Source organism: Colletes gigas, unplaced genomic scaffold, assembly GCF_013123115.1.
Source record: "Colletes gigas isolate AHSC1104 unplaced genomic scaffold, ASM1312311v1 Colletes_gigas_Sc00008, whole genome shotgun sequence".
NCBI lineage: Eukaryota > Metazoa > Arthropoda > Insecta > Hymenoptera > Colletidae > Colletes > Colletes gigas.
Genome location: NW_025106637.1, coordinates 9,079,083 through 10,171,106, shown reverse-complemented (window position 1 = coordinate 10,171,106; position 1,092,024 = coordinate 9,079,083). Strand labels below are relative to the sequence as shown.

Below are 1,092,024 nucleotides of genomic sequence, written 5' to 3'. Positions count from 1 at the left end.
TAGAAAATGCGCAGGATTTCGAGGGTATGTCTATTCACAAAAAATTATTGTAATCGACCCCCGGAACTGAAAATAATTTTTTCAGTACGATTCGAAATTTTTTAATTTTCTCGAAAAATTTCAGCATCTTCTCGAATTTTTTTCTAGAAAATGCGCAGAATTTCGAGGGTATGTCTATTCACCAAAAATTATTGTAATCGACCCTCGGAACTGAAAATAATATTTTCAGAACGATTCGAAATTTTTTTCTCCCGTCGAAACATTTCACACATTCTCAAATTTTTTTCGCGAAAGTGGATAGGATTTTGAGGGTATGTCTAATGAAAAAAAATGATAGTAATTGACTCCTGCAACTAAAAATAATTTTTCCACGACGATTTGAAATTTTTTAATTATCGCGAAAAATTTCAGCATCTGCTCGAATTTTTTTCTAGAAAATGCGCAGGATTTCGAGGGTATGTCTATTCACCAAAAATTATTGTAATCGACCCTCGGAACTGAAAATAATATTTTCAGAACGATTCGAAATTTTTTTCTCCCGTCGAAACATTTCACACATTCTCAAATTTTTTTCGCGAAAGTGGATAGGATTTTGAGGGTATGTCTAATGAAAAAAATGATAGTAATTGACTCCTGCAACTAAAAATAATTTTTCACGACGATTTGAAATTTTTTAATTTTCTCGAAAAATTTCAGCATCTTCTCGAATTTTTTTCTAGAAAATGCGCAGAATTTCGAGGGTATGTCTATTCACCAAAAATTATGTAATCGACCCTCGGAACTGAAAATAATATTTTCAGAACGATTCGAAATTTTTTTCTCCCGTCGAAACATTTCACACATTCTCAAATTTTTTCGCGAAAGTGGATAGGATTTTGAGGGTATGTCTAATGAAAAAAATGATAGTAATTGACTCCTGCAACTAAAAATAATTTTTCCACGACGATTTGAAATTTTTTAATTATCGCGAAAAATTTCAGCATCTGCTCGAATTTTTTTCTAGAAAATGCGCAGGATTTCGAGGGTATGTCTATTCACCAAAAATTATTGTAATCGACCCTCGGAACTGAAAATAATATTTTCAGAACGATTCGAAATTTTTTTCTCCCGTCGAAACATTTCACACATTCTCAAATTTTTTTCGCGAAAGTGGATAGGATTTTGAGGGTATGTCTAATGAAAAAAATGATAGTAATTGACTCCTGCAACTAAAAATAATTTTTCCACGACGATTTGAAATTTTTTAATTATCGCGAAAAATTTCAGCATCTTCTCGAATTTTTTTCTAGAAAATGCGCAGAATTTCGAGGGTATGTCTATTCACCAAAAATTATTGTAATCGACCCTCGGAACTGAAAATAATATTTTCAGAACGATTCGAAATTTTTTTCTCCCGTCGAAACATTTCACACATTCTCAAATTTTTTTCGCGAAAGTGGATAGGATTTTGAGGGTATGTCTAATGAAAAAAATGATAGTAATTGACTCCTGCAACTAAAAATAATTTTTCCACGACGATTTGAAATTTTTTAATTATCGCGAAAAATTTCAGCATCTTCTCGAATTTTTTTCTAGAAAATGCGCAGAATTTCGAGGGTATGTCTATTCACCAAAAATTATTGTAATCGACCCTCGGAACTGAAAATAATATTTTCAGAACGATTCGAAATTTTTTTCTCCCGTCGAAACATTTCACACATTCTCAAATTTTTTTCGCGAAAGTGGATAGGATTTTGAGGGTATGTCTAATGAAAAAAATGATAGTAATTGACTCCTGCAACTAAAAATAATTTTTCCACGACGATTTGAAATTTTTTAATTATCGCGAAAAATTTCAGCATCTGCTCGAATTTTTTTCTAGAAAATGCGCAGAATTTCGAGGGTATGTCTATTCACCAAAAATTATTGTAATCGACCCTCGGAACTGAAAATAATATTTTCAGAACGATTCGAAATTTTTTTCTCCCGTCGAAACATTTCACACATTCTCAAATTTTTTTCGCGAAAGTGGATAGGATTTTGAGGGTATGTCTAATGATAAAAAATGATAGTAATTGACTCCTGCAACTAAAAATAATTTTTCCACGACGATTTGAAATTTTTTAATTATCGCGAAAAATTTCAGCATCTGCTCGAATTTTTTTCTAGAAAATGCGCAGGATTTCGAGGGTATGTCTATTCACAAAAAATTATTGTAATCGACCCTCGGAACTGAAAATAATTTTTTCAGAACGATTCGAAATTTTTTAATTTTCTCGAAAAATTTCAGCATCTTCTCGAATTTTTTTCTAGAAAATGCGCAGAATTTCGAGGGTATGTCTATTCACCAAAAATTATTGTAATCGACCCTCGGAACTGAAAATAATATTTTCAGAACGATTCGAAATTTTTTTCTCCCGTCGAAACATTTCACACATTCTCAAATTTTTTTCGCGAAAGTGGATAGGATTTTGAGGGTATGTCTAATGAAAAAAAATGATAGTAATTGACTCCTGCAACTAAAAATAATTTTTCCACGACGATTTGAAATTTTTTAATTATCGCGAAAAATTTCAGCATCTGCTCGAATTTTTTTCTAGAAAATGCGCAGGATTTCGAGGGTATGTCTATTCACCAAAAATTATTGTAATCGACCCCCGGAACTGAAAATAATTTTTTCAGTACGATTCGAAATTTTTAATTTTCTCGAAAAATTTCAGCATCTTCTCGAATTTTTTTCTAGAAAATGCGCAGAATTTCGAGGGTATGTCTATTCACCAAAAATTATTGTAATCGACCCTCGGAACTGAAAATAATATTTTCAGAACGATTCGAAATTTTTTTCTCCCGTCGAAACATTTCACACATTCTCAAATTTTTTTCGCGAAAGTGGATAGGATTTTGAGGGTATGTCTAATGAAAAAAAATGATAGTAATTGACTCCTGCAACTAAAAATAATTTTTCCACGACGATTTGAAATTTTTTAATTATCGCGAAAAATTTCAGCATCTGCTCGAATTTTTTTCTAGAAAATGCGCAGGATTTCGAGGGTATGTCTATTCACCAAAAATTATTGTAATCGACCCTCGGAACTGAAAATAATTTTTTCAGAACGATTCGAAATTTTTTAATTTTCTCGAAAAATTTCAGCATCTTCTCGAATTTTTTTCTAGAAAATGCGCAGAATTTCGAGGGTATGTCTATTCACCAAAAATTATTGTAATCGACCCTCGGAACTGAAAATAATATTTTCAGAACGATTCGAAATTTTTTTCTCCCGTCGAAACATTTCACACATTCTCAAATTTTTTTCGCGAAAGTGGATAGGATTTTGAGGGTATGTCTAATGAAAAAAAATGATAGTAATTGACTCCTGCAACTAAAAATAATTTTTCCACGACGATTTGAAATTTTTTAATTATCGCGAAAAATTTCAGCATCTGCTCGAATTTTTTTCTAGAAAATGCGCAGGATTTCGAGGGTATGTCTATTCACCAAAAATGATGTAATCGACCCTCGGAACTGAAAATAATATTTTCAGAACGATTCGAAATTTGTTTAATTTTCTCGAAAAATTTCAGCATCTTCTCGAATTTTTTTCTAGAAAATGCGCAGAATTTCGAGGGTATGTCTATTCACCAAAAATTATTGTAATCGACCCTCGGAACTGAAAATAATATTTTCAGAACGATTCGAAATTTTTTTCTCCCGTCGAAACATTTCACACATTCTCAAATTTTTTTCGCGAAAGTGGATAGGATTTTGAGGGTATGTCTAATGAAAAAAAATGATAGTAATTGACTCCTGCAACTAAAAATAATTTTTCCACGACGATTTGAAATTTTTTAATTATCGCGAAAAATTTCAGCATCTGCTCGAATTTTTTTCTAGAAAATGCGCAGGATTTCGAGGGTATGTCTATTCACCAAAAATTATTGTAATCGACCCTCGGAACTGAAAATAATTTTTTCAGAACGATTCGAAATTTTTTAATTTTCTCGAAAAATTTCAGCATCTTCTCGAATTTTTTTCTAGAAAATGCGCAGGATTTCGAGGGTATGTCTATTCACCAAAAATTATAGTAATCGACCCTCGGAACTGAAAATAATATTTTCAGAACGATTCGAAATTTTTTTCTCCCGTCGAAACATTTCACACATTCTCGAATTTTTTTCTAGAAAATGCGCAGGATTTCGATGGTATGTCTATTAACAAAAAATTATTGTAATTGACCCTGGAACTGAAAATAATTTTTCACGACGATTTGAAATTTTTTAATTTTCTCGAAAAATTTCAGCATCTTCTCGAATTTTTTTCTAGAAAATGCGCAGAATTTCGAGGGTATGTCTATTCACCAAAAATTATAGTAATCGACCCTCGGAACTGAAAATAATATTTTCAGAACGATTCGAAATTTTTTTCTCCCGTCGAAACATTTCACACATTCTCAAATTTTTTTCGCGAAAGTGGATAGGATTTTGAGGGTATGTCTAATGAAAAAAATGATAGTAATTGACTCCTGCAACTAAAAATAATTTTTCCACGACGATTTGAAATTTTTTAATTATCGCGAAAAATTTCAGCATCTGCTCGAATTTTTTTCTAGAAAATGCGCAGGATTTCGAGGGTATGTCTATTCACCAAAAATTATTGTAATCGACCCTCGGAACTGAAAATAATTTTTTCAGAACGATTCGAAATTTTTTTCTCCCGTCGAAACATTTCACACATTCTCGAATTTTTTTCGCGAAAGTGGATAGGATTTTCGAGGGTATGTCTACTGATAAAAAATGATAGTAAGTGACTCCTGCAACTAAAAATAATTTTTTCGGAACGATTTGAAATTTTTTATTTTCTCGAAAAATTTCAGCATTCTCGAATTTTTTTCTAGAAATGCGCAGGATTTCGAGGGTATGTCTATTCACAAAAATTATAGTAATCGACCCTCGGAACTGAAAATAATATTTTCAGAACGATTCGAAATTTTTTTCTCCCGTCGAAACATTTCACACATTCTCGAATTTTTTTCTAGAAAATGCGCAGGATTTCGATGGTATGTCTATTAACAAAAAATTATTGTAATCGACCCTCGGAACTGAAAATAATTTTTTCAGAACGATTCGAAATTTTTTAATTTTCTCGAAAAATTTCAGCATCTTCTCGAATTTTTTTCTAGAAAATGCGCAGAATTTCGAGGGTATGTCTATTCACCAAAAATTATTGTAATCGACCCTCGGAACTGAAAATAATATTTTCAGAACGATTCGAAATTTTTTTCTCCCGTCGAAACATTTCACACATTCTCAAATTTTTTTCGCGAAAGTGGATAGGATTTTGAGGGTATGTCTAATGAAAAAAAATGATAGTAATTGACTCCTGCAACTAAAAATAATTTTTCCACGACGATTTGAAATTTTTTAATTATCGCGAAAAATTTCAGCATCTGCTCGAATTTTTTTCTAGAAAATGCGCAGGATTTCGAGGGTATGTCTATTCACCAAAAATTATTGTAATCGACCCTCGGAACTGAAAATAATTTTTTCAGAACGATTCGAAATTTTTTAATTTTCTCGAAAAATTTCAGCATCTTCTCGAATTTTTTTCTAGAAAATGCGCAGAATTTCGAGGGTATGTCTATTCACCAAAAATTATTGTAATCGACCCTCGGAACTGAAAATAATATTTTCAGAACGATTCGAAATTTTTTTCTCCCGTCGAAACATTTCACACATTCTCAAATTTTTTTCGCGAAAGTGGATAGGATTTTGAGGGTATGTCTAATGAAAAAAATGATAGTAATTGACTCCTGCAACTAAAAATAATTTTTCCACGACGATTTGAAATTTTTTAATTTTCTCATAAAATTTCAGCATCTTCTCGAATTTTTTTCTAGAAAATGCGCAGAATTTCGAGGGTATGTCTATTCACCAAAAATTATAGTAATCGACCCTCGGAACTGAAAATAATATTTTCAGAACGATTCGAAATTTTTTTCTCCCGTCGAAACATTTCACACATTCTCAAATTTTTTTCGCGAAAGTGGATAGGATTTTGAGGGTATGTCTAATGAAAAAAAATGATAGTAATTGACTCCTGCAACTAAAAATAATTTTTCCACGACGATTTGAAATTTTTTAATTATCGCGAAAAATTTCAGCATCTGCTCGAATTTTTTTCTAGAAAATGCGCAGGATTTCGAGGGTATGTCTATTCACCAAAAATTATTGTAATCGACCCTCGGAATTGGAAATAATTTTTTCAGAACGATTCGAAATTTTTTAATTTTCTCGAAAAATTTCAGCATCTTCTCGAATTTTTTTCTAGAAAATGCGCAGAATTTCGAGGGTATGTCTATTCACCAAAAATTATTGTAATCGACCCTCGGAACTGAAAATAATATTTTCAGAACGATTCGAAATTTTTTTCTCCCGTCGAAACATTTCACACATTCTCAAATTTTTTTCGCGAAAGTGGATAGGATTTTGAGGGTATGTCTAATGAAAAAAATGATAGTAATTGACTCCTGCAACTAAAAATAATTTTTCCACGACGATTTGAAATTTTTTAATTTATCTCGAAAAATTTCAGCATCTTCTCGAATTTTTTTCTAGAAAATGCGCAGAATTTCGAGGGTATGTCTATTCACCAAAAATTATTGTAATCGACCCTCGGAACTGAAAATAATATTTTCAGAACGATTCGAAATTTTTTTCTCCCGTCGAAACATTTCACACATTCTCAAATTTTTTTCGCGAAAGTGGATAGGATTTTGAGGGTATGTCTAATGAAAAAAAATGATAGTAATTGACTCCTGCAACTAAAAATAATTTTTCCACGACGATTTGAAATTTTTTAATTATCGCGAAAAATTTCAGCATCTGCTCGAATTTTTTTCTAGAAAATGCGCAGGATTTCGAGGGTATGTCTATTCACAAAAAATTATTGTAATCGACCCTCGGAATTGGAAATAATTTTTTCAGAACGATTCGAAATTTTTTAATTTTCTCGAAAAATTTCAGCATCTTCTCGAATTTTTTTCTAGAAAATGCGCAGGATTTCGAGGGTATGTCTATTCACCAAAAAATTATTGTAATCGACCCTCGGAACTGAAAATAATTTTTTCGGAACGATTTGAAATTTTTAATTTTCTCGAAAAATTTCAGCATCTTCTCGAATTTTTTTCTAGAAAATGCGCAGAATTTCGAGGGTATGTCTATTCACCAAAAATTATTGTAATCGACCCTCGGAACTGAAAATAATATTTTCAGAACGATTCGAAATTTTTTTCTCCCGTCGAAACATTTCACACATTCTCAAATTTTTTTCGCGAAAGTGGATAGGATTTTGAGGGTATGTCTAATGAAAAAAATGATAGTAATTGACTCCTGCAACTAAAAATAATTTTTCCACGACGATTTGAAATTTTTTAATTATCGCGAAAAATTTCAGCATCTGCTCGAATTTTTTTCTAGAAAATGCGCAGGATTTCGAGGGTATGTCTATTCACCAAAAATTATTGTAATCGACCCCCGGAACTGAAAATAATTTTTTCAGTACGATTCGAAATTTTTTAATTTTCTCGAAAAATTTCAGCATCTTCTCGAATTTTTTTCTAGAAAATGCGCAGAATTTCGAGGGTATGTCTATTCACCAAAAATGATTGTAATTGACCCTGCAACTGAAAATAATTTTTTCAGAACGATTTGAAATTTTTTATTTTCGCGAAAAATTTCAGCACATTCTCGAATTTTTTTCTAGAAAATGCGCAGGATTTCGAGGGTATGTCTATTCACCAAAAATGACTGTAATTGACCCTGCAACTAAAAATAATTTTTCCACGACGATTTGAAATTTTTTAATTATCGCGAAAAATTTCAGCATCTGCTCGAATTTTTTTCTAGAAAATGCGCAGGATTTCGAGGGTATGTCTATTCACCAAAAATTATTGTAATCGACCCCCGGAACTGAAAATAATTTTTTCAGTACGATTCGAAATTTTTTAATTTTCTCGAAAAATTTCAGCATCTTCTCGAATTTTTTTCTAGAAAATGCGCAGAATTTCGAGGGTATGTCTATTCACCAAAAATTATTGTAATCGACCCTCGGAACTGAAAATAATATTTTCAGAACGATTCGAAATTTTTTTCTCCCGTCGAAACATTTCACACATTCTCAAATTTTTTCGCGAAAGTGGATAGGATTTTGAGGGTATGTCTAATGAAAAAAAATGATAGTAATTGACTCCTGCAACTAAAAATAATTTTTCCACGACGATTTGAAATTTTTTAATTATCGCGAAAAATTTCAGCATCTGCTCGAATTTTTTTCTAGAAAATGCGCAGGATTTCGAGGGTATGTCTATTCACAAAAATTATTGTAATCGACCCTCGGAATTGGAAATAATTTTTTCAGAACGATTCGAAATTTTTTAATTTTCTCGAAAAATTTCAGCATCTTCTCGAATTTTTTTCTAGAAAATGCGCAGAATTTCGAGGGTATGTCTATTCACCAAAAATTATTGTAATCGACCCTCGGAACTGAAAATAATATTTTCAGAACGATTCGAAATTTTTTTCTCCCGTCGAAACATTTCACACATTCTCAAATTTTTTTCGCGAAAGTGGATAGGATTTTGAGGGTATGTCTAATGAAAAAAAATGATAGTAATTGACTCCTGCAACTAAAAATAATTTTTCCACGACGATTTGAAATTTTTTAATTATCGCGAAAAATTTCAGCATCTGCTCGAATTTTTTTCTAGAAAATGCGCAGGATTTCGAGGGTATGTCTATTCACCAAAAATTATTGTAATCGACCCCCGGAACTGAAAATAATTTTTTCAGTACGATTCGAAATTTTTTAATTTTCTCGAAAAATTTCAGCATTTCTCGAATTTTTTTCTAGAAAATGCGCAGAATTTCGAGGGTATGTCTATTCACCAAAAATTATTGTAATCGACCCTCGGAACTGAAAATAATATTTTCAGAACGATTCGAAATTTTTTTCTCCCGTCGAAACATTTCACACATTCTCAAATTTTTTTCGCGAAAGTGGATAGGATTTTGAGGGTATGTCTAATGATAAAAAATGATAGTAATTGACTCCTGCAACTAAAAATAATTTTTCCGGAACGATTTGAAATTTTTTAATTTTCTCGAAAAATTTCAGCATTTCTCGAATTTTTTTCTAGAAAATGCGCAGGATTTCGAGGGTATCTCTATTCACCAAAAATGACTGTAATTGACCCCTGCAAGCAAAAATAATTGTTTTAGAACGATTTGAAGTTTTTAATTTCGCCGAAAAACTTCAGTACCTACTTGAATTCTTCTATCACAAGTGCGTGGGATTTCGTGGGTATCTCTATTCACCAAAAATGACTGTAACTGACCACTGCAACCGAAAATAATTTTTCCGGAACAATTTGAAATTTTTTAATTTTCTCGTAAAATTTCAGCATCTTCTCGAATTTTTTTCTAGAAAATGCGCAGAATTTCGAGGGTATGTCTATTCACCAAAAATTATAGTAATCGACCCTCGGAACTGAAAATAATATTTTCAGAACGATTCGAAATTTTTTTCTCCCGTCGAAACATTTCACACATTCTCAAATTTTTTTCGCGAAAGTGGATAGGATTTTGAGGGTATGTCTAATGAAAAAAAATGATAGTAATTGACTCCTGCAACTAAAAATAATTTTTCCACGACGATTTGAAATTTTTTAATTATCGCGAAAAATTTCAGCATCTGCTCGAATTTTTTTCTAGAAAATGCGCAGGATTTCGAGGGTATGTCTATTCACCAAAAATTATTGTAATCGACCCCCGGAACTGAAAATAATTTTTTCAGTACGATTCGAAATTTTTTAATTTTCTCGAAAAATTTCAGCATCTTCTCGAATTTTTTTCTAGAAAATGCGCAGAATTTCGAGGGTATGTCTATTCACCAAAAATTATTGTAATCGACCCTCGGAACTGAAAATAATATTTTCAGAACGATTCGAAATTTTTTTCTCCCGTCGAAACATTTCACACATTCTCAAATTTTTTTCGCGAAAGTGGATAGGATTTTTGTGAAGGAATTCATATTCGCGCGCTTCAATAAGCACACAACCGAGTGGCCGCATGGTCCGCGTGAGTCGCGTCGTTTTTTGTTCGTTACTTTTTTGTTCGTTACTCTGTTGTTTCATGTGAAACTATGTGATATCTAATAAATAATTAAAGTGGTTGTGTTCAACATTTAAATATATAGTTATTTAATCAGTTTAGAATATTCCTTATATTTTCTACAGACCGTTCACCGATTAGTTAGGACCATATTCCTTATATTTTCTACAATTTTGAGGGTATGTCTAATGATAAAAAATGATAGTAATTGACTCCTGCAACATTCCCTTTAATAGATAACTATATTCTGTGGTTTTAAACATTTCCATGTTGAGTAAAACAGTGTATACAAGAAGAAAAGCAAAAATAAGTCAAGAAAAAAAACGTGCTATGCGCGTTGTATTCAGAAGTATCAGCATTATTTCCAAGAGCTGCGATGGTGCAGTGAGTAAGATGCTTGGCTGCGAGACTGCTGCAAACTTTTTGACGCGCGTTCGCGCCCTGCTACGGTACATTTTTTTTTATTATATTAATTTTTTTTTTTTCAATTTCTAACTAAACGACAATGAAAAACTATTAGTTTATTAATATTTAAAAAATATTTTTACCTAAAATATACGCAAAAACAATTATGGAGCAGTTCCTATTCCATCATTTCTCTAGTCGTATATTTGCTTAAATACCCTACTGTTTCATTTTTTCTACGTTAAATGAATATACGTACTTAGTTTTAAAATCGCATACCTTTAATAACTTTGAATAGTGGAAGAAGATTTCCTCAATAAAAAGAACATTAGCAGTCTTTGCATATAGTTACGGATATCATGATGACAAGATTTATGATGTGCAAGGTTTATGAATGTTTACGTCTATTGGCAGTCTAAATTACTTATTTTAGACGAGAAATTGTTCTCTTATTATCCATTTCCGTTACACATGTCCACATTTCAACAAAGTGAGCATAATGCTACCCGTCAAGAATCAGTGGCTGGCTCATTGCTTATTCGCATATATATCTGAGGATTTAGCAATAATGACAGTTTCTTTATATTTTTCGATACTGAAAATATATGGACTTTGTTTTGTAGTAATATCTATTCAAACGAGTTTGGTGAACTGCTTATAAAAATCGTGTTGGTGTCCTTAGCTTTCATCGTTCATCTCTCTTAGTACCCCTATTAATAATACAATTTTTTATATTATTTGACACTTAATACATATATGAATTTTGTTGTAATAATACTCATCTGCATGATCATTAGGTAACTGAATAAAGTCATATCTTATGTTTTTAATCGTCATCGCTGTCTTCATTAATAACAGGTGCCATTGCTCCTCGTTAAACATTCTACTAAGTATCTCTGCAGGCCTTATAATTGTCGACAAGAATCGAGCATGTGACAAATAATAAATAATAGCTGCAATATGGGAACAACACCCGATAGTGCGATTACCATTCGCGCATTCGCAACAGTACCGTTTCACTCCGGAATAGCCAATTGAATTTGGTATATATTCTATGTAACATCGATACATTTTACTATAATATGGCGTGATTTTACTTGGAATTTAATTATATTGTTATTTTCTTTTAAAGAATGTATATGAATATTGTTGTCTTCGTCCATTATTCTGCTAAATATGAAACTGCTTGTGATAATTGATACGATCCGGTAAATAGAATTTTGAGGTCTCTCTCTGTCATTTCTGGGAAATCAAGAAGATCCGTCGCAGATATCATATTAAATGGTATTTTTTTTCTGTTCCAGTGGTTTGTCTCTACTTCTATTGCCAATGTATTTTCTATATGTTGTTGATTTGACATTCTATTTACTATTTCATCACGGAGTCCAACGTCTGAATTTAATCGTTTTCCAAATGTATTATTTAAAAAACATGCTATTCTGCAATATAACCCGACTGTGGGGAGTAACTTATTGTCCATTTGGTGGTGCAGTAATTTATATTTCTGTCCAATGATGCCGTGAATCGCTTCCACAACCCAGCGAACTTTCGTTACTTGGCGTGAAGCATTGGATTCTGCAGTTGTCAATTGATTGCGTTTTCCTTTTAAAGCAGGCATGAGCACTTTATACCCAGATTCTTCTAAATATGATCGTACATCACGGAAACCTCGATCAACTATACAGATATCTCCTCGTTTTATTAATCTCTGTAAGCCATTCAGATCTTGAAGTGCAATTTTCATTATTTCTGCATCATTTTGATTTGCATAGAAAGGTCCGAGCATATCAATAATGTAACCGTTTGTCGTGCAAACAGTAAAAGGTTTGCAGAGTGGTACTTTTTTTTGGCCAGAGTATGATTTCCGTTGGTATTCGTTGTTAGAACTTTTTTGGTGGCGAATATATGTACCGTCAAAAATAAGTGCTAGCTGGTCTGTTATATTATATAACTGTTTAGCAATAATGGACGTTTCATTTTCTATTAAATGTTGACGAGAAAAAGCCGCGACTCCGAAATGATATGGTAAAATATCTTTTTCAAACGAGTTCCTAACTGCTTTACAAAAATCGGATACCTGTTGTTCGCGCTCTAACCCAAAAATTGAAGCTATCATACTATTCGAATTTCCAGTACGCAATTTAAATAAAAAGACAACAATAGCCTGTGTCACAGCTCGTTTTTCCGTATTTCTCATGGACTTCATCATTTCTCTAAGTTGAATTAGATTTTCCCAAGTTAATCCCGTGAATATTTTAAGACGTTCTTCTGATCTTTAATACTAGAATCACTACTAACTGCAAGGTATTCGAAATAATCTCTAAGTTCGTTAACATCGATAAAACTGGTATTTGAATGTACGCGTAAGTTCAATATAACGTCTTCGAACAACCGTTTTTTTAATAAATGTATAGAGCAGCACCTATTTCCTTGGGGAACATATAATCTCCGCCTAATAAATACCTGCTTCCTTGTCTCAGGTGGTACATTAATTATATTCGTTTTGGACCCACAGACGAAACAATATCCATGAGTGGCAATGATCCTTGAAAATGGCATTTCGATGCATGTAATATTTGATTCTGGATGATCACTTGTATCTAACGTAAACGACGGATCTCCCATTGAAGAAGTTGATGGATTTGACTCAAAAGATGATTTGTCGCTTGGTTCTTCGGGTGAAGGTGGTTTCTGTGCACATGCGTCAGATGAACATTCTCCAGTTGCAGATGTTCCAGGTACAATCGTTTCGTCCAAAAAGATCCCGGCTGCGGAAGTTTCGATAGAGGGTGTTCTGATTGAAGATGTTTCATGCGAAGATTCCTCACGTTGTGAAAATTGGTCAACTGGTGTTTCGAAATTCACCTCGCGCACACGTTTTGTATTTTTGTATACAAAAATACGACACGTATTGCACAACACATCACCAGCAGTAACCACTTTGCTTAGAATTCTTGAAAACATCGTGGAATCAGCCTCTGTATTAATCCTCTTTTTCTGTCCACATGATTTGCGTATCAATTTATTACAATTAATACATCTAACGCGGACAGTTTTCCTGTCAATAAATTCAAAGCCTCTACTTGACATGTTGAGAACACGACGAATATAGGCAAACAAAAAATAGTAAAATAGTAGCTAGCTGATTGCTTTCCGTGCTGTTTGGAATTTCGTCCAAGACTGATTCATTTCTACGTCCCTTTCCTTGGAAGAAGTCATTTCACAACCGGGGGAGAGTTTGGGGTATTTCAAAAATGTAAACTGCTATTCGTGGATGGAATATTGTCCTGTTTTTATTGGTTGATTGAAAAGGTCGAGTTCAGTTGTATGATCGCCCTCGAAAGACCACGCTTTAGCAGGTAGTCACCGACCGTACAAATAATTACCTAGGGACTGCATCGACGCTAAACATAAGTAATAAAATAAATGGTCATTAGCCGACCTCTGCCGCGAAGACTGCTTAGTCTTAAGCACACTCATCCAACGTAGCACACAATCACTGGATTTTAAAAACTGGGTTTATGATACGGTCGCCAGGTATGCTCTATTTTTGCTCTGATCACCTTACTTGTACGAGTGTCTGTGAAATTAGCACGGCCTTCTATTAATAAATAAAAAATAATTGCAGTTCTGATAGCACTTTTAAGAGTTCTAGAGTTCCTGATACAAATTAGAAATAGTTCTAATTAGAAATAGTAGAACTTTTTTTCTCTAAAGTACCAATATTTATTAAAAAATTCAATGTTTTTTGGGAGTTCCCGACAGTTCTTGATTAATAATGGGACAATATAAATTTTCAAGTCGATATCTTAAAAAATACCCTGTTTTTAAACAATTTCTCTTCGTCGGCCAGCACGGATCTTTCTCCTCTAAAGTACCAATATTTATTAAAACATTCAATGTTTTTTGGGAGTTCCCGACAGTTCTTGATTAATAATGGGACAATATAAATTTTCAAGTCGATATCTTAAAAAATACCCTGTTTTTAAACAATTTCTCTTCGTCGGCCAGCACATTTTTCTCGTTGACATTACATAGTCATCTGACCTGCTGAGGTGCCAAATATTTTTCGAAAAATAAAAAAGTGTGCATTATTGGTTGCATATTTGATCTTAATTCGAGTACTTTAATCTTACCTTTATCATATTTATAAATTAAATGTTTTTAATAATAAACATGCAGAAATATTTGCAAAAGAATCTTTTGTCTTTAAATTTTTTTAGTTTTGAAATGTTTGCCACTACTGACAAAATCAGTAGAATGCTACTATTTTATTATTCGAAGTATGTAGCTGGCGGTGCCGAGAAGCAATTGTTTTACAATTGCAACAACCAATTGATTGGACCAATTGGTGCTCTCGACGCCTGATAAGCTTTCACTTATCATTGATTCTTGTTTGTTTGTTTCTTTCGTGTTTGTCTACCTGTGTTTTTGGATTATTTTGTCCAAAATGTAATTAAAATACATTAGGTTCATATAGAAATCTTTAATATCTTACGAAACATTTACATATTGTACTAAATGTGGCGTTATTTTTGTTTTATTACTTGCAATAATTCTCTTATGTTTTAAATCGTCATATTCATACCATTTGTCCTTTGTACGTGCGAAAGGTAACATAATGACCGGTTTGGGCAGTACCAAATGAAATATAATTTACTATACCTGCCAAAATGAACATTTTTGTACCAATATTTATAGTCGTGGCTATAGTATCAAGTGTATTTACGATTCTTGTTTCTACTTTATATCTACTATCAGTAATAACAGAGGTGTCTAAAAATAGATGTTCCCAGTATTCAATCTCTGGTGAAATCACTTTTTTACATTTTCGACACGTTATCGTGGAAAATATCGTGTCGTTAATTGCTTCTTGCACATATCCCAGCCCTTTTTTTAAAATTATATCTACATTTAAACATAATTCTATAACATTTCTTCTTTGTATTTTTCCGCATGAACAATTTGATGTAATTGTATAGCTAGGTAGGTCTGTAAGTAAATAATTGCATAAATGTCCTACATTGCAATTAACATCCAATTTTGATATAGTACGCGTTAATGTATGTATTTCTCCACTGAACAATGATAAACTCATCAATATTTTGGCTCTCTCAATATAATGGTTAACATTAATTTTTCCGCTGTCCAATATCGACATTATAAGGGTAATCATGGTATTATTACTACCTTTATTTCGCATTGCTTTTTCATATTTTTCCATACACGTAATGGAATTTGCTATCAAATGCACTATTGCGTCAAAAGCGCAAGTTTGGGAAATTTTTACAATTTTCCCATCAATCTTAACCGCATCGCAATTATTGCCATTTCGCATAACAGGTATATTCTGATCTTTTGTTAATTTCATGTAATCCCATTCAGGGCAATTATCCAAATAGGAAGGTCTACGTCGAGGTTTTGAAGGAAAACTTATTTCTTTAGGAGATTTACGAACGAGGCCTCGCCAGTTTTCACTCGTGTTGTAATCTTGTTCTTGAACGTTTACAACTTCTCTATTGGACATATCTTCTTCTTTACTAGTTTACTATAGTTTCTATTGAACATTCTATAGATCTATCTGCATCTGTCTGTATCGAACTTGCAGAAGAAATGTCATGTATTATATTTTCTACATGTGCACTTTCAATGTCTTTTGGACAAGATGCTAATTTTAGTCTGCCATTAATATATTCTAAGTGCTCATAAACAAATTTGTCGGCTTTCATTGGTAGTTGGCCTTTGAATACACGATTTTTTATTTCTGCAAACTCTGTTTCAACATAGGTAGAAGTAGCAACTTCTGTGTTTATGTTGAAGAAGGTTTGCATAATGCCACTCCAGATGGCCACATACGGCATAAGTCTTGTTTTTATAATTGCCGCAGCATTTGGATTAAAACATGCATTTATTGTAATACCTTCATTACTCATCTTTGCATTTTCTTGGGCACAGTGATATATTTTATTAGTCCATTCTGTCCAGTTACCGATATCTTGTTCGCTCATTTCCTCCGTTTGCTGCATTTCACTACATTCATCGTGTATTTCATTAGTATCACAAATTTCAGGTGGTGGTACTCCTTTTATTATTTTATTTAAGTACCGCAATTGGGATTCAGATGGAAGCACATCTCCATTTTCATCATAACCGATGAATTCGCTTAATGCTATAGTTAATATAGCTTCAAAGAATACCTGTAATTCTTCTAATGAACGCATCTTATATGCCTGGCATAATGCACGCAGGTAAAACTTTTTGACAGGCGATTTATCTTGTTTAAAGCATTTCCACCTTGAGATCATTTTTACAAAGTGGCTTACATCTAATCTGATGTAACAATGCGGACTTAAAATATTATCTGGTCCATTTAATATGTTAAAACATGTGTTTAAGTAATGTTTTAAATCAATGCATCTAGAAAATACTTGGGCAACAGCAATTAAAATCGCCCAACTAAAATCGCTAACCACCATACGTGGAGGTAAATTTCCCATTGAAATTATTTTTTGTAAAAAATATGCAATGTGCATAGATTTATGGTCCGCGGAGATCATTTGAAATACGGGAATGCCACCTTCAGGCGTTGCATACACACATTGATATAAAAATATTGGAGCTCCGCAATTGGAATCTTTTTTTATTATTCCTCCAGTAGCATCAACGGTCATGTATCCATTACATTCCCTATGTCTACTTTTATACAGTAGTTGCTGCTCACTGGCCCAATATATACAATAAAATGGAACTAATCCAACATTATGAATTGCTCCGTGGAATTTTCCTTGTTTTGAAACAGGGTATTTTTTAAGATATCGACTTGAAAATTATATTGTCCCATTATTAATCAAGAACTGTCGGGAACTCCCAAAAAACATTGAATTTTTAATAAATATTGGTACTTTAGAGAAAAAAAGTCCGTGCTGGAACGTGAAGTTAGCACGGACTTTTTTCTTATTTAAAACTTCTACTATTTCTAATTACAACTATTTCTAATTTGTATCAGGAACTCTAGAACTCTTAAAAGTGCTATCAGAACTGCAATTATTTTTTATTTATTAATAGAAGGCCGTGTTAATTTCACAGACACCTTGTACGAGGGATTAAAGCGTTAAAAATTGCTTTCCTGCAATATATATTTTCGCTTTCTCGACCAGATACGCGTTTAGTGTCTTACTACCTCAATATACATAGGAATTTCCTTTCCATTCGACAAAGGCTGCTTATATTCTTTTTATTGAAGAAATCTTCTTCCACTATTCAAAGTTATTAAAGGTATGCGATTTTAAAACTAAGTACGTATATTCATTTAACGTAGAAAAAATGAAACAGTAGGGTATTTAAGCAAATATACGACTAGAGAAATGATGGAATAGAAACTGCTCCATAATTGTTTTTGCGTATATTTTAGGTAAAACTATTTTTTAAATATTAATAAACTAATAGTTTTTCATTGTCGTTTAGTTAGAAATTGAAAAAAAAATGTACCGTAGCAGGGCGCGAACGCGCGTCAAAAAGTTTGCAGCACTCTCGCAGCCAAGCATCTTACTCACTGCACCATCGCAGCTCTTGGAAATAATGCTGATACTTCCGAATACAACGCGCATAGCAAGTTTTTTTTCTTGACTTATTTTTGCTTTTCTTTTTGTATACACTGTTTTACTCAACATGGAAATGTTTAAAACCACAGAATATAGTTATCTATTAAAGGGAATACAAAAATTCAAAGTATAAGTTGCTTTTTCACGCGAAAAACGCCGAAAAAATCGGTTTTTCATTTTTGCTACTACGGCGCACCCTGCCAAAAAATCTGAAAAAATTCAGGGACATAACCAATGACAATATGCATTTACAGTAATTATATAAATCTAGTGTCTCGAAAGCTTCAATACGAAATCGGTATTTTTCTGCGTTTTTTTTCGTTTTTAATTTTTCACACCTAGGATTTGAAATCGAAAAATCGGAAAAAATTCTCAAACACGTATCTCAATAGTCGCAATGCACCAGATTTTTTTCATAATTTTCATACTCGATTAAATAGGGGAAATAGGCACAAATTCGCTAATCCGAATTTTCCCAATAACTACCCTTCCGAACATGATAGAGGGTTCAAATTTGGTACAGAATGTTTTTTTCTGATGCTCTATCGATGGATCCATCGTATGTCAAATTTGGTTCAAGGGCACATTTGACCTCCTTATTCGGCTATACCCTTTAAACATTAGAGATAAACAGTATTAATAAAAGATAATACTAATACTATTGTGACACTCTTACTTGATTATAATATTAATAGAGATACTTTGATTATTAATTTATTAAGACATAAAGTTAATAAAGTCCCAGTAGATCATAAACATTTTGTTGAGCGTCGTTCGGGTGACGGGTTGTAAGGCCGTCGACACTCTGTAGCGAATCCGCAATCGTGCTCGCAGACGCGCTATCTCCACGAACAAATTAATGTTGTGGAGTCGCGTGGAAAAATATATGGGATTATATGCGAGTGGTTGTTACTTGTAATTGAAAGAATGTTTATTCTTGATGTGACGCTATGTTACGTTAACAGAGAAAATTGAGGTCGAAGTGCGTTAGTCGAAGGCGTCGGAGTAACTGCCTTTCGGCAAGCGCAGGGATGCGCTCGTGTGGGGGTCGTGGAAAATTCCACTGCGAAAACTCACTGACTATGCCCAAATATGGGCACAACGCCGTTTTATGGCCTTGCCTGGGCCAACGCAGGACCCAGCCTTGTGCCCCTCGACGAACTTTGCTGCGTTACGAAAATGGCGTGTTTTCGACTTGGGACGCAACATGCCGCCCCCCTTGAACGGTCGTGTTCAAAGTAAAGGATAACGGAAAACTGGAACTGTTGTAGTGCTATTAGCTGAACGCGATAAGGTCGAGTGCCTAATCCTTAAATCTTAAAATTAATCGTGGTGTTCACTACGCTACATTATATAGTACATTATTTACAAGAGCTTAGATCGAACATGAGTTGGTATATGACGTGCGCTTAAATGAGAATATCTTTACATAAATGGGGAGATTGACGAATCTCAATTAGATCTAGGAATTTGTTTTTTTTTCTTTTTGTTTGTACGGTGCTAGAATTACAAATACTTATACTAATTGTGCACCTATTTAGCAATTGCACTATGAAGGTGATTTACGCTTAACTCGTAATTAGTGGTTAGTTGTTTTTAAAAACTAGAGTTGCTAGTAGCATAATTAGTCTAATATTCACCTTTGTATTGTGTTTAGGAAGACGTGTATTTACATTTTGTGATTTTAATAGTGACTTATATTAAGTGTCTATAGGTAATGGCGCTATTCGCTTTATACTACGTTTATATACACCGTCTAAGGTCTTAACCGTCACTACACGGATGACTCCATCGTCGCCCGGATGCACCCCTGTGATTCTTCCTAGGGGCCAGGTCATAGGCGGACGATTGTCCTCTCGCACTATGACTAGCGTATCTATCGCAATATTTTGTGACACCCGTGTGCCATTTTTTGCGAACTGTATGTTCGTGCAAGTATTCCTTTTGCCACCGATTCCAAAAGTGTCTTTTCATTTTTTGAACGTGTTCCCATGAGGAAAGTCGAGAAGGTGGCACGCTCGTAAAATCGTAGTCCGGAATACCTGTTAGTGTGTCGCCAATAAGGAAGTGGGCGGGGGTTAACGCGGTCAAATCGTTGGGATCGGAGGACAGTGGAGTGATCGGTCGGGAGTTTAAAATTGCCTCTATTTGGTTAACATACGTCAGCAGAGCTTCATAAGAGAGCAACGTTTCGCCTATCACGCGAACTAGGTGATGTTTAGTAGCTCGAACTGCAGCTTCCCAGATCCCACCAAAATGTGGTGAACGTGGTGGAATTAAGTGCCACTTAATGTTTTCATTTGCCAGGACTGTTTTTATTGTGTTGTTCATCTCATCGGAATTCAAGAAATTAAAGAGGTCTGTTAACTCCTTTTTAGTGCCGATAAAGTTCGTCGCGTTGTCTGAAAAGATATCAGAACATCGACCCCTTCGCGCAAAGAATCGACGCAGCGTTGCTAGGAACGACTCGGTTGTCAGGTCACCTACGATTTCTAGGTGCACGGCCTTAGTGGTGAAGCAGACAAATATCGCAAGATAAACCTTAATTTTGTTTCGATTTCTGTGTGTTTTTTCCTTAATCCAGATCGGGCCACAAAAATCTACCCCAGACTGCAAGAAAGGTCTGGAGTACGTAACGCGAGTGGTTGGTAGGTCGCTCATTTTATACTGCATAATTGGGGGGTTTCGCGCGGGTAGCAGGTAATGCATTTGTGTATTATATTTCGTATCAGAATTTTCCCGTTCGGAATCCAAAATTTCTGCCGAACCGCGTTTAACGTTGCCTGGGGTGCCAGTGTGAAAATTTTTCATATGGTAGTAGCGTATGATTAATTTTGTTACCGTATGTCGTTTCGGTAAAAGCATCGAATGTTTTGCATTGTATGGTAATTTGGAACGGGATAATCTTCCGCCTACCCTTAATATTCCGTCCTCATCTATGAATGGATTAATGGCATAAGGTCCCCTTTGAGTTGACCTGCCGTTTTTAACGTGTGTAGTTCATTTTTGAATGCCTCAAGTTGAATTGTTCGTACTATGCTGTGTTCTGCTTTATTCAGCTCATCCGTGGATAATGCTCCTTTATGATTTTCTTTATGTAAACTGTTAGATTTAAACCGTAGTATGTAGGCTATGACGCGTTTTAGTCTATTGAATGAGGAAAACCTTTCAAAGATAGTTGAATCTGTTGTAACTGTGGTTAATATAACGAGAGGTCGCATTTCCGGTACTTCAACTGGTTGTAGATAATCGGCAGGCCACTCAGTTTCGTGCTTTTTTAACCAAGATGGACCATGCTGCCACCGTTGGCTGCGTATAAATTCTTTTGTATTCATGCCCCGTGATACTAGATCCGCAGGATTGTCTCCGGAGCTTACGTGTCGCCATTCGCAATTGGCTGTTACGGATTGTATGTCTGCGATTCGATGAGCAACGAAAGTTTTTAGGAGATGTGGAGAGGTCTGGATCCAATGCAAAACAATCGTCGAATCCGACCAAAACACCATTCGATCGAACGTTAATCTTCGTAACGCGTGAATAATGCTTTTGTACAATTTGGTTAATAAATGTGCAGCGCAGAGTTCTAGCCGAGGCAATGAGATGATTTTTAATGGGACAACTCGAGATTTTGACGATACCAAATGTGTGGAGACATTACCTTCCTGCCCAATTGACCGCAAATAAATGCAAGCTCCGTAGGCTTGCTCACTCGCATCGCAAAAGCCATGCATTTGCACGGTCACGTATGTCCTTGCTGTTATTTGCCTAGGAATGTTTAAGTTGTCCAGTAACCTTAAGTCTTGACAATATGTGCGCCAGTTAGTATGAATATCTGCAGGAACTGATTCGTCCCAATCTAATTGTAGTTTCCACAATTGTTGCATGAGGATTTTGGCCGTTACTATGATTGGACCAAGCAATCCGAGAGGGTCGAATAATGTGGCGATTTGAGATAAAATTCCTCTTTTCGTTATACGATCTGTTTGCGTTAATTCTTGTATTGTATATGTAATTGTGTCTTGTCTCGCGTTCCAATGGATGCCGAGTGTCTTTATCGTATCGTCTAAGTCTAGTCGTAAGTGATTGTCGTTTGTTTTGTCATCGAGTATGTTTATTAGTGTCTTGTCGTTCGCGGCCCACTGTCGCAGTTTGAACCCTCCCTTCTTGCAGAGTTCAATCAATTCGTCGCGAATACTGATGGCCTCGTCGTACGTTTTCGTCCCTGTCAACAGATCGTCCACATAAAAATCCTCACGCAGTACAACTGCTGCTCGTGGGAATAGTTTTCCCTCGTCTTCGGCTAACTGCTGAAGTGTGCGAGTGGCCAAGAAGGGAGCCGCGGATGTGCCATATGTTACGGTATTTAGAGTATAAGTTTCGATTGGCCTTTGACTATCTGCGCGCCATAATATTTTTTGATAAACTCGATCGTGGGGGTGGATTTGAATCTGCCGATACATTTTCTCTATATCGGCTGTGATTACGTACGAATGTGATCGAAAACGGACCAATAAAGAGTACAATTCGTCTTGAATGGTTGGACCTGCTAGCAATGCTTCATTTAGTGATATTCCGCTGGACGTTTTTGCAGATGCGTCAAATACCACGCGCAACTTGGTGGACAAACTCGCCTGTTTTAATACCGCGTGATGTGGCAAGTAACAGCCTTCATTTGTGGAGGGAGCTTCGACCTTGGACATGTGTCCTAAATCGCGATATTCTTCTAGAAACCTTGCGTATTGTAGTTTTAACTCCGGGTTCTTTAGAAATTTCCGTTCTAGGGATTGGAATCTTTTAAATGCGATGGAATATGACTCACCTAAATGCGGAGCGTTTTGTTTGAACGGAAGTCTAGTAACATATCTATCGGTTTGTGAATCACGTGTTGTGTTTTCCTGATAATGGTTCTCGCACTCGCGCTCTTCTCTCGATATGATTTTCTCGTTTGACAGTTCTTCTATTTCCCAAAATTTCGCGATTTGTCCTTGCAATGATCCTACCGCAATATTGCATTGAGTTTTTGTTGTTGTGTTTTTGCAAGGTGCGGTTCCCGAAATAACCCAACCGAGCTTAGTTTTTTGAAGCGTGATTTGAGTATCGGCAATAGAAACCTGCCCGACTCATAATAAACGTGCAAATAACTCTGCACATATTAGACCGTCGATTTCGGAAGGTTTGTTGAACCCTGGATCGGCTAACGGTAAATTTTTTGGGATCGTGATTTCCGCTTTCGAAATTGGACGCGACGGTAACCTTTCAGTGATGTATGGTATGACCAGGAAGGTAATGTCAGATTCGAATCTGTTGATGCGCGATTGAATTCGTGTTTTAATTGAATTATTAATGTTTGTTGTGCCCTGATTGATCCCGACTACGGGAACTCGTACCTGCTGGCGCGGGAGCCCTAACCTAGCCGCCGTCCGTTCGGTAATGAAATGTGATTGAGACCCGGTGTCTAATAAAACGCGGCACGGCTGTAGTTGTCCGGAAGAATCGAGAATATTAACAACCGCTGTATACAATAGTACCTCAGCGCCTACGTTCACACTCAGGGTCGAAAGATTAGCCTTTATTTGCGGTGCTAAGTAGAGTCTACCGAATCTTGCACATCTTCATCCATTTTCTGCTTTTTGGCCGATGGTTTCATGAAAAACCTGTCCAAAGTCGTTTGTTTTTCTCTTTTCTTCAACATCTGCCGGAAATAACGGACAAGAGTATCGGAGTAAAGATCGTTGATCCTGTTTGCTTCAGCTGAATCCGGATAGTGGGCATTGGTAAACTCCTGAACTGCTTTCCATTTGACCAGGATGTTCTTGATGTCAGCAGTTGGGATTGGTTGATTGTTTGATTGTTGATCCTCGTTATCAGATGACGCTTCCCTTTGAGCATTGTCCTGTTGCAGGACCAGAAGTGCTTGGAGCTCTTCAGTTGTCAGCTCTTCTTCGTGTTCCTCAATAAGCTCCTATACATCCTCTTCCTCTACCTCTAATTCCAGCCTTTGGGCCACTGTGATGATGTCCTTCACCACTTCTGTGTCATCAACAACTGCTTCTTCCTGGGTCCACGAAGGCACAAGCATCTTCCAAGCAGAAATGAGGGTCCTTTGTGACACTTCTTCCCAGGCCTTCTGTATAAATCGTATTGCCATAAGGATATCAAATTTCTTCTTCCAAAACTTTCGGACAGTCATATTGTCTCCACCAAACTCGCATTCTTCAAACACCTTATTAAAGAGGGCTCTAGTGTAGAGTTTTTTAAAGTTCGCAATAACTTGCTGATCCATTGGCTGAAGAATGGATGTGGTGTTTGGTGGCAAATACTGCACCCTGATAAATGGATAATTTTCCTGCAATATTTCCTCTAGGTCTTTTGGGTGAGAAGGGGGCATTGTCAAGTATCAGAAGGGCGTTGAGCGGCAGTTCTTTTTCCAGCAAGAATTTCTTCACGGCAGGAGCAAAGGTTTCCAGAATCCATTCGTTGAAGATAACTTGGGTCACCCAGGCTTTTTGATTGGACTTCCAATGGACGGGCAGTTTGGACTTAATAACGTTATTTTGCTTAAAAATTCTTGGATTTTTAGAGTGATAAACCAATAGAGGTTTGATCTTGAGGTCTCCGCTGGCATTAGACGAAAACATAAGGGTAAGTCTGTCCTTCATGGCTTTGTGTCCTGGCAATTTCTTCTCCTCTTTTGTAATGAAGGTTCTGCTCGGCATTCTTTTCCAGAAAAGACCCGTTTCATCGGCATTGAACACTTGTTGTGGGCAGTATCCTTCATCCTTAATACATTTTTGAAAGTTAATAGAGAACTTTTCTGCTTCTTTCTTGTCAGCACTGCCAGCCTCACCATGCATAGTAACGCTGTGGATTCCACACCTTTTCTTAAATCTAAAAAACCACCCCCTGCTGGCTTTAAATTCTTCTTCATTATCTTGATTGCTGCTACTTCCAGGGACGTTTTTCTTTAGATCGTCATAAATTATCTTGGCTTTGTGACAGATAATATCTTGGGTTGTTACGTCACCTTTCACCTGCCTGTCCTTAATCCAAATCGCTAATAGCTTCTCCAATTCCTCGTGGATTGAAGACCTATGTTTTTCATTAAATAGTTTTGATACTCCTTGGGCTACTTTGGCTGATTTGATTGCATCCTTATTTGTCAAAATGGTGAAAATGGTGGTCTTGCTTAGGCCAAACTCTTTGACGAGGTCACACTGTTTTACTCCACATTCACTCTTTCTAATTATTTCCTGTTTCATTTCAACAGAAATCACCTTCCTGCTTTTTTTAGAACCCATGATATAAAAAAAATATTGAGTTTAACTTAAAAGGACGACTGCCGTGATACGTGCGTAAGTTAAGCGCAGTGACTAACGACTGCAGTGCCTGCGCGGGAGGATGCAATACATCGGCAGCGATCATGGAAGCTCGGGCGACTTCGTTGTGTGAAGCGAAGTTCGTTGTATGAATCATGAAATGAACGAATAGGAAGTTCGCTGTGTGCAGCGTTCGCTGTGCGAGGCGTTCTTTATGCGAGGCACCACTGTACATTGTTTGCACGTGCCGGCGTTGCAGTCTTTAGCCACGTGACGTGGTCCTAAACAATTTGTGCATAACTTCGCGTTTTTAACGATTTCTATTCTCTGCTCGATGTTACAGTCGGCCAGTTTTGAGCAATACTGAGTAAAATGTTTTCCCTTGCACACCTGGCACGATGATTGGATCGCAGTATAGGTAAAAGACGTGTTATTCGATTTCTGGGCCGGGGCGCGTGGTTTAAAATCTGAACGGACTCCGGACGCGATTGGTATATGTACTGATTTTTCCGGTGCTCCTGTTTCTAAGATTTTGCGTCTACTATGTAAGAATTCGAGTAATTCTTCCATCGTGGGCAGAACGGTTCTCTGTGTTTTCTCTCTCCAACGAAGTCGAGATTCATCGTCTAATTTTGAGGTAATCGCGTATATGGGAAATGCTTCTAAAACTGGCTTATTTAATGCCTGAAGGGCGCGATAATGCCTTGTAGCTTTGTCTGCCAGTTCCCCTAAGGACCTTGGATTGTTTTTTGTGCATTGAGGTAACTGGAACATTGCCTTGATTCTATTATTTATTATAATCGAAGGGTCATCATACGAATTTTGTAGAATATTCCAAGCAACTGAATAGTTGGCAGCTGTCGTTTCAAGTGATTCGATTTTTTCAGCTGCTTGCCCTACTAAACATGATCGTAAATATGTAAGTTTTAAGGTGTCGCGAATTTGTGTGTTATCGTGTACTGCTGATCGGAATGTATCTGCGAAGCCCGGCCAAGCTTCGTAAGACCCAGAAAATTTTGCTAAATGCATCGTCGGTAATTGAACGTGCGTTTCAGCCGCTTGTGTTTTTGTTACATTCTTTATAACTGACTCGCTAAATATTGACGTTTGACCTTCCACAGCTGTTACGCTGGGTTGTGTAAGTGGATTGTCGTGTACCTGAGGTTCTGGACTCGGCCGAGTTGTTACCTGATCCATTGTTTCGTGTTCACTTAGTAACGCTTGCGCCCTATCCATTGTATCGTAATACGATTCCTCAAAAACGTTACCTTCCGAAATACGCGTTTCGACCATTTCTTCGGAAGCAATAGACACTAAATTTTCTTGAATTCCTTCGAATTCTATGAGATGCTGTTCTAATTTTGCCATTCGCGATTTTAACTGGTGAACGCGACATGTCCCAGATTCCTCACACGACTCAATGAATTTGATGAACATTGTTAGTTTGGATTTTATTACTGCTCGTTTTCTAATATACCGTGATTCGCGATTGTTGCTCTCAGCTGACCCTGCTTCAGTACTGTAATTTGCCTTTTCAGAAGCCATCGTAATGTATGTTTATTTAACGACAAGGGGTTATAAAGGATAGCGACTAACAAGTATTTCGACTTACGATTTCGTAGTTACACCGATGATACGCCTTGTCCAGCGATGATTCGCTGAAGGAAGCTCCGCTGTAGATGTAGACTCCGATGACCAATTGCAGCTTCTTTGATGGCCTGGATGTAGCGCTTCCGACGCTATCGAATCCGCTCGTGCCTTGGATGTAGCGCTCACGACGCTATCGAATCCGCTCGTGCCTTGGATGTAGCGCTCACGACGCTATCGAATCCGCTCGTGATGTGTTTTCAACAGGGATGCTGCACTCTCGATGCCGTCGAATCCCTTGCCGATTGCAGATGTTGCACCTTTTGCTAGTAACGATTCTGCTTTTCTGTCACAGTTACTCCACTTGCACCGTTTCACCACCAATACTAGTCCGTGATTTTTTATACGTCACGAGTCCTCACCGACGTATGCTTGTTGAGATTTCCTTGCAGGACGCCGTATTTCACGTGCAGGCGAATCCTTAGCAGTTGATTGATTGCACTGAACTCTTGGTATCAATAGATCCGGCTCGAAGGACCAAAATGTTGAGCGTCGTTCGGGTGACGGGTTGTAAGGCCGTCGACACTCTGTAGCGAATCCGCAATCGTGCTCGCAGACGCGCTATCTCCACGAACAAATTAATGTTGTGGAGTCGCGTGGAAAAATATATGGGATTATATGCGAGTGGTTGTTACTTGTAATTGAAAGAATGTTTATTCTTGATGTGACGCTATGTTACGTTAACAGAGAAAATTGAGGTCGAAGTGCGTTAGTCGAAGGCGTCGGAGTAACTGCCTTTCGGCAAGCGCAGGGATGCGCTCGTGTGGGGGTCGTGGAAAATTCCACTGCGAAAACTCACTGACTATGCCCAAATATGGGCACAACGCCGTTTTATGGCCTTGCCTGGGCCAACGCAGGACCCAGCCTTGTGCCCCTCGACGAACTTTGCTGCGTTACGAAAATGGCGTGTTTTCGACTTGGGACGCAACACATTTTAAAGAGCATACAACTTCGTAAAATATTTTATTAGTGGTAGAAGTAATTTGAGTAATCTGAACGTTATAGCTACAACTATATCTTTAGTTAAGGAATCACAGATTCAATTTACGAGTAGTCCGACTAATAATATTAAGTTCTATGTTAAGACATTTGTTAATAAATATAAACATAATGTTGACGATTTACTCAGATTTGTTAAAGTAAGTAGGCCAAATGGGGAAAAAATTAAGATATTTAAGAATATGAAGATACTGGTAAAAATATTCTTTTTATCTTTATATACAGTGCCGAACAAGAGTATTGGCACAGACCGTATTTTCAAATAAAATGTTATGTAGCTGTGAATAAAGCACAATGTCTTCTACATTTTTGGTATAAAATATAAGTTTGAGGTTTGAACTTTAAGTATCTCGCGAAACAAAGCGGTTAAGTAGACTTGTAATAATGAAAAATAGTAACAAATACACAGAGGACAGTTTTCGACGAAACAAAAGTATTGGCACACTTGTAAATTTAATATTTCTATGAAACACTTGTGTAAATATTTATAATATTGGCACGACTGTTGTATCCAGGGAAGTCCCGAGATTCAATTTGATATTCATTTGTTATTTCTTACCAAGTTTGCCTGTAATAAAGTGAATAACACAACGATGTATTGAAAAGCACGAGAAACAACAATTTCAGAGAGAAAAATTATATTAAAATTATCAAAAGAGGGAAATTCATATTCTACGATAGCTAAAATAGTAAATAGAAGTCGTTTCACCGTAAGAAATATCGTTAAACGGTTTCCTGACGAACAAAATGTAAAAAATCTTCCGCGAAGTGGTCGTCCACAGAAATGATCAGAACGAGATAAACGAAAAATTACCAAGATTGTAGAAAAAAATCCTAAAGTTGCCTCTAGAGAAATAGCGGCACAAATGAAAAGTGAAAATAAGGTAGATGTACATCCTATAACTACCCGGAGAGTTCTTAAAAGTGCACAATTCAAGAGTGGCTAGAAGAAAACCATTGATCAGCAAAATTAATCGAAAAAACTAGATTAGAGTTTGCAGAGATGTATGTACACAAAAATTTAGAATTTTGGGATAGAATACTCTTCTCTGACGAAAGTAAATTTAATATTTTTAAATCTGATGGTCAAATAAGAATATGGCGAAAGCGTAATACCGAGTTAGTTAGGGATTCGCATAACATAGTCTCAACTGTTAAACACGGGGTGGTAGTGTATTAGTATGGGGTTGTACGAGTTCCACCGGACTTGGAGAACTAGTTTTTATAGACGGTATTATGGATAAATTTGTATATTTAAATATTTTGAAACAAAACTTAAAAAATAGTGTGGAAAAATTAAATCTTGGGGAAAACTACTATTTCCAACAAGATCATGATCCCAAGCATACTGCTTATATTGTCCGCCAATGGATCGTTTTTAATACACCCCATACATTGCCAACCCCTCCTCAATCGCCGGATTTAAATCCGATTGAACACATATGGAATGAGTTAGAAAGAAGGCTCCGAAAACACCTTATTCGGACAAAGGAGCAATTAAAAGATGCACTTATGAAGGAATGGAACGAAATAGGTTTAGAAGTAACACAAAATTTAGTACATTCGATGCCTAATCGGTTACAAAGTGTAATAAGACAAAAAGGATTACAAACAAAATATTAATTTGAATATTCTATTATTGTTCAGGAATTAAACAGGTTGACCCCGTGTACCACGGGCACTAACTCGAAATGGCCCGTCCCTGGTCAGACGCGGCCCACGCCCGGCTAGGTACGGGCCTGAATTATTTCACCATGCGTGATTAACACGCACGCGCGCTTGCGCGCGCCGCGGTACGCGACGTCACAACGTCAAAACCCGCTTTTTTTGAGACTCGGCGATCATACAAATACCGGCGTACGACCGGTAAAACGCTCTCGCTGTTCGCTTATCATTGAGTTTGACTAAAAAGAGATACATTGAACTTGTGATCCGTTTCGCCATTCTTGATCGTCGCCGAGTCTTTTCCAGTGCCACGTGTAAAAACTTAAGGGTTCGTCCTAGATTTCGCTATTCTGACTATCGCCGATTCTTTCCCGTGACAAGTGAAAGTTAAATTTTCGTGTACTCTACTTCGCCACTTCACTGTGTCACCCGTTCAACAACGTAGTCGGTTACAAGGCGAAACCGTGAGCCTCTTAAATGCATATCGCGAATGTGTGAATAAACTTGTGCTGATCTAACTGTACTTGACTGTTCAATTTCCTGTCAGATCACTCCGCACCTTGAAAAAGGGTAAAACTTGCGCCCCGTGGCATTCCTGTTCCAATATCCAATAACGCCACGAAACAATTATAAAATGTAAGTGTGCCAATACTTTTGTTTCGTCCAAAACTGCCCTGTATGTGTTCGTTACTATTTTTTATTATTACAGGTCTACTTAACCGCTTTGTTTCGCGAGATAAAAGTTCAAACCTATAACATATTTCATACCAAAAATAAGGAAGATATTATGCTTTGTTCACAGTTACATAACATTTTATTTGAAAATACGGTCTGTGGCAATACTTTTGTTCGGCACTGTATGTATACATATAGAAAAAGACATTTTTGTTCCATACAACGCACGTGTTTGTTGTACACATGTAAAAAAAGATAGTTTTTTAATTCCAGAGGATTTCACTACATATGATACAAGGGTAACGTTATCTGTCGAGGAAGTTCTTGCAGTTTTTAAGACTTTTAAAAATCTAGTGTTAGAAGAAAGGAATAAAAAGATGGAAGTGAGTGAGAGTGAGTTTTACAAAAATGGCAGAGGAACAGCTACTATATGAAACAGGATTAAATCATTCACAGTTTTCTGACATTCTAAATTCTGTTCAAGATGTATTACGAAACAGTGAATTTGCAGTTGGAATATATCTATCGCGGTTACATCACGATTACACATTTGAAGAAATAGCAAAACGTTATCTTATTACACGACAAACAACAAGTAATTACTGTGAAAATGTAAGACAGCATGTTCGAGAATTAACTCATTCTCTGGCCACCACGACGCTCATTAGCAGCACTCTCGGGCACGCTTTGTGCACAAGTAGGATAGCTGCACCAGCTAACAGCGCCATGCGCCCAAAACCGATTTTGGGCATTTGCACATAATTGATATGCGCGCGCATCGATCCTTCTGCCGACTGGTCGAAACCTCGTAGTGGCCAAGAGCGCGGCCATTGCCCAGTCTTGTTCTGACCGCCCAAGTGCTAACTTTGTTCAAGTGTGCTTTCAAGTTCTTTGTTCTTGTTCCTTGCTCTCAACGCTCATTGTTCTTGTTTTATGTAAGTTCCTCACTCATTCACGCAAGGCTCAAACTCATAAACCCTTTCCAATTATATTAATTGCAAAGGTATTGTGTGTTGAATAACTTATAATCAGGGTCGTTTCTCAAAACCCATCTCTGCTGGAAATGGCGATCAATAATATCGTCATTTTCTAAAGATCTCACGCGCTCAATTCTCAGTAAAATATTGACTGTCTTGTAACCACGACATTATGATTTTCAATAAATGATTAACGTTTAACTTGTTTAACGTTTTACACCATATTGTAACACTACATAATAATTTTAGTATAGAAATAAGAACGACGACGCGGCTTTCGCCGAAACGAAGCAATACCGCGCCCTTAGATTTACGTGGGATAGAAACGTCCAAGTAGCGTTCACCGAAAAGCCAGGTCAACGCTAAGAATAGATGGGTCCTAGCCAATCAGCGACGGCCAGGCCCGCGCTAGCACGGGCCTCCGAGTATAAATACGGGCCCTTCGACCCATGCTAGGCAGTCACTTCCCGACTACGCAAGAGTAAACCTCCTCAGTGCCGGCTCCTACGCGGGAATGCCAAGCTGCAGGAACCCTCTAGCAACAGTCGGGTAGACTCACCAGGGACTTTGACTCCCCACCCCGTTGAAGCAGTCCTAAAAGGTACGGTAACGCGGCACCTACGCGGAGCGTCGCCACCTGCCCTTAGTGTCTCGTTCACGGTCAGTCGACCTTGGGGAGCTCTCCGACTCCGGACCTCCCGGCGATTGCATTGTACGTCTGGGTAACTCTCAATAAACAATCAGTCCTTCTTAGGACTCGACTCCAGAGCCAAAGCCGCTGCACCCTTTAAAAACCCTCACCCTCGCACCCATCCCACCTCGGTACTACGGAACCCCGTTTCCTCAGTACAGTGAAAACTCGATAAATGTCCTCAAGGCTGTTCCATAAATGATACATTTTTATCCCCACCACTAGGGGGATCCCCCTTGAACCAGTGAGGCGAAGTGTAACCGGAGACGTACGGCTTTCTTTAAAAATCTTTATTGCCTTCGTCACCTTAGTTTAAATGCCCCTGTCAGTGTGACCACACTACTGTACAAGAAGAAAGTTTTTTATTTTTTACTTTTTTTAATAAAAATTTTACTATCATGTGGGGAAGATTTTTCTAATTAAAATGAGACTAAACGCGATATAAATCGGCCAATATTTGTTACCATAATATTGAATTAAATATTGTGTACTCGTATCTTCGCAAGGTCAGTGGATTGGTACATTTATCGAACAGTGGTAGCTAACGAAACCCCCTATTTCATAAGTGTTGCAGTTTTTGATCACTTACGAAACGGTGGAACCGTTCCGTTTGAAAATAGGTACCTCCCGTTCGATAAATGTAGCCAGCACCTCGATGCGTCGTTCTTTGATATTTCCGAACATAGAAAAGGACATCACAAGAAGGATAAATAAAGAGAGAAAGACTCGCAAGTACAATATTTAATTCAATATTATGGTAACAAATATTGGCCGGAACAATTGAACGTTAGGAGTGACGTTTGACATTCGGTGACGCGAGAAACTCGTTTAACCTCAATATTCGTGAGTTTATTAAGAGAATAAATAACGAAAAGTTCGATTGGAACCGTGATACTGAGCGGATGTATTTGTCAACACCGAGCGTGCTGTGAACGCGAGTGCCAAGTACAGTGCCAATCAAATCTTATAGGTATTCATGATAGTCTGTGTTACTGTGAATTAGTGAATATTACTAAATTGTTATAAACCAACTTCTTAACCCATTTCTACGCCATTCTCGGTGCAACCTATTCACCGAAATGGCTTCTGACCACGGAAATTTGGTACCCCAAACTGTTAATAATGATTCTAACGCACCACGACAAAGCTACAATAAGGTAGTACGAAGTGATTGCTTCCCCAAAAAAGATCAAGCGATCATAATCGAAGCCAAAGATGGAATTCAACTAAGAGATTACGCTCATGCATTAGGCAGAATTACCAATCCAGCGAATATTAGATTTATGTCAAGAGTATCCAACGGTAGAATTTGTGTCTTTTTGGCGAGTAAGAAAATCGCGGACGACCTCACCGATAAATATAAACACATTAAAGTTAACGGTATCGATGTAACCGTAAGGCTGTTAATCAGCAAAGCTCAACGTATAATACTTTCAAACGTTTGCCCAACAATCCCTCACTCAATAATTGAAGGAATACTTGATGAAATTGGAGTAAAAAGAGAATCAGCTGTATCATTCCTAAGAGTTGGCATGGCAGAAGAGGGTTTTACGCACATCCTCAGTTTTCGTCGCCAATTATATGTCCATCCAGATGACACACACAAAATCCCAGACTCAATCAAAATTGAATATGAACAAACCACATACTGGATTTATCCTTCCACAGATACATTAAAATGCTTCATATGTAATAAAGAGGGTCACGTCGCAAAAAACTGCAAAACCGAAAAAAACCAACCCTTGCTATCTGAATCTCCACAAACAAGTGTCTTTATAAAACCTCAAGACCCCAAAATAGCGCCAATAGTATCAAATATTGATAGTACAAACATGGCAAAAGAATCAGAAAACCCTAGGGACAATACGGCAACAGAAACCATGGACATAGATCCATTGATCAGAACCTCAAAACGCACAAGATCCGAAATGACCGACGATTCAAGCCTCACCACAGAAGGAACCAACGATTCAAACCATGCCACAGAAAAATCAATCAGTCTTCAACAAATCCTGGAAACTGAATCGAAATGCAAGCAGCCAAAGAAAAAACCAAATGTTGCAACAAAGAGCGATAAAAGCATAGATGACATGTTGCAACCAGTTAAACACGTACTAGAAGAACCTGGTAAAATGTTAAACTTCTACCAACTTAAAAGCTTTATTGAAAACACACTTGGATCTCCCAACACTAGAGAGATTGCAACAGAATACACAGACGACGTAGAAGCTCTAGCGAATTTTATGAAAGAGATATACCCTTACCTCACAGACCGTTGCATCAAAAACAGATTCACAAGAATCACGAGAAAGCTAGTTAAATCTACCAAGGCTGATCACTCAATGAGCTCTCCTACTCCTTCGGATTGCTCAGATACTCCTCAGTGCTCCGAAGACGAACACACCAATTAAATATCAAACAAAAAAATACCGTTCAATAAGTATAAATGCTAAGGAAGATTATACAATGGAATCTTAATAGTTTCAAAGCACGTTTTGAATTCTTACAAAAATTGCTCCAGGATCATCGGCCATGTGTATTATGCCTGCAGGAAACCAATTTCAAAGCAAATGAAACTATCAGTATTAAAGGTTTTAAAGTAGTCCAAAAAAATAGAAGGAATGCCTTGATCGCGAGCGGCGGAGTAGCAATCTACATGAAACAAAGCCTAAATTACACAGAAATACCGCTAAACACTAATATTGAAGCAATTGCGGTCTCAATCATTCTATATCAAAAAGAAATATGTATATGCAACGTCTATATTCCAAATAACCACCAATTTCAAGAAGCCGAATTAATCAACATTATAAAGCAACTCCCCAAACCTTTCTTATTAATGGGAGATTTCAACAGCCATAATACAATGTGGGGATCTGCAAACACAGACACTAGAGGAAAACTAATTGGAAATATAATACTCAAATCAGATATCATCTTGTTGAATAATTCCGAACCCACTCATTTCAACATGTCAAATGGCTCTTACAGCTCAATAGACCTAACCTTTTGCAGCCCCAACATTTTCAACAGCACTAAATACGAAATTTCAACCGAGTTATATAACAGCGACCACTTTCCCATTATCATTGAACTAATAGACAATAATGCTGATAACCATATAATACAACCTAGATGGAAATTCAAAAAAGCCGACTGGCCGCTATACCGCCACGAAATAAATCAAAACCTTCCATCATTACAAACGCCTGATGCCTCAAACTGTTCGGAAATAAACCAAATATTAAAAGAGTTTGAAGAATTAATCATCCATGCTGCCACAAAATCCATACCTAAAACATCAAATAATACAGAGAAAAAAAATATCCCTTGGTGGAATGATGAATGCTGCAATGTAATTAAAGAAAAGAAACATGCCTTCAACGTATACAAAAAACATAAAACCGATTCAATTTAATAGAGTTCAAGCGGGCAAGGGCCAAAGCAAGAAAAGTCCTTAAACAAGCAAAAAAGAATTCGTGGATAAATTACATCGCATCCTTAACAAAGACCACTCCATGTGAACAAATATGGAATAAACTGAAGAAAATTAATGGCCAGAAAGTAAGTTCCCAAATTACTGCAATCAAGAGTTCTGAAAACTCAATTACCATAGACGCTAAAGAAATTGCCAACCTTCTAGCTACTACTTTTGCAAATAATTCGAGTAATAAAAATTTCGACCCAAACTTTCTCAAAATTAAAGCTAGAGTTGAAGAGAATTCAAGACACGAGCATATCATCTCTCAGACGAGCAACCACCCCCTTAACATGAAAATTCTGCCTACAGAATTAAAATCGGCGCTAAAATCTGTTAAAAATTCCAGTCCAGGACCCGACAACATTCCAAATATTTTTATACAACAACTACCAAAAGCAGGAATAAATTATTTATTAGATATCTACAACTGCATATGGCTGAATGGTGTCTTCCCTACCAAGTGGCAAGAAGCAATAGTAGTGCCCATTCTAAAACCTGGAAAAAACAAGCTTCGAATCGACAGCTACAGACCTATCGCCCTGACATGTTGCCTATGCAAACTGCTAGAGAAAGTAATCTGCAAAAGACTGCGATGGTATTTGGAGACCAATAACCTACTAGGAAAAAATCAAAATGGGTTTAGACAGTATCGTTCGACGATGGACAACCTTGCAATGTTAGATATAAACATTTGCGAAGCCTTCCTTAGAAAACAACATCTAATAGCAATATGCTTAGACATTGAGAAGGCTTACGACATGCTTTGGAGACACCGAATAATACAACAACTTATAAAGTGGAACATAAGTGGAAGCATGATACAATTTATATACAATTTCCTAAAAAGCAGATCTATATATGTCCGTGTCAACGGCAATTTATCCAAGAAAGTTGAAATCTTAAATGGGGTACCGCAGGGATCTGTACTAAGCGTAATTTTATTCTTGATTGCAATAAACGATATCGCTGAAGTCTTCTCTAAACCAGTTAAATACACCATATTCGCTGACGACTGTACCTTCTTTATAACCGGGAAAAGTCTAAGCACCAGTCAGCAAATCCTTCAAGACAATTTAGATAGACTCCAAAAATACGCCCTACAAACTGGATTTAAATTCTCAAAAAACAAAACCACCGTTACAGTTTTTTCAAAACAAAGAACAACACAAAACCACCAACTACAGCTACACTTAGGCCAGCACCAACTCTTGATAACAAGCACTCCAAAAATCCTCGGTCTAATTTTTGATAACAAATACACTTGGACGCCATTCCTTAAAAAGCTCAAAGAAGAATGTGTCAAGAGATTAAATATATTGAAGGTCATCGCTTCGAAAAACTGGGGGGCTGAATTCCAAATTCTAAGTAATACATATAAGGCCTTAGTTCTGTCTAAACTAGATTATGGATCAATCGTCTACGATTCTGCAAAACCACGCGTTCTAAAATTATTAGCACCTATACATAATGCCGGAGCTAGAATAGTCACTGGAGCTTTCCGAACGAGTCCGGTAAATGCAATTCTATGTGAAGCTGGTCTAATACCACTGGAAACTCGAAGAAAACAACTGAGCTTATCGTATGCAGCAACCAGATTATCAACGCCTTCAAATCCTATCTACGAGAAATTAACTAACATCGCCCATTTCAATGAATTTAAGGAAAAACCCAAACTTCCGGAACCGTTAAATAGTAGAGTCAAAACATACTGGCAAGAACTAAATATGGATACACCAAAAATCATATCAAGAATACAGTATCAAATTCCACCATGGACGATAGATCCTCCTTGCATACTCGATAAAATTCTGAAAGCAGGCAAACAAATTAACCCAAACGTTCTCAAAAGTCTATATACTGAATTATCGAATGAATACCCGTACCATACGCAAATTTTCACTGATGCTTCAAAATCAGGACAGGGGACTGGATGTGCGGTATGCACTCCCGAACATGAGATCCTATTCAGGCTCCCGGAAACATTCACAATATTCACTAGTGAAGCGTTAGCTGTTCTACAAGCCTTGAAGTACATAGAAGAAACAACACACAATAAATCCATCATTCTAACTGATTCTAAAAGCGTCCTACTCGCCCTACAAAATTTGGAAACAAACAACACTGTAATCCAAAACATTATTGAATTAAATGAAACACTTAAGCGAGACAAAAGAGAAGTGTTATATTCCTGGATTCCCTCCCATATTGGTATTGAAGGTAATGAAAAGGCTGATACAGCAGCAAAACTGGCTAGCTCCAGTACAGCTATAACGAAATGTGAACAGGCAACTCATCAAGACATCCAAAAGCATTGCACCAAGGCGCAAACGGAAGTGTGGAATGAAGAATGGAGAAATAGCAGACCAACTAAGCTACATAAAGTTCGAAATAATATACATGACTTCAATCCGGCGCTACTACTAAATAGAAAAGACCAAGTGAAAATAACCCGACTAAGAATAGGACACTCGAACTGGACACACTCATACCTTATCACAAAAACCGAACCAAATTCCTGCGACACCTGTAACGTACGAAATAGTATTGAACACATCTTGACAATCTGCCCTAAATACAATATGAAGAGGATCCAACACAAGTTACAAAACTCACTAACGATCTTACGAGAAACAGATTCCTGCAGAAAAGTTTTAAACTTCTTAAAAGACATCAATGTATACCAATTGCTCTAAATATGATTAGCCCCACTAAGTAACCAACTGTGGTCACTAATAACCTAAAAGGGCATGTGACCTAAAACGCTCAATAAAAAAAAAAAAAAAAAAAAATATTGGCCGATTTATATCGTGTTTAGTCTCATTTTAATTAGAAAAATCTTCCCCACATGGTAGTAAAATTTTTATTAAAAAAAAGTAAAAAATAAAAAACTTTCTTCTTGTACAGTAGTGTGGTCACACTGACAGGGACATTTAAACTAAGGTGACGAAGGCAATAAAGATTTTTAAAGAAAGCCGTACGTCTCCGGTTACACTTCGCCTCACTGGTTCAAGGGGGATCCCCCTAGTGGTGGGGATAAAAATGTATCATTTATGGAACAGCTCTTGAGGACATTTATCGAGTTTTCACTGTACATTGTTGTGATATTGTGACAAGTTAAAGTTAACTAACAAATAGTGCGACTATAATTGGTGAGTATTATTTATGTGGGGTGAGTGGTCCGGTGTGCGTGCGTGCGAGCGACTGAGTGTTGCGACAGACCGGCGTCGGTATGTTTGTGAAACTCGAGTTACTGAAGGCGGCGTGAATGAAGAGTGTTTAGACCTGAGCGATAGGAAAGTATAAATGTCTGTATGAGTGTAAAGCCGTGCCGCTTTATGCCGCCTTTTGCCGCCTTTTGCCGCCTTGTGCCGCCTTGTGCCGAACGCTGTGCCGATCGGCAAATGCCGACCCGTGCCGACGCAGCGGAGACGCAGCTTAACCCATGGATTCGAGAGACAGAGTGCAAGCGAGACGAATGCAAAGGATGGACGGATATTAAAAAGCGTGAATGTTCGGCGGGCGAGTCAGTTGCGGCATGCGAGCAGAGTGACGTAGAGTTCTTGGGTTCAAAAGTAATCCTACATTTATTTATTTTGTAATAATTATATGCGCTTTACAATTAATAATATCATGTTTATTTATTTCGTTAGTATTTATTTTAGTTTGTTTTTTACTAAAATATTTCAAAAAATTACAAAAAAAAATATTAATCAAAAATACCTCCAAAAAAATTTTATTTTTTTCTACAGATAATAATGGCTCAACCAAAAAAAAATGTAGACAATATAATATCGAATATTTGAAATATGGCTTTATTGAGTCGCCTGTAAACAATACATTACCAATGTGCCTGATTTGCCAGAAAGTTTTATCAAACGAAGCTATGAAGCCTTCCAGACTACAAGAACATTTGACTAAAATTCATGGTGATAAAAAAGATAAGGATTTATCTTATTTTCGAACACTAAAAGAAAAATTTATGAAACTAACATTGGCAAAACTCTTTTCAACCGCAACCACACAAGATGACGATGGCTTGCTTGCTTCTTACAATATTTCGTTAATGATTGCCAAATCGGGAAAACCTCATACTATTGGTGAAGAACTAATTATACCGGCTATAAGTGAAGTAATACGTACTGTGCTACACAAGCCAGCATCTGATATTATCAAGAAAATTTCGTTGAGCAATAATACAGTGCAAAGAAGAATTGATGAAATGGCTCAAGATGTTGAAGATTCATTGTGTGGCTATTTAAAAACATCTCGGTTTTCTATTCAACTTGATGAGTCAACTTTGTTAGGAAATGAAGCTTTATGTTTAGCATACGTGCGGTTCACAAAGGAAGAACAAATTTGCCAAGAATTATTATTTGCTAAATATTTGCAAACTGATACTAAAGGAGAATCAATATTTCATGCATTGGATGAGTTTTTTAAAGAAAAAGAAATACCTCTGTGTTTAAATATGTTAAATATATTTAAAATCGCGTTCGTACGGGAAAAGAATAAATCTCGACTGTGATTCCCGTATCCGTTTGTGTACGTGACACTGCGGAAGGTTACGCGGTCGCCGAGTTCGTTCGGCGTACCGACAGTTTAAAACCGCGACCGTTTACGTGTTTTCGTACGCCGACCTCACGCGAAGATTCGCTTCGAACGCCATTTAAACGGCTTAGTGACGTCAGCGTCGAGAGAGAGAACCATACCATTTATTGAAACGAGATCGACGGTCGGACTCGACAGCGCCACGTCGCGGCGGGCTGCCGGGCGGTCCTTTCGATAGGAACCGTTATCGAGGTAGCTGCGTGGACAGGCCGCAGGTCGCTCCTGAGGAGCCGCCGACGAGGTACCCGTACCTGGACGAGACGTCCTCTTGCGTGGGTGGCGTTCGAACGTCACCCGCACGGTGAGCGTGCTCGCGGGATATAGCCATTTGGAGCCTTACAACCTCCATTTGGTTTCCCGTCCGTGGCATTGCGAAGCGAACCCGGTAGATCAGAGGAAAACCTCGTCTACCCGGTTGTGCGCGTCGGTGATATCGTAAAAAACGACTATCACCGACCAAAGCAAAATAATACAGTCCACTAGCTATTGCGCTGAATTGCCAGTTAGCTCTCCCCTCCAAGCACACCAGACTGTCGCTGGAGCGCGAGACAAGCAGCTGACGAGCGCGTAATCGTTGACTTGTCCGCAAAATATTTATATTTGCCGGAATTTCTGTTACAGAAAACCTCCGACGCAGTAAGAAGGACGGAGAAAGAGGCGGACCAGGCCGAAAACAGGAGCCTGGGTCCATTTTCCTTTAGTTTTCCGTTTTTTTCTATTTTTTGTTATTTTTGTACGAATAATAAATCTATAGTTTTGTAATAAAAAAGTTATTTAAAAACTTGTAAGAATTTCTCTACCCTATCTTCTCCCTCGTCCGGAACCACACAGTTAGAGCCGCTGAGTGCTCTAACAAGATATAAAGTATTACATAATGTACATTCTGACACTGATATATGTCTTATTGAAAAACATCTTGAGAAGTCTCTAGAAGAACTCAATAAGGCATATATTATTGCAGAATCAATTGATTTCGCTTATACCAAAAATCTTGAAATAGTAACCGATCAAGTAAGAAAAATAAGAAATAAAAACAATAGATATAGGTCATGCACCATTATTATGGCCTTCTCATTATATGTATAGCCAATCGTCGGCTGCATACAATTTATTAAGAAATTTTTTTATTTTACCTCATAAACGGTATTTACAATATCTTTCAGCCAATATGACCATTACACCAGATAATGATATAACAAATGAACATTATCTTATTAATATATCATCCAATTTAACATCTAGAGAAAAAGTAGTGATTTTATTAATTGATGAAATTGATATTAGTTCAAAATTACAGTACAAATCAAACAGACTTGCGGGTTTCGCTTCAAATTCTAACGAATTGGCAAAAACCATTTTAGCTTTTATGATATGTTCAGCTTTTGGAAATTTTTCTGAAATTATTAAATTATTACCAGTTTTCAATATTACCGGGGCTGAAATGACACCCATTATTTATAAAATTATAGAATTTGTCCAAAAATGTGGTTTCGAAATAATATGCATTGTAGCAGATAATCATAGAATCAATAGAAATATGTTTGTTTAAATAACGCGTTAATTCGTTATTAAGAAACGGCGGTTAAATTCTCGCGTGATCTATGGAAAAAAGGGGACATTTCTTATACGGTGTTGTCCTCAGTGTTCGCGACATTCCAGAGCCTTCTCTGCGTCGTAACCTGCTTCGGGAGCAATACCGTGTAGAAAACATCCAAATTTACCTTCAATCATAGTCACGCGATCGGCCCAGTAACGGTTCCATGAGAACAGGTGTTACTACGCCGAAATAACAGAGAGGATACAAGATTAATACGAGACAGACAATCTCCCCTCTCGCGAACGCGCACAAGAGGGTCTGTCTCTACTTGCTATCTGGTTCTCGACGAGTTCGCTTCTTCCAAGCCGACCTCGTCCAACACCGCGATCACGATATACGCGCAATTAAATCCGTTTAATTGTATAGTTACACCACAGAACCGAAACGGAACGAGATTAAGACTGTGGTAAATTCGAAAGAATTAACCTAGTCGGATTTCGTACCTCACGGTTTCGTGAGTTTAGTGATCGTTGTGTGAACAGAACCGTTCTGGAATCAAACGCAGCATTGAAACAATTTACAGTGAACAACCGGTGGCTGATCATAATCGTGTGTGCACTTCAATAGTGTTCGATTATCGCCACCGTTGCGTCAATTGTTTCATAGCATAAGCGATTTCCCACATTAACAACCAGTGGCTGATAACAATCATCGTAACACTTAAATAGTGTTCGATTGTCGCCACCGTTGTGTGGAAGGCACGTACCGCTGTAATCAGCTGTCGTGCAACGAGAACCGAGAAAAACTTCTCGGTTTTCCTTGAATTTTTGTGCGATTCAAACACTCTGATAGGGGCCTTTTGGCGTATACCCTGAGTGGGATTGTCGTTTCCGAGGGTCGAAATTTCAGTTTGAGTACCACCCCCATAGGGGCCTTATTTGGCGCATTCCCTGGGTGCTCTCGGCTGAATTCGATTAGCTCGAACGTCGGTCACTCATCACCAGTGTGTACGGACACTCGGTGTAGAGCGACGTTCAAAAGGGCGCCGTGGTGTAAGCACCTTAACGTTCAGACGCTTCTAGCGCAGTTAAGGGCTTGCATCACACCGGTCCCGTACGGACCAGGAAACGACGCTGAATCACGGAGTGGACAATTGTTGGAGCCTTACAACCTCCAACTGTTGTCACCTCCAGCCAAAATTCAAGCCAGCAGCAGTGGGAAGATCGAGGCTCAAATCTTGTCTTCCCCATCTGCTATTAAAAGTTTCCAGAACTGCAGTCGAACGTTTCTCGATCACACGAGAAACGTTTAAGAATACAGTCCACTAACACAGTTGCGTATCGCTGTGAAGGAATCCCGCTCCTGTTTATCATAAACAGAGACAGGAGCGTGTGGATTGAAGCGAGTCAGACAACGCGACGAGCGTTGTCAAGTATTTACAGCCGAATTTCGGTCTCTGTTTGTTGCAGACGACCGAGACGCGAGCCGTAGTGGCCAGAGACCACGGCCAGGTTTTTTACGAGCCCGCTAACGGGCTCGGTTTTTCCTGGCGATTTTAAAATTATAAATTTCTTCCTTTTTTTGTTTTATTTAATCTTGTTTTTTTTATTAAATTTCAAACATTTTAAATAAACGGCCTAGTCGATTGACTAGGCGAAAGAAATTTACAGTGTACCGATTCACTTTCCCACACATTCCCACTCCCTCGTAATTCGGACTCAACGTTAAAGGGTGAGAGGGATAACAACTCGCACCTATTTTAACAATGTTTAATAAATTATCTAATAATGGTATAAGTTTTCCTAATCCTTCGCAATCTAATAAAACCATTTTTCTTTCTTTCGACTTTGTTCATATAATGAAAAATATTAGAAATAATTGGTTAAATTTAAAAAATGTAGATAAAACTTTCGTTTTCCCCGACATTTATACAAACGAACTAAGATTAGCTAAGTTTAATGATTTACGTACGGTTTACGATTTCGGAAAACATTTAATTGCTAAGAAAGCTTATAAATTAAACTATAAGTCACTGTATCCAAATAATTTTGACCGACAAAACGTTTTCCTAGTTGATAATATATTCCATCAGTCTACAATAGCAGCTATGAAAGATTTCAATTATACCGCTACTGCTCATTTTTTAGAAATATTTCACAATTGGTGGGACATTGTGAACAATACAAGTAGTATAAAAGGTAACAGGAAAAGAAACGAATTTTGTAAACCGATTTTGAATGTTAATGATTTTAGATGTGAATTTTTAAAGAAATTTCTAATATGGTTAAATTCTTGGCAAAATTTGCAGACAAATGGCCATTTAACAGTAGATACTTTCAAAGCTCTGCACCAAAGTACTACAGTTCTTTTACTACTTACAGAGTACTGTTTTCAAAATTTTGATATATCATATCTTTTGGCTGGAAAATTTACAACCGAAAAATTAGAAAAACGATTTGGAAATTATAGACTTTTATCTGGTTGTAATTATCATGTGTCATATAACGAAATAATTCATGCAGAAAAAAAAATTAGATTAAAACATATATTTACAAAATCGGCAAATTCGTTTTCTCTTACTGAAATCAAAATTAAATTTCGAATTTGTGATGACAATAATAACGATCTTCATGATCTTCCCACTGATGTGACTTGTTTCTCAGGAATCTTCGATACCGAATACTTGTCCGATTGTGTTGTAGATGATTCCATTAAAATTTATATTTCTGGTTATGGGTCCCATTCTGTTGCTAAAAAATTAAATTGCAATATATGTCGTTTATTAGTTGTGGAGGATAAAGGTAAAACTGTAGGCGATGTATATTTTGATCACTTACAATGAGGGGGCCTTTCTGTCCCCACTGAAGAAGTGATAGCCTCATTTATTCATATTTATGCAATAATGGAAGCCATAATAAATGATGGCAATTTAGAATCTCAATTTTTGCAATCTGGAAATCATAAACATATTTTATGTAAATTAACATATATTAGCATTCAATCAGACATACATTATTTAGCATTTTCAGATACATGCGTTTGTGGTCGAGCTTACCAAAGTATTTGGTTTAAATTATTATCAATTTTTTCAAATATTTTATTAAACGATTATGTGAAAACTGTAAATAATAGTCAGTTGGAAACACGTACAGACATCACTTCTAAAAATCGTAAATTAAAAACTTTTAATAGGAACTAGATTTTCAATCATTTTTTTTAATTTCATCTTTCTTAAAACATTAATTTTTATATATATTTAACTTATATATTTTTAATGCATTAATAGAGTTTTATTTACTTGCTTAGTATATTTTTATTATGAACACTATTTCACAAGATTCAAAGTTTTATTAGTTGTATTTCAAGAGAATTTCAAAGTATGTTTTGATATGTTTTCAAAATTATTTATTATTATTTCAAAATGTAATACTTTATTTCTTTAAGAATACAAAAGTTATGTTTTTGTTATGTTCTATTTAAAAATATTAATTTTATTTTAGAAAATGGGATGATATGGCTATTGGCGAACCACCCATTATAATAAAAAAAAAAGGTAACGCGCCATGGTAAATACCCCTAGGGTGGTGAGGAAATTTTTTACAATTATCATACTGTCCTCTAACACGATTTTATAATTAACTCCATAATTGTTCCTTTCAATAGCTAATTATGCTAACCTCTTTTCCACGGGCACTTAACCTGTTTGGCTTCGTACCAATAATTTTGCCTATTTCAGGTCTCTATTAACTTATACATACCTTTATCAATTTTTAAATCCTTCAGTTTGGTTCAAAGATGGTTTTAACTTGTTTCACACTTCTATTTTCTTGAAATCTCTGTAAATATTTCAAATATAATGCATCACAACACCAAACTATTCCGACAGTCCACAAAATATATACCACATTTATAAATATTAATATACTTCTGTATTACTTCTACTTACTATAGTTGTGATATTCATATATTCCTTATACATAATTAATAAAAAATACTGTATATTAGTATAATTTTATATCGCAAAATAACGTTAATTATAATCCTGAACATAAAACTCCACTATTGAAAATAGGACTCCCGATCCGCACATGAGCGGTGTTGCCACGTTTCATAGCACGGCTAGTACCCTAGAGTCGGCTGTGACGAGGTATATGAATAGACCTTTCACTTTATGGACTTTCGCGGCCGAATCTGACTGCCATACCGACCTGAAAATTCGGAGGTGATTTTAGCGGCCTCTTCTCATGGATGGCGGTCAGTTGAAAAACTAGGCACTGAATTAGTATTGATGGGCAGCCAGCTGTAGTGTGTACGTAAATACATGTGAGTTGACTATGGGGGGAATTGAAAAAGACAGTGCAGTATTATCAGATGGCAGACCCGTGCCCAAAGGGAGCTGCCCCACCACTTACACACACTAATGCCAACCTCCTTGTATATGAGTTCTGGCGTTTCGTAGAGCTTCGTGGATTCGAGAAAGGCGGCGAATGTCAGTCTATCCTTCTTGCTCTTAACACAGCCGAAATTCTCGACTGCCCAGGCATTTTTGACTTTCCGACCTATGTAGGCGTATACAATGTATAAGCAAAATACCATAATGAAACAAAAATTTTTTTTACGGAAATACACGTTTTAGGACCCCTTGATCATATTTTAACTATTAAAAAAAAGACATTTTTTTACTATGCTAATGGACGTGCTTTCATATATTTATACTATTAATACGATTGAGTCTGAACAACCAAATGAATTTTAATATAATTTAAAATTTTTAAATCTGAAAAAATTTGAGAATACTGTCCTATTTGTCCTCTTTGTTTAGCAATTTAAAAAAACGCTGACTCATTGAAATCAATCATATGAAAATTAGTGGAAGTTGACACCGCCCCTACTGAAAATGAAAGACTGGAAAATTTTTCTTCTTTCAATGAAGGAAACTCTTTTGCTTAATCTTTTTCGAAGGCGAAGGCAAAAAAGTCGATTTCGCCACGGCAATAATGGTTGGACGCGACGCGTGGACATTCCCCCGAAATAGGGGATCGGCTTTTGTTTTCCAGAAACGCTAGCGACAATGTATTTTCCAAGAGAGTCGAATCTCGAATGTAAGGACCACTGAAGGACGCTCAGTCTACGATACATTTATGACAGAGTTTTGGGGTGCATGTGGCCTAAAGAGCGAATGAGACTAAACAGGCCTGGCAACGGGTGACGCGATAGCGGACGACCGCGTTGGGTCTCCAGGTAGCACGTGTCGAGGCATTGATTGTTTATGAATAGAGAGAGAGTAGTTAAAAGAGGCAGACGACCTGACGTCGTACTGCTGGAAAAAATGAAGACTTTGTCCTGAAGGATCTGGCCACGGAGTGGGGAAGGCATGGGACCTTCCGGTAAGAGCACTGTGAGGAACGGCACAGGACTTACCCCAGAACCGTCAAAGGCAAAATTTCTAACATACAGGCATGTCTCTATAAATTTCAAATCCATTAATCAATATGAATTTGTGATATCATGTCAGCCAATTTCGAAAATATGGTTTCGAGAAAAACTCATTTAAAATTTCTTGTATGATTATTAACCGTTGGGTACTCTTCCTTCTAAATGGCTATAACTTTGTTATTTTTACGAATTTTTATGAGTCTACGTTTATTATAATTGCTAAATGAAGAGGACGTGTTCCGAGTCAAAAATCAGTTGCGGGGTTTTAAAAAAGGACAGATTTGTAGGTTTGTTCTCATTAATGTTTGCAGCGTGTTTGCGAGGGATGTGTCCGATATATACGTATGTATATAATCAATTCTTGTTAGTTTTCTACTTAGCTTTAAGCCATTTACAAGAATCAATCTTACTTCCTTGATACACGGAGATGCCGTTTCTCCTTCATCTGTTTATATGAGAAAGGAGATAACGCACCCCTCTTAAATGAGATCATCGGTGCCTCATGTCACAGGCTCTGCGTGCCTAGAAGAGTTAGTCTTTTCGAGCCATTCAAAACGAGAAGATCACTTCCGATGCGTGTTAAATAAAATATTCACATATATATAGAATGCAAAGAGTGTTCAATAAAACCCATTTCCCAATAATTCTTTTTCCTTCAATAATTCTCCATTGCAAAAATTCTACAATATTCTTACATTTTTTTATATTTTTAAATTTTCCCATGTTATTAGAAAGTAGATATACGACGAAAGTTATACAATTTATAGTTCCTAGCATGTATAACATGTATATGTATATAACGCATGGTCGCTTCGTATGGAAAGTCAATGAATCTTCAGAAAGCGCCCAGGTCCGATTTCGAGAAATGTAAGGTCTGTCAGTCACGATGGCTTTTGTCGTTTACTGACGATTCGAACGGTTGGCGATGCCAGGCTTGCTTTCGAGAAATGTAAACGACGTCAGCGATGCAAGAGCGAGAAGGAAAGCGAGTATCAGCCTGTTCTTCTCGGCTCTTCCGAAACTCAACGAGCTCACGTACACGCAATTGAGCATAGTGTGCGAAAGCGAGGAATGAGGAGTTTCCGGGGCCCCGATGCACAGTCTGATTAAACTGATTTCGAGTCGCAAATACGTTTCTGGCGAGTTATTTTTTTAATAAATGATGTATTACAATTTAAAATAAAAAATAGAGAATTTGCGGTGTACGTATCAATGAAATACATCCTTATGAATTTTAATAATCTTGAAATTTTTAAATACTCTTAATCGATTGATTTCTCCAATGAAATTAATCGATTACTGTCCAATGATGGACCCTACAGCTTTAATTCCGTTAAAAAATAATAAAATTTATGTAATTTTATTTTCTGTCTCACTTCCTCTTGTGTTAATTTCTGAATCTGTTGATAACGTAGCGAGTGACACGAAAATGGTAATGGGGTCCCGGGACCCCAGAAACTCCGGCCGAAAAATTACATTACGTGAAACGTCTATTCATATATCTCGTCTGTGGTATTACATTGGCATATCGAAAAGGATAGTGTCGAATTTTTACCGACTAAAACCACACAATGACTAACCTCGACGCGGTCTTCGGGGATCATGGATGTCACTCCCAGTGCCCCATACTTAATGTTATTCTTCGTCAACAGAGGTCTCTACCAGGACTACGTGGACAAGTACGCTATCTACTGGAGTTTTTTATAATTAGTAGACCTTCTATCTCTGTTTACTGAGAATCAGTACATGATTCTACTGTTAAACGCTTTTGGTTATAGTCCCGAAACGTGTCTATCAAGACCACGGATTACTGGAACTATCACTGTTTTTACGATAAGTAACTCAAAATGTCGGAAATTTCCATGTCAGAAGCGCCACACTTGCAACAAATTGATCTGACAACTTTAAATCTGCAACAACTTACGGTATTGAAGCAGCAATTGGATCAAGAGCTAGGTGTCTTTCAGGACTCGTTGCAAACTTTGAAAGTTGCTCAAAATAAATTTCAAGAATCAGGATCGTGTCTCGAGAAGATTTCACCGGCTGCGACGGGTAGGTATCTAGTACTATAATTCGCGTAGTACATAGTTGATACGTTTTTTGAGGTTAGGGTCTGTAGTACGATTTATGCATTGTAATCGAGTAAAAATGACTTTATTATAGGTAACGAAATCCTGGTACCATTAACTGGATCAATGTATGTTGCTGGAAAGCTTGCAGACACGAGTCATGTGCTAGTTGACATTGGAACTGGTTATTATGCCGAGAAGAATATTGCAGATGCAAAGGATTACTTTGATAGAAGAGTGGCTTATGTTACAGAGCAAATGGAAAAAATTCAGCAACTGGGTCTTGACAAAAGCAAAGCCAGAGAGGCAACGGTGGACGTTATAGAAATGAAACTTCAAAGTCAAATGCAGAAGCAATGTCCAGGCATGCCAGAAGTGTAAATCTCATTAAATTAACTGATTTTATTCTCAGTCATTCTTTGTTTCCATAAATTCGTATTTACATCATTATTGAATTGCATCATTTCATATTTTGTTGTAAACTTCAATAATAATTACTTTGCATGTTATGACAAAATTATTAAAATTTAATAATAGCGACAACATGTACTGTGTGATATTGTCTGGTTTACATCATGTGAGGGAATATTACATATTTACATATTGATACAATAGTTTGTTTTGTACAGAAATGTAAATTTCAATAAATTATAAAAGAAGTTTATCTCCTCGTATGATTATTGCAACAAAGAATATTAGGTATATGTTTAATTATACGCAGTAAAGGAATACTAAATAAGGATATTCTCTCGAATGGTATGCGCGGTCGATCGACACGAAATTTAAAGCAGGGAGGGGGAATGAATACCAAATATAACATTTTAGCTTTGGGATATAAATAGTTTTGAAGATATTGATAAAGAAGTGTTGGAAATTGTACAGGGTGGTCCACGTAACTTGTGCAGTTCGATAACTTGCAAAATATCCGGTGCACGAAAAAATTTTACATATAAAAGTTGCATAGTTTAAAGGGGTACATTTTGTAGTGCATTTATTTTTTGTATAGGTGGAGGCGTTTCAGAGATTTGAAGGTCAACTTCGTTTTTTTAAATAGAATGCTATATTTTTTATATGAATATATGGAAGAATATCGAATTCTGAGTAAAAAAGTATTAATCTTTATTAGTCCAAAACCTAATAGTTAACAAGTAATGACGTGTTTTTCGTTAATAATTCAAAAACAAAGCCCCATCCGACATTTTTGCAAAGGAAATTGTTGTTCAGAATCGTCTCAGCTACCCCACATTTCCGGCTCTTACACTATTTACGGGACACCCTGTATACGTACATAAATATCTTGGTTGTGTAGGTGCTTTTGCACTGTCGTCAATTAGATTCCCGATAGAGACTCAAATTTTAATTTTGTTGGCCGTAAAATGTTAGTTTGCAATATACTATTTTAATCCAATCTAAATACGTATCGTGTCGCGAAATAAAATATAGTCATGCCTAATCTAGTGTCTCGGAAACTAATAGAATTTCGAAGTTAAAATATTATACTTGGTATGCATTCCCCCTTCCCTTAAACTGCTCCAAATTTCATGTCGATCGAACGTGAATGCCGTTCAAAAGGACAGGCCTGAATAGTTATAATTTAAAGCTATTTATTTAGGAACAAAGGAGTCAGGCGTATGGTTTGTAGAATAAGAAACACCGAAGTAACGAAGGTGAATTATTTATTTGTTTCTCACTCAAATAAAATTTCATTTATAAATAATAACAGCTTTTACGTCGAAACGTCGTGAGATACATTTCGTTAGCTATAATATTACAGAAGAGGTATCAAAATCATTGTCAGAGGATAGAAAACACTGTTAATATCATTCAAATAAGTTCCCGAATATTTGACGCGACATACCTTCAATCTAATACATAATATTGGTGACATGTTATTCAGATTATAAATTCATCTTGCTGCAACGAGGCAGCGTAGATCGCAATTACACGTAGATAATTCGCTAAATTTTTATCCTATTTACACGAATAACATACGGTCGATATTTATGTTAACGAAAGATTATCTCCCTTCCTTCGTTGCACTTAATAATTTCAAAATTTTACAAACAATTTGCCCTCTCCATTCTGATACAATCATATCCGTAAAATGTCAATGGCGAGGTCATTGATGTTATCTCAAATTGCACAGCAACAGCGTGACTGCAACATTAAAGTAGAACCATCCTTCCATGTGTTTTGTTGCGCTTCCTAAAATTAAGAAAAAATACTACGTAAATGTTAACGTCACCCAATGAGACATAGTAGTACCAGAGATGGAAGAAATTCTTATTTAGATACAAGTTTCTTTAAAAACCTAAACAATCATTTCTTCGTTACCCATTAAATAATAATTAATATTCACAAAAGCTGCTCAAAACATTTAAACTGCTTAATTCCGATTAAATTTTACCCATCTCTGAGTAATATAATAATCCAACTATATTCTTTCAAAACAATAAATATAGAATTGACAGTGATACTGAACAATACACATTTTTGTTTCTGAATGTAGCTGTGTTTGCCCAAGTAAGAAGTATAATCCCTAAGAGTGGCGACTTAGAATCGAGTCACATTTCCGGTCCGTTCCCGATCATTTAAACCAGAGGTGACTGTTGGGACCTTTTCCCTTACTTTCCCGATGCGCACAAGCGTAGAAGAACTACCCTTCCTATGCCTACTCTGCAGAGTTAGGATGAAGACTCGCTGGTCACCTAATTACAGTAGTGTAGAACCTGGCAAGTTGTCTGATGATCGAAGAATCGGTTGGCTGGTAGTGGGGCTCTTGCGGCTCTCGACGGAGAAGAAGATCGTCACCCCTGATTTAAACTGTACGTATTTACATTATATATGCATAAATATCACATACATGTGACTGTGGATCGTTCCAAGTATCGGTTCGATTCGATCCCGATTGTGTAAATGTGTGAAACAAGTTTTACCGGAGCAATTTTCGCGAACCGAAAATGAAATCAAGCCCAAATGAGAGTGGATCGATAGTCTGAATGGATCCTTATAATTCAAAGAACATAATCCATTTTTTGATAAATTAAAAATTACAATGTTGGGCGAGTCCATAAATCCATACGTACGTATCAAATAGATTAAATTTTGATTCTTTAGAAGTAAATGTCATTTTTGCAATCTTCATCCGATGTCAATATTCTTCAGTAAACTTTTATCGTGTCATCTTTTTCATTTTGCCATTCAAACATAAAATCCAACATCACGTAATGGACGTGTCACTGTATAGCTACTAACATTCGCAAGACGTTCTTCTCTTAGTTCACTTGCAATATCCGTAGCTGTCTTTTTTTGGGTCTGTAATCGATTTCCGCTTAATGACGCAATCGATTCTTTCCATCGTTTCTCAGGGCCGTCCACTTTATAAACGACCTTTTGTACCATGTACTACGCCATATTTCATATTTTTATCATTTACTGTGCATTTTTCGATCGACGATATGACAGGAAATTCGAGAGAAGATTTTCAGTAAAATTTCATTTTCGATAAAGCAAGATCTTCACGAGTACGTCCAGTCGTTGATTGATCGTGATGCTCGTTGTATCGAAGCAGGAAGATTGTGTTTCGAGTAAAATTGAATTATTTTGAACGTAACCATAGTAGATTTTACAAAATTAAATCAGTTTTAAACTTGTTGTTTATAAACATATCCAGATATTTTACCATTTCTTTTTGTGTGATTGAGTAGTGTTCAGAGATGACTAAATATATTATATAAGAATACGTATGAATTTATGGATCAACTCGATCATTAAAATACTTGTCATCTTTACGTCATACAAGAAATAGTAGAAAGTAATTCCAACTTTTAAGTTATAATTATAAATATCCCACTGCGGATGGTTTCTTAAAAAAATGTCTCGGAGGGTTCTTTCAGAATAACAATGAGAGTTTAAACGCAATGATCCGACAATTCCCTTCGAAACGTACGCATTGTAGCTCCAGAATAATTTAAATTGTGACTTTTTTGACTTCCTGCCTCTTTTATGAAGGTTTTGAATCAATTTTACAAATAATTATGGCCATAGGGATAATGATTGGCAAGGAAAGATATAATTATGCTTAACATCGTGACGAACGCCGACTATACGCCGTAAGACGTAGCTATATAATCATTTAAAAAAAAGGCATAAATGGCTATGACTCTGGAGAAACAGACTGAGAATGAATTGTTGGAAACTGCAGAAAGGGTAGTGTATAGGCCATCGTTGATCAATCATAAGATAAAATTAAATCCAACAAAAGGGTCCTTTCTCTTTCTAAATTTTTAAAAGCGTTTTTCTCGACACAACACTTTTTGAGATGGCGTGCATGATATTTTAAAAGTTACTTGACCGATCGTCTTAAGCATCGTATACGTTACAAAACGTTTATTTAAGCTATTTGACGGTTTTTGTCATTCGAAAGCGGGAATTATTATAATTAAACGTACCAATATAAGAAGATTCCCGAGTTCCTAGGACAGATGCCAAACGTGGACGTTCCTCGTTCAAAACAACATCGGCCTGTTCTTTATACAAATGAAAGACGTTAGCATGACAAATCACATGCAATTTGCCGTAACTGAAACTATCTGGTATAATTTCGAAATCCAGTCCTGCGATAGTCATTAGCTGTTGATTGTCACCAAGCTTGTCCGTCACATTTATCATGTAACTAGCGTTCACCTGTAACATGACATTTTGATAAATTTAATTATAAATGGACACTGAAACCAAAGTAAGAATTATAAAATTAAGTACATGTACACGTACTGTACAGGATACAATCGAGGATAATTCGTGGTGTTCCTCTTTTCTGCATAGAAGTAGGACACTTGAAGGTATAACAAGATTTAGGTGATGTAGTTATAATATACTAGTTCGAAACAAAACGGAATAACGGCAGAAAGGAAATATATAATTTACGTAATGATCAAATCAGATAGATCGCTGGTCGTTAATTCATCAAAAGTCTATAGATTACGGTTATCCTTTCATATTTTTGATTGTTATAGTTACTGACGGATAAAAGAAGAAAATGAACGGTGCAAAGTAGACTCTTAGCGCTTCCTACATCTCGTTTATGGAGCAACGCTTCGTTTTTAAACCGCAAATGATTTGCGGTATATTCAGCCATAACTATTATGTTTATCGGATTGTTAGGGTAGCCATAAACCGTTTCAGATTGCTAGCTTACGTTGTACTTGGAGTTCCGGATTAAACGAAATCGGTTGGAGTTAGAAAAGTGAAGGGAGTCCGTACGCTATTTATAATTTTCTGAGTAACTCTACAACCATAACGGAACCACATTGATGCATTATACAGGGCGCGTCACGCTATTCAAACGGATTGTATCTCGAATTTGATAAGAGATAGAGGAAAGAGTTGAATACTATAGTAGTAGTAATTGTAACGATGCACGCGCAGAATGCGAATGCACTTTTTATTTTTAAAGGAATCGCATCATTTTTTTGTTTTATAAATACGTTTTAGTATTCATTTTAGGTGCTGTATTTTAAATACTATTATTAATCCATATACTACCTGATTTTATTCATACTCTTTTCTCTTAAATGCGATTAATTTTGAGGTATTATCAACAATATGACGTACCAGCACACAATGCACGTGTTGTAATCAATTACCTTCGATGAACTTATTCTAACAGATTGTTTGGAACACGTAGTACAATACCGTGGCCATCACGTTCTCCGGAACTAATTCTTCATATGTATAATTGAACTTAAAACATATTTTGACATAATAATATTACATGAGTTTCACATACATACACTGATGCTTTGTTTAGATCAGAGTTTCTCAACTTTGTTTAAATAACGCTACATCTTGAGACCTCAAACATTTTGACGATATAAAATGATATTAAATGATATAAAGTTGCCCCACGTTAATTTACTGATTTAGATTTATCGTTGTAGCTTTGTCAATATTTGCTCCAATAATACAATAATAATTGTTTATGTATAAATAACGTAACTTAATATTAACATATCATATTTACATCAGCGACACTGGCAGTAGTTATAACTTCCTAACGAATAAGTTTAGGGCATAAGTATGTTAGTACTTTTATGTTGAGCATAAGAAACTACATTGGCTGGTGTAATCAAAAACGTAGGTTTCCATTTAAAAAGAAGGTGCAGTTGCATTTTTCTGATGCACCAATGCACAAAAGTGTATAAAATTAGTTGTATATTACGCATCGTCTGATACTATTTAACTTTGACTTATAACATATTTTTCTATTCCCAACTGTTTGGGAGGTATAGCCTGTTTCAGTTGCGTGGGACACCCTGTCTACATATTCATGACAAAGTTAATATTTGATTGCTCTGTCTTTTTGATCGATAACATTATTATTCCATGGAATCTAAAATATACTACACAATTTTATCCACGCAAACACTTAGTTGTCGAACAATAACACACGTGAAACTATAAAACAATCCCCCTTTTTATCGGAGTGTCCAACATTCTGTGCTTCAATCTAAAATAACGAATATTGAATAAAAAGTAACTAGAATTTATCTATCCTGAACCTAATAATTAACGAAATATCCACAAAAATGTTTTCAATTTTCGTTGGTTGACACCTGTACAGCAGCACAGACAGTTAATTAACGAAATGTCAATATGGTTCATTATTTTTTAATGAAATGCAGCACGCGTTGCAACATATTTTTATTCCATGTACGTCGCTATCGTTGACAGTTTATAATAAAGTATGTATATCGTTTAACGCGCCTTACAAAATCCAGTAGCGTCAATTCTAGGAAACGTGGTTGCCACAGAAATTCTCTGCCACGACCAATCCAACGATTATAGAAGTGTCTTAATGCTTCTCGTGATGCTTCCCTTGATTGCCGTGCATAATGTGCACGACGACCATCATGTTGGTACCACATCACTACACGAGTACTTAGTGGTACATTCTGTAGTAAAACTGGCAATGTCTCTCTTAAGAAAATTGAGTACTTCCGGCTTGTTAAATGACCATACAAAAAATACAGTCTAATTATTCGACTACTGAGTCATACGTGGACCCTCTATTGCCATTAGTACTTCATTTCTCGAAACTTATGCGGTGCTCGGTAATGTTTCGCAAATTAACTTGTTTGCGGCTAGTAAACATCGTGTGCGTAATGAGAATTAAATATTACTATGAGATGTTATTATGAAAATTGAAATCGCATTTAATATATACAGCAGTGAAAATTTCAATGTAGAGTTTAGAGAACCGACAAATTTTATGCAGTAAACATCGTCGGAGCTTTAAAGTTCAAAGTGCAGGCGATTGTCATTTGATAATTCTCTAAATTGCACTATAATCGCGTCATTTATATAAAAGAACAAGCAAAAGATTTAACGTGCCGACAACTATCAAACGATAATTTTCACGATTGTGTTGCATTCGTGAAGTTCAGGAAAGGCAGCGGCTTAACTATAATATCACGAAATAGCGAATTCACTGCACGATTCCCCAATTATGAATTCTTAAGCTTCTCATACACATATCACACATTCATACCACGCATTATACGCGGAAATATCACGTACATTATTAGAATATCTTTTATTTCAAAATCAATACCGGGATTTAAGCATCCAATTACTCCTCCTCTGCGTAATCATAAACGATTGAAACTTGTATCTACAATTACCCGTTCCATTTGGTTGAAAAGTTCATTTACCTTTGCACACCACTGGAAGTTTTCTCGATATTGCAATATTTTGTTGTGTAGTGATGTATATCTATGGATAAATCTATTTTGTATTTTTTAATTGACAATAATAATCGTTACTGCAGAAGAGCGAGCGGTCATTCGATGAGTAAAAATGGTTTCGTTATTCTTATCGATTCTTCTTGATTATTCTGGGCGACACTAATATTAGTTTTGTCCGTGCTGAATACATAAAGAACAGTTTGACAACTCGGAATGATGCTATTATTGTTTGAGTATTATGATCAGGATATAGAGTTTATCGAATGCTGGTATAAAAATCCGTGATAATTGTGTACGTTAGTCGATAATAAACAAATTCAGAATAATTTAATATTCAAATAAAGTAAGATAGAATCATTTTTTAAGAAATTGTAGTCATTTAAAAAATCAGTTCTATTAATATCATTATCACAATAAAATTCCGATTATCCGGCATACTCGGGATTACTGGGGCATTATTGGAAAATCAAATATGCCGGATAATTGGACTATACCTACATATAAAAACGAGGAATATAATCACAGACGAGGTATACGAACAGACTTTACATCCAATGCATTTTTTCAGCCTATTTTTCTGGGAATCGAGTGGCCCTTTACCACATTCTCGTTTCTCGCAACAGCAGGTTAGAAACATAAACACAAGGGGAAGTGAGATAGAAAATGAAATTACAGAAACATTTCTAGCCCCCACATTAGATTTTCGGTAAAGAATTTTTTTCTCGAAACTGAATAGGATTTCGGGGATATGTCTGTAGACTAAAAATGATTGTAATTGACCCCTGTAACTAAAAATGATTTTTCCTGAACGATTAGAAATTTTTTTTTTCACCGAAAAATTCTAGCACCTAATCGAATTTTTTCTCGAAAGTGGATAGGATTTCTGGGGTATGTCTATTGACCAAAAATAATTGTAATTGGCTCTTGCAACTAAAAATAATTTTTCCAGAACGATTTGAAATTTTTTTTTTTGCCGAACAGCAACTACCTGTCGATTTTTCTTAAAAATTCGTTTTTCATTTTTAATAATTTTGTTTGACGCTTCACAGAAAAGTTGTCTAACACCTTTTTGTAGGTATTCATAGACTCTACTTCAGAAAAAAATTTCAATGAAATGTATTCACTATTGTAGGTGTTATGGACGTTTAAAAATTCAACCATTTTTATGGGGTTTTTCTCACTTTATCGGGTTAAGGAATAACTTTTCGAATATTTTTGGAATTTCTACATACGCTCCACCAAAATAGGCGTCGTTTGCCTTTTGAAACATTAAAATCCTTCAATCCGTTCAAAAGTTATGATACTTTAAAGATATGAATGAAATTTCGAGGAACCATTTCTGGCCTCACATTATATTTTCAGTAATGAATTTTTTTCTCGAAACTAAGTAGGATTTCGGGGGTATATCTATTGACCAAAAATGATTATAATTGACCTCTTCAACTGAAAATAATGTTTTTGGAACAACTTGAAATTTTTCAATTTCTCCGAAAAATTTTTGCCGCTATTTCCTATCAATTTTATATTTAAAATTCTTTTGTACATATACATTGGATCTACTATTTCTTTGAAAAGATATATAGCGTCTCGATAAGCATTATAATGCAGATGACGCGACAAGCCATTACAGGCAAAGGAGCTAACATATTGATCGTTACTGTAATGACAGCTTATCGAGACCGCCAGGCTGAAATTCCCCGAAAGTTTCTGCATCTATCAACCTACCGGTACTCCATTGACAGTCCACGTCACATTTGCTGGCGGATTCCCCGAAGGAACAGTGCAGTTTGCACGCACAGTGTCACCGACCGCGTAACGTGTCTTCTCGACTTTTACTTTGGGAACATCCTTTGGAAGACCTGAAATTCATTGAATCTTTTAATAGGAGAAAGAAGCAAAACATTGGAAAAGGCAACTTCTGTTTTTGTTTCGAAGTTGAATAGCTGTTACGGTTTTTCGTAGGCCTTTGTCGCCTTCGTCGCCTTTGTTTCGCCATATCGAAAGCGCCAGTAAAAACGTTTTAACACCGACGAGGTATTATTGCATGTTCAAGATTGTTCAATAACGCTGAAGAGCATTATTTCAGTTTCTTGCGTTAATTAGCGGTATCGATAATCAAGGGCCAGGAACGTACGAAGATATTTTCAAAGATAAGATATTATTCTCGCGTTTTTCAACGCGTATCGAATCGCAGTTAGGATGGCTCCAGGCAATACATCAATTTCAACTCTCGTGAAACACGATAATAACAAAGAAGTTCCAAGTTTAATAAATGAGTTTTACATTACAAAGTTCTTATGTTACACGGACGTGCGAAGTGTTAGACTCGAGCTGTAAAAAAAAAATGAGCAACAAGAATTTTTCTGTAAATGACGTTTTACTTAAATTTTTCTGATCAAGTTTTCTCTTTAAGGTGGCATTCCATTAAAGATATTTTTCTAGGCGATAAGTCCTTCGCCTTTCTCATAAATTCAATTTCATACAGTTAAACCGAAATCGATAACGACGATCCTTAATTAAAATGGAATGGGGATTATTTGTTGACGTTTAAACGTTTGTGAAAACGAAAGGAACATGTAACAGGAAATGTACGAGATAATAGACATCTTCCAAATTGGAATGTTCGACACTACTCTTTATAAAAATGGCTGATCATAGATGGTCAGCATCGTTTCACCCAAAAACCGTTTGTTCCATTCATATTCTTTCCTCGCTAGTTAGGTATTGTTGGTTAGTTTTCGTAGGAATTGTATTCTAGATTCTCAATTATGCTCCGATCGAATATAAAAAGGTTCCCCGCAGCTGGTGTATTGGCTATAAGCTATACTGAAGGATTTTTCGAACGACATTTATTCTTAAGGGGCCATTCTACCTTGTAGGCATGAAAAATACGTGTTTCTTTGTGATTTTTTTTTGCGGGTTATTAAAGAGCGATTAATTCCGGATTTTGTAGATACATTTATTATATATTTAGCTATATTTACGAATTTTTGCAACGCATAATATCTATTGATTACGCTGTTTTTGTTGATCATCAAACAACAGTTTTTACGAACGGCACCCGACTGCGTACGTGATATCTTGCGAACAAGTTATTCGAAATCCTAAAACCAACGATATTCTTAATATAGATGAGTGTGGTTATAGCATGAACTGGGATCTTTTCAAAAAAACAAAAAATGGCAAAATGGCAGCTATTTTACGAAAAAATACTGAATATTTTCATATATTTGGTTGCTTTTTTGTTAATAAAAGAAAAAGTATTGCATATATGTCAATTATCCCAGTTCATGCTATAGGGAGACCAGTTCTGAAGATACTGTATAAATTTGATGTTGATATCTTGAATAGTTTTTTAGTTATCACGCACGCAGTGCCGAAAGATGTAGTTTCGAGAAAAACAACTTTAAAGTTTCACGTCTAGTTGTTATACCTACGCGCGGTACATTTCAGCAGGCTATAACTTCGTTAGGTTTCCGAATTTCAATTTAATATTTGGTAGACATATTTTCGAGACTACATACTAAAGGAAAATGCAAAAAAAAAAATATCGATTTTTTTAATCCCACAAGGTAGAAAGGCCCCTTAATCGGGCAGCGAATGCCAATCGGAGTAGTCGTTGGTGTCGCGTTCGTTTCCGGTTCCGTCTATGATTGTTCTTATGAATTGCAGAATCTTGGAAACTCGCGGCGCGCCATTGTTGTATAAGGGGCTGAAGCTTTTCGCTGGGACTGCCCCGGCGGCGAAGTATTCTGTATACATAACACGTCATGTATATCTTGAGGGATCATTATACCATCCACAGAAGGCAGTCAATTTCCCTTTAGCGGCAGTTGAACTGTCAAAGAATTGTCCGACTTCGGCTGAATGACTTCCGCCTAGCAGGCAGTGGTCCGTCCTGATGCAGCCCTCAAGGACACGGCCACTGGAGATTATCATTTTAAACGTGTCTCGTAATGTTGTGGATGCGGGCGATCATCCTGTCTGGTGAGAATGGAGAACAGGAAGAAAACGTGGGGAGGGATAGGGAGTCTGAGGGATACAAAGCATGATTCGAAGGCTCGATTCACTATCGAGCTTTTACGAGCGATCCGTGATCGGAAAGGAGAGGCAATCGCCTCGTTCCCTCAAAGAAGAATCGCTACCGCGGTTGTGTAGCGTCGTTAAGTTGACGCTCGACTAGGAGCACGAGACGGTGGGAACAAAACCTGACGCTCTATCCTTTGCCTCCAATTTCTCCTCCCTTTTCTCTATCCCTGCCGTTCGTTTCGTTACCCTGTCCTGCCGTTTCAATTAACCGCGATTACGGCGACAATGCCTGTTACCGTGTAGAATAATCAGGAACGATAATGAACGATGTTGGCAAGCGCTGAAGATGCCAATGTAAGTTCACGAAACTGTAACGGGTCACGAATAGGGGTGCACGATTCATCGCGGATATCCGTGCCTCGTATCCGACTCATTCAACGTCTATATTGAAAATTAACAGTGCATACTAGAGGATCGGCGCGGCAAGAACCAGGTGAAGCGATTCTGAAAGGGACTAGGGTTACGTATCGCTGAAACGAAGTCGGTAATTAACAGAATCTCGGTTAAGAGAGTCGTGAAAAATGAAAGACGCGTATTCGGTTGTTTAATGAGATTAAGCGATGAGAATCTTTCGCTTGCTCCAACGTTTTGTTTCCACCGGTACGCCGATTTCATTAAATATGGGGCTATTTCCAAAGTCGTGTTCTTTGTTCAAAGTTATTTGTCCGAAGAAAAATACAGGAAGAAGCAATATCTTTATCTCGTATCTTTAGATCGTATGCTTCAACGGTTTAACCGAGAATCGATCGAACAGGAATATTATTTTAAGCAACACTTACGTAGTCACACGTTACTATCATAAAAAATATAGCATATAAAAAGATATGTATGTTAAACGAACAGGATGTAATTAATAATCTAACTACACTGATTTTAAATCTTTGCAAGCGATGGATTATGTACATAATTCATATTTCAAGGAGAACCTCGTTTCATATATTTTTCTGGGATATTAATAGAGTGTTAATATTTCACTGTTATACAAATTCTTAATATTCTCGCGAACAGATTGTTTCTGTCGCTTGCATTATTTATAACACCAGTTGAAAATTAAACACGTGTAGATTGAGAACGATTAATCTTGTTACGAGCTGAATATAAATATATTTTTATATGCAAAATGACTTAATATTTGCAAGTTTACATAGTAATAAGGGGTGATAATACTGAAAATCGCAAAAGTGAAAACTTCTACCTACATAAAATAATTAGTTTGTTTCCTTACTACTACGCTTTACTAAGGTGTTTTAAAATTTAATTTTTTGTCCACTTATTTGTTTATTAAACGTATGTAAATCTTTCTTCTTCGTTACGAAACGTAATTACTAAGCTTAATATTAGTCCCAATATTAATGAAAAGTAAAGTTGGAATACTTACTGGCCACGTGCATGTAACCAGAAACTCTTACAGTATTAAACGAAGGCAAATCACCGGAGACCTCGCAACGGTATTTGCCGCTATAATTTGGCTGTACATCCTTTATAACTACGTGGTGGGCATCGCTTTGATTTTTCTGCAACGTGATTAAACATAGCATTAGTAGAGAAGATTAGAAAATAGTTTATGCACATGACACAGGAGTAATAATAAGAAATCTACAATTTGTATTTTATGGAAAGATGAAACAAATTCAATAATAATAACTGCAATTGATAAGTAACTGAAGGCAATAAATTAAAATTAACAAAAATACTCGGTTGTACGATGGTAAATCTAAAAAGGGTTGGGCTAATTAAAATTACAAAATTAATTCTTAGAGATCGTTAACCAGAATACACTTATATTAATTCACAGATTTGTATTATGTAATTGTAGTCCAGTCGGTGAAATTTGTAGACGCAGTTCGGGTTTTAATGTTAAACACGACAGGGCAGACCAAATTCATATTTTTCTCGTAACATCACGGTAACTGTGTTGGAAGGTTGGACATGATTGAATAGAAATTGGAAAAAAGGGTGTAATACGAAGCACCTGTTTCATACTGTTCTAACTGGACGCTGTTCGAGTCAATTTAGCATCGATGATTACAGGATGGGAACGATACGAACGACGTGTGTGCCATTTATTGTAAATCGATCGCACTTATGCAGCCGCTTTGACATTCTTGCGCATTCACCCGTTCGCAACAAACAATACTTCATAACAACAATTAATTACATGTTGCCGATGGTGGCGTATAAATCACACAATTAATTTTCGTACAGCTCGCCCAGAGCCCCTGGTACTGACACTCTAATAATCTAAATTGCTTATTCAATCAAGTTTTCAACATTTTTCAATTTCGAATGAAACGACGCGACCAGCGTTTCGAACGCACGAGATTACCGTATCGCGGCATTTTGTTTTCAATTTCAAACTAGCACGCTGCATGATGACACATTTGCAATCGCTGATGTAATTTTACGTTATTTTATATCTATAGGGGAACAGATGATTTTATGATTTGTATCCATAGCAGTTAGCTAGCAATAAATTGATTTTAAGTTTATCACAGCGGGCGTTTGAACGAATTTTAAATAATTTCGATTCGAAAATCGAATCAATTTGTTTACGTGTCTTTCTGGCGTGAAACAAGAGAAGCTTAAAATAAATGTGTTGCCCCGCTTTAAATCTAAAAATATACCACTGCTTTGACGCGTTATTTTTGTTACAAGTATATTTAACGAATTTGGAAAGCTCATCAGAATATAAGTAAATATATTTTACAAATATTAGAATTGGTAACTAGACAAACTCAATAGCTGCGAAATTTGAAAACACTTTACTTCGGTGTTTTAAAATAGAAGACCGTTTTAAAAATATTTTCGAATACATGGACTGAAAATAGAAAGAAGTAAGAATTCAATTACTTCGAAGGTGGTTGTATCTATCTTATCATTCGAACGGAAAGCGATATTAATCTTTCGCAAGAGAACGGTGTATTATTCTAATTTTTAAAAATATCAAGGAACGGAAGAAAGCAATTTTCTGTAGAAATAGCAAGTTTCGCCTCGTTCGAATGTGTTAGCATGGGCACCAAACAGATGTGTAATTTTGTAGCTCTACGGTGGAAAGTATACCAGTGCAAAACAATGTACGTGTATTCGACGGATTACACGTAGAGGGAGGAAAACGAACTGTGTAAAATTACGGATAGAATGTTCATCTGGGAAACAAGTAGAGTGAGTCGAATATGTGCGATCGACAAGCAGTTACGTATCGATACAGCCAAGCACACCGTTTCACCCCGTGGCTCTCCGGTTATCTCGACCTACTGATTATTGTAATAATTATCGTTTACGGAATACGAAATAGCAATGTATGGTACTTTTCACTCCGTTCCTTCGACTCCTCGTGTTATTTTACAAATCGCCTTATTTCTTATCGTGTTTAAACACACGTTTCATAAATGCTCTTGTTCGAACAGCCGAGTCTGGATTTATTCGATTAGCTCAAACTTAACTTAGAACCATTTTTGTAGCTATTATAAATATTTTCGCCAGAATAGTTAGGAATTCCACCGAAACATATTCAGTAAAGTAGACATTTATGAAAGCACTTGTAACATGCATGGTTACGTACTTTAATTTGTGATTTAATTTTCTTTCTGGCCATTTAGTTAAAATTTTTTGTGCACGTAAGAAAATTATATTTCAGGTCTTCTTCAGCACAATTTAGATATAATATTTCCACGTATAAATGGTAAGAGAAATGTTCCCGAGTCCCAATAAACTATAAAACTGCTTTCTCGATTTCAGGGATAGAAATTTGTTAAAAAGTCTAGAGAATTCCCGCGCGCGGGATGATTAGCCTCGAACCATACAATCCGCGATGGGAAAAATTTGGGTCCCCTAACAACGAAAATAACAGAGTCGGATAAGTTACGTGGTTCACCTTGTATTCATAGTTCGGGTTGGATTCTAGGAGTATAGTGCTGCTTCGTTTCCTGTTGCACCTTCCAACGTTCTGATCTTGTTAATTCCAGCCTTCTCACCGGGAACGCATAAATCCTTGTCGAAATAATTTTCATTGCTAATTCTTCGAACGTTTAAACCCTCGATTATTTTAATTACGGACGTTCTTGAAATATAGTTTTTTAAAGTAGTATTATCTTTGTTCGTAAATTGTTGCCCTTTCATTCTGTACGTAACACAATGGACGCGATACAAAAGCCGTTAAATCGAGTTTACGGCGTGTACGTTAAACTCCACAGATGCTATTTGCTCGTAAACAAATCTGGGTAGAAAAAGTAATGATTCCACATTTCTCACTGGTTTCTGAATGACGAATTACCTCGTTTCCGGTCGTACTATAATTTTTGTTGCGTCTTGTATTTCTTCCACGCCAGTGGTAGGCGTCAGGCGCGATTTATCGGTTCGAGGGCTGTTCGTACTTTCCGTCGGTAAAATCTAATTGGAAAAGTATTGCGTGCATGGGAGCGTCTCGGTGGTTGGCTGTTCGATCGGCTGTACTCGTTCGTGTACCTGGATTTCGTGCAGCCGCGTGAAGGTTTTAAGAGATTTTTAACTTGCGTCGAAACGTTGATTTTGTGGCACCTGCTCTTCTCTTTTTTCTAATGCGCATTCCAGACTGCACGCAAACAGCATGTGCACTGCTTCGTATCTGTTCGTGTGCACATCGCACGAACTTTTATCAAGTAGTGTCAGCCTACCTCTATACACAAGAAACATTGATATATTGGCTCTAACTTACCACTTCTTTCAAACTCTTTTTACAAAAACGAATTCCTGTTTGATCAGAGTACTATACTTTCCATTAAATACGGGCCCTCGGTGTGTGCAAAAATATTTAAATATCGAACGATTTTAGATAGTAAAAAATAATAATTTTTCGTTAGTATTAGATGAGTAACATCTTTGCAACGCCATACTGAATTAAATACAAAAGGTATTCTATAAATGAAGGTAGGCGTGATTCGGTTTGTACGTTATTTAATTGACCTTAAAGTATTTTGAGTCACTGAAATAACTTTATCGAAGTAATTCACATTTATTAGTCTATTTTGTTTATTGTTTTCAAGTACATAATAATTTGTAGTATCAATAGGGACATACAGGTGATTATCACCGGCAAGGTTCCATCAGATTAATCAGGACTTCTTCCAGAACACACAAGCGAAGCAGCGTACATTTTGCTTGGTCAGGGATGTTTGTGCACGCTTTTAGCAAATTAGAATGCATACGCTGAACAGAAACTTTAACGTTCCACTGCATATCGATTGAATTCATATGTCAGCATGAGATCAGTTTTTTCAGTTTGCTTGAAAATATTGTTCTTGCATTGGCCACTTCTTCTTAATCCGGGTCAACATTAAATATGATTCGTGTTATCGATACTTTTATTCTAGTCACTTGATTTATATTAAAATTTTTCTAAAAATTGTACATCACGTATGTAAATATTCTCTTCCAACTGTGCGTTTTCCGTCTACGCGAAACAAAATATATTTTGCACTTGAAGATCAATTTTCGTCCAAAGAAAATTCATTTAAAATATGATCGAGTTTATGTGAATAATTTTTAATAATTTCCAAATAAATTGCATATAGTTTTGAAATGAAAAATGAACATATTCACAATGGAGGTTAAAATTATGGAGGGTATCATTAATTAGTTAAAAGACACGATGCATACGTCTGCATATAGTTTGTCAGTTACAGTTATATAATAAAGTAGAGCATGAATGGTACTAGCAAACTTCTGTGCCCGGTGAAACTTGGAGAAATATAATTCTGGAGACTTGCTTCTGTTCTCCCGGTTCTCAACAGTTTCGCGTCAGGTGCGAATGTAAAACGTGATTCGTAAAGGATCGCCTCTCAAACTTTTATTAAGTAGAGATTTCTGAAGGCGTTTCTGACTCGAAATAAACTGGTGACGATTCCTTGAAAGGTCTTCAGTGTATTATTGTTACGGAATCTCGAAAATGCAGCAAATTATTCGACAACGAAACGGGACTTGTAAAACGAGAAATGTAAGAGCTACGAATTAAAAATAAGAAAGTAACGATAAATCGAGAAGGGAGACAAATTAATCTAACGTTGGTCTAAAATTATTCTATTCGTACGATAAGTTCGATTGGAATTTCAATATAAAACTATCGGAATAGTGTACTTACAACAACTTTGGCACCCAAATCTCCGAAAACAGTAATCGATGGCATTTCTTTGGGAATGTATCGAAAAAATTCAGAGCCCTTGTACCATTTCACTGTGTACAAAGTGTCTGATTGTAGATCGTATCTGCAGCTCATATTGACGGTCGTGCCAGCTGCTACAGCCAATGGAATATCGATGGATACATTGCTAAGTCCACGAACGCCTGAAAATAAAACGGCGTGATTTTTCTGGCAATCCTTGCATCAACACATGTATTACATTTATTTCGTTTATGTTATTAGATGAAAGTTCCATCATAAAAACCACACCACGATATTATGTCATTTTATTAAAATTATATTACTGAAAACTAATTCTTTTATAATTTGTCATATTAAGTACATTTTTATTTTAGTCGAATTGCTAGTTCGTTTTTCTATAAACTAAGAGTAAGTTTGCTAATATTCTGCAGCATCTATCAATCTCTGCATGAACGTCGATATCGTTCAGTCATAATCAGTGTCAGTCTAAATTATTCGCAGTTACGGTTGCATTTTCTCGATCACATATAGTGATAGGAAAAAACGAAAAATCTTTATTCATAGTCCACACTGTTCCTTTGTAATTTATTCGCAACTTGAGAAATAAGCATACGCAGAAGTACGATACTCGTACTTGACAGACGTTTCAGATCGTCGAAAAATGAAGTTTCTTTGAATGGGAATCGTATACTTCGCTTCTTACGAAAGAGTTAAGAGGCAACCACTTATCCTGCGATAACTTAAACGGACAAGTGCTTAAGAAACTTCTGCGTAAGCTTGGCAACGTCAGCGTTAACGTTAGCCGTCTTGGGGATTATGTTGGCAGGAAGAGAATCGCGAAGAGTGACAGGAAAAGTTCCGGCATTGGCGTCACCTTTTAAATATCTCGTCAGGGAATTGCATACTTTACTTTTTTCCGTAAACAGGATGTCGGTATGCGTACCACTAATTGCAGTGCAACCCAGAAATAGTCCATTCTTCAAAAGTAAATCGAGAACGCTTAATGAATCTTCCTTGAACGATATTAAAGGGAATACGTAGCTTCATTTTCGATAATATCACGTATTAATAAAAGCAAAGATATAACAACCTTTTATAAATCTAAAAGCCTCGCAAATTAAAATAATATGTTACGTGCTTCTGGAAATTTTAATTTCGTTTTGAGTTCCATACCACGAAGGCACCTAATTGGACGTACATTTGCTAGCTGAATGCTTTACAGATCCATGTGCTTGACGTGTTTACAACTCGTGAGACCCTCTGTGACGGACATGTGAAATGTTCGCGCGCGATGGTGTCCATTAGATGGTCCGTTTGATCTAACCAAATGAATTTGCTTTGGTCAATTAAATTCAGAATAGTGACGGTTACCATTTTCAAACCGAAAACATTTTCAAATTAATTGGATCGCATATTCCATTAAAGCAGAACCCTTGTTCTCGGATGTAGAACTGTCCTTCAAGTTGTCGGATAATTATTACCACCACTTCGTGGAACAGCTCGTTTAGTTTCCTTACTCGCCTAAGTTCGTCATCTCGAGCCGAGAGTCCACATTGTGTACATAAATCATCTGCATTTGGACCAGCAGACTGATTGCAAATTTTTCATCATCAATAGAACACTCATTTGCATTTAAACCAAGTTATTGTAAATTGAGGACGTCGTTCTTGCGTGTATTTAACTACCGGGTGAACTCGTTTGATATTCACCATTCCGTCACATAGTACCTATTAAGTTGGCGTGTGATGGGAAGAAAATTGAACCTTTCTTCAATATGCACGCGCAACATTGTACAAGTAAATTGCAGATCGGAAGAATGTACCAGTATTCATATTCTCCTCGAAGGCATACATTAATAATTAATGATCGCGATATAATATTCATAAGTGTTAGGTGCCTAAGGTGTTAGTTTTGCTTCGCTTCAATAAACTGTTTTTATCTACTTTGCTAAACAGGAATGTTATAAATTGGAATTCCTGAATACCTATGCACGAACATAGGTTACAGAACGTTAAATTAAAATTATAAAGTACATGCAAAGATACCTCAAATCACAGTTATTAGAAAGACTTGTATGAAATTTATATGTTAATGAAACTATGGCGTTGCGACCTAGATTTCCTAAGGGATTCATCAATCAGGCAAATTGCAGATATTCCAATAAACTTTAAATTATCTATCTATCTATCTAAATTACTAATCAGGAAAAATTAACTCGCCAATTAAAACACATTCGAGTATCATACGGAGCACTGAAAAGAACAATTAGATTTCAGGAGCACGGAGCACGTTCGCACAGCACGAACAATACATTTATTTTATCTAATAATTTATTTAACGTCTTCATTATGCAAATGTGATGACACAAATACATGATATAGGAACGAACAAAACAGGAAGCATATGTATATGTAAGAATATCAAAAGGTACAGCTGTTCCTCTGGAACTTAATTTCATTTAATTAATGCAACAATTTGTTACTTGCATAACATATCTTTTGTTTCTCGTCATTCCTTTTTTATTTATAATACTTCCAAGATTATTTTCATGCAATTATTTTCCTTTCTTACATTTCGGTAATTGCTACATTTTTGCTTAGGCAATAGGATCTAATGTATTGGGTGAAGGTAATCACCGAATATATTGTTATCTAATTCGTTTCAAATCATGTCTTCCACCAAGTTTACTGCCATGTTGCTTTATCTTAGACCAAATTTATTTGACGTAATACTTTGCTTGGCTAATTTCAAATAATTGGTATAATTAAAAACGTTTAGTTCGGCGTGTTCAAGGCGCTCAACTTCGGTTGAAACGTCCAAATGAATGTTCTAATTTTTGTTCAGTCTTACTTTGAAGACCAAGAAGGAGTATAATTATTTTTAGCCGTACCAATTATTTGAAACTAACCGAGCAAAGTAGTACGTCAAATAAATTTGGTTTAAAACAAAATTAGATGTGGTAATAAATGTAAAAGAAGACGTGATTTGAAACGTGTTACGTAGCAACATTCGCCGAAACAAAAACTAGCCACTCTTTTTATCAAACCTAGTTTGGGGTATCCCCACGTTGCGTCCACCGTGTTTTCACAGAAATAGATATCGCCTATTTTTAGATAATGTTCCATTGAATGCCAACAGCATTCAACAAAATAATAACACGTGATGCAGACACTGACTGCTTTTTTGGTTTCTTCTTTTCTCGATTCATTCATAATTCATTTTAATCTAAATACCGATACTGGTATGGCCAAAGGCACAACATTCTGATGTTGCACCCTGTACATATTTGTTGGACTCGCAGCAGAATGGAACGTCAACGCCCATGGCGATGTTTGTGTACTTGCGATAGGAGAACGCGGCGAATACCTAGAGTTCAGTTATCGCCAACAGGCCGACAAGTTTGTCCGTCCCGTCGACGTTTCGGCTTATCAGTCGCAACTTGAACGTCTAAGTCGCGGATTTGCGAGATCACCGTGCAACGTATGTGAATGGCGTTCGCTATGCCGTACTAACGCTCCAGCTTCATCTTTAATTAGCCGTTTTTCACGGAAACGCGCACCCTTTTATAATTATTTATGAGACAACGCACGGGTAGCTTTTTCATCTATAACGCAATTAATTGTTAATTAATTAAGACGTAATTATATGCCACGTTCGAAAGCAAGATATATATTTTTCGTTTCTTTATGCCTCGATCTTACGTCGAATTACTGTACTTGCAGCGTATTCTAGCTGAACAGTAAACGGTTTAAATATACATAGTATAGTACTAGTATATAGTACTTTGCTGGCAATGAAAATATAAAGGAAAGGGCAGAATAAATAATCGAAATCGATTCGTGATACAACAGTAAATAAACGCTAATTCAATTAATAACTGTAATTATCATTTTATTGAGTTAAAACTAATTTCTGCCGAGACAGCTGCTTTCGTTAACTGCCTGTCGTATCGATCTGACCTTATAAGCGATTATTTTCTAATTATGTTCTGATTATGAGCAAGTGCAAGTATTCGTTTAATTAAAAATCCCTTGTGCGTCGAAGTTGATTACTTTCAATTTATTTCTACGATCGAGAACTGTGCCATCGGTGTTAGAAAGGTACGATGTATCTGTAAGATGTATAATGCATCGGTATTAATTCTATCGTCAATTACCGTCATTTACACTGTTTCTCCGTGTATCGTCCACGCCCGAATCCATTAGTAAACGTATCAGTAGTATATTCATACGAGAAAGTGAACTTTGGAGCGAGATAGTTGGGACATCTACTCCGTAGAATTTTAATATTCAGATACGTATAATCAGTTATTCGATCGAAGATCCAATATGTCTGCATATTAGCACAAGAAGGTTTAAATGCCATGAATAATCCAGTTTAGTTTGCATTTCCATGCTGGAGTATTGATACCATTCGTACGATGAATTAATAGAATACCGATAATTTCATAGAGACAAATGGACAGCAACGTTATGAATCAATAAATATTGTTACAATGTTGTTCTATTTAACATCAAGTACTAAATTGATTTTCGAGAAATAGACATTTCGGTGTGCCCTTTTTATCGTACGTTATAATTTTAAACAAAATTAACGAGAATCTGATATTCGAACTTCATTGTATAAAATTACATTTTACCAAATTGGTTAACCAAACACGCTTAATATCCTGCAGTTTGTTTGTGTTCTTGAATTGTTTGTATAATCGACCAACTGCAGCTACACTACATTAACTGTGTACAAATTTGCACAAAATGCTTAATAATTTCTGCTATGCTCGGCTTTAGTTTTAAAATTTTTGTTGAACCACCAATTCATATATTCTTTTAAACAAATTTATTTTCCCTTGAGTATTTCCTTCTTGAACTCCATGATCTATTAAAATTGCTTAATTAGAACAAGCAACTAGTGCATACGTCGTGAAGTCAAACATAGATTTTCAGCGAGCGCAATTAATTGTTTTACTGAGGAATCAGTGGTACGCATACGTTCATTCGCCAGATCGTTCTAGTGAGATTTAAATACCGGGCGCTTGCTAATCACCTCGCTAATCCTTAATTACTGCCCTGGCGCGATTGTTATTCGCAGAGTGGTTGGCGCTACACGCATCTTCCGTTTTTGGAAGGCGAAACCTTCCCATAAATAACAGTAGCCAGAGACAATGGCGTTGCACAAACTCGCTAGCTATATATCAACTTCTTGCCCTTAAATTATCGTTGGAATAATAGGGCAAGCGTAGCTGAATCTCGAAATCATTTTTCTTCGCTACCACTTTGCCGTGTTCTTCGTCAAATTTCACAACTAAACGCTAAATACAGATCATTAGGATTAGGTACATCGTGTTTTGTTGTTAGAGTTTCGAGAGTCCTTTAAAGGGTCTATAATTACCAGAGGTTTCTATAATTACGAGTAAATTCCATGGTTTAATTTTCCCATTGTGATCCCTTTACGGAAAAATAAACAGTCGAGCAATTTTACATATTCGATATTAAAATACCATTAATATATTTATATAGGAAATTTTAATGCCGAGTAAATTGAATTGAGTAGTACTGAAATTTTTAATTTTCATGATTATCCAGAACATACTGCAGTTTGTAATATTGATCCGGAGGATACAAATATGTTTAATTCAATTTCCCATACATTTCACCGTCATCCTTTCCCAGTATACAAATACCCGAATAATTGATTGAATTTCATCCTTGGAACTTGAACCACGGTGATCTCCGTCACGGTTGGTTTATCTTGTTCATTTCCAGTGTATTCCATTTGTCTTATTGAATGGCACAGTGTTCCATCTCAGGTGGCTACAAAGTTATCCCCACCACCTCTCATTAGATCGTACTCTCATTCTCCGTTTACATGTCATTCTGAATATGGTAGTTCCAGTAATAGTATGGCGGTTACGTTAATTCCATAACTTCACTTGTCTCGACAATATACATTAATAAGATAATTATCGGAACATATTCTCTAATGATTAGTCCTCTTCACTAAATTTATTTCGTTTCCAGAACTAAATTAAATTCACACCATATCTGGAATTTACCGATGGCAATTATTCCGATGTTATTTCCATTCGCTATTAAATGCAGCTGTTGTAGGCTTTCATTACGAGTAAAATAAATCGTTTTAAAAATGTCCACTCGTTCGGAAAACCATTCTGCGTGACTTTAAGTGCACCGTATCCGCAGAATCTTAATCAGGCGTTAATTACTTATATATTTCCAGAGTTCTATAGCGGGGCCCTTCTAAAAAGTCTTTCGAGTATTATGCATATCCTTGGCAAGATCCCCCACGGCCGCAAAAACGGAAAAGCCAAAGGCGTAAAGAGCTTGTACTTTGAAATGAGATCCCTTTCTTTCTTCAGAACTCAACTAAATGAAACCTCATCCCTGATGCACCGTCGGTTGTGGAGCCTTTTATTGTTTCGTGAAAGATGAGAGAAAAAGAGCGAGTGGAAGTAGTCTTTGAAAATATTTGTTGCGAAGAAAAGGGAAAACACTGTGCAGTCTATGGTTTGTTTGAGGATCAGAAGAACGATAGAGTCACCAACTATTACATTTTATTAAGCGTACTCTTTGAAACGATGTCTTGTGCTTCTATGTTTTCCAATCTGAAGCCCGTTTTGAATTAGCCTAGCATAGTGACATACTTATAAAGATCTCGATCTTCAGTCGTTACTAATATACGTGGCACGTGTACTTTTCTTTCCGGTGCTAATTAGATCACATCTTCGGAATAGTTTTTCTTTTAATTAGGGAAATTCTCAGGTTTCAGTGTTCGATTCAAACGTGTTAAATTCACAGGGTTTTATGATTATTATAATGTATACATCGTGTACTGAGTTTCTAATTATTGCAAAATTAATACAAGTACTCATGACAGACGAAGAATAAAATATATTTTGTTACGTCAAACTAATCGTTTTAGATTTATCATTAAACGTTAGAAATGTAACCAGATCTTGTTGCGAGTAACGCATCTCAATGATATGCTCACCATAATGTTCGGGAACTAGCCTGAAGTAACTCGGAAACTCAGTAAGTAACGCAAAGAGCGTCCAATAATATATAATCCATGGAAAGCTAAATATTAAATCTAACGATTGAAATCGATTTGCTTGGCAAAGTTAGTAAGTAGCTATAAGGTGGAACGCGATCCCTTAATCCATCAGATGGAAGTGTTACGATCGACTGGTATCGCTACGTACCCGGCACGATTCCTAGCCATATTTAATCTCCAATGGAAATGGAGAATCCACGAGCCGAAGCGAACTGGCTCGGTTAATATTGCAAGATTCAGCAGCGCTTGTTGAATTTTTAAAGTTTCGAGTCCGTGGCGGACGACGACCAGTAATCGGAGGCAGAAAAAGGAACCACGGAACCTAAAGCGATAGGAACCCACCAAATGGTCTTGAACTTTTATACGATACTCGTAAAAAGTTTTATAATAAAATGTACATCGGTACGAGGTATTCTACGTAAGTGCCTGATGTCTAGCCACCCATGAGGTTCCCCGGTTCGTGCCTATTTCCTCGATCGTTTCGTGGTTCGATATAATATTTACACTTTGATCGATGCCAATTTTCGGTCCAGGCCCAAAAATTCTTTTATCTAGACTTGCCCCTTATGATTATCAAATATTCATTGACCTTGTTTGAATAGATTTGAAAAATATAGATTAAAACAGTATTTGATGATTAAGAACTGCTTACTTCTTAATTAATGATAGAACATTTTCAAACATCAGGAGAATCAGTGGTACTATTTTAATACAATGAAACGAAGCGAACTTCCAGTAGCTTCACAGCGTGTCTGTTTTCTCGATTGTCTTGGAATTTAACAATAACATTTTCACTTTCGTTCAGTACTTTCCCTTTTTAGCTAATAGATTCCTTACATTCTTCTATTCCTATTGGATATAAACGCTGCAGACAATCAGAAGATTATCAACACTAGTTAATGTTCTAGACTTAGTCAAAGTTAGTTTGAAAAGTAATTTGATTTTTAAATGATAAAATAAAATTCATACAGTAAAGGATTGACACTTCCTTTGAAGAAGGTATGATTTTTATAAAAAATGGTTTTTGTCTCATAAATTTTCAGATCTAGGTGAGCCAGCGATTAAAACCAACAGACAGCCGAATAAACCTATTATTCTTGGAACAGTGTAACCTAACAGCAGCGTACGTTTGCCGCGTGGCAATATTTTCTTTTTCAATAGAATTTTCTTCTAACGAACGACATGTTATTTTACTAGATATTTTACTATATTTCTTCTGTTCCTAATACGGGAATAATTCTTCAGAACTATCCATAGAAATGATTCGTTAGTTATTCTGAATGTATTTCGTACTTTCTTCGTGCAGAATTCTCGTTAACTAACATGTTTTAATTATGATAACTAAACATGAATTTTGCTCCGGAAATGGTATTCTCGAGCGAGTATCATAGCTATTCTTACCCAGACGTTGTATGCGCTAATTGTACAGATTTATTTTCACGTTGTGGATACACGCCTGCAAGCAGTAATTTCATCTGTATCACGCCATTGTTCTTCTATCTCTGCAGGTATTTTGCTGGTTCAAAGTACAAGTTACATTAATTGTTTCAAATACTAGCTTTCTATATATAACGCTAACTCAGTTTTACATACGAAATACTGCCTCACTACGATTAGTTAGACCATAACGTAACGGTTAAAATAATTTAAAGGATAATATACAAAAATTCGTTTGCTTTTATATTACCTCGTAAATTTTACATATTTATCTCTCTTTCAATTCTCGTTAGTCTAATTTTTCTAAATACCATTTCAATTATTTTTAAAATTTACAAATGTATATAAATGTAATCCACGTATGTAGTTGTCCATATTCAATTACGTTTCTCTTAGTTTTTGATATTTCTTTAATGGCACAGAAGCACTGAATAGCGAAATACTTCGGGAAAAATTGTCTCGTACAAGCATGTAAATGCAAATAAGGAATTCAACGGTATGTCTGGTTGCTCCATCGAAGCATTCGACTCGCAAAAATCCACGAAGCCAGTGCAGGTCAACACCCTCGATCCAAACACGACCAATGAGATCTATTTCAAAGGTGGATAGAGGTGGCTTTGCTACAGAGTCGGGAATAAATCAACTACGTGGAAAAACGGGCATGTATTACATTGCATAGTCCGGATTGCTTCCTTGCAAGGGAAACAGAAACTCGTTTCGAGAAAATCAACGAGAAAACTTCTTTGATAACCTCGTGAGACGTTGCTTTTTCTGTCCTTTATCCGTCCTCTCTATTATTTTCTTGCGTAATATCGTTATCTGCCCGGGAAAAATGTGATAGGTCAAAGTGCACTGGTATATACACGGTTTGTATGCTTTAGGCCATCGACAATAGTCACGGAATTATTTTCATTTTGAAATCGTCTTCGTCTTCTGAAACGAAACTGTACGAGACAACTCTAACTTTATTACCTGAAATACTTTCTGTACTCTCGGTATGTCAAACAACGCTCTTCGAGCAAGTTGTGTGACGTTGTTGAGACTTGTAATCGAATTGCGCGTCCAAAGTAAATTTCTTGAAAACAAAGTTCGAATGACGAAAACGTTTCACGTCAACGATTTATTTTTCTATTTATTCCAGAACGCTCTATAGAGAAAGGGTTGTAAAATGATGGGCCACAAGGTAAAATTAATTTGAAACTAATTTCATGGTAGAACCATCCCTTCGCTGGAAAACTTTGCCAATCCATGTCGTGCAAGTTTGAATATTATTTAATTAACGATTGGTTTCACTGAAATCTTGCTCGTAGTTTTCAATGTGTTCGCGTATTCCAAGTCACTGGTTCGATCCGGAGGAAAGTCACGAATTCCTTGTTTTCCAAATCGAACAACTTCTGTGTACCTTCGATATGCTAAGAAACCGCTAAGAGCAAACTGAACGTACCGTAGAAGGAAAACGTGATACAATAGAGTCTCCAATTCTTTGTCTTCTGGCGTATCAAACTACCACGTACCCATCATTCTTTGCCGAGATTCAGCTGAAACCTGATTCCGAGCTGGCTTAACTTCGAAAGTATGTGCGGCATGTCTGTGTACGGTTATGATTTACTCGCTTCTGCGGGTATATACTTTTCATGACTGCCTTCTGCGAAAACGTGAAGGAGTGGAAATGCCAAGAAGAAGGCGGCAGGTGAAATTTGTCGGTTTTCAGTCGCTAGTGTGGGGGATGAATTCGTCGATATATCGGTGGTAGTATCGTGAATCGCTCTCGAAGCTTTCCGTAACACGTTTGCCTTGCGGCATCGTAATCCTCGGGGAAGTTCATGCTGGTCACATAGAGCTGATACGGTTCGGATTCCAAACTAGAGAGATTTCGAAAATCGTGGTCTCTGACGCTTTGTGATTTAACGAAATCAACGATCGTTCGAATCTGTGTTAATTCTTTCTCCATTTAAAATCCCTGTAATAAATTAAATACGAAAATACATAGTACAATTTCCTGTTCGAACCTAGGAAACTTGGAATATTCTTTTTTGCGTCTCACATCGTGCCCGTTATGGTAATTTTGAAAGAAAATATAATTCTTTCCGAGCCAGTCACCAATTCGCTTTCATATCGCGGTAAACTATTTCTTTTAAATATATATAGAATGAAATTCTTTTTGTTCGAGCCTGGGATTATTTAAACGAGGGAAGGAAAAAGTGGTAAATGAAAAACCGAGTCGCGAACGACCTACAATTTTTTCTATATACTAAAGCCTTAAAGAGGTACATTATTTCAATACATTGTACCTTCTTCCTTTTCATTTCTCAGAGACACAAGTCTGGTTCAACAACCACGAAGGTGGGAAGAATCGTAGAAAACATGAGAATATGAGTTCATTGTTGACTACGGAGACGGTAGACGTGTAAGGGGATTGCACCTTATCCCCACCACTCTGTCAGTATAATGTACAGCTATTGTTGCTGCACTCGCTTCCTCATAACGTCTTGTGTACGTGCATCACCGAGGTTGCGCATACTTCTTTTTGTTGCATTCCTAATATGTGCTCTTTCGCAAAAACGGCGCGTCGGACCTTTAATGCCTCATAGGTATTTTGAATGACATTCAATTGCATTTCATTTGACAAAAGCAGTGAACTCGAGATGTGTTAATATATCAGTAAAACCACGCGAAATAGAAGCTACGACACGTTTAGGAATTCTATTAGAAATTTTCAATCCTCCTTTATAATGTGCAGCGTAAGAATTATTAACAATTAAATATACCCATAGAAGCGTATAAGAATTTTTAATTATTTTTAATTTGATTCTGGAAATACAATCTCGAACCTTTTGTCCGATAAAATTCGGTCGCCTTTCGCTTCCTCTTTCTTCGAAACGAGCTATCAAGATTTTCGCACGGAACCTATTGTTCTCAAGATTATCCAGACGTTTGTTAAAGGATCTTGTTTGCGAATTCTTTCGTTAATTGAAGATTTCATTCTCCTTTTTACTCTTACTTTAATTTTATTTATTCCGTTTCTTCATGTTATGTCTATATTTACATTGAATTTCAGTCGCAATCGATTTCTATTTTTAACTTTTCCCTCGGACTGTTTCTGTTTTTTTTTATCGTCGATTATTTTTAATTTCAGTATAATGATGGTTACACTGCGCCCCGCCTTTACGTTTCCCTTTGTGTCGGTGTAATTCAGTGCGGCGCAATAAACATGTTGCTAATTAAGCAATGAATCCGGTTCATTCAGGAGTTAAAAACATCGAGGTCCTTGATCAGCGTCCATGTACACACAATTCACAGAGCTTTGCATACAACAAGCGCTACATTTGCAACAATTCCGCAATTAACGAAATACATAAATTTTATCGTTACAGGATAAACAGGGTGTATCGCACTGCACCGCGATTCTGTTTACGCTGACAAGCATTTACAAATTTATGTCATGCAGTTTAGATTTTGTTGAACATCACATTTGACAAACAAAAAAATAATTTCACTTAGGCTTATTTTTATACACTTCTATCAAAAGACAAAATCCACGTGTTAGAAAATACTTAAATGGTTTCATACAAGTTTGGGAAACTTTAATCTGGATTATTTAATAAAGAATTCTTTCGTACCTGTTACTCGACAAACCTGGTTCACTTTATTGTACGTACAGACACAACGATAGATTTCGTTTCCTACGTTATCAGAAAAAGTTGTAAGTAATGCGGCAGGCTGAAATACTTTCGTCGTCTGGTCTTTCTCTCGAACATTGTCACGATATAGGTGATTTTACGAGCGAACGGATCGTTCGATCGCTGTAAAGCTGATTACCAATAGCGGATGCGGAAATAGAAGCGCCGCCAGTATCACACGTCGCTCGTACTTCGCGTTGAAACGAATGTTTCCTTCCGCGAAGACGGCGTGTGTAAATGTTCTTCGTGTTCGACATTGGATGCCACACAATAACACACGTCGGTCGTAAGATAAGCTGGCTGAATTTGATGTTTCCTACGTAATCTAGAATACGTACAATGGACGCGTTACAGCGGTGTCGCAATGTAAAACCGCGTGACGAGATGTGACGTTTATCGAACTGCAATAACATTTACATGCCACAGTGCTGATTCTCTTCTTCCAATAAAATTGAGATCGCCAGATTTTCCGTGGTTGGACTTCACATGGATTTTTCAAGCACGATTTCGATAATGTTGTTCTTGCAATTAGCTCGGCAGCTATACACACTCGGGAAATCAATTTACTGCTTGTAAAAGACTCTGTTCCTCGGGACAATTACCACGATATTTTCGAAAGCCTTGCAAAATTAATTAAGTATTCCTACACTTTCCATCGCGTTTCCTAATTTACTGCTCTTTGTATTCCCATTTTGATTGAAGTTACGAACGTACGTAGATTCGAAATTCATAGAACGTTCGATCCAATTTTAATTTTCCAATGTCAGTGTGATAGAATAAAATAAGTATATAATATTTTTTTTTTCTTATCCAACGGAGAGTCTAAGCACACACCAATATATTGTTCTCGAACAAAGGTTCGGTCTATGTTTTTCTCAAGTCTAACAACGAGCATTAGCGGAAAAATTACGGCAGTCTTACTCGCTGGCGCGACGATGAATGGAACTTCTTTTGATCGCAGCCGAGTCTTAATGATTTTGTTCCACGTTCCATCGGGAGTTGTCCACGTTTGTTGCAGTGCTATTCTGTGTACCGATGCGCAGCCCAGCGTCGCGTTCGAGTACGCCTCTTCCTGTTGTTACGTCTCTTTGCACCTCTTATTTATCGCTTCACGTAGCTTAAGCACTTACGGTTTTGCTTGAGAATTTTCCGGGGTTGCTGTAATGAGTCGGCAAATCACGATCGTCGCCGTGTTCTTTCGGATTCCGGTGCCCACGGTTCTTCGCGCGGTCACGTCGCCATCGAAACCGCATCCATTTTTCAGTAAGGTCGTTCTCCCACGTGAGCGTCGCGTCGGCGAACCGATTAAAACACTGAATATCTAGGAAGACGATGCACAGATAGACTCTAACATTTCTATGCACATAAATATAGATCATCAACCGATAACTTTCGTAAACAAATCCGAAATCTTGACTCGACAGACTCCAAGAAAACCGTTTCTACAGAATCTCAACCCGATACTTCCGGCTAAGAGGGTAGTTACTCTCAGAGTCTAAGCTCAATATCTTTCATTTTACCCAGCAAAATTTATAAAAAAAAGTTGAGGACACTCTACTCTACTGAATAAAGGCTTGTAAATTTTTTCAGAATTTTCGACTGCTCATTGATTTGTAATAAATTATCTCGAACCAATAAGGGGCACAATGTTCGAATTTTGTTAAAATTCAATTGAACAGAAATTTTTTAGAGAAAATGTAGTAATTTTCGTTATTTTTCCTTCTCGTTCTCTATTGTTTCTCATACATTGATTACAGGTGTGGTCGAATTAATACAATTACGTGCGAAATGTTCAGTTTGCGGATCAATATTTTATTAATTATTACACGAATATAGGACGAATAGAATGTGTGGCTGGTTATAATTTCAAATATAATCCGTGGTTAATAACTGTATAAATAGAAATCGAGACGAGGGGATGTGTTAAAAATCGGTCGCGATAACTGTGCGGAATTAGCATTTTCGTTGACATTAAGTAAAATGCTTTGCTCGTAAGAAATTGATTGTCCTATGAGAGCCAGCATACGGTATAAACTAGGCAATGCAATGCAAACACGATACGACGCGAATTCTGCAAAAGCAATTTGAATTTGCCGAGAGAGAATTTAAATTGCTTTTGAACAGTCTGAATTACAAGGTAGCTTCAAATTGTCTTCTAGCAATTCATATTCGGTTTGCATGATAAAATTCATTACTAGCGCATACAATATTAAAACAGAGAACTTAATTACGATACTAATAATTCGAGCAGATTATTACATATTTTTGGAGAATTTTGAAATGTTCCTTTTTAGAACGCTAGAAACCGACGTATTCGGAATTTCTATATCTTATCGATTGATTCTAGAATTACTTCGCTTCTCAATTTACGAGATTTATTTTGGAAATGTAATTGTCAGAATCGGACGATAACAATCCATGCGATAATTTCGTCGAGTTTTCTTGCAAAATTATTCTTAGATCGTATTCGACGCGTTCAAAAATAATTTTAAGGAAGGTAATAATTGAAAAAAATCTCGAAAAGAGTCAATTCTAAAAAGACCACCTATCTTCTTGTGATCAGATTTCCAATAGCAGATTTAATTAAATTCCGTATCAATGAGTTTCAATTTCGATTATTGTGCTCGCGGCTGTGTTCAAACGCGAGGCTGTGAACCAATTTCCAGTTCGATTGTCAATGTAAGGTAAAAAAATGAAAACACCGTTTCAGCAATAATAATTACACTGGCTGTTCGTTTCCTTGATACAAACGTTGTGCACGGTACCTGGAAAAATGAATTTTCAAAATGGTTAAACTTTCCTGTATTGTGTCATAAAAAGAATCCTTTGTCAACGGTTCCACGATATTTACTAATACAAATAAATTCTGCATTACTGTGATTCGAGAGTTTAGCCACATTTTATTATTAAATGATAACATTAACTTTATTTTAAATAACAGAAAGTACTATTCTAATTAACGATGATAAGCCATTCACCTCGAATATTCGATAAATATATTTTGTTTATATTCACCAGGTACAAATGGAGTTTATCTTAGGAAAAACGATGTTTCTAGTTTTATCAAATTTTTTAAATATACACTGTAAAGGAAATTATATTTCCATTCTTGAAGGGTTAATTGAAACGTTCGATATTTGATTTCATTTCGCGCTGTATGTTCGAATCTACAAGCGATTGTGGCGAGTAGGGAAAAAGGAAAGGACAACAATACATCGCGCTGTCTGACTGAGCAATTTTCTCTACTCGCGGTCGACGAATAACGTTTAATTGCCACGCGCGAAATTGGGACAACGTTGGTTGTCAACTACGTCTCCTAACGCGATTGCTTTCGTTTCTCATTCCTCTTTATTTTATCCTCTCCGTCTGGCCACTGTGATTTTCAATTAAACGTGACTTCTGTGACGCTGGTCGAAAGATAATTTCGTGTGAAAATATAGAGAACGCCACGAGGAAATCGCGTGATACGATTCTATATGTTATTTTAACGTTCGACCTCTGTATCTTTTCATATTACCCTGTTATAGAGATTAAATATGAGAGATGGGTAGTTTTAAATATTATATTTTTACAAAAATCAGAACTACGTACTGTCTAAACGTTACGAACACAGTTAATTGGAATCATATTATTTCTTAAAATTTTGAACTGGTATTTATAACAGATTTACAATTATCTATTCTATTCTAAGATATCAGTTATTATTCCATTTTTCGGAAATATAAAAATGCCAATCAGCCTTTTGCTCGAATGATTGTATAACAGTAAGTTCAAAAGTCTGTTGAAGCATCGCAGACATACAATGCAAGGTTTATAGCTGACTTCGAAGCGGAACATTTGTAAGCCACGTTCCAACAACGATGAAGAATAAACTCCGGTGGTCGCAAATGCTGCCATTTTTCAAAAGAATCGAATTTTAAATATCTCAATGGAGCCATTCGAAGTTGGAGAATCTTGGGTAGTAACGACAAAAGTTGAGCTGAATCTTCGCGGAACGCTTTGGCTTCATCCGGGAATCGTGAGTTGTAATTGAAGTACTATGCATAAAAATATTTCATCCGTGATTAATTCTCCGCGAAAGTTTGGCTCGTGATACATTCTCGAAAGCGTATCAAATGTAAACTAGCGAACGTCGTCGACGACCCGTGCTAATATAAGGTAACAACATTCTAAACGTTTTTACTTTCCACCGAGTTCCCGCCCTTGGAAAATTGGAACGTCTGGGGAATGCGATTTCCAGCCAGATTGGAAATGCATTCAGATGGCGCACGGTGAAGTCACTGGAATTCGTTTCACTTCAAATAGCCCGGGAAACTTTCGAGGAAGGCGTTGCGAGTTGGAATGTACAGAATCGGCGATGGTTCATTATAAAGAGGGTTGTTTGCTTTCTCGATTTTCCGTGGATATTAAAAAGAAGAGGCACGAAAGGTTTTGCAAAGTTTCCCTGCGAAACGACAACTTTCCGTTGAAAATAGAGACGTAGAACATCTGCATGGAACGCTTTCCACTCGATTGCTGAATATAACGGATAATGCGCTCGATAACGCTGCGATGTTTACTTTAAATTGAAAGCGTTGCACGCCACGATAGAAAGTGATACTTTGCGAAAACCTATAAATCGCGAGAACATAAAAGATAACGCCTCCAGCGAATATATTCGGATCTCTGACGTTCTTGTATATTTACTCTTATTTTAAAGAAATTTACCACGAGATTATTTTCACTGGGGGGAAAAGAAATCTATTTTTTGTTCAAAGACTCTCGCAATTTCTTGTTCAAGATACTTTAATATCCAAAAAGTTCTCTTGCTTGCGTTTAGTAAAAAAGCTATTTTCATGGATTCCTTTCGTTATTAAACTAGAGTTTTCTTTCAATTTTACGAGGGTATTTACTTTGTTGTAGCTGTAATAAAGTTAAATTATATGTGCGTTACTTAAATTTAAAAATTTGTATTATATTATAGCTTTATAGTATATAGGATGTACAGCACAGGTGTATTTGATAGAGAACTCCCTCATTCGATTAAAGCTCTGTAGCCTGCTTTATAACTATAATTTTCGCACATAGAGTAGCATAGTTTGTAATATAATAATAATTATAGCTAATATATCGACAAATAACGTAGCCTACACCTTCTGTTGGGACTATAAAGAACAACTAAACAAAATTTCATCTGCATTGGACAGAAATTGAAGTTACAGGAAAATAATAAATTTTCAAATTTTGAATTTTATGCTAACAATAACTATTATAATAATTATCCTAATCAATTTATCATGAGTCGCGTAAAATTTATCGTAAGTCACTTGAAATTCATATTGGATCACTCGAAACTTATCGTGGGTCACTTGAAACTTATCATGTATTGGTGGGAATTTATCTTGGGGCACTCGAAATTTATCGTGGGCCACTCGAAACTTGCGAACCACTTATCGTGGGTTACAGTCGATTAAATTAGACTTAATTGTAGTCGACGATGTAAACAAAACTACCTTAATGAAACTTTTAACTATATGAATTATTTCAATGATTTTGGTTGCAACAGATTCAGTATATTTTCGACACCGAAATACAAGTGTTTCTATATTATTATTATAAAGATCTGAATTTCTGGGTGTAATAAGTTTTTTTTGGGGATTTTTAACTGCTGCCTCATTACCAAATGTTTTCTTTGCAAAAAAGAGGTCTAGGTGCCCGAAGAAGTGGAATCCAGTTGGTTGCCAAGTCCGGTGATTACGCTAGATGAGAAAGAATCTGGTATTCTAAATGGCGTAGTTTTTGGGCCGTTTTCAGAGTACGATGTGTCGCCAAACGTTGTTACGTCGTTAAACATAGAACGTCTATTGACATACAGTGGCGGCCAGCTACTTAAGACCGCTGGTTAGTTAAAGAAATAAACAGTGCTAATATTTTATTCATTGTATTTTTCGTATACTAAACTCATATGAAATATATTTTGAAGTATTTTAAACCATAATATCGCAATAATTTTATTTACAACCCAATAAACTGCAAATATTTTTAATATTTTCTCAGGTTAAGTCGTTATAACAGCGGACAACTACTTAAGACCGATTCGTGTTTTTCATTTTTTGCTTATTTTCACATTACATAGTTGCATCAGATTCTTAGTTACCATCACTGTTGACATGGTTGCGATGGATCACTGCATTCAAAATCGCAAACAATTGCTAATCAGTCAACAATCATGAGTCGAGAGAAAAACATTACTCCTGAACTAAGAATTTAAATTAAATTGAGAGATGAGGGATACTCATTTTCAGCAATTGTTACAAAATTAAATATTTCCAAAACGGCGTGTATACAGGCAATGCAATTCATATCTAAGACAGGATCAGTTTGTAACTTGTTGCGTAAAAGAAGGCCTCGTAATACAACGGCACGAGAAGATCGCATTCTTCACCGTATCTCTGAAGCGGATCGTTACAAAAAAGCCGAACAAGTTCTCAATGAATCTGGTGTCGAAATTATCAGGAAAATTAGTGTTCGAGCAGTGCGAAGAAGATTAAACGAATTTAATCTTATGGGTCGCATCGCTCGCAAGAAGCCACTCATTTCCAAACGAAACCGAAAGCTTCGTTTACAGTTCGCTAAGAATCATCGCAACTGGACAATAGTAAACTGGTCAAAAGTTGTTTTTACCAATGAGTTCAAGTTTAATAGAATAGGGTCAGATGGCAAATTGTATGTTCGACATCGTGTCAACGAGGAATTTTCACCAAAATGGATAAAATCAACCGTGAAAGGTGGAGGAGGATCAGTGAACGTTTTGGGAGCGTTTACGTTACAAGGTGTTGACCCAATTCATAGAATTGAAGGAATAATGGATCAATACAAATACATTGATATATTAAATGAGGTGTTGCTCCCATTTACAAGAAATCAAATGCCAGATAACTGGATTTTGTAAGCTGACAATGACCTGAAACACACAGCCCGTAGGGTTAAACAATTTTTATGTCAGTAAAATGTAAACATTTTACCATGGCCCTCTCAATCTCCAGACCTCAATCCTATTGAAATGCTATGGATTGATGTGGAGAAACATGTAAAATATAAAAAGCCCAAACATTTAAATGAATTGTACACTGTTATTCAAGAAGGGGTGGGATAATATTCCAGTCGAGCGTTGTCGCCATTTAATTGAGTCTATGCCAAGACGTTGTGGAGAAGTGATACGACAAAAAGGGAGTACAACGCGTTACTAACTATTTGCTAAGTTTTATTTTTCCGCAATTAACAAGTTTCATTAATTTTACCTGTATTTATAGTATTAGCCTGATTTGGTCTTAAGCAGTTGTTCGCTGTCATAACGACCTAACCTGCGAAAATGTTAAAAATATTTGCAGTTTATTGTGTTGTAAATAAAATTATTGCGATATTATGGATTAAAATACTTCAAAATATATTTCATATGAGTTTAGTATACGAAAAATACAATAAATAAAATATTAGCACTGGTTATTTCCTTAACTAACCAGCGGTCTTAAGTAGCTGGCCGCCACTGTATCTAATGTAGAAAAAGATCGTTAAAATCGAAGTAGTATCCTCCCTTATAAATAATATTGTTGTCCATTGAATCTGAAAGATGACGTTGCCTCCCAATTCGTTAACTGTGAATCGCAATTGCAGTATGAACATTCTGTACGATTAAAAAACACACGAAATTGGAATGTTGTGCTGATATTTTGGTATGAATGCACGGCTCAACGAATATTATCGGAGCTAACACCCTGTACGCGCGATGATTACCACGCCCCGGTCACGCCAAATGTAAAAATTCGTAATCGTGCGTCATGCATTACAACGAACGAGATTAGTGTAACGTTTGGAGCCTCGAATCCAGTTTCTGCGGATTATCCTGACGGAATTGCCGGAGCCACGCTTTCAGCTGAGCCCGGAATCGCTTGAAACGGAAACGAGGATTTACGTGAGCGTATTCGATCGAATTTGTCCAGCGTCTTCGTCTACGGTTCCGTGAGGAAACGTTATTTAACAGGTATCAGTTTCTTGAAACTTAGCCCACCATCTCGCTACTTGCTTCCTTCCCCAGTTATCCCTGGGATCAGGCTGTGCGACTTTTAGCGAGGCAGGCGGTATCGATCCCTCCGTCTCGAAGCGAAGTTTGACACTGTAAACCGGTTTAACGAAAAATAGCTTAACTTTGAGCAGCTTTGGCCCATAACGCTTTCTCCAAGATCATTACACCACGCTCGCTAAAACTGATTGTGATTTACCGCGACGGGGGCGTGCGCTGTTTGATCCTATAATTGAGTCGCCACCCCCCGCTGTTATCTGAAAAGGGAGAATGTCCGGTATTGTATTTCAAGGCAGAGAACAACAAGAACCAGGAAGCTCGTTGGCGCTTAACGACGGTAATTTTTCAACGGTGCTGGCGCTCCTGCTGTATACGACGTGGAAATCTCTTCTAAGACGATGTCCATAAGATAAATACAATGGATCTAGTCACGTTTTCTGTGCACTGACGAGCCACTGCAATTGGTACACGCGATCGGTAATTTTACACAATTTCTCCGTAATACAGTAGCTACGAACTTGGAATACACGACTCAGCGGTAGAACCGCATGATCGACAATCACAGATCACGTTCAAATTAAAAGCAGAATGCCTCGAATAGTAATCGAGGGGCGCTTCCTACATCTACGTCAATTTTTATTCGTCGTATCGTTCGGTAACTCTTGCAGTTTAGCGGCCATCCCTGTGCAATAAAAGTACAGCATTATAATGGTAAAAGAATATTTGCAAGCTTTTATTTACGAAGTATACCGCGCTACGCATTTCGTTCTATCGTTATTATCTGACTTGTTTATTGTGAAGATACTCACAAAGAGTTGAAAGTAGTAAATCATACATGGCTTGTTGCGACTGTACCAAAGATTAATCGGTTTACGCGACAAGCTTTGTACCAAATAATTTTGATATCGTTTGAAGCTTTCTGGTGCAAACGATGTCCTTTTGAAAGTGTGTTCTGACGTTTTGCCAGTATTGCACCTAGCTTTATGAGAGATCAGATAACCAACTGACACTGGTGCTTGCCTTGTGGTTATCATCTATTTTAAGCATCCATGCTCGTATCACTTTGACCAACCAGTTGATTCTCTGGGTGTTCGTGGTCGTTCAAAAACAGGTTATTACAGGAAATTGTGCTTTGATAGATTTTTAATGCGGTGGATTGTCAGACTTATCTGAATAGCTTTTTTCAGAGCTGCTCGGCAACAATATAAGCGTAATAAGTGGAAAAATATAGTATTTTTAGTTTTTTTTACGAGAAACGAATTTATAAGAATATTATACGTCTTTTATTCAAGTAATAAATTTTATAAATTGAATTGTTTTAACAATAGAACGGTCGAAAGTCTAGTCCAATGTAACAAAAATTAAAATGGAATGGCAGGTTTAAAAAGTGTATTAAATTGCAAGAAACATACTCTTTGGTACCATTGCATGGAAAACAAAGCCAACTTATCTTTCTGTCGAGATGTTTCCAGCAACTTTTTTCTATTCTTCTGCGAACGTAAATGCAGGTGGAAAAACAGAATCCCTGTAGAATAACAGAATTATTTCGCACAAGTGAATCAGAATTTTAGTGTGCTTTTCAATTCTTTGAAATTTTTTGTATTTTTCCATAATGCCAGCAGATTCCATGTTCTTTTCACAAAACGGTTGAATCAAATTTCGCTTTAGAAACTCTTGGTTTAACATATTGTTTCCTTTTTCGTCCATCCTGCGCTCAAATTTAATTTCTTTTTTTTTTGTTTTCATCTTCTGTTTCGTTCGCTAAATCCTTTATTCGGTGCAGCGATGTTACGGATAATAGAAACGGAATAATACGTTTAACTGCACGAAACTTCATTAATAACCAAGCTAACAGAGTCGAAAACGTTTGGGTTGTACTCGTTATATTTTATGTCACAGGCGAGGTCAAATGATTTTTGAATATTATATACGATTTCTTTATAAGCGAAGAAACATGTTGAATAATCTGTTGAAGAACCTGATTTATTAATTCATCGTTTGTTAAATGGCAAATTCAAAATAATGCAATAAATGCAAGGTGATTTTGACGATCGCCAACTCAAGGGAATTTTCATTAAAATTTCCTATTCGTTATAGAAGCAAAAATATTATATTAAATACGAATTATGAATTCCTTTCGTTTCTAATACTTGAATCCCTCTAATTGCTTGGAATAGTATATTTCTGGCTGCGGAGCAAAGTTCTCGAAAGCCTAACGATGATATCTTTCACCTGAACGAGGATCCCCGTGAATCTTTCACGAATATTACCGCCGAAGGGTAGAATCATCGAGACGAAACTCTGAATATCGATTTGTAATTTGGCACACTGGTCTCAGTGACAGGTGGATATTTCATCGACATCTGGGAGAAAGATATTAGCTCTGATCATAGCTGATTGTCGTGAACCGTGAATTTATACGGTATCTTGGTATCTACGATTGTACTGGATTTACTGAAATTCGGATCTCGAAAGTTTCTCTATGAAGTCTACGGGACACCGATGTCGGTCTTCGTCGAATTATCGTCATACTTTTTCCCGACCAGGTAAATCGATCAGCGTTCGCTCCATTGACTTCATTCACTGGTCGTGTATGAAAAAGGTAAAAAAGGAATGCACGTCCGCAATAAATATTGTAGGTCCCAAATTTATCATCTCGCTCAATTGACTTTTACGAGGTAAGAAATTCCGGATGGCTATCAAGATTAAGTGTTACAATTAATTAATTCTAAGCGGTTAGAGAGGATCGCAGATAACTCGAAGAATCGGAAGACAAATGTAGTCGACGATGTCACAATTTACTCGAGCGAATTAATTGCAACGATTAAACAAAATATCCAGCTTTATATTCTAAAAATGCGATTACTGAATATAGTATCGATTCGATCGAATTATATTTTATCATCTTCATGCGTCATTGATACGTGAGCACCTTGAGTGCTGATACAAACGACGTTAGCGTTTCTGACAGTGAATATAACGATGTGCATCAGCGAGTTTCAGCTACTGTCACGCAAACATCGCATCGCACAATAGTGTTGGTTCTGGGTCTGGCTGACGGTTAATGAATATTAATTTTCATTGTGTTACTTACTTGTCTGCGTTCATTTTTACGGTTAATTATTCGAAACGGACTTGACTGTTTTGACTCGAAGCTAACTCCTATAGTTGAAACGTTGCAACCACATTCACAGGAACAAAAAAAATAACGTTTATTTTTCATAGGAGTTAATCGCAGTTCTCTTTATATAATAAATCATTAAAAGTGCTTTCGTATTAGTAATATGTGCATCGAAGTCTAGAAGTTGCGTAGTTTGTAAAATTTATTGGGGGAATACGTGCCATATGCGCAAATTCAATTAAACCGTTAGATTAATGGCTTGATATCTTAGCGACATTTTCAATTAGTTTATGGTTATTAATGAGCAGTTAATAATTTATAGATTACCGATAGTGGAAGTTTATTCTCAGGATAGCCTCCGAGGGAATATTTCGCGTAGCGCCATACATTTTGATACCTTCATTAGTAACTACGACCAAACATTTATAATAGCACATAATAGAAACTCTAATTACATCTAATTTTCTTGATCTGCTTGCTAAACAGTGGACTCGGATTTTTAATTTTCAAGAATAGTTAAAAGTATTGTTACTCTTTATTGATTATCAGATAACAGAGAATTAAACAAACATTTTAATTTTTCTTTCACTCTGCTTTTCGATTTGGTTTCTCGCGAAAATAGATTTAAACGTTCGACTCCGTTATTTCTTCGCGTTTTCAGTTCTCCGTGATTCCTTGCCAAAGAAATAAGTATATGCGGTCGTGAATCGGGCTGTATGAGAGCGGAGTCACTTAATTTACATTCTAATATAAAATGGGAAATCCTATTTTTACGAAGATACTGTATGCACTCTCCGGTTTTCTACCGCGCCGCGTTCACTGAAAAATATATTTTGCAGGGGTTGTAAAGATAGGAGTCGCGGGGGTATCAGGCGCAGTTGGAGCCGTAATCTTCTAGTGTCGAGACGTCGCGACGCCAAGTCAATATTGAATATAACTTAAAGATCATTCTGTACCCGGCGGCTATAGCGACAGTGGTCAAGTATATTACCAAGTATGGAATTCGACGTATCGATTTGCAATTTGGTAAATCGATAGCTGTGGCAGATGGATAGCCTATTGGCTCGATACAATGGCACGTGTTCCGGCTGCAGAGATAATGTGGCACTTCGTCTGGTTGGAATGAATAGAGGATTCGAATTTCATTGTAACCCCAGCATCGATCATTTTGCCCACAAGTACAACTTTGCAGTTTCGTTACTATTATAAATAATTTTCAGTCTCATTGTTCTCTGACACTATCAAATATACACGCTTAAGTTTTAAACCAATAAGGTACACTAAAATTTGTACGATATTTCAAACACAAATTGTATGTTTTATTAATGTCGAATAAATTACTTCCTCGCGTGTTAAAAAAGAATGGTCTCTTTTTCTTTGTCGTGTACTTCTATTCAGTTCATGGGTCACGAACAATGTATATAAGGTGTTCGGCCACCCCAGGCAAAAATTTTAATGGGAGATTCTAGAGGCCCAAATAAGACGAAAATCAAGAATCTCAATTTGTTGATTGAGACTTTGTTAAACAGTTATTAAAAAATTAAATTAAAATATTCAAATCATTCACGGAAAAATTATTTTCGGTTGTGGGGGTCAATTACAACCATTTTTAGTCAATAGACATACCCCCGAAATCCTACACACTTTCAAGAAAAAAATTCGAGTAGGTGTAAAATTTTTCGGTGAAAAAAAATTTCACATTGTTTTGAAAAAATTATTTTCAATTACAGGGGTCAATTTCAATCATTTTTGGTGAATGTACATATCTCCGAAATCCTTCGCACTTTCGAGAAAAAAATTCAGGAAGGTAGACAAAGTCGACAAAATTAAAAAATTTCAAATCATTCTGAGAAAATTATTTTCGATTGTAGGGGTCAATTACAAGCAGTTTTGGTCATTAGACATACCCCCGAATTCTTACGACCTTTCGAGAAAAAAAATCATTACCGAAAATATACGGTGTGGACGGAAATGTTTCTATAAATATTTAACGAAGCCTTAATTAACAAATTAGTATCCTTGATTTTCGTCTTATTTTGGCCTCTAGAATCTCTCATTAAAATTTTACACCGTGTATATTTTTCTTGTGTGATCATCGATTAACGTGACACATTCTTCTACGTAATTAAACAGAGTATCGGATATACGCCATGCAGTTTCTAATGTAATTGTCGCATTTCGAATATTATCTGTGTATTTATGAATTTAATTCGCCGCGCTCTCCTGTAATTCCGATATATTAATTCCATTGTTTGTTTACTTTCCAACATAGGGGCATAATTCTTGGCGCATTCATTCATATTTCCGTGGAATTCAAAATAAAACTTTAAACTGTTCGTATCAGTTGTTTCCATGACAGCGAATGCAATAATTTATAAACCGCACATAATGTACGTCGCGTTATTTACTCTCCAAGAAGGAAATTAATTTTGACTGCAATTTATATGAGAATTTATGCTAGCGCGAAGATATTCTGATTATTTGATACTTACACTTTTTTCACAGTAACGGTCATGTAACTATTAATAGTAACTATTATAATAACTTCAAGATAAGACGAATTCTCTGTTATTCGAATTAATTATAGAACACGTTTTAGAATACGATATTATTCTCCTAAAGCAATTAAAATTTAATAAGTTCCTTGGCCTTCTACATCAGTTTTTCTATTACTCTCGACTGCTAATTCACAAATTTCATTCAGTACGATTATGATCGTAAGTATTTCGTTCCCATCCTTGTTTAATTTATTTCTGATATTTTAATTGCGGCATTTTAATTACCTACCGTGGTAATGATGCCCCTCTTATACTGGATCATAAATTACTCTATTTAGAACGTGATGAATTAATAATGTATTAATAAATTTAAAAAGAATATTTGATTTATATATTTTTTAAAAATTTTACCTATATACTTTCTTCGATACTAATTATTAAAAGTATTTCGTTTCGTTTTGATGGATATTCTAGGATTTCCAATAAAATAGTTTTACGCGAATTAATGAAAAACTCGTACGAGAAAGAATTATCATGGATAATTAACAGGTTATTCATGATAAAGGAAGGTATACGAGCTAACAGATTGAACTATTCGATTGGAAATCTCACCAGCAGTGAGGACTTCGATAGCTACAGCCAATTATCGTTCCACAGAAAAAGTCCCGCCAAGCTTACAAAGAATTTGCACGACAATTTATGTCCTATAATCGATTTTAATGGAAGTAACATCGCCGCAAAGACATTTATCCGAGAAATTACGAGCCACGGGGATATGTTAGTCGATCTACTAAAAGAACAGTTCGTGCAATTAATCATCGCCAAGAAGATTGTAGGAGGAGCCTGTCTCGCGATCGATGGATTAGTTTATCAAGCTTGCAACGAACACTTTTGAGCTCTTCGACGTACCTCCAGGAAAGTTAAGAACTACGTGCTAACTTCACTCGAAACAGATATCGAGGCTCCGATATTGCCAGCAATTATAACCGTATATTCATATGTATCCATTAAGATGCCTGCTAGACAATTACCAATTTTCAAGATTAATAGCATCGATATTATCTTCTAACGTGAGAACAACGTAACTGAAACTCAATACACGCGCAGTCTATTATACAGAAATAAGGTCACAAGTTAAAAGTATAATTAACACAATGTCAGACCGATGAGATTGAAAATGAATTATAACTGAGTTACTAAGTCTGCCCTAGCTGCGAAGGCTAACGTTACGTGCCCAAGATCGTTCGATAATCTTCGTTTCAATCATCCGGGGTGGAATTGTTTCAGTTACACGGGGAGTACTTCGTCTCTTTATAATCTTGGATTTTTGGACCCGGAAAAGAGAAATTGAAAACGTTAGAATATTGAATTGACTCGGTGAATACTGAAAACTTGAACAACTTTTATTGCAATATGCAACGCTCGATGATTTATCGTGAATTATTAAAACCATTCTTTTCGTACCTTGGGGTGATAAAGTCTCGTTCCGTTTTACTGTAAAATACTGTACTTCAGATCGAGCAATATTCTTGAAGAAAGTGCAGTAATTCCAGCTTTCGCGTGATAAAATCGAAACCGCCGGCTCATTTGGAAGTGGGATAGACGGTGATTTTTATCGCGAGTTGATGTCTTACTTCGCGTGTACAGTCCAGCGAGGAAAGTGAGTGGGAAACACCAAGTGCAAACGAGATACAACATAGTGAGTGTGTCTCGCGTTACACGTACGCGGTGGTTGAAATGTTTCCGTATGGATATGTCAACTAACTAGCAAACTGCAAATTTCATACAGTTTTTAATACACAAACATGCTTAAATACAATCTCGGTGTATTTAACTTTCAGCTTATACCAGTACTTGAATAACCGAACGAAAATAGTGTTAAGAGTTCTGATAAAATGTTGCCATAGACAACATAAGGTAGAGATCTTGATAGTGGTCGCTGTACTACTTTTTTACAGTAGTCTACAAATGTTGGTTCTGCTGAAAATCAACCAGAAGACCTTTGTTTGCCAGTCTGCTTACACAGTAAGAAGTGGTATCGCTATTTGGAAGAAGGATTTCAGTCAAATATAACGATAATCTGAAAGTTTACCTTTCAAATGCAAGCCAAGTCCTGTGAGAATCAGCAAGGGATTATCGATGTTATTGCAGGCAGTGTTCCTGTTATTTTCCCCCTCTCTCTCTCTCATACATACACATTTTCTTTATTATGTGAATTGTGAATTGGTTCCCTACCCACCTCTGCATTTCTTTGAAGCAACTATGCCGGGTTATTTCACTTGCTGCTATTACCGTCTCAACCTCTTGTCGGTTCTAAAGCGTCGCTTTTATATTTATTTATAAACTCAGCATTTTCATGATCTTCGATACTATCGCGAAGCTCATGCCCCGGATAGAAATAACATTGATAGAGTTCTATGCTAATAGTTGCAAAAGTACTTTCATTGTCAAACGACTACATTTCTACATCGACTACAATTTTATTAAGAACACGCGTATAAAATATTGTTTTTAAGAGTCCAATCAATTTTTAAACGACAGTATAGGTAAACAAAATTTATGATTCTTTCTAGCATAAAGTTGGAATATCCTCCAAACCATAACCTGGGTTCGATTAAAAAATAAATGAAACTCGTCATCTTTCAACTCGTGGTTTCTGGTTCCTCGAGACGCGTTAGTTTCAATTTCTATTGTTCCAATTATTTTCATTTTTCCTCGAGTTTCCACGTTCCGCGGCACACGTCGAAAAGTTTCCCACGGCCAGACGATAGAATTTATGATGTAAAAACAACATCGCCGTACTTCTTAACGATTCGTTTGCGCCCCTGGAGGATTCACTTTGACGCGACGAATCACTTGTCTCAGTTCCGAGAGTAGCACCGCGAGGCATTTTATCAAAAGTTTAATACAAACGGTAACTTTCTTCGTTATTCTCTTCCTTCCGTCAACATTATTCTCGTATAATGAGGACCGGGGGAGTATAATTTTACGGCGGCATGCTCTTATCGCTCGGACTCGAGGCAAACGCAAACATCGCGTCGCGTTATCTGGGCGAGCCACATAACTCGATCACTTTGATTGCTACCGGTGTTTGTGAACTTATTTGGATTTTTGTCTCGAAGAAAAAGCTAGAGTACATTTTAATGCATTCTTCGAAAATCCTTTTGCAATTATATAATTTTTCCATTCGCCTCTTAAATCCTCTCAGAGATCAATTTAACGAGTACAGTGAAAACTCGATAAATGTCCTCAAGAGCTGTTCCATAAATGATACATTTTTATCCCCACCACTAGGGGGATCCCCCTTGAACCAATGAGGCGAAGTGTAACCGGAGACGTAGCGGCTTTCTTTAAAAATCTTTATTGCCTTCGTCATCTTAGTTTAAATGTCCCTGTCAGTGTGACCACACTACTGTACAAGAAGAAAGTTTTTTATTTTTTACTTTTTTTTAATAAAAATTTTACTATCATGTGGGGAAGATTTTTCTAATTAAAATGAGACTAAACACGATATAAATCGGCCAATATTTGTTACCATAATATTGAATTAAATATTGTGTACTCGTATCTTCGCAAGGTCAGTGGATTGGTACATTTATCGAACAGTGGTAGCTAACGAAACCCCCTATTTCATAAGTGTTGCAGTTTTTGATCACTTATGAAACGGTGGAACCGTTCCGTTTGAAAATAGCTACCTCCCGTTCGATAAATGTAGCCAGCACCTCGATGCGTCGTTCTTTGATACTTCCGAGCATAGAAAAGGACAGCACAAGAAGGATAAATAAAGAGAGAAAGACTCGCAAGTACAACATTTAATTCAATATTATGCTACCAAATATTGACCGATTTATATCGTGTTTAGCCTCATTTTAATCAGAGAAATCTACCCAACATGATAGTGAAATTTTTATTAACAAAAAGTAAAAAATAAAAAACTTTCTTCTGTGCAGTAGTGTGGTCACACTGACGCGGATATTTAAACTGGGGCGATAAATCCGAGTTTCAGTCCCTCTTTCTTCTTTAGCTACTGACTCTTTCTACGTTCGAAGCGTCGGCAAACTACAATCAAATTCGAAAGACGATTCTCCTATTCCGTAAGTGTTGCTGACCGGACCCGGAGTAGCGACATTTATCGAGTTTTCACTGTATAACAAAATACATATTTCTGAGTGATTAATAGAGTTGCTACTGAATCTATCTCTGCTTAAGAAGAATTGATACTACGTTGTTAACAAATTATTTAGAAGTTTGACTTGTACACCGATTTCGATGATTTTCAGATTTTTGGAGCAGGTGTGGCGCACTGGTGGCTTGCGATCCAGTTACGGCTCCTTCCCCTACTTTTCTGTCCTGCTCGTGCGCAGAAAATCTTCCCCTTCCGTGTCTACGACGCAGAGCTAGGACGAAGGCTCGCTGGGCACCTAACTAGTGTTGAACTTGACGGGCTGTCTGATGGTGGGAGAATCGGTTGGCTGGTAGTGGGGACCATCCTTATTATAGAGAACAAGGTTAGGAACAACTTTTTCCTCTGCATGTATGTATATAACGATCAGACTTCCAAGATATTTGCAAAATTTTCTATTATGTGCCACTACTACTTTTTCCAAATCTTGTCCTCCATAATATACCCAAAAATCATCGAAATCGACAGGTGGGTAAAACTTTTAAACAATTACCAAGAAGTCGTACCATAAGATAATGGAGGTTACTATATCAAATGAAATACTCCTCTACAATTTTGATTTATCTTCTTTCATTTTATTTGAGTTTATTTTGGATAGAAAAAGAAATCTGTAAAGTAAAGTGAAACCAAAGACGAATACTTAAGAGTATCATAAGATATTCCGTAGGTAGTGAGATAGGATAAAGCGAGGAAGTGATTTTGTAGGAGCTAGGAGAGACGTAAGTGCAGGGTAAAATATACATGCTTGTCATGCACCATTTTTCATTTTATAGTTAGGAGACAAAACTATCAAGAACCACTACTTTTTTTTAATCCAAAAATAAGATGCTCCATTATCTAAAAGTTTCCTCATTCGAATAATTATCTATATCCTCGCTTAAAAAATTAAAAAAATTCCATTTATAACTACAGCACAGTTTAACTATTTACAAAATTCCAAGATTTCGTTCTGATTCCTGCGCAGATATAGTTTATTCCTCGATGTAAAAATCTTACTGTTTATGTACCCCTTGATGAGAACTTGAAGGACAGGTACACGTTCCAAGAATTCATCACTGTTGTCCATCTCTAGATCGTCCGTGAGCACATCAGGGGCGAAAATGAGAAACAGTGAAAGCGAATGAGAAACAATGAAAGAGGGTGAGGCACAATTATACGAACAGGGAAACCTAAGCGACAGAAAAGCAGAAACTGCACTAGTTCGAAGCACCAGTATATTAATCATTATTAATATCTAACGTTCGATCTTTCGTATAATGTTTTCAGGTATCTCTTTTGTACAACGAAACAATCATCATTGTTTGTAAATAACTTTCAGAGGAGGGACTTGGCACGTCATATCACATCGCGTAAGGTCTTTGAATATTTTCCCGAATGTTGGATCGGTTACGGCAATGCCATAAATTGCCCAGCTCGTTTTTCAGCTCTTAATCTCTTGAACTTTTTTTTTATGCGATACCTGGCAAGATAAAGCGTGTAGAAATGTTCCAGCGACGTCGGAATATGTATGGTAACGAATTGTGGATGCTTCCGCAATAAAAAGCCTTGATGTTAATTACCAGGCGTTCGTTCGTTTGTCGTCCACAGAAGTGCATTGAAGCTGACGGACGACATTTTCATGCGAAAGATCACGCGTCAGATATCAACGGTGATTAATATTAATCGTTTAACATGGCTAGCAAGTGTTCATGATTGCAGTCTTCCCCTTTAATATCCTCTTCTACTTTATCTTTAGTTCTGATTTGCTAAATTTCTTTAGCGCCTGCTTAGGAAGATAAACGAACGAAAGTTGTGGAGTTTTATTTAACCCTAATCGTATTGGAACGTGACTTGGATCACGCATCGAGTTTGAGTAACTATAGGGCGCGTTAGTAAATTTATACTGTAATGACATTTAATATTATAATGAAATTACACAAACTGAAAGTGATCTTGGAAACTTCAGGGAAAGACTACTTAATTTTTATTTAATTTTTTGAGGAAGACTACAATAGGTTTGAGAAACGAATTTAACATTCAAGAGTGTTAGGTACTCTTAATTCAAGATAAAATATTATCGTTAAAGTCGAGGGAAGAGAATAAATTGTGACTTAAAATCGGTCTGAATACCGATATTGCAGTATGAAGACACATCGTTAAGCGAATTACATAATTAGGTTAATGGAATTTCCTCGAATTACCTGCAAAGGTAGACTTTATACAGACAAGTAGTTTTTGAACGCTACTTTCGCGCTTCAGCGAGCTGCCAGTTCCGTCGAACAAAAGTCCAACTTTCTCCAAATGCAGGTGAATCAGTTGCAAGCGTGGGAGTTCACCCAGCGACTACTTTAAAATGTTGCGTCCCTATCGAAACTCCGAGGCCTCGCCAACTGGTCATTAAACACTGTTATAGCGTTTGGAAAATAGACTGAATTATGGCGTACGCTTTGCACGCGAAATAAAGTCCTTTAACACTCTTCGAAGACTCGCGCACATTATTAGAGAGGTAACAAAAATAAAGATTATAATGGATCCCAGGCATCACCACCCCCTTAGGGCAATCAACTTCTATTCGACAAGGTTAAGTCGCGATATTTATTAACTCATTCCGTACTTTAACGAGTCTGATTCGTGATGAAAATTTTGGCCCAAACATCAATATCATGAGCCAGACTCGCGAACGGAAAGTCGACCTAAACGTAAACATCACTAGCCAGTGAGTTTTAGTTCCTATCAGTGCGCCACAAGAGTCGGTCACAATTCTTATAATCTCTGTTGCAAAGCAGTTTAGTATCAGTCCGGTCTGTTTACCGCGCGTTGACGCCTATAGTTTGGGCCTGGATTTCGTCGAGGTAAATGGCACGGGAAGGGGTTAATAATCAGACCGAAGGCTCGATACGCACGGCGATGGAATCTAAATAGATTCAACGCGTGCGAACTTGGCGGTTCTTTTCTAATCTTTTTCTGCCTATCTCGTTTCGTTCTTCCGCGGACTCTTTGCGTCCAGGTCGCCTTGCACTTTTGCGATGTCTTAATAACGCCTGTGCTCTTACTCACGCTCGCTCGGCGCGGCGACTTTAGGTCGGAAGACTCAGCTTGCGCGTGGAACTCGGATCTCCGGTAGTAAAATACGCGGCTTAATTGCTTAATTTCTCACAACTAAGCCCTCGCTCGGCGTCGAAGAACAAAGGCGCGCGCCCGTTACTTTGGCCTTCTTACTTTTACGCGGTATCAACGTTACTCGCCGCGTGACACTTTAATTATGCCGCGCCGCGTGGATCCAACAAAAGCCAACACCGACGTTGAAAACTCGATCTGATTGGCGATTAACCTCTTCGGTACGGTCGTCGACTTTACTCGACAGTCGTCAAACGCATTCGTACGGCCGTCAGTTGACCTTTGTCGACCGTTCGTTTTCGTTTCTTTGGTCCGAGTAATTTATGGTAGATTAACTCTCGTGCCTCTTGTCAAATACGAAAACCGCTTTCGTTTTACCGACATACAGTTTTCAGATTTGTGCAATAATGACGGGATTAACACCTTCGGTGTCACGCGTCATTGTGTGGTCGATTTTTATAATAAATCAACGTCGCGTATGCATGACTATGTCAATTTTATATCCCCATAAAGGAACAAAAAAAGTATTAACTGTCGATCACTGGAATAATATAGCCTATTAAATATATTATATTTGAACACGATTTACACAGTATTGATATGTTGAATATAATTGCTATAAACATGACCTGTGGCTTTCCAACTAGTGGTAGCGAACGTTTTAAGTAAATCTATTGGTATTATGTTGTAGCTGTGAAAAACGAAAGGCGTAGTTCTCGATGTTACTGTAAACATTATAATGTCGATATGTCGGGAAATATTTTAATGCGAGATTCTAGAAGCCAGAATAAGACGAAAATCAAGAATATCAATTTGTTGATTGTGGGTTCGTTAAAAAATTATTAAAAAATTGAATTCCAAAATTTCAAATCATTCACGGAAAAATTATTTTTGGTTACTGGATCCAATTACAATCATTTTTGGTCAATAGACATACCCTCGAAATCCTAACCATTTTCGATAAAAAAATTCCTCGCCGATAATATAATTTCAGGCCAGAAATGTCACTCCAAAATTTCGTGCGTATGTTTAAAACGTGATAACTTCTGAACGGATTGAAGGATTTTAATGTTTAAAAAGGCAAATAACGCGTATTTTAGTGTAGAATATGTAGACATTCCAAAAATATTCGAAAAGTTGATCCTTGACTCCGCAAAATGAGAAAAACCACATAATAATGGTCCAATTTTCAAACAGCCCTAACTCCTACAATAGTGAATATATTTCAGTGAAACTTTTTTCTGAGGTAGAGCTCATGGGTACCTACAAAAAAGTATTAGACAACTTTTCCATAGAGCGTATAAAAAAATGACTAAAAATGAAAAACGAATATTTATAAAAATTGACAGGGGTAGGTGGAGAAATTTTTCGGCGAGAAAGAAAAATTTCAAATCGTTCTGGAAAAATTACTTTCGGTTGCGGGGGTCAATTACAATAATTTTTGGTGAATACACATATCTTCGAACTCCTTCGTACTTTCGAGAAAAAAATTCAGGAAGGTAGACAAAGTCGGCAAAATTAAAAAATTTCAAATCGTTCTGGGAAAATTATTTTCGATTGCAGGGGTCAATTACAAGCATTTTTGGTAAATAGACATACACCCGAAATCCTACGTACTTTCGAGAATAAAATTCATTACCGAAAATATACTGTGTGGTCGGAAATGTTTAATGTTTAAACAAATTAGTATCCTTGATTTTCGCCTTATTTTGGCCTCTAGAATCTCCCATTAAAATTTTTCCCAGGGGTGGCCGAACACCCTGTATATATTTTGTACCTTGAATATTATTTCTTTCATTTACTGAAATTGTACACGTTCATAATACATTATTAAAAGACACGCGTTGATGAGATAAAGCACCTTTGTTAGAAGAATGGAACAGTTAAACAATATTTTGTTGAGTATTTTCCTCAGCAGTTTGTACGCGCAATTTTGGAAGCTTTTCAGTTTTACGAATATTGTATTTGAGGCGAATCAATATTGGCCGGGAACCAATAATATTTGTCGATTTATAAAACGAGGATACGGAAATTTAACAGAAGTACTCCCACTGTGTCAAAATAAGCAAAAATGACTTATAGATTTGAAAAAAACAGGTTTATATGAGCTTTGCGTATTTCAGCAGAGTTTTCTTCAATTGGCAAACACCCATCGTCAATCAAATTTTTGATTTACAATATTTATTTCGGTTCCAGCACACACCGTACTTTTATTGAATAAGGATTTGTTTGAAATTTTTGTTTCTGGTGGAACGGGGGCGAAACATTTATTCTGAAGACAAACGATGTCTTTTTCGCAGGCTATATTTCAGCGGATCTTGCAAACAGACGGAATTCGTGTCTTAAATATTAGAAAATGTCAGTGCATAGGACACATGCTGCACAATCTTATATTAGAATCTGAAATTATTCGTGGTTATATTTTTCTTGTTAAAAATCCCTAATAACACCTTCTTTTTCTGTTTGCCAATGAGAACATCCCCTTAAGGCAGACGCGTCAACGGGTGAAGCACTTTGCACGGCTCATTTCCCTTTTATATATACTGCTCTCGAGAAACAGAGAAATCAACAAAGACACGCATTCTTCCTTTTGATAGACATTTCGTTCGGAAAACAAAAGACGATAGCGTATATTCCACTATGAAAGATCAGAAGAAATATTTTTTCCGTCAAAAATCTCACGTGACAAAATATTACAGGCAAATAAATCACGACAAATTATCACAGGTAACAATATCACTCATCACTGGAATGTGGAGCGGTTAATGAGTCAAGCGTAAATATATTACGAAGCCCACCCCCTCCCATCCTTTCACTTTGAATTACGTACACACATATAAGTACATATTGCTATAATAAACAACATTCACTAACGGCGAACAGTGAAAGTGGAATCACCAAGGAATGAGAACTGGAAACATTACAGTACACATACACCAGTTAAATTAGTAATTACGGAAATTTGCAATGTCGTGTAGATACTCAAGAAAATTGAGATGGATTATAATTTATCGTGTGACAATATTGATTGTAATATTTTGTCACACGTTATTTATATTTGCAATATTTTATTTTTTTTTAAATGGTGATTTTATATATTTAATCATCTATAATTCCACTTAAAATCCACTGTTAATTATATCGTGATTTTGCTACTTGTCAAAACAGTTAGTTCGTAGCAAAATATGAGAAATGTTACTTTGATAACACTATTTCATGTCATTTTTATAGAGTAAACGTTACACACGATTGTTGACTCCAAGGGGACGATTCATGATGCTCTTGGCAATGTACGAGTGTCCTCGTAAAATCAAACGAATAAAAATAGGCCATTCTGCATCGAATCGATCGTTAGTACTTTGAGAATAAGGATTTTGTTGATATCAAAATATGTTGTAGTCCACATAAAATTAATGAGAAAGAAGGGAAGGTTAAAATCCATAAGTTTTTGTGGCATATAAATAGGTTTGAAGTAAATTGCAAAATTATTTCCAGTTGTATTTTTCAAGAAATTATTTTCAAACGTTTAGAGACTTCTAGAAGAAATTTGTCTCAATTTTTAGAACTTTATAAAGCATTATACATTATAATGATGCCCATATGAATTAATTCCTATGTCTATGTAACTAGTTCTCTCGCTTATAAGCGTTGGAACAATGTATGGTAACATCATTAAGTGATCTGGATTTGAATATTCAATGGTTAGCAGAAGATGAAAGTAGCGCTCGTTATATTTTAAATTGCCTAAACGAGTGTGGAATAACAATAGAAGCACTAACCAGACTAGATGTAAATTTATTAATGACAGAATATGTAATTGGAATTTTTATTCAAGACTCTTTGAAAATATAATTCTGAAATTAGTAATAATTTATTAAATACATGGATGACACGTTTAGGAAGACGCGAGTATTTCGCTGCTTTCATTGTTCGAACTTTTACTTTATTTTCAAAGAAGATTCTCGAATTTGAAAGATGAAAATACCTTGGGAAAATGTAGTCATTAATTCCCGTGCACATCCGAATGCAAAATATCAGGTTCTGAAAGATTGTTTTGGCATGCGCGAAGATTTATGTCTCATGATTATCGTTTTTCGTTGACATATTGACCATTATTTTTTATGGCCATCTAGATCTTGGCCAGCACGTAGATCCCGCTCGCCAACAAATTTCAGTTATTTCGAGCCAAAAGGCCCATTCGATGCTAATTCCAAACGAACAGTATCATTAAACTCCATAAATTATAAAAGAACAACGATTAGAATGAATGGCAATCGGTAGACGCAGGCGTGGCACAAGTTAATAATTGGCATTATTTAAAATGTTATAGCGTTGTTTTAATCGTATATAATTGAACGCTATCGTGACGCAGATACGGAGGTATAGGTTTGATTTCTGATTCAGTGCGATGACTCTTTCCGTTAAACTAATGCTTAGTCGGTCAAATTGTCGGTTATACGTATCTGTTATTAGCGTAGTTTCGCTGTTTTTATAATACATCTAAAAATCAGTTATCGTGCTCGTGTTCCATCATGTGTGGTGTAATATTTTTCTTGCGTGGGACTTCAGCATCGAATACCGTGCAGATTCCATATCTCGTGTTTCTCATTATCATTTAAAGTTCAGCACTGTTACAAAAAAAATACATTTTTCATCGGATGCACTGTAGTCTGCGGAAGGATAACTGTACAGTTGATATTTCAATGAAGCACAAACGCTCATGTTTCTAATACAGTTCGCCACAGACAGTTTATGAGAAATCCACTTTCCAAGTCTAGATACTTTTCCAATCTTTGCTGAGTGTTCATGCACGACGGTACTGCTAGTGGAATTAAGTCTTTTCACTGTTCTTCCGGCTATTCAAGTGGTATGGCATCGACCGCAGCATTTAAAGCTTTGTTATCGAACTGTACTACGGAGTGTTCCTAAAATAATTTGTTAAACTTGACACACATTTGTGTTAAAAAAAGATGTCATATAAATATATTATCTTGCAAGTTTGATTCACGGTTTAATTACTATTGATTGAATTATATTCCTCTTTGAGACAATTCTGTTAAAAATTAGTCACACATTTTGGTGAAAAAAATGACGTACGATGTTCACTTCACTGAATAGTAAATCACTTTTTTTTTTAAATGGGTCAAAATTTTTTAGATTTGAACACTTGATCCTTCTACTGTTTTCAATGTTTTATACAGATAGCGACAGAATTTAAACAGATTATTGAAAAATATCACCCCTTTTTTTATAGCTCCTTTGCACACAATATCCTTTATTTGTCGATGAAATTTTTTTATTTCTTTTTTTCTATCACCGTCAATCGCGAGTATTATACTTTAATTCACATCACCAATCCACATGAATACGGTAGAAACTCACTTCAATCAAGAATCGATCGAATAATATATCTAAATTATAAACTTTCCTCGTTTCGCACTGCACTAATTCTGTCCATATTTTCACACTTTTTATTCCCCTTTATTGCATTATTTCATTCCAGTGTGACCCTTTACAATATATTTTCAGTTTGGCAAACTTTATTAAATTTTCACCAATCTCCTCCATTCTGTTAAATTTTTCCATAAAATTTTTAAAAAGAAATTAAAATTCTATTACTCCCTTGCGTCAAGAATTACTTTTTGATTTTAAATATTCACGAAACATCTTCCTCATTCACTTTAACCACTTCCCTGCCGAGTTGTCATGTTTAACTTGTAAAATATTTAATCACTGTTACGAAAATATGTTTAAAAATTCCTATTTTAACCGATATATCCCTCCTTTTATTTTATTCTTTATTATTTTAATCACTAAGCATGTTTTCACTTGTTTATTCGACGAGCGTGTTCCCGGAATTAACTCAGGTACAGCCGTTGTATGGTTGAAGACGTCGAAAACGTTAGAAAACTTGTGAAGGCAGTGTCTGGTAAATGTTATAAATATATCCATAGTCTTCCAATTGAAGTCTCGTAATTTTTGCAGAATTTCTATTCGTGCGTGGAACCTTTCGTTATCCTAATGGGCCAAAGCACCAAACTGTTGTTCTTCTAATGACAGCATCAAACGTTCCAATTGCTCACAACAAAACTCCTTGGTTATTGTTTGTTTTCGAGGGAACAGTTCATAATGGACAACTTCCGCCATATCACGCCGTACAGACAATAAAGACTTCTCTGGGTGTGGTTCTGATCTCTGTAGTGGTACTAGGATTTAGCCACGGCTAACCTATTTCCTTTGACATTTAACATTACTATGTAACATCTAGTCTACGCGACTAAAAGGCGATCCATTGTTTAGCGTGGAAACAAGATCTGGACGCAAACTCCTCCTTTGTTGACGGTTTACTCCTGCCAATTACGTTATTCGCTGATCATATTTTCCAAACTCTCCGGTATTCTTCTTCAAACTGAAACAAGTAGTTTCTGAATTTGTCCTCCAAACGTCATCATTGGATTTTCATAACGATATTGAAACGTTTTCATTCGTTCTGCATTCGGTTTTCATGTTGTAGAAGATTGATCTTCGAAGTTTTAGCTTTTTAAATTAAATATTATACACAATTTCAACACTAATTTTCAGTAATTGCGTCGTTTCCATGCATCTAATAATTGTTTTTACTCGTTGCATTAATTTCCATCTCACGTTGTGCGGTATAGCACGTCGAGAATATTGTACCGTCACTTCCATTTCAAATTCTAGGAACGTACAAAATAATTCATCTACATTCGTTTGTAGCGTGCCTTCTTTAATTTACGTATTCTCACTTTCAAACACTGTGCTACTCGTCATCACAAACACTGATTCGTCGTCATGTTTTCCAAGGAATGTCTAAAACCGTTAGTCATCCATTCTCTTCTGTGATTTCCATAGTCTGTTGCAATTTCTAAGTTTAGACGTTATTTAATTATACTATATTGAAATTCAATATTGAACACTTATGACGTAATAAACTCTAGCAAATCAATTAATTTCTATATCGATGATGACTCAATCCCTTTAAATTATAGTAGACAACCAGTCAGTTCATTTCCATATTATCATTCAAATCTTAACAGAATGCTATTTCATATTCAAACATCTAAACTCTAGCATTCTATCAACACGTTTCTAAATCGTCGTTGAAACTCTAGCAGAGCACCGATTAACTTCTGTATCAAACTCTAGCCGAGTATCTAAATTTTTAATTCGATATACATGCTCCAAAAGCTTACGAGCTTGTTTCTGTATCGTAATTCAGGCTCTAGCGTATTTCAATTTAGACATTCAAACTTCAGCGGTGTACAACACATTTCTATATCGATGTTCAAACTCTAGCAAAGTGCCAGTTCCTACTTCTACGTCGACATTCGAACTCTAGCAGAGTGTCATTTCATTTCTATGTCGACATTTGCACTCTAGGTCAGTGACATTTCATTACTATATCTACGTTGAAACTTTCAGACAATACCTCTATATCGGCATCCTAATTCTAAGGGAGCAGCAATTCATTTGTCGACTGAAACTTTACGATAGCACTGGTTCGAAAAATATTCGAATTTTACGTGGACTACATCATATTCCAATTTAAAATTCCTGATATCGAGAATAATTATAATTTAGAGTGAAGTTTTCGATTTCTATGTCGTCTGGAATAGATGGAAGAAAGAAAGACAAGCTCTGTAAGGGATATAGAATTATATAGGGTCGGACATTCTAGTTACTCTTTGGAAGGTTTGCAGCCAACAAATAACATCATCCAATTAACAATTTCCGATTTTAATGAAGCTTGACACACGGATCGACAAATATTACACCAGTATTTTTTAATGAGCTCATATTTATACTCGAGGGATGAAAATTACCATCAAAGTTCGTAAGCAGCAATTTGTTATTTCTACAGCTGGTACTCGTAAACAAAATATATTCGATACAGTTTCGTAAAAATCTACCCCAAGTATTTGGTTTCTTGCAATCCCATACACTGCCCTTAAACTCGAATATAATATTAAAATGGACGTACAACCTTTCCAATTTTGCTTAGACATTTTAAACTTTAACTTTCGAATTTTATAATCGGTTATTATTTCGGTAACAGTTTCATCATTCCCCCGTTTATCTATCATTTTTCGCTTTGCTTCCATTATTCAAGCAGTGCACTTGCATTCCATTAACGTTTTGGTAGGATACGCTGAATTCGGTGGGAAACGTAAATTTGACATGTGCGTACGGTGTTGGTTTTTCTTGTTATTTTGATTGCACTATTTGCATAATTCTACGTTTGGTTAATTTTGCTAATAAGATTCTTAGTTTCCTGTATATGTGTGAATAATTAGAGAGTCGAACAGAGAATTATACAGCAGCGTAACTGAAAAACTTTGTTGGCGAAAGGAAAGTAATATGATAAATGGGTAGATATAAAAATAATAGATGACACTTCGTTAGTTTTCTAATAAAAATACGGTAACGCTCGTTCGAACAATAGGAGTTTTACGACGTGGTGAAGTGGTCTTTATTAATTAAGTTACGATACTGGGGCATCGGCGTTGACAGCAAATATTTCAAGATGCTTTGTGTCTGACGTTCTCTTCGTCGTCGTAACGGTTAACGAGCGTCTGAATTTCCGTACGAGGAAACACGTAATTGTTTCAATATATAATGCATTTAGTCAGACCAGACAGCTGTTAGCCTGATATGCATCTGCATGTATTAAAGTATATGAGGTAATTGATGTAACCCGCGATATATGTATAGTATTCGCTTTGATACCACGCAGTCCTCGCGCTATAGCAATCCTGTGGAGGTGTATTAGTTTGTTCGATGTACTTATTGTAACGTTGTTATCGACGTTGTATAGTGTGTGGAGCTTTGATTATGTTACCATAAAGCTTCATATTAAATCTAGTTTGAGTGTGTATAGGATAATGAACGGCTTTCTCGTGAAGAATGCTTTGCAAGCTAATATCAGAGGTAGATCATTCCCGTCAGCTAAAAGTTTTGTGCAGAACAATAGCTCATAACTTGTGCCATTAACCTTAGGATGACTTCCGAGTTTGACTTCCCAGGTCATTCGAGACTCCTCTAGAATTTACATCGGGTTTAGATTAAACGCAGTTTTAGTATTTATGGAGGAACGATAACGTTGCTTATATAAAAGTCACTATATTATAATCGAAGTTACAACGGAAAAGCAAATAAACAGAGAAACCAGTGAAGTAAACTTGGCGTCAGAAATTTTATCGAGACCTTCGCTCAAAATGTGTCATAGTTCACTTTCTCAAAAATTAATCCATGAAGCTTTATAAAAATCGTAATAAAGTCTGAGCAGGTTGTAAAATCGGTTGAGCAGCAGAAACGTAAAATCTCCGCCTCGAGAAGTTACCCATTTAAATACTTTCCTCGGAGGATTAAGATTAGACTTACGGTATAGTGTTCGTTGAACGAAACACGATTCGAACGAGCAGATCTTTTAACTCGATTTCCAATAATGGATACCCTAGTCTACTTAAGCCGGTAAATCAAAGTAATTTCCGCCTATTTCATGTGTTTCTCTATCCATACCATTAATTTGTAGCCAAGGAACAATACTTCGGTAAGAAGTCATTTGAATTCAAAGTTACGAGCCAACGAATTTAAAAAAAATTGTATTTCGCTTTTTTTGAAAAGAATTAAAAATGTTTGTTGGCGAAGCAAATGTTCTTAGCTTCTGTGACGGATTTGTAGGTGAGAGTAAGTAGAAGAAATTTAAATTAACACACGGATTGAGAAAATTGTCCAATCCGTAAAGGAAATGAATCTGCTAACTAATTTAATAAGATTCTTAATCAGATCTCGTCTCGATTGTGAATTGGTTCGAGGGTAATAGACAGATTTGCTTGTACACTTTGGCCGAGGAAAGTAATTTCATCCGCGCGACCTATTCCGGTTTCTCGCTTAATTGTATTAATAGGACGTAAAAGTCTGCGGAAATAAATTAAAAGTAGCCGTAAGACTTCCGCTCGCGGAGTAGCCGACGAGATCGTAAAGATTGCGAGTAAGAAATTGTGTAAGTTTCCAGAGGATCGTTTCTTTTTTGTCATTTAACAGTTTCTAACCGACTGTCACACTCGAGAGAAATGTTCCTTTAGTTTGACTAATGTTTTCTACATGAAAGGATTACGCGGCTTTTAAACGGTTCCTCGTTTGCAATTTAAGTTTCGAGTTTTTTCACGTTTCGCGGATGTCATCTATTAATTTTTCCTCGGCTTCCAATTTAATTTCTTGATATACTTGGCTACTTGCACTCGTTTAGCCACTTCCACGAAGAGAATGTTAATAAACGAAATGTCCTCGTCGAGATAAATTCTTATTACCAGCGGCATTAACGAATTAATAAGATGTCCTTCTCATTAATATTTCAGAAGCATTGGTATTCCGCATAATCACGAATAATATTAAATTTTAATTAGTCTTATACAACCGTTTAAACAAATATAGAACACGCTTAACGATCATAGCGAACCGTAATATGGAATCTAATCTTTCTCGAAATTAATAAAACGTCTTATAAAGTAATTTATCCGATTGAACGTTTGTACGATCAATCGACCGTTCATTCGGAAGCTTTACAAAAAGTTGAAAAAACTTTGTTCTCTTCTTTTCGTTCGTACGATTATAAGAGATAAATTTGACGAGGCAATCGTATATCATTTGCTATTAGCGAACAAAGGAATTATTAACACGAACGCTCAACCACGAGTTTATTCGATGCTCTGGTGTATCGTTCGGCAAATGTGTCAAACGATTCAGGTAAATTACAATTAATAATATAATTTTTTTGCTAATTATCAGATGTATAGTTCCACGAATTATTCTTGTTAATGGTTGTGTAGCATGAAGAGGGCTTCAAAAGCTCACGGTCGAAACGTTACTTTGTAATAAGCTCTCTGTTTTGTACGACAAATCCGCGCCACAGATTACGCACGATTGGATACTCGATAAAGCAATTATTCAACGCGCAAAACGTTTTGAAGTTACAAACGACCGCTCTTCGGACATTACCCCGATGATATCAAACCATTTATGCATTAAGGAACCGAGCGTGTGTGGCGCGTACGTGATTCGTTTCGACTGCGCCCCCGCGATCACTATTTTCGTCTCGCGATCGTCGGGTGGAAAAATCTGTTCCGCGGCGGGTTTTGTCCAGCACAAACGGGGTGAAATCGTGTCGTCTTGGTGAACCCGCCGTATAGAAAGTTTTTCATCCGCCCGCAATCGTCGCCCCGGAGGAGATCCACGGAAGGTACATTTAACGGGGATCGTTGAAAAGTTCCCAGAGTGCAGCGGCTCTTGCGAAATCGAATAACGCGAGGCGGTATTTCTACTTTGTTCGTCTCTTTCCCTCCCACGACACTTTGTCCGCGAAAGTTACGCTCGAGTCAAAACACGGCTCAGCGCCGTTCGATTTCCAACTGCGATTTCTCAACTCTCGGGGATCGAGTGTCGAGCGCATTCGCGAAGACGAACGACGTGTCGCTGAGGAAAGGTCCGTCGGTTTCCAAAGAACTTCCAAAAGGGAACGGGAATGGAGATTTCGAGACCCAGGGTTTCCAATTCTGGCTGTTAATTAGACTTTTCTCTTAATTTTTCGAGCCATATTACTGCGATTGTTCGCCACTGATCCAGAGTTTTCACACTTCGGGACGCTTTAATCTTTTATCGGACACACCACGAACCACATCAGAGTCTCCGTTAAATCGAACGAAATATAAGAATTCTTAACAAGAATTAATGTTTTTACCAAATTTAAAAATTTTATACTTTTCACAGAGAAATTTTGAATTTCGCTCGACGCGTTAAACGATCTCCAGCCCTAAAATCGAACTCGCTTCGAAGACACGTTGGGGATTAAACAAAGCCCGAGGAAGTACATCCTTTCCTCGATCAGTGACAATGTAAAATTAAAATCACTGGTAGATTCTACTTCTGTGGGGATTTAAAACCCTCGATATACTTTCTTTCAATTTTTGTTAAAAGTTCTCTGAATAAAAAAAAAAAGAATGAAATGTATTTTGTAGACATTTGAGGAAGAAGAGATCGCGTAGATCCAGTGCGCGTCCCTGCGGCTGTTCCTTACCGGTCACGAAAACGGCGAACACGATGAAAAGCGACACGGCGATGGTAGGACGCGCTTCTCGATGTCTTGCGACACTTCTCATGATGTCTCCGTGTTCTGTTTCAGCGATTACACACTCATACGCGTCCGTTCACGGATCACAGCTCCGTGTTCATCTCAGGACATCCGGTTCCTTCGATCGTCACACCTACCCGTCGATCCATTCACCAAAAACACTTCACTGAATTTTTTTTTTTTTAAATTCGTCGTCCGTTTGGTGGAAAATCCTCTGGCAAACTGGGCCCTATAGAAATAAAATCCTGGCCCGATAGAAACTGTTCGCCGCGTGGAGCGCGTGGCTGGGGAAATCACCGCGAAACGAGACGTTTAGCGTGGCATAAACGATTCGACGATCTCTCGTCGGCGATGGCGCGCCGCGCGTCTCAGGATGACGTGACGACAAAGAGCTCTTCCGGTCGACGTACAAGCGGCTACTGAGGCTCCCGCCGCAAGCACGGAGAGCTTCCAGTGCGTCGACTCGGTCGTGCAACCCGAAAGCTCGTTTCTCTCCCCTCCGCCCTCCCTCACACCCCTTACACACCCCCCTGTCGCCTCGTTCTCTTCTTCACCCCTCTTCTGCGCCCCCCTTCGTTTCGCCCCCTCGGCCATTTTAGCGTCGTCGTCGCGATCAGCCGCCCCAGTGCGGGCTGCGCGCGCGAGAGAGCTTTTGCGTCCTAAAGCTGGATAGCTCGGGGAAGGGGTGATTGATTGGCGCTGAAACTTCGCGACTGATTGAATCTTTTTTACGTTTCAATATCGGTATCCTCGAGTGGGATGTATGCCACGCTGAAACAGAGTGGCTGGGATTCGCGTGTACAGGGATATTAAGTTCCGCGAAGATGGGGCCTCGATTCGAAGGGTAAATTTCGTGGTCGTCCCTTTACCGATCGGCCGACGGAATCACGGCCGGGTTCAACGACCAAGACGATACGCGATCGTTCTGATTTTCTCCCTTTTTTCTTTATTTTACAACTTAGGGGAGGATACGTTTACAACCATCGTGTCATGCATGGCGATTTCACGCGGAATCGATGTTTCGTATTAATTTTTTTGGTTATTAGTGATTTCTATCGATATTACACCTAAATTATTTATGTCATTTTGAAGGGAATTTCTATTGGCTATTTATTATGCAAGTAAACTATACTTGTAGGTAATTTGGAGCTATAGTGGTACTATCGATCGGTTAGCCAAACATAAAACGTAGCACAAATAGTTTAAAATTGAACCCATCAACATTGAAAAACGAGACCATGTACTCTATGCGCTGCACTCAACCATATACTCAACACTCTTTGTACTGCGTTTCAAAGAATTTGGGTAGCTAGGTTGCGAGTCACCCTTACACGTAGCCGGGACGACATAAGAGTGGATCTATTAGGCCAAGTTCCCATACGTGTAACGTGTGGTGCAAGGGACGATTAAAAGAAGACACCTCTTGAGCTCGTGGTACCTTTTAAAAGCGACCCTCTTTAAGCGTTTCAAGTGGTTTTGCGCCATCCGTTGTACATATGGGAACGCAGCCTTAGAGTAAATTAATGACGTGCAACCCCTTCAGTCGTGAAGATCGATTAGTGACACGTTCCGTATAATAAGCGAATATTGCTACATTATAAAAAGCTGACGGAACTTTGATAAATTAGAATTTACGAATGGGAGAAGTGGAATTGCCTGTTCTAGTCAGACGAAGGAGAATACGGTGAAATTTTCATTAACTAGTTTGATTAAAAAATGGTTATTAAAGAATTTTCAAATAGTGAAATATTCACTTTTTTTAAGATTGAACAAAATAATCGAAATAAAAAATTCTGTAAAAACTCTGTCTTTCTATCGTGGCTCTGTTTTAAATAATAATTTATGGCACAATGGCTGCCACTCAAATTTACAGGTTCCAAATATGACACAGAATTTCTTTATTTTTTTTTACATCAAATAAAAATAACTGAAAAATAAAAAAGTACCTCTAGTGTTTCAAAAAATCTTGACAACAAATTTAAAAAACTTGAGATTTTGGTATTTTTCTAAATTTCAAAATAAAGCTTTACAAATTTATTGTAAGCTTTTTAACAATGCAGAATCGGATTTTAGTTATTTCTTGATTTTGCACCGTGGTTATTTTCTACTAATCGTAAAAGGAAATGCTAGATCACGCTTTCTTTGCGATCTCTTGAGGTGATTGAGATTTGGATACGATAATAGAAAGGCCAATCAAAGATCGGTACATGTTTCATTCGCTGTGGTACGTTTGGTGGTCAGGTTAACGATTCGAGGACATGCACTTAGAAAAGGCAATTCTGAAGAAACGACCCCAACTTTGCGAGGATCCGTTAAGACCTCTATTAAACGTTTGTCTAGCTCCGAGTTTATGGTACCGGAATTGTTATTGAGAGTCTCAGAGTAAACTTTGGTCTCGGGGCTTGGAATGTACAATAATTAAACGTTCTTCAGAGACCTTGATTCAGAAATTAGTTCTGTGAAATGTTACAACCGAACGGTACGCTTTATAAATGCCAGTCCATCAAAAAAGTTTTTCATTTTCCGTAACTCCAACGATGAAGGTCAGATATAAATCATTTTTACGTTACCATATTTAAAAACATAATATTCGTTATCAGTGAAAAGAACAAAAATTCTTACATTCTTGTTCTGTCAAACGTCTATTTTTTGGAATAATAATTGTCTTTGCAAAATTGAAATGAACCGCAGACTTTTTTTCTCGATAGGGTGGTGATTTTTTCTATGCGGTACGATGAAATGCATCCCTGAACCATAACACCTTGCTCCGCTGATTTTAATGTCGGTTTGGCACACTTGTTCGACAAAGATTCGCTCTTTTTCTCCAGACATATGTACATACATTCTACCGTGGCTGTGCTTCATGCGAATCATCGATTTGTCGGTTCGAAGCACCTTTTCCCAGCATTCTGGTGGTTTTAATCATTTTAACACATGCCCTTCATAAAATCGAACACGTTTCTTTTCATATTTATCCTACTCGTGTAATTTAATTTTCTTGCAACGTGACCATGTTGTGTTCGTTTGTACAGGCGATGGAGTATCTGTGTTTTCTATTTTTAATTTTGCCCTATATTTTAAGAGTTGATAAATGGGACATCGAACGTGGATATATAGGAAATATTTTAAACAGCTGCTGGTATTTTATTATAATATTTAGTGAAATAATTATTTAAGAAAGAATGTTTGACATGGCAACGTTTACACGCGTCTTATTACTAGCTCTCGGAACTTCGGGAGAGTGTTTTATGAATGACAAGTTTTGGAATACTCGACAGGCGATAATGGAGTAGTCTTAGATCTTAGGATCCAAATTGCTCGCTTGGAGACTAAGCAATTGGCCCTACACATCCTATCCATTTCCTGAAGTGTGTTAGAGTATCATCGTGCAGTAATCAGATACAACATTTAGTAACAATGATAATTTAACCTGTAACTATATGTATAGTGATCTAGTAAAGCATTGCAATATGATGCCTCTAACATTGAACACGTTTCTTTTTATATTTGTCCTACTAGTGTAATTTAATTTTCTTGCAACGTGGCCATGTTGTGTTCGTTTGTATAGGTGATGGAGCATCTTTAGTATCATAGGGAGAATAGAAAAATTGACTGCTGAGCAAATTATTTAAATAAGCTGCAGTTCATTTCTAAGAGAAAATACTTAATATTTTCCTGTACGAATTTCTTGTATCTTAGAAAAAAGCTCTCGTCCCACTATTTAATATACAAAAATGCATTTTAATTTTGACGTTAATCGTTCTTCTTCTTCGTTCAGACATGATATAAATGACTTACTAGTACCATGTCAGAAGGAATCTAGCGATCACGATCATCTATACGGAAACAACTGGATATCACGAACAGTTACATTAATTAGGGCCGGATGGATGAGTCGTATACGAGTGAGTGGACTCTACTCAGGATACAATACTACGTGGCTAGAAATGATTGAAGCAAAACACAAGAATGATATTTCGTACAACTGTCTGCATTTTTCTTAAAGCGTTTTAATTACAGCATAAATACTGTTTTTTCAATGTCAATTAGTGATCAGTACTTGTGTGTAAAAAAATTATACTTAAAGTTGGAATTATTTTAAAGAATACCACGAATAATATGAATTCCAATCTAGTGTCGTTCTTGCATTCGATTCTACAGATTTCGATGTTGATATTATTTAACAAACAAATGAATTTCAAATCGGTTAAGCCTTTATTTAAATGAGATCAACGATATATGTATATACAGTTCATCATTAATTATCGCTTAACATGGTCGTGCACGTTCACGAATTACCGATTCAAAAAGATTTTCATTGTGATTGCCTGACAATATGTATTTGGTTAAACGATCGATAATTATACGTTTATTTATTGCGTATTAAACGAAGTTAGGTTGCGTCTGGCTTTGGATTTTAACGAAACTGTGACGTATTGTTGCATTCGAGTATTTCATATCTTTTAATCATTTTATGAATAGAACACGTTTGAAACCACTGTTAAGAATAAAAATGAGACGAAATTTATTCTGGCTAAATATTCGTCGTAGGCATTGCCAAAATATTTCTAGTAGAGAAATCAAAATAAATAGTGTAGTCAGCCAGAATATTAATATTTACTGCACTACAAAGTTTTAAATAGAATAAATGATCGTGTTCATATTTCTCTTTCATTTTTACCAGAATTAGTTAAATTCAAAAGCCTCAAAAACATGGCCTTCTAACCCTCGTACTTCTGTAGTGCGTCTTAAAAAAAACAATACCAAATCAAATGACGCGCATACCACCCACACCGAAGTTTGTTTTTGTTTCCATTTCCACGTGGATAAATAAACGTAAAAAATTTGTTTCGCGTAAAAATGTTCTTTGACAAAGGATATATCATGATTTTACAAACACACGGTACAAAGAATGAAGTATTTCGGAGAATCACTGCGCAGCTACAACGTTGACAATTTTCTTCGAGAACTTTTTCCCCCTAAATTCTCGCAGGAAGTCTTTTCCTAGAATACCCAGAGGCACGTTCAGTCAAAATATCGGCCAGAGCAGTTTGTATTTCCATACGACAGAACACGAAAGCATTCGCGATCTCGCAGAAGCTGATTCTGCATCAGCGGACAAATATCACGCTTAAAGTGAGTCTAGCACTTGCTTGATGACTGACGTTTCCGCCATGCTTCCCGGTAATATTCGCAGTCTTTTGCTGCAGGTGAAGAAGCCTACCTGAATCTCACGGAAGCGCGTTAAAGTGCAAGTTAATTTGTCATTCTGCTTTTATGCAACAAAAAAAACTCTCCTCTTTTTCGACTGTCTAATATCTCAATCGTTGCGTCAGCGTGTAAAAAGATCGGGAATTAGAGACGACTTTCACGATTCGTAATAACGAGTACCTTTTAGAATAGTTTTTAGAAAATTAAGATAAGCAATGTATCGAGTATTCTAAATGTCAATATTTTTAGTTTTGCCACCTGATTGTTTTAAGCATTTTACTTCTATAGAACACCACATTTTCGTTGTATTAAACTATTTTTACAGAATGTGTATATCAAACAAAACTTAATTAATCCAGTGCATTCTATAATATTTATTTTAAAAGTAACGTGAATGACACTTTCATGATTCACGGTATGCAGCAACTAACGAGGCAGGAACTGCCAGAGCTGGAAGGGCAACTGGCCTGGGCGGTCGTTTGAATTCGATTTGGGCATATTGCTATAACTATAATCGAATCAACTTCATTAGTCGCTTAAAGCCACTTCTCCAATTGTGGGTGACGTCATAAGCTGTTATATCGTTTACGATATCGCTTCGAGCTTCAGAATCGTTTAGATGCACAAACGGACTCGTTTGAACCCGTACGAGTGTATCAATGTCGCGCAACCTTGACTTGTCCTCATACTGTCAATCAAATCTATTTGTACTCCACTTTCACACTTATAGAAGATGGACCGGAACTGTAAGTAAGGTCTCAACTGGTTAATGGAGCTCTTAAAATTTTTTCCGCTTCCAACACGATGGCTGCTTTCAGCCCTTCGATATAAATCTGTTTTACAAGTCTGTTAGCTTTCATTAAAGTTACAGACATCGTTAATAAATGTGTTTAAAATAAATGTTGAAACAATACCACATATTAATGTTGTCTACAATATTGAACGTTTCAAATGTCAATTATTAAAATTCTGTTTCTTTATTTGTGAATTCCATTGGCCAGTTAACACTTCACGAATAATTCTGGTAAATCCTGTTCACGCTATTTGACTCCCCACCCCAAATAGGAGTTCGATTCGTTTCGTTCCCGAATGCTCGTCATCAAATGTCCCCGTCGGTTTCTTGCGGCGTTTAAGTCTTTTTGAGCGTCGTTAACCTAACCGCATCTTCTTTCTTACGAGGCTTAAAACAAACAATGACGCGGAGCGAACACAGCGCATACATGGAACGAATAACCGGGAGATAGAATGGCATAGTACCTAAAGACTCTTTAGTAAAGAGTATGGTGGGATTTATTACTGAATGGTCTTGGGCGGCCAATTAAGTTTGCGTCGACCGTAGCAAAGGAGATATAGTGGTAGAGTCAGTGCCCTTATCGAAACAGCTGACAGGGATTTCTGCAGATTCCCACAACGGCGGTCATTATCCACTGATTTCCTTCCCTGTTTCCGGGATTCCCTCCCTTTTTCGTCCAGTGCGATATGAGAAGATATAACTCTGCCTTTCAGGTGAGGTTCCATACATCGCCAACAGACAATGCATACATAACTTAAAAGTTAAGGGTGGGGAGAGTCAGGGTATTGGATTAATCATTCCGTTCGAGTCGGTAGGTTCAGTCTGTATTTCTTCGAGCTCTTCAATCGAACTCCACAGCAGACCACGAGCCTACCGACTCTCGATCTTCCAAACATCCTAACTTCTGCGTTTGGCCAGTCCGAATTCGCCATCCGGGACAGCGAATGACCGCTATCGCCGTGTCCCAGCTGTTATCCTCGTAAAGCTAATCCACTTAGCAGTAACAGAAGGAGAAGATTTCAGGAGGTTCAACTATCCAGGTCTAGATTTAACGTAAAATAACCCCTTGGATCGGAACTAGAGAAAGACTTATCAGAGATTTACCCCGATCAAATCTAACTAAACTTAATCTGAACGCAGCTAAAAGCTGACTTACAAGTATGATCTTCGATATTGGTGCAACTTTGCACGTACGTAAACTATTGAACGATATAAGACTTAATTTCCTGAATTTTTTCTAAAATTTTTAATTCTACTTCGTTAAATCTCCAAACTAGACTCTGCGCACAATACAGTTCATATTCCACCGCGTAAAATAATATTGCAGACCATTAGTTTGCGTAATTATTTCCCTTCGCCGTTACTCTATCTGCAAGTTTCGATTTACTGTTTAATATCACGTGTTCGTGCATCAAACATTATTAATAGTTTCGTACGATTTGCCTGTATGATTTGCCACAATGATATTAAATACTTTTATTAAAGCGATTTCATTGTGAACTTCAGCCATGGACCATATTTTTTTCAGAATATTGGAATTGATTATAACTTGTAAACGCAAGCTAGACACAACGTAGTATATGTATAGTATATTTAGAAAACTTAACGATGAAGTTTTACAGAATTTTTTAAAATTTAGTCAACGACTTTATTCCCCGAATAAAAAAGAAAATAATATAATGTGCATACAAGCTGTGTACCGCATTAAAGGGTGAAAAGGCGAGGTTCAGCAAACAAAGTTGTTTTACAACGTAACCCAGCTTAACGCGTAACGTGTAATCTAATATAAACACAAGATGAACGAAAAGACGCTGCTACGTACACGAAAAAGAAAATGTAGCATTATGAGATATAGGGTAGAATAAAACGAGTTTTAACACTTTAACTGCCAGACCAAACCCCTCAAATTGTCCAGGAAAATGAGGCTTTGTTTTTAGATAATTGGGAACTAGTCAATCTCGTTAAAATTCGTATTGAAAATTTGTTTAGCTCCTCTAAAATATTGTCACTCATACGTGGGTGACGTGTCAGTCAATGTGTTGAAGGGTCGTAGGAATCTGAATCGTATACTGACTGGGAGAGAGTTTTAATAGTAGATAGATGCATAAAAAAGGAAAGATTTGAGCAGTACCTGATGATTGGAATATTATCGACATGCGAGGATAGATTGGAGGGTAGTAAATTACGAAGCAGAGACGAAGAAGCCACGTTGAACTTGATGTGCAACGAAGACACGAATCTCGTATGAATAAGTAAAGTCGAGAAGGAAGACAAGGATTATTACCCACGTCGCGATGATCAAACAAGAAAATCACTAAGGTTTGAGAGCGTGCGAGCATAGTGTGGGTTGTCAAAGAACGACAAGAAAGATTTAACGGCCTCCATATCTTACGAACGCGTCGCGTTAATGATAAAATGCGTTTCCCTTGAACTTGATGCTTTACGATCGACCACAGATTTTTAATGGTATTATGCAACTGAAACGGCCAACCCCCCGCAATTATGTGATTTTTCATATCTCGTTCAGTGCAGGCACCATACGAGTATCTTTATCTTTCCGAAGCATTCCATGCGTTTCTACATTGGTCGGACTAATGATCAATAGATCTCGGATGTCACCTGTGGTGCAATTTTATTATCTTTCTTACAGTCAAATTGTTAGCGAACGCGCATAAAATGCATAGCTAACGCATGCTGAAACGGCCCTAAACACGCACTTTTATTGTGTATTTAATAGCTCGTTAGTGCATCAACTGATATATACATATTCGTTATTTGCAACAATTTGAAAAAATGTTAGGAAAGATAAATATACGTTTTCTCTCTTTTCTCTCGCGTAGAAGATTTTAAGTAATATGTTGTAATGATCGTTCGGAGTATTACGTCACGTTTGTTAATTTTACTTTTAAGGTCGTCGACACCTTGGTAAGATGGCGGCCAGAGCCAAGTGCTCTTTCCGCGTCTCCCTCGTCAACGACCCCCTACGTGTACGTGTTCGGATCATCATTCTTTTCCGCATTCCGCGTTTCGTACTTTGTAAACATAGTCGGCGCGGCTCTTGCGTGACAAACTGTACGTACACATCGGGCGAGGGAAAAATTTTGGTGGCCCCAGATGCGACCGTCAGATCGAACTTTAACGTCGTTTGCAAGCGGCTTCCCTGGCCGCTTCGCCGCATTCTCACGTTCCATTGCGAACTGTCGAAACTGTCGAATCGCGGACAAAGGGCGTATAATGCGAAAGTTAGAAACAGAGAGACGCGGACTGTGCATGCGCAGGAGGATGTGCATCGCTCGCGCGATACGACACAACGGAAGTTCTTCGACCGTATAATATTCCACGTGCGAGTTGTCACTTCGCGACCGCATTTCAGTGACTAATGAGCGCTTTTGAAAGCACATTAGGTACTGTCAGATACACGCTCCGCTATATGTAGCCCCTGCTAGGGGATCCTGATACATGTACGTGCACGCCGACGAATAGGCGACTCCCTATGTGACGACTTATTATCTTTGTGTACGGATACGCGTGTATATCAAGAAAACGACCACCGACATCGAGAATCGCGAACCATTCGGATCAATCAAAAGTAAGGAATCGGGGTAAAAAACGAGAAGTTGGTCTTGCATTTTGAACTCCTACAATGACGAATTTAATTAAATGAAACATGGATCTTCTTGTTTTTACTTTGGAAGCTTTTTTACATGCTGCATTGTCCACTTGTTTATTTTGTATTTTTTTTTATCGTGTATGTTTTTTTTTAAATAGTGTTTATCCCCGAGGGGGACTATAAATCGATCGAATTGTCGCGTTTAGCTTGGAAGTCTGTAATTTTGAAATCAAATGCAGTAAATTTACAACCGAGATGCAATCACGTTTACAATCAACTGTTCACTTATTTCGAACGATGTCTACACCGGTATTGCTGTACTCAATTACAGTTCCAAACAAACGATGTGTTATAGATTTGTGTAACCCCATATCGAAGTCATACACGGTCATGTAAATCGTATTACAAACATTCCATATATTGTACAAACCAAATATTATTAGACAACAGCCATTTAACCGTTTAATCAATCATTCCTAATAACATATGCACGGATGTAACAATATTTGTTATTGACTGAATACAGGTTATTGTTCATACAGTGTTAACAATCGAGCAGTGTATAGCTTCTTAGCATACTTTTCACTAACGGAAATGGACTTAAAACGTTTAAGAGAAAGTCAAATAATTGCGATATCAAAGAACTCTTAAGCTACATCGAAAGAAACTTTATTCAGAAGATTTTCATAAAATTGAAAGAAAACCGGATGAATAAGTACAGAGATTTCGTTACGAGCAGGTTAAAGAACATTTTAATTTTTTAGATAACATTTTCCTCCGATGAAATAGGATTTTGTAAAGTTTACCTTCAGTCAGTTATTCCGGATTCATGCAGTAATCCTGCTGCTTGAAGTTTTCAGAAATTGTATCTATTTGTTTCAATATTTGAATGCACCATTTGCATCTTTAACAAGATATCGTAAATCGATTGTATTTCTCCCACGGAACGTCGTTTCTGCAGTTGTTGTAATAAAGGAATCGAAGCTTTTGTTAGAATTTTGTGTGAATCCACCTTCACATCTTTTTAAAAGCTCGTTCGAGCCGTGGTCCTTATAAATCGGACGAATCGTATCTTCGACAGCTTGAGAGAGAGGTTTTTTGTGGACATAGTTCGACTTTGCTCGCTGCCAAGAACACTGCAAGACACGATACGTCTCTTTACTCGTCGCTGTACCTAAATGATTGAATTTTGGTATATTGATTTGACACAATATTCTCTACAGTCTAAGAAAATTTGAAATAAATGAAAATTTAAGATCATTAGCATGCCTCCATTAAAAATTGCACACCAAACAATCGCAGTCGATTCTGTTTGTTCGTATATCCTCTTACGTCAAAATGAGTTTCACCGTTCATGATTAAAATTTCAAATTTTCATAAAATATTTTGATTACTAACACACACTGTTGAAGTGTCAAACTCTTCTTAATGAATCGTCACTGTCAAAGCAACACAGTAGTCACCAAACAATTGATAACGAACGCGAGAAGAATTGCGACGAAACAAACAGGTGTATGTACTCATAATTAAAAATAAAAGAGAGAAAAGAAAATTTTGGTTTATATGACATGGTTGATATGATATGGTTGTAATATGACACTATAATGACCAATGTTGGTATAATTGTAAAATAGTCTATACAATATTTGTATTTACTGTAAAATAATTGTATTCGCGATCTGTAGTATGGCAGCAAAGTGCAAATTAGTCCTCGAGCAAAAGTGAGTTTGACATGCTTGCTGTAAAAGGTACTGGTTCGATTTGCCAAGCAGAGTGAATCACGGATCAGAATATTTATGTCGATATCATGAACACACATTAGCTTTAATTCGCTACCAATAATTTGCCGGAAGATTGGATTTCTCAAGCAGATAATGATACGAAATACACTTCGCGTAACGCAAATCAGTTTTTAAACGAGAATCTCGTTAAGGTAATGACATGGTTGGCTCAATCCCCCAACCTCAATCCTATGGAACAGAGATGGGCAAAATTCTTGGCTTGATAAAAACTTCGAATAACGAATAAAAGATAGGCAACGGTTTATCCGTTCCTCGTAAAATACTTCAGAATAAAATACTTCACAATAAGGAAATAAAAAATTTAACTGTGCGATGGAATAAATTGTTATACGTTATCTATGATTCGTATAACATTTTGTTTCATAGAAAAATTGAAATTATTACGTTTTACGTTTGAAGGATGAGCTGTTAAAATTTTAACAACAATGGCGAACGCGTTAGAAAGTTATTGACATTTCGGTGGTAGTACTTTGTTGGACCTTGTCACGAAAACACGCTGGATCAAAGAGGAAATATTAAAGAACCCCGCACTAATTACATGGGAAATTTAATCCCGGTTAATCTCGTTCATTTTCACATATGTTGTAGCTTATGACCTGGTGAACAAAAAATGTAGTAGGCAAAAACGTCTGTGATGGATAATTATTGAGATACAGCTAATCAAACGGCAAATAGAAAAGTTACGGTAGGCTTGCGCTACGCCTCACTTTGACTTTGACCAGCGGTCTCTCTCCGCTTTACTCTCCTCGCTAGTAGTTCCCCCTCCACCGCACCGTCGATCTGTCAGAAGTGGTGAGGGACTACGCTGCATGAGGGATCTCGCGTTTAGCTAGCCAGCCGAAAGCTATGAAATCGTTGCCGATGCTGGAGGACGAAATCGACGCTAACACTGTTGTTAACTCCGTACTTGTTCGAGGAGTTAGATTATGTAGTAGATCAATTTATTTGATTCACGATCACAATAACTTCTTAAAATTAATAACAAGAAATATGGTCTAGCAAAGTCCGAGTTCTGGTCAGGCGTCCAAATGCCTTCAGAGACTAAGATGTTCCCGTTGGCGTCCAAGTGCCTTCAGAAACCAAGATTGGTCTGGTTGGCGTCCAAATGCCGTCCTCGAGGAAGACGTCATGTCTCCCTCTTAGTGCCTCCTTGGAGGCGTCGATGTTCGGATTGGGCCTTGTCCTGCCCAATCCGGAATTTGTTTAGGTTTTGGATTGTGCAACGCCCACAGCCTGGTTTGTTCATCTTGCAAATCAAGGTCTGCAGGACGTTGCACAATCCCTGGGTTAATTTATTACCCTACTTTGTCCTAGTGGCTGTCCTGGTCCTGATGGCAAGCACGTGAGGGTCTGCGATACATCAATTGCCGTTGAGGGTGGTCTAACTGGGGACCGTTTCCAGAGAAATCTGAAACCGGCATCCGGCCAGACCTAGTCCTTTGGAAATTGCATGCTGTCCGTGAAAAATTGTGACTTCCTCAAAAACGGCACTGTTTATTGTCGAGTGCAGCGGAAACCCTTCACGTGGCGGCAACAACTGTAGTAATACATTCCGCTGTCCGATTGCTTAGCGCAGCACGCGCGCTCTATTTTTAAACTGTTACATTATGGCATATAGAAATCGAACTTGCTGCTATGTTTGCAGTCGTAGTTTTCGTAATCGACAAATGTCGCGAATAAATGGCGAAGAAAATGTTATCAAAAAGGAAATTGCAATTCTTAGACGCCGCCGATTAGGTTCTGAACCCATTGATATAGGGGCTGAAAGTCGGCTATATTTTAATTATAATTTATCTATTGAGGATGAAATAAAGCAAATAAATCGCGATCCAGCTTCTTTAAGACTGAACATTGTTACTCAAACCCGAAATAGTTCATGTATATTTTGCAATTCCTCTGCAAATGTCCATCGGCTTTCTCTAGAATGCAGGGTAAATGTTTTCGTTATGAAAAATACTTATATCCCTGAATATGTTAATTGCTGTAATCGACATTTAGATAACAATGGTCATATTTTACAACCATTACTTTCCGCCTTGCGTTACATAAATAGACCATTTGTAATAAAAGGGCAGCAGTTGCAAGCTTTTCTACAGGCACTTCGAGATGTAGCGAACAGTAAAAGTTGCTACGACAATGAAAACTGTTTTACAGATGATGATTTTAAGACTGTAGCACCTATTACAAAAGAACAGTTTCAGGATCTGTATACATACTGCGATCGAGTGCCTCAAGAACACGGTTTCCGAAACATTAGTAAAAAAGACCTTTTGACTTTTTTATGTAAGTTACGGCAAGGATTATCTGACGAATTTCTTAAAGTCATTTTTTGATATTCCTCTAGACAGTCGGTAAGTTTAGCTATTACCAAAGTTCGACAGTCTTTATTAAAAAGATTTGTCCCGATGAATATTGGTTTTCAAGCAATAACTCGAGATGAATATATAACGAATCATGTTACGTCTTTTGCAAATGAGTTATACAATTCTGAACCGAGTATTTCAAAAGTAATTGCTTATATTGATGGGACTTATTCGTATATTAACAAAAGTAGTAACTTTCGTGTTTTACGACAAACGTATTCCGTACATAAAGGTCGACATTTGGTAAAACCAGCGTTAATAGTTGCTCCAGATGCATATATACTGGCTATTCAAGGACCATACTTTTCTGACTCGCGAAATAATGATGCTCGAATGTTAAATAGCGAATTTGAACGCGACGTGAATGATATGAGACAATGGTTCCAAGATGGCGATATTTTCGTATTAGATCGTGGGTATCGAGATGCCCAACCGTTACTACGTGAATTAGGCATTCATTACAGGATGCCAGCCTTACTTGAATGCCATCAGAAACAACTATCTACTGAAGAGGCAAATGAGTCTCGATTGGTGACGAAAACAAGATGGATAGTTGAAACTAGAAATGGGCATATTAAGTCTATTTTTAAGTTTTTTAACCACATAATTAATATGCACCATATTCATCATCTTGGTGAATTTTATAATATTGCAGGGGCTATAATTAACAAATATCACCCGCTAATTTCAATGGAAGGCGCTAATACAGAATTGGCACAAGAACTTCTTCATAAGTCCAAAGAAGTTAATGTTGTGCACGCACGAGTTGAAATTGAAAGGCTGTGCTATAGAAATGCAATGTGGATACATTTAAATGACGAGCATTTACATAATTTTCCGCACCTGACCTTAGAATATTTACGAGATTTGACGATTGGAACATTCCAGGTTCGTCTGGCACGATCTTACGTTCAGGATAAAATGCAGCGTGACGACACAGAAGAGTTTCAATTAGATTCGCTCCTTGACGAACCTGGTCTCATAAGGGTACGAGTGTTTTCACGGTTTAGAAATGCTACAAAACATCAAATATTTATAGCATACAACATTCTTGAATCAGATGGTGTAGACGATGATACCGAGCCAATTTTAGGTTATTATTGTACCTGTAAATCTGGTGAAAGGACCCTTGGTACATGTTCACATGTGGCAAGTGTGCTGTGGTACCTAGGGTATGTGTTAAGGATTCTAAAGGAACCTTAACATCGCGAGGTTTATGATACGGACGTGACTTCTCCGCTATTTTTGAGGATTAGGCCTTCAAGACATTTTTACTTGATAAATTAGGATACGGCCATTGAGGAACCTCCAAACTCCACACGGGACTTGGAATCCTTGGAGCTCTTTCTTGCCTCAATAGCGATTGACGTATCGTAAACCCGCGTTGGCACACAGCTGCGGACCACCGGGGTCTCGCGGTCATTGGGTATTCCCAATGTTAATAATAATGCAGCGTTCTCGCTCACTCCTGCATGGTCTACCTGGACACTGGACAGCAGGGTGGGCGGGAATGTTGCAAAATGCAGGAAACGCCCTGCCAAGGTGACAACTTTGAGGATTGGCTTGACCAATCCTCCCACCGGTTCGCGCTGCGCGTTTTCGTCACCTTGGCAGGGGAAACCGAGCTTAGGTTAAGGGTAGTTTTACTTCTTAGCATTAGATTCGTTTTTTGATCGAGCCTTACAACCTCGAGCAGAGTCTCCGCGAGAATACCAAAATTCACGCGTCATCAAAAGAGCAACGGGCTCTTCCTTGAAGCAACGGGCTTCAAGGTTACCGGTATTTTCCCAAAGTATTTTGGGTGGTCCTTCGAGCCTACGGCGGAAAGGGAACACAGTACGGAGCTGTGTAATACGCACGGTCCGCGCACTACAGAGCACGAGGGCATAGTAGCTTCGCGGCCGAAACAGTATGCAAGGTATCAAGACAATGTTCGTTATCCGTCTTCGTTATTGTTAGAAACACTATTAGATGCTGCTCACAGACCACCGCAACAACATCCAAACGAGAACTTCAATATTGCTAATTCTGACTGAGTTGTCCTTAGTAAAGTTCGAGGAAAGCAGCTTTCTGAACGATTCGGATCATTTTTAAATATGTTGAAGTCATCAACATATGGAATAACCTTTTACTATACATATACGTATGTTTCGGTTGGCCACAGTTTTCGAATTATGCGAAAATATGTTTTAATGTTAGGTGAACCTGTAGAAGGACCATTCCCTGATAGTTTTGGATACAATGTTTTTTAATACCTCTGTATATATAAAAAAAACTATATATAATATCAATATAAATATAAAATATAATATAAAACTGTAGATATATAAAAACAGGAACCATGGCAAAAAAAGCAGTTGCTTGCGAAAATACTGTATAACGTTATGTCAACGTTCTGTACGATTCGTAACGATTGTACTGCACTAGTATGTAATTTTACCCAGGAGAGAATCCTTTTCAATGTATGTATACAGATGAGGCGGTAGCTTTTCTAGAATTGCACCCTATCTTTGCTTACCCGCTTCTAGAAAAAACAAGGAATAAGGAGAGTTGCGTCCTGCCGATGCGAGACAGCGCGAGCCTACCGTAACTTTTCGTTTTGCCGTTTGATTAGCTGTATCTCAGTAACTATCCATCACAGACGTTTTTGCCTATTACATTTTTTGTTCACCGGGTCATAAGCTACAACATATGTGAAAATGAACGAGATTAACCGGGATTAAATTTCCCATGTAATTAGCGCGGGGTTCTTTCTGTTTTAAACACGGGAACATGGCCACTCAAACGTTTGAAATGTTAAAGGCAGTTCATGGCGATAATAGTGTGTTACAAATATTTGAAAATTTTGTATATTTTCATTAGGACACCAAATACTTTATATTGAATTTGCAAATAAAGAAGTGCTGGATACTGTTACGACGAAATTAAAATAACAGGAAAACCGCGAAAAGTAATTTAGCTTGGAAAAAAATGTCACGTTACTTGCGCGAACGGGCTCTATGCATTCCTACAGTTTCATAATTTGTAAAGGACAACCGCTGGTTAGAAAATACGAGGAGAGAACGCCGATTGCAGATGGCTTATTCAGGATGTCGGTTGTTTATTTTGAAAAGCAAAGAAAAGAGGAACAAAGGATAATGTATAGCGGGGTTTGTCGCTTTGGTATGCAAAAGCCTTTCGCTTCATGGTAAATAAAGGTTTCCTCGAAATAGAGGCGCTGTATTTGGAACTTTTAAGAGAAACGGTGCAGCGTTCTTAGATCTTTGCTACTTGTTCAGAAAAGTCTTCAAATAATAGCTTGTTTCGCGATGGTTTTTCGTTAGACCGCGACAAGAAAATCTTTCTCGCTCAATAACAATATCAAAACTAAAGGTAGACTAAATGAAAAACTTTTGAAAACGTACGTAAGGGCAGAAAATAAGGGCAGTTATTTATAACTTTTTATCCCAGAAGGCTTATATTTTATTTTTATTATGGCAAATTAGACAGTTCGTAAGTTAATGTTCGAATAAATAACGTAAGGAGATTAGTTTCCCCGAATGAGAATTCAGAAAGACTCTTAAATATTGTAGCAGTATCTGTTGTGCAGAATAATTGGATGCAGCAGAAATTAACCTCAATTGAAATTCTCAAGAATAGCAACAAAGGAATCTTACCAAGATTTTTGCTTTCTAAAGAAAAAGTGGGTGGATCGTTAATCTTATTTTCGTTTCAATAAAATTGTGCAGTTATACAGGGTGTTTGAGCACCCCTGGGAAAAATTTTAAAGGGAGATTCTAGAGACCAAAATAAGACGAAAATCAAGGAATTTGAGGCTTCATTAAAAAGTTATTAAAAAATTAATTTAAGAAGTTTCAAAACCCTCGAATTCCTAACCATTTTCGAGAAAAAAATTCCTTGCCGATAATATAATTTCAGGCCAAAAATTTCGTGCGTATTTTTAAAACGTCATAACTTTTGAACGGATTAAAGGATTTTAATGTTTAAAAAAGCAAATATCGTGTATTTTAGTGAAGAATATGTAGGAATTCGAACAATATTGAAAAAGTTGTTCCTTGACCCCGCAAAGTTAGATAAACCCCATAAAAATGGTCCAATTTTCAAACAGCCGTAACTCCTACAATAGTGAATATATTTTAATGAAACTGTTTTCTCAAATAGAGCTCATGGGTACCTACAAATAAGTATTAGACAACATTTCCATAGGGCGTTAAATAAAATTACTAAAAATCAAAAACGAATATTTAAGAAAAATTGACAGGGTGTGACTGCCTAAATTTTTCAGCGAAAAAAAAATTTCAAATTCTTCTAAAAAAATTATTTTCAGTTGCAGCGGTCAATTACAATCATTTTTTGTGAATACACGTATCCCCGAAATCCTACGTACTTTCGAAACAAAAATTCTTTACAAAAAATATACTGTGTGACCGGAAATTTCCAAACACAAATTCTTATTTTAAAACGAGAATTACTGTACTTGGAACAGTGAAGTACTTACCTTCTTTGAAGTACGTCGAAAATATAGTATGTTTTATTTAACAAATAATTATTCGTGTTTACACAGAGAATGGAATCGATTAAAAAACGTACTGCATTTGAAAAAATATAAGAAGGAAACATTTAATATATATTTACATGTGCGAACAGTGTATACAATGTTCCTGTTGAAATTAACATAAGGTATGGATAAAAACATTTCTGATCGCATCGTGAACACGATAGAAATAGAATTATGTATTAAATTGGACGCAAACAATATGCTTTCGAAAGCTGATTCGGTATTAAATTACATGTAAGATATAAACAGTAATTAATTATCCATAGATTAAACGTTGAATAAGAAGAATAAACGGAACAAATGGTAATCTTAATTGTACGTTAGTTTAGACTTTTAAGATCGTGTAGACAGTTAAACGAAAAAAAAAAAAAAGAAAATGTTGAATTATACACAACATCTTCGTTTATTTAAATAAATTGATAAAAACTACAAAAAATTATGTCGAGCATGGTTTTAAATCGAGCATAGTTATAACTTATAGCTTACAGAAACTTATATGCTAGAAATGATGTTATCGATTATGATGCGTTTCTTCTTGTACGACAAAGAAATATTAATTGTAATGATTCAATTCACTTAAACCGTTACCATAAGTAGCTTATAACTTATCATCTGCACATGTTTTCCTCTCGGCATCGACGTAGCTTACAAATAAATGAAGAGCAAAGGACTCTAGAAACTGAAACTTTGAAATCTGTTAGGATACGAGTCGATGACGTTAAATTTAACGAGTAAAGAAAGTTGTTAGCAGGATAATGATGTGTATACCAGTGTTGTGTGTGCTTGCAGTGTACCCGAATTAACAAAAATACGTATCAAAAATATGAGAAGCTATACAAATTGGCATTCCGCGTTTTAATGGCAGTTGTTGCCACGAATTTCTGTACTTACGCTTAGAGCCCTTCGATCTCAGCTCTATACTTATAAAAAGTATTCACTTGTAATTATTGTGCTGTACGACGAGAAACTGTTTCCAGTTGAGTGTGCAAATTAATAAAGCACGAGTAATGTAAAAGGTACGTTTAAAAGAGTATTCATCGTTGAACAGTAACCACGAAAAGCAACGCAACAACTCTCAAATTCGCAGGATTCATTGATAATCTCGAGTAAATAATGCGTACAAAATTTCACATAAAAGTCATAATATTGTAGCTTCTTCTACCTACGATTGTTTATTGAACAAAATATCAATTTTTGGAAGAAATCGTCAGAGTTTTAAAAAAAGTCCTGAATTTAAAAATATTCGCTCCATAGTCACCCTCTCTATGTGTATCGAAATAGATTCAGTGACGTATTGAAATAGGCTTTTGGGACAATTGGAAGCGAAGATAAACAAACCATGAGGAAAAGCTGAAAGAATTGCCCATGGTTGACTGAACACTACAAATGTTTCTATTGCGTTTACCCAATTTCGTTGTCTATTATCTTGATAACTTTTGCAAGAACTCCTATTGCAGAAGAAACATAGAAACTTCGAGAGTAAAAGGAGGAGGGAGATCAATTTTAATCGAGGGGTGATAAATTTTTAGGGCTAGACAGACATACGTGGCAGTAACTCAGCTTGCAAATCTTATTTTCCGCTCCCTGGAAACGTCTATTTGCTCGATAAAGGATGAAAGAGGAAGATTACTATTTTTTTCGAAACGACCCAAAAGTCAGAAAGTTTAATCATCAATATTATTACCATTTAGCCTTCAATTATTATGATTGTATTAGCACCGATCACGAAATGTAATAACATTGCGACAGCTTATTTCGTCCAGCCAGGCTGTAATTTTGTACGAATTATTTATCGAACGTTATTAATAAATGCTGCTAGTCTGACAAATACTAGAAATTGTCCGATGTGAAATGGCTCGTACACGACGGCCAAATATTTAATTCCACCGCAACAAAAACTATGTTCGGCACAATGTAACACGTTACTCGGTATCGTTGATTAATTAAATCTTGTACAATGCAGTTTACTCGGTATCGATATTAAAATTTTTCGTTTAAGAAGTACATCCTCTTTCCATTCTATATCAGACTTACGACGAACAAGTAGACTCGATATCACGGCTGCTTCAACAATTAACTTGTACTTTGGCTTTTCTTGTACCCATGTTTTTAAAGTCACAAGTACTTGGCGTACGAAAAACACTGGATGCGACCTGGGATTCATAATCAATGTACTGTGCGTCCGCGAGAAGTTGGCTAGCGAAAGGAATGCGGATCCGATTGGTTCCCCACTCTAATTAAGAGTTTGGCAAGCCCACGGTCACAGTCACAGATATTGTCGCTATTGGTCGAAACGACGATGGGTCGTACGACGAAAGTGAGGGGTAGGCGGAGATTCCACTTGCCAACTTCTCGAGAACGCGCAATAAGATAAGCCACGGACGAGTAAAAATTTCGTTCAACGAGCGAGGGTGAATTCTATCGACAGATGTTTTCGTATAACGGCCCGAAAAGATAAAAGAAGCAAATGGAAAATAGCGCGTACGTTTATTATGTTGCTTGTAACGCGGACGATCGAGTCTATCGGTACAGAGGATTGAAACGCGGAAACAGTCTCTTACAATTAGAGGGGGCGTATCTAGTGAATTTCAAAAAGAGTAACTACGGTAATTTGTTCAATTTGTCGTGGAAAGACGCGGTCGTGGCGCGCAAGCGTGTTCGTATCCTAGAAAATGAAGGAAATCTTTACAACCTTGGAGCAACAATCAGTGGAGTTTTTATGTACAACAGTCTTCCACCGTGATCGGATTTCGTTGTCGCGGTGATTTTGCTTGGTGCGGCCTCGAAATAGTATCTTGTACATCCTCCGCGTCCCGACCGTCCACTGATTTTCATTATCCTGCATAATCCTTTGTGATACCACTGTGGCGCGTAAACTTCCATCTGCATTTTTCAGTCCCGTAAACATCCGCCTCGGCACAAAAGAACGTGTTGACCTTCGTGCGTGAAACAATCGTCTGTTTCGGGATCATTCGTCCTCTCAAACATGGTCGCCCCAGATTGTTACCGTTTTTGCTCGGTCCACTGACGCGAGGTAGGTGCCCTGTGTGTGCCAAGAAACCGCTGTCACCACGGCTCTGCAAGAAACAGTGTGACAAATTAATTGGATTACCCGAATCAGCGTTATTGATGTCGATCGACGTCAGTACCGAGCACGGAACAAAGTGAATCGTCGAAACATTTTGAACGCTCGAGAACTATAGTTGATAATAGAGACAAATACGAGGTCGTTTCATAAATTATTGCCTGCTTCGCTGCGCGAACTTTTGATACAATGTCAGCGCAGATCATCGTTTCTTTGGACGTTCAAAGTTTCACCTGTCTTTGACGCAATGCTTAAACAAATGTTCGACATTTTTGTGTCGAAACTTAACACGAGGAAAATTCGTATTACATTTAGTTTTTACTTAGAATTTGTTCTAAACCTATTCACACCTACTCATCCGAAACGTGATATTTTTTCATAGGATCCTCGTCAAGTGTGTACGAATTAAATGGTCGCTAAGGAAAGGGAAAAATAAACTCATACGGAATGTTTGCAAACAGCACAGATAGTGTGAAAATTACCCCACAACTTTCATAGATAAATACATCAGCATGAGAATCAAATTCTATATCATCAAGAATAATAGTGCCATAAATGCACTTCACACTTCCGCGTCCATTAATGACAGTCAACTTTTTTCTAGTAAAATGACTGTCTGAATAATTTTGATGTAGTTATAGTCCATTGACCATGTAACAAACTCAAGAACTTAATAAGATTAGGAGTAAGATTATAAAGAATTATAACTTTTATAATAAAATAATAACTTTAAATAAGTAAATATAACAAAATAAGATTCTTCGTCCAAGGTTTCGTTGTCGAGAAGGAGGTATGAATTCGTTGAAAACGAGTGAGATTCAGTATGGCTTGATCGACGGTCTGTCTATTACTGACTGTTTCTACTTGAACCTGTGTCTCCAAAGGTATCATTTATCTTATCTAAATTCCCGCTAGTTGGAAGATAGTAAGGTCAATGAAAAACAGATTATATCATACTTTTGTAACATCATTCTCATAAATAAATTTTAGGGTACATTTCAATTTGGTACAATGTGAATATTGTATAAGATATAACTCAAGGAGAGACGCGAATATATTGTTTAAAAATAAGTACCTCATTATCGGATGCCACTTTACGACAAGAATGATGCAAATACGAAGAACCGAGAACTGACGAACATTTAAAGGCACGAATAAAAGAGCTTCTCATCCCCGTATTATATTGTTGTAACGCTTTTTTACATATTCAGAAGTATGCATTCAGCCATTAAATGAGACGTTTGAATTGCAAAATATTCCACTTGTTGTGGAATTTAATTTATCTGTTATTTATTATCGATGGTTAATAATATTTAAAGAATATTCAACATTTAATAAATTCATAAATTCATACATACACGTGAAAATATTGAAATATATTGTAAAAATATCGTGGTAATTACGTTAATTTTTAATATAACGTTGCTGTTCATCAAATTTTAATGTACTGCCACTGATTGTTTGTATATTCTGATGTAACTCATTCATTTAATAAGATAATAACCCAAATAACATTATCATAATTTCAATGCTGCAAAATATACGATTACGAAGGATAAGCATACCTGCTTATGAAATATTTGATGCGCTGATTTCATGCAAAGATTGTCGTTCACTCTAACTAATCGCTAATTGCAAACAATTGTTGATAGGCAGAGCCAATAATTATTTCGTGGCAAACGTAAATTAATTTATTCGAAGATCGAATATTATACTTAAGTTGTATCTAATACAGTAAATTCGTATCACGCAATTTTGGGCAATTTAATAAAACAAGGCATCAAACTGTACTTCTATGTATAAGAATTACTACAAGTTGCTTATGTTTTCTGAAAATCTTCTATCGCACGTCTTGCACCTCCTGGCAAGATTTACCTGCAGACACACGAGCCAAGGTGGGAGGATTTGAGAAACCTATCAAGTTGTAAAATGACATGGTTGGAGCGGTTTATCGAATATTGAAATCTCCCTGTCCACCTTATTGTATGGGGCGTCCAGGTAGCCTTTGCAGGCGCGATGCATGGCCACTGTAATTCAGGGAATCCGACCCAAGTTTCCACGGGTCTACTAGGGTTTCCTTCCATACTCGAACGTGAGTTTACGATACGTCAATCGCTACTGAGAGCCAGGAAGAGGCTCTAGAAATTGCAAATACTCGCTAGAATTTACACATCTTCGATCTAGAAGTGAACACGAATGGGAATAGTGCGGTAATTGGGTCTAGGTATCCTTAATTTCGAAAATCACGCTTATAACAATTGATTACAAACAAATTTCTTTGTTAACGTCATATAATTCGAGACAATTTTTAAAGTAATCAACAGGAAACGGTAGAAATATGTTTATCGAGTCAACCGGATTTAATAATACTACGAAAGAGCTTCAGTCGTTGAAGAGATATGGCACATAATATTTATGAAACAAATTATGTTTACCTTTAGCAGTTACATTTCGTAATTTCTTTGATAAGAAGAGCACACGGGGAGATGCAGCACGCAATACTTATAAAGCAAATTACGTTTGCTTGCAGTTACATCTCATGGTTCACTCGATAAAAAGAACACACGGAACAGCGGAATATTACAGTGTATAAATTCTATAATTAAAGTGAATAAAAAACCGGACAAAATTTGGTGTCAACTTTGGTTAGCTTTTGATGCAAGTAGGAAATTTATAGCAAAGACGAAAAGAAAGAATCTTCAGTTTCCATTGTCTTAGAACAGTCTAGCAACGCGTATTAAAAATAATAAAAGTTTGAACACGTGTAGTTAGGAAGTTACTAACGTTTTCTCCAAAATTGAGCCACTGTTAGAAACGGCAAGGCCTCCCCTTTAAAGTCGTTTTTGATTTATGTCGATCGGACTTTCTGTTTTCGAAATATCATCGTGTAAAGAAAAGCGTAATTTTTCAAATTCCACTATGTCACGTTCTCCGCCTTACGAAACCCTATTAACGCGTATTAAAAATACTAAAACTTTAGACGCGTGCAGTTCCGAAACTACTAGGGTTTTATTAATAATCGAGTCACTGTTGGAAGCGGCAAAGTCTTCCCTTCGAAATGGCTTTTGGTTTATGTTGATCCGACTTTCCGTTTTCGAGATATCGTAATTTATGTATATAGGCAATTTTTAGAAAATTCTCTTATGAGGCTTTCCGTGCTACGGCAGACTACTAACACGCATTGAAATTACTAAAACTTTAGTTACGTGTAGTTTCGAAATTATTAGTATTTTCTCCATGATTGAGCAATCGTCAGCAGCGGTAAACCTTCCTCTTTGAAATGGATTTTGGTTTTTGTCGATCCGACTTTCCGTTTCGGAAATATCGTAATTTATGTAAATGGTAATTTTTTATCTCTGTCTTCGTCTAGCGGAGTCGGACCTCTTTGTCTTACGTGCGTGGTGCTGATCTACCCCGCGTACGTGACTGTCGTGACCTAGTTTCGGCGTAGTATTTCCAAGAATTTACTACGCACTGTTTACTATTGACGCGAGCGCAACGAAACGTAAACAAAACCTATCTCCGAAACTAAAATCGCTATATCTCCGGAACTAATTAAGCTATCGGCTCGTACAAAAGCTCATTTTAAAGGGCATTTCATCCCCTATCCGATGACCACATCAACTGTTATTTTTTATGCTGTCTTCTATGTTTATTTTGACATTTACTTTGACTCTACATACCCAAATACATTTTGGTAACTCCTATTGATTATGCGACTGGTGTGCGATAAAACTGGATCTAAAATTGTTAGGTATACCAAGAACTAGCAACAAGGTCAAGAACGGAGAGAGAAGTATCTCGTCTTTGGCTTCTGAGTTGGGGTAAATCGTGAATTGTATTTTGAAATTGTAATTCGCTGATGAAATTGCAGTGACCACTGTCTAACTGTCGCGAAAGACTACGGGCTCCGTATGATTACATAGTGTATATCGGTAGGGAAACCGCGTCGCAGCCGGTGGAAACGACACAGTGAACTCCTCGAGACGTACTCGAGTGGTACGAATTTTGAAACCGTTGTCTCGGCTGGTGAACACAGTAGCTGATGCCACTTAACACAAAGAAAGAGAAGGAAAGGTACCCCAGACTGTTTCATTGTTCTTCCTCTTTTTGCCGGTTCTGTCCACTTACGCGTGCCCCTCCTTGCGCCTCGCTTAATTTACGACTTCGCTATACCTCCTGCGCCGATTATACACGCTTGCTCGTCGTGGATTCGCGTTTGAGACGACACGCAAGTGTGTCCGATGTGGTTGATTTGAATTGGCCACGGCATCCTTTGCGGTCGGTCATACCGTTTTCTCGTTTCTGTCGCATCTCCGTTGTGATGAGCAGCTAACACGCGTTAGAGTTGTCGTAGCACTGTTACTCCGACTGCGCGAATCGACGTAATGCGACAAGGGACGTGCTCTTAATTAACACCGCTTAATATTCCGTTCGTGTCTTGACAAACGGGAGAATATGGGAAAAGGTTAGTTTAATGGCTCGACTTCTACGGCCAGGTTTGATTGATGTGTATTCCAATGCGGGGGAGTAAGAAAACAGCCAGGTATGCCCACAAAAAGTTAATTAATCGGAAACGCTGACCCAGTTTCTTCTTCTTTCATACTCTGACTTCTTTTCAGTAGTATCAGGTAACACCCGATAACTAGGCAATAAGTTTGAGCGACGTTATAGCCTTATCGTTCAGCCGCATCTTCTTCAAGGAATCTTATTAAACTTTTTGAGCTGCACGAAAAACAATACTAAGTCTTAGAAGCCATTTTAATCTGACGTTTATTAAAAGCTCGATGAAGAGGAACGATAACTGGGTGGAAATAATATGCAACAGTCAGACCAATATTACACTCTCGGTAACATAATGAATATTCTGTAAATTATGCATCGAGTCTGAGAACTGCTCTTGATGACATTTTTCCCAAACGGCGGATAGGACGCTAGGGACCAATTTCCGTGGTCAGTTCGTTAGTCGATTTTTTCCTTTGGGGACCGTTAAAGTATATTGTGCACAAAAGGATACCAAGAAACCAACGCAGTTAGTATTACTAATTACGATTCGAAAAATCAGGTTAGGAAAAGAATTCATTATTAAATTGTCAAAAGTAGTTCCATTTCTATCGTGTCGCGAAAATTTTGAGAAACGTATTTCTTTATGCCGTCTTAAGATTAAAGACGTAAAAGTGGCAATAGTTGTTGGACCACCCGGTATATGAACATCTGCGACGGCTCAAATCGCTTTCGCTAAAGATTCCATTTGAATGTGGAAACACTACACAGTGGCACGTAATTTTCTGGTCCAAGAGGCTTCGCTTGTGTAGCAAAAGGTCTATAAAACCTGAATTCCCAAGGGTGATTCACAGGGTTCCTTGGAATCGTAAAAGGGTGTTTCTATGCGAGGACAAACGTGCTGAAATGACATACCTTTTGCGTCTCGAGTAAAACTGCGCGGGGATCGCGCGCTGGGAAACGGGCGTAAAACAGCTGTATATTTTGGAATACTATAAGGGTCAAGTACAACCGGCGTGAACGATGTGCTAAAAAAAAAAATTAGACTCGTAAAAATATGATTAAAAAGTTTATGCGACAATACTTCTACATCCCTCGCGAGGGATCAGCTATTCAGTGTTCTCTAAAATCCGTTTCTTAAATTGATATAATATTTCAGAATTCCAAATACGCGAATAACGTTTCGGTAAAATTTAACACGATTTAACTCTGAAAAGGTGAATGTCTAACGTGGGGAACGAAGGAAAGTAGCTCTTTAATTTGATATTATTTAATGGACAATTTGTTAGATTAATTATGCCAGCAGTATGTTCCCTGGTTAATTTTAGTAATAGATATTTACTCGTGTAAATTAAATAAAGTGTTGTTCGAAAAATATAAAATAATAATTTGATATACTCTTTCGGAGAAATTAAAATAAAATAAAATAAATCTCCTGTCGATCATATATCCAGTTTACGATTATTTTTCGCAATTGCTTCAATTTATGTAATTGGCAACAATTACGATGAACGTGAAATTCTGAAAAATGTTGCTAAAGTTTCCAATACAATTTAAATTTCCTCTTTTTCATTAACTTTATGCAACGAATTTTCTCACAAATCACTTCTACGTTATAAATCAAAAGAAAGAAGAATACACACATACATATAGAATTTTGTAACCAGTTTTCTATTATTTTAACACGGGGGAATTTTCGCCCACAGCAATATTCTCTCCTTATTAAATTTAACTTGTTTTTGAAATCTCCCAGTCGTAGAACGTTCAAGATTCTATTAAATATTAAAGAATAAGGTTCCCAGTAGAATAATGTACCCGATATACGGCCAGTATCCAATCGATCTCACACATATTTGCCGTAACTGGAGGGACAAATAAAACGTAACTGATCGAACGAGAAATCGGAAGGGGCTAATAAACGCAACTCTGCAAAAAGGTCCCCGAGAGGAACGCGTACGCGCACGCGCTGGTAAACTGCGGATAATTGGAAGAGCAGAGTTGCCAGAAATAAGGATAAATGTTTACCAATCTCCAATTGAAAGCACAAAGCAAACGATTCAAGCGATAAATGAGGGGTGAAAAAACGGGAACGGCAAAGGCCGCGTTTGTGCATAGACGATTGACCGACATGCCTACGAATATGCAAACTTTGTTTCTGACAAAAAGCCGGGTTTATATAGGACGGAACAACAACAGGGGAGAGAAAAAGTGTTCGCCAGAAACGTGCGTCGCGACGACCACCCGTCGAGACCGGCGACCGCTATCGCAGCCGCAGACATTGCTACCAACCATGACAACGACCATATTTTTCATAGTGTCCCGTTCCGTATCCGAGATACCTTTGCGAACAACCACCTACGTGGTGTATATTGCGAGCGTGATAAAAGAGACCTATCTGTTTTTGCCGAAGGAGCGTGGAAATAAGCTTTTTCGAACGGTATTCCCAGCCGTTACTTTTCCTGCCCCCTCCTTGTTTCTCTTTCCCTTTCGTTGCATTGCATTTCGTCGGGTCGTTCTTGTTTTTATTCTGCGGTGTGAATGCATCGGGATTTCACGAGAAAAAAGATGCCAAGTGAAAAGACAAAGAAATTCCCCCGGGGAGAACACCAGACCCCTTCTGGGGATTAACCACTGCTTCGTCATATAATTTTAACCCATTCAGACCACGATTTTAAATTCTCTTTTTCGACCATTCATCGTTTCAAAGATTACTGTATGGTTTTATAGGTATATAGAGCAAATGGCTCATTTACTTAAAATGTGAAATAAATCTCACGATGTTATACGATAAAAAAGATTTACATTGGGAGACTAAATTTGCCATTTAAGAATAACATTCTTAAACAAAGAATTTAAAAGTTTCACAAAATTCAGCTGATCGTAATTACTGTTAGGTGATGTTTGTCAATTGTTCACGATGTTTTTGGGAAGAAGTCCAAACTGTGGGGTGAAACGTTAAATGTTTAAGGTTGCTTGAAAGATTGTAATTGTCTATCGTTTTTATAAGTTGCAAGGCCAGTGGATAAACGCCAATCTAAAGCCATACTTTGTCAAGATCAGTAGCAAACGGTTAGAGGGAAGCGAGAAAGGTACCGAGGGAAACCCAAGGAGGAGGGCTGCAAGTGGATTTGGAATTTCACCTCGGGGCGATGGATTATGCGAAGCATAAGGATTCTAACAAAAAGGATATTGTCGGAGGAAGATCACTCAAGGAAAGGAGAACGCTCTGGCGAAGGCAGCGTCGGCTATTATGTCGTGTAAGTGCATCTTGTTTATCTGCCTGTGCGGGAGGTAATTAAAACAATTCTTCTTCATCGCGGCGGCACTGTGTCGGATGAAACTGATAATACGGAACAAAGCTCGCGATAATGATGTCTGCAGGGGGTTGCTTGGCTATCGTGCGAAACTTTAGGTTTAAAAAAATTTGCACGATCGTATTCGGAAAAAAATAATTATTAATAAAAATATGAAGAACAAAGAACATGTCACTGAAATTCCTATTCTTATTATTTCGAATGGAATATTACCCTTTTTGGTCACACAGTTGTTCAAATACTTTAACTACTCGAGAATGAAGAAAAAAAAAATGCTCCGTGGCGTAATCTTGTAAATCTCGAACGATTTTTTCCCCAGTCATTCATCGTTTTTTATGCCCGCCGAATAGTTACTAATTTATAGGCAGTTATTCTCTAAAATTTGCACGATAAATGGACAATTACATGGTGAATATGTTTCTGTAATATTTGATAGGCTTCGTATCATGGACCTCAATTTGCGTAAACGATGTAACAAGCTGTAATAACTTGCTGTTGATAACATCGAGCATCTTCCTACGCGTTCCCGGACTCATAAATATTTTCGATTTTCATATTATGGAAAATGTGAGTTATTACCCGCCGATCAACGCGATACATACACGCGGACGCTAATTATTAACCCTGATGATTTACGCGCAATAGTCAAGACGCATATTAAATCTGGAGATTGAAAAATACGAGATTTACCGCGTCGCGGTATTATCGGAACAGTGTTTAATAGGCATTTTGTGGGCTGGTTTAACGGACAGCGACTGATCAATTTACTCTTTGGCAATGTATATTTTTTTGTATCGTACTTAGCAGCTGCTTCGTAATGTGTCAGTGTAAAATGATGAGCACCACCTGTTGACACAAACGACGTTAGCGATACCTTAACGCGATAAATTTGCAAGAGCGCTAAAACGAGGATTTTAACGTAACTAACCGCAAGATGTAATCATTCATTGTGTGAGAACACGCTGACACGTTTATAGAGACGCGCTCTGCGGATTTATGGGAAAAGCTATACAATATAATTGGCGTAAATGTTATACTCTTGACGTTGCCTTAAATTCCGTTTTACTACGCAGGGATCAAGTCTAAAAATTAAAAATTTCCACCATTCCTTAACCTTGCATTCTTAGGATAATTATTTAAAAATTAAACTGTTCGTTGTTTGATGAATTCTTTGCCAAAAGTTCTTTAAAATGTGTTAAAAAATTGTCGATTGATTTATAATTTGGAAAGCTTTTCTGTGTGTCGAAAACAAAACGTGAAAACAGTTGTCCTATATTCTTTTTGAATTTCAATATTTTTAATAGTTAACTAGTAACGACAGCTGACGAACGATTTGAAGCAGTTAATCCAGGGTTTTATTAGAGTACCAGGATCTCCTGGTAATCGCAACCCTAACTGCATTTGGCAAGCTAGGTCTACAGTTGGACGAAACTCAATTGTATGCTGAAGACCATTTCCCTAAATGCGAATCACGCCAGTCGTTACTATTTTTGCGCCATAGCAGTTTTCTTCGCTGTTTGAGGGACAGACAGAATATGCCTGTAAGCTTACGCGAAGAGATAAGAGATAGGGGAACGAGGTATTCACACAAAATGGTGAAGATAATCTCTGAGTGGTCTTGAGCAACCAGTTGATTTCGACCCGTTTATAGTGTCCGGTACTTCGCGTTCAGGATAGAGCAAATCATATGGTTGTAGAGTGAGGCAAGGATGGACTTCCGTGTATCTTCCTTATCTATTTACTGTGTCCCAGACCCTGCATATAGGGCAGGTAATCCGCCACGGTTCTCTACTGTCGTCATCTAGCCCACTATGTCTTCCTGTACAATTTCTGAACAGATAATCTATAACGAATTTTTCGTTTACAAATTTTCAACTTCATGTTTAACGTTTCGCTCGCTGCGCTAGAATATACTCGAGCACAGCTAGTAACATTATTTTAGACGTTCAAGTCGGACGAAACATCATATAAAGTCTTCTGCGAACAATAAAAATAACAATCCAAAATACAATTAATCGCGTAGATCTTTTTTTAAATAAAATTCATACACGTGCATTTCATTCTGTACGTTTAAATTCAGGTTTTTAAAGACGATGTTTAACCGGATTTCCAAAATTTATGTTATAGGAAAGAATAAGAATGCCTGTGCTGATCGACTTTCGACTTGTTTCCACTCACACTGATTTGTTAGTGAACGAGAAAATGAGTATAGTATCAAATACATAATTGTTTGCCGTATTTGCAGCAACAGGTAAGCTCATAATTACGGAACAAGCCGTACCATGCAAATTCCTCAGGCCAACTTTCATGGCGCGCTATTGAAATCCCAAGCGGCCGAGCACGTGTCAGCATATATACGGTCACACAATGGAAACGCGTGTATATGGTCATTTACATACATTGTAATAGACGATATAATACATTTTTAGAGCTTTTAATAGGTATTTTCACTACATCTGCACCATATTTCATGCTTATATTGCAGTCGCACAAAATTCATTTTCAGTCACTTTTTAAAAATATAAATATCATTTTAGATAAAAGAAAAGAAATTACATCGTTGAAAGATAGTCTCAACCAGGGAGGGATTAAATTATATACCAGTATGTTTCCAAAATGTTACGCCACGAAATAGCCTCGAACGTTTACATTGCTTACTCTTGACTTCGGTTTATCCATGACAAACAATACCGTAAATTGTGTGTACAGTTAGACATCACCAAACACGCGCGACAGAGAGCACATACCAGCGGCGGACGTATCCCCAAGCTTGTAACGTTTTTCACGTGTAAACGTACATGGAAAGCGTCTTAGTCAAAACTCAATCTATTCTCGAACCACTCCCATGGCACTAAATTATCGGAAATGAAAAACGTGTACGCCACGAGATAAGACGTAAGCCGGGTCTTATACGCGATTGTGTACCCAATCAAGCGAACCGCGCAGGGAAGCCAGCGAGAAAGGCCGCCCGTCGTATTGAACTAAATAAATGAACACCTTCGTGAACACCGTCGCATAACTCGCAATGGCGCTACGGCGATTACTTTCTCCCGTGTATTTAGCGACGAGTCACGGAAGTGAACGATCGCGGGGAGTTATTCATAGACGCGTAGGAGTTGCAACAATTCCGTAAGGAATTGCGCCGGTTATCGAGACAATCGTGGGTCCCTGTCATCAATCCACGTGGCCGCCAGCGACACGTATTTGAATGCTTGGTCGACCACGAACAGTGGCGCCTAATGGCGCGCTCATTGACGTACAGCCGCGGTGACTCCACGAGTTTCAGGGAGGAGAATGACAATACGTACAATGATTAGATTGGCGTCGTTCTCGCGGCAAATGACGCGAAACGTCGCCGCAATCGCTGTCACCGTAAAGAAGCGACGCTCGCGACACGTCATTACGCTCGTCGCCGCCATTTAGAAGCCTCCCCATTGCTTGTATCGCAAATCGTTCATAATATAGGAACGATCGTTAATAGAGACGCGCAGGATACGTTCCAGCACTCGTTTCGATGATCGATCGCAGGCGTAAAATCAATAGACACGATTCGGCTAGCGCATCTATCTAACGTTCGCTGTTTCTATTTGTACTCGTGTTCGAACTCTGCGACTGAGTTACAGCCACGCTTATCGTAACGTTTCTTAATCGCAAACGTAGTTGGATCTATTAAATTATTTATATAGGAAGTTCGACGACCCCTTGTTTTCTCGAACGACTTAATTTGTCGGCTCTCTGATCGCTGCATCGATCGTACGTCAATTTCTTGAGAAATCAATTGCACGAATTATTGGAAGAACTTCCGGTAGATGTTATACGTCCCGTATGATTCATGCGCGACGGTGCACTGTCCCATTTCAGCCGAGTAGTCAGACAGTTTATCAACAGACGATTTTGTACCGGATGGATAGGTCCTGCAGGACCTATTGCCTGCTCGTTCGCAAGATTTTTATTTTTGGGCTAGCTCCGGAATATTTGTTTATTTAGCACCAGTTGCACTTTAAATGCATGTGTTTTATAAGCTATGTTGAATTTTTATCTCTTTTATAACCTTGAATAAAATATATGAATGTTTAAGAGAAAAGTATGATTTTAATTAGGGATTACAGTTTTATCAGTTGGCTCAGAGAATTATGCTCCATCTCTCATGTTCTATATTTTGACAAATCTACTCTTGGAGATGAAGGAGTATTAAATCGATGCAATTTCCATTATCGATCCACTGAAAATCCTTCTTAATAAGGATTAGTAACGTCCATAAACATTAGCTGTTTGGGCAATATTCCTTCCAAGAAACAATAACTAAAAACGGGTACCGGAATTTCCTCGAAAATTTGTTAAGTTACTTAAAAATATTGTTATATAACAGCAACTATCACTATAGTCCACCGACTCGTAATAATGGTAGAATACGAAGTTATTTTTGACACATTTTTTTCGTCGTTGAATCGATCGTGGGAACTTTATGACTCAGCTACTCAGATTTTTAGATCTCTTTTAATTTCCAGCCAGGAAGTGTAGGAAGACGCGAAAAAAAGATTTACGGTTTAAAAGCGCCGCCTTTGAGTTTCTTATGGCCGTTAAAGGTAACTTGAAGGAACACAGAAAAATATATTGATATTCAAAGCAGTGTATTTCAACATTCGCATGAATAGTAAGTAATCAGCGAGACGTTAACAATAGGCCATCAAGAGGTATTCATACTAGTCTTCAACGAAGTTCTGCTGTATTTGCAAATTGTTCAACAAAACTGTACAACATATGATACGGTTGAGCTTGTATCGTTACGATCTATCAATCAGCCAAGAAACATATACTTTATCTAAAAAAATGTTAAGTAACTTTAAAAATTCTTGACAGCGATCGTTCTTGATATAAGATAAGCCACCTTTCAGGACTTTTAATCCCTCAAAAGTAGTTTTTAAACATTCAACGTAGTTTATTAAAGAATTTATTGAATCAAAAATCTGAGTTGTAAAGTTGCAAAACGTTTTGTGTTTTACGTTGGCATTGAAGTATGTAATCTACGATGTCGGTCAGGATTATTTTCTTTTCGCGTGTTCAATGACAATATCTTGCGTAAGATTGCGTGTTCCTTCATGAATCGTCATTAATTATTTTATCGTTTTATCTCCCTCGTGATAATTTTCCAACTAGCGTGGAAATTCGTTTAATATTCGAGTCAAATTCTTCGATCGTAATGCGAACGAAATGTAAATTAAGAATGTAATTATACCCTATAGAATACATTTAACTACAGCAGAACGTTCTTGATTCGAATTTCACTGGAATGCTCTATCGTCGAAACACGCTACTAATTCAATGTTGCATTACCTAAACATAGCATGTCCTTTTAGAATATTCCTCCGTGTATTGAAATACTCTATTATAACGGATAAAGCTAATTCTGGTCGTCATAATTTGGCGTGAAACTGACAAAGCATATCTTTGTACCTCAGAGTAGCATCGGAGCAGAATCCTGTACAGCTAACTATGGAAACAAAACACAAAGTGATTTATAAATTGACACTGTGGCTGAAAATAATTTTTTAACCGAATCGTTGCTCGAAGCAAAAATAAATTTTTACTCCGTTAATTGCGTGGTCCATTCTTTTAGAAAATAAACTGTTTCGAGCTAAAGGAATAAATAAGACCCAGCGCTCGAGGAGTTTTTAGCCCGGAGAACTTTCAGTTTCCAACAGACACGTACAGTGCAATTTTTAACAGAAAAGTGTATTATATTCCATAGGAACTATAAAATACAAGAAGTTTTAAAAGTGTTACGAGTCGTTCAACGTTGGTTGAAAAGCCGAATGATTTTTAATAAGCATCTTTCGTCGCTAAATACTACCAAAGACGATAGGAATCGCAGATAAATCTATCAGTTAATCAAATTTGCAGGATAATTATTATGCGCAACGATGCGCATCAAAAGGAGAGATTTATGCTAATCTGATAGGAACGTAATACGAGGATATTGTATTGAATATGATAGAAATTAGCCGCGGCTCCATAATAAAGATAAGGATGCAACAGAGCACTATCTTTTTCTTTCGAGCGGACCGAAATTAAGGCAAATTACAAAGCGAAAAGGAGCCCGTTGGCGTCACTTCAGGTGCAGAAGCTACGTAACTCTTATCGATTTATAGCGGTCTAGAGCCTCTTCAAGGTAAAGGATAAGAGAATACACGTACACGCCACGTACATGCAGATGAATGTACGGTGTCTATTAAGTATTAATATAGGTAAGTTTCCTCCGGATTATATGGAACGTGCCAAACAAAACACCAAGTTGTCTACGCTGGAAAGTTCTAACACCGACGCTTATACTTGCGCCAAGATTGTCCGGATTTCATCAGGATTATAACAATTATTTGCTATACGAATACAAAGCACCATTGTGCTAATATCAGATTAACTACCGTCAGGAAGGTCTGATTCAATATTTCATCTGCTTGGGCAATTTACCTTGTTTGATTATTGAAATGTCAAACGATGTGTTCCAAAAATACCCTCAACTCTGATGCATTCTACAGGGATTTTTGACATCAATTTATTTCCAATTCCCATGACACGTTAAAATTCAAATGTGCAAGCTAATATTCCAGAAAAACAATTTTTCCTTTTTTTTTATACGTTCAGAGACACGAGACGAGAACAATTTAAATATTTTAAATAATTTGATACCACGTTGAATCAAATCTATTTATTCTTTGAACGCTTTAACGAATTAAAAAATTCATTTGTAACTCAATGCTAATGAATGGTGAGTTGTTACGAGGAAGCATAAGAGGTATAATTATTTTATAACGGGACCAAGTAAAAATCAAGCAGTCGAAGACTTCGAAAACATTCACGCTTCAAGGTTCAAGTTTATTGCTTATGTAACCTGGGATTCTTGGACAACTGTACAGAGCATGTGCTGGGATTCTAACAATAGAACGGTTCATCTATTGTTTTCCAGATTAATTTTCAGGAATCCCAGGACATGACTTCCTTAGTAGAAAGGAAACTGTCGTTTATACATAACACCGACACATGCTATCCGAACCGTTGCATCTATTATATCAGGGATCAATCGTGTACAATTATAGTCACCACCACTGTTAAAAAACGAATTACCAATTCTATCGATCAGAGTAAAGTAGACAGTGGGAATAATACCGTGAAACAATACAGTTAGACACTATACAGGGTGTTCGGCCACCTCTAGCAAAAATTTTAATGAGCGATAGTAGAGGCCAAAATAAGACGAAAATCAAGAATACTAATTTGTTGGTGGAAGCTTCGTTAAAAAGTTATTAACGTTTAAAGTGCCGCTCTTACTGAATTTTTTTCTCGAAAATGCGCAAGATTTCGGGGGTATGTCTATTCACCAAAAATGACTGTAATTGAACCCTACAACCGAAAATAATTTTTCCACAACGATTTGCAATTTTTTAATTTTCTCGAATAATTTCACACCTTCTCTATTTTTTTTCTCGAAAGTGGGCAGGATTTCGTGGGTATGTCCAATGACAAAAACTGATTGTAATTGACCCCCGCAACCGAAAATAATTTTTCCACAACGATTTGCAATTTTTGTTCTCCGTTGAAAAATTTAGGCACCTAATTGGATTTTCAGTAAGGAATTTTTTTCTCGAAAGTGCGTACGATTTCGGAGGTATGTGTAATGATAAAAAATGATTGTAATTGATCCCCGCAACCGAAAATAATTTTTTTAAAACGATTTGAAAAATTTTTTTTCGCCGAAAAATTTCACCACCTACTCGATTTTTTTTCTCGAAAGTAGATAGGATTTCGGAGGTATGTATACTCACCAAAAATGATTGTAGTTGACCCCCGCAACCGAAAATAATTTTTCCAGAACGATTTGAAATTTTTGAATTTAATTGTTAATAACTTTTTAACGAAGCTTCCATCAACAAATTGGTATTCTTGATTTTCGTCTTATTTTGGCCTCTACTATCGCTCATTAAAATTTTTGCTAGAGGTGGCCGAACACCCTGTATACAACTGATTCTAGTCTCACTTTATCTGTGTACAATCCATCAATTTCAAATAGCTCCAATGTATTAATCTATCGTGGAATTATGTTATTATATTTTGATACTGTCATTAAATTTTATATAAAAATTTTAAAACGGTTTTTCTAATGGCAATTCCGGGAACGCGTTAAATACGACCGCCATTTTCATTCGTGCCCATTTTACCGACGCAAAATGGATTTTTCTCGGCAAAGGTTTCACTTTCGGGAACGGAAAGAAATCGCACGAAGCTAAATCTGGCAAGTAAAACGGATGCTTAAGCCCCGTGATGCTTTTATCGGTTAAAATCTGCTTAACGGATTGATCGCCGTGGCTCATTGTCCCGATGGAGAATCTGACCATTCTTTCGCGAAAGCTGTCTCCTTTGTTCAACACATTCTCCCAACATAATCAGAACTTTATAATATTCGCAAGCCAGCAGATCCTGGAAAGGAACAATGAGAGCTACCCATCGTCCCTCTTCCAGCAGTTAAATCTTAAAAAAATATATTTATTATTCACTTTATATTAAATTCTATGGAATTATCAGAACTAGATTATTTCGACTACTGTCGGATCAATGGATTATTAAATTATAGACAATTTTCAAAAATTAAGTTGACAAGTTTTCCTTTAAATGTTAAAGTCGTGTAAGAATAATATGTGTTTGAAAAATAGTCCCAATTGTCCTAGGATACATAAATAAGAAACTCTGCAAAAGAGTGAGACGCGCCTTTTTGGCTTAGAACGGCAATATATGGCACCTCCCAAGGGTCACGCTATATTTCTTGGAGGCCACGAGTGAAAGGTGTAAAAAAATGAAAAGCTACAACTTCCGAGTGAGATACAAAAAATATTAATAAAGTATTCTAATTATACCATACATGAATAAAATTACAACACTATGTTACAAGAATGTTTCTTTGAATCAAGGAATAATTTCAGAGCTCAAGCTAAATTGACTTTATTAATATTAAACGTTTCTACTATATTTAAACGTATTTCGACAATGAATTAAATATTCATTCTCTAATTAAATCCGTCGCTTTCATTATTATTTCTATTATTCCGGTAATTATCATTACAAAGCCTGACTTATTGTGTAAATTAAACGATATCTAAACGCTTTTCTCCCAATAAATTAGGAAGGCAAACTAAAATTCTGTTATACACTGTTCTTTTGATGTAAATTAAACCTCAATAAACCAGAAGTGTAATTTCTGTGAGTGGAAACCATTGGTTTGGAATGTATACAGTAAACAGGACAGTATTAATAAACACGATTTTGTTTGTTCCGCAAGTTTGAACAGTACGCATACCATATGATCCTAAAGCCCACCACCGAATATCATGTTTAGCACTCAATATCAAACATTTCATAACAAATCGTTACAATAATGTGGAAACCATAGATATACTATATGAGATATTTAGAGAGGTTTATCGACGTCTAATGTAAACCATAAAATTCTGTCACATGCTCAAATTGAATTTATTTCAATGCAAACGATGATTTAAAAAAGAAATTCAATACTTTTCAATTGCGAAATCTGCGTACCAGATTTCATAGAAATCGAAGATTGTCAATTGGACGATACTTCTTATCAATTCAAATGGATTCTTAAAATCTTTTCATAGTCTCGAGTCTGTTAAACAACACTCAATATCTATATCCCTTAGGGCCGAAGGTATACTCTTGGGTTATCATCAGCTACCGTTTGCATACCTGTCAGACAATATTAAATTCGTTTTTTCGACGACAGTCGGTAATGGAACAGTTTATGCACCATTAAGAAAGTTTAGCGCCAAAGAATGTTTAGATTCGACGATTGAAAAACGTTGGAAAAAGTTTCAAGTGCCATCGAACGGGAAACCCCGTCATAAATCATCGTGCACGAAATTATGTTGTAGTTATAACTCGATCGATTAAGGTTTCGAGATGCACAATATTTTCTAGGACAGCCTAATAGTAGTCACTGGGGGAAAATTCACACGTTCGGTTCGATGGAAAGGTTTCATCGAAAAGCGTTCGGCAATAGCGAGACGCGCCGACCAACAGCTGAAGAGGGTTGTCGAGATGCAGTGGAGGGGGGGGGGAGAGAGAATCAGGGAGGAAGAAGGGCGCAGAAAAAGACTCGAGGTCGAGCTGACATGTATATCCGTACCAACCACCAGCTACTGGCAGTCCTGGCACGGGAGGAACAGGAATGGGAAAAACAGATAAAGAGCTCCGCATCGCTCGACTACCGAAGACACGACGAAGATAAATGACATAATATCGTGCCGGACCGGCCGATCATTGCCGTAGAAACGAAATCGAGTTAGGCGAAAGGAGTGCCACGGGGCAATTGATCTCCGACGATGCTTCGTTACGCCTGGAGACAATGAAATCGGTCTGATACTCATCAGGGGATGCCAAGAAGATTGGTTTCTTGGCTCGAATGGGGCCAGAATCTGTATACTTGTACGTACATTTCCGCCCAAAAGTCTTGAAACGCTTGCAAATTTTTACGAAGCTCTAATATTCAGCGTGCATCATCAATTTTCGACTATTTTCAAAGAAAGAAATAAACAGATTATAGAAAAGAATTAATCGAATGCCAAGTTTAGTAGAGGTTATAGAGGGATAAATTGATGAAAAAATTTGTTGGTAAATATTCCAACAAATCGAAACAGTAGTTCCAAACGAGAGAGGTGGTGCAATTAAAATCATACGAGAAAAATATGTACATTGAAACGGGTGTTACATTTCGACGATTAACGTATTAATCGTACAATTCAAATACGCGCGTAATGTATCGATATGATAATATAATAATTCATTTAACATTTTCATTGGAGACGCTGCAATATTTTCGTAACCGTACACCTCCATCGCCACACGAAACGTGGAACAGAATAAAATTAATTTAAATGTTTCAGCTGCTGATAATTTCGTTTGCGATTGCTTGAATTTTAAAAATTGTTCGAAAACTTTTGAACGGCATTGTACACGTACCGACTCATGCCTGTCGATATAATCTTTTACACCTGACGTGTTTACGTCCTTCTTTTCATTCTTCGCTCAGGAAGCACACTGAATTTCCATTAAACCTCTAACCGTCGAATCGGGGAAATTAACAACTACATCTAAAACCGTCAAGGCGATGTTATTGATTTCCATTGGGTTCTTTCGAATATATTCAGTCGGCCGATAAGTCCATAATATGTATATGTTACCGTGAATGACCGAAATTGGAGAATGTCAACTTTCACCGGTGAATGTCAACAGATACCAAATACGTCGGTGAAAGATCGAATATTTCATTACATTGTTGTACATTCGGACCCTCTCCGGTGTGTGTCGACAATCACAGATATGCTCTGGTGGAGGTCCAAAACAGAAGAGTCAAAAAACAAGCGACTGGCTCTCTCCCGCCAAATCCTTTGTTCTGCTCGGAGTCAATCAGCTTTGTCAGTCTTATGCAAGCTTTGATAACGCGAGCAACGTTTTCTTAATTTTTTTTCCGATACCCTAATTTATACTAAATGGATACTGCAGTAAATCGTGATCTTTTTCTAACCCAGACCTAACCCAGACCTAACCCAGACCTAACCCAGACTTAATTCAGACTTATTCCAGACCTAACCCAGACCTAACCCAGACCTAACCCAGACCTAACCCAGACCTAACCCAGACCTAACCCAGACCTAACCCAGATCTAATCCAGATCTAATCCAGATCTAATCCAGACCTAACCCAGACCTAACCCAGACCTAACCCAGACCCTAGATCTGGGTTAGGTCTGGGTTAGGTCTGGATTAGATCTGAGTTAGATCTGAGTTAGGTCTGGGTTAGGTCTGGGTTAGGTCTGGGTTAGGTCTGGGTTAGATCCTTTCAGAAAGAGAGGCTAAAAAGTTACGTCACCCTTGTGACGTTTTATGGCGACTGAATTACGGAGAAGAAAATATAAATCTCCAACATGTTCAACACTCACCATTAGTGCATGGTGAATGTCAACATTTACCGGTGTAAGTCAGAAATAAGGGTGTTTAGCAAATATTTCGGACATACACTAAGCGACTATGTGAATGTTGACATTCACCGGTGAAAGTCGACATTCTCCAGATTTCGGTGTTTCACTGTAACATATATAAGTATAGAAGTCCACGGATTTTTTAACGAAAAACGGAAACAAAATTCTTCGATGACATTCGCGCATTTTATCAAATAATCTTTCGCCGCCTACTAGACAAATTCATGATTGAATTTTCCTACATTTCTTTATATTTTTTTCTATTATTTATTTGGATACTCAACTCCAACAGTTTTTTCTAAGCCATAAAAAATTCGTGCGACTTCATATTGTGGTGACAAATACATATTTTCTGTTGTCTAATTCTAGGTGCTTTCCTTGGCTTATAGTCTTCGCTCGGTCCAATTGGGAACAATATTCCTCTAAATTAATGGTCTAATTGTGTGACAGAGGCTGATAATAAATAATACCTTTCCAATCCTACTATACACATAACAAGACCTTCCTCGAATGTAAGCCCGCTTTTAGGGGGTGGTTAACGGAGCTTCGCCTTGCTAAGCCCAGTGTCATTTTCGTTAAATATTGTTATACAGGGTGATTCTAGAAACCAGCCCACGCTGTAGCATTTGTCCAATCGAAAATTTTGTTATTTGATGGAAGCACAACGTACATAATATAATTAAGTCTTAAACGACAAATTCACATTTATCGACCAACTCAAAACATTGGATATGGCTAAATATGTAATTCGAGGACACGAGTTAGCCAAATTTACGGAACACACGAGCGCCTGAGTCGCTAAGTACCGTCGACGTACTTGGGTGACGATGATTAGGACACGGTTGTATTTCATTGACGGACGTTATAATGATCCAAAATGTTTATGAATGCATCACCTAATTGGTGTTGTTGTGTTTACGAGGTCTGTAAATATTTACTTGGCGTGGTCATAAAGTATCGCCATAAATCGTTGCCCCGTCCCGCTGCTGACCATTTTACCATCATCGGCAACTCCCTTATTAGAGGCCCAGCAGATTTAACAAGAGAGCAACGAATGCTAAGACGATTTCCATATTTAGCTCACAGTAGTACGTCATGTTCGTACAATTAGGGACACCCAGTAATTCCGGCACGAGTCGGTACACACGATTAATACGTACCCCAATATTAACTGTTGGTCACGAGCCCTACTTGCCAATTAGGAGGTTAACCAGAAGGTGGACGAGCGTAGAATCGACCAACCGGAATTTCGACTTTGTTTTACTTACGTAATTCTATAATCGGTTAGTTTTGTCTTTATTTGCTCGTGTCTTTTTTTACATTGATTTTTAGCATGAAATTGCTTCCCATAAATACTTTCACGCCTCCTTCAAACGAACTCTGGGTAATTATGTACGCACATGCTTCTCGATTCGCGAAACTTCAAAGAACATTCAGTCCATTCGAGTAATCTTTAACTGTAAACTGATAAAACGGTAGTAGTTCTATTTTATACGTATTATCCATTCGAGTGTATTCTTGTTGAATTATAGTCGCTTTTAGTCGAGCATTTTCCCGTCTACGTAGTCATTTCTAGTCAAGTTTTTCCGCGAATGCTTGTCGTGAAGTCCGCCTCTCGGTTTCAAAGCGTTCGTACAGAGCTATTTTGTGCCTCGCTTCAACCACTTGACATCTATTTCAACGTACCTGTTCACATCCTTAAGTTTTGAGAAGATTTGTGTTCCTAACTGTTTTCTATATGCATCGTTTCTACGATGGTCTTCTCAAAATGTTTTCGACAATTCTGCATATTTATAACCTTATTTTGCGTGCTTATATTATAAAGAAATGCAATTCCGCAGCAAAATCTTAAATGTATCATAAAAATGTGCATTTTACGACTATTATAAACGCACATCGATCCCATATTATGACAATAATAATTATTGTTCTTGTGGTTGCTGGGAATCGCAATGTCTATAAATACGACTGTCGGTATTTGCGATATTACGAGTCACTCGATCCGCTTATTACAAGGCATGAGTTTTGTTATAATTAACTTCCTCGTTTGTTATAAGTAACGAGGTTATAGCCGGGGATTACTTCGGATATGACGTTTACTACTTGGTTTTATTACAATATATGTGGTTCCTTACGGATAACTTGTGAGTTAATGAAAGCGATCTCATCTCAATTTCCAGCGAGGAACTTCCTGGCTGCTGGCGCAGTCTTCAGCTGTTCTCCGCGATAGTAAATACGTATCTGACGTTCGTTTTTATCCTATTTGCACAAACCTATCTTGTTTGTATTAAAACACTTCCAACAGCTTACGTCTGATTTCGATGCAACAAAATCTGCTACAATAAATTAAACGGTCCATAAGATCGCGACTCTCGTTATTTATTCTTCCCTCTGGAATAATAAGTTTCTTCGTTTATCGTTTCACCTAATACCACTTATATATTGAGATAAGTGTCCAGGAAACTCATTTGCGACTTTACGTTCCTGTGTAAGTTTAAAGCGTGGAATAACGATGCGATTGCTGTTAAGAAGAATTGTAAAGTATACGGAAATGTTTGGAACGTGAGAAAGTCTCGAAGCTGGCTTCTGAAATCCTTGTAACGGTAATTTCAATCCGACAGACGTACCGAGATCTTGGCGACCAATAGACTTTTACAACGGGCCACATTGTTGAAGGCGGAGAAGAAATCTTACGCGTTGTTGTCGGTCGTCGTCGGTTACAAGAAATTTGGGGAAACGCCCAAACTTGGCAAACGCATACGTACGAATCCGTCCCAAGCAAGTTGTATTCCGCGAATGCAAATTTGTGCCGCGCAAACAGAAAATCAAATTAATCTACCATTTGTAAATCATAATGTAGCTGGGAATGAAAACCAGGCTGCATAAACAATCCAGAAGAAAAGACAATGGGTTACTCGCGGAGAGGCGCCGTTGCTCTATTCAAGATCTGGCTTTCATCTGATAAAGATATTACGGTTTGTTTCGCGAAACGCGAAACGGATGTTCGCTTTAAACATCGAATTTCCCGAACAAAATTAAACTGTAATGACGGAAAGTTGAGATCATCAGCGTTTTGTCAAATTCACAGCCACAGTGAGATGTGAAAAGAAATTTGCAATTGAGAAAGACGCGGATAACTTTTAATTCTATTGATACACTGATCATAATTTAACAACTGTCAAAGTATTCAGGTTGTTCGGCCACCCATGAGAAAAATTTTAATGGGAGATTCTGATGGTCAAAATAAGACGAAAATCAGGAATACTAATTGGTTGATTGAGGCTTCGTTAAAAAGTTATAGAAACATTTCCGGCCACACAGTATATTTTCGGTAAAGAATTTTTGTCTCGAAAGTACGTAGGATTTCGGGGGTATGTGTATTCACCAAAAGTGATTGTAATTGACCTCTGCAACTGAAAATAATTTTTTTAGAAGGATTTGAAATTTTTTTTTCGCCGAAAAATTTAGGCACCCCAATCGATTTTTCTTAAATATTCGTTTTTGATTTTTAGTAATTTTGTTTGTCGTCCTATAGAAAAGTTGTCTAATACTTTTTTGTAGGTTCCCCTGAGCTCTACTTCAGAAATAAGTTTCATTGAAATATATTCACTATTGTAGGAGTTATGGCTGTTTGAAAATTGGACCATTTTTATGGGGTTTTTCTCATTTTACGGGGACAAGGAACAACTTTTTTAACACTACATTGCCCAAGGAAGTCATATTGACTGCTTTTTAATTTCAATTAGAAAAACAATTATGTATATAATGACACAATTTCTTAGAATTTTGTGACTTTTTGTACAACATATAAATGCGTTTATTAATAATTGTAGTTACCTCCTCCCTCCTTCATTTCCGGTATATAATATGTGGTATACCTATATTGCCCAAAAGCAGTCATTTTGACTGCTTGGAAAATTTTAAATAATCAAATGACTCTTATTATTGAATTGAGTAAATTTCTTATATGACCAGTTCGGCTCTGTATTGAAATAACAATTTTCATTTTTTTTCGATTACCGACACATTATAACATACAAGTACATGATAAATTGTCGATTTGGGCGTATACTTGGTAAGTTGCAGTTTCTCAATAAGCTAAAGTAGTACTTGTTATTCGAATTTTTATGCGGTGATACTTGTTCTAACAAGTTGTTTATTTTATTTCTTTTGCGCCCTAAATTCATAATATTAAAACCTAATATTAAAAATTAATTTTAAACAAATTTCTTTACACATTAGTTATTCTTTCACAATGCAGTCATTTTGACTGCTTTTGGGCAATATAGGTATATACTAAGTTTCAGTCTTTCTAGTGTTAATATTGTTAGAATTTCTACATATTCTCCACTAAAATACGCATTATTTGCTTTTTTAAACATTAAAATCCTTCAATCGGTTCAGAAGTTATGACGTTTTAAAGATACGCAAGAAATTTTGGAGTGAAATTCTGGCTTGAAATTATATTTTCAGGAATTTTTTTCTCGAAAATGGTTAGGAATTCGAGGGTATGTCTATTGACCAAAAATGATTGTAATTGGCCCCTGCAATCGAATATAATTTTTCCAGAACGATTCGAAATTTTTTAATTTAATTTCTTAATAACATTTTAAGATATTTCTTTTTTGTGTATTTAACGAAATATTAGACGAAAGATGTATTTTCTATCATTGTGTTTCTATATCAAACTTTGCACGAGGTATCTAACAAATTACTAGAAGTATTATTTCAAAATCATTGAGCTAACCCACTATATTGACACATTAGGCCTTGATCTCGAGATGCATGCGACGTATCATTAGGTTATCAAGACTCATCAATCGTCGATTAGAGAATGCATTGGCTCCATAAACAAGCATTCCGTTCACACCTGAAAAGGCCTAACCGCCTCTCGAATGCTTCGATGCGAACGTACGTGGCTGACGATCGCGCTAGAGCAGCGAAGAAAGCGCGAAATATTAGCGAAAAGCCATGAAATATACTAATCGAACTACTTCCTTAGGGCTCCAGTTATACCCCCTAACCATCGTTGAGTCTTCCTCTCGTAAAGTACAAGACAAAACTGCCATAAATGCGTGCGTGACTGAAATATGGCGCAGTAATATTTATGAGATGCTGTTACTTGTCAGTTACCGCTGAAAAGAATAATAACCTACGCTATTACCACGCCTCGGTACGCACTTATTTATTAATAACAAGTTACACAAATCAAGGTATCGCGGCTCCGCGGCGGAATGATAGCTTTTATTTTGCTCTCCTACGTTCACGTGGGAAAACCTTTGTACCACGAACACTTCTTCCTCTTTTCCGCATTCTGGTTGCCCGACATAACGACGCCACGAGTCGTTTTCCTTATCTGTTAACGCAGCCAACGTCCTTGCTTGCTATTCACGATTGATCGGACTTTTATTTTTATCGTGTTAACCATCGTCTACGCCGGAAACGAATTAACAACGACGAAGCGGGCTAGTTTAAGGCGCGAGAAACGCGATCGTGAATTTTATGCCATTAATTAATGTTCCATGCAAATGCAGTTTTACTTAAGTATTCAATAATATTCATGAATATCTGGGACTGTTTCTTTTAATCGAGAACGAGTTTATTCCCATTCATTTACTGACATTTATATGTTGTCACACTAGCAATCTTCACTTCGAACCTATAGAAAATGTATTTACTAAAATTACGAAGCAACTAAATAATATTGTGAATGTAAACTGTGTTGAGATTACTTTTATTTTTTAAAATATATTTTCTATTTTCAGTATAAAGATGTTAAAGATTAACAAATAGTCAAGGAATAATAATTCGCTTGTATTTTTATCTGGCAAATAGGTGGCCAATCCAGTTACACATTCGATTCGGAGCACGTTTGACAGTTAATGGGATTACTGATTCAAGAATTTTATCGAAGCAAAAGGGGGAAGTCTAAAATATTCGTTTATAGTTCCAGTTGCACAAACTGCGCGAATTTACGGTTTCACACACGGTAGTAGCAATTAGCTACATTGGCTCTACAGTTTCAGGTTTAACAGACATTCATGGCAACGTACAACGCACTCAACCGATTGTTATCTAAGCGAAGATTCAGATGTTTAGTCGCTGTCAAGGTTTAAGTACCGATGTTTAGTATTCTACATTCGATATTGGAATCAATTAAAATTCAGCATAATTTCGATTAAACTAGTCCCCATTGGAACGAGGAAATGTTTATTTGGCTTACAATTGGTTCCATTGGACACACGAGCAAAAAGATTCGAACTTGAACACGTACGTTTCATATGCAAAGAAACGAGAATGATAGGTTACGTGGGGCGTTGAAAACTACAATTTCCAAGCACTCTGCGTGACTTAATAACCAAATGGAGATGATCTATTTTTTGTACGGAACGTTACATTGCGTTTATTATAGAAAGGTTAAAGAACAACGAAGACACTAGTTTTGCATCAAATATAATAGGGTTTTGTAATCGAATAATAACCATAACTAGGTAATTCGTAACTATCACCCTAGCAAGAATAATTAAAAATCCATCCTTCACCAATGAGTACAAATATTCTACCAAAAAGAAAATGATTCCTGGCATCTTAAGGGGGTATTCTACTGTAAACCGCAAAAAAATTCGATTATTTTTTTTTTGCATTTTCTTAGGATATAGTCTTAGAAATATGTGTGCAAGAGCATATCACTGAACTATTAAAATTAACGAAGGCATACGTATTGCTCGGTCGAGCTATACCTGTGTGATCGGTCTGATTCTTCGGTTTAGATACGTTTTTCTCAAAACTATCTTTTCTGAATTGGCTTCCATGATATCTCAAGATCTACACGACCGATCTCGTTCAAATTTGGCGTGTACCTTCAGTACATGTATCTAGAATTAAGTTAAGATCATCATTCTTTCTATTTTTTTTTAGCCTGCTAAAGTTAAAAATAAGAAAAAAATCGATATTTCAACTTCAAAATGCTGCCATTTTTTTCTGTCCTTTTAGTATTGGCTATAGAAAAATGTCTCCTAATTAAGAATCTTTTTTTTCAGTTTTTTGACTTAAACAAATAGAATGGCTGGAATCATGGAAGCCATTAGAACACTCTGTACTGCCACTAATTTTTACTATTTTTCGTTGTAAAAATTTATGAATATTACTGAAAGAGTAATAAATATATGTGAGAAACGCTGATGCAAGAACTTGCATAGTTTCTTTATAAAAAAATACCAAAGAGAACATAAAAAAACGCGTTTTACAGGAGAAGACCCTCTTAAGGGGGTATTGCTGTCTAGACTGTTATTTCTTCGGCCTCTTTTGTGATTTTTTTTTAACGATAGGTAGACTGTTTTGTACTGAGATTTTGCAGATATATTCACTCATCTTGTAAGTACGTACAGTTTTTTTGTTCATCGAAAACTATTACAAATTGTGGGTGTTATAACTTCATGTTCAGATGCTTTTTTTTTTTAACTAACTTCCATGATATTTCAAGATCTAGCAGGCCGATTTACTTCAAATTTGGAGAGAATATTCAGTAGGCACGCCTTTATCGCTGGAAGTAGAGATTTTTAAAAATATTGAGTTTTACTATTTTTGTTAATATGCTAAAGACAATTTGTGAATGTTACTGAAAGAGTAGTAAATATATATGCGAAAAGTCGATTACTTGCATAGAATCTCTATAAAAAATACCAACCAGAAGACAAAAAGACGCATTTTACAATAGACGACCCCCTTAAAATGCAACTTTGAACGAGAAGCAGAAGCGGCTGCCAAATAAGAAGAAGATCATGCACGGTAATCCGTTAACGCCGGTTCAAACCCGGCGTTACGCATTCATTCCATCAGTTTGCATTATAGGATTTCGCGAAACGACCGAATCTCACGCTTTATCCGTGATAGATGTAGCTACGTGTATCAGGCTTTCGAGAGCGCGCATTAAATACGAAATCGCGGCGGCTCGTTCCGTCTTGCTTCCTCTGGGCGGGAGGCCGCGATGCGGTGGAAAAAGAGGGCGAAAGGGCGAGGCGCTTGTTAAAGTTAGTCCCGGGGATTCCTGAGTGCGCGCGTACACGCCGCAACGTACGAATTACACGATCCAACTCGTGCTGGAACGATCACGGTGGAAGTCGAAGGGAACGACAGAGAACGAAGGCGATGAGGACGACTAGGGGAAGAGATGACGACGAAAGATGACGCTGACCACGGGCACCGCTCCAGCCACGGTGAAAGTAATAACAGTGAAACGTGCGCATACACGAGAGAAATCACACACGCAGCCCAACTCACCGGACCAGCTTTTACGTGACTGGTGCTTAAGCTATTTTTCGATACGACCGGTACTTAGGTGTACGCCGGACTACAACCGCCCGCTGGGCTCTCCCATAGAAACCACCACCGAAGATCCTGCGTCCTTGGGAAACTCGAGGAGGCCGAGGACGCGGTGTATCAAGCGTCTAGGAAAGGGGAGGAACGGGGATGGATAATTGTGGAACGGATCCCCGCCATGTGCACACCGTGAGACGCGAATGAGAATGATCGGGGCCCGGTGCGATGACTGGAAAATAAGACCAACCGTGGATTCGGGTTTTTCTACTCCCTCGATTCCCTCTTCCTGATCGCCCTTTTTATCCCCTCTCAGAAATTGAAACATCTAGTTTAGATAATTCGCGCTCGCGCGTGAGTTAAAGGCGCGTAAGTTACACCGTCGCTAATGCCCGGTGCCCGTTCGGGAATATTATTCCCGAGTATAGGAGTTCTTTCTTACGAGGAAACCGGAAGAACCTTCGCGATGGAAGTTGCCTCGTCATTCGTAAGGTCGACGTCTGTGTGAAAGTACCCTTACTCTCGTTGCTGTGTCTAATAGAGACTCTTACTCTTCGTGGCTACTCTTTAGAGCTAAACTCTCGAGTGGACACCAGACACGAGGTTGTTGCCCCTATTTCGGAATATAAAAATTGTGTTTGGTGGGTCGTATAAAGGTTTACGAGCTGTTAAAATTATCAGGAGTAGCGAAAAAATGTTTGCTTCTGCCGTGTAGGGTTCTTGGAGGCATTTTGCGTGACGTATGTGGCACCATAACTGAACGCATCGGGGGCCTGGATGATGTTACTCCTCACTTTTCTTAATGAAGCGGCGTATAAATCATTGAATTGCTCGATGGCTCACTTAACCCTCCGTTGCAGAGTGCTTGTACCTTTGCAACACCTACTGGTAAAAGTTGTCTTTTTAATGAAACAAATCATTTATTCTTCGAGCGTTAAAAAATTAAAGTTTAGGTCAATGTACTAGTTATTTAATAATCCAAGTAGTTTTCAATTACTTTTGTTCCCTTCAATTTTGATTAATTATGTTTGACGGTCTGAATATTTGCGTCTGACAGTTTATGTTTGACATACGGGTGTGTAGTAAACAAACGTTTCAAGTGAATTTAAGAATAAGAATCTAGGAGATTCGGATGTGGGTGACCAGCAAACTAGGAATGAATCCTCTACGATCTATCCATCTGTTAGAAACTTGTTCGTTCATGAATTGTCCGGCTACTTTATTGAAAGAGGATGGTGCACCGTCATGCATGAATCACGTGTGACATGTAATGTTTAATGGTACTTCCAGTAATTCGCATAATTAACTACTTAAGAAATTGATATAAGATTAACTCGTTAATCTACTTTACAATGATTTGTCGACCTACTGTTAAAGGAAAGACAAATTAACAAAGTCATCGAATATTGTATACAAGTTTAGTAAAATAAATTTTACTAGCATAGTATCGAAGTACAAAATATAATAATTAGGCACCTACTTGAATTTTTGTCTCGAAACTGCATAGGAATTCGGATGTATGTCTATTCACCAAAAATGATTGTAATTGATTCCCGCAACAGGAAATAATTTCTTCAGAACGATTTGAAATTTTTTTTTCGCCGAAAAATTTGTTCCCATTAAAATTTTTCCCAAGGGTGGACAGACACCCTCTATACAACTTTAAATATAAATAATTAAAGATCGATACTTCCATTTAACAAATATGAGCAATTTTTTATTTATCAGCTCTTTCTACGTGCGAGCAAGGAACACGATTTCTCAAAATTATGATCCCTTAATTGCGACCTAATTTTTGTACAAATTAACCCAACCGCGAGAAGAGGTCTCTCGGTTTTTACTACAAGGAGCTATGAAGAATGCCCCTGAGTTCACGACGCGAGAGAAAACCGTCTTTTGCCTCATAAATTGCGTTTTAATGATAGTAATGCAATCGGTCATTAGTTTATGCGACGCAAAATCCTGGTCAATAGTGAAATAACCATCAATTTTCATTGCTAATTCTATTGTAAATTCCATCACCTTAACGCTTCACTATACACGCGTTGATTGACTATTTAATTTTCTCCTTCTACCTTCTACTACCACTTCTATTGGCATGCGAAAGCAATTTCGGTTTAGTTCAATTTATACAGCTTCTAGTTCGATTAGTATTTGCCATATCGACAAATTTACAGTGGTTTCTATATATCGAATTTGACATTTACAGACGCATATTTAGTCACAGTCAGCTATATATCAAACAAATATTAACTTTGGTCAATACGAAGAAAACAGTATTTATCATTTACATAAGTTACAAAGACTTTCATTTCCATCGATGATACGAAAATTAAAATTAAAATAAATTGCTCAGATTTTTCGTAACTTAAAACCGCAACGAAAAAGTATCGCGACTTATTCCGTTAACTCAGCTTGTTCTTAACTTTTGCTGGTCGACCAAACATGATGTCTCTTGTACTAGACTTCGGTGCCGTCCTCCAACGTCATCGTTTTGCAAAAATCAAGGAGGCGGTACGCGTGACAATGCTTAACCTGTTTTTGCAATACACAAGGCAGTAAAAAGAAGGAATAAAATTGGGGCTCTCTGTCACGCGCGTAGCTTCTAAACGAAAGGCACTCGTTCACCCGAGGTGACAGTTTGAGTTGCGGGAACCGACGCGGCAGCCTGGAGGAGGCATCCAGGTTATCGTATAAACTTGCGATATCGCGATGTATCGTACGTGTATACATAATGTGTACACATGAAAATATTATGTGTATACGTTCCGTGGCGGATGGTGGTAGATATACGGTTCCGCGAGTCGGACGAGGAAATCGGGTCACGCCGAAATATTTTTCTGGACCCTTCCGGCATGCACCCTGGAAGGATAACCAGAGGGCGCATGCGTTTGGCGTAGCGACGGACCAAAGGACGCCTCGCTGAAATTTTCGTGTCAGCCGGGTATGCAAAGCACTCGAAGATGCCTACTAGAATTACGAACGCTTTGGTGCCTCTGCGTACGGGGTTCAGCGAGCATCCGAGTCAAGAAGATCGGGCTACACCATGAGAAAAACGAAAGGGAAAATTAGAGACGGTTGAAAGGAAGCTGCACGCTTTAATAGCGCCGCGATAGAGTGGTCGACTTAAAATGACTTTTAATTTGACGTTAACGCGCTTTTAATGTCCTCTTATTTAGCCACCGTGCCGCGGTTCCCAAGCGCGGATACGCGTTATAGGAAATTCAAGCAGAGGCGGGCAAAAACCTAGGCGATTTATAAACTGGTCTAGCGAGATCGATCGATGGTTACTTTACAGCACATATTGTAACTGGATGGATTATCGACAGCATGCCATTGAATTAAATCGTTTTTAGCCGCGTTAAATAACAGGCACGATTTCACGTTCCTGGATTCAGAATGCAATATTTTCATACGAGTGTACGTTTATGGCGAGTTCGCGGCAAAAAGATGAAGAAACGTGCGCGATACGGTAGAACCTCGATTACTGCGTGAAAGCATCGTTCGTTGGTGTTGAGAAATGGTTGGTACGGTCGCTAAGTAGCAAATAAGCTTGGGGTTGTAGAGGGGATAGACTGTGGGGTTGTCTCGATTATTGCAGGAATTCTGGGACCCGGTTTTTTGCAACAACCGAGGTCTTATTGTATTTGATTATATAGAATCTCCACAAAAATCGATATAAAATGTAACTTTTTTTAGTAAAATCTATGTTCGTCTGTTCACTCGTCAATATATTCCGTCATATAATTCATATATCTTCTCCTCTTTAATGTAAATTATTTTACATTAATAGCTTCGATGTAATCGCGAACAGCCGACCGAATGCGTCGATCACAAATAATAATTCGCTTTGTACGACTGATTCGTTATTATTGAATTATTAAACATCAGCGGGGATATCTAAAGCCAAAGGAAGATTGAAGTATAAAGAGCAAATGGAATAAATTGTACAGCTTCGATTGTGATTATAAAAACTAACGGTTATGAAGAACTTTGCATGCGGATAACTGAGATAAGAATTTTATACTTTAATAAGTTTTACCGTTATTGGGAGGGGAACCCATAAAATGTCATACTGACTTTAACATAGTTTTTTTTCTATATATTGAATTCATAGCCGTCCAAGGTTTAATATCGTTATTGCACATTCCAATCGATATCGATTTAATATCAAAACAGAGACTGCGATTTTTCCGCCCGCGGCACTAAAAACTGACATTTGATCTCGGAAATAACGCTAAAGTCTCGCGTCTGTATTGAATTTACTTTGCAAACGCAACTCTCTTGTTGTTTTCGTGGCTTAGAATTTCCTGGGTATCTTTTATACATTTTTGTTTTTTAATTCAGTCGCCCGTGGCTAGAAAATCTTTAACATTTTAAGTTCAACTTGGAAGGTTTGCAGTTTCTTTCTGCCTCTAGACACTGTTGAACAAAACGTAATCCGATTACGTTTGCCAAGATTACTTCTACGGAGCACTTACATTTTAAGTACACTGTTATTACGATTACAATTACAAGGAAAATAAATACCCTATAAATACAATATGATTGTAATGCAATTAGTAGAAAAAATGATGGCAAATTTAACCACAGAAATATCTTAAATGAGAAGATCAAATTATGCAAGATTAGAACTAGTTTATAGCAATTCTAAATATCTAAAATTGTGCAACCTTGCAAATGTAAGTAAATTCTTCGAGACATTGTGAAATATTTTCTAGGGAAGGTGGTACAAGAAGGGAACGAAATATTCTCAGGTATTGATGTATAATTGAATGTAAACTTGAAGGGAATTATTTATGTTGCATAAGCTCCCAATTCAACACCGTAACACCGTTAGTCTATACAGACACACTACTTTCGCTCATGCATTGTTTACGTTGTTTGAACTTCCTCTTCTTTAGTCTTCTGCTTTTTATTCTCGTTCACTCGCTAATTCTTACACTTTGCTCTCTGATCCTAACCATGACAGTTAGTTTCCGACATTTTAACTCTAATTGTTATCTTCAACGTCTCGTTGGCTCACCACATAATCAAATCAACATATACGCGTACACTTGTAAGGAATATCTCACGCGACTGCAGCCAGTTCTACCGTTCAAAAAATTAAAATTAAAATATAATAATATTGAATGCTTCGAATTTAAGAAGTTCTTTTCGATAGAACGAATAGCGAAAAATTTATTCGAGAATAAATTAATATGTTTTCGAGAATATTTGTTTATGAAATAAAAAAGAATGTTACACGAAGTCTAGCTAATTGATGGAATGTATTGAAAAAATACTAGAAACGAGTAAAGTTACTATTGTTGATAGATGATGATACGGAAAAGTTACTTACGAGTGGTTTTTCAACACCGATTCTATCATATTGGTGACGACAGACCAAATGAAAACGGATCCGTTCGAAGAACCGACTGCTATGTATTGGCCATCTGGACTGAAAGTTGCTCGTGTCCAATCGAAGCCGACTTTAAAACCGTCAGCACTGAAAACCAATGAAAATCACGTTTGCAATTAATTTCGATATAATTTCTAAAATTATTTTAACCCAAACCATTAATTAAATCGAAATTTCTCGCCCAATCGCCGATAGAGATCAAATTTACATTACTACATTTAGCAGATTTGTTTTATTAATTAACAAACGGTACACGTAATTGCGCATAAAACATTCAATAGCATTTGTAACCGTTTATTAATAAAATTAAAGCTCCTAATTGGTTAATAATAAACATTATGGTTAAATACATTAATTGTATACGAAATTCTATTTTATTACAGAAATAATTACATATATAATTGAATGAACAATAAAAAGGTCAAAGGAAGAAATAGATTTGGAGTCTGTCTGTCCAAGACAGGTTATTTCTACTTGTGTCCGAGTAGCAAAATATTGGGCATACATTGTGCAAATAACAGTCATTATTTACTCGAGTTATGCAAAACTCCACAAGTTGTAAGAAATGTAGATTCAATTTTCCATGAAAAAGTCTCAAGAAAATAATTCTACGATCAAAAACGCTTGGTTGAAATTAGAATAAGAATATCTTTTCTAAGACATTTTTCTTACCTAAACGATCCAATGATTTTCTTCATCCGCAGGTCTATAAGTTTCAGCGTGTCGTCTCTGACGCAACTCAAAAGGTAATTTGCATCTGAAAACAAGCAGGTGTTGCTCCTTGAATTTACATGTGTCGTCGATGTTGAAGTTAAATTGGATGTGCTAATACGGTTAGCCATGCAACTCGTGTACGAGCCAGTCCGCGTTAAATCGTTGGAAATTTGACACCATAGTCATGGATTCTTTTCAAACTAACAACGTTTGCGGATAGCTTCCAGCGCGTAAAGTTTTAGTTTTCTCGGTGGAACCGGTTTTCAGAGTATTAAGTGATAAAGCTTTAAAACTATCCGCCAATTTTAGTCGATAGTCCATCATTTCATATTTGCCATGTTTGTGCATGTTTTTGAACAGTGACAAAATATTTTGGATATTTAATTTCTAGTAACATACAAATGGCTTTTATTGTCGCAGATGAAATCATACTTCAAACACAAAGGTATGCAAACACTTGACTTAAGACATGCTTATATATTTTATCTACTGAGACTCAGTTATCTGTTAGATTCAGTTAGTCAAACATTATATTTCACATCATGTACGCCTAAACAAACACACTCAAATATACTCGGACGCACCACACGCGACACTTGCAGTTCGATCTGTGAAGTCTTGGTAATTTGAACGTTACGTTTAACACCTCCCACGTTCATAGTACCACATTAAAAGACGGTAAAAAGATTTGTGCACGTGTGTTTGTAATTTAAATAACTCAAGCACAAGCGTTTTCTATCCATAGTAATATTATTAATTACAAACTGAACCGGTATAATTGATTCTACTAAACTGTTAGTACGCAATAGAAGTTCCATTGCATGTCGAACGTTGTGTGTGATTTCTGCATGAGTGCACTGCCCCATTTCAACCGAGTAGCCAAACAGTTTTTGTACGAATGATTTTTTTCACAGATGGATAGATGCAGGATCTATTTGGCGGCGTGCTCGTTTCCTGGATATTTATGAAAAAGTTACCAACGAATCCGAGAAAACACTTGCAATATTTGAAACATTAAAAAGCTCAATGCAGGACGTCTTTACGTTTACATTTGTACCGAAGATAGCCATTTTGAGCACTTCCTGCGAAGCTAACCAGCTGCGCATTCCAGAAGTACAAAAATGGCTGCAACTCGGGAACAAGGTCAAATAGGGCACGCGATTAAATGAAATTTTCTCATTGTTTTTATGTGGATCTCTCGTTAGGATATAATTGTTAAAAATTTTGTCCCCAACAAAATATATGCATCCTACAGACAACTGAGTCTCATTTACAAATTACTAGAAATTAAATATTCAAAATATTTTGTCATTGTTCAAAAATATGCACAAATATTTCAAGATTAATTCCTTATACATAAGGTAGTATAATTAGGGACAGAAAATATAAAACACAGTACTCAGTAAAATTTTAAAACCGATTTTCTTGAGAACAGATTCTCGTACGAAAAAGTTTTATTCCATAATTTTTACTTGTGTTTTCTCGTAGAATCGTCCTCAATTGTTATATAATATTAAACGTTTTGAGAAACTGCTCCATAGATGGAGCTAAAAGTGCAGTGGTATTTGACGACTATCAACAAACGCTGCGAATTGGAAACGCGCCCGTGACTATGGTGTCGAATCTTGATCGGTTTGACGTGGAATGTCTCGTACGTGCCGGTAAAAGGATGATAAGCAATCGTTGATTAGGTTCTGATTCCATTCCGATCACGTTGCGAGGAAGTTTTCCGCGAGTTTCCGTTATTTGAGCAACGACAGTGGGGAAAGGCTTGGTACGCCTTGAAATGCAACGAGACGAATCCGTTAAGTAAGTAATTCCTTTTTGGGGCGAATAAATCTTATGGGGAGGCGTTCGAGAAAGGTATTCTGAATCTAGCGAACACGTTACCCGAGGAATGGTATATTATACTTTAATGGAAGTATACATAATGTATTACGGCCAATGATAAAGGAAAAGCATTAGAGCGGGCACGATGTAATCGAGCAGAATTTTTCAGTCGCTGCAATATCGTCTCATTCGAGTTCTATCCTCGCATTATCCAGATTAATGAAATGCGCCGGATCAATGTGTGTCTTTTGAAAGTATCCTTCAATTAGTGCGGCGAATTTGCAAGTGAAATAAACGCTTTGAGATACTGACGGAATATCGACTATCGTTATAATATTCCGACATAGTACGGATGTCCTACAAAATATTAAATCTTCCATGGAAAGTACTTTTAAACGTCGAATTTTCTTCGGTCTATCGATGAATTATGTAGTGCGTGTTCGAATCAAACGTGTTTGATATAGGTACGTCTACGGACGTAAATATTACATCAAAGTTAATGCGTTCGATGGAAAATCTTCTCAGAATCATAAAAGGTGAATCGTGTTTATAAGGTTATAGTTAATTCTTGAATTGGTAGTGTTTTTGATTAATATTAAATGCATCGTTCGAATACTTTAGCGACTGGCCATAACAGAACCATGTGCAATTCAATAAACTTTAAAATTTAAAGCATTGCTGAACCGAACAATAATTCACATTCATGAATCAAGTTTAGAGTATATCACCATTGCTTTTTAAAGTTATCTTTGCTGTAAAAGGTGAAAGTTAGCGCATTCGTGGTTCTGGCAGAAGAGGAACGATATAATATATCATCGAATTATTTTTTGTTAAATATTTATTGTAACTGAATGTGTAAAACTTACCACGAGACAGATCTAACGATGTCACTTTCCCCTCTAGTAGAATGTCATTTGAGCTGAATTCGGCTCTGGTGTCCCAGAATCTGATTCTTTGATCGAAATGACCGCTAATTATCGTAGATCCCTCTCCATCGGAAATGACGAGATCGTTGCAACTAGAACCGGCGAATTTAGTTTCTATACCTGCAACAAAACATTCGGCTGGAATCAGATAACGTTCGAAAATGTTTATCGGGAACTTTCAATATTTATGAATAATGTTTTATTCACGGTTGTTACTTGGCGTGGTCTGTGACTTCGTTGTCATACGGCCTGCCTATTTCTGTTTCAAATCATAAATATTAATTTGTAAGTTTTCTTCGAAAAGCTTCTTTAAGATTAATGGACTCAAGATGGATAAGTTTATCTGGATTCGTTGTTTTCCTTCAACAGTTTGGAAATTCTCATTGAATAATCTCGAACTTACTGTTTACCGAGCATTTTGAGAGCGAGCTTACGCAAACGATTTGGAATCACATTTCTCTCGAACGGTGCTTCAGATATCAAGGGAGAATTTGTGGTACACTATTAGTATTTCCAGGGTCTTTAAAGTATCCAGGTTTACGTTCAAGCTTAATCCTAATTGTTTACAAAGAATACATCGCCATAAATTTAAAAAAAATTAATTTTCTTAAGAACTTTCGAGAAACAAAAATAGAGTTCCCATTTCTCGAGGTATCAGAGAACACTACTGTTAAATGTTTTCAGAATTATTACGTTCACGTCAGGCAAATCGATTCGGACCACGTTCGTTGCAAAAAGAATCGAAGAAACAGTCTCGTTCCTCGGTCTGAAAATTCAATCGAAATGCGTCTCTCCACATTCACATAAAATCTGCTTACGTCGGTACACCTAAGTCGACGGGTATGATGCATCGCCACGAAGTAATAGGACACAGTAATTCCATCCTCATAGGAAGCACAGAGCCTCAAGCGATATCAATAACCGACGTATCGTTGCGGTAAATTCGACAGGCTAATTGATTGGCCGGTAAATCATGTTTGATTTAACGTAGACCAGTAGCAACAAACTAACACGATCGGTCGCAAACAAAATTCGCAAATGTACAAAGGGAGAGATCAGTCAGAAAGAGTCAACTATCGTTATTTATAGTTGCTTCATTGCGGTGGTCATCCACTGTATCGTCAAACAGTTGACGACAAAGCTCCCTCGTCATAGGAAAACAAGCTAGAGAGAGCTTTACGATAGTGGACGAGGCAGCAATTCGATAAAAATTTTATCAGCGTTGTTTAGTCATGACCGTCAAATGGAATTTCCACGTTAGTTACAGTATCGAGAGAGCAACTAGGAAAATTCTAAATAAACTTCCTGGTAGATAGAACATGACAATATAACCACAAGATTGACGAACGTTGTGGGTTAGTATCGGTTCAAATTTTTTTTCATATAAGTCTTTTAAATCGTGAGCAGACTAAATATTTTGTCTTTGTGCAAATTTTGCTACGAGCAGTAGGAATTCGTGATTTAAAAAATCGATAAGTAGAATCAGAAGCATCTGGACGCACATAATCCAGGTTTGGAAACTTCGAAACATGGAGTACGGTCGTGTTATGCTTTCGATTGAACCGAATAATGCTGTTCAAATGGAGAAGAAATTCAGTGTATTCAGAAATGTCGATATCAGTTTTGTCACTGTCAGGTTCAGTGCTGAAAGTATACAAAAGTATGTCATATGCTGCAAGGAAGTAGGTATGAAAGGCAGAGTAAAGATCAAGAAACCGCTGCTCATGAACGGATACAAGACGTTACACACGATTTCCAAAACGATGTGTTCGGTTTGTTACACGGTACAGAGGAAGTCTGTCGACGCAAAATAGATTGACTTGGAACCGATAGAAAAAAAATCTACGCGAAGGGGACGAAATGGAAAATCACAGAAACGACTCGTCGCTCCATCGACGAAATTTTTAGCGGGAATTTTGTGTAATAACCTTAATATTTGCAACGCGTGTGTTGATACTACGCGGATATAATATTTTATAAATGACACAGAATCTTATTTAGTCGAACAAATCGTAACACACACTGCTGGGGCAATCGAGTCTTTCGAACGATCGAACAATCATTTTATTTTTTAGTATGGAAATTCGAAAACAAATATAGCTTTGAAATTTGAATTTTCTTTCAATTTATCATTGCACGTGCATAGCCCTTTCTCAAAAGTTCTTTGTTACGTCTCTTTTGACAAAACCATTCGGCTCCAGTCGCGCCCAAATATTTATTACCCGTATATTTCATAGTCTTTTGAAATTTTTCGCTGAACCTTTACAATATTTTGTATTTATGATATATTGTATAATAGTTGTTTTTTACCAAATGTTAGCTACTGGATAATAAAAAAAACTCATACAAAGTATAGTCGGTATTAAAATTAAAAAGAACTTTTTCTTTTCTTTAATAGAGTTTCGTAAAGTGTTTTTAGTTATAGCTTGCTGGTTAAATTTCTAAGCGTGATTGCCATCCCTCTGGTATCTCTAATTTCGTGTAACGATATTTAGGGCGATATTCGGGCTTTTTTAGGAATACGAAGACGAAGACATGGGTACTGGAGCGTTAGGGGAAATTTTTCGCTGAACTTTTGCCATGAGTCTTTCATTTTGCTTCTCTGTCCTCTGATTCCATGGACGCTTGTTTTACTAATATTTTGTATTTGTGATATACTGTATTATAGTTTTTTTTTACCAAATTTTAGCTTCTGAATAATAATAAAAAAAACTCATACAAAGTATAGTCGGTATTAATATTAAAAAGTACTTTTTCTCTTCTTTAATAGAGTTTCGTAAAGTGTTTTTAGTTATAGCTTGCTGGTTAAATTTCTAAGCGTGATTGCCATCCCTCTGATTTCTCTAATTTCGTGTAACGATATTTAGGGCGATATTCGGGCTTTTTGAGGAAAACGAAGACGAAGACATGGGTGCTGGAGCGTTAGGGGAAGATCTGCAGTTTATGCGGTCCGTGGTTTCGATGTCAGAGCATATTCGCGTTGCATCAGCGTTCCTCAACGGCGCTGCGGAAACCAGTTGACGCGAACGTTATTTCCCGGCGTAAATTAAGTTTGAAATCCAGCTTATTGCGCCGTGGAAATCTATGGAAACAACTGGTCCGGGAACTACAATGGCAAAAGGGGAAACCAACCTCGACTTGTAACGTACTTTTAATAACAGCGTTAACTGGCGTGGCGCAACACTGCCTACCGTACGCTTTACTCGTATTTCAAAGCTCGATGAAATTGCACGATCCGGTTTCTTTGTTACTTTCCTTCGACACGGTTATATCGACGTTTTTGGAGCGCCACCGTTGCGAGGGCGTTGTTATACAATGAATAAATACGTAACAGGATGGTTTACTTTTCTTCGATAGCGCGACGGTGGTCTATGATTGCACGCCACAGGTTCTTTTTTGTTTTCACGTTTAAAAGGACACCATTTTCCTGTTTAGTCAATCTACAGGATGGATTTTAGAGACTGGGACAGACCTTCTCCGAATGAAGATACAACGAATTAATACACGAGGAAGTTGAATTCTCCGTGCGGGGACATGTTCTTAAGATATCAATTTTTTGTTTTGGTGCAATCATACGAGTATATTGAATGGAGGGGGAAAAAGATTCTACAGCGGTACGTACAGGGTGATTCTTGAAACTGGGGATTCCTTTTCTAAGCGAAGATACAACGGATTTGTGGATAATTTATTTTTAAAAAATAAATAAAAAATGTAAGACGTGTAATAAAATGTTCAAACGTTTATAGTGCGAAATGATCGGAAGTCGCATTTTCAATTTAAAAAATAAACGCGTGTCGCAGTTGCACCTTTGTGTCGCGTATCACCAAACGAAATAAAATTTCATTGATCGATTCTCGATACGAATTTTTTTATATCTTCCCTTGGAAAAGAACTACGAATTGCCGCAGTTTCTAAAATCACCCTGTATATACCATTCAACGCGAGACCGCAGCCTGTAGAATTTTTTTTGCTTTCAATATACAGGTTTTCCAATCAGTGGCGGGTTGTTCTATATGCAAAAGAATTGGCTGCCTATTGCTGCTATCAAAGGGACTCCCGAAAACAATGTTTCAGAACACCCAGTCGTTAGTCGTATATGAAATATCTCTTAAGGGGGGAATTTTATATAACGTAATAATATTACAATCCTAGAAAACCATGAATTATTCTTCATTTTCAAATACTAATAATTATAAGTAAAAAGATAACTGACGTTAAGTAAAACCAGAAAAACTCTTAACTTTCCAGGAAACACGCGGTCGTGTATGTGCACAAATAAAAAAAATTATCGTTGCATTGTTAAATTGATTTTTGATATTCGTGCTATTTTGCTGAAATATTTATACGATCAAAAATTGTAAAAATAACGATAAAAGAAAAATCTTGTTTACACGGAACGATATAATTGCGTAATGCTGCGTGCGCATCGAGATTTACCATTTCCGTGTGCCAATTTCCTGAAAACTGTTTTGCAAATAGATGCAAGATAAGCGAGTGGGCAACGAAATTTCCTTCGAAGTATGCCAGCGCGTAGCAGGGAACTTGTCAATCCATTTTCTACCTCCGTGGCACCATACGGACACGAAACTTGATTTATAATCGCACGTTAGATGACTTGCTTGCACGCTAAAAATAGAATAACTACTAAGTACCATGCACGGTGAATCCTTTTAACGACAAACTGTATACGAAATTTCCTCGCAACGAGGTAATGAATAAATATTCCTAATTCACCGAGCTTATTTGCGAACGTTAACGATGATTACGCGGTTGAATCCTAATGATAATGCTGGTAGAGTACGAACATTACCACAACAAGCAACCGCTTGGGAAGAGCTAACGTACCAGAGAAAAGCCAAATGAATTCAGCCACCAACACTTATTGTTAGTTGTAGTTCCTGGTATTTAACCCTTTGACACAACAGAGGAATTACTTAAGACTAGTTTCAGGGCTATCAATCTTAAACAGATTTTCTTTATCCGTAACATAATCAGAGTTCTCTTGTTCTCACGGCAGGTGTTGTTTATTATTTTCTTCGCCCGTTTTTTCGATAGATTAGTCTAATAATATTACATTATTATACGGACTACTTCGTACATATTTATTATTTTCTCTGCCTGCTGTTCGATAAATTGTTTGAACAATATGTAAATAATCTTATTATTGTACGGGTTACTTCGTAAACCTTCTTTTTTGAAAAATAAGCAAACCCATATTACATACTATATTATTAACTTTATTCGTAGTTAATTATGAAAGCACAAAATTAATCCATTTATTAAATTCATATTATTAATGTTATTGCTCATAATTTTAAAAGCCTCGGTTGAAGGTAACATAATGGAATTATACACATTATAACTTTTAATATAGATCCGGAAAACGTAAAAAGATATTAAAACGTTAAAGGCTATAGTAATAATAAAATGTCTCGTTTAACTAAGATTTTAATTAATACAGGACCTTATAATATCAAAGATTTAATTATTCATGAATCGATAATTTATGGATACTGCGGAACGGTAATATTAACATAATTTGATGTTTAATGTTTAAGTTTTCCAAAAATAGGCTTGACACGTATGGAAAAGAATTAATTGCAAAATTTATTGGAATACTGATTTTCATTGTATGCAGTTATGCAAATGACAACTAACATGAAATAACGCGTTTAATTAAAGCAATTTAATAAATAAAAATTGTTAAAGCGTTTAATATATTTCATTAGCTATTGTGAAATAATATAAGCCTTTTCCAGATTATATAATAAAGCGATATAATTCCATGCACTTTACAGTCGAAATGAGTACTAGTTTAAATATAGACTATCGTTAATACCAATATCCTATTCGAGTTTGATGAGAGCATGTTATTTAATTCCGCGCACTTTGCATATTTCAGGAATTTAAAATGAAAGAGAGTATGCAGGATGACTCTAAAAACTGGGGCAGGGCATGTCCGGTTTATGATTGTAGGATGAAAAAAAATACGTAGGAAAAAAGGGAATGGTCTTGAAACGACTAACGTTAACATTAATTTACACTTATTTTTTAAGTATTAAGCAACGTTGGAAACAATCTGATATTGTAATGAAAGTAACAATAATGATAATGTAAATCGAAATACAAACGCATTCGATTAAAAATATTAAATATAAATTGCATCAATTTTATTTTAATTAAAAGAGGGATGAATGTGAAAACATTTGTAAAGAAATTAACATTATAGACATATATTGTAACACTTTTTTTGTTGATTACAAAAACGGAAGAGAAATACAGTGCTTCCATACTCTGTGCCACATACGATGTCTTCAGATTCCATAATTAAATTCTGGGCATCTAATATCACACGTCGAAGAAACGAAATAGGAAATAATAAATAAATGGATTAAGAGTTGAATAAGAAATTGATAAAACGAGAGACATTAAAGACTTTGTTGGAAGTTCATCGAGGAAAAAATTCCCAAAGACTACGAACCGTGCAGATAATAAAAAGAAACGAAAGATCGAAAGGAAGTTCTAAATTTAAAGCTATATCTGCGAGAAAACAAAGTTACTCAATCTGAAAAATTCGATCACCTAAACGGTATGTGTCCCGATTTGGTCGGATAATCAAGATTCTACCTTGAGTTCTCACGCAGAGATTTTACGACGTTCGTAAAACCTCCCATCTCTAATAATCGAGTCTCCATGTTTGTACAGACCAGTCCACTTCCACATGTTTCTTACGGATACTGTTTGTTTTCTTCTAAAATTGTTGCACGTTAACAACTATGTTTTAATTAAAGAATCTGATTACTTCTTCCGGGAGAAGGGAATTAAATTTGCAAACTTTTCGACGAAGAATGTTATCGTTTTCCAATTGCTTTCCAGTGTTTTCTAAAGATTTTAAGAACTCTCGAATTTTGTCAGGCGCGGTTACACTATCACCGAAGATCCTTAAAATATTAAGGAATAAATTACGGATACCAAGACCCTGTACCCACGAAACATTGCAAATAACTAACGACGTTTTGATAAACCTGACCAGCTGACGCGCCAACAGGATGATAGAATAGACGCCTCAATAAGGGGGATAATACTTTGGCGGCGCGATAGAAAACAGGTGATCCACTTTAAGCTTCCTTTTTGTCTTAAAACGTCCTAGATAAACAATAATTCACGCTTAAACGCGCTTTCAGCGGTGGCGGTCCCCATTGTCCGTTCCTTGCGTAGCGAGATTTATTTGCGCAAAACTTTTGTATACCGACGTCCGCCTTTCTCTGATAGCAGCGAGCTTGGTTTTCACTATTTTGCTGCGGGACCGCGTTCACAACAAAAGCGTAAAAGCCTCTAACCGAAATGGATGTCCGGGTTGGGTCTTTGTGTATCAACCTTGGCTGGTCCTGGTAACTCGATGTGCGTGAAATTAACTCGGACTTGACTCGTAAAAAGCGTACAAATTTCGGGGGTTCGTTCAAGTGTGCGTCGGATTCGGCAACCCGGGTTTATATCCGTACGCGTGAAAAGTGGAAAACCCGACGACGGCAAAGAACCGTTTGTTTGCCGCTAGCTGGAAAAAGAAAACACGACGTTTTGCCTTTCCACATCTAGTTTCGTTAAGTGCCCCTATTCGCTCGGGGACAAATTAGCGAAGGGTCTCTAACCTTTACGTTTAACGAGGTGCAATTGCCAAATCATTAAACAAAATTCCGTTTGCCAGCGTTATATCGAATGTTCTTTAAAATATTTCCATATGAAATTTTTTCAAGAGCAATATACGGGCATGCAGGCAGAATATTGAGCACAGGGACAGCCAATAAAGAAAATATTCATAACAACAAATTTGTACAGTGCAGAAAGAAACATCCAAGCGTACAGGTATGTAACATGTAAAAATGTAAATTTGTGTTTGGTGCAAAATTGGGGTTCGACCCGTTGAGTATGGAAATGATAAAAGAGATAAATCATTGTTATTGCCTCTGGCGCGATCATTTATCTCTTTTAATCTGTTGTTAAACTTCGCCAGTGTTTTAAAATTAATGCTAGCTGTGCGTCATCAAGCAAGGCAACCTACAGTCGTGAATCCTCCTCTGTCAATAGAATTCCACCCACGGTGGGACATACTTCGGTACTCTATAGCGCTGTTGACCAGCGTGTAAATCGATATCTAGAACGATCCTTCGAAGGATATGGTTTCACGAGATTAGTCGGCGGTCCATAGGAATCGAATGTAAATCCTGCATAAATTTGCAAATTATAGAGACCTTTCGTCGACGCGGTCCATAGCAGCTGGACGTTGCCCTGTGCGTTCAATTTACTTTTCGAGACCCATAAAACTAACCTTCCCGACGAAAAAGGCGCACGTTGTCTTCGCCTCGACCAGAGAATAGGTACTTACGTCTATAAGTTATCACTTTTTTAAAGCACTGCTTATCTCGTGACTCGAGAATGAGCAAAAACTACCCCACTTCACCGACCTATATTTCACTTTAAGAGTGTAAGCTTCTGGAAGATTATAAATTATCAGCTTATCCTTCTCTTTCAAGTTTAAATTCGATATTATAGTATAGGTTATTGCACTTAACTTTGTTCGAGCTACAGTTACTCAAAGAATTGCTCGATCGAAAAGTTGATTACAAGTTAAAAAATAAAAAATAAATAGTTTTCCAATTCCTCCAGTTTCCGAAAATGAACGATCGATGTTTGACGATTCCAAGTTGGGAGGGAGAACGATGAATGGGAGATGTGTGTTTCGTCCTAGTCTGCTAACAGTAGGTGTGTAAATAAGGGCACGTAGTAGACCTTACCTCAGACACGGAAGCATTAGATGGTTGGTCGAAGGTTGTGTACCTAGGAATTGGTGCCAAAGCGAGAACAAGCGGAAGCAGCATCGGTTGAATGGCCCTCTAGTGACCAGAGTGGAAGGCACCAGACAAACATATCATAAACTTAAAGTCCGACATGCAATCGACGTCCTTAACAGGATTGTGCAAATTTGAGAACGGTCTACCCCATTCATTTAATACCTTACATTGTTCCAAGGATCACCAGATCCTTTCATCTAAGAGAGTAGGGGTGAGTACCAAATTCTGGGGGACAAAAACTCGTATCTTGACCTTTGAATAACATCGAAATGCCCTCTGGAATTTAAACTCCGTCAAAAGATCAAAATAAATTAATGTGGAACGATTAAAGGTATTTTAATAAAAATAGCAAAATTTACAGTTATTTTACACAATTTATCTCCATTATACAACCGTACGAAATTCGTGTTAATCGCTGGAGCAAAATATTCTCTTTCCTGACTTTTGATGGAAACAATTTCGATCGTAGCTTGTTTAATACTTTTACAGAGGACGTTAGTCGGATGTACTCGATGCATTTAAGGAAAATGTTTGATTTACGAGTCAAGGCGTTTAATTCGAACCATGTTTCACGCTCGCGGTAATAAAGTTGACGCAAATGTATGCTGCAAAGAAAGAATAATGTTACAATCAGTCTTAATACGTTTTGTGGCCGCGAGGTTTATTAAGCAGAAAGTAGTATAAATCATGCATTTAAAAAATCTAAGAACATAACTTGAGATTTTTTAAATAACGATATTTTTCTTTAAAACACATATTTATTTTTGCCGCGATAGAAATTAGAGAACGTGCAAGAAAGTAGTTGGTTCGGCTGTTTAGGATTTAAACGTTACTTAAATAATTGCATACATATTGAAATTTGAAGTCACCATATTACACGCACAAAGTCAAGCGCAGATTTATTGTAGGAAAAACCTGTAGATGTTTATGTGCCCAGACCGTTTACATGCATGGTTTATGCCATTTTCTGTTGAATATACATCGCAGATACTATGCAAAACATGTTAAGACTGATTGTAACATTATTCTTATTTCATAACATGCATTCGCGTCTGCTTCATTACCGAGAGCGTGAAATGTGGTTCGAATTAAACGCTATAACTCGCAAACCAAACATTTCCCCAACATCCAATTCATGCCATATGAGAGAGCATTGAACTATATAACTGATGACATTTGTGGTAAAAATTAGAAGAGAATATATTTTCAGAATAACACAATTTTTTAATACTAAACCTAACACAACCGGTCTACCAATATAACCGGTTGAACGATTTATATTTTTTTGTAAAAAATCGGACAAAATTTGATACCAAATTCTGGTTAACTTTCGATGTAAATAGGAAATACAAAGCAAAGATGAAAGGAGAGAATTTTTGGGTTTCACTGTTTTGGAACAGTCTAACAACGCGTATTAAAAATAGTTAATATTTACACACGTGCAGTTCCGAAACTACTAATGCTTTATCCATAAATGAGACATCGTTGGAAGCAGCAAAGTGACCGGTTGAATGATTTATATTTTTTTTTTTTTTAAACTGGACAGGTATCAAATTCTGGTTAGCTTTCGATGTAAATAAGAAATATATGTATAGCAAAGACGAACAGAGGGAATCTTCAGTTTCCACTGTCTTAGAACAGTCTAACAAGGCGTATTAATAATAGTTAAACTTTAGACGCGCGCAGTTCCGAAGCTACTAGTGTTTTCTCCGTAACTGAACCTTTGTTGGAAGCGGTAAACCTCCCCCTTTAAAATGGCGTTTGGTTTTCGTTGATCCGACTTTCTGTTTTCGAGATATCGTAATTTATGTAAAGGGTTAATTATTCAGTTTCCACTATCTCTCTGTCCGTCGATGTACAATACCCTATTAACGCGTATCAAAAATACTAAAACTTTAGACGCGTGCAGTTTCGAAACTACTAGTGCTTTATCGATAAATGAGACATCGTTGGGAGTGGTAAACCTTCCCCTTTAAAATGGCTTTTGGTTTTTGACGATCGGACTTTTCGTTTTCGAGATATCGTAATTTATGTAAAAGGTAATTTTTTAAATTTGAACTATCTCTGTCTCCGTCTGACGCGTCGCGGCGGACCTCTTTCGCGCGCGTGAGTCGAGACAGTCACGTGACTAGGAAGTCGTAGTATTTCCAAGAATTTACTACGCACTGTTTACTATTTTCACGCGCGCGAGATCAATGAACTCGCGAGCGCAACAGTGAAACGTAAACAAACCCTATCTCCGAAACTAGCCACCGCATCGACTTGAAACTAAAATCCTCATATCTCCGGAACTAATAACGCTATCACCTTGAACAAACGCTCATTTTAAAGGGCGTTTCATCCTCTATCCAATGACTGTACCAACTACTATAATTTTTGCTGTCTTCTATGTTTATTTTCACATTTACTTTGACGCTACATACCCAAAATAGTTTCAGTAATTCCTATTGATTATACGAGTGGTGTGCGATGAAACTGTATTATAAATTGTTTATTTAATTAAAAATGATTATTCATGAAGTGTCGATAGGTTTAGTGTTAAGAACGTTATATTAATCTTTATAAAGTATTTATAGTAATAATTGTCATCGTTCTCTAACTATGTATAAACAATCTATGTTCATATATCATATGCTAACCTGAAATTTTTAAATATAATACCGGTTCGATCCAATATAAATTCGCAGATTTGAAAATCTAAATGTCAATAATATTTCATTTGATAACTTTAAAAATATAGCCATATGCACGCAATTAACATGAATTTCTTCCGATCCGATAAAATGGAAAAATGAATATAAATCGTGTAAAATAATGGTAACCCGTCGAAACTATATATTATTTGAAAGCGTTGACTTTTTGCTACTTTTTCGTGCATGTGTCATTAAAATATATTCAATCGTTCGCGAGTCATTAATTTATTTCATTTTTCGTCCGACGGCACTTTCACTCCACCCCGTGCCCTACCCCCTATAAATTTGGAGCACAATTACCAACGCGAATTAATAACTACCGCACAGGTCGACGAATGTACAAGTGTTGAAGCAAACTTGCGGGGAGGGGATTTCATCGATTTGGAATAAGGTCCTTTCGCTTTCTAGTAGCAAACCCTCGACAAGAATATTTGTTTCTCACGCAGTTCAGTCGAATCACGCCAGCGAAAGGTGACGCTTCTAAGTGACTATACCAAAGTTTACAAATAAAACTGCCACGAATACGTTCGACGTTCTCAGCCTGGAATCCAACAACTCAAAGACGAAGCAAGTCAATAACTTCGAGCCAGCAGTAACCAACGCAGTGAGTAGGTTTTGATAAAAAATGAGCAAAATTTCCATCTAGATAAAAACTTCGAGTTTTTACAAAATTTGTATCATATACAGGGTGTTCGGCCACCTCTAGCAAAAATTTTAATGAGCGATAGTAGAGGCCAAAATAAGACGAAAATCAAGAATACTAATTTGTTGGTGGAAGCTTCGTTAAAAAGTTATTAACGTTTAAAGTGCCGCTCTTACTGAATTTTTTTCTCGAAAATGTGCAAGATTTCGGGGGTATGTCTATTCACCAAAAATGACTGTAATTGAACCCTACAACCGAAAATAATTTTTCCACAACGATTTGCAATTTTTTAATTTTCTCGAATAATTTCACACCTTCTCTATTTTTTTTCTCGAAAGTGGGCAGGATTTCGTGGGTATGTCTAATGACAAAAACTGATTGTAATTGACCCCCGCAACCGAAAATAATTTTTCCACAACGATTTGCAATTTTTTTTCTCCGTTGAAAAATTTAGGCACCTAATTGGATTTTCAGTAAGGAATTTTTTTCTCGAAAGTGCGTACGATTTCGGAGGTATGTGTAATGATAAAAAATGATTGTAATTGATCCCCGCAACCGAAAATAATTTTTTTAAAACGATTTGAAAAATTTTTTTTCGCCGAAAAATTTCAGCACTTACTCGATTTTTTTTCTCGAAAGTAGATAGGATTTCGGAGGTATGTGTACTCACCAAAAATGATTGTAGTTGACCCCCGCAACCGAAAATAATTTTTCCAGAACGATTTGAAATTTTTGAATTTAATTGTTAATAACTTTTTAACGAAGCTTCCATCAACAAATTAGTATTCTTGATTTTCGTCTTATTTTGGCCTCTACTATCGCTCATTAAAATTTTTGCTAGAGGTGGCCGAACACCCTGTATATAAATATATATTCTATCCTCGGTTGAATAAGATTAAGTATTTGAAACTCGTAGTTCTGAAAACGACTCGAACGTAGAATCGAAACATTAATAAAAATCTGTGGAAGACCGAAATTTCCTTTTCGCTTAATTTATTCGCGAGCCACTCTTTCAATTTGAAAAAAACAATGTCTTTTCATTCCATATCGCGAAAGTATTGTACTTGAATCTAGATCATTGCGAGGGGTTTAAGCATTGCTTCCTGAAGGACTTGTTTTTCAAGATGTTCCATGCGCGTAGATGTTGGCGATGACTAGTAAAATGGACGAACCTGCTTACCCTGGTACTTGGTCGTAATAGTCGACTTGGAATAGATAATAGATGTAAAGCAGAGATGTACAAACGGTACGAGATCGTCCGGTAGTTGGACGCGGATTACTTCTGTGTTGTATTTGATCGGTATGTTCGAATTACAATTCGATATAGAATCTTATCGCGGTTATCTTCCGGTTCTAAATGGATGTTCTTTACTTTCGTGCACGAAGTGGTTGTTTAGTATCGTATAACAGATGCTATTATTACTTGATCCTTAGATCCCTAATGAAGCTAGCTGCTACATTAACGAAGCATTTGAAATGCTCTATTGAAAGATCGAAATCTACGAAGTTGTTAAAAGTTTTGTTCACGCAGTATTAAAGCTGTATAAAGTAATAAAGTAACTTCTATATATTTGCTGTCGGAGCAGACACATTCGAATTCACCGACTATTTTTACCAAAGACCATCGTTCGTTAGGGGATTCAATGGCTACAAACCAAAGGTCTTTTCGCGAGGAAAAAAACTGCAGATTGAAGCAAGTTAGGAAAGATTCCACTAACTCGTGATAGAAGCCTTATCGGCTTAATTAATCCTGCAAAGTGACGACGCGACGGAGGATCAGTTTTATTAGATCTTCCTCCTTAAGGTGCCGCTAACCTTTCTGAGACGCATGAATTAGCGTCAAATCGATGCCATGTTTACAGAAACACTTATATCAGTGTATCTTAGAATGCTGTCGATAGAGCTCGAAGAAGAAATGAAAGATATGTTAAACGATATATCTGAAACAAAAGTCTTGCACGTGTGTCAATAGTAACAGATCGTACAACCTTATCCATTTCTCGAGGCACGAAGTATGAAAGCTTTCAGAGGATGTACACATAATAATCAGAATAATTATTATTATCGAATGCCATTATTTCTATAACAAACTTCTCAAAATTATTGACTTGTATCGCATTATTCACCATAAATTCGAGACCACCTCTTGTAATATTTTCGTATACAGCAAGAGACAATAGTATCTTATATCTATGTGCGAAAGTATGTTTTTGTAATCGTTTTATGGCACTATTATACATTTTATTCCGTAGATTATATAATATTACCATAATATGGTGATTCAGGAAAGATAGCTCTTCCTTCCTTGTTGATATGTGAGAACAGAAAATTATTTCGCGGAAACCTTGCAGCAATGCATCACTTAAGCTCAGACACTTTTAAGAAATAATGAGTCAAAACGTACTAATGGTACTAATGTTTATATGTATGTACAATTAGCTAATTTCTGGGATATTTCCACACTTGATATTTACATATTTCCTTAATTTAATTTCCTTGAATAATAAATGAGCTTATGTACGCCTTTACACACTTCACACTTTCAAGTTCTCTTTCGTTTTCACAATTTAATTTCCCGTCTTATCTTTTCGTTCCCACAAAATCATTATACTCTGTTACGTCTCTATACTTTTCCTCCTTTCTTAAGAGGGTCTAATGTTCCTTTAAAAACACATGAACAACAGTTACAATTCTACCGTAAACTGAAGCTCGATTCGATATCCTTAACAAATTATACACACAAGCTATTAAATTTCTACAAAACATGCCTTCTCCTTATTACCAAGGGGGTGGCCTCAAACTTATGGTCTGTAATACGTGTACGCAGGGTCAGCAACGCACATTCGTCGTTCGTTTTATTGTTCCCAGACGCCTTCAAGTATATATTAGCATTGCCCATGATTAATAGGGATAATGAAGAACGTGATTACTGCTAATGCTATGCATTACTTTCTGTCTATATTGCAATAGCGTTCGCGTCATGAGCACGAGTAAACGCGCGCTGATAGGCTAAACGTATCCGTTTGCTTGATGCTGCTTACTTACATGCTTTGCTACGCAGGTCCCAAATTTTTAGGGTACGATCGTAACTGCCAGTAACTACTTTTGACGGCTCGCCAAGAAACTTCGCCGCCATCACCTTCGCGCAGTGGCCCGTTAAGGTGTGCTGAAGCAGAAATGAGAATGTCGTTTTAGAACATTTACCAACACATTTTGCGTAATAATAGGATACTCCGTACAATACATGACGTACTAAAAAGGATAATAATATTTGGTGGCCGGATTCTATTTGCAAGCATATTGTTGCGAATATGGAACCGCAAGAACGAGTAACGCTGCTGAAAATATTGATTTGCTCGTATAGAATAATTTTAAATCATTATTACATTAGTACACTTTCTGCATTTCCAATATCCAAGAAAAGAGGCAGGTTTTATAAAATTATTTAGAAGAACACGAGTAATTCGTCAGGCTGTCGTCCCTGTAATAAAAATGTCAGCAGCTAAAAGTAGTGTAACGTGAAAACGTCCATCGACACTTCCGTACGATGACAGTGAATCCATTTAATAGTAAAGAATTCAAGCGTAACGTCGACAAGGGAGGCACGAACAACTCGAGGGCTCTTTTCCGTAAAAGGGGCGCCATGAAAAAGAAGACCTCGCCAATTTTAACGTACACGGTCGTCGGGAGCTCTTGAAAAATGTCCTAATGTAAATTAATGGTGCGGAAGTTTAGCCAGAAGGGCTCTAACGCGAAAGAAACACAGGTAGGAGCATACAACATCCACCAGCGTTATACGAGCTGGGGAGGAACTTTTTCCGCTTCCATAAAAGAGGAAGATAGCGAACCGAACTATACGATAATCTAACATCTCAAGAAGTTGGTCGAAAGTGCAGAGACGAGTCCTCGTTTCTTACGAGGAACATTAAACAATCCAGCGGATACTCTTTCTCGATCGCCTTTCGCCCAAGAGGGCTCGAATTTACGTATACATTGTTTATAATTACAATATTCGATGCTTTAAAAATTTATCCGAATGGCGAAAAAGAGCTTTTAATTTCCACCGTTTAACGATGGAATTTATTTCGTGCCATTGATCTAGATTCGACGTCATTCTGATTTCGAAAGTAGATTAGACTTCTACTTAAGAGTAAATAAACCGTAACAGAAGAGATAAAAAGAAACGACGTGATCTATGTACAGTAAACTTTAGTCGTCTCCCCCCATGTATCACTTTTATCTTTTAATGAAATGCATCTTGCAAAGAATAGTCCGGTAACTATTAGCATCCAAATAATTTCTGTAACTATAGAGTTTCCTGCGTTCATTAAATTACATAAGAGATATGTAAAAGATATGATGCGAAAAAAGATAAAAGTGATACGCGAAAGCCAGTGAGAATGTTGCATGAAATGCACAGAGCCTCGATAAACGACAATGTTGTGTCAATTATAATCTCATCAAACTAATGAAACCACCAAGCTAGTTAATACTAGCAAGGACAGTTAATCACTGACAACTTTGCCATTACTCTATGCTCGAAGAACTCTGTGAAAATCCAGTTTCTTAAAAGTGCAGCCCATTTAATCAAATATGAGGTCCTTCGGGGTAATATACCAACATTATACATCGAGAATATATGAGCACATCTTGGTCTTCTGCTTTCAATCGTAGTACCGTTGATTTTCTCATCAAACGACCAATTGCTAAGGAAACGTTCACCAACTGTTGAAGTCTTCCAAAACTCATCATAGGCACCCTTGCCTTCCTATACCGTGCACTACCAGAGAATCTGTCAAAGTTAGCATCTCTTGATCTTCTGGTAGGATTCGACGGAGAACCCTGAGGAAAACCTCCTTCTTCAACAGCCTGTCGGTCAACTAGCAACGAAGTAAAGAAGATAGAAGTAGCAAGGGAACTCGCATCAGCAGAATCAATTGAAGAAGCAAAAAGTTCACTTGACTAACCAAACGAGCAATTTCTGAAAGAAACCGAAGAGGAAGGTAGCAAGAAGATTACCGAGTGATAAAGATTGTCGGTGCCCCGACTGTGATGGAAAGTTCAATGATGACCGGAACGGTGAGAACTGGCCACTGACAATCTTTATCACTGAGCAATCTTCTTGCTACCTTCACTTTTGGTTTTCCCCAGCAATTGCTTTCGACTAATAGATTGTTACATCCGGAAACAATAATAGTAATGAGTATTCCACGTTACGTTCTTAACGAAGAACAGGAATCCCTCTGTTATCCACTGCAATAGGAGTGGTCAGAAAATAGGGGGATGTTCGATGGAAAATCGCCTCTCAACTGTGTCCATATTGTTGCAACTAATTTAAGAGAAGCTTCAACTAAACTTCCATCATTTAATGGAATCGGTTCGATTGAAAATCTTCTTCTAAATAAAGCAGTAGAGAAGGTTAGACAACATCGTGGGCGTAGGATCGGACGTTCTGGATTTCGTTTCGAGTTCCTCGAGCGTTCCCTGCGCCAGGCACGAAGCGTAAACGCACCCTTATGCATCGTTCTCGGAAAGCGGAGGCCAAGATTCACAAAATACAACTGATATAGTCTTTTTTTACGACGAGCGGGAACGCAAGGCGTGCACCAGATGCGTACTCGGAATAAAGACATAAACTCTTTCGTAGAGATCAATCGTGGCTGAACTGCCAGCGGAATTCGAAGCAGAAAGAGGAACAGGGCGAAAGATGAATAGGTGGATCCTCCGAGCCGTACGAACGTTCAATTAAACTCGATAGAAGTACCGAAGAAGAAGCTGGTAACTTTCCTGGAAACAACTACCGACCCCAGTTTTACAACCAGTGCGTTCGTTTCGTTTTTAAAGCGCATAAGAGCGTACTGTACTCGCGTTTCGCTACTGGAAACACACCTATAACCGGCGTTAGTTACAGAGCCGAACGCTCTGATTTCGTGATATAATCTCGGAAAATATTCAAACGAAACACTATATCTCCCTGCCCGAATCAAATTGATTCCCTCGCAAATAACAGCTTTTTGTGTCCAATAAATTAAGAATACTGTCCGTGTATACTTAAAATCCAACATGTTGCGTAAGGAAGAAGTTTGCGATCGCGTTACGATAACTGAATCAATCTTCTGCTCGAATGGTGATCCTATTCGACTTAATGTGTGAAATTGTGATCTCTGATAGTAATAATAATACGTTCTTATTGCACCCAGAGTTACATAAAACACGGATCGAGAGATTAAATTATAATCCGTGGAAGCAGAGATAAATACATATTCGCGCCGCAGAGATTAGGTACAGTTATACGCTGTTATTAACATAATCTGGAGTACCACGTATTGAGAGAAAGAGAAGAATGAAAATTCATGTGATATAAGAATAAACGTTATAGGAAATGTATGGATTCTAAGAAAGATGTGTCTGATAATTTAAAAATTTTCAGTACTTTTAAACGATTTACTGCAACGAAGTTGTTTGGTTGCTTTAAAAATTAAAAAAAAAGGAAATACAAGAATTCTATTTTAGAAAATGAATGAACGTAAATTCGATGTACGGTGTTTGCCTCTGTACCGCAACACTATTCCCACGAATACGTGATTTTGATTACGTGAGAAGTACGAGTATTACGTATGAATGGAATCGGTTTCATTCACTTTTCATGAACTTCGAAAAACATCTTTATTCATTTTGATCGTTTTCATTGAACGTATTGCATGCAAGATTAATTGGGCTTACAGTAAGAAGGTGATTCACGAGGCGAGCGGAAAATCGTAGAAAATGTTTGAGTCCTGAACACCCTAAAGTTGCAGGACTTGGTAAATTGTATTTACTTAAAAGTAAGAGCGTAAGGTAAAAATCTCATTTAAAATTTTGAATGTGATTATTTTATAGATATCTATTTTTATTAAAGGTCTAAACTATTCGGCTATTCAGGGACCACATAACGAGCCTTTAGTTATCTCAAAAAATTCATCTCCTTCTTGGCCTCACGACGAACAGTTGCCTTCTTTGAAACGTTCGAGTAACGCTAAAGCGTCTTTGATCTTTATATCGTGCAAAATTTATTGCCTCTGGCCCGATAACAACTTCCAATACTTCAAGAACTTTTAAAGAAGAAATATAGCAAGTTCCATCGTTTCTAAGCTAATAAGTGTTTACAATTAAAACTAGCGCTTCCATAAAAAGGTTAACTAGGTAATTCTCTAGACAGACTTTTGAAATACAGATTGATGTTAAGTTGAGTTTTATTATGTTTCTGTGTAAAACACTGCCTTTTTGTTTGTTTACAAGCATGTAAACGTTATTAATAGCGTATTTCTACATACTTTTACTTTCAGTAATGGGTACGAATGTCTGTGTTATTACTCTAGTATGCCACTAATTCAATTTTAACGGCTATATTTTAACGGCTAAGTCACAGTGTTATACAATTTATTTTCAAAAACTTCTATGTTAAAACATTCTCCAACCGTGGGTCTCGCAAACAATGTACATGTATCAAAATGCGGCATCGAATCTTTCGTTACTGCTTCGTGTGCGCCCTACCACAGACTTTTCAATAAATCATGTTTCGATAAGTCATCGTAAATCGACTTTAAGATCTTCTTGCGCAGCTTTATAGAGGGAGGGCTGGTGATTAAAATTTTCAAGCCGATCTTCCGCTTCGGCGCGACGCTGTGAACACGGAACTCGAAAGTCCTGGGGAGCGTTACCGATGCTGGGTGATCCTCGTCGGTGGGAATTTTCTAAAAGAGCGTACTCTAAATTGCTTTCCTCGTTTCTTTTCTAGATTCCAAGTTTCTCCCGATGGTTATACCGTAATAAGCCGTTGGATCGGCGTTAAGTTTGTCCCGTTAGTTTTCCGAGCTTCCTATAAAGATCGGTACGAGACGAGTCGATAAATAACGCAGGATTTGACGTCGCAACAATCACGACCGCACTCGTTCGGCTTCGGAATGTCGGTAAAAGTATCATACAACAATCTCGGGAATACAGAGGAGAGACGTCAAATGTTTTAGAATCATCGCTTAACCGTTACATTCTGATCGCCACGCATGCGTCAAACCTAAGCACGCGTATCGAAACACGTCGACCATCGCACGACCGATCATTTTTTACATTTCGACGAGATGTTTCGGGAAATTTTTCTGAGACTTCGTACCAACTGAAAATGCAATACTTTTTCCGTAAGATCGCGTGCAGTTTTACGTGGATTCGATCAAACTCTTTAACCGTTCGTCATCGATGACGACTGCTGGTCGACCACGTACCTCATTATCGAGATTTATATTGGCAGAACGAAATTCTGGCAAACCATCGACGTGTTGTTCATTCATTAACCGTGCTTCCGCCAAATGCTGCATTCAAGTTTTGAGCTCCCCCCTCCCCCCTCCCGGCTGTAGCGTGTCGAAGTTTAAACTCATATAGGAAAATTACACGAATTTCGCGTGTATTTGTTGTTCGCGTTAATCGACAAATAAACCACGTGTAAATAACCTTATAAACAATCGAATAACGCTCGACAGGGAGCACGTTTTAAACTAATTTATAACAAGTGCCATTTGCCAGCACAATTACGTAACAATAATGGCGATAATTACCGGGGATCGAAAAATCACATAGAATTTAATAATTACTGTTGCATTACATCAATAAATTTCGCATATTAAACTCATACGCGTAGAATTTAGAATTTCAAAGAGTCCAAATTATCGAATCCCAGAATTATTAATTACCGAACGTTGACTTATAATGCCCTCTTCGCTCGCGTTTCTATTAAATCTATTTCTCGTTACTCGTACGTCATCCTGTTCCGTAACAGAGATTTCTCGGTTCCCGGGCGTACGACTCGAATTCTGTGGGAGTCAACAGCTCGAAAGATGAACTCGAATCGCGATCGTTTGAAGACGCGGCATCAAAGAAGAGGCGCACCGTAACTTATTTCGCGTGACACAGACGGAACGAGGAAATGAACTTGAGCCAGTAACCCAAAGAAGTAACTGCGACTGGTAAGGCATGCCAGTTCCCCGCGAGGTAGAAGAATCCGTCGGAGGAAAAGGGTACGCGACACCGTGTCTGAATATACGCAAATCTGGAATCGTTACCTGAAAAGCAAACATCAGCTACTTTCGCGGAAAACATCTCTCATGTTAGAACACGACGAGTGTGTGTGCCCAGCGTTAAGCAAAGTTTACACATAGTAGAATACTTGCACGCGAGCCAGCGACGGTTCTATAGGGTTTCTCATCGTTTTTCACTGCCACTTCGTTAGTACAGCACCGGTACGGCGTGTTTCCGCGAAGCAGAATTCCGCCGTCTAACGTCCTGCCATAATTACATCCACCCCGGCGATGTTTTCGTTTTGATTGGCGAAGGTTGTAGCTCGATACTTGATGAGAAGACCCGGTGAATCGTACCGCTAGCGAGCGCAAAAAGGATGAGTTACACGTGACTCAGCGACATCGTGCGAGCCTGCAGGCCTTCCGACGATATTGCCGTTTTATTGGTTTTCCTCGAAGGTTACGGCATGTTATCTATTATGGGGTTTCGCGCGGCGAGAATATGATTACAGAGTGACACGACGTAACGCGACAACCGAATGATATACATACCACAGGGTGAAATTAGAATTCAACTCGATTCTATCCTTGTACTATGCAAAGTAAACACAACCTCGGTAGTCGTTACAACCATTTTTCTCGATTCGTTGCGCAATTTATAGCGCGACCGTATTATATTACATTTAACATTTTCCATCCAACATGCGTGGACCGTGTAGAACAGCCGCGTCAAACTTGTTTCAACTCGCGGGCCAATTTGCAACCGGCAATCAACGCGCGATTTTAGCGAGTAAAGGTGTTTACCATTTTAAAGAAAATAATAAATTCATGAGAAAAAATTCAAGAATTCTATAGTATAATAGAATCGCCATTTTTATCTACAACGATTTCTCTACAAAGTGAATAGTTTGCATTCGAAATTGCTATGCTATGATATCTGGCCAATTTGCGATTTGCTACGACACGATCGGCAATCAACGCGCGATTTTAGCGACCAAACGTGTCTATCACTTTAAAGAAAACAATGAATTTGCGAGAATAATTCAAGAATTCTATAGTATAATAGAATCGCCATTTTTATCTAGAACGATTCCGCCACAAAGTGAATAGTTTGCATTCGAAATTGTCGTGCTATGATATCTGGCTGGCCGTGTCGATGCATATGAAATAGCTGTATAAAAAAGAATAGTGTGGCTCGTAGGGAGCATGAGTCATAGTACACGGGTACTCCGAGGCTTTTATCGAAGAATACTTGGGCGTGACCCAAGTACTCAACAGCTCGACTGCTTCAACCCCTCTAGTCAGAGCCTAGTCAACCTATACTTTCGAGACAGCAATACTAGAAAGGCGGAAAAAGCTATTTCCCTTTCTTCCTCTTCCCTAACCGTTTCCATTTATATTTTTGTCGACCGGATACCCACGCATTTTCGAGCGTAGTTATGAACAGGTGTACGAAAAATACGAGCAGGATGACCAAACGGCAATAAATTACAGCTGACGGGTAAACATTACCGTTTAATTAATCCCATTAGTGGGCCGCCCCATTTACCGAAATTGAGACATCCCGTTCGTCCCAATTGGATTACCATAACGGAACTTTAATAAAGACATTACTGTTATAATTACTTCGTTGGAACGGTAATTCTTGTGCCCCGGTATCGATTATAACTGGCTAAACAAAGAAGGGGCGGCGAAAAAGGGGGTTGTTTTTTTAAGGTAACGCGAACCTGTTTATCGGTTCATCGTATCAGCAGTCAAAGATAACAGCTGAATATTCATACGCTTCTGTTGAGCTGAAGCCTGATGTTCCAGGTTGACTGTAAACCTAAATCAACATTGCATTATTCCATGCCAAGCGAGAGTAATTTATCCCGCGGGATGCGCGGATGGTACGTTCTGAACTTACTTTGTACGATTAAATCTTCAGTTACGCAACGACTGTAATTATATCCAAGTAATTCTGTGCGGTCGTACCCAATGCACCGAGATAAAATGGCTCCCTGATCTTCGTAATGACACAAATGGTTATGAACCGCTGCCCAAGGCGCCAGACGCTAACAAGATTGTAAATAGATGTTACTGCTGGTATTTTCTTCCTTTATTAATTGAATTGCGTATCAAGTGTCCGAGTGCGTATTCCTGTACGCATAACTAGAGGCTAGCTGAACTAATGAACCGAGAAATCTCGTCGTACTTTCGTCGTCCCTGTAATGGCTACCATATTTCGAACTTTATCCCGACTATATCATTCTCGTGACAGAAATTGAGCTGAAAAATATAAATAACCGTGTTCCTAATATTCTAAAACCTACTTTCAAAATAAAAATGACGAAAACTCTTTACCGAAAGTTCAGGATAACATAAATTTATAAGGCCAGTAGAAAAATTCGTGTCTTAGTTTTGAAAATGAATCAACATTGCAGTAAAATTAACTCGATGGAAATTTCCATTACGCGAGGGCGAAACCTTGGATGGACATTTATTATACTTAAAGCATATCATTTGGAGATTAATTTCAGACTGTAACTAAATTGCATCGGATGAAACGAAGATTATCCTATATTTCAATCTGTTCCCTCGAACTTTCCTCTATCGCTTTTACTCTCACTCTCTTTTGTTCTCCCCGGCAGTCATTACAGCTCTTTCTTCGCCCAAAGCAATTACAATAGCTGCAGGATAGACATGACCAAGTGTGGAACTGACTCACCGTCTAAAAGGAACAACACGGCTGACAGAAATTATGGGACATAATGGGGCTCGTCCGTCCACTACGGGAACCGTCCATAGGTATTCAGCAAATGTGACAATTGCGGAAAAGGTTTATAGTAACAGCCTACACATATTGTTAAAACAGGTAGCTATACGTGTGGTTGTTAAATGCTCTATGCGATAAAACCTAGTCGCCTATCGTGTTCGAAAGGGCACTGCTGCGGATTGACACGTGCACGGACATATCGGTTGAAAGGAGAGGAGACTAGTCGCTGAAAGACAACTCTGTTAGCTAGATAAAAGGCGGAAACCCTGCATCAGAGCCTTTCTGACTCGCTTCTATGCTCTTCTCAGTTAAAAAAGTGACCGTAGCAAGTTTTAGTTAGCTTGGCTCGGCCCTAAACGCACCCCTGGATCTCTACAAATATAACTTAATAAAATGAATAACATCTCTAAGAAGATGTCGCCCTTGTCATTGTTTTTCTGGTATTTGGAAGTCTGAGTAAATGAGCATTGAAGTTACGCGGTTACTGGGACACCCTGTATGCTAGAGTGTTCAGTGAAAGAAGAACGACTTCGAAGGAGAAAGTACGAACAGTGACGAGCAATTATTTCGATGTTAGGACGAAGATATCGCGGGACTCGCGATAAGAATGAAAAAGATGACTCCCTACAATCTTTCAAATTGCTACCGACTGATTCTCCCTAGTAAATAAACTTCACACGCTTCGTGTAGCATCGTTGATGCTATTCCAGTCTCTGGTATGCTCGTCAAGTTTTCCAGAAACTAAAGGACATCGCGATGAGCAAGATTTGATACTCGAGCTCTAGCGTAGCTAGCGAAACAAACTGTTTTAAGCTCGGCCCTGATAACATCATATGGCAAGGAGTATTTGTTGTTTGCACGATACGACCACGGTAGACAAGCCCGAAACCCAAATCAGATTCACCGTATAATCATGACGTTCCCAACGTGCTGCGAACGATCTTCGACGCCCATTCTGTTTGTGTGTGTGTGTGTGTGTGTGCGTTCAGCCTCAGAGTACATCGGCACTGGCATCTTGCCGTAGGTGTTGCGTTAGAGGTGGTCGCTTATTGCAGTATCACGTAGTTCTGCCGTCGATATTCCTCCTAATTATCGAAGACACGGACCCCAGTACTGAGCTGTTATCGGAAAAGCTAGCAGGCGACCGTGAACATGACAAAGAAAATGAGAAGGTGGAGGTTGCTAGGTAAATCTAGCCACTTGTTATTTAGTAGGAGCCTCCTGTTTCATAGCGCTGGTACTCCAGAAGCACGCTGGAGAGAAAGAAGAGTCCAACTCGACGAAGAAGGTGGTGAAGGTGGCGGATAAGAGGTAGAAGAAGAAGAAAAGGGAGTCGCGGAAAGAGGGCGAGAAGGAAGAACACTAGGAGGAAGCACTGCGAGGCACTTTACTAGGCGCACGTATACAGGGTGTTCCTTAATATGTGGGAACGACTCCAACGTTGGATTTCCGATCCCAAAATAATTATGTTTATATGCATGGGACGGTATACTTGCTCGTAGAACGTACTTTATACCCTACGATGGTTACAATGATGCACGGAGTCACGCAAATACCCGCAAAAATGTTCCACTACCTGTCCACACAAGGCGCTGTAACGACTATCCGGTTCTGGATGTACGAAGAAGAGTCAGCTGATCGGGTTTCGTACTTTTGCTTTTCGAGCTACGAGCTCTCCGGGGCGTTGTTAGGCCCACGATTGGAGGTATATAATTAAGTCTCGTATTTTTTTATTTTTTAACCTTGACTTTCGGTCCGGGAGAATATTTAAATCGAGAAACGAGGAGTACTTGGAGAACGCGAGTAGAAAGTGAACGTTCGTCGGTTTATTATTATTTTTCTGACGGTAGTCAGAATGTAAAATATGAAACTCAGCGCTGATTATAATGACCATTTCTTGCGTCTGGAAATAACTACCTCTGAAATGACACCGACTCTGAAGTCGTTGAATCGAAAGCAACGAAGGGAATTTATTTATTAAAAAGTTGCATTGTTTAACTCAATTAACAGAATAATGGTTTGAAAGAGTGCATAGATTAATCTATCGAAAATTGTCAAACGTTTTTAAGAGAAGATACTTGTCTTAAACCTGGAAGTCTGATGTTTTAGATTATCTTGGATCGCGTATCTGACACTGATCGGTTCGCGAGGCTCCCATGCGTAGTTACGCCTACCAAGTTTTCGCAGAACAAACGGGTAAATGAAAGGAATTCTTTACAGTTTTATTTCGGTGTTACACAACTGGCTGGCACATAACGTAAGAGTTGAAACACCATCGTGACGTTCCTTGTGTGCTTCCCACATGTTGAAAAACACCCAGTACATTACGGGCGCCTAGGCAGCGAGAGCAACGTCGACTGAATGGTAGTTCGCTGCCTCCTATATGTACTTACGTACGTACGTACGTACGTAGATACGTCTCTACGTTGGTAACATAGCTAACGTAGGTACATACGCGCGGCCTGTGTTCAGCACCGAAGAAGGTTCGTTGACCGCGGTGAGACTTCTTCTCTCTTCCTCCGTCCCTCCTTCCGTTTCTCTCTCTCCCTTTATCGCTCTATCTGTCACTCCGTCTCACTCTGTCGCTGTCTATCCGCCTTCCTTCCGTCTTCCTTTCTCCGTCGAGAGTCTACTACGACCTTGGCGATTCAATGCCCGCACCAGATAAATCCCCTTTCCAGATAATAGATTATTTCATACGTGTAACTGGTCGTTGGTAGCGGCCTCTTCCTTCGCCTCCTCTCTTCTTCAGGGTCTTCGACTACCCTCTTTCGCTTTCTCCTTTCCCCTCCTCTACTCTGTTCTTCCTGATAACTCGCTCGGCGAAGAAGCGCGCGCGAACTGGCGAGTGATGCGCGAGCATGAGCGTACCCTGCCCTTGACAGTTATACAGAGTGGGTCGACAATTGTGTTAGGAGCTCCAGCACCATGATTCTTTGGGGAACAATAAATCGAAACCGAGGGGTTAATGTTTCGCCAGCCGCCTCCATTTTCGCGCGGTGCGGCTTTAATGATCGAAGGTCGGATCAACGATTTTGAAATTTAATGCAGACGATGCGTACCATTGAACGTGTGAAAGGTACTCCATTTTGACCGATTTTTCAATAACAATTTGTAATATTTAATTTCACTTAGCCCCTTTATTTAGTGTATCCTTATCTACACAATCTTTTTTGTCTTTATTGTTAGAATTTCCTCCATTTTGGTCGCTTTTTTTAATAAGAATTTGCAATATTTAATTTCACTTAGACCCTTTATTCAGTGTATCCTTATTTACACAATCTTTTTTGTCTTCATTGTTAGAACTTTGGACTTATCTTTTCGTTAAGCCAAAGAAAGAGTGTTTTATTTTAATCGTATAGTTTTTGTTCCCTTCATTTACTTTGCGTTAGTCTCTTTTTACAGTGGCCTTTTTAGAAATTTTACCTGATTCCGACAGCATCCAATTTACCTTAGATTTTGAATTTATCTTCAATTTAAAATTAAAAAATTGTTACTACTGTGACTTCCAACTCACTCAGTATATTCCTACCCGGAATGATCCTCTTATCGATTGCATTCATACGTAGCTGAGCATATACATGGTGTCCCAGGTTTTAATGGTCAAACATTGTCAGTATATTCTAACTGACAAAAAATATTATACAAATATAGATCCTTGAAAGCTTTATTAAACAGTTATGACAAAAATACGAGAACAGTATCGAACTCATGATTATGCAAGTTATGTTTACTATTTGATATCTTCAAACGTAGTACTTTTTTTAACACTCCCAGGGAATAATTAAAACTGCATTCCAAAATTTACATACCTGATAATACGAGAATAGCATAAAATTGTATTTCAATTTTAACGATTAATAATTCAACTAGTTTCGTTTCCAAAAATTATCCGCAATTGTTATCGTCTAACGTGGGTAGAAGATCGGCCCAAGAAGGAAATCTTCAATAATGCCAGCCCACGCGTTACACGAAAATTAATGCTGATGGTAAGATTGAGTAACAGTACGCGGATTTTCGTACGTCCATTCTTGCTTGGTATGAAAATTTACTATCTCATTCCGCATAAATTTTCCTTTGTCTCTGGGAAGTATCGATATTGGAAAATTTAGATTTACAGTGCGCTGTTGGAAGTTTTACTGACCAAAGATAGCCCGTGATTGATAATCTGTTGATAACAGAACTTGAACGTTTCGTGTTCGATGGAGATACAGAAGATTTTATTCCAGAATCATTTGCGAAGTTTGTTTGGAAAGCATGCTTTGACACAGTTGTTTTATTCAATACCCACAGGTTCGAAATCGTTGATAAAAATACTTGGAAAATTTGAAAGATTAAATTCATTTTAGTCACTTTCTCTAACAGTAAACTGTACATTACTATAGCACAAAAATAGCTGTATCTGGAAAACAACATCGAATAGAGCTCATATTGATATGAATTTTCACAACTGCTTTTATGTTTACTGTTTACCACTCAAGTAGATATCACGTGTTATGAAACACACTCTACAATAAAAAAACCATGTAGTTGTGCGACTAAAATGTGCTGGAGCTTAATCAGGTACAGACTATATTTGATTGCATGTCTCCAGTGAAGTGTCTTCTAATAACGTATGGAGCTCTCTTAATTATTGCCATTAAGTAGAGGTGGTAGAAAAACTGGCCCAATAAGGAAATCTTCAATAACACTAGTCTATATATTGCACGGATCCACTAGTACCGAGATTATGTTATGAAAATTTATTATAACGTCTCGTGTAAATTTTACGATGTGCGCTGATTCGAATGTAAGTTCCGATCCAATCAAATCAAAAGTATGGCTCGACAAGTTTAATAAGATCCCTGAGGGAGTATCAAGTGGTCTAAAACCATGTAATATTTTATGTAAAATGTACTTTAGTTTATTATCGCTCATCAGAAATCGAATATAAAGTCTCGTGCGTGTACGATCCGGTTTCATCTACAAAATAATTAGCAATTTCGTAGTATTTGGTCTTTTAAATATTGATCGATTGCACGGTAATTTTTCAGTGGTTTTTAATGGAGCTAAAGTGACAATTTGTAGTAAGCGTAATAGTCCAGTCGCGCATAATCTGTTATTAGCGGAATAAATGTATTATGCGCGGAATCAGGTTTGGTTTGTAACCAACCGTATCGTGTGCATTAATTTCGTTGCCGGGTATTACGCTATTAAGTATTCGATTGGTTTAGGTTTTTCCAATTCGAACGAGTTTCGCGATACTTTCCCACATATTGTCAGCCACCGCGATTAAGAGCTCGAATGGGCGGCGAGTTCGAACTGAGGATTTTTGCCAGGAACGAAACAAGGGGTCCTTGATTTGTTGGAATAGGAAAACTTGGACGTTTTAGCTGCTCGAGTGAGAAAACGAGTGCTGCGGAAGAATGGAACGCTTCTGAATTTCCAAGTACTTTTCGACCCGGAGTTTAAAGACTGTAACAATGGAGAAACGTAATCTACAGGATATGGCAATCTATAGAGCAACGGAGTGGAAACGTAAAATGCATATTGAAAATATGAGATTTTTAATATAAAACACTTCGAGTAGAAATTGTTTTATAAATTCTATAATAGCACAAATATAAGATTCACCATTATTTTCTTTTATTCAAAGAATTTCTTTATCCATGGATGCTCATTACATATTTCAAGAGAGTAAGAACCAATTCATATTACATTGCCTTCGAGTTTCTTGCGCAAAGAGGTGAATTCAGATCGTCAGTTTTGTTTACCCCGCGCGATGAATTATTCTGTGTTTGTGTTCAACGTCGGTCTGGTTAGAAATAGCCACGAAATATCTTCCATCGACGAATACGTTCGGATATATTACGTGACTAAAGTAGGTTGGAATAAGGTATCTTACGTCGATTTTATTCAGTTCTATTCGATTCGTGCCATTTACATAATACGAATGGATTGCGTTACGCGGATGTGAGTTTTCCCTACGATTTTTTTTACCCCCGTAGGTGATCGTTCTTTCCCGATGCAAGTAAGCCGCGATAAATCGCGCGATATCGCGTTCACTTCCGTCAAAATCGCTCGAAAACGCGAGTGACAGTTGTTACCATTCACGAGTAAAACGTGTTTTTAGTCGCGAAGGAACATCGTGGCCACGATACAGTTGTCGCGAATCCTCGAAATCGTTTTGCAATCAATTTCTGGCCACGAGTAATACGTTGTGGTCAGACTTCGGTGAACTATTGAAACCCACGTGTAACTGGATTATCGAATAATTACTTTATACTTCAAGTAACAGTACACGCTGCCCGTCGAACGTGACCGTTACTACTTTTTCTTGATCAAACGTTCAAAGTATCCGTTTCCTCGATTTTATATTACATTTGCTTAACTCCTCGAAGCGCGAGTTAATTATAATTTATCAAGTGTACACTGTTCAGTTTAAATTTCTTCAAAGACGCTCACGAAAAAAAAAACAGATTTATGAATATGTGAAAATGTGTTGATTTTAGTACGTATAAAATTGTAGCATTTATATTTCTAAAATTAATTTTGCACAAGTTGGCTGATATTTGCATACAGACTTTTCATAGTCAATATATTTTTTATCCTTTAGACTATTGTTCTTGAAAAATTATAAATCGTTTCCTAGGTCCTATTATTCCACTGATTACAAAAGTATAGTAATTTTAACGTTATTCGTTAGAAGCAAAATCCATGTTTATAATTGAAAGATAATCGGTTCCTGCTTGGATAAATAATCAGCGTTCTATTGTATCTTATGTGTTAGGCCAACTTTACAGCAATGTGTATAACTGTAAATCGTCTTCGTACTATACTTATCATTAAGGTCCGTTTCTTCTGTGATTTATTTTATTGGTTTGCTTTTGGATGCCATGCATTAACTCGCCCGATGCATAATGCGATTTTCCAAGGATCGTGCAATAAAACAATCAAGCTGGAAATACTGTATATCTCACCGATTAATCCGAGTGTTGGTACAAATTAAAACTTTCTTTTAATGTCGTATAAAACTTTCATGAGCGCGGATAAAACATTCTATCAGTTAATAAATTTAAAATTAAACTCGGTACAGTTGTTCTCTCACATATTGTTTACGATGAAAAGGTATACGAATCAATTAGAATTTATTGGCCATGGAAGCAATATGTACGTTTAACTGTACATTCCATTTATTAAGATAATATTATATTTTAATATAATATAAATGTAAACAGTAGCAAAGATGATCAGAGAAGCATACACTTGTATATAAGCCTTGGTAGAATGTAGATATAACTCAAATGAAACCGTTTTAAAATTTATAAAATTCTGCAATGTGTGTACAGTGTTTCTATCTAGGTTGAGAATAAAATAGAAGTTAAAGAAACGAAAGTTTTTGTAGCAGTATATTGAAAGATTAAAGAGGAAAGTTATAAAAATCTTCAAAGCACGGTATGTTATGTGAATTGAAACGTTTTAAGTTTGCAAAGAGTGCATATGAACAACGTGATGTCAGTGTCTACTAATTATAAATCTCTGTCACTGATTCGTAAAATGAATTTTTGCATATGCAACCAGAAAAAATTGTTACGTTTTATTTGTTTGTTTATTTAACGTCTGTATTCACCGTAATGAGGCGAGAAAATAGAAATGGAAGCGCATGAAAACGTGAGATGTAGTAGTGCAAGAAGTAAAGTGAAAGGACAAGGTTCAACAAATTGCCAGTTTGCAAACTAGCCTTAATGAACATAGGTCGTACGTACCGTAGTTTCTGATAAAAGATTAACACTTAGACGGGCGCACGTTTCGCGCAGACTGCTTGCAGCCGGCGATTTTCACAAGAGTGACACTATAACGAAAACTTTCAAACTGTTTATCGATCCGACATTTTTTTTTTTTACTTAACGTTCCATGAATATTGAAAGTTCTCTAATGAAACAAAGTAAAATTAATATCTATTGCATCTATTCGCAAAGTTCGTTGGTACTAAAATACCAGCAAATTTGTATGTGTCAACTGAAAACTAAAAATGATAGACTCTTTTTGGTTTTATTTTACTGAAAAGCGTTACAGTTTTTAGTCGTTTGAAATATATACATGAAGGGAGGTTATGTTTCGATCGGTGGACGCATCGGTCGAATGATCGATGTGTTCGACATTTTTCGGGCGGCTTCGCGAGGTGTCGGTAGCGTTGTGTTTTGTTGGATGCAAGCGGTGTACGAGATCTTTTGTTTTTTTCATATTGTATCAGTCTTCTTGAACTTTTCCAGTCTTATATTCCAAAATACATTCTGTTTGTTATTTTCTCACGCGTCTTATTCGTTCGACACCCTCGATCGTTCCAAATCCTGCATACATTTAATCAAGAATAATATGGTTTACAACAATGTGCAACGATCGATGAAATCTGCGATTAATTAAGCGATCTGCACGCTCCGCTACAGGTGTTTATCTGCGAAATCTAAGCCGACAGGTATCGCCCAAACGCAAAAACTTTTATTTCAATTTGTTACGGATTTCATTCAACCTGAAACTTTCATTTTCAAGAACTTTTATTTATCCGTTCTCGCTGGAATGTATAACGTGGGAACATTTATTATAAAAGTTCCATTTCAACCGTTTCTCCGATACCTTTACGAAAAGTTTCACAACTGTTTCGACCCTTGGATAAAATATCGCGATAAACAGATTTAATCCGATTAGACACGAGGAACATTTTTAAATCGTACCTAAGCGACAACAGAAAATTGTCACAGCTAATTTTCACGTTGCAGCGAGTCTTTCGCGCCTTGAATTTGGACACCAGCACAAGTAGAAATAACAAGCGACGAACAGACGAGCCAAACAAATCGTATTCGATCGCAGGCGGATCCAGCGAATTTTCAAATTCAATTACTTTGGAAATGAAGCTACAATTTTCGATTTACTTTTTCACATAGAATCGCCGCCTTCCGTTCCGCGTGGATTGATTTCTGCCCATACACATTGATCGTATAGATTCATTATTCCCTCTCTGATAAATCCTGCTCGATCTGCGAACGAAATAAAAACTGAGAATGCAGAATTCAAAGCATTGTTCCTCGAGGAATCGCTTGGCTCGAGCACTTGCACTCGGTCCAGATGATAAGGACGAAAGAGATGTTTATGGCAGATACGTCACAAAATATTCTCCTTGTTGCGCAGAATTTCTGGTAGATTTATTAAGAACCGTGTCTTCTTTCTCAGCCAGTCAAACGTACCGAATACTCAGTTTCTTGATACTCGACTTATGCAGTTAATATGTTCTGCACAGCTTCCTGTTTAATTCGAGTTGTACGCGTTCGATGTAAATTTCAAAGCGAACTACAATTAAATCCTCGCGTAAACGTTTATGAAAAGTGTTGAATTTTCTAACCGTCTCATGGTGTTACAAAAATCATCTCCAGTGACGACTGTATACGTCTAAAGTTTCTTTCTTCTTTTGACAAATCTTATCTAAGAGTGCGTTGCTAGGGTGAACTGCTCTTCACTCTCGCCTTAGAAACCTTCGAGATAAGAATAAAGACTAAATATTCTACAGTGAAATATTGTTGTTTAATTAAATCATGCAACCCATGGCGTTACAATTCCAATAAAAAGAAAGATTGGAAACGTAATATTTGGAAATAAAAAGATCGTGAGCATCGAATCGGGTCCACGACGTAACGTGTATCGAACTGTATTATATTTTTCATGGTATTGGCATACATTTACGAGCCACCCTATAGACTAACGGGAGACAAAGTGGAGGAAGCTCCGTAAGCTTCGAAGCTTACCGAGAGCAGCACTGCTCTAAAGTGTCCTGTCCACTGTTGGGGCCCCTTATGCGGTTTCGCTTCACTTTACACGCCGTGTTATGTTTGTATTGTGTTTATATCGGACACGCGCATATAATGCGGCATCAACTATAGCGTTCGTGTACTGTGATAACGGAGACAGAGTAGCTGCTTCGCCGGCGGGTACAACCCTGGGATATTTCAAACTTTTAAGACTTGAAAACTCGGATCCGCTGAACCCAAAGTCGTGCGATGCATGTGAATTCGCGATATCAAAAATTTAGTACTTTGTTGCAACTTGTATCGTTTTTTATGTCATTTTCACGCGACTCGTCAAACCAAATAAATTCCCTTCGTTCGTACCGATGATTATTAATCGTTGGTGTACTGTCTTAAAATTTCAGTTTTGCACGAGGATGTCCAGAAACGCTCATCCTGCCAAGCGATTGGCGCCAGCTATTCTTAGCAGCGAGGCAACGAGTCCCACGTCTTTCCGCATTATTTACCATGCAAGAAATGATGTATTAACAATAGACGAAGACGAGCAGCAACGAACTCCGTGAGTACTCATAGGCATCATTCATAATTCATGACCAGGACAATGTAGAATCTTTAAGATTGCAAGATACAAGGCACTTTGCCATGCCTGTGGTTGGCCAACAATTAAACAGTTACAGGTTCATAAGAAATTCGTATGGTTATCCTGTTGCGAGCTTGAATAAAACAACCAAGAATCACCGTTTAACGCAAGGACATTTTTTCAAATACTAAACCGAGTCTAAATTGGGTATATACAAAAATATGAAGTTATTCCGGCGGAAGACCCTTCGCGAAACAGTATGGAAGGTACGGTATTGATCGAAGGTCCGATTCGAAGAATCTCCGGAGGTCCGTCGTGGTGCAAAATAATGGTACACGCTCCTTGGAAAAATATTCGGAACGAGAAAGGTAAATTCCCCGGGTCGCGCGTCCGGCTATTTCCATTTAACGAGTTTAATTTTCGTGGATATCGAAAATTCTCGAGAGGGACAATCGGGATATTTTTAGACCCGTTTCTTCGGTTTTCGCGTAATCGACGTGGCGGGCGTCGGCGGTCCTGCGGAAACCGCACACCACAGCCGTGATCGCCCGCGGGGAAAACGTGGCAACGCGGAAAAGCATCGTACAAGGCAAGGAACTCGTGTGCACCGACCTTAATGCAAATTCACTGGCGGCGGTCTTTCTGTCTCCTTCGTTCTCCTTCTTTTTGCCTCGCATCCTCTAGTTAACCAACAGCACGACGAAACTGATCGCGCAGCAGGAACGAGTCTACGCGAGGATGAGAACGCAATTGAACGTCCGGAGTCACGGAGCTTCTTTCGACTCCTTTCGTCTCTTCCTCCTTCCGGCTTGCATGCTCCTTGCGAACATCCACGCGCGCCCGTGGAATTCCTGCCTTAGCCCCTGGACGGAGCAGGGATTTCGAATACAGGTCGACCAATATTAGGACCGAGGGCACTTTGGAAACTCTCGGCGGTGGCAGAAAATATCTGGACGAGTATGATACAAAAATTTGAGAAAAGAAACTCGAGTATCTCATCGCGCGGGAGGTATACACAGGCTGAATCGTGAATCGGTCGACGCCATATTTGAACTGGGTCGGTCCACGAAAATAGTAATAGAATGATAAAACCGTAGCCGTGCGAGGCATGAAAATAATATTCCTTTACTTGTTTGAGTTTCTTAATATCAAAAATAAGAGTCGACAGTGGTGATCATAATTACTTTTTCTTTTAACCCTTTGCATTCCTATGTCGAGTGTGATTCGACATCAATTTTTATCTCAGGAGCACCTTCGTCAAATCCCACTCGACATTTTTTCAAGTCCAAATCAAAGAGATATCGTACACTTGAAAATTACAAAATACAACGACAGCGTAAATAAAACAGATATTTTAACAGGAAAATTTCAAATAAAACGCTTAAAGGCGTTGGGAGCTGCTGGTAACAAAATTGAAATATAATTCGGAGTGCAAAGGGTTAAACATGCCTGTATACAAGGTGTTCAGGCACCCCTGGGAAAAATTTTAATGGGAGATTCTAGAGGCGAAAATAAGACGAAAATCAAGGATACTAATTTGTTGATTGAGGCTTCGTTAAAAAATTATAAAAACATTTCCGGCCACACAGTATATTTTCGGTAAAAAATTCTTTTCTCGAAACTGAGTAAGAATTCGGAGATATGTCTGTTGACCAAAAATGATTGTAATCGACCCCCACAACTAAATATCATTTTTTTTAACGATTAGAAAGTTTGAATTTTGTCGAAAAATTTATTCACCTTCCGGAATTTTTTTCGCAAAAGTGCGTAGGATTTCGGGAGTATGTCTGTTGACTAAACATGATTGTATTTGACCCTCGCAAACGAAAATAATTTTTCCACAACGATTTGAAATTTTTCTTTTTCGCCGAAGGCACTGTCAATTTTTCTTAAAAATTCGTTTTTCATTTTTAATAAATTTATCTGACGCTCTACAGAAAAGTTATCTAATGCTTTTTTGTAGGTACACATGAGCTCTGCTTCAGAAAAAAGTTTCATTAAAATATATTCACTATTGTAAGAGTTATGGCTCTTTGAAAATTGGACGATTTTTATGGGGTTTTTCTCATTTTGCGGGGTCAAGGATCAACTTTTCGAATATTTTTGGAATTTCTACATATTCTTCACTAAAATACGCGTCGTTTGCATTTTGAAACATTAAAATCGTCCAATCCGTTCAGGAGTTATGATATTTTAAAGATTTGCATGAGATTTCGAGCAAACATTTTGGCCAGAAAATATATTTTCGATGAGGAATTTTTTTCTCGAAAGTACGTAGGAATTCGGGGGTATGTCTAATGACCAAAAATGATGGAAATTGACCCCTGTAATTGAAAATAATTTTTTCAGAACCATTTGAAATTTTTTTTTGCCGAAAAATTTGAACACCTACTCGAATTTTTTTCTCGTAAGTGGGTAGAATTTCAAGGGTATGTCTAATGACCAAAAATGATTGCAATTAACCCCCGCAAACGAAAATAATTTTTTTGTGAATAATTTGAAATTTTTTAATTCAATTTTTTAATAACTTTTTAACAAAGCCTCAATCAAGAAATTGATATTTTTGATTTTCGTCTTATTTTGGCCTCTAGAATCTCCCATTAAAATTTTCCCCAGGAGTGGTCGAACACGCTGTATAGTAGAATGTTCAAGGTATTAATTTCCAGTTTCTTCATAGCAGTACAGATTTCCTAACTTCACAATGGAATCGTATAGATTTTTAAAAGATATGAAAACTGGTTGATGGGATATGGTTCCACGAAAAAAATAATAGAATGATAAAACCGTAGTCGTGTGAGCCATGAAAATAATATTCCCTTTTTAGCTGAAGTTTCTTAATATGAAAAACAGATATCGACAATGATGATCGTAATTATTTTTTGTTTCAAGCATGCATGTATACATGGAATGTTCACGCTGTTAGTTTTCAGTTTCTTTATACCAGTATAGATTTTTTAAATTTACAAATTTAATCGTATAGTTCTTTTAGGAGAAATTTGAATGTTAATATCGTGGATGGTGGCATCAGTAGTTGTAGTTATGCGATGCGTGACAGAAAGAGCACTACCTCCGTCTATTTCTGTCCTCCAGTATGTGCTTTATGGCACCCTGAAGAACGTGCAATCTATCCATATATACGTCTATGGTTTGAACATATCAAAAGTCAAATTGACAGACCTATATACGGTCACGATCAGAAGGAACTTCAGGTGCAAACGTTTGAACATATCAAAATTTAAATTAACTGACCTATATTCGGTCACGATACATGTAACTCACACGTAACAGGTCGTAGGAGTCGTAAAATGAAGACGTCAATAAAGAGTCTTCGTAAGATTGAAACGTAGAAGCCCTTACTTAATCTAAAAGAAAATCTTCGAAATTATCCTTCTAATAAATGTAATGAATCCATTTTGTGTTTCGTGAATATCGATCATTTATTTCATTCTTTTTTGCCAGGCTATTGGAATCAACTCAATTATCTTGACGATCGATTTACGACCCAGTATGTATACGGGGTTACATTTTACTCTGAAGCGTTTAATAAATAAATACGTGTATAATGATAATAGTCAGGAGTTAAACATATTGGCATTATGTATGTCAGGAAGTTCGACATTGTTATCGACATTAATATGGTTTTACGTCATTTCATATTAAATTATGGCTTCATGCATTATTTTATTCATCGTGCGGTTTGCAAATTAATGGAATAAAGTAACGGTTGTAGTAATACATGTATGCTGCCGTATTATGATTAACGGCATTGATTAGTTGTAACGAGTTTCATCTTTCTACCTCTAATTAAAATTGCAGGATCTTCGAATTGAATAATATTTTCTTCATCTAAAAAGAAACATAGAACGCTTATATGAATTATGTGTACGAAGAGTGGTTATAGATTGACGAAGATAAATTGAAAAACATAGAATTTTTATTTGGTACTGTTCATAATTTTAGAAATATTTCACTGGAAAGAAAACTACATTTTCTTAACAGAGAGCTAACGAATATATTATTTTGCTTGCACATATTTAATTATACCTTCTTTATAAAATAAGTATTTTGTAGCTACAGTCATCAATAATCAATTTAAAAGACTTTTCAATGAAAGGTGTATAATTAATCGTTCATAAAATTGAAGTCAATGCAGATTTTTCTCTCTCGCAGAATATCTCCAGAACGATGATGAATGGTAGAACGAATAACGTTTTATTGTTCTACCGAATGGCAAATCAATTTTCAAAACGTTCGATACCGCACGCATAGTTCACAGGTTACGTAGATTAGATTTTTTTTATTATTCGTTCCGACCGATTGATTAAGTTATTGCAATTAATTGGAGGATGGCGAATAAATAATACTCGTAATTAATTATGCATCGAATCGACGAGTACACCTTCGCGCGTGTATGCAAATTATTCAACAAATCGTGCAGCGAACGAACAAATACTTGTTCAGGCGGGGCTGTCCGACTAGAAATTGACTCGAACCAGTTTTAATGATGAGAGCAGGCCGTGTTCTGTTGGCAATTTTGTATTCATAGGGTGGGAGTACGAGGATTGCTCGTTCCGGAAACTTTCGGATTTTCATAAAAAAAAAAAAAAACGAAAGAAGTGTTTTCACGCAGGCTGATGCCAGACAATTCAACTAGATTATAAAAACAATTTTCTATTAACGGGGGCCACGATATTTCCACGTTGGCGGATTTAACGACGCGTATTTGCTGATCAACGATATACAATCGATCACTTGGTAACATACGATTAATACAGTAATAGCGAATTCACTGGCTGAACCTGCTTGAACTCTTGAAAATTAGAAAATAAGTAAGATGCATAGGTACATCTGTTTAATGTCTCGTCAGATTCCAAGTGAAATATTACTACTAACGAGATGAAGACAGAATAACATTCGTTTCTTCATTCGTAATAGATTACTGCTCCTTGTGCCTAAGCAGGTAATACAATAACAATGGGAAGAGCGAATGTTGACTTCCCAATGCTTTAAATTTCACTTTCACCTCTATTGTACTATTCACTGCTGGACAGACTGTATACTGTATACCATCGAGCAAACCTTTAGAGATTATACCAACATACGTTCCGAACAGTTTCTGTGTATGTATAACAATCGTATTATTTATTGTACGGTTTTATTCAGCGGCGTTTAGATTCCGCGACGCGATACCAGAAACGTGCCAATAACTGTTGTCAAATAGTTTGCCCATTTGGAAACGGCTACGAATAACTGTTCTGCATTTTAGAATGCTTGCAACTTTTATGACCGAGGGCTGTTCGCTATGGTATGTGAGTCTCCCCTCGATCGTGCAAGAAACTGCTCGTATAACAATTCGGGAGCCCATCGAATAGGGGTCAATGGCGTAGCCATGACTCGACACGTGCCGTTAGGCTGGCTTCTTACGTCATTGGCTACCGCCATCGTCCACCGAAACCATTTGCCATCTTTAAAAGAGACTCGGTCCTGGCATCTGTGATTAATGGCAACGCGAGACACATTCCAAGATATTCGATTTTTTCCATCGATTCTGTGCGGATACTTCAAACTAACTGCTATATACGACAGTCAAGAAACGACTCTGGTAGCTGGACGATCTCTGTTATGGTTCAGGGGTTACACAGTTTAAGTCTCAGACCCGGTAGCAAGATACTGTGTTTCGAGTGTAATTAACGAATAACAGAATCTTTGATATACATTTATAAGTTTGCCAACGCAACTGTATAACAAAGTAAAACCGCTGGAGTTTTTACTATTATAACACGTTTATTACGGTAGTAAAAGAAAGCGTACATATTATAACAAAAGGTTGTTGAACAATGCATAAAAGAAAAGTGTGCTCTAGGCTATTTCCGGAACCCGACCTCATACTTTTCAAGCAGTTTTTTAAACTTTCCAGCGCGCGGTCGTTGATGTTAAAGATCCTTGCAATTTTTATTTATGATAAGGTGATTTATCTACGAAACATTAATTTATATTATATTACGCTATCATAACATTTAAGTAGAATCTTTCTGGAATATTTACAATGGTCACTTGAGAAAGAAATTTAAAAATAAAGTTTCGTGCGGTGCGTTTCACAGAGGAAGATCTGATAAACGAAATACGTTTCCATAAACACAATGGTAGAGAAATGCGTTTAAACAAAAGGATGATCCCTGTTGACCTTTTTCTTCCCACCGACTTCCGAATTTTGTCATTCTCGTTAAATCCAAACCAATTTATGAAAGCTCTGTTCTCGGAACGAAGCGCTTCCTTTCTCGATCGTGCACGCATTTATCTCGGTAATCGGCCATTCAGGATGTCGTGCGTAGCCTTTAATTATATCTCCTAAAATCTCCGCAGAACATTTACTCGCTGCGAATCGCTGGCACTTGACACCGCGTTCGGCGAAGTCTCACGAAGCGAAACAGAAGCCGAAGTTCGTGGGACGGGAACAGGGCGAAAATATCAAATTTGCATTCAATGTTGGCATGAGGTAATCATATTCAACGGCCTGCAACATGAGCAGAAAAATCACTGTGGCGCGACTACCCGCTCGTCCTGCTTTTAACAAAGACGTAATCTGATACAGAACTTTCAAAAAATCAATTCTTTTTCTTTGCATTTATTTTTTAGTTTAAGCATGGATCGTCGAAATTAAAAAAATTGAAGATATTTTTCAAATATTCAGGACATCTCAAAATGTAAGAACAGATTCGCTCGAAACTTTGCACAATGAAGGGGTAAAATTCTGTCAAAAGTCGTACTCTTTTTTAAAGAATATTATTTGCCAGTAAATTAATAAGAAACGTACACTTTTCTTCTGTTATTTGTACGATGCTAGTTTGATATTATAAGAACCAACAACGAAAAAGCGTAAACACGAGAAGGTTTTCTCGAAGGATGTAGAGCTGTAGTGCAGCTACAAGTGGATACTCGAACTAAACTTCTGAAACTCCTTGCACACCTTGCATACTGCTTTCGCAACTTCGCAACATCAGACGTTGACCACGCAAACAGAAATATAGCCACTCGTACAAGTCTTGCAGAAGCGAAGTTGCGGTTCTTACATTTTGTTCGAACTATATTAGAAAAAATATTCTTTGGATATCGTCATAATTAATTAACAAAATATACGAATGGTTCGCATCACTGGACTCATGTTCTTGGCAATTTTCTTGTTAATAATAGAAAAATATCTCGGAGAAACAACTTCATCAGTCATTACTCTTGGGCTACTTTTATCAGGTCCTGTCGGGCGACCAAGTCTTTCTTTCGTTATTAAACATACTATTAACAAGAAAAAATATTCAACAAAAACGGATGAGTCCTTTGCAGGAATCCTTTCCATCCGGAAACCCTTTTTGTTTTCCTCTTTTCTTTTCGTACATTTCTTTTTTTAAACGTTCCGGTATCCAGACAACCAACTCGACTACTTTCAAAGGCCACATCCAAACGTCAACGTCAAACAGACGCACGTTTGCGTTTTCGATGGCATTCTTCGCATGGATTAAATTTAGGTATCGATCAGGACCAACATAGTCTTATTTATTCAACGTGAAGTAACATGAATTTCGATAATAAAAACTTTCTAATGGATTACGACATACATAAATAATTTCGATATCGTTCCTGGTCAAGTTTCGAAGAGAGTGGACGATGCCAGGGGCTTAAGTAACGTAACAACACGTTCGACTGGCTTTATCGAATACTCAGTGAAGGCCATTTTGTCCAGCTGGCATTGATGTAGTGCCCCTATCGATGAAAAACGAAACAGCCCACCTACGGTACCGCGTGTAACGAGCCACGGGATCCTGATGAAGTCGCAACGAATAAATCCAACCGGACTAACTGAAACGATCCTCTGGTTAGCCAGCTGTGCCGCGACTTTGAATACCTAACGTCCGAGGCTGTGGACTTCCGCCAGGCTGCAAAAAGAAGGTACGTGAACTTGGACTAGGCGCAGGCCGTACGCGTGGGAGCGTAATTTGTTTTGACAGGTGTGGGCCTGAGAAAAAGAGGCGGACGGGAGAAGGCAGAAAATTGCGTGGGCGATCTCGAAACGGGGCCTCGAAGCGTCACGGAGCGTACGGAGGCGAGCATCGACTGCCCCTCGGAGGCTGCTGTTCCCGCGAGCGCTGTCGCGTCGAAGGTTGCGAGACCCCTTGCTCCTGGCCAGCCAGGAAATGCTCGCGGAGAAATTGATTCGTCATTACTCAGCTTGTAAAGCGGTGCTATCGCATATTGCTGATGTCACGGGTTGCATTCACGGCTTCCATCGATATACACGGCTAAAATGCTCGGGGATTTTTGAGAATCGCGTCCTCATCGACCCGTGTATCGACCACATTTATATCGTCCCCCTCTATATGCGTTGATCGTGGCCCTGTCTCCGTTCCTCTCTGTGTCTTCCCCCGTCTAGCAACGCGAGGGCCAAGTAATAGTTCGTTTACGAAGCACGTGATAAATCGAAGCCATTGAAGCTTGATGCGGGAACGGAATAAGAATGTACCACGAGGTTCAGATTATCCGCGAGATTCCTTTCACGAGGAGGCAGGGCTCCTCTTATTCGCTTCCCCGGGAAACGCAGTTCGGGAAGCGAAGTTTTACCAGGATTATCGCGCGTCAGGTTCATTATACTCAGACACGCTTACTACTTTGCCCGCGCGTAACTATACGAAGCCTCAGCCGCGAAACTTTATTCCAGGCCTCGCATTCATCGCGTGCATGTCACCCGACCGAACGCGACGATCTGTAAGAATTTATTGTCGCCGCTTCTTGGGGCAGACTTTGACGATACACGGGGGAGCCCGAAGGAGACGACGAGTTTTTAATTCGAGAAAGTGTCGCACAACCGAGATCACGATGCGTGCGCGATGCCAACTTAATCCTTCGGCACTCCGGTTCTGGAAACTGTGACACGGTTGCTCGAAAGATCCGGCTAAATACAAGAGACTCCTTTTGTACGATAGAAATTTGTGACCCATATTGTTGGGAGTAACGAGACAAAACATGATGGGAAATCTCACTATAGGTAATCGACTGCCACCTGCTGGGTGATCCATTGATTATAGTTCAGTAATGTAATGTTACACACTTCGTATAGTTAATTAGTTTTCACATTACTTGAAACATCTATACAGGATGAGTCATTTAACTCCTTCATCTTAATTTTTTTTGTAAACAACAATGTTTCGACGAAAGTCGTTTGGTATAAGGAGGAGCATACACGGCGACAATTAATTTTTTACTGTTTTTCTTTTTTATCGAAATATGGAGGACACCTTAAGTTTTTTAATCATGCCATTCGAAAGTCTATTGAGTATAGAATAAAAAATTATTAAGATTCGTGGGGACAGAAATGAATAGTTACAGAGATATTCTCCAGTGAAGGGTGGTGAAACTTGTGTATGATAATTCCACATAACGCTTGTCTCAGTATTAATGTTTACAAACATGTAGAGTCTTCTAAAAACATACTGTGGTAAATCATTAGCAGACGCAAACGTGACAAATATCGCTGTCATAATGAAATTTAATAATATTGAAAAGCGGGGTATGATCCTTGCTTATGGTGCCTATCAGGGAAACTCTCTCAGAGCAAAAATTTGATAGAAAGAGCAAAAAATCAATTATTGTCGTGTATGTCCCTTTCTATACCAAATAACTTTCGTTCGAAACATGTTTTTATACAACATGTAGTTTGCAAGAAAAATTAAGGTGAAAGAGTTAAATAACTCACTCTGTATAATTATAAAAATACATTGTGCAGTAGAACCTCAACACGTATGTGCCTTTTAAATCTTAAAATTATTTGAAGCCAAGAAGGTGTCACTTAAAAAAGAAAGTTCTGCGAGGATCGAATAACACACTGGTATCGTGTGGTTTGAATCTGTTTGAAAGACTGGGAGAAGTGTGTTTCAGAGGCTTAACCGATTGTTGGAGTGTTTCACTGCTCCCAACAAATATTTTCATACTTTACAAAATAGGAGGGCTGAAACAGGCTAGAGACACCAATGGATGTAGGCTACCATTTAAACCTCCTACGGAGCACGCATCTCCCTCGTTTAAACAATTGAAATAGCTCTGATTGATGACCAGTGACCCACGACATAAACCCGGTAAGCAATGATTTATGGTATAAGTACCACCTTAAACAGACTTAAATCACATGGTACATAACAAATATTAATGCCTCAGTCGAACCCCATAGAAGATGCAATGGCGAAACGTCGGAACACATTCCTCAAACGATACGGGTCACACCTGAAAGCCTCACAATTTGAACGTATGTTAAAAATATCGATCAAAAGAACTCTTCTCTCTTGTCAACGAGATAAAATAAATAAAATTTAAAAAATAGCGCGATTAATTTGTAATAACACGCCGGGGAATATACGTCAATGAGGTTCGATCGAACGACGCGTGTGTTAAAGGGAAAAAAGGAGATAAGTCCTCGATGGAATCGCGAGTAGGTTCGGGCGTTTTGGTCAAACTTCGTAAGACCTGCGATTAAGTAGAATTTATTCGACGTTATCTACGTTCTCTTTACTCGTCCTGCCACATTCCCCTTAACCCAGGTCTCGATCTTTTGCGAATGACTGGAACCGATTAGATTCACCTGAGTCTTCAAAAGACGTTATCGTTGGAAAATTATCTGTCGATTAGAAAAAATAAATATGTACTCCATATATCGGCGATAAATGTACAATATTTTTATATAGCATATTCGATAATATTGAAATTCTATGTTTGAAACCTAAAAGTCGTGAATCTGGGTTTATCCAATAGTTCAGTTTTATCAACGTAATATACAATTTATCGACATAATATCATATTAACGAGAACGTAAAATATTTTAGTTTCTCCAATGTTAATATTTGCTTTATTTTAATATTGTTTTCCGCACCTATCCATCAAGTTTGTTGGTTCTTTCGCGTACACGCTGTCCTTGTTTACAGACAATTTCAAAAGACGGATAACACACTCGTTATTGTATGCTCCACGAATTTTTGTGAAAATCATCGAAGAATCTCTACTCTTTGAATCATCAGACGAGAACTCTTTATAATTATTTTCTGAGAATTTTTGAATCAGTACTGGGATTAATAAAAATACAAAAGCATATTTACCAACCACACATACATACAAAAATATTTCTCCCCAATAAAATTATTTAATTCTATCTTTGATATTAGTTACAGTTTCACGGGTACCAAAATATTAAACTTAGAAAATCCTGAACCAGTTATCTTAAATTGAAGAATGGTGTCTTTTATTCTTCCTCGTGTATAATTTCATACAAAAAACAAATGGGTCAGATATCACAAAGGCCCGCATTCGAAATGGTCTAGAAAACTAGTAAAAGCATAGAAATAAATTGTTTGAGGCAGCTTGATCCAGGAAGGTTGAATCAGACGGTTTCAGTGTTATTCCTCCTCGTGTATAATTTCGTATAAATAATAAGAGAAAAACCAAACGAGTGAGAAGCTTATCGGAGAGGCCCGTGCTCGAAATGCTCTAGAAAACTAGTAAAAGCATAGAAATAAATTGTTTGAGGTAGCTGGATCCAGGGAGGTTGAATCAGGCGGCTCGAGTGTTTTTGGAGGCAGAACGGCGAAACCGGATCGACGATTCGGTAATTGAACGGTGAAGGTATCCTCTGGCAAACTCGATAGAGGTTCGGTCGTCGCGTGAATAAGGAAACGAGCTTCTCCGGCGGCTTCGTAACGGAACAACGTTAGTCATCGCGAATTCACTGCCCGAGCCCACGCATACCCGAACGAGGCTACAAATTCTTCAAAGTGGCGGCGCACTTTAAGATGACGATAAGGTCGTTTAAAAATATTCTGCATAGCTTCGTAACGAACAGTCACCGCCGACAAGCGCGCGAAACTCATCGCGAAAAATTCGCGGCTACGCGTATATCCTTTGCGTGCGCGTTAATAGGCAGATACTGATTTTTTAACTTCCACGGGTGTACAGGTTTCGAGGTGTAACGTACTCGCTGTGCGTTCTTGATGTTCAGATAAATCTGGCGACACACAGATAAGATCTCGAGGGAATAGACGGACAGAGAAGGGAGTTATGTGGATTTTTCCTAGGTAGAGCTTGAATGTCCGCTTTCCTTTGCTTCTATCTCGGTGGGCTTATCAGAAAGACACCGTGTTTGCTGGCACCAGAACTGATGAGGTCTTTAGCTGCCGCTCTCATCTGATGGATAGAGGGGTTTACACTGCGCCTGTAAACATTCCCTTTCATAAAGATCCATAAGCAGGATTACAAACAGACTCAATTAGGCCGCAACGGTCCGCGAGACACAACGAAGGCGCGAGAAAGCACCCGCCGGCGATTATGTTCTTTATGGATTCGTTTACGTACTCTCTTTTCTTAGGCGTCGAGTTCTTTATTTCGTTCGGGGCGTGAATCGGCTTTGCCAGAACGTCCCTGTCGGTTGTTGTATACTCCTTAGCGAGGGAATCGACCCGTCGACCGCCCCCGGTAGCTGGGTGGAACGAAACGAGGGAAGGAAAGTCCGTCGAAAATAGAGGATTGCTGGCTGGATTTATAAGCTACGACGTAATATAGTCATTAATCGCTTTTCACCTGTCGTAAAGTTAGACTAACCGGCAGGGCAATTTATCGAGAACGAGAGTGAACGCGCAATCGCTCATAAACAGTAGCTCCGCCGACGTGTTTCGTCGAGATTCCCTCTTTGGTTCCTTCGTTCGCCGAAAACTCGAAAACGCGAAAGCGTTTGTGCGAATAACCGGATCGATAGTAACTGGCAAGCAACTACGCAAATGCAGGTGGACATATACTATAGCTAATTCGCGTTGGTTAACTATCGGCATTTATATCGCCAGCACCTGTGCTCTCTTTTTCGTACGCGACAGTCAGTGAAATTTGGGAAACGAATATTCCAAACGTACGAACCCGATCCCTTGGAAAATAACAAATACGGGGAAATCGGACTATCATTCTGTTACACGTTGAATTCGTACGATAATAATAATTAAACAATTTGGACTTCCACAATTTGAAGAATCGACACGAACGTTGCGTAAAAAAGATAGTAGCGAACGTTTTGTTTTTTGTATAAGTTTGCAAACCCTTTTGCGCGCGCGTGTGGAAACGTAGCGCGCGTTCTTGATTCAGGGAAAGCGGTCGATAAATTCCGAGTACGTTTACGATACGTCAATTGCCACAGGGAACGTTATGATTGATATACTTCGCGGAGAAACTAAGTTGACGTTTTCCAACCATACCCAGGCTCTTGGAGAGTGGTATGCTAATCAGAGATGCAAGACGGATGATTTCAGGAATGGCAATGTCTCTTACGTTTGCTACATAAATCATATATCTTTGACACGTTGACTGCCAAGCTAATTTCACAAAAGATTCCTTGTGCAACGATGTAAGTTTCTTCGTAAATTATGCTTTATATCTTCCACAACATAAATTATATTTGGCATCTGGGATCGAAACTCGCGATAGGATCGTTGATAAACAGTCATAATGAGATATAAAGTGAAATTTTAATAAACAGAACGTACCGACTACATCATTTCTGGTGTGATAAACTGTAATTTACAGCTACTATAAATAGATAATTTGCTGGTTATACTGTTGCTTCGATCGATACATAGTAATAATAGTATTAAATTAGGCTTTGCAACTGTAGATAATGGGTATGCAATTTTAGAGGTATACGGGGTTATGGAGAGTTAATTCGATACTTCTAGTTTGATTAAAAGTTTCTGTAGAAGACACGCTTTCGAACATTCGTTGGATTTTTACATAGAGTGGTCGTTCGAATGTCGTGCCTTAAAGTGTGAGGCTGTGACATTAAATAGTATCGTACGAATATGAATGGCCCGGTCAACGACACCGTGAAAAAATAATTGATGGAAAGTAATCTGTATTGAAATAGAGTACAGCAGAACCTCGACAAATGCAAATTGACGACTGCACGGGAACCTCGTTCGTTGCACTGTGCAAACAATTGGAAGGGATGGTCACTTAGTAAGGAATGAAATTGGAGGTAGAAATAGAGATATACTGTTGAAGTGGGTCTCCTTATTGGATTGGTTATCCCGATCAGTATGTGGACCTTGATACTTAACAGAAATTTTCAGTCTACTTACCTTTATTTCGTTAATCATTGAGATCCTATTCTACCACAAATATCGAACGAGAAATAAATATTTCAGTCTTCGAGTTCAAACGTAATCGACAGAAGGTTCTCTATTTAATTTGATAAAAAAGATTCCACTATTAATAAAAATAATTCTTGCATATAGTATTCGTGAATAACTTGAAAGTTGTTTTCTATTTTTTCTCTTGAGTATACGAAATAAAGATCGTGAAATTATGTATTGTTTAGTTTTATTTACCGTGGAAAAAAAAACAAAAATAATTTATGTAAAAAACATCCGTCTAACTTCAATAGTTTTGACGATAGCGTGGATGAAACTTTCGAGAGTAGTTTCATCCCTCAAACTTAAGCTACTGATGCTAGGAAAAATAAGTATCCGTTATTTTTCCAAAATCGAAGAGAGTATATTCCTTATAGAATCATTCAAAAATCATCTTATCGTAGCTATTAAACATTCCTCAAAATCCTGAAATACTACGCGATCAAACATAATTTTGTTTAAAAAAATCATGTATGTAGAGCAATTTACGCATGAATATGGAATTAACGAATTAATGAAATTCAACGCTTCAAACAGTGTAAATATTACCAGGCTATGTAATGTATCTGTTTTCCAATTACGATGAAATGTACACACAGTGTACAATTCCCAATCAGTATAGAATACGACTCTAATCAATCACATAGAAGTTTGCGTTTACTTTTTTAACTACCGACATAATTGAATGGATTCATTACCAAAGGATATAAAACAATATAATTGTTAAAAAAAAATTGTGAATGTAACGATCCAGAGGAATCGAGTAACGAGACTAAAAAACACATTGAGACTTTTGTATCTCTTGTTGATTTATTCAAATCTGCTACAAATTATCATATGCCTACAAATATTAATTAAACCATATTCTTATTGATATTACAAATAATCATAATAATTTTCAAAACAAACATTCAACAAGTTCAATAAGATCTGTGTATATTCAAAGATTAAACTTTCACTCGGTAGCTGTTACAAATAAATATTAATAAATACCAAAAGATAATTTTAATATTTATTGCATCTTTGGTTATCGCCGATAATCTGTCACTAGATGAGTATTTATTGGACCATATAAAGCAGCCTATTAAGCTGCTCTGTATGGGCCAATAAATACTCATCTAATAATAATAATTTTCTAATCATCAATAAAAGTCTACACTAAAGGGTCCAACAGAATGCTCCTGGAATTGTGTGATTTTAGAAATTTCTAAAAAAGGTTATCTCACTATTGAACAAGATTGCGTATCGTACGAAGCAATGATTAATAGCAATACTATAAAAAAAATGGATTTTATGAGAGAAAAGAATATCTCTCATATCGCGAACGTCATTCAGGAACATTCTTCATAGCTCCTTGCAGTAAAAACCGAGAGACCTCTTCCCGCGGTCGGGTTAACTTGTACAAAAATTAGGTCGCAATTAAGGAATCATAGTCTCGGAAAATTATGTTTTTTGCGCGCTTATTTTTTAGAAACAGCCGGAAAATAAAATCTTATAATACGTTCTTTAAATAGAAGCTTCCTTATTGACTCAAATATATTATTTTATAATCTGATAAACACACCTCATATTCGATATAAAAATTTAAAGGATAAGCTCTATTGAACTGGTATAAAAATCATCAACTAATTTGATAAGAAATGAATGAAGTATTTTCAAGTTTAATTTACGATCTGATAGTACGTTCTTTAAATAGAAGCTTTCTTATTAACTTAAATATATTATTTTATAACCTGATAAATACTTGATATTCGATATAAAAATTTAAAGGATAAATTCTGTTAAACTGGTATAAAAGTCATCAACTAATTTGATAATAAATGAATGAAGTATTTTCGAGTTTAGTTTTCGATCTTATAGTACGTTCTTTAAATAGAAGCTTTCTTATTGAGTTAAATATATTGTTTTATAACCTGATAAATACTTGATATTCGATATAAAAATTTAAAAGGTAAGCTCTGTTGAATTGTCATAGAAATCATCAACTAATTTGATAATAAATGAATGGATGAAGTATTTTGAAGTTTAGTTTTCGATCAATTTGGCTCGACGCGTTTATTTAACAGTCATTCTTAGCCGATAGATTGAATGGGACCGATTGTTAAATTGGCGACATCACGGACGTGGAAATTTACCTGATGCGCAATCAATGAATATTAGCAGACATCAACGCTGGATAAACTATTACATCGGATACCGGGCACTGTTTGTTGTGTTATAGTGGTGGATTGTATCGGACAGGCACTATGTACATATATGTACATATAGCTGAGTTTGACAGCATCAAAAACGCACATGTCCGTGCGAAAACGAACACCGTTCGTAGTGTCCAACAAATCAATACTACACTCGAACAGCACAATAGAATGGACAGGTACATACCGAGTACGTACCGTGTGCTAACAGACTAATGAAAACAGGGAGACCGGCTATTGTACAAAAGTTAATGATTTTATAAACACCGGCGCGCTGTTAGTACTCGTTAGCTATTGTTACTCTTTTATTTCTTGCACGTTCGATCGAACAAATTTGTCGGTGTGCGCGCGTGTGCGTATGTGTGTGTACGCGTGCGTAAATGTTTTCACAGCCGTCGTTGGAGAAAGGAATTTGATGTGCAATCCCATGTGTAAGCCGGACCAAGGAAATTCTATCGTCTTTCCACTTGTTTGCCAAACGGAAGGGCGTATGCGAAAACTATTGTGCCCCGTCGAATGGTCACACTCGAGCATCGAAAAATAAAGCTGGATTCACACTATCCTGGCAAAACATTCTTCAAAGGGATCGCCACACAAAACGGCGACGAGCAGTTTGAATACCTACGTGTAAAACCATCGAAGAATGTTTCAGCGGATACCGTGAATCCAGTTTAAAGAGGATTTGAAAATAGAGTAAGCAGTCTCGGTGTATTTACAAACATTGTTCGGCGCAAACACGAAAACTGAAGCTGTTTGCCTCTCTCTGGACTGATATGTTTATTTTCAAACAGACCACGTGGCGCTGACGCTTTCAAAGGGAAGCGATACATTTATTTCCTTTTTTCTCGGACGAAAGAGGATCGATTTCGAACCTTTTAAACCGGTATTTAAGGAGATATGTGGTTCGATCAGCTATTTAATTTATAGTCGTTTGTTTATGCCTCGTTTCATGGCGATGCACGTAGTTTTAATGACTCGAAACAAAATTAATAGGATCGTGGATTTTCACACGGAGAGGAATGTTGGTAAATGATTTTTATATAGTAACAGGTGCTATTAGATTCACGAAAAAAGAAAAATCAATTTCAGCTTAACGTTAGCTTATATTTATTCCATGGTAGGCCTGACTAAAACGTTTATCTAATACGATAGACAATTATTTCCATAGATCAACTTGTCAGCCATCCACCGTGACTGTCACAGTTCTGTCCATCTAACTGATGAGCAGTTGCCCCCACCACTTTTAACTGTCGCGGTTTAGACTCTGCGACAATTAGAGGAATACTATTCGCTAAATCGTTACGTATTTATAAATTTAATTACAAAAGATTGAATTTCTTGTTGTTCAAATCAATCGAGAACTTTAATAATAAATTTTAAAACTTTACAAATCCTATATAACAAAGATTGGTGATGAAGAACTTTAAGTTTCGTAAATTCAAAGACTTATTAACAACACTGGTAAAGTTGATGCTGCAGGAATAAAATGGCCAATAAATAAAGAAGCAGTTTACATCACTGTGCCACCATTAACGTTCCAGCGTAGACCCCGTACAGTTGTAATTTTTCTTTCCAAGATGAAAATGTTCGAATCTTTAACTACAACGTATTAATACTAAAATAGAGTTTCCTAGACCGAGACTCGTGAATGGAATAGTCGGTATTAACGTTTGCTGGTTAGTGTTGTTCAGTAGCCCACCTGGTATTACATTTATTACCACGAAAGACGTACGTTTACGAGACACATACATCCTGTTAAAGCGCAATAATGCACTGCATCGCTGCTTCATATTACAACACACCGTTTTAATAAAAGCATTCCTCCGTGTAATTTCGTATTTTTTTAACGCATTGATGTTTTTGGTAACGGGACATTACCAGATAATATTAAAATCGCAACTAACCTCTCGGAACGAAAGAGTCACGAAATCGTTCGACCGATTTTAAACACGAAACGAACGCGAAATAAAACAGAAACGAATGATAAAGTATCCGCGCCATAAAAACGATATTACCACTAAATCGTTACTTCCGTGCAGATCATTAAGCATTCGTACACATTTTTCTCCTCCATTCATCCCTCGCGATACAACGCCTAATTTGCAAATTTTTTTTCACCGATACGAAATTAATAAGACTGCCCGGGTAACGATTGCTCGTTACACGACGCTTCGTACGCTGACTGGCTAGTAAACTAAGTATGTACATACTGATTAGTACGTACTGCATGAATGCTTCGACCATGCACGGACTCGCTGTTGTCTAAGACCGTCTGAACTCTGAATCGTGCGAAGCTTGATTGCTTTCTAGCAGAAGCGGCTTCTTACGATCGAAGCTTCAATAGCATGAACAGTCGAGTGAATGACTTCTGTGCTCTTTTCCTTTTCGTCTACCCTCAGCCCATTCTTTTTCATCCTGAATGAGACGTACCGAGTTGTCACTGACTCTTGAAGGGCTGATTACAGGGACTCTCTCGTTGGTAATATCATAGCGTGTCAACTTTTTGCGCGAAACGCACCAGCCACGTAACAACCCACGGCATTTATCTGTGAAAGATTGTGTTACAAATTGCGCAACATCCTTACCGGTCGGTTTCAGAGTGAGTCCCATGGTCGTTAAACCGTGCGTACATTTGTTATGTGTGCCCTTAACAACACGCGCATGCATTGTACGTTGTAGTCCAGGTTTGGTTTATGGGACCATGGTCGCCGATGTTCGTTGCGCGGGGCGTCGATTGGCGAATGGCTCGGGTTGAGTTTACGCGCGATATATGCTATCAAGTGTTATTGCACGATTGCATATCCATAGCTATTTAGTACCGTACTGTGAATATGACAAGCAATCCGATCGAAACGGTTTTTCGCTTAATGTGTTTATCCGGTGTACGTATACGGGAACGAACATATTTTCCCCGTGAATTTATTACGATGTTCTATTTATTAACATTTTTTGGACGATTGGTTGCCGTACGAGTCAATAAAGCAAACGTTAAAATGGTTGATATACACCGTCATTATTTATAAGTATTTTTTTTAAGTTTATTGATTCTGAAATCATTCAACATTTTTATTCGAACGTATTAATCGAAGCAGTGCGGACAAGTTAAATTTGGTCCGAGTATAACAATACGTTGTTAAATGTGGTAAAGAATGGTTGGTGGTTAATGTACCAAAGTAATTACAAGCCACCGCCCCATTTGTCGAATGAAACAGGAAGGAGAAAAAGCACACGCGACGTTACACACAAAGAACGGTTAAAAAATTATTGCCTGAATTTTTCTTAAATAAACTGATTTTCTTTGGGGTATAAGTTGCGATAAATTCGTTACTGTCAAACGATAACGATCGGAACGCAAATATTACGAGATCAAAGGATAATTAAATAATTACAACACGAAAAAGTAAAGGATCACTGGCAATGGTACGTCCAGCAGATGCTTACCGTCGATCATGGAACAATGCATCTAATTATCGGTAGACGTAATGTAGTTGAAAGGAAACCAATAAACGTGGCGTACAATACTATGTGTTTCACGACGGCACAATAATGCGAAGTTTCAGCTCGTGACGCGGAGAAAATAATTAATACGGTAAGAATAATAAACGTTTCGTGAACAAAATAGCCTTAGCTACTGAATATAGTCTTCGTTTCCCGGGGCTTGAAATAAAATCACAGAAACGCTGATGGACATGTCATATTATAATATTTATTTAGATTGTCTACGCATACGAAGACGTCGGTGCACCGCGATACAATTACTACTTGCATTATACGGTTGCAACATTGCAGGAATAAGCAATCTACGGTCCACGACCTCGGGGATTCTCCCGACGAATATATTAATCTCATCGAGAAATAAGCTTGTTCGGTACCCAATGTCTCTTAAAAGCAACGAGGCTCTATAAAGACATTATTTACAACGGGGAGCCCTTTTTAAACAATTTAACTTTCATAATAAATTCATAAGAAATTACGAGTATTTTTCAACGACAATCATAAACGACAGAAGCAAACGCTGCTCCTAGTGTTCCATAATTAAGTTCGGTTTCTACGAGCCAAGCTTTGATCAAACATAGACTTTTATCCTATTTTAGCGAATATAGTTAAGCCCATTCGTTCCTTCCTCGAGTTAATGGACTTCGCTTATTTGTCACGAGGTTGCAGTAAACTCGTAAAATTGACGGACGTAGCAATTCCCTTGTTCGTTAGCTGACTTTATAGCAGGCATCCATTACGATAACATCCTCATTAGGTTATCGTAATAGATAATTCTCTGCAACTGGTACATCAGCCTCCGCGGAATGGGATCGGTTTTATAACTTCGTTTCTTACATTAGAAGTTTCGAAGGGAAGTACGCATTAATATTTGAAATCGATAGATCCCAGATAAGTGCCTTGCTAAGATAATCTAGAATCGAATGGTAATTACTGTCGTTCGATTGATACGTTTTAGTTGACTATCCGAGTATCTATTGATTACGTCTGGTCAGCCGATATTCAATTAACGCTTCTTAAATAGCCGTACATTATACCAATACGGCTCTATCAGAAAATTATCAGTATAATTAAATTAGTATACAGAACGTTTCTAGAACAGTGTTACGAAATGTACACCTGGAATCTTAGAAAATATTCTAATGAATTCGGTTGAAAAATGAACGTGACGTAATTGTACAAGTAATTGCGAGAGGCGTTTAAAATCACCACCATAATCACGGAGGTAATTATACATCGCGATACTGGACGTCTTGCATGTTCGAAAATATTTGGCGTGTTTGTAATCATATAGCACGTGTATTCGTGATATTTTAACATTTCCCACTGGAATATATTATTTCGAATGACCCCATAAAGAAAATCGAGACGATTTAAATAAGGTTATCAAGCCGTTGGTCCGTCATAACTCAATAATTTTTAATGTGAGCATGGTAAAATTAAATTTGTCTATATCTTCGATAACCATGAGAAATAATAAATGATTACAAGTAATTTTGAAATCAGAATTTTTCGTTAGATTATCACTAAATGTAGTCCTAATGCGGATTACTATTTTTCGCTCTGAAATGCTCGTCGATTTGTGAAAGTTGTTCAAACCAGCAAAGTTCGTAAGTATTGTAATGGATTACCGAATCTTTTTTCTTATTATAGATTTCGGGTTGCGAAATTAGACTGTAAATTTTGTGACACGCGCGACACCGCTTTGAAGCCCGGCCAGCCAAGTTTTAATTCCATGAGCTCCAATTAAGGTAACGCGGGGAATCACGATCTACGTTTTATCGAAGTGGAATTTTACGTTTTATCGAAGCGTTGCTGCATAAATAGAACTTAGTTTCGTCCATTCATTTGTTACCGTAACACGGGGAAAACTACTGGACGGATCACGGTGCAATTTACAACGCACCCCCAAAGTACTTCGATTAAAAATATTAGCTACATAAAATCGCAAAATTCCTGCGGGGTGGAGAAGAAGGCTAAAATCTACAATATCTTATGTTTGGGTTGGTAGTAAAAACGCGACGTGATTTGTTGGAAAATAAATTTAAACAAAACTGGTGTTTAAAAAATTTCAAATCGTTCTAAAAAAATTATTTTTAGTTGCGGGGATCCATTATAATCATTTTCGGTGAGTAGACATACCTCAGAAATCCTACGCACTTTCGAGAAAAAAATTCTTTACCGAAAATACACTGTCTGATCAGGAACATTCTACTGACACTTTTCGTCGAAAAAAAATTTTTTCAAAACGTTCTGGAAAAATTATTTTCGATTGCGGGGGTCAATTACGATTATTTTTGGTCATTAGACATATCCTCGAATTCCTATTCAGTTTCGAGGAAAAAATTCAAGTATGTGCCGACATTTTTCGGAGAATATAAAAAATTTCAAATCGTTTTAAAATAATTATTTTTAATTGCAGGGGTCAATTACAATCATTTATGGTCAATAGACATATGCCCGAAATCCTAACCATTTTCAAGAAAAAAATTCGAGTAGGTGGAGAAATTTTTCGGCAAAAAAATTTTTTCAAATCGTACTGGAAAAATTATTTTTGGCTGCGGGGGCTAATTACAACCATTTTTGGCGAATAGACAACCCCCGAAATTCTACGCACTTTTGAGAGAAAAATTCTTTAGCAGAAATATAATGTGTGGCCAGAAATGTTTCTGCAATTTTATTTTCCGTCTCATTTCCTCTTGTGTTCACTTCTGCAACCTGTTGGAAAAATGGGCCAAAAAATACAAATACTTCGTCTGCGATTACATTCCTCGTTTTTATCACTTCATATGTAGGTATAGTATCCAATTATCCAGAATTTTACTGTAATTTGAGAAACACAGAGAAGATTTATGGACGTGAAAAATTGTGACAATCGACGTATCGAGAATGCAACAAATAATTCCTTTCGAAATTCTGAAAAATGCATAATCGGTTATTCGTACAATTTGAAAACGAATGTAACGTATGGAGAACGAATCGAACGATCTCGGTATTATGCGCAGACGATGACCTCTGTACCCAATTCCCGCGGACTTCATTGTGTAAAATTCATGGCGCGCTAACTAATTCAGGCAATATTTAAATTTTCCGTCTGCTCAGTCACCGACGGTAACCCCGAAGGAATTAATCGTCATCTCCGGAGCAGAGGCACGCCACTAATAGAAATGCCCGTTAGAATGTTGGCTACGACGTGAAGCGTAACCAGCGGGCAACGCTGGAACGGAATCGGGCAAACCGACTCGCGAGAGCAAACTATTACTCGGACGGCGTGTCTTGATGGTCCCCAGCTACTTAACGCACGGCTGTATCTCAAAACGATGACGCGAATCTCATTGCTCCACTTATTCGTCGAGCTTGTCCTGCGATGACAGTTTCCCAGGGCTATTAAGTCGCCGAGCGAGCCGCGGACGCTAAAAGCATCACGATTCAAGAGAAACGCCGCCCGGTTTCATGACAATTCCATGACGGGCGTGAGTCACGTTCGCGGTAGCAATTTCAGCCGCATGAAAATCTTTCGAACCGCTCGGACAAAGTCCACTCGAACGTTTTCCTGAACGCGTAACGCGGCGCCGCGTAGCGCGAAGTAGCCCGAAGATTTATGGCATCCGCTTTACTACATTTTAATGCGGCACATTCGCCCGGTTTAAAGAACGGGATCACGTTCCCTGGCAATCATTTACGATATTATTTCGACCGATGATAATGTCGGACACCGGCACGAGGTGTGCTGCGTGGGCTGGGTCAATCAGAAATGCGAGCAATTATTAGGATCCTGGAACGGAAACGTTCGAAATTAACTTCGCGCAAATGGATCGGTGAAATTTGTCGGAATAGTCGCGAATGAGAAATAAATCGAACGAAGGGAACAATAATAGTTTTCGTTGTTATACGTTACGCTTATTGCGATGAATTTAATTTTTTTGAACGCGATTTTACTTTTAATCGAAATCAAATTGCGTATCGTGTTTTAGAAAAAAGATGCCTGAAGTAATAATAATTTTGAAAGAGCAAACGAGTCACTAGATTTGATTCGTGTTGGAGAACAGTATTTCAATATTGTTTTCTGATAAAAATCGGCGAATAAGCGTGAAGAGGATTCCTCTATTTTTAGCCAATTACTGCAATAAATTGTAACTGGACAAATTAAAATTCTTAAGGGACTGGTCTGAGCACGGAGGAGATGAGACCACGCGATGAATATAGAGTCGCGTGGCTTTCCAGTGTCATTTAGCATTATTTAAAGCGAGTATTATTATACAGGGTGTTCCAGAATTGATGGCCTCTATAGCGATTCAGTGACATAATTAAGTGCTCGAAGAATATTCACCGTCGTTTATCTCAAAAGCGAAGCTTCAAACGATAAAAATTTATTCTATATTCCTGGTTTATTTTTTCATGTAGAATAACAACCTCGGTTGTACCATAAATACTGGGACACCTTGTATATAAAAGGTTGACAAGGGTGGATGATATATTGCTAAAGAACCAGCGTTCGTCCACGTATCTTCGGTTCAATGCTCTGATCGCGTGAATGCGATCCTCTTCGGAACACAAAAATTCTTGAAAGTAAATAACAGTAAAAGTACTTGTATAATAAAAAGGAAGGCAATTTTGTAGTCTTAAATAAACTTTCGTTTATGTTACAATCTTCTTCGAGTATGTAATTATACAGGGTGTTCGGCTACCCCTAGGAAAAATTTTAATGGGGGATTCTAGAGGCCAAAATAAGACGAAAATCAAGAATACCAATTTTTTGATAGAGGCTTCGTTCAAAAGTTATTAACAATTAAATTCAAAAATTTCCAATCGTTCTGGAAAAATTACTTTCGGTTGCGAGGGTCAATTATAATCATTTTTCGTGAATAGACATACCCCCGAAATCCTACCCACTTTCTAGAAAAATATTCGAGGTGTGAAATTTTTCGACGGAAGAAAAAAATTTCAAATCGTTCTGGAAAAATTATTTTCGGTTGCGGGGGTCACTTACAATTATTTTTGGTGATTAGACATATCCCCGAAATCCTATCCACTTTCAAGAAAAAAATTCAAGGCGTGAAATTTTTCGCCGGGAGAAAAAAATTTCAAATCGTTCTGGAAAAATTATTTCTAGCTGTGGGGGTCAATTACAATAATTTTTGGTGATTAGACATACCCCCGAAATCCTGCGCATTTTCGAGAAAAAAATTCAGTAGGGGCGGAACTTTAAACGTTAATAACTATTTAATAAAGCCTCCATCAACAAATTGGAATTCTTGATTTTCATCTTATTTTGGCCTCTAGAATCCCCCACTAAAATTTTTCCCAGGGGTGGCCGGACACCCTGTACAATAATAACAACAGAAGATGGAAAATTTGTAGAAGCTTGTTTACAAAATTGTCTGCCTCCTTGAAAATAAAAAAAATTCTTCAAAATGAAAATACAGAAACAACGTAACTGCTGACAAATAAATAACAGGCAAACGATGCAAGCAATCATTTCATTAATAATTTAATCTACTCAACTTTTTCTATTATAATTTACGATACAGCTCTATCAGCTTGGTTTTTTCTTGAGAGCCACATTCACACGGTTCAGTTCGAAACGTTGAACTGAATTAAACGGGCACTTAATACACGTTATTGCTCTAATTACTCAAAACAAAAGCATTCTTCCTGACACAAATAAATAGAATACTGTTACCATAATTAAAGAATTGTTTCAGCAACATCAATCTTATTACGCAGTCCATCCTCGCATGAAGCATTTGCGGAGATTTTATGACGCAAGAAATGCACAGTGCGATACGCGTGAAGTTCATTTTCAGGAAGTAGTAAGCTCGCGCGGTAGTCATTGTTTTAAAATGGAAAACGAACTGTTTTAAATTGGAATGAAAATTAGCGTCAGAAAACGTTTAAGTATTTTGCGAAATTATTGATAGCAAATTGTTATACCACGATCAAACCGTCTGCGAATATTGTCGGTAGAAGCAACTGGGACCACTTGAGGTCGTCGATAGAGGAAAACTGGACAAACTTCGTTCAAGAATGGCAAAGGTTTACTTCCTCTAAGCGAGCCAAAACCGCATGTCACAAACAATACATTGCAGAAACAGAAACTGTTTGATTGGACAATAATAAAGTTTTCGTCGTGTACTCTAGATATCTACTACGCTGTTGTCTACAGGAAATTCTTGATAAATGTCACGAACAATCCGTTCGAAGCGTTATTTTTCTTATTTGTATTGAACAAACTTTTAGGCATGAAACGTTTAAACATTGAGTTTATGCCTACAAATTTCTGAAGTATAACAAGAAAATCTAGAACAAATATTCCCATGCTTGTAGTACTAGAAATGGGTGGATATATTTTCTACAAGATATTAAAATTTCATATCGGAAACTCATATCGTAAGTTTGGAAACTGTAGTTTTGAGAAAAACGACTTTAAAGTTTCGGGTCTCCACTTTTTACTGCTTCCACGAACTCTCATAACTTTGTCAATTCTTCGATTTTCGGTCCAAAATTTCACTGGTACATTCGTAGACTATGAACTGTAAGGGAATGCCTGAAAATCGATCGTTTAGTCGAATAAAACATGAAACTTCCATTAAGGGCTGTTACAAGAATATTTAGATCGGTGGTTTCCAAACTTTTTTGTAAATGTTTCTTTACAAAAAAAAAGAACTACAAATACGTCACAATACTTTCCTATGTATCACGTTAATACATGACTATATATATTTCAAGTAATTAACTTGAAAGCAATGAAATTTCTATACTTTTTGTAATTACCATTATTACCATTATTTAAGAATTTTTAACCTTCGGATGGTCAGTCGTATACAATGTACGTGTAACTGTACAACAACCACACTTTAAGGAGAAAATCTTCAGACTAAAATAACTAAGAAATGTCACGCGAACATATGTCCTACATACCTTAATTTCTCAGTTATGATTGATTAAAGAAAACGTAGGAAATGTCCGCCTCGTACCTTAACACACGCTACCGTGCGCCTAATTATAATAACATTTATACACAGTTGAAGCGCGACTTGATCATATCCAAAGCTTACAAACAATATTAATGGATATAAATCGAGCAGCATCTCGGGCAGTCGCGTTTCTACCCGTAAAAGCGGCAGAATGGTTATGCACACTTATGCTGAAATGGCCAACATGCATTTGATGTATGAAGGTGGCAATGGTAATGAAAGTGAAGCACGCCGGACCCAGCGCCATGACCACCACGTTCTCCTGATCTAAATTCATCAGGTTTTCATTTTTTGTGGTCATTTAAAATCTACCGAGTATCGAACGCGAACGAACAACGAGCCATTTGACATGACAAATTGTGTCATTTTATTTTCTGAATTTTAGCTACAATAAATTACTGAACTTAGAATATGAGAACTTTTCGAGTTGTTTGAGAAATTAGTCGAACACAAATTTATTTGAATGAGAAATTAATCATTATTTTATTTGGGAGCCAAACAAGGGAAGAATATAGAGAAAAATCGTTTGGCTGGTCAGCTAAACTGATGCAGGATTATTTTAAATAACGTTGACTGCTATGGTGATCACTGATGGCCAGCGGGTTGCAATATTGAACCTTACTACTTGTAAAATGATAAATAAGGCTACTTTAATTAAGAAGGTTGTAAAATAACAGGTACACCATTGAATCATCGAATATTTCCATGTTCCATGTTATAATTCTAATAAATGTCGGACATTTTTGGGCATTGAAAACTGGTGTGGCAGTCAACGCGTTGATATTTTAAATGCATTATTTAAACAATGCGTGGTACAAGCAACGATACGAAAATATGTTCCAATTAAAAGAAAAACAACGGGTTGCGATAAGAATACGCGGAACGAGCGTGTAGCGTTAAAACTGAATCGCGGTGTCGCAGGGTTAAAACGGTACCGCGCGATCGTTGGCCGTCCAAAGACCTTAATAGCGGGAGCAAGGTCAAAAATCCGGAAGGTTCATTCCGCGAAACCGCGGAAGCGCAGAGCCGGTGAACGTACTTGAAATCACACGTTGAGTCGTCCGAATCGCGGGGACCTTCCTCCCTTGGTATCCCCACCATTGGTACCGGCATCTTCTCCCCCCTCTACCGACAGCAAACACACCACCATCTCCTCTTCTCCTTCTCCCTTCCCAGAACGTCCCGTCGCACTAATAATTCGTGAGTACGTTGCGGTGATGTTGAGCATTCCACCTGCCAACAGCAACCGGGCACATCCCCCCACCTGGTGGTACCGGCAGGAAAAGTGGCCGCACGCCTTGCAATCCCAGCATTTCTGTGTTGGTTGTGGCCGTGAACGGGGCTCAAGTCCAAGGTTACGCGAGAGAGGGAAAGAGAGAAAGAGAGAGCGAGCGAGAGAGAACGAGAGAGAGAGAGAGAGAGAGAGAGAGAAAGAACGAAAGAGAGAAAGATAGAGAGAGCAAGAGAGAGAGAGAGAGAGAGAGAGAAAGAAAGCTTCGAGTGCTACGACAGTCTATCCTGCGTGCGAGATATCAACCACGTCCTGTCGTCGATCAACCCTGGTCTCATCGGCGAAACCAGCCAACGTCACACTCCGTCCAGGTACGTGATTTCTCATGAATGACAGAAACCGTCCATCGGGGATCGTACTGGCAAGTTTACCTACCCACGTCTTATCTTATCACCTCCCGTAACTCGATCGTCGCGTTCGAGTAAACCGCGGCTATATGTTTTAACGTACACGCGACCGGCGACACCAGGATACCCACGTTCGCTGACAAGGCCACAGAGCCACGCCGGTCGACCTTTTAATTTCGTTTGATACGGCCTGGCAGGAAGAACAGGTCTGGCGAGGCGGATCTAGTTTCGAATACAGTGCGAATAAAAATGGTGATTTATCGCGTCCTCGAAGCTCAAAGGCGCGCGGATTGGAAATTCCTCCCCGCTAGAGTGGCGGCGGTCTGTCGCGTGCTGAGGACCTCCTCATGGACCGTCGCGTCGCGAGAACGCCTTCGCCAACGATCCCCGAAGACCCCCGGTTACCGTGAATGGAGAGCGCCCAGGAGATATCGAACGCGAGGAAAAATTCCAAATCAGATTCCCTCGAGAGCCTCGTTCCTGGCGTCCTATTTTTCCAATTAAACGCGAAAATTCTGCCGCGCTCACGGGCACCGGGGGCCTGAAATTTTTTCCATTTCGCGTTTTCACGTCTCGTCGGCTGCTGGACGAGGTGTGTATCCCCCGATCGTATTCCGACGATGCGCGTTGTATTCTCCATGAAATCGATAAAGTCCCATCCGCGACGGTAATAGCCAGCCACTCTACGTATCGCGGATAGCGGCAAAACAATTTTCCATCTCGGCGATTTCGCCCACTCGAGAGAAATTTCGATCTTTCGGACCTTCGCGCCGGTCAGGAATAAATGAGTGCTATGGAGAATCAAAGCGCTCGGTCGTTGCAAGGCGATACCCCGAGACAACTTTGTCCGTTTAGTTATGCTTGAACGGAGAAACACGCACCTTCGTGTCCACCCGACGACGACTTTGTTTCTTCTGACACGCTCCAACGATATTCTGTTAGGTCGACAGAGGTGTCCTAGTTGCTCGGGGTTCCGGACATTCGAGGCGGCGAAATTTAGACGAACTTTCGGTGAAACTGGCAAGTCGATTGAAAATTTGTAAATTCGATTCTAGAGGAGTTAGATGTCAATCGGTTTCGATACTAATATTGACAAAATTCAACAGACAGTGAATTGTTCGTTCGTCTCAAGAAAATTTGTAATTCAACACCTGAGAAAGACTTAGATTGGTTAGAAATATATTTAAACAGTGCTGAAATGACATTTGTGAAAAAAGGGCGAGAAGTTGTTCAATAAAATTTGTAAATTCGATTCTGGAGGAGTTAAATGTTTCCAGTGCTTAGAAATCAGTGGTTAGGATATTAATATTGACAGTGGCAAGGAATTGTCCATTCGTCTTCAACAATTGAGAAAGATTGATTGGGAATGTATTTTGAACCGTTCAAAAGTCCTCTTCAGAATATCAATCGATTCACACGTCAGTGCTGAAATGATATTTGTGAAAAAATGGCGGGAAATTGTGTAATTGTTTCGAACGACAGTACTGACTCAGAGCTGTCACGTGACAAATTTCACAGATTTTAAATAAGAGTCTTTTAACTAAGTTCTTTAAGAACAAACATAGTAAAAATACTCGCATTTAGAACTTCTCTTGGGAAAAACGATACCCAAGTGACAGCTTTGTTTCTACCGTAACGTCTTCGAATACATTCTGTTAGAATGCCCCAGTTTTCGTTGCCTAGAAATCGGTCGCTCCAGGCGTAAATAGTGAAACAAAATTTGAGGGAAAATGGCGAGAATTTGTTGATTCATCTCACGGAAGATTTGTCATCCAACTCTCAAGTAGAATCTAGATGGAGGAACTAAATTTTAAACTGCTTTTAAGAAGAACGATACCCATGAGACAGCTTTCCGTCCTCTGTTATGGTCGAACGTAGAATCACGTTTCTTGGTATATTCCGTTAGGATGACAGAACAGTCTCCGTTGCTCAGGAATCAGACGTCTCAGGCATCAATAACGAAATAGACTTTGAGACAAAGTCCCACAGAGTTGTTGATTCGTCGGGAGAAAATTCGAGATATTTATTACGTTTTATTTTCGTTCGTGTTTCAAACTACCATCCATTTGTTTCCTCTATAATTCTTTGAGTGGACGGAAAGTGCGCGTTGCTTTGGAATCGTTTGTTTTACGCGTTAATAACGAAACAAAAGTTTAAGAGAGACTCGCAGGAATTTTGTTGATTCGTCTCGGTGAGAAGAATTTTTAAATTACTTTTGAGAAACAGGAGGCAACGCACGAGGGATTGCTTCGTCTCTTCTGTTATGATTAAACGTAGAGTCGCGTATGTTTGTGCAGATGGCCTGTTTGGACGATTGTCTCCGAAAGTCCCCGTTGCGTAGAAATCAGTCATCTTAAGCGTCGGTAGTGAAACAAGATCTACGAAAAGGTGACTAGAAGTTGTTGATTCATCTCGAGAAAATTTGTACCGCGACTACTGACAGAGACCTAGATAGTACATAGTTAAAAGAACCATATTTTAAACTGCATTCGCGAAGAACAAGGCAATATTCCTCAACCGATGTGGTCGATGTGACAGCTCGGCTTTTTCTGTTATGGATCGTCTAAGAAGCATTTATCTTTGCTCGTACAATCTGTTGAAATGAAAGAAAAATTCGTGTTGCTTAGGAGTCGTGTAAATAGTGAAATAAAATTTAAGAGAAACTGGCAAAAAGTTGTCGATTCATCTTCAGAATATTTGTCACGAAAACCTCGAGTAAAACCTACTTAGTCTATAGTTAGACCTACATTTTAAACCGCTTTTAGGAAGAATTATTATACTCGCTATAATCGAATAATGTACGAAATTATTTTCTACGCGTACATGATCGAAAATAGATAAAATAGCTACGCTTAATCGATAAATTAATTTAATGACAGGAACAAATCATTCGAGAAGAAGGAGGCAACCGCGTGGATGATTAATATCTGCCTCGCATCGGTGTACATTTATCTCGAATAAAATTTATTCGCATAAAATAATAAGATACACGAAACGAACTTGATATATTACAAAGTGTTTGTTCAAAACCTGCTGCAGTCCCGTGCCCCCAATACACAAGTATTCAATTCCTACTTGCTCCAAGATATTTGCGAGTAAATCGGTTCCTGTAATTACCTTAATGAATCGCAACAAAGGCAAGAGCCTTATACCAAGCGATATTATGTTCTCTGTGCAATGTTCTTCCCAGCGTAGTCGCTCTTTCTCCTTGTTCGTTTTTGGTCCATCTTCAGACCTCTCGGCACTAAGACCGTTTCCTTCGCCATTACATTGTGGCGAACTGTTCGACTAACTTTGAAATAATTAGTCTGGATAATGAAGTTCAGCTGCACAATGGCCTTAGCTGCGGAGGGTAATGAGATTCACCCTCCTCTGTCCCGTCGTTTTCGTACGATATTGATTACTTAAAGCCCTTCAATAGTTTTACAAGAGGCTTAAGAGATAGGCGAATCAATCTTATCATCCTTGACTGGACGCATCGTTTCGCACCTCCGTGCGCGACGCGTCTCTGCTAATTTGATCGTTAATTGAATACGAGGAAAAAACTGGTCGTTGAGCGTCGCTTTTACGTACTTTTATCGCAGAAATTACGTTTTAAACGCGATACAGATTGTTCCTTCGTCTCGAGTTCGCGGAAATCCGTGAATACCTGTCTGCGATTCCGCGTTGTTTCGATAATTGACTTCTCTATTCTAAATTATTCGATAGAGCCATTGATAAAAATAAATTAAAAGGTAAATTTTAATAAACACAAAAAGTCTAAATATTGTACCCGAATGATGTATACAATTTAAAGGAAATCAGTCTCTTCGTCCATAAATTGTGTTTGCATTATAGTAATGATATCAGTGAGTACTTTATGTGACGTGAAATTGCAATCCGTAGTGAAATGAACTTCTTCGTAGAATTCTGATTACTGAATCTGAATTCCATCCGGATGCATACCAGCGTTGCTTTGGTAGTTATAACATAAACTTTGTGTTTTAGAAAAGTACACGCATCATAAACCATGTTGAATACATTATTTCATGCTAATCCTAGTGCAACATCGCCCTCGGGATCGCTAATTAAAGTGATTCGATATTTGAATAACGAGATCGCGTATGATGCAACAAGAAGTATTCCGGTTCGGATTATAATTTTGCACTTTACATTACGTAAATAACGTTGCTTCTCCAATTTACTTTGGAATTTACAAATTTACTGTTACAAACTACGGGGAAACCAATTGTGAGACATTTTTAGAATTTTACATTTACATATATCTTGTTAAGCTGCATATACCTATTTCGTCGTGCAAAAATGCAGAACAAAATTGGAGAGTACGGAGGATGAATAATCATAGTCCAAATCGAAATTGAGATTTCAGCATCATGCGTTACAGCTTAGTGAAAGATACCCAACCTGTGGTATAATAAATGAAGGGCCAATGAATTCTAAGTTCGTGGAAGATCAATCAACGTCAGATTTCTGTAATGGAAGAATAAGCAAAGATCAACTAGATGATTTCCGGGGGATACAATCTAACCACGACTAGTAGAAGAGGAACATTCTGAACTAACGCTACAATAACAAATTTCCTTTTTTTTAAATGAGTGTCGATATATACTTATTTCTCGCGTTCCAAGATGCAAAATTTTTAATATTTTGTCAAGTATATGCTATATTTGACACCCACGCTGTAAGACGCTCTCAGCTTCCGTACTTGAAAAAATTCTGATGAAATCTGTGAGGAAATTTGAGCGACTCGAAGAGTTTTTTCCCATCAGGAACATTCTAAACTAATGCTAAAATAGTAAATTGCTTCTTTTTTTAACGAGTGTCGATATACACTTATTTCTCGCGTTCCACGATGCAAAATTTTTAATATTTTGTCAAGTATACGCTATATTTGACACCCACGTTGTAAGACGCTCTCAGCTTTCGTGCTTGAAAAAATTCTGATGAAATCTGCGAGGAAATTTGAGCGGCTCGAAGCAATTAAGAACGACAAAAGATCGAGTTATCAGAGGTGTTAGAATACCCCCTTAATAGGTGAAAAAATCCAATCGATACTCGGGGAGGGTGAGAAAAAATTACGGTTCATTCCGGAGAGATACTCGTGTTCGAATTCCATGGCTGATCGAGGAAGGGCGGAAACGTAAATTAAGCGAACGCGGCCCGTGCAGCATCTCGAGATAACAGGTTATCGATGAAGCTCGTCGTTACCAAACGATGCCGTACCTCCTTAGCGATTAACAGTCCGTGTAAATCGTTAACGAAACGATCGTATACTATAAGGAAGAAATTCAGTTGATTTCGCTCGCGGAATTTTAGAAACGATCGAACGACGGGCCAATCTTATCACGATTGAACGGATTAGAGGAAAATCTTGGTGTTTGCCCATGCTCTGATTCCGCCGTTAGTCGTGCAACGCGTACAGAGTGGTATTTCAGTACACCGTTTCGCGATAATGCGTCAGCTCCGCGAGCGATACGTATCCAAGCGTGTCTCCATAAAACGAGCATTCTCGTGCTTCGACTTCTGCATCAAGGACACTCAAGGTCGAACAAATTAACAGTCTCGCGTAGAGCTTTCCGTGGCCGATCGAGCGAGAAGGAGAACGCAAACTCGAGCATTGTGCTCTTATCGGGACGAAGGCACGCGAGTTATCGATAAAGCGCCGTTACGCGTTGTTCGAGGATCGCGGGATACGTTAGGAAATTTTGATGGAATTCGACTACAACGAAGAGAGAAATCGTTTTAATTAAAGGTCGTCTCGATTCCACGGATAAACGACGGAATCGCGGACAGAATGGTCGAGTCGTATCGCGTCGAGATAACGGACTATCGATAAAGTTTGTCGTCGGACGAATGTTCGTTGAAACAAGAAACAATCGATGCAAGTTGCTCAAACGACGTTCCATGCACGACGAGATACATTCTTTATTTCCACGAATCGCGGGGAGAGCTCAGAGATAGGCAGATTGCAGAACCCGTAAACGGACAGATAGATCTTCGTCGTGAAAATTCCGAATAATATGCTGTTCGAGGGAGACATCGATAAAGTATTAACGAGTGCTTCGATATTAGTTTCTCGAGAGACTGAAAAAGTAGCGCGTCCAGAATGAAACTCGACGTCACGTAACATTAGCGCCTAAGGCTAACAAGGCCGTGTAAATTGCAAACAAGTCCAGTTTCCTTCAATGGGCTCGCAGAACTCTTAAAGACTGGTGAAATCAACTCTATCGTTCTTGACCGTATGTAAACCTGCTGTGACCCGAGAGACGCGCAACCGTAATGGAAGGGTAACGTAATTGGAAATGATAAGAAGCTCGTCCTTTATTTATTTGATGTCGTTAACCCTGGGAGGACTCTACAAGTCACGCCGGGATCGCAACCATTTTTAAAACGACGCGTGTACAGGCATTAGCTAGAGGAAACGTTAATTTTTGATTTTTCAACCTTTCCTCCGACGTTCTGAGATATGGAGCTCGTTGAATATATCGTGGACATTATTCTGCTCATAGAATTTTTCAGGCCTTGAAGGTGTAAACGTGTTTTTAATATCATTGAGGAGGAAATGTGGTTTCCGGTGGTGCATGCGTTTGTGTCACGAATTTTTGTATGTTGTTCAAATTCATCACAGGGGGTTGGAATTAACATGGTTAAATACAAATATAACTATATGATTATATGTAGACAAAAGTGTACGAATTATTTTACGTTTCTACTATGTGATTATTTCTTAACAATTCATCATAGGGGGTTGGAATTAACATGGTTAATTACAAATATAACTGTGTGATTATAGACAAAAGTGTATGAATTATTTTACGTTTCTATTACGTGATCATTTCTTAATAAATGTTAGCAGAATATTGTTCGTAAAATACGTATAACATAATGAAAACTAAAGGTTCTTTAAAAGGTTGTGCTTGATAAATTGTTCACCGTTTTGACAAATCTAATTAAAAGAAGTAACTTCCGTTTGAAAATGTTTCCTCTGTATTCCACAGTTTGCTAGCTCCAAAATGAAATAAAAAGTAGTTGTATTTTCAGGGGTGAATTTCGTCCCCTTACAGTGAATTTAACCAGGAAAAAAAATTTGCATATTACACACCAACATATGCCTTATATATCTCCAAAGTTTCGTAATTTTCTGAATTTCCATGGTGGACATTTTTCCTTGCTAGTTTAATTATAATTATACACCGGTTGTTGTATTATACTAGAAATTAGGTAAATATGAAATAAAAGCCTTTTCTTAAATTATATTATCGAAACGTTTAAGATGGAACAATTTAACTACATTTGCGAGTATCAGTTTAACAATCCAAAAATACAATTTGTTTCTTATTGAAGAGGAAGTTTCGTCGATGATTGCGAGTAAGAGCTTGACGAATAAATAGTATTCCAACCACTCTCGACACGCAGAAAATCACTAGGAGCAAAAAGCATCCAACTTTTCGAACGTGCACTCCATTAACGCGCATGGAATTATAGTAATCTCTGCGCCGCGGAGCACTATGCAAATTACAGCGCGACTTGCGAATGCTTCGGAATCAAACGTATGAGTTTCCGAGAGCATTTCGTTGGATTTTCTCCGGGCGTAAAACAGTCCGGGTCGAGGTGGCGAGGAACGAACGACAGACGCTTCCTATCAGTGTCCTTGGTGGTCTACCGGTAAAGTTTTGTCACTGTTTGAGGATACCGGGGGGAAACTTAGCCGGCGAAATTATCTGCAACCAGTTCGCAGATATCCTCTTTCGGCAGTTTTGAATAATTGAACTAGTTTCCGGAGATAAGACATTTGCCTGCGAGCGTGACGAGTTGCTGGCAAACGAGGACAATGAAAGGCTACCGACGTTTTTCAGAAAACTTGGCCACGTGCAACGTGTACTTGATCGAACGATATCGTAGCTAAAAACATTTATGTTAAAATTCTTAACTCGGTATTTATATTGCTCCATAAAACGAGCCTTCAAAGAATAACGTATTATTAAATGTCATATTTATAAATAAATCACACGAAGACATGTTGATAAAATCCTTGTCAACTTTTTCTCTTTTAAATTGATCAGTATTTTTAGAGATAGCTGTATTACTCGCTTTAATATCTTGGCGTAAAATAATATTGATCCATGGTACAGGATCGACGACATATTATCACGGGTAATAGTGTCTGAATATATTAAGAACCCCACAATTGCATTCATCAAAGGCCTTCGTCAGGTGTAATTTATTAGGCGTTCGCGAATGTTATCTTTGACGATATTAAACGTCCCGTTCGAGGTGTTCTTGTCGCGCCTTGAAACGGAGACGGTGCTAAACTGGTTGCCATATTTTACGAAACACCCTGTATATCGACGTTTATGCGATCCTTCGGTTACATCCCTTAGGCTAGTCTGTGTCAGCGGAACTAATTAGACGCTGCCGTACACTACGGAGTTTCTTTTGCTGGTCTGCTGTGCGGATTTTTATTATATATCGCAATTAAGGTTACGATCTACGGCTGGGAAATTAACGTGTCAATTAAAGCTCGAACGATATATGCTTGTCAACCTGGCTGCGATGCTTCGACCTTCATGAAATATACGGTGTAGTAAATTACTGCGCTGCACGTGGTCGAAGACACGCGATCGCTTCACCGTGTTTTACGCTTGATAGATCAAAATTTACTGGTTAGTTGGGTAAACCGGGACTAAAAGGCTCGCTTTCGATCGAAAATTGGAAACCAATACTCGAAGTCGCGAATACTCCTTTTATTATCGTCCGCTCTATACTGCGTTGGAATATTTTCGATACAGAATATCGATGTAAACGCGTTTACCGAATTATTAACGAAAATAATTTTCAACGATCTACTTGTAAGAAACGTTGAAATTGTGCTTGTTAAATTAGAAATATATACAAAATTTGTTCCATTCGTCCAGCCGCGAGTCCGGAACACGTTCTCACACGATGCGGGTTGATGCTCCCAAAGATGCAAACAGTTGGAAAAGGAGTTGTTGGAGTATTTTTTTTATTTTATACATACGTAGGACAGTGGCGCGCGGTTGCGCGAATTTACACACAAAGGAATGCGTTTGTATTTGACAGAAGGCATTAGCATGCGGAAAGGCGCGTGAACGCGTGCGTTTTGGTTCCGCGAATCGCGACGCGCGATCAGAACAGCGCAGCGTATCACTGAATCCAATTATTTTCTGTTAACGAGTCACAGGTCGTTGCCAATTAAATGCCTTAATGCAGCAAATTTTATGTTATTTTAAGCAATAATATGTCTTACGGACGAGTGGGGTTTGTTGCAGCAACAGGAAGCACGACGAGGGGTATCGCGGTAGCTCCTATTTGTTTGATTAAATGATAACAACTAATGCATTAGAAATGATATTTAATTGTATCTTCATGTATCAAGGCACAGTTTGCTTAAAGTAACGACTTGTTGCAAATAATCTATCGTTATGATAACCAGCTAACATGAAATTTAAACATTGTTTCGCGAGATAATTGACTGGAATGCGCGTCTAGGAATTCGAGCAAACAGTTTCTCCACGTTTCGACGTACAAATATCTCTGAAACGAAGAATAACGATGTTTGAGTCAATTAATCGTGATCATAAAAATGTACAATTCCGTGGAATTACCACATAACAGGACACTATTTCGTAGAAAATGCGTGTAAATTACGAAAGCAATTATTTTCTATATGATAGGAGAAATGAAAAAGAATTGGTTGAAAACAAGTCTACGAAGCAAGAGGATATTTATCTTAAAATAAACTAAAACTAATATTTCAGATAATATTTCGAAACCATACAGGATAATTAGTTTGGTATTTAATTTTGTTTATAATGCCCATTTCCGTTAGGAAGATGCAATAATATAAATATAAAGATATCAATTTTTCCAATATTTTCAATTCCATCGATTCTTCCAATTTTCAATTCTTTTGTTCGATTCTACGGTACAAGGAGCAAACAGAAAAGATTGTTCCATTTCGCTGAACTCAGGCTTGTTGGCCTCGTTGGAGGGTTTACTACGGTCTACAAGGTAGACTCATTAGTAAGATATATAATCTTATAGGAACTCGCAAACATTTGGACATGGAAGTATCCTGTTATATATGGCAATTTAGTATTGATGGAGAAATTACGAGAAACGACTGATCTCATCAGTTCAGAAAACTGTAAATAAGTATGCTAGAAAATCGTCATAAATTTGAATAGACCATCGTTTCATAGGTCCCAAAGAATTATGAAGGTACAATCATTTACAGACAACGTAACGGGAACGTTAAAAAAGAAACATCGGTAATCGATGACTTCGAATGATCATAACTTCAAAAACGGCGCGTGAAAAACGTTCAGTACAATTCATTTGCTCGGCAAGCCTGGCTTTCCAATTTATGGATGCACGGAGCACAAAAATTCCGTCGCTATTTTGATAACAAATATCGATGTTCGTATTGTGCAGAACAACACTGCCAGAACATATTAATTAAAAAACATGAAAAGCGACAAAAAGAAAGCTAGTAGATTACCTATCACATATTTAGGAAACTAAGTTTATTGTTCAAACGTAAAATAAGGAATGATGCATTTGATACTTCATTACAAAAGTAGCCATCGAACGTAAACAAAATATTTTTTTTTAGTAGCGTAAATACAATTGGATTTGAAGTAAAATTCTACCCTCTAAATTCACGTGATATTTTCGAAAAGATTTATTCTTTGAATTCGACACATGAATAGCTCAGGATCTATAGCAAACGATGTGTAAAAATTTTAAATGCCACGACTATCCAAGATTTCACTGTTTCCTCCCATTCAGCTTCGACGGTTCAACATTCTATCCCAGTCATGTCCCTTTCATAGTTGCTTTCATTGCGCATATTCCCTTTCACTCATCCACTATCGCTAGGAAGAGTATCATAACTAGGGAGAGTGGTACCACTGCTTTGGGTGGTCCTTTAATATGCGCATGCACGCTACGCTGCCACTCTGTATTTGCAACGTTCCTGTCAGCTTCGTTTCGAATTGTTGGTCCAATATCCCTCAGCATGTTGCCTGCAACATGTTCCTCTCTTCGTCAGGATCGCCAAACGCGGCATAACACATGTATAGTCCCATAGTCGTGTCAAGGTCACTAAATGTGACGTCCTGCAGCACGCTCTTGATCCTGCTTGAGTGGTCGCTTTGCTTGCAGTGACAATAAAACGAGCACAGAGGGGAAGGAAGTAGTAATCCCGGCCGTGTCAAGGTCACTGAACGCGACGTCCTGTTCTTGATCCTGCTCGAGTCGCTTCGCTTATGACACCAATAGAATAAGATCGAAAGAAGAAGTAAGAATCCTGATCGTGTCGTCAATAAACGTGACATTATATTACATGCTCTTGATCCTGTTCGAGTCGTAATTTTGCATATAACGGAAACGAAATAAAAAAATCCTGACCGCGAATGTGATCGTGTTAATGTCATTGCGTTGTTTACGACGCGAATAAAATGAAAATAGTATAGAAGATGGATCCAGCTCTTGATCTTGCTCGAGACGTCGCTTCGCCAATAACGGCAACGAAGTTAAACGAAGTACGGAAGATGACAGCCACTTGACAGCCACACCGGTGGCGTTCAAGTAAATTTTAATGCGAGATTCGAGTTTAACCGGGCAGAGTGGTCGCGGGTGAAAAATCGTTAGCGCGTAATTCGATCTTCGAACGCTTCTTTGGCCTTTCGCAAACACGGTTTCCCAGAAAAGATGCCCGATAAAATGTAAAGATACTCCTGTAAGCTCGGAATCGAACGTCACGAGCCAGCTGGGAGGATTATAACCGCCTCGCTGTTATAACGGTACAACCATATGCGTACGTACGTACATGGTTTCAGCACGGAGCGAAATCGGAATAATATTCTCGCTTCTACCCGCGAAGTTGCCGCTCTTCTTCTTCTGGCGTGTTTGTTTCCACGGGAGGAAGTGACGACGTTCGGGGTCCGGTCGCGCACTTCCGAGAAATCGTAAAACTTCCGGGCAAAGAACTCGTCATTAAAACGTGAGAAGTTAACCGATCAACGTCGCGGCAAACCAGCATCGTTGCGGTTGGCTCTTTTCCGCAAATTCATGGACCTTCGAGGCTCGACGGAGAACAGGAAGAGGCTCGTTAAAATTGGAGAATCTCAAAATCAAAGAAATTCTTCGTTCGTTAAACGCGGAGATTCGGTCTTAAAGCCTCTCTACTTTGTGGGATTTAAAAAATCGGATTTTTTTTTGCTTTTTCTTTTAGGATGTAGTCTCGAAAACATATCTACCAAATATTAAATTGAAATTCGGAAAACTGACAAAGTTATAGTCTGCTGAAATGTATGTAAATGGACGTAAAACTTTAAAGCTGTTTTTCTCGAAACTACATTTTTCGACACTGCGTAGACAATAACCTGAAACTATTCAAGATATCAACATCAAATTTATGCAGTATCTTTAGAACTGGTCTCTCTATGGTATGAACTAAGATAACTGCGATATACGCAATACTTTTTCTTTTATTAACAAAAGACACCCGAATATATGAAAGTATTCAGTACCTTTTCGTAAAATAACTACCATTGTACTATAAAGATCTTAGTTCATGATATAACCAAACCTACCTATATGAAGAATATCTTTGTTTTTTGGATCTTGAAGAACTTGTTCGCAAAATATTACCTATGCAGTCGGTAAAAATTCGTAAATATATAATAAATATATCCACAAAACCCGGAATTAATCGCTCTTTAATAGACCGCGAAAAAAAAATTACAAAGAAACATCTTTTTTTCTAGCCTACAAGATAGAATGGCTTGTTAATTCTGTCACAAAATAGTAAATATTTGTGTACATTTAATCTGTTAGTTCGGAACGAAAGTCGTATGAAACCTGTTTGTCTGCAATTCCTGTAGCCTATATTGACTTTATTTATTCTGTTAGATCGCGTGTAAGTCGAGCACGTCGTATATAATTCATTTGTAATGCTTTTATGGACGTTGTATTGTTGCTCTAGGATACGGCGGTGTCCCGTCGAATAAATTAAAGTTAATTGAATCAAACGTGTGACTCTTTACGCGTCAACGATTTCATGTTCTTATACCCGTTGATGACAAGCAGGTATTTCTTTATTCCTTCTGACATTCGAGACAGATGATGGGAACGCGTTTTAACGCGACCTTGCGGCAAGGAGAAGCCAACGATCCCGCAAACACGCGCAAGCTGTTGCTTCAATTTTCGCGGAGTTTCGCCACTCTTCCGAAGCTACTTTTTACCGCAACAGTTCCTCGTCAGCTGTGGGTTTTGATGCAGCGCCGTTAAACTTGATAATTTCGCGTCTCTATAACAGTGTCGATAATTGTTTTTCGGGAAATTTGTAACAAGTCCGCGCCACCATTGCGCGTTTGTAAAAAGGCTGAGAAGTTTAATTAATTTTCAACTTTTAGACACTGGTCGAACTTTTCTGGATAATCCTCCGCCGCGAAGCAGATTTTGATTACGTAAGAAATAGAATGTTAGACCGAGTTCGATTCGAAAACTGTTACTTTTGGACTCGAGGGGAGATACTACCTCTTTTATTTGTGCTTGTATAACTCTTAAATTATAAAGGATATTAAGAAATATTTCAGATGAAAGTTATGTCCTTGAGGATTCACAAGTTCTTTCCAAAAATTGCACGTTGGCTCCCTCAATTTTCTTCTATTATTCAAAGCTTCTTTCTAAAGTGGCACTGAAAAAAGGGGTGGTTTCCCTCCCAAGAAGAGCATACGAGTAATCTAGATACAACTTCAGAGAAAATTAGAAGTTTCTGAATATCCCAAGTAGTATTCGAGCGACGCCAATAAAATTTTCCAGGTACGGTGAAAATGTGTTCCAACGACCGTGGAGGGTCCCAGTGAACTCACGCTCGACTGTTAAAAATACGATCGGAATCTGTTTTGTTCAGCCTTCGCAGCGATAAAAGCGAAGAGACACCCGGAACGTCAATTAACCCCGGTGGGTGGCAATTCTCATTCGTATTACAAGGTAATCGCACCATCAGCGTCATTCGTCTCACAATTGCGTTGCCGTTGAGTGCGGATGCACCTAGTGGTCGTACAAGCCGCTCAATTAGGAGGACACTCAAAAGAGAACACACTCCCCTTGAATCCCTTATCTTCAGGTTGGAACTCTGCTCCTCCGTTCGGCCGTCCTCGTCGCCTAACCAGACTGGAATTCTGATAAGACGCCGCGGCGGGGAGAGCACTTCCGCTTCTAGATCATTGTTTGCGGACGGTTAATAGACCCGTGGGTACACCTATCCGACCGCCCGAAGTCTGGCCGCTCTCATGGAAGCGCGAACCGCCTTGCGTCTCTCTTCCAACTCCGTAGTTCCTACGTCTTCGTCCGGGATACAATGGTCTCTTCTATTTCCTTCTCTCTTTCATCTTTAGCTCCTTTTTCTTAGCCTCGCCTTCCTCGTCCTCGGTACCAGCGATCGTCTCGCCTCTCTCGCTTCCTCCAGACGCGTTTCTTTCTGGTTGACTTCCTTCCTCCTCGCCTCCCTCGGCCGTTCCCCGTCGGTTCCCTCGAAAAATTATGCGCTCTGGGAGGTGAACATCCGTTTTACAGGAGACCCGCGTGCGCGCCAATCCCCCACCACCGTGTATTGTACGCGTGGACCCGTGCGTGTACGCTGTTTTTCCCTTGGAACGTGTGCGCTCACGCGCCGGCACACCGTTCCCCAGCGAGCGTAATTGAAGACTTCGGGCTAGAATGGGAGTGCCACGTGGACGAGCAAAATTAATTGCCGTTGGCACCGTTAGCCCCATAGATCGTAGGTGGTTCGTCAGGGACCATGTACCAGCCGCACTTCTCGGAAAGGGAATAGAAAGATATGTTCGCGGTTCAGTGACTGGCGTTAGGCACGGAACTCTTTGAATCGCGCTTAACAGTACATTGTGGTATGATTTATCGCGATTATCGTGGAATCAGAAGTTCCTGAACGTCTCGAGTGATATAGCCAACCTGAGAAATTTAGCGTCACGAGAGATCTACGACGAGGGGTAAATCAAAATTGTCCGCCTTCGATTTTAATCTACTTCCGCGGAATGGTACATCGTACGTCCACGATCGCTATGCGCATAATGTAGCGGGTACCGTTATTCGACGATTATAAGTAATTACAGGAACGGTATTTAATGCTTCGAAACGGCCAGCGACTCTAAAATATTAAAAATCCTCGATATTAATTAAAATTAACAGTACGGGTTAAACGAAGTTTTATAGGTAAATTTATTATCGAATTCTTGTGTGGCAATTAGCAGCACTCTCGACTCTAACAGCTTGTTTACTAATTATGTACTAAAAGAGATTATTTGTATTTATAATTTCTCTCATATTTTTTGAATTATTTGATTTTTAATTACATTAACAATTATGATTATTTTAAGCTCGTAATTCGTTTGAATTGCAAGGTGGGTGTTTTGCTAGAATATTTCAAATATTTTTCTGTTCCAAATCTCTTATTAAAATAAAAATAATTTAACAAATTAGAGGAATAGCAAGACGGATAAAGATTTTATTTCTGATGCGTTCGAAATAACTGTATAATCGGTACCGTAAATACGTCTCTGTACGCGTATCGTGGATCGTAACCTTCGAGGAAAAGAATATTCTCGCTGGACGGGTCATTGGTTAGCCTTTCAAGGTCATAATGTCTCGATCAAGTCGGAAAAATAGGATTAATGTCAAAGATTTCTAAATGACATCCTGGCTCACTCGAAACGAGTTACAACGTAATCCCCCGGAGAAAATAAAAATTCCCTCTAATGGAGTGTACGCGGAGAATGCACGCATCCATTAGCTTATAAATAATTAATGAAAAACAGGAGGGAAGAATTATAGCTTGAACTTTGACCTTTTTATCGGGATACAACAGAAATTGACAACGCCGTTCAATTATTAAAATTAAACGACAGATATTAAACGTATGCATAATGTATACATTTTGAACTGTTATTGAACATTCAACAAGGCATTGCCCAGTTAAAGACTATTAAAAGACTTCCTTCGGCTCGATAGACGTTAGAAACGGTCTTCTTCCAGCAACGACACTATCTCAAACATATAATAACAGCCTGTGTCGCTAGATTTCTGTTGTCATCGTAGCGAAACCTCTAATTATGTATTATTATATCCTTCAGTGTTGTTAGTTTGTCGCGGTAATCTTTGTTACTGAGACTTTCTCGATAGAAGAAATCCAATGGCCTTAAATCTGGCGACTTTAAGAATGGCTTGAAAGCCAGACGTTGAGGCTGAGTTTTCTCGTGTGCTCTGCACGGTGTAAAATCAGTTGAAACCCTTGAAAAGAGTTGGTTTGAAAAGGCATCGCGCGTTGAAAACCTCTCTTAATCATCTCCTGCAACACGGGTTGCACGTGTGAAGAACCCAGCCTTACAGCCATCGTAGAATTGGCGACTTTATCAAGAGCTGAATAAAATCTTTTGAGCTATAATACATAGCTAAACTTGTTACGTATCTGTCAAATATAAGGCGACGGGTTGCTTAAGAAGGTACACGTGTAGAAAAATGACAATCCAAAGTTATGATAAATGTGAATAAGAGAAACTAATATTACGTTTTTTCACGAGATCGTGAAATATGTGTTTCTCTAAACAAATTTTTACGACTAAAAATCTCAAAAGCAATTTTATTTCTCTGGATTTATGGGCCAGGTAAACATCCTGCATACATAAAATGATACGTGTGATCACAGATAGCTGTAATTGAATAAACCGTAAAGCTATAAAGAGTATCTTTCTGAGAAGCAATAAATTTTATAGTGACACTCGTTGGAACGATGATAATAGCTTCATACACCTGCCTATCATTATTACTCTATAATGTCTTCAGACATCACAGACTCAACGGTAGCACGCTTCTCCGCGAAACGATAAAAATTAATAACACGGAATGGTGAGCCAGAGTATAATGATCTTTTTTTTTACAAGTTGAAAATATGCGTGTGTGGCACGGTGAATCTCGTCGATACATCCATCTCATCGAGGTTAACGGTGCAAACGAACGTTGCTGCGTGTCCGTGTATCAGGATTACTTAATTCTATCGAGCATGTACACGGGACTCGAGTCTCCTTCAAAAGGATTAACGGTTGCGCGTCTGTATCGAAACGAAAAAACGAAGGATCGGACGAGGAAATGATGTTCTCTAATTGCCGGCCCAGAGGACGCATACTCTCGCGGAACGTAAAATGAAACACACATTCGTTTAAAAATAATTGGCCAACCCTCGAGACGTCCATCGATGATCGTTGATACGTGTACCATGGTCAGAAAGTGGTTTCAGCCTTCGAAGCAGTACCTCCGACTCTACCTTACTCGCGATCATCTTTGATACTGTTGATTCTTCAAGGAATCGTTTCTGATCAGATATGCCCCGAGTCGAGAGGGACATCATACGATCGGCGTGATTTTGTTCTAAGAAGGGCTGCTGCGATTACGCTATCATCTCTCTCATAACGGAAGTACTCGTTTTCGATCAGTTTAACTCGCAGCTGGCGCATAGATAAATCATCAATATTTCAAATTAAGCTTAAGTCACAATCTTTTTTGTTCCTTCTGACAATTTAGAACCATTGAAATCTCACGAATAACGCTAAATTTCGATCTGTCCGGACTGTTTCGTAAAAGAGAATTTCAATAAGGAGATTCAACTCTGATATAAAGGAGGTACAGTTATTCCTGTCGATACTAATGTTTGAACGATTAGATCATGCCATGTGCACTGATCGACTGGTCGTTTATACGCATCGATAGCAGTGAAAGGGTTCATTGGAACGAAGAAGGAAATCATAACGATGCAAATCAGTGGGAATATATGCAAGAAATGTTTCCTGGCGTCTGAAGATGACCTACATGGGGGAATATAATTTTAATTCCAACGAATACAGGTGTACGTTTACACATTACCCGTTTCTTTGATAAAATGAAGGAATAATTGCTTCTAATATTGATTCTCGGCAAACGTGTAACGATCTGTTATTATCGAAACAATATCGCGCCTCCGATGCAATCTCGTTTTTCGTAATCTTTCCGGTAGTATGAGCAGGAAGAATGGGATCGACACTTCCTTCGAAACCTCCTTGAAGGTTCGTGAGTGTGCGCGCGCGCGCGCGCGATGCACAATGCGTTGCAACAGCTGCGCGTTTGCGTTCAACCGCTAACGAGCATGTAATACTTACATCAGCTCCAATAGACGAAGGTTGTTCACATCGTGTAATTGAGAGACGAGAGTCCCGTAATGTGACGCCGGACTTTGCTCCGCAGCTACGGAATCGCTGCTTCCACCAGTGTTACGCCCTATTCGTCATACCACCCTCGTTTCTCTTCGCCCACCCCCAACGTTGCCTCGATTTACACGATGAATTTTGAGGGAACGTCTTCAGACGAGCAACTCCACTTTATTATTTTTACTCCTTCTCTTCTTCGCTCGTGTTTAATTACCACCCCTCCGTATCGTGTATACCGTATTATATTTGTCTATCGTATCTTATCACTATCAAATTAGTCAAATTTTGTTTGTTATTGCCACGAGAGGCTCTCACGGGGGGGAAAAGATCGGAATACAATGCAAAGATTACACGCATCAATTTTGTTTATTATTGCTCGAGCAGATCGATAAGGAAGAAGGAAACTCCTCCCTTGATAGAGTGCTATTTAAATTGTATGGTTTATTACGTCAATGGTTCGATACTCCCAGAAAATATAAGCTCGCGTGAAGCACAGAATTGCCTGAGAAGTTGTCAGAAAGTTGTTCCCACCATTTCCTAACGATCTTGCAGTTTCTCGCTCGTTCTTGCTGTTCCTCACTCTCGTCCTCGATATAGAGAGTGATTACTATAAAGTGGCCGTAATTATCGCTAAAACTGAAGGATCTAGCGAAAAATAATAATTAAAAAAAAATTTAATTGGGAGGCGGAAGGCACGCGGAAGCGTCAAGTTATCTTCTTTGTTTATAATTTTTTATGCGCGTAAGTGGGTTTCTAACCCCGCACTTTGGAGGGTAATTTCATCCCCTGAACTTGAATTTTCACGGCTAGAAAAATATTTGTGTACTATTTTCGTGTGCTCTGTGTAACGAGTTCCATTAAAATTGACGAGTTTGGGCGATGTCCCTTGCGAGATGTTACTATAGTTAGGTCTCGAGCCTTTTCAGACAATACTGCATTCTATATGCACTTACGTTTCTGCAAGCAGAATTATGCAATACGAATTCTCACCAGAATAGTTATGAGAATTTACTCCCAAAATTGCAATAGAGACTCCCAAGTCTACTTATCTACCACCATATTACCATTATTCTATCATAATTATTACTCTTCCAGAGAGTGACAGTTTAATTTTTGACAGTTTAAAATTTGTTTACTGTTTTCTTTCCATAAACGAGTTACTTTCTTATTAAATCATTGCGACTTCAACTGTTCTATTCAACCGGTTCACGTTCTCTCCTGTTCGTGTTATGCTGTTTTAATAACGAAATTAATATAATGCAATAAAGACTTCACTAACTAATTCATTTTATTCCGGACGGTTGTTCTGGCTTCTATTGCACGGTGAAAATAAACAGGAATAAACAGAGCGTTCGCATTCAAGCACTTTTTATTAATCGCTTAACTCTCTTCCGTGGAATTTTTTCTGATGACTATTTCCGCGTACCTTGCGCATATTAAAATACGAGAACGTATTTCGGCTTTTAATTTGTTTTAGAGAAGGAATAAAAAAAGGAATGGTCATTATACCGAATTGAATTTCATGGCACGCTTACAGATAATGCGAGCGATATTTATTGTAAACGCGACCCGTTTCTTGGGTTTCCCACCATTGAGAAGAGAACGTGCAAATGCGGGTGAACAAAGTGAATATTGATTTTATACGTAACAGTAACTAAAAACACACGACGAGACTTCTGTTTATATTAAGAAAGCGTTTACAAATTTTTGTGTTCGCTCTTTAATCATTTTTTTTTTGTTTATTTCTTCGTCGCGAAAGAACGGGAGCAATTAAATTCAAATGACGTTTTATAAATTTGTATCGCCGGTGTTTCGTTTAAAATCGAATCGTGACTCGTATAAAATTTTGCACGAACTATCGTAATATACGAATACCTCTCAAAGTGGTCATTCATGGGCCTTTTACGTAACTGGACATTCCGTATGCTTAAACCTGGGTTCCTGGATAACGTCGTAAATGTCAGAATAGATTCTTCCGCGAGGCAGCTGCAAGAAGTGCAATTCGAACACTCGAGGCAGATTCAAAATTGTTCGATGAATTGCTTTCTAGAAAGACGTTTTTCTTTTCCGTAAACTTCCAACGTTCGTTTCACGAATAACACAGATATTACTTACGTTCCCTCGCGAGCGTATGTGTATCAACTTTAATGAAGCGATAAACTTGGACCATTAGTATAATATAAACTCGTAAGTGACAGCAAAAAGACTGTATCACGAAGAAGAACACTAATAGACATGTTTAATATTTTTTTATAACGCACAGATGGATGTAAATTTCCTATGCAAATATTAATCAATAATGCTTCGATACAAAAAACAACATTAATATGTTTCGTCCCAGATCAGCTAATTGGGCTCGTCGGTATGGCTTGTCAAACAGAAGTTGCCTTAGGCTTGACGCGATTAATCATCCAACTGGTATATCCGGAATGAAACGCATTATTATTGATCTGTGTATCAGAATGTCATATATTATCGTATGAGTGTAAATAGTCTGTCGATAAAATCTAGTCGTGATTTCGAAAAGAGTAGACGGGTATCAGATTCGATAATCTTCATATTTATTCATATAATATTGATCATCAGGTTCCATGTAATTGTTGATCCAAGTGTATAGAAAAAATGCTAAAGTGTTTTCCAAATGATGATTAGACGTAGCAATTTGTAGAGCTATTCTTTTTGTAGAAATTCAAAGTTTGCTGCATCATATTATAAGGATTCCTTAACTTTCGTAATAGTGTTTTAAATAACTTTGTTAATTTATTATTAGACGTTGTAGCAACAGTATGTTCGTGGAGCTATTCTTTCTGTAGAAATTCAAATTCCGTTTGTTACTCCATGCTATAACAATTCGTCAATAAGCAGATATTCCATAACAGTGTTCTAAATAATTTTTTTTTAATTACTATTAGATGTTGTAGCAACAGTAGGATTGTGGAGCAATTCTTTCTGTAGAAATTCAAATTTCGTTTGCTGCTATAAGGATACGCCAATAAGCAGATATTCCTTAACTTTCGTTACATTGTTTCAAATAACATTAAATTACTCTTAGTCGATATAGCTAAGAATAAACCAGCATAGCTAGTTGGTGGTTCTCTCGACTATAAATTAAATTATGGGATCATTCCACGGCACCAACTTTCCAACCCTCGTATTTAGAGACACTATATCTTTAAAACAACATTGCTAGCTTGTAAATAACGCAACAGCACGTCATATTACTGGCAAAGTAGGTGTGTCGGTGCATCGAAACCGTTGACACGAGAGCACTAAAACGATGGTTGCGCGTTATGGGGTCGAGAGGAAGTCTATCTAAGATCAGCGTGCATCGCGGTCCCCGTTCCTAGAGCGATTCTTCACCCGGCGAGTTATTCCGCGACGCGTAACATAAATATTATTAACATCCAATTACGGCAGTCAGAGGCACCGTAACCCAGTGATAAATGCATGCCACGTGTAGAGGACGACGGGGTCCCAAACGACGAGCGATCCGTTGCAGAGATTTCCCCGAAAATCCTGATGATATTGCGCGCGTATCCCGACGGTGTCTTCTTCCGATCTGTTAATATAAGTGTCATGAATTGCAAATCAACGGCGCGGAAGGACGAATGGGATTCAAATGTCTCCAAGGTACACCGTGGGCACTTCCGGGGGATGGTAGGGGGGAGGGGGGGGGGAGTAGCAGAAGGCGATCGAAGAGGATTACAAACTACGCTCGAATTTGGGAACGGACTGTACGGGTAATCCATAAGGTATTTCCTGTCCGAGGCGATAGTCAGGGAATATCGAATCGAACGTTCGATTTAATTTACGGAGCATGCGGTGAGCAGAAGTTCCGACGTTCGGCATTCCGGCTGAAAGGAATTCTTTCGCGGCGGACGGCTCCGCGTAAATCATCCGCGACAACGAATTTTAAACGTGAAATTTTCTTCCAATCAGGCCGGTCGCCAGGTTTCCGGCACGTAATTAAAGACACTCGAATCGCCACTCGACGATAACGAAGTGGAAGAGCCAAAGGAGGCGGTCAACGAGCCGGACAGCTCTAAGAAGCGTGACTAACAACTTCATAGACTGCGAGGCATTCGTTTTCAGACTACGGTTAGATTCGCGTGCGTTACTTTATGCCTCTTGCTGTATGTCACATCATAAAGCCTCGCTACACGTGATGTACACGACGGAATGCGATTCGCGGCACAAACGAAACGGAGGTAAATCTTACTCCTCGAGGGTAAACTGTTATTTAAATTACCACGTATTGGTATTAGTACTTGCATTAATTGGTAATTCTTAGTAGAAAGATCCACGAGTTTCAAACACTTTCAACTTTTTAATTCTATCGAATGGAGTCGTAATAAGTAAATTAAAAATACAAGTCGGATTTTGTCTTCGCGATGTACTTCTTAAATTGACCGCTAGCTGCGCGCGCATGGCAGCCATCTTTGTTTCTCGCGACGCGGTTGTCTTCCTCTGTCCAATTCTCTGCTCCCGCTTGGAATCTGTATTCAATTGTTCGTCACTGTGCACGTGTAGTTTCTAGTGCGTTTGTTAATAACCAGTGTGTGCATCTATTAAACAACGTTGTTATTTCGTCGATCGACCCTTCCTGCGCTAAGTAAGTTATTCGAATTACATTATGCAATTTAAAATTTGTCGATATCTGGATCAGGTTATGTTGTTAGTTTTTCTTTTCTTTCCAATTATAAACTAAGAAAAGTCTGATAGAAATGATCGTGGCACAAGGAAGAATATTCTATGCAGTATATTCTTCCAATACGACACAACGTGCATAAATAAATTTCGCTATCGATATATAGCAATTACTCCTCGTGGAAGCTCGGTTTAATCCTTACCGGCCTTTGGCACGTTACGGCCCGCGATTAATCTTTCCTTATTGCAGTAATGACAGTTCAATATATTTAAACAACAACATAGAAAAATGTATTTCACTACTGTTTGTAATTTAAAATAATACATTCTACAACGTGCAACTTAACATTTAAGTGGACTCTCAAGCTTAGTTTAATTGTTGATGAATTCATAAAGTCATCTGTTTCTTCCACTTACCATGGAACAGATTCTTTAAAATGCCAATTGTTTTATAGTGCAATAAGTAGTCTGCGGATGTTTATGCCAATAAAATATGTAAAAATATGTAAATGATGAAAAACAGACCTCGAAAGTCCAACTGAGTTATTTTACTTAATGTTGATTTTTACCAAACTGGTAAATGGAAATCAAATTTCCTTTAAGGGGTCATTCTGGTTTATCGGGCCGAAAAGTGAGGTAAATTCTATGAATTTTTTCTAATTTAAATACTTTATATATTGAAATAAATACATGTAGTATTTATTGTACTATCATTTGGCTTTATGAAAAATATTTTGTTATACATAAACAATTATTATTGTTAGTGTTCTATTAGCGTAAATATAACACTGAAAAAAAAATCTAAGTTGCTGGCGTAGGTGATTACAGTCTTCAGGGTTATCTGAAAGAAGAAAATGAACAAGATTTTTAATCGGCATGAATGTCGCTATCGCCCGTACCTCGTCGAACAATTTCTGTTAAAAAATAACAAAATGGCAGCGGTTAAAAGAAACGTAAAAGAAAAACAGCGTTTTTAACCGCTGCCATTTTGTTATTTTTTAACAGAAATTGTTCGACGAGGTACGGGCGATAGCGACATTCATGCCGATTAAAAATCTTGTTCATTTTCTTCTTTCAGATAACCCTGAAGACTGTAATCACCTACGCCAGCAACTTAGATTTTTTTTTCAGTGTTATATTTACGCTAATAGAACACTAACAATAATAATTGTTTATGTATAACAAAATATTTTTCATAAAGCCAAATGATAGTACAATAAATACTACATGTATTTATTTCAATATATAAAGTATTTAAATCAGAAAAAATTCATATAATTTACCTCACTTTTCGGCCCGATAAACCAGAATGACCCCTTAAAGCATTTAAAAAATAAAATGGTGGTTTACATAAATTTTCAAATAATTACATTGACATATATTAAACAATTATTAGTTTAAACTTGCGGAGCAATCCACTTAAGGGTTAATAAATTTAATACATTTATAGGGATAATCTTTGCTTCAACTAACAGTGTTAATCATATCAGATCGCAAACACTGAAATTACGTAACTGTCTGTCACGTCCAACCCCATACCAATTCATAAATCTTAGATCTCAAACTCAAAGACATAGCTGCAAGTAGATCAATGCTATTTGCTAGAAACAAGAGTCGCAGCCTGAAGTTTGAAGATGAAATTTTCAGGTGGTTGTATCCAACGGGTGGTCCCGTTATTCTCGGTCGACGCGACAATTTCAGAGGCTGCCAGCGACGCCGGTCCGTATATTACACATCTTTTTAACCCCGGTGCTCGGTTTGTGCGCTTTGCAAATATTCAAATGGCTCCGCTAATGGACCCTCCTTCCAACCGTGTGCTCCGGTGTTGCATCAAAGTGGCACAACGCGGGCAAGCGGCACCAAAAGGTACATCCATCTTCTCTTGACCCACCCAATGCAGTGCCTGGGATCCAAAAATTACGGGCTAACGGAAAGTCTCCACCCGTCCCGTCCCCCTTGGCCCCTTTCTCGCTGTTTCTTGGTTTCCTCCATTTTTCCGTGCTGGTCATTGACTTCGCCTTGGTCAGATCGCCATGGGGGCGGTTCACGATCGTTTTTTGCATACCTTAAAGCGCAATGTTGCTCCGAGATGCGTCCAGTGAATGAAGCGCGTTCGATCTCGATTCCGAACCATTGTTCCCTCATTTCGCTCCGGCGATTTTCTCTGGCCAATCGTTTCGATTATCGCGGCCAATGCGCCGGAGATCTAATTTTAATTGCGTCGCCCGGATGTGCTCGGTTCGAACAATGCGATTGTTAGGGACAATCCGGGAAGAAGGGATTATTAACAGCTTTATATTTCATTGTGCTTAAACTCGCGTTGAAAGAGAGAAGTTCGTTAATTTCTTAATTTTATGAATTTATCGGTTAGAGAAGCGCGTTATTTACGAGTGAAAACGCATGGTATTCGTCTGGCTTAGATTCAACGTGCATTCCATTTGGAAAGAAACAGTGACGCGTACTGGGGAATCACTGAGTCACCGTTGTCCACGGACGCGTTCTTTATTTCTCGAAAAAATGTACGAAACTTGCTGCAAAGTTTTAACACTTGTATGCTCGACTATCGATTACGTGGATCAAAGCATGGGTTAGAAATTTAATTAACCGCTGACCAGCGAATTTTGGATCAAACGCTCCAATAGTTACTAATAGTTTTCGAACCTTAATTAATAAGGTACAAGGAACGCTCGTGTTTGGTTTTATCGAGCTCTAAAATAACCTGACAGGTCCCCGCCTGTGGGTGGAGGAACACTTTTACGGACAAGGAAAGTGAAATTTTGCGAAAGTTCACGCACCGCAGCTGCCGTTGACGAATATCAGCGAGAGTATCAGGAAGGAGCAGTCAAACTTGCCCTGGGCCATTTAACGAAGTCGTCGAACTCTTCGCAGGAGTTTTATAGCCGCCAGCTTTGCGCGGGAACCTATCAATACAGAAATTCTTGGTATCGAGCGATAAGAGTAACTGTTGAGCCATGTTAAGGAAATGTAAAATGGGAGATCACCCACGACGCAGCTAGTTGCTCGCAAATTTATTACGTTTGAATATTCGAAAGGCATTTTTAAAATTCGGAAAAAATTTATAAAGAACATATACAGACTATAAGAAATATTGACCAAATTTAAATTCGTCTAAAATTTTGCTTCGATTTATTTGATCGATGATTTCAACGCAGCAATAAGAAAATTCGAATGTTAATATTGCTTCCAGCGTTCGAATATTCATGAAACGTCCGAACGGTAAACCATTCGAATAGTCTCGGTTCTACTTCAAAGTAGTCCTTTTACAGATACTACAAACTTCGTTGCAAAGTTCCTGCCACTTGTGAAAACATGGTTAGAATGTGTGAGGCTGTTGAGCTACTTTGCCACGCATGCTTTAGATCTGCCGACGTCATCAAATCTTCCCCCTTGTAGCTTCGTTTTGATTCCTGGCAATAAGAAAGGGTTACACAAGACCAGGTCCGGGGAATGTGGAGGATGGGGGACCATTGGAATTTTCTCCCGAGTATAACGGATGATACCACGCAAGATGAAGGGCTTGAGATAGATTTTTAACAAACTTACATTTTGAAGAATAACAGTGGGTCGCGTGGGGATACGGTGATCGATCAAACGAAAATTCGAAATGGAAGGCCGCGAGGATGTGATGACTGGAAGAGATACACTAAACGATATAGAAATATAATAGCACCTTGATTATCTGAGGAAATTGTGTCACACACTGTTCGTTTGAATAATCGGAATTTTTATCTACAATGATACTTCGTTCTATTTGTACTCTGTTCTGAAAAAAGATATGCAATACACTTTAGAGATTTTGATTCAAGATCAAAAGTTGTGATATTTAAAAAAGATAATAAATTAGAAAAAAATTTTAAATCGTATCAAAGGAGGTTCAATAATATTCTTTCATGCGTTGCTCCTGACTGGATTTAGAGTGTTTCTTAGAGGCGAAGGATAAGGTGGTGCTGTAAACGCTGACACAGTGTTTACAGAGAAGTCACAGACAGATTAGGAGAGTACATTGAGTCAGTAAGAAATTCTGAAAGAATTGAATTGAAGAAACGTAAGGCCAGGAACTTCGGATAGAATTCTTTGGCACGAATCGCAGGTGATGTTTGCCTCGTCAGCAATCCCCGGAATAATTAAATGACGATCAGGAAGGACTTTTTCACGAGCCTGTGCAACTGTTTCTACATTACGGCCCGTTGAAAGCCGACCTGATCGTGGAACGCGTTTGAAGGATCCTCGACTTCCTTTAAATTTTTTAACTCATTGATAAATCGTTATCGGGCTCTGACAATCATCGACGAAAGCGGATCTCAACGGAGCTCTTCGTCGCGTGGATTTCTATTCTCTCTACTCGACAATATAACGGGCTATAGACTATGTTTGTCGAGGGAAATATTAAAATAAAATCTTCAAACATTGCTGTGACGTTCTACATTTATGATTAAACGCGACTGGTTAATTCGAATTGTACGGATAATACAATGATTCTTAAAATGAACACGTGATTCGTAAGTAGAACATTTTTATCTCTCCCAACTGGAGGGATCCCCCTTAGAGCCAGCGAAGCGTGAAAGATGAGATCTAATAAACGACATGGGCCATCGAATTACGCCTCTACTGCACGAAAGATGAACGTTCATCTTAAGAATCATTACTGTAAACGACGTTGTACGTGACATCGGATGCGCGCAGGGTCACAGGCGCTTAAACAAAAATAGCAATAACGCGAACAGAGCGTGTTGGAGAACAGTTAATCAAACAGGAGGGTAATTAAAATAAAGTTCCATTTTCCAAGCGAAGGAAAGTCACACGCAACGGAAGAAACAAAGGAATCGTCGGGCGAGCCGCAATTAATCGAGTACGAGACTATTTCTTCCGCAGACTGGCTGGGTTCGAAAATTGCTCGGCGAACGTTTCCCAGCGTTTTCAGGAGAAACGTAGAAAATTCAGGGCGAGTTCAAGATTCAAGCACACCATGAAAAGGAAGACGAAGGAAACGCCTAGGTTAGGTCCCGTTACGCAGTTTCGCGGATACACACCGAAAATGGTTCTGCTTCAGTTGCCGCTAAAACGATGGGAATTTTGCGTTACACGCGGTCAACGGGCAGATGAAAGGAGAAGGAGCGAGCTGCTTCTGCGGTAACAGCAGTTGCAGCGGTAATTTTACTTTACGCCGGCAATAAATGCGCTCCGCTCACGCACGCTTCCGCGATAGCGGCGTTTCCTTCTCTCCTTTTCGCGCGTCCGCGTCCGCGATACTGCTACCTGCTTCTTAAAGTCTCTGGTAAACGCCCACGGCGTGGCACGAGCCACGAAAAAAGGAAAATCGAGTGTATGTGCTGCCGTTTTGCTTGTATCGCACACGCGAGGTCTTTATTAACACGTTCGTAGCCAAGTTCGTATTTCATTCGGCTGTCTCGGACCGATCTTTCTCTCATAACAACAGTTACGAGTGCTTTATTGGTACCAGTTCAGGCATAATAATTCGATAACAAACGTTGAAATACTCGACGTGCCTACTGAATCACACGTGACGAATAACCCCGACAGTTTGCATACTGCAATGCTCGTACGTCGACTTCACTCTTGCGTTCCCCTTCAAAACAACGTTATTAGTATTATTATTCAAATTTATCAGGCAGTAATTAATTTAGAGAAGTTGGGATGAGTGGTAGAAAAAGGATACTATTATTTTATTTATTCGTACAGAAACAGAGAAAGAGTGATTCCATATAAAAAAACAAATCGAGAACGGAGAATAAAATTTGTTCGATCGAGAGTTCGTATTCGAGATAATTTAATTTGAAAATTTGTTGGATACGCGTGGGAATGGAGCGTGACACGGACATCAGTCATAAATAGAAATAGTAAATAATGAACGACCGTGCCGGGCGAATCAGTTGTACGTGACACAGTTGGCCAAACCACGATTCTAGCAAAAAAAGATTCGTATCCCTCGAGGCGAACTTGGGTCCCACGAAGATTCCAAGTTGCCACGAATAATACCTTTGGGCTCTGGAATGTCCTCTATCAGTCGTAAATTGTCGTAAACAGTTGGAAAGCGTCGATGCCATACTTTTCTCACCTCAGTATCTATTTGCCTGTCTTACTGTACGCGTCGCGTTGTGATCCCCAACATTCCAATTTAGTGATTCGTAAAAGGTATGTAAGCGTACATTTTGCTCTATTTTAATTCAAACTTCATTTCATGTGCATTTCTTATTACCCAAACTTTCTTTTCGTAGAACATATTTCGACATTAGTACTAAAGTCAGACAAGAAAAAAAAGCGACATATTTGTAAGTATTTGTTTTAATTCTTGACTCGTCCACTTCTGTAGTTCATCTTAGTGTATTTGCAATGAAAATTAAGTGCAAAGGCTAGGCGAAAGACTAATCAAAGTATAGAAGTTTTTGAAAATAATAATAAAAACTCAGAGATAAAGAGGCAAAATAATGTAGAGTAAATACAATGACAGCGTACATTTAGCGTAAAGGGCGAAATTGGGTGATGAAACATAATGAAATTATAAGTTTCTTTCCGATTCCTGTTAACGATTCAGTGGGAATCGATTGCATAGCTTTCCGCATTATCGTCGATTATCAAACGCGAAACGGTGAAAAGCTAGCTGCCATTTGGGTTAATTCGTGTAGCTCTGATAAACCAAGTCACGTCTGTTGTAATGAGAATTCGGATCGTACGAGCGCTTCGAATTCCCCGGCAAACATATAATTAATCGTTCCTCGGACACGAACAAAGAGACTATGTCACGAGCTACAATTTTGTGGCTCGCAGAAGGGCCCTCTTCGAACGAACGAAATTACGCGTCGAACAGCACTTTGCTGGGTCTAAATTACAAGAGAATTAGGGAAACTGATTACATCGTTCGACGCACCGCTATTATACAGCGCCGTGATTATCAGGAATGCGTTGGCCCACGCGATCTAACGCTGCAGATGCATCGGATAATACGCGCGTTGACGAAATGACTGACAATTACCGACGCTTCCTTCCTAGTATATTTAAAATTATTAACACACGCTTCCGCCATAAATTTCGAACCTCTTCTATACTTGAATTCTCGTGTCGAGAAGCAGATTATTCAATAATCTGAGTAATTAGTTATTAGAGATGTCAAATGTACGAGAGAAACAAATTGAACTCGAAAGAAACCTAAGTATTTCAGATTATTCATTTATCTACACTCTACCTTGTACGATCTACATACTAAATTCAGAAATGAAAGAACTGCTTGATTTTTTTCGTTCTCGGGTGGATTCAGTCACTTATGCGAATATTAGCGAAAAATACACGAAAATTATAATATAATCTGTCGATCGACAATGTAACTTGCACGTAGTCTTCGATTCTTATCCTAGACGATTGCCTCGACAAATAATGAAACGACAGATAACCAGTTACATCGTAATTGCTATTACCGAAGTATCAGATTGCTTTCGGTAGAGATTTGCTGTAACAGACAACAATTATCGATAGTATAGCCGATAGACGTCAATGTGTCAATCTTATCGAGAACAATAGCTACGACGATGATCGTTTGTGTTCAGTGTTTGACAGAAAAGTCGAATCGTTGTCAATCTACATGGACAGCACAAATTTGAACGTTGTCCAATCCAGTAATTAGATAAAAACCAGTAATTATATTCATAGACTGAAATAGTATACTGGAATGGTATAGGTCAAACAGCTAATCTTTCAAAGCGATATTCAGTCACGATCAGAAATAATATTTTCTCTTGTATAATTTTTAGTTTGTTTCTCCCTTTACTTCTTTTAGCACTAATAATAATCCTAATCTAGGTTTCGGTTAGGACGTTTCCCAGTAACGAAATCGATATTGTTTCGCCAAAAGAACGAGTCGGATATTTACGGTGGTCGAGTAACGTAGGATATCCTCTGTAAAGAATTGCTCTATAATTGCATCGCCGTTTTCGCGCTAAGATCCGATCGATCGATCGTTCGATAAACACCGGTCGGCGAGCGTTGCAGCGGTTTCCACGTACAGCCAGGAACACACGAAAGCTTCTAACTGAAAAGAAGACAGAAATAGGGGGTCCTCTTTGCCACCAACGGTGCGGTCACGATGAAATCGAGCGACGACAACGGGTAATTACTTTTGCGGATAAACAGCCTCGCCCCGGAGTTTCGCTGGACAAGCCGTAAACTCTCAGCGGGGGCGCTAGAAACGGAGGAAGCAGAGACAGAGGGAGTCCAGGAGCCAGCGTGACTCTCTGCGCGTATCAAACTTTGTTTTGTCGTCTGCCACACGACGATGTAACTTACCCCCGTGTTTACTAAACGCAGTTACGGGTCCCAGCCCTCCCGTCCCCTTTTTCCACCAACCTCCATTTCTGCTTCCTCCTCTTTCTCTGGTTGTCTTTTACCACCTACCGAGCCACGGAGTAAGCGCGAGCCCTTTCATCGGCCTCGTGCAGGGGCACTTTATCCACGGTGCACACGCCATTAATTCCCCTCCCCTCGCCCAAAAACCGTCGCCCGTGTGAGTGCAGAAATTTCAGATGTCTCTTTGTGCGCCGCGTGTCCGTAGCCTTCCTTCGCTTAGCCCGGTTCCATCCACGGCGCCGTCCTCGACACCGCCGTAGACAAGTGTGCTTGGAAATTGCACGCGATGTGAAAACCCCCGAGCGCGATGGGGCTAGGCAAAGTGCTGAAAGCCGAGCATTTCGTGGCCAACGAACAAAAAAAGAAAAAATACTGTTGCTCGCGAGAGCGTTCGAAAGATCGCGGTACGCGCCGTTAACGAACAAAACACACGCTTTGGATTCACGCACTCGAAATAAGAAATTCCAGGTTAATTTCTCAGATTAAAATTGCTGGACGAATGACTCAAAATTGGTCTGACAGCACACGTTGTAATATCATTATTATTCTTCTTCTGGTTTTTTTTTACGTCCCATCGACATCTGAATCATTAGCGACGATTAACCCCTTGTCGTACGACGACGAGTCTGACTCGTTACAATTTCTTGATGTGAAGTTTCACAATTATGAGGCCACTCACTCGTCATCAAATTTTATAAATGAAAATCAACACATTTTTACATTGACGAGGTATTCGTAAAACATATCTATTCTTTTTCGTGGTCATTCCTTGTACAAACAAATTTAAATAAAATTAAATAGTATACGTTTGAAAACTTATTTAGAATTAAATAGTACGTCAAGGAGTTAACGGTGCTGCTTCTCACATTTGTATCATTAAATTTTGTGTCATAGAATTCAAGGTACCCCATATGTAGTCCTTGGATGGCCGTATCTGACCTGATACCATAAACCTGTCTCTGCTGGTCGAATTCTCTGCGTTGTAATATTATTATAAACACTGAAACTATATTTTTTCACACTCCTATCGTGTTAAATATCGTTCGATCATCCTATCTGAAAATTTTATCGACACGAGTGATTTACGAAAACGCGTCAGAAGGTTGCAATTAGTCGTGAAAATTGCAAGGACAGGCATCGCGATGAAACCAGGGCGGAGGATCCGTCTTGGAGGGCATCGCGATAAAAGGCACGGTAGAATCATTTCTCAAGCAACATTCCATCCGCTGATGCGTAGAATAATTTATGAAGTCTTAGAGACGCGAAGTGGACAATTTTCAATTAGTAGGCTCGACGTGCATCGTCGGGATGCCTGAATAGCTGTTACGCGAAACGGGTTCAACTTTAGTCTGCAGGCAAAACGCCTGCATAATGAGAAAAAGTCGATTTTCAAACGCAAACTGGCTACTCAGCCTGTCATGTTTCACAACGGTACGAGTGTCCCGAGGAAAGAAAACGCGGAAAATTCGATGCACAAAACAGGAAGCCAATTCACGTTGTAACACGACATGTACCGTTGGTAGAACCGGCTCAACGCAAGCTGCAATACGGGTTCTTTTCATTTTTCTTTTTTTTTTTTGTTGTTTAGGTATAACAGTTTTGCGCGACGAATAATGCATGCATGCCTTCTGACCGGTGTTTAGATCCAGTTTCTTGGTCAAGGTTCGCGGGTCTCATTACGTTAACTAGAATTTTAAGTTCGCAGTCTCCATTTGCATTCTCGAGGGTAACTGGTCTCTTTATAAATCAAACACCGATGAAATTAATTGCACTCGACGGTATAACATGGGAAAGCTGCTCTTTGGTCGATCTTTGCGAACAGGAGCAGCGAAACTTTATCTTGGGACTCATTTAGAATGTACGGTCTTGGATCGTAATACCGTGAAGTTTCGTGAACCTCCCACTTACAGTGAAATTAATTAGTCAAATAAATTAAATGGGCATTTTTCTTTACAAACGATATAAGTTCATGGTAAATCGCTTAAAAGATATTAATAGCTCAGGATTATCTTCTGTTATTGTTAAACCTTGTAAAATGTAGAAAGTACAATAAAACTATTTTTCTACTAACATAAACTATATTTATAGGTATTTCTCTGCTAGAAGTATATTAAACGTAGAAAATACTAAGAAAGAGAATTGCATTTACATAATATAACATTTTTTTTACTGCCAGGAGCATAAATTGTTTCTTCACAGATAAATAAATAACACTTTTAAAAAACTGTAGTTATCTAAATTCCATTGCTGGGGAATTCTTCCAGCATGGGAGACATTTTGGAAAAATTCTATTCAACGGAATCGTTCCCTGAGGAACCGTTTCAGTTCCCACCTACGTTTCCAAGCATCGTTGTTGAAACAATGCAAACTACACGAGTTCTACAACTTTATCTACCCACCTCGTTGCTTATCCACTAATAGTCTTCGTGAAATTATTGTCGCATTAACATACGACACACGCGTAATTGAAAGTATCACACGGTAATTTACACAAATCGGAGGGGAACAAGTGTCACCGTCTGACGCGCGGTGATTTTCATGCTACTGTGAATTCGAGTTACTGTTTCGTTAGCAAAACATACAATATGTGATACAAATTGTTGCACGAACTAAATAACCCACAACTGTTTCCTCAACTATGCTTCAACGAGTTAATCTATAACCCCATGTATCTTCAGAGTGACCCGTATGTAAATTTTAATTTTTTTTTATCAGTCTCATTATGGCTTTTAACCCCTTAACGTACGATTTAATTCCAAATCATTTTTCAAACGTATACTATTTAATTTTGTTTAAATTTGTTCGTACAAGTGTTGATTTTAGTGTATAGACATCAAGAACTTGGAACGAGTCAGACTCTATTGAGGTTAAAACAACCATCGAGCAATTTATTTGTAACATACACGGTTAAAAAGGTAGTTTTTCAGAGATTCGGGGCTTATGATTTTCAGGATTTAAATTCCCATTTCAAGTTTGGCTACTTAATTCGGGAGTATTTTACCTATATTTCGAAGTTGAGGGGATTCGAATTAAGCTTGCAGAATCGTTTCATTCTCCCAGCGACAGTGACCGAGAAATAATCGTCGCGTTAGGATACGGGGCGTGATTAAAAATGTCACGGCGAAATTTACGGGAATCGACTAATCGGAGGGGAACAGGTGTCGCAGCTCGTGACGATTTTCACGCTGCCGTGGCAACGTCGTTACGTTGAAATCTGAATCGGCGTGGCATCGTGCTGACACGATAGCCGCGTTCCGCGTTACGGAATCCTCAACACGCTGAATATGGATGATGATCCTCCTCCTCCGGCGGGCTCTATTTGTGGTACATTGAGCTGTCACACCGGCCGTGGAATTATGAAGGCTCCCGATGATAACCCGTTAAGCGTACGTACTAATGGACGACTAGCTCGTCCTAGAATTTACTCCGATAGCGTTATAGGGGTCCGTAATTCGCACGCGATTTTCGCGTGTACCGATTCTCACCGTCGAAAGCAGGAAAGACGAAACAGTCGTAAAGTTTACGACGGGGCAACTTTTTACGGAAATGGGTCTCAAGTTGCGTTCAGGTTCGAGACTGGATTCATAAAACTGAGTATCAGTTGATATCCGATTTCACGAATGTCCTAATGCGATTCCTTAACCCGTTTACTGTTACAGGTACCTATATACACATGTACACAGAGAGCACAGAAATATACGCATAATACTGTTACAAATTGTTCATTACCCGATAGAGTCGTAAATTACGTTTAAACGGAGAAACTTGTTTACACCTGCTACTGGGGGATCCCGAAACGTCCGTGCATGATATACGTACATGCATTTACGTGGGCGAGGCGAAACGTATCTTTGGCCATGAAAGCAACCGCAAGATCGTTTAGGATTTAAACGTGATCAATGTTTTGAACGCGTACGTGTGGTCTTAAATATGCAAGCATGATAATGTCCCTAACCGTATTATTTATTAATATTTAATAAACATTGTAAAACGGGAAAAATTGAATGAAAAATAGGGAATAACGGTATTTTACATTCTGATTACTCGAGCGACAATATTATTCCAATTTTCTGAAACATTTGTCAGATCGAAAAGGCTTTCATCTTCCGGATAATTAGTAAAGGCGTACGCGATTGTGGAGCAGTGAACGTGAATGACGGGCTAGTTTTCTCCCGCCACGAGACCATCCAATTCATCAAACGATCTATCGCTTTAGGAGCGCGAAACACGTGCGAACTAGCCGGAAAGGTGTGAACAATCCAGTTGGCAAAGCATCGCTAGACCTCTGAATCATCGCGCGGGCAAATGAGGTTGCAACGCGCATCCCGTTTCGCGATGCCCACGTGCCATGCACTCGTCCCACATACGAAACGAAATAACAGTACCGTTGTTTCGAGATCAAAGATTTTCGTGTTGAAACGAACCGAGCACGGAGAAACTCGTCTACTCGCGGTAAGAAATGGGTCGAATTCGCATCGAACGTTATAGCGTCTCAATAATTGAAATATTCGACGGTCTAGGAACAACAATAGATGTTTTCCAATCGATTCGATCGCTTCGTTGCAAACGCAACGCGTCATAGATATTGTAACAGCGTCCGACCCGCGATAGATTCGAACGATCGATATGCAAACCGGGTGAAATTGTATTTTTACGCGAGAAACCTGACCTTTGATTCGCGTGGTAACGCCGTTGCTCGATAATCGTCTTTCTGTTGAAGTTTATTGGCCTCCTTCTCGAACACTCGTCTAACGATCGCGTTCCTTCGACGTCGTTGCACCATAAAACCGTCAACGTTTCAAGACACGCGCGATCGGGCACTATTGCCAGCTGCAGAATCAGTTTCTTTTTTTTTCGGCCGTGATACGCGTAACAATTCCGCTCGCGTTCCCGAAAAGTATGTGTTCGAACGGTTAGCGTGTTCCCATAATGCTCGCGTAGCCAGTTATTTAGCGAATGAGCATTCGTAGCACGACGATATTTGACAAGCTCGGCGAATTCGAGCTCCGGATGACGACGAATTTTTTTGCGAGTACCATGTCCCGACGTCTTTAAGCGCGAGTTCAAACGTTTCACACGTTCTATGTTTACATAATTTATAAGCTCGAGCGTGAGGCGAGACGCCTAACTGGTTGGCGCGTTTTAATAGAGTTAAACGGACGACGGTTGTCTCGAATTGGCACTAGTGCATAGCGTAACCGAACGAGACGTCGTCGATAAGTTCACACGGAGAATGCTGAATCGGCCGCGTAAATGAAAATAATTATGAGGGATTACGTTTGTTTTTTACCGGTTGTTGTGTTTTTAGAACGAACTGCCGTTAGATCCACATTTGTGCAAGATATTTTCACGGATATCAGCGATGATTCGAAGAAAGTGTTTAGGGATGTACATGTAAGTCTATTTGAAAATAGCTATTTTTTAAGCGAATTATTTCGTAACAGCTCGATGTTCGGGGATTGATTTTACAATGACGTATTCCCAAAATTGGGAAATTTTGTTTTTTTTGTGCACGTATGGAACAATGAATAAATATCACGATGCGAGAGAGTGGATGCGTTTTACATTTGTTATCCGCTCGAATGCACTCTTGTCGTTAACAGAGATTTTTCGTAAAAATGTTTTTTTCATCCCAGTGTAGGTGAAAAATTTGCTAAAATTTATTCTAGGATTATTTTGAAAAATTCGGTTCAGAAGGTTAAGAAATTGAAGAGTTATCGGTTAGGATCAACTGTAAGTGACGTACGCCTATCCAAGATTCTCAATTTATGTTGTTGTTTAATAATAAATTAAGTTCTGAGGTGCGGAGGCTTTCATGACACATAGACACTTACATTGCGCGGCAATATATCCTAAGATAAGGTTTCTATGGGCGCACGGACACTCGTGCATTTTTAGAGCTAAATATAATCAGTCGATACTTTGGCTCACTTTCTAAAACTCCCACCTGAACGCTTCCGAGAAGGCTTGCACAATTTTAAGATTATTTCATTTTAAAAACATTTTCGGAATTATTCAAGAATTTTATAATGCAATTCGCTCGAGTCATTCTGAGTTTAAAATAAATTTTTCTTTATTATTTGAAAGTGATAAATATTCACTTGCAGTTCTCACAGATCATGTAATATAATAACATGTTTCTTCAATTTATATATTAAAGACGATATTCAATATATTTATTTCATTTTTTAACGATTTAATAAGCATATTTCTATTGGTAATACCACTTTTATATTCGTGGAACATCCGTGCAATTTCCTGAAGAGGCATCAAAGCAGAAGCGTCAAATGTATCATCAAAATAATTTATTCTTATTGCAGCTTTTATAGTTCTTACTGCCAACCGATTTACGCATGCGGATATTTATTACTCTATGGAGTAATCAAACACTGGAAAAGAAATTGCTTTATGGTCCATTAACATTCCGAATTAATGCACAAACAAAAGTACTCGTAAAAGTTAAATCTAATTCATGTAGAGAGCTCGTATAAATTGTAATATGTACGTGCATGAAGTTTCTTTTACGTCCACCATTTCGACAAATGTCACTAACAAAACGTGAGAAATAATGTTAGGGAATAGTAGGCGGAATAAGCGTCAAATAATTATAGAAATATTGACCCCACGGAGTAAAGATATCACCAGCGATATTATTAATTCGAACGCGTCTGCAGTTAGGTTTCATCATGACTCGAGTCCTTGGGAACCCGTCGCCCGGAGGCGGAAGAATGATATTCCGAAAATGGCGGCTGGTTCCGTATCAGCGAAAATCTGGCCATACGTCCTTAACAAACGGTTTCGTTACGTGGATACCGGTTTCATCGCGTGGCAGGGCACGAAAACCCACAGCACGTTTTACTGTAACAGAAAACCGTACGCGCGAACTTCATGCGCGCGATATTAAAGACTATAATAGCCGGCCATTAATTACCGAGCTCGAGGCTTAGCTATGCCGCGAGAACCCTTGCAGTCCGGTAGTCGAGCATTCGTCTTGGAGAATTCCTCTCCTACGTGAGAACCGAAGTCGGCTGGGAGAGAGGAGCCATGGAATAGGAAGGGGGTGAAAGAGTTTATCGTTAGCTGCGCGGGAATATAGTATCCCGGTGACGCACGATCGGGTTCCGGGAACAATCGTTTCTATACCGTATTGCGAACATTCGCGGACGTGTACAATTATCCCCTTGTGTCCTGTCGTCGGGTTCAATTAAGTATGGCGTTCCACGGAATTTATTCTCTTGCGTCGCCGTGTCAGCATATGCGTTACCGGAAGTCGCACTGAAATATGTTTTCTTCGTTCGATACCGAGACCCGCGGATGACCCTACCGATCGCCTCCGCGTTCGACTTCTGGGATCGTTCGAGACCCCTATCGAACTTAAACTTTATTTATTAAGGGGGCAGTCTCGTGTGTCTCATTTCAGAACTTTCGTCGAATTGTATAAATACAATGTACAATCTTAGTTACGAAAGTAGATTAAAGTTGAGTGAGTTCATATATACTTTATAAAAAGAACAAAACTTCATTCAATATTTAAATATCTGCATGTATTGAGAACATAGTGTTGACGTGTCACTTTATCTCACTTTTTAAATATGATTTCGACTAAAAATTTGAGATTTAAATATCCTTGCATAATCACTTAAGGGAACATATTTATTAATTTATTTTAACTAAATGTTACATCTAACGCTATAATTCATTTTGGCAATTTACTTAACTATCCTTTGGGAATACAAAATAAATTTTTCAATCATTTTTATTGACTTTTCAAGTTTTTATTATTCCCACAGTAAACGTGTGTTTAAACACTGGCATAGGTGATTGCAGCTCTCAAAGTTGACTAAATCAAAGTAATCAAAAAGAGAAATGATTAATTTATGTTGAAAATTGGCAAAATGGCGATAGCTTAAATTAAGAATTGCAAAAATTTGTCATTTTTCCCGCAACTTTGTAATAAAAGTATATAAAACATAATTTTGGATCAGGCAAGATCTATTAGTATGTGAAACAATGTGTAAAAATTTCAGAGCAATCGAACGTATACGTTTTTGAGATTTTATCTACGCCAGTTAAGAAAGTAACAATTCGAGAGAAACGCATTTAAAGTCTGCAAAATCATACTAATTAATCCCAGCTCCATATAAAATTACTTCCAGAATGATGGGACTCAGAATAGCAAAAACGTTAGAATTTCGACTTTTAAAATCAGCTGATGTCTCTTGACCCTATATGAAATAAAAAAAAAATTGATTTTTTGAGGTTTCACAAGAGACTGCCCCCTTAAATGCTCGTATAAATTTTAACCACCCTCCGAAATAACTTCATTCACACATTTCTCTTGCGATAAAAAAATATTTTGAAAGTTAAGGATCGTAACAATTAAAATACGCCAGGCACTGAGAGACGCTTTTCATAAATTTTCCCACAATTTCGTACGTATTTTAAATCACACGAAAAAAGTCACCAACAGGTGGCCCACCTTGTTTCCGCCTGAGCTTGAATCACATTTCCGTCTGTACATACGCGTACCATGCTTTTAAGGTCTTGCAAACATCGATTTTAATTTATTTTTAAGCCCACTCATCGAAAACTGTCCGTCTTACATAATTAGTCTGCTCATTTTTTATTTCTCTGTAATCTTTACTATTAATGACACTGTTCTTACATTTTTAAATTCCGGTAAACTCGATCCTATTTGACCAATGAATAAATTTTTTTAATTTAAGAAAATTTGTCAAATTTACGAACGATTGAATAAGAGTTACTCTGGTTTTACTATTAAAGCCTGAAATTAAAAATTTGTACGAATTCTTTGAATGCTTCAAAGATTGTTAATTAAGATATTTCTAATACATTTAACCGTAGTTTCCTGAATATTATGATACGCATTCTTGGTTATTTAATCTTCATTTTGAATTTATGAATTGTTTCGTTAACACATTACTAGTTTCGTGCTAAGCAATAATGATTGGAATCACTTTTTACCGTTGTAGAAGCACGTTGCACTTGGATGCCTATCCTTTTGCATGATCTCATAGTAGAACGTTCGATTAATTGAGTGTTCTAACAACAGAAAATATCTAAACTATCCGGATATTCTATCCATCCATAAAATATTCGAACGAATCTCAAATTATATTCAATTATGTACGTTACAAAATAATCTCCCACGCAATGCTTCGTGGTTCAACCGCTAACCCAAGGTCTTAACTAAGTGAAAATAGTTACGATAAAGTAAAAAATTCTTCATTCTGATAATGAATTCGGGCTTAAAAAGTTTCTAAGAAGCTTCGGAAGTTGAACGAAGTTCAATGAATTCTAAATCATTCAGACGCGTGAAGTTTCAACGCTGAAACTGACCTTATCCGTTAAGGAAAATTAATATTCTTCCAACAATTCATTCGAATCACGATCAGAGAATATTATTAGAATTTGAGGCTGTCAATTTTACAGAAACTCCGCAAATTTGATACACCTTACGTTTACCTGTCCAAATTCTAATTGGAACTTGGAATTTCCTTGACCATAAGCGAATGTGTTAAAGGAGAATCGCGTAGAAATTGTATCGTAAATCCAATCCAAGTTGTTGTTCTTAAAGGAAGAAAGTTTGTGTAAGTTTCAAACGTTCCACCGCGGTACAATCGTGATCAGCTTCCGCAACCATGTATCCCTATAGATTTTCGAACCAAGATCCTGTCCGTTGGGTATGAAAAACTTGGTTCGTTCCGATTCGATGTTCTTCCGTCGATTATGACGTTTGAATGATTTACCGTCCCCGACGAAATCGACCTGTGTTCCCAGCGACGAATTAATAAAACAGGCGTGTTGACGAACGGCCAGAATAAATTCGAAATCACGGGAATGCGCGTCGAACGCAGTATTTCATCGGAACACCCTAAGAACACAGCTACTGACAGGGGTAAAGACTCATAAAGCAAATTCGCCATGACATTCCCCGATTTATGAAGATTTTCAAAGTATCTCGTAAAAAGTGTTTACTACTGGCAAGAATTCCAACGACCGCGTCTTACGAGAAAGTCGTGCACGAGCTTCCTTAGGTTGTAGGCTCGGTATCCTGGTGCCAGGAGAGGAGAGGTCGATGCCCCAGGAAAATCTCGTGAGTCGCAAATCCTTCTGAGCGTCCGCGAACCGACGTCCAGCGAGCGTGAAACATCGTTAATCACACCAGGATTCGGTATCGAGTTTCATCCCTCGCCCCCGCTCACTATACTCGATCCACTATCCTGCGTTTTGACCGTGCTCTCTCGCTATGGCGATCACGAACCGAGTTGCAGAAGTAGAAACGTGATTTTTTAATGAGTGAGAACCGTGGGGATCGTGACGAGTTTTCGATGAGACGATCGTCAGAGAAAAACAGCGAATTTTTTTGATTTAACATGGAAAATTCGTGACTTTAGTCGTGACCCTTGTTTTTTGTAAACGTATCAAAATTCTTGAGTATTGTACAGATTTATTTTCTTTAATCGAGGCGTTGAGCCTCTAATTTCTCGATTTCCAGTTTTATTCGGACTCTGTATTGTGTTTATTTTTGTTTAAATAGTATTACTGTTTCAAAATAAAATTATCATTTTATCGTGAAATGATTCGTATACCGTTAACTAGTTCCTCGCTACAGTAATGAAATCTACATACTATTGAAAACTAGTTACGCTCAGATTGAAATGTCCAATTAATTGATTGTGTCGATAACAGTCGTTTGATTGTTAATAACATTCGACAGAAGTAATTGTTGCTAATATCATCGCGTAGCTGTTATCGGCGACAGCCATGAGTTTAAACATCATTTATCGTATGAATATGATCGAAGCCGTTGCTCGAAATGCCAATTTAAAATAATATAATTTAAAATAATATAAACCTCAATTCCGATAAATATGTAAATCTTCTGTACACATTAATCTTATATTATTGACGGAGAAACGAATACCGAAATAACGCAGATTAATTATAGATTGCAATAAATCAAATGTAGATCACAATAAGCCTAAGCCGCGCACGTCGAATAATATATTACGTATCCAACGATGTGTGTACGCATGATAATTTGTCTTGTAGAACGTTACTCTCGTGAGAAGCGTTTCGTGAGTTCTACCGGTAGAAATAACCATAAGATAAATGTCAATTCGATCGCATAAATTATTCCGAGAAGCAGCCGTTGCGAAGTTGCATGCTTGTTTCGTACTTTGTGAGGAGTGTGAAATGGTTTAACAGATTATGTTCGACGTCATCGATGGTAACCGATAACGTCAACGACTGTACGGTCGGTCGCTCTGACCTCAAAAACTGGTAGCGTTGAATTTGTTCGCGCTGATTTATCTAGCCATATCTAAGCAGGCGAATAAGGCGGCGCCGCGCGACGTAAAAAGCCTCCCGGCAACGAGTAAGTCATTACGCTGGTCGCGTGTCACAGGAAATTAGAAAAGAAAGTCGTGTAAATTCTTCGGCCGCGAAAGTGTTACGTAGAAGTTACTTCATCTTCGCTCTTTATTACTTGGTGGAAACTTTCGTCGTAGTCATTAATGCGCATAATATAAACACGGTATAAAGAGTGAAATTAATTAATTTATAATTGCCTCGGACACAGCACTTTGTAACTTGAGCAAATTACTCTTTCTCGTTTAATTTAAGCATACAAATATTATTCTCACACACTACGTTATAATAATAATTATTACTTTATTTAGACTTTTAGGTAAATATTTGTTCATTTTATTGGTTAACAATTCACACTCATCAGTGAATTTAGAATCGGACGTGTTATTATAAGAAATGCATTTTCTTGTATACTCCAATTTCTGATTGTTTTTTTCAAAGAATTCATTTTCTCAAACACAACTTCGTTGCTGTGAAAATAATCTGAAGTCTAGAGAATATATAAAATAATACAGCACAAAATTAACTACAAATACACTAAAATAACTGTAAGATATCAGTCAAGGATTCATTTGAGTCTTCATGAATCTTTGATAACATTTTTATTTAGCCACTTCAGATTACTCAAAACATTTCTAAATAATAAAATATTTAAGCAACAACATAGAAGGATTTCGGATGGAAAGTAAGAAGTCTGTAAATAGTTTACAAATAGCTTGATGAGAATACATTGAAATACACTAAAATAACCACAAGGTATCAGTTAAGGATTAATTTGAATCTTCATGAATCTCTGATAACACTATTGTTTAGCTATTGCAGATTCTAAAAATATTTCTAGATAATAAAAAATTTAAGTAACAACCCAGAATGATGTCAGATGTAAAGTGAAAATGAACGAGGCGATGAAAACTCATCAGTCTATAAATAGCTTGATGAGAATCCATTGAAAACAGTAGTTGGAAGCGTACGTGGATGCTTGATTGGTTACATCGTTAGAAGCAAGACTTTGGGTAACCGTGTGACAAGCGAATGACACACGCAGGAATTAGATTGCACCTATTACGGTGTACCGCCGCAGGGGGCACGTGTTAGTTTCGCGTTGGTACGCTGCGCGATACATTATACCGGTGTTGTTGACATTATAGCGAGTCGATTGATGCACACGCACATCCGAGAGGGATCGTGCGAGTACGCAAGGAGGAACACCCGTCACGGCGAGTGTAAATCATAGCGCAACAAACCCTCATCCGATAATTACTAACGAAGATCAAAGTTTTCCTGACGAGACGCGTGAAACCACTCTCCAAGTTTACCCTGGGCGCAAGAGTCAAAGGTCTTCGCGTTGAATAACGTCTAATTGGATACAGCGGGAATGCACTGCGCCCGTAACAGTAGTCCGAGTTCTCCGCCACTTTTACTTCCGTTGAAAATGGCCCGTTGTCGGGAACGGGATGAAAGTTTCGTGTTTGTCATCAATTATTCGTGGATAAGCATTTGCAAAGGGGATTATATTACTACCTTGCCAAGGACGGAACGAAAGTGCACTTTGCTACGGATGGTTCGATCGATGGTACTCGCGTACGGAATTCCTAGCACAATGGGAGAGAATTATCGGAGTTACCACTTTTAGGATAATAATTCGAATACTTAACATTAAACTTACCACTAAATTAAATGACCGTTTTTAAAATTTCGTTTCAAATTTCTAACACACAGTACTATTTTGGCGCCATTTAACTTTACGACTTTTCTTATACGTACAATGAATTTTACGATATTCACTTCTATTCTTTTTGTTTGTTTTCTGAGAAAAATATGATTTATATTTTTTTGTAAAGAACTGGACAAAATTTGGTATCATATTCTGGTTAGTTTCCGATGTAAATAGGAAATATATGTGTAGCGAAGACGAAAGCAGAGAATCTTCAATTTCCACTGCCTTAGAACAATCTAAGATTGCGTATTAAAAATAGTGAAAGTTTACACGCGTGCAGCTCTGAAACTACTAGTGTTTTATTAATTATTGTGCTACAGTTAAAAGCGGCAAAGCCTCCCCTTTAAAATGGTTTTTTGTTTTTGTCGATACGACTTTCCGTTTTCGAGATATCGTAATTTATGTAAAAGGGTATTTTTCTTAATTTGACTATCTCTGTCTCCGTCTGACGCGTCGCGTCGTACCTCTTTCTCGCACGTGAGTCGAGACAGTCACGTGACCAGGAAGTCGTAGTATTTTCAAGAATTTACTACGCGTGCGATATCAATGAACTCGCGCGACCGCAACGAAATGTAAACAAACGCTTCGGACCCTTATATCTCCGAAACTAGCCATCGCATCGATTTGAAACTAAAATCGCTATATCTCCGGAACTAATGATGCTATCGGCTTGTACAAACGCTCATTTTAAAGGGCATTTCATCCCCTATCCGATGAGCGTATCAACTATTATTTCTTATGCTATCTTCTATGTTTATTTTCACATTTACTTCGACAATATATACCCAATGAAGTTTCAGCAATTCCTATTGATCGTACGACTAGTGTACGATAAAACTGGATCATAAATTGTTTATTTAATTGAAAGTGAATTTTAATCTGTATACAGGATATTTGCATAATTATTATGCCATTTTTTCGTAAATAATTGCTTTCTCCGGAATTAACCACGGCATTGACTTGAAACAAAATTCGTTTTCAAGAGCGTTTTATCTCCTATCCGATGAAAATTAAAAAGTTTCGACGCCGTTTGTAAATGTTCTGTACGAAGTTAAAGGACTAATGCACGTTTAGAATAAAAGTATTGAATATTTTTGTACAGTTACTTAGAATGCATGCTTCAAGAAAAAATATGTGACATAACAAAACACAACTTTCTATACATATAATGCAAAAATTAGAAGTACGTTGCCTCGTGAAAGAGAAAAAGAAAGACTGGTCATTTGACCGGTCATGGTAGGAATGGGCATACAGGAAGTGCCGGTAGGTTTAGTGTTAATATACACTATTTAACACACGGAACGTTTTATGCAGTGGAAAAACATTATTCCTATGCAGCTTTCCGTCAAATTAGCGACGAGGCTCTCATTGCCCAGCATTTTCGCTTGTCTTTTCTTTCGCCGCGGCCCCGGATGAAATAATGCTTAGAATTTTTTTTTAATCGTGCATTCTGGCTCCTTATTATTTCATAATAATCACTCTCGCGTCTCAAGTACGTGTACTCCAAGGATAAGTAATGGCCCCGAGCGATGTTCCCGAGAGGAATCCATCTTTTCGCGTACAAATTACGTTTTCATACCGGTAATGATATTAGTCGTTAGTTGGCGCGATAGAAAATTCCCCCCTCGATCTGCAGCGAAATAACCTGTTTCAGAAATTCTGATCGCTCAATTCGAATTCCATACCGGGAGCGTTCTTTTCGGTGTCCAAGCGTCCTGGTCGCTGGTTTTCGACGTTTTCGTCTCCGCCTCTCATTTTTTCGAAAGCCTTTTCAGCCACACTGTCGTTTCTGCTATCTTGCGCGCATCGTTCTCCGTCTTTCTGTCCGTTATCTTTCATTAAGGTGTGTACGTGCGCATGTGTCGTCGGAAGATTCAGCTCCGTAGACACCGACTACGCCCCGAAGACACTGTCGGGCCAGACAGCCAGTCAGACAGCGCCGTAATAAATTGCTACCGTATTAATGACGCTCCCGCGCACCGACAGCCGGGGTTAGGTCATGACATCCTTTCGGTCTCTGTTAGCTCATGTGCACGCAGTACCGCTGTCTTGCGGCCTCGCTTCCCCAAGATTGACCATGAAGTGATTATCATCAGCCTGGTACGAGGCATGTTGCTATCATTATCACCTTAATAGTCTCCGTACAAAGTCATTTTCCGCCGCAATGAATTCATTTTAGAAAGCGCTCGCGCTCCCGTAAACACATCGAATAGGATGTCATACAAAATTTGGTTGGCATTCACCAGGCCCCCGTTCGCCTTGAAATAATTGTACAGACTCCCGTGGCCGTAAAATGGACGTCAGCAATTTTATAGAAAAGCCGATAACGCGTATTAGACTCGTCAAGAAACAATTTATCCTGTTCGAATTCCGAGTCGGCGAATCGTGTCGTTACTCCGCGGAGAGTATTCTAGTTCTAATAATCGTCGATGCGATTTATGTCAAACGGATAGGAAATTCTGTCTGTGCTGCGTAGGAAGATTCTGGTGGATACGGAATCGCGTTAAGAACTTTTGGTTTGCGCTTGTCATCGTCCTTAATTTTATTGGAATCAGACGTTGGGTACGAATATCGTTGTAGATATGGAAAATGTTGAAGTTATATTAACAAAACATGGTTTATTAGCAAAATGAATCGTGTGTTCGTACAGCCATAGAAACGTGGTTGGTCTCTTTACCAGCTACAGAAAACGACATACGATCGTGACAAAAGGCGATCGTCCTCTCGCCTCGCTCTCCACGCTCTTGTAGCGGTCACACACGTCTCATACACAGAATATAGAGCTTTTCCCGTCACTTGAATAGATAATAATAAGCTTCAAAAATTTAATAGTCAAAATGTAATTAACTCCCTTAAAACGAAAGTCAGTCATTCGTACATAGGTTTTCGAAAGTAGTTTGCCAGTACCAAAGAGTCCCAAAAATATTTCTGCTCCAATAGAAACTAAAATTATTATTCCCTGTCGCTAACTTGATTTTTCCTTTTTGTTTCAGGTGAGTCACGTGAATTTACCATAGCGGAAGCCCCCAAAGAAACTACTCCCTAAAGGTATTTATCATAATATCCTCGACAAGAACACTAAACGATTAATATTTTAAGTACACGTTAAGTGGCTGAATCTGTGAGGTTATTAGAGGTCCCTCGGGAGAAAACTGTAGATCCCGAGCTTATCTCGTAACAATCTATAACAGCTCGTAAAAGACATTATCTACTTAGTTGTGGTTCGCGTATAACTCGATTTGATCAAACGTGCCTCGGAGCCCCTCCCACGCCTCGAAAGCTGTATTGTTCTGAAAGATGCCTTGCAGTCCCACTGCTGCATTGTTCCCGAAGATCTATCTCTCGAGTTGCATCGTTCGTAAAGCAGCAGAGCCAACAATATTGCTATCGAAAGGATCGTGTCCAAGGTTGGAAAGGTTCCACCAAGGACGGATTAGGAAAAATGAAACGCGGTTGACCGGTCGACGGGTTGGTAGGGGATAAAAGGGCGGGAAGAATCATTTAATTCCTGGGCAGGGGCCTAGCCAAGGCGTACGTGATTTGTGTTGAAAGCGGACGCCGTTCGTCATTGCCGGCACCGTTACGTCCCACGGGCTCTTGAGATTCGAAAAGTCGAAGTTAAATTTAACGAGCTTAACCGATAACTCTTGCTCCGATCTCTCTGGCTCTCGTTGCTTCCCTGTACCGGTTCGGGTATGCTGTATGGCGGGGAAATAGATGCCAGCGGCGAAGGCCCGCATCGCATCGCGTGTATCAAGCCATATGCCGTGGAGATTCAAACAGTGATCCTGTGTGTCAGTCGGCATATCAAATCGAGGCTGCATGTGTTTCTATTCCCAGGTGATGTTGCGTCTGTCGCTCGGAGGCTCCGTGCGCATTTAGTTTACCAGTCGTATGTAAACTCGGCGAAACGAGACAGCAGATAACGCGAGAATAGAAGGCACAGAGGAGGCAGACAGCAAGGGGACATGCGTATACACGCGGGCACGGACGGTTGCGTTCTGAATCCTTTACACGCCGACCCATAGGAACAATGATATTACGGTTATTTTTCAAACCGTACTGCCACCACTGACCCGCTATTACTGCGGATGTAATTCATTACACGGCGGTGCGCTAAAGTGTATAGTATTGCGGTATGATTGATCACGCCGCGTGATCCGCGGAACAGCCATGTCCCATCTGTCACCAATAAATATCCAATTTCACATTGCAGTGATATATAAGACACTTTAACGCGGAGTTTTTGCCGGGACGCGTAATGGGATCATTTATTAAAGAAATTGGCTATTGGGGATGGTGGTCCTGATCTTGTTCCCAGTCATTTAGTACTCGTCACGTTCTTGCTAGACGGGAGACGATGAGCTACCACATAGACGTGCTCAGTGTCTGACGATAGTAATGTTTTTTTTTTCTTTTTTTTTTTCCACCGGCAAGAACCCCGTGTTTCGGTCGCGGCGAATGGATCACAACCGGTGGATGGATAGGGCGCACATCCTTTTTCATGGCTTTAGCCAAACGCGAAACGAGTGGATCGTTTAGAAGCCCCTTGTCGATACGTCGTGTCGCGTCGAAATAAAACTGCACGGATAAACCATTCTCTACGCCACTGTTCGTCAGGCTACCGAATCCCAGATTGACGACTGTCTGTGTCGTAAGACTACCTTATTTCCTCTCGGTTCAGTTCCTCCGCCGGTTCCATCCTACTTATCGGATTGAAAATGAAATTCAAAGCGGAGATAAATTATATTGGTATAAACATAAAATCTCTTGCTATTACGATATAATATAATTCAAGAAATTTAACATCAAATTTACGAACATCGATTGCACATATTTGTATTGAAACCCAGTATGTTGACAGTTACATCGAACTTTTTACTTCTTTTAATTAAAACATTTATATGTCTTGAATCAAATTCAATCTAAATTGCTAACAAACAATATTTTCTATCTTTAAATATGAAATCTAGTGTTAAACAAGACATAGTATTAAGTCGTCCCATAAGTTTATGCTGATAAAATGTATAATTTAACAGAAAACAAAGAAAATTTCTCAGTTTAGGAGGTTTCTAAAATTTTAAACATATTGACATCAACGATTTGTACGAATTTGAAACAAATAGATATTGTATTAAAGCTCAAAGTTTGGATTCTACGCTGGCTTATGGAACGAAATTTTCTTGATCGTACTTGAACCTGATTGCATGAATATTTTTGTTAGAAAACCGAACGTTATAAGAAATAAAATACATCAATTTCCAGGCTTATTAGTGGATAACCAATTTAAAAATGTCAACGTTTTAATGAAAAAGTTTGAACTACATTTTAATACAAAATTAAAGAAATTTTTTCAGCGACGATACAATGGCTTTGCTAAAGAAGGTTTACTGTTTTTCATAAAATTCCGTTATATATTTAAAATATTGCTTCAAGTTGTAGTACAAAACTCGTCACGAACATATGGGAAAACCTAATATTTTGTCAGACGTGTCACATTACGCGTATAGAAATAATTTCAATGATACCCATATAGTTTGCACCTTTAACAAAATTTATTAAAGTGGATGTGGTGATTCTACATGCAAAAATAAGTAAAAAATATAGAATAGAAACGAGACCCTGAAAATTTATGGGAAACGCGTGGAGCAGAGTACGACTTGGGCATCGGAGCAAGTAGAAACAGCGAGTGTTGGACAGACGCGCCAGTATCAATCGTCTTATGTTCAAATCCCATTATCATCGAAACAAAGCACTGCACAAAAAAATGTCACACAGTGTTTGCGACTTATTTTTGCACGTTGAATGACACGAAACACGAGGAAGCAGCTAAATAGTCGGAGAGTATTCGTTTCCTGTACCGTCAAGGGAAAAATCTAGTTGCTCTGTTTCCCAAATGCACCGAATTAAACTGTACAAAACACAATAATAAAAGTTTGGCTCTAATTCTACGGCAGCAAAGCGAGACTATGCAGCGAGGAAGTTTAAACGACGCTGACGACGAAACGATTGCGTCTAATGTTGTGTTTAGTATATACGAAACTCGTTTAAACGGGAACCGCGTTGAACAAAGAGTGCCTAAAACGGAAAGTGGCTATTCTACTTGCCGCATGTAATCTGAAAATTTGCAACACGAGACCGTTGCAGGAAATGCGGACTCGGGGATTACAATTCTATAAGCCGCGAGTTTATGATACTTCATTCAACTGCTATGGAGGGACGAAAGAGTAGGACGACGGCGGAAGTAAATCTAGTCTACGCGAATGTGAAAGTACTTTGCCAGTCAATAAACCTTTGGAAATTTACGATGACTAATTCTAACTAATTGTTAATCCATTGCTGTTGGTTTATATATATTTTCTCTGTAATATCTTAATTTATCTATCAACAATTCTTAACTGTAATATTACTTTGACGACGCAGGAGAATACACGGTTTTCTAGATGGTTTTCAAACCGTAACTTCGTATATTAATTTTCACCGATAACGCGGACGCTCGTTTATGAAGCAAAGTAGACAGGAGAAAAATTAGAATCCCTGGATACGAAAAACTGACTCAATATCCGTCACAACGATCTGTTTACACCGCACTTGTCTGTTACACGTTAAACATTTCCTGCAAAATTACAGTATCGGGAAGAAGAACGCGTTAATCACCTGTCTGCGGCCAACGAAGCGGCGCTTTTATGCAGTCTATCTTGAAGAGCATAATCCGCGGGGTGTATAAACTTCGAATCTAGTAATTTCTTTTCCACGGTGAAAGAGCAAACAGATGCTCAAGGAATCGATATCCCCGGAAGAACGACGAGAACATTGAAGGAAGATTTGTTTCGTTTTTATACTCCGCACACAAGAACCAGTTAATGAGGGGAGCCGGAAAAAACTCGCAATCGTTGATCTCCTTATTTCTTACGCTCGTGCCCCAGCGTCGTAGCATCCACAAGTATTTTATTATAATAACGACGTATCGATACGTATTGCGAAATGTGCAATCCCTTACGCGAAAGAAATGCTATTTTTAATAACGACGATCGGCGCAGGAAAATATTTAGAAATCGTTAAAGATCATTGTCTACTAATTGGGCCTGTTTCTAAAACATTTTTAGTCCACAAGCGTTTCTCTTTCGAGATTTCGATCCTTTTATACAGGGTGTTCGGCCACCTCTAGCAAAAATTTTAATGAGCGATAGTAGTGGCCAAAATAAGACGAAAATCAAGAATACTAATTTGTTGATGGAAGCTTCGTTAAAAAGTTATTAACAATTAAATTTAAAAATTTCAAATCGTTCTGGAAAAATTATTTTCGGTTGCGGGGATCAATTACAATCATTTTTTATCATTACACATACCTCCGAAATCGTACGCACTTTCGAGAAAAAAATTCCTTACTGAAAATCCAATTAGGTGCCTAAATTTTTCAACGGAGAAAAAAAATTGCAAATCGTTGTGGAAAAATTATTTTCGGTTGCGGGGGTCAATTACAATCAGTTTTTGTCATTAGACATACCCACGAAATCCTGCCCACTTTCGAGAAAAAAAATAGAGAAGGTGTGAAATTATTCGAGAAAATTAAAAAATTGCAAATCGTTGTGGAAAAATTATTTTCGGTTGTAGGGTTCAATTACAGTCATTTTTGGTGAATAGACATACCCCCGAAATCTTGCGCATTTTCGAGAAAAAAATTCAGAAAGAGCGACACTTTAAACGTTAATAACTTTTTAACGAAGCTTCCACCAACAAATTAGTATTCTTGATTTTTGTCTTATTTTGGCCTCTACTATCGTTCATTAAAATTTTTGCTAGAGGTGGCCGAACACCCTGTATAACGTCTATTGAATTCGTCTCGAGATCCTCTACGTTATAAGAGTAATACGTATGATCCTATTTAGAGTGACCTGAATATCACTATGAAAATAAACTTCTACTATCGTTAGATAGGTAGAGATAAAGTGTTTTTAGTAGAGTTTTATAGTGTTTCGTGAATTGTTCGAATAGTAGCGAAAGTGTTAATCCAAACGGTCAGAATCGAACGATATATCGGATGTAGCGTGAAACGGTAGTTTAACGTAGGTAATCCTCGGTGCTTGAAAAGTACTTGGCGTCGGCTCGAATAAAATAGTTCTCGCCGTTTACACGGTCTATCTAGGAAGAGTATACGTGTCCGTGGCGAGGGCAGACACCAGCACGCGGAGGAGAATGGCAAAAGGGAGGAGAGGAAAGAGTAAGAAAGAAAGCCGCGGAGATCATTATTAAGGAGTAATGAATAATACCGGAAAGATTCAGGCATGTAAGGGTACGATACGCGATCCCGTCGAGTATAATTCTCGGCGATTGCGTCATTAACTTTGCACAGGTAGAAGATGGAAGTAGCTGCGGTGAGAAAAGGACGCGCCGCGAGTGCACCGCCGCGGAAAGCGAAGTGTGTTATATCGTAAAATTGCATTACAATATACGCGCTAGAATTATTTATCGACTCATGCAAATGGACTGGATAGTACTATTTACTCGAAGGAACGGGGAAAGCCTGATCGAAACGTGCACGTTTAGCGTCTACTTTAGAAAGTGGATTCGCCAGCGACAACCCTGTTCTATATATTTTCATAATAAATCGTGAAATTATCTGGACCGTAATTTCTAAGCATAAAATACACAGGGTAAAGAATAATATGTAACACGATTATGGATATTTAAGAACTGAAATTCTTAAATTAAATTTCTCCGAAAGAAAACTGTTAGTTTCGAAATCTTTCATGCATGATATGTTAACGGGTCGCGAAAGAAATATACACTGCGAAAGTGTTAAAAATAAATCATCAGACCACTCCAGTCAATATTAACGAACAAAATTTTCAAAACCCCTCTCCAAAAGAAATTTGAAGCACACCATCTTAGATTGTATCACACACGCCTCACGCGTGATACAAGAAAGAAACGTACACTCGAAAAGAAGTGAAAATAAATCAGCAGACGACCCGGTTTTTACTTAAACCGATAAAATCTTAGCAACATCTCCAACGGTTCCCTGAGAGCCAGTCCCCATGAAGTTCCATTTGCTGGGAATCTGAGAGCCCGCGAAAGTATAATATAAGCAAGTTAAGTAATGTCCTTCGCCCGGGTCAGAAAATTCACGCGAAAAGAGTGCTCACGTTCGTAGCAACGCGTTCTGAATACGCTCCTTAATCTCTCCTTAAATTTCTCCGTGGGAAATTTAGTTTGGGGGGGGAGGGGGGTTACAAGCGCGAGCGTTAGTTCACCGTAGTTATTTCGTGCTTTTCGGGGCTACTCGAACTTCCTAAGCAGCCGCTACGTGCCCGCTTACGTTATATCTGGGTACAATAATGTGGAGAATTATCTATTGATTTAGTTGCCTTCGGGTGGGTGGACTTGGGGGGAGGAGGTGGGGTGGAACGGGGTGGGTGGGTGGGTGGAAGGGCAGCGTAGTTTAGAACTGCTATGCACAAGAGCGCCGCCTTGAATGCGAGATTCGAAATTATCGCGACGATTCGGAACAGTTAGGTTCGTCTACCGGTCGAGAATGGCGCGCAAGAGAGAAGCAAAGAAAACGGAACTGCTTCACCGAGCAAATGTATGCGCACTCTCGGAGATAACGCGAACGCGAGGAGCTCTCACTATCTCTCTGTTTCTTCCCCGATTTCTTTCTTCCTCTTCCTTCTCGCTGGCATTAACGTGCTGATGCGGTCTCAAGCTCAAGAGTAGAGGTTAACTCTCGTGTCTATCTTCGCCCTACACGATGGATAATTCAGCGTTACTTAACCGTTCCGTACATCGCGAAAGAAACCGGCGACGCCGCTACTAAATCGTTGCGAAATGATGATGGTCGGCTTGTTTATCTCGCGTTTCCATTGTCCTCACGAACGCTGGCACACTTGCTCCGTGGAATTCCTCTTGGCAAACAGATCAGACCGACCGTACCGCGGACGCGGAGTCAACTGGCCGCTCAAGGCCACCGGTGAACCGACGATATCATTAGGCTAAGGTACCTAAATCTTATACAGAGCCTTCGATACCTAAAAACATGAATTAGGAAGAAATTTAAGAAGTTCGAGCAACGGCTCTAGTAGCTAAGAAAGAGGATCAGCCCTTTGAAAAAAGGGTTTCATTTGATCTTATCAAAAGCCACAATGGAGAGAAATGTCGAACAGAGCAACTTGAAAAAATAATTTTTAGATTTCCACAGCTTTCTGAACTTGAGAATGTTTTCCTTTTATTCCAAAGTATAAATGTAATTATTAATTCTAACCCTCAAAGGACAAAATAAGGCGAGAGCTTGAAAGACATGTAATTATAGAAGTTAGAAATTACCTATACACTCGTGTACCTATACCCACATATGCAACTACACGAAAGTTGAACCTCCATTTTAAAAATGTTTGTATACGCAGGGTCAAACTAGTCAGAGTTCATCGATGCATCGGCCCACGCGATTTTATGTATGGATTTTGATGTCAGCCGGATAATCTGAAACTTCGCAGTCAGAGGTTTTGTTGGCTGCTGGCGACGAATTTTAAATCAGATTTTCAAATTTCAAAATGACAGATCATATATTAAAAGAATATTCCTATTTCTGTGAAATTTGTTTAAAGGTTACTTGGTCATTGTTCCATAAAGAGATCAGATGTTCCACATTATTTTAAGTGAAACAATTGCAACACAATATTGTGATACCTTTTACTATTTGTTCTACATAACTTAGGTTTTCGTACAAACATGATTTGTTTGAGACCCAAATACGAAATATCGATACTATACCAATATTTTCCCGTTACGTCCGAGTAACTGCGATCGATATAAAGTAGTCGTCATTGCATATTTATATCATTGTTACCCATAATATTATTGAGAAATATTTCTTCACCGCAATTTCTACACAAAGGAGCAAATTTAGTAGAACTCTTGTTAGTATGAAATATTATTCCTGCATTGTATACACATCGAAACCGTCCGCAGAACGAAATGACACTGCAAACTTATGAGTTATTGTTCTGCCCTAGGCCTGAGATTTGTCTGACTTATGGTGAATGTAATCAGTGTTCATAAACTATGTATGAATTCTATTCTGGAACGTTTGCATCCACAATCTTACGACTATATCGCAAGTAGACTATATATTTTCTTATTTACAAGACTAAAACTATTAAACACATACGAGTAATTTTTCACGTTAAAATATTGTTTTAATTTTTAATTCGTATAACGAACATCTAGCCATTTTATGAGAAGGAATTACAATGGACACGCAGCGGTTATTTGTTCAAACTTTACGGTTCTGTTATTGTAGATTAAAGCTAGTTTCGAATCCTATTTAACTTAAAGAGAGATCCGAGTTTGAATCTCCATTCATCAATTGCACCACTTGGATCACTATTCTTCCATTCGCGTTAAATCCCTCGTGGTTTAGTAATCAAAATTTCTTTCAATCGAGTAAAAATCATCGCATGGAACAGTTCGTAGCTGGTTTCTAGCGATTCGTAGGTACCTAACTTCTTCCTACATAGTATCGAGGCCGTGGAAAAAATTATTCGACCCTTCGTGATACTCCATCATGGGTGGTCTACCGATTCAGATAGCGATCTCCTTTAACGGTATACTATAATTCAAGAAACTTCGTTCCTGGGAGAAAGACCTTTACCGCAGATTCGACGAATATTGCCAATGATCCCTATGTACCACAATTTAATAACCATTTTGTTCTCTTTAATGTAATCTCTAATGCAACGATTCCTAATTTGCTTTTACAGAACTTTTTTATGAGCGTGCAATAAGCCAAGAACTCCCTCGTTCGATTTCATGTTTTACTACGAAATAAACCTTGTTTACAAAAAACTAGATGATTCCTGGAAATGTTATGTAAGCATGGAGCTCCAATTAGTGTTCACGTTGAAGTTCCTTTAAACTTTACACTTAAGGAAATGTTCGTATCGGATTCCTCGACAAGATTATCTACCCAACATCGTTTCCTTTATTGTCGAACACGTTCGAAATGCCCTAAATAATGTGCTTCGAATCATGTAACAACCATCTACAATGTAGTTGCGGAAACCAGGTTAGCAACTGTTCTCTGAGTTGCCCGAGACATTCTGAAACGAAGGAATCTATGGAATTGAAGTCCGATCAGCGTGTAAACCATCTAATTCAATTTCACAAATTATAAGACATTCTATCGCCTAAAGATTTGGTACAATATTAAATTTCAAATATTAAAATTCAAATACTTCGAGTCAGTCCTGAACGTGCCTTATATCAAGATTAATATTTTATTATCCTTTATCACGAGCCATTGTAATATTAAGATCGAAACGCAAGTCCTTCACAAATATTTAACATTCTCGCGGCAGTAAAAATAATTAAGCACAGTTTACGTAACGCCGGCTCGGAGTCAATCTATTTTCCTTCGGTGGAAGAAAATCTCGCAGAAAATTGAACTCGATTAGCTGTGGACGATGAAGGTCTAATCTCAAACAGTGTTCCTCTCGTTCTTCAATTAGACGAAGACCCTCGTTCAGCTATAAAGAACTATAGGGTCGCGTCTTCCCTTTGATAGGAGAGCTGAATTAGTGAACTAACGAGGTCAGAGACTAAGGGAAGGGCGGCCAAAGAAATGGGGAAAGACAATTGGAAACAATTAGGAAAGTCTGAAGACATCGCCGTGGTCGTATTGACTGACGTTTCGTACATAGAGAAAAGGTAAATGGCCGAATGGAGAGTGTCGAAGGGACGTTCCTAGCTGCAGATATTTTCACTCGTTTTTTTTAGCTATACAAAAAATTTCCCCGCAATTTTCCTATATTTTCGACACGCATTCGACGCGGTATGGCGTGCACGCGTTACTCAAACTGCTCCATCGTCCTCTTTCTTCCTCTCATTTGTTCGCCTATTCTTTCGTAATTTCCCTTTCTTCCATTTCCGTTTCTCTCGTCCCTGTTACCTATCATTTTACCGCGGCCGCCTCACAACTGGCTCGGCACGACAGTCAATATTTGTCCTCGGACCTTTTCGGTGGTCATGATATTCTCTGATTTCGCTCATGCAGATTGTCAGAGCTGACCTCTTTAGAGAACGCGAGCGGATTCCTCTGCGGCTGCGGTTATATAAGCTTTTTCGACGCAAATCAGCGTCAATCCACAGACATTAAAGCTCGACGAGCTACCGTAAGCTCCAGTGGTGCTCGTTTAAAAATATGTACCCTCTACTCGGATGTTACCGTTGATGAAAATGAAGAAGCAACTAATTCTATTCTGTATAAGCTTGCATTCTTTTTGACGTTTCGAACAAAGGTTTCAGAGTCATTTTCAAACAACGTTGAGAACAAATTGTAGTTCATCAAAAAGAATCAAGTAAATTACTATTGAATCAGTCTCATATTCTTAATATAAATGTTATTGTAAAGTGTTGTTTTTGGCGTTTTGTAATATTCGACTGCTTAAACTGTAACTTGTTTTCTCTCTAAAATATAATATATTTGAAAACGGTGTGTACCGGTTGGGGTGAACGATGCAACACCGCTAAAGGTTTCTAGTTTGCTAAGGACAGGGGTCAGCGAACCTGAAATCGTTAAAAATATTGAGTTTAGTTAGAGCAAGATGACCGCCCCCATCTAACGGGGCACTGTCAGGTAGGTGGACTGAACCCACGGATGTCGTGCCTGGAAATTCCGCGTGCTCCTTGCAAATAATCTAACAACTCATAAAATATGTCAAGTTAGAAAATTGCTGTCCAATAAAATGCTCTCATCACGCAGAGGCTAAGGATAAAAATTGAAATTTCTAAAACCTGAATGGCCGCATCGGTTGCCTTGGCGAATTTACTGTTGCGGCGCGGAACATATCAAGCTGGTAAGACAGTGTTCTCTACCTTTGACCTCTAACTCGTCCATTATATCGAAATAATAATTCTATGTATCAAACGACGGATAACAAAGCAACGGAGGACAGCGGGAGATACTAATCGAAATGTCGTCCAAACGGAATCGAACCGATTTACTGTTATTTGAAGCCAGCCGGGGTTCTACCTTGCATGTCAGAATAAGGTTATATCGGTTTCATCTAGACCTCGACATTCTTTGATAAGACCCGCATTAAATCTTGCTCGTAGATTCGTTCGTTCACTATTCCTGCTTCTAATACCCGATCCCGCAGTCCCGTAGAGGATTCGTGACCTAAAGTAATGGAACTCCGGGCCATAAGAGATCATGATAATTATTGCGTTACAGCTAACCGCGCTTCGTGTCAATGGAAGATTCTTTGATCCGCTTGCGCTACGATACTTTCGATGAATGTGTGGAATTCTCATCTTTAGACGTATTGTTTATGGCGTCTTTAAAGAATTAAAGACGCGTCATTATTAACTGATTTTTTAAAATAAAAGATCATTATACAATTTTAAAATTTGTCACTCTCATCCATAGAAAATTACTTAAATAATAATAAAGAGTATCTAGGTTAGTAGTGAGTCTCTTTTAGAGTTACAGTTTTCAGGACATTAGAAGGCACTGATCCTTTCTGGTTTGCTCTATAAAACGGTGTGTTAGAACAATAACAGAGGTATAGTGCACGATTCACTGTGCGCGTGTGGTCCCGGCTAACGGACTACAAAAGATAATTATTTCGGTGGCAAGGGTTCATCGTGTATAATTTGGAAACGTGGGCGATCGCTTAAGTGACTTTAATTCAATTTTCTCCGTGAACTTGCGGTGTATCTAATCATGTGCCGTTCGCTGGCGATCGTGAGGTTCACGATAACCATCCCTATTCCCCCGATACCCGTTACTTAAAATTTGCTTAGAAACAACGAGACAAAAATCGTGTCTCGTTCGAATATAAAATATAAATCCTAGTACACAAATGTGTCAAAATCGTACAATAATTTTTGTGGTAAAAAAATCCATATAATAAAATCCCTTAGTCTTTTAGCTATCTGAAAGTAACGGGAAAAATTGTATACCTAGATAAGTTTAAATAGAACCAAAATGTTTGTTCGACTGCAATTTTATATCGGGGATTTTAGACGTATCAAGGGTGTGCCTATCAAGAATTATGCGATGGCCGTTGCTGACTCAGAGTCTCACCCCGTGCAACGGACGTTAGGTTTATGGTTATAAATAATGCACAGCATGGAAAACTCGTGGAGGGATCCGACAACATTTTTATAAAATACGTAGCCTTCGATGAATTTTTATAATTCGTCTGGCAGGAATAAAATAGCATTGTCTCATGCTAGTTCGAGATTAAAAGAAGATATGATTACTGAAAGTTCGAAATAGCTCCAGCTGAATATAGTTTGTGAAATGGCTGGCGAAGACAGGCTTAAATACTAGTAATATATGACTGGTAATTAGTGACGTACTTGCAGATGCGTTACTTCTTTCAAGATAATTTCTTAGCACAATGAATTCTTTTGAGAACGAGGTTTTTAATGGAAACAGGTGGCTCCCAGTAGAAAGACGTTTCGTCCAGGTTGCTAATGGACTCATCAGTAAGACTGATCTAGCAACCAATTGCCTTAGACGGGATTATGTGTGTTCGAAAATGACTTCTGACATAGGAGTCATCTGCTTAATGAACCCGTGGGAACGGATTTCAAAAGAATAGCCCCCTAGTGATGTTATCTAGTAACTTTAGGTTATTCGTTCAGAGTTCATGAAAATTACATTTAGTACTTTAGATAGTGCAATTCAAGTACAATTCAGAGAAACATCATTGGATAATAATGATCTGAAAATGTGGGATAAAACTTTTTTCTTCTATCCCACATTTTCTCATTTTAAAAATTTGAGCGTGATTAAATACTACTTGAGTAATCTGTCTGTCCATTGCTCACTATTTCTACTTATGCTACTGTTTGTATATACTGATCACGTACTCTATTTCCTTTCAATCTTAATACCTTCTAATTAGTTACAATTAAACGGAACTAGGAATGAGCAGTAGACAGACAGAATGTTCTAGGAATTTTCAAAATCAATTTACTCAAAAACAAAGTGTGGTACGTAAAAATTTCGTTCGAAATTTTCGATTCATTTCTGCACAGCTTTCTTGTTATATTACGAATTTTCTCTGCATACCGTACATTACATCTACTGGGACCCATCCGTGTACATTAAAAACTTCCTTTAAACTTTTCTTGAAAGAAGTAGCACGCCCTGATTACTATTTATGCATTATTCTCATTTAATTGTTGAGGCAAAAATTACTGAACTTAATTTTTGATGATCCATTTTTTATTAGAATACTGTTCAAAGTTTTATATAAGCGTACGTGCATTTCTCAGTTTTTATTTATTTTTAGAATAGAATTAGAGATTTTTCATTGAGACTTAGACTCAAATGAAATTTTTATTTCTTGGAGCACACTGCCCGAGCTGTCACGGTGACAATTAAATAGCTGCTTGACAGGATGTGGTCGTCCCTACAGAAACGTATACTTTCGTAAGGGAAGTTGTAGTAATTACTGAAATGACTAAAATGGCAGAGCGTCATAGGAATAACAGTAAAGGGAATTAATCTTTGTAATAGGAACGGTCAGACCCCTCTGATTCTCCAGTGCACCGTGCCATTAACGTGAAAGTTGATTTAATGGTAGTTAAATTGTGGTCGAAGATTATAAATTCATATGTCGCTGGATCTTGACCTCAGAAATACGATTTAATAGCAACGAGGTTAAAATATTACATAATGTAAATTCAGTTCATAAATGAATAATCGTGTTACGTTCGTAGCTAGTTCATACTCGCATAGAAATCTAAATAATTCGAAACGAGAATATTTCAAAGAACCAGTGGCATAAAAAGTCATTAATAATAAAAAAAATCTTATGAACCTTACTAGATTTATTTACAATTTGTAAAATACATTTCCGATCATTTGAACTCTGCTACTTATTTTTATGACTGTGTGGTACAGTTTCCCCCAGTGTAGCGTTAACGAGATCGCGCGTGGGTGTCGTAGGGTGAAATGAGAAACAATAAAAGTGCCGGTATCATTATAAATAACAATATATCCTGTTTCTGCGCGGGGGAAAAAAAGTAAATCGACTCTCGTGCCGTAACTCGAACAAAACTGCCGAGCGCGTTGGTTCACGACGAAAGCCATATAGCTACTCGTAATTGCTATTGGCCCAGTTGTGTACATTCAGGCCGGGTCATAGGCGACGACAACACAAGGAGCAAGAGGAGAACGGGGCGGAGGAGATCTGGCGTAGGAGTGTGACAACGTATAGATACGACACAACGGTATAGATACGAGGTAACGGGAGGAAATTAGAGGCTGGACATTGATCGCCGGGTCAGTGCCACGTGACACTACCGAGACTCTGATCTCTCACGTGATATTGGTCGATTCTAATTAATTCAATAGAGCCAGTGGCATATGAAAGAATCCCATCGATGGTATTTTTCGAACGATACGCGTTTTCCTGTTTGTCCAGTTAGTCTGGTTTTCGCATGGAGATCCCTTTTTAGCTGCGCCCCTAACAACTTAGTTGGATATTACACCTATCCGCCATAGGTTAAGAAGTATCGATTTGCATTCTATCGATACAGGGTCTACTATCTATTTTCGCTACGGTGTCCAGACCAACTTTTGCCTCGACGCGTCGCGGACCAGGAATCACGAATGTACTGATAGAATTAAGACCACCATTTTGAATGATAAATAATTCCCAAACGAAATAAAAATATTTCTATAAATAATATTCATTGCACTGCAAGCAGGTTGATGAATATTTCATCAGGAAACTAAATTTTGAGGTGTTTTCTGGAGATTATAGGAGGAATATTATCTATCCATTAATAAAAATTATATTAGTTACTTTGAAGCTTGCTCCAAAGACACGTGATTGAGAAGATTGTTATAGGTTAGAACGTTGGCAGGCTCTTAACTTGAGTATGGTTGAAAAATATCAGGAATGTTCTCGGGAAAAGAGTCTGGCCGTACTCAATGGCAATTGACGCATCGTAAACCAGCATGCAGCGGAAAGGGACGATGAAATATGGTCGAGTTACTTCTAGAAAGGACTCTTGTACATCGTCCCTGCAGAGCCTGCATACAGGACGAAGCCTGATGGCTCGTGCCTGTAGGCGTTACACATTTAGGAAATCGCGATAAGATGTAACTGGTGTGCATCGTCTACTCTACCTACGCATCTAGCTCTCCAAGAATATCCTACAGAACGGATCGGGACGTCAACATGAGAGTGACTCAGTTTTAAAATCGGAATCTCCTCGTCCATTAATGGCAAATGTCCAGCTTCGAACGGTAACAACACTTTAAACTTCATGAACTTGGAAGGGTAAGCTTTTTGACGTATAATCAGTCAAAACAAGTTTTCTATTTCTATTTAACAATCTGCAGGATTGATATCAGGATAGATTAAACATTTTTCATTTCTCTTGGTGAGAATTACAAGCCTCTAAAATTTAATTTTTTGTAAATGTATATAATCAAAAATATTTATATAAAGATTCTGCATACGTTTGACACCTCAACAACTGGGCTACGCCAAGATTAGTAACCGTTGTTCTGACCCAATCACGATTTGTTTGCGTTGGAGATAAGCTAATCTCTGGATCGGACTCGTTTATTGGTTTCATAGGTTCGTAAGTCAGGCAGCGAAGTTCTCGCGGGGACGAAACGTAACGACCGGGGAACCGTGGACGGTTCCAATCTGGCGTGTACCGTTAAACGCGGCGACGTTTACCGAGACAAGTCAGCCCGGTGCATACCGTGGCATGTGCAAAAACCGACAGGAGAGCTCCTTTCGCAGGTAAACCGGCTGCTTGGCAGCTTCGGATTCGTGACAAGAAAGTGGGACGCGTGAAATATGCATCTGGTTAAGGCAGGCGCCAAAATAACGTATACCTAATGCCTCAAAGCTCGCGTTCGAACCGGTAGATGGGCGAGCTAGAGTCAGAGCTAGTTCGTAAAAAGTTACGGAACCGCGTGCACGTAACAGAATAAATGGCATCGCGTCGTATATTGGTCCCAGTTTATTCACGACATATGCATCCCGACGAATACACAGGGACGATGGAGACCCAGGAAGCGTGTGCTGTACCAGTTCAATGAGAATTCAAGATCAAGTGCGAACGATAGGGAACTACAACGATAGATATCGTTATTTCCCAGTTTCGTTTCGCTGATCCGCACGAGACAGATTAAGATCACCCGGGTACCGAGTGGAAAATTATTAATTCAGCCACAGGCGATAACGATTTGCATTTCCCTGACGTCGCTTGTTCGACGAGTTCGCTGGACTCGTTTCTTAACGTTCACACGCTCGACGACCTGGGTTCTATTTAACTAGACCTGAACGCACGCGTAATAAACCGGACTTTATCAGAGTAAATCGAAGAGGTCGATTTCGCGAATCGTATGTCCCAGTGCACCGATACACGCCGCGTTCGCAACGACTTTTCATTCCCGATTAAATCCGCGATATGGTCTCAATTATCAATTTAGATAAGTGGTATAAACCCCCCGAGAACCATCATCAGTGTTCAGAACTAAGCGTTCGCGAGAGCAAGAGTCATCGACGCGGCAACTCTAAATCGACTCCTTTTCATACTCGAGACTATCAACACTTTGTTTTCGCGAGCAAGAAGTAGAAGATCGTGGACGAAAGAAGTCCCGAGTATCTCGACACCTGGCGCGGTCAAAGTGCCAGCCTTTCCAGCGATTCTTCTCGTCTTCGTGTTTGTCCTTTATCTTCATTACGGTTACCACCGGTGATCTTCGTCGGTTCTTCCGCCAATTCATCACTATAACGCACGGGACCGTTCCCGCGTACGTGTACGCGGTCGAGCCACAAGTGCAACGACCAAGCTAAACTGCTTGATAACATCCACCTGCAAAAGTGTCCAACTTCGGATTGTCCTGGTTGCAGGACTCCGGGAGATCACCCGGTGAAACTGCTACTCGTAAACACCGTTACGGGGAAGGGCGCACGCTCGCGCCGTAGGGAACCCACACAAACGTAAACCCAGGGATCTCGAGTCCGGCAACAAGCCACGTGGGCCGTCACGGTCGTATTTCCATTCCGCGTTTCGCATAGGTGTAACGAAGTGATTTCAACGGCGTCGACCGACCTCCGCCCGCGCTTCTCTCTTCCTCACTTCCGTATGCACATGCGTGCGTGCCCGTGCGAACATCATCCTTCTGTCTTTGTCGCGCCCTGTCCCTTTCCATCGGCCTCTTTATTGTTCAGGTACACGCTGCTTGACTGGCAATTTATATAGGCTACTTATGCAACGGCCCGAGCTAGTTACCGGCTAGGTCAACGAATATGGGCATTGCTTGCATGCGGCACTAGCATACCAACTCCGGACTGCAACCTGCGCTCACTGTCTCCGATATGTTTTTATTAGCCGCTCATAGAAACTCCAAAACCGGGTACATTTTGAATCGAGGCATTTGGGCATTAATGTTTTAATTTGAAAATAATTGCATCAATTGATATGTTTCTATTATCTGCTGATAGAAGCTCCCAAACGGGTCCATTTTAAACCAAAACGTTTGGTCATTAATATTTTAATTTGAAAAAGAATTACACGTATTATTTGAAGATTAATTGATATGTTTCTATTATCTGCTGATAGAAGCTCCCAAACGGGTCCATTTTGAACCAAGGCATTTGGTGACTAATATTTTAATTTGAAAAAGAATTACACGTATTATTTGAAGATTAATTGACATGTTTTTATCATCCGCTGATAGAAGCTCCCAAACGGGTCCATTTTGAACCAAAGCATTTGGTCATTAAATATTTTAATTTGAAAAAGAATTCCACGTATTATTTGAAGATTTTAAGTGTGTACCCCTTCATAAAAGTTCAGTGTCTCACAAGTGTTTTTATTATTTACCAATAGAAGCTTCTAAATGAAGACCATTTTGAATCAAAGCATTCGGGACACCGATATATTTATATAACAATTGCTAGCTTCACATAATGATACAGAACCCAGAAAAGTTGGTAGAAAGATTAAAATAAAAAAGTCGTGGAATTAATTTTTTATTATAACTTTTTAAAATTAAACTGAAGCGTTATTTAAATCAGCTCGGTGTCTCTGAAATGTTTTATTGTCTGCTAATAGAAGCTCCTAAATGGGTACATTTTGAACCAAGGCATTCGGAGCGACCGCCATTTTTATGCAAAGATCAGTATCGCTCACCTAATGGAACAGAATCCAGAAAAATTATAATAAAATAATTGTGGAATTAATTTTCTGTTATGACTTTTCAAAGTTAAAGTGCTACTGAAATCTAGAAAAATTTTAAATTATAAAACATTTGTCAGTATAAGTACTGAATTTATTTAGTATTCCTTTAAAAGTGATTTTTTCACGAAACTTGAATGAAATTGTAAACCTATTAGATTTCTAAATATTTACGATGAGTCATTTTTGTAGAAAATGTATTTTTTACCTTAGTTTACCTAAAATATTGAATTTTTCGTGGCGAGTTGCCTCCTTAAGCACGACAGAATTGGCATGGCTTCCAATACTCGCGATAGTCGCGAGGCAAAATGTCATACTGTAATCCTGAAAGCGTCGGGTTCGAAATCCTCGGGATATTCATTTTAATCTTTCTCTTTTTTCAATATTGGATCTCTTATATATCGCAACAAATTAGATTTTACGTTTCACATTAAAATATTCCAATTCAAAGTATGGAAGAACGCCATTTCTGTGCTTCTTTTGAAAATAAAAGTTGCAAAAATATTGATTGACTGATATTATGAAGCGGGTAAGGCACAAGTACATTTAACAAATATATTCCTAAATAATCTTCCTGACACGTATATTAAGCTGGCGTAGCCATTTGAAAAGGCCAAAGCAAAATTAATACGATATTTTTTTGCTATTTATTTGCTAATTATTTGCCAAAGAATTAATTTTTTTGCTCCAGCCGTTTTTGAGAAACAATGGCTACGCTACCGTAATATTAAGCTGGCGTAACCACTTATTGTATCTTTGTACGTAAGACAGATATCAATACCATTCTTGCGGCATATTTTGTTGCTAATTTATTGCTCGTAATCCACTGAATATTAATTTTTTTGCCCCAGCCGTTTTCGAAAAACTGTGGCTGCTGTAGCTCAATATTAACCTAACGTAGCCACATGTTGTATCACAGTAGGTAACAAAGCTATCGATACCATTCTTGCGGCATATTTTTTTGCTAATTATTTGCTATCAATCCCCCGAATATTAATTTTTTGTCGCAGTCTTTTTCGAGAAACGACGACCGCGCTGGACCAGCGTTAATCTAGCATAGCCACGTGTCGCGCCTTTGAGCCTAAAGCCGCGTCCCCACTGGGTCGGCTTTTGCCGTTCGGCACGGCCGATCGGCAAAAGCCGAGAATTGCGTCTACACTGCGTCCGCATCTGTCATCTAGCACGGCCGATCGGCACCCTAAGTACTTCTCGGCAAAGCCAAACACTGCATCGTCTTGGATAGCATGGCTTGAAAAGCCGACCGGCATGCCGACGAGTCGATCGGCACGATGTCGGTAACCATCAAAAGAGATCGTGCCAAGACACGAGAGCACGAAAGTTTCATGTCAATTTCGTTCCAAAACCATCATCGAGATACAAAGATACAGGAACTTTAAACGTTAATAACTTTTTAACAAAGCCTCCATCAACAAATTGGTATTCTTTCGCGATCGAACGGAAAATTTCACAGCGCGACGATTGCTACCTCCAGTTCTGAAAGGCCCAGGCAGGGCCATAAAGCCCCGTCTTGTAACCAAATATGGTCATAGGCGAAAGATTTTTTCCTCGTGCCCATATTTTTGCATAGTCGATGTTTCCGGAGCCCGTTTCTTCCTCCGATACGCGATTTTGGGGGGTGTCAACCGAATTTGGTATTAACTTTTAGCTCGACCGATTGGTCATCGACTAAGGGAAGGAGGACCCATTTTCACACCCCGTTTGGGAGGAAAACTCTTTCCTCATACCTGAACGTGGTGGAGGAAGACTTCCAGGTCACCCCCAGAACGAGGGTGCCCGAGGTTTTCTCCCCAAGTCGAAGGCTACGTTAATTTATCGAAGAAAAAACGGGACTCCGGATTAGGACGCGACGAGTGGCCGCGCGTGTTTGACAGCTGTTTTATGGCTATACACAACGATTTGCAATTTTTTTTCTCCGTTGAAAAATTTAGACACCTAATTGGATTTTCAGTAAGGAATTTTTTTCTCGAAAGTGCGTACGATTTTGGAGGTATGTGTAATGATAAAAAATGATTGTAATTGATCCCCGCAACCGAAAATAATTTTTTTAGAACGATTTGAAAAATTTTTTTTCGCCGAAAAATTTCAGCACCTACTCGATTTTTTTTCTCGAAAGTAGATAGGATTTCGGAGGTATGTGTACTCACCAAAAATGATTGTAGTTGACCCCCGCAACCGAAAATAATTTTTCCAGAACGATTTGAAATTTTTGAATTTAATTGTTAATAACTTTTTAACAAAGCTTCCATCAACAAATTAGTATTCTTGATTTTCGTCTTATTTTGGCCTCTACTATCGCTCATTAAAATTTTTGCTAGAGGTGGCCGAACACCCTGTATATTCTTCTGCTACGTAAACTCGGACGCATCCAAAATCTTCGTTTTTTAGGCATTTTTTTTGCATTTGCTATTACTATAACTGCAGCAGCACCAGTTATTACTTCGTCGTCACTGTACATTTTTTGTGTACTGAAATGGCTTTGCCGCGGTGCATAGCAGTGGCACGGCCGTGCCGCCTTTTGCCGAACGCTGTGCCGATCGGCAAATGCCGAGCCGTGCCGACCCAGTGGGGACGCAGCTATCGGCAAATGCCGAGCCGTGCCGATCCAGTGGGGACGCAGCTTAAGAAAGCTATCGATACCATTCTTGCGGCATATTTTTTTGCTAATTATTTGCTATCAATCCCCCGAATATTAATTTTTTTGCCGTAGTCTTTTTCGAGAAACGACGACCGCGCTGGACCAGCGTTAATTTAGCATAGCCACGTGTCGCGCCTTTGTACCTAACACAGCTATCGATACCATTCTTGCGGCATATTTTTTTGCTAATTATTTGCTATCAATCCCCCGAATATTAATTTTTTTGCCGTAGTCTTTTTCGAGAAACGACGACCGCGCTGGACCAGCGTTAATTTAGCATAGCCACGTGTCGCGCCTTTGTACCTAACACAGCTATCGATACCATTCTTGCGGCATATTTTTTTGCTAATTATTTGCTATCAATCCCCCGAATATTAATTTTTTTGCCGTAGTCTTTTTCGAGAAACGACGACCGCGCTGGACCAGCGTTAATTTAGCATAGCCACGTGTCGCGCCTTTGTACATAACACAGCTATCGATACCATTCTTGCGGCATATTTTTTTGCTAATTATTTGCTATCAATCCCCCGAATATTAATTTTTTGCCGCAGTCTTTTTCGAGAAACGACGACCGCGCTGGACCAGCGTTAATCTAGCATAGCCACGTGTCGCGCCTTTGTACCTAACACAGCTATCGATACCATTCTTGCGGCATATTTTTTTGCTAATTATTTGCTATCAATCCCCCGAATATTAATTTTTTTGCCGTAGTCTTTTTCGAGAAACGACGACCGCGCTGGACCAGCGTTAATTTAGCATAGCCACGTGTCGCGCCTTTGTACCTAACACAGCTATCGGTACCATTCTTGCGGCATATTTTTTTGCTAATTATTTGCTATCAATCCCCCGAATATTAATTTTTTTGTCGCAGTCTTTTTCGAGAAACGACCTCGAAAAAGACTGCGGCAAAAAATTAATATTCGGGGGATTGATAGCAAATAATTAGCAAAAAAATATGCCGCAAGAATGGTATCGATAGCTTTGTTACCTACTGTGATACAACATGTGGCTACGTTAGGTTAATATTGAGCTACAGCAGCCACAGTTTTTCGAAAACGGCTGGGGCAAAAAAATTAATATTCAGTGGATTACGAGCAATAAATTAGCAACAAAATATGCCGCAAGAATGGTATTGATATCTGTCTTACGTACAGAAATACAATAAGTGGCTACGCCAGCTTAATATTACGGTAGCGTAGCCATTGTTTCTCAAAAACGGCTGGAGCAAAAAAATTAATTCTTTGGCAAATAATTAGCAAATAAATAGCAAAAAAATATCGTATTAATTTTGCCTTGGCCTTTTCAAATGGCTACGCCAGCTTAATATACGTCTTCCTGACACACGAGTCGCTTCGTTAGAGAGGAGTATGCGGAAATGACCCAGCGATAGGTCGCGTCGGTTGATTCGAACATCACACAATGACGCGGGTCACGTCCTACCGTCATAAATGTGTTAAGGCGGATTTACGTTAACAGTCAGGTAAACGACTGTTGAAACATTCATTGATAGATTTTGCATGAATGTATTCACAGTCTGTCACCGTGCAGTCTGGCGGTACCTTTGAAGAATGCCGTTGACGGACGGTTGCTTGATTGATACTGTGAATTCGCCTTTATAGGCATTTCGAATTGCACATGACAGGCAGCGTTAGAAATGGGCTCCTTGATTGAGGAAGCAAACATAACTACATTGTTTCATTTACTGTGTCGTAGATTAGCAATTGGTCTCTGACTTTTTACCGAGATGTTCTCGCATCGAGCTATCTGAAGGATTGAAGTTCAGCCACCTAACTGTGCACTTACTAAGATTGCTCTGCTATCCTATCAATATTAGAATTTGTGAAAACTAACGTTACTCGATATTTAATCCTAATAGTACCGGAGCAATTTCAAATAAATTATTTTATAATTTCTCAGTTATATTAAAATTGTATTTGAATTACAAATTTGCATCAGTGCTATTATATACGGTGTTCTGGAGGTACTTATTGCTTTTATAACTGACCTCCCGAAGAGTAACTTGTATTAATCAATACATTGTCCTAAATGGAGATTCTGGTTCAAAAGATAAGTACCGTGGTTTGGAAGAAGACATTCCAGTAATGCATAGGATGATTCGATGATTACTCTTCCATTTCACGTGTTAATGTGGCATAGGGGAAAACGAAACGCAGTTATCGATGAAAGTGTACTGTTTACTCTGACAGCCAAGTGGCACAGTAAGAACTCGTTAACTGCGCGCCGAACTGGCTCGTTAGTTGCGCACGAGTTATCCCTACCACCTCTCAGGTAGTGACTCGAGCTAAAGACCCTCCAGCTATCCACACTTGACACTGTATGCCGACGAACAATGGAGTCATCGCAGTCATCGTTTCAGCGTTTGCGAAATGAAATTTGTATCATTTTTATTTTTACCCCACGAGAAGATTTATCTCATGCATCAGTAAAATCGAGTGGCAAAACAGGATTGGTAGACCATTTCGAGTCAGATAGTACTGCACTCTACAAATAAATACCACGTATTATAAAACATTCAGATTCCTTAAGCAGTCATGCTTCTATAGCCTATCTGCAGTAGCATCACTAAGATTTAGAAAAAATATGAAATTTAAGGTTTTAGATATACAGGGTGTTCGTTAACCCCTTGGAAAAATTTTAATGGAAGATTCTATAGGCCAAGATGTGTACGTGTATTCACCAAAAATGATTGTAATTGATCCCCACAACCAAAAATAATTTCTCTAGACCGATTTGGAATTTTTTAATTTTGTCGAAAAATTTCCCCACCTACTCGAATTTTTTTCTGGAAAGTGAGTAGAATTTCGGGGGTATGTCTATTCACCAAAAATGATTGTAATTGACCCTTGCAACTGAAAATAATTTTTTCAGAACGATTTGATATTTTTTTTTCGCCGAAAAATTTCACACCTACACGAATTTTTTTCTCGAAAGTGGACAGGATTTGGAGGGTATGTGTATTGGCCAAAAATGATTGTAAGTGACCCCTGCAACAGAAAATAATTTTTCCGTGAATGACTTGAAATTTTTTAATTTAATTTTTTAATAACTTTTTAACGAAGTCTCAACCGACAAATTGATATTCTTGATTTTCGTCTTATTTTGGTCTCTAGAATCTCTCATTAAAATTTTTCCCAGGGGTGACTGATCACTCTGTACACACATAAATAGTAGGTACATTTCTCTCAAGGCAGTAGATGTCACGCATCTCTTTACCTGCGTACATGTTAACGTAGATCGCGTACTACTTTATCAGCGTGATTTTCAGTTATTCTTAACAGACATTATTATTTTTAAATCAGTATTGATCGATCTATCGTTCGAAAAGAAACGTTTCTTTTGTCGGCACGATTAAAAGCAACCATTGTTTGCACAAAATTTAGCTTCGGGCTTCTCCCGTTAATCTGTATCTGTTAATATTTTGTTTATAAATTTAATTTTTGATGCACGGCGTCCGTTAGGCACGCGTGCAGGTAATCGGGACGTAAACTCTCGTTCACTGTCACTCTCGTCAGGGCTTTAGTAGCACGAGCCAAGCTCCAATAATTCCCCGAACGGAAACTCGCGACATATTCGTTACGCGCGCAATTAACGAATTCTGACCGTGCGAGGGGAATTCGTTCCTGAATCGTCGGAACGATATCGAGCGAATGCACGAGGCACGAATTTCTATTTTGCTGCCTCGTAAAAGCGCTCCCGGAGGCGAAGTCCGGTTACCGAAACTCACGAATAACTGGCTCTTTACGAGCCAGAAACGTCGTCGAGGTATGTGTGTTTCGAGGACGGGTCGAGAAGTAGACATTTTTGGATTCCGTACGCGTCGTTGCACAGATTCGTGACCGCCGTGGGGGCCACACAGTTCGCGAAATCGCAGGGAACGGGGCATAGTTATGGCCGGTCGTCGAGGTCGTTAGTTTGGTCGCGAGAAAATCAGAGCTCGGACGATAAAACGTGAGGAAATTTGGGCGAATATTCGTTAGAGACGTGACTCCGCGAGTAAGGTTAATAGGAACTGGTGCACGTAGCTCATTCTACGGTTGCAGCAGGTGCATATTATTCACGTCTTGGCCGGATAGATCTCGCACAAATTCATAAAGCAGTCCTTTGTACGGCTACTTCTGCAGGGGTCGGCGCTCTTTATGGAAATTTCCCGGGCTGGTGCTCGCCTTACGAGCGGGTCCAGAGGAAACCGAGTTGGAAGAGTTCGGGGCGAACGCGGGCGAGAGAAGGAGGCGAGTAGAAGTAAAATTTCGAGAAGAAAGACTTAAAATATTGCTGACCCGCATCCCGTGAACAATTTCTCTCGACTTCTTTATTTCTCGCGCGTCGAACATGCAAAAAGAAAAAAAAAAAATAACTGCTAATGATATCTCGCGAACAATCGATAGTTTAATCGTGTTCGGTTTCATGGCTGTTAATGAAGGACTACGGGAGGAAGAGGAGATTGGTTTCGGCATCCTGTGAAACCAGTCTCTAACGAGGACATTCTATCCGTATAAAAATATATTTTCTCGTTCCCCGACTGGCCATGTAATCGAAAGCCCGTGTCGCAACCGGGGAGTCCGTTCGCCGTAGAGATTCAGTTTTAGTCGGAACAAATTGCCAAGACGTACCACTAATTTTACGGTCAACCGCCAATGTACACTTTGGCCGACAGTTTTGAGTCCGTGGCAGGTACAAAGCACCCCGGCAGTGTACTTTGACCGATAACGATACTAAGACGCTTCCCGGGGATCACGTGACGTTAATTATCTTCGAAGTAGTTGCAAACTGTTGTAACGCAATAGGGTATACCGTGTGCATACTTGGCCGCATAAAGCGCAAAGGACGTCTAGACGGGCCGGGGAACGGTGAATTATTTCTCGTCGTTGCACAGGCAACCCGTGTAGTGTGAAATCGAAACGATTCGAGAGAAAGATCATCGTATCTATGAACTCTCCGCGCCCGTACCACGTACCGCGATCGAACCGTAATGAAACATATAAACTCGTATCGCGAACGCTATGTTCGATTCTACGGTAGTGCGTTTCTGCCGACATTGGCAATGAATTCGAAGGTAGCGATAGACCGTGTCGTAACGCAAGAAAATTTCTTCCTGTTAGATACTACCGGTCAGACGTACGTCCCAATATACGAGCCACTTATCAACGAACCGCGTATGCGCATTCCTGACCGTAGCGCAATAGGGATACGTGTACGCTGTCTTTAATATGCGACAGACAAGTTGACCTCGCCCTTTTCGTGGCGGTACTTGTTTCAGACTATTATCCAGGTACGTAGGTACGTAGCTACCTACTCCGCGGTTACTGGTAGGGAATTTATAATAACCGAGGTATAGAGTTACCACGGGACCGTGCCACGCTCATCGTCGCGAACAGCCGTGCCATACCCGGCCATACTCCGCGTCTAACGCGCCATACAGACGCGCGTACAGGGTGTTCTACTACGAAAACACGTTATACCAGAAGCATAGAGAATGCAGTTCTTCGTCGCAAAGATCCTAAACACTGAATCCTAATCGCTGCTTCCGGGGAGAAGTTATTGAATCGTTCGGGCGATCGAAACAGTTCCTGGGTACGTAACGATCATGGTACGGAGATAACCCGGAAAATGTGATCGAAATTAATATTATTTCCGCATGTACGTGGTTGCACAAGTTTTTATCAAAAAAATTGTAAGAACTCAGATACATAATCATATCAAACACATTACATTATTAGATTCCAGGTGTCTTGGCTTCATTAAAAGAATGTCAACACATCTCGAGAACCCTAACACATTGAATATCCTCTTTAACGCTCTAGTTCCTCCAATCCTTGATTATTGCTCCCCTATTATCACATAGACTGCATTGAAAGAATTCACCATAAATTCCTACGCATCACCTCCTATAAACTGGACAGTCCCATTCGAATCACTTGTCATCACTATGAAAGAATTTTGTCAGAATTAGGGTTTCCCACGCTTGGACAACATAGAACTATATACGATATGTTGTTTTTTTATAAAATCGCCAATAACTATGTGAATTGTCCCGAAATTTTACAATTAGCTAAATTTCATGCTGCATTTAATCCATTTTATGCTAACATTTAATCGACATTATACACATACATGTACAATAACTGTATTAATCGTATCCTTCTCCAAGCTAACCAGTTTAGCCAGCGTCTGGACTTCTTTAGCGGTTCTCTGTATTCCTTTAAAAAGCGTGTCACTAGTGTTGTAGGCACTGCATCTTATAACATACGCAATTAATCAGACTTTTATACATATTATGCAACTGTATTATATCAAAGGGTGTACAAACCCGTAAATAAAAAAATAAATAATGTTGTTTATTGTTGTTTAACTGTTCAGAAACAGTTCCTGGGTACATAACGATCTTCATACTGAGATAACCCGGAAAATGTGATCCAAATTAATAATTAATTTTTATCTTAACGTAAGAAAATTGTTAGAACCCAGATACATAACATGCAAAAGTCATATTTCGTTTGGACAACGTTTGGATCTCAGAATCGTGTCAATTAAATCACTTTTACACACTAAAACTGATTTAATTGAACAATCATTAGAAAGTCTAAAATTATCCTTGCAACGTATTGTAAATTAATTTATTTTGTTAAATTTTATAAGCGATAATGTTTGACTATCCACATCTGTAGTTCCTTACATATTACATCTTCGTACTTATGGGTTTATTCCCGTTAATAAGCGAATAATAATAATGTTGTTTGACGATGTTTGATAAAGAACAGTGAAACAGTTCAGAACAATGGGAAATAACCAATCGAGTCGATGCGCGAGAGAATCGAATAAATACACTGCTTTACCGTGCCCCGAGGAGTATAGTTACTATATTCTTCCGTCAAACTACACACACGTAACCACTATCGCGTACCAGAGAAAGGACGTATCAGCATAGAGGGACTCGATAGAAACATACGGAAGAAGTTGCGCAGTTCAGAGATCGAAAGGAAATTGCGAAGAAGATTAGAACCGATAAAATTAAATCAATGAACCCATTACCGTTGAAACGAGCCACGATAATTATCCACTTTGACAGACACCGTGGAACCGTAACAATAAAGCTGCCCACTAGCTGTTGATTCTGCTCTGATCAAGGCGAGATGAGCACGAACGATAGATGAAGAGGATGGTCTTACCAATCGGACGTATCGAAGGGGAATCGAGATACAGAGAAAGCATTAACGCAGAGGCGTTGCTGTAGAGACTATCACGGTGATGGATTTTATACCCTTCGTCACTCATTCGGACGTTCAACCAGCAGAACATATGTCACACAACGAACGACGGTGCATTTTACGCTGTAAACCATGTCGTACGATCGTTCCTTCCACGCGCCATCTTCGTGTATTTGCTTGTAAGTCGGCTGTTAAACCACTGAATTTCTGGGTACGTCGATCAGCGCGTCGAATATAGTCACGTATCCGATGACGGTGCAACGGATGCACGGTACGATCGGCGGTATCTCTTCGTTCTTCGCCTTCAACACTTTTGCGGCAACGCTGCCGATCACAAGAACGAGAAACGGAAGCCACGATCGAGCCGATACGCGTGCCTTTACGATCGATTAAAATTATTTCTGATTTTAATTGCGTCGCTGCGCGTAGCTGTTTCTTCGCTAATTGAGTGATCGAGGTTTAACTGGGTTCGACGACTCGCGGAAACCGTGCCTGTATTATTCGTTTACGCGAAAGAAAACGCACCGCGACTGGTACTTTTTACAGTTCTTGTTGTATATAATTACACACGGCGATCGCGAATGAAATGCAGAGAGGAAACCGACGGGGATAAAATGTGAATTATGGAAGAAAGGCTACATTTTGTGGGAATTAAATTGCTATGCAGGTAATTAATTGAAAAGGATAATGGCGTTTCTTGTAACGTTTCCAGAAAGGGATACAGAAACTTAAAATTAAAAATAATCGGGATATTGTAAAAAGTTTATGGTTTTTTACGTTTGCCCTTTATGTCCTTACGTTTTATGTTCTTTACGTTAAACAGTTTTAGTAAATATTAAATAATATAGTTTATATAGTTATGTTTATTGTCCACGTGTTTGAATCCGACCATACGCCTCTGACCATCCTCGACAATCCTTACAATATCGTTTCGATTAACGTGACAAAAGAGCCTGACGAAGCGACCGATGGCTCAACAGGCTAATTATAGAATGAAAGCTGATAATAACGTTGGAATTGGTTCTTGACCCGGCAACAAGCTATGAAACGGCGAAGCATAAACGGAGATACTGCGTTTGCGCAATCGACGACGAATCAGCGGGGGCAGAACAGTTCCAGGGAGCAAGCTAGACAAATATGTATATCTATCTCTTCTGGAAATGCCCATTATCGACAGATTAAACGGTACGATTTCAGATCTTGATGGCGCTGGTGGCCCGGTTCGTCGATTTATGTCGACTGTTGTGCTTAACGGTCGTTTCGGTTTCCTACTATCGTCCATGACCGATGAAAAACCGTCGTGTCCTTCTGCGAGAGATTGTCCTGGGCCGGTAATGCAAGCGAATACCGGACAAACAGCAAACATCGAGGAGATAGAGGCGGAACGGTCCGTATCGGAGTGCCGCGTTTCTTGATTTCGCGACGTGTTCCTTTTACAACCCTCTCAGGGCGCATTAGTCGCATGGCAGCGCATTACATACACCGCATGGCTAATTATTAATGTTATGGTTATTACCGTTACAGTCGCCGCGGTTACGAGCCATAAAGTAACGCTTTATCGATCCATTGAACCTGCTTTGTTAAAATACTTGCACCTCTCGCCACTTTTAGATTCCTTAATAAGAGAGTTATGCAAACCAGTTCTCCCGGGCAACGTCAGATCCAGTGATTAACGATCCGCGATTTTGCATTAACAGTTTTAAGAGATTTTCGTTCACCTTGTAGTCGTTCTAGATCGTAACTTTGTAATTAAACTGTCCGGGAAATGGTAAAATGCCGAAGGTGTTACAGGAATTCCGTTCGCGAGTAGGTTGGTTAGCATACGAGAATAGCAAAGGGGGATATATTAGGGACGCCGTGATTAACTATATCAGTTATTAAACATCGCGTGTACGATTTCGCGGGAAATATTTATTAGCGGTCGAGCACGGCTTTGGTTAGTTTTAAATTGCTTTATGGAACCTGTTGCGCGACGTTCTTGGCCAAACACTATCGGCTATGTTCCTAGGCCGTCTAATATCAAAGTTCGCGAATTTGCTAATCGACGAAATTATTCAAAATTCGCAAACAGAGCCACGGTTTGAAATAAATCAACTTAAACTACTTGCCGGACCGGGTAAGCACGCTGACGAAAGCTGTATTAGCGGCGAAGAGAAATACCCTGATGGACGGAAGTCGGACTAACTCCTAAGCGAACCTAACAACTTTCCCCAACAAAAGTTACGAAACATTTCGTACGGACCTGGTATTTTCACGCGTCATTCACGACACAAACTGGCGAAGTGATGGATTTATGAAACAAACGTTGCTTCATCATACGATAAAAATTAGCAAACAAAGATTCGACAGCTTTCGAAGTTGGGATAACATTTTGTGTAACACGAATTCTGAACCCTTTCGTACAAGAGTAGATGTGCCAAATAAATGTTGGTTTCGGTTGGTTTTGGTTGGCATAGACGTGCGTGCAGGTTTCCGTTTGTTCAGCGTCGGTTCGCGATCTTTCAATTTAGAAATTCGTTTTCGAAGATATTATTAGCCACCCCCTGGTCTGCGTTCATCCATTACCAGCTCTCACAGGCGGAAATTTATTCGTCTTTTCTACCTTCTTGGTTCTCCTCCGGCCAACCTCCGCTACGTACTTGGAATATGAGAACCACGTATAGTCACACCTCCTTACAGGCTGTGCAAGAGAAAAACCTGGAATTAATACTTCTTTCTGCGCCCCTACCCTCCCCCAAACCCGCTCTCCATCCCCCTCGCTCGTTTTCTAAGGCGGATCCTCCAGGAAACTGTGAAAAGAATTTAAATTCCGTAGCCTGAGTTCTTATAACGGCTGGTACGAGGGCTATGTGTCATATTAAAAAGTTCAGCGAGGATCTTGCGCTGACATTTATTTCTTAGTCCGATGATAATACGACGGCAAAATTTTCATGGTATTACCGTCGGTTAGGCTTGTCCAGGTGTCCGCCTAACGATTATGATCGATAATTTATGTAGGATTTTCGAAAATTCGCGTACCCCGAATGTGCGTCCAAATGCAATGGAAACTTCAATCTTGAATAAAATCAAATTTTACTGTTTCAAAATACACTCATCTATTTTCTAAATGAACGTCAACTTCATCATTTTTGCACAACTTCCCACGTCGCTGATTCATAGACTTTTTCACACTGTGTTTTTACTTTTTACTGTTATTTATTTATATATTAATTTTCTGTTCCAGACCTGGGACTGCTCGAAGACAGTTTACAGCTGCTTCATTATTGGTGAGTAGATTATTTCGACGAGATAATATTTTTAATTGATTCGTTAGACTAAAAATTACAGCCATCGTACATTCCTTTCGAAGGTTGAGAAAATAAATATATGAATGATAAAAGTAGACTTAATATTGTAAGGTAAGAATCAATTATAAATTAAATAAATTTAAATTAATATTTAATTTTTAAATAATTACATTTAATTTTGTGTGTCTATAGAAGAGATATTGTATACCTAGCTTGACTCGATTAAAGTTCTCGATCGTTTATCAAATAATAGCTAAAGCAGTAACAAAATTAATCGATCGTTTTTGTGGCCAACGTATTTTCTCGGTCCGTTGTGTCAACAGGAGTCGTGTTTTCTCAAAATAAAGAAATACTTTATCAGGACAGTAACTGAAGGGAATTTCCGTCACTCAGTTCAACGTTCTGACACACGATTCCCTAAAGTTCACTAGCACAAAACTGCAATTTTTATTTTTCTCCTGATCGCGACGTCTCTCTACAATCGCGGAGATCTTTCAACAGAATTTCGTTATTCGTTTTCTTTATCGAGCCTATTCAGCGTTCGATGGTTGCTATGAAACATGAGAGATCGAATTCTGTCTGAAAACTGACCGCAAAAATAATTAATAAACCGCGAAAATACTTGGACTCCTTTGCATGCAGTTTTAGAGAAGAAAATATGTTATATTGAAACCTGTCAGAAATTTAATTCGCGTTTAATAATGAAAAAATTCGCAAATTAGATAACGACAATTAATTTTTATTTCACGTTCACGAAACGTCCGGTGATTTATGAACGAAATCGTGCGCACTGCAATAGTTTTCATCGGAGGCGTGTACAAAAGAATATTAAAATTAATGCATAGAAACAGGGAATGCAATCGAAAAAGAAGGAACAAAGATAATGCACGACAGATATAAAATTAACGGTATTGAAATTGTTCTGGAAATTCGGTCACCGGTCAAGTAAATCGATCCTGTCCGCGTAGCTGCCCCACCCTGCATAATTGAATCGAGTCCCCGTTGAAAGGAGCAAATTGACAATTTCTCGTGCGTCGACTTCAGTCAATCAAGGTGTCCGTTATGTACCAGTTGTACGCAATTCGTATCCTATATACTTGGGGTTTATTTCTCGAACAACGAAATCAATAAATAATTCCTCGAGTATCTTGGCATTAAAACGCACCAAGGTCTCCTATTTCGCGTAGAATCTTCCAGTACACGAGGTTGGCCCCGCCATTGTGACAGTCAAACACAAGGTACGCTTCACTCTCGAAACAGTTCGATGTACGCACGTAACACGCGTGCTTGCGTGCCCATTTTACATAGCTACATTAATTCCCGCGACGGTCGAGTAATTGCAGATTCCGGTAGTTTGTGGCGCCATGGTCGCGTACGGATGTGCAGTTTATTTTATTGCAAGACGCAATTACGCGAAAGTATTCCTGCTTATAGCAGTCGCAATGCGCTCGATTGCTATAATTTGTTTCTAGATCGATCGTCGGATAACGACTTTTAGACACACGCTTTGCAGGTAAAGAAATTTAGGGTACTTGCTGGCTTTAATAAAATTACAGCCCTTTATTTGTTTATTTTTATTTAACGACTCTGTCAGCCGTATTAGAGGAAGGATATACAAATTTAAGTGCAAGAAATATTACATCCTATAGGGATAAACGATAGGCCCTCGGTTTAACGAGTGAGGTTAAATTAACACTAGTAGTTATAAGTGCATGTTTAATGCTAGTTATTTTTGCGACAACAAATTTGTTTAATATTGTAATTAAATCGAACAACTTTTTAAGCGACATTTCAAATTTTGCTGAAACTTGTAATCTTTAGCAACGTCTAAGAATCTTTTAAAATTAGAAAAAATAGATTTTTAAAGAAATCGATGGTTTTATTAATAAGGCGTGTAGTACTGGTAGTTAATTAACTGGTAATTAAAATGGTAATTGGCTCTTTATCGATGAAATTACTTGTTTGAAACATTCCTCTGTTACTGCCAGAGTTCCAAGTCACCATCTGCTTCTCTTATTGGTCCGTAGACTTGTTCAGTCTGACCAAGGGTGGGGGTTCCTTAGTCTGTAATTTCTGTTTACCAGTGTTGCAATTACGGTCGAAAGTTGCGCTCATTCCTGCCACGAAAGTTTAAAATGGTGGGAATAAGTTGCAACCCCTTTGCTGTACCGAGGGTCAAGTGTTGCAAGAATATTCGACGTATATTACTCGTTCTTTAAAAAAAAAAAATCTTTGATTTGAATAATTTAAACGCGAATATTCACTTTTATTAGGATGAATCACACTGTGCATGAATGCATCGAACATCGAAATATAATATTAATTAATTTTGGTACCAAATTGCAAAAATTTTTCGTGTCTGTACAAAGAGTTATCGAATATGCTTTGTGACGCGTCAAATGAAACATTCTCAACAAAAATTACAATGTAAATTAAAAAGTTATTAAATCATACCAATTTCGCGTTGTCAAAAGATTAATACTGCCAGATTCAATTTGGAATCCGCGGAGAATCGAACAGGAGAATTTCTTGATGAATGGAACAGTCGAATACAATAATTTAAAATTCATAATTTCATTGCAAAAAATCAGAGCAGTTGTTACGAAAGGTATATTTTCGTTAACCAGTCAAGCTCGTACATTTTCGTGAAGGTATCTTGATGTTTTCAGTTTACGATTGTACAGAAACATTCTCGATCTTTATAAACTTTAATCGAAGCGTTACGTGCCGATCGTTTCCAGCCATAGGAATTAGAAACCCGTGGTTTACGATCGTCTTTGATTGTTTGATCCTATAGAAGTTCAAAGTGTTATCTCGTAGAAGTCGACTGGAAGTTAAAGATTGAACTTAAATCTCCGACTGAATTACCGTTGCAAATTCATGGCATCTGCTCGTTCACTGCGTTTCATTTACGACAGAAACATTAACATATGCTCGAGTGCTTGCGCAATAATGCAAGCAATTAAATTATATTTACTTTCAATTTACACCGTTTACGGTTGAACCAAGTACCGGTAATTCGACTTGTCCTGTGTCGCAATTACCTTACGTTTAACAGCTGTCGTACGTACGCATATGTTAAACAGTGATTCATACGCAGCATATGCCAATGATAAAAGTAAAATGTATTTTCACGGACGACGGTCTGTCTAGCCCAGGCATCGGAATATGTAAATACTTATTCAGTCAATCACGACGACCGAGAACTTGCTATTGTATGTATAAATACCACGTATTATGAAACATTCAGATTCCTTAAGCTGTCATGCTTCTGTAGCCTATGTGCAGTGGCATCACTCAGATTTAGAAAAAATATGAAATTTAAGGTTATAGATATACAGGGTGTTCGCCAACCCCTTGGAAAAATTTTAATGAAAGATTCTATAGGTCAAAATGTGTACGTGTATTCACCTAAAATGATTGTAATTGATCCCCACAATCAAAAATAATTTTTTCAGAACGATTTGGAATTTTTTAATTTCGTCAAAAAATTTGTTCACCTTTCTGAATTTTTTTCTCGAAATTGCGTAGGATATCAAGGGTATATGTATTGACCAAAAATGATTGCAATTGACCTCCACAACCAAAAATAATTTTTCCAGAACGATTTGGAATTGTTTAATTTTGTCGAAAAATTTCCCCGCCTACTCGAATTTTTTTCTCGAAAGTGCGTAGGATTTCAGGGGTATTCTATCCATAAAAAATGATTGTGATTGACCCCTGCAATCGAGAATAATTTTTCCAGAACGATTTGGAATTCTTTAATTTTGTCGAAAAATTTCCCCATCTACTCGAATTTTTTTCTCGAAAGTGCGTTGGATTTCGGTGCTATTCTATTCACCAAAATTGATTGTAATTGACCCCTGCAACCGAAAATAATTTTTCCAGAGGATTTGAAATTTTTCAATTTAATTTTTAAATAACTTTTTAACGAAGCCTCAATCAGCAAATTGATATTCTTGATTTTTGTCTTATTTTGGTTTTTAGAATCTCTCATTAAAATTTTTCCCAGGGGTGGCCGGATGATACCCTGTATAAAATGAAGATTCAATAATTTATACATAAATATCAAGTCTGCTTTTCGAGTATCGTTAAATATGGTTCTGTAGCCTATGTCCAGTGGCATCACTAAGATTTAGAAAAAATATGAAATTTAAGATTCTAGATACATAAAATGAGGATTCAATAATTTCTACATAAATATCAAGTATCGAGTATCGTTAAATATAACCGAGAAAGAGAATAAAAATTGTATGAATAAATTAATGTTGGATAGATTAAATTATGATGAAAAGATTTGTAAAATATACTAGATGATATATAGAAATTTAATACCGTATCTGTCGAATCCCGTAAGATTTGAGTGTAATAACAATAATTTTCTTATTTTATTTAACGACTTGCCACTATGGAAGAGAATACAAGTTCAAGATCATAAAGGCATAACCGATTGTAGAGGAAAAATGATGAATGGACGAGGGTTCAGCGAAATGCTATTTTACAACCTGACTTTAATATATTCTTCTTATTCCTTTCACAAACTAAATTCTAGTATTCTAGCTAAGGCTCGTGTTATTATTCAAGAGACATATTATTCCAACAATCTAGGAACAACTGCCAAAGATAATATTTCACTGGGAATCGTGTTTGCGTATTTCCCTATCTAATTCATCTCGGAGAAGGTAGGATGGATGTGATAACCAAATCATAGTTTGTAGTAAAGCTCGCTCTATTCTTCTTAAATAATATGTGGACGTTTTCCTTGTTGCTATGTTTTCGTGAGAAAATACTTCGTTTCTACCAATAGTACGAAAAATTTTTGTGACCTACATGTTTAATTAAATCAATCAAACGAAAATAAAATTACAAATATATAGTTACACAAAAAAATTACACAAAATCACCGTTGCTTACTTGAAATAATATCTCTAATGACGGCCAGTAAAACGTCCCGTGCCCCTTGTTTTTCAACGAATACTATTTCGACACAGACTAATCGACCGATCGATATACACGGTGAAACGGTTCAAACAGTCGTAAACCAGAACAAACCGTAAAAACACTATAGCGATTAAATCGACGGTTAGCATTTTTGTACGATCATCGGTCCGTTGAACTCGTTATTTAACCCCCTAATATCGATTTCCAGTCGTTATTTACGATCGCCGCGGCACGATTTGTTACGCCTTTCGTCGCGTCGCGTCGGTTCGAAGGAGAATCGGAGAAGACCATAACGCAAGAATTTAATCTTATGTCCGCGACCGGGGGCAGACAGATAAGGTAACAGCGAAAAGAGGGCAAGAGGATCGGCGAGACAGATAGGTAGGAAACGAGAAACTTGCCGAGGGAAAACAGAGAGGACGAATGCTCAGAATGGCAAGGAAAAGATGGACATCGAGGAAGGACTCCGTGGCCGTCTCGTTTCCTCTTCGGTCGCTACGTCGAGATATCTCGAATGGCAGTGTAACGCGGTAGGACGGCACGTAATTAACGCCTCATGTAGATGGTATCGTGTTGTAGACGATCCGCGTGACGACCAGTGATGTACGGCCTCGGTGCCGTACGATAATGGAATATTATTATCGGTCAGCATCGAGTCGTCGGGGTTAAACTGGCGGCGGTGGAACCGCGTTGGCAACGAGACGACGCCTCGATTGCCCGGTTCGAGTAAACTATTCGATGATAGCCGATGATCCAGCGATGCAGCCGTGCGTTGCGGCCTACCACGCAACAGCAAATCGTTCCTCAGAAGCTAACCGCGAGAGACAAGCCGATTTATCTTGAAACTTTCGCTGTCCAGGCGCTTGATCATCCAGCACGAACGAAATACTACATCCTGGAAGATAGAGCCCGAGGAGGCGGATAGGGGATGAAGAATCTTAACGGGACTCACGAGCATGCCGACTCCGCGGCGAAACGCCGGATACTATTATTATTTTCTAAATAATGTGACTTTCGCAACGCGTTTATACGCGGAACACGATAGCTCGGTGAAACTTAAGGGGTCAGTTTCATGTGTACGTTGCAAAATTTAACAATATTAATTTGTTCAAACTAAAAAGTCTTGCTGATATTTACATTTTAAATTATTTAAAAAGAGGAAAATGTGTCTTGTTTTATTACGGAAATATGTATATTTGACTGACTTTTGAGAACTATTTTATTTTCAGTAAAAAGAATCCGTGTCGAAAGGGTTAAGGTAGGCTCCCTTCTAGTAAGATTTACGATAAAATTAAATTTAAAGAACAGACTAGAATTAAGGAGGGAGACTCATGTAAAATGGTAAAACAAGAAATGATATTTGACAATTTTTTTGCAGCATAGGGGTTCGACTTTTATCGACTTTGGATGAAATAATAAATGTTATTCATAATAGTACTACGCGTCGTATGAACTAACATTCTTCATAATAATTATTATTTAAACTATGTTCATTCCATAATTGGTTTCAGAACAGTGTATCTTCGAAAATGTTGCATTTTCTAAGGAGTATTTTAGTTCAAACGACGCGTAGTACTATTATGAACGAAGTATCGTTCAATTTTTTATTCTAGATCAAAGAAAAAAATTACTAGACTGCACGCCGATCAATCCCATCGACATATGGAATAACAATTATTATTTCATCCAAAGTCGATAAAACGTAATGAAAAAAAGTATTTGTATATTGAAATGTTAAAGAATATATGTGGAAAGTGGCGAAAAGTTTCATCAAACCCTTATGATGTAAAAAAATTGTCAAATATCACTTCTCGTTTTACCATTTTACATGAATCTCCCCCCTTAAGGAGGTATTGCTGTCTAGATTGTCATATTTTCGGCCTTTTCTGCGATTCTTTTTAGTAGTAGGCAGGCTGTTTTGTACTGAGATTTAACATTTAACTTATAAGTATGTGCAGTATTTATTTCATCAAAAAGTATTAAAAATTTTGGGAGTTATAACTTTTCGTTTAATGTCTCTAAAAAAGGTACTCCACTTGGCTTCCATTATATTTCAAGATCTAGCAGCCCAATTAACTTCAAAGGAGGGAATATTCAGCAGACACGTTTTTATCGTTGGAACTAGAGATTTAAAAAAATATTGAATTTTACAATTTTGTTTAATATGCTAAGGACAAAAGGAAGTTTAAAATATAGAAATTCGAAACGCGAAGTGCAGCCATTCCTTCATTTATCGAGATTTCTACTTCACCCTAGTTCCTGCTATAACTACACCCTTCCTAATGAGATTTATCTAATGAGGATACTTTAAGGGGGTAGGCACGGCACGTGACCTCGCCGATTCGGCAGGTCGGTATTACAGCAGATATTCTATGCACAGAAATGGTAATACCATCAGATACGCTGCCGCCTAAAGAAATCAGAGGCAGCTGCTTGCTATTGCCATATACCATTCCGAACAGTGTGACCAATCGACAATAGTAACGGCGAACTTCCTTAGCGTCTAACAGAGTGGTGGGGATAGCAGGTATACATATACTACTAACCCAGCCCTCGATTCTACGGCTGTATTTCGTTCATTTTTTCCTCGACTTTCGACGTTTATATTAATAAATGTGAACAGAATCTCGTTCGATTTTGACCAGAGCGCACTGCATTGGACCTTCCTCTTTCGAATGAGACCTCATCCGACCCAAAAGCTGCTCATATAAGGGCAAAATCTCTTATTTCGACATAATTGAGTACATCGAAATCGACAGTAATGACGGCGAACTTCCTTAGCGTCTAACGTAGTGAAATAAAGAACGCTAGTGTGAGCCTTTCCTTCTTGCTCTTGTAAAAGAGAAACAACTGAAATACGACCTCGCGATAAGCGGCATACGATTCCAAGCCTCGACTGCCCCAGCATTTTACTTTCCGACCTATGTAAGGTACAATAAGGAAATTTATGAAGTATCATAATGTAAAAAAAATGTCGAAATTTTTTTTTAGCGGAAATACACGTTTTAGGACCCCCTGATCATATTGTGACTATTAAAAAAAAAGACTTTTTTTTTTGTTCCTATTACATATAAACGGCTGAATGAATTTCAATGAAACTTTACATTTCAGTTTTATGTTCTCGTTTCAAGGTCTGATTAGATTTTGAGCGTGATCAGCCCCCGGATAATGATGATTATACGACTTTTAGTTTTATAATTATTTCGATACATATACATTATTTGTAACAAATTTTGGCAATTATTTAGAAAAGGGGGAGGTCTCACCGATTTTGATGATTTTTGAATATGTTGTAAAAATCAACATTTTGAACAACTTTTTCCTATACATATAACCACCGCTGGCCTTATTTTTCGAGATTTTTCTTCAAAAAGATTGCTGCTACTGCAATGAATTTTGTCTATATGTACATGTCCGTGACTCTGTATGCGTCAGTCCACGACTTTTTTCCTCGACTTTCGACGTTTATATTAATAAATGTGAACAGAATCTCGTTCGATTTTGACCAGAGCGCACTGCATTGGACCTTCCTCTTTCGAATGAGACCTCATTCGACCCAAAAGCTGCTCATATAAGGGCAAAATTTCTTATTTCGAAACCCCCTATTTCGGGCCAAATTGTGTCGGTATACCGCGCGCTGCATTGATCGTGCCTACCTCCTTCGGTGTCTTTCAATCATCGATTCATTTTTGCTCATTTATTATTAACAATAAATCCAATATAGAGTCTCCCACGAAGCGGGATCTATGCAGGTGATTCAGTATTGGAATCGTACAACTCTTTAGTAGCCTAACCCATACCTCGATTCTGCGGCTGTATTTCGATCATTTTTTCCTCGACTTTCGACGTTTATATTAATAAATGTGAACAGAATCTCGTTCGATTTTGACCAGAGCGCACTGCATTGGACCTTCCTCTTTCGAATGAGACCTCATTCGACCCAAAAGCTGCTCATATAAGGGCAAAATTTCTTATTTCGAAACCCCCTATTTCGGGCCAAATTGTGTCGGTATACCGCGCGCTGCATTGATCGTGCCTACCTCCTTCGGTGTCTTTCAATCATCGATTCATTTTTGCTCATTTATTATTAACAATAAATCCAATATAGAGTCTCCCACGAAGCGGGATCTATGCAGGTGATTCAGTATTGGAATCGTACAACTCTTTTAGTAGCCTAACCCATACCTCGATTCTGCGGCTGTATTTCGATCATTTTTTCCTCGACTTTCGACGTTTATATTAATAAATGTGAACAGAATCTCGTTCGATTTTGACCAGAGCGCACTGCATTGGACCTTCCTCTTTCGAATGAGACCTCATTCGACCGAAAAGCTGCTCATATAAGGACAAAATTTCTTGTTTCGAGAACCCATATTTCGGGCCGAATTGTGTCGGTATACCGCACGCTGCATTGCTCGTGCCTACCTCCTTCGGTGTCTTTCAATCGTCGATTCATTTTTGCTCATTTATTATTTACAGTAAATCCAACACATACTCTCCCACGAAGCGTGTATATAAATGAAGAAGACTTTCGCGGCAATATTTTATTTTAATCAACATGCAACCCCACTCTAAAATCTTCCACAATAATGTTTCCAAAAAAACTTGATTACTATGCATTCATTTGAAAATTTTACTGTACAAAATAAAGTAACATTTATTTTCGTGAATAATGTAGGGTATGAAATTGTAGACAATAATGTAGCGAAAGGCTGCAATACTTACTTTGAATATTCGCTCAAGTAGAGAGGTAACGCGTGCGCGCTCTAGCCGGATTGGAAACATTTGAAAACCTGGAAAGTATTGTCAGACTCCAAACTCGCAAAACTATTGGCCGATTCAAAACTTGATCGATTCCGAGATCCATATGGAATCGATAACTTTCTGTAGTAATTTGTGCTTGACGATTATTAAATATTAAATGTGGGTAATTATTTAGATTACGGACGGTAACACCGATTTCGGTGATTTTTGAATATGTTATAGAAATCAACATTTTGAACAACTTTTTCCTATACATATAACCGCCGCTCAGCCTTAGTTTCAGAGATTTCTCTTCAAAAAGATCGCTGCTACTACATACAATGAATTCTATCTATACGTAAGTACATGCTGTGGCAGCGTGTGTGTAAGCGTTCAATCGCCGATTGTTCATTGTTTCTATAGATGCATCGAGGCGGCCGACAATGGGTGTGCCTAAAACATCTAACCCTTATAAACCTAATTATTCTACCTAGTAACTAATATAATGGATTAGGTCTGGGTTAGATTTTCTTATACCGGCCGCCGTAAGGCGGTCGGCCACGTATTCATTTTCTATTTCAATTTTCTCTATTGATATTATCAGAAGTGGGAAACATTTCATTATTCGATCATTAAAATCATATTGTCGATGGAAGAAGAATTCAGCTAAATAGCCTACATAATGTATTTGGCGAGTTCCATACTTCGGAATATTCGAACCATTGACAGCAATACAGAACTAGATTTAGCTTCACACATTGTGCATTATTTCTTGTCACAAACAAGAGAAAAAATCGGCGATCGTGGACTGACGCATACAGAGTCACGGACATGTACATATAGACAAAATTCATTGCAGTAGCAGCAATCTTTTGAAGAAAAATCTCGAAAAATAAGGCCAAGCGGTGGTTATATGTATAGGAAAAAGTTGTTCAAAATGTTGATTTTTACAACATATTCAAAAATCATCAAAATCGGTGAGACCTCCCCCTTGTCTAAATAATCCCAAAATTTGTTACAAATAATGTATATGTATCGAAATAATTATAAAACTAAAAGTCGTATAATCATCATTATCCGGGGGCTGATCACGCTCAAAATCTAATCAGACCTTGAAACGAGAACATAAAACTGAAATGTAAAGTTTCATTGAAATTCATTCAGCCGTTTATATGTAATAGGAACAAAAAAAAAGTCTTTTTTTTTAATAGTCACAATATGATCAGGGGGTCCTAAAACGTGTATTTCCGCTAAAAAAAATTTCGACATTTTTTTACATTATGATACTTCATAAATTTCCTTATACCTTACATAGGTCGGAAAGTAAAAATGCTGGGGCAGTCGAGGCTTGGAATCGTATGCCGCTTATCGCGAGGTCGTGTTTCAGTTGTTTCTCTTTTACAAGAGCAAGAAGGAAAGGCTCACACTAGCGTTCTTTATTTCACTACGTTAGACGCTAAGGAAGTTCGCCGTCATTACTGTCGATTTCGATGTACTCAATTATGTCGAAATAAGAGATTTTGCCCTTATATGAGCAGCTTTTGGGTCGGATGAAGTCTCATTCGAAAGAGGAAGGTCCAATGCAGTGCGCTCTGGTCAAAATCGAACGAGATTCTGTTCACATTTATTAATATAAACGTCGAAAGTCGAGAAAAAAATGAACGAAATACAGCCACAGAATCGAGGTCTTTTTAGGTTACTAAAAGAGTTGTACGATTCCAATACTGAATCACCTGCATAGATCCCGCTTCGTGGGGAGACTCTATGTTGGATTTATTGTTAATAATAAATGAGCAAAAATGAATCGACGATTGAAAGACACCGAAGGAGGTAGGCACGAGCAATGCAGCGCGCGGTATACCGACACAATTCGGCCCGAAATATGGGTTTTCGAAACAAGAAATTTTGTCCTTATATGAGCAGCTTTTCGGTCGGATGAAGTCTCATTCGAAAGAGGAAGGTCCAATGCAGTGCGCTCTGGTCAAAATCGGACGTGATTCTGTTAACATTTATTAATATAAACGTCGAAAGTCGAGGAAAAAATGAACGAAATACAGCCGCAGAATCGAAGTATGGGTTAGGTTGTCAGCATCTGGCTTTCTCGGGGGGGGGCGACGGGCCTATGTATCGAAGCTAACGCTTCACTTTGGTATGGTTTCACCTTCACAGCCCTCTTGATTAGGCGCCATCTCGTAGCGACTGCCTGAACTAAATTTGTCACGTGACTTGCTCTGCTATTACCCATGTAATGGCGGAACTCGCTTGTGGGAATGCAATTCCGAAATAAGAGATTTTGTCCTTATATGAGCAGCTTTTGGGTCGGATGACGTCTCATTCGAAAGAGGAAGGTCCAATGCAGCGCGCTCTGGTCAGTATTGGAATCGTACAACTCTTTTAGTAACCTAAAAAGACCTCGATTCTGTGGCTGTATTTCATTCATTTTTTTCTCGACTTTCGACGTTGATATTAATAAATATGAACACAATCTCGTTCGATTCTGACCAGAGCGCACTGCATTGGACCTTCCTCTTTCGAATGAGACCTCATTCGACCCAAAAGCTGCTCATATAAGGGCAAAATCTCTTATTTCGAAACCCCCTATTTCGGGCCAAATTGTGTCGGTTTACAGCGCGCTGCATTACCCGTGCCTACCCCCTTAAAGATACTTTAGCCCCCTGAAGCCAGTCGAAACCAGTGCACCTTTTCAAGCAAGAGCACCTTTTTCAGACGAGCCATTAAACAAGAAGTTATAACTCACAAAATTTTTAATATCCTTTTATGACAAAAATACTGTACATGCTTATAAAATGAACAAATATATCTGCAAAATCTCAGTACAAAACAGCCTGTCTACCATTAAAAAAAAATTACAATCCAGACAGTAATACTTTTAAATGATTTGAACGCTTCGAACCATCCATCTGGGTGTTATTTGGAGCTACTCTGATTGCACATTTAAAAACGAAGACTCCATTTATAAAAATGGTCGAAAGATAATGTTCCTTCACCGAATAAAAGTTTCATCTGATTTTTAAACTTTCGTGACTCTGGATCTTCGTCGCCACTGCGATAGGGAGTTTCTCGCGGATGAAACGATACGCCAAATCTTGGGCGCTATCTGGAGTTGTCGATTAAGGAAAAGGGGAGGGAAATTATCACAGTTTGTTTAGTGGAAGTTGGGTCTATCGGTTCGATCAGCCAGCCTTCGTTATGCGCTCTTTTTAACGGGCATCGAGTTTGAAAACTTAATTACCCGCCGCAGCAATCCCAAAACAATTTAACGAATGCACCTTGGAAACTTTATCTAGGATAATCGACATAAAGGGCTCGTATTCGCGCTGGTTGGACGTTCGACGACGCGAGAAGACAATGCAGGGGACCTCCCCGGAGAGACGGGAGGGGGAACGGGGAAACCGGCGAGATCCGAGAAACCATTGTGCGAAACTCGCTGTCGAACTTTGTTGTGACTTCTTAAAAAGTTGTAAAAGACGGCCAGAGGTTCTGTCCACAACTGACGGGACGTCCTCCGCGACAGTCTCCCACGTTCAACGGGAAATTGACGTCGAGGACGTTTTTCTCCGGCTCGTTCTTGCGGCGATGCTAGACGCGCCTCCGACCGTCTCTTTCTCTTTCATCTTGTCGCTCCGGCGCTAGCTTATAGCCCTCTTATCGCTCTCTGATCTCGCTGGAACTTCGATCATTTGACAGGACGACTGGGATAATTTGATTTGCTCAAACGAAGAAACGACGTGATTCTGGTTTTTGTGGCTAAGGAAGCTAAAAAACTTAATTTTCGAGATTAGAGTTAATGGAAATAAATTTAGATGGGGCTCTCGAATATGAACGAAGCTGTGAAAATAAGTTCTATGACAAATAGTGAGTACGCTAGTTTCTAATTGTCCGAAAACAAAATTTCATTTTCGCCAACGTGTCAACGTAAGTCAGTAACGAATATAAACGTAAGAATGGGCGGGGACAAAATGGTAGAACTGTATTCGCGTCTCCAGTGTTGAGAACAATGCGTGATATCCTTTTGCCCGGAAGTATAGACGCAACATTGAGAGCCAGGAATGAATCGTCTCGTAAAATTATAGTACCTTCTGGTGTAGTGCAAGGGTCACACCTGGGACCTTTATTATTCATTACTTTTGTCAATGACCTTACTACTGCGTTTAGCAAGGCTAATCCGGTACTTTATGCAGATGATAACCCTTTCATACCTGACGGTAACACACGTCTACGTGATATATTAAAATTAGCAATTTTACAACATCATATTTTCCCACATGTCATGTATAAATGTATATTTACGAAACTGGACAGTAATGTTTGTCAATATATTTCACATTAGATTTATAATTTGTGAAGATCTGCATAAAAAAAGAAAAGATCAAAATAAATTTAATCTAAAATCCAGGTTCGAAAGGATTAAACTATTTCCTGTAAATAATATCGGTGTATTGCTGACAGAATCTACACTTTTTCGCGGGCGAAACGAAGAGTCCCCGTTTTAGTTAATAATTTAATATTTCCCCTTTATATCGCGAACCGTTGATTTTCCAGTACTGTAAATAGAAGCTACTTTAGTTACGATTGCACCCATTTCCAACCGATTTAATATTTCACGCTTTGACTGCACCGTTAAGATGTAACGTTTACGTTTCGTTCACATATTTAACATACAGTGTAACGACGAATTTAGAATTACAAACATTATTCAGAATTCATTTGCTTTTCAAACCATTCAGCTCCAAATAATTAAAATCGTGAACGCATCCAAACAATAAATTTTCCGTTATTTTCAAAGGAAATAAGAATGTTCGCGTCGTTCTTGGAGAGGTCTCAGCTTCAAGAACCGTAGACGGAAAAGCTATCCGATAAATGCATAGAAACCCTCACAAAGTAACAAAGTTTAAAATACATCAGAATTATCTTACCGCAGTTTCTTTGTAACAGTGTTCTTTCGTCTCTGTTCTTCCTGGAATCAACCGCAAGAGTCTGATTCCAAGGAACAGTGAGGTTTCAATTTTTATAATTTGCTGCGAAGTGAAAAAAGTTAAACAAAACAGCCGAAAGAATCTTTTGTCGTTTTGTCATCGTCGTTCGAAGAGAAATACCGACATTCCACGGTTTATATAGAAATTACAAGATTACTCAAGAATATTTCCGCGTCTTTATATAAATAAACCTAAGCCAGAAGTGCCTCTTTAATCAATCATCGTTAAATGGATCAGTTCGTCCTCAAAAATACAATTTAGTGGGGCATTACGGTTAACATAAAGTAATTCTTTAAATTGAAGAGACACCTTTTATAGCCTGGATTTTCTGGAAGTTAGTTTTATCACTCTCCTTTGCGAAAATGTAATCATCCTCTTCGCGGAAGAAAAACATTCCTAAACTCTGACAGCGGTTAATTAATGTTTTCAACAATTCTTTGAGACATTGGGATAACATTAACGTAGCTTTAAATACGGAAATACTTGTCAAATAAAATCAGATGAAATTTAATTATTCAGAATAAAAGTTGAACAAATATCTGAAGTTATGAGAGATACTAATTATTTTTTCAGTAGTCTATTCTCGGTATTAAAAGCGTCAGACAATATCGTATAACAAAATGTTCTAAATATATTATTATTCTATCCATTTCTCCACCAGATATCGTCGAAAGCTCTGTTGCGACAGCTTAGGGGTTACCTCGTCAGGGAAAAATGTTTGCAATGTTTGGACCACACTGTATAACGCGTTGAAAGCACAAACGGCGAATCGTACCGGTACTACAAAATTACAGAGAGGTCCCGTTGCTTGCACGCTGAAAAGGAAGCGCGACAAATCTGATTTTAATGCGATCAGAGTCCACACGCGCGCCGGAGTTTCGAACACCGGAGTGACTTGCATCGCTAGATGCGATCAGGATAAACGTCGGTGTCGATCGGATGATCCCCGGCGTGTTTTTGATCGGCGCGAACGAAAGTGAAGAAGTTCTAATCTGTGGTCGCTGCACGTCAGCCAATTAGAGTTCGTCGAGGACGGCTCATCGAAGTTAGATTGCCAGAAACTTCCAACGAACTTAATGACCAGATTTGTATGATCTCCGCGTCGAATAATTCTGTTCCGTTTTAATCGCGTTTCCCGCCTACGGAACAGCGAATTATACATCGATCGCAACATTTGTCGAAGATAAACGCAAAATATCTAAGGAAAAATTTATATTGAAAATTGTAGCTCGATATTGTTTTTATATTCGGTAATAAGAAAGACACATTAATCAACGATCCTCCAGTGTTTAACCGATCGTAACTTGCTGTTCGTTGATAATACGCGGCAGAAAGATATATGCACGATCTCGAAGACCTAGGATTCCTAAAAACCTGTTTGAAGTACCGCCGGTGAAAGGTTAATCGTGTTCATCTATCAATTCTGCACTCGCGGTGAGAATTGTTTTCTTTTTAAATATTTTCACAGTTCATTAGTATGCGCGGAAGTTTTACCCGTGCGGCGTGGAATCCATTTTCCCCCGGCGAATAGAAAATAAACGCCCCGACCGCGGAATCTGATAGCATTCGCGCGGACTTTTTCGACGACCGGGGGGAAGAAAATGCTCAGGATTTCCGCGAAGGTTGCGTAATAAAATAAAAATATCGTGATATTTATCGGTGTACCGCTTACACGCGCACGAACGGAGACGTATTGCCTGTAAACGCGACTGGTTCTCGTACGAATGTTTACGCTTTGCATACAGATCCCCGCGTAAGACAGGAAATGGAACGTATCGAAAGAGAATGGCGAAGACAGCAGTCGGAGAACGCAAAAGAATTCTATTATCGCGGATTATTGTATCGAGACGGAGCAAGGAGGAACTTTTTAAGACGCATAGAGCGAGCCCCGTCTCTTATTTCCTCTTTCGGCTGGCCTGCTTTTTCCCCCCTTGATGCGATCAAACAGCAGGAGGATCCTTTATTGCAAGGAAACGTGAAATTAATCTAAAAGGTGGGCGTAACCGTTTATCTTTTATTGCTTCGATGCGCGTGAATCATCAAACGGACCGGGAAATTCTGCGCCGATATATTGCGAAACGCAAGGCTATTTTCGACAAAGCTTTATGAATCAAAAGACAATAACTCTTTGTACGTAGCATTTGCCGGAGCATTATCAATGAAATCTCCCAAATATTCAGCTTTATCGTCAAAAATTTATAATAAATTAATCCTCTTTTATACCGGAATGCCGTGTGTAACAGTGATCACGATTTTCCAGGCACTCTCGATGAGTTGAGAAAAAAACGTTCAAGTGGTCCATTAAAAAATTCTGTTAAATTTTAATTCCATCGAAATCACGAATAGAGAAGGGTCCTTATTAAAAATAGGATATCCGCGATCGTATCACTTTCGCCGAAAGTGCTCGAACGCGTCGTCCAATCTCGGCGAGAGAGCCGACGAAAAAATCCTGACCGATATCCGCAAAAATTTCGTCTCCCGTCGAGTTTACCTGAATGCTGGATTCTCTAAGACCTAATCGAGGGGATCCATCGTGCTGGAGGGTAAGAAAAAGACGGTCGAAACAGCTTCGTGGAGGCGGTAGGATCCGCTGCAGCGAGTACGGAAAGGAAGGTAAGAAGAGAAGCCACTCGCATTCCTTCACGCTTATTGGTTTCATCAGATTGCTTTGCTTCTATTACGTGGTGTCTACATGGATACCACGTACCGTCGGCACGTTCTCTAATACCCCGGAGGAACACCAAACAAATGAAACGGTGCGCCCGTTCTACACCCCATCTGCCGTCTTATCCTGCTCTCAATGTTTTCGTCCCTCTCTCTCTTTCTCGGTGTGCTCATGGCGTTCAACCGGAGTTACGCAATACCGGGGTTGAAACTCCACGTTTGCACTTATAAACGCGCTATCCCCATCGGCCTACTTATATCTGTTTGCAAACACAGCGCATAGGTTCGCGTTACGTAACAGGTATCAAACGCGGTGGGTTTGCTCAGCTCGGTTGGCTGCTGGCGATAACTGGCGAAAATCTCAAGCGATACGAGAACTCGTCCGATCTGATATCATTACGACCATTGTTCGAACTGGTACACTTTAGACAACACGGTTGTCGTCGGAGACTTTTGTTAACAAGCCTCCGGACTTTAATAAAAGACTTGCGTAGGGACACGGTATCACCGGAGCGCGTTTACTTCGACAATATCCGCGCCACAATGTTGGCCGTCCACAACATCTGGCAAAAATTTTTTAATCAGACGAAGCAACGCGACGCTAAACTGAAGACAATTATGCCCTGAAGGGTCAAAGTGTTGCGTGTGCTTAAGGGGACAGTCTCATGTGTTGCAAAATTTAACCATCTTTATTCATTTTTTTTAACTAAATGTTACATCCAAATTTTTCAATAATTTAGGATTAAGGTAGGCTCTCTTCTAATAATATTCACGATAAAATTAAATTTAAAGAACAGACTAGAATTAAGGGGGCAGTCTTATGTGTACGTTGCAAAATTTAACTATCTTTATTAATTTTTTTTTAACTAAATGTTACATCTAACGCTATCATTTATTTTCACAATTTTTTATTACGCCCACAGTAAACATATGTTTAAACACTGGCGAGGGTTGTGCAAAAAATGTTCTACAATCCACAATACTTGACATTTATCTCTCAAAATTTAACAGTACATTCTTAAATATATATACGTTCAAAAAATGAAATAAAAACAATTGATTTTTTTGAGGTCCCATATGAGATTGCCCCCTTGAAATGGGAGGACAAAATTTTTGTACTATTTAATGCACAGTATCCGGGGAAGATTATGAGTTAATTTAGGGGGGTGTTCAAATCGGGGAAAGTTAATGGGAAGCAGAATGGGCACGCTTGTATACGATAAGGGAAATAACTAATATCGCTGTTATCTTTGTAATGTATTACGCAAATAAACGTCGTTCGTGGTTCAAGGGTTAAGAGTTTATTCCCAGCAGAAGGTTTGTCCCTTAAATCTCAGACTTGTATATCGTTCGTGATCGTGTCCTCGAATTTCTTGATCGAACCTAGTGCATCGTTACAGAAACAAGTATCACGGTCGATGCCTGTTAAGAGAGAAACGTTCAGAAATGGTAACCCATCAAAGACACAATGAAATGCCGCACATACGTGCATGTATAATCAGTTGTATACATCTGATCCTAGATACCCAGCGCGTATGTACATGTTTGTGTAGCGAGCAGGTTAGAAGCATTCGTTCTTGTTATTGATCACCGTTCACCCTGCGGCCATGGGTTTCGAGAGTACGCTGACTGATGGCGAGGCGAGGGAGGGGTAAACGTCCATTGTACCGTGGTCAGCCGCCGGAATATTACTGGCAAAACTGCCTACCGAGTTTACTCTTTGCCTCGTGGACCAATCGATAGCGACAATCTGCGGTTAATGCTGACGACGAAGGTCAATAGTGACGACGAGCAACGGGTTACGACGATGACGAGACTGGGGGGGACCGCAATGATGACACCCATGAACTCGTCGAGTATAATAATCCGTGAAATACGCGATTAATATGCTCCCGTTATCGCACGTGCGTTTCATCGCGATTTCACGGAAGCCGCGAGCCTCGCAACTAGGGCTGAGACTGTTCGAATAATTTGACAGAGGAAGACCGTTCACTCTGGGTACATTCGAACAACTCAATTCCAGACGCGTGGAAATACGCACGAGTAAATTATGTGGAATATAATCGAGCCTCCAAATATTTTTAAATTGCCCCATTAGAATATTTATTAATTTAGTTATTGAGGCAACTGTAGAATGAAGTAAGAGAGATAGCAGGAGGTAATTCTAGCAAATCCTGGCTTCGATGCTAGGACATTTGATGGTCGCCACAGTATTAAAAGTAGCAGTTCCAAAACTACTCATGTTTTATGCATATCTGAGCCACCATTAAAAGCGGCGAAGCCTCCCCTTTAAAATGGCTTTTGAATTATGTCGATCGGACTTTCCGTTTTCGAGATATCGTAATTTATGTAAAGGGATAATTTTTCAAGTTTTATTATCTCTCTGTCCACGGCGTACGAGAGCCTATTAACGCGTATTAAAAATATTAAAACTTTGGATGCGTGCAGTTCCAAAACTATTAATGTTTTATTAATTATTAAGGCATCATTGGCGGCGGCAAAGCTTCCTCTTTGAAACGGTTTTTGAATTTTGTCGATACGACTTTCCGTTTTGGAGATATCGTCGTGTAAAGAAAAGTGTATTTTTTTCATTTTCACTATCTCTGTCTCCGTCTAACGCGTTGCGTCGGACCTCCTTCTCGCGCGTGAGTCGAGACAGTCACGTGACCAGGAAGTAGTAGTATTTCCAAGAATTTACTACGCACTGTTTACTGTTTTCACGCGCGCGAGTTCATTGATCTCAATGAAACGTAAACAAACGCTTCGAACCTTTATATCTCTTCTAGCCACCGCATCGACTTGAAACTAAAATCCTCATATCTCCGGAACTAATAAAGCTATCGACTTGTTCGAACGCTCGTTTTAAAGGGCATTTTATCCTCTATCCAATCACTATACCAGCTACTATAATTTTTGTTGTCTTCTATGTTTATTTTCACATTTACTTTAACGCTACATACGCAAAGTAGTTTCAGCAATTCCTATTGATTATACGAGTGATGTGCGATAAAACAGAATTAGAAATTGTTTATTTAATTGAAAATGAATTTAAATTTGTATACAGAATGTTTTCAAAATTACTGATCAGCAGTTTTTCATAAATAATAGTTTTCTCTGGAACTAACCACAGTATCGATGCTAATCTTTCGAACGACAAAGTTACGCAGGTAACGTGCGTCGTAATAACAAATAACGTTTTATATTAATAATTGGAACAATTTCCAGTTAGATTTTATTCAATTTCAAAAGTAACTTCATTGTATTATTAAAATTCTAATTTTTATTTAACCTCTGATGGAGAAAATGTTACTCACGTTTTACGTATTACGGTAAATTTAGACTTTAATAAAACAATGTGTGGCCACTTGCTCATTTTGTTGACACGACGCATAATCGCAAAGAACACGGCTGCTTTAAGTTCACGTACTCCGACGTTAGAGGCGTGCATCGCTGGTTATCACTCGGCTAACGCGAACGAAACAGCGAGCGATAACGAAACTTTAAAACTTTAATACTTTCGTGAAGTTACGTTGACTAGAAATTCTGAGAACATCACCACCCTGTTCGTGGCTGATGGCGGAGAACGAAGTAGAATAGGGACGACCATTGTGAGAGCGTGCAGCGAAATTCTGGCGGAAGGTGAATACCGCAAACGTTCCAAGTAATTTTCTTGTCTTCACACTGTATCTTCGCGCGATTAAACCGCGAGAATATTAATTTTTAGCTCAACCATGTGGTTAATTTCGGTTTAAAAAGCGAAACTTGAGAGACGTTTACTTGAAAAAATGGGAAAAAGGAAAGTAGAGACTGGTTAATTTTCAAACGTGAAAATATATAGTATTTACATTTTCGAATATTTGTACCACGTTCGTAGAAGAAAAATCTTTTTGAACGATCACTTCGAGTGAGTTATGCTCTACTCTTTTACAGAGAATGTCACGTTTACTGCGCGAGCAAGTTTTGAGCAGCAAGTCACAGCATTGTCCCTTCTACGACACTTCGTCGGCCTTGTTATCATGCATTCACTGTTGTAATACAACGTACACTATTAACATATAATTATCAGTACTGGCAAGTTTACAAAGAGATACGTCATGAGCTTTTCGTGGAACATGCACGTCAGGTAGGGATCTTTCGTAATGGAGATACTCGTATAAATGAATTTTGGTAACAGTAAATAAAGAATTTAGTAAATTATTAATGTACGATAGTAAATGATAGATTACAAAAAAAATGTATGATTTCTTTTAATGGTAGTCAATATATTAGGATAGAGTATTCTTAAAATTTGAAATATCAGAAAATTAGTTTCATTCGTGTTGCTTTTAATAATTACAATAAATAGTTTTGGAAAACATTTTTACCAAAGACAAGAATTTTAGTATACAGCTCCAGAAGCACAATCGCGTCTCGAATACATAATTGTTTCCTGCTTAGAAACTTCAAAGTTTATTCCACGCTTCAAACGTGATTTGTCACGAAGAATCATCCTTCCGATAGTACGATAAATTGCCTTGTACCTTGCATGTTGCAAAGTCGATGCTGAACCTAAGTGCCGCTATGTTAAATAGATGAAGTTCTTCGACCGGTAGGGTCAAGCAATCAGTAAAGAACTTCGCGATTCGAAGAAAATTAGAAGTGTGTTATTAGACGAAATACGTTCATAGGGAACCAATTACATTGCCTTGTAATTACGCAACGGTTCAATAGACGGGATCTTGATCAGGTTGTAGGTGGATGAGGTTGTAGGTTCCTTCTGTTTGAGAAAACGCATGCGTTACATCAGAATACATTAGGAGTCTTAAGGGCTTACGCTATCTCGACGCCAACAAAACAGAAGGAATCCCTACGAATTATTTAAAACGATACTAAAGTGAATTTTCACCGTGAATAAAACACAGCAAACTTTAGAAACATTATTTTTTAATGTACTCTCCACTGGAAGAATTATGTTCTCGTTACATTATACACACTCTTGAATTGTGTGAGTTTTGTTTAGAATATTGTATTAGGTCGTCCCATAAGTTTGTGCTGTTCGATATTCTGAATTTGACGAGGATAAAATGTATAATTTAATAGAGAACAAACAAAATTTCTCAGTTCAGGGGGTTTCTAAAATTTTAAACATATTATCAACGATTTATATAAATTTGAAACAAACAGATATCAAAGCTCGAAGTTTGGATTCCACACTGGCTTACGGAACGAAATTTTCTTGATCGTACTTGAGCCTGATTGCATGAACATTTTTGAACCTTATAATAAATAAAATACAACAGTCTCCAGGTTTATTAGAATGTAAATGGTTTGAGAATGTCAATGTTCTAATGAAAAGCGTAGAACTACATTTTAATAAAAAATCAAACAAATTTTCTAACAACGATTTAATGGCTTTGCTAAAGGAAGGGGAGGGAGTTGTCCAACGAGAACAGGTTTACTGTTTTTCATAAAATTCAATTATATATTTAAAATATTGTTTAAATTGTAGTACAAAACACGAGCATATGGAACGACCTAATAATTTCGTTAATTTAAAAATTTGAGGGTTCAAATGTAAATTTTAGAGTAAAAATCACCTAATCGAAGGCGTTCCATCAAGAAATAGGAGTGAAAAAAAGAAAACAAAACGAGAGTCTGCGCGCCGCGAGATTTCTGTTTCGTTCGAAAGCTCTCGGCGCCGCGTTCAAAGAATTTCTTTTTTTTCTCTGTCGCTTTTTCTCGTTTTTTTTTCGTCGAGCGGAACACGAGAACGCGATGCGCACGCGAATTTGGAGAGCGAGTGGAAGAAATAAAAATGTACGATTTCGGCGACCCGGCCCGTGAAAGCAGCATGCACCGACGGTACTGTGTTCGTGGCAGTTCTTGGCTGCTGCTATACGCCTTGATGCTAGATTGGCACTTGCCCAAAGCTCTTCTCTCTTCGTTCATGCCAGCGTAACCGCGGAAATTTTTGCCTGATTAACGATATAGGTTTCAGTATTTTTCCACGTCCCAGCTGTATTGAGACCCGTTCGGCTCTGGCTCGAGAATCTTGCACGTACGTCGTTTGCAATCGCCGTCCTGGAAATATCCTGTGGTGGATGGTTATGATCGGCCAGCCAGGAGGATTCGTCTATTTAGGTATACCGTAGGCCAAAGTTTACGCGATAAATTCCAGCTCGCGCCCCCTTTAACCCTTTCAAACCGAATCCCCATTGTGTAATTTCTCTTATCGACTTTAGCGTTCAAATTGCCTATCGTGCTTGTCACAATTAAGAACATTTAGATAATATTTATCAGCCAATCGAGCGGGAAAATATAAATTCTTCGACTTTGCTCCACCCACGTAACACGTCTAAAGTGTAAAATTGCAGTTTCAAACAAGGTCAACTCTGTTAGGAACAAAATATTTGTTTTTACGCCATAATGAGAAAATGGGAGAAGTTGGTGAAGAGAAATATGTGAGTATCGTTAAAATCTCACGCATTATAATATGTTAAAAAGAGAATGTGTTCTATGGTTGGCATCTTCCTTTTTCTTTTTCGGTTAATAAATAAAACACGAGAAAACGTGGTTTTAAGAATCGTTTGCTCGTTTATGGGATTCTAAAGAGACAGTAATGTGTATTTAGGTAGATATCTCCTTATAATTTTGTCAAAGTTGACTATGCTTGCTGGAGCAAGTATAATGACTCTCGTAAACGCAGCGGGGAACTAAAGCGGTACAGCCATAAATTATCAGTTTAGAACAATGCACATAGAGCCCCTTCACGCATGTGGAAATTTTACATAGGCGCCAGCAAAGAAGTCTCGCTTTAAAAACACATAGAAATCTTATAATATTCCTTGCAAAACTAAATCATTTCTCAGGGAAAAATTTTCTCTTCAGAAACATGTAAAATTCTACTGTATTTTGTAACAACCAATTATACTCTAATAAACGGAAACAAAGACGATAAGAACAAGATGTGCGAATACAATGCACACGACAATTGTAGTATACCAAATAAAATTAACTAAGAATGAATATTTACAGATAAAATTGAGGTCTGCTCCGTTGTATATTCGAGATTATAGATTAATTCTCCTCAAATAACACATGAACATACGAACATTGTGCGTTGGCGAGAACAAGTACGTGCAATGAAGTGAAACTGTAACCGGTTGAATATTATCAATGTTTCTTCCTTGTAAGGTTTGAATGGAAAAAACCATTGTCGGCGTGTACCTAACAGAGGATCGCGTGTCAGAACTCTCCAGGGGGCCCCAAGAAAGTCACTATATTCGTTCCGCGTTCAGTGGGTGGCCAAATTGTTAGTTACACACGCTAAAAGCATATTGTGATCAATTTAAAGCTATCCCACGTATTAAAATATCAACCACATAAACTTGTCTATACGTTCCTATGTAAAAATATCATTGGTCATTTATGACCCATAGTAATATATACTTCGGAAATAGTTTCTCTATCAAAATGAAGGTTTCGTTTATAAAGATAAATAATTCATAGTTGTCAAACAAAATACTTTAATCTGTTATGGAATGAATTTTACAAAAATGTCTATTACATATTTCACATTTGATTGCAAACTTATAAATAATCAAACTGAAAATTATATCAGCTTACATCTCGAAAACGAAGATTCTAAAATAGTACAGGACATTTTGATTTCTTTTGGCACGAGGAATTTATATATTCCAGTTTGTCCCGCCATTTTGAAATACTCTTGTATGCAAGCGGCTGTGCATATGTAAATATGACATAAGAGATGGATGAAAACGACTCAGGGTGTTTTCTAAAATTGTTTTATATTTCTCAGAAAATAAGACGAACTTTACTATGACAAAAAACCTTCGGTGATTTGGTTTGTAATGCAAGAAAAGAATGTCTGGTCATGGTTTAACGAAAAAGATAAAAGGAAGTCGGCAGAGGAGCGCACGTAACCCGTGGAACAACGTGGCTAACGCGATCGCGATTTTCCGTGTTCGATTAGCCAGGCTTCTCGTGCTTCGGAGCTTGGAAAGGTGAACAAGAGCTTCCCCGTACACCTCTGCATGCATCATCCGTCCAGAAAGGACGCGACGATGAGGCGAAAAGAGGACGAAGTTGCGGAAGAGGGACCCCGGTGGAAAGAGACCGTTGGAGCCCTTCGGGAAGAAAGTGAAATACGTTACGATCTGTCTTAAGCCTCTCTTCCGCGGACGATACGTCGTGACTGCTCTCGATAATAGGACTCCTCGCGGTGGGTGGAATATAATACGGAACCAAGCAGAGAAGGGAAACGAAGGATCGCGGAGGAACGCTGAACAGAGAAAGAAGGTAAGAGAGAAACAGAGAGAGAGAGAAAGAGAAAGAGACGGCGAACAGGAGATGAGACGAAGCTTTCCTCCGGGTCCCGTTATTCCGCCAAGGTTCTTATTTACCTTTCTTTCCACCGTTGTTCCGAGCATCCACACATCGTATATTTTCGGGGCGGAGGGCTCGATACCGACCTAACCGCTTCGTGATCCACTGATCAGGCTCGCGACGGAGCCGTGGAACCCGGTCTACCCGATGGCAGTCGCGGACACGAGCTCCCCCTCGTAAGGAATTCCTGCACGTTCGAGCTAATGAAATGAGTTACGAAACTGGTGTGATTTTTTTACGACTACACGGTAATCGCGCGAGCCAGGAAAACTTTTGATGAAACGAGTCGCGTCGCGCGCGTCTCTTTCCCTCTGGCTCCTTCGTCGTCGTCTTTGTTCAGTACCCCGAGCGGCTCTATGTAACACGACAATCGGCTAACCAGTTTCTAATCTGACAATTTACCTTATCGAATCGCGGTTAAGCTAACGAACGATCCAACATCTCGTGATTCTCGTTCGTTGATCTCCCTCAAACTGTCATCGGCCACGCGTTCCTTCCGGCGAACGGATTTATGGAATCCTATAAACGGCGTAGCCGTTGTGGGACACGCACGGGGAAAACTGAGACGCCGTGGCAACGTCACGAACGTATTAGCCTCGATAGATTTGGATATTCGATGTGCTCGATAAATAGTCGGTCGCGTCCCGCGCACGCGAAACTCGTAAAGCAGGCCGCGGACGTCGCGGCCACGAGCGTGTGAAATTGATCGTTAACCCCCGCGTTGCAAAATCTGAAACGCGGCCGTGCATCACGTCAAGATTAATAATGGCGATGATTGAATTTCAAGAAGGCGAGCGACGGTTTACGTACGCGCACGGACGCGCGTGTGTGTATCTGTGGTCGAGTACGCCGGCCGAATCTAACCGGCGCTGAGGGTTTTGGTGCCAGGAATATTCAGTTCGGAGGTTTGAAGTGGCTGCATGGCGCGGATACCTCTGTACGCTGGCCCGTGCAACGGACGACTCGTTAAACATTGATTTCACCAAAAAGTGGTTCGAAGAGTGCACACGATCACGCGTATCGATGCAGAATTTAGATTCCCATTGCTTCCTGCAGCTACCATATCTGCTGTATTCTAGAGTACCAAAGTTTGCGCGATTCGATTAGCCTTATTTATTGGCGATGATAACGGTCTCGAATAATCTTTGGATACGAAAAATAGAAATTAAAAGGAATTAAATACATAATATGAAAACGAAAGAAGCGTAAGGGATACGCAATTTAATCTAAATCTTTTGGAATAAAAGAAAAATTATGATGTGATTCATAAAATGAACATTTGCATCCCTCCCAAATTGAAGTAACAAAGTTACGAGTAGTTTTATTTATTGGCGATGATAACGGTTTCAACCTCGAATAATCTTTGGATACAAGAAATAGAGTTTAAAAGGAATTAAATAATACGAAAACGAACGAAACGTAAGAGATACACAATTTAATCTCAATCTGTTGGAATATGATGTGATTCTTGAAATGAACATTTCTATCCCTCCCAAATTGGGGGGATCCCCTTTGAAGCCATTGAAACACGAACGATTTGTATAAAAGGAAACAGATAATAGACTAAACAATCCAGCTAAACTCCATCCAAAGACACCCATCCTCCACTGCGAACTAAACGCAATTAAACATGCTATCGAGCTTACATCCAGAGATCAAAACAAGAACTTCGTTATCTTTTGCGACTCAATAAACGCTTATTAATATAGAATCCGTGGACAAATGACCCAGTTATCCAAGAATGCTAGGAATTCTACATCGAATCAACAAATGGAAGCAATACGGTTACCGTAACCTGGCCCTCCTCCCACATTGGCATTGTTGGGAACGAAAGAGCGGACAAAGTGGTAAAAGAAAGTGGCAAACTCGCCTAACCTCAACCACTACAACGTTTTTCTACCAGAAAAAGACCACACTCTATCTACTCAAAAAGAAAATAAACGAAAACTGGAACAAAACCTGGAAATCCTCATCCAAACCACGACAAAAAAAATAGTTAAGTATGACTTCTACAAGAACAACAGCGCCTGCATTTTACCAAAACACGACCAAGTTGTAATCTCAAGAATCATAATAGGACACACTATAAATCTCCTCTATAAAGAAGAACCACCAACTAGTGAACTATGCAATGTGCTGGTAACCGTGGACCATATTATCTTGGACTGTAGAAAATACACCGCAATCCGCCTAGAAAGCAGCATAAATTTGTTACGTAACAGCACAACCAAGAACCTCCTACAATATCTAAAACTGACAAGACTATAAAACAGGCTACGATCTACCTGAGTCGCTAATAATCCACAAAGCAGCCAATGCGACGTTAAATAACGAGATAACAAAAAAAAAATTGATTTTGCTAAATATTTAATTTGACCGTAGTTGAATATAAAAATATTTTTCCAATGCATGTAAGGGTATAAGAAAGTGGGAAGAGAAAGAGGAGGGACGAAGCGAGTCCGGCAGCGCATTATCCGGCTCGGTTCAAACCTCGCCAAACTTTTGGTGAAATCCGTGTTCTAACGGGTCGTTCGAGCAGTTGCGGTTGCGTGGAGCAGCTTGTCTACTTGGCAGCGGCGCTCCGGAGTACATATCGCTGGGGTCGATCACGTGGTACATTTAAAACATACAGGAAATACGTGGCATCGAGATCAGCGGCGGGTGCCTCTCCCGTCAGGGGTTCTTGAATGCCGAAGGAAATAATTTTCCCATTCCGAAATAACCCCACCGTGAGGCGAATGGGAGTGGAAGTTGGCCGGGGCTTGGCAAGAGCCTCGCCTCACGTTGGTTCAAAGTGCCCCTAAACCACCCTGCCTCCCGAACGTACGTGGTAACTTCCGTCGATTCGCGAATATCGTGAATTTGCAAGGCTCGCCAGCTGCGCGCTAGTTACTCGTCGAATCTACGGTCCCACCCCCGCCCCAGCGCCGCGCGCCAGATCTGCTATTATACACGCGCTGGTGCAACGACGAACACCGCCATCGGTCGAGAGGATAGAGACTTCCGGCGCGGGGACTTTCGTCGGCTCCGGATCGACGAATGAAATTTCATGGCGACAACTGCCGCGGATATGAATCGTTAATCGAACAACGGTTTATTTTCGATGGAAAATACATTCGGCGGGGAAAGTGGCGACGGAGGGAGGATAGTAATGGAACGACCAGAGGGAAATCTAATTTTAAAGATACCTGGCTGATGCAGCTCGCCGCTTTAACCCGGGGCCGTTGGTGTGCTGGTAATATAATAATATTAAATTACGCAACGTTTTATACGCTTTAGGAGTTACGTTAATATTGGAGTGATTAACGTGCGTGCCATACCCTAACGTGACGTAGAGAAATTCCGGAAAATCGCCAAAGCGTAAAATGGGGGATAAGATGTAGAAGAATTTTGCTTGCTTCAATTTCCACCCTCTTTTATACAGTTTCGGGCGAAAATTCAGTATATCTTGTACTCCCGGTTGTTCCCCACCTTCCCCCTGACACGAGGAATAGGGGGACGCCTTGCAGCGAGACTTTTATTGATCATTACGTTAATTTCCGGTATTCGTGTAGAAAGAAACGACGCCAAGGCTCGGCCCCTTTTATCCGACGTCTGATCTGAACGTAAATTTCAGTTTTGCCGGGAATCCCTGATTTCGTGTGTGATCCCTAGGGTGGCAGTTGTTCCCCCAAGAAATGTCCCTAATGTTGGATGGTTTACGATGTGTTGATTGTGTAGGGTAGGAATCAGATAGCCTAACCATCTTGAATTATTCGTGAACTGTTTACTGCGGGGAAGAATATATTTAAATCAAAAGGAACATACGATGCAATAATAAGTTTCTTAATATATCTATTTTTTCATAGATCTAGACTAAGAACTTCTCTAATACGTTCATTGTCGAACACCACGTGTTATCAGTATAAACAAATGAAGTATAATATTCAGAATATCCAGTTCGTTAAATATATTTGATTTGTATATAATTGAAAGCACACATCCCACTGAAGAAGATTGCTATAAATATAGCGTGATCTGTCGTGGATGATTTCCGACCGAACGGTGACTGTGATCGTGTTAAAGTGGTCAGCTTAGGACGACTTACTAGATATCGCTCGTATCAATCTCCGTGCAATAAACAACCTCAAAACAAAATGCAAATGAATATTAAGCTGTCTAGTTAACTGACGTTCTGTGAGAATGACTGATAATATCTTGAAAAATTACGGTATTATCGATGAGTAGTTTATCGGAGTTTAGTCACGCATCGTTGACCAGTTTGAAATATGTTGTTCTATCAAAATCGCTTTAAAGTTTCGGCGTGTAATATTAGAGAGTATAGATAGTTCGATTCACAGTCAACTTTTCCAAATTTGTTAATTCGTTCGTCAGTATAGTGTAAATTCGATCGTCTAAATATTTTCCTTATTTGCAGTCTTATGGATCAATGTAAAAGAAAATAATTTTTTTCATGAGATTTTAAGATCGCTAATATTTTAAAAAATGACGAGCTTTAATAATATTTTAAGCATGGTACAGTTGACGTTGAAACAAAATTCACCCTATCGTATTCGGTGTAAAAAATGTGGAAGAAAAGTTTGGTCACGTTTCCTCGAATCTCTTACTGCTTAATAATAACATCAACCTATCGTGAGACGCCCTGTAGATACTGAATACATTTAAGCTCGAAGAAGAAACGAAAAATTCGATTCTTTAAAAGTTCTGAAGCAGACAGCCACCATAAGGTGATCAAGTAAGACTTACCCTATATACCGGGTATCGTATCTCTGATATTTTTTCGTCAATAAATAACCGGGCAACAAGACGCAATGGAATATTGAGCTGTCTAGTTAGCTCTAGCAGACGGCGTTCCCCGGGAATGGAAGATAATTTCGAGAAAAAATCGGCGCATTATCGGCGAGTGGTTTATGGGAGTTTAGTCACGCTTCATAGACCCGTGAGTTCGGTTAAAGAGTAATAGGGTGGGATACAGGGAAACGAGTAGAAAGAGGACGGGAAGCCGGCGGATACAGAGGGCGAAAGAGACCGGAGACCGGTATTAGTACATTCGCACTAATCGGTAATCTACTTTGAGTCTGAAATATAGGACATAAATTCCAGGCTGTATCAAAGGCCGGGTGCGAAAATTTAATGCTACGATAAATTAGCATACTAACGAGGGGCGCCAGAAGTGAGAAAGGGAGAGAGCCAGAGAGGGACAGCTGTGTACACCCCCACCTATCTAGTCTCGGTCAGGTCGGTCGAGCAGCTTTTCCAGCGATAGTAATCAAGCAAAATATTGTGGCAACGGCCGCGGGGCACTCCTGTCGAGGTTCTTGACTCTACGGAGCATTCTAGGTCCGTCGTACTGGTACCTTAGGAGATTGCCGGACCTTTTTTTCTTCTGGTTCTCCCTTCCTAACTTATCTATCAGTATCCGTCTCCCACCATCTTCTTCCGCTTCTCCTGGAGTCGGTCGTGAATAACTCGATGCTTTCGTTACCGATCAGTGGAAGTATCCGTGGAATAACCCAGAGTATCATAGAATAGCCCTTTCGAACAAAGACAACTTAAGATAATAGAGGGCAGATCGAGAACGGAGATTAAGCGAATAGAGTAGACGTTTTAACGCGAAAAAGGGACGGAAAGACGAACGAGGAAGAGCAGAGAAGAAGGTTAGTTGATTACCCGATTCCATACCGGCGTGTTAGCTACCACGGTTCAGCTACCATGGCTAAAAGTTAGGAGAAACTTCCTAATGTATGTGGGAGAGTCGGTCGGTGGCTTGCATCCGCTGTATGACCGGGCAGTCCAGGTCGTGGCCTGCTAACTCTCCCATCCTTCCATACTTGCCCGAGATCTCCCCTGCATCTCAACGTGTCTTCCCTTGGCTTTTGTCTCTCCTCTTTTCACTCTGGCTAACGATTATTCCAACCAACGATACGCGTGTTCCACCGTACCATAGGTGTACCCAATTGCTAACCTCCTAACCTTCTTTGACCGTAGTCCCTGATTACAGTACGCGAGTCGCGCATACATTCTGGCTGAATCCTTGCCTGAGGGTTACACGCAACAGACGAGGAAAAACGACTACGTCCATTGGACCGGTAACGCACTCGCGTAATAATGATTTCCTACGGGTAAAGATTCTTGAACGTTCTTGATTTTCGAGCATGCTCTTTCCAACCTGGCGCAGCTGCTTCTTTTATCACCATCGACACACGTACGCGGAGCAGAGAATAGATGGTCCAGGGCCCAGATAAGAGACATAGGCAGAAGGTATTGTAGGTGCTTCTTCTTAGCGATTCGCGGTTATCTGTTCTATTGGATCTAAGCACGTGTTTAGTCGGCACTCGGTTCTTTTCGCTGATTGGACGGATAATGGATGCAGGTGTTTGCAGTCCTATTTTCTACTTTCCCATCCTGTTCGCGGGATACAATGCGGCAGCGGAACAAGCTGAAAAGGGACTGTCGTTAGGTGACCTATCCGCGTCCTAAATAACAAAAGGCCCGTTACTCGTGCTGCGTTAGCATCCTCCGACGCGATTTATATGTGGGATCTTCCCAGCGTATCTAATATTCTCGGTAACTTGTCGACAAGGCTTGTATGATAATACCGAACGATTAGATTGTTTGACAAGCAAGTGTTACAGGGTACCATAGGTCGTGACATGCAGTCCTTGCTCCTGGCTTGCTGACTTACTTGGAATCTTCTTTGCGCCTACACATCTCTCGTACGGGTTGTTATCTCCATACTTCTCTCGTGCGCTCACGACTGGACCGTATCCTCTCGGTCGTGTTCAATTCAGGTGTATGCAGGTATGAAAAGCAATCGGCCAGTACCAGGTTCATCACCTACTGTTAGTCGTATTGCGTATTTGTGCACTTCGAGATAGCTTTTCAACGTACCAGATTGATGCATTTGTAGCTCGTACAGCCTCGTAAGTCACAGCCAGAAAAGAGCAAACTGAGAACTAGAATTAGTCAACTGGTTTCTGATTTATAATCTATCATCGTTCGTTATATTTTTAGTTCAAATGAGATAGGTTTGCAACATACTAGACCGGTACATTTCTAGTTCGCGAAACCTCGTGAGTCACAGTCAAAAAAGAGCAAACTGAGAGCTAGAATGAGTCAACTGGTTTCTGATTTTAAAATCTATCTATTTTAAGATTGAATGACACAGAATTTTCGAGCGTTACAGGCTGTAGAAATAAATACGTGACCAATTAAGGACGATTACTTTTCGAAGGCGGGAACTTCGTTTCGTCTCTTCCGGTTGGTGTTTACCAGCTACACTAGTTAAAACTGGGAATAGAGCAAGAAGTGGTAGAAGGGAAATAATGGTAGAAAAAGTTGTGAACACTCCCACTAGTCTACTTCTATTTCCATCTCTGATACGAAAGGACTTTTTCCCTCTACCGTAAGAAATTCAAGCAGGCAAGAAGACTTCCAACTCGAGATGAAATTTTCAGGTTTCACCTTTCTACGGCTCTTTTATTTGTCTTCTTCGCAACAGAGCCTCATAGAACGTACTGCTTCCAATGATTATGTAAATATGGGACTTTATTACGATTCTTCTCGGTTTCGTTCCGTCCTTTTTCATTCTCGTTTGCAGATCGCATCTCCGTCGTTTCGAGCCAAACGTTTCGTTCTGTACGCAGGCTTTATCAAACGACGTCATCAGTACAGGTGTGTCATTTGATAGTAGATGATTTACCGTCTCTCTATATTTCCGTGATCATTTTTTTCGGATCGTAATATCGTACGATTCATCACCGGGAAGAAATATCGTAGCTTCTCAGAAACTGCGGAACACTAACGAGTATAAAAAATTCCCAACGGTTCGTGAATTAATGACGGAGATGTTTCTTCGCGGAGGACAGGGTATCTATGTTGAGTTGCACAGGAAACAGTGCTTTCAGACTATGCGACAACGTGACAAATTCAACGAGAATCCGACTAGAATATTATTCAAACTGAATTTTATTATCTTAATTTTACGATCAAGACGAAATCCTTCGAGTTAAAGGCACGTTTGGCACCAGTTTTAACGAAACATTGCAGACTGATGGGCCAGTCAAAAGTGAGGTTCACATTTTTTACACCCACGAAAACTCAAGATTCAGAGGTGAGACTACCCTCCAAAGCTTCGTGTTCGCGTCGCTTAAGCATGAAGGGTGTTAGGTCTAGACTGGATCTTTATGGATAGTCGCTATCTTGAAAACTATCGGAGGCAGAGAGACGTTTCTCAAATAAATCTTACTATTTTTATTGGAAAATACCTAATTTGCATTTTGTTATAGAATCACAATTTTTTGTGCTAAAAAATATGAAGAACTTGTTTTAAAAGCTTTTCTAGCATCTTCAATATTTTTCAAAATAAAATTACGTTCAAGCTTTAACCCTTTGCGGTCGGTGCCGCCACTGTGGCGGCATTTCAAAACTGTCGTAGAAGTCGGTATCGCCGCTGTGGCGGGCATGATCAAGAATCCAGAAAAACTGAGATTAACAGAATGCTAGCCATTTCGGACGTCTCACGCGTTATTTTACCATCGAGAAATATATGATAAGTAAATAGAAACCAATTTATAAATAAATAAAAATATAATAAATTATTAATTGAATTTCAAAGTTTAGTAAGAAATAAACATTCCAATTGTTCAGGATTTCCAGGTAGATTCATTGGCGATATTAATATATATTTACTAAAAAAGATTGTGCAGTATGTTCCGACAGGAAACCCCCCGGCAAAAGGCGAGAAACACGAACATATTGTGATACATGTATTCGGAAGCCAGGGCTTCATATCGGCGATTGTTTTGAAATATATCACACGTTGTCAAATTACAATAGCTAAATCTTTCCGTTTTTATGTAGTTTAAGCCCTATTAAATATTACAAATCAGCATCAACATAGTGTGTGCTTTTAAATGTAGATATATCCACCTTAAATTGCTTAGGGAACAATGACTCCGAAAAGCTAAATTCGCCCCGACTTGCTGGTAGTCCCAGCCGAAAAATCTGCCGACCGCAAAGGGTTAAACGGTAGTTTCATCTTTTAAATGAATAAAAATAAAAGTCGATTTTCCTTTCATGGTATTACATAGTATCATTTAGTGGGAAGCACTTCGTACATAAATTCGTTGATAAACGTACAAAAGTTGCTTCCTTTTACGAGGAACCGTAAACAAGTGGAAAGCACGTACATTGTTCGCGGAGCATAAACGCGTCTTCAATAGATTTCAGTTGTCTGACACGGTGTATCTAGTGAACTTAAGTATAAAAAAAGGGGTTCCCATAAATGTTTCCCATCTGTCGCGATGTTTTTTCTTCGCGTCTACCGCGGAAGGCGAGAAGTGAAACGACGACAAATTTTCTGCAGGATTTATCCATATTTCTTACGGAAACCCCGAGATACGAAAAACCGTGTACATACACGTGTAGTTTTAGTACACGCGAAAATACCTTGCGGTTTACGTCCTGTTAGTAAAGTCTCAAGAAGCTTACGTGTTTTAAATGCTGTGAATTGTTTGCAAGACTCCATCAAACGTCGGTCACTCACCTGAAACAAAAATATCAACGAAAATTTAATATATCTGTATACGTACACCTTCCGTTCGGGTGAAAATTATATTTCTGTTCGACACTTTAGTTCATCGACGTTTCGAAAATTAATATTCACACGTATTCGATGCAAGCTACTTTTAATCGATAGCAATAACTTTAGCCCGGCTTGGGAAGTGCTTGTAAATTTCTGCAGATCGTAAATCGGTAGAAATACAATGAATTTCGAGAATAAATTAATAAATATGAAATTTGCGATTATACGAAACAGTTTAGATATTATATTTTCATTTTGACTAACTGGAAAAAGGATTTATTATTTAACGTAACAATGTAATACATTCTATTGTCTGTAAGAACGGAGCATCTATTGTTCTTAGATGAGCCGAATGGCTGAAGTTGACGTGCTTAGGACATTATGCAAACGAGATCCAATTTCGGTGCATAAAAATGCAGCGTTTAATAATCGCCCTTTAAAAAGTAGTATTTCACAACAATTTTAAAAACCACGCATAATATAAGATAATCAGATTCTTTTGCTAGCCATTATTTCACGCCTAAATTATACGAAAGTACTAACGAACTCGTAACTCGATAAATATATTACTAAAGTTTAAGAGGATTTCTAACTTTCCTACGAAATCCTTAAAGTTTTTAAAAACATTATACATCGAGCCGGGTAATCGCATCTTCCGTCATAAAACACGGCCCACGTCTGAAAACTGCGCGAACGCAAACGAAATATTTTGCAAGTAACGCTAGAAATAGCCTTGGATGTCAGAGTTAAATGAACCGACGCCGGGGAGGAGTAAAGAAAGACAAATAAACCAGGCAAACGTGAAAAAGACTGAAGTCTGTTTGCGATGTCAAAAATCAACACAAATTGAAATCACCGACCGACCTGTGTTGACTGGAGAAAATCGACTTTGCTCGTCTTGAGCTACCAGATTTTCCACCGTCTGTCGCGCTTTCCGGATTGGACATTCGATGAGAGGCGAATTATTTCGAAATACGACCGGAGCTGAGAAAAATTCCGCCAGAATTACGATTTCGCTCTGAAAAAGGTGCGACGCAACCGTATAAATACAAGATTACTCATATAACTCGGAAATTTAAATTATATTAAATTAATCTAATACACATTTTCGTACGATTAGAAAGAGTAGAATATATCTCGAATAATTTTTGCTATTTTTAAGAATCATATTAAAAATGTTATTATGATTACACATTCTTCGAACGCTTGGTTCTCAAAGCGAGTTCTGAAAAACAACAAAAATATGTTGAAAGCTGGTGGTTGGGGTCGACGGGGTCACGCCAGGAGCAAAGTTTCATTTATAATCGTCTAGTTTCATTACGTCACCGAAAGCGTTCGTTTCTTTCACCGTTCGTTACTCGTCTGGAACAGCGTAACGTTGACTGAAGATTGAAAATCTCAAATCGAGATTCTAATTGACTCTGCTCAACGGAGAGGAAACAGAGAGCTCAAGGGGAAACCGTGGGTTTCAGGAATTGCTACAGGATGACGAAGCAAGTTTCTCCCCTTTCCCTAAATCAATAATCCCCCACTCTCTTCGAGAGGATCCTAGCCAGATTACGTTTAATTTACGTCGCTAATACGTGTAAGGTGTATATCGCGTTCGTTGCAAGCAGCTTCAATTAGAATTTGTTCTTTGACGCGTTTCGTGACTCTGCATTATTCATGCGCCAACATTGAGAACCGATATACAGGAAATTGTGGCACTGTCGACGAGGCTGCGTCGAAGATGCAAAGTTTAGCGATCTCACGCGTTCCGGGAATTATAATAAGCGCGATAGCAAACTATTTGTTCATTTCTGAAAATAAATTTTTAACAATTACGTTATTCCTATGTTACGTTTATCGAGAGAATAATAGATCTTCGGCCCTTTAACGTCGAGCCTATCATGCTACTCGTAATGATTACAGCGGGATTAATTAATAAACGCGAGTTTCCAGTTTATTTCTCAGCGCCCGAAGGTGCTCATATTTTACGTTTAATTAAAGCGTGTTGTTCGACACGAGAAAGGAGCCTCAAATATCATGTTCCTTCATTCAAACCCAGCGTTCGGAGTTCATTAAACACCGGTGAAGTATTTCCAAGGGAAGATTACTCAAATTCCATCAGCCACCCTCGTGGCCCCTAACAAAGCTGATACTTGGGGGTATCCCTAAGTCCTCAGCCTAACTCGCCTCGATCGATTTCTTCGCCCAATCACCTAATCCCGACGCAAGTTCGCCGCGATTATGACTTTCGCCCGGTAATCTCGTGGAAAATTGATCGTCGTTAATTCTGGCTACAGGGACTTATCAGATAGGAGTGAGCTCGCGTGGCAAATACAAATGGCGTCTGAGTAACGAGGCGGAAGCGGCCAGTATTGTTTAATGTCCTTCGTGTTTTCATCAAATGATTTTTGCGAGTCGCGTAACGCTACGGCCGCGTGGCTGGTAATTAAAAGGGGCAACGAGGAGGCTCCGAGCGGCGGCATATTGATGGAGGAATTTCCCAGCGTGTAAAGCTGCCACGACTTCGGTATCCTCTCCTTCGATTTCTAATCTGACCGGCGTAATGTCGTCCGTAATTAATACAAGTTGTAATCCCCGGCAGCATTCCGGTTTTGCGCCGGACAAGATATTAGTTGCGCCGTAGTTGCGCCACCAGGCAACCGCCTGCACATAGATAGGGATCGGCATTAGAGGTAGCCTAGACCTCCACCTATCTTGCTCGTTCCGTGTTCGCTCCAGTCTCTCTTGGTTTCCTGTTACATGTTACAGTTACTGGAAATTCAACAGCCGTATGCTTCCTAGTTTGAGTAATTTTCCCAGTTCGCATGGACGATCGCTGCCCTCTTTTTATTGGGACGACCGACACAATGTCCACCGGGTACCCGTTGGGTGGTCGTTCCCGTGGTTGATGCGATGCTTTAAAGAGCCGTTGGCGAACAACGCTATATGAAATACAGGTACAATGCACGGGGGATCATGAAATTCGAACGAGGCATGTCACTTTTACGGTTAAGGATCGAAAGATGTTTAGAGGTAGCTCGAACGGTTCGATGCCTTCGTCTTTTCCTTGTACAGAGTTCAATGGCGCGTCCAGGAACTTCGATAGCAGTTTTTCTTTAAGTAAACCGATTGTTTCGCTCCTGGGTAAATCAATTTTTATCATTGTTCTGATGGATGTTTCGCTTAATAAGCAAGATGTTTCCGGAATTCGCTGTCACGCGATGAAGTCTTCATAAAAATGATGATTGTAAACACTGGAGGCTTCGAGACCTTTTTATTTGCTTTGAGGCAGATGTATTACCAGTTAGGGATTGCTAATAACAGAGGAAAGTCTGGGCGTATTAATCATTCGGTGCCTATGGGCTTGGTGTGGGCTCCGGTGTCATTAAGAACGAAAAATGGTAAGCATCGGGTACCGTGTAGTATATTACGCATAACAAAAAATAATACCATTACGAAAATGTAAAATTATACATGCAGAAAACTTATAATTTGAAAAGAAATACAAAAGTATTTAAAAAAATAGAAGTCCCTTAAATAGTTTCCCACTTTCAGGTAATATTTTGAAACGAAAACACTTTGTCGGTGTGATTAATAGAAGCAAATTTGATTTGAAGATTTCTATAGAGCAGAGGCAGTCGCGTGTACGTCACGAGATTAACTTAACAACAGAAGTGACGCACGCGATGACGTAGCGATGTTTTTCGTTTGGAATGTGCTTTCCAGCATACGTGCCCGACTATCCGCTAGTGAAGAAAGCTTTATGGAAATATTCGTAATTTTCTCACGTAGCCGAGCATACGTTGCTCGACATAACTAAATCTATTTCCATGCATGAATATGGATGGGCTTTGTTTATGATTCAGTAGGACCGTTTTCGACTAGGGAATAATGGAATTGCTATTGGTTTTTTTGAACGGTTATTTTCGCAGCTTTCAGTGACGTTTAAACGAATGTTTTATTGCGGATGTGCTTGCAATTAGCCTATAGATTATTCATCGTTTACAAGCGTACGTTTTAATACTGTCCTCCAGCTAGATTCCGATATTGCATCGTTTCTATTTTACGCGTGTTCCGTATTTAGAAACATTTAATATGTTTATATGAGGACGTCGTTAATGTTTACACCGAGCTCGTTTAAAAACGTTTACTGTCTGGAGGAAGTCGTATCTAGTTAGACCAATATTAAGTCAGCCTTCGAAGGCCTGCAACCAACACTCCTCACATTACCCACCACACTCATACTATCATAATCCTCTTAAACCAAGGATTATACTTTCGTATTCCAGCTCAACATAGTAGACATGTTTATGTTCCGCCATATGATACACTCGAACGATGCACGAAGATGAAAACATCTTTCGGAGGAACACTGGGATTCTTGAAAATTAGCCCTCGGGAGCCAATACGTGTGATCGATGATCGATCCCGAGCACACGGTCAGCACACCGATCCAAGAATCCCAATTTACGACGTTGCCTGCAAAGTAGTAATTTCAAAAACGCAACAATTTCCACGATCCTCGATACGAAGCCATAGACCACTAATTCCAGGTATCCTTCACACTCGAAGAGCAAGCGATTGCACCTAATATTTTAACACGCGGCAATTTCGAAAACGGAGATTCATTACGTTTGCGGTAGCCGATAGATTACGTTATTCGTAAGACGGTGAACACGAGGGATGCCGGCGAACAGTAGGCTGGAAAAAAGTCCGCTCCTTCCTTCGACGCCTGGCAATGACTAAGGTCGACTCCGTTGCGGTTTTACACGTTAACGTTCGACGGAGAGGATCATTTTTCTTGGGCGCGCCAACGATAAATTTCTCCTGGCAATTTCCGTGCCGAATTCGATACCACGATAATCTCGTTCGCGGTCAGCAGAGGTGCAGCATCGTTGCAAAAACTATCTCACGTCTTCGGTCCGAGAATCCCGTACGATGCTTTTTGCCGCAAACTTTTCCCGCCCCGTGCTCTCCCCCCCCTCTTCGAACGGCCAGAATTCTCCATCTACCAGGTAAAACAGAGTCGAGCACACTCAGGGCAAAACTAGATTTATCAAGCAACTCCTTGATACGGGGAGGTCTGGGTTACCTAGATGGATAGAAGTAGGCGGAACGAGTTTATCGCCGTAGAACTATCGACGATCGCCAGAATGTAATCTGCTAGTCACTCTTCTTCTTTTCCCGCGCGGAAGGAGACTTTTCTATTCATTTTGCGACAATGGGTTTACCCCTGCTGGAAAGTGGCGAGTTAGACGACACTGGAGGGATGCAATCACTGCCGGGGTCGAAAGTCGATCCTCGCTGGCCATCGAGCCGGTTACACTCGCCTGATTCTTCGTACACTGCGTTTCTTTTAAATATTTTCCACGCGAGAACATTCACGTTCGCGAAGTATTTTGTATCGGGGACGTGATTACCCCAAAACTCGCACGTTCGATGCAGAGGCGAAATCATGTGCTCGATATAGTATACTTCTAGAATTATGCTTTAATTTGAATTCGTCATTGAAAGACAAAAATTGTGATGGTGGGTTATTCGTTTGAATATTGACAATTCTAAGAAATAAATGTTTCTAGAAAATAGATTAAAGAATGAAACGTAAACAGACGTTGGTTTCGTCACTAAAGGTCCTTAAAACAATTTTAATTTTGCATATATGCCAAAACACACTGCATATGTCATATATGTTTACTGCATTTCTTTCCATAAAATTAATGCTTATACGAGCTTTCGAATATCTATTTAGTCTACTAATTCAACGTTTCTATACGAAATGTCATGGCAGAAATGACAACATAGCTATTTATACAGGGTGTTCGACCACTCCTGGGAAAAATTTTAACAGGAGATTCTGGGCACCAAAATAAAACGAGAATCAAAAATATCAATTTCTTAATTGAGGTTTCGTTAAAAATTTATTAAAAACTTAAATTAAAAAATTTCAAATCATTCTGGAAAAATTATTTTCGGTTATGGGCGTCAATTACAATTATTTTTGGTGAAGAGACATATCCCCAAAATCCTACTCACTTTCCAGAACAAAATTCGAGAAGATGTGAAATTTTCCAACAAAATTAAAAAATTTCAAATCGTTCTGGAAAAATTATTTTCGGTTGCAGGGATCAATTACAATCGTTTTTGGTGAATAGACATACCATAGAAATTCTACGCACTTTCGAGAAAAAAATTCATTACTGAAAATATAATCTGAGGCCAGAAATGTTGCCCGAAATTTCATGCAAATCTTTAAAACATCATAACTCCTGAACGGATTGGACGATTTTAATGTTTCAAAATGCAAACTACGCATATTTTAGTCGAGAATATGTAGGAATTCCAAAAATATTCGAAAAGTTGATCCTTGACCCCGCTAAATGAGAAAAATCCCATAAGAGTGGGCGAATTTTCAAACAGCCATAATTCCTACAATAGTGAATATATTCCAATGAAACTTTTTTTTGCAGTATAGCTCATGGGTACCTACAAAGAAGTATTAGACAACATTTCCGTAGGTCGTTAAATAAATTTATTAAAAATGAAAAACGAATTTTTAAGAAAAATCGACAGGGACTGCTGAAATTTTTCAGCGAAAAAAAAAAATTTCAAATCGTTCTGAAAAAATTATTTTTAGCTGTGGGGGTCAATTACAATCGTTTTTTGTCATTATACATACCTCCGAAATCCTACCTACCTTTGAGAAAAAAATTCGTGTAGGTACCTAAATTTTTCGACGAAAATGAAAAGTTTGAAATCGGTCTGAAAAAATTATTTTTAGCTGTGGGGGTCAATTACAATCAGTTTTGATGAATACACATACTTCAAAAAAAATTTTCGCGCATAAAACAGAAATATGTATTTCCTATCGCAAGTTAGCGCACACGTTACGTAGAAACTGGATATTTCCATCCGCATCCGTTAAATCTACCTTCACCCCAAACTGCACGCCCCAAAACAGTTTCAAAATCCATTCGCTCGAAAGCAAAGCCTTGCGCGAGAAAATTGTATTCCACGTTTTCGATTTACTTTTACGCGTAGAATCGGTCGTTCGAGCCTCTCATTGCGGGGATACCGTGTACACCATGGAAGAATCCTTCCAGATGGAATTCGGATTCAGTGATCGGAGATGTCGGTGGAAAAAGGCGAACCGATGATTAATAGCGGCGCGATCGCGTGGAAAGGCGTTCCACGACCAGAGAAAAAGTTGATTTCTCTAGAAATCTAGAGCATATCTTAGCAGCAATTTTCATAGATCCGTTTTCAATTTTCGATCGTCGATCGCGTTAACGGCACGCTTGCGGTGCAAGCGAAAAATCTTGAATTCCAGTGGAGTTCTAGGAGTTGGCGGTACGGGGCCGTTAGGTGCTCTAAAAATACTTGTAATCCACTCGGCGATCAAAAATCGAAACAATTTCCGTCGCTGATTGAGCACGCCACGGGAGGCATCGTCGATCTGGTCCAGCGATCTATCTAATACACCGCAGCAGCGTCGTCTGACATTCGCGGTTTTTCAGGAGTCCGCTTCTCTCGGATTCCTTTTTATCCCGAGCTTCGTAGCCATGGTCTATCTGAGGCCGTGATCGGCAACTCGATGTTGTTGGGAGGCTGGTGCCGCAAACGAGGAAGATGGAAAGGCGAAGGGGGGTCGATAGATAAAGGGACGAGGAGAAAGAGAAAAGAGCAACGCGAGCCCAGGAAAGAAGAGGAGGAGGAGGAGGAGGAGGAGGAGGAGGAGAGAGTGGAGAGGGGAGAGAAGGTAGGAGGAGGAAAAATCCACGGCAAAATAGCGTGGCTGTTATGGCTGCAGCACGAACTGTCACCCGTTTCCGCGTGTTTCTTACTCGCCGCGTTCCACAACTCCTTTATCCTCGGTGGCGACACGGCACTCGCTGTGTGTGCTCTCGCTGATGCCTCGTACACACGCCGCTTTCTTTCCTTTCTTCCTCGGGCCGCCCTCTCCCCGCCCTATCTTTCCTCCTTTATCTCTCTATAGTCGTATGATGAACAACAATCGAGGCACAGTCGCACGAATACGCTGGAAGCGTGTCCCATTGATCTACGAGCGAGGCCGCGCGTTGTCTCGACCACCGTGGTATTTTCTGGCGAGCGTGTGTCTGCCCCGAGCCCCGGTACGCCTCGTGTGTACATACGTGGCCAGCTAGCCGCGTGCTCGCAGGTGAATGCAGGAAGAGGCCGAGATGCGAAAGTTGCGTGCCCATAACGCACGCAGAGTGCGTCTGCTTGGATTATTATCGCGTTTCCCCCTCGCGATAACATTCCCGACCGGAACACCTACTTTTTAACGCGCCCCAGCCGCCGGTGGAATCTCATTCGCGCGATCCCCCCGTCCACCAAACATTACTTCATGAAATAGGAAAAGAGATTTTTCATAGAACGTAGACGTAACTAATAATGAGACTGCGGATCTTTATGCAAATTCTTATTTTTGTTAATTGAATTAATGAAATGGGAGCTTTGCAGCGGGTCGTATCAACCCCTAAATATAATAATTCGTATCCTACTTTAAGTGTTTCTTATATTTTTGCGTAGCAAGTGCGTTCTGTAGTTTTTTGAGAATTAAAATTTCTCACAAATGCATAAACATTGAATTATTATTTCTATCATTTACATTATAATTTTAATAAATATCGCGAACGTCTCTAAAGAATTAATATTAATAATAAGGTAAATAATGTAGCCGTCAATGTGCTAATTCGTGCCTATTGCAAAAGTATGTTCAAATGACGAGTAAACTCATCTTTTTTTATCAATAGATTAAATAGTAGACTTTGATAAAAAAAAACAAAAAGGGCTTATTCGTTGTTGCTGTAGGATTAATGATTTTGCTAATAAAATGAATTTTGATCACAGTATGTAGTACATAATATGTGTAATCACAGCAAAAAACTTAACCTTTTGGCTACTGTACTACAATGATGTCCATGATTTTCTTAATCTTTCCATTGAAATGTGCAATTTAAAAAAAATGAATACAGTCGATCCACTGATATCGAAATGTTAATGATTTGAATAGAAAGAAAGAAATACATAATATTGAAAGAAAAAAAATAATTGTTTCACCTTTTGAAATGTTAATGATTTCATTAATAGAGTATTTTACGGAAACTCACAATTAACTCAAAGACGTTTAAAAATCCCCAGTGCTCCAAATTTTGTCACGCGTAGTAATAATGTAATTTTTGTAATATCCTCGGATCACCATTATCGTAGCTAAGGTTTTGTGATGCCCCGAGAAGCAAAAATGCAAAGTAGTAAGTCAGAGAATGTGCAGACCGTGCAATCGGACATCTTCCGAGAAGGAGGATCTACTATCCTCGTGGAAGCGAATATCTGCCCACTCAGTATTAGAATAAGCCATCCTGATAACACTGTCTTAACTATGAATCGTTTAGATACACCCTGATTTACTACGACATCCATTATTTATCTCTTCCTGCACACTTCCTTACTGAATACTGGAATTCATTTATAATTCTACGAGACAAGATACCAAAGGTTTTATACGAATTCTATTTAAAATTAAAGAAATTAGAATCGTAGTATTTTAAACTCGTAAAAGATTAAGAAGTATTCCCATGGGATGTTTCGTTAGAAGCAAAAATACGACTAAAGTGTTATACAGGGTGTTCGGCCACCTCTAGCAAAAATTTTAATGAGCGATAGTAGAGGCCAAAATAAGACAAAAATCAAGAATACTAATTTGTTGGTGGAAGCTTCGTTAAAAAGTTATTAACGTTTAAAGTGCCGCTCTTACTGAATTTTTTTCTCGAAAATGCGCAAGATTTCGGGGGTATGTCTATTCACCAAAAATGACTGTAATTGAACCCTACAACCGAAAATAATTTTTCCACAACGATTTGCAATTTTTTAATTTTCTCGAATAATTTCACACCTTCTCTATTTTTTTTCTCGAAAGTGGGCAGGATTTCGTGGGTATGTCTAATGACAAAAACTGATTGTAATTGACCCCCGCAACCGAAAATAATTTTTCCACAACGATTTGCATTTTTTTTCTCCGTTGAAAAATTTAGGCACCTAATTGGATTTTCAGTAAGGAATTTTTTTCTCGAAAGTGCGTACGATTTCGGAGGTATGTGTAATGATAAAAAATGATTGTAATTGATCCTCGCAACTGAAAATAATTTTTTTAAAACGATTTGAAAAATTTTTTTTCGCCGAAAATTTCAGCACCTACTTGATTTTTTTTCTCGAAAGTAGATAGGATTTCGGAGGTATGTGTCCTCACCAAAAATGATTGTAGTTGACCCCCACAACCGAAAATAATTTTTCCAGAACGATTTGAAATTTTTGAATTTAATTGTTAATAACTCTTTAACCAAGCTTCCATCAACAAATTAGTATTCTTGATTTTCGTCTTATTTTGGCCTCTACTATCGCTCATTAAAATTTTTGCTAGAGGTGGCCGAACACCCTGTATAATAAAAAATTCATAAATGCTTTGTTAAGAAGTTATGACAAAAATGTGAAATGTGTTGTTTTCTTATTTACTGAAGAAACAAATTTACTAAAATTTTGTAGAAATTAAAAATAAATCAATACACTTGTAAAGAAAGAGACACTCGTTTAGACTCCATACTTGCTTCGCGTAATATATGAAATTATTATATGAAACGTTGATAATAATATATATGTGTTCTACGAGTAACAATAAGACTAACGTGTTATGTAACAAAAAAATGAAGTGTGGTGTTTTTTTATTTACTAAAATTTTGTTTAAAGAGAGCAACCGCTAGTCGAGGGACGAAAAAATATTTTTAATATAGAATTATGAGGATAACTTAAACATTTCTTTATCAGAGTTTAGTTTCTATCTTTTATCTTGGGTGTTGAAGTATTCTTTCTTCGATGATAACTTTTTGTTGTCATCAAATTATGAACTATTGTTCAAGTTTGTGTTCAGTAAATTGCAAAGAAACTCACGATATCGAATGCTTGAAAAAGATAATTTTTTTTCTTATTTTAATGTCCTGAATCTCAACCGAGTTTCACAGTTCATATTTTTGTTATAACTTCTTAACAAAGCATTTATGGATTTTTTGTTATATAACATTTTAGTCTTAGTTTCACTTGTAGAACACACTGCTGAAGAGTGTGTGGAAAAATGCGGAACACCCTGTATATTTCACTGATCACGGTGTAGCTGTAGGAGAACGATGAATTAGAAATTGAATATTGCCACTCGTACACGTGGACTATCGTGTCATTGTTTATAGGTACGGCTAAACGAAATACACAGAGGTCGAACTGATTCGAGGCACAATCTGATGGTAGCGATCTAGATAATAACGCTATTGACAGAACTTCTTCTGGTATCCAGTAACCGAGCTCGTTGAAAGAGTGGCTGGCGGCTCGTGAGGCTAGTGTTCGCCACCCTAACCTGGACCATAAGCATGGTCAATCGATGATTATCGCTCCGGTTATATTCTCCGAGGATACAGTACATCTTCAAGACTATCGAAGGTAGCCGGAAGGTAACTTCCTTAAGTCCAAAGAGAGTCTGGAATCCTTTCGTTCCTACTTCGGTACCGATCTGATCTCGCACGGTCTATCTCTAGCCTGTTTTACTGTTGCTACGCGACAAGAAATCGTTGCCTTGTTCGCCCTTACGTTATCTGTCTCATTTTCCTCTTGAACAGTCCCGAGCCATCTTCGGGTATCAGCATTGGATTCGCGAAATCTTGCACGGTTAGCTTTGGTGTCGAGGTGAACGGAATGTGGACTAACGCTGAGAGTGCACTATCTTCTTTTACGATGCTCCAGCGAATTTCTCTGCCCCGTAATAATAATATCAAGGTATCGATAATTCGTCTATGAGAAATACGAATTGCCCCGCGTAAAAGAATATGATTTTTCAAATTTAAAAATTAACGCATCAACGTCACGTTAAATGTGCAACATTAACATACAAAAGGAAAATCTAATTTCGATAGCAATTATAATTATAAACGAAGTTAAAAACTATCATGAATATTAATAGAATTAATAATAACTTCGATATTCTATCTATTTCTACTATATTATACGATATTATGCGACGTTAATTATTCAAATTTGACGTCAAACGAACAACTTCGATATTACATCATTTTCACTCTTTATTCTCAAATTCTTTATTTTAATATGTTCTTATTGGACACGTTAATTATCAGATGAGGTGTTTAATTTTCTTTGAACGAAAGGCTAATAAAACTTTCCCAGGAAAGTAAGTTCTATAATAACATCACCCTTTGTCTAATTTTTGCCCGATATGAAACAAGTTCATGTTATGAAAATTATATTACCCTGCATGCTGTACACGAATTTTACTTATCCGTAATGACGCGTCTCGTCATTAAAATAATATTATTTCAAGAATCCAGCCATTTTTTTCGAAATTTAGCAATGCTTCTGCTAATACTTTTCGAAGAACAAGTTTTCTTTCAAATATATTTTTTATGCATTTTCCATTTTCGAGAGAAATTTAATCGCGAACCGTGGCACACCTGCTGATGAATATCACAGTAGCCGGATACAAATGTAAACAGCATTTCGTAGCGGCGGAGAAGAAACCGAGAAAGGAACAAAAGCTGCTCTCCAGATGGTCTTCCGGAACAGAAGGTGGGAAAGATGTCAAGACGGAGCGAGGGAGGGACGGTTCTTCGTTCCAATATTGAAAGAGGAAATAATATTCGGCTACAAGATAACCGCATTACCCCTGCGTCCCTCCAGGTTTCGAGCTCGTCTCCGACGGTCCACCCCTCCTGACGCGCAGCAAGGAGGGACGACGAATACTAATTTGAAAGCTGAGACCACCAACCGCGCCAAACCCCAGAGGAATTCCCGTGGTATCGGGTTCGATTGATAAATAAAATACGTGCGACGCGGATGAGCGAAGAAAGTATCTTTTCATCCCGTGGCAACATGTAACCCTCGTAGTAACGTGACGCTGGTCTCCTTTCACAGACGGAATGGTTATGATCTTTGCGCGAATTTCTTCTCCATCTTCTCTCGTAACTTCGCCCCAAGTGCCGCGAAGGAATGTGCTCGTATAACGATCATTTATTGCGTACCCGTCCCTTTAACTTTTCCCCCAAAATGTACACTTAAACTCTGTATGAAAACTAAAATTAAAATGCAATGGGAAAATACGTAATGTTTAACTTTTGGATGCATTTAAATCAAAAAGTAACGACAAAGATTCCTGTGACTTGGCTAAAAAAGTATAAAAACAGAATATGCATAGCTATCGTCAATCGACAAGTGTCGAAACAGAGAATAAAGGAACGTGCGTCAGAAAACGACGATAATAGTGTAAAAAATATATCGAAGCCCAGATGAAGCATTGTAGTGCGACAACAGAAGAGATCGAGAGCAACGAGAAAAATTTAGCATAGCAGATACTATAACGCACAAAAAACGTTCCGAATTTACATAGCGATGTACATACTGTTCCATATACATTGCACGAGAGAATTCCTCGCGCGGAACAGAAACCATTTTTGCCCCACCGATTGAAAAAATCAACAACGAGACGTGCTGGTCCCGGTCGCTCGTCGCGTTTTTTAACGATGAATTTATGGAATTATCATCGGGGGATCATAGAATTATGCGTCCCCGGCAAATGTAACGCCGTCATGCAAAGAATCATCGAGGTGTTTCGCGCGGCGAGAGGTTAAGGACCGACAATTTTGCCTGCACCTTGTACGCGCATTATCGCGCTGGTATCGTGCGTCCAGTGATAAACGCGTATGGCCAATTCAGTCGTTACTAAGAAGCTGGTCCACGGTTTATACATGCGTGCAATCCTCTTATTTCTCCTTCCTCTATTGCTTCCTCGTTTACTCTTGTCACGCCGCGTTTCCTCCTTTAACAGGCGTTCACCTTTTCGAACAGTGTCTTTGAACGCGGGTACTTGGCCAGGGTGAAATGCGACGTTGAAACTGCAACGAATCGTGAGACCATTCGGTTCTGTTCGCTGGTCGGGCCATTATTGGATGGCCAACCTTCTGTTTGCGTTGCTCACCCCCCAGGCGACGGGGATCCTTTCCATCGAACGATCGAAATCGCGACGTCTTCGAAACAACTTACTCGGCGCGTTTTCTGGCGCGTCGCAATTCCGCTTGAAAAGGTTGAGAATCACTGGTACTGGGAGCGGACACATAGAACTGTTTGGACGATTGGATTCGTCGGTGAAAAATACGTTATCGCTCAATTTACACGTTTTACCTGCACTCAATAGTTTCGGAGATATTAAGCCAAATATTCGATCCCTTTCACGCGGGTAATAGCCGATAAAAAAATATCTGTCGAACATTTTTCGGCCACTCTACAAACCTGTCAAGCTTCATCGAAATCTCTTTGTCGGTATATTGTTAATAACATGATCGCTTCGCTATTTTAAATACTGTATTTTTGGAAATATTTAGTTTAGTTACCAATCAAATTCCAATGTAACTACCCTAATCTACACGCAGTTTCCCATTTGCTATGTGTCATCCATACTTGTGAACATCGTGTCATCCCCGCCCTACGAACCCTGCGGCATCTTATTCTCCACGCCCTCCGGTGAAACCTTACTAAACTTTACCCTGTCCTGTTACATCCACTTCCGCCTCGAAATCCTTGAAACCATACGCAATATTGCCTAAAATCAAACGCAGTCTCTGCGTTGGTTGAACCTCTGTACATATTCACATTCACTTGATACGTAGTTTAGAAGTGTTGGTTATTACTTTATTTTTGGAGAATGGTTGATAAGAATACAATGTATAATGAATTATGCTCTGTATTTAGATGTTGTCTGTACAAAGGTTCGACTGACTAATGTGTGTTGACCTGCCACGGTATACTAATTATGTACGCAGGATGGGGTTGGTGCTTCCTTTTTTCAATAAGAAGAAAATTTATTAAGATTTTACATATACTCTTTTGAATATCAAAAACTCCATTAGCCAGATGGATATCCTGTAACGAAAGAAACTACCTCAGATTCCCAAAAGCCCGTGCCTGAACTCGTGGTTAATTTCGTCGTGTCGGCGACAGGAATAGCAAGGAAAACGAGGAAGCGAAGAAGGACGAAGACGAAGGTGCAGGAAGAGACCGCGAAGAGGAAGACGAAGGTGAAGGTGAACGATGACTGTGAGGAAGATGAAGGTGAAGGTAAAACCAAGGACGGGGACAAAGACAAAAGAGAAGAGCGAAACGAGGATGGGACATGAAAGCGCGATGTCCATAAGGGACGTCGATCGGGCTCGCACACAGTCACGATCTAACAAGAGGGATTGTTCCGAGGATCGGAGTAAATTTTCAGCGGCCTCGAATCTGAGGCGGAGTTAAGGATTGCTCGGTACAGGAGGAGGAATACGATACGCCGCTCCCTTTCATCGTGAAAACGCGACTAGAGTGTACAGTTCAGTCTGCCGTGAAGATGCCAACTCCTGTTAAGGGGTTTTGCGCGAACTTCGGACGCATCCGGCGGAGATTTAAGCGTTGCAGTCGAACAGTGAGCGCAGTTTTCTCGAACCCCGGTGCAACGACGCGACAGTACACAGTTCCCCCCTATCCTGCCCCCCCCCCTCTATATTATCGATGCGTTAATCAAGCGTAGCGATAGAGGGGCCCGAGGATATGTGAGAACATTGGAAAACGATATCCAACTTGCCGCGGGGGATCAAGTACGTCATAAACACTGCAGTAAGTCGATCTCTGGCGTCAAGGATGTCCGGGGCTAGTTGTCGGGATAAACTACCGGTGCGCCGATCGTTTCAGGAACCTTATCCGAAAGCATCTGTACGACAAATAATAATAAGCCGGGGTTATTAATGTACCGCGCGCATCGTTGAAGGGAAGATCACACGAAAGATGCCGGCGATAAAGATTATTGGCTCGGGCAACGTATTATCATACTCGAAGAAGATCGTAGCCAAGCCACGATGTTGCTTTCGATGTAGCGGAACCCATGTGGGAGAGAAGACAGTGTTGTGAGGAATAGCGAGGGGGTGAGAGAGTACAGAAGATCCATAATGGCGAGCTGGTCCTCGACGGTAGGAGGAGAGGAGAGGGGCAGGAGGAGGGGAAGAGGGCACGTAGGAGGACAGTGCAGACAAGAGAGGAGGAGGGAGAGAAGTCGAAGAAGAGAATGGGATGGTATCGAGAGGGTGACGAGGAGGGAAAGAAGCAGGACAACGGCGGGCGCGGGCAGGTTTATAGAGGGGATTTAGATGCGAACGAACGAACGAACGAACTGTTCGAGGCATTGTTCGATATAAGACACGACTTCATTAAGCATTCAAGTAATGTTCAAACATTGTACATTGAATTGTACTTGCGTCCCCGTGGCCTCCTGCCCCCTCTGTCCTTCTTCCCCTTCATTCAGCGGTTTCCTTCTCCTCCCCCTTGACTCTGACTTCGGTTTTGCCCGGGCGTCTACGAACATCGTCCACCCAGGCCAGCTATGTGTATTGCTGAGTGCCGGCGCAGCATACAATGAGAATATCGTCCTGGGGGAACTCGTGATGCCGCAATATCGAATAATGTATAACTATATCACGGTTAAAGAAGAGAGAGAGAACCAGCGACGAAGGGACGCGAAACAGAGGGGGTATGGAAACGAAGATAAAGATGAAGAAGGGAAGGAACGTTTCGTGGCTGAGCTGAAGCATAGTGTTGGCGGGACCTAGATAACCCAATGCATCTAGACCTGCGCGCTCACGGAAAACATCACCATATAAGTAAAACCCCCATGGTCTCGGGAATCACCGCTTAGCGCGCCGCGCTGCTCCTCACTGCTTGATTCATTGCAAGCAAAAGGGCCGACTGTTCTTGATGCTGCCGCTGTTTTATGTCTCTTAATGCTATCGACGCACGAACCGCTGACAATGAGCAAATCGTTTCGTTGACTCCTCCTCGTATACTTTTCCATGTTTGCTTCGCCGAACCCCTGCACCAGTTTTTGTTCAAATGGTATCCTGCTAGACGGCCAGAAGAAATTGCCTACACGGACCCCGATCGACTACGATTCTAACCTCGAACATTTCGTTAAGCTGAGCTAAATTAAATGTTACTCTTTGAACGTTTAATTTAATTATACATAAAATAGCATCGAAGATCTCTTTGTTTTCATTGAGTATAAATAAATAATATCAAATTAAATAGATAGAGGCTTAGCTAACACCAAACCTCCAATTCCTGACTTCGAGGAGGTTGAGGCCGAAGCAGTTTTTGCAAATAAATGTTTACAGTGCGTTGGCGACTACTTAGAGTGAATTATAATTTCTTTCACGCACGAGAGGAACGCAGAAATACGTAGGGAAGTTGGATTCAATTAACTACAGGACGATAAAAGGTTTGCAACTAATGGATTTCGTGTCTTTGAAGCAGACAGAAGTTCCCCCTTCTTTCACTTAGCTACAAAAGGACCGCGAGCGTAGTATCATCCTTGATGGGAAAGACAAAGTAGAGTGATAACGAGATTAGAAGACCGGGGAAAAATGGAGGAACTGCTTTACAGAATGGCCGATTTGTTAGAGCTTGATCTTAACACAAAACCTAGCGAAATTGTCTCGAAGGTGAAAGCATTCGTATCCTTCCGGTCTGTTATCTTTATTACTTTCTCATTTTTGTAACTAATTGGGCTACACGGACCGCCTGTAGTCTCTTCATCCTCCGGACTTTGGAGTTTAATAACAAAATTATCGCTATATATCGTACCTTCGAGCACATGGAGTTCTTATCTCTTAAAAGTAACAGAATTTGCAAAATACACGAGACAGAATAGACGCGCTGATATTTCTTGGTCGAGCTAATCGGATTGTTGCGTTTCGTCAACGTCCTGAGTCGCTGTACAACAATCCAGACGGGGAGGAAAATAATACTTCAGGGCCATTTCTCATAAGACTCGCGAGATGAAACTCAGATTTCTATGTTGTAATACACGGTCCATACGCGCTGAGGAATTTCCTCTGTTTGGGAAATCGGTTTACAAAACAGTGAACGTATTTGCGTAACAAAAAATAAAAAATAAAATGTAACATTGCACGTGGTTCGCGAGCTCAGTGTTTGAAATTCAACCCCCTGTTTTTACGTTCGATGGTATCTCCGGCGAGATACCCGTCCGATAATTTCAGAAAATTCCACCGGCCAAATTGAATATTCGCGAACGTCGTTACGCGGTTCCTTCATTTTCTTTGCGCAGTAATTTAACAAAATTGCAGTCGAAATCCCCTCGCGCGAAATAATGCACGATGTAAGCCGCAGAGGCTGTCTTACCAACGAAGATGTATAACGTTGCCAGAGGAAACAATGACGGCGTGGTTTACTGCGGCGTACGCGGAAAATTTTCACGATCCCGGGAAGGAGATCATCCCGGGCTATCAGTGCCGGTTCGAGAAGAAAGCCAGTTCGTACGTAACGTGCGCGATACAATGGCGGTTTAAACTGTACGCCGATTGTATCGAGTTTAAATGCGTTTTACGTAATTGAGGGTATACACTCGTATAGAAACGTTTCGCGCGGAGAAACGGTAATAATATCTGTCTTCCGAAGAATTGTGACTGCAATTTTCGAGTACCCCCGGCCGACCAACCCTCTTTCCTTTACCCACCAGCCCGGGGATCCTCTTCTTTCATCCTCCAACGGCCCCGTGCAGCGGCGTGGCGAAAAAAATAAAAAATATCACGCCTCCGCGGCCGTACAGCGAGGACTTAATGGCATTGTTAACATAATTCTCGCATACGAGCTCACGCATAACTTACCAGCGCGCAAGTTACGACGAGTTATTTCGAAGGAGATACCATTTGGATGCCCGAAATATATCACGCGACGCGTTTCGAACATCCCTTTACGATAGCTACCGTTGCTATTTGTTAACTAATTAATTTTTCATCAAGTCTAAGGGATTTCTTGAAATTTAATTTAATTAAAATGAAAATTGTTGCTCCTTGTCGCTAACTCAATTTTTTTTTTGTTCCAGGTGAGTCTCAAAACTTCAACACGGACGAATCGACGCATCTAATTTCCAAATAAATTTCCCATCACAGGTATTTATATCAAATAAGCAGGTTTTCCCCCCGATGCTAAAGGAGGGAATAAATAGTAAATCATTGACAAATTGATATAAATTCGCGCGCCCAATATAGAGTGAATAATAAGTTACGCTAGAATTCCGTGTATAATTATTCTGCTCATTTACCGTTTCTAAATAGTCGCTTAACGTACCTCGCGTCACAAATACTTGTCATTCGTATTTACCATGCCCCACAAAACGTAGAAATTGATTAATTATAGCACTCATTTAAACAATTAGATGCACCATTATCCACATAATTTGATGACTCTGTATTTCGAAAATACCCCGGCGCAATTTAAGCGACGTTCATTCCCCGAATACAAATGATTCTACGAAATTAACTGTTTACTATTTGACCCACATGTTGAAGTCATACCTGCATTGCATCGTAATGGATCGTTCGGACGAACGAAGAATACTGGTTCAATTTCAAGAACAAGTTTACTTCCCCGCGGAAAGAGAACTTTTTACAATACGAACGTAATTTTAAAATACACTGACGAACACATTTCTCTTTTCTCTCGGCGTACGGGATCTACCAATCCTATCTACGTGTATAATTTAAACAGTATCGGGTAATCTTTGCTCCGATAATTCTTAAAACCACCGAGAAACGCGCAGATGGGGCTATGCAAGTTTCACTTGGCAGCCGGAGACCTTATATTTACACGTCACAGATAAAAATCTGACCTCGTACGAGCATCTCTTCCTATTACACTTTTGTGGGCCACCTGTCCACTAGATGGAGGTCAGACATTTGTAAGACAACTGAAGTAAATGTATGTATCCGTGATATCTCTGCTCCGAAATCGGGTTTGTCGTTCTACGGAATTCAGACGCAGTCGACAAAGTCGATTGCAGCATAATCTCCGAAGTGCTACTCGCTTCCAAATATTCGTAATTCACTAAAACGGCGCAAAATTTAATTTAATGAAATTGAAAATAAATCAATACACTTGTAAAGAAAGAGACACGCGTTTAGACTCCATACTTGCTTCACGTAATATATGAAATTACTATATGCAACGTTGAAAATAATATATATGTGTTCTACAAGTAAAAATAAGACTAACGTATTATATAACAAAAAAATGAAATGTGATGTTTTTTATTTACTAAACAAACAAATTTACTAAAATTTTGTTTAAAGAGAGCAACTGCTAGCCAAGGTACGAACAAATATTTTTAACGTGGAATTACATGGATAACTTAAACATTTTTTTACCAGAGTTTATTTTATTATAGACTTTTTTTTTCATTTTAATGTCCTGAATCTCAACCGTGTTTCACAGTTCATATTTTTGTTATAACTTCTTAACAAAGCATTTATGGATTTTTTGTTACATAACATTTTGGTCTTAGTTTCACTTGTAGAACACACTGCTGAAGCGTGAATGCGAAACACCCTGCATCTTCTACGAATAATATATCTACGCAATTTTCACCGTAACAAAAGTAATAAAATATCGAACGCGGAGGAATCAATTGTGCGTCGCTGTCGTCTCCACACGTGACTAGTTAGTTTTCCTTTGAGAGATAAAGACTATTACGAGGTGGTAGTTCCTGAGCGTCCATAAAAATGATGGGTTAATTGCCTCGAACAGCGCGATCTGTCGAAAGGGAAGGATGGAGACTTCTCGTTCGGTAGTGCAAGAAGTATCGGTCTTAGATTAAGTTTTTGAAATGGCCGGTTGTCGGTGCCTCGTACGCGCCGCGGCAGCCTTTATCTTTATTACGATCGTAAGTTCACAGTCGTAACTAACCGCTGATTATTTTCGTTAATGAGTTATGGAAGTAATAATAAATCCGGTTCTAAATTGTCGGGGATGCCGCGTTTTTTGCCTCGCCGTTTAACAAGACGTTTGTTACGTCGTACAACCTTTGCGTTTCTCGTACGCACATTCCGCTCGTAATAACATCTCGCATCGTGCTTTCCACTCGCGACTTCGTTCATCGAACCCCGTCGCGACATCCACGTTGGACTTCTGGGTCCCTTAAGTTCGTTATCGCCACCCTCTGATCGGATAAACCGACAATGGCCTTGAACCCGATTAACCGATGATCGCCTCAAATGCAATAAGGGTGTAATTTCGCGCTGGGAATCTCTTCAACTATCCTTTTGTTTTCTTAGCAGGAGATTGGATCAACCCCGAGCCCTAATGACTTTCCTTAATTTCAACCTAACGAAACAAAAGTCGCTTTCCATATTACTCGTGATTTCTACGACTGACTTTAGACGATTCCTATTAACAAGAATTTTTAAATAGAATTTTTCGTTTTTGAAGAAAGTTGTTTTAAAAATTCGGTGAAGATCTTGGAGTGCACGTGATGACTCCTAAATTTCAGCTTAGCGAAATAAAAGTCGCCTTCCTTATTATTCGTGATTTCTACGACTGACTTTAGACGGTTCCCATTAACAAGAATTTTTAAATAGAATTTTTCGGTTTTGAAGAAAGTTGTTTTAAAAATTCGGTGAAGATCGTTGTGTGCACATGATGACTTCTTTTCAGCCTAACGAAACAAAAATCGCCTTCCTCATTTCTCGTGATTTCTACGACTGACTTTAGACGATTCCCATTAACAAGAATTTTTAAATAGAATTTTTCGGTTTTGAAGAAAGTTGCTTTAAAAATTCGGTGAAGATCGTTGTGTGCACATGATGACTTCTTTTCAGCCTAACGAAACAAAAATCGCCTTCCTTATCACTCGTGATTTCTACAACTGACTTTAGACGATTCCCATTAACAAGAATTTTTAAATAGAATTTTTCGTTTTTGAAGAAAGTTGTTTTAAAAATTCGGTGAAGATCTTTAAGTGCACGTGATGACTTTCCTAAATTCCAGCTTAGCGAATCAGAAGTCGCCTTCCTTATTACTCGTGATTTCTACACCTGACTTTAGACGATTCCCATTAACAAGAATTTTTAAATAGAATTTTTCGGTTTTGAAGAAAGTTGCTTTAAAAATTCGGTGAAGATCGTTGTGTGCACATGATGACTTCTTTTCAGCCTAACGAAACAAAAATCGCCTTCCTTATCACTCGTGATTTCTACAACTGACTTTAGACGATTCCCATTAACAAGAATTTTTAAATAGAATTTTTCGTTTTTGAAGAAAGTTGTTTTAAAAATTCGGTGAAGATCTTTAAGTGCACGTGATGACTTTCCTAAATTCCAGCTTAGCGAATCAGAAGTCGCCTTCCTTATTACTCGTGATTTCTACACCTGACTTTAGACGATTCCCATTAACAAGAATTTTTAAATAGAATTTTTCGGTTTTGAAGAAAGTTGCTTTAAAAATTCGGTGAAGATCGTTGTGTGCACATGATGACTTCTTTTCAGCCTAACGAAACAAAAATCGCGTTCCTTATTACTCGTGATTTCTACGACTGACTTTAGACGATTCCCATTCACAAGAATTTTTAAATAGAATTTTTCGTTTTTGAAGAAAGTTGTTTTAAAAATTCGGTGAAGATCTTTAAGTGCACGTGATGACTTTCCTAAATTCCTGCTTAGCGAATCAGAAGTCGCCTTCCTTATTACTCGTGATTTCTACACCTGACTTTAGACGATTCCCATTAACAAGAATTTTTAAATAGAATTTTTCGGTTTTGAAGAAAGTTGCTTTAAAAATTCGGTGAAGATCGTTGTGTGCACATGATGACTTCTTTTCAGCCTAACGAAACAAAAATCGCCTTCCTTATTACTCGTGATTTCTACGACTGACTTTAGACGATTCCCATTAACAAGAATTTTTAAATAGAATTTTTCGGTTTTGAAGAAAGTTGCTTTTAAAATTCGGCGAAGATCTTTAACTGCACGTAGCTTTTAAAGGTCTCAAATAGTTCTCCGTATAAATCAGCGTTACGGTTTGGCGCAATGAATATTGTATTATGTTTACGAGAGCAATTCATTAGATTTTCGAGCGTTAATTGCTTCGGTTGCTATTAACCGCTAAATGCTCTAACTCGAATATACTCGGGTACATCAATATTGCATTTTTCGGCTAGTTCGAGTCCAATAAAATTTGAATAGTAACTACGTATTAAAAGAAATTCACTGAAAAGAAAGCTACCCTGTTGTCATTGCTGAAACCGATTGCTTAGAACCGATGCGTGTTTCGTTTTTTGATCGAAAGCATGATTGTTTTTATTTTTGTGGATGAATATTCTAGTAGTGGAATAATGATATTCTTAATACCAATTTTTTGTCCTGACAACCCTATCCATATGTAACTTCCATACGATCACGTCAAACATAATATGATCGCAAAAACGTTAGAACTACGGCCGAAAGAAGGCGTGTGATGCAGCACGTGATACAAGAGATGATCGAAGCGACAAAAAACGATGATCAACCACGCGGTACCTGGAAATTATTATCCATGCTCTTTTAAGGCTACCCATAAAAAAGTTCTACGACCGGCTGACGCGGCTAATTGCAAGCTCGGTGGCGGAATTATACTTAAGTATTATTCCGTATAAGTGGTTTGAACGGTTCACAGTTCGTGAACGCGACGTGTGCACGTTCGGTGCTTTTAAAAAATAATTTAAGATTTGCAAGTAAAAGCGACAACGAAGTAAATAACCCGAAGAATATCTTTCAATTTAGATTTTATCGTCGGTGTTTATTCCATCTCGTTTTGACAACGAGGTATTAAATATTTAAGTATACGCGTATTTAGAACAAATTTCATCGAATTAAAATATTTTACTATCGTTTTTAGATAGAATTTGCCGCGCGTAAAATATTCATTTCTTTCATTCGGTTCGCCAGCGAAAATGTTAACGACCGCTATTTCAAACACGTTCAACTTATGTATCTTGTTCATTAACAGTTCTGATTGCGAGTGTTTCAACACTTTTGCCCGCCACTGTAGGTGCATACGTACTAGATGGAAACGTAATCGTCGTTAAACTGTCCGCAAATCTAACGAGACAAACGTTCGTTCCGCGGAACAGGAATTTCAGATGTAGTTGGAGGTACGTGTGTGTACATTGGCCCGGATATGGAATAAATTTGTGTGTATCCGTTATTGCCTGTAACGTATGGCGCAAACTTTCGTGTACTGATCCAATTAAATCCTATTACGAATATTTCGAAACCCGTAATTATGGACGGGGAGGGGGTAAATTTGTTGCAGACTCTGAATCCCGGATACACGAGGGGATTCAAAGACATTACAATGGACGTTTGATTAAAAACGTCTATTCTATTCTTTGTTATTTTAAATATTTTCTCAGATCCCTTTTCACGGGAAAAATATTCTTCATATAATAAAATTACGCATAAAATTTCGAATCGTTTTGCGAGGGTATCACACTCACAAAAATTAAAAATGAGAAATCTGAATTACACGTTTCAGAGGCTACTAAATTAAACTGAAAATAATCTTCTGACGGAAGTACGTAACTACCGGTTATACTTGAGTAAATAGAACACATTTTAAAACACGTTATTATTAACTCCAAACATTGAACGCCTATATTTCAACGAATTATTACAACAATCAGTTACACAAATTAAATCATTAATTACCGAAGCTGCCGCGTCTCATTAAAACGCAAAATTTGTAGCGCGACATAATAAAGTTAATGGCGACGCGAGCAGAGAATCAACAATGGCTTGGAACGAGTTTGGCTTCTAGTTAGCTGTTATTAAACCTCATCTAACCAGTTTCTTGCGACCCATTATAGTGTTATCTCACGCATGTTCAGAAGTGGTGAATACAAAAGAAGGGGAAGGAACCAATAAAAATCTGTTATTTGAGTTTCAAACGATAAAGCAATATCTATTAATTGATTTTAAATGCCCCGATGTTTCAAATCCAAAAGATCTTTCGATGTTTTCAATATCCATAGTAGTTGCGTGCAACAAATGAAGCGGTTAATCAACATGCTCCGCGGGAAACATGATCTTTTCCGTTTCATTTGTTTGTTAGCGGAAACAGCTGATCGCGACAAAGAGCCAGAGAAAATTTCAGTCAGAGCCTCGTGCATATTAAATTTCCAACAGCGACGCACATGGGCCTGCACCTTTCGCGCTGAATGTCAAACAAATCCCGATTTCATCAAAAACCGATATCGGTCCATCTAGTCGTCCAGCGGCATGCGAATTTTGTCGCGCGATGGCCACCACCCCAGTGTTGTTCTGCCCTAAATACACGAACGACAGAGTAAAAACCAGATACCACGGGTTGTCAAACGTTCCGGTCCGCGAACTAGGTGAAAATGTGAAAGCATTGTTACCTTATCTACGCCGAATGCTCACGGATATCGTTTCCTCCGATTTCAATTCAATTTCGATTTTCCCGCGGTAATTGTTTCGAAACGCTCTTTCGCGTTGAAATATCAAGAAACAAACTGTCAGCGTCACTTATTCTCGAAAAAGTTGCTCTTTGAAGTCGCGCAGCGTTTACTTCGATCCTAAAAAACAAGCCAACCTGTCTTTTTATTTTAACGTGCTTCTACAGAAAGGCGAAACAAAGGTACCCGTTACTTCGTGCAAAATATTAGACGCAGACAATCGATAAATTCTGAACATTAATTACGGGAAACCAAACAAATGTTTATTTCTGACGTTTATTCGATCGAACAGCCCAATTTTTGTTATGTTTAAAATATTTCATTCTATAATCGAAATTTTCATCTTTATTTTTTTTCAAGAATACTAATATTGAAAACTTGTGAGTTAGTTTCTTCTCGTTTTTATGGCCTCTGTTATATGGTGCACCCTGTATAGCATGAGCATCGATCTGTTCCATTGAAGTTGCCACAGCGTAAATGGCATAGGCACTCGCTTGATATACTAGAAGTCGAGGGATTGAATACCATTCATCAATTTTTTTTATTGGTTTCACTTACAACTGCAACAGTGAGAGATAAAATGCCGAATGATAGTTATATATGCATTGAAAGCATAAAAACAATCGCCACTATGTAGACACCCATTGGCAACAGTTCACGTGCACCATTTTTCTGCTGCAAACACTGGGAATTGCTTCGTCGGTAGCTTTTCAAATATCGTTCCGTCACATTCTACAAGAATGCGCCAATTTTTAGTTTGTTACAAAAATTACTAAATATTTGAAGTTCCTAAATTGTACAATTTACAAGCGTTTTATGATTCAAAAACAGTAGCCAAGTATAATGAAATTTATTTTTCCATATATTTCGTTTGTGACTCGACATCGTGTAAAAATTGTTACACTGATAAATTTCTACAATTTCTATCCATTTACGTATCACAAAGTAAACGATCGATTTAATTTCACCAGATTTTTTGCCTGTACCTACAATTACTATCTATGAAACAGAAAATTGCATCGTGTTACGGCGTCATATTTGACTCGTTAATTATCCACTACTGTTGATGCTTTATCGATACAATCTAAGAAGAGATTTTCATTAAAGGAATCAATATGTTCGAGTCGAATTACGACACGACAAGATTTACGTGTTTTCCGCGTTTCGCCTCTTACACGGTAATTCGTTTAATCGAGACCACGTCGGGCTATAATCTCGTTTACATTCATCCATCATCTTACACCTAACCGATCGTAATTCGAATAGCGTGCGCTATCGCTAGCGGTAGCGCGATACAGTAAATATGCGAATGAAGCTAAGCATTTAATTGAGTTACGTCACGCGTCATTGGCCACGTATTTACTAACCAACGGAGTTAAGAGACGTTCCTTTTCGGCTACCCGGTACAGAGATGGCCAAAATGAAACAAAATTGAAAATAGTTACTTGTAAAATAAACTTCACAGCGAATAGATAGAAATTTAACTATTCTATAATAAAAATAAATTGGTATTATCGATTACATATTATAAATTTTTCCCAATATTTGCCACAACACAATTAACGTTTTGTTTAAGTATCCTTTGTTTCTAGAGAAAAGATAGAGTATTGTTAAATTAATATGTTTCTCATTGTCTGTAGAAACAACAGATGAAAATGTAGAATTTTCAGTTAATATTATTATATTCATTTTAACCGACAATGAGGTACAGAATCAAACCATGATATATAAAAGATGTTTTATTTTCAGCCCTTTCAGGCTACAGGAACTTATAGCTCGAAAATGAAAACGCAACACGCACGTAAAATGAAAATAATTGTAATGCTTAGTGGTATTAAAAGTGCTCGACGATGAAAATAAATTACGGTAGTCGTTTGCAAAGTGTACGACTTTGTACGTCCACGGGATTCCATATGCATTCTGCCATAAATTATATTTGCGTTTAAAGGGCGTTCAAGATAACAAAATCATAAAAATTTTTCATTTAATTCTTTCGTGTACGATTCACTAAAATTGAAATACTTGTTCCAATAGCCACGACGCGTGTTCGCGAAGAGATTAAAATATCTTTCTGAAATATTCATTATTATCTCTTTAGGAACAGAACCGGGTAAACGATATGTAAATGAAAATCTTAATATACCATGAATTAAAATCACCAGTTATCCGTGGTTTCAGTTTTCAGCAAATTGCGTTACTTTTTTACTTTGCTATCGTAAAGGTTGCTGTATAATTGTAATTTAGCGTGAAATACAACGGCACTGATAATACCGTACACACGTAAGTTTAATTTACCGGCGGAAAAATTTAATTCAAGTTACCTACTCGTTTCGAAACTAAACGTCGAGCGTTGTTGCGTGTTGTTCTCAAATCACATTCTCATTACGCGCCCCAGAAGTTTCTTTGTTTCCCGAGTGTGCATAGCGCTTCCGAAAAGAAAGGAGCCGGGCTGAGAGGCGAAACGTGAGCAAACGAAGATACGGAGCCGTAGAAAACGTTTTCATTCTTGAAAAGTCCGTGCCGGAATCAGCTCGAGCCTCTACTTGCGAGAAAATAACAGGCCAGCCTTTTTTAAGAGGCTTAATTTCGAGAACGGCTCGATCCGTGTGTAACTTCGATCAGACAAAGTCTGTTCTCGTTATTCGTGTATTTATCATGTACTGCTGCGCAGTGAATTCCAAACGGAACCGTTTCTTAAGCTCAATATGCAGATTATCCTCAACTACAAACGATGAGTAGCAGTTTTTCATCGTGCGTTAAGGGGACACGTGTACCATGGAATTAAAGATTCGTGTTCTTAATATACGGGTAATTATGAATTTTATTCTCGCGTAGACATTCGTTCGCGTACACGTGTTTACTGTGTTTGCTATCTATTACCAGGATATGCGAATAACTGGAGAAATATTCTGTATGTTCGTGATATAACGAGCCTCTGCCTCTGGTTTAACATGTAAAGATTATATCGATTTTTGTCTCCAATCTCCTTTCATCGAATATTCTATTATTACGTCGAGGAAAATTCTCTTGTGAATTATGTTTATTCGCAATATTAGCATACAATTGTTTTAAATACAACCGCGAATAAATACTCGGTGTTACTGAATGTACTGTGAAAATCAATGCATTCCAGATAACAAATATATTGTGAAATGATACGATATTATTTTGGAAACGAACTACTTAACCAGTAGTACGTGTGAGGGCTCGTAAAATTAATAAAAAGTAAAATTCAATAGGTATTTTGAAAATGTATAGAAGTCGAGTTTAAGAAGAGATTACCTTTCAAACATACCTCATCCAATGCTTTCTTGAAAAATATTGAAGAGACAAGAAGCTTCCTAAACGGATTCTTTATCGTTTCTAAAATAAAATTAATCACAATGTCATCTGTATCACCTGTGTCCTCGCCGGAATATTACTGAAATATGGCTGTCCATAGGCTGCTGTTACATCAAAGTTAGTTCATTCAATGGAAAATCGGCTTAGCGTCGAGATAGTAGCAAAAGATAGATTGACATGGTAACGAAACTTTGAATTTCCCAATTAATTTCGTGACCTACCAAGACGCGTGTTTGCAATAAATATATCCTAATATATCGTAAATGTATGATTAAAAAATAAAGAATAAAATTTTGTCGTTCGAGGCTTCGTTTTCGAGATAATAAATAATTGAATAAGAGTTGCTCCAGCATGTCTGTCCACGACCCACTCGTTCTACTTCTACTGAATTCCAAATCGTACTCCATTGCACGTATACACGATGAATCTTCAAAGCCGCTTTTCTCGAAAACGGAGTTTCAAGTGAAAATATTTTACTCTCCATTTTCGATTTGTCTTATCATGTAGAATCATCCCCCATTTTTTAAAATTTTTATCTCACTCATACATGTTACAAAAATACTCAAGTGGATGTTACTGTCATTTCCAATGATCACATACATTCGATTAATAATACGTATTTTTATAAATTAATTCCCTTGTATACAAACACATATCAGTATTTTTCTCTTATTACTTATTGGTGGCAGATTTGTACAGTTTACATGTTTCGTTGAAACATACAGGGTGTTCGGCCACCCCTGTGAAAAATTTTAATGGGAGATTCTAGAGACCAAAATAACACGAAAATCAAGGATTTTCGGCCACACAGAATATTTTTGGTAAAGAATTTTTTTCTCAAAAGTATATAGGATTTCGAGGGTATGTGTATTCACCAAAAATGATTATAATTGATCCCTACAGCTGAAAATAATTATTCTAAAACGATTTGAAATTTTTTAATTTCGCCGAAAAATTTCAGCAGCTACCCCTGTCGATTTTTCTTAAAAATTCGTTTTTCATTTTTAATAAATTTATTTGACGTCCTACGGAAACTTTGTTTAATACTTTTTTGTAGGTATCCACGAGCTCTACTTCTAAAATAAATTGCAATGAGATCCAATGACTATTGACGGAGTTATGGCCGTTTGATAATTGAACCATTTTTATGGGGTTTTTCTAACTTTAGGGGGTCAAGGGACAACTTTTCCAATATTCTTAGAATGTCTACATATTCTTGACTAGAATACGCGTTGTTTGCACTTTGAAACATTAAAATCGCCCAATCCGTTCAGAAGTTATGATATTTTAAAGATATGAATGAAATTTCAAGGAACCATTTCTGGCGTCACATTATATTTTCGGTAATGAATTTTTTCCTCGAAACTGAGTAGGATTTCGGGGGTGTGTCTATTGACTAAAAATGATTGTCATTGATCCCCTCAACCGAAAATAATTTTTTTAGAGCAATTTGAAAAGTTTTATTTACGACGAAAAGTGTCAGTGGAATGTTCATGATCAGACGGTGTATTTTCGGTAAAGAATTTTTTTCTCGAAAGTGCGTAGGATTTCGGAGGTATGTCTGTTGACCAAAAATGATTGTAATTGACCCCCGTAGCCGAATATAATTTTTCCAGAATGATTTGAAATTTTTTAATTTACTGTTTTCATAACTTTTTAACGAAGCCTCAATCAACAAATTGATATTCTAGATTTTCGTATTATTTTGTGTATGAGTAAATATTTCTTTATAATTCTGACAAAACGTGCACGAAGTGATTGGGATAGAATGGTTAGAGCAGACATCTGTTGGTATAAAAATCTCGAGTTCGATTAGAACGATTTAGTAAATCGCCCCGACCAAGATCTCCGCCATCGGACGAAAGATTGATTCGTCGCCATTCTTCCCCCGGAAAGCGTTCGTTGCTGTCCATTAACATTCCTCCGCGTTGAAAAACACATTACTTTGGGGGTGCGAAGTGCAGCTCGGGTCGGTGCAACGCGATTTCCATCGACGCAGCAGCAGAATGCACGTCGATGGGATCGCGCGATAACGCATACGGAATTCCGCGCGCCCGTTTACACGCGGTTCAGCGAAACTTTTATCTAGCCGAGACGTGCGGAGAAAACGAACCCTCCACCCTCACGACGCAGCGACGACAGTTACCCGGGTTAGCGACATTCGCGGGAACTTTATACCGAACTTTCCACGAAATTATTTCCCTGATAAAAGTTTCCCGAGGTGTCAGTGGAGTCAGGTCCGATATATAACCGGATATTACGCTCCTAAAAAGTCGCGAGAAGCTGTATTTACTGCCCAAGATGAATGAAAAGATCGCGGGGAAACGCCTCGAAACGCTGATGGCGACCACCAATGGCACGGTACGAAATAGCTCGATCTCAAAGTCGAAACAAAAGTGTCGCAGTTTGGCGAATGGTCGCGTAAACAATTTTTATAGAGTAATTTTTCTTATCTTTACCGAATAGATGGTCGGGAGAAAAGATTATACCCGCTTTAGAGGAGACTTGCAGACCCGATTTTGTCATAGGAAAGCGGGAGTTACCGTATATCGATCAGAATAACTAAATTCTGTACCTAGTGACCTAAAATTGAGCGCACTTCTCTCACGATGTCAAGTACCAAATTCTATTATGTCCCATTGATTCGGACACTCGACTGTTCGCAAAGAGGAACCTATATCTCCTTTTGTTCCGGGAACACGAGATCGAAGAAAGCGCCGTTCGAAGATTTATAAGTCGAAAGCGTACAGTGTAATCAAGGTTAACGGGGAAGAAAGGGAAACGAAATCGAAGGGATGTGGTGTTTTTCGAGGTGGAAAAGAAAATGCCTGTTAAGGCTACTTAACTTCCCGAGCTTCTTAGCGAAAGCTGAGAAAGGTGGAAGGTTATCGTTTTAAACGGAATTAGAATTTCGAATGGGAAAGTAAAATAAATAAGGGCGTTATTATGCGGCAGCGTTGGTAAAGTATTTCATCGCGAGCAAGATATCACGAACTTTGCTGACCGCCTTCCAAATGAGGCGGATAAAATATTCTTGCCCCGTTCCCGGGCGATGGTCGCTCCTGAAAGTTGCCCAGAAATTGCGTTAAATATCTCGAGTAATTTCTCCGCGGAGCTTTTATCCGCTAACGAGTAAGTTGTAACGTTGGAAATTAAATAATATCCGCGTTCGTTAGCTGTCCGATATTTAAATAGATTCTTTCTCTGTCCTATTAAAAGTGTACGAATCGAGAGGGCGCTGGGCAAAGCGATAACAGACGCGATACAGAAAGCCCGCATGCGTTCCGGAACCGTGTCCCAATTGGTATCGCTGACGTTACAGCGAAATTGGTGTGAGTGACTCGTTCGGAGTCGCAGCTCATTAGAGATAGGGGTAATTTCCCGATTCCAGCCAAGTTGCGCGCACCGTTGCAGGTGCTTACAACGTTTCGTTATCAGCGTTCTGACAACAACTGCTATTCCGTGGAATTGAAGGTCTGTATAACTAGAGAAACAATTCACCTGGTCTAACGTGTACACCACGCTCGTAAAATTCTAATCATTTATCGAGTGAAAGCATAAATTCGATCTTTCTTACTACCCTGATTGTAGAATATGTACCTTCTTCTTCATATATTTTTTATTTTTTATTTAACGATTTTATTTAATATAACAAAACAAAGCAATGCATGTGAGGAATATTTTACAATCTCATCCAAATATATTCGACAAAATTCGTCCATCTGTTCATCAAATAAAAATAAAAATTATATTCATAATCCTCCTGCAGTGATTATAGAATATGTACTTTCTTTTTCCTATTTTTTATTTTTTATTTAACGATCTTATTCAATATTACAAAACAAAGTAATACATGTGAGGAATATTTTACAATCTCATCCAAATATATTCGACAAAATTCGTCCATCTGTTCATCAAATAAAAATAAAAATTATATTCATAATCCTCCTGCAGTGATTATAGAATATGTACTTTCTTTTTCCTATTTTTTATTTTTTATTTAACGATCTTATTCAATATTACAAAACAAAGTAATGCATGTGAGGAATATTTTACAATCTCATCCAAATATATTCGACAAAATTCGTCCATCTGTTCATCAAATAAAAATAAAAATTATATTCATAATCTTCCTGCAGTGATTACAGAATATGTACCTTCTTCTTTATATATTTTATATTTAACGATCTTATTCAGTATTACAAAACAAAGTAATGCACGTGGAAAATATTTTACAATCTGATCCAAATATATTCGACAAACTTGGTCCATTTGTTCAGCTAATAAAAATAAAAATTATATTTATAATCCTCCTGCAGTGATTATAGAATATTTACGTTCTTCTTTATATATTTTTTATTTTTTATTTAACAACATTATTCAGTATTATAAAATAAGGTAGTGCACGTAGGGAATATTTAACAATCTGACCCAAATATATTCGACAAACTTCGTCCATCTGTTTAGCAAATAGAAATAAAAATTATATTCATAATCTTCCTGCAGTGATTACAGAATATGTACCTTCTTCTTCATTTATTTTTATTTTTGATCTTATTCAGAAAATAAAAGAATGTAATGTGACGAATAATTTTTTACAGCCTAGCTCAAATATATTCGACAAACTTCGTTCATCTGTTCAGTGGATTTCCAATAAAAAATAAAATACAGATTATAGATCTGTTTCGTACCAAACGTGAACTGTATGCTAGGTACAAATTTTGCCTTCATCATCGGGAACCACTTATCTCTGCTCTTGCAACTAACATAAACAATGTTTATCTCAGTTTATAATGCGTTGTATTAAAGCCATATACACAATATAGGTATATTTCGCTTCGTTATAGAGATAAACAGTGTTTATGCTGGTTTCAAAAGCAGGAATAAATGGTTCCCAATGAGGAAGGCAAACCTTGCAGCATTCGGTTCACGTTTTAGTCTTCGTTTTCGTACAATATAGACCTGTAGTGTACAATATTTTTTGCTAAGAATGATCTGCTGAATACGTCGGTCAAGATCATTTACAAGAAATAGTGGAATAATTGGAAATTTTAAAAAAGAGTAATTCTATTATTTCTTCTTTAATTTCAGAGCAAATCCTCGATGTCAAAAACATATACTTATGTTCATAAAAGTGTAGGGTCAGTTGCCCCAATATGGAATACTTTTTTTTATACACATGTTTCACTTGCTTGCAGAACTTTTATAAAAACTTAAATATTATGAATTTATAAGAAATTTTATGCTCTTTTTACTGGTAATAGTCAGATTTAAAATATAATAATGGTTTAGGAAATGTTTACTTTTTTTTTGAGGCCCTCATTTTCCATATTAGGCTCATAGTGCTCGTAATATGGAATACTATATTTATATGTTAATATAAGTACATATAATTATATTAAATATATGTACATTTATATTTATATTTGAAGAAATAATCGAGTTAACATAAAACTGGCGCACTTACCTTATTATGGATAATATTAGGTCAAAGATCACGTTGCAAAAGCTCAGACTGCGATATTTTTGGTTGACAATTGTAATCGATTGCATTCACCATCAATAGGTCTGTTTCTTCTTTAGTTCATTCTTCAACTTTAATTTAAATAATTTTTAATTTTGACTATTTTTAATAATGAATTTATTTAACCAATGGCAAAATTACGATCCTTTTATATTGCAGTGTTCCATATTAAGAACGTATTCCATATTAGGGCAACATACCCTATTATTATTTTACTAAAATTGCCAACCAAATTATTTCGAGTTTCAGAATATACATATCGCGACGAGAAAAACTATGAAATTATCACTTAGACAGGGGACGACCCAACCCCCGGGTAGCATCCCTTTTTGTCACGAACAGAGCGAATATAAATGACTGTCGAAAATTCGTGACAAACGTGTGGTCGCCCCGTCGTTGGTAACTTTGCGAGCAAAACTATAGTAGGGCCAGCCTATGTACACGTACAGTGGGTTCGCGTAAAGTTTGCACAATTGTGGAAACGGCTGACGTAATTTACGCGGATACAGGCCCGCGGTTATACGATACTGTATAAGTACGCGGGAGAGCACGTATACGTACATTTTATCCATTAATTTTCGTCCAGGTTGCTTCCTCGTTGCGTCACGAGCAGCGATGTAGCCGTGAACCGCGAAAAAAGTTGCACGATTAAACGAGATCCCGCAGCATTCGAGCCTGGCTGGATTAACAGCTTTGTTATTATCATCCGGCGCAGGTTATTGACTTTTTCTTTGTTAACGGATTACGTATGAACTTTTTGATTTGCACACAACGAGGGTATTTGTTCGATAATACGCGTTCCTGGATATTAACGCGCGAATCACGAGGCAACGTCCGTTTAGTAGCAGTCGCTCCCGGTATCCAGTTTTACGCCTCGAAAGCTATGACGTTGAATCCCGTCCGCCATCGCCAATATATTGTCTCTTCGAAAGCTTTTGTTTTTGCAAGAATGACTTGCCTTTTGAATTTTGCTTACGCGCAGTAAAATACTGATTTACATTCTTTTGCAAATGTATTTGGCGAAAGATTCTGTTAGACTCATATTTAAGAAAAAATCGGAGCGTCGTAATTTAATTTTCGAAAGTCTTTAAATTACTTTCGAGTACAATGATCTAATAAATGTTTTCACACCCAATGTTCCGTTAACCACAGTAATCTCGTAGAAACGGAAGAGACCGATTTCAATTAATACGATCGAAGTTTCCGTTCGTATCATAATCGCGACTACATAGCGGGGCGGAAAATGATAGATAATTCAACTGTCTGGCAACGTAACAACGTAATTTAGATGAATCACTTTAGATAAACACTCACGCTATCAGATATATCGCCCTGCCCGCTCTGGTGAAAAGAATTATAGGCCTGCGGTATCTTAATCTCCTCGTTGTCTTGTCAACATCCAGATATCTGTTCGCTACTTAACGCCCATTAAAAAGCATTATACAAGGAAGGTTATTGAGCTACAACATATAAAATATCCACTGGAAGATAATCTAGCAATGTCTGAGAGCATGGGCAAAGATACTGGTCGCCCATAATGTTTCACTTTGCAACAGCTTCAAGGCAAACGTGTACCAGTGTGTTTCCATCGTCTTGTTTAGAAACAGAGTTCAACTTGTGGCATTAAATTTTCGGTAAGGAGAGCTGCTAACCTTGCCAGTTTAGACGGTGGAAAATGTAGACGATTCTCCATAAAACATTTAACAACGATTCGATAAACCTGATCGAAGGATGCTCACGGTCGAATCAACGATGAATTCGCGTAAACGGTGCAACAGTTTTGGGATACTCGAGGGAAATTCGTAAAAGGAAATAACATCGGACGAATTCCTCGTAAATTCAACCGAGCGTCTAACAAAATATGAAGTATTCAAGCGGTTATTTTTCAGCTCGAAAATCGCACATTCCGCGCGTTGTAATCCGGCATATATCCCATCAGGCTACCGTAAACGTACGAACGCTCATTTTCCGAAACAAGGATCTAACTCGCGTTGTGTTACATTCGCGAAAGAAACCGGACACGTTATGGGGGCCATCGAAGTATATCACCTGGGGTGCTCAGTGCGTAGTTCGATTTCCAAGGATTCCTAAGGTCGCCACCATTATACCTTCACCGTGGATATCTACGTCGTTGCGTTCGCCAGAAAAATACAGTTCAATCAAAATCAACTGGTCCCTCTGACTACTACAAAGTTTTCTCGAATGATCTGCCTTTATTATATTATTTAGTTTGAAATTAGAGTTTACACAGACCTAGGACTTTTGGAACATTGATATACACAAAATTATTATAACATTATTCTCAATAATTTTGTTGAGATATCACCTTCCAGAGTTGGCAGAGTTATTGAGAGAATCCTCATATTGTTTCTGAAGAGGACCAAAATGAAATAGTCGAAACGCTAAAGAAAATGTTTGGAATGATATTTTTATTTGAAGAATAATTTATTTTGAAATTAGAGTTAACATAGACCTAGGACTTTTGAAACATTGATATACACAAAATTATTATAACATCATTCTCAATAATTTTGTTGAGATATCACCTTCCAGAGTTGGCAGAGTTATTGAGAGAATCCTCATATTGTTTCTGAAGAGGACCAAAATGAAATAGTCGAAACGCGAAGGAAAATGTTTGGAATGATTTTTTTATTCGAAAAAATTGACCTTTCCCATTTGGCATGCTCGGGAGTCACTGAAATTAGTGGTCAATGAAACTAATGACAGAACTCTAGCGTGCCTAACGGTCGTGGAAGCGTCCTCTAGCGGGCAGTTGATTTTGATTCAACTATAGTGTTCAGTGGCAGGGTGTGAGGACACAGGTCGGGTGAGATATCGCGCACACAAGTGGACACATAAACTCCAGCGCGAATTTACGACCTTAACCCTTGCATAGGTCCCTTAATTTGCGTCCCGAGTCAGTCTCTCAAACACAAAGCCTGACGTAACCGGAGAAATGGTCTTGCCGCGCTATCTATAAGCATTCGATGGTAATCGAGCATCGGTGAATACGGCGAAGATCGCGGAACTAATGCTGAAACGTGTCGATACAAACACGTAAATACGTGGGCGTGGCATGGTTTACGGGTCAAGTGGCTTTTCCTCTCGTGGTTCGTTTTGTTTGATATTATAACAGCAGCAAAATGAACCAGTCGTTCGAGATCGACGAGAGGCTGATTCTTTTTTGCCTGGCAAACCCGCAGAGTACACAATCTGCTGACCCGCGTGGCTGGCGTGACGCAAATGTAGAAGTCGTGTTTGGCATAATTCACGGTCTGGGAAGTGGCCTTCAGCGACCAGTTGATTTTGTCCTGACTATAATTAATATCGCGTTTCCGGTATTTCAAGACGACGATCTACATACCGCAGAGTACCGGTTCGGACTCTGGAAAACCGGTCGATTCGACTTTCTGTTGTTTCGTTCTTTCCTTTTTCAACCGTTCACGGTATGACCTTATCCTTGAATTAGTCTAGTGGGATGCACGAAGACCACAAATTTATTTGTACTCATGCGTTACAGTTACTGGCACGGTCTTTGCAAATAAACGTACGATGTAAAAAGTATCGATTTCTCCATTAACGAGCGGACAAACACGCCTCCGTGCAATTTAATTTTACATTTTTAGGCGCACCGTCGATTCGGGGCAAATATAGATCAGTGGATCGGCGTCGAGTCGGTTATTTAAATATTTCAACGTTTTGCGCGACTTCTATCTTTCGACGGACCGCAAATATCGAATATATATTGGAAATTAACGAAGAATATTGGCAAAATGATGTGGTTAATTATGGAACATTTATGGAACGAGAAAATGCCTTATGTGGTCAATATTATCGTAAAATATCATAAAATACATCCTGGATAATTTATTGTAGCAACAAAGTTAGAAGTTGTAACTTTGAAAGTGAAAATACGAATCACGTAGGTCAGTAATGTAAACTTTAGGTCGCCCAAATATTTACATTAACGAATAACATACGAAAAATGAAACTTGGACTACCGCTTACCATACAAATGCTAATCGCCAAGTCAAATATTACGGAGTGTGCCTATATTCTTTCTTCTTTGAAAGAATGTAATTTATGCATCTAAAAACCTGTACTTACTAGTAATGATAATTATGCATGCAAAAGTAAATTAATGCAAAGTCTCGTGTACTCGTGTAAGTCTATACGACCTTATGTGCTTAGTTCGAGTAAACCTTCCTTGAGATCTCAAATAAGAATATCTTATTCGTGATACAGAATTCGATCTCTATCTCCAAAGGTACAGGACTCAGGCAAATATTTCATCCATAAATAATTTGACCTGATTTCTACAAGACAGTGAAAACGCTTCAAATTAAATTTATAATTAGTCATTGTATCGTGTCTTTTGAAACGTTTCCCAACGCGCAGCCTAGGTATCCTCTCGCATGTTTCGCGTGTATAAAATTTCTTTTCTTCCTTCTTGCGCTTTTCGCTCGGAGCACACTGCTACCGCAATCTTTATGTTTTTCTCGTGGATGCGAAATAATGATATACAATCTTTCATCTAAACGGTGTTGGTGATCAAATGAAGATGGTCGACCACGTGCAGTGTAATACAAACTTAATCTTGTCTCAGTCGCATTCTATTACGAATACTCGTAACACAATACCACGAGAAACGATATTACGATATTTAAAAAATTAGGACCAGCTAGAAAAATATTTAAATATAAATCACACGAAACGTTTCAGACTCTTTGCTCAGAAATTTAAAAACAAAATTTGTAGAAGCTCATGTCTGCTCAAAATTATTACACCTCTTTCGGTTGAAAAAAAGAAAATTTCTTTCCGACAAAATAATTACTATTCACGTTTATAAAAAAATTTGTAGAAGCTCATAAGGTCTGCTTGTAAAGTCTCTCAAAATTATTACACCTCTTTCGGTGGAAAGAAAGAAAATTTCTTTCCGACAAGATAATTACTATTCGCGTTTATAAAGTATTTTGACAATAATTTGGTACTTAGCGGATTAAATCTGTCGACAAGATCGCGCGACAAAAAAATGTTGCTGCAATAACACCCAGGATGGGATTTTCCTCGAGCGGGGGTGTTCCAGCAACTCACCGCACACCGACGCAGGGTTAACGATCGCGGATCGATATTTGTTTTCGCCAGCGGACTTTACGACGCCCGGACTGGCAACGGTTGGCGGAAATTCGAGGGATCGAGAACAATTTTTACCCGACGCTGTTTAATGCGAGCGGCCCGTAAATCTTCCTTTGGCGAGCGTACGGAACCCGTTTTGCATGTGCATGTCCGGTAACGATGTTGTCCATGCAAACACAATCATTAGCGCAAGAAGAACGCATCAAATAGATTACACGTAACCCGCCACGATGTAAATCATCGCGGCGTTGAACTAAGGCAACGCGATCGGTGGATCCTGAAAATGACAATGAATAGCATGGGGCGTCGATGTCGTCTATTTACTTCGTGAAAATTACATTTCGCGGTATAATTTTAATACGGCGGTAATCCAATTTACTGCCAACCGTAGCCGCTATAAAATATTCCCGTCTGATAGCGAGTAAATTATGGGGATGCAGCTATATTTATAATTGCTATAGCGGTGGAACTTGTAATTCGTTGAACTTGCTATTCAGATCTTGCAATTGCTCGAGTTTCATTTTACTTGTGATAGTTTTCAAGATATTCAACTAAATAAGCATCCACGATTTTTATCTAATATTTATCGGCGCTCTATCTGATCGAGTGGCGTGACTTACGAATTCAGAGAAAGTTTTCACTCGTTAAATAGGCTATCATGTAAACTGCTCGGTAGCTTAAAAAAGGAGGATTCTCAAGGCTGATAGGTGTGAAGGATGTAATGAAAGTGCACGAAGTAGGTTACAAGAAGTTCTGTGGAGTATAGAAGAAGTACTTATTACCGAGACTTAGGCAACTCCAAGAATGGTTCATCACCCTACTTGCTTCCTGACCAATTACAGACGTACTTTTAGTTTTATTGCCGCGTCATTGAAGCCATCGTGCCGATGTCGTGTCTGGAACTAATTCAGTAATAAAGCAATTATGTTGTTATCACGTTATACGACGAGCCGGACATTTAATGTCATGAAATAAAGATTAATATCGGCGAGGTTGATGTTCTTCCTCGGGAAGGAATAAATTTTCAACTTGAAGTCTGAATAGTTTTTTAATCAGGAATGCCTGCGCGCGCGGAGTTAAAAATGAATAAAAACGATTTAATTAATACAAATATCGCGATGTAATTAGAGACAAGAATCTTTAGGCAAATAAACTGAAGGATCGTAAAAGTGCTAATGGATACAAACCAGTACGAACGACAAGTTATTTCTTCTGACTCGATTAATGATTTTTTAGGATATTAACATCTTCGATAAAAAAATCTATTTATGCAGAGTGTTTCTAAATTATTTATTCAAACTTTACCACGGTATTTTATCGATCGTACCGGTGGGAAATGTCGTACAATCATACGATGGTAAATACATACATTTGAAGTTATAGCCTTTCAATGTTGCGCGTCAGAGTTCGAAATTGGCTACTTTAGCAACGTGGCACACTTTATAGCGTTATTTTCTTGATTATAGAACGCGATTCACTCACCCATACATGAAATACATATCTGCCGTTTCACTGTTTGAATAACGGTGCTACGTAATACGAAGACCCAACGAAAACTTGCTAACGACACAATGTGAGAACTAAAATCGTTCTGATCGTTATTCGGTTCCTAACTATGATTTATATCCCGCCGTTGTGCCCGCGCTTTGTTCAGTTAAGTTTACACGGTAGACAATTTATTTTGATGACATCGTTTAGCTGATGTACAACTTTCAAGGCAGGTAACTAGTAAAGGCATCATCAGACTAAATCAAAGAAATTCTATCACGTTGAACAAAGGCAAACAGGAAAATTATTAACACGATTCACAGAAGAACGAAACGTTAAAGTGGAACGAATATGATATTTGTTTGTCTGGTTAATAATCTGTTTCAAACATTTTCCATCAAGGCGTTAATTAGTCTGTGTTTACAATGGAATCCCTCTACGAATTTATATTAAATCTTTTCTCTAGCAGAAACTGAACAAACAGGAACACTCTGTTAGGAAAATTTATCTCGAACGTTTATTCATGAATAGTTGGCTCCTCTCGCGTTTCAAACACTGCTCCCCAAAGTGTTAGTCTACAATTAGGATACAGTCCCATTATCAATTTATATTAAATCTTTTCACTGCAGGAGTCTAGTTAAACAGACACTCTGTATCAGGAAAATTTATCACGAACTTTAGTCCATAAATACCTGGCTCCTCTTGTGTTTGAAACACTGTTCTTCAGAGATCTAATTAGTCTACACTTTACGATACAATCTGCAACCAGTTTATATTCAAAGTTTCCTCCAGTGAAATCTGGGTTAAACAGGAGCATTCTAAAGAAGACATTTATCACGAACGTTTTTTCAGAAATGGTTGACTCCTTTCAGGACTTAAACATTGTTCGTCAGACATCTAAATTAGTTTACTCTTTACGATACGATCTACAACCAACTCAAACTATTCTATAGCGAAGTTTGGGTTAAACAAATTTATCAGGAACGTTTGTTAAGAAACAGTTGACTCCCTTCGGGTCTCAAACATTGTTCGACGGAGATTTAATTAGTCGACACTTGCGATACAATTCCAGAAGCGATTTGTATTCAAAGTTTGACCACCCTGCGTGTTCAAGACCCAACAGATCGACACTGTGAACGGTCACACCAGGATTTAGGAGCAAATCGCCGCGGTTTTTCATGCGAACGACAGCTCGCGTACATCCAGCTGCCATACGAGCCATGATTTCTTTGGTCGACGCATTCGTCAACGTCGCGCGGCTGAGTCGCAGAAATTTAACCCGCCGGAGAAATGGACGGCTTTGTGGTATGCCATTCACGAATGGATTATATCCACTGCGCAAAACGTCGTACGTGGAAAGCCTCGATTTGTTTTCGCGCTGCGCGACGCGTGTGCGCAAACATGGTGGCTTCTTTGCTGATCGTTACGGGTCCAATCAGACTTCAGCGGTTAGACTAGATCCAATTGCTTGCAACATTCGAGTCGAATTGCCAGCAACGAGACTAAACATATACTACACTTCAAAGGAATTTCATTACATTTCATCTCCTTCAAACGAACAACCAAGATATTTTCACGAATCCTCTGCTATCAAAGTTTGCTCAAATATCATTAAAATTTCTTATTCAAAAATTGCTCGATAATTACTTTGAAATATTCTAACTCTAAAACATGCTTGTTTGTAGACGTCTTAGGAAATTCCATTTTATTGTTAATTTATAGGGGGGTTAGATTTGATCCAATTGCTTACAACATTCGAGTCGAATGGTGAGCAACGAAACTAAACACACACTACACTTCAAAGGAATTTCACTCGGTCTTCTTCAAACGAACTACCAAGATATTTTCACGAATCCTCTGCTATCAAAGTTTGCTCAAATATCATTAAAATTTCTTATTCAAAAATTGCTCGATAATTACTTTAAAATATTCTAACTCTAAAAGTTTCATTAATCCCTTGACGTACGATTTAATTTCAAATAATTTGGCATACTATTTAATTTTGTTCAAATTTGTTCGTACAAGGAATGGCCACGAAAAAGAATAGATTTGTTTTATGAGTACTTCGTAAATGTAAAAATACGTTGAGTTTAATACATGAGACTTGATGACGAGTGAGTAGCTTTATGGTTGTGAAACTTGAAATCAAGAACTTATAACGAATCTTATAACGAGTAGACTCGTCATTGCACGATAAGGGGTTAAAATCAGAGATCGTCCAATTATATGATGCTTGTTTGTAGACTTCTTAGGAAATTTCATTTCCATTTTATTGTTAATTTATAGGGGGGTTGGACTTGTAGCACGTTAACCAACGCGGTAAGTCTGAATTATCGTCAGTTTTGTAGGCAAAATCAGTCGTTGGGTAGTATTTAAAAAATGTTATAAAACCTTCGTTCAGAAATCATGTAATATAAAGCTCACGTTGTAGTGACTACGGAAGCGTTACAGCTTATGAAAATACGCGGTTTTATGCGTACGATGCGCTTCGTAAATCACCTCCCGCGGCAAAGATTCGTGTGCGTTCACTGAATAAATTGCTACGGGTATATGCATGAATATTTAATCACCGTAATCATTTATTCCGCTGGCCTGGGATTCGTTGCCGCGAAAAAACTCCGACCAAACTCAATGAATTAACTAAACTCGCCAACTAAACGTTGATATTTTAGCTCGCTAAACTTCCAACGTCATTTGCAGCATGTACTACGGACGCACTCGTTGATGAAACATTCAATTCCTCGTTTAAATCGCGTTTCCTTTATTATTTCGCTGTGCACACACAATCAACAATCCCGCGACGTTTTATTGCGTCAAAAATTCGTTGCATTTCCTGAAATAAAGCGCAACGTTAAATTCTATTATCTGTGAATCTGTTTCGGTGAATTATACAGGGCTTCCGTATAAACTTTCCCGGCGTGTTTTCTAGCTAAAAAAAAAAACAAGAACAAAAATATTGTATAAACATAAGACCGCAAATGCTTTATTAAAATGTTCCAACAAAAACGCGAACGCACGAAGGGAACGATAACAGTTTTATTTTTAAAAAAAAGTGTATCGAGAACGGAGAAAGAACAAAAAAATTGTGTGTTTATGTTACCTGTTGATACAAGTTATATTTACTGTTTGGAAACAGTTCCAAACGATTGGAAATTTTACGCTGCAGTAATGATTCACTTGCAGTTATTTTTAGTAGCAGTTTACGATCTTCAAAATGTCGGAAATACTTTCTGAGAATATTTCTTTATAATATTTTTAAGAGAGAAAATTGAAACTCTTAAAGGTACTAAGTGGCGATTTTTAACTTCAACGCGAATTCCAGATACGCGATAATCATTCGACGAAGAAAGTGAAGGGGATACGCCGAGAACAGTGCTTGGAAGAAATATAATCTGATTACATTTGCCACAATGATGTCCGTAAAGTAATTACATAGTAATTACACGGTGATTACGCGAACAATTTTGTAGTATAATGATTTACGATTATGATTCCCCGACAATTACAAGATAATTACCGTGTAACTGCGATGTAATTACGGTGCTATTATTTTGTGGTAATACTCGTGGCGAATGTAATTAGATTACATTTTACTTAGGACTGACCAAGACAGAGCAGACAGAGCAACAGCGAACGGGTCTCGCATTATTTTGTATAAAATCCTAGTATGAATAGTAACAATGAATTCAGAAATTATTTATTACGAGTATAATTAAAAATAAACAAAATAAAGCCGTGTTTGGACTTATCAAATCATCGCTAATATTTTTTTATTTTTATTCTACCTGAATTAATTATTTAACACTACAATTTCTAAATAAATATGTCCATTTAAATGTTGCCTATTATATCTTGCATCCATTTTACATTTAAAAGAAAAAGATTCAATTACGAATATTTATAATTTTAATTATTGCCACATTATAGTATTTAAAATAACATAATCAAAATATGGAAACTAATATTGATCCGTGGCATCTATTAACTTTGTGACGATGTTGCAGTGTTCCATCGTTGGAAAATTTATTCATGAATATTAATTTAAAATTTTGATGGTTGCTGTCGTGGTACAATATTTGAAATAATTTGAAAATTAAGGGACGAGTTGTATAAATATATAAAATTTAAATACACTAATATTGACCATTGATACATATTAATCTTGGATAATTTAATTACGGGTATTTATTTACAATTTTATCACTACTATATTGTACTATTTATTAAAGTCTTCGAAAAAAAGTTATCGCTCGCGCTGAAGAAACATAAACGATGGTGAGGATGGTTGCAGTTGCTTGAATGCGGGGTACAAATTGTCACCTAAAGCGGGAATATATTTGTGCAACACTTTCATCCAATTTTTGTCACAAACGAGGCTAGTAAAATCGATACGAAATACTGATGGCATACTGTTTAATAAGTACTGTTGATGGTAGCACGGAAAAGAAGTATGGTACAGCGTAAAGGAATAAATCGTGAGAATAAAACTGACTTTCGCGAGCGTGCGTTTTCCAGGAGAAATTTTTGAAAATTCGCCAACACGCACGACCTTTTCGAAAGATTCAATTGCGTCGAGCTGTTTTCAGCTTCATAATTTAAATCCGCGACGGAAAAAGGACGGCGAAACGGCAAAAAGTGGAAGAAGGTTAAAGCTCTCATATGTGCACAGACACATTAGTCCTAGCGTAAACCTTTTGGGTGTCGGTGTAGTGGTCGCTCCTTGCGTCAGGTTTATTTTTATTCCGTCGAGGGAGGAAAGCGTTGCCGGGGATGTGAAAAAAGGACAGAAAGAGTAGGAAACAAGGGTACTCGGCCCCGTTCTCGGTGGTTTCGTTCCTTGCCGTTGCCACCGCCTCTAAAGGACGAATTAGATTACCTCCGACTCGATTAAACTGGCGTCATTCGAGGCTGGTCCAGGATAATCTCGGACGTTGCCTCCCCAAGGTTCGTGTTGTCGACACGTTCCAGAGAAAGCCATGATTTCGTGTGGGTATTACGTGAATTTTTACGAAACCCCGTAACACTGGCAAATCCATTACACGGAATAATTATCCCCGCGTAATTATCAACGAGCAATCTCGCGCCGGGAATAAAAAGAAAAAAAAAAACTAGCGTAATGAACGATAATTTCGCGCAATTTCCCGCTCCATGATAAATTCATAGCCGGCCCCGGCGAGCCGAATTTTTAACTGTGACGTCGAACGATTCGTTAGGACCTCCGGTTTAAATATTTACCGAATTTATATAATTCGATTCCCGTGATGTGCATTTAATGCGCCCGAGGAACGAAGAAATACCGTGAAATATATCGTGGATAACAATTTTCCGAATTTAGCGGGCATTGGACAGGCATTTTTGGCGAAAATATTTGACCGTGTAAACCTTGACTTCGTATATTTTAAGTCACGTTTAATTATTCCTTTATTCTATTCTATTCTTGTTTAGATTAATATTTGGTAAATTATTTTGATCGTCGAAAAGTTGTACGAACAGTTCGAGATAATTCGAGCATAGAACGAAGAGCGTCGCGAGATGTATCGTCGAGAACATTAAAGATCGATGTAGGATCGCGAAATATCTCGTGTACAGGCATTGAGGTGTTAACGTGGGGCCGGTGACACGACTGATAAATTGGTGTTGGGATTCTTTCGTTGAACCGTTTTCCCAAAATGTCAAACTTTCATCCACGTTGTGGCGTGTCGTGAGGGGTTGTATCGCGATGTGGAGTACCACAGGAACTTAGGCCCGGAGTTATACATTTAGCGGGGCCATTAATTATGAGTGTCACACCGTGGGTTTACTATATGTCAATCACTATCGAGGACAGGGCAGTAAGACGCTGGAAGTGCACGTGATCGTCACTAGCACAGAATTTCATGGCAATGATGTAACTTCAATTCGATACACGAACTGTTTCAATATGTACATGTGGAAACACGATTATCGTGGACACAGTAAATTAATCGAATACTAATTTTGGGTAACAAGATGTCGTAATATATAGATAACTGTTTACAACATCTTGTTAACCAAAATGAGTACTGTCTATACAACTGTTTACAAAATCTTGTTAACCAAAATGAGTATTCGATAAAATACTGTGTCCATGATACTCGTGTTTTCATATTGTAAGGATTGTCGACATCATTGCCATGAAATTCTATTTATATTACAAAATTAATGGGTTTGTATTGTTGCAAAACTTGTTGAACATGTCCTTAAAATTTCAAGACTTTTTAAGATATTTTATCGAATCAAGGATCCAAGATTTTCAAAGCAGATTTATTCGATAAAGATATATCATGTCGCGCGTGTAAATGCGCCTTTGGCCAATACGCGTGGTTTGGTGGTGGGGCGCGACCGGCCTCGCGAAACCTTGCGTTGAGCGGCTCTCTTTCGCTACGGATCCGTCGTAGTGTAAACATCAACATCTAAGGAAAGGAAAGGACTCGTCAAAAGGCCTCGAAAGGATCTTACGACACAGGTAGCTCCAAATCCAGCTACGTTTTATTTCTTTCGATTCGACCAGCAACGAACCATCCTACGATTTGATCGTTCTGTCTTGAACGAAGACACACGCAAAATAAATCAGAAGCTAATCGATCAATTCAGCCTCGTGGTTCTTTTCATCTTCTTGAATAATGTTACAAAGAAGAAGCCTTTGACGAAGACAGTGAGAAAACGCGTGAAAGAATGGTCTACCCAAGAAGACGACAATTCAAGAAAAACTATTCATCCTTCGATGGTTGCAGATCCGGAGAGAAACTATTTTTCCAACGTTACAGGTACAATATGAAACGCGTGAAGCCGCTCGCGATAAATATGAATTTTGGGTTGGTTACGTCGTTTGGCCCACAGTGGCGTCGCGTAGTCAGAGTGGGCCCGTGAGTCGTTTGGACCGCGTAACCTCATTCTTAAATCGCCGTCGTTCCCCGTAACCTCGACGCCTGAGCTCAAACAGGGTCATATCATATCGTGCCGAATTGCGGCGCCAGCGATACGGCGAAACGTTGTGCAGGAGAAATCCCATGAAATAGGTGCACGACGGTGTACATGGTGCGCATGGCGCGATGCGACGCGGTGCAGCGCGGCAGTAAACGTTAATTGAATGCGCTAATTCACTCTCTAATCTTGTGTAACCCTATTTACGCGTAATTGCAAAATACACGGCCGCGATATTGCCTCGCACTTCTGCGAGCACTCGCGAAGGTCGGCCCACATACAGAGCCAGGATTTTCAGGCACCTAAGGGAATATTAATTTGCGCGTAGAGTCCGCTGGCGCCGCGGCAAATACCTATAGCCGAATATCAGGCACGTAACGCGACGTATGGCTGGTCCCTGCATCCTCGTTCGGCGTACGGAACTCCGCCGTAATTATGTTCGCCAGGCGAAGGAGTTGCTTTCGGTATCTGGGTTACGCCTCTTCCAAACGTTTATTCCAAAGCAGCAACTCCCATCGTACGAATTTTTTGAAATTAGAGAGCCTCGACGATTTTATTTTACTCGAACAGAAATCATTTTCACGCTTCTTTTTTAACGTATCGATTACAGATAACGAGGAGTCTTGATTTGTAAATAAATATGTACACTTCATTTATTTCTGATTTTTCGATATTTTCGTTCGGTGGATAATTTTTTGGATTTTCATGTACAATGTATGAAAACTTAATTTTAAGGGAATTGTAATCAACGTAGTCGTACTAAAAAATACTCAGTATAATACGAACGCAATATACTGAGAAAAACGAATGAAAAAAAATGAGGATTATTAGATCGTGTCGAAAATAAAGTGAGAAAGAAAAAGCTACCACATTTTACACACGCGTTTCTTTGTATTTTACTGAAAAAGAGTTTCGGTGTGTGTCGTATTCGTTATACACATAGTCAACCACTGTAAGGCAAAATTACTCGACGCTATCCACATTCTACTTGCAAGTGGTACTATATTCTCTTTAATCCGGAACTGTTCTTTCGTTCTCGCTGTATTAGACATTATTTTTTTTATCATTTTCCGCGTACAAACTTTTGTTTCCTATCCTCTGCAATTATACACAAAATTGGATCCTATTATCGATCTTACATTTACGAACGCAATAAAATATATAGAGGGTGTTCGATAACCCCTGGAAAAAATTGTAATGGGAGATTCTAGAGGCCAAAATAAAACGAAAATCGAGAATATCAATTTCTTGTTAAAAAGTCATTAAAAAATTTCAAATCATTCTGGAAAAATTATATTCGGATGCGGGGGTCAATTACAATCATTTTTGATAAACATACATAACCCCGAAATCCTACGCACTTTCGAGAAAAAAATTCTTTATCGAAAATACAATGATTAAGAAAATTCTACTGCCATTTTTCGTCGAAAAAAAAATTTTTCAAATTGTTGTAAAAAAATTATTTTCAGATGCGGAGGTCAATTAGAATCATTTTTGATCAATAGATGCACTCCAAAAATCCTACTCAGTTTCGAGGAAAAAATTCATTACTGAATATATAATGTGAGGCTGGAAATGTTCCACGAAATTTCATTCATATATTTAAAATATCATAACTCCTGAACGGATTGGACGATTTTAATGTTTCAAAATGCAAACAACGCGTAGTTTAGTCAAGAATATGTAGACATTCTAAGAATATTGGAAAAGTTGTCCCTTGACCCAGTAAAGTTCGAAAACCCTCATAAAAATGGTTCCATTTTCAAATGGCCATAACTCCTACAATAGTCAATAGATCTCATTGAAATTTTTTTCTGACTTAGAGCCCATAGGTACCTACAAAAAAATACTACACAGCTTTGCTGTAGAACATCAAACAAAATTATTAAAAATGAAAAACGAATTTTTAAGAAAGATCGACAGGGCCTAAAATGTTTCGGTAAAAAAAGTTTTTTCAAATCCTCCTAGAAAAATTATTTTTAGTTTTGGGGGTCAATAACAATCATTTTTGGTAAATAGACATACCTCAAAAATCCTACGGACTTTTGAGAAAAAAATTCGAGTAGGTGCCTAAACATTTCGACGAAGAAAAATTTTTTCAAATCGTTCTAGAAAAATTATTTTTAATTGCAAATTACTATAATACTATAATTACTATAATTAATTATATTGGTCAATTGCTATAATTTTTTACCAATAGACATAACCTCGAATTCCTACGCATTTTCGAGAAAAAATTGTTTTACTGAAAATATAGTGTCTGGCCAGAAATATTCTACTGAAATTTCATATGTACGTTTAAAAAATCATAATTTCTAGACAGATTGAAGGATTTTAATGTTTCAAAATGCGAACAATGCGTATTAATGGGGCTCGAGTGGCCCAGAAAAAGGGGTGGCCGGACACCCTGTGTAACTATAGTTATATAATATGTGGAATGAAATTAGGTATAAATTTCTTATAGCCCAAGGTGAAACGAAATTTCGTTAGCGACGAGCGAAACAGGACTTTTGTGTGTCGACGTCTAAAGCAAATCTCGTTCCACCGAAACTGTCGCCATTGTCCGCGCAGAGCGTAATCCACTTACGTCCATACCAGTAATTTTAACATTTAAATTGGCCGCCATTTAGCGGACCCGGGCCGTCCGAAGGAGACGAGAAAAGAAGTCCCGACCGCCGATGTAAGTCCAACAATTAATATTTCCATTCCGTCGTTCGTGTGTGTCGGATGACCAAAGTGGAATAACAGCGCCCGCAGACCCCGAACGGGCGAACAAGAAAGGCTGATTAATACTCGAGGTATTGTTTTATGGAAATTTCCTGGCGGCCCAGGGCACTTTTTATTCCTCGCCGCCGCAGTCGTGTAACCCATTAGGGGCAAAGCTGGCGCATTGTCATGCTAAGACACTGATTTCCTTCCGGTCCTGATTACCTGCCTTAAATCGCGACCAGGTACGGCGGCAAACTAAATAGAAACCCCGTGCTTTTTCTTTGGAAAGACCGCTGAAACGGTTCAACTTCTTAGGGGTCGAAGATTTCTCGACTTAATTAAGCCTGAACAAAGGGGGAGAGAAAATCGCGGAAAAGTTCGTAGGAACGAAAACGAAAAAAAAAGAAATACATCGATTCTTACGAACCCAAATCGGCATCTTCACCGCGTAACGAAGTTATGGCCGATCGTTTGCATCCGCGTACGCTGATGGCGCCTGGTAAGTTACGTAATTTCCTAAAATGGAGACGTACAAAGAACCGAGTCTGGACCTAAATGGAATAGAATAGGAAAGAACGGAATAGAATAGAGAACGGAATACAATGAATATATAAAGTAAACCTCGTGAACGACGAGCCGTCCGCGTACTAAAAGTAGCTCTTCGAAGGTAAATCGTTATCCGCGTGTACACATGGAGCTTTTTGCCCCGTGGATCTCTTGCGTGCGGTGCCCATTAGCGTGACATATCGCATTAAAACGTCGGTTTTCTTTTTACCTTTAATGCCGTGCAATGTAGAACGCCGCCGAGATTTCCACGGCTCTACAGTGTGTCGGAGATTTGGTTGACGCGAACAAAATGAACCGTGACAGAATTGAATTTGTGTCGATAAAACTCGTCGAAGAATCGGAATACGAACGGGGGAGAGTGGTACGCATCGGGTAGCGTAATTTTTCAAGCTTCGAACGTATTTCAATTTCTCTTAATAAAATAGGTTCGCGCGGATCGAAAGCTCGCGCGCATCGCTACGTTCTAAAATTAAAATGAAATCTACTTCCTCTGCTTTTAATAGCAAATCGAGCCATTGATGTTGCGAAAGACTTATAAAGTAAATTATATATGGAATTTCTGTGAATCCTGATGCATCGAGTCGAGTTACTCGGGAACGAAGGAAATTCCGTTCCGTTGTTAACACTGGAACTACCAAAGCAGTCAAAATGACCCATTTGTAATTTCTCATAGAAATTGTTAAAAATTTACTCGATTGAATTTTTGAAAATTTACTGTACTTTTCTATAAGAGAATGAATAAGTACACCATAAGTGTCAGTGTTATATCCCATTTACCACCGACTGGGGGGAACAAATGTATAAGAGATCAGATTTAAAGTGCAAAGTCAGAGTTTACTCACCAGTCGTTCGATTAATAAATGCTCTCTCTCGTTTCATTCAGAACTCAGTTACTCAGCATCTATCGAAGCGATCATGCTGATCAGGTAGCATCTCAGAGCAATGATCCTTTGGTTATACTCCAAAGACGAGTTTTTAATAAACGAGCAACTTTCCTGTGTCTAACTAGAATCGAAATAATTCCCGCCTCTTTTGCGTGACTCGGTGTAACAAGATTGGTTGATCACCGCCCGAATCTAAATAGTCTCAGGAATTCCCAGCCCCACTTTTCCGCAATTACAACTCTTCCACCGTATATTGTTCCGGGATTCTTGGAAATCGGCTTTCGAGAACTAATTGCTTGCATGTCGAGACTTAGACACGAACCGTACGACTGTTCAAGAACCTCGCTTTATGGTGTTGCCTGTAATAAAATAATTTCTTGATTGTAATAGTCTTCGCGACTCCTCGTCTACTTACTTCGCGTCTATCCTATTACAACCCTTTTACTGCCAGCCAATTTAGCGTAGTGTTTGCTTAGCTGCCAGGTCATTCTCAGTTGAAAATTCAAGGCATAATTTTATTACATCTACGTGCATCCAATGAACACTTATCCTCCCTGTTATTCTTTATTTTCACCCGAATGCTTCGCGAGAGTCGAACTAGTAATCATCGTGGTAGCGTTTGCATAAAAGGCTGATAGACCAATAGCTACCAATTACTATTTCTTTAAATTTGATATAGAATTATGTTCAAAAACTAAACAAGTGTCCTATAGATAGGGTAGCAACGCGTAGAAGAATTTATTCATATTATTAATTTCACGTATAAATTCTATAATATAAGTTAATATTAAATTCTTTTAATATACCGTGAGTTTTTAAATTTCTAATTTGGGGCTCCCAAAATATTTTCACCAGCACATTAACAGATGTTTCTTTTTTTGATACAACTGGTACCCTGAACACTCAAACAGCATCGTCAGGTTCGCGGATCATTTAATCACGGTTGCTATCCAAGAATTAAAAGTAAAGAGATCGTACACGATCGCTGACGTGTCTCCAGATCAAACACACCGAAAGTTTAGAGGATCGTGTACTGTTCCAGCGACAATGAGAATTATTCACGCGCTCGCGTGCGAACGTGCCAACGAGGAACACACGTACGGAGGCAGACCGTTGTTGGCCGATGCTGGTCGACGTGAAAATATAATTTCCGCTCTCAGAAACTCGCCGGGATCTGTCTCTATTACTCGACGCTGGGTAAATAGAACGGGTATCAGACTCTACCCCATCGTTCGCGTTTGTGTGTGCGTTTCTGTGCGAATGAATCGCTCGCGTAGCCATTTAACCCTTTAACTGCAAACACACCGCGTATACAGCGTACGGAAAAAAGAGGAGTCCCTTTATTTGCAGACGACGCGCATGCACGGTTTCGAATGTTGAACAGTATTCGTCAAGCTCGTATACAGGGTATGCTAAGAATTCGCGATCGAACGTACACCGATCGCTTTTCAATTGGGGCGCGCCGCGAGCCAAAGGGTTGAATTACTATGTCGTTGCCCCTCGTCGACCTTTATCGTATCGGTATGGACTATTAATCGAATAAGAGCAAACACGAGCGTGCCACTTGGAAATAATCCGGTTCATCGTTGCATCCATCGTCTTGCTACGTTCCTATTGGAATCTCCCAGCATTTTTACCAGAACTAATTGAAGAAAGGGAGCCGACATAATTCGCTGGCTCGATAATTAGGATTCTCGAAGCACGGTTTTCTGCTGCGTCAAGGCCTTCCAAGACGGGAAGCTTCAATCTCGCTCGGATTGGATTCCTTATTGGGCCTTCGCTGACGATGATTTCCTGTTTCGTTAATACCCTCGAATTTTATCGAAATCACATTCGAAGCGAGCCAACGAACCGATCTCACGCTTTGCGTGGCCGTCGTAATTTTTTCTGAGTCACGTTCGCTCCGTTAGAGGGCCCGTACTCGTCCCACAGGATATTATCGATTTAACGACGGTGAATCTGCTACGCTTCCTTATTACAGGTAGTATCGAAATTCCTGAGCGTGCTAAGCTGCCGTATTCTAAGCCAACTACGATCAGGTTACCAGATTTTCGTAGACAATATATTGCCGATCGCCGAATGATTTGGAGTAAAATTCTGTTTGTGGGTAATTGTGGTGCACACTTATCGCGTTCGTTGCATCTGCTCGCAATTATCGAAGAACGCTACTGCCGCGCAGGGGGCAAGGTTAACGCGATATATTGATAGATTCAATCATTCGGCACACCTTGAACAAATAGCTCGATGCAATTTACAATAGGGAATTCCTAAACGAAGCTGATGAATTCTTTTCTGCCGAGAGAGAAAACTGACTTTGAATATCAGTCCGGAAATTAGCTAAACAAATAAAAGACACGAAGCAAAACCTTGAAGACTATGCATAAACTAGATATGCAAGTCAATTTAGTATACTGTTGGATTTCCCTGGGAGGCACGAACGAATCGACATTAATTTCATTCCACTTAACGTTATAATTACCCAGTGGTAATATATTACTTAAATGCTGACTCTCGAATCAAAACACAGTTTGGGCGGCAACTTTGCATGTACGTTCTTCGTAGAAATCGACGATGACAGAAAAACTTCGCCGTAAAATACGGGACCACCGAAGCGTTAAGAAAGGAAGCGTTTACTGTAGCAGAATTTGTAGAATCACGTTGATACGCTAATTCGCTGCTAATTGCACGTGTACTGGATGAGTATCGAAGTTCCTCTCGGAATGCCACGACGTACAAATTCTACTTTACGGAATCGGATTTAGTTCGAACCGTGCAATACCCTTTACTCTGCCTCATGTGTAAGATTTTATGTTTCCAAATTCTTGAAACCCTCTTGACGAGTGCACGTGTGCGTATAATATCTGTATCGGTACGCGCATCTCGCATTCTCGCTCAATTTTAACGATTACCGGCCGCCTAACTAGTTCTGCCAATATCCTGTATTATTAGGAATTTACATATTTATGTGCACGTAAAGCGGTCGCTTCCAGCATATGATTTCATTGGAAGTCCTTTAATATAAACTTCAACGGCGGTTTCGCGTCCACAGGCTCCCGGAGTGGAAAGTAACGGGCTAAGAGGATGGCCGCCTTGTTTACTATTATCATAAATACGATCTAGTAACTTCTTCCTGTCAGCCACCACCATGCGTCGCGTATGAGTTCCTATGGCAGGTCCTTCGTAAACGTCCGCAACGTACATACGTACGTTCCTTTGCTTCGTTTTGACAAGCCTTGGGACATTGTAACAGCACACCGGTATTACAACGGTTACATCTTATAATAAATTAAGAACTCCGTTAAAGCCAGATTCAACCAAACAAGAAATAGAAACAATCTCACGACATAATCAAGTAGTATTCAGCCTCTTTCTGAACGATTCGATCAAACATACAATCGACATTACCTATCTTCATTCTATTTCTATTTATGTACACTATTATTCTAATATTTTGGTAATATTTATCGTACCTAGTTTAGAAATGTGAAATTACGAAATTAAGAAGTAGAAACAATCTCACAACATAATCAAGTAGTATTCAGCCTCTTTGTGAACGATTCGATCAAAAATGCAATCGACACTACCTGTCTTCATTCTATTTCTATTTATGTACACTATTATTCTAATATTTTGATAATATTTTTCGTGCTCAGTTTAGAAGTGGCAGATTACCATCTTCTTACATATTTCAATCGTGGCCCACTGGGGAACCATGCGACCCCCGCTGAGAATTCTTCGTCTAGACTAATTTATCGATGCTCCTTTCACAGGAATTGGTTAGTTAGAGTCCAAAAACCTGTTTTGTATAGGTTTCGGTACGTCGAGCTCGTTAAGGTTTTTAACATTCGAAACGTCGTCTCACTTTCCAAATAGATGCTACGTGATATTCATGAATCTTGCCTAGAGAAGTAATTTAAAATTAAATAGGCCATTTAATTGCCTTCAGAAACTTCATTTTTCAATATATTCTATTTCAAATATTCTTGGTTACTCTGGCACTACTTGTTAATTCGTATGATATATCGCGAGTCTATAAAACTCGAGTACTCCTAAGTAGTATTTTCCTCGACAGAATATATGCATTCTACACGCAAGAAGTTTCCTTTCGATTAGCCAGAACTAAATCTCCTCCGAAGCAACGTTATTTGAAAGACTCGTTTAAATACAGTAGGTTCCCGACTAATGCATTTCAGAACTTCCGTCGAATTGTATAAATGCGAAGTGGTGAACAATCTTAGTTTCGAAAGTAGATTAAAGTTGAGGAAGCTCATATATACTTTATAAAAAGAAGAAAACTTCATTCAATATTTGAATATCTGCACGTATACAGAATTTAGCGTTGACGTGTTAATTTGTCTCACTTTTTAAATACAATTTCGACTAAAAATTCGAGATTCATATGCCACTACATAGTTACTTAAAACCACTGAAAGAAATTACACGAAAAAGAATTGATTCATTTCGAACGTCAAGTTCTCCAAAAATATTAAGATGTAAGAATTTAGTGTTAACGTGTCACTTTTTTCCACTTTTTAAATATAATTTTGACTAAAAATTTGAAATTAAATACCATTGCATAGTCACTTAAAAACATTGGAAGAAATTACACGAAAAGGAATTGATTTATTTCGAACGTCAAGTTCCCCAAAAATAATAAGATGTAAGAACTCAGTGTTAACGTGTTACTTTGTTTCACTTTTTAAATATAATTTTGACTAAAAATTTGAAATATAAATACCATTGCATAATCACTTAAAAACATTGGAAAAATTACACGAAAAAGAATTGATTTATTTCGAACGTCGAGTTCCCCAAAAATAATATGTAATTTCGAACGGTTATTTCTTATTTTCGCAATACAGTTCTTCCCCAATTAACATCAAGCATCCCGTCAAAATATTGATGCCGTTAATAGCTGGCGCGAACGCAGGTTGAGCATCGTCTGCTTATTACGAGCAGCGCGGAGTAGCGTACCTCGTGCGGTTACGACTTTGACATTCTAATGACGATAGTTTTTGCCGCTAAACATCACTCGCGGCGCCGATTAACCGCGGCAAATATATTGTGCGTAACGTTGTTGCCTTATGTGACCGCGTAATTAGCCGATCTTACGGCTACACTGTAGCTAATGAAGGGCACTCGCACGCATCTAGCCGAGGCTACCGAGTACCCAACGATGACTAATCTCCGCTTGTGCATCGTTGACCGATCGTTATGGCCCGGGTAACGACAGAGACCGTTCCCTCCTCTTCTTCTTCCTTAACGAACGAGAAATAGGCTGGGTAGGAAGACGAAGAACCGAACGGAACACGTCCGTTGGTCGCCCCTGGGAAACGTTTAAGACCCAACTCGACGATAGAGCAAACCGATCGCGTTCGCATACTGGTCGAATTGACGGGCCCAGCGACGATGATCGACGATCGATCGACGAGCTTTAATCACTGTCAACGAATCTCGTTCGTCGAAGGGCGCTTTCTCGACCGCGGTGCACCGACTTAGACACGAGATGCATCTACGCACGCGATGAAAGATCAACGACCGCCAGCGTTTCACTTATCTGTCTCTCTACTCTATCCGCGGCCTCGAACCGGTACGTTCCTATTCTCGTTGATGAAATTTGAATTATGATAAGAGATTACCGGGGGAAAGCAGACGCGGCCGCGGTAGCGAACAGGACAAAAATGTCACCGCCGCGATGCTAATGTGCAGAGTACACGTGCTTCGAATACCGTAGCGTTGCCTCGAGTGCCACGGTAATCCCTTCCTCCATCCGATTTCTACCTCAATCCTTTCGTGTTTTATCTTGTTCGTTTAATCACGGCATCCCCGTAAATTGGATTATCTAGAATTCTTCGATTATTCGTCCACCCGGTACGCGTATTATGCATGGATTCCGGCACGATACGTTGTTAGACGCTAGAAACGACCCGCGAACGTCCGTTTCTAATCCATTTGTGCGGGGTACTAAATAGCTAGCTCCTGCGTGTTAGATATTTGGCGCGATTAAGCGATAGGTTTAGAGATACGAGCTATGAAAATCGCATACCTTGCGATCTACAGGGTGTTTCTGGCTCGATCGATCTCCCGTTTTTGTCGAAAAACGTTCGCTGACAGGTGATTGACAATGGTAAATTGCATAGAATTTGTTTCAGTACTTATTTTTGTAACCTTGCTAAAATCCTATTCAAATTTATTTCCCTCGACATCCCAACTTGAGATTTTAATTTCATAGTGAAAAATCTTCTCATCCATATATGGATTACGCGATAGTGAAAGTGTTAGCAAGTTTTATGTAATAATTTTTTCGTCGAGTGAGATAGTTTAAGGGGCTAGTTAGCCGAGACACCCTGTATGCTAGGAGTATCAATCTCTGTCGCTGAAATGGTCGTGGCGCAGATGGTACAAGTGGCTTCGAATCGCATTCAACTAATTTTATTTTTTGATCGCTTTCAGCAATGTGCACGATGACGGGTGATAGCAGTCATCATAGATACGGACGAGATGCAAAGAGGCAAAGTGAATAGTATGCCTCGCAGCAGTCTCGCCTTTTACTTTTCGCTTCTTCCGGCGAAGCAACTTTGTTGACGTCATAGAATATTTCCCGGGACGTAATTAATTTTGCAGCGAACGCTGACACGGGATAGGTGACATTTGAAAGGGACTATAAGGCAAAGCAACGTCACGCGACGATATACATCAGCGGCAGAAATTATTATAAGCTGCCGAATTATTGCGAAAACAAAGAATAGAATTTGTAAAAAATGTTGACCCAGATGGGGTATTAATACTCCACTGCTGAGGTATTAAATAATTACTCGATGATAAATCCATCGGGACGGAAATCCATCTTGAGAAAAATAAATAACGTATATTTGCACAATATTAAATAATGACTTTTGGGAAACTGCTGGCGAAGGCATTTTTTGTTTGCAAGAGAGAAATGGCATATTTGGGCCATGGTTTCGATGGTTTAACAACTGCATATATTATTCATAATAATTAAATCTGTGCAACGTTTTTATCAACATGGCGGTCTTTTTCGGATAATATCTGGTTCCTGAATATTTATAGTCTACGTAAATGGGACGTCATGTACAGGGTGTTTGGCCATCCCTAGGAAAAATTTTAATGGGAGATTCTAGAGGCCAAAATAAGACGACAATCAAGAATATCAATTTGTTGATTGAGGCTTCGTTAAAAAGGTATTACAAAATTAAATTAACAAATTTCAAATCATTCTGGAAAAATTTTGTTTGGTTGCGAGAATCAATTACAATCATTTTTGTTAAATACACATACCCCCAAACTTCTACGCACTTTCGAGAAAAACATTCGAGTATGTGCTTTTTCCGGCGAAATTACAAAATTTAAAATCGTTCTAAAAAAATTATTTTTTGTTACAAGGGTCAATTACAACCATTTTTGGTCAATATACATAACTTCGAATTCCTACGCACTTTCGAGAAAAAAATTCCTCACCGAAAACATAATTACTGGGCAGAAATGTTTGCCCAAATTGTATGCAAATATTTCAAACACCATAACTCCTGAACGGATTGGGGGATTTTAAGGTTTCAAAATGCAAATAACGCGTATTTTGGTGTAGAATATGTAAGAATGCCAAAAATATTCGAAAAGTTATTCCTTGACTAAGCAAAATGAGAAAAACCCCATAAAAATGGACCACTCTTCAAACGTCCATAACTCCTACAATAGTGAGTATATTTCAATGAAATTTTTTTCTGACGTAGAGCTCATGGGTACCTATAAAAAAGTATTAGACAATGTTTCCGTACAGCGTCAAACAAATTTATTAAAAATGAAACTTTTCGGCGAAATTGAAAAGTTTAAAATCATTTTGGAAAAATTATTTTTGGCTGTGGGAGCCAGTTACAGTCATTTTTGGTCATTACACATACCCCCGAATTCCTACGTAGTTTCGAGAAAAAAATTCGAGTATGTGCCTAAATTTTTCAGCAAAAAAAAACTTCAAATCGTTCTGGAAAAATTATTTTCCGGGGTTTCATAACACCGAAATCCCATGCACGTTCGAAAAAAAAATTCTTTACCGAAAATATACTATATGGCCGGAAATGTTTCTATAACTTTTTAACGAAGCCTCGATCAACAAATTAGTATCCTTGATTTTCGATTCACTTTGGTCTCTAGAATCTCTCATTAAAACTTTTCCCAGGGTTGGCCGAACACTCTGTATATTATCAATGTAAAAAATTCCAATTTTTGTAATGGCAGAATTTTAATGAAAATTTTTATTTGCTTCTAATTTTTGTCAGCTTCGTAGAATTTATTTCATAAATGCATCGCATTCGTTTCACAAATATCGAGTAATAACAATTCGTTTCCATTATAATTCTCGAAGCAGAGTGAATCAGCGATGAATTTTTTATCGCGTACAACAACGAATTAACGATCAGTTTGCGGAACCTCCCCGAGCCTTCAATTATCGTAAACGATAATAGGAAGCATTCGTAGCACGCCCGTGGGAATTTCGACACAAACGAAGACGCACGACCTCGCGAAAATCTAACCAGTTTGGTCCAAGAACACCACTTTTAAGGTATCTTCGCAGAAGCGTGCAGAATGTAACAATGTCAGGATAAACGACAGTAAACTCGAAATTCACAGACTGCAAACCGAAGTTATACCCGCGCTAAGTAATTCCATTTCCTTGGGCGTTTAACGTTTCTCTGGGCTGTTCTACGAATATTTCGGTTAAGTGCTTTCTCGAAAACCAACGAATTTCCGCGTTTACCGCCTGACCTTCGGCATCGTCACAATTAAGTATTTAATATTTAATTAACTTTTCGTTGCAACGTCCGCTTAACGAAACGTGCAGACGTTGTATATTAAAGAACGATGTTTGCAGATATTTTCGTAAATTTTGCAGTACCAGAACGTGTCGAACAACGTCTTACGTTTAATTGGTGAAGTTCATTATCTAAGATTAAAATACTTGGAAGGGAACGTCTGAGTATATATGGAGGAATGTGGCTGGGTGCAGGTTTCAAGAACACTTATATTTTTCAAAATAACGAGGGATATATTTATTTTTTCTTATGCATAATAAGGCTTCGTTGTATCTCGTATGCAGTCGTAAAATAGTGCTTGATCGTATCTCTCAGTGCACTCATTATAGGGTTTCACATTCCATTAGAAAAAAACCATCGCAGGGTGAAAGGGAATCAGTTCCAGTTTTTAGAGGAATGTGGTATCACGGGTGAAGGGAATGTGGACAGTATCAAATAATTCTTGCCCGTTAACATGACTATTCAATTCAAGATAAAATTCCACAGATTTTGAACAGATTCCATAGAAATGCTATTTGAAATTGGGTTAGCCACAAGCGAGTTAAAAAAATACAAAATCTAAAATCAGATTGTACATAAACGTTCTTCTATTAATTTTAAAATAAGGGTGCTTTTCAAAAACATAATTCTAGCTCTTAAACTAGTTGTCGATAACATTTTTAAATTATACTTTTGTTCGGTAATCGTTCGAATAGTTTTGCTAATTGGGGATTGCCTAAAACGTCTCTGTACAGTGTATTCGTTAGGAAGAGATGAAGAATTCGAGAGTAAAAAGGAAACAGTTTGAGTGAAAACGGAACTGGAACGTAAAGATAAGGAAAAGAAATCGCCAAGCTGCAAAGACCCAAGAGTCTTGTTTGTGGAAGAGAAAAATTACTGTTTACGACTTATGCAAGCGTGCAATGGTGAGATTTATTTTCGTGCGACGCCATAGTAATGACTATCGCTGCACAAAATTAGATGGAAATGTTTATGTAACGAATAGATATCCCGACAATGTTTTACATTGTTTCACGCGAAGAGAAGAATGAAGCTGCATGTCCCGTTGAAATAAAAGTTGCACAAAGTGGACACGTTCGTAGCCAGAAAATCGTTCGCGGTCATTGAGTGAAATCTCCAAAGTTTGGGATCACAATTATCGTACAATTTCGACAACAGTTCCCAATTAATCCATGAGAATAGTGATCCAAGTAAGTCAATAGTGCCAGTCATGTATGTTTCAATAACTCCGAATCACTTTATGAATTATGAACTTATATAGAATTCATCGCTCGAGGAACTAACAATTTCCAATTAATCGCAGTCCGTGTCTCCCGGAGCCAGCATAAGCATGACTGCAATAAGCAAGTCAGAGTATTAAAGCCAACAATTTTCCATTAGGTCGAATGCATGAATGTTGTACAATCAAATAGATTCTATAGCGTGTACCACAATACATTAACAATGCTAATACAGGAGCCCTTCACAGTATGAATGCATTATGCAGTCATTACCAGTGCGCCAATTTGACGTACAGCTACGCAGCTCGTGTCATGTCTCATTCGTTCACCCACGATATCATACGTATGGAATTACGCTACTGTACACGTGCCACGGGATCATTTTTGCGGAGTGTAATTTGATTGATGCGCGTTATTAAAACGAAGTTCAATTATAGCTATTCATTGATATTATAAAACATCACGCGGATTACTGTCATTTGTAACACCAAACCTTTAGCCGATTTCCCTGATTTCGAGGTGCAATAATTTTAAGCGTGATTCATATCGTTACACGATACGCGTTTCCGTTCGACAGAAATTTTATTTATTCAATAATAACTTTTGGAATTTACCATTATTAAGAATCAACGATTTGTTGAGTACATATTCTCCCTTGTTTATTATTTACGCAAGTTCGTGTCTATGGCCAGAAATCTATAAACATTGCAAAAAAAATAATATCGAAGATTCACTTACATCCGTGATCCAAGAACGCGCTAAGAAACATTTACATATAACCGAAACAATTTCCTGGCCGTTGTGGGACTAAATTGTGGGTCAAAATTTAAATAAAAGGAATTTATTTCTGAGCAGTACCTGTCGGAACATTTTGTATCTAGGATGAGTGATTTAGAAAGATGCAACGCGGGGGAAAAAATTGAGATAATACATCAAGCCGGATCGAGATTTGTGTACGTTGAATTTAACGGAATTTTTAAGGAGAATAGGGTCAAAGAAGAAACCTGTTTCGTCCAGACGCCATAAACTGTGATTGGAATTTGGTCGCGAGTACAGGTAACAGGCCCACTTTAAACCATACGAGACGCTTGAATAAACACTTCTGTTCTTTAACTGTTGTAACGGATGTGCATTAAAATTGCAAAATGTGCGCTACATTACAATATAATAGCATGGTTATCGAAAATTATTCGAACAACGGATGTTACGATATTAATAATCTCGATCTAGCGCGTAATTATGTGCGAAGAAATATATTTATAACAGTCACATCGTGTACAGTACTGGGAGATTTTCTGATAAATACTAGATAGAGTGATAAAATAATTCATTTACTACTGATCGTAACTAAAGGATTGAGAGCCATATGATACACGAATTACTTTGTCTCGCTGCTAAGCTTATTTACGTAAAAATAAAAAAAAAGGTTTGATTTTTATTACACGAGTTGTGACATAAATAATTTTATACTCGAAATCGTCTTCCTCTCGTAATAGTACTATCGAAAAATTCCTTGGGCGTGATACGCTAATAAAATACTAATTAGCGACTTTCAGGTTCCATATACCATTATAACAGTTTTTGCTCCTCCAGAATGAATTATAGACGTTCCGTTACAATGGAAATGCAGTACAGAATCGCACATTACCGTACCAAATGACCTCTTTACTGCCGGGTAACTTTTAATTGAAAGTATTTGTTCGTACAGCGACCAATTCACGAATCGTTTGCGGTCGTCGAGAATTCAACCCACGCTCTGTACTACATAGTTATTTCTAAACTTTTTGGGACGCACTCTAAACAGGTAAAGAATTGTAATTACGTTGGATTTAATTTATTCGGAATTAAGTCATTTTGATTGATTAAATTTCTTACTCGTCGAATATAAAAAAACGGCTAAAAAATATTACACTGATTTTTCTAATAATTATTATGGCAAAAACTAGAATTTTCACTAAACACTTCATCTGGTATGTAATTAGTTTCGTAATCTCCTTTGTCAAAATTGCTCGCCTCTATTTTTCTTCGTAATATTTTCTTCTTTCAATTAGTAAAGATTAAAACATTTTGTTTTTTCCGTAAATAATAAGTTGCGTTTATTAAAGACGGGAAATCTGTATCGATCATTTTTAAATTACTAGAAAGTAACATGTGCTGGCGTTTCAAAAATGGGCAAAATTTTATTTGTCTGTCATTTGTTCTAAAAATTTGTATTTTTGACGAACTTAATGTATTTATAAACTGTTTCCTATATTAAAAAATAATATTTGATTTAGGTAATTCACTATTCAAACGCGCATGGTATTACCAAGTTTTGGAATTTTACCATAATCCATTCATTGAAATTCCAACGTTTAAGACAATTTAAAAGAAAGAGAGTCAGTTGAAAGTTCTATAACGTTGCCAAGTTTTCAAATTCCATCGTAATTTTACTAAGATAATACTTTTCAGACTCGAATCTTTAAGAAAATGTAGAAAAGAGAAAATCGATTTCTGTTCGCCTCGAAGTTAGACAGACTTCTTAACCATACGACTGTGAACCCCGTAGAATAATTTTACATCCCCGAACGGATTTCGAAAATATATTCCAACCTATTTCACACACGCGAATAGTCAAGCCACAGGAAATGAAAGGAATATCTAAATTTAAAAAGCAAGATCGAATTTATCCAATAATTTTTTCAGAAGATGATTCTTCGGGGATTCAAAACTCCAGTAAAACGTAAAAAAAGGGAAATCGATTTTTGTTCGCTTCAAAGCTAGGCAGATTCCTTCGCCAAATTGTGGAAGCGGATAAATTAGGGCGGTTCGATTCAAAATTTTATAACATCGTCGACTTTGCAAATTTATTCAATAACTTTTTCAGGGGGATAATTCTTTGAAGACTCGAAACTCCAATAAAATATAAAAAAAGGGAAATCGATTTTTGTTCGTTTCAAAGCTAGGCAAATTCTTTAACCGAATTGTAGACGCGACGAAACTGGGACGGTTCGATTTGAAATCTTATAACATTATCGACTTTTTAAATTTATTCAATAATTTTTCAGGGGGTAATTCTCCTGAGATTCGAATGTTGATTAAAATATAAAAAAAAGGAAATCGATTTTCGTAGGTTTCGAAACTAGGCAGATTCTTTAACTAAATTGTAGACGTGGTGAAACTGGGGCGGTTCAATTCGAAATCTTATAACATTATCGACTTTTTAAATTTATTCAATAATTTTTGGGGGGATAATTTTTCGGAGATTCGAATGTTGAATAAAATATAAAAAAAGGTGAATCGATTTTCGTTGGTTTCGAAACTAGGCAGATTCATTAATTAAATTGTAGACGCGGTGAAAGTGGGGCGGTTCGATTCCAAATCTTATAACATCATCGACTTTACAAATTTATTCAATAATTTTTGGGGGGATAATTCTTCGGAGATTCGAATGTTGAATAAAATATAGAAAAAGGTGAATCGATTTTTCGTTGTTTTCGAAACTGGGCAGATTCCTTAACCAACTTGTGGAAGCGGAGAGACTGAGCGGTTTGGTAAATCAAGCGTAGGGTACGTACGTTCCGCACGATCGAGATTGCGTTAGTAGTTGTAGGTGGATTGGCGGCGGTAGTTGTCGTCGTCTTGCCCGATGAAATTTACGTTCGACGATCCGATGAGCTCCATTGGGGTTATCGATTATACGAAAGGTGAGTTAATTGCCGGCGTTCCTTCCTTCATACGACGTGGTTTTGTTCTACGGTATAACCTTTAATTGCGTTCTTGCTGCGATTTCACGAAACGGTACGCGCGGAATAACCGTTTGAAACGTCGTGGGTGAACAGGAAGGGACCCCAGCCAAAGAAACGAGTGCAATCGCATAAAAGGACTTGAGCTATATTGTTTCAAGCAGAGGCTTTATCCGCGATCAACGTTTTCCTAGACCGTCGACTGGTTGGCGCGGTGAACCCACGCGGCGCTCCGCAAGAAGCTGATGAACGTGGAAAGCAACGGTAATGACAATCAAAGAGCGGCAGTACCATTATACGCGGCTAACCTCCCAGACACACAACTGTCTCACGACCTTGTACGAACACCTTCCTTTAATCGTTTTTCATTCTACTTTTCTCGTCGTCCTGCGGTCGCGACAAGTCGAACACAAGTCGCATCGGTACGAATTACAGGTTGCTAGATCACAGCCATCGACCACTTTAATGATTCATTAGCAGACAAAACCACCACGCTGGAATCTTACTCGTATATTATTTCTTCTCTCGTTTTATCTCGCGGTTGACGTAGGTGGGATTCTCGACCGCCTCATCCCACAGTCTTTAACGTGACGGACCGTGGATCGGGCTTCTTAGAGTTATTAAAAAGGTTCTCTTGATCTTCACTGTGAGAAAATAGAGTTTAGAATCTTGGAATCACGACTTTACAAAATTTTAGTGAAGCTCGTCAACTTTTAAGCCTATCACTGATCTACAAAAAAAATTGAGCCTCGGTAGACATGATAGAGCTTCGAGCATTTTGCAAATACACAAACATCCTCGATACAGATCACCATTTATTTTAGAAATCAATCAGGACTTTAATATGCTGCATTTGATAGCTGAAACTACACGCTTCTTCGAACTTCATTTGTGTATCTCCCTTTAATCACTTTCCTTGTCGTTCTGCAATCTCGGCAAATAAAATAGAATTCACACCGTTGAGAATTATAGATCACGGGATATCGACGACTTTAACGATTCATTAACGGGCGACACTACCGCTTAAGAATCCCTATCAGGCATTTCTCGTTGCATTGCTTTCGATGCATACGGAACGGTCGTTATTTATCTCCCGCTAAAAATTATCGTCGCCGATCATTTCTCTGGCGAAGGAGCGAGTACACGTGGCATCGTTACGGCGAATTCCCGTCATTTACATGGAAGATTCGATAACGCACGGGTGCCGAGGGTAGCAATCCGCGCGTTAGATACCACCAGGTTGCACGTTTACACAGACACGTGTGCGCGCTACCACTCTTCCATCAATTCAATACTACCCGTGGCAACGAGCACATAAGCAGACATCGGCTGGAAAGATACGCGGCGTCGAAGACTTATCCGACCGCCGGTGGGCGTATGATCTATATATCAGATCGAGCGACACCAGTCGTTGAAAAGGGGAGAGAAACGAAAAATAAGGAAGCCACGTAGAGGATGACGAGCCTCGATGGATGTTAACATTGCAAATAAAGCATTTCGGGCGCGCTAGACGCGAATTTGCGGATCGTAATGCCTCCGCCTGACCCCCCTGGCAAGATTTTTTTATCGCCATCGAACGCTTCTGCGCCCGGACGATAAGAGGCAAAAGCAGAAACGCCACGACACACCGGTGGAACCCGGAGTAGGACAACAAAAGCGGTCTACGAGCAAGGTGGATCCCCGGATGGGAGACCGTAGAGAGCCTACAACGCGAAGGGTCACTATCAATCTCTCCACGACATTCTCTCGGAGGACGCGCGAAGGATCAAGGCACGGGGCAAGAGAAACGGAGCAAGAGACCCCTGGCGTAATACGACCAAAGTTTAATTACCACATTACTTTGGTACGCTTTATCCATCTCGTCCCGGCTCGCTCATCCTTCTTCCGCCTGAATCCATCAACAGTCAAGATACTTGATTGCGAAACAGAGGGGATCGCGTAGAAGCAAATAGCCCCTTCTCGAAATTCTATACACTATTTTCCTTGAACTTCATCTTCCCTGCTCAATCACCCCACCACCTTGACGCGTTCGTGATCGCGGGGCTACGTGCACGCCAAGGTAACCGCTTCTTTTCTCTGTCCCTATCGTTTGCCACCGTTCCATCTAATGGCCAGTCCAGCTTTATTTCGTTCCAGCCAATCCCCTCCTAAGTGTTTCTCTCTAACAGTATCCGTGAACACGTAACATCTATAGATGGTAGTGGGTAGCCACTTAGAGGCGCGGAGCGTAACCACGCATAAACCAGTTTCCTGGTTATCCGACTCCTCGGATTTTCCTGGTCGACGCACCGCGCGTCGAACCCGTACGGAACGTACCATTAACGGAGGCTCCGCTCGATTCCGCTGCTATCGGTGATCACCAGCAGCAGACTAGAAAACCGGTGGTGCCGATGCCGCTGCTTAAAGGCCTCTGGTATCGTTTTAAAGCGACGAATTCCAGACCGTCTACGTCATGACAACGACCGTCGAATAATTACGTAACGAGCCGTGTGCTTTATTCTGGCTACTCACTCCTACGGGTACCAATCGTCCTCGCGCTCCCCCGGACGAACAAGACGTTAACTGATCGATTGGTATGCGGACCCTATCGATCCCAGACTCCTAACAATGCTTATTTTATGTAATGAGCTTAATGCCTCCAACCGTACGTGTAAACAAACGCGAAAGTAGCTTGCAATAACGACCATACGATCCTGACGAGGGTCCTAGGAATCTCAAATCATCTATCACCATAAATAATTTCAGTTTTCGTGAATCTGAATCTCGCAAGCAAGAAAGTATTGTATGCAATTTTTTAATTCTTGTCATGGTCGATGGCTCTGGTGTTCAGGCTTCGAAAACATTTAAAGAATGTAGAGATGGGATCGAGGAATCTCAATTTATTTATCACGATAAATAATTTCAGTTTTCGTAAGTTTGAATCTCGCAAGCAAGAAAGTATTGTAGTCAATTTTTTTTATTCAACCTGACCCCTCCTACCTGTTTTCTTGTCATGGTCGATGGCTCTGGTGCTCAGACTTCGGAAACATTTGAAGAATGCAGCGATGGGTTCGAGCGTAGCCCATGGATCTTTGTTTTAACGAGTGCTACTTCGATGAAACGAAACTTAGGGACGATACACTTTCGTTGTTTCTAAACTAGAGTGGGGAACCAATCAAACCTGCATTCCTTTCGCTAGCCAACTTTTCGCGAACGCACAGTACTGAATTCGTAGCTTCATAAAAGTGAAATTATGGATCCAAGCATAGCGTCTCTGGAGTTTTCATCGAAACAAAATTTCATGCTAAAATTAAGAAATTAGATATATTTTGAAGCCACGAGTTTAATCCTCGCGAAAGACCACGGAACTTTCATCCAAAGTACTGATACACGCATTCCAAAGTGTGCACGTTTGAAGACCACAACGAAAGCAGGGCAATTTGCGAGGACAAATGGCCGCAAAAAACAGTAAAACGATATTATCAATTTCAGTATGGGCGATCGTACATTCACTACCGGTAGCTTCTTATTCTTAATATCGTAAACGCCAATGATAACGTTCGGCAAATGAACGCCGACACAGGCTCTCTATCTACCTTTCGCGTGATAAATTGGCACAAATGAAACCGGCGTGGATGATTTTCTCTACGGTGGAAATAACATTCATAAATTTCAATAGATCAAAACGGTGAGTGTAAGTCACGGCAAGGCATTCGAGCACACTCTTATAATCTTCTGCATAACTTTGAGAATCCGTTTGACCGAGAACCAGTATCGAGAACGGCCTTACGCCGTTATGCGATAAGTCGCGTGCCCGTTAAACGTTCGCACCAGTGAATCGTACGTTTCGCTAGTTGAATATTCACTTGTAGGGAATCACGGTTACGCTATGTCCAAGTCGTTGAATCGAACTGGACGGACTGGTAAATTAAAAGAACTTGCTGAATTATACCGCCAGCGACGGGGAATTAATTTTTCCACGGCGTGGCTGCGTTAAACGCATAGCAATTAGACTATTTTGTTACTTTGCATCGATAAACGCGGTACAAAACTCAATTGACGGCCTAATGATTATCTGGCGCCGATAAAGAATGATACAACCGTTGGTGATATTATTTTATAACAGAATTTTAGACGAGAAAATATATGTAGCTTGGTAGGAAAGCAAAGACAAAAAGAAAGAAATCGTTGAAAAATATTGGATTAATGCGTGGGAAAGCAAAATGTTTGGTATGATTTGCTATTCTTACAGTTAATTTCTGTACAGATCCTGTTAGAATATTATTCTTGTTAGAGTACAATGGATTAAGGTTTTCACAGTCTTAGAGAATTGAGAGAACAAAGCGTGGGAACATGCCCGTTTCGGATACATTTTTGTGTAATCAAAGCGAAAGAATTATTGAACCGATCGTTCTCATACTATGCGAGTAACACTGAATATATGCGTGCAATTATAGTAAGTGATAAAGGTAATTTAAAATTTATAAAATTTGTATTACACATGTGCTATATCATTTAAATGACCACGATTATTTATATTATATATGAATTATTTATCCGTATTAGGAGGGGGACAAAACCGTTCCGGGTAGTGGAATCTTCAGACAATAATAGAACGTTCACTTTCTTTAGATTAATCTTTTTATATTACAGGAAACATAGCATGAAGATCGGCAATAGAAATGGGAATTTTTTAATTCTTTTAAATGGCACGAGCTTTTCCAAATATGTAACTACCTGGAATGAAATTTTCCCTTCTACTATAATTAACTTACACTATCCTTTTTCAAGTAGCATGAATATTTTAAAGATTTTTACGAACACGTTTTCAATGACATACATAAACCCATAATATTAAGTACTTTTCAATTCAGGATTTATTTCGTGTCTCATTTCTGTGGTTAATTATACTCTGATATGTTTTGACGTGGATTATTAAAATACTTTATATTAATACTCAGAATTAGTTCAACTTCTCATTATGTTGTTCAAGGATAAGATAACCCATATACTTTTCGTTGTTTTATATTGTCGACAGGTGTAGCAAATTGGTACACTTTCTCCAGGAATCTTAATACACGTAGCTAAGTAGCCTCGACTACTCTAGATTAGATTCTCCCCGTCTCATTACACCTTGGCGGTCAATGTCTTCACCCATTCTTTTCCTCTATTTTCCACGATATCAAAATTTCTAATATTCCTTGTACACGTAGCGACTGATTACGTTTCAAATAAGTGAAATAAGTATTCGATATAATATAATATACGTTAGAACTCTGTACACAGAAAGTCTTCTGAAAACGAGAAAAATTGAGAGCTAAAAAATCCCAGATCCAAAGGAGTCTCGCTTTCCTTAAAAGATCACACATTACCAACGACCACGATTCCCCAGTTTCCCAGTTGGAAGCTGGGTGAAACCGATATCAATATTTCTAACATTCCTTGTACACGCAGTGACTGATTACGTTTCAAACGAGTGAAATAAGTATTCAAAACTACTATACGTTGCAACTCTGAACACAGAAACGAACTCTTCCGAAAACGAGGAAAATTAAAAGCTAAAAAACGTTTGAACTGGCCCCGAATATTTGATCCCAGATCCAAAGGATTCTCGCTTTCCTTAAAAGGCACACATTTCCAACGACCACCCGTTTCCCTAGTTTCCCAGTTGGAAGCTGGGTGAAACCGAATCCGCCAATGGGGATCTCGTAATATGAGTACTTTGGTTTAGAACGGAGCAATCAAAGCGATCGCGACACGCGTGGCGTGGCTTTATTAGAAACGAGTCCGTAAGACACGCATCAGCAGACCAAACGACACGGCTAGGGGGCCATTGGGTCGATCGGTACTCAAGGGCGGACGAATAGCGGCCGCTCGTAAATCGACGAAGACTACTACGACGACAAAACGGTCGTTTCCTTGCGAAATTCCGCGGCAGAAGATTGCCGATTGCGATTGAACCCGATGAGACATCCAGGCACCGTTATTCCAGCATGGTGACGCGATGGTATGGGCACCTGGTACGAGCCTACATTTCTCTCTCTCTCTTTCTTTCTTTCATTCTTTCTCTTTCTCTTCCCTTTCTTTCTCGCTCCTCCAAGGCTCGTTTCGCTCCTTCTACGTCGAACAGCCTCTAAGCACCGCGTGAATCGGCCTAGTGTACGTACAGAGAAACACCAACGCCCGGTTAGGTCGCACTGTTCACACGTGCACGAAAAATTTTTCTCTTTTTAGGTACTCCTGCTGTTCCTGTTCCACCTTCCTCCCGACATCCTCGCGTACCCGTCATCCGCTCCACTATGTGCAGAACCGACTGGTAGCTATTATTTACTCGACACGCGTCATTTAATCAAAATTCTGAATCCACCAGCGTTGGCTAATGACAGACCGTGATCGGTCGTCGTACTATCTTCCATCTTTATTTTTAGAGTTATTCCACTTTATTGCGTCGCTTTTGCATCCGCGAGTGAGTAATTTGGCGCATGTTCCGCCACCGTATTGGTCAATTATTCTTTCTTGCGGCGCGCTTGACCGTTGCGGTTTATTTAATACGGGTTCCCTCGTGTCGTGTCAGCGTTACAGGGTCACCTAGAACAGGTGTACAACCGAAACTAGACAGAAAAGTTCTGTATGAATCGAGCTCTGGATCGGGTTAGAACGACGCGATAGATGATGATAGTAACCTGTTGATGACCCTTGAGATAGCAACTATGTTGATGACCTTAGAAGAAAGAATTTAATAAGAAACGGAGATAAATAGCACTGCGTGGGCATATTTTTAATAAAAACAGCAGTCATTTTGATTCATAAGGAGGAGGGAGAGTAGAAAACATACGGCAAATTAGCCACTTTATTTATTTAATGTTATATCCTCTTGAAAACGGATTTAATAGTAGGCTTATTATTTTTATTTAACTCCAGTGTGTAGTGATGTATATTTGCATCATCGAGCTGCTCATGGACGGCCATATATATTCGTTGATTTTTTTCTAATCTTTGAATACGGATACCATTTCATGGCTAGGTTTTACTAACAGCAATTTTAACTGCAACTTGCTACTTACGTATCCGTATTTCTTATTTCGTTTGTTTTATGTCCATGCGTGTTGCACTGACGACGTACGTAACGAGGACGGTAAATAAAATGGTACGAACGAAAGTTTTCTGAATTAAGTAGTTCACTCACGAAGAATCTTAACCCCTCAGGTACCTAACGATGCATATTAACATAATCAGCATTTTACACGCATCACCTTACGCTGCAAAAACATGTGATTTTTCTTGAATTTTGAATACAACTTTTATATTCTACGTTATAAATTGTTTTTTATCGAAGAAAATGGGAATGAATGGGAAAATGTGAATGGCATCGGATGCATAATCTGTCTCGTAACAAAAAAAAGTTATATTAGATAAAAAAAAAAAAAATAGCATAAGGATGTATATATTATATATGACACGTATATGGGAAGTAGTTAATCCTTCCTTATTAATGCAAAAAGTGTTAATGTCCCCTGATTAGTATGTTGACTAGAGGAACTATAAAATTATTCTTTATAGCACTTCTTGCTCGTACACCAGATTTTTACTTATTTTTTTTTATTTAATAAAACAACTTGTTACGTATAAATCACATCGAAGTGGACATAAACGTAAGGTTGTAACGTTTATGTTCAATAAACTAAAGTATGCTGGTAAATACTACATTCTTTGTTCAATTTTTAAATATAGCAAGCATGACGTATTAGAAGTGGTTGTCAGGGGGCCCAACAAATTGGGTAACGTCTGAGATTTTTGTTCGGTCAAACTTTGTACGAATACTCATACAATATTCCATGATTTTAGATGTTAAAGAGAATAAATCTAGATAGAATTTTTGAATTTTAAACAATAAATTGTATGAGAAATTGTGGGTATGATAGTTTCCAATTGTCTGAGAACAAATATCATTTTCGTGGACAATTCGAGGAATTTGGTGTGGAAGCTAAAACAATTACTTCCAAAGATTAGCTGTTGAAGAAAATAAATCCAGATAGGATTTTTGAATTTTAAACTGTATGAGAAATTGTGGAGAAAGTGTGGATATGCTAGTTTCCAATTGTTTCCATACAAACACAAAGATAATAAATCTGATAGGATATTTTAATTTTAACCTTGTAAAAATATGTAAGCTGTACAACAAATTGTGCCTAGTTTCCAATTGTCTGAAAAGAAAGTATCGTTTTCGTGAACAATTCGAGGAATTTGATGTAGAAACTAAAAAAATTAATTCTCAAGACCTGATGTTAAAGAAAATAAATCTTGCTAGGATTTTTGAACTTAACCCCTGTGAAAATAAGTTCTATGACAAATTGTATCTAGTTTTCAATTGTCAGAAAACAAAGTATCATATTTGAGGAATTTGATGTAGAAACTAAAAAAATTAATTCTCAAGACCTGATGTTAAAGAAAATAAATCTTGATAGGATTTTTGAACTTGAACCCTGTGAAGTTCTATGACAAATTGTGGCTGGTTTCCAATTGTCTATGTTAAAAATTTAAGAATAAAAAATGGAAATTTTGTTACATGAACCCTAAAAAGAGTCGATTGATATTGGGGAAACGGTGCCAGAGCAAAGTGTTGAGGCACGTAGGCGGCCGTGCAGGTACTTTGACCCTATAAATCGGACCGTTTAAGCGCACGGTGTTCGCGCCTCCGCGGTCGAGGCCAGTGTCCCGGTGGCGGAATAAATTTCGTGGGTGTTCCGCGGCAAGGTTACGTCAGGCGTTGGAGGGGCCTGAGAAACCGTTGCTCCTGGCTAAGAATAGAGAGCGTTTCACCCAATCGGCTGGGTTATACGTGAACGAAATTCAGGTCTATCGGGTATCGTCGAACGGCGGGGGAGTCGTGATTTCGATAGGTGTACAACGACGAAAGGGTACGAAACGGGGGAAGAATTCGGGGTACAGCCAACGGACCACGGGAGCGAGAGTGGGAAGGAGAAAGAGGTTGCTTTCAATGGTGTCGTACCTGCGATCGAATTATGCGTACCGTTCTGTCCTCTTTAGTCGGCAGCGGTCCCACTGCCCCCTCCCCCTACTGCCGATCGGTCGAGGAAGAAACGTGCGCCGCGACTCGGCCAGGTGTATCCAGTGCCTAAGAGTCAGCCGGTCGACGTCGTTATACTCTGTAGCGCGGTGCTCGCGAGGTGGCGTATTATCATTGCAAATCGTCGCCGATTTTCCGAAGTGGTTGCGCGTGTGCGATTAACGAAATCAGCTCGACCTCTGCGGGTACACACGGTGGTTGGTGCACACCGGGTCCGTTCTTGTGCGGTGATCGACGCTGTCGGAGAGATCTCGCTGAATTTTTCGGAAAAAACCGAGAATCGTTCTTGTGGGGGCGAACGTCTGCTACGGAAAGAACGCGAACCAAGGGAAACCCCTGTTGGGTTTCATCGTTGCAATTTCGATATCGACAGGTACGTTCGGCCAGAGTGTTCCGGAGGATCGTGTAATTATTTTAGCGCGTCTAGGTAAAACAGAACGGGCTGCGGGAATCAGAGACCGTTCGTTGTATTTTACCGCAACGCCCCGCCGCCGGGGACGCCCAGATATTTGTACAATTCCGGTACTTGAGCTTTCGGTTCGCTTCATCGAGCCGCGCGTACACAGTCGGCCCCACGGTGTCGACGCAGGTTGTTATTTAGTTACGCGCGCTAGAAAACAACGTGACGGGAATACAGAGGCCGTCGAAACGCGACGATATTTGCACGCTGGCGTTTTTTTTTTTTTTTGTTTTACCACCTTTGGTCGAGGCGCATCGAAGGAAGGAAATACTCGAATCGATTAAGGTCTCGCGCGATCTAGCGGAAACTATCGCCGGGAAAAGTGTTCGGGGCTACGCGTTTCGAAACTCCGGTTCCATTCCGTCGATTTATTGTACGTTTGGTTGTTTTGTAATTTCTTTTTTCTCACGGACTTTGATGCGTGAAACGCATTCTTCGAGTCTCTCATTTTACGATCAGTGCACACACCGGAAGACAAGTATTTATGCTAGCTCGGTTATGCTGGCTCCGAGGCTAGAAGGTGGGATTGAATTGTATTAATAAATCTGATACATATTTTTTTTATTAATATTTTGGGGACATTGAACCTTTATATATCGAGACTTGTTAGACAATTTTATATTAACGGGTGGATTAAATATTGAGTTATTGTTATATTCTAAGGAACTGAAATTTTTAAAATATGTACAAATGTTTTTTATAGATATTGAATGAATATTTATGTGCACTTAGTAAAATGACTGTATAATTGGATTTGGAGAGCTATAAATGAATCTATGATAATGGTCTCCATCGTATTGAGTAATGGACACCGGTGTCCAGCACCAGTCTTTTCGTTCAAGCCGCGTCGGTCACCGGTGACCGACAATTCGATATGCATCCCATTTCTCATAATTCTTACTATAAATAAATTCTAATGCTTGTGAATATTTAAATATTATATACGTCATTTAAAATATGGAACTTTAACATAATAATTTAATACCTCAGAATAAAAAATTTGATCGTCACTCGACGTGTCAATAAAAATCTATGGTAACGATTATATTCAATTATTGTTTTATTTCAAGGAAAATATTAAATAACACTATTATTAGGATCAATTGACATTTTAGATGAAACTGAACCATAATGTAATCTATCTTATTATGAAAATCTATCCTAATGGTCGTATTTAATTATTGTTCAATAGTTGTATTACGATATTCCAAATAACTAACTAAACAACACTCTGAATAATTAACTCATATAAACATCAATTATGAAAATCAGTCTAACGTTTTCTAAACATATATTTATAAAATCATTTAATTCTACTCGAAAACAATTAAAAACAATAGATTCTTCACTTATTAAGCGTAACATTGCTTGGCAAAAATAAAGAAAGAATAGTAGGTTTATACATTCGTTTTTAATGAAGCTCAAAATCAATAGAGTACCAAAGCTCTCGACGAACAGTATCGATTAATACCCATCAAAAGTGGTTACCAATTTATCGAACGATAGCCAATTAAATCCTGTTATAATTCTAAGTCCGCAGATATACACGAATATCCGAAAATCCGGACGTTGATTCTAAATTTAAATAATAATTGTGATGTACAATTTATTACATTAAATTCGTCGGCATATGCAACAAACAAAATTAAATACAAATTATTAATACATCGAACTCTAAGTACGCAGTGATCGTGAAACATGGCGCAACAATTTAAGAGATAAATACGCAGTTCAATATCCATAATGATTTAGAAAATTTATTTCGTACGGAAATCGTCTAGTGTGATGCATTGAGTATTTTATAATAAATAATACAATCGTAAAGAAAATCATATATAAAAGCAAATCAAAAATGTAAAGTATAACTTTGTTTTAGATTCATTGAGCTGAATTTTAGTAAATTCAGGTTCATACGAAAAAATTTACTGGATATAGCAGTCTCTAATAAATTTCATCAGACAATTGATACAGTATATCTATCCTAGATTTGATTTAATTTATTAGAAATTGTATTCTCGATCTGTTTTAATAGATTTTCTATGAGAATATTTAGATAAATTGTTGCAAACATCGAAATTTTAGAATCCCAAATTTCCTAACTTTGTCTTGAGAAGACAACACTCAAGGTGTTGAATAGTGAACAGAACAACATCCAACGAATCAATCCTGGCAATTAATTGACACATTACATCTAATTCTCTCTAACACTTGTAGTATACCTAGCCCAGACCTGATTTAATACATGAATGGCATTCTATTGAAACCTCTAGCTGAATGATTCCCTCTTAAGAATGCATTCAGTGAATGTACTTCAACGATTGTTCGTCTCTGAATAGACAAATATTCAATAAATGAATCCGGTCGGCCAATTATCACGGTATACCCAAACCTGATACACATTATCAATAAGTGTATTTAATCCAGACGTATTATATTTAGATTTTACTTAACCTAGACTTGATTGAATACAAAAATAGTATTCTATTATAAATTCTAACCGAACATTTTTACTATCAAAGTCTTTAAATCACCTAATTCTTCCCCGTGAAAATACGCAAGAAATACATTGGTAGACCATATATGTAACATATCGATTTGATTAGCCACTTGATACATTAAACTTAACCTACATCGGAAATTATATTATTCTAAAAGAATGTTTAACTAACACAGACCCGATTCAATACAGAAATAATTTAAGCGAATCACTGGCATCAAAGGCTACAAAATTTACATCCACTAAATCCCTCATGGGAAGATACTCGATCACTTATGCGTCTCTAGACATATATCCACCGAACGAATTCGATCAGTAAATTGATACAGTAATCCTAATCCAGACTCGATTCTAACATACCAGAGAAAATTGCGTTCCTCTAACCCCGGACCCAGTTTGGCAAGCTTTATTACCACTATTAAAGTCGTTGGGAATTTAAATCCCCCGGATCCTTCTTAAGACACCCGATCACGATCGCGTCTCCGGCACAGATAAATATTTAACGAACGACCGGGTGAACAGGCGATTGACACCGTCGATTTTCCTGTTGCAGATAAACGTCCAGAGACAGGTGGAGCGGCATGATGACGAGAAAGCTCATCGCGACGTTCCTGCTGCTGCAGGGTATCGCGAGGCTCGGTCGCGTGGCAGCCGCGGACTCCACGCACGCGGCTGACCAGCCAGCCTCGTCCGCGGTCCCGTCGGGGCTTTCCGGGCCGGATTACACGGGGCCATCCGCCGGTTCCGACGAGTGCGACCCAGAAATGGTGGGCTTCGAGCTGGTGACCGGTTACGTGTTCACCGCGCCAACGAACATGCTGGAGTCCATACCAGGAACTCTGATGCTCACCGACTGCCTGGAGATCTGTCAGGCGAACGACTCCTGCCAGGCGGTGAACTACGAGACGGGACTGTGCGTGCTGTTCAGTTCGAACGCCGACAGCAACCCAGGTAAGATTGAATCGTTATCGTATTCGCGCGTGAACGCTGGCGGAGCCGATCGACGCGATATTCTAGCTGAAACGTCAACCGGGGGCCCAGAAGACTGTAGTCCACTGGGCGATCAGTCTTTCTCCCGATACGTCGACGTTGAACGGTGCCACGTATCCGGGGATCGTACATATATGTATGTTCACCGCCGAATAAGGGAATTCCGTGAAGCGTGTAAAAGCGTTCCGCGGAATGATTAAATGCCTAGGACGATGGATAAAATAGACGTGTGTCGTTTGTACGGGGCAGCCATCGCCGCTTTATGCAGCACGTGAGTCGCCTGGCTGAGAAGCGTAACGGGTTCGATACGATATTCGGACGGTGGACGGCTATTTGCTTGTTCGATTGTGAAGAAAGTATCCGCCGTTGGAATTTCGAGGTCGAAGAGAATGTAGAACGGATTGAAATCGCGTACGAAGAATTGCGTATTGTCCGGCTCATCTGTGCATACATACGAGAAAGATTGAGACTTTATGCGTTTATGCTCGGGACAACGGCCGTTACCAATAAACCATTCTGAAAAGCAACGGCCCGTACGACATAATATTTGGAACTCCCAAACGCGACGAATTGGGGACGTTGGAAATTTCAGTGATCGGAATAAATCTCATGGATTTTTTTTTATTAATACTTTGGGATCACTGAACCTTTACATGATTCAATTACTCAATGTATAATTTCTTATACTCAATGAATATTTATGTGCACTTAGTTGAATGACTGTATAATTGGATTCGTAGGCCTATAAATGAATCTATCATAATAGCTTTTAGCAGATAATACAGTGAGTGTAAAAAGTATTCGTACACTAGTCAATTTGAACAAAACCTTTGCAGAACTTTGTTTATTACAAAAGTATGTTAACAAAAACATGCATACATATTCTTAGAAATCTCTGGAACAAATGTCATTAACAACAAATTATTAATTTATATTTGTTATGAAAATATTAACAAATTTCCAGAAATTGACCTAAAATATACGCGTAATAAGTATTCGTACAGTCTTTGATTCGTAACATTCCACATAGAACGATTACAAGATAATCCATGATATGTAAACATACTTAGCATCAGTATGTCTGGAGACGCTGTCGGTATAGGTAGTATCCTGAATTCAAACATTATCAACGAAATTATCAGTAAAATGGGACGAAAACGCAAGGAAACCTCTGAAAAAGAAAGGAAAATTGTTATAAATTTACATAATAAGTGTAAAACACTGAGTGAAATTTCTAAAGTTTTAAATAGACCGAGGTCCACGATTCAAGGAATCATTGACAGATATGGCGATCGAAAAACTGTAAAAAATAATCCAAGAAACGGACGTAAACGAATAATAAATGAGTATACCGGCCGATGGATAATTCGAAAAATAAAGGAAAATCCAAAGATAAGTGAGGTGAAAATCACAGCTGAACTTAAAAATGATCTGGACATTAACGTATGCAGTAGCACAGTGCGTAATTTTTTACGGGATAGAGGATATCACAGCAGAGTAGCTCGTAAGAAATATTTCGTAAATGAAATTAATAGAGAGAAACGATTGCAATTCGTGAAAGAGTACGTTAATGTTCCTATGGAGCACTGGAACCGTATTATATTTACTGATGAGAGTAAATTTAACATATTTGGGTCAGATGGACGATGTACAGTATGGCGGAAAAAAATACCGAGTACGAAAAAAGAAATTTGAAGCCGACCGTAAAGCATGGAGGAGGATCAGTCACAGTTTGGGGCTCTACGAGTGCGAGCGGGGTTGGATCCCTGCATTTTATCGATGGTATCATGGATCACAAAATGTACATCGATATTCTAAAAAAGCATCTTCAGGTTAGTGCAAATAAAATGCAGTTACAGGGCAATTATATATTTTTGCAAGATAATGATCCAAAGCATAATGCTTATAATACACGTCAGTGGATCCTATATAATGTGCCGCAGCAATTAAAAATCCCTCCACAGTCTCCAGACGTAAATGTGATAGAGCACTTATGGAGTCATCTTGAAGAAAAAATTCAAGACCATCACATTTCTTCGAAACAAGATTCAAAAAATGCACTTTTAGAGGAATGGAACAAAATTTCTAGTACTATAACCACAAATTTAGTAAATTCAATGCCGCAAAGGCTTAAAGCGATTATACAATCTCAAGGAAATCCCACTAGATACTAAAATAACAAATAGACTGATTTTTGTTACGTTTATGTGCTAAAATTTACAGTTTTTGTTGTAAAATTAGAAGTGTACGAATACTTATTACACGTATATTTCACGCCAATTTCTGGAAATTTGTTAATATTTTCATAATAAATATAAATAAATAATTTGTTGTTAATGAGATTTGTTCCAGAGATTTCTAAGAATATGTATGCATGTTTTTGTTAACATACTTTTGTAATAAACAAAGTTCTGCAAAGTTTTTGTTCAAATTGACTAGTGTACGAATACTTTTTACACTCACTGTATTTGGAAGTCTGAAATGTGACATATTGGGGACGTTGGAAATTTCAGTGATCGGAACAAAGTACGCGTTAATTGTGTTTTAGTAAATCTCATGGATATTTTTTTTTATTAATATTTTGGAATCTCTGAACCTTTACCTAATTCAATTACTAAATGTATAATTTCTTATAGATGCTCAATGAATATTCATGTGCACTTAGTCGAATGACTGTGTGATTGAATTCGAAGGCCTATAAATGAATCTATCATAATAGCTTTTATCAGATAATATTTGGAAGTCTGAAATGTGACGTATTGGGGACGTTGGAAACTCTAGTGATTGGGACAAAGTATGTGCTAAATAGGTTCATAGGAATCTGATCTCTGGCGCGAAGTTGTAGATATAATTAGAAATTCTGTGATAAAAAGCAATACTGGGTATATTCAGATGCTACATGCAAGAATAAATAGAAATGGACGAATAGCATTTTCTCGTTCAAGGCTTTGTTTTCGAAAAAATCGAATTTTAATACTCGTACTGTATGCGTGCGATAGAGTACGAGTTGGACATCAGCGTAAGTAGAAATAGTGATTAATGGACAGACACGTCAGGCACATCATATTCGATCGCACGCGTATCCCACGAATCTTCAAATTAAATTATCTCGGATAAAATATTGCTCTTTTTTTTCGACTTATTTTTAAAGTACAAATTAAATTATATATATTCCAAGTAATAAAATACGGCGTAATATTTAATTTTAAGTTTTCGAAAAGGAAAAAGAGGAATACCGGGCGTGTAATATCGATCAAAATTGAATTGTAATCCCATCGTTCCAGCTGCTGATTCACATTTAGGAAAAATATACTTGTAGCCACCGTGACTATCCAAATAAATATAAGGAAGAGGGATAATGGTTATTCAATTATGACTGTGAAATGAACGAACATAATATTTATCTCCCCAACGTTGACGTAGTCGTAACAAGTCCTTGATTGCTTTTACTATAAAACAACATCGTTAAATGTTTTATGGTTCCCGCATTTTGTCGACATTTTTCCTTCATCGATGACTAATTAAAATTTTATGAACTAGTTTCTACCGGATATACTACGTATTAGCGCACAGGAACTTTGTTTTAATAAATTATACTGCAACACTTCGTTACATTTTACTTTGCAAGCAACTTTTATTTCGTACATTGAATCAACTAAGTAATTTTTGTTCGAAAAGTCCTCCACAATTTTGCCAACGCAGTATAAACTCCGAGCTTTCGGGCAATTAAAAATTGCTATATTCGTCTCGACTGGTCCGAAAAAAAGGAAAACAAAAATAAAATGGATTTCTAGTCGGAGGAGCATTTTTCCCGAATGCTTAGCGTATTCTCGATTCGACCGTGCAACGCGTTTGATAAAATTCACTAGTTCGTATGTTGCCTGTCGAACGTACACACGTATTCGATCGTTATTAATCGTCCATTTCGTGGATTATATAGCGAGGCGTAGCGTAATCCGTGTTTGTCGATTGTATCGCAATATACCGTGTATCGATTGTGTACGTTGCGAAAAAAATGCTTGACTTTTCGAGCACCGGTTATCGTCGAAAAGCTGCTTTTTTCTTCAAATACTAGCGCGCACCGAATTCAAAATTCGCTTGTCAGTTTCGCTAGAATGAACATTTTTCATGTTTGTCTTTGGTTATATATATATTATTGTGTTTAGATAGTTTCGAAGACGATCACACACTACTGAACAGTAACGTTTCGATCTTTATTTTAATTCTTTCGAAAAATTTAATAAAATATCAATTATTATCAATATCGTGAATACGAGAAGAGATCCTGTTCGGCACAGACCTGTATCACAGACCTTTTAAAGAAAATTCTGAATACATTTGATAAATTTTCACTTGTAATGCACTGAAAGTGCGAATCCTCAAGGGTGCTTCTAAAGGGCGAGGGTGCATAAATTTTGAACTCCGCCGACAGTTAACTGACACAAATATCTGCGTACGAACACGTTTCAGTTTGAAAATGTGCGTTACAACTTAAATAAACCTGTTAGTTACCCTGGATTAATTAATTGAAAAAGACTGAAGAGGATGTCTTTATTGGTTTCGGTGAAAATAGCTGATGATACTGTATTTAAACGATATTGATATAAACTGGTTTTTTAACGACAATATTGAACGGAATACGCCGATCTGTTGTCTATACAGGAAGCTGTCTCTTCTTTTTTGAAAACCTGCCAATGCCTAGATTATAGTGACATAGTAATAACAGGTGTTTTGCCATCGATGCTTCGACGAAAATATCGCTTAGTTCATTTTTCAATAATGCTCCATTTAAACTGGGCAAAACCGTTCGAACAAAAGTTTATGAACGTGCTGTCATGTACAAAAGTTATTCTTCCATATTTATCGCTTCAAAAAACCAACGGAAATGTCACTATGATTAACATTCTTCATTTAGAAAGTCTCGTAATTATGTTTAAACACACTTCTCCGTTCGGTAGTTTTTGATAATTTTTTTACATTTTTGAATTACGGTTTATTAAAACTTTTAAACAAAAATAATAAATGTCACTACTAATTATGGTTATTTGTATTCAGTTTCTATATTTTTCCCTGGAATTTCTATCGAAGATAAAAGATTCATGCTTCGAACTTGAACTGTTATCCAATTTCGATTTATGTTGCCTTTACTGCACGCGTAATCGCTTTCGTCTCGTCCAGAGAACGTTTCGTACGTTTAAAAATTTTATACGATGGAACGATATTACTTATGGGATAACCCTACGTATCCTCGTTCAATAATTCTTTCGGTTCGAAGCTTTCAATTGTACCGTTTAAATTCACGATCGCTTTACGCGATATCTGTCTTCGATTCCCTTCGATCTTATTTAAATTTTTGCAAAGTACGAAGCGGCGTTCGCGTCCCGCGGCGAGGTTGATTTTTCTACAAAACGTCGGTGCAAAATATCGAGAGCCAGCCAAGGGATTTGTCAAGCGCTCCTCGACCTACTCTTTCATCGCATTTCGAGGCGTCGGATTGAAGACAATTTTAAGCTATTTCGGCCACGAGCGTCGCTCGGATTACGTGTTAAAGTTTTACCGTGCCAGTCGCCCATTTTTACGCTCTCTCGTCCCGTTTGAACGAAGTTTTTAACGGTGGAAAAACGACAACGGGAATTCTTGTGCCGCGCCGCGTATCCGCCACTCAATATTAAAACGTTGCTGCTGATTCGTCCAACGATAGCAATGATTCCCTCAAAAAAAAAAAGAGAAATAAAAAGAAAACGTTTCGAAGTGGATAAAAAAAACGCGAAGAATATTATTTTTCGAACGAGAATGAAAAAATAGGGACAATTTGCTGGACAGAACAGTTTCAAATAAACTATTTTTATTCGGCGTAACCATAATTATTTTGTACTTAGGAAACTTCAAGTCCTACGATCGAAATGTTTTTTTTATTTGTATTATGCTTGTACAGATTTGCATTTCGATTGAATTATTTTATATATCAAGCGACTCAACCCTTGCTAATAAAAAACTGTAGGGGAGAGCTTTTGCAGTGTACACGAATGGCAGGCAATTTGAAAATTTACATCGATCGAAACAATGCCGAGAATGAAAACGAAGCAATATTTCATGAAATTCGTGTACACAAATCGCTAACAAATGTTAATAAAAAATAAAAGCAGTTCTACAGCAAACCAAACCAAATAAACTCAGACTCTATTTACTGTTTCTTACACAATTGATTTTTTTATATTCCATGCGTGTTATTGTTTTGCCATATCCATTTAAAAGTATATTTTTTAAAAGCTTTGCATTTGTGAATTTGAAAGCGTTACAGTTTACAAAGTAAAGTGAGACACATGCTACACGCGTGCAACAAATACCTTTAATAATTACGATTATATTTGCGAGAATTACGAAACGATAATGTACGCTAGTGGAAAATAGAAAATAGTAAAAAACCTGTGGTACCCTTTTCTCTGACAGAGTAAATACGAGGTAAACTTAATCGAATTCGATTAAACCGTAGACTAACTGTAAAACTGTAACGGAAAGTTTTACTGGTTTAGTTGCTACCGTCGATTAAAAATACAATTTGCTGAAAAGTTACGGTGGTTTCCGTTAACAGAGCCAGAATCTATCTATGTATGAAGTTGCATGAACGTTAGAATTGTGATCTGGGAAAATTAAATGCGCCGTAAATAACACGTTAGAGTGACGGTTCACACGCAGCATAGTTAAGAATCAAGATAATGACCGTAAAATAAGGATACATTACAATAATTCCATTCTACCCGGTGCATTGGATGAACTTTACTGCTCTGCCTTGAGTAATCGTGGTACATAAACGTCTTCGAAATTATAGATCGCGACTGATGAAATATATCGTCTGCATTTAAGAACAGAACTTCATCTTTTTCTCTCGATTCGCGTAGGTATTATTAAGTACGACTAATCGAATCAATCGGTTTGTTGATAACCGTAAAATAAATTAACGAGAATTACAAGAATATCCATTGCACAGAATCAATCTGGATCGTTTGTCGTTTGCACGGTTATCTTCGGTGGTTTAGGAATCCCTGAGGAGCGGAGATTAACAGAACAAAACGTGAAACGAGTGAGATTAAAGAGGCAAAACTGAATCTACATTAAAAGATATGGAATTACGACCTCATATTATTTTTAAAATCCTTCTTTATTCTCTTACCGAGTGCTTATACCTCTTTATTCCTTTTTCACGGACGATGATTAAATAATTAACGTTACGTTCTAATATAAAGTGAACTTCTACTGTAAAATATACCTTTATTAGCAGAAACTTAGCAAGACAACCTTTCGTCTCGAATATCAAAGAAAGAATAATATCTCTGATTTCGCTTTAACTTGAAAAAGGAATTCTGTGCTTTAACAAAAATTTAATTGAACGTTTCGACCGAATATATTCCAGCATTATATCCAACCAATGTTGTTAATTTCAATCAATGTAATCGTAGAACGTAATTAGTAGTGTTCGCGAAACGTTTAATGCCGACGTACTGTTGAGGCGATAATGTTTATTTGAACGAGAGAGTGAAAAATATGCAGGAAGCCAGAGTGAAAATTTCAACATTAACTACGTAATTCAAGCTTTATGGAGAATGCCCAGGAGCTACAGTGTGAACAATTAATTATAGAACGTATGTACATACGTGTAAAGTGAGGCTCACACGTATCGTTAAATTCGTCAGACACGCTAACACATATGTACGCGTACGTTCAGTTTTCTAGCTGTTTTAATAAATATAACGTTGAAAGTAACCTTCAAAAATCTGGATAAAAAAGTATACGTGCATTAAATTTTTCAATGATTCCCTTAATTTTTTTTTATTTGAAGAAAATACGATTGCATCGTATACCAAATCCGAAGAGTCGAGGAAAATCACTGAACCTAGTTTCCTGACTACGATAAAATGATACGAAATCATCATAATATAACGATTGAATATAATATCATTGTTGTTTGGAAGGGAATTTAATTGCGTTCCGACAGGAAGGATGAAACGCGTTCATTGTTGAATGATTTAATGATTGCAACGATTGCAAAACTTACGATTGCAATGATTACTCGAAATAACGAGCTCAAAAATTTCCGGCAGCATTAACAACGTAGCACGAAAAGGATTTTCATTAACGAACCGAGTCTTACGTCGAGTGTGCTCCAGATACATTTTTATCAAATTCCATGTACGAAAATCTAGCTGAAACAATATGCTGTAACGATCACGTGCATTGTCAGGCAACTCCGGCGCGGTGGTTCCTCATGAATAATGGATACTGGTATAAGTAAGTGTAATGAGAAATGCACTAATTGAATCTTCCGGGGTGTAATTAATATAAACTATGCGTTCGTGGCTGGCCGACTCGTGAGCATTAATTACATGGTAAATGAGTTGCCGCATCTATAGAAAAACGGCTTTATTCTGTTAGGTCTCTTTCGATTATCCGTTACTGTTCTGGTGCGTTCACCTGTTCGCCACGGTACGACAATGCAGTAAAACGTCGATTAATCAAAATGTCGATTATAAGAGCGTCTGTTATCGGAAGGAACGAATCCCGGGGCCACGTAATATCATGAAATTGAAATTTTCTTTTTACGTAACGCTTTTATCGCGGAATGCTTCTAGCGTTGCACGTGGTAAAATAAACAGTCGCCTGGTGCAAAAAACAATGCACAAGAAAATAAAGTGCACGGATAAAGCAAAGAATAAGTATTGAAATGCTAGATACGAGGAATGTACGGGACTTAGAAACAGTGGAGAAGGATTTGGAAGAACTTGTTAGAGATTGTTATAGTAATAATAATAACGCGTACTTGTTGCACCAAACTCATGAGTATTAAGCAATTAAAATCGAGTGAATAGAGCAGATTATAAACACAGGTATACTATATTAGGTGCAGGCGAAGTACAGCTATATGCTATTATTAACCTAACCTTGAATAGGTAATGGAAGGAAGAGAGCTACCGTTAGTCGAGAAGGTGTTAATTATTAACACTTGGACGACCACTGTCACGTATGCGGTTATTGGGCGTTGCCACACATACGTGGCATTCTTTCATACGTCACACGTACGTGATAATCTATCGGTCACTATGTCATCAACCACGGCTCATTAAGTTTGGTCAGGTCTAAGACTTATGTCGTCTAGCTAATATGGTATCACTATCTATTAATAAGTAGGATAAGTATTTCAGTCACCGTTACTTGCAGATAGTAAAATACTAATAAAAAGTATTAATACTGCATTTCTAACGATAAATATAAAAACGTCATTCTTTTTTTCGAATTTAAAGTCGCATTTAGAATCTGAGTCACTAGCTGGTTATTATTAATCCTTTGCCATACGAGTCTGACTTGTGACAAGTTCTTGATATCAAGTTTTACAATCATGGAGCTACTCACTGGTTCTCAAATTTTATATATTAACATTAACACGTATTTACATTCCTTGTACGAATAAATTTAAACAAAATTAAATAGTACACGTTTGAAAAATTATTTGGAATTAAATCGTCCGTTAAGGGGCTAATTAAACGATTGTCGTTAAATAATTTTCTTCTCTGGTAAATAGGACTTTTAAACTGTTGGGTATTTGATGTAGACGAAGCGTTTCCACGTTTCCATAGGCGAGGATTATGCGTCCAATGATTAACTTTTGATTGCTCGTGAGACAATTGAATGCAGTGGTACTCTTGAGTAGGTGTTCGCGTGTGAATTTTATGTGGCCTATTTCGATTCGAAACAGTCTGACTTAATCTATTAGGCTGAGATTCCCATAGGTGGTCGTTGCTAGAAGTAATCTGTTAACGCGTGGCATTTTTCATGTCTTGTCAGTATTTCATTCCGTATTCCATTCTATTTTCATGCTGTTACTTAAATGTTCGCGGGTTTCGATGTTATTAAAAAAGGAAAAAATAGAAAAATAAAATAAAAATTCTGTGATATATGTATAAAGGCTAGAGACAAAAGTTACAGAAAGGGGAATAAAATATATTGTTAGAATCGACGTTGTATTTATTACGATATTCGTGGTCCCTCGTCAGGACGGGTTAACAAAGTTTTTCCGTGTCTTGAAATACGTAATATCTCTGTCCGTTGAAAGTTGCCGCCTTCGACGCGAATGAGTTCGGAATTGAATTTAAACAATCGCTGAAAAGGGAACGGTACACTTTTGCAACAATGAAAACCAATTTCCGCGGTTCCCGCCCCCGTGGGTTCCCTCCCTTGAAACGTGGCCGAGGATTCCGCATTTTATAAGGGATGGAATTATTCAAAAAGTTGCGTTCACTTTCTCGAAGTACATAAATTTTCCAAGTTGGAGAAACGCACGGGTCACGGTTACGAAAACATCGTGGAAAACGGATCAACAAACGATCAAGCTGCCCGTTTTGTTCGTTCCCCTAGCCAGTATTTGCGCGTTTCAAAGCCAACGCGTGCAAACTGAAAAGAATTCAAACTCGTCGGCATTGTTTTGCGTCAATTTCCCCTCCCGTGCGCATTCTTTGACCGTCGAAAAATAACCCGCGTTGTTTTCCAAATCGACGAGGAATAAGATAAATTGCTCTGTCATCCAAGCGTAAAAACAGAATCGTATAGTAACAAATGATTTGCAACCACGAAATAAATTATTTCGAATCGTTTAAGACTCAGCTTTCCTTGAATCTCGCTCTTCGTGTCTAAAGAACTTGTCGAGACGAAGACGTTTTATCGTCGTATTCAAGTATTTAAAATCGTGGATTTCCCCGTCGAGTGGTATAATTGCAACATAAATTGCATGAAGAAATGAATTCGAAAACATATGACGACACGGTCACGCTTTCTAATTAACAAAAACACTGACGCCGTCTCGTGGTCGTCGCCCGTGCAGGAATCATCGCGAAAATGAAGTTTTGAGGTACGCACGCGAGGATGATGACCGCCGACAAAAAGTGAGCGAAGAAATATCGCGGCGACCGAGGTTAGAGAAGCGAAGAGTGGAAGTCGGGGTACAAACATGCAAAATATTCGAGGTACCTTGGCGATCATTTACCGCAAACTTCTCGAGTTATCGAGCTGACGTGCAGGTATACCTGCTCGTGACAGCTTGACGTTTACAAAGTACTTTTTTTTTTCTCCTTCTTTCAGCAACACCTCTCTTACCCTCTCTTTGATTTCTGTCTCGATAGGCTGGCAACCGATGAGAATCAGACGCGCATGATCTTAAAGCTAATTGCGTCACATTGAGCGTGCACCGTAAAATCGGTCGTGTCAAGCGTGCTTGCCTCCGTGGTATTTTCAAGCGTGAGACAGAGAGGGGAGGGAAAAAACGTAAGAAAGAAGGAGAGCAAGAAACGAGTGGAAGAAGTGGACGGAGCCGTCGAAGATCGGCCAATCGTTATCTCGGTTCGCGGATGACACTGACATCGCTACGCTCTGATGACATCCTGACGCGAGCTTCCTGTGTCAATGGTCCGCCATCCCGATGACGCCGTTTCGACCGATGTTGTGTATCTATTATCGACGTAATGCAACAAATCAGGCGCTGTTAACGTTTTGGGCCAATATGGCCGCCCAGGTCGTTGATCCTAGAATGCTACATTGGGACTTAATGGCCCACATTCTGTTTTCTCGTATTCATACAAAGTGTTTCATTACTTGGGACAGTTATTTGAGTGGTGGAGGAGAGGCATAGAGTCGATGAACAATTTTTATATAAACAATGTGATAAATCAAGGGCTTGTTAATGTTTGGGACCAACATGGCCACCCACATAGTTGGTCCTAGAATGCTACTATTAGATTAATGGTCCACATTCTATTTTCTCGTATTTATACAGAACATTTCCTCAGTAGATATGATCTTGCCCAAAATCCAGTATGTATAGTGTCAACCTCAGAATATATCAAAGAAGTAGCGAGCTCATGTCATTTCCAATGTGTGATTAGCGTTAATCTTTTCGAAATTCAAATAAATCGAGTTAACAGGGAAAGTATCAAAATTCGAAATCGAAGACTACACACGATAGACAATGATGGCAAGATTCGAGACAAAACTCTCGTGACTCGGGAATAAAAGTTCGTTGCACCGTTTCATTAGCAATACAGCTACCTTCATGAAAGGTACTGTGCGTCGAATACTTGATTCTCATAAGACGAGACCAGCGACAGTGTTTTCTATGTACCATGAATCATGATCGACAATGAGACAATGACGACACAACGCGAGCGTCACGATCATGAAATTTCCGTACCCGAACCCCGTTACTGAATGATAGGATCGTCTTACGAACCTAACCGTCGTCTGCTTACCGTTCCTTATTCGTTTACAAACCGTCTCTGTTCGTTGTCTTCCAAGGACCACTTACAATTAGCGCTTGTCAGTGGTGGACATCGCGGTAATTAGTCCGCGAATAATACAGTGTTCGGTCGAAATCGTGATGCAACCTTAAAAGGTCCGATCCCTGGTGCAGAGATAAGTCGAAAATGTGTAAAATAATATTTAAAAAATACTGAATTACACCAATTTGCTTGGTAACGAGACGATATAACGTCTAATATAAAATTGATTATTTTTTTTTGTGCAGAAAATGTTATCCTACATGTTTGATTTTATTTCTATACGAAGGATCGACCCTTTTGCGGTTGCGTCACGATTTCAGACAGATCGTGCATATTTTAGGTGTCACGTGACGTGGAAACGGTACGATTTTTCGTTCTCTTTGTTGTTTTCGTTTCCTTTATCGTCGCACGGTTACTTTTGTTTTCTGTATTGTAACTTCGTTAGTTTCATTTCCGCGCTCGCTAAAGTGGATTTTTGGCGCTGAGTGGTTTGCATTAATCTTTGATCCCTGGTAATGGAACACCTATTCTCTCGAAGGTACATTTTGTTTGAACGATTTACCTTCCGTTTAGGAATATACGACGACTGTGACGCTGAAAATATTAGGCAGAAGAGACGAATAATTACGAAAAGGACCATTTTAGTCGTACTTGTTTAAAATACAATTGCTAAAAATTTTCTATGAAAAAGAATTAACGAAAGTGTTGTGAACTTAAATTCAATCAATTCGTCAGGTTTTATATTTCGTTTTATTACATTTTGAGTCTCTTGAATTCTTTAAACTGATTTTACATTGCAACAGATTTATCAATATCTCAGTTACTTTACGAAGTTATGGTTAAGACTGACGAAAACTTTAGACGGAAATGCTTTCGAAGTATTCCTCTGTTGCTCTGAATAAAACATGATCTGATACATATCGTTACGTACACTGTACACAGGCACATCTTCCAGCGAATAACCTAAACAATCTGTATTACGATATCGGTGTTCGCATAAGCACAGGGACAGCGAAAGCTGCATAGATCCATATCGTCTACTATCGTCGATGACACATCAGTGGCCAATTTCATTTACTCCAACAAAATGAAAATACTGAACTTTTCAATTGATAGAAATTCGCTAAATTGTCAAAATGGACATTGTTGTGTCAAAAGTAAAATGGTTTATATAGGTGGTTGCAAGTTAAAAAAAACAAAATATATCGACGACGTGAGTGCAAAAATTCCAAATTTTGTCGAGTGTCACACTATTAACACGTTAACGACGGGGCATTTTTATTAAAACTTTCCTATACGACAGGTGATTTTAATGACATACAAAGTGTTCCACATTTTTCCGTACACATTTCAGCAGTGTGTTCTATAAGTAAAAATAAGACTAGTGTTATATAACAAAAAATTCATAAATACTTTGTTAAGAAGTTATGACAAAAATATGAAATTCTGTTGGTTTTTTTTATTTACTAAAATTTTGTTTAAAGAGAGCAACTGGTTGTTATGGCATGAAAAAATATTTTTAACGTAGGATTATGAGGATAACTTAAACATTTCTTTATCAGAGTTTAGTTTCTATCATTCAGCTTGGGTGCTGAAGTATTCTTTCTTCGATGACAACTTTTTGTTTTCATAAAATTTTGTATTATTGTTTAAGTTTATTGTAACATTTATTTTCACACGATATCGAATGCTTGCAAAAGATTGATTTCATTTTATTATACATTTTTTTTCTTATTTTAATGTCCCGAATCTCAACCAAGTTTCACAGTTCATATTTTTGTTATAACTTCTTAACAAAACATTTATAGATTTTTTGTTATATCCTGTAGAATTCCTTCAACACCTGTATATTAAAAATATGATAAATGTTTTTGTAATTAATATATTTTATTGAAATTTTCAAGAGTTATATATGGATGATATTTGAATTTTTTTTCTTATGTTATCGGAAAAATGACTAGGAAAACACACACTTGTCGTAAAACGAGAATACTCGTTTCCCGTCGGTAATGTGTTAAAATACTTGAATATTCGAGTTTTTCCGTAGCGTTTGAACACCTACGCGAGTAGCAAGTTACTCAAACAGTAATATAACTAAGTTAATCCATCCCGCCTCCGTCGTGACTGATTCTTTTCACTAGCGCGTGCAGCCCCCGACAAAAGAGACAAAGGAAAGGCTCTGTGCAGTGTTTCGAGGCACAGTTGCTCAGATATGTATATCCACTCGAAGCGCTCGAGGTTGCCAGCGAGTCATTTTTCACTCTTATCGTTTGCCCTTTATTTAAACGCGGAATCGAGTAGCTCCTGTATAAAGGGACGCGCGTGGAGGGCCCGTGCCGAAGCATCTTCGTCGCCAATAAAGAAAATCGTGACGGTATCGCGGAGAACTTTATAACGATATAGGTGGATAAGTAGCCGCCCCCAGGAAGCGACGTTGGACCCCCTCCCCCCTTCCAGTGGAAGTTTCGTCTCGATGGAAGTCGAACGACGGACCTGTCCGATACGAAGTTGCCGGCCCTGGGTCCGAGAGATTTAAAGTTTGTCGCGCATACTTGGGGTATTACGGGATTTCGACGAGTTGAGGGTGGAGAAAGATATCGAGGCGCCCGCACGAGTGAGAAATTGTTTATTAAACGTTTCGAACAATCGTTGCTCCCGTTGAAACGCGACGTCCCTCGTACGCGAAATTAATATCGCGATTTAATGAAATCGCAAGTCGGGGGAAATCCACGCTAGCGTAGTTTATGATCGTTATTCGGAAAACTGAAACCGACGATCTTAATCTCTGGCCGCGGTTCGCGTTCATAAAATATTCCGCGATTCACCTTGGCGCGGTTTCAGCTTTTAGCCGCTAATTTCTAACTGCTGATTAAAGAGGATTACGAGCTTAAGTCGCGCTGCCACTGACGATTCCGGCGATGCTCGGATTCGGGATCCGGTGAAATTTATAGGAAATCGCGGAGATAGAAACTGATATCGCGAGAGAGAAATGTAGAGCAACAGCGGAGACAGCTCCGAACGAATGTTTCTCGTACGTTCAATTTTTTATGAAACATACCCGAAAATCCTGCGTGAGCGTAAATTGTTTAAATGCACGCTCTCTGGGAGCTTCGATACAATTTTTCGATGTCGAAAAGCTTCGAACGAAGTTTAAGTATTTTACGTCAATCATTTTAGAACGAAATACATTTTAAATACTCAGTGTTTCTGTTGGATTCTAATTTAATATTTTTTGATAGTAGACGTAAGAAAGGTAACTTCAATCATCCAAATTAAACGAAAGTGAATAAAATTAAATAAAAATTCTCAACTGAAATTCCAGTAAAAAGTAGAGTGTTCATTTATAAAGTTACTTCGATATACTCAGTGTTTGTATTCCAGTTGTATTCTAGTTTAATATTTTTCGGTAGTGGGTGTAAGAAAGGTAACTTCGTTCATCCAGATTAAACGAAAGTGAATAAAATTTAATAAACATTCCCAGCTGAAATTCCAGTAGAAAATAGAGTGTTTATTTATAAAGTTACTTCGATCTAGGGATTTAGCCAGCAGCTCGGATATTTAAATTGTGCAGATGCTTCGATCAAAAACACTCAGACTCGTCCGTAATGCTTTTTGATACGTTTCAAACGATATCATTCACCACAATCTAAGAATGCTAACAATGAAGGAAGGAATTACCTACTACAGCGAGCAACATTATACACGCCTGAAGAACCACAGGAACTCGCTTCCAGTAAAAAGCATCGTGGATATGAGAAATCATAACCACAGATTAAGGAAATACAATCCATTCCCTGAAACATTTGCCACCAGAAAGTGAGATTCTTAATGTACACTTATGCTGCACCATTCTATCGAAAAAGGAATGCTAATAGGTGGCCATTGTTGAAGGACTACCATATAAGAAATGCATTACACAGAAATTGCAAACTTTCGATTCTAGATGCTTTAAGAGAAGAGTAAATCAAAACGAACAAGACTGTTGCTTAAACATTCAAGAATATTTTTACTTACGATCGTGTTTAAACTATCAACAGCAGCTAATTCTTCGAAAATATTTCCAATTTTCTGGTACACATAACTATTGTAAAATATGGTTGGTGGACTTTTGACGATGCCTCGCGGGCTACAAATGACCCGGGGACTGTCGAGCCTCGCTTTAGAGTATTAAAGTCGAATTATTAGTTGTCAACTAACATCTAAAACATTGTTTCACAACTAATAGGCCAATTTGGAATATTTCGGGGACTAGGACAATTGTTTCTTGCAGACGAGTGAACCAGCACTGCTACAAAAAACGTAATTAAAATTTTCCCAAATTCCATAACCGTTTTCCATGTTCCAAACCCTTGGAACTCATTATTAAATTCGACACGAACTGTGTGTTCTCCCAATTGAAAATTTCCAAATCGCGTCACCGTGAAAATATACCCCAAAAGCTCGATTCCTGTATATTAATCAAAATTTTGAGAAGTTGCTTGACGTGCAGTTGCCGTCCAAGTTACGCAACGAAGGATTCTTTTGGGGGGCATATTCGAGTCGTGCGTTTATGGTGGCGTTCAATCGTTCGAGATGTATGCCGCATTTCCATCGCGGAATGTTAATTCACTTTGCAACAACGAAATAACAAATTGCTCGGGGGGTATTCGGTACGTATCGCGCGAGATATTGTTTCGGGAAAAATGCATTCCGTGGCTGAAATTGTACAGAACGAAAGTTCACGGGCGAAATCACAGAAGCGTTAACGAAAGATCGAGGAAATGATTTCACGATCTGATTGTCCGGTTATTTACTGTCACTCGCCACGTTACGTCGGGTTATTCACCATCGAACGGATAACGGGGCCTAGCCGCATACCAGCCGGCCGCATCGCTGCAACACCATAATGCCGCACGTGCAGAACGCCCAGGATGCATAACAACGATTTCCATATAAAACGAAAGGGCAGCCCGCGAGAGGGCGCCCTGTGGCCCTTAATGAGCGATATCAACATTCCCGTGCATGTCGTTCGACCGTAGCTGTTGCGTGGAATCGTCCGTGCACCACCCTTTCATCCTTTGACGAGGAAGATTCGTCCTCCGCTAAGTGCAACCTATTCGAAACTAGCGGGCACCATTATTACTCGACGTTGCGAACCAGCGAAGTGACATTAGTGCCGAAGAGATTGCTTTCAAACCGTTCGAGTCCTACGAATACGTATGTACGTAACCGCCGTGGCGTTGGAGAGTGTCTTTAGGACGAATGCGTGTACCGTTAGGGCCGTGCCGTAAAAACATTGGAACTCGCCACGGTGTGGGACGTTGTTCGTGATACGACACGCAAGGAAGCCATTCTTTGCGCAAAAGTAACTTGAATTGGCGAGGTACTGTTGGCTGGAACAACTATCGGGCACCGATGTCGCTGTTACCAGCGGCTGGGGACGACCGACACGCCGTAAAATCTAGAATACGATACTTGATTTCGAAAGTTTCTGGCTAAACTAACATTCGTATGCACGCGGTGTCGCCGGTCGCAAATGAAGGATGAAATTTGTTCGTTCGAGGCTACGTTTTTGAGATAGTTGAATTTAAAAATTTGAATACGTGTCTGTTACATATGTCTGTCCATTGACTGTTTCTACTTTCGATGAAATCCAAGTCCATGCTCTGTTACACGCGTGCACAGTGGATTTTTAAAGTCGGTATTTTTGGAAAACGAATAAATCTCATTCTTTATTTTCCATATAAAATGAGGGAAATTAAGTAAACTCCATTATCTATTTTTTGTAAAATAATTGTTAAGAATTTTTTGACGTTTCCTGGGTCGTGAGCCACATTGAAGCATTCACGGAATTAGAAACAGTGAGCTTAGACGTTTTAAGGCGCATGAAGAATATAAATGTGACCTGACAGCTGAAAGGGCATAGAATATTCAGCATTAGAAGACACAGTGTCTCCCTATTAATTTTAATAAGAATCTACCGAGTGTTGGATAACAATACTATTATTAAACATGCTTGTATCAGATTTTGGAAGCCTGAAGATGTTGGAAAAATTAATTAACGTTTCGTATAGAATTTGCCCAATTGTGGGTCTGACAGATCGTGGATTCAATGTTCGAGCTAAATCTTTTGAGATTACTTTATTATTAGTGTCTCCCTATTTATTTTATAATAAAGATCTACCAAGTGTTGGATAACATTATTATTATTAAACATGCAACGTTGTTTCTTGTTCGTATTCCAATGCTAAATTCGGTCAAAAAACGAATCTGCAAAATTTCGAAAACGAACAATTTATACGGTTCGCGGAGATACAAGCGTTGATTTGTTTCCCAACATGGGTGGATTAATTCCCGCGACAAGTACAAATTCGTTCCAATGCTGCCAGCAACGCGTGACGAGCATTTCGCATGTGCTCCGCGAGCTATCGTTCTGGTCACGACGAACCTCTGTTTTCACATGAGATCCGTTGCTCCATTAAAAGCTGTAATTTTTCAACGTCTTAAGAATATTGTACGGGGGGAGAAAAATCAGTCCCAGCGTGAGAGAAACGTTCCACCGTCAGTGGGTAGAATATGGACAGAGTCGTGTAATTATTCGAGAATATATTGTGAATTATACAAATTAATTTATACGTATGTACACCATAAACTCTAGAGCCACCGGACCGATTTAAATAGAGATACAGCTCGTTCTTGTTAGAGCACAAGCTATATCGCATTACTCTACCACAATTAGGGCGCAATAAACGAAAATGCAAACCAAGTCTGCATTTTCTCTTCCCGTTTCGCTGCAAGAAACCACGATCCAAGCAGGCAAATAATTCATCCACTGATCTTTCTTTGTTTTCGCGATGTTCCTTTTGCCGTGACAGCGGAAACCACTGACTCGAAACCAGAGGTAGACGAACGTTATTCGCGATGAACAAAAAGAAATTTTAGACCCGTTGATGAAGTAACTTCCATTTACATTACATTTGTAAATGCATTCCGTATTAAATTAGAATCCGCTAATGAATTCTTTAAACCGTCGGCGAGAAGTAGTTTACGAACGAGTTTACGATTTGTATACGTTGATCGCGAATAAAGTTCGCTGGATCCCGCTCGAAACGCGCGCGTCCGTCGCGCGTTACACGCGTGGGAACGCACCCTTAGGATAATTGCACAACACCAGCCACAGTCGAAGAGTCAGTTTCACGTCGAGCGACATGTACGCAGGATCGTTTACGTTGGGCGCAGCTATTGCTATAACCGCGAAGTCGCGGTCCGGCGCCGCCGGCAGGCTAGTGTGACAAATTACACATAATTCACGAGCCAATTTCACACACGGTTGTCCCGCTAGGGAAGACAGCGCTGTTGAATACGTGCATGCCGGGATAATTCGAAGAATGAACGATTCGAACCGTGAAAGGAAATAAACACGCTGGCGCGGACGGTTCATAAAATCCTGAAGGATCGACTGATTCGCGATTAACACTAGACGGGTACAGATATTCCTAAAACACGGTGATTGTAACGATAAAACATCAGATAACTATTTCATACAACATCAAACCTCAGAGTAATTTTACCCATATGCGTGGGAAAGGTATTCGAAACGATCAAGCAACTCCTGGTCTAGATTTGAACCATTCAAACATAATAATATTATTAGCCTTTTGACTGCGGCGCGTCCTCATATGAATTCATCAATATAGACGATTTATATAGACGATAGACAAAGAGATTTAAGAGACCATTCTTACGGTTTAAAAAAATAATAAATGCAAATAAATTAAAATATCCAATTCAATTGGTAAAACAGTAAAAGGTGTTATAGTAAAAAAATGCAGAGGACGTAAATTTACGGTTTTCGTATATGTATATTGATGGATACGTGAGGGCGTATATTTACGTCTTTCGTATATATGTATTGATAGACTTGTGAAAGCGTATATATACGCCTTTAGCAGTCAAAGGGTTAGTGTCTATTATCGAGAAGCTACACCTGCAACAATAATATCGTCGTATACAGTTCCAAACCGCGGGACAGAGATACTCATGTGCATAAGAAAGATCCAACGCGATTAATTGGAGGAAAACACTAGACGGATATAGATATTCCTAAAAAACGGTGATCATAGACACGATAAAACATCAAACAACTATTTCATACTACGTCAAACCTCGGAATAACTTTACCCATATGCGCAGGAATTGATCAAACAACTCTTGGTCTAGATTTTAACCATTTAAACAACACCAAATATAATAATATCACTAGTGTCTATGAAACAACAATTTCATACAACGTCAAACCTCAGAGAATTTTACCCATATGTGTAAGAAAGGCATTCGAATTGACCAAGCAACTCTTGATCTAGATTTTAATCATTCGAACAACACCAAATATAATAATATCATCAGTGTCTATGAAACAACTATTGCATACAACGTCAAAACTCAGAATAATTTTACCTATATGCACAGGAAAGTTATTCGAATTAACTAAGCAATTCCTGGTATAGATTTTAACTATTCAAACAACACCAAATATAATAATATCACCAGTGTCTATGAGACAACTATTTCATACAACGTCAAAGCTCAGAATAATTTTACCTATATGCGCAGGAAAGATATTCGAATTGACTAAGCAATTCTTGGTATAGATTTTAACCATTCGAACAACACCAAACATAATAATATCACCAGTGTCTATTATCGAGAAGCTACACCCGCAGCGATCATACCGTCGTATACAATTCCAAACCGCGGTACAAAAATGCTCACGTGCATAAGAAAGATCCCACGCCAGGGAATCAGTAATCCACTCGATTGTCCACTCCCCAGCATGATCGGAGACTTCAATCGTTCATACACCGCGAACATATTAATGAATATGTCATTGAATTGGTCCCTTTATTCCGTCCCGGCGGAGTCTTCTGGCATCGAAACGCCGCGCGCATATTAACGAGCACGTGGTATTGAACAGGCCGCGCTATCGAAAACCTGCAGCCCCGTACAATATCAAACCGCGAGACAATCGCGCTCGTATGCATAAGAAGAGGACTCAGCGCGATCGTTTTAACGGTAATCGGCGTGTCTTGGCCAAGATTCGAATCGTTCAAACAAACGTAAACGTGGACGGACCCACGCGGTGAATAGCGAGTTACGTGACGATCCGTGGCCCTTTTCGCGTGTCCGGCGCGACCGTGGCGACGAGGCATTGCGTGTCGAGTCGTCGCGGCGTCGCTGAATACCGAAAGAGTATACACAGTGGATTCCAAATAGCCGTGGGAAGAATTGCGGGCCCGATGCCACTCGAATATTAAATACCCTGTGGCCGACTACGCCGTGGCACACGTACAAGAGGTGGCAGGTGGTCTGCCCGGTCGCTCGGAACCGAAGAGCGTTAAAACGCTCGTAGACCGTGATACGGGCGCCCGCGCCACCAGCCTATGAGACACGCGTGTGCGTTCGCGTGTGCGTGGGTCTGTCGGTCGTATGCGGCCGCGGATCGAGGTAAGTAAGGCGTACGTAAGCGAATACCTTCCGTATACGTTGGCAATCGCGGCGGCGCGCGCGAACGTGTGTCGTCAAACGACCGGGGCCACAAATACCACAACGAGGAGAGGCGAGATCATTCGTGTCCGCCGGAATTTATGGGGTCCGCTTGAACAGCACCGCTACAGCTTGCTGCTGAATTTGCATAGAGCCGAGCGCTAATAGTCGGAGATAACCGAGACAGGAATCGCCGGGGACGACGCCTTCGTGCCACGCGAACTTCGTGTTTTTTGCCACGCGAGAATCTACCGAACGAGCCGCACGAAGGAAACCGAACGAGTTTCCGATTTTCTGTCGTATCCGAGATCGTTTTAATGGGCCGACACCCGTGGGCTCGGCCTCTTCCGAGGACGCCGGGACGATCCGACAAAACGCCTTGTATTTTTATTTCTCTTATTGGTATACGCTCTAAGGAATTGTACCTTGAAAAATAGGAGTATTTCTGTGATAATTCGTAATTTTGTAGTGGTTCTTGGGGATATAATTTGTTTCAGATTTTGGAAGCTTGAAGGTGTTCGAAACATTAATCCACGTTTCGTATATTTTTGTTTCTCTTATACAACCGTGGGAAAAATTTTAATAGGAAATTCTAGAGGCCGAAATAAGACGAAAATCTAGGATTTCAATTTGTTGATTGAAGCTTCGTTAAAAAGTTATAAAAACATTTCCGGCCACACAGTATACTTTTTGGTAAAGAATTTTTTTCTCGAAAATACGTAGGATTTCGGGGGTATGATTATTCATCAAAAATGATTGTAATTGACCCCTGCAATTGAAAATAATTTTTCCAGAGTGATTTGAAATTTTTTAATTTCGCCAAAAAATTTAGGCGAAAAAACTTTTCTTAAAAATTCGTTTTTCATTTTTAATAAATTTAGTTGGCGCTGTACAGAAAAGATGTCTAATACTTTTTTGCAAGTACTCGTGAGCTCTACTTTAGAAAAAAGTTTCATTGAAATATATTTAGTATTATAGGAATTATGGCTGTTTAAAAATTGGACCATTTTGATGGGGTTTTTCTAACTTTACGGGGTCAGTGAACAACTTTTTCAATGTTTTTAGAATTCTTACATATTCTCCATTAAAATACGCGTTGTTTGCATTTGGAAACATTGAAATCCTCCAATCCGTTCAGAAGTTATGATGTTTTGAAGTTACGCATGAAATTTCGAGGAACCATTTCTGGCCTCGCATTATATTTTCGGCAAAGAATTTTTTTCTCGAAAACGTGTAGGATTTCAGGGGTATGTCTATTAGCTAAAAATGATTGTAATTAACCCCCGCATCAGAAAATATTTTTTTTAGAACAATGGGAATTTTTTTTTCGACGGAAAATTTCAGAAGAATATTCCTGGACAGACATTATGTTTTCAGTAATGAATTTTGTTCTCGAAACTGGGTAGGATTTCGAGGGTGTGTCTGTTGACAAAAAATGATTGTAATTGATCATTGCAACCAAAGTAATATTTTTAGAACGATTAAAAATTTTTTAATTTAATTTTTTAATAACTTTGTAGCGAAGACTCAATCAACAAATTGATATTCTTGTTTTTCGTCTTATTTTGGTGTCTCTAGAATCTCTCATTAAAATTTTTCCCAGTGGTGGCCAAAACCCTGCATAATTTATTTCAGATTTTGGAAGATGGAAATATTAATTTACGTTTCGTATCGATTTTGCTCAATTGTAGGTTGTGGATTCAGTGCTCGAGTTAAATCTCTCGAGATAACTTTATTATTAGCTATTTGAATAGTTGGCTAGATCAATTTGAAGAACTCTTGCATTTTGAAGCTCCAAAATCGGAATAATTTTTAGTTTGCATAGAATTTCCACTGTTTCGTCAAGAACAGCAAGTAGAAGTGTCAAGCAGTAATATAGACTTCTCTTATTAGTCCGTACCTGTAGGCGACAGTCGCAAAATTGCCAAGTCATCGTCTGCAGAGCAACGCTCCGAGAGCTTCCGAATCAGCAAATGCTGAAGGTGCATAATCATTCTAGGTTCAGAGGTTACTGGCAGTCGTGAAGAAATAATCAGTAGCCATTGGCTTCGTCACACTTGGGTACTCGATTATGTATCTCATCTCATCGCCGCAGAAGCAACCAATCGTGCTCGATAAAGCGTGTTAAAATGTTTGACGTTGGAATCGTTGCACAAGCGTAAATTAAATAAGGCCCCTTTAGAGGATTCTGCTGACGTACAATTAAATTCTCGAAGACACAATACACAATAGTTCACAAAATTACATAAATCAAATTCATGATTCATTATCTCGGTTCAAAGGTTGATTGCCAAACGGATTAGCATATACACGCGATCAAACAAATATTTTTACACGATCGTGATGAGATTTTAACGGAAACTGTAAGCTCTGAAATAGATGCAATACAAGGGGCGAGGAGTTTCCACGTTCGAGTCGTATTTAAATTAATTCGACACCATCGTCCAGAGTTTCGAGCAATTTCATACCAATCCATGGAAACCAGGTCTGTCAGTTTTATATTGGAATTGGTTCTCCGAACGACGAAAAAATTCAACGAAAAGAGCAGGGAAGAGGGTCGTACGGTTATCTACAGTTTCGATTCGCACTGCGTGCGTGTCGAAAGTGTGAACAGTTTCCAGAGAACCATTGAAAGTAATTACGTTATTGGACTGCTCCTTTGTTCGGTCGTGCGGAGGCCAGGTCGCATGCCTGTGACTGAGCTCGCCGTTGGCGTGCTTGAACACCACTGTTTGCATAGGTCTGCACCCCCAGACTTACCTAGGCGTGGTTTCGTGTATTAAATTCTTGCTGCGCCTGATGGGCTGCACGGTGCATGCACGCAAATTAGAAACATACCATCAGAGATACACGCCAACGTGAAATGTGTTCGCTCTGACGACATTACACAAGCTTGAAAAAGTGACAGCCAACCTCGCGCACGTTCCCCGCCTTCAACTCGCTTCGCGGTTACACATTTACGACAATTATACGACATCCGAAATGCATATTTTCGCGTCAGTGCAAGGTGGACCCACGAAACGCGCTGTTATTGCGTCCTCGTTCCGGCCGACAGCTCCCACGCTCTCCTAACATCGTTACGATTATCGTGGGTTGATGACGGCTCAAAGGATGTTTATTTAATACCCGAGTCCACGGAACAGCCAGTCGAACGTCTACGTTAACAAGTTGCCAGCATAACCTAAGCTCCCTATTTGCTCCGTACCATGTAGATTTTAGAGTGTATTTTCAGTTTTTAGACAAGAATCGTTTTGATGTTTATCAGCTACAGTAAATACTAAATAATTCTTTGAGAGTAGGTTTTCCTTCTCCCTTTCTGGTGCTGTGTGAGCATACACTCCCAGAAATCTTAAATAATAAATTAATACAGGCTCGTATAGTGTCAGTTTGAAGGAGAAATGTTTGGAACAACATATGTACGTTTGGTTTTGAAATATTCCAGCAAAAATTGTGTTAAAAAAAGATATAAATAAATAGAAAATATCACACATAGAGTGACCATTTTCCACGATTTTCCTATCGCTAAATCGATTCTTTTGAAATAAATGTTAGTTTGGAAGAATCGTTTTAACGTATATCAGCAACAGTAAATATTAGTGCTTTGTGAGCAATGATACTTTCCCAGAAATCTTAAATAATAAACTAATACAGCCTCGTATAGTGTAAATTTCAAGGAAAAATATTTGGAACAATATACGTTTGGTCAAAACCAAATATTTCAAAAAATATTCCAGCAAAAATTGCGTTCAAAACAGATATCCACGAATAAATAGATAATACCACCCATACAGTGACCATTTTCCACGATTTTTTCCTACCGTTAAATCAATGCTTCTGAAATAAATGTTAGTCAGTTTATTTACCGAAGCACGTGCAATGTCAATTTCAGTAGCCCTTAAATCGTTTTAGATTTACATTTTGGAAAAGTTGTCTCAACTTCGCAATAAATGCCACCGTAAATTTTGTTGATACTCGCAACCGCCTGCGTAATGTGTTCTCCTTTATCAAACTCGGAAAGCAGAGTGTACCTAATATGAATTTTCCCAGTGTTCGCTTTTAACAGAAAAATATTACCCACCCCGCTCAGGCTCGCTATGGTAACTCGTAGAAGACTGAACATAAAGCTGTGACGAACGTAATATGATTCGACCAAGTAGAATCGCGTTTGTTTATGCTTGCACTCGACCAAAAGTTCGCGCAGTAAAATGCTCAAAGACTTTCGAAACGAGCCAATGAATTAAACGGCTCGGATATAATAACAAATTTCAGAGTACATTCGTATTTTCGCCAACAGATGAAAAAACTGGAATTCAATGTGACAGTTCGAGTTGTTCGAACCTATCGATTCAGTTTCGGTTGTTTCAATTTTTTTCGTGCCATTGAAATTCATTTTTGTGAGCATTCGAACAGCTCTTGCGGAAAGAGTGATAGAAGCGGACCAGTGTGAAGAGATTGCACAAGTTGGATTCTATCTATGCCATCTCTTTACTTTCTATTAGCTTCACGAGAATACCTTCAAAGAATTTAAAGAATACCTTTTATAAAAAGAATAAATGTTTCACGTCTTAGCTTGTGAGTTTAAAAATTGTCCTCGAAAAGAAATAATTATTATGTCCGTAGAATGAAACAAGCTCTCTGGATATTAGTATTTAAAATTTAAATACAACGGGACTATTCGAAATAGAAACATTTCCGAAAGTGTCCCTGCAGCAACGAGGTTCGCCAAAAATATCCAAATAATTCCACGGAATACGAAACGCGACAGTCGAGTGTCAAGACATTTTTGAAAGTAAGATTTGTAAGACACGCGCCGCGAATTCACCCACGTTGTGTTGCACGGTGGAAAAAAAAGGGGGATGGAAAAGTGGCCGTGACGAGAGGGCGACACAGGCGCGACAGCCGAGGGATGTTAAAAGTACGAATGCGTTCAATTTCTCGAATTGCATCACTGTCTGCCGAGCAGACAAGAAGGCAGATAAAAAGAGAGGTAGGGATCCCGTCGAGTGCAAAAGACGATTGAAAATGTTGGCGCCGTTTCAACGGAGAAACTTTTCTTATTCAGGCCTCGTATACATGCTAAACTTCCCTACCACCTATAATATTAGTTCTATAGATACAATCGTGCGGTAGCACAATATCGAGTTCAAGTGGCCGGTAAGCAGGGGAAAGAACAAAGACGGCGGTACGGCGGAAGAATGAAAAATCGATTTCATTTTGCCGATTAAAAGTTTAATTACAGACGGATGCCGGGTCGAATTTCGCTGAGACCCGAGAAACGGCTCCGTGGCATCGAAATAAAAATAATCGACGGCCAGGTATCGACGTAATCGAAACAAAACTAAAATCACGCCCTGCCCGCTTCGTTTCTGTCCAATAATCCTGCATCGCGGGAAAGAAAAAGGTAAAAAATGTCGGGTATTATTGATCCGCGAACCACGAGGCCAATTGATTATCGAGCGTTCGGTACGCTCGGTGGATGGAGCGAATAAGCAACCGAAACGTCATATTTGTCGCTTTTATGTCACAGGAAGGACGAAAGTAGTCGCGAGCACAATTACGCAACGTCCGGTCACGGCTACTTGAAAAACTGTGACTTTACACGGCACGTTAAGCGTAACTACCGCTTGCAATTATGCTCTGGGAAACGAACGTATAAATATATATGTATGTGCAAGATACTGCACAGGGTGGTCGAGCAACGATTTCCAGCTGAACTGGCTCTGAATTATAATGGAATAATAAAGGGTAAAGAAATATTTACCTAAAAAAAATAATGGAACGTATATTATTTTCCTGCATCTGTACTTAACATCAAGAACTTGATTAGAATAATTGACAACTGTGTGTAGAAAGGTGACACTAATATGAAGTATTGACGTGGAATAAGACATTTCAACAATGTTTTACACGTTACATATAAGCTAACTGCAATTCGAAGAGTAACTTAGCCTTTGTCCTGACGCTAACGAAATTACTGTACATCGTATTTCGTTCCTCGTGAATTAAACATGTATAATTACAGTTCCCGTCATGATGAATGCGACACCCTATAATTTAAGATTATTCAAGGTTGTGAAAGGTTCAATTTGATAGATGATTACTGTAAACAGATAATTATTGATAGTGGCGTTCTTGAACACGGTTTTCAGACTAAGTCTTCAAATGACCAGAAGACGAAGAAAAGAGAAAAAAGAAATCATCCATAATGATATGAAAATAAATGAAACAAGAAGTGTATAGTAAGGTACAGCTGCGATGCTTTTACAAGAACTTATTCTCAATTTTATAGCGTGTAACCTTCATTGGATGTCTTTTCCTCTGAGTCCTTCAGTTTTAGGAATATTACTGAAATGTATTTGTTAAAATTTAACGTCAATTTTGCACTCTGTAAGATTCAGGAGACAAATCTTTCTCTTCGACTCCTTAGACTCGAGGAATATTCAAGGGTTGAATTTTTACTGGGCCACCCTAAATAAGAAGCTTCGATATTAAAATGTATTTACTAAAATATGACGTCAATGTTGCACTCTGTAAATTCAGGGGACAAATCGTTTTCATTGACTCCTTCTACTCGGGGAATATTCAAAGGTAGAATTTTTACCAGAGCGCCCGATACAAGGATGGAGGGTAGAATAGCGAGCGCGGAAAGTCGGGGCACAGAAGGAATTTCATTGCCTTTGTTCGATGAGGGAAGTCAGGGCAGCGTAGAAGACAGAGAGAAATAAGATCGCGGATGGGATGAAAAAGCAAAGGAAAAGGGGAACCGGGGGAGATAAAGAAAACCGAGATTATACATCAAGTTCACCGCGACGAAGGAGTCGCTAGGACAGCGAGCGCGGTACGTTGCCGATGCCACTTGAGGCTGAATCGTATCTAAATGTGCCTCGTATATCAGAAATCGAACTGTTCCGCGGTACTGGTACACAGGCGGTTTACTTGCATCATTTTGTGCGGTCGCCGTTCCGTAATACCGCCGCTGCAGATGCGCCCAGGTCGTTCCACATTTCCCTCGACGTCGTGACAACCTACACGTGGAAGTTTCCTTTCCGTACTTCCTCGAGTTGGCTCAGGGGGAATCCACTGTTTTAGTATGAAATGATGTAGGATGCCGGCGAAACGATGCACTGGCTGATAAATCTCGCCAGATTTATGACGATATAAAGCTATTTCGTTCCCTTAAGTACAAAGGCGCGTCCTCTCGAGCCGGAAGATTTTTGCAGAGCCGGAAGTCGAACGATAAGGCGCCGAGGACGGATAACCCGACGATAGAAATTGAACCACGGTATCGCGACGAAAAGTAGAAACGTCCGGTTAGCAGGAACGGTAGCTTCCAAAGCGAGCACGTTAACGTCATACGTTCTCTGCTACCAGCAGAAATTAAAAGATTTATGGCTGCGCACAATCTCGCGACGGGATCTACATACCGCGCTTAAGAAACGAAAACAGAAGGGGGGATCAATTGGAGTTGCGCCAAAGTGACGTGCATTCGAGGATCGACAGTTTCGATTTGTTTACCCGCCTTATCGGTGCATACAGGACCTTTGATAAGCAATGGGATTCTGTATCGCGTCTGCGATGAGATCCAGTAAGGTAGGATTGGAATTACTTTGGCAAAAGGGGAATCAGACATTAGGATTTCTAAAGACTAGATGTTCAACATTAGATGGGGATTCGAAGAAATCGTAATAGAATTTTGCTCGTTTGCGAGATTAAGTATCACAGAAATATACTCGAAATCGGTATTGCTAGAAGAGTCTAATATTAAATTTCTAGAAATTTAGAGTGCGACAGCAAGCGTGCAAATGACTAATTTCAAGAAAAAAGAGCTCGTAAAATCTGTTTTTGCTCCGTTCGGTTATTAATCTAGATTTCCTTAAACGTTATAGAAAAGAGATTCCAAGGAGATCAGTATTTTATTACGAGAGAAATTGAACATTAGGATTTCTAGAGATAACATTACTCCGTTCATACAACTGATCCAAATGATTCAAAGACTTACTAATACACTTTTCAGAAGAGAAAATCTTCGACCATAGAAACCTTGATTTTCTATCGAGCAAAACAATTAATTCTCAAGTAAAGATAAATAAATTAAAAGACTAGAGAATTTTTCGTAGGTTTAATCCATTTCGTCGGCTCTGGTTCCAATCCAGAAATTAAACACAGACTTAATGACTTACTAATACACTTTTCAGAAGAGAAAATCTACGACTATAGAAACTTTGATTTTTGATTGACCAAAACAATTAATTTTCGAATAAAAATAAATAAATTAAAGGACTAGAGAATTTTTCGTGGGTTTAATCCATTTCGTCGGCTCTGGTTCCGCTTGAGAAATTAAGCAAGATTGCAATGCGCCAGGTATTTGGACGGTCAGAAAGTCGAACAGCTTGCGATGTTGTGTGCTGATATTTTTCATAGGGAAGCGAGCGATGCGGAAGAGAGCTCGTTAAACGAACGGTAAAAAGCGCAGAATGATAACAGCGATCAATACAACGGCCTATGTATGACGTTTCCTTCCGCGGTCCGGATGCAACCGATATGTTCTCTTATGTGAAACTGGAGAATCGATGGTACCGGTAATTACTCGTCAAGATCGTTTCCATGTTAGTCGATCGCCGCGGTAAATCGTATTTCGTGCCAGTGGAAATAACAAATCTATGGGTTTCTAATTGGCCCCTTGTCACAGATCACAAATAAGACTTTGACGAGAGAGGGATCACGTTCGAACGTATAATCGAGGAGACCGCCGTGTCCCCGTTTCTCTCAAACGAACTTCTTCATCGCATCCCAGACTTTTTGCTGTAATTTAAACCTAACGGCGGCGGAATGAGAACGAAAAATTCTCGTTTTCTGCTCGAATCTTACCGAACGACGGAAGTGTGTCGTCGTATCAATTCCGAAGTATCTTCGAGGTCCAACGACTTCGATTTAATTACGTGTAACTTAACGAACGTGTACTATTTAATTTTATTTAAATTCCTATGCCTCGAAAACGTGAAAATGAACGAAACGGGCGTGTACCGTGACTTCCACTCAGCGTCGTTTCGAAAGCGATTTCCACATCTGTGCGTTTCCCGTGTAAGATTCGAGATCCGGAGACGGCCAACGTGGGACACAGCGAAAACAATATAAGAAGGAAAGGAAGCTGCTTAGTCTTCCGATAAAATTTCATCCTTGGCTGCGAAGTGTCCAGCGATGTAACTAAAAAAGAACTATGGCGCTCCGGGGTCGAGTTGAGAGATCCGGGGCAATGCGACGGTTAGGGTTCGAAACCGAGATCATACTTTCGGGTAGATAGCGAGGCACGAGCAACGAGAGACAACGTGGAAACAATATGAGAAGGAGAGGAAGCTGCTTAGTCTTCCGATAAAATTCTATCCGTACCTGCAAAGTGCTTACGATCCGACGATGCTCCATTATCTCGTAATGCGGTAGCATTATAACGAGTAAGTGGTACCTGTCTCCTACATGTAGGCCCCCGGAAGTGGCCGCTGATTACTGTAATGCGCTTACCCCTCAACCCGTAACGAGGAACATCTTCCTACTGTCTGGCGTTCCACGAAAGATTCCACATCACGGATCGTGTCGATACCGCAAAAGGAAGAAACGTCCATTTGTGTTGCGGTTGCGATTGTGGTCGCAGCCTACACTCATTAAAATTAGTTATAGGCATTAGTTCGCGAAACCCTGCGCGAGAAGGGTAATTGAATCTCTTTGACGCCTGGTAGAAAGCGATATTTCGTCGTTCGACGAACCCTCCCGCCCCCCCCACGTGTCTCCCGCCGGGGGTGAAACTTTTCCACGAATCACGATCGAAAACCGTTACTCTATCGAGATTAATTATGATTTCGTAAAGAGGGATGACACCAGGGCGGAGAAATTATTACGCCACTTAGCGGTTCCCATCGGGCCACGAATAACGAGACGTTCGAGATGCTTCGCTGGAAGAATGATAAGCATTGATCAACATCAGTTTGACGCCGTGTCATTGAATTAGAATGTTAACGAATTAGATTTCGGATCGCGAAGGTCCGGATGAAAATGGAATTATGCTTGAGAGGTTCAGGATTCGGCACAGAAATAGACGTGTATTTCTTTTGTGTTATATTTTCAGTCAGGAAAGAATTTTAATTGTAGAATGAAATATTTCACGGTAAATAGAGAAATATTGAACTGCGAAGTCGAACAAATTTTTCCCAATTCTGTTTCGAGTTCAACCGGGATTCAGAATTGTCTATATTAAAGAATATTTTCAGGAAGACTTTTTGTTAACTTTTCTTTTAAGGAAATCATCTTATTAATCTTATTCTAATGCAGTCGGTTCTAAATGGTGGTTTCTATATAATTGCATCTCGGTTCTATTAATTGTCTACTGATTTTCTGTACGCTTAAATTGAAAGAAAGCAAAGGAAAACGTTCGAGGAGATAGACGTTTGAAACTTTCCGGTTCATAGGTTCACACCTCATTAACCTAAATCCTACCAGGATCTATGGCTTTAGAGTATACATCAAGTTTTGAGTAGATCGTTAAAGACGTTTTGTATATTATTTGGTAATGCATTTATTATAAAGTCATTACTGGGATATGAATCTCAATAGTATTTGAGTTAATAATAAAGAAAATATTATTGACACCTTAGCCTGGAATATATGTTTCTAGACTAGTGACATGGTTATATAAGTAGCACTAGATGATAACCTGCGTTTAAAATTTCTCGCTGTTCTAAAAAGCTATTTCTTCGTACAAGAATCAATTCACCTTTAAGACAGAGTCTGCTGAATCAGCCTCACTAATGAATCGGTCTTACTAATCCGCCAGAAACCCACGACAGGACGCTAAATCTCTTTGACGAAGTATCTTCGAAATTAAAGGTTTTCTACGCAACGAAAAAAAAACATTATGAAGTTGACATATCCAATAGAATAGCAAAAACTCAGAGGTCAGAATTACTTTCACTGTAAAAAAGAAAAGTGAAAAGAACTCTAACAATTTTAACGATGAAATAGTTAAATGAGAAACAGAAGGTTGAGGATTCTTTGTCAAAGATGAAGATTAAATTTCGACTTCACGTTAAGTTGAAATTGACTTGTAATTACATTAATAATTTTTTTAGAATAAAACTTAGGAAGAAACTTTACGATAACGTTAAACTTCTAACAGAGTAAACTAACGATATAAACTGTACGAGAGGAAGTTTTAACGTCTCGATATGCTAAGCACCAAAACAAACAAAACACAAGTTCCCACGTAAAGAGTTTCATAAATCCATTTTCCATTCATCGTTTCAAGCGTATAGTACATCCCCGTTACTGCATACCATTCAACGGTAGATATTAATCAGCAACATACTTTCTAAAAATATTGAAAGAGATTTACAACTTCGTTATTCGGTCTTTCTCATTTGTCTGCGCTCAAGAGAGAAACACTTTGTCCGGGGTACGAGTAACGGGAATTGCAGGCAAAGCCGCGTAAGAAAAACACCGAAACAATGTAACGTTTCGCGTTACTTTCGTGTAAACAGATGCAACAAGTATCGTAACGAAAATGTCACGAGAGTTAATTGGACATAAACATTTGTTGTTCCAGGCGCTCTATCGCAGTCGCAGTTTCCTGTGTTCACCATTTACGCCCAGAAGAGCTGTCTGGCTGTGAAGCCTTGCGAACGAGCCTGGTGCATCGACAGGGTCCAGGGGCATAGGCTTCAGAGCCACACGCGCAGATCTATGACCGCCTCCTCGCGACAGCACTGCCTCGAGCTCTGTTTAGGCGAGAGGGACTTCCTGTGCCGGTGAGTACCGTCGTGGCTATTTCTCGTCGGATGCATAGAGAATCGTATTCGAGGGAACGGTCGTTTTCCGGCAACTTGGTTTCTTTTTGGTCGTCGTCGCGGACACGATATCCGCCCGGTGGAAAAGGCGGACGCACTCGTCCCGAGATTCGTCGCGAATAGACATACAGCACGGTCTTCTCCTCGTCTCCCTCGAGTAGGTCTTCGAGAATTGAAGGCACCTCTGCACGCTCCGGTGCGTTTTCCAGTTATTGGATTCTTCGGTCGAGGGACGACGTTACATCACGCTCCTATAGACTCTCGAGTGTTTCTCGGTCATGAAGCGGCCATCCCCGACGTTTCATGCGCGCTGGAACACCAAAGGGAACGAGCTATCCTTGTGGAAAAGTTGCAGAGAAATAGCTCTGGGGCCACCTTGATTCCTCGTGTGTTCGCCGTGAAACGAGACGGGTATTCGCGATCTCTGCTCCCGCGAAACGCGACCGTCGATTCTATTTAAATATTTTTCGCGCGTTTTACCACCGCACTCTTCGCGCCCGTTGAGCAATATTTTCCCTCGACGTCTGCTCGAGGGGACCGCGGGAATGTTTGGATCGCGGCTGCGATAATTATGTCCGCGTCGTTGCGCGTCTCTGGATCGAGGAGGAAAATAATAAAACCGTTACGCTGCCGCGTCTGGTCCCTACCAGTACGCTTAATAAGGACAAGATGATCTTTAATAAGGTTACAGAGTTGCTTTTTTTCTGAATCGTAAACGTTTTTTCCTTTCCATTTACGACTTTGGAGTATCTTTTAATGGTATCGCTGGATTATTATATCGTTATTGGCAGTTGCTAATATAGGATTAAAAATTTATTTGTCACCGACCGGAAGGTATAATCTAATCCAGTATAAAATTTTAATTCTAGATCACAGATCTATCTAGTATTTGTAAATTGTTAAAACCACTCACTGCACCAGATGAATATAGCTTGAAGCAAATACGTAAAATAATCGAGTACGATATCAATTACAAACGCGTCATTTTCACAAAAATATAGACAAGCGTAAAAATAGCAACGCCAATTAAGAGCTAAAGATAACTAGGAGCGACCGAAAAAAAGTTTGATTACAAAATTAGGGGTGTAGTGTCGAGATTTTCCGCGTAAGTGTGATGAGACAGGAAGTCGCTCGAATGCCACGATGTCAAATTATGAACGATTATCCGAATATATAATTAAGCTTATTACATAGACTTTCCTTGACTATTCATGCACGTAGGCTGAAACTGAGAGTGCACCGAAGATGATCCCATTCCACAGGATGTCAATTTACGAACGCTTATCCGAATATATAATTTAGGTCATTACATAGTAAGACTTTTCTTTGGTAGTCGAGCAAGCAGGGTGAAACCGAGAGTGCAACGAAGACGACGCGTCGGGACAGGAAGTCGTTTGACTCCAGGATGTCAATTCATAAACGTTCATCCGAATTTATAATTGAGGTCATTACCTAGTTAGAATTTTTATTCCGTAACTATGCAAATGAGAGAGCAGCTGGACGTCGTTTTAAGTATATATTCGAAAACGAGTCAGTCTCAAATTCCACTCATTATTTCGCCAGTGGAATGTAACCGCGCATAATCAGACGCTTTTAAAGAGCATTACGGCGCTATCACTCGCTTATAAATAGCGAGGAGAGAGCAAATGACTTAAAACAGGTTGAAAGCAGTTTAAAAATGGGCAAATTTTGATAAACATTCCTTACATAACGTTTAAAGAAATATGACGTATTTATTCGTATTAAAATACTCGGATATTTTCTAGTTTCTGTTAATACAAATAAAAGAATATAGTATCGCGTTCAAATTGAAGTGCTCTCTGCCCGTGAAAAGTATCAGATTGCTTTGTATTTCTAAATTATTTTCGAAGTTTCGTTTTCGACAAATACGACTTTTTCATTCCATACCAGTATATTAAAGAATAATGCAATCGTAAATATTTTTTAAAAATATGCACACTATCTGAACGTGGTTCTCGTTTTCTGAAGGTTCTTAAATATTTTTAAATTTATTTCTCTATAGAAAAGTCGCTATTTATTTTTGTTCTATTTTCTATATTTATACGCTCCACTCGCTCGGTGCTAATTCATTCATCTTGATACGTACTCCCACGCAGAGGGCACAAAGTGACGCGTAGCTTTTCGCAAACACTTCGAACACAGATCGATGAAGTGGTTTTGAAGTCAATTAGGAACACTATACCATGAAGAATGTTAGGCAAAAGGGAGCAAAGGGAAGAGACAAAGAGGATACTCGTGCGTTTCAATTATACGCTGTCGGGCCATTTTACTAACTGGATTTTTCCTGCCCGTGGAAGCGCAGGAATTTTCTCTGACGCAAAACGATCGCATCTTCGATTCCCTTTGTCGAACGGTTCATTTCTCTCCGGTCTGTAAATATTTGAAACTAAATAAACGGAACACGGGGAACTTTTGAAGTTGTATAGTCATTTGGATGATTGCGTCAAACGGGAGTGCTGTTACCGCTTCGCGTACGAAAGGGTATAATTTACAGTTCGACTGCAGAAAAGATGACTCCTCGTCCATAAACAAGCGAAAAGTGTGAAATAAATTCCTTTCGTTCGAAGCTATCTCCACCGAGGAAGTTAAATTTGAAGACCTGTTGAACATTCAGTCGTTCGACGCGCATTACGATTTTCTTGTCAACGGACAATGTATTTCCAACAATTTACCAGTTAAAAAATACATTCCTGATACGCTTCAAACAATAGTATTTCGTGAGAGACTTTTACGATTCTTCTTCAACTAGTTCTAGAAGCTATTTGACAGTAATGAAGAACGAACAATTTCATACAGCATTTTAAGAATTATTTTTATAATCGACTCTGAACTATTTCTGTTAGTTGTTTGTATACGAGGTATAAAATATAGATTTTTAAAATTTTAAAGTACAGTGCTCGACTAGAATTTAAAATTGGAAGTAGTCGAGTTGACGAAATGTAATGTGATTGAACGATCTTCCAAGCGAGAGGGGGTGGAAGTAGGATCTGGCAGAGTTTAGAAAGTTTCAGTTAAGAACACAGAGGCTAGGATGACGTATGACTAGCGTTCGTAGGGTACGGATGGTACAGTGTTTGTGAGAGCGCGGAAAGTTGGAATTGTGACAAATATTTGCTCGACTGAGAAGTCGCGAGTAGATTAGTACAATGCATCGCCGAAAAAAAGAATCACGCAATGTTGAATCAAACGGAAAAGTACTTTGGCTATTTATATCATTCTTATGCTATTTCGTTTGATTATTTTGATCATTTCTTTAACCTCGATTCCAAGAATACACAACACAAAAGATTTATTCAATCTACAAAATACACTGAATTCAACCTGAAACTTATTACTGGATTTATTAATTCATATAGAACTGATTACTGGATTTAGTAATTCATATTCAATAGACTAATTTCCATACGACAAGATACTTAAAACTCATCGTGAAATCCGCGACTTGTCCAACCAAACAGAAACTTTCGTTGTTCTAGAAACTCTCAGAACTGAACTGTTGATGTTATAATACTACTCGCGAGATTGAAAATGGGAACAATTCAATTCTTTATACAGGGTGTTCGGCCACTTCTAGGAAAGATTTTAATGGAAGATTGTAGAGACCAAAATCAGACGAAAATCAAGGATACCAATTTGTTGATTGAGGCTTTTTTTAAATTTATAGAAACTTTTCCGGCCATAAAGTATATATTCGGTAAAGAATTTTTTCCTGTAAAGTACGTAGAATTTCAGAGGTATGTGTATTCACCAAAAATGATTGTAATTAACCCCAGCAACCGAAAATAATTTTTCCAGAACGATTTCATGATTTTTTTTTTGCTGAAAAATTTAGGCACATACTCGAATTTTTTTCTGTAAAGTACGTAGGAATTTGGGGGGTATGTCTAATGACCAAAAATGAATGCAATTGACTCTCACAGCCGAAAATAATTTTTCCAAAATGATTTCAAACTTTTCAATTTCGCCAAAAAATTTCAGTACTCCTGTCGATTTTTCTTAAATATGCGTTTTTCATTTTTAGTAATTTTCTTTAACGTCCTACAGAAAAGTTGTTTAATACTTTTTTTGTAGGTGGCCATGAGCTCTACTTCAGAAATAAATTTCATTGAAATATATTCACTATTGTAGGAGTTATGGCAGTTTGGATTTTGTACCATTTTTATGAAGTTTTTCTCACTTTACGAGGTCAAGACATAACTTTTCGAATATTTTTAGAAAGGCTACGTATTCTTGACTAAAATACGCGTCGCTTGCTTTTTGAAACATTAAAATCGTTCAATCCGTTCAGAAGTTATGACATTTTAAAGATATGAATGAAATTTCGGGGAACCAATTCTGGCCACACATTATATTTTTGGTAAGAAATTTTTATCTCGAAAACGCGTAGGATTTCGGGGGTATGTGTATTCACTAAAAATGATTGCAATTGTCCCCCGCGCCCGAAAATATTTTTTTAAAACAATTTGAAATTTTTTTATCGACGAAAAATTTCAGTAAAATATTCCTGGTCAGACATTATATTTTCAGTAATGAATTTTTTTCTCGAAACTGAGTAGGATTTCGGAGGTGTGTCTATTGACCAAGAATGATTGTAATTGACCCCCCGCGCCCGAAAATATATTTTTTAAAACAATTTGAAATTTTTTCATCGACGAAAAATTTCAGTAGTATATTCCTGGTCAGACATTATATTTTCAGTAATGAATTTTTTTCTCAAAACTGAGTAGAATTTCGAGGGTGTGTCTATTGACCAAAAATGATTGTAATTGACCCCCGCAACCGAAAATAATTTTACCGTGAATGATTTGAAATTTTTTAATTTCATTTTTTAATAACTTTTTGACGAAGCTTCAATCAACAAATTGATATTCTTGATTCTCGTCTTATTTTTGGCCTCTAGAATCTCCCATTAAAATTTTTCCCGGAGAAATTGAAGAATTTAGGATACGTAATATTAATAAAACTTGAAACATCACGTTGTTTTTATTTCGTTTTATATCTGTCAAAATTGATTCTAAATTTCGCGTCTTGTTTAGCGAGTACTATTGGTTTGCAAATGTCTCAATTTCCTTCACCGATCAGTTTGTACGTTTTAAGTAACACGAAATCACCTACGTCGATAACAAATTGCACAGGCACGAAGTATCCAACGTTGTAACATTCGCGCGAACCGTTACAAGCTGTCTGCGGGTGAGCGTGGAGCAGGTACTCGGCCACAAAGGTTAATTAATAAACAACCGCGTCATAATCGTGACAAGCAACAATATGCCCGGTAAACGAGCCGCGACAAGAGACCATTAGACGTATCTCGGTGGCCGATACGCTCGAACGCGCGGGAAAAGGCTTATTTTACATTCGTCGGGTAATTACGTGGCGATAGAAGGACAACGGTGTTTAAGGTATTCGAATCCATTAGCCGTGTGAAATATCGACGTCCAGGAAGTATGCGGAAGGGCGCCGCTGGGGATCCGTGGCGCTTCTTCCGATTTCGATAGAAACCGGCGCTGTGGAACGCACGTTTATGCGATATCACGCCGACGCGTCAAGCCCCCCGCATTCGTGAGAGCACGGTGAACGTGCACATGCACACCTTGAAAAGAACCTAAAGCGAAAGGTCTCTGCCAGCTGGTCGCTCACGACGACCCTCAAGCCCTGCTTCGACCCGAGGCAGGGTCGAGAGGTCCTTGCCCAGGCGGAACCGTATCAAAAGTGGCGTAGCTATGCGTTCATGCCCGGGAAATCGTGGAAAGGGGAGCAAGGATTTGATATCTACGTAGAAACGAATCAACCTCCAGATTGAAAACTCCTACGTGGCTTCGCGGTCCGTCTGTATTTCCTGGAGATTTCGTTCTGTTTAACTTTCCATATAAAATTGTCATTCGGTAATTCCTTCTTTCCGTTTGACCGCCCAGATACGGAACCATTCGTATTTTTAGTATTCCTAGCTTCATTATACAACAAAAAAATTGTGAGATGTTATGTGGCCCAACGATTTTGGAAATTTTTTAAAATGGCTTACCATTAACTGAAACGATGCACATCAAACTAGAAATTTACTAAATTAGATTAGATATTTCTTACGTTTATAAAAGTGTTCTTGCAATTTTATTCTCAAATTTATAGAAATAATGAAGTAATATTTTTGAGAATATATTAGGTGGCTCTGGGCAGGGTCAGGAGAATAACCCACGGTCCTGGATTAAAACTAAAAAAGTCCCTCCAACGTAGTCTGAAAGATTAATCGTTCCGGAATGTATTCTGAAATTGGAAAAAATAACGAAGTTACAGAATATTTTTGAGAGCATTTTCGGTTGCTCGAGCGCACCATCTGGTAGGATTGGACACGTTCACCTGGAAACGGTGTTTTTCGAAATGATTATAAAAATGTCTCGAAACGTAGCGGTTTTGCGATCCTACTTTCTCTCTTTTAATATCAAAAATTGGTACCTTAAAATTTAAATAGGTAAACGGTTCATTAATGTTTAAACATATATTCAAACAGAGGAAGTATCACCTGACGTAGCGTCAACAGAAGGGACAGTAACAGTAAAATCTGAGAATTAACACCTGACGTCTCCAACATGACAATTGGTGATAATTGATTAGAAAACGATTTTGCGTTAAAATACATTTAGTAATAAACGAGAAGGGTAACATTCGACATAACTTCCTCATATTTCTGCAGGACACCGACAGAAATTCCAGAATACTCTGTCGAGTCTAATAATTTGCATACTTCTGTACATAATCCTGTGTAGTCAACAGTTCTGAGTTCCTTCTATTTATGGATTCACTGGTATTCTTAGACTCTTCGATCACTGTACAATAATAATACAAACATACTACAAAAATATACTGTTTTCAAATCGCGATTAAAAATAAATCTTGAAACGTGTTTCATCTTAAAATAAAATTAAAACAGTCCCAAACATAATTGGATTATTTTGGGATAGAGAAAATTTGCCTAAATTATAGCCCGTAGTTAATCTTGTATATCCAGCCTGGAAAATTTTACTTTATTACTCGAGAAAGTTATGAAACCGAGTGGGCTTCGCGGTTCCCGCCAGAAACGTGGAAGGGATCGCAAGATGGAAGCTGACGTCTCCATTAAAACTAGAAGGGCCCTCGAAGAAGGAAGAGGTTTCGTCGTCCAGGGTTGTTGTATGGTTGCTTCCCGAGGATAATCGAGAAAAGCCACTAGCGGCGTTATTGCGCAACAATATGTGCGTGCGGCGGCGAAATGGGTTGTCTTGGCGCTCTGCTTAGCCTCAGTTGTAAGTGGAACCCGCGGTTTCTAAGGATCGTTGGTGAAGATCGCATTAACATTCCATGGGAACGGTATTTCCTCGGCACAATCGGCTGATTAGGCGTCCGCGGTTCCGACTAGCCCCGCGTTCCAGCTTCCCTGCCTAGATTGCTTCGATTTTCAAGCAAATCCGCGGACGTGCAACATTTTGATGGCGAAACCGCCACTATCGAAAGGCTCTGTCACGATGTCTCAATTATTAACAACGATGCCTCAATATTTCAGAGGAAATATAGTTGAAGAACAGCGCTTCTCTTGGGTTTGGCTCTAATTTGAGTCATGATTCGATGATGATATGTGTCTTTTTTATGATACTCTCATTTTTCATTCAATGCCTAAATTTAGTACGAACTAATTGTAGAGAAAATAATAATTGTGCCATTGTTTCGATAATAGGGACAGAATATTATTTAGAACCACTTAAGTTTGTTTCTCACTGGTCTTCAAAATTTGGAGATTTTGAACATTTTGTCTCTGGGGATAACAATAATTTAATACTTCAGAGAGGGGTCCATAGATCAAATTTAGATCGTACGTTTTAAAAGCAACATTATTCAATGGGTTTTGGAACAGTCGTGAAACGTTAATCGTAGGATTGGCTCCAAATGGGGTTTGTTTCGAGGTTCAATGATATTCAGTGCACCAGAGGATATGTTCCATTCGAGTTTGAGAGACACTATTCTTTCTTCGAGGAACGAAGGGGATACGCGGTATCGATCTATTTAAATTTGAATGGAACTTTCGCCCCGTCTCGGCAATTTTCAGTAACAAATAGCCGGGATGGAATCTACCGCGATGTTATTGGCACCCTCCTGACGTTTCGTTCACAACGTTGCGTATAAAATACGGGATGTAGGATTAAGGGTTTAACTTAGATGTTGCTACGTAGATTTTACGACGTCATACTAAACGGATAAGAGCAGTGCTAAATGGGCGAGCAATCGATGCGGGGGCATAAATATCAGGCTTAAACGTTACGAAATTTAACGTGCACGATCTATAAATACTGACGGAATTATTAAGAACGACTCTTACGTACTGGACTCGCCAAAATATATTAACGAAGATGATAAAACTTCTCATGAAACAATGTTAAGAATTTGAGTAGGATTCGATGCGTCGATCGGTTATTATAGCAAGCGTCATCACCGGGGGGGAAAAAATAAAGGGAGCGTCGACTGGCGCGTCACGATCGAATCTCGTTGAGACGGGAAGAGATCATTTTAATCGCCCAATATGGCGACAAGATCCTTGGCGGGTACCCGAATACGTACGAAGCGTGCAAATAACGCAACGAAGCGGGGAACTCAACACGGTTTTCCGCTCTCGAAACGTTGACGATTTGTTATGAGCGAATGGTAAAGTTCAGATGAATTCCGAGCGGCCGTGCACTCGGTTCTGGAGTGTTTGAGCCGCAACGGAAGGCGGACAGAGAGAAAAAGAGACCAGGTAGCGGGAGAAAGCAAGAGAAAGAGAAAGGGGGAGCGTGAAAAGAGGGCATATGCCGCCGTTGCGGTGCACGTTTTACGACCGTCGAGACCGGTCGACCGATCGATCAAAACGCGAATCGGTCGTTGGAGGATCGTTGTGCGCGCACAGGTCTCGCCGCAGGACCTAGCCTTATGAGAGATAGGTTATTACCGGCGGCGCGCTGTATCGGCGTTCCTTGTTACCGCGTAATGAGTTTATTGTTTAAGAATCACGCCGCAGTTACTACATGTGCTGCAATCAATTACAATAATGTAATATAATCGTAGCAAGGTCCCGCAGCGCGTAGCCGTATAATGAGGGTCCCTTCTTTAATGAGAAGATCGCTGCCGGACCCGGGTTTACTCTCGTCGAGGGCGCATATTCGCGTACGATCAGGCTATTCATCCACCCACGAGTCCCAACTAATTTTATATGGTACTCGGATATAGATTAATAGCATTTCAAACTGAAGGTTTGCTCTACTATTGACTGAATCGTAATCACTGGTCGGTGGACCAGTTTGTGCAAATTGGAACGACTCCTTTTCTTCTCCCAGTTCCCGACGAAATTCACAAGTGTTTTCTTTTTTTTTCTGGTCATATAGAAAAAATGTAACTAAATGTGTCCATCTACCTACAATTCCCAACATTTCACATTAAAGCTTTGCTTTAGTATTTTTTTCTTCTCCTAGTTCTGATGAAATACACAAGTTTTCTTTTCATTTCTGGTCACATAGAAGAAATGTAACTAAATGTGTACAGTATAAAAATGCTATGTTTTGGCTACGTAGACAGTCCTTTTCAAGCATGATATTCAGAGCATTCCAGTATCGATAGTACAACCGTGAAGGGGGGATGATTTTTGATGGAAAAACAGATTGAAAATACAGAGTAAAATATTGTCGCTCGAGAAAATCGACTTCGAAAATTGTAAGACTAATTGTAACGCTTCAGTTGAAGTAGAATCAGTGGGTAGTGGGCAGACACGCCAGGATTTCAAATCTCGAAATCAACGCCTCAAATAAAAAAAATGTATTCTTTATTTTCGCTTTTCTTTCTAGTGCAGAATCACCCATTCTATATTGAAGTATTTTATAAAGTTTATACAATAGTTCTATGTCTTCGTACGATATTCCCACCGATCTTAAACCTATTGGAAGAATCAATCAGAAAACTGTGGCTCCAACGAACAAATGTTTAAATTTACCATAGTACTTAACGCGTTCAGCTGCGAGCTCGCTACCGTAGCGACTCGAGTTAAGTTTCAGCGGAAAGAAACGTGGGAGCTTTCGTGTATCAACGTTGGTGCATCTAGTCTGCGCGGAGGAAAGTTGAATTCAGTTTCAGCCACCTCGCGACGAGATAAAAAGTTACAAGCACATCTGAAATTTCGGGCGAAGATACGGGAAAGGGGCGCATAAAACCATTAACTCGAATCGCGAGAGGGTTTTAGGAGAGAATTCGGTAAACTACGAAAATTCTACTTAACCAATTTCTGGGGCATACGGAGTCGTTCCAAGGAAAACAGAGGCGAGAGGGTTTAATCCTCTCGTTGCTTAATAAAATGGTAAAACGAGGTTCGAAAGTTACAATACTCACTTTTTGACGTTTTCTTATTACATTCACGAGTTATGTAACTGCCATGCTTGTGCAGGATTTATCACTTTAAATCTTTTTAAAAACAAAGTATAACTACCTTCTCTACCAGTGCATGTAATAAATGTTACAATTAAAATTCGTTTCACGAGTATGATTACTACACAACTTAAAAATTTAATGACAAACGCGAAGGAAAATGTAATAAAATGTGTAAACGTTTACGGTGGAACGTTTAAAGACACCTGCCACAATAAAGTAATTTCCCCTACATACAGTATGGAATATCTCGTAAAGAATTAAATCTGCAGTAGTCAAACCTTTATGCATTTTTGTGTAGACCGATAAGAAAAATCGATTCACGTAAAAGAATCCAATTAAAAAATAAAACGAAGTTCGTAACACGAAACTGTAAAAACAACCCTATGGGTGACCGATGCAAGGATATTTTAATTGCTCAAGAGTCGAGGTGCATCCAAAAATGCTATTTCTATCATCCATCTAAGCGCCACGGCGTTTTACGTGCGTCTTGCTCGCACGAATGGTCCAAATTGTCAAAGCTCGAAGCTCGAAGGTCCATTATGTCCGTCGACTCGTAGCAGTTCGACAACCGAATCCAATCGAGGTTCTCGGGCGGACAGATCGCGATTTTCAGATCCTTCGCGAGGGAAGCACTTACGCGCCATGACTGCGTGAAAGTGGCAAGCAACGAGTGCGGAAAAAATTCGCGTTTTGAAACGAAAGGACGTCGAGTGCACTAGACGATGAATGGACTGGAGTAGCGCTTTTGTGCCGGTGAGTTGCCGCTGCGACCGGGGAACTTCAGAAGGAAAACGGCGCTGAGTTGACCTCGCGGAAAGAGGTCCGAGCGAACGAAATTTTTTCGCCCCCCGTTGCAAAAACAACGACACCTTCCCCCCCGCCCTTCTGTTTTTTTTTCGACCATGATATATTCAGGAAGAACGACGCCGACGAATTATGCGAGGCACTCGGAACGACGCTTCCGGCGCGGGGCTCACGAACGCTTGAAAATTCACGCTACATTGCTCGGGATGGAGATGGCCGCGGCTGTACGCGCTTCCGGCGAAACGCGCGGAAGAGGAAGCGAATGGAGGAAAACTTCGGTTCGGTGGACCAACGGGGAGACGTCAATCATTCGCGGGTAGGGGCGTCGTCAGAATTTTTATTTTTAAAAACCAATTCCAACCGATGTCGCGTAATGTAGGACGCCTCGCTGGTAGCTTCCAGTTAAATAATTCACTATGGAAGACAGGCTGTCTGGCCTGAATGCTTAAGGTGAACTCAAACACGAGTACAGTGGAACTCTATTTATCCGAACTCCATTTGCACGATGCTCGATTCACTGAATTGTCGAGCTCCAGTTATCGGGAGTGTTCGACGATCGCTTCGAATTTTGGTCGTTGAACGAAACCGTTTCTATTAGATCTATTATATACTTGCCTAAATTATACAGGGTGTTCGGCCATCCCTGGGAAGAATTTTAATGGGAAATAGGCCAAAATAAGACGAAAATCAAAAACACCAATGTGTTGATCGAGGGTTTGTTAAAAAGTTATTAACGTTGAAAATTCCGCCAGTAGAACGGCAATGATAGTGGTTCTCACTCAGCATGGGAGACTCTACTTATTGACGTATCAACAGCCTGACAATTTTCTGAGTGAGAATTACTAAGCAGCTGTTCTACAGGAGGAGCTCTAAACATCAATAACTTTTTAACGAAACCTCAATCAACAAATTGGCATTCTTGATTTTCGTCTTAGTTTGGCCTCTAGAATCTTCTATTAAAATATTTCCCAGGATTGGCCGAACACTCTGTATACGGTTGCTCCCCCTTGTTTTGAAAATTGAAGACAAAGTATGATAGGTTCAGATTAAACATCTTCAAATTGTAATCAGCGATTCTAAATCTGTGCCAGCGTTATTCGTGTCATGTAGAGGCTACAATTACCAATGTTCCTAACCGTCCTCGAATGGATAATTGCTAGTCGATGCAAACAGCCTTCCGGTTGTTTATTTCGAGGCGATGTTGTACGAGTTCGTCACAGCAAGCAGCGGTCGGGTATCTCCGGCGATAGATATTGCACTTTGGTTGGTCTACAATTTCCTGTGCTCCCACAGAAAGTAGGTTACTCTTCCCGTGCACTTACCATTAGGAGCAGCGCCCGTAACAGCGACACATCCAATTATAAGTGCGAAATTCATTGTTCGAGGAAATGGGCAGCGATTCAGTAGCCGATCTTGCGCGCCTGTGCTTGAACAACTGCCAACTTGGGCGCGATACCTCCTCTCTTTGGTTAGAGTGTACCGGTGAACTACTCAGAGGCGCCAACAATCCCGCAGTCAAGGAGCTCCCTGGAGAAATCTTCTGTAGATATGTGGTGAAAAGGGGAGAAGAACAGAGCCTGCGAAGAGAACGAAGAGGATTGAAAAGTATCAAAGGGAAGTGCACCGCGAACAAAGCAGAGTCCCTTGGACATACACAAGGTCCATCGACGAACTAGAATTCATTTATCCGCGTATCATACGCAGACCTACATGCTCGCTGGCAATCTTCATAAAGTCTCAAGACCTTCGCTCGGAACATTTTCATTACTTTCGAACATAGACATGGCACGATAGTTCACCCTAGCAGCGATACTTAGGCATTCTAGCATATCCAAGCGAATATTTAGGTAGTTTCTCCAGTCATTTGTTTTCTGGAAGTGGAGTGCAAACGAAAGAGCTCCTCTGGATCTTCAGAAAGTCAAAAGATTTTTGTCTTCTGATCATTCATAACGCCACTATACTTGATAAAAAGTATTTAAAAATGCCTCGTAAAGGAGACCTTTGGGTATACACAAAGTCCATCGATGAATCAAAGATGCTCGTGACACGTGAACAAGAAAATTGCCATTACTTCCAAGCACAGAGAACACAGATGATATCAACGTTTAGAGACTATGCGAGCCAAATCGCGGTATTTGAAAATTCAAAGAAGTAGTGCAAAAACTTCGCTTGCAACAGTTGAAGAAGTACTCCCAGTCTTCCGTTTTCTGAACTTCGGTTACATGGCCCTGATCAATCAAAAACATTTGAAAAGCTTTATCGCTCTTAAGTTTCGCGCAAAGTGTCGTTAGAAAGAGATTATGCAAAAGTGAATCCTGCGACTGCCGTTTACCTTAACAACTGGGGCAAGGTGGAACTTGCTTTGAAACATGTTCCAGAGTCAATTGCATTCATTTGCTCGCGAGTCGGCGGATCAGTTTCTAACTACTGGATAATAACACTCGAGACTATTAGGACATCTAATTAGGATTTTACGATTCGGCTCTAATGAGAGTCTTGTTCAGAAATATCTTCATTTTATTAAGCGTCCTACAAAGGTAGTAAAGATTATAAAACTAGTATTTCAACTTTGAGATGGAATAGATAGTCACGTGCTTTGAAGAGCGAAGTTAATGAAATATGAATTATTTTAGTAGATAACTAATACGCGTTTCCTTCGTCATTTATGGTCAGAAAAATGTTAAACGTCTTAATTCTACGAAACTGGTTATATCGTTTGTAGACTAGTTTCAGTAAACGACTCTGATAACAATCTTTTTTCAATTCAAATTGAAAAGGTTTGAAGTAAGAGGAACGTGAGCCAAGAGTCAATTGATTTAGAATAAAAAATTTAAATAGTAAAGTGCAGTGATAGACGAGATTACTGTGTAATGAAAGCCCGCTAATTTCGATCAGCAACCATAATTATGTACGTTTGAAAGGCAAGAATCTCGGATTAAATAGCAGACACAAAAAGTCGATAATGTTATATCTGCACTTTATCGTTTATCGTTTATCGTTCGAATAAATAATTTCATTTGTTCGTATAAACTCGCAAATCACACTATGTAAACTACTTTCGACGATTATCGGTTGTAATTACAGTTTGAAAAGAATATGGCAGTCCACCGTTGAGTCTATGTCGTAACAAACTATTTTCCTTCGCTGCAGTTATTTCGGTTTTATGGATTTGCTCGGCATTTTTACAGTAACGAACTAATTATCAACAGTCTGGCCACTGTATTACGTTCAACATAAAACTTTAATGGAAAATGTAATACAACCTTGTTAGAGTTGCCTATAAATGCGTGTCTGATTAGCTAGGTAAATAGGTAGTTTAATTAACAACGATGATGGTAAACAAATTTTATTTGATTCAATTAATTTAAATATTCGATATCGTATAAACAATCAAGTATTCACTGTTTAAATTTGGATTTATTAGTTTCTAACTAGCACGTGTAACTCACCGAATGAATAGCCAAATTAAAAGAAACAGATCAATAAACTACCCCTTTTAGTCAAATAAATCATTTCGCGCTTCCATAGTGAATCGTTCCGATTTATACGATTGCAGTTTAACTATCTGTTTCTGCGATCGTTTTAAACTAATACTTATTACTATTACAAGTATTTCAAGTGCCGTTTCCATTTGTGTAGAACAAAATAAATAAACGTCGAGCAAACAGGTCGTTTTACAGACTCGCTTCTCGTTTAGCCACTTTTTCTTTCTTCGTCACCAGCCGAGTACCTGCGTGACCGGACACCGCAGATAACTGTCGATCGAAAACAAGGCCGTGAACTCCATCGACCGATCCGAAAGGCAATTCCTTTCTTAAAACAGGCACATCCGGTCTTGTTGTATCATCGATTCGAATCGAGCTCTTTCCAAGGTTGCTCGAGACGCGGGGGTAAAGGTTGATCTGAATTCGATGTACAGGGAAATCGAACGTGAAAACAGTGGGTGGCTCGCGTCTGTGTTACGTATAATATATCCGCGTACCGGGCTGCAAGAAAGAAAGGGGTGGAGCCGGCCGTGATAAAGAAAGAGGAAGAAACGGCATTTCTGCGTGGCGTGCAATGAGCAATTATCGTAAGGCAGCTCGGTTAGATGTTCATAGTCTCCCGTTTTCTGCAGTTGCTCGCAGCTACGCGTGCATACAGTACTCTGCAAAAGTCATGCATCGGTTTTTAGTCCATGTTATTACCGGTATATAGCTGTACCACGTCTTTGTTCCGGAATATTAATTTTTTGCTCCAATGTTTCCTTCCTTCGTGCGCAATCTTGGCACAAGACGCGTTATTATTATCAGTTCTTGTGCATAAACGAATTAGCCTCCAATCTAAACATCGCCGAACGGAGTTATAATTTTTTTTAGAACGATTCTCGACAAGTTTAACACAAAATCAGTGACAGAAGATAATATCGGTTCGAGTGAAGATTCACTTGGGTACGTCGTAACGATTTCTCGTTGAAAACTTTTGCACGGTACTGTACGGGATTGCGTACAAGGGAAAATCGTAGGAAGAAACAGACGCAGAAAAGAGGCGGCATCGTCTTATTACCGGGCGATATTCGCGGTTACACGAAGCGGTAAAAGTTGCGGGAAGCTGACACCGTAATTGCCGCGCGGTGCGACATAATCCGCGGGGAAAAAGGACAGATGATCACAAAGTAGTTAATCTGTCTAACGATTTAACGAGTTAAGGATTATACGTGGAAACGCGTGCACGCACGTCAATTTGATTGGCGAAACCGATGCTTTAATTGCAAGCCCCCGGGGTCGCAATAAAACTAGAGGGAGAAGAAATAAAAGCGTACATTGAAAGAGGGAGTCGATGATGCGGAGACACAGTAATTATTCGAACGGATATAATAACAAACCGGGACGGTGTGCTAGAGATAGACGGACAAGGAGCAGGTAACGAAGAAACGCAAAACAAGGCGTAATTGAACCGCGAAGTAATTAAAACTGCAATTTGTTAAGGGCATCGGTAGTGGCCTTAGTGGCTGGTTATTAGATCGTGAATTAAGGCTGAGCTATTAACGATAAGATTTACGAAACGAATAGTAAGGTGTGAGAATCTGTTACTCGCGCCGGGGAAGAATCGAGATGGTACAAAGTATGAAACAGATAAAGCGACCGCCTACTGCGTGGGTGGCGTACTCGCTGCGAGGAAGTTTTAACGTCGACGAGCACGAAGCAATCAATCATACGGTAAAGTTGTTTAATCCCTTTAGCAACAGCCAGCACGCACCGTGTCCCGTTCGTGGAACAAGCGGCGTCTCGTACCGAAATCGCTCGATTTACGTTCGACGTGAAAAATTGGACCACTTGCACGCGGGACGATAATAAAACACCCGCTTATTTGGAATTGAACTGTTAGCTGGTGCAACCAGAGATTAAGATTCTTCGGTCACAAAATGTTTTGTAGTACTTGGAAGACACCTGTATTGGAATATTCTTATTATCGTTAACGAAGATTTCAATTTAGTCCCCCTCGACAGACTCAAGAAACGCACGTGGCTCTCGATTTAATTAACTATTATCGCGAAATTGTTTCGAATCCCTAATAGTCGAGCGCGCGCGATTCGATTTCAATTACACTCGGCTTCCCAGCAAACCGAAACACGCAATACGATCGTTTTTCTATCGGGAAACTTCGTACGCCAGATTTCTGGTCGACAATGGGTAATTGGAAAGCAACCCGGCAGAGGAAAGGACAAGAACTCCTTCGGTAAGGGATCATTATTATGTTATTATTATTATTCCGTTACGTTTCGAGGAACTCAGTTATTGGAACTCTGGAGAAAATGCTCAAATCGTTCGAATGCGATGCTAAAAATGCACTTGCCATGCACTTATGATAGTTTTTAAATTTGGGGTTCGCTATTGGACTTCGTTACGTTCTAATAAGAAATCAAAATTCACATCGTTTCAAAGAAATAATTATTCTCCATAAATGAATAAGTACAAGGGAATGAATTTTTCATCTGTATTTCTGTAAACGATATTTAAAATATTTTGTGAAATGGTAACGTTATCTCTCGAATAGGGTTTCAAACAGACTGGGAAAGTAATTTTAGGTTTCCATTTCCTTTTTGCTCCATCTTCCTCGCGTCTGTAGTCATCAATGATCGCACGACTTCCCCATCGCCCTGCGATCTATACCAAGGCTTCTTTTCGATCCGCTGCTGACGGACACACAATTCCCTGCTTCGTTCAACAGCTATTACCGAGAAATCGCGGCTGTATTTTTCTCACTGACGCGCCACAAAGCTTGTGCCACTGTCAAAGCTACGAGTACACGCGACACGAGGCTGAAAGCAATGTTTTCTGCTTTCGTTTTCCTGAAGGAGTCTCCTTGTCACCATTGCATCCGCCGACCGGAATGTTTCACAGGAGTTTTCGAAGCAAGTACCAACAACGTTTGAGAATTTTAAGCAACAGAGGAGAAAGCATTTTGATAACTAATACCTTTGATAAAATACATTTATCTGATTTATACCGGCGAGCGATGCGCAAATTCAACGTAAATATTATATCCGTTTGGAATGAAAATTGCTTTCTACAAGAAGACTATAGGAATCGAAACATAGATTTCGCTGTAGGAAGCTGAACGAATACAACGATCTTGAAGAATGTTAACGAAAAAAAAAATATTGAGAAGCGAAAGAACCACAACTTCGATTTACTTGATAATCGATATGAACAATCTTGACCAGCACTACGGGACGATGCTCCAAGAATCAATCATACCGTTCACTGCACTCTGATATTTCGTTCAGGAAGTATCAACTTGAACCGATCGAATATCAGTAGGGAAATGGCAATGCTCAACACGAGCATAATTTAAATAACAATATTCTATTTAATTGTTTCATTGTACGATTTTATTTGGTTACACATTCGTCTGTGCATGACGAATTTTTTATCTAGATAAATAAAATGCACATAGAAAACAGTATAAATTATAATAGTCGGTGTATTAAGTAGATAGTTTCAGAGAAAATTATTATTTATGAAAAAATGTTAGTCAGTAATTACGGAAACATCCTGTATACAAATTTAAATTCATTTTCACTTAAATAAACAATTTATGATCCAGTTTCATCGTACACTACGATCAATAGAATGAAACTTCATTGGGTATATAGCGTCAAAGTAAATGTCAAAATAAACATAGAAGATAGCATAAATTATAATAATGATTAGGTTCATAGGATAGAGGATGAAATGCCCTTTAAAATGAGCGTTTGTACAAGCCGATAGCGTTATTAGTTCCGAAGATATAGCGATTTTAGTTTCAAGTCGATGCGGTGGCTAGTTACGGAGATACGAGGGTCCGAAGCGTTTGTTGACATCGGCGCGAGTCCATTGATCTCGCGCGCGCGTCAATAGTAAACAGTGCGTAGTAAATTCTTGGAAATACTACGCTGAAACTAGGTCACGACAGTCACGTACGCGGGCTAGGTCAGCACCACGCACGTAAGACAAAGAGGTCCGACTCCGCTAGACGAAGACAGAGACAGTCGAATTAAAAAAATTACCTTTTACATAAATTACGATATCTCGAAAACGAAAAGTCGGATCGACGAAAACCAAAAGCCATTTTAAAGGGGATGCCTTACCGCTTCTAACAGTGTCTCAATTATGGGCAAAAATCTAGTAGTTTCGGAACTGAACGCGCCTAAACTTTTAATATTTTTAATACGCGTTAGTACACTTTTGTAAGACGCAGAGTGAAATTTAAAAAATTATTCCTTCACTTAAATTACGATATCTCCAAAACGGAAAATCGGATCGACAAATCAAAAACCATTTTAAAGGGGAAACTTCGCTGCTTCCGACGATGACTCAATTATGCAGAAAACATAAATAGTTTCGTAACTGTACGCGTGCAAAGCACTTTTCCATACAATTAACCTACATAAGTGTCCAAATAAATATCGAATTCCATACAGACCATAGTTCGACAACATCCACGTTCTACTTCCAGTACTATATTCCCCTTAATCTGTAACCGATCTTTCTGCCTACAATACCATCCCAGGAGTCGCCTAATTCTCGCACCCCCGGTGTCCGGAAGGCAACAGAGGGTATAGTTCGACGTCGGGGAGATTCATTTTAGGGGTTCGATGTTATCAGTACACTCCCTTTGTTTCGCGCGCACTTGATCGAGCTCTCTCTGCGCGCGTAAATGAAGCTCGAACGTTGATCGAGCTAAAAGAGCGAGCCCGAACAGAGGACAAGCAGACAGTTCTCGCGAGGTTGGATAATCGTCCGGACGTTGCGATCCGGTATTACTCGGCCTCCGGGGTGAAATTGCGATCAAGGGCTTAACGGTGATTCCGAAGGCCGATGGAAGTACGTGACTGATTTCTACGATTTATTCGCGCATACACATGGACCAGTACGAACCGCCTCCGGGTATTATCGATTCCATTCGTCGTCGAGTACCCGACGCGTTTATTCCGCCATTAGAAAGGACCACGATGGCCACTCTGATTTTCATTCCGAACGATCCTGGCCACACTTTCGGTTAGGAATCTTCGAACGACCGACAACCCGGCCCAGTTCAGACGGCTCCGGCACGTAATTGAACCGCGGATTAACTTTACTGGCCAACCGACGAAAGGCGGTTTTATAGCGTTGGTACCAAGTTGGATTTGACGAATAGCTACCGGTGTAAGCCCCTTCACGGAACCCCATCGACCATTCTATTCGAGTGCTTAGTTCGGTGTTAGACTCTGCGACAAAGTAATAGAACAGCCTTGTGGTTTCCCCACTTCGCACAATTTATAACAGCAAAGACACAACCACATAAAGATAAAATGGATAAATTTTGGTAAATACTGGGATTAATTTTCAATATTCGATGAGTAAAAACAGTCTAAAAGCAGAGAAAACTGTGACAGGAAAGTACACATAAAAACGTTTAAAATTTAAAAAGTTTTCTGGAACTTTGTCGAGCAGCTCCTGGTGGGGCTTCCACGAAACACCGCATCGATTTTTGCATTCGAGCGCTCAATTTCGTACAATGTTACGGCATCTAGCAATTTAAAAAATTGTTACGAGACGATTTCCGCAGACAGAAATATTTTAAGATGACAAATAGATGAAATCAGCCGTATCACTATTTTGTACACGGTTAAACTGTATTCTTTACTGGAAATACATATATTATCGTCGACATACGGGAAGGCTATGATGAATAATGATGCAGAATTTTTCATTCTGCAAAAGATCTGTCATGGTTACGATATGTGACGGACAACTCTACGTAATCTTGCCACGGAAACCCATCGATCTCTCCACTTAAGTGGTTAGTTTAGTATGATATTACAGAGCGTATCAATCGTTTGAATGTTTGATTTGCAAACGTCATATATTATTATTCAATTTTTACAATACTTTGTACCGGAAGGAACAATATAGACAGATAATCTGTCTTTTCATCTATGATTTCTCTTTTCACGATAGTCCTATTAATCATTAGTTTACGCAAAATCATGGCCAAAAAAAAAAAAAAAATCTGATCTCTGAATCTCGTTTCCATGTATAACCAATATGAGTACTTGGTCAATATACATTGATATTTGAACAGATATTAATTTTCAGTATGATATTAGATAGCAATTGTTTGAATTATAATAGTATAACGTTTCATTCTTAATTATTGGGTGTAAACTGCGTGTGGATATTGTGTTTCGTACGCTGGTGCTTCGTACAGACATTAAGCGAAGATTAATGAAAAATAAAGTGATATCTAAAGACATGAGTTTATAGTTAATTGACGTCTGTACGTTTGTGACGAAGTTCTTCATTTGTACGCTGTCGTTACCATATAAATAACAGTTGCACGCCCGTCTGTAATGAATCCTGTGTACGAAGACAACTCAATTTGTGTGTCGGACCATTTATTGAAGAGACTATAGGGCTCGGTGGAAAACCTGTTTTGCAACACTGTTATAGAATGTAACAGTTGGTTGAATTAGTGATGAGAGTTTATAAATATGTTTCATTATTAATATCTGAGTCCAAAATGCATATGAACGTTACATTTTATATGTTGGTGCTCGGCTAAATATTAATTTTGAATATTCAGTTGGCAAAATGTCCAAAGGCAAAGAGAAACGTGACGGGAAAAACAAACATGAATGGGAAAATGCACATCAAAATTTATGAAATTTTTCTGAAACTTTGTCATACAGCTCGTAGTGAGAATTCCATAAAACTCATTTTATTAAAATTAATTTCTCCATCGAAGTTTTTCATTTGATACTGTTCGATAGCGTATACTTTTGATGTTAATGAAAACTATGGTAAACGATGAATATTAAATCTAGGAATATTTACTTCGAGTAGAGATCTTTCACTGTTAAGACGACAGCTTTTAAATTTTACTACGTGTAAACAGCTATTGGCAAGCTTTCCACGAAATCTCATCGATTTTTCAATAGAAGTACTTAGTAGAATATCGCAGAACGTACGAATCGGCCGAATTCGTGATGAGGACTTGTAAATGCAACGTTACATTATTCATTTTTGAGTGCAAAATGCGTATGAATATTATATTTTGGCCCTTGGACCGACATTAATTATGAATATTCGATCAGTAGAAAGTTTAAAATCAAAGAGAATCGTGACGTGGTCAAGCAGAACGTAAATGGAAAACACGCACGAAACTTTGGTTTCCGAAACTCACTGGAATTATACCTTGCATTATGGTGAAATTATTCCCAAGGGCTGTGTACGTAACATTTCACTTCTCCCTCGTTTCGAAAATAGAATGTATCGCGTGTCCACGATAGAAGATTTTCAATATCGCGAAGACAACGCATAATGAGACGAAAGTAGTAACAAGCCTTTCAATTATCATCAGCAAACAGCATAACTAGCAATCTATTCGCTAAACAACGCTCTAAGAGGAATTGCCTACAAACTCGAACGAAAATTATACGCTCCAACCATCGTCGTTTATCCAGATTAATAAATCACCCCGGACACGAGATGATCACAGGTTGAGGTCAGAAAACAAATTCCTACTCCTATGGATTCCAACGACCGTGTTCCCGGTACTAGGAAACATCGTGGAACATCTAACTAGGAAGTACCCTCAAGATTCACGGTTTCTGGCGTGAAATCAGGAAACAATTATTTCAGTTTCACGTAAAACCGAATGTGTCATTAAAGGATATACCCGGGGCAATTACAGTATGGTCATATTCTAGTCGCGGGGCGATTTCATCCTTAACGCGGCTGTGGATGGGCACTTAAGGCCGCGCACGAAATTAACGGCACCGACCGTTCGCATAATCCAACAGGCGAGTAACGGCGCTCGCGTTGCAATTAGCTCGCAGGAAACACACGGGCAAACGAATATTCGAAGCGAGAGCGACCCAGCGCGAAAGAGAGACGCGAATAGCTTACACCCTTGACAACGATACCGTTACTCGACGCCATTGTAGGCCACCTACTGTACGACATGTCGTACCGAATCGTACACGTGCAATCAGGCTTCGTCGATCCTCCGTTTTGCATGGACTTCTATAAATACACGGAAAACCCAAAGCCAATTGAGCTGTGGGATCGATACCGCCCCAAAAGGAACGTAACGAAACATCGTGAAAGAAACTAACTTTCGTCGAAAAGAAATCTACAGTAAAATTACGATTATCCGGTACACTCGGGGCTGAGGCAATGCCGGGAAATCAAATATGTCGGATAATTGGACTATACCTACATATGAAGTGATAAAAACGAGGTATACAAGCAGATCATATATCCAATGTATTTTTTCGGTCCATTTTTCTGGGTCTCTAGAGCCCCATTACTATTTTCCTGTTACTTGCAACATTACCAACAGGTTACAGAAATGAGCATAAGAGGAAGTGAGACAGAAAATGAAATTACAGAAACATTTCTGGCCACACATTATATTTTCGGTAATTTTTTTCGCGAAAGTGTATAGGATTTCGGGGGTATGTGTATTCACCAAAAATGATTGTAATTGGCCCCTGTAATCGAAAATAATTTTTTCAGAGTGATTTGAAACTTTTCAATTTCGCCAAAAAATTTAGGCACTTACCCCCTGTCGATTTTTAATAATTTTGTTTTACGCCCTACAGAAAAGTTGTTTAATACTTTTTTGTAGGTATCCATGAGTTCTAGTTCCAGACTAAATTTCAATGAGATCCATTGATTATTATAGGAGTTATGGGCGTTTGAAAATTGGACTATTTTTATAAGGGTTTTCTAACTTTACGGGGTCAACGATCAACTTTTCCAATACTTTTAGAATTTCTACATATTCTCCTCCAAAATACGCGTAGTTTGCAGTTTGAAACATTAAAATCCTCCAATCCGTTCAGGAGTTATGACATTTTAAAGTTTCAGTAGAATAAGTTCTGGTCAGACATTATAGTTTCGGTAAAGAATTTTTTTCTCAAAAATGCGTAGGAATTTGGGGGTATATCTATTCACTATAAATGATTGTAATTGACCCCAGCAACTAAAAATAATTTTTCTAAAACGATTTGAAAAAATCTTTTTTCGCCGAAAACTTTCTCCACCTACTCGAATTTTTTTCTCAAAAGTGTATAGGATTTCGGGGTATGACTATTCACCAAAAATGATTGTAATTGATCCTAGCAACCAAAAATAATTTTTTCAAAACGATTTGAAATTTTTTTTTCGTCGAATAATTTAGACGACTACATTCTATCGATTTTTCTTTCAAATTTGTGTTTCACTTTTAATAAACACAACCATGGGTAATGTAGTAATTTATTAATAAAAAATAAAATTCCTTTGCTTTATTCGTTAACTGTTCAGTATCAATATCACTTCTGGATGCAGACAGGTGTGACTTCTTTGTTCGTGTAAAATATAATCGATAACATTTGCCGAAGAATAGTCGGGGTAAATATTCCGGTTATAATCAAATATATATTCACAATCTAATCTTCCATCTTGATGGCAAAAAGAAACCCTTTTCTACGAGTCTAAAATAATTACACTTTGAGCTAAATAGCTTTGGAATTGTTAAATGTAGGTAAATCGAAAGTGTTATGAACGCTTGTCTAAAGATTATAGCATCGGTTATAGGACAAACGTTCTTTATATTTGTTTAATAAGAAATTTAATTAACGATATTAAGGAACGAGACAATAGAAATGTCTGTAATAGAACTGCCGTTCAAAGGACAGTAATTGAAGCCGTCCAGAGATTGGTAACCTTTCGAAGGTTCATACAGTTCTTAGCCATTCAGAGTTCTTGGCCGTTCGGAGGCCCCCGGTAATTCCGTTCAATGGATGAGAAGATGCCGCTTTTAATTCTAAAGGCAAAGTATTTCGTAGATAAATTCTCCTTCCGAGACAGTCTTGGAGGGTTAAGTATACAGCGGACAAATACCAATGGACATTTAGGGCGGTATCCTGAATTCTGTGGCGCCTCCAAGGCCTGCTTCGAAATCCGGGGGTGGGATCTTTTACAGTGTTTTGTGCTAGGAAACCTACCGATAAATGTGTCTTTTCGGCACGCCTCGACTGTATTCCCCGAGAAATGTTTCCCCATCGATTCCAAGACTTTAAAAAACATCTCTTTAATTCTAACTGGCTAAACACTAGTACCTTTGGAAAGTAAACACGCGTCAGAAACTATAAATGTTCACGTGAGTTGGGCAGAAATAAATAGAAATATAATTTTGTAAATGATAAGCATTGGCTACAGACACACATACTCTGATTGCTAGATTTAATTTTCTAATTATCGCAATGTAAACAAAGAAAAAAGAAAACAGCCCTCAAAAACCGTCACATTTAATTTCGTTCGCGTGGGTGTTCCACGGTTAAGCTTAACTCCTTAACGCTCATATTTTTCGGCTTAATCAAAAGTGATCAATTTTCTTTTTTGTAGCTATATAGAAATGCGGTTTTTCTTTATCACAATGTTGCATCTAACGTATAATTTGAAGGAAAACGTATATCGTCGTCCCTTAAACTGTTACATTAAACAAATATCGTTTTTAAAAGCAGTCAGACTCGGGTATGAGCGTTAAGGGGTTAACACAGATTAAAGTCTAGTCCCCGTACGACTTGGCGATTCTTCCGTCCGTAATGGTTGCAAACGACGTTCGAACTATGGCATTGTCCATATCGGTATCGATGATCGCCGGTCCTGTAAGAGGTAATTTGCGGAACGATTATAACAGTACCACCGCCCAGGACCATTCCGCATTATTTACGAGATTGTACAGTGATCCAAGTACGGTTCGCCAGTCCCCCAGTTATCTGTCCCACATTCAGAGCGTGTTCCTCGTATATCTCGTTAGACACCCACCCACGTGGTCCGAAATAACCCATCCCAGCCTCGGTGGCGGCGACTGTGCTGATGGTGGCGAAGCAAGCGCGGCTAGAGGTAGGAAGACCGTGAGCGAGAGAGAGGATGGCTAGATAAATGGATGAATAGGTAGAGCAGAAAGAGAGACAGAGAGAAGCCATCGTGGTAAGCGATGAGCACACGCCTGTCGGATCCGACATAGCCGCTGAGAACAAGGTGGCATTGGGGGATAGGAGCCGGTCTCTCGATCGCGGTCGGCCGATAGCTGCCGCATGACAAGCCCGAGGGGTGTACGTGAACGGGTGAATCTACCTAGCAACCTCTCCACTCCGCGCGATGCGAGGAGACCCTTGTCCAGTGTGTCTCCCTGACCGTCCCTCTCCCTCTGGCCCCCACGTAGGTCGGTCTCTTGACTGGATTTGGTCGATAGCCTACATTCCAGGTTTGCCTCTGTTACCTGCTACCATTTCGATAATTGTGTAAGCAATGTCCTGGTATGGATAGAATGACAACGTTGTTGATCAGACTCCTGGGACCAGAGGTTCTGAGGTTTCGAAAGACGCGCGTTCGAAAACACCGAGCACGAATGCCATCATGGTTGTGACGGGGGTATGTGCACCGCGAGGGGACTGTTTCAACGAGCTACATTAGCTGATTAGCGATGCACCGCAAACCCGGACCGGGTTTTGATCACGAAGAAGGAGAGGAGCGTACAATCGCAAGAATGCTGCGTCGTAAATAAGCCACGAATCCGTCGTTCCTGTCTACGGGGTCCAATATACCGTACACGGGATTGCTCGTCCTTTTCGTCTCGAAGGGTCTTACTTTCTCTTTCTCATCGTCGTTTACCCCAAGATCGCTATTTGAAAACGCGCCGCAGAATCTGGCGGGGCAATCAGCCGACGAGGCATGAATCGAGGGAGCAGGGAAGGATAGACCGAGAATCGGAATTAAAAATATGCGAGTGGAAGGAGAGAAAATGGTATGTGGGTAGGAAAAAGGGAGACAAAGGTGGAGGAAGGGTCTGTTCGATGTACAATTGGAAATGGTAGTAGTCGCTATCTATGGCGTTTGAATTGTCGAGGGCGAATACGAATTGGAACTCGAAATAACTCTTTTACTATTAGAAATTTGCAAAAGTTACATCAACCCCTTAACGTACGATTTAATTTCAAATAATTTTTCAATCGTATACTCCTTAATTTTATTTAAATATGTTCGTACAAGGAATGGCCACGAATAAGGGTAGATTTATTTTACGAATATCTCGTGCATGTAAATATGTGTTGATTTTAATAATGTATATAAGACGTCAAGGGGTTAAGAGTCTTTTGAAAGCTTCTCATAAATATAGAATTTAATTGATATTAAATGACTATCGAAAAAATCTATTTGAAATTGATAAAAACATTGCAAGTGCACAGAGTTTCTCTTCAAATTATAGAAAATATATTGAATTCCTAAATGAAATGAAAAAGTTCGACTGTTTAATGCGTACGCTGGAACAAAGTGCACTGTAAAAGAAAAACCTTATCGCGATACTTTACTCTTCTTTATGAAATTCTGTTAATTAACATTTTACGCCATTCTGTGTAATCTTCGAAGTCCGTGGATGTTTCCACAGTGCCATTCGGGGAAATAAGCGAAAAGTAACTAACCTTTTCGGTTCGTTTGCTGTTTCCACAGGGAACGGCTCGCGCTTATACATCGATACGAGTAACAAGAATTAAAATTCTACAGTACCCCGGAGAGACGGTTCATATTTTCCTTGTCATTTCGATTCCGGAGAATCTAGTTCTTTTTCTTTGGAGATCTCAGTACCGCGAACCAGATACGGAACGATACTTTCCGCGATGCCGTTTTACGATAACTTCTCCTAGGAGGAATGGATGAGAACGACAGTAAACAAATATTTTAAAAACACGGAACACAGGAATAAATTTTTGTATATTTCGGAAAACATAATTCCACATCTAGCAATTATTACTGGTATATCAAGATCGGTGTTTAATAAATATTAATTCCTTAATAGAATAAACAATCTATCATGAAGATTAAATAGCACCATCTAGCGAAGTGATCCGGCAACTTATGATCAGCGGGTCAAGCAGTAATCCGCGATGCCATAACTGACCAATCGAAAATTTAAAAAGGAACTAATATTACACTGAATAGAAAAATTTCCCTGCCATATGACGAAACAAATATAGTCGAAACTGAAATACTGCATAATATTTGCATACTTCGTGCGTCGAAGCGTGCACATAGAGACATCAAACATCGAATGTACGCGTGTACAAGCAAATATTGTCCACACAATCTGACCCAGGGTCAAAGATATTTGCCAAACCATTGACCCAGCGACTCCAACTAGGGGCTAATAGAGTAGGGGAGTCCTGTGATGTGTTGTATCCCCTGAAAACGGCAAGAATTAATGGACCCACGCGCATAGAACGTTCCAGAAGGTGACCGCGAGTATACATGACAACTAGTCTTCCCAAGGAAACTCTGGTCTCTCCCCGCGAGTGGTGTTTCCAGGTTAGCCGGGTTCTCGCTACGATCATCCGCGATAGCTGCTTCCTCCGGTTCTCGCAAACACAATTCCGGCCAGCGATACGTATGAGTAACAAGAATTAATATCCAGCGGACCGTAAGAGAGCGTTCACTTTTGCCTTGTCCGTTCAGCATCGTCCCACAATAAATTCTTCCCTGCTTCTTTCCCGGCCGTCTCCGCGGTGGATGCGCGTGCGTGGTCGTGCGATCGTCCGCGTGCGTGTGCGAGCCTAACGACACTAAAGGAAATTTGTAATGAAACATACAAGACATAATGGCGAAGGAGGCCGGTAGATGCCACCGGAGCGATTTATCACGAACGCGATGTGATTGGGGCTCGCCTCTAGCGCTTGGACGTTAATAACGCTGACTGCGAATCACGAGTTCTATCCACCGCCACCTCCTCCTTTCTCCGCCGTGTCTACCTCGATGCATACCTAATAAAGCGGCGCGGCCGCATCCGAGGCATCGCCTTTTCCGTACAACGGGATAAAAAGGTGCAACGGCCACCGAGACGACAACGAGACGTTGACGGTAACTTACCCCTAGCTACCAGAAACCGCCCCGAATCCATCCGGAAACCGCGCGAGACGACGCGCAGAGAATGGAAAGCGAGCTTCGAAAAATCGAGTCTTTGAGCAAGTGGGTGGAAGACCGTAGGCCTTCTGAAATTTATCGCCAGGAATTATCCGTTCTCACAGTTGAGAATATTAACACATTTACTGATCCATGAGGGTGGTTTTGACCGAAAAGGCCAGTGTGCATAAGGATACAAGGGGTCGAAAGTGAGTTTTGGAAAATCAAGTCTTCTGAAATTTATCACCAGGAATTACCCGTTCTGACAGTTGAGAATATTAACACGTTTATTGACCACATAAGGGTGGTTTTGATCGAGGAGGCCAGTGAATATAAATGTCCGTGGCTCTGAATGATTTTCGAAAAGCGATAAGTGCACGCGAGAGTAACGATTCATAATAGTTGGGAAAGATATGTAGTGGACTATTTATTGCTATGAAAGTTCCATCGTCTCTCCGGACGTTTGAATAGTATTCACGATTGCAGCTGCGTAGAAGCAACGTGTTAAGAGATTCGAAATACAGTGAGTCCTTTGCGCGCACGATTAATTTGTTCTAGAGCTTTCCGCGGCAAGTCTAATTGTATAAATACGATGTATCGCAGAGAGAAAGGAAGATCATTCCAGGGTTAAGAATAATGCCGCGCCATCAGTCAGAGATGGACAACATTTTATTCGAATAATAGATGACGAATGAAAACATCGCGTAGCGATTCATTTTCATCATTTGTTCCATTGAATATGGTTATTGAGATAAGTTTTTGTTCATTAAACGTGAAATATACTTTCAGTTCATAATTTTGATCGTAATTGCTATTGAACAAGTAACGGATCAACGGTTGTTTGTCTTTCAGTGGTAGCCGAGCAATTTTTCTTAATCGCTGGATTTTCCAAGACGCGATACGATTAGCAATTCTTGTTGTTCTTTCTAATAATCAGTAACAATTAGCTAGCAGTAATCGTGCATTTCTCTATACGGAAACTATGAATAATAATTTGAATGGTGCATGCTTGTGGAGGAACTTTGGAACCAAGCATTACGTAATCAGAACTAACATGTTAAGCTCGTAGGCGTGAATGCTCTTCAGAGTATCAAAGTAATATTAATCTACGTTACAGAAGGGAACGATTATTAATCCAGGCGGAGTAATAAAGCGTGTTACTTATGATTTACAGTCATAATTCGCTCCCTCTAAGGCGAACGCGTGATTGTATTGCCTTCGAAACAACCCTGGGTAAACATCAGACTCTGAGGGAAATGGGGCTACTAAGCATGGCTTGAACGTCTTCCATGCGGTCAGCAGAAAATGTGGGGACGTTCTCGCGCAACGCTTCCTAATCGCACATACTTCCGGAAAAGTGCGGGGCCATCTTGGTTGGCGTGGTGGTCGTCGTCTTCAAACGACTCTTCCTTAAGGTCAGTTTGAAAGGACGTAATAGAGTGGCTCCCGTTCCTCCCCACTCGACCAGTTCCACCCTCGTTGGGTGAACATTTAGGGGACGGGATCGTGCTGGTTCGGACGCGAAAAGTTCGTGCTCAGTATTCGTAGCGGCGTTTCGCAGGTCGCGCAACGAGCTACGTATACGGTGATCGAGTTAGTAACGAGGGAAGTCCGGACATATACAGTGGTCAAGGCGACAAAAAGAAAGTTCGATGCAACGGTTGGTAACGATTCCGTGATTGCTGTATCGCTGTTCGTTGTTCACCTCCGACGATCCTTTATCCCGTTTCCCCTGTCCGTTCGATTTTCGATTATTGCCTCGGACGTCTTTCGCTTCGCGTCCGCCAGAAAGATATGGATCGCGATGGTACGGCGGTAGCGAATGAAAAATGTGTATCTGGCCGGGATGAACATTGATGCGAGGGCGCAAAAACAAGCGGCGGAACGCGAGTCTGCGGAACGGGGCAAAGAACCGAAACGTGCTGGTGAAACCAGCAGTCGACCAGGTTAGAACCAACCGAGGTAGCCACTATCGAGTTCGAGTCTCGTTCCGCGAGTTGGCAAACTGTTCCCAACGCTGCTCGTTCCTCGGACTTCCGTGGTATTACCACTTGAACGCAGATGGGGGCGGGCCACGAGAGGGGGGGTGAGAGGGAGAAAAAGGTCGAGCGCAACGCGTTTCCTGCCCTCTTGTAACTTTTATGATCCGCGTAAAGCAGTGATTTTCATCCATTTTTGCCCCCGGTTGCCTCTTTCCTCTTTCTTTCCCTTTTCCGCAGTCGTCGCGGCTCTAATTAATTCGCGCTCTCCCGCCCCCCCACCCCGCCGTGACGCCCTCTCGTTACCTGCTTGTTTCGACGCGCGCGAAGCTACGGACGAACGTAATATCGAAACACGAGGGGCTACTCGCGCATAATGAAGAAAGTACGAACACGGTCTTTGTGTCTTCATGGTTTTGGATTACGTTTAAAGCTCCATTATGTGGCGAGATTTCTGGTACGACCAGAGATTTTCTATGAGGCTCCATTGACGACGTTAAAAGCAAGACCAGTATTTTAATATCTTAGGAAATTGAATAGTCACTTGGGTGTCCAATGAATGGGTGACAAAAATTATAAAAATGAATATGTAGTACCCTACTGTCCTATTCCCACGTTATAGTGAAACCATTGCAATACAATTGAAACTAACAGTGCTCTGAAAGCTCCACTATCTGTTTAGCTACGTACAGGAGGAATTAGCCATTATGTATTGCGAGCAACTGAATCATTTGGAATCGGTATTAAAAGAAAAATGGCGAGTTCTGACCGCGTGGCGTAGAACTTTATTTCTTTAAGACAACATACTGACTTTACCAAATGAGAAGACTTTCGATATGGAATTGTGGATCGTATAGAAGAATTTAACGAACATTGTGAAGATTTCGCTTTTCTTAAAGTCTTCAATTTGTTAAATAGAAAGAGTGTCAAAATCAATAGTTATAACGACCACCTTTTTTATATTTTTAAGGAATGTTTGAGACAGCAGCTTTCAGTTAGATCCAAATAAATGGGTACTACAAATAGTCGCTGTTTTAGCAATGTATCAAGTTTTAATTAAATGTTTTCAACTTGTCACCAAACCGTTTCCGCGATCTAACTTCGCTGCTCTGCGTGCTCTAGAAAAGATTTCTTCGAGTTTTCATAGCACGCGAGGAAACTTTAGTGGAAACAACACGCAATGCTAGGCTTAAACCGACGGTAGTCGTAAAGTAGATAACTTTGGCACGACAAACATGTGACCATTTAACTCATTAATTAAATAAAATTAATCAAGGTGAGATAATTCGCGTGACGCTTGCTACGGTACGTAAAATGTAACTCGAAATTTTAGTCGTATCGCTTTGCAAATGAAATAAATGAATTATAACACTTTGCTCATGAGAATTCTCTCCAAAAAAATAACTTAAAATATATGGATATAGTATGTCCTTTGCGACGTTTCTCATTTACTATAAAATTTGTTCAAGACCAAAAAAGAGTAGACTACATTTATGCAGTCAGTTTCTATATGAATATTGTATGCCCTTTGGCATGGGCATACAACGTTTTTGCAGGTTGAATATTGAATTTGGGCATATATAGTAAACAAAAAAAAAAAAGTGAAAAGCATTTGCTGTAACATTTTTGTCGAAGGTATGATATCTACGGGATACAGAGAAACAGTCGTAGCATATGAAAACATAAATTTAACAAAAAGCAAACAATGCGCGTACCGTGAGCCATAGGTATTCTCGAATTCCTTTTTAAATTGGAAAACAATTTCACGCGGACGTAAAAGTTTCGAGAACAGTTAACGAAATAGCCAGTAACCGTGGTGGATGAATAAATTTCCGCTGTCAGTTCGTGGCTGGTGTTTAATAAGGTACACCCCGACGTCTTTCATAACCAATCTCGCGGTGATAGGATAGCAACGGTATGCAAAACCCGGAGATATTTCCTTCGTGTTCACGTCTACGCGGACGCGGAACATAGAGTAGTCGTTCTTAACAGGCACCTCAGCGACCGGAAAAATAATAGTGTCGTCTTTGCGTAGCAAGTGTCATAGCGGAGCTTTGCCTTGTAAAGCTGACAGATGGCTCGGCGTTTCGAACTTATATCGCGAGATGGAAACGAATATATCCGGATATACGTCACCGGCGAACGTGAGCAGACACGCGTAACGTTTAGAAGGAACATGACTTACCCCCGGACAAGCCGAAATCATCGACCTCCATCATCCGTGCGGACTCACCTGCAACAAAGAAAAATTATTACACGGACGGGCAACATAAGCTACGAAAACCAGCGAAATCTCGTGGTTCCCCGGGTTTATTGGTTTCTTGACCGCGTAATTATTTTTTTTCCCTAGGCGTGTACTTCGCGCCGGAATCGATGCTATCGACCAAGAATCGATTAACCGTTCTCGTTGCTCGCGATGGGAGGACCGGCCCCCAGCTTAATTACTCGAAAAACCTGATTCTCTTTTAAAACTAGTTAGCACGGACCCTAAAATTAAATTTAATTCACGGGTGCTTCTAAATCGGATATCGGACCGTGGGGCAGTGACGGACGGCCATTGTAGGTGTTGGGTTTCTTCATGGGTTACGTATCGTTTAAAAACTCTTGATCGAATGGCAGGATATTGTAAAAAAAACAATGGAACAAATAGTTTTACTGGAAAAAATTTCAGAAAGGTGATATCAGATACTAAAACAGTTTAAAAAAATATAAAATTAAAGTCGCGTTTCGAACCGTAAATAGTGAGAAAGAGAAATCGAAATGAAATATTGTAAGGAGTGTCATTATTTGATTCTTAAATTTACCGGTGTAAATTGCATCAAAATCAATAGGGTTTCTGTCAGCCCGCAACGAACCAACGGAACTGATTTATTCCATCGCTTCCGGTATAATTTCTTTATACAATACGCGAGTACAAGTTACTGACGGCTCGTAATCAATTTTATTTCTCACGCGAATGTTCATAGTCAGCGATTCTTTCGACAAAGTGGACGCATTTGTATGCATCCAGTTCGTTCGCAGTCGTTCGTTTATATTTTATCCTTGTCAGTTTAAGAAGATCCAGCGGTCGTTTCCTTTTCCGTTCCCGGCCGCACAATTGACTTCGTTAGACATTTGTTCGCCTTCCTCGTTTTTAATTGCCGGCGAATCAACAATAATTTATTCGTTTCACGAAAGGAACGGGGTTTGACAAGCTGCTCGTATTATTGTTGCCATTCGATAGCGCCAACCGCGCCGAGAAAATGGAATCCTGATTCCGACTTTACCGCGGCGGCAAAATTTATGATCGCGATGAATGCACAAATTCCATCGATTTCTCTTTCGACGCTTCTCTGTTCATTTTTAGCGTGAAAGTTGCACCAAACGTCCTTCGTCGAATGCAGAAAAATGAAATTGAACAGTATTGATACGAGGGTCGTTCAATAAGTTATTTTAGCTAGATTCTTTTTTTATTTTCCAACATAACCTCTTTCTAGCTCTATAGACTTTTCCAAGCGTTTCTCCAACTTTGTTAAGCCATCTGAAAAGTACGATTTCGGAAGGTCCTTAAAATGGGCATCTGTTAAACCGTAGTCCAACGAGCCATTTTTTTAAGTTTGGAAATAAAAGAAGTCACTGTTGGCCAAATCCGGTGTATGTTGTAGTAATTCGAACTTTAATTCCATGATTTTTTATGCAAGAGGAAGTTTCTTGCTTCAATCGACAATAAAAATGAAACCATGTGGTGGATATAACTGAGACTTTGACAGCTGTCATGATGCTTACTAAAAACAAACCATTTTCGATGGTACGAGTGCCAGCTCTTGGATTTTCTAAGGACTTATTGAAGGGCCCTCGTGTATTTATAAAAATCGCGACGTTAAATTTTTCTGCTTAGACGACGATTCGAGCGGCCAGTAGTCAAAAGAGAAATCACAATCTGGTGTCTCGATTGGTCGGAGCGCGATAGGTGCGAAAGTTGTCGGAGGTAGAGACAGTTAACAGGAATTATTCCCTCGAGGGACGTTCGGGCCAGCGACGAACCGTATTCCTTTTATGAAGCAAAGGGAATACGAGAATTACGTATTCGCAGCGCGCTCATTACCGAAGATATCCCGAAAATTTCACGACTTTTTAGAAGCGAGAAGGCGACGTTGAAAGTTTTGTAAACTGCTCCCATGCGGATGGATTTCAAGGCGAGCGAGAACTATGGGAATGTATATGGGACTCCGCTTTCAACGCGAATAGACTTTTCATTTTCCGGTGGTTCGCCATCTTCTTTCGAAACTCGTTTGCCTCTTGTCATCGCACGATTAATAAACGATCGTTAATTGTTAGTCTCGAGTAAGATATTTTTATTCGTATTTCGAGTAAAATCTGCATATTCGTATTTAAGATAAAAGAAAGGGTGGGTTTGTTAGCCATTTATTCGATGGTAATGACTTTGAGAGTAGTAAATCTTGAAAATTATCGACTATAATATCGCCTGCTTTCGATAATAAGCGTTCCACTGGAACGGGCGTTACCCTACAATTGGATAGGCGTCTGGCAACGATGCGTAACGAGGAATAAATTACTTTCCTATAATTTTTTAGTACCGTATTATAGAAATACTTTTACCGCAAAAAGGGGGAATGGAATCTGCGCGTACTTTGAAATCGAAATCTATGCTTGATCGAGGGTTTCGAAGGACACGATTAATTAGAATATCGACGTGTATTATATTTAACGTTTTATCTTATATCGACGGTAGTCCTGTGCATGCTCTGTGAAAATAAGAAAAAGGAAGCCAACATCCTCGGGGACCGAAAGGCGTAACCCCGGATATTAAGAATTCTTTTTCGCGAAGCGGGCAGCATTCGACCGGGCGAACCGGTATCAGAAATTCCAGGTCGCATTTTTCTCCCGACGTCGTTCCTCTTTTTCCTCGGTTGTCGCTCCATTGAGACTAACGACCGACACGGGCCGATCGAATCAGCCGCGAGGAATCTGAACTATCGTCCCGGAAAATCTGGAATGTCTCGGGCACCGCGCGTCACGCCCATGCGACTGGCTGCTAGCTTTTCAAGCCGGCTTGATAGCCCAATATTTATTTCGCATTGTCTCTGCCCGCTATCGTTCCCCCCCGGCTTCTTTTCTTCGACGTCGTACCAGGCGGAAGTCGTGAGCGCGCTACATGCATTGCATGCCGCGCGATGCGATGCGATGCGCAACAATGTCAAAGGAGCCCCGCGATTTCCCTATGCAAATCGTCTGGCTCTCCGCCGGGCTACCAGGCGAATCAAGAACACCTGGTGGGGGCAAAGGGTGCAACGGGTCCGCCGTTGGTCTACGAGGTAGAGGGTGAGTGGCGGCGAACCAGCTAAAATAACCGTCGGAAATAATGCCATAGATTGGGAGGACGAGTTAGCGCGAGCATTCCGAGAAATGGACAATATATCGCTGGACCGGCCATTACAAGGGACCATTAGATAGTCGACACGTCGAGATAACGAGCATTAACCACACAACGGTCACGTTAGGTGGGTGCTCGGCTACGTACGGAGTCGCGCTAGCCCGGCGTAGATCCATAGGCAGCCGCACCGTAACCGACCATCCGTGTGTGTTCACTGCGCTCCCGACTCTCTCTGTGTCTCTCTCCCGACGAACCTGCCCCTGGATCATCCTACTCTCTTTCGCGTCCGCGGAGTCCACTTGGTCAGGCCCCTCGAACTTTATCGTTGCAATCGAGGTAGTTTGGAATCATCCATTCTAGTCTGTCGGCTCCGCAACGGTTCATAATGTGCCGCTCGGTATTTACCCATACTGGTTACGCTAATGATGATTCCTAAGGAATTGATAGCTACTTCGGCGCTGAGAAGCGTACAAAGTGTTGTTTAAATCTCCGTGCAATCAGGAAGTGGACTCTGCCCGTCCTCAGACAGCGAATTGAAACCGTGCAACGGAAATTGCTCGCTACCGAACTTCCACTCCTAACCACGTCGAAAGTAAACACTGCTATCAATATTCTATTATTCTTCAATTCTAATCTGGTCTTTAAATTTAATTGTATCGTGAATATTACCAAAAGAGAGCCTACTTTAACCCTTTCGAGACGGATTTTTTTACTGAAAATAAAAGAGATTTTTTTTAGTTCATTACGTCCCATTAGTCTTATAAAGATTATGACGAAATTTAATAAGAAAAGGACCTTCGTTGTCAAATATACGTATTTCCGTAATCAAACACACAATTTCCCCTTTTCAAATAATTTACAATGCAAATGCCAGCAAGACTAATAACCGTAGATAAAAATTAATCGAAACGCAAATTTAGAATGACCAACGTGAACCTTTCGACGCGTACAAAATTTGCAATATAAATTATTCAACTTGTTTTTTAAAAATCAATGGATCTAGTATTATTGCCCGCATTGGTACAAAGGCGTAATGCGTTGCTCCAATGCCCCGGGGGGTATGGAAGAAACGCGTATATTCGGATCGCTATTATCGCAATGCCCGAGAGTCAATTTTCCAGTAATTACCGCGATCTGGAATTAAATCTAGGAAGGAAAGGAATTAAACCGGTGCCCTTTCGCGTTCATTAAAATGCTCGATATACGTAGCGCCAATAAGAGGGAACGAATGGCGGTTGTAATTTTAGTCGACGCGGTAGACGTTACAAAAGTGTTATTTAAAATCACGCGGGAATGGCGAGGAAGGCATTCAAGCCAAAGTACCCACGCTAGATCTCGTGTAAAGAACAGTCCTCGCGATGCAGGACGTTTCCTTTTCCGGCGAGGTAGATGCTGAGATCGACTCCGAGCCCAGCTCCCTTCGAACCCCCTCGCCCGTCGTTTCCCCTCCGCAGCCGGCATCGTTCTCGTCCCATCACTAACGAAGAACAGAAACGCTCGTACGGATTTCTCTCGCGCTCCCGCATTATTGCACGCCCCCTGGCTGCTGCTACAGTTGAATAAAGAGGCTGGGTAGAGAAGAGAGCGCATACCGAGACTCGGTGGCACGATACCGTGCGTAATTTCCTTTGTTTCCACCGCGCCGTTAGTTTCCAGGTGATTTCAAGAACGGTTCGACCACCTTCGACAATTTCGCGGAGCAGCGACCGTCTATCTTCCTCGCTGCAGCTGCCAAGGTGAATGTGTAATCATTGGAACGAAGGAACAGAGAGCTGCGCACCGCGAGTAGAAGAAAAACGGCGGGGGCAGAGAGAGAGAGAGAGAGAGAGAGAGAGAAAGGGAGAGACGAGCAGAACAGCGCCAAGTAATTTTGACGTTTGCTAGACCAGAATGTCGAGGGTCTCCTCTCTGCCTTGATTCGCAGAAACGCCGGATTTTTCCTCTTCTTATCCTAAAGGCGGAGCGTCGACGTATAAAGATCGTCGAAAGTCGATTCTGCCCGCTAAACGAGAGCAAAATAAAAAGGCATTTTCTCGTTACATCCGACCGTCGGGTATTTCGAAGGCTGAACGACGAACGGAAACGGGCATACGAACGATCCGCGTACCCGCTTATTTCAGGCAATGCAACCCGACGACAAAAAGTATTCGCGGCTGATTGTATTGTATACTCAGTGACCATTAGCGTGTCAAGACGTTATTGTTATCCGGCTGTTCTTTCGCTGACTCGTCGGCTTATGGGAAAACTTGCACTGCAAACAACGGAAAGCTAGTTTTTGTTCAGAGGCTGGAACGAAATATTTTGAATGTCGGGAGACGGAGAACCACTGAGGTTGGTCGCGCGAAAATGGAAAAATTTTACTTCCCATCCGTCGTGAAGAGCTTTCTGATCTTATCTCGCGCGCGTCATCCGTAAATCTTTCGGCCGCGCCGCGTAAACTGGTATCGGTGTAATAACTTTCGATGGAAAATTAAGCACGGTGGACGTCTTCATATGTAATTCGAAACGAGAAATTTATCTGCACGGGGTCGACGCATCAACGTCGTTTGTATTAGCCGCGGTACGCTATACTTTGCCGCTAATTAATGCTAAAAGCCGGCGCGCGATTTGTTTTAGTTGGTCGGCGTTTACGATAATAATATCGTCGCGGGCAAGTAACGACTGAGTAGTTTAGTCACGTTCCACGCTCTGGGGTATACCTTTCTGCGACGGGGGAATCGCGGTTCGATCGATCAGGCTTTTCTGCCAGTGTCCCGGACGTTAGCCTGTACCGGTGATAAAGAGGCTTCTCGTTAGTTTCAAATCGGTCAACCGCAACGAACGTAGCAAAGGACGGCGCCCGTGTCCAGCCCGAATTCCGCAACAGACGTCGACTTTGCGTGTGTTCAGGCGGAATCTCATCTTTCTCATGTGTGAACCGTCACAAAGGAGGATTCCGGAACGGCGGTTGCAAAGGGAACGGGCACGATCGTTAGGCGACGCTTCGAAACCGCACAAAAGTCGCGACCGAGAGTCAAAAGGGAAGAAACCAAAGGCACCCAGGGTGCGTAAAAATCGAGCAATCCACAAAGAAATTGTCTATCCTATATTCCGCAACGTCGTTAATGAAACCCCTGTCACTCTTTTCGATACACTTAACCCCGGAATACTTGGCTAAGTTGTCGCGGATTCTAGAAAACCGCTGTACTTCGTTATTAACGAGACGAGATCTTCCGTTTAAAACCAACTACAGTGGACGAAATTTGCATAGGGACACCACGATTTACGAACATGTACATTCATTTCAATTACAAATTTTCGTTAGCTATAAACATCATCAGTACCACAGGGCTGTTACTGCGAAGCGATGATATGCACATATTCGCGAGTTTGTAGCGTTGTAAACATTAAAACGAGAGTTTTTTTCAAGCTAGGTACGGAATTTGTATAGGGACAACATTTACTTAGTCTCATCGGAGTGTTCAGACTAGTAACATCATTCACAGCTCACAGAAAGTATGTATTAAGATTATCTATAACATCCTATTTTATAAACAATTTAAAATAATTTCACTTTTATTAGAAACGTTCTCAATAAAGAGGAATAGATAAAGATAAAGGCACATCGTAGTGCAAAGCTTTCTTTTCGACAAATCCCTGCTAAACTCAATAGATCTATTAATGTTATACATCATTTCTTGAGATTAAATAAAAATTGTGGTAAAAACCATGCAGGCGGTAATAATAAAAGTAAAGGTGTAAATATTAAATATTAATATTACAATATTTTTGTTCTTCATAACATTTTAGTCGGCTGTCCCTATTCAAATTACACTATATAGTCATCCATTTAATTATTGTTTATAAAACAGACAAAGGAGTTTTTTCGTTTGTTAAGATGTCATTCTATTTTTATTATTCCCCCATATATATCATCGACTTTGAATTTTATTAATAGAATACTTAATTTCATTTATTAAAAAATATTAGTATTCGTATAGAAATTTCGTCTGCTATATTTTCTTTGAAACAATAATTAACGTTTAAAACAACTTCTTCTGTACCAAGTAGTATACGACACATGATTTTTGTATAGTAATGATTCCTAAAATGACCCACATCGGAACCAACGAAGCGTGACAGACACTTGAAACACGATACGAGCTATCGAATTTCGCCTACGCTGTACGAAAGATGATACCAAGTCTGGAGCGACGTTCATCTTAAGAATCATCACTTATAGCGTATCTACAAACAGTATTACCCAAATTAGCGATTACGTAGCAAACGTATTGGAATTTTCCAAGTCTTCTTAGGACCGAAGCTCGCGGTCAGAGAAAAATTCGTCCGCCGGAATGGCAAAACGAGGGAATTTGACAAAGAGTAGATAACAGTGGTGCCGGCTATCAAGAGATTAGCGTGCTGTAACACTGTCCGAACCACACAAGCTATTAAAATGTAAATTGACCAGGGTTCGTTTGACTAAACAGTCACCGGGGACGTTGGGCCAATGGCCATTCTATCGGATCGGTGCAGCTTGGTTGACGATTCCCTTTCTCAATACGCCGTGCAACGGATTAAACTGGTCCGAAGGAATAATTTCTGACGGGTCCGGAAAGGCGTCGTTGCCGAACGTATTAGGGTGAAAAGAAGAGACCGTGAATATAATATCCAGTTATTCTTTGGGTAACAACTGTATTCGTTCCGGAAGAAAAATAGCTACGACAATAACGCGTTCGTGCATCTTGAGAAATGGCAGTAGCTGTGTTCTCTGGAACGAGCGAGGATAGTCTAAGAATTACGACAATTCACAGAGAGTAATGTTTTTCCGTCAGGCTTCGCCCAATGGTTACACGACTCGGACAATCGCGGTCTCGTAGTGGGTGTACGTGTAACATTCATCTTGTACATTGTCGTTTCCGCGTCTATTGTCAGCTCATACGTTGAACCTGATTTCTGTTTCGTTCGAATGGCGGGTTCGAACGCGCGATGGTTATCGCGCTGATGGTTGTATGTCAAAAGGATTAAGCCGTCGTTACATTCGCGCGTCATTTATCATGCGATAAACGTCCGCGCCAGAAAATCGTTAGTTGTTAGCTTCGAGCTCAGACGTGGGCATTACGCCAAGACAGGATCTCTGTTTAAGATTCATTTAAACGCGCCTTCTTAATCGTCTCTACGAAAGACTGGTCCTACACGGCCACTATGGGACTCCAATAAATCACTCTCTATCGTTGGTCCGCGTGCGTCTGAATTATTTCGAGAGGCTAAACGTTTATCTCGAGCAAAACGGGGAACATTTCTCATCGCGGCAAGTCTTATCGGCAATGGGAGGAATACTTGAGAACAAATTACGTCCACCGCGGTAATGAAAACCGATGGTCCTTGGATTTAGATAATAAGAAAAGTTTAAGGGTAACGATGACGAGAAAAGAGGAGGAATGGGACTTATTCAAGGAAGCCAGGGGAATTGGTTGCTTTTTGTGATAAACGTCCCCGACGAGCGTTAATTACATTCCGCGTGAACGACCGCGATCGAGAGATTCGAAAGGCAACCCCGGGGGTCGAGGATGCCCCATTGAAAACAAGGTACGTCTGCCCTCTGAAATTCCTTAAAAGGGCAAAGTTATGCATAAAGATCGCGCGACTACTCGAGATTACGCCCCCCGTCCGGTGAGTCCCGATTCGGAGGGTTTCCTGCTTATTTAAGCGTATCAGTCGCGGTGATTGTTCCAAGACACAGCCAGCGTACGTTAATTAGCCAACGATCTCTACAGTTTCTTTATTCGAGATTTTCAATTAGCATCGTGAATCGTGTAATCGGGGATGCGACGATTTATAACTCCGGCGCGCATTATTCCGTGCAAGCCCGATAATCGTATCAGGAACATTTATGCCGCCGTTAATTAGTTGTCCGCCCGGTGCTCTGATTTCCAATAACCAACGGCTAACGAAGCTATTTGTTATTATCTTGGAATCCGTTAGAACTTCTCGGCGGATACGATATCGAATTTGCTAAGAGCCCAGAGCAACGACGACTGTGGAAATGGCAATTATCCGTACGTATCCTAAAGCGTGCACGGTCATACGAGACTTCTTCCATAAAACTTTATCAGTTACCGCTAAAGTTTCCGCGGCGACGTAGACGCGCAACAAAACTGACTTTCCGCGGTCATGAACCGGAAACCAGGAGCAGAAAGGAGAAACGTATCTTCTAGGATATGTAACAGCGCATTAGCTTGAGGATTCGGTAATAGAAGAAGTTTAATAGAATCGATATCGCATATTTGCGACCTAACGACGCGGATCTAGAGTACGCGAACGCAGAAAAGGAGATTAGAGGGTGAAACACAATTCCAAACTGATAGCTACTACTATTTAACCCATTGACGTACGACTTAATGTAATTTTTCAAACGTATACTATTTAATTTTGTTTAAATTCGTTCGTACAAGGAATGGCCACGAAAAGGAATAGATTTGTTTTACAAATAACACTGGCCCGATTGAAGTTTCATTTATGATGACACAAATTGAAATTAGAAAATATATAAATCAAATTTAAACTACACGTATTCATATACATGTTTGTGGAAAGAAGAATATATTTTTATTTTTAGAAATCACAACACAAAATTAATTTTGGTATTGCTAATCGAGTGCAAAGGGTTAATATATAAAATTTGACGACGAATGAGTAGCCTCGTGATTGTAAAACCTGACATCGAGAACTTGTAACGAGTCAGACTCGTCGTTGTATGGCAAAGGGTTAACAGTGAAAACTAAAAGCTGGGAGAACGCTCGTACTTGAGCTCGTGCGTGAGACTCATTTTGTTACATTTGAATCCCCGTGTCCAATTTTCTACTACTCACAATCGAAGTAGAATGCCTACAGCATTCTCGAAGTTAGGGCCACTGGTTGTGGTGCGTCCTGTAAAATTCAAATTGCATCGCCTGTATATTAATCAATCGGTCGGATATCCACGAAAAAAGGGGTCATCGACTAGTCAGCGGATGGTTGAAATTATTGCGCCGGTCGACCGGGCATAATTCGCGACGTTTAAAACGCAAATGTAATGCGCGTAGGCCGCAATCAATTAGTCACCGTATAAGGATCAGTTTGTATGGCGATATATCTGCCCGTACAGTTGGTACGCATTGGATACAGCCAGTGCAGTAGGTGTACTGGCTGGTCAACCAGTAGTCCCGCAATCGTCGGTACTCATCTCGACGGGTAGGAACCCCGCTGGGTCCCGTCGTACCGCCCCCATCGCCGGGCCCCGCACCTTGTACAACGACTTGATGGCAGTGACAGGGGCCCAGGCAGCCGCTACAGCAATAGCAACCTACCAACCGCGATCATAGTGGCACGCGAAGACCAACCGGTGTCCGCCAGTACAGCGTTTGTTTAAACTAAACAGTGGCGAATCGAAGTAAATCATTCAAGGCAGATGAGGGGGAATGTTAAGGGCCCGCGTTGCCAGCCAGGTTTCTAATACGTATGGTATACCCGACTGTTTCGTCTCCATTCCCGATTGTTTATCTACCTACGCTTACCGGTGTACCTACTGGATTCGCGTTTTTTACCCCGGCGCCGTAGATTTATTTTCTTCAATCGGGACAGGCTATAGCTCTTTTCTAAGCGAGGGTAATGGAAGATGGTAGCGGAGAAATCGTGAAGACTTAGCGCGGTACAGCTGCCGCATACTATCGTTCTTTCGAGTCTGCTTTTGTTGTATACGCGGATTAGTTGGTATTTCACGAGGCTTCGACGCCGTAATATGCACTATATATGCCATCGAGATCCTAAGTCTATCATCACCTGTCGATATTATCAACGTTTCTCGTCTGGCTGAGCCTCAAGGGGTCCAGTTTCTGTCTTGCTCTCGTACAGAGTTATCAAGATCCTCGTCAATCGTCATATTATCAACGTCAGATACTGTGTCGACGTCGACGTTATTGAGACAGGGCCTCGGAGGGGCCCAGTTTCTGTGTATCTATCACTCGCTCACGAACGGAGCCCACCATGATCCTCGATCATAGTAGCGTTATCAATGTCAAATACAAGTTAACGTCGATACTCTAGTGGGGGGCCTTATGGACCTCAGTTCCTGTGCACTTCTGGCTTGCTCTAAAATCATGCCAAAGAGACCCTCATTCATCGCTATGTTATCGATATCGATAACAACGTTGACGTCGACGCTCGTCTAACAAGGCCCTTAAGGAGCCCAGTTTCTGACCACTTCTCACTCGCTCCTAAACAAAGCCATTCAGATCTTCGTCCACCGTCTCTTTACCTATGTCAGTAAGCAATGTGTGTGCCCACTTGTGTCCCTAATGGGCCCATCGTGCACAGAATGTGGTTTGAGAGGTTTGCTTATGTTTGAAAGCAAACAAACGCGCTTCTGTGACCGGGGATTCGGTTTCAGAAGAGTACAAGTGCAGGACTTGTTCCTTGCGTCATTTATAAACACTCACTAATTATTCTTGGATCGCAATAAACTTTTTCTGTATTAAATTCGATAAATTTAGCAACCACGAAAGACGCACTAGCGATAGCCTGAAAAATCAGAGTCGCGTCTTTACTCTTTCCACGGGCGTATAGGCTGGTATTTGCCACGTGGGTTCGATGTTTTCTATAGCCGGGGAAACATCAATCGCGCATGGACGAGCAGGGTTCCTTTTCATTTTAAGTGCTTCGAGTATCTTCTGCGCCGCCCGTCGAGGCAGAGTGAATGCCAAAAGCCCGTCATGCGCGTTGCACCGCACTCGTAACGGTGCAAACGTCCCCTCGGGGGAGAAGTTCGGATTTTGATAGACGTCGATGGTTGCGATACGAAGGGAAATTCGCAAAAAGTTAAACCTAACCGAGCCACGGAATATTTCTCTCTATTCCTTTTTCCCGATCGTACGGTCAGAGTCGTCGGGTACAAAAGGTCTCGCGTACCTCCGGCGTCATCGTTTATAAAGGGACGCGAAAGTCGCGGCGATACTCGTCGATCCGATTTGCATAATTCGTTCGTTACACGGCAGAACCGTCGACGATGCGATTGAAAAGAATCATCGTCCAGGAGGACCGTGTCCAGCGGAAGGAGCTGAATAAATTCCTCGCCGGGGGCAAGAACGACGGGTGGAAAAATCAACGCGAGACGAGGAAACATCAGTCGCTTTTACGCAAAGGTTTTATGATTTTACGGCTGTGAGCGGAGATGGCACGCTGCGATGTAAAAGAACGTTCGCTTTTACTGTGTATCTTTCTCGTCTCTGGCTCGCTTCTTCGTTATTCTGCTTGCTCTTCCTGCCCTGTTTAACCCCATTTTCCTTCAGCATTTGCACGACGTTCGTAGAGGGTTGGTTGCGTCGTTACCGTGAGAAATAGGAACGTGCATGCGCGCAGAAATCCGACCATTAAAATACATCCTGTCAGTATTCAGTGGTGTGTACGGATCCCGATGGTGTGTGCGTACAAACAAGCGTGCGGCATCGCTGTTCCTGCTACTGCTACGGACCGTACTATTCTTGCGTGTTCGTTGCTAGCGACTTGGGGAGAATTACGGCGAAGATAGCAATAAGAGAGATACGACTTTATCGCGACTCCGTTCCTATCTACGTATACCGCTGGCTGCTGTTCTGCACGAACTGTACACAGGTCCGGGCGATCGACCCTCTTTTCTGCCCGTGGACCCTTGTTCCATTTTCCTTTTATATCTTCGGACGTTATCAGATTATAGTACCGATCGTAGCTACCATTACGCACCCGTATAGCTTGCCGCGCGTTTTAACACCGACCAATGCGAATTAGATATGCTACGAGGTGTCGTTCGAGTTCATTTCGATTCCCAGGAATCCCCCAGGAATGCTACCGACGCATTGCTGAAGCACAAACGGCTCGCTGATGAACGCAACAACGCGACAGTTGCGGGTCTAAGGAATTCCAGACGTTTAATCGAAAATATCAACGCGTGTGGCAGTGGCAGTGACAGAAGTTTCAGTTTGCTGTTAGGTTAATAGGGATACGGAAAGGTCAGTTACGGATTAGGAGGGACGAGGGGTGCGTGGTGTAATTTATGGTACTAGGTGTTTCATTTTAAGAAATGTAGAAGTTCAAATTTGTATTTTTAGACCATCGAAACCTACGTGAGGTTTGTATATTTTAAGAAACATCACTCTAGAATCGCTAATTTTGTCTACCACGCTGTATATCAAATAGAATTCCAGGATTTCTGTCTTGAGCAAACAATCCGACGCGAAAGATTCACTGGGTAATTTTGATCGATGCTTGGACAAAATGTAAACGTCGTTTCGATTTAACACTAAACCTACCGGTACTTCATGTATACCCATTCCTACCATGACCGGTCAAATGACCAGTTTTTCTTTTTTACGAGGCAACGTACTTATAATTTTTGCATTATATGTATCGAAAGTTGTGTTTTGATGTTTATTCGCAAGATATCCTTCTCTTATATGTCAAAAATTTTTTAAATTTGCATTGGATAGAAGATAAAACGTCCTTGAAAACGAATTTTGTTCCAAGTCAATACTGTAGTTAGTTCTAGAGAAAACAACTATTTAAGAAAAAGTGCTAGCTAGTAATTACACAAACATCCTGTATTTAAATTTATTTTCACTTAAATAAACAATTTATGATCCAGTTTCATCGTACACTACGATCAATAGAATGAAACTTCATTGGGTATATAGCGTCAAAGTAAATGTCAAAATAAACATAGAAGATAGCATAAATTATAGTAATGATTAGGTTTATAGGATAGAGGATGAAATGCCCTTTAAAATGAGCGTTTGTACAAGCCGATAGCGTTATTAGTTCCGAAGATATAGCGATTTTAGTTTCAAGTCGATGCGGTGGCTAGCTACGGAGATACGAGGGTCCGAAGCGTTTGTTTACGTTTCATTCGGATCAATGAACTCGCGCGCGTGACCATAGTAGACAGTGCGTAGTAAATTCTTGGAAATACTACGACTTCCTAGTCACGTGACTGTTTCGACTCACGCGCGACGAAGAGGTCCGACGCCACGCGTCAGACGGAGACAGAGATAGTCAAATCAAGAAAAATACCCTTTTACATAAATTACCATATCTCGTAAACGGAAAGTCCGATCGACAAAAACCAAAAGCCATTTTAAAGGGGAGGTTTTGCCACTTCTAACGATGGCTCAATAATTAATAAAACACTAATAGTTTCGGAACTGCACGCGTCTAAAATTTAACTATTTTTAATACGCGTTGTTAGACTGTTCTAAGACAGTGGAAACTGTAGATTCTCTCCTTTCGTCTTTGCTATACATATATTTCCTATTTACATCGGAAGCTAACCAGAATTTGGTACCAAATATAAATCATTCAACATATTTTTCTCAGAAAATAAACGATAAGAATAGAAGTGAATATTGTAAAATTCATTGCACATATATACTGTAAGAAAAGTCGTGAGGTTAAATGGCGCTAAAATAATATTGTGTGTTAGAAATTCTAAACGAAATTTTAGAAATAGTTATTTGACCGGTCGCGGTAGGTTTAGTATTAATCGCGACGTGCTCCACACTTCGAACTGATGAATGATCGAAGATAATTAAGGTTCCGATGAATCAGAATTTACTCGCCTCCAAAGGCGCGTCGTATTTGCATTCGTGGTATAGAGTAGCCACGTATATTGTGCCTATCACGAGACTATCAAGCGTCATTAACATGAGCTGTTACAAGAACGTCTGATAGAAACGAATTCCGCGATAAGTAGACTGGTTACACTAGCGATGATAGCAGCTCCCTGCCGCCAACCCTCGACCCTTTCTCTCTCCGTTTTCTTTCATCCTCTTCCCTTGGCTCTTCCATATCTCTGTCCCGGTCGCACGATTTGCATATGTAAATAGGGCGATACAAGTAATTAATTCGCAATCAGACTGGTGTTACCGTTTTGTTATATACGCAACGTATATATACCACAATTCATTAGCCGCCGTGATATTTATTAATCACAAACGCGCACGTGGGTACATGCCTACGATTACAGGGCTCGATCGACATCATTAATTAATTACCCGTTGCTCCTTTTCCTGCCGCTTCTTCCACATCGTCTGTATCTTAGTCCAGCAAATTTCGAATCGGAATAAAGCGGATAGTTCGGAAAAGGGGAACTCCGTTGGATCTACTTACTCCCGACGCGTCGTTATAGCGTCGTCGACGATGTTAAAACTCGCCGTTGACTCTGCTAAACTTTTCGCCCGCCCGTCGCCAATTTCTGAGACGCAGCTGGGCTCATATCTTAACTGCCTGTTTGCTTCTCGAGAAAAGCTCTAAACCGATGCTCAGAAACTCACGAGGTAGCACCTGTTACGCCGTTGTCGATCGACCGTAGAGCCAGCTGGGCCACCCAACACCTTTACATTAACTTTATCGTAATTACATCGAGCGACCGTATATATAAACGCCAACACCGACGAGCCTGGCTGCAACCGAGTTGCGTTCGTACACGTGTCCCGGCGTGTGCATCGTCGCTGCAACGTCTAATTCCTTACACCTCGAGGTACTTAACGTTCCCAAGTTCCGCGTGGGCGACTCCTCCGTTCTCGGTGCCCTATTTCCACCCCTCCTGGCAGAGTAATCCCGGCGTCATGATCTATCCCCGGAATCGCTGCCGAGAAATATCATTTGTAACTGCGCGGGAACGCGAACTGCTCCCCCGTGATTTCCCCAGCTTCCCCCGAACTGATTCAACGTCTCGTTTCGATGAATCTTCCTAACTAGGGAATCACTGGGTGAGACCTCTGGGTCTGCACTTCGCGGGAACGAAAATGGGAGGAAGGTAAAAATCGGAGAGAAATAGGGTCGAAGACCTAATTCTTCTTGGAGATCGGAACCTCACTCTTTAATAATCAATAGAGTCAAAGAGACTTTGTTAAATTTCCTCGTTGACCTCTGTCAAAAGGCAAGCGATCGGTAACTTCGAACGCTGGAAAAGCCATTCCGAGAACTTTCTCTGCGCCGTGTCGTTACCTTGACACCGAGGACCGCAAAACCAAGTCGGGAAGAAAAGAACGAAGAAGAAAATGAGGGGGAAGGGGGGCGAGAACGAAAGTCTTGGGATGTGTTACCGGGACTCGAACATCGCTGACAAACGGACGGTCTCGTATTGGTGCACTTTGTTCGCTCGAGAGGAGGGGGTTGCGGAAGACGAGGCTAAGAGTGTGGGTTATGTATTGGCACATGTACGTAATTGTAGCCATTTGTCGGGGAAAGCAAAAGACTAGCGAACTCAACGGAGGATGTGAGACCCGGTGCAGCCGGGAAAAGTCGATGCACGGGGGTGGACGGGAGAGCGAGAGAAATTCCAAGTATGGATAGGGTGTCTCGTCCCGTAGTCACGGCTGAACACGCAATGCATCACGGAATTGCGTAGACGGTGTATATCTCCAAGTAATATCACTCGAATATGGGATGGGATGCCGGGCATTGTGGCCCTGGTTGTTCCTAGCTACTGAAACGCTCGCTAAAATTCCTCTTTCCCTGCTATTAACCCCTTTGGTCTTTAAATCTCCCCTGTCACAAACCTTTTTGCCACTATTAGGTCCCTTTCGCTTATTGACCTGCCCGACGTTATCTATTCCCTCGTATGAAGTTCGAGACAATTGATCAGATAAACACTAAAACAGCAATTCTTATTCCTATATCAAACGTATACGTAGAGTAGTTAGAAAAGAGCGATCAAATTTCATATACCTCTCTGCCAGGTCGTCAATCACTTAATATGCAAAAATATAAGAAATACTTCAAGTAAGATACGAATTATTATATTTAGAGGTTGAGACAAGCCTCTACAAAGCTCCCCTTTCATTAATTCTACTAATAAAAATATGAATTTTCATAAAGATCCGCATTCTAGCGATAAACTAGCCGAGAGTACTGTACAGCGTCTCACATTTAACGCGATGGTGAATTTGCAGAGTATTCCTAACGCCCCGATCGATGCAAAAAGCGAGGTGTTTGTGTATCGTGTCAGACCTCAACGTTTCTCTCTTGTCTCAGCGACGACAATCGACTGCTATTCCAGAACTACACCGTTCGTTTGGCAAAAAGGTGAAGTTTAATACATGCCAGCGAGCGTCCTGGAAACACTGGCCATTCCGGGTAACGCGCCTCTTAATGTTCGCTTATGAATAACGTGCCGGGATATCTGGTGCATGGTGCTCCGCGAACAATCCAGGGCTGATTAGTTCATTCCGGGGTTTAGAAAAAATTGTCGCAGATAGGAACCTGTTTCGGCCGCGGTACAAAGAGCCCACGCAGGACTCGTGTTTTTACAGGAGGATCGTTAATATCGCCGCTTATCCGGGGATTATTCCCCAATGTCGGGCCACGCTGGCAAAAACGGGCCACGCGGTCTGCGAAAGAGTAATGCAAATTAGTGTTTCTCTTCGTGGATGGCCGCGTGTATGAAGTACTGCCTGTACGTGACGGGAAATACTCGATGTCGGATTGCACGCGTCCAGTTATCGGATTCATAGTAGCGTTTACTTTTATAATGTTTTCTCGTTCGTCCATTATCGTTCACGGCGGTCGCCGGATCAATTTAAGTTTCGTGACTTTGCCTTGTTCGGTTATTTTACAACCGACTCTCCCACGACATCGACAATGTAACCGCGCGCCGCGTGTTTTATCGTCCCCGCAGATTCACGGCAGATTTACTCCGCCGGAGACCCGGATAACTGAACGCTCCGTGATCGATTTCTTGATCGGAGACAATATACTGTTTATTCTTTTATACAGGGTGTTACACTTCAGCAATGTGTTCTATAAGTAAAGCTAAGGCTAAAATGTTATACAGGGTGTTCGGCCGCCCCTGGGAAATATTTTACTCAGAGATTCTAGAGGTCAAAATAAGACGAAAATCAAGAATATCAATTTCTTGACTAAGGCTTTGTTAAAAAGTTATTAAAAAATAAAATTAAAAAATTTCAAATCATTCTGAAAAAATTATTTTTGATTGCGGGAGTGAATTGCAATCATTTTTGGTGAATACACATACTTCCAAAATCCTGCCCAGTTTTGAGAAAAAAATTCGTTACCGAAAATATAATGTCTGATCATGAATGAATGATTCCCCTGAAATTACATGTGTATCAAATCGTACTGAAAAAATTATTTTCTGTTGCGGGAGTCAATTGCAATCATTTTTGGTGAATAGACATTTTTGGTGAATAGATATTTTTGGTTGCAGGGGTCAATTATAATCACTTTTGGTCAATAGACATATTCCCGCAATCCTATCCATTTTCGAGAAAAAAATTCCGGAAATAGAAACTGTGAAACTCGGTTGAGATTCAGGACATTAAAATAAGAAAAAAAATTTATATTAAAATAAAATCAATCTTTTGCAAGCATTCGATATCGTGAGTTTCTTTGCAATTTTCTCAACACAAATATGAGCAATAGTTCAAAATTTTATGACAACAAATAGATAAATGATAGAAACTAAACTCTGATAAAGAAATGTTTAAGTTATCCACATAATTCTATGTTAAAAATATTTCGTTAAGTAAGTTTGTTCAGTAAATTTAGTAAATTTTAAGTAAGTTTGTTTAGTAAATAAAAAAACCATCATATTCCACATTTTTGTCATAACTTCTTAACAAAGCATTTATGAATTTTTTGTTATATAACACTTTAGTCTCATTTCTACTTGTAGAACACACTGCTGAAGCGTGAATGTGAAACACCCTGTATATTGTGTATCTCTATTGCTTCTAAAATTGTTGTGTCAACTGTGTTTTTCATTTAAATGTACACGATTGGAGAGTCAAACAAGGATGCTGAAAGTTCAATTGAAATAGTAGAGTTCAATTTTTCGAAACTTATAAAATTTGTATTTTTAAAGTATTCTACATGTAAATGAAAAACTATTGCTTTATTTCGCGTGCTTTGATCAAATTGTTGCCTGTACCAATAATTTTGCAAATCCACCAAGCCCTCCGTAAACCTTTTTCAGAGTCAAGTACCCCACCTGTAAATCCTCGCGCGGGGAACTGTTCGTTCCACAGTTTCAATCTATTTTCGGGCAAAAGAAATCATTCGTCTTTTATATCACGAAATGCAGTACACCCCGCGTTGCTTTAGCGGGGTTCGTGTAAGGGCGCGTCGGGCGCGGCGCGCTCGCACGAAATTTCTTCGAAAAAATTGTAGCGGCAAAGTGGTTTAAATACCGGCAGAAATTCAATTACGGCTGTAAAGCCGCAAGAACTGTGTTCCTCGTAAATGGTGCTCGTCGCACTCCGGCTGAAATTACGTCGGGAATACCCGCACTAATGCACGAAATCGTAAGAAGAAAAAAAAAAGAGAAGAAAAGAAGAAATAAATAAGAGAAAAAAAATAATGGTGTTTCTGAGAGTCTCGCTAGATCGCATTTATTCATTCGACTTAGTTAGTTTGCTCGGGCCCCCTTTTCGCTCCGTTTCCCTCACGGTCGATGGAAATTTAATGCAAGTTAGATGCACCCCCGAACGCAGCCGATTCCGTCCGTATTGAAACACGGTCGCGACGAATAATATGAGATTCATCGGGATGCAGCGGGCCGAGTCACTTGTAATTCTTTTCCGTCGTTGCCTCCGGCGCCCCATTCCAACCCCGCTGGTTCGTCTTACTCCGCCCCGGCCGCCCTGATCCGCGCCATCCTTTTTCTTTTTTCTTTTTTTTTGTCTCGCCATTTGTTCGAAATAGCGCGGCGTGGAAAGGGCCGGTAAGGAGAATTACGAAGACGAACAAAGACGGCGAGATCGTCTCGACGCGGTGGACGAAGGGAGAAAGGGTTGCAAAGGGGCCCTGGCACGGACAACGTTCCGTCGAAGTTAACTTCGCATTTAACATCTGCCTAGGAGGTTAAAATTTCCCTCGAGGTTTACTCTGAGTGGTGCGCCGGCGGGATATCTTTTGTCCCGATTCGATGAAAGAAAATCACGGGGTACTTTATCCGTGAGTCATGGAGCCCTTCACCGTTCGTTGGCGAGCGCTTCGACGAAAGACAATTTTTCCAAAGTAAATTTTTACTTCGCGCGCGAGCAACGTGGATCGAAATTTCCGTCGCGAGTCCTCACGTAAAAGCGAATCGAAGATGTGCGTTTTCGAGAGAAGCGACTCTGAAAATTGTAGGGGCGCGCGAGAAGCAGAATACAACCCGGCGTGTCTGGCCATTGATCGTTATTTCTACTTATTTTTGTGTTTTTGGCACGAAACATAACGCTTGATATATTTTACTTTAATTTCATTTGTGTAGTTTTACGGGTTATTCGTATATCTTGTCACTCTTCTGAGGTAAAATGCAAGCTTTTTTAAAGGCACACGTCAACGTCAATTTTCGAGAGAAGAGATTTTGTTCGATTCAAAAGTTTCCAACCGGTTGAATGTTCGCAGACAAAAGTAGAATGGATAGACGTATGAATCAGACGAATAAAATCGATTTTCTCTTGAACGAAACGTCGTTCGCAAAAATGTTATTCCCCATTTTCAATTTGTTTTGTCTCCGGTCGTGCTACAAATTTTTGTCCATTCTGTACATACAGAGTCTGTTTGGCAATTGGGACGGATCTCCCCTATGTTGAAGATGGAGAAAAATGGTAGAGAAAAAGTTGAATACGTGACCTCATTTTTGTGGCTAGTTCAATGATACACTTGCCAAGTGGAATTGCACATTTTTCTATCGCTGAATCGTATATTCTTCTTGGCATAAATCAAAGAAGCATTTAGAATACCTATTATTTCGAAAAATTCTTGCACCATGTAAAAAAAGAAAATTAGCGCAAAAAATAAATATACCCAGCCAGAAATTTTCTTCTGTCCACAACGAAACAGGCGGTTCAAAGTATTTCGAGCGCTACGGCCATACTGGAATTCATAGTACAATAAGTTAAATAAGTGGAAACTTTTTTAATCTCGCAAGAGCAACAATCTGTGTAAAGGAAAGTTTCAATAGGAAAATTGATTTAGTCGTAATATCGATGCAAGAGTAATTTGCGCGGGAAATATCGTTTGACGTTTCTATTAAAGATCGATGATGATGGACCGACTCGTAGTCGAGCGTAAATCTTGTGGCGCTGCAATCACGTGCTGGATCAGCAAATCGGATAAAAATAATACGCCATAAAAGCAATTTCTCGAATCATGGATGCGAAATGAATATGCGTGTCGTGGACCAATTACTCCAATCGTGAACAATTCGGTCAAAACCTGTTTACTCGAGCAACGAACAGAGACGACTGGACGTGATAATGAAAAGGTGCAATGAAATTAAAATTAACTTCAAGATCGAGACAAAATTAGTGCAAGTTTTATTCTCGTCGTAATTCTACGACTTCGGTAAAGGCAACCCAAGATATCCAATCTTGAAACGTAAAACAAATTCGAGATTAGGACTGAAATAGCGAAACTTTTATTCTTATTTTAGTCTTCGACTTCGGCGACCATAACCTAAGATAATATTCCACCTTGAAACTACCTAAAAATAAATTTAATTTCAATATTAAGACTAAAATAGAGAAACTCGTATTCTTATCGCAATTCCTCAATGATATTAAACCAAACCAATCTTAAATCGAAAAGTCATATCGTAAGTTGAATTTAATTTCAAGATCGCGATAAAAATAGTGGAACCTGTACTCTTGTCTTAACTCCGTGGCGTTAATAAACCTAACCCACCTTGAAACGTAAAGTCGTACAGTGAGTTGAAATTAATCTCAAGGTCGGCATTGAAACAGCGAAACTTGTATTCTGGCCGTAGTATCTCGATATTGGTAAACCGAGCCCATCTCGAAACGGAAAGTCGTATCGTAAGTTAAAATTAGTTTCAAGATCGGGACTAAAATAGCGAAAATTTCATTCTCGTCGTAACTCCGCGACGTTAGTAATCCGATCCCCGGACCTACCTATCGTAAAACGCAAGACTCCTATCGTAAGATAAAATTAATTACAAGATCGGAACGAAAAAAGCGAGGCATCCTTTCTTGTCGCGCCACCTCGACCTCAGAACCCGTCGAATGGTCGATTTGTATGAAAATCGAGAAAAATACACGCTCGAAATAGACTGTCGAACTCGTTACAGTTCGTTAATGACTCGATACTCGTGTTCCTGGACTTAGAACTCGTGCCATTAAAATAACTCGTACACATGTTGCATCCCGGTGGGAGAAGGGTGGGGGTCGATTGTCCATTAAAATTGTTTGTAGCTGTTAAATTTTATAAAGTAGATAAATGCTGCTATATTTGCTAAATAACCGGCCCTATAAAATTTACGCGCGCTTTAACATGGATTATCAGACTGGAGTCACTCGTTCCGAAACGACGATCACGAATTTAATAGGGAATGTGTCGGTGAAAAATACGATAAAAAAGTGGGCTCGCGATAATCGCGGCAACCGCAGGCGATTCGATTATACGTTCGACTCAATGGGGGCGTTTATCGCGACCGACCGCGTAAGGACGCAATGATTTTTCGATTCCGGGGTTCCGCACGACGGAAATCCCGAGAATATTGAAATCATAACGCGCCTGCCATGAATATTATTCGGGTCTAAGGCGATATAATTTAAAATCGATGGAGCAACGTGGAATAAATTTGGCACCCTGCCGCTCACGGTAAGCCCTAAGCCTCCGTGTCCGAGAGGAAATGGGGGTTGCTACTCTAACGTTAGGGGTGGAACTTCGGTCAGATAATGGTGGCGGTCCAGCACCTGGGACCTCGCGATGGAAGTTTTCACATCTTTCCTTCCATCGACGTAACTTTGCCCCTCCATTACACAGACACTGTTGGAATTAGGGAATCTTAACTGAACAATCAAAAACATAAGTCAATTCTCAAATATAAAAAAGAACACTTGAATGTTTAATCACAGCACCAATTTAAGAATCAACCGATGTAGGCAATTTTATATTTCTAATTTACGTCTATCTTTCGAGACGAATAATAAAATGTTTTCTTCAGCGTAAAATTCTTGAAAAATCATTATAAAAATAATTCGTTTTATATTTGATAATCTACCGATTACTTTGATTCTAATATCTTAAACTCTATTTTGAATTTACGTCTGTCTTTTGAGAAGAATAATATCTCTTTTTCCTAGCATAAAATTCTTGAAAAATCATTACAAAAATAATTCGTTTTATATTTGACAATCTACCGATTACTTTTGATTCTAATATCTTAAACTCTATTTCTAATTTATGTTTGTCTTTTGAGCCGAATAATAAAATCTTTTCTCCAGCGTAAAATTCTTGAAAAATCATTATAAAGTTAATCCGTTTTATATTTGATAATCTACCATTACTCTTGATTCTAATATCCCGTTGCGCCGCTATACCGATCCGGCGCAGTGTGAAACGAAAAACAAAATTACACAACGCCATGTTAGTTTAAGCTTCCAGCAGATGAAACTACGCCGAATATGCGATATAGATGAACCAAAACGCAAACATTTGCCATGCGATATACTCAAGGTGTGTTCACGATAAATATTTACATAAGCACAACAATTCTCTTCCAACGGCGATAGAAACATTTTACCGTAGTTGCTGTTGATTGGTTTGTTTATCTAGATTTACTCGATACGACACATTCCAACGAATTGCTATGCTTTCTGAAATAGAATTCGTGGTAAATTAGATCAATCAAAATTGTCGCGCAAGCTCTCTAAATTAAACTTGTTTCGACCATTCGATGTGATCGGTAATTTTGTTCTAATTGCATTTTTATTTGCAAAATATTTTTGAGTGCTTTATTATTAAATATTTTGATCTAGTAATCATTAAAAACCAGATGACCAGTCTGCAAATTTTAATGTCAGTCAAAGATGCTATCTTGAACGTTCTCTAATTAGGACACGTACTTTTGGTTGGCTCGCTGGAAGCAAGTAACCAGGCCGGAAAAATACGTTTATACAAATTCGAAAGCCGAAGAAACGCGTCACCGTTCTTATGAGAAGGATTATGTCTTGCAGACGGGACAAAAACTATTACTACTCGTTCCCAGCGCGATTCACATTCATGGATTCCACGCAAAATGCCCTATCCATATTCCTATTATCCCGCGAATCTAAGCAAACACGTGGAATATCGCGATGCTTGACGTGTTTGCGCCCGCTGGGGACAAAAAGCATAACGGGAATAAGCAAACAACGACGAAGCGTTCCCATTTCCGGACAAGCTACCTGGTATTACCTTCCCTGCATACAGACGTTAACGAAGGCGAGAAAAAGGGCGATAGAAGTCTGGGAAACGGTTTGGTCGACTTGCTCGTAAACGTCTCTAAATTAGTACTTTCCCGTTTATTGCTTATAAATAGTAATTATTTTAAAGCGCGTCGCTAAACTCCAGAGCAAAAAGCTTTACGATTCTTAAAGGTAACCCTTGTTCCTTTCAGAACACGACTTATATAAAATATCAATGACAATGTATCATAATAAATTCCATTCAGTATGCGACATTACAAGAACGATAAATAAATTCAGTAGATTTATCAAAAATATAGATTTTTTAATAATAAATAAAAATATGAATGATTGCAAGCAGAAATGCAAATATTGTTCGTCGAAATTTTATGGAAATTCTGGTCCAACAAAAATAAAAGTTTATTTTGTTTCTTTTAATGATTACAAATGTATATTGCAGCACCGATATTTGGCAAAGTAAAACGTACAGGCCTCGTGGAAATCCATTAACCAGCTTTCGTTACAAATTCTGGCCCGGATTCGGATACAAGCCCATTTCGTCTTCCTTTATGGAGCACCGGAACTTAATACATTCGCGCATTGTTTCATCGAAACTCCGGGAATTGGCTTTGGTATCGGTCGTAGGAATAGTTTTTGCTGTAATGGCTTAATAATCGTGGGAGGATACCGATCATTTCGTTGGACGCGAGGCAACTGGTCAATTTGTTCGACGGCACAGCGTAACGCACCAATTCGAACGTCAATTTAAAAATAACTCTTTCGCAGCCATTAACTTATTGCGATGTCCAGCCATCAGGCAGGTTTGCACGTAGTATTTTTAAAACGCGATGGAAAAATATTTTCACGTTCGCTCGGGACAAACATCGAGAACGTCCGATTTTTCGGTGTGCCGCAATTTTGATTCGAAACAAATATTAACATACTATGAACGATACACAGCCGCGCATACGAAGCAAAGCAATACTTTTCAGAACTATTTGACAGGCTCAAACAGAGAAAGAAGCTCTTTCGCGCGAGCCTTTGTTTCCGTCGGAATTGCTTTTAAACATTTGTTAGATACATCGTCGACAAAGGCGCCTTTGAGGTCATTTGCGCAGGCCACAGCTATGTTTAGCTGGAATGCTTACACCGTTGCATTTATCAAAGTAATTTAATGCACTTTCATACAGCGATAACGTATTTTGTTAACTGACAAGCTGTGAAAAGTGGTTTCGTTTAAACGCAGGTTTTCAACAGTTTGCCAGTTGGCAAGAGAATTGTCTCTTTTAAGTGCATACAGTTTAATATTATTATTAAGTGTACGACTCTGTTGCTAGACAAATTTGTCAACGAACGTTTCCTTTATGTTTCAGATCTGCCAACTACGCGAACGCGACAAAACAGTGCGAGCTTTCGGACATGGATCGCCTCACTGTCGCCGGATCCAACGCTTTCCAATCGGCTAAAGGTTTCGATTATCTGGAAAATCATTGTGTGGACGAGCCAGTCAAACTCTGCGAATTCAAGAAGCTCGCTGGGCGTATTCTGAAGACCGTGGACTCGGTTTACCAAGACGTTGGAACCGCCGAGGAGTGTCGAGAACTCTGTCTTAATTCTCCGTTCCGTTGCCATTCTTACGATTATGGCGACACTGGTGACATGGTATGCCGTCTCAGTCACCATTCCAGAGCCACCCTTTCCGACATTCAGGTAAGAACGGAATCAATCACTTGATCCAAGTTTCATAATTCCAAGCAACTACTCAGAAACCAATTAGAATTTCGAAATCAAATCCCTGCTAGAACTTGACCGATCCTTATTGGAAAATACCTGCACAATTTCATAACTTCATGGTCGGCAATTTTTAATCGATATCGTTTTGAGCAAACATCACCCACCCAGTTTTATTACGAGCGCAGACACTATAAGGATAAATCGTACAAATGGCGCCATTAAAGAGATATAAATTCTTAGCAATCTGCTGAGGTAATAGAGCAATAAACGTTTTTCGTACGATATTTCCGTATCGATATTTAATATACTCTGTATGAGGTTTTCTCACGTAGAACATAGAACGTCGAGTAAAGTTTTGAGAGCGCAAAGTTGTCAATAAATCATTCCCAAAAACGTAACAATATATTTATATTAAGTTCGAAAGAAAAAAGAACATTTTGCATTTTAAATAATTTACCGTGAAATTCTCGAGGTCGCGATCGTTAAATTACTCGTTGGCCAAGATGAAGAAGAAAATTCTGAAACAAGTTAACTTCACGATATAATGTCGAGTGTTAGACGCACATGAAAATCAGAATTTATCGCGTTGTATCGCATTTGCGCGAAACACATAGCCATTTACTCGATAGGAGAGGTTTAATGAAACGTTTATCGAAATTATTTCTCGGGAACGATGGAAAACGTTCGCGGCGTTGAATTTCAGAGCGCAGGCAAGCTTTAATCCATTCGGCACGCGAAAGTAAAACAATTTAACGTCAATCCTGACCGTAGAATTCGCTTAGAAATCGTAGACCACACATTTCACACGTTCCACTCTGCCACGTACTCTTGAAAGGGTCGATGGGGATTTTCTGTAAACCTGATTACATCGCACACGTGCAAACCAGGTCGAACAATTCGCCGAGAGCGCATTCGTGGAAAATCGAGTTTCCATCGCAGATGCTTACCCTATCGAGCCTGTGGGTGGCTTTTCAGCTCGTGCATACGAGAGGACGGTGCCTCATACCACGAAAAAGTCAAGACAAAGACTTTTCTTCTCGCCAACCTGTTGAGGAATCAGTTCACTCTATTTCTGCTAGCGTTTTACATCGAACCGAATCACTTGTACTTTTAACAGTCTGTGCTCGTCGCGTTTCCGTTCACCAACGTCGCCATCTTTGAAACACCTCCCCCCAAGACGGGAGAATCGCAATACAAATCATAATTTTCTTTCTTGGAAATGGTATCTAATCCAAATTTCTTGCTAAAATACTATTGACGATAGTTTCTCCTTTATATATTTACTTATACGTGTATATTTTCTAAAGTGCTCTATGTTATTATGAAGAGTAATAGCTCCACGGAAAGTAATTCTCCCGGCATGTAGATCTAACCCCGCTGTGCATCAAATTTTTATTAGCGCCTTTTAAAACTGATATTACTTTCAACGAAAACTGACTGGTTTGCATTCTTTATGGATCAAACTTCTACCCTCTTGATCTGCGAGTAAATTTACATAACCTAGTCAGAAATTGCATTAAAAATCTGGGATTGCTTTTAAAATATGAAGGTCAACATTTCCTCTCCTAATGTTTGCACCCTTTTCATTCTAAAATTACGATGCCCATTTCGCCACGACTAATATTATTAGTCGTAGTGAAATTTGAACAAGGCGCGCTGTATTTTTTCGTGATTCCTTTTGCAGACAATAAAAAAGATAATGTTTCACCGATTTCAGGAACCGTATCTCGACGTACCAGAGGGATCAACGTACGAGCTGAGCTCTTGCTACAACGTCACCATCGATTGTCGCGCCGGTGACATGGTGACGAGGATCCAAACCAGCAAGCTGTTTTACGGCAAAGTGTACGTGAAAGGATCGCCGAACTCCTGTGTACAGGACGTGAAAGGTGCGCTGGAATTTGAGCTACGAATGGCCTACGACGATTTGGAGTGCAACATCAGACAACAGGGTCTGGGTCGTTACCTCAACGACGTCGTGATCCAACACCACGACACCATCGTCACCAGTTCCGATCTCGGGCTGGCTGTCGCCTGCCAATACGATCTGACAAACAAAACAGTGTCGAACGAAGTCGATCTCGGCGTACACGGTGACATAACTCCGGCCTTGTCGGAGGAAGTGATCGTCGACTCGCCCAACGTAGCCATGAAGATCACCGACCGCAGTGGAAACGATGCTATCCCCTCGGCCGAGGTCGGGGATCCTCTGGCGCTCAAGTTCGAGATTCTCGACCCGAACAGTCCCTACGAGATCTTCGTGCGGGAGTTGGTAGCTATGGATGGCGTAGACTCCAGCGAGATAGTCTTAATTGACTCGGACGGTTGCCCCACCGATCACGTCATCATGGGACCGCTCTACAAGTCGGCTACCACTGGCAAGGTGAGTTAAACGGTTATCACTCATCGATTCCTTATGTTTCACGGTACACGCTAATGATTCCTAAAATGACTCTCGGACCGTCATTCGTTAATTGAACGGTTCTAGCCCCCCAACTTAGGGGATTTCGACAAATCAAAGACTCATTTACCGCTTCCGTACTTTAACGAGTCTGACTCGTGATGAAAGTCGGCCCAAACGTAAACATCACTAGTCAGTGAGTTTTAGTTCCTATCAGTACGCCACAAGAGTTGGTCACGATTCTTATAATCTCTGTTATAAAGCAGATTAGCATCAGTCTGGTCTGTTTAGCGCGCGTTGACGCCTACATGGCACGGGAAGAGGTTGGCTGTAGAAAGATATTCTCAAAAGTCTGCTATCTATCTAACAAGATTGTGAACTATGACGATTCATAGACGATCCGTGGAAGTTAAATTCGAATAGAGAAGGAATATCGTTGCACGAGTCGCGTGTGATTCCTCCTACGCCCATCTCGCGAGGTAAATGATAGATGGAAGGGTAAAGACCGATTCTAATTTGGCAGACATAATGCAGCCATAGGCGACACGGCTAATACAGATGATTGGCACCGATAATGTCGATATGCGGTTGGCGACCGTTATGGGAAAGCGCGCGTTGCTGTTTTACGCGCGTACATATAGAGTAGTGGAGAGAGGGAGAGGAGAGGGGGGTAGGAGCTGGATGGAAGGAGCCGCGAGTCAACCAGTTAGACTAACTTCATGCTAATCAATCACTCGGACGGATTTTACGACGGGAAGCAATTTGCTCGCGCCGTAATAGGTCGCATCGCTGATGCGCCGCCGTCTTGGTGATGACGCGCCATGATGTGCAGACGGAGGTCGCGTTTCCTCCGTGAGTTGGTCATTACTTTCTACGCGCGGCGTAATGTTCGCTGTCAGTTGGAAATTCGGGAAGTAAACGATTCCTTGTTACGGTTGACGCGGGAAGGATCTGTTTACACAATTAAATGAAGTGCCAGGTGGTGATGGGACCGAGACGCGTTTTAATACTACCGAGACATTTATGTTTGAAATTGATACTCCTGTATGATAGCGAGGTGTCTTTATGGGCGAATTTGAGGCTTATTGGAACGCGAGACTGTTGTTCCGATGCATATCGATTACATCAGGTTTGGTACCTGTTTTGTCAGTGTTCGCGACCCGACGCATATCAAACAACCGACGCTAATAGTTGACCGATCAACCTGAATTGGACGCGTAATTATTAACCGCGTACATCGTGTTAGCAATTTATTGGTAGAAGACGCTTTTAGTGTTTCTTTTTGTCGCATAAATAGTTCAGTGTATTCGAGAAGACCTCTCAACATTGATATGTAAGTCAAAATTTAAGAAACTATATTCAAAGTCAATTTTCTATGTGGTATTTGCTTCGCGTAATTATTAACCGCGTACATCGTGCTAGCAATTTACTGGCAGAAGACGCTTTTAGTGTTTATTTTTGCTGCATAAATAGCTCAGTGTATTCGAGGAGAGCTGTCAACATTGATATGTAAGTTAAATTGTATTCAAAGTCAATTTTCTATTTCGTTTTGATGTTTTCTTTTGCTTGGGTCCTCTTCAGAAATGTCAATCCGAAATGCTCCTGTTAATTTTTACTTCGTAGAGCGGTGACACCGGAAATTAAGAGTCGATTTAAAATAGAATTTTATTACGTGGGACAAGAAGGTGCGAAACCAACTTGAAAGTAGTGCCAGCGTAAATAAAATTCCCTCGGGTTACCTCGACCCATGTGTTTTAGTTACGGGCTGATGCAATATCACTTACGAGGTACCGCAGAGACGCTTCCATTTTGATCTCTGCTTCTAAAGAACAGGGAGACAAGAGACGATGAGTATAGAAATCAGAGTACCACAGAGTGTCTTAAATAGATCACATGCTTTTTCTCAGACGCTGCTATATTAGCACCTTGCATCTCGATTTTTCTTACTCAAATTTAGTCTCGAGAGGTTTATATTTAATACAGACTTAGTACAGATACGAAGTAGAATTAGATTACCCTAAAGAAGATAACTCGTTAATTATTCCTGCATCGAAACATCGCTCCGAGCGAACAAAGAAGTATAATTAAAATTGTAAAGAATAAATTATATTCCAGTCGAATCAAAATATTCCTATGAAAGCATCGTGAATTGATTAGCAATTAATCGGAAGCATTTTTTAAGTAGAAGCTGGGTTTATTTCAATCGCCAAGACGTATCGACGTACAATGATAGACGACCGTATCACGGACATGAATGATCACTGGTCCAATAACGAACATTTCTCCCATGAGTACCGCATAAGGAAGCAAACAATTAACTTCGATATCATGTCAGTGCTCGAAGATACAATTTCCTTGTCAGAATAGTCGAAGCGAATTAGACAGGGATCATTAATTCTTGCACATTTAATGGACATCCAATGTGATAGCGAAAGTCACGCATCGCGTGATACAAGGGTCAGCTATCACGGATACAAATGATTTCGTATGTTCTGATCGCGATTTAATTACGTTCTTGAACATGAATATTGTTGGTCGTCATTTACTTGGGTGGTTCGGAATTCCTTGCCGTCCGATCCTCGTAGCAGAAATTGTTCCAAATCGACGAAGCTCTCGCTATGATTAATTTTACATAACCCAGACCGTCCTTCGAGTATCTTCGATCAATTATGCAAAGTGTTCCAGAAATAGGTGACAAAATTAGAAACGTATTCCACTCTTTCATTCTTATTGCGAGTAGAGCTGTCGATTTACTATAAAAAGCTGTAAAAAATTTTATTTGCCACAATTAGGGGATATAGATAAATTTGAGTACATTTCTCTAGATTTAAATTTAGACGAAAGAATGCTGCTACGCGTAGCTCAAGAATATAAATAAGATCCTTGGACACGGCTGGACGTTAATCCTTGTCATCCCCCTATAGTCTTATTTCTTTTAAACAGTATCGGATGACACTCGCCAGCCAGGTTATAGGCCTAGCCGACAGTTTAATCGCCTGGCCTCATCCCCGTCGTTCCCTTCCTCACGTTCAACCTACTATCTCAGACATCCTATTAAACCTATTAAGCTATACAAGAAAAAGACAAAAATCGTGTGACGGAGGAAATGATAATGGGTAGGGATAAAACAACGAGCCGCATATTTTAAGTCAAAATAGGGGGGGCAGCTTGAAATTAAAACACTAAGATCAGAAATTACACCAAGATCCTCGAGGAAAGTGCATTGTAAGAATATAGTAAGAATGATAAATTATATCGAAGAGTGTCATCAGCCTGTACATACGCTCGACAGTTTCTCTAAAAATAAAAATGAACCTGGTAAATGGTTCGCACAAACGATGAACGAAAGATCAAGAATGAACACACTCCTCGAGGTGCACCACGCGAAGAGGAAAAGTAATTCCTCTCATCCATAAAATGACTAAGCACGATACTAACGCTGGTAATTTATGTAGTATAAAATCCTAATCGATAACCGCTAAATCAGGATTCCATGCAAATTCTATCCAGATCAGCTGGCGTTTATTACAAACACGCGATAATAAATGTAACATAAATGCTCTCGTCCTCAATTGATTCGTACGTAATAGTAACGCTGTTAGTCGTCGACTCGTGCAACGCGAAAACGATAACATTCTCATCGGGTAATCCCCTTCGTTGGGAGTCTGCAGGAACGCGTTCACCATTTTCGTAGTTCAACGCTCGCAGATGCCGCATCCGTCGACGAGCAAAGGAAACGGATCGTTACGATAGTGGCAGGCAGAAAAGCGAATTCCCCAGTGGGACGAGAGGGGGATAGACAACAAGAGGCATACCGCCTCGTTAACTCGTCGTTCCAGATCATTTGCTCGTGCGAGCGCGGGGCAATATCGCTTTATTAGAAAGTAATAACAGTCCCAGGGCTGGAATAAGGAACAAATTTATACCCGTTAATCTAGAAAAGACGCGGCGCATCGAGATATATCACCGAGTCGTGTGCATCCCGACACCCCCTCGCGTCGCGGGGGGGAACCAACGATCCCCCATTCGTACCACGATCTTGTACCACCGATTCTGCAGATCACGCGAGCCAGCCTCATTTCCTCTCCAGACTTGTCCAAGTAACGAGGCCTGGATCTACGAATAGCTGGCTCTACGTGCTCCTTCGAGCACAGGAAATTACAATTCGCGGAACAAGAGTCCAACTAGAAGAACCGTCGCGACGAGACAACAGTCCACGGGTTCGCTGTATTCACGAGTAGCGATAAAAACGCATCGATGAACGTTTATCCGCGATAGTAACGCGTCGCTGACGATACGGTAATAAGCATTAACGACATTGCTTCCATTCTCACGCGGTAACGTGCGTTGTCGCGCAACCCTGATTCATCCGGACAATCGTTGCAAGAACATGGCAGGTGTAAATTTTTTCCTGGAAACCGTTCGTCGCGGTTGCGTTAAATGCCTGTTATTATTGTAGCGTGCGTACTTAACGTGTTAGGCATTAATGAGATTCTCCCGGGTCACGAACGCCTTTGCTCCTTTTCCTTTTGCGCTACTATGATACGTTACTCGTTAACAATTTCCGTTTCTTTTTCGTAATGGCAAATGGGGAAATTGTGGTAATTAATGGACGGTGTAGACGGTTATAGAAGGATGGAATTAGCGCTCGAGGAATAGTCAGAAAGTTGAGTACACGTTGAAATATGAGGTTGAGCGAAACGGGGGTGCAAATAGAGGAAATGTTAATAAATCTTCGCGGAGGTCGCTGCTGAATTTGTCAGAACATTGTCTGAGATATTTAATAGATATCCACAACGCCGAGGATGGTTATCGCGTATCGAATATATGCCAAGTCTCATAAAAATCGGAGACAATCTCTAATGAGAACCCTCGTGCCTTGCTCGACTTCCCTGGCGAGGAGCAGTAAAAGTCACGGCAATCTGGCCAATTACGTTTGGTCATTATTTCATTACGAACACGCCAGGAAGAACATAGAAGGGGTGTATCTTTTCCCTATGGAACTTTTAATTTCCAGACGTTTGAAACGAAACGGACGAGCACAGCTTAGCACGAATAAGCCAACAACGATCATTTGTCCCAACAACCGTTCGCCTCGTTTGTCATTGACAGAAATTTTATTAGTCTCCGGCTAGCGAATGGCAAGAAAAACGACCAGCGGCGAAACATTCGGTCGGGCCTGAAAGGGCTGGCAAAGGATCCGTCTCGCCTAACCAAGAATTTGCCAAAAGTCAGGTCTTCCGGTATGTCTGTCACGTAGCCAAGCCGCGGTACGGGGCTCCTCCATTTCACAATCGGTTTGAATGAAATTGGAAACATTTCTCAGCTACCATACTCGCGTTTGTGTATACATGGCGTCAGTGTACACACAGGGGACGTTTTATAACGTGGCTCGGAGGAAAGATTCGAGAAGCATAACTATTGGATACTTCGATCCCGTGATCCAGAAATTATTCCGGTGACCTCATAAGAAACTCGCGAGAAAAACCTCGAGGGTTCCCACGGTTATAATATTCACACGTTTTGCGTTCAATTATCAGGTTTAGAAAAATAGTCGAGATCCTGTATGCATATTTCTCGTTTTAACCCATTGGCCCCCTTTTTTCTTCTCGTATAACTGTTTCAAACTTGTGCTACAATGAAAATCATACGATTCGTAAAAAAGGACTGTATATTGAACTTTGAATTCTGTATGGTTTTAGAACCGATAGTACGGAAGACATAGGTTGGACATTTTTCTCATCTCGAGTAGTACACTTTCCTCGATAAGTAGATAAGTAGATCCTCAATAATTAGAGAGGGATTACTGTATATGCACACTTGAGTGAGATAAAAAATAAATCAGCAAGAATTCGAGTAATAAAATAGCTTTCTCAGGTAATAGAGTGTTCTATAAAGAATACTAGGAATACCTAATAAAAATTATTTTTATGCTCGAAAGAAGGAAGTGATCGTCTGATTCGAATGTCCATAACGCCCTGCGCCAATGATCCTCCTCTTTGGTTCTAGCATGGTCTTTGCGTTCCTCGTCGTCGTCTATGTCACGTTCGTCGATGTTCCAGCGCGGTCGTCGAAAGGGAACGCAGAAAGAGCCGGTACCAGATGCCGCAGATACGCGGTGCGTTTCTTTTCCCGCGTTTTGCCGATCCCGCCTCTCTATGCCTTTCCGCCGGCGTCTCAGGCTGACGTGGAGTTAATAAAGTTCCGCTCGTTCTACGAGACGCGTCCGCTAAAGAAACAGCTAAATGAAGCTGTACGTGGAATGAAGCATATTTTAATGTCTTACTCCCCACCCGCCCCCTCTCTACACCCCACTCCACGCCCCGATAATGTACGTGCCCGGTGTGTAAATATGATGAACTTGGTAATGCGCCGTGGAAACCAGTTTCGAGGATGAACGCGCGCGCTCAGCGGTCAGCAGCTGATTGTGAATCAAGACGCGTTTCCCCGGTTCGACCAAGAAGTGGCGAAAGAACCATCGGTACAGGAACGATCCCAGATGATTTTTTCCCGTCATCGAAACCCGGAGACGGAGTAATGGCGGACAAAATGCAGTTACGTGGACAAGAACTGTGTCCGAGTATGTCAGGCTTCTTTGATTAAAAGACCTGGCAGAAGAGGACGTAAACAGTTGATACTCGCCGTTGACAAGCGATCGTTCTCGTGCAGCGCGCGTCGGTTACCCCCTGAAACGCCACACGACGTGGCAAAAAAGAAGGGGAATTAATTTGTGAGCGGATACGCGAGTCTGTACCGCTCCGAAGGACGAGCGCGGTTTAATGGTATCGGTAGAGGAGCAGGTTAGGGCTGTTGCTAATCCTATAATTCCGTGTAATTGCTGTTATACGGCTTTGCCTAATGAAGGGCAAAAAATTGGGACGCTGTCGCTGCGAGGAGCGGAGAACCAGTTTCGCCGGCGATCCTCTTTTACGCGTATTGCGTGCGATAACCAACGCCCGGCGTGTTATGCGAATCTGCATTCTACGACGCTCCCTGGTTCGTGGTTTTCTTACCCGAATGCTGGCAAAAGCGAACACAATTTCAGAACGTGCACCGGACAATTTATGCGCGAGCAACGACTGGCAGGGATTACTCGCCAGGCGATCTAAGGCGTAGGAATTCAACAAGATGAATTTCAAGTACCGCGGCCGGCAAAAATGTTGAGCCCAACGTGTCCCAGCCTCGCGTGGACGTAGATACATGCGAGTGGTTTTACGCTTGACTACGTTTCGTTTGAGACTGCCAACCGTGAAAAGGACGAGCGCGACTGCAACGGTTTCCCGATTAAGGATATTCGGTCGGACGACGAAAAAGAATTCGCTGTTCGTCGGAGTGATTTCGCAAGATAACGACTCCACGGGTTCGGAATTATTAATTAACCGACGGACGGTACACGAGAAACAATTTCTTTCTATAATCCATTTAAGATAAAACGAAACTCGCCGAGTATCGAAGTAAAAAGCGATTTCCGTCTTTGTCGAGGTTGAATATTAACGCGAAGCAACGACTCGCGTAGCTTCCGTCGTAAAGTAGGATCAGAAGGGGATAAAAAGTCTTCAGTCTCCGGTCTTCTACGTCAGATAATCGCACGGAGTTGCTGATTATATTTCTTGTTATTTTCCAAGCGCCTAACTCGATGAAAAGGTTCGGGGGGGGAAAAATGCGATATCTCAGAGCCCCGTGAGATGCAAATTTCACCCTCTTAACATCGGCGGCTTGATGGTACTTTAATTTGCCTCCTGCGCTAGATGAAAACCATGGAAATTGTGTGACGTTGCGTTGTATTCAGTGGCGGCATCATTCATGTACACGCTAATGAAAAAGAAAAAAAAAGGGAAACAAGTCGGACATAGACGACGGCTTATGGCGGCGAAGCACGGGAGTCAACTCCGGCAACGGTGAATTCATCACCAGAAATACGCAAAAAACTATAAGCTGCTATATTCCATGGATGGTATTCGGCAGAGCTGTTGACGTCGAAGTATTATCTTAATGATGAATAATGGCGCAAAATGATTCCTCGCGTGACTCGAAGATTGGACGGAAGAATAGAATCGTTGCTTACATTGAATATTCTCACGGCTCGTGAAATTTTTAATAATTATTCATATTTTACCCAGCGCCTCGACGAACGCGAGATACATCAGAAAAAGCATTGTATTACCTTCCAATTTAAACAGATTACGTTTTTCAGTTACCCGGCTACATAGTGTTCGATTTGTTGCTTCGAGGACGAACGTACCCTGTGCCTCGGAAGTTTCGATGTTCGAGATTCTTTTTTAATTGAAATTACAAAGGCATTTTTCTGTCCTTTAATAATCATCGACGCGTAATAGAGTTCAGACGCGTGCATTTAGAAAGTACGACTTTGTGGCCTAGTTTCTCCAAAATTAGGAACACATGCGAAACTTGTCGAACCGTTATGAATATCTAGTGTACTCCTTCATGCTTCATTGCATTTGCAATTTATTTCACAACTAAGAACTCGATAAGGAGGAGACACGACTAGGTAAATGAACTTACTAGGAAAATTCTAAAATAATTCTGGGTCACGTTTCTTTGTTTCACATTCCTTCTTTGAATAATTACTAAAAAATTAAAGATGAAATATAATAGAAACTATTTTGCAATACAAAAGATTTTGCGGTCTTAGGCGCGAAGCAATCGTATCTGTATACAGGGTGTTCGGCCACCTCTAGGAAAAATTTTAATGAGCGATAGTAGAGGCCAAAATAAGACAAAAATCAAGAATACCAATTTGTTGGTGGAAGCTTCGTTAAAAAGTTATTAACGTTTAAAGTGCCGCTCTTACTGAATTTTTTTCTCGAAAATGCGCAAGATTTCGGAGGTATGTCTATTCACCAAAAATGACTGTAATTGAACCCTACAACCGAAAATAATTTTTCCACAACGATTTGCAATTTTTTAATTTTCTCGAATAATTTCACACCTTCTCTATTTTTTTCTCGAAAGTGGGCAGGATTTCGTGGGTATGTCTAATGACAAAAACTGATTGTAATTGACCCCCGCAACCGAAAATAATTTTTCCACAACGATTTGCAATTTTTTTTCTCCGTTGAAAAATTTAGGCACCTAATTGGATTTTCAGTAAGGAATCTTTTTCTCGAAAGTGCGTACGATTTCGGAGGTATGTGTAATGATAAAAAATGATTGTAATTGATCCCCGCAACCGAAAATAATTTTTTTAAAACGATTTGAAAAATTTTTTTTCGCCGAAAAATTTCAGCACTTACTCGATTTTTTTTCTCGAAAGTAGATAGGATTTCGGAGGTATGTGTACTCACCAAAAATGATTGTAGTTGGCCCCCGCAACCGAAAATAATTTTTCCAGAACGATTTGAAATTTTTGAATTTAATTGTTAATAACTTTTTAACGAAGCTTCCATCAACAAATTAGTATTCTTGATTTTCGTCTTATTTTGGCCTCTACTATCGCTCATTAAAATTTTTGCTAGAGGTGGCCGAACACCCTGTATAGGAATAGTACGATTTACGTTTCGACTGTGGTAGTGGCATTCTCCAAAATTTATCGAACATACTACAAGAAGGAATTGTACATTAAAAAGATATATATGCTTAATATATGGCTTATGTCTGCAGGTATAAATTACTTCTACCCAGGCGAATTTGTAGCAGTTGCTTTCGAGTGTATGTTCCTTTCTCCACTTTATCAGTGAAATATAGCACTTCCAACTTCAGGGTATAATTAACAACTATATAGATAATATCAATGTTCAAAATCCTGAACTTTAAATTTAAAAAATTCTAGACAGGTAGCTTCTCCTTTTTCACTGATCTGGTGAATGTAATTAAACAGGTATACAATTTTATATAGAGTGTAAAGTACAGCCCAAATGAAAAATGAACATGAAGGAAGCACACAAAGCAGGGTGAAAAGGTGCGGTTCTGTTTTGCAATCTAACCCAGAGTTGGCATCCTCTGGATCTGAGGAATGTTCCCCCAAAGTTTAGCCTTGCCTTCCAGTTACACTCTGTGTGACTGATAGGTATGCCACAAATCTCAACATGTCTGAAATCGTTTGAGGACGTTTCGTCGAACGATTTGATGCAGGGGTATCAATTTCAAACGTGAATGGTACCAAAGCTTGTCACAGTTCCATCACTGGAATGATTCAGATACTGGAGTTCCCAATAATTCCAGAAGAACTAAATCCCTCAAACTTATTTTTACTAATAGGCGTTAGTTATCAATATATTCCTGCAATAGGATGACTAATATTTTAAAAAAAATCGATAGGAGTGAGATGCCTAAATTTTTTGGAAAAAAAAATTTCATATCGTTTTGAAAAAATTATTTTTAGCTACGGGGGCCAATTATAATCATTTTTGGTCAACAAACATACCCCCGAAATCCTACACAGTTTCGAGAAAAAAATTCGAGTATGTGTCCAAATTTTTCGGCAAAAATGAAGAGATTCAAATCATTCTAGAAAAATTATTTTTGGCTGCGGGGGTCAATGACAATTATTTTTGGTCATTACACATACCCCCGAAATCCTACGCACTTTTGAGAAAAAAATTGTTTACCGCGAATATAATGTGTGGTCAGAGATTTGTGATTATATTTCTTGTTTTTATCACGACATATGTAGATATAGTCCAGTTATCTGGCACATGAACTACACTCTTCTGTCAAATTTTATTCGAATTAAACAAAGATGGGGTTCGTAATGAAATCTCAAACCCACATATTTCGAACGTTACACTAATAATTGACAAGCATCGTTTCTTGGTGTTTCAGATTCTGCTTTCTCACTTCGACGCCTTCAAATTCCCAAGCTCTGAGGTAGTACAGTTCCGCGCGCTGGTGACGCCTTGCATGCCGACTTGCGAGCCGGTGCAGTGCGACGAGGAGGAGGCCACCGGCGAGCTGCGATCCGTGATTTCCTTTGGTAAACGTCGTCGTCGTCGTTCGTCCGGACCCTCATCCCAGACTCGCGAGGACCTGCTTCTGGTACAGTCGATCCAGATCACGGACAAGTTCGGATTCGAGCACGACAGCAAGGCGTCGAACGCTAGCTCGGCTACCAGGGACACCGTTTTCGTTGAGAGCGAAGACATATCGTCCACGATGGGCGTTTGCATCAACCTGGGCGAGGCGATCGTCGCTGGTACCATCTTCCTCGTCGCTCAGATCGCCATCATCGCGGCGTGGACCATCACCTGGCAGAGACGCCGACAGATGCTCAAGCATCAAGAAGCTCTATCGGTTTCGGTTTCCGTTCCTGGAATGCATTCCGTTCCGGGTCGCACCGACAGCCTCTGTAAGTTGTACGACGCCGGATATTCAGCGCGCCGTTTTTGAATAGCCTTCGTTTCCTGTCCCCGTCCCTCAATCACGTCTTCCTACGCTGCCAACGTTACGAACCTCCGGCTAACTTCGTAGAGATCTCCGCGAGCGACTATGGCGTCGATAATCTTTGCTTCATTGGAACTTTCTCGGCCGAGTCGCTCGCGATCCCATTCTCGTCAAACGATCTGGAGGATCACGGAATCAAAAATCTCAAGAACATCGATGAGGGACAAAAAAATACGTTGGAGGGGATCACTCGATAACCTTGGCTTTCAGGTGCAGCCATCGTTGCCTTTCGATCGGGAATCGTGCAAATCGGTTCGATACATAGGACAGATAGAGTAATTTTAAAGATATCGAACTGAGAAAGTATTTCTGGATGGAAATTGTCTCTCTCGTCCGTGACACTTCGCGCTTTCTTTACCTTATAGGAATTATTCCGCGCGCGATCCCCTTTCTATGATCAACAGGCCTTCGTTGCTTCGATTAAATAGTCTTAAAAGTCATGCACTGCATCATCCAAGAGTAAAAGAAGCAACAGTAACTTCAAACGTCGAGCGACCGGGCTCCCGCGATCGCCGATTCCTTCTAAACGATCTCCGTTCAGAGCTGGCGGCCATAAAAACGTTCGTTTTGGATTTCGTTGGATTTCGCTGTAGACTTCGGGGGCCGAGCGTACTTTAAAATCGAACTTTCAAAGAGCCGAACGAACAACCGGAGGAGAAGCTAACGACGCCGTAGCAGCTAGAAGCAATTAGGCGATCAAAGAGCAGGTCCGATCGATTATCCTCCAGCTCCGTCATCTTTCATTCATAATAGCGCATAATCTTCCGCGTTTCTTGCGACGTTTTCTTCCTCTTCTTGCTCTCTTCCCCCCGTCCATCTCATTCCCGTTTTTCCTGTCCGTTCATACGCGAAACGAGACAGGACAAAGCGAAACAAGCCGAAGCGGGACGAGGCGTGGCGTGGCTCCAAAGGCGATAGAGGTCGACGTGTACTTGCTACGTAGGATAGGGCACTGGTACGGACTCTAATTAGCATTGGGAATCGAGCATGATTATGCAGATGCTCCAAGTAGGATATCAACAGGAGGAATGGCGGACTGGGCGGGCAGGAAGGGTCAAGGGAGACGGAACGGTCGGGAACGGAACGACTGGAAACAGTAGGAGAGAGCAGTAGAATCCGGAGGGCGAGGGGGTAAGGGCAATGCGCGTAAAGGGGTTGGCGGAAGGTTAATTGCCTCTTGTGGCGTCTCGGGGTTAAGCTAAGCTTCGTGGGGTTGGACGAGAATTCGGGAGCGAGAAGGATCCGGAAACGAGACAGCGAGATGGCGTCGGATCGCATCAAGGATAGCTATCTAGAGCGTACTGGGACCACGTAACCTCGATCCCCCTTCCGACTTAACCTTAGCCACGTCCCGACCATCCGTGTTGGTACGGTTAATTTACATCGCGATACGTGAGCTTATCAATCTGCTCCGACGTGCTCTGACCCCCGGCTGGAGAACAGGAATGACACTTACGCTTCGTCGCGGCAAACCTTGAAACTCAACAACTATTCCTCTATCGGTGCACAGGTTCCTAAAATTAACAGCCCCGGGGTACCAATTGCCTCCTCAGCCAACCACTTTTTAAATATCAGGATGCTCCGTTTGGATCTTGTCAAAGTCACGTGGCTTTGTTTACAGTCCTTCCAGTTAAATGGCTGACCTAGTTGATATTTCACATTTTAAATGTAGTCTCGTCAGAACGATCGTACGGAACAATGTACTTGGATAAACTTCGGGAGTATTTGCACGGAGGCAGGAATGTATAGGCATTATCTGTGCAACGTTCCGGGACTAGGAAAATTCAAAAGTTGCGGAAGTTGCCATTACGGCTAGAAACGAAGGTTTACGTTTGGAGGAAGTTATTTCGAGGTTTTCGGGAGCCACGGTGCCGCGCGAATCCGAGTTCAAATATACCCGTTGCCCAGGGAAGTTATAACGGAGAGTCGATCTTAACTTCGGAACATAGATCCAACGTGCAAACGTCGCCGCACAATGCACGGAGCGCAGAGACAGTACGTTCGAACGGATTACATTCCGCGGAGGATTGCTATTTAACATAACAAGCCTTACGGTCGAACTTGCCAGGAACTGGGTGCTTGGGAACTTTCGTGGGGGCTGAAATTTTACGCGCTGGGAAGAGGGTTCCCGTGGATGAAACTGCGAACGAGCAGTTGGGAGACAGGATCTATGACGGTGTAGAATCTATAGGGATGACTGGGTACGCGATACGTTGGATAAATTTAAATCGGTTAGCCGGGTTGCCTTGGGACTTTATCGATCACTCCGATACAATGACTCCGGAAGGGATCGGGTTAATTGAGAAACTTGAAGATCTGAATATGCCCCGCCAAGACAAACAGACAGAATCGGTGGGGGAAGGACAAGCGAAAGAGAAAGACGAAGACGAGCAAAGTGCGAGTCTCCGATTATCGTGAAACGTTTGCATTTCAGTTAACCGAAGTTCGGATCGTTCCTCCGTTCGACATTTGTCTACCATTGGCAAACACGCCGCGAACCGCCCAGGGTTCCCTCCCTCGATTCGAATGATCGATTTCTTGCTTTATCGTACACACTCTGGCCGGTAAATAACCGAACTGACGCTGGAAAGAATGAAATAATGGTCGGTGCGAGCACGGTATCTTTCTTTTTGCACTAAACCTAATAAATTTTTTGGAAAATCTTTGATAAATCTGTACAGAAGCTACTGCTCCAACTAAAGGAAATAGGAAACTGTCGAGCAAACGCTCGATTGTTTTTGGTAACAGATTTTTATATAAGGTACAATTCATTCAGTAAAAGAAAGAAACTATACTAGAAGATGGCTATTCAATTAATGTTACAATTTTACTTTTTCTTTAAGTATTCTGTAAGTGAACGTGGACTCCAATTTTTATGAATGAAAAAATCCAGAGAATCGCAAAATAGCCCGTCAGTTGCAAGAATCATGTACTTCTTTGATAAATTTGTCCCAAAGTATTTGCCCAAATCCAGGGTATCTCTCTCGATTCGAATGATCGACTTCTCGCCTTATCGAACATGGTAGATAATCTGACAAATGACCCGACTGCCGCTTTTAAAAATAAAACAATGGCCGCGTTGGTATAAATCTATTTTTCACTCGAAATATGTTACTTCTGCGTCGATACAACGTTGGAAGCGAACGAGTAACGAACACAACGATTATTAAACCAGTTGCTATCGAATCGAAGAAGTATTTTTGGTAGGAAATTTGTACGTAATTTAATTCTTTGTTTACCAAGCTTAAATTACAAAGTAACATGATCCTTTTTAAATACAATATATCGACGAAGTAAAGCGATCGAATGATTTAAGAGAGTATAAAGTATATATAAAGTAATGCATAAATGTGTCATATAATGAAATAGGAATAGCCAAAAGTAAAATAGTGTACAGTAACCATACTCTTTAAAATTATAGGGAAAACTTATACGAACAATTTCCTACCAAATGCAAAGGGCTACTAAAGTATTGCTACTAAAATGCCAATAACTTTGAAACGCGTAGTCCATTTTAGTTGAAATTTACTCAATGGATAGCTCGAACGTAACATCGCCGAAGAAAAATATTGATCAATAGCTGGCGCTTATGTAGTATGGGTTAAAGAAATTCAATTCGGTTATTTATCAGGCAACCTACGGTGTAGTCGTTCATAAATTCATCATCGCGCGCGTTGCATCCCGGCGAGCGCGCTTACCCGCTGGAACACAGACGCCAGATGGAATGACGGGGTAAAAACAGAGAGGTTGTTTCCGCAACAAACTTCTCCGGGGCGCGACAGTACTCTCGACGAGCACGATCGAAAAGTCGAGCGCGGAAAAATGTCACCGCACGCACTCGTTTATTGTGATCGAGCTGAAACGTCGACGCGCGCTTTCATTATCGGTTCTAATTGTCGTAGAAATTGCGGGGCTTTTCGCCAGTCTGCCCGACTAAACCGAATTTTGTTTTCGATTCGAACGGCACTGATTGGAAACATAGGCGCGAAAACTTCCGTGAGACCTGGAAAAAGTTCGGAAAGAAAGTAAGAATTTCGGTGATATCATTGAATTTGTTAAATTTGTTACACGAAGAGAAAAAGTGATAGCTAGATAGGAAAGTAGTTGTAAAATTTTTAAATTATGGACCTATGCTGATACGAGATTTAAAATTAATTCGGTAGTTGATAGATTTATGGATACAGTGTTTTTGATAAAATTAAGTATTTAGAGCCTCGAGGTACATTTCAAACGTATGAGTTTGGTAGAAAACATTGACTTTCGATCGATCGGAACGGCAACCCTGTTGATCAGCCACCCTTGTGTGCTGGGCGAGCAACGTACACACCTGGCTCCGCCTCCAGCCATCGGAGCACGTTTCATTCTCCTAGCGAATTCACGTGTCGCGAGACCAACGACGCTCCTCCCGTTTCGCTGCTACAATTCTATATATATAAATAATAACGCACATGTATACATCGATGATAAGATGCGAACGAAGGTGCCTATGCGTTATCAATAAGCGACGCTACTTTAAGATTTTATTTTACACTTACGAAATAATGCTAAGGATTTTTCGCTAACGCTGACGTAGTATATCCAATTTGCTTGTGGTGAGAGGGTAGAGTCAATTTTTATACACGTTCGAACGCTTTAATGTACGAACGACGGAATCGCGGGCCGCGATCGCGCACGCGCTGTTCGCCGCTCGCGATCATTTATAGAGATACGATCCTAGCGCGTATAACGAACACGTACGAGATGGTGCATGAAGAATTTCGTTCCCTGTCGCTTGAGTGAAAACGCTCCTCTGGGAATATCATAGTAATCGCGGTAGCAACGAATTATTCTACGACAGATCGTACGACAGAAATCGTTGAACGAATCGTAGGAAAAATCGTTACGTTCGCGGTTGTTATCGAGAACCGTGGTGGATGGCGAGAGCGTCCGAGATTCTCTCGCGCCATCTTGTAGAGAAGCATTTCATGTAGTTCTTAGAATCATACTCGAGCACTTTTCATCGACTTGATCTGAACGGACGTAGTCGGTGTAGCGGGCAGCGTTCGATCCAAGTCAATGGAAACTGCGTTGTTTCAACGACGATAAGGTCACTTATGAAGTAATTGTCCACTATTAACGCGTATACGACGGAAATAAAAACCGAACAAGCATATATCGTCATTTGATTACGTAATTAAGATTAAGTTAAACGGCGGCCTGCGAGCGAAGGAGGATGCGGGAGCCGCTTGCGAAACGATAATATTAGGCTCGAGGACGATCGCTCTCACGATGATACGCCGAGAAACCATCTCTTTATGTTACTTTGACGCTGTTCTCGACGCTTTCGCGCGCAAGAAGTTTGCTTTCCTCCCTTTCCTATGCGCTTCCTTCGTCGTCCTTCTTAATGAGTCTTATGCTCGTACCCTCGCCTTCTTTATCGCGAATGTTCACGAGTGTGCTGAGACGTCGGTGCTTGTCCTCGAGCCTGAGGTGCGCGCCTACTCCGTTGTAAGCTTGAGAAGCTCGAGTCTGTTCTGTACCCTGACAAGCGTACATATTTCTGCAGCTGTTTCCTCCCCACCTATCCCGCCCACCTTTCGCTTCTACGCTTTAATTTTCTCCTTCCTTTTTTTCTCTCGCATTCACGAGCGTTTATCTCACCCCCGGTTTGTTCTTCCCTTTTATCTTGACCAGCCAAACGATTCCGATTCACGATTACGCGAGTCACGTACAGAGCTTACCCGACGATCGAGCGTTTTTACATAACACGCGCACCAACCATAATGGCTTATTTATTTTTTACGTTTAATGTGTACCGCTCTTCAAGAATACTCGTACCTTGTCACGTTTATCATTTCCCCCTATTTTTTTTTTCTCTATTCTTTCACCTTGTACGTCCATGTTTGGCATACCGCCGACCGTTTTAATGACGTCCCCTTAATTTGGACGCAGCGCAGCGTTCGCGCGCGAGCGCATACACGCGTGTGCGCACGCGATGAAAACAGGATAACGCGCCGCGACGAGTAGATGATTAAACGAATTAATTGGACTGGCGGGAGAATTTCATGTGTGCGTATGTTTAATTAATTCCTCATTAACTACTTTCACTTCTTTTTTTTTTTCACGATTTTTTTTTTTACCAGTATCGAGACGTCACCTTTCGGCTAAGCGTCGTATATGTCAGTACCGTAATACACATGTTGTACATAGCATATATGGTACAGAGAAAATAAACTCATTTTATAATGAACTGCGGTGTGGAATATTTACAACCATCCATGAGCCCGACGCGGTTAACAGTCCTTGTTTAATTTTCTCGGTGTGTTTAACAATTATCTAGAGTACGGGGTAACACCAGGAAGCAGCATGGACGGTGGACATTTTTAAACACGTCAGCAAGTTGTAATTTATCGAACAGGTTGAGTCGTCCAGGAGACTAAAATATATTCTTGCAGTTATATGAGATATTTGTAAAACAAAGAATACATTTATAGTCTGAATTCCAGTTCTCTGATTGTACTCTGTAAAAACACGCGTTTGCACGAACATCCGCAGCCTAGGGATCACTTTCGTTGAAATTTGCATATTACTTTGACATTTATATCGAGGAGAAACTGGTGGAAAGTGGTCGTGAATTAATACGTCAACAGTGAACAGGTTATTCCGAAGTCCCACTGGTGAAATAGGTTTCCTGGGTAAGACGCTGCTGTGGCACAGTTGCACACCAATCGAAGTCATGAGAGAAACGCTAGGTGGAGGACAAGCGGCCACTCAGACTGGAACGATGAAACGAATCGTGCATCCCTAACGGCGCCAGTTTGACCCACGTATGTATCAATCAACGAATTATTATGCTAAATGTGATCGTGTCTCGCCTACAAATGTACCGAACTGTCGAGCAAGATGGGATACAAGGTTCGTCGATTCGAACGTGTAATGCTAGACTAGGTGGGAGGGTAATTCGTGGGATGACTGGAAAGAATATGATCCTTCGCGAGTCTACTAGTCGAAATACCGACACGAAGGTTTTTCACACGACGTAACGTTTTCAGGAAAATCGAACGTGACGATTATTTTCGTTGATCGTTTCGCAATTTTCATGAAAAACTTTAATAGTATCTGCGGTCCCAAGACTGAAATTCCAATTACTCGAATGTTATAACTTGTTCAAAACAAGGTGAAACGAGAATCGGGCAATCGAATAATTTAGATTAGAATGTTGCGCGCGGTTTTGTGAATAACTGTTTTAAAACGTAACTGATAACGCTTCCGCGGATCGAAGCGTAATTAAACAGCATGCGTTTACCCGTATTTATCGATAACGTTTTTCAAATCTAGCTTCAAAATTCATTGTGCAACAGAGTACGATTCGAGTAGAAACAGTCGATAACGAACAGACACGTTTTGAAATTCAATTATCTAAAAAATAAAATTTTGTAACAGAAATTTAAAATTGTAAACAGACAATTTCAAATATATCCTTTCTCGAAGATTGAAAGTAAGGAAAGTTCTGAAAGAGGAGTTACAGTTTCTTAGTTTTGTTTATTGGTACTGATGGTGGACGACAATGGATTAAACTATCCTTCGACTCGACGTGTGAATCAGAAGCATAATTAAACAGCATGTGTTTAACTATATTTATCGATAACGTTCTTGAAATCTAGCTTAAAAATTCATCGTGCAACGGAGTACGACTCAAGTAGAAATAGTCGATAACGAACAGACATGTTTTGAAATTCAATTATCTAAAAAATAAAACTTTATAACAGAAATTCAGAATTGTAAACTAACAATTTCAAAGATTAAAAGTAAAAAAATTTCTGAAAGCTGAGATACTGTTTCCTATTTTTGTTTATTGGTACTGACAGTGAACAACAATGGATTAAACGATCCTTCGACTCGACTTGTGGATCAGGCCAACTAGCTGGCCGAGAATTATGTGCCTTGAAATTGGAATTCGCACACGTTGCGCCCACCCAACCGAAACTGATCGCGGTTAGCGTTCAACAACGAACCGTGTACACAATGTCGGCGCATTTACATTATACATTCAGTTAGCAACGATCCCTCCCCCCGGTTCGGCCGGAACACACAATGCTAGTGGGCGAACGGTCGAACGCGGGACCAATGAAAATTAGATCTGTTCGTGAGAACAAAAAGCTTCGGGTTACAAAGAAGAACGGCGGTTATGTTGTCAGGATGGGAGAGTAGGTGGGCTCGGAGATCGATGACTGGACAACTAGACGAACATCAGGTGCATCGTGCAGCACGAGCATGAAAAGTGGACCGCATGAATATCCAGGATTCAGGATAAACATCCACCGGTGTTCAGCCTCCGTTAGCTGGGTCTTCAATCAGCGTGGGAACCGTGCTCGGTGACCCTGAGAACGAAATTTATGAGCTTGATACCGTGTGGCTGCTTCCAGCCGTCGCGAAAAATCGTAAAATGCTAATAGACCTATCCAACAGTTCGATAGTTAACCACGGGAGAAACATGGTTCTCGTTTACCTAGGACGATCGATTCTCTAAAAAAGGAATCCTTTGTTATCGGGCGGAAACCCGACCAAAGAAACTTTGCAAGTTCCCCGTTAGGACTGTTTAATCCTGCGTGTAATGAGGAATGCGTGGCTCAATTTAGCTGCATTTCCATAGAAGAAACACTCGGAACACCGTGTCCGCTAATCTGTACTGCTCCTAATCTGGCATTACGTTCCCCGCGGTGACAGTCCTGCTATCCGGCCGAACTCCGGGGAAGATTATTTTCTTCTCTGAAAATAGCGTCACTCCTATCTTAGACCGGGGCTGAATAAATTGCGGGATTATCGCTTCCAGACTGGATCGAAGAGCTGGCGGGCGCAACTTATCGTGCATTAAACAAGAGTGCAAGTCGGCCGGGAACGATTCGGCGAGTCCATTCGACGGGTCGGCTATGTTAATGAACTGGATCGAGATAATGGCGTGCAATGCTCGTAGTTTACGGCCGCAGTAATGCAGCAGGAAGTATCCAGCCGTGGCTACCGGGTGACAGGACATGGTTCCGTGCTGTCGACCTAGGGGGAAGATCTCTCTATACGGTTCTGCTACCATCGACGCAAGAAATGGAACGAGCTCTACTTGGATGACATAAAAGTCTTGATAGCTTCCCGGTATTTCCGAACATTTCGTTCCGGCACGATGACGTTTCCCGTCGCGTGTGTTCCGAACACGGCTTCAATCCACTTTCGACGAATTCAGGCTGTTTCACGTATATCTGTTTCTGCGAGGGTGTTCCGCGAATCCGAATCAAGATACCTGTCCAATATACACAACGAAGTCAAACGTATTCGCGTTAAATAATAATACGATTTTACGCTCGTTTTGATTTTTAAATGTTCTCGAATCAAAGGATCGTGAAAATATTATTTTTACGATACCACGTTTCATTCGTTTCATTTTCCCGTGACGCAGCAACAAACAGATACGACTAAATTTTATTTATAATTCTGTAGTATTCAGTTGAGCAGAGGTGCGATGATAAATAGCGTATCCTGTTCCCTGGTATGTACAAAACGAAACAATGGTGGTTTAATCAAAATCGATTCAGCAAATTGGAAGTTAACTCGATACGAATAAACGGGCAAAAATTCTCGAACTATGCAATTTGATTTAGTTAGCCTGTAAATTATACGTATAAGCTGAAGTCGTTTACGGAGATTTCAATTTAAGTTTATTCAAAAAATAACCCTCTGTAATTGTACGAACACGGGTGAGTGCAATTAGCATTCCCTGGTTAATTATTCATGTCTCGTCCGGGGGATCGAACTCTAAGGAATTAAATAACAACAGGAGAAATATGAATTGCCGATGAAATTGAGATGCAATTTCTATTAGGATAAAATAATATCCCAAGGGAACGGCAGGAACCGCGATGGATCATCAGTCACCGTACATCATCTTCTATAAGGAAGCCAACTATAAGATATCAACTGCGAGCCATTTGTCAAAAGTCGAAACGGTCCTCTCGAAGTGTCTCTCTAGAATTATCTATCTCTGGCGCCAGACCCTGGGAATTCCGAACAATCTGTCCCGCTCGAATTATCTAACATTATCCTCGGGCTATTGATCTCTCGATTTAAGTCATAGTCTTCATTATTTCGTGACGGTCCATTCGAACTTCGGATTATTTTCAAGAAGGTACGATCGCTTCTCTGGATGAAAGCGTAGTAACGTTTTATGGGCAAGAGATATAAGTACGCGAGACATGTAACTTAACGACACTTCAAAGAAAGGTAGCAATTACTTTAGACGATCTTACGCTATTCCAGTTCCCCTTTACTTATTTTCAATCTTCTGTTCTTTATATACGAAGTAATCGAACGTAAACAGGTTGATTGTTCTGGTAGATAAAACAAAAGTAGAAATTTTTCAATAGTTATAAATTCTCAATACTCGTGCCCATTTAATTTAGCTATACTAGTTTGAAATATTTTATCGTAGCATTAATTCAGTTGACGTCTACATTTTCTCTAATAAAAATTTAACATTATGCCGCTATTATGTTAAATCATATTTTTACTGTTTTATATCAAGACTATTTATCTCGCAACGTATTTTATTCCGTTTATTTTTATTTGAATCCGAGTCCCATGAAATTCCCAACATTTACGCGCATTTAATCTAACTACTTTCAAGTGTTGGGCGTTTGATGTGGCATTAATTGAGCCCACTGAATTATTCCTGATTGTGTTCTGGGAATTACGAAATGTTAGTTTGGATATGAGTCTTCAGGAAGGTATAAAGCATTCGGGATATATATCTCACTTTTAAGTGGTAATTACAATTTCAAGCATTCTTCGCAGTGTTATCTTGATTTTAATTACAGTTGATACTGTCTGACGTTTCCGGATGTAAATCATGTCCTTTCAGAGGAGTCTCGTGACGTCTCACTAGCATTAAAGCACGTTTCGAACAGGATTTGAGGAATGGTTTAAGCCTTCACCATCAACTCAAGGTCACGTCATGTCACGGATCATTGATCACCGATCATAATATTTAATTGTCAGCTCATTAAAAGGACTCAGGTAGTACCAGCTATCAGAATCCTGTCAGTAAAGACGTAAGACACCTAGCCTCGCTTTAAAGATTTTCTTTAAAAACATTAATCAATAATAATAGAATTTCATATTTGGTGTATGCACAGCAAATAACACCGAACGAGTGATTTATAGTTGTAGATCAAAAGATCACATTCTGGTCAAATAGGCTCCATTTTTTAATTTATATTCTTAGTTAATTTAAATATTAATTAGGTAATACGTCAGTCATTAAACATTACATGAGAATCGAATTTATACAAATATCTTACACGTATTCGATATTAAATTTACGTTTGGATAGTCGTTAATATGAATATAATTGTAATCAAAATGTAGAGCAAAATCATATTAATTATTATTTAGCATTTAGCACTTTATTTACACTGTAAAAGTATACATATTATGGAGAATTTACAATCTATAAATCGTTTGACACAGATAGAATACGCGTCAGAATCGACCCATCTTCGCCAACGAGGTATTAAGAACAACACAAGTAGAAATCACGAGTAATGGACAGACACGATTGACACATACTACTTAATTTTCCAAATCAATTTATTGTCTTCAAAAATCTCTACGAAATTTGAAAATTAAAGGAATAATTTGGTCCACAGCTTTTAAAAAACTATTTTCTTCCTTGCATTTCCACGAAGCTTTAAGTATAAAAAATGTATATTGCCAAAACAGATTACAGTAAAGTTACAGGACTTTGAACCGAGCTCTTTATACGCTGTATACGTCGAAACTTTGAAACCGTTCGCTCGAAACAACATTTCTCAAACTGGTGGGCACGATATCTCAAGATGTAGAAAACCGATTCGCTAAAAAGTTTTCGTGTATATAGAGTACATGCTCCACTATCTTGCAATGTTTTTGTGTGTTCAAAACTGCAACAGTTATCGCAACAATCGAAGTTTCTCCTTCGGTTCCTCCAAAGTTATCACCATAATGTTGACTTTTATTTGCCATCTATTACTCAAACAAAATTTAACTCATCTCTGAGTCTTCTTTGTGTTTATTCATTATTTCTTCTGTTTTAATACATATGAATCTGCTTTGTAGTAAAAATAACAAAATTGCAAACTAATTATTTCCTCGATACATTGCAAAGTGACTTCAAAACTGTTTTCCTAGAAAGACTAATCCGCAAAAGAAAAAGCTCTCGAATCGTTGGAGAAAATTATTCTCGTGAACTTCATGCTGGGTCAAAGGAGGACCCAGAGAGATGGTGCAAGCGTTGATTTTTTTCGCGTTATAACTGGCATATTGTCAGCTCAATGTTGGGTCAAAGGACACCCAGAGAAAGTAGTACAAGCGTTGAATTGTGATTTTTCTTCGCTATGCCTAGCACATCGTGAACTCCATGCTGGGTCGAAGGAGACCCGGAGTAGGTAATGCAAGTGTTGAATTTTTCTCACTATATCTAGCGTACCGTGAGCTCCATTCTGGCTCAAAAGAGACCCATATAAGGTGGTGTAAGTGTTGAATTTTTCTCGCTGTACCTAGCGCATCGTGAGCTCCATTCTGGGTCAAAAGAGACCCATAGAGGGTGGTGTAAGCGTTGAATTTTTCTCGCTGTACCTAGCGCATCGTGAGTTCAATGCTGGGTCAAAATAGACCCAGAGGAGATGTTACAAGTGTTGAGTTGTGATTTTTCCTCGATATAGCCAGCGTACTCAATCTCGTTTCCTGAGACAACACCGGTTCCTCGTATCGCTTCGAGTGTCGCGAAGTACGCGGGTAGCAAAAGGCGGAAAGCTCGAACAAAGTGTGCGCCAGCCACGAGGTCGAGGAAGTAGCCTTGGTGTAAGTGGCGGCTGGGTTCTCGACTGTTGGAATGGGTAAGGGGGTCGAGTGGGTGACTGGTTGGAACGAGGGGGTTAGCTGGTTCGGGTTTACTTGGCTGGGGTTAGGTTAAGTGTCACCCAACGTCCAACGAAGCGGTGCGAGGCGAGAATGGAAAGAGACGGAGACGCATAGTCGATATAGGGAAAGGGAAGAGTTCTGGTACATGAAAGACGGCTGAGAGACAGAAATAAAGCAAGCACGGCCGGGAGGAGTGGGAAACAGTCTGTTGCGAAGATAGAGGCTCCGGCATTCCCGGGGGGCGGCCGAGCATACCGCAAGATGGAAGCAACTTTCCGCTTCGATCTGATCGGTTATATCGGAGCCACGCGTGGTGTCACGTAAACCCAAAGAAAATACCTCCTCGTCCTTCTTCTTTTCTAGCTATCGAGCTACCGCTCCGCAGTTACACTGGCTACCCAGCGAGCATTTTCCACTCGCATTCTTCGCGGCCAATAGCTGGCATCGTTCTCGCCGCTGCTATATTTTTGTGAGCGGCGTGCGTGGAAATAAAAGCCCGTGAATCGTGCAACGAATCGGACGTACGAACGAAATTCTTGGTCCCCTTCAATTCCGCTCGATGCATGAGAAATGTCGGACGAAGAATCTCGAATCTCCTACCATACGTCGAACCAGTGTTCCCTATTTTGACGAGTTCCTCGCAAAGAATCTGACCCCTTGCACTCGATATCGTTCTTCATAGCGGTTAGAAAATAATTCTGTTACCAGTTAAGTATTCCTAATAATTCTTTCTTACATTTCATTATTAATGGCGTATCTGAGTGCCGACACAAGAGGACCAAGCTAACAATTTCATGTTACTGTTTAGGAATATTTTACTGTGATTTGACTTATCATAACCAGTTTTTTCAAAGTATTCGTCGTCGATGGTTTCGATGGAGAATGTTACGCCCACGCATAAAGATTTCACGTTGTTGCCCGGCGACTCGCCAGATTTTTCTCTTAATTAAAGCCCCGCGAAACGCGAAGCGAAAACGGAAAGCTTAGACCCCGAACGTTTTCTCGTTTCAAGGTTTGTGAATCTCCCGTAGCAGCAGACCTCTTCTTCCTCTACTTACGGCCCTCCCTCGTCTCTTCCTTCGCTCTACGACCAAACGTCTGCTTCCATCTCCCAGGCGTCGTTCCAACAGTCAATCCGTCCGACTTCTCCGCTGCGCTGCCGAACTTCAAGTATTCTCCGAGTTGCAACCATGCGATCGTTATTCAAAAAGGTTTCTGCATGCTCACGAACTGGGAACAGTTCCACGTCGGGTTTCGTACGCTCTCTTGAATTAGTGCGATGGAATAATGTCGGAAAGCACTTTTCTAACTACGCGATCGTCGACGTTCCACTTCATCTGGATCCTTGTTTGATCGCCAGTACCGTAGGAAGGCGATTAATCCGATCGACGAATTGGAAAAACAACGAGTTTCGCCAATGGAACGTTTCGGCAAGGTAGAACGAGTGGTTCTTGAGACTTTTCAGTTTTCGGATCTAGAATTATTCATTTGGTCGATAGACTAACTAGAATGTTGCAAGGGTGAAAGAGGCCAGAATCGTGGATTTTTACATGGAAAACTTCACGATTAAAGTATCAAGCGACTCGCGATTGTTCGTCACTTTTAATAACTCATTCTTTATGTACTCGTTAGGTTGTTAACGTCTTTGATGCACAAAGTTTCACACAAAAGCACTATTATCAGTGTACGAATACGAGTGGGAGTAACTTCATGTACTCCTTGAAGCCCCATTCTCTGCGTTAGCCAAATATCCAAATATCGTTATACATCGTGAATCACGTTCACGAATGGGTTCGAGCCGGGAAATGACGTACAGCCGAGAACGAAGAAGTGGAAAAAAGGCTGGCCATAAAGTGGTGTTGTCTATGAAGCGGAAATAACAACGTCATTAAAAGACCAGCTTCCTATACGGGTTCGCATGCGCGGGCGAAACTCCAATTATCTTAATGGTCGACAGAAATTTATGAAATTAAATTGGCCCCGTAGATAGTCGACTTTCGATCGGTCGACTTTCAAGAATATTCCCCCGCCGATTTCACGTTTCTGCTATCGATAACGACGGCAGTTACACGCGCCAATTATGATTATATCGTTCCTCGCGGGACGAGCTCGTAAAATTCTCCGCGTAGTTACGATACGCTCTTCGATTAAAATGGTGATTGCCAGCGTATTACCAACGCTTAAAAACATTTTTCCCATTGCGTCCCTCCCCCCCTGTTTCGCCACCCCTTTCATGTCGTATCTCCCGCGGCGTTATCTGTAGAATATTAGCGACTGTGTTTCTAGACGCTTTTACGCCGCTCGCCACCGAAACTGATAAAACGCGCGGCGAACGCTAACGAGCCCCCCTCGAAACTTTGTTTCTCGCTTAGCGCCACAATTTAAAGTTGTGCTTCCAATTATTTACGCAGCACGTGCGCGCGGCGACTGTTTGGTTGCGCCGGCGAGCGTATTTCAAATAAAGACAATTAATACTTTAAACTTCCCGTTCAGCAGGGAGGGGGGGGGGGGGCACGAAGAATTTCTCCGAGAGCCGCTCTCTCGCGGCAGTTGATTTCCCAACGGGATACTAATCCTATTGTGGACGAATAACTTTTTTTTTTGCCCAAGATACTTCCGACTAACCTAATACACTTCTAACCGGTTCACGGTATTGAAAAATATCCGCGACGATCGCGGCCCTGCTCGGCATAATGAAACGATATTTGTTATTACGACGCACGTCATCTGCGTAACTTTGTCGCTGGAAAACGAACAACGGAAGTTTACACGAAAAGAGTAGCATTGATGGTTAGTTCCAGAGGAAACTATTATTTATGAAAAAATGCTGGTCACTAATTATACAAACATCCTGTATACAAATTTAAATCCTATTTTAATTAAATAAAGAATTTAATTCTGTTTTATCGCACACCACTGCTGAGCGCTGCTGATCACTCCTGATACTTCTGACAACATACATACAGGGTGTTCGGCCACCTCTAGCAAAAATTTTAATGAGCGATAGTAGAGGCCAAAATAAGACGAAAATCAAGAATACTAATTTGTTGATGGAAGCTTCGTTAAAAAGTTATTAACAATTAAATTCAAAAATTTCAAATCGTTCTGGAAAAATTATTTTCGGTTGCGGGGGTCAACTACAATCATTTTTGGTGAGTACACATACCTCCGAAATCCTATCTACTTTCGAGAAAAAAAATCGAGTAAGTGCTGAAATTTTTCGGCGAAAAAAAATTTTTCAAATCGTTTAAAAAAAATTATTTTCGGTTGCGGGGATCAATTACAATCATTTTCTATCATTACACATACCTCCGAAATCGTACGCACTTTCGAGAAAAAAATTCCTTACTGAAAATCCAATTAGGTGCCTAAATTTTTCAACGGAGAAAAAAAATTGCAAATCGTTGTGGAAAAATTATTTTCGGTTGTGGGGGTCAATTACAATCAGTTTTTGTCATTAGACATACCCACGAAATCCTGCCCACTTTCGAGAAAAAAAATAGAGAAGGTGTGAAATTATTCGAGAAAATTAAAAAATTGCAAATCGTTGTGGAAAAATTATTTTCGGTTGTAGGGTTCAATTACAGTCATTTTTGGTGAATAGACATACCCCCGAAATCTTGCGCATTTTCGAGAAAAAAATTCAGTAAGGGCGGCACTTTAAACGTTAATAACTTTTTAACGAAGCTTCCACCAACAAATTGGTATTCTTGATTTTTGTCTTATTTTGGCCTCTACTATCGCTCATTAAAATTTTTGCTAGAGGTGGCCGAACACCCTGTATAACGATTACGACTGGCTACTGCCAGCCTCTCCCAGCCTCTGCTGGCTTCTGCAGGCCTTTGCTGACCACCGCTTATATTTCTGACAACGTATAACGATTACTACTGACTTCTGCCAGCCTCTGCTGACCTCTGCCAGCATCTCCTGACCTTAGCTGCCCTCTGCTGACCACTGCTGACCACTGCTGACCGTTGCTGGCAACTTCTGACATGATATATATGTACTAAAGCTTTGTATAATGTATACCTATGGCAATAAATGGATATAATTTCAAAGAATTCTATGTGTTCTCATCATTTTTACCTTTCCTTTCCCCTCGAAATCATTCCCATAGTTATAAGATACATGCCACCTCTTCCCATATCATATCCTCCTGATAACAAAGTCTAAAATGAACCTAAAACCGTCACCGCCATACCTATGGACGATAAACGATACTTATTCATTTATTCAGTAACCGTCAGTTCTTGTACCTGCTGGCAAAATCAAAAATTAATTTTTTTCTTCAAAAAATTTTTGCCTATAAATTCGTCAGTTACAAGAATTTCTGCCAATTCCCAAAAATGACGTCATTTCCTAGAAATCCGTAACCGTCAACTCTCATACCTGCTGGCAAAATCAAAAATTAATTTTTTTCGTCAAAAAATTTTTGCTCAAAAATTCGTCAATTACAAGAATTTCTGCCAATTCCTGGAAATGACGTCATTTCCTAGAAATCCGTAACCGTCAAATCTCATACCTGTTGGCAAAATCGAAAATTAATTTTTTTTCGTCAAAAAATTTTTGCTCGAAAATTCCGCCGTTTTCGCAATTCGGATTTGGCCTTGACCTTGACCTTGACCTTGATCCGGATTTCGAAAAATTCTGGAATTTTTCAAAAATTCAAGGTCAAGGTCAAGGCCAAATCCGAATTGCGAAAACGACGGAATTTTCGAGCAAAAATTTTTTGACGAAAAAAAATTAATTTGTCGATTTTGCCAGCAGGTATGAGAGCTGGCAGTTACAGAAGAAAAAAATTTTAAAGTTAATTTTTGAATTTCAAATTCTGGACACTTTACAAATCCAGAAATGTTCTGAGCACTTTGGGATCTCAGTTTTTATTGGAAAAACGGAAAGAAAGGTAAAAATGATGAGAACACATAGAATTCTTTGAAATTATATCATTTATTGCCATAGATTTACATTATACAAGGCTTTAATACATATACATCATGTCAGAAGTTGTCAACAAAGGTCAGCAGTGGTCAGCAGTGGCAAGCAGAGACCAGCAGGGACAAGCAGTAGCAAGTTGTAATCGTTATACGTTGGCAGAAGTATGAGGAATGGTCAGCAACGGTCAGCAGAGACCAGCAGAGGGTGGCAGAAGTCCGTAGTAATCGTTATACATTGTCAGAAGTATCAGGAGTGGTCATCAGTGGTCAGCAGAGGCTGGCAGAAGTCAGTAGTAATCGTTATACGATGTCAGAAGTATCAGGAGTGGTCAGCAGCGGTCAGTAGAGACCAGAAGATGCTAGCAGAGGTCAGCAGAGGCTGGCAGTAGCCAGTAGTAATCGTTGTAAGATGTCAGAAGTTGTCAGGAGTTCTCTACTTTTGTCAGGACTGGTCATCAGAGGCCAGCAGTGGTCAGCAGAGGCTAATAGAAACCAGGAGTAGTTAGCAGAGTTCAGTAATTGTCACTAGTTGTCAGTAGTTATCAGCAGTGGTCAATTCTGGTTGCAGTGGCTTTCATGCGTCAGCAGTTGTCAGCAGTGTCCAGAAGTGGCCAGTGGTGATCGTTTCTAAATCACTGCTTACACTCTATGTTTTGTACCTGTAAAAATATTGGGCTATATCCTTTTAAAATTTTAAATCCGACCCATACTTTGTATTAAAATGGCATATAATATAATATTTAGTTCGTCATAACAAATTGATACGGTTATCTCAAAACATATCAAGAAAAATCATTATTAATTAATTTCTGCAAAAATTAATTCTTCTGTTTTGTTTATATTATAAAAATAAGAACACTTATTGGAAAATGCTACAGCGTGCACGATAGTGGTAAAGAGTGGACTCTCATTTTAATTCATTAATATATTTTCTATTTACATCCTGAAGCTAACTGGAATTCGATGCCAAATTTTTAATGCAGAGAATTAATTTATGGACCTGATGATACTATTGTACCGTAACTTCGCTCGTTAGAATGTTGCTTCAAGTTTCCTTTCTTCTTCTCAGACGATTTCATCCTCTGATAGCTTAAATAAGTAGTGTACCGTATTTTGTACAGTTTCGTGGCCTTGTAGTGGAATTAAATGATAATAGGGGAACGTTCATAGGTCACCGGGAACCAGTCTGTCAAACAGCTTCCGGGGCTCAACTCCGAAATGTAAACGTGATTCTCGTAGACGCAAGCTCACGAGCGTATCGCATTAACTGAGAGTTGCAAGTTATGATCGTCTCAAGTTCACGCTTCTTTGCGAACTCTCATCCCGCCTTCAACGAATTATGCAAATTCGAGAGGAGTCGTTGCCTGACGCGACAGACATTTCACCTTTCTTTTCTTTATTTTTTCAACCGGATTGCTTCCAGCCGGAAGTTTCTAAACTCGTTCGCGATGTCCTCGAAACAGAGAAAGGCTTTCGAGTCGCGATAGGCGGAACAAGTTCTTCAAAATGCGCGCCAAGTAGTCAGCAATCCTGATTTTCTTCTGCAAACGCGTTCGAGATGAAGACTAAGATACCCTGAATTAATTTACGATGTAACTCAATGAAATATATAATTAATTACGATATCGTTGTAGAGTGATAAAGCTATCAAGTGACATGAAGTAAACCAGTGCATTCGACACGTTTGACCACACACCTAGTTTCTGTTACAGTTATAAGGTTTACAAGCAATTGCGCATTTCATAACTTAATGATACATAAAATATTGTCGTAGAATAATTAGTAACTATATCGATACTTTATTGACAGTGTCATCACTATTATTGGGGATACTCTTGTCGATAATGTTGTTCTTTTAATAAAGAAGTGAACGATATTTTAGTACCAGAGTAATATAAAGAATACACGCAAAAGAATACAATTTTTAATCCAACCAATTTTCGTTAAAATTAATATTCCCAGAGTTATCGAAAAGATTGTGGTTGTACGTCACACCCAGTATACATATTGAGTTAAAAAGCATTCTCTGAAGATCCACTGACTCGTTCTTTGCGAAATTGGCGTCCCCTGCTCGTCGTTTTAACGCCCGCCATTTCCAAAAGTCAAGCACCGTCCGAGGCCCAATAAGAAACGCGTTTCCCAGAAAGAAATTATATAAAACTTTCTTTCATTTCATCGAGAACTATGAAGCCAGCTCAACGTCTTACCGGTTCGAGAACATCAAAGTTTTGACATTCGACCTCGTTTCGTCGAGAATGATCCAATTATGGTTTAAAGAGGGATTTTTCTTAAGCAGGTCTTCGCGTTCTATAATTTAAGGTAAGACTCATCAAAAAGGTGCGTTTCCATTTCTCAGTTTCTTCTTCCCTGCCCTATCTCTAAGATTGAACTGCCCCGAATTCTGTTCCACGATCACTTTTATGGATACAATACGTAACTGAGATTTATAATTATAGTTCGAACCACGATATAGGGAGCTCGTAAGATCGAGTATTTTATTATCAAGCGAATTGACAGAAATACGAGCAGAAAAGAGCCTTAACCAGTGTCGCCATTTTTAGAGGTACTGTTACAGGTAACGGTCTTACTCAAGTCTTTAATATCTTAGTTTACCTGCTCATGGTATGTGCAGGTAGAAAATGAAAAAAGGTAGTGCACTTACGGACACATAAAGACATTCCAAATAATTCAGGTAGTGACTAGTATTTACATGTTTTCCATTTGTAAATAAAATACCATTCATTAATTGAAATACAAAATCATATGTACCCTACCATTAATTTATTATTGACACCCTCATGTCATACACGTAAGTACCTAAGTGTCCTAACAGCAATCGGTGCCAGCTCTCAGGAGTTTAATTTACAAGCTCGAGCTATATCGTGACCCAGACTATACAACTCATCAAAAAGGTGCGTTTCCATGTCTTAGCTTCTTCTTCCCTGTCCTATCTCTAAGATCGAAGTGGTACTGCCTCGAATTTTGACTTATAATAATATACCAAAAAGATGTCCATCTTTCGCGGGCGTAAAGGCGGTGCAACCCCTAACGTTTCCAACGAAACCTGCCGCGACGTGAGCGCGAACGTAGCTAATTTCGATTAATTCGAGGACCAGGCAACACGGCCGAATTTATTGAAAGTTATTCCGTGAAATCGAGCTTTTGTGCCCGGGAGATCCATTCTCGTTAAAAATCCCTCTTTTTTCCCCAGGCCGTCCCGTGTTCTCTGTCCTCACCCTCATCACCCCGTTTTCCGTTTCTATGAGCGGCTCTCGTGCCGACCGCCACCGATTCAATATCGATGCCAGATATTTCGCGCGGTCGCTCGACACAATAATTCAGTTGAGCAGGTAATATTGGCGCGGTAATGGTCGAACCATTTGGCTGTGTCGTTATGCTGCATTGGCGCTTGCCACGTTTACGGAGCTCCCGTTTTCAACTGCCCTTCCCCACCCGCAACACGCACACGCACACACGCCCTCGAGCAACCCCTTCCCTTCGATACACCCCCGACCAGCGCGTATACCGTTCGACCCCTCCGCAAAAGGCTGAAACAGAATGTTATCGTTCGACGATATATCATTACCGGCGTTCGACGAGCCTGGAAATTGCATTATTCTTAACGAACGTTCGGCGCATATTTCTTCGGCGTCCTCCGCGATTGTATCGTTCAACAGTATTATCGTCGTTTATTAAACGACGCCCGGCGTCGCGATCGCTCGCGGGCCGGTTTACGCGCCTGTTACGACGATGGAACGGCCACCGGGGCGTTGTTTTCGAGTTTCTGCTTGCTCAGATAAAGCGTGAAAATTTTTTCACCCGTCCCCGACAACTTCGTACGTCGTTGCCGCGAAACGAGTTGAATCGCTCGCGAGACCGTCGACGCGGTTTAATTAACCGATTTACGATTGTTACCATCGGCGAGCGGCAAATGACGTTTCCCGAGAGCACTTCTTTGTACAACGTATCAATGTCCCAACGAGTTTCCAATGGTAATTCCTTGGTTCGCGGCGTTTCGGTGTTGCACGGATGGCGTGGAATATTTTTTGAAACTACGAATACGACCAATTTTATTGCCAAATCTCGAAGTGCTGACAACGGAGTCCCATTTTTGCTTCGTCCCAAGCAGAAAATATTACACCCTCCATCAAACATTTTACAGTTACTGTCAATTTTAATACCTATTTATAAGTTTTAGCATAAGTAAAAACCTGTCGTTAAATATGGAAGTTCGTTTTATACATTTTGCAGAAGCTGTATTATGCACGTAAATGTTCGATCGCTCTGAATATAAGATTGTAGCACAATGCTACTCTGGGTGAGTTTAGATATTGTACCATGAAGCGACTGAGCTCCCCGATGACTAAAATCTCCCCTACCTAATGAAGCATAAACCATTTACCTACTATAACAATATGGTATATTGAAAGGCTCAAAGCCATCCCTTTTTTGATCCGAGTTGAAAGCTGGTACGCTTCAAGGGTTAACAGAAGATAAAGTTCTCTAACGGCGCTTTATTCTCGTAACTCCATCAATTACATGAATTTTTACATTTTTACTAAATGTTTAAACAGTATTATATGTGATTCAATATATAAACGTTGTGATTGAAATTTAAATTTACTTGTTCTTAAAAATCCTAAGAATTTGTATCACAAATAAGTATGTTCGTTGATTTTTCAAAAGCAGAATTCTTGCCAGAAAAATTGACGGTAATATTTTCATTTAAATTTGTATATTTAGTTTAAATTTTTAATTACCAAGTATCTACTTTCCAAGAGTCTGGTAATGTTAATAATTTCATATTTCCCCCCCCGATTTCCGCCTCGAAATTCTGCCAAAGTCGAACATCAGATATCGGAATATTATAATTCTCCATCTTCAATCGGTGTACAGTTTCTCCTATTATTCACTCGGAATATTCCGGTACTGGTATACAGAGAGTATTCTTAAGTCGTTATTCTTGTTTCCCGAGCCCAAATCTTACTTTACAATTATGGAAATTTATGGGTTAAAGCTGTTTCAACTGAAAATCCATAAGCTTGGTTCCCTCTTGCTGTTTCGAGAAAAACAACCCTGGAATATTCGCGGTCCTCTAACATTGAAATGAAACTGAACAGGTACTATCCGATCGAAACAAGTTATTAACATTGACGTTTTTCCATAACATCGATGGATATTGAAACCCTCAAGATTAAGCATCGAAGAGTGCTTGTTTTCTCGGAAGTTTCGTTGTTTGAAAAATCTTGTTAACCAAGTTGGCGATGACCGGTATCGAGAAGCACGTAAGACAGGAAACAAAATGATCGTAAAACCGGTACGACGGTCGCCAACAAAGGAACGTGGAATTGAATCGAGCATCGATTTGATAAGTTCATCACACGTCACGTCGACGAAACTTCGTCCCAATTATCTGATTTCGTTCAGGCTTTTCGACCGGCCACTCGATACGTTCGGCAGCCATGAGTGGGTTCGTGGGGAGCGGCGAGCAAACCGAATGAAAATCAGATTATTTGGTGCGTAATCATTTTCCACGGGACGGGGTTAAAGTTATTTGCGAGGGTGCAACGAAGCATGCAGGCCGTCCGCTGCATTTACTTCGAGCGCTGCGATTCGCGAAATCGCAGTTTATGGACTGTGCTCGGCTTCCCGCTAATGTTCATCGAATTCATTTTGTTGACGTCAATCAATTATGAGTGGACCAATCCCGGGGGAACCGAGCGGCGCAACACTTCGGTTTACGCAAATATTATCACGTGTTGCATTTTCGACCACGGATTGTTGCTGCACGAGACGTTTACTCAATGGTAAGATCGACCGCATAAATGTTCCATTATACAAAGACGATCTCCTTACAGAAAAATTAATGGTATTTTTTATTCATTTTGTGTATATTGCTCAATTATATAGTCGAAGAATATTCTTAATATATAATTTTCTCTATTTTATTGTATTTGACGGTAGAAACTGTACGATCATGAATAAAAGGAAATCTGTATATTATGATTCTGTCTTCTTTTTTGGCCCTTTATTTATTTTCATTTTTTATTCATCTTATGTATATTGCTCAATTATATAGTCGAAGAATATTCTTAATATATAATTTTCTCTATTTTATTGTATTTGACGGTAGAAACTGTACGATCATGAATAAAAGGAAATCTGTATATTATGATTCTGTGTTCTTTTTTGGCACTTAAACAAATAATTTTCACTGTACATACTTCTTATATTAACTGAGTATATCATTCGAAAAATTTACATACTTTTCCTACTGTACAGTTTGATTTTACATTTCAGTTTCTTCAAGTGAACCAAACGTTATATTGTTCGAAATGCCGAATGATCTTGCAAATAAATGAACGTTTTATCTTGGTCGTACAATCAACGACTCATCCCATTATACGCGGGAGGAAATCTGCTTCTTCGATGTAATCTTTGCCATAAAATAAGCTTTGCGTAACTAGTAAAGTTTGCAAGCTCTAGTCAATTTCGAGTAGCAGATATTCCTCTTAGTACTTAAGAGGAGATAGTACTCGGAGGGGACACTGAATCCAGAGGACGTAATATTTCAAAGCTGTCGAAACATTTTCCAGGATACAAATAGCTACTAGGATCGCAAGAATATCTGGGTGTTGTGATATTTTTGTATTTTAATTTTATTAGTTTTTTATTAGTTTCATTAGTTTTGACTAATATACAGGGTGTTCGGCCACACCTGTGAAAAATTTTAATGGAACATTCTGGAGGCCAAAATAAAACAAAAATCAAGAATATTAATTTGTTGATTGAGGCTTCGTTAAAAAGTTATAGAAACATTTCTAACCACACAGTATATTTTCGGTAAAAAATTTTTTTTTGAAGTATGTGTATTCACCAAAACTGATTGTAATTGACCCCCGCAGCCAAAAATAATTTTCCAGAATGATTTGAATCTCTTCATTTTCGCCAAAAAATTTAAGCACATACTCGAATTTTTTTCTCGAAACTACGTAGGACTTCGGGGGTATGTGTAATGACCAAATATGATGGCAATTGACCCCCGCAAAAGAACATAATTTTTTCAGAAGGATTTGATACACTTGTAATTTCAGGGGAATCATTCATTCGTGATCAGACATTATATTTTCGGTAACGAATTTTTTTCTCGAAAGTGAGTAGGAATTCGGAGGTATGTGTATTGACCAAAAATGATTGTTATTGATCCCTACAACCAAAAATAATTTTTTGAAAACGATTTGAAATTTTTTAAATTCGCCCAAAAATTTCGGCACATACTCGAATTTTTTTCTCGAAACTGGGTAGGATTTCAAGGGTATGTCTATTCACCAAAAATGATTATAATTGACCCCAGCAACCGAAAATAATTTTTCCAGAATGATTTGAAATGTTTTAATTTAATTGTTTAATAATTTTTTAACGAAGCCTCAATCAAGAAATGTATATTCTTGATTTTCGTCTTATTTTGGCCTTTAGAATCTCCCATTAAAAATTTTCCCCAAGGTGGCCGAACACCCTGTGTAACTCGAAAAATGTATGTAAATTTTCTCTATTATTTTTATGATTCTTTAGCAGATTAAATATTTCTGAAGAGATCTCAAAAATATATGAGACGATTTCATACTTTACATGCCATAAAAGAGGTATGTTTGCATGTCTTACGTGCATAAATATCCACAGTCTGCTAATGAGGATAGCTGTTATGAATCCCTGAGAGGGGGAGATGAGGAGTTGTCCAATTTTGGTTTGTATGGGCGAAGACTGATTTAATGTTCCGTTTCATGAGGGTTCTGCTAATGCGGTCGGTGGTACCTTCCATATAGGGGATAAAAACAAGAATCTTTCTGCCTTCATCCGTATTCACGACCTTCCGTTTCGATCGTTTTACCTTTTTTAGCGTCCAGTTTATTGCCCTTTTGCAGCAGCCATTTTGAACCATGGCGTTCTTGATGCGTTCCAGTTCTTCATCAAGATGTACTTCTACGCCAATATTGATGACTCTTTCGACTAAGGAACCGATAAGTTTTTTCGTACCAGATGCAGGTGTGCAGAAGCATGTACGTGTTCTTGATGAATTTTCCAACACCTGCACTCTCCTGTTATTTAAAAACGTAAATCATGGAACGTTCATTCGATGAAATTCAATTTTTAAAGTCACCATGAGCGTCAAGAAAAGACAGCACTCGCACAGATTTCTAAATCGAGACGCTCCAATGATACGAAGTCGATCGAATCAGAAAACTTCCTTCGACCACAGAATTTTCCTTACTCTCCTGTTCTTTAAAAATTCAATTTTTCGAATGCTTATCTGAATCACGTCGCAACGAATGCTAAGAAACTCCACGAGAAGGCAGGGATTAGACAGATATCAAAGTCCCAGAGGATCGAATGATTGGAGGTCGGTCGAATCGGAAGATTTTCTCGGAGCATCGAATGGCACCGAGGCGGTCAACGAGCAATCGGTAGACAAACGCAAGTTCCTAAGGTAAGACCAGATCCCCTGCAGCCCTGTAGCTCGATGTTGGCTGGCTAATGCGATTGTTATTACACGTATTATCTCTTCGTGAGCAATCGTGTTTCACATTACCATAGCTCGTTCCTCGATCAAGCTGGAACCTCCGGTGAATCGGTGCTCGTGGGGGCAGCGCTCGAAACGCCCACTCGTACGCAAATTACCGTTCGCAAACATGTGTGCACTCTTTCGCGTGTTCGTACGGAAACCGAGAGTGGTCCGACGCAGTGTAATACACGGGCACACGATCTCGCCACTGGCGAACGCTGCTGCAACCCTACGAATAGTTCCTGATCGCTCCGCGAATAGTTTACATGGCACGGAGGCGTGGTACAGGTGTACACCGGGATTAGAATAATACGATACAGAATTCATGAAGGAAAGCAGCGCACTGATAAAGTAGTTTCGTGCTGCGTTACACGCCGCTGGAAGACTATCATTTAACCGTCCGGGTGCTCGAGTATTTTCTTCGAATGTTGCGTTACGTACGATTCAGATATCAGATGCTTATTACAAATCGGCCAGGAGAGATCCGAGCTTCCGACACGCCGACCAGGCCGCGATGGGCTCGTTTCGATTGTTAAACGAAGTTATGGACGCTGTTTCACTCGACGGGGAAAAAGTTTCTTACGTACTGGGTATTAACTTGGCACTGGGGCTTCATTTACCGCGACCGTTAATATCGTTGTTATCGATGAACACAGCAGCAACGAGCACGAAACTGTTTCGGAAGACATCGTTTCGTTTGATACAGAAAGAAACTGCTACAAGAGGCTAATCTCAGAAATGACTTACATTAATGCCCTCGAGCTTTAACGCGAACCGTTCCTCTCGTCCGACTATCGCCACGAGCGATACAAAGAGACATCGAGAAATACCTACTATTTTCAATACTATTGGTTTCGCAACTAAGTAACTGCGGATTTCTTTAATAAAATTAAAGACAAATTTTTCATGGAACGAAATAACTTTATGTATTTAGTAACGTGTTGTCGTATACGTATATACGTATTGTATCTAGGTATTGTATCTACGTATATACGTATGTGAGAATACATCACTAAATAAAGTTATTTCGTTCCATGAAAAATTTGTCTTTAATTTTACTAAAAAAATCCACAATTACTTTGTTGACAAACCAATGTGTATGTATATATGTATACACATATCGTATATGCGTTTAGTAACGTGTTGCATTTTTAACAATGACCTTTTGACATCTTTCAGACAATATCATAATTCCATGTTCATTAAAGTTCTGGTTTTTATCGGCAAAAAACTAAACCAAGTGTGATTTGATATCATCATCATTAGTAAAATTGATACGATTGAAGAAATTTTGCAAAGTACGAAACAAACGATGTTCTGACGGTGCAAGGTCAGGGCTATACAGGGTGTTCCACCTCTGGGAAAAATTTTAATGAGAGATTCTGGAGGTCAAAATAAGACGAAAATCAAGAATACTAATTTGTTGATGGAGGCATCGTTAAAAAGATATTAACGTTTAAAGTTCCGCCCGTACTGAATTTTTTTCTCGAAACTAAGTAGGATTACGGGGGTATGTCTGTTGACGAAAAATGATTGTAATTAACCCTCGCAATTAAAAATAATTTTTCCAGAACGATATGAAATTTTGTAATTTCGCCCAAAAATTTCAGCACCTACTCGAATTTTTTTCTCGAAAGTGGGTAGGATTTCAGGGGTATGTCTATTCACATAAAATGCTTGTAATTGATTCCTGTAACCAAATACAATTTTTTTAGTATGATTTGAAATTTTTTAATTTCGTCTAAAAATTTCAGTACATATTCGAATTTTTTTCTCGAAAGTGGATAGGATTTCAGGGGTATGTCTATTCACATAAAATGCTTGTAATTGATTCCTGTAACCAAATACAATTTTTTTAGTATGATTTGAAATTTTTTAATTTCGTCTAAAAATTTCAGTACATATTCGAATTTTTTTCTCGAAAGTGGATAGGATTTCAGGGATACGTCTATTCACCAAAAATGATTGTAATTGACCCCTGTAATTAAATATAATTTTTTTAGTATGATTTGAAATTTTTTAATTTCGTCTAAAAATGTCAGTACCTACTCGAATTTTTTTCTCGAAAGTGGGTAGGATTTCAGGGGTAGTGTATTCACAAAAAATGATTGTAATTGAGTTTCGTAATCAAAAATAATTTTTTCAAAATGATTTGAAATTTTTTAATTTAATTCTGTATGGTGGACGTAGAAGCACATCCCAATCAAGCTCCAATAATTTTTGCCCAGTGGCCAAAGATATATGTGGCCCTGCATTGTACACATCTGAGTCGATGGTTTGGTTGAGTGGTAAAAGTTTAAAATAGACGATTCCTTTATAATTCCACAACATAATCTTCTTTACATGAATATCAAGTTTGGTTGTCGTTTGAGTTAGTTCATCTTGCTTGCTCCACGATGCAACAAAAAAGTACACGATCGGTAAATGTTATTTCTGAATGACGGTTAAAGTACTGACTACCAGACAGCAATATGGGTTTGACGTTTCGAATACATACAAATATACGTAACAATTCAACTAAAGCTACGTATCAGTGAAATCCGCAATTATATAGTTGCCAAACCAATATTTAATATTTTTGAAATTAATTATTCTTATCACTGCCTTCGAAATTAAAAGTCTGTATTCGACTCGACAATTTTTGCGATACATTCAACGTTCCTGGGATATTTCACGTTGTAAATTGCTTTCAATTAACATGGATGGCATCGTCACGTTACAAAATAGCAGCTTTAAGTGCGCGACTACTTCGGAATATCGAAACGAATTTAATATGTGCAATTAGTCGCGAAAATCGACGTACGGCCCATAAATCACGATATTGTACGTATTATGTGAGTTTCGACAACGCTGTAGGTATTAAATTCTTCATTAAAGTTAGAAATATTAATCCTCAAATGTAAAATATGACACGAGAAAAATGTGTGTGCTAGAACATCCTGTCTGTCAATAATTCCTATCGAATCGAACAACCAACGCATTGCTGTAAAGATTTATTACAAGTTTTTCGGATCGATCGGTGTTTGCACTAGCAAGTCATTCGAAATATCGTATAAATTAGTCGTCTGAAAATACGTGTTGAAACAAAGATGCTGGAACCGCGCGTATCGTCCAAATAAATTTATTTCGTTCGCAATGAATGCGCGCTGTTTTATTAGATGACACGTGCAATGGCTACAAAAAAAAAAAAAAAAAAAAAAAATTCCACCGCGAATATTCATCTTCACGGGAGGAATTATTGCTTTTAACGTTAAATTCGAGCGGATTATAAAGCGTTCGATGAAATGGAACGATTTTAACATCGCTTTTGATTGCAAGAACGAGAACTCCCCCGCTAATGTATGCAGCTCGAGTACGTTCGCTCGTTCCCATGGGCGAATACGTGCTCGGAACATAATGATCAGTCGTACAGTAAATACTCCAGTTCTTGATATTTTCAATATTCTACTCTCCCATGCACAGTAAAAACTTCTCGATACCGTGCATGAAGCAAAGCAAACTCGTTGGTGTACAAGCTCGTTGAAAATCACAAGATTTTCGTTGTTACAGTATCTTCTTGTTATATCGATACAACGAAACGAAGCTGATATTAATTTGTAATCAGAGCTTTCTTTTTTTATTTCAAATACATGGTGTCCTGCATAATTATTGAATTTAAAATTTTGTTATTGTTACTGAAAACCCACGTAATATATGGAGGTGCCCAGGCATCGAAACTGGTTTACTTTTTGCGCATATTTACCGTCATAAGTTCTAAAACTCATCACGATACTGGTTATAACGTTACGAGATTGAAAATATATGGCGTTAAATGAAAAATCGTCGGTGATCATGAAATGATTGCTCAAATGACCCTGAAGGTAATTCTTTTCATTACCATCACCTTCAGCTTCTTCAACCCTGTAATTTCTTAGCCATTTCTCTAGTCATATTTTTCGTGCCTTCGATAGCAGCGGATGTATTTAAAGCGCCCATGATAAATCTGATACCCTATTCACAATTACCGGAAGAAATTACAGTTTCAACAAGGAATAACTTTGAGATGAATTTGTATTTTAACGAACAACTAATTAATTCTAATGGAAGATTTATATTGCAAATAATGATAAACGAACAAATAATGATAGGATGCCGGCACTACGGCTAACAAGCGTGAAAGTGGCAAAGTTACACGCAAAATGAAAGAAGTTTTTACGTCCATAGCATAGGGTGGATGGCACAATGGATTGATATTATGGGGTCAGTATAAATCATGTCATGTCACTCAACGCTTTCACAATATTTTTAAACCTTCCATTGGTATCTAGCAGCAGCTGTTGTTAAACGATATCACCTGTGACATTAATCTCAATAGATTGCGTATATCGCGAATTGCGGTATCTGTTCCGACCCCGATTTTGATAACCATAATTCCTAAATATTACGCTTAAATTTCGGACGGAACGCAGAAAATATTATTACGGCCAAGTAAATTTCATTTCATTAGGCTGACGTGCGCATAAATGTTCGGCCATCCTTCGGTGCGTATAATATAAAACGTAAAAAGTAAATTGAAAATATTTTATATTTAGTGAGTCACGTATTTTTGAGAATTTCTGCCTGGTTAATTCTGTATTTTTTCAAAGAATCTAAGATATTTGTTTAAAGCGAATCCTGCGTATTCTAGTGGATGGAACTCGTACAGCAGCCTAATGGATGAGAACAATCAACCACGTTAGTTTTGTTTTTGTCTCGTCGACGTCAAATCTATCGCCGGTTTTCTCAATAACAGTCAGAAGCATCTATATCAGTGCATCATTGCAGCAGCTTAATTATCCACGCCGCATTATCGAAGGACTGGAGAGAATCGAAATCATATTGTCCCGCTGTTACATCCCATTACCATACCAGAAGAAGCCGACTAGGGGAGGTAATCGGGTGGCGATTGTAACGAGATTCAACTGGCAGAAGGAACGAATTCGAGCCGACACGCAGTCGACTCCGAAGTGGATTTAAAAGAACTTTCTCAGCTTTAGTCGCACAGAGGACCCGACTTATTACTAGGGCGCCCTTCACACGAATAATTAAGCCGAAACTTCTAATTATGAAAGTCCTTCGTTAGTACGCTTTCTACATAAAAGGAATAGATAAGTGTGCTCGTCCTCGAATTCAAGTGAAACCGTCTTCCCCTCCGTGTTTACGTGTACAAACGAACGAGTTCGCAGGCACTTTCCTATATTAACTTTCGATATTTCTCAACTTACGATCCCCAATATTACTTCGAGCACTTATTTATTTTTTATTTTTTTTTGCAAAGATTAAATACATTTGGTAGAATTGCATGCAATGAAAATGATAGCGATATCTACTATACTAAGACACTATAAATGAGATAGGGCTGGCGGTCGTCACTATCGAGTACATGGTCCACCGATTCTGAACCGTATGAAATAGATGGACCATTTAACGACGCCATTGCGGTCGGCTCGAATATCATCGGTGTAGGTTAGAATTATACCAACGTGTTACTAAAGCTTAATTTATGAAAATGGCGCGAACATCTGCTCGAACAACAGTGCGACACTGTTTCTTACGACTATCTAAAAATCGTCGTCTTTACCAGAAATTAAAATGATTTTCAGGTTGATTCGGAGGAAGATAAATTTGAAGAAATCAAGACAGCCCATCGTTTCGAAATAGTTTTAGACTAATTGCGTATATACGAATAGATTCATAGTTAACACAATGTATTTACATATATGATAGAGTTTGCTACCTTGTTCTTACATGAAACAATTTCGAAATATCGCGCAAAGAAGCTATGTGCTTCAGGCGTCTGTTTACGAGACTCAGAATACCCTGTTTCGCAGACAATAGTGTACAAACTGCGTTTCTCAAAGTTTACATCAAAGGCAACAGTTAAACTTGAATTATCAAACACGTGGAGAAATAATTATCACTAACTAATTTATTGTCTCAACGTTGGAATAAATTGTAAAAATCTTGGTATATTTTTCCACCACAAAACTGTAAATTTATTTTAAGGTTTATAGTATTTTATCTAACAATTCTTAGTTTTATCTTTAGGGGGCGTCTATTTATCTGCGAAGCACACATTCTAATGACCAAAAAATTGAATTTATTCTACCCCCATACAAAAATCAAAGCGTTCCAATGTTCCTTTCACGGAGCAAAAAAATTATAGAATAAATGTCAGTGAAACTCTTTCGAATTCCAATTTCCAAAGTATAGAGACGCGTTTTAAACGAAAGAATGTTTCGCCACTGGCCCTCGAGCTCCAAAACACTGTTTTTGACTGTTCTGACGAAACAAAGTCGTCCGCGAGAGTTCGATAACGAAGCTCCAAAGGGCTCACTTGACGCTGAACCAAACCTGACTACGCGAGAAATAGCGGAGAGGCTGAATTCTACCGGCAGCACTCTGCATCGGCGCTTAGAAGAAATTGGAAAAGTGTCGAGACTAGGAAAATGGGTTCCGCGCGAACTCTCGATAGAGAATGAATTCAACGGATGAACGTTTACGCTTCTTTGCGGGATTTGTCCCGTTCCCGGGATGGATTTCCATCTTCCAATATCATTTTCTTTCTCTTCGCGTGCCCCAAGCATTTCACTCCAACAGAAATCCTCAAATTTCCAATCAGTTCCTTTCCTGCGCTGCGTGACAATTACTACTGGTATTGTTCTTCGAGTCGAGTTCGATTTCTGACTTTATTTTAAAATGTATATTCAGCCAATAATGGTAGTAAGCACAGTATAAACTATAAACAAACTAAAGACAAGTAACAGTACCAATTTTTTAAAATACTGTCCTTGGAGTTACAGCTCTGAGAATTTTCATTCTGGAAACGTATGTCCCCCATAAATTTTTAATAACAATGAAATTCTGAGTTTGGAACTTCGAGACGATCCAAAAACGAAATGGCGCTTCGTCCAAGTTTTACTGATTCGTCCGGGAAGACAGTCCAGTAAAATTGAGTAATTTTACTGAATCAATTCGCCTCGAACTTCCAAACCGGATCCTCATTACTACTAAAATTTATCGGCGACACGCTCGCGCTTCCGGCATGAAAATTTCGGAGAGTCGTATTTTCGATGAATTATAACGCTCTAAGAAGACGCTGATTTTAATTGTTGAATTATAATGCTGTTCGCCCGGAAGCTCACCGCTCCCGGAGCGCGTCGGTTTCATTAATAGCATGTTAAAAGAGAAAGTAACTCGACAATTACCATAAAATTCAGTGAGCCGAAAAAACGTGTACTCGAAGGTTGGAGGCTCTCCTCCCTTGATCTCGGGGAAGAAAGTTGGCGCGTACAAAGTGGAACGATCCCATGCACCGAAATCAGAACGTCTAGTCGTACACGTAACACGATTCGTATTTCCTCGTCACAACGAGCTTTGCTTGCTCGATTGGAATGAATTCCATTCGACGAGGACCGGGGTAAAGGCGACGACATTTCCAACATACAGGAAGTCGTAGCCGGCTACTTGTGCCCTGCTGCACTCGCCCGTCACCGTGCCCGAGAAATTCCGACAAGAGGCCTCGTTAAAGATTCACCTACCCCACGTCGACCGTATTAAGGTCGGACGAATCCACTTTGCGAATAGTGATTTTCCAAATGCATGTGTACGTGTACATCACACGTACGCTCTTATACGGGCATATTTAAAGGCGAATATATGCATGTATACAAGGTGCTCTAGAAATCAGGTGTCCAAGCCGCGTTCTTCTCACTCCAGCGACGAACAAATATTAACGTTTCGAGAATTTCACACGGAATTGCTCGCTCTTGCGAATACCCATGCCCCTCTCCATCGAATACGTACTTTTTATTCGTTGATTGGTACCATAAAACATGAAACACCAAAATTACTGTGAATCGTCTTACCTTTCGTTGCTAAAAATGTTCCTAAAGTAAAATTGCGTTGTTGGTGGTCAGAAGCGAAGCAAATGGTCGTGTACGATGCGTGTCAAATATTTTAAAAGGAAACGAACTTGAACTAATTGCCAAATCTAATTTCTCAAGTGTTCTCGAGCCGTCAAAGGACTCGTATAATTGATATGGGTGAGCATAAGTGGATCGAAACGATCCTGCTCTACGAGACAAAGACTAATGTCTTCTTCGTTGGATAACCTTAGTATAAATCACTGTTCCGATAAACGCTCTGAGCCGATTATTCCTATTAAGATCGTCGATGTACGAACCAGACCTCTGACGTTCCATAATCAGAGAAAACATTTGCTGAATTAATCTTACCGTTAGACGGTGATCAACTGGAATCGCGGATGGGTTTCAGCCACCGATGAAGACGAATTTATAAATGCGAGGAGATACAGTGCGTCGAATAGTTTATAAATTTCGATACTTTCGGGAACACCCGGTAGATGTTCGTCTACGTTTTCTGATGGCCGAGAACGCGTCGATAAATTTCTTATGCACTAGCACTCCAGCACGCGCGTACAAGCGACGACCCGTTTATCCATCGATTTATTTACCGCTTTGCAGACATCCCAGGTTTCTTTTTGGCCGCCAGAACGAATGGTCGAGACAGCGACAGAACGACGGAGAGACGAATTTTCAACGGAGCCTGCGACTCCCACACGCCCCGATGAAATATCGGGGAAAGAGGAAAGTTGCCAGACCGCGGGGCAGGGGAGCTCGCGCCGTGGAAAAGTAATAATCGTACGTTTACGTTTGGGGGAAAACTGACGTTGTAATGAGGCTGCGTTTCCACAGAAGATTTGTAGAAAAGCATCGGGACAATTCCATTACTTTCGAGGGGAGAAGAAGTTTCAGAGAAGAATTCAGGATAGGTAGACACAGGAAATTGCAAAAAAAATCCCATTTCTGGGTACTAGTGTCGGTCGCGTCAAACGCACAAACTGGATCCATTAAATTTTCAACCCCACTTGACCTCTTAATTACTTTTTTTCTGTGTTTATTAACATACCGGACGAGAAATATTTATTTAACGTTAAATAAAGTTCGACGATCACGATAATTTTCTACGATAGGTTGCATCAGTATTCATTGTATTTTGTTGGGAAGATGGCTCTAACCATAAAGAATAAATCCTCCATCTGGGTTGCTCTTACGACCGTACGAAGTTTACGTTTTTTCTCCTTACCACGCTGGCTTAAATTGGGATCCCGATTAACCTTGAATGACCTTGAATCATAGGTCGTTGAACGCGTCCCCGTTCGGTGCAACATGCACCGAGATACACAACTTTTACATCAACGTTAAAACATTATCTACTGTTCCTTAACATTCCAGGCGACGAAACGAGCAAACAACATACCTCGAAGAAAGATTACGATATCTTGCTAATTGAATATCTCTGAAACTATTTGCTTTACGACACAACAGTTTTAAGAACTCTGCTATAAAACTAACTGTATATTTTTTTTAAACTGAAATTAACATTAAATTAATTCGAAACCCTTAAGATTTTATTGTGGTTGAAAAAAGAAACGAATCTGCTCGGCAAAACACGTTTTCCCAACGCAACAGTTTACCTAAATTTTCGGGGAATCAAGAGGCTTTTTGCAGCAGCTAATTAGTATCGGGAATAGTATCTGAGTAATTCTGGTGATCAATCTTTCGCTGTCGTGACTCTGACGGGTAAATAGGAAATCTGATAGTAAACTCTACGTGCTTATTAGACGCAGATATAATCACAGACGCCCACACAGAGAGAGCGCCGTGCCACACACAGCATCGTACCCGTGCTTCTAATTAGATTGGTTAATGAGGGTGGATATTATTCTACTATATCCGACGTACCGAGGCTATTTTAAAGTTTCTCTTGCGACAACGTAGAGAGCAATCATCCAATCGTATCGCAAAGGAACGTAGTTTTCACGGTTACGTCACAATGAAAAGTCACGGGTGCCTTGAGCGACTGTCGCGTAGGGGGTGACTGCCGCATGAACAAAGTTCGACGAATTCTGTCTAATTGATCCGCGTACAAAGACAAAGTTTCTCTAAGGGAGAGACGAAGTTTCGAGACACTGTCTTCTATTTGACCTCGCCACGTTTGTCGTTCCACGGAACTGTGGAAACGGAATTGGATTCTTCGTGTTCGAGAGGCGAACTTTTGCTTTTCATTGAAGCGATACCAACAAGACCAAACCCCATAGAATGCAACTAATTAGATCATCCCAATATACAAAAATTCTATCGACTCCAAACAATTAATAAAACGAAGCTTCGTACCCGAATGTTTTAGTAAAATAATTATTTACTCGTGTCTTTTGCAAAGGGAATTGTAAAAAATATACAACATATACAAAAATTTTATTGACCCCAAACAATGAATAAAACGAAGCCTCGTACCCCAGTATTTTGGTAAAATAATTATTTACTCGTCTCTTTTGCACAGGGAATTGTAAAAAATATACAAAATATAAACAAATTTTATTGACCTCAAACAATGAATAAAACGAAGCCTCGTACCCGAATGTTTTGGTAAAATAATTATTTACTCGTTTCTTTTGCAAAGGGAATTGTAAAAAAGGAATGCGTTAAAATGTCATTTAATTGAATTCATTTACCAAGTGGAGCTTCGAAAAGACAAGGGAACGGTCTTCCATGAAGGAGAGTTGAAATTATCATGAGAACAAGAACAGTCATCAAAAGAGAAAGCTACCGCATCATTCTGAAACTGCCACTAAGATCATAATGAATGCGCTAGAGGAAGGTCCTTTGTTGGAAGCTTTGTATGCCACTTTAATTAATCCCGTTTAAAATAACTTCTCCTGGCGCAAGAGACGACGAAACAGCAGAACTAATTTGATGTAAAACCATTTGATGTTGCGGTGTAAATTTTCAACAATTTTAAGGTATTTGCTTAAGTATAGGCGAGAAAACCAGCAGCCATTACGTGACTACAATTTATGCATCCATTCGTTAAATTTTGTTCTTAATGAATACTCAATTTCTCTTAATTATACTCTAGAATAGAATATTCTAATTCAGTTCAACTAAGATCACATTTTCTAATAGTTCTTTTCAAACAATTTCAAAGAATTTTACTATTATTGCGTGAACTTTTATACGAATGAAAAGTGCATTTGAAAGATTTTGACTTCGAGAACGTGATCCTACAAACGCGTGACTGTCTCCCATTGGCTATGTCCGAGCTATCGCCATAGCCATGGAGACAAACTGTTAATCGATTTAATAGTTTCTACTTGAAATTTAGTTCAAATCGAGACGCTGCCGGCGACTGGCAATAATTAAATCTCGTACAACTCCGGAAAGCCTGAAATTGACATTTCATTACGTGTAAAACGTTTCCCAAATCCTCGCGAGAGAATTACAATAATACAAACGACGTTGTTCGAATGGTCGTATCGGATTCGAACGCAAGAAGACTCGAAATATTATTTTAAATATTGGTTTCGACGACTTTGATAACCTGTTTTACTAATTTCTCTCGCTCTTTTATTCCTATGAGATGCCTTTATGCCTGAATGGCAAATTTTACTTACGTTGGAATGTTCAAACTTGAAGATGACAGTACTTTCAAAGATAGTAATGTCGTTTAAAATGCACTTTTGGTCTTTTAATCGGAACATTTCTGAATCGTGTCTCTGACCGATCTGAACGCACGGGGGGTGGCGAGGAGTTTCGTTTCTCAACTTCCAATTTTCATTCCCCAAGCGTCGCGTTACCGTAAACAGTCGAGTATCGCTGCAACACTCTGTCGAACTTGTCGTTCCATTCCGTTTCCATGGCAAAGTTCACGTACCCGGAGATTTGTAACCGCAATCGCTTCTGTCCTTGGATTACCTCGGTCTGAGCAGTTTATAATTTTCTCCCGGGGAGGAATCGAATGTTTCCTTTTCCTATCTCATTCGCCATCTCTTCCTCCCGTCGCTACGTCCCTCTCACTTTTACCGTGCAACCGATTACGCTAAGTACATTGTTCCTGAGGTCGACGAGAAATGACCCCTCTAAACGCAAACTATCTAGCAAATGACTCGTTGTGGCATTGAGAAGTGACGTCCAGTTTACCGATGCCATAAACGGGTAGACTTTGGTCGATACATAGTTGCAATAAAATGATACCGAGCCTCGTGCTCTTCCGTGTTCCACTCAATTGGCATGTTACGAATTCTCTCAAGAACGCACAGAGAGTCATTTCTATAATGCGCGTGCCACTGAAATTATAGTAGAAACGGTAGAAGATGAGCAACTCTGTACGGAATGCGATGCAACTCTAACCGACAAGTTATATTTCAATGTCTCCAACTATTTTTAAGTTGAGAATACTATAACAAAGTAGAAAAAAACTATCATTTACCAGAATTAACAGCTATTTTAGATTAGCTAATTTAGATTAGAAAATTATTGAAATTCTCAGTTGGGAGGGATAAAAATGTTCCAACTTACGAATCTTAACTCTTTGATTACTAAAAGCATCTATGAGCGTTCAACGTGTGAAAAAGTTTTCCGCACACAACATGTGCTTGCCTCAAAATCGACCGTAGTCAAAGGGTTAATCTTCACTTTAAGAATCATTTACCCAAATGGCAAGTTGTGGTACCAAATCTTTGCACAGTCTCGAACAGTGTATGCATTGAAATAATAAAAAAAATGAAACAAGACTCAGGATTCGACCTAATGCGTAAGAGTACGAGTTACGAGCTTGCCTCAAAATCGACCGTAGTCAAAGGGTTAATCTTCATTTTAATAATTATTTACCCAAATGGCAAGCTGTGGTGCCAAATCTTTGCATAGTCTTGAACAGTGTACACGTGGAAATAATCAAAAAAATCGTGAAATTCAGGATTCGACCTAATGTATAAGAGTACGAGTTACGCGCTTGCCTCAAAATCGACCGTAGTCAAAGGGTTAATGTTCATTTTAAGAACCATTTATTCACATGGTGTACGCGTGGAAATAATAAAAAAAATCGTGAAACTCAGGATTCGACCTAATACATAAGAATACAAGTTACGCGCTTGCCTCAAAATTGAACGTAGGCAAAGGGTTATTCTTCACTTTAAGAATCATTTACCCAAAGGACAAGTTGTGGTGCCCAATATTTGGACAACCTCGAACAGTGTACGCGTGGTAATAATAAAAAAAATTGTGAAACTCAGGATGCGACCTAATGCATAAGAGTACGAGTTACGCGCGTGCATGATTGCGCAACTTGCAGGTATCAGGCCGCGTCAGCTACGTGCATGGACGTTCCCCGGCAGATCGATTAGATCGACACGCTGTCTTATTTATATACGCCCACATGCGCGAATACCAGTCCGTGGTCGTTTCTGCGTTCTATCGATAGTGGCCCCTTGATTTATGGTACCACCCACCGGCGGCTTTCGATCGCATAAATTATTCAATAGCGACTGCACACCTGTAATGGTGCAAATCAGTTACGCGCAAAAGTGACGGTCACGGTCGCAATTATTTCGCACGGATCTTGCCGCGATTCCGCGAAAGAACCCGGCTACCGTACCCGATTAATAAACCCGGCAACCTATAAACGTTTTCGTTTTACATCTAACTTGTTAATGCGTCGGATGCGTTCCCAGTGAAATTGAATCGCTTCATCTTCGACTTGTTTTCAACCGTCGTACACGCGCGCTCGTATCATTGCGCGTCCATTTTCGGCTGACATTTCAAAATGATGCTATGGTCCCTGCGTCGAGCTAGGAAACCGCCATTAGGCGATACGCAACGAGATCATCGGCGAATAATCGAGAAACGTCTAAATTTCTTTCTTGCTCGGCGAGCAATAATTTTCAAAACTTTACAGCGTTTGTTTTGGTCATTGGTTTAATGGACATGCATGTTATATGTAATGTTTAAATTGCCCTTCCTGGGTCAGCTCGTAACGCTTTGGATCACACGGTACGATCAATCCAAAGGTTACCGAACGATTTTCTATTTTGTAAAAATTTATAGACGGTAATGTACTTCGGTCGATCAAGCTAACCATCGAAATAATACTCTTGTTTAGAGTAAAAATTTTAGTACAGAGAAAGATCCTGTAATAGGAGTCTTAGACATAACGATTTATTCTATGATGAATCGTACCTCGAGTTATAGTGATAGTCGTATGGCAGCGGGGTACTGTCATTTAACACAGCCAGATCATTCGTCAGGATGGATAATATCTCCACACATTTTACAATTATAGCACGACCAGTTGTATCGATGATAATTGTACAAATTATTGTATGAAAAATCGTTGTGTCCATGCTCTTTATAATGATTTCTCGTTTAAAATTGTAATAATTTTTGTGATTACAAATTATTACTGTAACTTAGTACAAGATCATTGAAGGTTATTTATGAGGTCATTGACCATTTAATATTTGCATTTCCACTATTTTATTTTAGTCTCATTAATATAAAATAACGAGCATCAGACTATCTTTGTAGTCTTCATTTTATTTCGATTCAAAGTCCTATCGCTTCTATTGGAAAACCGTAGACGGGAAAACGGAAGACCCTAGAAAAATACCACAGAAGGCTAGTTCGTTAAAAACCTGTTCCTACTAGTTCATTAAGCAGCTGATTCCTATATAGGAGTCATTTTCAACACACGTAATGGCGTCTAAAGTGCTAGGTTGATGGATCAGTCGTACTGATGATTCCACCTGCATGCTAGAACGAAACGCTTCTTCGAACCGCATACAATTTGTTTTCATTAAAAACGTATTTCGAATTTTTCTTCGGAGAAGCCACATTCCAGTAAAATGCGTCTCGAATTTCAATTTGCAATAATTCCTCCGACCAAACGTCTGAATTTAATTTCAAAGCACTTCGTTGAATATTTAGAACGAACACACAGTTTTCCACCGGAGCTTCCCCTTTGTGCTCCTCGAGTCTAACGTTCTAATACCATCCTCTCCCGAAAACAGCACATTTTCCCACGTTTGAAACAAAGTTACTCAAGCAAGATGAATTCGAAGGCGCCAATAGAACAGAAAACCGCAGCCTCCGCTCGTCTGAAAATTGCGATACGCAACGTTTGATCCGCTCGCGGAACAAATTTGATTCGTCCGCGGGACGCAACGTTGCTCGAAAAACAATTCCGTATCTACAATGTTTACCTGCCACGTAACGGTATTTTTTTTTCTTTTAACTGCCCCTCTAGCTGCCAGTAAAACAGCGATCGACCACGGACGCGCGTGTAATCGGTGACGGATGTTCTGCGTGTTTCGCGTGAACTATAACAAATTACGAGGCCACGCCGTGAGACGAAATTCTCCAAATGCGACCAAAATGTCTAATTGCAAACGTCTAATTACAAAACTAGAGATTCACCTCGTTTACTATACTGTATTTTTCGATTCACTGTGGGTGAGATCCTCAGTAAAGGTGAGTAAAATTTTTATTTGGATAAAGAAAGAAAGGTAAATCATCTATCCGTTAATTGTTAATAAAGATAAAAATTTCTATTAAAGAATTGAATGTTTTGCTATGGATAAATACAAAATTAACTGTTCTTATATAATAGCTAATTATTAATAGCTCTTCTTCGAAAGTCGTGTTGAACTTTGGCCACGTTTCGAGAAATCTGTCCCACTGAACTCGCTCGTACGCGTTCAATTTGCAACGAAAGGCGCGATTAAGGTTGGTACGCGACCATGGAGGGTGTAAACGAGGGAATCCGCAAACCCGTGTTCCAGCGACAACGGCCACGGCAAGAAGTGACCACAGCATCAATCCTGTGCCACTTCAGCCGCGTTCGTTTCTTCTGATCCGTGGGCACGTCTTTCCTGGTCCAGAGATCTTCCCCGCGGTAGCGAGACGCCGAGCTTGAATTTATTATGGTTATAAGGGAAACGAAGGTGATGCTCATGACTCTAGAGACTGGCAACTCTTCCATTCTCCCTTTCTTTATGCCTATCCCCCTTCGCCACTTTCGTCAGCCGGATCTTTCAATCTGTTCCGTTTGATCATTTCGTCGAAATCCGGGTCTATTCAGAATTGGTAACGTTCCCTGCAGTTGCTGTTAGTCCATTATAATGTGATAAAGGTTAAGATCTTAAACAAAGTGCAAAACTTTGAGAATGACGTGAAGTTACTATCGATAGTCTTAGAATCTGACGAAAATTATTATCAGGATGAAGACGAATCGTATCAAAAACTTGACAATGCAACGGGAGGATGAAAATATTAAGATTTATAAGAAGTACGGGTAATTTATTTTTTTCTGTATTCTGAAGAAACGGACAAACTACTGCGCAGAAATGACTTGTTGGTTAGGCAGACTGATTGGCTGTAGCACAATAACGACGCCTCTACCCACACGCATTGTCATTATTGGCTGAGTCGAATCACGACTATAATTCTATCGCGTGACGAACGACCAACGAGGCGGAATAAGATAGAGCCATAGTTGGCGACATTGGCGCGAACATACGCCCAGAATATTAACTACGAACGGCTCAACAAAATTCCCCTACGTTTCACAATATAATAATAATGGCAAAAAAACATGAAACTGAATCTAATTTCGAGACAAGTGGAAAATGGACGAGAGCTTGTTATTCTGTCGATTTTCATCGGTTTCAAAATCCTCTCGCTTTGAGCAATGTTTACACGTGACAGAAGGCAGCGAAAAACGAACTTAAATTAAAGGTTTGATAAAGATAGTTGGTCAATCTTGAGGAAATGCTCGGTAATGAATCCAGCGAATCAGAGTCTGACGAGATAGTTGGTCTTCATCAGGCGAGGCACAGCAACGAGTTCTAGTCAAAGACATACCGAGTTACAAGCGGGAGATTCTTAGAGAACGGGCTCTAATCAAAGAGAATACCTCGATGACTTCGGATAAGTCATTTAGTTTCCTCGTTTGGAGCAACGAGAGTATCAGCCTCTTCGATTCATAAGACGGGAGCCATGTTACGAATAACGAAACGCGATAAAATAAATAATTTCTCTGAACTTTCCAAAGCATTATAGGCTTCTATTTTTATGATGGAGAAGAGGATGATCTTTTTTAAATGGGAGACTGCAACGAGATAATTGATACTCACAGCAGACGTCGTAAAAGTAAATGTTTATGGTTCCTGATTACTTTGTAAGGTATTTGTTTCAGGAAGCAGAATCGATTTCCTCAATAATACGTTGAGATAACCACTCTTCAGAGGAGGGGAAACGATGTCATGAATAGTAAAATTTTATGTTATAGTAATGTATGTGTCCCTAGTTGCAGGTATAAAATAGATGGATAGATGTTATTATCGACCAAAAAACAACAATCGTATATGGTGAGTCGCTTCTGAGCTATCGAAGAATACAGGAATAAACTCTATCCAACACTCTGACTATACACTGCTCGATAACCGAGAACTTGCCTAGTTATCAGTCATTTTGCTCACGCTACTCGTCGATCAAACGACAATTTAATGTAAACGCATGAGCAAGAATAATTAACGATGATGTAATGAGATCTGTTTTCCCTAATGGAGGATTACCAGGCCTATGTTCCGTCAATTTCTTAAGTAATCAATTGCTCGAGTTATTGCAATGAGTTCCATTCGATGTTCCGCGTCGCATGTGGTTTATGCATGACGGTGCATCGCCACATTTCAAACGAGTAGTCAGACAGTTCTTGAACGAGCGGTTTCCTAACGGATGGATCAGTTGTGCAGGACCTATTGCCTGGTCAGCTCGACTGTACCATTAACAGTCGCGATTATTTATTCGACACCCATTTTCAACGTTCAAATATTTTTAGAAGCTAACTGTTTTGAACACATCCTCTTTAGTTAAAAATATTAATTTTCAAGACTGGACGTTGAAGAAAATAAATCTAGATAAGACTCTTGAATTCGACGACAGATTGTGGATATGCTAGTTTCCGATCGTCAAGGAATAAAATTTCGTTTAGACTATTCGAGGGGCTCAGTCGACGCGTTAATGGAGTCGCCATGGTGGAAACGCAATTTCTAGACGAAAAGTCGGATTTCACCCCGTGTTCAGGGGGTGTTCTTTGTAACTCGTTACAGTATCTGGCCGCCGAAAGTCCCTGTACGTTAATCGTAAGAGGCGGCGCGAAATTCCATGGAGTCAAGGGTGAGGATGCTCCGCGACCGCAGCTACTCCCTTCAATGAACACTGCTAGCCTCCCGTTTGCGGTTCCGTTTTCAATGAGGGCGCCCGTAAAAACTTTTAAGTACTCCTTCCACGTTGCCGGCAGGGAAAGAAGGAATCGTGCGCGGACTTTGGCCGGGCAAGACGGCGGGCAGTTAGCAGACTCAAAGGATAAGCCCGAATTGGGAAAGGGCTGAAACGGGAACCGGCTTTGAGTTCTTACCGACTGCTTTCACTACTTTCGGCCCGTGCAAGACCATCCGGCCGTGTAGTTTAATTAAATCGTTGAGACTAGAGCCGCGTCATGCATTTCGTAGACGGTCCCTGTTTCGCCGGATCGGGGAAACTCCTTAAGAGCGTATAATCGTGTACGAAATTAAACGAGATCGTTCTCTCGGCAAATGGAATCATCCACCGAAGTGGCACGCTTTTAACAATCCTTCATAAATACAGTGCTCTCACAAATATTCCATACAAACGCGAGATTTTAATTTTTTGAGAGCTCATATAGCTTGGAAGATCGAAGATAATTGCGCTGAGGGTTAATTAATTACATTTATCAGACAATCTTGGGAAGCAAAAGTTCTACTTTGTTAAACCCAAGGGTGGAAAATTGCTGTTTCAGGAAGTCATAAAGGAAAGGTTTTTTTGCCTGCTGTCCACGCACCGAACAAGCAATAAAAGCGATAGATAAATCGATAAGACAGTTTAACACGGTGCTTTAAATCAATGGTTTTCCAATTTTAATTAATCGAAGCACAAGACATTCGAGAACGCATTATTCATAAACGAAGAAGATATATAGTGACAGCGTAATGATTCGTAACGTAAGCAAAATGAATTCATAATGCAAATGGTAACGTGATAGTACAAACTTATGGACGTAAGAAATCGTTGAAAAAACTAGTTAAAAGAGGAAAAGTTGTAAAAAATCAAGGGAATTATAGGGACAGTCGTCGAGTTACGACTTATGAGACATACGACAGTTTGTCTTTACGACTTCGGATACTCGTTGACTTACGACTTATGAGTTAGATTTTACGACCGAAAAAATATTAACAATATTATTGACCGTGCGTAGTGACATTAAAACGTGGTGTTAGAACGTCCAGTTTATTACTAGCCACGGTTTCGACTTCGTTCATTTTCATTTATGTACTGAAAATCGACAAGTCAAAGATGGTTTATCTATTGTCTTTTTGTGCTTCATCTATATCTAAAGAAATAATCTCTATTAACTGAGGAAATTTACGATACATAAATACATGACAAAAAGACAATAAAGATGTAAAATAATAAAGAATGGGGTTGTAACTCGACGACTGTTTCATTGATCGTTAACAGAATTTACTGTTTATTTAATTAGTTTCAGATGACTTCAAGAATGAGTATTTGTGATAAATACCTGGGGATGAGAAATTATTTTGGCAATTAGCTGTGAATTCGACCATGTTGAATTTTCTTGTCTTACCTGAAACAAAAAAGGAAAAACTGGGTTAGTAACAAAGAACAATCTTGGCTTAAATACATAAGACTTTAAACATTTATTTCGCTAAAAAAGCTATATTAACCCTAATCGTGCCACGTGTTTTTATAACGAATCATACCACGATGTAACTTTGAGTCACCTATGAGAATCATGGGAATAATTCAAATGTTATTGTCTTTGTTTACAGTTTAAATTCACTTATATATCCAAACAAGCTATATGTAAACATAAAATATTATACACAGGCCATATATTTTTTGATTTCAAATTATATAAAAGGATTGAAATATTAAATCCAAAGTTCAAATGTGATCCAGAGTCACATCGTGATTTTAGACCTACATACATCTCGTTATTCGCTCCAGTTCCTGCAGACAAACAAACGAATTTAATCAAAAACAAGTTCGACTCCTTCAACGTATACTATTCGAGTTTTCATTAACAATCGTTGGCAGAAAGAATGCAATCATGCCCAGCCACAAAAGACAGATAATCTTCACAGCCCTGACGGAGGAACAGGTTGCGTTTCGAGCTGTCACGACGACTGACAGTGGCTCTTTATCCGTTTCGAAGTATTCAGAAGTCCTAATCCGCGGTACATCCTCATTCCTTAATGAAGAACCGTCTTTGTGATTGACCTTATATCAAGCACACTGGCCGATCTCTAAGAATAGCAGGTGTTACGATGGGCCCGGTTGCAGTCACTTTCAATATTGGAGCCATCCATGCAAAAACTTCGCGAAGGACGGCGCGGCGGGCTTAGCAAGACCGATCGTAATAATAACGAGCGATCGAGCGATCGAGGATGACGCGGCGTTTACGCGACAGAAAAATGTCAAGGGGAAACGAAAGCGGTCTCGATACAGTTACGGTAACGTCCTTTTTCGACTTTCAGCAACGTCATCGTCGTAACGAGTCGACAGTATCGACTTTTGCACAATATGTTTGTAACAAGACTGACTACATTGTCGTTGATGAAATACTCGCTTGGTTAATGGGGCCGGTAACGCGCGACTCCGATTTATCATTTTGTACCCTCGTATTTGGTCAGGTAAGGGACAATCTGGACGCGGACAGATGTTAGGACCTTTGAAGCGCGATTTATAGCGGAATGAAGAGACAGAATCGTAGACGTGGATTCCCTGGCAAAGGAGTTTTGCGTTTACGTGGACGACAAACACCTGTAGGCTCGACATTTGCAAACAGTAGCCAAACGTGCCGCTACGATCGGGGCGTTGGAAGGACTCCAAGTTGCAAAACTCCGAACGAACATTTCACTGATTTACTAGTCACATAGTCGTCGCTTCAGAATAGGTAGATTACACAGAAAAAGGTTCGACTCTGACGCGATTACGATCACACAAACATATTAAGTTTGAAGATGTTTGACTGCACTGCAAGATGAAAGCAATGACTAGACTGCACTGTCTGATGCACTTCAAAGAAGACAAGATGCTGTTTCGAGCAAAACCCTTCTAGCTACAAAGTGTTCGTTCCAACTGAATCTCTTTCAACTTAACAGTAGGTTTACGAAACATGTCATTGTAACGCGTTCAAATTCTAAACCTAATGTTACGAAACTCACAAATATTATATAATATAATAGCAATTTATGTTGAATTTAATTGATGTAGTGATATGAATATATACCTGCAGTGCAAGACGAAAGTTAGACTGCACTGTCTGATGCACTTCAAAGAAGGCAAACTGCTATTTCGAGTAAAACCCTTCTAGCTACAAAGTAAAGTGTTGAATTTAATTGGTGTAATGATATGAACATACACCCTAATGAAAAGAAAAACTGCATTCTAATGTAACTGTCAACACAACGGATTACAATAAAAATATGCGAAACGAATGCCCTTAAATCTAGTGTTAAAACCCAACCAGTCGCGTCTCCGGATCGTCGCCGTTTTGTTTCCATACGATTACTCGACGTTCAAGCTCTGTTAGTTCGAATATTAGAGGCTCTTCACGGTATCTGTATTTAGATACCCGAAAGTTCTCTGTTCCATGGTGCATAAGATCACAAAAATCCTTTTACTTTGCGCTCGCGAGGCTTCCCCCAGGAGCAGTTTCGCTCCCATCTTCGCCCCTACTTTCAATTTCCGCTCGCGCGGTTCGCCGTTGACGGGGACGGGATGAATTCGCGGCGTTCTACAGACACCTGCGGGATTTTGACAAACGCTTGCCAGGGCCAGAAGCACTTTATCGATCCCGTCCTAATAAGACGCCCGGCGATGATGAAACGGCACAAGCTTGCGCGACAGCCTGTGTGCACGCGGCGTTGAATGGGAAGAAAGTAGCGGGATAATGCCTGGGGAGGGAGAGGGGGGAAAAGGAGAGGGCCGTGAAAGATAAAGCTGATTAACGCGATGTCTTGTCCCATCCACCTACCCGCGTCCCGGTGGGTTGATTCGGCGCGATAAGCAGTTTATGAAGCAGCTCGGCCAGGAATAATAGATTAGCGAAAGACTGCCACGAGAAGACGAAGGAGGAAGAGGCAGGAGGGGTGGATTGCGGGCGGTGGTCAGGGGATATGGGAGGAGAATGCAGTAAACAATGATGGGTAGCCTTCCGCGTCCAGTAACTGCCACGGTGCTTTAACATGGAAGCTCATTATGGGGTCTCGCGTGAGCGCATCTACCTATACTTGATTGCATTATAATATGGTCTGATCTCTCCTTCGTCGTCAAGTAGCTCTGCTGCTGCGAGCTACATCGACGATCCTTACGGATTCGCGTATTTGTTTCGTGGGCGCGTATAGCTTTATCACGTCGAGTTTCGATATCTTTCCACTGGCGAACAGTAGACTTCTAATCCAGGCGACTAGAAACAAGGGATGTCTAGACGAGGGATTCTTCACGGTCTACTTTGAAACTTTTAAGGGAGTAGTCTCATGTGAGACTTCAAAAAAAATTTTTCTTATTTCATTTTTTCAAAGTATACAAAAATTTTAATGGGATATTCTAGAGGCGAAAATAAAACGAAAATGAAGAATACCAATTTCTTGACTGAGGCTTCGTTAAAAAGTTATTAAAAAATTAAGTTAAAAAGATCCAAATCATTCTGAAAAAATTATTTTCGGTTGCAGAGATCAATTACAATTATTTTTGGTGAATAGAGATACCCCGGAAATCCTGCGCATTTTCGAGAAAAAAAATTCAGTATGGGCGAAACTTAAAACGTTAATAACTTTTTAACGAAGCCTCCATCAAGAAATTGGTATTTTTTATTTTCGTCCTATTTTGGCTTCTAGAATTTCCCATTACAATTTTTCCCAGGGGTGGCCAAACATCTTGTATGAGATCAAACTTTGATTTTAGACAATTGTAAACCACATAACTTAAAACTTCTTGTAGTCACTCAAATTTATGAAGCCTATTCAAATTTATTTTCTTTGCCACTTCAACTCGAGAATTAATTATTTCAGTTCCACTGTTAAAAGATAATAAAAATTATTAAAAAACTTATTTTGTTTTTTCAAAGAATAGTTCATTAAATTGCGAAAATAAATTATAGCGTTAGATATAACATTTAGCTAAAAAAATTTAATAAAGATGGTTAAATTTTGCAACATGCACATGAGACTGCCCCCTTAAAGGAACCTCTTTTAGTGAAAAATCATCACAGAGATAGATTTCTTTCTTTCATAAGAGTAGAAACAGTATTCCATCCTGGATACATGAAACGTCTAGTAGAGCACTGATTTGTTTTACTTTGGCTATTGAATAAATGGGGTTGAACGACATGGAACGACCTCGACCTCGAGAACGTTACGTCAAACAGATAGAAACAGATGCATAGAAATTAACGTGAAAGGTGTGCAGTTTGTTATGCAAATATGTCAATTGCTCATAATATAATGAAGTTAGAAACGTCAAAGGAGGTAGCACCGGATGTTTACAGTATAACGAAGTATATTGTTCTACTTGCTTCGACTTAAAACTCAAAATACGAGGCTAAAACATCGTTTGTAAAGACCACTCGTATTCGTAGAATAAATATTCTTTTTTTTATGAAAAATACTAGGATAAATCTACAGTGTTTATACATACATTTGTCGAATCAAAACTGCTCTGTTCCGTATGTGGGTGAGTGAACAGCGAACGTGTCAAAAATATCTTTTTGCTCACAATCAGATAGGTGATGGCAAATATTGAAATTAATCCAAATAAATAAGTCCCTGACAATATGCAAACGAATGGACACGACTGCGTCACGTTAATACCATACTATGGATGCCGAAACAATTTCGGGATTCTGTCATAATATTCATTTAAAAATCATTGTTTCCCTGCTGGCCGAGCGATAATAGACAGCGTGTCGGATTTGGTCAGTGGGGTCGTAGTTTGTCGAATTCTAGTCTATACTACTGATAGCATGTTTCAACGTCGATGTTATTGTGCGAAAGTTTAACGATAATTTGAACGGTACGGTACCTAATTATAAGATAAACAGTTGTAATTTTCTGATAAACTCAAAACAATAGATGGATAGCAAGGGTGGAAAATCATTTATAAATAGTAGCCACCAGAATCGAGCAATATTTAATAACGAAAGGAAATTTGATATTTCTAGACTAGACGGTTACTATTACGCGTAGAAAAGACATGGAACAGCTTTAGAGGGCGAATTTAAAACGCTGAGGCATGGTGTAGGTTTCTCCACAGTGTAGGGCTTTACGAGAACAAAAGAGTTGGTAATTTGCACATTATTATAGTTGGGATAATGACTCCACACGCATATTTGAATATTTGAAAGAAAATTTAGCACGCTTAAACTTGGCGTTGAATATATTTCCGTACTTAAATAAGACAACTCCAGGTTAAAAATAGTTACACTAAATAATATGAAAAAATATTTAAAAGCCCTCTTTCGAAACAAATTCAACCGAGCATTTATGAGAACACGTGAAATCAAAAATGTAAAATTTTCAATTTTGATTTCATTCGAGTTTCACTAAATATTTCCAAGGGAAGTAAAATACAGTATAATTGTCTCGGGGAAAAAGTGTTTGAGTCGACCAGGCTTATGACACAGACCGTGTTTTTGTCAAGGCCAGCATGGGAAAAGTTAGAGTTTCGTTAAAGGAACAAAGTGTCATAAACTTGGTCGGCGAAGTCTCGAGTGGTTGCAACCCCAGCGGACTGTCGGATGGCCCACACGTGCTTAGATTCGTATACCTGGGCCTCCCTTGTTCGTAGTTGTGCACGCGGGCCCAGGGATCGAAAATCCCCGGAGTTGCCAAACGTAGCACCCTCCATCTTGAACGCCAAGCTACTATCCAGAGATGACTTGTTGGCTAGGCACCGACAAACTAAACGGGACAAGGGCAAGGAGAGAAGGTCTACGCGCCGCACAGTGGTTCAAGCGAGGAAAAAAGTCGATTTTTGCAATGTTGTATACCCAGGTTCTGTTTATTATAATTTCAGATGGAGATGATTGAAGTATGAGAATCAACAAAGATTTCTGTAAATACCCACCTGATTACAAAGATATTATAACATGAAAGTTAGGAAATAGGGAATCGGTAATTTTGAACTAATAGTGCACCTACAAATAAACGCAGTTACAAGTATCTGAACAATTTAAGAACAAATACAATTATGTAATTTGATTATGTTGACAATAAACAAGTAAATTACATGAATAAAGTTAATGACAATCTTATTTATTTCAATAGGACATATGTTGAACGAAACGGTATTTTTAAGAATAGAATTAAAGTTTAATTAGACATAACTTTTTTGCGTCAGCTAGCGTCAAAATGAGACTTAATGCTAATTGTGCACTATATTTTTAAGTTTATATCCAAACAGGTTTCAGCTGCGTAAATCTGCGATTTTGGTATTGGGAGCATTTTTTCTGTAACGTTGATCAATGTCTGAAATATCTCGCTTTCATTTTGGGTCATTGATATTGTCTTAAATAGAGTCATATATTTTTTAACTTATTATTTTATTGTATGTGTTATTTTCTACAAAAAAGTACTAACATATTTATATCAGGAGATCATTAGTTTTAATTTAATGACTTAATATTAATATTCAAAAGTCTCCGAAAGTAATAGTTTTTCGACATAAAGATGTTAATACTTTTTCGTAGAGAATAATACATTTAAATGTATATGATTCCGTCTAGTCAGGTGTAGTCACCTGATTGGTAATTTTTACATTGACATCCACCTATTCCGCGCGCCTGAAAAGCGGTCCGTGCGGAGTAAGCAGTACCAATGGGGGTGGAAGGCAAGACAAAGATGATTTTGCAATGACATTGCTGGACATGACCTGGTCAATGGCCATTAGGTTCAGTCTCTGGGCCCTTTGGAAATTGCACAAACAGTGACTAATACACCATCCATGGCAGTGTGTTATATATGCAAAACGAAACCATCGGAAATGAACAATTTAGATGCCATAAGAAATAAACCTGAAGCTGCAAATGCCCTTAACCTGGGATTATCACCTCTACATGCACGAATCAAGTTTATGGAATGCATTCTGCACATTGTATATAACTCATCATTTAAAAGTTGGAGAACAAATATACGCACCAAACCACAACAACTTGAAACTAAAACACAAATACAAGAAAAATTCATAAAAAAAATGGGACTGAAAGTGGATGTTGTAAAACAGGGCATGGGTACCAGCAACGATGGAAACACCTCCAGAAGATTTTTCAGTAACCCAAAATTAACAGCGGAAATAACAGGGGTGGACGAAAATTTAATCCATCGTTTCTCAGTTATATTACAAGCAATAAATAGTAGCCATACAATAGATTCTGAAAAGTTTGGCATTTATTGCAACGAGACTGCCCATTTGTACGTACAGCTGTACAGCTGGTATAATATGCCGAATACAGTACATAAAATACTTTTACATGGGAGCAAAATAATAACAGCTGCTATGTTACCAATAGGAATGCTAACCGAGGAAGCTCAAGAAGCGAGAAATGAAGACTATAGAAAATATCGATTGAAACACTCAAGAAAATGTTCGCGGATATGCACCAATGAAGATACGATGCACATGCTTCTAGCTTCTTCCGATCCGTACATAAATAGTTTTCGAACAGTGCCAAAGAAAATGATGTTTGAACTCAACAACGATGTGACAGCTTTACTTGCAGAGGACAATGATTAGGTAATTACAAGATAATAACTACATAAATATAACTATTTTTCTTTTTCATATTTAATTTAAAACGTATTTTTTTTTACAAATCAGAAAACTATTTGTTACATTTGCATAAATGTGACTGTTTGCAACGAAAAAAACATTTCTTAATTTCTCGTCTTTTATCACAAATTATTACTTCATTTTGGATCAGTCATTTCATTTTTTGAAATTTTTACTTCAGATTTATAATCAGCGTCCTCAAAAACATGGGAATACCAATTTTTACGCAAATTGAATCTGTCATATTGATGCTATCGTATTTTTTCCTTAATATGGGTAGTTTGAACCACTGTGCGCCGTCTTATTCCCACCATAGAGGCTCGCTCTGACGTCACGCTACATAGTAGTAGGATCTCCATATATGCTTTTCAGTCTTGTCCTATCCTACTCTGTCCCTATATGTTTCGTTCACGTCCTTTGTTACGCGATGGAATTGTAGTTGTGAGCAACTCAGCCAATAATGACAATGCGTGTGAGAGCAGGCGTAGCTATTAAGCTACGGCCAATCGGCGTGCCTAGCCATCAAGTCATCGCTACATAGTACATTGGCATCGTTGCACCCCCGTCACAGAAACTCTTGGTGGAAGGGGGTGCAAAGGGCCAACGACTTGGAAAAACGGTGGAACGCCGTCACTTCGTTTTTGACTTTCAAACACTTGGGTTTCAGCATAGAACCAAACCACTTCGTTTAGCATTTTGAACACTTCGTCTTTAGCACAGACACTAGCTCAGACTCGGTTACGTGTATTGTTTTGTTGAGTTTTAATAAATATAGAAAACCAATTCGTCTAGTTAGTCCCCTGAAAAAGGGGTGGTCCTTCGAGCTTAGTTTTAGTCGGCACACCACGTGCAAACTTTCAATATCCGAACGAGCCCGTCTCAACCACGGATTAAACAAAAAGATTCACTGATTCTAGGCGCAAAAGCTTCGAAACGATTATTACAGAATTTCAGAATTTTAGAAGATACAAGTAATTAAAATTATTATGCACGAGTTTTAAAATTAAAAAATGAAATGGTAATTCTTCGTATTTTATCTACACCAAACATTCGCAAGTAAAAATGCTCGTGTAGCGTTTCAATCGATCAGTCGAACAATCGATTTCGCTTCCTTACACCTGCCAGAAGTCCAGAGCATATCCTTCGACCATAGTCGTAAGATTGACTTCCCTAGCGCGAAAATGCAAGGTTGTCAGTTTGTCTTCAGCTTCTGCCCTCAATCTGTCCGCAATAACGTCGCAACAGCTGCACACTGAACTCTCCTTCGTCTTTGATTTAAAGGGGGACTTCTAGCGAACCTGACGGATAACAATTATGTTATCTGCGTTTACATCTTCCACCGTCGAAGACACCATTGCCAGCTATTCGCCCAATATTCTAGCGTGGACGTGTGGGTGAGCGCGATCCGCGCAACAACATCGTTGCTCCGGCCAACGTCGTTATCAAGATTACGATTCCGTTCCAATGGAAGACCAAAGCCGTGCACGTTCGACTTCGGGATCGAACCCGCAGTCTCCCAGGTTCGCGAAAATGTCCAGTCATTTATCACGAACGCCACGGCTGTCACGGAAAATAGTGTACAGTGTGACTATTCGTATCCGTTCGTTCAACTAGCCATTTGTCTTTCGGTAGGCGTCGCGATGTCAAGTACGGACGAGTACGCAGCGGGTGAAGTCATCCCGGGTAGATCCTTACGCGAGATATGACGAACATCTCCCGGTACGTAGGTACGTACCGTGGTACGTTGATGTCGTCCCGAAGACGCGTGCTTTATTTTCCGTGCACGTATGCACGTACAGACCATGATAAATAGCGTGGAGAAGTCCGCTTGGCAGAAGTAGAGAACGGGAGAGATAAATACGTAAAAAGAGGGGCAGCCGGGAGAATGAAAGAAAATAGAGCCACGTTTGACTCAAGAAACCTTGTATTTCCGACACTCATTACTCGCGTGACTGATGACACGTGAATGGAGGCGACAAGAAAAGCACGGTCGCGGCTCTTTTTCTTCCTCTCGATCCTCCCTTTCTTCTTTACGCTGCTCCTTTTTCCTTCGCCGTCCTCTTCTTCTGGCTGCCGCGTAGACGAGGGCACATCGAGTCCGCGCATATTGGCCCTTTTCTTTATCGCTCCGCTTCCTCCACCCTCTTCTGCCTCTCCTTCTCTCCCCGTCGTCCTGTTATCGTTTCACCAGCAATTCCTCGACAGACCACGGTATTTCGCACGCAATCCACCACCCCGCCAGATAGTCGTGCTACTCATAGACGCCGCAACGATCCTACTTTCACAATCAACGGCCGCGAAGAATTCTCTACCTTTCGATTCTACACCTATTATCCGCAATTTGCCCGCTAATACTCGACACTTACGCGTCTACTCTGTTGTTAACCCTCCATCACGGGCACCATGTTTTCAAATGTTGTGTGCGTTACACCCTGTGTTACATTTAACCAATTCAACCATCATCGATACAATTTGCCTGCTCGCCAGGGGCTGACGACCAACACGCAGCAAACCTTCACCCTTCAACGGCTATTTGTGAAACGTCAAAACTAAACACATTTAATGGAAACTCCATTTTCAATTTTGTTTTTAAATCTTTTGAAATTCTAAATTTTTCGAAATTATTTACTATGAATGTTAAGAATAACTGAAAATCGATAAAGAAGTACGCGATCTACGTTAATATGTACACAGGTAAACAGACACGTGACATCTACTATCTTGAGACAAATGGACTTACTGTAAGGAATGTTCTATGAGTCGTTGTCAAAGTGATAAAGTAATTTGTAATAATCTGTTACTCGTCTACAATAAAACCCTAATATAAATTTAACAAAGAATACAATTCACAATACCATAGATCGTTAAGCATAATGTAATCTAATTTCTCCATTTTAAGCACCAGTATATTTTTGCTCCCAAACGAAAAATATTGAAAATACGGGGGGTGGGATATACGTGCACCGTAAATAAATAAAAAGAAACAATATTTCTCACACAGAACGATCAAATAGCAGTAACAGGAGTTTTTATCCTACATTTTCCAATATTTGATTTCTCAACATTGAAAAAATATATAACTACAAATATTATCACGCACACGCACACGCACCGTGACTGGTTTGTACGAGCAACTATGACGAGGGGGGACATACGCTTACACAATCTAAATAATGGCTAAGCAGGTGAATCTAATCTTGCTCGCGGGTAATCAAGTTTGCCCGTACATGTTTCTTCTACCGTTTCAAAAGAAGGTACAAAAACCGTCTTAGCATCACGACATTATCCGAGGTTTCTTCTACTTGGCAGTCAACGTGTTAAGCTCGCCTAGATTGGATCTCCCGAAGTGCTCGTGTCACGATTCACGGCGAAATTGCTTGGCGTTCTTCATTTTGTATAATCTGTCCACTTCAGTTCGTACTCTGTTAAGGGAATGAGGGGGGGGGAAATACTTCGCGCAGAAATGTTACTTCGTGTGTCTTTGTTGAGTGACGTTCCAGAAACGGGTGCAGTGTTTGGTCTTGCGAACGTACCCGTGTTTCCTTCCCAGTAATTAAAGTCGACGTAAATGGTTCTCGTATGGCGCGGAGGACTACTATATTTTTACAACTTTTTACAGTCACGCTCGAGTATGGTTTAACAGAATTCACAAGGTTGAGTTTCTCTTTAAAATGCGTTACAAAATATCTGTGACTCACTCTTGGCGATGATGTTAACTTTTTAAAGGAAGAAACTGTCATTCCGGCTCCATTAATATTATAGCACAGTTACATCAATCTTCTATTAAATATCTTATTCCACAAAAGAAATTACTGAATAATAAAAAAAATCAGACACGAAATTATAATTTTAATTACAATATATTGCAGCGAAGGGACGTGTATTAAGCTATTAAAAAAGTTGCCGGATTTTAAAACGAAAATTAAAGAAGATATCGCGGTCCAGGATTCGAAAAAGTTTAGGACCGCGAACCGCGCCGTATTATTATTTTACGGCGTTATTAATATTATACTCCATGTGAATTCCTGTTATCCGTTTCGGATTAAAGGATACGAAGTTTCTTTCTCAATACACCATTCTCTTCGAATTTTAAACGGCGACTGGTGAAAAGAAGAGGATTCACGGAGAATATTTTAAACTCGGGAAAGTACGTCTAGAAATATTTAGAGGATTCTGAATTATTCAGCCGGTATCCACCGACAGATACGACATGGAGGAAGCGCGGATATTAATATGCACGCGGCGTTTAACATTGAAATTCATTTTTCACGGGGCTCCAATTACACGTATAATTAATCCGGTCTTCGCGTGGAGCATGAATGCAAGATTTTTATCAATCTCGAAATAATATAACCGCGTAATAAACTAATCCTCGATTAAAACCATAATTTTTAGCACGGGGTTGAAGGGACCGATTCGTCCCCACTGTTTACGATTATTGAAATCGCGGGACCCGCTAAAAATCTGACAGCTGTGAAATTAAAAACCTCTTCGGATTTTCAGTAAGAAATCTGACTGTTTCGCTGGAAACAGAAAACAAAGCTCTAAAATAAATAAAAGTGTCGATACATTAAATGTCCCTTTACTCTTCGACTCTCCCTCGTAGATTAAAATCGAAGTCGGACAATTCCGACGGGTTTCTCGTTACGGTGCGACATTCCGCTTAATCCAGGAGAGCTTTTTCTTTCTTCCTGGAATAACATCGACGCGATCGACGCGTTAACGACGAAATTAATAACGGAAGACGGATCGCGCGGAAGTCTCGTTTCGAAACGACAGCTTTGTATCCGGTTCATCTCAATCGGTCGGTTTTTCCATAGAAATTGCACTTTGTGGAATTGCGTTCGACCAAGTAGACTGCAACGAGCGCGAGGGTGGAGATATAAAGTGGTACTTTGCCTCCAAGAATTCTCGATTCTCTCGACTCGATATGACACTCGAGACCGTCCTTTCGCTCCTGATGGTCCTGCTTGTCAGAAGGTAATTTAAAGCGAAGAGTCTCGCAGCAATTTTAACGCCATCGCGCCAAAAAGGATATAATAGAGGGGAAATTGCTTATCGGTGAAAAGAAACGTGGGGGAGGGGGTGGGGAGAGGGGGTATGGACCAAGGGAAGGGGCCTGCGTAATGAAACATCGTTACAAAAGTACTCTTTATTAACGAACGCAGGGCAGAGCTTCAGTTTCCCGGGCACCGAAATAGAATTCTTCGAGAGGCTGATCCTGGAACCGGCGCACGGAATGTCTGCTCGATGAAATTTTATTCCGCAACAATGAAGCACGTACCGCTTAAGTCGATACTAGCCGGATATAGCCGGCTCCTCGAAGATAACAAAGCCCCCTTGGCCTCTTCGTTCACTTGTCGCTCGACGTTATTAACGGACGAAAGATTGAATATCGAGCCGCTAGGTACACGCGGCACACATGGATATTGCATTCGACACAACGGATATAAGTAATACTTTTAAGAAAATTATCCGACCTCTGGTATTCACTACCGAAATATTAAATCACTTTTATAGGTTCCTCGATGGTCCTATCCGGGTTAGCGATATCCTATCGCGAATATTCACGAATATCAATCGTTTCCCCAATCGTGCAATTCGGGAACCAGTACAGAAAATTTCTTCCTTGGTCCTTTCGAAATAAGAATCTCTAAATAGAAAATTAAAAAAGTAATACAATATTTTTTTTTTAATTCATGTTTTACGTCGCATCGACCTTCGTGCCATTAGCGACGACTTGGTGCTGGGTTTTCTTCTTCTTTTGGTTATATTTTGTGATAGATGTTGGTTTCTTTCAGATATTTCAGGGTATTTTCAATATGTTTCTGTGACATCAATCAATGGAACATCTTAAGCGACAAACGTCATCAACTATCTCTTGAGAATATTGAAAAAATAATCGTAACATATTGTAATTTAAATTACAATTGATTATTATTTTGTTTAAGTAATAAAATTATTTGAACATATTTCCAATATATTTTGCATATTCCTGTATATCTTGGCATATTATGGATACATATTCGACATATGTCACTTACATATTTTGACATATTTTACTGACATAAATATCCGCCAGTCTAGTGATTATATTTTGTGGTAGATATCTTTGGACGATGTATCTTCTACATTTGTAGAGTAGATGGTCGTTATAATTTTGTTGCATATATTACCGATTGGTGATTCGGTTTCTTTCATTAGGTACTCGAGTGTGAGTTTACAGTAACACAGTATTTATATTACTACGTTTGGTACTTGTCTAAATTTATATTGTGAATTAGTTATTTTTGAATACCATCGGTAAAGCGTAGACCGACAGCAATAAAATATTAAAGGAGCCAGGAAATGTATACAAATTAGTGCCATTGTGCCCCACGAAATATAGGAAGCCAATCGTTAACGTCGACTGAACATTCTCATTTCTCTGTTAACCCGTCATGCGGAAGAGACTTTCCTTGCCCACGCCATGACTGATGGTGACAAATGGATGCCCCGCAATAAAGTTGTCAGCAAAATACAGCGGATAAATAAAGGTATGGAACTGAACTCGCCGGTGAAAGGAAATTTGCATTTAAAGCGTATACTACAAGCATTAATAAAGCACAGAAGCCGGGTAAGAGATTACCAGAACTGGAAACATTCTTATTTAACGAGTTGTACTTCAAACTCTTGGTCTCCATGACCTGTTTAAGAAAAACACCCATTTTGAACGTGCCAGGTCACTCGTTTCTCGAGATAAATTTCAAAGTTGACACGAAGTTACAAACTTGTCTGGCAAATTTCACACGTACATTAATTAAGACACTTCTCAGCAGAGAATACAGAATTTATAGCAAATAGAAACGTGTGTTGGATTCCATCGATTTGCAAACGGGTCCTTTCTTCGACAGAGCAGTTGCCAGTGTTATTAGAAGACATTCCATTATAAACGCGTGGCTAAATGCTCTACATTTAAGATGGAGCACCGGCTCCTTTCAACCGCACTGCTCGAAACTACCCTGGCGTAAATTGTCTCGGTAGCCTGAATTGGTAGAGGAGGACCAATTGCTTGGCCCGCGTGTTCCACGGATTTCGACCTTTAGGTTTCTCATTCTGGAGATAGCTCAAACAGCCGGTGTACCGGAGACTAATTATTAATTTACAAGGACTCCCCGGCCATGTCCTAGGAAGTTACCACACGATCCAGAACGCGACAGGAATTTTCGATTATGTTCGACGATCGACCGGATGAAGAAGATCGCGCCATCGCGTTAGCACGTTTCCCACGACGCTAAACTTTAATTTTCCGCCGCGGTTATAACTCGGAAACGAGCCTTCGCGGGCCTATATATGCATGAAATTTTTTAACCGGGAACGCGGAAGCTACCGAAGAACTGAAGCAAGGAATTACTGCGCCATGTGCATCAATTAGGCTGCAGGAAGTAGGAAACCTGTACAGGTCATTGATTAGGATACTTCAGTTCTGCATTGATGGCCATCGTTTTGAGCATCTGCTGTTCCTTCGCGATATGTTAATATAATGTAAATATCTCGAGGATTATATTAACGGAATGGTACATTATTAAGGTCTTTGAATTTATCCTTTCGTTACTACTACGACTATTATATAAAAACGTTAATCAGATTACAATATATGCAAACTAAAAACTCTTTAAAGACTCGATCGACTCTGCGCAGTAAATATTGTTCAGCGAATAAATAGAGACAAGCAGGAGAGTCGTAAGTAAGACGCGATTTTCACGAATGCTTAAAATTTTCTACTGCATCTATTCAGACAATATTTTATATTTTAAAGAATGTTAACCAGCTCACGATATATGCAAACTAAAAACTCTTTAAAGACTCGATCGACCCTAAATAGAGGTAAACAGGAGAATCGTAAGTAAGACGGGATTTTCACAAATGCTTGAAATTTTCGTACGCGCTTGATATTTTCCATGCACCATCGTCGCGAGAGTAACGAGACGGGGTAAAAAGAGAACGCAGACGTCTAGTGAAAAGGAACGCGGTGACACATAAAACTCTCTCTCTCGTAGAGAGGACACTGCATACACGTACCCGACGTTTAACCGAGGTATCATCGTCAATGTTACGCCGAGGTTTTCACCAAGGTAACGCGGAACGCGAGCAACCGGGGCGACATTCGTGGTCTTAACGAGGTCAGATTAATTACCGTGATGCATTATTAAATGTTGGTGACGGACGAATGGTACTCGTCGTCTGGCGTGCTTCGCGGCGAGTCTCCTAACGGATAATTAAGAGTAAAAGTAAAGGTGTGTTGCCTCGCGTAGGATGGATCGTCCCGCGAAGGGAGGATCGAGACAATGAACGGGGGAGCCGGTGATCCCGAATTATGATAACTGTAACGATCGTCCGAGGGAATCGTATCTGGCGAGCCAATCGCGTCGCCAAGGCCAAAAATTACAATGTACTTAATTAGCGGGCCAGTTATCGGGTCGAATGCGAGCGCCTAACGTCAAACTGGTAACGAGCTACCGGGGGTTGCCTGCTCGCCATTTAAATTGACTTGCATAACCGCATTGCCAGAGAAAGACAGAGGGAGACGGAACGAGAGGGGTTCGAAAGGGACGGGGGGATAGAGACTGGCTGTCTCCGCCCGTGGTCCTGGTGGAAAGCCAGTAAAAACACGCATCTATTTCCATATAACAAGTTTATATATTACGCCGTCACCGGCAGCACGTAGTTACATTTGAATACGATGTCCTAAAGCCGAGAGCAAGCGGCGGCTAGTACAGCGGAGCTAGCCGAGGGTACACATAGGTACACATCGGCCGCTGGAGCGGGTACGTGTGCACCCAGCGACGAGCACCGTCGTCGATTACACTCCACGAATTGCAAAATGCAACTTGGCACAGAGCGAACGCTTAACTTTGGGTAATTAGCGCGGGACGTTAAAGTATTTCGCCGCGCCAAACTGCCAATTACCACGAGCCCTCCTTCGCATTACGATCGTCATACCCCTGGAACGAGTCTAAATTTCTTCGGACACGTTACGATTTACGACCCTTTGCCACCTCTTCCGTGAATCCCCAAAGCCATTGATTCTTTCTCCGATTCTAGACGTCTCTCTGAGATTCATAATGTTTCGCTAGTTCGCTAAAAAATGGAAGAGGTAGCAATTTTCATCTTAAACCTGGATGTAAATATCTGACGAGGAAAGTGACTGGATCTTACGAGCTAACGAATGTTTGAAAAACACCCCGAAGCATCGATATTTTCCAAACTTTTAACTTGAATATAATATTATTTAATATTACTATAACTATTTAACATAAAAGAACATAAGAACATGAGCGTAGAAACCACAAGTGACTACTCTTGACCAGAGTTCGATGCAGGGTGATTCCTATCTACATATTATAAACAAATGCGGTCATCGATACGAAGGACCCCTTTTACTACGCACGTTCGAGGGACAGAACTATTCTCAATATAGTATTTCTTGCTTAAAATTTGGAATCTGGATTGACGATTGCATAGAATTTGGAATAAATTGTCCTAAAACGGAATCAAGTCACGAGTGAACCGTTAGACGAGGAAAATGGATGAGCTTGTCGAGAGTGAGCGACATAGAGCAACAAAGATACAACGAGATAGAGCAGAATCTCTTTTCCTATCTTAATGAATCTTGAGACGCTTCGGAGTATCGATTCTTCTAGCACTTTATTACAAGGTTTATCAACCCAGAAGTGTTTCTTAGACTCGATCGGTTGATAGGTGCGCAGGTTGTAAGAGTAAAACTGCCTACTTGGAGCCATTACCTACTTTGAGTATCTACCGTGTTCTTCAGGCGGTACTTCCTGCTTTCAAGTGATAGAATCGGGAATGCTAATTTATTTAAAAGCGGAATAGGTAGCCCGTTTTGTCACAAATTCAAGCCCAGCCACGTGTGAACTATCTGATAAGAAAAATTAATGGTATACATCGGGTGTGTGCGAGACACAGCAACAAAGAATAGTATCGCCTTTGCCTGGCTAATGAATCCCGAGATGCTTCGAAGCATTAATTCTTCCTGGATTCTGTTGCGAAGTCTATTATCGGTGTAGTGTTTCTAAGGTTCAATTAGCTGTTACACGCGGAGAATAGATGTTTTCTAGCTTTCCACTATGAACTACCTCCAACTAACTGTCCTGTTGTTCTCAAGACAGTAATTTTCCACTTTCTAGAGATAAAATCGAGATTAACTTGACGCAGTATCAGGAAGTGCAACGTAAATGGACTCGGAGGGATGTAATTTGTTACTCCAGTCTGGTGTAAAAATAGTCATTTGAAAACAATTACTGTTTCAGGCAAATATAACTGTAATAGCTACTGTATACTTCAACTAATAAGTATCAGTATTTAGAAAAAATTGAGAAAAACATTTCTTCACTGGTTTAGCTTCAAAATTTATTCGAATGTAGAAGACACGTTCTACCTTAAATAAACATCGATTTTGAGAAAGGAAAAGTTTATTACTTAATGAATTAAACAGCAGCAAAAGTGTCGTACGGTACAGCATATAGGAAATAAATATCAATGTTAAGGAAGCAAAAATTTGGTACCTAATGAATTAAACAGCAGCAGATAATATCCTATAGTTAGGCTATATATCTATGCGATAGTCTTATCGTCGGATTTCATCATCATTGTTGAGGTCTACAGAAACTGCAGTATCCGCATTCTATCTACTTGTAGACACGAAAATTCCAAATTGTAATTAGGATCTGCAGGCCTTGGGGTTTCTTCCTGTTTCTTAATAGCGATTGATGTATCGTAAATCTACGGTGGAGTGTGTCTAGCAAGACCCTAGCGGATCCGCGAACCCTTGGGTCAAATTCTCCGAAGTGTTGTGAATCATGCATACTTCCCGTATGGCGTACCTGAACTGCTCATGCTACAAAATGAGGAAGACGTTTCCATATTCGATACGTTGTTCTAAATACATGTGTCACTTTGTAAAGTGATTTCGTCCTTTTGGATTACTTTCACCGTGGATCGTATCCTTGCAGAAAATTCTTGGCGAGGAAAGTGAAACTTGCATTAAAAAGTGTTAAAGGAATAACACAAAAAACTACCATTTTATTTAAAAATTATTATTATTGTAATTTTAAAATGGAATGTTACGATCTTGTAACATCTACATACCAACGATATCTCATAAAATTGAATAATCAGTAAGTGCAGCGAAGAATGATAAGCAAAGAGCCGTTTACTTTAAATGAGCGAAACGTGAACTTCAATGTTAAAAAGTTTCAGTCGAGAACAGACATAGATGTGAAAACGTAAATGTTTTACTTGGAAATAGACCTTTAAGGAATAATTCATTTTACGAATAACTCGAGTACCTACTTCATAAAATATTTGAAGCAGAGATGGTATTTGCTTGAAGGTTTAAAATAAAACCATGGAGCTCGAAGATAACGTCGTTGTGGAATCAAATAGCCTGGAATATTTTTCCGAATGAACCTTCTTTTCTAAATGATCCGAGTTTATATTGGAAAATGAACGAGCAACGACGTTATTAGAGGTAATGGATAAAACTTTGACATGCTTTATAATCACCCATTATCGAAAAAAATATTATACAATAATTTCCATTTCTATTTCAGTTCCATTAAAAGATCAAATTTTTCAGGAATATTCGTTAAAGCGCTAAATCTTTCATCTTCCACGGATTAATACGGGATTACGCAAAAATAATTTATTGGCACTCATTTTGATTTATTATAAATTACACACGTTATTCCAAAAGAAGATTTCACTAAATCTTCTCTCAGTTTATCATACAACGAGCTAACTCGAATATATTAACTGTCAAATATCAATGAATAAAATTTAAATCATTATTCCAACTGCGTCCGGATCTGCATAATTTTTTAATGAATCACTTCTACATAACATTCCCGAAGATATTTTGTTTCCTCTCCGTGAATAGAACTTTCAGGAAGTTGTCAAAGATGGCATTGGTACATTTTTTTTTTTTAACCTGCAACAGGATGGGAATGTTAAAAATATTGTCACTTCGTCGCTTCGAAAAATTAGCATACTCGCGCGAACGAGTTCCTGGTTACGGTACGCATACATATAGACGTCTATAAATAGTATCCCTTCAGAAACAAGACGCATTAGAAACCATAAACCTTAAACGTCATTCTGCTTCGCGTATCAGCACCGTCGCATATTACACGATTGACGTTTTAATTATGCTAAACACCGGATGCTCGACCTGCTGCTCCAACCTGAACTGCTCTCACCGGTGTGGCGTCTATGAAACTACGCCATCCAATAAAGACAGGTATGTCGAACGATCGTCTTCTACGACCACAGCTTCACGGTTATATCCCCGTTTCCCTCTTATTCCCATCCTATACGTGTGGTCATGGCTCTAAATTATAGAATTTTGCCTTCCGTTCGCGAAAGTGAGGGTGTTAGAGGCAGCCAATGTGTCGCGTAGCTGCCAAGAAACGTGATGTCTTAGACGAAGCATTCTCACACGACAGAGCCCAGTCTACCGAGTTGCATAGCGAAGGATATATTCTAGACGCCGAGGTAATGTATCGCGAGTGGGATATCCTGCGAGAAAATGATAATAGTTACTACGGTAACGACCACCTGGTATATGTAGCGTCTATTAAATTAATTGAAGCACGGCAGGAAGCTGAATGACGTTATTTGCCAAAAGTGCAATGATGATTATGTAATTATCTGACCTAGAAATAATTGTGAGAATATTTACATAAACATAAGATAAAAAAATTGAAATTATAAACACTCGAGAAATATAGGTGGACGAAGAGGGATAATAATAAACAGAGAAGCGCCACTTTAGCTTCCTGATTCTCTGAAACCATCTACTGAATCCTAATTGACACGTAAGACGTTCAAGTATCACGTTCTCATCTAGTAATGGTGCTTATTTCAACCACTTCTATTTTTTTCAAAATTGCTCACTGTTAACATTGCACTTCCGTGCATAGATGCGATTAAACTTACGAACGATTATGTAGTTTGACATTACGAGTATACGTAATAAGTATATACCGCAGAAATTGTTTCGTGTTTGAAGACATTAAACGAGTGTGATTTTACGATATGGGCAGAAATGCTATATTTTTGTTTAAATTTTAAGTACGCTTGGAAATAGCAATGTTCTTAAAGACATTTCTGAGGATCTGCAGAGGAACAACGATGTTAAGCTACGCCGATTTTACTGTACGTTTGAAAATCTGCGCTCGAGATGAATTAAACATTACTTCCAGCCCGATAATTAGGTTGATCTTTTAAAATCTTTTAAAAGCTTAAAGTAACGTCGACGTCTTTAGAAACGGGCAAGTGGACATCTCGTGCATGGACTGAATACTTGATGCACACTCAAGTATGTAAATTAATATCGTTGAGGACACAAACCGCCAAGTGCGTTCCTTGCCACTAATTACAGTGGCACACAGACCCACAATGCCTGTCCTCTTCAACGAGCTCAGTCCTTGACCCATTAAGTACCAAATTATTTTTTCCCGCGATTGATATTCGTTGTCTATAGAATGCATTGCAAAATTATGTAATATCCAAACAAATTTTAGTATCAGTAACCGATTTCTAAAGTTCCCTAAATAGGACACTGGTACATAATGGGTTAATGTACTCGTGTTCGAAAACTATGAAGATTCGACCTCGAACTCTTGACTCCTGATACTCGAGTGAACTCGCCTCGCTATCCACGAACCGAAATTATAAAATTCAGGTTAACATTCATGGGATCCTACTTGGTTACCAGGGTAAAAACGGTGCCATTCCACCCACTGACGCGGATTTGTCCAATCGTAGGGGCGAGTGGGCTCAGTTTACGCCACCCCTTCTCCGTCTCAACAATCTTTCGGATTTCGCGCGCCAGGGCGCTTGATGACTGCACGATATAGCTTACGTAGGAGCATTATACCGACGATTGCATGCCGAAACGACTTTAGCCTCCCAAATGTCTAACCTAGACGCGATTAACCTATATGAGGCGGGGTTGGATTAATCGTTATGACGTGGCAATGCTCTGTCAATAGCTCCACGACATGTAAAGTTTAAAATAGGTTACCAATCCGAGGATTAAACAAGAGAAGAAAGGATTCAGAATAAATTAACAAATGAAATAGATATTACTAATTTAAACTATCGATATGCCGACTACAAACCATACAGTGTTCCACCTGAATTAAATTGAATTTCCAAATTTGATAAATTTATAGGTGTACAATTGCAATTAGCAATTACCAAATAAATTACATAACAGAAGAAAGGATTCAGAATAAATTAACACACGATATAGGTACTATTAATTTAGACTATCGATATGCTGACTACAAATTATACAGTGTTCCACCCGAATTAAATTAAATTTCCAAATTTGATAAATTTATAAATGTACAGTTGTAATTAGCAATTATCAATTAAACTTCATTTCCTTTGATTTTAATTGTAAGTATGTTCGTGCCTCGTGTGGATGCTCTCGAGTTCCCAGAAATGTAAACGTAGCAGAATATTTTCGAGACTCGAGGATTCGGGGACACTCTCGAGCAGACTTGGAATACTAACGGGACTCGAATATTTCTCTCGGGAGAAGGTGCGAAACTTTCGGAGCTCCAGTCGATCTCAACCGATATTTTCCGACGCGACCCGAAGTTCGGAGTTCGAGTCCTCTCGAGTGCCTCCGAGGAACAGTAGTGGGGATGATTCCGTTGCAGGTATTCGTAACGTAAAATGATGCAATAACCGAGGCAATACTGTGTCTCTCGATCGACTGCACTGGCTTTTCCCTGACACGAATATCTACCTTTTTGGTTGATCGTCTCGCAAAGGACGGAAAGGCATAGTTGCGCCCATTGCAGGCGGCCCTGGGAAGACGCGAGCGAATTAATTATTATCGGAAGTCCCGTATAGCCGCCTTATCGGCGGAAAATTATCGTGCGCTTGATTAAATACCTGTGTAACTAATATGCATAGCGACACGAAAAACGGCGGGGTTGGGCCGTAAGGGGTCCACGAGCCTGCTGGCAACGGAACCACCAACAAGGGAGGTGCGGTGGCCGTTCGAGGGTCGCGGGTTGTTATTAGCGTTAAAACAAACGGCTGCAACGTAATTATCGGCCCGTGCCGCAGAAGGTAACAAACGAGGCTGTACGATAGCGTAAATATTCCCGAAAGGAAACGGGGGGACGAAAAGGGCGAACGAGAGAGAGAGACGCAGCGAGCGTAGGGGTCGGAGGGGAACGCAGGATAATCGGAAAATAGATGAAGAAAGAACAAAGGGTTGGGTTGCTTTTGTCGACGAACCTGGGACATTGCGACAATGGTGGACAGCGTTATAGGGAACTTAGTGGCTACACCGTTCGAACAAAGAGTGGTTCGCGCGGTATGCGCTTATTTGGCGAACATTTAATTCGCAATCGAGGCGTCGCGACATTTTGACAGAGAAACGCATGGGCTAATAGAATTTTCCCGTGCAAAAACCAAATTTCCCGTGCCGTGTCGCGGCAATGTTTCGCGGTTAATGTATAGCCGGGGCGTAATTTAATGTTTATTGTTCGTTTTGCTGGCTGCTGGTCACAGAGGAAATAATCTGGGGGTACGTTACAACGGCTACTACATTATTCGATGAGCGGTGACGTTTGTACAGTGATATACGGGATCGAAATAAATTTCAATGGATGGTTAATAATGAGTGGTTTGATCGTTTTCAATGGAGGGAAACTAAGGCACGTACGCGTGTGTCGTGCGAGCGACGTACGCTGAAGTTTTACGCGGTCGGCGTGCAATTCGAGAAGTGACACGATCGGGTTTAGTATTTCGGTAATTAATTTCGATATCGGCGTCAAACTGAACTTAATTGCCTCGTTTTATGCGATCAATTTTGGCGTGCAAATATAATTTTAATGTCATTTAGTACTATTGGCGTTTCGGTTGAGTTTCACCCCACATTACGACTCGATGCGTGAATAAATTCAACAAATTTTAATTTAAACCGTCAGTTATTATGACGACTTAGAAGAACGTGAAACTTGCACAATTAAAAAATTTGTTATAGATAAGAACGTGTAAGTACTCTAGAGTTTTCCAAACTGTGAACATCATATAAAAGAATGCATGAAGTGCAACCAGTATAGTGTTTACGTTTATAAGAAGATGTGTAAATTTTCATGCAATTAATGATTAAAATCTAAGAAATGTGATAAGTCCATTATCTCAACCCTAATTGCACACGCATACGTTTCAAGTGCAAAGCGGAAGAAATGAAATATCTTTGTTACGCGCGATAACCGCATACCTCGTAAAAAGTATAAAATCTCGTCAATGACTTTATTACGGAAATTATCTTCTTACATTCCCGCGACTTATTCATGGTGAGTTATGGATCCGTGGTTAAACTAGTCTTTAAAAACTTTTTACCTCGAATCTTTAACCCTAATGAAACGCATTAAATAGACGACTGCATTAGTGTAGAAGCATTCCATTATAAACCTGAGATGTACAGGGTGCTCAATATTTACACTAAAACATTTGTTTATAAAACTTAGTGTTCAACTGAATTTTTAAATGATTTTAGAAGTGTCGTGTGATTTTCTATTAATATTTTTCTACAATTACTTTGTCAGAGAATTAAACAAAATACAGTCGAACGAATGAAAATTAAATTTCCGTAAAGACTTTCTTTCCAACCTTATGTTACATTATACATTTGTTTATCGTTGATCATAAAATAGCTCGAGCTGCATAGAAGAATATCATATTCCATATAGCCACGTAAGTACTTTCCGAGGAGCTAATATATGTCAACGCAGAAAACGAGCGTATTACTTATTTATTACGAGCATTTACTTCACGGTACAAACAACGACGCAAATTAGAATTTAAATTGTGAAAGTATTGTAGTTACATGAAACATGGTAATCTTGTACCGAATCTGAGCTGGTTTATCTTCTACATCGAAAAAGAAACTGTACCATAACATTTAAAAAGGCTAAATAATTCTATTAAAAAATATATCCAAAACAAAAATCATACATAGTTGTACGATCAAAAGTTACTATATTAATTATCCACTCAGTTTAATAAAAACTACACGAACGTACATAGTAGACAGCGAACGCGTGGATCAAATGACTTGATCTACGTAGCCGCATCAAAAGAATATTACCATCCTATATAAACAGATACGACAACGATAACTTACCGAGAAAACCAAGTTAAGTCGCTTATATCCTGAATAGAATTTTAAATGAGCTTATTCTAAGAACTATACTTATCAGGAAGGTAATGCTCTTTCGTAGCTATAAATAAGAACCTCGTTACACGGTGTATAGTCGTCCATTCGTAGTCGTTATAGTCGTCCATATCCATGACAGAAACGGTTCTAAATCTCGAAGTTCATCAGACTGATTGGCAAAAGCACAAATGATTCCAGCGCGGTGCAAAACCGTACGATCAAGGCAAAGTGGCTCGTTAAGGGACGAGCGCGTTAAATCATTGCAACAGATCTACTGCTTTATGCCGATCATGTATTTATTCGACGTCACGCTGTTCGACAGAGCATCTTTCTTGTATCAATCCGTAATCCACGTCCAACAGATTAAATCCGACGCGCGCCAACAGCCTTAATGAATCCGTTCGTGATCAACCCCTGATTCCAAGTAACGAATTATACCAACCGACACTCTGAATATTCCTGGCGATCAATTCAAGGCCCATGTTCAACCGCAGAAAGAAATATATCGGTACCTGTGCCGTGGAAGATCCACTCGTCAGTAACGAGGTTTCAAATTATTTTCAGGCATCGTTCCGATGTTTGGAGAATTAATGATGGGTGGATACGCTGAATGACAAATCGTGAGAACGTTTCTGAGCTTACCATGTGGTCGCTGGAAGAAAACCGAAGGAAATATGATTCATTAAAGGGGGATGAAGAAAATGGTCTGCAATTATGGAAGATTACGAGTGTGTGTGCTATTGGAGGGCTGAAGATTACAAGAAAGTTGTCTCCTGTTTGTAGACAGAGTTTCCTCATACTTGGGTGAGTAATTAGGTCGTCACCGAAGTCTTTGTGTCTTTAAAAACATGTCCTATTTCTTTAAAGAATTCGAACGATTCCTATCTCGATTTGAGCAATCCCTTCGTCTTGTAATCTGTGTGGTCTGCAACCACGTTTGATACAGGACACTCCAAATTAATACCATAATATACACATCGCAGATGCAGAACGGAAATGCTGTGAGGATTCACCGAATTCCAGCTCGGAACCCTGAACAGTCGTCTTATTACAGATATTACGCGCATTAGATCTCGACACTGACGTACAGTGCTCATCGAAAATACATGGACAGCAAGGAATGCTTGACGTTGTCAATATCACAGGATTTTCCTTGCATTCTGCAATTATGCTGATTTACATAAACTTAGTTTTACAACCAATAATCGTCTATTATTATGCAAACATACCAACTCTTTCTTTACTAATTTATTGACTATTTCACGTTAACCCTTCTGTGATCTCAGTGAACCGAGTTGAAACTCTTTTTGCTACCAAACTTGTGAAATCAACTTGATATTCCACAGAATCAACGTAATTAGGTTTAGGAGTAAAGCAATCTTCGGAATAATTTTTGCGATTATTTTATAACAGAGATGCTACAGCGAGGTCGGGATTCAGTCATAAAGCGATCCAATTATAGAACACTCTTCATCGAGGCAATCATCGTTCCGACAGTGTCTCGCGGAACAAGGACAATGGCATACAGTTTCCGTTCGAGCGACTCGAAAAGGACTGCCGATGTATACGATGGCCTCTACCAGTCGATAATAAGAATGGACACACGAATTTTTTCGGTACCTATTTATAGCTCGCATTGCAATGTCGAGTACGTAATAAATTGTGTTTAGTTCTCCGTATCGTTTTACTTGGTTTAAATTTCGGTAACTCGTACGATTTATCATTGTCATTTTTGTACCAAGGATGACTAATTATGAGACGAAACGTTTTGAATTATCGTTGCTTGCGTAAGATTGCACATCTAGTTGTCCGTGTTTTCACTACAAGCCTTTACATAGGATAAACGTAAATTTCCTTCAGTGAATCATTAGCTTAGGGAAGTTAGATATTTCTCATCTAGTACAATTAACCGAGGACGAAACAAACATGTTTGAACCCCCGGAGTTCAAGAGCACGTACTTAAACGCGTCGAAGAAAATCCAGAACTCAGCACGAGACAGATTGCATTAGAAATGCAAAATGTTTCTGGCGAAACGTTTCTCCCTACGGATTTCTGTTCGTAGGAAGCATCTGAACGTATTCTTGAAAAATATTAATCATCCGCGAGTGGTTATCCCCTTACACGATTTCCGTTGCTAAATTAATTTATCGATCCAACTTTCGTAGAAATCAATCAGTGCATTTAAAAAAAAACTCTGTCTGTTGCGTATGTTTAATTCGCTCAGTTTGACATTCAATAAGTTGGGGAATAACAGGAATATTTTTAAGTAAATAATATCAGCTCATCCACGATCGATAAAAGTATTCTGATTTTATTTGATGTAACAAGCAGATCGCAGAATTGAATGGATACTGTTTGCCCGGGTGTTGTTATGCTTGGACTCGTGGCTGCTCTAATGCGTGAGTCTATCGAACTTAGTCGCACATAAGGCAAGGTTTGCTGGGTCAGCATTACTCACAAGTCTACCGGCAAAACCTGGACGAAACGCCAATTAATTCTTGTAACTCTTTTATCTTGAAGTTCCAAACGCGGAACGAATTGTGTAATTTATCGGAGACATGACTGTGCTCTCAGACTTGAAATCTTCGAGATGCGGTCGTGTCACCGGTAAAGAATGCCCTTTATAACACATTCCCCCTCATTTTTTACTTATTTCTTTGGAAAGCCATAGTTTAATTAAAATACGTTTGAGCTATTCTTATGGAACTTACATTTAGATACTCTGTAAAACGGAACTTTTGTAACTATCGCAATTATACTCTACAGGTGTACAAAATTTTAATGGGAGATTCTAGAGGCCAAAATAAGACGAAAATCAAGAGTATCAATTTGTTGATTCAGGCTTCGTTAAAAAGTTATTAAAAAATTAAATTAAAAAATTCCAAATCATTCACGGAAAAATTATTTTCGGTTGTGAGGGTCAATTACAATCATTTTTTATGAATAGATGTACCCCCGAAATCCTACGCGCTTTCGAAAAAAAAATTCAAATAGTGCTAAAATTTTTCGACGAAATTAACAAACTTCAAATCGTTCTAAAAAAATTATTTTCAGTGACAAGGGTCAATTACATCCACTTTTAGTGAATAGACATAACCCCGAATTTCTACACGTTTTCAAGAAAAAAATTCCTTACCAAAAATATCATTTCTGGCCAGAAATGTTTGCCCGAAATTTCAAGCGAATCTTTAAAACATAACTTCTGAAGAGATTGGAGGATTTTAATGTTTAAAAAAGCAAATAACGCGTATTTTGGCGGAAAATACGTAAAAATTCTAAAAATATTGGAAAACTTGTTCCTTGACCCCGAGAAATGAGAAAAACCCCATAAAAGTGGTCCAATTTTCAAACAGCCATAACTCTTACAATAGCGAATATATTTCAATGAAACTTTTTTCTGAAGTAGAGCTCACGGGCACCTACAAAAAAGTATTAAACAAAATATCCGTAGCGCGTCAAACAAATTTATTAATAATGAAAAACAAATTTTCAAGAAAAATCGACAGGTGGTGCCTAAATTTTTCGACGAAAAAAAGAACTTCTAAATCGTTTTGAAAAAATTATTTTCGGCTGTGGGGATCAATTACAATCATTTTTGGTCAATACACCTATCCTCGAAATCCTACGGAGTTTCGAGAAAAAAATTCAAGTAGGTGCCTAAATTTTCGGCGAGAAAAAAAATTTCATATTGCTCTAAAAAAATTATTTTCTGTTGAGGGGGTCAATTACAATCATTTTTGGTGAATAGACATACCCTCAAAATCCTACGTACTTTCGAGAAAAAAATTCTTTACCGAAAATATACTGTGTAGCCAGAAATGTTTCTATAACTTTTTACCGAAGCCTCAATCAACAAATTAGTATCCTTGATTTTCGTCTTATTTTGGCCTTTAGAATCTCCCATTAAAATATTTCCCAGGGGCTGCCGAACACCCTGAACATGCATTTAGTTAAAAAATATCGTGAAAATCTATCGAACTTTCTCTTAAATCGTGAATAGAAACACAACAGTTGGTATCTCGGAAATCGAGGGTTCGTTGCGCTGAAATTATCGCGGCAATTGCGTAGGCAGCGTTTAATCTCGCGCGGTTCGAGTTCCAGAAATATCCGAGAAAGTACAGTTGTCCCACCCCCATTGTCGTGTAACCAACCGAAGGTCTGCGGAAGCGAGATCGCGCCACGTGACCGAAATGCTCGATGTCGAATTAGTTACGTAACGCGGACGCGAAAGAAGCGAGTGATTTACGCGCCCGCAACAATAGTCGCGCGACGGTTCGACCGCACGTTTTCTGATTTCCCCCTCCTCCCTCTCTCCCCCGCCTCCTCTTTCCTAGCAGACCGTGTTTCTCCCGTTTTTCCCTCTCGCGTTCCATCTCGCTGTCACTCCCACTCCCGTGCACTTCCTCTTCTTCTGGCCGGTTTCTCGCGGTTGCGGCCTTGCAATGCTGCAGAAAGGCCCCGAACCCCCCCACCCCGGTTGGGCCCCTCTGCACCGTTGCATCTGCAACACAGCGACGCGACGGCGGTGGCGGGCAGCTCGCACACCATCTCGCAACCAGCGAGCAAGTCGGTTGCAGGCAGCGCTGGTTCACCTCGTACTACGAGGACGAGACATTGACCTACCACGCTCGACCTTGCCAGTTCGTTACTCTTCCTCGCTTCTCTTATGCATTATACACGGCTATCCGGCTACATCCGTGCCATCCCTCCCTGTCTTTTCAGTCCGCTCTTCCTTCTTCCCGCTCGGCCGCTCTTTCTATTACTGCCTTCTGTTCCCCACTCTATTTCTATAATAACCGGTCGCTGGTCTTCCCCCGTCCCCCCTTCCCCGCGTTCTCCGCTACCATCCAGATCTACCTTCCTTTTTCTATATATATTTGATACATATATATACATGTATATCTGTATAATGCACGTATACCTTCCTCCATCCGTCTCTTTCCTCTTTGTAACGTCGGGACGATGCGTACGCCGTTGGAAGGAAAGCGCGCGTAAGCCGCTTCGTCATCGCGCACTCTCATTTATTGTACTCGCGTTTCCCCTCGGGGCTACAGCGAACGATCGGAAGAAGAAATATCGGCGCACACTGGGACAGAATTCAGGAGAGTCGGTGGCAAAGGTCGATACACCAAAATCGGAACCATTTCGTTAGTATTACGAAATTTGATAGTACCGTATGAATCTAGCAAAACATATGAAGAAGTATCGATGTACACTAGAACCTCGTTTATCCAAACACGTCAGAGGACAAGGCAGTTCAGATAATCGGGGTGACCCGATAATAGAGATTCAATGCTTATCCCTCTCACCATGTTTGTAATCATTCGGAGGGGGTGACGGTCGAATAACTGAGGTTCGAATATTACGAAATGAATTGCCTCTAGAGCTTAAAAGAACTTGCATGTTCAAAGATTGTAAATATGTAAAAACTAATTATATTTATTGTTGTAAATTATTTCCCTTAGTAGATTTATTCTTTTCTTAATGTAAACGATTTTCATAATTTTTAGTGTTATTATCAAGGGTTAATTATTATAAAGGTTATTATTATCTTTCTGTTCTTAAAAATTATTGTTTTATGATACTAACACCTAATTGTTTTGTTAGTTACTTCGTTTTGCAATTTAATTATGTTATATTTTATGTACATGCTTCTAATGGTTTCAAATAAATTCTGAACAATATGTAAAAATCATAGAACTCGGTTTTTTCAGAAATTAGATTCGAATTTAGCAAAATTCTAAATTGGAAGAAGTAACATACGGCGTATAACTGATACACTCGCTAAAATATTGGGATGCAGACACACCCCAACCTTCCTCAGAATCTTCTAAAAAGAAAATTAACTAGGAAAGAAGAAAACGAAGCTGTCGTTACACTGCTCAGAGTATCAAGGTGTAACGATTATGCTAATCCTGATGTAGCGGAATGGCATTACTGCGATAAATCACAGTGACGAAAATATCGTTTACATAGATTTTACATGAATGGAAACAGCAAAGCGAAAGCGACGATGAAGATGTAATTTACATACAAAAAGGATTTAAAAGTTTATGTATTCAAACAAAATTCCTATTTTGTTGTCAACGATTATCCTATCATCCGAACTTATCTCTCTATATTAATTCGGAAGCTTCTGTTTGCGGTACACATGCGTCATTTTCGATATAGATAATTTACTTTACTGTCAATAATTCTCTGTAAAGTGTGCTGTTGCATATTATTGGACAGCCGTCGAGGTGGGACGCCATAACGGGACGGTATGGCGGTAAAGGTAGAAATTCCAAGTTGCGACCTTTGATGGCTTTGATCTTCTTCCGACTCACCTCTTCCCCAATTTTACGCCAATTTAAGGAGTTTTTTATCCATAAAGCTATCTCCTTTGACCAGTCGACCGTCTCCCGAAGAATGGAATAATAGTACTATTATACTATTAATAATACTATTATACATTACAACTATTTACTTGAACATGAAATTATTATATTTATCGTTCCAAGTTTTTCCTTTATGGTGTCATTTTCAAGTACCTTATTGCCTCTGTTATTGTGAATTGTTGAAGTCAAGCAGCCGTGTTCCTTCTGATTTGTTAATAGAAAAATTGTTCTTTTCTTTTTCAAATGAAACGAGAACTGCAGCGTTATATTGTTAACAAGTAGAAAGTATGCATCAAGAAGTGATCTAAACCCAACCAGCATTGATTAACAGACACGGACCTGTACTATCGCATTCCACTGGTCGACCACACACATCACACGTTATAATAGCAAAGTTGCATGTTTGACCAACTGCATTAGGTTATGAAATTATGCTATCATCACGCTCAAACTTCTTTTATCCATTTGTTTCCTCTCGCTATTACGGTACCCGAGGTTTCGTTATGGTATGGTACTTCTGCAAATTAATTCACGTTCTTTACCCGATTTTTCAAGCAGTCCTTATATCGTTAATATAACATTGCACAAAATGTAACATTCTTACATTTTTCCTTTGTAATTTTTGTTATTAAAATCACACCGTCTGATCGAAAACGTTCGATACACTTTACGAATCAAACGCAAACGAAGGACCCTCGTTCCTTAAATATTAATTCCATTAAGTTAACGAGCTATTAAAGAAATTGAAAGATGAGGTTCCCAATGGAATCCACGTAGATACCATCTACCATCCGTTAGGAGGAAACCATCGTCATCGCGTTGGTGCTACATATTTTTATAGAATGAAATTTAATGTTTCGTAAATACAGCGTTTTCGTTACGGCCAACGAAAACGGCAATTTCATACGGTACAGCCTAATACGTCGGTCGGTCCCATCAAGCTTCGTTAACGCTCAAACCGCAGCCTCTGGGACCATAAATTTCGCAAATTGGCCCGATCGAGCGCTAAAGCGATCGCAGACAGGGGGGAATCGTTTTCTTGTACGTGGAGTTCGGCGAGCAATCGGTGAACCACGGTGCTGCCTTATCGTCGCGATTCCCTTTCCACTCGATCAATTAAAAGAGCCAACAACACACCGACGCGGTTAATTGATTACGCTCGCCGCGAATGCGCGACGGACCCGTCCGTCGAGTCCGCTAAAGGGACGAGAACAATATTTTTATTAATGTGAATGCTCGCGTTAGTATCTAATAACGAGTTCGGTAACAAAGTTTATCAAACTCAACAACTCCCCAACGTTGAATTAAGTTTCAAATTAGAGCGGGAATAGTAAAGCTCCGAAGGTTTCCAAATTTTGGAAAGATGTTTTCCTCCACACCCTCGTCTTCCAAATCAAACCACCGATAGTATCCGGTTAAAATAAATAACACTGAGAGTTGTAGCGGATCTATGTAACGATCGTATCGATGGCACGTGACGAATTGTTGTAAACAATTTTTCCGGGCAATCAAGGAACAGCGAGATTCGAGATTAAAACGGTGGACCAAGGATAGGATTTCTTGCGCATCCGCTTCGACCTGCACGTCCGAGGCGACGGCCGAAGATAATCGAGACGAATGTTTCGTTTAGGAACGAGTCGATCGAATTCCAGTGACAGACAGGGGGGGATACGGAAGAGGGCCGTGGACGATCTGCGGTGAACGATCGAAACTTTTCTTTACTCGGACTTAACGGTGACAGGTACCTAGTCCATGTCAAATTGTAAGTCGATATCCGGGCGGCTCGTTTTGTTCCCCCCCATCGCGGCGTCTATTGCAGAGATATCTGTTGACGGAGGATGGATGTTGAGGTGGTTGGCTCGCTCTAACCGGGTACGTTGAACCCTGCTCCCGCCGTGGTGCAACGTCGAACACGTCCTATGCTTAGAAACCGTAACGACACGTAAAAGTAACGGACTTCGCCTGTAGTCCATCTACACCCGCAGGAGCTATACGGGCTGGAGCATCTTCCGCCAATTTCCTTTAGGATTGCACGTACACGCACCACCTTCTGCCACGCAGTCGTGATTCAGCCACCGAATGTCATTAACTCGGGACAGAGATCGTTAAGTTAGGTGCGAAGATTAAACGCAAACGAAACCTTCACGGTTCGATCGATGCTTGATCGATGGGTTACCAGTTTTATTTGTTTCTGTACAACCAGTAACAACGATGTTAGACCCTCTCAGCGAACCAGTCTTGCACGGACGAACGTACGCGCGGAACGATGCACGTAAAGCACTGGAATTTGTTATCGTGACTATTATTAATAACCACCGATCGTTGGTATATAAAGATTCGCTAATTTAGACATTCTACTTGGCTGTGTTATGATTCTGTTCGCGTATTTGTAAACTGTTTGAAAGAGGCTGTTGCTCCTGTTTATCAGGGGTTATTATTTTTTAAAATCTAAATCCTGATAATTTGTAAACGTATGCTAAGGCTGTTGAAATTGAAATTTATACCATAGTTACTAGTTTTAGTTTTTATGTACTATCAGAAAATATAAATAACAAAGAGTATCTCTCAGAAATAAAACAAAAGAATAGAACCCCACTATAAGAGCCCAGAGTTAGGATCGAATACTAAGAAGCGTGTTCGAACAATCGAAGCTGTAATGGCAGCAAACGTAGAAAACTCGTCTTGTAATCTCGTTCCCGGTTATATCAAAACTATCAGTATCAGATAATATTGCAACAATAAGTTCTATCCATTCTCACAGCTTAATGCGAGAACGGATAGAACTAGGTACATTATAGGGATGTGGAAATAGATGAAACTTGGTAATTCTAGCATACTGTTACATTACATGGAACTAAGAATATTTTCCAACTTACAACAAACTTAGCTCCTTACCAAAATTTGCCAAGTATCATCTATTCCTAAACCAGACTCCAACACCTTAGATATAGACGATGTATGATAGTTTCTAATAATTGTAACTACCAACAATTTTCATCCCACAATAATTAAAATAATTTTATTAACCCTTTAATACTACTGAAATAAATTTTAACTATTACAGATTTTAAATAAAACTTTCTAAAGACTTTCCATCGCCTTGGACGCCAAAGAAAATTGTCACCTCGACACCTCCGTTAGGGAAAACCTTGGGGGAGAGAATTCCGTAAGTGCTTACGCGGAGACAAAAGGGTCATATATAGCTGGTCTTGAAACGGTACAGTCTTGTGTAGTCTCGGAATAGTTTGTTTTAATCTGTTACGTAATGTAGTGCAGAGAGTTTAATTAGATTGTGTTTAGACAACAGCGGGAACTAAGCTCATTGACTCCCACACGATTCTCAATAGCACAATCTTGCTTTCAATTAATTCGACATTAGTTACACGGTAAATAGTTCTGGATTAACTGTTTTAGTTTAACTCTTCAATTATAATAATTACAATTGTGTATAACTCCTCAAACACAGTAGTGTACATAGACTGGAGCTCCGTTTATTTGAACTTCATTTACTGTAACGAAACTTTAACCAGCGATAAACTAAACTCCTGTATGACTCAATCCACTTATCTCAACGCGATCTCTGGTTTTTAAAATGAAAAATAAATAATTCCAAGCCGTGCAATATTTTGCGTACCAATAAAATCTTATCACGTGCCATTCGTTTGCCATAGCTGACTTATTTAATATAATCTTATCTCGCGAAACGGTATAAATCTCTGCTATTCGCGCCAAGTGGTGTTTCACTCGCGATTAATGATTTATATTTCGCAGTCGAAAAATCTGTCAGGTAATTAGTAGTTAATCAAAGAGTACTCAACAATCGAAGTGACGTATCCGTATCGCTGCGTTCCAAACCTAAAAGCATTGGTCGAAGCAGCAGCGAGCGCTAATTTTAATTAAAACTTTCTCGCGAAAGCGTAAATCTGACCAGCACTCGCCAGTCTTAAGCGATTGTAAATGAACGAAGGAGAGATTTATAATCGCGTTTAAAATGGCCGTTTCTTGAGCCCCAGGAGCTCGTAAAATGCTTACCCGTTTCAGTTCCTATCAACGTCTTGTAACTTCTCAATCCCGATCTCGCGTTTTCAATATCCGAAAATCAACGTGAACGTAGAAACAAAATTTAATTTTTAACCGGGGGAATTTCCGTGAAATAAAATTTTAATGGGTCGGCAGTAACGATTCAAAATGAACAATGATCGATCGTGACACATATCCGTTGAAGAAAATCGACTTTGAAAATCCATCGCGTTCGCGAGGTAGACTTCAATGCAAGTAGAAATAATGAGTAATGGACAGACGCGCCTGGCGCATGGCATTCAGTCGCGTTTCAAATTTAATTATCTCGGAAACGATCCATCGTATCAAAAAATTTTATTCTACATTTTCGGCGTATTTTCTCGCATAGAAGTACCCCTTTCCAGATCTGATCACTGAAGTATGATAAACAAGCTTGTCGTTCAGTTAATTCAATTATTAGATATACTACATACGGTCACTTAGATGTGTGACTTACATTAAACTGTTTGGAGTATCTATAATCATGCAACGAGACTTTAAGTGGACTAAAGTATGCAGTTTGGAGCATTAAAAAATATGGGGAACAGGAGAAAGTATCCGTGTCATGACAGAGTGGTTGGATAAAGACTGCTTTTACACCAAAACTCAGAATGTATAAATCTAACCTCTACGTATAATGATTAACGAGTGTGTAGAGGTACGTCGAACTTTGATATTTCTTCATCATTCTCATGCGCCAGCAGCCAATTCACGTCATCGACGAAAATAATACCCGCTATCCGAGCGAAGGATAATTTTCGAACGTTCAGCATCATCTTGCGCGCTGGCTCGAGTCACGAAGTCTCGATGTGATCCCGAACAGAAGGCAGGAAACCAATCTTTCGGACTTACCGTGCCGATTGATTCCCTCTCTGCGTCCGGAGGAAGCGATACGTTGCACGCCGCTTAACGAGCACGTACACATCGCCATCTACATGCTTTCGAGAATCACCCACCTGCAATAATTTATCAAACATAATCGATCGATCGTCGATCCCCAGACGTTACCCCGGTATTTTCGTATACGTGACTCGGTTTGCCGGCGATCGTCAGTCCCTCAACTTGGTTCTCTAATGTCTAGTAACGTCCTCGTTTCGGAGTAATGCGCCAACGAATAACCGGGAAACGCTATGGAGAGAGCAAATCTATACGACTTTCCATTTTCAATTCTTACGTACTGCAAGGAAAGAAATATGTAATATAGGTTACGCGAAGAGACTAAGTGATTTAAAAGTCGGAGGCTTGGAAATTTATAAAACGTGGAACGTCTGTATGAACGCGGTTCATCGATTTAAAATTCTTATGTACTGCAAGAGAAGAAATACGTGACATAGTTTAAACGAAGAAATTAAATGAATTCAAAATCTTCGGCTTGAGAATTTATAAAACGTGAAACCTCTGTATGATTTGAAGACGTTTGATCGATTTAAAATGCAGTCTTGGATGCAGTTAGTGTTATTATTGTGTGAATATATTGAAGGACTAGTGTCTGAGATAAGTGCAAGATTTAATTTAGGAGATATCTGCGTAGTATTTGGAGCGTATTATCGATTCGACGGTCCGAACTATTCTGTTTCGCCATGTTCATCTTGCTACTGCGTTCATACCGCGTTGCCTAGGTGATCGGGTCTCGGTGGGCCAAATGTGCGACACATGACAACATTTCCTCGAAATTAGAGCACTTTGATGGGGAAAATGCGCTCACTATAGAACGTCTCTTAGAAAACGAAGTGTTTTGGCAATTAACGCGTACAAACGTTTCAGAATACGCTATACGCAAACGAGCAATTCTTGCATTGGGTCGATAACCCTGTGAATTCTCCAGGTTGTATTTATAAATGTTAGGGAACGCTGGGGACTGTGCAGAGATACTGATAGAAATCATGCCATGATCCACTCGTAATTATCCAATAAATGTTACCACTTTATCAGATTATGAATGAATTCGATATAATTTCCGTGTCAATTACCAAAATAAATAGGAACGTTATGGACAGTCTGTATTATTAATTTAAATGATAATCAAGCGCAAAGCGACAAGCGATATTCACAGGACAAAGTAAATTCAAAATAAAGTGGGTCAGTTATACATCGAGTACACATTAGATACACGATCAATGGTAATTGATAAAAAATTACGAAAATATTCACGATTACAGTGGCATTGTGACATTTATTCCTGTCCACATATCTCCTCGAATTTGTTTAAAAACTGTACAGTGACAGAGATACAACCATCAGACATCCTTGCTTATCTTGTTGCAAAATCTACATCCATTACCTTGCGTTTAACCAAGCTTTGTAAAAAAAGAGGAATCGAAAGATGTTACATCCGGCGAGCAAAGGGGCCATAAAAGAGACCGTGAGCGTTCAATATACTTATCAGGAAGTATATCAATTATAGATTATTGCTTGTTTTTGACAACGAGGAAGCGTATCGCCTCGTCGATATTAAATTTTACTTCGTGGCTTAAGTGGAACATTTGTCACATTATCGCGAGATTACGAAATATTGCATATGTTATTGCGACACGTAACGAAGCATCTTGCGGAATGAGGAGACGGTACAGTTACAGAAGTGTAACAGTTACGCACCGATAATTATTTCGCACAAGATCGATATTTCTGTGACAATAATTACTTCCATCAGCCTCGAAACCACACTTTAATAGTTCTCCGGGGATGCAGCGGCTCGATTGGAACCAACGATCTTTCCCATCGAAGTTGTACAACTTTTAATTATGCTTGTAACGGGAACGACGGTATTATTTTCACCGACTGGCTCCGTGAGTTCGATTAACGCGAGTGTGCTCGAGTGCCGCTCAAATCGCGGGCGGACGAACGTGATTTGTTCCAATGCGAGTACGACGACAGAAATTAAACGCAATGTCCCGGGCAAACAATAATCGTACGGTCGAACGCATTACGACGGTTTGATCTGTTCACATTCGCGGTCGAAACTAAATACTCCGAGCGATACGTTCTCCCGTTAATAAGCGCCACACAACGAGCTGGACGTTTCAGAAAACTTGGACGACGTTGACGTTGACTGTATAGAACTGTACCAAATATGTAAGTGACATATGTCAAGTATGTATATATGTTCAAATAATTTTATTACTTAAACATAATAATAATCAATTATCATTTAAATGTTACGATTATTTTCTCAACATTGTCGAGGGATAGTTGATGACGTTTGACGCTTAAAGTCAATTTATAAGCTGAGACAACATTACAATATGTTCTTTAACAATCTGTCCTCATAAAATTCGTTTTCATAGAACCAATCTGTCAAGAATATTTTAGAATTACTGATTAATAGTATTCGTAGCATCTATGAACCATTAATGATTCACTATAGGTAAACACGAGATTTATAAATATGTAGCTATGTTGTCATTTCTGCTGTTGTCATGCAATGACTATTGTATACAAACGTTGAATTAGTAGACTGAAATCGATGTTCGAAAGCCCATATAAGTATTAATTTGATGAAAAAAATGCAATAAACATATATGACATATGTTCTTGTAAAAAATATGCAAAATATGCAAAATAAAAAATATATTTTTAAGGACCTCTAACAATGAAACAAACTTCTATTTAAATTTCGCTCTTTTAACTTTATTCATGGCAAAGGACAAAATAACTGAGCCGTGGACAAACAATTTGCCCCCCCAGTGGAATTTTATTCGAATGTTTTTCATAGAGATATTTTATCAGCCGTTGAAAAGTAACAGGACTAATTTCTAGGGTCGTTTAAATTGTAAACAATTTTATTTTGGCAAAAAATAGTGAAGGATCAACGTCACGTTGATAAATTCTGTGTATTATTTAGCACATGCAACTAATTTCAGCAGTAGATTTTATTTGTACGAGGTTAAAAGCCAACATTATGTTAAATAAAATTGCTAGAAATATAGCGAGGTCTGCAGCGGACGGTTTTCCAACGAAATTGTGGCAGCAAACGTGTTAACAGAACGTAGAATTTAATTGTATATAAATTTGTTTTTGGAAAAATTAATGAACAGTATGAAATTCTTTCTCAGAAATGTAATTTATTTTCATTGAAATTAGATATTCTCGGGAGTTCCTCGTTGTTAAAATCAATTGGAAACGTCTATGGAATAAATCTAATAAAAATTATAAATCGAGAAAATAAGAATTGCAATTGGTCCGAATATTAAAGTCGCTTTCTGTACATTTGTCGAGTGCAGAGGGTTCTATATTCGATTCTCAAAGCGAATTCGATGTGCACAACTACCCGTGAAAATGTCCGGGCGCACATCTATTCAGAAGCATAATAATTGCGATCCCAAAATGTAATATGTCATAGTAATCCTTGCCTCAATGCACAAAAGACCTGAATAGTAAATTAATTCCAACCCAAATTCAATTAATGCTTCTCGTGATTAACGTTCGTTCATGCTTTCGACACGTTCGTCAATATCTGCGAATATGAACTACGTATAACTTTATTCCCGAAAATTCGACTGCAATCGGAAGTTTGTCAAATATCAGTATTTACAGAGTCATTGATGTGGCACAAAAAAAAACAAAAAAAAAAAAAAAAATTTAGTTGGAATGGATATTTCAACTGTATTTACAAAATCGCAAGGATATTGATACGACTCGTGACAACACATAATGATACACTATTCGTGCGGAAATAAAATCTACCTGCAATAATAAATAAGTTCGAAATACGACAGTCAGAAACATATTATACTAATGCCTTGCTTTAACGTCGTCCTATTCTGCGATTTGCATATTTATAGCACCGCATACAGTATTACGTTTAATGTATTCGTCATTTAAACCGCAATTGTACCTGGAAGAGGTCCCCGCAAAATTAAAACCGTAAAATGGCAAACAAGCAAAAAACATTGTAACGTAACGCGAGTCTGTGCGTCGAATAAAAACGTCCATTCCGCGACGAACAAACGAAGAATGTTTTAATTCGAAGTAAATCAAATTATTTTGTACAAACACCGATCTCGAGCGTCCATCCGAGCGAGGACAATGCCTGAGAAATTTTCAACGGCAGGTTAACTTGTTCCGTTTCGCTGTGTACCTTTGTCTATAAAGTCGAGCTGAACACGGCCGCGTACAAATCGATGGAATCACAAATTCCGCGGCATCTTACATTTTTCACGAACCATTTGCTCGCGTCTTTACGTCCCGCGGGCTATCAGGATGGATTAACAACGATCTTCCTTAACAGTCAAGTATACAGCAAGTATTACCATATCGCGTAGCGGTGCACAGAACGTTAAACATACAAATGGTTTTATTTCCGGTTACTACATTTCTCAGTAACAGGTAATAAACGTTAGCCTTTATCGTGCCCGTTTTAAACACCCTGCGGCCACTCATGGCCAGAATGCAAATGGCACTTTGCTTGTACCGTTCGGCCGACTATCGGTACAATGAGTAATAAAAATACTATCGCGACCGGCGGATCTTAAATTCTGCTCGAAAGATTCGCACGAGTTCATTGTTGCGACACAGCGGACAATTTATACGCTCACGGAAGGCTGTCTATTATCTGCGCTAGCCTTTTAAGCTTTATAACGTACAAGGTGCATAATTGAGACAAGTAATATTTTCTTATGGGGATCGAAGAAACTGGCAGAAGAACAGATGAATGGAAGAACAAAATCTTTGACGGTGTTTTCCAATGTGAAGGGGGTGCGCGACCCTTGGAAGAAACGTCTCGCGATACAAGGGGGATACAAAAGATAATTTTTTAAAAATAATAATTTGATTTTGTGATTAACAGGTTCTTCGTATAAAATTAATTTCACCACTTATATGTTTGATTCTTCTCCAAGCGAGATATTTAACGCGGTCAGGCTATGTGGGACACCCTGTATGCTCGAAACAATATTTATTATCGACGGTGAGTCTAGAATTCGTGACACACCGTAGCTCCTTTTCGCGCGAAGACAGAAAAATCCGACGGAATAAAAAGTTGAATGGCACAACAAGGTCTATCTTCTTGCGACCACACTTCTTTTTATAGGTGCAACGATGCACCTGCGAAGTGCAATTGACCAGCCTCGACTGTGTGAAGTACCCTGAATACACAAGCAACCGCGGCATTGTTAAAACACGTGACTCTGGACTTACGACTTCAGGCGGAATAATCTTCTGACTTTATGTCAAATCATAAACGCATTTACGGAAGTTTCTCCAATCATTATACCCTTGTAACATTATTTACTATAGATAGTGATTTCAGAATTTCCGTCGGGGCTAGTTTCTCTTGGCGCGGGGACGAAAAACAGACAGAGAAGAGTCGAATGGCATAACAAGATCCATCTTCTTATGTCCTTACCTTTTTCACAAGTGCAACGATACACTAGCAAAATGCTAGTGACCAACTTGGTTAAGTACCCTGACAATAGTCGAAGAACTGTAAACTGTTAAAAACCATGACTTTAGGTTTGACTTCGGGGTCGATAATCTTCGACGTTTCTGTCAAATCATAAACACATTTGTTGAAGTTTTTTGAATCACCTCGCGACGCCATTTAGTACACGGAGTAATTACAGTATTTTGGTAAACATCTTACGCAAAGATCTTAAGATCGCTAAGGACGAAACTTCTAACCCTCAAATCCTAATTAAAATTTGAATTACAATTTTTTAAATTTTCCACAGATATATTCCATGATATTGTCTCTCTATACTTTTAGAAGATAATATTTTTTAAATCTCCGAAACGGGAAAGCTGAAGTTAAGAAACGGGGTACACAAGACCGGGTATCGAGATCGAAACCCGACGAAGGATGGTCCAAAATATTTTCCAAGCGTGCTTATCCGCACGTGCAGCGCGTTCCAGTCGTGTTTTTGCGCATTCCGCCAGACACTTTGCAGCCCCGTTGCAATGTGAAAGAAGCAACGATCCAAGACCAAGGGAAACGAAACGCTGGCTCCTGAGGAGCACGTGTCGACGGCGAGACGTGGAAGAAGAGGCATGGTAGATCAGTCACGATCGAACGAAGAACATCGTATCCCGCTCGAGGAAATAATATCGCGAGACTAACGGTGTAAGAAAAGTTATTACGCCAGGGAAGAAGGCAAGCGGGATTAAATTTAATTTGTTGAATCGTATAAACTTTGCGCTGTCGTTTGCGGTCTCCCGTTCGATTTTGCGGTATTTACCAGCGAATCGATCGAATTCCTCGTCGACGAATCAAAATCTGCCCCCACCTTCGAATTTTATAATGCCTATTACAAGTAAAGATATTTCTATACAGGGTGTTCGGCTAGCTCTGGGCAAAAATTGAATGGGAGAATTTAGAGGCCAAAATAAGACGAAAATCAAGAATATAAATTTGTTGACTGAAGCTTCGTTGAAAAGTAATTAACGTTTAAAGTTCCAAACTGACCAGAAAATTTTTTAACGAAATTAAAAAATTTAAAATCATTCTGAAAAAATTATTTTTGGTTGTTGAGGTCAATTACAATCATTTTTGGCGAATAGACATACCCCAAAATTCCTACGCAGTTTCGAGAAAAAAATTCGAGTAGGTGCCTAAATTTTTCGACGAAATTGAAAAGTTTCAAACTGTTTTCAAAAAAATATTTTTGTTTGCGGTGAGCAATGACAATCATTTTTGGTGAATAGACATACCCCCGAAATTTTACCCCCTTCCGAGAAAAAAATTCATGTAGCTGGACAAATTTTATTATTATTTTTGATAATAGTTTTGTTGATAACTTTTTAACGAAACCACAATCAACAAATTGGTTTTCTCGATTTTCGTTTTATTTTGGCCTCTAGAATCTCTCATTAAAATTTTTCCCAGGGGTGGCCGAACTCCCTGTATAATGCGTAATTTTTAGTACGAATCGGTCATGAACCGGCTTCCTCAGGAATAAATTGAAACGTTAACGCAGCATTAGGCGAAGATGCTAATAAATGCGCATTACGGTGACAGTATTAAAAATTTGAAACCGGTGATGACAGTTTTTGTAACGATGCATGCGGAAAATCAGATTCGATCATTAACGATGATCAATCGCGGGATTTTTATCGAGGCAAATTAGGCGTAAGTGCCATGACAATTTAACGTCATCTGCGATTGATTGGCAGGGTGAAAAAGGTGAATAAGTGGGTGCCTCGTGAACTCAACCGACGACAAAAACTGCAACGCTCGACCACATGTCTCGCGAGCGACGGTATAAAAGGTGAACAATCTGAAGAATAAAACTTTATCTCATCCGCAGTGTTCACCGAACCTGTCGCGAACAGATTACCACCTCTGCGAACGTCTTGACCATTTCCTCCATAAAACGCATTCGCGAACGGAGCGAGTATCAATTTATCGATACTGGAAAACTTGCGAAATTTATAATATAATATAAAAAGAGTTATGCTCGTTCAAAGTCGTACCATTAAAAGCACCATCGATCGTGGCACGTTTCGCGGAATATCGATGCCTGGCGTTCGAGCCTCGTATGTAATTTCTTTCATCCTTTTCCACAGTTTAAGAACATTGGTACCCGTTTATTCATGAATGCTCGGGATAACCGATTACCAGGCGATCGTTTTCCATTACAAAAATGATCCAAGAATTACTAGGCTCAAAAGTTCGAGGGAACGTAACCAGCGACCGGAGGCTAGAAGATTTCCGATCGATAAGATTCAATAGCGTCGAGTCTCGCGGGTAACGAGATCGAAGGGCAAATCCAAAAACCTAATGGATCCCACGATACGGACAACGTTTCATCCTCGCATCTCGACGAGCTATCATATCTGATCGGGTTGACGGTACGGTGTGCTTATAAGTTATGGCTTAATCCTCCGCTACGAACGCTAAATACTAAACCGCGGGACATGATCTCCCAAGTACGGATGAACCGCATCCACGGATGGAGCGTAGCCGTGGCACGCACATAATGCATGAGAATCGAGCGTAAGGGGAATGCGTTACGTAAAGTGCGCGGCCAACGATATCGATCTTCGTTTCGATCGAATCTCGCAACTCAAACGAGGCTTCCACTCGTCTCGGGACAAACGCAGGAATCTTCGCTCGGATAGGAGTATGTCGAAGTTCGATGTTCACGTGTGCCCTGTGGTTGGGGAGACTCGCTAAACCTATCCTCGTAATTCGACGATTAAGGATAAGGGATCGAGTGATGGCTAGCCGCGGACTGCCACGACGAACGCAACCGATCCTTTTCTTCTTCCTACAGGAGCATTCATCCAAGTATTCTTACAGCGTGATAAGATGGTGAGGCGAACAACGGAGAAAAACGCGCTCTTGGAGACCGCCCCCTTCCTCCATTGCTAGGCAGCCGAACGTAACATCAGCATTTATGAGAAAATAATGAACGCTTCCCCTGGCATACTGGCTACCATGTGGAGTACTCTGCCGTGTCTCCGTTGACTTTTTTCCCCGAGTGTGCGCTACTTACGATTCAATTAAGTGGCATCAAAGACAAGGATTACACTCGGAAAATCACTGCTGTGCACGTCAGGCTCGTCGGGTACGGTAATTCCCGCTTTCAAGTTGCAAACTCGAGACCTGATGGTTTGCTCGAAAGATAGGTAGCGATTTTTATTTGTAGATGACGGAACTTGTCTACCAGGAGGAGAGAAAGATCCCAGTCTTTGACGAGGAGGTACGCGGTAGCGTGACTAATGAGGAAACTTCTCGGTGAGTGACACGCGCCGATTTCGATGAAACTTTAAGCGATTGTTTAGCGGGCTAACATTATATACCAAAGATTAGAACTGTGGCTACTGTTGTAAGCAAGAAAAAGGAAAGCATTTCATCGTGTCCTAGATAGTGGGACTCATCGATAATACAATCCTAACAGGCTCTGTTTTATTGTTAGAAGTCTGTTGAATATTTATGAGAGATCATATTGCTCTAAAAGAAGTGTCGCCAGAGTATTAAAAGTGCATAAACTTTACACGTGCGCAGTTCTGAAGCTACTAGTGGCTTTTCCATTATTGCTAAAGCTTCCCCTTTGAAATGGTTTTTGATTTATGTCGATCGGATTTTCCGTTTTCGAGATATCGTAATTTAATTTCCACGTCTCCGTCTAACGCGTCCCGCCGGGCCTGTCTCTCGCTCGCCGTCTGGTGACCGAGTGACGCAATGTTTACTATCTATACGCGCAGTCAATGACCTCGCCGACGTCATCAATGAGAAGTAAACAAACATTTCGAACCCTTATATCTCCGGAACTAGCCACCGCATCGACTTGAAACTAAAATCGCTATATCTCCGGAACTAATAAAGCTATCGACTTATTCGAACGCTCGTTTTAAAGGGCATTTCATCCTCTATCCGATGAATATATCACCTAATATTATTTATGGTGTCTTCTATGTTTATTTTGAAATCTAGTTACTAAATAATTTCCAATTTGATATAATTTTATTCTGTTACAATATGTGATATATTTTCGTATTTCTGAAGTATATAGTGGGTCGTAAACAACCCATGGTCGGTCAACCGGTTGACAACGACACGAGGGTTGGACGTCGAGCGGTTTCTCGACAGACCAACGGCAGGAAAGAAGCGAATCAAGATGACAAAGTAAAACTGACACTAATCTCAGCATGGAGAATAGGTTGCGTGGAATGGAAGGAAATGCCGCGTAATATAGTCGGTATTTACGACGCCGTGAATGCGTACTGCGTGTCCGAATGACAGCGGATTGCCCGCGGTGACCACACGCAGTCGTAAACATTCGAAAACAATTTAGTCGTGGCTGATAGTCGCTCTTGAGGTGCTTCAATAGCGCATGAAGGTGGTGCGTGTCCGGTACGCATGCAATCCAACGCCATGGGGTGTTCGCGAACGGACATGTGATGAGCACGGTTATTATGGGCCGTAACACTGTGCGAATCAACGCACCTTCCAGACTTTGTATGTTACAACAGTAACACAGGGTGTTTCGTTTTATTCAATAAGCGACCATATTTCACGTTTCTTGTCGACCAAGCTCTGTTTGCTCAAGACGGTCAAATAAAGAAATTAAAATCCACCGATCCCTTCAATTTTTCAGCTGCACGGAAACAACTTGTTTCAAAACGAACGTTTATATCTACAAGGCTCCTGTTATACCTCGACTAATTTCAAAATTATTTACGATTATTTATATATAATTGGATCGAATGGTAACACATATTGGTCCTACGCTATCGATAGTAAAACTTTGCAAAATAAAAAAAATACTAAACAATTCAAACGCGCCAGAAATACCAGTAGTACAGGCAGAAATTAAAATCCACCAATCCCTTCAATTTTTCAGCTCCAAGGAAACAACTTATTTCAAACTTGTTTCCAGAAATACTCCTGTTATACCTCGACTAATTTCAAAATTACCTAATGGTAACACATCCTATTTTAAAAATTGAAGGAATATATTGGTCCTACGCTATCGACAGTAAAACTTTGCACAACAAAGAATACGGTACAAACTTGTCAGAAGTACCAGTAGTATAGGCTGTCAGGTTTACACGCACGTTCTACACTTTTTGTCGCGCAAATCCACCTGTACGTTAAAAGGGATCACCCCATAGACGAGTGCCCCGGAGTTCTACAATTTCCCAGGCGAATTTCACATGTCACGGGCGAAAAAAAAAACCGTCCATCCATAAGTGATCATCCCTCGACAGAAACGCAACGATGTTACTATCAATATCGTTCCACTGACGTATGCGGCATTGTACGCGCCGCATACATCATGGGGGCGTAATGAATGCGGTCCTTTAAAGGGGTCGCGGAGCCATTCCCCGCGGAGATGGATTAGAATATTACGTGATTGGACGACGTGTTTAATCAAACGTTTCGTTCCGTCTCCGGAGCCGTTCCTCTGTTTCTCGTTGAAATTTCGTACGACCGCCGGTGGTGCGCGTCGTCGTCGTCGTCGACGTCATCTCGTCGCGACGGTCTTTTGTATCGTCTGTGTTTATATTCTTCCGCCGTCCGCGGAGGCAATTCAAGCACTATGCGGTGTTCAAGAATAGAGACGCGATGGGTAAAGTCATTACAGGATTCCGCGCGCAGTGCCGTATAAGTGCACGCGGCATAATGTCACGGTACCTCTGGAACTCTGCATTCTGGAGTGTCCGGTAGAGTCCGTGCCATGCATTCGCAGAGAAGTTTCCCTTGCCGAGGCATACCGAGAGCTAGTATGACGGTCGCTACATTGTGTTTAAAAGTTCCCAAGTTGCCAAGCAATTGTCTACCGTAATTGCATGAAAAGAGGACGACGAGATATTGCTTTGTATCCCGATGTATTAGGTGAGCTCAAAGAGAACAAACGTAAAAATAACCCTTTCAGAGACTGTTCGGTACGGAGGCAAGGCGTCGAGTACTGTTTAGTTTGTCAGAGACACGTGTTTGCGATGCGTCTGAACTGCTCGGTTTACCATAGATATCGCATGGTGAATTTTGCATACATCGTTTTCTGTTTTCTTCTCTCTGTTATCGTTCTTAAAGGATATAGTCTTAGAAATGTATGTGCAAAAGCATATCACTTAACTCCTAATAATAACGAAAGTGTACGTATTGTTAGGTCGAGCTATACCTGTTTAAACGATCTTCTACTATAACCGTCAAAAAATTCGATGTTTTTAATACATTTTCTTAAAGAATATAGTTCTAGAAATATGTGTGCAAAAGCATATCACTTAATTCCTAAAATTAACAAAAGTATAAGTATTGCTCAGTTCAGCTATACTTCTCAAGTTTTTTTTCTCTCAAAACTATACTTTCTGAATTGGCTTCCATGATATCTCAAGATCCACTCGACCGATTTCATTCAAATTTCGCGTGTACCTTCAGTACATATGTCGCTACAGCACGCACTAAAACGAAGTCAAAATTATTATTCTATCTATTTTTTTTCAGCCTGCTGAAGTTAAAAACAAGGAAAAAATCGATATTTCAACTTCAACATGCTGTCATTTTTTTAATTCTCAACTTTATTTTCTGTCCTTTTAGTACTAACTATAGAGCAATGTATCCTACTTAAGAATCTTTTTCATTGTTTTATTTTAGACAAACAGAACGGCTGGAATGGTGGAAGCCATTAGAACACTTTTTCGGAACGCGGTGCTGCCACTAATTTTGACTATTTTTCGTTGTAAAAATTTGCGAATATTACCGAAAGACCAATAAATATATATGCGAAACGTCGATGCAAGAACTTGCATAGTTTCTTTATAAAAAAATACCAAAATAACTGCTTTGTGTTTCTGGAACGTTTCAAATCGTTTAAGTAAATTGCATTTCCAACGGATCGAAAGGGATATCTAATTTTGCAATTTTATTTTTAATTCTATCGTGTTACTATAATTATCTACGTGAGTCGACACGAACAAAATTTTATTCATAATAATCTGTATATTATTAAATCTCTGACCCCGTATTATAGTGATTTATCACCCACAATTATTCTATCGAACAGTTATTGAAATAAGCCTTTAGGTATTCAACGTGAAATGTAATTTCGTAAAAAAGTTCAGATAGTGGTTATTATCGAAGAAATGACGGATCAAATGTTGTTTACCATTTACCTGTCTTTCGAAATTTTTACCTACATAATAAATTTGCTCATCTCTGATACAGGTGTACCGAAACCGATTCTTACGCGTACGTGGCATTGCCTTACGTGCCACCTGAATGTTTCGTGATTGCCAGAACCTCGTTTGCCTACATGTAAGTGAAAATCTCGATCTCACCGCGACAAAAAAGAGTCTTGACGACTGTCCCCATCGTCGATCATTAGGAACAGCCATTAAAGTAGATTTGCGTTACGAAGGTAAAACAGTGGATGTCGTCAGCTTGGTTGTCGCGTCATCGCGGTGAATCGCGCGAAATATATTCGTGGAAAAACGTTGATGACGCCGTGGTTTTATGAAAATTGTGAGATTAACGAACGACGATATTTTCGCGAACGTTCCAATGCAAATTACGCGCTTTTCTTTCTTCGAGACGTTGAAACCGAAATGAAAATGGAATTCTGGTCGAGCAACTTTCACGCTAGACGATACTCTGTGTAATTACCACCGAGCACTCGGAAGCAATTAACTATTGTATACTGTTAAAATGTACGAGATGTAAAACTAAACGCGAATAGCTTTGTAGAGTACTTTGAGTTCTACAATATCACTTTATCTAACATTATCCCGGTAGAAGTATTAAAATCACCCATTGAACTTTTTTTAAATACCCTATACAGAGGTAGAATTTATTTCCTTGTTTTTAAATACGATGACTCCAAGAATTAATATCATTTAAATCAATTAATAATATAAATAAAAACATTTTAAACGAGTTATTCTCTAAAATATTGACGCCTTTTATCGCGGCCCAACGAGCATACCTAACGGTTGTTCTGTTTCTACCTGCTTTTTCTATCCTGCCAGAGAATTTTCACGTTGCGATCGTGGTCCATTGCTTTTCTGGATGGTGCGCGGGATCCGTGAGTTACACGTAGCTCGCGACCATAAATTTTCACGAGCGAACGAGGGAGCCCGGAGCCAAGTAACGAACGATCGAGAGCACTTAGTGAAATAAATAACGCGGAGCGACCTCTTTGTCGCCAATTGTCGAACTTCCCGATGGAAAGTAAATGTTAGAAGCGACCACTTTGATCCAGACGACGTGCTAAAGTGCACTCTTTTCACGAAATTCGAAATCTCCTCGCGTTAACCGATGCAGTTTTTCTTTAAAATTTCGCGGCGGTGTCATTAATTAAATTCAAGAGAGGCTTGCACCAACTACCGAGAGTTCCATGTATTTTGCATGTCAAAGCCAGCGATGTGGACGAAGTTTATGATTAAACCTTTACTGCTTCGCTATTTAACCTACTTCCACATAATGGTCCAAGTAAATTTACTTAGTTTTATCAGATCTGTCTAAATACCAACAAATTTATATCTACTTAAAAAAATCTAGCCCCCATCCTCCTCCAAATTTACAGCACACCGAACTTAAAAAGGAAGTATCTTCATTAATTACTGAGAAAACAGCTTGTAACAAGGTGTCCCAGTATATCGATGGTACAATCTAAAATGGGGTGAATTTACGTAAAAAAATAAGTAAAAAATACAGAATATAATTTGTTTATATAATGCTTGGTTTCCGAGATAATTGAATTTAAAATATATTGGGTAATCGTGCGATTGAATAGGATTTACCCGGCGCGTCTGATCATTAATCACTGTTTCCACTTGTGCCGATGTCGAAGCCGTATTCTATTGCACGCGCACTCGACGAATATTCAAAGTCGATTTTCTCGAGAACGAAGCCACCAATGAAAAGATTCCCTCCCCATTTTACGACTCCCGTTAAGGAAAATTTAATATTTATATTCCGGAGATATCAAAAAGAAAAGCGTTTCGATACCGTATCTTATCTGGTACGACTGGCAGACCCATCAGATACGAAATTCAGCAAAATTTTGTAAGGCCTAGGATGAATAAGGACATTAATCATTGGGCTTGATCTTGTTTGCACTGTCAGCGTAGTAAAATTGAACGACACCTCAGACTTATTCCCGAGAAAATTGCTACCACTGATCAAAGATTTTATCGAGTCCGTTTGAACAGTATTGGCCCTTTTACCTACGGTAAAAGAAAAAAAATTCTGTCGCTGTATGATTGATCGATTTAGTAGGTGGCCGGGAGCAGTACCTATCAAGATACAATAGTAGATACGATGGCTATAGATTTTATGGACGTTTGAGTGTCAAGATTTGGAGTATCGGTTACGGTTACGTATCGAGAAAACTACAAACTGAAGGTACGATCGCGTATATACCAATTCCTGTACAAATTAACGTGCAACGCGGAGGAATGAAATAAAATATCGGCAGCTCCGGGCGTATTATACGGGAATTCTCTTATATGACCGATAATCTCGTACGATGGAGATACCGTTTCGTAAATGAAATTCAATTACGACCAAGTTACATTATCGCTGAAACGTTCGAAGGCTGACCTTTAAATCCCCGACGCCATGTAATCGTACGCGAATGATAAATGTCGGAATAACTCGACACGGGTACGCGAACCCGCGATACAGAAACTGATGCGCGTACCGCGTATCCGGATATAAACGCAGGGAAGCACAGCAGCGCGAGAATTCTATTAACCGGACCGAAAATTGGTTCGCCTCGGGAGCGGAAAGTATTACAGGATGCCATTGCAGTTTTCCCCTGTCCACCCCGAACGCGTACGATTCGACGGTAGATCCGCGATCGTAAAGCACGCGTCGAAATGGCCCCGGTCACGCATATCAAATTTAATGGACATTTTTCACGTTGTCTCGCCGCCGGAACGAGATATCTCTCAGCGATCTTAACGAGAACGCGCGCGGCAAGCTGAGCCCTGACCCCCGAGCGCACGCATGACACACGCGATTAGATCGAGCACGCGTTCTTCTGTGACCCAGGCGCCAACTATTATCAGACCCGGCAATGGCTCTCGCGTTCGTTCTAATGCGCGAATCGCACGCGCCCATTCGTAAACCCCGAGTAATGGGCCACAAGTGGCTTTTTAACGGCACCGCGACCGCGGTATTTCACGCAGCACCGTACACATTAGGCGCCACGGTGATCTCTTCCAGGCGCCAGGGGCCAATTTCCCCAACAATTCGAACGCTTCTTCGTACGCGGTATCGCGGGGTCCCGTTTCACCATACTAGGATCAACCGATCGATCCTACTGTCTACGATTAAAAAAAAGTTGCACGCTTTCCGCGCTCACCGGCAGAGGGCTACGCTCTCTCGTAGGTGCTCGATCGACCATCTTGTGTCATGGCGTCTAAGCAGACTCCGGACGAAACCCTCTTCTTCAACAAAGTCGCCACAAACCAGCCTAAATGCACGCAATTCCAATACATCATTTTTTTTTTAATTCATATTTTACGTCGCATCGACCTTCGGGTCATTAGCGACGACTTGGTGCTAGGTTCTCTTCTTTTGGTGTGGTTATGTTATATTTTGTGGTAGATGTTGATTTCTTTTAGATATTTCAGGGTATTTTCTATATGTTTCTGTGACATCAAGGCTATGGATAATGTTATCTTGTATTTTTGTATTTATATAGTAGATGGTTGGTCGTTATGATTTTGTTGCATAGGTTACAGGTTGCTGGTTCGGTTTTTTTCATTTCTCGTGTGTGAGTTTACAGTGTCCTGTTCCCCTTCTAAACAATCTTGTGTTATTTCGTGCGTTTTTGTTTTTTAGGACGAGATCCACAATGTGTTCCACTTTTATTTTGTGGCGTGATTTACAGCAAGATCTTGATATGGAATTTGTCTTGTTTCATACCAATATATAATTGTTTGCGATCACCGGAACAAACTGTCCACATTTATTTTAATTTGTATGCAACATCTCACTTGCTCGCATAGAAAAGAAAAACTACCACGAATAACATAGACTACACCAAACTGATAGATACGTGTTTCCCAACTATTTGTTTGTATTCAGTGAAAACGATCTGTCACGGCGAGTACATCTGCAATTAAGACGCCCCGTACGCAACAAGAATCGAAAGCAATAAATCAATATCTAAATGTATTGATCTACATCTGCGATCATGCGTAATATATGGCTATCTCGTAAACGGGTAAAAAAGGATCTCCGTGACTGTGATATCTTGCCTTCCTGGTCTTCCTCGCTAATCTACATAAATGACCGATCTACGCGTGATGAAGTCAGCGCTTTGCCGAGGCTAGATACGACTCCGTAGGAGTAGAAAAACCATATATATGTGGCTGGCCGAGGTGTGAGGTTTCTTCATGAGGCAAGACGCAAATGCAAAAATAATTTGATACGCCAACCCAGATAATCTCATAGACTCCGACTGCTGTAATATCTGCTCTGCACCATGCACAATAGTGCTTGCATCCACACCATCTACATCAGCATCAAGCTCTATGACTCCAATTGTGTCATTTCATGCAAATTCACTTCAGTGACACGGTACAAGAGCATATCTCAACAATACAAGCATGATCGTCGCTTTCTATTCTGTTCACGAGGACTTCACACCGTCTCGTACCGACCCCTCGCGCTTATTGTACCGAATACTTAGTTCAGTGACCACTGGTACAACTTCTAATTTCCGACGTCTCACCTGCAAGTCGTTAGAACAATACTAAATCACGAGTTCATCTCTAATCGTTACATCCACGTCGTAAGGCTATTATACTTGCTCGCTGAAGAAATTCTATTCATTGAATGTAATTGTATAAAATTGTTATAAATTGTACGAACGAATCAATAAAATCAATCGAACGATCCACGTGCAATTGCTTTGACTTCTAACTGTTGTTCGTAAACGCACATGACTATGACTAATTTTTCCTCGCGCCGAATATAAAAAAGAAAGTATCCGATTATCAAAAACTGCAATTCTGCCTATATGAGTGGCAAAATCGAGCTAAACTCAAGAACCTGAAAAAAGAGAAACTGTCAAATGACTTTAAAAATTTATAAGCGGACATCTGACAGGCCGCAAGAAAGTAATGTCTTCCTCTCTGTGCATTAAACTGGGACAGAACAATCAGTACGATTTACCATACCTCATAAAATTGCCTTGTTTTATACACTCGTTTGTGGCGTACACCTTCAAACTAAATTCGAAAGCAGGCCTTACGAACTTTGAAAGGGAATCAATTTACTCTCAAACGTTGTAAATAATAGCTCTTACGAACTTTGAACATTCCCTTCTATCTATTTCAATTAAAAATACTTTTTGTGCCCCGCCCATCTATTTTTACACGCGTCAAATTACATCAATTTAATAATTTGGGTCCGTATTTTGGGCGACTGAAACTTCAAGGGAACCGAATAAAAAATTAATCGATTCTTTTTAACGTTTAGAGTAGAAGACCTCCTTAAACGCCCTCAAAACGAAGAGCACGGAGATGATTGCGGCACACGCATAAACGATCGAAGCGATTGGCTTTGACCTGAATGCACGGAATCCAGACCTTTGATGCTACGAATTTTACGCTGTAAACGCGGAATGGGAATTACAAAGGCATTCATAGAGTCATTGAGATCGAACACTTATTCGAACGATACGTGAACGTTCTGTTCAAATTGATTTCTTCCCGGTCGTGTGTCTGTATGATCGACTCGTTTAATATTATGTTACTTTAGTGTATTAAGCGAGGAAACCGTGTTACCTTCTTATTTAAAATTACTTTTGTGCAATCGTTACTCGGTTCGATGAAGCTTATAAAAATGTTACAAATATTTCGAGGCATTAGAATTACTTTCTACGATAAAATGTTAGACATTTAATTGACAGTACAAATATAATGTAAAAATACTAATAGTGTGATACAATTTCATTTTTGAAAAAGATCTACAAACTTGGTTGAAAATGTTCGAGCATCCTGTGTACGACACGTGCATCGTAGTATTTAACCGTTTGACTGCTAAAGGCATATATATATACGCTTTCACAAGTCTACTAATATATACGAAAAGCGTAAATTTACGCCCTCTGCATTTTTTTTACTATAACACCTTTTACTGTTTCACCAATTGATTCGACATGGAATTGGATAAAAATTGGATATTTTAATTTATTTGCATTTATTATTTTTTTAAACCGTAAGAATGGTCTCTTAAATCTCCGGGTACTTTTTTGGTCACCAGTCGTAGCGACAGGCATGCGACGATCGCGCCATCTATGTTGATGGATTCTTCCTAGGACGCGCCGCAGTCAAAAGGTTAAATCAAACAAACGCGAACAAACCAAGAATATCTATCGGCTAGTAGTGTAGTACAATTTCATTTTTGAAAAAGATTTACAGACACAGTCGAAAATGTTCAAGTATCCTGTATAGGACACGTGCATCGTATTATTTAAATCAAACAAATGCGAACAAACTAAGAATATCTATCGATGGGGGCAAGAAGGGGTAAATAAATAAAATAAATATAGGCGTAGAGAAATTCGCGAACAACGAAACGTTATCGTGGCGATTTTCCAGGTAGTTTCACGACGCATCTTGGTATTAATGTGCGTTAATTAATCCGCAGTTGCAAGCCGCAAGTAATGGGCGGCGGTATTTCACGCGGCTCCAACGCAGACGCCTCGCAGTGTCGAGGTGACCTCGTATGAAGCATAGACCAATTTGTAACGCGTGGGCCACGTAGCAACAGAAAGGAAAAAAAAACCTCCAACCAGCGCCGACTGCAATGAATGGAGAGAAATCTGAAAAGCGGAAGCCTGCGGTCCAATCGTGGTCGTACGCACAAACTTTTGCCCGAAATTCGCCAGCCCGAATCTTGCCAACCGTTACTCGTGCACGGGGCTTTATTTTTAGAAATTTTCGGGAAGGGTAAACTATTCAGAACGCAATTTATGTAATCGCTTAAAACAGAGAACGTACAAACCCGTACACCGAAATCGGATACACTTTTTGAAAGCAACGCGGAAGAAACTTTTTTACGGAGAACATTTTAATGGAAAAAATAGCACACTGTTAGATTCCTCGAATCGTAACTCCATTCGAGTATTTTACGACTCGAACATCCTTTTTTCAAACGCGATATAAAAGCGCAATCGAGTTACAGAAAAATTTTAGTTATATAATGTAGATCCCGGAGACCGAGTTATTTGTGATATAATAATCGAATTTATACCCAGCTCTGCAATCGTGTTGCCGAAGCAGTTAAAAAAAAATAAATCCTGATATTTTTAAAAGCGTATTTCACGGAACAATCGGTCGCTTTGATATTTGATGATTGATGGTCGACGTGTGAAATCTAACGATTAAATTTTGGGATATTTGATTTCATGCATTTATTGAAAAATATGCGTCGAAATAAGGCGAATATTGAATCGACAAATTATTTGTTGAAGACACGACTAAGTTTCTGTTTTTATTTTCGCGTAAATACGAGATATCGTGTGCAAAAGCATCGGTAAAAGGGGTTAAAGGTTGAGAGAAAAGTATGCGAACGAGCGGACGATTCCTATAGGATTATGGAAATTCTAAAAAAGGAAAATTCAACCAGTTTCGCTCGTCGGAGTAGAAAGATCTGACCTTGCGTTAAGTCGAAAATTGTCGAAACTGTTCCGAGGCAACGTAAACTGTTTTCGATTTCCATTCTCTTTAATCAGTCACAGCACAAATGACTCGAGAAACTGTCTCTGTCTATAGCATTCCAGGAAAGCTTTTCAATAGAAAAGTTAATAACGACGAGAGGAGGGAGGGGGCGTTTGCTCGACAACGAAGTTTTACTGTTGCATTTAACGGATGCTTCGTTTTTTCAAGACACTTATTTTAAGAGGAAAAAAAAGGCAAAAGGTAAGTCGAGTGGAAGCGTTGAAAATCTACTTTTATCGCTAAATGAATTGCTCGCAAACAACTCGTCTTAGACCGTGGTATGTTCATTAATTGTCATAGTAAAACGAATGCTGGAAAATTGTAAGATAATTGGTCAATTCGTTTGGTCTTGAACATCGATGAACAATAGTCCGGAGGAATGTCTTTTTATTCTGTTGGTTCGTTGCAGTTCGGTGCAACAATTTGGAATTTTATTTTATTTCTATCACGTTGGTTCAAGCTTCATTAGTGATGATTTTAAATGTAAATACCCAACCAGTGTATTCCGTTAATTTTTGACAAACATACAAAACAATAAAATTCAATCGACAAGGTAAACAGTGGTAGGGGTAATTCTTTGTATAGCTAGTATCCATAACGCAGATTAATGCGAATTATTCACTAACGCTAACGAAGTCCTTTTAAAATATTTAAACTATAAAATTGTTAATTTGTCTTCTAAATAGGAAGAAACGATATATAATAACAGTTAAATCAATTTGCGAATGTTCTGTAATGGCGATAAAGTTCGTATAAGACTACCCGATATATACCAACATTCTTCCGCAACTGGTTAGGAATTACAGTTCCGTACGAGGTACGTAATTCAGCTGGTAGGTTATAAATCTCCTCAAGTCGGTAGTAGCGCTCCAGAAAAGTCGGAATTATCTAAACGCGCGCGCATTTGTCGGGACCACCAACTCCCCGGAAAACGAAACTCGACGCGAAGAAACTTTACAACCGCGGTGTCAATTTATTTTTTCACCGGGTATCAGACGGTTCCGGAGTTTTACTGCATTTTTCACAGCGACCAGCATAAACATGATATCCTCTCCGACCCTTTCAAAAAGACAATCCAACATTTTTACGCGACGAGTCCGCCGCGAAAACTTTGTCCAGCCGTTTCTTTCGCGCACAGGTCGCGAATTTTTCTCGTTGGATCAATCGACGGGAACGGGAGGGGAGTATCGTTTCGTAGTCGTGACCCTTATTCAACCCCTGACCCCCGGCGAAAATCCGTCGCGCCCTCGAGGATTTCGCTTGTACGTAAGGAGGCGAGAGGAAAATCCAGAAAAAGGAGAACGAACGAAGAGGATTCCCAATATTATTTCCGACCAAGCAGGGTTTATAGGTTCGCGTTGATGGGACACGTTGACGGTGCCACATCTACTCACGGTTCCGTAGCTCGTATAAGATCTTCCCTATCCCCTAAACCCGCACCGCTCGTGGGACGTCGCGACGACATCTGTCACAGCGTCTCGAACGAGCATGGAAATCGTTCACGGCTACCGAGACCACGAAAAAGAGTGTCTTCCGTCGGAAGACACCGTTTCGAGACGCACGTAACACCAGGTAGTATTACGATTACCTGGCCAACCAGCTTCCAGCCCGGAAACGCTCCTGGTCTACGACAGTATCGCACTTTTACTTCATCCGATATAGTAAACGCTGCATCACGTACCTGAAACAAAAAACAAACGAATTTTGTAATGATAAAAGTGACTGTCGATATCCAGAATTTGGGTAAATTATTTGGGTTATTCCAAATAATTTGAGTCGAGCTAAAATTGAAGACGTAAAATCGATCAGAATCGGATCCGATGGAAATCAGAGGAGTCACGTAGACCAGAGATAAATTGAAATTAGGAGTTCAAGAAGAAATCGATGGGGACACGATAGAAATTCACGAAGGCCACGAAGTCACTGTAAAAGGCGGACTCCCTCAACATGAGTTCGATTGAAATCTATGATCAGTCAAGGGTTCCAAGTAAGAATCGAAGGCAATTCAAGACCAATCAAATCAAGAGTCAAGATCAGTTAGCAGAGCAGCTCATCAAGAAGTCGTATCCAATCTGCTGGTCTATTCAGGACGAGTCAACATGACTTTTAAGTGAAAACAGCGGGACGTGCGGCCAGAAAAAAGAATAGAAGAATATCCATACTCGCGACACTTCGATATTAGAAAATAAGATTAGCAATTATTATTATTATTCCAATCTCAGTCTGAATATTATTCATACGTAAACCTTTATTTCCGTTTGATAGAGCATTCGATTCTTTGAACTATTTGTCTATTATCAATTATTGTCGCGGTCGTATATATGTAAATGGTCATATGATACGAATGTTTTAATTGAATTTAGCATCGTTTGTCATCCACATACAACATGGAGTCGAACGTGTTAATATTACGTATTCAATGTGTGTTGAGTCCCTGAATCGATGATTATCATCGGGTATGAATAACATAGATATCGATTTACATCTAAAGTGAACTGATATCGTGCTTCGAACACGCGCGTGCACTTATAAACGACGCGAGATAAGATCAAACGAAATAACAAATATATAAATGAATTAATCTAGCGACGGAAATAATCTAGAAATTAATATTATACCTATCGGTATCATGATGTTCTCAAATAAATAGCAGGAAGAGGATTATTATAGTTCATGTATTTCTCAATATTATAGCGTAGAATTTGATTCTAATTTTTAATTTTACTAATTAATCTTGAAATCCATTATTCCTCGGATATCTATCTATGCAGATTCTGTTATGCTGAATAATAGAGATATCTTCAAATGTGACTGATTTGCTTCAAAATGTAGCAATATTGTCATATCACGCAATAGGCACAATTTGCATAATAAATATTATTCCCTATCCACTTCTCGAATACACCCACGTTTGACAAGCAGTAGAAACGAAGACCTTCGATCTATGGAAGAAGGAATTCGCATCCTCCTCCTTGCGAGTAATACGACGAAGTAGGGCTGTTGCATTAATCAGGATCCAGCATTGATGTATAATTCAAAGCAGCAACTAACTCGATATCCCCGCTGAATTATTAGTTAATTTTGATAGGTTATTGGCAAATCATGTTCGTGCAACTATGTAATTAAGAACATGCATCGAGAATACATCCATTACGTATATACAACTATCGTTTACACCAGTGACTCTCAACGGAAATCATATTTGATTTGAAGGAACAGAGATAATAAAACTTTGAAAGACCCTGGTTTATACGACAAATCGACAACTGAAAATTCCACGAGGTAAAATATTTAGCAACAGTTTGCACGACAAGTTTACCAACTCCTGTATCGCTCAAGTTCGTACAATTCCAAGAAGCACGTTCCACTCGCGTAATATTTACTGTCACTTTAATCGCTTTCCAGCATTGCCCCTGTGTATTTGTTTAGGCGTTTCGAAAGTCCCAATGTTTTTTTCAACCGTGGAAAACTTCTCATGAATAATTCTTGCAGTGTAAAAGTGATCAAGGATTTAACAGACGCGTTTAAATATTAAACAGGTTTAAGGAAACTGAGTCAAGTAGGAATTATAGAAACGGGGGTAGGCCTCTAGCTTGCGGACTCTAAAATCACTCGAGAGTTGTTTGTTTCATGGAAGAATGTTTCAAACGACGGTTTCGCGTCACAGAAGGGAGCGTATACAATTTTAATATAATAAATCAAAACTGAGTCAAGTAGGAATTATAGAGGTGGCTTGTGGGCTCTAAAATTACTCGAGAGTTGTTTGTTTCATGGAAGAATGTTTGAAACAACTGTTTCGTGTCACAGAAGGGAACGTAAACATTTTTAATAAATTAATGTTCTATTTGTAGTAGGGAGTTATACACTTCGATTTATGGTCTCGTCGTTTTCGTTCCAGGTGTTCCGTAGCGTTTCGTTTCCGGTCAAATTACTACGCGATGATGAGACTAAGAAAAGAAAAGTACAGTAAGGAGTAAATTCCGTAAACATTCTGTTTAAAATGTCCCCCTGGGCAGTAACCATAAAGTAGCCGTACAACGATTCCTCGTCGTAGCAGTTCCAGCGACAATGGCTCTAACGACCAGCTAAATTGAACATTACATCCGAGAGCGCTACGTACCGCCGAAAGATCACCGTCTCGCGATAAACAGAACAATTTATTCATCGAATCGTTTCGCTTGTAAATTAACGAGCACACTCATTAACGTTTTATCGATTGCATGAGCCCAGCTGCTGGATGTAACCCGATTCAAACGATGGCCCCGAATGGCAGGCGGTGTCTGGGTTTCGCGCGAAGCTCGCTCGAGCGCGTTTCCCTCCCGTTTTCCGCGAGTTTAGAGGCCAAACGCGAGAGTGCCCGTGGAAAAGAACCGTTCTCAAAGGGCTGCATCGGTGTAGTCGTAAAAGGTTAGCGTTACGGTTGCGAGGGTAAGCATCCTCCGTTCTTGAAATACCACGGTGGCTCGTCGCTTCGGTATTTTCTCCCGGCCTCTTCGTTCCGAAGAATAAAGCCCGGTGAAAGAGACGACGCCTCGAGATCGACGACGCTGCATCGGGACAAACGCGTAGACATCGCGATTACGCTGTTAACCATCCACCATTCCGCGAGTATCGCGCGTTCGAGTACCGGTACATCCGAGCAACCTTCGATGTATTTGTCGCGCGGTCGAAACAGCCGAACATTTCACCGCGCGGCTGGCATCAGGAAACCGCGCTACCAGCATCCAGCTCCTCAAGTGGTTTACGCTTCCAAGATATTTCGTTGCCGGTGCTTCTGGCGAGCTGTTCGGACGCAGATCGTAAAACACAGTAGGCACGGTAAACACGTTCCACTGTACGATCGCTTTAACAAACACAGCGTTAACCGACTCCCTGGCATTTGCCGCGGAGTTAACCCTGAACCAGACGGGATACTCCTCGCGGGAGCGCACCGGGACGATTGAAATTGCGGTTTCCACGACTCGCCCAGGGGATCTGACGTTACCGGACACCCGACAATGCGTGTTTGACAGTGGTTGAAAAACGTGATCATCCTACAGAACTGCGGAACCGAACTCGGGAGTGGATAGTTTAATGGCACTCGCGGAGATGCTGAGAGCAAATGGTCTGGAAAGACCAGGGGTGGCCAGAATAAAGGAGAATGTTGCAAAATGATGTTTAGAAGAAGTGGGAGGAATGACTGATGCGGTTCCACGCAGAGTAGAATGGAATTCGATTGTTTCAAAGATGATGATCAAACTGGTTTGACGTGATCTTTCTAATAAAAATAGTTGTGTTTCTTAACCCCTTAGCATTCATGCCCGAGTCTGACTGCTTGAAAAACGATTATTTGTTTAATCTAATGGTTTAAGGGATGATAATATTTGTTTTCCTTCAAATTATACGTTGGATACAACATTATAATTAACAAAAACCGCATTTTTAGAAACAAATCCAATAAAAAAAACTGATCATTCTTGGTTAACACGAAAAATATGAGCGTTAAGGGGTTAAGCATTAAATTACTATTATTTTGTACGTTTAAGTCTATATGAGTTTCTTACAATTGTTGTATATTTAATTCGTGTTGCCAATTTTCTCTCGTATTTACAAGGTGACGTTAATTAGGTTGACTATTACTTCATACTTTTTCCTGGGTAACATTTCCCTCCAACAAACATCTCTGTATTTGCTAGCAGCGCTACAAAGTCTTCGCGGGGCTGGTGTAACACGAAGCCCCCAGTAATTAATAATGTTGTTTGAAGAAAGTATATTTCTTGGACTTGTACAACAGTGCGCACATTTTCGCGTCTCAAAGGTCCAAGTTGCATTTATCACTGTTTTGAAGTTTTGACTTTTTTCACATCTTATGGATAAAAACAACATTTACATTCTCAAATCATTCCTTTTCATTCTCGAATACGTGGGATCCTAATCTACGACACAACCCTCGAAAAGTATCCATGCAATGAATCGAAACATACAAATTTTAAGCGATGTCTCAACAAAAAATGTACATATACCTTGTAAAGTTTAAAACGAACGATTTCATGACACCTCCCATTATTGAATTTTGTATTTAAACAATAACTGAACAGGACGAAGTCAGAATGCAAGATTTAAAGGATTAGAATCTCAAGAACTTGCACAAACTGAACTGTTTATATATCCGCACAGAACGTTTTATCTTTATATACTCAAACTGTTAATAAATTATTGTGTTGGCAAATAGGTGTTGTTATATTTTCTATTTGCTAAATAATCGGCTTCACGAACTTTGTGGGAGCCAAAAATGTAACTTCCAAATTTAAGTTATTCACACCATTTGTAATCACTTTTGTAAACTGTTATATTCTTGTATAGCTATATACCTCTTACGAGAGTTTCACGAAGCTAAATAATAAAAAAAGTGCGAAAAAAGAATGTTTCGTTGAAACAACACAAATTAAATTTTTAAAAAATATATAAAATTGTAACGTTTTAGATGCAGAAATATTCGAGGTAACTTTTGGCGAAATATCGTGTCTAGGAGCGTGTTTGTGGAGTTGTACCGACCGTTGGTTGTAGTCGTCGAAGACGCGAGTATAACAACGATTACGGCTCATAGCTCCCAAGTGTGTCATGAGGTGAAAACGTTTGCTCTTGGGTTCACAATCCTGGCAATTATGGCTTTCGCAGAAGACGCTCGTAACGAAGTTTGTCCCGCGTTTCGATCTTTGCAGAAGCCTGCATAACCGTCGCGAAGCAATTTATGTTACCGAAGGATTCCCTCTCCTGTACGCGCTAAAGTTCGGTTACATTCGCGGTTAAGCGGCAAGCTCTTAACGCGCGTACCGTCTTACAACTACGAAGCAACTTTCTCGCTTCGGGGATTAACTCTTTAGACAATTTCTAGTGTCGCGAATAATCGCACGTTTTACAACTGTTACCGTAGCGGCGGGGCTACGGGTATGATTTAATATTTTCGCTTCGAGCAACTTTCGCACGGGGGGCGATAAATTCTGCGTTTATTCGGGCAACTGCTGAAGTTACAGCTCGCGACTGGCGAGGACGTGGTTGTAAAAAGTTGAACATCTCGTAAAAGAACAATTTTTATACGATGTCATTGTAGATATAGTCCTGAATAAAGAAGGAAAACTACTTTCTAACGACGAAGTAAAGCCGAGTGTAGTTTTACGAAGTAATGCAGATACCCCGCCGCGGAAATGAATTTCAATGTAACTCGAGGTCCCGGATTGCATCTTCGTTAGCCTCTTCTGGAACGAATTATAGCGTTCGAAGGAAATAAAAATTCGTGCTCTTTCCATCTTTGTTATGAGGGATTCTTGCTCCAAACAATATCTTATGCGCTTTAGTATCGATTAGTTTATCCGGACGATCGAATACGTCGGTTTCCTTTCCGCAATGTATCTCGCGATACATTTTTCCAAACGCTTTCCCAAATCGACTACACGTTTTGTCGCTATCGATGCATGAAGGAAATCACCCATAACTTTCGTGACAGCCATAAACGTAGAAATAAACTGTGCAGCCGTGAATAATAGCCAAAACAAATACCATAAAACGGAGTGAATATTTCAGGAGAAAACAACAGAGAAATAAAAAAGGGAAACGGAAGGGCACTGGAACGGGAAAGGAAGATATCAAACGCGCGTAACCATTTACGTACGGTGCAATTTCCGTCGATTTTAGGGCGAATGAATTCATTTGGAGCCTCGCGACTCTAAATTTCAAGGATCGTCGCGACGATAGATCACGATCGCGGAGGGTAGGTGCGTGGACGTTTGGAGACTTATTTAACGAACCAGCGAGCCGGACGATTCGAGGAAATAAATAGAGAAGGCATACGCGAGTACGGGCGAAAATTATGTGGTTGGCTGATATATTTCCCATTCACCTTGAATTAATGTATCGCCGATATTACGGCGATGCATCAAAAGCCAAACCCTCCCCCTCTCCCTCCCTCTACTCCTGGCGGCTCGTGCTACCTAAAAATTGCTGGCGTTGATGCATTGCGAGCTGCGGTGTTGGTGAAATGTATTGGTGGTCGTTTGTACGCGGTCGCATATTTTTTCCGATAGCAGCAATGGAAGTTCGTGGAACAATCTCGTCGATGTCTGGTCGACGCGACTCGTCGGTCGGCTAATAAAACATCAACGGGATTGATTTCCAGTGGCGCGATTATTGTTAGCGCCAATTGTTACTTGTTGGCGCCGTATTGTTTTTAACGCAATTTACGTACGACTCTTTCATCGTGTAAGTTCGTTAAAAAAAAAAGCAAGCAAACGCAGTCTCTACCAGCTATATTCGAATTACGCGTTGATTTTGGCTCCCGGTAACCTCTTTAATTAAACGATTCGCGAAGAATATCATAACTAAGTCGATCATTATTATGTTATTTGATATCAGTTTTAAATATTGGTATTTTATCATGACTCTTTCATCGTGTAAGTTCGTTAAAAATAGCAATCAAACGCAGTATCTGCTAGCTATATTCGAATTACGCGTTGATTTTGACTCCCGGTAAATTAAACGATTCGCGTAGGATATTATAACTAACAATAAGTCGATTATTACACCGCGTGCATCTATTATGTTATTGGATATCAGTTTCGAATACAGGTAGACCTCCTACAACACGACATCCTATAATACGGTTTCGCCTTAACACGATAAGAAAATTGTGAAAACCTTTGTACAACACTGTACTTCTACTGCACTGGATAACATGATTTTTGCTTAATATATTTAAAAACTAAATTACTTTAAAATAATGACGCGAAGGAACAATGAACTATAGTGGCTTTACATGAACAAATATAAACAAATTATAATTTATTAAAACAATATTTTTGTTTTTCTTTTGTTATGTGTCATTAAAAAAAAATATTTGTTTTTAATCAATTTTCGGACCGTAACTCCCCTTTTTGTACTGGCTCTGGGTCTCATATAACACGGTTTCACACAACACGGCATTTTCTAGGAACCTATCTACCGTGTTATAGGAGGGTTACCTGTATTGATATTTTATTATAATTCTTTCAACTTCCTAGTTATTAACCTTCGTTAATGAAGGGCGCGCAGGAGAAAGGATAACGTTTTAATAAATAATGCAACGAAGCTTGGGAAGACTTTTCATTTACAAGATTATTAGCATGTTTTTTTATTTTTCAGGACACAAGGGATTTGTCTGGTTCCGACGGGCGGATAGAAACTAAGAAAACCTATTTCTCGTTACAACTACGAAGTTGATTGGAAAAATATCAAAGAGGCAAGAAGATTGCATTTTGAAAAATATTCCGAATTATGAAAAAATGTTTGTAATTTTCAAACATCGCGATCGTAAAATTAATTCGACGCATTATCGAAATTTTGTTCGTTATTACTATAGTTAACGGTGCTTTAGTAAAATAAAGCAAATGAAAGATCCTTTTAAAACTTCTGGGAAAGAAGTGGCTCCTTCTAAGAGTCTTTTATCGATCTCCAACTTTTTCACCTTATTTTGTAGTATTGCATATTTATCAGTTCTCCAAGTAGCCAACGAAAGGCTATCTCGCTGAACGGGAACTTAAGCCAATAATTTGTTTTTTCTTTTTTATTCCTGACACTGTGAAGAGAAATGTTTAATTCCACCTTGCCTCCCACGCACTGTTTTACGACGACCACGCGTTAAATTACTGACGTTAATTAAACAGGGTCGTTTGTAAAAAAACAATAACTCTTTTTACACTCTAATATAGTATTATAATAATACAACTTGAATATAAAAATTTATGTCTACTGTTTTAATTTAAATAGCATAGTAGTGTTCAATGGTAAATTTTATAAATATTTTCATCACTGCTATTCTACTTAACTTTAATTTCTAAATTTAGTAAATTCCTCGTTACTTCTAATGAGAAACACTGAAGTAATTCTCTTCATAACAAAAATTGCTCTTTAATTACTTTTGTCATCGAGTATTTCGCGAAGAAAAAAATCGGGAAAATGGTAGCAATTTTGTCACGGAAGACTTCTCGTATTTCTACTCGTATTTGTCCACTTACGTAGCAAGTATTTCATTGTACGCGGACTGCGCTATAACCGACACATGTGCAGAGCATTCAGTGAGTTTTCATTAAAACTTTATGAGGTCCGCATTCGCAAAAAGTCCTTATATTACTTCTCTATATATAAATAATAAACTTGTTTTCGCGATGAAAGTGTTCGTTTCGCGAATATACCTGCACGAGACAAAGGGGTTGCAATTAGTGTATAATGCGTTTCGCGTGTAATTTCTTTTCTTCAGAAATACCAATTTTATTCTTCATCCGACGTGTTCAGCGTGTGTAATTAGTAACTAGCTACTCCTTTGATCACTCGACAAAAAAATGCTCTGACAATAGTTAAGTGCGCGAACTGAACATTTATAGCGTCGTTTCAAGGATCACCAGTTCGTAGAAAAGTAATTCATAAAGTAAATGATTAATTTTATCGCTGAAATGAACTGAAATTGAACTCGATGCACTGCATATTACCACAAGATATACGCTATCGATGTTTGCGTACTTAAGACAAAATAATTCAAGCCTAAAGATGTCAAGAGAAATCATCAGTCTTCATTAATGAATGCAATTAATTTCATTACAAGACTTAAAAAAGTAACACGACCTGGTAAACTTCTTGAACTATATTAAAAATGCGAGTGTCGTTGGAATCTCTTGAATATTAATATCTACACGCAGATGAGGGTCGAGCAGACGGTTCGTCCGTTTGGGATATTTCTGATATTTCTAAATATAAAAAGAGACATATTTATCTATATCTAAAAATAACAGAAATATTTTTAGTGGATAGTATTGCAGATATTGAATATTATATAATTCAGTGAAAGAGTTTGCTCGTTTTGGATGTGACGAATATTTCGAAGAAAATATGTAACGTTTCTCTAGAAATTGAAATAAATGGATACGCTTTTAACGGCCACGCATGGTGTACGTACATGTGTATTCTACACCGTAGAGATTTAAAGGCCACATACGAAATTTACTTGCTGTACATACTACCTAAATCATCTCAATTAACTTTACCATGCTCTCTAGGTACAGATGTCGACATTCGCGAACACCACGGAGGGAGAAAATTAATTTCCCTTAGGCGTTGAAATTAATATTAAGATCAGAACGAGTAACACTTTGCCCGTAAGACCTTAAACTTTCTAAGACTCCTGTTCGAGTGGACTTGCACGTATGCTCTACTTTCGTAACACGATATTAATTTCCTATGCAATGGTAATTCTGCAGTTGGAGCGAGGCATCTACATCGGTTATCAAAATCGTATCTCCTGAATCCCTTGAAATAAAACACCACCGTAACACCTCGTTATTTTCAAAAACCATTTCACTATGTAACTTAATAATTTCTAGTATACACGTTGTTCGGCCACCTCTGGGAAAAAATTTTAATGCCAGATTCTAGAGGCCAAAATAAGACGAGAATGAAGGTTACTAATTTCTTGATCGAGGTTTCGTTAAAAAGTTATTAACAAAATTAAAGTACAAAATTTCAAATCATTCTGAAAAAATTATTTTTAGTTGCAGGAGTCAATTACAATCATTTTTGGTGAATAGACATATCCTCGAAATCCTACTCAATTTCGAGAATAAAATTCCTTACCGAACATACAATGTGTGGCCAGAAATGGTTCCCCGAAGTTTCATTCCTATCTTTAAAATGTCATAACTCCTGAACGGACTGATGAATTTTAATTTTTAAAAAGGCAAACAACGCGTATTTTAGTGGAGAGTATGTAGACATTCTAAAAATATTCGAAAACTTAATCCGTAAACCCGTAAAGTGAGAAAACCCCCATAAAAATGGTCCAATTTTCAAACAGTCATAACTCCCACTATAGTGAATATATTCCAATGAAATTTTTTTCTAAAGTAGAGCTCGTGGGTACCTACAGAAAAGTATTAGACAACTTTTCTGTAGGGCGTTAAACATAATTACTAAAAATCGACAGGGGGTAGGTGCCTAAATTTTTCGACGGAATTGAAAAATTTCAAATCATTCTGGAAAAATTATTTTCAGTTGCAGGGGTTAATTACAATTATTTTTTGTGAGTAGACATACCCCCGAAATCCTACACACTTTGGAGAAAAATATTCGAGTTGGTGGACAAATTTTTTGACAAAATTAAAGAATTTCAAATTGTTCTAGAAAAATTATGTATATAATATTAGATTCTCTCTGTTTCTTATTAGTAAAATATTAAGACAGCTGCAAGACCTTGTTACTTGCGAGATACCCTTCGCCTTCTAGTTGATCTTCGAAACAGATTTGGGTATCCCACGAGGCTCCTTTTCCAGATTCAGATCCCCAGAACGAAATTTGTCGAACCCTCTTCGAAGGTCGAATTAATGGTCCCACTATGACCCGACTTAAATTCATACAAAATCAGAAACTCACGTATCCTACCTAATTTATTTTCTTTAATAATCCATAAAAACCTCCAACTTCTGTGCAAATGTCGGCGGGCAAAACCTGGCCACAGAAAACGCGCGTGCCGTACATATCGAATTATAACTCATCAACTATTTAGCAAACGCACAACACATTCAGCGCATTTCGTGCGCCATTTGCGTCGACGTCGAGGATTCCACGTATTCGACAGGTTGAAAAGAGAAAGAATAGCAAAGTTAAACAAATACGAGCCACTGCGAACGAAGACTGACAAATTTGCGTGGGAGTGTAACGCGTGAGAGATGGACGAAGGAAACAAGTAGAGAGAGAGAGAGAGAGAGAGAGAGAGAGATTCCAAACAGGTAGTTATAGAGGTCAGGGAATAATCAGCATGAAGCCAACGCGTTCAACGTTCCATGGAATTGACCCCTTCCTGAGTGGCCGAAATACAAACAACGATGAAACCTCCATGAGGTTCGATCGATTATAGTACCAACGTTTCGCTGGGTACTAATGTTCGCAGCAATGCTTGACGGGGTCCGATATTCGCCGGCCGCCATTGTCCAGTCCGATTACAGGCTGCTCCCCAACGCTCGGTGTGGCTATTTTCCCACAGGGAAATTTGAGATGCACGTTCAAACTGTAACATCGATTCCAAGGAACGGATTCACGGATTAGGAACCTGGGAGGTTCGTGAACCTTCGTGCACGGCCCTTCGACGAACCAAGGAATCCCAACGGGGATGGATATCGTCGTATAACCAGCGAGAGGGGGCGAATCACTAAAATATTGACACGAGGTTTTTACGGCCCTGGTTCCGTTTCCGAGAAAATCGATTTTGAAAATTGGCCGGATGCGGGCACGGCTGACAAAGGAGGTTATCGAACCCCGGAAGTTCTAACAGTTTTGAAACTTGGCCTGAACTTGCTCGACCGAGCTAACTTTTTGATACTGAAAATCATTTTATGGGGACGAGACTGTATCTTCGAAAGTTAAGCTTTCCCGTTTTAACGAAATAACTTTCGAATGGTAAGATGCATGCAAGTTGAATAAATTTCTTGACTGTAAGTTTACGCCAATAAATAAATTTTTTTTATGATTCGAACGAATATACGTTTATAATATTTCAAAATGGGGTATAGATAATTGCTTGAAAGAAAGGGAAATTCGCGAATAAACGCGACACTGACAGATTAAACGAAGTTTCCAACAGGAAAGGTACAGAAGATTAATAAACGCAACAGAAGAAAACTTTTTTAACGGTGCAACGTTAAGTGAAAACTCAATGCGAAAACCATTTAACTTCGGTAGCTAGAAAAATAAACGAAACTTGTCGCGAGCGTTGCAAATTTTTACATTCGAAAACACGCTGAGAGCTTAATTGTTTCCTCGGCATAAAGTGCACGAGAATCCTGAATCATTACCAATTAAAAAACTTTCGAAGACCTTGTTTCTTACCCAGGCATAAATGAATTACAATGTTTTCCCCGTTTTTTTAATCCAACGTGCTTGGAACGACTTCCGCGCTTTTATGTACATTTTAAGTACGAAGAGTCAATTAAAATAAATAAGAAATTTTTGAAAGAACATATTACAGAAAATTAATCTTTGTAAGTAGATTTGCCATCGGTTGTTTAGAGCAGTGTTTTTAAAACTTTATCGACCACGACCAATATGGACAAAGCACATAATTCAATGGACTCATATTTTACTGTCCGAAGTAAGCCCATATTTTACCGTCAGGAGTAAAATGGCGAACTAGCGGGTTTTGCAGTTGTTGGCAGTTCAAAACTGATCCCGAGTAAAAATTAACACGGACGAATACGTCGCAATACTTTTCGATGCATCGCTTTTAATATCATTTTAATCGAAGGTAATAATTATTTAACTATTCAATGAAAAAAGTAGAAAAAATATTTATTCCCGCAGAGATTTACTAAATTTAACGACTTTGGGAAAATAAGTGTTATGAAACGTGTGAATTACAGATCGAAAGAAAGCTATTGACATTACAAGTTTATCGCTTTTTCTGCTAATGTTTCAACGCTGTTAAAAGTTATTCCTCATAATCAATCACAGTGTTCGTGATTCACGAACGACAGTGTGATCACCACATCTTCGTTTTGCCAGACAGCGAGTAAACACTTTCATAAGAAGTATATGATTGAGTAGTAATTTCATATTTAACCTATACAAGCGTAATCAATCCTGTTCAATAACGTTCTACAACCATGTTTTATTACTTTTCACTATCTTTCTAGTCGCTGGTATGTTCCATCAGCGTAAAAGCTTTCAGCCACGCCGCTGAAAAGCTCAAACACACGATACTTGATATTGTCCTCATTCACGAATGATTCTCCACGAATCTCGACAAGGTCATAAATAAAAGTCGATGATTCGACGATTAATACTATCTGGATTAATACGTTCCAACTGAATCGATTCTGCTGCATCGATAACTTCTGTCTGCTCTAAATTAATGAAACGCTCGATGATTGAAAGCACATAAGTTAATTTTTCGAACAACTCTAAAATCTGTATTCCGTATTCGTCAATAAAATTTGTCCTGATCAGTTAATAAATATTTTCAAAATACGAACAAACTGTTTCAGCCGAGAAAAAAAAAGTATTGCAAGAGACGAAGATCGAGGGCGCAATATCAGTTAGTTTTAATATAGGTCATGAATTATTTAAAGTATCGGATATTCTCGATGGAGAGTCCAGGCCGGGGGTGGAACGAATGCACGATTCGAATCTAATTCTCATTCACGGAACGTATCCCGATCACTTTAATCGGCGCAACGGGCGGAATTTCGGATTTTTCGAAGGCAACTTCTTCGGTACATCCGTCGTCGTCGCGGACGCGTCCGAATTCGAATTATTCTGCCGTTCGAGGCCAGGGACGACGATTTCCAACCGGAACGTTTCCCTCTGTCCGCCGGCCATTTATTCACCCCCGTGTGCTTTTAAGGACGAAGGAAAGGAATTAGAGATTCAAAAATAAGGGACCCCGTTTCCTCGTTAGCGAGTTCGGATCCCGTGGAACGGCCGAGAGCCAGAAAGGATGGCCGTCGTGGAACGAAGAAACGACTCGGACCGAAGAAGGAAAGAGGGCAGAAACTGTGAAATGGAACGAACTTACGTTGGAATTCAAGCATTCGTAGTTTATTCCCGTACTTTAATTACCTAGTTATCCCACCGATTTACATAATGCACTTTGCCCAACGCGTAGGGCGTCGACTCCGCAAGCGAGAGTTTCCAATCGGTTCGACTCCCTTGTGGATACCTAATCGAGAAAAGGGATCCTACGGTAGGGGTGTCGTTCAGAGGGTATTAACTCCTTTAGGCTCTTGATCGTTATAACCTATTATACCTAAAGGTGTTCGCGCTAAGAACATTTCCACGTTGAATCCACAGATAAAACGCATTTTCTTAAAGAGTTACCACGGAGACCGAGGGAACGCAAAATCCCTGAATTTTTTTTTGCGAAACAAGTACACACCACGGTGAAATTTTATTTATACAAGGTGTTCGGCCACCCTGGGAAAAATTTTCATAAGAGATTTTAGAGGCCAAAATAAGACGAAAATTAGGAACACTAATTTGTTGATGGAGGCCTCGTTAAAAAGTTATTAACGTTTAAAGTTCCGCCCGTACTGAATTTTTTTCTAGAAAGTGGGTAGGATTTCGGGGGTAGGTCTATTCACCAAAAATTATTGTAACTGACCTCCGCAATCGAAAATAATTTTTTCAGAACGATTTGAAATTTTTTAATTTTGTCGAAAAATATCACACCTCGAATTTTTCCCTCGAAAGTGGGTAGGATTTCAGGGGTATGTGTATTCACCAAAAATAATTGTAACTGATCCCCACAACCGAAAATAATTTTTTGAGAACGATTTGACATTTTTTAATTTTGTCGAAAAATATCACACATTCTCGAATTTTTTCCCCGAAAGTGGGTAGGATTTCGGGGGTAAGTCTATTCATCAAAAATGCTTGTGATTGCCCCCTGTAACTAAATATAATTTTTTCAGAACGATTTGAAATTTTTTAATTTTGTCGAAAAATGTCATACATTCTCGAATTTTTCCCCCGAAAGTGGGTAGGATTTCAGGGGTATGTGTATTCACCAAAAATGATTGTAATTGAGCCCCGCGACCGAAAATAATTTTTTTCAAAACGATTTGAAATTTTTTAATTTAAGTTTTTAGTAAGTTATTAACGAAGCCTCAGTCAAGAAATTGATATTCTTTATTTTCGTCTTATTTTGGCATCTAGAATCTCCCATTAAAATTTTTCCCAGGGATGGCCGAACACCCTGTATAAAAACGAAACACGTCGGAAAGTTATTTTAACGAAAAGGTATTTGTCGGTGACTCGTAACGCGGGCAGAGAAAAATGTTTCCAACGATTAATTCCATTGACAAAGAGTGAGTTGCCAGTATGTACCGTATTATAAAAAATTTTATTGCAGAAGGATATCGTTAATTCTTGTCTGAAACTTTCCTGCGTTCGCATACCCAGTATAACAATGGCAGATATAATCGCCTGGCCATTAGCACCGCACGACTTATTTATTACTGGCCATATTTTTGAAAATTCGTCCGTGAAAAGGACAAACAGAACTGTATTTCTATCTTCCTCAAAGTCTATTTGTCTCGGTTATTATAAAACCACGATCGTTTAAAACAATGAGAAAAAATTTTTAATTTATCGTATTTAACGGCGAGAACAAAAACCTGATGGCAGTTTTGCTCCATCGAAAGTTTTACTTTTGTAATTTTTATAAAATGGTTACTTGGATCAGCTTCGAAATTATTAAGTTTACAAGTGGGAATGTAAGCACCTATTAATTCTAATCATCGTATCGAACAAATATTATTTTATAGGTGTGCAAATTACTTCCAAAGAGATTTCCATCGATCGAAACACAGATATAAATATCGTTGTCAATTAAATAGCCGCGTTTCTATTAACCCTACAGTACTCCGGCGGGATTTGCCAGATCTCGGTCGACAAATATTGATTCATAACTAGTAAGTGCATAACAACTGATGCACAAGCTTTTGTTTACCCTTGGAGTGCTTCACTGTGTATGTGCCAATGCGATGACAGTGCCTCGCGAGCGAATGTATTGTACATATTGTAAAGTAAAGAGACGACAGAGTCGAGAAATCCCAGCGGGGCATTGACGCGACTTATTTCGATTAAAGTAAATACAGTCAATAAAATTTCTATACGTATATGTACAGGGTGGTCTACGCAACATGTGCTGTAACTTCCAAAATATGCGTTGCACGAAACAATTTCGTATACAAACGTTGCATTGTTTAAAGGGGTACATTACGTTGTGCATTTACTTTTTTTATAGGAAGAGGCGTTTCTAAAATTTGAAGCTCAACTTTGTTTTTTTAAATAGAATACTACATTTTTTGTATGAAAATATGGAAGAACATCGAATTCTGAGTAAAAAAGTATTGACCTTTATTAGCCCTAAATTTAATAGCTAACGAATAATTTCACTTCATTTCTTGACAATTTTCTTCACGTAATATTAAATTGGAGACTCAAACCTTATCACAGATTTCTGCAGAATAATGAAACTTGTCAAGAAATAAAGTGAAATTACTCGTTAGCTATTAGGTTTTGGGGTAATAAAGGTCAATACTTTTTTACTCAGAATTCGACATTCTTCCATATTTTGATATAAAAAATATAGTATTCTATTTAAAAAAACAAAGTTAACCTTCAAATCTTAGAAGCGCCTCCACGTATAAAAAAGATAAATGCACAACGTAATGTACCCCTTTAAACAATACAACTTTTGTATACGAAATTGTTTCGTGCAACGCATATTTTGGAAGTTACAGAGCTGCACATGTTGCGTGGACCACCCTGTATACAACCTTGGCATCGAAATACTATTTGCGTTTATAGATTATTGAGATTGCAGTATCGAGAAAATTTCCAATAAATGGGTGAGCGAACTTTCCGAAAGAACGGTTCGAACGATTATACAGACGATTTTCTTTTATTTTATGACAATGATGGCACTGTCGATCAGTTACGTAACAAATGCTCTGTAATTTTTCATGCCACTTTGAATGGAGCAATCGTCAATGCACAAATAATTTCTTACGAGAATATAGAATCTGTAACCTTTCGTAGAACACATGAATTTTTACGGAATTTATTTAGATACGATCGAGTCACATTTGATTGAAAATGTTACGATATTCTGTAAATATTCAAATCGTAAAAGAACACGGTTTGAATATAAACATGGAACTGTCAGATACGACGAGAAAGGATGCTAAACGAAAGCATTGTCAAGTATGCAGCCGTGAAAAAGATCGCAAAACAAAACTACGTTGCCATAAATGTAAAATAGCCATCTGCGAGGGGTACGCCATAAAAATATGCAAATTATGTCAGTGAAAAGTGTCACCTAGCAATAACGATAAAGAGAAGCAATAATGAGAGGTTGGGAAACGCAGTTTCTGTGTTAAACAGAGGAGAGTTGTATACTTCTTTTAGTTTTTTTAAATATTACTGGTAATTTCTAAACATTAATTGAACATCTAACCTAGAAGTCTTTACATTGGATTATAATACTGAGATCATTGCCTTTTAAGTAGATTTCCAGCTGAAAGCTGAGCTTTATTTCTTCCATAGTCGAGTGTTCTTCTTTTTTCTACAAAGTTGATCGTCAAACACGTGTTCTCTTGGAATATTTATACGTGGCTAACTTTTTATAACCAAACTATATTTCGATACATCTCTCGCACGTGTCACAAGACGAACTAACGAATAAAGGTGGCGCCCATACCAATCGACTACATGGCACCCTCGATCTACAATCGACTTCAATAAAACGCAACTACAGTAACTACAAAACAATAACTAATAGGTCTTGGACACTCTGAATCGAAGAACGATGATAAAATTTAATAAATATTCTTAGAACTCTTACAAAATAACACATTCTCTTGGCATCCTATGCCAATCTCTAAATAAATAGATAAATTGTCTATGAATTATTTCTTGTTTTGTCTCCGAATTATACATTACAAAACTAATCTAAATCGCAAAATTATAGCAACATGTTATTATTGAAACGAAGATTACTTTTTTCATAACTTCTTTATATAAAATTACTGATATTAATAAACACGTTCCTCCAAACGTCAATATGAAATAGCCACAGGATTTTTTCTGGTCAAATGCTAAAGCGGCTGCTTATGACGGTATTTCTCACAGTATTGGGCGATATGAAAGAGCGTATTAGATCTCCATGCTCCAATATTAGTCAGGACTATATTAAATAGCAGCAAGAAATCGTTCATTTATAGATCTGTGAAGTAGAAGAATCTTGTTTGCCAATAAGTTCGTATTTGTCAAGATTTCGGGGGTAGGTCTATTCACCAAAAATTATTGTAATTGACCCCCGCAACCGAAAATAATTTTTCCAGAATGATTTGAAATTTTTTAATTTAGTCGAAAAATTTCACACATTCTCGAATTTTTTTCTCAAAAGTGAGTAGGAATTCGAGGGTATGTCTAATGACCAAAAATGATTCTAATGGACCCCCGCAACCGAAAATAATTTTTTCAGAACGATTTGAAATTTTTTTTTTCACTGAAACATTTAGGCACCAACCCGAATTTTTTTCTCGAAAGTGGCTAGGATTTCAGATGTATATGTATTCACCAAAAATGACTGTAATTGAGCCCCGCAACAAAAAATAATTTTTTCAGAATGATTTGAAATTTGTTAATAACCTCTTAACGAAGCCTCAATCAAGAAATTGGTATTCTTAATTTTCGTCTTATTTTGGCATTTAGAATCTCTCATTAAAATGTTTCCCAGGGGTGGTCAAACACCCTGTATATACTTTCAAAAAATGAAATTAAAAAAAAATTGATTTTTTTGTGGTCCCACATGAGACTGTCCCCTTAAAATTTCTGCATAGAGAGCGCGCGTAGCTTCTGAACTCCAACATTAAAAAATAAACTAGAAGTTGCTAAAGTTACCTTTGGGACAAAACAGATCCCACAGCAATACCAACAGGGTTAATTACGATAAAACTTAGTTGAACCCTGCGTTCGCTGGCCGTATTCGAGTCGCGTGTAAAATGATGCACGATCTGGTTTCAGTCGTGTTTGCTATATCCATAGGTAACGCGATCCCGGTCGTAGCGTTCGAAGACGCGTCGACGCGCGCGCGTCCGCGTTCGCTGGTCGCGCGACGTCGTGCGTGCATCGGTCCTCGCAAATTAAACGGCACACGCGTGGTATGCCTTGGCAGTAACTCGCTGAGGACGATCCCCGCGGCCTGTGTGCCCCGGCCGAGTATCCCACGCTGGTCGAAGGAAACGTGACTGGGCGATCATAACTCGAAAGTAGTCGTCGTACAACCAACGGAGGAGCGGGATAACGAGACCAGGCTGCTAGGGTTAATGGGTTAACAGGACAGTGAAGCTGGTGTATCGTGGTCGCGTCGCCCTTAATTCACCACTCGTGGGATCGACTCCGAAGAAAAAGGAAGAGGGAGCACCGTGTACGCTCATGCACATTCCCTGTATCGCTACCTTTCGTGTACCTCTACGCACACGTGCTCGTGCCGGTGCTATATTCTCTAGGTGCTTGTACTTGGAGAGCCGGGGCGAAAAAGGGTCGCTGGATAAGGTAAGGTAACTCTGATTGGCTGGTCCAAAGGATGAAAGAGCCAGCTTGAGAGTGTCCGGTGGAAGGGAGAAAGAACGAGGGAAAGAGCAACCAAGGGGAGATGGAGGGGCCCGAAAGTAAAACGAAGTAGAAAAAGAGGGACACGAGTGGGAGCCTAGTCTGGATACGAAACGAAGCACGTCGAGGATCGAGTCTACTCGAATCGAGTCGACAAGGGCTGCCGTAAGGGGTGACACAACTGACACCTCGTAATACCGGGACTTGGACTGACGCCAGTGTGCATAAGAACTGCACATCCGGCGCGCACCCGATGCGCTTGTACGAAGCCAGCGACCGTGTAGCGACCGCCGTTTCCTCCGCGTGCAGCTTGCTATCTATTCGATAGTCAATATTACGTGACACAACACGCTGCTACGTGCACACTCTCGGCCTGACAGCCAGCGGCGTCGTGTGCCGGGCCACGGAGCCACGGGTAATGGAATATTGTCGCGTTGAATCCACGACGGATATCGCCTATGACTTTCCTGTGTGCGTTCCCCGCTACCGTTGATAAACGCCCGAGAAACCGAAGCCATTCCGAAGGAGGGCGGAATTGCGTTCGCAAGTGGAGAATAATGTCCCGTGTCAGTCCCGGGGAACTTAGTATTCGCGGACTAACGCGGCAAAGAAATGAGCGGTTAACGTTCCTTGAATACGTTGAAACTTCTTCGCGAGAGAGGGACCCGCGATGGAAGAAGGATTCGCCAAAGAAGCCCGCCCCCATTTGCCGGATAATTTAAAATGTCTTCGGTTTCGCGAAACGCGCCACGAGAATGGCAAAATATTCCTTGTCGTCCGACTAATCCTTCAGGCAAAGATTCGATTCTTTTTTCGAAGAATAAGAGAACTTAGGCTAGTAAAACTTGGGTTCAGTATGGGACTGCAAAATAAGTTAACTGAAGACCCACAAAGAAAACAAAACACAAACTGTTCATCGGAAATAGAAAGTGATTCTTCTTAATATAAATGAAATATATAACACAGTGATTTTACACCCACTACGAACAATTACAGCTTTTACTATAACAGCACAACCCAACTATCCTCTGCCTACAGGAAACAAATTTTACAAAACACCACCACACAGAGCTTAAGACTTTGACTGCCACGTCACCCATATATGGGTGACAGGATTTACCACTATGATACTAGAAAAATTAATTCTGAAGTTAAGTCGTTGAGGGAAATAAATTTGGATAGAAGCTTTCTATTAAAAAGAAAACCATTACCTGCTATTTTGACCGACCAACATTTCCCGAAACGTTTAAACAACCAAGCCCCACCGCATGACCATTTCACCCTCGTAACACAACCGATCAACTAGAATTCATACATTCCACCATTCCACAAAATAACCTTAACCAATCACAACTTTAATCGAATCGACAAGTGCGCAAACATACATCCATCAAAGAGAACTAACTCAACCAGCACACGAAAATCACTTAACAGTAAAAACCATCAACGAATCCAACCTTTGTACAATCAGTTTATTATTTTCATTAATGTTTAAACACTGCTAAAGAACTGTGAAACTGTGCCAAGAACTGTCACCCTTCAAATCACATCCTAGAACACAGTAACTCTACAGAGAACTCAAACGATCCGTTGATCGACTGATAGATCGTCATCCTGCATTGCAACAGATTCTCCTTTCGAAAGATAAGAGATCCTAGACTGGTAAAACTTGGGTTTTTGTATTGAATTTGTATGCAAGAAACAAGAAAAACACGAATGTTACCTAACGATTTAATTTATTTAACGAACGATGGCGGCGAGTGAGGGAACATGAGCAGGCAAGAAATTGAAATGGCGAGGTGCAGCAAATCAGAAGGAACCTGAGAATTCGGTGGAGCGAGAGACAGAAATGGACAGAAGGTATTCGGCTTGCGTGCTGCAAGAGCTGATGGCATGACATTCAGACTTAAGAAGCATTATGTTGCATAAATACGAAGCTGCGTTGGGGCGGAGAACTTTATACGCGAGACAACTGAGGTATAAATGTTGCGATCTAAACGTTTCGACCCTGATGGGGATCCTTTTCAGAATCTCAAGTTCACTGACTACAGATATACTAAAGAAGCTTAAACTGTGCAAGCGGTGACAATAAAAATAAACAATTAATTCCTTTTTTAAACTACCAATTTCACTTTTCCGCGTGCATCATTATTTCACTGTTACACTCGCTGGGCGACGTAAAAAATAAAAGAACAAAGAGAAGAGACGCAAACGAAAATACTACGTACACCTGGTCTCTCTTTACACGGTAGATGCGTGTCGCGCAAAAAAAAAATCTACCAAAAAATAGGACCGTGTAAAATGGAGGAACCGTGTAAAAACAGCATCTTAAATTAAAGCGAATTACAAAACCACAGCCGCGTTTTACATTGGTAGGAAAAATGGATTTGAAGGAAAAATGAATTTTGCGACTCTGTTGAAGCAACCAAACTGGGTGAAAAACTCGTGTAAAAATGAACAAAACGTAGCAGTTGATGCACAGATAGATACAGCATAAAAAGAGATCTTGCTGCAGTTACAGAAATCTTCATCCTCCAATTCTTATATCTTCCTCGCCATTTCCGTTACTGCGAAGAGCTGTTACCAGTAATGGCGCGAGAGTACTCTATTTCCGGTTTCTCCGCGTTTCTTTCTAACTTCCCGTTAAGACACGTGCGAATAAATAACACGGAATATATCGGGTTGAGTCATTAGTAATTGCTGTTTTTTCGCACTAATTTAATAATAACTAAATAAAAAACGCCTCAGTCTAAAACATATTCTCCATTATTGAATACAACCTTTTCCCATTTATTTGGCAGCTTATCAATTCCTGATGCAAAAAAGTCAGCTGTTTTGATAAGAAAAATCTCTGAATAAATTCCTGTACATACAATTTTTAAAGAATTTTTTAGGGAGCCAAATAAATGGTAATCTGTGGGGGCTAGGTACGGTGAGTAAGAAGGGTGAGGTAATGCGGATTTAATAGAAAACATGTTTAAAAATTCTACAGATTTCATCTTTGAAGACGATAACGCCAGCTGTCACCGCAGTAAAATAGTTAAAAGCTATTTACTACAAAACAACATTAAAACATTGCAACGGCCCGTGAATAGTCCCGATATCAACCCCGTAGAAAATTTATGGGCAAAATTAAAGAAACTGATTCGGGAAAAGAAGCCACAAAGTAAAGACGAACTTCGACAGGCCACTGAGATATTGAAAATCTTTTGATATGCACTTATAGCTTCTCTATCATGGAATATGTGTAGACATTTAGAAAATATTTTAACTTTCATCAAATGCTCGCGAAATGTCGATTTTAACATTGAGAGGTCCTGACAAAGGACACAAACTGAGATATTGAAAATCTATTGACATGCATTCTTAGCTTTCATGTCATGGAACATGTCCAGACATCCAGCGAAAAATATTAATGGTACCTTTGTTCGAAAACTTATTTCCAAGACATACAGTGATCGGAAACTTTTCTCCCATGTAACATTTTCTTTTCCTCCTAAGTTGTCTTCGAAAATAACTGAAAGTTTGTGTTATTTTGTAGTTAATTGCTTTCTAGAAAACTCCCCTCCATTTTCCATCGGTCTTAATTATGTACAATAACGTATTATAATAATAAAACACGTCAGTTTTTCGTAAAATTTGTATCAATGCGTATAATCGGAAACTTTCTGCCGGGGGTTGTATTGGGAAGAACGTGGGAACTCGTGGAGGGTCTATCGAATTTTCTCCGAGCTGCTTCGTCGATCGGGAACAGAGGAGGAAGTCATCGCGACGATAATCGGTCCACTAATCCGTCGGAAATCTCGGTCCACTTAGCGAGCGGAAACGTTTTCCTTCCGGGTAGCCATCGATACGAGCTGCGTCAGCTCACCGACCGGGCTACTGCGAGCGCAAAGTGATTCCGCTGCGTTCCAAGCGCACAGGCCACGCGGCAGAGATGACGACGGAGGCGAGCAGGATCGTATTTATCTCCCGTAACAGCGCCGACTTCAGGCGGTGCACCGCGCACAAAGTACCGATTACAGAATTCACGGACCGTGTTATTTATCGACTATTGAATTTCAGATCGTAGATTTGCCACCCTAATTCATATCTAACCGGCGATGCTTATAGCAGAAACAAATCCTCGCAATCACGCGGGTTGATTATCATAAGGGCCCGGCTCGGGTTACGCCACACGGTTAACGGAAAAATCGATCTTATCTTACCGCGCCGCTGTTACACGTCCTGCCGGCTATTCGTTGCCCCTGTCAATGGCCGCTGTCAGTCGGAATTCTATAGCGATTTCGCGTTCTTCCGTGACTCGGATCGACCAACAGAAACCACGACGGAAGAGCATCGCTCGTGTACGTACGCTCGTCCCGCGAATTGTTCCGGGTCAGTTTGAAATTTCAGGCACGCGTCTCGTTTCGTGGCCGGTCACGATAACGAGAAACGTTCCGCGGCGGTTTACAGCCCTGGAAAAATTTTCAATCGTAAACTTCCACGAGTCTGACCGGGAGGGGGGTGGGGGATTAAGTTTCACTTCCCCCGCGATCTCTGTAAATCAACCTTTCCAATTAATGGCCGGGTAAGTGGAGAACGTTATTAATGGTGCTTTTAAAATGTTTGACCAAACTTTATCAAGGTACTAAGCTTGGTCTACTACGGAATGGCGGGTCTAGCAGCAGGGGGGGGAAACTAGGCAGTTGCAACGAATAAAGTTTAATTTTTCGTATAAATTGTTAGAATTACTCGTTCCTTTATTCCGCGATAATAAACTGAAATTTAAATTGCTATTGAGAACATTCGAGAAATGTAATAAAAAAACACCGAATTGATGGTGATTATATATTATATTAGGTATCAAGAGCAACGATGTAATAAAAGGTATTGCTGAGAAAGGATCGAGACCAACGAATATATGGCAAGAAACCGTACAGAAATGAATATTTTAATGGGAAATGGAAAATCCAATTCGATGTGAAATAGGAAGAGATATGATATCTAAAAAAAAGGAAACGAATAAAACGAATAATCCTAGGATTTGAACCCGGGGACCTCCTGGATTATAATCGACATGTTGACCCGCGGCTATCGCAGCTATCACAACGAAACATACGCAGAGTCCAGTTAAAGAGACGATTCTCAACGAAAGTCTCGATGTTTTGAACAAACTATTGATTCTAGAGCGAAAACATAAAACTTTTCCGATTCTTTTGGCGTGTATCATTGCTAAGAGTATTACTTTCCAACCCTCCAGAACAGGCATTTTCATATGCTAAACTAATTAAATTTTCAGCAGTAATAAATCAGCCACATACCTCATATATCTTACCAATTAAATTATAATATTTGTATACGAAAGAGGTGTTTAATGCGTTACTGTGGCATATTTATCGCACCTGTCCCCTCCTCCTTAAAATGATGAGTCAATAAGCCACACCTGTCTCCAAAACAGCGCAGTATAATGGACTATATTTACCACGCCCGTCCTAAACCCTTTCATTACCTCCGTAGCCATACGAGTATATATTTAAAAGTATTAAACAAACTTCTCATCTACATTTTCAAATCTATGAATATGTGTTTCTTCTATTTTTTAAATTAAATTTATTAAAAGCTCTAAGGCAAAGTAGAGTGTATTATTTTCCACGTAAAATCTCAACCACTGACGCTCCACAAACCCAATTTTCGAATCACAGCTATTTAATGATGCATCTGAAGAGTACTCGAAGATCCTTGAACTAGGAGATACGTTCGAGAATGTCGTCTCATTGATTATCGAACGCGTTCGAGTATTCCTGGTGGATTACGAATCGAGTGACAACACCCTGGCAGTTTCGAAGACGTTGTATGTAAATTAGCCTCTGATAAACAGTCGGTTTCGGATATCCAAGTATAAAGGAGTCTAATACGTACAGTAGATGTTTCTGTATTCCTAGGTATTATATTACACGTTTGTTCTTCTACTTTGTATGTTTGGGCACATTCTCGATCCCTATGGAAGCAAACAACCAAAAGTATCCCCTCTCCGCAAGACTTCTACGAATTGGTGCTAATGCGGCTTTGGCTGGACAATGGCGGCATAGAAAGGTTTACCGATAGAGAGGCTAAAGTTCTTTAATATTCTCATGAGCTCGACCATATATGCGCGTCTGCTGTTCAAAATACTGTTACTGCTGCTGCGAAGGCTAGACCGCAATGGTTAAAGCACCGTGGACAGTTTTAATCCTTATACCAATAACCGGGCATCCGTTTCCATATTTAGTTAAGAAATTTTGAATGTTCTTGTTGAAATAAAATCGCGTTGAATCCGAATCATGTTTCTTTATTTTACTTTCTATTGTGTCTTTGTCAATAGAAAACTCTATTTTACGTTTATTGGAACTGCGATTTCAAAGGTGGTGTAAATGTAACTTGTGATAACTTCTTTTCTTCGCTGATAGGGGCGAAAAAATTGCAGACAAAATATTCTTTATTCGAGATTATTGGAAGCAATTGGAAAGAAGAACCGCTGTTTCAAAGAGAAGTAGAAAAGTTTCGTAAACGAACGTGAAGCGAACTGAAAAATTGAAGCACAACAGAAAAATAAAGAGTAAAAGAGGAATTATGTACAGGGTGTTCGACCACCTCTGGGAAAAAATTTTAAAGAGAGATTCTAGAGGCCAAAATAAGACGAAAATCAAGAAAATCAATTTCTTGACTGAGGCTTCGTTAAAAAGTTATTAAAAAATTTCAAATCGATCTAAACAAATTATTTTCGGTTGCAGGAATCGATTACAATCATTTTTGGTCATTACACATACTCCCGAAATCCTACACATTTTCAAGAAAAAAAATTCCTTACCGAAAATCTAATGTGAGGCCAGAAATCCCTGTAATTTCATGCGTATCTTTAAAACGTCATAACTTCTGAACGGGTTGGACGATTTTAATTTTTCAAAATCCAAACTACGCGTATTTTAGTGAAGAATACGCGAAAATTCCAAAAATATTCGAAAAATTATTCCTTAACTCCGCAAAATGAGAAAAACCCCATAAAAATGATAGCTTAATGTTAATGCAATGCTTACTCTTTGAAATCTGTATCTGTGATACGTAAATAATTCTACCAATCATTTCGATATATTATGCATAATATTCAGATATCCCAGTCTAGCATTTCGCAAATATTAGATGTAAACGCATAATCGGAAATATGAGTTGATATATTGTAACGAGAGAATATAATGAAACATAAATCATAAAAAAATTATAAGTTAAGCTTCGAATTGGTTCCAGAGATTCGTCGAAGACCCTCCCCCAACATTTCACCTGAAATAATACAGTCTAACCTAACCTATCCTTGGGTTAAACCGAACGATCCTGTTCTGAATTTAATTTTAAGACAGGTCAGATGAAGTTAGATTAAAATTTTTTCATAGGGATAGCAGAGAAAAGGGCGGAACTCTCCTCCCATCTATTCCATAAATATTTCCCATAATTACAGGGGCAGATCCAGGGGAGGGCTGATAGGGCGATAGTCCACCCCAAACGCTATAAAATTAAAAAAAAAAAATACATTTATTATTCATTTTGCATAAAATGAAATATCTATAAAAAGTAGATGTTAATCTTCTCTCGAGAGAGAAGTTTTTCTTATCGTCGTCAGATGTGTGGTTTAAAACCATTAAAATCTATTGGCCATTTTTCTTTTTAACTTAAATAGTAACAAATTTAGATATTTAATTTAAGAGAGATATTTAGGCACGAAAGAAGAGGCCAAGGAAAAATGGTTGAACGCGAAGGGGGTTTGGTACATTATAATTCTGGTAAAATTCAAGCGAACGTTTCGAGAGCCCCTTGTACACGTTGGAATAAAATTTTACAGATAAGGAAATTAAATTAGCGTGCCCTAGGCGGTATTACTATTTCGTCTCGGTGCTAGAGATTCCAGAACGCCGCATTACCTCGCGTGCATGTGTGCTTTTTACTGTCAGTTTCTTTCTCTTCGTTCATCCATTCTATTCGCACGCGTTCCCACAAAACTTGCCTTCATACGTATCCGAATTAGAGTAGAACGTCGATTAACGAAAGTGTCGGTTTCATTTCGTGAAACGTACATTATAAGAAATAATAAGCGTTTCAAATATTCCCGGTCGAAATAAAAACGTTCAATTTGCGAATCACGCGTGAGGTTTAAGAATCGTTACTGTACAAGAGTTTCCTCTTCTCGTTTACGTGCATCGTTTATCGGAAAATCCGTTTACGTTTTATCCCCCTATTACTCTCGATAATCGACGTTTTGCCCTATCATCTTAACGAACACTGTTCGAAATAAAATGCTCATCACGATCGGGAAGACCGAAGGCTAAAGAAAACTTAATCAACGCTGGGTTCGAGAAGTGTCGCGAAACAAGATTTTCCTACTACACGAAACACATACTAAACCAATTAGAGTAAACGTCAGTGGGACGCATCGGTTCGAAAACACGACGGTCAGCTTGGATCGAAGTTTTATTGAGTCGCTGGCGTCAAAAGCAGCGAAACGGTAAAATGATAACAACCACGCGATGTGATATAATGGAGGCGCGCGTCGACGGTTATCGGTGCTGTAAATGTCGTATCACAAGGAATATTTAACGGGCCATTAAACCCGAATTACACGTCTATAGATTTACGAGGGATCAATGACTCTTGGATATCTCTCGCGGTGTTTCCTCGTATTTTTCTATAGGGAGAGATTGACGTCGAACGCTTTAAGCCGCGGAGGAGAGCAAGGCGTGGTGATTTCTTGTATCAAACAGTGGGTAAACGCTTCCTGCTGATCAGTGCGGTACCAACAGCTGCGTCATTCCCGGGGAGATCTGATTTCCAGAGGCAAATCGTCGCTGTGTGCGTCCAACGGCGGCATAAATGCGAGACGATTTACGTTTAAATGATAGGTATCGTTAGGCAAGCGAACGTATGGTTGCATGACCGCGAACACATTCTGTATCCTTCTGAACTGCCCCACTGGCGATCAGTTAGAAAATGAGGATAAGAACATGCTCCGACAGAGGATAATAATAATTAAAATGTGTATGTGTTATCGTTCGAGAGTCTCAGTTCACTTATCTCCATTACGCTTTATGACGCGGTATCATTGCATCATAAATGAACCGTAAATCATTTAATCCCCCTTTAATGATAATGTTTATGTTCATTATGGTCCGGAGTTGCGATTTTCGTCGCGACATTGAAATACTCCTCTTCGTTCGAACCCGCCGCAGTTATCGAATTATTTCAATGTTCTATCGAAAGAAACAATTTGAATGGAAATTTTGTTTTTAATATACTAGGGGTGTTAGTAGCAAAGTGTACTGAGCCACTATTCATCCTAAAATTATATTTTTCTATTTCTTATGTTTTACCAAAGTTATGGAGAGTTCAAGTTCAGTTATATTAATTAATTCTTGTGCGCGTAGAAAATAAAATTGTAAAGAATAAATCAAGAGAAATGAGTTCCAATCGCGCGATTGTCAATTATTCCACAGCAAACATTTAATGATTAACGAGGTGCAACTGTTTGCATCCAACGAGAACTCTTATTTCATAATGTAAATCGTGTCTGTTTGCGTAGTATTAGAAGATTAGGTTCCACGGAAAAACGAAGCAACGATAAAAACAATTTGTCTTGATCGATGCCAGTCACGAAACCATGTGCAAATATTAATTCGATTTTAACAATTATTGCAAAATTAGATCTTAATGAAGACACATGTGATATGGATGATATTTATTCTTCTTTAATATCCGTGAAATTGAAGTGTTACTGATTCCGCCATCGCGTGTTAGCTGCCGATGACTCAGATGTGGAGCAACAATCTATTGCTGCCAGGATGGTAACAGCGTTTGTAACAGGATTCGTCCTGTGACGAACACTGTCCATGAATCAGTTCTTCGAGCATGATTTTCTACACGTAGGAATGCCATATGTGGTTTTCTTAGATGATATAAAAAGACGAACGGAACAGCCCCAAAATGGCAAATATTTAAACGGTGCACGAGAGTTGATTAATTTGAACTTTTTGTTGACCAACCGTGGCTTGTTCTCGTGGAACAGTATTATAGTTCAGTATGAAATTAATATTGTATGCATTGGCTAACAGTGTTGCCTTATTGGACCGTTGCCTAAATTGGATCGCATTAACGAATAGTTGGAATTAGTACAATAACTCAATTATCCCACGTGTTTTCAACTTTGATACAGTGTTACGGAATTTGATTGACTTTCGTGTTCGCAAGTGCAACAGTTGATACGAAGTAAAATCTAATTTTAAGGAGTTTGATGTAATATTAAGACCACGCAACTAGCAGGTTTACAACCCACCGCTACATCGCGGTATTTTATATATTCGTTACGCATTATGGTGATTTTCCAACGTATGAACGAATTCTCCATTCTATAAAATAAATGGTGAATTTAGGGTAAATGTTTTTTTACGAGAGGCTTTGTTTTCGAGCGCATAAATTTTGAATATTTGTCGAGCTCGCGTGTGCTTAAACACTTTAGCAACTGGACATTCCAGCACGCCACCGAAAATAGAAACCGTACGCAATTCACAAAAATATGCAGTTGGTTGCCACAGAGTTGTGACATTAAAACGCGAATGAAAATGAACAAAATTGCTTCACGACACCGTCCGCGTTATCGCTTGTTTGCAACTGAAAGAAATTTATGTTTCGAAATTCAAATGATAAGAATTTCTTTATAAATTCAGGAATACTGAAATCAAAGAAAAATTAATGCATGATTTTGTAAAGAAAGTAATTACTTTAGTTAAGAATTACTGAAGCTAGAATCTCTTTCAGTATACACAAAGCTTACATTTCTCTAATGGAAAGATTTCCATCATTGTGATTATTTTCGTGCTTTGTTATAGTTTCGTTCCTCTTCGCATGGAATCCTCTTGGCAATACCATAACAATATTCATTAGAGCCGTGCGTTTTTACAACCACCAGATGGATTTCTCGATGCTACATCAAAGAACGCAATCATGTGAAATAGTTGACCTTAATGGAACGTAATTTTTGTCAGAGAAGATACCAAATCCACGGAATTAATTTCTTCTCCCTACAATGCAGTCTTCAAAGCATTCCGACGACTGCGTAAAAAAGTTCACGGTATCTAAAAAAGTAACATAATTAATGGAGTTCCATCGATGACTAGTAGAATAGTTCAAGGAATAGTCATGAATGCTTTTTAACACAAAATTCGGTATCAAATTCTGGTTAACTTCCGATGTAAATAGAAAATATACTGGGAAAAATTTTAATCGGAGATTCTAGAGGTCAAAATAAGAGAAAAATCAAGAAAATCAATTTCTTGACTAAGGCTTCATTAAAAAGTTATTAAAAAATTAAATTGAAAAATTTCAAATCATTCTGAAAAAATTATTTTTGGTTGCGGGGCTCAATTACAATCATTTTTGGTGAATACTCATACCCTTGAAATCCTACCCAGTTTTGAGAAAAAAATTCGAGTAGGTACTGAAATTTTTTGACGAAATTAAAACATTTCAAATCATTCTAAAAAAATTATATTTAGTTACAGGGGGCAATCAAAAGCATTTTTGGTGAGTAGACTTACCCCCGAAATCCTACCCACTTTCTAGAAAAAAAATTCAGTACGGAAGCCTCCATCAACAAATTAGTATTCTTGATTTTCGTTTTATTTTGGCCTCTAGAATCTTCCATTAAAATCTTTCCCAGGGGTGGCCGAACACCCTGTATGTATTGAAAAGACGAAAGGAGAGAATCTCCAGTTTTCACTGTCTTAGAACAGTCTAGTAACGCGTATTAAAAATAGTTAAACTTTAGACACGTGCAGTTCCGAAACTATTAGTATTTTATTAATTATTGATGCATTGTTAGAAGTGGCAAAGCTTCCCCTTTAAAATGGTTTTTGGTTTTTGTCGATCCGACTTTTCGTTTCGGAGATATCGTAATTTATGTAAATGGTAATTTTTTTAATTCGACTATCCCTGTCTTCGTCTAGCGGAGTCGGACCTCTTTGTCTTACGTACGTGGTGCTGACCTAGCCCGCGTACGTGACTGTCGTGACCCAGTTTCAGCGTAGTATTTCCAAGAATATACTACGCACTGTTTACTATTATCACGCGCGCGACATCAATGAACTCGCGAGCGCACAACGAAACGAAAACAAACCCCATCTCCGAAACTAGCCACCGCACCGACTTGAAATTAAAATCGCTATATCTCCGGAACTAATAAAGCTATCGAACTGTACAAACGCTCATTTTAAAGGGCATTTCATCCCCTATCCAACGAGCATATCGACTATTATTTTTTATGCTGTCTTCTATGTTTATTTTGACATTTAATTTGACTCTACATACCCAAATACGTTTCGGCAACTCCTATTGATTATACGACTGATGTGCGATACAACTGGATTATAAATTATTTATTTAATTGGAAATGAATTTAAATACAGGATGTTTGCGTAATTACTAGCCAGCACTTTTTCTTAAATACTTGTTTTCTCCGGAACTAACTACGGTATTGATTTGGACAAAATTCGTTTTCAAGGGCGTTTTATCTTCTATCCGATGAAAATTAAAAACATTTTTAACATAAAAGAGAAGGATATCTTACGAGTAAATATCAAAACACAACTTTCCATAATACAAAAATTAGAAATATGTTGCCTCGTAAAAGAGAGAAAGGAAGACTGTTCATACATGAAGTGCCAGTAGTTTTAGTGTTAAAGATACAAATTGTGACACTAATTTTAAAGGAAGGTTCATTCTATTATCAACAAATTCTGTTATTGGATTTTCCTTTAAATACGGACAACGGATATTCTAATAATCCCGATCTGAATTTTATATCGCTTTCAACGGGACATTTGCGGAATCCCATTAATTACATCGCTTTCTTAGACACCGTGAACCGACGTTTTTGCCCAGCCCATGGGAAGCTTTAAAGACTTTCGTCTGCATCGTAGCTGGGAAAAAAGTTAATTACGTCGATTCGGAATCTCGTGGAACAGAAGTTAGGTTCCGTTAAGGCCGACTATCTCCTACGGAATCACATGCTTGCGTTCTTTGATGTAGCATCGAAGAATCGATCCATCCGACGGTTGTAAAAACGTACGGCTGCTCGATGTTCGTTGGGTGATTGATTTTCAGCGATCCATTAATTCAAACGACTTTGTGAAATCCTAGAGGTGGCGGAACTCAATCAAGGTAAATGGTGGTCTAATGGTTGCGCGATTGGTGGCTTCGCAAGCGGGCAAATTTTACGGTAAGGATAACGGAGAATGATATGTCCATAGCAGGTATAACAACAGTATTATGCGTGTAGATTTTATACTAGAACATTTTATTTACTCGATGAGAACTCTTTGACTGCAAGAACGCAACGCTTACTCATTTCTTTACTTTAACCATCGGCTTTAAATAATTTCTAAATTTCAATTGATTCAAACTAGAAATTTTATCCTTTGTAAAAAGTTTGGAAGCCATTGTGTCGTACGTATCCTACGAACCCTGCAGACATCCCAACCCCCGTGTCCTCTATGAAAGTTCCTAACTCCTGCCCTCTCTATCAACCCCTTTCCTGCTCCCAAAACCCTTAAAACCCATTATGCTCGTATATATATTTCCTCTGAACAGAGTAACAGCACACTTTAATATCGTTCAGCCACTGTATCTCTTCCAGTCACTGCATCGTTATTTCCAGTTCGAATTTCTCTAGGATCGGCCATCGTATCGCGCGAACTATTACTATTCGTCAAAATATCGACGAATATTAAAGTTTCATAGTACGAATAGTCCAAACGATGAAAAATTACGATTCCTCGTCCACGAAAATAGCGACGATCGCGTCGATGTTCTATCGGACACTAAGAGAATATCATTACGGGGGGCAACTAAATAGAACACGGAGGATGTTCTCGGGAACAGGGAAAATACAAGAGAGGAAGCACGGGGAAGTTCTAATTCAGTGCGGTGGCACAGTTAATTGCATCCAATTGTCCTCGATTCGACGAAGTTCCTCGGTTGCTGTTTTATTAAAATCCTATTAAACGAGATGAATTCACGGGAATCAACAAAACTTTTTCCCCGGGAAAACGCCGGCGAGGCTAGACGACGAAAGAGAGAAAGTAACGGGAGACAGGAGACCGTGGTAATACCGTGGCATCTCCGGGAAGCTAAGTCTCGAGAAGACAAGGAAATTCCACTCGGCGTCTGTCGCGGCGTTCTCCGTTTTCTTTGCGGAAATTTTATTATGCTTCAGCGAGGGGGTTCACCCGTCCCCGAGAACAGAGGAAACGCGAGAAGAAGAAGGAACCGCGGGAAAACTCCTTAAGTCCTTTTGCGCCTTCCGACGGCACGAAGTATGAAACTTTGTATCAGAAGCGTGTCACGCTCGTATAGATACCCTCGATCCCATAAATGACTCGCTGAATGCGTCTCTGGCGCGGTTAACTCACGGGCTCCCCAGAAGTGTCTCGCCATCGATCCTCGCCTTGGGTCAAAATGCTTCGCGATACGATGACAAAGCTTCTTGGCGTGATATAAATTCGACTTTAAACGCCGTGCGTTGGAAAATTTATGTTGGTTTGGTAATGGCAATATTTCTTTATCTGCTTTTGATGCATCGGTACAGATTTCTGTATTTATCGTGACTTTGTCATTCAATTCTTGGAACTTACGTGTTCTAGTCTGCTTGATTTCGGATTTTGATTTATCAGTTTTGGATACCCTGAAAATATTCCACACGCTTAACACCCAGTATCATCTTCTCTGACTCCATGGATGTGATCAAAGTTCTCACAAATACAGACAAAAGGAACAAAGACAAAATCATCGAGAAAATTCAGGAAACCTAAATTGAACTCACAAACTGGAACAAAGATGCAAAAATCACCATCGCTTGGATCTAGCAGACGCGACAGCTAGTGAGACTGTAAACTTTATACCCCTACAAACCAAACCACATACTCCAATTCTTATCCAAGACCTTATAAACCATATAAAGCACTCGATAAAATAAGAATGGAAAATAACAAGACTTCTTCATGACGGTAAACACCAGCCTCATTACCAACAAAGAACAAACTATAATGTCCAGATTAAGAAGTGGCATACAAAAATAACACACGACTACATCCTTGACAAAAGAGACCCACCATACTGCAGCTTCTGTGGAAACCACCAACCAAACAAACCACAATCTGCACGAATGCAGAGAATTCGACCAGCAAAGACAGGTTTATGGGATTAGGTCAGATACTACCCTAACATCCAAGGCCCGTGTAAGGGACACCTTGAAATTCGTGAGCAACTCAAATCTATAGTACCAAATTTAACGATAAAAATGTGAGAAGCAGCACTGTTAATCATCGTAAAAGAAAACCAGAAGAAGAAGGAATTGTATCTTGGAGACTTGACTCGAGGCTGACAAAAAATGAAGCAAAGGTCCCGATACAGTATTTACAAGGCCCCCTCCCGAGGAGAAAGATTTCATAGAATTTCTTCCTCAGAACGAAAGAGTTAGTTATTGTTCTCGAATCATTTTGATTCGATTGGATTTTTTGCAACGATCTTACATCTTGACAGTTTGATAAATTTACAGGAAAATTCGTGAGCAGATTTCATAAAGGATAAGAAGCGATGGACGAGTAGAAAATTGACCGTTGCTGCAAGTATAAATAATAGCTTGTAAATTAAGTGCATTTTCCTTTTGGTGTGCCTGTAACTATGATACAGTATTATACCTATATTTAAGGTGTCTGAATAAATCACCTATAGTCTCAGCGATAAATTATTAAGAAACTATATTTACGAGTATATGCAGTTCACGGGCATGATTCACCGGAGACAGGCAATCTTGATCTATTTTGGTATATTAATGGCTCAAGAAACGCGTATTGATAATCTACATTACAATTTTGTTAGACTTCCAGTTACCTGTTAGGTAACAGATCTTTACTAAATTAATTTAACAGCGTGCAAATCTATTATAATTTTCTTTCTTAGCTATTTCTCAGTTTCGAAGAGTCTTATTTGAATACTAAGTATGTGCAACTCTTCTTGGAGTCGACTCGAGGACGGTTTTTCAAATCAAATGTCTCGATATCCTAGAAATCTCCGCAATCGGAAACAGCAGAAAAAGATGAAGACGATTTGGAGGGTAAATGGGCGTCACAAGATCGTTGGCACGCTTCCTACACCGAACTGCGATATTTGAGAAACTTCTGAAGTTGTGTCATTCCCATAGGGCGGGGACGATTTCCCAGCTTTCGCGCAAGCAGTGACGAGCATTCGGTTCGCTCCCTTGTGAGTTTTCAAGCAATTTGGCCCTTTAAACGATCTGGAATGTTACTTGAATCTTAAGGTGTTCAAAAATCTCGTAAACCTTGGACGTCACGGGGTCTCGAAAGACGCACAGCGAAATCGTGAGGTTTTAGACAGTAATAAATTACGAAATTTAGAAATGTTTTAAGAGCTTCGAATCCGACGTGGACGCGTAACAGTGTCGAGGAATATAAACTTATATCAAAGTTAGCCCCGTGCATGGGTAAAAAGTTGCAGTTGTTAAGTTCTGTTACGTGTACGAACTTTTACAAGTGCTTCAGAATAATAAGCTTCCGAGACTTTCAGTGTAGTCACGATGCTGTTACAAATTTTATAAGCTTCTACCACGCTTCACGGTAATAATAATAATTGTTACACCAACAGAATATTTGTAAGCTGTACACTGAGCTATCGTAATATCTTCAAAGTTGCGCAAAGACAATAAGGACGTTCGACGATCGAGTCAAAGCTTTGAACAGTCTAAAAACCGACAATTTTGATTCCACGTTTGCGTAAAATAGTTCAATGCAACAAAAGTTTCATTATTCCATTGCTCTTCGTCTGAGCTTCTCATTACGCAAGACTCGCGCTCGAGCTTCGCCAGCCAGGAGATATTACTTTCCAGAATTTCCATGAAAACATTCAACCGGAAACAATAAATGAGATTTGGATAATTCGAGAATAGCTGCAACCTTGAAAATATTCTCAGCTTCATGAAATTACTGTCAAAACTTTGCGCTCTCGCGTTAACGTGAGACAATCCAAACTTCTCATTACGCGGGAAGATATTACTCTCGAGCATTTCCATAAAAAAATTCAACAGAAAACAATATATATGGGACTTGGAAAACTCGGTAAGGTGGGTACCTGAAACTTTGAAAATATCCTCAGCCCCTTATTCAGCTTGCTAAAATATTCCAACCTCCATCCGTCTTCATACTTATGAAACGTTCCGAGTTCTGAGACATTTCTAGCTCGAAGAAAATTAGTATGCTCGATACACGTAATAAACCTGTTGAAAATATTACTGTCAAGCACGATTTGAGATCGACGAGTTCACGCGAGACCATTCGAAGCGACGAAAGTTCCATTATTCCAACGTTTCGCCCGAACTTCTCATTACGCGGGTCTCTCGGTCGAGTTTCCCCCAGTCCGAAGATATTACTTTCTAGGATTTCCATAAAAACATTCAACCGGGAGTCCTTCGTCTCCTTTCTAGCCCCGACATTACCCCCGTTCTTCCGATTACTCGGTACCGGTGGCTCCGTTAAGGTCCAAACATATTTTTCAGTCCTTTTTATCGCTCGTCGTTCTGAGTAAGTGCTTCCCCTTTATTTCCGCCCGACCAATGTGAACGTATTCAGAGCTATTCCTAATTCAATGCCAGCCACCTTTTCTGCTCCCCACTCTTTCGGTACAATCGACGTCACCCGAAGAGACCCGCGTTTACGGAAATCTTGCTGGTGAACCATGTCGCGTATTCATGAACCGCATTTCCCCTGGAATAGATACGCCAGACCGACGTTAAGTCGCGGTAACATACTTGCCAGAAACTATGTGCATTCGACGGTAACCCTGGAAGGTTATAGAGGGATGCCTTGATGCGGCGGCGAACGATTCGTGGTAAATGAGAAGCGGAATTAGTGGCAAGTCCCACTTCTATGGGTCGGTCTAATAAGACTCGACGAACAGAATAACACGCTATCGGCGTAACTGGTGAATTCTTGACAAACTTCTTCACGCACACTGACCAGAGATTGCTTCTTCTTTCATTCAATAACACCTTAGAAGTTCCTACGATTTTATTTTTTTCCCCTGCTGAGCACCTTTTCAGTTTATGCTGATGTTTCCTTCAAGTTCCTCCAGTGACTCAATGATAGTTTACGAAACCTGTCGAGGTCTAATTATTTTTGTACCCTCTGCAACTCTGACTGAACAGTACGTTGTAAAAAGAAAATTTTCAGGTGTACTAAGAAACAATATATCGCTGGATAGCTGACCAACTGGCGTCTCTTTGATGTACGATCGATTCTGTCTTTAATATATTTTTCCAACCACCAGTTAATAGTACCTTGCGAAAGACACGAAGATCGAAGGCTTACATGTTTCCAGTTCTTACAGCTCCATTTTAATGATAGGTGGTTGATAAAGTAGATACAGAACTCGTAAATGGTGTATCGAACATTGATTATGACGAAGCAGATTTGTAGGTACGCCACCAAACATTATGCATCTGACATAATTGTTACATTGCTGGAAAGTATGGTGCCATTTTGATTTACATCTGCACGAGGACTTTTGTTTTTTCGAAGGTCTTCTTTGTATTAATGGTATCTATGAGGATGCCGAAGGTCTAATTATTTCCATGGGGTTCACTGGGATTCGTTATAATGATACGTTGCAGATAAAATATACATGGGACTTACAAATGGCGTGGTGAGTAATGGTTGTAGAGAAGAAGTTTTGTCGGTACCAGTGGGGGCAACATATTATTGATATAACTGTTGCATTGCTGACAAACTGGTATTTTCTTGATTTACGTTGGCCAGAGCGTGATCATTTCTTTGAAGTTTCTTCAGCTTTGATTTAATGGTACTCTACGAAGGCACAGAAGTCCTAATTATTTCTTCCAAGTTCTTTCAGATTTATTTTAATGGTACGTTACAGATGAAGTACAGAGTGAAATCATAAATCATGTAGTGAGTAATGGTTGTAACAACGAAGATTTGTAGGTACACCGGGGAACAACATACCGCTCTGGCAAAACTGTTGGATTTGCTGACCAACTGGTGCCTTGTTGATTTACACTATCGAGGGCTTATTCCTTCGAAGCTTTTTCAAATTTTATTCCACGATACGTTATGAAAGATAGACAGATAGGCTCGAACTTATCTTTTCGTAGTCCTCTCTGCTTTATTTTGCAGTCAAAGAGTACAATCAATTCATAATTAATGTAACGAGGTACAACTGTCATCCGTAAGCTTCGACAAACTAATTTCTCCTTGGTTGATTCTTTTCTTCAAGATCTTTCATCATAGTCTTAATAGTGTTTGACAAAGATTATAAATGGTTGATTATAGATGAAATACTTGATTGATTCATTCTTCATGAAATGAGTGATGATAGTAACGAGAGGCTCTAATCGATATACTGCGAAATAAAATCGTTGATATGACTTCGATTATTGAAAAACAGCACTTTTAGTTTTCATTGGCACGAGTCTTATTAGTTTTCGAAGTTCTTTCAAAACTGTTTCAACGATGCTTTACGAAGATTATTTCTTTGCAGACCTTGCAACTTTATTGACATGGTACGTGGCAGATGAATTGCACATTTCACTTACAATTAATGTTGTGAATAATGGTTGCATTCAAAGCACACACGTATTGCTGACAGAAATGTTAAATTGCTCGCTAACTTATTCAACCAAGTACAAAAATTTCAAATAATTTTAAAACTTTGAAACGTACACGTTATATCGCAATCGAATAGTTTATTTCCTAGAAGAAAGGTAATTTTCAAAACCCGTAGTCCTTTATCAAAATCAACGAGGGCGTATTTTCCTTCGAGAATTTTTCGAAGCAAAGCGTTGAAGTTTATTCAGTGTTCGTCCTGTTTATCGAACGTTTGGGTCGCAGGGAAAAAATTCAAAACCCATTCCAGAGCTACGACGAATGTTTTTTAACGAACCGGCACCTTCTATTTATTTGGAACCTGCTTTTTTTGCCGCGTTATTCAATTCCTTTGGAGTGTAGTTTGTACGCGTACTTCGCGCAAACATTTCTGAAAAGCACGAACGTACGAATTTTCAACATTTCGAAAGGAACGAAACGTGTACACGATGCACGTTCAAAACATGTGCGCGGAATTGGGTTTCAAATAAATTTTAATCTCCGGTAATGACAACTGTCATTAGTTTTCGTACGGTTAGCAATTTATTTCAATTCGAAACAACCTTTTACCCTGATTCTTTTTTTAGTCGCCTTGGAGATTTTTAAATATCGACAAATTACGTGCAAAATGTTAAGAAAGTTCGAACACAGCATTGAAAAGCCACGTCGTTAGCTTCAACACTCCTTTGGTACTAGCAATATTACCTAGCCGCGTTAATTAAGCTTCTCCACTGATAACATTAGAAGCTGAGAAGCATCAATAAACAAAAGTCGACGAGAGTGGTTTATGTTGGCGCTTCGATCGTCTTCGTTAGCTCTTGCAGAAACAGAGAAACTTTTGATCTCCATTAAAATGCTTCCGGAGATTTCAATAGAATTTAACCGTGCAGCTTCTAGTCTACTTGCTCGGAAGTTAAATTAATTCTAGTTACGTTGAAATCATCGACAAACATTTCACCAACAGCGAAATGTTCCATCGACATTATTTCACCGATATCGACTTTGAGCGACATTACACGCTCGCAGATACATATATTTCCTTAGGATTTCTCGACAGCTGGATGTGGTTGATTGGAATATCAATGTTTTTGCGAAACATTTAGACAAGCCGTTTATCGAGTCGATTGACTAATGTAACAACGCGGCGAGGCTCTAGGAACAGCTTTATTGTCACGAAACTGTCATAGTTCTGTCGATCGCATGCGATTTACCGGCTCACTTCATCCATCTTCAATAACGTTCCGACGTATCGCAATCTCGGTGTTCAGAAATTCATAACTGGTGGCCCCCAATATTTTATTTTAATTTTACTTGAGACACTTCACATTGTCCATATAACGTCTTTCAAGGATAGACGTATTTGTTGGAATATTGCAAAATTATTTAAGAAAATATCACCAGAATTTGACAAAAGGAATAGGAGTTATAAGAAAATGACAAAAACTTTACAATTTTCTGTTTATAATAAGCTTTAACACTTTCTGCACTTACGAGACGCTATCTGTCAACAACGACACGCTGATAAAAAATTTTGGTCATAGGGTTATCAATCGAGGAGCTTAGTGAAAAAGGGCCTCATCCACATCGATTTTTTGTTTGTTGTACCGTCAAATAGCTTTTGCAATCTAGCGTCTATTCACCACCTTGTAATACCGCGGTATGAATCTTGTCTTGAAAAGATGCATATTAAAATTCTTTACATTGAAAGCAAAGAAATGCCTAGCGGAAAAGGGGCCCCTAAGAGCCCAGAGGCCAATCTGTCTCCTTAGACTGTGATTACAGTGGAGGAGATTTCGCGCGTACTGACGATCGCTAGTGGCATGGCACGACATCGAATAAAAATATTGTATAAAAGGAAAAGCAAACGTAATGTAATTGCAATGCTCCTTTGTTCGGAGTAACGTGTAATAAAAGGTGTTAAATAACATGAATTTAGCAGTCAAGATCTGACAGCAGCTGTCAATCACCATTTATCTAAATTTCCAATTAAAATAATTACAATTTAGCACCAAGTTTCTTGACATAATTATTTTTCTCACAGTTTCATTTTTGTATATCGTGCCTATTCTTCATTAGGACAACTCAATCATTACGTAATATGATAAATTCGTGATCATTTTATACACCGTAGACGTCAGAGAAACGGAGATAGGAATCGACATGAAAAATTCGTATGCAAACCGAGGCATTTAAATTTACTGACCCTTTGTGGGAATTTCGAAGATGGAGGAATATCGCGCGGGAGGTCGGTTAGGAGCTCCACAAATCATTGAAATTTGATTAGGCGGGAGTGCATCTTTTCAGACCGCGAGAAGCGAAAAGTTGACTTAAGAAACTTCCAAGCTGGGAAGCGCTTTGTGGATCAATTACGCAGTTGAACGAACTACGAAGTTGCATAGACTTTGCTAACATACCACCCGGTTTCTGTCGAAGATGTGGTTGAGTTGTAAATAACATGGGTTTATATCCATTTTAACACACCGATCGCGACAGGGATCGATCTGCCACCATAGTTCTGTTCCCATTTAATTTGCACAGTAATCTAATTACATTAATGTCTCGATCAAATTCAAATTTGGAAATTAAACAATTATCAAATTGAATGAAAAATTAATATTTACAGACTCTTTCCTCGCGTCTCCGCCCCTAAAATTAAATCCTACTAAAGGAATCGAACCGATGCACGGACGTTCTGAAATAATAAATGCTCCGAGGGAACACCGTATTAACATCTGTCATGGCCTCGTCCATCCACGGTCATAACGGTGAGTAAAACGGTATAATCAAATGATATTACCGAAAGCTGAAATACGAAAGATATGGAAATGGAAAAGAACGAACGAAGATGAGTGTGTGTGTGCGCGATTTCGAGTAAGATCGAGAAGAGCAGGGCTTCTTCCAACCATTAGAGGTCGCACGAACATATATATACCACACATATTTATTCCCCATCCAGCCCCCAGAATGGCCAACGGAAGCGTGAAATTCCCAATTTCTTTTCCCAACCGTCGAGAATATCCGAGCCTAGATCCCTCAGCCTCCGTCGCTCCTTCCCTCCTTTTACCCCATATATCAACCCTAGCACACGGCTACGAACACTGTTTTCGATCCACGGACGTTCGAGCATGTGTTAGTGTGTCCTTTATCTCTCGTCCCCTTCCAGCACGAATCACGAATCCCGAATTGGACAGGCAGCGGTAAAAGGAGCAACGAAAGGGCAAAGGGGACGGTCATACGGAGATACCGACGGAAATTCCCGCCGTAATTTCTGTTACCCGTCCCTAACTCTCGAAACGGTTCTTGTAGACGACCCGCGGGAGACACCTGTTTCTCGTATTGGCTCGAATTCCAACCATAAGGCGGCCTTGTTATGCGAATCGATACAAGTGCATCGCGCTGTTCGTCGTGTCTCGCGTCAAACTTTAGCTGAATGTTTGAAGAGACGCGACGAAGGTCTCTCGCGAGCTCTGTCGTCTTCAATCTGGCGCCACACAACCCCAAAAATCAACAGTTCTCAGCAATTTCCATGCATTCTCTTTTAAAGAATGTCCAATAGATTAACAAAAGTGCGGAGTTTGAGCTAGTTTCAAGACCTGCTGCTGTCACATCAGTTTCAATTAGAAATATACTATGTTAACTTCAATTTTTAAATTTCGATTTCATTTGTCTGAGATGTGGTTCGAAAAATATGCTCTATCGAGAGTTAGAATTATTTGGACTTTCAAACGAGAAACTCGTATCAAATCGCTCGAAAGCAAGGTAGGATGTTTATTTCGAACAAAGGCCTAATTTATAAAAGGTGCTCAAAATGAAGGCCACACGTTTCAATACACTTCTCGAGACGAGAGATTGCCTGTTTGAGGGAATGCTTGAACCATTCCATCAGACGTACGTTGAGAAGGAAATTTCCCCGAGTACATCTTCTTGCGTACAATGCACATGCTCTTACTGCACTTCACTGTAACACAAAATCATATTCCGTCCCTTCCTTACAGCGAACGTTTCAGAAGTAAAGGAACGCTGCCTAAAAACTCTGAACTTCATCGGTGCCACTTTATCGTCGAACGTCAGTGTCAACAAAAATAACAGAATCTTTTTAACCGAATATCCTTTATTACTGGGATGAAAAACTTGAAAAATTGTTCGTACGAAATCATTGCCCCCCATTTGTGTTAACACTTTGACTGCCATATCACCCATATATGGCAGGATTTACCATTATGATACTAGAGAAATTAATTCTCACGTTGAGACGTTAAGGGAAATAAATTTGAATAAAATTTGTGAATTTTAATAAGTACTGAAACAAATTTTAGATTTTACTTGCGCAGAACTTACTGGTTTGTGTAATAAATCACCCAGTGACCAGGCCATTTTAGATTCAATTGTTTACAGATCGAGCAGATTCGAAATAATTTCTGGAGAAAATTCCAATAAGAGTTGAACCGAAAATTTAAGCCTCTAATTTAATTCTTAATTCTTCCTTAACTGAGCAGAAGCGGTATGCGATAGTTCCGGATGTCCCGTTCCAACGAAACCCTGACAAAGACGATTACGCCGCAGACTTTCGATTATCATCCCCGGCGGTGGGTCCGAGAAGTTTCTTGTCCTGCCCGCGCGGCGAGGATCCAAAGATTTCTACCGAACTCGAGGAACTCGAATATCGATTTCGATCACGCTCGGTGGACCTCCAAGGGTCTCGCGGCTTCGAGACGTTCTCTCTGCGGCACGGAACCGTCGTAAGAGCAGCTTTGACTCGAGGCCGGCGCAAACTTCCTGCGCCCGATCAGTTCCGCGCGCTTTCCTCGCTCCCTGGATCGGATGATCGCGCCTACGGGACCCGTCCCCGAAAGACTTACGCCCGACTGTCTGTTTTGCAATGCGCACGGTCGCGTCCGTGCACGTGAGACGCGACGGAAACCACCGGGGGGAAAAACGCCTCACGATACGGGGAGGCAGCCAAGCATGGAGCTGAAAGTACCTCGGGAGAAGCTCGACGCGGTAGCAGAAGATGAACGCGGAAGAGGAAAAAAAACAACCGATCGAAAGGGCCCGAGGAGAGGACTGGAGAGAGAAAGGGAGTGAGAAAGGGCAGAACCGCAGAGAAGATGGGGTCATTGGGGCCATGGGACATCACGGTGCCGCGACGCAGGGATGCAGGTGCACTTAGCCCCCCAAGAAGATGTTATCTATCTCATACACATATGTTGGTGCACGAGGCGCATGCCAGCGAGGGCCACGGCACTCTCGTCTTTACGAAACGTTACGTCTCGAAACGCATTGCTCGCTTCTTGCAATCAAATCGGGGCCACTCGATCCGGAGATGCTCGAACGAGACTTTGGTCTCGAAACGGGCACGACTGAAATGGACTCGCGAATAGAGGCGTTATTATTTTTATTTTCTTTTTTGATTTATTTAAAAAAGACGTAAATCGGCTTTGAAAAATATCGTGAATGAAAAGAGAAGATACACAATTTTGACCACGTCTGACGATTTAGCTTCTAGCGTTATTATTTTTATTTTCTTTTTTGATTTATTTATAGAACACGAAAACCTGTCGACTCTGAAAAATATCGCGAATGAAACGAAAAGATACAAAATTTTGACCACGTCCGTCTATTCAAATCCTAGCGTTATTATTTTTAGTTTCTTTTTTTATTTATTTATAAAAGACGTACTTAAATCTATCGACTTTGAAAAATATCGTGAATGAAAAGAAAAGATACAAAATTTTGACCACGTCCGTCGATTCAATTCTTAGCGTTATTATTTTTATTTTCTTTTTCGATTTATTTAAAGAAGACGTAAACCTACCGACTTTGAAAAATATCGCGAATGAAAAGAAAAGATATAAAATTGTCGATTCGATTCTTAAAAAGGCCGAAGAAATTTAAAATGTGGGGGGAGGAAGATTCTGTCGCGAGTATCCCTAGCGTTGATCGACGCAAGAAACGAGTAGTGCAATTTGTCCGATCGTTTTCGAACGGATCGGCGAATGGAAAGGCGCAAACTGGAACAATACGTAAAACAGAGGGGCAGAAAGGATGATGGAACGGATCGAGTAATGCTTTCAATAAAAAAGAGAGCAACGAAACAGCGTTTGGGAATTACTGCCGTTATCTCTTTGCGCCTGGTGATTTTGAATCGAATCAATTTTCTGCAGTGCATATACATCTGTGTACGTATGTACAACCATCCGGATACCACTCGTATGAATGCTTCTGCATCCAACGTTTGTACAAGATAGTTCGGAATAGAAGCTCTGGAATTTGGACAATTTCTAGTAGCTTCAAGGGTATTGGAAATATTTCGAAACATCGTTGGTTACGTTCTATTAGAATATTGTAATAATTATCATAGTCAAGATCATAAGCTTTGTAAATAATTAAAAAACAACAGTAAACCCCCGTAGACCCTTTTCAAAAAGTACAATTAATAAGTAAGAAATTATATATTGATTTCTATATTTCAAAGTGTGCATATAAATTAATTTACCGCGAATAATGTAATACAGCCTGCCAATAAAAATCTTTTAGACAAATGTGTAGCCTGTACTAGTTACGAACTAAAACGATTCCAGCTGAATTTTTTACCCACTTCGTTACGGAACGATCTATAACGACAATAAAATATGCGAGAGATAATTCGTTCAGTTATCCTTCTTGCTGCACGTACATTTGCAGACGCTTCTTTTTAGCCGTAGACACGGAATGTTGCAATATATAAACTAATAGATAGGGTTGTTAGGGATGCAGCAAAAAAAATGTAATAAAACAAAACAAATAATGCCAGCAAGAGTTAGGATAATCCACATCGAGGTAATATATAACCGCTTCACGGAGAGCACGGATTCATCTAATTGTGAAATATGCGGAATCCAACTCGCGGTTGAACACATACTGATTGAATGCAGGAAGTATGAGGAATAGAGGTCGATTCTCTGACCGAACCCAAACATGAAGGAAGTACTAACCACAGTGATGGGCAATGGGAAGATCAGTGGATTCCTTAGGAACATTAACCTATTAACTAACCGCTGACAGGGCTTGGAGTGGTCGCTAATAGTTCATACATAAATCTTCTATGCAAATTAGTTCATATCTACAGTTATAACGACATTGGGGCTAACCTAACAACTACATTATCTCATACACCGTTGTATGCGCGAATTCTTTAGCACGAACCTAATTTTCCGTAGAAATAAATAATACTATATTTGGTTCTTCGGGAACTTCTAGAATAATTAATGCTCGATAGTACATTGTTGAATGAGATCTATAAACTCATAATCGTATAAATGGTGTCACGAGTAGACGTGTAAAGGCTCGATGATTACCTATGTGAGCACGTTGTGCAAGAAAATAAAGGTAATTGCCACTTAGAATTCACCGTTTTGATCGTGTAATGTTCGCGTTAGAATCCGAGCTACGTCAATCTTTCAGACAATGATGTGCCGTTTAATCTTCCCTGTCGGCAGTGCGTGCGTCAATCCTTTAAGACGATCGGCACCGATTAAACTTGTAACATTTGCAATGTTCTTCCTCTATCTGTACTCGAACGTTCAGGCTACAACAATTCATTCGAACTTCGATACTCGGTTCAAATACAGAGTGTTCCACATTTTTCCTACACACTTCAGCAGTGCCTTCTACAAGTAAAACTAAGACTAAAATGCTACATGACAAAAAATTCATAAATGATTTGTTAAGAAGTTGTAACAAAAATATGAACAGTGAAACTCGGTTGAGATTCAAGACATTAAAATAAGAAAACAAGTTTATGATCAAATAAAATCAATCTTTTGCAAGCATTCGATATCGTGAGTTTCTTTGCAATTTATTGAACGTATACTTGAACAATAGTTCAAAATTTTATGACAACAAAAAGTTATCATCGAAGACAAATGATAAAGAAATGTTTAAGTTGTCCACATAATTCTATGTTAAAAATATTTTTTCGTGCCTCGACTAACAGTTGCTCCCTTTAAATAAAATTTTAGTAAATAAAAAAATATCACATTTCATATTTTTGTCATAAGTTCTTAACAAAGCATTTATGAAATGTTTGTTATATAACACCTTTAGTCTCATTTTTGCTTACAGAATACACTGCTGAAGTGTGTACGGAAAAATGCGGAACACCCTGTATAAATATAAATGAAAACACAAGCGAGTTAACGAAATCTTATTCGGAACGAAGAATAATTTTATCGCTAATTTCGATGCTATTTAGCTATTTTACAACGACCAGTTCTGAAAATGCAACCTTTCGTTCTCAAGGTGTCGTGATAAAGAAATAGAAATAGATAAAAAATGATTAGAGACTATTATCTTTTCGGATATTTAGATTGTTTTTTACAGGAAGGGCGGCTGAAGAAGAATTATTCCATTATTATAATTCCAATATTTTTGAGAAAGGTTCACGTGTATTATAGTGTAAAAAGAGTTCACATAAATGAGAAAATAAGCGAGTTAAAGAAATCTTATTCGGAACGAAGAACAATTTTATCACTAATTTCGATGCTATTTAGCTATTTTACAACGACCAGTTCTGAAAATGCAACCTTTCGTTCTCAAGGTGTCGTGATAAAGAAATAGAAATAGATAAAAAATGATTAGAGACTATTATCTTTTCGGATATTTAGATTGTTTTTTACAGGAAGGGCGGCTGAAGAAGAATTATTCCATTATTATAATTCCAATATTTTTGAGAAAGGTTCACGTGTATTGTAATGTAAAAAGTATGTTGAAGTCGATGGGGATGATTTCGATTATAAATAAGAGTTGGAAATAAAAATTGAGAAACGACCAAAGAGACGATCAGAAAAAATTGGAGAGTACCGGGTACGGGGACGCGACATCCATCGGTTTGCGCTCGATTCACCCCCGAAGCGACATGGTCGTATCACGAAACACCCCCGTACGATCGATTCCATGAACGTCGTGGGAGCGAGCGTGTGACAATAGTCGCAGAAGCGTGTAAAATCCTTCAATGTCGATCCAGGTGGCCGCTCCTTCCGGGTTGATAGAAATCTGTCCCGAAGCTAGTTTCCCAGAAGCACGGCGTCGCGTCGAGGAGGTGAAAAGGGGCGCAGCAGGAAGAAGGGTGGGCAGACCACCGTCATCGTGTTAATATCCTCGCTACGTAGCGAAGCGTTTACTACTTAGACGCCGCGGTACGATAGCTAAGACGTGCCACGCGAGGCAGACGTAATTAAGTATAACGCCCGAGCTATCGCGAACGGGTAGGGGGGGAACATCCTTGTTCCCCTTGCAGCGTTTAGCCCGCGATATTATCGTTTTTGCGTCGACGGAACCGCCGGCGAATTACAGCGAACACGTACCCTGCACCGAATTGGCCGATCGGGATGTTATCGGTGCATTCCTCCGTCGATTTCCGAAACACGTGGCCGGGGAAAGAGGCGAAATTTGCGGTTACTAGGAATCGACGAAGGATCTATCGGATAACCGAGAGGCCAGCGATGATTTCGCCTACATCGAGCCCGTAATTAACCGTAACATCTAATCCGTGACCAGTTTCCTCATCATTTGAATATTCCGACGTTACGTAAACGCCACGCTGGCGCTACCAAGTAATTTCTACCATCTTCGAACGAACCGCCGAGAACCGAGTCCCTCGAGAAAGGATATCCATCCCGCTAACTTTCGGTGTGTACAGCCGAGCGTAGCGGAAGACCTTTTATTTACAATTCGGTTATTATGTACGCGCACGCAGTGAACGCGGGTGGCTCATATTAAGCAGGGATTGAATCGCGGATGACCCGTATCGGTCATTAGGAGCCCTTTTTACGGTCTAACGGATGATTTCGGCCAGACGTGTAATTTGATAAATTAAGATAAATTACCAGGCGAAATTGTGATATTCATACGCCGTCCCGAACGCACTATGCATTTCATCGCGCACGGAACGGCGCGTTGTTATTATGTACCACGCGGCCAGCCACGCTGCATGATAACATGGCGCGCCGTCTTCCTGCGATAATACATTCCACCGGGCGAACGAATGTCTGATGGAAAATCAAAGATGGAATTAAATCAACGATATGCACGAGTTCGGAGTTTTCGGGGCATTCGTGTCTCGTTTGCTTTCCATCACAGACTGTTGCAACCAAAATAAAGACTGTTTTTAAAACTTCGTTTAGTATTTCTAGCGCACAATATTATTTTAGCGCCATTTAACTTCACCACTTTTCTTATAGTATACGTGCAATGAATTTTACAATATTCACTTCTATTCTTATTGATGTTTTCTGAGAAAAATATGTAGTCTGTCTTGCCTACCACGATCGGTTGAATGATTTATATTTGAACTGGACAAAATTTGATACCAAATTCTAGTTAGCTTCCATTGTAAATAGGAAATATGTAGCAAAGATGAAAGGAGAGAATCTCCAGTTTCCACTGTCATAGGACAGTCTAGCAACGCGTATTAAAAATAGTTAAACTTTAGACCTGTGCAGTTTCGAAACTATTAGTATTTTATTAATTATTGAGGCATTGTTAGAAGCGGCAAAGCTTCCCCTTTAAAATGGTTTTTGGTTTTTGTCAATCCGACTTTTCGTTTCGGAGATATCGTAATTTATGTTAATGGTAATTTTTTATCTCTGTCTTCGTCTAGCGGAGTCGGACCTCTTTGTCTTACGTGCGTGGTGCTGACCTAGCCCGCGTACGTGACTGTCGTGACCTAGTTTCGGCGTAGTATTTCCAAGAATTTACTACGCACTGTTTACTATTGTCAGGCGCGCAACATCAATGAACTCGCGAGCGCACAACAAAACGAAAACAAACCCTATCTCCGAAACTAGCCACCGCACCGACTTGAAATTAAAATCGCTATATCTCCGGAACTAATAAAGCTATCGAACTGTACAAACGCTCATTTTAAAGGGCATTTCATCCCCTATCCAACGAGCATATCGACTATTATTTTTTATGCTGTCTTCTATGTTTATTTTGACATTTAATTTGACTCTACATACCCAAATACGTTTCGGCAACTCCTATTGATTATACGACTGATGTGCGATACAACTGGATTATAAATTATTTATTTAATTTGAAATGAATTTAAATGCAGGATCATTGCCAGCACTTTTTATTAAATAGTTGTTTTCTCTAGAACTAATTCCTATTGATTATACAACTGGATTATAAATTATTTATTTAATTGAAAATGAATTTAAATACAGGATGTTTGCGTAATTACTAGCTCTAGAACTAACTAAGGTATCGACTTGGAACAAAATTCGTTTTCAAGGGCGTTTCATCTTCTATCCGATAAGAATTAAACAATTTTTTAACATACAAGAGGATATTTTACAAATAAACATCAAACCCCAACTTTCCATACATACAATGCAAAAATTAGAAGTACGTTGCCTCGTGAAAAAAGAAAGACTAGCCATTTGACCGGTCATGGTAGGATTGGATTTACATGAACTGCCAGTAGGTTTAGTGTTAATTATAAGTAACTGTTGTCGACAGGGGAAATTTATTTTAGTTTCATAATAACTGTTTTTCCATGTTGCAAACTATTATGAGATATTGATATTTCTAAGTCATGTTTTTCGCAATCATCGAATGCTACTTCTGGTCACAAATACGTATTTCTAAATAAGACACGCTTTCCAATTTCGCTATAAAATTTCCATGCTCAACAACGCGTAACAAAATTTCCTGACCTACGTTTACCAACGTAAAATGTTTCATATAGAACTGTCTACCCAAATCTGCTGCAGGTACCGGCCACGAACAATTCAACGTCGTAGATCTGCGGGACGGAAAACCGTATGAAACGCTGAATTTTCTCGTCCGAACGTTCCTTCCATTCCCGTACTAACCACGCGGAAATATACGAATCGCATGAAACTGTCAAAGCACCCGTAATATTCGCGTATGTTTACACTTAAGTTACTTTGCAACGCGTTGCACCGATCCGCGTATTTTCCCTTTTAATAAGAATAATTCAACTGACAAACAGTACTCCTCCAAAAGCGCACAATAAATTATTCTGGCATTACTTTTTATATATTTTCACGCAAACCCTGCAAAAGGGAAAATTAACAATTTCAACGTACTGTGATATAACATTAAACCTACCACTTATAGATTTTTGCAAAATACCTGACAATATTTAGCTTGTGATATAAATAGGAAAGATAAATACAGGGAATCTTCAGTTTTCACTGTCTTAGAACGGTCTAACAATGTGTATTAAAAATATTTAAGACCTTAGACGCGTGCAGTTTCGAAAATACTCATGTTTTCTGAGCCATCGTTAGAAGCAACAAAGCTTCCTCTTTGAAATAATTTTCGGATTATGTCGATCCGACTTTCCATTTTGGAGATATTGTAATTTATGTAAATGGGTAATTTTTTTAATTCGACTATCTCTCTCTCTCGTGACGTAACGTTTACTATTTACTACGAGCACGTGCGGATTAACGACCTTGTCAAGGCCGTAGTGAAAGTTCATTGATCTCGCGAAAAGTAAATAAACGCATCGAACCCTTACACCTCCAGAACTAATTATGCTATCGACTCACATGAACACTCGGTTTAAAGGGCATTTCATTCTCTATCCTATGAACATAACAGCTATTATAATTTATGCTGTTTACTATGTTTATTTTGGAATCTGCTTTAACCTGACAAACAGCACTTCAATAAATTAATCCTATGTGTGAGAAATCCAAAGGTGGATATTCTGGTATTACTTTATGAATAAAATGGATGGATGAAAATTAATAATTTCAACGTACTGTGATGTCCAAGGACGATATTTCGAAGCTACCAGCGTCCTTGTTTCCGTTGTCTGAACCCAGACCACGACTCGCAAGTCCCAAAGGCTAATTTGCAGTAGCATTTTGTTGCAGGGCGGAGTTGGGGGGGTACGAAAAGAGATGCGCCAAAGGCCGAAGAAAGGAGAAATGAGTTAGGTAAACGGAAGAGGAGGGACAAGTGAGGAGAGGCAGGCGGAATTAGAAGCATTGCGAACTATGCGGTAGCAGGCAAACCACGGCTGGTCTATGGCTTGGAACTGGGATAACTCGATACACACCGGCGGGCATGTATGACCCTTGCGCGTACATTGGGATATGCAATTTACCAACCACCGAGTCCGTGCGGTTGGTAAATACACGCATGTCAAAAGTTCCGTAGGCAGCGAGCTTGTTGGAGTCAAGTCGAGTCGAGGCATACACACGGCATCCATAGAGCACAAACCAGACTCCCCTCGGCTCTTGGCACGCGAATGCGTTAATATAGCGCAAAAACCGAGAATGAGCGTTCCACGTTTTCTCCTCCGGGGTTACCTAGACGTCTTTGTGAATTTATCGCGAAACAGGCCGCGATAATGGCCGTAATTATTGCGTGCGTTAATGCGACGCAGCGGTGAAAGTGAAAAGATGAATGAGAAACGGAATCGCCGCGTGTACCCGCTCGGATACATGCATCATCCCGCTGATGCTGTTTTGACCTCTCGCATTCCTGTTTCTTGTCTCGATACGTCGGACGTCGGAATGGATTTTGGACCCTCACGATAATTTAATTTCCACGGAATCTTTGAAAGATCGACGACCGACGACAGAGTCAAGTTCGAACCCTGCACGAGCAGTAATCATTTTTAGATTTTATTTACAATAGATCAATTCGAGCCTCGACTCTGGATATGAGTTGCTCCATGCAAAAATGGACTCTACTCGAACAGCAACGAATTTTTTTGTAACGAATATTTTACTTTTTTTTTCAACGACCTACAGGAAGTTAAATTGGAGTGAAATCTATGTATGACGAAAGTAAAATCCACCCTAACGTTAAGCATGCGCGCCGTTTGATCAATGAAGCGGGATATATGTGCACACGTAGCAGATGAGTAGACCGAGAGGATCCAATCTGAGGACATTAGCAGCCAACAGGACAATGATGCAGCTATATTTGGAGCAAGTAGCCGACAGACAGTGGTATTATCTGCAAGCAGCCAAATCAGTTGAATCCAGAGAGCCTCTTGCGCGGATACAGCAGATGTCGGTACTGTAGTATCATCCTCTGATTGGCCAAATGTCAATTCCACGAGGTTTCAATTCCATTTCGGACAATTCATCAGCAAGAAGAGCGCCCAGTAGCCTGCTATCAATATCGATTGTACATCAGAAGCCATTACTCAGGTGAGAACAGCTAATAACCTCGGAGGAACCGCGCCAGAATCAAATTTCGTCGCCTATTTTGAACCCTCGACTTATTTCGTGATATTCAATTGCTGCACGTAAAATTAGTATGTAAGCAATCCTATTGTATAACTCCTATTTCTTTTAAATAATACCTTCTTCTTCGCTATTAATATTTGTTCTTTTCTATAAACGGGGATACAATACTACCTTTTGCCTAGGGATGATAAATAAAGCACCTTTCTGTACAACTATAATATTGGTAAGAACAGTGTGTTAAGTATTTCAGCTCACAACGATTCAGAAAGAGAAAACTAAATCACCATTAAGGGACAGACGAATAAGCGCGAGGCTAAACGATACCGTTCGCGAATACCAGACCAGACAAACGTTAGCTCTAAACGAGCAGAGCTCGTGGAAATACATCTATTGTGCTGAAAGCAGCAGGATGAGGTCGAGGAATAATACAGCAGTCATGTATGACCTAACGCTAATTTCCTCGGCCGGTAGGATCCGAATAACTACGTAAATCCAGCGGGTCAGATTTTCCGCGTGCCTGCTAAGTCGTGGATGGGTACATTAATTCTCCTTAAGCTCGGCGTTTATATTAATACCCGGCAATTAATAACGGTTAAAAGACGTTTGTTCGCGTGAATTGCCGCTGGTGAAACCGGGCCCCGTTCCGGACGTACTATGGCTACAGTGTCCCAGCCAGAAGCGTACGAAAGATGGGCGTTACATTATACAAGGCGCGGCATAATTCGCAATATAGTCCAGGAAAAGGATGACTTTCATGGCGAGATAAGTGAAAATTGTGGAGTGACATTTTCTCGTCGGAATCTTCATTCTATAGAGAAACGTCTTGGAGAACTCGTCAACGATGCTCACGGTTACACTATTTATTTCCAAGGTAACCCTTTTAACACGTGGCTTACGAAACGCGCCAATTTGATGCATTCAGATTCTAAACCTAACGTTACCGAACTCATAGATATTATTTGTTTGCAATTTATGTAATGTACTGTCATGAATATACAGAGTGTTCGGCCACCCCTATGAAATATTTTAATGGGAGATTCTAGAGGCCAAAATAAGACGAAAATAAAGAATATCAATTTTTTGACTGAGGCTTCGTTAAAAAGGGATTAACAAAATTATTGTTACAAATTATTAAACAAATTTGCCCACATACACGAATTTTTTTCTCGAAAATGAGTAGGATTTCCGGGGTATGTCTATTCACCAAAAACGATTGTAATTGACCCCTGCAACTACAAATAATTTTGTTAGAACGATTTGAAATTTTTTTTTCACCGAAAAATTTCAGCACCTACCTGAATTTTTTTCTCGAAAGTGACTAGGATTTCAGGTGTATGTGTATTCACTAAAAACCATTGTAATTGAGCTCCGCAACCAAAAATAATTTTTTTAGAACGATTTGAAATTTTTTAATAACTTCTTAACGAAGCCTCAGTCAAAAACTTGATATTCTTGATTTTCTTCTTATTTTGGCCTCTGAAATCTCTCATTAAAATTTTTCCCAGTGATAGCCGAATACCCTGTACACCATAATTAAAAGAAAAACTCCATTTTAATGTAACTGTCAACACAGGGAGTTACAATAAAAATATGCGCAACGAGTACCCGTAAACCTAATGTTAATGAGATTTTGAGGTCATCGATATTTCTTTCGACGGAGCTACATATTTTTAAAGATAAGAAAATATCGATGGCATTAAAATCTCAATTTTTATGCCTGGCTAGTTTTTGGATTTGGCTATATACGTGACAATTTGAAAGAATGTAAGAAATATTGACTATGTTTATCAGTGACAGTGACTCGAATGAAACTACTGTTCTGCACGATGACAGAACAGCGAGGAGGGGTCGAAGACCGTGGCAGCTATTTTGTGACGAAACGAGGAACGTCTGCTACATCCGCAAAATAAACGTTCGTGCAACGCAGCAGCTTTCTGATCACTATGTTTACCACGGCGTTCCAACACAGGAGAATTGTAACGGAGTGAAACGAGTTCTTATCGTTGAACCAGATACGCTTCCGGAACATGGGTATCTGAATAGTATGCAGGAGATGTCACTCTGAACGATGACGGGCCTAACCGTCCACCATCCCCTATCGCCGATAACAACTATACCGAAGAGCCGTAGAGGATGTTACCTAGCTATTAATCGGGATTTCGTATCGCGAGTAATGGAATCGCTATCATGAAAATGCAATTCACGAACGAAAAGTCTGATTTTTCTCAGATCGTGAACGTCACTCAGCGACATTCGTTATAGCTGTCTGAAGTATCTCGGATGTGATTTTCTGTGCATAACAGCGGGTCCTGCCATCCGTGCACCGATAAAAATATGCTCTTAAAGCAGGGTTTCTCAAATGCATCTATTGGTTCTCCACGTGACTATAAATTGATGGCCAGTGTTTCCCAACGTGAGGTCTGTGATTCATAGAGACGGTCAATTGTTTTTTATGCTATCAAAATCTTTAAGCCATGAAAGTGAATATTCTCTGCATTATGTGGAACGTATTTTAAGGGTAGAATTAAAACCAACAAAATTTATATAAACGTATATCAAATCTGATCTAGTTCCCAAATTACGTCGAATTATTAAGTCGAGCTTCCATCGACAGCCTCTATATGCTCACAATGCAAAGATATTCTGTAAACAGAATTTTTGAAACAGTTTACTTTAACCTGAGAGAGAATTTCATACAAGCTATCACGTAAATGGAATTCATTTCACCGGTGTAAACTTTTGAAATCTCCTTGCAGTTACGTCTCGCAAAGGAAGTACAGTTTCGAATGTCCTCTTGTCGAATCTTGCGAGCCTTCACGGAGTTTCGTCGGAATCGTAGGCTAACATTCGATCGTCTCGCAGAACCGGCGAGCAGAAATCGAACACCGGAATTATTGCAGGAAAAACGGAGACAAGAATTGAGAATGCGAGCTAGGTTTCTCTACGCAGGTACATACGATACAAATGGGCCTGCGGATACCGATGTAAGATTAAGTACACGATACCAACCTCGTAATCCAGTCTGTATCTGATAGCGTGGTTACCGTATAAACAGACGTTCGAGATCGTCTTTGATAGCACGGCCACTTTAGTCCTAGCTTTATGGGCCTGTACAAATAGACGAATGAATCATGTTACTACTTACTCGGCCAGCCTAAAGCTGCTTAGGAAGTCTGTAGTTTTACCAGGTATCGGTCAGATATCGAGAGCCCTGAATTGGATGAATAATAGCGAACACCGCGGAAGTTAAAATGTTTACATCCTTATCGAATTTCGATCTGCAGCCGGAACACCTTGTTGATACTAAGGCCGATTTGTCGTTTCGATCTCCAGGCGTTGTATATTATCGGCACTATATCACTTATAGCTTGCCAACCTCGTAACCCTAAAAGTATCGAAGCCTTCCGGTTGCTCTCTTCGATACGTTTCGACCCCGTGCGGCTTGATAAATTATGGACGCTTGATTATGCGCATTAATTGAGTGACACGGGCTGAACTATCGATATTTTCGTTCGATCTTCGCTCCCCCAATGCGGGTCGCTTCATCAACGACTAGGCACTACACGATTAAGAGTTTTCCAAGACTTTTTGTGCTCCGACTTGTTAAAAGTATGATGAATGGACCGTAAATGCATTGTAATAATAAGAAACAAATATTAGGTTAACCGTTCGTCCGAATTTTTAGTTTCATAAAGTGGAATATACCAATATCAATTTCATTTTGGGAAACAAACTATTTTTCAGTGTATTTAAAATTTTCTCATTTGTAAAAGGTAAATAATTTGTAATTTGAAACACAAAAAAATATTGCAAAGTAAACACGTTTTTTAATTCGAATCATGAATAAGTGCGTTAGATAATATGTGATTCGTCATAATTGAATTTGTAATAGGAAATAGATAATTATTAGTTTTGGAAAACAAACTACCTTACAATTTTCTCCTTTGTAAAAGGTAAATGATTTGTAATTTGAAACACAAAAGAATATTACGAAGTAAACACGTTTGTTAATTCGAATCACGAACACGTGCGTTGGATATTACGTGTAATGTAATTAAATTTGTAATAAGGAATAGACAATTTTTAATTTTAAACGAATGTGGAATAAATGTAGCTTTGAAAGGGCGCATCTATTTTCGGAGGATCCTTCGATTGATCTTGATCTTATCCGACTCTTCTTCTTAACCCAGATCGCGATAGAATCGCGGAATCGGTTGACTCGTTAGGAACTTCGGGGAACTCGATTTCCTGTAATCATTCTATTGAAGGTGCGGTATCCCTAACTTTCGGGCTGACCGCCAGGAAGAAATGAAACTTTACGAAATAAAAATTATCCTCGTTACCGCGACCCATACAGCCAGTTCTAAAGGTGATGGGAAAAGCGTTCCACTGGCTGGCTAGGTATCTTCTCGTTTCACTGAAACGAATTCCGGGAGTCTGATTCCACGGAGGAACTTTGAAAATTCCAGCAACTTTCTGCCTTGCTGGGATTGCACGAACAGATTTTCCTACTGCACTAACTTCGGATACTCCATTCGAGCCAAACGTTTATGTTTACTTTATTTCAGGCCTCCGTGGAATTTTCGAATTTCCCGAACCGTCTCTAGCTGTACAATATTGAGGTACAATCGTGATATACTCACGATTTGAGAATACTTTTGGCATTTTGGACACTTTAATTCGTTCACAAGACACAATGAAACTAAAATTACATTCGTAGTACAGTGTATGACTTGTCGTTATAGATACTCAACATTACAAAAACAGTAAACATATATTACATGTTTGTGTTAGTTAACATCGATACTACATACGTATCTCGTCTTGAGAGAAACAGCGTTATCATATCTTTCACAGTTCATATTTGAACTTCTTAAGAAAACATTTATGAATTTTTTTTGTTATATAACATTTCAGTCTTAGTTTTACTCGTAGAACACACTGCTGAAGTATGCACGGAAAAATGCGGAACACCGTGCATAAAAAGAAATACCCTTTTACATATACTTCGACACATTTACACGATACTTATTATCAAGCATTATTATTTATTTTCTTTGATTGATTATTCTATTCGATATTTTCTTTGATTGTACTAATTTTGATTCCTTCCGAAATAATTAACAGTGACATGCCAAATTTTTGACTTAATTGCGATCTCAATATTGTACAGCTAGAGAGGGTTCAGGAAATTCGAAAATTCCACGGAGGCCTGAAATAAAGTAAACATAAACGTTTGGCTGTATGCTCTAAATAATTGACGCGATCAAGAAGTTAAGAAGAATATCTAACAATTCTATTCGATTTAAAATACGTTCCCTCGGTACGAGCGATCCCTTGTCACGCTGACTTAAACATCGGCCCTTTCTCGTTTCCGTAGAATTCGCAAGTAGCACGGTTTAGCGATGCGTACGAATACCGTGTTGCCACCGATGCGTACAAAATTCGTCGTCCAGAAATACGCACACGATGGCCTCCTGCAAGGTTTTACCGATTGCTCTGTAGCTATACAAGTCAACCCCGTGACCGTTGGCGGTAATCACCAGCGACTTGCGTGCCTCGGGACTTTAACGACGAGGCCAAACGATGCGACGCCATATTGCGAGATTCCGACAATATTCTGTAACAACGTGGCTCCTGACTCGTTCTCGTTATTACTGGTCTTCAATAACGATCAAATACGTAGTTGGAATAGTAGAAGACATTGGGTTTCACTCGATCGTCAAAATCTAATGTCCATTAAATTGAACGTGAAAATTCCGAAGGATGTATATAGCAATAACAGTCGTATAGCTGATACAATTTTTGCGTTTCGAGTGATTTATGGAAACAATTAGACGGTTGTCTTTACTCGAGCAGCAATATATCGTGAGATACACGGAACGAGTCACGCAACTGAAACAGGTTATAACGGATTAAAAAAAAAAACTCTAGAAAATATGCAATGGTTTCTTTTTTTCAGAAGTGCAACGATACGATTAAAAAATGCAAATACGTGAATTAAACTCTTTGTAATATTTTGATACAAAGACTCTTCCTCTTTAATGGAGCCACTTGGATCCTTCGTTCTGTATTTTTACGCGTCCTCTCGATAACTTTACGCCGTCGATCGTTCCCTCTGTGTTAGTTCTACTCTTTTAAAGTTTTTCTAACTGCACAAAAAATTATCTGAACAATAGTTTAACGCTCTAGATTAGTCCTTTGCTTTTTATATTACTTAATGAAGAATATGAAAGAGCATTTCAAGTGTTTTCCCCCCGAGTTAATTTCTCATCTATTATTTATTCCAATTTTGCAACCGGACAGTTACGTTGTTGAGGCGTACTCGAGTACCTCGGAAGCCTTCTTTGTCAGGAAAATTTCACAACGATCTCTTGCTCATCGGTCGCTGAGAGATCCCGGATCATATCGCGGGATCATGAGCCAGGCGTTCATATTCACGCGGCTTTTGCTAATCAAGACACGTGCGTGCTGCAGAAATGCTAGACACGTAGCGGAGAAATGTGAATTGCCGCGACAGCAGGTTGAGAGTTCATTAATTCGATAAACGATATCTACAATCGTGTGATTCGAGGAAAACGCCGACGCGTGTGTTTCGAACAAAGGCTACTCAAATGGTATTTTTCGAGCCCCTCTACAAACCTCTGGAACATCTCGTATTAATCATTTTGAAATTCTGAATTATTTCTAGTTTATTTAAACTCGACTTCGTATCGATTCTATAATTTCTCGAAACTTAAATCAACTTTTAAATAAAGGTAAAAATGCTCCATGGTATTTGCAACGAACATTTCACGGCGATCGTCCCGCTACACGAACGCGTGTATTTGGTATAATTGCGACAAACTCGAAACAATAGAGAGCAGAACGAGAAAACCATTTGTTCAATACACTCGGCCCGTTCAAATGTTCTCGATGCTTTTCCAAATTGCAGGCCGCGCACACTCGCCCGCCGATACGCTTGTCTGTTCGAAGGCAATAATTTTCCAATAGTCTGGTCGGAAATTTCCTGATTCCAGTAGGACTATTAATTATCGAGGGTTTCGTTCCGGTTTCGAACTTCACCGTGCAAATACGTTCGGAAGTGCGTGGACGGCACGTATACACGCGAAATCGGCGCCAGTGTTACGGAAATTACAACCGCAATACGTACGGGGGCCGAGGGTGACCGTGGAACGGTGCAACTTGAAGCCCGAATTGGAGAACATTTAGGGTTGCAGCATGGGTCGGAAACTAGATTTACAACGAGGTCACGCGAAGAGTAAGACGATAAAACATTCAGGCGATTCTTTTCTACGTAAATCATAGCAGAAAATCTATATACAGACTTTAGATTATTTTTATGACGAACCACAACGCCTGCATGTTCATTAATTAATTGACTCACGTTATTTATAAGAAAAAAATAACATTACAAATGTTTGAGAACCTTTAAGCAATTCTTTTCTATGTAAATCATAGCAAAAAATTTATAAAGAGTGTTTGGTCACCCATGGGAAAAATTTTAATGGAAGATTCTAGAGGCCAAAATAAGACGAAAATCAAGAATACTAATTTGTTGATGAAGGCTTCGTTAAAAAGTTATTAACGTTTAAAGTTCCGCCCGTACGGAATTTTTTTCTCGAAAATGCGCAGGATTTCCGAGGTATGTCTATTCACCAAAAATGATTGCACTTGACTTCCACAACCAAAAATAATTTTTATAGAACGATTTGAAACTTTTCAATTTCGTCGAAAAATTTATCCACTTATTGAATTTTTTCTCGAAACTGGTTACGATTTCGAGGGTATGTCCATTCACCAAAAATGATTGTAATTGACCCCCGGAGCCTAAAATAATTTTTTCAGAACGATTTGAAATTTTCTTTTTCGCCAAAAAATTTCTCCACCTACATATGTCGATTTTTCTTAAAAATTCGTTTGTCATTTTTAATAATTTTGTTTGACGCCTTATAGAAAAGTTGTCTAATACTTTTTTGTAGGTACCCATGAGCTCTACTTCAGAAAAAAATTTCATTGAAATATATTCATTATTGCAGGAATTATGGATGTTTGAAAATTGGACAATTTTTATGGAGGTTTTCTCATTTTACAGGGTTGAGGAGCAACTTTTCGGATATTTTTGGAATTTCTACATACTCTTCACTAAAATACGCGTAGTTTACATTTTGAAAAATTAAAATCCTCCAATCCGTTCAGAAGTTATGACGTTTTAAAGATACGTATGAAATTACAGGGCAGCATTTTTGGCCTCACATTAGATTTTCGGTAAGGAATTTTTTTCTCGAAAATGCGTAGGATTTCGGGGGTATGTGTAATGGCCAAAAATAATTGTAATCAACCCTTGCAACCAAAAATAATTCTTTTAGAACGATTTGAAAAATTTTTTTTTGCCAAAAAATTTCAGCATCTACCCGAATTTTTTTCTTGAAAGTGAGTAGAATTTCGGGGGTACGTGTAGTCACAAAAAATGGTTATAATTGATCTCCACAACCAAAAATAATTTTTTCAGAATGATTTGAAATTGTTTAATTAAATTTTTTAATAACTTTTTAACGAAGCCTCAGTCAAGAAATTGATATTATTGATTTTCGTCTTATTTTGGCCTCTAGAATCTCCTATTAAAATTTTTCCCAGGGGTGGCCGAACAGCCTGTATACGGACTTTGGATTATTTTTCTGACAAACCACAACGCCTGCATGTTCATTAGTTAATTGATCGACGTTATTTATAAGAAAAGAAATAGTAAATGCTTGAGATTAAAATTGTTTATGAATGAAAAAAATATGTAAACTCGAAATGAGTTGCTTGTTCTGATGATAAATTAAGGACGAATGTGTAGCCTCACGAGCATACTTCAGACGCATATTAAACTTAAACGTTTCGACCTCCTTTTTGGATCCTCTTCTGTACAGTTGGCCTACAACCATATAACATTGAGAATACAGTAACGAATGTATCATTTGGGTTAATAGAGCAAGTATATAATACGAGGAGAATTTTAAAAGAAAGATACTGCAAATCCAATTATACAATGAGGATTTTTACTGGTAAATTTTATTAAATAGTCTTTAAAAACTGTTTAAATTAAATATTATATCGTGTTGTAATGGTAAAAACTTTAATTTCTATTATACGTTGTTTTTTTAGTAATTTTGAAATTGACCAGAAATTGTTAAAGAACGTTACGCAGAAATATTATCGTAAATGATTCGTCACGAGTATAACCGACCTCGAAAATTTTAATCTACCACTTCAGCTTACATTTTCGCATGGCATGAAGAAGAGCGTTGGGTGAGGCTGAAATACGATGAACTGAAATATATTTTACGTACGACTACTATCCTACTCTCAGATTTTAAGTGGAACTTATTTTCGTTTCTTCCGCATTTAACTTCCCTAACTTACTTTAACGATGCTTGATAACACGTGGATTCAACATTCGCTACCTATGACCCATGGTGACCCATTTTAATCTATAAATGTACGTACGAAACGATATTTTCTTCTTCAAATTGATTCTTCCGGACATAATATTTGAAAATATCGATTCTACTCGTCACTCCAAGCATAGAAGTATTAAAGTAAGATCTTCGAAAGGTGAATCCTTCACGAGATATTTCATACTTTATGTCAAAATACGTCAGAATGAAATATGAAATACGTCGTAAACTATCCGTTTCTCAAACATCTTGCCCTAGAATTATTATATGCAGAATGCCTGGAAGATCTAATTCATATAAAATATCAATTCATTAAAAAAAAGTTTCTTGCAATTTAATTGTAATTTTGTCAGCTAATAAGTAAAAAATATAGAAAAAATTTTCTTAGTGCAAGTTATTGTTTTCGTATCAAATGACGTTGAAAATTTATAGACAAGTGTCACGAGCACGATTAATAACGCTGTGTCTAATACGTCTGATCATTACTCGATATTTCTACTTACGTGAGGCGTGAACAAGTATCGATGCTGGTACAGTATTATTTGTTTCAACTGGTATCAACTAGTTAGAAGAAAATAAGATAATACCATACCACAATCGATGTTAAAATCACCAGCAAAAGTAGAAATAACTAGTAAAGAAGCACTTCAAAGTTTGCTCAATTTTCGAATTTCCTATACAGTGTCTACGTTTCTCATACTTCTGCTATCGCGTCCCCTCGACTCAGACCACCTCTCTCTCCTTTCTCTTAGAATACGTGCAGGGTAATAGTAGAGCCAGGAAGTGTACGTTTCATTTAAGATCAGCTAGCAGACTTATCCAATAATGCCTGTCGAACCTGGTTTTCAGGCATAGGGGCACTCGACGCTAAAGCATTCTATTTAAATGGATCGATGGTTGAGTAAGGAACTCTCGAGGAAGAGGGATTTCGCGATGTTGATTGAAGTTCTAGGGCAAGGAAGGGAGCCACCGCGAAGGTAGGAGTGGAAAACGAGAGAGGATACACGACGAAGGCGAAGAGTGAGAGAGACGGAGGAAGGGTGGAAGGATTGGGAAACGGCTGGGGAGAAAGAGGAACGACGGGAATTAGGGGTGAATGTGTGGTCCAGTAAGCAGCACTCTTCAATTCTGCGCTGCGGCGCACCAGCGTGGCCCGTCATTTGCATATGAATCAGGATCAGAGGAGCGCGCCGAGGTCCCGGAGCCGTGTACGTAGCGGCCATGATACGGGGACAAACAATCGCTCGCAATTATGCAAATCCCGTTGCAGTTGCACGATGTCTTGGGGGAAAAAGATAGAGGGAGAAAACGAGCTCGTTCGTTCCGCGGCTAGGGTGCAGCCTGGGATGGCAACCAGCGACGAATACGAAAGGAAAGCATGGATATATCGAAGGTTCCGCGATCAAGAACAGAATCAAACGTGCCTGGTACCCGGGTATCGATTATTGACTCGTTCGTTCTGCCGATGTGTGTCAGTCCCGGGGCTCCATATCGATCAGATCCGCCGAAAACTGCCCTTCCGCATTACCAGTTCCCGCTAAAAACCAACCGAGTTCTACGAAATCTCACGAGCACACCCACACCCGGATTTCAACCTCCCTCCCTTCCTCCGTTCTCTCTCGCATTTGCATATGAATCCGAATTGGGCGTGAGGGATGGTCGGCGGTCGGCCACCATTGCGGGAGACGATAGGGACAGGCAAAGGGAAAGAGAATACTACACGAGAAATACGTGTATGTATCACGTACACGGACCGGGTGTACTGGAAATTAGTATAATTCTGTGATTTTTATCTAACGAAACATCTGGAGTCTGCTGAAATTTCATTGTTTTGATCTGAGTCGAGCTCTGAACGTTTAGAGGTTATCATAAGGGTTTCTAAGTAAAATTTGGTATTTGTTTGGATTTAAATTTGACCTGAGAAAAGTTAAAGGTCACCTTAAAAATTTTTAAAAGAAATCTGATGCTTCTGACAATTTGAAAAAAAACTTGCCATTCCACATGGTTTTATTTTACTACCTGAAAGTTTTTATATCAACTTGGAGGTATTAAACTTACGATTATATTTCTTTCTTTGCCTTGGGGAAATTCGAGAAGAATTATATTTGCGTATTATGAGAGGAAACATCGTTGGAGAAAAGATGAAATCAGTAGTTTAATTGTAATGGACGAACAGCACAAGCTATGTGCATCTCAATAAAAATTCAGTAGTACGAGCCAACGCTTTGGTCGACCACAGAGACAATCGTCCGTCGATCACTTCTGAAATACTTTTAATACAAGACGTGACTATTTTATAGATTGATTACACCTCTATTTGCAATTAATTTATTAAATGAATGTTTAACCAAACGTAATAAATTATTAACAAAGATTTTTCTAAAATCTATTACGTTTATTCGAACCAACAACTTCAGAGACCTTGGTAATTTTGAAAGTTTTGCATCTAAATATATTTTTGCGCTAATAATACAGTTCACGTACGCCTCAATTGAATTAAAGTGAAATTTTATAGATCCAAGTACACTCGTTTCAATACAGATCACATACATTTATTTCAACAAGATTGGATAGTCTCTGGAGTATTGGAAACTTAATGAAATTAAATGTTAATATTTGAAAATTAATCACAGACTGTTGCTGCTACTTCATATCTGCAGCTCCATGAAAAAATTTCTCTCATACAGCGGATCTGGTACTCGAGTTTTATTTTATAATTAGCAATTACATTTTCGAGGCTCTTCACACCTTTGGATACAGTGGTACATTTAATTGCGGGCCCAATGAAAGATTGCCTAAAGAAATTTGTAATATTAATTACAAATCGACTAAAAATATTGGAAATGGACCGAGGAAGAAATTCGAAGATTAAGTGATACATTCTACGAGCGCACGATATGCCTTCCAATTAATGTTATAATGCACAGACAGAATCAAAAAGTGGAAAATGTGAAAAAGAAAGAGTCCGGCTATGAAAAGAAGACGATTAGAATGAATAGCCAGAGTTACGTTTAAACTTTATATTCAGTGTGAAAGAGTTAAAAAGTGAGGAGTAAGAAGGCTGTCAAAATGACATTAAAACGTTTGGATGGTTTTAAAAACTAGAATATGGTAAATGTTAACTTTGATATGTCTTCTGAAAAAATATATATTTTGAACGATTTTATTCCATAAATACCTTTCAATTACTTTTCAACTCTTCACACAGTCCGCATAAAGTATTTCTACACTACCTCTTTAGATTCTTTTATTGTTTCGGCCACGAACAATTCTTCTGGTAGAACAGTCGTTGATCGTGGTCGTGCTTATCGCACAGCCACTCTGTGCTCCTAACCCTTAGTTGAACCCTCAGAAGCTGGTGCTTCTGATACGCAGAATGTCTTCGTGCGGAGACTAACTAGTGATCAAGTTACTTGTCCAAGAGTAATCTGACGAAAAGTCCTGAATTTTCCCGTAAGGAAGCCTCGGTTTCCCCTGCCAAGGTGACAACGACGAACATTGCCTACCGGAGGGAGGATTGGTCAAACCAATCCTCATCGTCGTCACCTTGGCAGGGCGGTTCCTAACAATTAGCAACATTCCCGCCCACCCTGCCGTCCAGTGTCCAGGTAGACCATACAGGAGTGAGCGAGAACGCTGCGTTGTTATTAATTTTTGGGAAATACCCGACGACCGCGAGACCCCGGTGGTCCGCAGCTGTGCGCCAACGCGGGTTTACGATACGTCAATCGCTATTGAGGCAAGGAAGAGCTCCAAGGATTCCAAGTCCCGTGTAGAGTTTGGAGATTCCTTAACGACCATATCCTAATTCATCAAGTAAAAATGTCTTGAAAGCCTAATCCTCAAAAATAGCGTAAAGTCACGTACGTATCATAAACCCGCTCGCTATACCGACCCTGAACATTTATCGACAAACACATTAAAGTAAAGGGCAAGTCTATCAATGGCTCCGAGAAAGTGGTTCTTCCTACTTTCTCCGTTAAATGTTTCAGAAGCTTCGTCGATATCTGTTGTTCTCGATACGTCTCTCCGATTAAGATTCTCAGATATACATTGCACACCCTTTCCACATGTTTCCCTACGATATACACCCCATGTTCTTTAAGCAAATCCCAAGAATCTCTCCAAACACGCACTTGAATCGCGACCAATCCTCCAAGATAAACATCCACGCGATCGATTCAGCATTGTCCAAAACAATCGTCGTTCCCAGTCACAATTGGCCAGCTGCCTGATTCGCCATGCTCGGAAAATTCCTGCACACCTAGTCACGCGTTCAACAACACACAGATACATTCCGTCTCTGCAACGGATATTCGGTTTTCAATGCTTGTTTCCTTTTCCTCCAGCGTGAAAGCATTTCTTTCGAATAAAACTCTTTCAATTTCCATTCGATTCTCTATACCAAAATCAAGACAGGAATTCCAAACCAAGTATGTATCTGTTGCTAACAACCCCCATAAAAAAAAATCCCATGTTGAAACAGCACGTTTGTTAGCTATTTAACCCCTTGTTATCACAATTATGAGGCCACTCACTCGTCATCAAATTTTATAAATTAAAATCAACACATCTTTACATTCACGAGGTATTCGTAAAAGAAATCTATTCATTTTCGTGCCCATTTCTTCTACGAATAAATGTAAACAAAATTAAATAGCATATGTTGAACAAATTATTCGTAATTAAATCGTAAGTCAAGGGGTTAATTTGCCATAAATAACGTCATAGACCGGTAAATTGCGCTGCTTATATCGGTTTCTAACGAATCCCGCGAGAACGTCGTAAAGGGAAACCGTCACCGGGATAGAAGGCATGTTTAGAGAGGAGGAGCGACTTTTGAAGAGGGAGGAATTCACGGATGCCTGAGACTTCCCCTTCGAGCGGATTACGAACCATTACACGTAACCGGGAATTCTGGTGTAGGTTGCGCAATTTTCAAAACGATTCGCGAGCGCCTGCATAAGTTGTAATTTTGTGCGTACTAAGAGCGACACTGATGGAATTATTATGCGAACCGTGCACACGGTGAGAGAACAGGGTCTACGATATCCGTCGAATCCCACGTTGGGAATTATTCTTTCGACCGTTACGACGAATTGCCGTCTCTATTGCGATTATCGGGCTCTGCTTATCGTAGGTGGTAAAATCGTGAGTGAAATCCCGGTACGTTTAAACGCGTTTAATGCAAATGAGAATCGCGTCATCCCCTTTATCAGCCGTACGCCCGCGTTATCACCCGTCCTCGTACGATACGAGAATTCAGCAGACTGGTGAGGTTTCAAGAGAATCGTCAACCTTTTCACTAGACGGAATACGTGATATTGACGTTCCAGAGTTTGATTCGACTACCTTTTCCCATTCAACTACCGCCACCCTTGCAGTACTCATCTCATCGAGATAGCAAAAATTAAAGAAAACATTAATCAAATATCGTTCGTTCTCGTGAGGAATATATTGTATAATATTGACATACTTCTACTGTTTTTTATCATGAAATTAGCTTCTCAAGGTCCTTAACTTATCCTGCTTCCTAACCCAGACGATGTTATTAACTTAAATGTCCTTTCTTTTAAAAGATCTGCATTTTGAGAGCTATTATTTTCAATTACGATACAAACCCTTTAAACAAAAATTTTCTTAAAAAATCACGAGTATACAGAGTTACGTGGACTTGCATAATGTCTGACAAATTTCTTGCAAAAAGAAATACTACTAACAAAGGTGCGAAACGTTAAATGGCGTTCGTAGAAAAATGAAAGATTTAGAAAAGATTCTGAAATATTTTCAAGTTCGAGTTACATTTCGAGCGATTTTAAGCGTTCGCGCAATTAAATTTAATGAAATTCATGAGGTAGAAAATTGAACGGTAATCGGTATTTCCGATGGGATGCCAATTCTGAAAAATGGATTTGAAATAGCCGAAAGGTCAACTGCTCGCTAAAAAATTAAGCTTCGCTGCTTCCCGTCGATTCCTCCGCAGTTTCGACAGTGATTTATTGCAACGGGTATTGATTAGATTATCATAGAATGGGACTTGAAGTTTGAATACACTAAATAATACCAGGACGAGAAATTCCAATACCGCGGTCGCGTACAAAAACATATTTGTGCTACATTGTGCTTATCGGATTCTCGATACATTATCGTGGAAGCACTCAATTGTACGTATGTCACATTGATATTGCTTCAACGATATAATTTAACAGAATGGAACAGATAACCAGGACACGCTATGTTTATTTGCATTTAACAGCTAATTAATTACAGCTGGTAGTCGCGTTGTCACAGATAATTTTCTAATATCGTGTTTGGGAAGCGGACAAGAGATAATAAACGTAAAATGTTTTCATATTATTACTCTGAACAGGGAATATGAGATTTTACTCTAAAAATATATTAATTGAATGATACCTAGCTTGTGTAATCTCTATCAATTAATACTTTTTGTAGGCACACATACGAAACGTTATAAAATAACGAAAAATCATTCGTTATCCGGTGAAATTGTCACGTTTCACTGCTGCGTAATGCGTTAGTCGGTCAGCTTTAAAAACGGACCATGCTTAAATGCAGCAGGCTTTGAATGTCGCTCCTATCGTAAAATATACCGGGGATAAAATAAGCTCGATTCGTTAACGAAATGAAATTTGCCAGAACGAAGAAATGAAAAATCGTGGATCATAATTTCTGAACAAATTTAAAAAAAGTGCACAGCTTTTTCATATAATAGATTGAGTTCGAGTTAATATCTAAATCTTCTAAATTTAGTATCGCTGTTTTATAAAACTAACTCGGTACACAATTTCGCGTATACAGTACGGTAGATTCGTAAATACGACGAATAGCAGCAGCCTGCTATTCGCTGCCAACAGCTGTCCACTCGATTTCACATAGCTGACGTATGTTTTTCCCCCCCGCGTCCTCGAGAATTACTATCAGAGGCGAGAGGGATATGCCAGCAGAGTGGTACTTCGTCCTGTGGAAAATCCTTTTCAGAAACCGTCTCGCACTGTACAGTCTCTATTTCTATCAGTGTGATATATTTTTCAGTTATGCACCATCCACCAGCCGGGGCAATAAAATATAAGCGCGGTAAAACCCTCAGAAATATGATTGAACACGACGTACCATTTCGAATCAACAATTGTATACGCGAAAATCTAAAAAGAAACTTAGAAGGATAAGCTAATTCGATCGAAGATGGTACAATTTTTCAGACACCCCCGCTTAAGACGAAACTGCGCTCGAGTTTGGTTTCGCAATACCACAGATTCTTTCAATCCTAGTTTCCCATGATACAATCACATCCCTTTTGTCGGACAGAGTAAATTTCTTCGCTGGCAAGGCTGACTGTGGCTATGCCATATGATTTCCCAAGGGCTGGCCGTACACACATTTTGCAAAACGCGCGTATTACTGCTATGACCAAGTAGAAGCACACATTTGTGCGCCAGGATAAAAACAACTACGAGTAAACAAGAGACAGAAACAACAAAGGTGGACGGGAAACCTCTATTTACGGCGAGAAATTAATCTCTATCGGTATTTACATCACTCGAGGTCTCGAGCTTAATCTTTTTCGCGTTAAACGTTTGTTATATTTAATTAACATGTTTCGTAACATTCGTTATTTTAATCATCGAGTACTTATACCAAACTTCCAAGGAATCGTAACGTACACGTGAATTTATATCGAAGTAATGGTTCTTCGAGCACGAATAAAATGTTTCCTAACATTTATAATTTTAAACATCGAGTACTCGTATCAAACTTGTAACTTTTAAGGAATCGTAATATACACGTGAATTTAGACTTTACATCGAAGTAATGGTTCTTCGAGCACGAATAACCATTACTCTGGTGTTTTAAACATCACCAATTAATAAGTCGTTACCATTCGCGGGCGCAATATTTCAACAACTGCGGGGATTTAACGGAAAAGAAAAGGAGAAAAGGTGCCCCCGCGTCGCGTAGACAGAGATTTTTTAATGCGAGTATAATAACGTCTGTTCGTAAAAAATTTACGTACGGACACAGGTGGCGAGCAAGCGAGGGACGGACAATTAAAGAAAGGGCCGAGAAAATCGCCGGGGTTGGAGCGAAACTGCGGCCCGCATATTATTATGTATCCCTTTTAAATTAACGAAGGCGTATATTATGGACCACAGATGCACGGCAGACTGTGCCTGCGCGGAACAAGGAACAGAGTCCCGGGAAGCCCCGGGACGCAGCCGGAAAGCGAAAAAGGAGAACGAGGAACGAGGGTTTCGGCGAAGAAAAATGTCTCGAACGAGAGAAGGATGAAGGAAGCCGCGCAAGAATGAGCGTAACAAGAAGGTAAGAGTCGGAACTCGCTAAGCTACGCGACATTACGCGTAATTATAGTGACAGCAAGAAGCGAGCACGAGTTAAAACTTATGATAATACGGTACACGGTGGGTAGCTTCTATAAATGTACCGAGGTATGTAACGCCAAGTGTTCTTCCGTTTGTATCGCGTCTCCTGCGCACTTGTGCAACCACCGGCAATCCCCTTTTCTGTTTCTCTTTTCAACAAAATCTCCACGCTGACGTCGTCTTTTCCTCTTCGGGTTTCTGTGTCGCGCGTTCCTATTATTGTCCCCCGAGACAGTACGTAAGAACAAACGCATTAGACATTGTCCTAGCTCCGGATATACAGCTAGAAGTCGTTAAAAGCGCCCTTCCGTAACTAAACTCGGATAACGCTTAAAATTCTACACCATTCTTGATATTCTAAATCATTTTTAAGCTCTCTTGCATCCATATTTTTGAGAAATTCTGTACTGTAAACTATAATTGAGGGTTAGAAGCACTCTTTTGTAACTAAACTCGGATAACGCTTAAAATTCTACACCATTCTTGATATTCTAAATAATTTTTAAGCTCTCTTGCATCCATATTTTTGAGAAATTCTGTACTGTAAACTATAATTGAGGGTTAGAAGCACTCTTTTGTAACTAAACTCGGATAACGCTTAAAATTCTACACCATTCTTGATATTCTAAATAATTTTTAAGCTCTCTTGCATCCATATTTTTGAGAAATTCTGTACTGTAAACTATAATTGAGGGTTAGAAGCACTCTTTTGTAACTAAACTCGGATAACGCTTAAAATTCTACACCATTCTTGATATTCTAAATAATTTTCAAGCTCTCTTGCATCCATATTTTTGAGAAATTCTGTACTGTAAACTATAATTGAGGGTTAGAAGCACTCTTTTGTAACTAAACTCGGATAACGCTTAAAATTCTACACCATTCTTGATATTCTAAATAATTTTCAAGCTCTCTTGCATCCATATTTTTGAGAAATTCTGTACTGTAAACTATAATTGAGGGTTAGAAGCACTCTTTCGTAACTAAACTTGGATAACGCTTAAAATTCGAGACCATTCATGATATTCTAATTAATTTTCAAGCTGTCTTGTTTCCATATTTTTTAGAAATTCTGTACTGTAAACTATAACTGAGGGCTACTCGAGAGGAACGCCTGTGGACAATTTTTGGTTAGTCGAAGTATAACCATAGCATTTGATCCAACACGATTCGCAATTCCTTGCAGAGATCAACTTTCGAGCCCCGCACGCTTCAACAAGATTACCATCATGGGGATGCCTTTTCTCCAGCAAACGCTCTTCCACAAATCCGCGGACCTATTCGCGATAAAAGTACATTTTCACAGCCAGCAACGTGCTGGTTTTCTCATTAGACGAGCGTCTGTCAAGAAAACGTTCCGCTGACATTCTCTTTATGTAATTTATCCATAGAAAACCGATACAGTATCGTCACGAATATAGTACTATCACCACCTCAATCCCAGTCAATACTGAAATTGGCTATCTACTTAAAAACTGAGACTATCTCAATTCAATACTGGACAATTACCTATCGAATAGTCACGCCTTTTGTACTGTAGTTTTGTTGAATGATAATTTATGTGCAAAAGGGTTCAAAGTGTTTTGTTCGTGAAGGAATGGGTAACCAGGGACAGCGAGACAACAGGGAGAACGAAACGAGTGGTTGTGAAAAACAAACGTGATTCCTGTATGATACTAATTGATCTTGTTAATTATTAATTTATGTAAAAAGATTGTGTGCTTCGTGTGTTTCAAATTCGTTTATAGAATTATATCATTTGTACGTTTGTTCCAAATACAATTCTCTTCGTTAAACTCCTATAGTAGCAAAATTTCAGGAGCCACTTCTGTAGAGTCAATTTATTTTTGCGGTGAATTTAACGTTTCAACTAAGAAGCTGTCCTCCTCCTCCTACACTGGTTTTTACCGTGGAATGCATCGCGATGAATGAAGCTCTAGATTTAATTCTCCATAACACGGAATATAACTATACAATTCTATCTGATTCTCTCAGTGCTCTCCTTTGCCTCCAATACCCAAAAATAAACGTAAGAATTAAGCTTTATATCCTTAAAGCTAAAAAAAATGTAATGAATTCAGGCTAAGAATTGTAAATAATATCCATATAGAATTTATTTGGATTCCATCACACTCGGGTATTTTGGATAACGAAAGGGCTGATGCATTGGCCAAATCTGCTACTATGGAGCATTCTGATAACAATATTAATATCCCAATGACGAACTTTAGAGAAACATTAAAACGAGACTGTTTTTTAAATTCCACAAGGCTCATTAAAGAACAAGGGAAGGAGAAAGGAAAAAAATATTTTGAATTCTTCTATAAAAATCTCAACAAACCGTGGTTCTAGGGTAAAAAACTCACATATAAATTTACCACAAACCTAACCACTACAATCTTGCTGCTTCCTTATCTTGCGTCGGTATAACTAGCTATGCAAGATGTACTATGCACACTGTTTTTCAATGCCCCTTGTATGAAACTCAGAAAGTCAAACTCATAGATAGGCTTATAAAGATAATCTGTATCTCCCCCTGGACATGAGATCCCTTCTTGCAAAACCTAATATTCTTGCGTGTACTCATGTATATCATGTAACTTCCAAATTTAAGTTATTCACACCATTTATAATCACTTTTGTAAACTATTATATCCATGTATAACTATATAACTCTCACGAGAGTTTCACGAAGCTAAATAATAAAAAAAAAATTCTCTTTATGAAAAGTGCTAAGAATAACTAAAAATCGATAAAGTAGTACGATAATATGTACGCAGGTAAACAGACGCGTAACATCTATTTTCTTGAGATAAATATATCTACTATGTATGTATATAAATATGGGCCGCGCTGTGAGGAATGTCCAAGAAGAAAAGCGTGAACCGTTGTAGAAGTGATAAAGTAATTTCTAATAATCTGTTAGTCATAAATCAAACCTCTAATATAAAATTAACAAAAAGAAACTAGTCTGCACCTAGTCGACCGAACAGAGTTTAAAAATGCTAAAATAATTATCTAAGTATTCCGTCGTCGCCCCTGTACAGTCTCGTTATATACTCGTTTTATCGTTCTGTCGTTCGTCGTCCACTTCGAGGCACGATTCTCTGTGTCCCCGTGTGGTCCAATTTCGGTTCCCGGGCGATTCCCGACGCCGCGGCCGCATCTCATTAAACCGAAGCAGGAGACAGTGCAATTGGATAATTTACAGTCGACGACGCGTCGCAATATCTCGACGATCCCCTTCGGACGAAAGGATAAAAGTCGAGCGCCTGGGTACAGCGTCCTCGAGACTACTTACCCCCGGGAACGTTCATCCTCGGTTTTTCGAACCGCGAGGCTCTTTCTCTCTCGATCACCGGATTCGTTTATGGCTCGAACGTGTGCGCGCGTCACAAACAGGCTGCGAAAGAGCGTACTGCTGTCGAGCAGTGACACGTTAAACTCTCGACAATACCAACTGCCGCGGTGCTCGTCTACGCAGACACGAGGAGAGAGCCCGAAAGGCCGTAAAACGACTCTGAGTGCGTGTTAAGGGCACTAAACGGCCGTCTTTTTCGAGAGGCCAGCTGGGAAGAATTGATGGCTCTGCGACTGCCGCTGATGGCGATCGATGCTCGCTCGTTATCGTAAGATTTGTTGCTGGCGCCGTGTACTACATTGCGTCCGCTTGTTCGCACCTTGTTCAGCCCACTGTGGCCTTTATGGTCGAACACAGTCGCCGCTAATAAGATGTTTTATCGGCGAATCAACGCGAACGAGTATGCGCTATCAATCTACCGGATGGAAGGTACACCGGAACGCGAATTAATACGCGGACGTTATTAGAAGCGCCGACCGGTGCATGTTTTACCCCTGGACGTTCATGCGTTCCCCGATGTCGCTAACTAGGTATAACCATTAACGACCGTATTTAATACGTACGAAGATGCCGTGCAAGAAACGGATATAAAATATTTCGATTCAGGTTGCGAAACGACGATCAGTTAATTTTCATCCTCGCGTTTTTTACGGACCACGAGTATCGTGTTTTCGTGTCGTTCGACCGGGATTTTTCTTTCTTTTTGCTCGTTACGGACAAGAGAGGAGATACAGTCCGTGATAAAAACATTTAACGCTTCATTTGCAATGTAAAAATAGTTGAAAGAGTTTGAAGACTAGCACCACCAGCCAGGACATCCTGAGTGAATCCCTGGCTGGTTAACTTCCGCGAAGACGGCAGATTTTGGCCCATGGTACCACGATTCGGATGACTTTAATACTTAAACGTTAGTGAGTAGTAGGAAGTTCTAATTCTCCTACTAAGACATTCTTGGAAGACTATAGATCGTAGGTGGGGAGAGAGTCAGATGAACCAGTGAAGATTATTCGACCGGATTCCTAAATCCTGCATCGCCTACAAAGCCTACTGCATTGCGCCCTGCAATTCTTAGTACAAAGTTTTGGGTAATTTCAAAGTTTTTGTCAAATTTATAGAAAACTCTATATCCTTCGTGGGCAAGAAACAGTCTTTGGTACATCTGATACGTATATTGTTGTATTTTTTGATTATAATAAAGTAATACATTTAACACGCTTTAAGTTATACACTCTAGACTATGTACTGTGTGTTTACCTCATGTTAAAAATAACTGAAAATCATACCGACAAGGTAGTACGCGATCTACGATAATATGTACACAAGTGAACACACGCGTGACATCTATTGTCTTGAGACAAATGTACCTACTATGTATGTATGTATATAAATATGGACATGTGGGGAATATTCCAGAAAAAATGTGTGTACAATGTAATTTGTAATAATCTGTTAGTCATCTAAAATAAAACCCTAATATAAAATTAGCAGATCACGTGACAGATTACATTAAGCTTACATTTATGATTAAAAGATGTCACGGTTAGTTTGATTTACAACATATATAAATAATTATGGCTGTAGTCACATTAATTCGTCCAAGGGATAAATTATACACGTATGTCCTGTAAGGGGTTGCACGAAGTGTCCTTTAGTCCAAGAAATTCGACAGTATATCCTAAGTGGCGGTCTTTCTATGTCGAATTACGTTACAGTATGGCTAGAACCCTTCCCAAGGACAATTAGCTGACATCCTCCAGTCGCTTTAAGTCCTCCCGAAGTAGCCTAACTAGAAGCTCATGATAATGGTCCAACAAGAGAACTGTAACGACTAGTAACGATGAAGCACTAGTAATATAACTAGAGATTCGTGACCTAGTGGTCTAACAAGTGGCTCTAGATAGAGATGTAGTTGACCAAGGCTCTCGTGATCTCATAGTTATCTAACTATATGCTCATAAACTCCTAATGGTTTAACCAGGAACCTATGGCACTTGGGTGCTTCAAGAAACTAAAATTAGTCACGACCATTAGTAGTGATCAAGATCTAGTAATGAGAGTTGAGACTCTTGATCCACTGGTAGCCCAAGAAGATATTTTTAGATATCTAACTAGATACTCAGAATCTCATAACAGTCTGAAACTAAACAATGATCCTCTATTGATCCAAGAAGAAGACCATGAGACTAACTAGAACCTCGTGAACGTCAAGTAACCCTGCAAGAGACTCTAACATGCTTGTGATCCAACTTGGCACCCATAATCCCTTCAGTTCCTCCTAGACTTCCAATAAACCCTCGTCGATTCAAATAGAAACTCATGATCCTCTCAGTAGTTCATCGCAAGACTCAAGAGTAATTAATGATGCAACCAAGGTGTCCTAATAGCATGCACTTAAGGTTAACCTTCCTATAGATGCAGTAACGAAGATTTGGTAAACTTCATTATGTTTCTAGCTAAATTGTTGTCTACTTTTGGATGGTGTTGCCAAACCGGTACAAACAGGGAAATAGAGAAGCCACGCGATGCAAACAGAACGATCGAGACTCGTGACTCTAAAATGAAACAGCAGCGACACGGTTGCACGAAAATCGAGATCGCGTCTGGCAATGTTCGACGTTCCATCCAGCAAGTTGCCCCGATTCCAGTGGATTTAGTCTCGAGACGAGGGGAAAAGGCGGAAGGGGTTTGCTATCGAAATTGATGGCCGATCCTAGGAACGACGGACCGGGAGTCAAGTTGATGGACCAAGCGACGATAAGGTTACAGAAGGGTGAACCGGTACGATCGGACGGAATATATATTTTCCTCCAGATGAGTGATGCGGAGGAGTTTCCACTTCGTTATTCACTCTGGTGGCCTCCCTTCGCCCGGCGTATCGGCTCGCGCCTCGAGACTCGTCGTTACGACGTCCCTCTGAAAATTGGAATCCGTGCGCCAAATTTGTTTCATTCTCCCGCGCGCGCGACACAAGTGCAAAGTAAATCGATACCAAAGCAAAGAAATCGCCCTGGATTTTCCTTGAATGATGCGACCCAATCCTCGGTAAACCGACGAGATAAATGGGGGAACGGAACGGTCGAATTTGTTTTTACAATAACGCGTAACCTTGGGAATACGAGGCGAAACGAAAACGAGGAACTTCCATCAACGGTTCGAGGGAAATCGGGAAATAATTAATTGCTAGACATAAGTCTCTTCGTAAAACACCGAAAGCTTCGATACAAATGAAGGAGTTGCAAAAGTTTTAAACGACTTGTACGTATTTGAGCAGTTGTTTACCGTTTTGGGTATCCTTCTGGAAACTCTGATAATGGTAAGAATTGAACAAACTTGAGGTTGAAATATACCCTTGCGTTGGAGATTTCTTTCACTAGTTAATGATAGAAAGTTTGTGTTTCTGTAATTCGTATTAACAAAGATTTAATAAACTGCGAAAATATATAGAAACGATGGTTCGTAAGAGACATATGGCTTTTCGCGAACGACTGTTTGGCCGCCATTGGTGCACACAATAACAGAAGACGAAATGGATGAAGAGCTTCGCTTCCAAGAGGTACTCCGTACAATTTGATTGAACGAAACTTTGAAAATCTTTTGTGAGAAAACAGTTCGCTCGCGACACACGGTTCGTTTCAAACTTTGCGTTGTTTCGTCGAGTAAAATACGATAAATAAAATTTTAAACCGACGTCGTATTTCCAATCTTCCTCGAGGTATTTTCAACGTATCGGTTGGAAGTAAATACCAATCTTTAAATCTCGAGTACAAAATAACACTTGTTTAATTCAACGATTATGGAACTTATTTGACTGAACGTTCCGTAGAATTTATTGTTTATCGACAGCAGAGTATTTTGCAAATCCTGGGAACGTGCTGATGCGTATCGTCTGGTTCAATGATACGCTACTATTACTCCATCGAAGTGCGTAATGATCATACACATTGCGGTTTTCTGTTCTGCAAATGGATCTTCATTAAGTCATCTGCGGTTCGATACGAATCATACCTGTAATTCGTCGGTTAACTATCGAAATACGTTATTATCCATCCGCGATGCATTAAATGTTGCGGCGACAATGCTCGTTGTTAATTACAATGCAATGACATTCGTGTACGACACATTTTTCCACGTTTAAGACAGGTTCGATCTCTCATGCTCTTTTCTTTCTTTATCTCCATTTTCTTTCTGTATCAAAAAACGTGCATTTCGTTCTGCTATTTTTATAGTTGTTCGGAGAGAAAATGAACACGCATTCCGGAAAGTAAAGGCGAAACGAGGACGAATAACTACAACTCGCGACGTCTAGGACCCCTACAATTTCCAAGAAGGATACTGAAACGAATGAAAAAGTCCTCCAGGTGCTACTAAGTCTCTCGGTAATAAAAAAAGCAACCGTTCGTTCGTTCTTAGTTTCGAAGGCCTGGCTATTAACCGACGTGTCTCCGAGTTCCTTAATAGCCGAAAGTCCAGTAATCAACGAAACAGAGGTGTTCGTGCCAACAAAGTTAGTTTCCGTACGCTTTACTCGATTGAATATCTTCCTTTTGGCGCATCTCGCGTTAATTTCAGGACCATATTCTCTTTGGTCTGTAAAACTTTATAATTGAACTTTCCAAGAACAAAAAACCCCGAGGAATATTAATAATGTAAGAGTATTATATAAATTCTCGTCTTTGATTTTTTGCTGGATACAAAGTAAAACTCTTATCATAATGAAAAACTAGCATCCTCCGAGCTTTCGATACAATTTATTGTTTCCTTAAAATGCGTCAGAATTATATTTTCCCCCCTTATAAAATACAGTTTAGATTAAAATACTCGACAGAATATTTCAAGGATAACAAACTCAATCTGACATTTGATTTGTATACCTAATAAAATTAACCTACTTTAAATGTTGCCCGAAAAATATTGTGGAATCATCCCCTAAAATATTTATAACACCAAACGATTCCTGTATATGCTTTAAACTATTGAATTTCTTTACATTTTTTATTAGAATGTTCGTAGCAGTTTAGATATTTTGGCATCAACGTTTGATTCATTAAGCACTTAATTAAATATTCAGATTAAAATACTCGACAGAATATTTCAAGAATAACAAACTGAATCCCTGACATTTGATTTGTACACCTAATAAAATTAACCCACTTCGAATGTTACTTAAAGAATATTGTGAAATCATCCCCTAAAATATTTATTACCAAAACACGATCTCTATATATGCTGTAAAGTATTTAATTTCTTTACATTTTTCACCAGAACGTTGGTAGCAGTTTAAATATTTTCACAGCAACATTTGATTCATTAAACACTTAATTCAATCTTCAGATTAAAATACTCGACAGAATAATTCAAGAATAACAAACTGAATCCCTGACATTTGATTTGTACACCTAATAAAATTAACCCACTTCGAATGTTACTTAAAGAATATTGTGAAATCATCCCCTAAAATATTTATTACCAAAACACGATCTCTATACATATATGCTGTAAAGTATTTAATTTCTTTACATTTTTCACCAGAACATTTGCAGCAGCTTAAATATTTGGACATGAACGTTTGATTCTTTAAACACTTAAGGGGCCATTCTACCTTGTAGGCATGAAACATACGTGTTTCTTTGTGATTTTTTTTTGCGGGTTATTAAAGAGCGATTAATTCCGGATTTTGTAGATACAATTATTATATATTTAGCTATATTTACGAATTTTTGCAACGCATAATATCTATTGATTACGCTGTTTTTGTTGATCATCAAACAACAGTTTTTACGAACGGCACCCGACTGTGTACGTGATATCTTGCGAACAAGTTATTCGAAATCCTAAAACCAACGATATTCTTAATATAGATGAGTGTGGTTATAGCATGAACTAGGATCTTTTCAAAAAAACAAAAAATGGCAAAATGGCAGCTATTTTACGAAAAAATACTGAATATTTTCATATATTTGGTTGCTTTTTTGTTAATAAAAGAAAAAGTATTGCATATATCGCAATTATCCTAGTTCATGCTATAGGGAGACCAGTTCTGAAGATACTGTATAAATTTGATGTTGATATCTTGAATAGTTTTTTAGTTATCACGCACGCAGTGCCGAAAAATGTAGTTTCGAGAAAAACAGCTTTAAAGTAACGGTGCGCTTCGAATTATACCTGCGCGCGGTACATTTCAACAGGCTATAACTTCGTTAGTTTTCCGAATTTCAAATTAATATTTGGTAGACATATTTTCGAGACTACATACTAAAGGAAAATGCAAAAAAAAAAATATCGATTTTTTTTAATCTCACAAGGTAGAAAGGCCCCTTAATTTAACCTTAATATTCCGATCCTTGATGTACGACGTCAAAGAATTTCACTGATAATATTTATCATCGGAGCTCAGAGTTTCTTTAAAGAGCTACCTTGGTACTTTACGCTCAAGCATCCACCGAACATTAATAAATGGCGCCATTTACGCGCCCATAAATCGATCGGTAATGCCGATTAATTATTAAGCGGGCAATTTTGTTTATCACGACGCTCGGTTCCCCTGAAAATTGTACGGAAGTTAGCGGGACGTTATCCGAAGGATGGCACGTCGAGATAGTTTCGTTATTTATAGAATTCAAGTTTCCAGGGGCTTTAAAAGTGCAGTATATTTAAAAGTTCGTCCAACTCTCGAAAAGTGCAAAGCACGATGCAACTTATAACTGTCACGCGTTACGTAGTTTTCCGGGGAGCATTAAACGCTTCACATGTTCTCTCTCGTTTTTCTCCCTTTCTCACGGTGGATCCGCTCGTGCACGGCGTTCGTTAATTCGTCGCTATTAAGCATATGTGTTCTTGCCATCTAATAAAGTTTCAGCATGTTTACCGGCGTTTCCTTCGATTCGATATTCGCCATAAACCCGGCCCGGTAGATAGCAATCCTATCAAATATGAAAATACTTTAGGAACGAGCGAAACTTTGCCTCCACGGGTTGCGTGTTTTGCGAGCCGACCACGGTTTCTTCGCTTTAATGTCTAACCGAATGTGCGCTACTCCGGACTACATTATCCCCATACACCAGATAAACCGCAGTTTATTCGTGTCGTTTACGTTCGCGTTCGCGAAACCACGCGATTTATTAATATCGTTTCGGTCCCGATAAGAGCCGATCCGTTATCGAATACAGAATTCCACTTCCGGGCGAAACGAATGACAATTAACAAAATTCTGCGATTAACGTCAATTTGTCTTTACGTATCGAGAATTCTAGCCCGCAGCGAAAAAGAATTACGGGCTAGCGATCAAGTTACCAGAATGATTTTATTTCCGTTGTTTGCAGCGGCAAAGTTAACAGTTACGTTCGCCCGTGTTTTGTTCTTTGTTTACGCGGAAAAGATAAATATTGTTACCCATTTCAGTCACCGTGCAGGCTGTTTTGCGTAGAGTATCCTGTTGATTGGAAAATGGAAGAATTCTGATAAATTCCGATAAACCGATGTCACAAAAGAAATAAATATAAGGGAACATAATAGGATAGAATTTAACATCAACCACGTAACTGGACCAGGAGTAGTGATACTGTTGGCTATAGCAAACCCTATTCGAGTTATTTTGATCGAATATGAACACGATGGAGCCGGCAATGTGGTTATCAATGACCACTTGAAACTATTAACCGAAGCAGATCCCTGCGTGCCAGTACAAGATATTGAAAATGGAGTTTGTGTATAGCAGGAACAATTTACGACCGTGAGAAACCATTGAAACGGACAAGAAGCTCGACAAACAGACTCCAGGGGAATCGAAAGACGGGCCAATGCGGTCCATATTCGTCCAATAAAAATGAATCGTTTCTAGAAATGGATACTTTATGATAATAGGGAACACGTCCACGCGATAAAATTTTGATAGACGCATCGAGACATCTCTACGAACTTAAGCTTGTACCAGAAACAGCGGTATTTGTATTTGCGTTATAACTGGAAAAAAGTATACGTAAAGCAAATCGAAGGAAACCAGCGGTTGTTTAACCAAGTCCTTTTCTTTGGAGACCTTACACCGCCATTGGAAACCCGTCAAGAGTTAAACGAATTCTGTTACAAAACATTGTAGCGTTTACACGGTTCCAGACTTTTCGTTTGCAACGTTCGGACAACTTTCAAAGGAAGAAATACGAACGTTTGTTCGACAAGTTAGTCTTACAAATTTGAAAATTTACGTTACGAACGAAACCTTTTCCAGTGAAAATGAAACGCGTTCGCGGAGACACGGTCTACGGTTGTTTGGAAATTCAAATGAAAGTTTCGATTCCGGGGAAGCAGTAACCGGAGGGTCTCTGATGTATCGTCGCAAATAATCGAATAATTTTGAACGGAACAACGTGTTCTTGAGGCCCACCGGTCAACGTCACATTTATTCGTTCGGTGCTAGAAGAAACGCTCCCCTAAAATTTATGAGCATTTTGATATAAGCTCCGGCGCGTTTCTGGCCGGTGAAAAACTGTACCCAATGTCGAACAATATTGCGGAAACAATATATTCGAGCGAACGACTGGGATGAATAAACGGCTGCGCCTATCGATTTTCACAGATCGATAGGTATGTACTGTTTCGTTTGCCTTCAATCCTCGCAAGGGGTCGAACTACTCCACCCGTCGCCACATCCCGGTCGTTTATTGGTTTCAGTCTAAAAACAATGCCCTTACGCAGCCGTCATCTCGACACGATGGATGTACCGTACACTTGCCAAAATTGTGGTTCGATCGTGTGACCCGCCACCGGGTATTTCAACGCCGACGAATAGCAATATTTGTTCAATGAAAATCCATAACGCGAAATAATGCGAAATTTCAAACGGGAATACGAACGATACTTTGACGTAAACCGAGTCGCGACTGAACTTCTTCGTCGTCTCTTCGTTTTCGCGGAAAAGGAGTTTGAAAATTGTTGCGTAAACTTTCAATTGGCGGAAGAACCGTTCTACTTTGTATAGAATGTTATCGGGTTTCAACGAATACGCGTTGTATTATATATGAAATACATATATCGATAAAATAAAAATAAATTGTACGCATATCGACGCGAAGGACATTTTTATAATCTCATTTGTATTAAATTTAAATCACGTTACTATTAAAGGCCTGAAAGTTTTGTAGTCGAATTACGATAAAATATATGTAAACTCAATTAATTATCTAACGTGGTTCGATTGTAACAGAAACAAGTACTCTGAATTCGTACAAAATTTAATTAATCCTCGAAATAATTTAATAACGCGCATCAGTCAACACGTGCTCGATTAAATTATCGATACTGTAGTCGCAATAGAATAATTTCCCATGTACGGAATGTATTGTACAGGATCTATTTCCTGACAATTCCCGCGATATGTTTTGGATCAATGCCATATTGGAAATATAAATCATGCAACGATAACAATCGTTCTGCGTTTTCTTCCAAATGTGTATCTACGTATAAATATTTATACATTCTCCTATTATCGATACATTTTGTCCCCTGTCCAGTTTCATACAACCCCAAATCAAAACCACCCCTATATTCTAAATAAAAATTATATTCGCTGTATTAAAAAATATGTAAAGTTGAATTTTGATAATAATATTGACAGTTAATTCTGTTATTTTTATATCAATTTCCATGCATGGTATTCCTGACATATAACTTAGCGACACCCGGTACATCCCTATAGGAATTAAATGGAAAAGAACATCGACAATCGTTGTACGTTTTCTTCCAAATGTGTATCTACGTATAAATATTTATACATTCTTCTATTATCGATACATTTTGTCCCCTGTCCAGTTTCATACAACCCTAAATCAAAACCACCCCTATATTCTAAATAAAAATTACGTTCGCTCTATTAAAAAATATGTAAAGTTGAATTTTGTAATAATATTGACAGTTAGTTCTGTTATTCTTGCATCAATTTCCATTCATGGCAATCGTGACATATAACTTAGCGACACCTGGTACATCCCTATAGGAATTAAATGGAAAAGGACATTCCTACGTGTCCTTTCAGCGCAAAAGCTACAAAGCGATTTAACGACGAATAACAGCGAAACCAGTAGTGACAGATCCCAAAGCTGTGCATGGATTTATTTGATATAGTGATCGAAAGAAATTGGATACTTTCAGAGGCCCGAATAAATCCCAACACGCGAAACACCGTGTTCGCTGGATCTTTTTCTTGGTATACAGATACACCGGAGCAGATAGCAAGGCAGAGGAAATGCTGGCGAAACGACGCGACTGAGGTTAGAGTAAAAAAGACGAAAAAATATTCTTATTCACTGTAGATCCACGTATCCCTTCGGACAAGTAAAGCGCGGGAAGAGAAGTGAACGATGTGGCTTTTCGTGAATAAACTCAAGAATTGTATCGCAGACAGCGCCGCGAGGGAAACAAATCCCTGCAGCAAATTTGAATGCGCGAGATCCACGAGGCAGACATTTCCCGGCAACGACATACGTTTTAATCGAAGTCGTGTAATTTAGTCTAATTTAAAATACGACCGTCATCGTTTGGCATAATGCCTTTTCGCGCATATCCCCCAGCGATGTAAGAGAAAATAAAGTTCGCGAAAATAATAACTACAGAGAGACTGTTTCGTTTCAAGCTGTAATCCCAGCTGCATCAACTTTGGTATTATTCCGGTAGTAAGAGATATTTTAATAATATTCTTGGATACGATTTCTCTCCACATATAATGCCCTGGAGCATAATATAGACGTTTCACACTCCGACAGACAAGGAATTTGAACTCTTACACCGTGAGATATGCAATATATCTTGAAAAGAATCTACTAGCACATCTACTTATTTAATCGATATACTTCAACACCAGAATTCCAATACGTCCTTTGCTCTTTGAATTTCCATCTAATACATTTTCTTCGAGTTAATGAATTCTACGAGACGAGCAAAAATTATTCTTATCTTCTCCGCGGTGTACCACTGATATCACAGGAAATTAATGTCTTGATGCCTAGTTCAAGACTCGATGGGGTGGAAATAGTTACATATTTCAAACGTAAAGTCAACGACTAAATTATCATGTGCAATGTAACACGAAGCAATAACATTTCCCATTTTTGCCATTTTTTTTTTTAAGTAATTTTACCTCATATTCTACACCCAATTTTGACATTGCCAAATTTAAATATTTCTTTTTCTTAGTCACATCTGGTAACCTTATTTTACAAGTTAATTTACAATCGTAACTCCTCTTCCGAGATATCCGCATCCACGCGGTCAGTCTGATCAAGCCCAAGCCACGAAACTTATTACGCTGAAGCAATCTGGCGAGACGATATCGTGACGAAACGTGGCGAGGAAGGAACGGGGAATCAGCCAAAGGAATAACGCGACTGTTTGGACTAGAACGTAGCAACGCAAACGGGCGTAGATAGAGAACACCGACAGGAACAGGAGATGGAAAGGGATCGGCGAATGATAGAACAAGAGAACCGTTCTCAGACTCCTCTGGGATGCTTAGAGAGACACTACCGGCCACTCCATTGCTCATCACGATGTACCAGTTCCAGTCTGAACAAAGCTTCCGAGCAATGCTTTTCTTGCGACTCCCTAATCTGGCTTAGAGAGGTCCTGTCGGCGAGTTCCCTGTTTCCTTCGGTCCAATTTAGATTGGAAGGAGTCGAATCATCTTGGAACAGCAGGATGTTCTTAAATAATGTCTAGGATTGTAAACTACCATCGGTGTTATTACTTCGGATCGCGATGGCCGGACAGAAGAAAACGATCGGGCAAGGAACGACGCGCGATGAGCAATGTACTTGAAAACCTATGAAATGGCCGAGTATTTAAACAAAAAAATGGCCTTTCGAGTGTTTTGTCATTCTTCATTATTCTTAATTTCTCGGGCTGCGTGCCATATAGCAATTACAGCCACTCCGTGGTTAATTAGCAGTAAAGACGCCGCATAATATTATCTGGATAAATTACATTCGCGAAAAAACCAAATAATTTGTCCCGTCGCATAAAAATGAAGCGACGAACCGTTCGCAGGAATTCGTTTCGAGCCATTTCAATAATTAAAATTCCATTAGAGGACTGAACGAAATTTAACACTGCAATTTTCAGAAATAAACAGAACGCAACCGAAAGAAAAATGATCGAACGCTGCGCGGTCGATTTGCGAGAACAAAATTTTCACGGAGCGGAAGTTTCCATAATCGACGAGAACGTCAATCATTAGAACGAGCCGAAAATATCACAAAGGGAATGGCGATCCACGGCTCATCATCCGCAATCACGTTTATACCGGAAAAATTGCGGGGAATGCATTTTACTTGAACTGAAGCACTTTGATGCGGCGGAAATTGCTTGAAATCCGTTTTGCTTGAACCGTAGCACGCCTACAACCATGATATAATTCCGAGGGAAAAATTCTACTGTACCGATTAAACTCGTAACGTCAAAGGGACATTCTTCTATGTACGATCGTTATCCTGGAAAAAGGTGGAAAAGAGAAAAAAAGGAGGTGAACGATTTGTTACGAATGTTCATTTTCTATACGTCAACGAGCGCGAGATATTTCATTATTAAAATGTATACAACCGTCAAGAACAATTGTTAATTAATAAAAAGATAATCCAATCGCGAAATTTGGAACGCGAATAACACGAACAGAGATATCGCTTGTGTGAATGCTAAAAGAACTAGATTAACAAATGCGATGATGTAAAATAACAATTATGCGGAAATAAAGGCTAATAGACTACTCGTATACACTTGCTAATATTTACACAAATTGGTAATAGAAAGTAGAATTTGAGAAGACAGCAAAGTAATCATGGATTAAGATGATTTCTGCTGGTGATTTCAGTGTTAAATTACATGCATAGGAAGATGCTAACAGAAGACAAAAGATTCTGTCTGATAAAAATGAGTGAAACTATTACTGGGCATTATTGATAGATACATGTACCTTTCGTAAAAATAATTGGATTTGAAAAATTAGACTTCTGATGTAAACAAAATGAACGAATTTGGCAATATGGGAAAAGTGCACGATGTCTAATGTACATACGTGGTACGTGTGTTTAAGAACGATGAATGAAGAAGATTAAAAAAAATAAAATGGATATTAGCAGAGGTATATGACATGAAGGTTAATAATTTACATCAGTAAAAATTATTCTTATTAATAATAATAAAAATAAATCGAATCTTTCAACTAGGGCAGACGATGGTTCGACGTATTCTATTACATAAATAAGATATATGAAAATAAAGTCACATTATTTTCTGTGTTCCACGTATGAAATATTATAATTAAATTTCACACGATTTAACAGTTGGAACGTTAATTGCTGGAATAGTTTTGCGTTAGGGTGTAGAATGCACAGAGGGAAAACATTTTTCTAACCGATCCTGCCTATGGGTCGCACGTTTGGAGGAGTTTAACAAACGCTGTCCCTTTCCCCTGCAAAGGTCATTCACAATTTACAGAATAACTTTAATTAACTCGATTTAAATTGCAGGATAGAGAGAAAGAGAGAGGGTAATCGAAACGCAAGCGCGACAGCCAGGGTGGGACGACACGAAGAGGGAGTAACAAAAAGCTGACGGCTATTTCGCTCCTCGTCACCGGGATACGCGCGCCAGCGCCTACGTGTCCGATCGTAATGATTACCCGCCGCACGTTTACCAGATACAACACGACGACGGCTGGTGACGACATGTTAAACTATCATTCGAGTCCGGTGGCCGGACCTTTGTCGTGCGCGTGCGAGTTCAATTACACACGCGACGTGGCGGTATTAACCGGGAGGGGTAACAAGCGAACCGATGTGCCCGTACCCGCGGCCATTTTCAAAGCGATGATAGAGTGCGAGGGCTCTTTCAAACGAGACACTCGGTGACACGACACCCGAGTGGCACGCCACCCAAGATACACTGCAGCCAGTCATTCTTAACCCTTTCCACTAGGAACGCCAGCAGTTTACAGAAATCTATACGAACCGTAAAATTTAATAAATTTTGCAAACTAGTAAATTAACGTATACATAAAATCCATTATTTCCTTCCCACAGAATAAATTTTTATTTAAATACTCAGTTTTTAAAAATTTATCGAACTATTAGGAATATACGAGATTATAGATTGCAATTGAATCATTAAATCAATGCCTGTTTTTGTTTGTAGCTTCATCAAGAACTTTAACTGAACAACGTTGGAAAAATTTTAATTCAAAAATGAAAAGAAATCGGGTTATAGGCATTTTTATGGAAGCACGTACTCCGAGTTGAGCAAAATTCGAGTAGCTCGGCGGAGTGGGCATTTGCGCAGGGTAAACCTCCCTTCAGCACATATAGGGTGCTTAAAAAAGTGTCTAACACTTTAAGAGCTTACAATATTCGCTGAGAGGTGTGAAAAATGGTTAATCAACGTAGAACTTAAAACTAATCTACTTTTATGTGTCCCGACCACGATTCGAAGATGTAAGACTTGAATTAAAAGGCAAGGAAAGTATATGGAACATTTTTCACGAATATGGAAACAAACTTTTATGCACTGTTTATGTTGATTAAGCATTTCTTACTTACGAGATATAATTATGGTAAATACCTGGAAAATTTCTTTGGAAATCAAGCGTAGTTCATCTATGTAAAGTTTGCATGACTTACCTGAAACAAAAAGGAAAAATCACGTTAACAACAGACAATTTTGACAAAAATTTTAAAGAGACATTTAAGGGGGTAAACCACTGTGAAGGATTGAAACAATCGAATTTTTTTTGAATGCTTGTATTGTAATTTTTATACGAAATTTTTACAAGAAGTAGTTCAAGAAATGTACTTTCGAAAACCTTAAACATTTATCAGAAAAGGTTTCATAGTTACGCCCAAAAATTCTTGAAAATTGCCTTTATTTTCAGCAGTGACAGTAGTTTCCCTCTTTAATCCTCCCTTGAATTTCATTTGTGAATCAGCAAGAACAAATGGTTCAAGATGAATCATAACGGAAATAATATCTACTAATTAACGCTTGGCATATAATTGTAAGTCGAACTATTCAGACACGTTCATTGTCGAACGATTCATTCCTAAACCTATTAAAACCTTTCGATGTTGGTTCATGATTTAGTACAAGATACACAAGACGTTCCTTCGACCAAAAAGACCTCGTATAAAGCATTTCTTCAACGAGTCCTAATGAAAATTCTCGACAAAGCCCGGAGCAATTACTGATGCCTCGATTAATCCTCGGAACCGTTCGCCGTCGCAAGCCTACATGAGAAATCTCAACAGTTAGCATACGCCCGTCGCGTGGAAAAGAGGCAAACGTGTGGAAAAAAGAAAACCAAGGGGAGAAAGCACGAACGGGGAAAAATAGTTTACTTTTTTACTGCGCGAGCTCATCTTCCGTTTTTCCAGGTTACCATCCCTTTCATCAGCCAACTGGTGAATAGAAAAGGGGATGCGGTGGCCAGCTATAGGGGGAGGGGAGGCCGAGGTATCCATCTGTTTCACTTGAACAAGGCACTTTCCCGTGGCAGCACAATAACCAGGACCGGTTATGTACGTGCCTGAAATAAAATGGGACCTTCGTTCTTAAAGTGTTCTATCGCGTTTGCTGGTACGCGAACCCAGACGCTATGTTTGGACAACGAAATCGATAGACCATAAGGCACAAATCCCTTCGCAGATTGGGATATTTTGCTGTATTTTGCTGGCTTCACTCCGGGAAAGAGGGGGGCGAGATTGTGCCTTCGCGACGTTTATTTAATACTGGCCAATAACAACGTTCGTAGGACGCGTCTCTGAGAACAATCGGATTCCTAGGACAACATGTACGGAGTATAATATTTGAAACAGTTCCTTGCTATCTGAACGTATCAGTGAACTTGCTATCTTGGTATTGGCTACTTCGAGAAAACGAAAAATCGAATAACTTTTTTTTATTTCCCTCTCTAAATCGCAGTATCACAACACAATAAGTACAACTTAAGACAAGCAAAGTGACCGAAATCACATTTATCCTGTGAAATTGGATCTATTTTCATTGAGGAACGAGCAAGCTATTATTTAACAATATTTTGTGCTGAGTTTTGGATAAATTATACACGTACAAATATATTTTATTTATCTTGTAGGACGTATACTAGATGTTAAAGCTAAAATAGTGAATCAAGTAAACAATTTCATTCAGTTCTAATTCATTCCGACTTCGTTTTATTGCATTGCGCGGCAACATATATCCTTCCAAACGAATATTCGAATCGTATGAACCACTTTCCAACGGAAATATGAAATAAAATCGATTCGCGTGTCTAAAAAAACCCATTACCCAGCTGGCATTTTTTGTGAAAACAAATTCTTCAAAGCGTTTCCTATAGCTTCTGCAAAGAGTCAGCTAAAATGGAATAACGAATATTTTTTCTGCTCAATACGAGGGTTTAATTCATTAACTGTCCAAGGATTGGTGAATGATTAACTAACGGAGGTCCAGTATAACATCAATTATACGTAGAAATATTTTCGTAACATTTTTTCGAAAGCTCAAATAACAAAATATCTTTTTTTTCTTTGATACAATATATTGTAAATTTATAACGCATCCTTCTTCCTATTTGGTGTGGTTTCGCTAGAGGAAGTATACTTCACGATAAAAGTCTAAATTTGTTTCTTCGTTCAATTTTTCGTGTGCGTCACACACACGCGCGATACTCGCCAGGACCATTTATTCACTTTCGAAGACAGAAGGGGACTAGCACGTTCGAAACGAAAGGAAAACAAAACATCTTTTACCTTTAGGCAATTTAGTGCGTCGTGCGTGGGCGTAAATTCACGTCTAGACTCGGGAGATCGATATTTCAAGCAGAATCTCTACCACCTCTCGCCTTGCGGATTGCTTACCGTGAGAAGAACGAAAATAGACCGAGCTAGACGACGAAATTGACTCAGAGCAATGAAAGCACGACTTCTGAGAGTATTTCGCAATGTATATAGAAATGAGCGCCATTAAAGACCGGGACTCGAATCACCTAATTCTCAATGACTTTACGATGGAAACGAGACTGCTCCTGCGCTTTTAAAAACGTTGTAAAAAGAAACTGAATTAGTAATGAAACTGTATTACGACAAAATAGAAAATGTATATTTAAAATAAATCAAGACTACTGCTGGATTGTGCGTTAATAGTATGACACAATAATGATATAAGGATAAACAAATTAGTAGAACAAACATGGTTCATTGGTATTTAACATATACACTATCCATTATGCACATTTATAATTTCAAATATATGATTCTATTGTGCGGTTCAATCCAATATGTATCCTGCGGGGCCTAAATCCTGGATTCGCCGCGAATCACAGCGTCAGTGCATAAGCTGCCAATAACAATTTGCTTATCTTGACAACACAGTTGTACCTGTTTCAGTGTAAATGCTCAACGATAAATTATTAAATTCTTTTACCACTTCGTGTATTGTTCACTAAGTAAACGACCACTATTGTTTCCCTAAATTATTTCCAAAAATAACACGAAAGATTACCATAAACCCCTAGGAAAAATTTTGATAAGAGACTTTAGAGGCCAAAATAAGACGATTTCATTTTTAATAATTTTGTTTGACGCCCTATAGACAAGTTGTCTAATTCTTTTTTGTAGGTACCCATGAGCTCTACTTCAGAAAAAAGTTTCATTGAAATATATTCACTATTGTAGGAGTTATGGCTGTATGAAAATTGGACTTTTCGAATATTTTTGCAATTACAACATATTCTCCACTAAAATACGCATCGTTTGCATTTTTATACATTGAAATCGTCCAATCCGTTCACGAGTTATGATGTTTTAAAGATTTGCATGTAATTTCGGGCAAACATTTCTGACCAGAAATTATATGTTCACTAAGGAATTTTTTTCTTGAAATTGAGTAGGATTTCGAGGGTATATCTATTCACCAAAAATGATTGTAATTGACCCTTGCAACTGAACATAATTTTTTTAGAACGATTTGAAATTTTTCTTTCTCGCCGAAAAATTTCACACTTACTCGAATTTTTTTCTCGAAAGTGTGTAGGATTTCGGGGGTACCTTTATTCACCAAAAATGATTGTAATTGACCCCCGGGACCAAAAATAATTTTTTTAGAACGATTTGAAATTTTTCTTTTCGCCGTAAAATTTTCCAGTCGGTATGGAACTTTAAACGTTAATATCTTTTTAACAAAGCCTCAATCAACAAATTGGTATTCCTGATTTTCGTCTTAATTTGGCCCCCAGAATCTCTCATTCCAATTTTCCCCAGAGGTGGTTGAACACCCTGTATAACTTAGAAGTCCTTCGACATAATTGATTACTTCTATCAACTACTCGTTGTACAGTAAAGTACTCTTCCAAGTTATTTGTGAAATTATGTTTTAATACACGAATAGAACTTTGTTGGAGACTTACGTGTCGTCCCAATATGAGTGATGCAGCGTTCAGCGTGTTAAGAAGAATGAATTGTGTCACTTTTCGAAAACACACTGTTCTGTCGCGTCGGTTCGAATCGCGAACTTGGATCACAATGAAGGTTGGTAGTCACAAAACTCTCAAAAGACTCCCTATAGAGTTGTTTCGAATGTATATCAAGACTCGACTCGACATCGAAGAATACTAGTTCGTTGCTCGGTGTTTGGAACAAGACTACGTCTGTCGTTTGTGTACAAGTTGTCGGCCAGCCAATCAGAAAATTCCGTTTTCGAAGAATAACAGAGCGTTCCAGCGAGGCTCAGATCACGCGAGACCCGAGGTTATTTTGACGTCACGCGTAAACAAGGGCGTCCTAAACCGATTCTGACAACACCTTCACATTCGATGTTTTGTAAAACTAAATTTCAATATTCTTCTTCTTCTTCTGGTTTTTTTTTTACATAGCATCGACATCTAGGTCATTAGCGACGATTAACGGTGCTGCTTCTCACATTTGTATCGTTAAATTTTGTACCATAGATTTGGGTCGCTCACGAATTTTAAGGTGTCCCTTATATGGTTCTTGGATGTTAGAACCTGATGCCATGAAACTATCTTTGCTGGTCGAATTCTCTGCATTCGTAGAAAATGTATTTTGTTTCTACAGGAGCTGCAGTTTGGTGGGTCTCTTTTGTCAAGGATATAGTCGTGTGTTAATCTGGACATTATAGTTCTTTTTTTATTGATAAGAAGACTGGCGTCTACTGCCATGAAGAAGTCTTGTATGATGTTGTGTATGTTGGTTATTTTTGTTATTTTCAATTCCTCTTTTATCGAGTGCTTTATGTGGTTTGTAAGGTCTTGAATAGGAATGGAAGTATGTGGTTCGATTTATGGAGGTATAGAGTTTGCAGTCTCCCTATCTGAATCTTCAAAATTAATTCGAGCCTAGAAGGCGACGGAAACTAAAGTTTTCCCGGTATTATTGGACCTGCAGATCGAACGGTCTGCCGATGAAACTGGACGGAGTCCACTACTCAACCGGCTGAAAAAAGCTCCTGGCGATAAAGTCGTACATAGAAAGGAGCGTCTAAGCTTCAGGCCCGTTCGAATTACAATAGAGGCACGTGGCGGAGGCGGGGTTGTAGGAACTTGAACGGAGATTATTTTCGCACGATGGACTCCCACGATCGCGATGCCTGGGCACCCGGGAGTCTGCCAGAAGAGCGGTTTAAAGGTCGTCGAAGAGTTTCAGAAGTACCGCATAGAAGAGAGAAATACAGCCGAGGAAAGAAAGCTCCGTTTGGAAGCCGATTCCAAGTACGCCCGTCGAGTCCGTGTGACTACGTACGAGCTGTGTGTGACCTGTATTACCGTGCACTCGCGGCGGAGGAAACGCTTCTGCGGGCAGGTCTGTTCCGGAAGATTCCTCGAGTCACCGCATTTCGCTCGCTCAGGAACTCCGGCAGCGAGGTAGGTTGGGCGGAGGACGTTCGTACGGACAATTTTCCTTTAAATACAGCCGGCAAGAATGGCGGTCCTGCGGTAACGATCCGCCTCCACCACCCACATCCAGCCAGTCCACCCTAAAAGACTCTTTCGGAAGGCCAAGACGCTGTCTAACCTTAAAGAGACACAAGGAAGATGGCTTTCCACCTTACCCGCGCGGTCGTCGACTCGCAGAGCCACACGTGGACCTCCATTTTTCTTTCCCAACGTCGTTCGTTCTTCCTCTTCGTCCCTTTTTCCTCGCTTCCCCGCGTTTCGTCGTCGTTCCCCGCTTCGCTTTTTCGTCCCTTCCCGGTGGCTGGAGAAGTCGCCACTCGAAGCAAACCTTTGTCCTAAATGATAAACTTTCCCCGCAGGGTTTCGCCGCGAAAACTTTTCTTATAAAACGTCCTCCGATATGGAAAACATTTCGAAACTTCGGTCCCTACCTGCGTCGGTCGACCGATAGCTTTCGTGCCCCGTATCGAGCACTCTATCTCCCTCGACGTTTTTATTTTTATTCTATCCACGATCGCGGACGATCATTTTCTAGACAGTTTCGAAACTGCCACCGAGAGACTGGGCGAGAAACTGATAAATAAACGAGCCATTCGGTCGTCGGAGCACCGCGGGCTTCGGGGGAAATGGAAATGGGACGCATTGAAATTTCGGTGCACCGTCGGATTGGAGGGGGGAGCCGACGAAACCGTACCTCTACTGCAAATGGCAAACCCGCGTCTTGAGATATTTAAATGTAATAACATTGAAAGAATAATAATGTGTATGCAATGCAACGACGAGCCTCTTTCGAAGACGACTCGAAGCTCGCGAGTGACCTTACATAATTCGTACTGATGACATTTTACGTCTTTCGCAAATTAAAAGACAACATTACGGAAGAAAAATCTGGCTCTAATCTTGTGGCGAGATGGAATGAAAATAGATCTTTAAACGCGAACTCCAAGCACGCGTTTTCTTAGATGAAAATACAGAGAAGGAATATAAATACTCTGCCGGCGAATTCTATAGGCATTATTAAAGGCGGAACGCCAGACAAAGGTATGCCTGATTCCTCGTAGTTACGGATATACGTCGCACATAATACCATAAATCAGTATGCATACAGTGACCCATTCGGCGATTCGAAAACTGGCACGTCAAATTCCTATTGAAATCATGTTTGTGTCGTGTGACTCCGTGATAGCATTCCCTGCGTGGATAATTATCAGCAAATACTGATTCGTTGTTTGAATATTTTTGAAGCAGACTTTACAAGCTTCCGAAATATTTGCAATGAAGTTAAGTAAACGTGGATAATTAGAGGAAGAAAAATAAGTTTTAAATCAGTGGTATCCAAACATTTGGGAATACAAATATTTCGTATGTTTAATTCAATAATCATGTCCTAGTGAATTTATAAACTTAGACAAACTGTGCAACTGTTTCCAAAGTAACTTCCTGAAGAAGAGGAGTAGTTTCACCCGCCCAAAATGTATCCCAAGGAAAACAAAATGGTTTTGTATCGGTGTTGAATAGCTCCGAGACCAAGTTTCGGGATTTATGGGGATTTCCGGTTCCGATAAGCTCCCTTGTCGGACAATATTCTTGATTCGAGACGAGATTTCTGTTGGCGAGGCGTTCCCGGCTCTGGAAACGCGCGATATAACGCTCCTCTAATTTTCAGGGAGCGCTTCCGCGGTCTTCAATAGGGCGCGAAATAAAAAGAGGCAGTGTAAGTAGACCGAATTAGCTGCAGCGCTCCGTGTAGGCGTAAATTGTTCGACGCACATCCGCGCAAGTCCCGGTGCATAAAAAAAAACGGGACCGAAAAGGAGGGGAAAGAGGCGGATAGACACACTTACGTGTGTGTACACGCGGGCCAGGTTAGAATACTCTTTAAACTTCTACCCGTATTCGCGGAGAGAAAGCAAATCAATATGGGTGCGGATAGCATGCGCATTGCAATGTCGGACTTTGCAAACCGGCGCGCATGGAATTTATATTCCTGCTTTTTTAAGGAATACACGTACCCACCCGTGTCAGGGGCGCGTTTTGTCGCTGCCCCTCGCGTTTAGAAAACTACGTCCAACCGTCCTGCCAACAACGCTGAAACGACTAAGTGAATATACAGGGTGTTCCGGTACTAATGGTAATCCTTTCAGGAGATTATTCTACGAGCAAGACGACGTTGCTACGCAGACTTTGCGTGCTAATTTTCTGGCTAAAATAAAATTTCGTTTGTTTCTTTATCAAATACAGAAAAACTTTTATTTAATTTTCGTCGAAATTTCTGTAAACACTTTTTTTAAAAGTTTGACAAATATATACGGGAAATGTTACGATACGCAGTGCAAAAATAAATAGAAGCTTTTTGTACGATCTTCCATAAACGAGAAACGTTAAATGTTTATTCGAACTTTTTTAAAAATATTTCATCGATTTTAGTAGACTATATGCGATACTATTTTATTTGTAACGAATATTAGTTTTTGAATATTTTATTGATTTCTAGTAGATCCTACGAGAAATGTTTATTAATATCGTTCGTAATCGGATGAATAGAACTGTCACCCGCATACTGGTGTCGCGATGGCCAAAGTGTTTATTACGCGGGATGTATCGATAAATAATAGTACGCCTTTTGTTCGAAAATAATTGGTCACTATTCACGCGACTACAAAACGAACGAAAACTTTATTTAACGGTCAGTCATCGCGACGGTATTACCAAAATAATTGATCACGGGCGCGTGAAGTTTTTGCGAATCTTTTGAGTTTAAATCAATCGAGAAATTGTATAGGTTTAACGCAATTATCGCAGAGTTCGATTGAAGTTCACACTGGGCGCATTTACATTCGTCTCTGTAGTCCCCAGATTCATTTGGCGCATGCAATTAAAATTGGGAAACGCATCAAATCAGCGGACCGTTGAATACTGTTTGGAAAGTAATGACAGAATTTGTAATTTGAGGGCAAAATGTATCGAAGAAATAAATGGATGCAGAAATTGCATGCAGCTACAAGTACCTGGAATTGGAAAAGAAAATAATTGTCGTATTTTTCGTTTAATATCGCAAACCTGTATGAACACATTTTTAGAGCCATCAACACTATTTTTCCCCGTACATAATCGTTCGAAAACTGGGCATTGATAAGAACAAATAAAGCAAAATACGTTGACTTTTCTAGAAAAGAAATAAATCCGAAGGAAACACGAAGGATTTCAGATTTAACATTTTCTGCGACGACGTTTCCAACGATATACGGCTTAAATAAAAATAGCACATTATTTCTTTAACTTTTCCCTACAAAACGTATATTTTAAAAAGGTGTTGCGACGTCGGGAACAGGGGAAAAAATAAAACTTACGAGCAAGCGCCCTGTGAAGTGGAGGACGAGCGCCACGAATTCCTGTAGTTAAACTTTGACGCTCTTTTAAACACTGTCACCGATGATGTACCGCTTAAATAAAAATATCTATTTATTCCTCGAACCTTTCCCTGCGGAACGCGTATTTTAAAAGCAGTGGAGCGACGTCGAGAGTATGGTGAGAGAAATAAGCACGCTGCGCAACCAGAAACGACGGACAGTGTATTATATCAGAATTTATAAAGATTAAATTATATTCAATGTAGTACTAATTTAATAAGATAATAAAATTTATATAAATATATATTTCACTATTAACAATTCATGCGCAACCTTCCTTCCATCTGTCAAAGTAATGGATAAACAAAAATATTTAGAATTCATTTTTCTGGAATACAAGTTTTGCCTGGAAAAAGCTCCAAGAAATAAATACACATTTCTGTTTAAACGACAGATCGTAGATAACAGTATTTAAACCAGCATCAACATTTAACTACACAAACCCGTAGTATTCCCACAACACAGAATGTAGCTTGTAAGTTTTATTTTTTTTCCAAATGTCCCCGACGTTGGTTCACTTTTCAGAGATTTCCGTTTCCGGTGGAAAGGATTATGCAATAAAGCAGGATTTTTCATTTCGATGTTGAGTCGTTAGAAACGCCAGGGGAACAAGAAAGAAACACAGCTTTATTCGAACAATTAACCGAGTAAAAGTTGACCAAATAAAACGTTTTATTTTATTCTTTGTCCTTTTTCCATTTCCAAGCATGTTTCGTATTTTCTTCGTACAGGGTGGCAAACTCTTTCGAAAATTGTCGGCGAAGAATACACCATATAAACGTCCCCATAAAGAAAGTCCAGAGGATTAAAATCAAAGGGACCATGCAACTGGTCCACTGTATTTAATCCACTTTTAAATCCATAAAATGAGTCCCATAATCTGTCTTCAGGAGGTAGATCCTGTAAGAACTGAGATAATATATTCACCGTGAAATTGAAATAAGCAGCGCCCGAAAACATATTTGGAAATACTTCAGGACCAATGAGGTTCTCTTCATTCAAATCGTTATTTACAAACACGAAGATAAATATTACACTCGATGTGTAAAAGTCAGTAAGTCGATCAGAATGATCAGTAAGGTGCTGTTCATGAAACTTTGCCCAAGTGTTAATTAGATCTAAGAATTTGACCGTAACTTTATCTATTTAAGTGATTAGAAATAATTGTTTCTTTACGAAAAATGAAATTTATAAACCTCCAGAAAATTAGCAATTCCAGTTTGACACTACGTGCATATTCCTCGCATAGAAAGAATTGTTTGATAATTAATAAACGACCGCTGTGTGTGTTTTTGAAAGAGGCATATTAGCCAAAAGGGTGATCGTTTTGGTATGAAATGACTCCACCGTGACCGCCACTCTCGAGACAGCAGTAAAACGTTGTTAAGTCCATATGGAGAGAGGAAATGCGCCGCATACGTAATGAACCGAGAGGAAAGTCTGGCATACTTTAATTATTCTTTGAAATTTACTTTTTCCTCCAGCTGCATTACACAGGAGTGTTTTACACGCGTAACTCCTTTTGCAAAGATGTTTCTGTTAGAATTTTAATTAAAACACCGTCAACACTGCACAATTAACTTCTCGGTAAAGCTGTGCAGCGTTTGTACCAATAATTGGCAAAATGAAATTGTTGTATCTGTCTATCGTTTCTTTTCCATTTAAATTTTACAGAGTTTGAAATGTAAAACAAAAAAAAACTGGAATATTTATTAGTTGTGTAGGTTTGGTCATTTATTGTATACGTTGATTAATAATCGAAGGGCACGAAAAAACCAAACATTTTGGTGGTTAATACGTATAAAAAAAAAATTGATTCAAATTCTTGTCTATGATCAAAGGATAATTGTCCGTCTTTAGATTTACTTTGCATTCCTCGATCCCTGATTTGATGGATCGAGACGCTAATAGACGTTGGAATAAGGCTGTCAAATTAGCGTTACTCGGTAAAATATCGACCCGCGAGGTTCCGCAATCTCAGCAATGATCGTATTCATTTTGCCGCGACTGTACTTCATTCCAGCAGCCGGTTGAAGAATAACCGGAAGCAAAGGGACCGAAGCCGCACAACATTGTCTGGAATGGGCCAACATTACATGAAACAAGCGGCGGACCGTGGAAGCAAACGGAACACATAAACATAACCGCGTGAACAATTAAATTCAGAATCCAAGGATCCGTGTAATTTCGTCACTAATGGAAAGAAGATTTAATTACACGCAAGAAGTGAATGTAAAATGAACCGAACGGCATTCTGCAGCGGCGCGATTTAATTGAAAAGAATATTGAGCCCCGCCCGCGTTCGCCATTCCAAAGCGAGCAAACGTGTTTGTACATCCGCGCGAGAAACCGAGGGGAAATCGATCGAGGAAGCTTTCTGGAGCTTTGCTTTTCCTCCGGCTCGGTTAAGTGTCCAACGTATCGCTTCCCTCCCAGCTTCGAATTTCGTGGAAGGCTCGCCGTCCGAGCTTTAATTGAATCGGCTGAAATTAATTTCAGCTGTCGTGGCCCCCAGGATGGCTGGCCAGCGCCGGGAGAAAGCGCGCAAATTGCTACCAGGATGAATATCGTCCCTTAAACTTTAACACTCCATCGAATACGACTGCACAGCAGCCACACGCTGGATCCATAATCCCCGCGAAGATGTGTACACGCGCGCGAACGTGTGAATGCGTGTGGCTCGCGAGCGGATTCGTCCGTCACGAGTCGGCCGAATGGAAACTACACGCTCGAAACACGAGACGGCGAATATCTGCCGACATATAATTCCAATATCGGTATTTAATGTTTCTTCCAACGCGTCGCGATAATTCACTCACCTTTAAACGTTCTTCGTAGTGTTCGCTTCTAACTGAGTTATCGTCAATTCTGCGCGTACCAGGCAAAAAATTTCCACCGTTTGTCGGGTAACGCGTAATGCACGAATCGTTCGTTATAATAGAGAAATTGATCAATTTATCAATCTTCTATTTTACTTTCTCAGATATTTGTTCGTGTTATCAAAAACAGCGAAGATATTAAGCCTGATTCATCACAGTACGTGGTGCATGATATTGTAATAGAGAAATTTATCAATTTATCAATCTTCTACTTCTACTTAAATTTACTTTCTCAGATATTTGTTCGTATTACCAAAAACAGCGAAAATATTAAGCCTGATTCATCACAATACGTGGTACACGATATTGTAATAGAGAAATTGATCAATTTATCAATCTTCTACTTCTACTTAAATTTATTTTCTCAGATATTTGTTCGTATTACCAAAAACAGCGAAAATAATAAGCCTGATTCATCACAATACGTGGTACACGATATTGTAATAGAGAAATTTATCAATTTATCAATCTTCTATTCTACTTTCTCAGATATTTATTCGTGTTATCAAAAACAGCGAAGATATTAAGCCTGATTCATCACAATACGTGGTACACGATATTGTAATAGAGAAATTTATCAATTTATCAATCTTCTATTCTACTTTCTCAGATATTTATTCGTGTTATCAAAAACAGCGAAGATATTAAGCCTGATTCATCACAGTACGTGGTACACGATATTGTAATAGAGAAATTTATCAATTTATCAATCTTCTACTTCTACTTAATTTTACTTTCTCAGATATTTGTTCGTATTACCAAAAACAGCGAAAATAATAAGCCTGATTCATCACAATACGTGGTACACGATATTGTATAGAGAAATTTATCAATTTATCAATCTTCTATTCTACTTTCTCAGATATTTATTCGTGTTATGAAAAACAGCGAAGATATTAAGCCTGATTCATCACAGTACGTGGTAGATAACATTGTAAACACGGCCTCGTTTAAATTGTAATTATTACGTATATTATAACAAAATTATTAATACTACTCAATTATGTCCTCCCACTGGAATGTTGGATAAGAACGAATAAACAAAATAATATACAAAACGTAAATTTTCATTTAAAATTTGAATCTTGTTTGGAAAACCCAGGATATATTTTACCTGGTAATAGTTTTATTCGTTTCACGACTAACTGTACAGTGTTCACGGTACCATTGCGTAAATTTGTAAACATGCTCATATTTTTATTCGATGTATTATTAGAACTGCGAAAATTTTCAAACTAATTAAAACATATTCTCTACTGTTAATTAGTAAAAACATTTTAATTAAATTTCTTAACAGAATATTTCTATTATCTATAAACGTATATTTCTATTATGTAAAAACGTACGATTGAAATTTTTCTTTAAACTCAATGCTATCGTTATTATTCCGTCCCCAACTTTGAGAAACAATGACTTGGTATGCTATTAATTTAGACTGTATTTAAATAATATGTACATAATATAAAGCAGTAGTAAGTATCAATTTGTCTCAATACAAACTAAACCAATCGGTTTATAACAATACAAACACTTTCTTAGCAATTAGAGAACAACCCTCAAAATTGATTTCTCGTTGAAAATTAAAAAGACCTTTTTCCAGTATCGTTTTGATAATCAAACGACCCGTCGAAGTGGCACGTGAGGTGGTGAAACGATTTATTTCGAACGCGACGCGATACGAATATAACGACTATATCCTGTACAGGGAGATTCTAATATCTGGATCAAGCTATACATAACATTGTTCTAAGCGAAAATTAGAAAAAAATCGTGCAGGAAGATTTGATATGATTTAACGATCTCTGTTTAAGATCAATTTAAGATACAACATCGATTGCGTAGTATTTTCGATCTTATCGACTTATATTGTTTTTCCTTTGACGCGTTAAGGAGCTCGTGATATTGGCATATTATGAAATATAGATCGTCCTTTTTGCTAGATGATATTCCGCAACAAATAAGATGCAATTTAAAGTATTATCAAGAAGATAGAGCGCCGGTTTATAACGCCTGGATCGTAACGAGATATTTATCACGAACGTATGGAGAAAAATGGTTTGGCACCCACAGTTCCACGCCTTGGCCACCTCGTTCCCCTGATTTAAATCCACTCGACTTTTTCCTGCGAGGCTCTCTAAAAAAATAAATCGTATTCCAACCTTTTTGTTTCGGTAGATGACTTCAAGGAAAAAGTTCAGATTTATCGTTTAATTTTGGGTGTTCAGCGATTAAAAAAATATGTACAATGTTAATGGAGAATCTTTGGGGGTAAAATAGAGACAATTATTTGATGTGGGTCAATGTATCTCTACAATCTCTTTCTTCTAGCCTGGAGCAGTTACCAAAACCACCCTGTATAGCGAGAGATAAAGTGACGATTTCTGGACGCAAACGTTGATACGTGAAGAACGACCCGTTTCATTCCCCAATCGACAGACTGAAAGTTGTAGATGGGCGCGAATCGATTCAGCCTGGCGTTGAACTTTATCCCCTCTACCAACCCTTCATCATCCCCACCTCTGTGCCTACAGCGCGTGCGACACTAAAGTACAAAGAATTTCCCGTCTTTATAATTGTCGATGAGTTCACTATTTTTTAGTTTTTAATTTACGTACTCATACTTAATAAAAAATACTTTCTAAATTTTTCAGAATTGATAAACACATTTTTCCTGGTATAAATTTATCATTATATATCCACGAATGATAAAATAAATAGAAACAGATATTTTAAAGATAATTTTTAATAGAAGTTCACGTAAAAATTAATTCTAAAGAGAAAATATAAAATAACATTTCAAAAGTGGTACAATTTTGGCAACTCTCCCACACAATATTTACAACCTCGTGAAAACTGGATTCTTTTTTAGAGACATAAGATCTGCTAGAAAATTTCTTGATTCGAATGTTATTCAGACATCCACGCTCGATGTGCGCCGATCTCCATTACGAAGTGTTCGCTGTTTCCGCACGGCGAGCAGTTTTGAAAAGAATCCGCGCTGCCGTGTTCAATGAAACGCTGTTTTAAAGAAATTTCAATACCATAAGAGCACGTTTAGCGATTCAAAATACCGCGGATTCTTCTATTTATTCCGAGCATCGACACAGAGAAGCGTTTTCTCGAAATAAAAAGCAGCCCGATTCAATGAAAGCATCAGCTCATTTCTCTTTTTTCCCTTCGTTTTTCTACGTCGGCCGAGTCGGTGCACGACAGTGTAGGTACGTTAAACGAAAACTAGAAGACCGGGGATCCGTGTAATAAAATGGCTACGTACAGGGTGTCCCGTGTTAATGTGTGCGGTAATCAGAAACATTCCACAGTAAAATTAACAATGTTCATTTACAGTCACCGCAACGTACGTAAGGAGACTTGAAAACGAAACCAGTTCTGCATTTATTACTGCATTAAACCCTTCGATGCAAGATTTTTCTTGACTTTTCTACAGTTGGTGAACACATTTTTGTGAAATTTATCATTATTCGCATGAAGAATATATAAACATATTATAAAAATATATAAACGCTTTATAAGATTCATAGATCCTCGTCGTTAAATGAATATTCATTCCAGTCCTTGTAATATTATTCGCGCTGCAACTGACGGATGTGGCTCTATCTTCTACAGTGTCATTGACTCTGAAGTGTGAAGTACTTAATGCGTTAAGTAGCCTTATAAAAACAAGACCGGTAACATTAAGCACGGCGGCAAAGCCGATCAATCTGCAGGACATGTCATTTAACCTACTATGTAATGATGTGTGACCAGGATTATCGTCATAAAGACGACTGAACGATGATTGAATGACAAGATTAACATCACTCAGTAGCTTAATGAATACGTATATTCCATATAATTACTATGCATAACTCCTATAATGTATCACGAGCCGACATAACTTATCAACGACAGCTTAAAATAAACTCTCACTCTACTTTTTGCTCCCAGCAATAAATTGAAATATTCATTGTTAATCATTGTATGGCACAGACTGCAATCGGAATACAATATTCGTTATCCCCCAAAATTGTCGATTATCATACGGGATTTAATCCATAAAATTATTTTTTCTAAAACAGAAATTTTACTCCATGACTCTATACTTTGATTTTGAAAATTAATCTGATTTCATATAAGAAACTTTAGTATTTAAGGTTGGAAGAATTTTTAATTTCTTCAGCTAACGAGTATTGCATTGTAAACACATTATTTATTAGTAGTTATAGATATTTTATAACTATCATTGATTGCAAATAGTTAATATCAATTCGACTGATTAGCAAGGGAATATGGATACTGAATTTGTGCTAACACATACAATACATTTTAATTACCCCTAAGTAGTTATTAGATTATAATTCATAGCTGATAGATATATGGAAGCTAAAATCAATAATTGTATGGTGTATGTATTTTCTATCATGCTTAGAGACATTAATTTTGCCATTCGTAGATGATCGAGTCGCTTTTATAATGATAGTCCTGGCTTAACTATTTACAAAATGAACACTTGTATTTATGGAAACAAATTAATACACTTTTCTGTAAAGACAGAAAAAATCATGATATATGAGTAGATATGAAATGTACGTAATTATATATGAATAAATATGAAATGTACGTAATTATATATGAATAGATATGAATCACATTCACGTTAGATTTAAGTATACATGATATAAGTCACAAGGGGCCACATCTGATGTCATACGATATAATACATATTTAAACATATATGGTCGTTCACTACACGAGACTATGTCTAATCATAGCTGGTGCTATAAATGATAACACATAGATTCGTATATTGGCAAATAGTATTATATGAACTTGCACTATCACCTTCGATTACCATATTTAATCATATACGACACCCCATGAGCACCGAATGATTATACACACCTGACCTTTGAAAATAGTATATTATCATCTATAACCTGATATGAGCACGTGTCATCTTATATGGTCATGGACGAACTGGTATATGACGCATACTGCGTGATACGATTACACCCTGCCTCTACCGTAAATTGTTCTATTTGAATCGTCATATTCGAATATTTCTGCTCGAGACCGTAATCGCTGGGACGTCAAAATACTCTACGATACCACGATAAAACCAAGGGGGGTCATGACACAGAATTACTTATCTTGACTCCAAGTATATCGGATTATAAGGTCGTTTTCTCTCTTTCGTCTCGAATCGAGATTATTTTTCATTGAGCGCATCGCGCAAGGAGAAAGATCCGTTTCACGATACCAGGTAAGGATTAACGTCACACGTTCTGTCGCTGGTGGTCGCAACAAGATCAAAATGGGACACCCAGTGGATGGCGCCGCCGGTGCATACGCTTTTACCAGTTGTCGAGACAGTCGGATACATGCACTATGCACATTTAAAGGGCTGGAAGGGCGTGTTGGTGCGCGTGCATCTGAGGGCGTAGCGACGGACAGTCGCGACAACGTGAATTTCGCGTGATGTCCGTGATTTTTCTCCGCTTTTCCGTCGTTCCTTTAGCCCGAGCCAGCCGTCCCTTTCGCTTTTACGTCGGCCGTAGCAAACACAGCTGCGCGCACGGCGGAAATTTCAGACATGCCCAGATCGTCGAGAGTTAAGGTAACGCTGCGAGAGAGAAAGAGAGAGAGAGAGAGAAAAAGGAAATTCTGAAAAGGTTCCACGGGCAGCATGAATTCGCGCGACTTCCTCCGTCGCGTAATGCGCGCCGCGACGAAACGAATTCCACGTCGCGTTTCCTGCTCGTCGAACGACGGGATTTAATTGTAATCGCTCGTTACAAGGCGATAATTCTTTCCGAATAAATTCGACGAGCCGAGGCTCCATTATCGATGACAAAAATTGAATTTAGACGTAGACGCGTTTGTAAAATCGCCGGGCGAAACGAGCACGGCGTCGGAACGCGTACAATATTCATTTATTTTGCAACGTTTCGACCCGGTTGTGGGTTCCAGGGGAATAGAGCAATCGATACCGTCCTTTATCAGTAGACTGACAATTTTATGCGTTTATGGGTTATGTTGATATGGAAAATACACGTAAAACGAATGCAGAATATATTTCGTGAAACGTATAAGGCCGTTAATGCCCCATTTCAGGGAAGTATATTATATTTCGTGGACATTTACGTTTCGTTTATTCGTCCGCAGGGTGACTTCAAAATCTGGAACAAACTTTTGATGGTTAATTACTTGAGTCTCCTTAGGATCGTAAGTTTCCACTGGTTTCGATCTAAAATTTTTTGTACGTATTTGTAGCAGGGTTGGAACAATTAAAGAGGAGCAACGGACGAGAACCGTTCTGGCCTTGATCATTTTGAAAAATCAGCGTCGACTATGGTGACAAAGCTCGTGCATTCGACGTGGAATGGCTCGTACACCACATGCGTTAAATACTTGAGATTACAACACACGCTCTACATTCATGGAACGGGGTGCTTTCTTTTGAAGCGGGGCGAACGTGCCGCGCATTCCGCGAACCTGCGCTTTCACTTCTAATCGGACAAAAGAACGAGACGCGCTTTGGTCGCGTGAGATGGATTTTCTTAGCCGGGATATTCCGCCGTTAATGCTCGCGCCATGCCAGTCCTTTTACGTTCTTGGGGACGCCGAGCAAAAAGGCATCATCGGCATTCGTGGAAAAAAGGGTGGCGGGGAACTTAAATTATCGCTATTGCAGCGCAAATTAAGCAGCAGAGGGTTCTCGAAGACCCTCACGCCTTGCCTTTTGTTTTATTACCTGCGAACCATTGAAACCTGGGATTCTTGGTTGCTTGTACACACGCTGGCAAAAGTTCGCGCCTACCCTGGACTCGGTGCATAAACGCACACGGTGCGTCCAATAACTGACACGAAATACAATTTAAAGAATTAATTTTCCAAAATGTAAAATAAATTTTTCGTCCAACGATTCGCTTTCGAGGTATGTAATTGAATTTTAAAAGTCGGTACGCGCTCTTGCCTAGCGCGTCTGTCCATAACTCGCTATTTCTACTTACGCCGACGCCCAAGTCGTGCTTCATCGCGCGCGACTACGACGAATTTTCAAACAGGATTTTCTGGCAAAACGAAGCACCATGCAAACAAATTTCACGCCAGGTTTTCTGGCTACACCTAGATATTTAGTTACTAAACATACATTGATGCGTGCAACAGTTTATTATTCCATTATAACTAGAATTAAATTTGACTAGGCACCAACGACGTTAATTTATCGATGAAACGATAGAAAACACTCGCCGCATCGATGTCGTACGCACCTCTGGTCGAATCGACGGATTAAGCTGATTTATGATGGTAATAACGATAAGTGTTCGATGATACTGCTTTCTACGTCGGTCCATGTCCGTCCGTACGAACGTAATTACCCGCGAACATCTGTAGGAATTGCGGTTAGTTTTCAAACTGCACCAGTCCCTCGGCTCGCCGAGTTTCTCCCGCAAGGACGTCACGTGAAATTGGTATCATTATCACGAGCTTATCGTTATTGCTGCACGCGGTAAAAGGATCTTCCCCCTAAGAAGTCTTTCAAGGGAGGCTCTTTTAAACATAGACACTCGCTGAATCTTTGGGGAGAAATGGAACAATAGAAACGAAACACGTTCGCCAAAAGCGGTTCAGGAATTCTTGTCTGGAGTGGAAAATTGTACAGAGAAGTATGCCCTCTTTGAAGTTTACCCACTAAGCGAGGAAAACGGACTGTAGCGTATTTACCTCTTTTTTCACGACAACCACAAAAGTCCCGATCCAATGATTCATGAAATGCAAAAAGAAATTATCCAAGAATTTTTCTCTCGAATATGTTCTGGTGAAAATTGTTCTTAAAGGATATTGTTCTAAAGAAACGGGGACGAAATCAACCTAAGAACTCCCATAAATTAACACGACTGAATTCTAGAGCCGCCACCTGGACAGTTACGGATTTACTTACTGCATTTGCCAGAACAGAATATAGTTTCCGGTACTTGGATAAGTCGAATTACTACAAGAAACTTATAATTGGACGAAAGCTCTGTGATAATACTGATTAGTCTCCGACTGCTCGGCGAAGTTTACAGATAGTTTCGCTTGAAACCAGTCATCTAGAAATGCAACGTTCGCTAGACCATCGAAACAATAGATCGACAATGTAAAAGGAATTCGAGAAATGCACTTGACGGAAGAACAAATCGTCTAACGACTACTATAACGAAGACGCACTCAGTGCGGCATGCAAACCTGGAGATGGGTCAACACGAACTTTTAAACTACAATTCATCGACCCTGGTTTACCTGCACGAAGGGTGCAGTTCAATTGTTTTGAAAGCAAAATGAAACCAGATTGCAGAGAAAATACCATAAACATTCGGAATTCTTTAAGACGGTTCAGAGAATCGTGGCGTCTGCTAAATGGCCATTTCCTGCAACAGTAAGCTTTCTTCATCATCTAACGTGCCCTTATGTGCTATTATACTTCCTGAACCTTTCGTCTTTCGAGGTGTACGCAGTCTTAATCGATGGTGCAACGCAGGTGCGTAATTGGTACTCTTGCGTGTACTTGTTGCACCCTCGCTGACACAATAATGGCGATGAAGTGTATCAGCGTGAACAAAAAATGAAAACGTAACATTCTTCTGTCGATCCACTATATTTAACCCTTTTGAAGCGAACAGCTGCGACGCAAGACTTCTTCGCGCGTTAAGTATTGGATTAAAGAATTATCAAGAACGCCAAATAAGTAATATATAATAATAATAATCACTAAAAAAGTGTTGGCATTACGAATAACGTGGATTGGCCATGATAAGGTGGATGTTAAATAAAAGTATGTGATTTGTTGCCCGAAAATTTGGTGCGTTTGTACAAAGTGTGAAGCGAAATTGATACGTTCTTCTATTCTTATTTCATTGGGTAACTCTGTAAGTTACTTTCCTCGAACTTCCTCTGGCCAAGCAGTTCATCTTCAACGAGAGTAACAGTGAAACAAACAGTTTAGAACCAGTGCCCCATAGGGATTTAAATCCAGAAACCAGGATAGCCAAATGTTTCGCTGTGTGTACCGTTGTCTACAAGAGGTAGTGTCCAGATTTAGCCAAACAATACCACGAAACGCGAATTTGTGAAAAGGACGCTTGTTACACTAAACGACTAAACATAAATATAAAATGCACCTGTATTTGCCAGAGTTCCAAAATGACACACTTTTGACCGGCAGGAGAGTTTCTTTTACAAGATTTGGTTCATGTACATAAAAGTTGGACTTAACAGAAAATGGAACGTCAAAAGCGCGATACATCGCACGAGGATTATTCATTTCACCTCAACAACCCTTAAGGGAGTTCTGTGGATGACGAAGGAGCTGGTGTAAGATGTACTTGGTACGAACCGCAGATCCCCTGACGACTATTTCAACCCCTACAATCTCACCCCACTAATTCGGAATACCAAGTGAAGCGTTGACACTGGAAAGCGATTCCGAAATAATGGAGACCCACTTAACACTAAACCTACCACGACCGGTCAAATGTCCGGTTGAACGATTTATATATTTTTGTATAAAACCAATGCACAAAGAAATGTAACCAAACGACTTGAAACAAAAATGCTGTTGACTTGAATAGAACGCTCGTTTTAAGGGGTATTTCATCCTCTATACAATGAATATATCAGCTATTATTATTTATGTTGTTTCCTTGTTCCACCAAAAGAACTGGTGTGCGATCAAACTGGATTAAAAATTATTTATTTAATCGAAAATGAATTTAAATTTGTATACAGGATGTTTGCATACCTTCTCGAATAAAGAAATGGTAACATAAATTTTAAATAAAGCCCGGAACATAATTTCGTCTCTTTCGACGTCAGCCTTATGTTTGCCTCTGGAATCGCTTTTAAAAATATGTACCGCTCAGCAGGCAGACACCCCTACGTTTATAGTTAACCTGTTGCCCTTAAGCGAGGAAAATATTTCCCGATTTTTCGCATCCCCTCGATTATATAACCAACCCTCGGCCCGATCGACTCGAATAAGAGAGACCAGGTTTGAACGAAGCGTAAATGAAATTTGCACCTTGGCGAACGAGTAAATATAAATTGCAACGTGGCAAAGAATTAGGAGAACTTTTTAATCAATTTTCGGCTGCGTAATCGTTCGGCCCATCCTTCGTGCGAGAGATCCGACGCAGACGCGCGTCAGCACGAACGTTGGCATGTGCAATTGAAGTCGAATGCTCGAGCATGCACGGGGCATCTGTTCAAACAGCATAAACGTCTGTCACAATTGTTTCTCGCGGAAAGTAAAGCAATGCATGCCGGAGAGGATTCAGCACCTTACGTTACGTGGCGTGTTCTGTAAAATGCAGGTGTTTCGACGTGCAGACGTCGCCTTTTGGTACCGGTGGAAGCTTCATAGTTGGATACAGCTATATCGCTTTCAACGATATCTCGTGCACCCACCGTGCACCTGGTTTCGTGATAGCAACAGAGTACCTCCACCCCGCTGCCCTCTCTCTTTCCTACTTTCACACGTTGCCTCTCGACACCCTCCCAATCCATTTCCCAAGCTTCACCCTTTTCTCTCGCACTCTCGACCTCCGTGCTATCTTACTTCTCCGTCTCGTTCTCTATTTATCTCGCCTACCCTCCGCCTCCCGCCCTCGTCCACCCTCTCTCGTGCAAAGCAGATTGCCAAATATCCACAGGTTGTTGATTTTAGCGACTATGTGATGTGGATAACACATTACCGTACGCGTTAAGACGAATACAGACAAAGCTGCGCGGACCACGTATCTATCCGGTACGAGCTGTGACGATGGACTTTGAAAATTGCAGATCGACGAGGCTCTAACGCAACATATTTCTTTTCTTCTTCCTGGATGAAATGGGTAAACTGTTACTATGATGTTAGGATCGCGAACGTTCATTAAAAATGAAAATATTAGCAGAGATTTAAAATACCATTCCATGAGCGATAACGCACGGTAATATCGCAAAGTAGGAGCTGGAAAAAATTCATTACTTAGACACGCTCCAACATCCCACCAATTCTGCCCGTTAATTCCAGGCGTGCACGAGCAAGATTGCGAACACTTGAGCTCGATAAGCTTTCCCGGGGCCAAACATGATCACGCTCGATGCGTTCAAGATCATCGACGAAATTCAATCACCCCGACATCGCGATTTCAGTGAATCGAACAGAGGCAGGAAGTTCGAGGCAACGGCAACGCGCCTTCCTTCCATATAGCCTTTCTGGATCAGCCGCATCTGCTCTCAATGCATCTCATATTTGAAGCCTTACGACGTCGAAGCTTGAGAAGGCGATAAGCGGTCGAGAGGGAGTTTCCTGAGGATTCCATCGAGGATTCGAGTGATGTTCGGCTTGTCGTGCTAACCAAGAGAGCGCGGAACTACCAGTCGAGCGGTTTACGAGGGAACCGACGGGGAGGGAAGGCTAGGGACGGAAGTAGGTACTTGGATATGGAAATGGGATGGCCCGGCGCAAATGCAAAGCTCGAATCTATCAATTTCACTCTACAGGTAACCGCGATTCCCGGTGATGCTGGAGAAGTCAGCCAGCTTCGGTAATCCGCTGATTCGAACAGTAAACACAAAGACCCCAGAAGTGCGCGATTCCGGCTCCAGCAGGGAGAAAATGGGACATCGCGGAAAACTGATACCGAAAAGAAATCTAAGGGAATGAGACAAACAAACATAAAAATATGCGCGTCACTGTTCGAGCAGATTCTTCAGTTTCTGGTGCTGGATATCTTTTATTGCGTTTCAGTGTTCTACTACACTGATACATGTATTAAGAAACATTCAGGGTGATTGCTGAAAGTGGAGCAAGATATAGGTTTGCACCTGTTGCATACGTTTATTACGATATTATTAATATTAATTTTTCGAAATCAGAGACAGATTGTAAGGGACAAATATAACAATATAATAGGGTGGAAATTTCATGAGATGGTTGAATATTTTCGAACGTAAGCACTTCGCTCCATCGATCATCATTAATATTTACGACAATAAAAAGATAATTTTGCACAGATTTACGACTATTTTGCACTGCTCTTACTCAACATTTTTCTAACAAATTTCCTATAAACTAAACAGAGGAAATATTCAAGGAAGATAAATTGCTCAACCTGTCAACTACGACCAGCTCGTGGAAAAATATATTGGCTGCAACGACGTAATAAACGAGTTTGAACAATTTGCCACATTGTGACAAAAGAATGTGCAACATTTATTGAACAAAAAAAAATATCCAAGTCGCGTCTATTTTTTCGAGATTAATCAGCAATGTTTTTACATAGCAAACATTTAAATGCTCCACACTAACATCTTATCATTTTCTAGACCGTCCATACTTTGTAACTTCGGGTGAACGTTGCTACCTGGTATATTAGAGGCAAAAGAAGCAGAGGCCACGTATAATTAGGAAAGCTCCACGATAGCTCAGGCTATGTAAATGAATGGAAGCTACGAAAGGCGCGACGATGGTGTCTGTGCTTTCACAGCGACATCCAAATTATGCTAGTATAAGTGCGAATGTCCGACAAATTTGCTCCGTGTATGGCATCGTCCAAGGATTCCCTAGCTCGACTCTAGGACTAAACCTTGGTGGCCGTCCATGTACAATTCCGCATTATGACACGCGTTATACGAATGCTTTGATATCTGTCGTTGATAATGCGATGTGCGAGCCAGTGTGTAGAAGTCACTGGAGAATTGTTGTGCCGAGTGCACATCTCTTCCTGGCCCTCCTCCCTTGTCGTGGCTCGTGACCACACGCGTGATAACAAGCCTGTCGCGTGTATTCGACTCGTAGGTTTGCCGGATGCGAATCCAGCGAATTCGGCCAAGCCCGTGTTACTCGATACACAAAAGCATCCGCTCGATTTACGAGCGCATAGAGTTTCGTGCAAACAAGCATTACGCAACCAACATCGCAAGTTCTCACATCGAGAACTGCATAAAATTCCCCAAAATCACTCCGTTTTCTTAACCCTTTGATTACATCGAGTTACATCGAATCTCTTAGCGTGGTATAAAGCATCAGATATCTTGCAATGCATCATCCATCTCTCGAAGGTCAACATTCAGAAAACGTTTAATAATAAATGATAAATGTTATCGATACAAAATGTACATGAAAGTTGAATTTTTTGCATTGTATCTGCAAAGTTGGGGGAAAATAAATTTTTGAATAGTTTCAATTGTTGAAAATGTTTTTGTAATTTTTCGATGTTTAGACAAGTACCTAACACTCTGTGAAATGTCGTACGTAGAACTATCAGTCTAAACGGACGTATTAATTATTACAGATTATTAGGTTAGAAGTAAGTACTAGTTCTCACAAGAGAGACACAACAAGACGTGTATAACGATAATACATTCAGTATGAATGTCTTGACGTAAGTGATTTGTAGACCGAGTAATTTGAGGTTAACGACTATTAGGGTTAACGACCCAAGAGTACCTGACTGGGCCGTTACATTCCTTCTTGTATGAAATGTAATTTGTATAGTTTTAAATACAAATGTGTGTTAATAAATGTCTAAGTGGATTAAGGAAACGGTGCTCAGGAATCGTTTCACTGTCTGACTTACGCATTAACAATGACAACAGCGAAAGTGATTATTGACGGGTGCAATAACGTTCATTACATCTGGCGAGCGACTGGAAAGCAAGGTCTTATATCATGGATCCCATAATCAGAATAATACGTGATCGATAGCAACGGTCATTCGTAACGACGAGAAAAAGAAGCAATATGATAGCACCGAAAGATCGTTAAAAGTTTATAACGCTTCGAACAAATCTCGAAAAAGTTCGAGACCGTGTCGCAAATTTTTTCGATTCTAATGAAAGCATCGGGATGCTCGATGAAATCGCTGACGGGTCTTCGATCATAACTTAAAGCATATTCATTTAATTCGCCGTACGAAGGGAATGGAATTTTCTGTCGTTGCGGATTCAAATTGAATTTTTTTTTCCTCTCCGCAGCAATTTTCTGAATAGAAGATTGATACGATAAATTAAAATAGCGCGAATTAATTGGAAAAGTTTGCTCCCCGAGTGTAGGTCGTTCATCAAACTCCGTGTTCATTCCGCTATCGGCCGTTTTGCGAGAGCCTGTATGCAATCTTGGGAACTGTGTCACTTTTCGACAATAAATATGTACAGGGTGATCCCGAAAACTGAGAAACTGCATATTGCATCTGCATAAGAAGATAGCTTCCTCCGGAATGGCTTCCTACATGATAGATATTTAACCCGCTCGACTTTTTCTTTACCAATTTTCCCTTCGCTTAAAAACGGCTTACAGTTTGACCGAATTTTTGAAAATGACGCTGTAAAAAATAACATCGATAACGTGATCCTTGCAAAGGCGAGATTACTTGACGCGTCATCGCGATATCGTAGTCGGTGTATTTGCTATTGGTAATTATAGTGGAAATTGTTTTATCGCATCTCGAACGGATCAATTTTTCATTCGGATACCAGTTTCTCACGTGTCCAGTATTTTTCGCTGCACAGTGCGTAAAAGCTCTTTTCAGTCTACCCAGAGAGGTAAGATTATGAAGATTAATGCGCGCTGGTAAAGTTAGCTTGGTCTAAGATGCCCAGTGTACTAAAGAGGCAAAAGGACTAACGAAACGCTTTGTTTATTCATAAACTGACGCGTAAGGAAGTGATAAATCATTGCAAACTTTTTAGTGCATATTATATTCCTTTTTTTTTTATCTTATATGCACGAGGACAGGAAATAATTATACAGAACTTTACAGGTATTTATATGCTACAGATATAAATTATATAATCGTGCCAACCCATAATTATCACACTGACGAACTACAGTATTTCCCGTGGCGTTTAAATTACTCCTTCATTAATTACCTTCCATTTATATGACGAGTATTAGAGAAAACGAGGTCTCAGATTTCTGTCAAAATTTCTAATAAGCAAATCATCTCGTGTATCACGCAGTCTAATTTCTATTTCTCTGTCCTGATGACGGATAAATGCAATTAAAAAGTGAATCTTGATACTTTCTCTACTTTATTTTTATATCTACGATTGTTACTTTTCAACTGGTAGTAACGAAGAAGACTTTCTGGTTACGTAAACGCTTAATTGCTTTGGCTAAAACCTTTGAGCATTCGGTACTGGGGGAATTCCCTCAGAGTTTTGTCACGGAATGTACATTGCAAGCGGTTTCGCGCGGACTGGTGATAGCTACTGGAATTGCGCGAACGGACGACCAGCAATTAAATACTACGAGAAATCGAAACGATGAATTGAGAATTGTAAAATCTAAATTATAAAATCAGAAATTAAACAGAATATACCACACAATGTCTCTCGTCGATTTGCAGAAATTCGTAATAGAGCCAGTGTGGTTGCGCTATACTCTTTTCATACTACTGGCACAACAGGTACTGCTTCGTACGAGACTAATACAAGTTGACAATTTTCTAAAAAATGATTATCTATTGCCAAACCTGATATGGCGTGAAATTATTCAAATGCATTTCACGCGTAAAGGGATAAACAAATTGCAAGGAAACGAGGACCAAGTATAAAATAACTACGCGTATGGTCGCGTCCCATCACGCATAACTACTCGAAAACTCTCTTGACAGTGCGGCAACGAACTGTTCATCGTCGAGACACGCTTACACACACACACATTCACACGCAAAAGCATCGGATCCGCCGTATCTCGATACGGCTCACGCGTTAATTAGTACTCCATAAATCATGCTAGCAGTGCACTTCCACGAGGCTGATCAACGGAGAGCACCTACCTGCGTTAATTTCGTCTAGACTGTATCAGGGTAACTCAGCCACATTCGAGAAACCAGAGGATGTTTTCTCGAACCAGCGGCTCGCAAACAACTGGCCACGCATAATACATGGTTCTCGAAAGAAATATCCTGGATGCGGATGACCAAGCGTTTCGAAGATCGCGAAAGAAATGTAACGGGCATTTCTGGGATGATAATCTTGCGTTCTTTATAGTGGAAGTCTCGTGTCTTCAAATGTGAGCGATATTAATGAGTCTTATCGTAGGACTGTAGTTAGATCAAATTCAACCGACTGCTCCGAGCGATTCCTGTGATTGTGAATCACATCAGTCACGCCTCCTGCTTTTACACTATGTCAGTTTATATCTCTATTTGAGAGACAGAAGGCCTGCAGGAAGATATGAGCGATACAACGATGCGGTGGGGATGGCAACTCTGTGGCCTTCAGCGACCACCTGATTTAATTCCAACATTAGCAAACCGAGTAAAATATAAGGTTAAGAATAAAATTTAACAAAATCAGGGTAGCCAAAATGTTGCACCAACATTAATTATAGCAAATTAAATGGTATTATAAATAGTATTGTAACTGTTATAAATTGTTAAAATTTATTTATCCCCAGAGTGAAAATTCTGGAGACGTCCTGTTGACCAGTGTTTACAATTTTTTATTTATTCATTAAAAAAACTGTGCTTCATGGTTTGTATTGATTAAACTATTCGATCAGTTTAATTATACCAAATCTTATTCCTTACTGTCATCATATTTTACCCAGTTTGATCAAGTTGGAGGTAAATTAGGTGGTCGCTCAAGGCCATAGAAGTGCTACCCTTACCACACCATCTTATCTCTCCTATCTCTTCCTGTAGACCTGCAGGCGCACGCTTTCTGTCTCTCAAATAGAGATACAAACTGACATAGCGTAAACGCAGAAGGCGTGTCTGATGTGATTCACAATCGAAGAAATCGCTTCCAGCGATCAGTCGAGTTTGATAAAACCACAGTCCTATTATAATACTCATTAATATTGTCCGGAATCGGATGGACTTAACGCGCGAAGAATGTCAGATCATCGCTCGAGAAATGTCCGTCACGTGTAAAAACACATCTTGAAAGAATTTTGCTATCGTTGTATACGTCTCTTCAAATAGTAAAATTTTATGTTAAAAATTATTTTGATGCAACGCTGATTAATGAAAATATTTAAGGGGTTCTGTTTCTCGTGGCTCACCCTGTATAAATCGTACGCACATAAATATGTAGGGTACACACAGCGTGTGCTATTATCCGTGGTTTCAACTAACCGCGGAGAAGGTTGGAACCAATCTCTCGCGGATACGGATACAGGGACTTACATGTAACCCAATTATAGGACTGTACCAAATAATTAAACATTGAGACCATAAAATGTTTCTTTCGCGTATTAAACACGTATTTTAAGGTCTCCACTTTTATGTATTCGAGATAGATCTAGAATTGGATTATATTATATTTTTCCTCAGTTTTTTGTATCGTCAGAAATACCACAGATATTATGCATTCTCAAGATAAAAAACCCCCGGCCTGTATATCGAGATGTTGAGTTTTTTTCCATAATATTTCAGACATTTATAACTTAGCAAGCAATATTTACAATATATAAATATTTATAATCAAGGCCTTTTTAAGGCTGAATTTGTTATACGCCGTCACATTTGTCTTGATATCCGCCGTAATGCCTCGCAGATGCGAGCAGCCTCTCGAAAAAACACTAATGACACATAAATTTCGAAAAATATAACCTTGAAATAATTAATCACCAAAGGAAGTAATTTCTCCGAAAGACATTTATTTCGTACTCTCCGAAGCAACTTTTTGTCCGGCCAATCCTACGTGCTCCACCCCGTTGTACGCGGACACGACGCTGATCAAAGTGTTACGGAGCAGATATAAGGAAGGGGACTCAGAAAGTGGAATTGATAGCTTGCTAATTGTAAGGCTTCCTCTGGTTTCTTAAAGAAACATTCTCACCGAGCAAAACGGGTCGGTCAATCTTCGATAATTATCAACAGCGTCTTGGCTAGAAATTCCCCGAAGGAGCAGCGGCGTTCCTGGTTGTTCGGTAAATAACCAATAAGGAAAATTTTAGGAAGCCTACCGCCATCGTTAAAGACGTTGTTACTGGTTACAAGTAGCCAACAGCGATCCCCGCGTTATATTTCACCTATCGGAATTAACGCGAGCGCACGGCCTATGATCTAGATAACGCGTATCTCGTAGAAATATACCGAGCATCCGTTTCTCCCTCGTGATTTCTTGCCTCACGGCGCCACGCGAAATAGACTTGGGTGTCGTCATCAGGAATGGAACGTTCGATTCGTGCGCTTCTGCTTTCATTTACTCGTCTTCGCAATTAGGACTCCAATTAAAGCGTTATCAAAGCTTTCGTTCTGTGCACCGAGCACTTTGACACACGTTAATAATTTCGCGTATCTTGTACCATCGCCTGCGTGCCATTTTCAACGGTCACCTTATTAAATCACGAATTTTCGACCGATAACCGATGCGCAGGAGATCGCGAACGCGTTAATTTTCAAATTGTTCGCCCTGCATTTCCACGCAAAGTAAGATTTATCAAACAATATCGCTAGTATGCAAGGTTGTAGAATTCAGAGGCATATTACATCCTTGGAAAGATCATAATAGAAAAGTAACTATTGTAACGTTAATTGTTATTAATGTTTGTTACGATTAGTCACTTTACAATATAGCTAATAATACCGGGAATGAGCTTCGTTTATTCGGTAATAAAGGTTCCGATCGTTGATTTATGGTCATCCACGAAGGCTCAAACGTAAGTAAATTAATAGCCAAGAAGATCTGTATACATGAAAATTTTCGAGTTCGAAGAAACTGTGTCAACTGTAAGAAAAGTTCGATATCAGGATCTGGATAGCGGTCGGGCGTTTTAAATAAAATCGACACGAGTTGCTTTCTAAAACTGTAGCGTATATCTGCTCACGGCAAAAGCCAATACAGTTCTGTACCCTGACAGAAACCCAGGGTCGTGAGGGCACCCTTGACAGTACGGTCCTTCTTTGGCTAAACATTCTGGCCGATCCTCCTTTAAGGGGCCATTCTACCTTGTAGGCATGAAAAATACGTGTTTCTTTGTAATTTTTTTTTGCGGGTTATTAAAGAGCGATTAATTCCGGATTTTGTAGATACATTTATTATATATTTAGCTATATTTACGAATTTTTGCAACGCATAATATCTATTGATTATGCTGTTTTTGTTGATCATCAAACAACAGTTTTTACGAACGACACCCGACTGCGTACGTGATATCTTGCGAACAAGTTATTCGAAATCCTAAAACCAACGATATTCTTAATATAGATGAGTGTGGTTATAGCATGAACTAGGATCTTTTCAAAAAAACCAAAAATGGCAAAATGGCAGCTATTTTACGAAAAAATACTGAATATTTTCATATATCGCAATTATCCTAGTTCATGCTATAGGGAGACCAGTTCTGAAGATACTGTATAAATTTGATGTTGATATCTTGAATAGTTTTGTAGTTATCACGCACGCAGTGCCGAAAAATGTAGTTTCGAGAAAAACAGCTTTAAAGTTTCACGTCCAGTTGTTATACCTGCGCGCGGTACATTTCAGCAGGCTATAACTTCGTTAGTTTTTCAAATTTCAATTCAATATTTGGTAGACATATTTTCGAGACTACATACTAAAGGAAAATGCAAAAAAAAAAATATCGATTTTTTTAATCCCACAAGGTAGAAAGGCCCGTTAAGAGGGGGAGGTGCGCTAAGGAGAAGCACATGGCCTGCTTCAGGCATTCCTTGATTTCTACGTTTCTAACACAACTGTTGGAAACAGATGCGAACGATCGTTGGAGAATGTATGTAAGAATATTTTGAGCGAACAATCAACTAAAAATAAACATTCCAATGTACGCGGAAGCGTCACAGATCTCGGTGTAAATTGACATGGGTGTCTAAGACAAGGCTTGTAATTACACGGTGGATATACGTGCCATTAACTGCTATTTGAACACTCGAATCGAGAAGACCGCTCAATTTAATTGCAAACGACGACAAATTATGCACATAGACGCGCCTTTACTTTGCCCGTAAAATATAGTATAAACGTCGCGCAAATTCAAATGAATTCCACCGCGGTAGGAAAAACATGATTAACTGCCAACGCAAGAAGGAGGAAGGCGCTACAAAACGCAGTTACCGAGAACTATAAACAACAGTTTACGGTAGCAGGACTATCGTGTAATATTAGCTTACACGCCAAAGCGTGGTCGAACCAGGCGGACGTGTCACGGTGGCTAGAATGAGTTCATAGTGAGTGGATGTGCCAACCGACCGATCGTTTTTCACGCGACTTATACGGCCCTGCGCGCAATAACATTCACCATTTAATTTTTCTCCGCTCTGGGCAACGTTGGTTCAGGTTATGGAAATGGGATGACTAAACGACTTGATTTCTCTGCGGCCACGGGTACTATCTTTTACTTATTAACAATGACGACGTTGGAAATTCGGGAAAAGAAAGACGGGATTACAAGCGTGTCGATTAGGTATCCGGTTTCGCCAACACGGGGATTAGTATTAATAGTTATCGTTATCCACTGTACGCTGACATCGGAGAACGGCCAAGGAGATAAAGACAAGAGAACTAGTTACGCGAATAGCAAGTATGTAGCTAGCCAGCTGCTGCAATCAAATCTTTTATTTATTATTGTACTTCGTATTAGATGCTTTCTAGAACGGTTTTCATGCCCAAAGAACTCCTAAAAAGTATAATAAATATTTGCTCATTGTAAATAAAGAAGGTGAATAGCTCGTACTGATCTTAATTGCAACGTTGTTTTAATTACTGTTTCGTTTCTAGTAATGAAAGGAAACGAACGATTTTCGAAAATGTATTAAATAAGTATACTTCAATACGACGGTTTGAAAATGACCAGGAAGCAAAGTGGCTAAAATGTGCAATAGTTCCCGAGGCACTCTAATATATAGGAATTCCATATAGGATGTCGTCGTAACGAGTTATTAATCACAGCTACGTATGAAATACTGTTCTCGTTGGCGTCGTTCTTTAATTTGCTTCCTTGATTGCTTGATTGGATACTTGGGTAACCACCGAGATAGTTAGTTGGCTGATTGGAAATTCGGTTCATGAGAATGGATCGGAACGAATAGGCTTCATCTGCTCAGATGGACTTAATGGGTTCTAGTACGATGCGGTGGTTTGTTAAACCTAACCCTGGAATCCCACTTGCTCGTCCTTGTCCTATGAACAACGTCTGCTGGCTCGGAAATTCACAGTACATCCGAGAACTAATGTCGTTGATAACCCTATATCTTTTTGTTCCGTGTTCATAAGTAATATCTATTTGTGCTGAGTCACGTCGAAGCTAGAAGACGCCGTTGGCACGACAGAGACACGCAGCTGGGATTCCAAGCTCTTGACAATCTTTTTTCTCCTTGTTCCATCTCCAGAAGTAGTTTCTACTTATACAGAGCCACAAGGAACAAAGACACGAAGGATTCTCAAGGGCGTCAATGACAGGTTTTAAGGTAAACTGTGAGCAATTCCTGGGCAAGTAGATGGTGCGTTGCCTCTTTGTTCCATATTCATAAGTCCTACTTTTGCAGAGTCACACGGAACAAAGAAGAAGAGTCAACGGTAGACGACTTTCTGAGCTAGCAAACGCTGCTCATACTCTTGATAATCCTTTTGATACTTTGTTCTTAGATACATCTGCAGTCACATAGATCACAGAGACAGAGTTCTGTTAAGTTTCCAGGTAGACCATGACCAATTTTTGAGCTAAAGAATAGAATTTTCTTAAAAATATTGAGCAACTAGATCTTGGATAGAACCTTTTAAGCAACGTATCCCGACAAAATGTTTCCACGGTAAAACTCAGCAAAGTATCAAAAGCAATTGTTCGAAGACATTGTCCAATGTCCCAAAACTGCAACGATGTCTTCCATTGTGATAGAAGAATTTACCAGCGGGAAAGGAGATAACAGTAGCTGCTTCTCGAGTGGATGGCAGTTGTGTTTTTAGAGCGATTAAAAATGCACGCTCGGTTGAACAGATATAACTATTTCGACGTGAAAAGATTAACCCTGGACTGGTCGACTTCGTAACAACGCGGAATGCTCGTGATTATGCATTCAGTGGTGAACTGAAGAAACATTTCAGTCCACCTTACGACGACTTGATGCTTTCAGCAGAAACATGCTAAACAAAAATGTTCAAATACTGCTGCTTGGCTCGCAAACAGTTGTTCTTCGAGATACGCGAACTGTTACAAAATCGGGGCGAATTTCAGTGGAGAGTGCTCTGGTAAACTACGTAGACGAGGAAAGAAAAGGAAACTTGGGAAATGCGAAGAAGGAAGGTAACGTGTACTCGCGTTGTGACGAAAGGTTTCTAAATAGAAGGTAGTTTGTAAATATGTATCAGTACTTTTTGATGGATAGCTAACGTTCCGAAGGAAATCGAAACACACAAACTTTTCTTAACGATTCGACCCAGAGTTTTCATTTTGAACGAACACAAAATATTTGGACAGAATTAAATTACATTAATTTCAATCTGCTAGAAATACAATTTCAATTTTCTGTTTAACTTTCTTTGGATCGTGATAACAATGTCTTAGAAATTTCATAAAAAAAAGACTACGAATGCTAATTTTTTAATTCATCCTAAAATGTTAGAAGTTGGCGAACGCCTCGCGTTGGGAAACACTGACCGAGCCCATCTGACAGCAGCAAAACCGCTCGAAACAGGATGAATTATACAAGAACAGAATAATAAACAACATAAACTGTGAATGAACCGGTCGGTTAAATCGCATCGAATAGAAATTACAATTTGTTACAGAACAGTTACCCGGGGTAATCGTCATAATTACAGTTGACACAGACGCGGCATCGAAAGCTCGCGGTGCAGACGTATTTACGACGACGAATTCCGCCGGCTGTGGCGATGGGTAGCATGAAACGGCGTCTACTTATCCGCAGAGAATTGCTATCCCTTGACAACGAAGTCATTTCATACGTTACAACGGACAAGACACCTTAATGTAAACAGGCGCCCCCGTCACCTCGCGTATCAATCCCAAGGCTGACAATTTTATGGCCTGCATTTCATCCGGTGGCGTGTTTCATCCACCCGGCGGTATATATTCTCAATTCGAAACGATCGATCGGCAATCAACCGGATACCAGGCAACAAGAAAACTGAGGGCAACGTTGGGCAGCATTAAAGAAAATCGTTGCGGTGTCTTCTGCCGCGATAAATCAGCAGCGCGAGCAACAGATCGTCCTTTCTTTCGCGGGCAGCGAGAGATCCTGACGGATCTTGCCATATAAAGTGTGCTTTACACGAAGGGCCCTGTCTACGGACACATGTGATCGCGCAAGCAGAAAAGTGGCCGATTCCGGCGATCGTGAAAGGGACGCAGGAAAGAAGCTGAAAGAGGAATGAAAAAGCGCCGCGGGTATATTGTGCTGAGTCGTCGTTAGTGCTCGGACCGCTGCCGAAGTAGTTTTCAACGATAATGGCTTTGAACGCAACTGCACAAAGAGTCGTGCACAAATCGATGCCCGTCATTTCCCCCTAACCGCGCGAAATTTTCGTTCAGTTCGAGTCAAAAGGCTGCGACGAGGCGCCTTAACGACACGCTCCAAAGTCTGCTCCCCTTGATCAAAGAAGGTCAGAACACTGACGAATGTCAGCCTCTGAGTTGCTTTCGAATTTCTACCGGCTATAGAACTCATTCAGAAGGATAACACTTTGCTAGAACAATTATCGAATCTAAAAAAGGGACGTTCTACTTCTTTACTATTCGGAGCAATAGTGTCTGGCTCGATCTAATTATGATAACCTAAAATTCACGTGGTATCAATAACTGAAAAAAAGAAAATTGGACTGTCGTATAACGTAATATGACGTATATGCAGAAAAAAATACCAATTGTCCGGTATATTCGGGACTGGAACAATTCAGGGAAATCAAATATACCGGATAATTGGACTACACCTACATATGAAGTGATAAAAACAAGGAATATAGTTACAGACGAGATATACGAGTAGATCATACATCCAATGAATTCTTTCGCCCAATTTTCCTGTCACTTGTAACATTACCAACAGGTTACAGAAATGAACACAAGAGGAAGTGAGACAGAAAATTAAATTACAAAAACATTTCTAGACACACGTTATACGTAATGACCAAAAATGATTGTAATTGACCTCTGCAGACAAAAATAATTTTTTTAGAACGATTTGAAATTTTTTAATTTTGTCCAAAACTTTGTCTACCTGTTGATTTTTCTTAAAAATTCGTTTTTAATTTTTAATAAACACAACCATGGGTAAAATAATACAATTTATTAAGAAAAAATAAAATATATGAAGTTCCTACGCTTTATTCGTCAACCGTTTAGTATCGACGTCACTATTGGATGTACGGGGCTGTGACTTCTCTGTTTGTGTAAAATGTTATCGATAACTAATATTAGTAAATATATCGGTTATTCGGACATTCCGGATAACCGGGTAATGGATAATCGGAACTCTACTGTATGTCGTAATAAAATAACGTAGAACAACGCTTAACTTCTGCGAAAGCAACCAAACATTAACTCTGCCAGCAGTCGGTTCAAAGTAACGGAAATTCATATAATTCAGTACTTCCTACATCCTTTGAACATGCCGTTCCTTAACCAAACCATAGGCCGTGTTTCATTAATTACAGGTAGAGTGTAGAAACTACGAGAAACCGAATCCAGAATCGTGTTCCCCCGAACAACTCTGTGTGATCAACAAAATACGCCATATTATCTATTGGTTTACGAACCGAGATCGATTCACTGTTATGTCTTCTTCGTTAACATGCTACTTTACACGAGGGAAGAATTACTCCTCAATTCTAGAAAATCACTGCTATGGAAGCATATTTATTAAACTATTGGTTCAATAGATTGCACAACACTGGTTTATTTCACCTCCGTCGCTTTGGCGCTAAAGGACGAGAAATATTTCACTTGGAACGATTAATCGTTCGAACGGCTGAAAGACGCTCGTGCACGGTCTGGTTAGAAGAAATAGAATTTACTTATCAATGCATGTTAAATTGCAATTAGCGCCTCGTGTGCAATTACACTTTCTTCAGCCGTAAGTTCAGGACGTGCACACGCAATCGCTGAGCTTCGATGCCTGATCCCTACTCTCCCAATAGTATCATGAATATTTACATCGTACATCGCTGGTAAATCAATATACGTGTAACCGGCGGGCATTTCAACGCCGAGCATATTCAAGAAGCAAACCGCTCCCCTTCTACAAAGTACTGTGAACGAGACTTTTCCTTTTTTCCCGAGGATCAAGGAGATTGGCCAGTGCATCTGCCCTCACTAATCCCGGAAGAAAATGCGACGGAAGAATAAGAAAGGAAGGGAATCCTAGCGAAAGCATCATGTAAACGCTCGTTTTTTCGCATTATACCACTTGGGTAACAAGGGATCGTAATTCCCCTGGAAATATCCCCGCATTTGTTAGAATTCGCATTCTTAAATTCGTTTCTTCGCTACGAGTGTCGTTATTAAATAATTCTGCGACAAAGTATCAAAGTACAAAGCTTTTTACGAAAGTCTGACAGAAAAGGCAAACAATTAATAACGATTTCGTTATTTTGTAACATTTTCGCTCGTTTCTGCGCCGAATTGATGAAATTCTTGAACATGTCATGCCCGATATCATTCCGCGCGTTTCAAATAGCTTGTTTCGGCCCTTGGACGGCCGAACATTGCCGTCCATTGTAGTAAATTCTTCACGCCATTAATCCTCACGAAATTTCAATCGAACGAATGTCGGATAAAATTACTGGCCAGCCTGTGCAGGGACGAATGCGTCTTTTAATTATTTACAACACTTAAAAAGCCAAGCTTTCAGTTGTACGATCGAAAACAATTGCTTTGCAGACTGTATAAAATAATAGCTATATCAAATTTTAAGTTATTGTTGGAAACACTGGTGGCTGAAGAGTTGCTAGGAAACTTTAATAAGGATTCGCTAACAATCGGCTCCTACTGAACATCGATCGATGCATCATAACCTCATCCACAAGTTCCACGAACGGACGTGCAAGAGCGACTGTAACGGTTCTAGAATTAGCAAGATAGTTCCCTTCAATTAGGATCCTTTAATGCGATCCTGCCATGCATACCTGACTGCTCAAAGAAGCAGCTTCTGGCGAAACGTGGACTACAGAGCGTCCAAAAATCCTCTGTGCATATCTATTTGACCATACCACGTCTATTGATGACAATAAATGTACCATAAGACCCGAATAAGATATGAAAATTAGGTATTGAAATTTGAAATCTCTTGAAAATAGTACTCGAAGGATTTTAATGTGCCACGAGAATGAAATGTTGAAATTTCAAACGCCTTGGGAAGTGCTAGTTAAAGGATCTTGAAATTAATTAGAAGATGAAATATCTTCTGGCATTAATGTGTCATGGGACCGGAACGAAGTGTTGGAATTTGAAACGACTTGAAAGTAGTAGCTGGAGGATCTTAAAATTAATTACACGACTAAATGTCTGAAATTTTCTGATGTTAATATAAAATAGTGTTAAGCTGCAGTAATCAGTCTAATTCCCATCGCAAGTTTTCAACTAAAAGTGTATTTTTTAACTACTTTACGTGGCTGCAAAGTTCCTGGTAATAGGGATGTTTTAAACTTTCCAATCGTGTCTTGTAAATATTTATACACGAGTTGTATATTTCTTGAATGCAAAGTCTATTAAGGCGAACCAAATAATTAGGAAATGTTCAGTGATGACAGATATCAGCAGAAGGTTATCAGCATAAAATGAGAGGTTCGCTGATTTTATGAATAAGCAGTAAATATTTATACACGAGTTGTACATTTCTTGAATGCAAAGTCTATTAAGGCGAACCAAATAATTAGGAAATGTTCAGTGATGACAGATATCAGCAGAAGGTTATCAGCATAAAATGAGAGGTTCGCTGATTTTATGAATAAGCTGTAAATGTTCCTTGAATTGTAAGAACAATAAAATCCCAGACGTAACGTGGATTGAGATACCTCTACTGCTTTTGATAATACGAAGAACCACGACAGGAAGAAATATTAGAAATTTCAAGAGCTATTTTTCATTCTTAAAAACAGTAATTTTAAAAATATCATCTATCGACAAACTGTTCCCTTCGAAACATTAATTTCTTCCTGTGACACTATCTCTTATCGTCAAAAAAGAGCAGGGATATATAACGGATGGAGTGTCCTATATAAAACGATACACCATACTAAAACGATAACAAGTTTCGAACAAAATTTGTCCAAAGTCTCGACTTTCGTTTCCCCAATGAATCTCATTGTTCTTGTTAGTGATAGTTTTTCCCGAATCGTGTACACAGGTACGCAGAGAACGTCGAACGAACTTTTAAATATTTCATGATGCGAGTTACATCATAGAAGATGGCGGTATCCGGTAGCGGTGAAATGCTGGTCGAGGGTTTGACGCAGAAAAGAGAAGAGAAGGGGAAAGGGCGTGGGAGGAAAGGGAATAGGATGGTAAGAGCTCGGATGGATATGTTGGATGTGGGTGGTACGAGTGTGGTGTGGCACATTATACCGTTAATACAGTGCATATCGGGATGCGAGCAGCTGGCGAGAAAATCATACCCGCGCCCTTCTGGCCCCTTCAACTCCATCTCTCTTTTACTACGGACGAACGGGTACGTATAACTTCGTCTTTATTAATATATGTTCTTCCCGGTGCAAGTACCACTATTTTATAATTACTGACGACCAAAAGTTACTCGGGTGAAAATAGTGTCCCCCTTTCAATCGCGTTTATGTCTTTTTGCATTTGATACTACATGAATGTCTATGAATGAAAATACATTTTCAAAGCCTTCTGGGATAAGTGATATTAATATAAATTATTATTTCTTCCTAGCATTTCGTTCATTATGGTGATGGTGAATGATTTCGTAAGAACTATATTTTAGAAATATGTGTTGCACTTTTCCAAGCAACATTTTGTGGTTAACCTAATATGGGGAGACTAGTGATGCGCACTCGTGATAAGGGAGTTAATTCAGGCGTTGATCTCCGCAAGAAACCTAAGGCTTTCGCAGCGGTGCGAGAGATATGGTTAAAATGGTCGGTAAAGTTCAGAGTAGAATCGATGAGTATTCCGATATCACGAACGAGATTATCAGATGCGAGGGGAACAGTATTCATCGAATAATTGAATATAATCGCATGCATACTGCGAGAAAATCTAATTATATTTATCAATGTCTTATTCAACCAATACCAGCTTTGGATCTACAAATATCAGATTGCAAATTCTATACTGGCTGGGATATTACTATTTTAAATACCTTTAGATCGCCAACGAATAGTAAACAGGAACTATCGAACGCTCTATCTTCTTCGATTCAAAATTAATTCCCGAATCCTCTTTTTTGCAAGAATCGAAAGCCCCTATTTCGTTCCATTGTCACAGACGACGCCAAGGATCGAGAAGTCTGGTAATAACTTTGTTCCCGACTCGTGAGACACGATTTACTTATCGTCTACTGTCGATATTTCCGAGCAGAAAAGGGAACATCAAGTTGTAACGTATCACGGAGGAGCCACGTTGCGAATTCAAGCATGAAACCAATTATCGGTAGATACTATTGGAGCTCGTTTACATCAGAGATGCACGCAATCGAGCTCGTTTGCCGAAATATCGGAAATAATCATCACCGACGCTACACGAACGCCTAGGGTGCTCGTTGTACCGCAACTCAGGCGATTCCTGGAAGTCGTTGCTTGAGAAATCCAGCAAACGAAGACGAAGACGACCGCGATATCTTCACCCGCAGCCGAACTTCGAATAAGCTATGCGTCATCCGGAGTTTCCCAGAATCGGTACCCAACAATAAACCGTCAACGGCAACCAAGTTTCCCCATTATCTATTAACCTAATTAGACCGCATTCTGAAATACTGCCCGTTCGGTGGAATATGCACGAGCAAAGTATGTTCGTTCCCCTATTAGTAACTAGTCACGCGTCATCGTTTGTTTAGTGAAAATTGCTTTAGGTTATTTCGTTTTACATAATAATCCGCGGAGTTAGTTATTTACCGAACTCATCAAATTATCGATTAATTAATGTTAAATTATTGCCGGGTCACGTGGCTTTGAAACTCGCAAATTATTGCAGCTAATTTTCGAAAATGTCATCCGCACGATACCGGCCAAGAATCGCCGTCTGATTTTTTATTCAACCGTACTACTGAGATCTAAAGAGATACATCGTAAGCAAGGGGAACGTTCATTAATTATTTTTTTATGATAACTAGTTGTTTGTATAGAAACACGATTCTACAACGAGAACCCTCTGCGTCTTCATCATCAATTTACCTGCCCTTTATGAATTTTTAAATGTGCATTTCTTGGATAGGGAGTTTCATAAAAGAAAGAATGGTATTCCAGGTTTTGGGGTAGTTTTATATAAAGTGTAATCTCTATCCTCAGCATACCGTCTGTTTAGAGTACCCTGCATAATTTACAAGTTACTTGGGGTATCATCAAGTGCCTCATCCTGTTAGTATTCCTGAGCCTCCATATTCGCTGGGGTCCGAAAATATGAATACAGGAGTAAACCGTATAGCATTCTGTGCAATATACAGGATAATATATGCCTTCACGATAAATATAACTTCAATATCTTTCATATTTTATTTTCTATATGAAAGTAATATAATATCGTTCTATTACGTATTGAAAAATAATACTTTGAAAAGAGATTATTTAATTCGTTTTTCGAAACGAACGCTGGACTTATCAGTACATAATATATGATGAATGGCATAACAATCGTTCCCTATTACTAATAAACGTGTTACGACAATAAAGTATTCCAGATGGCGAGGATTGCGAGTCTCGCCTAGAATGAATATGAATGCGAGTCTGCGCCAAAATACGGAGCTTATATTCCACCGGCAGACGGTATATCGTTATTTGAAATGCAGGGGTGCATCCCTAAAAGTGCTTCAGGAATGATTGTTTCGTCGACTTCTTAATTAACAAGTTCCGAAAAGCGATGAAAACTTCGTCGTCGAGGACGGGGCCTGAACGAAGGAAGCGTAGAACGTTCCACGAATCTCTACCTGTGGATAAAGCTAATTAATTCCTAGCGTCGACCTTTACTTGTACTCGCTACCAAAGCGAACGTGTCGAAAGCTCGAAGAGGCGTTCACACTTAAATGCAATTTGCATTTCATTAATTCGCCCAGATCCCGGAGATTTTGCTCGTCCATCTTGACAGAGCCCCAGCCTGTCCCTCGCAGCGACGTTTCAGTTTTCCGCTTCCTGTTCGCCGACCATCGCTGGCCTCTGATGTCTTCATCGGACACCGCTGGTAAACGAATGTTACCCGTAGTAATGGTTCTTTGCTTGTAAAAAGTTTTACAACGGGCGCTGGTTTGAAACTCGGACGCTTAACGCGCGAAAAGATTTTAAGTAGAAAGTAATTACAAATAAGGGCAAACAGATTACTATTATACAATTAAATACAATTTAACACTAAACCTGTCGGCACTTCATGCATACCCATTCCTACCCTGACCGGTTAAATGATCAGTCTTTCTTTTTCTCTTTTACGAGGTAACGTAAACGTAGTACTTCTAATTTTTGCATTAAATGTATAGAAAGTTGTGTTTTTAAACCACTGTATTCTAAGAACCTCAACAAAAATATTCAATACTTATAGTCTGAACGTGGCATTAGTACTGTAATAGTATTAGTGAATTAGTCATTTTCATCGGATAGAAGATAAAACGCTCTCGAAAACAAATTTTGTTTCAAGTCGATAGTTAATTTCAGAGAAAACAATTATTTATGAAAAATGGCATAGTAATTATGCAAACACCCTTGAAACAAATTTAAATTAATTTTCAATCAAATAAACAATTTATGATCCAGTTTTATCGTATACTAGTCGTACGATCAGTAGAAATTGCTGAAACTTGTTTGGGAATGTAGCGTCAAAGTAAATTTTAAAATAAACATAGAAGATAGCAAAAATTTTAGTAGGTGATATGCTCGTTGGATAGGGGATGAAATGCCCTTTAAAATGAGCGTTCGAACGAGTCGATAGCTTTATTAGTTCCGGAGATATAGCGATTTTAGTTTCAAGTCGATGCGGTGGCTAGTTTCGGAGATATAAGGGTCCGAAGCATTTGTTTACATTTCGTTGCGGTCGCGCGCGTTCATTCATCTCGCGCGCGTACATAGTAAATAGTGCGTAGTAAATTCTTGGAAATACTACGACTTCCTTGTCACGAGACTGTCTCGACTCACGCGCGACAAAGAGGTCAGACGGAGACAGAGATAGTCAAATTAAGAAAAATACCCTTTTACATAAATTACGATATATCGAAAACGGAAAGTCCGATCGTCAAAAACCAAAAGCCATTTTAAAGAGGAGGCCTTGCCGCTTCTAACAATGGCTGAATTATAAATAAAACACCAGTAGTTTCGGAACTACACGCGTCTAAAATTTCACTATTTCTAATACGCGTTGTTAGACTGTTCTAAGACAGTGGAAACTGATGATTCTCTCCCCTTGTCTTTGCTATACATATATTTCCTATTTACATCGGAAGCTAACCAGAATTTGATACCAAATTTTGTCCAGTTCAAATATAAATCACTCAACCGATCAGATGACCGGTCGTGGTAGGTAAGACAGACTACATATTTTTCTGAGAAAACAAACAATAAGAATAGAAGTGAATATTGTAAAATTCATTGCACGTATGCTATAAAAAAAGTCGTGAAGTTAAATGACGCTAAAATAATATTGTGTGTTAGAAATTCTAAACGAAGGTCGCGGTAGGTTTAGTGTTAAAAGACACCTTTATCGATCTTTGATCTTCTGTAAAAGTTGATTCGACTCTGTCGTGTGAATATTCTATATCCAAGGGAACAGTTGCACGCTCGAAGGAACGTTTCTAGTGTTTCATTAAACCACTTTGTATGATAAATGGTGGATGAGCGCATTTTACGTCGGAATTACTTAGCAACCTGATGGCCGTCGAGCCGACGAACGCGTTCAAATTGCTGTAGGAAGGGTCTAACGGTCAGGTAGAAATGCACTTCTAATAGGTCAGGTACAAACGAACGGAGTTATTACCCCTTCCCCTTCTACACTAAATCGATTGAAAGTCCCGGTTCGTGAGATCGGGTGTTAGGTAGATTTTACATTAACTCGCGACGAACGAATGCTAGACCACTCAAGACTGTACGAAGTATCTGGTATATATTACTTCAATCTGCCATGGAACAATTACCAAGTATATCGTTTAACGGTACCCTAACTAGGAACAGTGAAAACATGTTTACTCTCACGAACAATATCGAATTGGAATAAAGGAATTTTAGCCACTCTTTAAAGAATCGACAATTTTTCGACCTAAAATGAGCGATTAATTTTGATGCTTAGCGTAGAAAGAAGAGTCAGTTTACGGGGACGTAAGGGAAACAAAGTAGGTGGTAATTCCGTTCGACGGAAGAGTATTTTTTCCCCTCATCTATCAACCAAAAGGGACACAAAGTAGACTGTAATCCTCCGTGACGAGCACGAGTTCGGACCATGATTCACGTATTAAACGCCGAAAAGCCCAGGTCTCGCTCTTATCTTCCCCGTGCTCTCACCATCCGCCTGCGAAATTTACTTTCACGAGCCGGATGACCTCGTCCCATTAGTATTTTTCATGGAGTCGGCTAACTATGTCCGTGGGAAGCGGGCTGCTATTATGCTCAATCCCTTATCGTTACTGACCGCGTTATATATCCTCGAGAACCGCTTCCTATACCCATTGCTTTTGCTAGCCAGGTTAGAGTCGAACCGTTAACTTCGTACCGAAAATATGGACGCGGGAGGATCTGTACTCGCGGCGGTTGATGCGGCCATCTTTCGTTCTCGTCTATTCTCGTAGTCGGCTCAAAGGCCGCGGGCTAGTCGGTCCGTCGATAAACTTTTCTACGTAGAACGTAGCAGATAGAGGTTTACGGCTCGTTCCCGGGGCATGATCGATGATAAGTCGGGACGAAATTCGCTCCACTGTGCCTGTATCCACCTTTTATTTTCAACTTTTATCGATGGATGGAGCGTACATGTCAAGGGCATGATGATACATCCGAGGAGACAAAAAATTGTCTTGCAAAGGCTCGATGTATACTAGTTTGGCCTCATCTCTTGATCGAATACCGAAGAGGAGTAGGGATTACAGCGGTTACAAGTTTTTATTCGTGTCGATATTACAGGCTCGACGTGCCTTTATTAAACTTTTGTGGACACGGGATCCATCATAATGACCGACAATTTCAGCTGACATTCATTTTGTCCCCCTCTTTAAAACGAGGGATACCGTTATTAATACATCGGAATATCAAAGGTTCACGATGTTCCGCGTCCTTTCGATCGAATCTATGAAATTTCGTTTCTCTGTACGTGATCAATGCTTCGTACCGAAGGGTGCAAAACACTGGGCGAAAAAAGGTTGAGTAAGAATACGAAATAATCGATATTCTTTTGGAACGAATATTATGGAAATAATTTTAAAGTAAGGATACAATATATTCTTCGGAGGACCTGTTCTTTGAATTCGCCTGTATTTTGTTTCAAAACGATAAACCAAACTCTACACTGACCCGAAATGATGGAACTCGAATCTGAACTAATTCCAAACGTGAGCTACAGTTTCGTACTAACAAGGGGAAAGTCGGTTGTACGAGACACCAATTTCAATAAAATTGATATGGGGATGGTAAGTCTGAAACTACGAAATCCGTAGGTACAATATTGGCAGAATACGTTCATAAACTTTTGGGAAAGGGGAGATCAGAATTTGAGAAACTCCGTTTGCTTGACCATATGCTAGTAACCGTATTACATCGATAAGAATGATCCGCGAAGCGAGAATGTTTTACTAAAATTCAAATTCTACCGGAGTAAATTTCTTTTTCGTTTATTAACGTTCTGTCCATTGTTTATAACTAATAAAATATTTTACCGTGTTTCTGCTTCTTCTTTAATAAAATCGACGCTTCCTTCTATCGATTTTCCTCCCGAAAAGTAGCAAGGATTTTAAAATTCTAAACCAATGGCGATTACAAATACACCTCGGATTGCCACACGTTTTCTATTAGCGAAGAGATATACGAGAAGCATTTCTTTCAAACGTCAAGACCTCAAGCTCGTTTCAAACAACCGGGGCACGTAGATAAGTTCTGAGGAAGATCCGCACCTCGTCCAAACACCTGCTACGACGATTTGTCATCCATAACAGAGCTTTCGGATCCGGTGTGTTCCGGCTGTGCGTCGGAACAGCTTTCAGCGAGCGCTTTAAAGTACAATTTGTCATACCTGCCGGACACTGGTTCTTCCGTTCATTCGAGCGGCTTTTCCTAACTATATTACCCGAGGACAGCGGCAATTCGATCCGCGGGTTTCTCAATATTACACCTAATCCGACGTCAGATTACGCTTCGCTTCGTTACTGGTCTGCGGGGCTTTCACGAAACGTCGTCGGAGAAGAACAGACGTTTCTCGAGCTACTAAAACCAGAGACCGAAGCATTGGATTCGGATTTGATAATGATTGCATAGTAAGAACGCTATTCAAAACGAATCTATCGGATTTCCAGATGTAAGCCGGCTTCTTCGAGAAAATTAAAGAAAATCCCAGAAATTATTCTACGTGTATACGTTAATCAGAGGGTGTCGATTTCTACTGAATTGAAAATGCACGAAAAGTTTGTACAATTTTCAAAACGGATCGAGCAGAGCGAAATTCCGTGACCAATATATGTTCTGCCCTCTGAATGTGCACTCTGACCACTTGGAACTCCAGGTTTTGACCCTGGTCGAGTTGCTGATGAATTATAGGACTCGATCATATAGAAGAGACCCAAGAGAAAACGTCCTCGCTTGCAATAGTATCAAGTCTGAGCCAAGATTGGGTCGTTCAAGTATCCTTCGTCGATGATACGGAGAACGTTGAGAGGGTTAATTGTGGGTCATCAGCTCTAATGTGGATCGACTAGAGGTTAAATTAGATGCTAGTGATCTTCCAATCATGGTATTATAGACGCAAGAGCAATCCACCGCCGTTCGGAACAGAATTTAATAGCAAAGAAATTTTATTTCGCCGGCGCGTCGCGGGACAAGCGAGACATTCTGCCAGGAGACAATGAACGTAAACAAATGTCGAAGACAAACGTGGGCTGCGTTAACAGTGTCGGCTCGACAAGAGAAAGATACCATTGCACGAAGAAGGCTTTTAGAAATGCAGAACGCAACGTGAACGTGGCTTACTAACAGGAATGTTATTGCAAGAATGAGTCGCTGCACGGTTCGCAGGAAACGTGTAAAATAACTATTTGCACATCCATTTTTCTTGCTATAGCCATGCTCGTGCAAGAATCGCGTTTATAAGAGGCACTTCGGTTAATAGTTAATTACGAACCGAGACAATACGTGCTTGTAGAATTTTGAGTAGGTTATAACAAAACTGTGTGGGAACAGTGGAGCTTTTGTAATCACGAGACTTGTGATTTCAACGTCCACTTGTTCTGTATGCCAGCAGCAAAATGGTGAAAACATCAATTTTTAAACGTAATAGTCCCCGGTTGCACGAAACATTTTCTCCCTGGTAATGTGAAATATTCTTCCCTGATCTGTTCTTAATTATTTAAAATAAAACATTTGTTTGCATAATCACTCATCAAACTGCATTCGATTTCCTTTTCACACTGTTTCGATTCAACGCTGTCCCGAATGGGAGTACCAATATCATTCTTTGCACGATTTTTTCGCTGTAACACGATTTTAAAATTTGATTGTTTCGAAAATGTCCATTATACGTACATACATATTCAATATTTTTTATTTAGGACATTGGTAACACCAATAATTGAATCCCGAAGCTACAGCGAAATGATCACATTTCCCCCTCGTGCGCCCCGTTCAGGATCGTTTCGAAATGTAAATTTTACGTTATTTATACAGACAAATACATACATACGTTGCAAATTTATACTTTAATCTTCACACACAAAGTTTCTTTTAAAATGTTATAAGCTTTAAAACAAGATACTACTTGCTGGTGATTTTCTTCACAATTGTGCTCCCTTTTCAGTCGTGTTCATTTTTGTTGTATCTATTTCTTGTGACTATTCGCATCTAAAATTACTCAAGTGCTAAATAATCGGCTTTGCGAATCGTGTGGGAACCAACAGACCCGGGTCTGGTTAACGCAACAGATGCATGTGCGCAAATATACTTCTACTGGGCGAAGTATAGCCCGCGATAAGGTACGAAGACGTACGTATCTGGCGATGCCAAAAGAAACCGAGGCAAATGATGAAGTTTGAAAGCTCGCGAGTTTCCTTCAGCCAGCACTTCCTCTGCCGGTGGTTCCCTCGCCTTCTGCTGTTTCGCATCGCGAGGCAACGCTGTCAAATCTTTCGTTCGGATGAGAAACGAAGCGGAAGAGTGGGCTTCTCTCTTTCTCCCACTCCACCTCTGCGGAAAGTTAGCGCGCGATGCAAAGTTTCGCGATTTTATTGATCGCGAAACTTTGCATCGCGCGCTCGCTCATTTCGCAGAATTTTCGAAAAAAAAAGGAAAAAAAATTGCACTCCGCTCCGCCACGGTTTATGCGAACGTGAAATTCGTTTCGTACGTTTCATATGCAAGCGAGCAACGAACGAGGAGCGTAACTTTGAAAATACACCTCTAATTCCCGATACCCACACTTCGTTTATAATTTCAGCTGCGCACCGCGTTGTTTCGACAGCGTTCGAATGTCCTGAAGTATTTAATATTTTTCCCGGTCCCGTGGAATTTCACAAAGGTCTTAAACACTTTTTTGGAAAGAACTATATCGTTCGTTTATCGCGAGGAACGGAATAAATGTCAACGCAAAACGTCACGCGCTGAGAATTCTATTTTGCTCCTTGTCAATCACCAAAAATTAGTTTCCAAACCATTTGAATAACAAACAGGAATGATTTGATAAAATTGTGCAAGAAAACGTGGGTAGTAGCTAATTCCAAATGCCTGAGAAAGGATCGTAGCTGCTGAATAGCCACTTCGATGATAAAAGCGTGTCACTGTGTTACGAGCGAGAATAACGTTCGAAGAAATCCAGTGAAAAGAGCGGAGGAAGTAGACGAATGGGAGTTTAACTTAATTTTCTGCCGAGCACCGCAACACTTTCCCTTTTTCCAGTCGTATAACCAAACGTTCGTGGCAAACAAGCAATCGCTTCTCGTCTGCAGCGTCATAAATAATAAACGCATATAACAATTTCGTCGGGACAAAGTGTTTCTGTCCCGTGTTTCTACTCGAACAATACTGTATTAATCGATAGCAGTTTGTAAACTGTGAACCACATCGCACGATTTCGCGTAAATAAATTAAGCAGATATTTTCAAAGGAAAGTAGCAATTTTACCGAATTAAATAAAGTGCAGGCAGCTCGAAAAGCTTTAGAATTACAAGCCAGGCTCAAAGGTATATCTACAAATAAGGCTGCTTTCCCCTTAACACCGAGATTTCATCGCCGGCATTTTGCCTTCCTTTGCGTCGGCTAAAGTGATTTTTGTATTATGACGTGAGGTCGCTGAATACTGAATACTGAATACTGTGTAGATTGCACCGTCGTGAGCTGTTTACATAAATCTACGTCGGTCATAACATTGTCGGGGACAAATATTTTTATACGTAAACTGTACAGCTTCATATTATGGGGCAGCATCTATCACATTTGTTGCACATTTTATATCTCTAGATTTTACATTTATAGGATAGAACTACATAATATTTCTTGGAAAAAAATTTATCTTATAAATCGACTGGCACGCAGCATAGAAATCAACAGGTTACGAACGAAAAGTTTCGCCGAAGAATGTGAAGGAATTCATTTTTCTCCTTGGATTCGTCGTGTATGGGCTTGGCAAACAAAGCTCGCAGTACGATTTGGTGCCATTTGTTCGGGATTACAAATTATATGGCACCGTTGTAGTAAAATCCAGCCATCTAGATACGCGTCTATCAGGGATCTTATTCTCGATCATGTTGTTTCATAGTAAAGCGAACGCTTCCGCTCCGCGACAGGGAATTTGAATAGCAAGTTTTATGTAAATACCATCGGCTCGTAAAGAAGATAAGTATTGGAATATAGCGCTGAAGAGAACGCACTTATTGCAAAAGTGTGCTCGAATGTATAATGCGCAGCGTCGATATTCACGTAGGATTGCCGATGGAATTTAATTTTTATGATGCACGCATTTCGCGTTAATGCTCGCTCGACGTTGCTATGGCAAATTATAAAGTTATTACGCATTCAAACGATGCCGGTTTTAAACGATCCGACTATACATTAAAAAGCGAGAGGCTAATAATTTAATACCGGCTGAAAGTACTTTGGTAAATATTTCATGTAGAATGCATTCGGAAAAGTAGCTCAAACGAACACCCATTGAAATATCAAATTTTCTGTTGCTTATACAGAAAATATAATTAAACGATTACGCGATTATCGTTGCGTTTATGCTCGTGCTGCTAAAAGCTCATCGTATGCAATAGGACTTCTGAAACGCGAAATGATTTATACTATAATTTAAATGGTCTATATCGTTCAAGGCATCCTTCAAAAAAAATATTCCAACGTTTTTTCCAAAATAAAAACAGATCCACATCTTTAATCAATAGAGAAATTGAAATCTTCAATTTGAATAAGAAATTTATGTTCACGTTTAATTGTAAATAAATTAAATTAGCTAGTTAATTCGATTAGAAGAAAGTGTGGTTGAGTTAGCTCGTGCTCGAAGCTTAAGAATATTCTGCAAATTAACTCTTTAACTTAAGGGCCTCGAGGTTTGGCTACCGCCACCCTAATTGTCGTCTCATAGCTCAAACCTACGAGCACAGGCTCTTTGTTTTTCAAGTAGACAGACAAGTGAGCACAGCGTAAACGTAGTAGTCGTATTTTGGCGTGAGCCGCAGCCTTTTTTAGACGACTTTATTCGCGGAATAAAAAAAGCAAACAGTTTACATAGAGAAAGCATACCTACTAGGATCAAAGGGCGAGGTTCAGTTGACGCTGTTCCAAAATTAAATATTATGGAGGAACAACAGCAGCCCATATACCTTACAAATTATATACATAATTAGAAATGTAGAAAAATATAACAGTTTCATAATATATTTTTCATTTTTTAATATAATGATCTTTACATCGACCAATAGATCATATTTAGGATTGAAATTTTAATTAGAAAAACGAGAGACCTCATCGACCGTACTAGTAAACAATTTACGAAAGAATCTTGATTGCAACCACAAAATGTTTCATAACGTGAAAGCAACGGAATGATAGAGCGTACGTCTCGAATCCTTCGATCGTTGCTACCGTAACAGAACATTGTATGCAGCTTGTGTGCACTGCATAATGCAAAATGCTTCGGCTGATGATAGCTTATCCAATCACCATACTGTCAGTTACAATCCAGTGGCTCCATTACCTATCGATTTATCTTAATGGGACGTGATCGTTATTTATCACTATTTTCAGTTGCAACCACTGGTTCAATTTCACTCGATCCTATGATCGAATGAAAATAATAAACTAAAAAAACGGAGGAAAAGGAGCCCCTCTCCGAGTGGGAGAGGCGAGGATTGATCGCAAAAAGAGAAGGAAATTTCTATGTTCGAAGAAGGATACATTGTGAAGGATCGCGATGCCCATGCAGATCATACTGTCATTAGTCGAAAAAGGTTTAACAAACGTGAGTTAGTTTTGCGTCGATAGGTCAATTTGAGTTTCGATTCAAATTTCTCCCGGCGTCGAAAATTCGTTATTCGATAAGCGTTGCGCGTAATTATTTTAACGTGCATTGTATAGTTCCCTTGGTCTATAAACTTGCTAATCGAATCGGAATTCGGAGAAGATAATTCTATTTCGCGTGCGAATGAATTCGATAACTTGGCTCGAACTATTCCGCAATCAATATAGCAAACGCCGCGTAGTTTTATACGTGAGATGCTTATCGCATGATTTAGACGTTTAGCGAACAAATTGCGTGTACTTCGCGGAACCGAAGTACACACACGGAAGATTGTTTCCATAGTGTTTCGACCGAAGATAATAGCGAGATTCGTTTCGGGATTAGGATTTAGATTGTGGTGATTACGAAGCAATTTCTGTTTGTAGCTGGCTAGTTAACCCTCCATTTACCTCCCCCATTAACCCTAAACCTTCTATACCTAAAGCTGGTTAATTGTATAACGTAAGGAATTGTACTTCGAGAGCACAAAGGCGAAGACGTACAAGTTGTTCCCCTAATAATAATTACTATTCCGCTAATTTCGTAATAAGGAACGTCGAGAGGATGTTCGCGGTACGAATATTTCTCCCCTTCATTTTTATTTCGTCAGGATATATTTAGAAATCAGTTATCCCAAATTTAAAAATTTTTAATCGAATCTCTATCACTAACGTTAATGATCTTATATGCTTATCGTGTTTTTAAACAATTGCAAGGATTATATTATTATACGTTAACGACAAATTTTGTATGCAATCAGTATGAATATGAGAATTAATATATGAATGAAAATGCATATTAATAGGCGTCTTAATTATGAACCAATTACAACGAAAATATGTAGTACACATTACAACTAAATTATCCAGCAGTCGGTTAACCGAAATTTATTTTACATTAAATACCGTATCCATAATTTCGTATGTATTAGAAATTCGCAGTATTCATGAGCATCATAAATTACACAATATAAATGTACTTTATTTTAAAGTGGTTGGCAAGTTTAGCTCGAACATTTATTTTCAGTTCCATCAGAGCCCTAGCCTAGATCTCTTGAGAAAGTCTGCTTGTATTTATATTTCTCAGTTGCAATCTTTTGTGATAATAAAATACGTGTCAATCAAGTCTTCTGAAATATTTCCATGTGCCAGAATAGGCTTGTGTTTCCTTCTTTATAGCGAGATATTATGAAAATTGCACAATATAAATATACTTTATTTTAAAGTGGTTGGCAAGTTTAGCTCGAACATTTATTTTCAGTTCCATCAGAGCCCTAGCCTAGATCTCTTGAGAAAGTCTTCTTGTATTTATATTTTACAGTTGCAATCTTTTGTGATAATAAAATACGTGTCAATCAAGTCTTCTAAAATGTTTCCATGTGCCAGAATAGGCTTGTGTTTCCTTCTTTATAGCGAGATATTATGAAAATTGCACAATATAAATATACTTTATTTTAAAGTGGTTGGCAAGTTTAACTCGAACATTTATTTTCAGTTCCATCAGAGCCCTAGCCTAGATCTCTTGAGAAAGTCTGCTTGTATTTATATTTCTTAGTTGCAATCTTTTGTGATAATAAAATACGTGTCAATCAAGTCTTCTGAAATATTTCCATGTGCCAGAATAGGCTTGTGTTTCCTTCTTTATAGCGAGATATTATGAAAATTGCACAATATAAATATACTTTATTTTAAAGTGGTTGGCAAGTTTAGCTCGAACATTTATTTTCAGTTCCATCAGAGCCCTAGCCTAGATCTCTTGAGAAAGTCTTCTTGTATTTATATTTTACAGTTGCAATCTTTTGTGATAATAAAATACGTGTCAATCAAGTCTTCTAAAATGTTTCCATGTGCCATAATAGGCTTGTGTTTACTTCTTTATTGCGAGACAATTTGAAAATGGAAATTTATTGAGCCCCGATCGGTGACAAATTTTCGTAAAGACGAAACCAATGGTAACCGATTAATATTCATTAATAGATTAATAGTATAGCTTACGTGGCGAAGGACTCGAACATCTGCTTCATCGTCGACACTGAGTTGAACGCCCGTTATTACTCCACTAGGAGCGACGCATTAATTTGCCGAGCGTCCCTTATCAGTGACGTTTCATTTGTCACCAGGTTGTACCATAAATGTCACCCAGGGCGGCTGCCAGAGGCCTTCCAAATAGCGCAAACTTGCATCTCGCGCAAAACGTCGGTCGGTTAGTGACAGTAAATCTGCGCGTAGGAGAAGTTTACGCGCAAGAAGAGAGAGGAGGGACCCTCGTCTTCGCGGCAGTCGTCTTAAAGCGGGCACGGTGCTTAAATGCATCTCTGGAATCTCTTTTCGCAGACCCTGCTTTACGTATTTTCCACCGGCGGACCCTTGTCCCGAGAAATTTCGGAATGCGCCAGCGGTAGTTAGACCCGTAAGCACAATTGGCAGCACCGGGCGCGGGGACGAAAGAATTCTGAGAAAAAGCTGGTTAAATGCGTCTCGTGTACTCTGGGGCTTAGAGAGAAAATCATTTTGTTGAAACGGGAAACGAGTTCTCATTTCGAACGAGAAGATGAATAATTTGGGAACGCGAGTCGTTAGAAATTAAAGTTTAGAGTTGAATTTCTACGAGCTTCGACGGAATCAGGTTAACGCGGTTTATGTATAATTTGTCTGTGGACGTAAAACTTGGCTACATTTTTCCACGATTTCGCCAGCTCCGACAGTTTACGGTTGTTGAATGAGAAAATTAAACTAAAGTTATAGTGGCTGAACTGTCAAATCTTAAAAATACAGTTTTTTTAAATGGCTGCAACTTTGTTGAAAAAGGCTAGACATAATCTAAAAAACAGAGAAGTGTACACTCGGGGGGCATTAATTAGTTCCCCGCTACAAGAGGAAGAAATCACTACAAGAGTAGCGCGAAGGAAAAGAGGAAGTTGCGATCCTCCAAGGAGAAGTCGACGGCTAGTGACTTTCCCTTGAAGCGGGAATAAATTAATGTCCCCAACTGTACGTGGATGTAGATAATACCCTAGAGTAGCGGATTTTAAACTTTTTCGAAAGGGTCTGAAAAAAAAGAAAATTTTAAATGACGCAAGAAGAATATACTCCAAAAATTATTGCGACGACGTTGATGCGTCCTGTTTTCGGGAAATTTAAATGAGAATTTCTTGTGTTCGCAGAATACAGTCAGAACAAATACAGACATTCAGTGGTACATATTTAATCTGACACAAACACAGAACATAGTCGCAGCAAACATTTTAATTCTGTGATATTTATTTTTGTTGGATATGCCACACTTGTTAAAACTTTTCTCTGCACCTCAGGAAATATTTATTTATCGCGAAACGAATAATTGCCACGCGTATATTATTTACCCTAGCATTATTTTTATAAATGTAGACACTGTTTAAAATATGACTGAAAAGTATCAAATCCCCTGCAAACTGTTTTTTTTAGTCTCTTTCTAGCATACCATGTACATTTTTACTACAATATCAACTATGTGGTCTACGTTGACATACCACTCGCAGCCACGTTCGGTGTAACTTTGTAATACAATAAAAAAAATATTATATTGTGTCATGTTTCGTTCGTACATTGTGCACAGATGTTCCATGCAATAATTGAAGTACTTTGGTAAAAAATTTGATCAATTTCACATTTAGAAAATAATCAATCGAATACATGTGTAACGCATACAAAAACACGGTACAAAATATCGAAATTCCGATTTAATTTCATTTACTTGGCAATTTGTATGCTTTGTTAGATTCAATTAATAAATTTCATTCCAAACAGTATAGCAGAGGACAAATAAATTTCTATCGAATATATTCTCTCGATGATCGTGAGATCTGTATACAGGGTGTTCGGCCATCCCTGGGAAAAATTTTAATGGGAGATTCTAGAGGCCAAAATAAGAAGAAAATCAAGAATTATAATTCGTTCATTGAGGCTCCGTTACGAAGTTATAGAAACATTTCTGGCCATACAGTATATTTTCGGTAAAGAATTTTTTTCTCGAAAGTGCGTAGGATTTCGAGGGTATGTGTATTCACCAAAAATAATTGTAATTGAACCCTGCAACCGAAAATAATTTTTCCGTGAACGATTTAAAATTTTTTAATTTAATTTTTTAATACCTTTTTAACGATGCCTCAATCAACAAATTGATATACTTGATTTTCGTCTTATTTCGGCCTCTAGAATCTCCCATTAAAATTTTTCCCAGTGGTGGTCGAACACCCTGTACAAAAAATAGTACTCGCTGCACTTAGATGGATTCGAGGGGTTAAAATAACACCCATGTCCTACAAGGTTCATCGATAATCGAACAAACGGGGCCGTGAAATATTCCAAGAAACACACGACTGCCTCTAGTTTGCATGTCTATAATAATCGAATCTGCTACCCCACCTCGTTGTTCGAACGATGTAGACGTGCGTACTCGAACACCGTCACTCTCTTTGCTCATCCGAGCTGAACTACGTGTTGCACGCTGCTCTCCTCTCATTTTTCTTTCCATGTAAACGCCATTAACCGTTACCCAACGGCAAGGAAGACCAAGATTCTTTATTTCCGAAACAAAATGTGCAATAACCGGCACCGTTACTCCCCGTAATTCCCACTGGCCGCGCGAGTCGCGCGAAGATGAAAAACTGCGGGTAAATACCGCTTATAGATTTCGCAGTTACGTCCAGACCGGATAATTAATTGATACCCCGGATTCGCAGAACCGGAGCCTAGCAGTCGGACCCCGGAAACCGCGGTCGTCCGTGGCCGGAATCCAAACGCAATTAGTTACACGCGCGGTGGGTTAGCCTGGAAGGCCCGAGTTCCTATTCCTGTACATCCTCTCGTTACGAACACACACGTACCAACGGGCGTACACGCGCTCGTTCATGTTCGGCCGAGCAGCTGGAAGCGGATCTTTTCGTATTTCCTCCTTTACGGTGTTTCGACCTGCCAAGACTCCTAACCCCTTGGGCCAGTTACGTAACAACGGCATAACGCCGCAAAACATCGCGTGAAGGGGCCGAGCACGATCGTTAATGGCGTAACGACGTTTCCCCCCTTAATTTGTTTGCGCTACGTTCCCCCGCGACGACTCAAACAATGAACGTCAGCGAGCAATAACGTTACAACAAAGAGAGCTACCGCGTGATTATCATTGACAACCTTCGAACCGATACACAACGCGGTATCGATTTCCCCCGCTGCTTGTACGCTGTTCAATTAACACAGACCTAAGCATCTCGAAGGATGCGCAGAGTACGTGTAGTACCCAGTCATGCCGTAGATTCTGTTGCAACCTGGACTTGGACAAACTTCATTCGCGAATAACGAATAAAAACGTTGGACTTGTCGTTAAACCAATTTCCGGTTGCATTTCATTCGTATGTCTACGGATGGTATCAGGAAGTATTTCATTATTTCGGTTCTTTTTATAACGGAAACGTTGAACGATAGTTTCAGCGTGGGTTATTTGTGACCCAATAACGGATTTTTTAAACTGACGAACTTCTTCGCAGACGAATAGCTGGTTCGCGAACAAATATAAAATATTAATTCCAATTTTTAAAAAAAGAAAAACTCTGTCAATTGTTACTCGACAACAGTTTTTGTCTCACCGAGTGTACAATTCTTGTACAATACGTACAATTCTTATCCTTTTTTGCTACGATAACTCAATGTACCAGTAACAGAACTTATGGTGCTACTGGTCGCATAACTCGAACAGCCCTCCATCACGCGACGCCGCGGGATTTAGGTTACTCCTCGAAGCACGTCGATCGATTTTTATGAGATTCGATACGAATTGTCGAACGAAAATGTTCCAAACGTTTCACGATTGCAAGAGACAATGCATTTTTTTAGCATTGCGAAGTCTTATCGAGCAGAAGTAATTGTTTGATGCGCGAGTTAATGGCGCCGGCGCTATAAATCGGCACAGACAACGGTGATCAACTACCCACCCTCCAATCAACTGCCTTACGGTCTGAAATTACTTTTCATTTGGATGCAACGCCATTCGCGAGGTTCTGTCGTCGTATCTCGCACCCAGGCTTCCCGCCATTCCAAATACCCGTGTAAACCCGCAGTCCCTGTTAAGTGAATGCATAAATTTCTCCGTGTTTCATTTAGGCGCATTTCTTTGTATTTTATGGCCCTTGCTTAGCGTCCACCATAAACGAACCAATAAAGGGGACCAATATCGACGCAGGCTCGAATTCGCCCTTCTAGCTGGTTTACTTCTTTAATCAATGATTCTCTTTGTAAACCCACTTTGAACTAATAAAATATTTATTTGCAAAATAAGACGAAAATTAAGAATATCAATTTGTTGATTGAAGCTTCGTTACAAAGTTATTACAAAATTAAATTAAAAAATTTCAAATCATTTGCGGAAAAATTATTTTCGGTCGCGAGGGTCAATTACAATCATTTTTGGTGAATAGACACACGCCCAAAATCCAACGTACTTTCGAGAAAAAAATTCTTTACCGAAAATATACTGTGTGGCCGGAAATGTTTCTATAACTTTTTAACGAAACCTCAATCAACAAATTAGTATCCTTGATTTTCGTCTTATTTTGGCCTCTAGAATCTTCCATTAAAATTTTTCCCAGGGATGGCCGAATACCTCGTATAATATAAACTCTTTAATTCCTTGCTTTTCTTACATGATTCTAGATCGTGTTACACGGAAAATGGTATTGTAATTTAATGCGATAAATTATATAATATTGGGGTACTGTCCAAGAATAGATGGGACTTGAACAACTGTAGCCAATTACTAGGGTAGCCGTAGTTTCGAAAATGTTCTTAGTTCCATGTACTATAGCAATTTGCCAAAATATTCCATGTTCCAGCTGTTACGTTTCTAAATATTCCTGCTACATTTTCTTCCAGGGTAGGAGTTTCTTCGACGGCAGAAAACGTTGTATGCAATTGCAAAATGAAATATACTCAGGGCCAAAATATGTGAATACATTAGGTTGCACAAAATGATTATTTTAATCTCGTTTGTAATGATCATGAAAGCATGATCTGGAGAACTCATGTTTCCCACAGGTTTCTTGTCAAACGCAATCAAAGAAGAGACAAGAAAGTGTGTGTGATACCATTCATAAGAAAACTAGCTAGCCAGGCCATCTGGCTCGTCTTTAACACCTGCAGATGCCTCAAATTTACAGGACTCTACTGTTGAAAGAGAAAAAGACCAATCTCGGGTTACGGGAAACGTGGTATAATCAGTAAGTAGAATGTGAACAGTGCCAAGTAATTTTAGCTCAATCGCAGGCTTTACGAAGGCTGAGTAAAAAGGTCTGACTCAATAAGACTTCCAATTCTTCCCAGGACTTATCTTTCTTCTTCTTCGCAATAAAAGATAAATGGCTCGAATTTCTTTCAATCTCTAAGAAGCATTGATTATAATGAAAAATCACCAAAAATAAGCGTTTTCTCTCCTATTTATTTAAACGAAATTATATTACACATTTCCAATTTCTACAAGCATTAAATTATTCGATCAGATGTTTGACAATCTAAATTTTACTACTAGAAAGCTTTGAAAGATATTGTAACGTCTCTGTTAATTTTCAGTATAATCTCTTTTGATAAATTTTTAGGATCACTACCGTTCCCTAATGTTAACAAATATTTTTCACGAAGAACAAAATGGTTCCCAGATAGTAGGGTAATGGTCTTTGTAAGTGTGATGTATCTTTCGTTCGCAACAGGATGTGCCATTACACTTAACCCTCGCTAAGCTATCGGTAACTCGCTGGCCGAACCAATCCGAGAAACCGTGTAATGTACGAGGCGAATTAATAATGCCCACTCGCCGGGAGCGTACGTATATATACATATATGTATGACCAATACGTATGCATGCAGAGTGTTTGAATTTATGTACGAACGTAGGCGCGAATAATATCAAAGTTGGCAGAGATCGAAAAATGGCTCCGCGAGAAGTTGCCCGCCGTGCAAGCGGCGGTTAACCGACGTCCTACGGTATTGGAAGTTTTCTTCTCGACGTCAGCCGAAACTTTCGCGCATTATTATTGGGAGAACTGTGAATTTATGTATGCAGTGTTTAACAAAATGTTCCCGGAGCGAAGTGTTTCCCAAACTATTCAACGCGACCCAAAAGTTGCAGGATACTTCCACTTGTTTCATTTCCGACAGACTGCTTCCCTTTCCCTCGCGAAACGTCAGTGAAAAACGAACGATTAACGAAGACGAATACGAAAACTTTCAGGAATTAAATAATCTTTGACGATGGCATATTCAAAAGTGAAGTGAACGTGAATGGAAAAATTATAACGCGTTTAAGATACAAGGAAACGATGCTCGTAAGAGATATTTATAAAGTTTTTATTTATGCTTATATTAATTTGTAAAGACGGACGGGCATGAGATTAACTGATAAACGTTTGGAATTTCCTTTGAAGCTTTGGTATGCGTGCCCGTCGCATGTTATTCGCAGGAAAATGAATGAAACATCTAAAGGAAATCCAGTCTTCTTTGGGTAAAAGGAGTTCTTTTGCAAAGAAAGAGATATTTTAATTTTACACGAATATTACATTTGCTCCAGCTACGATGAATATACTTCATACGAAATAGCATTTGTATTACTGTAAAACTCATATAACGTAGAAACCTGTAATGATTCTTACAATATATTATAAATATGTTTTTATTCGATAGATAAAATCGCAGGCTTTTGTATAAAATATATTTCGCTTCCACATTAGCTGTTTGTAAAAATATTCCATCCGAGAAATCGCGAAGAGACTGAATGCTAACATAGATCATATTTTAAAAATATTATACACTATGAAATATCCTATAAAAGTGGAACGAATAATTGTCGTTAAGAGATCAGAGATTTATCTTGGAAGTATGAAATTCAGCTGTAGCGCAAAAGAAATTACCCAACAAGCTAACGTTTTAGCTTCTGAAGGAACTGTTCAACGTTTCTTGAAGAGAACTCCAATTTAAAACCAAATCCTTTAAGCAAAAGCCATGTTTGAAGATACGCCATAAGGAAGTTGTACTTGACTTTGCGAAACGACGTATGAGTTTAGTAACTAAATGGGAAATAGTAACATCTCCGGGCAAAGAAAATAAAGATTCAGAAAGTCATAAGTTCTGCAGTCGACTTAAAACTTTTGAAAGGGGGAAATCTTTAGACGGGAAATCAAAATATCATCTGGACATCCCAACCATATAAAACATATTATTTGAAGGCCTAAATGAAATACATTCCTCTACAACTATTATTTTCCTGCGAATATTCGAATTTGCAATTTTTAATAATTTTGACAAAATTCAAATAAAATTGAATGAAAAATATTTTAAAATCTTTCTTAACACTTTTCCAATATTTCTGGTATTATTTTCAAAACTTGATTAAATCAAAATGTTTTAAATTACACAGTTCAAGGTTAAAACATATATCAGAAATAAATTGTAATGTTCATAACCGAGACATTTGCGAAGATAAAATAATCGACTTCAAACTAAGAATGTATATGTTTTATTAGGTTCAAAAGGGATAAGACGTTAAAACAGGGAAACGCCATGGCAGCCATTCGCTGTTTTATTGCAGACAATCCACCGTTGCAATATTCAAAGCATTCGTATAATATTCCCCGCATTATCCAGAACCCTCCTAATTTGAGGAAATGTTTGGAATAATTCTAGAGCTCCTCTGAGATTCGTCGCCCGCAATACCCGGATCGGTAGTCCTTTGGCCCGTTGAGACATTAAAAGAAACGTTTATAGAAATTTTATCGTGCCCCTTAAATATTTCAAGGATTCCGTGTCGGGCTTTTATTCACGACGAGGGTGAAACTGCGGAAAAAGTATTTCTATTCGTTGCATCGTGCCACATTCTATTAACCCAATAGACCTACGCGCGAACGAGGGCGGCATTTAAAAGCAGCGACGTCGACCATCGATAGGAAAAGGTATCCCGTCGAAGACGTGACTTAGCTAGCCGCCACTTTTCCGTATGCGTTCAACGACGCGGGGGAATTCATTTACTTCGAACTCCTAAGTGTTACGATAAAGATTGAGGGTGTCTGGCTGAAGAATACGTCGGGATGGGGCAGGTGTATTGGTCGCAGGACCAACCGTGCCTCGGCAGATCTCAAGAGGATTCAGCGATCTGTCGCCGAAAGGCGATTTGCATTTTCCTGTCCGATGATGGGAGACGATGATCCCCGGAAATCGCTAAATTACTTACTGCTCCACGTTCTTCGCGATCACGGTCTTATCTGTCGCGAAACATCGGATTAAGATTAAGTGCAAGCATCTGTTACGGTGAATAATTTTGGACCGTGAATAAATCAGATTAAATCATGGAGATCAGTGTTACCTTAAAAGTAGATAAACGAAAAATAATCGAGCTTCTCGGGAGTCACACTTGTCAACTCCGCGAAATAAACAGCAGGGAAGATTGATGTTTTAAACATTGTTCCACGAAATTTAGAGAAAAACGGAATTGATTACGCGTCGGAGAGGTTTAACTGAATTCGATGTGCATAAACTTAAATCTATATGTACAAATACGTCTGTGAGGGTAAATGTTTGTGCTTTGAATTTTTGACATTTTAATAGCAACGACAAAAATGTATGCAATTTTCATCGCGTACAATGAAATTTTCAATTAAACAGCGTGCTTTGTAGCGTTTGGTTGCGATAATTCCTGAATTTCGTACACGAACTCGTAAGTGGGTACACGCAAGAGTCTGAAGTAAATTCTCAAAGTTTGAGTTTCGGATTAATATGAACCATGCTTACTTCGAGTACGATATAACTCGTTTAGGTTAGGAACTACCCACGGTTAATATAGACAATTTTGTTTGAAATACGTATTAAACTTCTTCGAAATAAAAAGCAGACTGCACGTCTATATTATCAATAATTAAAATATGATTTTAAATATGAAACGAAGATTAACAAATGACAAAAGTTTCCAAAAGCTAAACTGATCAACTTCGTAAAAGAAAAGTGGAGAAAATTAATTCGATAAAATGCAAACCCAAAAAATTCTGTATAATCATAACGAATACTAATAAATTTTACTAAAATCATACTTGTACACATTTGAAAAATTCTCAATTGCAGTTTCCAGTCGACGAATTCTTGTAAAGCTTTATCGAATGCTGGCACACGCTAATAAAACCTTTTCGAAGGAATGCAAGTTTTCAAATGTTCGAAACTGCGTCACAAATCACCAATTGAGCCCTCACACCTGTGACATCCATGGATCGATAGAAATTTGGCTGTGCTCGATAGGTTCGAGCGATTCTCTCGCGGTCTCACGCATTAAATTTGTGCCATTCCAGTAATTCTAGCGATTCGCGCAATTCGAGTTCGCGAAATGCAAGCACGTTATGCAGTTTCCATGACGCCGAATGATCGAGCGTTGCAAGTTTGTCCTCTTGGAACAATGCACACGGAATATAAAATTCAAATGGAAGGTGCGTTCATGACGCACGGGGAACTCGTTAAATCACATTACCGTCGACGCGAAAGGTGGCATCAATCTAACGTCTATGCCATCGGTACGAATTTTACGTCTGCAACTAAATTTTTCGTATTAGCCGCAACGACTATCGTCTGGTATTGTGACGACAGAAATTGACGAGTTATAATCAAGTATACCCGTTGACTGAAATATAGACTAAAATCGATCAGAATAAAGTTACCTAAATTTTGTGTTTCGTGCTACCTAGATTTGTCGTGCGATCCGAATTAAATCAATAAAAATTATGCATGTAAATTTGAGTACTGCAATTGCAACAAATTTAATGGCATTTTGGTTGTGAAATAAAATGTATTCTGACGAATACGGATGAAAAATTTTTTATTTTTTTTGCCATTTTGAGTGATTGAAAGGCAATCAACAACTGAAGCAGAGGAAAAGCTTTAATCAAGAATGGAGTTAAAAAAGCAGCGTTTGAACATTTTGATATTTAAAAAAATAAATTCATGATATACAGAACTCGATTATGCTGTAAAGCTGTACATAATATTGGAATTACAGCAGAGGCATTTTAGTTCGAACAATAAAATAAAAAGAAACTTGGACAAATTTTATTTTCATTTTTTGTACTATAGAAATGAGGATATGGATTTTACGATCTGATATTTTTCTCCAAATTGCTTTTTTAACTTTGCAACAAACACATGAAAAATACGTGTATCAAGCTTCTATTTTGAAAACTATTAGTAGCTGACTTCTACCTGAATACCTACCCTTAAAATTGAACTTGTTTGGTATACAATAACAAGAATGCACATCGCTTGTATTTACGTATATTATGTTTATAGTGTGGCGGACCACGCTGGACCAACCACGTTGCAATCTCTGGCCAAAGTGCCGAAAGGTTAAGGGGCATCGCTCGATTCCTATCCAAAATTCTACCAGGAATATCGAAACTTCTGATTTGAACAAATCGTGCAGTCCGTGCGCGTTGCCGGTGCCTCGGGCAGTCAAGAAACTTCGATCATGTTGCGCCTGTCGGCGTTCCCAAAGTTAAAGAAGTTTTCAACTTACAACCAAGATGGTGGATGGAACGTAGCGAAAAAAGAACAGCAACAGAACGTAAGAAAAGTCATCGACGGAAAGAAAGAGACGAAGATCACGGGGGAAAAGCTGATTGGAGCGCGAATCGCGTCGCGTGGAAAAAAAAAGCAATGCAACTCTACTTCTAATATAAGAGAATCACGATACATCGAGTGGCAGCTCAATTTACCTCTTGTTTTACGGTTTGATCGTCCGATACCATCGGGAGGCATGTAGTCGTTTATCGATCGCACCGATCAATGAACTTTCGTTTTCGTTCGCTTGGTCATCACTCATAAGTGACTAGCCGTGAGTGACTTTGAGTTAAGGCCTCCGCATACCTCGTCGCGGGAATAGTTTCTCTCGTCGTTCGAGAATGCTACGATAGAGGAGAGGGCTCAACAACTGTTACGCCACACTTGAGCAAAAGTGATGAAAACGAAAAAAAAGAGTACAAAGTCGAGTCCGCGTTGAGTAACCAAGCAATTTGCGCATAAAATTCTCGTACAACACGCGAAATAACGATAAATAATTTCGGCACAATCGCACTTCGCGTCGCTCGGAAAGATATTATTCAGCCGTTCGCGACATAGAAAAGTATTCCCCATTACAAACGCGCGTGAACAAACGCGATGAAGTTCAGAATGGTAAGACACACCGAAAGGTGCATAAATTAACGCCAACCGTCCGGCGAAATTAACGAGCATTAAATTACATGCAATACGCACGCATTATTTATGACACGAGACAAGGAGGGAAGGGAAGGGGGATGAGGGTTTCGATGGTGAATTAATGTCATTAAAGCCTCGCGGGGTGGAAGTTTTTCACGGATTCTACGATTACTCACGCCGTGTATTATATTAATGACATTCTGGAACTGTACAAAACAGATTCCCCGATGATGAACGTGCTGGAGTGCAACGACTCGACATTCCACTCGATCGCATTGTACGGGACGAAAATTGATCTCGCTATGAAAATTAAAGATTACTCCTTCGAAGATTATCTATGAATCTGCGGTTCAATCTCTATCCGCTAACAGACGCCGCTCTAACGAAGAATACTTTTCTGCTGTCCCTTGCAGACAGGAGTTAATAAACACGGTACTGCGCAGGGCAAGGAACGGAACGTTTCCTTCTTTTTCTCGAGACCTTTCATCCCCGCGGCTGAGGTATATGCTGTCTAGATAGAAAATCTCAGACGCTGGCACCGTGAACTGCCGCGAATCAATCTTCGTCCTTGCTTCTGATAGAGGTAACCCGCGTTTCCTTTTCCACCGCAACTTCTCAGCGAAATCCAGGGTCGATTTTATATCGCAAACGTTATGCCGAAGTGTTTACGGCTCTGTGAATTTCCACTCCCACGGAGGAGGCCTGTTAAGATGCACGTCGTCAAAGGAAGGCGTCTGTTTGAAATCCTGAAGGTTTCGGTCCTCCACCAGCGCGTACACGCCGCGCCCCGTGCATGCATAATTGATGCACGCGTGTGAACCGCTTTATGTCAAATCGTACAACCCTCCACAGCCGCACAGTATCATACTTGTAATGTTATTCTTGTTCCTTCCATTCTTGATCGATAATCCTTGTAGCCTCAAATTATTATAAAATACATTTCAATTCAATGTCCTGATCTCAAATTTAATGTTAAAAAACATTATTCTGTGAAAGAGGTTAATAACGAAGTAACTTCTAGATAATAATATTCCAATGTCCAAATTTTTATTTCAACTCTGAGAATATTATTAAACCATCGTCCTCGTTTTGACTCTGCGGAGAAGGAAAATATCACGGGAGGCTAAATCTGAGGAATAGCGAGGATGGAGTGTAATAAGAATTTGTTTTGTCAGTAAAAAATCCAGACCCGAACGGACGTCATGCCAAGATCTCTGGTTGGAATTGCTTGGCGCGAACCGAAGGAGATGTTTACCTCACCAGTAATGATTAAACGATGATCGGTAAGGATCTTTTCATACGCCTGAGCGACTGTTTCTTCATTACCTGGCCGTTGAAGGTCGGCGTGTATCGAGTAATACTGTAGCTGATATTACAATGTATGTAAGCATGCGTCCATTAAAAAAATTTATTTCAAATTAAAATTCTTCGGAATTTCCTGTTTTACACGGTATTATCCAAAATTATTAGACACGCCTGGAACTTATGAAGCGACAAAACGTACAGTACCTTAATATACAGTCTACACTGCACATTGTGACAGAATATATTCATCAGTCGTCTACTTCAGGGATACCTTGAGTATACCTGACTGAAATTACATAAACACCTTCGTAGGTGCGTTGAACAGCCACTTGGAATACGTTCCTTTGAGCAAAGCTCTTTGTAGCTGTTCAACGCTGACAGCAGCGAGACGCGACAATGCTTAATCCTTACCTAGACGGTTTACCCTTTGGCGCTGCACGACTTCCTAATGAAACTATTTTTGAAAATACCAGAAGGATTACTTTAAACGTTTCGTTAAAAATCAACTCACGATCGCGAAAAGTACTTCCAGAGTTTTAAGGGGCGAAGGAAACCGGAGGAAATTTGCGGGGCAGTGTGGCCTCGTGTGCAACTAACGCTTGCGAATCACGTGTAGTAAAACTGATACGGAGACCACTTCATTGCATCTTGGGGCGAATTCCCCTAAGAACGCTTATAACAAACTACGTCGTTCCTCTCCTCGTACAGATACAAACGCGCGTTTACACACGGATGACGACTCGGCTACGTGGCCGGAGACTTCGTTTAATGTGTACACGTTTATACGCACGTGTAAAGTCACGCACGCTAGCTAGGACAAAAGGAACAGTAACGCAGCAGCTGCGGTTAAAATCTAGCTGAAGACCTTTAAGAGACACTGAAACTTACGGTTGGCTCGAGGAGATAATAAGATGGCCGTGATTCTTAAAAGAACAAGTCTCACGAAATACGGGAGCAAAGATAAGTGGAAACGATTCAACTAACTCCGGAATGCAGTTTGAAGGGCTCATCTTAGGACGACTTGTTAATTCAATAAAAGTGGATACAAGTTAAGTCGCTTAAGAGAAACTTTTCTTTGTTCGAGTGCGAAAGAGGACACAGAAGTAGACCAATATTCCTTAACACAACGTTTCTAGAGAAGGAGTTCATGAATATGTTGGTGGAAAGTTCATGGACTCTCAGGAAAAAGCATATTATACTGTAAAATAAAAAGTAAACGGCTAGCGAGATTTTATTGCAGAGGCGTTAATAAAACAACGTATTCATAAAATGTTCACTTTTATAGCCCCGTTGGTTTTCCTGTTGGTAAATGGCCGAGCCAAAAGAGGTGTTGTTCACTTACGAATCACCGCGTTGATTGCTTTTCGTCTCAAAAAATAATCTGCTCTACAGTGAAACCTGTCTCGAGCGTGCCATTTCACAGGTAATAACAATGTATTTTCTACGAGCCGCGGGACACCGACGCGCCGAGTTCGTGATTTTATAATCGAAATATCGACACATCAAGCCTGATTCACTGCGCATTTTACCTGCGAGTCGCGATGGATGTGTCAACGGAAATGGTTTCTGTTCCGCGAAGGCCATCGAACGCGTGCCAAGTCCATTCATAAATCGCTGACATTTACATAATCTATTTACTTGCAGGTACGCGGCAGAAGACTAAGCGTAATTAGTTAATGACTAAACGTGATTTTAACACAAAATATCCAGTGTAAGGTAAATTTAATATAAGATAAATTATCCAATGTAGGATAAATTTCTTTCACGCGACCCTTTGTTCTCGAGAAAATCGACTTTGAAAGTTCATCGAAATAATAGCTTGGGCATCAACACAAGTAGACATAGTGAGCAATGAACAGACGCACCAGGCAAGTTGCATTCAGTCAGACGATTTTGAGTTATCTCGAAAACCAAGCATTATACAACAAAATTATATGCTACATTGGCAAATTAGTGCTTCAGAACAGATTTTAATCAATTTATTAACGCAATAGTTCAAGAGTAATAACACTTGAAAGTGTACTAAACGATTTTTATGTACTTTTAAAACGTTAACTATATGTACGATAATTATTTATAATAGGGTACACCTCACCAATTGTTACGAGACGATATATGTTATAAAAGTCAATAATTTGAATAACGTTCTCCTATTTATTTCCGAGATATGCAATCAATATTCGGCACTATTCGGGACAGGTTTGGATTAAACTCACGTTATGCTTAGATTAATGGACGTAATGGTTGAATTACTGTTTCTTTCTCTGTCTTTCTCCCTGCTACGTAGAGCCCATAACGCGCTGCATCATGTATACACAGCTTTAGTTCGCGAAATTTCAGAAACTCCGATTCCGATATGCTTGTCTAGCCGGGATTAAATCCTAAGTAAAACCAACGTTAATTATTATTTCACGCTAACATTACCGGACGCTACAAGCTAGTCGAATATAATCTAACGTAAAACTCGCGGATTTTTTTCTCTTATTTATATTAAAAATGATTATCGTCGCCAGGGTTGAATTAAAAATTTTTATTCATTATTCGTGAATGCAATTTATCCAACTGTAACGTCGACGTGGAAGTTGAATATAATCGAGTAAAATCTAACCTACAACTCACGAGTGTGTCTTATTTATATTACAGATAACTATCATCGTTAGGGTTGAATTACAAATTTGTATTTGTTATTCGTGAATGCAATTTGTCTAACTGCGACGTCGACGTGGAAGTTGAATTCCGGAAGTCAGTCGTGAAACAGTAACTGGATAATTAAGGGAGTCTAAGCGCAAGGTGTACGCAGCTACCTAAGAGTCCCAAGTTATAATGGTTTGCAATAAACGTAAACCTTGAAGTAATATGGTTCTCGAAGCCCTTGACCGTTTGATTTATTACGTAACATGCATCAGTATCACTTTCACTTCCGTGTATGCTTGAGTTTCTGGTCGAAGAATTGAAAGTTGACGACAGTCGTAAAAGACTCACGTAACTGGCACCAACTCAAACCCCAATAGGGCTCGTGTTTCAGCTGATCCAAAGAACGTGATAGCCGCAAAGAACGAAAACGCGAACGGCGAGAACACCGACGCGGAATTTCCACTTACTTATCCTTCAGGGAATTAACTAATTATCTTTTTCTCCTCTCCGTCGCAATATCAGCGCCTCCGTCCAGCGCTCTCGGTCTTTCCTTTTCTTTATTCTCCTCTCTTCAACTTAACCGAGCGAGTTGAGTGCGTCCGCCTAGCGCAGTGCCTCGGTCGATATTCCTGTCCGCTTTCATCGTAACTATAGCAACGGCGGATCACGAAGAGACCTTCCGAACTCGTCTGTTCCGAATAAAGATTTGTCTTTAATTATAATCTTTGACCTAGCAGAGATCCTCCGCCTTTCGGTTACCGCTGCACAGCCGCGTCCACTTTTGACGACGTAACGATTCCTTTGTGACTCGCAATCAGACATCCTCCTTTACCGGGCGCAGGTTTCTTCTTTCGTAAGAGGGAATCCTAATTTGGAACGTTAGTATTTTAACGGCTCGTTAGGCTTTTAGTAGCCGAGGACGTTGCTATGTTTAAACGGTCGGAGATTGAGGAACTTAAACATCAAACTTTGAGAATTTATACGGTACAGGACGACTCTGTCCACCGTCTCAGATAAATTAGCTGCGTTATAATTAATCCTGCAAGGGCCAGGGGGGATGTCGAATCCCCTAGGAACTCTTAAAAATATATTCACCGTCGCTTGTGTATTTAGGATTGATTAAGAATCGATTTTGGTTTAGATAGAGTACTAATCACGTCGCCACTGTGTATTAAACTGACAATCGGGTCAAACGCGCGAAACAAGCACTCGAATGAGTTCTGTCTCCGTTCAAGCAGGATTCATAGCTATTCCCGTGTATCATTTGTTCCGTGTCCGTGGCCAAGGACCACGTTGACTAAGGGCTGGTCTAATTGAACCGTCACCAGTTTCTAGATAAGGTCTGCACACACTCTGTTTGGGGATGCGACGGATGTACAGTATTGCGTGCGAAATTATGTGACACAGTGCTATTATGGTCGGCAGTTATCCCTCGATCTCGCGGCTCGACAAGGAGAATTTAGAGCGAAGAATAAGAGAGAGACAAAGGGACAATCAGTAGAATGGGGCGGACACGAACGAGACGCAGAAGTTCAGAGGTCGGCGGGAGTATCTGTATGAAAGGGGTGGCAGAGAGGTAGGTGGCGGAAGGAAGGAAAACGGAGGGTTTACGTTTATCTGCAGCACAGATCCATAAACTAATTCCATTAAGTTAAGACTTTGGATTAACGAATGACGTGCAGCCACGTATAGGGTGGCTGGCTCCGTAAGAACATTAATTAGATATCCCCCCACCCTGAGAGAGTGATTTCACCACATGAATGGACGCAACAGAGTTTCGGGAACGTTCATATTCTCTTTTTACGAAGGACGATTCATTTTTGCGACCGTATATACAGGACCACCTCTGGGCAAAATTTTAATGGGAGATTCTCGACGCTAAAATACGACGAAAATTAAGGATGCTAATTTGTTGATTGAAGCTTCGTTAAAAAGTTATAGAAACATTTCCGGCTACACAGTATATTTTCGGTAAAGAATTTTTTTCTCAAAAGTACATAGGATTTCGGGGGTATGTGTATTCACCAAAAATAATTATAATTGATCCCCGCAAACAAAAATAATTTTTCGAGAACGATTAGAAATTTTGTAATTTTGTCGAAAAATCTGTCCACCTTCCTGAATTTTTTTCTCGAAAGTGCAAAGGATTTCGGAGGTATGTGTATTCACCAAAAATGATTGTAATTGACCCCTGCAATCGAAAATAATTTTTCCAGAGTGATTTGAAATTTTTTAGTAATCTTTTAACGAAGCCTCAATCAACAAACTGTTATTCTTGATTTTCGTCTTATTTTAATAAAACACCCTGTATAAGCTTCCATCCACGTGATTGACTAAAAACCTTAATACGTTTCATCGAATTAACCTTCTAATGAAAATCACCAAAATAATTGTGAATGAACGCTCGTAATAATATTTGCCAACGATATAACACATTATGGTTGTATTGATAAATGATCAGTTAAAATTTGAGCCCATTTCCAACGAAATTATTCATCGCTGAAGAGGTTGGTGTATCAAACAAGATAATACATATACAGGGTGTTCGGCCACCTCTAGCAAAAATTTTAATGAGCGATAGTAGAGGCCAAAATAAGACGAAAATCAAGAATACTAATTTGTTGATGGAAGCTTCGTTAAAAAGTTATTAACAATTAAATTCAAAAATTTCAAATCGTTCTGGAAAAATTATTTTCGGTTGCGGGGGTCAACTACAATCATTTTTGGTGAGTACACATACCTCCGAAATCCTATCTACTTTCGAGAAAAAAAATCGAGTAGGTGCTGAAATTTTTCGGCGAAAAAAAATTTTTCAAATCGTTTTAAAAAAATTATTCTCGGTTGCGGGGATCAATTACAATCATTTTTTATCATTACACATACCTCCGAAATCGTACGCACTTTCAAGAAAAAAATTCCTTACTGAAAATCCAATTAGGTGCCTAAATTTTTCAACGGAGAAAAAAAATTGCAAATCGTTGTGGAAAAATTATTTTCGGTTGCGGGGGTCAATTACAATCAGTTTTTGTCATTAGACATACCCACGAAATCCTGCCCACTTTCGAGAAAAAAAATAGAGAAGGTGTGAAATTATTCGAGAAAATTAAAAAATTGCAAATCGTTGTGGAAAAATTATTTTCGGTTGTAGGGTTCAATTACAGTCATTTTTGGTGAATAGACATACCCCCGAAATCTTGCGCATTTTCGAGAAAAAAATTCAGTAAGAGCGGCACTTTAAACGTTAATAACTTTTTAACGAAGCTTCCACCAACAAATTAGTATTCTTGATTTTTGTCTTATTTTGGCCTCTACTATCGCTCATTAAAATTTTTGCTAGAGGTGGCCGAACACCCTGTATAGTGTAATGGAAAACTTTATTCTAATGATAATAAATCTGAGGTTTCTTGAAATTAATACAAATACATAGTACTGTCCCCCTTTTTGTAATTTAATCTAGACTGCCAGATTCCATATGGAGAAGTTTTTGCGAGACTTTACCCTCCAAACAGGCTGCTCAAATGGGTTTTTAATTAGACATCTGCCGTTTACTGTGGTCGACGAAGAACAGTCTAAAAGAGACTGAAACGTCGAAATAATATTACAAAAGACAATAATATCCGAAAAGTTCGTTTACTGTTTCCGTTTCTATCAAAACTAGGCGTACTAAGACAAATGTAGCTGTCTTGATGCGTTGATGTCTTTCTGGTACTGCATTTGAAACCTTCGTTCATTGTCTGTCAAGATTGTCTGCGCATGAAATGGTTTCCTGCTACAGTACAACACTCACTAGATACGATAGAAGGTATTCCATTTGCGCTGACATCCGAAACAATTTAAAAAATTACTAACTTTACTATTAACATATTTCCATCGTTATTTTTATCGAACAAATAAAACACAAAGATTTGTTTCATTCTTATCCAAAACTTCAATCCTCTTCAGTGATAAATAAAAATATTTATTGTCTTTGGTATCTATACAGAGATCAGTATTATATAGGTATATGTTCATGAAAGCTTTAATAAAGACATACCTGGTCGGACTAATGAAGAGTTTAAATTTTTTTAAATATCCAGATTCCCGTGGTCCAACAAAAAATTAATTTACGGTTTAATGGAGACCAAAGTTTAATTAAGAGTTTATAGTATTTGCTTTCTCCTGCACGATAGCAATTCACGTATCGTAGCCTCATCTTGAAGATCGAGGGGCTAACGTGTACAAGAACGACCGTAACGGATTCTACGATTAGCGGGATGGTTTTCTTCTAATTAGACCCTTCGACTCGACCCTGCGCCGTATACTTGACCGCTCAAAGAAGCAGTTCCTCAAAGAAGCATATCCATTAATACCGATACGTATCAATTCCCGAGCATCATGTTACACTATCAAATGGCTATCAAAGTAAATTATCGTTCCTTCAATAAGGAGGATTTGTTGACAAATCTTAAAATATCAATAAAGCTGTTTTCTTATTGATTTTTTAACGACCATCCAAACAGCTAGTTTTATGCTCTTGGTGTAATATTTTCTTCTTCAGATTGTAAACCATTTTATGTATTGATCTCTTATTTTTCAGTATTACCCGATGCGCAAATATTAAAACTAGAATAAACAAATATTTTAGATTCCCCTTAACGCTTTGATTGTGAAACTAATCCGTGCAATATTTGAACTCGATTTACTCGAAAACAAAAACCTGTACGAAACAATTTTATACTGCACTTTTGATTTACTTTTTCTACCATGATCACAGAAACACCAAATATATGTTCCTATTCGTTTCACTAATAAGATACGTATCCAATCGTAATAGATTCCTTGGAAACGTTAACTGAAAGTCCAGAACGCGCGCGGAAAAAATTTCGCCTCGCAATCACCGATAATTATTGATTATTAGGACCCTGACACACCACAATTATCGCAGTAATGATGAGACTGTCGGAGTTACAATACTAAGGTCCGCAATAAGCCAAGCTCCGGATTTAATTAGCTCAGAATTCAGCAGGTTGGTCGGGCTGGAATCCCTCGTTAAAGTTCTCAACACTTTTAATTTAAATCCGGTTCATATCTGGAGCAGAGAGGAAAATAGCGTCGGATGGCACCGTGAATAACATCATACAAACCGTGTCCCATTAATTAAATTCCTACGAAGGAGTTTTGCAACCCTGTCAGGATAGATACCGCCGAGGAGCGTGGCTCGTTCATTAGATTCGAATGGATGCGATATCGAAAATAGTTTCGTGTTCAATTTGCGTTATAGCGCGTCATGGAATGTCGGTTTTGTGTCAGTTCTGGAACATCGGACGGAGAAACGAGGAAAGATATGGCGGGAACTTGGAAAAAGTAAAAACAATAAATAAAAAGAAACAGAAGTTACGCGCCTCTTGACTTTCCATTTAAAAAAAATGCCTAAATCGACCGACTCGTCAGCACGACGCGTGTAACGTAAAATATTAACATAATGTGTGGGTGAAGGGAAACCTTTCAGGAGAAACCTCATTATGAGGTAAAAATTGCTGAAGAATCCCTTTAAAGGATTTTAGGAAACCATTATCCTTCATGGACAAAGCGGGTGTAGAGATTATTTTGTGGCAGATACTAAACTCCATGAAAAAAGATAAAATAAAATTTCTCGGACGATATATTTTCGTAATTTGACGAACACGTGGGTTGAATGTCACAGTGGTGGTAAATTTCTTTTTCTTTCTTAACGGTCGTACGAAATAAATTATGACAATAGCCTAGCGCTTTACACCAGAGAGGGTCTAAAACTGTACGAACGTAACGCTCGTAAATACATGTTCCGTAAACAATGGTTGTTTACGACTGCCTATATCGCTTTATCGGACAATACCGACGCGACGAAAACTCTGAAAGACCGTTCACTTCTGGTTTCTTTTCGTGTCGTAGTTTCACAGAAAAAAGGGTTTTCCACGGTGTCAGGCGATGCGTAATAACACGCACAGAGTCGGCTCGGGAATAATGGATACAATAAATGCACAGTGCCGCTCGAAAGGGATGAGGCCGTGGTTCAAGTAAAAAGTGTAAAAGCTTGCACTTTCCACCCGATTTCACCCTTTCGCTTTTAACTGCAACGAAGACCTACATGCACGGTTCAGGGCGCGTTTTAACTTACGCGCGTACGTGATCAGAGCACACGAGAACACCGTGCATTCGTGGAACGAAGACTTGAATTGAAGCTAAATCCGATTTAGATCAGAGACAGTCATTGTGCCAGATCTATAATCCCGTCGAAGGCTCTCAACATCGTAATTGGAGCGTATCTTTTCTTCCTTGTTTCCTTTCTTCCTTCCTGTCTGCTATTCTTTCGTTCCTTTCCTGTATGCTTACGCTCCGGGAGAAATGAATGAGATTAAATGGCGAAAAAGAACGCGCCCCCACTGGTACGTCCTTGAATGATCGCCTAACAAGGTACGGTTCGATAATTAATGGTTACGAGATTTCCATGAAACGAAGAAAATGATTTTCATTCGCTTGTCCCAACAAAACGACTATGTTGATCGTCCATTACGGTTGATAATAAGGCATAGAACGTGGAAGACAATTAATTCATCCACGAGTCTTCAATTACGTTTTATGGTTAGACTTAATAGCCAATAGAATTGGTAATTTATATAATTTCTAAACGACAATCCACGTAATTCAATTGCAACGTAATACTTATCGATTTAATTTCTTATATCGATGAAATTACTCGTGTGAGATGCCTGGAACGAAATACTCGACGTACTCGTTAAAAGTCTCCGAGCAAAACTGATTTTGTAACTTCAATTAAGAAGTATCTCCAATAATAATTTTCTTTCTTAATATTGTACTCCGAGTATAACTGCAATTTCTCTTGACTTAACATTAAGTAACTCGTGTAAATGAAGCATACCAATATAAATCCAAGTTTATTTCTATTTCTTTCGTTTTTAAATTACACATACGTAGATTGATACTACTTCTGCTCTTGAATGTCTACTTTAAAAGAAGTCTTGATTAGGTCTGGGTATAAAATGGTCGCGACAATAAGTCGCAATCCTTGAATCCAAAGGTGGCTGTTAGACGCTAATACCGAAAATTCTAGCGAGCATTCCGAGATCGAACACGAAACGTGTAACCAACAATCACGAACGCGATTCCAAACGTTCCTAGGATCGCGCATTAATTTCTAATTAACGTTTAACTGATGCAGGACATCCGATATCGTCTGTGCGCAACCCGCGCGGTATTAGTGCGGGTTTTATTTCCGAGGTTGTATTGCCTTGTCCCTTCCTCTTCGCGCATACACGCACACAGGCGAACATTATTTCGGCTCACGCTTTTATGAATCCTCCAGGAAAGTTCATGGTTCTCTGCATTACGCCGCGTTAAAACATACAACTTCTGCGCGACGAAAGAAAAGAAGATACCGGCGCCGCTTCTGAAAGCGGCGTAAATACTAATTACTTTCGCAGCCGTGGTTATGCAACCGGGGTCGAGCGTTTTCGCACCGAGGACATAAAGAAGAGGAGGCGAGCTAAAAAGGAGAACGAGACGTGAAAAGAGCTGGCTCCCGTCTTTGCACGTGATAATATACATGGTGATTCAAGAAACTGGGTCGGACTGCGGTCCTTTACCGAGCAAAGATTAAGGAAAAATTAAAGGGAGAAAAATGGCGACCAGCTTAATGAGATATTTGGGTGTCCCGAAAAATGTCACGCGTTTCGAAAGTATGATGGAGAATCGGCCTTTTGAACTGCCACGAAGCGCCTAAACTAGGATAAGGTGATTACGAGATTTTGTATAAGGCAGAAAATGTAATATAGAGTAAGATGTTCCAACCGAGTAGGTAGATATTCAAATAACAACTAACTAAGTATTTAGTTATATTTCTTATCGAACGAACCATAGTTTATACGAATAAACGTCTTATTTATGTACGATAAAAAGAATTTCCAACAAAAGTGAAGTTAGTTAATTGCTCTAGTAAATGTGTATCCAAGTACAGAACTAGTTTTTACGTAACAAAAAAGAAATGAATGATTAGTTCGGTGTATAAAATCATATTATGAGATGTGGGATCATTAGAGTGTAGTAAATTAATACTTAGGAAAAGCGGTATTACATTGGAAGTTGTTAAGGTACGCGTGGAGAAGTATACATGTACCAAAGAATACAAAAGTCATTGAAGCGTAACATGCATAAATTTTATGTAAATCTTCCGAGATGCAAGTTCTTATTGGCGAACAGAAGGGAGCGAACGAATGCCTGAAAATAGTTAAGTTATGTTGAAATGTCACTGTATTTTATAGTTACCTCGCGAGAAATGTTACAAACAAAATTAATCCGACACCAGGCTATTCGTTATTTCGTTGCATGCAACTTTTAATCTGCAGCTATTTTCTACTAAGTATCGGTTGTAAATATATAACAAATACTATTTCCACGTATACCTGTGGTAATTATTAGTTCGTGTCGCGTCATTTTTCATTTTATTCATGTTTTACGTTCCATCATTTCCCATCGATATTAATCCGATATCGATTGTAACCTCATTTTCATATTAATTGCCTTTCGTTATGTTTTCGTTGTACTGCTTAATTACGTACATATCTTTACGTTTAAAAAGTCGATGTGTTTCTAAAATAAATTATGCCCGACCCTTTTACACGTATTTTTCCGAAACTCAAATTCTTCTGAATTGGAATACTTTTTCCTCTTTTAGGTCAAAGAGTAAGAAGATCTATGGACCATCCTAATTCCTGGAATCACTTCGTGTATACACGTGCACAGTGTGAGGGTATATTTTTCCCGGATGAAAAGGTGAGCTGTTAAAACGGCGTATATCTCGCCACAAGTTCCCGCAAGGTTCTTATAGAAACCTAACACCACCCCGTAAATCCAACCGTGACTCTCTGCCCTCCATCCAAGACGTAGTTAGCTGGCCAAATATCTACAGGTTGTTCATTGTCCCGTGTGTGTTATTCAATACAAACGTGCTGATTTCGTTAAACGTGTCCCTGGCCAACAGCCAGAACATTTACACCACTCGTGAACACACAAACGGCAAAAGTTTCCGACCCTGTCGTACCAGGTGTCTTTCAAAAACATGAACAGTCTACGAACACAAATTCAAAATTCCCACGAAAGACGCTCATTTCTACAGGTTGTTCGAATGTTACATATATGATGTTGTGAAATTATGATTTATCGACTCATTGGTATCGTAAAACTGAAATCACAGTACATAACATATCTATTTAATAGAAAGACAGCCGTAAATGGAGACTTTTGTTCAATATTGAACGAGAGATTGAGTACTTTGTTTTCTTCAGAGTTGGAGATCGAAGGAACAGATTTGAAAATGAAGGTAACGCGGGGAAATACCGTTAGTATTATACGAGGATGAGCGTTAAAAATTGGATTTGAAAAGTGTTGTCTGAATACTGTAGCTTTCTACGTGAATTTGGAGCCGAAAGATATATGGAGATTGATGAAGAGATTCCACGAGCTGTAGTTGAGGAAAATCCAATTACATCTGTTGTGGTTGCTTCAGAAATTAAATTGGGGAGAGTTGCCAAAATCGTACCACTTAAGATATTTTATCTTATATTTCCTATTTGGTGCTGATTCGTATCCAAATTAAAAAGGTATTGCACGTTAAATTGCTTATCGCGAACAAATCAATTCATTATATACCTTTTTATTTCCCCATATAACCTATTCTCTAAATCATACCTACTTTAAAAGTAGTAACTCTGTGAAAAACAATTCTAACTATTCCTCTAATAATATAGAACAGATTTTCTGTATTCTAAGATGACAAAACATCGAATTAAACTGTTACATCAATAACTTGGTAACCTAAATTCGTGTTACATAAGCCCTGCGGACTTCCACAGCAAACGAAAATTGTTTCTTGAATACTTGACTATGCTTTACAAAATTTTCGAATTCGAACACATCCCTCGTTATTAAATAGCACAAGAATTTCTTTTCTATTTTAAGAATGCTATTTTATATCCTAGAAAAAAATTCATTACTTCATTTTTAGATTTATTAGAACAGAATCCTCCCTTAAGTCAAGTCAAGCAGTAGTCGGCGTGACAACGATCAAATTGGGTCGCTAAAATTCTCGCTGTCTTTGACGCGTGGCCCATTCAAATCCTCTGCGATGCGTCGCGGAAATTAAATGCGCCGTCATCCTCTAGAAAGATGAAAAGCAAAAACCGGATAGGATGTGAAACGGAAAGAAACGGAAACGTGTAAGGACGCTAATTCTCCCTTCACTGTAATCACCCACTTGACGCGATACATATGATGTACATGACGTATAATATATGGCGTAGTGGTTTACACGCCCCCTAATGGAACTGGGAATAGAAGAGCCCGCCTTTCACGAGTCTTAACGAATATCGATGAATAATCAACGTGCAAGGCTCACACACCTCATACTCGGCTAAACACTCCTACATAAATTGAAAGTTGCAGCAAATATTTTACTACGAATATAAACCACCCTCGAATACGAAACCTCCTGCAGGTTACCGGAATTACCGAACGTGCACGTACGATCATAATTTTTCGAACGCTCGTCGAAAATTACAATCACTTTATGTTTTACGACATTTAATTTCGGTTGGTAAAGTAAACTTTCATCGTCTGGATAATTGTTGTGGGAGTTCATCCGACCATTTCTCTGATTCGATGGGTGTCCTGTACTGCAAATGAAATTGCTAAACGAATAAAGCCGAAAGCGAGGATTTCGATCACGATTTCGTAATCGTTGAGAAATAAATCGGTAAAAGACGTAGCGAAATCTCCGCGCCGCAGAGCTGGGATTTAATAGGAGTTACGTGCGATTCGGTCCTAATTCGATAAAACTGATAGTCGTCCGTTTCTCTCTGGCTTCGTCGAAGAACACCAGAAATAAAAACACGAGGAGAAACCACACGAGACTCTTGATTCTCTTCGGAATGACGGAAGGATAGTTCAAGGGGCTGTTCAGATTAATTCCCCGCTTCTTCTTTGCCCGAGTCCGTTCTAGCCACGTATTTGCAATTCTTATTTAATTTCGTGTCTATTTCTGTTGGTGATGCCAATGTAGCACTTTTGGAAAATAACTATTCAGCTTTAAAATTAATTCCTAGGAACGAAAGGGGTTGTCAAGGACACCCAGTGATGAAATTAATACGATTAGATATCGATGATGCTCGAGCGATTCGATACCACGAATTAATTAACAGGAAATAATGAAAGTAAAATAAATATCTGGCACTGTATCAAGAAATAGTAAAGACGTTATTATTTTCAAATATTTCGTAAAAAATGAAGATAGAAGTTTTCGTTCGATCGATCAAATCAGGGTTAAAGAAAATATAAATGTTGCTTCACAATAACATACAATAAGAACCAGACGCGGAACATGCTAAGAAATGCGAGTGCTCGTAACCACTATTGAAAGGTCGAACCGGTAGCAAAAGATATGACGATTTCACAACGCTAGACGACCAGGAAATCACTAAGGGCTTCGCCGAAGAATCGATGGAGTGTCGAGATGTGAGAAATCCAAACGACTGGCGCCCTACTGCCGCGAAATTGAGTCCATTATCGCCCTGGCCAGGTACCCACCAATACCATCGATATTCGTTTAACGCATCGTTTCCCCGCCAAGAGGGTGACAAACAAGGGTCGGGCAAGAAATATAAAATTTAGGAATCTAGATCAGTAGCGAGAAAGAAGGATAAAGATGAAGAAAAAAAATCGAAGAAAGTCATACGAACAGCCACGAAGGAAAGAATTGAGAGAGGAAAGAGAAACAGATGATAACCCATGGCTTTCAATTCTACCGAGTCTCTAGGAAGACCCTTCCTCCTTTTCCTTCCTTTCATCGAAGGGAAGGGAGAGGGGAAAAAACTTCCGCAGACAGAGGGAAAAATAAAGGTACTCCTATGATTAAAGTAAAAACTTTATTCGTGAATTCTACCGCGTTTATTATACCTGCTTGAATAAAAGTCTATTCGCGAACGATTCTGCTTCCTAAAGGATAATTCCGTCCTAACAAAAATACTGAAATTCTGTAATTACGGCCAGCTGCTTTAGTGAACAATGGATCCGGAATAATCGACGAGGGCGTGGAACGCTTTATTTCTCTGTATTCGGAGAAACGGGAAACTGAATAAAAGAAGACACGATTTATGGAACGAAAGACGCGTTGACACAACTGGTACACAGCTTCTCGAGGAGTTACACGGAGAAGCTGGCCCCGAACGTGCAGAAATTGATGAAGGCTTCCTGTTCCAAGAATAACGTCTGGGAAACGTTGTTACGCCGTACAGACGAAGTACCGAGGAAGAATAAACGTCAGGCAGATTTTTAAAACATTTAAGAGTTTTAAAATAAGATAAAAGTCCCAGTTTCATATTAAACTCTTCGCATTTGAAACACGATATATACCAATACTTGCAATCTTTTTCATCTTATTTCTTCTCCTTATTCCCATCCCCTTTAAAAGATACTTTTCTTGCTCGGGTGCAACAGAGGCCTAGAAAAGTAAAGTGGAGGAAGAAAAGAAGCCGATTACCGTCTCGGGTAAATTTTATCGCAAATATTTTCAGGGTAAGTTAAACAGGAAGGATGAAATGGAAAGGTGGAAAAAAGAAAAAGCGGAAATTCAAAGCAAGAGGGAAGAAAAGAAGAAAGTTGTGGAAGCGAAGAAAGGGAAAATATTGAAAAAAGCTGGATGAAAAAAATTACAAATAGGAAACTCAAGAAAGTATTATTCCCGTGTTCGGAGAGTTCGAACTTTGACGTTGAAAGGCTCTTTTAAGAACGTTCTTGTAGCGATAGAAAGGAGCTGTCAGACACAAAATATAAACAAATTTTTTACTGGAAGATAACAATTTTCTATCCCGGGACTGCAAACAAAGATATTGCTCAAAGTATAAAGTCTTTGTGTATTTTTTACTTTCAATGTTTCCAATAAGCACTTCGAAAATTCACTTTCTGCATATCATTCCGTGATAATACATCGAGAAATAAATGTTTCCTTTAATTCAACGGAAAACTGAATAAAAGGAGGGCTGTTTATAGAGGGAGAATCGCGTTGACAGACCGGGTGCCCAGGTTCTCGAAGAGTTACAAGGAGAAACTGGCCCAGAACACGAAGAAATTGATGAAGGTTTCCTGTTCCAAGAATAACGTCTGGGAAACGTTGTTACGGCGTTGAGACGAAGTACCAAGGAATAAACATCAGGCGGTCAGTTCTCGCACCTTTCAACGCGAACAGCCTGGTTACGCCGCGAGTCCCTCGCTGTTCGTGTGTTTTCTCCTAAGTTTACGCACCATTGGCCGCCAATCTTCAGAATGAAACTGTCGCTGCCGAATGGATACTCAAAGCGCGTTGCTTCGAGAACAAGACAGCGAAAAAAAATGTGAGGGGGGGAACGACGTGCAAAAAATGAAAAAAGAAAAGCAAAAGAAGATGAAGAAAGTGTTGGCAGGAAGAGAGACGATAGGAAGATCTTGGGTCGGATGGAATGCTCGTACATAACACGCCGCGATCCGTAGGCGACGAATAATCGCGTTTAACACGTTCAACGATACGCGAACAATACTCCTGCCTGCTTTCGTACAGATATATTACACATTGTATTCCATCGGCGAACGGCGATGCTGTAAATGGTGATATTACAGTATGGCGAGCAACTTACAATGCAAGTTAGAAGCGAAGTATCAAGTGTGTCGTGGAATCGTGAAACAGCGCTATCCTCTAATCTGCGTACCCTTTCTGATGGGATTCAAACCATTTCTAGACGCGTCGGGACAGGGACCGGAACTCAAGATGCCTCAAAAATACTTAAAACGTTTCGCTAAACTGTTATTGTAACGGGAAGTCTCACAAACTCTTGGGTATTTGAAAATTTTTGAATATTTTGAATGCCTTGAAAAATAGACTTAGAACGTATGAAATACCTTTAAAATGCTTTGTATTTTATTATAATGTTGAACAGAAATAAGCAACATTTGCAATATTGTCTTGTATAGGATAAATAGCAAACTCCTCAGTGCCATAACAATACCCACAAATGGCGTTAAGTTACTCCGTAGTTTACATATTTTCAAGACTTTTGAAACGTTTAAAAGATTCTACACTTCTAAAATATTCTGCATTTTAAAGCGCTTCTAACTTCAAGGGGATCTCAAACTCTACAGTCTCAACTGGTTTAAAAATTTTCAAGAGTACTGAAGTTCTTTTGCTATTCGCCTTCCTATAAATAGCGTTTACAATGTAAACAAAATTTATATCGACGTAAAAAATATTTACTAGACAGGAAATGAAAATAAGTCGCCTTATATTGAAGTAAAGCAGCTTTCCGCTACTCAACATGCGAAGCAGAGCGTAAAAAGAATTTTTACGAATTGAATTGCACAGGTTATGGAGGATGTTGCGTATAATGCAAATAGAGGGTACGCCCACGGTAAAAGTTGGACTGCAATATTCCCGATGTAACGTTTTAACGAGCAGGGAAGATAAAAGCACTTCAAAGTCCGGTATAAATCGCAAGCGCTATCGTCGGGGGCTTCGCGCTGAAGCTCTTTCTGTTCTTCAATTCCCAGCCCCTTTGAAGGCTTCGGAACAATCATCGAGGGTTGTTTTATCGCGTTACACGGCCACGCTGTTTCGATCCCGTGTTTGATCTCTTCCGAATAACGAGGTGTAAATGTAACGACTAAGAGTAACGTTCGTGGCTAGACGCAATCGATCATCCCGTGATTACACCTTCACGGGCGCGCCTTTAACTTCATTCGTACGCGCAAGGAGCCTCCATCCTCGTCCACGAGAGAAAAAAAAAAGAATCATTCTTTCGATGACTTTTCCGCTTTCAATCGGGGTCTATCGAAAGAAACACAAAGGGGAAAAGGGAAACCAAAGCCCGGGAGGAAGACAACCACGAAACTTTTCGCTCGTTCCCCGATATCAAGAGTCGGCGAAGAACAAAACTGGGGCAAACTTTAGATGAGAGAATATCGATATCATCGGCGAAGGGAGACAGTATTATTCTTCCGTCGAAGATTACGAAACTAGGAAGCATCGAGCGACGTTAGCGACCAGAGGTGACGTAAAGATCCCCAAGAGTGATTTCACGGAACGATCCGGCCGGAAAGCTTTTTGCGAATCATCATTAGCTTTACGATCTGGCAGATTTACATGAACCGCGACGTAATAGGTCGTAGAAGAAGGTGACGATAAATTTCGTATTCTAGTGCTTAGATTTACAGATCGTCTCGTCCTGGAACAGCCCCGGTAATTTAACGCGCGCTTTGCGAGGCATCTGTTTATACACTTCCTAGGACATATCCGCGGAGCCAATCATATTTTCATGACGGGAAGATGGGGCTACGTCATTACCGCACTTCCTGGGTCGCCAGCTTGCTTCGGTTGAAGCATTTTTCCACCTTCCACACGATATAGCTCGCGGTGTACACTAACAAGGAACACCGCTTACGTATAACATCCCGATTTTTAATGAATCTACATCCAACGATAAACATTAATATTCGGAGAGCAGCACGGCATCCCGTACGTTTTACGGGATATACAAATTGCCATACTTAACTTGAATACCTTAAATATTATTAACCGCCAATCTTCCTACGTGAAAATTATTCGTTAACGAAATTTGATTTTCTTTTCTTTTGTCATGCATTAATAAAATGCCTTACAACAGACGATGCTTCTGTTCGAATGAGAAATGACAAAGTTTTACGCAAATAACAACCGAGCGTATCGATAATTTTCTCATTCACATATACTTATCGATGACAGATAATAAACAATGAAAATATACATGAATCGTTTAACATATATTATTTATTCATTTGAACACGTAATCGATTGTACAAATGCAAATACACTTGTTGTGTCATAAATATGTAAGAAAATATTCCAAAAATTTTGTATACGGTAGACGCCCACTTAAAATCGTGTACTGTAATGTTCATCCGATTTTTGTCCATAAAATGTTAAAATCAAAACAAATGTTGTATTATTATAAATGTATTTTTACAACAAAAAGTAATATAAAGTTTTTGTAGCAGATATTGCTATAAAAATAATATTCTATTTTTAATTTTCGTATTCTGTACAATCAATTACATACACCAGTGAATAAACAAAATACATTGGGTAATTCTTGCTTCTCAAAGTAAGCAATACAAAGGCCGTCGTCACTTACCTTTAGACGAAGATCGTTGACGGTCCACACCCGGCTGGCATAGTCATTGGACGCTCCAAGGATCAGCATTCCCGTTGAATCGAAATCGATAGACATCACTCCGGCATTACTTCCAACGAGGATACCTTTGCTTTCCGAAATACCTGGAAACGCAACAGATACAACAAATTTAACTTCACAATAGAAAATTCCATCAATCCTAAAACATTTATATATATTCGTGTCTAGAATCTTATTTACTATAAACCCTGAAATTTATCATCGCTGTTTTTTCCTTGGTATTTTGATAAAACGAATCAAATGTAGATGTTTACAATTTTATTTAAAAAATGAATGGATATTCCGTTTAGCTCGGTAAGGAACGTCATTCGATATCGAGGAACAGATAAAGCGGTTCAATTGCGAATAGAATTTAGAGAAGGGAAGAAACAATGTACAGAGGAGTATTGAGAAAGTGGGAGATCGTAGAACGTGTGAAGAACCGTGGAAGGGCAGGTTAAGCGGATATAACCAGTACAATAAGGACGGATGTTTCATCCAATTTGCAACGTGGCGAGGGGATTACACTCGAGCACGTTATAGGACGTGCGATCGCGCCGCCATAGTGGGGAAAATGTTTCTACCGGCAGGCAGGGTTTTAATAGGCGCCTCTATGCTCGTCTATACACCCACGTACGGATTGCACCAAGTAACCTGTTGATTCGTCAACTCTTTGCACCACAAGAATTTGTGTAGCTTTGAGACCACTCGTGCAAAGGGATGGTCAACAAAGATGAAAGTGGTGAATTAAATTTATTCATATTTGCAAGTTCGAAAGACAGTTCTATTGGTTCACGATGCCCGATATATTCAAAACGGCATAATTTATTTAAAATAAAATATGCAACCTATTGAAACGGTAATCTATTTAAAATAAAATCTGCCTCTTTGAATCATATTTATGATAATATTCAAACGGAAGTGCGTGAAGATAACGTGTACATATAGCAAGGCATTAAGTACCAATAATGAAGGAATTTATTTGCTAGAATCATATATCAATCAGCAAAGAACAAAGTAAAAGAACGAAAATTATTTGTCCGCTTTAAATAACGTTCAAATTAACGAGGCATGCAACGACAATAAAAGCTAGCTTTAATGTTAATGCTCTCGTAATCACCCTCTTAACGTATTTTATAACCCGCCACCGAATCGGCCAGTTGTTACGATAGCCTGCAATTGATTTACTCAAACCACCCTTATCGTGTCATTCTTTCTTTCTCCCCGAAATGGAACTAGTTGAAGCACGTATTTGTATTCATGAACGGAGGATGGCAACAAAGTTTTAATTACTTCATTATGGTAAGTTTTAATGAAGTTCCAAAGTGACTTTCGTATCACTTTATTAGCCGGCCCGGTCGCACTAAACGTGAGAAAATTATTTTCAATTTAATCATTTTCGATAAATATCAGAGTGGAAAAATTAGTGGATGATCAGAGCCAATGATTAAAATATGGCAGTGTATACGTTTCCGACTATTTACTGTTTGTAGCAATTCCCCCATTTACAACTTTTACATTTGCTTAATGCGACAAGTCTTTTTCCTTTTGTGTCGGGGTTGTGTGTTTTACACGAGATAACTGTAAGAAACGGACAATTTAACGTAAACAATGGAAATCGAGTAACATTGCACGCATCCTAGTGAAGATCGTTACGAATACGAACAATAATGTCAGTAAACAGATTACAGAGTCGAGATATCTCGGTACTAGCATGCAATAGTTGTATAATAGGAAACGTTCGAGATATCGTTGATTAATTGTACGCGTATTGCGGCGAATATTTTAATCATATACCAACGTTTTAATCATACGGGTTTTGCTTTAAATTAATCACCTTTTGTAATGTTCCAAAGCTTCACTTTCCTGTCGGCTCCACCGGTGGCGAGGATCCTGTCGACGGGAGACCATTTTACGGCATAAACCTCCCCGTCGTGTGCGTTCTGCAAGGGTTACGAAACGCTTGACGTATGAATTTTGAAAAATCCGTGCATGCAGGAAGCGATAATTAATATATCAAGCGTGTTGAATGACGATTATGCGTTTCGTTTTATTTAGATTAAAATTTTTAAATAATAGATAATTCAACAAGAAACTTTGTAATTAATACGTTTCGTATCATTTGTGACTTTAAAACCGATATAAATAATAATTCGTTTTTCTAACGAATAAAATTTAAATACGGTCCCCAAATATTCGTAACGTAAATAACGTTGCTTGCGGTATTAGGCGTCTGCAAGCGTTACATCATTATGTTATCTACTTCTTAAATGATTAATATGTTATTGCAAATAGCATGTTTCTAATTTATAGTTTGAGAATATAAAACCGCGATTTTACGAATTAATCGCAACAGCCATATAGGTCAGATAACATGAACTTAAAAGATTGGTACACAGTTGTAATTGTAGTTCGTGATAAAGTATTCTTTCAAATGTAATGATAAATTTATACTATTTGCAGTTTTCATGCATGACACATATTGAGCCTGATTATGGTAATGTATATTACGTAGAATACTTTAATGATGCGAATGAAGTTCTGTTTACCAGTTTCTGTTATACGTGAAATAAATTGACTTTAAAAACTTTTCTCGTTTTTTAAAACGTATAAATACCAAAATTCAATTTGTTAATAAACCATAGTGCGTATGTAAACCTTGATAAATAATACTACTAACAGTGCTAAAAGAACGAGCATGTAAGAATTCACTACGTCCCTATAAAATATATAAATATATAAATATACAACTATGAAAATTTCAATCATGTTTCTAAACTTTTTATATATTAATACATTGATATATTTATAAACACAGAACAAACATACTTAAGTTAAACAGTGTAACATTTTAATACTAGATTAAATTCCGCATATTACAAGTAATATGCTGTCCTTACATATACTCAAGTAGAACATAACAGAAAGTAGATTTTATACCATTGCAGATGCTACTGAACCACAGACCAGTACATGAACACGTATACTAGTATTCCAATAACATGCACAGGTAAAAAATATGTAAAATTCGTAAAAAATAATAAGAAGCACTCGATAATTATGTGTATTCCCATCAAATAGCCTATTATTATAAATATAAAATACTAACTTAAACCAGAAGACATTATGCTGATGTAAATATTTTAATATACCAAATACAATCTTAGCTAACATACTACGCTGCTAATTGTAGAAAACTGTCAAATGCCGACGAAAAACCTGCTCGATAAAGACATATATATTTCAGTTATATTATATATATTATTATATACAAACTTTATATATACTTTTAGTACCCTGTACTTCAATAAAATAAATATTACATCAGCCGTCCTAGTCTTTTAACTCAGGCATATATCGAACCACTTTTGTTGCTCATTTAGAAAGGAATTAATTTTTAAAATTAATCTGAAAGAATTCTTTGTATTGTCAAAAAATACAGGAAACAATTACGTGACTCGTTTCTGGAAAAACAGTCTGTATAGAGAAATTAATATCCATATAACACGATTAATATATTTATCTCGATAATTACACGATATCGTATTATCAGTATGATAATAAAATTCCGCGAATAATTCAAATAATTTCAACAGAAATACATTTCAAATTACGAGAAATGATATAAAATAAATACTATATTTAGTGTTCACTAATGAAAATAAATAATTTTGTTGAATGAACTATCCTGTGGAAAAAGATTAGTTGACTGTAACTTATAGAAACAACGGGTTTCTTCGTACAGATCTTTGCATGTATAAAAGGAAACTCATATTGAGAATTCTGTAGTCATCCTACTCAAAACCTCTCGTATAAATTAGATTTATTACGTAATTATACTGCTCCTCATAATTGAAATTCTCTCCCGAACCTCTAACAAACTCTGGAGCTGGCACCCAAAATTACTCTATAAAACTAACAACACTAGCGTAAAACTAAAGAAATATTCGTGTAAAGTCACCCAATAATTATTCGCGATACAAGTTCTCAGTAATCACGCATCACGTTTTCGTTTAACAGTTTCTTAATCCATTATACAAAACATGCAGTTTCATGTTACAACGAATTAATAAACATTTGTAGTAAAATTCCCACAACGATAACATGATGTGAAGTATTTCATAAATTAAATTTTTGTCAACGTACAAACGTGACGGACACTTTTGTCGGAACTGCGGTAGGAAGACCAGTGATTCCTTCTTTTAAACTCGATCGATCCGGACTAACAGGCCGTGTGTCACGAGCCGCATCCTCCAACTCCTTTTGCATCCTTGCATGCCTCATCCTGAAAAAAAAAAGAACAAACATCCCCGGAGTTGGTAAGTATGGAGGAATCGTTGAAAGAAAGAAATAACGTTGCCTACAGATACTCCAAACAAACGTCGAAAAACACCTTTCGTCATTGGACGAATCATCCAATCGTCAAACCTCATGCAGAATAAAAGAATTAGTGAAACTAACTTTTCGTTGTTGTTACTCGTTAATGTTAACATTAGGTTCCATTAGTCGTATTTATTCAACTATTCAATATTGTTGTATATTTAATCGGGAATTATTTCCAATAACTGATTTGTTTAATAACTAAGCACAATTGCCCTCCAAGCTTTTTAGGTTTACTGGTTCAGAGAATATATTTAGACATGCTATGAATTAATCCGTTAGGGAACGATACATGTGACAACGTTTATGTGCATCGAACGTGGCCAAACGAAATGTGTGAACACGTATGCGATCGTTTGATGCGATCAACTTCCTAAACGGCTCAAAGCAGCAAGATAGCGCGTTAAGCATAATTTCTGTCACATCGCTTGCTTGGACTTACCCGAATTTTGAAATGGTATGCATCAAAAAGGCTGTCGGACTGGAAAAAGTCACGCTGAAACGAAAATGTCAAGCAGTGTGATGTGCTAGCGTAGAAAACTCTACAGTGACAGAAATTCATGTCCCTCTGCGGAAAGCTTAACGTTTCACGAACAGAATTAACGACTGTTTACAAATGTTCAAATTGCTGATGTACGTTGACCCCGATGATTTCTATCGAGCATTAAACTTTATATGGCCACACAAAATTAATTCGTTTAAAAAATAAATTGTTTACGACATGAAATGTGAAGTGACTCAGCTTCAAACTTGTCCCTATAATATATTAATCTATCATGTACTAGAATGGAATAACGAAGTTGATGATAAAGGGGATGTGAAGTATAAACATATGAAAATCGGTCTTCGGATTTACTGACGAGAGCGTGAAGACGCCTGAGACTGACAATTATCGTATTTTAAGAGAATATCGACAGAAGGCATTTTAGAAGACAGTTTTCATCTGTGACTAAAAAAGTAAACGTCTCATGCAATTATATGCACAAAACGATTGTTCTTCAAACGGTTCATTAATTTTTACGAATTAAAGAACTAAAAATTGTACCAAAACCAAATTGTCTGACACTTGTATCGTATTATTTTATAAACTAGCAAAATTTAAAAAAGAAACAATTATTGTGTAAACTAAGTTTCCTAAATTATCAGAATATTTCCCTTATTGATAGTTTATTCTTCGCGTGGTAAATTGTAATGCGAAGTAATAATATGTGTAAGATTATACTTAATTTTAGTTTTAAAGGATAGTATTTTGTACAATGCTTATAATTTAATTTCAGTGTATTATTAACTGTACTTAATTACTGATTTATAATTTAAGGTAACACTGAATTTTGATTTATCGTTATCAAATACTATTAAAATATTTCATTACTAGTTTTATAATAATATACTGAATAATGTAAATAACTACTACTATCGCAGTTATTTAAATCGCGAAATGGTTTCATTAAGAAAAATCGATGGGTTAAATTCGAAATGCATCTCAAAAATCACAAAACAAATACAAAATGGCTAATTCTGTTTAGCACAAATTCAATGAATTTCAAGTAAATACTACATTCATTCATTATAGAATGTTTTTTATACCTTAATAACATACACATTCACCTTATGTTCATTGATATAAATAAATGCTTAATTATTTCTTTTAAAACACCAATAATATGATAAATAACAATTCATACCTGTCTTTCGTTCTTTAACACGTTAACTACCACGCAATTTTTGTTTGACTCCTTTGACTTCCGTTTCTGCCACTCGACAATGAGCAGATTTTAACAAAATATATAGTACCTTTTGTAAACCAAATCTTTGTTTAAATTGCTTTAATAAATTACATTAGTTATAAATAAAATATTATATTTTCTATTTAATATCTTTATTACCTTTAATTAATAAATCAAAATTCAACTACCGGTTCGCGGGGACCGACACAGCGCAAACGGTCGTGAAAATGTCTGGTGCCGGTCGCTAGGAATTGTCGTGGTAGTTAGTGTGTTAAAAATAATTCTTTAAAGTGATTTTTTACAATGTCATATGAATTTTGAGAATGAATTTTGTCAATAATACTATAGTAACACAGATATATCTCATCTTTGTTTAAATATCAATAACTTCAATGTTTCTATAAAATCTAACCTTGTAAAAAGGTTTACCACAACTGTAGATTATAGACAGTCGGAACATTGCCCACATAAAAGTTGAAAATCCTACTTCAAAAACACTACACTTCAATCTAAAGACCTTTCAAATAACTTAAAATGTATAATATGTACGTGTTATGTATATTAAAAATTCATTGTTCTGTATATAATTCATGAAACATTTTAATACGTGTCAACGAAAATGATGAATTAAGATTTAAAAGAAACACCTAAAGATGCAGGAACTAGTTTGAAAGGCACAGACACAAGAAACAATAAACCAGAAAAATACAGAAGCCCACTGCAAAGACACCCTTCTAATGTATATACATAGCAGAAGAAACAGGTAAAAATGATCTATTTAAGAAACATGTTATAATTACAATATGCTACGTATAAAAATATAAAAATTTGTACTATATAAAAAAAAGATCAAAATATTACTTACAACTATGATATAAAACATAATTAGTTTTATATCGACGAACAGTTAATAGAAAGAAGAAAGAAAATTAATATTAGTAAAAAGCTAATAGCAAAACTAAATACATATACTCACTTCAAAAAGTTATCATTTTCTATGTTCACTTTCTCAGCATCTCGAGTTTTATATTTAATGAAGCGTTCTATTAATTGACGGTTTTCGTCCTGAAAGCAAACGTGATTTATTAATTTTTATAAAGGTAATCCAAGTTGTAATATTTTGCATGGTATTATAATAATAAAGAATATCTCCATATGTATACTGTTGTTCAATAAATACCTGCATTTTTCTAAGCTTTTCTTCTAAAGATGTGAAAGCAAGTTGTAAGGCTTGATGTTCATCTTTCAGCATTTGATTAATGCCTTCCAGCTCCTTTTCTCTAGCAAGGCAATTAGTTACTTCTAAACGTAAATTGGTATTGATCTCCATACACTCAGCAAGACTAAAAATTTCATTATTATAATACTATTGGTTATTGACATTTTGTATAAACGTATTAAAAATATTTTTCTTAAATGAAGATGATAAATACCTGGCATCCTTGATTTGAATTTCCTTTGTCATTTCTTGTACTTTATTATTAAGATCTACTATCTGCTGTGTATGTTCTCCCTTCCTTTTATGTAATGTTGCTAATTCCTCTGCTTGTTTTAAAAGACGAGCTTCGATATCACTAGTTGCACCTGGTACAGATGCACCACCAGATGTTGTCCGACGAAGGGTTTCAATTGCTATAGTTAATTGAATATTTTCCCCTCGTAATGTGTTTGCCCTATCGAATAATCCATTATCTATAAATTAAGAACAACAAAATATATTTCTAGCTATGTATTACATTTTGTTGGCTTTGCTTTACTTCATTTAATAATTACAATGAAATGTTAAATATATTTTCAATATTAGTATTAGATTGAATTCAGGTTACTTAAATACATAAAATCAATTAGATTGAGAAATATAAAGTACAATATCTTACGTAAACTTATGAGATCTGCAAAACAATATGTTTGTCTTCTGTTTCTCTCTTGAAGTTGCAAAATTAAATCTTTTCTCCAGTTATTATCTTCTCTAGAAAATAATGAAACACCTGGTTCATTTGCTGCCATTTTCGCTATATAAAATGACTCGTTGGTCTTCTCGGAACGTAAATTGTTTTTCGTCTTTTCTTATCAAAATCGTATAAAAACCATTTGACAACACAGTTGGTGGATATTTTGCCAATCTTCACTTCTCGACATACACTGTTTTCCCACACAAAATTTAGTTCTGTTCAGCAAAGTCGCATTCGAATATTAATCGCTATCAACATCGAAAAATCTCGTATTAATCACATGACATTTAGATTTACTGCAAATATTTTTAATTATGAAAATAGCTAGTCTAACCTAAACATACCAAACACTACACTGTTACCCTGAAATTGCCGATTATTCGAAACATCGATATATTCTATTTGCGAGTTTCAAAGTATCTTTCTTTAGCAGACAACTTCAGTTAGCCTACAGCAGAGGATGAAATATTTTTCGTTATTAAATATTTGGTATCACAATAGATCAATGTATTGCACATAATTTAATACGAAGGAAAATTTATTCTAACCATATTAAAAATAAAATGTTTTTGACAAAATCAACAAAATGTGTGACAGATGATGAGACAGTAATCTTCCTTCTGCCAGACAACCCCTGCGCATTATCCAGGTTCGATAAATATTTTTGCCAACTTTCACTGATTGAATTATATCCCTGAAAAATAATATTCTAATCATATTAATTTAAATAAAAAAGTTATGTTTTTTATGATATTCAAATATATTACAATACGTATGAAATTTTTATTTTACTCCTATGGTAACGCGTATTTGAAAGACAATTGCCAAAATCCTAAATATTTTATATTTTATATTAAAACTTTACTCTTATTTAGCTAATGATGATAACTAACATTGAAATGTAGAAAGAAAATGCATTTTGGTTAAGATCTCTCAATTTCAAGGAAGTCTTATTACAATGAAACATCAAAACAAAAACACGCAAAGATATTATGGAAAAGAAACAAGCAAATCTATTATTAGTACAATGGAAGTAACTAATAAGTTCGTGTTTAATTTCGTATAATTTGAGTAGATTTTAATTTGATCAAAAAAGGTTTTCTAAATAGTCTTGGTACATATTCTAAGCTAGAATGTGGAATTACGCTATTAAAAACTTAAATTCCATGTAATTTAGTTGTAGAAAGGGTGGTAAAATAAATAAAAAACAAAGAACTCAATTTCATCCGAAACATAGAAAATTTCATACGAATATTGTTCGCGACGTCAACCCATTGCAATATTTGTTTTATGCAATACTTAATACTGATCTACGAATGGATCTGGGAACAGCAATAGCAACAGTAAGAGCAATATGAATTTAAATTTAGAATTTATCGGAGTAATAAACAATTATCGACAATTATATATAAAAAATAATAATAGTTAATTTTAGATAGCAGATGGTTTGATATCACTGTACAGTAAATTGGACTCTGATCAAATAAAATGTCAATACATTGACAATTGGATAACACATGGGTAACGCATAGATTAATACTTTTGTCATATCTACTTTCTCGTGTACTCGCAATTGGACTACAATGTTCAACCTTTGTTTAATATTTCATAAACAGAAAAAAAATAGTAATTTTGAAGGGATATGATCATAAACATTTGAAGTATCTCAAAGAAGAACTGGAGTTTGTAGCAGTTGATACTTTTGCAGTTCGTGAAGCTTGGGGTCGTAATAAAGCAATTCTAATGTTAGCAGTTTTTGGCTTGAGGGAAGATTTAGACGAAACTCTTGGACAATTATCACATTTACGGTAATACGAATATATGTATGCACAAGTAATAGTTAGTTTGCGATACAAATAAATAAAATTCCTCGTTGAATGTATCGTATAAAGTTGAAAGTATTTCATTTGATTTGTTTAACGATCACAATTTCATATTTTTCGTATAGAAATAAAATTGTATGTTTCTGTACCAACAGCTGATATATTTACATAATGTCCTTTAGGACATTCTCGTAATCTGATTTAAATTGTTACGCAGTGTTGTGTTTATATGACTTCTGTCGCGCATTGATTATATGTTTCCAAAACAATCTTCTAAATTTTCTCAATGTACTTTACTTACCATCGGAGTAATCGTGGATATCGGTGTTTAAAATGGCAGACGAGCCCTAACAGTGCGTTTGATGGTAGGGCTACATGTGCTTGACAAATATTGTGATCGAAGAGACAAGGCAAAGGACATAGTGCACTAAACCGCCAAAGGTTGCACGCGAAGCGGCGCCACGCCCGCCCCACCATGCTGAACGGTTAGTCAGAGGGGTCAGAGGAGAAGCTGTTAGTCAGTCGGCGCAGTCGCTCGCCGCGTTTTATGCAACCAGTCTTGCTTCGGAGCGAGTGAATCTACTTCTCCAGCCTTTGACAGACGGGGAAAGCGTGTGCAGTGGCATTGGTGTCCGTCTGGCCGCTCTTGCTGGTCGGTCCTTGTCAATCGTACGGCTGACTGTTCCGACGAGGCAACCGATTCGGCCCGATCCGGTTTTCTTCGTGCTCGAGCATAGTACGATTGTGTAAACGACCGTACTACGTACAGCGTATTCTCGTCAGTTGCGTGCGCTGACTTTGCCGGCGAGAGCAAGCCAGGGTTTGAAGGCGGTGTCGATTGTGTGTATTAGGCACCATTGCCTCGCATAAAGTTTTACATTCGGTCCGCCAACGTAGGCTCAGTTGTACGGTTGCAAACTCGTGTCTACCGATCGAGTGCCAGTGCGACGTCAGTCGGGCGTGCTACACGGGTGTATTATCCACGACTGTGTGCCTATAGAATGTGTGTATGTGCGTAACGTGTGCGTAGAGGAAAACAAATTCGTCGCTGCTGGGGCAAGAAAGAGATAGAGGAGAGAAGAGTGGGAGAACCGAGGCGGCCGTGAATCCGCGATACGTGGCTGCGTTCACGCCGCCGCATATTCCACACGGCACGACACGAAACACGACGACGTCAGCCCAGACTACGAGAGGAGAGAGGCGCGTATCAGCACGCCTTCCGAATTATTACGAATTCCTATAGCTTTGACGCGCCTTTTGGCGCGTACAGCCTCCTCGTTCGGTCGACTTCCTCGACCTCCTCGTCGCCACTATGGCGGACGACGAGGTTCTCTTCGACGAGGTTTACGAGCTCTGCGAGATTATCGGCAAGTGAGTAATAAAACCATGAGAAAGAACGAGACAGCTGCGTTGCATTAGTGTGAGTCAGGGGCGAGACAGAGAGGGATAGTGTCAAAATGCTAGAAAAGACGAAAAGACGACAGGTTTATAAGAAACTGTTCGATGTAGCGAAAGAACGTGCTTTGACAGACGCATTTTATGCATGGCCCATCCTCTGTTTCGAGTATGTGTATACATTGCACGTACATCGTGCGTGCTCAGCTTAGGCGTATAGACGTGGTTCGTGCGCGCGCGCGCGATGCATGCACCGCGTGTACGAACGATGACGTATACATGTTGACTCAAAAGGGGCGAATGGGTAACAATACAAAAGTAGGGGAAAAGGTGCAAGTCTATACTGTAAGAAAGCTGATCTCTGCGTGCCGTTCGAACAAATTTTTTCCATTTTTTGAGTTTGATAAATTCTATCTACTACCATGACACGATACTTTTATTAAAAGGCAAACATTTTTCCAGTTCTTAAATGTGTCCGATGGGCAACAAATAAACTGTCACATCTCATTGACATTTTCTCTCACTCCATTGACAGTAAAATATTGATTCGAACATGTAAAGCATTTGTTTACATAGTACAGATAGTCTGGAGTTCTGACTCCACGTTAGAAACGGTTGGGAAGGTTAGTTATCAGACAGGTATGAAATAAATTATATTTAATGCCAACCGTATCAAATGGAGTAAATTCTCGTGCCAGATATTTTTACGGTTTTCGGCTTATCTATTAAAGCTTATCTACTGACTGATTCCTGTTAAAGAACTATATTAAATACCAAGATTAACTATAGAGTCTGTAAGTAAATTTGTATACGTTTGACATTTTATGTATTATAAAGTATGTACATAGAATGTCATTACTATATAAACTTAAAGACTCCTACAGTTATTCAAACTTGGTATGTGCTCCAAATCCTACGTCTTTGTGGGATTAAAGTTAAATAGGATTAAATTGTACATAAAGACATCGAGTCACGCATACACACTAATCCCTCTTTCATCAAAAGAATGCATACGAATTGAAAAGGACTATTAAGTAAGAGTCTGATTTACTAAGTAATGCGTCGTTAGAAAAAAAAAGTGGGGAAGTACATTCATTTTGAAAATCGAAAAAGTGTTGCAGCTTTGCATACGGTTTTCTGTACTTTCATGTAACGAACGCGGGAGATCTGTACAAAACTTGCCAAATACCATTGCACAGCTCTTAATGCTGGCACGTATGTAGGAGGTGGGATGGAAAAGTTGGTCTACACCTCTTTTAGGATGCTTGTCTTACTTTTCATCCTCCTCGTAAATCACTCGTGGAAGGTCGTGTATGCTACGACTATGTTTTCTGAAAAGTCAGAGTAAATTCTTGCAGATGCAATTTGTCCTTGACCTTGATTCTGGACAATCGTCCGTTGCAGACCCGTTGGAGATAATGGAGATAATGTTTTATCGTATTAATACTACCAAAGTTTTTATACTCGAGTGCGGCACAGCATGAACATATACGTTCTTCCTAATTTCGAAACAAAAAATTGAAATAAATTCTTGGTAATTCGTTTATCTCTTTACAACTGCCGGAAAATGAATTCTAATCCTCTAAATGTAAATTTGAATTATATACCAAATTGGAGAATCTGTAGGGTCTGTAAATAAACTTTCATAGTATTTATCATTTAATAATAACTATATTTTGTAACATAATAATACAGAAAATGTTAGTATATAAATTTTCTCACAGACTTTATAGTTACATCCTAATAAAATTAGAGTTAAGGTTCATTACCAAGAAACTAATACAATTAATATCACATATTTTATTTTGGTATCATTCTCTGCGACTTTCCAGTCTCATTTACTGTTGCAGTAGACGTGCTGTTTGTTTCGTGTGTCATCCCTTTGGCATTCAGCCAATTATTAACGGAGATAACATAAAGTTAGACATGATTCGTAGAAGTAGAGTTAAGTGTCATTGATCCTAATTAGTCGTTGCCTATACAACGATACGGTGGGAAAATGTCATTGTATCTATTTACAACTCATTAGAGATCATGTTTTATTTCGGAGAGACGTTCAAATGAACGCAGTACTATTGCAACAGTAGTCGCATTTAATATTTATTTAGTACGTCGAAAAAAATCTGCTTGTAGATACTCGCTCTGTTGTTATGTTTTGATGTTTCACTATTGTAACGTTTGAATAATGTACTGAGGGTCACATTTGTAAAGGTGGCAAACGAACAAAGACTTACAAAACCAAATAAACGCATGTTTTTATGTTGTTTCTCCTTTCCTCTATAACTTATACTTTTTATTTTCTTAAGTAGATATCCTAGATTTTTAGTGTTTCGATAGTTTAATAGTAGTGAACTTTCAAGAACTAATTCAAAATTAATTTTATACCCCAAACAAGCTAGTTACCTATAATTGATGTTATCCGATGTTTTCTTTAGTGAGACGAATGATAAATTATACCGATATTGGTTTGGATTTTTCCCCAGAAGTTGAGTGAAAATTGCCTTAACCGATACAAAGGACCCTATTCTTGTTCATGATAATGTATGTGTCCATATCTCATGTTTGACACTGTCACATTTACTGTACTTCCTAGATTTATCTTCCATGATTCACCACTCTTTTGGTCGCTCGAACAGTATACTAAATTGTTCTCTATAAAAAAATGTCGTTTCAACTTTATTCAATGAAAAGACATACTTTTAGTATTGCGCCATTATATGCTATATTTATGATAGGTCCATAAAATCACCTTGGGTTTAAAGACATTACTTATTGGAAAATTATTAAATTATTTGGTTTAGCGTAATAAGTAGGTAAAATGATTTTCTTTAAAAATAACACATTCTCCGAGATGCGTAATGAGTCACTTCCGGTGTAATCTCAGCATGGAATCTAATCGTCTGTTCCGTATCCTCTGTAGTTGTTGGTTATTCACGACAAACTCGATTCTTGATTTATTTCTGACCTCACGATAAAAATCATTCTTTTATATTTCTTTCAAAAATATGTGTATAAACTCGTGAATTAATATTAATAAAACCAGGAACAGTTAGATGATTATTTTTGATTCACTAAACACATTAACATAGATTTCATTCATCAACTACACTCAACGAATACACATTCTTTAATTTAATTTCTTCCTAGTGTGTAACAGTGGTTGCGGTTTACGTCGGTGAATACTGCGCGGTAGAATTACAAAATTGTTTGAAATCTCAGGTACATAGCTCCTGGTGAAACGAAATACGAAAAAAATGAGATTTATGCGGATGAGGAATTCTTATTACGCTTAAGTTGCTGGTTTTACTTTCTCGTTTAAGTTGTCTTATGGTAACGTCAGAATTGCGAGTGGCTGCTGTCAGAACGTTAGTTACAGTACCTTTGCACATTATACTTTATTCTTTTTTTTAATAAACAGAACCGTTTTCCAAAAGTTTTTAATTAAATTCGCCTGTATTTCTGTCGCGTATGTCGATGTAAGATATATATAAATAAAACAATGTAGAAATATAGGAACATCAACGGTAGTGTTTTTCTTAGACTTGTAGTTACTGCCCAATGACATTCGATTGGCAGCGTACATCAATGTACATAGTTTCTGTTTCCCATAAATCGTATCTATCAAATTGCAGTATCCCAGAACCGTGTCAAGAGTTAGATTTGGCAAGTGCTTGTGTTCCAATTGTCTCTATATAGGAGGCGATATTAAAACTCCTATTACATTCAGCGGCGGTATCGTCGGGATTTTCCTCCGAAGGCTGTCAATAGGGCACACGTACGAGACACCTTTTTTTATATTAGTTGGCATCCAATTTATCCACTCCATTTTGGATTCTATTCTGTCTTTGCACAGATAAATACTCTCACTGATCGATGGTATGAAAGGATCATTCAGTCCCACGAACGCAGTACCCTTTTTGCTCACTGGGTCATAAATGACTTTCCAGAAGAATTTAGGGACTGTCAGAGTCTTTTCCGTGCCAGGCTCAGCCAACTGTATCGTCTGTTGTTGTCCATTTTTGTCTGCCATTGTCATTTGTCCGTGAACTCCCGTGTAAACTTCGATGTCCCGAGAACTCTGTCTGGTGAAGTTCTGAACGCCCACTTCCAGATACATCCAGTTGCCACCGTTGAAGCTGGCCCATTGGGGCGCAGCGTTTAGGTATGAAAATGTGGCGTTCTGTTGGCTACCGTAAATAAAGTCACTTTTGGCCGATATGTGCCCGCGCGAAAGAAATTGACCCTGGTTGATATACTTCTTCGCAATTTCCTCAGACTGTAGAATTCGTCCGATTATTTCGATCTGAACTCTCCAATTGTAGAGCCTTTCCATATTCAGTCCGGCGAAGTAGTTCGCGTCTCTCCAATTTCTAGGCCTAAAATGAGAATTAATGTAGCACGGCAGGATTTACATTGTGTCGTTATCGGGTTTCTTTGGGATATTCGAGCAAGGTAGTTACACATGTTTCGCGTATAACACTGTGCTCCGAAGAAATGGGCGTGACTCCTGAGTAGAGCGCCTTAAAATCGAAAAGAGGCGCCAAAGAAAACTTTTTTTGTTTGTAAAATGTGAATAACTTTAACTTCTGTTTCGATCAATGCATTGATTATTTATTTGAACCTCGCCCTTTCAGTATGCTGTGACTCTTTTCGAAATAAAGTTACTTAGAATTGATACAGAGTAGAAAGCAGTAACAATCTTTAAATGATCTTTTTAGTAAGTCGTGTGATATCGCTTGGGAATGACGAATAACCAGCGAAGGAGATTCGATATGATTTGTTTAATCAATATCAACGTTTCGGTCACCATGTTGGGTGACTCCCTTCAAGACAAATTTCAGATACCAATTCTGTAAAGTATTATATAATGACGAATTTATACATTTTGCCGAGCATACGTTCATCAGAAAATTGTTCAGAGTGAATTGCTAGATGGAATACAGTGTGAATACCTCGGTGCAAAAGCCATTGGAGAATATTTCGATGAATGTTTGACGGACGGTTGCCTGACGGATAGATCGAATCCACCTTAATTGGGCGTGTTCGTACGTATATAGGGCGAGGTTTCACAATTTAACCGATTTCAAAGAACGGTGCACGATGAACGTCATTTCTTGTTCAATTATCCATAAGTATTTCACAGCGCTAAATCCAATATCAGTCGCAATAACGATTCATATACTTATTTACAAAATATTTCTGATTCTTTATCTTGACAAATCTTCCTCCACCCAGTGGAATCTTTTTCCATGTTTACATCTACTTTAAACATTTCTTTTTTAATTTTGAACGCCGTATAAATCCTCGTAACTTTTTACCATATAACTGAGACGAAAAACCATCTCTCGGAGTTATTAGTTTTTTTTTCTAAACGAAACTACATTACCGCATTATACTTTTATCTCTTGCATACCGTAACCGTCGTGTAGAGTTCTACCGTGTACCACATGACCTAAAAAAATTTCCTGAAACTTATACATTTTAAACGAAACATTGGAAACTTTATTACGCGAAGTTAGTTCCCCCGTGTTTCTAACTTTCATCCCTAATAGAATACACCGGCGCACGTTTACCAGTACACTATTTAGAAGATCTTTTCGTGAGCTCTCTAAAATGGTCTATCCGTTTATCGATATATGTGTCGATATACGTGATGTTAATACTGATGTATTTTCCATATATGGAGAATATTGGCAATGTTTCGCAGAAGCAATTCATCTATCTATATAGAAATAACATACTAGATTGCACCATGTGATGTATTATTTTGCAAAGAAACTTGCCCCGTTTACGTGGATTGTTTGAAGCCAATTACTAATGAATTTGCAATCATAAATTCTTCCGCGCTTATGCTCTCGTAAGAATTATTTGCGAACGGCGTTGAAAATTCTGTACATAAATATTCAACTAATTGATGCCACGTAGCTTACCTGGGATATCCAGTCTGCACATTGCCATGTTTGTTGGACATCTTAAATTTTGTGTAATAAGTCTCGTACGTATTGTCATTGCGACACAATTCTATTGTCTGCAAGAACCTGTCATTCAATTGAAAACCGATTTCCATAGAGCGATATTGGTTCAGACAAAGCTTCTGAAGACTCCTGACGGTGACTTGCAGATTAGTTCGACAGGTCAATGATGAAAAAGTACGAGGAATCCTGTTGACGCTGAAGATTGTGTCACTGATACAAGTAGCAACAGCTTCTTTACGGTCGGGTACAACTTGGATATAATTATCGTTGCCAGGGCATGCCAAACGAACAGATCCACTGGGGAGTTCCAAGGAGCTTCCATGTTTCTTGTCAGGATAAAAAAAGGATTCCCCATTTTCTGTCAAGACCAGCGGTTGCGGTTCTTTTAAATCGCCATCTTCATGATATCGTATGGATACTGCACAATACGCTGAAGAATTGAAACACAATTAGTATTTATCATGATCACTGTATGTTTTTAAAAATAAATTTACCGGAGTACACTGTCGGTAGGAAAAGACAGATGAGCAAGAATAAAGATGGAAACATGATTTATTGTCCAGCTTGACACGCGAACCATTATAATTGTCTGAATTATTTCTTGCGTTTTATATGCTTCGCCTTAATATGATATCAATATATTTTATCTTACGGAGATACTTAGCGATAACAGCAATCGAGACAAAAGAGAAAAACAGCCAATGATCATTTTCTTCACAGCCAATGATCATTTCCACTTCTAGTGAAAACATTGTGATAAAATAATCTATAATGTCGTTAGTCGACAGTGTCTAGCTCAATCGTTATACCGTGGGTCATCTTTGATCCTAAGGGTACACCCATCTTTTGCGACACGTATTTCCATTAAGTCGGTTAAAAATGAACGATCGTAGAGTATGCCAATAATTTGTCTGCCTATTTTGGTTTCATCTCAATAAAAATGTGATCGATTAAAGCGTGACTAGATAATCGAAAGTCTATCGCACTATTGGAACGTCTTTATCATAAACATACATTGTGTTTATGTTTACGCGTACGTTCGTTCAAAATTTGTTCAGAAATTGGACCGGTATTTTCCTTATTTGTGTACAAAGAGAACACGAGCTCCAGATGCACGAAGTTCAACGTTTAAAGTTTGTTCAATGTAACTCCATCTTGGAAACAATGGGGCGTCGGTTCACGTCTGGGAAGATCGTCTTTGATGCCAGGAAGGGTAACTTGATTTCATGGAGTCGATTTTAGTGTCACGTCTGAGTTTGAGCGGATCAAACTTTCTCGCTACAATATTCTTGATTATATGTATGTCTACTTCGACCTGACACTGAAGCGTGCCAATCTATGCGTTTAGGATAAGAATAAATTCTGTCCGTCCGTGTATACTAAACATGGCAATTTTCAGCGAATTGTAACAGTGGTAATATCATGAACTAAGGTAGAATTAAAATTCTTGAGGTCTTGGACTGGGACATTATCCTTCTCTAAACATTCGTGATTTATTAAAATTTATTTCTCAAGTGAACTTTTTAAATCGTTGCCAGTAGAATTAAAAGGTTCAAATTGAACATATTTATCCACGGTTTATGAATGTGTTTCTAAAGACTTCGGTACGGTTGGAAAATGTCAAGTAACTTTCTCAGGAAAATATCCCCGATGTATAATAGGTGAAATAAATATAGCAAGGTACTTGAGGAACGCTCGAGAGTTCTGTTGAGCAATACTGGTACACAAGCCGCCAAATACGGTTTTCGTAATTTACTTAATGGACCCGAGTTGGGTCCGCTTTTATTTTTTGTCATGAATCTTTGTTTTTTCTCCGTATTTCCACGGAAAAGTTTTCCTTTAAACGTGACTGGAGAGAGTAAGAACTCAGGAAACTTTCCAACCGATGCTCGCCAAACCGATGTGACCGAGCGGTTTCTCGTAATTTTTGGAATAACTTGCGCAGTGATCTAACTTCTTTTGTTTGTACATGATATTCAAGACACCGGATAGTCAAACAGAGAAACGGGGCACGATGTTAATTTATAAGAAGAAAAATATTCCTTTGCCCTAATTTTTCTCTCGTAATACAAACGTAATACGTGTGTTTGAATTCATCTCAACGTTTCGTCAAACACTGAAACTATCAGTTTCAACAATCACGTTTGTTAGTTGGCTGAGAACTCATTTCACGCACATCAGCAACAGTAAATCAGTAGGTTGTAGAAGTGTTTATGAAATACATCAATAGCTTATTACTGGTTTAAACGAACCCCGAAATCCTGTGATGTGTATTGAAAGTGTTGTTTATTCCTGAGTTTCTCTAATAATTCCATTTATCATGTTCAATTTCCTATCCTCCCGTTTCCTGTTCGCGAACAGCGAGCCCGTCACGTCTATATGCGTCCAATAATGTGGAAACAACTAAACTATAGAGGTAGAACATTAATGTCGATGGAGAGCGACTTTAACGATGCACTTTGACACCGAGTGCTGTTTCCGCCTTCACAAGTAAATGCATGCTACCTAATTACATCAGGTCCATCGTTCTTATTACAGCTATCGCCTTTCTTATTCTGTGTGAACGTTATGTTATGCTCTAGAGTCTCTAGTTCAGAATTTTCCGAAATATTTTCCATACCTAATACTGTATATTTGATTTGTAAATGGAAATCGATGCTCCAGTTCGAAGAAAATTACGTAAATTCCGATTGTCTCCATTTTTCAAGTTGAACTAGTTTCCGAAATTTTCAATATTGTCACAGAGAAAGTTCTTTTCTAGGTTGCATCTATACTTACAACTGAAGTGAACTGGAATAAGCTTGAATCGTAAAAACGTGTAGAAGGTACTATCGTGCGTTAAACATTAAAATTAGAAACGGAACCGATCCGTTTCGTCGGACGACCGCGTCGAAGTTTTTCACGAAAGTTCGCATTCGCCTTAGCAACACTCGTACGAAAGTTCTTCTTACACCTTCGTGATTTCGATTTCCTTCGCATCGTAGGAAACTGAACAGTGGAATACGCGATATTTCTCGGGCCAGCGAACTTCTTACAAAAGAGGCACTTCTGTCGGTTCTTGTAAAGTTATTATTTAGTTATTATTTAACAATGAAAATATAACAAGAAGGAAACAGTTACCAGAGACACATGGTTACGATAGATAAAAGGATTGTGTAGATAAAAAGTTCCAATATCCGTATGGACGTTGAAATCACAATAAGCGTCCACCGGAATACGAGTACAAGAAACGTCGAAAGAGCTTTAGTCGCTACAGTAGTTGATCGTACGGTCCAAGCGATAAAATCTTTCTGCTTTTAAAAGACTTAGTACTACTTGAAACTTGTAGTTTCCCGTCCAGGACGATCTTTAAGAACTTTGCATGTAGGTCACAGACAATAAAAACCAATAATTTTAGGGCGGTTTCGGTTTCCTGATCAGGCAACGCCCGGAAAAATGTTTCATTCTTTATTAATAACATTCTTGACGGTAGTCGCGGTAAACTTTTGTTAAAATAAGATACCTATACGTACGATAATATTTTAGGATTCCAGTCTTTAAGACATTTGATTCTGTCTGGCATTAGAGTACATACTTAGGAATATACACTTATGCGGGTACTACAGGATTCGAAGTTTCGAGACCAAACCAATTGAACCCGATCCTATCTATACTCTCGAAACCCTCAGGCGTCAAACTACAGAAATCTAATCCTTCGAGTTAGATATAACAGTATGAAATCTGAGATATTAAAAAGGTGTCAATGAATTTTCCACGAAATATCCGACAGAGTTTTAAAAAATTATTTAGGTCGTGTGCTCGGACTTTTACATTAACCACTTAATTCACGGTGGTAATGGAAATTCCAGTTGGCTCTTAGTTTGGTTACATTTTAACATCCTAATTGATTTAGGTGTACATTTCGACTGCAAAGCCAGTCTTCATCTGCGCAAAATGAAGAAATAGCCTTTGTGAATATACATACATCACTTCGGCAGTACGGATATATGAGCCAGAAATCAAGAATGATAAAGCGAATAGATAAAATTTATTTTCTGAAATTGAGACATGACTTAAACCAAATTCAGACCTCTGTGAAGATAACATAGATTTATTTTTAGTTTTCATGAAATTTCAATTATAACTTGATCAAAGATAGAATGCTACATCAAATGGTACGTTGAAAATAGAAAGACGTTTTAATAACTTTCAATCTGTTCACAATGAACATATATCTTGTATCAATAAATGTGCGGAGTTCAATTACTACAGTCTTAGGTTTCATTTATAGGCTAGAATAAGGTCAAATATAGCAGTTTCTGGTGCCACCGGTAATCTGATATATAGCAGTGTTATATCTATAGAGCGATTCGTTTATGTAGACGATATTTAATTGCTCGTAAGCTTGTAATGTAAAAACATTAATTAAACAAAAGTTACGTGATATCGAGGGTGGCATACTGGGTGATTCACCTAACTTGTGGTCTCTAAATAACTCGTGAACTGTTTGTTCTGTGGAAGAATGTTTCAAACAAAAGTTGTACGACATCGAGGACGATGTGCAATAAAAATTGATTATATTCTAGAAAAGTTACAATATTACTATCTTCGATTTCGGATGCCAGGGTGTTCTTCGTCAATTTACTGCTGTTAAGGGTATAAAACAACGAGATGTCGATAATTTGTCGTACGAAGTAGGCCATGTTGGCGAGAAAGCCGCCTTACTGACTCCTCTCGAGGTTATAGATTGTCTCACAGAAGAGCTTTTAACATCGAAAAAGACAGAAGACGTCGTTTTCCATAATTCGTTCAGCAACGATGAGAGAAGAAGGTAAACGAGTGAGAGCTTCGAGATGTACAAGGGCTTTACGTATGCATGAACTCTCAAGACAATCTTTAAGATTCTTTTGTAACGTGTTTAACTACTTGTAAAATCATGATTTGTTTTTGAAAATAAATAATCTCTTACCGTATCAGTGATGGATAACATTTTATTCAAATATTAGATGACGGGTTAAATGACAAATTGTAACTTTTTTTAAAATAAAAATTTTGCCCATCTCTGCTCTTTAGAAGGCGTCGGAAGATGAATAACAAAAATGTTGATGCTATCGTAACATATATTTTAGGTCCGCTCGCTTATCGTCTTCTCTCGTCAGCTGTTGATTGAATTTTTCGATCACCTGTACATACGTAGGTACGAATTTTTTAGATTAGAACATTATCTTGAAGTGCCTATTGTTCAAGGAGCTACGTCATTATTCATTTTATTTGATCGATTCTGATCTTCAATTCTGACATCCTTCATAAACAAACATGTTAGACTTTACTTTACTCTGTTATCAAGATTACATTATCGTCCATAAGTATAATTGTACCTGTAGGCACATGTCCACACATTGTAAACATATAAAGTTTTTAACAGACTGAAGTGGTATAACAAACACCGTTGCTGAAAGGCATTAGAGGACGTACTACCTGAACGCTTTCTATGTATAGGGTGACATCGAAATAGGTGATTCCACTTTGACAGTGTATTCTATTCTTTCTAAGAATGGTATAGGGTCTAGAAAGTGGTTTCTGTAATCACTATAATCACTTTTGTTAAGCATGTTTCTTCGGACGCCCTTAGGCGGTCACCGCATGCACTGATCTAGTAGATGCTTATAAACGTCTAGAATCCTTAGGGGTCAAGAAGCAGAGATAGCGTATGGCATAGTACAGAGTCCCAGATGGATTGTGGTCGTTCTTAATCACGATGTACCGTTGTTCTTGTAATGAATTAATATTCTAAGATCTAGGCGAATTGGGATATGATATAACGATGTCTTTCAAAGATATGTACTGCATCGGATCTGTACATCCAAGTTAAATTAGTATTGATGTTGTTACTTGAAGAGGGCTCCTTAGAGGATCGAATATAATAACTAAATAAACAGGAGAAACTTAATCATTATTTTTTTGGTCATCTTAGACTTGAAAAGAAAGTGTAACTTGAATTTTATACAATGACTAACGACTTTTATATATTAAAACCTTGTGCACTTACACAACTACGATCGAGTATCCAACGCGTTAAACCTGTGCCTGGCAAGCGTTCTAACTCTCAACTGTGACTGCGCTCTTAACGTTAGCATTGTCTTTCTCCTATTGGCTGTTTGTTGGACAAAGGAGGTGGATCTGTTGTAAATCTCAAACAGGTGTTTCTTTGGGTGAAAAGGGATGGTTTCTAGATTTCTTTGCTGACAAGAGGCATTGCTCAAGTGTGCTGAATCGATAGCGTTCTCTTTGAAAGATGTTCTTCGGTGCTAAAATCTAAGAAGACGTACTTATCTTTCAGTCGTATCCAATCTGAAAACTCAGTTCGTCAAGGCACCTTCTAGATTAATTAGAATAAGTTTAAGATTATTTAAAACTTATTTAAAAGGTAAGATCCCAAAATATGACTCTTATTGCTGGAAATTTCTCACTTTTCATTGGGCGTGTAAGATTTTCCGTGCAACAATGGAAGTGTTACAAAGCGAGGGAGTATATTCAATTAGTTCCCTAGAAGGACCTTCCTTGAGTTCGTCTTCTCGACTTGATTGTATCACTGACAACCCTTTTGCTGTACTTACCCGTGCGCTATATCAGAATGTTGCTAATTAAAACTAATTATCAGCGGTTCAGATAAAAATTGAGACAAATTGTTCACTAACAAGAAATTGTTTTACTAACAAGAGATTATATAAGTTATGCGATTTACTCTCTGTATCAAAGTATTCAGTGGACAGAGTATGATCTTGGCCTTTAATTACTGAATCGGCGTAACGGATTTCTATGAATCGACTGATTAAAATAGAACACAAGCACGACGATGAATAACACTTTTGAATAATAACTGATAGATCAAAGTTGTCAGCTTAGCAAGTTCATGAGTTGATAGAAGAGAACTGAGTTTGCAAAGTGAAGTTTCTTGCGACAAAGTTCGAATTTATATCTAACTGTTAGGTAGTTTAGTAGCCATTTTTGCCCACTGACCACAAACTAAACTTGGACTTAACGCGGCCCTTATTCTATATTTACATTTCTTTTGCCTTATATTACGAGGGTCGTTCAATAAGTCCTTAGAAAAAGATAGAAAAACAAATTATTTTAGATAGATTTTTTTTTATTTTTCAACATAATCTCCTTTTAGCTCTATACACTTTTCCAAACGTTTCTCCAACTTTTTTAAGCCATCTGAAAAGTAAGATTTCGAAGGGTCCTCAAAATAGGCATCTGTTTGGGCGGTGACCTCCTTGTTCGACGTGAACCGTTGTCCGCCGAGCCATTTTTTTAAGTTTGGAAATAAAAAGAATTACTGAAGACCAAATCCGGTAAATACGGTGGATATTGTAGTAATTCGAACTTTAATTCCATGATTTTGGCCATCGAAACTGCACAGGTGTGCACCCGTGCATTGTTTTGATGCAAGAGAAAGTTTCTTGCTACAATCGACAATAAAAATTGAACCATGTGGTGATATAACTTTGACAACTGTCTAGTGAGTCTTGATGCTTATTAAAAACAAACCATTTTCGATGATACGAGCGCCAGGTCTTGGATTTTCTAAGGACTTATTGAACGACCCTCGTACCAATCGTAAGGGTGGTTTCTCTTGAACGTCTCCTACTGACAGAGTTTATTGACAAGCCTCCCCAGGGTCAAGATCCTTCGTATCTATATCTACGAAACAATCTTTGATACGATTTTTCATGTTCCATCTGTCATGCGAATTAGACTGATCAAGTAGGAGATACGTGTGGTCGTTCGATCACCGCAGAGATCATTTGTTGCATTGCTGGTTGTCACGAATTCGATGAATGCGCGCGTGATCAACGTTCGACGAATTACCCAGCCCGTTATCGGGTTTAATAGAGCTCAGTTTCTGGCTTTCCAGCTAAGCCAGCTATCGCGATTATGGCTGGCATAATTGGGGATGAATGATACGAACAGAACCGACCGTCGTGATTATTGTCACTGAGACCATTTTTTCCGTTTGTTTCAGAGGACCATTCAGTGTTGTTCGGAAATGCATTCATCGGCAGACGGGGCAGACATTCGCCGTAAAAATAGTCGACGTTGCAAAGTTCACCTCCAGTCCTGGTCTAAGTACAAACGGTGAGTCCCCGAGGATACTGAATGCGCCAATGTACCTACATCTCGGTGTGTTCCGCCATTAATTTCCGCTGCCTGCTCGAAACATAACGTATTCCCTGTGCCTGGTCCCACGTTTCCATATTCTCTTTTACGACGTACGCGTACTTACATGACTTCGAACCGCTCATTGTGCGCTTCAATAGGAATTGGTTTCGTTGTCGCGAATCTATGTCGATGATCTTAATCTGGCGCGCGACAGGTTCCAGGGATCGAGAAGTCCTAGAGTCGTTATTAGAGCCACGTACGAGACTTTGTTTGCATTAATTAGCGACAGGAACAGATGTAAACGCGTTGGCTAAACTAAAATGTACACGGTGCAAGAATAATTAAGTATAGTACTTGGAAAAGATAGTAGATTATTTATTACTGTGAAAACCTCGTGGTCTTTTTGTTCCTTTGAGTATTCCTGATTCCAGGTACGAACAGCCAACGTGTTAGTAGAAATTGGAGCACGTAGGTGGGTTTAGTGTTTCACAGAAGTTTCTTCGGGGTTGAAATAATCGATTGCACCTCTTCCGTTCAAATAACACGTTATTACTATAATTAACTGAGAATATCGGGTTTAATTGTTGCACGTACTTTATTTATGATGAGAGATTTTTGAAAAGAAGAAACGTAAAGGAGAAAAGCATATTACGTTAATAAGAGTAATCAAAATAAAAGATTTAAGGTAATAATTTTACTTTAATTGTCTATATGCTCTTCTTCAGAATAAAAACTTTAGATTTGCAATGCAAGTTAAAATAATATTACAGAATTAGTATTTTGCTGTTGCGAACGTATGTCGATCATTTTAATCTGGAGCAAGGGAGGTTCCAGAAATTGATAAGTCCTGAGTTGTTATTACAAGAACTTGGGGATGAGTGAAATATGAGATTTTGTTTGTATTAATTAACGGTGGGAGTAAATGTTAACATTTTGATTATCCACTGACCCACTTGTGGGTCAGGACAGTCTTGATTCAGGAGACCGTTCAATACAGAATAAATATCACCGACACCAGTGGTCTAAAAGATTTTTAAAAACTAAAATATTTAGACACGTTAGAAGAACTTTCCTTGTAACAAAATGGAGTGCAACGTTTATTGCTATGCAAATCTCATCGTCTTTCTGTACGTTTGAGTCGTAGTCGCGATTCCAAGTATGGATAGTCAACGTACTAATAGTAGAAATTGGGACACGTGGATGGGTTTAGTGTACATACCTACAGGAGTTTCTTCGAGGTTGGCATAATCGATTAGTGCACCTCTTATGTTCAAGTAACAGAGATCACTACTACGGTTACCTGAGAATATTGAGTTTAATTGTTGCATGTATTTCATTTATAACAAGAGTTGCTTGAAAGTTGGGAGCGTATGAAAAGAGTGAATATTTCGTTAATAAAAATAAAAAATGTGAGTTTTATTTAAATTTGCATTTTAATTATTGAAACTCAACTTTTACAATTTAAAGCATTTAAAATGTGCAACGCAATATAAATGAATTTACTCGATGTTTTATAAATGAGCAACGTGGATAAATAAATTACACGGTAACCCAAACTTTATGGGTGAATAATTTTTAGTGTCAAGTACTTTGCTACGTACAATAGCATTATTATGGCATGTATTAATTTTCCGTTGGTATTTTATAAACTTTGTTATATTTTAAATTTAAACTGATAACGGTATACGAATCGTATGCATTTCAGAAACAAGTATACAAAGGGAATGATGATGTATGAGTTTTAATGTTAGCTGTGATATGTCTAATTTTTTGAAAAGTAATATCCCATTTGCTTGTACTGAAAACATTTATTGTCAGACAACTTCATAGGCATACACTATGTGTAGTGTATATTTCTGCATGTCTAATAATAAATATTGTATTTTACATACCTAGGTGTCTAAGAGATGCATATTTCTAATAATAAATCAAAAGGAGATGCGTCGCGTTAAGGGTTAATAATATTATGAAAATGCGTCATAGTCGGAACGTAATTTCAAGAGATACTCGTACGTCATAAAATTGATGAAATTTAATCCCTCAGACGACTTGCTTTGACGAAATTCGAATGAAATATTTTTCGATTAATGCTTATTCCATATTTGCTGATTTCCTTTCAGGCATATTCTATCGTACTCGCGATAATTTTTCAATTATTGTCCTAAAACTTTCATTTAATATGAAATACGGTACCTTTGAAATATTATCCATTTAATTTTTTACCCGTTATAAAATTAAAAATATTTTATTAAATATCGTTTCGATAACATTTTGACGTAAAATTATTTCATTCCACTCTACTTGGCATATATTAATTCAGTAATTGGAAATATAATAATTTATTATTAAATCACAATAGATCTCATTGACTATGACAAAATTAAAAAATTGTTAGTTAGAAATTGCTAATTTATTTCTTGAAAATTGATCTACTTTTCAGTATTTTTAATTTGTATTGTTTGCGTGGTGCTTTATCGTTTGTGTCATACTTTCACATAACTGTTAAATTTCACATAACAATTTAAAAATGTACAACTCACAGTTACAACAGAAATAAAGTTTCGTAACTATACGATTGCTGCAGATTTGAAGCGCGAGGCCACAATATGCCATATGTTGAAACATCCCCACATTGTAGAGTTGCTCGAGACCTACAGTTCGGAGGGTATGCTGTACATGGTATTCGAATAGTAAGTATAGCGACATCAAATTGTTTTATTTAACTTTGCAGTGAATTGAAACTTGTCTGAAACTAAAAATCAAGATATAATATCAACTCTTTCGGACGGTATTCGATCTAATTTCGTTGACTGATAATCTTTTTCAAGCACTTTAGTGAATTCGAAAATGATATAAACTATATTGAGAAAAATTATTGCGTGATATCGTAAGTACGTAACAAAATTATTAACTTTAAAATATCGCGTACACGTGTAGTACCATAGGATCCAAAAGGGTTGAAAAATATGCGCAAGCTTCGCGTATTAAAATTCTTAACATCATTACGAGCAAGTTTGTATTTTAAAGAAAAAGACATTTAGAACTTACGAAGTACTGAAATAGCAGTGGTGTAACTATACCTGGCACTGAAAAAGGAATAAAGGCTAGAAGGAAACACAGTTCGACAGCTGATCTTTCCTTGAAAGACGTCAGAGCAGACATACTAAATTATCTTTCGATACATCTATTCAGAAAAAAGACAGAAATGCCAATATTCAGATAACGTTTCAGGCAAACGTTTCTTAAGATGTTAAGAATTTTTATACATTTTATTTCTACGTTAAATTCATATTATAACATATGTGACACAAACCATAACTCAAAATACGAATAAAAATAGGATGTAATTTTGTAATCGTTGTTTCGATGATTATTATATTATTAGAAATATATTTTATTTCCTTTTTACTCCGTAATAACAGTACTCCAAAGTGGTCAGTATTTTTCTCTACCGAATAAATATTTTTCACATTTAAAAAAAAATTCTTGCTGCCAGGACTTGAGAAATAAATTATTCTAAATTAGTGCGAGGCAAGTATTCGCACTTATGTTTATACATATTTTATTCCAAAATGTAGTGTACCGGGACATTTGATCTACTATGTGTAATTTTACACACGTATCGTCTATTTTTAGAAAAACATTTTCGCTTTTGAGTATCTAGATCGATGTCTGGAGTCTGTGAAGTAATCTGCGGTACAGCTTGAATCGATCGTACATTTTGACGGATACAAAATCTAAATCAGGAGGCACAGAGTATTCTTGAATAATAACATCCGGTGGAGAATTATCGTCGACAATTTCTGCTTTTCGAAATGCCACGTGTGAAAGTTTATATCGCAAGAATTTCAGTCAATATTTAATACGAGTCGAGTGATGTATTCGAAATGGATTTCTCTATCAGATATAATTATGCGATACGAATTGTTCACCTTGAGTATATAACCACTTTATGAATACAAATTTCACGTCGTTATGAATCGACTTAATTAGCAATGAATGAATTATAAATAGTCCATTGAGCGCACAGGAGCAATGATTCACGTTACAATCGTCGCTTGTTATTTGGTCATCCGTTCGGGTCGTTGAATTGGAAAATATTTATTTCTTTAATGACGACACGTACACGTATTGTTCTCAATTCGATACATAAATTACGTGAATGAAAAATAGTATCTATACAGAGTGCTCGACTGCTAATGATAACCCTTTTAAAGTGATTTAATAATATTACGTTTGTATAATTGATTTTTTTATTAAAGAAGATGCGATTAAAATCAGTTTCTGTAAAAATCTCTAAAATTATTAGGTTCCTACAAAGACGGTATGACATACTTTCGCCATATAATCAATAATTTATAGTTTAGAGTGAGCTGGAATCGTTTAATTTTTGTTTGCCAGAGTGATCTATTTTTTGAAACATCAGCTCTACGTGACGTCGTAGTAATCTAAATTAATGGATTCTCGCATCGTTTGAAAAGTATAATTCACTATCCTAGCGACTTTCTGGATTACTATTAAGTATAACACTAATGGACTCTTTTCCACGCCATTATCGAGGTTCAATATTGGATGCGATTTTTTCATGCGATTTCTTTTGTATGTAGGATTAAATCCACAGATAAAAGTTTCGAAAATCTTTCGTTTGTCAGAGTACTTTACAGTCAAGCGATAAAATATCAAACGAGCCTACTTTTAGACTTTTCCCCAGTTTGTTCACTTATATTCTTTTCACTTGAATTGGATAAATGTATACTGTCGTCATCTGGTGGACGATTTAGGCAAGATTTATTGCAAACTGGTGAACAGTATAGCCTTAATTTTCTACAGCTGCTCATGGATCTTCCGCACCCCGTTTCGCAATTGCAAAAAATACTTGATAAAGAATCTGGAGCAGGTAGTTGAAATGTTTTTATTGGTTTCGACCCCGACCGACTTGCAACCTGCGATGTATTACCGTATTACGTATTTTTAGTATCTACATTCTACACAATCACACATTTGTACGAAACTACCTCTCAACAGTTTTACATTTATTTTAATTAACGCTTGAAACTTTTCAACAATGATGGAGTAAATAAAAATATACAATAATATCCGTAAAAAGTAAAAATGATATAATTTTTGGAACATGAATTAAAGTTCGATCTAAATTTCATATGAAGACATCGTATACAAATCCTGTAAAATATCTTCAGTGAACTTCACTGGAATTTATTTTTATGAGGTATTCGATCGACCACATTATGCGATCGATGATTATATAAATCAAGCTCCTCGTGTTATTATACTTGCAAAAATGTCAGGCCTTCCGGATGTAAATGAGACTGCTTTTTATCGAATATTTCATTTTAGAAACTTAGTGGAGTAGCGAATTCTATTTTTCAACGAGACGAGGATCCACTCTTGGACACTTTAAATTACTGCGTCGTCACGTAGAGCCGATCTTCCAAAAGATAGGAGTATAACAAAAAGATGATAATCACTTGGAGCGTGTAATATCCCGTCATACTGTCCTACGGTTTGAAAGGACGTTTCTAGTTATTCAGGGCGGATTATTGTTTTGAGAAAATCAAATGGTTTGTTGGTTCTATTGTTCTAAAAGTGATTTTTGCTCGACTTTGTATGACAGTAGGATTGCACGCCACTTATTGTCCTCTTCAGGAAAGACAAACGAATTGATATCTCTTTCTGCAATTTATAGCTTTAAGAATACTCCAATAAAATTCCGTGTTAAAGTACAATGATGGGTTTGAAACCGTTTCTCAGGAAAACAAAATTTTCCCAGTTTGCGCCAGTGATATCTCAAAAACCAATAACGCTTTTAACTTGAAATTTCGAATGATTTTCACTGCTTTGACTTTAAAATTACGTCGCTTAGAAAACTTCAAATTCTGTACGATTAACCTAGTTCGGCGAATAACCAGGCTCGTAACATAACAAACTTTTCTGTGTTACTTTCAAATCAAACAATAGTACTGAATAGTTATGACTTCCGCAATGAAACTAGTCTGTTTTTACGCGCATGTATTTAACAAGTGTTTTCTAAAAAATTATATTGACGTAAAGAAACATTCTGATATTCTTCGATACTCGTTAAATGTGCATGCCTAATTTTAAAGCAATGGATTCAATATTTATCTGTAATACTGAGGTCTTTCTATATTTCTATTTATTCTATCATTGTTAACAATTTTTGAGCGTTAACTGAAATAAATATAAAATTGTTAGGGAGTAGTTGCATTCGATTTCTTTGTTGTCTTTGCTAAAATCGCACGTGGTGCATCCTATAGTTGGGTCAAGATCAACTAGTTACTCAAGGCCATTGACGTTATCCTCGTCATATCTGTTGGTTGCTCTGTCATCCTATATCTCAACTCTTCGTGCCAACCTGCAGCCACATACTCTCTCTCTCTCTCTCTCTGAAATATAGATATACATATAGATTGGTGGATCATTTATTACATGCTCTGGGACAGTATCCCCCAGGAGTATTAGGCTATAGTACAGAGTGTTACATAGGCAAGCAGGACATAGCAGTCAAAACAGGAGTTCAGAAATTTGGTCAAAAAAATGAATTAAAAAACTCATTTATCCTTACTTTTACATTAAAGACAAATAACTTATTCATTTTCATATTTCTATGTTAAATAATTTTTTCATCGCGACGTAGTCGTATTTTTGAAAGCAGAAAACATTGGATGCGTCTGTGGACGTATTTCATTATGCGAATCTTCTGCTCCAATGTACATGTAAATCGTCACACCTTGTAAATTGTATGTTAATGTCTCGTTTCTGTTTCAGTATGGATGGCTCTGATTTATGTTTCGAGGTTGTTCGAAGAGCGACTGCTGGATTCGTGTACAGCGAAGCAGTTGCCAGGTAAGGAAATGTATGCACTGTAGATATAAAGTTATTCTATGCTCCAGAAGTCCTTTCTTTCACTCTGCGTGTACGTTAAAACGACACTGCTCTTAAAAGTTTTGAAAGAAACGTTAACCTGAATTCTAAGGTCCAGTAGTCTTCATCTCGAATATGGTCATTGTTGCCTCGGAACGTAGAATTAACAATTTCCACGATATTTTCAGGTCATGGTTGACAACTTATCGTCACATATTATGTAAACATTCTCTGTACGAAGACTCACTTATCTGTTCACTTCTATTTAAACTTTAACTCTTGAAGATTCCAGAATTAAAAATTCCCATTAATTATTTTTTTTAACTCCAGAGTCTTTACCAAAATTTCGTAGCACAGAGGTATTCTGACAAGATAGTTATTTATTTTTCCTTATTTCTTAATTTTGATTAATTTTAAAAAATTGTTACAACATAGCGTGTAAAATTGTATAGTTGATAGGAACTTTGTTTCCCACTTTTCGCGAAATTGTCCATCTGGTAACGTCTTGCTGTACGCAATAAACACAATAAACTTCATGCACGCTCGGTTCACTTATTATGTTTCTGAATGGAAGTGACATTTCCTCGTGGAGATTCCCGCCTCCTGTTTACAAATCCGTCCGTGTTGAATAGCAGTAAATTAGTCAGACACATGACGGAGAACCTGGGCACACGTCAGATCCAAAACTGTCCGTGAAGCGCATTGCTCTCTTCATGGTTGGTTCAAGTTTAGATCGTTGCTCGCAGCTATTGCCTGGAACATTTGTAGCAAACAGGTTGGAAATGCATGAACCTTTTATTCTTGCGCTAAAAGACCAGCATATTTTGCAATTAATTTATTTGTTTTGAATACTGTAAAAGCTTGAACATATGCAATGGCTTGCAGTAGAATAAAAATACATTTTAAAGTCCTAAGTCTTGTATGCCACGAGCAAATTTATGTAATCTATTTATATGTTTCGACTCTCTGTTTGGATCTTCTTTAGCACTGTGAACAGAAATGTGTGTTTACGCATGTGTTGCCAAAAATATTTTAATTCTAATTATTAGAAAATTACTCGTCTGGTATATCCTAGAATATAATTTGTAGCTCGCTTAGTTAGTTTCTATGAAAGGTTAGAACGCACTTAGCTTTAATTTATAACGTCTGTACAAGTGTGTACTATTATACTCGATCAAATATTTCCCGCGAAAATTCTTAGATGATTCGAATAAGTGGATACAATAATAGCTTACAATTGGACGTCACCCAAGTGTCCAGAATCGATTTTCGTCTCTTCGAAATACATTATTGAACGCTACAAATCTAGAGATCTGCACGTGTTTATTTTTCCCCATTCTTAAATTCATGTGGCACGACTGTCCTTCGAAGATTGAAAATCATCTTTTTTATTTACGATGAGTTCCGCTCTGTTAAACGTCAAATGCCACGCGAGTGAAGTATATTTTAGGAGAAATGGATATAGAACAAACCAATTAATTTCACAAATAACAGCAGGGTTGAAGGGAACGGCGTAGGAAATCGAGAACAGTGAAACCGGGTGGAAGCATTCATTTCGATAAGGCAGTGTTTCTCTCTCATTGATTTTGCGTATACGTACTCACCTTTATTTATGAACGACGCGATACAAAGATACTTTAATACTTTTACCTGCCACAAAAATGATGATTTATATTAAATGACTTGTTATGCTATCGAGTGTAAACATAGCATTTGCAGTATTCGCGATAATTTGTATCGATTACGTTTCTTGTGAATTGTGATATTTCGAGGAGAACAATATCGATTCTAAACACTTGTTAATCACTTAACGTTAGGCCTGAACGTTTGTCCGAAAAAGTCCTCACCGAGTGAAGAAACCTGACTTACGTAAGTACCCTGACGATTTGATCTGTTGAAATGCAAAACATCGTTGCGAGAAAATCAATAATTTCCCTCTGTGCTACTTTTACCGCGTGTTACGGTGCAACAAGACTCGGGACCGTCTTTCATCGAGCGCAGAAAACGACACCCATCTGTTTCTCAACTTTTCCATCCCGCTTGGTATCCGAGTGTAACGCTCCCTTTCGTTTTCCAGCCATTACATGCGACAGATCCTGGAGGCGTTGCGCTACTGCCACGAGAACGACATAATTCATCGTGATCTAAAGCCGCAATGCGCCCTCCTGGCGGGCAAGGAAAATTCCGCACCGGTGAAGCTACGCGGGTTCAGCGTCGCCGTGCAACTTCAGTCGTCGCAGGCAAACGGCGTCGGTATGTTCTCACCAACCTTTTTCTCATTCGTTCATGTTTTCTCTGCGTGTACAGCCGTTCCACAGAACGTACTCTTTACTATGCATTCTCGAGGGGACACGATACGGCGTTAGCTCTCTTCAATGCTTTTTTCGTATCTAGTTTCACCCGTTCTTTCCACTTCTGGACGCCTGTATGACGCCACTTTACGTCAAGTCGCATACAACTGGACGCCATAATCACCGATTGTTTGGTGGTTCAAAAGAGCGCTCGTTCAGCCCTCGAGCGACTGTAAACGAAAGATACGGAAACTTCTCGTTAAATGTTCCAATCTTTGCCTCGATAACAGCCTCAGAACTACTCCCGTCGCTCTCCGTGTCTATTTTATCTTATTTAATGACTTTACGACGAGGACAATTTACGGATACTAATACCGTCCTCGTTAGCCGGCAATTTTTTTGAAGTACATGAAAGCATAACGTATACAGTAATAGAGAAAGCAAGTTTCAGAAAACTGCTGCTTTATTCGTTGCGAGCAACCTGTCAACTCGCACGACCGTACGAATAAAACCGATCGTTTCCTGAAATTAAATCGTCTAGCAAGCTCGTTAAAAGTTTCTGAGCTTGATTGTGCGACTTTTATCGAGTAGTTTCTGTGTCGTAGTCCAAGTAAAATCAACTGGTCGATCAAGGCCACTCACGAGGCATCCCCCACCACGCTCTTACCCCCCCACCACGTTTCCTTCTTTTCGCGCATAACCTGCAGGCACACGCTCTCGGTCTCTCGAACAAAGAGGCTAGGTAGCATGGAGTAAATGAAAGAGTCATGTCTGCTATGATTCATAGTCACGGAAATGCCTTGAGCAGTGTTGATTTTGTCTCGACTATAGCCTGAAATAGAGCGTGCATATTGAGAGCGAAGTTGTGGTTCGTCGGGCCATTAATATCTTGTAAACCGTTCGAGCTAGGTGGTTGAAATTTTACACGAATTAATTTTCTGGGTGTACCTATACGTGGCACGTGCTTTAGAGCAATCGGTGAATGTGGTATTAAATCTTCTACGATTTGACGTGGAGTGGGTCGTATATATTTCCAGGACAATTACAACGAAAAATACGACTGAACCAGTTACAGCATATTTTTTTTAAATCGTTAGAATCGTAAGTGGTAGACAGAAAATGTTTCAATGTTTTGAATATTATTTATAATATTCTATTATACAATTATTGAATGCGGGGAGAATCACGAAAATGAGTAGAAATTACAGTATGAATTGTTTGCAATAGGTTTGATTTTGAGGAAAAGAAATATTCAGATCGTAGATCTTAGAAACACACCTTGTACGGAGATAATTCGTTTTTATAGGTTCGACCTATTTTTACCGAAGCAATAACTCTGTTTATCGTTCGTGCTATCGCTTGGCAATATCATGTACAAAGCAATTTTTAGTAAACGGATATTCTTAAATGTAGGCGAAATTCTCGTGGCTGGTTTCCAAAACGTAGGTTGACATTTATTGAATTAAAATGCACGAAAAATTACGTTAACAACAGAATTTCTGGTTCGTAATTGCAAAAGCAATACGATACTACTGAAATAAGGATACAAAGTAATCATAGTAACGTTACTAACTAAGTTAGTTTCATCCTTTGCTGATTCTAGATATCTCTGATTAATCATCTTTCAATCTGTTGATTATTATTTATTTCAAGTTTATAGATTTTGCACTAGAAATTCAAGAAATGATTACTGTGTGACACATTCAGAGTCTGTTGCTACAATGTAGTTTAGCGATAGAGTCAAATGATAAGCCACGTTAATAATTCACAATCCGGCGAGGTATAAGACTAGAATAATAAAGTTCTTTAAAATAACTCGTCTTTAGTTGTTACGAAACATTATACTCGATGTAAGAATAACTTATCAGAGTTCGAGCTTGGATGAACACAGCCGTTATTATAGTATCGACTAAAATGATTTGGACAATTTACGTGCAAAATGAATATAGAAATTATTGTAGGTCTTATAAATTAGTATTTGAAAAACATTTCAATGTTACGCAACTATCCTTTTTTTTATTCTTTATGAAAGCGTCAGTCATAGATTTTTGCAATTAGCGTGTCTCCCGTATGACGGTTTCAGCGATCGATTGGAATAATTGAGTATTACGAGTCGATGACGCAACACACCAAGTTCACGATATCAAATAATTGAAAGGAATGGTACGGTTCGTTTGATTAAGTTGTTTCGAAATTGGTTGTTGCTTTGTTAGCTTTAGATCAATGCGAAACGAAGGGTGTTCTTTCCTTTGTCAAAGAACACGACAAGGGAATCGGTGATCAAACGAGTTACGCATGTGCTACAGCATGCTGCAATAATTAAAATGTTTCACGTCAGACGTTCGTGAAGCGTAAACGGCAATTATTGCACCAGGAACGAGTTGATTCATTTCTGCGAGGAAATGTAGCAGAGTTGGAAAGTTATCGACCCTCTACCACTTCTTACGTACGTTTTCTATTGATTTTAGAAGAGAGCTAACATCGTTTGGATTTAGTACGGTGAAATGGTCGCCATTAATTAAGAGTACTCTTAATTCTACAACAAAACTTATTAATACTAACAATGGGACACATGTACGCTTACATTCCTTGTGAAATCGAAGAGGCAGCATTCGATACTAATTTACAGAGCGTTCCAATTTTTTGGAGTATTCCTTAACGACTACATTTTGGGACATATGTTTGGTTAAGGTATTGTTCTTTGTCATTTTCAAAGAGTCTCATCCAAATCGACGATTTCCACCCTTCTGAATTTACATCACATATTTCACATTCGTAGTTCTATCCGATCGTCATCAATTTCCGTTGTCAATTCTCCCCTGCGGATATAGGATACGCAACCAGGAGGGGTGTGAAAGTACCACTCTATAAAAATCAAAATATATTAATTTTGAACGATGAAAGACATTTTAATAATACTTCCACGATAAAATAGCAATAAAATCACTGTCTTTGGAAAATATATCGTTTCTACGATTTACCATTATTTTACACAATTTATATCCACTTTTCTTTTTTCTTCACTCTCTTGCAATTTTAACGAAAAATAATTTCAATTGTGTTTACTTTGTCCAATACATTTCCAAATGAAATTAAGAGCAGAAAATAGTGTAAAGTATGCATTTAAATGATCTGGAAACATAGATATCTTCAGAGTTTATCTGCAGTGGTACTTTTATGCAATTAATTTTACAAATCCAAGTGATTAAGTCAAATCTACATATATCGAAACTAACCGATCCGTTCGTGCTATAGCTGTCATTGTTACTTAGGGTATGCAACGGCAACAAGGCCTCAGGCACAATGGTAACTTTTCACAATAAAAAATTTTTATAATACGGTCAAAAGATATTGAGAACTTACTCTCTGCAAATGGCATTAATTGTTGAAAACATTTCTCTGTCGTTACCTGCGTCCCAAGTCGCTTCGGACTTCTTTCACTGTTCCGTAGACGTATTCAGCCTCGCCAAGGGTGGGAGTTTCTTGGCCTTTTAGTTTCCGTTATTCAATATTGAAATTATATTCGAAGCTTGTACACGTGTTCCTTTCTGTCGCAAAAGTTTAGACCTTTGCGTTCTAAGTAATTAGATTATACATTGGAAGTTAACCAAGTTTTTTCTTAGATTATACGACAATTTCAATTATACAGGGTGTTCGGCCACCTTTGAGAACAATTTTAATGGCAGTTACTATTAGAGTCAATTACAATCATTTTTGGTGAATAGACATACCTTCGAATTCCTACGCACTTTCGAGAAAAAAATTCAGAAAGGTGGACAGATTTTTCAACAAAATTAAAAAATTTCAAATCGTTCTGGGAAAATTATTTTCGGTTGAAGGGGTCAATTATAATCATTTTTGGTGAATAGACACATGTCCAAAATTCTACGCACTTTCGAGAAAAAATTTTTTTACCGAAAATCTACCGTGTGGCCGGAAATGTTTCTATAACTTTTTAATGAAGCCTCAATCAACAAATTAGTGTTCTTAATTTTCGTCTTATTTTGGCTTCTAGAATCTCCCATTAAAACTAGAGTGGCGCAAACTTGCTGATTCAATACGTGGAATACGACATTAACCAATTGCATAATCGATTACGCTGGTAAAACATTGTCGATCACTTGCTTCACTGGAGATTTGAATTTTGCATAACCCTGGAAAGATACGTCCTTGACTTTTTACATTATGGATTGTACATGTTGCTGTTTCGACTCAGGAAATATACATATTAGCCTTCCTGATCCTTTGTTGTTGTTTGGGTTCTTGCTCCCGTTCCTACTTACCGTGGCCTCTAAAGTCGGTTTTTATAGTATATGTATAGCACGTACACTGTAAGTTCACATTTAGCGATTTTTACTAAAACAAGTTTAACGGTATTGTAGTAATTTTAACGTTATATTATTATCTTATATATTTCATATAATCTTAACTGAATATATTTTCCATTTGATCGCTATTACAAATTTTTAATTAGTAATACGAGTAAATAAGGGGTTTTGCAATAGTGTTATACTTTTGAAATATCGGCCTAACAAAAAGTGAACATATCATATGTACGTCGAGCCATTGATATAGAGGAGAGAAAGAAGAGTAGTCGGAACTACGAAAAGAGAGATTTGCGTTTCATTCTAGTTTCGCTAGAGGACTCATCAGTAAAGCTACCTGTCGGACATTGCCTCAGGTGCAACTATCAGTGGATCCCCTCATGTCTGCAAATGTAACAGACACAGTTTTGAAAAACATATTATATTTTTATTACAATGAGCATTGCAGAAAGTGAAACTAAATCCATTACGTGATACTATTGATAGTATCGAAATAATACATAGATAATTACACACCTGCAGAATTTTTAAGTTAACTTCATATAGAGAGGATTATTACACCGGAAATCTGAAGGTATTTTTATTTCCAGATCATTTAAATGCGCGATTCGTACTACTTTTTGTTTACTGTGCAAATGGTATTAAAACTTATCGTAACGTTATTTCTACTTTTAAACGAATTAGATCAATCTGGTGTTTCATTATTCAGAAAGAATAGTGCAAACATCAGAGACCATTGCACAGGAGGTGAATAAATCAAAGAATTAAGAAGAATGGTTCTACAAAAGCGCCAGCTGCCGGTGACATGACTATAATTCCAGAGTTTTCACTCTGGAAGCACAATCGTGTCCCCGACAAATTTATTTTTTATTATTATTCTTATTTCTCGATTTCCATTCATGGCAACTTCTTTACTGCGAGCTTGACGCACGGTTTGAATTTAAACGCTATAATTTGCGAACGAAACTTTTCCACAACATTTAACTTGTATCATCCGAAAGGGCACCAGAACGAGGTGCAATTGAGATAAATTTTCTTTAAAATCGCGAGAAAGTGCACTTTACTGTAACTATTACAGTACTGTCTCGCTTTTGCATCAATCTGTGTTAAGGATACTTGCTACGGAATCACCCACACCGTCGCTTATGTTTCTTCGCCTCGAGCGACCGTCTACTCCAGTAGTCGACATAGCGTCATTAAAAACCCATTTGAGCTGGCCGTTTGAATTCGATCAATTCTGAAAATGCAATAAAATCTCAAAATTTCCCCACATGAAATTTGGTAGCTGTGATTTTATTGCAAGAAAAGAGGCGGTATTGTAATATGAATTTCTTGTGGACAAAATGAACACGAATTTCGTAAAGTAATGGTAACTTGCATAAACTATCCGAAAACAGTGATTGATCCTATCGTTGCTCGTGTTTGACTGAGTTAAACTTTGAAGCACAGCTCTGGACTATGGAGTTATTTTTTATTTCTGATATTTTCGCGAGTTAGGAACATGTCTTGACAGTGTGGGGGATTTGAAATGATATGCATATGCACGTAGTGTAACCAGACTGCTGGCTAATTTTTTACGTACGGTAAAAGGGATGGCGTTTCAGCGTGTAGCGGAATCCATTATTTACGAGAACGACCTTAACGAATGTCGTTGAGCTAGGCGACCTCATTTTCGTAAACAGCATTGTAGAAGCGGCTATAAAAGATTCAGCGGCAAGGAGATGAGCTTACCCGGTGGGTTAGGGCATTCTCGCCGCCGGCAGAGTGACATATTTGTAGACAAAGCTGATTAACGTCTCTGGAAATGAAAAGCGCCGCTTAATCCCTTGAAGGGACGATGCTTCGGTAACGAATCCCTCGGAAAGAAAAGCACTCCGCGGTTCAGCGAGCATCGCGAAGCGTTCAACCGGTAGGGAATGAGTTTCTATGAATTGAAAATTGAATGCTGCCTCTTTAGAGCGTCCAACGACAGTACATTATTTCTTTTTTCTTTTCTTCTTACACCGGAACGGACGTGTTTTTGAATGAACATTCGTCAAGAGCACTTTCAAAGACACTCGGTGTTTTTGTATCGTCTCTCTGCTGAATGCCCTATTCTTCACTATTGGCTGGCTTGGTCGATGATTGGCAGTCGTATTCAAAATTTCTCGGTGTTCAGTGTGCAGAATGCAACGGCTTTTACGGTTCTTTGTTTTTTCTAAAAAAAATTCCTTCCTCGTTACTTTCCTAATGATTATCTACGTTGGTGTCTGTTACTTGTGATCTTCTGTTGCTTCGATAACGCATGATTTCACGGTAAGTAGAGTTTACTGCTGACTCAAGTATTTCGTCTTTCGGATCTGAATTTCTTATTAATCTCTGGATACGTCGATGACTTATTTCAGTCACACTGATTTGAATTTAAGGGACAGGAATAATGGCTGCTCAAATTGACAGCGACGTGCGTAACACGGTATTCATTTTGACGCTTCACCGTCAATTTGAGAAGTCATTATTCTCCTTCCTTTAATTTCAGACTACAGTAGAACCTCAATTATCCAAACTAATCGCCAATCACAGACACTTCATCGTATTTTATTACATCGATATACAAATCTGATTAATACACGTAGAAATTTTTAAATTTCATTCAATCCCCGCTTCAGTTTTCAATCCTTTTAATCTGCCACTACGCACAATCTTTCTAAATATTTCATTTCATTTCTTTCTTCATTCGTCTACTTCAGAAGTGCTTCTAAATTTGTGAATGTTTCAAAATGTATACAAATGTTATTTTTACAGCGACAATTTTACTCTTTCTTCTGTACTGGATGTCCCAAAATTATCCAACGAAACGAGCCACTCTGAGCAGTGGAAAGAACAAAATATTGTAGTTAAAGGCGTTTAGTTAATTAATTCAACATTTTCTCTTATTTTACGAATCGAATGCATGTCATAGTTTGGCTGGAAAGCTTTGGGATATCCTGTATAACTTAACGAGAAATTTTCCAAACATCTTGCGTCGATAAAACGCAGGTGTTGATTATTTATCATCCGTAGCCGCATAACTATAGGGATTCTAACCCAATCTGTGGCCTGGAAGCCGAAGAACAAAGGGGTAGGTACACTTGGTGGAAAGAATATAGTGAGGTACTCGAAGCACACTCGAGTGGTATGGAAAGCGACACCCTTAGGGGTGCAAATTGCCAAATGTGCTTTTCGTTATATAGGGTCGCATAGGTCTGCCACGCCTAAATCCTTAATCTGACCGAACGCTTCACCCTTTGTGGCCTTTTGTCCAAAGTAGACATTGATTCTATTCCTGTGAGTCCTTCGTCCAAATAAATTACTTCAACCCTTGACATCAAATTTATTTGATTGTACCTTAACGTTGTTTAAATATATTGCGCGACATCGATGTCTAGCGAGAGTTTGTGTACCAAAGTGGAACCTTGAATCTTCTATGACGCTTAAAACTGACGGTTATCAAAAAATTATATTGCCTTTTGGACAGCAAGGTTCCATTCATAAGCACAGAAATATCCTGCAGGATGTCGACGTTTAGACACTTCGGTTCGTGGTTCGCTGCATTCTATGGACGTCTGGCTCGTGAGGATAATCTGCCACATGGTGTCCAAAAAGTATACAGAATTCGGCCCTGGGATCTTGACTCCAGACATTTAAGCACGCCACCATCTTCACCGTGTACTGTTTTTACGACCTCACTCTATTTCTACCGCCGAGTGTACACAGGCGCGCGTGAGCACACTCGTTATTGCGTTTCCAGAAAATTCAGATGCCATGGCGCGGGAAAGACGGATGGGGGAAAAAAGAAAAGGTAAGTAGAGCACAGGGAAAGCTCGTTGTTGTGTTCAGAAAAAATTTCGAACCTATTCTGCCGCCCTGAGCCGGGGAGCCATATTTCAGATGCTTATTACTTTAGATTGCGCGTTCAAATAGCTTAGGTTTTCTCTTAACACATTGGCTGTCGCGTTATTTTTCACTAAGCACCTAATAAAGCTCGTTCCAAAGGTTAGTTATCGCTGAAAATAAATCTAGATGAGGTTGTTGAATTTTATAGAAATATACGCTATAATAAATTTATTCGTGGCGATCAACGTGTTTATTTGATTAAGATTTCTTTTATTATGGAAACTTCTAAAAGATTCCTGACCAGAGACTGCGTTTGCGGTGGTACATTATTCTTTCAATATGTTTCTGTTTTGTTCTATTTTTGTGTGCCGCTTGTGCATTATTTTTTGACAGAAACTTTTGAGGCCCCTCAGCGCGCCCCGCTCTGATTTGAAGTTCCCCGGTAAAACTAGGACGAAACGTAACTTCCTTGCGTCGCTAATGGAAAACAGCCGTTGACGGCGGCCATTTTTTGCAGTTTAAAATACTCCTCCAGCAGAAGTTGTATATTCCGCTGCCTTGAAGCTCTCTACTCTAGACACATTTCACACACCCGCGAGAAAAGTGACACAACTTATAAAAACTTCTGTTTATCGGATTATGTATTCATTGCGTAAGAAAGTTGTTAAGTTACCAACAGGTGAAGTGCAACGAATGTTTCTAAAGTAAATGAGAAATTAAAACATTTGTAGATTCGCAATTTTAAAGAAACGCAACAGCGAGTGTGTGCACTGCTTACCGCCCTCTTCCCTCCCACCCTTTCATCCCCTGCTCCAGAACCCATTTATTGGAAATAAATAACTGCGAGAATTGTTTGCTGGAGTAAACATTTATACGATGTTTTTCAGCAAAACATATGAATTTTAAGACCGAATATGATTGTCCCTATAATTATTATCCACTTTATGCTTTTTTTATTATTTTCTTCTTTCTTTTTCTATGCCTACTATAAGAATTTATCGCATGTGTCTTTAGTAGTATATTTTACGTCACTATACATTAGCTATAAAATACACCTGTTATAGTATATTTTGAAATGAACCACTGACACTGTTTGGATAATCGAATGTTCAAATATTCGTGTGTTCGATAAGTCACGGCTCAGCTGTAGTATTAACCCTTCGGGGTTGACGTGCACCGTATGGGGACATAAGGAGCTGCCTCCCTAAGTGGACGGATACCATATGGGGGCAAGTAGCAATGGGTTTAAGTGTGATCGAATTGCTTCGAATCTCTAACTTTACTTTCGAATTATCTCGAATTTTATTAGTGCGGAGCTCTGATTGTTTCCGAGTACAGCAGAATCTTGATAATTGGCTGAAAACACCAATTTGTACAATGATTGAACTATCTGATTTAATAAAATAGAAGTCCACTTATGCTATAATACAGAATTTCCACTAACGATTTACAGAAAAAAACTCTTTATGCCTCCGTACAGTGATCATCGATCCCAAGGGGTTAATTTCATCTTTTGCGTTGCAATTGCAACTACAGTTAGCAATTATCAACATCACAGTCATTACTGTAAATTATGTTCAAAGTATTGGTATATTTTGTGTCCCAAAACGCTTATTTGTAATTATTCGTTTATCATATTTCTGATTATGATCATTAAAAACAAGCTTTGCACGACGTTCGGTCGTATCGCCGTTAAGAGCCGTTGATAAAATGCACTTTGTTGTATCAATCGATCTATTTCACTCAGTACTCGAGCGTAAATGGCTAGTTCTCCATTCATGCTCCGTGATTCACATGAAATCAATAAATCATTCAGTTCGAGTAGTCACGGGTAAAACTATTTCCATGCAACCGGTAATCCACGAGAAAAACTGATGGAAACACAGATACGGATATCACGATATATTCTTCCTGCAAGATGTGCAGTATTGATCCGGTTGTTTGCGAAAGAATGTTACACGGAATCTGGAAGAGCGCTCTGTACCTCGTTACAATCCAGAGTTGGGCACAATTTTCCACGAAAATTAAAGAACTTAATTTAAGAATTATTCGCGTAACGTGGATAAAATAATTTCTTACGAATAACAAATACGGCCCAGATGAATCGTTCGACTTCGACTTAAATTAGTACACAATTATTTAAAGTATATAAACTGAACAAGAAATATGAATTTATTTTTGTTCATTTATATTGGGCAATTATTACATAATTGTCTGGGTAATTTTTGGCGAACTTTTGTTTCAAATGGTGGAAATATTGCCCAACTCTGCGAAAGGAAGGAATCATTTTTTGATACTTCGTGGCACAAAGTTTCGGTTGAAAGTTCGCTTAAAAGTTCTTTCGAAACAGTGAAACGTTAATTTCGCCGAAATGTCTGGCCGCCATTCAGACATCCAAGTTTCGAACTAATTCGGCATATCTAACAAGAAGAACAGCGCAAATATCTTCGTCTTCTTCGGCAATGTATCTCAAGGAGTGCAATACCATTCTTCGTATCTTTGAAAGCTGCATCGTCTTGGATTCGTGAATTGTTCAGCGAACAGTTTGCCGGGTTTTATTGAGCGCAAAGTAATGTGATTTTCGACAGAAGAATTCAGCAATATTCCCGAGATACTAAAATTAATAAAATTCATATTTATTATCCGATCGACAACCTGTTAATCCAGCTTCGCTATTAAAGCGTTATTGTGTCGACCAGGTAACCGAGGAAAGTATGTTGCTTGCAGTAGCTGTTTTATCGTTTTCCCTTTTTGACGAACAAAAATTAACGTTTGGTATTTTGTCGCATAACAAGGACGCTTTTTTTGATTTGTTTTTTGTCCCGGAAACAATTTTAACGCTTCGAGCTGGGGAAAAAATTTATTTATTAATACATTCTTTCCTTCCTGTCTTTCAGTATTAAGGGGGGGAAGACAAATTATTCGTTGGCTGTAGACGTGATTAATTTCTGCAATAACCTAGCAACAAAGAGACTAAAACACGACAGAATTTTAGACGAAGGTATTATAATTGCGCTTTGTCTTAAACCGAAATTAATAATACCTCGTGCTGTAATAATGAAATTGTGCAATGTGTAAACTCGAAATGATAGGAAATTTTGTTGATTATATTTTTGAGAGAATCCACGATTTACATATCCACTGTCGTAAAAATATAGAAATAGAGGGGAATGGGTTAAAGTTAAATATTCTGAGATTCATTCAATTGTGTCGGTGCAAAACGCCGAGCCCGTTTAGAGCGTTCTATATAATTATATTTAACGGCAACGCGTGGAAAGAGTGTCGCTTAAGTACAGATTCTGATAACTTGAAATTTGGTTTGAATGAATACAGAGTGTTACACGACCGAGTATGGGCAGTGTCTGAGCCCAAAGGGGCAGCTCTACTTGAAGGTCGACAGCGAGGGTAAGCCTGACCTAACCTTTAATCATCGCTTCCGCAGGAGCCTTGTATCATCATGCCATATGTATCACACCCACACACGTACACACTTACACTCATATACATACACTTGTCACATTTACACCGATTGTATTATGCTATATCTTAACCCGATCCGTGTGTCCCTCTCACGTTACTGTACTCTAGAAGCTGCCACTGCTTGCTTGCTTGCTTTTTCGCGTTCAGATTTCCAACCACGAGTCGCTAACAAGCCGCTCGATATGCAAGCTGGAGATTCTTCATAGAATCACTTCAATGTTTCATCGAACTTTCAGCCGATGCGAATTCAAGTCGAAAGAATGCTCCTTGACGAGAACGACCCTCGCTGGAACTTCCTTTATATCGTGTACATTTTTTTTCATTCTTTCACGTGTTTTCATCGATATTGACAGTTGTACAGGGTGTTTCACGATTCTCGGTAGACAAATAGATGGACAATGTTGGAACAATGGTGTACGTGGCTTTGATTTTGAGAAAATCTGAATGAATCGATCGTTGGGGGAAAAAATATACCGTTTCTATCCTTTAAAGACCAAACAGTACCTTCTTATCAGGAAGTAAAATAAAGTAATAAAAGAACGTGCGTTTAAAATACTAGCAAATAATTATGAATGTCGATGAATTCGAGAGGATGGACACGTAAAACGAATGCATGATGTGACAGGAAGCTTTAACGAATACACGTTTGTTCAGACTAATGAAGAGATTAATTTTATTCAGCAAACAAGCAATTACTTATGTTGAATATCGAATTCAAATTCTATTTTCATCTTATAATGCAGGAATAATTGGATTGACCTATAGAGCTCTGTTTATGTTTATCAGTGTGTTTGCTCGTTCACGGCTGGCTAGAAACACGTACAAATTGTCAGAACTGATCAATGATGCTGTTATTGCAACTGCAGTACGAGTGCTTAAATTAGTAGCAATTTGTAATAACAACATGCTTTAATACGAAACTGTTAATTTACAGTACTTATTAACTTCGATATTGATTTTCTTAAAAACGAAACTTCGTACCCACGAATTTGATGTGTTATTCTAAATATGTACCTTCGATTAATTTTTTTCCACGACGAATCAACCCTTCCCTGGTTGTTCTATCCGTTATGGATCATCCGTATTCAATGTTTATGTCTTCTACTTTCTTATGTCTATCTTTATTAGTGGCATTAATGTACTGTTAAATTCCATTCGTGTTGGTGTACTATTTTTGTATCCATTAAATGGAGTAGCTGCATATTTCAGTGTTAATCCGTTCATCCCCCTTATCAGGTTAGGAAGGGAACAATATACGTAGGAGGGAACTGCATTCTCATAGCAAACGTTTAATAATGATCACTCGGTGACACAATGAAGAAGAAATTGCAGTGTCCAAAGAGAATCGTAGCAAAGCGAGCCGGGGAATAATAAACTCGGTGTCAATAATAGCGATTACAGCTGCTTTATCTTCGACGACGGTGCATCGAAACTTCAATAATCGCGTAGACGAGTTGAACATTCGATCGTCGGAGGCGCTCCTTGCCAAAGAATCGCGTAGGAAATCGGTTCCCATGTTCACCGAGCGCTCTGACCCGTGCTAATTCGATTCTCTGATATAACGACACAAACACAGGTCTGTCTTTCTCTACGAATAACGGCGACGACGATAAGATTCTTATCGTTGACGATGGGCAGATGTTGCACGGCCCGATATTACTCCGTCGATAACGATCGTACTCCTATTTGTCTGTGTTCTTTCGATAGGACCGACGTCCACGGGCTGCAATTTCCCTTTCGAGGACCTGACCGACGCCGAGGATTCGCTAGTGAGCGACACGGAAGACAATATCGGTACTCGTATGCCTGCCACACTCGCATAACAACGAGAACCCGGGGGTAGACACGAAAAAAAAAACAGCTTCGATTATCCTTCGAAACGCGATTGCCCCTCGCGGATTATTACGGTCCGTCGACACGTGAAAAAAAAGTAACAGGAATGCTCGATATGTCCGAGCCGAAAAAGTCTTTACGACGTTCACCGAAACTCGGTCAGTCGACATCCTATCGACACGTATATCCGCTGGCTTTCGTGACCATTGATATATCGATCGAACGTGTTGTTTTCAATGCAATGATACGCACAAGTCGTTCTACCCCCGTGTCGTTCGGTCATGTCAGCTTCAGACGAACACGTAGTGTCTGTGTAGACACTCCACTAGACCTACGTGCGGTAGTTTGTTCCTGTAAAATCGTTGTGCAGGCTCGCGTAGTGACACGTACACGTTCTGTCGTCGAGCTAATATCCGAAGAATGAGACAGAGAGGCCCGTTTCTTCTTTTCATTCTTTTTTTTTATTCTGTTTTTTTTTGTTTTGTATCCCCCCTACGTCGACGTGTTTCGTTTTGTAGCGTGCGAATGACTCGAGTATTGCTTCGTCATTGTAGGGATTCGACGATTGAAGGGTTCATTACGATTGTGTTTTGTAAATTTGAATTTGGAACACGGTATTCCTGGCAGAGACAGGTAAAATTTTAGTCGAATTACGGCTAATCGAGAAACTCGTCATATTTTTATTCGTTCGTTGTGGAATTTTTATTTTTAATTAACGAGTAGCAAAGCAGTCTCTCATCAGTTTCATATTTTTACGTTGATGAAAATTTTGCCTGCCTCTGATTCCTGGAACGCTTCGAATGTGCGTCTCGTCGATAGTGTTTCAGGGAAATATTTTGTATCGGTTCTATCGAAATATGTGGGCATAACTTAAAGGTGAATTTGACATGTTTAAGTAACGGGAGAAGTTCATATGGATATTTGTCCAGTTTAAAAGTAATGAGTAAAGAGAGAGATAATTTTTACTTGGTATTTCACTGGTTTTATTCCGACTACGTAAAAGCTCGCTCTCGTCCGATCACCACTCCAGTTATAATTTATCGATCACTTTTATTATTATAGATTATACTTCAAACGGTTGTAAAGTCAACGAGTTTCAAAAGTTTGAAGTATCCTTCGAAGTACGTTTAAATGTAGGTAAACGCTGGAACATATTCAAATTTCATTTGCATCCAAATTGCCACTTCAAGAACAAATGGCTACAGAAATAAACCGCAAGGACTTACGGGGAACATACTCGAAGTGTCTCCCCTCGATTTTGATGAAACTCTACAGTTTTATAAAGCGACAAACGTAGGGGATACGTATTTTTTTTAGCGACGTTAACTTAAGTTCGAAGGGCAAAGTTACATTTCAAAGTTTTACCCTCCAATGCTATCTTAAAAACTACAGGAGCTGCAAGAAAGCTTTTTAAATAAATTCTTTATGATTTTTCATTGAAAATTTAAACTATTTTCATTTTGAATTTACGATCTATTGCAAATATATTTATCTTGTACTGATATTATATACATGTTAAAAATTAAGACATAAAATGTGTGACGTGGACGGCAGTGTTTGCTAGTTGTTTCCTTCGTTTGCTTCGTAATTTTTCCCTTCATACAGAGTTTGTTTAAAAGACTTCCCGCGCATGGCCTATAATTTTGAAGATAGCATCAGAAGGCTAGAATTTTAAAGGGTAATTTCATTCTTTACACTTGCGTTACTCGCCGTCGTTAAAAAAATTCTGAAAGAGTAAAATAACGATGCACCAAGATCCATGGTCCTGAACACTCGTGTAAAGAGTAATGTGACAGGTTAAAAGTCAAGGAAGAGTTAGGAAAATAGCAAGTAGGTCACCTCGATATAATGACCCATTTCTCCGCAGTATAGAGAAATAATTTCTCTTGGGTCCCCAGGACCCAGGTGTACCAGTTACGGGGTTAAGTGGTTACCAATTATTCCTGCCCATACTTTGGCTCTAAACTGATGTTGATTCTTTGATTATATAATAACGTATACATTTTCTGCGTCTGAACGATGAATAATGTTTCATCTCAATACATTGTCTCTTAAAAAATTGAGGTATTCGGTAAATAATATCGAACGAAGACAATTCTAATGAATACCAAAGTACTAGAAAATACTGATGTTATTCGTAGAATGTTATGAACATGTTTACAAACAATCCAGAAGGTCATACGTGAGGTAGAAACCATTCATGGTAAATAATTGAGTAGCATCTGTGGAGCTATCCCATTTTAAACGAGAATTATTGAAACGAAAAAATTCCAATAACTTGGGAACAAGGTCAATTAGGATCAATAGGGTCAACAGGGCAAACGTTCGTATGAACTTTTTCGGTCTAAGGTCAATAGAATAATTGTTCGTATGAACTTTTTTATTTAAAAGGTCAATAGGACAAATGTTTAGACGAACTTTTTTTTATTACTTTCGTATGTCCAATTCGATCCTGACGTTATTCCCACACGTTTTTATACACCCTATATGCGAATGGATTATAAACTTATTCATTTAAATAAAATTTAATAAATATGAATGTTTATTATATTTAATACTGTTTGCATTATGTTATTTATTATATAAAGATTTATATAAAGATGCACTTGTTTTAATTCTCTTTAAATAGAAATAACAAACACATGGTTGATAGAATTTTTTCTGGAAAAGTTTTTCATTCTAGTTGACACTTTCTGTGCGTAAGAAACCCTTCAAAGTTTTACTTCTTTTTTCTTTCTCTTTTTTTTCTTATCTGTTTTGCGTTCAAGAATTGCCCGACTGTCGGGCTTATTTGTGTCGTCATTGTTCGTAGCGGTAGACTAGCCTGTCTCTGTGTGTTCCGCCTCTTCTGTATGTATTTGTGTTTGTCTATCGTTTATTGTCTGTGACGGATTGTCGTACATTACACCATCGATCCATAAATTTTCGAGAATACTTCGCACACACAATATGTAAATGGAACGTGTACAGACATACGCAGACACATTCGAGTGCATATGTTAACGCATAAAGTAATCTCTATAGAGTAAATTTTTTAAATATAGTTGAAAAAAAACTATCGTTAAAAAAGCATTATATTGGTAAAAGTTGTATGTACTACGAATATAATATAATCATTAAATGTAGCCATAAAAAGTTTTCAGTTCTGCAGGAAGCGCCTTTAAAAATATTTAATTTAGTTCAGGTAATATAAAAAGATCAAATTATATGTTATTGACTTTAGAAACGTTTCTAGACTTTTGCCGTTAAAAATTAGGTCAATCAAATAACTTCGCGTAAAGCTAATCGACAAGTGAACACCTTCGCGAGGAGTAAAAAATTTTAACGCGCTCGTGAAGATGAAATTTATAGTGCAATAAAATTACTCCATCTAAAAATTATAGGTTTGTTATAAACGGTATCGTTATACTAAACGAGAAGGTAGATAGATCAATTAACTTGATTCATAAAAATGTGACACTAAAAATGACACGCCGAAATTTTCCTATTTTTTCGAATAACATAAACAATTTTAATTTAATACATTTCTAGCTATTACACAACTTCGTAAACGTATAATATTTTAAACATTCTACTCATGTTTACTTATATATTATTCGCTAACATTTAATGCGGTTCTATCGACTATATGAAAATTATTTATGATACGTCATGAGTGCTTCATCAATTGTGCAATGGACAGTAGATGAAGCAAATGCTGTAGAAATATATTACAATTAACGAGTGATCGTGGTCAAACCACAAAGTATACAATGAATAAAAAGATTGATCGTAAATAATCACAGAATTTATTAAGCAACACTATTTTGCAATCTGCACTATGCATGTATGTCACACCTTGCACAATGTTTTTACTTCCCCGCTGTTTAAAATTATATGTACACCCAAACGATCTTTTCTTCGCATCCGTTTCAGAGAAATCTAAATTTTCTTCACTTGCTAATGTTAATTCATATATGGCTCGACGTATTTTTCTTCCATGATTCTCATTTGCTGTGCTCTATATTTCGTACTGTATGCGTATGATAATTTTGACCTACTTTGATGCATTTTTACATAATTCTGACAGACACCTGGACTGGGTCTTCCTTATTTCAATGCTGTTTTCTATTCTTACTGCAAATGAAATATATTTCCTCTGCTATGTTTGCATTTGCTTTTTTAATTACGTTGTACAATATCAAAGAAACGATCGACACGAAATGTTTTATTTCCATTATAAATGTACATTACCAATTCTATGTTTTCATGTTTTATATTTTTCATAATATTCTCTACATGCATTGTGCATATTGTATACAGGGTGATTTCGTTAGAGACAGAAGTTCTACTTATCTCTTTTGAGTGACAGACGGGGAAAAAATACCCAAGATGAAAGTTGATTGATTTCGTAAGGTAAGTAAGTTTGGAAGATAATTTCTTTCAAACGTCGTATTGTTCGGTGCACTTAAGATCATCGAGTCATTCTTAATCAGAATCATATGTCTTTCTGTGACTTGTAAATATCAAGGAGCTTCTTAAAACAAATTCATAAATCAGTGACACGCCTTACGATAATAATTCCACTTAGACTTGCTTCAACATAAATCGTTTGAAAATTTCTTGAATATCTAATTTAACGCTAACAATAAGATACGAGCAGTCTAGCCCAAGTTCCATTCGAAAATAAAACTTTATGACCTTGATTGCTCGGAAAAAAGTGACTTTTGAAAACGATTAACTTCACACGCAATTAAATCTGTGAAACCAACTTTTATCTGAAATCATTGAAATGTTTCCGTTTCAGTAGGTCACTCTGTATAATATTATAATTTTTATGCCCTATTATATACTATGTGTTTAATATATAATGCAACGATGATATTATTAATATTTCCGTTTACCATCAAAATGGTTTTGCGGTTTTGTGCCGTTTTTGCTTTTGGCCTTGAGAAACGCATCTCCTTCCGTACATGTTCGTCCACGTGCGTTCATTTCTTTCACCTCTTTGTGCAGCTTCATGTCCCGTTTCTTGCAACTCTGACCAGCCCCTTACACGTTTATTATGTTCGATTATGTTAGTGCGCAATGAGACACGAAATATTCTAGGTAATATCTTTATATTCTGTGCTCGTACAGTGTTGCTAGATGCGCCAATGCGTTCTCTTTTCACTGAATGTTTCATCCGTATCGCATTTACATACCACACACTCGATTGTTGGCATCATACACATATTCAGTTCGGTCCAGTCGATCCACTGTTTCACGAGAAGACCAGCAGCTCGATCGTTTCGTTTCGTTCGGCGATCTCTCTCGCGCGCGTCGAACGAAACGGCTCGAATTCAATCGATGAGGAATTAAAACACGCTGCCCAGCGACCTTTTTTTTTCTTTTCTTTATTTTTCCGAGCACGCTAATAACGCGGGCAGTTTCGAACTTCTCGTGTGCAACGCTCGAGCCGACAAAAACTTTCGAGCGCGTTGAAAGTTTCGTTTAACGCGACGATCGACTGCGAACTCTCGGAGCAATCACTGACGCCTCGCTTCAACTTTGCTCGACGCGACGATTGTTTTGCGCGCACCTGATGATGTTGTTGGTCGTCCAGGTCGCGTGGGATGTCCACATTTCATGGCACCGGAAGTGATCCAGCGCAGACAATACGGGAAGCCTGGTGACGTCTGGTCAGCGGGGGTGTTGCTTCATATATTGCTAACTGGCACACTACCGTTCGTGGGTTCTCGAGACAAACTACGGGAAGCGATTTGCAGAGGACGAGTGCAGGTAGGAGTTTACGAGATTCTCGTATCCTTTATGAAAATTAACCCCTTCACGGTCCAATTCGTAGATACGAGTCGGGGAAAGTTTATTCGCGAATAACGAATAAAAGTTTTAGATTGATTCGTAAACTAGCTTTTACCCGCGGCTTTGCTCGCCTGGATGGCAATTTCAATTTATAATGGAACGTAAACGGAAGATAATTCACCAATGAATTTTAATTCGTCATTCTCGGGAAGAATTTATCCAACTCTGGATAGGTGTAAATTTTTCGATTCGGACTCCAGAGTGGTTTGTAATCCAAAAAGAGCATCGATGGAAATTTCGTAGAATTATAGTCATGAGAAATTAGTATCAAATCATCGAGAGCGATAAAATGTGAACAAATTTTACATTACAGTTACAGTCGCGTCGGTATTTAAGTTGACACTTATCATTTTTATAAAATAGCCGTAAAAGGATACAATAAAAATAAATAAAATACGAAATGTTTACAAAAATAAATTTATTCGTGTCTTAAGTAAATAATGTCACCTTATTAATTATGTTCATTTGAGTAACAATAGCATTAACAAATATTTTCTAATGAACGTCTATCGGAAAGTAAGTTGACAATGGTTATAAAGTAAATTATAATTCTATAAGTAACAGTAAAAAAAATATTTAATAAGCAGTTTGATACCCTTTGGCTTTAATTACTTCCAGTAAACGATTTGGCATACTGTGTATTAATTTTTTTAACGTTTTGGGCTGTATTTCATCCCATGCCTTTTTTAGTGCGGCTATCAATTTTGGTTTTGTATAGCGGTCCGATTTTGGTATTTTTCGATCGAGTTCGTCCCATAAGTGCTCAATCGGATTTAAATCAGGGCTCTGCGGTGGCCAAGAAAGCAGCAATATATTGTTTTCGTCGATAAATTTTTTAACGATCTTTGCAGTATGTTTCGGATCGTTGTCGTGTTGGAATATGTATCCTGTATCTAGCCCAAATTTTTGAATTGATGGAAACAATTTTCTTTTAGAATATCGACGTATTTCGCTGCTGTTAATATACCACCAATAACTGTTAATTTTCCTACATTTTCATTGTTGAAGCAGCCCCATAACATTATAGACCCTCCGTGTTTCACGGTGGAGGTGATAACATTTTGTTTAAAAGCTTCTCCTTTTTTTCTCCACACATATTTCCTTCGTTTGTTTGATTGTAATTCAAATTTTGACTCATCACTCCAAATTATGGATTCCCAGAATGCAGTCGGTTTATTAAAATGCTCTTTTGCAAAATTTAAACGTTTGCGAGCATTTGTTTCGGAAATTTGTGGCTTCTTCCTAGATATTCGACCATGCAACCCAGCTTCGTATAAACGGGATTTTATTTGAGTGGTCCCTATTGGCAAATTTAAATCTTCTTTGATCTGTTTGGCAGTAATAAATGGTTCCTTTTTTGTTATTTTAACAATTTCTCGATCCCGACGGGGAGTTGTTTTTCTTTTTCTTCCCGTTCTAACTAAATTTTCAGGTTTCCCAGTAGTCTCTATCTTTTTATAAATTTTTCGCACCCCTTCCTTTGATATCCCAAAATCTGTGGCAATCTGTTGCAAACTTTGCCCTTCTCTCCTTCTTTTATAAATTAATAATCTTTCAGACTCGTGTAATTCCCGTATTTTCGGCATGCTACAAGTAACCAATTCTTAACAATAACAATACATAACAAAAAAAAACATTATATAAGAGACTAAATACATTATCAAATTATTAAATGCGCGTTTAATAGCAAAATTTTATTAATGAAATAAAAACTTGATTACGTCAACTTACTTTCCGGCGAACCAAATTTAGGAAATATTTTTACAGATTGACTGTTATTTGATTGTACGCGGTGTTTTCACTTTGACACTCACTGGTATACTGAGGCATTTCTTGTACATAATGTAAACAATGTCAGAATGTACGGAAGGACGCGTACAAGTGTTTAAATTATGGAACAATATCGTCAATACCAGAAATACAACAGCGTCAACATAAATACCGACGCGACTGTATATGGAACAAAGTTGTATAAATTATCGTGCGGCGAAAAGTGACGTCTCTGACTCCTATAAGTTATGGTTACGAACGATTTGAAACTCATTGAAGTCACGCGACTATCAACTACGGTTAACTTACCATAGGACAAATCGTTACATCGATGCATAAGGCTAGTTTGCTTTCGAAACGAGTATGACATCGTGATTTAGGTAGATTTCTTTTATTCTTTGCCAGTTCGTCTATTTTACGTAAAGCAATATCTTCCACGGATAATAGAGAATGATCTCGTGATACATAATTCTGAAAATGATGCCAGTAAATCGACAAGTAAAAGGGAGAGATTTTGTTGCCACGATTGATATTATAAATGGAACTTTGCGTGCAGTTCAAAGATTTACTATCTTCTTCGTAAGGTAGAAGTATAAAGTAATAGAAAACGAAAGTGCTAACTTAATTAGTTTCAAACGTGTAATAGATACCTGTTTAGGTGTTGATTATAGAACGAAAACAAGGTTACAGAGTTTCTCACAATTTCACTCGACTGCAAAAAGATTAACGATAGTTCAACGCACTTTAACGATATGTATCTCTATTAGAATTGTTCGCGAATAGTGTTGTTTCGCTAGCTGTAGCGTTTTCTGCCTCATTAGTTACGCATAGTTATTTCCACCAATTTACCTCTTCATTATCACTGTAGTTTTATAGCTACATATTTGGAATTACGAAATAAAATATTGTAGTCATTTATATTTTCTGTTCATTTGATGAAAATAATACTGGTATAAGTTTTTACGTACGTTTAACATTTTCTCGATGGAATAATTACTATCAGTCGTTTAAATATCGTTAGATTTCAGTGATAAAATACAAGCTTGCAAAACTGTATATTTTTAAAATATGATTTCAACTCGCCGTATCTAGACCGTGAATTCAGAAAAGCGCATACACATCTGCCTGACAACTGTGTCGTGTGACATTATCGTTGATATAGAGATTTGTTTTTATAAAATATATATTTATTTTAGCGAGCACAGGGTTTGAACTTTCACCTACAGTAAACTCTATATGATACGTTTCACTCTTCAGTCACTACAATACACTTCACAAACAACCTTCATTTTTATCGATTAAGTAATTTCTTTTAGATATTTGAAAAGAATTTCGATTAACAGTTGTTAGAACGCTTCAACTATGTTCGACGATCCGTAAATCAAAGTACGATTCGTTTTCTCCGAGTTCTCGAACAGCTCTACTGTTTACCCTTTTGTTTGCGATAGATAACGAGAAATTCCTGGAATTTACAGATGGAAACGCCTCTGTGGGATTGCATTAGCGAACCAGCAAAGGATCTCATACAGAGGATGCTCACGACAGACGTAAATCACAGGATCACCATACAGGAAGTCCTCAACCACAAATGGCTTAGAGTGAGTCACGTGTCGTTAAATACCGCCCAGGACCGTATCCTGCTTTTAATTCCCCCGTGATTCTACAACGCTTTCCATTGGAATTTTTTTATTTACTCAAAATTTTACATTGCTTCTGTATACTATATATTGGCAATAGGAAAAAGTTGCCAAGAAGCCATACGATTCGATCTTTGCAATGTTTAGAAGCAACGATACAATTTTCAATAATTAAGCGTTGAATGGTACTCGTAGAAAAATAATCACAGACAGCCTCTGAAAAGAAATTAAACTTTTACGCGAACAAAATCCCGTTTCATTCTATCACGCTACACGTGTCGCCGAGTCGAGAGAACGCTGAATGAGATAAGACTTTTTAGACGTCGTTAATTCGGCCAGCAGCTAGTACGCCCAGCATCACGGTAGATTCAAGCCGTTGATGCTAACAACTTCTATTTAGCAGATGCAACAAGCGTATCTGCTTCTTTTTATATCGTATCAGGCTTTCGATAAACGGCCTCATTTTCTGTTATTATATCCGGCGAATGTGCGTGCGCATGTGCAGGGCATATGGTGCAATAAAGTGAGAATATACCTATGTGATACGACGGTTAGCCAGTGACCTAAGGTAGTGAAGCTTGGAATCACCCCATGTATCGATGCAATACACGTGCAACTGGGCTATCGATCGCTATAGCAGGGGCAAAGTTCCATCGGTTAATGAAAATAACTGTAGCGGTGTATATTTTTCCTCTGTGCTAGTTACAGTTTTTTGAACGCAACTGCACATTCCCTGTGCCTCTAAGAACTTCATAGAAACGCATATAACGGTCGTTTCTTTTCCATTGAGAAGGAATTGTCTGGCTCTGCTTTCCATAATAGATCCGTTTTTAATGATCGTTTCAGACGAGGAACGTGCTCTATTCACGTAATAAAATCTCGCGATCTCCATTTGCCTGCAGTAGGTATTTCACAAATTCTGATCAGCGAATATCACACGTTTATCGAGCGAAAAATGTACAACACCGAATTAAAAAGATATTTACGTTTTTATGATCACTGGGCTTGAAATAAGAATTTTATAGCTTCAAAGAATAGTTAATGATTTAGTACGCCTTAGCTTGAAGAATTCCATTACATAGTTAATACAAGCTTTGATAAAGTTGTATGTTCACTTACCATGTTCTGTTGTACTTGCAGGATCGTGACAAGGGCGTGGCCCGAATACATTTAAGCGATACTATAGAAGAGCTTAAGAAATTTAACGCGAGACGAAAATTGAAGGAAGCTGTGAAAGCGGCGGTTTCGTCGCAAAAGTGGCACACCGCGTACTCGGAAGTAAATGGCGACAGTTTTTTCGACTCCGGAGACGAGGAAGTCATGACCACAGGTACGAATGCATCTTAAAAGAATGCTCGCGAAATAATTGCTCCATCGTCGCTAGACGAAAAAAGTTTGCGAAACGAGAAGTTAACATAATGGGCGGCAGCAAGTAAACAGTTCATTGTTGTGAAAATGTGAATAAATTGAGTCTAAACGCTTGCACAGAAATTTTATGTCACGCTTCTTACCTTTGTAAAGCGCTTTGTACATCTTTACGAAGCAAATCCGACGACAACCACCTTATTATTCGAGTGAGAATAATGGAAAAAAGAAATATAATCTTAACCCAATTTAAAAAAATAAAACTCATTGAGGAGGAAGAAGAAAATTAAACGTATAAAAAAGTCAATAGTTTTCTTCTTCTTCCTCTTTCTCTTTCATTCTACAACCATCGGAATGGCAATGTCTTTCCATTGCAGAATGTTAATTATTTATTTGTTATTTTAAATGGTGTATTCAATAACACTATTATAGAATATATGTTATTTCTTGAAAATAAAATTATTTTTTAGGTGCTGTAGCTGAAATTTTGGACTCTTTGGACGACATCGAGGTACTTCAAGAGAGTGGAAGACTGACGCGTAGCGAAATTCTGAATGCGGTCGATGATTATCGCCTTCGAGCAATTTTAGAGGTACGAGCGTTTTGAGAGGTATCAGTAACTTGGTCTTCAGTTCTTTGTAACAATTTTCGGCTAAATATTTGTTAGATATCCCAGGCAGTACATAAAATGCAACTTCCAAATGTGCTCCCATTTTCTGCAATTCTGATTTTCATTCTCATAAGACGAGGAATCTAGGATAAGTCGGGACAAAAATGTGTTCATACATTGCTTCATTTCAACTTCTCCGAAATTATACGCGGGAAACGTTCAAGTATATGTAAGAACGTCGTCTTCTAGCGGTGATCAAAACCACAAACGATAGTGTCATCTAGTTCAAATCAAACTTTCGCGCCATGGAAGTCGGAACCACTCGCGCCTGGTTCGTATCGATAACGTACCGACGCACTTCCGGTATTCTTCTGTATTAACTGCTGACGTTAACCGTCAGCATTTCATATCTATTCAAGATTTATACGTTAATGCATTATGCATTCAAATATATTCGTCGTCGATGCGAATTTTGATTATTACGGTCGCTTCGAGTTTCCGTTTCGCAGCGACGTTCCTCGACTGACGGTCGATGGACCGTTTTCTGTGAAACGCGGCGCCACTGTTGGTTTCCACTACCCCCTTGAGGTCGTTTTGCTTTTCGCCATGCTTGTCTCACTCCTTCCGTCTTTCATTATGTTTATATCCCGTGGGAAGAGGTACGCGCTCTCATTTTGCACAGGAAAAGGGCGCAAGCGCTCGCCCCTCGCCTATCAAGATGGCTGACGTGCTGTTGTAGTAAACAAAATGCCACGCAATATCGCGGAGTCGCCGAATCGCGTATTCAAACGGATAGATGTGTCACGTGCATCTTCTTTGTGTTCGATGAAAGGCCACGTGGGGTAACCCACGCGTTAGGCATATGACAGCCACGCCGTAGACAGAAATGCGACTTTGTCAATTGATGTTCATCGGCGAGGCCGAACTGGCCGGTGACCTCCTTGAAATTGCAGGTCTCCTGGTAAGTAAATCGGTCTCGTCCGAGAGCATGGCTCCCCGCAATTGGTTTTCATTTCTCAATTTCTTAAAGAAACTCTGGTAATGTAATTACAAGAACAGAATAATATGCTTTGAACCAGAATTATCAGTATCAGTCTCCAGAAAATAAATAAAAATTCTATAAATAGCTACTTTGACTTGATACTTAAACAGAACTATCATATGTATATAGAATTTAACTAACTACTTTCAGTGCTTTTGAGATTAGACAAGAAACAAATGTATCATCGATACAGAGTTGTTAAGTGTCTGTGGCTATGCAATTTTGTCATCAGCAGTATTAAACTTCGAGGCTGCGAACCTCTGCATCGTGCAGCAAGCTTGACCAGCGATCGCATTAATTCTGAACATGGATTACTCGAGCCACACACTAGGCACAGTAACACGATGAGACATCTAAAGGTTTAGCGTTGAACTAACGTGTTTTGCGAATACGATCAAAATGCAGGGCTGGCAGGTTCAGTAATTGGAGCTGCAGAAAAGGGGTGCACATTTAGCTCGAGTCCTTTTGAACATCTTTTGAATAAATTTCATAGAATGTCACACACTGGTCTTTTATGTGTTTTGAAGATATTCGTTATCATTTCAAATTCTAATAGATTCCAGTAAGAAGGATATTGATTTTTAAATACTTGTCGTTTGAATTGTAGTTTATGACTAATTTGTTGATAATTTTTCTTCAGCTGTACGATAAGATTTCGGCTCGGGTTTCAACGCCGTGTCGAGCGCCGCAGACAGATGCCGTTCAACGTGCGCGGGAAGTTGAAGAGCTTCTTCGGGAAATTGAACATTCAGCAATACGAAACATCGACAGGGCCGATCTTCGGGAGCTCTACGAACTTTTGGTCCAGCCGCATATGAGGGTAAGTCTGCGAATAATATCGATTCGTCATGTATTGGGTTAAGTAATAAATAATAGCTCCGTTGTTGTCGAGCTATTCCCATTTACAATAGTTCCTGTTTTCAAGTGAACAAAATTTGGATCGCCAGTTCACTTGAAAGCGGGGTACATGGCGATGTTTATTTCGAACTTAACTAGTATTCGAGGAGAAAAATAAACGTAATGTCTACATATCCAATAATTTTGTCGATGACACCAGATTGTAAAAATTTTGGAGGGTAGTTTTATCACTTCAGTTACAGTAGGTGACAAACTTGGTTACTTTATAAAACTGCAAAGTTTCTTTAAAAGCAGAAAGGATCTTTTTATTGATGTCGATGATTTTTCTAAATGACGTATTATAAATGAAATCAAATGCGGTAGAAGTTATTTATGACTCAACCCATTACTGAGATTTTTGCGCGAATGCTGAAACTGTGTATTAATACTAGATATAATTGATACGACAGAAATATTAGATTACTCTAGTGAAAATGATTTTTAACCTAGTTAATTTTACCGAGTTTAAAATTCAATGCTAGTCTAGGGGGCACGACTAACACTGGGCTAAATAAATAAATGATGAATAGAGATCTTGAAAAAGTAGAGATCGTATTATCAAATCTTAGGTAATTTTTCTGTTTACTGTATCTCATTAGTGAAGCCTGACGTTGAAGATGTATCGAAGTATGGGTAATTAGATTACGAGATATTCGTTCCTGCTAACTCTAGTTTTCGGAAGGGTCACAACTCCGATAAGTCTGGGGCATGCACGCAATTGCATTGATCTTTCTTTTCGTCGTGGCATCGGTCGTTGGTGGTAGTATATTTACCGCGGTGTTTGACATTGCCCGCGATACACTGTAAATAGGGTGCAGAAATGTAGGTCGATCGTTAAAATTCTCATTTAAAAATTCCGTAGCTGTAGCGAGAGGAACACGTAAAGGGGGGAACAGACCGTACGAAAGAGCAGGAGGACCGATGTGGAGGGAGAAAGAAAAAAGGCGGGCAAAGGTAGACTAAAAGAGCGATGTTACCGTGAAAAGAACGAGTTCTGATAGTCGAATGGATCTATGATCCTCCGCGAACCGACTTGTTAATTTTTCTTTTCACTCCGGATGCTAGACGTTCATTGTCCTAAGCCTGTTGTTCGCGAAATTACGTTGTCCGATTTTCGTCCACTTTAACGCTGATGAGACGTGTAATCAGTCCACCGTTTTACCACAAACCTCCCATTCCATCCCAGATTCGGGGGACTCCAACGTGGCGTCCTACTTTAATTACATAAGGATAATACGAGACTGCGGACGAAAATGGAGGAGAATCGACAGCCAAGCATTGCCACTGTTGCATTTTTCATTCGTGGCCATTTTTAATTATAGCAACGGTTCCATCCTTTATATAAAACTTTGTACGTCGTCGATGTACCGAACAAATTTAGGAGAGCTTTAATTTGTAAATTATAACTTTTATTAGATGGAGCGTAATTATCGTAACTGATGTAATTAAATTAGTTGTATCGTAATATTATATGAAACGTCAGTCGCTTTAGATCGATGCAAAATTAATATTTTCACCGAAATAAAATCGGAAATTTATTGAACTCTCATAACGAGTATTACTTTGAAGTACCGATGGCGAAGAGACGTTTTCCAATAAAATGTAACACACGCGTAATTGTTTTATTACTCTCGCAATAATTCCGCCAAGTTATCGATTATAAAACAACGAGCCCTCCATTTACATACGTCGTTAATTCCTTCTGAAGCTTTTCGCGTGCGTTGAATACGAATAATATGTAACAGTTAAAAGTGTGTTATCAATACTAAGAAGCATTCGAACAGTGTCACCAAATTTTTGCAAAATCCTAATTTCGAATTTAAGGAAGTAATTTGGCACGTTTTTAAATTTTTCGTATCTCCGAGTTTAATATCTGATCTCATTAGTTTAATCCGCCTTAAGGAGCACTCTGAGTTTCAAACGCTGCAACATCTTGGAAACGAACATAAAATATTAAGCTAATTGCGCGACCTTATTACGTTTTGAACCTCAGTCAATTGTTAAAGCGATAGCAGATCGCAAACAAAGCATAAGCATGCCACCTCGCTTAACGTCTTATCGTCAAATGGTACTCCAACAGCGAGGCAACAGCTTACTGGCTTGCACTCGCTCTGGAAACGATACTTCAAAGGAATGTGTTTGTCAACAGTTCTCTAACTGTTGCGTCAGATGTGTCCCAAATGTTCGACGGTATTTACAATCGATCAATCGCGTCGAAAACCTTTCAGAACGGAATAGCAAAGGAGTTCTGTAAGAACCTACCCATTCTCTGTTGCTTGTTTATTGGAAATCGGAGTGGTTCGCGAACTCGACGCGAATATTTCAACGAGTATACACGAGTAACGTTCCTATCGAGAGTTACTTCAACGTGCATTCGCTTTAGCGACCCTAATTCAGAATTTAAGGAATAAATCAAGCGATTAACTATCGCGACACTGGTCTGTTTATATCTCGTTACGCGATAGCCATCGGTAACCACGCTCGAAACAATACGAGGACGCGGTTTATTACCGTTCTACGGTTTAATGGTTAAGCAAATATGTCTAACCACGGTAATTGCATAATTAAGACTGCGCAGAATTAATAAGTTTCCGCGCCGAGGGACATTATACCCACTGCGGTCGAATCTGGTTTCTAGACGTACTTATACTGGTTTCGCTATTTCCAGAATTATAGTTATTGAAACGCCATACTTGGTGAAATGTAGGAAATCTCATACCGAGTGTGGCATTTAAGACAAGTCGCTGCAGTAATTCGTTTATTCGGAATAAATCTTGCTTGTTTTCAAAAGGGAATTTTGTAGAGGATATATGAAAGTGAAATTCTTAGTGACTGAAATTATCCCTAAAGTTAATATTTTTCCAGATATTTAAGCACAAAAATTTTACCTTAATGGTAGTGATAACTTGATCATGAGTTACAAGATGTAAACTGCCGAGATAAATAAAGTACACCAAGCATTTAGTAGATATTTCCATTCATTTCAGCTGAGTCACCATTTTAAGCTTGCGCTATATTATACAAACAACTGAGTTTCGTTATATTTATGTTTACCGGAGTGTTTAAGTATTCTCAATTGCTTCGTAATTAGCCTCTCACGGCGCAAACGTATAAATAGAGATGTATAAACATATACATTTTGTCATAACGCCAGATTTAAACGCGAATCAGATAAAATTTTGCAACTTAACGTGAAAGAAATCTCTTCGCCATTTTACAATTAAAATAAAAAATTACATAGAACGAGTTTAGCCACCGAGGATCCGGAAATTTTTGTTCGTTTTATGTCCTCGTATTCCATCCAACGATAAGATAGAGAGTCCGAAAAGAACATCATATTTCACGAATGTATCGTTTCTTAAAAAGAGATTCCGAGACTTTTGTCTAGTTAGATTGCGCAGACTTGCTTTTGGGGACAAAGCATTTTCCCCCGCCACGGTTTCTTTTACTGTATATGCATCGGGTACTGTCCGTGGGTGGAGCTCCTTGCGGCACTTTGTCTCCCCCTCCACGTTCCCTATTGTATCCGTTTTTGTTCTTATCCGGTATTGACCAATATTGATCATTAGCTGTGGAGATGCAGCTTTAGATAGGATCCAAGCCATCGATTTTACCAGCACGGTACACGAGAGTTCCTAAATGGTCATCCACCCAGGCATTCACCGTGTCCAGGGCAGTTTAACTTCGGTGATCGGACGAGAACTATAATAGTCTATTCTACGCGGAACCGCCCGGTTGACTATTGTGATTATAAAGGGCGCGCGCATCTAACGCAACATCAACTCTCTAGTGTTATTCAGACTACGCATACACGGTAGTCGAGCACCTTTCGAAGCGAACTCGTTCTACAGCGATTTTCAAATCTCAAGACGTGCCAATTGCAAATAACGACGGTCCGCAAACCTAGTTAGGTTCTTCTAAATTTCAAGATCGTGTGTATACGTGTCTATGTAAAAATATATTAGAGAGATCGTTAATGAGTAAAACAAGAGAGGGGTGGCTACGATGGAGGCCTCGAGCATCGGTCGAGACGACCTTAATTGGCGTAGAAAGTGAGTCTAAAATGCGGACAATTTGTGTCCAATTAAATTTACAATACTTGAAGCCAGGATACATGCAACTGAGGAGTTTGGCCATGAAGTAGAGAGACGCGAGGTTCTTTCGGAAAATGTAGTTCAATTGCGTTTTTTTTATTTTATAAGCTAGCAGGTCGTTGAAAATACTTTGGGTAAGATTCGACGAACTTTTAAGCTTGGAACATTTTAACAAGCTTTTCTCTTAAATTCCTTTAAGGGTTCTTAACATTTCTCTTAAGCTTAGATTCACAGATACCTTCCTCAAAGAATTCACTTAAATGTGTGAAATATGTTCGTTGCATTCTATCGAATGATCTTAGCTGAGACCCAATTGAAAATGTAATCTGTCTCCTTTTCAGTCTAATATAAATTCTATCGAAATTACCTAGCGAAGTTTAACTCGTTGACCTTAGAACCGCCAATTTCCTCGAATCGGAGTTCAATTAAAAAGGTCTCGGTGAAATTCCTCGCAAAAAGCTTATCTTGTCCCACGTAAGCCGTAATCCTGTTTGGTGCGTTATATCCGAGCGACTCAGGATTATCACCACAATTTGAAAGACTAATCAATTATTTTTTAAGAACGTTATTCGATCGCTAAGAAAGATTCGTGGGTGGAAAAGAACCGGTGCTCCGTGCAGCCCAGTTATCAGCCGAACGATAATAATCTCTGAACGTCCCAACGGCTCCTCTCAACGGCGGAAACGACTCTGATAAACAGGAGACAGTGTCCAAGAGGGAAACCGATCCGTGAAGTTGGGTCACGATTGCTTCGCGTTACATCTTTCGGTGGCACGGGACGACGGTCCAGAACAATTGGCAGCTGCTGGCGTTGGCGGTGCTGCGAAAACGTCGGTCCGTGGACGCGGGAGCTGCTAGCTGTGTCGCGCGATGGATGAGGGAGGCAGAGAGGGAAGAGAGAGACGGGAGGCACGAAGGAGCAAGAGGGTGGGGGATGAGGGTGGTTGCGGAGGAAGGGGCGAACACCGACCGGGGGGTGGCGAGCTTCAGGGTACCGAAAGCTAGTATGCCGCAGAATGTAGATCGCGAGCGACGCGTTCCGCCACCCCTAATCCACGGTTTCGTTGACGATTGCGTGTCCCCCGTGGTCGATCGCGTTACCCCGGAACACGTGGATATGATCACCGTTCGGTGACAATTTTCGGTTCGTCTGTCTTCGGTCGTGTTCGCGGCACATGAAGCGCGACACGAACGGCCCACGGAAGAAAAACCACAATTTTCTGGCAGCCTCGCTCGCGCACGGACTGTAAACAGCCGGTAGTTCAGTGAGCTCCGACACGACCTCTCGCAAGCGTGACGCATTTATACGTGGCGCTGTCCGAATACTGTGTTACCATTTGTGAGTGAAACCGGTGTGTTCGTTGATACGAGTGCGATATGACGCTGGAGGTTCGCGATTCGGTATGCGAGCGTCGAGACCGTGTCTTTGAAACCTGTCCTGACAGACCCCGGTTCGAGAACTGGGTTTCCATTACCCCATTCGCGCTTTAACCCTCCATTTACGAGTTCCTTGACCCTAGCTTGGATTTGTATTTTTTATGAACGGTTACGTTCCACTTGATGACTGTCCGTTCCCAGTCGGGTCATATTTCGTTTCTTTCTCGTGATTAATTTCACTTTCTTTTTACCGAATGGTTTTAAATTGGGGGGGATTAAGAGATCGCTTTAACAAGTTTATTCGTCCGTTAATAGTGTTCAACTGTGATTGAAACTGCATCGTTCCGTTGAGCTATGGGAATACTTTTCAGTGACAACATCCGCGAATGGGAGGGTTTTAACAATATCTTAATATTTTTGACACTTTTATGAGTTGTTAAAGTGTATCTGGTGGATAGATAAATTTCTCTTTTTAAGCGATTACCTTGACTTTATACCGCGCGTTTCCTTGAACTAAATCCTTTCTGTTAGAAATTGAGCCATTATATTCCTCAATCCCTGGCGTCTATTGTGACGCGGAATAGATATCTATAACAGTATTAAATGAAAATATTGAAAGTTGAGATCATTATTGGGAACTCGTGAACCTTGCGGTATTTGAGGGCGTTGATCTCGGGCGTTCACCATGCATGAAAAGGCGTAAAAATACCTTTGTCTCGCATGATACATTAATTAATAGGTACAAGAGAATAAGCTTGTTTTCACAATATTCTCTAATTTCGTTTTAATATAGAATGACGTAAATATTGGCTGGATGAAAGCAGGGACGGTTGATTAGTCAGGGTACTCATAGCGGATATGATACTATTTTAGGATCGTGGAAGATTTCAGACACCCGTGACCTTATCAAATTGCTCTGCTGTACTAATTTCGCTTTACATTAAACGGCGATTAAATCAGTTTAAATTTTTCTATTAAGAAAAGCAACTTTTCCAAGACTCGTGGGATAGATTATCCAGTTTTTGAAACCGAGAATGCTGATGCTAAATTTAGTTTTCGTACGTATCTGTTTGCGTATGCGTTGAAAGCGTGTTTTTGTTTCGCAAACTCACTCTCCCTCGCCTCGGAATATTTTATCTATCAACAGTGCTGGAGGAGCGTAGACTGGGTCAAAATGAAATTACGCCCTCGCACCGCGGCGTGAAATAAACCTATCGATGTTTCGCTAGTTGGCTCGCTGTGAACGTTAATAAATTTTGTCTTGATAGATCGAAAACCAATAATTTTGCGGCTTCCTCGAGGACTCTAACCGCATTCTCCTTTCACTGTGAGGGTTTCCTTCGATTGCCATCGTATTTCGCGTCAGACCCTGTTCTCGTCATAATCAGTTCATCTTACCACTTACAAGTGCCTCTTTTCTATCATCTGATCTTTACTCCCGGGCTATACTCGGGGCTTCAATGACGTAAACTTCGTATCGTAGACAGCTTGTCTGAGTCAGCTATTAAGGACTTGGCCCCCGTGAAAGCCGACTACGGAAGCCGGAAGGCAATATATATATTGCACACTTCACACAATCGTCTTGTATCTTAGAAAGTCTTGCCGATATCTTAAATCTCTCATCGGCTCTGATAGCGATGCGATCGATAATCCTTTGAGGATTGAACAGTTAAAAAGAATACTTTCGGGATTTGTGTGTCCCCCTGGAGTAGTTCCGATTTAAACCTTTACTTTAAAGAATTTACGACTGCGATACTCTTCTGTGCAGTATACCTCGATAAAATATTCTTCGAATCCACTAGCAGTACTATATCGTATCGGTGAAAGTTAGAAATTTTAAATTTCAATATAGATATTATCATTTGTACTTGTATTATTTTTAAACCTTGGATTTATTGGTTTCCAGGTAGTTATTTTTAATTTTATTTCAATTTCTCTATTTCTATCTGTGCATTAATACCTGCAATAAATGTATCGTTGTATCGTAGAACGAAATCTTTTAAAGGATGATTCTATATGTCAAAGTAAGAATTATCGTCATTTATAAACACTTTTAATGATAAACTTAAACGAATTTTTCAACAATTAATAGCTGATGCACGAAACCTCGAATATAATTTCGTTTTATATTGGCACGTAGAATCGTCTCATAGAAGATCACCCACCTGTAAGTTAACACCTTGTATAGCGTACATTATATTGGTTTTATGGATTCTGCAAGTGCAAGTACCTAATTTTATGGACACTTACATTTATGTAGAAAATAAATTTCGTATTCAATTTTAAAGACAAAATTGGATGATTTAAGACGAGTAAGTTTAATATTCATCAATTTCTAAGAACCTTTTCATCTACGACGCATCAAAGAAGAGAACACTTTACTATCCGAATTAAAATTAGAATGAGCAACGTGTAATCACGTAAATGTAATTGGCAGATATTTTCGTCGTGCGATCAATGTTTTCCGTGACCGATGAAAAACATGGTGCACACACGTTGGAATACTGAAGCTTTTCATTTAGAGTACTTCAAGTATCTTCTGCGCAGCTTGTTCGAACAGAGTCAATGCCCACACCATATTTAACGTGCTGCGCAGTTTGTTATAAACGTACGCTAACGACACAACAAAATTTGGTCGTACGTCGTTCGTGGTACGATAATCGTCGTCCCAATTTCAACTTGAAATTCTGCATTCATTTAAAAACGCTATCGACTGTGTACTCTTTATGGCGAACGCGCTGGCAGAATATAAAAATTTATTTTCATTGAAATTCTGCTTCCGAAATTCGACATGCACGCTCTAACAATATTTTAGCTCCGTCTTGGAAAATTTGTACATGGTCAGCTAGTTTCGGGAGCGAGTATAGTTCGTGCACACTTACCGTTATACGAGTTTCCTATTTTGTAACACTATCACGTCGATGCTGTAAAACAAGCACCTGTATATACGGTGTTCTTCGAGAAGTAGTAAAACTGATTATACCACTCGGCTTTAAGCGCTTTAGTTACGAAAAAGGATTTTACGTAACCGGTTTTTAAATCTTCATTTCGTTCCCGTAACATTAACGATATTATGAGAAACAGAATTTAATCGTTACGTAAAATAAGCAGAAAACACTACGTAAATGACTGATCCTAGTTTGTTGTCGTCATTCTTACCGTGTATTTGCTTTTTATTAAATGTGAAAATTCGTTACATCTTAATAATTTTGAATCAGGGTAGTTAATGATGAAAATGGATTTTAGGTTCGTTGTTCTATTACCTCTGCCAAGTGTTATATACCAATGAATGTATCACACATGGAGTGAACTATATAACTTGATTACCTCGATTATTTCCGGAGGTAATAGACCGATTAAAATTTGTTTTGTCTTGGATAATTTGGTTCACAGGGTTCACATGCCCATGAAAGAAATTGAATCAGTCCACTAACACAGGAAATTATCAAAGTGATCAAGTTATCTAGTTAACCCAGTATATTATATAGCGTAATAACGTCATTGACTGTAAACGATTGTTTAACTACATAAGCTTGCTATATAAATTCAACTTTCGTCTTGGTAAATTAATTCTGAGAAGCCAATTTATTTGAAAAAATTAATTCCTATTTAAGTGCAGAAATAAAAGATTATTCGAGCCTGAAGGAAGTAAGTCTATTTAAAAATTAAAATTAGGAAAACTTGTTTGCAGTTACTTCAAATGTTCACGCAATGAGTTTGCAGGGTAATTATCTTTTTGTTGTAACGGTTATTAAGCGTAACTAGCTTAACAAATTTGATTATAAATGAAGACGTACAATTTAACGCAACATTTTGCACACTGTGAAGAATTTAGAATATAATTACAAATAGTATTAAATATACTAGGACACCTGTTATCGAAGCTAGTTTTAATTTACATGAAACTTGAAAACTTTAGTGTTTCCTATTTGTTTTTTAGGTGCATAGATGCATAAGAACAAGAATTTTAAAGTGTCCTCAGCCAGCTTACAAACATCGTTTATCTATTTTAATAGGTCATCACATTATTCTTATCTTAAAGTAGATTCGTTCTAAATATTTTGTACATTTCGTGCATACTTTGTTTCGAAATTGCTTTTAATACCCTTTAAGTCGCATGCAACTTGCCCGCGAAGACTCTGGGATGCATCCATGCAAATAAGGGTGCGCATCTCGTGTATTTCTAACGCGATATTATTAAACTTTACGCTCGATGGGGTATTGCACTAAATGTACCAGTGTTTTACAACTCATTTGGTGGGGTCAACAACACTTAACGTGTCTTCGTGAAAATAATGCGCGCAATCGATGCTTTTATTAATTTGGCACGGACTTCGATGCTCCGCAAACTGCGAGTTATCGGAATATCCTCAATTACAGTTTTGGCAAAACGTTTCTATGTAAATGCCCTCGTTTCTGCGTGTACGAAACTGTATCCTCGCGGTTGGCTCGGTGTATTTTACATTATTCCAGCATATATCTGGTAAGCCGGTGATTTTTTACTTGTTGCGAAATTAATGAGTGGTCGATAGCAATTTGGCACGACAAAGCGCCGGGCTTTGCGTAGGTTGCCCGAGCTTCTCTCATAACTCAATGGAAACGAATTTTTTATAATTCATCTATAACACGATTTTGTAAAATGTTCGTTATTCAGAATTTGTTTTGTTCCAATTTTAATTCCACTGTTGGTGCATGCATCTGTCCGAACAAAAGGTCGAAAATTATTTATGAAAGCTCTTCATCAAGCATTTTTAGTCTAAATAGCAAAACATCGAACAAGCTGCATATTTTTTTTAATTTCCTTATTAGGATTTTTTCTTTACGAAGCAAATTTTAGTGCAATCTACGTCTTGTATTTATTCTAGTAGAATTTTTTGGGGGGAACTCGGTAACCAAAGTTTAAAAAGTTGAAAGCAGCAATTAGATTTATGAGAGAAGAACTCACTTGAATGATTTATTATCGGCTATATAACACGGTCTACCGTCACTCAAGACATAAACACACCTCACTGGAATTGCAATTAAAACGGAGATGAAATTGATTGGGAAATGCACAAAAACTTAGGGGAAGACCCAATATTGCATCGGAATACCTTGGTGCACAATGAAACGCTTCGATTAATTTCCTAAAGATAGCATCCGCAAAATAACTACTCTGGACCGTGAATAAACCGAATCGGCGTGCCGTGGAGACTGCTGCGATTGAATTGACAGCCTCGATGCTCTGATAAATAATGAAACCGAAGCAGAATGAAAAGGGTGCGCGAGAACTAAACCATTCCTTAGGAGAAGTATAAATATTTCATACCAAGCAGTCACGGGCCACCGTCGTCGAATCTTCGCGCGGCTAGGACACGTTGATTTTCTGGAAAAAAAAGGGGATGCAAAGGAGAGAAATCCGCACAGTCGTAGGAGACCTGCGCGTTAGCGCATTGATTGAATTTTGTACAGCCAGGCAAACCAGGGAGGGGGAAATTGTGGAACGACAGAGGGCTGAGGGGGTGGCAGAGGGTGGCTAGATTTTTGAGGGTGGGGGTGAATCGAGCGGGGATTTGGAGCGACGGGTCGTCGGGTTGGCGGGTCGACGAAATCGTTGGAGAGGGAGGACCCGCTGGAGCTAACATTGCAACCCGTCTTAGCGTATCTCTTCGCTACCTTTTCTCTTCGAGCTCGTCGTCAAAGTTAAGCGGAAATCTTCTACTTTTCTTCCGTACTTTTTTTTCGATTCGTTCGCGTTTTCTTCCTCTCTTCTACTTCGTTTCATTCGTCGTTTCATTTCTTCATTAGTCTATGCCGAATCTCTGCCATCCTCCTAACTCCATTGTCAACGTTAAAAGTTCGCCGCAAACGTGGGAACAAACTTTCTCGTCATATTAAATTTCGCGGGACCAAACCGGGACCGGTCAGAAATTTAAAAAAATGTGATATTTATTTTGTGGAATTTTCATAAATGATATGTATTGTCATATACGTATTTGGGATCTTCGTTAAAGGATTAGATGAATGAAGAAATAAAGAAAAAGCGAGAGGGTAAAGTGGTTACGTAGAGAAATAACTGTAAATAGTCACGAATGAAATAAGCAGCGGTATTTAAACATTAGAAGCTAATATAGCCTACATTTTCAATTTGTTCGAAGCTCGAAGTATGTAGAAATGCACAATTTCCGTGATTAATATTCTCCCATTTGGGATCGTCAACCCGTGAAATAGTTGGTACAGACATTCCTTGTGAAGTTACCAAGATAACTCGTCTTAGTCAGACAATCTTCCTTGATGAAACACCAGCGGTGGAAAAAATTCTTATTTCAGGTCTGGTAATGTAACAGGCAATGAGAAAAACTTAACTGCACGGCAGACGTAAGAAGTGGTGTTTTGGACTGTTCACCGTCTGCCTGGAAATTAGTGCCAACATGGAACGGAGTAAGAAACGTCGTCTCGTTGGATAGGGATTTATCATTGCGCAGAACATTACGATGTACATAGGAATGTTATGTAAGAATGTTCCTTGTGGCAGCCAAATCGCGGCCGCCGCGACTTGTGAATCGGTTTGGCAGGATCGGAGACTATTTTTCGAATGTATACGATCCTCGAAAGAAAAAGCTGCTTGAAACGGTACATTAAGCTATTACAGGAAGTCCAGCATTCGATCTGTAGGGGGTGTACCTTCTATACATGCTCAAGATTTTCTACCAGCTTACGATAGCTTTATAGAGATGAATTTATTTAAATTTCAGCTTCGAGTAACTTGATACGATAGAGATTAACCGGTTGTATAATATACTTTTTTTGCTTGCAAAAAATTGGATGACAAAAAACACTTTGGATACTATCAGAAATCTTAATTAGATCTTGTACAATGAGAAAATCTTACTTATTTAATTAAAACATGCAATTTAAAATTTTCGATTTAACGTTTCTGACCAATATTGATTATTTCTACTTGTTTTGTGAGTTTGCAAACATTTATGCTGCTGTGGTTGTGATTTATTTTACTAAAATTTATCTAACGGGTCTTACTATTACTTGTGAGTTTGTAAATATTCATACTAGTATGGTATAATTCATTTCAACAGGATTTATCTAACATGTCTGATTAATATTCGTTATTTCTACTTGTTTTATGTTTGTAAGCATTCCGGTCGGTATAATTCTATTTCGACCGACTTTAATTAGTTAAAACACGGTAAAAGATCAACGAAAAATGCAGAATACTATCTATAGTCAATGGTTGAGAATTTACAAATTTTCAAAATTTAGTTTCTAATCGAAAACGAAGTGACGTAGGAGAAAATGTTATTCTCTATTTTCGATCTACTTTTTCATGTAAAATGGCCACTAATTGTTACTAATAGCACCAATTACCGAACACCCAGTATAAATTGCGGCGTGTTTAGCGGTACAACCGAAGGAGAAGCAATTCTTCTTAATTAAGAGCCTGCGGGTTTGCTAAATCTCGGATACGAGTTGGGTCGTCCAAAAGTCAGGTTAGAATGGGACGAGTCCTGTAAGTATCTCCACCACATACGAATGCTCGAAATCCCGAATGTTTCGGGATTAAGACTGTTAATCCTTTATTCATTCATCCTTGATGTCTCTTTCGGTGCATCTTCTCTACTTCGTACACGTACTACTATAATGATCCTCTTAAATTTCTGTGAAGACTAAATTTCGTATTTTGTACATTTCTACGTACTAACATTCGAATAAATATGCTTCTTCAGAATGTGTTTACTGTCAGGTCTTCCATTGTTTCTTACAAATTTGTCACACATTGCCACACCATCGATGCAAACTTCTTCAAGGAAGATTTATCGAAATGAAGATGTTTACGAAGATATCGTATTATTTAACTATAGATGAATTTGGTTTATATTTCTGGTCGAAGGGAGAGAAATACCTTGTATAATATTTCTCTAGGATGACTTTCTATTTATAACTAAAAAATGTATTTCTTTGTTGGGCGACAGCCGAGACTTGAATGTAACGAGTATTCAAGTGGTGCGATAACGGCGCGCATAGAGCGTTGGCCTCGAGAAGGAGTCTGTGGATCGCTTCTCGCTTGGGCAATCTTTTTTTAGGGCAGTTACCAGTAAAAAGGGGGAAGTTTCTTAAGGAGCTCGAGGAGACTTACAATTTAAGACATGACTCATTAGAAAGACGTGTTTTCGCTTACAGTCCACTCCTCGTGAATGAAATTCGATTTTCTCTTCGAGTACTGTGAGTTTTGCTTATAGCAATTGAAACACAACGCGAGACTAATCGCGGGAATAATTAATAATTTGGTAGAATGATTTTACTGTTTTATTTACAGATTAATTTAATTTTTCATCGTTGAGCTAAATGAAAACCTGCAGACGTTCTATTATCGAACTTCGCAATCTTGCGAATACTCGAAGTATTTTGGCCAAAAATTTCGCAACTGCCGTCGAATAAAGAAATATTTTTAGGTGACCCAAAAAGTAAAATCGTCAGAAAATCGTTTCTTTAAGAACTGTCTGGCTACTCGACTGAAATAGAACAGTGCACCGTTGTGCATAAACCACACGCGACGTTCACCTAATGGAACCTTCTCCAATATTTCACGGAATTGATTACTCTCGAAATTGGCATAAAATTGACATGTTAATCACCCCCACCGGCGAAAACAGATTCGTTCATGCTCTCACCAATTATCCGAATAACAAAAGTTCAGATTAATTCGTAAATTAACTTTTGCCCGCGCAAGAATTCTTTAATGAATTTTAATTAACGGATAAATTTACCGCTGGATCGTAAACAGAATTTGGCTCCGAACGAATCTAAAATTTCTGTTCGTTGTTCCTAAATAAAGTCGCTCAACTCTGTCAACAACACGTTTATCTCCTTTCGCGTAACAAAATCACGAAAATTGACTATTTTATTTTTGGTGAACCTTGAGTAACGATACTCATTATCCACATAATGGATACAAGAATTGTAGGAAAGCGAATCCTACGTGTCATCCGGTAGAATCGCGATAATCAAACGACGCGAGAAAAACGACACAGCCGCCTGTTCCAGCACAAATATGCGTCCGCCAACGCGTTCGCGCGTTTCCTTGCCATTTCTCGAGCCACAGTGGCCTGCAAAAATCAATTAGCAGCCGGAGTCTCGCAGCAAGGGAGATGAATGAGGTTGCTTAGCCAGTAAATTATGGGTCTGAATACGTAATGGGGTCAGTATTTATCTCTGCCCGGGCTGCTGTTTCGTCCGAATTAATCGTAAAGCTCGATATGCCGAGTTTTTCTTTTCTTTTTTTTTTTTTTTTGCGCGCGCGCATTTCCGCACACGTGCAGCGCATACGCGATCGTTCGCGTACGGCCGCATATTGTCAATTCGTTTACACAGAGCGCGCGCGTTTCTTTTGTAGCTCGCGGAACGAGTGGGGAATTTAAGATTCCTTCAAATCGCGCGAAGCACCCCCAGGGAATTTGGCGATATTACTAGTTCTTGTGTTTCCTACGGGCAAGCATTCAGGCCATGCAGGTTTTGTCATCGGGTCTCTTTGTTTGCGTTCGAGCATAAAAACGCGCTCATTCCGTGCTCATCTCTCCCCCCGTTAGCTTTCCCAGCGTGATACTGTTTTTGATTTAGCACACGCGCAATACACTGTGTACGTGCACATTCTTCCTTCATCGTCAGTCCTCGCGCCCGTCGACAATGCCGAATGAGGATTTTTTTCTTTCGTGTGTTTCGTATCGAGTTCGAAGGATGACTGTGTTCCCTATTAGACGTCGTTATCTCGCCCAATAATCACAGAAAAGTATTCAAATTAATGGTGATGCCGAGACCACGTGTACTCTCTGCAAATAAAACTGCTAGTTCCCTCGACGATTTTGATTAGCCATTAGTGGTTAAGCGCGATAGTGTGACGCGTCTCTGCTCGTTATAAATTCCCCTCGGAGAGACTATTCCCTTCTTTTTTAATGATACTCGATGTTTGTATGTAGTACGGGTCGCTAATTTATGAGCTAACAATACAACTCATTCATAATGTACGGAAACACGAGAGGATTAGTTCAGACCGGAATGAAATATAACATCGTTGAATTTTTCATTCCGTTAGCTACAACATTATTAAGGAATATAGTGGTCCTAAACACCAACAACTATTCAATGTGTTCTAGCGAATACAATAGATATTTTTTAAATGTTTTTGTTTAAAATCAGGAATGGAGAAGTTTCTTACCCTGGTCACAGTCTTAGGCCAAGCGTATCGAGTCGAGATACTTTTGTATTTTGCGTTGCAATTTTTGCAACTCTATTTCGTGGTTATTTTTGCGCAACCATGCGTCCTTTTCCGTACAAAGACGAGAAAGAGCGAACGCTTTTGAGATAGTGCCAATCCTGTCAAGGTCCTACTGTTCGCAGTTTCACCCCTGGCTGGGTTCTCGTGGGAGAAGCAGCGAAATAGGAGTTTAAGGAAATGGAAATGCGGAGGAACATGCGAATGCATAGAAAGAGGGTTAGGAAAATGTACGGCGACGGAAAGCTCAGGGATGGGGTTAAAGGGGCGAGAGAGAAAGGAAAGTTGGCTTCCAGGCGAAAACGCTTAGTGCACGTTACTCATTTTATGGCGTAGTGCCCGAAACTCGCCCTCGACGTCAGCCAACCGAAAAGCTTATGCGAGCAAATATTTCGATTGCTGATCCCGCTGCGCCCTGGAATATACAATGCCGTTTTAAAATATTTGCTCTTACCCGTCACTCGTATCAATCGCGTCGATAGAAACGTGCCATACGATCGTAATCGTGTTCTAAAAATTGAAAGTTATCGATGAAATTTTAAACAGAATGCCAGTGAAAGATTTCATTTTCTATCCGAAGAAAGGACAAGGGATATACTTTCAAATTTAACGAACATTTTTTTATTTTATTCTGGAATATTGCTTTTCATAAACAAGTTTCCCATTGCTCGTAAGAAAAGAGCAACGAAATGAAAAACGAATATTTTTAATCAAATGCATTTCACGCACGACAGTCTTGTTACTTAATATTGCAGTTTGAATTAATTGAAAATTGCGCCCTACAGAGACAAAATAATTACTTTTATCGAACGCGTGCTCGTACGATTTATGAAATTTACACGTTGCTATCGTATATTCCTGGAATTTTATATTTCATGGATTCAGTTTCCATTCGAAAAACGTCGTTTCCCAGGGCTGAAAATTTTACGCAGAGTGACGCGCCAAAGTCGCCAATAAATTCACGCTTTTTTGCCGTGAAAGGAAACGATATCGGACACAAGTGACCTTAATACGTTCAATTGGTACGCAGCTGGCCTTGCGTCTCTTTCACGTTCCATTTTTCATAACAGAAATTCGTAGAAAGCGGATGCAGCTCCCTGGGAATCACGATTCTTTCCACAGACGGCGCCGTCCGAGCTGTGTAGGCACGTCGAGCGAACGGTCTCTGGCTGATTTGCTTCCGAAAGGATCAGGAAATCGTCGAAAATGATGCCCCTTTGAAATTTTAAAACTTCCTCGCAGACACCGGTGTACTGAGCGCGGACATTCTACGAGCATCGTCGACGAAAGCGTTGTTTATCGCGCTATTTTGTATGCACTACCACGCACGGCTACCCCTTTCATCTCCAAACACATTTTCGTTTGCGAAGCCAAGGTCCATGCCAAGACGCCGATCCATCACGTTTTCTCTTTGTTTTTTTGTTTTTTTAACTAAAAGTTACTGTCGGGTCTTGTAACTTATTTTCCAACGTGCTTTCCAAGCTTCAACATTAGTTTGATATGTGCATTTCTTGGGATCGCTGCAGCTCTGTCTTCGGAGTTATACAGCGTCGTTATTTTTAAAAGACTCTGTACTTGGGAGAATGTTGCATCGTAGCTTTATACGGGATAAACCACCGAATTTTTTACTGTAAATAACTTAAATAAGCCTAAGTCTAAATCGACTATTGTCTGCAAAATGTTTTGCTTTTTTGCAGAGATATAAGTGTCCCTCAGAATTTGTGTAAATGAGATGTCCCTTTTTTACATTCCATCGTTAGACAAAACAAAGTAATGACTATTAACACTATAAATTATGGAACTACGTTAATGTATTTACTTGAAAATGAAGTGTGGTATTGTAAGGTTGACTAAATATTCCGTCTTCCTTAAACTTTTCAAATTGTATTCTTATATACAGGGTGTTCGACCACCTCTAGGAAAATTTTAATGGGAAATTCTAGAGGTCAATATGAGACAAAAATCAAGAATATCAATTTCTTGATTGAGGTTTCGTTAAAAATTATTAAAAAATTAAATTACAAAATTTCAAATCATTCTGAAAACATTATGTTTCGTTGCGGGGGGTCAATTACAATTATTTTTGGTGAATAGACATACCCTCGAAATCCTACGCACTTTCGAGAAAAAAATTCTTTACCGAAAATGTAATGTCTGACCATACATTGACATGTTTCACTGAAATTTAATGCACATGTTAAAAACGTCATAACTTTTGAACGGATTGGTCGATTTTAATGTTTCAAAAAGCAAACAACGCGTATTTTAATAGAGGATATGTAGAAATTCTAAAAATATTGGAAAAGTTGTACGTTGACCCAGTAAAGTGAGGAAAACCCCATGAAAATGGTCCTATTTTCGAACGGTCATAACTCCTACAATAGTGAATATATTTTAAGGAAACTTTTTTCCAGAGTAGAGCTCATGGGCACCTACAAAAAAGTATTAGACAACTTTTCTGTAGGGCGTCAAACAAATTTATTGAAAATGAGAAACGAATTTTTAAGAAAAATCGACAGGGGGTAGCTGCCTAAATTTTTTGGCAAAAAAAAAATTTCCAATCGTTCTAAAAAAATTATTTTCGGTTGCGGGGTTCAATTGCAAGCATTTTTGGTCAATAGACATAACCCCGAAATCCTACGCACTTTCGAGAAAAAAATTCGTGTATGTGGACAAATTTTTCGACAAAATTTTAACATTTCAAATCTTTCTGAAAAAATTATTTTTGGTTGTGGATGTCAATCACAATCATTTTTGGTGAATACACATACCCCGAAATCCTACGTACTTTCGAGGAAAAAATTCTTTACCGAAAATATACTGTGTGACCAAAAATGCTCATTTAATAGGTATTCTTGATTTTCATCGTACATTGTCCTCTAGAATCTCTCATTCAAATTTTTCCCAGGGTTGACCGAACATTCTGCATGTCCCAGAGGAAACGTTTTAATTTAAAATGATATTTCAATTTGTTTTTACAAGTGTAATATTAGAATTTGTAAAATAACAGTTTGCACGGTAGCAGCCGCGTGATGTTAATTAACAAGAACGCAGTATCTCTTGTTTCTAGATTACAATGTGATCTTAGCGTGTCTATGCCCTCTTTTGCTTCGTTAATTCGTATAATTGAAGAAAGGTGTATTCATGAATTGAATCACGTATCTCGAGCCTTACGTGCTCGGAGAGTAAAAGAATTTTCAGAACCCGCACGTTCTCCATAGAAAATTCTGTTTATGTCGCGTATAATCTTGTCGTCTTCCTCCGGTTCATATCCTCTAATTTTACAGTTATTTAAGTAAATTTAATTTTCAGTACGATTTCTTCGTAATTAGACGCTACGTAGCGTTTCATTGTCACTCCCATTTGAGGGAGCAGAAGTGAAATTTCTACTGAAATTAGTGTACCTTCACGATAGCGTGACCCGATAATTTTCATTCGTTTAAACGACGCAATCTTTATTTTCTTCTACTGCGTAAAGTTTTTAGATGTTCTCGTTCTTGGACGATTCTGTTGGATTAATTAAATATCATGAATTAAGTACTCGGCACTCAAGTGTCCAGAATCAAGTGTCGTTCTCTTTAGTTTTAAACTTTACAGGGCGAAACAACCCCTGTAATATAGAAAATTGTCATTTGATAAACGACCAGTTTCGCTCGAATGAATGCGATCAACTATTATAAATTTCACGAGCGACTGAATGAAAAGAAAGGAAAACAGGGGAAGCAGTTGAAGGGGTGAGAACAGTTGTTTCGTTGAAGCACCGTTTTCCACTCCTTATTAATTTATTTCTAAATATTTATTCAAAATTTTAGCGGCTACTTCCTTGGTAGAAGCTCAAATTTTGTATAAAATCGATTCTACAATTCTTGCACATTTCAATAACCAGAGTCTGTTTTTTTTTGAACTCAGATTTATTGAAAAATTACAAAGTGCATCTGAATTACGAATGACAAGCGGATAGATATAAGGTTATGACATGTGAAACGTCTGCTTCTTTCATTTGAACTAAACGCGCTTCTACTTTTTATCAGAGTAACTTTATTCAGGTTACGACATTTGATACACCATTTACATAAATTGTCGGGTTTCTATATTCGATAAACTCGGGAAATGTGTAACCTTAAACGGGAACACGATTTTCTGAAAACATCTTCTCAAAAATGACGAACATGAAATATCGGAAACGATTTCAAATTATACACGTGAAAATATTATTTACGATGTTTTGAAAACGACATTTCCATAAATCTCCATGCATTCGACATTCCATTGTCACTGAATCATTTCCAGACAAAACAAACCTTGCAAGACGAAAGTGCCAAAATTCCGAAATTACAATTCCCTCACGAAACTTCTGTCTCCAAACTAAACTCTTCGAAAGATCAAGTACTCCCATAATCCAACCGCCTGCTCTTTTACTAGCCAAAGTTTCACCCGACGGACAAGCCATAGTTCGCAGAGTGTCGTCGACTGCTAATCAATCTAACTTTTAAACGATCGGTGCTCTGCTGGAGGATGTAAATTAAATCTGCATAAAGAGTGACAAACACAAGTGGGAGTGTAACGATCCAAGGAAAAGGATAACCATGTAGGAGTGCGTGTAATGATTAGATGACGTGCAGGTGATTACTGAGAGAGGAAAGCCACGATTCTTGATGCGATGTGAAGTTCGTCATGAACCACCCTGCGACCAGGGATCCTCTTGGCTCCAGGTCGCCGGGATGCTGTTACCACTCGTGGAACCCGCAGGTGTATCCACCTTGCAGAGTGTGTCAGAGGCCGGTTCTGACGTTGCAGCAATGCACCCTGCGATACGCGGCGCCATTCGCGCGTCCGTCTTTCCCGGAACAGAAGCAACAAGAGCAACAAGAATGCTCGCGACGCCAGCGATCGGCGGATACGCCGTCGCCACGCAAACACGTCGATATCATCGATAGGCGGCCAGCCTCGAATCCCTATTATCACACGCATCCACCACCCAGTTCGTCCTCTGGACACCATCTTAGCAAGTCTATCAGCACTGCTAGGCTAGGATCGCCTGGTGGATCGCTGGGTCAGCGTTCGCCGGGTACCCGAATACAGAAACCACCCGCACTCGAAACGCCTGAAAGATGGATCGGAGAGGAGACCAAGAGATCATTGCCGACGCATGTTTATAAGTACTACCTCGCTCATACCAAGGAATATCGACGTCAGAACTTCAAGGTAACTTTTTGCGAATAAAAAACTGCGTGGAAAATTATTAAGAGTCTCTTTGAAGAGAAAGAAAATTATAATTTGTACTGCTGATTGCTGGAAAAACTCACAGGCGTTAAGAAACGTAAATTCTTATACATTTTTCAGTAGCAAGGCTTTAAAGTAATTTTCTGCGACTACAGAACTACGTGGAAAGTTAATTAATGTCTCTTTGAAGAGAAAGAAAATGAAAATATATATTGTTGCTTGCTGGGAAAACTCACAGGTATTAAGAAACATAAATTCTTGTGTAATTTTAGGTGACAAGGTTTCTAGGTAATTTTCTGCGAATAACGAGCTATATGAAAGAGCATTAAAAGTCTCTTTGAGGAGAAAGAAAAGGAAAATTTGTATTACTGATTGCTGGAAAAATTTACAGACGTTAAGAAACGTAAATTATTGTATAATTCTCGGTAGCAAGGCTTCAAGATAATTTTCTGCGAACAAAGAGCTATATGAAAGAGCATTAAAATTCTCTTGCAGAAGAAAGAAAAGGAAAATTTGTATTGCTGATTGCTGGAAAAACTCTGGAGCGTTAAGAAGTATTGGGTAGCAAGGAATTGCAGAATTCTTTTACGGTTTTCAGGGACATAAATATGTTCGAAAAACATTTTATCTACAGAGAGTATCTAATCCATGTCTTTTCCTCTTGACAGATATATAGCCACATTATTTTCTAGTTACACGATGCAGGGATTTCCTTTTCTTCGATTCCAACTATTTTATGCTCGCTCTTAGGTTGTCCTGCTTTGTTCGTTTTTTCGGTTGTTATTGAATGCAACGGAAGAGAAGTATATCTCAATTTGATGTCTATTTCTAGAAGAATTCGCTGTTCTATTTCTTGGGACATGTTACGTAGAATTGTTGAAGTTACGAGAATGGAGGGAAAGACTCGTCACAGAACGTGTTTATTTAAATTAATATATTTCAACTGGGCCAGAATTAATGTTTAACTTTTATGTGCACACATTATTCACAATTAAGAGTATGCAGTAACTGTGGAACCGCGTGTCCATTATATATGGCTGCATTTAATAAACGTATTTCGCAATGGCTTATACGTTGGTGGGCCGAAGGACCGCAGCATAAACCGCGCAAGCAGATATGCATAAATCTTTAATGAAAACAAAACTATGCCATCCTTTTGCTAGTTTACACAGATAATACAGCGACGAAGCAGTCGTTCGGTGGAAAAACTTTTTCATATTTTCGTGAAACTTTAATATACATTAACGAGTGTTGAATTTGATAAATGCACTCGTAAGAGAAATTTGAATTAATCTGCGACGATGCGATGGTTTTATAAAATAGTGAATTTGACCACGTGATTTTTCATCAAACTTGCAATGTCTAAATAAATTCATATTGCATTTTACAATTAATTTGTTCACGCATAGTCAAGTTGCAAGTGTCGAACATTCAAGTCGTGTTTTAATAAATGGTGGGTATTAATATGTTTACAGGGCTCGTTTGTAAATTTGGCTCCGAAAAAGTTTCCATACAAATGATGTAAAGGAGCTGTCTGCTTCCATCTAAAATCTTATCTATGGATGTTGGGAAACGTAATTTATTGAAATCTCTGATTCACGTTTAGCATAAACGAGTTGGCACTTGACGTTGAACCACTGCCAGCGTGTTCCTGTTGTTTTCGACTTTATCGTGTGTGTGATTTACCCTGCATAAAAGATAATCAACGTTAAACTATAATTGGATTTATTTCAGTATTTATGTAGTATACTTCTAATCGATTAAATTCAACATGGGGTTCGAAGAATTTCAAAAAAATCGTTACCATAGTACAGTGAAATATCTGTATGTAGATTGAAATCAATATTTCAATATTACTTATTGATGGAAAATTATTTAATTTTTTCATTATTATACGTATTCTACAAAGGATGGCCATAAAATGTAAATGAGTTCTTCGACGCGTGAAAAGAACGCGAGAAAACAGAAATTACTATATTTTACTATTTTATTTTATCATACGTAGCTTCTCCAAATACGTAATTGCGATAAGAATTACACATAATGGCTGAAAGCGCAATTAAAACGGAGCGTAATAAGAATGGCGACAATTAACGTCTTTGTACATGATGCACCAATTTTTTTGTTCTAATTAAATATTTATTCTACACGAAATTGCTGACATTATACATGAATAATTTTACATTCATTTAAATAAAACTAAAATTACATTTTTTATTACTGGTCGAGTGTTTAACACTAGATTTACGAAAGCCGTCAATTTGACGGATGTCAGATTACATATTTAAAATTGCAGAACACGTAAATATTATTTTTTAACAATTTATGTTGAATTTGATTGATGTAATAGCATGAATACATATTTTAATTAAAAGAAAAATCGTATTTTACGGTAATCGTCAACATGAAAGGTATCAATAAATATACGTGCGATCAATGCCCGTAAATCTAGAGTTAATAACGACAAAATTTAAATTTTTTTTTGAAATTACGTCAATGAATCTTGCAATCTTACTGAAATATTGTTGATTTCAAAAAGTAATATAATAATTTTCATTCAGGCTAAGATAAACTCTTCCTCTTCGATTACTTTGAAAATTATTATTTCGCAATTTCCACGCGTAAAGTTTGGTTTTTCACAACGCAAAGCTTGCTAAGTTAATTTGCCCTACAGTACCACATAAAAAAAGTGAGAACCGTAACCTATATTGTACCACCATTTGCATTACGCTTACTTTAGAGTACATTATTACATTTATACTGTACTATAACAAGGGTACCGTTAAAACAGTTAACATGCAATTCTCCCGAATCGATTAAACGTAGTCAAGTTATTCGAGCAATTTTATCGCTCGCAATGTTTTTATTGCTCTTTAGCGAGCGTCCTGAAAATGTGAAACTAATTACGCTCGCGATAGCCACATCATTAGTCTTTATGTATATACGAATTAGTCGACATCAAATCGAACTATATTCTGTACCATTGTTATCAAATTTTTTCGAACTCGTTGCTGTAAATTCTCGACATTCTAACTTTATTTACGACATGATTAATTTTATTATTTCGATGTTTCATAAACGATAAAATATCGTCTGTGTTTTCTAGTTAAATTCAGGAATGTTCTTGCGGTCCCGTTTCTAAAAACTATCACTTTCCTCGCACCTGAAAAACCGCTACTACTAGCATTTATTTCCAAGAGTACACAGGTGGCTACTATCCACGATTTATGTTCAGAGTAAGTGTAGCTATAAGAAAGACTTCGTTGGGAAGAATACCATCCTGTTTCAACAAATGGTGCCACTAGTATCGTCTATACCAAAAAAATGCAAATACTTTTCGAACAAACCATGTATTTTTACTTTTCGAATCACGAAGAAACAAATCATTCTATGTATCTAAACCGACGCATTAAATTTCGAAAAAATTTTCTCGCTACAGTACACCTCTTTACATCACGTTCAATTTATGTTGTGTACGTGAATCACTCATTTAAAGAAAATACTATTTTATGCAAATAATTATTTTCTTCGATCAAAATAGCAAAAAAGCTTTGAAGCTTTTTTAATGTTCGAATATTCCTACTCCAATAATTCCAAAATTGTGTCCGAAGTTCAACATTTCACGAGTCCAATGGGATCAGAGTTTCGCGTCCTGAAGGATTCGAATGTTTAATAAGTTCTGATTAGTTTAATGTTTCGCTATATCAAAACTTGAATCAATTTAGTGGAAGCTGATCTTAATCTCGAAGGAAATGTATTAGCCTTCGGTAAAGATCCTAGTTTCTGAAAAGTAATGTTCTCAGTGAATCGTTGTTCCCCCTTAAACTGTGCTAAGAGCTAGTATACCTGATCTTATAGAACCTTTGCTCCCAAGAATGTTTCAATCGAAGCTTTAAAGCAGGAGAGTAAGAGTCGGTTACTCGACTGTAATTCTAAACCCTTCTTTCGTTTGCATAAACCGATTACTAGCGATAAAAGTGAGACGTATTTTGATACCACCAATACATTTTACGTCTGAAATCGATATTCTTGTATCAAAACATTTCAAGGAATGTCTTTGAACAATTTAAGATTTATCGAAACAAATTTAATTCCATTTACAATACATTTAAACTCATTATTGAAATTTATGCATTCTACCCTTTCAATCAATGTCAAAATTTACTTTCATTATTGTCATTAATTAATCTTTATTCATATCAAAAATAGGTTTTGTTCAATTTACCTATAATACTGAATTTCCTAGCTAGAATCTGTTGAATTTTCTCGACCAAACTGTATCTTTCAATTTTAAGCGGACAAAATACATACATGCAACGGATTTGAGATTGACAGAAATAATTTGATATTTTGAAAATTAATTACTATGATGGAATTTCATTTACGTTATATTTCATCTGTAATTATCGTGAAACATAATTTTCTCACTGTTTTGTCGCCTAGTTGAGTTCATTTTCGATCAATAACAGTTCAATTGCAGCAAAGAATTTATACGAAATTGGAGCAGTGTTTTGTAAAATTAAGGAATCATTACTACGCGATAAATAATTATAAATACGAAGATGAAAACGAAGTTGAATGTAGCTGAATCGATCCCACCACTGTCCATCGCGTTTTAGTTATTCCAAACAATCCACCAATAAATATCTGCTGCCCACCTACTATTTTAAATTACTGGCATATTGCATTCTATTCCTCGTACGAGTTTATCGCGCGTCGATTGTTATTGCAAGCTAGATAAGCTTCCAGAATAAGCTATAATTAAAATACAACGTGGTTCCAGCTACGGGTGAAATAATTAAGCAGAAATTATTAATCGGATAAAGAACAAAGTATTATCGATAGAGGTTCGTTTCGAAACCCAATTCAAATGGTCCTGTATACGGATTACTTGTTTTCGAATGTATACAGATTGCGCTATTTGGTTGCTTTGTGAATTAGTAGTCAAACTCGGGATTGTTGCAGCTCGCGTATACGCAATATGTTGCAGATGGCTTATGTGCAGACGTTGAAACGATATAATGATATAATACATCTGAGGTTGCTCCGCGTAACGAATATCAAAACGCGATACAGGATTGCCTTTGAATATCAAATAGCCCTTAAGTTTCCCGTAACAAACGGGGCAGCTGTTATCCTTATCCACTTTTCTACTCCGCGAAATTAGCTTCGCCTCGGATATTCGATCCATTTAGAAGCCTACGATAGCCCCCACCGGATCGATGACTATTAGAATGATACGGCTTTAGGAGATCGCATAATTTGTCCGCGTTATTGCCCTATTCATGAACCTTCTTACAGCAGAATTGTTGCAAAGGTAAATACATTAGTCATTTCAAATTGATTTTCTACAGGGCTCGAGGTTTTTAAAAATTTTGAAGCATTTTATTTCAAGGGATAATGTCTAATTTATTTAGTTACAGAAGGTGTCATTTAATGATAACAATAACGTAATTATATTTTCAAACCAGAAAGTACAAAAATAAAAATTTATCTCGTCGATATATGTACCATGTATGTACATGTAATTTCATATTTCGTTGTCCTTTCTCCGCTTACTTCTGAGCTTTATGTTTCCTGTAGCAGTATATGTGTATTTGTATAAAATATTTACGAGTTTCTCAGTAACCGTATCCTAAACCGTGCCCTTGCAAACAGGTTGCTAGTTTTACGACTTCCTTACAGTGTAGCTTAAAACCGCCATTGTAGTTTTAACCGTTCTACCATGATAATGTAACTCCTTAACAGATTTAAGTCTCATGAATTACATGCTATTCTTGATATCGTTTCAAAAAATTGTCATAAAATATTATTCAATGTACTACTAACACATATTTAATCGTTATTTAATTGTTTCCTTATTTTTTCTGTTTCAGGTAAGTGAATTGAATTTATTGCTAAGGCAGTGGTACCAACGTTTTCGTCTGAGTAGGTAAATATATTTTTCCATCATCGTAAACTTTTATACAATCGCGCAAACACAAAAAATAGCCTGTAAAATATAATACAGCGACTAATGGGCGATTCTTCATGAAAAAGTGATTTAGCGTTTCTATGCTGCGAGCTAAAATTGTGTTAAAGCTGAAACTAGACTCGCAGAACACGTTCTAGTAAATAAGCACCCGTTTCGCCTTATCTTCGCTGTTGAATTACGAACCTACGTTAACTGGTCCTTTTCTTATCTATTTTTGTGAGTTCTGTATGCCTACAAATTTTTCGACCCCGTTTCGTGTCTCTCGTACCGTCTACGTGTATTCTGAATAAGAAGAATGAATCCCGGTGGAGTTGGATCAACCAAGTGGAATAACCTACCCAGCAATCGTGTTAAATATCAAATGCAGTAGAATTTCAAATCAGTACCTGCAGCTTCTTATTTCATAAAATTTAAATTTCCGGCTCTTTGTCCCCATTTTCCACATGTTAATTCTTCTTTGTCGATGTTCTTCTGTTAGTTCATAATCTTTTTATCGTCGTTAAACATTTCTATCGAAACGCTTCCTGAAAAGAGATGAAAACGGTCCCTCATGATTAACAACGTGGAAGAAATCCATCGTTTCGCTAATTAATCGCGTGTTTATGTTTGGAACACTGATACTTATTAGTGTTTGAGACAAATTTGATTTCCATTTGGTATATTATTGTTACATGAGGTCTTTGGAAAATGTAATGCAACACTCACAAATGTTAACTATAATTCGAGTAAAATTTTGCCTATTTCTGACCGTTCGTAGATCGACTAAAACGTCTGAACTAATTTTTCTTTTCTTCTACAATATATTTGTATTACTTTTTCTTCTTTTGTACAATATATATCTTTACTATTTATGGATACCTCTTCCATCTAGAATTATCTTAAACATACATACATTTATCATATCAACAAGCTATGGTAATCGTTGTGATACAGTTAACACATACAGTGTTTGAATACGTGTTCTGTAGAAATATACATATGCATGAACGATAAATCTTTTAATGCGCCTATCGCTAAAGCTTCGGCACTCTGATCAGCATGACAAACGGGTTTCATTGGCAATTTCATAGGCGAATCACGCATAGCGATTACCCCATTCAAGAGCCTGGCATTGTCGAATCCAGTTTTCACAGTTGTCGGCTATTACAAAGGCATTTCTATCGTTGTAATACTTTGTGTAAAACGGTTGCACGTCCATTTCGACGAAACTGAAGCATTCATTCCTAGAAAGGCCTTGGACTATGGTCGAGACAATGATATATTCGACTTGGCTATTAGAAGAAGTTCCAAGAACGAGATTCTCCATCATTTTATTTCCCAGCCATGAAACAGACGCATGTCTCTGTACAGGGTGTTCGGCCACTCCTGGGAAAAATTTTAATTCGAGATTCTAGAGGCCAAAATAAGACGAAAATCAAGAATATCAATTTGTTGATTGAGGCTTCGTTAAAAAGTTATTAACAGTTCAATTGAAAAACTTCAAATCGTTCTGGAAAAATTATTTTCGGTTGCGGGGGTCAATTACAACCATTTTTGGTGAACAGACATACCCCCAAAATCCTACGAACTTTCGAGAAAAAAATTCGAATAGGTGCTGAAATTTTTCGGCGAAATTAAAAAATTTTAAATCGTTCTGGAAAAATTATTTTTGGTTGCAGGGGTCAATTACAATCATTCTTGGTCAATACACGCACCCTCAAAATCCTACGCAGTTTTGAGAAAAAAATTCCATACCGAAAATGTAATGTCTGACCATACATTGACATGTTTCACTGAAATTTGATGCGTATGTTTAAAACATCATAACTTCCGAATGGATTGGAGGATTTTAATGTTTCAAAAGGCAAACTACGCGTATTTTGGTGAAGAATATGTAGAAATTCCAGGAATATTCGAAAAGTTGTTCCTTAACCCCGTAAAGTGAAAAAAAACCCCTAAAACTGGTCCAATACTCAAACGGCCGTAATTCTTACAATATTTAATGAATATATTTCAGTAAAACTTTTTTCTGAACCAAAGATCATGGATACCTACAAAAAGGTAGTAAACAAAATTTCCGTAGGACGTCAAACAAATTTATTAAAAATCAAAAACTAATTTTTAAGTAAAATCGACAGGGGGTAGGTGGAGAAATTTTTCCCCGAAGAAAAATTTTTTCAAATCGTTCTGGAAAAATTATTTCCGGTTGCGGGGGTCAATTACAATCATTTTTGGTTAATACACATACCACCGAAATCCTATGTACTTTCGAGAAAAAAAATTCGTTACCAAAAATATACTGTTTGGCCGGAAATGTTTCTATAACTTTTTAACGAACCCTCAATCTATAAATTAGTATCCTTGATTTTCGTCTTATTTTGGCTTCTAGAATCTCTTATTAAATTTTTTTCCAGGGGTGGCCAAACACCCTTAATATAACGTTAGATTAAATTTGTTTACAGTTTGAGACTTTTCCAAGCATAGAACGAATAAACGACATTTAAAGATTAATAAAAATTCATACAATTTTTAATTGTCCACGTTTAAATAATTTTAAGCATATTTCGCGTCCTACTTTGACGGGCTGACAATAGGGAAAGTAACGAATTGTCGAGGACGCTAAATTGGGAAGTTTCGCGGAAGTTTCGTTTATGTCCGCCTTTTTCGTCGCGTACTATGATGAAAATTATCTCGCCGCTGAAGAAAGTCATTCATTACTTCCGCGGCAGAAATTTCCATTCACCGAAAAACTTTCTCCCTTGGTCGCCCACGATGCTAACTTACTTATTGTGAGTTTTGTTTTTACGCACTTCGTAAAGTTCTTCCGCGATGAGGTACCGTGTTCCTTTTAAGAGAGACTGGGTAAGTTGCTTCGCGCGTATCGATTCTTCCAGTTTACAATTTCAAGGACAAAATCGAGAGTTTGAGTAATTTTATTTAACGAATTTAATTGAATTCGACAGTCTCCGACAGGAATACGTTCTATTTTATCACGACGTTTTTAAACATATAATATGTGGTACAATTAATACTGTACGTATTCATAGATTTTGAAATACAGAAGGAAGTAATATTTTATTAAATAATTCCAAATACCTAGCCATATGGCCGCGGTAGGAACGAAACGGTTATAGCAGCTATTGATTTATGTGAATATGTGGTTGTGTTATATATCAAATGCTGAATGAAATGGAGATTGATGCTAGGAACTGATAGAGGTTCGAGTGCTCCGATTATTTTTTATCATATTTCAGAGTAATCGCTTTTCCGAACTTTCGTCTCAATATTCATTTTCCTCGTCCCCATTTTAATTAAACGAAATAATTATACGGAATGCCCCATGAAACGCAGCACTAACGAACGGTGGATGATTTTTCATGAATAAATACATCGAAAATGTTCAATAAAATCGTGTAATACGGGCCTTCGTTTTCAAGAAAATCGATTTCGAAGATTCCTCTGGTGCGCGTGTCTTAGAAAGCTAATAAACAAAGAAAGTAGAATTGGAATTTCAAGATCAAACACAAATAAATTCTCAATTGTACCAAAAGAAGCTCTTAAAAATTTTTAAATATACGACTAGAAACCGGAAACCTCAACGTAAGTAGAAGTAGTCAGCGATCGGTCAGACTCGCTCGAGTAGAAATAGTCAGCGCTTGGTCAGACGCGCTCCCATCTTTCCAGGAAATGTAGTTTCAAGAAAATTGCGTTTAAACTTGATTTACTCGGGCCACGAATATACTTGCTCCTCTCGTGCGTCGTATTTTTCAAATCATCGTAACATTCGCATAGACTTCCAACTATTAATTTACGGAGAATAAGTTTTTTTTTCTGTTTTCTTATCAAAAGAAAATTCAGTGATTAAAACGAAGACTTTTTTTCTGTTTTCTTATCAAAAGAAAATTCAGTGATTAAAACGAAGACTTATGGCTAAAATAAGGGTTGTTAATTGTTCCATTCAATTATCGTCGGAATAACGACGAGAAAGAATACCAACCGTCCGATCTCCTCGCGCTGGAAGTTCAAATGTTTACGGGTAAATAGGGCCCGGAATCTATCTTTCATTATCATTCTTCATTGGGTAATCTCGAGTTTGCAGGATCGATGGCGGGCGGAGTCGTTAATCTTCAGTAGCGCAACCACGATTCCCCTCTTAGCTTGCATAGAACCGCATTTTCTGTACGTGAGCGGCTTCTACTCTTCTCTTACGGTCGTCTCCGGCGAATAGCTTCCTCTGCTAACCGCCATTGACACGGGGCCGCGTAAATTTATCCGCAGCCGCAATTTACGTGTACCATTCTGACAGTTCGCGTTACGCGACCTGTTTGCACCGGAGGTTAATGCGTTTCTTGGTCTGGATAAGGACCATTATTTTTCGGTTTCTCGGTGTTTTATGGACTGCGTTTGCAGGATATTATTATCAACTAGACTGCTGCGTCATCTATAAACGATTGACGTTAATTGTTCGATTATTTTCCTCTCGATTTTCCCAAATGGCCCCACGCGATATTTCGCTCTGAGATAAATACGTCATCATTAATGTAGAATCCAAAATCTGTATATTTCTTATTTTTCTTCTATTTCAATGAAATTTTGTTTAGCTCTTTACGTTGTCACGGGAAGTATAGACCATTACACTAGCGGAAGTATTAACCACAAAGCAGGCTACATGGCTTTAAACTTCGACATTATTGCTGTTAAATTGGTAATCTCTAAATTTTCGACCATACGAGACTCGTCGTTATATCGTACTTATTAATATTCTGTTATTACAAGCGTTTTGAAATTCGAATATTGAATAAATGTACCCCCACGAAAGAAACTTAGAAGTTCTTACTAGTTAATAAATTTTCAGCGTTGAAGTACCAACGAGGGTGGAATGTTTATTTCGCCAGTACGAAAGGCATAAAATAGGTATTGGGTTAGAAAGTATAAATTATTGAAGAACCTGTCGACGCTCGGGAAAAGTTTTATGAAGGAGACATTTAGAGAGACAGTGTTTTATGTCTCCCCACAAAAAAAAAAAATAGAATATTTCTTATCTCTAAGTTTTATCGGAATTCTCGCCACATTGAATACTGTCCTAACCATCCATCGTGTATAACTAGGGAACATCCTGAAGTGTAATCCGCCGATATTGACGAAACTCTTGTACAAAGTATTTCTTGCAAAAATATTAGACACGTTTTCGTTTTATCGACAACGGTCCATATTGAAGGAGTGAAGACAGCCTTCGATATTTGGGGCGAATAACATATTTCGTCCAATATCTCGTAGACCATTGTGCGTAGGATAAAAGTTTGTGCGTGAAGATTGCGTATTCTGGAATTATGAATTCGGCTACATAAATAATTTTCAACAAAATTCATTGATTTAGTTATTTGGAAAATTATTATATTCATTATTTACACGTATTCTGTGCAAAATATGTTCTTGGATGATCAAAATACTTATAAACTTTTACGACGTCTCTTATAACATGCTGCATGACATTCATTCTTCCTCGTATAACGAAAATTAATATCACAGGTATTAAAATCTTGCGGTGTTTATCTCCGCCGTAAAAGGTGTGGCAGATTTAAGGTGCAAATTACGCTCGGCTGATTTACGATCTAATTCAAACCTTATGCAAAAAAAAAAAAAAAAAACAATTGAGTTGAGCTATCCGGAACTGCAACAGGTTGAACTTAGACATTTACATGTGTGTAAAAATATGACAGGTCCAAAGAGGGTTGATTTTATCTAAAATTTGTATTCGTATGGAATTATAGAAAAGCATTCTGACAAATGATTATGAATCAAAGACTACATTTTAATTACTGTATCTCTGGCATGTAAAGTAACTTTTATACATTTAAATTTATTCTTGAATCTGAAAGCTTTGCTTGGAAAATTCTTTGAAATTTGAAATTCATTGCCGTCCAGTGTTTGAGTGAGTCCTGTAGTTTTTCTTTTATATTTTTAACAATTCCCTTATCCTTTGGAATTTTTCTTTGTGTAGTATCCGCATTGGAAGCATTTCATGAATCAACGAACAATACTGTATCTTCTGGCATGTTCGGAAAGTACATTCTTTCCAGCCATGTCCAGAAATCCTCTTTTGTTAATTCCACGACGTTAGAAGTTCTAAATAAGCAATATTTATACTTTAACCATGTCTTCGAGTAATTTCATTATTGTAAAAGTTGCGTTGACTAACTATATTATTCTAACTTTTTTTGCAAACTTAAAATTCATCATAAAATTAAGGAAGCTCGAAAAACAGAATGTAATATGTTAAAATTATGTTAGATAATTTTCATTAGTTTGTTTTTTACAAACCACAAAGACTGGGGCATCAAAAGCCTCAAGTACTAAAATGAAATTAACTCTTTTCAGAGATATAGTCGTATTATTACAAATATGGAAATCTCTGAGCTCAACCTGTTGAAGGTCTCGAATAGTTCCCACTCGATTATCTTTTTACTTAGGGTCTTTTGGCTGTGAATCAGTCGAGCATAATTTGTGCTTTAAACCTCCTACATTTCTTACTGTAGAAATTACAATCAAGTTTATACCTGCTTTATAAATTTCGGCCAATTAAAGAACAACGCACAAATTTTTACGAAATACGATTAATACTATATAAGAAAAATTAACAGAATTTATTTGCTGGCCTAAATTCGTTGGCTCAGTACTGAATTCGAGTTATGGAAACCATATCTGCTTGCACGTCTGTTTTTAACGGACCAACAGATCGAAATTAATTTTCGTTAAATACTAAATATTAGAGGACCATCTTTTACTCCTTTGATTAATTTTTGTTATTTGGTCGACGTTCTGCGAATTTAGCAGATTTCGTTCCATAAATTCTCTGAGATTTATGTTGGGTTACTGAGGAAGCGGATGTAAAACTCTTGAACAGTTGTACGATAAATATCCTTGTACATTTCTGTGATTTATATTTTTAATAGTTATCCTCATAAAATTTATAAATTTCCGGGATTTCTTCATAGCATTTTTCGATCGATTTTCAATATTTTTAAAAATATACAAATATATATTTTCCTTGAGAATTTACCATTTTGATTACTTCTGAATTTAAAAATAAAGTATTAATGATACGAGTCATCCAAAAAGAGTGACGTGTACCGAAATTGCTGTAGTTATTTTTAACGAATTTTATGAAAATTAATGTTTGGCGAGTAAAAATTTCTCCGATTATGAATAAAAAGATTTACCCCTGTTAACGTGCAGTGACCTTTCATAAAGGCATCTGCCTTTTTACGTTCATGGTTAAAGAGTAAAGTATCGGTTAAAATTGGTTAAGGTTATTCTCTCATGACCTTAGTAACGGGGAATGTGTGTTTACAATGTCATAAATAGTAATTCCTTGTAGTAATCGGAGCACATGGTCGAAGCAATACTATATTTATACATATTATAATTCTATGTGCACGCACACAAGCAGTTAGTTTCATATTCACGTATGAAAATGTGGTTAGAAACGAAAAATTTGCGTACATATAAAATGTTCTTGAAAGAATAAGTATGATGGACGGATTTATGGATTTCACCTTTGACCTTTCTCTTCATTCATGTTTCCAACGATTCACTGGTTAAATAAAAATATCATGTTATTCCTTGACCTGCAGCGTGTGCATCTCAGAACGGTAGAATGGATACAAAAACATTGGAAAACAATTATATTTCGATAATATCTTTGAAATGAAACCGCGTTTGTTCTACAGATAGTGTTCGATTCCTTCAAATTAAAAAATTGTTATCAGCACATCAGCATTTCTTATAACCAAAACAAATTCCGAATTTTATTAAAAAAAATAGGGTCACATCCTTGAAACTCTGACACAAGTTGAAAATATTTATAATAACGATATTAATCAAATATTTCCCTTGAATTTGCAACATCTTAGGAAAGTAAAGACGCGTCCCAAATTCATAAATGTGTCGTTTCGTAAATCACACTAATTTGTTAACGATCGAAGAACGTAGTAATGATTTTTTTCTAAGAGAACTTTCAACAATGGCGGACCATTTCGTGTTATAATACATCCAATGTTCTTATATCTTTCTTGCATAATACTCCTCGATCGTCTTTGAAGAGCGCTGAAATTCCCAAGGCTGTTCATCCTCTCAGGTGTAGCACTCAGCCAGTAGAGGCGACACCAATCTTTTCCGTATGGAACGAGACAGGCTCTGAAAACTGGTACAAGGTAAGTCCGTCGAGGATTGTCTAATGCGTACCAGGAAGATCAGAGACACGATTGGTCACGGTCTTGGCGTAGCAGTGCCGCCGTCTGCACGTAAATAAGAACACCGCGTTGGGATTAATATGTCTCGACAGCCGCGGAACGTGTCTTTGCATTTATTCGATAACGCAACGCGTGAAAGATACGCGCTAGAAGAGACAAGCAGGATCATGTTTCTGGCTAACAAATTCAGCATGGTCGGATTCTCTATCTTTTCTGGCGGCGGCTTCTCTGCCGCGGTGACGTTGAGTGACGCATGCTGCATAATGCAACGAGCAGGTTATAATGAATGAATTACCACCTCTACCGAGACATCTAGCATCTACTCAGAAACTATACAGGATGAGCAAAAGAAAGCGTCACGAGCTGTTTCATTCGAAACTTTAACAATTTTTCGAATTAAAGGAAGTCACAGGGAAGAAGCTGATCGTGCAACTAATTTTTCTGGGACTGGTTCGGAAGGGACAATAGAGGCTAACCTGGTTCTTTTTTAAATGGAACGGCGTGATTGTTTCCGAGGAAGTAGATTTATCTCTTTACGTACCGCCCACCCATCGATAAAGGTAAATTTATCTCGTCTAATATCTTTACCTTTGCGTCGAGGATTCATTTGCTTCCTATTCTCTTCTGGAACCTATGTCAAACTTTAGTGGAAGAATTTCTAAGAAATATGCCTGAATTTGTTAAAAAAAATATTTTTCTGTTTCATTTAATCAATCGAAGTAGATATCTGCAGTAAGATTTTAGTTGGCTCACCCTGTAGACGTAGCATTGACACAGTCTTGAACTCCATTCCGTAATGGCGGAATGTAATCGATTTTCGCTTTTAAGGTCGTTTGAAGGTCGCGTTGTTATGGGTCACTGAATTCGTTGTCGTGTCTGTTGAATTTATGTACACAAATAATACATATGTGGCTCCATTCGGGAAAACATCGATGACCTTGAAATATCTGACCCTGGAAGTAATGATTTATCATTAACTGTTTCAAGAAATAAACTGGACAAATAAATTTCGTAGGATCAGAAGGTTCTAACATGCAATTTTCTAACATTCTAACCAAGTGCTGAAAGTGAGCATTCAAGGTGTGCATCCAGAGTCCTTGAAAAGGTTGAACTATTTCTTCTTGGGCGAAAGGTGACAGAGACGTTTGAGTCGTTAGAATTCGATGACCCATTCTGTGGAGCGAATTAACACAATCCTGTGAGTTTGGTGAAATTGATGGTTCTTTATCGTCACGGTTGTCGATAGAAATAAAAGGCAACGTAAGATAGATCGATGGTCCAGGGCAACAAGTGTTGAGAAATCTCACTGCTCGAAGGGTACGTCAATAGAAGCGAAGTGGAGACGAAAGGGAGCGTGTGGATACGTCTCAGTTAAAAAAGACGGAGCACTTGGAACCTACATGACGCGTGGGAATAAGGTTATCTTTGCACCTAGCTGCCGGAGCCTCTATGATTTATGGCATTTGTATAAGACACTCCGTCTGAATGCGTCTTTCGAAAAATATATCCGCGCGCTTAGTGAACTTCATTCTGCGGGCACAGGTGACACGGCTGTCCTTCGTTTAAACGAGAAACGCAACCTAGCAATAATTCTTATATTTGTTTCTATCTAACATATGATACTATTACGTGCCATAAAAATGTTTATTTTGATCCTTTACTTCTTTTATAAGGTTCCTATTTATGTTATCCTTAATTGATATTTTACATTAATCGTGTGTATTGTTTTTGGAGAGTACCAAAACATAATAGAATGACTGAAACGTTATTGTTAATGTTCGAAATGACTTTGCCTTGTATTAATTGATATGTTCGTGTCCGTACATTTATCCGAACCAATAATATGCGATACAGAAACAATTTAATTCATCGTGGGAACCGTTCAATATGTTTGGTTCGATACAGAATCTGCACCTTTTTAACGAAATTAGCATCTCATATTTGAGTTCGTTGTACATACGTCACGAAGATAGAAATATTCAAAGCAAACATCGAGGTCTAGCAACTATACAAAATATTTATGTTAGAGGGAAGTACACAAAGTGCTAATTAGATTACTAACGGTGTGTATTTACGAAATTGTCGCATTAATATAGCCTAGTCGTACTAAGGTTTGCGCTACTTATTCGATACAACAAGCATCGCCTAATCTTCCGTGTCAATTTGATTACGTAAATAGTGCAGTGCAGCTATATTCCTCGGCAAATACGTTACGTTATATTGTTCGATAACTGCTGTAGAATTGGTTAGATTTCGGTAACTAGTACGCCATAATTTGCGCTTTGATGGAAAACGCGAACTGCGTAGACGAACTTCTATTAGCCAGTTAGACGACGCCTATTTGTCCTCGATCGGCGTAACGGAAACAATAGCTCCGGTTCTTCCTGGAACAGCGTCAGAGCGAGGGGCATAATCAAATTCAAACACTTGAACATAATCAGCCGGCTGCAGCGATATCAGATCAATCCTCGATGTATCTGGAAATCGGGGTTACTATGTACAATGATGACGCAGCACCGCGAGAGCCACCTAGCGTAGAACAATCGATCGTGTTTTTCATTCGCGCGGCTTTAATGCGCGCAACACACGCACACACGTCGATGCTCAATTTTCATGCCACCCTCCCCTCTCTTCCCTTTGCCGCGTTCCGAGGTAGAAAAAAAAGAAAAAAAAACGATAAAAATTAAAGCCTACCGGAGGCTTTGATCGTCCCCCGCGGCCGTCAGGAGTCATAGCGCGCGGAGTTAACGCGTCTCGAAAGGATTACCGGATCGCTATCGAGGCGGGAATGATTCCTGACGCTCCCAGGGGAAACAGAAACACCGGGGCCACTGATAGCGGGACAAAGGAGCGAACGATAAAGGCAAACAGGAATTAGATAGGGAAAGAAGTACCGTAGAAGAAAAGTGTGTGACTTGCTGATGAGGTCGGAGATTGTTCGCGTAGCAGGAAGAAGGAAAAGGACGAGGAAGGAAAGTGGGTAGACCAGAAAGAAGAGGAGGGAGGAGGGTGAACACGAACGAAGGAGCACGGGAGGGGAGTGTTACTGGATACGGTGGGCGAACATTGCGGTCCAGAGGGATGAAGGAGAGAGCTTTACCGCCTGGCGCGGGATAGAGCGACTCTGGCGTAAGAGAGGGGGATGGATAGTTAGGCGGTGGGTGGATAGTCGGGGTAGTGGGTCGGTTGGTTGGTCGGTTTGCGTGGAGGAAGTGCGCGGCAGTCGAGGCCGCGAGGCTCAGTGCTGGGGAGCGCAGCATCGCGATGTGTCAGCTTCTCGGCGCTGTCTCGCACGCTTACGGCTTCTTCTTTCCACGGTCTGGCTTTCTCCCGTTCCGCGTGATTCTCGAGTGACACGGTCATGTTCGACCCAATTTCCGTCGCGTTCCGTTTCGTTTAAACTGCCCTCCCCCTACTCGCCGCGTTACGTTTGCGCCGCTGTCAGATGTTGACCCGTGGAATATTGCGCGAGTATCGTGATTGACCGCGTGTCGGCCGCGAGTGCGGTTTCGCGTGTGTATCCAGTGCCGCGTAGTCGAGTCGAGGCGGTGTGGTGCACCAGCTGCCATGATCGCGCGGATGATGGCACCGGACAGGGCCATGTGGCGGCAGGGACCGTAATAAGGCGGGCCAGCGGTTCACCGACGTTTTCCACGCAATGGAGATGGATCCGTACGCGGTCGGTTGGCCGCCTCAAGGTCACGGTATCGCTACCCCCGGCAATACCGGGACAGACGGCGCGAACACGATACCGCGATGCTGGAGCAGAGCGTGCAGATCGACCGAGCCGTCGCCGATGCGACCGATCGAGCACAGCATGCGCTCGACAGAAGCTATGAGGTCGATGGAGTCCATGAGATCGATGGACTCGGTGATACGGCAACCGTCGGCGGATCCTATACGCGCGTCCGTCGACCACCATCAATCGAGCCGATCGATGGAAACGATGGCCAGATCGATCGATCAGATACGCACCGAACAACCGCGATCGGCGGTCGAGCATCCGGCTACGTCTTCCTCGATGTCCTCCACGCCGATGAGGACCGACATGGAGCATCATTCCATGCGCGCCATAGAGCACCCGTGTCGGCTAAAAGATCACGCCAGTTATATACACGATCATCATTTCGGACGGATGCACGATCACGGTTGCAGATCGGTCGAGCACGTATCGCGTATGCTCGAGCATCGACTCCACGAACAACATCCTGGTAGACCGCCGATAGAGCAAACACCCTGTCGACCGATCGAACATCCTCCCGTGCGACCACCGCCCGTCAGTTATTCCTGTCGGCCTCTCGATCACGCTCCCGGAAGACCCATGCCGATGGATTGTGTCATTTACGGTCCGCACTCTCATCCGCCGCCAAGGTTACCAAGCGAGAGCCCGTTTCGCGTCAATTGCCCCGTGCACAGCCCCTTCCGATACAGATTCCCGAACACCGCTGGAACTGATTATCACTCTCATCAGGTATGATTAAAATACCCCAGTCAGGCTCTGCTGTAGTCTAATTACGTCGAAACTGGGGCATATTTGAAATTTTATCAAATAAAAACCTATCCAAGATTATGCTACCCTGGAAACTTTACACGATTATCGATCTACGTGTCATACTAAAACGTGTACATTTTAGGCTGGATACAGACGAGTATGTTTTTCCTTGTTTTGCAATTAAAACGACCAAAACAAACATAGAAACGCCGATTTTGTCTATCTTCGTTGTTCCACTTGTAAAGTCCACAGAACAAAAGTCACTCGTATGTTTCCAGCCTATGATTTGTTTCTAGGCTACGTAACAATGTGGTTCTTGTTAATTATAACTTTGTGTCTCGCGTCTCTATCATAGAATTTGAAGGCAAACGATTATTTTCATCCCTATATTTATTTATTTCGTTGGCAGAGATGATTTTTTTTATAATAAACCTGTACGCGATAGATTCTAAGTAAGTGGTATTATTTTAATCCGGTTGAAAGTTGCGAAACTGTGCAACCCTTACAACGAAAGAAGATCGGTTTTTAACAGGAATTTACGCCTTCGCTATGCAATAACTGTAAAAGTTTTTAACGTGTAAAGATAATCCTGGTTCACACGATATAGAAGCCTATAGGAGGCTGCCAGGAGTTTGAAAAATGTTGTTTCGAGATAAACGGATTTAAAGTTTTGTTGTGCGCGCAGTGTTCGAATATATAGAGAATTCAGTTCATCGTTTTATAACTCTGCCAATTTTTCGAATTTAGATAATCAATTTATCGATATACAATTCTCTTTACCTATAATTTTAACGACATATGATGAGAGAACTTTTCTCAGAGTTCCATTATATTAATATAAGGTTTCAGAAAACGTATATAGAGTTGATGCATTAGGTAGATACACAAGAAAACTCGGCGCTAGTAACGCGGTTAAAGGGTACACAAAGATTCAACCAGTATCTGGTGATTTGAGCATTCTCGGTTAGGAACGAAGGTCGGAAGACAAATTGGGGTGTAAATTGAACGAATAAATTTGAGCAGTCGGAGTAAACACTTTGTAAACGAGGCAGCAGAGATTCTCCCTGTACGAAACACAAGTTGCTCGGTCACTAATGACATTTTTGTAGGGGATGATTCCACGGAACAAAATAACACGAAAATTAGAAGTGACAATGTTACGATACAAGCTTCGTTTTCGATTTGTCAATTTTAGCAAATGCGCGGGAGATTTTGACAGACCGAAAAATAAAAAAGTTTCAGACACGGTTTGATTGTTGTTGACTTTCGTCTTATTTTAGTTTTAGATCATCCCCAAAACGCGTTACCATTGTCGAACAGCCGCGAACGATCTGTATAGTGAACGATCTGCGAAAAGGAATGTGATACCCCTGAACGTACTGGTTACGTAAGTCGCGAACCGAGAATATGCGGCATGTCCTGAATAAGAAATAGAGACAGGAAGCTGTATTAAATTTAATACAGTGACCTTGTTTCGCTGATTCTGGTGACGTTCAGTTACAAATATAAATTCTTTTAAATTAAGAGGCCGTTGCATTTGATGCATCCAGAATACGCTGTTTACGATTATTGTTTTTGACAAGCGTTAAAATTTTACTTGGGGAATATTATTCCTTAACGAGAGAAGTGGAATTCTAGTTTGTTTTCTGAATCAGTTTCCTGCGTTGTGCAAAACCTTGTCCATTATTTATTCCTCTCGAAGATCGTGAATTTTCTCTTTACGTCACGATAATATCAGTTATTTGTGACAACATTGTTTAGAGAGAAAATAAGTAAAATAATAATTGGATGGACAGATTTTTATAATTTATGTATTTCAGAGACGAGTAATTTGTTATTCTCATTGTCGTTTTCAGCATAGGTCGACTATTATAAAACAGTATAATGATCATATTTTGGTGTAAGTCTTTAATTCTTTGTACGGGTATACAATAGCTTTGATAGTAAAAGACTTTTCGTACCTTTTGCATACATTTTTCTCACTCAACTTCCGTCAGCTAAGTGCTCGTTATGTCACTCACCAACCTGAATAGCCCCGAATGAGAAATCGTTCTTTGTAATACTCAGTTTTATCCTGACATCGCGGCAACTTGATACAAACTGAAAATTAAATGGACTAGTATGTCTGGTAAAAAGTAAATTATGCCATTGTTAATTCTATTTTTAATTTATTTATTTGCAAAGAATCATCTTCCTTTAAGTCATCCACTATTCAGTCTATCTGCTCGATATTAATAACAAAATTTGGGTCAATATTTGTTTCAATCTCCTGATGGTAGCTATTGCAGATGTAAATGAAAACCAATTTTTAAAAAAATAAAATATTCAAAGATATCCTCGGAGGGCGATTTTGATGAAAACGATGGATATCTTCAATGTAAATGTACCAGTAATTATTATAAAATCGAAAAGGGGATTCTTCATTAAAAAGTACGTGAGAAATGAAGAATACTATTATTTTTGTTCGATATTTCGTTTTCGAGATAATTAAATTTGAAAACGTGACTGACGCGTCTGACCATAACTTGTTATTTCTACTTGATATTCAAATTACAGTCTATTGTACCCATTCTCTCAAAAACAGCCTTCTGTGACAAAAATTTATTTTCCGTTTTTGACTGATTTTTTCACATATAATTCCACCGCTTTTGTTTCCCTAATTATATTTTTTAAATAACCGATTATATACGTCTAATGTTTTACACATAGTGTATATATTCTATTATCTTACCGAAATATGTTAATTTGGTAGGGGATAGATAGAGTCCGTCCTTAGTGTCTAACGTCAGGTATACGCTACCTTGATATATTCAATTGCTTCGTGTATTACGTTTCCTTTGAGGGTCTCTTAAACAAGATTATCCAAGCAACTGCAGCGATCGCGTCTGGAGAATGCGCCTGTGACGTGACCATGAGAGGACCGCATTGACGGATCCATTCATGATTATGGATTTTGGCTCGTGTCCTGTGCTTTCACTAAATTAGAAACATTACATGGAGCAATATAGAACGCCCTTGTAATCATTGATCCAACTTTGTTAAATTTTCGGTAGTACGGATTAGATAATTTATGAACACAGTTCTTTAAGAGTCTCTTCTTGAACTAGGTCACGCCGAGGTCCTAGAAAAAGAGTACGTCCATCGTTTTTGTCATTCGATGACAAGATTAATTTTTGTTTTAATGCTCTTTGTCGTGTAGAACGATTCGTCATTCTGTAGACGGTTAGTTTTTATCATTTGCACACATTATTATAGAACCCTTTGTTATTGAATTAATTTTTGCAGCTAGTGTAGATAAAATTCTTCGTGAAAAACTAAATTAATAATGTAGAATAACATTTATTAATTGGAAACATTTAAGTTGTACCAGATCACTGTCGATGCTTCAAAACACAAACTGAAGTGGAATAAACGACTAATGGTCAAACACAATCCCTAAATCATACTCGTTCGCACGCGTGTCCCACGAGTTTTGAAAATCAATTTTCTCGGAAACGATGCCTCGAGCGACAAAATTTTATTGCACATTTTCGATGTACTTTTTTGAGAAGAATTACTCCCCAGCCGATAGTAATGAATTTTACGCGACGTCCTGCACCGTAGAAAGGATAATATTCTTGCTATACCGGTATGGTATTTTGTTAAATTATTAAAGTCCAATTACCAGGTACTCACGGGAGCTTTTAGCAATAAAGTTTAATCGTAAAGCGACTGTAATTAATGCTCCAGTATGTTTTAGAAATAATCCATTCTTGTGTATAGTAGGATTTTCGAAAGTTATCGTTGGAGTTTAAGCAACGCTATGACGCGAGCTCCGGGGATGGAAAAACTATCTAGAGAAAAGACAATATTGTTACGGCAGCAATACCGTTTCTATTATCATAAATGATGAACGCGGAGGATAGGTTGTAAGGAATAGAGGGAGGCGAGAATTTTTATACTTAAAGAGAATTTTAACCCGTCTCGTCTTTTTCGTTGGTGTTTATGCGCAAAACATTTAATCTCTCCGAAATTGCAACATGAGAGGGTTAATTATTCAGTCTTTTAGTGTTGGAGTAAAAAGCTCCTCTGGTGCAAAGTCGTTTAAGCTCGCTTTCGAGAAGAGCAAAGGAGAAAATGAATTTATTCTTGCTCTCCAATTAGCGTTTTCAGAGTGTACACAAGGTTGCCGTTTCGTAGTCGCAACACTTGTTTCTTGATGCTGTAAACAATTAGAAGAAATTGATACAGCAGTTTTGCAACAGATGTTATTTCACTCTGGGCAGTTTCGCGAATTTTGTTCACCGCTGCTATTAATGAGAACACTCGGAAACAATGGGAACAATTTATTCTGTTTTAATTACAAAAATTTCCTGAAAGTTTCACACTTTTAAATTTAATAGAAACGTACAGGATTCGAACATATAATTGTTTTTGTTCTATTCTAGTTTGGTCGGGGGTATAATTTCATTGAAGAATATGTAATAGAATTGGTACGTTCTGTCTGACAAAGACTGCTGTTTTCAAGCAAAAGTGTGTAAAATTAAATCCAAACGAAAATCGTATATTTTTAAACAGTAATCGTTGTCACGACCAAGCAAAGATGTGATCGTAGTCTGGCTTATGTTGACGCAAGAATAAAGGGTACGAATTCAAAACATCTTCCATGGCAAACAGCATCGAGTCTCTACGTGTGCAGAGATTAGTGCAAAACACGCGCGTAGCAATTAAAAAGGGTTGCTTTTAGAAGCCGTCTTAATTATGTTCTGCGCCACACGTTGCTCGTGTGGGAACGTGGCTTAAGTGTACGCGCGACCCTTGGGGTTTCAGTATCATTTTTCTTGAAAACAAAGCCGCGTGGGAAAGAACTTGGTTCTTTGTTTTCGACGTATTGTCTGTCACCGTTTCTGCAGCGCCCTTTAGTAGGAATCTGTTCCGTTCCTGACCTTACTTTTGTTTATTGTTGTACCAGAATCTGGAATTGAATCATAAATGCAGCCGAATTCCAGGTTGGCAAACGTCCTCAGTAACGGTAAATGAGAACTTTATATACACCCAGTTAACGGATCTTCATCCAACGTTTTCTTTGTCCTTTGCACGTCGAGCGAGATTTCACGTATCTTTGAACCTCGTCTCGTTCGATCGATTCGAAGAATTCAGCATTAAAACATTGTTAAAACTGATTAGTCAGGCAAAAGGATGTGACCCAATTGACAATCTCTGATTTTTATGAAACTTGGTATGCGGATGTTTGTGAGGAAGGAATGTAAACTACCCTCAAAGTTGTGGATGAATGATTTAGTTAAATACCAAACGATCTCGAGTTACCCCAACAAAAGGTAACGTCCTACTTATCGAGTCTTTTGCTTGCAAATGCTTCAAACTCGCTGGTTCGTACGTTCGTTGCGTTGTCTTTTCTATTTCTTGGATCGATCCTTGAGCGTTTGAACGGTTCGCTGTCGCCGTACTGACGTCGCGCGTTTACGATCTCGTCGTCTTCTTTTACGTGCACGAAATACGAACGGACAAAGAGTCCACTGATTTCGCTAGTTTCGCTGATTTTCAGGGAATAACCATATCAGTGGCTGTTCCACCGTCGTTACGTTCCGCTTCAACGCAAGAACTCGCATTCCCCGTGAAACTGGCGTACGACTCCGCCATCGATGTATATTGGCGGCAATTTAAGCCGGTATTTCCCCGAAATATCTTTCCCCACAGCGATACGCGATTGCGTTTCACGTTCCAATTTCAGTGACACGACCGCTCGCTTCATGTATCACGATCCATCATTTCGCGGATACGTATCTGCTGGTATACCTATCGCGAAAATCGTTGACGAGAAGTTAGCGATATCTACAATGCCGGATATGTAATTGCTGTTTTTACTGTTACCCTAACTTCTGTTGATTTCGACTTGCCTCTCATGAGAGTCCACGTATAAACATTCCAAAGATATTAATCTTCTTTAATACAAGGTGATAAGAAAATTTTAAAGTCCTTCTCATTCTTCCGAAATGTTGTTTCTTTTAAACGGTAATAGATGATATCACGTTAGCTGAACTATAAAAATGGCCGAGTTAGAGCTTCGGGAGCTGCATTCACGAACTGCAATTCGCGAAGAAGTGCATTGAATAAAAATCGATATTTAATCTCAGGACACGAAAATAATTCCATGAGATATTCTGTCGAATAATGCGGTGATAGAATAAATTTCAATATTAAAAATATATTTTTTCAATGTCAATGTTAAAAATGAAATTTTATTTTACATTTGTGTAATTTGCCAGGCTAGAAATTTTCTTCACACGTTTATAAATCATAAAAGATCATAAAAGAATATTATTACAAAAATAGATGTATTAGTTCTCAGCACTGTCAATTTTTTTATTGTCAATTATTGAAATGATCGTAATGTTGAGAGTGTAAGTGAAGCGCGTCTCATCAAAATTGAATCCAGTTAGTTATTATAATTACCTAGTAAGCAGTAATCATGGCTAATGAATAATACAAGTAATTAAAATTGATGCAATTATGTGACACGATTGACCCATTAATCACGGAATGGCTACATTTTTGATTATGATTGAATCGATATGTTAATAATGGGACATTAATAATGATGCTTAATATTAAATATGTGAATGGGTGAATAAATTAATTATAATATCGAGACTAATGAATTATGAAATAAATACAATTCTCGTTTCCAACAGATCGTGTCACGAATATAAACTCAATTTATTACAATCGGTTCTTCGCTAATTCTAACCTCGACTCCCACATTTTTCATTTCGATCAATCTATCGTGCAACGAAAAATTTGTATAATATTTTAAAAGTCGAGATATATTAAATCGTACGATCCTAGCCTAATTCGTGACAACGACTGTAGAATTCCTAATGTTTCCCTTGCTATTGTTGTCACACTTCCTATCCATTGCTTCTGGTCCATCATCGTCGACCCGACAACTGACTCCTTTGTTGTTACTCGTGTACCTCTATCATGCTCGTCTTCACGCTTTCATTCTCTAACACCCATTTTACTTCTTGCCCTACTTGTCGATTCCTCTGTCTTCCGTTTGCCCAAGTTATTACCTAATTATCCCACACTGGTCTATTGTCTAAACCAGATACGGAAGAACGATTTATTTACCAATGGGTTGAAAGATTCAAATAGGATTTGGTGAAAAGCAACATCTGTAACAGATACTCCCAAGACTACGTCCACTTACGTTCATCGTGGAACGAAACAATTGATTCGTTCGACATAGTGTTGAATTTGGCAGATTACGAAGCATGAATACGCGTCTCGCTAAAACGAGAAACTGTTTTATCCGAAATGTCAGGGAATTTTCAAATTAAGCGATAGAAGCTATTATATTTGGGAGAATTGTTGTATCGTTCACAATGCGACGAAATAAGCGTGCTGTTGTGGCGACTAATTCGTAACGCATCCAATTAGCGTTCATTAATTGACACTGCGTAATTAACTATAATATAAACACAGTTCCGATTCAGCGTGATTTCTCACTGATCCTGCCACTAACGCGTGGATAGAAATTGGGCATGGAATGGTATGCAAGTCTCATGCGTGATAAAGAATGCTAAACGTTGACATATTCGTTCATGTAAATTATATTTAACGATATTTAAAATAAGACTAACGACATAGTGAAATTGTTATACTTATTTTCTTATGTACATCTATTTACTTTCATTTCATTTTTCAATCAATTTTCTACTTCTGAAATTGTAACGATAAATCAAAGATTTTAATTTTCGTTGGAGGATGAAATTCGAGGAGGATGGGTTCCTCGATATGTCCTTGGCAAGATTTCGATTAGGCCTTTGGCAAGCTAATGTCGCATTTCTGTCACACGCTGTTACTTTGTCGGATAAATTATGAGGAGCTATACAAGTGAGATTTCGGTGATAGAGGATAATGGAAGGCAAGGAAGTTGGAATCCACAGAGGTATCCATAGGCTGTTGTCTGATTTATAGGTTGATTGCGAAATTCCTGGGAGACAAGAAGGCTTTGTTTCGAAAATGGCTGAGTTATCACGTAACTTCCTCTCAAGCACAAAGTATACAGGGTGTTCGGCCACCTCTAGCAAAAATTTTAATGAGCGATAGTAGAGGCAAAAAATAAGACGAAAATCAAGAATACCAATTTGTTGATGGAAGCTTCGTTAAAAAGTTATTAACGTTTAAAGTGCCGCCCTTACTGAAATTTTTTCTCGAAAATGCGCAAGATTTCGGGGGTATGTCTATTCACCAAAAATGACTGTAATTGAACCCTACAACCGAAAATAATTTTTCCACGACGATTTGCAATTTTTTAATTTTCTCGAATAATTTCACACCTTCTCTATTTTTTTTCTCGAAACTGGGCAGGATTTCGTGGGTATGTCTAATGACAAAAACTGATTGTAATTGACCCCCGCAGCCGAAAATAATTTTTCCACAACGATTTGCAATTTTTTTCCTCCGTTGAAAAATTTAGGCACCTAATTGGATTTTCAGTAAGGAATTTTTTTCTCGAAAGTGCGTACAATTTCGGAGGTATGTGTAATGATAAAAAATGATTGTAATTGATCCCCGCAACCGAAAATAATTTTTTTAGAACGATTTGAAAAATTTTTTTTCGCCGAAAAATTTCAGCACCTACTCGATTTTTTTTCTCGAAAGTAGATAGGATTTCGGAGGTATGTGTACTCACCAAAAATGATTGTAGTTGACCCCCGCAACTGAAAATAATTTTTCCAGAACGATTTGAAATTTTTGAATTTAATTGTTAATAACTTTTTAACGAAGCTTCCATCAACAAATTAGTATTCTTGATTTTCGTCTTATTTTGGCCTCTACTATCGCTCATTAAAATTTTTGCTAGAGGTGGCCGAACACCCTGTATAAACCTGAATTAGAAATTCTTTTGCGTTTATCGTCCATTAATTGATTCTTGAATACTTATTTCATTTCTGTTTTCTTTTACAATTATTAATCTCCCCAAAGAGTAAATTGAAGAATTAAAAAGAAGATCATGCTAACTCCATTCGTTACACGTTTCGTGCAATTATCTCGTCCTCGACAGAGCAAATAGAATTTCGTTTATTAATATTGAAATTTCCAGTTAGTAATAAGCGTGGCAACGAACGAGTTTCAATTATTTATAGAGCACTTTCGGTTCGTCGGGAGTTGAGCGATGTTGTTAAGAATCAGCGTCGAGGGATAAAAACGTAAACAGACGGGTAACGGGGAACCGGAGCAAGAAAATAAATATTTTTATTCCGAAATGAGAAAAGTTCAAGATGGCTCCGTGGTTGTTCTAGCTCAGGAGACTCGTAACACAGGTGCCAGGCGCGGTTTCATCTTGCTTGTTTGCGATCCTTTGACCGCCTTTTTTTCAGATGCGCGTTAAATCGATGACCGACTTCGCTGCACGTTACCATTTTCGAATACACTTTTCAGACCCTACGAGGAACCCTTTGGCGCGGTCCATTGCTCGCAGGTATTTACGTTCGATCTAGGATACGTCTCGAATCGATCTATAATAAACACATATCATGAAACTCCGACTTCCAAGAGAAGAATCCACTTCCACGGCGACCGAGGAGACACTCTCTTTGATTTCAACCAACGACTTTCATTTCCTTGAACGTATCGATAACGTGTATCGAGTTATCCTTCAAAGACTCTATCTCGTAGACGCGTTACTACGATTTCTTCCAATAGCATCTGACCTATTTATCCGGCTATTTCGCGCGCACCTTTTTCACCCGGACAGAATCAGGAAATCATAGGTTAGAACGACGAATGAAAATGGAAGATTTATTCGCGAATAACGAATACGTTCGATAGTGGTAGTAACGATTCTAATAAAAGCAGATTTACAGTGTATAATAAATTCTCTATAATTATAGTCAGGTAAAATTATGCAACTTGTATTAACTTAGACTAGTGTAGCTATTTCAGTAGCCTCTGCCTTGTTTTCGATATATCTTTAGACTCTATACTCGGACGAGAGAAATTGCCAGGACATACGCCCACTCTTTTTTCTCCTTCACCTTTCTTCCTGTCCAATGCAAAACAACTTTTAGTTAGAACTCTTTTCCCATCCCCAATAATGTAGAAGTTACACGGATGATTGATTTTATGCGATTCATCCTGCACGTCGTGCTATAAAAAAAAGAAAAGAGCAACGTGGAAAAGGTAAGACAGGAAGTTCAAACTGAAAAAGGTCAGACATCGAGTATAATACTTAAATCAAGGAAAACGTGCCTCGCTCTAGCGCTTCGTTGAACCATTAACGCGTAAGTGGAACAATTTTTGTCGTTAGTCGGACGCCTCGATCCACGAAAATTGCGCCAAAATTTGTCCCTCCGGTAAAATAAACCGGAAGAGCGCTCGTTATATGCGTTCGTATCGTTCGTTTCTTTGTTTGCAGCTAATTTTCGGTAAACGAAAGCGGTTCGTTTCGTCGAATTTGTACGAGCAAACAGTGAAACGTGGTAAAAACTGTCGAGCGTGTTATCAAAGAAAAGCTAGCGAAAAGGCGCGGATAGGAGAAATTTCATTCATCGAGTAACGTCGTTCATCCGCGTCACTGGCTTCTTTCACGAGAAACGGATCGCGAGTCATGAAGTGCGTTCGCAAGAATGAATGAGCTTTCTGAACTGATGACTTTATAGTCGAGTTATTCTTTTTCGCAAGCTAGGAAAGAACCGTGGATCGCAAGTGAACGAAGAGCAATCCTCTGTTCGCGGAGCCAGCCAACTTTACGATTTACAAATGCGTGTGATAAGCCTTTGAAAGGTCGAAGGCGCGTCCCATTTAATGTCAAAAGCTCTCTGCTACGAGCCGCTGATGGAAATCGTAGACAGTTTCAGACTTTAACCTTTTATCTGCTATATTCGTGTAACAATTACATTATGGATGGTCAAATTAAAGAAACCGACAGGTATATCAATATCTTGTATACAAATTTAAATTCGTTTTCAATTAAATAAATAATTTATAATGCAGTTTTATCGTACATCAGTTCTTTGGGCGCATAGTGTCGGAACAGACTTCAAAATAAACATAGAAGGTAGCATAAACTATAGTAGTTGTTATATTCTTCGGATGGAGGATGAAATGCCCTTTAAAACTAGTGTTCATTCAAGTTGATAGCCTAATTAGTTTCGGAGATATAAAGGCTCGAAGCGTTTGTTTACTTTTCATTGTTTACGTCTACGCGAGGTCATTGACCGCACATGTAAATTGTAAATTCTTGGAAATATTACGACTTCCTGGTCATGACTGTCTCAACTCATGTGCAAGAGTCTGACGCATTAAATGGAGCCAGAGATAGACAAATTGGAAAAATAAACCTTTCATTTAAATTATGATATCTCCAAAACAAAAAGTCAAATCCATATAAAACAAAAACCATTTTAAAGGGGAGTAAAATTTAACTATTTTTAATTCGCGTTTTTAGACTGTTCTAGCACAGTGGAAATTAAAGATTCTCTTCTTTCATCTTAGCTATATATTTTCTATTTTTAAATATTTATCCAGTTTTTTACGAAAAAATATAATCGTGGTAGGTTCAGTGTTAAACGCCTGTGTGTGTGGTTTCGTGAGTTCAAGCAGAGAGAAAATAACAGGGAACAAGACAAAGGGATGCTGATTTACATTAATTTGAAATTAATTTCCACGCTTATTATGGAAGATCAGATCAAAGAAAGAGAACAGAATGTATCAGACAAGCTCTCGTTTGAAGGATACAGAATCCTTTGTTGGATGTTTATTGTTTAATTGGCGGATGTGAAACGTGGCGCAATTACTTTTCAACGTTTCAACGAAGAAATTGAAATTATTATTAGGGCACAAAATCCGCGAGGTTACACAATTATTAGCGTTGCAGTCCACCAGGGAGGATAATGGTCTATAAAACGATGCCATTACGCTGGTAGGAGGCTCACTGTCGTCGTATAATCCAGAAATTACTGCTGCCACATTGACCCCGATACTAGCGCGAGTGATCTTCAATATGTCTCCTTGCAACGGTGATTTCGGCTTACTGGCTGTTTAATATCTACTCCCTCGAGGTTCACGTTACCCGGTTAGACGACGTTTCGACGATTCTCTGGTGGTTTCTTTTCTTCCTGATTAATTCCCTATCCTATTTTTGAAAATGCAATCTCAGGCAACGAATCGAGGACACTGCGGACATTTGTCGTTTTCTTTTCTTTGCTATAATGCGGTAAAACTCCTCAACTTATTTCTAAAGATAGCTTTTGATAATTGGATCGAGAGTCGCTGTGTACCGAAAGAATTCTCTTCTATTTTCGGTATATCTTATCTTACCAAATTTGCGTGGCCAGTTTTGGAATATTTAAAGTATAAACATTGGTTTAGTTCTGTTAAATAATATTACTGCAACGATAACGGTAAGAAAATGTTTGGTTTAACCTATGATATTCTGATTATTTCTGTCGAGTTTCGGTTCTATTACAGAATACCTCTTCGGTCGCTTTAATAATGTGGTCGAGCTCCTTAACTCGCCTTTAAATATAGCGTTTCGTAACGAAATTGGAAGTTACCTAGTTCCACGCAACGATCGTTATTGACTTTTCCAAGAATAATTTATCGCCACTTTCTTTTCTTTCTATCCTTCGTAGAAATTTTAAACCCACGTCGAATCCATCGACTCGCTCGAATACACTTAAAAGACTTTCCGAATGCTCGATTGCACAGTTCCGTCTTGCGCATTCCGATTCCCATTTTCTCGTTAACACTCAGACGGTAACAACCAATTTCAGAAACCGTGAACTGAAGTCAGCAATTAAACACTTCCCGTTGTCCATTGTTTTCCCTGGAGGACTAATTATTGTCCAAACGGATTAAGTGTTTCGATACACAACGCTCGAGGACCCATCGAACCACGCAATAATCCTCCGAGTGTCGGCACGCCGGAAGTTGGCAAATACGGTTCTCTTCCAGCAGGATCGCTACTAATTCTCAAGCAACGAAATTCGCTGCAGCGATTCGATTTCCGTTTCAACGGACCAGCTTGATGGCTTTGGCTAATGGCGAGCGTCGCCCGATTGTTGTTAAACGCTTCCAATCCTGTCAAATAACTTTTGACACGCGCGTATCGAAATCAAAAAGGAATTTATTTTTTTCTTTGAATTCCTGGAAGATTTCATTCATTGGCTGCTTCAAAAATAGTCTAATCTAGCGGATGATTCCGTGCATTTATGATGAATTCGTACTCGTATCGACTCTCCAGCGATACTAATTCCCCGGTGACTCCTGGCGCGATGCTTCCGTTTGAATTCATCCCGCTTGATTTAATTTATTTGTTAAGGAGATTAACCTGGCAGCTTTTGCACTCCCGAGGATTTATACTTAGCTTTCGTATTACGAAATGAAAGATACACAGAGTCCAGGGAGAAGTGTTGATAGTTGGATAGATTCTACAAGCAATTGCATTAACGCGTACCATATTCGTGAAGATTATAACAACCAACAGATTGTACAAATTTACGGGATTGACATTACATAACTAAGTTTCGTTTAAATTCTATCGTAATGGGTTTTAGATTTTTCAGACGGGATTTCCAGGGATTTTCTCTACATTCATAGTTCCCCTTAAAGAAAAGCAATTCTGTAGCTCTGTCGATTAAACGCTGCAACGTTTTCCACGCTTATGCACTCTGCTATCCAGCGAATGATAATTCTCTGTGCAGATTTTCAGACGTCTAATACGCAAAATCCCTTTATTCTAATGCGATAATCGCACGGGCACCGTCCTAAATAACTTACGGTCGACGCAAAGTACCATTCCATTTCCACTGTGCACATATCGGACGGCAATGCTCAATACGTCGGCTGTACAATTGCGGCGACTGTCATCAGGACCATTATACTTTTCGAGTGCTCGAGGAGTGCGTGTTTTAGTTAATGCGTCCGCCTGCCGTGGCCATGAATTGAATTGCCGAGGATCGGAAACCTGCATTTCCATAATCGATACGTGTATCAATAAAAGCGTTTTTACACTGAACAGTCTCTTTGTGTCGAGGAACGCACAAAGAACCGCTGGTGATTCCTGCTTACGAAATGGAACGATATTTACGAAGTCGAGACGCTGCAATGGACGTCTGATTGCTAGATAATGGCGAAATTCTTAGTGGCGTAATCGTTTGAACAAATGGTGGCCCAATTTGTCATTCTCTCGTTCCATTAACACTAAACCTACCGACACTTCGTGTATACCCATTCCTATCAAGGCCGGTCAAATGACCAGTCTTTCTTTTTCTCTTTTACGAGGCAACATTCTTCTAATTTTTGCATTATACATGGTGTTTTAATGGGAGATTCTAGAGGCCAAAATAAGACGAAAATCAAGAATATCAATTTGTTGATTAAGGCTTTGTTAAAAAGTTATTAGAAAATCTAAATTAAAAAATTTCAAATCATTCACGGAAAAATTATTTTCAGTTGCGGTGGTCAACTACAATCATTTTTGGTGAATAGACATACCCCCAAAATCCTACGCACTTTTGAGAAAAAAATTCGAGTAGGTGGGGAAATTTTTCGGCGAAATTAAAAAATTTTAAATCGTTCTGAAAAAATTATTTTTGGTTGCAGGGGTTAAATACAATCATTTTTGGTCAATACACGTACCCTCAAAATTCTACGCAGTTTCGAGAAAAAAATTCTTTACTGAAATTGCAATGTCTGACCATATATTGACATGTTTCACTGAAATTTGATACGTATGTTTAAAACATCATAACTTCCGAATGGATTGGAGAATTTTAATGTTTAAAAAAGCAAACAACGCGTATTTTGATGGAAAATACGTAGCAATTCTGAAAATATTGGAAAAGTTGTTCGTTGGCCCTGTAAAATTAGGAAACTCCATAAAAATGGTCCAATATTCAAACGGGCGTAATTCCTACAATAATGAATACATTTCATTAAAAACTTTTTTCTGAAGTAAAGCTCATGGATACCTACAATAAAGTAGTAAACAAAATTTCCGTAGGACGTCAAACAAATTTATTAAAAATCAAAAACGAATTTTTAAGTAAAATCGACAGGGGGTAGGTGGAGAAATTTTTCGCCGAAGAAAAATTTTTTCAAATCGTTCTGGAAAAATTATTTTCAGTTACGGGAGTCTGTTACAATCATTTTTTGTGAATACACATACCCCCGAATTCCTACGTACTTTCGAGAAAAAAATTCTTTACCGAAAATATACTGTGTGGCCAGAAATGTTTCTATAACTTTTTAACGAAGTCTCAATCAGCAAATTAATATCCTTGATTTTCGTCTTACTTTGGTCTCTAGAATCTCCCATTAAAATTTTTTCCAGGGGTGGTCGAACACCCTGGTATATTTCCTATTTAATACCAAATTTTATCCGCTTTTTTACAAAAAACGAACAATTAAAATGAAAGTGAATGAGGTGGCGGGGGGTTGAAATAACAAGCCCACGATCTACCCTTCAATTATTATACAGTTTATTTGCGAGTGTGGGGTGTAGCCACACGTAGGTTAAAGTTACAATGATATTACGACGTCTTCACCAGACTGGCCGTAACGCGTCTCTAAGAGGACTCGGCTAGAATACGTCTAAAACAGACTGAGCGTAACGACGTCTTTAACAGGACTGAGCGTCTTTCCCAAAACCTCCCTTCAATATATACATTTCCTTAACCTAATAGTAAAGGAAGAGCAAAAGAGACAGGACAGAAAGACGGAAAAACGAAACTGGAAAATACTTAGCGTAGGAAAAGTTTAGCTACAGTGAAAGAGAGTAATAAAATTCAGGAGGCTCGCCGGGCCCGGATCGGGCTGGTCCAAGACCCAGGCGAAACCTTGAAGGAAAACAGGCGCCTCGCACGGCTCTGGTCGCCAAGTGTTTAACAGGAAAATGGAAAAATTGAAAGCTTAAAACTATCCTCACATTCCATTCCCATTCATACCTTGGCAAGGGCGTAGTGGCTATACAATGGCCGCTACAGTGAATATTGAAAAATTCAGTCTACGTATACCATAAGAAAAATCGTGAAGTTAAATGACGCTAAAATAACATTGTATGTTAGCACTTCTAAACGAAATTTTAAAAACGGTCTTTTGACCGGTCTACATCACACGTGACATTTATTCGCGATTTTTTCTGTTGAAAAAGCTATTCACTTTACAACTTTCGTTCCATCCATGATTTCCCTGTAAAAATGTTGCACACGTTTAAATCATTTTTTTTTTTTTTTTTTGAGAGTCCTGAAATACTCGAGTGCTCGAAGTCCCGATTGAAATTCGTTTTATCGAATTCAGAGGAGCTTTCTGACGAGCACTCGAACAGCTTCGACGCTCGGTAGGAACATAATGCAAACACAATGCTCTGCGTGGAGAGAAACGTAACGTGGAATAACGTAAGTGGTTGTATCGACGGAGGGATCTAGGCCATTCTGTCTTCAGCGTTTTCGTTGGATCGGTCCAGGTAATTTGGCACGAGCGAAGCAGCCAGGTATCTGCCAAATGCATAACGACCAAGGTGGCGGTGTCTTACTATTTAAAACGCGGGTATTGTTGTACCGCTAGCGTTGGTTACCCTCAATAGAATACATCAGCGTCGCACAAAGTGAAAGAGAATTCCACACAACTGCTTCGCAGTAGTTCATCGCGTATCACGGTTCGTGTAATCTCCACGCGTCCCTCTTTCTCGTTTCCTTTTTCGGTTTCTCGCCCGCTTCTTCATCCACGGTCTGTGTGCGCAATGGCTGTCCACTACACAAGAACCAGTGACCAGACCACGAAGCGTTTCCTTCCTTTTCAACGGCACGGTCCACGGCTATTCTACAATCTCGGGCATAATAAGTGGCTGGCTCATTACTTTTTAGTCAATATTTAACGACCACCCGCCGGCTGAAATTGCGTCTCTCAGTTTCTTGACCTCCGACGATCGCTTTTCTAGGCTAGTTGAATGCTTCTAATCGAAAGCTGCCTCCCTATCGTAGATCGAGCAACGGAGTGTTAAAAACGATGAATCGTATTGAGTTCACGGAGCATGGAAAATTGTTAATTCGCACGCTATTGTCGGGCTTATCAAATTTTAAACGGTCGAAGGGAGTTTTCTATATCCTTCGAAACACAGGTTTTATCGCTTTGAAAGGCACGGCACAAAAGATTTTACATAAATTGTGTTCCAAGAGAAAATCGGTTTTCGTGTTTTCGGAAATCAATCGTTCGATCAATTGAAAACTGTCTTCAAATTGTACAGAAAGTAACTCGACTAAAAATCTGAAAATCGAATGTCAATTAATTTCCTGTTGTCAGCCGTGGATTCGTAATTCGGATGTTGTTGTTGCTTCGTAGCTGCGTATTAACAGATGTTGATGCGATTAACGTGCAATGTAATTGCGAATCGATCGAAGAGACAATAGATACGTGGCCAAGCGATGTATTGCATAGAGGACGAATCAAACAATAACGGCGAGTTTGCATCAAACCGGATACGAGTTCGTGAAATTGTATATACAGATCCTCATTCAGGTTACGACCCTGGATCGAGTAAAACTATCGGAAGTAGGATACGAAGGGACGAGGTATGAACTTTACAATACACCTTGATACAGTCGGGTGCTCTCGAACAAACCTGATGTTAGCAGTTTCCCTCGCGGACGAGTCTGCACGTGAAGTGCAATTGTCTTGACAATTCTTCGTTAACCTATTTAAACATTTCTTTTTTTTCGTGCTTGTTGCAGATAGAGTTCGTCGTTTAATTTGTCGCGTGTACACGCAACTGTGTGGAAATTAAAAATATATTTGTTGAAAGAGTATAATAGGTACAAGCCTAAGATAGAAATTAATTTTCATTTGCCTGAAGCGAGTAGCAAGGTTTTTAAATTTCCATTAAAATAAAGTGTAATTTACATTACTATGTGGGAAGTAAATGTTTAAATAATAGAAACTGATTAACGTACATCAGGCTATTTTCATATTACAACGGTGAACGCATAATTTCCCCAGATACGTGACCCTCTCATGGATTTTGACTCGAGTCATGAGCTGTCAGTCTGTCGCACTATTTCCACCGAATTTGATTATGAGAGCTAATACTATGTAAATTAGTGAAAGCGTAATTGACGGTTACAATTTACTGCTATTATTGAACGATAACCGAAATTGTTATAAGCAATGCTTCGAAATTGTAGCATTGGAATTAAATATTCATTTATCTACATTCGAGTTAGAGTCAATCACTTTCGATTTTCAAGATAAAATTTTGTACATAACGGGAGAGATATAAATTGAGAAAAAAGAATTTTTTTAGAATTTTTATATTATGTATTATTGGGTAGAAAATCTATACTCTTATTTATTTAATATGCCTATAACAAGGTTGAGCGAGAGTGGAACTGAATTTTAAAAATATAAGTTTTGACGTAAAAAATGTTTGTATCGAAAATAATATTTTTATCAGCTTTACATTAATGCGGCAGGCAAAGGTCATTACCTTAAATCGATCCCTTCCGCTCAATCAATACATGATTCAGCGAGGCCTTCTTGTTTATGACGTCCATCGCTCACGATTCATTCAATTGAATGAGCAGATCGGTTGCTATATCGGCTCCATTGAACGTTTTTGCTCATCGAGACGTGATCTTCTAATCTCCAGCCACTTCCAAATCGCTAATCGATACCATAGATAGTGTCCGAGAGACACCAATCATACGCTTCGTCTAACATCACTCGATATCGAATATGGATTATGCACGCGAATAATACAATATTCCTGCGAAACACAGTCGATACGAACGATAAACGTCTGAATATTTCCATGACAATTTGTACGGTGCCTTTGTGCTTTAATCCGTGTACACTTAAACATGCTCGCGTTATCCTTTACGCTGTGAATACGAGACAAGTGGTCGTAAACATTTGTATACAGTATGCTTTGAAACATAATTGACCTGATTGAAACGATCAATAATTCGTTGGCTATATAAACCTAACAAATTCAACTTTTTCGAATGCTGGAAACGACTATTTATTTTTCACGAATACTTAAAAATTGCTTAAAATTTAATGTTTGTTTAGCAGCTCTCTGACTTTGCACAAGTTTAAATATCGATCTTTCCGCGTTGAATGGGCGAATGGTCCTGTACTTCCAAAGCTTAGGACTTCGGTCTAGAACGAAGAAGGCGGAAGTTAAGCTGTAGAAATAGGAAAACTTTAGGTTAATTAAAACATGCTGGTTAAAGCTGGATTAGAAAAATTAAGCAAAGTGCAGGTCCGTACATACGATCCCTTGATTTCTAAATCGACCAGTTAGGAAACACAGAACTTTGCATTGTAATCGAGTATATCACAAATTTAATGATACATTTGCAAAACTGCAATAATCTCTGTATCAGAATTTAGAGTTTTAATTTATGTGATTCCTGAAGAGATTACTTGATATGTTATATTATGTATATGCATTGACAACTGCTTTTTAAAATGCACAAAAAGTAATAAAACGTTGGAGTCAGAGAAGAAAATGAAAGAGACAAAAATAAAATGCTTTCAAGGCATGGAATTCGGAGTCAAATGAAAACGAAGCAGATGCTACTTCTTTTTATTGGCAAAGACTGTAAATTGCATCTCTCAAGGGCGCGCAAAATGAGTGAAATACTTCAAAGCATTTACTTCTTCATTCTGTATTTATTAAAACGAAAAATTCAGTTTTTGTTTTTGTTAAAATTCCTTTTCGCTAAGAAGATGCCAATTGCTTATACGAAACGAACTTTAATATGGTACTTGACTTCTTTTATATCTTTTACTTAAAATTTTGTTTGTAGACAGTTATACACTAGACGTAGTATTTACTTTGGCAATTCATTTTTTAGCTTCTTAGTGAAAAGTTTTGTCTTTCGTTAGTAACATGGTAGTTGAATTTCACAGATATATGCTCTCTATCCCTTGAATAAGGAAGCAAGCCAACGTGACGTTCAGCGGAGACTAGTAACTGGTTCGATTCGGGATCAGAGAAGTGACTTTGAGAGGCCACAATTATCTGCTTCAACCATATTGGTCTCATCATTAAGGCAACCTAGCAGATCCCGTTTTGCGCGCGGAATATTCGGTAGTAGATCGAAGGCTCTATATATTAGAATCGATGGCTGAGTGAGAACTTGCAAGATTAGTATCAGATAAAGTACCTCTCTCGATGGAAGTGCGGAAGGTGCTATCACAATCTCGTCGAACTTTATGTAAGCTATTGAAGATTCTTGCTAGGTAATTGCTAGATACAGCATACCTTCACGAGTATGTGCGAAATTTCCTAACAAGACCCGCGAAAATTTTCAACTTAACCTCTTCGTGAATCAATTATTGTGCCCGAAGCAATCTACATACAATATTTATCAATGTCATCCCCGAAGAAGTTAAATATTTCTATTTCTCCAATATACAGGGTGTTCGGACACCCTTGGGAGAAATTTTAATGGGGAATTCCAGAGGCCAAAGAATATCAACTTCTTATTCATATTTCGTTAAGAAGTTACTAAAAAATGAAATCAAGAAATTTCAAACCATTCTGGAAAAATTATTTTCGATTATGGGGGTCAATTACAATCTTTTTGGGTGAAGAGACATATCCCCAAAATCCCACGCATTTTCGAGAAAAAAATTCGAGTAGTTGCTGAAATTTTTCGGTGAAAAAAAATTTCAAATTGTTCTGAAAAAATTATTTTCGGTTGAGGGGATCAATTGTAATCATTTTTGGTGAATATACGTATCGCCGAAATCCTACGCAGTTACGAGAAAAAAATTCAATTGGTGTGGAAACTTTTCGCGCGAAATTAAAAAATTTCAAATCATTCTGAAAAAATTATTCCTGGTTCCGGGGGTCAATTACAATCATTTTTTGTGAATACACATACCTCCGAAATCCTAATCATTTTCGAGAAAAAAATTCTTTACCGAAAATATAATCTGTGGCCGGAAATGTTACCCCAGAATTTCATGCGTATGTTCAAAAAATCATAACTTAGGGCCGAATTGGAGGATATTAACGATTCAAAATTCAAACAATGACAAAATACATGAAATGTGATGTTTTTTTATTTACTAAGCAAATAAATTTACTACAAGTTTGTTTAATGAGAGCAACTGCTAATTGAGATACGAAAAAATATTTGTAACGTAGAATTATGTAGATAACTTAAACATTTCTTTATCAGAGTTTAGTGTCTATCATTTATCTTGGGCGTTGAAGTATTCTTTCTTCAATGATAATTTTATTGTTCAAGTTTATGTTCAGTAAATTGCAAATATTTTATTATAAACTTTTTTCCCTATTTTAATGTCCTGAATCTCAACCGAGTTTCACAGTTCATATTTTTTTTATAACTTCATAACAAAGCATTTATGGAATTTTTGTTATATAACATTTTAGTTTTATTTTCACTTGTAGAATACACTGCTGAAGTGTGTACGGAAAAATGCGGAACATCCTGTATTTTCCCCATTTGAAGGCTGTTTTGTTTCTGTCAATAAGTTCCACGAAAAGGTAATATCCTCGACAATAATTTATGAACATCCTACATCCAGCAAAGTGCACATAGAGCACGTTGCGAGATTCATTTGCTTAAGACATGCGGCTACAGGGGCTTAGTAATTAGCAGACCTCTGGATTGTTGTCTTCGTTAGAGTGCAATTACATATTTACTTTTCAAAGTAGCGACTTTATGTGCTTAAGGTTGCCTCTGTCGGTTGCGTGTGCCTCTGTTCACCGTTTCTAGCGGCACACCGCCGAATCCATGACCTTTATTGACAGGAAATCGTTAACAGGAGCCAACCTGTTTGCGAAGAGTTCCTACTCTGCGACGAGTAGTTGCTGTGCCATGGAATTAATAAAGTTCGACAGCGGCCTCGTTAGCCCGCATTAATCTGAATACGCGAGGAACAATTACACGGTGTGGCGTTACATAGCCCCCCAGAGTTCGTTGCGCGGTATAATTTGACATGATTACAATATTGCACCGCGCACATCGTGTAACATTTCACCACGCGAACAATAAACCTACCCAGAATTGTTTGGATACTTCAGGAGTGTCGTAATTAAACTTAAAGTAATTCTTGGCGTCTAATTTTCCATATCTTCTACTCGACTTGTCTGATCAAATTGATCGATTCTTTTCATTTATAACGAATCACCATTATAGTGTACGAATACGAGAGTAACTTGTATACCTTATCTTGAACAACCTACCTGACCTAAACTCAGGACCACGTCTAGGTAATTTGGTGCCCAGAGCAGGAATTAAATGCGAGCAAAATAATTACATCGCACTGATTTATTGTATGGTTAAATACGACGTAGCCCTTGTGAATTATATACGCAGACTGTCCGACTAACCTAAGTTTATTTAACGGATGTATATGACCAGATGATAACGTTTAACCCCAAGCTACTTCCAATTAACGTTACGCCTGGGCCCGACTGAGCATGTACCTTGATCCGGATTTGATATGTTTTGCAGACTCACTTTTGTTATTTATGCAACCAGCAGCTCTCATTATACCGCTCGCTGGCAAATGTATTCATGGACGGGGCGCGTTAAGATACGCGAGGCGGCTGCATACTGCAAGTACGAGGTCTCGTCGGCTTCCACGAAAATCGCATGCGTCGTAACGTATCGCGGTTGCCTGACATATTAATAGGGCCGTTAATGAACCCGAGGGCTCGATGGAACTATGCTAATAACGCACAGCTTGAAACTCTTAACGAGTAATGAGACGAACAGCAAATAATAATTTTCCATTTTATTGAATTAACGTAAACACCTATCGACCGCGATCGATATTTTCTTCGTTATGGTCTCTTGATGGTCGTTAACTTCGTATTTATATTTATCGAATCCTGACCTATTTGAACCCAACGACACGCCACACAGGCAAGAGCGTAAATATTTGAGTTGTGGAGATGAAACATCGACTCGGCGCAATTTAAATATTTGCGGTATTCTCGATGGCACGAAGGCAATCGATTCTCGAAAAATTGTACACGATATTTAGTATCAACGTTTCGGGCAAATCATTTTTAAGGTCGTATAGCCTCGTGTGATTTTAAAATTATTTTCATGAAACTTTCCGAAGCAATCCTTATTACTGCGATTGTTTCAAGCTTTATGAGAAACTGCAACGTTAGACATTTGCCAGAGGACACTGTATCAATACGAAACCTATCCAGGTCATAGAGGAAATAAATCGTATTTATCATTTTTATATCCCGAATCTAGATTTTCGTTCTGTACATTCTTTTTCTGTTAAACTTCAGTAGACATTTCTAGGCGTTCTGTTTCTGCTGACTCATCCCTTATAAATGGACTTCCGTTGGGAATGCGGAGCACGAACAATCTCGTTTTACATCCAGAGGATACACGTTAACGTTTTTACGACGGGCATTATATGTTTTTTGATACGCCACTTCGCGAATACGTCGCGCGATATGAAAAGAGGGGACAAGTTTAAGAATCGTTACGCGGATATAGCCCTATTAGCAGCCGTTTCTGAGTGTTAGGTGTGTTTCGCAGAACGGCAGGCGCAAAACGAATTTTCGTCCCTCGAGCGGAGTACTTGGACGCTGCAATGACAATGTAATCAGCAGGAGAATAACCTATCAAGCGGAACATTCTCATCGAGGAAATACACCTTGGCTTGGGAATTTCTGGTATGGCGTCCCGAATTGGTTATTCTTCGAACACCAAGTTATATCGAGTGCAAAATATATTTACTGTTTACGTATTTCATGTAATAGGTTCCCGTTAAATGCGTTTGATAACGTGTTTCACTTTTTTAGGCCCTGGAAATCTCTTCTGAAACATACTATGATATTTTCTATTAATCTTTGTTGAGCGCGGAAGCGGACACGCCGCTTCCAGTACCGCGCTCAGCAAAAAAAAACCTCGAACAGAGGAAAAAACGCAACAAAGCGAGATTTATGCCAGGGATGAACATCGACGTTAGGCACTCAAGAACCACACGTGCGTGCCAGTACTCAGCCCTGGCATAAATCTCCAAAACTCGAAACTAGCTCCTAACTCCTCAAAGATAAGGCATTGTCACATTACGCAGCAGGCCTAAACAAAGGCACGGCCAAGTGGTGTTTATGACAGGGGCTGGGTCCGTCGGCAGCGTGCTGGCCAAAAATCCGGCATCTGCAGGTCAGCCCAGACCTCTGCATAAACTTGGCTACACTTTCTCTAAACGACGACGACAACGACGACCAGGAAAGCAGGAACGCTACCAACCAAATCAACACTCCCACGCGACACGCACCCCCTTCCAAGGGCATCGCGTAAGGGCGAGTTGGAAGGGAGGAGACAGCATAGGAGTCTTGAAAAGGCCCAGCGCGGAGAAAAGCGGGGACTTGGTTCTGAAAAATCATCAGCTACGAACACATCTTCGACCATCAGCATTGTAAACCTAAAAATAACTTGAACCACATAAGTAAATCTTGTACATAGTCAAACTCTCAAATCAATCATTCTCTAACTCCTCCAGCCGGAATAAGTAAATTATTTCGGAAAGACGCGAGCCCGACGTTGAGTGCCGATCGTTTACTCAACGGATACCGCGAGCCGCAACAATCTTACAGTTCAAAATTCTAGTACGGTGAGATAAAATATTCATTGTTGGGTCTATGTTGTTGATAGCATGTCAAATATAATAGTTTACACTCTCCGAAGCATTCAAATTTTCGATCCTCGTTAAAAAATTTATGCAGTAATATATAAGTATAATCACAAGAAGAAAGTTCGTATAAAAGAGATTCCGGATATGGAGAGCTCTACTGTATAACATCTGTTCACAATCAGAAAGTTCGAAACCTTTTTTGTACACTATAAAGTAACGAGAATGACTTAAGGTTACGCAACCGGCATTGTTACGTAATCGACATCGATATCATCTGCAGTTTCCATCATGATACCACATTACTACCAACACTATTGCACAATTGAGAAATTGTGTGAGCGTGAGTCTGCCATGGTTCGATAACTTATCATTAAGTTAACTGTCATGAAGATATTAAAAATTCTAAAGCCAACGAATATGCCTATCTCATGAAATATTTAAGACAAAGGATAGTCTTTAGAAATATTAATCAGATTCGAAGGAAGTCCGACCGCGGCTGTACGATTTATACGCGTTCGATTTTAAAAGAGGAAAGTTTGCTTATCAAATACAGAACACATCGTCACGAAGATATTAAAAATTCTAAAACCAACGAATATGCCCATCTCATGAAATATTTAAGACAAAGGATAGTCTTTAGAAATATTAATCAGATTCGAAAGAAGTCCAACCGGGGCTATACGATTTATACGCGTTCGATTTTAAAAGAGGAAAGTTTGCTCGAGGAAAAGACGATGTCCATTTGAAGCAGATCCCATGGAGAGTCCTGTAAGTTTGTTCGCCAAAGCTTCTACTACTGGTCTGTCGGTGTAACAAACGCAGAAATGGACCGGCGTTATTCATGCAGCGTAGCCCGAGCTATCCCACGTAGACGAACGTGCTACTCGAACACGTAAAAGATATTCCAGGACTGTTCTTACGTAGAACCGGAAGGACGTCCGTGCACTTCCCCGGCGCAGTCAGGTTCGTTCCGCGAATAGAAACTTGCCGTGCAACGGCCGGAGTAACGATCTTCGAAAATTTCACGGAACTACTTTCATTGCTTCCGTAATTGAGCGGTGCAATTACGTCCGGTTAAGAAACACTCGTGACCAGAATTTCGCCCGGGAGTATTATTCCGAGGTTCCGGGTCGTTCGAGGGGTAGTTTCGTACGCAGGAATCTGTCCTGAGCCTCGAATGCAGTGGGATGAATTGCAGGGGATGACATCGAAGGCAAACGACAAGGGAAGAAATGGTCCAGAGTGAAGAGGGATAAATGTGGCGCGGGTATTGCGAGGGCTTAGGCCCTGGCTGCGGTCCAATATGTATGTCTTCATAATCTCTCGACTTAGCGAGAAAGAAAGAGGGAAGGTGGTCGATATCGGGAATAAATGGGTGGAACGAAAGCGGCTGCTTCTATGGCATTCGTCAGTGTTGCCGTCCGCGATTAGCGATGGGATCAAGTTTAATATGCACCTGTGAATATCGATCGTTCAATGTCGTTTCGATATCTCGATGGACCCACGAATTGCTTCGGGATTTTTATCTCGACGGATGTTTCGATTAACGAATATAAACGCGTCTGTCGCGCGTCAAGTGAAAACATTTGAGTCATGGGATTAAATATTTTACAACGTTCGAACCGAATATGACGAATGGATTTTTAAAGACAGAAATTAATAAAAGTCTACACGAGTCTATAAATGGATTTTATAATTTATTCAGTCTTAAAAGCTTCGAATCTTTTAGGAGACCCAGATCCGAGCGTCCGTCGCCATTCGAGAGGCGCATTTCGAGTACAACGGCATTTTCGATGCAGCGTTTTACCCTTCAAGTCGCAGAACAATGCAATCGTAAAGCGTCACCTTGGCTAGCAGGGTAGAGCGAAATTTATTCGCGATTAACGAATAAAAATTTAAATCAAAATCCATTAATGAATTTTTTGCAGACGTCCAGAGCAAACCCATGTGTAAACGTTAGTTTATGCATGAATCTAAAATTTTTGATTCGTTATTCGAGAATGAAATTTGGCCAGCTTTACTAACGAGCCAACATCGACCATCTCTGGTCGATTTAGCTTTAATTAGCCAAAACTAGGTATTTTCTGTCGCCGGGAATTAATTCGTTACGATCCCTTTTCGCAAAGCGAAATTCGTGAAGCGAGAACTAGCACTAAATTTGAAATATTACGTAACATTATTGTGCAGTTGCTCTTAACAGCATCAACGTGGCAACTAATTGTGTGGTGTAAATTGGAATTTGCATAAACGCACGCGCACAGAGGTGCAGGTTCGCGCGAGAAAATACGTAAAGCGAGAATTTCTAGAGAGAGGGAACCTACGCGTTACAAAAGGGAACAAAAAATCTACCGCGAAGCATACAATTTTTCTTCTGCCGGAACACGGTGTCTCGAGTGTCATTTTACCAATTGGGAAATTTTTATCTAAATAAAAATTTTGCCCGTGTCTGTCGTGACCTCGCAACAGCTTTTTTACACCTTATACGATATACTGACTTTCTTGAGTTCTCCCCCTCTTTATGAAATGGTCTGTCATGCGATTCTCTTGTTGGGTACACGCCGACAATGGGTTCTTTCCTTATTGTCAAGCTGCCTGTTGGCTATAGGGCTGTCCTTAATGGAACTAGGTTAGGTTCACTTCTACTTTTTTACTCACGGAACTTCGTTTCTGCGTTAGAAATATATAAATTTATTCCCTTTCTCGGCCCCGTTATAAATTTGTAAATTTTCTAGGATTTTGTATTCCAAGCAATTACACAGTTATTTGGAAATTATATTTATTTAAGTTCCATGGTCTATAATTTCATATATACCATGCATTCTTTTACACATTTTTACATAAACATTTCTCCTAGAAAAATTATTTAATTTTATATTTTCTTAAATATAAATTCAATTTGAATGGATGAATTTAATTAAATAATTAAATAATTTATATTTAATTTTATAAGGAATATTATAATATTCACGTAGTTGCCTGTGAACAATTTTCCCAATCGTAAAATTTTACAAATGGTACTGAAAACATTGTTTATGGCTCGACGGTTTAGACTCTGCGTTTACGAGATCACTATAGTTTTTCTAGCAGATACACGGTTTGTTTTGAGGGACACGAGGGTCTCGTTTCGCGAGAAATTCGAAAGACCAATCATGTTCGAGTTGCCCCCAAATAACACCGTCACTGAAACCATCGACGCGGAAAAGTCCTTGACTCGACTCACAATCAGTCAACCTACGATAGTGACGATTACAAGACGACGTTTCCCAGGAGCAAATCGAGCCACGTTTATATTCATTGCATCGTCGAACGTTCGAAGCAGCGTAACATCAATTGCACATTTATCACAACCCATCCGCTACGGGTAATTGAATTAGCCGGCCAAGATTAATTTGGCGGCTGATAGCCCAACTATTTAATCGGGTCCAGGATAGCCAATCTTGAGCCTTACAACCTCCAACAGGATTAGCTCGCCATGGCGTCGTGCATTAGAATACATGTAAGTCAAGTTAACAATTCTACTATTCCTCATTACGATTGTTTTCTATATTTTTATTTTATTATTTATATCGGAAAATGTTCTGAATATTTGCAATTAAATTTCACGATCGCGTAACATGGCAAAACTTTTAATTTTTACTTCAAAATAAATAATTCTTGCTTGTCAAGGTGAAACATTTGAACAAGATGTTATAAATAAATTAAAAATAATTTATCACCGTATATATTCTTAACATATCAATAGAACATTTAGACTCCCTCATGGTGCATATTCGGATTGTATTAATCTTATTACGATTGTTTTCTATATTTTTGTTTTATTATTTATATCAAAAAGGTTCTGAATATTTGCAATTAAATTTCACGTTCGCGTAACATGGCAAAACGTTTAATTTTTACTTCAAAATAAATAATTCTTGCTTGTCAAGGCCAAACATTTGAACTAAATGTTATAAATAAATTAAAAATAATTTATCACCGTATATTCTTAACGTATCGACAGATAACTTAGACTCCCTCATAGCGCATATTCAGAGCGATCAGCGCGTATGGTGTCCCATGATGACCACAAGCAATTCGATCTGTTAATCCCGATGACCAGTTAGGTATTCGAAACGTGCATTCCCTAATTCCAACCTTCGGAAATTTGAATTGTTCAAATTGTAAACGTTCGACTATGTAAAGGTACCATTTGCGAGGCTCGCTCGTGCAATGTAAACTGGCAGTACTGAATTTTACGGCAATATTAGCTAATTAAATTGTGGAGTATAATCATAACCAAAATTCACGCCTCGCTAAGAAGCAACATTTGGAATATTAGAATTGATTATTCGATCCAGACCTTCGATTTACACCTGGTTTATGCACAGTTTACAGTGTTTTCGGACTAGGTGTATGCAAAATTGAAGTGTCAAACAAATAATTTCATTTTCTTTTTGGACTTCAACATACTTTTAAGTGCCACGGTTTATACAGCTTCTGAAGTCCTTTGTAAAAATCTGTTCTGGGAATGCTATTCAGCTCGACGTGTGACATTGTCAATTTTTTTAAGGCTGCCAAAATGACGTCCTTTCAAACCTTCGACTTGGGAAATAGAAAATAGATTGCATACGCCAAATTTGTTTACTTTGAAATAACGTTTAGTCCGTAGTAATTTTGCGAAAGGTGAATTTTGAGTTTGTACGACAGGTGTGTATTCAACGCACGATCGAAGGCTTAACTAACGTCTATAAAAGTTGCAGAGCTCACTCTGTATTCTTCGATACTTTCCTCGATAGCTTCAGCTATTCTATGCATCTGTTGTGTAGAATGCTATTTCCTGAACCTAAACTGACTCTAAAACATGATAGGGTTGTTATTTATGATGGGTTGTATCTTCGATATTACCTTCTCGAACAGTTTCGACAGCTTGGACAATAAAAATAGTGATCTATAAGACGCGGTTCTTCGCGATGTAATCTGGGCACATATGGCCCTCGAAAGACAGCATAGCGGCGCTAATGTCGAGAAAGAGTGGTCTCCGCACCTGCGTCTGCGTTGACTTCCGAAGGACAATATGGCGTCGTTAGTGGTGACATGATCCTGTGTGCACGAGTATGTTCGTAATTTATTTTGTTCTGTTAACTCTAAATTGGTGTGGTGCCTGTATTTCACGTGAAGGATGAGGTAATACATATTATTAATATAAACATATGCTAGATTTTTGTATTAAAATACCTTCATCGAATTTCCATTTTGTTAAAAATAATTTTTAAAATAAGTCTTATTTCTGTTGGTATGTTCCAAATATTCTGTTACGTCTGTCAGATACTTTCGTATTGTATATAAATATCAAGTCATACGGATAACCGTGGTTTTGTTACTGGGCCATAAAATACCGAGTTTCGTCGTCAGCTACAATATCTTTTTTTAAATCTGGGTCGCTCATCGTTCCTTTTGTTCCGCAGTTAAGACGCTCGCCGGCAAAGTGCGAACAAATTTTTCTTTTCTTAAAATGCTTCAACGACGATCCACGCTCGTGTTAAATTCACGTGCAACAATTTTAAGGTAGAAACGGCAATATTCTTGGAAATGAAATCGCAACATTAACATCATTTTTAATGGTGTATGTACAGTCAGGGACAAAAGTAAGTGTTAAATATAGGATTATAATTACATGTTTAAACTTTATTTAATATTTATCCTTGTAGTATATAGATCATTTGAATAATAATTAAAATAAATATTAACAATCGATGTAAACCCAAATTAGGTTTAAACAAAAAATGAAACAATAACAGAGAAACAGAAGTAAGTGGACACTACCAACAACTATTGATTAATATTTAGTATTGCCACCATTTGACGCAATTACAAGTTTACAAGATTTTCTATGTAATCTTTGTCAAGAACTCCAAATGCTGATTTTTAATTATTACAAAATTCCATTTTATCCATTAATGAACTACCTCCAAATTTAACCCTTGGCGTGATAAATGATTTCTTGTATGTTTCATTTTTCGCATTTCAAATTTTGATTCATCAGACCATACTATCTTTTTCCAGAACGATATCGACATATTAACATACTTTTTAGCAAATGTTAAACGTTTTTTCGTGTTCTTTATATTAATATGAGGTTTATGCCTTGCCTTACAAGATTTTAGTCCCACTTCGTGCAACCTTTCTTTTATTTTTTTCGTCGATCTAATCATACTGCATTTAAAATCTGCTGTGAAGAGATCGTCGAGATTCTCGAACAATTCAATGGTTTTCGTGCGTGGTAGTATAACGTTATCGTCCAGAGCGTCTTAAATTCTCTACAGTATTATGTACTAAATATTTTTTCCACTGCACTCTTCGGTACTTTATACTAACTTAACTTATTACGACAGTTCGTAAGAATTAAATTACGGATTTGATATGATATTTCTGCTCAATCTTGTATAAAGCCTGAAGAAGTACTGGAAAATTTGTTCGATACCGCTGTGTGTAAACACGACCTTCGTATAATGTTTGCATGCATTTCTTGTCTCTCTGAAATTGGTTCATTTTTTGTTTAAACTTAATTTCGGTTTACGGTAAATGTTAAATAAATCTTGAACCTGTAATTATGACGTTACAGTAATGAAATTTCATTGATATTAATTTCCATCATCTGTCCACTTACTTTTGTCCTTAACAGTATATCTGTTTGTCGGTGGGGAGAAATCGATGTCGCTCAGCGTCCAGGATTCAATTCAAAATATCGCAACGCAAGCATTAATCCGAACACATTTGCTGTGCCGTATTAGGTTAACACGTGCTGGCTGGGAACGAGTAGAGTGAGAGATTCACAGATGTCTGTAATGGCTATCGACGATCCTACGCGCGAATCCCTATGCGGCGAATCTTGAAATTAACCCCGAGCCCGGTATCGGTTAAGTGACCGTCCGCGCGGCGACTCTTTCGATCTGGTTTGCGGTCGCCGTAACATTGTTTGCAGATGGTCGGACCATCGACTGGAACGCCAAACGCGTTGCGGTTATGCAGAAACATTCGCCTCCTATGCAGCGTATGTATACGTCACAGCCACAAAATGATTTAATTCATTGCGCCGGCGAGTTGCTGTAACGTTCGTCGCGATATCAAACATTGACGCCGCGCAAACCGATCCGCGCGCTGACTATCGTTTCGTTGGAATTCGCGACGTCGCTTCGTTTCCCTGGAATAATATGTCAGCTGTTCGATAATTAATTTAGCGCTTATCAGGCACCGTTCCCTGATAGACTCCACGGAAATAGTTATCCCCCTACCTCCTCTTTCTTTCAACGGATATCAATCACGCGTAATTGAATCCTTTCGCGAGCCCTTGTGTGTAACTTCCAGTCGTCTAATTTCCTTTGTGCGAGGGAACGAGGATTTTTTTAGCGATAACAAAAATTTCGTTCGCTGCTACGCCCCTTTGCGCACCCCGGGAAAACGGAGAAGTTTAATCCGATTTGCTGATTCGTTTACAAATCTGTTCGAATTTGTGTGCAAGGCAAAAGCCGCTTGTAACGTTTCGCATCTTGTGCGGGCACGCTTTAATCGCAGCTAATTAAAACGAATTCCAAAGCAATTGAATGTTACGCGCCGGTCGAGAGGGGAATTTAAACGTAAATCGGTTCTGTACATTCCTGCGCCACGGTTTTGAAACAATTTTTACGGCACACTTTGCATACTCGCGCTCGCTTCCACGATATTTGCGTCGTTAAGAAAGATTTAAACGTTTCATCCGTTTGTTGAACGTCTATCTGCCTCGTTCGTGGATTCGTATTGTTTACGTTACTGGCGATTTCTTTATTTATTTCAGTCTGCTGTTTTGTATTCTTTGGCTTGTGGACTCCGTATAGTTAAAGTTACCGATTGACCCATGCCTCTAGACATTAGCGATTTTTGTTTTCCGTTAGTAGATATGCCTTTACGTTTTCCGGTGATTTCTTTATTTATTTCAGTCTGCTTTTTTGTATTCTTTGGTTTGTGAACTCCGTATAGTTAAACTTACTGATTGACCCATGCCTCTAGACTTTGGTAGGCTTCTTAGGCTTTCTTAGGCTTTAACGAGCTCGGACTTCGCGTAGGGTAATCTGTCTCTCGCATTGGATATTAAAAAAAGGAATTTAGAGCGGTGTTCGTGAGAGTCACGATCGCGAGGAGTGGAGCATCTCGCTCTTTTTATGCCTATGCCGCGTTTCCAGCGTGTTTCTGTAATTAAAACTCGTCGTGGAGATGTAGACCGGTTGGGGAAATAGGCTTACTAGCGAGGGTCGCAGTTGGATTACCGAGTGTTCCCCGCTGCGACCGTAATTAATACATAGCGAAAGCTCGAGTGGCTGTTTATCTCTCTTCCGAAGCGGCGTTACGTTTTAAGGGAGATGCCGCGACAGTTCGGATGATAAACAGCGAGAAAAGGAAGTGAGGGTCTTCCTCCCGGGTCGCCTCGTGCGTCTTCCAAATGATACTCTCTACAAGTTCGGGCGACGATTCTGTGAAACTCGAACGCTGCTCTACAAGGTGCTGTTAAATTGTTGTTACAAAACTTTCGATACGCGCGACGCTCGTCGAACTAAGTAAGAAACTGTTTACAAAGTTACAAGACACTTCTCCTACTATTACAGAATCCGTCGGCGTCGTACATCGGTATTTTAACTTCGTTTCAACTTACTCGTTTTACCTAATTCAGTTCTAGCTCAGACTTACTGTGAGTAATTTTTTAACGAATCAAATAAATTGGAAAGAAGAAATTTTTCATATCACGATATTTAATTTAACTTGAAATATACGTGTGTCTCAGAAAAGATATAAAGGGAGGTTTCTAACGACGAGTAAAATAAATATCTCGAATCCAATTTAATTTCTTTTGTTGCAACAACGCAAATACATTCTGCGTATCCGAGCAGAGGCGTAACGAGAGTTGCACGCTGACGCATTTGCACGCTCATCAACAGTAGCAAGATAGGAACGAACGTAGCGAGTGATAATTCGGCGAATAAAAACGAAACTTGCAACGAAATGGAGGGGCTATCTTGTCCCAAACAAAATAAGTTGCGAGCCAGGTAGATACAGCGAAGTCGTAAAAAACCAAACATTCGCGTTCTATATTTCTCTAGGTGGCTTTCTGCATCTCATCAGCTCCACTCTAGTTCTTTCGTTCGCTTTACATACATATTTTTCCCCTGCCCGCTCCTGTTTCGGTCTTCCTTTTCAGTCGTCTCTCCCTCGAACGTTTTTTTTTACCTTCGTGAGTGCCTTTATCCCTCGTCTCCTCTTCCTGCTGCCGCGTACAGGTTAGTCCTTCATGCAAATGCAATGGTCGCGCGTATCCAGGCCGCAACCCTTTGCTCGCGATGTTTATCTCGTCTCCACTTCGAGAATTGAGTTCAAACGCGGACTCCTAAGTACTCGTGGAATCTGGCGCCTGCAATTTAGCGCCGGTGTGGTTTCCAGCCGGTTGTACGCGTGATCTTTAACTTTAACGACAGATCCAATTTTCACCAGAATGGTCCGTTGCTTTTTATTTTGTTTACTGTCGCGACCAATGTTCCGCGTACACGCTCTTGATCTTTGTAACGTGCTGTCTTCCGTTACCTTCTGGCTCAAAGAAGATGTCACGAAGTTCGTAGGTGTACTCTAAAGCTTAAAACCGAAGTGGAGAATTTTTAAACAGTGTCTACAGTCACGACTGTGCAGTGAAATAAAAAAGAGTGCATCAGTTTAATTGGATCCTAGTCTAGTTTTTGTATTTATATTTTTATCTCTTCAGAAAAAATGTTTACTCGGTCAGTATTATACTTAAATTTAATTAAAAGCCATTCGAACTTCAATCCAAGTAAATGAATATGGAAAATCAATCCATTAATAAACTTGATATTGTGATGACTTTAATATTGAAATAATGATTTCATGTAACCAACGTGGGATCCACTGTTCGGATCGCCAGCCCTTCGTGTGTAAAATATCCCTCGGGACGCATTTCGAGCAAAATCAAATATTCTTTTCACAACGAATATACGAAAGGGAAGCATAAATCGTCGCTTCCTTTATTGCAATTTGAAAGATATTTTTAGTGTTCGAAAACTCTCCCCAAGGGGAACATTCTGTGTCAATGATATTCTCAACGGGTATTTCGTGAACATTCAAAGGTTACATCGTTCTGAAAATACATTTATGCTTTATTGGCTACGTGTACGTTGCAATTTTTAGAACTATTACTCCGAACAAATTCCAATGTAAAATCATACATGAAACGTTACACTGTTTGTCGTACAAACAACAGAATTACAGGTTTTATTCGATTATATGATATAACCATAAGGGCGAGCATAACGTGTATAACCCAGGTCTAACTAATATAGTCTGCATAACCCCAGACTTAATCAACATAACCTATGTAACCGAGACATAACCGATATAACCTATGTAACCTAACCCAAAGCATCGCCTATATAAGGCAGACATAGCACACCTAACCTACATAATCTAGAACAAATCCACCTAATTTACCTAATCCAGTTCTTACTTGAACAGCTCAAAGCAAATCTATATTCAACCTTCCTAATTTAGTTAACCCATCTGGCACATCAAGCCCAAACCATTATACCAAATTGTTTAACTTCTCGGATAATGGAGTAAATCTGTCAGGAGTATATCTTGCTTCGTCGATTTTCAGGCAGCCGCATATTACGACTGTTTTCGCGGAGCGAGCGTTTCATTGGGTGGGAAGCTCGTGAATTTGCATCGTAACTTCGTCGATTGCATGTCCTCTGATAAATTGAATTAAAGTCGACCAACTGGGCCCTCGAACTTGGCGGTGTACTATACAACGAACGTGGAGAAACGCGACCCACGTCCGTTGTTAATCCTCAATGTAAAATAAAAAAATGTTTCCAATCAAAAATTTATTAGAAACATACTTGAAAATTAATATCGAGAAACTTAGTATTTGATGTAGAATTTGACTTGTTTCGTAGAGCAAGTAATTTATAAATTGATGAAGGATTTAGTTATTTCCAACATCCTCTGAGCTTACAATTAAAAAATACTCTTTTTATTTTATTTAGAGCATCCTATTTGGGAGAAACTACTTTAATCGTGTAGAAATATTAATTATGTATCACGAACCTACATATCGTGTCTTTGTAGTATCGTGCTCCAAGAACAACGAATCGTAACAACCGTTAAAAACGTTGGACAGACGAGAAAGATAGGAATAAAGGGTTCGTTAACTAGTAAATGCACTGTTTGTAGAGGTAAATTGTGTTTCAGTTTCTTTGTCCCTTCGTTGACCGAGTTATGTACTCCATAGATTAGATTTAAAAATTAAGGTTTGTCATTTGAAACCGGGGTTTCGTTTTCATTTCGTGCAGATGTTGCAGGCGAGTTTAATGAATTGTTCTCGAGGAATGTGAATTTTGTACAGATTGTTCCTGAGGAAAAAGTGCCAATTTAACGTCGAATGTTTTACCTGGGTTCTCGAGAATTGCAGAGAACGAGCGCCATTCGTGTATCATTTGTACGTAATTTATGTTGCACTCGGATCTGAGTCGGGTCTCAATGTTTTTCTCTTCCATTTAATTGTGTCTTTATATGTCCTCTTGAATCTTAGATTATATCTAAATTTTATCTTTTGATGTCTTCTAAAACATTAACAAATTTATTATAAAAAAAGTGAAATGTTATATTGCTTCGTAAAATAATGGTATAAGAGTAGCAAACTGAATTATTACTTTGTTTAGTTTCGACACAACTGACGTTCTATCGATACTTCAGAAATAAAAATGAAAGATGCACATCGTAACAATTTACTTGAAATGATTTTCTAATTTACCTCTTCTCGATATAGCTACGTATTTTTATATTTGAAAGACGAATGTCTGCGCTCGGAGATTTATGTCGAAGTAAATCTCTCGATGGCCTCGAACAGCCAATTGAATTTACATCCACTCTAGCCAGTCGATGGTTGAAATGTCCATCACTGAACTAGCAATACTTCTCCGCGTTGTAACTCACGTCCAACTTGTTATGTCTCCATTGTAGAAATTCCCAAGGAAGACGTAATGGTTACACATATATTATCCATCCATATCGAAATTCATCAGCCTCATCTAGATTTATTTTTATCATCAATCTTGAGAATTAATTCTTTTAGCTCAATCTATTTGCATGTAATCGTTCCTTCGTGTCATATCTAAATTCATCAATGTCCATCCATATCGAAATTCATCAGCCTCATCCAGATTTATTTTTATCACCAATCTTAAGAATGAATTTGTTTAGCTCAGTCTCTTCGTATGTCATCATTCATTCGTGGATTTAAGACTCGTAAGTCACTGTCGAGGAAGTAATAGAAAAGCTCCGTGATGAAAAGAAACGTCGACGTATTAAAACACGACGAAGTAACTTGTAGTTAAACGATCGATTCGCAAACCTTTCGTGCGGACGTTTCTCCGGTGCAGCGCGCTGTAGGCGTCTGTATCATAAATCCAGCCTTTGAAACGTCCTAACAAATGTCTTGGATAAAGTTCCGGACGAAGGTGAAAAGTAGCTCTCTCCGCGTCGCGCACATAGGCCACCATGATTCTTTTATGTCTCTCGAGTGTCTGTAGCAGGTATCATTTACGGTAGTTTTTGCGCCATTCTTTACACTGGCTCGTACTGTCTTGCCGGGTTGTTTTCTCCGGGCTTCAATAAAGCGAAACGATAATCTGTTTTCGCGGTAGGCCAGCTTCGGAATTATTGATGCTCGGATCAGGCCTGTCTGGCTTACCTTGTCTTATACGCCGTTGTTTTTCGCAACAGTGCCAGAGTTGGACACACGAACAGTACCGGAATGGCCGACTTAGGCGTGAATTATGTAATTACACGATTTCAACTGGAAGGAACGATTGTTTAACCGAGACGAACAGTCGTGTTCAGCTTCCATCCTCGTGTCGAGATTATTATTTGTTTTACGTTCGAGTGTTCGTTTGGATAGTAATATTTACCTTTCAAGTTTCTGTTGCACTTAAGTTTCAATATGTACATTTATCATGGAAATGGTATTGAATTTTGCAACGATGTTACTAGGTTAGGTCATACCTTTAATTTTTCATCGTCAACGTGCACCGAATGCTTTTTCGTCTCCATTATCTTGTTTCAGAATTTAAAAGTTCGTCTCGTACTTATACTTCAGTTAAGACGTTCCCGTAACACTTTAATAGGAAAAACATCCAACGAGTTTTTCTTTAACTTTACTTTGCTGTAACATTTTCGTCAACTTGATCTGCTTACGCTTAATCGAATTCTGACTTAATTTCATTCGAAATATCAGGCTGTGCATAACATATGTACAATATGTTGAGGATTGCACTCGAACTACTTAAAAAGAAATGCTTTTGTGAGACAGATGGCATCGAAGAAGCGCTGAAGTGTGTTCCGTGCTTCGCGTTGCACACGTGGAAATGCAACCAGAGACTTCTTTATTTGAATGAATATATGAAATAATTCACGCCTGCAGAATACTTATAGTCGGTAAAATAAACACGCAATCGAGTACAAGCGATCAAAATAATTGCTATTAAAAATGTTTGGCGTTACAGCTTTTCGTCGACGTGCCGTCTCTCATGCATTTTTAAACGCGTTCGTTAAATGTAAATTTTGATTCAATTCGACGCCGCAGTGTACGTTTTTAAAGCATCGATAACGTATTGACCAATATGTCACGGTTGATGTTATCCATTATCGAATACACGTTGCATGGATCCAAACAGGATTCCCAGAATGAAATATCACGCGTAAGCATCTCGTCTTCCACTCTCGACGCGTTATCGATTGCTCCGTGGGAAAATGCTTCGCTTGAAATCTTTCTTTTTTCGCGTTTAAAGAATTTTAAGTGAACTATTTTAGAGATATAAAAGCCGGGAGTATTCTTTACTCGAAACTTTCTCTAATTAGCCTACAATTACGGTAGAGCATCTGTTTACCTTTGTTTGAAACTATATTCATGCTGGTAGCGTATATATTTGAGAATAGGGGTAATTTGGAATAATTTGTATTGGAAAGAACAACAGTAAATTTAAATATCGTTGATATAAATTCTCGGGTTTTTTATATATCTCTGTTTTTATCAGTTCTTGCATTTGAAATGATTTGTATTGAAATGAACAACAGTAAATTTAAATTAAAATATCGTTGATATAAATTCTCAGGTTTTTTTTTATCAGTTACATCCATGTTCTAAGTTTCTCATTTTACTCATGTACTTGTATAGTAAAGAAGTAGAAGAAAATGACCAAGATTTTTATTCTCATCAGTGGCTTTTTCCATTAAAAATTTCTTCGTTTTTTTTTCTTGGGAAAACGAAAGCGTCGAGAACGATCCAGCGAGGAAAATAAATGCTAATGCGTCTAACCATTCGCGATCCCGTGGCAGCGTAGGAAATGGATTAAAGCGATAGAGGGAAAGAATTAGAATGTAAAGCGTCAAGTTGATGCAATTTGAAATATTAATTCTACGAAGGGTGGGACAGATTCGAGCGCGCAGAGGAGCACCCGTTATGTGGCCGGTCTGCAAATTCACCCCCGATAGTCCGCAATGCGGAATTTCTGGTTCGAACGTGCACGCGCGAAAGAACCAGAAGTTCCGCGAAAATTCACACGGCGGTCCTTCGATTGTGGAAACGTACAATCCACTCCTTAATTAGATTAAACGAACACGCTGCCGCCGGAATATTTTTTCGCCCCATTTCTTACACGTGATCCAGCATAAGAACGCTAACTTTATCGCGCGACTAACGACGCTGTTTCTTTTTTCTGTTACAGGTGAGTCTGAAGTTCCGATTTTGCCCTCCAATTATTTACAGCCAAGGGGAAATCAGGTAAAGTTAATCTGAGAAATTAGAATCGAAATTAAATATTGCCTGTCCAAAGAACGGACGCAACAGATTTTCAATCGATCGAATTAATCGATTTAACAGCTTTTTAATTATTCCCAGTTACATTCAAATTATCTAAAATTATTTAAAATTGAGAATAAATTATAAAACTTGTAAATTAACGAAGTCTTATTTTTGTTTTAAATAATTTTAGATAATATATTTGGCATTGTACAGTGCGAGGGAACCATCTGCAAACGCAGTTTTCACCTTCGTGAAAACTTGAATGAAATTTTCTGTCTTAACAACCTCTGCGCTTAATTATGAACTGCATTTAGATTCTTCGAAATACTGGTTAGTTTTACCAGAGCTAACGAGGTACAAGGTTTTCAATTTTATTAATTTCGACGAAACTCATTGTTAGGAAGAATTATCTCAAATATTTAGTTAGAAATAATGAAGCGTGTGCGGTTTCGTTGGATGTTTAATAAAGTACGCAGTTTCAAATTAATTTCAGAAATTATTGAAATATTTGTTCGCGTTGAAACTTTCTACCGAACTGTGTTTGCATCGTCTGAATTAACTTGAGTACTTAGGCCTCTGAATTACAAATTGAAATAGAATTTGAAATAGAATGATCACGGTAACAGAAAAAATTGTATACCATTGTGGGAACTTTATAAATTTTTTTTTAAGTCCCTTTTCTCGTAGAACTATATTCAGCGTTACTTCGTAGGATTGGCCAGCATTTCCGCAGTTTGGAATAGGTAATGGAAGTGGATTCTGTTTCATTTACTTACTATGTTTGCACAAACTATAGAGTTGGACGAAATGATGAAAGCACTGTGCATATAGGGATAAATAAATGGAAAAACAAAAAGCTAATATAATGGAAAAAATTTGAACACAGACTTTTATTTTCTTTTTGCTCGCGTGGATGTACGTAATAGCTTTGGCAGAGTAATTATTTTTGTTTAAATTATCTAAAAATTTGCGTAAAGAATTTTGTCCAAAAATAAATTTTGAAATATTACGTAGGGTCAATATATTAAGTATTCCGTACTCGTGCAGACCCGGAAGTGCTTAATCGCGAGAGATCGGATCCATACGAAGGTATCGTAATCGTTTAGACCCAGAAATCACTCCGTTGGTAAATCTAAGTCGTGGCTCAAGACTATTCATGGGGAAGCTCGTAGCTGGGGAAAGCCCTGAGCCACCCCTTGTAGCCCGACTAACCGGAAACGATTGACCTTTACCCCGAAAATGATCCTTTTCATGGGACTTTGAGACTCTTCCCTTCTTCAATTAGTATTTGCTGAATACCGCCTACGTCTGTTCGCCATATTAGAAACCTGTGACGAAAAATAATTTTTACAAAAAATATCTCACGTTATGAATCATTATAACCACGAGTGTACTTGAGTGTTAAATAATGAAGACGTTAAATACCTTTATTCAAAGTGTAGAAGCAGATTGAAATAATAATCGGATAACTAAGAAATAATGGTTACGGAGGAAATAAAACTGATAATTAAAAAAAAGTGCTATCAAAAATCGTGGCCATAAAATTCAACTCTTTTTATTTTTCTCCCTCGAGGCTTCCTTCATTTACTATAATTCCTCTAATAAAAGCTGTAATCACCCTCCAGTTTATCACCCTCCATTTCCACCCTACATACCTCAACGTGAGTTTATAGCTTTATGAGAGTGTTTAAACCTCTTTTTCTGTCTTCCGTCTCCCATCTTGGTTCTTTTTTTATTCTACAAGTAAAAAATTGTTTATCTCTTATTCGTTCGGAATTTGTATCTGGATTAAAATTTTACCCGCGTCTTAAACGAATTATCGAAATTACCTAGATACAACATGACCTACCTGTCGTACTTAGCTAACCTAACCTACATAACTGTTAGATCTAACCACGCAACATACGAGACAACCTAACACCGACGTAACCGATCTAATGTGTCACCCATCATAACCGCCAAACATACCCAGCATCCCGGAATATCCAACAAATTTCACCAATACGCCTCATCAGCCATCGTACCTATCATAATACAGTACCGAATGTAGCTGGAGGCCCTTCACTGATCAACCACTAAAATATGCCACATAATGTAACATGACACTCGCCATAGCTAACTTTCCATTATATCTAATCAGTTTAACATACTTAATGACATTGCAAACTTTGGTTAAATCTTGTCTCCCAGAAAATAAGTCGATACCCTAGTTAGTCCTAGAGAAAACTATTATCAAATTTAAATTCAAATGAACAATTTATAATCCAGAAGTAGTTCAGAATAATAGTTGATGTATTCGTTGGATAGACAAGTGTTCGTACAAGTCGATACCATAGTTAATTCCAGAAAAAACAATTATTTACGAAAAAAATGGCATAGAAATTATGCAAACACCCTGTATACAAATTTAAATTCATTTTCGATTAAATAAACAATTTATGATCCAGTTTTAGGGCACACCAGTCAACAGGAAGAGCTGAAATAACTTTGGATATGTAGCTTCAATGTAAATGTGAGAATAAACATAGAAGATAGTATAAATTATGGTAGGTGGTATGGTCATCGAATAGAGGATGAAATGCCTTTTAAAATGAGCGTTTGAACTAGTCGATAGCTTTATTAGTTCCGGAGATATAGCGATTTTAGTTTCAAGTCGATGCGGTGGCTAGTTTCGGAGATATAAGCGTTCGAAGCATTTGTTTACATTTTGTTGCGGTCGCGCGCGTTCATTCATCTCGCGCGCGTACATAGTAAATAGTGCGTAGTAAATTCTTGGAAATACTACTACTTCCTGGTCACGTGACTGTCTCGACTCACGCGAGACGAAGAGGTCCGACGCGACGCGTCAGACGGAGACAGAGATAGTCAAATCAAGAAAAATACCCTTTTACATAAATTACGATATCTCGAAAACGGAAAGTCCGATCGTCAAAAACCAAAAGCCATTTTAAAGAGGAAGGTTTACCGTTGCTATCAATGGCTCAATAATTGATAAAACACTAGTAGTCTCGGAACTACATGCGTCTAAAATTTCAGTATTTTTAATACACGTGAATAGGCTGTTGTACGTAAGCCGGACAGTGAGATAGTCGATTTCAAATAATTACCTTTTACATAAATTACGATATCTCGTAAACGAAAAGTCCGATCGTCAAAAACCAAAAGCCATTTTAAAGAGGAAGGTTGACCGTTGCTAACAGTGGCTCAATAATTGATAAAACACTAATAACTTCAGAACTACACGCGTCTAAAGTTTCAGTATTTTTAATACGCGTTGCGATGGGCTTTTGTACGGCGGACCATGAGACTAGTGAACATTGGAAAATTACCCTTTTATATAAATTACGATATCTCCAAAACGAAAAGTCCGATCGACATAAACCAAAAACCGTTTTAAAGGGGAGACCTTGTCAGTTCTAACAGTGCCTCAATTATGGTGAAAACGCTAGTAATTTCGAAACTACACGCATGTAAAGTTTAACGCGTTTAAGTTTGCTCTTCTTTTATTTGCTTTTCCGAAAGAGAGGAAATATGTTACGAGCGGTAAAATGAAATGGAACACTTTCCGTTTAATTTGGGTCCGTTCGCTGTTTTCCCAAGCCGAAAGACATCGAAATTTCCTGTTTTTATCCGCGGTTGATAAATATTTGCACCCGTATACCCGCGCTTGATGACTCGCGATACGTGTTTGATCGCGATACGAGCGGCTGTTTATTGGGCTCCGACTCACAGAAAATTTACTCGAACAGAGACATCAGGGTAATCGATGTAGTCATTCCGTTTTCACTTTACACAAAGCCTCTGCTGCTCGATCGATTGCCTCGTTGATAGATAACTCTTGCAATCCGAATCGGGGCTTTAGCGACCTGTTCACTCGTCACCTCTGATGCTTCATCAAGGATTCATTAAAACCCTTTCTGCTTTAATCCGACTTACTGTCGCTCGTGGATCTACTTGAAAACTTCCTACGGTAATGCTGTTCATCTTATTTTGCTTAAACCGTACTCGTTGCGATTAACAACATGGTAATGAGATCTAGCAGAATTCGAAATAAGTATTTTTCTTTTGTTTTTTTAATGATAAAAGGATAAAGTCTTGATATAGAACAGTGTTTCAAGTAGGTGCTGATGGGAAAAATACCTTAGAATCTATTTTTTATTGTTTCAACGCACTTAAATAATTCCAGAATTGATATGGCATAAAGGAGACGGTGTCGAAGGATAATATTTTCAATAGAACACTCGTGCATGAACGAAATTCTTTTATTTTAGCCCCTTAAAATCAATTATTAATGCATAATAGATATTTGCACTTGTATGTTACGTATATATAAAATTGCTTCGCAGTTTCTTTTCTCTTACAAAATCTCAGATAAATTACTATTAAAAGAGAAACAATAAGATGAGAATGGGTGTGCAAATCGGCGTTGTTATCCGAGACAAAGGGAAAAGATTTCTCAGTTGCAACGCAGAACGATATCGGTATCTTTCCGTCAGCGTGATGTGCAAATTAGGAACGATTATCAGCGCATCCAGCGTCAAGTTCAATTACCTCTGAACCTTGGATAGCCTGTTCAACGTTTGCTCTACTTTCACGGTAGTCTGGTACAGCGTCGAGTTTTTCCTTATCGCGAGCAATCACAATATCTCCTCAGGCAATGCGAGAACCTTGCGTTGAATGCCTTCCACTGAGTGCTTCTCTTATTTCTATTTGCACACTTCCGAGGATACGAGGGCAAGAATCGATAATGCAATACGAGCCATCTAACAAATGTAAGAGACTCGTAAGACATCGTCGTGAAGCACATAAAGCGATCGTAAAAATGTAACGGTCTCGACGTAATGCAGATCTACCTGCATCGAGAAACAATTTTCTTTCATTCTGCATATTACCCCTCGATCGCGCCTTAAGACCGAGATCTTTATTTCGAAGTGACACGATTTTTTAAAGCTCACCGTCGTTTCTGTAATCTTAGGGATCACCCGTGAGAAACTGATCGCTTATAAAATCCTCGAATCCTCCGAGGCTTCGAAGAAATGGCGCAGAACAAGCGTCTGGCCATTTCTTGATATTTCTACTTAAATCTCAAGTTTCTTAGTTTTATTTTCTGTAACATTCACTGTGATATTGTATCATCTGTTTTACATGGATTTTACTATCTTCTGACTGTATAGTTATTGTTAGTTAAAGCAAATTATACTACATCAACGTAAATGCTTATAAATACCCAATGCAAGTAGAAATAACTAAATATGGTCAGACGCTTTAGACAGATGACAAACCTGACGAATTGTTAACGTTAAATTTTTTAAAAATAAGGATCCGAATGCAAAAAAAAACACATTATTTCCATACTTCGTATGTGTTGTATTAAATGATAACAACAATGTGACTACCTTTTCAGCGACGACCGGATAGTCGATTCGCCTTGTCATTCAAATGTCCGCCAAAGCAATTTTCTTCGGTCCTTGTAGGAGACTACGATCACACAGGAGCTCGATCAGCTCTTTTCGTTCTTGTAAAGTCAATGACTCGCGTAATAGCATGACATTGACAATAAATGGATTCTTAATTCAAAATTTCGCTGACAGCTCTTCTGGAAAATATAGCTTAAAATCTGTGACGAAGTTCGTGGAATGCTGCTTTAAATTCTCCGGGAGCACCATATTCGCTGGAATTTCGCTTTCGCTTAAAAAGTTATACACGTTTGGGAAAGGAGATAAATTATGTGCTCCATGTGTTTTATTAATATTTTATTTCGAACAAAGAATATCGTAATTTCTTATAATCTTTTGTTGATATTATACAGGCGATTAAATATGATTTACTCGACGTTTGCTTTTTAACATGCTTGACAGTTTTTTATCTTTTGCGTCCCCGTGCTGGGTCTGTAAATGTCACAGGAGAAGGGTAGACTTCGTGAAATGGTTTGACAGCTTTTCGTTGTAAATGATACGCTGGGGGCTACGTGGATTTTCTTTCTCATTCCCATTGTAAGTAAATCCATACGTAAGATACCTGGGATTGTGTGTTCTTATGGTTGCAGTAGGTTCCTTTTTGGAAAATGGGATTAAAGTCTTCAAACAATCATCCACATCTGAATGGATATTGGATGTTGAAGTACTAGTTCCTGATTCTTTCCCTTGATTTTCTTTTCTTGTCGTGAAAGTTTATTTTTAACTGGATATTTATATTAAATAAACCCTTGCTTTGTACAAATAAATTTATTAAATAATTAGTAACTATATCATTTTTTAAAAATTGTATTCAGAAAGGTTTGAATATTTATTACTGCTTGTGGAAGACGTCAGACCAATCGACTGTAAGATTAAAATTTTCGATATCAGTCTCTCAATGTCACTTGGGAGTTAATCTGCAAGTGACATTTCTCTGGTAGAAATAAATTACATCCCTCCAGGACTGGTTCTATCGGGGACAGTTAGAAGCCGTCGAATTAAACGAAATTTGATTAATCGAGGCCCGGATTATCGGCGTTCAACTGTATATTATATAAATTTTGTTCAAACTTTATTTAGCTTTCGAGCCAAAAATTTGTCGAGGCTTCGACTATTCCTGCATTCTTTTTCCAGCAATCAGAAATTGTTCTCTTTTCCTCGAGCTGCAGGTGCGATCGTGTAATAAATCCTTCCACGTAGCTCTCGTTGTCTCGTAATTGTTGGAAATTTGGAGAGAGTCATTTACCAACCGGAGTTCCTTTTTCTCGTGATCCATTAAAGTTCGTAATTAGTTCTCGAGCTTTTGTCCTCGATACTTGTCGAATAATGCGGGTTGTTCTTCCGTCGCAGGGGCTTTAAACGAGAAGCCAACGTTCGTCGTGTCGTTCGCTCGTTTTATCTCCGAACGCGTCAAATTCTCTCGAGCATCGTTGGATCACAGTTGCCTCCATGATTTATCACGTTGCATTAATTGCAACGAACGTTCGACATTTTACGCTCGCTAGAACACGGAACTCCTTTCTCATCGCGCCTTCTAAATTACGACTCGAAATTCCAACGTGTCCTCCGCGTAATAATCGACACGCTAGATCAACGTTTGTGGACGTGTGAAATTAATTAAACAAGCCTCAACGACCCTCGACGAAATTAGTCGATTCTGGCGCGGGTAAAACTTAGTGAAACTTTTTTACGCGTAGAATTATTGTACCGTTGGTCAGGATGTTGTATCTCGTAAACCAACATTGCTATCACAGAAACGCAATTTATGGGTGAGAGAACCAGGTTTCTCTCACGTCGTGAACATCGCTCAGGGACATTCTTTAAAACTCCTTGCAGCAGAAACTGAGAGACCTCTTCTCGTGGTTGGGCTAATTTCTACAAAAATTATGTCGTAATTAAGGGATCATAGACGCAACGAATTATATTTTAGGATGAGCTGAGAAATAGTAATTTGCTCACGTTCTTGAAAATTTAGAGTACAGTTTTAGCGAAAAATAGGGTTAAATTTGATAAAACTTGGTAAAAGGTTATTGAAAGCGATAATTCCGTAGTTAACAAAATTTATTTTTAGCCAAGCGACTGTAGCTTAAAGTTTCAGCTTAAAAATATATACAAGCACGGTCTCGAAGTAAAAAATAAATGTCAAGGGCCAAGGGTTGGTACGTCGAAACGTTTTGTCGGACTTCTCGAAACTTGGACGTCCTCCGGTATCATGCAAATCGTTGAAGCTCGAATGCTTGTCATATCTCGAGCGATTTGACGCGAAATGGCAAGCGCATGAACGTGCATGAGTAGGTCCCAATAACGGGGTCAACGGGATTGTAATTTATTTGTCTTCGGGGATGAGTATTTCAACACAGCCCTGGAGAATAGCGTACGTTCGATTATTCCAGGATTCCCGAACAAATAAATGTCTGCAATAATGTTTGGGTTTCGCTAACTAGATTCCGTGGTCATTAGGGTTACAAATACCGACGGTCTTTACCCTTATAATTCGATAACTGATTGTTTTCAGTTTTTTGACAGTCATAAAAATCGGTTTGATCCTTCATGACCATTTCCAATTCTGCTTGCCGATACCGCGACGTGTCTCGTGGCTTTGTGCGGACGATCAAGTGCTCGTAAGGCCACAACCCTCGTTATATTACCTTTCTGCCCGTTTCGCTCCCGTACCTTCATTTCTCCTCTCGATAAATTACACCGCTGACTTAGTGTCTGTAATAGATGGTCCACTTTCTGAGGGGATATTTTCCCTCTGTCGTATTATATCGTATTTTTTTTCTGCGAACGTAATCCCGACTTTACCTGCGACACGGTATTCGGTACGTTTCAAGTTTCGTATTTGGAGAACTCGACGAATTGTTCCGACGATTACAACGTTTTTTTTTTTTTTTTATTATCAGTAGCTTCGAAAGTAGGGTAGATCGGGGTCGAAAATAATACTTTAAAATTCTCTTACCCCAAGGTAACATTTTTATTTCACATTATTCGAATCGTAATAGTTTCGAGATAAATAAAATTCATTTGTTCCATATTAAAGCAACCTTGATTATACTATGGAGAATTGCTTTTTATCGAGTTCTATTAACAGAGTTAAATTTTTTGATGTATAACGTTTCCAATATAATTAATATTAGCTTCCACGTGGTAAAACGTTCTGTCGTTCCTTGGAATAAATTCGTCGAAGATGCTGGTTCGCGCGGGTTTATTTACACGTCGTTGGTTTCTCGACGGTCCGTTCCAATTTCGTCGCGCGGGTACACCTAGCAGAAAAATCCCGAAATACGTTTGCGCACTTAAATACCGAGCTTTCAAAATGGACAGCGATTGTGGCGCCTTATCGATATTCGATACGACACAGGGTCACAATATCAAAGGAAAGAGTAGAAGGGGTCGCTAAGAACGAGACCCAGTTTCGTGGAACGGGCTGCAACCAAGCACCCCTCATGCTTGTCGTCACCTTTGGCACCGTGATCGTTTGTACTGGCGACATAGCTGGCCTCCGGCCGCGTTACCTTGCTGCATTTATCGATCGTCTGGACTTATACGAAAGCAATTAATCCGGAGAACGACGAAGGAACCACCGTGGGTCGAGGGGGGGGGGGGATGGGGGACGCTTGTGGGTGGATGAAATTCAATGCTGGGGGCTTGTGGGCTCGCGAACCAAACATTCCAGAGACGCTCGAACATACTGCAACGCCTGGTAGAGCCAATCGGTCGGAGTTGCTTGGACGGTAGCCAACTACGCTATCCTGTCTGCAGACGCATATCTCGAAGTCTCAACGGAGGAAGGATAGAGATAGGCCAGGCCTGCGGATAAAGAGAAATCGGACGAAAGGCTGTGGAGGAAAGTACGAGAGCAGAAGGATATCCTGCTACATTATGGGAAATGAGAGTAGGCAGAGGCCACCAACTTTGCTCGTTACTTTGCTTGAACAAAAAAAAAAAGAAAAAAGGACGCGTGCATCTCTCGCCCTAATGAATTGCCGTGAACATCTTGCCTGGAACTCGTTGCGACTACGTTCGGAACTATACTCGCCGATTGCTATCACCGCGCTCTATTTTCGCCGCTACCTCTCCACCAGATGCTTATCCAATTTTGCGTTCGACCATCCCGGGCGTGTTTGCTGACCAGATATGTTTTGTCATTTTATTCTGTTTCAAAGTTTGAATTTTTTGTGGTCGTCCATCTGCTGTGAGATAGAAGGGTAAAAGGAACTTTGACAGAATGGATGCTGGAAGAACCTTACTCGCTTCCTGGGGTGATGTTCTGATAATACAAATGAATAGAGACTGATAACTAGACTGCGGATGTTTGTGCATTTATGGGAAATTTTAATTTTCAAAAAACTACAGAGTGCAATTAATATGCAAAAATATAAGGAATACTTAAAGCAAGATAGGAGTTAATATATTTAGGGATTGTAACAACCCTCTACAAAGCTCTCATTCCGTTAATTCTAGTCTACTGATAACTTAATCTTAATTTTAAGGTATTCGATTTGTTAGAATTATTTATTCCATTGGTAAATTCAAAAAAGGTTAAAAATATAAGTAGCATTTCGTCCAAGTTACAATTAATAATCTGTAACCTATAGATAGATAATTCTGCTAATAGGAATTACTGTCTGATAAATATTGAATAATGCTCGGTGGCTTTTGTCGAACGATAGATAGATTCTGGTTGTGTGTAGACGTGTGCAATTTTCGTTGGTCTCTGGTCTTTTTCCTTTCTGCGGTATAGCCGGCTCCCTTGTGTCCCTTCGTGGACGATCATCGAACGCTCTGTATCATCAGCCAGTTCTGGCCCTGTGCCGCACAATGGGCCGTCGTTTCTTTCACATATGAAATAGCTTCGGGCAATATGTCGTTTCCAGAATATCTCCAGTCAGTTCTGAGACGAGAGAGGCGAAAGGAAAACGCACGTGCCGGTATATAGCGGCACTTTTCCATAGCGAGGTTCGAAAATGACTATCGCGTATGCCACGTCTATTGTCTTACGTCGACCAACCTTTGTGTCTCTTGGGAACGAGTTGTTTCTTCAAAGGTTGCGAGGCAACATTTTTGCACGGATAGCGTGTGTGATTTTTCTACCTTATTTTCTTCCTCATTTCCCGAAAGATATTAGCGGTATTATCGTCGGTTGCAGGACAATTTTTACTATTTTATTTAGGGAAGTTTTTCTATTATAAACGTGTTTTAAAATCGTACAAGTGGTCGCAAATAATACATTAAATAATTTGATAAATTATACACAAAAGGCATAAAAGCCTAACCCAGACCTAACCAACCTGTGTATCTCTTGGGAACGAGTTGTTTCTTCAAAGGTTGTGGGGCAACATTTTTGCACAGATAGCATGTGTGATTTTCTTCCTCATTTCCCGAAAGGTATTAGCGATTTTATTATCGGTTGCAAGAAAATTTTTCTATTATAAATGTGTTTTAAAATTGTACAAGTGGTCGCAAATAATACTTTAAATAATTTGATAAATTATACACAAAAGGCATAAAAGAATGTGTAGTTGCTCATTTTAATGCTTTAGATTTCTAGTAACAAGGTTCAATGATTTCGTTCGAGTTCGTTCCACAAGGTCGATAAAATTCTTCTGTAATTAATGCTCGTGCATAATTAGTTTACGCATTGTTACATTGTTCACGCCGAATCCTGTGCGTGTACATATATCATTTGGTTTCGATCGGATTGTATAAATTATGTCGAGGTGGCTGCATTTCGAAAACACAGGACTAGGCTATAAGCTATGTGTCAATGGGAAATCGAATAGAAATTACATAACCAACTGTATTTTATGTCGATTCCGAGTAAATTATATGTCTGGAAGTAATGCGACGCTGTGCGAAACAATAAATCGTATTTTACGATCGTATATACGAAAGTTCGAAACTTAACAGCGTCGGCGAAATCTCGTTTTACATCGAACTCTCTTTTTATTCACGTTTTCTGATACTGTCACTGAGGAAACATTTTAAAAACTATCTCTTTCAAAAGTTTGAAATTGATTTTTCATACTTTTTTAAGTTTTCTATTACAGAAATTTCATTGTATCCATCGAAAAAGAATTTCTTTGTTGTTTATGGACAGAATGTTTACTTAGAGATGTAAATAAATTATTTTTGGGTATAGAATACGTTGGATATTTAATTCTATGTCGTACCGCTTGTTGCAAAGGAAATGCGGTTGAATCTGGCGGATTTATGTTAATTTGCTCCAGAAGTCGTGTACTCGGTGCATGTTATTGAGTAGTTCGTAATGAGGAGTAAGATCAAACATAGTTCCGTCCTACAGTGTATTGTAATACGACGATTAAAGTACGAATGCATTTTCCAAATAGGATAGAGCCACGTACACGATGTGCCAGATTAACCCTTTGTGCTCGAAAACCATTTCAACAGTTCGCTCCATTATTGAAAACATGATTTACTTCATTTGAAATCCGTAATACCATAAACAAAAGGTTAATCTTTTTGGTTTTGAAAATAGAAAATATTAAACTGTATAGTAAATTTTCTTGGTACTATTTTTAGAGTATCTAGAGGAAACTGACGTATAAGAAATTGTAACTTTATCTACACTCGCGACAGGAATTCACAAGACGTAAATTCCTTCGGGATCGCGGAGCAATTATTAATCGTATTCTGTCCGCGGCACTAGTTGAAACTGTCCGCGATGTTTTCAGAAATTTTCAACTCCCCTTCAGGACTCTTACGTATCTCGACATAGGTGGACCAATTCGCATGCATGAAGGTATCATTCCCCCAAAGGTCTCCCAACTAGGCAGCCCAGATTCCCGCCTTTGCCAAAGAAGTATCGTCGCACGACCTCATGCATTTTCCACGATGTTTATCTAGCGGGGACGCTGGAAATCGTAGAAAGCAATTTCCGAGTGTTGAGGAAAGCTGACCTCAGCATCATCCCTAACTCGTTCCTAGTTATCGCTTGGTAAACACTTAAGAATGTACGACGGTACGCAGAGATAAACCGTATCTGTTTTTTTTTCTTCGAATATCATCTGACTTGCTGAGCAAGCAAACGTCGTTGACAATCGTATTAACTTCGCAATTAAATCCGTCCTTCTTTGATCGTCTTTCATCAGTTTCCTTTTTGCTTCGTTTTAAAATTCTGTTAAAACAACACAAATTGAAGTTGTCTCTTTTAATCTCGGTTTCAACGCTAGTATTATAATAGCACGTTGTCCATTTTGAAGAAATATTTACGTTTCTGAAATCTCGCAAAGTATCTTGACATAAAAATATTTCACACCGCAGCACAGGGTGTCCCGTGCAGCTGGGAAAAGTTATAACCCTAAAACGGTTAGAGATGCAAAAAAACTGTCACCGGGGAAAATTAAACTTCATATATTAAACGTGTATTACGTAAACGTGACGGTATAAACAGAAACATAGATAGAAGTAAAATATAAATAAAATGCTCGCGCCCATAGAGGACCGCAGTTAAAAATACTGCTATAAAACCGTTGCCCTTTCTACATATATCACAGGCTGGCACGATAAATTTCAGCAATTTCCACGCGTTTAAAGTGAATAAACCTCTCAACGCATTCCACCGATTATACACTCGCGTAATTTGTAGGTACGTTCCGTAAATCGTTCCGATAATCAGCACTTTATAAATCACCAATAACGTGATATCAGTCCGCTCATTATTTTCCAATGTTTCCTTTTCCCCCCTCGCTGGAACGCGACACCGTCGAGTACCAATTCCCGCCGAAATTGCGTTTTTACGCACGGATGGAATATTAAAGTTGAAAATATCAGACCCGCACGGAGAAAGCAAATTTTCCCTCGCAGTACCTTTTCACCGACCACTAAGATTTGAAATGCACAAGTTTACCGTCGTCGTTCGAATGCAGATTTAAGTTATTCTATGTACGCACCGTAATTTCTTCTTCCGAGGAAGAAGATTAAGTCCTCGAGGGAACCGACTTCGTCTCTATTTCCCGAGCAGTTTCATTGGGAAACGCGCGCTTCACGGAACTTTGAAAATTTCACTGCGAATGTATTACGTATTGCTATTTTATTTCGATGAATTCCACTTGCTTAAACTTCCTTGCACTTTGATATAAAACGAAGATAACCAAATTAGGTAATTTGTTCGTCCATGAATTAATTCTTATTCCTCTGCTTTGAGGTATATATGATAACTAGACTGCGGATGTTTGTGTCAGTAAAATATGTCGAAATATGTAAGTGACATACGTCAAACATGTATCAATAATATGTCAAAACATACAGGAATATGCAAAATAAGACGAAAATTGAGATTGTCAATTTCTTGATTGAGGCTCCGTTAAAAAGTTATTAAAAAATTTCAAATCACTCTGAAAAAATTATTTTTGGTTATGGAGGTCAATTACAATCATTTTTGGTCAATAGATATACTCCCGAAATCCTACCCACCTTTTAGAAAAAATTCAAATAGTTGACATATAATTTTTCGGCAAAAAAAATTTCTAATCATTCTGGAAAAATTATTTTCCATTGTAAGAGTCAATTTTGAGATTGACGGATTTTAATGATTCAAAATTTAAATAATGCGTATTAATGGAGCTCTAGGACCCGAAAAAATCAGCCAAAAAAATACATTGGATGTAAAGTCTACTCTTACTTTAACGTTAATAACTTGTTAACGAAGCCTCAATCAAGAAATTAGTATTCTTGATTTTTGACATATTTTGGCCTCTAGAATTTTCCATTAAAATTTTTCCCAGGGGTGACCGAACACCCTGTATATTCGAAATATGTTCAAATAATTGTATTACTTAAACATAATAATAATCAATTATAATTTAAATTGCAATATGTTACGATTATTTTTTCAATATTCTCAAGGCATAGTTGATGACGTTTGTCGCTTAAAGTCAATTTATACACCTCACAAAATTCGTTTCCGTAGAACCTATCTGTCAAGAATATTTCAGAATTACTGATTAATACTATTCGTAGTATCTATGAACTATTACCATTAATACTTCACTATAGGTAAACACGAGTTGTACAAATAGCTATGTTGTCATTTCTGCCATAACTATTGTACACAAACGTTGAATTACTAGTCTGACATATTATTATTAATTTTATGAAAAGAAATTCAGTAAACATGCATGACATATGCAGTATGTTTGGACATATGTTTTTGTAAAAAATATGCAAAAACAAAAAATATATTTTTGAGGACCTCTAGCGATGAAACAAACTTCCATTTAAGTTTCACTCTTTTATCTATTTCCTAGAATCATATGCATTTGATAATAAATGAAAAATAATTGCCATCCGGGTCATGTACGACCCATCGACGATTGTTCTACGAGGATGTAATCGATAGTTTCGATTAGGTGAGGGGAACTAACCGGTCGTGTTTGCAATAGTGCACATTAAGCTGATTTACGGAATCGGAAGTTGAAAAAGGAACCTAGTCGCGATGATTTTAATCCGATTAATGGTCGACCTAAATCCATCGCCGGTGATCCATTCCGACTGAAAATATTACTGCGCGCTGTCGTTTCTGCGATTCATGGGAATGTTATAATCACGCATCAGTTGGTCCATTTCAACGCGAATGAACGATCAAGCGTGCGCGATTCCACGTTATAACGTTCGCCTGATTCGCGCCAGAAACAATGCGCTCGGTTGTGTGCACCGTTACACGCGAATAATGCGAACCGTCTCTGGATAGAACGCGAGCTTTGACGCGCCTCGATCACAAAGAATCGAAGACGCAGTGGAGTCGTTTGAGCTTGAAACGACGAATCGTTGAGAAGATTTTACGCGTCAAACAGAGCTACGCGAGGAAAGCGTGTAAAACTAATTTTTAATCGATTATACTGAATTTCAAAATTGTAAAACGGTAGTCGAACGATATTTATGAATTTATCACCGAGATGTATAGGTTACACATGGTCCATTATTCGATAATAATTATTATCATTCGTTATTTCATTATTCTTAATTTTTCATTTATTTAAAAGGAATTACGTCGGAATTGGAACGCAGCAAGCGCACGGTTGGCGCAAACAATTTCGATAAATGTCTCTGTTATTGCCAGTAATTGGAAATGCATCGCGATTTTATTAATAATTGCGAAACGAGTGACTCTCGATTTGCGGATTGCAAATATTTCTGTCAGCCTCGATAAATCGAAAAATCATTATACCGATGTAATATTTGCGACTGTTTAATTCATTGCAACCCATATAAACATACGACACGCGTGTATTGTTAAATCATTTTTCGTAAATTTTTGAAATTTTTAAATACGACGCAGATACATTTTTATTTATATTGCAACTGTCGATGGTGTATTATATAATATCTGTGAACTCCTCGGGGACTAGCAGCCCTCATTTTGTTATTCAAAAACTTGTTATTCAAGGCACTATCGAAAACTGGAAGAATTGATGACATGATTTCATTTGAAAATGTTGCGGGGGTGGCGTCCTCCATTGAGAGTCATCCTACCGATACCCATATATCACACAAAAGGACCCATTGACCTGTAGTGTGTTAAAAATTTCCACGATACCACCAATAGTTCCCGAAAAATCAGGTTATAGCAGTTTTCCGCGCGGTTTGCCGCGTATATTGATTCGAAAACACGAGCGAGAATCATTTCGATAATTCTGTTAATACATATTGGCTTTGCCGAAAATCGAATCAGACCAGTGGTTCTAGTAATTATTCTAGATGGAGCAAAATGGTAGAGGAATATTTTTTATTTAAATTTTTTTATCTTCGCTTAGAGCAGAGTTATTGGTTGGCCCTGTTACCAGAATCACTCTGCATATCTTGGGCGCAGAAGTTCTTTTTTGGAGGTGGGTGGAGGCAGCTGTCAAAAACGTTTGGGAGGCGGTGTTATGGAGACTAGATGTCACACGTCATGAAATAGAAATATTCGAGTTTCTTTGATGACACTGTGACATTTTCGACCGGTGGCATACATGAACGGTGCACGCTTTTGTGGAAGCAATTCCGATATCGTTTCCGCAGTAGAAAATATTACCTGTGGGACTCGCATATTGGAACTTTCAACGTAGGTGATCGAGCACGTGTTCATCACTCTTCCTGGGAATAATGTCAAGCCACGCCACCTAAACTAATATGCTGCGTTGTTTGCAAAATAAAGTGGATCGTTCGTAATTGAAACTATTCTTGCTCTCGTCTCTGTTATGCAAATAGGAACATGGAATTTTAGAAATCGATTCGCGATCAAAAGTAACGATGGTTTTTCTTTTGTTGAATAAATATACAGGGTGGTCCACCTAAATATTTCCTCTAATTGTGGGGGTACAACAAATATTTTGTATGCTATTTGAATGGTTTGAAAAAACCTTTCTTTTGCAAAAAAAATTTGTTTCTAGAGTAATTTTTAGTAAACATTTTTATTTACTCTTACAGATTCCCGAATGACGTCTTGGTCTCTAAAGTCTCGATAGACAAAGGTCATTTCAAGGTCATGTAATGTACATATCTGCATCAGCTACATGATGCAATAAAAAAAATTATACAATTATACGCAAACAACATCGATAACCTTATAAACTCTGAAAAAAATTACCCTAGAAAAAAAATTTTTTTGCAAAAGAAAGGTTTTTTCAAACCATTCAAATAGCATACAAAATATTTGTTGTACCCCCACAATTAGCGGAGATATTTAGGTGGGCCATAAGGTTATAGAGACTCAATAAACGAAGCAACAAATTTAAAAGACAATTTAAATTTAACTTAACTAATTGAAACATACAGTAGTAAAAGTTATAAAACTGCAATGGTAATGCATAATTAAGAATGTAAATGAAAAAGATGTATTGGTGGAAAATAAGATAAATTGATCGCAAGAGAAGAGCCTGTTGTATATAAAGTTACCCCTGAAAAAGGTTTAAAACTAAGGTCGAAACGTTGAAAAGATTAAAATTAATGATACACTCAGTCGAGCTAACGAGTTTCTGGAAACCCATAAAACACAAATAATGAGAATGCAATAGTCTACAGTTCAATAATTCACAATGTGTGTGTAGTTCAAATGTTCTAGAGCTCTGGCATTTGGAAAGTCCGTCAATCCTAAATGGATCTTGGAGTTCTTAAAGTTCTGAAGGTTCTGCAAAATTCTTGAAAGTTTCAGACGACCGTACCATAATCCCAGGTTTGAAAAGTCGTTAACACATTTGTTCTATTTTTAAATTTGACAACGACACTCGCGAAGAATATCCTCGAAGTGTACCTCAACCTTCTCGGAATTTGATGAAACTTTGCATATTTATAGAGCTTTAAAAAATAAGATGTACTTTTTTTTATCTCTGATAATCTAAGTTTCGGCGATAAAAATAATCTGGAAAGTTTTACACTTTGTCGCGATCTGGAAAATTGTCGAAGATACAGGGAAGTTTTTAAAACAAATTCTTCGTGATTTTTTACGAAAAAACAAATTGTACAGTTTTCTGTTCGTAAGCGGGATCGTAATTTATAATAAAAGAACTGTTTTTAATTTGAGTTACAGCACCCTTTGAAAGGGTAAGCAAAGGTTTATCAAAATCAGAGGCGTGGATGATCTCAGATGAAAGATTTTCGCTCGGAAATACATTTTTTAAAACCATAATATCTGAAAAAAATTGGAATGGAAAACGAAAAATTTATTCGAAATTCAATATTTCCGTACCATTGATATCGAGTTCTGCTTTTCAATTAAGGGATTATATATAAATTTAAAAATATCGAACTTTCCTGTTCGTTGCGTGAATAGAAAAATTCTGTACGAGGAAATAACTCTGTTTTCCATTGCCGTAGCGCATCGAGCAGCCTGTGTTAATTGCTTTCAATCAACACACACGTCCTCGGATGCGTCCTTTCTAGAAAAAAACCATTTCGAAAATTATGCATTTGTTCGTATTCGCTAAAAGTGTTGGGTAACGAATATCACCTATTAAGTGATTGTTTATTCGAGGATTTCGACGTTATTCTATAATATTGCTTTATTTAATTGACGTTGTTCTGGGTGAGAAATATCCTTCGAATGAAAAAATGTACTTTCACACCTCTCGACATCCAACATATTCTCTTTTAATTTTTCTAGCTGATACGGTTCTGTTTTAAACGATTTCTGTTATCCTATAATACGATTTTTGTTCTCAAATTCATCAGTGCCTTTACGAAGTGCTATTGCACATTTTTAAAATAAAAGTATGTACTTCTGTTTACGTAAATTCATTCCTGGGATCGTTCTTTTACAAAAGTAAACACTTGGAGAGGAATTGTATTCTGCATGATGGATCGTTAGTCTACAAAATAATAATAACAGATTTTATATCTTATCGTTTAAATGATCTAGATATCAAATAGGATCGAAATTTATTAGACAGCTACATGAAATTATTTATACGTTGCAATACATATATCACATCTATCGCTAATTATAATTCACTGATTGATTCGTTAAACAAACGATTCATCACTGGTTTTGTCATTACATAAATTCCATATTGAACAAGAATCAAACTGCCAATAAAATTCGAGTACGTCGAGCAGTGGTGCGAAAATGTTATGAAAATATTTAATGGCAGATTTTAGCGATAATACGAGTTTATTGAATTCACTTCTTTTTTAACGCGAGTTTATTTCTGCAGCGGAACCAAAACGTGACAGCTCATATTTTATTTATATAATACACGAAGCGGTCTGTTATTGGTAATAGAGTTCAAAATGATGCGTTTGTTTAGAACTGGAAAAAAATGTGTATCTCTTTGTTACATGGATCTCATTCATTTTCGAGGAAACAAAGAATCGACGAAAATGTGAAATAGCAATTTTTTGCACGAGATCATTCCATTGCCGAGAGAATGAAACACGAACAACAAATATGGAATAAAATTTATATGAATAAGCCTTTGTTTTCGAGGAATTCGAGTTTGAATATCAAAGAGGAACATAGACACCTGTATAAAGTTTACAGTCTTTAATATTTGTGTTTTATTTAGTGACGAACTGTAGAAATTATTTCAAATTAACATAGTTTCGTACTAGGCTTCATTCTGAAGAGAATCGATTTTTAAAACTTCCAGATTACAATAGTGGTTCGAAAATTTTATTTAATATTTTCCATTTACTTTTTTATGAAAAATCATTGTTCAGAAACTACTCAGCGCAGTGTTCCATGTACGGAACATGAATATTAATACTGGTGATACTTTTACCTGGTTTATATCATTCAAAATTTTTTGTGTCAGTGAGGTGGCGTGTAATCGATGAAAAGCGTAAACTAGGGCGAGAATTAAATTTCAAATTAAAAAATGGTATGATGTGTAAAATTCAATAAAATCTTATCATACTGGGCTTCATTTTTTATTAAATCGAGTTCGGTAATTCGTGTGAACGTCTGCAATTTAATACGGCCGGTCTGACGCGGCGTCTGACCATTACTCATTATTTCTACTCGTATTGGTGTTTTTAAACATTAACATGCGGTAGGAGCGGTTTTATCTGTTGTAACCAGTACTAATTCATCGAACGATAAAGCTAATGGAAAACAGATAACCGTACACCACCATCAATTCATTCGAGCGCCAATAAAAGTAGAAATAATGAATAATGGTCAGACATGATAGCCAAGTCCTACCGAATCGCGCGCGTACACAACGAAATTTTAAAATCGATTTTTCCGTTAACGAAGTTACGTAATCGAAACCCTCATTCCATGTGTTTGATTTATTTTTACACGCAGAAGCACATCCTTTTTATACTGTTCCTATCAGACTTTACAATTTCGCGTCACACTTAAAAGGGTCGTTCAAATAAATCGACTTTTCTCAATAAAAGTACAATCCCAATCAAATTCTTTAGAAACCAACAAGACTGAACCAACTATACTGCTAATAATCGACCGAAAAAAAGAAATAGTAAAAACGAAAATTTCACTCCTACAGGTGTTGCATAACGTGAAACGGAAATGTACAAATAAATTGCATGTACGTCGATCGTTATTGGAATAAACTTTCGACAGGTTAAAATGTTTTCAATAAATCGCGTCCGTCATTGTCATAATTATCACTCTGTCAGAAATATACAGGGTGTTCGTCCACCCGTGGGATAAATTTTAACGGGAGATTCTAGAGGCCAAAATAAGACGAAAATCAAGGATACTAATTTGTTGATTGAAGCTTCGTTAAAAAGCTATTAACGTTTAAAGTCCCGCCTGTATATATACATCTAATGTATTTTGTCATTGTTCATCCTTCAATTCGTCCAGTTATGATTTTTTGAACATACGCATGAAATTCTGGGGTAACATTTCCGGCCACAAATTATATTTTCAATAAAGAATTTTTTTCTCGAAATTGATTAGGATTTCGAGGGTATGTCTATTTACCAAAAATGATTATAATTGACTCTTACGATCGAAAATAATTTTTCCAGAACGATTAGAAATTTTTTTTTGCCGAAAAATTATGTCAACTATTTGAATTTTTTCTCGAAAGTGGGTAGGATTTCGGGAGTATATCTATTGACCAAAAATGATTGTAATTGACCTCCATAACCAAAAATAATTTTTTCAGAATGATATGAAATTTTTTAATAACTTTTTAACGAAGCCTCAATCAAGAAATTGACATTCTCGATTTTCGTCTTCTTTGCATATTCCTATATATTTTGATATATTTTTGATACATATCTGACGTATGTCACTTACATATTTTTTTAGGGTCCTAGAGCTCAATTAATACGCATTATTTAAATTTTGAATCATTAAAATCCTTCAATCCGTCCAGAAGTTATGATTTTTTTAAAGATACGCATGAAATTTCAATGAAACATGTGAATGTATGGTCAGACATATTTTCGCTAAGGAATTTTTTTCTCGAAATTGGTTAGGATTTTGAGGATATGTCTATTGACCAAAAATGATTATAATTGACTCTTACAATGGAAAATAATTTTTCCAGAATGATTAGAAATTTTTTTTTGCCGAAAAATTTAGTCTGCTATTTTAATTTTTTTCTCGAAAGTGGGTAAGATCTCGGGGGTATATGTATTCACCAAAAATGATTGAAATTGACCTCCATACCCAAAAATAATTTTTTCAGAATGATTTGAAATTTTTTAATTTAATTTTTTAATAACTTTTTAACGAAGCCTCAATCAAGAAATTGATATTCTTGATTTTCGTCTTATTTTGACCTATGGAATCTCCCATTAAAATTTTTCCCAGGGGTGGCCGAACACCCCGTATACTAATAGCATTGGTAACCGAGTAAATACTCGCGTTGGAGTGACAGGGCCCCCTGTGGATTTTACGTGTCGCTCGAACTCGAGTGGCAATCGCGTTAATCGCGCCAGTTACGTTTTCTCGTGCAACGACGTATCCTCCCGTTTCACGGTCGTCGTTTCGAAAAAAATTCACCGATTGTTCGCGGCAGGAGCGCGCGTCGGTTGCACCGGTTTACGCCGAAATCGGGATCGCGATCGGGCAATTGCTCAAAAGATCAATGTACATTGAAGCGCGTCAATAGGGCGGAAACGGATTCCTAACGTTGCGGAAACATCGACGTCAATGAGTAGCAAGACACTGGCATTGTCGGGCACCGTACCGTGGAGAAACATCCGACCTGGCGCGTAGCAAGCCAGCGGCCGTTTTCGATAAAGGTAATTCAATTCAGTGGTTCAGCCCTGAACCTAACCCACCGGGTGATTCTGCACCCACTGTTGCCCAAGCAATCACAGAGTTGCGGGCGACTGACGAAAAGTCAACGGTCACGATTCAACGCGGACCTACATCGTTCCTTCCTTTTTCTATTTTTTTTTTTTATTTCTATTTTTTTTTTACCCTTTTCCGTCCCGATTCCGGGTTTATCGCCAGCGTGCGACGCGAGGACGGATGGCGGCTGCGTTTATCGATTCGTCTATCGCTTTAATTTCACGTCGGTACGAACCTTTCTGCGACGGGAAACGCGGAGAATAAACGTATTCAGATTGGCTGCGGCAAATATATTGAATAAATGTATATCGAAAATAAACGTGCCCCTCCACAAACGAGCTTAAATTAACTTAGGTCTGGGCTCGCATCTGACGTGTTGGCATCGCAGAGAAATTTTCCAGGATTTCCAGATTATAGGAATCTCAGTAGTCGGAGATTTGAAAAAAATATACGAGAATTAGAAGTTGACATTTTAATGTTTTAAGGAATGTTTTTTTATACGACTATGCAGTGAGACCGAAATGGGTACTCTCATCGAGTTTTATTATAGCTCCGAACTGGGCAGAATTTTCCAGAGAAATATTTTTTTTACTACTTCGTAACAATAAAACGAGGTCCTCTGGAACTCTTTACGATGTAAACGTGATTATTGCTCTCCTGTTTATCGTAGAAAGTTCTCCGTTCCGTTACAATAGAATAATTTTCAAAATTAGGTTGTTTCCAGTCTCTATTTTTCAGAAAAATACTCGTGACTGATGGCGGTGCTACGCAAGCACCGGGGAAAAGTCGGGCAACGTGAATTTTCGTTCTATCGGAGCAATTGCTGTTCCTCAACTTCCTTGGCGTTCGTTTTGGAAAGTGTTTCATTATATTTCCCAAGCGGGTTCCTAGACTATCGTTTTGTAACTGGAGAATTTGGCTCGAACTGTTCGGGGTAAACTGAATCTTAAAGTTTCCGTTCTTACGCGGGTGTAGTGCAAGAAGTGGTAAGTGTTTCCGCGTTTTCTCGACAAATTCTCGAAATGGCACGTTCTGCCTTTCTTGACAAAGTTTCGAAATGTCCCCCTTGTAAATTCAATTTTATTCGCGTCGCTATAGCAATGAATAAAACATGGCTTCCGATGCAGAATTAGACTACAACAATAACTGCATCCAATTTATTATTTATACGAAGTCGAGTCATCGTCTTTATAATATTTAGAATTCACAAGTTTCGAATTGTTCAGTGCATGCAGGAAAAAGTGCATATAAATTCGAGACATTTTTAGAAGTTCATTCCAGTAATGTGCACTTACTTGAATATGTTTTATTTTTAATTTAGAAGTCTCAAATTTTCTCTCGTATGCTTCGCATGTATGATATGTTTCTTTTACAAAAATTGATACCGCTTAAAAATGTGAAGATATTCTTTTTTCGCTTCTTTCCTGTATATTTCCACCCGTCGCGTGGTTTAGGGACGATGTAGTGGCGAGGCCATCCGTCAATGAAATTCTTTCAGCGTTGTCCAGCGGCGAGAGTATTAAAAATATATCAGCGTGCGCGTAAACGAAGCGTCAGGAACTAAAAATATTTTCCTGGTGGCAGCGCCCACGAGTTACGCGGAGTGCCCCGTAGTTTTCCTTCGCCTCGTCGACGTTCCTGGGGGATGCATCGGGGCATCCTACCGCACGCCAACCTCGACAAACGATGTTCGACAACGCATGTTTATCGGAGTTACCGCGCTCTTTATCCGTCCGTGGACGTAACGTTGTGTCTGACAAGCGATAGAACAATAGGCGAATGGTCTGGACAAACAAGAAGAGGGGAAGACAAGAACCGTAATAGCTGCGTCCGATAGTGCAAACCATATAGATCAATTCCGGAAGGGAGAGAACGTTGTGCCCTCGGTGTTCTGTTATCAATGAAATTCTCATTCTGTTCCGTGTAACCGGACCGATAGAGTTCTTCATCCCCTTCTCGCGTAGTTCTCTTATCGTAAGCGCGTCAACCGGTTGTTTCAATCGACTGGAAATTAAATGAAGTTAGGCAGCTCGTTGAAACGCGACAAAAGACCACCCCACGTGACTTTTGAAGGTAGATTTTGTCGAACAGATGTTCAAGACTGCTGTTTATCGGATTACTCGAAAGAATAACCCTTCGAACAACGGAAAGCTGATTTCCAAACCGGTTTTAACCTGACAAGTACGAAGATAAGAAAGTCATTGTTTTCTTACAAATACTTTAAAAATATTTTTTTAATACACTCTATCAGCGTCACATGCGTTCTTCTATTCGCTAAGTACACTTTGAAAGCGTACGAGTAAAAAATTGGTTTGATATTGGTTCTCATAAATAATTCTCTTTTCCTAGCTTTCGTGATTTCGTTGCAGTAACTTCCAAATTCAATTTTTATTCGACATGGCCATTGATCTTGCTCGTTTCTTTTCATTTATACAGACTCTAATCTATTTCTAGATCTTTCACATTTTCATCAAACCGAGTTATATTTTATATTATTGTACTCTTATCGTAAACCTTAACATCATGCGATGACCTAACTCTTGAAAATGCTACACAAAGTTGCCCATAACTAAATACCAGGCTTCTTCAGCGTTCGTCCCTTGTGGTTTATTTATAGTCATTCCAAATGCCAGTTTACCAGGAAGTTGACTTCTGGTTCAGTTCAAAGGGTAGCTCGCTATCTTACGAGCGTCAATGATATTCAAAGAATTGACGCACGTTGATCTTTGAAAAAATAGTCAATTATAGATCACTTTTTAAACAGCGGTCGAGTAATAAATTTTGCTTTCGTTTTCTATTTAAATATAGGTACACACTTTAAATCTTCTGCTTCTGTGCATAACTCAGTAATTCTACTTGAAATACTGTAGGAGTAGAAACTAGGTAGCGACTAAAATCAACACACATGATACTGTTCCCTCCTCTTTCCAATGCCCGATGCGGCTTTGTTTTAATTAGGTTAGCGTCGTATTGCTCGTCATAGTTCATTGCTCATTTCTATAATTGTCCTGACGAAGATACTAATTATAATGTCCACTGGCTGCTACTAATTGAACTTTTCACAGCAAATTCACGTTCAGTCACCTTCTGATTAATAAATTGATGCCACTCGATGCACATAGGGGGTTCCCTAATTAAATTTAAGAGCAAAAGAGTTGCCTTATTAGTTCCTCGTGACGGCTGAAACGGCAAACCAAAGGAAACAAATTGAGATCCCCGTTTTGACAACAATATCGTAATTCCAGACGAATCATGTTGAGATAATGGTCCTCAATTTGTAGGTCGACAATTTCCGGTAAATAATATGATAATATTATAAAAAATATGATAATAAGGACACGCTGTTTAGAGACACTTTTTATTTGAAATATTAAATTGATATTCGTATGCCCACGTTTGAAAAATCCACACACAACACGAGACGTTTGGAGATTCTGCGTAATATCAAACATCTGGAAAAATATCGTTGCTCGCGATGTGGGTTAGTAACGCCGAGTTGAAACTCTTTGGCAGTAATTTGACTCTTGAAACTTGTCTCATACCAACCACGTTTTATCTGCCAGCACAGTGAAGCTAGTTACGCAACTGATTGCACAGTTCTTCGACAAGTTCAGTTTTTGATTGTCTACACGCTGGGAGTCGAAGCACTGGTGTTCATAATCTCGCGTCGAACCGTGAACGATTAGTATTCTTCGAGTATCCTCGTTTAAAGATTCATTTCCCAGACCAAAGCTACGTGTATAAATTTTGAAACTTGTTTTACTGACTTAGATATCCAAATTAGATTATAAGAGAAACGAAATCTCTGTTATTGCAGAAATCAGAAATTAAAAATCCTCTTATGCAGTATGAGTATGAGAGTATTAAAAATATGAAGCAGACGATGGAAATTAATTTATCAGTAGCGTCTTATTTCGTCTCACAGTGGCTCGAAGATCGTCCAGCCCCTTAATTAGAATTCCGTTCAGCCTTATAATTATGCAATACCTCCGAACTCGAATCATCGTACTCGTTAGCGCGCAATTACATCCGATTTGCTTAACAAAAGTAATTACCATCGTGGCTCGCCAGTGTCAATAAATGGTGTCCTCGAAGTTTCAGACTGAACACGCCACTTCTCCCCCGCGTTCATTGTTCACTCCGTTTCACCCTTCGTTTGACTACTCTCCATTCCGCTTTCCACTTATTGCCTCATTGTTCGCCCCTGGAAAAATCAAAGAAGTTACATTTGGACACCCTCGTGAAACGGAGAATCTATTTTCCGGGTCGCGAAGCGATAACTTCTCATCTTCTCTCCGCCGTATAACGAATTCGCGATCGACGCGCTGGAACTATTTCAACAATTTTTTTAATCAGTTTAATTTTACCGAGTCGGCAGCGCGTTATACCGGCTTAATAACTGCGAAACAGGCGGACCGAATTGCGGCCAGATTATCGCGAAACTTGATATTAACTACGTTTGTTTAATTTCATGTTACTGTTGAAATAAGAAATAGGAAGAAATTTCAACCGATATTAACTTTATAAGTACTATCGAAAAATCCATTTTCCCTTGATACGGCGTTTGAGAAAATAAAATCGCCTATTGAAAAAAAAAAACACGTTTTTCTGAACCATCAGAGATATCGAAAAAACCACAATTTTATCAGTATGAGTTTCCCGATAGTTTCTCTCGGTCGCTGTTTTGTAGGTACAAAAATAGGATAGAATTTTTGTTTAAAGTTGTTTTTTTTATCTTTCACGGGCACTTTTTCGAGAGATCGTTTCACCTATCCACATTGTGCTATAGCACCGAACGAAAAATGGTTTTCGAAAGAACGAATGATCTGTCAATATTGTTTCTATTAACCAAAGTATCGTACGAAATGTAAATGGTACATTTGAAGCGTCGAATTATTCGATACACTTCAACTCCGAATCTCTTGATAACTCGATACTCTTCTACAGATATCATGTTTTTATCTAAAACCCAGATCATGTAAAGTGTAACGTATAAACCTGTAAACTGACAACTATGGTTCGCTGAACATTTTATTCTTCGCGTTGTTTTTTTGAATTCTTCAAATACCTAAGAGCTTCTTCTATAATGCTCGCTGCGCAAAGCGCTCAACGTCAACGTCCGAAGTAGAAACCATGCAGAGATGAGAAATTGGATATCTGGTCTAATTGGTTATAGTATAATCTGCTTCCTACAAACCTAAGAAGGTACATAGGAAGGAGATTATACTGTAAATGATCAGCATCGTTAGTCAACTTCTCGTCTCCACACAATACACGTTACGAAACACCCAGCACGACTTCTCGTCTCGGTATAACAAATGGAGGGTACGAGATACTTGGAGGAACAAGGAGCAATGTGCTAAAATTTCGTTGCGTTAGTGCAGATTTTCGCAAGTGGCATCCAGTTTGGAAGACCGCAAGCTTTCTGGATCGTGAAATACGCGGAAAGTTGTGAGCAGATTTGACGTTGAACCAGGATCGAGGGTAGAGGTCAAATAGGAAATGGTGGCGAACAGGGCGAGGCGAGATAGCGAGGGCGGAGGGACCAGCATTTAAGTTTTCGGGGAACAACTAACGCTTCTCTGTGCATTTTCTGGCACAAAGCCGAATTTGCCCTCGTTGCAAGTACGAGATCACGTCGCGTTCACGGTGCTTTTATCGGATTAATCTTTCGAGCAAATTTTATATCTTTCCTGGAAGAAAGTTCAACCGAGTTCTTCAATTATCTCGCTCGGCCTGGGCGCTCTAGTTTCTCTCGGGGAATTCGTGTCATCAATTATCTATCTGTCGGCGCCCCTTGGTAAATGGATTGCAAATGGAGTTGCGACGCGACCTTGGGGAAAATGTTGCTCGAGGTGCAACCTTGCGAAGTCTAGGTACGGCGAGCAAAGTGTCCAAACTGTGTTACGAGCGACGTACGCGAGATGGATGATCGATATTTGTGGTGCTTCTGTGCGTCGCTGCTGCGTCTGTTCTCACAAATTTACGCCACTGAAATATTCTCCGAACCAGAATGCCTTGCAATCCACAGGGAACACGAAAAGGAATGTTTTTTTTAGAGAAACAGTTGATTTTCAAAGGCACTATAAAAATAATACATTCTTGAGTCTTTAAAGAGAGTACTAGAATTTTTAAAACTCTTCCATATTTTGAAAACCTTAACTGGACTTAAAAAACGTCTATGATGCCCTTGGCGTTACTGAGAAATAAGGGTGTCCCCGCAGGGTTCATATAAATTAGTTATTAGAGTTTGTCATCCTTGGGAGTATATAATTCTTTGATCTATTTAGCTTCTTTAGGAACGAATTGCTTTAAGTAAACTGCACTAAAATTCTAGCATGTAGCATGTTCCATATAAGAGATAACTTTTATACTATAAATATTATAATTATTAGAATTCGCGTACACATTCTAGATTTTTTTTTCAATTTTACCCATTGTCTTTCGAGTAACTTGACTTGCGCGAAGTATATTTTTCTTTGTCGAGAGAAAAGAGTTCAGGGCCACGAAGATTAAACGTGAGAAGCAAAAATTTCTTAACATACGTCCCCGGAGTAACTCTAATGGAGTCTGGCAGACACCAGTCGACAAATATTGTCTTCGAACAAGTAAAAGAATAAAACAAACAACTACCCCCGTGGCAATACACAGCCATCCTTTGACCCAGGGTATCATAACTATAAAAATAAACAGACAGCCTACTAGTTATGATAGAGTAGAAACTTATTTATTTTATTCTGAACATGAAATTTTTAGAATATTTTTTTCTTTGCTCGTATTAATTTAGTTAAAGTTATGTTTAATGAAAGCAATTTTTAGCTGGTCACATTTTAAATACGTACTAATGTTTTGAAAAATTTTAAAGAAATTGTACGAAAACAAATGGTTTAATAAATTGATCGGTTCGGTATGGAACTCGGGGAAAACAGTTTTGGTGATGATGGAATTCCATTAGCGACGAGACTGTAGATAGTGATTTTTACTCACCTGCGATAGTTAATCATGTCAGAGAAAGGTTCAAAAAGTCATTAGAGAATCGCGCGAAGTATTGGAAATCTTGTCTGTCAAGAAAGATTTATTCAAATCGATATAGTCGAGACGAAGTACTTTGATCGTTCAAGGCCACTAAGCTTCTATTCCCATTATAGCTATTCTGTCACACCATTTCGCCATTTGGCTGCTTGAAAAGAGCGAAAAGGGAAAACGAGTAGAAACAAGAATAACGTAAAAGAAGACGGAATTTCGTAAGATTGGTGGTCGTAAACGACGTAATTTTTTGCTAAAGCAACATTCCGCTGCTAATATTTTCCGCTCCAATTTAAGCAATAAAACAGAAATATGGAAACGAGAGGTTTCACGTCGAAGCTCTACGATGGTAAGAGAAACAGGTATTAACATAAATTACTTTGCGAAAAGAACAGAAATTTAAATTTCATTTCAAAATTCAGACTTAACATGTAAAAGTTTCTGGGTACGCGAAACTTTTGTAATCCACTGACTTTATAGAAGCACGTAAGTAGATTTATGCGTCTTCAAAATATTTATCATATTTTTACTCGAACTCGTTTACATAAATTTTCAGTAATGGTTTAAATTTAAAATTATGCCCGGAGGAAAATTAAAGTAATATTACTTTCATGATATTCGTTCTATTAATATTCAGTAGTCTGGAACCTATTTGAAAATGTAATTCGATATAAAGTTTCATGCACACGCGTAAGGAACAGTGTTTCCAGCACTATTTACAAAATATCATTCTATAATTATATTACATGAAACTTTATATTGAGTTTGTTCCGTAGAAGTATACCAATGAACTTTCTCTGAAAATTTCTAATATAAAAGTTCTGCAGAATAATTAATAATAAATTCTGTAATGGGCTTTATTTATCGATGCATGGAATATCCAAATTTCCCAAAAGACGTGTCGTCTATTATGATATCAAAAACTTGTTAAAAAGCAAGCCATATTCGTATAATCGTATTACGTTTCGATCAATTCCCGAATTACAAATTGTACCGATATTCCCAGAACAATTTAACATATTATCACACTTTGCACTTATACGATTTCCTGTTATTATGATATTTAAATTCTGTCATCGGCTGTTATGAATTTATAAATATTTCATCGATTTACGTACATTCAAGATTAATATTAATGGAATTCGTGTTGAAATATAGAATTAAATTACGAGGTCGTTAATTTTATTTACAAAATTATACGATTCCAAATTTTTAAAGGAAACATTAGATAATTATTAATTAATAAAAATACTTTTGTTCGTACCACAAATAACGTAACAAATGTTTCGGTCCGCCTATGCCCCGTGGGCTCGTAAATCGCATCATCTGGCAAATTATTATGAATGATATATGACGAACTCTATACATTGTACAATCGATTAATATTCACAGACTGCCTTAGAGAATAATCTATGGCTAGGACGATATTTGTTGTGCGGTATTATAGATTTGATTAACCTATTTCCTCGGATACCGAGTGCACTATTTACTAATGAATTATATTCGGAACGTCGACCATTGATTGACATGTCGTATCGCATGGATATTGCATTTTCCAAGTCGTATCGCGCAGAACGTGACCTGGCTATTGGCCAGGTGTGTCAGTTCCCTGCAAGTGCTTGAAAAAGCATCTGGGACAATAAAGTAATTGCTTCAATAATTCAGTGCCAGGACTATTTTTTTCCTAAGGTTTTAGTTTCCGCAGTCGCCCCGGTTAATGGTCGTTACCGTGCAGAGGCAAACGCCGTTTGTATTCTAACGGCAATTAGTATAATTTGAATCGTTGATGCTGATTCGCCGGAACCCCGACGCGAACCCTAGATTTTTCGTGTTCGCGATAGGTCAAAAAATATTTAGGCCACGAGTGGGTGGAGGGAGGAATTGCTTAGCCGGGAGTGCGTCGATGAACGTTTACACAGGACTCGGTGCAGAACGACAGAAATTACATTGACCACTGTACAAGTTTCCCTTTGTTAGCTGACCGCCAAGATCAGCGCCGGCTGACCTATTTCATTGCAATACAATATCAAAGAGTCTGGGAACTGTGTCGGTGGCCTGTTTCGGTCCCCCAGTGACGAAAGTGCCAATTAAATGCAGGATAGCGCCGGAAATTGTAGTGCAATAGAAAAGGTTCGTGTAAAATAAATACGTAGCATAAATAATCACCCCCTCCTCGTTAAACAAATGGCACGATTTTTCGCGCGAAGATAACGCAGAAAGTCGAAATACAAGTTTTTATACGCGTCCGAGCACGATTTATCCGTCACGTCTGACCATTATTGGTTATTTCTACTTGCGTTGGCGGTTGCAAACCTTTTTGACGGATCGGAATTATCTGTTTCGCATTTATTTTATTATCTTTTGGAAAGTTGGAACCGACTGAAACAGATAGCGGCGCTGTGTCGCGTGTCAATGTTTAGAAACACCGACGCAAGTAGAAATAGTGAGTAATGGTCAGACGCGGTGGTCGAGTTTATTCAATCGTCACGCGTAGTCCACGAATTTTTTTTACTTTTTGCGTCACATTTTTTTATTTATTTTTACACGAAAAAATGCTCTCCTCTCGATTTATCTACGATCCATGATTTTGTATTTGGTGACGATTGCATGTCGTTAGCGGTGACACAATAATTATGGAGCGAATTGAACTTGACAAAGTTTCACCGCTATGAATGTTCATGCCGCGTAAATGTGGGATTACTTGGAGTTTTCGATTATCAAGCGTTGCCGACGATTTCGCCTAATCCAAAGTTTCAAGCCAGATCGAGTATTCTGATGTTCTGTCGGTGGTATGTGCTCTTGTAACTTTCCATCTTTCGAGCAATTAGAAGTTCTGCTGCCGGGTGATAAATCCATAGATGAAACTCGAGGTATCGTAAAATTGATATCCGACTGCGTGCCGAAATTTCTATGCAGCTGTTTATTGCGAATTTCTATACTTTAAATGTAATTTTATTTTTTAAACATTTTGCATACAATTTAGACAATGCAAGAATGTAACTTGGGATCCAGAAACAATGTACTTCAAAAGTATATTAGTGTAATTATTTCCCTGATATGTATCGTATATTTTTATACTGAGAGTGTTAATAAATTTATTTTATTGAATTTTTATACTTTATGTATAATTTTACTTTTTAAACATTTTGCATCTATTTAGACAATGAAAGAATGTAACTTGTGATTAAAAAATGATGTACTTCAAAAGTATATTAGTGTAATTCTTTCTCTGATATGTATCATACTTTTATGTTGAAAGTGTTGATAAATTCGTTTGATTGAATAGCAAAGAATTTTTTTAGAAACACGTCGTAAAGCAGAAAGTATGCATAAAGTAGGTGCGACTATTTACGATATACGGTGCCAAAGAATAGCAGCCTCACCGTAAATTTCACAGTATCTATTGAATATGACTTTATGGATTTCTTAAAACGTTTTACAGTTTGGGGAAGAATAGAAGCACTATTCTATAATATTCTAAAGTATTCCATGGATAAAATACTCGCTATCATCTTTTACGTGCACCTATCTCGACCTTCAAGAACTTTGATACACACAAATTCACATTTTTGCGTCAGGAAAAAATTCATATCTCGAAAACTTCTGCTTGAGGAGCGAAAATTGGTTAAAAATCGATTCCTGTAATATTCCATAGCACTGTATCCATCCAACCTTTTAACTACTACGCTCGAGTATACTCGAACACGTCGAAACGATCGTTAGTTTAAAAAACACCTGACTCATAGACTTTTTGGCATTTGGTACGACTATTCAAAAATTAATCGTCAAATTTCAATACTTCGATTTTGAATGTATTTTTATCCTACTTAACTTTCTGTCGAAACCGTAAACGAAATTGGTACACTAAACTTGATTCATGAACCCGCGTTACCGTGCAGTTTATCATTCCTAGAATTTGAAATTTCAGAATTTATCGCAGATTCGTGGATTCCGGGCACAAGGGTTATATACAGGGTGTTCCGCATTCTTCCGTACACAGTTCAGCAGTGTGTTATACAAGTAAAACTAAGACTAAAGTGTTATCTAACAAAAAATCCATAAATGCTTTGTTAAGAAGTTGTAACAAAAATATGAACTGTGAAACTTGGTTGAGATTCAGGATATTAAAATAGGAAAAAAACGTTTATAATAAAATAAAATAAATCTTTTGCAAGCATTCGATATCATGATATTCTTTGCAATTTACTCAACATAAACTTAAACAATAAAATTTGATGACAACAAAACGTTATCATCAAAGAAAGAATACTTCAACAAGAAATGTTTAAATAATCCACATAATGCTACGTTAAAAATATTTTTTCGTGCCTCGACCAGCAGTTGCTCTCTTCAAACAAAATTTTAGTAATTTTGTTTGTTCAGTAAATAAAAAAAACATCACATTTCATATTTTTGTCATAACATCTTGACACAGCATTTATGGAATTTGTTATTATATAACGCTTTAGTTTTATTTTTGCTTGTGGAACACACTGCTGAAGTGTGCACGGAAAAATGTAGAACACGTTGTATATTCCGCGCACTGCGATCGGAAAACGAAAAAGAAAATTGATTTTCCGAGACGTGTACTGCAGGAAACCCCCTTAAGTCGTCCGAAGAGCGCATAAATTCTTCGAACGGGCTCCCGGCGAACAGAGGGCGCGATCGGTGCGTAAAGTTATATTTTGATTCTCGCAGCTTTGTACCGCGGAACTGGGCCACGGGAACTTACAAGAAATTGTAATCCCCGGTCTTCCGGTTCCCTCCAAACTATATGATGCGGTCTGAAAGTTGAAAGCCACTTTCCTCGCCTGGTGTCGGGAATTAAACGGAAGCGGCAGGACAGAGGCGTCGTAATTAATTCTTGAATATAATTTTAATATGTTGCCAGGACCTTTGAGCGTGTCCTCGCGCGTACCGTGACAAATATGTAATTGTCGTCGCGTCGTCTCTCGTTATTTTATAATTACCGTCCACGGTTGCTCGCCACCCGAAATTTCCACTTTTCGTTTTTTCCTTGCTTAGTCTTGATTTTGCGCAGTCGCGTCCCCGTCGACAAATAGAATTCAACGAAACGCGGTGTTATTTGTCTTTCGTTGATCGTTTTCGCGCCGGTGATCGATGACAACTTTGTTTAATTTTCATTCTCACGTAGCGGCAACGGAACGCGGTAAAAAGAGAATCGAATTGGGCGATGCACTGTGGTGTATATGCCCCGAAAAACTGGTATTAAGACGATTTTAAAAATTTGAAATAAACATTTTTGCTGCATCGGGTACTTGAATATGCGAGGGACGTTGTATCGACATTCTTTTTTCCATTTATGCATTCATAAACTACTGTGCTTCGTCGAAAGTTAAGAGATTTTATGGCACACGTTTCTACTTTAGCCCATTCTCTGAAACACTGTTCGCTTATTAGCAATTTTTACATGTTCTAAAGAAGTTGTATAAACTTTTCCATTATGGAAGCTTTTCAGATAAGTATATATTACACTTTTGAGTAGTTTTTACTTTTTCATCGTATGTATTTGCATAGTTATTAATATTTGAAAATAGCCAATAATTCGGTAATGTTATTACGACTTCATTAACGATTTTGTTATAGTTCAGGGTGTTACATCCAATGTATATTTTCGACCCATTTTTCTGGGGATCTACAGCTCCATTAATACGCATTGTTTGCATTTTAAAACATTAAAATCCTTCAATTTGTCCAGAAGTTATGATATTTTAAACATACGCATGAAATTTCAGGGAAACATGTCGTGTATGGTCAGACATTACATTTTCGGTAAGGAATTTTTTTCTCAAAACTGCGTGGGATTTCGGGGGTATGTGTGTTCACAAAAAATGATTGTAATTATCCCCCCTAGCTAAATATAATTTTGTTAGAACGATTTGAAATTTTTCTTTTTCGCCGAAATTTTAGGCCTGTCGATTTTTCTTAATAATTCGTTTTTTATTTTTAATAAACTTGTTTGACGCTGTAGGGAAATGTTGTTTAATACATTTTTGTAGGTATTCATGAGCTCTACTTCCAGTCTAAATTTCAATGAAATCCATTGACTATTGTAGGAGTTATGGACGTTTGAAAATTGGACAACTTTTATGGGGTTTTTTTCATTTTACGGGGTTAAGAAACAACATTCCGAATATTTTTAGAATTTCTACATATTCTTCCCCAAAATACGCGTCGTTTGCATTTTGAAACATTACAATCCTCCAATTCGTTCAAACGTTATGACGTTTTAAAGATACGCATGAAATTTCAGGGAAACGTGTCGTGTATGGTCAGACATTACATTTTCGGTAAGGAATTTTTTTCTCGAAACTGCGTAGGATTTCGGGGGTATGAGTAATCACAAAAAATGATTGTAATTGACCCCTGTAACAGGAAATAATTTTTTTAGAGCGATTTAAAATTTTTTTTCACCGAAAAATTTCTGCATCAATTGAATTTTTTTCTCGAAACTGCGCAGTATTTCGATGGTATGTCTATTCATCAAAAATGATTGTAATTGACCCCCGCAACCAAAAATAATTTTTATTGGTCATAATGTATATGTATTATCAAAATTACAAAATATATTCTTTACACGTATCTGTGCTTGACAAATATCAAGAAATTTGTACAATTTGATACACTCACTTTTAAGGGCAGATTTTATCTCTTGGGCGCCCGTTTCGATAAAATTGGTGTAAAGTATCCAAAAGTAAAAAATCCAAATTTTCAAATGCTTTTCTTCTGATCGAATTTCAATGAATATTAACGAAATTATAGGAGTTTGAAAATTTGACAAATTTCTTAATAGGCATGTCCGGCTTTTCGAGCCAAACACTCCATTGTGTGACGATGAGTGCACTGCGAACATCTGTCTTTCGTATTTTTGCGCAATACTTTCCGCCATGGGAGTTGAGCGTGGAGAAAGCATCTGCTAAGTAGAGTGCAATGTACCGCAAGACGAAGTTTTCCTTAAGCATGGTATTTTTGCCCCTCCGGAGAATGTATTATAATGTACCCTTACAGGTTTCACGAAAGTTTACTGTGTCGTGTAAAATGTCTGTGACGAAACTGTTAGAGAAAGTTGTCAAACTAGCTGAAAAGGTATAACATCGGTCCCAATTTTCCAGGCTTAGAACTCATTAATAAGTTCTTATTAATAATTATTAATAATAAAGGAGTGTGTCTGCCGGTGGAATATAATTTATTTTTGCCAAAAGAACAACTTAAATAAAGTATTAAGGGATTGGCCGTGGAAGCTTATATATGGAAAATATGATTGAGCATCTGAAATTCTCATTTAAAATTGCGAGAGCACAGCCGAGTCGCTCACAACGTTCAAATACATTAATTGATTAATTTCGTATTTCGGGACAGCAAATAAAAGTTTAATCTAGATATTGCTGACGGACTCGCCAGTCAGCATATCCAGTACGCTTCAGGAAAGGAAAATATAACATTTGCATTATTAATAGCAGGATATCATAAAATTGGAATACAAAATTATTCTTTATTGCTGACGTGATCTTTTCTGATTGTTTCAGGTAAGTCACGAAAACTTAGCGTAGACGAATTAACATCATCAAAGAAATTTCTCATCACAGGTATTTATGGTAATTACTTATTGTTAACAAAAGAAATTCTATACAATCTGCTTTGGTTTTCTACAACTTTTTTATTAACTAGTTTTTCCATAATCAGGTCAGTTTATAATATAATATTGCTTATATGCCATTTAAATGCAAGTATTCGAAATATTTCTATCGACGAAATAATATGAGGAATTTGAAAGAAAAAATAATTACAAAAATGTTTGAAACGTTTGTGGTGAACGTAGAATCGATTTTCTAGTTGTTTTTCGCCGATATTCAGAAAGCCAGAAATAGCTGAAACTGACAATACGTGACTGGATGGCACTGATGAAACGCAACAGAGACATCTGTAATGTAATGGATTAATATTGCAGGGAGAAAGAAAGAACAGTCCTGGATTAAGGGGAATCTAGTACAACGGGTAGAATGAGGACAGCGTAGAGTAATTTTGTCTTACGAAGGCTGACTATAACGTCAGACCCAATACGACTCGTACGGAAGGTCTTTTTCTCCGCAGAATAAAGTACTGTCCAATACTATTAGCTTCAGCGTGCTAAGATTTTAAAGGGGGTAATAAATTCGCAGCAGGTAGAGTCATATTTTCTGTTTTCAGTTTCTTGAATTTACGCTAAACGGTTCGTTCGAATTAATATATACAATTAATAACTGAAACATTTGTTAACTAAAATAAAGTAGACTAAAATATTAACCTCAAACAAACTATATATTTTTATTATCGACGTTTCGATTCATATACGTATTGTAAGTTACCTATAGAATAAAAATAATTATACAGGGTGTTCGGCCACCCCTGCGAAAAATATTAATGGGAGATTCTAGAGGCTAAAATAAGATGAACACTAAGAATACCAATTTGATAATTGAGGCTTCGTTAAAAAGTTATTAAAAAATTAAATTAAAAAATTTCAAATCATTCATGGAAAAATTATTTTCGGTTGCGGGGGTGAATCACAATCATTTTTAGTCAATAGACATACCCCCGAAATCCTACGTATTTCCCAGAAAAAAATTCATTAAATGGGCAAATTTTTCGATGAAATAAAAAATTGCAAATCACTCTAAAAAAATTATTTTTAGTTGCAGGGGTCAATTATAATTATTTTTGGTCATTAGATATACCCCCGTAATCCTACTCAGTTTTGAGAAAAAAATTCCTTACCGAAAATATCATTTCTGACCAGAAATGTCAGCCCGAATTTTCATGTGAATCTTTAAAACATCATAACTCTTGAACGGATTGGATGATTTTAATGTTTCAAAAAGGAAATGACGCGTATTTTAATGGAGAATATGTAGAAAATCTAAAAATACTGAAAAAATTGTTCGTTGACCCCGTACAGTTAGAAAAACTCCATAAAAATGGTCCAATTTTCAAACAGCCATAACTCTTACAATGGTGAATGTATTTCAATGAAACTTTTTTCTGAAGTAGAGTCCATAGGTACCTACAAAAAAGTATTGGACAACTTTACTATAGGATGTCAAACAAAATTACTAAAAATCAAAAACGAATTTTGAACAAAAATCGACAAGGGGGAAAAGGAAAATTTCAAATCATTCTAAAAAATTATATTTAGTTGCAGGGGTCAATTATAATTATTTTTGGTCATTAGATATACCCCCGTAATCCTACTCAGTTTTGAGAAAAAAATTCCTTACCGAAAATATCATTTCTGGCCAGAAATGTCAGCCCGAATTTTCATGTGAATCTTTAAAACATCATAACTCTTGAACGGATTGGATGATTTTAATGTTTCAAAAAGGAAATGACGCGTATTTTAATGGAGAATATGTAGAAAATCTAAAAATACTGAAAAAATTGTTCGTTGACCCCGTACAGTTAGAAAAACTCCATAAAAATGGTCCAATTTTCAAACAGCCATAACTCTTACAATGGTGAATGTATTTCAATGAAACTTTTTTCTGAAGTAGAGTCCATAGGTATCTACAAAAAAGAATTGGACAACTTTACTATAGGATGTCAAACAAAATTACTAAAAATCAAAAACGAATTTTGAACAAAAATCGACAAGGGGGAAAAGGAAAATTTCAAATCGTTCTAAAAAAATTATATTTAGCTAGGGGTGATAATTACAATCATTTTTTGTGAATACACATACCTCCGAAATCTTACTCGCTTTCGAGAAAAAAATTCTTTACCGAAAATATACTGCGTGGCCGGAAATGTGTCTATAACTTTTTAACGAAGCCTCAATCAACAAATTAGTATCCTTGATTTTCGTCTTATTTTGTCCTCTAGAATCTCCCATTAAATTTTTCTCTGGGGTGGTCGGACACCCTGTATAATGTGTAAGTGTAAAATTAATTACAGTATCGGTGTAACAGCCTTTTTCGACGTACCTTTTTCATCGCGGAACTATACAATCATAAAACATCACCCTGGCGAGTTAACCACGACAACCGGTGCGGTTAGTTCGAGGAACCGGTCTTTTTAATTAGCGAAACCATTCCACGTGCTCTTTGTCATGGAGGAATCGTCGGTCTTCCTTGCTCAAAAATTTCAAAGGACCAATTACGCGTTCGACAGAACCTCAAATTATCGTCACGATCCTGCGGTACGATCGTCACGGAAAATTTGTAAAGGCTTCGATCTGTGGTCGGGGATATAGGACGACGCGTTTCATAGTGAAAATCGAAAACGTGTTTCGTACACGTTATAGCGTCGAACACTCGAAATAGCGTAAGTGGAATTGCACACTCGGTCAGAAACGCATTTGCTACCAGCCCTTGAAAAAGTCATGCAATATTAATTTAGCAGTGATAAGCTGGCTTATCGCGTTCAGTATAATCGATCTTAAGCCTCGAAACCTCGAAAGGATTTCATGGTGAATTTCTAAAGACTAAATGGGTGAGGTAGGTAACGTATACTAATGAGAATTAAAGAATATGTAATACTCTCCCATAATGGAAATAGCTTGTTTGAGACTGATAATTAGTTGGTATTTATTACTTGTATATTTGTTTGCAACAAGGAATTTTCTTGGGCAAATTAGGGCTTTGTCACCAGTGGCATAACCAGAAAAGATTCAATGAAAGAAATATTAAAGTTTGTCTCCTAACAAATCATTTAAATTCAAATTTAAAAATAAACATGCACTCGTGAAATGGTAACTATTATATTTTCTTCAATCTTACAAATATTTCCAATACCTTTACAGCATTGCCTTCACCAAATTATACTCATGCGTTGCCAACGAAATTCTTAAACACACATTTCCCGACTCTGAATTATTCAGGCAAGTAATCAGAAACGTTCTTGTTCAAAACGTGAATACAGTTTCGTGACAATAATTTAACAGGTACACATGGCCCCACGCTTCTCCAAATAATTCACGTTCGCAGCTGCGGGTGCTCACAAATAATCGTTTTATTGGAAAAGGGATGAAATTCTCCTGGAAATCATTACGAAAAAAATTGAAAAAAGCGTTGACAAATTGTTGGAAACAGATTTACATTGTCCAAACGGAGTAATACGAATTCTGTTCGGATAGTAGGATATTTTGGTACCCGGAAGACTCGACAGTGTCATTTTATTAGACGGTTCCTCGCGAAACTAGCAAGAGACACTCTCGTTAATTGAAGCGGAAATAACAGAACGTAATGCTCGGATTTTTGTTGAACGGGACGGTTTGGACATCCTATTTATGTCGCGTGTTCCGAACGTTTTTCGTGAAAACAATTAGCAGGCATCAGGGCAACGCGATTCGCTGACAGAGCGCGTGACGGATAGCACCAATGCGATAAACAGCGCTCTGTACGTGCGATCTGCATTTCTGGCTGCGAACTCACTGCAATATCGCGTGAATCACTACCACCGAGCTACTGACTTTCAGCTAAAGCATGGTTAATGAAACGATGGACATTCCTTGCTATACCGGACAGTTCCACGCACCTGTGCCCAACCATATACGCTCGTTTATCGCGTTTGCGCAATTCTGTCACAGTGGCCCTAAAATCCGTTACGAAAATTCCGTGATTAATTACAAACACGTCGCGTGACCGACTAATCTGCTGTTACTGATTTTGGATTTCTGTAGTTACCATATTGAACCACGCGAAATTATTGTAAGTCAGTTAGTGGGTGTCAAATTTAGAAAATATTTTATTTGATAATTAAAAAATTATAACCTTATGGCTATCACTGGGAATGAAAAGTTTAAAATTATTACTGATTTTGGATTTCTGTAGTTACCGTATTAACGCACGCGAAATTATTGTAGGTCAGTTAGTCGGTGTCAAATTTAGAAAATATTTTATTTGATAATTAAAAAATTATAACCTTATGGCTATCACTGGGAATGAAAAGTTTAAAATTATTACTGATTTTGGATTTCTGTAGTTACCGTATTAACGCACGCGAATATATTGTAGGTCAGTTAGTCGGTGTCAAATTTAGAAAATATTTTATTTGATAATTCAAAAATTATAACCTTATGGCTATCACTGGGAATGAGAAGTTTAAAGTTGGTACTGATTTTGGATTTCTGTAGTTTCCATGTCGATCCACGAGAAATTATGGTAGGTTAGTTAGTCGGTGTCTTTAAAAATATTTTATTTGATTATTAAAAATTGTGTCTATCACTGGCTATCACAATAAGAGGTTTAAAGTTTGAAGAATTTTTTAGATTCGTTTAAAAATTGCTGTCGTTTCGAGGAATAATTTTGGGCAAATTTGTACGCACGTGTTTCCTTCAGAATAGGTTATAAGCAGTCCTTCGAATCATCCCAGTAATGCGGGCATGCAAGTGAAAAGGTTAATTTAATTAATCCGCGCATGAACACATCCATAACGTTCACCCAAGTGGTAAGCAAATGACTGCTCCCAGCTGTACAATCTAGCGAAAAGTTTATAACCTTCCCGGGATAATTGCGGAAATTTGCATATTATGATGCAAACTCGTGAATTAAAACCGAACACTTTCGATATACGGTATTGTTTACGAGAAGTTGTTAACGCTAATAAATACGAATAACCGTCGTATGTTTCCGCAATGGTGTTAATTAATTGCTCGAAACATTGATATACAGAATCTTCCAGGTATTCGATATTAATCATTTTATATTACATCGTAAAACATTTTAGGTTTGATATTAAAGAATTCCAAACCGGACATATTGAATCGATAAAAAAGGAATGTATTATATTAATGGATATTATATAACGAACATAATTTTGCACATAGCGATAATTCAATATCATTTTTTCCAATTAACGCAGAGCATTCCTTCGGTTCTTCTTAAATTTCGTACCAGATGGAATGTTCAAGTATGTACTTTTTCCAGAAGCACCGTGTTAATTAATAAAATGACCTCGACTAATGCAAGCCATTGTTTTACTTTCCGAAGCCGCGACGGTACGCGAAGTACTTGAACTTAATTTAAAAAGGAAAATCGACAGTGACCTTGAGCCGTACGAAACGAGTCGAGAAATATTGAAATTATGTCCATTGTTCTAGTTTCGAACTTTCGTTCGAGGCCATTACCTTCTGCCGTTAGTAATTTCGATGATATTTGCACGAAACGATTAAAATAGGTCGCCCGGTACACATTTTTTCGTTCCTTTCGCGACGAGTTTTCTTCGTTTCATTATCAACAGCCTCACTGATCCAGCAGTTTATAATAAAGCCCCGGTGTAACTAGTTTCCGTCGTTCCTTCGGTGTGAATTAATGAGTCCCGACCGTGGTAAGGAATGTCACGACTCGCTGACACAGCACTTAACCTCACAGACACAGTTTTATTTGGAGGGATGCACAGCCGAAGGCACGAGATTTTAGGGAAATGAAGAGCTCTAAATTACGTGCACGCGCGCCTGCACCTGGAAGAACGTCGTCGACCTTCGTGCTCTTCTAATTTCTCTAATTACAGCCTAAGGTTACGTATTAGCATGCCTTGTTTCGGATGATGCACATTCCAGATGCATACAGGGTGGTCCGTTGAAAACTGGCGCGCGTGGATATTTTTAAACCCGAGATTCTTCAGCGACACAATTCGAAACAAACTTATGAACAAGTTAACTTTTCATTCAACTAATTTAATTTTTTTCAAAGTATCTGGGAATTCAAATTTCAGATATCTGCGATCAACTCTACATGGGGTTATGAATAATGAAGGAAACTTGAATTCGCGCATGTAGACGTAGTAAATTATGACAGGAGAATATTCGTATCAGATCTTCGCTGGTAATTAGTTTAAACAAACGTGGTAGGTTTATCCGAACCGAAAATTCTGTCAGCGATATTTCATTTTAGAGCGATGTCTGCTTTGCGGTGCAGTTATCGTTAGATACATACGAAAGTAAGTACGCGTAATCGTATCGCGGGAATCTGTTGCTAAACACAGAAATAAATTCCGTTCAACGTTGCCTCAATTTCGTAATTTCGCCTTCCGACCGTAATTATGCCAGTTTTGTTCGAGCATTATATATTTAACTCCGAGCTCGCAGGTTATTAAATCTATTTAAGGGCTAACAATCGGTGACGTTTTAATTCGTACCCCTAATTCCGTGTATGAAATAAAGTCAACTGAATGCTTCACTGACGGAGGGAAACGTTGTCTGAGAAATTCCACGTCGCCAACCTCGTTTCGTTCCAGTCACGAAATGAAAATACGCGCAAAGAATTGTGTTGCCTCCTAACGTGCTTACTTTCATGCTTAGTTCGTTTTACTTTCCCCGTTCAATTGTTATCATACTGCGTCACCCTTTTTCGCCGTTCCTTTAACCCTCAAAGCTGGAACTCCGTTTGAGTCTAAAGCTCTCTCGTTTTCAATCACACGTTGCTTTGTATTTCCAAATTTATGTGAGACCAAATGTGTTTACATAAAGCATTATTCAATAACCCGTTGAAGTTTGTAGAATTTATCCTTTTTCCTTGCCTAATAAAACACAATTAGCTTAGAATTTTAATTCTAATAATTTTTACCAAGTTTCAAGGTATAAATTTCATATTATATTGATATAGTGATATCTAGTGAATATTTTAATAATACTGTACATAAAAAAATTGATTTATAATTAACATTGCAATTTATCAGTTACCAGTATCAACCAGAGAACAGTAACAATTACAATGTGACTGATTCAATGAATGTTTAGGGACATTTGGGCAGCCTGACGGTTAAAATAAGTTTGATGGAAACCGTGAGAATATTTTCATCCTGGGATATGCACCGGTTGATGTATAGGGAATACTAAAAAGTGACTAGTACCATAAAAAATGTGTCGGTTCGTGTAACGCGGAGAAAAACGTTTGTCGGCTTAAAAAATAGGTCATTGCTGTTGTGCACGATGTAGTTGATACTAATAAATGACTAGGTACAACCTGACGGGATTCCCCGGTGGTAAAAGTGATTGCACAGGTCGTCTGAACGTGCGCCATCAGCCGGCGAACGTTGGAAGCTCTCGAAATTCTGCATAAAAGTGAAATGGACACCCTCCGAGAAAATACAGAGCTCCCGTCTACTCGCCTGATGTTGGGTCTGCGCATTTACCGACCAAACTTTTGCACCGACATAAAGGCGTATCGACTTGAATAATATTCGTTAAATCACTGCAGGCAATTCCTTTCATATTTAACCAGCGAATGCTTAACAATTTCTGGGTCATCGATGACCAATAATGGAGTTTCCGTTCGAGCCGTTTTCGATTTTCGCTGTCCAAAGAAATATTGGAATTGAAATTAGTTTCGATTCCACTTCGTGCGTAATAATTTTTTGTACGAAATGTTTCCCAATGGAATACGAATCTTTTTGGAAAATTCATTAAAAATATCACAGTAAATGTAATGTCCATGAAAAATTGAACAAAATATTACACGGTGGAAATTGTCATTTAATCTAATTAAATTTTTTAATCATCGTGGTATATTATGTTACTCTGCGTTTTTGATATGTTATGAGGGGCAACTAGAAATTTCACATCTTATTATAAATGTTGCAAAAAAAATTGAAAGTTATTTAGCCTCGTTTATTTATCGATTCTGTACCAAATTAAAGTATGTATTTAAGCAGTGGGATGATAAATAATTTGACGAATTGCGAAGCAATTTACCTCGGGCCGACTTTATCGAGCCAGTTTGGCGCAAAAGCGTGCAAGTGACGTTTCGCTAAATATTGAGCGAGATGGTCGTAGGTAGGTAATAGATGCACATAAAAACTGGAATGGTGATCATCTAGATCTTGTTTAAAATTTTAAATGTCGAAATAAACTCGATCCAAGCTCCCTCGTGGCTTGGAATTATCTGTAGCCACGTAGCTTTCCATTTACATAATTTAACATCTTATACGAATCGTTTATCCTTAGGAATGATGATATACTCTGGCAGATCGATTACGAGAAAATTGCAAACAGCAAATGAAATATAGAATAATGTTTTATTTATAAATTTATATCGCGTATTCTGGTTGACACAGAAAATTACTTTTTTTTTTTGTTTAATTTTCTTCGTGTATTATAATTCGACTTATAAAACTAGTCACGCCCTCTTTTTTTTTTAATTGAATTGCATTATAAAGGGAGCTGGATTTCACATGAAACCAGCAGCCATTAATCTTAAATGAAAATGGCTGACGGAACAACAAAACGAATCAAATAAGAAGAATGAAAAATTTTAAAGTTCGTACTGCCTGCTCTAGTTGTCTTTCACAGTAAGTAAAAATGCAGAGTGACATGCTATATTGTGCTGTAATTTAAATCAGGAAAATAATTAGAATTCGGTGCGATAACTTTGGAAATTAATTTTAAATTATTAATCGCTCGAATGAGTTGTATTCCGTTAAAAAAAACATGTACAAATTGGAACTAAAATTAATCTCGTTTCCGAGCTTTAATTGTTACACTTACGCGGCATGTTATCGTATATTATTAGAATTCACGGTTCGCAAGGGAAATATTTTTCAACGTCGCGTCGCCCAGTTATATGTCGAGCACGGTAAGTTTTTTTTTTTTTTTTAAAGAAAATCCTAACGACTTTTACTTAACTGCAGGGGATACATAGCGATATAAGTCAGAGAGTTCAAACGTTTGCCCTGAAGGAACAAATAGAAAATTCATTGAAAGTAATGAAATTCGATACCAAGATCGATCCATAAAACATTCCGTCGAGACTAAACTCGGTAAAATATATTTCTCGTTATTTTTTAATTACATTCAACGTGTACACATATATGTACGTCTAACGTTCTCCTTTTGAGGTCACTTCGCAATTATGATTAAATTTTTCTGCGCTCGTTTCGATAATTTACGGTATTAAGTGAAAAGGCTGGTTTTTCTGAAACGGGGACTCGAAATGACGGATTGTGTACCACTCGAGTTTCAGAAACATTCGAGGCACGGTACGCGAGGTGGAAGTTTGCTCTACAAAGAAAGAAAAGAAGCGGAAGTGTTTAAATGAATAAGATATTCAGCAAAGAAACGTAGTTTCTAGAATTCTTTATTGTCCCAGTGCCGGGGGTTTGTCTCGATTCAATATTTGTCGACACTTTGCTCAGATAGAATGTTAATTAACAAATGAAAGTATTTTGGTGTAACTGTTTTGAAAAGTGTTCGTTAAACCAATTTAAAGGAAGTTAATATTCAATTACACAGGATATCCTATTGCAAAGGATAGAAAGCTAGACTTCACTTGATGAAAAATTATTTGCTAAACTTTTATTTAAAGATAGTATTTATTTCTATGTTTCGTATTTTGTTGAGCGAGAATGATTTAATTCAACTCGCGAGTCCAGAGTTGCTGTTTTAAAGCATTTAATAAAGTTTCTTTAATGCAATTATAACTGTCTTCGTTTAAGATTTTAAGAATCTAACTTCCACGTAGAACGTACCAGACTCGATTATAAATCGTTTGTAGACAACGAAACCGAGCTTCTTAAAACTTAAAATCAAATGAACATGTTTCAAAATGAGCCTCATTGTTCTCAATAATTCGTTTTCATAATTACACGCAGCGAAATAAAATATTTAGTATTTACTGCTTCAAATAATGTTTCACCTCTGAAAAGTTATCATGATGTTGTAAAGTTACGGATGCTAAAGTCTGTAAACACCGGACAAATTAATTAGTCACTTTGTGCGTCGGGTTATCTTTGTACATAAACGTTTCGTTTATTTCTGCTTCGAAACGGCGAGTCTTTTAAGTTTTTACGCCGCGCAGGATTATTTTAAAACTCGACCCGTGCTGTGGCGGCGCAGGGTAAGTGGAAAAACCCGTACAAAGTCAGCCGTCGCGGGCGGTCAAGTAGTAGCGATGCGTAAAGGGGCAAACTCATGGAGAGGCTCTCTTTACGAAAACATATTTGATTCATGGACGATTAACTTCAACGCGTATGCGCGTACACGCTCGCTCTACGCTGCCGCGGAGCACGATACACCGGCATAAAATTCACGCGAGCAACTATAACCGACGCGCACCCGTGCGCACACGCTATCGGGGTTGCAAATAGCGCGGCGAATTTACGACGAGGAACCTGGAAATTTCGAGCGAAACGCTTCCGTTACGCTGGACGAAAAAAGGGAATCCGTGTAACCGTGAAATATTAGAAGCCACTTGTGACTTTCTCGTCGGACTCGTCGACACGGACGAAAGGCGAGAAATTTTATTTATATTGGGAAATGGTGTCCCCAAAAATTGTTCATATTACAAGTAATTCATTTTACAGTCCGCTGTTTTCCAAATACGAAGTTTCCGTTCCTGAGAGCTAGAATGGTGTGTAAAAAATATATATATTGAAAGATTCACAGATAATTTTATTTAGAATTTCTCGTATATTTTTGACACATAAATCTTTCAATAATTTGAATTTTATTTAGAATTTTTTACACGCCATTCCAGTTCTCAAAAACGAAACTTCGTATTTAGAAAGCAGCAAACTGTAAAATTAATTGCCTGTAATGGAGAAAATATAATTAGAAAATATATAATTAGTCGTACCATCGTTTTCAGTAGCTCCTTTTCGGTACCCCTTTGGAACTGAAGTTGATAAAAAAGATAAAAGATCTGAGAAATGAAGAATTTAGTTGGGCTCTGAGGACCGTGTATGGAATACATAAAAGCACTAGTATCTTATTACGTAAATTTCATTTAAAATGTTTATGTATTCCATACACGTTTCTCCGCTTCCAACGGTACTGAATTTTTCTTTTTTTCGGTTTTGTATCTTTTTTACTTATTTCGTTTCCAGAGACGACTCGAAAAGAAAATTCATATTAATGGAAGAACTTCTAAAATTTGGATTAATCGATCAGGTTTCTTGAGGTTCTTTTAAAAATCTCGAACGACCGATGTATCGCGAAGAGTCGCTGTTACGGGTTAATGCCAACAGGAAGTCAGGCGACATGATTAATGGCACGCAACGCACGGCGCCGCGAATCGAAACAGAAAGCCGATGTTACAGTATATGAAAATGTGTGTTCCGTGCGGGGCACGTAGCAAAAATATGTATCTTTTGATCGATTAACGAACGCGAACGCACGCACATAAGCCCGCACGATGTGATCCGAGTAGAGTGCATAATTTGTCGTCGGAACACGTGTGCGCGTACGGTGACCGAAGAGAACGCGACATGGAAAAAGGAAAAGAGCCTGAAATATACGAGCTTGCATTATGTACGCAAACGGGAGAATAGTATAACAAATTTCCTAGTAACACGAAGGACGAATAATCAGTATTAGTTCATTCGACCGCAGAGTTAAAGGGAAACTGTCAACACGAAATCGACCAAGTTGCCCTACAAAACAAGATTGGCAAAACAAATATTGAAAAGCATACTTGGCATAGGAATTCTTTTAACACTATTAAATTCGAAATAAAACATTTACGAAACGTAAAAACTGTTGACTTTCGTGTACTCGGATTTCTACATTTTGTATATTTTGTTCCTCATTATGCGTGGGTACATTTCTTTGTAAAATATAAACATATGATACTCTTGATAAATTATATTCAAGCAAAAGCAGACGGCGGGAATTTCGTAACAAAATTGCACAACAACGTATTAAGACCAACAATGTAAAAAAATTCTCAATGAAACTGTTAATAAGTTTCGACGCAAGAATGGTCTTTTTCAATATATTATACACGATGAAATTGTCCGAAAGTGTTTAAAGAAAAATTTGTTGGCAACATCGGAGCGGAAACCTCGTTTAGATTGCGGGTCCAAAAGGGTTAATGAAACTTGAGGGTACGGTACGCGTTCCACTCGATAAATTCTATTAAAAGTAAAGTGAACAAGGGAAGAAGGACGCAGTAGAAAAGAATATCCAACAAATTTATTTACAAGTTACATTGCAACGTGTCAGGAATGAAAGTAAAGCAGCCACGAACTTCTAACGAATTTATTAACGCGTCAGGTATCACATTTTCCCGCCGTGTTGGAAAGTTCCGAATTAAATATTTCGTGGAATAAATTTTTCATTGAAAAATGAACAACACGGTCGTGATAATATTGGAATAAATAGAATCTATTAACAAGTTGGACAACGTAGCGTCGTGGCTGATGGAACCGTATTAAACTTTGCAACGTCGTCTTCTAGCAATTTGCGGTACGTTCTCGAAAGTTCTCGTCAGTCTATTTACGGATTCGAGCGGTAAAAAGGAAAGAATTACGCGACGTGCATATTTCCTAGTGGGATTGCACGGAGATAAAGCTCATACGAGGTTTTGAGAAATTGCACTGGGAGCGTGTTCGCGATAGAGCGAATCGATTTCCTGCTTTATAATTACAGTGATATTTCCCTAGTTGATTGTGCTTTTACAAACGTACAACCGGGCGTACTTTCTTCCATAGCCTTGATCTTCCTTTGGAACTCGTTTCCCCGTGAATTACTGCTCCATCGAATTTATTATACCTTCCACAATACAAAACGCTTAGCGTTTCCACAAACTGATAACGCAATGATTTATTAAACCCCATCAATGGCAACAACAGTCGATGTTACTTTTGTTTTCCCTCCAGTCGTTCATTATTTTTACGCGCAATGAAAGTTCTAAAATTAGGGCAATATACTAAACTCGCAGAGATACAAATATCATGGAATTTTAGAAACGAACAAATAAATATTTAGTTGCTGGATCGAATATTTGGTTTGTAAATCCAGCTGAAATATCTCCACAGTTATATATTAAATGTGTAGTAACACCTATCACTATACTCTGATGGCATCTAAATAACCGATACGTTCTGTTTTACCGTGAATATTTTGAATATATTGCAAAATATACCCTCATTTACACAAAACTGTTACCAATACATATTCATGGATTTGGAAATCCAGACGACAGTAATATTTCATTCGACGATTCTAAATACGCGGCAATATGGCCGCGATGGAAATCAAAGGGTTACAGCACCAATTACAAGGTTTCAATTTAGTCGTTGCAGCGCGTAAACTGCGTAAAATTTTCGTTAAAAAAGGAACCTAATATTTCGTGCTCGACTGGCGAACAAATAACCCAATTTTCTGTGCCGATAGTACAACTACCAAATAAATTTAATCGGAAATGCGCGCGAAACCCGTTCCTTTCGACTCATATTTCGTAGTAGATGCGTTCGAGTGTCGTGATTGCCCGATGGTACACGATATTAGTTCAAGTTCGCGGAGCAGTAAATTCCACCTTAGGGGGATGGAAAGTTTCATCGGTCAAAAGAATGACCGGAGGCAATATCGGAGCTTGACTATCCCCGGTACCGTCTTGAATCCTCGAAATGTCCCCGGTCGAACAGGTTAGAAGGCATTCTTATGCTGCAGAGCAAGGCAAAAGTGGAGTACTGGACTTCAAAAGTGCTTCGTCAACTAGATGGAAATTCGTTACTCCTCACTTAGTTAGCTGGCTGCTGAAACGCTTAAAGAGTCTACGCCCTTGTAAATTCCGTGGAATCGTTTGTGACGATGTCGTGAGCCCATTCCTGAGGAAATCTTAAATAGGGAACTTCTCCTGGCAGCTGTCCGGAACTTGTTCACCATATCGACTCTTAATTAACCGCCGTGACTCGGTTTCATATTAAGTAGCTCGATTGTTTATTCGCTAATTGCACCCAATTTACTCTGCGTACACACGTGACTGACATCCGTAAGCTTCTAATACTTTTTACTGTCCGGTAAAGTTCTAATTCGTTCGCGTTAGGAAACTTGAAGATTTTCTTTGATCAACCCTGAATTATTTGCAAATTAAACAGTGTAAAAATTCCACGATTTCTTTATCAACCCTTGCTAATTTGTACAAGTCTTTGATCCACGTATGAATTAATATTTCGAAAATTCTAATACTTTTTATTGTCCGGTAAAGTTCTAATTCGTTCGCGTTAGGAAACTTGCAGATTTTCTTTGATCAACCCTGAATTATTTGCAAATTAAACAGTGTAAAAATTCCACGATTTCTTTATCAACCCTTGCTAATTTATACAAGTCTTTGATCCACGTATGAATTAATATTTCGAAAATTCTAATACTTTTTATTGTCCGGTAAAGTTCTAATTCGTTCGCGTTAGGAAACTTGCAGATTTTCTTTGATCAACCCTGAATTATTTGCAAATTAAACAGTGTAAAAATTCTCGATTTCATTATCAACCCTTTCTAATTTATACAAGTCTTTGATCCACGTATGAATTAATATTTCGAAAATTCTAATACTTTTTATTGTCCGGTAAAGTTCTAATTCGTTCGCGTTAGGAAACTTGCAGATTTTCTTTGATCAACCCTGAATTATTTGCAAATTAAACAGTGTAAAAATTCCACGATTTCTTTATCAACCCTTGCTAATTTATACAAGTCTTTGATCCACGTATGAATTACTATTTCGAAAATTCTAATACTTTTTATTGTCCGGTAAAGTTCTAATTCGTTCGCGTTAGGAAACTTGCAGATTTTCTTTGATCAACCCTGAATTATTTGCAAATTAAACAGTGTAAAAATTCCACGATTTCTTTATCAACCCTTGCTAATTTGTACAAGTCTTTGATCCACGTATGAATTAATATTTCGAAAATTCTAATACTTTTTATTGTCCGGTAAAGTTCTAATTCGTTCGCGTTAGGAAACTTGCAGATTTTCTTTGATCAACCCTGAATTATTTGCAAATTAAACAGTGTAAAAATTCCACGATTTCTTTATCAACCCTTGCTAATTTATACAAGTCTTTGATCCACGTATGAATTACTATTTCGAAAATTCTAATACTTTTTATTGTCCGGTAAAGTTCTAATTCGTTCGCGTTAGGAAACTTGAAGATTTTCTTTGATCAACCCTGAATTATTTGCAAATTAAACAGTGTAAAAATTCCACGATTTCTTTATCAACCCTTACTAATTTGTACGTCTTTGATCCATGTATGAATTAATATTTCGAAAATTCTAATACTTTTTATTGTCCGGTAAAGTTCTAATTCGTTCGCGTTAGGAAACTTGCAGATTTTCTTTGATCAACCCTGAATTATTTGCAAATTAAACAGTGTAAAAATTCTCGATTTCATTATCAACCCTTTCTAATTTATACAAGTCTTTGATCCACGTATGAATTAATATTTCGAAAATTCTAATACTTTTTATTGTCCGGTAAAGTTCTAATTCGTTCGCGTTAGGAAACTTGAAGATTTTCTTTGATCAACCCTGAATTATTTGCAAATTAAACAGTGTAAAAATTCCACGATTTCTTTATCAACCCTTGCTAATTTATACAAGTCTTTGATCCACGTATGAATTACTATTTCGAAAATTCTAATACTTTTTATTGTCCGGTAAAGTTCTAATTCGTTCGCGTTAGGAAACTTGCAGATTTTCTTTGATCAACCCTGAATTATTTGCAAATTAAACAGTGTAAAAATTCCACGATTTCTTTATCAACCCTTGCTAATTTATACAAGTCTTTGATCCACGTATGAATTACTATTTCGAAAATTCTAATACTTTTTATTGTCCGGTAAAGTTCTAATTCGTTCGCGTTAGGAAACTTGCAGATTTTCTTTGATCAACCCTGAATTATTTGCAAATTAAACAGTGTAAAAATTCCACGATTTCTTTATCAACCCTTGCTAATTTATACAAGTCTTTGATCCACGTATGAATTACTATTTCGAAAATTCTAATACTTTTTATTGTCCGGTAAAGTTCTAATTCGTTCGCGTTAGGAAACTTGCAGATTTTCTTTGATCAACCCTAAATTATTTGCAAATTAAACAGTGTAAAAATTCTCGATTTCTTTATCAACCCTTGCTAATTTATACAAGTCTTTGATCCACGTATGAATTACTATTTCGAAAATTCTAATACTTTTTATTGTCCGGTAAAGTTCTAATTCGTTCGCGTTAGGAAACTTGCAGATTTTCTTTGATCAACCCTGAATTATTTGCTAATTAAACAGTGCAAAAATTCTCGATCTCTTTATGAAACCTTGCTAATTTATACAAGTCTTCAATCCACATATATATTTTGTAAATTATAAATGCGAAACTTCTCTTTTGGTTATCGATATATGGCAAAGACTCGTCCCTCTTGAAACTCGATCCAAAGAGTTCTACCAAAGGTTTTCACACTTTTATCCAGTTTTTCAAAGGACTTTACAAATCCAGTCCTTTTTCAAATGTCTGAATTCAGTACCGGTCAATAGATGACACCCTATATATTGGTCCTCTTTAGTCATGTGCGTCGTAGAGGTGGTCGTGCGTGGGAGTGTAGAATTTTGACCAGTTGGATCCCACGTTTCTTCCAGGTCAGTTTCCCTTCAGCTGCCAACAATACGTGTCCCAGAATCCATTGGGCCTGGTTGTGCTTGGTCTCTGCGAGCTTGAAAAGTAATAAATAACTAAAGTAACTAACATGGAAAATCTCGTTGGTCCGTATGCAAGGCAAGCTTTCTCAAGTAGTCGCCGTCGACTGACTTTTTGCCAAAAAAATCACTTTTTTGCAGCACTTTCGGCAGGTACCGCCGCCCAATTAGAAGTTTTCCCAGGCGCCACGAACGGAGTTGCTCTCCCTACTTTGGTAGCTCTTAGTTTCTCCCCTTACGATGGAATAATATCCGTAAAAACCGTATGTTGCATAAGAAATGTAAGAAAAATTTTGAGTTTATTATATTTCATAAACTGGCGAAATAATCTCATTCTACAGTTTAAATATTCAACTCTCTTCGTTACTTTTATTTGACAATTCGTATTGTACACTTTTGTTTAAGTTATATCTGTCTTGAATCGAACATATTTCGAAAACGTAGAAAATAAAAATTTTGCGTACGGTCTCAGCCCGAATGGCAATTTGAACTTTTCAATTTGTAGCGTTTTTGATGGAGCGATAGATAGATTTTCTATCTCCAAAACCATTAACAATATTGACTTCCTGTTTGTTTTGTTTTCATTGAGAAGGAACGGTCTTTTGGAATAAATATTTTTTTAGGCAAAATAGTTGCTCCGACAACGTGAAAATATCTATTGAGAATTGAGAATTTTTCAATTTACACACCTTTGTCGGCACTTCAAAGTCGAAAATAATTTTCGCAAAACTTACTCATTATTGTTCCCGCAACCGAACGTAAAAAATTAATTCCGTGAAGCTTTATATTGATTATTGTACGTGTAAAATTGTACTAAAAATATTTTTTTTAAATTTACTACTGAAAATAACACAAAATATTTATTATTCGCTATATTACCCTTTGATATGCTCTTCCGATCTTAAATGTTACACAGTTTGTCACGATTGCTTTGCGAATATTCGAACATGTGTTATATTCCGCATGATTGAATAGAATATCTCAGTTTAATGTTACGTCAATTACGGCGAACAATTTGCTTAATTTTCAATATTTGTTTATACGGACAATTGTTTCCACTACGCGTATGACTCTGTTATCGAAATAAATTTTCCGTCAGTAACAACTTGCGGCGATACTCGTTCAATATTTGTACATCGATTTGTGCCACAGTTTTATATAGTTACGATTGCAAATTTCAACAGCCTTTTGTGGATAGTATCGAAGAGAAAGCAAAAATGGATCGTACATTCTTATATACAACAAAAATATCATCGTCGAATGTAAAGTAGTATTTGGAGAATTTATTCTCACAAAAGCGTTGCTCTTTCCATCGTTCGTAAATGCGCAATCTTTTCATTATCGAATTGAATGCAAAAATGCACGACACGTTTTCGTGTCCTCGAAACTGAAGAAATCTTTGTACCGGAATAATACGCACAATCGTGCCGTAGCTGGACGAGATGAGGGCTCTTCAACACATTTCATCAGAGGACAATAGCAACTGTTCACTTCTCAAAAGATTGCACGGGTCACGTGTCAGAGAATTGAATGCGCTTGTTGAGTGGCGACTGCCGGTGGCTTATAATGCCGTGTCAAGTCACTGGGATTGTGGGTGGGTTGAATAAACTCTACGTACTCCGAACGGAGTATTAGAAGCTCGATAACGCGTCTTATTAACCTTTTAAATACCAAATGATTGATTTTTTACATTCATTTTATACGTACCGTGTTTAAAAATACTTTACTGAGAAGGAAAAATAATTTTTTTAATAAATAGAGCAAGCATAAGAGGCCATTGTTATTTTAATGAATAACCGTACGATCAAAAGAAATCATTTCATTACCATACTACCATACATACCTATCTACCTATCATACTAAATAATTCAATAAATTACATAATTTATTCCGAGTTTAAAACTTCCAAATAAGGAAGCCATCAAAATTAATTAGCGTTTCGTAATGCTGACCCAATAAACTTCGCCTTAGATGCAGCCGGATCTTGTATAATATGTGTAAATTACTTCTCTTGAAAACTACTATTTACTTTATTTATTGAGATATATATTCCTGCAAAACAAGTATCTTAGAATCAGAAATAAATTTGCCTGTATAATATTGTCACAAACTTTGACTTTAAAATATGCAAGTTAAAATATTTAATAGCAAGCTGACACTCTTATCAGCGATCATTTAATGACGAATACAAAAAATGAAAAATTTAGGGTCTTAACGAGGCCATGAGCCGCATTAAAAATGCTTACCTACTCGACCCGAAATACACGACTAAAGTACGTTCGTTAGAAATGTTAATTCGATGATCGGTACACGCGTCATCTGTTCCATTTTTTTCGTTTCATTTAACGTCTTTAGTCTACTAAAGACATAAACGAAATTACAATTATGTTCAACTGCATAAAAATATCATAACTAAGTTAGAGTATATTCTACTATATTTAGCTGACGCTAAACATTCATTCTCAGTCTAGCATAACGACTGTTCCGACCACAGACGTGTAGGGATCCGCCATAGTTATGCCCGTGTCTTCGATAATTTCTCGTTTTCAGTAAGTTCTCTCTAGTATCCCGTTACTATACATTAAATCAGTGGGGGATTATGCATTTAAAAAATTCTATAGTATTAATGTTCCTATGAACAAAGGTACATTTTTATTTTAACGTTCTATCTGCGTAATGAGAATCGAGCAAAGGACAAAGATATCATCACTGGAAGAATTAAATAATTAACTGTTTTAAAAAATAAAACCTTACAGAACGATAATGTGTTGTCGCTCCTCAAACTTGACTTTGGATAAAAATAAAAAAAGACACACTAAACTCCAATGTTTAGAGTCGTATTTTAATCGCTCTGAAAATTAATTTTAGATACTGTATTTTAAGTATTAATTTTTTAATAACGTCCTTCCCCAGAGCTGGTGCCCAATACCCAAAATTTCGGGCACGTACAACGAGCAATCCAGGGAACAGTCGTATCTACGAAAGGATATTAATTAAGCGTCGATGTAGCTATCCGCGATGGTGAAACGTGATTTGCTCCGACTTCCTGCAGCATTTCTCAATAAAATCTCTTGAAGTTTTCCGTTCTGAAACCAGCCTTTGTCCCGAAGTTCTCAATGCAACTTGCTAATCGCGATCAGCATAATTCCATTCCATCAAGGTTGACCCTCTTTTCCATAAAGTCGCGGGGGGATGCATTCGGGGCGGCAAAAAGGTCGAAGTAGCGTCGTGTAACAGGGGATTGGCGGGAAGTCGAACTCCGGAGCGTCGGCTACCGAGCGCGCAGAGTCAGTGTTCAGCCAACCGTCTTCACGCGCGGTGTTACCGGCGCAAACGCTCCGCTTCTTTCGCATTCACGGGACAACAAAGTTTGTATCCGTCGATTGACCCCGCTGTCTGCACGCCAGAAGGGTTGTTCGTCGTCACAACACGTGTAGAAACCGGACCGCGCGAATCGGTGACTGGATTTTTTCACGCAGCCTCCAGGAAGCCACGATGCTGTGCTACGTGAGTTCTCTTGTTGATCTACTTATCAACTTTCTCGTTTCTTGACCCCCTTTCGTGCAATTAACCTTTGAGATATTGTGAAAAAATTAGTGGGAGGATAAATAATTTTTAATGATACGTCATTTGATTTTTAAATTTCTTCCATCATAAAAAATGAAATGAATTCCATGCGTTTGTAGCGTGGATGATTGAATAGGCTTTATATAGATTTTATTAATCCTGTGGAATTTATGAAGCATTAAATATGGAGCGCATTTTATTTGTTCTTCTTGGAAATCGTAACGTGTGTTGTTTGGTACGTGTGTACGCAACTGTTGCTTTGTAAATATTATCTTTGGATGTATATTATTATCCGAGTGGGAAATAATTAGGGATTTTTAATCAATTTAATATATTTCCTATTAAAATAATATTATATATTTGTTTGGATTCTCTTCAACAAATGCACGTCAAAAACTCGTTAATGCAATCTGAAATGAAGGGAACGAAATTGAAATTATTCTCTTTTTAAATAATTGTGGATAATTTTTATACAACTAAGAATGACCCAAAAAAGTGAATATTCGTAATGAAATTGATTAAGTCGACTGAAAGGCTATTAAGTCTGAAAAATAAAAATTTTATGCAAGAAGAAATAATGAGAAGCATGATTGTAGATGGAAATAATCAGAGTTATTTGAAGCATTATCTCGTAGCAACCATTCAAATATTCATTACTCAGTCACAAAAGCTTTAATACACTAAATTATTCCATTCAAAACAACTAGAGGATCGTTTGCTTATACAATTTTATCGGTTTGCGAAATGTTCAGTACTTTAAATGCTCTAAATTATGTGGTATTCGATAAAAATGTTACTCAATACTAAAAACAATAATTTTTAGTACTATCTTTCAAAGCATTCTTTTCCCTCAATAGTATTTTACACTATATAATTAATTAGCATAGGTCTCTAGAAACTCTAATTATTTAGTAGTAGTACACGAAATTCATACTAAAAATATATATATTATCAGAACGTAAGTTCAAAGAAGATATTAAATCCACGTTTTACAGTTTCTATATGATTTTAGCAAAATCCTGATTCTGATTATAATTCAAGTGGCACGTTTACTGGAACTTTCTCCTTAATTTAAAGGTACAGGAAACTCTTGTGAATTTTGCAACATCTTTTTAGTCATCTGCTGTGCATCAACACAAGTTTCGGTATCGTATTAATAAATTTGCTTCCTGCAATGCAAACTATATAAATAAGCAATTTTTAAAATGCATTTCCTACTGCTAATTTATAATTTGATCGCATGTTCTCTAATGTTATAAAGAATTTTAGAAAAATTAATTTTATATTTAACAGCAGGTCAATTATAACTATTTGTGCTAAGTAAAATTTAAAGGATCTGTTAATGCATTTAAAATGTGTTTGATCTTTGGATACGTGGAAGTAATCAGAAGTCCTCATTCTCTAACATTTCCCAATTCTGCAGAATATGCGGTGTCCCCTGTTTTTCCGATACTCTGCTATAATGTTGTTTGTCTGACGAATCGTTAAACAAATGGACCGCAAATGATTTCACCGCGGTACACGTATTCACAGCGATGGTTTCAGTATTCCTCGGGTAAATTCAAATAGACACCTCAACGAACACTGAATTTCAATTTTTTCTCCGGCATGCACACGACGTATGATATTAGCTAGAAATATCTTCCTTTTTTTTTTTTTGCTTGTTTGGCTATCGATAATATTTTAATGTGAATGTTTCAACATTTTATCAATCGACGCGAATTCTCGATTCAATTTATTTCGCTCAAAATGAAAAAAATTTTCGCTTTTTGTTTGCTAAATTCTTCATGTAATTTAGAGAATATGTTTTTGTAGGTTATTTATTTCAGTTTAAATTTTATTGGTTTACGTTGAAAATTGGGAAAAATTCAATCTACCGCTTATTTAGTTTTCTCGTAAATGAAAAAGACGTTAAAAGGCAATAACAGCATTCGTATAGAATGGGGCGTAAATTCATGGTGCATCCGAAAAGTATATGATTCTTTATGAAAAAGTAAGTAGTAGGTGTGAAAGAATGATTTTCAAGCGAAGCTTTGTCCCGGAGATAATGGAATTTGAAAATTTATGGTGTGCGCGTGCACTCGACTGTCTTAACCAATGTAGCTCTCCATAACTCATTATTCTTTCTTCTGGTAGTGTTTGTAAATATTGTCAATGACGTAATTTCCTTTCTGCCAGTCCTACTGTCATACACGATTCTCAGTTTGTATCGATCGATTAGACTACAATTGAATATTCACATAAACGTGTGTTGATAATCACTACCTTAAACGAGCAACACGAAGAACGAGGATATAACCATTAAAAAAAATTCAAACTTTCAACAACTCGTTTAATATTAAAGTTATACATCAAACTTTGTTCGCGTGAATGCGTAAATAATACGTAATCCTGTCTGTTTCTTTCATACCGCGTAATGGGAAAACGGCTAAAAAGGTCACGATGGAGTCCGGAACGAACCCATAAAGTAATCAAACTAAAAATATAAGTTACATAATATCACAAAATTCCTACAGGGGAGGAGGTGGTCGAGAAAACTAATCTACTCGAGGAAAGTTAGGGGCGAAAGCTAATTTACGTACAAATCTTCGAATGGAATGTAATTAGAAGTTAGTTTACGAACAAATCACAAATCTATATTCTTTGTTTGTAAATAAAATTTGTCGAACTTTGCCGTCTGGTAAAACAACTTCTGGCAAAATGGAGTAACTCTGTGTGCCTGTCTGCGCGAGGCGATGCAAATCTATGTTATCTTTAAATGATCGGGGTAAACTCGTAGAGGAGGGTATCACCATGGACCGAAAGGATGGTAAAGCTAGGTATACGCGGTATAAACGCGTGGAAAGCACTGACAGGAGAGCACAGGAACTGTATTTCACCCATCTTTATAAGATAACCTAGTGCTCTTACCTATATTATGCCATGGTAAATTTTAATAGTTCTCTATCGATTTTACATATTGCTGTTTCTAATTTTCAAATTGTTCACTGCATAAAATTTGAAACAATATTTTTCTCTTCTTTGGTTCTTTTATTCATTTTTAAACAATCCTTGGACGATTTTCTAAAACGTGGGTCGTATAACATAATCTGATAATTATACATTTATTATACATTTATTTTACGTTTGTTGTTTCTAATTTTCAAATATTTTTATAAATGACATTCGGCCAGAATATAATACGTTTTCAAAATTGTTCACTGCATAAAGTTCGAAACAATATTTTTCTCTTCTTTGGTTCTTTTATTCATTTTTAAACAACTCTTGGACGATTTTTTAAAACGTGGGTCTTATGACATCTGTTTTCACTCGATCAGAGTAACGATCTTTGAGGCGCATGCGCGAAAAAACCGGTCCATCTGGGAATACGGGCCCAGACCCTGAGGAATGTAGTATGTAGAACTTCGAGCGCCTCACAGACGACGAAGATGATTTTTTCCCCAACATAGCAACCATCGTATCCTCTACAAAAACTACAGCCATATGCTGGATCCAGAATCCAGCGAATTTTATACTCGTATATCGTATAGAAATTTTATATTCATTCGTGAACCAACTTTTGCTCTTCGACTCTGCTCACCTTGATGTCGGTTTAAAAAATTCACTAATAAATTCTAATTTATGAATGAAACACGAAGGGACGGTAGTTTACGAATAAATCTAAAATTTATATTCGTCGCTCATAAATAATATTTGACCAACTTTGGCATCGAGAATGCTTATAGAGTTCGTATAATCAAAAATAGAATAGACAAGCCCAATATTGATGCACTGTTTATAGATCGATGAACTTACTAGTCTGACAATAGCCAGTAATAAATCGAGAACAGTTTTATTGAAGCTTTTATATTTAATATTCGCATTCCATTGTTATACGAACGAAAATTTTCGAACTGGAATTTTTTTTAAATGAAACATCGGTCGGGAGGAATTTAATAAAGTAATCTGAATCAGTATTCGTCAGGAGTCATCCTAAATCGAAAGCCTAGCGCCATATATGCAACGTGACGTCCCGACAGATTCAAGTGTACATTTAAAGTACCATGATTAACCTAAATTTTCTACAAAATTTTCTATTCACTGTCGCAAATATCTCACATTATGAAGTTTAAACGAGTACACTTTACTTTTCATACATTTCCTCGGAGAGAAGTCTAGGTCTGACGCGGGATTTTCGTACGAAATAAACGAACCCTCTTATTCTGTTTCATTCGCTAATATTAAAGCATTAAGAAAACGAAACGAAACATTTTTAGTCAATTCCTTAGTCCAGATAAATATGCAGACGAATTTTAAAAATGTATAAATGCAAAAGGAATCATTAAACATCTCTTTTTTAAATTTTATTTCGATTAGAATTTACGTCCGCTGATTGCAAACTACGGTCAGAGACATTTTTATAAAATGGACAAGATTTGAAGATATTCGAGGTTTTAAAGAACCTCGAAAAAATATACAGAGCGATTACAACTACATTTATGACACATTACATTCCTTCGTGCACGCGTCTCTTTTTTAATTTCATTTCGATTAAAATTTACGTCTGTTGATTGCAAACTACGGTCAGAGACATTTTTATGAAATGGACAAGATTTGAAGATATTCGAGGACTTAAAGAACTATGAAAGAATGTATAAAACAATTATGACTACTTTTATGACACATTACATTCCTCCGTGCACGCGTTATAGTTGCTCGTTAATGTCAGTTGCGTGGAATACGGTGTCGTCGCTTTCGCACGTCGTCTTCAGTAATCAGCGATGCTGAAAATTAGTAGTTTCAGCGGTTCAAGGTCGGCGAATCGATTCTAGTCTCCAACTCGATTCCAACGTTGTGCATCGTTGAACTTGCAACTGGCAGGATGCTCGGGGTCGTTCTGGAAGAGGGAAAATCTAATTTAAAAGATAAGCCACCGCCGTGTAGCTAGATACCCGACCGGTTTAGTGCATACTTATCGAGGGATCTGCTCTGGATACCAACGCCAATTTCGAATGCTCAAGCCTTTTCACCGACACGAAGACGTACGTAATGGGACGTAAGCGCAACGGAATAGATTAAAACGCTACAAAAGACCCAATTTGAACGCTGTTGGCATAACGTTGCGTAGATTTCGTTTCCCAAACACTAGAAACTTTTAATTCCCCCCACTAGAGAAACTTGATAACTGATGTGCCTCGATTTTTTGCACAATTATTGGACTACTCTAAGAACATTACAATATTTTGTTAGTCCTGCCTTTGCATTTGTATTCGTTTTTAATTAAATGGACCACTGGGGAGCTAATCTTTTCATGCATAATAAATGATTTTGGATACATTTAGATGAAAGAAGGGTCCGACTTTGAAATTTTTACAATTTATTTTCGAAGTACATTCGAAATTAAAATTCTGTTGTCTTTTAAAAGGTTTTCACGCTACCTTCCCCGAGTAGTAGAGACACTAATACTGTTCCGGTTCCCTGAACGGGATAAAGCAGTATGACGTCGACTGTAAGAAAATACCGGTTCTTTAAGAAAGAGTCCAGTATGCAAATTAAAGGGGCTACACTTTCTGTTGGGGCACAATGAGCAACTAAACAAAATTTCATCTTGATTGAGCATGCACTGCATGAATGATAAAAAAATAACAAACACACGGGTGTTGATCATCACAAATATTATTTTAAATGAAAATTAATTTTATTCTAATAAGATAACTTCGCCTGAAATTTTAACGACAAGACGTTTGGTTAGACTTGGTTAGAAATGTTTGAAACCACTGTATAAATAGTTTGAGTTACATACAGCAGTTGTAGGACAGTTGCTCGTGTTTTAGTTGTACGATATGTATGAGAGTTATCTGTATTCTACTGTTAGGGATTTCGTTAAACGCCGGATCTGTGGTGAAGTTGTGTGCTCGTACGACAAACTTTGGAGCCTTCCAAAAGAATATGATTGAAGCTTTGGAATACAATTGTTGACACAAGATAATGATCCGATTGGATGATTTATTTGTTTAAAATATCGAAGAAATCACTAAGAGAAAGTCACAAAAGAAGCGTGGATCTGAATTGTGTTTAACTTTTACTTATCATACCTAAGTCATGCTAAACCGAAACGCATATAACCTACACGTAACCTCATATACCTACGAGTTTCGATCTAATCCAAAGTCTCTCATCTAACTCAAATTTAAACATGCAACGTATACCTAACCTAATGCATAACCTATAACCGAGTCCATAACCGAACCTATAGCCCACACTATAATTCCACCTATAATTTAATCCATGACATAATTTACACCTATACAACCTATACTCAATTTGCTCAGTTTTATGGCATGCCTAATACAAATTTCACTCGTATAATCAGACTTAACTAAGTAATACTCTAATCACAGGCTTAATCATACATCTCTTAATGGAACACCTTACAGAAAAACACAATCCACTGAGTATAAATAACTAAAAGATATAATTTAATATTCAATTTTATAAATATTCAATATTCAATACGTTCAAATAGTTATTTACTTTATTTTGTTTCTTTTTCTTCTGTAGAAGCAATTTACACTTGCATCGAAGAGAATTACCGTGTAGCAACAGCGTACAAGTTGTAAATTAGAAAACTTACACAATCACAACAAACTCTAGAATTTTATGATTGTTAAATTTATTTTCACGCAAAATTTGATAGATTATTGTACGTGTAAATCGATATTAGAGATTTGACGAAAATTCTCATTTTTCTTCGTTTAATCGCAGTCTGCATATTTCAATTTCGTTACGTCGCAATCTGTATATCATTGTGCCACGGACACTCGCCGCATAAATGTCACTTACTTGTCAACAACAAAAATAAATATGAAAATTTCAAAGCGATTGTAAGCACTGGTTTAACGAAGAATAAATTACCGTGGCACAGAAGCTCTGTTACGCAACGATATTACGAAAGATTTTTCTTCTTATAACAATTTCCTTTTTCCCGTAATCAAACCTTCACAGTTTCTTAGACGAACAGAAATTCGAGCAAGAGATGTGATATACTATCGTTCCGTAATTAATTTTATATAAAATAATTAAATGATATCTACAAAATGTCAATACCAAGATACATATTCAAAACGAAAGTGATGTTTTTATTTCTTGACGAGAAGAATATTGTACATAAAAGGATACAATCTAGGATCAGAAGGTGTAAACGACAGTGTTTTAAATTAATGCTCGTGTCAAACATCCGCATTATTCCGTCGTATAAACTTACAACCGTTGTAAACACACGAAAGCATTGCGTTACTTATGCGCTGAATTATTTATGCAGACTTGGAATCAGAAATAACCCGTAACCTGACTCGTTTTATGGTTTCACTTTGCAACGGTGTGCTCGAAACGGCGGAGATAACATTAACATAAAAGCATATGCGGTAATCCGAGCATACCAGAATGTCGATGAAGTGTAGGGGCACAAAAGCCGTGAAACTAGAGCACAACACGGGCAACGGGATCGTTTTAGTGAAACTAATTGAAATTTACGGGGGTCCTGTTGTTTCTCGATTGATCCTCCGACATTAACAATAGTCCCAACCAGCAGTTATTCACGACTTTATAATTTTAGGCCGTAGGAAGTGTGTCTGACAGTTGACACGCGTGTGGTACTTCCAGGATCAGAAAATAAAAACGTAACACGAATACCATGATTAACCTATTCAGAAACGAATTATTACGTATGAAATTAACAAAAATTTATATCGATGTTGACCTATATCCGTTCACACTCTTCTTTTGGATATGATCTAATCTGAACACCTCGTATTGTTTTTTCAAAAGATTTAAACTCTACAATATCCATTTTTCAACTTAAATAATTTTCAAGAATATTCGAGATATTTCAATACGATGTGTTTTTAGTTTTCGACGATAATTTCGAAGAGTACTCGATGATAATCATGTTCGTCTGCTGCCAATGGAAATTACCTTTAGAAACACTGAACACTGTTCTGGATCAGCTTCCGTTTGAAGTATTTGTCGCCCGCATAACTTATCGGAAAAGAACTTAACCGATTGAAATAGAATTTGTTCGTTTCTTCTTATTTGTCCTGGTTCCGGATCGTGTTTGGTCCCATCGATTATCGAAGATAGTTAATGGACACCGTACACTAATGTATCAAACAAATTATTGTATGCCAGGAGTATTGATATTGACAGAGGCAAAATTTAAGCTGCTTCAACGAAAAGTTTTACTCTACGCGAATTGAAACAGAGTTTCGGTTTATTATGACCTTTTGAAAGCCGTTAAAATCCCTAATTCTAAAAGGTATTATTAGCAGTTGAATTAATTAAGCACTGCGCTAATGGATAGAAGTTTCAGGCTCGTTAATAAAAGAAAGATTCCTTAATGACAGCACTCGATCATTAAAAAAATTTTTAATGTATTTGTTTAGTTTGAAATTCACCAAAAATTTGAATCGATGTTTTAACCATAGGTTTTATACATATATACGAATATTATTTTTGACTATATTAAGAATCCCCTACAGATACTGTAGCGATGTTTGTACTCCCACATTTTTTAGTCACAGGCTGACCTAATACAGCTGATTCTACTAATCTGTTTATGCACGACAATTCCTCGTTCTCCTTAATGGAGGATTAACAGGTCAATCTAGTGTCGCTTTCTTCAGTAATCAATTGCATGAATTATTGGAGAAAGTTCCATTAGATGCTGTTCGTTGCATACGTTTTATATACAACGGTGTCCCATTTCAGTCGAGTAGTCAGACAGTCTCCAAGGGACAATCTTACAACAGGTAGATCAATTCTGCAGAACGTATTCAGGTTTTACCTCGTTTAAAAACATTTAACACTCACTATGGACGTTGAAATACTTCGACACCGTGCACAAAATAGAATCAAATAAGGTCCATGTTTACAAAAATTTTCTTTCACTCTCTCCGTGTAATCAACTACTGAAAAACATAGATTCTACCATACATATCAGGATACATAGTGCACTTGATATAAAACGATATGAAAATTAATGAATAATAAAATATTGAAAACTCATACATCAGATAGAGTAAAAAGTGTTTTTTTACCATCAGGATATGAAGATAAAGATTGATCAGGTTATCAATATAATAAATCGCGATATTTCTTGGGAAAATGGTGTTTCAAAAATATTTCGTTAGGACACTAAACGTCGAAAAGGAGAAATCAATGCGTCGTAGACCCTTTCAGATGCAAAGCCAGTTTTCGCGAATAGAAGACAATGAGCATTCAACCGCGTTCCGTCTTCCTCCCCCGGGGATTTTGTTTCGCGCTGCATCCTGCTCCGTCTATTCTTTCGCCTCAACTCCGTTTATAATTGTCCGCCATTAAGTAAGCTCATAGTTACCGGTTTGGAAGTGGGTATGCAGCGACGAGGATCAGCCCTCGTAACTTCGTCCGCTCGGTACACCCACCCCCGCTCTGTCTCTTCTTCCGCCTTTCCCCGGTTATCATCTGCATAATTTCGCGACCGCGTCTACTCGCACAAACGCGTACATCGGAAGTTGCCAAAACGGAGGGTCAAAGTTCGCTCGTTCGGGGGACGACGGGTTAAATGTCGCGGGCAATCGGTTATACGGACAATTGATTTGAAATTTATAGCATTTGAGAAGCACGTGGCTGAGACACCTACCAGACTAGCATCTTTCGATTCGCTTGATTGTTTTCTCCGAATCTACAGAATTCAACATTTGTTGAGTATTAATAAATATCACATCATTAAACTACGTACTTTATGCTCAATATCAGTTCTTGAATTTAAGCCATCAGGTTCTAAATAATTCAATTTCAATGTATTAATGCGAAGAAGGAACGATATTATTTCATAAAAAACTGGCGATTACATAAAAATTCTCTTACTCTCGTTTGAATACGATTTCATTTGAACCGAATCGAAGAGTACTGTTTCTCATATTTAAGTTTTCACAGTATAAGTAATTTCTTTAACCTAATATTTACAAGACGTGAACTGAACTACTTGGCTGTTGAGGCGTTAAAGTCACTGAATCGACAAGAGCTTGCCTTCCGAAGCTTCACAGCTCTGAAGAATTCTTCACAGATGACTGCTCTTCCGTTTTCTTTTCTATTAAGACATACTTCCTGTTTACAAATTTTGTAATTCCACTTAATTCGATGAAACTCGACTCTGAAACGTTTCTTCTCCTTTTACTAATCTCTTATAATTCGAGTAAGACCTACTTAGCAAATTAAAAATGTTATAAAATATCTCTGCGATCCACGTTAATTCCAATTCCCGTGTCCAATGTTTTCTATTTCGTTCGTCGAAAGAGCAAATTTTTCACAATCACCGTTTTTGGACGCGTACCAAGAATGGAAATAGTAAATTGTTCGAGAACTTGCTCAGCATAAACAACGAGTCTCGGTATTTTATACTTTTGTCTTAATTTCACGCTACATTGGGTGCCTTCTCGCGAAATTAACACGGATGGAATTCGTTCCGCCAAAGTGGCCAGAATTTTTCATAACGGTAGCGCCGTGGCTCGTTACACCTTCTCTCAATTCAAGACGGTGAACGTTGACTTACTTCTTACGAGATGTTATCCTTCCTCCGCTGCGAACGAGAGAGAGAATTCAGCTCGACGAAGTACAATTACCCAACTCGCTGCCTTCTCCTCGCCTCGGTGCACGTGAAATTACGTTAAATATTCTATTGCAGTTCGCGAAAGGAAAAAAATTAGTATCGGAAAAGTGTAATTGCATCGCGACTGCAAAGCTGACGCGATAAAGCTTCCCGCCGGCCAGTTTCGGACATTGAGCGTTTGTTTCACGCGTGTCGGAAGTGGCAAGTGCTTGAAGAGGCGTTCAACTCCTGGCACGTTCAGCGGAGAAAGGTTTTGCATTCTTTGTGCGAACTTCGCCCGTACAGGAAGTGCTTCCAAATTGGCGCAGTAGTTAGAGTCAAGAACAAGACCAACGCGACAAAGTTTGTCGATATAAGCGTCGTTGTCGACGGAGAACTATTATGTAAACGAGGCAACGTTGTATTATCATTCGACTTTGCCGACACATTAGCAGTAACTTATGCTGCTTACAATCGTGCCCAGTCTCTAGATCCTTATTGATTTAGTCGCACGTCACAACGTCCTTAAATAGAAATATATTATTCTTAATTGTCGTAAAATATTTTTCGATAACAACGTGGCTAATACATTTTTAGTACGATTTTACAATTTCGTTTAAAATTTGAAGTAGAATTTCTTGTGGGTACATCTACGAGAATAACACACTGTGTGCTCAAGTTAAATGTTTTCTGTTTGAAGAATAACGTCCCTTCCACGTTGTGTGCGACTCATAGTTGAAATTATTACTATTATCATTGATCATGAGAATGAATAATCACATAACTCATTCACATAGCTTATTGTATATAGATAATAAAATATAAAATATATTATCTTGAAATTTTCACTCATCGGTTCTCCTCAAGATAATGATTTCTCCAAAGTGTAAATTGCTTGTTTACGAGACTAACTTTTGATCTTTGTTTAATAATTTCTTGGTAAAATGTGGATTCCTATTTTTTCTTCTGCTTCTATCGAAATTCTTTTCTATTCCTATTCGTCGAATACTGGAACGCGTTGGTACGAAAAATTTTTGGCCCCATAATCTGCTATTTCTATCTCGAATTCATGCTTCGTCTATGGCTTAGTCGTGTAACTGCGCCACGTACATGCACCCGCGGGTTACCTTACACGTATACTGACTTTCCTGTCACGCGCGACACAGCCAAAGAGCCCATTTCTGTTTGCACTTCTCACAACCTCGGGTTCTTTGAGGGAAATTTCACCTCGCGGCGAAAGTTCTTCTAGATCTTTTCCTCGATTTCCCGATTCTGTTCGAATATATTCTGTGTCACCATTCGAGCTGCTGAACCGTTTGAGGATCACAGATATATCTCAAGCGTATTTCTAGAACGTGATAAAATATTTAGAATATTTACTCGTACAGGATATTTGCTTCCTCCTCGGTAGTGAAGTATCGCGTATTACGGTGTCCTGAAACATAAGAATTTTTGCGAAAATATAATACACAGGCTCTGAAATATTAATTCACGCAGGAAGTCGCATAATACCTTCGAAGAATTTTTAATGACTCGTATCAAAATTTAGAAAGGCGTCTGCCCTTTTCTGTGATTGACGTGGAAGGCTAAACCTTGCTCCACGAGGTTGGACCACTATTCCGTGACATTAGCTTACCTCAGTTTGAAGCTGAAGGAGGTTCGAAGTTTGGTAAACTGCCCCCTCAGGTCCTAGCAGTTTCCACCTGCTTATTACCCAGTCTTCACCAGAGTTTATCATCTACCAGAAGTTTCCCTATCCATCTCTCTATCCTTAAGTCTTAGATTTGATTAGCCTGAAATTATCTCTCAACTCGAAAAAGCCAAAGTTAGTTATCCATCGAGTCACCGATATCGTTGCAAAGCTAATTCGTGCTGCTGAGAGAGTTTCAAAGAGCAACCAAGAAGACAAGTTTACGGGGAAAGAAATTCAAATGTACCACACGCGGATGGCGAGTCGGGAAGACGGTAAAAACAAGACGTAAACATTTGTTACGAAGTTCCAGTCAGTCTCGTTGGAAACCATGTGTGTCTCGGATCTAAATCTACCTAACAACCGCAAGGAAATCTCGTTTTATCGCCCGTGTCTCCTACGCCCACGCAAATGGCACTTTTACCACACACCTTGTATTTACGTCCATTCTTTGTACTTATTGTGGTATCGGAAATGTGAGGAACTTGTGTGGAGAAAGAACTATACGTTGAAAGAGAAAGCAACTTGCAGTGACGAGTTCGAGGTCCTCTCGAACAGGGGTGCGAAATGCAAGGCGAAGGTTAACATGACTATATTTGGTCATGTACGCGCCCGAAAGAAGCTTGAGTGGCGGGAGAAAGCATTAAAAAGGGATGTTAATCGTAGAAATAATTCGAATAGTTTCTTTTAATCAGTTCCTAACCACTTTTAATATTAAATAAAAACCTTGTTAAACAAATACCACATTATTTGCATGAAAGAACTATGTTACGCACGAGGTTGGCGCGTAGAATTCGGTCGAACCCCGCGGAAATGGCTTTAGTCAAATAAATCGGGGGAAATCAATGGTCCTTGGCTATGCGAATCGTACCCATTTGTCACGTGGCACGCTAGCGCCATTTTTACGAGTACGTCGAGGCGACCTCGTAGCACCATTCCCGTCTCGGTGTTTCCTTTATAGCCTGAGGAACAATATTGCTCGACATCTATCGTTATTCCACGTTCGTTCCTCGTGGCGTTCCTTAATGCACGTGATTCGCATAATAGAACTCTCAAAGTTTATAAACGAAATCGATCTGCATACTTCGAGGATCTAACGCGATCGAAAGAACCCAGCTTCCAACATTTTTTTCTACGATTCGAGTCTGAATGTCTAAATTATTTTGTCTTAGTAGAACTCGTCGTTTATATAAATTTCATCAACCTGAAATTAATTCCTTTTCTTAGTTCCTGTTTCACAAATTAGTGAACCCAATGATGTGTAAAAGCGATTATGGAAATTTTGTTCGCATGCAAGCTTGTGAAGAATGAACGGGTAATTGGCATTTTAACCGCAGTTATTCAGATTTCACGATACACCGAGTATTTTGCATCGTATTAAAGCATAGAGTCGCGGCGATCGAAAGATCTCGCGGATTGATGACTTAGTTCGTTGAACCAATACAATGGTTTCCGGTTGCGACCCAATGCCCACGTGGTAGATATACCCAGTCGACATTTGCATGGAACAATATTATTCTACCCTCAAAATCGCTAACTGGCTCATTGGCATGCAAACGCGGCTACGAACGGTTGTGGTTCAGCCGGTCGTAATACCCCTAAACGTTAGCCAGAATTACGATAATTTATACTTTTAGATCCACATAAATTCGCGTGAACAACCGCGGCAAAGACCGTTGACCAATCATGGAGTTATAATGGTTGTCGCGTGCGCCGTGTGACTGATATTTTAACCCTTTAATTTATATAATCGTAAGACAAATATAATATTGAAATTTCATTCGAAATTTGATTTGAAATTAAGAGTGATCGGAAATAAATTATTATTCTTTCTTAACGACCAAGTGCAATTTTTACCATATATTTACCAGCTAAAAAATTAATTTGGTAGATTAAATGTTTTGGGGATCCAGTATGTCCAATAGTGATCGTGGAGTACATTCAAATTCATAGAGGAACAACTGAAAGTACGTATCCAGCGCGATCGAATTGGACCGGTGCGGATTGTTTTCTTCCTCGAGTTCGGTTTTCAACCCGGAAAAACGCTTAATGGGCGGCGCACCCCTGACAGACGAGCAGCCTCTAATTAATGAATACTCGACGGAGCTGGCGTAATTAACGACGTTAACACTACTAGCGAATGTTATCGAAATTGGCACGAAATTTTCTTTCCAGACGCAAACCATGAGTGCATCTTGTGGCATATCTTGACACACATCTTTTATATTCAATGCGCATTTTGGATCAAATTCAGAATTGATTACGCCAATTCAACGCAAATTTGTACCAAGAGCGATTAACAAACAAATACGTGCATATAACACTAAACCAAAACATAGAAATTAACAGATGAAATGAGAATTCGATATATGAAAAATGATTTATACTACAGAAAAGATCGTTGAATTCATGTTAGTATTTACAAGAACTTCTTTTGAAGTGGATTGCGGTTTGAATCTTTCTTAGCATATTCTGAACACATTTTTAATTTTCATTACTTTTTTAAGACTTGTTAATGTTTTGGCAAAGTAATTTTAATTTCATTGAGAATCGCTATTTTTTCAATTTTAAACTATGCATCTAACAAATAATAATTTCGTCACGTGTGACACGTAAAATATTTATCCAGTCCCATCGTATTTCATCGAAAATGTCTTTCCAAAGGTATAAAAAACAATCCGTTTGAATATGAATGTAAATCGCGTATTCTTTTCGTGCTTCGATATTAAAATTCGTAATATTTACTGTGAAACTGAAGCTCCATGAATACTCGTTACATCTATTGTCTGCCAATTTCCCAATTTTCATTAATATTTTCATAAACCTTTGGAACAACTCGTTATTGCAGAATTTATTCTAGACATATTCATTGTACATTTTTGTCGAAATTCACGTTTTCGACCTATTTCTGTTTGCGGTATCAATTTCACTTCATTTATTCTTTCCAAAGAAATTTCCAAAGAAGATTTCGAACGGAGATCGAAACTTTAATTAAGGGATCACCATCTAAAAATATCAGTTTCTTATCCTAGAACCATTAATCTTCTCTTCAACGTTTATATCTTCACGGTGACTAAATTACTTTCATCAGCAGCGAATTACACAAAGTTTCCATTGGAATCCATCAATGGAAATACGTTTTGCGCTAAATATATATCTTGCCTACGAAACTGGCTTTCGATTTATCTAAAAATACTATTTCGTTGATAGAAAAACGATTGGTGTCCATTTTTACAATTCTAGATTCGTTCGTAAGTTAGTTTGATATCGATTAATAGAATCAGCTAATGAATTCTGATTTACGTAGAGAATTAAATGGGAGTTCGAAATTTGTATTCGATACTCGTGACTAATATTTGCCCAAGTCCGCTCGTGTGATCCAGGCGTTGTAGATCTTCGGGAATCAGGGGTTAAAATTGCTCCGATATCGGACCACTCTCGCGTGTTTCACTTCACACATGCTTTTCCGCGCAAGTAGGATTTACATATAGATTAGGCGTTCGTGGGACACGGGAAATAGAAACGTGGCACGGCTATCAATGCGAGCCGTACGACGATTTTGGCTCGATTTCAAGCGACCGCCAGGACGAACGTATTCTCACACTCGTACATTTCCTTCTGTTCCAACCTATCGCGTGACAACTTAAGACAGGGGTGCATAACTTGTGGCCCTTGAACCACATATGGTCCACAGAATTTAACCCTTAAGTACCAAAATGTGTTCAAGATTTATTCAAAAGAAATTAGATTTTATCCTTTGCACGAATCTTCAATTTATAATCTGAATCGTGTCTGTTCACATTCAAGCAACATTTCACGTTAGAAATAATTGCATAAAATTACGTCTATCGAACTCTAGATAATTGGTGGCAAAAATTCAGTGCTGAAAAAAATAAAAAATTTCAATCAACTACAAGTACAGAATTGATTCTGCTCGTGGATTGATAATAATAATAAGTGAATTTACAAATATTTCATAATGTAGGAGATTTGTATTGAATGTTTGTGCCGCGGTGTAGTTTTGTTGAATGGTAATTTATGTACAAAAGGGTTGAAAGTGCTTTGTTCGTGAAGGAATGGGTAACTAGGGAGAACAGAAACGAGCGGTTGTGAACGACAGACGTGATTCTTATATGATATTAATTTGTGTAAGAAGATTGTGTGCTTGGTGTGTTTCAAATACAATTCTCTTTGTTAAATTCTACAGTAATGCGATTCAGAATTTCTTGAACTGCGTTGCGTAACGATTTAAAATTCTTGTATTGAATAGAGTGAAAATTCACGAAGGTAATATTGGTAGATCGAATTTATTGGGAGTTGTGCACCCCTGGCGTAGGGGTTTCGGTCGCGTGCACGCACGTATCTGCGTATTCCCGTGTGAAACGTGTGCCCCCCCACACACGGAGGAAGACCTCCCGCAGCTTGACCCGCCATCGCTGCAAGAATCCGAACGGTCGTCCACGCCATCAGCCATGCTCTTCAGACACTGGCGTCGTTCCAACGAATTATCCCGACACTTTGCAGCGTACCAGCTCGCACGACATGCCGTATCGTGTGTCGATGCAGCTGCACGGGGCTGTCGCCACTTTTCTCCAGTTTCTTCTTCCGCTTTCGAGTCAACCGACGTGACTTTTCTCTCATTACGGAGATTGCAAAGGGCTGGCAAAAACTCGACGAACGTGACGACTGGAAACTCGATAGCGTAAAGAACCAGTTCTCCTTCTTACCGCATTCGAGAGTTAGTTCTGTTTCTCTTTTACGGTTTATCGGATACCAAGAACTGTACACGCCATTGCATAATTCTACAGTCTTACTGGAACTCTAGACATTTACAAAATCTGCGATATCGAATTCGAATCCTATTTGTCACTTCAGAAACGACGCAGCGTCAAAATCTAGACGTTCGAGACGCTGGCGCTGGAGGGAAAAATAGCTTTAGGAAAACAGCAGCTGTTGCTGGTAATACCTAGGTGCAACGTTTAGGAATCGAGTTTCCCGACAAAGGTATTCGAGACTCATCAAGACTTTCGAACAAAGTCAAGATTTTCGAGATTATTCGGGACTCTCGAGAACTCTTCTAGTTTCGAATACTATTCGAAGCGCTTCGGAAGTTCAGGGTCTGGAATGTTTCCAATCTTTTCAAGACCGAGGCTCGAACGCCCGAACTTTACGGACGCGCAAAGTTCGTCGAAACAAAGATACAAATCTTCGTCGTGCCTTCATGATTTATTTCTTCGTCGTTGTGGTTTATAACGCCGTGGCAATAAATCGTGCCCGTCGAAGAGCAATGGAAAATAAATCCGGAATTAATTCTGGGAGCGGGATTATGCTGTCGCGGCTGGCCCGGTACTTTCGGTGACGCGTGTAACTGAGACCTTGATGAAGTTGCTTCAAGAACTAGTTGAATTTGGTCGTATAATTGAGGCAGTTTGCAGAACTTTGCGGTTTGAAACGTGTCCAGACAGCAGTCGGAACTTGGAGCACCAAGGTCAGGATCCGACCACAAATTCAAACGTCCTGTGCAAATAGCTTGTTTCAGGCGATAGAAGGGCGACCTATGTGTCGCAATCAAGGGACCAGTTTGATGGAATGTGTCATCGTCAATGTTTGCTTCTTGCGCGTTGCGAAATTTCGACAAGTTCGCGTCTCGTATCAGAATTGCAAATTAACTTCTTCGTTCAGCTGTAATGTCGACAAATATAATCCTCGGCACTTTTATTTATACTTAATTACTTTCGAATATGCTATTTTTTCGCAAATTCAATTCTCTCTGTTCCAATCATTGAAATTTTACCAAAAACACATTTCAGTTGAACAATGTTCGTCGTTTAATAACGTTCGTTACAATCATTTGACGCATTTCTAAAATTGATCACCGTTACCAGCGGAACAGTAATTTATTTTTCAACATTACAGTAAATATTAATAAATATTCTGGATATTACATACGTCACGTTTCGTCAGCAACATTGTGTAATCCGGAACTTTGTTGTCCTTTGTTACAGGCGCTTCTGCAAGCGCACGACGTTGCTGGACACGAAGTTTACGGCGAAGAAGCCACCAGGGTGACGCCGCCGCCTCTGCTTCCTTATTTGAACGGTGGCGACGATCTCGAGGGACAAAACGGTGACCTGGACCTCGAAAACGTCACGCGCGTCAGGCTGGTCCAGTTCCAGAAGAACACCGATGAGCCAATGGTAAGACGATAACTAGAAAAATTAACAGCGACGAATATACATATAGGGTGTTCAGCCACCCATAGGACAAATTTTAATGGGAGATTCTAGAGGCCAAAATAAGACGAAAATCAAGAATTGCAATTTGTTGATTGTTAAAAAGTTATGGAAACATTTCCGGCCACACAGTATATTTTCAGTAAAGAATTTTTTTCTCGAAAGTTCGTAGGATTTCGGGGGTGTGTGTATTCACCAAAAATGATTGTAATTGACCTCCGCAACCAAAAATAATTTTTCCAGAACGATTTGAAATTTTTTAAATTTGTCGACAACTTTATCCACCTACTCGAATTTTTTTCACGAAAATGCGTAGGGTTTCGGGAATGTGTCTATTCACGAAAAATGATTGTAATTGACCCCTACAGCAAAAAATAATTTTTCCAGAACGATTTGAAATTTTTTAATTTCGCCGCAAAAGTCCACCTTCCTGAATTTTTTTTTCAAGAATGGTTAGGATTTCGGGGGTATGTCTACTCACCAAAAATGATTGTAATTGACCCCCGCAAACGAAAATAATTTTTTCAAATTGATTTAAAATTTTTTAATAACTTTTTAATGAAGCATCAATTAAGAAATTGTTATCCTTGATTTATTTTGGCCTCTAGAATGTCCCATTAAAATTTTTCCAAGACGTGGCGAACACCCTGTATAGTGAAACGTCGCTTCAACCCTTAAATGCTTCGTGTTGTCCTTTTGACATCTCAATATTTTGCACAACAGAAAAATAATAATTATTACACGATATACTAGGGTCAATTTATGAAGTATTGACGTAAACGGATTTGTAGTGCCTATGCTTTGCCAGAAACCTATCTTTTGATTTATTATATTTGCGCTTCGTAACCTAAATGTGTCGGTAGCGTTAGTCGAAACTACTGCATCATGTTATATTTGGTAATACGAAAATTCATATGGCTGCAAGAGTCATATATAAATATTTCTGGAAAGTTACATATTCATACGTTCATTCATTTCCTTTAAAAGAATGATTCTGTTAAGTTTCATAATTTTTAACGTTTCATACCGGAATCGCAGCTTAAATTCTCTGAATATTCAGACAATTTCGAAATCTCGTGTGTGTTATTAGAGTATTCTATCCGTATTACAAAATCCCGTTTTTGTTAGAACTTTAGCACAATTCGAGAGAGTAAAATCATGATATGATAAAACTGGAAATTTCTTTCCGCGAAATATTTCAATAACGATAATAGGTAGCAAAAAAATGTTTCAATAAAAATTATATTGTTCTGTAATTTCTTTAAAATTTCGAACGAACGATTGACGAAAAATTCATGTTTTTCGGCTTGTTTTTATTTCGATAATTATTCATACATGGTGTTTTACATGGAAAAAAGGATGGAATTTTTTTTTAAATTCATTTTCGATATTGCTCCCCATTCTGGAGAGAATCCGCGAGAGAAATTGCATTTTTTCAGCGGGTTATTCACCCCTTTATGAAAAAGTGGTTTTGTGATATGGCGGTATTGCTCTGCACGTGTTTCAAATTGATCGAATTCAGGAATATTGCTTATAAGTGTGATAAGCATTGATTATAGAAGTTTGAAATATTAAAAATGAATGTTGTAAAAGCGAAATTTTGTATCGATGTATAAACATTTTATACTCCGTCAAAGACCGCGAAGACTTTGATTAAAAAACTTCCCTGTATCTCCAATATGTTTCAGGATTGGAAGGGTAAAACTTTCGAAGGTAGTTTCAGCCCCTAAACTTGAGTTCCCGCAGTTAGAGAAATACGTTTTCTTTATTTTTGGCAGCTCAGCAAACGTAAAAAGTTTCACAATAATCGGTGTCGGACGTGTCGTGGATATTCCTTAGTAAAACGCGTAACTTCTTGTTTCAGAAATTGTTGGTTATACTACTTGAACTGACAAACTTTATCTAAACTCATACGAAGGGAAAGTTAACTATCACTTGCTTTTCTAAGAGAAATTCGTTGGCCATTCGTTTCTGTGTTTGTCTTTTACACCTTTTATGTACCTCGAATACAGAATACAACGAAAATAGAACACGGTGAAAGTGTGAAATTGGTTGTTTGCTTACAGGGAATCACGCTAAAAATGAACGAGGATGGAAAATGCGTGGTGGCAAGAATTATGCACGGTGGCATGATACATAGACAAGCGACTCTCCATGTTGGTGACGAGATCAGAGAAATTAACGGAATACCAGTGGCCAATCAATCTGTCAATGCCTTGCAAAAGATACTCGTGAGTATAATTAATCATTCAAACCTATATAGAATAAGCTCATAATTAAAAAATCAGTCATAGACTTATTCCCCGTGCAAAAATACATCAATAATATGCAATACAACTTTTTGTTACGAGGTTCCTATTCCGAGTAAATCAAATTCCAAAATTTTTAGTGCACGTGTTTCTCAAAATTAATATTTTTCACATATTCACGTTTAAATAAACGTAATCAACGTGCCACCGCCAGTATCTACAAATATCAATGCAAGTAGTAATATCTGGTATTTGTCAGGCAACTTACCCACGAATTTTCAAAATTAATTTTCTCGGAAATGAACGCTCGTATCAGAAAAGTTTATTCCACATTTTCTATGCACTTTTTCACGAAAAATCGCAACTATTTGTTTGCACCATGAATTCATCCCCATTTTGCACATTTGTTATAAATAAAGACAGTACTTTCGACCAAGACTTTTTCTACGTGAAATTTCTTCGTGTGGCTTTTCGTCGTTAAGGATTACGCTTTTTGTTGCAGCGTGAAGCACGAGGATCAGTGACCTTCAAAATCGTGCCATCTTACAGGAGCGCGCCACCACCCTGTGAGGTACAAGTAAGCCCTAATACCCAAACCCAATCCCAGAACCTCACTACAGTAAATAAAGCCACTACCGCGGCAGTGTCCACGAGCACCAGCTCGGACACTGCTGCAAGTAAGTCCGGGAAATCAGTGAAAACCTCTTCGGCTACGACGAGCAAGGAGAAGAGTAAGTCTAAATCTTCTAAAAACAAAAGCGCCGCCTCTTCAACCGAGAGCACGCCCAGACGGCGGTTAAACCCGTTATCGGCGCTCAGGTCGCGTAAATCATAGACGACATACTTTGATAGGTCGCTGATAGGTCTTCATAGTTTTCCTGGCGCCAGTTTAAGTAGAAATTGACATTGATTTGTTGGGTAGGCTTTGTCGTTCTTCTTTACGCCCTTGGATGGTTATGAATAATTTTTAGCTGGAATGCTTTGTTAGACACATACACCGGTCCCGAGGTTTCGGTTAGGGTATCTAATGCAATTTCAATTTTTTTAACGACATTAATGCTTGGTTACAAACTGAGATATATCGATCCTTTTTTTTCTTACGAAGCTTTCTGACAATCTTGGCAAACGTACCGAACATTCGCAAATAAATGGTAGTGCATAGCCGTGTCGTTGTTATCGATTAGAATACGAAGTTCGAAAATAGTTGTATTGGAGACGTATTAATTGTTTTATGATGAATATTCTATTATTTGGAAACATTTAATGAATACTTACGATTATTTCTCAAACTATGGAAGATTTCAAAATCGTATAATTTCTAATACTATTTTTGTATCTTCGATAATTCCAGAAACAATTGTACGTGTATAGTTAAACGAGACATGCTATATATCGAATGTTTTCGTCAATATAACTCTAAATAAATAATATAATAGCTGAATAGCGAGGTATATAAAATATCTTTTTTTTGTAGAATTTTTTTTCGTTCACTTGGAATTCCGGTTTAAAAGAAAATTTAATTATTTATTTAAGTGTAATACAAGACACTTTACACTCACTGATGTACACAATATTTTAAAATTTAGGTTTCTTATTATTTTTTATTTTACGTAAATTTTATTCTTGCCAACGAATCGTGTACATAATGCTTTTCTAGTCGAGTTCTATACAGACTCACTTTTGATTTTAATTCTTAGAAGACTACATAGGATAATAATGTACAATTCATTGACAACAATATTAATATTGTCGGTTCTATCATAGCGCACTGTGATCTATAAACAATGTACTCTTATAGTCTGCTTAAAAATCTTGAGAGCATGCAGTGTAAGTTAATAGCAACAGTTTAAACAAAATTAGAGTAACTTGGAAATATTCCTCAGGCTTCTACTTGCAACTAAACTTGCCACAGAAAGATATCTCTGTTAGTATTAATATTTTTCTTATCCTCCGAAATATGGTCGTTATTTGGATGATCTATAGATGCTTCAGCTTGCGGAATGATCAAACGCGGTATAAAAGATCCGCTAGTAGTATAGAATAACAATATTCAAAGTCCTATAAACATATTTATCGTTTGTTAAACTGTTAAAATATCCATTTCTCCAATTTCCGTATACTCGATCTTTGGTCTCTAGTCTTTACTACTTCCCAATGATATTATATAACCTGAGATTATATAACAAACTAAAGTTTAAGCAAATTCTATTACACACATGCCTGGAAATGCTTCCTTAGAGGGTCATTGTTGAAGAAACTATTTTCCCTAAATATTATCCTTATTAATTGATATTTCTAATTTATTTATTACGCGATACTTTGCGTACAACCTTCGACAAGACTTAAAAATTATCTAGTCGTCTTTTAACAAAGACCAAGCATGAAATTTCACTTTATGGGTGGATCACTTACTTCAGATACGCTCAATTTCTCATATGTACCCGATTCTCGAGAAGCTTCTGTAGCGTTTCATGCATCTACTCTTCTATTTGGCGACCGAGAACGATTCGAATGGAATTACATTCGAACTCAGCAAGTCGTCTAAATAGTTCTGTAAAATATACATAGTTTCACACAAAGTTTCACGGAAAGTTTAACACAGAAGGAGACGATTCGTACGATGGCTTACCGTGTACTTTGCGAGGAGCCTTGATGTTTTGATTCATGGCGGAATATATTTGGTGTCACGATGTAACGTAGTTAAACAATTAGATAGCGTCTCCGAACTGTCGATAGTTCAACTTATAAGCCCCGACTCCGAGTCCCCGAATTTAAGATCCAAGTTTCGATTGTAAAATCTATCCCAGTTATCGTTCCGAACTTCAGCCGCGTCGGTGTCGAGCTTTGCATTTGGAATTTAGTCAGTTTCAAACTGTTCCTTTGTACAGATATCGGGGAACGTTTACCTAAACAATTAGATTCGTTAGCATTATTGATAGAATAGCCGTGCATTCGAATTTTCTATTCACCAACGAGTTCCATGGTAATTGTATCCTTGCTGGCCATTGTCTTTGCGTCGAATTTTAGACGACGTGCTTTCTAATACTATTTTCCAATTCTACAATTTTAGCAACGTTCAACGTCGTGTACCTGTCTATTAAACTCTAGCTCATTGGCCTTTTTTATAATTATTGGAAATTAACGCTTAGACCTGGAGGAATTGCAATCTAATTTTGAGATTTAGTTCGGTGCTCTGCAATTGTTAAAATTTCTATTAGCGAAACTTCAACTAGCGTAATCGAACGATGCAAGACTTGCCGAAATAGATACTGTTATACAGGGTGTTCGACCACTCATGGGAAAAATTTTAATGGGAGATTCTAGAGGGCAAACTATGACGAAAATCAAGGATACTAATTTCTTGATTAAGGCTTCGTTAACAAGTTATTAACGTTAAAGTAAGAGTAGACCTTACATCCAATGTATTTTTTTGCCCCATTTTTTTAGGGCCCTAGAGCCCCATTAATACGCATTATTTAAATTTTGAATCATTAAAATCCTTCAATCCGTCCAGAAGTTATGATTTTTTAAAGATACGCATCAAATTTCAGTGAAACATGTCAACGTATGGTCAGACATATTTTCGTTAAAGAATTTTTTTCTCGAAAGTGCATAGGAATTCAGGGGTATATGTATCCACAAAAAATGATTGTAATTGACCCCCGCAACTGAAAATAATTTTTTTTAGAACGATTTCAAATTTTTTTTTCGCCGAAATGCGTTCCTTCCTGAATTTTTTTCTCGAAAGTGCGTAGAATTTCGCGAGTATGTCTATTCACCAAAAATGTTTACAATTTATCCCTGCAACTGAAAATAATTTTTCCAGAACGATTTGAACAAATTTTTTTTGTCGAAAAATTTAGTCAGCTATTTGAATTTTTTCTCGATAGTGGGTAGGATTTCGGGAGCATGTCTATTGACCAAAAGTGGTAGTAATTGAACCTCGCAAATAAAAATAATTTTTCCCGAATGATTTGAAATTTTTTAATACCTTTTTAACGAAGCCTCAATCAAAAAATTGATATTCTTGATTTTCGTCTTTTTTTAGCCTCTAGAATCTCCCATTAAAATTTTTCCCAAGGGTGGCCGAACACCCTGTGTAAAATGCTTTGGGAATTTACGAGTAGATTAAGATGTGTTTACAATTATGTAGATTAAGTGTTCTCAGATATATGAATAAAATTGCCTAAATTTAAGGGAACGAAAATCTTGATTGTACGTTCATACAGAATGTTTATTAACGCGTGGATATGTTGTATAAATGTAGTTGAAGCTTTATAGCCCACGTGCGTACATCGTGCAATATTTAGAACACTATGCAGTGGCTCTTGCTAATGATTTTGTAAAAAATTGCATTAGGATGGTGTTGTTAATCTTGAAGTCAAGATTCTATTAAATTGTCTAGCTATTGCTTCTATACTATTAAATAAACGGGTAGTTATATAGGTATTATAGGTCTACTGCTACAAGGGATTGTTGGAACATAAGACTATAAATCTATCATATAGTTTCTTTTTTCCTTTTGTGTTCTTGAGTTAGTCTCGTATTCTCCATCTATTAAGAAAAATTTACATAGTATCTGACAGTAATTTCTGACTTTCTCATCAACACGTGTTCCCAAATACGCTCATTATTATCTACGACATTGTTAGTTCGTTCTATCATCTTCTTACAAGGTGACTTGTTTTTATAAAAGTTTTGTAGGCGGAACGTAAATAGTCTAGGATGATGTAGACTCTGTGACTGATTTAAAGGATATAAATCCCTTTCGAAAACCCTCTCCGTCCAGATGTTTGTGTGACGACTTGAAACGGGGCGATATCTTGGCGCCAGGATACAAAATATTAATTTCCGCAACAATTCCTAAATTCGTTCGTTGCATCGTTCTTCTACGATCACAGCAATCGTGACATCCTGTGCTCTCTAGTAAAAGGAACCTTTGTTAATTCGTACGAGTAGGTTTGTCTTTCGAAATTGTCTTCTCTTATTAATTTATACCAATCGATGTGGAAGGAGTATTAGAAGTTACTTTTGACTGAGATTTGTAGTTTCATTGGCATCAGAACTCCATGGCTTTCGGTATCCCGTAATCATCCTAAAATAGAATACGAGTAAATAGGGTATTTCATGAATCTCGATAAGTAATACGAAATGATGGAATTCTATCGAATGTCGATGTACTGGGAATTGAATTACCGAAAAACCCGAAACTGGGTCAACGCAGATAGTTTATCCGAGGGTCTCTTTAATTTCGATGTCTCGGAAGATGAAGGATCCCACGATTCGCTTCATCGAGACGACGATCGAAGAATTAAACACCAATTTACATTGTAAGCGATAGTTATCTCATTATGCGTTTTCATTTATAAAGTTATTGTGTGCAGTATTGGTTTCTTACGATAACGATACTAATTCATTTACTAATAAAACAGCAGCCTAAGCAACATGGCAACATTGAAATGTATTTCTACTTAATTATTTAAATACGTGTCTATTTAAACCCAATTTTTCCGTTGATAACTATATATATATACTCACTTGAAATTGTTTCAACGCGAAGTTAATTATCGTTGAAGCGTTTTACGTACCATATAATACATCTGAATTATATAATAAATTATACAAACATCTATCGCAGACGTTATCCAGCAGAATATAGCGCGAAGATAGCCGTGAATTAAGGAATTAAAAATTTAAGTCGGGAATTCTCTTAATTCGGAAAGTATTATTAATTCTATAACGAAGTATGTTATACTGAGTATGGGATAACGCTATAAATTCAGCGACTAATCCACCAGAACGCGGAGCAAGATGCAGACTTCTGAAATTAAGCCAGCCACGATTTATTCGAGCCGCGTCTACCTGCAAAAAAAATCTTTTGATTACTCGCTAACGAACTCTAAAGAGTACACAGTATGTAATAGTCCGACATCATGTTGAATTGCATGTCCAGTAGGTGTAAACCAAGTTTCCGTTCAATAAAATCAGCTTGCATTTAGAAGTTAATCGAATGTTCAATCAATCAAAGCCAATAGAAGAAGGTTTTCACGCGTTTCCCGGCATACACACGTACACACACACACACACACACGTACACACTTTAATAACGAAAACACATACAAAAATTTCAATTACAAGTACAAACAACTTCTGAAACCAAATTCACAAACTGATTTACTGCTTCACGTACCGAGGAGAGAAATAGGAATTTAGAGGAAAGAAATCTCGCGGAGAGGATGAAAAATTTTCTGTTTCCACAGTGAATTTGAATTTCTTTCTCTGTACTTGAACAGTCACGCATATAAAAATCAAAATTATTCATTTTTCAGCTTAATATAGATATTGTTTCACAGTACCCCATGTATTTGTGTTATGCCACGTTCCCACACGTGCAACGCGCGGAACAAAATTTAATCGAGCGCCATTTTTTGGCCTTAATCCCGTTCCCACTCGCGTAACGCGCGGCGTAGAACACAAATCGATCTTCATAAATGGTTGCTATTGATGTGACATTTGATAAAATCGATAAAACGAAGCAAAGAAAGGAATATTTTTTATTCATAAAATTTTTGCTTTATGTCGCACCTAATAAATTAAAGTGTATTAAATATGTAGGCAACGTGCAGAATCGAGAAGAGGATTCGTACCATTTTCAAACTGAATAGTTCATACAGGTGACATAACGCGTTCGTACGTTTTGAAACATGGATGGATTAATGTTCGCGACACACAGAATAACAAATAGGTATTTTTTTTCAAACAACTTGCGCGAACATTCGAGTCGTCCGCGCTGTCCCATTGAAAGCGACCATTTTTGAAGTGGTTCAAGTGCGTTCTACGTCGCGCGTTCTACGCGTGGAAACGCGGCTTCGCGCGAACTTTTACCGTGGGACATTAATTTTTATCGTTAAAACAAAACTACCGACACGATTTACATTCGTGACGTCGACGCGAAGCGAACAATCTTATCACGAATTTGCTATATTGGTTTTAAACGGCATTTCTACGAAATTGTTAATGAAATAGCATCTCGCGAGAACGGAATAGATACTCGCGCATGGGAATGTTCACCCGGATTTCGATTTGCAATTCTTTTTTTTTTTAACGCCATTCGTTCCTCTCTATGATATATAAATGTATATAATCCGGTATATTCTATAGATATTTGAAAACTTTAAACGCACAAACGTAAACACACAAACACGATGTATACCATCCCCTCTTCCGCTTCACGTATACGTATGTTTATATATGTATATATATTTACATAAAATATATTCGTTGTTTAATGTGTTTATCTCGAGTAGCATGGGAAAAGATGATTTTGTGATAAGATATATACGGATGAAACGATCTATATATTTTATTTGGAATTTTGTAGCAACATAATGTCGGTGCTGGGTAAATGGATACAATTGAAGCAGTGTAAATATGAAAATCACATTTTTTTTATCAGACGGTATATATTACCAATTGTTTCGAATAATGATTTATATGGACTGTACATTTTTGAAATAGCTATGTTCTTTTTGCCTTCTAGTTGCCCAATACATTGAAAATTATGCGGAAGTTTAAAAAACTGTAAATTAACGAAAATTTGATAACTCTCGACATTTAATATTTATATCACAGAATCATTTTCAATAACTTATTTTGTATCATGTTTATCAAGTTTCGTTGGCTTCGTTTTCGAATAAATAGTTCCTTCACATTTGCAAATACTGAAAATACATGACAGATACGATTGTGAAAATTATTCCACACAGACGATTATTTCAAACAGTACCCAGCATTGCATAACACGCGCGTTAGCTTGCAAGCTGTTCCATATCAAACTGCTCGCCTTAACGCCTCCTATTATTTTCTTTTTTTTTATTACTTTTCGAACATACTGGCATTCATTAATAATATTGAGAACGAATTTGTATTACATTTAAACAATCCATTGTCAATGATTTTTGAGATTTTGAATTAGTTTTACATATTTTTAAATATTTATCACCTTAACGGTAAATAATATATCGATATGATAAGAATTATTCAGAGTATTATTATTATATTATTCAGAATTTCAATTACCTCCCATTTAATAATTTTGAAACATTGACTATATTACCAAAATATTAATAAAAGACAGATTAAATTCACTTTACTAAATTTGAAACTAGAATTTTTCACCAAAAAACAACATCTTTTGTGTATGTATTCATATTTACAAGATAATGTATTTCCTTTGTAATATTCTTCAAAAATTTGTGAAACTGAAACAGTTAAAATTCCATACTTATGTTCTCGATACTACAAATAAATGCAAATTCGAAGGATATAAAAATACGTTGTCAACCGAATTGTCATTTCACGTAACATAGCAATACCCATCAAGATGTGACATGACTCGTAGTACAATCGACCTGGACGTGATTCCCCATTCAAAAATAAGTAAAAACTATAGGACAAAGTTTTCCCATACGAGGTTTCATTTTCAAGAAAATTACCTCAAAAATCCAACATCAGCTACAACAATGATTCGAGCTAACTATTATATTTCATTGAATTCTACTTTATTAACTAATAAATTATTGAAAGTATTTCCGTCGTTGTCGTATCAAAATTAGATGTTAAGCCTGTCGCGATACTTTCAACAATTTATCGCTTAACGAAATAGTTAACTTGACACACCAGACTATTAAATAATGACGATCCATGTAAACTCTTTATCGATTCAACGATTTTCATGATCAATTTACTCGAAACGGAAACGACTCGCGAGAAAACTTTTCCAGTGCATTATTGACTTCTCATGAAGAATCACCTCGACTCCCTCATTTTTATTTCTACGATAAAATTTTGTTGCGTTCTTTATAAACACGTATAAAATGCAACACCATACACGTACACGGAAACGATATAACACGAACACGAACACGGATACAGGTAGACCCGCACGTTTTTGCTCGTTACCTGTCTTTTAATCAGCCGTGAATTCACGATTCACGGAAATCGCGGCAGATACTGTCACGTCGAGACAGTCAATACGAGCCCGTTAGCATTTTCGACATCGACGTGAGTTCTGAATCACCGGCTGACGAGTTTCGAAGTTTGCGACTTGTTTCGTTTCACGAATGTCGCGTGCAACGCAGCGAAACGACAAGGCGGGGCAGATCCACTGCCGGCAGGATAATTAAGCGCAATCGCGTGATCTGTACACGTGAGATTTACAAAACAGACAAAAAGAAGGCGGAGTTGAGTAGTCGAGCGGTGTAACAAAACGCTTTAGTCGGCGCTTTCGAGTCCACGGCGCGTATGCATGTTTCTCTATTTTCCCCTCTTTTTACATTTCTCTCGATCTCTTTCTATCTGAACGTATAAAGGGTGCCCCATTTCACTTGAACACCCGATACATCTCCCTTGCTACGATGAAACAATGATATCGAACTTGCGACGCAGATCATGAGTACCTGAAACCATCGATCTTGAAGTTTAAATGGAGCTGTAGGTGGGGTGTCCCGTAGAATGCGGGATCGACGATCGTGGGACGATTCTTTGCGAAAAAATGAAACCAAAATGTAGAATGAAGTTGTCTCGTGCGAGGCTTCGTTTGGGAGAAACTCGATTTTGAAAACGTTTGGGGCGCGCTATTGAGTAAAACTCGACGCTCGGTGCTTATTAATTCTACTTGTGTTGATATCTGTAAACATTGTACGATCGTCAACGTTGCTATTATTTAGATAGTTACAATCAGTAATGGACAAATAAGTTAGCCAAATCGTACGCGAGCTCCAAAACTTTTCAGGATCATTTTTCTCCGAAACGGAGCCTCCCACAGAAAACTTTTATTCCACATTTTCGACTTACTTTTTCACGAACGATCAGCCTCTCTGCCCGTTAATACTACGTTTTACCGGACACGCTGTATTTTCATTCAACGTTCTAGCATTAGGTGGAGTTTCAACATTACGTTAAATTTGTCTCTATGAAATATAAGATATCTATGTTTGTTAATAAACATTCATGCAACATACAATGCTTTCGTGATCCTTGCGTAGTTGCTTTTCTAGTCGACGAGTCAAGTTAAGTGGGACAACTTGTGTATCTCCTTCTCATTCTGTTTTCTTTTCTTTAAGTAATCTTTATCTTTCTCTTTCTGTCTATTTATCTATTTCTTTTTATTATTTATTCACGCCGGGTTGGTCACCTTGTACTGATAGACAGTAATATTGCGATCGAGTTACGTAAGGAATGCACCTTTCGTTACAACATGTGTTGGAATGTTGTTTGCTGTTTTTTGTCGTAAAGAAGCTTTTGTTACACCCCTCATTATACCCTCACCTGCATGAAGGACATCTTTGCAAACGTTGAAGCTTTCCTTTTTGACCGACACACATATACTAGTTCTCTTGCATTGTGGTTTTGGTCAATGCATAACTCGCATTCCCTGTCGATCGACCGATTGGTCGGGACACGCGGATGAGTTTTGACTTTATGGATCATATTCATCTCCTGCACGACGCGATGCGTACTCGGATCGGTCACTCGATCGACTTTTTGGGAAAGAAACGTTCATTTCTCTAGTGATACAATTAAACACAAATATTAATCATTCAAAATTTAACCACACGAATAGATAACTAACTACTCACTTATATATCACAGTATTAGAATTTATTAGACATCGAGGATCGCTTACTTCCCAAACTTTTTATTTTTCAATGAAATCTATTTATCTATCTTCTTCCACATAAAAATTAAATTTCCAATATTCCCATATAATTTAATTTGCAAACGGTCAAAGTTTTAATCACACCTGGCAACTTTGAATAGAAGAAAACATTCGGTAAACTTAAACATAAATCCAATCGAGTATTCTAATCTTTCCAATGCAATTTGTCTTTTCTTTCGCAAAACGATCGAGTATCGTACGAGTGTCCCTGTTTAATCTAAAATCATACGCATCTAGTCACGGGCATCGTGCATCCTCGAGCGTAATTTCTTCGAATCCAACGACGAATGTCACCGAATTTGCAAATATCTCTTAACATGCAGCTGAGGGTAGCAAAGTGCGATGAATCCTACGTTCTTTGTTCGCACTGATTATGTTTCGCAAGCCTACACGTTAATACGTTCTCAGGGAGTTCGACCAGTCGTTTTCATGCGGATGCAACAACGACGATCGCTGTAACAATTATTGTAATGTAAACGTTCTACTTCCCTCGTACCTGAAACACGTTAATCGTTCACGCGATACGTGATCAAAAACTGTCAAGCAATCTTCGATCGTGACGCTAATTTCACAATCGATCGTCACGCGAAACAACATTCGATTCACTTTCCATTTAACCTAAATTTGCAAAAATAAACAGTGCATTACGAATATCAGTAATCTTATATTCTGATTTTTTTTGGAATTTTACTAATTTATAAATTAATTCGATACAAGCAGAATGTTATTATTGGCTAACTTTCGGTTCTTAAGGGTGAAACGACCTCTTGAAAAATACTTCTACCGTTCGAAAATTAGTCTAAGAAACTTTAACAAATAGTTAGAACAGAATGTTAGTGTTATGCCTAAGGTAGACTAATAAGGAAATTACAAGGTAACGTTACACATCGATTTTAGTGAAACTTCGTAAGTCGCTAGAGAACTGAACAATATTTGATTCGTGCTTAGCTGTTTGTATAGACACTCTCTAGTTTAGATGATAACAATGAAGATTTTGTTGGTGAAATATGCTTCGTATAATATTTGGCGAACTTCTCAAGGCCTACTCGAATAATATAGAAAATGATAGTCACTAAAAATGAACTGAATTCATGATTTCCAACACTCAAATGCACAACTTTTATCTCTATTTATTCTATTCAATATACCTTTGACTTTTATCGAGATAATATTTTAATATCATTTCCTTTCTCCACAAATTGTCTGTTTCGATCATCTAAGAAACGACGCAAGAATATTCAAACATTTCTATCTGTGATCCTCTGTTACATAAATTACGTCTTTCTAACGTTTTTATGAATCGACAGAATTTTGTGATTCGTTATATGTACCTTTCTCTACGTAAAAATTATGCTACGCTTGTTTTCTTCGACCTTTTCCGGTGTGTATGAAAAATACATTTCCAGGTACGAAAGCAGCGAGGAAGAAAAAATGTTATTTTAACTATATTTGTCGTGCTACGAAAACTTATTGGGCCCGTTTTTTTCGTGCAGGTACGTTTAGGAGCTCCTCACTAATTAATAAACACAGTTATGTACGTAGAAGCAAATTATTTCCTCCTAATGTGCAAACGGAAATGTGGAACGCAGTAATTGGGCACCGAGTAAACAAAATAAAATTGTGATCCGATGTTCTGTACCCTTCTTAGAAAAAATAACGAACAATTAAACAATTCATTTTGGAAAAATGTTTTGTACGATATAGTACTATTAGATAGAATTCACGCAATAGAAACTACTTATTGTTGATCATAGGTACATAACAAGTCTGTTGCACGTTTAAAAAATATTTGTCATTTCCTACACGATACTTCTAAAATTTTGCATATGTTATAGTTTCACATCCAGCATTTCTTAGATACTTATAGCGCATGAAGTGTTTGTGTTTAGACGTTCTTACGAGAAATACCATCCATAAAACGGCGATGGTTGTAATAAGGTAAAAAGAAAAATGTTTGAATATTTTTGCATTCTTTTTCCCCACACTTTTTAAACGACCACTTATAATAAAAAGTAGTAATTAAGTGTAATAATTTATTTCTACGACAAAGTACGAGCTACATTTACATTGACAGTTTGAGGCATTTTATTAAACGACTTATTTTTCGAAATAAATTTTTGCAATGGCCTACTACACTATATTGATTTTATTTTTTATTTTCTTTTATTTACCAAGTAGAAAGAGAAAATTATCGTGTACATAAAGATAGAATACTGAAACAGGGTGAATAGGCTAGGTTCAGCGAGCAAAGCTGTTTTCGAATCCGGCCCAAATCGTAAATAAAATTTATTTCATGTTAGTAATTATACACTGTAATTTCAGTCTTGAGAATTGAGAGCAGGCCAACCGCTGCTGTATCAAATCCTTTTAAAAATCAGCAACGCATGAGAAATAATCAGAATTTTTCGTTTACCGAGATTCCCTGGCCAGACAGTTCAATTTGTATTCTGATTTCGTGGTACAAGTGCGACGTTTACGTCCCGTTTTGTACATAATTTTGTACGTGTACATAGCTTTGCGCCATTCGACATTCGATTCGGCGGTTTCGCGTTCCGTTTCATCGCGCGACACGTAGAAATTGGAATCGCGACAAAGTGACGCCGCGAAACTATCCACATTCTCGGTACGTGTCTACTAGCGTTTAGTAAGGCGTGTTTAGATTTTGTAAGGCGTTGTAAAATATGTCGAAGAGAAGTATATGTGAATGTTACACGAAATTTAGAGGTTTATCGATTATATATATATACATATGTAAGTAGAATAATGTAATGGACTATCTGGTATGTGCGATTAATTTCACATTACTAACGATTCTACTACGCTATATAGTGAACGAAACTGCACAAAACAGGCACACATCAACAACAAAGAAAACAAACCTAAAAATATCTTTCGATCTCGTTTTAGCGGATGCAATTGATTTAAATTTAAAATAAAGGATTTAATCTGACATCGAGGATTTCGTGCTCGACTCGATCGTTTCCTGTTTTGTGCCGACGGTATATAGACACCGTACCGCGACCATTGTTTTTACGAAACCAAAATCCATGCATACTCGCTTGAGATAACGCTTAAGTCTCGCTCTAAGTCCCAGTAAACGCATCGACGGTGGACGCCACGGCCGTTCTAGCGAAACGTAGGTGTCCCCTGGTGTTTCGACCGTTTGGACGTCCTGTATAACGATAAGAAACGAATTGTACCACGTTGTATCTGGGAAGTGATATTTCTCTGTTACGTAGTGTTGCACGCGAAAGCAGAAACGTCATCGGCGGAAACAAAACGAGCCAGCGGTATTATTGCGGCGGTGCATTGTACGAAGATATAATAAAGCACGAACTGCTGGAACACCATGATTCGTCGCACATCACCTCCAACGTGAATTCTCTTCTCTCTGTTTGTCGTAGACATAGCCGACAACCGCTATACGGAGTCCGATTTCTCGTTTACGCACGTACATGTACCCGGCACACGATTAATCGTGTCGTCGTCCCTCTGCACCGATCAACGTCCATATGGTTCTTAGTTTACGGCAACCGTGTTCGCGATACCTCGACGAATTTGCAAAACTTTTCTTTCTCAAACGCCCGAAGATCTTCTTTACGTTTTGTCAGAAACGCGAAATCGGTTACGTGTCTCGTGCCGTAAACTTTTTGACGATCTTTGTCCCCCCACCAGCACACACGACGATCCCTTGTAAATTACCAAACTCCTACCCCCTACACACGTAATCGCAGTATGCGCGGACCAATTAGGTATTTGTATATGTTCTTTGGCCCGCTGTGCTCCGTCGTCGTGTCAGCATGAACAACTTTGACCCTTGTGTGGGGACGACTCGAACGGACGAAACCACGATCAGTGATGGGAAATTTTTCGCGGATTAAACGCTTTATCGGTTTACCTGGCCTGGAAACGGCGAACACAAAGTTTCAGCAATTTTTCTCAAAATGGAGATCTCTTTCGACGCTCGAAGTTTGCCATTTCCACGCCACTGCTTTGCGATACGCGTACTGTTTTTCTTCCTTTTTTGCTTGTGCACTTGCGGGACATGGGGGGCCAGAATATCGTGACCATAACAGGGAACCTTCTGGTCCAAGATTCGAGGGTAGAGTGCAGTCCTCGACGGAAATCGAGCAGAGAACCCAGCAGCGTCAGCAGCAGTCAGTCCACCAGACGAGTTGTCGATAGTGCAGTACCTGCTATGTCACTGTGTAGAAATGATCGTATCCTCCCTCGTCCCTGGATCTCCATTACAATCGTCAATCGTTCCTACTCTCTCCACTCTTTAGCTCTCTTTTAAAGTAGAACGTAGCTTCCAATGCACGCGGGGAGCCATTCGACCATCATTTCCATGCACTGTCCTTCGAGACATTGTTGAGAGGCTGGCCGAAGCTATACGCGATGACTTTAGCGGAAACAGTGCGGCCTAAACACCTTTGGAGGATCCCTGCCTCAATGACTCCACAGCGGATCAGCTTCACGCGTGTCGTTTATAGATGATGTACGTAAACGTGGATTTCGCCGTGAAGCTGATCCTGGCCCTCGACTAAATTGGCTTCGATGTTTTTTTCCCCCCGTCTTTATATGCTTCACCGTCACACATACACACGCCAGCCGTTTAATGTTCCCCTTTTCTTCTATAGAAGTATCTATATGTGGATGGTAGAGATTGTATTGTTAGAAATTTTTTTGTATAGTCCGAAACCATGTGCGTCTGCGAAGCGATCCCATCCAACAGGCCGCATTGTAACGTTAATAGTCCGTGACCAGCCGAAACAATTCGTAAATTACCGCCTAATGTCCGGTAGCTCTGAACGTGAGTAAAATGCGACGTTGCTCGACGCTTGTGAAAACGGATATTGCTCGATCGTTTTCTTGGAAAATCGATTCTGACTGTCTATAAACGATCTCGAAGAAATTTTCAAACCGTTTTTTTTTGCCCGTGACGCGTCGGACGCGTTCTTGACGTCGACGATTCGACAAGCAACAATCGATGTTTCCTGCGAAACGACGAAACGTATCGTGTCTTTGGTTCTCCCGACTCGCAGCTTGGCGATGTTTTTAGCTGTCGCATAGCCACGTGCTCGATTACTTTCGTACAATCGGCTTCAATCGAGGGTACGAACCGTTACCGGCTCGACGAGTTCGAGAGGAGAGGTAGAAAGGAAGCTGCATGTGTCACAGCAATGCGCGCCGTGAATCTCGGAAGCGTTGACGCGCGCGACATCCCAACGTAGGTGTTCTTTATCGTTGATTTTATCAGAAAAAAGAAAACAAAAAAAAAAGAGAAAAAAAGATTACCGGAAAGGGAAAGAAAAAAGAACATAGAATTCGAACATTCGCTTGAGATCAAGTTGATGAACATGTTAATTAATCGATCTTCCTTTTTTCTGTTTCTTCAACGCTCTAGTTGTTCAGGATTAAGCCTCTGCCAGTGTTAGTAAGTACCGCCACTTGATCTGGTGTGATTGGACTGCTGTAGTTAGAAGGCTATGCGTTTATCATACATACCTACATACATATATTACGTTTTAACACACGCATATTGTCTACCGTGTGCAGCCTGAGTCCGAGTAAACGGACGATGATATTATGATATTTTTAACCCCTTGGCATACGATTTAATTTCAAACCTATACTATTTAATTTCGTTTAAATTTCTGTGTACAATGAATAGCGACGAAAAATGTGTTGATTTTAATATACAAGACTCGATGACCAGGAGTAGCCTCATGATTGTGAAACTTGACATCAAGAACTTGTAACGAGTCAGACACGTTATTGTATGGCAAGGGGTTGACACGCTAACCAGCTTCAATACCTTTTATTTACCCGCGTTGGCGGTTGCGAGTTATCGTCGATGACCGGCTAAAATATTCCATTGGCCTAACGTCGTTAAAACTCACGTCGTAACTGGCTACGGGGCAAACTATTTCGCCGGTACATGCAAACGTTTGTGCCCGAAAGTTCGAAATTTACCCGGGCTCAAGCTGCACTATCATTCGTCCGCCACATCAACACACCATCGCAGAAAAAGTAGGCCTCCACTTTGACTGTCATCCCGTTATCCTGCGTTTTTTCTTCACTTTGTAACGCCCGATATTTTGCCAGGTTGCCGGATATATTGTTTAAACGAGATCGATGTGCGATTCACGTACGAGAACGGTGTTCTCTATTTGCCTCTATCTCGCCATCGCTTGCAAGTGCTTAACGCACCCAAGAGTCCTTCTTTTACTGCCGATGCAACGGGACAATGGGGCTACGATGCTCGCGGCAAATCCTTTGATCGTTAATCGCCAGGAAGCGTGGTTATTTGCGAGCCTCGTAGTCATTGGGAGACGTAGATGACTGCGGGACTATAAAATTATCACGTTATATTTAGCATAGAGACTAGGCCTGTGCGAATATATCAGCCTCCTGATCTTCCATTGATCGTGACCCTTCTTTATACATCATCGTCATCGTGAATCATTTACCCCGAACAAAAGGAATCATTCTAACTAACTTTTATAGCGTGTGATCCCGTTTGGGTGGTGAGAAAGTCTTTTCAGTTTTTCAAGTACGCAAGAAAGGTATCTTGTACAATATTTGTTTACTTAACCGACTCTTATTATGTGTCGTCGTTATTGTTTCTCGTAACGCTTCCATCGGATCGTTATTGACAAAATTAATTTCATGTAAAGCTATAACGATCCGATGGTGCCACGTCCGACTGCATCCCTTCTCCACCGAGTCTTGGCCTTTCAGCATGAAGTACGTTTGTTTTATTGTTTCTTTCTGGTTTTTGCAGTTTATTATTACACCTCACACCCGCCATATTCCATTACCAACACTATCACGGTGTAGTCTTCCTTTGGTGCGGACTAGGCTTTGCTACTTTTAGTGCTGTCATTTTCATTTCGTGTCGTTACATACGGGCCATCTAAAACTACCGTGTGAAAATAACTTTTTTATTAACGAGATATATTTTTTATAGTGTTACACTTGATAAAGGACTTAAATTAATTCGAAAGAAATCGTTCATTCTTTAATCGCGTATAATTTCCAATGCTTTTAAACGATTGAAAACCAAACAGACTTTCTCATCGACCCACGAAGTATACGATACATTGGTCGCATAAGCGCTACGACCGCTCACTGGACGCTTTTCACCCCGACAAATATAAACGCTACCAATATGTTCGGGATCCATGACGATTCACAGTGAAGCTGTGAATCTTTGTCGCGTGGAATCAAATCGTGACCCATCGAGACGAACAAAATTTCGAGAGCAGTATTCGTGCAAAGCTGGGTCTCACAGAACACGAACCTCATCCACCACATATATCACGTCCCTTTAAATTCATTACGAAATCATTGTCGACTTGTTACCATTGCGAATGGCGCGTGCGCAAGTCGGATGGCACTTCTTATCGTCACTGTGCATCATTATTCTATTCCTTCATACGCCGTTTCTTATTCGCACATTTACGTAGTGCCCGAATGCATAATCTGCATATCGCGCCTTTTTCAAGCGTGTACGTGTGCGTATGTGCGTGCGTGTGTCAGTCTGCTGTGGTACGTACTGTGCAGCATCCAGTGCTTTCAGCTTATTGTCCGAGAATACTGTACGGAAAGTGACGAACCACTCTTGTATGTACATGCATCGCTAGATGAACGATCGTTGCACTGATTTTCATTACGACGAGATCGTATTACTTTCGATCTGGTGTAATCGAACTTTCCAATTCGATCTGTGTATAAATTGTAATGTGTAAAAAATAGAATGACACCTCTGTCGGTCGTTTATTCGTGGTGACTAAAATATCTTTGGAAACCGTCGATTCGGTACCTTTTTTTCACCCTCGCCTGGATTGTTCGAAGCGCGAACTGATCGAACTAACGCTTTACGAATGGAGACTCGAGTTCTTTGATTATTGGACGTACTCGAATGGGATTCACAGAGGTTTACTTTTCTTGAACGAGCCAATACCACACAAAGTCGTGAATTTATTGTTTCGTAATTCACGGCGAAGAACATTTTTCTTGAAATAATTTAAAATATGGAATCGTAGTACGACCGAAAACAGGGTGGTTATTCGTGTAAAAATAAATCGAAAATTTGTGATGAATCTTTTTCCTACGAAGCTTCTGTTCTGGAAGAAATTGATTTTAAATATACTTGGGACACAAGTGTATCGCTTACGTCTACTTTTGTCATCGTTTTGCAAATATTAATGGCAGTATTACTGTTTTACGCTACTCTCGATATTTAAGAAATGCAGAAATAAGTAGAATTTCCAAGCAATGGTCAGTCGCCCAAAAATACACGAGTGCTCCAAAGATCTTCTGAATCGATTTTCTCGAAAAACGAAACCTTGGAAGTCGTCGAAAAATTTTATTCCCCGTTTTGAATTTATTTTCATACAAAAAATCGCCTCCTTTTCCGTCGAACTATAATTCCAGCCCCGATTCTTTGCCACATTCGATGTATCTTTACACGTTCTGTCCATTGCAAACGAATAAAGCAAGCATGCCCACTTTCGTAAAGTGTTTTTAACGATGCTTCGACAACGTGGCGAATTCGTACTACGCATCGATCGCTGATCATCTTACACCATCGAACATAAACTTTGGACATTTGTTTATTTGCTGTGAACGATAAAATCATGCTATCAAGAAGGAAACGAAGAACGAGAAGACTATATATTCTTGAAAGATGATTTACTTCGGAATCGTATCTTTTTCTTTTGTTTACGAGAGTATACTTAACGCCGCTCTTCGCAAGAACTATAGCTAATGCTTACGTATGTTGCATTTTCCGCTTGTTACGCAGTGATCGAATTCATTTGCAATAGCTAGCCTAGCTCGACGTAAGTAGCATAACAACAGCGATCGATGGTATCGTAGAACGAACGTTCCAACCCGTATTTTAGGGCGACGAGTAATTACATATAACGTGATTCTCTATTAACCTAAATGATTTCGGTGATCTGAGTGCGAAATTGTGATGTCGCTCACCCCCCTTCCAGACGTTGCAACGATACCACTGAACCGATGTTTCTGCACTGTTAACGTTCTTACGTTTCCTCCCCCGCCATCCTTTTGTTACACTTCTTTCGGACGTTAACCGAGAATTTTCAATATCATTTTACCGAATTCATACAGAATCACTAATATAACGTACGACGCGTTCCGCGATACTCGTCGAAGGTTACAGTTTGATTTTTCTGCACCAACAGATTTTCGTTCGAGCGCAATTTGACTATGATCCGTTGGAGGACGAGCTGATACCTTGCGCGCAAGCTGGAATCGCGTTTAAAACCGGCGACATCTTGCAGATCATTAGCAAGGATGATCCTTATTGGTGGCAGGCGCAGAAGGACAACGCGGCCGGTTCCGCGGGCTTGATACCTTCGCCTGAACTTCAGGAACGACGTATCGCGTACATGGCAGTGGAGAAGAACAAGCAGGAACAAGGTAAAAAGTTACACGAGTCTGAACCATTCGCAAACAATTCGCATTAACTGTTCTGGCAGTCCACCGAGTTTGGCGTTTAGAGAAACAGCGTAAACGAAAGACGATTGTGAAAAAGTGAAACGTACTCGTGATGAAATTTTTTCTGAGGAGACTTTCATCTCGAGATCGATTAAAGTCTCGTCAGTGTCACCGAAACAAAATTAGAAAATATTTTTTTTTAGAATACTTCCTGCGAATCTACCAAGATTGTTTCGACGGGGATACATTACGAGATTTAATATACGTACACGACTTATTGTATAAATTATTTCTCCCTATTTCTAAAGGATGGTAGTGTCAGAACTTGATTAGATTTATTTCAAGAATAGTACACTTGATTCCACGAATAAGTGTACGATTAGGAGCAGACGTTTTAATTAATTCTCACGAGATTAGACCAGGGAAAGAATACATCGAACGAGTTCAGGATGATTATAGGTTCCAGCAGATCGCATTGTGTCTTACATTCAGATCGGTCAATGAAACGTCCGTCGTGTTTTACCATCATCCTTACTTATCCATTATCAATCCTGTCACGTTTGATTCTTCGATCGATATCCACTAGTCTCGCTGCTGCCATGAAACGAATGTGCTGGTGAATATGATGTCGTGTATGTGTTGTTAGCTGTGCGCAGGTTTTCAATGGAGCATGTACTATCGTTCGATGTCAGCCACTTTTACCTAGGAACATACAGTTCGTGCTGTTTTTTTTTCAAAAGAAACGAGTAATTACGAAATTGGAAGTTTCAGTCGTGGATCGCGTGATTACGGATAATGAAATTGCAATCCTCGATCGAACGGATATCAGCTTCATTTTCTATCGACATCAGTCATTACATTTCATAGAAACACTGTATTAACCGAAATGTTTTCAGACTAAATCACGATCCATACGATTTCCATCGGATATGCTTTACGTGCCAAATTAGTTCTCGAAGCAGAGGATAATCCGTGAATGAACTTTCCAGGTTTTCCTTCTGTTAAACTACACTCACACTACAGACCATAATTTTTCGATCACCCTAGCGAATCGAAAATGGATTGTTTCGTGGAAATTTATTTGCATATTAGGTTCTTTGTAAGAAATTACGAGGTGGTATTATTTCTAGATTAACCCTGTATAAGATCAGACGCTAGAAAATGTTCAACTGAGAGCTATAATTTATCTTAGTCGATACACACTTATCTGTGGTACGAGAAACCCAAGTAAAATTATTATTAATTTCTTTTACGTACACCAAAAGAGTCAGTATGAATGAGAGATATAAAATTACGTGAATCTTGTTATAATTGAAAATATAATATGTATTCACTCGATCACTCATTAATTACATTTCTGTAATACAGTCATATTAAAGAGAAATTAATTTCATGTACCATAAAAGAAGACAGCAACTCGTCCATAAATAAAAATTAAATATACATATTTCGAAGACTAGCTAGCAGAGAATACAAGAAGAAATTTATATCGTTACGAAGTTATTTATTTACACAAAATTTAAGAAGGAAACATCACAATGACACTAAAATACTCACAAATTTAGCTGTTATTCGTTACTAGATTAAAATCTATTTAACACTGAAACTGAATAGAGTATTCCACGTTTACTCAGCTTTTGAATACCAAGAGGTTTCGACAGTTGAAACGAATGCAACAAGCTAATAGCGTTAATCGTTCGTCTGAGAATAAGATAGAGAGCAGAAATTTCTGAAACAGAAATTCGGTAGCAAAAGAAAGAGGAACGTTAGTTCGAAGATAAATGATTAGCTGCAGTGATACACCTGTTGTGTTGTGTGTTGTGCGGGGCTAGATGCTGAAGGAGAAGGAGGATGTTCTTCTCACACCGAAGGCTGCGACGGTTCGACAGGTATGACTCTGCCTTCAGGTACACAATGCGTAGAGTCACGTAGAACCGTGTAGTCCGCATGAAATACAAAGTACTCGTTCCGTGCTTTCGATGCACGCATTAATTTGACCGGAGGTCAGAGGAACGCTTCATTGTAGAAACTAACACACGAGGAACGACTTGGTGCCATTACTTTGACAGAAAACAAAAAAGCGCGGGAACTCTGAGCCACCTGGAAACGAGAGGCACACGCAGCTAAATCTGACCAAAAACGATACGTTCGATAGCTCGTAACGAAAAACAAAACAGTTTACGTGCGTATCAAATCATTCGGTGCACATCATCGTCACGAAACACCTGGACTTGGCATAAGACGTTTCAGATACTTCTCGTTGAGCATTTCACGCGAATACTGGCTTTTTTTTTCACATATGTATTCACACGCAGCTAGATATGAACATTTCAGGTCTTTGCGATCGGTATTATTACGATCCGAGGTTTATAGTAATTGCACACGAAATTAGAGTTAGCTTTGCTAGAGTTAGAGAGTATACTTTCACGATATTAGCGTCCCTTCTGATCCTAATAGAGTTAACTGCAGTGCTAGAAAACTTCTGTTCAAATGCCATTTGAATAGTCGACTGATATACACATTAGAGGAGTATAAGAACGAATCTACTGATTTTTCTTACAATGTTCTCCTTAACAGCAAGGGAAGATTCCGGAATCAAATAATCTAAAAATTACAAAATTTTGGGAATATATAGCAAGTAACTCGATAAATAAATTAAAATTCTTCTATCGTCCTACTGTTTTTTAAAAATTAAGGAATGAAATAGCTCTTTATTTATCAAAGTACTGTATATATTTTCAAAATTGTAGGCTTTCAGAACTTTAGAAATCTTTCCTTATGAAATGAAAATAGATGATTCAGGATACGTCGTGCAATATTATTAGTTAAAAGTTGCACAATACTACAAGTTCACGTTTTTAAGGTAGACCGCTAAATTAAAGTATAAGATTTGCTTCCATGAATTTTGACGAGGTAGTTTTGTTGTTTGATATCGTACAATACTATGAACAGTAAGTTACTTTACAGAACATGTTTTCACGCGGCGTGCTTCGATGCATGCTCTCGCTACGTTTCATGCACTTACGCTTGTTTCACACGATTCCACTCGCAGGCACACTATCGCAGCATCATTGTGATGAAATATTGAACGGCGAACTTCCGCGAGAACTGGCCCGATTTTTGCTTCTAAATTTAGCAGTATGTTTAAATAAAATACAAGTTTAAATATTAAAGCCTCTCATGCGAATGTATTTTTCGAGAATACAATCGAAGACGAAGTTAGATTATCAGCTTCAGTTTTTAATTATTTATGTGCAATAGCTATATCTTGACAGAATAGAATAATTTTTAATATCGGGAAGATACAACTGTCAAAACAATAGATAACGATAGAGAATCTTCGTTTATGTTAAAGTTCGTTTTCCAGGCAAAGTTTATCTAAAAATAAAGGTAATTTTTAATAAATTGTTTGAAGTTCTTATAGTAGAACCGTTCATATTCATCGTGATCATGCTATGATCGTGACACCGACTTTCAAGATTTACGCATAAACTACCCGTTAGTCCTTCTCTTTTCATCTTGTGACCTGCTGGAACGCCCATCACACAGTGGGAATCCCACTCCCTCCTTATGGTTATGGCTTCTATGTAAACTGGCTGAATGAATGAAAATCTCTTTACCATTAGACAAGAATACGCTTACACGGAGATTTACATTTACGAAGTAGCTCTTTACTTCTCTTGCGCGTAACATGCTGATTGTTCGGACATTCGAGGAGGATGCTGATTAGCATATAGACCGCTAAGTGTTTGAATCACAGCCTACCACACGTTACACTTTGATCGAATTGAAGGAACGTGCGTTATGAATGTCATAGCAGTTAATACTGATTACTTCTTCTATTTTATTTTCATCTATTACATGTTTTCAAAGTAATTTCTATCGTCGATACTATATTGTTTACCCGTTCGGGGCCAATATTTTTTATCGTTATGCAGGGTGTGCCTTGATATGCGGCGAACATTGCGAGAATGGATTTGAGATGTAAGCAACAAAGTATAAAGAGGCAACTGTCTTTAAAAGTCTGAATAATATTCAAGCCTTTTCGACCCATTAAACAATTGTTACCGCGTGAAAAACTGATATAGATCGCCACTTAACTTTGGTTCTTGATTCTGAATCGCATCTTTGCGATGTATTCCCATATCACAAAACAACCTGTATATACCGTTCTCTTTAGAGTTGAATAATCACACAATTTTAATGTAAATAAATATCATGAACAATGCAAATGTTATAATTTCATCATCAATTTTAGAACGTTTTAGTAAGTTGAATTAACCCATCGAGACCGTGAAACGAATTCCGAAAACAAAGTTAATAATTTAATTACATTAATTTACTCTTCCAGTCCCTCGATTAACGAATACAAATATTGATATCGGCGTTTACTAATGAAATACGATCTCGGTGAGTTAAAATGCGTTTCTCAATTACATATCGCGATATAGCGTAAGCAACAAACTCTACAGAGAATCGATTGAATGAAAAAGGACCTATTCCTTTGCAGGATAGACGATTTTTAGCTGTTCTCTATCGGTTCAGGTACGACTAATACATTTTTCGCATTTCCAGTGAATTGCTCAATATTTGGCCGAAAAAAGAAGCAAAACAAGGATAAGTATCTCGCGAAACACAACGCAGTGTTCGACCAGCTGGATCTGGTCACCTACGAGGAGGTCGTTAAGCTTCCATGTAAGTTATTTTGACAACAGTTTATTTACTAAAATAAAAAAACAGGGAAACTAATTTTATTAACGATTTTTGCATTATTTTCTGCGACAGATCCTGCATTCCAGCGAAAAACACTAGTGTTATTAGGAGCACACGGCGTTGGTCGCCGGCATATAAAGAATACAATTATCGCAAAGCATCCCGACAAATATGCCTATCCTATTCCACGTGAGTATAAACAATTTTTCGTTTTAAACTTATAAACCAGCAAGCAAATTCAATCCTTGTTTTTATTGACCTTTTCGAATCTTATTTTTCAGATACAACGAGGCCTCCGCGGAACGATGAAGAGAATGGTCGCAATTATTATTTCGTACCGCACGACGAAATGATGTCAGACATAGGCGCTAACGAGTACCTTGAATACGGTAAATATAATCTCACGCAGATTGTATTTGGAATTAGAAATCTTGTACTGACTTAATTCCCCCCATGCAGGTACACACGAAGATGCTATGTACGGAACAAAGCTCGAAACGATTCGCACAATTCATGAAGAGGGGAGGGTGGCGATATTGGATGTCGAACCGCAAGCATTGAAAGTGCTACGCACGGCAGAATTTGCGCCTTACGTCGTCTTCATCGCTGCTCCGGTGTTCCAGAATATTACCGACGTAAGTTTCAGTCATTGATCGCTAACCTCCTGGGAATGGGGCTAACTATTACCACGGGGTTAACTAGTTAAACGATTAATCAACTATTGACGAGATCACGAGGCTTCGACACTTCCGATTAATTGGAAATTCACAAGCTACTAAAATACGTAGAACAGCTCGCGTGGCTGGAGTCGTCTAAACAGCAGTTTCAACGTTTGAATTACAATTTACAAATTTTCTACGTTCGACTTTCTGCAACATAAAGAATAGTGACCAAGTTTTAATTCTACAAAGTCTTCTAATATACATGAAGATGATAATATTTTTCACTGACCCCAAGGGAAATCTTCCTCTCAGTTGGAAAGAATAGAAATGTTCAACTTACGAATCACGTGTTCATTTTAAGAATCATTACCGCGTTGAACAGGTATTCATAATATTTTGGATTTCGTTTGTGCTCGAACCCTTTCATAAATTGAGTTTATTTGTTGAATATAATACACGTTACTTTTAGTTATACGAACGCGTATTCTTATACATATACGTATTTGTATACATATGTTATAGGAGCTAACATTTGGTGCAAGCTGAAACGTAATTTAACACTAAACCTACCTACCAAAAATTCAATTATGAGAGGTGTCTTGATTGGCAAATCGAAGCTGGCCCATCCCGTATGAGTCAGTCCTTCTGAAGCTTTAAGTCCCATTTTTGGCCCAAAATACCCCTTGAAAACTAATTATTGTGTGCGTCGCGTAAATGGCTTTAATGTATGTAAATTTCCTATTGTCGAGTGAGGCAGTGCTATTGATATTTGAAAGGAACAAAGAATAAAGAATGTCCTAAGCTGTTCGACAATAACACTGTTTGGAAGTCCAAATTCGAATGGTTGAAAACGATTTGGAATTTGATTTTCAGTGCGACGGGAGCCTGGAGAAGCTCGCGAAGGAATCGGATTCGCTGAAACAGGCGTACGGGCACTTCTTCGATCTGACGATCGTGAACAACGACATCGAGGAGACGATCGCGCAATTAGAGGCAGCTATTGAGCGGGTCCACACGACACCGCAGTGGGTACCCGTCTCCTGGGTCTACTGACAGCGAACCACGCCAATTCGTTACAACACCAACGCGGATTGCAACGGCTCGTCGAATGTGAAACAATGATCGTCGGATCGCTATTCACCGAACGACCGGTCCAATTGCGATCGTTTCGCTGCGACCATGGTAACTCCGTATGCGCGTGGCCGCGCGAACTCGCGGTGCTCGCAGCAGATCGTGGTCGTAGCCGATTCGGGACAGACAGGCACGTATATACACGTCGGACCAATCGAACGAACAAACGAATGATACAACTTGCCGTCGATCCTTCGACCGATTTCTGGCATGACGTCGACGCAAACGCGTGACTTTGGCCGTGTGTTCATCAAGTTTTATCATTGCTGCTGCATTACTACTATTATTATTATTACTATTATCATTGCTATCACCGTCGCCTGGGGAGAAAGAGACGAAGCTTGAACGATGTGGATCCCCCGGGGGGGACGCAGAACACGACAATCAAAAAGCAGAGATCACAACTTTCGATTTCGATGCGTAAGGTTAATCAGCGTTCCTCGAAGCTGAAAGAAAAAAAAACTACATACTTATTCGAACGGTATCGGTATACGAATCGACGAATCGTAATCGACAACGGATCAGTCTCCTCGCGATTATTACGATTACATGGTTTTCTCTCTTTTTCTCTTCACCACCTTTCTGCTTTTACTTTCTCACTGTCTGTCTCTCTTTCTCTGTTTATTCCGCTATTTTCTTTAGCATTTCTCGAAGACATTCCTCGCGCCACGTTAGTGCGCGGACACGAATTTATCACAGTATTCGTCACCCTGTGCGATCCGTACGTAGCGATACGATGGAATACAATGGGAGTATTTACCAAAGAGTATAAAATGAAAAGAAAAATGCACAGTCCGCGATACACCTGTGAAGAATTACACCGAAGAGGATTAGAAACAAAAGGGAACGGTCGTTCGTGCTGTTCGTGAATGTTGACCGAGTGGACACGCTTGTACCGTTATTCCAAAATTGTGTCAATCGACTATTCGTAACCTACTATTGCCTCCTATCGTACTCTCTTGTAACTATTTACACGAAATGAAAAAAAATACTAGGGCAGCGCTGTTCGATAGTCTAAAACGCTAATCCCATCGTAATAGTCAATCTGTTTGTTCGAGTTTGAAGGAAATTGGACTATCGACAACTAGTCGTTTACTTGTAATTTTAAGCAGTAGGGGAAACTTCGCCGATTTCGTCTAGTACTTCTAACATCTGACGGGAGTTCGTCCTCGACGAACCCTCGTGCGCGTATATGCGCGAGCGCTAACTCTTCTTTGAACGGTAATCGTATCTTTTGTCTCCGATTCGGACGTGTCTAACTTCCGTTTACGCCGTTTGCAAACTTTCCACGTGGCTGCGTTCAACTTCTCGCCCAGATCTGCGACGTCCAGCTACGAATATCCTCTCATGTTGTTCCTTTCGTTCTCAGAACGTACCTACTCTAGACTCGATTGTTCATCGAAACACACCGATCAACGACATCGCTTTTTTCTTTCCAGTTTCAGTTCCGTTCGAGCGAACGTAGGTACACGCGTTAGGTGGACGTCCTAGAATCGACGCCGATTTTGACCAGACTACTTTTCCCCGCGATTACGTTGACACACGAGACACACGTACACACGTCAACTGGTAATATCACTCGGTTCGCATTGCACCCTTGTACAAAGCGCATAATTGAATGACGAAGTAACAAAACGCGGTTTACTATACGATATTTATAACACGTAAACTCAAGTAAATAGATAGATATACCAGATATATGAAATAATACGAAACACCGTCTCGCATTAAATGATTCTAGAACACATGCACACGGAGAACACGCGTATACACTTACACGCTTACATGCTTACACGCTCGCTTGCGAATACGCACACGTACACGTACACGGACATCTATATGCGAACACGTACACACACACACGAACACGAATACGTACACGGAGAAACAACGCGGATTCACGAGATACAGGTTTAACGATTAGGTAATTAATTACAAGCGATTAAATAAATTAATTGTGTAACTAATTAATACTGAATTACTAGAAGACTAATAGAAAATTTGCATATGCAGCCCATAGAACGAAGGAGTGAATGCGCGTATGCACGAGTATGGTGTGAATCTCTTGCAGTCGCGATCAAACATTGTGATCGGCACTCGCGCGGCTTTGTTCAGAACTTGTTCGATTACAGCTCAACTACTTGTAAAGATCTCAAAATATACGCACACACATACACGCATACGCACGCGCGTGCGCGCGCGTGTACACACACGTTTTACTCTGTGCTTCCTACTCGACAAAAAACGCGATATTAATCATCGAGAGCGTTATTATCGTTTATTGAACGCGACAACTTCGATGAGGGTGTACGAGACGATACGGTAGAAACGATCTATCGCGCACGTACTATCGGTTACTCGTACGGAACACCCACGAAACGTCGACAATGTTCCGAACAGGCCCAATTCACACGAAGACAAGTCTGAAATCGTTAAGTGACAAGGATCGTCCGCGTAGAAATTCGAGGGGAGCTCGTACTAGTATGTTCGTGTTGTATGAGTGAGAAACTATCGAAACGCAAGAAGGACGAATCTTCAGTGATTTTGTAATATTTCTTATAAGTTGTAGCTGCCATATCCAGTAAAAACTAAGTACTAGGTGCGCTGAGTGATTATCTGACGACGACTGTTACGATAACGATTCTGATGGTGGTGGTGATGATCGTGATGATCCTATGTGCTTCTGCAAGTGTGTGTTCGTGGACTTTGAATGAATTACGCTAAGATGTTGAAAGACGACGGGTCTAAAGAAAACAATAACAGTTCATTACAATTATGTAATTATAAATAAGAGGAAGAGACGAAGAGTATTATAACACGTTGTTAATTGAATTAATAAAACTAGCCCAAAGTGTCGAATGTACGTTCATTTGGTCATCCACGTTATTAATTTTCTAGTTACAGAACGAGGATTAACCAGACGAGGGAAACGAAGACAAAATTGACGATCGATGCTGTTTAAGGATTTTCTTCGCAACGACTGATGCGATTTTTGGGCTAATAACTCAAATCGGATAATTAATTTTCTTTCAGGTATCCAACTTGTGAATTACTTCCTCCCCCTTTTTAAGGTAAGTAATTACTAAGTTACTAGCGATTTGGGATATAAATACAAGGGAAGATCCAGTTAGAAAATATGGATTAATTCAATAATATATTTCAATAATACTTTTCTTATATGATTTATAATATGTTACAATTCGACTGTATATTTTATTAATACAAGTATAGGTTGAATATGAACACTTTGTAGAAAGAAAATAAGGAATGAATAACTTTTACTATATTTTGTTCGCAGTTCACGTCTCATCGTATCAGCAATCCTAATTATGACTTAAATACTTGCTGTCTTAAGCTCCTGTGAGGTCACAATCTAGTTAATAGCTACGTATAATGCATTTCTTATGACTCGAAGTATGCCATACTCTTTACATCTTAAACTTCTAAGTACCTAAATTAATCACATAATTCAATCACAAGTTTATTTATATAAACACACGCTCGAATCATATACATATCTGAACTTTAAGATACCCGGGTACTTTATATTTTAATAGACTAGTTCGTGATCATTCCTAACAGCCTGATCGTAATGTGTGAGTATTATAGCGTAAACGCATAATTTATCACATCGTGTGTTGCGTTTTTTGAGATATATTCAATCGATGTGCCAGAAATTTAACAATATGCTCGCAATTTACTTTCGATAGGTGTCAGGAAAAATTTAACGACTCCTTAGAATTGCAATTTTTAAAAAGATTTTCTAGCGATGAACAGAACACACTAAACTCCCTCCTATCGACAATAATAATAGAAAAATTCGATTTAAAGACGTCGATGTTTCTTCTTTAACGGGTGTTTTCGCAAGGCGTAATCTTTCCTGAACATCGTAGATGGTGGAATTATCAGATCTAGCTCCGAAGCTTCCGTTTTATTGCACTGCTGCTGATCCATGGGGAACATATACTCCAGATCGATATCGTACCTTCGCGTAAAAATATAATATTAGACATATTTCCCATAATTAAATGAATTTTACTATATTTGCTATCCACCTGGGTAACTTTTCACGAAGATAAGAAATAACGTTAGCTCCGAGACTCGGTTGTCTACTCATGATGAAACTGGACAAGTATCGAGGACTCTTGCTCTGTTCTGCACAGTGCATGAGCAGTGCCCATGATTTGTAATCTGAGTCTAATACGTACGTATTGTACACACCCTCATCTGTAAAAAAGAGAATACACAAATGAGGTATAGGACAAACCTAACATCTTATGGTAGTTTGTGTCACGTGAACTAAAATATCTCTAAAAGGGGACCCTTTTCTTGTAGACGATTCACTATCATAATTTTATAAGATATTTATTCACTTGGTTTTATAACCGGTGGTAATCATGAGCATTGATAGTTTAGGTGGGTCGTAGAAGCTCGTAATTAATTATTTCTTGCTTGTTCCGCCAGACACAGTCATAATTAATAAGTAGAAGACGCTTGAGAGCCAATTAATAAACGACATGTATCTAATTGAATGAGAACAAACCACTTTAATTACTGTTTGATGCACGATACTTGCGATGCTAATGTTCGGAGTATACGAGCTGGACGCAAGTAATTTGCTCGTAGAAAAATGCCAACATAAGATGTTAGACCACCTTGATATATTTAAATCTTTGTTTTTTATAAAAAAAAGAAAGACACACGTAGTATTAAGTATTTATTTAAACAGGTTGGTGGCCTTTTAGTTTTTGATAGGATAGAAAATAAACACTGCGGTATTTAATTAGGTACATTACCAATCACATGCAGGCTGCGTGCATGCACCATTTCATGCAGGCTGCTACTAATTACAAATTACGAGCACTTGTATAGGCAGGCGTAATTAGCATTTAAGTAGAATAATTTAATTTATGTAAATCGTGTCCACATAGAATTTCGTTATGGTTAGTCTTTTACAGGCAGGTTTTTCTTAAACGTAGGTTAAAGATAATAAAATTTTCTATAAACGGAGGGTGGATAAGATATTAATTGGATGGGTCTTCGTATACAACAAATTTTAAATTATATCAGTGATCTAAAAAACATTTTATGTTCTATATATCTCTATAATATCTCAAATTTTGATTACTATCAAAACAATCCTACGTAACTTTAAGTCTTATCACTAATAGCGGTGCAATCATTTTCTAAACCGAATCAGAAATATTGAATGAAACACGAAAATAGTAAGGGATTTTAAAGTTCTCCGTGACATGTGACAGTAACTTCGACTCGATGCTAAATCTACTTTATACCTTGTATGTGCCAGGATTAGCTTCTATTCAATAATTCAGACTTCTTTCTTTGCTTACTGAAAGCAACTGAATCAAGATGTTACCGATTTATCGATCAGCATGATTCCAAGACTACGTGACATTATTACCGAGATAATATTCTAAGAGCATCATTGAAAATTGAATCAAAATCCAATAAAGTTAATTAGTTTTACAATAATTAATAGGAATAGCTAAAACTTCTTTTGATACATAGCACCAAAGTAAATTTCAAAATAAACATAGAGGACAGCATAAATTATAGTAGTCATATTCATTAGGGGGTGAAATACCTCTTAGAACGAGTGTCCATACAAGTCTATAGCGTACTTAGTTCCGGAGATATAAGGGTTTGAAACATTTGTTTACGTTTCATTCCTTAGGTCATTGACCTCACGCTTAAATAGTAAATTCTTGGAAATACTACAACTTCCTGGTCACGACTGTCGCGACTCACGTGTGAGAGAGAGAGAAGTCCGACGCGTTAGACGGAGACAAAAATAGTCGAATTAAAAAAATTACCCCTTCGTTTCAATTAAGATATTTCCAAAACGAAAAGCCAGATCGACATAAACCAAAAACCGTTTCAAAGGGGAAGCTTTGCAGCTTCTAACAGTGGCTCAATTATGTAGAAAACATAATTAGCTTCGGAACTGTACGCGTGTAAAGTTTTAATACTTTTAATACGCGTTATTAGACTGCTTATTAGAATATTACAACCGGTCAGTAAATTATTATTAAATTAAAATCAGTAGCAATTCTGCTTTCATTTTTAATACAAATGAAGTACAGGTGTTACAATAATACACGTATACATTGAAATTAAAATTAAATTTCGTACGTAAAATTTTCGACTTCGTGTAGATAGACGAAAATAATTTTATTTTAAAGAAATACATGTATGCTTGCAAGGACTATACCTCATTTGTTGTTTATTTTTTATCATCACTGTAACAATTCAATATTAATTTGAAATTCACTTATGATCGTATATGCGAACATCGTGTAAGAATTTTTGAAAATATATTTAGAACTTACATGGATACTCGGCGTGCACCCAGTGGGCAGGTAGTTCGGACGATGGAATTTTCCAGGTGATGTTACCAACGAGTTGTTCGTTGATCGGATCGTCCGTAAAACTGTAAGTGAAATTCATCGTGACTTCCGTGCTTTCGGACGAAATTGAAAGTTCGGCTCGCATGCATCTGTACGCGAGTGCCTCTTCTGAGCTTGCATAATACTGCACTATGTACCACGACCCAAGGAACTGCAAGAAATAGATGTTATTTGTTGCTGTAACGCGGAACGGTAACTTCACGGGAAATCCGCGTAGGTATTCGCGCCTAATTGTCCCGTTGTTCACGTAGAAACGTTAATCGATACATCCACGGTACGTTCGACCTGCTGCACCGCGATGCAGACATTGAGAACTCATCCTAAACGTTCTTTAATAAACGAGAAAATCAATGGTCAACCTTGGTAACATATTTTTCCAAATAGGTACCGTTCGAAAATTTCGTCACGCTAAATTCACATGATTTTGATTCTACACCATCCCCTTTTATCACGTTCGAAAATACTCTTCTGAAAAAATTTATTCCAATATTTTGTCGAACTAATGTTCAGGGTATTTGTACAATTTTCGAGTAAACATACTGAGTTATCAATGAGATCGTGGTAAATTGAAATTTTATTATACGATGCAGATACGCGAAACATAATTTTGAAATCCTATTATGGCATTAACATTTTAATAATATATCGGGGGATATGCAAATGAGAATATGAAACAATCATTAAGCCATAATCCCGACGGGATTCAATTAAAAATTGTATTAGTTACTTTAAATGAAAATTGTACATATGTATATATAATATACTCGTTGTTCCTACATGCTTGGTAGTCCGTAATTATTAATGACGCGCATTTGTGTACGACACGGAAGCAAAATATAAATCGATATATGCAAGCGTTGTTCTTTTATGAAATGGGTGCACCAACATTATCGACGAAACTACATTTCATTCGTTTAGTTGCTTTTAAAAAATTAATCTTCAATTTATATTAAACCCGCGTATGTACTTTCCTGACTCTGCTAATCTTTGTTATAAATTGATATAATATAGTATTTATAAAGAGAAATGATTACGTTACTGACCATTCGACAACTCGACATACGTAAAGTTCTAATAACCTGAATATTGAAATATACTGAAGTTATTTTTGGTAGACTAGCTAGAGTAGCATGTCACACATCGTGTATACATACGCGTATACGTGTAAACTATACATAGTTTGCTGTTTCTCGAAGTGACGAGATTCTAGGAGCCCGTTCCCGTTATCAGTTCCGTCTAACAATAGGGCATTAATAATAGTGCTTCCTAGCTAAGAAGTTATAACTTCAAAAATTCTTTATTAATTTTTTATCTTGCTTATTCTCAAAATCTTTCACCAACCTTACTATTAATTCAGAAATTTTCATTAAACAAGTTGTATCTTGTAAATTTTTAATGCACAATTGATTTTTACAATTTCACAAATCACAAGTGAAGTCACCAATATTATTACATATTACTAGCACTCATTGTTCAATAAATGCAACTCAATAAGTTCCAAGGATGTACTTCTAAAATTTTTACTAGCCATGAAGAGCCAATAATTTGAATTACATATAAAATGACAAGTAAGATTTTACCAAAATAACATATGTATCTTTCAAAGCTCCGAAAACATATTAAGAATACGTATCACGTCAGTGGCTTTTGGGTTATCAATGGAAACGGTTCGGTTCATATACATATTATCGGAAAGGAGTCGACCAAGATTACACTCTATTAAGAATGAACGATCGTTTTGTGTTGTCGATGGTCATCGTAGATACTGTCTCATTTAAGTTCACTTAAGCAGCAACTAGTTGGTATATTATAATCTGACACATTTAATCACATCAGTAATACGTACCAATACGATACAAATTAAATGCCACTGATTAATTCGGCAGCGGAAAGGTTAAAAAAATATTTGAAAAATTGATCAATAAACGTGAAACGAACTTTTTAACGATATTAGTTAAATATTTCCATTTGAATGTAGAAGCCATTTTTCCAAGATGGTACTAAACGCGATCAAAACTTTTCTTTCTAAACCTTTTTCTTCGGCAAATAAGTTTTTAATGTACTAATACAATTTCCTCCACTAATGCATAAGTAATTTCATAATTTCATTTTGTTGATTACTTTTTAATAGATTTGACTGCAGAAGCTTTTAGACGTAACTCAGCATTTAACAAGAAATTACTTTCGTTCGAATAATGTCACTTACGTTTTACTTTATTTAGAAATCGTATAGACATTAATAAATGGGAAATACAAAGAAAAAAGAGATGGAATAAACAGAAATAAGGTTGACAAATATGGTACTATTATTTACTGCGAATTTAAACGTGCTGTCGATTAAAAATTAAAAGAGACGAAACAATTTGAATACACAAATGAGTCACTAAAGAAATGATCAATCAGTACTCAAGCTCCATTGAATAATAAAGACTGTGAACGGGGCTTAAATTAAGAAATACAAAGGTATTTGATGGTACCAAGTAGTTTTATATGCACAGAAGGTAAGAGTTCGAAATAGCCTTCACTTAAACACGCATAAGAGCCAAAAATAAGTTGCCTGGAGCCTTCCTTTGAAATAAAGTTCGCGATGTTTTATGCAAATTCATTGTCTGTCGTACAGGCGTTACAGTATTGAACGAAACAATAGTTTGCATCGATATTTAGACAGAAGACGTCATAACGTTTTGGCAAATATTCTGATCGAATTTTATAAAATAATTACACGTATGAAATTAATAGTCATGACGAAAATTGTGTCAAAGATGCAAAGGAAGCTGGACAGATATCGAGGTGGAAATAGTAATTTCTGTTATCGCGGCAATACGCGAAGAGTATTCAACAATTGCGTTCCAATTGCGCTCTCCACAATTATTATTATACATTCAGCGCACAGATTGATCGGATATCCGTTGTGATCGTCTATTTGTAACGTCAGAATATTAACGAGCGATACATATTTCGATTTTGCATAGAAATTTTCTCCGAATCGTTGAGAGAACATTCAAAAATCGATCGCGAATACCAACGTGTTTGCCACGAATCTATTGTGACCAATAACAATGATATTGAGTGATCTAAGCCTTTGAAATCAAGCTCTATCTGTAATCCCTGAAAAATTTTGACGAGACAGAAAATCAACGTGTTTGTCACGAATGTATTGTGGCCAATAACAATAACATTAAGTGATCTAAGACTATAAAATCAAGCTTCACCTTAAAAATTTTGACGACACAAAGAAAGTAACGCCTGTTGGAATAAAAAAAAACAACTTTTTGACTGTACTACGAATGCAAGCTAATTCATCGATTGTTCCCCCCCCCCAAAAAAGTACTAAAAATTGCCCCCCCCCCTGGTGGGTCGTAGACCTCGCGTTGGAAAACACTGATGTAAACGTTGGCCGAGCGAGACAATCGTTTGAATACCGCGCGCGCCATACCTCGGATATGTCAAAATTTCGTATGCCCTTGACTTTAGGGCACTTGGTCTTGTCCTCCCGCCTTTTCCAAGTGCCGCCAGTATCGTCTATCACGCAGGCCAGCAGCAGTAGCACTATTATCGGCGAACAGAATCTCGAACATCTCGTTCCGGGCTGCATTCTCCTAGCTGCATTCAGGCTTACAGCCACTTGGCGCACGCGGAACTTCTTGCCTCTTTGCCCGGTTGGTTCGGTCGGGTGACTAAAGGCCACGGAACCGGGCAGAATGAAGAGCGGACGCGCTCACGGCTACCACTATCTTCGCAACGAGCGTAGAGGGGGTGGCGGCCACACTATCACGTTCCTCCCTTTGCATTCTTGGTGCTCTTTCGTTTTCAATCGGCAACTTGTTCTGCTCGTCGCGCGTAGAATCCTCATAACTGGCGCCGGACTTAGCTCGGTACGGGGCCCCGGGATCGTAGGCGTGATCGTTGTCACGGCTAAAGAAGGGCATCGACTGTTAGGCAGCTTCGTCTCCCGCTCGCACTCGGTGCATACGACTTCGTATCTTTGCTGGGCTTTTTTTTATTATAGACCCCGTTGCACACCGGAGCGCGCGCATTTCGTTCAAGGTAAAAGGGAACGAACACGGCCGTCGGAGTCCCATCGAGGTTTATTTCCATGAACGGTGATCGATAAACGCTGTCTCTCGAGGCCTCGATCATTCCGCTAGCAGTTCGACGTCGCTCGAACAACTTCGAATAAATCTTTGTCCGGTCCATCATCTAGATAGAGCGATTGGTATCCGTCATACGTGCTCGCCCGTCACGAATAAAAGCTCAGATAAAAATTTCGAGGTGAAGTTTTATCTCGATAGACGTATATAAAGTATTAGATTTGTCAGATTCACATAAAACCTTTGGAGAACTCGCAGATAAACGTCGACCATGCTACAGTACTATATGCATGCCTTAAAATAATGGATGCATATGTGGTCTCTGAGAGAAACAAGTTGGATCGATTATATTTTACGACAATTGTAAGGGAAATCTCAATTTCTAGATAAAGATGGAGCTCCAAGGCATGTTTGAAAGCCTCCATTTGGTCCTTAACCCTTTTTACCTATTAATAATAAATGTACAATAAATTGAAAATACAGCGTCCAGCTCTTGCAAGACATATATCGCAAACAATAGTTTTAGAATTTAATGATTTAATGTGTAAGATTCTACAGCATTTAGTTTAACAAATCGTGACATTTTAGATTTTCATTGAGATAGACGCGCCATAATTGTCGTTTAAACTGATGTGTATGCAATTAGTATGCGCCTTGAGAGTCGAATGCCGTATGTTCTCTACTCTTTCACGCGCTTACTATTCAGGAAACGTTATCGATAAACATTTCAGTAACAGTTCTCTGAATAACTTCAACATTCCATCTCGCCGCACGGAAACGTGTTCGACATATGTAAGTAATCCTATCATTTTCGTGATTCACGATATGTGACGCAATACTGGAAATATTTGTCCAAATGCAATTATTCAAGAATTCATAGCGTAGAATACTATTTTCGGGGTGCTGTTTGCGTTCAGATAATTCTAAGTCTTGAGGAACTCTCACAATAGTGATTCATTTTTCAGGATTTAAATACGATGACGAATCGTGGAAATCAGATAAGACTAAACTGTGACTCAACGTCTCTTAAATGTAAAAAGTTCAAAATGTTCAAATTTCATTTGTTCTGTATTATCTTAATAATTTGCATTGCATCCGCGTAACATAAATTGTATTTGCTCATAAAAATACGCTTATCGCGTACAGTGTGAGGTAATGCCGTCGTCTGAAGCGTTCCAAAACGAGCATACATAAATTAAGTCTAATCTAAAAAAGCAGATACACCGCTTATCATTCTTTATCGAACATCCTTTTCCTCTATGCGGTAGTAACAAGAACGAACTAATGAATGGTTTAGTCAGTTATTTAAGAGAATGGGAGAATGGGATTAAATAACAAAAAACAACAATATTCATTTTTTATTTTATTATATTTATGTATAAAATTCACTTTATTCGAATAAAAAATATGTGTCGTAGATATATCTTAAGTATGGCTAAGTAAATGCAATATATCGATATGGTCCACTTCATCGATACCGTAATCGATATTTATCGAACTAGAAGTAGTGGGTCATTTCCACGGTGGTTTATGTTTCAGTTGATCCCCCTTTGTACAAACTTGTGAAGCTGGAATGAATTCGCTAGTGTCCGGTGTAGTCTAAAAAATACTATTATGTTATTAAAATCATACCGTAAATTATTAGTGATCAAATTACCTCTGATGGAGCAGGTTGCCATGTCATAATACTGTCTTCGTCCTTTATGCTTAGTTCTTTTTTCAAATAGTGCTTCCGTGGTACCTCTCTGCAAATCAATGGCGGGCTTGAAATGCTTTCTCTAATTTTTAAATATTCGTCCCTCGACTGTTGCATCTCGGCGATCTGCAAAATATCTCAGTAGCGTAATAGTTTTTATATTAACCGCGAAATAATACTTCTCTTCAAACAAATTTTACCATTTTTACATATTTACGAAGATCATCTTTTAACTCCTTTCTACTTGTTAGTGGAGTATCGTCGATCGGGGTGATAGTACTCATACTTTCGCCTTGATCGTGAAAATTTTTTATATCCGAGGGTTGCAATGTTAATTTACTTGGTTCTTGAAAAACCTTTGCGAAACAATTTGGCATCGATTCGGATTTTTTAGGGGCCTTGAACAATCTCTCAGCGTGAATTTTTTGAAGAGGCGTCAAATCTTCCATATTTCCACCTGAGAGGTTATGCTATTAGTAGAGCTAACCCTAATCAAAGTATCGTATTATTAATAAAAGTCGATCGGATGACTTCACCTGATATAATTTGTAAGGCTTGAAGCCATTGTTTCTGCATTACAGAATGAAGCTGTTCTGCGAGCTGAGATTTAGTAGCGCGTTGAGAATGAAGTTCCGTTTCTAAAATCGACGATTTTTGTAAAGCTTGCGCTAACTGAAGTTCGCATAGCCGTTTCTCTTCCTTTTGTTTTTCTTCTAGTAAATTTATTTCTAATCGATGTCTGGATAATTTAATAATTGTATTGTACACGGTGCTTATATACAATACACATTTATAAGGTATACTTAAAGAAAGAGGGAACATACTTATCTATAATATCTTTAATTTTTCTGGCTGCACATTCAGCAATAACTTGTTGCCGAGTTTTTAATTCTTCAAGAAATTCAGACTCAGCGACATCAAGCTGAGCTTGAAATTCTCTTAACTTAACTTTCACTACTTCATCAACTTGTTTTTGGTAAACCTCTTGTAATTCTGACCTAATTTTTTCTTTCTCTTCCACAAGAGATTTTGTTTCATCTTTGGCCTCTTTCTGCAAAATATAGTTGGCAAATCAATAAATAAAATATTCATGGATGCAACGAAACGCTGATTAATAAACTACCTCTGCTTTTTTAGCATCATCGACTGACAAAAGTAGTGTAGCATGTTTTTGTTGTAAAATTGCATTCCTATCTATCTCTTCCTTCAATTTCAACTGTAAACTTTCTTTCACTTGCCTTAGTACAGTTAGTTCTGTCTCGCAAGTATCTAATGCTTTATGAATAACATTCATTTCATTTCTAACTTCTCCACCTTTTAATCTCTCTTTGCCCAATTCTTGTTGAAGACTTTTTAATGTTTCTTCAATTTGCCTCTTTTCCTCTAATATTTTATTGTTCTCCACTTTTATTTGCTCACATTTCGTTTCTGCTTCTAGTACAAATGATTTATAATTCTCTAATTCATCAGCATGACTTTTTAATAACTCTACCTTTTCCTTCATCACCGAATCACTTTTTTCTTTGTACCCAGCTGCTAGATCTAAAGCTTTTGATAATTCCCCTTCACAACGTTTAATGTGTGATTGCAATTCTGAAATTTCTAACTGATGCTTCTCTGTTGTATTTCTCATATTTGTCTGTAAAGCACTGTATTCATTTTCTAAAATATGAACGCGTTGTTTCAGCTTTGACCATGCATTATTAAATTGCGCGATCAACTCGTTCTTTTCATTGTCTACTCTAAGTGCTACTGCAACCTTCTCTTGTTGCTCTAACAATCGTTTTTGGAGCTCTTGAATTAAGTGTTCGCAATGCTGTAGAATTTTATATTACTAATTACGTAAATTGATTAGTAATGAAAACGCGTTCATATAGATTTGACTTACCTCTCGGCGAAATTTTTCTTCTTCTAATTTAATTCGACGCATTTCTTCTTGCGATTTATTGCTATTGTTATCCCAGAAATCTGATAATGACAAAAGTCTTTGTGATTTTCTGGAAAGAATATAAATAGCTATAAAATCTTCTCATAAATGTAGGGCAATAGATATACATCATACAAGATAATTCATTTATAATTATAATAAAAATACCTCGGAAAACAGTCTGTATTTGTTGAAGCATGAGCAATGCTCTTAGTACACATTCCATTGTGCATTTGTTTCATTTGCTGTACACTGTTACTTTGTTGAGAACTAGTATATTGTGCTAAATCACTAAGCAACGAAGATTCTACATTTTTATGCGCAGTATGTGGTTGTACATTATAACCAGCAGTTGCATTTACACTATTTACATCATCTGCGCACAAGGGAATTTGTTTAATAACTGATTCTTTTCTTTTTATATTACTTCCATTCACAATCAATTTATCAATATTATTTGCATTTTTTAATGCACTTATATTTTCTACCTCTTCAGTTTTTAATGTTGGTTTCTGTCCATTTTGTCCCCATAATTTAAATTCTGAGATTATTTTCTCACTCTCGTCAAAATTAAATGAACTATTGTATGGTAGAGATATATCAGGGAAAACATTTGAACACATATTTTTGGATACAATTGGTCTGATATCACAATATTCATTCGAGTCTTCTAATTCAAACTCCAATTTTCGATTAATAGAATTTTTACGTGTATCATTGTTAATTTTGCTAGTAGAAGCATTGTTGCTGTGGTTTGATATTAACGTATCACTTTGTTCTCTGCGACACTGATGTTTCGAGACACTATTTATTCGTTTTGATAGCTCTAATTCGGTAGCCTCCATTTCTTGAAGTAGTTCATTCACTTCAGAGAGCTCCATATTTTGTATACTAGTTTTAGAGCACAAATGCGGTTGTCCCGTTACGCTAAATAAAGTTGAGGTAGATGGCATTGAATGTAATTGATTGGTAGAAGGTTTAACGTACATATTACTTGTAGTTTTACAATGCTTTAGAGGATAAGAGCAAAGTTCCCCTTTGGTAGAAGTACCAGTGGCATGCGAGAAACCCACACTGCGAGAATCAGAAGGTAATACCACAGAGGATTCAGAATGGGATATTAGATGATCGTGCTTATCCTTATCATGATCATTAACATTAGATGTATTAGTACCAGTAGCCATAGGAAAACAATTCCCCAATTTCATGTCATTCTGATTAAAATTAGTGTGGTTTGACAATGAGTAACTATTAGGAGTTGTTGGAACAGACAAGGATTTTCGAGGCTTCACAGGTGTATTTTGTAAGCTACAGCTCTGACTTACATAGAGATTAGTTCTAGGTAATGTCTGTCTAAACTTGACAACTGGGTTATTGTGAATTTGTGATTCCAACGAATTATTTAGCAAAGTATCATCTAAGCTAGTATCTTTAAATTCAATAGCAGTTATTCTGTTTTCTAACGATTGCATATGCTCCACAAGTTCCGATATTACTCCTGTTTTCCCACTGCTATAATCTGCTTTCCCGCGATCAGAATTGGCATCAGAGTCTGATGATGGTACAAGGAATAGGTCAGGCGGAATTAGGAGTAAAACATCGGTATCATCAGAATCGCTCATCATCCATTTGAATTTTCTCTCACCCAAAGCAAATCAAATCCAATTATCGTACGTTTCGTAGAAATGTACAACTATTTACACAGTATTTACACATCCCTCCACATGTTTAAAAAAAGCAAGCGATCTAAACGACAGTTTACAGTTTTAGGTTTGCTACATTTGTCATTTAATACTGAGAGAAAGACGTAAACTTTAACGTTGCGATCGACGCACAAACACTCCCACACAGCAATAAAGCGTTCTTGGCCTTTCGTTAATAAAACGCATTGCGTTATATACAATTTAAAAAACTTGTAAACAAACTAACCAAACAAACGTACTTTGAATGAGGATCCCGGCTGTACAAACATGACAGACGGAGCCCCGGGCAGTGATGCCAGATTGAGCACCGGGTGCACTACTCACACTATGCCAGATCACGCGTACGTGAGCTCGTGGAGTTTCGGAAAGTCGACAAAGACAAACTGACGCATGCCCTCTTTCTCGATTCTCCGAAGCTGCCCGAAGTAATTTCGAACCGCCTCGTGGGAGTCGAGAGAAGAAGGCTCACACTTGCCTTCTCGCTCTTGAACAACTGAAAACCGACACGTCAATTTTACATATTGAAAAAAAAGAACGTGCATATTTGACGTTAGGTAATAAATTAGAACATATGTACGACTCTTTTGAATATCTTGAGAACTCCGAGTTTATTCTTATAACTATTAAACAAACTCCTGGCCGTCTCCTAGGGATCAAAAACAAAAAACATTAACATTAACTTTTTCTTATAACAACCCTAACTTCAACCCTTTAATCGGTAAAGTAGAGCTCAACCTCGCGACAGAAAACGCACCTGTCGCCACAAGGTCGTTAAATAAGCGCCATCTAGCGTTGAAGGTAAGGAACTATTCCACGACAAACTTGGGCGTTTTAGCACCAGGGGGTTTGAGGTTGTAGCCGTAATAAATTAGAACATAAGTACACTCTTCCTTGCTTGAACTTTCCAAATTATCGAAATTCTTCTCTGTCGCCTCTACTCTAGTAGGCGAATGAAACATTTTACTTTAGTCCCAAGTTAATGTGTGGTACGCGACAGTACCACAAATGGCAGCATTATGGTCTATAATGATTTTTTTTATATTGAATATTGAATATTTATTGCAGAAAGTATTTGAACAGTATAATGTATACTTTTCAATACCGTGACAATTAATGTCAATTGTTCGAGTAAAAATAAAATTCAAATAATATTCGAATAGCGACGGTCAGATATTAAAATATTTAAATATTGCTATTCAAATACCGAAAATATATTTGTGGGATTTGAATACTTACGAAATATTCGAAGCGTCTCAATCTTGGCCCGATATGCGACAGCCGAGCAGCGAAAAGTGGGATTTAGTTGTCACAATTTACCAGACCGCGGTCGTCGTTAACGTATCGTTTTATTATACTTTCGCGATTCAAATGCGCCTCGTCTCGTACAGCTATAGTATTTACCTCATTCGTATAATAATATACACCTGCTTAAAGCGCGCAGTGAAACGCTCTGGGATCGTGTGCATTCTCGTATCGCGCGTCGTATAAAAAGATAAAGGAAGAGGAAACACCCGTCGACGTAGACGCGAGCGTAAAGGGGGTAAAGGGAGAAAAGGGGGGGTAAGGGTGCAATGTAAAAACTTTTACAGCGTATGAATATCACATTAGACTACGTCTTGTATCTATAATAACCGCGTAAATCATGGCCACTCCGCGGAACGAACGCGTCCGCGAAAACTCGTCGGTACTTGGAGCGACGCGGCGCACTCGTAAATTTCCAAGAAGCACTCGTCGAAACTATCTGTCTGCGATTTAAGGATAATAATCGCATCCCCTGTACGCGGCTGAGGCGCTCAGAAATGTGGAAAATCGTCTCGTCGAGAAACGCAGAATAAGCCATTCCGGGAGCTAGATGGAATCCCATTTTGGATTTCACCTTTCGGAAGCTGAGTTTCGAGGCTGTATGAAATATTCGAGAATTTAGCGTTACGATTACTGCTGGGACTGTTCGAATATTCGAAGATTAGGCTGGTTACGATACAAATAGAGGAATTCACTATTCTGTTTACATTCGCAAAAATTATTGTTTCCTTTTGAATTTGACTGTGTAAAGACTTTCATCGATGTAACAGAGAAATGGTTTATACAATATTTTTGAGTGTTCTAAAATAATTGCATTTCCGTTAACTCGTGGCATGACGTCAAAGTGCAAATTGGTCCTCTGGCAAAAATACGTTCGACGTGTTGCACTTCGTTTTTTAGCTATTGTTCTTCCTATACAATTCGTAATGAAAACATAATTTACGTCGTATCGTTTATTTCAGCCGTTTAATATAGTTTACGCATGTATATCTGTAGAATGTAAATCGAGTTTCGCGTTCCCTTCCGTTCCTTTGACGTCGTTTCGTGCCATCCGTTAACGAATCGAACGCGAAAAACCCACGAGCCTTTTTGTCGTCGCCAGACGTGGAACAGCAATGCGGGTCGATCGATTGTCGCTGATCAGTTAGTCGAACTTTTCGCGAACGTTAATGTTTCCAAGTTCCCGAAGTTATCGTTCGTTCCGTCTATAAATCATTGGGTCCTCGCCGGAAAAGGCAAAATAGAAACGATTTTGCTTTGAACTTTTCACCGAAATGCATCCCCGGGTCTCCAATAGAATATTCTTCAATCGAAGGAACAGTGGCTTCCAATAGGGTAAAATATGGTATTTTCAGTGGGAAAGTTTCGGTAAAACATGTGCTCGTAAATAGTACTTCGCGAACTTTCTTCTTTCGAAACTATCGTAAAATTATTAGCTTTTGATAAATGTCAAACGATACGCGCAATAACCACGAATCGCAATGATGTTTCGAACAATACTTCCAATACTCTGATACTTTCAAAAATTATTATGTTATTTTAGCAAATGATCAAATTGGATGCTTCGTGTTAACTTGAGATGCAATTTTTTTCTTTCACTGCAAGTGTACGAATATAAAAATTCTGTACTTCTATAAAGATCGATGGTTGCTCTAAACTTTTGAATGGCGGTATAGCCAGAGAAACATAAATGGCCTCTCAGGGCCACTGAGGAGGTATTCCTACCGTACCACTTGGGTATCTCATTGCTGAGTCTCTCTTTTTATCGTATAAACCTAAACTCACATGCTGTATCTCTGAAACGGAAAGCCAAGCTTATGCAGTATTAAAGTGATAACCGTGTCTGATATAATTCTAGGCGTACACTGCTGCTCACGAGAATTTCATCTACCAAAACAGTTGACCTTTGATTTTACAAAAGTGGAACACAATTTCTATACATCGGACTTCTCGAGAAAATTGATATAAAAAATTTATGAAGTAGATCGAACGCGATTCTTCTACTCTGCCTGACCATTATTCCTCGTTTCTACTGGCGTAATTCCTCATAGATTACTACTCTGGCGTCGCATCCCATGCTCGCCACCAGAGGGGTCGCACTCTCACAAGCGCTCGACCAACACCTCGGTTGCCATGTATACATTCCTCGAACGACTTCCCAATATCTTCCCAATATAAGTCTGGCACAATGGTCTCTTCCTTAAACTCCACCAAATTAACCTCAACACACATCTAATTAAAATAGTTTACAGCTACCTCACTGACAGATACATTACAGTCTCCCAGACTACTATACAGGGTGGTCCACGCAATTGTTACAAGTCATAACTCCGTTATTATTGCATTTACACAAAAATGCCAAAGGAGAAAGATAAATGGTTCGAAGAGCACTACATTTGTAGGCCTTTAAATTTTTTTTAGATGCAGCAGTGCATGCGCAATTAACAATTGCATCATTTCTTTAAATAGAAATGCATATTTTTTTTTACACAGATCGATTATTCTGTTCATTCCACGTATAAAACGATTAGGGTACCATGGCAACAAAATTATTAGATCTCGAGATATTTTCAAAAAATGTCTTTACTGAAGAAGATACTCAAACACTTCATGACTATGTTGTAAAGGTAAACACCCTTTCGACAGTGTTATCATAACAGAAACTGATTTGTACGAATAAGCATTTCATCATTCAGTAGCAATTCACATATCGTAACTCGAGTACGAAAACTAAGAATTTGAAAAAGTGAGGTTTCTAAAAAATAAGTTTTGCAATAACGTTATCACAACAAATACATCAATACGTTGGCCAGCCCGTTCACCTGATTTAAGTCCCGTTGACTTTTTTCTGTGGGGTTATTTGAAAGATAGAATTTATTCAAATCCCATAGATTCTGTAGAGATTCTAAGAGAAAGAATCATACTGGAATGTGCAGCAATAACTGCAGATAATTTAAACGCAGTTATGCAAACAATAAAAAAACGTTATCAGAAATGTTTAGAATGTAATGGAGAAGCGTTTGAGCATCTTCTTCAATAAAGACATTTTTTGAAAATATCTCGAGATCTAATAATTTTTCTGCCATGGTACCCTAATCATTTTTTACGTAGAGTGAACAGACGAATCGATCTGTGTAAAAAAAAATATGCATTTCTATTTAAAGAAATGATGCAATTGTTAATTGCACATGCACTGCTGCATCTAAAAAAAATTTAAAGGCCTACAGATGTAGTGCTCTTCGAACCATTTATCTTTCTCCTTTGGCATTTTTGCGTAAATGCAATAATAACGGAGTTATGACTTGTAACAATTGCGTGGACCACCCTGTATACTTGGGTACCACAGGGATCAGTCCTGGGACCCATCCTATTCAATATATTCATAAACGACATCCCCAAAGATCCCAACACCAAACTAGCCCTCTACGCAGATGACGCCGTAGTATACTCCTCCTCGTGGAAAATAAACCAGGCAATCAAATACACTCAAAACCACCTCGATCACATCCTACAATTCCACTTGGAAACTGACAATAAACTCCACAAAAACAGAAGCTACTATCTTCACCCCCAAAAGACTCCACAAGTCCGACACTCTCACAATAGATAACCACCCCATTAACTGGCCCCCTAAAGTTAAATACCTGGACATATGGTTCGACAACAAACTAAAATGGCAATACAAGTCCAAAGATAAGGCTTGCAAAGGCATGGGAGCACTCCGCACACTATACCCACTACTTCTAGCATGAAATAGCCCACTTCCCACAGAACTAAAAATCTGGCTCTACAAAACCTGTATCCGCTCCATCCTCACGTACGGTGGCTCCAGTATAGTGCACCGCAGCATCACACATATTCAAAATCCAAATTGTACAAAACAGATACCTCCGCATCATTCTAAACAAAACGCGCTATCACACAATCGCTTCGTTGCATGAGGAAGCAAAAATCGAGTATATCGCAGCTCAAGTTACTAACTCCCAGCGTCCAAACCTCCTAGTAGCGACACTAGGGAATTATGACACCGAAGATATACCATTAAAGATACGAATACAAACTCCCAGACTAATCATCAACTAATCATCCACAGCACCACACTCATCGCATGATGCATGTAAACGTGGTTTTTGAAACTTTTCCCTCGAGCCCTAACCCAAGGAAAACCACAATAACACATCCTCGTAAACATTATAGACACTAACAAACATTTTAAGTGCAAGTTATAGAACCCCAGCCACAGGTACTGTGACCAATCAGGAGAAATAACAAAAAAAAAATGAAAACTTTCCAATATCCCAGTCGTCTAAGGCAGGGCCTGCTAGGAAGCCTAACTGATGAGTCCACTAGCAGATCCGGGACGAAACGCGCCCCCTCCTTTCCTTTTCTGCCCACACCTCAGCGAAGCAGCACCACACCATCAAAATTCAAACATATAAGAGAAGAATGAACCATCGAATATTTTAATATTCTCGATTAAGATCCTCCCTCGTCCTACGAATTTCATTTTCAACAACGATTTATTTTCACACGAGCGATCCTCCCCTGTTTCGTCTTGGGCCACGAATTTTGACGCACCCCGCATACATAATTCGCGTTAGGTTATTTTTATCCCGATTCAAAGTCGGACCCGCCCTCCCCCGGTCGACCGTGGTTCCCAGGATCTATTGGCGGAATATTCGGTATTTCCACGCAGGGAATAACCTGTACAAACAAATCGAAAACGATAAGCGGGGAAACGAGGGCTCACGGCGCGGGGGAATCAGCAAACGCGACGAAATTTGAGTAGGATCACGCGGCTGGAGGACTTTTGATCCGCGACGGGGGGGTGCAACAGTCAGCAGACGCCGCGTGCGGATGGAACGAGTTCGAAAAGTACAATCGATAAGTTCGTTGGCCGATCTTCTTTTCCTGTGGATAACTGCCACTCTGCTTCCTGCTAGACGAGCAGTCTAGCAGAAGTGACCCCGGTGCCAGGAATCTTCTGAACGGTCGATCAATAACCTGGACCGTGGAGAGAGAACATTGACAACGCCGTGGAAACCGGCTGATAACTAATAACTCGGGCCTAACGGGGTCGATGGAGGCGAAACGGGGGATGAAACGGGGGCTTGGGGACGACGACGAAGAAAGCAAATTTAACCCTTGGCGGTCTCCCGGTCAAGCAGCGGCGGATGACCGTTCCACTCGTGCGTCTGCTTTCGGTCGCTGGAACTAAATGTGTATTGCGCCCGTTCGTATTGTTCCTGGTTCACCAGTACCGCGATAAAGAATCATTGTTTACGCGTCTCTCCGTTCCTTTTCTTCGCAATTTTAATTCTGCGTACCGGGGGCGTCGTTACAAAAGATTCATTCGACTCTGTCGTCGAAGCGTGCTCGTAATTTTTTCTTGGGCCAGTCCGTACGTAACTTTATTTCCGAAATGGAAAATATTCTATTTCACGGGGCGCGGTAATTAAAATACATCGAGGAATCGCGGATAAAGCGAGAGCAAAGCGAGAATTAATTGCAAACTGATCGACGCGTTAAAAGGAACACGGTTGGTAAAAATCGGTAGTAAAAATCGACCGGGTGACTGCATTCGGTGTGCATTATATTTAACATTACCACTGTGGCGGTTATCGCGCAACATGATATTGGTTTTATATCGAGAAATACGATTCTGTCGCTGAAACCGAGTTAAAGCGCAAAGCTTTGGTTTAAGCGAGGAATTCAGGGAAACGTCGAACGAGATCAGCTTATGGAGGTTTGTTGGCTTTCGTATTGCATCTGACAAAATCGTTTCTTTCGAAGGAATAATTATAGATCGAACGGAACAATTCGACCCTTGAGCGATTAATATTTTCTTTAAGTAAAGTACGTATACAGAATTTTTTGAAACTGGGTCAGGAAATTGAATATTAATATTTGTATAGTATTATAATGCATCGATTCCTTGTGTAAATATTTTTAACTTAAAGCCTTCCATCCATCATTCGAACCCTACGTAACTTAGTGCTCTTTTAGTTCCGCGTCATCGAGCACTCCCTTCGTACTCTGAGGCACAATTTTACAAACTTGGCTGCCTCGTCTTCTTCGCTCCTAAAACCCTTAAAAATCCCAAGCTACCCTTCCTGAAACAACATTCCACCCCTAACTGCCGCCACTTCTTTCTTGCGTCAACATTGTGTTGAATATTCAATCTCTAAACCGCTGTCGGTTCATCTCAATGTCGACACCCCATCTCTATTTTCGTGTATGTATAGTGGCGTGAGTATCCAAGCCTCTCTTTCTCATTTTTTTTTCTTCCTATCATATCTCCGAGCAATTCCAATATGCAACTATTTTACATGAAACGTATCAAGCTTTGCTTCGGTGAAAAAATACGATGCATACCTTGAAAAATGGTTTGTGCAGAATATTTCTGTTCTGTGGGGTTTTCAAATATTTTATCGAAGATTCTTGTTTGGTTTCAACGACATTAAGTAATCGACGTATCACAGTAGAAGTGCTTTCCCGCGCTGCTATTTTTCGTTTTAATTCTTCAATAATAATATGTCATTTATCTAAAGCAATGAGATGATTTACATGCACGTGTCAGTTAGATTTCCGAATTCGTTTGTTTTCTATCGCAGTATTTGTAATACACGGTAAATAAATTTTATTTATCAGTGAAAGAATTTTTCAGGTAGATGAAAAAAACGCGTGCAAAAAAAGGATCGTGTAGAAAAACGAACACATATGTTTTAGAAGAATTGAAAAATAAATATAACTGTGCAGCGTTACGAAGGAAAGATGAACACATTTTCGTGACATTTTAAAACTGTAAAAGAAACTGATTTTGTAATATAGATTTATTCATCCCCGAAAAAATGATGTTGCCCTTGCGCTTCAACTTCGATGAAGTTTCTCTTCTCGATCGTTGAACCGAACGACTAGGCACACCTCGCGTGCATTATGCACGATACAAAGTACTGTTCCTGGTGGCATGATAGATCGGCGTGTAACTACGCGAAAAGGACGTTATCGAGGGCTGTGTTAGGCAAGGCTCTTGACACCACTGAAAGATAACCAGCAGCCGAATAGCCTCGAGTCTGACGGTCCCCCGACCGGATGAAACTTAGATCACTTCCCCGCCGTTCGCGAAGATAAACTCCCCGAGATAAACTCGAGGATCTTGGAAAACCGCGGCAAGACCGATGGCTACGCTGTCTCCGCAGTGCATCGAGTCTCGATTCTCTGTTTCGCTCTCTTCCGATTCCCTCTCCACCTACTCCTGACTCTTTTCTCCGTCGTGCTGCCTTCTGCACTGTTCTCGGATCCGCCATCCGATCTCTTGAGATGCATCCACCCGCAGCATTTGCGGTATATCGTTTCGTTCTGCGTCAGCCTTACCTAGCCCCGCAGAAGCTTTTAAGTTTTCGATCACTTTATTATCTTTTACCATCGCCGTATGCACCGACTCTGCGCGGCGTGGTCGAGGAAAAAATTTCAACCGAAGAAACCCATAAAATATACAGGGTGACCAACCCTGGGAACAATTTTAATGGGAGATTTTAGAGGCCCAAAAAGACGAACATCAAGAATAGCAATTTGTTGATTGAGGCTTCGTTACAAAGTTATTAACGTTTAAAGTTCCACCCGTAGAATATACACAGTATATTTTCGAAGATGAATTCTTTTTCTCCCCTGCATCAAAAATAATTTTTCTGGAACAATTTGAAATTTCTTAATTTTGTCGAAACATTTGACCACCTACTCGAATTTTTTTCTCGAAAGTGCGTAGGATTTCGGGGGTGTAGCTATTCATAAAAAATGATTGCAAGTGACCCCCGCAACAGAAAATAATTTTTCCAGAACGATTTGAAAAAATTTTTCTTCGCCGCAAAATTTCAGGGAAACATGTCAGTGTATGGCCAGACATTGCATTTTCGGTAAGGAATTTTTTTCTAGAAAGTGTGTAGGATTTCAGGGGTATGTGTAATGACCAAAAATGATTGTAATTGACCCCTGCAGCTAAAAATAATTTTTCTATCACGATTTGGAAAAATTTTTTTTCGCTGAAAAATTTTAGCACCTACACCCTGCCGATTCTTCTTAAAAATTAGTTTTTCATTTTTGGTAAATTTGTTTGACGCTGTACGGAAAAATTGTTTTATACTTTTTTGTAGGTATCCATGAGCTCTACTTCCATACTAAATTTCAATGAGATCCATTGACTATTGTAAAAGTTATGGACGTTTGAAAATTGGACAACTTTTATGGGGTTTTTTTCACTTTACGGGGTTAAGAAATAGCCTTCTGATGATTTTTAGAATTTCTACATATTCTTCACCAAAATACGCGTCGTTTGCATTTCGAAACATTAAAATCCTCCAATCCGTTCAGAAGTTATGATATTTTAAACATACACATGAAATTTCAGGGAAACATATCAATGGATTGTCAGACATTATATTTTCGGTAAGGAATTTATTTCTCGAAAATGCATAGGATTTCGGGGGTATGTCTATTCACGAAAAATGATTGTAATTGACCTCCACAATCGAATATAATTTTTCCAGAATGATTTGAAATTTTTTACTTTAATTTTTCAATAACTTCTTAACGATGCCTCAATCAAGAAATTGATATTCTTGATTTTCGTCTTATTTTGGCCTCTGAAATCTCCCATTAAAATTTTTTCCCAGGGGTGGCCGAATACCCTGTATAGAGTAACAATCTCTTACGCGAGTCAATTATTAGTCTTACTCGAGATGCAGATCGTGTTAAATTGGATCAGAAACGTGCATAAATAACATAAATGAGTTTGCTCAAGCAAAACTTGTTCTCATGAAACGAAAAGGTCTTCTGTCCCTGCAAGATGACGCGAGATTCTACTGTAGAAATCGCACAGCATACAATTTTGCATTTAGACTGGCAAATTAAAATGCACCGTGGCTAAATGTATGGAGATTAAAGGCTCCAGGAATTTCGCGAATGAATCATTGCCTTCTCCGAGATCTCGATAATTTTAGACGGTAGAAAACGTATAACGCGTTGGGCCATCTGCTTGTGAATTAAAACGGACGAGTTTCGCAAAAGTTTTATCTATAATTTAACTAACCATTTTTGCAAACATTATACCTGCAAACTTGACCACTGAGCTTCTGGTTAGATTTTTAATTCGAAGCACAAAGTGTTTTAGTAAATATTTAGTATATATTTAATACAGATTCAAATAAATTTATCTCTCCCAACGAATAATATCTTATTCTACGTTTACTATTGAAAGATGACCATTTTGGTTTCGAGAATTACGTTTAGCGAACCATTTCCCAAGATCACGTTACTCTGGGGGATTTCATTCGCTTTTCGACGGAGTAGTTAATCGTGTCGTGCGTCGACAGTAAATCCCGAATGGGCAAATATCGACCATAAGCAGGACTGATCTTTACGTTTAGTTATAACATTTCACTGTAATAGTACAGCTTATTATAAATCAGTAGATCTCAATTAAATATGTTAAGATATTTAATTTATTTCGATTTAGTCAGGGCATTAGATGTGGTTTGCACAGATTAGAAAGTTTTGTTAATGAAGATGTTATTAGTAGATTAGATATGTTGGAAAACTAAGTTTAGAGTACGTAAGTTAAGGCATTACAGTCGATTGGGTGAGTGAAGAAGTTGGATACAGATTGAAGCAGGTTAAGTGTATTAGGCGTGGATTAGATACATCGGATCATCCAGACCTCCATAGGTGAGATATTACATATGACTCAAATACTTTACGTACAGAGTTTCAAATTTGAAAATCGAAAAATTTTCAATCTTTCATCCTCGACAATTACGCCCGAAAATAATAAATTTTCTATCACCTGTCTTTCGAACATTTACAAATACTTTTACTGGAAAGCTTCTCTGATCATTTGCTCCATCGGGGTGTCTCTTTTGGGTTCAAAGTGCAAATGACTGCAATCTTATCGATACCCGCGATTTTAGACGCGACCATCAGACGCTGAACATGATGTTTGGTTTTGCCGTGGTAGTAAACGTTAAACATCGATTACGTTAATTGGCGGGTCGCGTTCGTTGCGGCTATTATGCAACGGGAACCGCAGCCGCATAAGCGTAGCAAATTCACGACTATATATACGTTAAATAATCCGTTTAACGATCGACGCGGTTCAGCGGGGGCTTACGGTTTCGATATAAAACGATCTCAGTTTTATTAGGCCACACGACACTGGTTGACCAGCCATTGACTCTACTCTCTCTCTCTCTCTCTGTTCTTTGAGCGAGCGCAATGTATTTCCAGATGTTATTAATTATTCGGCACGGGTAATGGCCTTGGCAGCAAAACGCCGTTGCCGGTTGCGAGGATGCATTTCCGGTTTAGTTTTCATGAAAGACACGAGACTGTAAAAACGTGTACAGAGAAGCCGAGCCCACTAACAACACGCTCGGTTAATCCTGGGTTATTTATGACCCACGCTACTGTATATTTAAAAATAGAATAATTATTAATTTTGATCGAAATATTAAGTAGGGTAGAACGTTACGAGCTAAAGCTTGCTCGGCGCGTAAAATCTTCGACGAACTAGGAATCGGAACGTACGATCACCAAGGGAGGAAGTTCGATCATTCTCGAGGCATTGCAGTACGAAAATTTAATTCGTACGACGCCGGGAAACGCGGCGTTTCACGAACGAATTCCCCGCGAAACGAATTACGCGCTGCGAGTGTATAGCGCTGGCAAACAGAACTGAATTCCAATATTGCGTCGCGGAACGAGCCAGCGGAAGAAAATCGCGAGAGATCTTCAAGAACCGAACATATTTTTCCCGTCACACCTTGTTGTCGGTTCTGGTGTATGTACTTCGCATAGGAATTTCTTCGGCACGACAAGCACACCCGTTGTTCGAGAATTTTTTCCTCCCACTGCGTCGAGATTACATCGTTTTCGTGGAGCTTTAGGCACACGTTTAGTTCGCCCGATAGTCGATCGAACGGTATCCGCGCACGGCGGTGTGCAATATCGTTGGTTCGATATCATTCTTGCTTCTTGAGGGCCAGCAATATGCACGAAATGGTTCTTAATCGTGGACAAATATTAATTATAGGAAGACCAGCGATAGAATATTAAATTTAACTCTGTAGAGTTTCGAGTGAATATTTTCTAATAGTCTGTTGGAATAAAAATTCATAGTGCTCGAGAAACATTTTTTTTAGACAAAATCGTCGTGCAGATTGCCAGAGAAACTAATAATCTCTGGAATTAAATTCGTTACTTTTCATCTTGAGATCGAAATAAACAATACTCCGTTTTACCTTCAGAATTATTAATTTCAGAATTCTCTCAGACGTTAATTATTTTTAAGCGGTTTTGTTCAATCTGATTTCGGGGTTACCTGAAACATAGCAAACCCGGAAGCGATAATTCTAATTAAACAATGCCACTGTAAATACTATTCCGCGCCACTCGTCAAGTTTACCCTGCATAAAAGTTTCTTGGATAGAAGCAGAGATCATCAGAGGAATATTCGTCGCAATGCACAGTGGTCCCAAATGCCGAAAAGTTGGCCATAATATGAAGGAGTTCTTCAATTTAGCTAAAAATTTGTAGGTAGGGGTTATCGAGGTCGCTGATTACGAATCAAAAGTCATAATTAAAAAAAACAAAATGGCGGCTCCGATATAGCTCACACATATGCGAAAGAAATGTCGGAATCACCTGAAATTTGATACATAGTTACTATCGAGGTTGCTGATTACTAGACTGCGGATTTTTATGCAAATTCATATATTTATTAATAAAATTAATAAAATAAGAGCTTCGTAGAGGGTTCTTTCAACCCCTAAATACAATAATTCTTATCTTACTTGAGTTTTTGTTATATTTTTGCATATTAAATGCATTCTATTGTTTTTTGACAATCTAAATTTCCCATAAATGCATAAATATCCGCAGTCTACTGATTACGAATCAAAAGCCATAATTTAAAAAAACAAAATGGCGGCTCCGATATAGCGCACACATATGCGAAAGAAATGTCGGAATTACCTGAAATTTGATACATAGTTACTATCGAGGTTGCTGATTACGAATTAAAGGAAAAATTACAAATAAATAATCAATTGCATTTATTAAATGAAGTGACTCCAAAACATCTTACGCCAATTACATATATACTGCTAAGTTTCAAGCAGAATCATCGGAATCATATTCATTATCAGATATGTCGCTTTCTGTGCTGGATTCTGTTATTAACATTTGTTGATTGAGGTTTCGTTAAAAAGTTATAGAAACATTTCCGGCCACACAGTATATTTTCGGTAAAGAATTTTTTTCTCGAAAACACGTCGGATTTCGGAGGTATGTGTATTCACCAAAAGTGATTATAATTGAGCCCCGCAACCAAAAATAATTTTTTCAGAATGATTTGAAATTTTTTAATTTAATTTTTTAATAACTTTTTAATGAAGCCTCAGTGAAGAAATTGATACTCTTGATTTTCGTCTTATTTTGGCCTCTAGAATCTCCCATTAAAATTTTTCCCAGGGGTGGCCGAATACCCTGTATAAGTAAAAAATCTAAATGAAAACGAAAGAAAGAGAAAACGGAAGGCAATACCGCACAAATGTTTTATGTTTGTCATAAAGTAAGGCAGGTATAAGGCACAATTTACAGCTTACAGCAGTGCCTTCATATTATTTGATTCTTAGTGCTTTTACATGGCAAATGCGAAAAAATGTTTTAGTTTGGAATTCTCAAATTTTATTGACTATTTTCGAAATAAATAATTTTTCATGTAAATAGTTTAATGCAAATTTATAGTCAATAATGAACTAGATCAACTGGTTCATTGAAAAATATACAATATTTAATAATGAAAAATTATTTATGCATTAATTTCAAAATTTATTAAATCTAATAATAAGTCCACCCAAAATTATACATTATTTATTTTAAAAAATGAAAAATATTTATTTTCAGTAATGAATGTACCGGTTTAAAAAATTAATGGATAACAATTTTTAATATGTTTGTACTCAGAAATGTTCTACTTACTTCCAGGAACAGCATCCATTTTGCAGAATTGAAATTGATGTCTTCTAAAAAAACTTATGCACTTTTCACTCTGTGGTACGAATTGACGCTTACGCTCTCGACAAACGACTGACTAACGAAGCCGAAGTTTGGATCGCAATTGCCATCCAGGTATAAAAATATGACTCATTTCATTTTCCCTACCCTAAAGAGACATCCTTAAACTGCCGATTCCAACAGGTAAAACCTCCATACCGAAAAATTATTTTTTGGGGTTTTGGCCACGATTTCACGATTTGGGACCACTGTGCAATGGGTTGGATTAATTTCAAACGAAGAGAAACAATACCCCTCGGATATTAATCCATGAGAAAGTGACATTCGCGCGACGCATTGTTCTTCGTGAAATATGTTCATCCAGGGGCGTAGAAAATACAGGGCCCTTTGGTAAGAAAGGAATTCGTTACATCTGTATATATGAATATACGAATTCAGTCAATATTCGTAAAAGTGATATGATTTTTGTTAGCGAAAATTTCACTAGTTCATTTCTGTACCTTACGAGTTTTATTTGTTGATCTACATCATATTTTGAAAGTGGTGTAAGTTCATTTATGTTAGAATCGAGATATTGAAGGGTTTGCGTTGGATTAAATTTAAAAATATGGGTAACAATGCTTTTGGGTTTCTAAGGGTGTCAAATTTATGATTCGACTTACGCCATTTTCAAAATAAACTTTTTCATCACTCCATTAACCAGCAAATTTTCGTGTTACAAAATCTTAATGATTTTAAATATATTAGTAACAAGTTGCTTCCGAATGAAAAGGTCATGTAACTGTTAAGGTAGCTAACTCGATTTTGGTGGAAAATGGACTTACGCCACTTTCAGAATAAACGGCTCATTTGAATATTTGAAAAGGACCGTATAGCGGGCAGAATTACACGTAGAAACGCATCGACGTTTACAATGCCATTAGCAATTTATTTTCTTTAGAAGCGATATTATTTTTCAAAGTACCTATATGGGATAATATATTCCATTAAGTCTCGCGACCGCTTGCGATATGCTGGATCCAATTGGTACTCTTTACATCATCTGCACGTACGAACACTGGCGTGATCGAATATTCTAACAGCGACCGAACTGTTATTCATCGGCCGGATTATTTATACTTAAAATGCAACCCGCGATCGGCGCTTTTGTGCGCTGCATTTACGCTTTGAAAATCAGTGGCCCAGTGTCGAAGGAACTCGTTCGAATTATTGATCGAGAGCGCGGCTATTTTTCACGATACGCGCGCCCAATGTCTATTGTTAATTCTGAAATCTCCGTCGAAATCGAATTCCCCGTGAAGTACGAACCTCCGAACCCATGGAACGGAAACCCTGCACTTTCCGGTTGGGACCTTCAATTCGGCAGAGTCTGCTTTTCAATTGCACTTGAAATACTACGCCCAGTCTATTTTCCACTCGTTACTTACCCTTTTTTCTATCTTTTTTTTTATCGATATGCACTACTCAAAACCCTGAAACTGGAACGTAATTCAGTTTCACTATTCTCTGATCACGAATTTGATTGTTAGGCAAAAAAAGGAAATGTATGGTTTCGAATAACATTTGCTTCGATCGTTATCAATCTTCGCGCGTGTCGTATTCATGGGAAATAGTATTCTAACTGACTTCTTCGTGAAACTTTCACCGAAGTTTGGCCTGGTTGCGTAGGAAATCGATCGTCCGACGCTGTACATTAGATCCCTCTTTAAAATATGAGGTCAACAAAAAGATGAGCAAGACCAAGTTGCGGAGGATGCATTAGTTTCGGAAGTTAGGGTAAGTTCAGGAAGAGTAGATTGAAGCTGGATCTACAATTAAATAGATAGATGATTTTAGTTCAATTGTTAGGTATTTGTGTGTATTCGAAACGTCAAACCAATATTGTTATCTGATAGCCAGTACTTTAATTGACATTTGAAAAAAACATTATATCGATCGATTGTGTAGTTTTTTTTTGTTTGGCGTCGGTTAAACGATGGGAATTCGAAACGAGCGTTTTCGTCATATTTTGTTGCGTTAGTGTCAAAATTGGTTCACTAAATTTCATTCCGGTTATTTTTCACTGAAAGATAAACAACGTTCTGGCCGTTCAGTTGAAGTTGATGACGACCAAATCAAAGCATTAATCGATTCGAATCGTTGTAGTACAACACGTGAGATTGCAGAGAAAAGCGTTTAAAATATCTGGGCTACATAAAGAAACTCGATGTATGGGTTCCTCGTGAGCTCAAACATTAGCATCTGCGATTTGCTTATGAAACGTAACGAAAATGATCCATTATTAAAAAGGTTGATAACTGGAGGTGAAAAATGGGTTGTTTACAACAATATCGATCGAAAAAGATCGTGGAGCAAGCAAGATGAACCAGCTCAAACGACGACTAAAGGTGATATTCGTGTGATTACAAAGGAATCGTCTACTTTAAACTTTTTCCACGCACCTAAACGATCAACTCGGATGTGTGCATTCAACGACTAATCAAACTGAATAGTGCAATTCAAGAAAAGCAACCAGAATTGGTAAATCGTAAAGATATTGCGTTCCACCATGATAATACAAAGCCACACACATCTTTGGCCACTTGGCAAAAATTATTGGAGCTTGCTTGGTTCTTTGCAAAACATCTTGAATGATAACAATTTTAATGATGGTGTTGATATAAAATCACGCTTGGTTCAGTTTTTTGACAATAAAAACCAGACCTTTTATGAACGTGGAATTATAATGTTGCCTGGAAGATGGCAAAAGGTCACTGTTAAAACTGCAAAATACGTTACTAAATAAGCTTATTTCGTTCCATAAAGAATTGTCTTTTATTGTATTTAAAAAATCCGCAATTACTTGCCAAACCAATAGGTTGAGATGTAAAATTCGATTTGAATCTGATAAAGCATTAAATCCTTTTCGTAGCTAGAAGTGTTTTAAACATGGAAAGCTAAGTCTGACGGTATATTGACCGCGTAGAACGAGGAGTTGGGTACACAGAGTGTTTAATTCATCAACTAATACTTGGGTTAAAGGTCGTTTCTTACCAAAAAATATGAAAATTACGGACTCGACGAGCTCTGTCGACGCCTGTCTGCGCAACGGTTTATGGCTCGTTCTTTCTAGGGTTAACGCCTCGGATTCAGTCTCGTCAACTTTTTCCGCCGTTGCATTAGGAGCTATTTCGCACGCGAAGAGGGGCATCGGGCGCCAGGAAGAGCCGATTCCGGAGCCACGGCGAGCATCAGTCAGCATCACTTGTCATTTTTGAGCGACGAAGACCGTCGTTCCTCGGTTTACGCGAGCATCCAGGAGATATTATGTGAAACGAGCGCTCCCTTCTCGTCTGAAGGCGTTTTTCGCCGCGGTATAAATTCCTGCGTGGAAGATGGGCGCCGGAAATCTTGAATACCGTGGAAACAAAAGAGACCGAAGCGCCGAGAGCACGCAGCGGAATTCGCTGAATAATTCACCGCATTAATAATAATTGAGAGCTGGATATAGCGCTTAATCCGGAACCGGGGTGAGACGAGTATACTCGTCGTCGCCAATTCCGTCTAATGAAACGACGTATGTGGAGTGTACTTTCGATAGGAGATATTCGCCCGAAGTATCGAGCTCGCGAATCGTTCCAAGCACGTCGCGAATCGCCCAGCCGTGAACCCAATGATCGAGACTAGCTTGTCTCATTTAGATCGTTGCTTAAATTAGTAAAATAAATCGTTTGTCACGCGTGCTTTCAACGTTGCTGTTTCATTGTGATATGTGATCGACTTTCATTGTTTTACAGTAAAGATAAACGATGCTTTTACCTTCTCTATTTTGTTACGGAACCTGAAACGAATAACAATTCGAGGAACGCAAACAGAATTTAATTTGCAGCGGATAGTCGAGAGCCCCGGACAATTTTCTCGAGTCGTTCGCGCGCGAAAAAATATTATTCCCAAGTTTCGCTGGATTCGACCGAGTTTCATCGCGAGAGTCAGTTTCTCGCGGACACGGTACTTAATGCAAAAGCCGCAGAAACGAACGACGGAGCAAGAAAAGTAGAAGCTGGCCGGATAGGATGCAGGAGGGCGGGAACAGGGGGTATATAATCTATGACGAATGACGCTGCAAAATAAAATCCCACTGGCATTTTCCTGTCTTCGCCACACGCTGCGTGCACCCACTTGTTCGTCGCTCCATTATGTTCCCCGATAGCGGAAGGGTATATATTGTTGACCCGGGTGCTACACAATGTGATTCCGCGCTGACGTTCTTCGACCCGTCTTTTTCCATTCCTTTGCACCCCTCGTTTCTTTCCTTTTCCCTCACCCCCGGTTTATGTTCGACTAACCGGGCTAGAGAAGGCGGGCCGTCTCGCTATTATTCCGAAGAATCACTTTATTCCGATTATTTTCGATCTACCAGTCATAGGTGGAGTCAAACGATTCGCCCCCCTGCGTGGGAGACCGGCTAGTCGTCGAACTGTTAGCCAAGAAAATAGCTTGTGTCGTCGGGTCAAGGGGGAGTTATTAGGGGCGAAACTTTTTCAATACTTGCGTTCGCCGACGACTGACTGGCGAAATGGCAAATACTCGCCGAAGAAGAGTTGCTGGGAAATGGAACACCAGCCTGACTCTGTGTTATGTCGGAGTCGTATGCCATGTGACGCTCGGGGAGAAAACATGGCCAATTTGTCGAAGATCTTTAGGAACTTACGGAGGATCTGGTCTTGGGGTGGAGTTTTTTCGTGTAACGCGCGTAATTTTGATGGATGTCGAAAGACTAATATGCAATCTTAATCGATTATCTCTGTTTTCGTTTGTCACCCGTAGGGTTTTTAAATCAAATACAATTTAAACGCGAAATCCAATTTTTTGCATTAAAACGATCACGAGACAGAGTGTAATTGCTATGTAATCAATCGTCTGGTCTGACTTTAACGAGGAATCAATATTTTCATAGACCATGTTCCATTTCATTCGGTAAGTTTTCGTTCTAAATGTCGAAGATTTAAGTGCTCGTTAAACATCGGGTTGAAATTCGAATTACTCAAAGTTCATAAACAGATTTCTTTGAAACTCTGTCACGAAGGAATATTTATATTTCATCAAGACTAAAACCATAATACAGATTTATAATTTTTCTGATTAAAACTGGGTCAATCATGAAATTCTTATAAACGTAGATCTACTCCAATATTAGTTTGTAGAATATCAAAGCAGTCATATCGTAAGAAATGTCGTATCATCAGATATAAGTTTACAGACTTCCAATATTTTCCGAGGACGTAATAAGAAACATATCCCAACAGTCATTGCTGTTCTTCCGTGCGTGGACCAATAAAATTCAAGTAATCAAGCCTCGCTGCTATCTTTATTCTTCTTCTATTCCGATTCGACGTTGTATAAATTGTTTATCTTTGATCAATCAGACAAGTTTACAGACGTTACAATATTTTGCAAAAACGCAGCAAGACAATGTTTTCCGTTGCGCTCGATTCGTCGGAGCTGTTATTTTCGAAAATCCAGCATCGCGTATCGCCGAGGGAACAATGTCACTTCGAAAAGCGATATAAGCGAGAGCGTAAATATTTCCCCTGGCTTCTGTTGCTTTTGAAATCGATCCTTTCTCATTCACCTGCCCGATCAAGAGGATTCTAGGCTTTATGTACTTTTATCGACACTGGAATTCGCAACTGCGAAATTTCGCCCGGGGAATCAACGATTCTATTCCCGAACATTGAACATCTTCCGGCCGAGGGCTGATTCAGTGGTAAAGTTCGAACCCACAGTCGTGAAAGAAGTACACAAGTAACGAGGAACCCTCCCTTTCCAGCCACGGGGAGCCAACCAGTCTGATCCATGAAAAGGGCCGACTCGTCG

The 1,092,024-nt window shown here is 38.6% G+C and overlaps 11 protein-coding genes across 16 annotated transcripts; 4 read left to right on the top strand and 7 right to left on the bottom strand.

Annotated features, from left to right (window-relative positions):
- Nucleotides 1-24,403: 24,403 nt before the first annotated feature.
- LOC122397012 (tigger transposable element-derived protein 1-like) lies at nt 24,404-25,447 on the bottom strand. The gene has a single exon (XM_043395813.1). The coding sequence runs from the start codon at nt 25,445-25,447 to the stop codon at nt 24,404-24,406; it is 1,044 nt and encodes a 347-aa protein (XP_043251748.1).
- A 171-nt stretch (nt 25,448-25,618) lies between these two features.
- LOC122397011 lies at nt 25,619-27,010 on the bottom strand. Its single transcript, XM_043395812.1, has one exon. It carries the CDS (start codon nt 27,008-27,010, stop codon nt 25,619-25,621), a length of 1,392 nt encoding a protein of 463 aa, XP_043251747.1.
- Nucleotides 27,011-35,890: 8,880 nt separating this feature from the next.
- LOC122397010 lies at nt 35,891-40,050 on the top strand (the record flags this gene model as incomplete). The annotated part of the gene is made up of 2 exons (XM_043395811.1): nt 35,891-38,126; nt 39,350-40,050. Coding segments are annotated over exons 1-2 (2,937 nt in total), but the record flags the coding sequence as incomplete, so codon positions are not given.
- Nucleotides 40,051-48,921: 8,871 nt separating this feature from the next.
- Nucleotides 48,922-49,829, top strand: LOC122396811 (prefoldin subunit 5-like). Its single transcript, XM_043395512.1, has 2 exons — nt 48,922-49,233; nt 49,345-49,829. The coding sequence occupies exons 1-2, from the start codon at nt 49,029-49,031 to the stop codon at nt 49,629-49,631; spliced, it is 492 nt and encodes a 163-aa protein (XP_043251447.1). The 5' UTR covers nt 48,922-49,028; the 3' UTR covers nt 49,632-49,829.
- Nucleotides 49,830-51,091: 1,262 nt separating this feature from the next.
- On the bottom strand, nt 51,092-112,905 carry LOC122396915. The gene is made up of 6 exons (XM_043395680.1): nt 112,457-112,905; nt 67,200-67,402; nt 62,463-62,598; nt 58,721-58,854; nt 53,702-53,936; nt 51,092-51,455 (listed from the first exon to the last, which is right to left on the bottom strand). Exons 1-6 carry the CDS (start codon nt 112,536-112,538, stop codon nt 51,379-51,381), a joined length of 867 nt encoding a protein of 288 aa, XP_043251615.1. The 5' UTR covers nt 112,539-112,905; the 3' UTR covers nt 51,092-51,378.
- Nucleotides 112,906-131,055: 18,150 nt separating this feature from the next.
- Nucleotides 131,056-819,303, bottom strand: LOC122396914 (autophagy-related protein 16-1). The gene is made up of 12 exons (XM_043395679.1): nt 818,879-819,303; nt 818,435-818,693; nt 818,182-818,344; nt 817,978-818,066; nt 815,041-815,179; nt 812,732-812,837; nt 810,856-810,998; nt 186,210-186,330; nt 170,920-171,099; nt 168,182-168,266; nt 167,450-167,596; nt 131,056-133,924 (listed from the first exon to the last, which is right to left on the bottom strand). The coding sequence occupies exons 1-12, from the start codon at nt 819,006-819,008 to the stop codon at nt 133,828-133,830; spliced, it is 1,659 nt and encodes a 552-aa protein (XP_043251614.1). The 5' UTR covers nt 819,009-819,303; the 3' UTR covers nt 131,056-133,827.
- Nucleotides 423,085-533,991, top strand: LOC122396913. The gene is made up of 6 exons (XM_043395678.1): nt 423,085-423,139; nt 426,277-426,674; nt 460,146-460,347; nt 518,989-519,325; nt 521,067-521,732; nt 532,533-533,991. Exons 2-6 carry the CDS (start codon nt 426,305-426,307, stop codon nt 533,094-533,096), a joined length of 2,139 nt encoding a protein of 712 aa, XP_043251613.1. The 5' UTR covers nt 423,085-423,139; nt 426,277-426,304; the 3' UTR covers nt 533,097-533,991.
- A 2,029-nt stretch (nt 819,304-821,332) lies between the features above and the next one.
- LOC122396921 (peripheral plasma membrane protein CASK) lies at nt 821,333-1,057,688 on the top strand. Of its 5 annotated transcripts, XM_043395694.1 has the most exons (22): nt 821,333-822,147; nt 836,155-836,267; nt 838,876-838,981; nt 843,096-843,173; nt 845,269-845,444; nt 856,993-857,064; nt 864,557-864,732; nt 868,059-868,181; nt 869,361-869,550; nt 870,056-870,177; nt 871,878-872,057; nt 1,026,777-1,026,968; nt 1,029,071-1,029,235; nt 1,029,756-1,029,824; nt 1,045,381-1,045,410; nt 1,049,192-1,049,429; nt 1,051,280-1,051,336; nt 1,054,023-1,054,142; nt 1,054,233-1,054,349; nt 1,054,442-1,054,549; nt 1,054,620-1,054,795; nt 1,055,696-1,057,688. In XM_043395694.1, exons 1-22 carry the CDS (start codon nt 822,089-822,091, stop codon nt 1,055,873-1,055,875), a joined length of 2,847 nt encoding a protein of 948 aa, XP_043251629.1. In that variant the 5' UTR covers nt 821,333-822,088; the 3' UTR covers nt 1,055,876-1,057,688. The 5 variants fall into 5 exon arrangements, with proteins under 5 accessions (XP_043251629.1, XP_043251632.1, XP_043251630.1 ...); XM_043395697.1 differs by lacking the exon at nt 856,993-857,064; XM_043395695.1 differs by lacking the exon at nt 1,045,381-1,045,410.
- Nucleotides 825,638-828,733, bottom strand: LOC122396923. Its single transcript, XM_043395699.1, has 3 exons — nt 828,641-828,733; nt 828,102-828,576; nt 825,638-826,547 (listed from the first exon to the last, which is right to left on the bottom strand). The coding sequence occupies exons 1-3, from the start codon at nt 828,693-828,695 to the stop codon at nt 825,860-825,862; spliced, it is 1,218 nt and encodes a 405-aa protein (XP_043251634.1). The 5' UTR covers nt 828,696-828,733; the 3' UTR covers nt 825,638-825,859.
- Nucleotides 1,057,689-1,059,374: 1,686 nt separating the features above from the next.
- LOC122396805 (apolipoprotein D) lies at nt 1,059,375-1,066,065 on the bottom strand. The gene is made up of 4 exons (XM_043395504.1): nt 1,065,818-1,066,065; nt 1,062,304-1,062,532; nt 1,060,009-1,060,180; nt 1,059,375-1,059,938 (listed from the first exon to the last, which is right to left on the bottom strand). The coding sequence occupies exons 1-4, from the start codon at nt 1,065,974-1,065,976 to the stop codon at nt 1,059,779-1,059,781; spliced, it is 720 nt and encodes a 239-aa protein (XP_043251439.1). The 5' UTR covers nt 1,065,977-1,066,065; the 3' UTR covers nt 1,059,375-1,059,778.
- Nucleotides 1,066,066-1,067,911: 1,846 nt separating this feature from the next.
- On the bottom strand, nt 1,067,912-1,071,915 carry LOC122396773. Of its 2 annotated transcripts, XM_043395433.1 has the most exons (8): nt 1,070,264-1,071,915; nt 1,070,057-1,070,165; nt 1,069,292-1,069,984; nt 1,068,993-1,069,219; nt 1,068,705-1,068,907; nt 1,068,369-1,068,625; nt 1,068,130-1,068,294; nt 1,067,912-1,068,071 (listed from the first exon to the last, which is right to left on the bottom strand). In XM_043395433.1, exons 1-8 carry the CDS (start codon nt 1,071,718-1,071,720, stop codon nt 1,067,985-1,067,987), a joined length of 3,198 nt encoding a protein of 1,065 aa, XP_043251368.1. In that variant the 5' UTR covers nt 1,071,721-1,071,915; the 3' UTR covers nt 1,067,912-1,067,984. The 2 variants fall into 2 exon arrangements, 1 of the variants encoding a protein (XP_043251368.1); XR_006259063.1 differs by lacking the exons at nt 1,067,912-1,068,071; nt 1,068,130-1,068,294 and having other exon boundaries at nt 1,068,486-1,068,625; nt 1,068,705-1,068,896.
- Nucleotides 1,071,916-1,092,024: the final 20,109 nt, after the last annotated feature.

Coding starts and splice junctions, on each gene's coding strand:
- LOC122397012 (XM_043395813.1), bottom strand. CDS start 25,447: ATGGGTTCTAAAAAAAGCAGGAAGGTGATTTCTGTTGAAATGAAACAG.
- LOC122397011 (XM_043395812.1), bottom strand. CDS start 27,010: ATGGCTTCTGAAAAGGCAAATTACAGTACTGAAGCAGGGTCAGCTGAG.
- LOC122396811 (XM_043395512.1), top strand. CDS start 49,029: ATGTCGGAAATTTCCATGTCAGAAGCGCCACACTTGCAACAAATTGAT. Junction 49,234..49,344: donor GATTTCACCGGCTGCGACGG/GTAGGTATCTAG, acceptor ACTTTATTATAG/GTAACGAAATCCTGGTACCA.
- LOC122396915 (XM_043395680.1), bottom strand. CDS start 112,538: ATGAGAAGTGTCGCAAGACATCGAGAAGCGCGTCCTACCATCGCCGTG. Junction 62,599..67,199: donor ATTTGGGTGCCAAAGTTGTT/GTAAGTACACTA, acceptor ATCACGTTGCAG/AAAAATCAAAGCGATGCCCA. Junction 58,855..62,462: donor TGGTTACATGCACGTGGCCA/GTAAGTATTCCA, acceptor AATGAATTTCAG/GTCTTCCAAAGGATGTTCCC.
- LOC122396913 (XM_043395678.1), top strand. CDS start 426,305: ATGATGACGAGAAAGCTCATCGCGACGTTCCTGCTGCTGCAGGGTATC. Junction 426,675..460,145: donor GAACGCCGACAGCAACCCAG/GTAAGATTGAAT, acceptor TTGTTGTTCCAG/GCGCTCTATCGCAGTCGCAG. Junction 519,326..521,066: donor CCACCCTTTCCGACATTCAG/GTAAGAACGGAA, acceptor CACCGATTTCAG/GAACCGTATCTCGACGTACC.
- LOC122396914 (XM_043395679.1), bottom strand. CDS start 819,008: ATGGCAGCAAATGAACCAGGTGTTTCATTATTTTCTAGAGAAGATAAT. Junction 818,067..818,181: donor AAAAGCTTAGAAAAATGCAG/GTATTTATTGAA, acceptor GTTTGCTTTCAG/GACGAAAACCGTCAATTAAT. Junction 186,331..810,855: donor TCAACGATCTTCGTCTAAAG/GTAAGTGACGAC, acceptor TTTCTGCTTCAG/CACACCTTAACGGGCCACTG.
- LOC122396921 (XM_043395694.1), top strand. CDS start 822,089: ATGGCGGACGACGAGGTTCTCTTCGACGAGGTTTACGAGCTCTGCGAG. Junction 1,026,969..1,029,070: donor AGAACACCGATGAGCCAATG/GTAAGACGATAA, acceptor GTTTGCTTACAG/GGAATCACGCTAAAAATGAA. Junction 1,029,236..1,029,755: donor ATGCCTTGCAAAAGATACTC/GTGAGTATAATT, acceptor TTTTTGTTGCAG/CGTGAAGCACGAGGATCAGT.
- LOC122396923 (XM_043395699.1), bottom strand. CDS start 828,695: ATGTTTCCATCTTTATTCTTGCTCATCTGTCTTTTCCTACCGACAGTG. Junction 828,577..828,640: donor CCTACCGACAGTGTACTCCG/GTAAATTTATTT, acceptor TCAATTCTTCAG/CGTATTGTGCAGTATCCATA. Junction 826,548..828,101: donor GTGCAGACTGGATATCCCAG/GTAAGCTACGTG, acceptor TTCTCATTTTAG/GCCTAGAAATTGGAGAGACG.
- LOC122396805 (XM_043395504.1), bottom strand. CDS start 1,065,976: ATGCAGCCCGGAACGAGATGTTCGAGATTCTGTTCGCCGATAATAGTG. Junction 1,062,533..1,065,817: donor GAAATTTTGACATATCCGAG/GTATGGCGCGCG, acceptor TATTTCTTGCAG/TTCCTTGGGTCGTGGTACAT. Junction 1,059,939..1,060,008: donor CTTCGTGAAAAGTTACCCAG/GTGGATAGCAAA, acceptor TTTTACGCGAAG/GTACGATATCGATCTGGAGT.
- LOC122396773 (XM_043395433.1), bottom strand. CDS start 1,071,720: ATGATGAGCGATTCTGATGATACCGATGTTTTACTCCTAATTCCGCCT. Junction 1,068,295..1,068,368: donor TTCGTAAATATGTAAAAATG/GTAAAATTTGTT, acceptor GATATTTTGCAG/ATCGCCGAGATGCAACAGTC. Junction 1,068,072..1,068,129: donor GGCAACCTGCTCCATCAGAG/GTAATTTGATCA, acceptor AGTATTTTTTAG/ACTACACCGGACACTAGCGA.